At 39.6% G+C, this 1,006,800-nt stretch overlaps 3 protein-coding genes, 2 long non-coding RNA genes and 1 other non-coding gene across 29 annotated transcripts; 2 read left to right on the top strand and 4 right to left on the bottom strand.

Moving 5' to 3' along the window:
* Positions 1-47,580: 47,580 nt before the first annotated feature.
* Positions 47,581-60,300, bottom strand: CCNL1 (cyclin L1). 2 transcript variants are annotated; one of them, XM_047875133.1, is made up of 11 exons: positions 59,858-60,295; positions 59,485-59,559; positions 58,935-59,044; positions 53,207-53,327; positions 52,056-52,120; positions 50,214-50,313; positions 50,005-50,109; positions 49,772-49,913; positions 49,425-49,536; positions 49,210-49,308; positions 47,581-48,494 (listed from the first exon to the last, which is right to left on the bottom strand). In XM_047875133.1, the coding sequence occupies exons 1-11, from the start codon at positions 60,158-60,160 to the stop codon at positions 48,146-48,148; spliced, it is 1,581 nt and encodes a 526-aa protein (XP_047731089.1). In that variant the 5' UTR covers positions 60,161-60,295; the 3' UTR covers positions 47,581-48,145. The 2 variants fall into 2 exon arrangements, 1 of the variants encoding a protein (XP_047731089.1); XR_007155624.1 differs by lacking the exons at positions 47,581-48,494; positions 49,210-49,308; positions 49,425-49,536; positions 49,772-49,913 and having other exon boundaries at positions 50,061-50,109; positions 50,214-51,816; positions 59,858-60,300.
* Positions 60,301-71,324: 11,024 nt separating this feature from the next.
* Positions 71,325-141,062, top strand: LOC125175510 (uncharacterized). Of its 6 annotated transcripts, XR_007155844.1 has the most exons (9): positions 71,325-71,675; positions 77,737-77,769; positions 81,768-81,834; positions 85,061-85,267; positions 109,015-109,075; positions 114,624-114,726; positions 126,944-127,250; positions 135,253-135,310; positions 137,810-139,154. It is a non-coding gene; the product is annotated as an uncharacterized LOC125175510 (long non-coding RNA). The 6 variants fall into 6 exon arrangements; XR_007155847.1 differs by lacking the exons at positions 135,253-135,310; positions 137,810-139,154 and adding an exon at positions 139,170-141,062 and having other exon boundaries at positions 71,326-71,675; positions 114,627-114,726; XR_007155843.1 differs by lacking the exons at positions 135,253-135,310; positions 137,810-139,154 and adding an exon at positions 139,170-141,062 and having other exon boundaries at positions 71,327-71,675.
* Positions 111,579-132,611, bottom strand: LOC125175511 (uncharacterized). The gene is made up of 5 exons (XR_007155849.1): positions 132,405-132,611; positions 129,262-129,453; positions 128,655-128,759; positions 127,793-127,886; positions 111,579-111,691 (listed from the first exon to the last, which is right to left on the bottom strand). It is a non-coding gene; the product is annotated as an uncharacterized LOC125175511 (long non-coding RNA).
* Positions 141,063-205,259: 64,197 nt separating the features above from the next.
* On the bottom strand, positions 205,260-965,178 carry VEPH1 (ventricular zone expressed PH domain containing 1). Of its 18 annotated transcripts, XR_007155827.1 has the most exons (22): positions 965,145-965,178; positions 940,831-941,132; positions 850,945-851,044; positions 677,224-677,285; positions 600,191-600,285; positions 598,907-599,082; positions 588,907-589,079; positions 579,205-579,405; positions 466,132-466,428; positions 444,804-445,019; positions 434,921-435,095; positions 411,377-411,543; positions 397,730-397,939; positions 363,630-363,850; positions 340,056-340,265; positions 338,848-339,245; positions 279,050-279,189; positions 274,397-274,531; positions 244,770-244,887; positions 221,525-221,661; positions 218,740-219,116; positions 205,260-205,270 (listed from the first exon to the last, which is right to left on the bottom strand). XR_007155827.1 is itself a non-coding variant. In XM_047876091.1 (21 exons), the coding sequence occupies exons 9-21, from the start codon at positions 466,267-466,269 to the stop codon at positions 211,437-211,439; spliced, it is 2,394 nt and encodes a 797-aa protein (XP_047732047.1). In that variant the 5' UTR covers positions 466,270-466,428; positions 579,205-579,405; positions 588,907-589,079; positions 598,907-599,082; positions 600,191-600,285; positions 677,224-677,285; positions 850,945-851,044; positions 940,831-941,132; positions 965,145-965,178; the 3' UTR covers positions 211,105-211,436. The 18 variants fall into 18 exon arrangements, 17 of the variants coding, with proteins under 17 accessions (XP_047732047.1, XP_047732037.1, XP_047732033.1 ...); XM_047876091.1 differs by lacking the exons at positions 205,260-205,270; positions 218,740-219,116 and adding an exon at positions 211,105-211,565; XM_047876081.1 differs by lacking the exons at positions 205,260-205,270; positions 218,740-219,116; positions 677,224-677,285 and adding exons at positions 215,528-217,068; positions 616,856-616,972.
* Positions 419,148-425,172, top strand: PTX3 (pentraxin 3). Its single transcript, XM_047876096.1, has 3 exons — positions 419,148-419,277; positions 419,731-420,132; positions 424,092-425,172. Exons 1-3 carry the CDS (start codon positions 419,148-419,150, stop codon positions 424,703-424,705), a joined length of 1,146 nt encoding a protein of 381 aa, XP_047732052.1. The 3' UTR covers positions 424,706-425,172.
* Positions 718,863-718,968, bottom strand: LOC125175814 (U6 spliceosomal RNA). Its single transcript, XR_007155989.1, has one exon. It is a non-coding gene; the product is annotated as a U6 spliceosomal RNA (small nuclear RNA).
* Positions 965,179-1,006,800: the final 41,622 nt, after the last annotated feature.

Here is a 1,006,800-nt window from a genome sequence, read left to right on the forward strand (position 1 = left end):
CAGATGGTGGTAAGACACTAACGTGGATTATTAGTCTCATCATGGCTTCATTTGCCCCACATGAGGTGAGAGAATCTTGGTTGAAAATAAGGATGTTCAAGCATGAGAAGTACACGGCAAGTACACAGTAAATGTCAGATTCCCCTCAGAAACCACCTAAGGAACCCGATGGGCCCCCTGGAGGACTGTTCGGGACATGCCCTGGTCTGTCTGGGGATTGAAACAGCATTCCCGTGGCAAAGATTTTTAATCAAAAAGGAAACTAGCACATATCTTTGAGCACTTGCAATGTGCCAGTGAGGTATATGTGCTAAGAGGGGTTTGAATTATCTTTGTCTCAGCACTTGACAGTTTACAAAATACCCTGATAATGCATTTTATTCACATTAGTCTTCACAACGACCTAACAATGTAGGATCCCCATCTACAGATTTGAAGATGGAGTTCCGGAGAAGTTAAGTAATTTAACCACTAAGGGGTGCAACTGGGCTCTCTTTGGTGGGACGCTGAGCCCAAACAAATGAAAGAATGAGGCAAAAACTCAGCAAATACTGAAACCTGAAGTTCTGACCGAAAGAGCTAGAGAGAAAGACAGGTCTTAATGGCTGGACCTCCAGAAGGTGTCAGCTGGGACTGGAGCCGGATCTCACCGGAGGGTGGCTGGAGGGGGACAGGATGTAGACGAGGAGGCACCACACACGTGGGGGAGGGCATGCTCCCCCTCCTGCCCCTGGAGCCGTCCCGGCTTGTCACATTTCAGAGAATTTTTATGGCCTTTCAAAAGGAAATTGCTACTCTCATTTCCCCCCGAAGTAACAACGAGGCTTTGCTCTTACTGTGGTGTCTGGACCATCCAGATCACTTCTCGTGACTTCAGCGACTGCCTGTCTCAGGGTCTGTATCCCCATCATTTCTAATTCTTCTTGGAGAAGTATTTATGACGTTCTAAAAGTATGCAAAGCCACACACTGAAATGTGCCACTATTAGAACATTAGTTAACCAGAAATTATGCTCATTTCAAATTGCAGACGAGGGGCGCCTGGGTGGCGCAGTCGGTTAAGCGTCTGACTTCAGCCAGGTCACGATCTCGCGGTCCGTGAGTTCGAGCCCCGCGTCAGGCTCTGGGCTGATGGCTCAGAGCCTGGAGCCTGTTTCGGATTCTGTGTCTCTCTCTCTCTCTGCCCCTCCCCCGTTCATGCTCTGTCTCTGTCCCAAAAATAAATAAACGTTGAAAAAAAATTTAAAAAAAAATTGCAGACGAAAACGGAGGATACAGGAAAAGGAATGAGCATTTATGGGCCAGACTGTGCTGGTACCTTTCACATTCATGATCCCTTTTACTATTCATTACAGTGTAATGTGGAAGATGATATCAATTCCACTTTGGCAGTTGAAGAAATGGAAGTTCAGAGAGATAAAGTAACGTGGCCGAAGTCATACAGCTACTAAGGGGCAAACCTAGGATTTGAATCCAGGTCTGACTTCAGAAGACTCTGGTTTCCAATATAGCATAATTTATCACTTGTGAAATTCAGGTGGCACTGAGAGTGACCGTACAATTTTTTATCCTATTTTTCTTTTACTAATTCAAGTTTACAAGCCATGTCATTTCCAGATTACCAGCTTCAGAAAGTTCTTAAGTCATTGAAGTCCCCAGGATTCAAAGACAGTGCCTATCAAAAATGGGGCCCACCTTGCATTGGGTAGAGGAGGAGGAGGAGATTGGCAGGTGATCCTGCCTCATTTCCTCAAACTCTGTTTAATACAAACGCCAAAGTTTGACATTTCTGACCGCTTTACTTTCTTTGGCAACTTCAACTCTGACGAGAGAGTAAGAAATATGTCTCCCCTTGACAGGAACAAGGTGTGCAGTGAAGGACCTCAGGTGCTGTGCTGCATTTTGACAGTTCCTTAGAAGAAAGCACTCCTGCCTGTTCTATTCAATCTCAGTCCAGGTGAGTCACCACATTTTCAGTCAGGCAAGTATTTTAAGGAACGAGAAGTCTAAGCTGGAAGCAGAGAAAGGCGAGGGATGAATTATCACCAGTAGCTTTGATGATGATGTGTTGTCATGGTGCCACGAGACTCATTTCCAGTTAGGGTCCCAGTCACCGCTGCTTTGCTGGAATTTTTGACACGGGAGACTGGTGGCCACCCCAATACAGGCGTGAGACACGGGCAGGTGCACATGTATTTACCCAGAGCAGACCCCCACTCTAGAGGGCTCGCGTTGGTTATTTGGGGCATGTTTAAAAGGATGTGCTCACATGGATGGATCATCTTGTGGGGAGCCAGTATGACCACTTACCCCGCTCCTGTGACATTGCCCGAAGTTTTGGGGCAGAATCAGGGACTTCCTGACCCACCTCAGCATCTGCTCTCTGGTTTTCAGTATTTGAGTCTGCACGATGCCACCACTCGGAGTCTCCTGTGCTGGCACCTACATTGCAAAGCTCTGTGGTATCTATACTGAAGTGGACCAGGAGGCTACCTATGAGCAGAAATGTAAGTTCTGTCGTAGCCCTCTTGGATGAACCATCAGGATGCACTGTGTTCCTCACTCAGACTTCCCACTGGGTTGCTTCCCTGTCTCCTGCTCCTCTTTCTTCTGCCCTGACCTGGGGGACTCCAGGAGGGTGGGGTGGGGATGCGAGTAACCTTGTTATCTAGCTTTTCCTGAATCCCCTTAAACTTTCACATGAATGTGAAAAACAAGCAAGTTCATGGGGCGCCTGGGTGGCTCAGTCGGTTGAGTGTATGGCTCCTGATTTCGGCTCAGGCATGATCCCAGGCTCTTGAGATTGAGCCCCGCGTCGGCTCTGTGCTGAGTGTGGAGCCTGCTTGGGATTCTCTCTCTTTCTCTCTCTCTCTCTCTCTCTCTCTCTGTCCCTCCTCCATGTTCTCTTTTTCAAAATAAATAAATAAACATTAAAAACAAACAACAACAACAAAAAGAAACAAGCAAGCTCCATACCTGGGCCCTGCAGCCCCCTCCCCCAGATTCTGAGTCAGGGGCCTGAGGTAGACTTATTTTTATTAAGGGCCCAAGTGATTCAATTGCAGGTGATCCTGGGCCACACTGAAAAACACTGGGGCAGGAATAAGCCAGCAAGTGTATGAGATACATCTGGTGTGAATGGTAATTCATCTAGTTTCTTAAAATAGTATTATGGGCTAAATTGTGACCCCCACCCCCGAATTTATACATTGAAGTCCTCACCCCCAATACCTCAGAATGTGACCACATTTGGAGATAGGGCCTTTAAGGAGGCATTTAAATGAAAATAAGGTCATTGGGGTGGACCCGGATCCAATATGACTGGTGACCTTATAGGGAGATAAGATTAGGACACGCACACCAAGGAAAGAGAATGTGAAGACACAGTACGTAGACAGCCATCTGCAAACCAAGGAGAGGAGACCTCAGGATTTAGGAATTTAAGAAAGATAATACAGTGCACGTGTTATGGCTGCATAACATCCTGTAGCATCTACAACAGTATCCTGCAATCAAACGTGCTAATGTGTCTGTAGTGAGATGTATATGTTGCATAAATAAAGCCTATAAGTAGCCATGTATCATCTTAAGACAGATTTTTGTGCCAGATGAATTTGTTTCAGGTCAAGTTTTGCTGCCAAATGAGTTATAAATAAAATCTTTGGTATTCAGAGCTTTTAGGGCTTGCTTTGAAATGGTGGACCTTTAGTATCCCTGCCTTACAGATGAAGAAACTGAGACACAAGGAGATAAAACACCTTATCCACTTTTATTAACCCATGGGAGGTGGGACTAGGCTACCGACCCAGGCAGCCTGGCTTCAGAGTCCGCGCCCTTCATGTCCATCTGGCTGCACCCTTCGGTACCACCTGCCTGCCAGCATTGGACCTGCCACAGAATTTCACACCAAGCTGGCGGCCTTGCTGTGAGGACCAGAGAGTGCAGGTAGAGTTCTGTGATGGGTTGAATTGTCTTTCTCCCCCCAAATTCATATGTTGAAGTCCTAACCCTAGTACCTCAGAATTTAACCTTATATGGAGACAGGGTCTTTGCAGATATAATTAGTTGAATTACAATGAGGCTATTAAGATGGGCCCTAATTCAATATGGCTGGTGTCCTTTTTTAAAAAAGAAATTTGGGGGCACCTGGGTGGCTCAGTCCATTGAGCATCTGACTCTTGATTTTGGCTCGGGTTGTGATCCCAGGGCCATGAGATTGAGCCCCGCGTCTAGGCTCTGCACTGAGCATGGAGCCTGCTTGGGATTCTCCTCTCTCTCTCTCTCTCTCTCTCTCTCTCTCTCTCTCCTTCTGCCCCTCTCCCCAGCTCATGTGCTCTCTCTCTTTCTCTGAAAAAAAAAAATTAAAAAAAGAATTTGGACACAGAGACAGAGGTGCACTCTGGCAGAATGCCATGTAAATATGAGCGCAGAGATGAGGGTGATCTTTCCACAGGCCAAGGAATGCCCAAGATTTCCAGCAACACGCCAGAGGCGAGGAGCGTGGAACAGTCACGCTGAGCCTTTGGAAGGAAGCTACCCTGGCGATACCTTGATTTTAAACTTGTAGCCTCCAGAATGTGAGACAGGTTTCTGTTCGAGCCCCCCAGTTTGTAGTACTTTGTTACAGCTGCCTTAGCAAACTAACATAATTTCTTCATGCAGGTCCCAGAGTTCAAGTGGGAGACTAATAAATGGTAGCTAACCAACTTTCTACCTTTGTCATGGAGGCTGCAGAAAATAAAGAAAGTGCATTAGATGATTTCTAAGGCCACTTACAAGTTGCAGGTCTAATTTTCTTTCTTTCTTTCTTTCATATTTATTTTTATGTTGGGGAGGGGCAGAGAGAGAGGGAGACACAGAATCCAAAGCAGGCTTCAGCCTCTGAGCACAGAGCCTGATGCAGAGCTTGAACTCACGAACCATGAGATCATGACCTGAGCCAAAGTCAGACGCTTAACCAACTGAGCCACCCAGGCGCCTCTAATTTCCTGTTTCTAACAGGAGGATAGCCCAGCTCCACTTGTCACTTGCACCAATCAATCATCTGGCTCTTACAGCATTTCTTTGCTGGTTAAAAGATGGGCTAATGTAAAGGGGGTCTTAAAAAGCAAAACAAAACAAAGCAAAGGATGTTTTTTCCTCTGATGTGGGTTATGTGCATGTACATTAAAATTGAAACCGTGTGGGCCTTCATTTCCCTTCTGACGTTCCCGCTTCTATCATGAACTCAGTCAGACGTGGGTTTTTCTGAATCCCTTTCACTTGTGTCTTCAGAACTGCCAAGTCTAACCCACAATATGTGTCTGGGTACAAATTCTGCAGAGGAAAGCAGAAATCTAAGAGGTTGTTTTCTGTAAGTTAAGAGTGTATTGCTGGAGCCCTGTGTTGGCCTAGAGATTTGGGTTCTTCATGTAAAAATTTGTCCCCTCATCACCATTTTACTAAGCAGATAAAAACCACCCTAAGAAAGTCTAAAAGGCTGAAGAATGCTTTTTCTGTTCATAGAACAAGGTAGGGTGGGCCCAGTGTAGAGAAGGCAGTGAAAATGCTAAAATGTGTTCCTCAGGCTTTAGGGATAGGATCCCCCATTGTAGAGCTGGTTTGGATCTCTAGGCCTCTGCCTTTAAGATTCTACATGTCAGGAGGTGCCTGGGTGGTTCAGTCGGCTAAGCATCTGACTTCAGCACAGATCGTGCTCTCATGGTTCGTGAGTTCGAGCCCCATGTTGGGCTCTATGCTGACAGCTCAGAGCCTGAAGCCTGCTTCAAATTCTGTGTGTGTGTGTGTGTGTGTGTGTGTGTTTCTCTCTCTGCCCCTCCCCTGCTCTCTCTCTGTCTCTGTCTCTCTCTCAAGAATAAATAAACATAAAAAAAAAAAAGATTCTATATGTTGGGGCACCTGGGTAGCTCAGTAGGTTGAGCATCCGACTCTTGATTTCATCTCAGGTCATGATCCCAGGGTTATGGGATCAAGCCCTGCAGCAGGCTCTATGCTGAGCATAGAGCCTGCCTTGAGATTCTCTTTCTCTCCCTCGGCCCCTCCCCTGCTTGTGCAGGTACTCACTTTCTCTCTTTCTAAAAAAAAAAAAAAAAAAAATTCTACATGTCAATTTCAGAAAAAATTATTTGCTGTAGGCAGAGTGTGGCCCCCAACACCCGACATCTATTTGCAGCTGTTCTTCTCTGACTCCCTGTCAGCCCTCAGCCTGTGTCCAGCAGGCCGCTTCCAACGGCCTTCCTCACCAAGCCAAGGGCCCTCTCTCTTCCCCCTGAAGCCCCTGCCTGTTCCAGGGCTGGAGTGGTGTTGGCATTTGCGTAAGGTTTTTCATCTTCGCCCCTTGTTCCTGGTTATCCTTCCACCAATTTTAAGAGAAGTATGTCTTTTCCTAGCGCGGGTGCAGCCCCGGTGGAATTCTGTTGGGAGGCAAAAATGGTTGCAGGGTGGGCGGTGTCACTTTGGGGATTTCATGGTTGGTGATTCTATCCAATGTCATTATGAGAAATTTAATTAAACCAGAGTAAATGCCTAATAGATGGAGCTGCCCAAGAGTAGAGACCACACCTTATTCATTTTTGAATCTTCAGTGCCTTGCTCAGCGCTTGGCACATAGTAGGTGCTCAATCAATTATTTGTTGGAGGCACCTGGGTGGTTCAGTTGGTTAAGCGCCTGAGTTCAGCTCAGGTCATGATCTCGCGGTCTGGGAGTTCGAGCCCCTCATGGGGCCCTGTGCTGACAGCTCAGAGCCTGGAGCCTGCTTCAGATCCTGTGTCTCCCTCTCTCTCTGCCCCTTCCCTGCTCACTCTCTCTCCCTCTCTATCAAAAATAAATAAATAATCATTTTCTGGGGCGCCTGGGTGGCGCAGTCGGTTAGGCGTCCGACTTCAGCCAGGTCACGATCTCGCGGTCCGTGAGTTCGAGCCCCGCGTCGGGCTCTGGGCTGATGGCTCAGAGCCTGGAGCCTGTTTCCGATTCTGTGTCTCCCTCTCTCTCTGCCCCTCCCCCGTTCATGCTCTGTCTCTCTCTGTCCCAAAAATAAATAAACGTTGAAAAAAAAAATTAAAAAAAAAAAATTATTTGTTGGAGGCACCTGGGTGGTTCAGTTGGTTAAGCGCCTGAGTTCAGCTCAGGTCATGATCTCGCGGTCTGGGAGTTCGAGCCCCGCATGGGGCCCTGTGCTGACAGCTCAGAGCCTGGAGCCTGCTTCAGATCCTGTGTCTCCCTCTCTCTCTGCCCCTTCCCTGCTCACTCTCTCTCCCTCTCTATCAAAAATAAATAAATAATCATTTTTAAAAAGTATTTGTTGAATGAATATTTTCTTTCTTTATGAGAAAGGTGTCTGACACGTATTAAGTCCAAGGATCACGACCACAAACAAGGTTGGAGAATGTTTCTGCTTCATCATAGCTCTCATGGGTCCTGTCCAACAAAAGAGTGCTGAGGCCAAGAGCCAGAGATAGAGGTCCAGGTCTGGCCCTGCCATTGTCCAAGAGACCCTAGGATCTTCAGCCTCCCTGTGCCTCAGTATCCTCCACTGAAACACAGAGGTGGTAACATCTGCTCTGCCTACCTCACTGGATCCTTAGGAGAACATGGCAAGAGAACGGATATGAAACTTCTCTGAAAATTCCGAAGACCACGCCAAGGATGTTATTTTTATTATCGTTTCTATTATTAAGGTATTTGCAGAGTTGCGCTGCTCATAATTGCTTTCGATTTCTTCAATTTCCTTTCTACATGCTCATGCTCAAGAATCAAAGTCGGGATTACCTCCCACCCCAGATAAAGAAATATCCATCTTGGTAGTCCAGGTGCTGCCAAGGGCCAGCCTCCTCGGAGCTCAATCGTCTCATTGGTCAGCAAACGTTTCTGCATCACAGGTGGCGAGTGACAAATTAAGTCACAGAAGACTAGCTGACATATAGTTGCCCCCTGATGCAATTCCTGTGCCTGAAGCCACCGGAAACAGAAATAGTAGGGCCTTCTCCCTGGAGGACTATGCTCCCTGACATTATCCCTAACCCATCCAGGGAGCCCTTGTTCCCATTCCGTCTAGAATACACCAGTGGGGAGGCTACTGGTGGGAAGCAGGCAGCCAGTGGCGCCGAGCCCAGGCAGAAGCCCTAGCCTCTGGACTTGCAGGCCAGTGCTTCCTCCATTCACTCTGTCTCTCGATGAATGGAGGTCCTGGTAGGTGGTGCTGTTCCTCCTCTTGTTTCCTGTTGCTAAGGTAACTGGGTGAATATAAAACGGAGACAGCCCACGTGGTCTTGCTGCCTCTACCTACCTTGCTATCTCAGCCAGAGAGCCACGGTCAGGCTGGTCGATTTGGGCCGAGTGTGTGTTTTAGGGGCAGGAACCCCCTGAGGAGAAACACCTGAACTGTGTGGCAGTGACTATTCTCCGGACATTCTTCGTAGGCAGACGAGGTGTTGAAGCCAGGGAGTGGCAGGGGATAGAGAGTGAGGAATTGAAATGACTGGAGTGTGCCGGTTGTCAGATGTGACAAGGTTGAACTCATCTGAGGCCAGGCTTCTAGCTGCCTGTCCTTCATTACTGAAGGAGAGAGGGGACGGCCACTAACCCTCACCTCTGAAATTTGTACCTCTAACTTTCCCGCTTTCTCCCAAGAGGGGTCCTTCCAAGCTTTCAGACAAAGGTCTTTCTTAAGGAGCAACATGGTAAAGTTGATAAGGGCAAGGCCATCTGAGAACCAGGCAGCTCTCAGCACTGGGCCACAGAACTGGGAGTCACACGAGAGGAGGTGCAAAGCAGATCATCCAACGGACGTCCCTCCAACTTTAAGGCTCAACTCAATGATGACCTTCTCCAAAAGTCTCTTCAAATCCACCTGGATGGGTAATAACACTGTCCTTCTCTCTATTCTCCTGGCATTTCCATCTGCACCTCCCTGTGCACTTAGCACCTGTTTACCATGTACTCACCCTTTGAATGACTTTTATTGTACACATAGCAATATATGTTTATTGAAGGAAAAATCAGAAATGCAGATACCCACAATGAAGAAATTAAAACCACTCTTAAATCTGCCACCTGGAGTTAATCACTGCCGATGTTTGGGGTGGTAGCACTAGTCAAGCTCATGGCTGGTTTTCTGCCTGTGTTCAGCTATTCAAGGGCCAAGTCCACACCTCACGCCTTTTCTGTGTACCCCCATAGCCCCCATAGTGCTTCCCATTGGACAGTGGGTGAATAAACAAATAGATGAGTGGACAGAAAAGAAGGGAGAAAAGGTTCTCCTACTCAAAAGTTGCCCCATCAAAGGAACCAAAAAGGGAAGAGAAGGCCACATGCAGCCCACCTCCCTTCCCCTCCCCTCAGGTCCCATCAGAGCAGAATCAATGCCAGGAGATGAGCGGTGCACAGAGAATGGGCTGGACCTGAACAATGATCATTACTGGAAAGATAGAGATCCCTGCCGTGTGACTTCGAATTGTCGGCCATGGCTTAAGGGGAAAGAGGATTCATGGAAATAGCCAAGTCAAGGTCACCACATGTGTGCAGTATTATAGGCTCAGCAAGCAATCTGGCAAATTCAAAGCCTCTTGCAAATGACTTCCAAGAAATCTGCTTTTAGCAGTGTCATTGACATGGGAGTACATCCCCATGACTTGCCCCTCACTGGGTTGAAGATTATCATTGATTTATCTGGAGCAGAAACAGCAGGATTCCACATCACCTCTTGGAAGGCAGCCGGGGCAAGAGCAGGGAATTAACAAATCTTTATTATTAATTCCAATACCACAACACCCCATGGGTCCTGCAGCAAATCACAGGCTCTCTTAACAAGAGTTCCTCTGTGTTTAAGTGGAGCTGGTTTTTTTTTTTTTTAATGGGACATATCCTCATTCTTAACTATAAAGACAACCTCAAAATATTCATGAATCACGCACAAGTCCAGAACATGCCAGGTGCTGCAGGAGATGCAAAATAAGTAGAAAATCCCTATATTTCATTCATTCAAACATCAAACATTTATTGAGACCCTTTTATGTGCCAAACACTGTGCAAGACACTGGATTTTATAGCACATTACAGTTATTATCCCGTTTTAAAAGTGAAGAGATGAGCCTCAGGGAGGTTATACAACTTACCCAAATTGCCCACAGCCACACAGTCTGGAAGGGATTTGGGTCTAGGATAAAGGGAAAGAATCTGATGCTTTATTATTTTTATTATCAGTTAAGTGCCATTTATGTAGCCTTAGAAATGTTAAGCCAACATTTGTGTGAGCTTCCCTTTCACTAACCCAGGACCAGCCGTAGTTGACGTGAGGGGAATAGGAAAGAGGGTTGGGCTCATTCATGCCCCCTACGAGTCAGCCTCTGGGGGAGGCTGATATGTGCAAAACCAAATGCCAACCGTTCCTTGCTCTGTATTTGCTCTCGGTAGTCTGTCGGTGCCTGCCCTCCGCACGGTGCCCAGAGACGGTCCTGGTGCAGGGGTGATCACAAGCCCACAACCAACATGAGCAGGAGGAGAGGAAGTTTTGGTCCCCAGCAGTGTTTTGCTTCTGACCTCACTGCTTTTTTCCTCAACCCGAAAGCAACATTTGGGTGCTGAGGGAAAGGAGGCTGAACTCGGAGTTTCAGACCCAAGGGTTCAAACCCCAGCCCAACCTGTTGCAAGTTGTGTGAGCTTAGGCAAGCCTCACGGAGGCTTCATCTTCTCCCCACCAAGCGGAGGCAGTACCTACCCTGCAGAGAAGTTCAACTAGGTAACACAAGTACAGTGTTGCTCAATCAGTAGTAATCATTTACTATTGTCCAAACTAAATTCCACCCAAAAAGCAGAGTCGTGATTTTTTTTTTAAACCATGAACTAACAAGTATTTATTAAAGATCTATTTTAAGCAGGAAGATTTAGAGAAACCCTGCCCACCCTCTTCAGGAGTGAGGGACCTAGGCAGGGAGTAAATAAAACCCATAGTAGGGCGCCTGGATGGCTCAGTCGATTAAGTGTCCACTCTTGATTTCGGCTCAGGTCACGATCTCACACATCATGATATCGATCCTCACGTTGGGCTCTGCACAGAGCATAGAGTCTGTTTGGGATTTTCTCTATCCCTTTCTGTCTCTGCCCACCGCCCCTGCCCCCTACTCACGCTCTCTCTCTCTCTCTCTCTCTCACTCTCTAAAAAATAAACTTTAAAAAAATACAATAAAACCATGGCAATGAGCAACTTCCAATGACTCAAGCATCCAAGATACTGGAGGTGAGACACAATTCTCCAGCTTTGGAGATATTCTGCAGTTTTGGAGATAAAGGCTGTGAGTGTGGGCAGATGAAGGCCGCTAGGAGACCCCCCAGCTGAGACCCCCTAAGGCTATATCACAGGTCCTTTTTCGTAGGCTTTGGTTCCACCCCTGTTCCTTTCTCCCCCTGCCCTAGAGTTTGCTGTTTTGTTCATGCAGGTATTTTCCTTCCTGAGGCCACCAAGGATTTGGAGCATCCACAGGTTATCTGTCCCAGTTCCCGGCTGGCTCCTCACCAGGCTCTGACCTCACCTCGGCGTCAGTCTTATCAGGTGTGGACAGAACTGTCTCCCCGCTCCGGGAGTTCTGAGCCCTGGATCCCCTCCACACCCAGGCAGAGGAGGGCCGGGCACCTTGGAGACTGAACACTGCTGTCACCTGCCAAATCCGGAGCAGCCACAGAGGTCTGCAAACGCAGCCACGAGGCGCAGAAGCAGGAAGGAAAGGGAAGGTTTACCAAGTATTGACAAGGAACAGAGCAGATGCTGAGTTCTGCCAAACAGGAGAGAAGGGAAGAGAGTGACAGTAAAAGCCAGCCCCCCCCCCCCCACTCAGTCCTCATGGGGATCCCGGCAAAGGGCAGCAAGGTCACAGTGGGGCTCCAGTCTCCTCCAGAATGTGCTTCCTCCCAGGGAGCAGGGAGATCCAGCCCAGCCCCGTCTTCTGAGAAGCCGGCCTTGGGATGAGTGAAAGGAAAGGGAGGAAGATGGCTGGGCACCAGGGAGTGGGCGTGTGCCCTTGGCTCCTGAGCCGCCAGGCACAGTACCAGCGGTTGGTGCCAACTCTTATTCCACAGTCACCAAGGACACTTCCTGGTGACCGCAACTCTGGTTTGTTTAGCTTCATGAGGTTGAGTGCTCCTTGGCGTTAATGGCCTGGGGGTGAAGTGGGGAACGGGATATTTCATTGGAATTCGTTACACACAGGCTCCTTTGTCCTGCTGCTCCAGACGCTTGTTTGTTTGCACCGAGACTCTTGCCTTTGTTGGACTGGTTAGTGTCTGTCAGTAAATGATAACTTATCTGAACTGTCCACAGAATCGTAGTTGTGCATAGTTCTCAGCAGCTCCACGCATCAGCGTTTTCACATTCTAGGGCCTGGAATGGAGCGGGGGGGGGGGGGGGGAGGCGGTCAGAGCACCCCCAGTCCTCGCCTGGTCCCATCCTGGGGTGGGAGAGGTCCGGGTGAGCAGGAACTGGCCGCGTTGCCCTTGTCAGCAAGAGGAACAAGTAGGGACACTGGGAATCTGCAGCTGGACAACTGTGCCCGAGAGAAGAGGGGAGGCCCGAGGAACAGAAAGGAAGTCCTTCCCACAGGTTATACTCCAAGAGCAGGCCCGTCGCAATTACACCCTGCAAGCCGCAGCCAGGAGGTCCTCCTGTAGAAATGCTCACAGGCGTGCTGATGATGGACTGCAAGGTTGTTCGTTGCGAGCGTTGCTGGAAACGGCCGAAGTCTGGAAACAATCTAAACGCTATCAATAAAGGCCTAATTAAATAATTTATGGTCTGTGCATCCCATGGCACACTCTGAAGAAAGGTTCTCGTACACTGGTAGGGAACGATCTCCCGAATACCTTGTTATGTCAAACAGCTACAACTAGGTTAGGAACCGCGTGTTATCATTTGTTTAAAAAGGGACAAGAGGGGAAGGGAGGAGAATATATATTTCCACAGAGACTGTCTTTGGAAAGATTCACAAGCTGGTGATATTGTATTCCCCTGGGCAGGAGCACACTGGGTGGGTGTGGGGAGCTGGGAAGGTATCAGTTGACCTGTGCTGTATACTGACCCAGCCCAAACTTAGTAGCTTAGAACAACCATTTTATTCCAGGTCGCATTCCTGTGGTTTGGTAGTGGCTGGGGAGGCTTCACATGGCAATGCCTGAACCCCCAGAAGAAAGAGAGCAACCCATTGCAAACACTTTCCAGCCTTTACTTGCGTGATGTTTGCTGAAGTCCCTTTGGCCAAAGCACCTCACACAACCAAGCCCAAATTCAAGGGGGAGAAACAAACTCCATGTCTTCAAGTACAATGGACATCAGTTTTAATCTACCACATGGTGGAACAGAGGTGAGGAGGGAGGGAGGGACGTTTCTCTTTTAACCCTTTATACTTTTGGAATTTGAGTCGTGTCAATATTACCTCTTCAAAAAGAAATAAAATTTTATTGATTTATGTGGCTTTTATGAGAGACAGAGAGAACGTGTGTGCACAAGCAGGGGAGAGGGGCAGAGGGAGAGGCAACAGACAGACAGACAGACAGAGAGGGAGAATCTTAAGCAGGCTCCATGCTCAGCACAGAGCCCGACATGGGGCTCGATCCCAGAACCCTGGGATCATGACCTGAGCCGAAATCGAGAGTCAGACACTCTCAACCAACTGAGCCACCCAGGTTCCCCAAGAAATATGATGATTTTGAAAATTAAAATAGATTCCCTGAATTTAACTTTGGAATAATCCAGTTGCTGGAGGAAACACGGAGAGGGACATGTGAGGTGGAGATATAGGTGAAACAAGATGGCTGGGTCATGAATGTGGGAGACTCACAATACTACCGTATGAATGTTAAAATTGCCTACAACAGTTCATGATCTCACAGCTTGTGGGTTCGAGCCCCGCGTCGGGCTCTGTGCTGACAGCACGGAGCCTGGAGCCTGCTTTAGATTCTGTGTCTCCCTCTCTCTCTCTGCCCCTGCCCCGCTCTCTGTCTGCCTCTCTCTCAAAAATAAATTAACGTTAAAAAATTTTTAAAGGATTTCTTACAACAGAAATTTGGAAAAGCAAAAACGACTAACCAGAAGCTCTACCTCGTTGAGGGTCACTGACGTGGCAGGTGCATTGCCCGCATCATCCCCTTTTGCTTTCCCAGCCACCCTGGAGGTGGGCACGGTTGGGCCCTGGAAGTAGCCTTCTTGAGGTTGCTGATACCAGAGGGTCAGCTGCAGAGTGGGGCCGCAGGCAGCTCCGAGCAGGGATGCTGGACCTGGAGGAATGGCCGGAGAGCCGGAAAGAAAGGACACCTAAGGAGCTGCCTCCACAGCGTGGGTGCGACTAGCTGGCGAAAAACCCAAGGACGGTGTGGTATTGGTGGTGACAGGGGAGGGTGCAAAACACTTGACGGTTTCAAACACACACACACAGAGATTGTGAGGGTGGGGAATAAGAAGGGAGCCTTTCCAAAGATTCCAGACAAAAGTTCTAGCGCTTATGGGCACGTCTGAAGGAAAAGAACTCAGTGAGAGAGAGTTTCTCGCCTCTTCTTTATTACTCGAGATGGCCACATATGTACCCAGGCCTTGTGCCAGGGTGCACCTCGAGCCACCCACCTGGCCTGTGCCTGGCTCTGAGGGGGTTCCCATCTCAGAGTAGCTCTGAGAGTGCTAAGCACTCTGGGTGAGCCCTTCTGTGGGCAAACAGGGAAAATCCTTCATCATCTCTACCCTGTCATTTGGGGTCCCTAGCTAACCCTGAGAACTTTCTCCTCTGTTCCGAGTGTCTACTGAGAGCTTCGCCAGAGGCTGTGTTCCCTGAGGCCTTGCTCACTCCCTTCATACACATGCCTGGGAATGCATATGCGTGCATGTATGGACATTCATGTAGCCGCTACAAGACAAGGAACTGAGAGAAGTGACCGTAGCACTTTCTAGGCATCCAACTTTGTCCCCTGCTCCCACTCCAGGCCAAGTTAGGTGACCCTCCCTCTCATCATGCCCTCTGCCTATTTTATTGCTGAATTTCCATACTGTTTCAAATTGTTCAGGGGTGCCTGGGTGGCTTAGTTGGTTAAGTGTCCGACTTCAGCTCAGGTCATGATCTCACAGATTGTGAGTTCGAGCCCCACGTCGGGCTCTGTGCTAACAGCTCACAGCCTGGAGCCTGCTTTGGACTCTGTGTCTCCCTCTCTCTCTCTCTGCTCTTCCCCCACTCATTCTCTATCTCTCTCTCCTTCAAAATTAAATAAACATTAAAAAACTTAAAAAAAATAAAATACGATTGTTCAGCACTGGTTAAAGACTAGTGTCACATTTTTAGGAGTGGTAGTAGTATTGTGGTTATGTTTTGTTTTATCTTTTTTCTTTAGTAAGTTTTTTTTTATGTTTATTTATTTCTGAGACAGAGAGAGACAGAGCATGAGCAGGGGAGGGGCAGAGAGAGAGGGAGACACAGAATCTGAAGCAGGCTCCAGGCTCCGAGCTGTCAGCCCAGAGCGCGACACGGGGCTTGAACTCACAAACTGTGAGATCGTGACCTGGCTGAAGTCGGACGCTTAACCGACTGTGCTACCCAGGCGCCCCACAATTGATGAATTTTTAAAAAGGGGAGACATCTATCTGTATTTCCAGCCTGCAGATCAAGAAACAGACCACTGTAAGCATTCTGGTATGTTCCTTAGAAAAAAAAAAAAAACAAACAAAAACCACACGTTGTTTTTCGTAATATCTTCTTAAACACGTACAGATGAATGATAGGCTGTGTTGGATTTGCTTCAACATAATCTGGAGTTAAGAGAAGCTAGCGATTAAACAAGGTTGGTCACAAATTCATAATTACTGAAGCTGAGTAATAATTACATAAGGGTTCTTTGTATTCTCTCTCTCTTCATATTTAAAATTTCATGATAAAGATTTTAAAACAATCAATCAGGTGTCCTGGCTTCACCTCAACCTGGTGCCTCTGAGACATGCGGTAAAAGCCGAGCGACGCGGTGAAAGCTGTCGCTTTGGTATGTGACTTGGTAATTAAGAATCGGAGAGTCTACTGGACTAAATGTATAAATAACTGACTTTTCAAAAATGAGTTTTCACGTGCTATCTTCTCTGTGTAAGGGAAAGCTCCCTGTAGGCACTGGGTTTTATTCCTATCTGTATCCTGGCCCCTCAGCACAGTCACACGGTAGCTGCTCAGAAGTGTTTGTTGAGGGGATGAATGCTCGAATGCTGAATCCTGTCCTACGCAAGACCTAATATGGCACCAAGATGGCACAGGTGCCCCAACTTGAATCGAAACTGATAATACCAAGTTCTTTTCTCTTTTGTAGTGGCTTCCAAACAATAAATTGCTCAAATCCCAAAATATCCTAATTGAGAGGGACTCAGAGGTCATTTTGAACACAATTCTTGTGCTATAGATGAGAACACTGAGCTCCTGAGAAGTGACTTTATTGAGGTCACAGAGCTGGCAGCGGACAGAGCCTGAGCTCAGGCTCCTGGAACCCAATCTGGCCCCTTTTCGTTACAGCATCTAGGTTTATAGCTGGGAATTCGACACATATGGGCAATCCTATCTTCTCAGGTAGAGACAGTGGACTTCAAAGAAGTGAATAGAATTTTCCCATGGTCTCGGGTCATTTCGACTCCATAGCTGTCTCGAGAACAGTGTTTTCCACACTGGGTTATGTCCCTTACTTCAAGAACCTTAAAATTCAAAGACATTAATTTTCAAAAACAACCAGAGGGGTGATTATTCTCGTTAGAAAAGGCTTTGGTGCGTATGTTTTTTAAAGTGAACTCTCTCAAGTGTCTTTGAAATATGAGTCAGGTTTTAACAATTCCATCTGCATCCAGCTTGTTAGGAACAAAGTGACAGAATAAAATCAGCACAGTTCAAGCCATGGCCCCACAGTCCCCATCATGTCAAGTGTCACAAGGGCGCTTTCAGCATTCCCAAGCCAAAAAATAAACAAATCAATCAAAGATAACACACCGAGAGTAGAAATAAACGCAAAAAAGAAAAAGAAAGTCGAACATTTTGTAAAATTACATCCTTTTAAAAACATGTTGATTTTTTTTTAAGTTTTTAAATTAAAATGTTAGCATAACTGTACCTTAGAGTTTACTTTTGTTGGCACTCAAATCAATATAACTCTAATGGTCTTTTGTGTCGGTCCTGTTCTGGGCTTTTCCATGCAAAGTATTTTTGCAGCTTTGTCCGGTGCTTCTTTCAAGAACCTTGTGACACTTCCAACCCCCTGCCTAACAGGGGTGACCGGATTTCTTTGCTGTTAAGAGGATTACTGAGACGTTCTCTTTTATATATAACCCAGAAGACTCCGTGAATAACAGGAAAGAGCAAACAAGAGATGTCAAGGGGAGAGGTTACGAGCAAGGGCTGCAGTTCAGGGAAACTCTTTAAGCAAGGAGAGGTCAAAGAATGTTCCTAAGGGACGATGATAAGCTGGGGCTCAGGAAGCAGCGTGCTGGGCGCCATTTTCATAGGCAAGCAGTGGAGTTAGCTTACATCCATCCATCAAGGGTTAAGCTTTAATCCCAAGAACTTCGGGTGAGTCAGGGCCAGAGCACTGCGAAGAAAGGAGACACCTTATCTCTAATCAGCCCTGCCTCAAAATAGCTCTCTCTTCCCTCAGGCAGAGACTCGTCATCCTTTCCCTGCACAGCACAGCACAGCAGCATGGAGGTGCCTGAGTCCCACTTAGTCAGAAAGTCAATGAATATGCTTTATTCATCTCTTGCACAGTTAGATCTCTCTAAGCAATGCATAATTTAGCATATGCAAGATGGCTTGCATAGAATCAGGATGTTCCAGTCAAAAAGAAACTCACAATTTACTTAGATCCGCCTGTCATTTTATGGATGGATAAACTGAGACCCAGGGAGATGAAATGATTTGTGGAAGAACACACAGGCAGTCCATGGCTGTGCTGAGGGCTGAAACTCTGGCTGGAGCAGGCAGACATTCTGCCTCTCTTGGCAATGCTGCTGTTCTCATCTGAAAAATGAATGAAACACTCATGCCCCTGGTCAGTTTTCCTTCCGTTGTTAAGGAAATCATTTCCAATGCTCCAAGAGTTTGCGAATCAACACTTTCACAGGCAGCTCTTGTTAAACCCTTTCATTGTGAGTCTCTCAAACTTCCTCTTCTATCTTCATAATCCAGACAGCTTTACTTTTGAGGTTTAATACATGGGCTGCCGCTGCCGCTGCCGTTGTTGTTTTTTTTCCCAGCTGCTGGAAGAAAATGTTACAAATGGGTAATTGAAGGACTCAGAAAGTAGCTTAGAATGGGGTCAGACAAAAATGCCCACCAGTCTCATCAGCTGCTCACCCATGCCGAGGGTTGTGACTCACACAGAGGACTTGCCCTCCCAGTGGCCATCTGTGCATCTGTGCGATGGCAAGCTCAAACATTCCTGCTGCCACACTTCCTACACCACTATTTGCAGACTGAGTCTCCTTTGTGCATCCTTTACACAGTATGGGCTCTGTCGAGAGCTGTATGAGGCACACAAGGTCTAAACAAGGGTGGGGACAACCCTGGGGCTTGCAAAGTCTGCAGAAAACCAGGCAAAGTAAGGGAGGTGAAGAACATAGACAAAAGGCTGGAATGTGTCATTAGGAAAAGGCCCGGTTCCATCAACTTAAAACAGTTTTGTTTCAGGTTATTATTCAGTGCAAGAAGACACTGAAGAGAAAGAGCTAAGAGGCAGAAATTGAATTTCAACTCCCTTTCATTTCTCCGTGATTGTCATCTCTTAAATGTTCCCATTTATTTCTCGCATGAGTCTCTTGTGCTGGACTTATCACAGCTCTCAAGTAGGAATTGGTCCTTAGCTGTTCATCGTCTGTGGGGTTTTTCTCTTCTAGTTAGACTCCAAGCTATTCTCCATAAGGCCAACAGCTTTGTGATTCCCATAGGTCTCCCGCCATAGAGTAGGGCACCCAGCATGTGCTTAATAAATATTTAATAAGCATGTCCTACTGGGTCAGCATCACAGTCTCACTTTGTGCTAAAGCCAGATCATGCCATGATGGCCCTCATTTTATTCATGAGAAGGCAAAAGAGACAAAGAAAAATGATCATCTAAGGTTTACACACAGTGAATGACAGAACTGGACCTCAATCCTAGGTCTTTTGAGACTAAATTCAGCCTTATCTGGCTATCTGTGATAGAAAATATAGAAAATATTATGCTAAAGACCTTCAGGCTAAAGTCAGTGAAAGGCGAAGTAGTACGAGTTCATTGCTTGAGGGGTCTTACACTTTTCATGTCAATTTTTTTAGGAGGGCATTTTAATTGATATATACTTAGCTTAAAACATGAGTTACATAAACATCCTCATACATTTATGTAATGATAAAACTATGATTTCTTTTCTAGCAGCTCAGTCATAATCAATTGTTTGATCAGAATAAAAATAGATTCCTTTTTTGCTGAACAACTAAAAGTAAAATGTAAATTAATGCCTGGTGAATGAGATCTCTCTCTCTATGAGGTAAGATCTTGTTCTGACTAATATTGGCTCAACATGGAGTTTGAAAGTCTCAGAAACATGCATCTTGATGCTCAAAGATTATGCTACCAGAGGAACATCATTCAAGCATTCATTAAGTGCCTACTGGGTGCATAGCATGGTTCTAACTGGCCTTCTAATTTTGCCATTAGCTAGTTATAGGATCTCAGGTACATATGAAAGGACTCAACATTTTTTGAATGTCACTCATGTGTCAGGAACCTTGAAATACATATTACATATGTTATTTCATGTAGTCCTCGTGCACTCTTATGATTTACAAATGGGGACTCTGAGGAGGAGAGAAATCATGGATCTTCAAAATCACACAGCTAGTAAATGGCAAAACTGGGATTTGACCCAGATGCTAGTGACTCTAAAGGCCATTCCTTTCCTGTTCTACCCGAGCTGTTCAATCCTAGGTCATATTAATATTACCTAAGGAGTTTTTATATAATACGAATGCCCACTTCAGACAATGACATCAGAATATCTGGGGGTGGTACTTGGAGTTTTAAAAGCCTCCTTAGGGGCGCCTGGGTGGCGCAGTCGGTTAAGCGTCCGACTTCAGCCAGGTCACGATCTCGCGGTCCGTGAGTTCGAGCCCCGCGTCGGGCTCTGGGCTGATGGCTCAGAGCCTGGAGCCTGCTTCCGATTCTGTGTCTTCCTCTCTCCCTGCCCCTCCCCCGTTCATGCTCTGTCCCAAAAACAAATAAACGTTGAAAAAAAAATTAAAAATAAAATAAAATAAAATAAAAGCCTCCTTAGATGATTATAATATGAAACCAGGGTTAAGAATTACTGTGCCAGGTGTTCCGTGCTTCAGTTTCTTCAACTGTAAAATGAGGAGTTTAGACAGACATCTCTAAGATCCTTTCTACTTCTGTAGCCACCAGAACTGGGATGACAATGATATGGGGATAGTTGCCACTTGAGAAGCCCCAATTTGTACTTGGAGTAAGCAGTTATCACCCATACTAGATAGTCTCCTGACTCTCTAGTTAAGTGTAGGCTCTGACTGAAGCTGGCTGAACATCCACAGATAAGACTTTCTAAAGCATACAATTATTTCATATATTTATGAACAAGGCCCTAAAGCTCAAGAAACATTCCCCGTGCCATCCTTCTCTCTCTCTGTCTTCTTTTCAAGTATCAATCATAGTTATTTGGTGAAATTCCTGTTGCTCAAAGCTGCTGTAGTGCTACCACTAAATATCACATCAAAAAGTCTTTTGAAAATATTCATAGCCTTAAACCCAAAATTCCTCTTATAGAAATCGACACTAAGGAGGTAAACAGAAAGCAGAAAAACCTTTATGAAGAAGCTGTTCAGGACACCTGGCTGGCTTAGTTGGTTACGCCTCTGACTCTTGACTCCTGCTCAGGTCATGATCGCATGGTTAGTGGGCTCCAGCCCAGAGTCGAACTCTGAGCTGAGGGCATGGAGCCTGCTTGGGATTCTCTCTTTCCCTCTCTCTCTCTGCCCCTTCCCCATTCGTGTGTGTGTGTGTGTGTGTGTGTGCACGCGCTCTCTCAAAAATAAATAAACATTTTTAAAAAATGAAAGATGTTCATTGCAGTATTGTTTATTACAGTGGAAAACTGGAAACCACTACCTAACAATAGGGAAATGATTTAGTAAAATATGATATAGCCTACTAAGGGAAGAAATGGCCATTACAAATAATATTTACATATAGACTTTTAAGTGATGTGGGAAAATATTAACGCTTATGTTATAATGCTGAATGAAAGATATAGGGTTTAAATTACATAAAGTTAATCTATTAGTAAAATTGCATAAAGTTAATGTCAAGTATGCAGTTACTTTTGTACATTGAAAAAAGACGAAAAATACTATACAATGCAAAGGTTAAAATATCTGAAACTGTTTTCACCATTAACCCAATTCTAAATGTTTGATGAATGGAACAGTGGTTCTGCGGTAGGCCCTGTCCAGAAAAACTTTAAATCTGGCCCTCGGCCTCCCAGACTGTGTAGAGCAAGGACTTATAAACAGCCGAGCAGGAACATGAAACCACAGGTCAAGTGATTCCTTTAGGCGTGGGAAGCAAAGGTACATTTATAGAGTCAGTATAAGGAAAAAGAAACTATGAACACCAAAAGGCCAAAATCAACTCTCCTTTAATCTAGAAAACCATCAAGATGGAAATGCGATTCACGAGAGAGTTAAGTCAGTGAGGGAGTGGCCAACGTGGCCATTTTCGAAGTATTTTCGGACTCCCTGTTTCGCAGGCCCCGAGCACGTGCTCAAGGTGAGCACACGCATCACGCGCAGGCGGGGAACGAGCCTGAGACGGGCGGTGTGCCCTGCGTAGTGTCATGGCGGCGGCAGTGCGGCCCCGGAGCCTGTCTGCCTCTTGCTGCTGCGGAGCCAGGGCCATCGCAGGAGAGCGGGAGGCCCACGGCCATCGCTCAGAACGAGGCCGTCCAGCGTCGGCTGGCTGCCTGCGGTTCGGGGTCACCAGACTGCCAAGGTAGGGACCCTCGGCGCTTCCAGGAACGGAGACCCAAAACCGAGCTGGGGCGGAGGGCGGGGCTCGGCAGCTTCAGCCCGCAGCCTTGTGCTGCCCTCTCTTCGTCCCGGAAGCCACAGGTCGGCGCAAAGCACAGGGCATCACAGGGGTCTGGGTCCTCCCCCAGAGCCGAGGACACCCGGGCCACGTGGTTCGCCATGGCGGCCTTCCGCGTTCCGCCCGCGGCAGGACGAGCTTTCCCGTCCCTGAAAGGTGCAGGCGGTGTAGCTGAGGCTGGTGGGCCCGTGTGTCTGTGCTCCTGTGCCTCGATGTTTGGTTTGTCCTGTCTTATAAAACTGAACCTTCTGTTTTCGCAAACAGCGGGTGTTTGCTCAGCAACCCGAGCAACATCTGAGGATTGCAGGTGGCGGGCTCCAGGTTTGTGGTCGGTGCGGTGTGGAAGGCCTCACATTCCAGAGGAGAGGTGGCCCCGGAGGCACCAGGGGATGCCGGCCACTTGGGCTGAACCTCAGGGCCCTGTCCTCAACTCTGAGGGTTCCTTAAGCTTCCTTAGGCTAAATTTTATAATGAAGGGTGTCCTAGGCCACAATTCACTGACTAGTAAATTTTGACCATCCTAAAGCCCTCTTTACCCTTAAAAAGCTAATGTTTTTATAGATAATGATAATAAATTTAAGAAGATTGGTAAATCTGTTGTTTTTAAATTTGTGTCATCCTGATTCTTTTAAGTCCAGAACAGGTCCCCTTTTTGCTATTAAGAATTGAAAGCAAGCCATTTCAGCTTTTCTTTGAAATACAACTTAGTCCATAACTGAGGTTTTGTTTTTCTAGATTTGAAAATCTATTTGGAATTTGCACAAATGCCTTTCCCCTCAACACCTTTTGTCCAAAGAGAAGCACAAAATTGTACTACTTCTCTTTGCTTCCACAGACCTCATTTCACATTATCTTACATACACACCAAATTGTTCACTGTTAGACATGCTCTTATTAAGGAGCTACTCAGCCGTGCTCTCAAATGATGTTTATCTTTGCATTTAAAAGGGGGTTGGATGTTACCAAAATAATCAGCAATTGTAATATGTGAGGTACTTTGCAATTCTCTAAACTTTCCCTCCTCTAGACTCACACTGTTCTCTTCCTGGATTAGATTCCTCTGGTACCCAGAGATGCTTTCTCAGACAATTTAACATTGTGTCCCTAAACTTTTATCCAGTGTCGTTTTAAGAAATGATCAGGTGAAGCACAACTTTAAAATCTCTGTAAAATTGCCATAGACGTTCATTATGTTGCCTAATGTAAGAAACCCTTGCCAATAATTTTCACTTGGACTTTAGTACTGGGATAAAGTTTTGCTAAGCTTTCTTTTATGAATTAATGAAAGCCACGAATGCACTGTACAGTACTTTTTGCTTTCACTACCAGGAGTCTCAGAACTTCATTTTCTCTTCTCAGAAGTCAGAGGATATAAAAATTATTGTACATTGCCTCAGAATGTTCTTTCGATCTGCCTTAAGCAGCATATGCAGTCATTTTTAGTTTTGGCATCTGTTTGGGTGACACTCACTTGCAAAGCTCCCAAAGGCCCACCCAGAATTGTGTACAGTCCCAGCGAGCTAGGCTCTGTCCCTTCCCTCCCCTTGAGAAAGCTTATCTAGTTGAATGTATTACTGCTTAGTGAGTCACAAGCTTCAATACTTTTTTTATTAGTAACAACTGACTGGAAGCACACCTTGCAGCTGTGGGTGCCCCACCCAGCACCCCGACCCTTGGTGCAATGCAGCTGCTCTGGGATATGCTGGGACGCCACAGCTCATAAATCATTACTTATTTCCCCTCAAGTAGTAGCACAGATTTCCTCAATTTCCAGTGTCATGAGTGTGCAACTCATTGTTCGGCAAAGCCTAACATCTGTGCTTCCTTCCATACAGCAGGAAAACTTCTCATTCCCCCCCCCGCCCCATATTTATTTGTTTAGTCAATTGTGAGGAAAGTCGTACTTGTAAAGTCACTCAAGGAACAATTGGGAAAAACTCTTTTGGGTTCTTAGGACCCTTAGAGGAAAGGCTGATGGAGAATGGTAAGGGAAGAACATTTCTTCAACCTCAGCTAAGTGCCAGGCACTGTATGGAGTACTTGGCAAAAATTTTTTAGGCTTCCCAGCAGGCCTGCGAAGTAGGCACATTTATACTGACTTTCTAGATAGATGAGAAACAGGCTCAGAGGGGCTAAAGGACTTGCTCAAGTTATATCACTGTTAAGTGGTGAATCCTAACTAGTGTTCTAACCCAATTTGAAAAATTATGGGACATGATCATTCCATTTTCACTATAAATATTGCTCACAGAGGGCAAAGCTTTTAATACCCTCCCATGGACTGAGCACACAGGACTCTGTAGTGCAGGCCTCATGCAGAGACTCTGAGACCATGATACCTGGGTTCAAACCCCAGCCCTGTCACTAGGTGCATGACCTCAGACAAATCACTTAACCTCACCAAGTGCCTGTTTCACACATCTATAAAATGGGGATAGTTGTTGTAAGGAGTAAATTAGTTAATCTTGGCACATTGTCCGCATACAATAAGTGATAACAGCCATTCCTGTTTTATTTTATTGCAGGATGGGAAATGCTGCTTTCTTGCCTAAATGATGGTGTTTTTATGTCAGCCTTTCATGTAGAAATCACTCTCTTAGAATGGTAGTTCTGATAGTAGGTCATCTTTGGAAACACTCAGGGAGTTTTAAAAAATATTGGTGCCTGTGTCCCACCCCTAGAGATTCTCACTCACTGGGTCTGGGGAGTAGCCTAGGTGTGGGGGCGAAGGAAGTTCTTAGTGGTTCTTAAAGTGTAGTGCCTGGACCCACAACTCAGTATAACCTCAGAGCTTGGTTGTTAGAAACACAAATTCCCGGGCCTTACCCTGGAACTACAGGATCAGATACCTGGGGTGTAGAGCTCAGCAAAACAAGGCCTCTGGGTGATTTGATATCCATGAAGGTCTTAGCACCATTACTCTAAGGAAAGACAGTGCTCATGAGAGAGGCTCTCATCTTAAATACAGACCCCAAGACTGAAGCTGACCTAGAGGGCTTATCCACTTGTTGACACTGAGCAGTGAGCCACTAGTATACTTGTCTTCTCAGAGCCATAATATGCTGTGACTCTACTGGCTCATCCTCTCCCAACCCCAAGGAAAACCAGGTCTTCATCACAAGTCTTTTTATTAAACGTTGAAGGACATCAAGCTAAAATAGCCCAATCTGTATATTTCATGGTATAGATCCTGAAATCATGCACCAAAGATATCGAATTCCTCTGAATCCTGTATTAACCAGAGTCCATTGGCTACCAACCTACCTTCATCTCAGAGTAGCCCTGCCACAGGTCCATAGGCAGTAAAGCTCCCTCTCCTCTTCTGGGCACAAGATGGACATAGCTGTCCTTTGCCTTGGTAACTCTTCTTTCTCTCTGTGTCTGGCATCCTGCCCCCTTTCCCGTGATTGTGGCAGTCTTTACCTTGTATCAGTATATGCCAGGAGATTTTAGTTGGATCTTGCAGGCCATATAGCCTCTTGTCCCTTCTAATGACTCTGCATAACTCTGCTCTGACCCTGTTGTGACACTCTGACACTCTTCAGAGGTATGGATATCTACTTCCCACTTTTTCCATATGGAGCAACTCCCCAGAGCGCTCAAATTCTCCTTCACCTGTGTCTTGTTCCTACTCCTTTAGCCATCATTAGTCTCTTCTGAAACTAAGAAACATTTGTGTTAAGGATTTCCCTTCATTGCTTTTCCAGATTCTGTGTAACTGATCAGAAGATGTTTCTCCAGTGTCATACAGTTTATCTTGCATCATCTGATTAAAGAGAAGTACCATTGTAGCATCTAGTGAAACAAATGCCATCTGTGTGGTTTGGTGTTGTAACTTATCACAGGAATAACATTCATGTTTTCCTCATGCCTTCAAGTAGCCACTCACTGGGAAGCTTACAGCAAAACTTTATAACTTTTAACAGATGATTTATTTCTAAGATAACTTTACTCTTTAAGCAAGTGAACAAACATCAGAATCATTGAAGCAAGGGCAAAAGAACAGCAGCAGTGAGTGACACAGGGAAGAAAGCAGAAGGAGAAGGTGTGAGTGAGTTAGGGAGGAAGAGGGAGGAGGAAGGGGATTGATGGACCCAGGGGGTTTTGAAATCTAGGTTGAAGAGAAGCTACTGCAGGTAGGTATTAAACTCAACCTTGGCAATCAAGGTAAAAAGAGAAGCAAGACAAATTCCATTGCTCTGCAGCAGGATGTTAGGGAGGCTATTTTGTTACTACAGAATTTCAGCTCATCCCTCAAAGCTAAAAACAATAGGTATTAGGTGGCCATATTCCATGGAGGGGAGCTAAACCCTCCACACAGAATTTGCTAAGCAGTCACCCCTGAAGCCCAGCCCAATGACTCGGAGCCTATCACTTATACAGAGGTGTGGAGAAGGGAGGAGAAAGTTGATGAGGACGAGAGCGGTGGGACTTCTTTGAGGAGAGTTGTCAGTAAACTACCACAAGCCACCACAAGCCAAGTGCAGGGCGGGGCTTTGAGAGAACCGCTTGGGGAAGGTAAGGTGTCTCCCAGGAGGAAAACTGACATCATGCCTCCTGGCTGATCAAAGCAGAGTGGTGGAAACTGCCTAGCCCCACACTGTCACAGTGAGACAGAATGTGGGGAGAGGCTTCTTAGGAGGACTTGACTTGGGTCGTCGGGAGTTGAGGGAAATAGACTGGAGCCTGACTGTAATGATGTCTGTAACGTAATCTGAAATGCTTCAGCACAAACAGGGTGATACTGTGTGTGTTTGTTAAGCTGTAGCCTTACCCATACTCCAGAGGCAGCTACCACAGGACATATAGTTATCTTTATCTTTGAGCAGTGCCAGGGACTTTGCTAATTAGCATAATGAATGCTTAAAATGGATTTTATTTTGTGAAATAAATGGGAATAGCCTGTGCTCTTAAAGGCATTAGAGGCTTGATCTCTAATGGTCCTGCAGCTAGCAGTTGGTGTGAAGAAATCTAGTTGTCTGATGCTAACCCTGTAGTTTATTTGAATTTTGCCTCTACAGTATCATGATGTTTCCCTTAAATGTCTTTTGTGCAAAGACAAAAAGCTTTCATGATAACCTAATAATAACATTGTGAAGGAATAACTAATCCTCCCCTACCTCTACCTATTGATGGCTACTCTTCCTCCAAGTAGTCCAGTGGTCCTGCCTGGCCAAATTGGCCTAGGACAGTTCATAACACTGCACCTTACCTGGAAAAATCGAAAAGTGAGGCTCTGGCTGGAGCTGCCTGAGACAGGAAGAGTGGAAAGGAAGGGCTGAGTGAGGGTGGTGTGCATGCCCAGTGCTAGGCAAAGCAAAGAGGTGCATTCGCTTGGGTACAGTGGAGACTGGAAGGTGTCACCGAGGAAGAGACCCCACCCCAGAAGATAGAGTGAGGTTCTCCTAGCAGAGCTGGGTTCTTTCTGGGGTGTGCTGTCGGTAGGGACTGAGGGAAGAGCTGTTGGGAGGCAGCCAGTGGTTGGGAAGTTTCACCAGGGTGCTGTGTGGTTGGACATGTCCAGAATGCTCCCTGAGGAACATCTGCCACACTCTGAGCCAAGAGAGCCTGCTGCCCCTTGTCTTCCCACCCGGAAGGGGCTGGAGCCAGCAATGTGAGTAGCAGAGGAGTGGAAGGACCCAGTGGGAAATTAGTCAGGCAGCTAAGCATCTTTCTCCCCAGCACACCCTCTGCACTTCTGCAGGCTTCAGAGTCTTTTTCAGGCCCCATCTAGGGTGGGAAGAAGCTTTATATGAGGTGAGAGATTAAAGCTCTGATGTGAGACTCATACCTAAAAATGAGATGCTTATTAACACCTGAAAGTGATCATAAAAGCTTAAGGATATGCCCAGCATTTCACCCAGGAAAATGGAAGAATAATTCCACAGAAGGGCTTAAAAGGGTGGTGACAAGAGAAATACTAACTTATTTTTTATGTCCAACTGAGTCTGACTTGATCAAGTATCTACAACTTTTATTATTGAAACAAAGGGACATGGTATTTTTACTACAGTTTTCCAAATTACTTATTTTTATATCTCACTGAGTAGAAATTGAGGGGTGGCAAAGTAGTTTCCAAGCCTATTCTTTGAAGCCACAGACTGGATAGCAGTGGGATGGAGAGGCAGGGAGACATGTATTAGTTACTTATTGCTGAGGCAACAAATCACCATCAACTTAGTGGCTTAAAATGAAACAGATTTCACAAATGGATTTCGCTGAACTAAAGTCAAGGTGGAGGCAGGGCTGTGTTCCTTCTGGAAGCTCTGGGGAGGAATCTGTTCTCTTACTTTTCCAGCTTCTAGAGACTGCCTACACTCTTTCCCCATCTCTTTAAAGTCAGCAGTAGAGGGAATTCTAATCTCTGACTCTGCCTCTCCTGCCTCCCTCTTTTACTTATAGGGACCCTTGTGACAACATTGGACTGACCTAGATAATCCAGAATAATCTTTTTACATCAACATCCTCAATCACATGTGCAAAGTCCTCTTTACTATGTAAGGACATATTTACAGGTTCTAGGAATTAGTGGGTGGACATCTTGGTTGGGGGGGAGCATTATTCTACCTGCCACAAGAGAGGCCCAAGTATATCTCTGAGAGCCCTGTCACCCTTACCTCCTTAACTACCAGTTGGCTTAAAGGTGAACTCAAGGAAAAGGCCCTAAGTAATCTTGGGGAATGCACATAATCTAGGGGGAAAAAAAGGCACATAATCTATTCGTATCTCAGTTTCTTCATCTGTGAAATTATAGAATTAGGTATTCTCCTACATTGTCTTCCAAAGTTTTTCTCTTTGGTAAAATAAGTATTTGAGGAAAACTAGCTGCTTAAACTCAAGAAATCAAACTGATGTTGTTCTAGTGCAGACTGCCAGCCTCCAGCTCTGCCCTAGGCCGAGGAGGCTCTGACAGCCTGCACTTCGGGAGCCTCAGAGGATGCCACAGGTGGGAGGTTCTGGCCGACCAGCCTCTCCAAGCAAGAGCGTTTCATTGTCCTACCCCTTTCTGCTGAGTCACCATTGAAGGCCTTGAGCAATGGTGCCAGTCGCAGACACGGCTGCTGACTCAGAGCTGCTGGAGTGGTCCAGGGAAGCTCCAGGGGCATGAGTCACAGGCCTCTTGTGCTTGCTCCTCTAAAGTCAGCACACACACTCCTTCCTATCTCCTTGGAGCCTCAGGCTTTTAGAGCAGTAGGCCTCAGAACACTGGAGATGGAAACACCTTGTCACAGTTGTCTTTCCCACCAACCTTTCCTTGCCATGTGATCTTGAGCTGGTTTGTGTGTTTTGTTTTTCCAACTACTCTGATAAATTGCAGTGTTTTTGTGGCCTACATCCCTCTTGAGTCTGGCCATAAAATTAAGGTTCATTGTGCATCCTTAGCCCCATGAGTTTCAGAGAAACATCCAGCTCCCCAGGACTCCTCTAGGCCACATTTACTTTCCACTTTCAAGATAGTGTCATCTACCAGCAAGAGCCCTGGGCCATAAATCAGGAAACTGGGGCTGCTTCTTCCTGTTTTCTGAGCAGCTATGGGGCATTCAGCAAGTCACATCATCCTTTTGGGCTACATTAGGGTTTGACTCTTTCCTCCTAAGTCCCTTCCTGTGCCAATGTGAGGGGATCAGAGTAGATCATCCTAAAAGTCCTTTTCAGTTCTGTAAGTCAATCTTACTCTATCACAGAATTCCTGAATATAGTGAGTCTGGCTCAGCCTGCCCTAAGAGGCAAGCTTTCTTTGGATTAGTCTTTTCCTGTGGCTCCCAACTGCCATGTTTGCTCTCTTCCAGGCAGATACTGAATGCACAGCCTCATGAATGTCCACGCATTGTTCTGAGGGCTCCTGTCCTTTCTTGAGCTGGTTTCTCAGTCCCTCTCCTCCCAACCTAGGCTAGACTGTCACCTTTACCCACCAATCCCCTGGGAAGTCGGGGGTTGGACTGTGGAAACCCAGAAACTGAACTGTGACTCTTCATACATGTGACAGGCCTGTCATTCCTCCTTTAGTTGGGCCTAACCAGACCAGTACTAGAGTTATTCGGTGTGAGTAGGGAGAGATTCCTGCCTATTTGGTGACCCTGAGGATGGATGCTGCTCAGTGAGTGGATGTCACCTGTCCTTGGAGAATCTGGAGTACCCAGGGTCCCCACCTACGTATTGCACATCTCCAGGGCCTTCCATGTCCCCTTGCCTCAGGCCTGGCTAACACTTTGCGAAGGACTACTTGCTCCCAGAACCTTCTGGGCTCCTTTGAACCACAAAGGTGCTCTCGAAGTCAACAAACCACCCTAGGGGTTGCCTTTTCACATCCATTTCAATTGGGTTCTTGTGTTTCCCCTAAAAAAGTGAACAGTCCTTTTCTGCTCATCCAGCAAGGAAATCTGCCTTTTATTTATCACATGGGTTTAGGCATGGCCCTCACCTCTAAAGGAGGAAACTGAACACAAATTATCTGTGTTGTTAACTAGCTTCCCCTTCAGTCCAGAACCCCAGCACAGAGTTGGCATCTATGAGCGCAGCTCTCTTCCTCCTGGGTGTGTGCTTAGCTGTGGAGGAGAGAGAAAGGCCTATTGTTCCAGCCTTGCCACGCACTCCACCAGGCAACAAGCTGGGTGTTCCCCCGGGGAGGTAGAAAACCCGCTTCCAAGATCCCATGTCTCCTGCCTCTGCTCTGTTTGCTTTTGTTTCTGGTCTTTCCTTCTTTGCTGTGTGCCCTTGCCAGGCACCCTGCGCCCATGTAGTGCTTATTTCTTCCTCTAGCCTTTGCACAGTGAATGCCTTTTGTGTGCTTCTGGTGTTGCTTGTCCTCCAGGGAGCAGAGTGAATGTCTCTCCCACCTACCAGGCTCGCTCCTGGCTGGTCGGTGGTTGGACAAGGGGAGTGAACAAAGGCATGCTTGGCCCCAAGGGAGGTTGGGGGTAGGGCCTGGGTCTGGAATGTTGTGTCCTCTCTGCTTCTATTCAGAAGGAGGACTGCTTTTCCCCGTGAGTTTTATGGGGGAGGAGTCAGGCGGAGGGGAGGCTGGTGGTGCTTGGCAGGGCTGAGCCACCAAAATTAAGTGTAGTTTGGCTGCGCCGTCCTTCCCTTGTCTGCTCAGCATCCAGCCCGGCAGAGACTCTGAGAGAGAAGTATGGCAGGAGGAGCCAGGAAATTCTGATTGGGCCTGCCTCTGCCACCGTGTGACCCTGCATGACACTGGGCCTCCCAGGGTGAGCCTCACTTCCCTGCCCCAAGTGGGGCACTAACACCCACCCCACCCGCCTGCTTCCTGGGACTGATGTGAGGAGCAAACACAACACTCTCTGAGGAAACGCTGTGGGAAGCAAAAGCCCTTTGTGAGTCAGCGGTGGGAGTTGTCGCCCTGTCTTTCTCCACTATTTACTGGGGCCACCCCTCCACCCGCGTTCCCGTAATCATCTAGTGAGCTCATGCTTCCCCCTAGTGGCCAAAGTGCTCATCATTCATTTCTTTTAAATTAAATTTCTATTAAAATCATAAGAAAAAGTAATTATGAATATGCAGTAATGAACCCAGCCTGGATTATATCCGTTTTTATATAAATTCAGACATAAAATACAATGTTAAATACCATTTTAATGGAGGAAGTGACCCACGAAGAAAACAGCGCATAGTGGAGCCCTAGGCCCCAGGAGGGAGGCATGTTTGAGCTCCCTGTTCCTCATCTTGCTACCCAGCCGCTGGCTGCTCCTCTGAGCCTGCAGAGAGGCCTGCCTGGGGCCTGATGGTGGCCTTTCCCCAAAAGGGGCCATATTTTCCCCAGGATGCTGGCGATTGGATGGAGGAACAGGTGAGAAACCAAAGCACTTGGCTACTCTTCTTCAGCCTTTTAAACCTTTTAAATCCCCAAAGATTACAAAATGCCCTGACAACTAGCTGTCTTTCTCATTGTGGACAGTGGAACAGCACTAGTTGGCTTAGAGAGAAATTCTGCATAATAACAATAACAAGTGACCAATGACTGCTGTGTTCCCTCTTTAAGAGAAGCCTCCCCACACATTTCTCACAGATTGCTCACCACAGCCCTGAAGTCCCAACTGCTTTTATTTTCAGGTGAGGAATTTGAGGTCTAAGGGTCACAGGCAGGTCAGAGGGGAACAACAGCTTGAACCCAGGTATTCTGGCTTCAAACCCCTCACCTTCTCACTACATTGAGTGCTTGGAATTGAATTCCCCCAGCCTTGCAGAATGAGAACTGTTTGCATGGTGGGGAGGAACACACTGAAAAAAAAAAAAAAAAAATTAACAAGCCTTTTCCCTCCATACTGGTGGCTGAAATAATCTGATCAGTAGTCATCCTCCAGTCATGATGAATAGTAGACTGAAAACTCGTGCCCTTTGACCTAGTTAAGCACTTTCCTTTTCCTTTCTCATCTGACAAATTTCTTCACAGCATTCAACATTCCAGATATCCCTTTACTTCCCTTACAGGCCTCTGAGGAACTTCCTTTTAGACTCAGCTTTTTGGCATTGGGACCAGGATGAGAGGTTGCTGGGCTTCTGGAAATTTCACTCTGTGTCCCCCTCCAACTCCATGCCCTTTCTCTCTTCCTCCTCCTCCTGAGCGGGAAGGATGGGAAGCCTCTAGGGACTCACTGCAGACCTGAGAAGAATTTTGTCACCTGGTGCCAAATACCATCCTGCTTTGAGGAGGCCAGTGAGCACACACCAAATAGCTTGGAGGGTCTGACAGTGGAGGGGCAGGTGGACAGCTTGTTACAGAGGCATGGGGGACCCAGGAAGGCAGTTGACAGCCCATCACAGGCACTGCTGGTTCCTGAGAAGGGCCTTATCTCTTCTGTGCCCGCCCCTGGCAGTTTTGCATATATCACTACAGTTAACCTTAGGAAAATCCTGTGAGGTAGGGAGCATTTTCCCTGTTTTATATATTAGTAAATCCCGGTTTTAGAGAGGTTCAGAGAAATTTGGCCAAGACCACAAAGCTAATTAGGAGAGCATCAATTCAGGGCATGATAGAAGCTCCAGAAAATGCTGCACCCTTGAGACTATAGTTTGCCTGAACCAAGATATCTCTGGATACTTTTCTGCTTTTGGGCTGAAGGGAGTCCCTTGTAGATGTTAGGTGAGTGCATGTGATTTTCCCATTGATTGGATTTATAAATTGAGTGATCAGATAACTTAGTTATCCATACATGGGCCTGCACCCAGCATTGGCCTTTGTTCCAGTTTCCTGTTCCCTTCCTCCCCTGCACACAGAGGCCACGCCATGACTCTGTCAATCCCTGTGGCCTCATTTGTCTGTCTGCCACAGATGTCTGGGCAGCTGTGGGGTAACTGACCAAGATAAGAATGGAGAGAACATGGGCTTTGGAGCAGGTGGGGTTGGGTTTAAATTGAAAACCTGCCATATTTTCAGGAAAAACTACCCAGATTCTAGGATGGGAATGGGGATGGGGAGTTTTAGAATCATGTGGTCTCAGCCTGCTTCTGAGCAGAAAAGGGACAGGTGCCAGGGTCAGCCCTCTTCAGAAAAGTCAGGACCTTCCTGCCCAGAGATGGAGGACAGGACCACTGCTGGTCACTGGTAACTCTTATGGGGCACAATTTCAGGAGCCCCAGATAAAACTCAGGTGGCTCCTGTTCTCCAATTTCTCTCCTATACTCACTTTTAAGGCTCTGGCCATTGGCCAAATGTAACCATCCCTGGAAGGGGAACGGCACTTTACAATGCTAAAGAAAATGTGATGTGATGAGGGGAGAGCATTTGTATGGAGCCCACCAGAAGCCAGGCTTCACAAGTGATTGTGTGGCTTCTGTTTTCTTATCTTTAACATATAGTAGCTAATAATATATAATGATGACTAACACTTCTGTAGGACTGCTCTTAGCACTTTTCACATAAGTTAACCCATTAATGCTCACAGTAGCCTGATTCTTATTTTCCTTGTGAGGTGGGCAGGTAGGTCAAATCATCTGCCCAAGGTCACATACAGAGTGCATAGCAAACCTGGACTTTTGAACTCAGGCAGTCAGGCAGCAATGCCCCTACTCTTGGTTCTTATGGTAGTAATGAGGCCTTCCTCTAAGGTATGAGGGCAAGATTAAGAGAGATCATGCATCTAAAGCTTCTGGCACAAAGCAAGGATTCAGTTAATGCTCTTTTACTTCCCTGGTATTTTAGATTTGAGAGGAGAGAGCCACAGCCTACCTCTCAGCAGAGGTCTGTCTTGCACATATAATATGCTCAGGCAGTATCTGTGGGGCAGATGGAAGGGCAGATTTTGTTCAAGCATGGGGCCAGGACCCATGGGCAGAAAAAGCTGCTGGAAGGGCAGATTTTGATAAGGTCAGAGGTGGTGGCTGGGGTGGGGGTGGGGGTGCACTAGAAATAGAGGCCCATATGCAAGGCCAAGGTCAGGGGGCTAAAGCTGTGGCAAGTGAAGTGGTTTTCCTGGGGCTTCCCTGCCTGCTCGGGCATCACTATGCTGACTGGGGGGTTGATTCCCTGATGTGGGCTTCAGCTGCCACCTACCCCTTATATCATGGTGCTAGCCTCAGAGCTCACCTCAAGGCCTGGGAACCCCTGGGAACACTGCTAAACCTGTCAGGGCTGTCTTCACTTAGGTGTGTGTGTGAGTGAAACTAAACCCAACACAGAGGACTAGGGGAGACACAGGGGAGGGGGAGGAGGCGCTCCTAGCACCACCCCTCTGTTGCTAAGAAAAATTTGAGGCTACTCATGAAGGGGGAGGTACAGAATGGTGGTGGGGGATGGGACGCTAGTGTGAGGAAATAGAGCTGTTCTGTTCCAGGCCTAAGATAGCCCAAGCCCACACCCAAGCAGTGGCTGTGCCACCCCTGCTCTGGCCTGAGTTAACCACTGACAAATTGAGAGTTTCTTAGAACCCAGAAAGAGGTCTCTGTAGGGACAGACAGGGCCCAGCTGATGGAAGGTCTCCAAGACATCCTGGTACAGTTCAGCCAGACCCCAGCTTCACCAACATAGGCTGTCTGGGCAGTGGTTACTGAGGTGCATTCATTTCTGTTTATCAAGATTGCACTGGCCAAGGCCAGGTGTACCCGGGCCAAAACAAGCAGACCTTGACCGGGCAACATACCAATGCATTGGTGTTTCACCATGTTCTCTCTGAATGTCCCTCAGCTCAGTTGATACATCATGATCGAGATGGTTCAGGATGACTAAAATGAACTGCCACTCCCTGCACCAGCTTTACCTATTTCTGTTCGTAGGCATAGCCTGCACATCCAATGCAAAGAAAAATGAGGTCTTTTTTTCCCTACAAAGTGGAGACACTAAACCTCAATTGCTTGGATGTTTTGGGAGTGGTTATTTCAAAACCCTACCCACTGCCTCAGTTTGCCAGTCACAACCCCAGACACCAGAAGAGATTAATCCACTGTTCTTGTTCTGTTTTGTTCCACGTGACCAGCTGAACTGGGCTTTTCTTGTTCAAGATTTGCAAAGGAGAGTCAAGATCCGGCTTCAATCACTGGCATTTCAGAAGGGTTCTTGAAATAACAGGATGGTTTCTTTGCAGTGTGAACATTTTCATCATCAGTGAATATTTATCAAGTGCCCACATTGAGGTTGCTTGCCAGTTCTGAACCCAGATAAGAGGGAAGGTTCTTTGTTTCTGTTGCAGAGAAGGGCTTAGTCAGTAAACTGCATTTTTTTCAACTTCTGAAGGCCTTCCTTTTCCAGAAAAAAAAAAAAAAAGTCATTTTGCTTTTGCAAATGAAAGAGTAGAGCTTTTGCTAATGCATAGTATTTTCTTCAGTTATCATTTGTTTTCCTGACAGTGTTTGTTTTCTGCAACCCTCAAATTACCTGATTTCTTTGCATTAAAAATATTTAGTCAAACGTTTGATTTCATGACTGCAGCAGCTTGCACATTCAACAGATAGTTTCATTTTTTTCCAACCATTCTCTCCCTTTTCATCCACTCCACCCAAGAACAAATCATTCAAATACTGCATGGTTGGGATGAGTCCTGGGGAAGGAGTCCATCACTGACTAGGTCCTCTAGCACTCGTGGTCTTGCGCTGACCCCTTGTGGGGAGAGCATGGACTGTCTCCTGTGCTCACCATCTCAGGGGCTGCTGGCTGGTCTTAAGGACAGAACAGCTAGTGAGGTCCCGAATGGCACCAAGGTCCTTGGGCACTAATTGCCATGGTATGTACTCTCCACGGTGAAAAGGGCTCTGGCCTGTGGGCTTGGCTTTGCCTTTTGTTGGAGACACAGTGAACCAGATTGCCTCAACAGAGAAAGTCGTTCTCTGGGAATTGGATGCCTGGAAAGGTGCATGAACTGTTTTTGGCTTTAGCAGAAACTTTTAGCCAGAGCAAGAGTTTCTTTGGCCAGGTTTTAATCACCTCACTTTCTCAGAGCCTTGTCCATTGCCTGATGCTTGGTAAAATCTCCATAAATACTTGTGAAGTAACTTCAGTTAGTCTCTGTCATCAGCAGTCATTTACTGAGCACTTAGTGTTTTGGGTCCTTGGTTAAGACTAGGGATATGAAAAGGTATAAAGGACAGCCCCAGACTTGACTGAAGTCTAGTGGAGAATTAGGCCAGACACAAGAGATGACACTTGCCAGCAAGAGTGATGTGTTTTCATTGCTCAAGGGATAACACAGGCAGTTAGAGGCACTGGTGTTTGAGAAAAAGGACAGAACCACCGAGGACACATCAGGGTCAGCTATTCTGATTGGTGGGAATTGGGCTGTACCTTTAAGGAAGTGGTAATAATAAAATCTACCAAGTACTTCCTACCCTCTGCCAATATCCTTTACATTCATCACTAATTCTCTCAACATTTGTGCCAGGAGAGTACTCACAGATGAGGAAACTCAGGCTCACGGAGTTAAGCAGTTCTGCCAAAGGCGACACAGCACTGAGCAGGGGCACAGGGTTTCTAGTGCAGGTCAGTCTAACACTAGAACCCCTGCCCTCTTTCACCACCCCCTGCCAAGGAAAGAAGGTCTGAAACCTTATCAGGTACCTTGAGGGATTAATTTGAAGCAGCTTCCAAAGCAAGCTGCTACTTTTCTAGGAAGCAAGGGCCAAGCAGGGAAAAGCTAGTGACCTCAGATTGTCTGATCACCTGAACAGGGTGTTGGTGGAGCTGCTGGGTTACTGGGGTTGATCCCAGGACCTGGCCAGCCTGTAACCACGGAGGTCAAACTGGGCTCAGATATGTCTCCACTGGACTAATTCCCAGTGGCACACAGCTGATAAGCATCCACTGCTAACCTCCAAAAGACCTCTGATCATTTTAAATCTCATCATGTGGATGTTTTATAAAGAAGCCAGTGATTCCAGGTTTGGAAAGATATAGAAAGATCTAATTAAAATGGGACTCCAATAAAACCATGCAGGTTGATACACAGTATAGTGGTGAAGTATATGGACTCTGGAACAAACTATTTGGGTTAGAATTCTGGTTCAACCACTTACTAGCTGTGTGAAGTCACCTCTTCATGGGTTCCCCCCAACACACACTGTATGGTTTTTGAAAGATAGGAAGTGAGTTAATATTTGTGAAAGAGATAGTCATCTGGAACATAGTGCTTATATGACTAGATGTCACTGTCGTTATTTTTCTTCCAGCAGAACTTAGCAAAGGCGTGTGTACCCTTTGAGTTGTTATCACAGATTCAAGTCTGGATTAAGGACTTAAATGAGGCTTAAGTGGACATGTCTAATGACACTAGTGTTCTTTTAGAAACAGACAAATCCTTATTGTGTTCAGAGCAAGACTTGCTGGTCAGCTGATAAGAGATTTAGAGAGATCTTCTATCACATCTAGCCGAAAGTGACCTCTAATGGGCAGCAGTACTTATTACTAACTCGTGCTGCAAACTGAAAGGCTCTTTTAAGGAAAGAACAGATTGTTGGAGAATGGGAACTGATCATGGTTGGGGAAGATTGTCCTGAACCACAAGGAAACTGCATCCGTGAGAAGCCCTATACATTGGCAGTGTGGTTACCTTGACATTTATTTATTTTTTTAATGTTTGTTTTTGAGAGAGACAGCATGAGCGGGGGAGGGGCAGAAAGAGAAGGAGACGTAGAATCCAAAGCAGCTTCCAGGCTCTGAGCTGTCAGCACAGAGCTTGCTGTGGGGCTTGAAATTCAAGCCCTCACGAACCGCCAGATCATGACCTGAGCTGAAGTTGGATGCTTAATCAACTGTGTCACCCAGGCGCCCCTAGTTACCTTGACGTTTATTATTTTTAAAATATTTTTCTTAATGTTTATTTTAGAGAGAGTACAAGCAGGGGAGGGCAGAGATAGGGAGAGACACAGAATCTGAAGCAGGCTCCAGGCTCTGAGCTGTCAGCACAGAGCCCAAAGGAGAGCTCAAACCCACCAACCGTGAGATCATGACCTGAGCTGAAATTGGTCACTCAACTGACTGAGCCACCTGACCCCGTCCTTGTTACCTTGACCTTTAAAAGTCACTCTATCCCTTCTAAAGCCAGTGCTGATGAAAAAGCCCAAGGACGTCTCATTATACACTCCTAGAAAATGTATAAATGGTGTGAATCTTTTGGAAAGTCACACCTGTGAAGAAAAGTCTTAAAAATATTAATCTCAGGGTGCTGGGGTGGACAGTCAGTTGAGTGTCCGACTTTGGCTAAAGTGAGGATCTCACAGTTCGTTGAGTTCAAGCCCCGCATTGGGCTCCTTGCTGTCAGCTCAGAGCCTGGAGCCTGCTTCGGATTCTGTTTCCCTCTATCTCTGCCCCTCACCTGCTTGTGTGCACATGCGCACGTGCTCTCTGCCTCTCTCTATCTCAAAAATAACTAACCATTTAAAAAAATATTTATCTCAAAGGACACGGGAGCTATCTTAAAGCATTTCTCGTTGGCCATATCTGGGATAACTATAACAAATTAGTGATAGTAATGGATTATAACCCACAAAATGAGTCCATACTGATATACATAAACAAAGGATAAATGAAGAAGGGAAAGCTCTTCCTTACAGTGGGATTCCAACTAATAAATGGAAGAAGGAATGCTGGAATTAGGAAATCATTTTCAGTAATTATTTTCAGGCTAAAAGCAATGCGTACTAAAATTAGTAGGCAGAATTTTGATGAAAAACAGTATGTGATCTTGAAGCATTTCCCACATTAGATACTTATTTTTTTTAATGTTTTTTATTTATTTCTGAGAGAGACACAGGAATGGCTTGTGAGTGGGGGAAGCTCAGAGAGGGAGACACAGAATCCGAGGAAGGCTCCGGGCTCTGAGCTGTCAGCACAGAGCCCAATGCAGGGCTCGAACCCACAAACTATGAGATTATGGCCTGAGCCAAAGCCAGACATTCAACCCACTGAGCCACCCAAGCTGTCCCCACATAAGATATTCATTACAAAGGGGAAACTAGTCTGAGAACACTGGCAGACACCGCCTTAACCAGTAATCAAAAGTAATTCCGTTAGTGATGGAACCAGTCAACATGTGCCTCCTAATCTGATGCACTGAGAAAGACACAACTCACTTCTATCATATTCCTACCCAAAGCACAAAACCTGAGTCTAGTCATGAGGAAACATGGGACGAACCTCAGTTAAGGGACATTTGCAAAACCACTGGTTTACACTGGGAGGAAGGAGGAAAATAACCCCCTAGTGATGGATTAGAATTGGAGGTTTCATGTGAAACCTCCATGTAGAAGCAGTAACACCGCGATAGCAACATGCATACCTTATGCCAGAACTTGGTCCCTTACTAACGGGAACCTGTACTTCTTACAGGAATGGCTTGTTCCAGGGTTGAAGCAGAGAAAGTACAAGGTGAGCCTGGATTATCTTGTTTTAAAAGAAAATAACATATAATGTCCAAAACTAATGAGGACGTTATTGAAAGGTCAAGGGAGCTAGCTTACAGGAGTTTCCACTGGCCTAATTTGGGGTAATATCAGCATCACAATGAATAATGAGAGGAATAATGAGAAGAATGCCAACCAATAAATGCTTAAACAGGCTAGAAATAGAAGAATCACATTTTCCAACTACTAGTAACAAAATGAAACAAAACAAAACTTGATTTAGGCAAGACCATTAATGGATGCTAAAGCCATTGGTAAAAACTGTCAAGGAACAGGAAATTCAGTCTTCATGTATAACCCCATAGAGTACAGATTGAAAGTACCTTCCCAGTGACGGAATCTGGTGAACACCACCTTAGTCACATGATCAAAGTTACTATCAATGATAATAGGATAAATTGACATGCGTCTGCTTGGTGTTACACTGAGAACATAATATTATCTTTGTAGTGTGCCTACCAAAAATGTTTAACATGGATCTGACCACAGGGACTTTTCTAGATTAATGAAGCCTAAGAGATATTAAACTAAATACTATATATAATCTTTGGATCCTGCATCAACCAACCAATACCCAGTTATACACATTTTTAAAACAATCTGGAAAATTCTAACATAAACTGTGTATTACATAACTATATCGGTGCTAAATTTCCTGAGTGTGATGACAGTTAAATTGTGGCAATGTGGGCAAATGTCCTTGATCATTTGTGCTATATGCTAAAATGTTTAAAGGTGAAGTGACTTAAATGGTTCAGAAAACAAAAATATGTGTGTATATATATATACACATACATATATGCCTAGAGAGATGACACAAGTGTAGCAAAATACAACTATTAGTGAGTCTCAGGTAACGAATAGAAAGGTACTGGCTGTACTGCTCATAATTGTTCTTAGAGGCTTGAAATTTATCAAACTATAATGGAAAAAGTAAAACAAATCTCCCCCAAACAAAAAAATGTCACAGTCATGAAAGACTGAGAAACTATTTCAGATGAAATGAAACTAAAGGGAATGTGTGATTCTAGATTAGATCCTGGACCAGAAAAGGCCATTAGTAGGAAAATTGGCAATATTTGAATAGGTCAGTATAGTTTTTGTAATTTCCTAACTTTGATAATTATACTACAGATATGTAAGATAAATGTCCCGATTTTTAGGGGGTATGCATTGAAATACAGGTAAACGGACATCATCACTGCAGCTTACTCTCAAACATATCAGAAAATCCAGGACATACACACGTAGAGGCAGAGAGAGCGATAAAGCAAGGGAGGTAAAATGTTAACATTTGGGGAATCTGGGTGAGGGATATACAGGAATTCTTCTGAAATTATTTCACAATGAAAGTTAAAAAAATGTTCACTTCAGGGGCGCCTGAGTGGCTCAGTTGGTTGAGCGTCCAACTTTTGATTTCAGTTCAGGTCGTGATTTCATGGTTCATGAGATCGAGCCCCAAGTCAGGCTCTGTGCTAATAGCATGGAGCCTGCTTGGGATTCTCTCTCTGCCCGTCCCCTGCTTGTGTGTTCTCTCTCTCTCTCTCTCTCTCTCTCAAATAAATAAAAAAATATTCACTTCAGTGTCTTTCAACTTGTTTTTCTTATGTCATTGTAGTGGGTTTAAGAGTCCTCCCCACCCTCCCTCAAATTCATGTCCATCTAGAACCTTACAGTGTGACTTTATTTGTAAATAGTGTCTTTGCAGATGTAATTAGTTTAGATGCGGTCACACCTAAATCCAGTGACTGGTGTCTTTATAAGGCGGACATACACAGAGAGAAAAAGTCCACATGAAGATGGAGGCAGAGAATGCAGTGACACAGCTACAAGCCAACGAATGCCACGAATGGCTGGGAGCCACAAGAAGCTAGGGAGAATCCAAGGATTCTACCCTAGAACCTTCAAAGGGAGCACAGCCCTGCCAACACCTTGATATCTAGCCTTCAGAATTGTGAGAATAAATTTAAGTCAGCAAGTATGTGGTAATATTGGTTATAGCGATCCTAGGAAATTAATAGTCACCTGCTTAACACAGTGGCTCTCTGGTGGCATCCACAAGCCTTTGATGATACTGATATAATGAGAGTAGCATCTGTTGAACATTCACTACAAGCCTCCTGTGCTAAATGCATTTTATACACACACACACACACACACACACTATTTATTTTAATCCTCATAACATCTGAATACAGCAGACTCAATAACTAACTCTTCAAATGGGAAATGGAAGTTTGGAGATGTTGAGTAGTGTGTGCAAAATTAGATAGATAAAAAGTGGAGGAGCTGAACACTGACCCCCAGCAGTGTGACTCCATAAGTATGCTGCTCCCCGTGCCAGCTTCTCTGGCCGGAGCAGCAGGCCTGGTGTCCCCCCAGCACACGCTCCAGCGAACACCTCGCACACTGCCTCCATGTTACATTGCCTTTCTGTCTTGGCCCTTCAGGCCCTTCCTGTTCTAGGCCAGCGCACGTTCCCTATTCTCGATGAAAACTTTCCAAGGCCCTCTGGGCCACAGTGGTCCCTTTTCCTTTTTTAAACTCAGCACTTACTGTACTGCAGGCTTGGCCCTAAACTGTACTGGAGATTACTTTGGATGTGATTTGGCTTTTAAAAACATTGCCTCCCAACTGGAAAGCCAGCACCCTGCAAGCAGCTATTCTGTGAAGATATTGGCCACATATGTAGCCATCAAGACTTTCTCTACCTTTATTTCTCTAAGTAGAAACCTATCATGGTAGCCCCTCATCAGGTTAAATGTAATTACAGCAGACACTTAACATTTGCAATTTCACTATTTTCAAGTAAAAGTTCATTTGCTGACTCTTAACTTCCCTCATGTGTAAAATATAGTCTTCTAGGACTAACCAGTTTCAACGTGACATCATTGTACATTGTTACTCAATGTTGCAGTAATAGTTAAATTAATAAAACTTGGTTTGAAAAGGGCCAAGAAAATAATACATTTTGAGCAGAAAATTAGTTTTGTAATTTAGGGTGGAATATTTAACCTCATGGTGGCTTAGACTTATGCTGTACCTCATACTCTGTATGAAGATCTGATGTGTTATATACTCTGTATAAAAACAGGAAGAGTCCATGTGTGAATTTTTTCACAAGTGCTTCAGCTATGCAAAAGCTCCTCAAATGAGGAATTCCAGTTTGGAAAGGTTAACCATGGTTATCAGTGGTTGACCAGTAAAGAGATGCCGGGCATGGTAAATAATCTGATTTTCAATTGACATAGTATCCTATACATACTATGCCACATTCACAGATGTGGGATTTATATAGGTCTTGGATTATTCTCTGAGATGTCAGGGGTCTACTGCAAAGACCAGGCAGGTATATCAGGGAGCAAAAAGAGCAGGATTCAAGAAAAATACCATGGTCAGCACACTGATAAATGCAAAACAAGACCTGCCTTCATTGTTGTGAATAGGGAATGGAAGGAACTGGAATGCACTAGAATGTGCACACCCCAACCAGAGGGCTACTTGGTGCCAGTCAGTTGCTGCCAGGGATTGTAGATCTCATGTGTTTTAACTTTTTTAAAAGAAGCTGGAAGTTTAGGATTTTATGTGAATATTTCCAATAAAAACTGTACCAGTTAGTTCATTTAAAACTAACATTGCACAAACCAGATACATGTGCAAGCTAGGATTTGGCCATGACCTACCAGTTTGCTACCCCAGGCCATTGTTTACAGGTCTCTGTCCCCTTTCAACTGTGAGCTCCAGGAACCTAGAACCTTGTGAAGAGAATATATACATTCACAGAGGGGCAACTGGATAAAGAACACGTGCTCATGCTTGAAAGATGAAAGCTTAAAATGTCAGAGAATTAGCATCAATTGAAATTCATTCATTTCTCAGTATTTGTTATATGCCCTATTATGGGTCAGGCACTGTTGTAGGATTAGGTGAGGAATATACAATAATGAATAAACCACACTCTTCTGCTTTCTTGAAGCTTATATTCTTATGAGTAAAAGTGATAAAATCAGGTAATTTCAGATAGTGGTTATTATGAAAAAAATTAGTGCTAAGGAATAGAACATGATGAATAGAACATGTCCAGGGAGCTTATTTTAGGGTGTGAATGCACCCCCTGTGGAGAGAATGGCACCTGAATGATGAAGCCTATCAAATAAGATTTGGGAGAGCCTCCGAAGCAAGAAGGACGGCAAGGGCAAAAGACCCAGGAATAGATGTGTGCGCATTTGAGGAAGAGAAAGGTTGGTTGAGGGAAGAGGCTGGCAAGGACTGGATTACATACAGCCAGAGTCAGGGGTTTGTATTTTATTCAGAGTGAAATGTGAAACCATTGGAAGCTTTATGTATTAGAAGAACATGTGATTAACGTTTTAAATAGATCATTAGCTACTGTTTGAGAGATTGTAGCAAAGGCATACATAGAAACACTACAACCACATGTGGTTGAGGTGATGGCTGATGTAGGGGAAAGGAATTGGATGACATATAAAAGCAGACAGGATAGCAATTTGCTCTCTTCCTGAACTTGGGTTAGAATTAAACTAAGCAGAGGCAGCAAAACCAGAGAACACTTGGAATCAAAGGGCCCAGTGTTTTCATGAAAATCTTGTTCAGAATCAGATCTCATTTCGTGAAGTATTCTGAAACAGCTGTATTTTGAACGGTGTTCATAGGAAATGTAGAATTCAAACTCTTCTAAATAGTTGGATGCTAATACTAATTTTGAATTGCAGAGCTAAAAATAGAACTCGCTTAACACACGTTAACAAAATGCTGTGAGGTAAGGGCAAGGGCCAAATAACTTGCCAAATCCCCTTGGTAGAGGAATATCTTGAATTCAGACATGACCTACAAGTCCATGTTTCTTTCATTCGAGAAACGGGACAAATGGCTACAAAGTCAGCCACACACAGCTACTCTAGGGAACATGAGGGGATCAGGGCCCATACAATGAATACTGCTCCCCTTCCAGTTTTCCCCGTGGGGGAAGGGAGTTTTCCTTATCAAACCCCATGAACACTCTCTAAACTAGGCTCCCAGTATGCCTGTGATTTTAACATGAATCTTGGAAAACTCTGGTCTTTAAGAAAAAAGAACTTCACAGTTATCTGTTACAGCCCATGTTAAGAAATGGCTCTTAGTACCATGAATATTATTATGAAATTATCTTGTTTTTGGAAACTTTCATGAGTTACCTTTAAGTTTTTAAATATGGCTTTGAATGCAGGTTATGGGCATTAATAATGCTGTTAATAACTGATGGTAACACTGACAATATTTAAAGCTATAAAGCAAAGTTAGAACCGCAGTTAAAAGGTAATCTTTTTGATGATCACTATTTCAAAATGGAAAGGTGATGAAGAATTTCACTGGTCTTCCTTTAGGGTTAAGATACAGTCATAAAGGACAAACATTAACATTCCATAACATGAAAGTACTTGTATTAAGAATCAGGATCATTAGGAAAAAGTTAACAACTTGTCTGCATTAAGACTTAGGGCTGTAGTGGGAAAAACAAGATAATGAGAGAACGTATACACAGGAAATACAAAAAGCTGTCAAAGGTACAAGCACTAATGGATTAAGAATTGGCAACTGAAAGAAATACCTAGTGGATGAGGCAGCAGTCTAGTAACGGTTTAGAATAGCACATAATCTGGGTCCCCAGACTTCCAAATTTCACACTATGTAAAAAAAAAAAAAAAAAAAAAAAGGTTATCAAATCTGAATCTGGCCAAGTCTTGAGATCTACAAGGTTTACAATACAGGAGACAGAAAAATACATCCAGTGATCTCAGAGGGTTACAATGAGCAAACCCAGAATATGACCCAATTTTTTTAAATTGTAAGGGGAAAAGGATGGGAGTCTGTGATTAAAACATAAAATAGATGAACCTTGCATGAATATCCCAGTTATAAAAACAAATCCTTAGAGATAGTAAGGAAAATCTGGATACTGACTGGGTAAACAAGGCATTGTTAATTTTTTAAGTATAAAAAAAGTATTTTGGTGATGTTCAAGTCCTTACCTTTTTTAGTCTGAAATGGTTGAGGATGAAATCAGTTGTCTGGTATTTTCTTACAAATAATAAGGGTGGGAAATAGAATGGTAAATTGGTAGGTATGAACAAGATAGGCTGGCCATGAATTGATCATTATTTCTGGAGCTGAGAGGTATTTTACTACATCTATTTGAATTTTCCCTTAATAAAAGTTCAAAAATTGGTACATTAAAAAAAAATTTTTAAGTTCAGGCACAGCAGCATAAAGTGGTCAACTTCTTGACAAAAACCCAGAAAACGGACTTAGTAGTAGCCCAAAGCAAAGCAAAAATTAGGATGCATGGAAACAGACACCCTCACAAAGCCACCTCTAACATACAGCTCTCAGCCCACATGCAGGTGTTCTCTGCATCTTCCATCTTCACAAACCTCACCCGTGGTGGTCTTTCCAAACAAGGGTAAGGTAGGTAAAAATTTAAAAACTTGTAAAAATTCAAGATTAATTTTTTAAACAGGGCCTTTACGGACTTTTGTCTCTGCCTTTCTTCAGTGCATGTCTTGTAAAGAAAATAAATGGGTTTCCTGTTTGGATGTAGTTTTAGGCTTCTAAGTTATTTAGCTCAGTAGTATGTATTACAAAATCAAATACAGAAAGAACGCTCATTAGTTCTTACAAATATATCTGATTTAAGTAGCACACCCAACATTTTAAAATCCAAATGAGTCTTCTCTTTTGCAGTGTAGTTGCCTTGTTTGGCTTTCTACTTTTTTCAGCCCTATTGGTCACCAGTGGTGAATGTTTGTCTTTGGAATCATCTTGAGAAGCTTTTTTTTTTAAAACATCCTTAGTGGCAGTAAATCTTCATATCTTCGTGGGTATAATTGATTTTTTGAAACAAAAAAATTATTTAGAGCCAGGTCTAGTGGCCACGTAATCAAGTGTTAAAAAAATTAATGGAAAACTTAACATAACTATAAAATAATGAAATCGTATATGGCCTTCTAAAATTTCTAAATTCACTTCCAAATTATTGGTAAAATAACTGTCAATATGCATATTAAAAATGTAGTCATTTGGATATAGGACTTCTGACTTTTTCAACAAAACTTGATTTACTTTATGGTCAGATTTTACTTTTTTCAGCTAGCCAAGTCTGGGGGGCCTCATTTTATTATTCAGTCCTCCTAGCCTAGATAAAATCTTCACTGTCTAAATTAAAGAAAACCTTTAATGTTTAACAGTTGGGTCTGATATACCATTATGTTAAAAGTTTTGACTTTGTTCTAGAGGACAGCTCACTTAAATGGTACCAGAAGCTTAAAGCAAATTTTAAGTACTATATATGTGCAAATAGGTTTCAACTTGAAGACTGGTTTAATGCTACAATATAACATTTAATATTACATTGTTGCACAACTCCCATTGGTTTTTTTCCAAATATAAAGGCAAAGACTTTTAGAATAGCTCTCAATGCAGGTAAGAACTGCATTTAAGAATCTTGAACTATATATATAGCTGATGGAGAAAAGGTTTTGTCAGAAAATCAGTACAGGCACTTTACTATTAAAATTTTTCTCTGTTTAATAATTTATTTAAATAAGATATTTGAAGCAGTTTAGAAAAACAAGATTTGTATTTTATTTCCTTGTAAAAATCTTTACACATGCAGACAAACCAGTGTTAAGAAAGTATTCACCATCATTTAAACAAATAACCACTTAAATAGAACAGTGTCTGCAATTTTTATCTGTATAAAAATAAGATACATTTTTACAGAACTCACCTCCAGTTCTTATAGCAATAAACAATACACAACTATAAGTACAATTGAACCTGACCATGGTTTTCAATTAGATACTGCTAGGGCATTTTAATGTGCAAAAAAAACAAAACAAAACAAAACAAAAACAAAACAAAAACCCTAAAAACAACCAAAAAAACCCCCCAAACAAAAAAGAAACCCACAAAAACTTAAAAACAAAAAAAAACAAAAACCCCCAAAACAAAAAAAAAACATAGTTTCTTTCCAAAAGAAAATGTCCTCAGTGTTTCTAGAGGCCTAGAGGGCTTTAAGAAATCAAATCCTAATCAATTTCCTTTTAATGTTTTGATTATGAGTCCATACATCACACTGTAGATAGGCAAAACCAGGAACTGATGCAGGCTCAAAGGAAGAAAGTCAGCGCCTGTGCCTGCCATGTCCCGAGCGACTGCCACCATGGTGCTTGCCTTTATGGGACCTCTCAAAGGAGCGAGATCTTTCACGCCTGTCCCTATGATGTCCCCTTTCATGCCTGTGTTTTTTGGCAGCATCTGAGTGATCCCGAGACTTGCTCTGAGATCGAGAACGAGATTTTTTCCTTTTATGACCATGTCTATTTGAACTTTTTAAATCCTCTCTTGTATGCTTGGCCTTAAGGTGAGGAGAACCATGATTATGATGTCGTCTTGGACTTTCACTGTGGCTGCGGGACCTGCTTCTTGATCTTGAGCTGTATGTTCCAGATCGGCTCCGCCTATTATTATAACTTAGACAATAAAAATTTGAGGTTTAGATTCAGTTTCTGCTGGGAACAGATTATTTTGGTGGTGCTTTTAACAGGTTCAAAAAACAATATTGACCTGTAGCAGTACAGGCCGGACAGAAAACTTTCACTAAATTTACCCACCTCTCACCAGCTCCCACTAGCCTGTATTACACAAATCTTAAATGTACCACATGTCTACATTTCAAAGAGAAAATTAGTAATTTTTACAAAGTGTCCTAGATAGCTATGCTTTTTATTGAGTATCTCACACATGTTCAAAAGAGCCACTGAACAGACACAAGCAGCTAGCATTTTAATTACAAAGCCAGGGAAGATTCTTTGGCTCTGGTCAATTTGATTACTGGTTAATTAACAATTAATAAAATATTATTCTCGAATTAAACTTAAACAAAAAGACTGTTTTCACATTATAGACAGGATATTATAGCCTTCCATAGCACTTTGTGGCCAGCCCCTACACTTCTTCAAAAAATGGGCAAAACCAGAACAGAATGTTCTTAAGTTACACTACCACAAAACGAAAAAGCCACATATAGGCAGGGCAAATTTCCAAACTCACTTCTCATAATTTAGCTCATGTTAAAAAGACTAAATCTAGCCTAACTGTGAAAACATCCAACTATGTTCAATTTTCTTAAAACTCAGGAACGTTACTCCAAATAAGACTGCCTTCTCTATGAGAATATTTACTTACTGTCTTCTTGGAGTATGTGATCTAGAACGTGATCGTGTTCTTGACCTTGATCGACTTGCACTCCTGCTGTTTCTACTTCTCTTGCTGTCTTTTCTTACACTTAAACAAAACAAAAAAAACCCCACACCATTATTTCAGATACATGTTCAGTGTGTTAGAAATTAAACACATAAAAGAGTCCTTAGACTAGTTTTCTAACTCAAATATACTCTCACCCATTATAAGGGCTTTTGGAAGCCTGTTGTCTGTCCTCAGGTTCTTTCTTGACTGTCTTCACATTAACAGAGATTGGGGACTTCTCTTCAGCTTTCACTTCTCTTGGTGATGCTTAAAAACAACACAAAGACATGTTATCTATTGGATTTAATAGAGGGCCAAAAAGTTGTTTCTAAGTGAAACTCAAGAGCACCATGCTTTCAAGTATTTGTCTATCATAAGAGAAAACGGTAACAGCTTCTTGCTTGCTAACATCATTGTTTCTATGCCACTGTTATATGCTAAAGCTTTCTAATAACTGCACATCTTCAGTGCCCAAATCATTTCAATTCTGAATATATCTTACATGGTTTAGAGGCTGGGGAAAATCCACCAAGGGTTGAAAGGGCTGGAGTTCCATCGGGATTTAATCCCTTTGCTTTTAATTTGGCTTCTTGTAAGGCTACTTTTCTTTTCTCTACTTCTTTTTCCAACAATTCATAGTTTGGCTGGTGGAAGAAAATGAAGTTAGTAGTTCTCCCTTATACTAGTTTAGACTCTTAACACTTAAAAAGTATTAACACAAACATAAACAGCTACCTTTTTTCTGGTATAAAGCCTAAGCGTTTCTATGCAAATTTCCTGGATTTCCTCTTCTGTAGTACCAAAAAGAAGAAACCAATGGGGACGAGTTGGTAATGGAATCTAAACCATAAAAACAGAATGGTTTAGGACAAATTTCAGGTTTTATTAGAACTGCTAACTCTTGTGATGTATCCTGTAGCAGACTACAGGCTATATATACCTACCTGAAGAGCTCTAGCTGCAAGGTAGATGCAAGCACATGCTATAGTCTCTGGTTGGAACCGAACAAATACATTGGTTCGAAGACTGTCATTCATATAATTCCTGAAAAATATTTCAACCATAAGCTTTGTACATAAACAAACCAGTCCTTCCGAGGCTTACATAAAATTGGAGACTCAATCTACTTTATTCTTTTTTCTTCTCTTACTTATATTCATATCCTCATATTCTAGCATACAACAACTCTTAACTCAAAAATCAGTAAGAGATAAGAATTTAACACTGGAACCATTCTTCAGCTTTCCTAGATGTGACTAAAGTCCTTTAAAATAATTCCATATCATCCCAAATAGTACTTCTGTAGTTTTTATTTCTATGAAAAGCAATGCTTTGAAAGTCAATTTTCACATATCTAATTTCAGAAATGATAAACCACTCCAACAGTACTTCAAGCCATTAATTATTGACCATCTCTCCTTTATCCACAATGAAAAGCAGTGTCAACCAAGTTCTTTCAAAAACTCAAAATACTGTAACAGGGGTAAAAAGGCATTTTCAGTAAGCACTCACCAAATTGTATTAAGAAAACTAAGCTACTTCAGAAAATCTAGGTAGGGAAGTGAAGAGCAGTAAATATACAGAATAGCCTTGTTTACATACCTTTTTTGTGACTAAGTACAAACAAAAGCAATAAACTACTTCAGTTAATAAAGTGCTGGACTTTTTTATTAGTGAACCCTCCCCACAATATCCCTAAAGTATTAAAGAAATTTCACAAATTGTTTAAAAGGTTAAACTATTTTAAAAGGTTAGACTATTTCTTAAAAATCCTTATCCATGAAAACTGCTTAAATGTTCTATAGAGCATATTAAAAATGTCATGCATTTTATAAAAGCAATTAGACTTATCTAATATTACTGATATTTACTGAGTCCTAAAGAAGCATGGCAGTCATTAAGTCCAGAACATGAAAATTACTTAAGTCCTGCACATCATCAACAGTCTTGAGAAAGTAGTTGTAGCTGGACCAAATTCCTTGTTTCACCTTAAAATAAACTAGCCCTCCAAGTCAAACATCTTCATGTCAAAAGTCCAAGTTCTACAGTACTTATGGCAATATTAACATCTCTTTTAAAAATTTAATTCTTTTAGTATTGCCTCAACAGTCCAGCAACTATAATTCATCCAGAATGGGAATGGTGCCCATTTTAAGCTGCAAGTTGTACTTTCCCCTTCGGTAGACACCATGCTATACATACTAAAAATAGAAATCTAAGTCAAACTCCTAACAAAAAAAAATCATTTAATTCATAATGGCTGGACAACAAATCTATCAAAAATGAACTATTCATTTTGATAGTTACAGGTATACATTATATACACAGGCATGTTGAATAGTTACTTCTAGAAGCAAATATACAAATCCTTTTGACACCCCGACAGAACTAGAAGATGCTGCCAGATGGATATGGACCACTTCAGTGAATCTCGGATGAGAGCTTGCACTGGATTGGCTGGAGAGCAGGGCAGCCAATCAGGCCATCCTGAGGTCATGGGCTGAAGTGCAGAGGGCAGAGTTCTATGACTTACCATCATGGACTACCCTTTAATTAAAGAGTAGAAAAAAGAACAAAGTTAAATTGAGTTCTCCATTGAAAGCAATTAGTCAAGCCAAGAAAACAGGAAGCAGAAATAAGCATTATTTACCTTTTGGTTAAAAAACAAAAAAAACAAAAAGCACCAAAACAAACTCCTCTCATTATTTTGGAAAGGGAAAATGAAACTTACTTTATTTCTGCTTCTGTTTTCCTGGCTAGGAAAGAAATGTAAAAAAGCAACTTACCAGGCAGTTTGAACCAGGGTTTGATTACGTTCACATTCTAAGACTTGTAAATACATAACAATGATCTGAAGGACAAGGGAAAAAAACTCAATTTAGCAAATCAGTGGTTCTTTCAGAATACAGAGTTCAATGAATATAAGTAATTGAAATGTTAGGTGCAAGTTTTATCTCTTCTACAACTGCATAGATAATACAGACCAACCTATAACACATAGGCAGTCGGTGTGGGTTATTTATGCCACTAGATTCCATAAAAATTAGAAGTATGATCCAAAATTGCACAGGAAAAATGAGCGAAATCAATTAAAAAAAAATACCTAATTTCTCCATGAACACTTTACTATGTGACAGGCACTGTGGTATGAGGTTATTTCACTTAATTTCCCAGGGTACAATTCTACATGTCCAAAAATCCTACAGACTGTATGTTTTTAATGCTACACAATGCATATGATATTATGTAACACAGTGGATATTACAATTAAGTAATCAAACAGTATTTCTACAGTGAAGCTTATTACACTAAAGTGTGATAAATAAAAACTACATTATCAACAGTTTCACTACAGTTCAGGTCAAATCTTCCTGGACCTTTATCATCAATCATTCTAATTTTACAATCTTGAAGATGTAGCATCCGAGGAACAGGGATATTTGCCAAAGTCCAAGAGCTAATGGCAAAGACAAACTTCTCTCACAGATAGTCCTATCCCCAGAGCACCCATATGGTAACCAATGGGCTATTATGATGATCATATGTAAGCTCAGAGATACTGGAGAAATAAATATTCAGACAGCGAGCAGCCACTATGCTTTGAACATTTTACTGTGTGACAGCATTCCAGGTACTTTTGCACATGTATATTATTTCCTCTTTGGAATAAGGTTATTTCACAATCTGTTTTCTGGCTAGGGAAACTGGGTTAACCACAGAGGCAAAAACAACTTATCTATGCCCACACGATGAAGGGTGGAGATCTGAACCCAAGTCTTTTTGACTCCTACTTTCTGATAAATTTCAATAACCTGAAGGATGCTTTTTAAAAACCAAGGTTAACTCTCAAAAATAACCATAATATAAATTCATGTAAGATGCAGTTTTAGAAAGACCCTAATACTTACGAATGTAATCTCTGCACTCTACAACTCACCTTATGGGGATGCTTGACATGAACACAAAATCCCAACTCCTTTAGCACCCTTCTCTCTGCCTTGATAACTTGATTTTTGGTGTTAATGTAGTTCTGATCAAGGATCAGGGGGCTTGGAGTCCTATAGTTTGTAAGAAATAAAATCAAAACTGTTTTGCACATCCAAAAAATTGTATTTGTGGCATCTCCATTTTCCCTTCCAACCAACTATTGGCAACAGAAACCAGCTTTTTAAACTCCTGCAAACAAGTTAAAGCATTAATCTTGTGCTGTCCAAGTTATGCTAATTAAACATACACTTTCTAAACTAGGTTTCTATAGGAACTAACTCAACCCTGTAGTGAAAAATTCATTCTAATACTTACATGTATCCTTTGTTGTTTTTTTCATGATTATCTTTTAGGTGTATATGTATACATAGAGTTAAATGGTTGATTTATCATCACAAACCTCATTAGTCTCCACAGATTTTTTCCAGTGACAAAACTAATGTGTTATTGAAAATATTTACTATAAAGACTTCATAAGATTATAATGATTTAATTCATTTTCTAAACTATCAACTCTTGACTAATTTATGGCCAAAGTATAAAGCGGGGAAAAAAATGGTAGGTAGCTAATTCAGATTCCCCTAAATGGACAATTTGCCTAAACAAATTTATTCTAAGAATCCGTCTCTGTTAAAGAAAATCTGAAAACTAAAATTTCAGCTCAATTACATAAATAAAAGATTCAAAACTAGAAGCGATCAATAAAAAACAGGCTTAAATTTGGTCTGAGTTGTAGTTACCAGGCAATACTCTTTAGAATGCAATTTAAAAGAGAAGGGAAGACCATGATGAGGGAATCAGAACACTCAAGGTCTCTGTGCCAGAGTAAATTTTGATAGCTTCAAAGGTTATAATGCAGAAAGCTATGTATCAGTGGTTCAATGCTTAGGAAATAGCATTTTCAATTAAAAGACTATCTGATTTAAGTCTTAAATTCGAAACTGGTTTCTTACGGAGAACTTGTGGACTTTCATTTCCCATTGTCCTTCGTTTTGACGTTTTTAGAGCCAATAAGAAATACATTTTCATTAAGACGTGATTATATGGTGTATATATAGGGAGAGAACATTTAAAAATGTTTCCCCATACTGAATTCATTTCAGCCAAAAGATTCAAAGTTTTTGCTCTGGCAGAACACATCTGGTTTTAAAAAAAGGTCATTCTGAATATTACCACTCACAACTCATTTTATCATGTACGCCAAATCCAGAAATATGTAAGATTGTATTTTAAATACATCCACTTGAATATTAGAAAACAATCTGAAATGAGCTACACTGACTACCCTGCAGTGACATATTATCTAAACATCTTTTCATTTTCCTTCCTTCGTCCCATCTAAAATTACAGCAACAAGATTGCTTATTAGACTATTTCAAATTATTTGATAGTGTATGATTTTTATCAAAATACACTAAACAAAAAAGTTGGCAAATCTGACAAGATGGAAACTAGCTTACTTAAATTAACAATGCTGAAAATGGCCTTCACTCCGTTCGATTCCTATTATAGCTATGAGAAGTGTGAGGAATGAGGCCACCAACTGGACAGGGGACAGCCTTCTAATATAAAAATACAACAATGAATCTACTTTATCAGGACAATAGGCTACAAGTTAAACACTCTTTGGGGAAAAAATTAACTTCAGAGCAATCAAAGTACACATGAAAATATAACCCCAAAATCTTAAGGTTTGTAATTTTTCAGGTTTTATCATTATTACAAGAAGTTTGGAAAAAAGTCAACTCCACACCTCCAACTCTCATAACCAGTTATCTGATGGCTCTCCTTCAACAGGTATCAGGACGTAGAATATCCCCAGTTTTATAGTGGCCTGCCACTAACTCTTTACTCCCTGCAATTCAGACTGTAAACTGCACCATTAAAATCCTAAAAATAAATTTATGAAAGTAGTTTTGTCTCATTTCCCCCTATTTTATGTTGATCAAACTAATCTATACCTCTTACTAAGCTTGCTTTAACAGCTGCCTTCAAATTGTGTTATAACTCACTTTTCCTGCAATTAACCAACTACACACTTGTCTCAATAATGGCTGTTATCTGATCCCCAAATCAGGCTTATTCATTAATTGAATTAAATGAATTAATGCATTAAATGAATTGTTACTTTCCATCTATTCTGCCACAATCTTTACTTTCCTTTTTATGTATGTCAAAGTCCCAACACCAAAACCAATTAAGGAAACCAAACCCATTATTTAGTGTAATTCAACTATATACTCAAATTCTTGCTTAGGCCTTCTACTAGTGGTTTTGGAAGGTAACTTTGTAGATATATAATCTGACACTTTCATTTTGTTAAAAACTGGTTTTAAATCAAGAAAGGCTCAATGAGCATGTAATTTACAACTACCGTAAAAGGATTATTTTGTATCAGAATTTGTATCAGAAATAGAAAAATGTTTCCATAAGTCAGCAATAAGAAAAGATTAAAGGAAACTGTCTAAGCAGGTGGTTTCCTTACTTACAGTAACAATTTATCAATTAGTACTGTCTATGGCAGCAAGCACATAAAGTTGAATTGAAGCTTGCTAGAATTTCTTCATCTTCAATTAAGTAAACTTTCCTTTCCAGTAAGTTTCAGGAGGTGACATTCTAAATCTCTTAAAAAAAAAAATTACCTATTCAGAGAAAAAATAATTTTCATCATCAACAAACTAAACTCTACCTCCCCTGCTTTTTTATCAGAGTTTTAAAATTAAATTTACATGAAAAGAACAATTTTTAAATTTTAGTCTTAATAGGAAATCTTGGGCTTTGGTCACTGGAAGTTTATTTCGTCTCTTAGAATAACAATTTTTCCTTTAGCATGATTTAGTTGAAATACGACTTAACAAAAAAAAAAGAAAAAAATTCAAACAGGATATCCAAACATGGTTAGTCTCACTTGTGTGGTACAAGAACCTAGAAAATTTGGACTTAGTTCTTCGAGAGACTACACTAAAATGAGATTTAGTTTATGAGGAGCCAGATTGTTGTTCAATATACAGAAAGTTGTAACGCCTACTCCAAGGGAATATTCCTCCTCTAGCAGTGTTTAAGCCAACTGAAGGCCACTACCTTTACAACCACCGAAATAAACTGAGGGAGATTGGACTAAATGACAAGACCACTTAAGACTTCCAGTTCTTGTCTATGATCTATATACCTGCTGAAAATACCACACCATATTCACCAATGAATGGTTGCATCAGTCTGAATATTTGTCTTTAGGCAAGCATTCAGGTATACATGTGTGCTCCTTAAAATTACAGAAAATGCTTAATTGTCTGGAAATATGCTGCATCTCAAAAACAAATTAAAATCGGAAACTAATGAAACGAAAAAGCAATTTTCTCTTTCAATTCAGCCATTTATTCTGACCTTAGAAGGCAATTATGAAACTACATAAAAATTGAAGGGGGGAGGGAGAAATAATCCAGGACAGGGCTTGGGCATTGATACTTTCTAAAAGCTCCTCTGGTGATTCTAATGTGTAACCAGGACTGAAAAACAATGACCTAAAGGCTACAAAAATGATGTGTCCTCTGTCATTACCAAGATCAGACTACAACTTAAAGCTATGCATAAACCAGATTAAAACAGCATCATTAAACTGATATACTATTTATCTAACTAAAATGGAATACCAACAATAGTTTCTAATGGCACTACTCTAGATAAAAACACACCAAGCTATAGTTTCTAATAACTTGGACAGCAAAGACAAAAGCTTATAACAAGAAACAGGAGTTTTTCTAAATGGTTCACCAGTGGCCAACCTGTTAGTCCCCGATTCCAGTGACCTATTCTCAGAGCACTGGCTTCTCCTTGGGGATTTTCGATACTTCACTCACTGTTGCCATGACGACAGCTTCATCTCTATGTACCACTCCACATCACCCAGGCTTTGGTAAATGTAGCTGGTCGCTGTATAGTCGGTTGCAAGGGAAAAAAGAGTTGAAGTTAATAACATATACAAGTTACGTGTCTGAGTAAACTTGTAATATGCATAGAAACACTTTTACATCCTGCTTTAAAAAAAAGGCTTCCATGCAATTAACAACTCCTTTTAAATTTCATGCTATAATCAGACTTGTAAGACTGAGACAAAGTCAATTTCTCTGTAATAATGACCAAAAACACACCATTACATCAGGCGCAACAGTCAAGTGAGATGTTTTAAATTCCAAAGTTTGTATAGTTAAGACGACCTACTCTGACCTCAAGGAAGAATACTCTAAGTCTCATAGAAAAAGTTCAAAATAGATAATCATTGTTAAGTTACAATACAACAGTTGGCTCAATGGTTCAAAGAATACAGACCGAAAACTCCTTTAGGCAAACACTGAATCCTCGGATTAAAAGCCTTTTAATTACTGTCAATTTGTTTTAAACACCCTGAAGAATCCACTGAATATCTAAAAACAAATTTTAGCTCAGACCACACTAAATACCAATTTGAAATCTTCCCAATTTCCAGGGATTCCTCACCAAGAAGCTAAAGGATAGTTTAAAATAAAATATTAGTCTGTCCCTGGACGTGGTTAGGGTAAATGAGAAAAGATGGAGGAAAAAAGAACGTAAGAAAACTGAAAAAATGCTGTGGAAACTATCTGGGTAGCAATGGCTCAGACTTTCTAACTAAAGGTTACTTTACTATGTCTCTGCATAGTTCCATTACTGACAACTTATAGATTCAGCCAATAAAGCCCACACATGTAGGATACTAATTTGGCACTGACACCCAACCCCAACAACTTAAAATCCTTTTAAAACTAACTTCCTTTCAAACTCAGTACAAGTTTATCTAACATCACCACAATTTCTTAAGAAGTGAACACAGAACTAATCTATGCCAAGTGTATCCTTCTGCAGGATGTACTAGAAGTCACCTCTAGATGCAGGAAGCCTGCAACTAAAACTTTTTGCACTGCCTCTCATGAACCCATAGGTCCACACAAAGTGTTGTCACGTAGCCACAAAATCTCCAAGACACTATTTGGTTTCTATTTTCTTCTTACAAGATCAAATAAAAACGGTCCTTATCTAAATGTAACCCAATAGTTATTTCTCTACCCCACTCACTGATACTGTATCTGACCAAAACAAAATACCTGTGTAATCCCTTTGACTTCAAACTTCAACCTTTATCCTGCAGTCCTTTCAGATCCGGTATTATGCGATATATCGTAGTTCAATGTTGAGAAGTATTCTAACAAAAGCCAACCTCAATTGATAAAGAATTAACTGGGACTTCGCGTAGAAAAACATGATCTACACAAAACTTTGCCACAATATTAACTTGAACTGCAGTGTTTAACACTTCCAACCTTCAGTCTTCCAAGAGGGGAGGGAGGAAAATAACTTACAGAATACACTCACACTTGAGCCAAACGTATTCCCTTTCTTGTTTAATCTTAAACCACAGGACTGGCTTCACAGCACTGTTAGGATTGTCCATAAATGCAACTGCCTCTACAAACTTTAGATAGCTGGTTAATTGTGTTTTTTTTTTTTAAATTGAGTATTAGTTAGCTCCTATGTGAATTTTAACACCTAAATTAAAGCCGGTTTTCCTTTGCATCAGTTTTGAGAAGAAAGAATGTTTTGAGTTGATGATTGGTGCACAATGCAGTAGCAGCAAGAAACACTGTGTTCAATAATGCCAATCTTACCTTTTTCCTCTTAACTGGCGTAGGTGGTGAAATACATTAATCACATCTCTTATTCTTCTAGGTGCTTCTTCAATTTTTGATGCAAGATTAATACAAGCCATGGCAACAATCTGAAAGAACCCATAATCCAATAAAAAAATTGTTAGACTACAACACTATCAAATAGGAAAGCCTCTTTCAAAGTCTAAACAACTTATTCTGATGGGAGAATTTCAGGACACAACTGGGACTTTTGGTGAAATAGAGTACGACACACATTTCTACTCCCCATAGGCATACCAGATACGCTGCTACTATGCTTTTTTTTAATGCTGAACTAATCTTAATTGAATTTGATTGAAAATTGTGATTTTTGATGACAGCACATGGGCTCAAGAGAAGCTTTATAGTTTTAAAACACATTCCAAAAGTCTACTTCTCGTGGGTGAGAACTAGGTACAAAGGCCTAAACTAACCACTCCCTTTTTAGAAAAGCTGGGTGGAGACACTACCCCCTCCTCCTCGTTTCCGGATGAAGAAATCCCTTTTCACCCGCCCCCGCAGCGCTTACCTCGAAACTGTGTTTGACGAAAGACTTGGAGTAGAAAAAACGATGAAACAACACCTGCCCCGTTGCCATCGCCACCTGCAGACAAGAGAGAAGAACGGAAGCGCAGGGGTCAGGCGGGCCCGCACCAGGCGCCGCCGCCATTTTGTGCCGCCGCTCTCTCCCCCTCCCCCTCCCGCCGCGAACTGTTCGCTGCCGGGTCCTCCTTTCGCCTCGGCGCCCTCCCACCCTCGACACGCCCGGGATCCGGCTGGGACCTGTGGCTGGAGAGCCCGAGGAGGCATCCCCCACCTGCCGAGACACACTGGTACCGGGATGCAGCGGAAGGGACAGCGGGGAGAAGCGCGCTGGGCCGGCCCGGGGCCGAAGCACTGACCTGCGGCAACCGGAGGAGAATGCCGGCGGCTTGGATGAGCTCGCAGCCCAGGATGCGCAAGTCGGTCTCGCTGGGCAGGTCGAGCCCGTCCTGCATAGACGGGGTAGGGGAGAGCCGCTCCTCCGGAATCAGCGAGTGGTCGATGGTGAGCGAAACTTCCGAGTACAGGCGGTCGCCGATCAGGATCCCTCCCGTCGTAGTCGTCGTCGTGGTCGTCGTCCCGGAGCTAGAGCCGCCCGCACTCGGGGCGGCCGACGAGGCGGCGGCGGCAGCGGTCGCGGTCGGGTGAGGCCCGGACGCCATAGTCTCAGCGAGCTGCACGCACGCCCAACGCAGCCGGAACCCGGAGCGAGACTAACCAGCGTCCTCGGCGCGACGGATATTCCCGTGACCGCCTGATTCTGGGCCGCTTCACGCAGCGTGCGCTTCCGCCCTGACGTCACCACGCCCGGCTGGTGCGCGCCAACTAGTCCCTTCAGGCCTCGCCTAGGCCTGCGCCGCCCGCGAGCAGAGGACGGAGTGAGAAGTGCCGCCTTTGTCACCTGATGACCTCTCTCCTGGGGCCACGGAGTGGTCCAGGAGGTCGTCTGTTTAGCTAAAAACAGGTCTCAGTCTCCGCGTTTTTAATATTATTAGCCACGAGAATAATAAGGGAGCTTTAGCCCCAAATTGGAGTTGGTAGAATTTTGCTATAATCTCTGCGCGATTTCGGTAATTTGTCAAGGACCTGCGTCTCTCTGCTTCTGTCTCGCCCTCCTAACTTTTAGCATTTGCGCGGCGCAGAGTCAGCGTGTACAAGAGGAGTTTAGGGCCGACCTTTGCCCTCATTGGCGGGTAGGAGCGGTTACTGTGATGTGGTGTGCAGACTAATTTGTGATTTAAAGTGATCCGCGAGGAATGTGGAGAGGACTGCCGTACAGTATTTTTAGAAAACATTAATGTGAACTACATTGGTTCCCCGAAAAAGCTCTACGATGAGCATGTAATTCCCCCTGGTATTCAAGTAAGACTAAGGCTTCGTAACGACAAGGAGAGCGGCTGCTTTCGCCTGTTAGCTTCTGAAACTCTGGCCTGAGCCAGTGACAGGGCCCCCGTAATCTGGAAAATCCCTAGTTTCCAAAAATAGGGCGAGAACTTTACAGAGATAATTTGATTATGTCCAGGGGTCAATGTATCCATGTTGGTTACTACAGTTAGGCAGAATGGAAGAAATAAATCTCATTTGTGTTTCTTTCTTCTGGGATTTTAGCTAGCGATTCCTGAAATTTCCTCATGTTTGAAGTAAAAACAGTGATACTGATAGGAACAGGTAGAGTCTGGAGTTGGGAGTAAATGAGTAGACCTTGGTTTATTCCAACTATCTTTTTATCCCACACTTGAACCTCTGATACGTTAGGCTAGAGATGAGAAATCCCATTATCTTTCTATTCATAGCTTGGGTCTGTTAAATTGTGAAAAGTGCATTGAAACTTGGATCTTTAGAACAAAGGAAGTTTGAATACATTTCAGTATTTGTCAGTGATGTCATTAAAGCAAAACATTCAGAAACCTCATCTTTAAAAAAGCATTACATCAATTTTATTTGGTAAATCCTTATATGAATAGTTCTGAACCCTGGCTGTGAATTAGAATCTTCTGAGTTTTGAAAACATATTGATGCTTGAGCCTTACCTTCAGCCTTGCCAACCTTATAGAGGTTGATGTAATTAATTTAGGGTGGGCTCAGCCAGTGTGTGGATTTTGCCTATCCTCCAATGTTCAGCCAGGGCTAAGAAATACTACTCCAATGGAGTGTATGTAATTCAGGTTCTGGCTAAAGCACTTAAACTCTCTGATTTTAACTTTTTTTTTTTTTTTTTTTTTTTTTAGTGTTTATTTATTTTTGAGAGAGAGATAGCTGGAGAGGAGCAGATAAAAAGGGGACAATCCAGAGTGGGTTCCATGTTGACAGCAGCAAGCCTGATATGGGGCTTGAACTCACGAATCATGTGACTTGAGCCAAAGTCAGAAGCTTAACTGAAGAGCCACCCAGGCACCCCTCCTTGACCTTTCTGACTAGTCTGCTTCCAGGGAAACTTCCCTAGCCAATATTCAGAAGTCATTTAAAAATAATATTAATAAACTTTGAAATCTTTAAAAACTATTTAATGGTACACTATTTTTCTGGTTCTGATAACCTACTATGGTTATGTAAGATAGTGTTTTGGAAGTTTGGATCAATGATACATGGAACTCTGCTATTTTTGCAACTTTTTGTGAGTTTTCAATTATTTCAAACTAAAAAAAAAGGCTAATTGGTAACATGATTCATTGAAACATAAAGTTTCAGTGAAATCACCACCTGTATATATAATGACCTGAGAGTAATATAATTTATTTTTAAGATATTTCTTAATGGAAATTTATTCCTCTTTAGAGGGTCTTCCACCATACCTCTTCAATATGCTGCCAATAAACTGACTTGTTGATGTCTTGATATATTTTATAATATGTTTTTACTCTCTAGATCCATGATTTTTAAAAACTTACAAGCGTAGGAGGGAGTTATGGGAGGAGATGGGGTTCCTTTTCTATTCCTGATATCTTATCCCAGTAGACCTCTCTGCTCCCCACCTCCTTCCTGTGTCTGACATTCATTTCCAGAAGAGCAGAAACACCCAGATCATTCCACACTTGGGCCTATTTCCCACTTCCTCGGACTGTACCCCCAAATTATGTCCAATAGAGAGGAGTATTTTCACTGTTCATCCCTTTAGCATCAAAAAAGGTGGTAGAGGAGGTGGGCCAACATTTTATTTGCTTAGCATTAATTCATCAAACTGATGTTATTTTTAATTTTAACTTTTTTTTAAATCCATGACTAATCCATAGGATGGAAAGCAATAGGTCTAGTGGTTCTGCTCCACAAGGTTGTCTAAGGATAGGGATTAAAAAAAATTATGATTATCCTTTTCAGGGTCAAATTCTAGATAAATCATAGTTTAGAAAATTGTTATTTCTAAATTATTTTGAAGAAAGTTTGTTTTTCCATATACCTACTTCCAAAACATAAACATTAAAATGTAGAAAGACTAAGACCTATTCAGAGTTATAAAGGTTCTAGACCTGGGACTAGTAAAGCATATGTTTTAATTGTATGAAAGCATTAGTAGAAGTGCATTGAGGCAAGTGAGAGAGTTCCATTAGGAAGGTACATGATTGAGTTTTTTGTCACGCAAAAGAAAAATGGAATGGTGTATCTGTAATTTTGTATATTCTTTCAACAAACAGAGGTCCTGCTAGTAGACCTGGAGTTCACCATGTGTAAAAGAAAATCCATGATAAAGTTGCAGTTTTTATTGTTTTAAGCCTTGCAGCCTTCGTATGATGGCTCAAGAGACCAGTGGAATTATGAGTGGCCTTCCTATAACTATTGAAGAATCATATTCTTGATGCTTTGATCAGTTCTCATTCCATTAAACACTGTAGCCTTTCTGGGGAACATGTTTTTCATATTATTTAACAGGTTCTTTAATCCTAAAATCATAATTGATAAAATTTATTAATTTCTTCAGCAATCAGTTATTCACCAGTAGACCACCAGAGTTTAATAACACTGTAATTTGGGCTAAGGGCAAATGAAGTGTAAGTCCCCATCAGAAGAAGCTACACTCTTAATAAAGGGAATGATACACACAAAGCTAAATGTTAAGGTGACCAGTAAGTGCAAGAGCAGGCAGAGAAAGGATAAGTCATTATGGTAAATGTGACCAGGAGAAGTTATAACCTTAAGAAGTTCCTAAGCAAGTTTCTGTTTATAGCAGAGATCATAGAATATTTGATTTTACACATGAACTATTCATGTGGCTTCATGACTTTTTAGTCTTGTGGTTATGTGACAATACATTCTGATCTGGTTGCTCTCATCATTAGTTCTGAAATTGATTTATATGTAATTAAGGCTTAGGCATATACTGCTTGGTAAATCTCATAACAGCACTGGGCATTCTGCTGCTAGCTCTGCTGAGAACTACTTCTGAGATTTTAAGCAACCAGTTTACTCAAGAGGGACTCCAGCTGGAGCCCTTGCAGGTCTAAACTTCGGTGATTCTGGTCATCCAAACATCTTGAACCTCAGACTCCTCTTTGGCTCTTATTTCTTCTTTATTTTAGTCACCTAGTCCTGTTGTTACTTCTTTCAAGGAAGGAAATTGTTCTTGAATCTTCCTGTTCTGTCTATCCTATCATATCTACTGGTATCTCATGCATGGACCATTATAGTAGCTGTCTAAATGTTCTTCTTCATTCTCACCCATTCCTCATTCAACTGGGGAAATCTCTAATCTTTGAAATATCAGTTTCCTCACCTCACTTCCTCAAATAAAAACTTTGGAAATAAAAGATAGAGATCAAACACCTTTTGGAAGTTGAAGCTTTGTACAGTATAAACTTGCTTTGTCAATGATTCCTTATCAAATTACCAGCTTGCCTAATTCCCTTCCTTTCTCAAGCTCACAACATTCTAACTCTTCCTCTGTGTTAATCAAATCTTTCCAATTTTTTTGAGATCTAGATGAATTTCTACCTCTTGCCAGAAGCCTTCCCCACCTGTTCTAGCTTTCATTACCTTTTCCCTTTGTTTAGGTTCCCTCCTGGCATTTATGACCTTCACTATATGTTTTGACACTTGATTTTATACTGTTATGCATTGTTACTTGGTCACCTCATGAGTGTGTGTCTTGACTTTAAAAATAGGACCATATTTGCATTTATTTTGCATTGTGCACAGAACTTGGCAGACACTGTGCCTATGGTAGATACTTAATCAGAACTTGTGGAACTGAATTGACATTTGTTTCCTCGTGCTTGGCCTAGGAAGCCTGGTTTTGCCTTTTCCTTTCCGTCCAAACAGCCAGTTCCATCCTCAGGTATCTGTCCTACCACTGTAGCCATCTCCCTAATGGAGAACTACTGTACTCCCAAATAGAGGTCCCCATTTGCCCTGTTCGCTTTGCAGCACTCAGCCGTGTTTCCACTTCTGCTCTATTCTGTGTCCTTCTTATAGTGGGCTGCTTAAGTAGCCCACAAGTTCTGTTCTATATAGGCATGAGCTACAGAACAGAATGCCTGTTGGCATTGTTATAACCAGAGTTGTGGTGCGAGGATGGGAGCTCACAGAAGGTAATACAGTGGAGTAGTTTGGTGTTTGATGTAGACAGAGGCTCAGTTTTTGGAGGTATGTCCAGAAATTGGTCATGTGTGACCAAGAGTTAAGGACAGTGCCAGTTAGATAAACTGAACTGTAGAGCCAACAAAACCATAGGTTTGCTTTTGGAGCTAGACTAATGTTAATAGTCCGATGTCTTTTTCACACAAGGAAACTAAGGTCCAAGGAGGAGGCTGCAAATGTAGCTACTCATTAGTATTTGCTAATTGCAAATAATTCAGTGCAGCCTATCCTTGGATGGATTCATTCTTTATGGTATTTAATGTCAGAAATTGGCCAGCTAGTGTTGGTTTCAGTTACCTATTCAAGAGTAATAAGAGCTTGTTCGTATGACCTCCAGACAGACTACATCAAGGAAGTATGACTCTGCCAACACCTGGAATTTGGCCCAGGGAAGCTAATTTAGGACTTCTGACCTACAGAACTGTAAGATAAAAATTTTTGTTGCTTTAAGCCCTAGGTTTGTTGTAATTCTTCATAGCAGTTTTAGAAAACCAGCGTACTAAGAGTAGCTATTTGCTGATATTTAAGAAATGTTTCTCAAACCTTAAGATGCTCCACCTGGGTGGAGCCTACAATCCCCAATTCTAAAAATGACTCCTGAGTGATGCTGAAACTGCTAGTCCAAGGGCTATACTGAGCAGCAAGGCTTTGAGGCACATTAGATGATTTTGTCTTTTATTACTTCCAGTATGAGGAAGTAGACCCAGTGGTTAAGAGTACCGGAGGCTCTGGAGTTAACATACTGGGGGAAAAATTCTGTCACTTAATAGTTACGCAACTTTTGGCAAACTACTTAATTTGCTTAAATTATTTAGGCAATTATTTAAGTTCAGTTTTCTCACCAATAAAACGATACTAATAACACCTACCCCAGATTACTGTTTGTTAGGTGAAAGGGTTATACATGAGTTCATTTCCCAGTCCTTGGAAATGCAAATTATTTACCTGATGTTGGCCAAAGGGTAATGCCTATAATCCTGGTCCCAGGGACTTCTGGGTTGCCAGGTGTGAACATTTTGTATTCATTCATTCATTCATTCATTCATTCATTTTTCACTTTTATTTTTTTATTTTTTTATTTTTTTCAACGTTTTTTATTTATTTTTGGGACAGAGAGAGACAGAGCATGAACAGGGGAGGGGCAGAGAGAGAGGGAGACGCAGAATCAGAAACAGGCTCCAGGCTCCGAGCCATCAGCCCAGAGCCTGACGCAGGGCTCGAACTCCTGGACCTCGAGATCGTGACCTGGCTGAAGTCGGATGCTTAACCGACTGTGCCACCCTGGCGCCCCTATTTTTCACTTTTAAACTCTTATTTGTTGACAACTAAGTACTAGGCTTTATTCTAGGCATTGGCGATATGGTGATAAATAAGACAGATTCTGCCTTCAAGGAGTTTGTAGATGATACACAGATATACAAGTGTGATAATTTTGGCTAATTCTTTTTTTTTTAATAAAATGATCTTTGAGATATATTATTAAGTGAATATTATTGAAAAGTGAACATGTATATGGCACAATATGTGTAGTGTGATCCTTTTTATATGAAGTTAACTATACATATATATGATAAATTACTAGTGAAATGAAATTTTAAGATGTTGAAAATGCAAATCTGAATAGTTTGTTATTAGATTTAATAGATGTAAAGTTACTTTGTCAAATTTCCATAACAATTTCTAGACACTGAATTTCTAGATTTATCTCATTGATTACTCATAATAAACAGTTCAGAGTTTGGTGTCAGCCCATGGGCCATTCTTTGAGTGATATTATTGTTTTCATTTTTTAAAATACTATAACATTTCTTGTATAGTTGCAATTGTTTTGAAAAAAAATCCTAATTTGGTCTGATAACAGACACAGTAGAGAAGCGGTTCTGAGGATGGGGTAATTTTATGGACAAGCAAACAAAGAAGGTGGCAAAAAGGAGGTGATATGTGATCTGGATTTTAAAGGCTACATGGGCATTCGTCAGAAGGATAAGTGTGGAAGAGTATTTCATTTTCTTTAATTTTTTTTAATGTTTATTCTTTTTTTTTTTTTTCCCAACGTTTATTTATTTTGGGGACAGAGAGAGAGACACAGCATGAATGGGGGAGGGGCAGAGAGAGAGGGAGACACAGAATCGGAAACAGGCTCCAGGCTCCGAGCCATCAGCCCAGAGCCTGACGCGGGGCTCGAACCCACAGACCGCAAGATCGTGACCTGGCTGAAGTCGGACGCTTAACCGACTGCGCCACCCAGGCGCCCCTAATGTTTATTCTTGAGAGAGATAGAGCACAAGCAGGGGAGGGGCAGAAAGAGAGGGAGACACAGAATCTGAAGCAGGCTCCAGGCTCTGAGCTGTCAGCACAGAGCCTGACGCAGGGCTCAAACTCACTAACTGCAAGATCATGACCTGAGCCAAAGTTGAATGCTTAACCACCCAGGCACCCTGGAAGAGTATTTTAAACAGAGGGAAAATGGGAGCCATGGCAGGGAGGTGTGAAATTGCTCGTTGTGTTGAGAAAGATAGTGGACATCTGTTGTTTTAGCCTGCTCAGCATCTAGTCTCCCTTCTTCCATTTCCCTTAGGGACCCACAACTTCTCCATTCTCAGCGTAGGTGGTTTGGGTAGGGCTGACCTCTTCCCTAGCTCACAAATCAATCAGCATTTCTCACCCCACTCCCCTTCCAGTGATTGGTTCAGGACATCAATTATGTCAAGAACTTTTGCTGTAACCCTGGCCAGTGGAGGGGAAAGAAGTGCTTGTTCCTTCTGGGGCTGTTGAGAAGGGAGATGTAAGCCCAGACTGACAGAGTACCCGTTTAACACTGGACAAATGAACCAGTTTGAGAATGGAGACTGCAGAGAAAAAGAGCAGAGACCAGAGATAGAAACTCAATCCAAAGACTTTATGCCCTCACATGTAGCCATACCCTATCTTCTACCCCTGAGATTTTCAGTTACATGAACAAATAACTTCTTTTTTATTCATTTAATCTTAACTGAAAGACCTACACAAGGAATATTTTGATGTGCTAGAATATTGTGTGTGTGTGTGTGTGTGTGTGTGTGTGTGTGTGTATACACTAGGGACTAAGAGGCTGCAAGGGTGGGCAGGGGCTAGAAGAGTTTAGGAACAGGCCCTCATTTACGGAGACTCCCAGGAGCTCTGGAGGGTCTAAAGCAATGTTAAAAAGGAGTCACTAGTGCTAAGCCTACATCACCAAACCAAAGCAAAACTAACATCTAACTTCACTGCAGTTTCAGTCTCCTCCAGGAATGTAATCTTAACTCATTGATCTGGAATTTCTTGGTTGGCAGTAGTGAGGTAATTTAGCTAATAGGCCCTCTTTTATCTCCCAAAGGAAGGTGACCTTGACTGAAATAATCCTTTCTTTTTTTTTTTTTTCTTCATTTGTGACTTCCTTATCCCATCCCTTCTCTGCCTTTAAAACCTTTCCTTTTCTGTAGCTCTTTGGAGTTCCTTTCTATTTGCTAGATGGAATACTGCCCAATTTATACATCATTCAATAAAGCCATTTAGATCTTTAAAACACAGTTGAATTTTTTTTACTCTGTTGAATTTTTATTTAACAGCGGTGATTACCTCAAGAAAATGAAGAGCTATAACTCAGAAACTAATATTTTTTTTTAATTTTTTTTCAACGTTTATTTATTTTTGGGACAGAGAGAGACAGAGTATGAACGGGGGAGGGGCAGAGAGAGAGGGAGACACAGAATCGGAAACAGGCTCCAGGCTCTGAGCCATCAGCCCAGAGCCCGACTCGGGGCTCGAACTCACGGACCGCGAGATCGTGACCTGGCTGAAGTTGGACGCTCAACCGACTGCGCCACCCAGGCGCCCCCTCAGAAACTAATATTAAGAACATTTACTTCCTCAGGTTTTTCTAGCAGTTTCATTTTTATTCTCTTTCTTTCCCTCTGGTTGGGGCTAGGCAATTAAACATAGAAAGGACCTAGCAAGTCCCTGAAAATGACATTTTAAAGTGTTTTCCTATGAAGAAGTGAGAGTTGTTAGTTTATTTTGAACAATGAAGTAGCAGACTCCATTTACTTGTGTTTTCTAATAAGCAGTCAGTATAAGCAGACTTTCACTGTAGAAACTTTTAGGAATATTAAGAATCTTCTTTTCTGAAGCACCCTACTCACTGAATTCATTTTCTCAGCAGGAACAAGAAGTAACACTTCAGCCATTTTGGACATTATAACAAAAATAAATGAGCTTCACATCAACTTCCCTACATATATTTGTCCTGTCTCTTTAGTCTATAACAATTCCCTAGGCTTTTTTTCTTTTATATTTTTCATGATTCCAAGTTAGTGGTTTTACAGCATGTCCCTTAATTTGGATGTCTGATTGTGATTAGATTGTGATTAGATTCAGGGTGAACATCTTCCCACAAACACTCCATAGATGATGTTGTATCTCCAAGTTTAAGAGCAAGGGTCTTATGATGTCCAGTTATTGTCCAATTTTTACTTAATTTTGATGGTTTAGTTAAGGTGGCGTCCACCAGATTTATCCATTATACCTTTACACCTTTTAATAACCTGTGGGATGATTCTTTGGCAATAAATAACACTCTCAATATCTTTTGTACATTGTTTCAAAGAAGAAAAATGGCCCAGTTGAAACCTTACAGAGTTGGAAAGGATTATTTCAACAAATTTCTAGTTACTACCCACTAAACTATGTCATCCTAGGTGCTACGACCACACAGTAGTGAGACTGACCAGAGTAAAACAAAGAGCAAAATACCACAGGAGAATTTGGGAGAATGACAGAGACCACATTAAAAGTGAGGAAGAGGAAGTTCAGAGATAGGCAATGACTTGACCGAGATTTTACTATCAAATGTCAGAATTGAGATTAGAACTTTGGTTTTTCTGATATCCAATCCAGCGTTCTTTTCGTGACAGCATAAGAAGATTGTATTGTAAAGCTGGTTTTCCAGGACAGGTGTAACATTTGTTCTTACAGTGAAAACAGTTCATGACACCTTACTATGTAACTAAAAGAACAAGCTTTCTCCAGGCCCACCACAATGTGTTTTAGAGAAAATGTTATTTAGATTGATTTAAATTATGTACATTGTGACATTTAACTCCATTGGACACCTAGTCTAGTTTTAGCTCCGAGAAATGCTTCCTCATACCGACAGTGACAAACACACTTGCAGATCTGATGTTGCTCATCTGCCACACCTTAAATCTACTACGGAACAAGATTTTTCTATTCACAAGTCAGGAAACAATTCAAAGGTATTTAAATCCTACATCCTGAGAGCGCTTACAGTTGACACATAATTGCTTTATGAGTGTTTGCATACATCTCACTGGAATCTCAAAAACGACCCACTTACTCCTTAAGGTGGGAAGTGCGGATCGGTACATATAGTCTGGATTGCTAAATGCTTTGCCTTTACATTTAAGAATCTCTAGTGTATACTTTTCAGAATAGAAACATAAGAGAAATAGTCTTATACATACATTCGTTCAAGTATGTATTATACATTCGTGCAGGACTATCGGCTTCAAATTTAAAAGCTGGTTCTGGAGATGAACTGTTTTAGGCATTGGTTTGGTGAGTCATGAGATTCTTTTGGGCTCAGTTTTGGATCTATAGACCCTGAAGGCCACAATATCATTTGACCTTTGTTCGTGCTTCTCAATACCGAACCTTGTAACATTCTGCGTGCTTTGGGATAAATGAATTTAATTAAACAGTTAAATATTACATTTACAATTTTTTACATATGACTCTGGAGAGAACTCCCTCCGCCAACTGCTAAAGAGCCCGCCTTCCCGATTCTGGAGGACAGGCAGGTTTCCCAAAGGGCTCTACCGTGGGGGTTAGTGACTGAAGTGGGCTGGTCAATCGGAAAGTCCTTTTCCCCTTGCTACGAGCTCGAGCTCGGAGAAAGCTCAGCATCCACAGGGCGTCAGACAAACAACCCACCACCCCAGGCTCTCAGGCCCCGCTGAGCCTCACGGTCCGTCCAGGGACAATCGCGCCCAGCTCTGCCGCTGAACCCATGCAAGGCCTGGCTGGGCTGACGTAGGCTCCAGGCGAGAAATTATTTCACAACTGTCAAGAGGAAAGCGCGCGCCCACTCCGTCATTTCTAGGAAGGCCGGGGCCTGCCAGGCTGCGGGGGCGGACGGGAAGGACCGCACACTCCCCAAAACAACTGCAAGCCCAGGGACTACCCGCGCACGCGCAACGGTCTCTTGTGCCTGAGGTGGAGCGGCTCCCTCCGCCAGCTGCCGGATCTAACTTGTGGGCCTTCTCGGCGCGCCGACTTCCGCGCCTGAGCGGCCGTGACGTAGCCGGTCTCCTCCTCTCGTCCTCCCGCGGCGCTGGTCTCTTGTGACGTCAGCAGCAGAATCCTCTCAGTCGAAATAGTGCTAAGTGAGGGGCGGGCCGGATGGGCTGGTTGCCTGCTCCTCCCCCAACCTGAACTTGTTTTGTAAAGGAAACCTCTTGTAATTTCCTAAGACTTTAGATTAAGTCTTTAAACTGTTCCCGTTTCCTAATAAGGGAGAAAACGGCCCTCACCCTAGTTCCAGCTCCTTCCAAGCTGAGAGTTCTGTTAGAAGTAAGCTGCAAAATGTGTTGTTATTTGGATTTATTTGGAGGCTTTTTGCTTGTTGTTTTTGTGTGTTCTCTTGGTGTGTAAATTGACAGAAAGTGACATCCATAAAATCGTAACTTTGTATATTGGAAGCTGGGATAAGCAGTACCTAGTCTGGGTTAATGAAATTAATGTAATTTTAATTTAGTTTAAATTTAGTTTCCATTTGAATTATCCAGGAGTGTCATCAAGAAAGCGTGGGTATAAAAAACGGTTAAAGAGCTTCCAGGAGTATTTAATCGTTTTGTAATCTGTTTAAAGCCAAAATGAAAATCAGGGTGTAATACAAGTAAAAAGAATTTAAACTTGTAAGGGGTGAAGGTTTTGTTTAGGGATAGTGAAATAGACACAGAGATTTGTGTGACTTGCTCAATAGGGATGGAATTCAGGACACTGCTTTCACAACACCAATACTCTTCCCAGTTTGACTAAAGCTGCCTTTAGAACCCGCTGCTGGACCTGGGCATCTATTGCCACTTTTCTTGGCTTCCTCCCTCACTGGTCTTTTCCCCTTTTCCATGATTCTGGTTCTTGCCCTCTCCTCCCTTTTGCTTTCTCAGTTTAACTTACTCTGTTTTCTTGATAGTTGAATCAGCCTTTCCTTTCCTTTGAATACCTCTTTTTAAAAAATACCTGTAAAAGTGGGGGCACCTGGGTGGCTCGGTTGGTTGAGCCCTCCCTCCGACTTTGGCTCAGGCCATGATCTCCCAGTTAGTGAGTTTGAGCCCACCTGGCCTCTGTGCTGACAGCTCAGAGCCTGCTTTGGATTCTGTGTCTCGCTCTCTCTCTGCCACTCCTCTGCTTGCACTGTCTCTCTTTCAAAAAAATTTTTAAATACCTGTAAAAGGAAGTAGAAGGATTTTTAAAGTTTATTTTTTTGTGTTAAGGGAGGTTTTGGGGGGTGCAGGTAAGTTTGTATATGGATAGATATAAAACTTCCTCTGGTAAAAGCTGCCTCATAGCTTTTTTTTCATTCATAGCAATACAGTGAAAGTAGGAGTGTGTGTGTGTGTGTGTGTGTGTGTGTGTGTGTGTGTGTGCATATGTGCGTGCAGTGAAGAAAAGAGAAAGAGAGGAGAGAGGGGAGGGAGTGCTGTGGTGCACTGTTTGGAATCAGAAACCGGAGAAAAAAATATATGAACAGAGGGTGCTCTACTCAATTCAAAATGACACAACTGTAGGTTCTATGAAAGAAATACATCGTTTCCAATCAATCCCTGCAAGTGCTTCAGTAATGCATTTCCTTAGATGATTTGTGTCTTTCACAGAATAAACCTGTAGCTTTAGCAGCGTTAGCTGCCCCAGAAAAAGTAATCCTAGGAGTTCTGTTGATCTATTTCATAAATAATGAAATAATATATCAGTGTTTCCAGACTACATGGCCACCCTATAGGCTTCTCAGTATGGTGGCACCTGTTTCCAGTTCTGCCAGTGGATGTTGTTATCCTTCTTCTACACGTGGGGAACCTAAAGCACAGAGTCCCTTGCCTACCTTACAGACCTACAATGAGAACTGCTGTTTTTTTTTTCCATTTTCTAGTTTCTGGGTGAACATATCTAGTAATAATATCTAACTTTGAACGAATAATAGAATTCACTAAGATACACCAACTGAGTGAAGTATGTTGTCTTATTATCAATTTATTTCTTTGGTGTTTGTCTTACTCTGCTTGGTCAACAGTAACTTGCAGAAGTTGATTGGAAACATTTTGTATATTGATTTGAGGGTAGTCCTGAAGTTTGATTTATGTGTTATTTCCCTATATTGAAAGAAAATACACTGTTCTGTATTCCATAATTTAAAAATAATTGGAGAGGCACCTGGGCGGCTCAGTCGGTTAAACATCTGACTCTTGATTTTGGCTTAGATTGTTGAGTTCGAGCCCTGAGTCAGGCTCCACATGGAGCCTGCTTGGGATTCTTTCCCCCTCTCTCTGCCCCTCCCCTGCTTGCAAGCTCTCTCTCAAAATGAATAAGTAATCTTAAAAAAAATTGGAAACTCGAGTGCATTAACCTAAGTGAAACAGACAAGTACTATTCCATATTCACCAGGATGTACATTACATCCCAGAACTTATTCCTCTTATAATTGGAAGTTTGTATCCGCTGACCAGTTGTCTCCCCATTCCCTGCCTCCTTCCACCAGCCTTTGGTAAACACTACTGTTTCTCTGAGTTTGGCTTTTTAGATCCCACATATAAGTGAGATCATACACTGGCTTATTTTGCTTAGCATAATGCCCTCAAAGTTCATCCAAGTTGTCTCAAATGGCAGAATTTCCTTTTTCCTCATGACTGAATAGTATTACCTTATATGTATACACCATATTTTTGTTATATACATCCATTGATGGATGCCTACATGGTTTCCATATCTTGGCTATTGCAAGTAACACTGCAGTAAACATGGGATTGCAGATATCTCTATGAAATCCTGATTTTAATTCCTTTGGATTCAGAAGTGAGATTGCTGGATCATTTCGTAGTACTGTTTTTAATTTTTTGAGGAACTTCTCTATACTATTTTTCATAGTGGCTGTACCAATTTATATTCCTACCAACAATGCACAAGGATTCCTTTTCCTCCACAACTTCACCAACACTTGTCTCTCGTCTTTTTGATAATAGCCATTCCAACATGTATGAGGTGATATCTCATGGTTTTGATTTGTATTTCCCTGATGATTAGTGATGGGAGCACCTTTTCATATGCTAGTTGCCCATTTGTATGTCATCTTTGGAAGACTATTCAATTTCTCTGCCTATTTTTTTTTAATTTTTTTTTTTTAATGTTTATTTATTTTTGAGACACAGAGACAGAGCATGAACGGGGGAGGGGCAGAGAGAGAGGGAGACACAGAATCGGAAGCAAGCTCCAGGCTCTGAACCATCAGCCCAGAGCCCGACGCGGGGCTCAAACTCACGGACTGCAAGATCGTGACCTGAGCTGAAGTCAGACGCTTAACCGACTGAGCCACCCAGGCGCCCCTCTGCCTATTTTTTAATCAGGTTTTTGTTTTGTTGTTTTATGCTATTGAGTTGAATTCTTTATATATTTTGAAAATTATCCCCTTATTAGATATATAATTTGCAAATATTTTCTCCCATTGTGTAGGTTGCCTTTTAATTTTGTTAGTAGTTTCTTTTGCTGTGTGGTTTTTTAGTTTGATGTCCCGTTTATTGATTTTTGCTTTTTAAAAAAATTTTTTTTAACGTTTATTTATTATTGAGAGACAGACACAGAGCGTGAGCAGGGGAGGGGTAGAGACAGGGGGAGACACAGAATCTGAAGTAGGCTCCAGGCTCCGAGCTGTCAGCGCAGAGCCCGATGCGGGGCTCGAACTCACAAAGTATGAGATCATGACCTGAGCCAAAGTCGGACGCTTAACGGACTGAGCCACCCAGGTGCTCCTATTGATTTTTGCTTTTGGTGCTTGTGCTTTTGGTGTCATATCCAGAAAATTGCTGCAAGACCAATGTCAAGGAGTTTTTTGCTGTTCCCTTTATGGTTACAGGTCTTATGTTTAAGTCTTTAATCCATTTGAGTTCATTTTTATGAGTAGTGTAAGATAAGGGTCCAATTTCATTTTTCTGCATGCAGTTATCTAGTTTTCCCAGTAACAGAGCAGGTATTAAATGTTCTCAACATAATGACAACAAAAACAAAGTGGTAATTATGTGAGGGGAGGGATGTGTTGACTACCTTTGTTGTGGTCAATGTTTCATAATGTATGTGTTTATCAAATCATCACATTGTGTGCCTTAAACTTACATAATATTATATGTCAGTTATATCTCAGTAAAACTGGGGTGAAAAAATAAAGAGAATTAAAAAAAATTGTTGATTTCAATGAAGAATGAAAACAGAAAAAATATGATCTGTGATATTTAATCCAAACATTTATATTAGGATAAATTATTCCCATAATGTCTGTGTAATGTTATATGTGTATCCTGAAGTTTGCAATTCACAGAAGCACTGTTATTTTATGTTATTCTCCCCCCCAAAAAAAATTCTACCTTCGAGAGTAGTGATTTTTATCTTTTATATATTTTTATATCTTTTATATCTTACATTTATCATAAAATTAGAAACCTGGATCCCAGGATGGTAGAAACACAAAACTTATTCCAAAAAACTTTTTATATATTTATAGGACTTTATTATTATCCTTACTATATACACTATTTTAAAGACAAAATATAAAGCAGGAGCATTGTTGGGGTTTTTTTGTGGCTTCGTGGCTTTTTGTTTTGGGGTTTTGTGGGTTTAAAATACAAATAAAAATAATGTCTGTATTAGTGTTTAAAATGTCAGCAATAGTGTTGACATTTTTACTGCTAGAACTATAAAATATAGACATGAATTAATATAATCACCTGAGAAGTTAGGCTAATCAATTCTTTTATTGGAAAACTTGAGGATGTCTTTTACTAACGTCATTCATGAGATACAATTTGAAATGGGGGCTCAAAGAGCAAGGTTTAGGGGCACCTGGGTGGCTCAGTCATTTAAGCATCCAACTCGATCTTGGCTCAGGTCATGATCTCAGAGTTGTGACATCGAGCCCCACAGTGGGTGCTGTCCTCCTGGAACTGGTTGGGGTTCTCTCTCTCTCCCTCTCATTCTGCCCCTCCTCCATGTGCACATGCCCTCTCTCCCCCTCTTTCTCAAAATAAATAAATAAACTTTAGGAAAAAAAGAGCAAGGTTTACTGACTTTATTCTTCTATCTTAGAACTAATATAGAGGCTCATACAACTAACAAGTAGTTTGAACAGAAAGCATGAACTAAAGGGACTAGGCTTTACATGTTCTGAATCTCTCAAGTGGGACAACATGTATGTACAAAAATTTCTTTAGATTATTTGGAAAAACTTTATTCCAAAGTATTGTGAACTTCCATTCTGCAGATGATTGGAATATATTTGGATAATGAATCTGTCCATTCATACCCATATGTCTTTGACCCTCATATTCCATTGCAGTTACTTTTTCTGCATAACAAGCTGACCTAAATTTGGCATCTTAGAAACAACCATTTTATTATGTTCATAGATTTTGTGGCTCAGAAATTCCATCCAAGCACAGCATGGTTGATTCTTCTCTGAGGAGTCCCTTGGGCTGGTCTGGCTCAAAGACTAGGAGCAACTACTCTTGGCTACTTTGTGTGGGTTGGCTTCCTTACAGCTAGTGTCATCTGGGTAATTAGACTTTATGTGGCAGTTCAGGGCTCCAGCCTCAAGTGTTCTAGTGCATAAGGCCAGTGCTGCATTGCCTTTTATGACTCAGCCTCACTATTGTGTCTGCTGTAAACTATTGGTCGAAGGAGTCATAAGTCTACCCAAATTCAGAAAGTGCGTGTGCTCGTTTTGTGTGATTCATCTTATCGTGCCTCACAGATATTGGGTTGTTTTTTTTGTTTTGTTTTGTTTTTTTTACAAATTGAAGTTTTGTGGCAACCCTGCCTTGAACAAGTCTATCAGTGCCATTTTTTCCGACAACAGTCGCTTATTTCATGTCTCTGTGTCACGTTTTGGCAATTCAGTATTTCCAACTTTTTCCTTATTTGTCATGGTGATCTGAGATCAGCAATTAGTAATTGCTGAAAGCTCAGGTGATGGTAAGCATTTTTTAGCAATAAAATATTTTTTAAGTTTTTATTTATTTTGAGAGAGAGAGAGAGAGCAGGGGAGGGGCAGAGAGAGAGAGAGAGAGAGAGAGAGAGAGAGAGAGAGAGAGAGACTCCCAAGATGGCCCGGTGCTGTCAGTGCAGAACCTGATGCGGGGCTGGAACTCACGAACTGTGAGATCATGACCTGAGCTGAAATCAAGAGTTGGAAACTTAACCAATTGAGCCCCTAGCAATAAAGTACTGTGTTTTTTAATTAAGGTATGTACATTATTTTTTTAAGAGATAATGTTATTACACACTTAAGGGACTATAGTGTAAACATAATTTACATGCACTGAGAAACCAAAAAATTCATTTGACTCACTTTGTTGCAATATTTGCTTTATTACAGTGGTCTGCAAACAAAACCCACAATATCTCTGAGGTAAGTCTATATGTGCATTTTTGTAGGTTAGCACTTGGAATTAAGCAGATGCCTTGTACCCCCAAAAGTCTGCTCCTGTGACCCGGCCTCTCCAGAGACATGCCCTGTTTCTGGTCCCTAGCTACCCTAACCTGCGCTGCCCACAAATGTGCAGACTGCACTCTCTCAGCTGGCCTTCGGTTGTTAGCATCCTCCAGGCCTATTGGGCTCAGGCTGGTCTCCGAAACCTGCATAGCCTCCAGGATGGAAAGTGCCCACTCCTCAAAAATCTTTCTGAGGTAGTAGCTTTAAACCAATGACGAACAGTCTGCATTCGGATTGACTGCCTGATGTGGTCCTGGTCTTAGTCAGCCATCAACGCTCCCAGGTGTCTATTCTTGGACGGTACCCAACAGTTCTGGCTGTTCCTTGCTGGCAGGTTCGTGCACTTTCCTCCACCTCTGCCTTCAGGAGAAATATGCACATTTGTGTAAAATAAGGCTTGGAATTAGACAGATGCCAGGTACTAGAAAAAGACTGCTTCTGTGATCTGGCCTCACCCTGTTCCAGGTTCCTGGCCACCCTGACTTGTGTGACATGCACATGGGCAGTGCGTCCCCTGTCAACCATCCTTGGGTAGCCAGAACCCTCTAGGCCTGTGGAGCTACGGCCTACACTTAACCAACTGCACATCTTCGGGAATGGAGGGAGAGCTTCCCCTGAAAACCATTCTGAGACAACCACTGAAATGGGTGACTGGGGACCCCATGTGGACCTACTGTCTGCTGGAGTCCCGGGCTTCGGGCGGCAATCAAGGCTTCCAGGTGTCTCTTCTTGGAGACCACACATTCCATCCCTGGCAAGACAACCCAGATTACTCAGGCTCTGCCATCAGTGGGAATAGGCACATTTGTGTAGATTATGGCTCGGATTAGGTAGATGCTTTATAACCCCCCAGGGCCTACTCCAGTGACCTGGCCTCTCCAGCTGCCTTGCCCTGTTTAGGTCCTTGGCCACCCTGACCCATGCCACCTGTGCATGCTTGCTTTGTTTGCATGCACTTTTTTGCACTCTTGGGCAGACTCGGCACTGAAGCCCGTGGAACTCTGGCCAGGCCCCAACCACCTGCATAGCCTCTGGTGTAGTGGGAGCCCACCTCCTGAAAATCACTCTGAGATGGCAACTGGAAATGGCTAACAGCGTTTCTATGGATTTGCTTCCTTACTCGAGGCTTCAATGGAGACTAGTGCTTCCAGGTGTTTCCTAATGGAGGATACCCTGCCCTGCCTGCCTGGCTCCTTCCTGGCAAGGAAGTTGAAAAACTTCCAGCTCTGCCTTGGAGGGGGAGAATTGTGTACAATGGTAGGTAGGCCTTGCAATTAGGCTAAAGTTTTTTCTACCCCCAAAGAACCTGTGGGGGTTCTCCTCTCAGTTCTCAGTTCTCCTGTGTGAGAACCTCTCCCAACCCTTACCCTTTTCCAGGACCCTGGCCACAGGCACATGTGAGTGTGGCACATACACAGCACACACACTGACAGCTGCCCTTGGGCAGAAAGGCCCTCCAGGCCTTCGGAGCTTGGGCCCATCCCTTACCACCTGCATTGCAAAAAGTGGAGGAAGCCCACCCTTCACCCCCCAAAATCACTCTAAGGTGTTAGCTGAAATGGGAGACTGCCAGTCTCCTTGTGGACTGCTTGCCAGATGTGGTCCTGGGCTTGTGTTGTAGTCGGGCTCCCAGGTGTCTCTCTTTGGAGGATACGTTGGTGAGCCAAACCAATGTAGACCTTGCAAAGCAGTCCAGATTCACTCAGCTCTGCCTTCAGGTGAATATGTGCATTTGTGTACCAGAAGGCTTGGGATTAGGCAGATCAGTTACCTCCAATACTCCCTTCCCCTGCCTGGGCCTCACCTGACATTGACCTGTTCCTGGCTACTCTGATCCATGAAGATATCCTTCAATAAGAGGCACTTAGGGTTCTTGATTGCTGCAGAAGCCTCCAACCTCATCATGCAGCCAGGCCATGTGGGCTGACTGTAGCCAGTTTAAAGCTGCTTCCTCAGAAAGATTTTTGGTGGTGAGCTACATCCACCCAAAATGCTATGTAGGTGATTGGGGACTTGGCGTGAAATCCTAGGCCTGATGGGCACTGGCTGCCTGGGCAGGCTGACAGGTGCGTACTGCACATGCATGGGCTATGCAGGTAGCCAGGGACAGGTGTATGCGGAAGCCAGATAACAGGTGCAGGCTATAGGGGCTATAACATATCTCCCTAATTCCAGGCTCTAACATAGACAAATCTGCCTGTTCAACTGGGGGTAGAACTGGAGGAATCTAGATGACCTTACCAGGGTGGGGACGCACGGGATGGTCAGGTACACCCAAATGTGTACTGACAGTCCTCAATGTAAAATGGAGCCTCAGAAATACTTTCAGCTGGTGGGCTCCCTACACCCTGAGACCACTCAGGTGGTTGATGTCCTACCAGAGCTCCATGGACCTGGAGTGCCCCTGCAAATGCTAACAGTGTGCAGACGGCACATTCATCGTCCGTGCAGGTCAGGGTGGCCAGGTCAATATCCTGAAGCGCCTGTTCACAGGGAGAAGCATTGGGGGTTCCTGACATCTGCCTAATTCAAAGCATTCACTTACACAAATGCTCATATTCCACCTGAGGGCAGAGCTGGAGGAATTTGGACAGACCTGCCAAAGTGGGTCAGCCCAGGATAGTTAGGGTACTCTCTAAGAAGAAACACCTGGGAGCCTTGGATCCCTGAATCCAGGTAACACCTGGAAAAGCCTAGGATTACATCGGGCAATCCATTCCAAATGGGGACTATCTGTTGCCAATTAAATCTGCAGCCTCAGAAGATTTATAAGGAGTGTGCACTCTCCACATTTGAGCTTGTGAAGGTTTTGGAGAAAGGCCTAAGCCCAACAGACCTAGGGGGCCTGGGCACCCAAAGGCCAGCTGACAAAGTACAGACTGCATGTTTATACGTAGCACAGGGCAAGGGAGACAGGGACATAAAACATGACAGCTGTAGGGAGAGGCTGGGTCCCAGGAGCAGGTTACTGGGGGTACTTGCTTCTAATTCCAAGTGCTAATTTTCACAAATGTTCATATTTCCCCTGAAGGCAGAGCTGGAGGAATCTGGACTGCTTTGCTAGGGTGAGTCCACACAAGATGGTTGGGTATACCCCGAGAAGAGATATCTGGGAGACTTGCTTGATGGGGAACCCCAGGACCCCACCAGGCAGCCAGTCCACATGGAGACCGATTGTCACCAGTTTAAATCTACTGCCTCAGAAAGATTTTTCTAGTGTGGGCTCCCTCCACCCCAAGGAAATGCAGGTGGTTGGGGGTCCTCCTGGAGCACCAGGGGCCTGGAGTGCCCCCTTCAGCCAAGGGCCAGCTGAGGAGGTACAGATTGTACATATGTGGGCTGTGCAGGTCCAAGTAGCCAGGGGCTTGTAATAGGGCAACTGTAAGGAGAAGCTGGGTAACAGGAGCAGGCTAGTTGGGGTACCTGGAATCTGCTTAATTCCAAGTCTTACTTTAAAGAAATGAGCATATTCCCCCTAAAGGCAGAGCGGGAGGAAAGTGGGCTGCCTTGCTAGAATGGGGCCAGGATGACTGACCAGGATCTCCTCTAATAAGAGGTACCTGAAAGCCTTGATTGCTGGAGCAGCCAGGGGCCCCATCTGACGCTGGTACTGACTGTTTAAAGCCAGTTTAAAGCTGTCACCTCAGAATTTCAGGGGCGGGATTCCTCTGCCCAGGAGGCTATGCGGGTGGTTGGGACCAACCAACTCCACTGGCCTGGAGGGCACCAGCTGCCCTTGGTGGGCTGATGAGGTGCCTACTCTGCATGTGCAAGCTTTGCAGGTCAGAGACCAGCGATAGGGCAAGTGTCTGGAGAGGCTCGGTCATAAGATCAAGCTGTTGGGGGTACGGGGATCAGCTTAATAATTCCAAATCCTAACCTATTCAAACATGCATACATATTTCCACCCAAAGGTACAGCTGGAGGAGTCTGGACTGAATTGCCAAGATGGGGCCTGTTGTGCTGCTGTGGTATCCTCTGGTAAGACATATCTGTAAGCCTTGATTCCTGGTAAACCTAAGACCCCATTGAGCAGCCCGTCCAAAAGGGTTCTGACTGTTGACAGTTTAATTTTTTTTTAATGTTTATTTTTTTTTCTGAAAGAGAGAGACAGAGTGTGTACGGAGGAGGGGCAGAGAGAGGGAGAGACAGAATCTGAAGCAGGCTCCAGGCTCAGAGCTGTCAGCACGGAGCCCGACGCAGGGCTCAAACCCACGAACCGTGAGATTGTGACCTCAGCCAAAGCTGGATGCTTAACTGACTGAGCCACCCTGGAGCCCTATGACAGTTTAAAGCTGCCATTGCACAAAGATTTCTGGGAGGTTGGCTCCCTCCACTCTGAAGACTATACTGGTTTGGGAGACTAACCCAAGCTCTGCCAGCCTGGAGGACCCTGACTGGCCTCAGCAGGTTGACAGGGTGTGTTACTACACATGTGCAAGCAGCACAGATTTGGGAAGCCAGGGACCTGGAACAGGGCAAGTTTCTGGAGAGACACAGGATCTGTCTGTTGGGGTTTCAAGGCATCTACCTCATTGTAAGTTTAGCTTACACAAATGTGCATATTCTCCCTTAGGGCAGAGCTAGAGGAATCTGGACTGCCTTGCCAGGGTGGGCCTGCACAGGATGGTCTGGGTACCCTCCAGTAAGAGACACCCAGGAGTCTTAATTGATGGAGAAGCCTGGGACACCATCAGTCAGCCATCCAAGTGGGTATTGACAGTCCCCAGTTTAAAAAGAAGCCTCAAAAATACTGGTTTGTGGGCTTTCTACACCCAAAGGCCATTCATTCTGGGGGTTGGGGTCCTGCTGAGCTGCATGGCCTGGAGTGCCCCTTATAGCCCAATGCATCCTTCTAGGGTGTGATCTGAGCATGCACAACCTCAGCAGGTCAGGGTTGCTAAGGTCCTGGAACAGGCCGGTTTGCAGGAGGGGGATATTGGCAGTACCTGGAATCTGCCTAATTCCAAGCCTTCACCTATACAAAGGTGCATATTCCCCCCAAAGACAGAACTGGAAGAATCTGTGCTGCCTTACCAGGGCTGCATAGAGAAGAATGGTCAAGGTACCCTTTAATAACAGACACCTGGGAACTTTAAAGGGCTGGAGAAGCCAGGGACCAATCAGGTATTCAGTCCGATGGTGCTGTCGCCAGATTAAAGCTGCAGCCTCAGAAAGACATAAGGAATGGGCACTCTCCACCCTGGAGGCTAGGCAGGTTTTGAAGGACAGCCTGAATCCAACAGGCTTAGGGGGCTTCGGTAGGCAAAGGCCATCTGACAGAGCGTACACTGTGCGTGCATGGGTGGCACAGGTTGGGGGAGCCAGGGACCTGAACCAGGGCAGCTGCAGGAAGTGGCTGGGTCCCAGGAGCAGGCTCCTTGCATCTAATTCCAAGTGCTGATTTTCACAAATGTGCATATTCCCCCTGAAGGCAGGGCTGGAGGAACCTGGACTACCTGACCAGGGTGAGTCCACACAGGGTGGTTGGGGTATACTCCAAGAAGAGAGATACTTGGGAGCCCTCATTGCTGGGGAGCTCCAGGACCCCATCAGGCAGCCAGTCCACATGGCAACTGACTGTCACCGGTTTAAATCTGCCTCAAAGGTTTTCCTGATGTGGACTCCCTCCACCATGAGGCCAGGCAGGTAGCTGTGGTGTTTCCAGAGCTTCAGGCACCTGGACTGCAGCTCTGTCGCCTATGGCCAGCTGGACGAAAGTGGATGGCCTTGTCAACGTGGGGCTGGGCCCACAGGCCAGGGTCTCCCCAGTATGAGACACCTGGAAGACTTGTAAACTCAGGACCCCATCAAGCAGCCAGTCCAAATGGGGACTGTCACCAGTTAAAAGCTACCATCTCAGAATTTGGGGAGGTGGACACCCTCTGCGCTGATGGCGATACAAGTGGTTCGGACCCACCCTAGTTCTGCTGGCCTGGAAGGCCATGGCTGCCCTTGTCAAGTTGATGGGGTGTGTGTTACACATTCTCAAGCTGCTCAGGTCAGGGTAGGCAGGAACCTAGAAGAGGGTGAGTATCTGGAGAGGTTGGACCATGGGAGTACATGCTGAATGTGCAAGGAATCTGCCTAATTCCAAGCACTAATCTACACAAATGCACATATTCCCCTTGGGGGCAGAGCTGGGGGGATCTGGTCTGCCTGCCAGGGCAGGTGAGGCAGGATGGTCTAGGAACCCTCCCCTAAGAGACTTCACGACCTCACAGTTTGTGGGTTCCAGCCCTACATCAGGCACTGCACTGACAGTGTGGAAGCCTTCTTGGGATTCTCTTTCCCTCTCTCCCTGCTTCGTCTCCCACTCACACTTTTTCTCTCTCTCTCAAAAATAAATAAACTAAAAAAAAAAGAAAAAATATATCTAGGAGCCTTGATTGCTAGAGAAGCCAAGAAAGCATCAGACAGCCAGTCCAAATGGGGACTGACTACTGCCAGTTTAAATCTGTGGCCTTGGAAAATTTTTCTCAGTATGGGCTCCCCCCACCCTGAGGCTTTTCAGTTGATTGGATTCACCCAGAGCTCCAGGGGCCTGGATGGCCACCCGCAGCCCAAGGCCAGCTAACAAGGTGTGAACTGGGTATGGGTGGGACAAGCAGGTCAGGGTAGCCAGGGACCTGGAATGGGCAAGTGTTGGGAGAGGCCAGGTCACAAGTGTGGGCCATTGTAAGTCCAAGGCATCTGTTTAATCCAAGCCCTAACCTATAAAATGTACATGTGGGGGCAAATGGCAGAATGCCCCCAAAATGTGCCACTTCAGCATATTATTTTGGATTAAAGTCACTTAGGAAACAGCCAGTACAAGAATAACACTCCCAACAGCTTTGTCTCTAGAAAGCAGGAAATAAATCTCCCATGTGAAAAGTACCCTCCCTGTACCAGGATGTAAAGATAAATTTTAATCACCAGATAAGGAATTCACAGATATGAAGGCTGTGTAAACATCTTGTTACTTTTACTAATTTACTACCCTAGCTCAAATTCTGTTAGAATTTCTTTAAAACTGAAGCTTGTGAACCTAAGTTTTCTTTGTCTCATCAGTTTCTCACAGATTTATTGATTCTTTGATTATAAAGCATGAAAATGCCCGCTTTGGTTAGTTCATCGAGTCTCAAATTTAATATCAGCCCTCCTTGTGCATATAATTAAACTATTTTTCTCCTGTTAATCTGTCTCTTGTCAATTTAATTCTTAGATCACCTAGAAGAACCTTGAAGGTAGAGAATCATTCTTCCTCCTCAACAGTTGGCATAGCCAGCAGGATAAACTTTAGCTGGCTGGACACTGCTGCGGCTGAGAGATTATGGGACATCTGACAAAAGCTGGCACGAGGGAAGAATCCCCATCACCACATCAGCCAACTGGATCTCTGCCTGCCAGGTCTCGTGCAAGTGAGAGTGATGTGAGTCCTTTTTCTCTCTCTTCCTAAATCTAAGTTATCAGGAGAAAATATTTGTGGAACTAGTGCCTTGGCTCTAATGGCTCTGGTGCATTTGGTAGAGTTCTCTTGGCTTGGCACATCGATTTCCACCCAGAGATGACCACAGCTTTTCTTTATCATTGTATTTTGTGTCATTTGTCATCAAAATGAATTACCATAGGAGAGCACACAGACATAGTCCCGGTCAGCCTGTTGTTCGAGGTGGCCTCACAGACTGGTGAGGTCACAGTTACCATCACATCTGTATCTGTTTAGACGAACTTTGCTGCGGGTCGTCTATGTAAAAGCCGGATGAGGTTTTTCCTTTTGTCTTGTTTTATGTCCTCAGAGCTTGGCTTAAGTAATTAAACTTAAGATAAAAATTATTGTCCATATCCAATGTAAATTCCCCTTCTTGAAATCCAGCCCCATCTGCCTGTTTTAACTTCCTTTTTCCCCACAAGATTTACAAGATTTGTGACCAGTGAGAATATTCTCTCTGGTCTCCACCATCCACAAGATGGAATTACCAGAGGGTACTGTGGTGGCCTGTCAAGTAGAATGTGGTTCTTTTTTTTTTGTTTTTTTTCAACGTTTTTTTGTTTTTTTGTTGTTTTTTTTTTTTTTTTTTTTGGGACAGAGAGAGACAGAGCATGAACGGGGGAGGGGCAGAGAGAGAGGGAGACACAGAATCGGAAACAGGCTCCAGGCTCCGAGTCATCAGCCCAGAGCCTGATGCGGGGCTCGAACTCACGGACCGCAAGATCGTGACCTGGCTGAAGTCGGACGCTTAACCGACTGTGCCACCCAGGCGCCCCTAGAATGTGGTTCTGAGACACACAGTTACAAGCAGTACTCTCATTGTCTGGCCTTGCCAGCAATCGGGAGTTCTATGTTATAAGAGGTCCCAGCCCATAAGGGACCCTTGTCTTCGTAACCGCCATTAGTGCTAGAAAAGTCTCATTACAGTAGTGCCTGCCCCATGTCACAGATTAGTGGGTCTGTGACTAGAGATGTCTCACATTTTTTTTGCAGGAGACTGGACATGCTGTTTTCTCTACATCATGTTTACTTCCTGTGCAGTGAAGGCCTGTGCTGTCTTAGACTATTTTGGGAGTAAAATTTTGGACCATGGGGGAGGCATCATCTATGCTCTCACCAAGGATGCTTCTTGTGTCTATGGTTTAAGCCTGGAAAGTTGCCTGTATGTCTTCCCATAAAAGTGCTTATTGGATTGAGTCACTATTGAGATTAGTAAGATCCTACTCATCATTGCCAGATGATGGATCCTTTACACTGGCTATATTTGCAAGAAAAAAATTACTTTATAGAAAGTTCTCTATTGACTTACTAGTATAATAGCTAGCTAGCTTTTGGGACTCTGTTGAGAAGATGAAAAAACAAAAATTACACTGAAAACAAAAATTAATATTCACATCCAGTGTAAATTCCCCTTCTCAAAATCGGGCCCCATTCACCTATTTTAATTTCCCTTTCCAAAAAATCTGTATAGAGACCACTCTGACCTGATCTCTAAGTTCAAAGTATGTAGGTTATTCAGGTAAATGCTAAAAGGCAAGAAATTAAATTAAGAAAAGCTGAAGACTGGCAATAAGGCTGGCTTTGCTCCTACTTTCAAGGGCTCTGTAAAATTTTTTTTTCTTATGTAGAGTAACATGTAAGTGAAATCACATGGTATTAATATTCCACTGTCAGACTTACTTCACTTAGCAGAATAGCCTGTTGACAATCAATCTCAATCTCTTTCATGGCAGAGTAATATTCTTTTGTGTATATAAATATATATATTATATATATATATATATATACACACATGTATACACATATGTTTCTTTGTAAATATATATGCATATTTACACACACACACACACACACACACACACACACACACCAATCTCTCTATCTATTCCTCTATTGATGGACCCTTAAATACTTCCATGTCTTGGATATTGCAAAAGAATATAAAGTGGCAATAAACTTAGGAGTACATGTATCTTCTTGAAGTAGTGTTTTCCATTCCTATGACTAAATACTCAGGAGTGGAATCACTGGATCCTTCTTTACTTTGTGCAGTCAACATAGTGTTTTTCATAGCAGTTGCACCAATTTACTTACCTACCAGGAGATAACAAGGGTTCCCTTTGGTGGATATCATTGGTGGATCAAATCCAGTGTGCTTGGTGTGAGGTAGTACCTCATGGGGTTTCCTTGTGGGTCTTCTTAATGATATCTGATGTCGAGCATCTCTTCCTAGGTCGGTTGGCTAGCCAAATCTCTTCTTTGAGGAAAAAATACTATATCCAGTTATTCACAAAAGTATGTGGAGGTGTGTGTGTGTGTGTGTGTGTGTGTGTGTGTGTGTGTGTGTGGTTTACAAGTATGTGGTTATTTCAGATATTAACCCGCTATGGTATATATCAGTTACAAACCACTTGGGCCATTCAGCAGGGTGCCTTTCATTTCACTGATGTTTTCCTTTGCTGGGCAAAAGCTTTTCATGCCAGTGTGCTCTCCATAGTTTATGTTTGCTTTGGGTTCTCTTGCCTGGTGAGACCTATTTAGAAAACTATTGCTTCAGCCAATATACAAGAGATTACTATCTATGGCTCTTTGAGTGAGTTTGATGGTTTCACGGGTCACCTTTGGGTTTCTCTTCCACTTTGGGTTTGTTCTTGCACATGGTATAACTGTCCTTATTTTGCACACAGGTATCCAGTTGCCCCAGCACTACATATTGAACATGTGGTCTTTTCCCCCTTGTCTATTTTTGCCAATTTTTTCCTAGACTAATGGACCATATAATGGTGGGTTTATTTCTGGGCTCTTTACGTGGTTCCACGTATCCGTGTGTCCTCTCATTTGTGCCAGAACCATACTCTTTTGGTTACGTACAGCTTTTTAGCATATCATGAAATCAGGGACTGTGAGAACTTCCGTTCTGTTCTTCCTCCTCAACATTACTTTGGGCTCTTTGGGGTCTTTGGTGATTTCATGCTCATTTTAGGATTATTTATTCTAGTTCTATGGAAAACACAGTTGTCCTTTTGATAGGGATCACATTCAATCTGTCAATTGTTTTGGGTAGGGTGGAAATTTTGACACAATTGATTTTTCTACACTGTGGGTATCCTGTCTCTATACACTGATTCGTGCTATCTTTAATTTGTTTCATCTGTGTTTTATGATTTTCAAAGTCGAGGTCTTTCACTTTCTTGGTTATGTTTCTGCCCTTTTTGGTGGTTTTTCTTTTTCTTTTTGGTTCTAATGTAAATGGATTGTTTCCTTTCTTTTTCCTACCTCCTTATTCTTCTGTGGAAATGCAATGAATTTGTGTATATTAATTTTTACTGAATTCATGTATCTGTTTAAAGAGTTCTTTGGTGAAATCTTCAGATTTTCTATATATGATATCACATCTTTTTAATGTGACTCTTACTTTTCACTTTCACTTTCTATGTCTTTTCTTTTTCTTGTCTTATTGCCATTGCCAGAACTTCCAGACATTTGTTAAGAAAATATTGAGGAGTATGAACATCTTTGTCTATTTCTGATTATTTCAGTTCTTTTCTATTGAGAGCAATATCACATGTGGTTTTGTCATGTTTTCTTCAGTGTGGTGAGGTATGTTTTACTCCCAAACTTTGTTTAGAGTTTTTATCATAAACAAATGTTAAATTTTATTAAACATTTTTTTTGCACTGATTATAGTGATCCTGTGCATTTTATCCTTCCCCTTTTATGTTTTGTATCACATTGAATGATTTGCAATATTGTACTCTCTTTGCATCTCTTTAATAAATCCCCCTTGTTCTTTTTTTCCCCTAATTTTTTTAATGTTTCTTTATTTTTGAGAGAGAGAGAGAGAGAGAGAGAGAGCGAGCGAGCAGGGGAGGGGCAGAGAGAGGGAGACGTAGAATCCAAACAAGCTCCAGGCTCTGAGCTGTGAGCACAGAGCCAAACCCAGGGCTCGAACCCAGGAACCATGAGATCAAGACCTAAGCCAAAGTCAGATGCTTAACCAACTGAGGGACCCAGGTGCCCCCGCCCACTTCTTCTTTTTAATGGTTCCTTTAATGTATGTTGAGTTTGTTTTGGTGAGGCTTTTTCCATCTATGTTCACCTGAGATATTGGTCTCAAGTTTTCTATTTCTGTACTACAGAAATTTCAGTAACTTTGTGGGGGTTTTTGTCTTTGTAGACAAGATTTTGGTCTAATTTTGATCAAAGTGATATTCATCTCTAGAGTGAATTTGGAAGTTGTCCTTTGGTTTCTATGTTATGTATTGATTTAAAAGTTATTAATCTTGAGGCATGGTTCAGTCAGTTGACTTCGGCTCAGGTCATGATCTCATGGTTCATGAGTTCAAGCCCCGTGTCAGGCTCTATGCTGACCACTTGGAGCCTAGAGCCTGCTTTGGATTCTGTGTCTCTCTCTCTTTCTGCCCCACCACCCCCCACACTCTCTCTCCCTCTCTATCTCTCAAAAATAATAAAAACAAAAAAATATAAAAATAAAAATAAAATTTAGGTATTAATCTTTTTTAATTTAATGGTTATTTTATTAACCTTTGGTTAATCTTAATGTTAAATTAGCATCACGTAAACAACATAGTGATGTGATAGCTCTTGACATTTTACAATGCTCACAAGTGCATCTTTAATCTGTCCTCATAGAATACTATTTCAATGCTAGTGACTATATGACCTATGCTACACTTTAGTTTTCATGACTTCTTATATCATAATGGAAGTTTTTACCTCACATTTTTTTCACCTATTGTTCCCTTCTCACTCTCCTCATCTCAGTCCACCACCAGTTTGTTCTTTGTGTTTATGGATTTCCTTCTGTTTGTTTGCTTGTCTATTTGTTGTGATTTGGAGATTCCACGTATAAGAAAAATCACATGGTATTCATCTTTGATTTATTTAACTTAGCATAATACCCTGTAGTTCTATCCATGTTGTCACAAATGGGACATTTTCACTCTTTTATGGCTGAGTTACATTTCTGTGTGTGTGTGTGTGTGTGTGTGTGTGTGTGTGTATCACATGTGAGATACACACACACACACACACACACACACAAACACCTTCCTTATTCAATCATTTATGGATGGACACTTACGTAGCTTCCATATGTTGGCTATTGTAAACAATGCGGCAATAAACACAGACCTGTTTATTGAATCTTTTTGAATGTGTGTTTTCGTTTTCTTTGTGTAAATACCTAGTAGTGGAGTTACTAAATCACATACTTCTGTATTTGTTTTGGGGAACCACAATACATTTTCCACAGTGTTTCATAATTTATATTCCTATTAAATATGCACAGTGCTTCCTTTTTCTCCACATCCTGGCCAGCACTTACTTTTTTAATTCTAGCTAATGTGACTGGTGTGTGATTATACCTGATTTTTTGTTTCATTTTGCATTCCCTTGATGATTAATGATGTTGAGCATCTTTGCATGCTGCTGGTGGCCAGTTGGATGAGTTCTTTGGAAAAATGCCTATTCTAGTCTTCCATTTTTTAATTGCAGCGTTTTTTGTGTGGAGTTGAATAATTTCTTTTTAATCATGCTTTTATTTTTTTAATTTTTAAAAAATTTGTTTAATTTACATCCAAGTTAGCATATGGTGCAACAATGATTTCAGGATTGCAATGATTCCTTAATGCCCCTTACCCATTTAGATCATCTCCCCTCCCACAACCCCTCCAGCATCCCTCTGTTTGTTCTCCATATTTGAGTCTTTTATGTTTTGTCCCCCTCCCTGTTTTTATATTATTTTTGCTTCCCTTCCCAAAATGTTCATCATTTTGTATCTTAAATTCCTCATATGAATGAATTCATATGATATTTGTCTTTCTCTGACTAATTTCACTTAGCATTAATATCCTCCAGTTCCATCTATGTAGTTGTAAATGGCAAGATTTCATTCTTTTTGATTGCGGAGTAATACTCCATTTTGTGTGTGTGTGTGTGTGTGTGTGTGTGTGTGTGTGTGTGTGTGTACCACATCTTCTTTATCCATCCAGAGTAGGATAATTTCTTTACAGATTTTGAATATTAAGCTTCTCTGATACATCATTTACTAACAGTTTTGACTTTTAGTATGTTGTCTTTTGTATTGTTGATGGTTTCATTTGCTGTATAAAAGTTTTTTTTTTTTTTAAGCATACTCTCAATAGGTTTTTTTCTTTTGTTTCTTCTGCTTGAAGAGACCTATCTAGAAAAATGTTGCTAAGGCCAATGTCCATGGGACTACTATGTTTTCTTTTAGGTTTTTTTTTTTTAATGTTTGTTTATTGTTGAGAGAGAGAGTGTGAGCAGTGGAGGGACAGAGAGAGAGGAGTGACAGAATCCAAAGCAGGCTCCAGGCCCCAAGCTGTCTGCACAGAACCTGACGTGAGGCTCAAACCATGAGATAATGACCTGAGCTGAAGTTGGATACTTAACTGACTGAGCCATCCAGGTGCCCCTCTTTTAGGAGTTTAGTGACTTCGGGTCTCATATTTAGGTTTTTAATCCATTTTTGCCTATTTTTGTTCATGATACAAACAATGGTTCCATTTAATTCTTGTGCATATAGCTGTCTTGTCTTCCTTGCCCCATTTATTGAAGAGCCTGTCTTTTTCCCATTGTCTATGTATGCCTCCTTTGCTGTAGACTGATCATATAGTCAGGGGTTTATTTCTGTGCTTCCTATTCTGTTCCATTGTTCTATATGTCTGTTTTTATTCCTGTACCATATTCTTTTGATGGCTATATATTTGTCATACATTTTGAAATCAGTGATTGTGTTACCTCCAGCTTTTTCTTAAGATTGCTTTGGCTCTCCAGAGTGTTTTGCAATTTCTATACACATTTGTAAATTATTTATTCCAGTTCTTTGAAAAGTACTATTGCAATTTTGATAGGGATTGCATTAAATATGTAGTTGCTTTTTGTAGTGTGGAATTTTAAAATTATTAGTACTTCTCCACCATTAGCATGTTCTATCTCTCCATTAGTTATGCTTTTTTGAATTTCTTTCATCAGTGTTTTATAGTTTTCAGGGTAGAAACGTTTGTGATTAAGTTCATTTCAAGGTATTTTTGTCTTTTTTGGTGCTGTTGTAATTTTTATGTGTGTGCAATTTCTGTTTCTTCTACTTTGTTCTTAGTATATTTTGAAACAACCAATTTAGGTTTATTAATTTTGTACCCTGCAACTTTACTTACACATTTGTTCATTCTAATAGTTTTTTGTGGACTCTTTAGTGTTGTGTATTTATCTATTTTATATAATATATAATATATACATATTATAGTGTCTCCTGAAAATACGACAGCTTTACTTCTTTCTTATAAGCCTGGATGTCTTTTATTTATTATATGATTGCTATGGCTAAGAGTTCCAGTACTCTACTGAATTAAAGTGGTGAGTGTGGACATATTTGTTTCTGATTATAGAGAAAAAACTTTCAACTTCTCTTCATTTAGTATTATGGTAGTTGTGTGTCTTTCCTATTTTACTTTTATTATGTTGAATTATGTTTCTCTATACCTACTTTTTGGAGAATTTTTATCTTGAACAAATGTTGAATTTTGTCAAATATTTTGTACATCTTGGAGACACTCATATGGTTTTTATCCTTTTGTTGATATGTTGTATCAGATTGGTTGATTTGGACTATTGAATCTTCTTTGGTTCTTGGTAATATATACCCTTGATCATGGTGAATCATTTCTTTAATGTGATTTTCATTTCGGTTTGGTAAGAATATTTGGCAATATATTTGTATCTGTGGACATTAGAAGTATTGGCCTGAAGTTTTCTTTTTCTACAGTGTGTTTGTCTTATTTAGGTATCAGGGCAATTCTCACCTTGTAGAATGAATTTGAAACTTTGCTTCCTCTTCTGTTTTTTTGAATAGTTTAAGTATGTATTAACTCTTCTTTAGATGTTGGGAAAATTTACCTGTGAAGCTATCTTTCCTGAACTTAAGTTCCTGAGAGTTGTTTTTGTTTTTGTTTTTGTTTTTCTACTGATTCTATTTCCTTTCTTATAATTTGTTACATTTTCTATTTCTTCCTAATTTGATTTTGGAAGATTGTGTGTTTCTATTTATTTCTTCCACATTGTCCATTTTGTTGGGATTTAATTTTTCATATTCTGTTATAATCCTTTTTGTCTCTGTGTTATCTGATGTTATTTCTCTTTCTCTTTTTTCTTTATTCTTGTTAAAGATTTATCAATTTTTTTTCAGTCAGCTCTCCTTTTTATTAAACTTTTGTTTCTTTTTAGTATCTTGTTTGTTTCTGCTCTAATCTTTATTATTTTTCCACTGACTTTGGGATTTTTTATTCTTCTTTTTCTGATTCCTTTAGGTGTATGGGTTAATTGTTTAAGACTTTTTTTGTTTCTTGAGGTAAGCTTGTATTGCTATTAACTTTCCTCTTAGACCTGATTTTGCTGTGTTGAAAATGTTTGTATCATTTTGTTTCTGTTTTCATTAGTTTCCATGTATTTTTTAAATTTCTTGATTTCTACATTGACCCCTCCTTTTCTTAATATCCTGTTGTTTAACCTACATGTGTTTTTTATGCAGTTGTTTCTTTGTAATTGATTTCTAGTCATACTGTTGTGATCAGAAAAGATGCTTGATAGGATTTCAGTCTTCTTAAATTTTTTTGAGGTTTGTTTTGTGGCCTGATATGGCATATATCCTGGAGAATGTACTATGTGCCCTTGAAAAAATGTGTAATCTGTTGTTTTGGGATGGAATGTTCTGAAGACATCTGTTAAGTCTTTCTGATCTAATGTGTTTTTCTTGATTTTCTGTTGCATTTTATGTCTGATCTATCCATTGTCGTACATCGAATATTAAAGTCCTCTATTGTTATATTACTATTTTTCCCTTCATGTCTCTTAATATTTAAGTATTTGGGTGCTTCTATATTGGGTACATATATATTTACAATATTTATGTTCCCATGTTTTATTGATCATTTTATCATTATGTAATGAATGCCCTTCCTTGTCTTTAGTTATAGCCTTTGTCTTAATGTATATTTTGTCCACTAAAGTATTGGTACCCTAGGTTTTTTTTTCTTCTATTTGCATGAAATATTATTTTCCATGCCTTCACTTTCAGACTATCTGTTTTTAGGTCTGAAGGGAGTCCCTTGTAGACAGCATAGAGATGGGTTTTGGTTTTTTTTCCATTCAGTTACCATATTTCTTTTGATTGGAACATTTTGTCCATTTACTTTTTTTTTAATGTTTATTTATTTGTGAGAGAGAACGTGCACGTGTGCAAGAAAGAGCATGAGCGGGAGAGGGGCAGAGAGAGAGAAAGAATCCTAAACAGGCTCCAGGCTCCAAGCCGTCAGCACAGAGCCCAATGTGGGGCTCAAACTCACAAACTGAGAGATCATGACCTCAGACGAAGTCGGATACTAAACCGACTGAGCCTCCTAGGTGCCCCTCCATTTACTTTTAATGTAATTATTGATATGTATGTATTTCCATTTTGATCATTGTTTTCTGAAATGTTTTTATAGTTCTTTTCTGTTCCTTCTTGGTTTTTTTTTTTTCTCTTCTTTAATTTACATCCAAATTAGTTAGCATATAGTGCAACAATGATTTCAGGAGTAGATTCCTTATAACATTTAGCCCATCCCCCCCCAACCCTTCCAGTAACCCTCTGTCCTCCATATTTAAGAATCTCTTATGTTTTGTCCCCCTCTCTGTTTTTATATTATTTTTGCTTCTCTTCCCTTATGTTCATCTGTTCTGTGTCTTAAAGTCCTTGTATGAGTGAAGTCATATGATATTTGTCTTTCTCTGACTAATTTTTCTTAGCATAATACCCTCTAGTTCCATCCACATAGTTGCAAATGGCAAGATTTCATTCTTTTTGATTGCCAAGTAATACTCCATTGTATATATACCACATCTTCTTTATCAATTCATCCATTGATGGACATTTGGGCTCTTTCCATACTTTGGCTATTGTTGATAACACTACTATAAACATTGGGGTGCATGTGTCCCTTCGAAACAGCATACCTGTATCCCTAGGATAAATACCTAGTAGTGCAATTGCTGGGTCATAGGGTAGTTCTATGTTTAGTTTTTTGAGGAACTTCCATACTGTTTTCTTGAGTAGCTGCCCAGTGTGCATTCCCACTAGCAATGCAAAAGAGATCCTCTTTCTCTGCATCCTCACCAACATCTGATGTTGCCTGAGTTGTTAACGTTAGCCATTCTGACAGGTGTGAGGTGATATCTCATTGTGGTTTTGACTTGTACTTCCCTGATGATGAGTGATGTTGAGCATCTTTTTGTGTGTTGGTTGGCCATCTGGATGTCTTCTTTGGAGAAGTGTCTATTCATGTCTTTTGCCCATGATTACTTCTTCACTGGATTATTTGTTTTTTGGGTGTTGAGTTTGAGAAGTTCTTTGTAGATTTTGGACACTAACCCTTTATCTGATAATGCTGTTTGCAAATATCTTCTCCCATTCCGTCGGTTGCCTTTTAGTTTTGCTAATTGTTTCCTTCACTGTGCAGAAGATTTTTTATTCTGATGAGGTCCCAATAGTTCATTTTTGCTTTTGTTTCCCTTGCCTCTGGAGATGTGTTGAGTAAGAAGCTGCTGTGGCCAAGGTCAAAGAGGTTTTTTCCTGCTTTCTCCTCAAGGATTTTGATGGCTTCCTGTCTTACATTGAGGTCTTTCATCCATTTTGAGTTTATTTTTGTGTGTGGTGTAAGAAAGCGGTCCAGGTTCATTTTTCTGCATGTCGCGGTCCAATTTTCCCAGCACCACTTGCTAAAAAGACTGTCTTTATTCCATTGGATATTGTTTCCTGCTTTGTCAAAGATTAGTTGGCCACACATTTGTGGGTCCGTTTATGAGTTCTCTATTCTGTTCCATTGATCTGAGTGTCTGTTTTTGTGCCAACTGTTCATTCTTTTCTGGTTGCGTGTGTGTGTGTGTGTGGGGGGGGGGGTTATGCTTTAGTGTTAACTTTGATTCCTTTCCTTTTATTTTTTTGTGTATCATAGGCTTTGATTTGTGGTTACCATGGGTTTGTATATAATACTGCATGTATACAGTAGTCTATATTAAGTTGATGTTGCTTAAGTTCAAACATGAACTAAAAGCACTACATTTTTACTACCGCCTCAACATTTCATACAAATAAGGTCATACTTTACATCCTTGCATTTTGTGTATCCCATGTTTAATTTCAGTACATATAATTTATTTTACTACTTTTGTATTTTAATCTCCATTTTGGCATTATAAGTTATTAATCTACCACCTTTACTATATGTTTGTTTTCACCAGTGAATTTTTTTCCTTTCATAATTCTCATTCTTCTAGTTATAGCATTTTCTTTCCACTTAAAGAATTCCCTTTAACATTTCTTGTAAGGCTGATTTAGTGGTGATGAACTCCTTTAACTTTTGTTTGTATGAGAAATGCCTTATCTCTCCTTCAATTCTGAATGATAACATTGCTGGATAGAGTATTCTTGGTTGTAAGTCTTTTTTTTTTTTCTTTCAGCACTTTCTGTCCTACGAATTTTCTGCTGAAAAATAGCTTGATGGGGTTTCACCTATATGTTACTGTTAGTTTTTCTCTTGCTGCTTTTAAGATTCCCTATCATTAATCTTTGCCATTTTATTTGTCTTGCTGCAGACCTCCTTGGGTTTATCTTGTTTGGGGATCTCTCTGCTTCATGGATCTGGATGTCTGTTTCCTTCCCCAGATTAGGAAAATTTTCAGTTATTATTTCTTCAAATAAGTTTTGTGCCCACTTTTCTTTTTCTGGGATCCCTATAATATGAGTATTATGCTTGATGATGTCACAGAGGTCCTTCAATCTAGTTTCATTTATTATAATTTTTATTGTTCAGCTTGATTGTTTCCATTACCTGGTCTTCCAGATTAATGATCCATTCTTCATATTTTTTAGACTTCTTTTTTTATTTTTCAAATATAATTTATTGTCAAATTGCCTTACATAATACCCAGTGCTCATCCCAATAAGCGCCCCGCCTCAATGCCAATCACCCATTTTCCCCTCTCCCATGCCCCATCCACCCTCAGTTTGTTCTCTATATTAAGAGTCTCTTGTGGTTTGCCTCTCTCACTCTCTGTTTGTAACTAGTTTTTCCTCTTCTCTTCCCCCATGGACTTCTGTTAAGTTTCTCAATATCCACACGAGTGAAAACATATGATAATTGTTCTTCTCTGAATGATTTATTTCACTCAGCATAATACCTTCCAGTTCCATCCACATTGCTGCAAATGGCATGATTTCATTCTTTCTCATTGTCAAGTAGTATTCCATTGTGTATATAAACCACATCTTCTTTATCCGTTATTCAGTTGATGGACATTTAGGCTCTTTCCATAATTTGGCTATTGTTGAAAGCACTGCTATAAACTTTGGGGTACATATGCCCCTACGCATCAGCACTCCTGTATCCCTTGAGTAAATTCCTAGCAGTGCTATTGCTGGATCACAGGGTAGTTCTCTTTTTAATTTTTTGAGGAACCTCCACATTGTTTTCCAGAGTGGCTGTGCCAGTTTGCATTCCTACCAGCAGTGTAAAAGGGTTCCCATTTCTCCACATCCTAGCCAGCATCTATAGTTTCCTGAGTTGTTAATGTTAGCCACTCTGACCAGTGTGAGGTGATATCTCAGTGTGGCTTTGATTTGTACTTCCCTGATAATGAGTGATGTTGAGCATCTTTTCATGCCCATCTTTCCAAGGGCTATCTGGATGTCTTCTTTGGAAACGTGTCTATTCATGTCTTCTGCCCATTACTTCACCAGATAATTTGTTTTTTGGGTGTGGAGTTTGGTGAGTTCTTTATAGATTTTGGATACTAGCCCTTTGCAATGCAGAAACTTTTTTATCTTGATGAGGTCCCAATAGTTCATTTTTTCTTTTAATTCCCTTGCCTTTGGAGATGTGTCTAAGCAAGAAATTGCTGCAACTGAGGTCAAAGAGGTTGTTGTCTGCTTTTTTCTCTAGAGTTTTGATGGTTTCCTGTCTCACATTTAGGTCTTTAATCCATTTTGAGTTTATTTTTGTGTATGATGTAAGAAAGTGGTCCAGGTTCAATCTTCTACATGTCGCTGTCCAGTTTTCCCAGCACCATTTGCTGAAGAGACTGACTTTATTCCATTGGCTATTCTTTCCTGCTTTGTCAAAGATTAGTTGGCCATACATTCGTGGGTCAATTCTGTGTTCTCTATTTCTATTCCATTGGTCTATGTGTCTGTTTTGTGCCATACTGTCTTGATGATTACAGGTTTGTAGTAGAGACTAAAGTCTGGTATTGTAATGCCTCCCACTTTGGTTTTCTTCTTCAATATTGCTTTGGCTATTCAGGGTCTTTTGTGGTTCCATACAAATTTTATGATTGTTTGTTCTAGCTTTAAGAAGAATGCTGGTGCAATTTTGATTGAAATTGCTTTGAATGTGTAGATTGCTTTGGGTAGTATTGACATTTCAATAATAGTTATTCTTCCAATCCATGAGCATGGAATGTCTTTCCATTTCTTTGTGTCTTCTTCAGTTTCCTTCATAAGCTTTCTATAGTTTTCAGCATACAGATCTTTTACATCTTTGGTTAGATTTATTCCTAGGTATTTTATGGTTCTTGGTGCAATTATAAGTGGGATACGTTTATTTCTCTTTCTGTTGCTTCATTATTGGTGTCTAGAAATGCAACTGACTTCTGTATATTGATTTTATACTCTGAGACTTTGCTGAATTCATGTATCAGTTCTAGCAGTCTTTTGGTATAGTCTTTCAGATTTTACATGTAGAGCATCCTATTGTCTGTAAAAAGTAAAAGTTTGACTTCTTTTTTTACCAATTTTGATGCCTTTTATTTCATTTTGTTGTCTGATTGCTGATGCTAGGACTTCTAACACTATGTTAAACAACAGCGGTGAGAGTGGACATCCCTGTCGTGTTCCTGATCTCAGGGGGAAAGCTCTCAGTATTTCCCCATTAAGGATGATATTAGCTGTGGGCTTTTCACATATGGCTTTTATAATATTTAAGTATGTTCCTTCTATCCTTTCTTAAGGGTTTTTATTAAGAAAGGATGTTGCATTTTGCCAAATGCTTTTTCTGCATCGATTGACAGGATCATGTTGTTCTGATCCTTTCTTTTATTAATGTGATGTATCACATTGATTTGCAAATATTTAACCAGCCCTGCAGCCCAGGAATGAATCCCACTTGGTCATGTGAATAATTCTTTTTATATACTGTTGAATTCAATTTGCTTGTATATTGTTGAGAATTTTTGCATCCATGTTCATCAGGGATATTGGCCTGTAGTTCTCCTTATTTGTGAGGTCTCTGTCTGGTTTGGGAATCAAGGTAATGCTGCCTTCATAGAATAAGCCCAGAAGTTTTCCTTCCATTTCTATATTTTTGGAACAGCTTGAGAAGGATAAGTATTAACTCTGTTTTAAATGTCTGGTAAAATTCCTCAGGAAGTCATCTGGTCCAGGACTCTTACTTGTTGGGAGATTTTTGGTAACTGATTCAATGTCTTCACTAGTTATGGGTCTATTCAAATTTTCTATTTCTTCCTGTTTGAGTTTTGGTGGTGTGTGGGTGTTTAGGAATTTGTCCATTTCTTCCAGGTTGTCCAGTTTGTTGGCATATAATTTTTCATAGTAATCTGATAATTTCTTGTATTTCTGAGGGATTGGTTGTCTTTTGAGAAGTCTGGCTAGAAGTTTATCAATTTTGTTTATTTTAAGAGGAAAAAACTCTTAGTTTCATTGATCTGGGTTTTTTTTATGCTATATTGTTTGTTTATACTCTGATCTTTATTATTTCTCTTCTTCTGCTGGGTTCGGGGTGTCTTTGCTGTTCTGCTTCTAGTTCCTTTAGGTGTAGTGTTAGATTTTGAATTTGGGATTTTTTTTCTTGTTTCTTGAGACAGGCCTGGATTGCAATGTATTTTTCTCTTAGGACTGCCTTTGCTGCATCCTAAAGGGTTTGGATTGTTGTGTTTTCATTTTCATTTTTTTTCCATTTATCTTTAAATTTCTTCTTTAATTGCCTGGTTGACCCATTCGTTCTTTAGTAGGATGGTCTTTAACCTCCATGCATTTGGAGATTTTCCAAACTTTTTCTTGTGGTTATTTCAAGTTTCATAGCATTGTGATCTGAAAGTGTGCATAGTATGATCTCAATTCTTTTATATTGATTGAGGGCTGTTTTGTTACCCAGTATGTGATGTATCTTGGAGAATGTTACATGTGCACTTGAGAAGAATGTATATTCTGCTGCTTTAGGATGAAAAGTTCTAAATGTATCTGTCAAGTCCACCTGGCCCAGGGTATCACTCAGGACCATTGTTTCTTTATTGGTTTTCTAGATGATCTAGATTGGTCTAGATGATCTGTCCATTGCTATAAGTGAAGTATTAAAGTCACCTGCAATTACCACATTCTTACCAATAAGATTGCTTATGTTTGTGATTGTTTTATATATTTGGGTGCTTCCGAATTTGGTGCATAGACGTTTATAATTGTTAGCTCTTCTTGATGGATAGATTCCGTAATTATGATATAATGCCCTTCTTCATCTCTTATTACAGCCTTTAGTTTAAAATCTAGTTTGTCTGATATAAGTATGGCTACTCCAGCTTTCTTTTGAGTTCCAGTAGCATAATAGATGGTTCTCCGTCCCCTTACTTTCAATCTGAAGGTGTCCTCAGGTCTAAAATGGGTAGATAGCAAATAGATGAGTCTTGTTTTGTTTTTTAATCCATTCTGATACCCTATGTCTTTGACTGGAACATTTAGTCCATTTATATTCAGTATTATTATTGAAAGATATGGGTTTAGAGTCATTGTGTTATGTGTAGGTTTCATGCTTGTAGTGATGTCTCTGGTACTTTGTGGTCCTTGCAACATTTCACTCACAGAGTCCCCCTTAGGATCTCTTGTAGGGCTGGTTTAGTGGTGATGAATTCCTTCAGTTTTTGTTCGGGAAAACCTTTCTCTCTCCTATTCTGAATGACAGGCTTGCTGGATAAAGGATTCTTGGCTGCATATTTTTCCTGTTCATCACATTGAAAATTTCCTGCCACTCCTTTCTGGCCTGCCAAGTTTCAGTAGATAGGTCTGCTACTACCCTTATGTGCCTACCTTTGTAGGTTAAGGCCTGTTCATCCCTAGCTGCATTCAGAATACTCTCTTGCCAATTTCACTATGATATGTAGTGCAGAAGATTGATTCAAGTTATGTTTGAAGAGAGTTCTCTGTGCCTCCTGGATTTCAATGTCTGTTTCCTTCCCCAGACTGGGAAAGTTCAAGTACATTTGTTCAAGTATCATTTGTTTACATACACCTTCAGCCCCTTTCTCTCTCTTCTTCTGGAACTCCTATGATACAGATATTGTTCCATTTCATTCACTTAGTTCTCTAATTCTCCCCTCATGATCCAGAATTTTTTTCTCTTTTTCTCAACTTCATCTTTTTCTATAATTTTATCTTCTATTTCACCTATTGTCCCTACTGCCTCTTCAATCCTCGCTGTGACCACTTGGTTTATTTTACACCTCATTTACAGCATTTTAAAATTCATCGTTAATATTTTGTAGTTCCTTTATCTTTGCAGCAATAGATTCTCTGCTGTCTTCTATGCTTTTTTTTTTCAAGCCCAGCAATTAATCTTATGACTATTATTCTAAATTCCTGTTAAGTTATATTTTTTATATCTGTTTTGAGCAATTCTTTAGCTGTAATTTTTTCCTGGAATCTTTTTTGAGGAGAATTCTTCCTTTTCATCATCTTGGCTAGTTTTCTGTCCCTTATACGTTTTAAAAGCTTGTTATGTGCCCTGCACCTGCAAGCACTACTATATTAAAGAGGGATCATACACTGTCCAGGGCCTGGCCCTTCAGGAGGTATTTTTTGGAGAGTGTTACTTGCTCTCTGTTGTTGTGACTTTGGTTACTTTATCTCCCCACTCATAGTGATGTTTTGGACCCTCCACCAGATGTGCTTTGATTTGTTCACTGAAGTAGCCCTGGAAAGGAAAACAAAAAAAACAAACAGAAAACGAACGCACAAACACACACACACACACACACACACACACACACACACACACACCAGAAACACCAGCCACAAGTAAACAACAGGATGGAGGCAGTGCTGGTGGAAGAGGCCTTATCCTATACAAAGAGAGAAATGACAGGAGCGGGGAAAAAGAAAAAATAAAAATTGACCAGAGAAACCATATGGCTTAATCCAGAGAGAGAGAAAGGAAAATAAAGAAGGAGTTGTAGAACATGTATCAAGAGGATGGATTAAATATGTATGCTTAAGCAAACCAACAACCAGAGTAACCAGACTAGAGGAAAGAGACGAGAGGAGAAAAGGAAGGAAGAACACGTCTATATAATAAGAACTGTCCAAGAACTAAACCAGGCAATGCAGGAGTGCAGGTCTGGAAGAGGGGCCATCTGGTTCCTCAGGGTCAATCCTGCTCCAGTAGATAGGAAGTTACCAGGTGCGGAGGAGTGTGGTTTGATGTAGGTGGATCCTGCCTCTACTGTGGGCCCCGCTGTCTCATCCCTGAGGGTCCCTCCTTGGTGGTGGTGGGGAGAAAAATGGCGACAACCCAGTGTCTCCTCCACAGACCAGGTGTACCAAACCACTCTATTTGAGCCGTCCTCACTGTGCTGAGGGCACAAATGAGGTGGTTGTCTTGCTAAAACTCCTATGCCCTAGTGCTTGGCTGGGATTCAAACTCTTGCTCCATGGGCCCCCAGTACTGGGGAAGCACCAGTCTGTGTTGCTAGATATGTGGTCTCTGGCTGGCGGATGCAGGCAGGCTTTGTCCTTTGAACGGTTGTACCTTCTTCCCACAGCACTCCAGGGAGGGGATTGCTTTCTCCTACTGCAGACTGCACCCCTGACCTAGCTGCTGAGCCCAGGGCTGGTCCCCCTCCTCCCCAGGTGCCTGATGCTGGCAGGAGAAAGTCAGGAGAAAGTCTCTCAGTTAGAGGCTGGATCTTTCTCTGTCCCTGTCCGAGGTTTTTCTCTCGTCCAAATACAGTCCTATGCTTCCCCAGCCTCTCTTTCTCTTCCCTTTGTCTCTCCGCAGAAGGGGATCCCTCCCCTCTGTTTGTTTTCTCTCTCCCAGTTTGCAATCATGCACCTATGGCCTGTCAGAATGTCCTGGTGGGTCCCTGGAAGCAACTCTTTGCCTCCTGGACTCTTGGGGTTCAAAGTCCTTTGGTTTCAACACTGCTTTGTTTGAGAGGATGCAACCTTGGATCCCCCTACTTCTCCACAATGTTGGCCCTTCTTCCTCTTCTGAGTCTCCTAATTTGTGGTAGATTCCCTCTAGTTAAATTTTATTTCATTTATTCTTGAGCTCTAAATGATCCTTTTTAAAATATTTTTTATCTCTTAGTTGAAGTTCTCAGAGTTCATCCACTCTTTTCTCAAGTCCAGTATCTTTATGACCATGACTCTGATCTCTTTATCAGACATATTACTTATCTCCATTTCATTTCAATCTTTTTCTGTGATTTCTTATTCATTCATTTGGAAAATAACCTGTTCTCTAATTTTTTTCTAACTCTGTTTCTATGTATTAGGTAGATTAGGTACATCTCTTGGTCTTAGAGTGACCTTGTGTAGAACTCTTGTGGTGCCCAGTAGTGCAATCCCCCTTGGTCATAAGAATCAGGCATCCTAGGAGTATCTCCTGTGTGAATGGCATGCATCATCTTGTTATGGCTGTGTTGTGTGATTCCTGTGGGTCTGCTAGTGGATGGGGTTGGTCTTCAGGCCAGATGGTTGCAATGACCAAAATCACATGCTGGGAGCACAATAGGCAGGGTTTGTTCCCTGTGCTGATAAGAAGCCTGACTGAATCCACTGCAGGATCTGTCTGGTGGCCCTGGCACTCAGCCTAGCTGTCTGTAATTAGCCTCTACAATAGCTACAGGTGTACTAATGGGCAGGGTTTCATCCCTTCACAGCCAACAAAGAGGCCCAGCTGTTGGAACTAAAGTATGCTAGTTTCTGCCTCAGGGAAGAAATTACTTTAGACTGGCACTGGTCCCAGCCATATATACCTTCCAAGTGTGGCTTGGCAGGAGCTGCTTTGGAGGGATGCCTGCCAAAGTGAGGGGCTTGGGTAGAGTTGGTCTATAGGAGAATGCTGGGGTGAGATACAGGGTGCTATCAAGGTAGATGCAGAGTGTTGGAACTGGTTATTTACATTAGAAACTACAGCCTTGCTCAGATGAAACACTCTTGGATACTCCCCACAAACAGTATTTAGTCTAAATTTCCCCTTGCCATGGTACTTCTTCATATGTTTTTTATGGATAAGCTCCCAGCAGGGACCCTCAGAAGTTGTGCTAATTCTTGTGGGTAAAAACAGATGAGATGAATACATCCTGATAGGGCTTACTTTATTGTGATATCAAGACAACGTCTAAAAACAACTTTGTCTTTCTCATATACTAGTGCTTTTGAAACCAATACACAACACTCCATCCTAGTGTCATTCAGATCCTTGGGAATTCATGTGGAGATTGAAGGGCAAGTTTCAACTGCTTCAACAGCTTCTCTAACCATTTGGTTTCTCCATTGACTAAAGTTTTCTGAGTAGATGGTGCTGACAGTGAAGGGAGAAGTGGAGAGGTTGAGCTTGGTGATGCCTGTAATGCAGTTAAGTCATCAGTTGCTATAAGGTGACCAAAATGGCAATCCATGGAGGAAGAAGAGGATGTCACAGACTCAAATTAAATTTGGAGCAGAAGGTAGTCCATTTTGGAACACTGGCACAACTGATTTTACAGAGGAATATCTGTAGCTTTACTGAGTATGCTTTCCAAAGTAAGCAATAGAAGAGTATGGCCAATAAGCAGCATGCTGCACTGACCTACTTAATAATAGAGTTGAAGATGCAAAGCAGAGTCATGCCTGCAAAATACAGTATCCCATAAATTTGTAATTCTTTCTTGTTCTTGCCACTCAAGGGAAACAATAGTTGTTATGACAATTATTGACATTGTCCCAAGTATTATCATCCTACATTATACTAGCTAATATTAGGCATTCAGTGTTGATAAAAGATGTTCTATATGCTTGAAATTTTTACAGATGCATCATATTATGGTCTTTAATTTGTTGTAACATACCTTTTCCTTTGGTCACCAAGTAGGGTTTTATTATGGCAGGTGCTATGATTTTCCCCATATTCTTATGTTTTTTAGTTAATACTTTTCCTATTTTAGATTCTGGGGTGGTATTAATGCTAATTCCTAACTCTGTAGCTGCCTGCAATACCAATAGGAGTTTTTTCATCCTTTCTATATCTATGGTGTAGCAAATGCCACCTTCCAGATCATTTTAGTCCAAGATTTCATATCTAGATTGTTAGTAAGCAACCTAAGCTTTTGCTTAAGCCATGATACCTTTCAATTGATCCAGAGACAGTTGGGTTGTAGAGTAAGAGGAAGCTCCATATTATGCCTTGTTCCTTAGCCCATTCTAGATTAGCTTTTATGTGAAGTAGGTGCCCTGATCTGATTTTATGATGGTTGAACTACCAGAGCAGGGAATCCAGATTTCTAAGGCTCAGATGGTGGATTTTTTTATTATTTCTTCCACAAGGATAGAGTAATTGATGTGTATAAAATTGTTGATACACATAATTTATTCTCTGATACAGGCTAGCATTCCATGTAATCACTTTGTATAATTTGGAAGGGTTTGTTGTCTTTGAATGTATCTGGATGATTCATTAATGAAGAATCAATGAATGAATCCTCTAAGCTTCAAAATCGTGGCAATTACATCCCTTAATTTTAAATTAAAGGTATTTGTGGATATATACATGTTTCTTTTCTCCAACAATGTTCTAGTGCCATGTTTGCCAGTATGACCTGTTTGGTGATGTGCCCATACAATGATCCTATCCATTGGCATATGTGTGTGTCCACATTTTATGTTCCATTGTCCTTATTTATGTATGATTGTTTTGAATTGATTTCATCCTTATCCATGAATCATTGTTTTTTTTCATAAATTTAGAATTTCATAAATTCTACTTGGTTATTAAGTTTGGTAACTTCATAGTTGTACTTCTGATGTGCAGAGATGTATGTAACCAATATGGAGATGTCATCCAGTGCTATTTTCTGCCATATGTCGTCATTACCCCATATGCTCTTACATCGTATTTCCCAGGTCCTGCCATGACCTGACCAGAGAGCTAGCTATTCATTTACCTACCATCCTTGTATCCAAAAATTACATACCTCATTGTGACTTTCCTTAACAGACTGTTCAATTGTCAATTTTATAGCTATTAGTTTAGCCATAAATTGATGTTGTGCTGATTCTCGTTGCCTGATTCTATACTGGTTTGTCCATTATTAGTCATTCCTCTACAGATTGCCAGGATATTCTGTATTATGGTAAGAAAGCTGATCCATCTAAAATCACGCACTGTTGGGACACTTGGCTGGCTCAGTTGGTTGAGTGTCCAACTCTTGATTTTCAGCTAAGGCCATGATCCCAGGGCCGTGGGATTGAGTTCTGCATTGGACTCCATGTGGAGCATGGAGCCTGCTTGAGATTCTCTGTCTCTCCTTCTTCTTCCCCTCTCCTCCACTCATGCACATTCATATTCCACCTCCCTCTCTCTCTCTCTACACACACACACACACACACACACACACACACACACACAAATTTACATATGTATATAAATTTACTATATATATATGCATATATATATACATATACACATATATAAAGTAAATAAAATAAAACCATGCACCATTGACTGCTGTGGTCCCTATTACCTAACCACTTGAGCTTACTCCTCAAAATCCAGCAAGTCCACTATTGGCATTGCTGAGATTTTTTTTTAGTTAATGCAGGTCAACTTTTAATCTGTGGCCCCACTCAGATATGTATCATTGTTATTTTATAGCTTTATAGTCAAGAGTACTTCCCATCTCTTTGTAGAGGTCTGCTTTATCTACTACAGAAGGGTTTTTTGGAGTTTAAGTGTAATTGGCTTATTTTCTTAGTGTGTATTTTCTAGGGCCTTGTGGAATGTTTAGGTGAGCCTTTCAATTGGTTGGTGTATGTTCTCAGACAATGGGAACTCCTTAGTGTAAAGCCCAGTTGGGTAAAACTTGGAGTTCTGTGGTGTTTCGGTCCACAGTGATGCTGCTGCAAACTCTCCTGAGTACAGGCACTCTAATTTGTATTTAAAGTCCTCATTAGATGATGCCAATGTGTTAAACATTCTGACAGCATTTTTCAAATAAAGGCTGTCTTGAGTCTCTAGCCATCTAAAGTCTCTACTCATCCTATTTCATGAATGTGTTTTAATATTATCACCAGAAGTGGTATGTGCTATACCAAATATCCAAACAGTCCTATCAGTTTCTGAGCTTCTTCTTTTGTGGTAGGAGTCAATACACAATTGATATTGTTTATGACTGGGTGTGGGTTTTTTAATGCCTCCAGAGGACTAAATTTTGCCTAGCACTTTTACTGTAGTGTGTGGACCTCACTTGGGTCAATTTTCCATTTTCTGAGTGTAAGTAATTAATTCTATTTTGACCCTAATGTGTTTTTCCTAGTTACCGCCATAAATAAGGATGTCATCAATATATAGGAAATACTGGGTTTTTGTGTGTGTTTTCATCAAAGGCCTGGATGTCTTGTGTTGGAACGTTATAGGCTATTACTGGACTGCTAAGGTATCCTTGTGGTAGCCTAGCAAACTGATACCGCCTGCCTTGCCACATAAATGCAACCATGGATTGGCTCTCCTCCTCAATTACAATAGCAAAGAACATGTCACATAAGGTCTGGATGTCACGGTGATATTGGTGACAAATCACCATGTCATAAAGTCTAGATCCAGTGATGATACTGGTTATGATAGTGCCTATATCCCAGAGTGCTGCCTCAGTTTGGGGAGACTGAATTGTAAAACGGTTTCTTAGTTCTGAGGGTAGCCAGTTGAGAAGATGTCTAGATCCCAATTTCAAAGCATCTTAGATGGAGTGAAGGCAGCAAGTCACAATCAAATGATCTTTCTGGTTTGCAGGTTAAATGTCTGTGGTGATCTTTGGCCACACAACAACCAGTAAAAGATTATCTATACATATGCTGTTCTGGTGGTTTCTCTGGTCCCATCCAAGTCATTAATATTCACTTTCAGTGTTTCAAAAGAATGGGAGATAATCAGAAATGTTACTTTGGAAAGATGTAACCAGATTTGAGATACTAAAATTAAGGATCTAGTCTAGTTTACAGGTGGAACAAAGTCAATTAATAGAACTAGAATCTAATATCTAAAAGTTCATAGTTTCAGTCAAAACAATTTTTCTCTCTACAATTACCCCCATTTCTATCAATTATAACCATTAAGACTAATTTGTTTGCAAATAAGGCTAGTTTCAATGAACTTAGCTTGATTATATATAAGTGACGTGAGAGTCATGATTGATCATATAGGATCTTTTACATCTGCTTTGGTGGAACTTTTCATAAAACATCTCAGGTTTAATTTTTAACAGCGTCTTGAGGCTAAGAAATAAAGCAAAATACTTGCCATCATGCTTTGCCTGCAATACCTATGGATTTAGGTTACTTCCTTTTTTAACAGGGTCCCCAAAATATCCTGAGGTTCCTGCACCTGCCTGGAAGTGGCCCTCTTTACTTACCTGGTAAGAATGCTGAAAACCTGTAAGCAAGTATCACACTATTTCCAAGGTACTTTATTGGCTCCATAAAGTCAGTATTAGTTGCTTAAAGCTGTCTAGTTATATCTGAGCCTATCTCTCTTAAATATGACATTCCAGTCAAAACCTTAGTAATAAAACCAGTGTTCCCAACTGTCCTGTTATAAGGAAGACAGATTCTTATGGCAATATATTTATATATGTTCAATAAGTATACAAGAATACTCACTGAGAGTTTCCAAATTCTGGGGTGATCAGGCAGGCAGAGCTTACAAAGGTATAAATTGCCAAATTGCTGAGGAAAGGTTTTCCTATATCTGGGGAAAAAAGATGAAAAAACGAGTATTTTGGGGCATCTGAGTGGCTCCGTCAGTTAAGGGTCCATCTCTTTGTTTCGGCTCAGGTCATGATCTCAAAGTTTATGAGTTCAAGCCTCACATCAGGCCTGCACTGACAGTGGGGAATCTGCTTGGGATTCTCTCTTTCCTCTTTCTCTGTTCCTACCCCACTTGCATTCTCTCTCAAACTTACATTTTTTTTTTACAAAGCAGTATTTCAAAAAATAAAAATCCTAAAAATTTTCAGTTTATTCACTCCCATTCGTAATTAATTTCTCTTTTTGTTTTGAGAGAGAGAGGGAGAGAATCTCAAGCAGGCTCTGCACTGACAGATGCAGGGCTCCATAAGATCATGACCTGAGCTGAAACCAAGAGTCAGTGCTTAACCAACTGAAGCACCCAGGCACCCCTATAATTAATTTCCCTTCATCTTGACCTTCTGTTACTTTTGTGAAGCCATCAGTTTCTCCAATAGAGCTGTGTAAATTCTTACTCAGTTCAACGGTATGATCTTAAGTTATAAGAGACCGATATTCTAGGTATTTATCAGTCTTTTTCCTGAATCTCCTTGAAGATGAAGCACTTTTGCAAAAGCATCAAAGTAAAACAATAACTGCAAATGACTTAAAAATGGTAATGGTTAATGATTTGATTAGAATTCATTACAATGCAGGGGCACTGGGTGGCTCAGTGGGTCAGGCATCCGACTCTTGATTTCAGCTCAGGTCATGATTTCACGGTTTGTGACTTTGAGCCCTCATTTGAGCTCTGCACTGACAGTGCAGAATCCCTGCTTGGGATTCTCTGTCTCTCCCTTTCTCTCTGCCCCTCTGCTCTCTCTCAAAAACAATTAAAAAACATCGTTACAATGCAATTGACAAGGAGATTTAATCATCATGGAGATTTAATCATCACAGAAATAACCAATACTTCAAGATAACTAGAATTATAAGTGATAACATAATCAATTTCTAGGAGTCTCACACAATTTCTAGAACACTTAATTATATTTATGGAAATATAATCTAAGAAGGTTTAGCATCACTTACTTGACAATGATTCCCATGCAATTTAACATACCAAATAAACATAATTAACATCTCTTTATTTATTCTCAAGTTAGCTAACATAGAGTGTAGTCTTGGCTTCAGGAGTAGAATCCAGTGATCTGTTACATATAACACACAGAGCTCATCCCAAGTGCCCTCCTTAATGCCCATCACCCAACCCCTATCAACTGTCTGTTCTCTGTATTTAAAAGTCTCTTATGGTTTGCCTCTCTGTTTTTATTTTTCCTACCCTTCCCCTATGATCATTTAAGTTTCTCCAATTCCACATATGAGTGACATCATAAGATATCTTTCTCTGAATTATTCTGCTTAGAATAATACCCTCCAGTTTCATCCATGTTGTAAATGTCAAGATTTCATTCTTTTTGATGGCTGAGTAGTAGTCCATTGCAATACAATTCCATTGTGTATAAACACACACCTCTTTAACCCATTTATCAGTTGATGGACATTTGGGCTCTTTCCAGAATTTGGCTATTGTTGATAGCACTGCTATCAACATTAGGGGGCATGTGCCCCTTCGGGTCAGCACTCCTGTATTCTCTGGATAAATTCCTAATGATGCAATTGTTGGATGGTAGGGTATTTGTAATTTTAATTTTTTGAGGAACCTCCACACTGTTTACCAGAGTGGCTGCACCAGTTTGCAGGCCACCAAAAGTGCAAGAGGGCTCCCCTTTTTCCACATCCTTGCCAACATCTGTTGTTTCCTGAGTTGTTAATCTTAGGTATTCTGACCAGTATGAGGTGGTATCTCAGTGTGGTTTTTATTTGTATTTCTCTGATGATGAGCATTGTTGAGTATCTTTCCATGTGTCTTGGAAAAGTGTCCATTCATGTCTTCTGCCTTTTTCTTCACTGGATTGTTTGTTTTTTGGATGCTGAGTTTGGTAAGTTTTTTATAGATTTTGGATACTAACCCTTTATCCAATATGTCATTTGCAAATATCTTCTCCCATTCCACTGGTTGCCTTTCAGTTTTGTTTCTTTTGCTGTGTAGAAGCTTTTTATCTTGATGACGTCTCAATAGTTTATTTTTGCTTTTATTTCCCTTGCCTTCAGAGACATGTCAAGTAAGAAGTTGCTGCAGCCAAGGTCAAAGAGGTTGCTGCCTTTAACATCTCTCTTTTATGAGAAGAACAAACCCTTGAAATCTTCCAAAGATCCTCTGGGAAGTTTCAAACTCAAGAAGACTTCATTTTAGAATTTGGGAGTTTTGTCAAAAAATAAAAAATAAAAAAAGTTCAGACTTTTCATTAAACAGAGTAACATGTCATACAATAATTATCCATTTTATCTAAAGTGGCAGTTAAAGACTTCATAGGCAAATAAACACTCTTTTTTCCAAGTAATCAAAGACTTGATGAAGACAAAACATGGAACCTTTATTTTTCTAGGTACATTGCATTAAAAGTAAAAAAATTGTTTACAATTAAAAGGACATTTTCTTAGATTACTGTTATGATTTTAACAGACAAAAAACAAATTTTAATTTGTACCAGCTTTTTATATTAAAACTCATTTTTCAAATAAATCATTTTAATCTTAGCCAGAATGATCATACATTAAAATCATTTTAAAGATTCCTTGTTCACAATCTTTTAAGACTTTTTAAAGAGGAAAAAATCTGAATGTGAAAAAAAACATTAGTCTCACTTGAGGACAAAAATTTTTGATAAAGAAGCTATAAGAAATGGAGGAGAAAAACACATGTTCTAATTTTCTTGCATATGGAGATGTTTCCCTATTATTTTTAGTAGCTCTAATCACATATTAGAAGCTTTAACCCTTAGGCATCCAAATCAGCCAGGAGGAGGTCAAATTTTCACTCGATACTCTATACGGAAAACCCAAAAGATTCCACAAAAAAACTGCTAGAACTGGTCCATGAATTCAGCAAAGTGGCAGGATATAAAATCAATGCACAGAAATCAGTTGCATTCCTACACACCAAAAATTAAGCAACAGAAAGAGAAATCAAGGAATCGATCCCATTTACAACTGCACCAAAAACCATAAAATACCTAGGAATAAATCTAACCAGAGGTGAAAAACCTATACACTGAAAACTATAGAAAGCTTATGAAAGAAATCGAAGGAGACACAAAAAAAAATGGGAAAAGATTCCATGCTCCTGGATAGGAAGAATATTGTTAAAATGTCAACACTACCCAAAGCAATCTATACATTCAATGCAATCCCTGTCAAAGTAACACCAGCATTCTTCACAGAACTACAGAAAACAATCCTAAAGTTTGTACAGAACCAGAAAAGACCTGGAATAGTGAAAGCAATCTTGAAAAAGAAGACCAAAGCAGGAGGCATCACAATCCCAGACTTCAAGCTATACTACAAAGCTGTAATCATCAAGACAGTATGGTACTGGCACAAAAACAGACACTCAGATCAATGGAACAGAATAGAGAACCCAGAAATGGACCCACAAACGTATGGGCAACTAATCTTTGACAAAGCAGGAAACAATATCCAATGGAATAAAGTCTCTTCAGCAAGTGGTGCTGGGAAAACTGGACAGTGACATGCAGAAGAATGAACCTGGACCACTTTCTTACACCATACACAAAAATAAACTCAAAATGGATGAAAGACCTCAATGTAAGACAGGAAGCCATCAAAATCCTTGAGGAGAAAGCAGGAAAAAACCTCTTTGACCTTGGCCACAGCAACTTCTTACTCAACATGTCTCCAGAGGCAAGGGAAACAAAAGCAAAAATGAACTATTGGGACCTCATCAAAATAAAAAGCTTCTGCACAGCAAAGGAAACAATCAGAAAAACTAAAAGGCAACTGACAGAATGAGAGAAGATATTTGCAAATGACATATCAGATAAATAGTATCCAAAATCTACAAAGAACTTCTCAAACTCAACACCCAAAAAACAAATAATCCAGTGAAGAAATGGGCAAAAGACATGAATAGACACTTCTCCAAAGAAGACATCCAGATGGCCAACCAACACATGAAAAGATGCTCAACATCACTTATCATCAGGGAAATACAAATCAAAACCACCATGAGATACCACCTCACACCTGTCAGAATGGCTAACGTTAACAACATCAGATGTTGGTGAGGATGCAGAGAAATAGGATCTGTCTTGCACTGGTGGTAAGAATGCAAACTGGGCAGCTACTCTGGAAAATAGTATGGAGGTTCCTCAAAAAATTAAACACATAACTACCCTACGACCCAGCAATTACACTACTAGGTATTTACCCAAGGGATACAGGTATGCTGTTTTAAAGGGACACATGCACCACTGTTTACAGCAGCACTATCAACAATAGTCAAAGTATGGAAAGAGCCCAAAGGTCCATCAATGGATGAATGGATAAAGAAGACACACACACACACACACACACACACACACACACAATAGAGTATTACTCGGCAATCAAAAAGAATGAAATCTTGCCATTTGCAACTATGTGGATGGAACTAGAGGGTATTATGCTAAGTGAAATTAGAAACAAATATCATAGGACTTCACTCATATGAGAACTTTAAGATACAAAACAGATGAACGTAAGGGAAACAAAAATAATATAAAAACAAGGAGGGGGACAAAACATAAGACTCTTAAATATGGAGAACAAACAGAGGGTTGCTGGAGAGGTTGAGGGGCACTAAAGAATCTATTCCTGAAATCATTGTTGCACTCTACTAACTCTATGCTAACTTGGATGTGAATTAAAAAAAATAAAAATTAAAAAAAAGTCTTTTACCCTTAGAAACTTTATAGTGAAAAATACTAAGCAATTATGAATTATTACATTTACTTAATTTGCCAATCTAAAAATGCACTATGAAGGTATTTATAAATTTATTGAAATATGTGCTTATTCATAACAATCTTTCAAAAAGCACAAAACACTGTTTACTAAGAGACTCAAGTTTTAGTTCCTCTGTGATAGGAAAGCCAAAAGAATAAACCTATAGTCATTAATTAATGTTTTATTCTTTACTTATTGGGAAATAAGTTAAATTCAATGATATCTACATTAACTCATTTAGCAAAACTTAAAGGTTTCAGGGTACCAAAAGACTTGGAGAAACTATTTTAAATAGTTGATCTATAAACTTTTATGTTTTCTTTTTTTAAGTAGGCTTCACATCCAGTGCGGAGCAGAGCACAGGGTATTAACTCACAACCCTGACATCAAGACCTGAGCGGAGATCAAGAGGCAGATGCTTAACTGATTATAGGTAAAGGGTGCCTGAGTGGCTCAAACCTTTTTTCTTCAACTTACTTGCTCTTTTTTTTTTTAAGTTTATTTTTGAGAGACAGCACATACAAGTGGGGGAGGGGCAGAGAGAGGGGAACAGAGGATCCTAAGTGGGCTCTGTACTGACAGCAGCAGGCCCTATGTGGGGCTCAAACCATGAGATCATGACCTGAGCTAAAGTTGCATGCTCAACTGACTGACCCACCAAAGTGCCCACAATTTACTTAACTCTTAACAATTATATTTAGATTACTCATAAAAACTTCATGAGATATCAAACTCAGCTACTCTCCTTGTTGAAAATTCTGTAACCTAATCAGACTACCAGGGAAGATGTCAGAATAGGAGGATCCTAGGCTTACTTTGTTCCATAGATACACTGTCTTATGAATCTCCCCCTCCAACCAGCCACACTGGGCAGGAGTTCCTCCAAAATGGCTCCAAGTCTCTTCCCATAAGCAGACAAGTACAAACCTTGTTTATGTTATGCATCCCACCCTTGTGTTCTCCTGCAGACTATCCCATCCAACCCACCCCACTTGGCAGGAGTCCATCCAAAATGGCACCACAAGCATGGCATTCTGTAAGCAGCACTGACAGTGGCCAGCACCACTCAAAGTGACTCCTGCCCTGGGGAAGGTGGAAAATAATCACACACACTAGTTTGCAGGCCAACCAGTGGGCTTGGGGCAGACAGCTGGTCTGACTGTAGGTCCCACCCACCAACAAAAGCCTTTCAGGAGACAATGCTGGGAGTGTACCCTGTAGTTCAGTGCAACCACAATTCTGGAAAATGAGCTGAGGGCATGCATCTTGACTGACCCAACTCAAGCCCATTGTGGCTCTCAGACTGGGCCCTTAAACAGCACAGGTACCAAACCCTACCCCTAACAGGCGAAGAGTCATTGCAGACAACTAGACTAAAGTCAAACACACCTCAACCACAACAGTAGGATGCACACAAAACACATAGCAGAAAACCCAAAGTGCCAGCTTCTGCTGCATAGACCTCACATTGCAGGGCACTGTAGGGTCTCTTGTTCATAAGCCCACCAATTTCAAAAGCAGAAGACCTAGCTGACTTTCCTAACACAGACACAGAAAGTTAGACAAAATGAGAGGAATAGGTCTCAAATGAAAGAACAGGACAAATACACAGCAAGAGAGCTAAACAAAATGGAAATAAGCAGTACGCCAGATACAGAACTCTAAGTAATGGTCATAAAGGTACTCACTGGGCTTGAGAAATGAGTGGAGGATCTCAGCAAGTTCCTCAACAAAGAGAAAATATTAAGAAGAATCAACCAGAGATGAACTCAATAACTGAAAAATACACTACATGGAATAAAGGACTAGAGGAAGTAGAAGAATGGATGAGTGACCTGGAGAACAGAGTAATGGAAAGCAACCAAATGGAACAGAAGAAAAAAAGAATATTAGAAAATGAGAATAGGTTAAGGGAGCACAGTGACCCCACCAAGTATAATAACATTCATATTATAGGGATCCCAGAAGAAGAGAGAAAAAAGGGGGCAGAAAATTTAATAAATAATAGCTGAAAACTTCCCTAATCTGCAGAAGGAAACAGAAATCCAGATCCAAGAGGCACAGAGAGCCCCAACAAAATCAACCTAAGGTGCTCCACACCAAGACACAGAATAGTTAAAATGACATTTTAAAAAAAGTGATGAATTTTAAAAATAGCCAGAGAAAACAGTTACATACAAGGGGAATCCCATATAATGCTATCAGCTGAGTTTGGGCACAATATATTCAAAGTGCTAAAAGGAGAAAAATCTGCAGCCAATAATACTCTCTATCCAGCAAGGCTATCATTCAGAATAGAAGGAGAGAGAAGTAGTTTTCCAGACAAAAATAGTTAAAGACATTCATGACCACTAATCCATTTCCTACAAGAAATGTTAAAGGGTTTCTCTGAGTGGGAAGGAAAGCCCATAAGCAGGAGTAATAAAAGTAGGAAAGGGAACACTTTCATAGGTACATATAAACATTATAAAAACAGTATATTAATCCCTTATAAAACCAGTGTGGAGGTTAAAGCACAATAGCAGGAATATTAGGCCACAAATTTAAAAATATTAAAATCAATATATCTATGAAAATTGGTTAAGGTATTCACAAAATAAAGACGTAAAGTATAACACCATATACCTAAAATGTGGGGTGGGGGAAATAAAATATTAGTGCTTTTAGAACGGGTTCAAGCTTTACCAACAATCAACTTAATATAGACTGCCATATGCATAGGATATTATATATAAACCTAATGGTAACCACAAATCAAACCACAAACCTAATGGTAACCTGACATAAATATGCAAAAAAACCCAAAAAGGAATCCAAGCATATCACTAAAGAAAGCCATCAAACCACAAGAGAGTAAGAAAGGAACAAAGAACTACAAAAGTGACCATAAAGCAAGTAATAAAATGGCAATAAATACATACTTACCAGTAATTACTTTGAATGTAAATGGACTGAACTACCTAATCAAAAGAATAGGGTGCCTAACTGGATAAAATTGTAAAACCCATCAATATCCTGCCTACAAGAGACCTAAAGACACATGCAGATTTAGAGGGAAGAGATGGAAAAACATTTATCATGCAAATGGAAGTGAAAAGAAAGCTGGTAACAATATATTGGACAAAACAGACTTTAAAACAGACTGTAACAAGAGATAAAGATGGACACTATATAATCATAAAGGGAACAATTTAACAATAAGGTATAATAATTGTAAACATTTATGCACCCAACATGAAAGAACCCAAATAACATAAATAAGTTAATAAACATAATAGAAGAAATCAACAATACTAGTGAACTGAAATTTTAACATCCCACTTACATGAATAGATCACCTAGAAAGAAAAATCAACAAGGAAACAGTGGCTTTGAATGACAAACTGGACCAGATGGATTTAATAGATATATTCAGACACAGCAAAGATACACATGCTTTTCAAGTACACATGGAACATTCTCCAGAATAGATCACATTAGGCCACAAATTCAAAAAGACTGAAATCATAACATGCATCTTTTCGGACTACAACACTATGAAACCAGAAATCAACCACAAGAAAAAAATCTGGAACATAAATACATGGAGATTAAATAACATTCTATCAAACAACAAATGGGTCAAAGAAGAAATCAAAGAAATTTAATAATACATACATACAAACGATCAGGAAAATACAATGGCCCCAAATCTTTGGGATGTAGCAAAAGCTATCCTAGGAGAGAAATTTATAGCAATATAGGCCTACATCAGGAAACAAGAAAAATCTCAAACAACCTAACTTTATACCTAAAGAAGCTAGAAAAAGAGGAGCAGAGCCCCAAACTAGCAGAAGGAAGGAAATACTAAATATTAGAGCAGAAATAAATGAAATAGAGATTTAAAAAATCAGAACAGATTAATGAAAACAAAACCTACTTCTTTGAAAAGATCAATAAAATTGATAAACCTTTAGCTAGACCCATAAAAAAAAAGAGAGGACTCAAAATCAGAAATGAAAGAGGAAGGGCTCCTGTGCGGCTCAGTCAGTTAAGCATCCGACTTCGGCTCAGGTCATGATCTCAAGGTTCGTGGGTTCCAGCCCCACGTTGGGCTCTGTGCTGACAGTTCAGAGCCTGGAGCCTGCTTCAGATTCTATGTCTCCCTCTCTCTCTGTCCATCCTCCACTCATGCTCTGCCTCTCTCTCTCAAAAATAAATAAACATTAAAAAAAATTTTTTTAATACAAGGATAAAGAGAAAATTCTGAAAGCAGCTAAGGATAAACATGGTCTAACATATAAAGGGAGACCAATAAGACTAGTGACGGATCTATCTACTGAAACTTGGCAGGCCAGAAAGGAATGGCAGGAAATCTTCAATGTGATGAACAGAAAAAATATGCAGCTGAGAATCCTTTATCCAGCAAGTCTGTCATTTAGAATAGAAGGAGAGATAAAGATCTTCCCAAACAAACAAAAACTGAAGGAATTCATAACCACTAAACCAGCCCTACAAGAGATCCTAAGGGGGATCCTGTGAGACAAAGTACCAGAGACATCACTAAGAGCATGAAACCTACAGACATCACAATGACTCTAAACCCGTATCTTTCTATAACACTGAATGTAAATGGACTAAATGCTCCAACCAAAAGACATGGGGTATCACAATGGATAAAAAAACAAGACCCATCTATTTGCTGTCTACAAGAGACTCATTTTAGACCTGAGGACACCTTCAGATTGAAAGTGAGGGGATGGAGAACTATCTATCATGCTACTGGAAGTCAAAAGAAAGCTGGACTAGCCATACTTATATCAGACAAACTAGACCTTAAAGGCTGTAACAAGAGATGAAGAAGGGCATTATATAATAATTACAGGGTCTATCCATCAGGAAGAGCTAACAATTATAAATGTCTATGCGCCAAATATGGGAGCCCCCAAATATATAAAACAATCACAAACATAAGCAGCCTTATTGATAAGAATGTGGTAATTGCAGGGGACTTTAATACTCCACTTACAACAATGGATAGGTGATCTAGACACAGGATCAATAAAGAAACAAGGGCCCTGAATGATACATTGGATCAGATGGACTTGACAGATATATTTAGAACTCTGCATCCCAAAGCAATAGACTATACTTTCTTCTCGAGTGCACATGGAACCTTCTCCAAGATAGATCACATACTGGGTCACAAAACAGCCCTTCATAAGTATACAAGAATCGAGATCATACCATGTATACTTTCAGACCACAATGCTATGAAGCTTGAAATCAACCACAGGAAAAAGTCTGGAAAACCTCCAAAAGCATGGAGGTTAAAGAACACCCAACTAAAGAATGAATAGGTCAACCAGGCAATTAGAGAAGAAATTTAAAAATATATGGAAACAAATGAAAATGAAAATACAACAACCCAAATGCTTTGGGATGCAGCAAAGGCAGTCCTGAGAGGAAAATACATTGCAATCCAGGCCTATCTCAAGAAACAAGAAAAATCCCAAATACAAAATCTAACAGCACACCTAAAGGAAATAGAAGAACAGCAAAGACACCCAGAACCCAGCAGAAGAAGGGAAGTAATAAAGATCAGAGCAGAAATAAACAATATAGAATCTAAAAACACTGTAGAGCAGATCAATGAAACCAAGAGTTGGTTTTTTGAAAAAAATAAACAAAATTGATAAACCTCTAGCCAGGCTTCTCAAAAAGAAAAGGGAGATGACCCAAATATATAAAATCATGAATGAAAATGGAACTATTACAACCAATCCCTCAGAAATACAAGCAATTATCAGGGAATACTATGAAAAATTATATGCCAACAAACCGGATAACCTGGAAGAAATGGACAAATTCCTAAACACCCACACGCTTCCAAAACTCAAACAGGAAGAAATTGAAAGCTTGAACAGACACATAACCTGCGAAGAAATTGAATCAGTTATCAAAAATCTCCCAACAAGAGTCCAGGACCAGATGGCTTCCCTGGGGAATTCTACCAGACATTTAAAGCAGAGATAATACCTATCCTTCTCAAGCTAGTCCAAGAAATAGAAAGGGAAGGAAAACGTCCAGACTCATTCTATGAAGCCAGCATTACTTTGATTCCTAAACCAGACAGAGACCCAGTAAAAAAAGAGAGAACTACAGGCCAATATCCCTGATGAATATGGATGCAAAAATTCTCAATAAGATACTAGCAAATCGAATTCAACAGCATATAAAAAGAATTATTCACCATGATCAAGTGGGATTCATTCCTGGGATGCAGGGCTGGTTCAATATTAGCAAATCAATCAATGTGATATATCACATTAATAAAAGAAAAGATAAGAACCATATGATCCTGTCAATCGATGCAGAAAAAGCATTTGACAAAATTCAGCATGCTTTCTTAATAAAAACCCTCAAGAAAGTCGGGATAGAAGGAACATACTTACAGATCATAAAAGCCATATATGAAAAGCCCACAGCTAATATCATCCTCAATGGGGAAAAACTGAGAGCTTTCTCCATGAGATCAGGAACACGACAGGGATGTCCACTCTCACTGCTGTTGTTTAACATAGTGTTGGAAGTTCTAGCATCAGCAATCAGACAACAAAAGGAAATCAAAGGCATCAAAATTGGCAAAGATGAAGTCAAGCTTTCACTTTTTGCAGATGACATGATATTATACATGGAAAATCCGAGAGACTCCACCAAAAGTCTGCTAGAACTGATATATGAATTCAGCAAAGTTGCAGGATACAAAATCAATGTACAGAAATCAGTTGCATTCTTATACACTAACAATGAAGCAACAGAAAGACAAAGAAACTGATCCCATTCACAATTGCACCAAGAAGCATAAAATACCTAGGAATAAATCTAACCAAAGATGTAAAAGATCTATATGCTGAAAACTATAGAAAGCTTATGAAGGAAATTGAAGAAGATATAAAGAAATGAAAAACATTCCGTGCTCATGGATTGGAAGAATAAATATTGTTAAAATGTCAATACTACCCAAAGCTATCTACACATTCAATGCAATCCCAATCAAAATTGCACCAGCATTCTTCTCGAAGCTAGAACAAGCAATCCTAAAATTTGTATGGAACCACAAAAGGCCCCAAATAGCCAAAGTAATTTTGAAGAAGAAGACCAAAGCAGGAGGCATCACAATCCCAGACTTTAGCCTCTACTACAAAGCTGTAATCATCAAGACAGCATGGTATTGGCACAAAAACAGACACATAGACCAATGGAATAGAATAGAAACCCCAACACTAGACCCACAGATATATGGCCAACTAATCTTTGACAAAGCAGGAAAGAGTATCCAATGGAAAAAAAGACAGTCTCTTTAGCAAATGATGCTGGGAGAACTGGACAACAACAAGCAGAAGAATGAAACTAGACCACTTTCTTACACCATACACAAAAATAAACTCAAAATAGATAAAGGACTTGAATGTGAGACAGGAAACCATCAAAACCCTAGAGGAGAAAGCAGGAAAAAACCTCTCTGACCTCAGCCACAGCAATTTCTTACTTGACACATCTCCAAAGGCAAGGGAATTAAAAGCAAAAATGAACTATTGGGACCTCATGAAGATAAAAAAAAAAAAACAAAAAAAAAAAAAACAACTTCTGCACAGCAAAGGAAACAATCAACAAAACTAAAAGGCAACCAACGGAATGGGAAAAGATATTTGCAAATGACATATCGGACAAAGGGCTAGTGTCTAAAATCTATAAAGAGCTCACCAAACTCCACACCCAAAAAACAAATAATCCAGTGAAGAAATGGGCAGAAAACATGAATAGACACTTCTCTAAAGAAGACATCCAGATGCCCAACAGGCACATGAAAAGATGCTCAATGTCGCTCCTCATCAGGGAAATACAAATCAAAACCACACTCAGATATCACCTCACACCAGTTAGAGTGGCCAAAATGAACAAATCAGGAGACTATAGATGCTGGAGAGGATGTGGAGAAACAGGAACCCTCTTGCACTGTTGGTGGGAATGCAGACTGGTGCAGCCACTCTGGAAAACAGGGTGGAGGTTCCTCAAAAAATTAAAAATAGATCTACCCTGTGACCCAGCAATAGCACTGCTAGGAATTTACCCAAGGAATACAGGAGTGCTGATGCATAGGGGCACTTGTACCCCAATGTTTATAGCAGCACTTTCAACAATAGCCAAATTATGGAAAGAGCCTAAATGTCATATCCATCAACTGATGAATGGATAAAGAAATTGTGATTTATATACACAATGGAATACTAGGTGGCAATGAGAAAGAATGAAATATGGCCTTTTGTAGCAACGTGGATAGAACTGGAGAGTGTTATGCTAAGTGAAATAAGTCATACAGAGAAAGACATACCATATGCTTTCACTCTTATGTGGATCCTGAGAAACTTAACAGAAGTCCATGGGGGAGGGGAAGAAACAAAAAAAGAGGTTAGAGAGGGAGACAGCCAGAGCATAAGAGATTCTTAAAATTGAGAACAAACTGAGGGTTAATGAAGGGTGGGAGGGAGGGGAGGGTGGGTGATAGATATTGAGGAGGCCACCTTTTGGGATAAGCACTGGGTGTTGTATAGAAACCAATTTGACAATAAATTTCATATTTTAAAAAAATTTTTTTAAAGAAATGAAAGAGGAAAAATAACAATGCCACAGAAATACAAAGGATTATAAGAGAATGTTAAGGAAAATGATATGCTAACAATTTGGACATCCTAGAAGAAATGAATTCCTAGAAGCATATACTCTCCCTAAACTGAATCAGGAATAAATAGAACATATGAATACACTGATTACTAGCAATGAAATTGGAATCAGTAATTCAAAAACACCCAATAAACAAAAATCCAGGATAAGATGGCTTCACAGGTGGATTCTACCAAACATTTAAAGAAGAATTAATACCTATTCTTCTCAAACTCTTCCAAAAACAGAAAAGGAAGGGAAAGTTTCCAAATTCATTCTGAGGCCAGTATTACCCTGATATCAAAACCCGATAAAGATACTACAAAAAGCAAAAAAGCAAAAACAAAAGCCTACAGGCTAATATCTCTGATGAACATATATGGGAAATCCTCAACAAAATAGTAGCAAAAAAAAAAAATCCAACAATATATTTAAAAAATCATTCATCATGATCAAATGGAATTTATTCCCGGAATGCAAGGCAGTTCAATATTTGCAAATCAATGTGATATATGACATTAACAAGAGGAAGGATAAAAACCATATGATCATTTCAATAGATGCAGAAAAAGCATTTGACAAAGTACAATATTCATTCATGATAAAAAAAAAACTTTCAACAAAGTAGGTTTAGAGTGAACATACTTCAAAATAATAAAGGCTATATATTAAAAACCCACAGTGAGCATCATATGCAATGGTGAAACACTGAGAACTTTCCTCTAAGATAGGACCAAGACAAGGATGTCCACGGTCATCAATTTCATTCAACGTAGTCCTACAAGTCCTAGTCATACTAATCAGACAGGAAAAAGGAATAAGAAGCATTCAAATCAGGAAGGGAGAAGTAAAACTTTCACTATTTGCAGTGATTCTATATAGTATCATATGATACTATATATAGACATGATACTATATATAAAAACCCTGAAGACTCCACCAAAAATTTACTAGAACTGATACATTCATTAAGGTTGCAGGATACAAATATATAATGTATTTATATACTAATAATTAAGCAACAGAAATTAAGAAAGCAATCCCATTTACAATTGCACCAAAAATAATAAAATACCTAGGAATAAACATAACAAAGAAGTGAAGGGCCTGTAATCTGAAAACTATAAAATGCTGATGAAAGACACTGAAGACAACACAAACAAGTAGAAAGATATTCCATGCTTATGGAATGGAATATTAAAATGTCCATACTACCCAAAGTGATCTAGATTTAATTAATAGATTTAATGTAATCTATATCAAAATACCAACAGCATTTTTTTACAGAACTATAACAATCCTATTATTTTTATAGAACCACAATAGACCCCCAAACAGCAAAAGCAATTTTGAAAAAAGAAAAACAAAACTGGGGCTAGTACAGTTCCAGATTTCAAGTTATACTACAAAGCTATAGTAATCAAAACAGGATGTAAGTGGCACAAAAACAGACAAAGAGATTAAAACAAGAGAACAAAAAAACCTAGAAATAAGCCCCCACTTATATGGTCAATTAATCTTTTATAAAATAGCTGAAAATATGCAATGGGAAAAGCCTCTTCAACAAATGGAGCTGGGAAAACTGGGTGGCTACATGCAAAAAAATGAAACTGGACCACTTTCTAACACCATACACAAAAATAAACTCAAAATGGATTAAGGACCTACATGTGGCACCTGAAACCACAAAAATCCTAGAAAAGAGCACAGGTAATAATTCTTTTTGACATTGGCCATAGCAACATCTTTCTAGATATGTCTCCTGAGGCAAGGAAATCAAAAGCAAATATAAGCTATTGGGACAATATCAAAATAAAAAGTTTCTGTACAGCAAAAGAAATAATCAACAAAACTAAAAGACTGCCTACTGAATGGAAGAAGATATTTGTAAATGACATCTAGTAAAGGGTTAGTATCCAAAATATATAAAGAACTTGTACAACTCAACATCCAGAAAACAATCCAATTAAAAATGGGTGGAAGACAGGGCACCTGGGTGACTCAGTTGGTTGAGAGTCTAACTTTGGCTCAGATCATGATCTCATGGTGTGTTGGAGCCCCGTATGAGCCTGCTTCAGATTCTGTGTGTCTCTCTCTCTACCCCTCCCCCACTTGCATGCTCTCGTTCTCTCTTTTTCTCAAAAATAAACATGCATTACCAAATTTTTTAAATAAAAATAAATGGGCAGAAGACATGGACAGATATTTCTCCAAAGAAGAAATACCGATAGCCAAACACACGAAAAGATACTCAACATCATTCATCCATCGGGGAAATGGATCAAAACTACAATGAGATATCACTTCAAACCTGTCAGAATGTATAAAATCAAAAACAAAAGAAATAGGTAAGTGTTAGAGAGAATGCAAAGAAATAGAAACCCTTGTGCACTGTTGGTAGGAATGCAAACTGTTGCAGCCACTGTGGAAGACAGTACGGACATTCCTCAAAAAGTTAAAAATGGAACTACCATATGATCCAGTAATCCCACTACTGAGTATGTACCCCTCAAATACAAAAACACTAATTCAAAGAGATACATGCACCCCTTTGTTTATTGCAGCATCATTTACAATAGCTAAATTATGGAAGCAGCCCAAGTGCCCATCGAAAGATGAATTGATAAAGAATGGAATTATTATATTATTTCAATCATAAAAAATGAAATCTTGCCATTTGTAACAACATGGATGGATCTAGAGAGTATAATGCTAAGTGAAGTAAGTCAGAGATAGACAAGTAACATATGATTTCACTCATGTATGGAATTTAAGAAATGAACAAAGAAGAAAACAGACAAACCAAAAAACAGACTCTTAACTATAGAGAACTGATGATTACCAGAGGGGAGGTGGGGAGGGGGGATGGGTGAAATAAGTGAAGGGGTTTAAGAGTACAGTTATCACGATGAGCACTGAGTAATGTATAGAATTGTTGAATCACTTTATTGTACACCTGAAACTAATCTAACACTGTATGTTAACTTTACTGGAATTAAAATTTTTTAAACTTAATTTTAAAAAATCCACCAAAAGAGCTTTAAAAATCTGAATCATTTCTGATTGTATCCCAAACATCATAAAATCAGATTAGGGCACACATTTCACAGGAAAGCTAATATAAGAATGGGCTGGGAAATACAGCATATTGTGGAATTTCTAGATACTATACAACCCAACTGCTTCTGGATCAGTTGAGAAGTATGGCTTATTCAAGCAAAAGCTTAGGTTGCTTAGTAACAATCTAGGTATGAAAGTCTGGACTAAGATGATCTGGGAGGCAGCAAGATGTCTAAACCATAGATATAGAATGGTAGAAAAAACTTCTATTGAAGTAATATGGCAGACATCCACAGAGATAGGAATTAGCACTAACAACACTCCAGAATCAAAACTAATCTGATTTAAAAACAATCATTAGAGTACTGCAGAAATTATAGCACCTGCCATTAAAAAAAACAATCTGGTTGACCAAAGAAGAAAGAATACTACATCAAACTAAGGAAAATATCAAAAATCGTCTATAAAAATTTCAGGTATGAAGAACACCATGTTTTACTGTATCAACACTAGATGTTTAATACTTAGCCTAGTATGATGCAGGATGATTATGCTTGGGGTGGTATTCGCAATAATTATGGCCCAATATTGGCCATAAACTATAGATCTCCTTGAGTGGCAAGAACAACAGCTGCCAAGATTTACAAATTTATAGGACACTATGTTAATTTTGTAGGCATGAATCTGCTATGCATTATTAAACCCCTAAGTATTACTATGGGGGTCAATGCAGTATGCTACCTTACTGCTCACTATTGGATACCATACTCATTGCAGCTTTGGATACTTCCATGACCTATTCAGCAATGGTGGTTATACAAAATAGATTGCCACATTCTGCTGCAGATACAACTCCAGGGTCTGTGACATCTTTTTCTCCTCCACAGATTACTACCCCTATCACCTTATTGCAACTGAGGACTCAACAACATGACCAGCATCACCAAATCCAACCTTGCCACCCCTCCCCTTTACTATAAGATCTATCTATTCACTGTGAAACCTTCAATCAATGGGGAAACCAAATACCTAGGGAAGCTGATAAAGTGGAAACTTCTACTTCAATCTCCATGAGAATCATTATGGATCCTGAACAACACGCCCTATTAGAAACTGACTTGAAGGAGAAAGATTGGCCTGAACCACTAACTGTCTCTTGGTATTATAAGCTAGCGTATATACCAAGACAACCAGGTACTGATTTCTGTAATTTTTATCTTACAAAATTGAATGTAGCACTGGACACATGCCAGAGATTCTGAAAATAACATCAATTTAATTCCTGACTTATTTTGTGTAGTAGCACTTTATCTTACAAGAGCAACTGCTAAATATTCAGAATGGGCAATTATATTTGTAAATATAAATTAGCCAAAAAATTGAACTTTACTATACTCTCAATTTATTAGAAAATTAAGAATACATTCATGCACACTATGTCCAGACTTCATAAGAACAAAGACACCTAGTAAGGTCTACAAAGGACACATAGGAAACTTGGTACATATCATTATCCATGGTGGTATACATCTGGCTTCTGTCTCACCACAAATTTTTATTCTAAGAATATGGGAACTTATATTAAGAAAGCCTCTCATGGTCATAGTAGAAGCCACAATAGTAGCCTATACTTTGTAACTTAGTATACAGAACTTTTAACCAAAATATAGATTCCCAAATCGGGCTCAGTTTTATCTACCACTGAAATAGCCAAGTTGGTCCCCATGTGTACTTACTGTTTGCTGGGGTCCCAGGCATCTCTTAGTGAAGTTCCTTAGCAAGCCACCCAATTTAGCCCTCGTAAGGTAGTCCATATTCCTCCAGCGCTGACTTCAGGGGAAGTACGCACATGTGTACAGATTAAGATTTGGAATTAGGCAGAAGCCAGTTACCTCCACTAGCCCCCTCCTGTGCCCAGCCTTGCCCGACAGTACCATTCCAGGGCCCTGGTTACCCTGAACTGTACCTCCCAAGCATGCACAGTCTGCACCTTATCAGCCAGTCTTGGGCGGCTGGGGCACTCCAGGCCTGTTGAACTCCTGCCACACCAAAACCCTGTGAATGGCCGCAGGATAGAGACATCCTCCCTCCAAAAATATTTCTGAGGCAGCAGTAATCCCCCCTTTGGACTGGATGCCTGATGAGGTCCAGAACATGTTGAACAATCAAGGCTCCCAAATGTCTGTTACTGAAGGATACCCCTAGCTAGTCCTCCCAGCTCTGCCCTAGCAATATGGTCCAGATTCCTCCAATTTTACATTCAGGAGGAATATGTGCATTTATGTATGTTAAGGTTTGGAATTAGGCAGATTCCTTGTGTCCCCAGTAGCCCTCTCCCATCACCAGCTGCTCCTAACACTTGACCTGTTCCAGGTCCCTACTTAGCCTGACCCAGTCTGTCAGCCTCATGTAGGCAGGGCACTCCAGGGGTGTGGAGCTGGGGCCATCTGCAACCACTTGCCTAGATGTCAGGCTTGAAGCGTCTTCAAATACAGCAAGGGAAGGTAATGGAAGTCTGAGAGATTTTCCTAGTGTGTAGTTTGAATGTCTCTCCTGAGTTTTTTGAATGGCCCAGAGAGCATCAGGCATGAAAATTACCTTTATGTTATCTATTGTGCTGATTTTCCTGAAGTTTATATCAAGTCATTCATATTTAGTTTGCAGGGCTTCAGGGAGAGAAGTCTGTTTTAATTCTCAATGATTCTAAATCAAAAGGATGGGAGAAAATCAGAAACATTGTTTGGAGAGTTGTAGCCAGTCACAAGACATCAGAATTCAGAATCGAGTCTGGTTTACAGGTAGAACACAAAACCTCAAAGATAGTCAACAGAACTGGAATCTAATATCCACAAAAGTATTACTGAAACAATTTTTCTCTCTGAGGTCACCCTCATTTTCAAAGTTAGCCAAATTAAGACTAACTTGTCTATAAAATAAGTTTGCTTTTATTAAAATTGGCCTTCTTTACATAAGGACAGCAAGTATAGTAATTGATTGTGGTCTTTTAAATCTGCTTTGCTGGAACTTTTCATAAGGAATCTTCAGACTGAAATTTTAATAGACTCTCGAGGCTAAGAAGTCTAGCCAAACACTTATCAAACTTTGCCTATAATACCTATGAATTTGTGTTACTTCCTTTATTCTTGATGTCCCCAAAATGTCCTGAGGTTCTTGTACCTACAATGAAGTGATCTTCCTTACTTACCTTGTAAGGCTGCCGGTTACTCTGTAAGCAAGGTGTCAGGCTGATATTTGCAATGGGCTTTATTAGCTCCATTAAGTCAACTTCAGTTCCTTAAAGCTATCTGGTCATATCTGAGTCTATGCATGTTTCCCTCAAATATGACATCCCCGTCAAAGCCTTGATGATATTATAGCTCATGTTTCCAATTGTGTCCTGTTACAAGGAGAACAGATTCTTATTGAATTCATGCAAATAAATATATTGCCATGAAAATATAAAGTAACAGAGAGTTTCCACATTCTGGGTGGTGGGGAGGGGGGGGAGATCAGGTAAGGAGAAGATAAAGGTTTACAAATCTGTTTACAAATGTGTAATTTATTGCTGTAAACCCATTAGCTTAAGGGAAAAAAGTTTTCTTAAATCTGGAAATAAAACATTCTTAAAAATCAGCAATGTTTTGGGCCACTGGAGTGGCTCAGTCGGTTAAGCATCCAACTCTTGATTTTGGCTCAGGTCATGATCCCAAAGTCATGGGATAGACCTATCAGTTGGGCTCCACAGTGGGCATGGAGTTACTTAAGATTCTCTCTCCCTCTCCCTCTCTCCCGCTCGTGTACGTGCACTCTCACTCTCTCTCTCTCTCTCTCTCTCTCTCAAAAAAAAATCAACAATATTTCTAACCAAAAGTCATAAAAATTATATTACTCCTCTTCATCAGTTTATTCACTCATGTAGAATTATTCTTGTTTTGTTTGAATCCAGTTTTTCCATTAACTCTGGATTTTTTACCTAAAGATCTTAAAGTTCTCAGAAACCTGTATCCTAGAGTGTTTTTCATGAGTTTCCTTGAAGATGAAGCATTTCTGTAGCAACACTTGTGAAAGCATTGAATAAAAGTAAAGCTGTTTATAAATGATAAAAGATTTAAAAATGACAGTGGTTAAAAATATGATTAGAATTCACGATGCAGTTGAGATGGAAATTTGGTTACTTCTGTGACACACAATTCAAGATAATAAGTAGAATTACAAGCGATAGTCTTTTAACACATTAGAGATTTGCAAGACAAAGGCAGGTTTTTTTTAATTTCCACAAAGTACTAGGGTGTCAAGGGACTGACCTGCCTTTTAAAATGGAACTTGCTTCCTATATCAGGGAGATTTATAACTAAAATGGGAGTCAAAATACTTATGCCTTTGAAAAGTCTGTACAAAGCATTTTTTACAAAAACCTCTTTCTGAGGTATACAATTTAACCTTGGCCTCTATTAGGCCAAATGTCTCCTAGGAGACATTTTGGTCATCCGTTTGTGTGAGGGGTGGGGGTGTTGTGGATGACCACTAATCTTCCTAATTCCTCTCTAAATTTGGTAGGAACTTCTGAAAGTGGAAGTAAAAGGGCTATGCTGCTGTCCAGCGGGCATAAATTTTATCGCGTGTATGGTGAAGGTGGGAGTGTCTAGGATACATCTATAAAGGATATTGCATAGAAATGCCTGAAGCTGGCAGAGTCCAATTATGGAGCCCTGAAAAGCAGGAGCAAAGCAGGCCTTACTGTCAGTCTGTTAAGTTTAATAATAAACTGTTAAGTTTATTTCCTGGCTTTTGGCATTTACATGATTAACCTGTATATATTGAACCTAGAAATTAGGCTGGAGTGCTCTGTGTAAATCTTGTGGGGAAAAAGGAAGTTAAAACAGGCAGATGGGGCTGGATTTCAAGAAGGGGAATTTACATTGGATATGGACAATAATTTTTATCTTAAGTTTAATTACTGTTCTTTCATCTTGTCAAAGGAGCTTCAAAGGGTAGCCATCATCCTAATAAGAAAATTGAAAACTCGGGGCGCCTGGGTGGCGCAGTCAGTTAAGCGTCCGACTTCAGCCAGGTCACCATCTCGCGGTCCGGGAGTTCGGGCCCCGTGTCAGGCTCTGGGCTGATGGCTGGGAGCCTGTTTCTGATTCTGTGTCTCCCTCTCTCTCTGCCCCTCCCCCGTTCATGCTCTGTCTCTCTCTGTCCCAAAAATAAATAAACGTTGAAAAAAAAAAAATTAAAAAAAAAAAAAAGATAATTGAAAACTCTCTGTAAATAATATTTTTCTTTCAAATATAGCCAATTGAAAGGATCCATCGTCTGGCAATGATGAGTAGGATCTTACTAATCTCAACCATGACTCAAACGATTAAGGCTTTTTATGGGAAAACCTAAAGGCAATTCTTCAGGCTTAGACCAGAACCCAAGAGGCATCCTGGGTGAGGGCATAGATGATACATCCCCCATGGTCCAAAAGTTTACTCCCAAAATAGACTAAGACAGCACAGGCCTTCATTGCACAGGCAGTTAGGATGGTGTAAAGAAAATAATACCTTTGGTCTCCCACAAAAATGTGAGACATCTCTAGTCACAGACCCACTAATCTGTGACATGGGGCAGGCACTACTGTAATGAGACTTTTCTAGCACTAATGGCAGTTACGAAGACAAGGGTCCCTTATGGGCTGGGACCTCTTATAACATAGAACTCCCGATTGCTGGCAAGGCCAGACAATGAGAGTACTGCTTGTAACTGTGTGTCTCAGAACCACATTCTACTTGACAGGCCACCACAGTACCCTCTGGTAATTCCATCTTGTGGATGGTGGAGACCAGAGAGAATATTCTCACTGGTCACAAATCTTGTAAATCTTGTGGGGAAAAAGGAAGTTAAAACAGGCAGATGGGGCTGGATTTCAAGAAGGGGAATTTACATTGGATATGGACAATAATTTTTATCTTAAGTTTAATTACTTAAGCCAAGCTCTGAGGACATAAAACAAGACAAAAGGAAAAACCTCATCCGGCTTTTACATAGACGACCCGCAGCAAAGTTCGTCTAAACAGATACAGATGTGATGGTAACTGTGACCTCACCAGTCTGTGAGGCCACCTCGAACAACAGGCTGACCGGGACTATGTCTGTGTGCTCTCCTATGGTAATTCATTTTGATGACAAATGACACAAAATACAATGATAAAGAAAAGCTGTGGTCATCTCTGGGTGGAAATCGATGTGCCAAGCCAAGAGAACTCTACCAAATGCACCAGAGCCATTAGAGCCAAGGCACTAGTTCCACAAATATTTTCTCCTGCTAACTTAGATTTAGGAAGAGAGAGAAAAAGGACTCACATCACTCTCACTTGCACGAGACCTGGCAGGCAGAGATCCATTTGGCTGATGTGGTGATGGGGATTCTTCCCTCGTGCCAGCTTTTGTCAGATGTCCCATAATCTCTCAGCCGCAGCAGTGTCCAGCCAGCTAAAGTTTATCCTGCTGGCTATGCCAACTGTTGAGGAGGAAGAATGATTCTCTACCTTCAAGGTTCTTCTAGGTGATCTAAGAATTAAATTGACAAGAGACAGATTAACAGGAGGAAACAGATTAACAGAGGCCCAATATTAAAATTGAGATGAAATAACCAAGGCAGGCAGCTTCTATGCTTTAAAATTTTTTTTAACATTTATTTTTCAGAGAGACAGAACATGAGTGGGGAAGGGGAAGAGAGGGAGAGTCACACACGGAATCCAAAGCAGGCCCAGTCTCTGAGCTGTTAGCACAGAGTCCAACGCAGGGCATGCTTAGCTGACTGAGCCACCCAGGTGCCCCTATGCTTATTTTAGACCTAGAAAGGATACATCTGTGAGGAACTGACAGTACAAAGAAGTTATGTTTGCAAGCTTTAATTAGTAAGGAATTCGAAACAGAATTTGGCCTGGGATAGTGAAATTAGTAAAAGTGACAAGGTTTATTTATGTAGCCGCCTTAGATTTGAATTCCAGATCTCTGGTGATTTTGAGGTCTTTTTACCACCTGGTTAAGGGGAGGTAAATTTTGCATGGGAGATTTATTTTTTGTTTTGTGGAGATAAAGAGAGTCAGGGTGTTATCCTTGCACTGACTGTTTGAGAAGAAACTTTAATTCAAAATAATCAATATGTAGGCCGTCTGGGTGACTCAGTCGGTTAAGCATCTGACTTTGGCTCAGGTCACAATCTCGCGGTTTGTGAGTTCAAGCTCCGCATCGGGCTCTGTGCTGACAGCTCAGAGCCTGGAGCCTACTTCAGATTCTGTGTCTCCCTCTCTCTCTGCCCCTCCCCTGCCCTCACTCTATCTCTATCAAAAATAAACATTAAAAATTAAAAAAATAATCAATATGCTGAAGTGGCACATTTTGGGGTAGACTGCCTTGGACTGCACATGCCCACTTGTGTAGGTTAGGTCTTAGATTTAGGCAGGTGCCTTGGAGCTCCAAGAGCCCACACCCATGGCTCAGCCTCTCCCAATGCTTTCCCTGTTCCAAGTTCGTGGCTACCCTGACTTGCATGTTCTGCACATGCTCAGTATGTGTCCTATCAGCTGGTCTTGGAAGCCAGTACCCTGCAGTCCTGTGCAACTTGGCCCAGTCACCAACCTTTTATAGTCTCCTGGGTGGGGGGGTGGGGAATCCCAAAATACTTCTGCATCAGCTGCTTTGAACAGGATAGTCCACATTTGGACAGGCTGCCTGATGGGGTACTGAGTTTTTCCAGCAGTCTTCCAAAGGTCTCTTACTGGAAGACTATAGGCCAGTCTGCCTGGCCACAGCCTGGCATGGCCATCTAGAGTCCTTCAGCTTTGCCTTCAGGGAGAATGTGTTCATTTCTGTAGGTTACTGCTTGGGATTAGGCAGATGGAAGATACCCCCAATATCCCTCTCCTGTGACATGGCCTCACCCAACCCTGCCCTTTCTAGGTCCTTGACTACTCTGACCTGTGGACCTGTACATGTGCAGTCTGTACTTTGTCAGCCAGCCCTTGGCTGTTTGGGACCCAAGCCATTTTCAACTACCTTTCTATCAGGGCAGAAGGAGCCCACCCCCAAAAATCTGAGATAGCAGCTTTAAACTGGTGACAATCTGTTCCTGTTTAGACTGGCTGCCTAATGGGGTCCTCGGCTTACCAGTAATCAAGTCTCCCAAATGTCTCTCATTGGAACATACCCTAGTCAATTGGCAAGTAAGTGCAGATTCCTCCAGCTTTGCTTTAAAAGAAAGAAGTGTGTCTATGGAGGTTAGGGCTTGAAATTAGGCAGAATCCACACGCTCCCAACATTATGCTCTTGATACCAGTGATCTCCTGACACTTGCTAAGGTCCAGATTCCCAGTGACCCTGGACTGTGCTGTCAAAGCACCTGGAGTCGGAAGCCCTTCAGCCAGCCTCAAGAAGTCAGGGCTCACCAGGCTAGTGTAGCTGGAATTTGACCCCAAATACCCACAAAAGTTTAATATAGAAGGTACCACCCCCAAGCATCACCCTGGGGGCAATAGCTACAAACTGGAGACTGTCCATTTCCATTTGGACTTGCTGCCTATAGGATTCCAGAGCTTTCCCAGAAAACAGGGCTCCCAGGAGTGTCTTATTTTAGAGGATACCTTGGGCAGCCCTTCCTGCCCTGGCTTGCCAAGCCTGTCCAATAACCCTGAGCTCTGCGTTCAGAGGGGTTATTGCCCATTGGGTCGGTTAGGGCTTATGGGGACTCATAAACCTTTTCCCTGTAAAAATGAGTAAAGGAAACCTCATTTATAATGGAGTCAAGAAGCCCTGAAAGAGGGAGCTCTCATGCACATACCACTCCTGCAGCCTGCTTAACCAGTGGGAAGAAAGGAGACTTATCTTGTATCTTGACACGGTAAGACACCTTCACAGCAATTTTATCTCTTGCTTTTAAGAAAAAGAAGGAAGAGCTGGTTCAGCCCCAGCAACAAGAACTATTGCTTGCAGCCAATGAGAAATTGTCACTTCAAGCTCTTATTATTCAATGAGCTTTTGTTCCAAACAACCCTCCCCAATTTTCTTCTAAAGCTTAGTAAAAACTGACCTTCCTTTGGTCTCTTCACACTCACCATTGGTTTGCCATAGTTTGCTTGTCCCAAATTGCAATTCCTCTGCTATTCCTGAATCAACTCATTTTGCTAATAAAATAACTGGTTGTTTTAAGGTGGACATTTAATGCTGTCAGACAAGCAGATCCAGAGAAGACCCCCAACAACTCTGAGGTTGGTGAACAAACAGGTGCAAATACCCACAAAGTCAACTGAACTCATTGCTTTCTTGCTGACCCTGGAGTTCTGAGGTTGAGTCTCTTTTAGACTTGGAGCTCTGCTCTTTTTTCATTTTGACTTCTCTAGCTTTATTTGAAATCTGTTTTTGTTTTTATGAAGGCATCACCCTTCCCGGTGCAGGCTTTTTTGTTTCTCTTTTTTGAAGCTTCCCGGTCAGTCACTCATTGTATCCAAAAGGGAGGAAAACACATGATTCACAATGTCTTAGAACAGTTGTTTAAAAATAAGACCTCTCATACTTAAGATTCCTTTATGAATCCAAAGGCAAATTAGGCTCCACCTAGTTATTGAACCAGCAGCTAGTGCCTTTCTTGAAAAAAAATGTGTCAACTTTTGAAGAATTTGGAATTATAATGGCCACTCTGGTAAAGCTTTTAGATAAATCCTCCTTAAGGAGCCCCCTTAATGAGGATTACAAACCTCAGAGAGACAATGCAATGCGTTCTTTGATTGATATGCACAATCTTCTAAAGACAAGGACTTTAAAAACAGTTCTGAAAGGATCCATACTGTATACAAATAAATAAAAACTCTAATAAAAGTCCTTAGCAATCTGAACAGGAAACTCTAACTTAGTCCACCTGCACAATTTGGATCCCCTTTAGTTGAACCCTTGAATAATGCAGGGATTAGGGACATCATCCCCCTTACAATATATACTTGTGTATATACGTTGTATGCAAGTATAACATTTGACTCCCCCCCGCAACTTAACTAATAGCCTACTGTTGACATAAGCAGTCAACACATATTTTGTATGTTATATATATTATATATTGTATTCTTACAAAAAATAAGCCAGAGAAAAGAAAATATCATTACATAAATGGCAAGGAAGAGAAAATACGTATGTAGTACAATATTGTACTTACTGGAAAAAAAAATCCACATGTAAGGGAATCGGCACAATTCCAGCCCACATTGTTCAAGGGTCAATTTTATTCTCTCTTGAGTTTTGTACCTGAGACGGGACTACATTTTCTAAACAAAAGCTAATACAATACATCTGAATCTATATGTTATGTATGTCTAGGTTATAGGTTACAGATACATGATGTTTTTCTGGTATTACCAAAATTAATCAAAGAGCTCCATTTAATTGAATATTAAGCATTTATATAAATCAAATATACTTTCAGAAATGTATAAACAAACTTAAATGTTTTTCAAGTTCATAGGATCTGAGATAATCACTAATTGGTAGTTTAAGATCATTGGTTAATTTTTAAAAAGGTAGACCTTCAGAGTTCTCAGCATTGAATATAATGCAGATCAACAACTTTTTCTGAGTTTACTAATCAGAGAGCTCAGACTATCTTTGTATTACAAAATTTGTTAACTTGTTTTTCAAACTATAGTCACAGACCATTGATGAATTATGATGAACATTTATGTAAATAGAAAATCTATGTACTAGGTCTGCAAAGGTAAATGGAGATCTTCGATTTTATCTATAATTGATAAGTGGATTCACTATAGATTATCTGTATATAAAGAAGAGTAATTTCATAAAATGCAAGAGAGTAATGCATGGCATATACTGGGAAATAGGAAATCCATGTTACTTTATTAAACTTATTTCAGTTTATTAAACTTATATGGGTGTGCATGTATGTATGTACTGGGCCATAAAACATACTCTTTCTTACTGCAGAGTGATCCAACCTGTTTGAAACCACTGCTCTTCTAGCATAGTAAGTTGTGCCACAAAATCTGTGGCCAACTGAAAAGGCCAGTATAAGAACCACTTTTTCTGTTTTGAACACACACAGGAATAACTCCTCAAGACCAAGCGATAATCACTGTTTGATAGGATCATACTTCATGACCTTTTCAGATTTGCAGCCAGGCAGTGGTATATTTAAAAGAACTTCCCCTGTTTCTTATAACTACTTGCAAAGCTGTTAATTCTGGTGGGGTTTTCCAGGTATCTATGACTCTGCTATCAGTTTAGAAGTTATTTTTCAAATCTTTTTTTCTGCCTAGAGTGACATTTTTCATTAATAATGAGATACTGTTGCCCCTGCCTGTTCTATCATCCTCAGTCTGATAAAGAGGTCAGGATGAGCCTGAAGGCAGGAATATGGTTTAACTACATTATATAGGAGTTTATATTCATTAAATGTAATGCATAAGAATTGCATTATGTTGTAAGAATAACTCTGGAATTATTTTATAACAACTGCCTAACATCATCTTTTTAAATAAGCTTTGTAAGTTTTTAAAACTGAGAAAATACTTAAACTAATGAAGATGAAATGGTCAGCAAAAGTTCTCCCCACCCATCCACAAAGCTACTGGAAATAAGAATGAAAGAAAAGGACTATATGAAAAATACATAAAGAAAATTGAATGTGATATATATATATATATATATATATATATATATATATATATTTTTTTTTTTTTTTTTTTTTTTTTTTTTTTTTGCAGGAGAGAAGGGAGATAAGGAAAGGTGTGAAGAACATGGTTGGTTGGTTTGGTAAAGGAAAAAAAAATTGTCCTCAAGTAAAATCGTTTATCCAGAATAAGTAAAAGACAAGCAAAACCTAAACAGATATAGACAATTGTTGAAGGTTTATGGAAAATAATTTTTGAAAAAGAAATTTTATATATGGTCAAGTTGGCTAAAATTAAGGGTCGGCTAACCCTTAATACAATATTAATGCACTTTTGTTAAACTTAACTGCCTCTTCTGTGTTAAAAGGGCAAAGTTTTCTTGGACTATTGGTCTGTTTTTGAAAAGATATTGTGAAAGGTTTTCTTTACCTTTTAAAGTAGCCTACTAGGAAAGCAAGTTTTTGTTTGTTTTGTTTGTATCAAAATAATTTCCTTGTACTTCATGTTATCTTTATGATCAAGTAAACTGAGTCTTCTGCATATTAGAGAGCTAAGTTTTGCTTACAACCATGTATTTGCCTTTGACATCTTTTACTGTCACTTGCCCAAGTAGACAATTAACTATTGTTTTATAATGATCTGTGGTCCTATTTGGTCAAGTGTCTGAATTTGATTTTTTTTTCTTTTTACAAACTTCCCCAAATAAAATTCTGAACATAGTTGTTTTGACCTAAAAGTAAACTTGGTAACTTCTGGAGAGTCCCTGGAGTTTTCAAAAAATGTGTTCCCTTTCCTTATAAAAAGGGAGAGGTTTCACTGATGAGGATTAGTTGATATGTTAAATTACATGGGAAGTATTGGCAAATGAGAATATTATGCTTTATGTTATATTTGTATAGGTATACATAAGTGTTCTACAAATTACAAAAAAAACCCCTAAAATTGATATGTCCTGGTATAATGTTATCAGTCATAATTCTAATTATTATCCTGAAATGTTGTAGGTCACAGAAATAACCAAATTTCCTTGTCAAATACAGCACAATGAACTCTCATCAGCTCTCTAACAAGTGCTATTTTTAAGTCTTGTCATTTAGGCCCAGTGTTTCATCTTCAAAGACATTCACAAGAAAGCTTTTGACAAGTACTCTAGGACATGGATTTTGATAAATTTAAGATCATAAAACTGTACAGAAGAATTTCTAAAATTTTTAATAGAAAACTTGTGGCTTTAATGTTTTGTTTTCTAGACTTAAAACCCCCATTTTTCTCCTATCCTTGAAGCTATGCATATAGCAATTTATTAATATAGATCTTTCCACAAAATGTTGAAGCATGGATCTTTTTCTCCCTTCTGGATCCCTCCAGAATTCTGAAAATTATCAAGTATTTTTACTTTTCATGACAATGTACATATTTGCTTAAGCTCAATAAGAATTCATTCTCCTTGCAGCCAAAACTCTCAATGCACCAAGCCCCTGCTTCTTTGACCCACAGCTGATAAAGAGAGATACACTCCTGTACTGTAAAGGCCTAATTGCTTCTATTAAAATATCCATGCTTGTGGTAGAGCATTCTTTACAGAGTGCTCCCAGGAAATGAAGACCTTAAACATCACCTCTTGCAACCTGGGAACTTCATCTGTTGGAAAAGACACCTCTAGAAAGACTCTCTTCCACTCCTTTGGAAAGACCCCATCAGGTACTGTTAACCAACACTTGTGCAACCAAACACCAAGGAATAGATACTTGGCTTCATGTGTTACATCTAAAGAAAGCACCAATCCATTCTGGACCTGCACACCAACTGGTGACTAAAAGTCAAGATTTCCAGGAATTGAAGCAAGTGACACCTGAAGGAGACAGATTTCCTAGAATAAGATGATCAGACCTTTATACCCTTTTCCCACTGCTCCTTCTTACTTTTTTCTCCTCTTTCTCTTGGGGAGGCAATGCTCTTATTCACATTCCGTAGTCTATTGCAAAAGGGGTAAACCTCTCTGACTGTTGGATCTCTCACCAAGAAACTCCAGTGTTTACAATGTGAGAGACCACTTGGTCTTACTTGTAACTAATTTCTCTTTAGTCTCAAATACTACTGCTGATTTTACCTACAAGCCTAGGGGTGTTACTCATGTGGGTAGGTTAAGACCAGGTGTTTCTATTTCTTGTTTCAACCACTACTGAACTAAACATTTCCACAAAAGTCAGTCATACAACCCTTGCTCCTCTATTTTTCCTTATCTAAATATGATCTGTTCCCCCACCTCCTAAGAAAATACAATGGAGCTTATACCTTTCTGTGAGGCTTTCAGAAAAGGGATGAAGGGATAAGTTCTTACAGAATGTCATCCCAACATTGACCCATGGCTTGGAAAGGTCAGAAAATTTCAGCTAATAAATCTATGAATAACCAGACCTTAGCAGGCATCCTCTGTGCTCCACTTGGGTTTTTTGTTTGTTTGCAGTGGATACCATTTCCCAGGCGCATATGAGTGTTTACATGTTTAGATACCTGGTGAATCAGAGGTCAATGTGTATCAGGGCATTTAACTGCCCCTGTTAACAGCCATAGCAAATCAATATCCTCTCACTGGTCCATCCCACTGAGCCTGTCTCTCTGCCATAAACAGAATCTTCCAGGAGGCACACATGATTCTCGGTTTGGGGACCCTTTCTCCCACCAATGGATTAGAGTAAATGCCAATGGATGCATGATTAGAAATCTCTTCCACAAGCAAAGTGGTAACAGCCCAACAAGGATCACTTGACTCACTGGTTAAAGTAATTTTGTATAATTGCATAGCCCTTGATTATTACTTACTCACCAAGGTGTTGCACAATAGTGAATACCTGTTGCACCTGGATGAATTCCCCTGGGAAGTAAAACCCAGGTGCATAAAATTAGAGAATGAATACATTGGCTACAATCAATTCCACCTAATGATCCATGTCCTTTACTTAGCTGATCACCTCTTTGGTTTGGGCTCTTAATTTTATATTATACCAACTAGAGTCATTTTACTGCTTTTAGTCTTATTTTGTATAATCAGTTTTAACTTTGTACCTATTGCCTGTCAGATCTCTGCATAACTGATGCACCAGGTAGGGTGATGCTGGTTCAGTGCTTTGAGAGGACCTCCAGTGCTTACAGCCTTGAGAAGAAACAGACTTTAGGTGGAAGATACCTAAAAGTTGTCCCTCCTACCCTTCCTTATTAATCAAATGTGGCCTTGATAGTTTCTAATCAGTGCACCTTCCCTCCATGAGAAGACATACCAACCAGGGAAGGTTGTTCCTGGCACCAAGGGACAAAATGCTAAATGCAGGGGCGCCTGGGTGGCACAGTCGGTTAAGCGTCCGACTTCAGCCAGGTCATGATCTCACGGTCCGTGAGTTCGAGCCCCGCGTCAGGCTCTGGGCTGATGGCTCAGAGCCTGGAGCCTGTTTCCGATTCTGTGTCTTCCTCTCTCTCTGCCCCTCGCCCGTTCATGCTCTGTCTCTCTCTGTCCCAAAAATAAATAAACGTTGAAAAAAAAATTTTTTAAAAATGCTAAATGCAGAAAACCTGACTCTTGTTCAGCAGTGCTTTCAAGAAAATATCTGAATCAAACCACAATGAGGTACCACCTTACACCTGTTAGAATGGCTAACATTAACAACTGAGGCAACAACAGATGTTGGCGAGGATGCGGAGAAAGAGGAATTCTTTTGCATTGCTGGTGGGAATGCAAGCTGGTGCAGCCACTCTGGAAAACAGTATGGAGGTTCCACAAAAAAGTGAAAATCCAACTACCCTATGACCCAGCAATTGCACTACTAGGTATTTATCCTAGGGATACAGGTGTGCTGTTTTGAAGGGACACGTGCACCCCAATGTTTATAGCAGTGTTATCAACAATAGCCAAAGTATGGAAAGAGCCCAAAGGTCCATCGATGGATGAATGGATAAAGAAGATGAAGTATTACTTGGCAATCAAAAAGAATGAAATCTTGCCATTTGCAACTATGTGGATGGAACTAGAGGGTATTATGCTAAGCAAAATTAGAGAAAGACAATCATCATATGACTTCACTCATATGAGGACGTCAAGATACAGAACAGATGAACATAAGGGAAGCAAAAATATAAAAACAGGGAGGGGGACAAAACATAAGAGACTCTTAAATATGGAGAACAAACTGAGGGGTTCTGAAGGGGCTGGGGGGAGGGAGGATGGGCTAAATGGGTAAGGAGCATTAAGGAATCTACTCCTGAAACCATTGTTGCACTATATGCTAATTTGGGTGTAAATTTAAAAAAAATAAAAAAATAAAAGAGGAAATCAGAACGTAAAAGAAACCGTATTTAAAATGCAGTCAAGGACTTTGGATTAAGAAGATGGCGGCGTAGGAAGACGCTGGGCTCACCTCGTGTCCTACTGATCACTTAGATTCCACCTACACCTGCCTAAATAACCCAGACAACCACCAGAGGATTAGCAGAACGGAGTCGCCGGATCCAAGTGCAGACGAGAGGCCCACGGAAGAGGGCAGGAAGGGCAGTGAGGCGGTGCGCGCTCCACAGACAGGCGGGAGGGAGCCGGGGCGGAGGGGCAGCCTGCCGGCCAAGCAGAGCCCCCGAGTCTGGCTGGCAAAAGCGGAGGGGCTGGACGGACTGTGTTCCGACAGCAAGCGCGACTTAGCGTCTGGGAGGTCATAAGTTAACAGCTCTGCTCGGAAAGCGGGAAGGCTGGAAGACAAAGGGAGGGAGAGTTGCTGATCCCCCGGACGACAGAGCTCAGTTTGGTGGGGAACAAAGGCGCTCGCCAGCGCCATCTCCCTCACCCATCCCCCAGCCAAAATCCCAAAGGGCACCAGTTCCTGCCAGGGAACTTGCTTGCTCTGCGCAAACACCCAACGCTGTGCTTCTGCGGAGCCAAACCTCCGGCAGTGTATCTGACTCCCTCCCGCTGCCACAGGGCCCCTCCTGAAGTGGATCACCTAAGGAGAAGCGAGCTAAGCCTGCCCCTCCTGCCCCCTTGCACCTTGCCTACCCACCCCAGCTAATACGCCAGATCCCCAGCACCACAAGCCTGGCAGTGTGCAAGTTGCCCAGACGGGCCACACCACCCCACAGTGAATCCCGCTCCTAGGAGAAGGGAAGAGAAGGCACACACCAGTCGGACTGTGGCCCCAGCGGTGGGCAGGGGGCAGACATCAGGTCTGACTGCAGCCCCGCCCACCAACTCCAGTTATACACCACAGCACAGGGGAAGTGCCCTGCAGGCCCTCACCATGCCAGGGACTATCCAAAATGACCAAACGGAAGAATTCCCCTCAGAAGAATCTCCAGGAAATAACAACAGCTAATGAACTGATCAAAAAGGATTTAAATAATATAACAGAAAGTGAATTTAGAATAATAGTCATAAAATTAATCGCTGGGCTTGAAAACAGTATACAGGACAGCAGAGAATCTCTTGCTACAGAGATCAAGGAACTAAGGAACAGTCAGGAGGAGCTGAAAAACGCTCTAAACGAAATGCAAAACAAAATGGAAACGACAGCAGCTCGGATTGAAGAGGCAGAGGAGAGAATAGGTGAACTAGAAGATAAAATTATGGAAAAAGAGGAAGCTGAGAAAAAGAGAGATAAAAAAATCCAGGAGTATGAGGGGAAAATTAGAGAACTAAGTGATACACTGAAAAGAAATAATATACGCATAATTGGTATCCCAGAGGAGGAAGAGAGAGGGAAAGGTGCTGAAGGGGTACTTGAAGAAATAATACCTGAGAACTTCCCTGAACTGGGGAAGGAAAAAGGCATTGAAATCCAAGAGGCACAGAGAACTCCCTTCAGACGTAACTTGAATCGATCTTCTGCACGACATAGCATAGTGAAACTGGCAAAATACAAGGATAAAGAGAAAATTCTGAAAGCAGCAAGGGATAAACGTGCCCTCACATATAAAGGGTGACCTATAAGACTCGTGACTGATCTCTCTTTTGAAACTTGGCAGGCCAGAAAGGATTGGCACGATATCTTCAGTGTGCTAAACAGAAAAAATATGCAGCCAAGAATCCTTTATCCAGCAAGTCTATCATTTAGAATAGAAGGAGAGATAAAGGTCTTCCCAAACAAACAAAAACTGAAGGAATTTGTCACCACTAAACCAGCCCTACAAGAGATCCTAAGGGGGACCCTGTGAGACAAAGTCCCAGAGACATCACTACAAGCATAAAACGTACAGACATCACAATGACTCTAAACCCGTATCTTTCTATAATAACACTGAATGTAAATGGATTAAATGCGCCAACCAAAAGACATAGGGTATCAGAATGGATAAAAAAACAAGACCCATCGATTTGCTGTCTACAAGAGACTCATTTTAGACCTGAGGACACCTTTAGATTGAGAGTGAGGGGATGGAGAACTATTTATCATGCTACTGGAAGCCAAAAGAAAGCTGGACTAGCCATACTTATATCAGACAAACTAGACTTTAAATTAAAGGCTGTAACAAGAGATGAAGAAGGGCATTATATAATAATTACAGGGTCTATACATCAGGAAGAGGTAACAATTATAAATGTCTGTGCGCCAAATACCAGAGCCCCCAAATATATAAAACAATTACTCATAAACATAAGCAACCTTATTGATAAGAATGTGGTAATTGCAGGGGACTTTAACACTCCACTTACAGAAATGGATAGATCATCTAGACACACGGTCAATAAATAAACAAGGGCCCTGAATGATACATTGGATCAGATGGACTTGACAGATATATTTAGAACTCTGCATCCCAAAGCAACAGAATATACTTTCTTCTTGAGTGCACATGGAACATTCTCCAACATAGATCATATACTGAGTCACAAAACAGCCCTTCCTAAGTTTACAAGAATTGAAATTATACCATGCATACTTTCAGACCACAATGCTATGAAGCTTGAAATCAACCACAGGAAAAAGTCTGGAAAACCTCCAAAAGCATGGAGGTTAAAGAACACCCTACTAACGAAGGAGTGGGTCAACCAGGCAATTAGAGAAGAAATTTAAAAATATATGGAAACAAACAAAAATGAAAATACAACAATCCAAACGCTTTGGGACGCAGCAAAGGCAGTCCTGAGAGGAAAATACATTGCAATCCAGGCCTATCTCAAGAAACATGAAAAATCCCAAATACAAAATCTAACAGCACACCTAAAGGAACTAGAAGCAGAACAGCAAAGGCAGCCTAAACCCAGCAGAAGAAGAGACATAATAAAGATCAGAGCAGAAATAAACAATATAGAATCTAAAAAAATGGTAGAGCAGATCAACAAAACCAAGAGTTGGTTTTTTGAAAAAATAAACAAAATTGACAAACCTCTAGCCAGGCTTCTCAAAAAGAAAAGGGAGATGACCCAAATGGATAAAATCATGAATGAAAATGGAATGATTACAACCAATCCCTCAGAGATACAAACAATTATCAGGGAATACTATGAAAACTTATATGCCAACAAATTGGACAACCTGGAAGAAATGGACAAATTCCTGAACACCCACACTCTTCCAAAACTCAATCAGGAGGAAATAGAAAGCTTGAACAGACCCATAACCAGCAAAGAAATTGAATCGGTTATCAAAAATCTCCCAACAAATAAGAGTCCAGGACCAGATGGCTTCCCAGGGGAGTTCTACCAGACGTTTAAAGCAGAGATAATACCTATCCTTCTCAAGCTAGTCCAAGAAATAGAAAGGGAAGGAAAACTGCCAGACTCATTTTATGAAGCCAGTATTACTTTGATTCCTAAACCAGACAGAGACCCAGTCAAAAAAGAGAACTACAGGCCAATATCCCTGATGAATATGGATGCAAAAATTCTCAATAAGATACTAGCAAATCGAATTCAACAGCATATAAAAAGAATTATTCACCATGATCAAGTGGGATTCATTCCTGGGATGCAGGGCTGGCTCAACATTTGCAAATCAATCAACGTGATACATCACATTAATAAAAAAAAAGAGAAGAACCATATGATCCTGTCAATCGATGCAGAAAAGGCCTTTGACAAAATCCAGCACCCTTTCTTAATAAAAACCCTTGAGAAAGTCGGGATAGAAGGAACATACTTACAGATCATAAAAGCCATATATGAAAAGCCCACAGCTAACATCATCCTCAATGGGGAAAAACAGAGCTTTTTCCCTGAGATCAGGAACACGACAGGGATGCCCACTCTCACCGCTGTTGTTTAACATAGTGTTGGAAGTTCTAGCATCAGCAATAAGACAACAAAAGGAAATCAAAGGCATCAAAATTGGCAAAGATGAAGTCAAGCTTTCTCTTTTTGCAGATGACATGATATTATACATGGAAAATCCGATAGACTCCACCAAAAGTCTGCTAGAACTGATACATGAATTCAGCGAAGTCGCAGGATACAAAATCAATGTACAGAAATCAGTTGCATTCTTATACACTAACAATGAAGCAACAGAAAGACAAATAAAGAAACTGATCCCATTCACAATTGCACCAAGAAGCATAAAATACCTAGGAATGAATCTAACCAAAGATGTAAAAGATCTGTATGCTGAAAACTATAGAAAGCTTATGAAGGTAATTGAAGAAGATATAAAGAAATGGAAAGACATTCCCTGCTCATGGATTGGAAGAATAAATATTGTCAAAATGTCAATACTACCCAAAGCTATCTACACATTCAATGCAATCCCAATCAAAATTGCACCAGCATTCTTCTCAAAACTAGAACAAGCAATCCTAAAATTCATATGGAACCACAGAATATCCCGAATAGCCAAAGTAATTTTGAAGAAGAAGACCAAAGCAGGAGACATCACAATCCCAGACGTTAGCCTCTACTACAAAGCTGTAATCATCAAGACAGCATGGTATTGGCACAAAAACAGACACATAGACCAATGGAATAGAATAGAAACCCCAGAACTAGACCCACAAACGTATGGCCAACTCATCTTTGACAAAGCAGGAAAGAACATCCAATGGAAAAAAGACAGTCTCTTTAACAAATGGTGCTGGGAGAACTGGACAGCAACATGCAGAAGGTTGAAACTAGACCACTTTCTCACACCATTCACAAAAATAAACTCAAAATGGATAAAGGACCTGAATGTGAGACAGGAAACCATCAAAACCCTAGAGGAGAAAGCAGGAAAAGACCTCTCTGACCTCAGCCATAGCAATCTCTTACTCAACACATCCCCAAAGGCAAGGGAATTAAAAGCAAAAATGAACTACTGGGACCTTATGAAGATAAAAAGCTTCTGCACAGCAAAGGAAACAACCAACAAAACTAAAAGACAACCAACGGAATGGGAAAAGATATTTGCAAATGACATATTTGACAAAGGGCTAGTATCCAATATCTGTAAAGAGCTCACCAAACTCCACACCTGAAAAACAAATAACCCAGTGAAGAAATGGGCAGAAAACATGAATAGACACTTCTCTAAAGAAGACATCCAGATGGCCAACAGGCACATGAAAAGATGTTCAACGTCACTCCTTATCAGGGAAATACAAATCAAAACCACACTCAGATATCACCTCACACCAGTCAGAGTGGCCAAAATGAACAAATCAGGAGACTATAGATGCTGGAGAGGATGTGGAGAAATGGGAACCCTCTTGCACACTTGGTGGGAATGCAAATTGGTGCAGCCACTCTGGAAAGCAGTGTGGAGGTTCCTCAGAAAATTAAAAATAGACCTACCCTATGACCCAGCAATAGAACTGCTAGGAATTTACCCAAGGGATACAGGAATACTGATGCATAGGGGCACTTGTACCCCAATGTTTATAGCAGCACTCTCAACAATAGCCAAATTATGGAAAGAGCCTAAATGTCCATCAACTGATGAATGGATAAAGAAATTGTGGTTTATATACACAATGGAATACTACGTGGCAATGAGAAAGAATGAAATATGGCCTTTTGTAGCAATGTGGATGGAACTGGAGAGTGTGATGCTAAGTGAAATAAGCCATACAGAGAAAGACAGATACCATCTGTTTTCACTCTTATGTGGATCCTGAGAAACTTAACAGAAACCCATGGGGGAGGGGAAGGAAAAAAAAAAAAGAGGTTGGAGTGGGAGAGAGCCAAAGCATAAGAGACTGTTAAAAACTGAGAACAAACTGAGGGTTGATGGGGGGTGGGAGGGAGGAGAGGGTGGGTGATGGGTATTGAGGAGGGCACCTTTTGGGATGAACACTGGGTGTTGTATGGAAACCAATTTGACAATAAATTTCATATATTGAAAAAAAATAAAATAAAAATAAAATGCAGTCAGGAAGAGCGCCTGGGTGGCTCAGTCGGTTAAGCGTCCTACTTCAGCTCAGGTCATGATCTCACAGTCCGTGAGTTCGAACTCCAAGTCGGTCTCTGGGCTGATGGCTCAGAGCCTGGAGCCTGCTTCCGATTCTGTGTCTCCCTCTCTCTCTGCCCCTCCCCCGTTCATACTCTGTCTCTCTCTGTCTCAAAAATAAAGGTTAAAAAAAAAATTTTTTTTTTAAATAAAATGTAGTCAGGAAGCCCTGAGGGGGGAGCTCACACACATATGCCACTCCTTGCAGCCTACATCACCAACAGAAGGAAGATATTCTTGACAAGAGAGGACACTTTTCACAGGGGAATTTTATCTCCTGCTTTATGAAGAAACTCTCTCCCTGCCCCAGCACAACACACTACCCACAGCTTACAGCCAAGGAGAAACCATCACAACCCCAAACTTCTGTTCTTCTCCAGTGAACTTCTGTTCAGAACAACCCTCCCCATTTCCTCCTAAAACCTCCCATCAGCTGGCCTTTCCTTTTTGTCTTTAGTCTTGCCTGTGGTTTGTCACAGTTTACTTGTCCTGAATTGTAATTCTCTGCCATTTCCAAATAAACTGATTTTTCTAGTAAAATAACTGGCTATTTTAAAGTTTGACATCCCCAAGAGCCACTCCTCTGACCTAACCTGTAAAGACCAGTGCCCTTTTAAAGGTCCCTGGCTGCCCCAAACTGTGTTGACCACACATGAACAGTTTCCACCCCTTCGGTGGGCTTGAGGCAGCTGGGGCCCAGCTCCCAGTATCTGCCTAGACTCCAGAGTGGAGGTATCCCACCTGTGAGAGTCACCTTGAAGCAGAAGCTGCAAATTGGCTGCCATCAGTCCAGGTTTGGTGTTGCTGCCTGAAAGGGTCCAGGCTTCAGCAACCCCGTCTCCCAGATGTCTCTTGGATGACAGATACCTGCCTATCCATGCCCTGGCAAGGAAGTACCCTCCATTATCTTCCAGCTCTGTCTTCCTGGAAAATATGCACATTTGTGTCCCCAAGATCCTATTTCCATGACACAGCCTTTCCCTGTACTTGCTCTGTGTCAGGCCTCTAGCTTCCCTGACCTATGCAGTTCGTGCCTGTGCAGTATACACCATGTCAGCAACCTTGGGCAGCTGGGTCCCTCCAGGGCTGTGGAGAATGGACTACTTCCTAACCACCTGAGAGCTTCCTAGATAGGGGTGGAAACCCCCCTCTCAAAGTCTTTCTGAGTGGCGGCTTTGAAACGATGATATTCTGCACTTAGACTGGCTGCCGGATGGAGTCCTGGACTTCTCCAGCAGTCAAGGTTCCCAGGTATTTCTTATCAAAGGATACCTCGGCCAGCCTACCAGCCCCATCCTGGAAAGGAAGTCCCGATTGTCTACTTTTGCCTTCAGAAGGAATATGCAAATTTATGTAGATTGGGGCTTAGAATTAGGCAGATGCTACAGACCCCCAAGAGTCTGCTCCTCTGACTGTTATCTAGTTCCACGTTTCTGGCAACCCTGAAGTGCACTGTTGGGGTGTGAACAGCTCCCACCTTCAGCTGGCCTGAGGCAGCTGGGGTATCCTTGGGACCTGACCCCCAATGCCTGCATAAGTTTAGTGTGGAGGGACTCAAGCTCAGATATCACCCTGAGGCGGCAGCAGCTGCAAAGTGGCCACTATCAACCTCCATTTGGACTTGCTGAGTGGGTCTGGGACTTCTTCAGCCACCAGGGCTCCCTGGAATCTATTATTTAATAGCCTGGCCAGCTCTCCTGGCCCTGTCCTGCAAAGGCAGTTTCACAACCTAGAGCTCTGCACTCAGCAGGACTATTGTCCTTTGGGTAGGTTAAGGCTTTCCAGTATGTACACATCTTGTCCTCAAGAGCCGCTATTCTGACCCAGCCTATTGGGACCAGTGCTCTATTCCAGGTGTGTGGCTAGCCCGAAGTGTGCTACACACTCATGCACAGTCCATCCCCTTCATCCGGTGTGAGGCGGCCGGGGCCATCCACAGAGGGTGGAGTGGGACCAGGCATGGTACCTACATAGGCTACAGTGTGGCAAGGGGCTCACTCCTGAAAATCACCCTGAGGTGGCGGTTACAAATGAATAACATGTAGTCCCCATGGAGACAGGTGTCCAATGGAGTCCTGGGCATCTCCAGGAACCAAGACTCCCCGACGTCTTCTAATGGAGGATACCCTGTCCTGCCGATGGAGCCCCTTCCTCGTAATGCAGTTGAAAAACCTCCAGCTCCGTCTTTGGGAAATTATTGCATAATGGGTTGATGGGCCTTGCAATTAGGCTAATGCCTTGCACCACAAAGAACCCACTCCTGTGACCTGGCATGGTTCGCCAGTGCCCTGTTCCAGGTCCCCGGGCATGCTGGCCTGCACTTCTCAGCAGGCCTCTGGCTGGGAAGCCCCTCAGGCTTGTAGAGCTTAGGCCTGTCCCCAGGCACTGCAGAGCCTGCCAGGTAGAGCGAGCCTACCTACCGAAAACCTTGTGAGGTGGCAGCATTAAACCAGAGACTGTCAGTCCCCATATTGTCTGGATGCCCAATGGCCATCCAGGCTCCCGGTGTCTCGTATTTGAGGCTACTCTGGTCAGCCCACCAGGCCCCACCCTGGCAAGGCAGTTGACTTTCCTCCAGCTCTGCTTTCATGGGGAATAAGTGCATTAGTGGAAGTTAATCTTGGAAAAGGCAGATGCTAGTTACCCAAAATAGCATGCTCCTGTGACCCAGCCTTGCCCCATAGTGCCCTGTTCCAGATCTTTGCTACCCTGACCCAAGCAGCTTGCACGTAACTGTAGATAACCCATCACCTACCCTTGGGCAGCTGGGGCCTTCTAGGTCTATGGAGCTAGGGCCTATCCCGACCACCTTCATTGCCTCAAGTGTAGAAAAGCCCACCCTAGAAAACCGCTCTGTGGCAGTGAATGAAATGGGCAACAGTTTGTCCCCACGCATGCTTACGTTTGCTACAGTTCCAGGCTTCTTCAACAAGCCGAGCTCCTAGGTATCTGTTACTGAAGGACACCTCCGCTAGCTCTCCTTGTCCAGCCCGGCGCAGGGCAGCTGAGATTCTTCGACCTCTGTTTTCAGGGGGCATTTGTGTAGGTTAGGCTTATAATCAGGCAAACGTTGGGTACTTCCAATAACCCCGTTCTCTGACTCAGTCTCTCCTGACATTGCCATATTCCAGGTCACCCTGACCTTCGTGGCTCATGCATGTGCAGTTTCCCTCTGTCACCTTGCTTCCAGCTGCCGGGGTCACTCCAGATCCGTGGAGCTCTGGCCAGACTCCAACTGCTCGCCTGACTGGCCTCAGGGTGGAAAGAGCACTTTCCCTAAGGCTTTCTGAGGTAGCAGCTTTAAACTGGCCAATTCCCATTTACAGTTTGCCTGATGGCTTCCAGGTTTCAGCAATCAAAGCTCCCAGGTGTCTCTTATTGGAGGGTGGCCCAGCAACCCACCCAGCCCTGCCTTGTCAAGTCAGTCCAGATTCCTGCAGCTCTGCCAGCAGGTGGGGGGAATATGTGCATTTGTATAGGTTAAGGCTTGTAATTAGGCAGATGTATGCAAAGTGCTTCCAATAGCCTGCTCTTCTGATCTAACCTCTCCCGACACTCGCCCTGGTCCAGGTCCCTGGCTTCCATGGCCTGCGTGTCTTGTGCATGCACAGTAAGCACCCTGTTAGCCATCCTTGGGCAGCCAGGGCTCTCCAGGTCTGTGGAGCTAGTCTATCCCCAACCCCCCTCACAGCCTTAAAGGTGAAGGAAACCCACCTGCAGAAAATCACTTGGAAGTGGCCACTGGAATGGATGACAGTCAGTTCCCATGAGGACTGGCTGCCTGATGGGGTCCTGGGCTCTGCTGCAATCAAGGCTCCTACGTGTCTCCAGGGGGAGGATGCCTCACCCTGGAAAGGCAGTGCACTTTCTTCCTACTCTGCCTTACAAATACATGCATTTGTAGGGGCACCTAGTTGGCTCATTGAAAGAGCCTGCAACACTTGATCTCTGGCTCATGAGTTCAAGCCCCACATTGGGTGTATAAATTAATCTAAAATAAACAAACTTCAAATATGTGCATTTGTGTAGGTTAAGACTTGAAATGAGGTAGATGAAATGGCGTTATTTATGCTAAGGAGTTTTAAAATGGAGTTGGGAAGCCATTAAGGAGATGAGCCTTATGTAAGTCCTTACTGGTGAGACCATGAACTTTTGAACTGGGATAAAGTGAAAATATTCCAAGGACTCAGCGTGAACACTTGCACCTTACGGTAAGAGACTTTGCTTAGTGATAACCTTAGCAACCTATTGTATTCACTCAAGATACCAGTCATTGGATTCAGGGCCCCCCTAATCCAATAAAATTAATTTTATCTGCAAAGGTCCTATTTTCAAATAAGGTCATAGTCTGAGGCTCTGGGTAGACATGAATTTGGGAAAGACGCTATTCAACACTATAGACAGGATCAGCATTACTGATTTTTCCTTTCACCTCAGGATCCAATAAGGCTCAGCATGGTATCCCCTGTTTTAGTAACAAGTATGGCCACTGCTGGGTGAACTGCTATCACATCAGCCCTGGGGCCCCAAACTGAGAAGGCTGTTCCATGCATTATTCTTCCTGAGGAGTTTCACCCACTCACCTGCTTCAGCTTCCACATGCCTATACGATGACTCCAAAATCTCTCTCTCCAGCCTCACTACTCTCCTGAGTTCTAGACTTCTTTTTCCAATGTCTTCAGGCTATTCCAACCGGTTAGCCTGAAGGCATCTCAAATTTGACTTGTGTCTTACTGGAGCTTTTATGTCTGTCCTTTTCCTGATTTTTTTTTTAATTTTTAAATTTTGTTTTAGAGAGAGAGAGAGACAGTGTGTGAGCAGAGGATATGGGCAGAGGGAGAGAGAATTTCAAGCAGTTTCCACGCTTAGCATGGAGCTGGACACAGGGCTTGATCCCATGACCCTGAGATCATGACCTGAGCCAAAATGAAGAGTTGGACGCTCAACTAGCTGAGCCACCCAGGCACCCCCTTCTGTCTCCTTCATTGGCATGATCAACTTCCCCACTCAAAAAAAAAAAAAAAAAAAAAACAACCTCTCACACCATTGAGAGTAACTTTCAACTCTGGTCTTTCCCTCCCCTAATATCTCCTCTGGTTCCATCTCAGAGATGATTCTGGATCACCATCCTCTGCTGTAATTCACAGGTCTTTATCAGCAGGTATCAGCCTGGATATGGAGATGCTCCTATAGAGTATTGTGCAGAACATAATCTGCTTGGAAAATGAGAAGAGTTGTTTTGGCTTTGTTATAGGTTTAGATATTAAGCACATTCTGGCTCAGAAAGTACAATGAATCCTAGATAATTTTGTAGTTGTCTACAGGTGGAACAGATGTCTTTTCTCCTCCTGGTTACTTCCAGACCGCTTCCTCCACCCCATCTACTCCCCTACTGAGTTCCTAGTCTTACTTTACTCCTCAATGATGCAGTCATTTATGGAGCCCTGGGTCTTTCCCCTTCATTTTTTGAAGACTTTTATCTCCAGGCTCACTGCTGCTCTCAGAAGCAACTCCTGATTTTGAATATCCAAGCAGATGATCTTCCAATAGCCAGGCCTAATGATTCTTTGACTTCTCCTCCAATCATGTCTCTCCCCTCAGCAGTTGCTCAACTCCCATGGACCTAACATTGGTTGTTACAGCACATCCCAGCCATCCCTCAGTCTCGCCCCACCTCCACTCATCTTCACAGCCAGTTCCCAGCTGTTCTTCTCTGTGTCACATTCTATTCTCACTCTTCTCTCTGCCTGGCTTCACTTCCATGATTAGTCATTATAATCACTGCCTTGTGTAACTCTCTGCTCCCAACCTGAGCCACTGAGCATAACACAGCTGCAGAAACACACAACGGCACCAGTCTGGCTTCTTCTAAATGCATGATGCCAGCCCCAAGAGAACCCTTGATTCTGTTGAGCAACCACACGTTTTTCTGGCATGTTCATCCCCCCTCCTAGGTAACCTTCTAGATAATCTTTGTATTCTCCTAGATAACTAGTTTTTACACCCTCCCTTTTTCCTTCTAATCTCCAGTACCCCTCCCATTCTTACTCTTTTCCATTTTCTTAAGAAAACAGAAGCAATCAGGGTGCATGGGTGGTTCAGTCGGTTAAGCATCCGACTTCAGCTCAGGTCACGACCTCACAGTTCCTGGGTTCAGGCCCCGCATCGGGATCTGTGCTGACAACTCAGGGCCTGGAATCTGCTTCGGATTCTGTCTCTCTCTCTCTCTCTCTCTCTCTGCCCCTCCCCTGCTTGTACTAGGTCTCTCTCTCTCAAAAATAAATGAATGTTAAAAAAAATTAAAAAAAAAAAAAGAAAAAGGAAACAGAAGCAATCTGAATAGAACAAACACCACAGCTCTCACCACCACAGCCACTGACCATCTGCATCTGAATCCACACTCTGCCTCCCCTTCTGTTTCTGTGGGCAAACTGTCCGTGCTCCTAGCTGAGGACAGGGTTTTGCTCGTGTCCAAGATCAATAATTATCAATCACTTAATACAATATCAACCTATGTGTTATTTTTCATCAATACACAATCTGTGCTTTGTCTAATCGAAAAAGAAACAAACCTATCTTTTGATTTCACATCTCCTCCAGCTACTGCTCCATTTTTTCTGCTGTCCTTCATAGTAAATACCTCAATATCCCTTCAATTCCTCTTTTTCCATTCTTTCATGGACGCAACTCAATCCTGGTTGGGTACCCCGTACCATACACCAAACCTGTTCTTGTCAAGGTCATAACCTTCACACACTGGTTAATTCTCACACCTCACCTTTCTTAACCTATCAGCGGCTGTGACACAGTGGTTCCTAACTGGTTTCCCTGCTTGTGCCCATGCCCCCCTGTAGTCTATTCTCAACACAGAAGCCACAGTGATCCTTTTAACACCTAAATCATCTTATTTCATTCCTCTACACAATAAATTCAGGATAAAATCCAGAATCCATACCCTATCCAAAAAGCCTCCCTGGATTGACCTCTTTAGAACTCTGGAAACTTCTACTGCTCTCTCCTTGGCCACTCCCCACCAGCCACTATGGCTTTCCAGTTGTTCCTTCAACAGACCTGTGTGTGCTTCTCCTTAGAACATTTTTGCAGGGATTTTGCTATGCCTGGAGGGTTCCCGTTCCCCACCATTATTATCTGTTCCTTCCTTTCCTCCCTCCTATTATCTGTTCCTTCCTTTCCTCCCTCCTATCTACCTGTAGAATGTCATGCCTCAAAGGTAGGAAGGCTGGTCTCTCTTTTTTTTTTCTTTAATGTTTACTTATTTTTGAGAGAGAGAGAGAGAGCAAGCAGGAGAGGGGCAGAGAGAGAGAGAGAGGGAGACACAGAATCGGAAGCAGTCTCCAGGCTCCGAGCTGTCAGCACAGAGCCCAATGCGGGGCTTGAACTCACAAACTGTGAGATCATGACCTGAGCCAAAATCTGATGCTTAACCGACTGAGCCACCCAGGTGCCCCTTTACAGGGTTTTTTTTTTAATTGGTCTATGTCTCTTATGTTGGAGGCTTTCCTAAAATGTCTGGTGATCCTTGGCTGTCTATCTGTATCTAAGAGTCAAGATAGAAAAAATGGATTTTGGTGGGAAGGGGGAAGCCTGATGAGTGGTGAGCTGCACTGGAGGATTAACAGGCCAGGAGTGAGCCAATTTCTAGAAGGCTTACCCCACAGGACTCATCATCCTCCAGCTTTGGAGGGAGCAAATCAGCCTGGTCTGAGAGCCACCTGGAAAATGAGTGGGCAAAGGGTCTGAGAGGTCTTGCAGACTAGTATGTCTATTTCTTTATTCTACTTTTCAGTTCACCCCTCGCCCCTGCCTTTCCAGGCCAGGGCAGGAAGGCACGTTCAATTTCTGAGCCCCAAGGGTTCTAGGGTAGAATAGGTTTATTCCTCACTGGCCCCCTTCTGTTGGTGCTTGGGTTTCAGCTTTTTCCTGGGCTAGTCACATTAAGCCATTGGGTGGCCAGCTTCCTAAAATTATGACTTGGTCTGTTGTTCTTATCTGTCCTAATCTTTATGTCCTTATGGGTTTATAATCTTTCATTTTTTGTCTTTTGAAGTGGGGTAGGTTGGGAGACAGTAAAGATAAAGAGCATGTGTTCAATTCTCCATCTCTTTAGGTAAATTAATAATTTGTTATCAAACGTTTTAGAGAATCACTGCACAGTTTTCCCTTAGAAGAGGACTTCTTCAAACACATATATAATTGAATATGCTGTACTTGATTTCATTACTGGAGTTAATGTTCCACCACTTAAAGGAACTCAGTATGTATTAGGGCCATCTAGTGGACAACTTGAATTAGCACCATAGGCTTGAAATCTGACAGGGTGCTTCCTCCTGAAACCTAGGAGAAGAGCTAGAAAATACCATTTACTACCTCCTTGGTGTGTCTATGCAAAACATCCCCAAACAGAAGTATCTCCTCTATTGTATGGAGAGAACATGGACACATTCATTATGTAGTTTATTTTAGTACCTTTTTTATTTCATCTTCACGGTTATCCTAAAGCCTTGCTGTTGCAATTTAAAATATTTCTCTACTAATACTTGTGGGAGATGAAAAAATAACTGACCTGTCCTCCTTTCTTTAAACAGACTTTTTATTCAGTGATGATTAGATTCTATTTCTTTCTCCTCGGGGGTATTTCACTAGCCCATGGCTGGCCCTTCCTAGGACTTAATTGAAAAAGAAATGGCAAATATGATTCGGCTGCTAGACCTGGTAAAACAGTAGAGCCAGGCTCGGAGGTTACCTGTGCCCGGCTGAGACAAGCTGCCAGTAAATTATGCTGCTCTGTGGTTATTAAGACTTCACGTTACACAGGTGAATTGAAAAGACATAAGTTATCCAGTCTCTCAATCTTCCCCTCTGTAATTTACTTAAAAAAAAAAACAAAACTGATCTGAGGAGGATTTCAGGTGGAAATTTAAAATTACTTCTCTTTTCATAACTCCAGAAGGATTTTATGTCTGTATCTGCAGAACCTAATGTAGATATTCCTAAACCTCAACTCCTGAGAGTTTCCACGGTGTCAAAATATATGAATCGCCAGTGCTTGAGCCAAGTGCAAACCAATTAAGGTTTTAAATAGATCAAGTGTGAGCTGAAACGGGTTGCATAATTTAAATGCCATCTAGTGGCCAAGTGTCATTTTTAGTCCTCGATCAAAACCGTTTTGGTGCCTTCTAATATTTTTCTTAGGGTGATTTACTAAATAGTTTTGAATCAGAGGTATTATAGCTGCTTCTGCTCTTGGATCAAACGGAATTGGCATATTTCCACACCACAAAAAAGGTTTACCAGCCTTAAGCAGATCAAGTCCTAACTCTTACACCCGCTGCATCTGTCTGTATGGCTGCAAAACAGAGTTGTGGCTTGGTTTGGTTACTTTGTCATTAAATAGCACCTGTAGCTATAACTTATTACTTTGTAATTGAAAAATAAAAACAACTACATACGTAATGTCAGGCAACGACTATAAGAACAGAATTTTATTATTATTTTTTTTTTTAATTTTTTTTTCTACGTTTTATTTATTTTTGGGACAGAGAGAGACAGAGCATGAACGGGGGAGGGGCAGAGAGAGAGGGAGACACAGAATCGCAAACAGGCTCCAGGCTCTGAGCCATCAGCCAGAGCCTGACGCGGGGCTCGAACTCACGGACCGCGAGATCATGACCTGGCTGAAGTCGGACGCTTAACCGACTGCGCCACCCAGGCGCCCCAAGAACAGAATTTTAAATACTGATGGCCAGAGAATTTAAAGGATCAACTTTCAGTCTCCGGAAGTTGAAGAGCTATGAGAGAGACATCATTTATCGATAAAGGCATGCTACGAACAAGCCAATCGGTGTGATAGGAACAGTGGTGGTAGTAGCAGCAGCTAACATATTGAATGCTCACCTACAAGACACTGTTCTGAGGGTTCCGCTTGTAGCACTTACTTGATCTTCACAACAACCTAATGAAGTAGATACTATTTTCACATGCATTTTACAGACAAAATTGAGGCACAGAGTGGTTAAATTGCATACCCACTCGTGAGAAGCTGACTACGAATCAGAATATTTTTTTTTAACATTTATTTTTGAGAGAGAGAGAGACAGAGCATGAACGGGGGAGGGGCAGAGAGAGAGAGGGAGACACAGAAACTGAAACAGGCTCCAGGCTCTGAGCGGTCAGGCACAGAGCCCGACGGGGGGGCGCTTGAACTCACGGACTGCGAGATCGTGACCTGAGCCGAAGTCGGACGCTTAACCGACCGAGCCACCCAGGCGCCCCCAAAACAGTACTTACTAAAATCCAACCCAACTAAGAGACCAAAGGACACTCTAAATATTCTGATTTGGGGGCGCCTGGGTGGCTCGGTCGGTTAAGCGTCCGACTTCGGCTCAGGTCACCATCTCGCTGTCCCTGAGTTCGGCCCCGCGTGGGACTCTGGGCTGATGGCTCAGAGCCTGGAGCCTGCTTCCGATTCTGTGTCTCCCTCTCTCTCTGCCCCTCCCCCGTTCATGCTCTGTCTTTGTGTCAAAAATAAATAAACGTTAAAAAATAAAAAAAAAAAGTGCTGTTTTGGTTGAAGTTTCTTTGGAGAATCATGAAAGTCCCTTTAATGGAACCAGAGCACAGTTGGCCCTTGATCATCTTGGGGTAGGTTTCCAGGTAAAGTTGCCCGAAAGAGGAGGCTGAGCTCTGAGCCCCTCACCATGTCATCTTTGGATAGACCCACCCACTCTTTTGGCTATGTGGGAATTAACTGCCTCTGCAGAAAGGAGACTAGAAGTCACTTTCGTATAAGTGCGGTCTGGGGTTGGCACTTGTGTCTCCAGCTCTGTACTTCAGATGGCAGAGTGTTGATTTATCTGAGTGTAACCCAACTAGCTGTGCTTATGCAATAAATAGGATATCATTAAGTATTTTCTTCCTGTTGGTCACAACTCAGTTCCATTCTTTCACTTCAGGCATGTGAGCATTTGAAGCCTTAAAGGTAATAAATGAGTTTAATACCTCACAGAGTGCTTTGTTGATTTCAGTGAGCCTCACAAAGTGTTTTTGAGGTTGAAAACAATGGGTTGATTATCCTCAGTGCACAGATAAGGAAACTAGGACTCAGATTAAGTGGCAAAATTCACATGACTAGTGACCACAGAATTAAGACTAAAGCACTTAGGCACTTTATTGCACTCATTCACATTTACGTACATGTGCCTGCACGCACACGCGCACACACACACACACACACACACACTTTTCCAAGTATGCAGTATGAATATGTGTGCATGCACGAATGACCATGCCAACTGAAAGTTAAGTAAGGTAGCCTAAGGTAAAAGTGAACTTTCATCTATTTTGTACTTTTTCAGTTACTGTTCCAAGATCTTTAAAAGAAAGTCAGATAATCAAATCAGCCAAATAGGAAAGTGGTTTAGGTATTTTATAGCCTCAAAGGCAGAATCTAGGTAATCTTTCAAGGTCTACTCAAGTCCTCTAATTTTATTTTGTAATTTAAAAAAGTAGCATTTTAATTCTTTAAAGGAATTTTTGTTCATAAAATGGCATACCTCTGTAGCAGTTTGACAAGCTTATCATGCTTATTACAATTTATCCAGAAGGAGGCAGCATTTTACTATTAAATTGATGCTTCTGCAAAGATTCTAACAAGTATTATATGTATTTTCTTTCCTTTAAAAATGTAGGCTACCTAATCACACACATTCAAAAAGCTTTCAGGGCAGAGAGTCATCGATATCACTGGAGTCTGCATACTGAAATAGTTGTAAAATCCAAATCCTGCTCAGATCAAGTGTGTCTAAAATTACAAATAGCATAGATGGTGGCCAAATTGATTGGCAGGAACTGTTTTTGCAGTAAAGACACTGATCAAAACAGGGTTGAAGAGAAGATGGGAGTAGCAGAAGTGGGAAATGAATGATTCAATTATTGCTGACTTGTAGGAAATAAGTATTTGGTCAACAGGAGATCAACTTTAGAGGAAAAAAAACCCTTTAATTCACTCAGAAATAAGGATAATGCAATAGTTTTAATCATATGCCTAATTGGCATGAATGTAACTTGCTCTTCTTTCCCTGTTTTCAGAGAATCACAGGAGCTTTAGAAGTGACCTTGAAATTTCATGTGACATATTTCAGTGATTGCAGATCAGAACCCATTTCATGCATCTAGGGAAGCGAGTCTATCTACTTCGAAAGAATTAGGAAGAAAGGGATTCCAACATAATAGGGGGAGTTCAGTTATAAGAATGATGGGATGCTAGGGGGACTTTTCTGTTGCCCTGTGTTTGGCAGAAGGGCCCAGAGCTAAAAGCAGTATTTGGGGCCCGACGCTTTCTCCTGACAAATTTTCCTAAGAGGCTAAAGAACTGGGCATCAGTCCCCACCTACATCCCCTGGCTCTTCATACCCACTTACTGGTCTGTAAGAGAGGCTGGGGAACTTGTGGGATGGGCAATTCCTCCCTTTCCTATTGACAAAGGACTTCTGACTTGCATTGCCGAGTCAAGAAACAGGGCTCAAGACAACGGCTTTTAGGGACTGCTTCTGGTGACTTCAGATTAGGCAGCAGACTTGCTGGGCTACCCATTCCTACCAGAGCAGAAAAGACGGAAGCTGGGGAGGGCTGGCTGGCAAAGTAGAAGAGGTAACAGTGGAACAGTCAGCTTGCCCACCCACTAGGTGACGTGGCCAGGGTGTGAGAAATTCCTTAGGACAAGAGGATGTACGGAAGGCAGCTATTCTACAGTCACCTTACTGTACAATTCCCTCTCCTACCTTCCCCCCACAGGACTGTGCACCATGACTTGGGGTATATTACAGGGATAGTTGAGGGGGTGGGTAGAAGAGGTCCGGTTAGAGTTGAATCTTTCATATGGGATACTGTGGTGTGGGAAGACCTCCACGACCAAGTTTCACATGTGCTCCCCAAGCGACAGACTTCAGATACTGGCAAGCACACTCGGACTCACTGGAGAAGCAGAGCTGCCAATGGAGAGAGGGTTACGGCTACCCCTCCCCTTCTTGCTGATTCCCCTGCTGACAGGAGCCAGGCCTGGGAGAGGGAAGAAGGGGTGTTTCAGAGCCAGGACTCTTTCCAACCCCATCTCACTTCAAACAGGCAAGGTCCCAACTCATACCTTCTCTGGAATGGTGGGATACGGAGGAGATGGATTTTACATAGAGCTTGAAATTGAAGTTTTAGATGCTCTTTTTTAAGAACCGGAAGTTAATAGAAACTGATTCAATCTGCCCAGGTTGCAGTGGAGTGAGAGGAAAAGAAAATGGGAAGGTGAGGGCAGGGAGGATTCTGATCACCAATTCCAATGTGTGGGTTTTTTCTCACACTACCAGGCGATGCTCTGGACCAGCTGAGGGTCCTACGATTCAACTCAATTCTAACACTATCTACCTGTAGATAACATCAGATTCCACAAGCTCAGTCCTACAAGACTGCCCCCACTTCAGATGCTAATCACAAGTCCAGATTGTTCTCTGTGCTTCTGACCAACTGGCTATAAATCAGAGGTTTTCATGACCCCTCCTTGGGTTCAATTAATGTGCAAGAGCAAATCACAGAACTCAGGAAACCTGTTTGCTCAGTCGACTATTGGTCTATTACAAAGGATATTAAAGGATATGAATTAACCTCTAGATAAAGAGACATATAGGATGATGTCCCAGACAGAGGAACTTGTGTCCCATGGACTTCGGAGTCCAACACAATGGCACATGGAAACATTCTGGTTCACCAATCTGGAAGCTCTCCGGACCCAGTCCTTTTGAGGTTTTATGGAGGCTTCTTTACATAGGTAGGCTGTGATCAAATCATTGCCATTGATTGATTAAATCATTGACCACTGGATGATAGATTCAACCTCCTGTCCCTCTCTGCTCTCCAGAAGTTGGGTTGGGGGGGGGGGGGCTGCTAAAAGTTCCAACACTCTAATCATGTGGTTGGTTCTCTTGGCACCTAGCCCAGTCTAGAAATGCTTTCCAAAAGTCACTATTAACATAACAAAAACCACCTTTATGGCTCCCATCAATTAGGAAATTCCAAGGGTTTTAGGAACTCTATGCCAGACATTAGAGGAGACCAAATAAATATTTCTTATTATAAATCACAATATCACATCAGGGATTAGGAAAAAGATTATTTCATATTTATGCCCCATCGAGTAGAGATAAACTGACCTCATAAGTGTGTTATTAATGGGAACGTTATTTAAAAACTGCTATAATTTTAAATTTCCACCCTTCACCATTAGAGCTTATTTCCCAGGGAAGGAAAGGAGAGTATCAAAGAAGTTCTGAAGGAGATTGTGAGAGTGCCTCCCACCCAATGGGGAGAGAAATTAGATAATACTTGTACTTTCTTGGAAGCTGTGTGTGGGTGGGAGAAGGGTGGCAGGAAAGACAGACAGATCTACCCAAGACAAAGAGAGAAAGGAGAGCACAGGAGGAGGAAGGGATATAAGTGGTCAGATAAGTGGACTCTGATTCCTCATCATACCTTCGTGGCCAAAGGAGAGAAGGCGTTAAAAATAACCCTACCTTTTTTATTGGGGGAGAGGGTAATTCCCAGAGCAAATTGTTTTGTTTCTAGTTTCCCTAGATACAGACTGGGAACATTTCAAGCCTTCTAAAAGAATCATAATATCCAATATGGAACCATCCAGGCAGTAAAGGAGAAATGGCTGAAGACAGACTAAGCATGGGGAGGGTGAAATATCGAATCCCTATAATCTTCTGGTTTGTGTCTGATGTGGAAAGATCCAAAAGTTCCTACATGCCTTGATGCAGCAATTGAAACCAGAGTCCTGAACTTACTACAGGCCTGTACAATTTTCTATAAAAAACAAAAAAAACAACCCAGTTAAAAAATGGGCAGAGGATCTGAATAGACATTTTTCCAAAGAAGACACAGAAGGACAAGAGGTACATGAAAAGATGCTTGACCTCACTAATCACCCAGGAAATGGAAATCAAAACCACAATGAAATATTACCTTACACCTGTCAGAATGGCTATTATCAAAAAGGCAAGAAGTAACTAGTGTTGGTGAAGATGTAGAGAAGAGGGATCCCTCCTACACTGTTAGTGGGAATGTCAGTTGGTGCAGCCACTATGGAAAACAGTATGGAGTCCCCCCTCCCAACCCTCCCCCCACCCCAAATTAATAATAGAACTACCATATGAGACAGTAATTCCACTTCTGGGGCTTTATTCAAAGAAAACGAAAACACCAACTGTTACAGATACATGCACTCTGATGTTCATTGCAGCATTATTTACAATAGCCAAGACATGGAAGTGACCTCAGTGTCCACAGACAAATGGATAAAGAAGATGTGATATATATAATGGGATATGATTCAGCCTTAAAAAAAGAATGAAATCTTACCATTTGTGACAACATGAATGGACTCAAAGGATATTAAACTAACTGAAATAAGTCAAAGACTAATACCATGTGATTTCACACATATATGGAATCTATAAAACAAAAATAAATGAACAGACAAAACAGAACAGAAATAGATCTACAGATTCCGGAAATCAACTGTTGGTTACCTGAGGGAGGAGGGATTGGAGGGGCAGACAAAATAGGTGAAGGGGATTAAGAGGCACAAACTTCCAGTTATAAAATAAATAATTCATGAGAATATGAAGGACTGCACAGGGAATACTATCAATAATATTGCAATAATTTTATATGGCAAGAGATGATAACTAGACTTATCATGGGGATCATTTAGTAATTGAATTGAATCACTATGGTATACACCTGAAACTAGTAGGATATTGTATGTCAATTATGCTTTAATTAAAAAACAAAAACTGGAAAACAAAAATCCACAGGCTTGCTAGGGCTGTGGTAAAAATAAGTGGGGTGGGGGGGCCAGTGTAGGCTCTCTTAGGCACTGCTGGAAGATGAGGTGGAGACAGACTCAAGAGGATTTTACAGGGCCAGTATAAGGTAGAGCCCGTTAACAGAAGAAAAGATCTCTGAGACTCCAGCTTTGCCAAAAGAACTGATCATGAACGTCACCAGCAGGGTATGACCAGGTGGGTGCGGGGACATCTCTGAGGCAGTCAGCTCTGGGCTCAACTTTCCCTTTCCCCTGCCCCCCGGAGGTATGTAATCTCTGCCCTACATTCAAGTCCCCATCTTGGGAGGGAAGTGGGAGGAACAAGAGAAGAGAGACAAATCTTAGAGGGAGTTTGAACCTCAAATTGGCTGCATATTTATCTGGAAGGGACTGTTTAAAGCCAAGTAGCTGATTGATTCTTAACTGGCAAGTTTGTACCTCCCCTTATCCCACTGTATCCTACAACCTCAAGAAGTGGGAATGCAATGTATTAGTCGGGTCAGGCCTCCATAACAAAATGCCATAGGCTAGGGGGTTTAAGCAACAGGAATCTATTTTCTCACAATTCTAGAGACTGGAAGTCCAAGATCAAGGTATCAGCAGGTTTGGTTCCTGGTGGGAACCCTCCTCCTGGTTTCAGACTGCCTCCTTTTTACTAGTCCTCATGTAACACACACACACAGAGCTCTGGTGTCTCTTCCTCTTTTTATAAGGACACTAAGCCCATCCTGGGGGCTCCACCCTCATGACCTCATCTAAACCCAGTCACCTCTCAAAGGTCTCACCTCCAACTAACCATCATACCGAGTATCAGGACTACAATATGAGTTTTGGTGGGGACACACAAGTCCAAAGCTGGGGGCTTATGAGCAAGTTTATATCATTCATAGAAAAGTACAATGCTATAATTTTTTGATGGTCATAAGTTACAGTGTGTTATTAAGAAACAACTCCTACTACAAGTATTTCCAGTTCCCCACTTCTTTAGCCCTGGGAACAATGTGTGTGTGGATAGAGAAAGAAACTGACAGGATGGAGGGAAGAGGGAAGGAGGAAGTGAAAAAGATACTATGAGGGAAAAAGAGAGAAAGACAGAGATGAAGAGGGAGAGAGAGAGTGACCTGGGGTGACTCCAGGTAGAAAGAGTGGGAAGGAGGGAGGCAAGAGGGACTCAGAGCCACTGGAACAGTGCAGTTTGTCAGAAGGGCTGGAAACTGGGGGGAGATTGGAATTAAGAGAGGATTCTCGGGTAGTTTTCTTTGGTGAAGTCTGATATGACACCTCCCGATCTCCCTGTTACCTTTTACAAGAAACACATTCCTGTTGTACCTTTACAGTTGCTTTCCTGTGTTCATTCTGATTCCTTTGAGCATTGGGACCCGGGGGCCTTCAGGTCATACACTTTTGACACAGTGTTGGCCCAGGCTAGTTTAACAGGCTCCCATTATGAGTCTCTCTTGTATCTCATCCCTTATGTTGGCATTTATGACATCCCTTTCCTGTTCTGTCCCATTGGGGAGCAGTCTGTCCTGACGTGCTTACAGCCATTGTAAACTGAAGTCTAGTAGAAAATCAGTCTCCAGGTTTCTCTTGCTGTAATAACACCAGGGTCTGTCTTTGTTTCTCCCAGGTTGCTGTAGACTTTCCTTTTGAGTCTTTAAATCATCTTTAGTCTACATTGGATTTGCCTTGTACCTCTTCAGCTAATTAGCCTGGAGTAGGATTAGCAAACACCACAAACAGTGCTTGGATCATTTATTTCTGAGTCATGCTCTCTCTCTTACAATGACTTTCCATTTATTTTTTCAGACAATTTGTTTAGTTAAGTAAAAGGTCAAATTTTAGTTGTAATGTTCCCAGTGATTTCAAACTATCTGCCGGGTAGTTCGGACTCCTTCAGACTTAGATCTCACTGCCTTTTGTGACCACATTGCCTAGAGGACATGGGTGTTATATGCTTTTTTTTCTGATAGTCTATTTTCAGTGTAAAACTCTTAGTGAATATTTAGAAGTTTGGCTTATTACAAAGTTTAGAGTGTGTGTTTACTTAAAACAAGAGAACTTTAAATCTATCATAAATGTCTATTTTGGTTGATTACTTGCCCAATGAGGCATAATATACAAAAATGCTGAACATTCCATTCAACCATGTGGGACAAACTGGGAATTCTGAAGGATTAAATATCACCATAAGAAAATGGGAAAATTCCATACAGTTAGAAGGAGATGGGAAGAAGGAAATGGTAAATTTGTAGCATCCTGGGGAAAAAAATTAAAGATAATTCTTTTTTTCTGTGTAGAAAAGTAGGAGAAAGAGTTCTAAAATTTACAAAATATATTCCCTTTATGTCTCATGGTAGCTTTTGTGTCCATTTTAAGTCTTGAAGATAGTGTTTGCAAAAGCTGATTGGATTAGCTATCCTGAGGGCATCTTTCACAGTGAAAGGCTATCTAGAGATAATCCCCATGATGTCCAAGAATATTATCATATACTTCAATACTCATGATCCCAGGCACAAAGTAATAGGAGTAGTTTAAAAGGCTTTCCAGAGGCTATGTCAAAATATTTTGGACAAGGTCAAAGATATTTTGAAATATCAACTACACTATTTTATTTTGACTAAAAGTAAAACCATGCTTAAGAGTGTTATAGGTGCAAAGCAAAGTGAAAATTTGAGCTGATTATCTAGTAATTCAACTATAAACGTCTGATATATTCATTTAGAGGCAAAAGCGAGTTGGAATTTAATCCTTGATTGAATTGACTTTAACTATGGAATTCACTAATCATAGTACAGTCCCTGGTGAGTGAGAACCAGAGATCTGCATTGTAAAAGAAAATAAAAAGAAGAGGGCACAGAGGGAAGACTGGGCAAATTTAGTTTCCAATCTGCTGTAAAATTAACAGAGAGTAAAATTAACATGTGCCCAGATTACACGCATCTAGCAATATACATTTGCCAACACCCAACCCTACAAATTCATTAAATCACATGAACGATAAATTACATCTTGAAAAGTATGACACAGTTCACCTACCCCGAGTCCTCCTGTCTCTTCTGACCAGAGATGACATCACATTTGAAGTGTAATCAACAAGATTGGTCAGCACTGAGGGGAGATATGTCAGACAGTTCTGGACCTGAGTTCAGGGGAGAGCAATCTTGTAAACACAGAAGAAAGGAGTTTCAAATGGTGCACCCATTTTGGGGACCCTGACCTTGCAATAAATCTTATCATAGCATTTATCACTATAATATTTTACATTCACGTAACAATTTTGGTCTAAGTATCTCAGAGATTTTTCAAGAAATAGCATTGCTGTTATAGTGCAGTTTTTAGATAAGTGGAAGTAGTGAATTTCAGGTATTAAAGTAACTTTTAATAGCATTTTAGTGCTAAATGAGGCTAGTGGTTGGTAAGAAATATAAAAATCAAGGAGCAGTGTATGTAAATATAAAGAGAGTAGCCAAAAAAAAAAAAAATCTGGAAATGTGACTCCAACAAGTCTTTACCTTATTTCATTTTTTGCCTCTTTTTTTCCTTCCTACCAGCTCAAAATTCTTGTATTGCTTTCAACCTGTTCCTAAGAATGTTATAGAATAAAACTTGTAAATTTCATCCGGTAGATTACCTCTTTCAGAGGTATTTTTAAGCCTTCCCTTTCTTTGTGAAAGATAAGCTCTATCTTTAGTAAAAGGAATTTCAAAATCAAAGAGGGTAAAGAACTTTTTTTTTAGACATAGAGAGTCCTTTCTAGTAGTTCTAGTTGCTTCATCTGCAAGTATTGATGGTTTTTGTAAAATTATCTTTACATAAGTCAGGTACAAAAAAACCAAAGAGTTTCAGTTGATCAAGTGAAAATTTATTAATGAACTTTGAGATGGTCAGCTACTAAAAGAATTTTTGTCTGGGGGCACCTGGGTAGCTAATCAGTTAAGCATGCAACTTTGGCTCAGGTCATGACCTCAAAGTTTAGGAGTTTGAGCCCCATATTGGGTGCTATGCTGTCAGCACAGAGCCCACTTCGGATCCTCTGAACCTCTGTCTCTCTCTCTCTCAAAATAAATAAATAAACTTAAAAAAAAAGGGTATTTTTGTCTTGTTCTATGACATAAGCCAAGAAGTCTTCACTGGTGTGTTTTGGCACAATATCGCATAGCATATGTTACTGAGTTAGTAACACCGTTCCTCCTCATTACCTCCACCTCAAAAATATTGGGAAAGACTTTATTTGGAGAGAGACTTTTAATTTAAGAAAGAAGTGGCAAATTTGGAAAATAGAATATGCTAGATGTCCAGACTATTTAAGAGCCTTGTTTTAAAAGAATGAATGGCTCCACTATATTTACGAAACATCACCCATATTCTCTTTGGTAAAATTAAAAAGGAAATACTTGGTTGAAGACAATAGCAAAATTTGTGTTTTCATAATCACATATCTTGAAATCAAAACAAAAATTCATCAAGTTTGTTCCAAGGGTTGTTCAGTTTCCATATGATTTATTCTTGTTAACAAGGGCAAATATATTGAATTAAAGTTTTGCATCAAACCTCTGTCCTATAGGATTTAAAACAAACCAGTCTGGATGACACATGGGTGTGAGGCAGAAAGTCACTAATGAAACTAAGGCAGGGTTCCAAGTGTATCAGATGTCCATGTTCGTGTATGTTATATATTAAAAAATGGCTTTGTGACTTCATAAGTCTAAGACCTTGACTTAGATTCAAGATTTTGATATTTTAATTACCATCTAGACCCTTTCTTCATCATTCTTTGACTATTCCAAAGCCTCTACTCCACTTCTGCCAGCTCTTGGTATGCTCATACCCTGGGCCTTGTCATCACCTGGAAATACTTCACCCCCCATTTTTTTTCCCCTTTGGCTATACAACCTTTTCTCCTTCAACCTTCCTCATTTCTTAATCCCTCTGAAACAGTTCTTCTTTCCATTCCACCCCCGGCACTTCTCCACGTAGCCAATGGCAAGTCTGTTACAGCCTCTTCTCTCTCTGCTCACTTGGGGTCTGGAATCTTGTCTGGGCCAGACTTGGTCCTTGAGAATGTGTATTTCGAAAAATGAACACTCTTGATCTAATTGTGATGTCCTTCCCCGTAACACCTCCCTCTTCATCTGGTCTGTTGGCCCACCATTTCATTTGCTTCCAGCTTCATGTTTGGGAAAGAAAGAGCATGGGGAGGGTACCTCATATGTTTAACCATCTCTGCTCAGAAATGATCCACAAAAATTGCTCACAATCTACTTTCTAGCAGAGCTTCAAGGGAGGCAGGAAAACATAGAGGTACACAGAGATATTGATGAGCATTAGCAGTTCCTTCAGTATCTTATAAGATTGCTTTAAGAATTAAATATAATAAAATTTGTAAAGCTTGGTAGTTTTCTCAGTAATTATTTTGTATTCCAATTTGATTAAAGTTGTTTTTCTCATGGTAAGCTGATGAATTAGCATTCCACTTTACATTTATATATTTCTGTGACTTTGCTTAATGTCAGTCAAAGTCAGAGAGGTCACCTCATACTCAGAGTATTAATAACACCATATTTCTGGGTCTGTACAAAGACCATCTAGAAAACCACCTTAGAAACACCACCTTGTGGAGTCCTATCTTAGGGGCAGTCTGCTCTGAAGTGAAATTGCTCCGTCACAATTGGTACCTTAGATTGCACCAAGTTCGAGAATGGGTTTTTTCTTTCTAGTCTTAGCCGGGCTTTCAATATGAAGAGCCAGGGGCCAGAGCATCTATCAATATCGATTTTCAGGATATCATTAGTTATCACTAGCAGGCTCCTTTGTCCTTCCCCACGGCAGTTCCTGAGCTTTTTGTAGGATGCCTGCTGTGGCATTGGCCTGGAGGTCCTGCATTCATTCCATAACCACAAATACTCCAACTGGCTTTCTACTACTGACTCCGAATGTGTCACCCTTTCTCATAATTCCATACTGTTAGATCTCATCTTTCTGCCACTTGCTTCTCAGATTAGGGCCTGTCTACCCCCAGAAGATGCATGGCACCTCTGCCTCAACATCAGTCTTACTCACTAGTAAGAAATAAAAGCTATTATTTCTAGTTTGGAACAAACATGAATGTGTTAGGGAATAGGATGTAAAATCCTCTTAAATTTTAGGCCTATAACCATAAGAAAATTTCTTCTGTAAACTGGGTAGAACTCTTGCTCCATTTCTAGTTTGGTTTCCTTTGCTGTTTCAAATACACTGGAGGAAGATTTAAGAAGCACCACTTGTGGGGCACCTGGGTGGCTCTTTTGGTTAAGTGTCCAACTTCGGCTCAGGTCATGACCTTGCAGTTTGTGAGTTGGAGCTCTGGGTCGGGCTCTGTGCTGACAGTTCAGAGCCTGGAGCCTGCTTTGGATTCTGTGTCTCCCTCTCTCTCTGCTCCTCCCTCCCTCACACTCTCTCTCTCTCTCTCAAAAATAAACATAAAAAAAAAAAAAGAAACACCACTTGTCTCGAACATCTGGTTCACTTGGACCTGTTCTGAGTCTGACATAGACCCTGCTCCAGCCTCATATCTTCAGAAGCCATTCCTGATGCCCTCTTCCTGAAGAAGATACCTCTTTTTCATTCTTAGAGCCATGCATGGTTCTCTTATGCACCTTGTCTAAATTTCATTACTTAAATATTTAACAAACATATATAGCATGTTACTATATATATAGCAGATATATATACATATATATATATATAGCAGTTACTAAGGGCAAGGCATTTTTCTGAGTGATGAACATATTAAAATTTTTATTTTAATTTCAGTGTAGTTAACACAGTGTTTTATTAGTTTCAGGTGTACAATGTAGTGATTCAACAATTCCATATATTACTCAGTGCTCATCAAGATCAGTGTACTCTGAATCCACTTCACCTATTTCACCCGTATACCCACCACCTTGCCTCTGATAACCATCTGTTTGTCCTCTATAGTTAAGAGTCTGTTGTTTGGTTTGTGTCTCTCCCGCCCACCTTTGTTTTGTTTCTTAAATTCCCCATGAGTGAAATTATATGGTATTTCTCTTTCTCTGATTTATTGCACGTAGCATTATTCTCTCTAGATCCATCCATGTTGTTGAAAATGGCAAGATCTCATTCTTTTTAATGACTGAATATTCCAATATACATCTATATGTCATATAGTGATTTACATATATATATATATATATATAATACATACATATACCACTTCTTATTCATCTATTGATTGGTACTTGGGCTGCTTCCATAATTTGGTTATTATAATTTAATTTTTTTAATGTTTTATTTATTACTGAGAGACAGAGAGCATGAGCAGGAGAAGGGCAGAGAGAGAGGGAGACACAGAATCTGAAGCAAGCTCCAGGCTCCGAGCTGTCAGCACAGAGCCTGACGCGGGGCTCAAACTCACGAACTGTGAGATCATGACCTGAGCCGAAGTCGGACGCCCAACTGAGCCACTCAGATGCCTCCATAATTTGGTTATTATGAATGATGATGCAATAAACATAGAGGTACATATATCCCTTAGCATTAGGATTTTCCTATTCTTTGAGTAAAATACCTGGTAGTGAGATCACTGGATCATATGGTAGTTTGATATTTAACTTTTGGAATAATCTCCAAACTGTTTTCCACAGTGGGTACATCAGTTTGCATTCCCACCAGCAGTGCACAAGGATTCCTTCTACTCCTCATCTTCAGCAACACTTGTTTCTTGTTTTCGATTTTAGCAATTCTTACAGCTGTGAAGTATCGCATTGTGGTTTTGATTTATATTTTCCTGATGATGAGTGATGTTGAGCATCTTTTCCTATGACATGTTCATCTGTATGTCTTCTCTGAAGAAATGTCCATGTCTTCTGCCCATTTTAAAATTGGATTATTTGTTTTTGGGTGTTGAATTGTAGAAGTTCTTTATATATTTTGGATGCTAACTCTTTATTCGATGTCATTTGCAAATATCTTTTCCCATTCAGTAAATTGTCTTTTAGTTCTGCTGATTGTGGTGATGAACATATTTTAACTCTCACAATCACCATAGGAGGGAACTATTGATTTATTTCGGTGTGTGTATGTGTGTGTGTGTGTGTGTGTGTGTGTGTATTTAGCTGAATGTTCATACACATGTGTGTGTGTATAAAACACGAGGCACAGAAGTTAAGTAACTTTTCAAAGTCACACAGTCAATATAAGTCAGATATGAGTTAGAATTTGAAGTTGGATACCTGACTTCACAACTGGTTCCACTAAGCACAGAATGAAATGGGTTTAGATTTCCTCCAGCAATTGGAGGCCAGAGGCTATGTAAATAAAGAAGGTGATAGAGTGATTAGATGCAGCATCACCTGACCTAGCACACGCCTGTGTACCTCCATCCGCACTGTGGGTTAGCTAACATTTGCGGCATCTTAGTCATCCTGTTTGTTGCCTCTTTTATTAATTATTGGTTAACTTGTCCTTTTTCTCTCAACTATGAGGGCCTTGAGGATTGACTTTTACTTAGACCTAGAAAGACCCAAGGCACACAGTGCAGCAAATGTTAGCTAACCTGCAGAGCGGGTGGAGGTACATAGGCCATTCGCTAGGTCAGGTGATGCTGCATCTAATCACTCTATCACCTTCTTTATTTACATAGCCTCTGGCCTCCAATTGCTAGAGGAAATCTAAACCCATTTCATTCTGTGCTTAGTGGAACAAGTTGTGAAATTTTTATGTAAAATATCTTTAGACATTTTCCTGGAATATTTTAACATTTTCTTCGAATGTCTGAGTGGGAATTCTAGGATTCCAATTTCACTCTGCACCCTGTTTTTATGATTCTAGGAAATGCAATTTAGTTGTGCCTTTTCAAGGTTTGTGGAAGTTTGGGTACTGTCTTATTAAGGTCTGAGGTTTCAGTTTGAACTACCTAGAGCTCTGATGTTAGGGGCAGACTCCACCAACAAACGCAACAAAACAAAACAAAACAAAAAACAGCTTTCAAGGCTTTGGAAATAGAAGCAAATGCTACACTACCTGCAATATCAGCAGTTTCTCTTGGAATCTTTCCTAAACCACATCTCAAGAAGGTGGTTTAACATCACAATTTTATATTCCCTTTGAGCTACAGCATTTCGAATACATATTCAAGTGAAGACTGCTTAGAAATAAATCTGAGTGTTAGCTCCATGTAGAAGTAATCATCAGAGCTTAAAAAATCAAAACCATATTTTTCTTAGAAAACGTTTTCTTCATGAACATCAAGCTGGGGATCTTCCTTATTTCGTATATAATCAAATAAAGGGCTTCACGCTATAGCAAGTTTTGACTGTCTTGTGGTCCTCCTTTCCCCTGGTTGGTCCTGCCCTATTAACATATTGCGAGCGCGCCTGTGTGTGTGTGTGTGTGTGTGTGTGTGCGCGCGCGTGCACACACACGCTTGTTGTTCGCTTTTGTTTGGAATAGTTCAAGAAAATTCTGTCTCTATGTGGTCAGACCCCATGTCAACACTTACTGACTCACTAATACAGTAAACATGCTTTGTAATTTTACCATTACCTAACTTGCATCTGATTTTCTTTTTCAAAAACTAGCAATAGCTACACATCTTTCTATGATTAGACAGAATTATATCAAAATTACACTCTCTCCCTGTTTCCCTCCTACTCTTGCCCCCACTCTTTCCCTACCTCCAACTTTGGAAACAAACCATCCATGTTTTTACATTCAGAGAGTACCTTCAGGGAGGAAATACTTCTACTTCCTCGTGAGGGCAATCTAGCAAATTCTGCTAACACATTAAGAGGTGTGAATCAGTACGGCAGGGCCAAAGGGATCATATGGTTGAATTTAGATCCTGAAGCAGTTAGTCTGGATATAAATGACTTTGCTACTTATTGTTTATGACATATTAAGGGCTATGGGCTGCAAAGAGGATAAAAAACAAGAATTTAGGGTAGTATGTTTGACTTACTTGACCATTTTCTACGTAGGTAGACATGGTGTGAAAAACATAACTGATGCAGCCAAAGATCGATGCTTCACTTATTCACAATTAAAATATTAGAATTAGAATGTGTACATTTATGTATTTATGCCCTTTCTTACACTAGAAAGGATTTAAGATTATTTCCCAAAATATACACAATGCAAAGAGATTAAAAAAAAAAAAAAGCAAATGATGAGGGTGCCAAGCCCCAGATGAGGCGTAGGAAAGCTGCAGATGAAGTGGAAGTGGTCCGTACCTGCAACAGGTGCTGTAATGATGGCTCTCTTTGCTCGTGTTGGGCTACAAAGTCTGCTCTGAACTTCTTAATGGAAGACAGAGACGTAGGTCCCAATGGAGACAGAGACATAGGTCCCAAACGGACTAAGGAGAAGAACCATTCCTAACTCTAAGAACAGTGAGGAATTTCTCATAAAGGGGCTGTCGTAAAATACTAACAAAGTCCTCTGCAACATCCCCCGAGGCAGCACAGTGATGAATTTCAGGTGGCTGTTCCACAACATGTGTGCCCTGAGGCCGGCTGATTCTCCTCCAGAAGGAATGGTTTTCCATTTGCAGAGATGCTTATGGTTTACCATGCCTTGGGAGTCTTGAGGGAGGGAGGATGGCAACATGCTGTTTTTCTAGATTAAAATAGGCAACACTACTCTGCCAGTTGATGTATATAGCCAATGCATGATCAGAAGAATTGCATATGTATTTTTAATCCCAGAAAGAAATACAACTTCTCTTAATTGTACCGAGTAGTTATTATTTTTGCTTACTTTCACTTGATATGGTTTATTTGAAAAGTTCTCTTATACCATCTAGTATGTGTATAAAGGAGAGAGGGCAGAGGTTAGAGGTTTTTTAAAAAAAATGCTTATGTATTTCCTGTGTTTGCTTTAGACTCTTAAAACATTTATGAAACTGATCTATAGTCAGTACAGAAGATTTAGACAGTACAGAAACGGCCTCAAATCTCATCACCTTGCAATAACTTTGAAATGCATATGTATATAGCATATATCTTAATTTATATAGTGTATGCATTGGCTTAGTTTCTTAATTTTATAGGGGTCACCAAACTGCAGCCATAGAAACTAGCACCACAGTTTCTCTACTTATGATTAAGTAAAACTATTAATTTTCTCTGAAATTAATTTACTTTGGATATACAGACAGAACTATCCTAAGATACTACGGAATGGAAAGAAAAACACAAAAACAAAGCTTTATGCAGAAGGCCGGAGATTTGACATTCACACTAGCACTTCTCCCTCTCCTGTTTAAAAAAATTAAGTCCTTTTAGGTCTCAGTTTCCACAAAGTAAAAATGGTACCAAAGTGATGGTGCTTCAGAAAGAGGGATGCATGGTACAAATGCAAATGTTACTGTCCTGGTCAACGAACACGGTGGCCTGAAAGTTGGATGAGAGCCCAATGACCAGGGTCTTGACCATGTGCTCTTGACCCTTTAATACTGAGAGAAAATAAGAGGAAAAGAGGAGAAATTAGAAGGAACACTCCAAATTGGCAACCAGATCTAGACATTATGAAGTCGGATGGCACTCCTCCAAGCAAGTCTTTTCTATCCTTATGAGCATGGCCCTCCTCTTCCCTCCTCTCCAACTCCACTTTTCCCCCTTTTTCTTTCTTTCCTCTTCCTCATCTCCCTCTTCTCCCTCCTCCTCCTCTTCTTCCTCCCTCTGCTCCTTCTCCCTTACCTTTACATGCCCTGCATTCTAGCCATGTTAAAATGGCGGGGGTGGGGAATGGTAGGACATGACCCTTAGGGTGGAGTTTGAGTTTTGAATCCCAGTAAAAAAACTTATATAAAATCTATGACAATCTTGGCTTTAATCAGGGCCACAGCTTAAAAAAAAAAAAAAAAAAAGAAAGAAAGAAACGATGGTTCTTTCTCCTGGACATGTATATATGAGATTTATGGGTGGGTGGGTGATCTATAATCTCATGTCACCACTGAGGGTGGGGGTGATCATCTTGGCCACCTCCATGATTTCTCTTCAACTATCTCTCCATTCCCAGGCCATGGCTGCTAAACATCACAGCCTTCGAAAGTTGTCTGAATTTTACAAGGAGTGGACTTTTTCTTTCATGAACCTACTGCTTTTATATATATATATATATATATATACACATATATACACACACATATATATACACACACATATATATACACACACATATATATACACACACATATATATAGCCTTCCTGAGCGCATGGAAGTAAATGGACTATCAAACATACATATAAACTAAGTCTAATTACATCAGCGTAAACACAATCTTCAAATATGTATTTCTGATACATCATTTTTGTGCTGAAATTTTTATCTTGCTTTCCTCCTATAATAGAACACTCTGTGACCTGGGTTAAGTCCAACGAACATCCAGATAAGGTGGAAATCTACAGTTTTTGGCATGTCCACTCTTTCCTATCTTCGTCTCAATGGTATTACTTTTATGAAACCTGTATTTTTCACTAATATCAACCATTCCATTTTCTCATTTTCCACTCCTTTTTATAAAATACAGATATAATAAAATGGATATGGGCTGATATAATAAATGGCAGATATAATAAATGGATATGGGTGGCTATTATTGAATTTAATTCTATTTGGGGTATGAGATCTGTTTTGAGGCAATAGGAGAAAAGTGAGAAGTAGTTCTCAAAACCTTGCCTTTTAATGTGTTTTTCCTGAAGCATCATTAAAGTTGACAGGAAAAAGTAACAACAGTTGCAAACCTAAATAAGGTGGTCTGTCGAGATCTCTTCCTTCTCTCAGTCCAGGCGGCGCTAATGAGTGCCTGCGATGTTCCAGGCACCTTGGGGGTGATGCTGATAGAGATGCAGCCTTTACCATTGAGAAGTTCCAGGTGCGTTGTCCATAATACTGATAGTACAAAAGTAAAAAGTAGGAACAGTCCAAATGGAAGGACATTTATCTTTAAATTAAATCTTTTACAAATATGATCTTTTATTTAAAAATTTGGAACGGTAAAAAAAAAGAATTGGAATGGTAAGTAATAAACTTTCAGAAAGTTGCAGGCACAGGACAGAAAACTCTTTGCTTTCGTGAATAATTTGAGAGGAAGTGGCTGAACTGGTGTTTCATCATCCCTCAATGCTTTCGTGTACAGTTCCCTACAAGAACATCATCCTACAGAACCACAAAATAACCCTCAAAAATCAGCAAACTAATGCTGAGGTATCACTAACTTCTATTCCTCAGGCCTCATGTAAGTTTTACTAAGTATCCTAGTTATGTACTTTAGAGCAAAAGGATCTGGTTCAGAATCCCATGTTCTAATCACTTGTCCGTTAGTCTCTTGTCAGTCTTGATGAAGTCCTCAGTCTTTCTTTGCCTTTTACAACCTTGGCACTTTTAAGGATCACAGGCTAATTATTTAGTAAATAATGTCCCTTTATTTCGTCTGACGTTTCTTCATGATGACACTCAGGTTATGCACCATTCGTAGGAATATCACAGTGTTCTCTTTGCATTCTATCAGGTGATGTACAATTTAGATTTGTTCCATTACTAATGAATTTCACTTTGATCACCTGATTATGGTGGCATCTGTCAGACTCTTAAACTGAAAGTCTCTTAACTCCCTTTGGCACGCTGAAACTATGTTTCTCATCAAACTTTCAATTCACTCATTATTTAAATCTGTTTGGATTCATGGTTTCCTATTTTATTCAGTAGGTTATGACTATTATTAATTTTTATTTTGGTGCTCAAATTATCCCTGATTTGGGCAGTGACAGCTCATTCAAGCTGGCTTCTGTAGCCTTTTGTCATTCCCCCTTCATTCTTTGAGCATGTCTGTCTTCTCATATAATAAGATGTTATAAGCTCATCACATATTCTCCCTGCTCCAGCTCTAGAATCATCCATATCCCCAAGAAATCTGGGTTTCTGTTAGAGGAGAATCGTATTTATAAGCCAGGGTCTGGTTGCTGTATATGTTCATTGCTAGTAGAATTTGGCTATTTCCCAGGCCCCCTCAGTAGATAGGACTATGTGTGTGTGTGTGTGTATAAATTTGAGCACATATATGATAACCATATGTATTTTTTAGCATATGTTGGGGTGCCTGGATGGCTCAGTCAGTTAAGTGACTCTTCATTTCAGCTCAGGTCAGCATCTCACAGTTCCTGAGATCGAGCCCTGCATTGGGTTCTGCCCTGACAGCACAGAGCTTGCTTGGGATTCTCTCCCTCTCTCTCTACCCCTCCTGCACTCATGCTTGGTCACTCTTTCTCTCTCAAAAAATCAATGAACAAATTTAAAAAAATATTTCTTAAAAGATTGTGTTTAAGTTGGTCTAATTAGACTTAGGATATATGTTTGATAAAGTATATACATAAAGCATATGTTTCTTACATAAAGACACGCTTGCATTCGTAAGCTTTTCTACATCTCTATACTCACGTATGTTGAAAGTCATGAGTTCACACTGATACCCTTCAATTCCAATCCAACACCACGGGCTTCATTCTAGTTTTCTCCCTTCTCTGACAATGAATAATCTGAGTCTTTATATTCTTAATTTATTTACTTATTCCATCAGTCTTCTCATTTGTTACCTATCTCTGCTGCCTTACTCTTGCTCACATGAGCACTCATCTCCCTCTGGGCTGGGCTGTCCCCATCTCATGGATACCTATTTACCCTGCTTGGGCTTCGGCACTCTGTGTGGGCAGCCTTCGCTCCTGAATGCCTTCCTCACCCTGCTCGTTCTCTGACAGCCTACACCAGGCTGTCCCTTTTCTGTGGGCACCCTCCTTACCTAGCTCCGACTCTGACTCTGACACCCACATGGGGCAGCCATCCTGGGTGGTCAATCCCTTGTTTGACTTGAGTTTAGCACCTTGCTCCAGGGCATTGTGACTCTCCCAGTTGGGGCAGATGACTAATTTATTCTGCCCCCCTTCAGGACTGAGTTGTCATGCAAGGGAAGGAGAGGGGAAGGAAGAAAACGAAGAGTAAAGTCTATTTTATACTCTAAAATTTGAAGGAAATAAAACACTATATATTTGTTTTCCATGCCAACAAGAAGTGAGGTTTTCTCTACGTCTTCTAAAAGATGAAAATGTTTTAAGTTTTACTTTTTTTTTTTTTTCCTGGAGACTCATGTAAAGCTGGATAATTAGACTCAGGTTCCTTATTTATATTCTTACTTGGAGCCAGAAGGGAAGGGTCTTTCAGTATACAATCTTTCCTTTTTTAATATGCCCAGAAGGACTGGAAAATATTGGGAATTAACAATTATTGGTGAAGAGACTAGATTGTAAAGTTATTATAGTTTGAAATAAGGGTCAACATTGCTCCCTTTAATTCCTTCTGCAGTTTGCCCCAAAGGCATTTATCCTGGTCTCTATCCATTGAAATGTGTTGTAAACCCTATTGATTTAATCCAGATGAAGTCCAGCAGTTATTTCTGACTCCATTTTGCCATTCTGCTGAGGTCATTACTACCAAGTGATCAGGGATTGAGTCTGAAAAAATGCATTCAGTAATTGTTAATTGAATAACCACGGAGTTAAAATTGTCCTAGGATATTATAATGGATATTAATTGAGTATGATATAAATATCTACCTTCAAGAAATTATGTCTGGGGGAGATAATAGAGGAGGAACAATCCTTTCCATGTAAGTAAAAAGACGCTTAATAAGTGCTCATTAAATAAAATGTTTCTCTACTATTGGGAGCTGGGATGCCTTAGGGGAACTAAATAACAATTTTATTGATGCCAATTCTTAATATGGCAAACATCTCAATTTAATTTTTTAAAAGTTGGAAAATCCAATGCCTTGTCTGAGAATTTTAATTTCCAGCTAATAAACTGGATTTTAAAAATGTATCTGTATACCCAGTTGTCTATTTTCATAGGTAAAAAGTAGTAACAAGGTCAGGTTAAATTAAATACCCCCAAGTCAAAAGGCTTAAAAATGTCCATAACTCATCACTTTTTTTCTTTTAAAACTCAAGAAGCCAAGCAATTTCTTAAATAACAACAGAACAGCAAATACAGGCTTTTAAGTCTCTGACTTCACCTTGCATTGTTTTGGGGTTCTGGGTGGGGATTCTAACTAACCATGACATGGAAGAATTGCAGGGCCTTAATGCGTGACAGGATGCTGGAATTGTTGTCTTAAATTCACAGACCAAAAAGAAATGAGATATTTTGCACTTGGTAGTGCAATAAGAGGTTTGAAATCACAGGTAAGTACTTCTGCAGAATACATAGCATCCAGGAAGCTGAGATTTCTCACAGTAAAGGAAAAATGACCAAAATGCCAACAATATGTTCAGTAATTCATCATCAAAATACATTTCACTTTTCTTTACATGGATGTGTGTTTTTGAAAATATTAAACAGAGTCGGAATACAGTTTCAAAGATCCAATAATCTGTGAAGAGCTTCAAGTAACAGAATCAAAAGAAACAAACTGAAGGAAACTATTAACAAGGATAAAGAGATCACTGTCTCTGGAAATAGTCAAGAAAAAAGATTAGTACCCACTGAACGAAACCCCCATTTGAGTCCTGGGAAGATAGAAAAGCAATAAAGTGATGTAGGTTAGGAAGTGTTCTTTAAGAGACAAGAACACCACTTTGGCTTGCAGACCTCAAAGAAAACATGTTTTCTGTCTTCCTTTTTCATTTCTCTTTATTTAAATCTTTAAGAACCTGGTGACAGAGCTGTATCTGACAATGGCTTAGTGGACTTAGGGAACCACTGCCTCATGCTCACTATTGTAAATCAGTCATTTGCAATATTCCTTGTAAATCTCTGTTCCCCACCCATCCCCTGCCCTCCTGGACGATGTCCAGACAGACCCCATTCGGAAACTATATCGGAATTTAAAAATGCTTGCCTGAAGAAACGAAGTGATTTTAAATTTATAGAGCTTAAGGATTTTAAATGGGGAACTTTTCCAAGCACAAAACCTGATCAGGAAGGAAGAAAGAGTTGCCTTTGTGAGGGCCAGCTTGTGTTCAATTCATAAGTATAGAACCACTGGGGCCTGTTTGACAACAATTCAGTGTCAGTTTAGGAGACTGAGAAAGAGATGAATGGGTGTTCAGACCAGTGACCAATCATTCTGAACACAGAACTTCTGAGAATTTCTGAGGTTTCGGGTAGACTGTATCATGCATAGTATCAAATTCTTGTACATGTAAAACCCCACTCATGTATCTATGAAGTCTATGTTTCCCAATGACCAGAAGTCTTCCTATAATAATCAGGATTATTGTTTTCAGTTCTTCACTTGCTCCTATAATAAGATGATAGATCCATGTTATCTGCCATTGAAATTTGAAGTGCTTCCCACAGATTCTACCTTCACACCCTATTGATGTTGGACTTGGCCATGTGACTTCCTTTGGCCAACAGAATATGGGAGGAGGGGATGCTGTGCCCGGTCAGAGCGAAGGGGTAGTACATGCTTCTGGACCCACCTCTTGTATTCTTTCATTGCCATGAGAAAAGCATGCTGTATGTAGTGGCAGCCACTTTAGGCTGAGAAAGGAGACCTGAGGAATCCACCTGAATCAACTGAAAGACCCCATTTCAATCTGGCCCATCCTGAGCTCCGCTACCTTAAAGGAATATATAAAGGCTTGATGGTAAGCCACCGACTAATGAATTATTTGACCAGCTTGTTTTCAAGATTTACTTCTTAGAGTACACTTATCTTTATGAGCACTGAATAATATATGGAATTGTAGAGTCACTGTATTGTACACCTGAAACAACTAGAACACTGTTAACTACACTGGAATTAGAATTTTAAAATTAAAAAAAAATTAGAAATCTACAAACTTTATTTTGTAGTATAAATCTTAAAAATGACATTATAATGGCATAATCAACTTACATATTTCTTAAGCTTATTTATTTTTAGAGAGAGAGAGATAGAGAGAGAGAGAGGAGGAGCAGCAAAGAGAGAAAAGCCCAAGCAGGCTCTGTGTCATCAGCACAGAGCCCTATATGGGTCTTGAACTCACGAACTGTGGGAACATGACCCCAGCTGAAATCAAGAATCAGAGGCTTAACTGACTGGGCCACCAGGTGCCCCGACCTTACATATTTCTAATGTTCTTTCAAGATAAATTGTCTCAAAGCCTTCAAATATAAAAATATAATTGAATCCTAGATCAGTTATGCCTAATACATTATGCTTAATATTGCTTAAACATTTCAGCTCCCTTTCTTATTATGATGCCTAAATAAACCATAACTGGACTCTCAGAGTCAAAGCTTGAAATCATTTTACCCACAAAAAGTAGACTATCATGCGGCCATTATAAAGGGAAACTCAAAACTCCAGGGCCACCCATTTCTTGCCCTTTACACACCTGCACCTGAGCAGCTCAGTGTGAGAGAGGGAATGGATGGAGAGAGCACACTCTGCTGGCTGGCCTCACTTAAGATTTACTGTTCCCAGAGTCGGACAGTCATAGCACACTTTTATGGTAAGTTATCTTTTCTTCTCTCCAGGAAGGACCATTTCACATGTTCTCCTCTCCTCTCAGACCTCCAGCACCTTCTCCCTAGCCTCACTCTCAGCTGATGATGTTGCTTCTTAGTTTACTGAATAGAGGCAGTCAGGAGAGATCCAACTTATCTTCCCACCTCCAACTCAACTTACCTCTACATCTATATCATCTTCCCTGTTGTCATGGCATTCCAGCAGTCTCTGTGCTTGTGTGGGACAACTTTCCACTATGTGCCAAGTCACTGTCCTGCTTCCTTGACAACTTTGCCTCTGCAATCATGCCCTCTCCTCTCTGCACTCAGTTTTCACCCCCTCAAGAGATCACTCCCATCAGCGTAAGATGACTCTCATGTTGGAAAACTTCTCTAGCTAAGTTCTCCTCCATTATAACTCTTCATTGCAAAAGTTCTTTAAAATAGTTGCCTGTAGTTGCTGTCTTCACTTTCTCACCTCCCATTCTCCCTAAAACTCACTCCAATCTGGCTTTCATCCTCACTGCTTCTGTGAAAATCTTGTCATCAGGGTCACTGGACCTCATCGGAACACTCATTCCCTGATGACTACTCCTTTCTCCTTGAAATTACTCTCTTCACTGGGTCTCCAGTTCATTATTCTCTCCCAACTTCTTCCCACATTATTGGACCCTTCCCTACCTCTGCTGGTTCCATCTGATCTCCTGGACCTCTGAGTGTTGGACGACCCCAGGGACAGCATCCTTGATTCTTTTTGCTTATTTGGCATACCCTTTCTAGACAATCTTAACCAGCCCCATGGTCATCTGTTTTCAGATTAATCCCAAATTATTTTCTAAGCTCCAAACTCATACACCTATCTGCCTACTAGCCATAGACATCTCAAATCAGACGTGTCTGAACCTGATCTTTTAACTTCCATAAACTGCTTCTTCCCTAACCCTCCTCATCTCAATAGTAGTACCTCTATTCAATCAGTAGCTTGGGCCAAAAACCTTACTGTCACATCTGGTATTTTGCTTTCCTTCATTCCCCAACACCTATTGGCTCTACCTTCAAATTATCTGAAATCTAATTACTTCTCTGCATCTCCCATACATCTGGGTTCCTTCTGGGTTTGTTAATGGGTGGCCCCAGCAGGATGGCAGTAAGTGGGAAGAGAGGCCAGGGTATTTCTTTGCTACTCCCTTACTTGCTTCAGGCCTGTTTCTCTAGGAATAGCTGCATCCTGACAACTCCAGAGGCCCTTCCTCCATGCCCCACTTGCACTGGGCTCTCCTGTGACCCTTTCTTCCTTTCCTTGTCCCTTAAGTCCTTGGGATAGTAGTATCATCTTTTCTCTTTTGCCCTATACTTCTCTTCATGCCTCTGTACCCAGCTCCTTCATCAAAGTATCTTCATTTGAGTCATCTGAAGGTGAGGTTCTTTTCCTTCTGATCGCTACACTACCCATCTCTAAAATACCATTCCTCTCTACTTTTTATCCCTTTAACTATTTTTTTACAATACATACTATTGACTGAAATTATTATTATTATTATTATTATTTTGCTTTTTATTTTCTGCCCCCTCCACCAAAACCTACACTTTCTGAAGGCTTTTCTTTTTACTTTCACTTTTGTATCCCTATTCCCTAGAAGAAAGCCTGGTAGAAACATGTTTCTAAGGAAGATGTTCTTGACATATTTAAAAAAATTTTTTTTTAACATTTATTTATTTTTGAGAGAGAGAGACCATCTGGGGAGGGGCAGAAAGTGGGAGAGACACAGAATTCAAAGCAGGCTCCATCCAGGCTCTGAGCTTTCAGCACAGAGCCTGATGTGGGACTCGAACTCAGTGAACCTCGAGATCATGACCTGAGCCAAAGTTGGCTGTTTAACTAACTAAGCCACCCAGGCGCCCCTGACATATATATATATTTTTTAATGTAAGTTGAATGAGTCTATTTTGGTACGGTTCTTTTTTTTTTTTAATGTACCTATTCAAATATAATAATTTCGTAGTAAAAAAAAAAAAAGGTCTGGGGGCACCTAGGTGGCTCAGTCAGTTGAGCGTCAAGCTTCAGCTCAGGTCATGATCTCGTGGTCCATGAGTTTGAGCCCCACATTGGGCTTACTGCTGTCAGCGCAGAGCTCGTTTTGGATCCTCTCTCTCTCTCTCTTTCTCTCTCTCTCTGCCGTTTCCCTGCTCACACTCTTGCTCTCAAAAATGAATAAAACATTAAATTTTTTTTTAAAAAAGAAAGATCTGGAAGCATATACACCAGAATATTAATAGGGGTTACATCCTGGGGAATGGATGGTGGGATTTGGTTTTCTGCTTTGTATCTATTTGTGTAGGTTGAATCTGTAGAAGAAGCAAGCAGGACAACTGGAGCCCTACATGGTATTTTTGGGCAAATCAGGAAAAGTTATCTGCATACCATAAGGTAAACACAGCCCCACTGGCACCAGGAGAGTGGATTTTACCCCTCACTTGTCACCATTTTGAAAACACAACTGTACAACTTGACTTGTTGGCTTGGAGAATAAATTTTTTTAGGAACAGAAAAATGTTGATTTATATACACTTTACCCTCAATTTCTTTTCTAGCCCATCTTTTACATTAAGACAAATTTTTTGGACATTATAGAACTAAAGTGAAATGTATCAATAGCCCCTTATTACCTTTTTATGACAAAACAGAAGAAAGCATACTCATGGGCAAGAGCTCAAATAAACAACAAAAAGGTTGTAAAACTAAGCAGGAAAGTAAATGTTAACATCTGAACATAAAAGGCTATTACAATAATTTAACAAAAAATCACAAGTTGATAATAAAGTGCTATAGAAACTTAGAATTTATAAACTAAAATCTGGAAATTCTGACTCTTCAGAAATTCTACAGATAGATTTTGAGTGGTGAGCAGCAGAGAGGGTACCGGGTGTCCCCTATGGGTCAGGTTAATGTTGGTAGCAGATTTAATTTGAAACTATACTTCAAATATTTGACAGATCTCATTGAATTTTGATAATTTGACTCCTGATTATACAGCCAATTAAATATTTTGGAAAAGTGAGTTCATAGGAACTCAAATGCAGGAGCATCCAATTAGATCCAATTGCTTTTCACCCCTGGTGAGCTGAATCAGGCTCCACTGAATCTAATATAGTCACATAGCACAGGGAAATAAGATTTTGGCATTTCCATTTGGTGCAGCTTGGTCAATCCCAGAGGCAGCCCCTCGAGGTCAGATTTGAGGTACATGGATGGTGCCTCATTGATGGTGTGGGGAAAGTGTTCCTTGTTACCTGGACTACATCTGTCCTGACAACTGCAGATGACCAGAGAGCTGGAGAGCTTGGGCTGATACTGGATAGTCAAGCCTGCCAGGGGGACTGGAGAAAGTCTCCAACAAGACCACAGAATTTGTGGTCCATAAGATCAGCTGTGGATGGTGTCATGGGAACAGTAGGGATGGCCTATTCACTTGAGTTGGCTCCAACCTGCCCTGCCTCCAGGTCCTGAAATTTTTTTTTTACTCTCTCATATTTCCTCCATCTTATACACACCTTTCTCAAAGAGACCCACAGTGGTTAGACGAGATAAATATTTGGGGCACCTGGGTGGCTCAGTAGGTTGAGCATCTGACCTTGGCTCAGGTCATGATCTCATGGGTCATGAGTTCGAGCCCCACATCAGGCTCTGTGTTGACAGCTCAGAGCCTGGAGTCTGCTTCACATTCTGTGTCCCTCTCTTTCTCTCTGATCCTCCATTGCTCATGCTCTCTCTCTCTCTCTCTCTCTCTCAAGAATAAAACATTAAAAAATTTTTTTAAAAAAAGAAAAGAAAATAAAGAGATAAATATTTGCCTAAAACATATGCAGAAGCACCCATTTGGGCCTTAGGCTGAATGGGCGAAAACTGTTCCACTGATCAGAGTGGCTGATGATCCTCCTTCAGATTTTCAATGATAACAGCAAACATTTTCTGCATGGCCATTGATGGGAGTAAATGCCAGAAATGTGGGTTCAGGGTCACAGAGAAAAAGGGGACCAGGTGGGAAGGAAAAGGTAGGACTGTAGAGAAGATCCATGGGAGAGTAGAGCAACAGGGCAGGGAGAAATCCCTGGTCAGAGGGGAAAAAGGCGAGGAAGAGAATGGGGAAGGAAGAAGTGAAAAAGATGGGGTCAAGTTCAGCAAGGGGAAGGAGGTGTGGGATGCAACGGCTCTAGCTGTTGTTTTTGACTTTTCTGGGTCAATCCTGATCATTTCCAGCCAGTATTTATCTCCGTTCACTAGCAACAATTTCTTTTCACTCTAACCCAATTTACTTCTTTTTTTTTTTTTTTAATTTTTTTTTTCAACGTTTTTATTTCTTTTTGGGACAGAGAGAGACAGAGCATGAACGGGGGAGGGGCAGAGAGAGAGGGAGACACAGAATCGGAAACAGGCTCCAGGCTCCGAGCCATCAGCCCAGAGCCCGACGCGGGGCTCGAACTCACGGACCGTGAGATCGTGACCTGGCTGAAGTCGGACGCTTAACCGACTGCGCCACCCAGGCGCCCCACTCTAACCCAATTTAAATTATGGGTTCTTTGAGAGCAAGGAACATTTAAAATAAGAAAAGGTCACTTAGATACATTTTGCACCTGTGGCTCTCAAAGTGCAGTCCCTAGGCTAACAGCATCAACCTTTCCTGGAAACCAGCTAGAAATCCAAGTTTTCAGTCCCAGCTCAGACCTACTGAATCAGAGACTCTGGGGATGGGGCCTAGTGATCTCTGCTTTGACAAACTGATTCAGACATATGCTAAAGTTTGAGAACAGCTATATTAAACTCTGATTCATTGACTGTCTCACTGTGCTCATTCCTAATACATCAGTCCTCTGGCTCTCCATCACTTCCTGGACAAATGAGATGGTCTCTCTTCTCCATTTCCTTGACATTAGGCATATGATTTGCTTTCATAAAATGTAAATAGAGATTCTGTGTGTTCCTTCCAGGTTTAAGTATTTAAGAGCCAGCATATGATTTTCCACGCGGTCTTTTCTGGCCATGGTGATTGTGGAAGGATATTTTAATATGGACATCCATTTGACTATATGCAGGATTTCTAGAACGTCATATGAAAGGCAGCTTCACTGAAGGTCACCTGCCCCAGGTGAGTGATAAACATACTGTGTGTAAAGCCACTGAGATTTGGGGATTATTTGTTAACACAGCATAAATTGGCCTATCCTGATCACTATGCTTACTCATTATAAATATTATATAATTACAGTGCTTGTATAGTTTCAGGCACTTAGACAATAGGTACTAGTTAAATGAATGAATGGAGAGTGAATTTGACATTCAATCAACAAATGCCTATAATTGTAGGAAGACATCAGTTACATTAGCTCAGTTCAGCCAACATTTATTGACTGGGCCTGTGATTTACATGGGGGATAGCAAAGGTGGATCACCCATCACTGCTAACTTGGAGGATTTCAGTTGGAAGGCAAACTTGGAAAGGCTGATTATTGTTGGGTGTGGAGGACCAAAGAATTTTATTTCATCTTGTAGACATTGGTAGGGGGAAGAGTGTTGGTAGATTTTGAGGAGGGGAGGATTATTATTAAAGTGTCATTTTAGGAAAATTAATCTATTGATGGTAGAGGAAGACCAGTTGCGAGGCTGTTTCATTAATCGAGGGATGAGAAGATTAGGGTTTGGCCTAGGCTGAAATGCTGAGAATTGGAAAAAGGCATAGCAAGAAATAAGAGAGATTAGAAAATAAAAACAGGCTATTTTGTATGCCAAGGGCAGGAAGGTGTGGAAGAGGAATGATTTAAAAAGGACTCTGAGGTCCCACGTCTGTGATGCCACTGGTAGAGGTTAGAGGAAGTAGAAGAGAAGATCCTTTTGTTGTGGGTTGAGGTTGAAGGGTGATAGCTCATTCATGGAGGAATGTCCGTAAGGGCAGTCTGTGAAGTAGGATTGGATGGAGCTTGGCAGAGAAGTCACTTTGAACTAGAAGGTTCTAGTGTAGTGCTCATAATGACTAGATGGGGCATCTAAAGGAGAACTTGCAGACAGAGGGTGGCACAAAGCTTTGGGAGAAATCCACATTTAGAAACAGGGGAATGAAGAGGAGTCAGCAAGGAGACGAGGGAGTAATCAGAAAGATGGGATTAGTAGAGGTAATTTTTATTGAGCATTTAATATGTACTGAGAACTTTACGTGTATTTTCTTATTTAATCCTCACAGCCTCACCTAGGAGGAAGAGTTATTGGACTTTACAGATGAGCAAACAGAGGCTGAGAGAAATGCAAGAATTTCCCCCAAAGGGAAAAGAGCCACAAAAAGCTACAAAATGGTGATGTCAGATCTCCCTGACAACAAAATCATGTTCTTCACCATTGTGAAGACTCAGATGATCTAAGTTTTACACCAATAGATGCAGGGTAGCTTGTTATTGAGGAAGGGCTGGCCAGATGCTAAAGAGTTCAAGAGGAATGATGTTCGAGAAAAGTCCACTGATTTGATGAACAGATTTCTGAGCAGAATGGTGGACAGGAGCTTTGCAGCAGGAGGTAAAGGACTGAGTGGGTGGCACTGATAGGACAGTAACTTGTGGGACAACCAATCATGAAATGTTTGGTGAAAGGAACAAGAGAAAGGAGTAGATCCCACAGGGATCACAGGGCTATGTTAACAGGTATATTTATTTCCAGGACAGAGAGACCACTTACAGACAAAATTAAAGGATCCTCTAGAGCCAGGGGATGAAAAGGCCACAAGGAAGGCACCAATCGAGTTGGTAATTTTTGGAGGAGGATGGAGAGCCTGGATCTAAAGTCTAGGAGCTGAAGGCCCAACTCTAAACAGGAGAAGGACCACTGCTTACTTCCAGACCACAGAGAAAGATTAGCTGAATTTAGGTACCCTTCAGTTTATTTGAATTTACTGAAGTTTCCTTTATTACATCGATACCAAATAAAGCCCATTTCTAAGTTAGATTAACTCAAATTTTCTAGTTGTCCACATATCTGACAGTTTGTGAGAAGGTGAGGATTGTTCCTTACACTTATAAATAAAATTGGATTTCTAAAACAAAATTAGTATAAGTTTTCCAAGTTATGCTCCTGAGTCCTTAGTACTTTATTTTAGGAAACAACTATTCTTTACCTGCTGAGCCTGGTTTCACTCCCAGTGCCTGGTTTGCATTCTGACTTCAAAAAATGCCATTTAATAAAGTACTCTTATTTTGGATACATCACATGCAGCTGTTTTTAAAAACATTCTTTATTAAAAACATCTTTGCATCTTAAGTTTGTTTTGGCAGCTTTATGTCATAATATACAGATTTGAGTTATTTTTGTAATAATTCATTGGTTTCTTATATAAGTTGCAAGACATGTCTAGGAGTCTGTCATAGCCATCTAAATCAATTTTTTTTTCCAAGCAAATAATCAGAAGGGCTTTAGGATTAATTACACACTTAAATATCTAGTAACTCCCCAAAAAGTCAGCGAAGTGAAATGTCTAGAAATCGTCCCCTAGGTGTTCTAACAAAAGCCAGCCTTGAGGAATGTCCTTGGCTTTGTCAGGATTTAAGGAGCATAAAGATTGCTGAGAAATTCTTACGAAATTTAAGAAAGAACAGGAACATTATGCTATAAAATGTAGGAAAGGAACTCAATATTCTTGTCAGAAGCAAGTTTTCTCATATGGAAAAAGAAATGTAATTTCATTTGCATGACTTTCTGTGGACTCTGGTGTATTTTTGCTGCTTTTGTTTATTTATTTGCTTGGAAGGTTTTGGCTGGTAGGGGCCTTGGACTAAGGCCTGAAGAACTGGGAGCTCCATTGCCCTGGACTTGCCAAAGGGTATAAGGAAATTGCATCTTTTTATATTTGTGTTTCCTGGGACAAAGGGGATTATAGCACTTATTTCTTAGAACCTGTTTGAAAGTTTTTATATAAAAAGCTGAACGATACAGTAGTCCCCCTTATGTGCAGGGGAAACATTCCAAAACCCCCAGTGGATGCCTGAACTTTATGTATACTATGTTTTTTCGTATGCACAAACACCTATGATAGATTTATAAACTAGGCACAGTAAGAGATTAACAACAATAGCTAGTAATAAAATAGAACAATTAAGGGGCGTTTGGGTGGCTCAGTAGGTTGAGTGTCTGACTTCAGCTCAGGTCATGATCTCGCATTTCACGGGTTTGAGCCCCAGGTCGGGCTCTGTGCCAACAACTCATAGAGTGGAGCCTGCTTTGGATTCTGTGTTTTCCTCTCTTTCTGCCCCTCCCCTGCTCACGCTCTGTCTGTCTGTCTCTCTCTCTCTCTCAAAAATAAACATTTAGGGGTGCCTGGGTGGCGCAGTCGGTTAAGCGTCCGACTTCAGCCAGGTCACGATCTCGCGGTCCGTGAGTTCGAGCCCCGCGTCAGGCTCTGGGCTGATGGCTCGGAGCCTGGAGTCTGTTTCCGATTCTGTGTCTCCCTCTCTCTCTGCCCCTCCCCCGTTCATGCTCTGTCTCTCTCTCTGTCCCAAAAATAAATAAACGTTGAAAAAAAAAAATTAAAAAAAAAATAAACATTTAAAAAATAGAACAATTATGACAACGTACTATAATAAAAGTTAAGTGAATGTGGTCTTTCTCTCTCAAAATATCTTACTGTTCTGTACTCACCTCTCTTCTTGTGATGCTGTGAGATAACAAAATGCCTCTGTGATATGAAATGAGATGAATGACGTAGGCAGCGTGCTGTAGCATTGGAGGACACGTCAGAAGAAAGGTTATCTGCTTCCAGAGCTCAGAAAGTGAAACCGTGGGTTAGCAAGGACTGCCAGTGCTTTAAACTTTAGAGAGCAGCTGGAGAGCATCAGAGTGGGGCTGGGGGCAGCTTGCCCAGCTGGACTTCTTTGGGGCTCTGTAGGGCTCGCCCCGCTGTTTGTCATTACTGGCTGGCTCCACCTGTGGCTCCCAGAGCACTATTTCTCTATGGGCCCTGACCTTTCCTCCTCTAATCTCTTTGCTGACACCCCATCCTTGACCTAGCCCTAAAATGCAGGTATTTTCCAAAGTTCTACTTCCACTCTCTTCTCTTCTTGGCATTACCCATGGAGCAGTCTTTTTCACTTGGAAGGTTCCAATCATATTTTCCAAATATCAATCAGACATCTGTTCCTGGACGCTAGATACCTCAAACTCAACACCTCCAAAATTTAGCATGTCTTTCAGCCCTCAACAAAATGCTTTCCTTCCCAGACTCCTTATGTTCGTTAACAGCATCAACTTTTCCTTATCTGTAAAGTTAGAAATGTTTTCACCTCCTTTGCACCTTTTCGCCTCCAATCAACAACGAGCTTTTGCAAATGCCATCTCAAATGACTTCGTCTCCACTTCCCACATCTGATAAGTAGCCATCTTATGTCTCTACCATCTCTAAATTGTCTCCAACCCTCTCAACCTTTTCCATTCTACCTCCTACTGACCTTGTTCTGACCTCATTACCCATCGCATCAACCAGCTAATTAGCCTCCTTGCCTTCTTTCCTCTTCATTCCACCCTGTATTTGGCTGCCAGAGTTGTTTTGCAAAAAAAAACGCAAATGTAATAATAATGATCATTTGTTGATAAAGAGATGGCTCCTGCAGTATAGTCTGACCATAGGCTTACTCTTTAACTACACTCCTCCTGTCCCCAAAAAGAATTCAGATGTGATGTATTTTGTTCTTCAAGCGTATCATACACTCCCACAGCCCCACGTTGGTTTCTCCTCCTTTAATGACCTTCCTACCTTTTCTACTTGTTCAAATTACACCAATACCTCAAACTCCAGCTTCATTAGAGACATGATACAGGATGTATAGAATATAGTAGGACTCTAACATTTTTAGGGCTGAATTAAGTGAAAAAGAAAGTACAAACCCTCATGGCACAGACAGAAGATGGGGGATCACTTAGCTGAGAAATTGAACTGAATTTAACTTCCACGTGAGTCAGGTTTACTGTCCATGACCCTCCTCCTTCCCCCAGGCTCCTGCAATGTTGTGCCCTGCCTTGAGCAGTCCCTTCCCTAGATCCCTACTTAAAGAGAATTTCCTTTAAAAAAACAAAAGAAAACAAAACTAAAAGCAATACTGCAATGAACCTATTTCATGAACTTTTTCAGGTGTATTTGTAGTAAGTTCCTAGCACTGAAGGAACTTACTTCATAATTTGTCAACTTATGACAAATTATGGCAACTATTCTCATACCAAAGGTGTATGAAGATGTCTGGTTTCCATGGCCCTAGCAAAGGTATTATCAAGCTTAGATTTTTGCCAATTTCATAGATTTAAAAAATGTTATTTTGGTTCACTAGAATTAAGGATTTTTCTGTGTGTCTTTCAGAAGGAAATATCAATGGCCCGGGGGCAAGACTATGATAATTTTGCATATACACACAAAAAAGGAAGGAGGTATTCCTGAAAGACTGCTGTTGTACTGTTTGGGAGCATTAAAACAGAAGAGCATTGCATTGGTTTCTTCTAATAACTGTGAAATTCATAGGAAGTGGATTATTTTAAAATGTGAATTTACTTATAATATGCTTTTAGAAAATGTAACTCAACCCCATTCTGTCAAAAAATGTGGGAAATTATCTTTAATTCAAAGATTTGTAAATATTTACTGTTTTTTACATCCATTTGTGCTTGTAAACTTGCTTAGCTACAGTGTTACTGTTATGTGGGGCACCTGGGTGGCTCAGTCAGCTAAGCATCTAACTTCTGAATTTGGCTCAGGCCATGATTTCATGGTTTGTGAGTTTGAGCCCTGCATCAGGCTTTACACTGACAGTGTGGAGCCTGCTTGGGAGTCTCTCCCCGCAAACCCCCTACCTCAGAATAAACAAATAAAACTTAAAAAACATATTAAAGTGTTACTGTTATGAAAATTAGTAATAAAATCCCTTGATTTTTCCATTTCCTCTTAAGTGTTGTTATGTACAAATGGAATACTCATTTGAGCCTACAAGTAATGAAATGATCACTGTTGCAAAAAATGTTATTTTGTCTTACATTTCCTTAATTATTAATGAGGTTGAACATCTTTTCATATATGCATTAGCTATTTGTATCTCTTTTTCTGCCTTCCTTGTTCATGTCTTTTGTTTAATGTTCTCTGGGGTTGGTCATCTTTTTCTTAACTGATTATATCTGTTCCTTATAAATTAAGAAAATTAGCCCTACAATATGGGTTATAGATTATACTCCAAATTTACCAATTTCCTTTCAGTTATTGCTCATTATTTTTTATTGTACAGAAATAAAAAATGTTGTAGTCAAATGTATCAATCTTCTTTATACTTCTAAGTTTTGTGTCATTCTTAGAAAAGTCTTCCCCATTCTACTATTAGAAATAAATAGGGGCGCCTGGGTGGCGCAGTCGGTTAAGCGTCCGACTTCAGCCAGGTCACGATCTCGCGGTCCGTGAGTTCGAGCCCCGCGTCAGGCTCTGGGCTGATGGCTCAGAGCCTGGAACCTGTTTGCGATTCTGTGTCTCCCTCTCTCTCTGCCCCTCCCCCGTTCATGCTCTGTCTCTCTCTGTCCCAAAAATAAATAAACGTTGAAAAAAAAATTAAAAAAAAAAGAAATATACCCCATTTTCTTCAAGTGTTATAGTTTCTTTTGCAGAGTTTAAATCTTTGATCTTTATGAAATTTATTTTGATCTAAAGAGCAAGATGGAGATTTTCCTTAATTATTTTCCAAATGGTTCCTAGTTATACCAATTCTGTTAGTTGAATAATCTTTTCCTCACTGGCCTGAAGTGGAGCTTTTACATTAAATTCTGGTGTATGGTTAGGTGTATTTCCGAACTCTATACAGTTTAATTAGAGACAATGTTTGGTTTCCTAAACACCAGTTTGGGAGGTCTGGCATTAGATCAGTGTTACTCTGGATCCAGATCTTTCAATAGGTGTAAATACCACAGTCAAAAAACTCAGGTGTGCAAAGATGTACCTTTATTTCTCTACAATATTTCTCTACAACTGAATCTTAGTTTAGTCCTTGAGCTCGCCTGTCCACTCCATAGGGAGAACACTGGATTCAGTCAATTCAAGGTATCTCTGTCTCCCATAGGTGATCTAAGCTCTGGGAGTCAGGATGACAACAGTTTCTCTTTCATCCTGGCTTTGTTGAAGGGAGTGAATCTATTTGATAGCCATCTTCTACTTTGCCCATCTTCTGCTGGTATCTGCAAGCTATAACTCAATCTGCCTGGTCCTTATCATTGTGCACTGGCAGCTGTTTATGACCCCATCAATGGGTCTTCATTGGCTCTGTGTCTCAGGACTACTCCCCGAAAAGGGAGGCAGAAGTTTCTTGTTCTCTCAGGTTCTCCTAAAAATCCATCTGGGATTTCTCTTAGAGGCCCTGGCTCCAGCTCCATGGATTGGAACCTGGGATGTGCAGGATATGGAGGCCCCTTTCTCAGTAATTCATATCAATTACTCACTCTCTTGCTCTCTTTTCCCAAGTATCTACTTTCCTCCAACCTGTGAGATTTTCCACTGGTCTTTGGAGGGTGGGGGCAGTGGCTGCCGTGGGAAGAGGAAGGTGGCTTATTCATCACCCTGCAATCTCTCCAACTCCATTGTTTATAGAACAAACTTTGACTATAGCGTAAACTTTTTGTTCAGACCATTAGATCCTGATATTCAAAGCCAAGCTTTTGGAACCGAAACAATCTTTTGTCACTGAAAAGCCTAATTCATACAATTAAAAATATTTTGGATTTTAATAAGATCATTTCCATTATGAATTTTAAGAGCCTATTTTGGAACTCTTGGACAAGAATTTGATCCTTTGTTCTTGCTGAATCATAAAGAATAATGGGCATGAAGAAACCCTGGGAAAGGATGCTTGGGAGGAGCCATTGTTAGTATCCCAGAAAGTTACCTGCAACATGGAATCCTTGATCCAGCATCTAGACTGCTGTCTCCACCCTCATGATCACACTCCACTGGTTAAGGGATCTATTTCAATTGACTCCTTTCTGCTCCTCTCAGTTACTTTTCTCTGCTCTTGCTTAGTCCTTACAGTTTTCCGAACTGGGATTCTGCCTGGCTTCCCTCACCACCAATCCTCCCAAGGAGCAGAGTCTCAGAATCTATTCTCTTTGGCTGGGCCATCATTTTGATGGGCAGAGGTAGATCACCAAGAACAAAGCATCATAATGTTTCCCCGTCGAATCCAGAGTAGCTTAAAGTCCTTATGGACTATTGCTTTGACGTATTCTGTAGTCAGTGACTCTCTTTATGACATTACTTTCTTTCCTCCCATTTCATCACCTACTCCTGAATATTTTTCAGGTCTGACTCTGCGTATTTAATCCTCATAGGGATCTTCCTTCATACCAGTAAGTAGCCACTGTCACAGGTTTTTGGGGATTTTGTTTTTTGCCATGAATGGCTTGCTCTTATTCTCTAAAACTGTGTAAATGGGACTTTTAAAAACCATTCTTCTCTGACCACTTGTTTATGCTTGTCCTCTTGTTTGACATTTCGTAAAAGGCCTTTAACACAGAACTTTTGATTTTGAAATAACAATTAGGGAAGAAAACACTTCATGTGAGGGCTGGAGATTATAGGGAAATGGCCCAGTCTTTTTCCCCAGACCAATGTACATTGCTAAATGATCAAGTTCAACAGGGCACATTTTCTCCAAACTAACAATATTCTCTTTCCCAAATCCTGTCTCATGAGATCTACTAGAAAAATTCTGTCTTTTTTGGTGAGTCTAGGTTTTAAACATTTTTTTCCTTTTTCTTTTCAGCTCAGGTACTTCCTTGACTCAAAACAAAACAACATGGAGTGGAATCTTTACATTGAAAGAACATGGAACTTGCTTGAGACCTGGGATCACTTCAAATGGCTCCCTATTTTTCTGTTCCCAATTAAACTTCCCAGAATGTTCCCACAGGATGCTCTCCACATTCATCAACTTTTTCAGTAATCCAGGAGCCCTTAGAGCCTGATAAAGTAAAGGGATTAGGCAGGAGCTTCTCAGATATGAGGAAGATATATGTCTCTTTGTTATCTGGATAGTGTCCCTTTCCTAATCCCAAAGCAGTTGATTTCTGACTTGGAGAAAGAATTGTGGTCATTACTCATTGATGACTTTGGTGGGAGAAAACAACAGCTTTGTAGACTCCTGGTTCTGTCATCATAACAGACTATGTACCTTGAAAAACCTCTAAATACAAAACACCTAGAAATGATGGATCAGATGTAACAGAGAGCTTTTAAAGTTTCAAGCTCCCAAGAAAAAGGAGAAACTTCCAGACACTTAAAAAAAAAGTGGTGAGGTGCTAATTTTAGCCCCAACCTTGCTTTGGGGACATTTGGTAATCTTGGTAATCAAGAGGTTTGGATTTCTGACACATGAGGACAAAAGGCAAGGCCTTGAGCCATGGTGGGAAGGTAGAATTGAGGCTCTGCATAAGTGCTAGACCCCCAAAGGCCTATACCACCAGAAAAAAAGATGTCCAGGCAAAATGAAATAAGAAAAATTATCTGCTTTATCTGGGCTCTGGGTAGAAAAAAAGAATTCAAATGTGCATAGACATGGTTTTGAGGTTTGAATTTATACACCCTGAGTGGTCAGAAACCCTGAGTTAAGATATTAACTTGAAGAGGTTCTTAGCATCTCTGCCAATTGGTAGAATTTGAAAGTGAAAAAAAATCCCTTGTGGCAGCCATACATGCTCACCAAGGGCCCCCTGTCCTGCTCTCCCTCAAGACTCTGCTATAAGGTTATTCTAGTCACCTCTCACCCTGAGGCAGCCCCATGAAGGCTGAAACGTGGTGATCCCATGTTGTGGATAGAGAGGAAGGGGAGGAGTGCAAGACTCTGCTATAAGGTTATTCTAGTCACCTCTCACCCTGAGGCAGCCCCATGAAGGCTGAAACGTGGTGATCCCATGTTGTGGATAGAGAGGAAGGGGAGGAGTGCACATGGGCTTCTCATCCCAAGCTCAAGTATAGAAGCACCTTTACCCTCAAAAAGGGCCAGATCCCAGGCTTCCCTTTTCTCAACAAAGAAATCTTTCAGGTCCCCAGGGAATCCAGGTTAGATCAGAGTCCCAGTGCTCAGAGTGGTAGCCAGTCACTATGCTGGGCACCAGCATTGTCAAAGTAATGGTTTGGTCTTTCCACTGTTCCCCTCTCCCTGCCTACCAGGGACAAGGCTTCCAGGATGGAGGGACCTTTAGGAACTCCTGCCTGTTGCTCAGATTGAGTCCTTCCTGTGGCAGGCTCCAAGTTTCACTCTTCATCTCCAGTTCCAGGATGGGGTGGAAGACAGTTAATTAAAAAAAAAAAAATATATATATATATATATATATATATGTCTCTCTCTCTATATATACACACATATATATGTGTGTGTGTGTGTGTGTGTGTGTATACATATACACACACACCTATATATATAATCAAGATAACAGCATGAATCTCACAGATAAACTTTACAACATGGATTTACAAACCACAAGGAAATAACTTACTAAGACTAAGAGTTAATAGAAACAAAAAAACAATGTGATTAGAGGCCCTAAAAAATCAGAAAGTGAAAATAATGAGTATAAGATATTTTATTTTAAATAATTAAAGCAGCAAAATATGGAGTAAACAACAAGAGAAAGGAAGAAGATACTATTTAAAAATACCTAGAAGACTCAAAAAAGAAATGAAAGAGAAATCCTGGAAATGAAAATATAATTATTGAAATGAAAGCTTGGTATGTGTGATAAGCAACAGGGTAGACACAGTTGGAGAAAGAATGAGTGAACCAGGAGATATCCAAATAACTTATGTATAATATAGTACAATGATATGGGGGAAAAAAGAAAAGAAAAATTAAAACATAAGGAACATAACATTTGTAGGTCAAACATACGTTTAGAAGGTATTCTGTTCCATTCCTAGGTGTTTTACCCAAAAGGCATAAAAACACGTTACCAAAAAAAAAAAAATGTGTACAAGAATGTTCATGGCAATTTTACTTACAATAGCCCAGGTACAGCTCAAATGCATATCTGCTGGATAACGGATAGACAAATTTTGGTATATTGATATAATAGAATTGTATTCATCAATAACAAGCAATGGACTACTGACACATATAACCACATGGATGAATCTCAAAAAAGTGTTGACAGAAAGAAACCAGGCACAAAGGACCACATGCTATATGATCCTATTTGTTTGAAGTTATAGAAAACACTAATCTAATCCAAGGTGTTTCCTCTGTAGAGAAGCATGAGGAAATTTCTGGAATGAGAGTGATATTCTATATATTGTATTGGGTGTTGATAACATGGGCTTATACACTTGTCAAAGCTCATGAACTCAACATTTACAATATGTACATTTTATTGCATGTAATTTATATCTCAATAAAAAATTACAAATTTAAAGGTGAAAAAAGGAGAGAAACCAGGTAGGATACATGTCTGGAAAATGTGAATGTTTTTCAAAAATTAATGTGAAAAGACAACTTAATAGAAGAAGGTGCAAAAAAATATATAGAAAGGATTTTCAAACAAGAGAAGATATGTAGAGACAATACACAGAAAATGTATAATCTCACCAATAGTAGGAGAAATACAAGTTAAAACAACACTTTGACACCTATTAGATTTAAAAAGATTTAAGCCTTGAAACAGTTCCAAATGCTGGTAACTATGTAAACAATGGGCAAGTAAGAATTTAGATACAATTAAAAAAATTTTTTTTATGTTTATGTATTTCTGAGACAGAGAGAGACAGAGCATTAGTGGGGGAGGGGCAGAGTGAGAGGGAGACACAGAATCAGAAGCAGGTTCCAGGCTCTGAGCTGTCAGCACAGAGCTGGATGCGGGGCTCGAACTCACAAACCATGAAATCATGATCTGAGCTGAAGTCGGTCGCTCAACTGACTGAGCCACCCAGGCACCCCTAGATGCAATTTTTTTGAAGACAATTAGGAAATACTTAACAAAGATAAATTACAACCCAGAAATTCAATTCTTGGCTGTACCCTACATTATCAGTTCTTAAACATTCTGGTCCCAGGACACTTTATACCTTTAAAAATTATTTCTTTCATTGTTTTGTAATTGGTTATTATTTTTTTAAATTTAAATCCAAGTTAGTTAACATATAGTGTAATAATGGCTTCAGGAGTAGAATTTAGTGCTTCATCACTTACATGTAATACCCAGTGCTCATCCCAACAAGTGCCCTCCTTAATGTACATCACCCATTTAGTCCATCGCCTCACCCCTCCAGCAACCCTCAGTTTGTTCTCTGTACTTAAGAGTCTCTTATGATTTGCCTCCTTCTGTTTTTATCTTATTTTTTCTTTCCTTCCCCTATGTTCATCTGTTTTGTTTCTTAAATTCCACGTATGAGTGAAATGATACGATATTTATCTTTCTCTGACTCTTATTTCGCTTAGCCTGATACATTCCAGTTCCATTCACATTGTTGCAAATGGCAAGATTTCATTCTTTTTGATGGCCGAGTAATATTCCATTGTGTGTGTGTGTGTGTGTGTGTGTGTGTGTGTGTGTGTATACATATATGTGTATACATCTTCTTTATCCATTCATCAGTTGATGGACATTGGGGCTCTTTCCATAATTTGGTTATTGTTGATAGTGCTGCTATAAACACTGGGGTGCACGTGCTCCTTAGAATCAGTATTTTTGTATCCTTTGGATAAATACCTAGTTGTGCAATTGCTGGGTCATAGGGTAGTTCTATTTTTAATGTTTTGAGGAAACTCCACACTATTTTCCAGAGTGGCTTTCCTAGTTTGCATTCCCACCAGCAGTGCAAAAGTGTTCCCCTTTCTTTGCAACCTCACCAATATCTGTTGTTTCCTGAGTTGTCAATTTTAGCCATTCTGACAGGTGTGAGGTGGTATCTCATTGTGGTTTTGATTTGTATTTCCCTGATGATGAGTGATATTGAGCATCTTTTCATGTGTCTGCTATAAACTTTTAAAAATTATTGAGGATACCAAAGAGCTTTTGTTTATGTGAGTTCTATCTATTGATATTTACTATATTGGAAAATAAATTTGAGAAATTAAAACTTTTTTTATTCATTTATTTATTTTTTTTTTTAATTTTTTTTTTTATTTAAAATTTTTTTTTTTCAGCGTTTATTTATTTTTGGGACAGAGAGAGACAGAGCATGAATGGGGGAGGGGCAGAGAGAGAGGGAGACACAGAATCAGAAACAGGCTCCAGGCTCCGAGCCATCAGCCCAGAGCCTGACACGGGGCTCGAACTCACGGACCGTGAGATCGTGACCTGGCTGAAGTCGGACGCTTAACCGACTGCGCCACCCAGGCGCCCCTCATTCATTTAAAAAGCAACATAAGCCTATTGCATGTTAACACAAATAACATACTCTTATAAAATAATTATATTTGGGGCGCCTGGGTGGCTCAGTCGGTTAAGCGGCCGACTTCGGCTCAGGTCACGATCTCGCACTCTGTGAGTTCGAGCCCCGCGTCGGGCTCTGTGCTGACAGCTCGGAGCCTGGAGCCTGTTTCAGATTCTGTGTCTCCCTCTCTCTCTGACCCTTCCCTGTTCATGCTCTGTCTCCCCCTGTCTCAAAAAAAAAAAGTTAAAAAAAATAATTATATTTTCCCAAACAAAACCTTTAGTGAGAAAATTGGCATTATTTTATATTTCTGCAAATACCTTTATGGCTAGCTTAACAGAAGACAGCTAGAGTGTATTTCTGCATTCAGTCTTTTGTGGTGTATTGCTTTGATTGAAGTATGTGAAGAAAATAGACTCACACAGATATGGAATCAAAGAAGCGAGGAGTATTTCAATAGTCTTTTCTATCTTTCTTTGATACTATACCTAAAACTCAACAAATAGTAGCTTCTTAAAGGTTCCTTGAAAACTGGAATTTAAAAATCATGTCAATGAACTTTTCATACTCTGTTGAATTAAAATATATGATCTATCTTTCACTTTGAATGGATTTTTTTTTTTTTTACTCATACATCATTTTGCAACATTTGGCAGTGGAAACTGAGACAAAATATTTTACTGAATTACACAGATTTTCTAAATGTTGATATATTTAATTACATTATACAATATCAGAAAATCACCATGCATCTCATCAGAGAAATTCTGAAGTACTGGGAAGCCCTCAAACTCACATTTGGATTCATGTTTTCAAAAACTCTAATTTTTGCTTGAAAGCTCATGTCATTATTTTTTTTGAGAAAATATCTGCCAAATACCAGAGACTGAAATAATCATGGTTTGTCTGCCAGGCATTCTTTCAAAATAAAGATGATGTTCCATGAAAAAAAGTGGGAGTTCATCTTGTAACTCAAACAATTGCATGATATCTCTTGAGACACTGTTGTCCTCTGGAATACAACAGGAGTGATTTGTGCTTACTCCCCACTTTGACATACAGAATATTCAATAGATGAGTATGCAAGAGTTGAGTTTTAATGAAATTACTATTGTTAAGTGATTTATTAAAATCCCCAGCATGCAGTGGGCAAGAATACAATGACTACTGGTACAGCTTGGTGACATTGTCTTGATTTGTAGCGGCTTTGCCAACCATAGCTTTTATATCATCGGTGCAAATGTCCACACGATGAAAACGGTACATGTGTCTTTGTATTATTAGGAAAATGACTAACCTCATGGATTGCCTGAAGGGGTTTGGGCCCACCAGGGGTCTGTGGATCACGGTTTGACAGTCACTGGCCAAAGAAATATTTGACTTTACACACAAAGAACCAATATTTTCATATATTTTTTTGTTATTGCAAAGACCAGAGACAACCACCACCCAGAAAAATGAATAGAGAAGTGGAATGGTATGACAGGGAATCATCTACAGCACTGAAAATCAACTAGAAATAAGTCAAGATAGATAAGTCTCACAAACATGAAACTTAAAAATAGAGCAAGATTCATGAAATATGAAACTCTTTATGTAAAGTCTAACTATGTATAAAACAATGCTATGTATTTTTTAGAAATGTTCTATATATAATATATATAAATATATGTAACAAATATATTTATATATATAAACATATATATGTTTATATATGTATAAAACAAATGTTATATGTATATATAACATATATATTATATATGTGTGTGTGTATATATATATATATATATATAAAACATAATATAGTAAACTTGTATAGAAATGCATTGGAAGGGCGCCTGGATGGCTCAGTCAGTTAAGCATCTGACTTCGGCTCAGGTCATGATCTCACAATTTGTGAGTTCGAGCCCTGCATCCGTCTCTGTGCCAACGGCTCAGAGCTTGGAGCCTGTTTCAGATTCTGTGTCTCCCTCTTGCTCTCTGTCCCTCTCCCCCCTCATGCTCTGTCTCTATCTCTTTTTTTTTTTTAATTTTTTTTTAACATTTATTTATTTTTGAGACAGAGAGAGACAGAGCATGAACAGGGGAGGGTCAGAGAGAGGGAGACACAGAATCTGAAACAGGCTCCAGGCTCTGAGCTGTCAGCACAGAGCCCGACGCGGGGCTCGAACTCACAGCCCTCACGGACCTCGAGATCATGACCTGAGCTGAAGTCGGCCGCTTAACCGACTGAGCCACCCAGGCGCCCCTGTCTCTCTCTTTTAAAAATAATAAAATAAACATTAAAAAAAAAAAAAAAAGAAATGCATTGGAATGATCATTACCAAATTCAAGACAGTCATTACCTGTAAGGTAGGGTAGGAACTGCATTTCGGGAGGAATCTCAGAGGGCTTCCAATGAATGCATTTTCAATGCTTGTTTTCCTGAAGCTGAGTGGTGGGTATGAAGAGTTTATTGTATTATTTTTATAGCTCTTTTTATGAAGAATTTCATAATACATAGTAGCCTATCTACAATCATATTCTTTTTTCTATATTTTAGTTAATATATACAGTGCAATATTGGTTTCAGAAGTAGAATTCAGGGATTCATCACTTACATATAACACCCAGTGCTCATCACAAGTGCCCTTCTTAATACCCATCATAACCATTATGTTCTTTCAAATACTTGCTGTGGTGTTAAGCAGTCTTATAGGTGAGCTACTATCGAAACTTTAACAAGCAGATACGATATCAGGGATAAACTTCACAGTAACGGTGTAATTCTCTGTAATGACACCCTCCCCACAAAATATTCCGGTTTGCTTGTTGTCCTGAGAGATAATGACTAGCCAAACTCATTATTTAGATAGTTTAAGATTACCCTCAAGGCATCCATTCTCGTCCACAGAAAGCATCTCTTAACCTCTGCTTTTGGTTACAGGTATAAGCCTAATGTGTCTGCACTCACTGTGTTCTAGAACATCAATTTAGCCTCTTGATGTTTGCAGCATTCTCCGCAGGTGAGCTCTGTGTACATCTGCTATTTGAATTCCATCATCAGGGGGCCCCCTTGGCCTCTTGAACTTTGTTCTGTTATCATCAGAGAAACTTCAGCGCCTCTGAACTTTGACCCACCAATGCCCCTCCCCCCCACAGCCTGTCTTTTCTGGCGGTTTGAAACAAACGGCTGAGCTTAGTTAGTGGTGGCAGAGAACAAAACAAACAAAATTTTCATAGCGACTTTTTCATTTTGGGGGACAACGTCACGTTTTTCTCAGGGGCTGCTTTTTAAAACAACAAAGACAAACCTTTGCAGCTCTTTGCTTATTTGAAGCAGATATCCTTAATATGGAAATACTGTATAAGTAAATAATAGAGAATCCTCACTCCACTTGGATGGGCCTTGTAGAAGTTTGCTTGGAAGTTGTACAGTCTGTCTGTTCCTCTTTTCTAAAATGTATTCCTGCCTTAATTATGGCTTACAGATGCTGTGCGTCTGAGTTACACAGTTTTGAGCCTACACCCAAATTATTTTTATTTGTTCCATATACTAGTGCTGTGTTATTCATTTTCACTGCAGAATGTTATTTTTTTAAATTGCAACAATCAATTAGCTGATATGCTTTAAAGAAAAATGCCTTGTTATCCATTTTATCTCCTGTAGACCATTTTGCCCTTCCAGTCACCCAGACCCCCTCATTCACACTAGACAGGAGGCATCCGTTGCCTCAAAAAAGGGAAGTTGGAAAGAAGTTAGAGAGAAGTAACAGTGAACTGTTAGCTTTTGAATTTCAGAATAGATTTCTGAGACTCACAGCTGAGATAATACTTTGAGAAAATAGGATTTTGTCTCAGAAGGCAATATTTTGAGGTTAAAAACATTCATGAACCTGAAAGACCAGAATATGAACCTTGTGGCATAAATAATACATGAGGGAATACTGTAGAGAATGGGGACTAGGAAAAACCTGAATAAACGGAGAATCCTTTGAGTTGACAAAATTTCCCCTGAATGGACTAAGATTACATTTTTGCCACCAGGTGAAATGGGATCCAGGGCTCAATTCACAAATTAAGCTCAAATGCAAAGCAGCAAAGAGAGTTATGTTATTTACATGTTTAAATTCATAAGTTGGTGTTTGTATCCTACACATCCTAAGCATGCTATTGTCCTTATCAGGGAGATGTTGAGGCCACTGTTGATATATTACAGTGTTCGCTTTGTGAGGCCCATTGGGAAAAAATTCTTGGGTATAAGTATTGGGAATATTTTCTTCCTCTGGGCAACTGGTTTATATTTAGTCTGGGAAACTGTGACTTAGGAATCTGACTGAATGTCTCTCTTAATTTTGTCTGCATGGAAGCACAGAGTCAGATCTGAACCTTACCTACATTTTGCTAGTGAGTAGGACCTCATGGCTTAGATTTCATCTATTTCCCTCATCCTGGTGACTCTTCTTCCTGTCTTGTATTCCTTTTGCCCTATGCTTTACTTACTTTCATTCTGGTTGGACTTTCTGGGAAGCAGACTCCAGACAGAATTTAAGGTGCAGAATGTTTATTAAGGAGTACCCTTGCAATCAACACCTAGGAAAGGAAGAAGTCCAGCTTTGATGCAGTCCCAAAGATAGCTTCAGCTGACCTCAAAGGGAGCTCTGGAGCTAGAATGACCCCTCAAGTTTGTCCTAAGTTGGGCATGAATGGCCAGGTCTTTATATTTCTCCAATAACCATTTGTTAGATGTCAGATGCTCCAGGAAGAGTTGTGACATTGGCCATGCTAAGGCAATCCTTGAAGGAAATGACAGCTTAAGGGTGTTTACCAAAAGCACTCCTTGCAGCTGGAACAACAAATTCTTCATTGGTGGGGGGCTTGGTGATACATCAGTGCTATAGACTGAATGTTTGTGTCTCTCCAAATTCACATGCTGAAACCTAGTCTCCAATGTGATGGTATGTGGAGGTGAGGCCTTTGGGAAGTGATTAGGTAATGAGGGCAGAGCCTTCACGAATTGGATTAGTATCTTTACAAAAGAGACCCCAGAGACCTCCTTCATCCCGTGTATCATGTAAGGACACAGCAAGAAGACAGCCATCTATGAAACAGGCAGCAGGCTCTCACCAGACACTGAATTTGCTGGCACCTTAATTTTGGATTTCCCAGCCTCCAGAACTATGAGAAATAAATTTCTGTTCTTTGTAAGCCCCCCATTCTGGAGTAATTTGTTATAGTAATTTGTTAAAGTACATATTTTAAGAGAACAATAAGTAATTTTTGGAACAAGGGCACAGATAAAATAAATAGCTAAAAATAAGTGACCGTTGTTCTCTTCCTGGCCCATTTATGTTGTCTCTTAACTTTGATCCTAATCTTTGCGTATGCTATTCCCTAGACTAGAATGCCCTTTCCCTTTGAGAAAGTATGAAAGTGTGAAAGAAGAAAAGTGGATTCCTTCTTCAAGGCCCAGAATAGTATCACCTCTTCAGTGGAGGGTTTGCTGACTGCCTGCAGGCAGGGTCATCCGCTTCCTGCTCTGTCTCTGCCATGCCCCCCACATCGTAATGTTGTGATGCATTCTCTACTGACAGGGCTTCCCCTCAAATCTGATCCCTTTGGGTGTTCTCCTTATCACAAACAGTACTGCCACCCACCCACTGGTGCCAGAATCCTGAGGGGGAGTTCCTAAACCTCACCATGTCCTACAGTGTTTTTTCTAAATTATCTCCTTGGCCCTCCATTTCTCTCCATTTCTGGTGCCACTCTCTTCTTTCAAACTCTCATTATATCTCTTGCCTGTACTATCTGAATAGCCTCCTATCTTTTTCTCAGATTCTACTCTTGCTTTCCCAACACTCCATTCTCGACACAGCAGCTAGAGTGCTCTTATAAAAATGAAATAGATAAAGAGGATTAAGAGGTATTAACTCCCAGTTATAAAATAAACAACTCACAGAGATGAAAATTACAGCATAGGGAATACAGTCAATAATATGGCAATAACATTGTATGGCAACAGACGGTATGACTACACTTACTGTGGTAAACACGGGGTAATGGAAAGATCTGTTGAAATCACTAAGTTGTAAACCCAAAACTAATATAACATTGCACGTCAATTTTACTCCAACAACAACAATAACAAAAACAACGACGACAGTGACGACAGCAAATGCTGATCTAGTTGTGGAACACTGTTTTAAGCCTGTCAGTAGCTCTCGCTCTGGGCTCGTGTGACTTGCCCACCTCCTCAGCCTCACACCCTCATCAGTTTTCCTTTCCCCACTGCTGCTTTCTGGCCACATTTTGGCCTGTTTTGATTCTTCTAATGGGCTGTGCACCTTTTCTCTCCAGGACCTTCTCTCACTGTGTGCTTTTTTTGTCTGCTTTTCCTCCATCTCTCCCACAGATTAGGAAGTCTTATTCATCTTTCAGTCCTCAGGTCAGCCATCCTTAACTTCCTGACTAGGTCAGATGTCACATTTCACAATCTCTCTCCGTTGAGCTTCTTTGTAGTACTGGTCACATGGCAATTTCATAGTTAATTAAGAAAACACTTTAACATGTTTTTCTCCTGCTAGAATATAAATTCCACAAAGGTTGGGACATTTCTTTTTAAGTTTATTGGGGTGCCTGGGTGGCCCAGTTGGTTATGCGTCTGACTTAGGCTCAGGTCATGATCTCGTGGTTCAGGAGTTTGAGCTCTGCGTCGGGCTCTGTGCTGACAGCTTGGAGCCTGGAGCCTGCTTCGGATTCTGTGTCTCTCTCCCCTGCTTGTGCTATCTCTCTCTCAAAAATAAACATTAACAAAAATAAAGTTTATTTATTTTTGAGACAGAGAGCATGAACACATGTGCATGTGCACGACCGGGGGGAGGGTCAGAGAGAGAGAGGGAGAGAGAATCCCAAGCAGGCTCCACACTGGCAGCACAGAGCCAGATGTGGGGTTCAATCTCATGAACTGTGAGATCATGACCTGAGCACAAATCAAGAGTTGGATGCTTTACCAGTCGACTGAGCCATCCAGGACCCCCAAAGTTTGGGGCATTTTGATCACCTCAGCACTCCTAATCCCTAGCCCAGGGCCCACACATAGGAGGTGTTTTATGTTTTGATTTCCTTACTGGGTAAATATATATTTATTTACTGAGTTTCTTAAAGGTGTGGACAATGTATTAGTCCTCTTTGAGCCCCCATGCCCTACCATAGTATCTGGCATATGTTGGATGCTCTAAGTATTTGCTAAATGAATGCCCAAATCTAACTATTTGAAGGGTTGTCTGGGGGAAGAGGGAATAGACATTTCATGTGGCTGCTGGGGAAAGAACCAGGATTTAAGGTTAAAAATTAGGGAGAGGCAGAATTTTCAAAAATTAATACAAATGATGAGTAACCTAAAAGGGATCACATCCAAACACTTCTATGGAATGTTTTTGGGTTCCAGGATTATGGGTAATTTTTATTATATTTTAGTAGTTTTGTGTTTTCTAAATATTTCTACAACAGTCCGTTATTTTCATATACAATAAATAAATAAATCCAACAATTAAATCAGAAAAAAAGTTATTTAAAAAAGATATGGACAGGTAACAAGGTAATGGGCTCTCTGTCCCTAGAAGTGTTTGAGCAGCTGGAAATAAATGATACCTGCCAATGATGACAAGGAAGGGACTTTTCCATTGGGAAGGGAGTGGATGGAGTCCACATGCTCTGAGATTCTTCCGACTCCAATAGCCCTTCATACTGTTAACTGAATGATAAATGCTGAGTACCCTTTCTCGGAAGAACTTGGTCTAGAGTGCTTGGCTGCCTGACATGCTTCCAGTGGCTTACTTACACCGGAACCTTACCGTGACAGGATTAGCTGCAGTTGAATCTGATTTGTGTTCAACTGAGATTGATATGCAGCAGGATTTAGTGATGCCAAGAGCATGAATATGTTTGTGTGGGATAGCATTAGATATCTGTCTGAATTGTTTGAGTGAGTCCTGATTAAAATGTTCTCAAATCAGCACTTAAATCACACATACCCTAAGTATTATATTTAATGGTTAATTTTTTTAAAAAAATAGACATTTCCAAACTGTGGTTTTGGTTAAATTAAAAAGATGAGATCCATTCTGATTTTTGTGTTTACGGGCTAGTTTGGCAAACAGGACCGTTGTTTTTCTCTTTTAAGAGACAGGGCATTTAGACCATTTCCTCCATATTACAATAGTTTAGAATTAAGAGGGAACAGAATACTCCCAGAGGAAATCTGGTGTGTAGAAGTGAATCTCTGTGCAGAAAACAGTGAAACACACGTAATATTCTTCTGATTACATGAAATCCCAGCCTAGATAGACAAACACAGAGAGAGAAACCTAAGATAATGAAGTAATAAGATTGACTTCTACAATGCCTAGTGAAAACCATTGTTTTGTTGTCATTAAGCCCATATAAAAGAATATGTGTTTGTTTTTGTGTATAAGTGTGTTGTACCTTGGGCATTACTGATGTGAGTGGACTGGTAGTCAAAAAATAAAATAAGGCAAAAAAAGAATTCAAAAGGGAAAAATTAGAATTCACTCTTCCTGCCCCCCACCCATAGTTTCCAGTGGAGTACTGTTATTCCAATGAACAAATGAGTCTATCACTTGTTTGAGTACTTTATATCTTTACATTATTGGACTTCTTTTAACTCTTCTCAGTTCTCAGTACCAAAGTGAATCTTAATCATTTCATTGATTGCAAGACAGAGGAAATGCATTTTCTTTCTATTGGATTCAAAATTTAAAAAGGTTTGCCCATAAAGGCATAAGGAACTGTGTAAACACAATGTGTCTGATTATATTCTTACAGAAAAATGCATAATAAGGTTTCAGAATTTCCAGCTCCCCCTCCCCATACCATCAGAAAGTTTTTCTTTGAAGTAGACAAGTTCAATATGTACTGGGTTGGGGGTATAGAATGAGAAGAATGTCAATATGGAACGTGCCCTGCAAGGCTGGGGTCTCATGGCAGGACCAGGCTCTGTAAGGCCTTTGGGGGAGCTGGTTGCCTGTTTTGCCAAGTCCACAGCTAGAGGGCCTTACATGATCTGGTATATAGGACATTGACCAGAGCTCTCCTCACCTGGGCAAGTGCCTAAGAAAAGCCGGTCCTGGGAATTAGTGTCTTCCTTTAAAGGTCCTAAAGCCCTCATCAGTTCCACCTGCTCTGCCTTGTGCCTCCCTCTGCTCTTCTCTAGTTCCCCAGCTTACAACTTCATCAGATGCTTTTCCTCCCTCCTTTTGTCTCTGGTATCATTGACCTTGAGGGCCTCTTCTGGAAATGCTCCTCCTCTTGGTCTGGAATTCCTCCTTACACACCATCCTAATTTCACCTCCATGCTCTCCAATCTGTGACAGTGAATAAAAGAAATATCAGTGCCCCATACCCTCACTCCTGCCACCTTGGCCCATTCCCTATTAGCTTTCCTGCCATAAGAAGAACATGGATAAAGGAGAACACAGGAGGGTAGGCACCAGGAACATGGCTTGTGTAACCATCTTTATTTCCATCAAAAGTGATAGTGTGATGGTTAACTTTATGTGTCGACCTGACTGGCCTAAGGGATGCCCAGAGAGCTGGAAAAACATTATTTCTGGGTGTGTCTCTGAGGGTATTTCTGGAAGAGATTAGCATTTGATTCAATAGACTGGGTAAAGAGATCCAGCCTCACCTGATTTGGGTGGGCATCACTGGGGGCCTGAATGGAACAAGATGGCAAAGGAAGGGAGGATTCTTTCTCTCTTCTTGAGCTGGGATGTATATCTTCCTCTGCTCTTGGACATTATAACTCCTGGTTCTTGGGCCTCCAGACTCCAGGACCAAAACCAGTAGCTCCCTGGTTCCCAGGACTTTGGACTTGGACAGAATGACACCACTGTCTTTCCTGGGTCTCCAGCTTGCAGATGGCAGATTGTGGACTTCTTGCCCTCTGTAACCATGTGAGGCAATTCCCATAATAAATCCCCTCTTATAGATCATTCTCTATATATCCTATTTGTTCTATTTTCTCTGGAGAGCTCCAGTAATACAGAAGGTAAATATTCACAGAAATGGCTGATCTCATACCTTTGAGAATGGATGTATTGGGCAAATTATAACCATTTTTAAATACAAAAATTACCTTTGTAATATGCTTTACTGTTCACAAAAAAACTTTTATATACAGTTTTGATAACTGTGAAACAAATGCATGTAGAACTCTTAAATTAATACTTTTGCTTATTTATTTACATTTTTTTCTCCCATATTTTAAGTTCTGAAATTGGGATGTGCCTGATAATCAGTGTGTTTTGCAGTTGTAATCCACCAGGAATGACTACGACTGGGTGTCACTCAAACTTGGTCCCAGTTCTCTGTGTTCTTACTTCAATTGAGTTATGTGCATGGTCGACACTACACATGTTAATTGCTGTTTAGCATGTCTTGAAAATAACAAGATCATTTGATTTTGAGACAAAAAGTTATCATGTACATAGAGAGGCAAAGAAATAGAAGGGTGGGATGAAATATGGCATCAGGGAACCGAAGAGCCATCGCTGGAGAAATGACTACAGGTCCACAAGTCTTGCAAAGCAGCCACTAAATGTTTTATCCAATAAAGGAAGAGATCAACATGTAGATGAGGCTGGGTTTCATTTTGTTGCTGAAATAGATACAAAAGGATTACCTGTCACACATCACTCGAGGTACCTAAAGTCAGAAGAAACTGCTAAATCTCTCAGAATAGATAAAAGACATTTGGAAGTAACACAGCACTGATTATATTGTTATTAAGACATAGCATCATAATTTCATTTGTAGGATTTTTTTCCTCCCTTAGTGGTGTGTAAAAAATGGAGTGCCATCCAGTACCCATGGTTTTCTGCTGGATGCTTATTACTTGACATTTAAGCTTCATAGCAGTTCTGTTCCATAGACATTATGGTTCCCAACCAAGAGATGAGAGATGAGTAATTTGCTCAGGCTGGTAATTTAGTTTTGGTAGAGCTAGGACTTGAATCCTCATGTGTCTGTGCTCACAGCCTGTGCCACCTTCTCTAGACTTCACTGCCTTTGTAGAAATCTCCCTGATTTTCCAACCCCTCTGTCCTTCAGAAGCACCTTTGGGGAAGAGTTGCTCCAGTAGGCCTATAAACTGGAGCTATTCTGGAACAAGATGACGTTTTGAGTTTTTCATCTCAAAACTTAGATTTTGGGGACTAGAAATCCTGGCTAGAGCATTTATGGTATTCACTTCTCTGCAATGCACCATGAATTCCACCTATATATTCCCTTACCTCATCTTGCAACTGTTTCCTAAAAGTAATTAAAACAAAATTTTTTTTAATGTTTATTTATTTTGAGACAGAGAGAGACAGAGCATGAATGGGGGAGGGTCAGAGAGAGAGGGAGACACAGAATCTGAAGCAGGCCCCAGGCTCTGAGCTGTCAGCACAGAACTGGACGCAGGGCTCTAACTCACAGACCGTGAGATCATGACCTGAGCCGAAGTCAGAAGCTTAACTGACTGAGCCACACAGGCACCCCCCTAAAAGTAATTTTTAAATGTAAATTTACTTTTAAATTGAAAGATAAATTTCCCAAGGGTAATTTTTCTTTTTTTTTTTTTTAATTTTTTTTAATGTTTTTATTTATTTTTGAGACAGGGAGAGACAGAGCATGAACAGGGGAGGGTCAGAGAGAGGGAGACACAGAATCTGAAACAGGCTCCAGGCTCTGAGCTGTCAGCACAGAGCCCGACGCGGGGCTCGAACTCACGCACTGCAAGATCGTGACCTGAGCCGAAGTCGGCCGCTTAACCGACTGAGTCACCCAGGCGCCCCCCAAGGGTAATTTTTCAACCCAGTAATCTTTTATTTATGCCTGAGAATAAAGTTACAATAATAGGCCCAAAAGTGCCTACAGAAAGTAGGTGAATTGGAGATCATAAATGTCTCTCAACCTCACCAACAAAGGATCTTCCAGAAAAGTCATGTTAGCAAAATATGGAACATTTATTTTCGCCAAACTCCAGGTTCTCAAGAAATAACCAGATGAGAGTCTCACACATAAACGTTTGTTTCCACAGCTATCTGAGAGGGAAAAAGAATCGAAATAGAATGAAAATGAAAACCACTTGAATTTCTAACCCTGATTATAATTGTATTCATCCCAACATTTTTAAAGGTTTAAATATGTTTAGAAGAGTGGTTTCTTCTTAGCTCAGGATCAGGAGCTATAGCCCTCTTGGGAAAGGGCACTCTGTGGTGAGCTAGCTGGCAATGGCAGTGGAAGTGCCAGAAATATCAGTGGGAAGCTGATGATTCTGAAATTGCAGTGTGATTCTAAACCTGGGAGAATTTGTTTGCATTTGGAATTACTACAGCACCATGGAATGAAACCAGAAAGATCATTATTCATACTTCATACATTTATTTCTCTTTAGATTTGATCCAAAGGCTCTGAGAATTGTATTCTAAACTAGAGGCATCCAGTTAATGAAATCACAAGGACTGTAATAAGTAACAAAAATAATTCATTTCTCTCAACTTGAGCTGGTGGGTCCATTCTCTTCTTTCTTAGGATAAGCATTCAGTGAAAACAGAATCAGTATATAAACAGGTTGAGTTTTACCGTAATCTCTCTGCTACAAAAGGTTTGAACACATTGTTGGCCTTTAAATTAATAACTAATGTGGTGTCACTTAATATTCCATTTGTCTGTTACCAGCTTTTTTCTAATTAATTAAACAGCTTGGTTACTCAACTGACTCTTAAGAATGGCTGGTAGATTTCAACATAATATTTAGAGACTCATTTACAACTGTATGTCTGCTCACCTTTTCCTGCCTGACTTCATAGGAGATGTCTCCCTAGTCTAAGATCAATCATGTATCTATACTCTAAATATATACATTAAAATTAAATTTACCATTTGCCTCACCTCTTAAACTGTTGCTTCTGAATTTTCTATCTCAGTAAATGCTACCACCATGCATCAAGTTTCTCAAGAAAGCACCTAGGGGTCATGAGAGACTCCTTCCCATTCCTATACCCCGGCTCCATCCAGACCACCAGTATCCAATCCATTTTACTAATTCACTATTTTTCTTCCATTTCCATTCCCCTCTGTCTCCTCTGCCACTACACCTCACCACTTCTAAGAATGTCCCAAATGATTTCCCTGCTACAACTTTTTATATCTCTACAATCCATTCTGTAATACCACTATCAAAATTATTTCTCTAAATGCAAATCTTAAAACCTTTTTAAGAAAGGTTCAAGATCCTTAGTATGGAACCAAGCTCTTTATGCTGTGGCCTTATAGGTCTCTCCAGCATCATTATGTACCATTCCTCAACAGCACAACAGCAACCCCCTTGCCCCCCACCCATGTTCCCATCCTAATAAGGACTTGTGGTTTTGCAAATGGACCATGTTTCCTTTCCCTCCTGTGCTTTTGCAGTGTGGTTCCCTCTACTGACCATTGTTTCCTTGTCCGCCCACGACACTCTTAGCTCTTTAGGACAAGTTCATTCTCTAACAGCTCTGGGAAACAGTGAGAGAGCCCATGCTTTGGCTTTGAGTACAGAGTCAATTACAGTCAATTACAGTGTTTCCTTCTCCTGTATTTCCACAGGACCCTGTGCAAACTTCCATCAAGGCACTTGAGCATTTCAATTTTTGTTCTATGTGATTATCTCTTCTACTACGCTATAAAATCCTTGAGGGGAAGAGCTGGGTCTTTTATTTTTCTATCTCCAGGCCAAGCATGGTACCTGTTGCTTGCTAACTGTTCCATAAATTGCTATGGCATGAATTTTAATCCTTTTCCCACCACTTCTGGAAACTTTGCTCAAGCAGAGTTGTTTTTCTTCTTTCTTTTTGCATGTTAACAACCATGCCCTCCCCCAAGTCTAATTCATCTTTAGAACAAACAAAACACTTTCTGTATCTTAGCCCCAATTTGTTGAAAATAGAGTCCAATTATTGCTTTAAACTCCTAATCTCCTTTTGATTCTTTAACCCACTGAAATTTGAGTTTTATGTCATTACTCCAATGGCATTGTTCCTACCAATAATGCCAATTGCTTCCTAATTGTAAAGCTCATTCTTTATCTTAAGTGATTACTCTTCAGGATTTTACATTGTTAACCTTTCCCATTTCCTGAAAGCCTTATTTATTTGGCATTTGTGATGTTGTTTCCCCTGGTCTGTAACATCTCTGAACACTAACCAGCCAATCCAGTGTTCCTTTGTTTAAAAGTTAGGTATCCCAAAGAAGCCCTTATTAGTTCTTTTGTCTTATTCTTCCTGAGTAATTTCAGCAAATTCCACATCTTTGGTGACCATATATATATATCCCATGAGGCAAAATCTTGACCCCCAGAACTGTTTTCAATTTGTAATAACTTCTGTGACTCCCAATACCTTCAAACTTTACATGTTAAAATTCAACTGTTTCCTTTTTCAAACTTGGCCTCTTATGTATTTCCTGTCCTCATGAGTTATCAGTAGAGTCAAGGTAGAATTAAGGGAATTGACTACTTACATTTTTTCTAGGTTTCTGTAGTCCTCTTATATGCATTCCAAGTTAGCTTTTGTATTAATTATCTATAGTTATGGAACAAATTTCCACACACTTGGTCACTTAAAACAGCATATATTTATTATCTCAAAGTTCTCCTGGGTCATATGTCCAAGCATGGCTTACCCAGGTCCTCTGCTCAGGGTTTTGCAAAGCTGCAGTCAAGGTGTTGGCTGGGGCTGGGATCTTCTTCCAAGCTCATTGGTTGTTGGCAAAATCCATTCCCTTAAAGTTGTAGAATTCATTGCAGTTGGCTTATTCAAAGCCAGTGGAAGAGAGAGTCTCTGACTTGTTCACTCTTTTTTAAAGGGTTCATGTGATTAGATCATGCACGCTTTTGTGCATATCCTTTTGACTGACTCAAAGTCAGTTGATTAAGAAACTTCTTCACCTTTGCCACGTAATGTACCATAGTCATGGGAGAGACTATCCTATTCTTTTTGCCATCTTCTATTAGTTACAAGCAAGTTATAAGTCAAGGGGAAGGGTCAGGGTATAGACCATTGGGAATCATCCTATAATTCTGCCCACCACAGCTTAATTTTTTTTTTAATATGAGTGATGGAAAAACCATAAAATGTAATTTGGAGATATTAAACGACTGAATATAAGGAAGAAAAGTATAGAACTGTAACATCTCAAAACTTGATGGAAATGGCACATACTTTGAAGATGGTGAAAATGGTTTTCTGTGCTTGTTGTAGCTTACACTTACTGCCTTGGGCAATAGATATATCTAAGTACCTAAACTTTAGATCATGTTATGTGAACCTAAACAGAATAATCAGATAAGTTGTTCGGAAAGACAGACATTTAATTACATAACTGTCTTCACTTGAGAACAATTTTACCATGTGTTAGCCTCATTTGCATTAGGAAAGAATAAACATAATTGTATGTCTATATTAAGTTATATGTTTGATTTTTCCTCATAGGGCTTTACTTTTCTTCTAATACTTTGACAGACTATAGTTTTCATCAGAGGTGCTTAATCTTTCCTTGGGATAAGTATTTCAGGTACCTTGTGAAGTTGTATTCTTACAACTTACAATGGCATATCTACAGGGGTTCCTAGATCCCTGACTCTCCCCTTTCTTCCCTGTATCATCTGTAGCTCCTTTTCCTGAATGCATCATACAGATGTTCTGGAGTTAATGCAGGTGCCATTAGAATACGAAATGTATAAAAATCCTGCCACTTTTGGGTTCTGCTTCTTAGGGAAAACTGTTCCATTCAGTAAAAACACAATGTGACTTGGGTAATTTATCTCTTTTTTCTTGACATTGGCAGTGATAATGCAATGCCCATTGTATACAATCAGTGTGAGGTCGGCTTGCAAATCCCTACAGATATGTGGTTACTTCTCTACTTTCCCTTTCTTTTGCTTGGGCAACAGCCACATTGATGCACTGGAGCCACTCTTCTGCATTCTTCTCATCCTTGGCCTTGAAAACATAGGTTTTATTGTCTGTGAAGATTTCAAAAGCCCGAGGGAGGGAGCGGTCCCTGCGTTTCCTGGCCACAACTTTCACACTCTGTACTTTGCTGAGTTCTATTGGGGAGTCATCAGGATCATCTTTCTGAAATGCATATGGGAAGGAAAGAACATGAGCTGGTTCCCACAGTATGAAAAGATCTTTGGCAACTGGAGAATTTTCCAAGAGGATTAGAAGCCTTTCACTGCATATAGTTGTTATATGCTTTGTTACTTTGAATGCTAAGGCCTCACAGAGTCATTAGACCAATGGAAGGAGTGAGCAATTGACCCTGTGTTACAGTATATTAAGTTGGGACAAGATGGCCAATTTGTAAGAAATTATTATACAGTGAGTTTTGGGAAATGTTTAATTCATATTTCTTAGATTTTATGTCATTTTTATTGATACCAACACTGTATCAATAGGGCAAAATGCAACAGTACAATAGAGTACTATTAAGTCAGCATTTGTGATACTTGGGGAAGCATGAAATTGAATTTTCCTGCGTGTTATCTCTGAGAAAGCGGTATTAATTGAAGAAACAGAGTTCTAATGTTTATGTAGATCAAACTGTTTTTGAAACACACTGGAGCTCTGGAAGCATGATTTGTCTATGAACATTAAACTGAAAGAATACTTAATGATTGACATTTTTCTTGAATCAAAGCAGGGGCTTAAAGATCACTGCAACACGAGGGTCATCACAACAGGCTAGTATGAATGGTTTCAAGAGATCAAATACTTCTTTACAGCAATTTCTTCAACATCCCTGAACGCATCTGTCTCCTAGAGCATGCGTCTCTTCTTGAGGATCTTGCCAATTCTCCTTTGCCACCTCCCCTAGGCAGTCACCCTTTTTTCATTCTTCAATGGAAAGGCACCCTTCTCACTCATCCCAAACTTACCATGGTGTATTGTCCAACTTGGAAAATCTCAGAAGAATCAAACAAATCAGAAAAGCAACTCAAAATATTGATCTCAGGGAAGTGTCCTTCAACCAAAGCAACATAATCACTCTCCAGCTAGTTCATTAAGAGATGCATTTCCAATAGCATTTCACTCTTTAATGTTTAGTAACTATTTATTGCATTTTGTATTACACTTTTGACTTTGCATAAGTGATATAATTTAACAAATATTTTAAAAATCTTAGCATTGAGAGACTGGTAGTAATAAAAAATTAAAATAATTAAATTTCAATTATACGTGTAGTTTTATTGTAGTGAAAAATGATTGGGTGATCAGGATAAATGCTGTGGGAGTAGAAAAATATTATTTCAAAGAAAAACGATGTCATGTAACCATTTTGATTAAAGATGAACTAATTCATGTATTTTTTTAATGGACGGTGTTAGGTATCAAACTGCTATGGTATCTTAGCCTAGTGGTCATATTGAAAGGAGAGGTGTGATCTTTTTATCTTAAAATGATAATGTTTAGGGGCGCCTGGGTGGCTCAGTCGGTTAAGTGTCCAACTCGTGACGGCTCAGGTCATGATCTCATGGTTCATGAATTCAAGACCTGGATCAGGCTCTGCACTGTCAGTGGGATTCTCTCTCTCTCCCTCTCTCTCTGTCCCTCCCCCACTCTCGCTCTCTGTCTCAAAATAAGTAAATAAGCCTAAAAAAGAAAATGATAATATTTATAATTCAACAGAAATTACAGTTTGTGTGACTTTTTAAACTTATGATTGACTAAAAAAAATGCTACAAGGTATTACACAGATTTTTCAAAATTCTTTTAGGGAATAGACAGAATAAAGTTTGAAGATACGTGTATTACATAATACTTTGTTAGTTTACTTTGGTTTCTCGTAAATATCTGACAGCAATAAGATTATATTTCTTTGAATTAGTCTGTAGTATAGAAATTGATACATGGAGGAATTGATCAAGAGGACAAAAAGTTACCACAGTTCTCTAAAGAGGGACAGCGAAAATTACCCAAGAGAAATGGGCGGGAAGTCAAAGGGCACCTTGCCTGGCTGGTTGGTAGAGATCAAGACCTTAAGAATGCAAAAGTAAAAAAATAACACCATAGTCTTTCGATTCTTATTAAAAATGCACATTTTTCTTATTTACAAGAAAGGTCCTTTTTGATGGGGCAGAAGCTTCGTCTGGACTGGTGACCACTGCTAGGTTCCAGTGTCCCTGGGGATGAGAGGGAAGTTGCTGTGGTCTTTAGAGTACATTATATCACTTCCCAATATTTGAGCCACACGTTCTGTCAGATTTCTAAAATGTCAAGCCATTATTTCCCTCTAAAGATGTCAAACAAGTTAGCCAATTATAAGATAGTTTATTCGCTAAGCTTTATTAAAAAGCTCTGAATCAAGAACTATAAAGGTGGTTATTTGAGTTCAGGAAAGACGTTCTTATGCACTAACTCTGCTCCGTCTCAAGGGATCTAAGAAATCACTGCATCTTAACTTCTAATTCCGATTACTTTAATAAAAACAGGAAATTCAGATGGTCATTTTAAACACTTTCAAGTACTTCAATATGGAGCAGTGCTAACAAAAAATTTCTTTAAACCGCCAATAAATAACTGTCTAAGTTGAGCACACCATTTACTTCCCTTTCAAAAAGATCTTCAGCCACAGAAAGGTCCATCTGTACATTTTGCAATACACACAGATGAAGAAAGCAGCACGAGCTTAGCGTAGGTATCACCAATTTTTTTTTCATTCAGAAAGTTAACTTCAAGTTTTATTGATTAAAAAAGCATTTGATCAAAATTTGTTGTAATTCAGATATACCATACTATATAGCTATTGAGTAAAAAGTTCAAATAAATTTTATAATGAGCATTCTAAAGACACAGTGCCTATGTTCTCATTGACTCATAATTTTAAATAATTTAAAATCTTTCATTAATTAATTCAGAAACAGTTTGGTTTGCCACTGGCTCTGTATTTTAAGTGTTCATGGGAAGCAGGACGGTGCATTCATTTAACAACGTGCTTTGATGTCACACGGCCTGTGTCTGACTCCAGTTTTATCCCTTTCTGCCTTACTGGCTCTATCCTTGGTCAAGCCAGTCAGAGTCTCTGTCTCTCTGTCTCTTTCTATCTCTGTCTCTCTCACAAGGGGAAGGGAGTGAGGCAGGGTCTGATGTTACACGATGTTAAGGAACCATATGGTAGAACAAGTTTGAGATGCACTAAACAAAATTAAGTGGGCCCTTTCCTGCAAGACTTGTCAGAGCCTTTTAGCTCCTTCGTATTTCCCAGATGTCTTTGACCAGGACCAAAGACAACTCCTGGTAATAATTGACAGATCCTGGGTCCCAAAGGCCATGAGTGGAGCACAATGGGTACAGAGGTGTGAGCAGGGTGTTGTATGTGTGTTCTCTGGGCATCTTTGCACAGAAGTGGATGGCCATGTGGGCATATGAACATGTTCTCTCCATAACTCTGATTCTGGGGCTCAAATAATACCTGTAAAAGTGGGACTGGACAAGAAGCCAAAGGCCAGCGTCTTGCCCTTCCTGGCTTGCCTGGTAGCTAGATAAGACTGAAAGTGCCTCCACTGCCTGCTCAAGTCAGATTCCACAAGGCTATCTTGGCATTGAAATTAACCTGGTGCCTGCCCCTCCCAGGAAAGACACAGGCAAGTAAGGGTTCTCAGTTGTGGAAGCCGCTGGGATGGCCCAGACCAAAGGAACATTCTTCCACCCTCCGGCAGGGAGGGAAGGAGGGAGGACAAAGCACCCCAGATGCAGCATCCATAACATGGCAGTAACAATAGTGCTGCCTTCAAAGGACCGTTCTGAGGATTCTTGAAGGCAATCCAGCATGGCATGTGATAAGCTATTATAACTATATTCAAAATATCCAAGAAGTACTTTCTTTCTTCCTGATCCTGAATGAGTAGAATTTAACGATAAATAAAACTGATTTGAAAAGAAGGGGATAACTTTGCATTGTCTATTGGAATAGAATGCTACTTCAGAAGTTTCCCACTAGAAATTCAGAATACAGATATTTACTGAGCCTCCTAGTTTCAGATTGAAAGTTATATTACATGAATATTTATTAATTCTTTTAGAATCATATTCTATTCATTAACTGAATACTAAATACCTAAAATATGAACTTAGCTGACTACAAAAAGGACTTAAATAACTCAGCCTTTGTTTCTTTCTCCCAGCCTACTGTCCCCCTTCCTTGGGTCCTTGCCTCCAAATATAACCTTTAGTATAAATGAAATCAAGGTCCATATCATAAGACATTAATTTATGTAGCTGATCTATGAGGAAACAAAAGGCACACTGTTCAAGTCAAGCTCGCTGTGTAGTTCTTCCGCAGTTCATCTTTCTAAAACTTAAGTCAACAAAAAAGATCTACCATAATAAATTGAAGAGAGACAGTGAACCAACTAATGTAGGGCTGAACAGAATAGACAGTCCAAGGGGCATATGCAGTAAAATGATGCTGTAAAATTATAAATGGAAAAGGAAAAATTATTGGTGTTTTAACTCAAGACAAAATGCCTAGCTGCTCGGTGGAGAACAGGACCTTAAAAATGCAAGTGGAAAAGACAAGAGGGTAACTTACAGACTTTCCTTTTTGAAACAGAAGTTGATTTCCGGCCAGCGTAAAATAACGAGTTTTCCACCTTTTGATGAACTTCCATCTGACTTGCTTCTCTTTAAGTTTTCCTTCTATGAGAGGCTGGCCATCTTGGTTTACAACTGTTGAAGGTAAGAAAATGATCAAGCCTTTTATTTTCCATTATTTATTTGGCAAGTGATCAAAAGTCAGAATTGTACAATGAACCTGAACCCAGTAAGCATATTTGGAGAGTGTGCTAATAAATTATGAATTTGGTTAACCTTTCCCCCTTTGTCCCTAAAGGAATGCACAATTTAGATATGATAATGAGAAAGTGTTGAAAGACCTCACTGAGATTTTCAAAAGGAATATAGTTCACTAAAAGAGCATCTGGTTAGCAGTGGTTAGGGGGGATCCAGATATCCAGACATCCAGCCCGCTGTGCTTAACTCTTTTGTTTCATGATATTCTGTTCACATGAACTGCTTAGAAATGCAACTTTATAAACCAAGTATATTTAGTTATTTAACAGCAAAAGTCAAAGCAGTGCCCTCAAAGATGTTAGGTGAAGACATAACATTGCAAAGGCAAGCCCAACTCTTTTGAACATGGTATTTCCACTCTCTGGCACACACACACTCCCTTTTCCACTCTGCATGTACCAATTGAACAACTAATTATTTCACGTATCAGCTCAAATGTCACTTCTTTTGGGAGACCTTCCCCAAACTTAGACCAGAGTGCATTCATCTACCATATGTTCTGTAGCATCTGGCATGTTTCTTTCACATCAAGCATTACTGGTAGATAGTTATGGTGTTTATCTGATTCATGTCTGTCTTTCCCATTAAACTGAAAGCTCTGTGAGGGTAAGATCTTTGCTTTGTTCACTCATGTATCACCAGGCATCTAATACAGTGCCTGGCAGATATAGGGAATTTACTAATATTTGTTGAATGGAAAGGTTTATTTTATAGTGAAGTAGAATGCATATGATTGCACATCATCATAGAGTTAGATTTGTTACAATATCAGAAGTTATAATGTTCAACTAAAGAATTCCATTTCTTTTGCCAACTACATAAGATTCACTCTCCAAATTTATACGAAAGCATCTGATTTCTGGGGACTATGACAATACTTACTTATATATATATTATGTTCAATTTTCATAGCACTTTGAAAGTAATGAAATGTGTTCCTTCATTTGGAAATTTAGACAGTGCCTGTTTGACCATGCGAATAAAACCTAGCCTTCCTATCCTACCATTTCTGTTTTCTAGTAAAAGTCAAGTAACTACCTTAGATAAGGAGGATTTGTCCACCTTGACAGCATTTTCAGGATAAGAATGATGAAATATATGAAATACATAGTTTCCATAAACAAAATTCTACTAAGGCTAGTTTGGCCATGTTTCCTTCCTGTCTGATGACTCTTCACTTGGATGTTCCATTGTCAACCCCAAATTAAAAACTGAAAACGTTATCAAATATATTGTTAGATAGTAACAGGGCTATGATGAAAATGAAGCAGGATTGGTGCACATGCACATATGTTGTTAAGAAAGAGCTTGGACATTCAAAGGGACCTTTATTCTGAGACGTCAGTGTTGAGAAGTGTCTCCCATCTCTAGAGCAACTTCATGGTGGCTCGTAATGTGCACAGCAGAGCATAGGGAAAGCAGGAACTCAAGCAGTATTGACAATAGATACAAGAAAATGATATCAGTGTTCTGTTTTGCTTTGCTAGAGATCATTTGATTTAGAGTATTCTTTTTTTTATTTTTTTTATTTAAAAAAAATTTTTTTTTCAACGTTTATTTATTTTTGGGACAGAGAGAGACAGAGCATGAACGGGGGAGGGGCAGAGAGAGAGGGAGACACAGAATCGGAAACAGGCTCCAGGCTCTGAGCCGTCAGCCCAGAGCCTGACGCGGGGCTCGAACTCCCGGACTCGAACTCCCGGACCGCGAGATCGTGACCTGGCTGAAGTCGGACGCTTAACCGACTGCGCCACCCAGGCGCCCCGATTTAGAGTATTCTTAAAGACAATAATGCTCTTTGCATATTTAAATTCTCCATAAACAGTGTTTGCTTCCTTTGTGCAACCTCCACACTCTGCAGTTACTGCAGATGCTCTGTCTTCACTGTTCTGTATGTCCTAGAGAGTCAGAAGAGCCTCCCAGTGTGGGCCTGGACCAAAGATTCAGTGTTTACTCACAGCGTGCTGCTGAGTCATGAAGGGGGCAGCAGCCTGTCTGACAGAAGGAACGGAAGGTCCAAGGGGAGATCCAAGAAGAAGAAAACAAACTCTAACAAACAATGAAAAACCCAGGCCAGAATTTACATTAAAATCTTTCCTAAACTAAAACATCCATTTCCTATGCTTTCACAGTAGAGAAAAATTGCTAACCTAATTATAATGTTCAAGGATTTTTGCATAAGAATTCAGAAGAGTTAGATTGGAGTCCTTTCAAATGCAGTTTTCTGATCAGCTCGATCCCACCTACTTTAAAAAAATGTTGAGATCACAATTCAAAATTAAGAAACTTATGTGAGGACATGAGGTAAGTAGCACTACTTTCTCCTCCATCTCCCGCTTTTATTGAAGACTTTACCTCATAGTTTGTAATCACATTTCTTTCTTACTATGGTTTTAATGGCAAGATGACTTAATGTAACGCCTTCATAAGAGTACATTTTTCTAGTCTCCGTCTTCCATGTTTACTCAAAGAAGCATTTGAAATCATCATGATATCTGACCTGATTTGAAATCATGGTTGATTTAGGTAATATTCAAGCACATGAATCCTTCTGGATCTGACCTAGGGGATTAACTTCAAGTACTTCTCTTCAAGGCAGATCCAAATGTTGCACTTGAAGAGTATGTGACAAAAGTTTGCAAGAAGCACTTGGCAAACAGCTGAAGGAATTGTTTGAGACATGGAGTGGGTAGCATATCATACCCACAGACCTACATAATGACCATATGACAATAACGATCATGAAAGACTCAAGACAAAATGAAAGGCTTACTTGGGCACAAAAGGATAGAGGACTATCAAGAAGTGCTACTAAGCAGAGACTTTTCATTGTAGCCCAGCCAAAACTACCTCAGGGAAAAAGTCCATGGAAAGGGTTGTAGGAAGGAAATGTTAGCAGAACTTTAAACAAGTTTCATGTTAGGGCCCAAATTTATGCATCAAAGTCAGCTTCAGATAATTTCATAAAATCCAGGCTATTTGTAGCTGTAGGATTAAGTTAATAATAGTTTCAAAAGGAAAAAAAAAAAAAAAAGAAAAGACTTAAAATTTTTTGCAGCTACTATCCCACATCTTAATTTTTGTTTTTGCAAGTATGTCTGGCATATGCACCAGAGGTCGTGTGTCATTTTACTAGGTCTATTGCCCATATCATGTCCTTGTAAGCAATAATTCTCATGATAACACTGTCTCTTCGTGATCAAATCAGGGAATGAACTCTTTCAAAGGGTGTTTATATTCGATTTGAAAAATAACATGTGGAATATGACTATGAGAGAACAATCATGTATTCGAAACTCTCTTGTTTGCATGGAACACACACAGGATCATCTTCTTTCTTGCCAATTAATGCATTATTTCATTTAAAGCACCACAATGTGGCTAAGACATTATCTACCAACCTGGATTTTTTCTTTTTTTAAAAATTTTTTTTAACGTTTATTTATTATTGAGAGACAGAGAGACACACAGAATGAGCAAGGGAGGGGTAGAGAGAGGGGGAGACAGAATCTGAAGTAGGTTCCAGCCTCTGAGCTGTCAGCACAGAGCCCGACGCGGGGCGCAAACTCCCAAACTGTGAGATCATGAACCGAGCCAAAGTCAGTCGCCTAACAAACTGAGCCACCCAGGCACCCCGGATTTGTTCTTTTTTTTAAATGTCAGTGGCTGAATAGCTATGGAATATTAAACTGATTTCTCTTGTGCAACTGGAACCCAAACTGTTATTGTGTTTATCAACTTAAAAGTCTTTCTGAGGGTCAATATAAATGTTTATACATTAACTGTATTTCTTTTGTGCACCAAGAGTTGAAGATATTTATGTTGATAAAAAATGAATTTTGAAGATGCTAATCTTACTCAGCATGAAGTGGATGATTAAGAGTGAAGTAATGCCAGACAGATACCTTAAAGCTGAGAAGCCCTACAGCAGAAAGAGTAATGCAATAAAGAATACCTCTCTGTTTATCTATCAGCTATCCAGCCATCGCATACATACTTTTGTTCACAGATAAGTTGTAAAGTACTGTGTTTGGATCTGATGGAGTTACAAAGCTCAGCTCAGAGAGAGCTTGAATTTATCATCTTGTAGGTGGAGGTAAAGCATTTTACAAATTATACAGTGCCACTGGAGAGGTAAAAATCAAGCACTACAATACTCAAAGTCAGGAAATTCTACTTGTGGCTGGGAGGAGGTGACCAGGCAGCTGGGTCTTGGCTACGGAAAGGAGAGAGGGTATTCTAGGAAGAGGGCAGAAAAGGACTGAGGTACAAGAAGGGTGTGTAAGGGAAAGCACATGAAAAGAAAAGAACCTAAAAATCTGGAAAGATCCATGAACACACGAGCAAATTCATAAAACTGTTGCTTTGGAAGAAAGCCATATGTGGAAGGCTGAGGGTGTGAAGGCAATTCAAGATTTTCTAGGTGTAAGATCCAGGAAAGAGATTGGGTATCAAACTGTCATGGTGAGGTCATATTGGACTTTAATTGAAGGTCCTTTTGAATATTTGTTAGAAAGGACTTTGCTTTTCTTAAGAACTAAGCAGGGGCCTAGAGTCCGTGTGGGTCCAGCCAGCATAGGCATGAGGCCTCCTGGGCCCCAGATGGGATCAGTTATATGTCAAGAAGAGTCTCAGCAGGAAATAGAGGACACCTCAAGCTGGGTAATTGAAGGACTTAATAAAGGGGCTATTTACACAGATGTGGGCAAGGTGCAGGAAAAGCACCATAATACTCTGGGGCCAGGAACCATGGGGAGGCATAACACCCTCTGCATGAAGAGGAAAGGGGAGAGAATAGTTAGGACTTGGAGGGAAACTTATATGGAGAACACTGTTTGTCATGAGCTGTGGCCTTGAGCACAGGACGGTCAGCCTGCAGCAACCAAGCAGAGGGGAATGTGGGAACAAATAACCCTACCTCACTCTGCTTCCTCCCTGTGATCATCTGCCTTTGTCCCTAGTGGTCAAGTGTAACTGAAAGTCGGAGGTTGTGGAGACTGGAACACACTGGAGGGGTACCTCCTAACTGGGGCAGAAGAAGCAGGAAAGCTTCGTCTGGAATAAATGTGTCTGAGCTGAATTCTGAAGAATAAATAACAATAAGGAAGGTAAAGGAAGAAAAGATATCCTGAAAAAAACAAAAAGCCAAAACTATATGCAAAAGGGCAAGGCTTAGATAGGAGTCATGCAATGCATACTAGCAACTAATTCATCCTATGTGATGGAAGCCTGGTGGGACTTTGAGGGCAGGAGATGAGGTGTGAGAGTCAGGGAAAGATTAAGCCTAAAGATCTTTGGACATTGTGCAAAATGGAATCTGATGCTTTGTGATAGAACATAATGAAAAATAATAATTTCTGTAGTCATACAATCCCTTTTATCTCAAGTGCACTAGAGGTCAGTGTTTCAAGGTCTCCATCTTGTTTTAAGGTTTGTTGCAATTCTGAATATGTCGTTAGCCATTTATAATTTATTTAAACATAGCGTGTTGAATGTCATGTTTACTCACCACTATAATAGATCATACAGAGCTATACCAAAAAGTTTCTCTGATATAGGCCTATAGTTTATGGGGTAAGGACAGTGATTTTGGAGCCAGACCTCAGCCGAAGTTCAGAATCTGCTACTTAACAACTGACTGGTCTTGTGCAAGCTAAATCACTGAACTTCAGCTTCATCCTCTAGAGTTGTAATGCTTAGCCACAGGGCCACCACAAATGGCTGTGCAGGTTGTTCACTGCACAAGAGCACTCAGCCAAGGTGGTGAGGAGGGTCTGAAATTCAGCTTGTATTTTGCTGTTCACCATCCATTCCCAAGTGGATTTCATGCATCATAAATAAAGGGACACAAAAGTATCTTTAAGGCTAACCTTAACCAAATGTCTGGTACATGGTAAGGGATAAATAAATAGTAGCTACTATCATCATGATCACGATATCATCATCAATATAAAATGATCATCACCATCCTTTTATTGTGATGATGAACAGATGTTTTTTTTATAAATACCATATCCTAATGGTTCCAGGATAAAATCTGCCTCCCTCCCTCAAATCAAGAATGAAGTAAAATCCACATGAAGGCACTAGGAATAACAAGAGAATTCAGAGTGAGACAGGGAACACTTTTAAGGTTCAAGGACTTTAGGCTTTGAACTTAAGATGTGACAGGCAATTCAAAGAGTCCCAAAAGGGAGGTAAACTCTTCTGTTTTTGTATAACTGGTTCATTTATTCACCAAGACTGCCATTTTGAAGCCAATCCAGTAGGGATTGGGCTGCATTGGGAGTGTTTTCTACATCATCTGTGGTTGCTCCCTTTTCTTCCAGACTTCCTGCTTGTTCTTAGGACAGTAGTTGGTAACCCCCATATAACTACTATTCACATTGCAAAATGACTGCCATTCAGACTCAGAAATCCATTATACTGTATGCTTTTTGGCTTATGTAACTTTTGCTTGAAAACATTGGATGTGCAGGAATAACCCATAACTGAGATTGCCATGAATTTAATTTGTGATATTTGAATTCTTAATCATTCTTTCCTAATTGTAAAATACCTTTAAAAGAAGGCATCTTCTGGAAGAAAAAAATATATACATCTCAAATACTTAGCTTTTAAATAAGAACTAAGAAAAAGTATCTTTTTAAAAACTCGCCCTTGAAATTACTGCTTCTGGGAATTACAACTCCTACACAGTCTGTGGGGTATTTCTTTGTATGCACGGAGAGTCTCAGATTTACTTGAATTCCCTTCCGTGGTTTTACTGATTTGTGTGTGTGTGTGTGTGTGTGTGTGTGTGTGTGTGTATGTGTGTGTGTCAGTTCTAATAAAGCCAACTCTAATTATAGAGGAAATGCTTAAAGAGGGGTAGAAGCACTAAAACGAGGAGGGCATAGGAGCCACATTTAGTAAACTGAGCATCTGTGGTTTTTGAAATCACTAAGTATTGTAACAAATGGTATGTTTCTAGTGAATATCCTGCCAGTGTTTTAGAGTGCCATATTTACTTATCAGTAGTGAATGAATGAGGAGGCATAATCCAGCATAGATTTTGAAACATCCTACAAGATGCTATGAAGTCCAGAATAGGACAAAAAAACTCAATTTGACAGCAGCTCTTTGATAACATTTTCACATGTAACTGAATGGCTTCCTTCCTTAATAGTTTTTTTTTTTTTTTTTAAGCCACCAAGTACCGTCACAGACTTATTATCCATTTGGCTTTCTTTTTTTTTTTTTAATTTTTTTTAATGTTTATTATTTATTTTTGAGACAGAGAGAGACAGAGCATGAACGGGGGAGGGTCAGAGAGAGAGGGAGACACAGAATCCAAAGCAGGCTCCAGGCTCTGAGCTGTCAGCACAGAGCCCAACGCGGGGCTCAAACTCACAGACCGCGAGATCATGACCTGAGCCGAAGTCGGACGCTTAACCAACTGAGCCACCCAGGCGCCCCCCAAAAAGAAGTTTTACAATGTTGGCATTGGAAGCTTTGTCTATAACATGTATACCATCATGCTCATGCTCATGACCAGACATATAACACACACACAACACATCACTTTCTGTTAATTAGAAAGATTGCCCATATTGCTTTCGAAAAGACCTTATTTAAGAAGATACTGTTTATTCAATGAAAACATCTAATACGAAAATTACACTGGAAATGTTATCATATGAATACCTTTGTCTCTGAAAATGAATCACTGTGAATTCATTAATTTGTTTTCTGTCACCATTTGCCTGAGAAAAATTTTACCAAACATTTTCTGAGAAGATACAAACTTTGGATGTTCACTTATTTGGTAAATATTTATTGAGCATTGTGTGCTAGGGACTGAAATGGATGGGTACTATGCACTACCATTGCATGTGAGGCTATGAGAGGCATGTTATAGAGTTTGGTCTTTAAGCTAAGAGCTGTGGGCTGTTGTAAGGTTTCATGCAGTGGGGGAGGCACTGTCAGATTTGTGTTTTGAAGAGGTCATTCTGGCTGCAGTGTGGGAGGCTGATTGGCAGGGTCCAGAGTAGCTTAGTTAGGAGGCTATTTCCATTATTTTAAGTAAGAGGTTATGGCATCTTACTCTATGTGATGGAGAGAGGTAGACAGAGTTGAGAGCCATTGAGAAGGTCAAATCCATGATGCTGGGTGAGGGACTGGGTGGAGGTAGAAGAGGGCAGTGGGTCTCTGACGGGTGTCGCAGAATGACTGATGTTGTGTTTACTCATATAGAAAATGCCAAAAGAAAACCTAGACTTTTTTCAGGGGCAAGGGAGGGATAATCATGAGTTTAATTATTTTTCTTTTTCTTTTTTTTAAATATGAAATTTATTGTCAAATTGGTTTCCATACAACACCCAGTGCTCATCCCAACAGGTGCCCTCCTCAATACCCATCACCCACCCTCTCCTCTCTCCCATCCCCCATCCACCCTCAGTTTGTTCTCAGTTTTTAAGAGTCTGTTATGTTTTGGCTCCCTCCCTCTCTAACCTTTTTTTTTTTCCCTTCCCCTCCCCCATGGTCGTCAGTTAAGTTTCTCAGAAAAACAAATAATCCAGTGAAGAAATGGGCAGAAAACATGAATAGACACTTCTCATGAATTTAATTCCAATGAAATGAGCCTGAGGTGCCTTTGAAGCAGCCAAGTAGGCGGTGGGAAATGTAAATCCAGAGTTGGGAGGAGAGGCCTGCACTGCAGATACTCCTTTGGGAGTTGTCTCATAGAAGTGGCTGCTGAAGCTGCAGGCCCTGTGAAGACTGGCTGGGGAGAGAGTGTACAGCAAGGAGGAGAGGGCTCTCAGCAGTGAATAGCTGGATGGAGGAAGGTGGGCCCAGAAAGGTCTCTAGCAGTCATTACTAGGCCCATTGGTCTCTAGCAGTCATTACTAGGCAAGTCTGGGAAGGGGTACCTGGAGAGTAGGAGGGAGACCAGAGTGCTGCATCACACGGTTACAGGGAGAAGATGTTGGAAGAAGGAGCAACTGGTCAGCAGAATTGAGTGCTGCGAGAAGGCAATAAGGCAAGGACAGTGGCATACACAGTGTACGAGAGACTTGCCTAACTCCCATGTCCACAGAGACAATGGGTTTAGAAGCCAGAGTAGAGTCAAGTCAGATGGAGAAGGATGCAAAGAGAGGCAGAATGAACATTGACACCTCCCTTTGTTTAAAGAGGAGGAGAGGCAAACCATAAGAGACTCTTAAATACAGAGAACAAAGGGAGTTTGATAGAGGGGAGGTAGATGGGGGGGGGATGGACTAAATGGGTGATGGGCATCAAGGAGGGAACTTGTTGAGACAAGAACTGGGTGCTATATGTAAGTGATGAAATCACTAGTTTCTACTCCTGAAACCAAGACTACACTGTATTGCTTAATTAATAATTAATTTGAATCTAAATTATAAATAAATAGCCCCAAAAATGAAGTATTGTCTGTAAATTTCCTAAGATGGAGCTGGTTCGTAATAATATTCAATAAATGGTGGCTGCTATTCTTATATTTTTTAAAAAATTTTTTTCAATGTTTATTTTTATTTATTTATTTATTTTAATGTTTATTTATTCTGAGACTGAAAGGGCGGACCTACGCCGGCCGACTCCATCCTGTTCTGTGTCCTCCACCTTGACCATGTCTCCTTCCCTTGAGTAACCTCCCACTCACCCGTCCAAACTTCCCAATCAAAACATGCCCGGCGACCTGTGTAACAGGACTCCGACCCTTCCCAGCCAATCGGCTGAGGCCACAGCCATTACCTCACCAACTGCCCCTAGACCCCAATAAAACCTTTGTGCTTTTGGAACTCGCTCTCTCTCCCTGGTATCTCACCACTGCGTCGGTGCAGGTAGGGGATTGAGCTCGAGCTAGCTCGAATAAAGGCTCTTTGCTTTTGCATCAGACTCGGCTCCCTGGTGGTCTTTGGGGATCACAAATTCTGGGCATAACATTTGGGGGCTTGGCCAGGGATCCCCAAGATCCCCGAGGGACCCCCGACCCGGAGAGCCTCACTGGCCACGGTTAGTGTCTGTTTGTTCTGTCTTTTCTGTGTGAGCTCATTTCTGGAATTCTGGTAGTGCCCGACGCGGTCTAAGTGGACGCACTGGAGGACACAGGCTGGGAGTTTCGGAAGATGTTCCGATCCTCCCTTTTGGAGGGATGTGGAATCCCCTCATCAGTTCTGGAGGGACGTGGAATCCCCTCAAAGGTCTAAGCTAGCTTTCAGTTTTGCTTCCGTGGAGTTGGAAGACTTTCTAGGGGCCCTCTGTTTGACTGTTTTTGTGTTTCTCTGTTTTGTTCTGTGGACTTACTGGACGGACGTTATGGGACAGACTCAGACTACTCCTCTAAGTATTATGATTGATCATTTTAAGGATGTGAGGGGAAGAGCTAACAACCTCAGTGTGGAAGTCTGAAAAGGCCGGTGGCAGGTTTTTTGTTCTAGCAAGTGGCCAACTTTCAATGTCGGATGGCCACCAGAGGGGACCTTCGACCTCCCTACCATCCACTGAGTCAGGAGTATCATCTCTCAGCCTAAGACGGGCCATCTTGATCAGCTCCCTTACATTATCACTTGGCAGGACCTTGTAGAAGACCCACCCTCTTGGCTTAAGCCCTTCCTAGCCCCACTCCCTCTGGAGCCAAAACCCATTCTTGCTTTGCAGGGGACAAAGAAGAAGGAAAACAAGAAAAGTCTTACCCAGCCTTCAACACCCCTCTACCCTGTCCTACAGGGGGGGACTGAAGAAGAATTAATTTTTCCTCCCCCGTATAACCCCTCTAGGATGCTGGAAGAACACCATCCTCCCCCTCCCGGGGAGGCAGACGCTGTTCCGAGAGCGGGAGGCGGAAACGCTCCAGGGGGAAGCCCGCCCTTTATCAGACAAAGGACTTGGAGGGAGCAATCCGCCTCTGCCGCCGCCTCTGCTGCCGACTCCACTATTCTGCCCCTGAGAGCCACCAGACCCCCAGACGCGGAGGGGAATCAGCCCCATCACTATTGGCCTTTCGCCACTAGTGACCTCTACAATTGGAAAGCTCAGAATCCTAAGTTTTCCGAGAAACCGGCAGGGCTTATTGATTTATTAGACTCTGTTCTTTTTACCCATCAGCCCACGTGGGATGATTGCCAGCAGCTTTTGCATGTCCTGTTCACGACTGAAGAAAGAGAAAGAATCCTCAATGGGGCCCGAAAACTAGTTCCGGGCACAGACGGGAATCCCACCACCAACCAGACTCACATAGATGCCTCCTTCCCCTTAACTTGGCCCCAGTGGGATTTCAACATGGCAGAAGGTAAGGAGAGGCTCCAGGTCTACTGCCAGACTCTAATGGTGGGGGGGGGGGGGTCTCCGAATGGCTGCTAGAAAGCCAACCAATTTGGCCAAGGTAGGAAATGTACAACAGGGAAAAGATGAATGTCCGGCTGCCTTTTTAGAATGGATCATGGAGGCATTCCGTACCTATACCCCCATGGATCCAGAGGCTCTGGAAAGCAAGGCAGCTGTTATCATGGCCTTTGTAAACCAATCGGCCATAGACATTAGGAGAAGATTACAGAAAATAGATAGACTAGGAGAAAAAAGTCTGCAGGACTTACTGGTGGTAGCCAAAAAGGTATATAATAACTGGGAGCCTCCTGAGGACAAGCAGGCTCCCGCCATGGCGGCTGCCAGCAGTAAGCAGACTCGAGACCTGGCCAGAATACTACTAGCTACCACTGCTGACTTCCCCGAGGGACAAGACCGCCGTCTCCGGCAGCTGGCAGACGACGCAAGAAAAGGTAAAGGAACCACCAAGTGGGGGGGAAGCAGAGGCTGCAGAAAGATCAGTGCGCATACTGCAAGGAGATAGGGCATTGGGCCCGAGATTGTCCGAAAAGGGCTGGCGGGAAGGGAAGCAAGACTGATCGAGTAAAAGTCCTAGAGCTAGATGAACTAAGCGATTAGGGGAGTCGGGGTTCGGACCCTCTCCCCGAACCCAGGGTAACTCTTAAAGTGGAGGGGACCCCTGTTGACTTCCTTGTCGACACCGGAGCACAACATTCGGTCCTCCGCACCCCACAAGGAAAACTAGCCAGCAAGAAGTCCTGGGTACAAGGGACGACTGGTATGAGCCAGTATTCATGGACTACCCAAAGAACAGTAGATTTGGGGATGGGCCAGGTATCCCACTCCTTTATGGTAATACCAGAATGCCCCTACCCGCTGTTAGGACGGGACTTACTGACCAAGATTGGGGCTCAGATAACTTTCAGACAAGGGGGGCCTCAGGTCACCGATGGCAAGGGCCACCCCATCCAGGTCCTGACCATGAAACTGGAGGATGAATACCGCCTCCACCAGGAGGTGCTCCCGAGAGAGGATAATATAGACAGATGGCTACAAGAATTCCCCTTGGTTTGGGCAGAGACGACGGGGGGGGGGGGGGGGGGGGGCGGGGGGGGTTGGTGGGTAGGACTAGCCACTTACAGGACTCCGGTCCTGGTAGAGCTCAAGCCAGGAGAGAGTCCGGTAAGGATCAAACAATACCCCATGTCTCAGGAGGCCGGGAAGGGGATCCAGCCACACATCCGGAGATTACGATGACTAGGGGTACTAGTTCCTTGCCAGTCTCCCTGGAACACCCCCCCTACTGCCGGTCAAAAAACCTCACACAAATGACTACCGACCCGTACAAGACCTCCGAGAGGTAAATAAGAGGGTCATGGACATACATCCAACTGTTCCCAACCCATATACTCTCTTGAGCTCCTTGGCGCCCTCCAGGGTCTGGTATACTGTACTAGATTTAAAGGACGCCTTCTTCAGTCTGCCGCTGGCACCCCAGAGCCAACCCTTGTTCGCCTTCGAGTGGCATGATCCGGAGGAGGGCTACAGTGGGCAACTCACCTGGACACGGCTGCCTCAGGGATTCAAAAATTTGCCCACCATCTTCGACGAGGCACTACACGAGGACCTGGGTGAGTACAGAAGGGAGTACCCTGGCCTCACCGTCCTACAGTACGTAGATGACATCCTGATTGCTGCCGACACGGCCAAAGACTGTGAGCGAGGGACCCAGGACCTGCTGGCTACCCTGGGGGCCTTAGGGTACCGGGCATCTGCAAAGAAGGCTCAGATATGCAGGGAGAGGGTAAGTTACCTGGGATATATACTGGAGGGCAGACAGCGGTGGTTATCAGATGCCAGAAAAGAAACAGTCCTAAAGATCCCTACTCCCACCTCCCGAAGTAAGGGAATTCCTAGGATCAGCCGGCTACTGCCGCCTCTGGGTTCCAGGTTTTGCTGAGATCGCCAGGCCCCTATATGAAGCTACCAAAGAGGGGAAAACATTTAAATGGGCTGAAAAAGAGGAAACTTCCTTTAATCAGTTAAAAAAGGCCCTCCTAAGTGCCCCAGCCCTGGGCCTACCAGACATTACGAAGCCCTTCCACCTCTTTGTAGACGAACATAAGGGAATAGCAAAAGGGGTTCTAACTCAAGCCTTAGGCCCTTGGAACTGCCCGGTGGCTTACCTGTCCAAGAAACTAGACCCAGTGGCTGCCGGCTGGCCGCCATGCCTAAGAATTATTGCGGCGACAGCACTCCTAGTCAAGGACGCAGACAAACTGACCCTAGGACAGGAGATCTGGATCACGACCCCACACACTATTGAAGGGATCCTGAAACAGCCTCCTGATAGATGGATGAGCAACACATGTATGACTCATTACCAGAGCCTCCTACTCAACCCTCCACGTGTGCGGTTCCACCCCAGTGCAGCCCTCAATCCTGCAACCCTGCTGCCCGACCCTGACCTAGGTGCTCCACTACATGACCGTGTGGGAATCTTGGAACAAGTACATAGATTCCGGACGGACCTGACCGACCGGCCCCTCCCCGATGCCGAGGCTACTTGGTTCACTGATGGCAGCAGCTTTGTGCGAGACGGACACAGGTATGTGGGTGCAGCAGTGGTCACCAAAACGGACACCGTATGGGCGGAGGCTCTACTCTCTGGAACGTCAGCCCAGCGAGCGGAGCTCATAGCCCTCACCAAGGCACTGACGCTGGGAGCTGGAAAATGGCTTAACATCTACACAGACAGCCATTATGCGTTTGCCACAGCTCATATTCATGGGGCAATTTATCAGGAGAGGGGGTTACTGACGGCAGAAGGACAGACTATAAAAAATAAGCAGGAGATACTTAACCTGCTAACAGCCTTATGGCTTCCTGCCAAGGTAGCCATTATCCACTACCAAGGGCACCAAAAAGCTGATAACCCAGTAGCTAGAGGTAATCAGAAGGCTGAGCAGGCAGCCAAGGCAGTAGCCCTTACTTCAGTCCCCACCATGACCATACAACTACCAGACCCAGGAGACCCAGTTTTACCAGACTAGCCCAAATACTCCCAGGGGAGTTACAGCGGATCAAGAAACTCCCCATGGCCCAGGAGATAAAGGGATGGTGGTATACACCTAACAAGGAGCTCGTGCTGCCAGACCGGCTCGGAGTCTCAATATTAGAGCACATGCATCGGTCTACTCACATGGGGGCCCGAAAATTAAAAGACTTAATCCGACATGCCGGAATCAAGATTCACCAACAGGACACCAAAATAGAGCAAGTTGTATCTGCCTGCAAGACCTGCCAACTCACCAACGCGAGAGCCACCTCAAATGAAAAAAACGAACCAGGCTCAGAGGCACCAGACCGGGAGCCCAATGGGAAGTCGACTTCACTGAAATCAAACCAGGAAAGTATGGTTATAAATATCTTTTAGTATTTACAGACACCTTCTCTGGCTGGGTGGAGACATACCCAACCAAGCATGAAATGGCTCAGACGGTGGCTAAGAAGCTACTAGAAGACATCTTACCCAGGTATGGTTTTCCTGCCATGGTAGGATCAGACAATGGACCAGCTTTTATCTCACAGGTAACAGGCAGTAGCCAAGGCGGTGGGGGCAAACTGGAAATTACATTGTGCTTATAGGCCCCAGAGCTCAGGACAGGTAGAAAGAATGAATAGAACCCTAAAAGAGACCCTTACCAAATTAACCATGGAGACTGGCGGGGACTGGGTGACTCTCCTACCGTATGCTCTTTACCGGGTTAGGAACACTCCTTACACCTTGGGTTTTACTCCCTATGAGATCATGTTTGGCAGGCCACCCCCTATTATTCCCAACCTTTGAGCTGAACTTCTTGCTGAGTTTAAAGATCAAGAACTTTTTCTTTCCTTGAGAGGGCTCCAGAGGGCGCATGAGGACATTTGGCCGCGCCTCCGTGCCATCTACGAGGCTGGCCCGACTCTGACACCTCATCAGTACAGGCCGGGAGACTGGGTCTACGTCAAGAGGTACCACCGAGAGACCCTCGAGCCGTGCTGGAAGGTACCCTACATCGTGGTGCTGACAACCCCCACCACTCTCAAAGTAGACGGCATCGCGACCGGGGTCCATCACACCCACGTTTGGCCAGCGGACCCCTCCTTGATCCGGAAGGACTTCGTCACGAGATGGGCCGTCAATTGGGACCAACACAACCCGCTCAAGCTCAAGCTACAGCGCATTTGGCCCACCTAATATTGGTAACTCTGTTAACTCTGCTTGTCATTGCTCATGCTGCCAGGAGTCCCCATGCCCCCCAAAACATCACCTGGAAGATCATAGACACCAGCTCAGGGACAATACTTAATCAGACCTCCCAGAGCCACCCCAGGGACACTTGGTTCCCAGAACTTTGTGTAAACCTCCAAACTCTCTTCCCCTTGTCACCATAAATGCAGCCGGTCCCATGATTGGGTCTGTAAGCTACACGACAAGGGGGGAATGAAAGGGCGGACCTACCCCGGCTGACTCCATCTTGTTCTGTGTCCTCCACCTTGACCACGCCTCCTCCCCTTGAGTAACCTCCCACTCACCCGTCCAAACTTCCCAATCAAAACATGCCCGGCGACCTGCGTAACAGGACTCCGACCCTTCCCCAGCCAATCGGCTGAGGCCACAGCCATTACCTCACCAACTGCCCCTAGACCCCAATAAAACCTTTGTGCTTTTGGAACTCGCTTTCTCTCCCCGGTATCTCACCGCTGCGTTGGTGAAGGTAGGGGATTGAGCTCGAGCTAGCTCGAATAAAGGCTCTTTGCTTTTGCATCAGACTCGGCTCCCTGGTGGTCTTTGGGGATCACGAATTCTGGGCATAACAAGACAAAGACAGAGCACGAGTGGAGGAGGGGCAGAGAGAGAGGGAGACACAGAATCAGAAGACTGAGCTGTCAGCACAGAGCCCGATGCGGGGCTTGAACTCACAAACCCTGAGATCATGACCTGAGCTGAAGTCGGCCGCTCAACCGACTGAGCCACCCAGGTGCCCCATGCTATTCTTATTATTACTAAAAACAAATAGAGGATGAGAGGTAGAGCAGTAGGTGGAGGAAAAGGAAAGGATAAGCCACTTGAGTGTGTTTAAAAGCCAATGGGAGGAATCAATTGGGAGGAAGAAACTGAATAGGGAAGAGGGTAATCTATAGGAGAAGGTGGGAAGGATGAGATCCCACCTATGCAAAATATTACCATCCTCTTGAGATATTGGATGACTTTATTCTCTGTGGCTGCTAAAGGCACCTATATGTCATTTACATAGATGAGTTTGTGGCTGAAAAACACATTTCTTTCCTTTCCTAATGTTAGTTATATAGGTGAGCAAAACGTTAGGGTTACTCTGCAAGGTGATGGCCACAGCTCTCCTGAAATATTTTAAGCGCTTTATTTTAGAACTACATAAAAGTTCTTTAAATCAATGTTATCTTAAGGTGGTGTAGTGATAAGAGACTGGTTTACTCATTTTAGTCTGCCTTTTGAAACCATGCTTCTGCTCCACAGACTGGCTTGACTCAGCTTATTCTCCAAGTGAAAAGGACACATTCCCATGTGTGATGATTTGTTTGTGGAGAACCATGGGCTGACTAATGTTTGGCTACAAGTATAAGGCCATCAGACACTTTTACCCTATGTCAGGATAAGATTGTTAACCCAATATGATAAGGCAGAAGGATCAGGAAAGGGATGGGAGATAAAGAATAGAAATTAGCTCCTGAAGGGTGCTAGGTTACTGAGCTTAGTTTATTTCCCATCGAGGCTGACATGTTCTTAGTGCATTTACTATGGACTCTGTGTATATGTGTGTATTGAAACCCTTAGTAAAATATTGAAATTGGGTATCCATAGGATGTTAAAATCCTGTGCACAGCAACATTTCCTTCTTATAAAGATTTATTTTGCAAAAGTTGCTACTTTAAGGTTTCAGTTCAGTGTCTATTTAATTTTAAGAAGGTATTGGATTTTTTTTTAAATTTTTTTTTTCAATGTTTATTTATTTTTGGGACAGAGAGAGACAGAGCATGAACAGGGGAGGGGCAGAGAGAGAGGGAGACACAGAATCGGAAACAGGCTCCAGGCTCTGAGCCATCAGCCCAGAGCCCGACGCGGGGCTCGAACTCACGGACTGCGAGATCGTGACCTGGCTGAAGTTGGACGCTTAACCGACTGCGCCACCCAGGCGCCCCAGGAAGGTATTGGATTTTAAAGTTGCATTTCAAAACGAATCTTCCATACTCACCCTATCATTTACATAATCCACGAATTACTTGGTATCCATACATCAAATACTTGTTGAACACTACTATGTACTGGGTACTGAGTACTGTGTAGGGCATACAAAGATGAATAACCCATACTTCCTCTTCTCCTGTTCACTGTCCAGTCAGGGAATATTAGTAGCAACATGCTGTGTGTGCTGAAGTGTGGGAGAATAGAAACAACAGAGGAGAGGAATTTATTATCTGGGGGTAGTGGTGTTTCCATGTATGCATGTGTGTGTGTGTGTGTGTGTGTATGTGTGTGTGTGTGTGAGAGAGAGAGAGAGAGAGTGAGAGAGCAAGTGAGCTGTGAGTGTGTGGGAAGGTTTAAAAGAGAGAGGCATGCCCATGTCAGAAAGGCATAGAACAGGAAAATGCGAAGAGAGGGAAAAGAAAAAAGATTTCAGGATAATAATTAATCTGAGTCACTATGTATGTATTTATTTTGTCATTAAGTAATTGAAAATATCTTCGAACAACAAGCTGGCATTCAATTTTATGCAGTGAATGCATATTCAGTAGTCTCTAACAGTAGGTAAATGTGAAAATGTGAGGTTATCCTACATAAGCACTGTCCTACTTTTGGGACTCTACCCATGTGTAGGACATAAGACAATATTCTAACATACATAGTAGGAGGGAAGGCATCACAGGGCAAACCTAGCCACTACATAAATCCAAAATGGAGTTTTCTTTTTTGTTACCTTCAAATTACTGTGAAAGTTGATAATGACATTCAATGTTTCCATACTAATGGACTCACAGAGGTATTTGTGGCCCATAGATTGGGTCCTCAGGGGCCATTAAGCTCATTTTCACATTGGTATTTGGAGTGGAAAGTTATCTAGCCCACACTGAAGGTGTCCGGCAAAGGAGAGACACAATGGCTATTACCAGTTTGCGGCGTGTGAAGAAAATCTCCTGGGAGAGCTCTTTCTTTTCTTCATATCATTTTGCAACCATCTCCATTTGCCCGTATAATGGAGCCTGCTTCTATAGCACAAATATTTGAAATCACGTTCTAAAGAGGAATCGTGATAGAAGGGTGAAAAAAAATGCTTTCATTTTCTTTTATAACCTAAGGAGACCTCTTACAGACGATCACATTCAACATCTAAATATCTAGTGACTAAGAGAGTAATCACACTGGGGAGTGCTCAGATTTATAGAGGAGGACATGAATGCCAAAACCGAGATGTCTCTAAGTTATTTTTTCTAGGGTGTAAGAACATAGGCATCCCACGTGTCTTGAGAAATAAGAGTGAAAGTCACGACCTAGTCCTTCCTCCTCCTTTTAACAAATGTGACTAAAGCCAGATGTGTTCCAGGATGATGCTGACTAACTGTTACTGCTAACATGCACTAGCAGTTCCAAGACATGAGGGCAACTGATAAAGGGGATTTGCTTGGTTTTCCAGAAGTAAGTTCTGTTCTGTTCTATCCACTTGCTCAATCTCTATTCTCTCATTCATGTGGAGTAATAGGATTGGCAATAAACACCACCAGGCAAATCTCAGAGGACTCTTGAGTTATTACAGTGATTTTCTAATCGTCTACTCTGTACTTTTATAAAGTGATTATCAGAAACTGAGTCAGCAATTGGAAGGATTGGAAATAGCTTCTACGTACCTATTTCCTGCACGTGATGATTTCCCACACATTATCATAACAAAGCCCCTGTTCTTCTTTAAGTAGAATAAGTCATCAGAGAGGTAGATATTATAACACTGTAGAATTTCCAGTACTTGGAATGGGAATATACTTGGAATATAATTGGAATTTCCAATACTCAATGTCCTCAATTTGGATTTGCCTAAGAGGTTGAAATCTCAGGTTCAGGAATTAGGCTGCACTGAATCTTGGTTCTACCACTTGGTGGCTATGTGACCTTGGGAAAATTACTTGACCTCTTTGTGTTTCAGCCTCCTCATCTGTAAAATGGAGTCGATAATAATAAGAAAAATACTCAGCTCATTGTTGGTATGATAAATGACAGCAATTATAATAATTTCATTTTTAGACTTCAGACTGCTGTAGCATTCAGTTTTTCCTAAGTTTATCTGCATCTAATGGATTCAAAGTATATTTTACTGACTATCAGATATTAAATGCCTGTGAATGTCTGTATGTTGCTAGGAGTGCTGGTGGGTGATAAGACTTTAATCTGAAAAAGGGAATGTACTTAGGTGACCATGTAAGCCAGATGATTTGCTGTCAATTTCTGAATGGGTCCCCTAGTTTGGTCTACACACTGTTAAGGAGGATTTATATTGTAGGATGTCTTTCCTGCTGTCTAATTGAAATTTTATAAATGCCTCATGTTTTATTTCTCATTTATGGAGATGCTAAACAGCACTTTTTGTTTTATATTGGAACAATGAATACTTGACAGCAATTATTTTACCATTTGTCAGTACTTAAAAAATAATACAGTTTTTTAAAAAATTTCTTTTGTCTTAGGCTCCCCTATCCTACTTCTTTAAACCCATCCTCTCGGAGGTTGAACCCCGTGAGGGGAATCTGGACTCTGAGGGCACTGATTAAATCCAGAGCAGTAACAAGACTCAGGTACAGTCTGTCAGGGGCTAAGCTGGGGGCTATTTGTTTTTTATATATTGACTTATCTCAGGGAGGAAAGAAGCCCCATCTTCCTTTACCAGATTTACAACGCACTGGGTATGGTATAGCGATGTATTTGATTTGATTAATACATAATCACAATCTTGAAACATCTTACTTTAATATTTGAGGCATATTTGATTTTGTCACTTCCAAATATTATTCATTCATTCACTCACTCAGCAAGTATTCATTCCCTGCTATAAACATACAAGGAAGTATGCTAGACTTTTCCATATATGCCTTCTGGCCCTAACTGGATTATGAACCCCTTCAGTGCAGAGATATTGCACCTTACTCATATTTTATCCCAAGCCTTGGCCTGCAGAAGACATTCAACCAATACAACAAACATACATTACGTAAATGAAAAGTAGGATTCGGGTACTACGTTTGCTGTGCATAACCAAATAATAAAATATTTATTCCTATGTCTCGATCATCTTTAAAATTTAAGAACATGAATGTAAATATTGTCTCCATGAATAATATATGTCGGCAGCATTATGTTAGACCTTTCATTTCTATGAAATGTATAATCTAGATGCTTATATAAAAATAAGATGAGATCAACAACCTACATACATTTTTCAGGGAATCAAGAGTTTTTGGTGAAAATAATAGTTGAACATAGGATTTCTCTCAGACTCACATCCCCTTTCATGTAGCAAAAGGAAATGAACAAAGAAAGCTAAGCACACTGAAGTTTTTAGGGCCAAGCATTTTGATTCAATATGTTCTGCTATAAAATATTTGGCCTTGTTTGAATTTTTATTGCTATATGTTCTCAGTCTATATTTAACTGTGAGAAACACAAGTAAGAAAGAGTAAATGTGCAAACTGTTCTTTTCACGTGTATGGCAGAGAATTTGAGAAAACATATATTAAAGGAACACTTTGTGTTTTTAACTTTCAGCCCCTCTTCTGAGGCCTCCGTTGGCCAGATATGATTAAATGCTTATTGAGCTAAGGACTCAGCTTACTTGGAATGAGAATTCTTAAGGGTCTCTCAGAGCCATCTAAGATAAGCACCCTACTTCGCCATGCTCTCAGATAAAGTTTCTTTTACGCTGTTTTCCATAGGTGGAATAAGGTCTAATGAGAAAGTTTTATAACGGAGACATTCAATTCCCCAATTCCTTATTTGCTCAAATTAACTTTTTAAAAATTGGGGTGTTCACTCTGGCATCAGCTCAGCGCAGACTCTGTAATCAGCCAACAATGTGCGCCTCACAAAGCCTGCCATCCTGCACTGCCAGCCTCTTCCATCCACAACTTTTCCGTGGGCGAATACAATTTAGCTGGTGCCTCTCCATGAGCCCCTCACAGCTGCATCTGGCCAAATAAACAGGCTTTCTTCCATTCAGTCTTAACTTCTTGGCAGTTAGCAAGAAAACAGACTTGCCACAATGGGTAATCTTTAAGATGCTCAACATCCTAAAACGAAAGGAACGGGTACAGGTGGTGTAATCTGTGGCTCTCTAGAGAGTGGCTCATCTACAAAGTGGCTTTGGGCTCAGCAGTGTTTTATCGTTGTTCTCTTGGTTGAAACTGCAGTTCTCCAGCACTGTCAGTGGTGAGAACTCTTTGTCCACAGAAGGCAAATGAGTGATGAAATACTCCATTTGCAAGGACAGTATAATTTGTGAAAACAGACTTATTATCAACCTAACTCCACTGGTCAGATTGGAGCAAGTGTAACCAGGAAGGCAGAACGACGGAGTGGTTAAGAGCATTGGCCCTGCAGTCAGACTGAGTTCAAAACCTGCTGCTATTAATTTATTACCTGTCTGACCTCAGTTAATCAAATTGCTCTGTACCTCAGTTTCCCCATAAGTAAAATGGAGATAATATCAGTACCAACCTGATAAGATCATTGTAAATGTTAATGAGCTATAGCTGACATGTTTAGCACAGGGCTTGGCTTATATTCACTAATTGTTATTTTTAGGCAAAGTCAGTAGACCAAATTCTTTGGGCAGCAGACAGGGAAGGAAAGGGTGAATAACAGCTAGGAAGGCATTCCTCAATTAATTCCTCACTCTTGAAGTGTTTCACAGCAGAATCACAAGCAAAAGTGTAAGGGGTAGGGCGCCTGAGGGGCTCAATCAGTTAAGGGTACGACTTTGGCTCAGGTCATGATCTCAGGGTGTGTGGGTTCAAGCCCCACATCGGGCTCTGTGCTGACAGCTCAGAGTCTGGATCCTGCTTCAGATTCTGTGTCTCCTTCTCTCTGCCCCTCCCCCACTCATGCTCTGTCTCTTTCTCTCTTGAAAATAAATAAACATTAAAAAAATGTTTTTTGAAAGTGTAAGGGGTGACCACGAGATGACAAGGTTGTGCATGCATTCACTCCTTTAGCAGCATCTCCTTTCTTTGAGGTTTTTGACAGAACACCTCTTTTTCTCTAACCCTCAGGGTCATCTGGACTGAAATGAATGCTTTCAGGACAAAATAGCCAGTACTACTTTCTTGATGACTACACATAAGGTGTTGTTTCTCTTGCTCGTTTCTGGTTTATGTTTCTCTCCCTTTCAACATCTTCCCTTTCTCTCACTCCCACTTTGGGGAAATATGTCTCTCAGCATGAGGCAGAGGCCACCAGGCATACCTCTGTGCATTATTACAACTTAGGACGTTCATGCAAGAAGAAGGCCAGTTAGAATGGCAGGGCTCATAGGTCCCTGTAAACCCCAGGGGCACAAGTGATTCTGAGCAGCAAGAGGAAGGGAGGGGTCTCTCACCGGTCGCTTTCTCGGGGTTGTTGCACATGAAGCATTGCCATGCTCCTGCTGCTTCGCTGAAGCCAAATACATCAAAGAATCTCACTTCTTCCAGATGGAGCTGTACCTGGTCCAGATCCTGTTCCAGGAACACAAAGCACAAAGCACATAAGCTGATCTGCCTGCTACGTAGCATTCGGAGACTGGAAAAAAAGGGATATGGGAGCAGGATGGCCAGTACTCAGACTCAGTGCTAAGGACAAGGAGGGAGCATTGAGAAAACCTCTCTGAGCCCATCTTGCAAAAGAGCAACTATCTCAAACCCTTCCAAGGGACTTCTCTTAAGTGCAGAGGACAGTGATCTTGGGCCCCAGAGCTAGGCCCCAGGGCTCGGGGGTGGGGCCTGAAGCGGTCCAACATTTTCTTACATCTAATGGCAACTCCAGAATTTCTAAAAAGAAGGGGTACGCAAGGGACAGCGTGGTTGATAGGAAAGTTGTAGGGGAGTTTGTCTGTTATTTACACTTTGCACAAAATTGAGGATCCATTATCCATATCAAAACATTATTTTTGTTAGGTTGGCTTCGTAGGTGGCTGGTGGGAACTATGGGAGAGAGCTTAATCCCTCAGCCCTTTGCTCCGGCACCGTTTCAGTTTTACATTTTATCTTAACGGTATATGCAAATCCTGAATTATATTCCATGGTGCAGCTGTATTGGTTTTAATAGAAAAATAATGTCTTAAATTACTTATCAGTAAATTAATTAATGTTCCCCCTCCCAATAGCTGAGTTGAATGGACACACCAAGAAGACTGGCGCTGTTTTATGTGCCCTGTGGCATCGTGCCAACGTGTTCCTGTTTAAGAGGCAGAGGAGAAAGGTTCTATTACACTGTAAATGGATGAAATACTATTAGCCTAACCAAATTAAATAGCTCTACTGTCCTCCTGAGGCTTTCCTATTATGTAAATGCCTTGTGTCCTCTGCTACAGGGTGGTCAGAACTGCGCTCTTAAAAGCTTGCTTTCCTCAGACGGATTTAATGTCTTTGCTAGCCTTCCACGTGCCTATCTGACTTATGTGTTTGTCCTCTGCAGACTTGTGATTTTATTCCCCTTCCTCTGGTCCACACATTCTTATCTTCTACCCATAGTAACAGCTCTTAGTAAGCCCAAGAGCCAAAGGATGGAGGCACTGTTTGTGCTGCTTACGATGGCTCAAAAATAAAGAATGGGCAAGTGGCTCCTCAGTTTCTGCCCCAAAGCTCCTGTTTCCCAGGCCTATGTTTCTTAACAGAGGTGAGAAATATGCCAAACCCTAAGAACCCTGCGAGAATAAAGATCTACTTTGTTCACAGTTGTATCCCCAGAATCTAGTCCAACATCAGGAATGGATTAACATTGGTTTGCAAGCCCAGTGCAAAGTTTTCCAATGAACCATATGAAAGTATTATGAACATTTAAAGGGAATTCTTTTAAGAGAACATTTACACTCACTGGAACATAAACACAATGAAGGCAGGGATTTTCTCTGTTATATTGGCTGCTATGATCTCAGCGCTAAAAATGCCTACCCCATAAGCAAGCATGAAATAAATATTTGTGGAATTATGAAAGGCATAAACTGGGACTAGAAAGAAATACTTTTCAGCATTTTTTATTAAGACTATTATAGCTTGTGTTCTGGCATTGGACATCTTGGAGCCTCAACATGCTGAATATAGTATTTTGAGTTGCTAACGTTTAATACCATTTTTTTTAAAGCATGTTCCCAAGATAAAGACTGAAGAAGCACCTGGGAGTTTTGCAGGTTTCAAAGGATGAAATCTATATTTAAATTTATGGGGGAAAAGCAGATGTTCATAAATCTCAGTTTCAGAACTCTGAAGTCTCTGAAGTCTATTGGCCATTGGCATGCAGATCACTTCTCTATTTCACACACAACCAAGGATCAATTTTTCATTCACCACAAACACTGCTAACAAACAAAGTACTTAAAATAATACTTAAGGGTTCCTTTATTTTTCCTGTTCTGAGACCAGAAATGTCCCAGTTTGTTGCCTACAATCCACATTTGTCTTGGCAATAAGTTACTTAAAAAGTTTAGGACAGATGGCAAGCTACATCCCAGCGTTCAAGTTCTGAAGTCAAAAGCAGGCTAATTCTTTAGAGGATTTAGGTGTTATGCAAAGGGAACTGACTGAAGAAGATAGAGGGTAATTCTCTGAACTGTTGAAATCAGCAATAACAGCCAACCTTGAAGAGAGACAGATGCAACACATGTAGCTCCAAATATTGTTGGAAAATCAAAGCAAAATAAATCACAAAACAAGCAACCACAAACCATCAACTAGCGATACCTACATTTTTGGAATTTTGGTTTTTTGACTGTGCTTGAGGTCATTATTTCTCTCTCCTACTTATCTTCTTTACCCTCCTGGGTCTTATAATTTCTGAGGCCTTGCCCGAGAATTACTATATGGCTTTTTTTTTTAATACCAAGAGAATTAAAATTGACTTATTTAGAGAATTTTAAGCTTATTTTAAAACAACTAGACCCCAGAAGAATAATAAAAATCATTCATATCTAAGTATAGGTCCTCCCTGAAGTACTTTAGTTCAATGGCATTGTGGTAGACAGACCCTAGGGTGACCCGCCCCCCACCATAATTCCCATCTTCTGGTGCTCATTCCTTCATGTAAACCCTTCTCAGGTGTGGGAGAGACCTGTGACTTGCTTCTGAGAAAATGACAAAGATGATAAGATATCAATCCCATGATTATGTTATTATGTACACAAACACATACATACCACATACACACTACACACACACACACACACACACACACACACACCTATCTTGATAGCATATGCATAAGGGAGACTCTCCTGTTGGCCTGAAGAAGCAAGCTGCCATGCTATGAAGTGCCTATGGACAGAGCCACAAGGCAGGTAACTGTGGGTGGCCTCTTGGACCTCAAGGCAGCCTTCAGCCAATAGCCAGTAAGAGTTCCAGGTCTTTAGTCCTACAATCCCAAATAATGATATCTGCCAACAGTCTAACCACGTTTGGAAGCAGACCCTTCCCAGTCAAACCTCTAAATGAGATCATAGCCCAGCCAATATCTTGACTGCAGCCTTGTGAGACCCTGAGCAGAAGACCCAGCTAAGTCACAAGCAGACTCCTGACCCAAGGAAACTGTGGGATAACAAATATATGTTTTTTTAAGTTTCTAGGTTTGGGTAATTTGTTATGTAGCACAAAGACTCAATACCGACATTGTGCCATGAAGAAGGGAAGGTGACAGACACCCTGTTGGCCAATTCTCAATTAAAATGATGATTTTACTTAGAGAGGTCACATGCTTCTGAGAACGCTCCAATTCAGGTCTCAATAAAACCAGAAGAATATAAAGAAAAAGATACATAATCATAGTAAGAATACAGTAAGAAAGGTTTTCTTGATAAATACTATCGAATTCAAAAGGGATAGAGGCCCCTGGGGGAAAAATGATGTTTTTAAATAGCCGATTAAATGAACGTTTCTTTATTTTTTTAAAAAATCATTAACAGGAGTAGGAATTTGGAGAACTATATAAAAAGTCTCTTGCAAAGCCTCTTAGGGGAAAAATAGCCAAATAGCCTGGAAAGATGAGAGGATATTTACAACGTTATGTTGATGATAACGACAGCATGAGTCAATGCTATGGATTCTGTAAAAGTGCAAAGTGGCCTCTGGGTCTTATACAGTGGTCGATGTAGTGTGAAAGGGTATGGGGAAACAATTTTCCAGAAATCAGTGAAAGCATACATCTGGAAGAACTTTGGGTTCTGGTACATTTAAATTCTGTTTAAAGCTATTTTTTGCACAGATACAAAACATAGGATTGCCTCATGTGTTCTGTGTGCCTATGGTTAATGGGATCAACTCTAGGCACATACTTCAAGTATGCTTTAAGATATGTAAACAAGAGTTTTTTTCCTTTTTTAACGATCTCCAATATTTTCACAAAATAGGAGGGCTTTATGTCTTTACAGCTATTTCTAGTGTACGAATTCTAACTATATGGAGTCCAGGGTGTGCAAAACTTTATTGAGGGAAAAAAATTAATGAGTCATCCTTATATCCCTTATCTTTATGTTATTCATATTGTCCCACATTGTGCAAGCATACATAGCGTCTTGTAAGAAACATACTGTGCACTGAATGAATAAACTAGCAAAAGAAACTCTAAAGAATATTTATGCTATAATTTAATTTTTAAATCAACTTCTGAAAAATATTACTATTCAATTTATAGCAATTAGTATTTATAGCACCTGGTGTCAGGAACCAAGGATAAATAGATGAAGGAGACATTGTCCTATATTCCAAGGATGTGATACAATAATGCATTGGGTGCATAGTATTCCTCACAGAGGAAAACTGAAATACATCTTTATTTGTGATTGTTATGATTTTATCTTCTTCTGGTGTGACTCTTTCAGCTCTCAACTGGATTAAAGCCCCCTTGGCAAGGAGACTAATTTCTTTCTTTTCTTTTTTTCTTTTATTGTTGAGAAAGAGAGAGAGTGAGCGGGGGAGGGCCAGAGAGAGAGGTAACACAGAATCCGAAGCAGGCTCCAGGCTCTGAGCTGTCAGCATAGAGCCCGATGCGGGGCTCAAACCCACAAACTGTGAGATCATGACCTGAGCCAAAGTCGGACGCTTAACCGACTCAGCCACCCAGGCACCCCAAGAAGATTAATTTCCATATTATTTTACAGCTTCTGAAAATACTGAATATATCACTTTGCTCATAATAGATGTTCAATGAATCTTTGTAAATGTTTACTAATTGAGACACACAGATTTTATCTCCCATTTATATCAACAGTAGCATTTAGGTTTTAAACTTTCATGTCTATTCAATTATGCCCACTCAGCCCTTTCAGTTATATTTTTTAAAAAATATACCTGCATCTCTATGTGTGTTACAGGAATTCATTTTATTTAATTTTATAAAACAAGTTTTTAGAATAAAATGTTAGTAATTGAAGAATATTTGTCTAAATCCATCAATATAGCATGTTGACTGTCGTTCTTAGTTTTTCCAAATCACTGGTTCTTAGGAGGTGTCGGTATCTGGAATCCCAGGGAAACTTGTTACAAACATCAAACACAGGTTCCATTCCTAGAAACCTAATGTGACTAGCCTGTGTTTGTGCCTGGGAATCTGCATTTCTAAACAAGCCCCTAGGTTATTCTGATGTGCAATGACTGGTGATTAACCCTACATCCTTGGGAACAGATGAGGATGACTGATTTGCTTCCATTAATCGGTATTTGAGGAATTTTTCAATCCTCTTGTGCATATGTTTATACTTTTCCACAGTAGTTTGGCTTCAAATGACAACATATACAATCTGGTTGCAAGAGCAAAAATTCCATTCTTGAAGATCAGAGACATTATTATTCCAAATTGTACAACTTGGAAAGAAGAGAAGAGGCGTGAAAATTGAAGCTTTTTAGGCTTATCTGAAAGTTGGCAGAAGGCTGGGATGTGTGAGGAAGGAGTGGGCAACAGGTGGGAGACAGGCTCTGAGCAGAGGCAGCAAGGGTGCTGAGCCAGAACCACTCATAACATAATTCTGTATTCAATGTAGATGTCACACATGCACTCTGTTCCATTGTCTCTCCTTTCTCTATCCCAGACTAATAAGGGAACTCTAGGTACATATGAGTATATAAGGTTAATGTGGCCAGCTCCTTACTATTACTATAGATCACAGAATAGACTTGACTTTTTCCCTATCCTTTGAGTACCAGTGTGTTGGGACACTGCTTGTTGGCAAGTTGTGGCAATTCCAACCATGGGTCTGGCTCCAAGTGGCTGGAAGAAAGCATGTTTGATTCACTTCTGAGAGAAGTTTTGAAGAACTCTTTCATGTAAGAACCAACAAATATGATAGATTATTTGATTTGACTCAAAAAGTAAAGTTTTCACATTTGCCTAGGGATCATGAGAAAATAATGTGAATATAAAATGTTGGCAGTAAACATTATAAGAGTTTAAATAAAGCAGTTTATGCAAAAGCTAATGCAAGCATATGGATTGAGTGGAAGCTAAAGGTGGAAAATTGGGTGAAGCTTCATAAATGTTTGATAAACCCACAATTACTTTCTTTATGAACCTAATTTCTTTTAAAATTTAGTCCATTAAAGGCAGCAAAGTATTTTTTAATCAGAGTGGAAGCCAGGGCAAAAGATTACCAGTGTTCAAAATATCAAGAAAATTTGACATTTTTACAGTGGTGATAGCAGTAAAATGTAATCATTGGAACCATTGGCATGACAGCCAGCATCAGTGGTTGCCACCTGCATTTAATAACTGTATATTGAGCATCTAGCACTGCTGTGTCCAGTAGTCCCCCCTTATCTGTGGTTTCACTCTCCAAAGTTTCAGTTACCCACTGTCAACCCCAGCCTGGAAGCAGATAATCCTTCTTCTGATGTATCATCAGTAGGTCAGTTGTAGCCTAAAGCTACTACGTCATACTCCCTGCATCATTCACCACAGTTCATCTCCTCACTAGGCACTTTATCATCTCCTGTCACTACAAGAAGAATAGTGAGTACAGTATAATAAGATATTCTGAGAGACTACACTCACATAAGTTTTATTGTAGTATATTGCTATATTATTCTATTTCATTATTATTTGTTGTTGATCTCTTACTGTGCCTAATTTATATATTTTTTTGTCATTTGTATTGTTTATTTTTTTTAAATATATGAAATTTATTGTCAAATTGGTTTCCATACAACACCCAGTGCTCATCCCAAAAGATGCCCTCTTCAATACCCACCACCCACCCTCTCCTCCCTCCCACCCCCCATCAGCTCTCAGTTTGTTCTCATTTTTTAAGAGTCCCTTATGCTTTGGCTCTCTCCCACTCTAACCTCTCTTTTTTTTTTCCTTCCCTTCCCCCATGGGTTCCTGTTAAGTTTCTCAGGATCCACATAAGAGTGAAAACATATGGTATCTGTCTTTCTCTGTATGGCTTATTTCACTTAGCATCACACTCTCCAGTTCTGTACATGTTGCTATAAAGGGCCATATTTCATTCTTTCTCATTGCCACATAGTACTCCATTGTGTATATAAACCACAATTTCTTTATCCATTCATCAGTTGATGGACATTTAGGTTCTTTCCATAATTTGGCTATTGTTGAGAGTGCTGCTATAAACATTGGTGTACAAGTGCCCCTATGCATCAGTACTCCTGTATCCCTTGGGTAAATTCCTAGCAGTGCTACTGCTGGGTCATAGGGTAGGTCTATTTTTAATTTTTTGAGGAACCTCCACACTGTTTTCCAGAGTGGCTGCACCAGTTCGCATTCCCACCAACAGTGCAAGAGGGTTCCCGTTTCTCCACATCCTCGCCAGCATCTATAGTCTCCTGATTTGTTCATTTTGGCCACTCTGACTGGCGTGAGGTGATATCTGAGTGTGGTTTTGATTTGTATCTCCCTGATGAGGAGCAACGTTGAGCATCTTTTCATGTGCCTGTTGGCCATCTGGATGTCTTCTTTAGAGAAGTGTCTATTCATGTTTCCTGCCCATTTCTTCACTGGATTATTTGTTTTACAGGTGTCCTAATTTATAAATTAACCTTTATCATAGGTATGTATGTAGAGGAAAAAGCATAGTATATATTTGGCTCAGTACTATCCATGGTTTCAGGGATCCACTGGGGGTCTTGGAATGTATCTCCAAGAATACAGCAGGGGGATTACTGTACTACCACGTGGTACTAGACCACAGAGGGTGCTGATATGGAATGAGCTCAGTGAAGGGGCTTTCTTTTTCTCCTCTGGAAGTCAGTTAGCAACATAACCATACTCTGCAGCCATGCAGGTTATTTTCTCTTATTTCCCCCTCATTATCCCTGATACCATTCTCATTCCCAGATGCTCCACATCACCTTTACATAAGTGATTTTGGGTTTGATATATTTCTTCAAACATGTCTGGGTTCTTGAAAAATATGCTTACTGTGTTTTTCATTTTCATAAATGTTATGCCATGGACCACATTCTATTACTTGCTTGTTACTCTCAAGAGTACATGGCATTGTGTGTGTACTTAGTTTGTTGCCACTGCCATAGAATGATGTGGTGCACATCTGCCACTGTCTCATTTTAATGTAACCATTCCGCTAGTGATAGGCGCCAACTGTGCCCCATGTTTACACTTACATGAACCATGCAACAATGAATATCCTCATACACATCCCCTTGTGGACGTAAGTATTTTTCTGGATAATCATGCAGAAGTGGAATTGTTGGGGTGACTGGGTGGCTCAGTGGGTTAAGCATCTCAATTCGGCTCAAGTCATGATCTCATGGTCCGTGAGTTTGAGCCCCATGTCAGGCTCTGTGCTGACAGCTCAGAGCCTGGAGCTTGCTTCGGATTCTGTCTCTCTCTCTCTCTCTCTCTCTCTCTCTCTCTCTTTTTGCCCCTCCCCTACTCATGCTCTGTCTCTCTCTCTCTGTCAAAAATAAACATTAAAAAAATTTAAAAAAAGAAGTGGAATTATTAGATCACAGGGTATGTTTAAGAATGTACAGAAAATATGTTGGGTTGTTTGTTGTTTTTTTTTTTTATGTTTCTGCATAGTTCGGGCTTTCTGAGCAAATTTTACTAAAACTTGGGACTCGGGCTAAAAGAACAAGCTTGAGAAGTAATTTATGACTTATTAGAAAGTGAGAGACCATTTAGAGAGATTTATCTTCCCAGAAGTATGTGTTTACATCTCAAGGTGGGGATGAGACCCAGGATTTAGAGACATGTCTAAGCTGTCAAGCTGGAGACACTGGTCTTATCCTCGCCCTGGAGAGATTTATTTATATTCCAAAAGGTAGAAAAACCCAGAATCTTTCCCAAGGAGCAAAAATTTTTCCCTCCTTCTTTCAGATGAGTGGGGGTGCTGGCCACCCCCACCCCACCATATAAATATCCAGATTCATATTCTCAGTATTTCTTTTCCTATGGTATGGACCTTGTATGTGTAGGATGACACCAGGTTCTCATTGTGTTGCCCAGGATTAATAATGGAAGCAAAGGGGAGTCAGTGAGGTTATTAGCTGTAAATAATCTGCTCCGCTCCAGAAATCTTGTCTGCATGAGGCATTAAAAATTGAACATCATGCATATCCTTAACTTCACTAAGTTCTGTTAAATTGCTTGTCAGAATGATCCAATTTACATTCCCACCAGCACAATATGAAGAATTCCTTTTCTGCACCACAATGGAAGGCTTTTCTAGGCTCTGAAGTTTCTGGAAGGATTACTATCTAACAGTCTTTTCTTATATCTGAAATAGGCCATACTTTTGGTGGCCACAGTCATATTGGTCTGCTTGCATCAGAGGCTGCCAGTAGTCTCCAATGACTCCTTAAACCATTGCTTCTTAACCAGAGGAAAAATCAACCACATTTCTGTGGCAAATATTGTATTTTTTTTCCATCTTTATTGCCTTTTGCTAACATAAGAAGTATCCCAAGATCTGGGAATCAGACCACCCATTTTAGGTACAATTATTTTAATACACAAGTACATACCAACATTTGGCCAGAGTCCAGTTTTACTTAAGAACTATCATTTTGTTGATGTGTTTACTACTTGGAGCAGTTACAATGGGGAAAAAACGGACTCTGCTATGGATCTATGGAGAAGGCATTGCTTCCCATGATGTGAGAATTTCAAATGTCTCCACTTAGTCATTCAACGGGTAGAGCACAGCACTCAGCACTGATGAAGTAATAAGAGAACAAGGCAGATGTGATGTTGCACTACCCCCTCAGAGAGAAATGGATAAAGTAAACTCTGGTCTATTTACACAATGGAAAACTTTATAGATACTAAAATGAATGAGCTAGCTTCACATGTGTGAACAGACAGATATATTTTTAAAACATAATGTTAAGCACAGAAAGGATATGCAAAAGATATGTGCACTATAACACATATGTAAAATTTTAAAACAACAGTACAAAAATATCTGTGGAAATAGAAATAATACACACCAACCTCAAGAGAATATTTGCAATTCCTTTCTTCTGGCAAAGGGGAATATTTGAAGTAAATATGGAAGAAATGTAAACATCTCTTCTATCTTGTGATGGGAATGGGTATCATCTTTCTGCACTTTACTGAATTTATGAGCTGTTTCATAATAAAATAGAAAATAAAAGTGAGGCAGAGAACACAGTTCAATGAAGCAGAGACTGGCCAGGTTTAGGATCTGTCAGGAAGAAAGGTGCAGAACCTGGTGGGGGGCTTCCTTGGTATCCCTCAAATCTCTTGTAGGGAAGTCCCTTATTTTGCCTGTATGAGGCTGGTCTTGGTGGGGAAGATCAGTAAAGGACCATCTCTTTCTCTTGACTTTTGCATCTAAGTCTATGTGCATTTCTTCTTGTTGGGGGACTCCGCACTAAAGCTTCCTGTAATCTAGTTCTTCAAACTCAGGGACAAAGAGATGAACACAAAATGCTAAGTGTTTCGTTTCAAAGCATTGATGTTATGTTATTTTGTTTTAGAAAAGAAAATAAAGCAAACCTAAAGCTTTAGGTTTGCACCTAAAGCGTGCAAACACCAGCGTCTGTCATAGGGAAGTGTTATGGAATGGATTCAATGACACATGATACATAGAAATAAGGGATTTTTTTTTTTTTCTGCAGAGTGGTATGGCATAAAGAATGTAGATTTTGGAGACAGAAGATCTGACTTTGAGCCCTGCCACTGCCATTCACTAGCAGTTCTTGGGAAATAACTTAATTTCCTGGTGCTTTCAATGCAATTCTCATTCTGTAAAATGACTGGGATCCCTAAGCTGTCTCTTTCAGAGAGTTGTTGCCACAAATAAATTCATGGATAATTGCATCACTTTGTAAACTGTAGAGAAATAATACAAAGTAGTGATAATGACCATGAGTTGAACAAAACAAGATAAGGAGCTCTTTTTTATGCATATAAAATAGAGGGTGTTTTTTTTTTTTTAATCTCTTAGCTAGATAAATATGTAAATCTTTCTGAAATGAGTGGCTTGTTTAAGAAACACTGATGTTAGGCGCCTGAGAAACATATTTTGTTTTCTAAAAGCAAGTAACACACTTATCTGTCTTTGTTAGTTTGTTGTCAAACCGAGGAATATTGGATGTAATGAGATGCAAACATAGAAGGATGTAATGCAACACGAACATTTGAAAGGGGAGTAATGACATGTGCATGTTTGATGGGGCCATAATGAGATGTACAAATAGAAATGCACATAGAAATGTGCATGGGCAAAAGTAATGAGATGCATAAATGGATGGGTGTAATGATGAAGGCATTTGGGGGGGATGTAATGTGATTTATAAATGGAAGCATTAAATGGGAAGGGTGGAAAGGGCAGGTCATGATAAGAAGCAGAGAGAAAGAATGCAGTGCTATGCATGAATGGAGGAGCTAATAATATGTGCATGATGAGGATGTAACAAGATAAAAATGGGATGGCATAATGAGGTTCACAGATGGAGGGATGTAATGAGCTGTGCAGAAAGGAAGGAATCATGACAAGCATAAAAGGAAGGATTTAATGCCGTGAATAAAGAAATGGGCATAGGAAGATGTGGGGACTGAAAGGAAAGGCAAAAAAAAAAAAAAAAAGGAAGGGGACACTAGTGAGGGAATGGGAAATAACAAAGTGGGCAAATGGAACACTAATGAGATGCTGAAATTAAAGGGTGCAACGAGGTGTACCCATTTGGGGAATCATTAGACACATATATAGGTTTATAATGAGGTACCTGGGCCCTGATCAGACACAGACTACAACGTTCAGTTCTTACAAAGTCAGAGCAGGGCCATAAAGATATCTAAGTTGTTACAAATCCAAAAAAGAGAAAACTAAACAGGTGACTTAACCACAGCCTCAAAGGTTATAAAGCAATGATTTTATAGATGCTGTTTATGGGGCACTCACTGTGCCAGGTGCTCTGCCGGGTGTTTAACTAGATGCATCATCTCATAATGCCTTCCTAGCAACACTATCGGGCAGATGAATTTGTTCCTAGTTTATAGATGAAGAAGTTAAGCTTCGATGAGGTTAACCAACTTGCCCAGTGCATGTCGGTGGGAGAGATGTGACTCAAGCCGAGTCAACTGGATTCCAGTTGCCTTTGCCTCTCTTCCAGTATTTCCATAAGAATAGTTGGTGGGACCTTCTACCTCAGAATCACCTGGATCATGTGTGTCAGAAATGCAGAGTCCCAGGCCCACCCCCCAAATTACCACTTGCAAGATCCACAGAGGTCCCAGGAACTTGCATTTAAACAAGGTCTCCAGGGACTCGTGCATGGACTAAGGTCTAAGAACTACTCAGCAGCACTGGAGTGGGGGTGGTGTTCTAATGTTTCCCATCAGCTCTGGGAAAAGACCATGAAGAAAGGGGCTTACACTGAGCATGAGCAATTTGTCATGGCTACAAGGGGGACTGTGTAGAAGGAATTGCCAGACCCTGGAATGAGGCATCAAATGATTCTATTGACTGTATTTAGCACAGAACTTTTTAAAAAAGGCTCCTATCTCTAGGAATGGCCTTCAGTAATAACCCCAAATTGTAGTGAAGATAGTATAACAATGTAACAATATATTGAAAATAATTAGACTTTAGGAAATATTTGTATACTGAATTAAAAAAAAATAAAGGTTACTTCGTAATCCCTAAAGGAGAGAGGGTAATGTGGTAATGTCTCCCTAGAACCAAGAGTTTGCTAATCTACACGCAATGTACAGAATCTTTTAAAAAAAGGCAAACAGTGCCACTGACTGTTCTCTTTCTTGATATGTCAATTACTGAGATACTTAAATTGCTGAGTTTTTACATTAAAAAAAACAGGATTTTATATTTTGAAATGAGTGTTAAATTTGAATGACTACTCATATTTTAGTGACACAGCCTCTGCTCAAAACATTTTTAGAAGTCTCTTCCAAAACTATTTTGTAGGGTATATTCATGAGCCATGTACAAAAGTTTCATTACTTTAGTGAAACCCAGCTTTTGCTAAACAATAACTATTATTCAGTATGAACAGTCTCTTTTTATAATAGACCTGGGCCTACATAAATTTTTGGCTATTGTGAAAATAGATCTGTCTCAAAGGATGAAACCTTTGTTATTCATTTTGTTTAAGGGGTCTTGCAGAGGAAGTACAATAAAATGATACTAGTTACCATGTACTGAGCTCTTACTGTGTGCTAGTCACTGTTCGAAGAATTTTACATGTATTATGTCTTCTTTTTTTTATAAATTAAAAAAATTTTTCAGTGTTTATTTTTGAGAGAGAGAGAGAGAAAGAGAGAGAGAGAGAGAGAGAGAGAAACAAGGTATGATCAGGGGAGGGGCAGAGAAAGAGGGAGACACAGAATCTGGAGTGGGCTTCAGGCTCTGAGCTGTCAGCACAGAGCCTGACACGGGGCTTGCACTCATGAACCACAAGATCATGACCTGAGCCAAAGCTGGATGCTTAACGAACTGAGCCACCCAGTTGCTCTACATGTATTATGTCTTCTAAATCTTATAACATCCTTATGAAGTGGGTATTAGTGTCTTGTTAAGGAAGATGAAGCACAGAGGACTTAAATCAAAGAACCAGTAAGCGCTGGAGACAGGATTCAAACCCAGATCCTGAGCTCCTAACTACCATGCTTCCTCTTTGCTTGAAATAAAGTGCTGTTTATTCCAATAGTTTAGTGGCCAGGATTTGTAGGCACTCACACAATATCCATGATAGCATCAAGGGAAAAAGTAAAATATTTTACTCATGCACTGATCGTTTAAGAAAAGAACCCAAACGACTATTTGGATTGAAATAGACTTTTCGGAGGAGTGACATACCTCTGTTCCCCCAGGAATAGAGTTATTTTGTTAACTATTCTCTAAAGTGTGTGTGTTTTTTTAATTTCCTTGACTGATGCAGAACATCTGGCTGACTGTGAAGGAATGTTCACTACAGTAGTAAAATTGATAAGCTTCATTATAGGACAGTCTGGCTTGTGAAAAATGAAGGAAATACAATACATGTGATAAACCAGGTTTTAAACTATACTGAGAAAATATTTATCCTGCCAATTTTAATTTCTTTAAAAAAGCTTATGTAAAACATGAGCATAATATGTGTGGGTGGTGGTTAGGGAGATAGTAATAGTGTGTATTAATTAGCCAAGTGTAAGGGTAACAATTTTCTAATTTTTAAATAGTTAATGGTCACTTAGGTTCAATGTATTTATAAAGTCATGTGCAATCACTTAATATGAATTGCGTGTATAGAACTGTTTAAATGAGGGTCCTATAGATTGTTATAATGTATAGCTCTTAAGGGGAAGAAAATATGAACGAAGGTAGAGACAGCATTTAGGGAGGTAAAGTTTAGAATCTGGCTAGACTTCCAAACTCTGTAGTCCTAAGACATCAATAAAAGGCATGCTTATAAAAGTCTCCAGAGGATGTGCTGTTCTCAAGGACTCTCTTCACCTTGGAGCCTGTCTTCTTATGTTAATCACGTTAATCCCTGATGAACTGTTATGTGGCTATGGCGGAGGGTTGCAAGTCTACTGATAGTGCAGAAACTATGATAAAAGTTCATCTTGGGGTTAAGCTAATACTCTCGCAGAGCCACCTAGCATTGCAAGTCTCACACACGCAGTAGGGTGCACAGCTACGGTCACACTGGCCTCATCTCGCCTGGTGGCCATTGTCTGTCTGCTTTTCCCTTGGCCAGTAATGCTATGGATGAGCTTGCCCTCTTGTTTCCAAGGGGAGTAGTAGAGCACAGGTTGGGGCTGAGAGGAGAAGCAGAGATTCTTGTGAAGAGAAGCTCAACAGAAATCCATCCTTTTCCTCATTCAGAAAATAACTTTTAGGGGGTGACTGGGTGGTTGAGTCAGTTAAGCATCTGACTTTGGCTCAAGCCTCATGGTTCATGAGTTCGGGCCCCACATTGGTCTCTCTGCTGTCAGCATGGAGTCCACTTCGGATCCTCTGTCCCCCTCTCTCTCTGTCCCTCTCATACTTGTGCTGTCTTATCTCTCTCAAAATAAAGAAATAAACTTAAAAAAAAAAGAAAATAACTTTTTCTTCCCCTTGGCTCTAAAGACCATCTTTTTGTTGCTCAAACTGGGTTTCCTACTTTTTTTTTTTTGGTCTTTTAAACCTTTTCTTTTGGTCAGCATCACGGCCCTCTATCTTCTTAAAGATCTCCCCTACCTTGAAATCTTTCACCATTTAATTACCACTCAACCAAAAGACAGAAGTTCAAGGTTGGATGAACTCTGTTTTAGCACCTAAATAGCTGATCACTACTGGAGAAAATCATATTTCCTTTTTTTACTTTAAATTAAAACACTTTTTTTAATGTTTATTTTTGAGAGAGAGAGAGAGAGATAGCATGGGTGGGAGAGCGGCAGAGGGAGAGGGAGACACAGAATCCAAAGCAGGCTCCAGGCTCTGAACTATCAGCACAGAGTCTGACGTGGGGCTCAAACTCACGAAACGTGAGATCATGACCCGAGCTGAAGTTGGACGCTTAACCGACTGAGCCACCCAGGCGCCCCTCCATTTTTACTTTAAATCCATTGCTGCAGATCCCAAATGGATGTTTCTCATGGTCTGACAGTCCTGCTATAGTTCCCTAGTAACTTCGTGGTTCTTTTGTCTGAGAATTTCATTTTAGACTTTATTTCCTCAAACTTCCTATATTCCATCCTCCCTCCCCCATCAACACTTTCAGCTGATGGCCTTACCCCTTATGTCACTGAAAAAGATGAAAAGTCATGAAACAGAACTCATTCATGTTTCTCCCATCAAATCTGTGTCTGTGTGCAATCGCTTTCTTTCATCTGTTCATCACCCTCACCCTCTCTGTTGTATCATCCCAACATTTGCAAACATGTGCTGGAGAATTCCATTCCAAGCCATCTCCATATTTCCTTCATTTGTGAACCCACTCAACTCCAGCCTCTAAAACATTTCTCTACAGATGCTGTCTCCTTCCTCATTCTTCCTTCTTCATTTCTTCACCAACTCCATTTTGAACCTTGCCTTTAAAACTCCATTAAAACTGCCTTTTCCAAGTTGCCCAATTGGATAGGCACTTTTTTGTACTTTGCTGCCTTGACCTGGCTGCCAAATCCCATTCACTTTCTTTCTCTCTCTTTCTTGGATTCTCTTGAGACATGTGACCTCTAAACTTTCTGAGTTTCTTTTGTCTTTGGACTGCTCTCTGGATTCAATCCTTCATTGGGTCCTTTGGCTGTCTAGACTGCCTTGTCAGATTGCCTTAATCTTCCTGTGGTGTTCACCACCTCTGTGCCAACAATTCCCTCATCTGTGCCCTAAACCACAGATTTTCCTACTAGACAATTACACTGGGACATCTCACAGACATTTTAAATTTAAGATATTCTAAAGTCTCCCTCACCCTTACACTCACCCATTAGCTTGCTATGTCCTTTTTACCTCCAAAATTTATACTGAATGTGTCATTCATTTCTATCCCTGCCAGGACCATCCCAGCTCAACCTACTCTCTTTTCTCATCTGGGTGGGCAATAGTCTTCATGATCTCCCTGATTCCACTTTTGCCCCTTTCTCATCTAGCCTTCACATGGCAGACAGGTTGATCATTTGAAATCAGGCTGGGTAATAATGTCTGCTGCTCAAAACTCTTCAGTGACTTCCCATAGATTGCAATAAAATCTAAGCTCCTTGCCATGGCTTACGAGGCAGAGGTAAATTACCCCAGACCATGTTGTTTGGTCTCTCTGCGCCTCTCCTGCTCTTGCTTTCTCTGTCTCTCAAAAGTAAATAAACATAAAAAAAATTTTTTTTTAAAGCCTAGACTCTATTTTTTAAAGTTTATTTATTTATTTTGAGAGAGAATGTGAGCATGAGCAGGGGAGGGCAGAGAGAGAATGGGAGAGAGCGGATCCCAAGCGGGCTCCATGCTGTCAGTATGGAGCCCAATGCGTGGCTGAAACTCATGAACCATGAGATCATGACCTGAGCCAAAATTAGGAGTCAGACGCTTAACCAACTGAGCCACCCAGATGCCCCAGCCCAGACTCTATTTTAATGTCCACCATTCTCCCAACCAGTTCTGTGTTTGGGCCAGGGGTGTCCCAGACATTTGCATCTGTGTCTACATTCCACCCTCAATCTGCCCTCTCAACCCCCTTGCCTTCATATTCCTATTATGATTTATATTCTCATGGAGTTTACCTCTTAATCACTAGATTTTATTCATACATTGTTTTTTTATTTTCATTTCTTTTTCTTTTTAATCTTCTCTCTTTACCTTGCCTTTGCTTCCTAGATAGTGCCAATCATATTTTCCTGGTTCTCAGCTTACAGCCTAGAAGTCCTCACCCCAATCTAGACTTTTCAAATCACAAACCCAATTCCCATTTACCCCATCCTCATTAGCTTGCCCTGAAAGGGAGGGCTCAACATAACTAATCTCTCTCAAACACCATGATACACCCTGGTCTCCCTCGAGGCTGACCTACAACACTTGTCACTTACATCACACATGTAGACTTAAATTTCCCTTAAGAATGTGAATAGTTACAGCCTATATACAATAAACGCACTCCTTATTTATGTACTTATTTCCTCGAGCACTGTATTAATACTGCAACTCAACACATTAACTCTAAGTCTTGGGGAGCATCAGAATGTCTCCTTTTGTTATACCCAGAATTGGTGCTTCAGTTTTATTTATGCTTTGACACTACAGTCAATTACCCTGGGACCTGTCAAGTATGTTTGTAGCAATGTGGACTGAAAACAAATCTCCAAATGTTAGCCAGATGGGGCATATTTTATTTCAGCAGTAAATTTAATTTTTTTTTTTTTTTTTTGTTTCCATAATGGGCAGTTTTGAGACCTCATTTCTGTGGCATATGGAATTTTTCCATGCTTTGGGAACTGGAACATGTGTGTCAATAAAGGAAACTTCTCTCTCAAATTCCAATCTTTTAGCAATCCCCAATCAATTTTGTCAACCGTCTGGGTCTCTGATAATCAGAGCGCCGCTCCCTCTGAAGGGCTGGGCCGCACATGCACTAGCATGAAATTGTTAATGGTATCTCCAGTTGCTCCCAGAGGCCATCTTCCTCATTTCTAAAGTAGACTAATGGATTTTCTGCCCTCTTTCTAAAATCTTTATTTTATAATGAAAATTGAGGAGCTTAACATGGATTTTTCTTTAAATATACTGTTCATTTACATTTACTTACAGAAAGCAATGTAACTAAAAGTAATACTTCTGCAATAATTTTTTTCTTTGGCTATAAAAGAAACACAAACTTCTAACAGAAAATTTCAAATATGCTAGTCCCATCAACCAGAGTTAACCATGGCTAACATTTTAGTATATTTCCTTTTCATTGTTTTAATGGGCAATCCTCCAAATAATCCTTTTTATATAAATAATTTTTTATCTTGCAATGTGGCATTTGACATAGCATTGTTTCATGTCATTAAACATTTCTCATAAATATGATTTTTCCTGTTTTCTTAATATTCTTCCATATGGAGGCATATATGTGTATGTCTTAAGACATTTATGCTATTTATAAATAATTCCACAATATTTATTTGATGTGCATATTTTAGGTTTTGTACAAATTTCAGATTATTTCTTTAGAATAGATTCCTAGAAATGGAGTCACTGTGTTAAGGGATATGAATATTTTTAAGACTCTTGACCTGTATTGCTAAACTGTTTTTTAGAAGTGTTGAAATAATTTACACTTGAACTAAAAATGTGTGAGAGTGTCCAAACTCTCTTGCTGTAGCTAGAACTGATTATTATCCTTCTAAAAATGGATTAAAAGGGGTAATGTGAATGTTATTTTAATTTCAATTTTCGTATCTTTGACTATTGATGAAGAAGAATACTTTTTTTGAACTGAGTCTCCTTTGAGTTGTTTGCTCAGTGCCTTTGGCCCATTGATTATTGACTTGCATGAACTTATGGTATCTTCAGGATATTAAACTTTGTCTTTCATGATTATTACACATATTTTCATTTTAAGTTATTGTGCATGATAGGTTTTTTTTAAAAGCTTTATATTTTTATGTAGTCAAATCTATCAACACTCTATTCTTAGACTTTACTTATAGGTTAATTAATTTTTTTAAAAAGACAGGAAAGCAAATACAAAGGATAATGTAACAAATACTCATGTACTTGCCATATTAATAAATACTGATATTTTGCTTGATTTTTTAAAAAAACAAAATTACAGATGAAACTGAGATTTCCTTAATTCCCTTTCTAGTAACATTTCCCTCTCTCTTTTATCCACCTCCTACTGTCAGGAATTTTGGTGTGATTCCAAATATGGTATTATATTTTTACCCCAGGTATATATACCAATAAGCATTCATAATACTGCTTAGAGTGTTATAAAAATTTATGTGAGCTATCATACTATTTATCATACGTTTGCAACTTGCTTATTAAAACTTAATATCCTTTGAGCACCAGGGTGGCTCAGTTGGTTGAGTGATCGACTACGGCTCAGGTCATGATCTCATGGTTTGTGAGTTGGAGACCAGCATTGGGCTCTGCGCTGACAGTGCAAACCCTGCTTTGGATCTTCTGTCTTCCTCTCACTCTGTCCCTCCCCTGTTCGTGCTTTTTCTCTCAAAAATAAATAAATATTAAAAATAAATAAATAAGATAAAACTTAATATCCTGTTTTCAAAATTTATCCCATGTTATTACATATCGGTCTAATTAATTCACTTTCATTGCCTGTATAGCATGATTATATCACAACATTTTCTTCATTTATATACTGATGAACATTTGCATTGCTCCTGATGTTTTGGTGCAAATAATGTTCAGTTGACATCTGTACATGTCTCCTGGTGTTTCACCTACAAATGGAATTGAAAGATAATAGGGTAGAGGAGTTTATTGCCAGATTGTTCATTTTAAACGGTTATAAAGAAAAATTTCTTTTTTTTCTTTTATTTTTATGAAATTTATTGACAAATCGGTTTCCATACAACACCCAGTGCTCATCCCAAAAGGTGCCCTCCTCAATACCCATCACCCACCCTCTCCTCCCTCCCACCCCCCATCAACCCTCAGTTTGTTCTCAGTTTTTAACAGTCTCTTATGCTTTGGCTCTCTCCCATTCTAACCTCTTTTTTTTTTTTTCCTTCCCCTCCCCCATGGGTTCCTGTTAAGTTTCTCAGGATCCACATAAGAGTGAAACCATATGGTATCTGTCTTTCTCTGTATGGCTTATTTCACTTAGCATCACACTCTCCAGTTCCATCCACGTTGCTACAAAAGGCCGTATTTCATTTTTTCTCATTGCCACGTAATATTCCATTGTGTATATAAACCACAATTTCTTTATCCATTCATCAGTTGATGGACATTTAGCACTCTCAACAATAGCCAAATTATGGAAAGAAAAATTTCTTAAACTTGGACTAGGATAGAACATTTTTGTATGTTTTAATACAAAACTTCTTTGTGGTAAAAAAAAATAAGCATTTCTTTTTTTTTTAATTTTATTTTTTATTTTTTTAAATTTACATCCAAATTAGTATATAGTACAACAATAATTTCAGGACTACATTCCTTGTGCCCCTTACCCATTTAGCCCATCCCCCCTCCCACAACCCCTCCAGTAACCCTCAGTTTGTTCTCCATATTTATGAGTCTCTTCTGTTTTGTCCCTCTCCCTGTTTTTATATTATTTTTGTTTCCCTTCCCTTATGTTCATCTGTTTTGTCTCTTAAAGTCCTCGTATGAGTGAAGTCATACGATTTTTGTCCTTCTCTGACCGACTAATTTCACTTAGCATAATACCCTCCAGTTCCATCCATGTAGTTGCAAATGGCAAGATTTCATTCTTTTCGCTTGCTAAGTAATACTCTGTTGTATATATATACCACATCTTCTTTATCCATTCATCTATCGATGGACATTTGGGCTCTTTCCATACTTTGGCTATTGTGGATAGTGCTGCTATAAACATGGGGGTGCATGTATCCCTTCGAAACGGCACACCTGTATCCCTTGGATAAAATGCCCAGTAGTGCAATTGCTGGGTCATATGATAGTTCTATTTTTAGTTTTTTGAGGAATCTCCATACTGTTTTCCAGAGTGGCTACACCAGCTTGATTCCCACCAACAATGCAAAAGAGATCCTCTTTCTCCGTATCTTCGCCAACATCTGTTGTTGTCTGAATTGTTAATGTTAGCCACTCTGACAGGTGTGAGGTGGTATCTCATTGTGGTTTTGACTTGTATTTCTCTGATGATGAGTGATGAGCATTTTCTCATGTGTTGGTTGGCCAGCTGGATGTCTTCTTTGGAGAAATGTTTATTCATGTCTTTTGCCCATTTCTTCACTGGATTATTTGTTTTTTGGTGTGGAGTTTGATAAGTTCTTTACAGATTTTGGATACTAACCCTTTATCTGATATGTCATTTTCAAATATCTTCTCCCATTCTGTCAGTTGCCTTTTAGTTTTGTTGATTGCTTCCTTCACTGTGCAGAAGCTTTTTATTTTGATGAGGTCCCAGTAGTTCATTTTTGCTTTTGTTTCCTTGCCTCCGGAGATGTGTTAAGTAAGAAGTTGCTTCGGGCAAGATCAAAGAGGTTTTTGCCTGCTTTCTCCTCGAGGATTTTGATGGTTTCCTGTCTTACATTAGGTCTTTCATCCATTTATTTTTGTGTCTGGTGTAAGAAAGTGGTCCAGGTTCATTATTCTGCATGTCTCTGTCCAGTTTTCCCAGCACCACTTGCTGAAGAGACTGTCTTTATTCCATTGGATACTCTTTCCTGCTTTGTCAAAGATTAGTTGGCCATACGTTTGTGGGTCCATTTCTGGCTTCTCTATTCTGTTCCATTGATCTGAGTGTCTGTTCTTGTGCCAGTCCCATACTGTCTTGTTGATTACAGCTTTGTAGTATAGCTTGAAGTCTGTGATTATGATGCCTCCTGCTTTGGTTTTCTTTTTCAAGATTGCTTTGGCTATTTGGGTTTTTTTCTGATTCCATAAAAATTTTAGGATTATTTGTTCTAGCTCTGTGAAGAATGCTGGTGTTATTTTGATAGGGATTGCATTGAATATGTAGATTGTCTTGGGTAGTATTGACATTTTAACAATATTTGTTCTTCCAATCCATGAGCATGGAATATATTTCCATTTTTTTGTGTCTTCTTTCAATTTTACAAGCTTTCTATAGTTTTCAGTTTATAGATTTTTCACCTCTTTGGTTAGATTTATTCCTAGGTATTTTATGTTTTCTGGTGAAAAATAAGCATTTCTGATAAAATGCTCAAACATTTTTCTGTTAAGCTTTGAGTAGTATTAAGATTCTGTTTTTTTTTAACGTTTATTTATTTATTTTAAGAGAGAAAAAGTGCAAGTGGGCAGGGGCAGAGAGAGACAGAATCCCAAGCAGGCTCTGTACCACCAGTGCAGAGGCCCAATGTGGGCCTCAGACTCATGAACTATGAGATCATGACCTGAGATGAAGTCAGACACTTAACCAACAGAGACACCCAGGTGCCCCACAGTGGTATTACGATTCTGAAAAGCTAATTACTCACCCTCCTTGACTGTCACTAATGGTCATTTATGAATATAATTAATGATTATATATTTCTTAAGTACTTTTTTATTTTTTAAGTAGATTAATCTGTTATACTTTTATCTACAGTGTATGTACATTCTTGTTTTTTCCACATCTTTGCCAAGATTTGTATTGCTACAATTTTTCATTCTTGTTAGTCTGCTCTTTGTAAAATGGCATATCATTTTAAAATATTTAAATCAATATTTTCAATGATTTTTAGTGAGACTAAACATTTTTTCTTATGTTTATTGGCCATTTGAGTTTCCTGTTCAGTGAATTTTCTGTTCACATTCTTTGCCCAGTTTTGTCTTGAATTATTTGTCTCTTCCTTGTTGATGTAGCAGATTTTTGTGTTAGTGACACATATTTCAAACACTTCTCATACCTTGTGCTTGCCTTTTTTATTATAGTGTCTTTTGTAATACACATATTTAAACATTTATGTAGTCAACTATTTATTTATTTTTCATGATTTCTGCTCACTTACATCTTAAGACATTCTTTCTTATCCCGAGGTCATAAAGACAACTTTTGATATTTTCTTCTAATTATAAGGTTTCATTGATAGCATGTAGGCTTTGAATCAACCTGGAGTTATCTATATAGTGTCTTTGTTATTCTTGAGAGAAAGAGAGAGAGAAATGTTGGCCAGAGAATATTAGCTAACCTGTATTGAGAAACCACAACAGTGACCACTGTTCTGAGAACTCTCTATGTATTAATTTATTCAATCCTCAAACAGCTCTATGAGGTAGAAGCAAATATTATTGCCATGGTACAGATAAAGAAACTGGATCTCAGAGCCAAAGTCTTCAGAACTGGCAAGTGACAGAGGCAGATTTAAAGACAGGAAGTCTGACTTCAGAGCCACGTTTACCTACTTTGCTAGGTGTATGAGTCAAGATAGGTGGGTTATGCTGCAGTAATACCAAAACCTTAGTTTTTAACAGAACAAAAGATTGTCTCTTCCTCGTGCGAAGTGTAGTGGGTCTGGATGGCTCTCCAGAGAGCCGTCTTCCTTGGAGGTGGCTCAGAATTCTGTGCCCATCTGCTGGCAACTTAATATCAACCTCTGCTTCTACAATCACCATGGTAAGTGAAAAGAGGGAACACAGAGACTCATGTAGTTGTTTTTAAAAGCTTCTGTAGGGAGTGACCCATATCCCTTCTCACATTTCATTGGCTAAAGCAAGTCACATGGCCAAGCCTTAGTTCAAGAGGCAGGGAAGTGTAATCTTCTTATGTGCCCAGAGTAGAGAAGAATCAGATACATCGGTGACAGCTATGGTGTCACCATGGCATGTGCTCATGTTTTAGCTCTGCCATTGACTAGCTGTGTGACTTTCAACAGGTTCCTTTGCTTCTAATTTTAATATTTGGAAGACGGCAGCACTCACTTATTTATTCAGTTGGTACCCATTATTTGTTGAGACCCCAGTGTATGCCAGCTACTATGTGACCCTGCAAATGCAATAGTAAATGGGGTACAACTCCTGCCCTCAAACAGTTTGCAATTTAATCGTTATCTAACTGTTGATCTTCAGTTCTAAAATGTCAAGACTCAATTAAAAAGCAACCACAATAACAAAACCTCCAGAGCATTACATTCTAGAGACTCAGGCATTTTCCTAAGAGTTTCTTCCTTTTTGGGGGACGTGAATCCACCTGACAGCAGCGTTAACTCATTTACAGCAACAGATGCACATGCACATAACTTTCAAATTGCTAGTGCATGTACATACTGGCACACGTGGGGAAAATAAAGCAGACTTTGGATTATTCTCCCAGCTATTTTGAATTTAGTGAGCAGAACACTTCATAAAAAAACAGAAGAAAATCAATTCGATTGAGAAATACCTATGCAGATAACTTCGCTACATAATATACATTCTAGATATCAAAGTGGTTTTTATTACTTATGAATAAAGAAAATTACAAAACTAAAGATTTCAAAACCTTTTTGATTTGCAGCTAATTTTTCCCTAGAGGAATATTTATTGGTATAAAATGTAAGAAGTATGAAGAAGTATATTTGTGAATATGCACAAAACTGGTTTGCCAATTTAAAAAAAAATCTCTTAGGACTTGAAGCAGACTGCCAAGTTTTAATTTACTAGTTGCCTGTAGTGAAAACACAGTTTTCATGAAAAATTTATAAGAATTTGAGCCATTGTCTTTAATCATGAGGCAACAGTTTAAGATTTGAATGAAATACACACAAAAATTCCATTCTACTTTGCATTGATGCAATTATGGCATTTCCTTTATTTTTAAAACTGCAAGTCTAATTCTTAAACCAAAGCCAAAAAAGTGATGCAATAGTTGGATACATCTTCAGTGTCTTACAGACCATTGTAAATAAATTTCTGATTAATCACATTCATTTGTCATCCTTTTTTAAAAAAATTTTTTTTTCAACGTTTTTATTTATTTTTGGGACAGAGAGAGACAGAGCATGAACGGGGGAGGGGCAGAGAGAGAGGGAAACACAGAATCGGAAACAGGCCCCAGGCTCTGAGCCATTAGCCCAGAGCCCGACGCGGGGCTCGAACTCACGGGCCGCGAGATCGTGACCTGGCTGAAGTCGGACGCTTAACCGACTGCGCCACCCAGGCGCCCCTGTCATCCTTCTTATAATCCTTCAGCACTTAAGAGATATTGACTTAGTTTCACAATATAACAGTTTTTGATTAACTTGCTACTTGTTCATACTTTGAATTTATTTAACATTGCTATGCTTGTTCCTCACCTAATAGTAAAACAAGGACAGAGACCATGATTGTATCCTCTCAGAACCTCTGGTTTGCCCAGTAAGCCTCCAGTACTTGTTCTGGGCTTTCTTAAAGGCAAAATAAGAGTAATAGAATCTTTGAGTATGGGAAGAGCTTAGATAAGCTGGTTATATTTATGAAGGAGAGATCAATAACCATTCTCTATTTTCATTATATATATTCTCCCTGAGTGATCCAGTCTACTGCCATGACCTCAAGGGCTACCTTATGATTTCTAAATCCATGCCTCTCTTAATGGCCTTCTTCCAGAGGCCCACACAGGCATTTCAGACACCACCACCACCTGGTTATATATACAGATAACTCAGACTCAAAACATGAATAACAATGCTTTATCTTCTTCCTCCACCTCCGTTTCCCTTGTGGTCTCTTTTTTCAGAATGGTGCGATCATCCATTCAGCCATACGAAGCACCTGGAGTCATCCTTAGTTCTTCCATTTTCCTTATTAAGAACCAAGTCCTGTTGGTTCTACTTCTTTAATAGCTCTTGAATCCATCCTCTCCCTATAACTTCCAATTTTATTTTTGACCTTCATGTCCTACCTAATTCTAGTAATAGCTTCCTAAGTGGTCTTCCTATTTCCAGCCAGGTTTCTTCAGATTGTTTTCTCCATACCCAGGCCTGTGAGTTTTCTCATCCAAATCTGATCACATCAGTATATGTACAATTCCTGTTTCACTCTATCTGGCGAATGGCTATAGTTCCACATTCTGGGCTTTTCCCACTATGGGTGTCTGCCCAGGAGGTCTCAGTCAGTTGTGTCCTGAGATTGTTGCCCCTGTTTCCACACTCCTAAAATGTGTCTCAAGTCATACTTGCTTGTCTCAATAGAGCTCTTTCTCACCCTGACCATGCTCTCTCTCTTCTGTTCACCTTATTTCCATTTCCTTGCTTTGTGGCAATTGCAGAGGACAAGGGGAAGAGAAGTATGGAGGGAAGAAATAAAAAGCACTAAAGAACTGGAGCCCAGTTTCCTGATGCTCTTTTCCTTTTAATCCTAGAGTCCATGGTCTTCTTTTGTAAAATGTTTTCTATTCCATACCACTCTGCAGTTTTTGTGTGCCTCTGAGTGGAATGTGTTATGTCAGTCTGTGAGCCTCAAACAACACTATTGAGGATATGGCAAAGCTATTCCATAGTATTGCTGCCTTGGCATCCATTTTCTTTGGCCAAGTGGGCTGTAGGGGCCTTAAACTGACACTAATCCCCTCATGCATAATCATGCCCTAGAAAACAGCCTGCAGAGTCACAAACAAATACATACCCCTGATATGATGCCTCCAGTGGCTCTCATGATCAACAGTTTCCCCTGGTTCCTAGGGCCTTCTCCTGATATGCCTGCTAGATAGACTCTGGTGAGGCTTACAGAAACCTGCTTTTTGTTGAATTGACCAATCTGGCCTTATCCTGGGAACCCGAAAGCTCTCTATCTGTAGCTGCTATAAAGGCATGTGTCCCAGGTCCTGCCTCTTTCTCTGCTTGCACCTTGTCTTGACCTCCCCATGTAGCCCCTCAAGGTGTGCCATGTACTTCCCTCAGAACCTGTGAGTAATCAATTTCTCTATTTCAATTTCTCCTGTGGTCTGTTTTTGAACTGAGATTCACCATCTGGCACTTTGTGCTACATTTAACAAATGGTAATTTAACAGTCATAACAGGCAATGACCCTGTCTACCAATATCACTTTGTCCTTTCAAAGATTACCACATGAAAAATCATTAATTAATAATTGTTTTTTGATAATGATGAAAGAAGTTAAAGGAAGGAAGAAAAGAATGAAAATTTAGAAAAAGGCAAACTGTTTCAAGATAATCTTGAATGTTGGCTTAAAATAATATGTTCTAGGGGTGCTTGGTGGCTCAGTCAGTTAAGCGTCTGACTTTGGCTCAGGTAACAATCTCACAGCTCATGAGTTTGAACCCCATGTCAGGCTCTGTGCTGACAGCTCAGAGCCTGGAGCCTGCTTCAGATTCTGTGTCTCCCTCTCTTTCTCTGCCCCTCCCCCACTTGTGCTCTCTCAGTCTCTCTCAAAAATAAATAAACATTAAAAAAATAAAATAATACATCTATTACAATTGCACCAGAAACCATAAGATACCTAGGAATAAACCTAACCAAAGAGATAAAAATTCTGTATGCTGAAAACTATAGAAATTGAAGAATACACAAAGAAAAGGAAAAACATTCCATGCCTATACTACCCAAAGCAATATATACATTCAATGCAATCCCTATCAAAATAACATTAGCATTCTTCACAGAGCTAGAACAAGTAATTCTAAAATTTGTATGGAACCATGAAAGACACCAAATAGCCACAGTAATATTGAAAAAGAAAGCCAAAGCTGGAAGAATCACAGTTTCAGACTTCAAGCTGTAATACAAAGCTGTAAACATCAAGACAGTATGTTACTGGCACAAAAATAGACACATAGATCAATGAAACAGAATAGAGAACCCAGAAATGGACCCACAAATGAATGGCCAACTAGTCTTCAACAAAACAGGAACAATTATCCAATGAGAAAAAGACAGACTCTCCAGCAAATGGTGCTGGGAAAACTGGACAACAACATGCAGAAAAATGAAACTGGACCACTTTCTTACACCATACACAAAAATTAATTCAAAATGGATGGATGAAAGACCTAAATGTGATACAGGAAACAATCAAAATCCTAGAGGGGAAAAGACGGAGCAACCTCTTTGACCTCAGCCACAGCAACTTCTCACTGGACATGTCTCCAGAGGCAAGAAAAATAAAAGCAAAAATGAACTATTGGGACTTCATCAAGATAAAAACCTTCTTATAGCAAAGGAAACAGTCAACTAAACTAAAAGGCAAACGATGAAATGGGAGAAGATATTTGCAAATGACATATAGGATAAAGGGTTAGTATCAAATGGGGCTCCTGTGTGGCTCAATTGGTTAAGCGTCTTACTTCTGCTCAGGTTATGATCTTACGGTTTCTGAGTTTAAGTCCCATGTTGAGCTCTGTGCTGACAGTTCAGAGCCTGGAGCCTGCTTTGGATTCTCTGTCTCTCTGCCCTTCCCCTGCTCACACTCTGTCTCTCAAAAATAAATAAACATTAATTTTTTTTAAAAAAAGTTAGTATCCAAAATCTATTAGAACTTATCAAACTCAACACCCAAAAAATAATCCAGTGAAGAAATGGGCCGAAGACATAAATAGACACTTTCCAGAGAAGACATCCAGATGGCTAACAGACACATGAAAGGAGGCTCAATATCATTTATCATCAGGGAACTACACATCAAAACCACAATGAAATATCATCTCACACCTGTCAGAATGTCTAAAATTAACAATTCAGGAAACAATAGATGTTGGTGAAAATGCAGAGAAAGGGGTACCGTTTTTTGCACTGTTGGTGGGAATGTAAATGGGTGCAGCCACTCTGGAATACAGTATGGAGATTCCTCAAAAAAATTAAAAATAGAACTACCCCATGACCCAGCAATTGCACTGCTAGGTATTTATCCAAAGAATACAAAAACGCTGATTTGAAAAGGCACATGCACCCCAATGTTTATAGCAGCACTATCAACAACAGCCAAAGTATGAAAAGAGTTCAAATGTCCATTGACTAACAAATGGATAAAGAAGATGTGAGATATATATATATATATATATATATATATATATATATATATATACACACACAATGGAATATATATCTTTTGGCAATCAAAAAGAATAAAATCTTTCCATTTGCAACAAGGTGTATTATGCTAAGTGAAATAAGTCAGAGAAACACAAATATCATATGATTTCACTCATATATGGAATTTAAGAAGCAAAACAGATGAACATAGGGGAAGGGAAGGAAAAATGAGATGAAAACAGAGAGGGAGGCAAACCATAAGAGACTTAAATACAGAGGACAAACAGGATTTCTGGAGGGGAGGTGGTTGGGGGAAGAACTAAATGGGTGATGGGCATTACGGAGGGCACTTGTTGGGATGAGCACTGGGTGTTATATGTAAGTGATGAATCACTGGGTTCTACTCCTAAAACCAATACTACACTATATGTTAGCTAATGTGAATTTAAATAAATAAAATTTGTTTATTAAAAATTTTTTAAAAAATAATGAAATAACATGTCCAAGGGAAGAAACATTTACCTTCTGCTGTGGAAATGTGGACTCCATCATGGCTGTTTCAAAGCTGTGAGCACCATCTGCCTGGGTCTTCTCCCACAGATCTCTGAGGAATTGTACAGAATGACTCTGTATAGACAGTGGCTCAGGAAACAGGCTCTGAAAGGCATTAATGAGAAAACCATAACATTATCTCTTACCTGAACAATAAAGTTTGATTGATGACAAGGTACCATTTGGGCTTGGTTTGAACTTCAGCATGGTTTAAATTTAAATAAAACAACAAAGAAATCTATCTCGAAGATCAAACACATGACGCATTTTGGGCTTTTCATTTTTTAATAGAAGATTAAAATTATTGAATAGGACTCCAAGGCAGTTGATACTGATCTCTAAATTTGTCCAACCTTTGTAACATAGTGTTACCTTGATCATTTACCAAACATGGTACTTAATTGGAAAATGGTTAATATAAATATTCATATTTGTTTGTGCAAAGATCTGATAATTATGACATAAAATTAAAACTAAAGTCCAAATATCAAATCAGTTTATACAGGGTAGATCATGAAGGCTAGAAGTAAAATGACTAAAAGTTCATTATGCAACAGCTCAAACATGAACAGTATGAGTGGGTGGTGGGGGAAACAAAAACATTTTTTTGGGTGTTTTTTTGGGTGTTTAGGGGTGACTATTCCTAGATCTAATAGTCTAAGTTCTGAAAAACAAGATTATTTATGTAGAGAAAATCACCTTTCTCAACACCCAAAAAACAAATAATCTGGTGAGGAAATGGGCAAAAGACATGAATAGACACTTCTCCAAAGAAGACATCCAGATGGCCAACCAACACATGAAAAAATGCTCAACATCACTCATCATCAGGGAAATACAAATCAAAACCACAATGAGATACCACCTTACACCTATCAGAATGGCTAACATTAACAACGCAGGCAACAACAGATGTTGGCGAGGATGCAGAGAAAGAGGATCTCTTTTGCACTGCTGGTGGTAATTCAAACTGGTACAGCCACTCTGGAAAACAGTATGGAGGTTCCTCAAAAAATTAAAAATAGAACTACCATATGACCCAGCAATTGCATTACTAGGTATTTATCCAAGGGATACAGGTATGCTGTTTTGAAGGGGCACATGCACACCCCATGTTTATAGCAGCACTATCAGCAATAGCCAAAGTATGGAAAGAGCCCAAATGTCCATTGATGGATGAATGGATAAAGAAGATGTGGTATACACACACACACACACACACACACACACACACACACACACACACACGAGTATTACCTGGCAGGCAAAAACAATAAAATCTTGCCATTTGCAACTACGTGGATGGAACTAGAGGGTATTATGTTAAGTGAAATTAGTCAGTCAGAGAAAGACAAACACATATAACCTCACTCATATGAGGACTTTAATACACAGAACAGATGAACACAAGAAGGGAAGCAAAAATAATATAAAAACAGGGAGGGGGACAAAACATAAGAAACACTTAAATATGGAGAACAAATAGAGGGTTACTGGAGGGGTTGTGGGAGGGGGGATGGGCTAAATGGGTAAAGGGCACTAAGGAATCTAGTCCTGAAATCATTGTTGTACTATATGCTAAGTAACTTGGATATAAATTTTTAAAAAATCACATTCACCTATATTTCATTTAAGTCAATGAAAACAAAGTTTTAAAGGAAGATTTAAGTTGTTTATATATTTACTGATCAATCGTGTTTAATAGTCATTTAAACATTGTGTTGTGCTATCTATAAAGTGAGAAGTATTTTAATTTTTTTTTTTTTCAACGTTTATTTATTTATTTTTGGGACAGAGAGAGACAGAGCATGAATGGGGGAGGGGCAGAGAGAGAGGGAGACACAGAATCGGAAACAGGCTCCAGGCTCTGAGCCATCAGCCCAGAGCCTGACGCGGGGTTCGAACTCACGGACCCTGAGATCGTGACCTGGCTGAAGTCGGACGCTTAACCGACTGCGCCACCCAGGCGCCCCAAGTGAGAAGTATTTTAATTCAAAGGAACAATTTTATAAAAACATAGAACATAATAAAGGGCATAAAATATTATTTATATACTTATAATACCATGTGTATTATCCTTTATATGTGAGGTCTGGTAAAATAATGGAAATGGTTTATAAAATTTTATTTTCTGTGTCAGTGATTGCCCAAGAATTAGCTTATGGGGATTTAGGTGGTCTGTGTGTACAAAGTTTCAATTTACTAAATGAAAACCAATAAGTTTTTTCCCAGAAAAATTTAATTATTATCATCACCAAGATAAGCTGTTTTTTATACTGAGTGAAGAAAGGTGGAGGATCTCATACCCCAAATAAGTAGCTTACAGATTAAAAAGGTCTAAGAGCCCATAACAGATTAATTATAAAACCCATAATGTGGACACATCTGGGAGTTTCTTAATTATTATCAGAAACTTACGCAGCATATGATTTTTCACTTGAAGAAAAATAGGACCTGATTTAACGAATCACCATTCCAAAGAGGATCATTGAGATCGGAATCTGTGAAGTTGAGAATTCCATGAATGTGTTAAATTGACAGAGAAAAGAAAGAGTCTGACCCAGCATATAAGGCTAGTACTGGGTTTGTAATGATCAAGTCAAAGATTTGATTATTGTTTAATCACAAGTCAGGATTCACCCAGACTACCCAATAACAAGCATGTGGAAAAAGAAAGGAAACATAGTAAAATTAACAAAGAAGAAAAGCAGCATAAACTATAGATACTTTTGCGTGATTTTGCTTAAAGAGAAACATAAGAATCAGACTAAATCAATAAAACAAGACTGAAGGGGCAAAAATAAAATCAAGTTTTTGGTTTATTTTCTGAAAACTGACAACTAAGAAGAACAAAGCCAACAATGAAACCAAATACAAAATCACTGATGAAAACTATTTGAAAAATATAAGTAGAAGAATAATAAGGTCAGTTCAAGAAAAGGAAAAAAAATGCTGCTTTTTATATTCACATAAATTTGGTTCACATCAAACTGTGAGTTGTTCTCTATGAGATATTATTGTTTTTTTTTTAAGTCTTCATATAGGAAAAGATGGTATTCCTAAGGCATGTCTAAGTTGTCTCTTAATTACTATAGTTCCATTTTATGATTACGATCTATTCAGCATTAAAATTCATTTTTCTTAGTAAGCTTTCATTTTATTTATAAAGAAATGTAATTATCTGGTTGGTGACTTTGATAGGTGCTCTTATAGAATATTTTATTTTATTTTATTTTATTTATCTTTTTAATATGAAATTTATTGTCAAATTGGTTTCCATACAACACCCAGTGCTCATCCCAACAGGTGCCCTCCTCAATGCCCATCACCCACTTTCCCCTCCCTCCCACCCCCATCAACCCTCAGTTTATTCTCAGTTTTTAAGAGTCTCTTACGGTTTGGCTCCTTCCCTCCCTAACTTTTTCTTTTCCTTCCCCTCCCCCATGGTCTTCTGTTAAGTTTCTCAGGATCCACATAAGAGTGAAAACATATGGTATCTGTCTTTCTCTGTATGACTTATTTCACTAAGCATAACACTCTCCAGTTCCAGCCACGTTGCTACAAAAGGCCATATTTCATTCTTTCTCATTGCCAAGTAGTATTCCATTGTGTATATAACCACAATTTCTTTATTATTTTATTTTTTTAAATTTATTTGAGAGAGAGAGAGTGCAGGGGAGGGGCAGAGAGAGAAAGGGAGAGAGAAAATCCCAAGTGGGTTCCATGCTCAGTGCAGAGCCTGATGCGGGGCTCAAACTCATGAACTTTGAGATCACGACTTGAGCCAAAATCAAGAGTTGGATGCTTAACCGATTGAACCACCCAGGCATGCCTTGCCTAATTTTTACCTATTTTTTAACATTCATGTTCTGTTTCACCCCTTCCTGCTCCTGTCTGCGACTCCACATTTCATTTTTTAACACACGTGCTACTAGGAAAAGACCACAGAGACCACTGAGTCAGGTGTCAGGTGTTCTGAGTTCTGCCTTTAATTTTCTTATCTGTAAAAATGATGTCTGATATTCCTTCTATTATTTACATTTTATAATCTATATTTAAATTTTATGTGAAAGTTTAATATATTCAAGATAAGTATTTCCAAATATTCAAGAATCTCTTTTGATGCTAAAATGTTTGCATTAAGTTGTTCATTAAGTTGAAATTTCCTCTTTATGTAATTTTACCTATATACATAACATCTATGGGGAAAGGTGGCATTCCCGTATCTTAATAATGTCAAAAAGGATATGTTGACACTAAAATTAATTGGAGATTGGAAGGCTGTGGAGAAATAAAGACAAACTCTACATAAAGAAAGCTATTCCTCCAAATAAGCTGTTTTTGTTATTGTGTAACAGAAGTATTTTCTCTTTTCTTCTTCCTTTTTAAACTAAGAATATTCATGATATTAATAGGTTTGGCCTCCTTGATGCTAATCCAAGGTCTTTTATAAAGAAACTATCCTAAAATATAGAAAACCCATGTTAAAAATTACTAATGAAATGTGTATGTGTTGCTATTATTTACATCGAACTCTAGTCAAAGAAAAATTCAGTAAAAATGATTATAAACTCATACCCCACCAACTCACTATGGAGCCATGACAAGCATGGATATACATACCTGCTGAAAGAGGAACATGATCTGGATCCATGGCTGAGGCTCTTGGCTGATGAGAATAAAACTGGATTTACTGTAGAGGCAGTAATGACCCTTCAGGGAGCAGGTAAAGAACAACTTTGCTACACAACTTCTAACAGAATCTAGAAACAAATGTACATAGCATTAAACATGGATTCCTTCCAGAGTCACACTTTATACTTCAACATACAAACACCTTTAAAAATACATTCTTCAGTTTTCAGTCTTTGAACCAATAACTCCAAACAACTGTGTATTTGGGTGTGGATCCATTTCATGGAATGTAGATTTAACTAAAAGATGCTTTCAACAAGGTATATTCTTTCTATCCATCCTTCCCTTGTTTCAACTAATAATGCATGAGGAATCTCTAAGCAACTCACCTGGAAGAAAGAAAACCTCGTGCCAATAATAAGGGAGATACAGTGTTGTTTCCATCTGAATGGGCACTTTGAAATGATAATGTGGGAAGGATAAGAAAATGCATGGAGGAAACCCAGGCATTTCTGGGCAGTGGATAGTATGACATGAACCAGTGACACTGTTCTCGTAGTTGTGCAGGGGCCACAAAGACAGCCCCCAGAATAACTCAGCTGGAGGTGTGGCTTCCTGTGAGCTGGCCTGGTCTGGTTAGAAAAGCTTATTTCATATTGAAGAGGTTCAGCAGGGAAACTTACTGAGATCATCTTTTATGGATAAGAAAGCGGGGGGGAGGATGGTGGTGGTGCCATGGAGCAGAGGTGGCAAGAAGCCATTTAATTTTTACACCCTACAAGATGGGTGTTACTATTTTTATTTTAAAAATGAGGAAATTTAGTGCATTGGCATGTCAGCTTAGTGAACGACTGTGAATGACTTGTTTACCACTATGATGTTGGCTTATGGCATGCAATAGATGCTTGATAGGGCATCTAGAAAGATGAATGATGCTCAGGGATCCAGAAAAACTCCTCAAGTCTACCCAATCTGGGGCAGAGCCAGGATTTGAACTCAGCTGAGCTGATGCCATGTTAGGATACTTTAGGCTCTTCTATACTGGGAATTTTTAAATCTATCATTTGATAATGCATAGGGTATTTATTCTTTCAGAGTTAAGCTGATATTTTAAATGAAATATTTTGAAAATCATTGGATTTTAGTATGTACTACTTTAAAAATGGAAATATGGGTTATAATTTATTAAAAGTTGATGGCGACCCTAATAACATGACAGTCAGTCCTCACCTAAGACAGTACCCTGGGGTTCCCTAGAAAATTGGGGAGGCTTATCTGTGCACCATAAGGGCTCAGTTGTGAAGGAATAACAGGTTTTTCAGAAAGAGTTTGGAAGAATTAAAGATGAACAGCCAATGACACATTAGAAGAGAAGGCATTAGAAATAAAACAGAGCCACAGGTCAATTTAGAAATATATACAGAGATCTTAATAGTTAACAACTTTCTGTGATTCTAAGACATTGGTATGGAAGAGGATGCTTTTGTGAGGTTAATTGCTTTAGGGAATTTTAAAAAATTGGGTTCAGTATCCAATAACCTTGTATAAAATCAGAAAGCATTTCTGCATTCTGTGGATGAATGGATCATGAGATGTAAAGAGTGACTGAAGGTTCAGTGGAAAAGACCAGGAGGCCCTGCATTGAGAAAGAAAGTCCTCAGAGTATAGAATTAAGCACAATATTGGCCTAACTTTGCCCTACCAGAAATTATTTGAAAATGGTAACTAAAAATATTTTAGTACAGATGTTCTGAAAAATTTAGTTTAATAAATACTAAAGAAGCAGGAAGCCAAGTATTCTATAAGAGTATACACACAAAAATGGTATTTGAAATAAATCTAGCTCTGATGTACATGCTGAGACAGCAATACGTTTTGCTTTGACAGAAGGTTTCAAAAGAGAACAAGTTCTTTTCTAAGAACTTATGCAGTAGCTTGACAGTCACAAGTTGGGCCTCAGGCCTCTGCCAAGAAAAAAAGGTTTTGTCTTTTCCTTCCCTTAGATTCTCACTGCTAATTCATGTTTTCTTTTGCAGAGGAACATTGATTAGATTTATTTTACTCACCCTGGGTCTACCAGCTTTCTATACACAAACCACAGGGGTCTCAGATCACAAAAATGGGCAAAGCAGAAGAGAGGGGTTTGTATCTTAGAAGCAGATATGCTGGTTATAAAAATAAACCAGTTCTGTGATATCTTCTGTTAATTCTTTCCATAACCTGATCTGTGGCAACACTTTTTTCCTCATTTTTTTCAGAGTTTCCTAACTTGGAAAATTTCTCCACAACACTGACATTTAGTTGTTGATTTTTTGCTGCAATTTTCTCCCTTATGTTCACTCTGTGGTATTGAATGGTAGGCATGCAGTGAATGATTGCTGGATGAATAATGAATGTCAGGCACTATGTGGAGAGCAAGAAGGACCAGGATATTGACCCTGCTCTTAAGAAGCTTACAGCCAAATGGGAGAAACATCTATAAGTAAAACATAAATTGTTGTAAGTCCATGGGATAATGGAGGAACACACAATTCTGATTGCTCAGAGAAATGAGCAGCTGTTTTCATTGGGGAATAAGAGGAATCTTCATGGAAGAGGAAATATTTGGGGTCACTTTGAAAGATAACCAATATTTTGAACTTAGAAAAAGTTGGGAGGAGACCAGCATTTTAAATGAAGGGAACATCCAGGGAAAAAATCACATAAGGCATGAAGTTTTAGGTAATTCCAAGTAGTGAGATAGTGTATCTGGGTCATTATGATAATTTTTCTTCTACATTTGATGTCAAAAGGGTTATTTATTTTTATAGAGTAAATGTTGAAGGCCATGCTTTGCTTAATATAGAATGCTTTGCATATTCCACCAAATCTGATTATTTCTTTCTTTTTGTAGATAACAGCTTATCTTTGTAAAAAATAAAGGATTTGCTGTGGTCTTTATAAATACTAAAGTTAACATGAACATCAATAATTGTATAATACAACGTATTATAAGCTGAAATGTTCAAAATATACATCACACACATGGAGAGATTTAAAGCTATGATACAAAATACAAGAGCATGTTTCAGTTCAAGATGGCAACATAAGAAAAAACTCTGAACTCACTTTCACCCTGGAACCCACCACATTACACCTATTAATAGAACAATTCTTTGTGAAGAACTGAGGGCCGACTGAACAGCTACTGAGCAACCAAAATAGAAAGAATGGCAAGAAAACAGCAAGAGAGATGGAGACATCCCATGGTTTAAAAGATATACAGCCACACCTCCAGTCAGCCAACAAAAGTCACTAAGTACACACAGTCTGCCTAAGGAACACCATACACAAGATCACTTCTTCAACTTTAGAAGTAGTCATTTCATCTTATCCACAGAGACAAACAGAGAAAAGCAAGAAAACTGGGGAGACAGAGGAATATGCTCCAAAGAAAGAACAAGAAAAAAAAAACTCAGAAAAAGAACTAAATGAAATAGAGATAAGCAATATGCCTGATAAAGAATTTAAAGTAATGATCACAAAGATACTCACTGGACTAGATAAAAGAATGGAAGAATCCAGAGACCTTCATTAAAGACAGAAAATATTAAAAAGAACCAATAAGAATTGAAGAATACAATAACTGAAACAAAAAACATACTAGAGGGAATCAACAATAGACAAGAAAATGCAGAAGACTATCATTGATCTGGAAGACAGGGTAATAGAAAGCACACAAGCTGAATAGCAGAAAGAGAAAAGGATTTTTTAAAATGAGGATAATTAAGGGATCTCTCGGACAACATCAAGCCAAAAAACATTCACATTGTAGAAAAAAAAAAAGAAAGAGGTGTAGAAACTTATGTCAAGAAATAATAACTGAAAACTTCCCTAACCTAAGAAGAGAAATAGATATTGAAGTCCAGGAAACAGAGATTCCAAACAAGATGAACCCAAATAAGTCTACACCATAGCACATAATAATTAAAATGTCAAAGATTAAAGATAAACAGAGAATCATAAAAGCAGTCAGAGAGAAACAAAAAGTCACTTACAAGGGAAAAGCTTTAAGACTATAAACTAATTTTTAGCAGAAACTTTGCAAGCCAGAAGGAAGTGGCATGATATGTTCAAAGTGCTGAAAAGAAAAAACCTACAACCAGAAATACTCTAACTGGTAAGGTTATCATTCAGATTTGAAGTTGAGGTAAAGAGTTTCCCAGACAAACAAAAGATAAAGGAACTTATCACCATGAAACCAGCCTTATAAGAAATGTTAAAGGGATTTCTTTAAGTGGAAAAGAAATGGCCATAATTAGGCATAAGAAAAATATGAATAAAAAGATGTAAAATATGACTATATATATATGTATACATACATATATATAGTGGAGAAGTGGAAAAGTATGAATAAAAAGATGTAAAATATGACTATATATACATATGTATGTATGTATACATACATATGTATATATAGTGGAGAAGAGAATAAAAAGGGAAAGAAAAGGAGAAAGAGAAAAAGAGAAAGAAAATCTTTAACACTCCCCTTATATCAATGGATAGATAATCCAGACAGAAAATCCATAAGGAAACATTTTTTTTAAAATGTTTATTTATTTTTGAGAGAGCGAGTGAGCAAGGGAGGGGCAGAGAGTGAGGGAGACAGGGGATCCTCTGTGGGCTCTGCACTAATAGCAGAGAGCCTGACGTGGGGCTCAAACTCATGAACCATGAGTTCATGACTTGAGACGAAGTCAGACGCTCAACCAACTGACCCACCTAGGTGCCCCAGGAAATAATGTCTTTGAATGGCACATTGGACCAGATGGGCATAACAGATATATACAGAACATCCCATCCAAAAACAACAGAATACACTTTTCAAGTGCACACGGACATTCTCCAGAACAGATCACATATTAGGCCATAAAACAAGACTCAATAAATCAAAGAGGATTGAAATCATACTGTGCATCTTTCCCAATCACAATGGTATGAAACTAGAAATACATCACAGGAACAAAACTGGAAAAAACACAAAGACATGGAGACTAAACAACATGATAGTAAACCAATGGGTCAATGAAACAATCAAGGAAGAAAAAAAAATAAATGGAGACAAATGAAAACACAAAGTTTCAAAATCTCAGAGACACAGTAAAAGCAGTCCTAAGAGAAAAGTATATAGCAATTCAGACCTACCTCAAGAAATAAGAAAAAAACCTCAATAAACAATCTAACCTTATGCCTAAGGGAACTAGAAAAAGAACAATGTGCAAGGTGAGTAGAAAAAAGGAAATAATAAATATCAGAGTGGACATGAATGATGTAGAGAGTTAAAAAAAAGAGTATGAAAAAATTAATGAAACCAAGAGCTGGTTATTTGAAAATATAAACCAAACTGACAAACCGTTAAGTAGACTTACCAAGAACAATGGATAAAGGACCCAAATAAATAAAATCAGAAATGAAAGAGGAGAAGTAACAACTGAGACCACAGAAATACAAAGGATTTCAAGAAAATATTATGAAAAATTGTATGCCAACAAACTGGACAACCTAGAAGTAGATACATTTCTAGAAACATAGAATCTTCCAAAACTGAAGCAGGAAGAAACAGAAAATATCACAGACTGATTATAAGTAATTAAATTGAACTGGTAATAAAGAAAACTACCAACAAATAAAATTCCAGGACTATATGGATTCACAGCTGAATGCTACTGGACATCTAAACAAGAGTTAATAGTTATTCTTCTCAAATTATTCCAAAAAATACAAGAGGAAAGAAAGCTTCCAAATACATTCTGTGAGTCTAGCATTAATTACCCTGATATCAAAACAAAGATACCACCAAAAAAGAAAACTTCAGGCCAATACCCCTGATGAACATAAATTCAAAAATCTTCTACAAAATATTAGCAAATCATATATAACAATACATTAAAAAGACTGTTCACCACAATCAGGTGGGACTTATTCCTGGGATGCAAGATGGTTCAATAGTCACAAATCAATCAATGTCATACACATCAACAAAACAAAGGATAAAAATCATTTGATCATTTCAATAGATGCTGAAAAAGCATTTCACAACATTGAACATCCATTCATGATAAAAACTCAAAAAAAAAAGGGGTTAGAGGAAACATACCTCAACATAATAAAGGCATGTATGGTAAACCCCAGCTAACATAATCCTCAGTGGTAAACAGCTGAGGTTTTTTTTTTTCGGGTCAGGAATAAGAAAAGGGTGTTCATTCTTACTACTTTTCTTCAACATATTACTAGAAGTCCTAGCCATAGTAATCAGACAAGAAAAAGAAATAAGAGGCATCCATATTGGTAAAGAAGAAGTAAAACTTTCACTATTTGCAGATGACATGATACTACAGATAGAAAATCCTAAAGATTCCACCAAAAACTATTAGAAATAGTACATAAATTCAGTGAAGTGGCACGATACAAAATTAATACACAGAAATTGGTAGTGTTCTATACACTAACAATGAAGTCACAGAAAGAGAAATTTAAAAAGCAACACCATTTACAATTGTACCAAAAGAATAAATACCTAGGGGTATTCTTTCTGATGAAAGAAACTGAAGATGACACAAACATATGGAAAGATATTACATGCTCATGGATTGGAAGAATTAGTATTGTCAAGGTGTCCATATTACCTAAGCATCTACAGATTCAGTGTAACCCTTATCAAAATACCAATAGCATTTTTCACAAAACTAGAACAAATAATACTCAGATTTGTATGGGGCCACAGAAGACCCTGAATAGTCAAAGCAATCCTGAGAAAGAACAAAGCTAGAGGTATCATAATTCCAGATTTCAAGATACACTGTAAGTATGTAGTAATCAAAACAGTATGGTACTGGCACAAATAATAGACACATAGATCAATAGAACAGAATAGAGAACCTAGAACTAAATTCACATTTATATGGACAATTAATCTATGACAAAGCAGAAAAGAATATCCAATTGGAAAAAAAGATAATCTCTTCAACAATTAGTGTTGGGGAAACTGGTCAGCTACATGCAAAAGAAACTTGACCACTTTCTTACACCATACACAAAAATAAATCAAAATGGATTAAAGACTTAAATGTGAGACCTGAAACCATAAAAATCTTAGAAGATGTATGCAAAAATCCTCAACAATGTACTAACCAACCAGATCCAACACTACATTAAAAGAATTATTCACCACAACCAAGTGAGATTTATACCTGGGATGCAGGGCTGGTTGAATTTCTGCAAAACAATCAATGTGATGCATCACATCAATAAAAAAAGGAAAAGAACCACATGATCCTCTTAATAGAAGCAGAGAAAGTATTTGACAAAATCAGCATTCTTTCTTGATAAAACCCCTCAAGAAAGTAGGGATAGAAGGATCATATGTCAAGATCATAAAAGTCATATATGAAAGACCCACAGCTAGTATCATCCTCAATGGGGAAAAACGAGTTTTCCCCTAAGGTCAGGAACAAGACAGGGATGTCCACCCTCACCACTGTTAATCAACATAGTATTTGAAGTCCTAGCCTTAGCAATCAGACAACACAAAGGAATAAAAGGCATCCAAATCGACCAGGAGGAAGTCAAACTTCCACTCTTCACAGACGACTTGATACTCTATATGGAAAACCCAAAGATTCCACAAAACCACTGCTATAACTGATCCATGAATTCAGCAAAATTGTAAGATATAAAATCAATACACAGAAATCAGCTGCATTTCTAGACACCAATAATGAAGTAACAGAAAGAGAAATCAAGGAATTGATCCCATTTACAATTGCACCAAAAACATAAAATACCTAGGAATAAACCTAACCAAAGAGGTGAAAAATATATACACTGAAAACTATAGAAAGCTTCTGAAAGGAATTGAAAAAGACACACACACAAAGGAAAAATATTCCATGCTCCTGGATTGGAAGAACAAATATTTAAAATATCAGTACTACCCAAAGCAATCTACATATCCAATGCAATCTCTATCAAAATAACACCAGCATTCTTCACAGAGCTATAACAAATAATCCTAAAGTTTGTATGGAACCAGAAGAGACCCCATAGAGCCAAAGCAATCCTGAAAAAGAAAGCCAAAGCTGGAGGCATCACAATCCCTCAAGATGTGTTACAAAGCTGTAATCATCAAGACAGTATGGCACTGGCACAAAAACAGACACTCAGATCAATGGAACAGAATAGAGAACCCAGAAATGAACCGACAGATATATGGCCAACTAATCCTTGACAAAGCAGGAAAGAATATCCAATGGAATAAAGAGTGTCTCTTCAGCAAATGGCACTGGGAAAACTGGGCAGCAACATGCAGAAGAATGAACCTGGACCACTTTCTTACACCATACACAAAAATAAACTCAAAATGGATGAAAGGCCTAAATGTAAGACAGGAAGCCATCAAAATCCTAGAGAACAAAGCAGACAAAAACATCTTTGACCTTGGCTGCAGCTTCTTAGTCAACAAGTCTCTGGAGGCAAGGGAAACAAAAGCAAAAATGAACTATTGGGACCTCATCAAGATAAAAAGCTTCTGCATGGTGAAGAAACATTCAGCAAAACTGATTGGCAACCAACGGAATGGGAGAAGATATTTGCAAATGATATATCAGACAAAGGGTTAGAATCCAAAATCTATAAAGAACTCACCAAATTCCACACCCAAAAAACAAATAATCCAGTGAAGAAATGGGCAAAAGACATGAATAGACACTTCTCCAAAGAAGATATTCAGATGGCCAAATGACACATGAAAAAATGCTCAATATCACTCATCATCAGGGAAATACAAACTAAAACCACAATGAGATACCACCTTACTCCAGTCAGAATGGCTAAAATTAACAACTCAGGTAATGACAGATGTTAGCGAGGATACGGAGAAAGAGGATCTCTTGTGCACTGCTTGTGGGAACGCAAACTGGTGCAGCCACTCGGGAAAACAGTATGGAGGTTCCTCAATATGGACCCAGCAATTGCACTACTAGGTATTTATCCAAGGAAACACAGGTGTGTTGTTTAGAAGGGACACATGCACCCCAATGTTTATAGAAGCACTATTGACAACAGCCAAAGTATGGAAAAAGCCCAAATGTCCCATGACAGATGAATGGATAAAGAAGATGTGGTATGTATATACAAGGGAGTATTATTCGGAATCCAAAAGAATGAAATCTTGCCCTAATTACGTGGATGGAACTAGAGTGTATAATGCTAAGTGAAATTAGTGAATCAGAGAAAGACAAATATCATATGACTTCACTCATAAATGGAATTTAAGATACAAAACAGATGTACATAAGGGAAGGGAAGCAAAAATAATATAAAAACAAGGAAGAGACAAAACATAAAAGACTTAAATATGGAGAACAAACTGAGGGTTGCTGGAGGGGTTGTGGGTGGAGGGGATGGGCTAAATGGGTAAGAGGCATTAAGGAAGACACTAGTTGGCATCAGCACTGTTGTTATGCATAGGGAATCACTGGAATACACTCCTGAAATCATTATTGCACTATATGTTAACTAACTTGGATGTAAATTTAAAAATAAATAAATCAATAAAATTTAAAAAAAAAATAGAAGAGAACACAGGCAGTAATTTCTCTGACATTGGCCATAGCAACATTTTTCTAGATATATCTCCTAAGGCAAGGGAAACAAAAGCAAAAATAAATTATTGGGAGCATATCAAAATAAAAAGAAAACTTTTGCACAGCAAAACCATCAACAAAAAGATAACCTACTGAATGGGAGAAGATATTTGCAAATGATATATTCAATAAGCTGTTAATATCCAAAATATATAAAGAATTTGTACAACTCAACACTAAAAAAAAAAATCTGATTTTAAAATGAGCAGAGAACTTGAATAGACATTTTCCCAAAGAAGATATACAAACAGCTAGCAGACACGTGAGCAGAAGTTCAACATCACTAATCATCAGGGAAATTCAAACCACAACCACAATAAGATATCACCTTACACCAGTTAAAATGGCTAAAATCAAAATTATAAGAAATAACAAGTGTTGGCAAGGATGTGGAGGGAAAAAAAAACCCCTTGTGTGTGTTGGTAGAAATGAAAACCCCTATGTTTACTGCAGCATTATTTACAGTAGCCAAGACATGGAAGCAACCTGTGTCGATCAACAGACAAATGGATACGGAAAATGTGGTATGTATACACAATGGAATATTACACAGCCATAAGAAAAGATGAGATCTTGCCATTTGAGACAACATGGATAGGCCTAGAGAGTATTATCCTAAGTGAAATAAGCCACACTGAGAAAGACAAATAAGGTATGATTCCACTCATAAATGGAATCTAAAAAAAAAAAAAAGAATAAATCAACAAAAAGCAGAATCAGAACTACAAATACAGAGAACAAACTGATGGTTGCCAGACAAGAGGGGTGTGGGGGCTTGGGCAAAATAGGTGAGGGGGGGGGGAGGGAGATATAGGCCTACAGTTATGGAATGAGGAAAGTCACAGGAATACAATGTAGAGAAGATGGAATACAGCCAATGATACTGTAATAGCGATGTCATGGGGCAAATGGTAGCTAAATTTGTCGTGAACATAGTGTAATGTATAAACTTGTCAGATCACTAAGTTATACACCTGAAATGAATGTAACATTGTGTGTTGGCTATATTATGAGACTGAACTCAGAACCCGTGTCAGCTATATTAAAAACAACAATGAAAACAACAACAACAACAAAACATTCGGTCTTTTTTTCAAAGTCTTTAGGAATCATTTGGAATTTTCTTTTTATCTCTTTTCTCCCTCAGTTCATACACCTTTATTCCTGCACTGCATTGTGCCATATTAACATTTTGTTAGCATTTTCAAACAAACTCTTATTTTAGAAAACTTTTAGATTTACAGAAAATTTATGAATAACTAATCGTTCCCATAAACTAAGCAACCAGTTTCTCTATTATTAACATCTTAAGTTAATATGGTATATTTATTACAAGTAATGAACTAATATGGATACACTGTTACAAACTTAAGTCGATAGTTTATTCAGAGTTCCTTTGTTTATACTTAGTGTCTTCTTTCTGTTCCAGGATCCCACCCATTCAAGATACTACGTGACATTTATTCATTGTGTATCTCTAGGCTCCTCTTGGCTGTGGCAATTTCTCAGACTTTCCTTGTTTTTGATGACATTCACAGTTTTGAGAGTACTTTTGTTATATATTTTGTGGGATGTCCCTCAGATTGAGTTTGTCTGTTTCTCTCTCACAATTAGACTGAGATTTTGAGTTTTGGAGAGGAAGACCACAGAGGTAAAGTGTTATTTTCATCATATCATGTCAAGAGTACATTTGCTGATCATGACATAACTATTGATGTTGACCTTGATCACCTGGCTGAGGTAGTGTTTACCAGGTTTGTCTACTATAAATGTACTCCTTTCCCCCCACTTTGCACACTATACTCTTTGAAAGGAAGTCATTATGTGTAGCTCACATTTAAGGTGTGGGAAGTCTGCTCCACCTCTTTGTGGTCAGAATAGCTACATAAATTATGTAGGATTCTGTACATATTTGTCTCTTCCTCCTGCAGTTATTTAATTCAAACGATTTAGTCAATTATTCTATCAGTATGTACTTGTGGATATTTATTTTATAATTCAGGACTATTTTATTTATTTTATTGCTCTAATTGTTTCAGCTTTGGCCATTAGGAGCTCTTTCGTTGGCTTCTATGTTCATTTGAAGTGCTCCCACCATTGTGTGTGTGGTTTTGTTTTGTTTTGTCTTTGAGCACTTCCTTACTTTATAGCACTAAATAAAAGATACTCCAGGCTCATCATGATTGTTTCCTGCCCTGTTATAGAATCAGCTGTTTCTCCAAGGATTTCGGGTTCCTTTTATTGGAAAATGGTGTTAGAAACTAAGATCTGGGTACTAGGTATGTTTGTTGCTACTGGAGTGCCATTGCTCCTTGGCCCTCTCAGCTGATAAAACAAGGAAATTATGTGTGTATAGTAACCCAGGTATGTATACATGTCTCTACATGAACCTGGCTCTTGCTCTGTTAGTATCATCTGTCTGCTATAGAAGGTAGAGTTCTCTCCCTCTCCTTTTCTTTCCCTTCCTTCCCTGCCACCTTCTTTCTTAAAAATCTTTGTATATTTAACATCTACTATAGTGCCTGGCATAGAGAGGCTCACTTCAAAACATCATAATGATATTTTATTACACTCTTTCTAGTTTCTTCTGGAACAATAAAGATAAAACCAGTAAAACAACCCCATGAACATGAGAAATCATAATAACAATAATACAATATTAATTTTCATGTTGAAATTTTATCTCACTTTAAATGCTTCACAATGTCATATCTAACATAAGAGATACAACTATTTGTCAATGTGAACATTCTTCCTCAGTTTAGCTACTTGTAGTTTAGCTGTATCCCAGATGCCAATAATCTTATGTTAGGATCTTAGTAAATAAATACTTCTTTATTTGTTTCATGGTTGTAAAATGCTAAAAAATAATCTAAAAAGCATACATTTTTGGAAATGAACTTTTAGAAAACATAAAACTAGAAATGGTTCTGCAGCATCTGGGTGGCTCAGTTGGTTAAGTGTTCAACTCTTGATTTTGGCTCAGGTCATGATCTCATAATTGTGGGATGGAGCCCCATATTAGGGTCTGGACTGAGTGCAGAGCCTGCTTGGGATTTTCTGTCTTCCTCTCTCTCTGCCCTTCCCTCTCACACATGTGTGCACCCTCCCTTTCTAAAAGAAAGAAAGAAAGAAAAAAAGAAATGGTCCTAAATGGCATCCTAAAATTTCAGAAAGGAGTTATAATTTTAGAATAATATTTTAAGTCTAGTGGAAATTCTGAATCAAGCAAAACCAAAATAAAAAATAAAAATTAGACTTTAATTCATATGTGAATGTATGTGATGTACTTGAAATATTAGAGCAAGTCAATATGTAGAATAACTAATATTAGCATTTACTCTTGTACCAATTTCTGTTCAATGTTTTATATAATTCAATCAATTATTCAATCCTCATACTTATCTATTATTATCTCTTTTCACTTAAAAGATTAAAGGCTCAGAGAGTTAAGTGACTTAAGTAAGACGTGGAACTACAATTTGGATCCAAGTTTATTAAAATGCTAAACCCATGTTTTGTTCACAAAGCAATACTACCTCTTTCTTTTTTTTTTTTATTTTTATAAACTTTTTTTTTTTCAACGTTTATTTATTTTTGGGACAGAGAGAGACAGAGCATGAACGGGGGAGGGGCAGAGAGAGAGGGAGACACAGAATGGGAAACAGGCTCCAGGCTCCGAGCCATCAGCCCAGAGCCTGACGCGGGGCTCGAACTCACGGACCGCGAGATCGTGACCTGGCTGAAGTCGGACGCCCAACCGACTGCGCCACCCAGGCGCCCCAATACTACCTCTTTCAAAGTCACATTGTCTAATAGACTTGAATCTGCCTCCCAGCTGAGTTATCTTCTGCAGGGACAGAATCGACAATCCAAAATAATTTGCCAATATCTTTAACGACACCACATAAGTTGTCCAGCTTTAGAAATATAAACTGAGGCATTAATTTCTATGCAATTACTATAGAGTCAACATACTTTTCCTTCTTTCTATCTTTCTTTCTTTCTTTCTTTCTTTCTTTCTTTCTTTCTTTCCTTCTTTCGAGAGTGTGTGCACACACATGCGCTCATGTGAGAGGGGGAGGGGCAACGAGACAGGGAGAGGAAGAGACAGAGAGACAGAGAGACAGAGAGAGAGAGAGAATCTTAAGCAGATTCTATGCCCAGGACAGAACCTGACGTGGGCTTAATTTTACAACTGTGAGGTCATGACCTGAGCTAAAATCAAGAGTCGGACACTTAAGTGACTGAGCCACCCAGGTACCCCCAACATAATTTTCTAACTTGGGGGTAGGACAAATCTTCATAAATCTACAGAGATGTGGAAAATCTGTAAAGAGAAGCTCTTTATAGGCCTGTGTAAAATGGGAATAATTGGTCTCTTTTATCCTTATATGTGCTCAGAAATAGGAGAGAGTTACAAACCCTGAAAGAATAATCAAAATGAATTTGCTTAGAGTTCCTTAGAGGTGGAGAAAGCTGTAGAATCAGGTGAAGGAGGACTGTGGTGGTAACTTTAATGTCCCATGATGCTCTGAGAGCAGCTGACAAGTGTGACTCTTTTTCTAAATATCTATACTGGATCTGAGAAACACATCATTCTTCTTGGGAGACTAGACACTTGTAACTCATCACCCAGGGTGGTTCTTATATATAATCTATGGCATTATATGCTTTTTATTTAGAGATAAATACCTTTTAAGAATAAATATAGAATATAGCATTGACTTTTTTTAATGTAGCTAGCAGAAATATCAAAGAGTTGGCTTTAGTTTTTGGAAAAAAAGAATGTTAACTCTTGTTTTGTATTCTTTACGAAACTTATACTTTGAAAGTTCTCTTCCAGCTAAATAAGGATCAGATAAATGTTATCTGGCTTGTTTCCCAGGTTTTTTAGCTGAGCCATTTGTCTCCATAGCCAAACTGTATTTCTAGAATGATTTGTAAAAACTCAAACACAGGAAGGTATTTGCTGAAATTGCTAGACTGAAAGTATTCACACTTTGAACATAACATAAACACACAACAAATTCAGAGAAGGCGTTTTGAGAGACTTAGCGTCAAGAAAGCTAATTTTCATTGACTTCTTACTTTGTACTTAGGTGTAAGTGTAACAAACAAATCAAACTTTTATGAAGTAGGTCTTGTTATCCCCATTTTATAGAGAAGGAAATTTCAAGATCAAACTTCCAGGAAGCAACTGAGTGAGCATTTGAACCCAGGTTCTAAAGCCCGTCTCTTTCCAGTGTATTACTGAATAGCTCAGATAAAATAGTGGTAATACAAGTACCTAAAAAAGGAAGTATTGTTCAATGGAAATATCATTGGCCCAGAAGTCAGACAACCAGGGTCTTAGTGAGTAGCCTCCTATTATCTTTCCTGTCTGTCCTTGGGCTTCTTATCTATAAAATGGGGCCAGTCAAAAGCTGATCCAGAAGGTACTTTTTAAATCTTAAAATTTTATCCGCTTATTATCTTTCTCTCTCCTAGATTGTAAGCTCCATGGAGGTAAGGATTTTTTTTTATTGTGGGAAAATATATACAATATGAAACGGACCATTTTAACCATTCTTAGGTAAAAAGTTCAATGGCAGTAAGTATATTCATATCATTGTACAATCATCACCATTATCCATCTCCAGAACTTTTTCCCCTTCTCCTATTAAAACTCTGTACCTATTAAATTATAACTCCCATTTCCCTCTCCCCACTCAGCCCCTGGCAACCACCATTCTACTTTATGTCCTTATGGATTTGACCACTCTAGGTATTTCGTGTAAGCGGAATCATACAACATTTATCCTTTTGTGCCTGGCTTATTTCATTTAGCATAACATCTTCAAGGTTCATTTATGTTGTAGGATATATCAGAATTTCATTCCTCTTCAAGGCTGAATAATTTTCATTAAATGTATCTACCACATTTTACTTACCCATTCATCCATTGATGAACAATTGGATTATTTCCACTTTTTGGCTATTGTGAATTGTGTTGCTATGAACATGGGTGTGTAAATATCTCTTTTAGATCCTGATTTAAATTCTTTTACATACATACCCAAAAGTGGGATCGTCAGATTACATGGCAATTCTATGTTCAATTTTGGGGGAACTTTCATACCGGAATGTACTTTTTAGCTCTGAGATTCTATAATTCAGTGAGGGGCTAAGAAGCCCATGAAGAAATGTACCTCTGATGACTTCCCAAATTAGGGTTGGATGTTTGCCCAGGGCTACCACAACTTGCTTTCAGTACTCAATACAGGACAGATGGCAACAGGGTCTGTGAGAGTAGATTTCCTCTTCCTACTTGATACTAGACAGACAAGAACCACTGAGGCCATTTCTTACATCTCGCATGTAATTCTTCTTTGATGTATTTCAGAGACATGAAATTCAAAATACTAAATCAGAATTTCTAACTAATATTGTCATTTCACTGTATAAATATCCTAAATTAAACAGAAAAAAAGTAGGAGGAAATGAAACTGGTAATTTATCTGATGGGAGCTTTTCCAAATCATGTAAAATAAAGCATGTTTTTAAAGTCAACCATAAATTACAATGTTGGAGAAAAAATGTAGAACATGCTTTATTACTTTAAAATACTTTTGCTTTTGCCTAAAAAAAAATGGAAGAAGGCATGACAAGCCAGTGTGCACCACTTATTAAACTTTAATTCCAAATGATTTGCGAATATATATTTTTATCTTAGACGAAAAGTGTACTCTCTGTCATTCCCAAATTAAAATTTAGATGCTTTGAAAATAATAACCATTATTTTATAACTTTGATGTAGGAAATAGAGGAAAGACATTGCAAGATAAAAAAAATAGATTCTCAAAGCAAAGATGAATTTTTGAAATGACTGTTTGAAATGATATCAAATAATTCTTTAAGAGTAGACATTGTTTTAATTATTATGGTATTTACAGGGCTAGGTTCTGCAATCAGTGATTTCTTGAACTGATATGTGCTTAAGGAAATTTCTCATTTCACCGAATTTCTCATTTGATGAAGAATGTAGAGCAGGAAACTGACGGGAAAGGAGACTTTGCCTCGTTTTCATGAAGTTCGACTTACATCAGTGTTGGTTGGGAAATACATTGTCTATTCTCAGCAGCTGACTGGCTACTGGCCATATCACATGCACATGTGTGCAACATCCCCCCAGAGCCAAAGTACAAGGCTCATTTTCCTACTCATGGCAAAAATTCCAGCTATCTGCCAAACAAGCATGACAGATGCTTTTGTTTGGAATTATCCAAAAAATGAAATAAAGTTATTTTGCAAGTGATTGCTTTAATAATATCAATAAAATTCAGAGAAGCAAAGGGAAATTTGGTAATTGCATATTAAGAAATGTACAAACCATTGGTGTACAAAATCAGTACAAGACCCTGATGGAGTCAAAATTATATATATATATATATATATATACATATATATATATATATACACACACACACACACACACACACACACATATATATATACACACACACATATATATACACACACAGACATATATATAATTTTAATTTTTTTAACATTTATTCATTTTTTGAGAGACAGAGTGTGAGTGGGGGAGGGGCAGAGAGAGAGAGGGAGACACAGAATGGGAAGCAGGCTCCAGGCTCTGAGCTGTCAGCACAGAGCCCGATGTGGGGCTCGAACTCACAGACCGTGCGATGATGACCTGAGTCAAAGTCAGACGCTTAACCGACTGAGCCACCCAGGCACCCCAAATCAAAATTATATATTAGTATATGAACATATATATTCATATAAATGCATGGGAGAAAGGTCTGTAAAGCTATAGATCAATCATTGACAGTGATTTTTCTGGGTTGAAAAGTGGGATTGGGTGTGGGAGCATATACTTTTTATTCCATATAAATGGAATTTATATTATTGTAATTGTCTCCTTGTGGGTTTATATTCATGTGTACCTACATAATTTAAAAAGAAAAAACTCATATAAAATGAAAAAGTTGATATTGATTAAAGCAGGAAATTTAAATAAGATCTCACTAAAATTACCATGCAATGGAGCTAATATTTATAGTTTTAAAAACATTTTTCTCTTTTGCCTTCTTTTTTTTTTAATTTTTTTTCAACGTTTATTTATTTTTGGGACAGAGAGAGACAGAGCATGAACGGGGGAGGGGCAGAGAGAGAGGGAGACACAGAATCGGAAACAGGCTCCAGGCTCTGAGCCATTAGCCCAGAGCCTGACGCGGGGCTCGAACCCACGGACCGCGAGATCGTGACCTGGCTGAAGTCGGACGCTTAACCGACTGCGCCACCCAGGCGCCCCTCTTTTGCCTTCTTGAGTTCACAACTTTTGCCCTAATCCTTGTGAGCCTCCACCTACCTGTCAGTCAAATGGGCATGGGAGTGGTGGGAGTAGACATCCGATAATTATACGAGTACAGAGAGAATGACCAAGATGAAATAGAATTCAGTTGCCAAATTTGGATTATATGGTATGATGACTAGCCTTGCTAGCAAAGCTTCTGTCTTGGTAAAGGATATTCTAATTTATTTGTTTCTCTTTAGTCTATCAACTCCTGTACTTGGAGGACTTGTATAGATTGGTGGTATGGAGCAAATGGCAGCTAAGTCAGTTTTGTGGTTGAGTTGTTATGGGAGAACATAACATAGAAGAAGTAAAAGAGAAAGCTTTTCAGTTGTGGTAGAATAGATTGGGGAGAGAAGGAGAGAGACAAGTGTGAAGCCATCAGACATGAGTCCTGACTTCCCAATCTTTGGACTTCAGTCTGGGGAAGAGGGAGTATATTAGATAAGTTACGGTAATACTGGGGGCAATGATGATCCTTACAAAGAATGAGATCCATTCCCAGGTGGCACTCAGCACCAATACAGAGCAGTCAACTAAGTTACAAGCACAGCTCCATGAACTAAGCAGAGAGAGTCTGAGGTTCAGCTCTCATGGACCACCCTTGTCTCTTTTATGAGGTAGATGGAGGAGGAAGGAGCTGCAACTGTGGCTAGACAGCTTTTCAGAGAAATCACCACAGTGTGCGTGTGTGAGGGTGGGGGTGTGGTGTGGAAAACTCTGCATGATGGGCTACAGGGATAACTGTCCAAGGCAGACCTTGGAGGGCACCACAGCATCAGTGGGTACTGAGGTGGGGTCAGAATGGTCAGATAGAGCTATTGGCCTGTCCTTATGTACATTTCCTGTATGATATTACACCACTCTAAACTTAAGTTGGGATACGGTGATCGGGCAAGCAACAGACACTATCCTTTAGGCAAGAAGACACTCTTTCCTCACCCTCCGCTCCCAGGCACAGTGCTTTCCCTCCACCATACAAAAAGAGCACCTCCAGAAGCCACCTTTGGGAGATAAGCATGGGAGGGGGTAAAATAAAAGAACATTTTGAAGCAAATAAGAAATCGTTCCCTAACTGTACTATTCAAATGATCCCATGGGATTAAATGTAAACAAGACTCAGTTTATTTTCCACCTCATCAGCCAGTGGTTAGTTATTCCTTATGAGTTCTGGACAAAATGATAGTATATGTTCTCTACAAGTATGAGTTGTACTGTGAAATTTTGTAATATTACAATAAATGAAAAATAATGATAGAGAATAAAACTACACTGAATAAGAACACTGGGTGGAGAGAGGAATCTTGTCCTAAAAGAAAGTCAGGAAGTCTTACTAAGAGTCATGCAGCAAAAGATAGAGGATGGGGAGTCGGCTTAAGGAAGGAAACTGGACACTTGGCACATGAGGTTGAAATGTAATCATACAGTGGCTTGTAGTGTCTCTTGGTGAATACACACCTGCAAATTTCTTATGTGAAAACTTTTCAGAAATTATTTCAGCTTTCTACTTCATGTCACTATTAAAGAACAGAATTAGACCTGCCCATTAACTTTTAGGTGATGGAGAATCTTGGATGCTCTCTCTTATAACCAATCCTTCTGTCCTGACACAGGAAGGAAAAGCTCTTTCCTCAGAAGCCATTCTGAGACCAATTGCTCTGACCTCTCATCCAAAGTCCAGTACCTCTCCAAGGTGGTGGTTAAGAACACAGATTCTGAGTCAAGACTTTCATACTTAATAGCTTTATGTCCTCGGGAAAGTTACATAACCTCTCTGTGACTTAAATGGGAACAAGAACACCTATTTCTTTTTCTTTTTTTAATTTTTATTTATTTTTCAGAGAGAGAGAGAGAGAGAGAGAGAACAAGTGGGGGAGGAGCAGACAGAGAGGGAGACACAGAATCTGAAGCAAACTTCAGGTTCTGACCTGTCAGCACAGAACCCAATGCGGGGCTCGAACCCACGAACTGCGAGATCATGAATTGAGCTGAAGTCCAATGCTTAACTGACTGAGCCACCTAGACGCCCCAGGACACTTATTGCTAAGGACTCTTTAGGGTGAACAACCATTCTGGTTTGCCTGGGACTGAGATCGCTGCTGGGATTTGAGACTTTCCACGCTAAAACTGGGAAAGTCCTGGAAAAACCAAGAGGCATTGGTCACCCTGGTTAATACAAGTATAAAATGAGTTAAGTCATATGAAGTTCTCTGACAGAAGTGTACTTGGCACAGAGCAAGTGCTTAGTAATGTTTGTTACCATTATCATGATCACTATTACAACTACTACTATTGAATATAAAGAAAGAAAGGATTCCTCAGCCAGGTGGAGTATTTAAACATTGCCATAATGCTATTTGGATTAAAGAGGTTGCATAACGACCCTTGGAATCTCTAAGTCGCTTAGTGTACTGAAAATTTTGCCTAATTGTTTATTTAAAAAGAACTTAATACGGAGCTAATACTGAAGTGCAGTTTGAAATAAAACTCTATATAACTGAAATAAATTTCTCTGGAGACATGACAGAAGAAGATCCAGAAAGAAAGAAGATCTAGCAACAGTGCTTGAAGTCATCCACTTGGTCTCTCCAAAGTCCTCCAAAGTGCTAGTACTCCAGGCAGGAACAAGTGAAGCTTTTGATGCTAATGCTATTTTGAGGCTCAGAAGCACATAAATGGGGCAAGAATGCCACCAGGAAGCTCTGAGAAAAGGTTTGATGTTTGCTGTGTTCAAAGCATCGTAAGTGACAGGAAGACTTTCTTGCAGCAGAAGAAGGAAAAAATAGCTCACATTATTTGTTTGGTTTTTATATGTTGGGCACTGTTCTAAGAGCTTTATGTGTGCATTGCCACTTAACGATCACAACAATCCTGTGGTATGGATACTTCCAGTTTAGAGAAGGAGCTGAAACTCAACGATAGTAAGTAATTTTCTATGCTTGGGTTAAACAGCAATTAGTAACACTTGAAGTCCAAGAGGGATTTCATTCATACCCAGGCATTTTAATTATGTAAATCCTCTTATAAATTGTGTATCACTCTCATTTATGCTGTATTTAGAGATTTATTGATAGTTTATTTTTGGTTTTGATTGCAGTTTTGATCTTTATCATACAATTGGATGAGTTATGTGGTACATTCGCATTCATGCTCAAACCTCTTTTGAGGGATGCACATGTGATTGACCTATGAAATCCCTGCTCAAGATATTACTGTTTCCCAACAGGAAACATCTGAACTGGAAGCATAGCAATCAAGGAAATAAGTCAAGGAGATAAACTGCCTCTGTCAAGTTAGCTTTGGAAAGTAGAAAGTCTACAGTAGAAGCAAAAGTCATAATCATAAAATTATTTTTCTATAAATCAGTGTTACATATGACAGAAGTCAACATATCTTTGAAAGCCTTAGTTTCCTGCATTGTTTCTTTCCAGTTATATTTTAAGTGCAATTCTTTTCTTCTTAGGTAACCTAAAATCCATGGATGATGACCTTAATCATCATACTTAACATTAATGAGAGTCATCATTATTAACATTTTAATTCTGGTTAATTATTTCTATCTTAATTTTCTTATGGCTGCTTATACAGCTTCCAGAAACTCAAACTTCTAACTGTAAATTTGGACCAGCTGGTTATATATTTTGTTCCATACAGGAAGACAGAAAGATCTATTGACAAACTAAAGTGAGAGGGAATAGAGTTGAGTCATCCCTGCCTCAATTGGCTAGCTCTCAATGGTTAATGGGGTAGCATAAACTTTGAGGTGAAAAGACAATCAACATGCATTCAACAGAGACTGCAGGAGTGGCCTATTGCCCTCAGAAACTCTGGCATCTCAAATATTTGCCTTGTGTGGGAAACATGATAAAGTCCCAGAACTGTAGCTTCTCTCTTATAAGACAGAATTGCAATGGAACAAGCTCAGAAAACTATTCTTTTCTTTAAAATCTTGAGATTGAAACACACTTGAAAGCATAGCAAAGCTCACAATTTAATTTCTCCTGCATATTTAGATCTTATATAATGGCTTAATTTTGAAATTAAATGTTTCTACTTTGGCAAGACCTCTATAGTCAATTTTTCTGCTTCACTGAGAGCCCTATGTTGTGAAGGGGAATCTGAGAATCAGAAAGTCAAGATGGGAGGTATCTGAAAAATGGTTGAGATATTTAAAACCTATATATAGTATGATATCGTCTTGCTCAAATGAAATCTTAGCAAAGAACCATTGGGTTGGTGCCCTCAGGAGAAGACTTTCCACATTCACGAATTGCACAACCTGAGCAACCACATAGTATCTGCTATTGTTCCGTATGAGAGACTCTTTAAGGAAACATTTCATCATTGTTGAGTCCTGGGCTGGTCTCCTGGATTGAGAGAAGCAGGAGCAAAAGAGCAGGTAGGATAAATGACAAAGTGTTTTTCTTAAAATTTGGGTGGCAAAAAGGCAAGAAACAGCTAATGTGCTGTTTCCAATTGCACTTATGAGGAGCCTGGAATGGCTACAGTGCTTCAGGTACAAATATCACAGAACTTGCCCTTGCCTATGCCAGCCCTGGCCACCCATCAAAAGCAATAATCTTTGATGGTAGGCTTTTCCTGAGCCACTTCCAGAACCAAGGGAGGCAGACATCGTGGTTAACCAGGAGCTCTGTCACCACTAATGCTACTGGGTTGGAAAGAGACTAGGTTGGGATGAACAAAAATGGAGAAACATGAACAGTAAAGCCATGGGTCTTCACTTTCTTCCGAGTGTTGGAACCCATCCCATCTCCTCAATGAAATGGGAGCTGGCTTTGAATCTTGCCTAGCTGCTGCTAGTGCCCTCCCATCTGGAGATAGGCCCTGTTTGTGGATCTACCCTGTCCATTGAATGGATGATCCTGGAAACATGCCCTTGGCATTCATTTGCTGCCGAGAACTACATCTATCCAAGAGTTCTGGTTGCCCTGCACACTTCATCCTTTTAGATATGACTTTAGGCCTTATTTGCAGGGCTACTGTTCATAGCCACACAGGCTTTGTCTACTGCATGAGTCCAGGGATGTCATTCTCATAGGCCACAGTGCAAATGGTTCCTTTCTGAAGTTGGCCAATGCACAGGAACTTTTGGAGTGAGTCACACTCCTTGGACAATGTGATTTGGGGTTGGATGGAGATCACTGGTGTAGGCTGACATTCTATTTTAGGTTTTTTTCTCACTCATGATTTCTAACCCCTATTCTTTGTGCTTATGATATTCTTTACTTCTCTTAGCCTCCCGCATGTTTTATGGCCGTAACATTTTTTTTTTTAATTTAAATTCTTATTAGTTAACATACCGTGCAATATTGGTTTCAGGAGTAGAATTCAGTAATTCATCAATTATGCACAACACCCAGTGGTCATCATAAGTGCCTTCATTAATAGCCATTGCCCATCTAGGGGTGCCTGGGTGGCTCAATCAGTTAAGCATCCAACTCTTGATTTTGGCTCAGGTCTGGATCACAGGATCCATGAGTTTGAGCCCCATGTCGGGCTCTGTGCTGACAGCATGGAGCCTGCTTGGGGTTCTTTTTCTCCCTCTCTCTCTACCCCTCCCCTGCTTGTGCACTCTGCCTCTCTCTATCAAAATAAATAAATAAACTTAAAAAAATTACTCATCACCCATCTAGCCTACCCCCACCCACTTCTCTTGATCAACCTTCAGTTTGTTCTCTATCTTTAAGAGTCTCTCATGGTTTGTTTCCCTCTGTCTTCCTCTCCCTCCATATGTTCATCTGTTTTGTTTCTTAAATTCCACATGAGTGAAATCATGTGGTACTTGTCTTTCTCTGACTTATTTTGCTTAGCATAATACACTCTAGCTCCATCCACGTCATTGCAAATGACAAGATTTCATTCTTTTTGATGGCTGAGTAATATTCCATTGTATATAAATATGGCATATCTTCTTTATCCATTCTTTAGTTGATGGACATTTGCCACGTCCTTTCTTTAGGACTCAAGCAAACCTAATTTAGCTTACTAAGGAATGAAGACAAGGGAGGATAAATATATTTGAGAAATTGTATACATCTCTTGTTCCAACAGAAGATTACAGAAGGCCACAGGATACCTCTGACCATGGCAAATAGCCTTATAGAGCATAATGACTTTGCCATGTAAAGGAACTGTAGTTCTTGTAGTTATTTCATGGCATTTGGTGTGTATGTTCAATGGTAGTTAGGCACATAAATAATAAAGCCAATAGAAATATCTTTGTACTTTGCAGATTTGAATAAAAATAGAGTATTCTCTAAGAACTAAAACTATATGAGCGTTGTTCTGAGAACCTGAGAACATGCTGCCATAAGCACAATTAGCTTTATTATCACAGGACAAGATCAGCTCAACCTAACAGCACAGTAGCTAACAGTGCAGATTCTGCAGTTACACAACCTGGAATCAACCTCAGGCCTACCACCCACCTGCCAGTTATGTGTGATCTGGGCAATTTTTTTTTCTCTTACATATTTCAGTTTCTGAATTTGTAATTAAGGAATGACAATACTTCACTCAGGAATGAAACCATCGAGGTTGCGGCAAGATGGCGGCTTAGGAGGACGCTGGGCTCACCGCACGTCCTGCTGATCACTTAGATTCCATCTACACCTGCCTAAATAACCCAGAAAACCGCCAGAGGATTAGCAGAACAGAGTCGCCGGAGCCAAACGCAGACGAGAGGCCCACGGAAGAGGGTAGGAAGGGCGGCGAGGCGGTGCGCGCTCCACGGACTGGCGGGAGGGAGCCGGGGCGGAGGGGCGGCTCGCCGGCCAAGCAGAGCCCCCGAGTCTGGCTGGCAAAAGCGGAGGGGCCTGACGGACTGTGTTTCGACAGCAAGCGCGACTTAGCGTCTGGGAGGTCATAAGTTAACAGCTCTGCTCGGAAAGTGGGAAGGCTGGAGGACAAAGGGAGGGAGAGCTGCTGAGCCCCCTGATGACAGAGCTCAGTTTGGTGGGGAACAAAGGCGCTCGCCAGCGCCATCTCCCCCGCCCATCCCCCAGCCGAAATCCCAAAGGGAACCGGTTCCTGCCAGGGAACTTGCTCGCTCCGCACAAACACCCAACTCTGTGCTTCTGCGGAGCCAAACCTCCGGCAGCGGATCTGACTCCCTCCCGCTGCCACAGGGCCCCTCCTGAAGTGGATCACCTAAGGAGAAGCGATCTAAGCCTGCCCCTCCTGCCCCCGAGCACCTTGCCTACCCACCCCAGCTAATACGCCAGATCCCCAGCATCACAAGCCTGGCAGGGTGCAAGTAGCCCAGACGAGCCACACCACTCCACAGTGAATCCCACCCCTAGGAGAGGGGAAGAGAAGGCACACACCAGTCTGACTGTGGCCCCAGCGGTGGGCTGGAGGCAGACATCAGGTCTGACTGCGGCCCCGCCCACCAACTCCAGTCATACACCACAGCACAGGGGAAGTGCCCTGCAGGTCCTCACCACGCCAGGGACTATCCAAAATGACCAAGTGGAAGAACTCCCCTCAGAAGAATCTCCAGGAAATAACAACAGCTAATGAACTGATCAAAAAGGATTTAAATAATATAACAGAAAGTGAATTTAGAATAATAGTCATAAAATTAATCGCTGTGCTTGAAAACAGTATACAGGACAGCAGAGAATCTCTTGCTACAGAGATCAAGGGACTAAGGAACAGTCACGAGGAGCTGAAAAACGCTTTAAACGAAATGCATAACAAAATGGAAACCACCACAGCTCGGCTTGAAGAGGCAGAGGAGAGAATAGGTGAACTAGAAGATAAAGTTATGGAAAAAGAGGAAGCTGAGAAAAAGAGAGATAAAAAAATCCAGGAGTATGAGGGGAAAATTAGAGAATTAAGTGATACACTAAAAAGAAATAATATACGCATAATTGGTATCCAAGAGGAGGAAGAGAGAGGGAAAGGTGCTGAAGGGGTACTTGAAGAAATAATAGCTGAGAACTTCCCTGAACTGGGGAAGGAAAAAGGCTTTGAAATCCAAGAGGCACAGAGAACTCCCTTCAGACGTAACTTGAATCGACCTTCTGCACGACATATCATAGTGAAACTGGCAAAATACAAGGATAAAGAGAAAATTCTGAAAGCAGCAAGGGGTAAACGTGCCCTCACATATAAAGGGAGACCTATAAGACTCGTGACTGATCTCTCTTTTGAAACTTGGCAGGCCAGAAAGAATTGGCACGAGATTTTCAGGGTGCTAGACAGAAAAAATATGCAGCGGAGAATCCTTTATCCAGCAAGTCTGTCATTTAGAATAGAAGGAGAGATAAAGGTCTTCCCAAACAAACAAAAACTGAAGGAATTTGTCACCACTAAACCAGCCCTACAAGAGATCCTAAGGGGGACCCTGTGAGACAAAGTCCCAGAGACATCACTATAAGCATAAAACATACAGACATCACAATGACTCTAAACCCGTATCTTTCTATAATAACCCTGAATGTAAATGGATTAAATGCGCCAACCAAAAGACATAGGGTATCAGAATGGATAAAAAAACAAGACCCATCTATTTGCTGTCTACAAGAGACTCATTTTAGACCTGAGGACACCTTTAGATTGAGAGTGAGGGGATGGAGAACTATTTATCATGCGACTGGAAGCCAAAAGAAAGCTGGAGTAGCCATACTTATATCAGACAAACTAGACTTTAAATTAAAGGCTGTAACAAGAGATGAAGAAGGACATTATATAATAGTTACAGGGTCTATCCATCAGGAAGAGCTAACAATTATAAATGTCTATGCACCGAATACCAGAGCCCCCAAATATATAAAACAATTACTCATAAACATAAGCAACCTTATTGATAAGAATGTGGTCATTGCAGGGGACTTTAATACACCACTTACAGAAATGGATAGATCATCTAGACACACGGTCAATAAAGAAACAAGGGCCCTGAATGAGACATTGGATCAGATGGACTTGACAGATATATTTAGAACTCTGCATCCCAAAGCAACAGAATATACTTTCTTCTCGAGTGCACATGGAACATTCTCCAAGATAGATCATATACTGGGTCACAAAACAGCCCTTCATAAGTTTACAAGAATTGAAATTATACCATGCTTACTTTCAGACCACAATGCTATGAAGCTTGAAATCAACCACAGAAAAAAGTCTGGAAAACCTCCAAAAGCATGGAGGTTAAAGAACACCCTACTAACGAATGAGTGGGTCAACCAGGCAATTAGAGAAGAAATTAAAAAATATATGGAAACAAACGAAAATGAAAATACAACAATCCAAACGCTTTGGGACGCAGCAAAGGCAGTCCTGAGAGGAAAATACATTGCAATCCAGGCCTATCTCAAGAAACAAGAAAAATCCCAAATACAAAATCTAACAGCACACCTAAAGGAACTAGAAGCAGAACAGCAAAGGCAGCCTAAGCCCAGCAGAAGAAGAGACATAATAAAGATCAGAGCAGAAATAAACAATATAGAAACTAAAAAAACTGTAGAGCAGATCAACGAAACCAAGAGTTGGTTTTTTGAAAAAATAAACAAAATTGACAAACCTCTAGCCAGGCTTCTCAAAAAGAAAAGGGAGATGACCCAAATAGATAAAATCATGAATGAAAATGGAATTATTACAACCAATCCCTCAGAGATACAAACAATTATCAGGGAATACTATGAAAACTTATATGCCAACAAATTGGACAACCTGGAAGAAATGGACAAATTCCTGAACACCCACACTCTTCCAAAACTCAATCAGGAGGAAATAGAAAGCTTGAACAGACCCATAACCAGCGAAGAAATTGAATCGGTTATCAAAAATCTCCCAACAAATAAGAGTCCAGGACCAGATGGCTTCCCAGGGGAGTTCTACCAGACGTTTAAAGCAGAGATAATACCTATCCTTCTCAAGCTATTCCAAGAAATAGAAAGGGAAGGAAAACTTCCAGACTCATTCTATGAAGCCAGTATTACTTTGATTCCTAAACCAGACAGAGACCCAGTAAAAAAAGAGAACTACAGGCCAATATCCCTGATGAATATGGATGCAAAAATTCTCAATAAGATACTAGCAAATCGAATTCAACGGCATATAAAAAGAATTATTCACCATGATCAAGTGGGATTCATTCCTGGGATGCAGGGCTGTTTCAACATTCGCAAATCAATCAACGTGATACATCACATTAACAAAAAAAGAGAGAAGAACCATATGATCCTGTCAATCGATGCAGAAAAGGCCTTCGACAAAATCCAGCACCCTTTCTTAATAAAAACCCTTGAGAAAGTCGGGATAGAAGGAACATACTTAAAGATCATAAAAGCCATTTATGAAAAGCTCACAGCTAACATCATCCTCAACGGGGAAAAACTGAAAGCTTTTTCCCTGAGATCAGGAACACGACAAGGATGCCCACTCTCACCGCTGCTGTTTAACATAGTGCTGGAAGTTCTAGCATCAGCAATCAGACAACAAAAGGAAATCAAAGGCATCAAAATTGGCAAAGATGAAGTCAAGGTTTCGCTTTTTGCAGATGACATGATATTATACATGGAAAATCCAATAGACTCCACCAAAAGTCTGCTAGAACTGATACAGGAATTCAGCAAAGTTGCAGGATACAAAATCAATGTACAGAAATCAGTTGCATTCTTATACACTAACAATGAAGCAACAGAAAGACAAATAAAGAAACTGATCCCATTCACAATTGCACCAAGAAGCATAAAATACCTAGGAATAAATCTAACCAAAGATGTAAAGGATCTGTATGCTGAAAAGTATAGAAAGCTTATGAAGGAAATTGAAGAAGATTTAAAGAAATGGAAAGACATTCCCTGCTCATGGATTGGAAAAATAAATATTGTCAAAATGTCAATACTACCCAAGGCTATCTACACATTCAATGCAATCCCAATCAAAATTGCACCAGCATTCTTCTCGAAACTAGAACAAGCAATCCTCAAATTCATATGGAACCACAAAAGGCCCCGAATAGCCAAAGGAATTTTGAAGAAGAAGACCAAAGCAGGAGGCATCACAATCCCAGACTTTAGCCTCTACTACAAAGCTGTCATCATCAAGACAGCATGGTATTGGCACCAAAACAGACACATAGACCAATGGAATAGAATAGAAACCCCAGAACTAGACCCACAAATGTATGGCCAACTCATCTTTGACAAAGCAGGAAAGAACATCCAATGGAAAAAAGACAGTCTCTTTAACAAATGGTGCTGGGAGAACTGGACAGCAACATGCAGAAGGTTGAAACTAGACCACTTTCTCACACCATTCACAAAAATAAACTCAAAATGGATAAAGGACCTAAATGTGAGACAGGAAACCATCAAAACCTTAGAGGAGAAAGCAGGAAAAGACCTCTCTGACCTCAGCCGTAGCAATCTCTTACTCGACACATCCCCAAAGGCAAGGGAATTAAAAGCAAAAGTGAATTACTGGGACTTTATGAAGATAAAAAGCTTCTGCACAGCAAAGGAAACAACCAACAAAACTAAAAGGCAACCAACGGAATGGGAAAAGATATTCGCAAATGACATATCGGACAAAGGGCTAGTATCCAAAATCTATAAAGAGCTCACCAAACTCCACACCCGAAAAACAAATAACCCAGTGAAGAAATGGGCAGAAAACATGAATAGACACTTCTCTAAAGAAGACATCCGGATGGCCAACAGGCACATGAAAAGATGTTCAGCGTCGCTCCTTATCAGGGAAATACAAATCCAAACCACACTCAGGTATCACCTCACGCCAGTCAGAGTGGCCAAAATGAACAAATCAGGAGACTATAGATGCTGGAGAGGATGTGGAGAAACGGGAACCCTCTTGCACTGTTGGTGGGAATGCAAATTGGTGCAGCCGCTCTGGAAAGCAGTGTGGAGGTTCCTCAGATAATTAAAAATAGACCTACCCTATGACCCAGCAATAGCACTGCTAGGAATTTATCCAAGGGATACAGGAGCACTGATGCATAGGGCCACTTGTACCCCAATGTTCATAGCAGCACTCTCAACAATAGCCAAATTATGGAAAGAGCCTAAATGTCCATCAACTGATGAATGGATAAAGAAATTGTGGTTTATATACACAATGGAATATTACGTGGCAATGAGAAAAAATGAAATATGGCCTTTTGTAGCAACGTGGATGGAACTGGAGAGTGTGATGCTAAGTGAAATAAGCCATACAGAGAAAGACAGATACCATATGGTTTCACTCTTATGTGGATCCTGACAAACTTAACAGGAACCCATGGGGGAGGGGAAGGAAAAAAAAAAAAAAAGAGGTTAGAATGGGAGAGAGCCAAAGCATAAGAGACTGTTAAAAACTGAGAACAAACTGAGGGTTGATGGGGGGTGGGAGGGAGGAGAGGGTGGGTGATGGGTATTGAGGAGGGCACCTTTTGGGATGAGCACTGGGTGTTGTACGGAAACCAATTTGTCAATAAATTTCAGAAAAAAAATAAAAAAAAAAAAATAAAAAGCAAAAAGCTTTCTCAAAAAAAAAAAAAGGAATGAAACCATCATATTAATTATAGAGGAGATGTAACTGGATAGTGGCATCTGCCATCACTTTCTTGTCCTGATTGCACAGACCGATGAGCAGCAACTCTTACAAATAGTCCTCAAATTGAGCTGCTCAGGTGACTGGTCGCTTATCATTATAGAAACAGTTACTGTAGTAACATGACTCATATTTTTGTTTTAATTTCAATGTTGTTTCTAATATTTTCAGGAATTTAGTCAATACTTCTCCCAAAACAGGAATAATGAAAATGTAAATTATGTAGCTAATTTATAATTGAGCATATCTTTAAATGATTATATCGATAGTTTTATTACTCCTCCAATGAAATTTTGGTTACTTCTAGAAAGAATGCACCCTCCAACAATAATGATGACTTTGACTTGGCTCTGGGAGGAGGAACTGGAGCACTTATACATCACAAACCCTCAAGGGAAAATTCATTTGGAAGAGCTCAACTGTTTCCTACCATGCACTCTTGACAGTCGCCAAATACAATTTAGATGTCCCAACAGTAAGAATACAAAGTAGTCAACATCAATACGATCAGAAAGAAATCTGGGATATTTTCATAGGAGCTAGCACAATTTGCAGACATGAAAGTAATTTTGGAATTTATATGAATTTTAAATCAAATACATACATACATCTCTCTATATATATATTTATTTTTTTATGATGCTAATGTAGTTGATTTCTGGCAATGATACAGAGTCACTTTGTGGTCACACTGAGTCAGTGGAAGCCCATGTGTTATAAATAAACATTTGGCTCCACCAAGGAGAGATTTATCAAAAGTCGTGCAAAGGCAAACAAGGCAGGCAAGACTTGATCCCCTGCAGGTACCAGTCCATGTGTGACCAATTACTTTACAATTCTGCAAAATATATAACAGCAACCAGATTTAGGGTACAGAAAATTTTAGGATATTTTATTATTCAACTCCACTAAAATGAGTCTGTTTACCTGTTTTCTCCCCAAGGAAAAAAGGACAAGCCCAAGGTTGTCTATGTGTGAGTCATTTGTCTCACTGCTCTCCATCTGACAGTTCTGAACTAAGACCTTCTGGCCTAGACACCACCCAACAGCCTCAAGAGAGCATTCTTGAAAGAGGGATATGTATTTTCTAAGAAGTTTGATGATGTCAGATAGGTTGGTGCAAGATGCATGGTACCTCCATAGAGTATATATCAACCGTTGCAAGCTCTTTGAAGCTCTTGCAGGAAGTGGCCTTTAGCAACGCCTAGCCAAGCCTGGCTTTCCTAGGATGTCCACTGGGGATCTACTCTAAGTTGATTTCATAATCATATGTCTGACATGGGAAAATTAGGGAGAATTTTGTTTCATTAACTGCTGCTAAATGAGGTCTCACTAAAGAGAAAGCAGCTAATTTTGGGCAACTGGTCCTGGGGATATGCCATAAATTTGTAAGCTATTTTTAGAACATAATTCTAGTCTTAAGGGAAACTCAATACTGCAGTCTACAAATATGACTGAAAGTGTCTGAGGAAGGCATTTTCATATGAACTATACTCTTAGAGCATAAGTTCTGAAACATGTTACAGATTACTTTTTATTGATGTAGTTGCTGTAACAACATAGACAGCTATTAAGCTTGAAGAAGGTTGATTTCATTTGTTATCCCATACAAGGGAAACATCTAACATCATCATCATTATTAACAAATATTTTGGCAATTTACCAAGTATGCAGCATTGATCTAGGTACTAAAACCATAAAAAGACTCATTGAGAGTCTTTTCATTTAAAAAGAGATATTAAGAATATTTTAAAAAATAGCAATCCAAGGTAAAATGTAAAATGGGTAGTACCTGGAATCACTGAGGACGGAGGAAGTAAGATTTGATCTAGACTTGATGAATGATGAGCCTAGATAAATGGAGCAGAGGGCACCTAATGGAGCAGTAGCATGGACAAAGGCATGGAGGTGTCGATAAAAATGGCACATCCAAAAAGGCAGTGTGGGATAGCCTGGCAGTGGCATGGCCATGAATCCAGGGTTGAGTCCTGACTCTGCCTCCTATTGGCTATAGTACCTTGGACAGCCTATTTGACTTTGAGTCTATTTTCTCATCTGTTAAATGAGGACAATCATAACTCGGCTGCAGGCTTTTCATCACGGTTAAATAAATAAATTTATTCAGTTATTTTTATTCAATAAATATTCATTATGCACCGTAAAAATATTTATTGAATAAAGTTAGCTATTTTTACAAATAATAAGTTATTCATCTGGAAAGAGCAAGTCCATGTGGGAAATTACTGAAGCCTAAAACTAGAGGCATAAGCTGCATCTAAATACAAATGACAGTAACTAGTAACACTGATACAAAGAAAAACTGATAGCAAAAACCAAGTCCTGGTCTATTTCTATTATTTATAACATGTATATTCCTTCATTCAATAATTTACAGGTAATTCCCTATTTCTTGTCTGTTTTTACAAAGGTAGGGGTTATCTGGGAAGAAGATAGTCAAAGCTGTAAAAATAAAATCAAAAGTATCCAGATATACAAAGGTTACACTAGATGAATAGAGCTCCTTATAAAAATTTCATTTTTCTAAGCAGTAAAAAAAAAGTATTAAAGAGGGTTGGGGTTTAATATAGTATAGACATTGACTTATAGGAATTTTAAAAAGATAATTTATTCAACATGCATTTACTGACTTTCTACAGTATAGACACTGGATATGCTATAGTAAATAAAATAAGTGCTATTTATTTTGTTTAGTGGAGGAGACAAGAATAATACGCATAAAAGAGCAAATGTGATAAATGCTCTGAAGGAAAATAAAATAGGAAAATTTCCCCAAAGAACAATATTGGAATAACTCATTTAGACTGGGATGGGGGCTAGAGAGGGCTGTTCCGAGGAAGCAGTGTTTGTGCTGAGGCCTCAAGTACAGGCAGCAGTGAACAAAGCGTAGGGAGAGGACAAAGTGGTCCAGTGGCCCTTGGTGGGAAAGAACCTGGGCAATGGGGCTGGTGTACACAGTTCTCAAAGACCATGCCAGACCTGGTAGCCTATATGTATACATATTTTTAATTTTCATAAACCTTGACCACAACAGATGACTTCAAAGTCAACTCAGCCTGATGGTGATTGAAATCCATTGGCCATTCTTGTAATAGAACTTCAAATATTAATTCTGGCAACAGAGGTACTCTAATCCCCAAGCATACATAGAAGGATGACTTTAAAAAGGCCCTGTGGCTTCAAGAGATCGCATTCACAAAAAGCAATTCAAATCAGACTCAGTGAATTTAGAGGGAATGCTGTAACTATATTGTGCTCTGATAATAGAATGGTAATAAAGAGTGTAACAACAGGTGATAGGATTAATTTTATTGCCTCTTACCAATTACATATTGCCTCCTCCTGGCTTGAACCACTACGTACCCCGTACAGAGTGAAATGGCCAAAGCTCTTCCTGCAGATCCAACATGGCAAATGCCTGCTATTTACCTCCCTCTAAATGTGCTGATTTGACCTTCCCCCAAATACAATTACCACTTAACATAAACCCAATGGTCAACAACTACAGGTTGTCTGCAGATGTCCTTACATAGGGTCCTGGCTAGAATGTAAAATTCAGTTGTCTGGAGAACCAGATACCACGTTGAGCACACAGAATCTGGCAGGAAGTGATGACAGACATACTGCTCCACCACCACGAAAGATACATGATTCCTTGTATTTCATGCCTTTCTTAATCTACATGGGGATGTGGTGCTGCTGAATTTTATTAGATTTTAATTTTGCTTTCTGTCAAAACTGAAAATCACTAACCAGCCCACCCCCTAATCACCTTCATCAATATTATGATGCTCTATGATCAGGGCAATGCTCTCTGAAAAGCTATCATTGGAAAGGCCAGAAGTTTGTGTGTGTGCGGGTATTGAGGGATGTTTTTTTCTTTGACATTCTCAAAGAGAGTAGACCAACCCAAAGAATGAAAGGAATGGGCATGGAATAAGGAAATACAAATACAATGAAATGAGATGGAGATGAGAACATCAAAGAGAGGGAGAAGACAGGAAGATTTATTATGAGGAAAGGAATACAAATTAAAGGAAAGACAATAATGTGATGGTGGTAGTAATAACCCAAGAAGTCCAATATTTTTTTCCCCTCTGAATAGGGAAAACAGGACCTAAATATAACTAGTGTCTGCTTTGGGACAAAAGGGAGAACAGAATACAAAAAGTGTCTGTCTCATAAAATAAAATAATAAAATAAAATAAAATAAAATAAAATAAAATAAAATAAAATAAAAAGTAAGAACAAATAAAATCCACCTCAGTTAACTTTGCATGGTTTTTTTTTTCTCATCAATTCTCTAAATACTCTGCTGGGAAAAGAGGATGAGAATTACTGGCTCAGAGTTAATGAATCCTGTTATATTTGACCCCAGTCACCCTTGAAGTTTGCATCTGTCACAACACAGCACACAGCTTCCTCATGCACTGCCTTTGTCTGCTGGATTCATGCAGGGCCATCTAGTGAGACACCCAAATAGCCCACCAGCACCATAGCTATCAGCCTGCTTCTCTCTGTGCTTCCTTCTGCAGACAGAGAACCAGACATGCAAATCAGCATCCCAAATAAGAAGCCTTCTTTCTGCACTAGTTACCTTCCAATTTTCTTTCCTACACTTCCTCACATGATGGAATCTTGTCAATACTAGAAGTGACTTTGCAAATATGAGCAAATAGTTCCCTTGGGCCGTACAAAGAAGGCTGGAGAGAAAGGGTTTCAAAATAGCCTAAGAGCAGTAAAAGCACTAGTAGTCAAACTGCTAGTTCTTGTTGGCACTATTCATTCCAAAAGCCCACTGAATAACAAAACGTTCACAGTTGGAGTCAAGACCTCCACTCCCCTCACCCCCCATCAATTACTTTGAGTTTTACAAGCATACTAAGTATGGCAGCTCCGACAAGGACTGCATCAGGTTAGAAACAACTGTCCTGAAAAACAGTTTGCTGGACCTCCAACAGTAGGTCACTGGGAGATATCAGCAGAACAGTACAAAAATCCCTCCTGTGTGGCAACTCTCTTGGATCACAACCCAGCCCCTGTTTAGTGCCAACTTTGCATCTCCTTTTCTCTGTCAGACATTTTGTTGACATCCTTTGTCTGCTGTTTTAGTCTCCATTTACCTAAGCTTATAGTTTTTAATCCTTTTATTATTATTTAAGTGGAATTTTAGTGATAGGGAAGATGAACATGTGTTCAATCAGCTATGTTTACTGGAAGGTTTGTGTGTGTGTGTGTGTGTGTGTGTGTGTGTGTGTGTGTGTGTGTGTGTGTAGGGGGTAGGAGTGGGGGGTGGGTCAGAAACCCTTAAACATCATCTAACATAAAACTCCAGGTGAATGCAGCAGCTAGTAAAAATGACTGCCTAGAACTAGACTTGATAAACTATGGCTGTGGGCCATATACTGCTTGGTAGTATAAATAAAGTTTTATTGGAACACAGTCACGCCTATCCATTTATGTATTACCTATGGATGCTTTTACACTACAATGGCAGAGTTGAATAGTTGTAGTTGAGATAGAATGGTTTGTCTCTGACCAAAAAAAAAAAATTTAGTAATTGGCCTTTTACAGAAAAGGTTTGCCAAACTCTGGTCTATAATGCAGGCTGGTAACAATGCTTAATATTGCAAGATGAAGTAAACATTTTTCTATATTTCAAATTTGTTTGAAGAGTGTTACAATTTTTGGAATTATTACATTTAGTTTTACGGTTAAAGTGAATGCCATGGGCAGGAAGAAAATATTTTTTTATTAAGGTATAGTAAGAGTATCTTTTTAAAGAAAAGTACGGATCTAGGTTCAATATCTTGTATCTGATATAGATGTAAGATGATGTTACTTATAGAGGGAAACCTGGCAACTCTTTATATATTAAATTAAAGAAATGTTAGTTGACTAGCAGGCCTATTATTTCCAGTGCTTCAACAAAAATATTCCATTTAGAAGCTCATTCTGCTAAAATTTTGTGGCAGACTGTAGCTATTATTGCACATTGCTGGCCTAGATCTTTGAGTTGTACTTATAAACCAGTCCAGGTTTTTCAAATCCAAAATTTCACCATTTTAATTAAAAAGTGAAGCATCTTCACTTTTAAAAAGTGATACCACTTCCTTGAAAGATCAAAGTACTTGGAAGGAAATACATAAAATTTCTAACAGTAGTAAAATGGTAAAATTAAGGGTAATTTTCTTTATCTCTTTCTCTATTTTTAAAATTTTTATAGGGGACATTACACTTTTATTTTTATTTAAAAAATTAACTTCACAAGGAGTTTTTTTTCTACCAGGAAATGGGTTAGAATTGTGTTGTGCTATTAGTTGATAAATTCAATTTATCTATCAGCTGTCACAAAGTTAGTATCACAGGGGGCTAGCCCTCTGAGAGACAAATGATAAGCTAAGTTTGTTTTGTAGATGAAACAATTTCAGGCAAGACAAGTCTCAGTGGTGCAAAATACTCAGAGACTAAGAATTGTGTCTGAAAACCATTGTTATAAATAATTGGCAGCCAGTTTAGTTCAGTTTTGTTTTCTCCAGCTCACATGTCCCAGTTGTAGTTTGGAGAATAAGACCACCTTCCCCACAGGTGACACAGCCTGTGGAACTGTTCTGGAGAATAAAAGTCTTGGCCTCATTTCCTTCTTAGCCTATGCCTTTCCCGGATATGGGAAGTGGGGATTTCAGAGAGTTACACCATGCACTTGTTCCCCATCTCACATTTTTCTACAGTAAAAAATCTGTATGTAATTAATATCCATGATAGCTGGAGACTGCAATGTGAAAACTGACTGAATTTCAGGTAAAAGTGTTAAAAGCTTTATGAATAATAATTTTTGGATACTCATCTCACTTAATTCTCAGATATGCAATATATTGGCCATTATTGTAGAAGAGAGACTTCTGGTTTCTACTCTAGCTGCCAAAGCCCATGCTCCCAGCCATCCCATCCAATTGCCTTACTTTTGAATGTCTCCTCTGATTTTTATTTTATTTTATTTTATTTTATTTTATTTTATTTTATTTTATTTTATTTTATTTTATTTTTGGAGGGAGGGGAGAGAGAGAGCCCATGTAAACAAGTGAGGGAGGTGCAGAGGGAGAGGGAGAGAGAGAATCTCAAGCAGGTGCCACACCCAGCATAGAGCCCAACATGGGGCTGCATCTCACAATTGTGAGATCATGACCTGAACTGAAATCAAGAGTTGGACACTTCCTGACTGAGCCATACAGATGCTCCACTCCTCTGAGTTTATAAATGACTATAAGGAAGCTCATTTATTAAAAGAACAATGGTCATCACTTTCCACTAATTCAGTATTTTTGTCAGTATGTCAAGTGTTTTAAAAAATACCACACACATATTCCCAGCAAATGACTAACCATTTTGCCTCTTTTTAAATGCTGAGTTTGAGATATAATTTCTTTATTTGTAAAAGTCTGTGTGCTTTCAACCTTTTGTGTTGCACAAGACAGTTTTTCTTTTCCTAATTAAATAAAGGGTATCAACCTAACCATAAATGAAAAGTTGCATGCAATGTTAAAGTCCACTTGACAAAGAGACTGGGATTCAGTTGCACATAAATGATATACACACTGTCTCCTAGGTCAGGCCTGCATCTTGCTCTCCATTTGTTGGTTCATTTGTTCATTCCTTCATTCAGATGTGTGTGTTGAACACTTGTTCTGCACTATGCTGGACACTGGGGATAGAGAAAGTCCAGAGTCTGCAAGGATGTCAAAGGGATATAGATTCAGATTCATGCTGCTGACTGCTTCTCATTTAAAAAAAAATTTAATGTTTATTTATTTTTGAGACAGAGAGACAGAGCATGAGCAGGGGAGGGACAGAGAAACAGGTAACATAGAACCTGAAGCAGGGTCCAGGCTCTGAGCTGTCAGCACAGAGCCAGATGCGGGGCTTGAACTCATGAACCGTGAGATTATGACCTGAGCTGAAGTTGAACGCTTAACCGACTGAGCCACCCAGGCGCCTCCGACCACTTCTCATTTTAGTTTCTGTGGTTAGAGTGTCCCACTCTCTCTCTCTCTGTCTGAGAGGTCAAACCCTGCTTGACACCCTCAGCAGGTATCTCACAAGGTATGTAAGTGTACAGGGCATTAGATAACTGGGTAATCTAAAAGCCAGAGCCCTAAAAACCAAGTTATTGGAAATCTTAAAACAAGGAACCCTGAGTCCTACTCTAGGGCCCAGGGAATCTCTTTGGGTTCCAAGTGCTACTCCTGTCTCACGTTGGGCCTGGCTGAGGCCCCCAGGGGCTGAGAAGACTATGTCTGGTGCCCTGGGCTTCTGCTTGCTTAGTTGGGAACTTCATGCAGGGGTAGTGAAAGACTCCAGGACACAAACAAGTATTTTGGGAAGCTCATTTGTCTGATAAAGGCAGTGATTTGTGACATGAGAAGGCCTACAATGGCTGCAAAGGCTGCCTGTGGTGGGACTCATTGCTGCATGGATTTCTCTGTTCTGGTCAGCTGCCCACTGAAGATGTCACCCTGCTTTTCCTCCAGAGCTGCTATTGTCAAGCACTGGGCCCTGCACTGAGTGACAGATGCAAAGGTAGCTAAGGGCTCCAACTGGTCTCATGATACTGGCCCATTCACTCAGGACACCTCACCCCCACACTCTCCCTTTTAAGTCTTTGTGTCTCCAAACCCTCATCTGTCTGGAGAATGTGAGCCAATTCTGTTTAGAGGAAAGGGACAAATGGTGAGAATGCAAAGAAATGCATTGCTAATAGCAATTATTTGAGTCTCCTATCCAAGAAGGTTGTAATTTAGACTTCGGATTGAAAAAGAGAAGGGGAATTCTTCTCAGATCTTTTAATTGATTTAACTCCCATCATTGCTTTATTACAGGCGTAGTTCCAAGACCAACCCTGCCTAGCATGAATGAACAAAGTAGCCTACCCACATTCTCCCTGTACAGACTCTGCCCACAACTAGTTGATTCCATGATTCCATGTTAAGATATGTGGATTTGTTTGTTTCTTTAACAGTAAGGAGTGTGACCAAAACCAGAAAAAAATTTTTTTTTTCCCCAAAAGTCACTGGGGTCATCATTACAGCAATTTGGGTACAGTTTCTTCTTAATACCAGCAAAGATCCTTTCTTGATGATATTTTTATCAGTAAAACACCTCATAAGGATCAAAAGAGTCTACTAAACCATATCTTGATGGATAAAGTGAAAATAAATTTGAAACACATGGCTTACATTTCCCTAAAATGTGCATGAGTTCAAAAGTTAACAATAATAGTGCTTGACTAAAAGCATTTGGAAATTTCTTAAGCTTTAAGGGTTTGAAAACCCAGTTTCTAAGGTGAACTTAGATGGGTTCTCTTACACATTAGGGCACTATAATTTGTATTAAAGGTATTCACAGATAACACTTCAACAAACCAAGGGCAATATGCTATTGTTTTAACTTTTGCTTTGGAAATTTCTTTGTATTCTAGTGCTTTAAATATTCAAATAAACCCTTTAAATGATAAGTTATTGAATTGCTTTATGAAGACAGAATAACTCTTCTTGCTTTGTACATAAATTGAAAACACACAATAGTTCAGGAAATGCAAAGTTAAACATGATCAAATTTATGAAAACATTAACAAACATCTTAAGTGTTCAATGCACATTTGATATTGGAATTATGGAGAAATTGTACAATTTCAGTGTTTTAAGAATATAAAGATTTGCCCTGATTTTTTTTTTTTTACTGTAGATTCAATTGTTTCTAAGAGTTCAAAGGATTTGTTAAAAAAAAATCAAATAAACAAAACAAAAAACATCCGTGTGTAACTGGTGTGACTGAAAAATAAAAATTCAGTAGAAAGACATGCTAGGGGTATAGGAATGTCCTATCTACATTTACTGGAAAAGATAGATTTTATTTCAATATTTTTATGGTTCTTTTTAAAAGAAGTTATAAAAAAATCAGGTTAGATTCAGCAGAGAGGAGATGGTCCAATGTATAATTACATACTTAAAAAGAATGAAGGCCAGCCGGATTAATCTGTAAATATCAATGATAGGTGAGTGCACATACACTCTCTCAATCCACTTTTCAATGTTTTGGGTTTAAGAAAGCATACATTGCCTCTAGCACACTTTTGCTTAATTTTAATTCTCTGCATATTTTAAGGGGAACATAATCCATATGTTTCTAATTCATTTATACAACTTGACTAATCATCATTGAAGGCATATTTGATACCCAAGATATTTTGAAGCTATTAAAACTACCTCCATCAGGAACTAAATTCCACATTCATAAGGAGTCAGAGCCAAACACACTACAAATTCAAACATGTACCATGGAGTAGAGTTTCCTGGCTTGCAACCCTATTCATTCTTTCTTAACCCTATAACCCGTGAGAAGAATCAAAGGATGACTGGAACCACAAATTTAATGAATAGTCCAGATGACAAAGCTTTGTAACCTTGAGTGTCCTTGAGAAGAATAGTCATCTCCTCAATTAAGAGGTGATTATTAAATGAAGAGTCAGTTAACTAAATCACAAATTCACTGTGAGGAAGAAAATCACTTTCTCTACTACTGGGATTCACTGGAATTTCTCATTCCTATAGTAGCAGTGCTTCTTAAACTTTAATGTGCATATGAATAACTTGAGGGATCTTATTAATACTGATATTACTGATTAATACTGATATTAATACTTATTAATACTGATATTAATTACTGATATTGATCCCTCAATAACTTGAGGGATCTTATAAATGCTGACTCAGTAGGTCTAGGATGGGCCTGAGAATCCGAATTTCTAGAAAGTACCTAGGTAATGTCAATGTTGCTGGTCCATGGATCACACTTTGAGAAGCAAGGTCTGTTGCAGGGTGTCTTAACCACCACTGATATTTTGGCAGGATAATTCTTTGTTTTGGCAGGGGGCTGTCTTGTCCATTTTCGAATGTTTAGCAGCATCCTTGGTCCCTACCCACCTGCTAGATGACAGTAGCACCTGCCTCCACTTCCCCAGTCATGACAACCAAAAATGTCTCTAGACATTACCAAAAGTCCCAAAGCTGGGGATAAAATTGCCTGTAGTTGAGAATCAGTGCTCTATTTTCATGTTTAGTGGTTAAATGTTTATTGCATAATATAAACACCTTTTTGGATGAACTAGCTTCAGTGAATGCTGAATCATTAACTAACTAAATAAATACCTTTCTTTCTTTTTTTTTCCTCTGAGAAATTATAATACTTTATTTATGGGCACTCTAGATTTTTCACTTATTTTATTTCCTTTCTTACTATGGTCACCAGCATGCTCAGAAGTAAATTTGCAAACCACATTTAGGAATTGTGAAAATTTACAGGGATACATTTTTAAGAAATAACTACTAGATTTATTTTATTTCTTTTTCCTCCAACATTAAATGAATCACCTCCTCTAATTTATATTTTCATAGGTTCCTTCATATACGATTTGAAATAAGATTGGTTTCCTTTAAATAAGGTAAACCAAAGAATTTCAATAAAAATAGGGATCTTTTTTTCATAGGTTTATATTTTCATAGGTTCCTTCATATATGATTTGAAATAATATTGGTTTCCTTTAAATAAGGTAAACCAAAGAATTTCAATAAAAATAGACAACCCAGAGGATTTCTGGGGAAAGATGGCAGAGTAGAAGGACCCTAAACTCACTCATCCCACAGATTCAACTAGATAAAACTTGAACCAGAGCAAACAACCCAGAAAAGGACCCAAACAAACTCCACAACTAAATGCAGAGAAGAGGCCACATCAAAGAGGGTAGGAAGGGCCAGGACTTGAGGACTTGTCCAACTAAAAGACATAGGGTGACAGAGTGGATAAAAAAGCAAGACCTATCTATCTGCTGCCTACAAGAGACTAATTTCAAACCGAAAGATACTTGCAGATTGAAAGTGAGGGGATAAAGAAATATACATCATGCAAATGGAAGTGAAAACAAAGCTGGAGTAGCAATGTTTATATCAGACAAAACTAGACTTTAAAACAAAGGCTGTAACAAGAGATAAAGAAGCACACTATATAATCATAGGGAATAATCCAACAAGAAGATATAACAATTGTAAATATTTATGTCCCCAACATTAAACACCCAAATACATAGAGCAGCTAATAACAAACATAAAGGAAATCACCAATTCTAATACAATAATAGTAGGTGACTTTAACACCCCACTTACTTTGATGGACAGATCAAACTAACAGGAAACCAACAAGGAAACAGTGGCTTTGAATGACACATTGGACCAGATGGATCTAACTGATATATTCAGAATATTCCATCCTAAAGTAGCAGAACACACATTCTTTTCAAGTGCACAGGGGACATTCTCCAGAATATCACATATTAGGCCACAAAAGAAGCCTCAACAAATTCAAATAGATTGCAATCATACATACCTCTTTTCTGAAAATAACAGTATGAAACTAGAAATCAACAAGAAAAAAATCTGGAAATAATACAAATACATGGAGGTTAAATAACATGCTCCTAAACAATGAATGAATCAACCAAGAATTCAACAAGAAAATTTTAAAAATATGGAGACAAATGAAAATAAAAACACAATGGTCTAAAATCTTTGCAAAAGCAAAAGCTGTTCTAAGAGGGAAGTTTGTGGCAATACAGGCCTACCTCAAGAAGCAAGAAAAACTCAAATGAACAAGCTACTCAACCCCTAAAGGAGCTAGATAAAGAAGAACAAACAAACCCCCAAACCAGTATAAGGAAGGAAATAATAAAGATTAGAGTAGAAATAAATGCTATAAAAACTAAAAAAAAAAAAAAAATAATAGATCAATGAAACCAGGAGCTGGTTCTTTGAAAAGATCAACTGAATTCATAAACTTAGCTAGACTTATCAAAAAGAGAGGGAGAGAAAGGACTCAAATAAAAATCACAAATGAAGGAGAAATAACAACCAACACCTCAGAAATACAAATTGAAGAGAATATCATGAAAAACTATATGCCTACAAAATTAGACAACCTAGAAGAAATGGATAAATTCTTAGAAACATACAACCTACCAAAATTAAAGCAGGAAGAAATAGAAAATTTTAACAGACTGATTACCAGCAAGGAGACTGTATCAGTAATCAGCAAACTCCTAACAAACAAAAGTCCAGAACCAAATGACATCACAGGTGAATTCTACCAAACATTTAAAGATGAGTTCATACCTATTCTTTTCAAACTATTCCAAAAATAGAAGAAGGAAATTTTCCAAATTCATTCCAGGAGGTCATTATTACCCTGATTCCAAAACCAGATAAGGACACAACAACAAAAAAGAGAACTTCAGGCAAATATCTCTCATGAACAGAGATGCAAAAATTCTCAGCAAAATACTAGCAAACCAAATCCAACATTACATTAAAAAACATCATTCACCAGGGGCACCTGGGTAGCTTAGTCAGTTAAGTGCCGGACTTCAGCTCAGGTTATGATCTCACGGCTCATGGGTTTAAGACCTGTGTTGGGCTCTGTGCTGACAGCTCAGAGCCTGGACCTGCTTTGGATTCTGTGTCTCCCATTATCTCTGCCCCTCCCCTGTTTGCACACTTTCTCAAAAATATATAAACATTAAAGTAAATTAAAAAAAAATCACTCACCATGATCATGTGGGATTTATTCCTGGTATGCAAGGGTGGCTCAATATTTGCAAATCAGTCAACACGATATGTCACATCAGTAAGAGAATGAATAAAAACCATATGATCATTTCAATAGATGCAGAAAAAAAAAGCATTTGACTAAGTACAACATCCATTCATGGTAAAATTCCTCCACACAGTAGGTTTAGAGGGAACATACCTCAACATAATAAAGACCACATGTGAAAAACCCACAGCAAACATCATACTCAATGGGGGGAAACTGAGAGCTTTTCTCCCAAGACCAGGAATAAGATAAGGATGTCCTCTCTCACCATTTTTATTCAACATAGTACTAGAAGTCCTAGACAATCAGACAACAAAAAGAAATAAAAGTCATCCACATTGGTAAGAAAGAAGTAAAACATTCACTATTTGCAGATGACATGATACTATATATAGAAAACACAAAATAGGGCAGAGAATAACTGCAGGGTGCCTGTCTCATCAGACTGCCTGAATTCCTGGTAGAACGGAGTCGCCGGAGCCAAACGCAGACGAGAGGCCCGCGGAAAAGGGTAGGAAGGGCGGTGAGGCGGTGCGCGCTCCACGGACTGGCGGGAGGGAGCCGGGGCGGAGGGGCGGCTCGCCGGCCAAGCAGAGCCCCCGAGTCTGGCTGGCAAAAGCGGAGGGGCCGGGCGGACTGTGTTCCGACAGCAAGCAAGACTTAGCGTCTGGGAGGTCATAAGTTAACAGCTCTGCTCGGAAAGCGGGAAGGCTGGAGGACAAAGGGAGGGAGAGCTGCTGAGCCCCCTGACAACAGAGCTCAGTTTGGTGGGGAACAAAGGCGCTCGCCAGCGCCATCTCCCCCGCCCATCCCCCAGCCGAAATCCCAAAGAGAACCGGTTCCTGCCAGGGAACTTGCTCGCTCCGCGCAAACACCCAACTCTGCGCTTCTGCGGAGCCAAACCTCCCGCAGCGGATCTGACTCCCTCCCGCTGCCACAGGGCCCCTCCTGAAGTGGATCACCTAAGGAGAAGCGATCTAAGCCTGCCCCTCCTGCCCCCGTGCACCTTGCCTACCCACCCCAGCTAATACGCCAGATCCCCAGCATCACAAGCCTGGCAGGGTGCAAGTAGCCCAGACGAGCCACACCACCCCACAGTGAATCCCGCCCCTAGGAGAGGGGAAGAGAAGGCACACACCAGCCTGACTGTGACCCCAGCGGTGGGCTGGGGGCAGACATCAGGTCTGACTGCGGCCCTGCCCACCAACTCCAGGTATACACCACAGCACAGGGGAAGTGCCCTGCAGGTCCTCACCACGCCAGGGACTATCCAAAATGACCAAGCGGAAGAATTCCCCTCAGAAGAATCTCCAGGAAATAACAACAGCTAATGAGCTGATCAAAAAGGATTTAAATAATATAACAGAAAGTGAATTTAGAATAATAGTCATAAAATTAATCGCTGGGCTTGAAAACAGTATACAGGACAGCAGAGAATCTCTTGCTACAGAGATCAAGGGACTAAGGAACAGTCACGAGGAGCTGAAAAATGCTTTAAACGAAATGCATAACAAAATGGAAACCACCACAGCTCGGCTTGAAGAGGCAGAGGAGAGAATAGGTGAACTAGAAGATAAAGTTATGGAAAAAGAGGAAGCTGAGAAAAAGAGAGATAAAAAAATCCAGGAGTATGAGGGGAAAATTAGAGAACTAAGTGATGCACTAAAGAGAAATAATATACGCATAATTGGTATCCCAGAGGAGGAAGAGAGAGGGAAAGGTGCTGAAGGGGTACTTGAAGAAATAATAGCTGAGAACTTCCCTGAACTGGGGAAGGAAAAAGGCATTGAAATCCAAGAGGCACAGAGAACTCCCTTCAGACGTAACTTGAATCGATCTTCTGCACCACATATCATAGTGAAACTGGCAAAATACAAGGATAAAGAGAAAATTCTGAAAGCAGCAAGGGGTAAACGTGCCCTCACATATAAAGGGAGACCTATAAGACTCGTGACTGATCTCTCTTTTGAAACTTGGCAGGCCAGAAAGAATTGGCAAGAGATTTTCAGGGTGCTAGACAGAAAAAATATGCAGCCAAGAATCCTTTATCCAGCAAGTCTGTCATTTAGAATAGAAGGAGAGATAAAGGTCTTCCCGAACAAACAAAAACTGAAGGAATTTGTCACCACTAAACCAGCCCTACAAGAGATCCTAAGGGGGACCCTGTGAGACAAAGTCCCAGAGACATCACTACAAGCATAAAACATACAGACATCACAATGACTCTAAACCCGTATTTTTCTATAATAACACTGAATGTAAATGGATTAAATGCGCCAACCAAAAGACATAGGGTATCAGAATGGATAAAAAAACAAGACCCATCTATTTGCTGTCTACAAGAGACTCATTTTAGACCTGAGGACACCTTTAGATTGAGAGTGAGGGGATGGAGAACTATTTATCATGCTACTGGAAGCCAAAAAAAAGCTGGAGTAGCCATACTTATATCAGACAAACTAGACTTTAAATTAAAGGCTGTAACAAGAGATGAAGAAGGACATTATATAATAGTTACAGGGTCTATCCATCAGGAAGAGCTAACAATTATAAATGTCTATGCGCCGAACACCAGAGCCCCCAAATATATAAAACAATTACTCACAAACCTAAGCAACCTTATTGATAAGAATGTGGTAATTGCAGGGGACTTTAACACCCCACTTACAGAAATGGATAGATCATCTAGACACACGGTCAATAAAGAAACAAGGGCCCTGAATGAGACATTGGATCAGATGGACTTGACAGATATATTTAGAACTCTGCATCCCAAAGCAACAGAATATACTTTCTTCTCGAGTGCACATGGAACATTCTCCAAGATAGATCATATACTGGGTCACAAAACAGCCCTTCATAAGTTTACAAGAATTGAAATTATACCATGCTTACTTTCAGACCACAATGCTATGAAGCTTGAAATCAACCACAGAAAAAAGTCTGGAAAACCTCCAAAAGCATGGAGGTTAAAGAACACCCTACTAACGAATGAGTGGGTCAACCAGGCAATTAGAGAAGAAATTAAAAAATATATGGAAACAAACGAAAATGAAAATACAACAATCCAAACGCTTTGGGACGCAGCGAAGGCAGTCCTGAGAGGAAAATACATTGCCATCCAGTCCTATCTCAAGAAACAAGAAAAATCCCAAATACAAACTCTAACAGCACACCTAAAGGAACTAGAGGCAGAACAGCAAAGGCAGCCTAAACCTAGCAGAAGAAGAGAAATAATAAAGGTCAGAGCAGAAATAAACAATATAGAAACTAAAAAAACTGTAGAGCAGATCAACGAAACCAAGAGTTGGTTTTTTGAAAAAATAAACAAAATTGACAAACCTCTAGCCAGGCTTCTCAAAAAGAAAAGGGAGATGACCCAAATAGATAAAATCATGAATGAAAATGGAATTATTACAACCAATCCCTCAGAGATACAAGCAATTATCAGGGAATACTATGAAAAATTATATGCCAACAAACTGGACAACCTGGAAGAAATGGACAAATTCCTGAACACCCACACGCTTCCAAAACTCAATCAGGAGGAAATAGAAAGCTTGAACAGACCCATAACCAGCGAAGAAATTGAATCGGTTATCAAAAATCTCCCAACAAATAAGAGTCCAGGACCAGATGGCTTCCCAGGGGAGTTCTACCAGACGTTTAAAGCAGAGATAATACCTATCTTTCTCAAGCTATTCCAAGAAATAGAAAGGGAAGGAAAACTTCCAGACTCATTCTATGAAGCCAGTATTACTTTGATTCCTAAACCAGACAGAGACCCAGTAAAAAAAGAGAACTACAGGCCAATATCCCTGATGAATATGGATGCAAAAATTCTCAATAAGATACTAGCAAATCGAATTCAACGGCATATAAAAAGAATTATTCACCATGATCAAGTGGGATTTATTCCTGGGATGCAGGGCTGGTTCAACATTCGCAAATCAATCAACATGATACATCACATTAACAAAAAAAAAGAGAAGAACCATATGATCCTGTCAATCGATGCAGAAAAGGCCTTCGACAAAATCCAGCACCCTTTCTTAATAAAAACCCTTGAGAAAGTCGGGATAGAAGGAACATACTTAAAGATCATAAAAGCCATTTATGAAAAGCCCACAGCTAACATCATCCTCAACGGGGAAAAACTGAGAGCTTTTTCCCTGAGATCAGGAACACGACAAGGATGCCCACTCTCACCGCTGCTGTTTAACATAGTGCTGGAAGTTCTAGCATCAGCAATCAGACAACAAAAGGAAATCAAAGGCATCAAAATTGGCAAAGACGAAGTCAAGCTTTCGCTTTTTGCAGATGACATGATATTATACATGGAAAATCCAATAGACTCCACCAAAAGTCTGCTAGAACTGATACAGGAATTCAGCAAAGTTGCAGGATACAAAATCAATGTACAGAAATCAGTTGCATTCTTATACACTAACAATGAAGCAACAGAAAGACAAATAAAGAAACTGATCCCATTCACAATTGCACCAAGAAGCATAAAATACCTAGGAATAAATCTAACCAAAGATGTAAAGGATCTGTATGCTGAAAAGTATAGAAAGCTTATGAAGGAAATTGAAGAAGATTTAAAGAAATGGAAAGACATTCCCTGCTCATGGATTGGAAAAATAAATATTGTCAAAATGTCAATACTACCCAAAGCTATCTACACATTCAATGCAATCCCAATCAAAATTGCACCAGCATTCTTCTCGAAACTAGAACAAGCAATCCTAAAATTCATATGGAACCACAAAAGGCCCCGAATAGCCAAAGGAATTTTGAAGAAGAAGACCAAAGCAGGAGGCATCACAATCCCAGACTTTAGCCTCTACTACAAAGCTGTCATCATCAAGACAGCATGGTATTGGCACCAGAACAGACACATAGACCAATGGAATAGAATAGAAACCCCAGAACTAGACCCACAAACGTATGGCCAACTCATCTTTGACAAAGCAGGAAAGAACATCCAATGGAAAAAAGACAGCCTCTTTAACAAATGGTGCTGGGAGAATTGGACAGCAACATGCAGAAGGTTGAAACTAGACCACTTTCTCACACCATTCACAAAAATAAACTCAAAATGGATAAAGGACCTAAATGTGAGACAAGAAACCATCAAAACCTTAGAGGAGAAAGCAGGAAAAGACCTCTCTGACCTCAGCCGTAGCAATCTCTTACTCGACACATCCCCAAAGGCAAGGGAATTAAAAGCAAAAGTGAATTACTGGGACCTTATGAAGATAAAAAGCTTCTGCACAGCAAAGGAAACAACCAACAAAACTAAAAGGCAACCAACGGAATGGGAAAAGATATTCGCAAATGACATATCGGACAAAGGGCTAGTATCCAAAATCTATAAAGAGCTCACCAAACTCCACACCCGAAAAACAAATAACCCAGTGAAGAAATGGGCAGAAAACATGAATAGACACTTCTCTAAAGAAGACATCCGGATGGCCAACAGGCACATGAAAAGATGTTCAGCGTCGCTCCTTATCAGGGAAATACAAATCAAAACCACACTCAGATATCACCTCACGCCAGTCAGAGTGGCCAAAATGAACAAATCAGGAGACTATAGATGCTGGAGAGGATGTGGAGAAACGGGAACCCTCTTGCACTGTTGGTGGGAATGCAAATTGGTGCAGCCACTCTGGAAAGCAGTGTGGAGGTTCCTCAGAAAATTAAAAATAGACCTACCCTATGACCCAGCAATAGCACTGCTAGGAATTTATCCAAGGGATACAGGAGTACTGATGCATAGGGCCACTTGTACCCCAATGTTCATAGCAGCACTCTCAACAATAGCCAAATTATGGAAAGAGCCTAAATGTCCATCAACTGATGAATGGATAAAGAAATTGTGGTTTATATACACAATGGAATATTACGTGGCAATGAGAAAAAATGAAATATGGCCTTTTGTAGCAACGTGGATGGAACTGGAGAGTGTGATGCTAAGTGAAATAAGCCATACAGAGAAACACAGATACCATATGGTTTCACTCTTATGTGGATCCTGAGAAACTTACCAGGAACCCATGGGGGAGGGGAAGGAAAAAAAAAAAAAAAAGAGGTTAGAGTGGGAGACAGCCAAAGCATAAGAGACTGTTAAAAACCGAGAACTGAGGGTTGATGGAGGGTGGGAGGGAGGGGAGGGTGGGTGATGGGTATTGAGGAGGGCACCTTTTGGGATGAGCACTGGGTGTTGTATGGAAACCAATTTGTCAATAAATTTCATAAAAAATAAATAAATAAATAAATAAATAAATAAATAAATAAATAAAAAAAAAAAAAAAAAAAAAAGAAAACACAAAATATTCCACCAAAAACTGCTAGAACTGATAAATGAATTCAGTGCAGTTGTAGGATACAAAATCAATGTGCAGAAATCTGTTGCATTTCTATACACTAATAATGCAGCAACAGAAAGAAATTAAGAAAACAATTCCATTTACAGTTGCACCAAAACCAGTAAGATACCTAGGAATAAATCTAACCAAAGAGGTGAAAGACCTGTATTCTGAAATTACTTGATGAAAGTAATTGAAGATGACACAAATGGAAAGACATTCCATACTCATGAATTAGAAGAACAAATATTATTAGAATGTCTATACTATCCCAAACAATCTACACATTTAACGCAATTCCTTTCAAAATACCAACAGCATGTTTCACAGAACCAGAACAAACAATCCTGAAATTGGCATGGAACCACAAAAGACCATGAATAACCAAAGCAATTTTGAGAAAGAAAAGCAAAACTCGAAGCCTCACATTTCCAGATTTCAAGTTATATTACAAAGCTGTAGCAATCAAAACAGTATGGTACTGGCACAAAAATAGATACATAAATCAATAGGACAAAATAAAAGCTCAGAAATAACCCTACAATTATATGATCAATTAATCTTTCACTAAGTAGAAAAGAATATCCAATGAGAAAAAGACAGTCTCTTCAACAAATGGTGTTGGGAAAACTGGTCAGCTACCTACAAAAGAATGAAACTGAACCGCTTTCTTACACCATACACAAAAATAAATTCAAAATGTATTAAAGACCTAAATGTGAGATCTGAAGCCATAAAGATCCTAGAAGAGAACACAGGCAATAATGTCTCTGACATTGGCTGTAGCAACATTTTTCTAGATATGTCTCCTAAGGCAAGGGAAACAAAAGCAAAAATAAACTTTTGGGACTATATCAAAATAAAAAGCCTCTGCACAGCCAAGGAAACAATCAACAAAACTAAAAGGCAACTACTGAATAAAAGAAGATATTTGCAAATGACTTATCTTATAAAGGCTCCATATTGAACGTATATATAAAGAACTTACACGTCAACACCCCAAAAACAAATAATCCAATTGAAAAATGGACAGAAGACATGAATAGACATTTATCCAAAAAAGACATCCAGATGTCACACAGACACATGAAAAGATGCTCAACATCACTTATCACCAGGGAAATGCAAATCAAAACTATAAGGAGATATCACCTCACACTGTCAGAATGGCTAAAATCAAAAACACGGGAAACAAGTGTTGGCAAGGATGTGGAGAAAAAGGAACACTCGTGCACTGTTGGTGGGAATGCAAAGTGGTGCAACCACTCTGGAAAACAGATGGAGTTTCCTCAAAGTGTTAAAAACAGAACTACCCTATGATTCAGCAATGACCCTACTGTGTATTTACACCCACAATACGAAAGCCCTGATTCAAAGGGATAAATGCATCCCTATGACTATAGCAGCATTATTTACAATAGCTAAATTATGGAAGCAGCCCAAGTGTCCATCAATTGATGAATGGATCAAGTTGTATATATACATACATACATATATACACATATGTGTATATTGCTAAGCAAATTAAGTCAGTCAGAGAAAGACAAATACCATATTATTTCACTCATATGTGGAATTTAAAAACAAAGCAAATGAGAAAAAAATAGAGACAAACTAAGAAACAGATTCTTTAACTTTAGAGAACAAACTGATGGTTACATGAAGGGAGGGGGTGGGGAGATGGGTGAAATAGGTGATGGGGATTAAGGAGTGCATTTGTGATGAGCACTGGATGATGTATGGAACTGCTGAATCAGCATATTGTACATCTGAAATGAATATAACACTGTATGTTAAGTATATTGGAATTAAAATAGAAAAAAGTAAAAAAAAAAAAAAATAGACCAGTCAATACAGGCACAATGCATTGATTTGCTTATCATGGCTGGTCATTTGCTGTTTGATAGATATCAATAAATCCAGGTAGACAGTGTGACAAGCTTCAAAAGTATTGAACAATCTGGTCTATTTTCTCCCAATAAACTATTGTAAGTTGATGGATACAGATGTCTGGAAAAAAAGGACAGGAAATTAACATGAAAGAGAAGTTTTTGTTTTTTGTTTTTTGTTTTTTTTTAGGTTTACACTGGAGATATAAAATTAGCAATAAACTTGAGGCCGATGAAAAACTTGGCCAAATAACAAACATTTACATTTTTCTAGATCTGACATAAGACACTTAGAATTAATCAATTTAGAGCACACAAGATTCTTTTAAAGGACCTTAAAAATGATCCAGCTGAGTGCTTTTCAAGTTTCCTTAAGCTGTGGAATTCTTGGTTTAAATATCAATCAGGAAGGTCCCTGTATAACGTCAGCTATATCACAGTTGCTCTGTTTGCAGGGCAAAGAAAGAAGGAAAAAGGGGGGTTGGGACCCTTTCGAGGGGCCCCTGACAGTTTTAACCAGTACAGGTTAAAAATCCATGACCCTGTAATATACAGGGTTTTTGGAATTACAAAATTCCAAACCTTGCAGAAATGTGTACTTTAAAAATGTGCAAGTTTTGCCTTTACCCTCCACTTCTTCTCTACCTCTATCCCCAATTTGATTCTTCAGAAAGAAGTAGTGGTGATAGTTTTATGTGTGTCTTTCTAGAAGTGCCTCCCTCTCCAAATACATATATGTAAATCCTTTTCTGTCCTTGTTCTCCTTAGCCAGCTCTATATTTTCTTTGACTGTAGCACTTAACACTTTCCAACACCCTACTTTATTTATTTATCACTTTGAAGCCAAGGATATTTGCCTGTTTTTGTTCACTGACATTTCTAAAGTTCCTAGAAGGATGCTGGTGTGAGTAGGCACTCAGAAATATTTGTAGAATTAATGAAAAATGAAGAATCAGGATGAATAGACAGAGCAGAGAGGATTTTTAGAGCAGTGAAGCTATTCTCTATGATTCTACAATGGTAAATACAACCAAACGTTGGAATACTACTTATGCAAAAAAATGAGCTACCAAACCACAAAAAAGATATAAAGGAAGCATAAATGCATATTACTAAATGACAGAAGCTGATATGAAAAGGCTATTAGAAATGAGGATGTTTGGTATGAGAAACAGAATCATACTCTGAGTTTCTGAAATGGTATGCTTCCCACATTTGTGGCTTATTTTAATGGTGGCATAATATTTTAATGGCTATTGGGTAATTGATGTGAATATTTCACATGAAAAATGATGTTCCCATAAAGCAATTTATTTTTAAAAGTCCATTGAACCTTTTTTTTTAAAAAGAAAAAAATTCATTTTATTATTTCTTACTGATCTCTAATATGGACAGGGCAAAAATGTGAGCAGAGGAAACATAGGAATTTGGTGTCATTTACATAGTTCTTTTTCTCTTACTCCAAATGGATCTGCCAACAGATGACATGAGATTCTGTCTGCTTTAGAGACTTATCTGCTGTTTGTAAACACACAACTCTATGAATATAGACTGTGACACAAATAAATACCTTCCAAATTATCAATACCTGGACTCCTGATTGCCAATTATGTAATTGCCTGCGTTTTTGGAAAAACATTTTAAAATCCTCCATCATCTGAAGTTTGATGGTTGTTGTGGATAAAACAAGAGGAAATTAATTTTTTTTTTGCCTTTTCCTATATTATATCAAAACTCTTTTCAGTTTCCTTGGCTGTCAGCTCTTCATCATCAACAGAGCTCAGAAATATGGATTTGCTCAGTTTTTAAGTGAGATTTGATGATATCCAGGGACCATTGTGTTTCCCCACAGGGCATATACTGCCAGTTTCATAATGGAAGCAAACGGAAAGATAACATTCACTTCCTGAAATTTGGTTTGTGGCACGCTGGATTGGAATGTACTCCTGTGCTGTTGACAGTCAGTGGCTCAGGACCTTTTTGTACAGCACTGTATGCTTTGGAGTAAAGACAACCACCCAGACAACAAGGGATTACTACTAATAATCTCCGAGTACGAGTTTCCCTAAAAAAAGATTAAGAAATACTAACTACAGATATAAGAGTATAATGCCGTATCTTTCTATCTTAAAAATAATACATTTAGAAGAATATAGCTGAGAATATTATATCTCTCACAACAACTACTTCTGTACCTAAGACACCTCCTCTTTCACTTTCTTCCCTTCCTCCTTTTAATGTGGCTGCCTTTGGGTGAGATATATCAAAATGCACTCCTGTGCATTTTTGCTCTATTACGTATTTACTTTTACTTCTGTTTATTTATTAGCAAGGTCTTTTGAAACCTATTAGAGACATATCCAAGGTGGGCACTATATTAGGGGAACTGACCAATTCAAGGGTTTGGACGAGTCATTTGATATACAGGCAGATAATCACTCCTGGATTTCCATACAAAATGGCCTGAGTGTACATATACTTACCAATTTTCCTTTGTACTGTTTCCTAGTTGGATGAAGATACTTCTCATTCATAGATAAATATCAGGTAAACCAACATGCACATAAGCAGCACACCCTTTTGTTCAAAAGCATGTTTAAGGCATTTTTCTTTCTTTTTTCTAATGTTTATTTTTTTTTGAGAGAGAGAGAGAGAGAGAGAGAGCGAGCGTGAGGGGGGAAGTGCAGAGAGAGAGACGGAGACACAGAATCTGAAGCAGGCTCCAGAGCTCGAGGCGGGGCTTGAACTCACCAACTGTGATATGATGACCTGAGCTGAAGTCTGGAAGCTTAAGCCACTGAGCCACCCAGGTGCCCCAGGGCATTTTTCCTTATCTATTTGAATGTTCAAAGAAAATAAAACTTGTCCTTCTCCTCCTCCTTCTTTTTAGAAGTAGCTTTTGAAAATATAACTAACGAGAAATAAAGTTATGTGATGTTCTCTAGTGGAAATTTGCAAACAAGTAAGTTGTATATTTAAGTGCATAACATCTTTACCAGTGATGTGGTTGCCTGCCAGGGTGTTGCAGCTACTCTACTGGGGATGAACAAGGACAGTAATCTGATGTTAACTCAAAAGAAGAGTTTGGAGGGGATCTTTTCAAAAGGATTTGTAAGGTCTTCCTCTAGCCATATTATTTAAATGTTTCTCATGGGACATTGAGGATGACTGGAACCAGGATAGGAGTGACAGGAGAATGTTAAGAGGAGAATCTGGCCACCATTATATCCATCTTCTTTTGACTAAAGTTCACTCTGGAAAAATGGGAATTGGCAGAGAGGTAATCTAAGATAAATCCCAAAGCACCAAGAAAAATTCTCTAGAAAAGTTTTCCCTACCAAGGAAAACTATTAGGGAAAACTGTCCTTCAAACAGGGGCCAAGTGGACCATATCAATGAATAAGACACCAAGGAATTTGCAATATTTTCTTATTTGCTGTTTCTCCCTCTGAAATTGTGTGGAAAAGTTTTAGGATTTTCCTCTGTCTCCAAATCTTACACCTCTCCTCAGGGATAAATGATCCTAATCCCACAATTACCAATGTATTTTAAAAAAGAAGGAAACCTCCTCCAGAACCACTAAATGAATGGGTTTTATCATCGTCCCTCAGGTTAGACCAACCGAGGACAAAGAGGTAAGGGCTGGGTTGGCTTTGCCTCCTTGGTCATGCCAACATGAGGTTGGAGTTGACTATATGCAAACTTTCAATAAGAAATCTTTATTTGTAATTAATTATGAAATAACAGCTGCTTCTTGATTTTATAATAAACTTTTATTTTTTTGTATTCTTATATCTGTTCAAGTTGAAAAATCAACTCATGTCGGTCTATTAGAGAAAGGAAGACATTACTAGCTTTAAAATTAGCTTTCTGCAAGTCAGGCTTGCTGATATGCTTTACAGATGGGATGTATTTTCACCCCATCAGGAAATACTTCAAAGCAAACCAAAGCAGCGTTGATGGGTTCTTGTAAGCTTTTATATCATCCTTTATAGAACACCAGTGATGGGCCAGATTTTCAAGGATTTATTTCAATATCATGCATTTCTGGATTCTTTTAACCTCTAATTATTTTTGTTCACATAAAGGAATTCCAGTGATTCAGATATTTAAAATACCCTTTGGCTAATGAACTAAATTCCTTCAGTCTTGTATATAAATACAATCAGTCAGTGATGTCAGACCATCACTCTGGATATGAATATATAACTTTCCATGGTTGGCTAACCTGCACCCACACTAGAGGCCTATAAGACCAAGGAGAGAATTACTGACTAGGGAATAACAGGCTCTTTCATATCCAAAATGACACTGCTGACCCAACCTCAATAAGACCTGGGGTTTGACAATTTTTCCAGACATGATGATAGATTTGTGCTGCTCTATTTATACTTCATTGCCTGTCCCCACTGTGATTAATATCATGCAATAATAAGATGGTGGGCTATGGATAAGAATGGTATCTCTGACCTTGACTCACCTAATACTGGATTCTGTTGTGCTGTGACTAGTGAGGTTCCTGTTCTTTCAACACAGTTTATTATTGAAGTATTAGATTGAACCACATGAAAGTGATGTTTTTGCAGGTCAGAGTAAGGAAATCAGATATCAGTTGTTTTTTTTTTCATATGATACAAAACAATACCAAAAGAACTTCTTTAAAGTTTGTTTTATAATTTTCTTATACTATAGACATTATGACATCTGTCTAAAATTATTCTTAACACTTTGTTGTTGTTGTTCTTGTTTCCTGCTGGTTATTTATCTTTTTAACTCTCCCTGTTGTAGAAGTGTTTTTTATGCTTCTTCCCTTTGCTTCTTGATTGCCTTGCATTATTCAGCAAGAAAGACCAAATATGCCTCTTTTACACCCACAACACATTAAACATAACACAGTTTCTAACCCTAAATCTTTCTTTAATAAATTTCTAAGAAAAGAAATGTGATATTGCTGAGCTGAGTGATCTCATGACAGCAAGCAAAACTGTGTCAGCCAGATGACTGCTGGCTTTCTTCTGAATGGTTTACACAATCCCTGGAATAGTAACAACATGTCCCCTGCAGTCAGTACGAGTCCTTTCTCAGTGGATGTATTTACAGTGAGTCATATAAATCTTCAATCCCTCACACATATCTCTGTGCAAGGAATTTTCCAGGAACTTCCAGGAAGTTACAAAAATGTGAACAAATTCCAAAATGTCAACTTAAAAAAAAATAGACATACTCAGTTCTAGGTCATTCCTGGCAGGAAATATCAAAAGAAAATACTTTTTGATTCTTGTTTGTTTTTAGTAAAGATGATAGATTCCTTCAATATTTTGGAAAAAAAACCCCAAGCCACTTAGATAACTCTCAAAGTCCTCAAATAATTCAAGGCAATAAGAAATAACATGTGTTTTTGACAACTGGATGCTTGAAGTAACTGCGAGACTGCCTTACATTTTCACAAGATTAAAACTCACTATATAGCACAGCTTCAATGCTTTAACCTAAACTTGAAAAACAAAACTATTCTGGCAGGTGGAAATGTGTCTAACTTTATATTTGCTACAGGTTTCCTTTTTTTAAGCTGGGAAATTCATGTAACCTCATTTCTATTAAGTTCTCCAACCTGTGCATTAAATACATAGAATAATAGTGAAATAGGAAATCATAAAAAGTTTGTGTTAATTGAGTTTTATTGACTTTATCTATTCTCAAGTCCTGCTATACTTAATTATCCAAAACTTATATTGAATATGAGCAATACCACTTTTATTGTCACTCTTTAAAAAAGTTTTAAGACTCCTAATCAATAAATTATTGTAAACACTTCTGAAAATGTCAGATTCTACAGACACACAGACAATATTTGTCATTACCAAGTCCTTGTGAGCATTGGAATACATTCCTTTCCCTTTGTTAGCATGAGAATACATTCTTTCCTCTGATTTGGAGTGGGAGAAGGGATAGAAAGTAGAATATGGAAAATGGGACCTTCCTAGTATCATCCCCTGAGGGGGAGGACAGTGGGTGGGTGAATATGAATTGGATTCATTATTCTTCAGCTGTGTTTCTTTCTGAAAGATGTGCTGCCTAGCTTTTTCTACGTGGGCATCGCCTGTGAAAAGCTGTCATGCCCAACAAGTAGTCCAGGACCTTCATCTTAATCTGAAAGGAATAGCATGGCTGTTAAGTGAGAAGAACCACAGGAAAAATCTAATTAGCCTGATAGTGCCTTCAAAATATCCAAACCTGTTCAACCCACTGCCAGAAGGATGAGCTTGCCCTGGGCGCTCTTCCATTTTAGCACTTGTGCCTCAAACCTATCATCTTTTTCGGTACCAGGGCACAAAATTTAAGAAGCACCAGAAAATTTAGTAGTCAAAATAAGTAATATTTTAAGAAATCAAAATTAACACAAAAAGTTCATAATGAACAAAATATCAAAATTGTAAGTGGAAACATGATCAATATTACTTCATATTCCTTTTGCCTCTGCTCCAATATGACTTAGGAAGACATACTAATCCTTTCTTTACTTAAAATTTTGCTGAGCTTTTTTGGAGTTCCTGACATCTTTTGCTTTGTTCTCTGTTTTCTGACTAGCTCACACTCTTACTGGTTCCTGACATACATCATCTCCTGACTATGATCTCACTTTTTCCTTTCTATAATTTCCAAGAAGCCAGGGACTGTGTCTGTTTGGGTCATAGCTGAATCTCACACAAAGCTGAATTTTTAGTACAGTGCCTGGCACATGGTAATTGCTTCATAAGTGCTATTGAATGAATGGGAGAAAAATGTCCTGGGGCTCAATGCTGTACATGGCTTCCTTGCATTATTATGTGGATGAAAAAAATGTCTCTGGCTGCACCTCTACCCGAGAGCCTGCTTTGGGCAGACCCCTTCCAGAATTTTCCTAAACACTAGGGACAGGGAATCAGGAACAATGTATTTCAGGTTTGAAAAAGTCAGAGTCGGTGAGCTTAAGTGTACCTAAGTAGATTCAAATAGGAATCAAAAAGATGATTGACCTTATTGGGGGGGGGGGGAAGCAATTAAAATAACCTAAGGGTGTTTTCAAACGATCTATTTTACAAAAAATCCAGGGTATGGCAATTTTTATGATTTGAGCCTTTTTGTTTCTTCCCCAGTGATATTTGAAATTTCTCAAGTTTAGGGTGTTCAAAGAACTTACCTTCAATGGTACACTGATCAGGGATTGGAATCTTCTTTCCGATTTCCACAGCGTATGCCTTTACTTTACTGAAATTTTCCTTTAAGTGCAAGTAGAGCTTATCTTGGTATTCTACAGGACTTGCAGTTGTTTCTGGAGTTTCCTCCTGGCAGTTTTCTTTAACTGTTTCTGGCAAATTCTCTGATTCTGTATGTATAATACTTGGGTGTGAAACTGAAGAATTTCTCGGCTGTGATCTGTCAGAGTTTGCCTTAAAGGGCAACTTGTCGTTTCCTTGGCTAAGTGGATCTGTTTCTGAAAGAATGATCCTAGCTGGCATATCTCCACTCTCTACAATTTCCCCATCCTCTGAACTCATGCTCTTTGTTAGCACAGTGTGCAAAGCCAAACTCTTTGACCTGCAATATAAACAAAAAGCGAAGACAGGCAAAGAAGTTGAGCTAGCATCCACTGAGAAGCAAAAGAAAGGATAATAACAGTGGGGAAGAGTTACTTCCTCTAGAATGGGAGACCATAAATTGGTGCTACAAACAGATTTGATAAAACACATAGACCAGCAACAAGTTATGTAATAAGCCAAATCTTTGAAGATCTAGGCCACCTCCAAAAACAAAGATTAAAAAATCAATTTCATGGCAAAACTAACTGGAAAATGGTGGACTTATACACTTGTATTCTTTTTTTCTACTTCGGAGTCTGCTTTTTCATCAGAAAACAAGAGAAGCTTCTGATAGTCATTCTCAATATAACATATTTATGTTTAAAAAGTATTTTTAAAAAATAAGCCACAGGTTTGTTTTCCATTTGTTTTCTCCTTTTTTTTTTTTTTTTTTGAGAGAGCACATGAGTGGGGTAGAGGGGCAGAGAGAGAGAGAGAGAGAGAGAGAGAGAATCCCAAGCCCACTCCACACTCAGCATGGAGCCTGATGCCTGATGCTGGATCAAGCCCAGGACCCTGGGATCATGACCTGAGCTGAAATTGGGTTGGTTGCTCAACTGACTGAGCCACCCAGGAGACCCTGTATTTATAGCAAGCTCCTTTGGATAACAGAAGCACTGTGAATGCCATTTCATTCATGAAAAGATAGGACTTTGGGTGCTATAGGTAAAAGATATTTAAAAAAACACCCCATGATAATGCGGTAACAAAACTAACAGCAAACACAAAGTGCATACTTTAAAAAAAAACAGCCAAGCAAAATTTATACCTGTTAAATCTAATGTCTTTTCTTTCTTCCTTAGAAAATTGGCCCAAACTATATCTTCTTATAGAGCTAGGAGTATTGCTCTCAGCATTTATTTTGTCTTCAAAAGCCTGTATTTTAACTTGGAGCTTTTCATGGTCTTCATCTTCAGCTACAGTGAACTTGATTTCTTCCAGCTTCTCAGGGAATTCAATTTCATTGCTGGGTTTTCTCCTAAAAAACCAAAAATCATTGCATTAGATGTGGTCACATATACCCTCAGAACAGTGTTACTCTCTATTTAACTGATTCTTGTTCAAAATAGAAAAAATTATTTAATACATCTTTTAAGTTTATTTGAGAGAGAGAGAGAGAGAGAGAGAGAGAGCAGGGGAGGGGCAGAGAGAGAGAGAGAGAGAGGGGATCCCAAGCAGACTCTGCACTGAGCCTGATGCAGGGCTTGAACTCACAAACCATGAGATTATGGCCTGACCTGAAACCAAGAGTGGGATGCTTAACTGCCCAAAGCAACCAGGTGTCCCTGATACATTTTTCATTAGTCATTTAACAAATATTTATTGAGTAACTACAATGGATATAGGGTTTGTTTTTAAGATTTTATTTTTAAGTAAATTCTATACCCAATGTGGGGCTTGAACTTACAACCCCAAGATCAAGAGTTGCATGCTCCACTGACTGAACCAGCCAGGTGCCCCCCACCTTTTTTTTCTTAAAGAAAATTATATTTGTTCTAGTTACTGTCACCTACATCATTTCTGTGGTAGGAAATATGCTCATTATGGTCACCATCACTGCCAGCCCATCAGTGGGGTCTCCCATGTACCTTTTCCTGGCCTATTGATGCTGGCTATTCCTCTATAAACACCCCTAAACTGATTGTAGATTCACTCTATGAAAAGACCATCCTATTCAAGGGGTACATGACCTAAGTCTTTGGAGAACATGTCTTTGGAGCTGCTGAGGTCATCCTACTCAGTATGATGGCCTATGGCTGTTATGTGGCCATCTGCAAGCCCTTGAACTATACAACCATCATGTCCTGGCAAGTACGTGTCCTGCTGGTGGGAGTGGTGTGAGTAGGAGGCTTTCTTCAGGCAACCATACAGATCTTCTTCAGCTTCCAATTATCCTTCTGTAGCCCTAACACCACAGATCACTCTATGTGTCATCTGAACCCTTTGCTCAATTTTGCCTGCACTGATATTTACACTCTAGGGCTCTTTGTTGTTGCCAACAGTGGAGTGATCTGTGTGTTAAACTTCCTTCTCTTGGGGCACCTGAGTGGCTCAGTCAGTTAAGCGTCCAACTTCGGCTCAGGTCATGATCTCACAGTTCATGAGTTGAGCCCTGCACTGGCTCTGTGCTGACAGCTCAGAGCCTAGAGCCTGCTTCAGATTCTGTGTCTCCCTCTCTCTCTGCCCCTCCCATGCTCACACATTGTCTCTCTCTCCCTCTGTCTCTCAAAATTAAAATAAGAACATTAAAATTAAAAAAAATAAACTTCCTTCTCTTTGTTTAAATTTTTGTTTTTTATTTGAGTATAGTTGACACACAATGTTACATTACTTTCAGGTGAACAATGAACACGGATCTTTGAAATTGCTTCTATAACTTCTTCTGCCAGAAGTTTATAAATATTGGTATTTATATCAATTTTACATTAGAAGGAGAGTTTTGGAAGAAATCAGAGAATAAAAAGCAGTTTTTATGGTTATCTACCATATTCTTATCCAGCTCTACAAAAGTATGGCTTTCATATGAAATTCCTGCCAGACATTTTTTAGAAAACTCTTATGCATTTATTTGTTTGCAATGAAATTGACAGAATAAGAACATTTCAATGGACTGTGTAAAGTCATGGTTTTGTTAATTTTATGGCTATCACTGTGACTCTTTTATGTTATGAAATAAGAAAATTCTTTCTGAATTTTAATATGTTGGAGGAAAGACATTTTCCATGAATGATATTAATAGTTCCAATTAATCTTTTTTTAAGGTTTATTTATTTTTAAGAGAGAGAGCGAGAGTGTGCACAGGCAGAGGAAGGGAAAAGAGAGAGGGGGAGACACAGAATCTGAAGCAGGTTCCAGGCTCTAAGCTGTCAGCACAGAGCCCAACGCGGGGCTAGAACTCATGTACTGGGAGATCATGACCTGAGCCTAAGTTGGATGCCCATCCAACTGAGCCACCCAGGCCCCCCCCAACTATCTTTTTTATAGCAGCATTTGTGAAAATACTCTGTGACTCATTAAAATTACCTCCTTTAACGCAGGGGTTATTTGTGGAATAACTTTGGAACCCTTCTAAGGACTAATATGTGCCTTAAACAGAGTGGAAGCCTACTGATAAGCTGCAGAAATAGCTCACTGATGCTCACCAAGGTGCTGAATGATTACAGAAAAGTAGTGTGTGTTTATTTTCCTTGATCTGCCTTAGACATCCTAAAGCTACTTTACTTTCTATTTAACAATCACTATCAATCCTATCATGTGAGGTTATTAATAAACATAAAGGTTAATAATCTCTAGAAATCCATTCATCAAGATGGCTTAATGATTCTGTTGGTTTGTCTATGTATATTTACCTGGCCCTCTTTACCATTTTTCCTGGAGGTTAATGAAAAGGGCCTCAAGCATACAAAACAATCATAGCTTTTTCAAACATATGGCTATTTCCCCCTAAAAGCCAAAGTAAATCTGGCATAGTATGTAGGTGAGGGTGAGAAAATACAATTTGTTTTTTTTGTTTTTGTTTTTGTTTTGTTGTTTTGTTTGTTTTTTAACGGCACTGCTTTTTAGGGAAAACCAACATGATAGGGATGGTGACAGATTTTTTTTTTCAATTACATTCCACCCATTCTGGGGTCATATGTGTGGTGGGTACTGAGGAAGATTATTTGGAAGCTTTTCTGGCTGGCCCATAGAGGAGTACTGGCTTTGAGGGAGGGTTCATGGTTTTGGGCCCACAGTTTTTATAATTACCCTTTAATCCAGCTCAGGGACAAATTTAAATGGTGCCACTGGGAAAGCAAGTAGATTATCCCTTAAGTAACCAAGATATTGTTTATTGTCTAATAAGCTATTGCTGAGAAAACTTAAATACATATTTGTGTAGTTTTTATAGGCTTCCTTGGTTTTGCATACAGAATGCAAAATTTATTATCCACATCATGCTTCACTGAAATATACATGAGTAGATTTGAAGAATCAGTACATGGGAATAAAGGGAATAATCATGAACATGTTTCCCTTTATGATACATATGATACTGGCTACCCATAACAGATGGGAGGTTTTGACATGTTCCAGCCAGATGATTCTAAAAGATGGACTTTATACTCCTATTACAAATGAAACAAAGATGGTACTATCACTGGATGGTAACTTACAAACCATGATAATTACCAAGGCTAATTTTCAAAGATCCAATGGGACTTCTGGGGAAGATGGCGGGGTAGGATGATCCTAAGCTCACCTCATCACAAGGATACAACTAAATAACACCCACATCCGTGGAAACAACTCAGAAAATGACCTGAAGACTGGCAGAACAGACTCTCCACAGCTAAATGAAGAGAAGAGGCCACATTGAAGAGGGTAGAAAGGGTAGAGACATAGTGGAAGATAATGGACCCACAGGACTGTCCACAGAGGAAGAGACACCACAGGTATGAAGAGAGGAGAGAAACAAACCCTCACACCAGCACCTCAGGCATGGGGAACCCACACAGGTAAGATGAATTCCTATAACATGTTGTTTTGGAAACCACAGGGGACAAATTTTGTGAGCTCTTACAATAGGAGATTAACATCTGGAACTTTAAAATTCAGTAGGCTCCACTCTGGGAGAGCCAGAGGGCAAGAAGAAACTGAATTACTGTCCTTAAAGAGATAGGACAACAAACAGCTCTGCAGAGATACAGCATAGAAATAGCATGGTTGGGATATATAGGAAGGTTTATTTCCTAATCTCAGCATTTGCTGGAGGGTCAGATGTCTTTAGGAGACTTTTCCAGGAAAAGAGGAGATGGCAAGCAACATCCCCCACCTCCCCCGACCCCCAGTCTACACACATGGACATCTGGGGGAACAGCACATCATGGAACACTTTCCACCTAACATGTTAACACCATGCCCCACCCCTGCCTTCTCTTGAAGACATGCCTCCTCTGGCTCTGCTCCAGTTTCCTAAAGCAGATCAAGGTCTCCTCCCATGACAAACCTGCACAAACCATGCTAAGACCATAAGCTCTGTCCACACATTCTCCTGTAGACATGCCCCCAGTGGGCTAGGGGCAGCCATCAGGTCTGAATACAGGCCCCAGCCACAAACTAAACCTTCTCAGGGGACAACACAGGGAAAGCATGTTACCGATCAATGCTACTGCATCTCTGGCAAATTCCTGGTCTGACTCAACTCAAGATCAAGGCAGACCCAAACTGACCAAGCAACAACACAGGGACCAAACCCTGCCCACAACAGGCAAAGAAAGCCACTGCAAACGACAGAGCTGAAGGCAAAAGGGGCTCAGCAAAAACAGGAGGGTGCATGCAATACACATAGGAGACACCCCTGAAACAACAGGTTCTGGTGAACAGGGGACATTGTACTGCAGGGTACTACAGGACTTCTTCTTCTTCAAGTCAAGTGGACTTGAAAGGCTACTACTTTCAAGATCAGGAAATGAAGCTAACTTTCCTAACACATAGAGAGAGACACGGAGTTAGACAAAATGAGAAGACAAGGCAATATGTCTTTAATGAAAAAACAGACAAAGTCACAGCCAGAGAGCTAAATGAAAGAGAGATAAGTAATATGCCACACAGAGAATGTGAAGTAATGGTCATAAAGATATTCATTGGACTTGAAAAAGAGTGGAGGACCCTTTAACAAAGACATAGAAAACATAAGAAAGAACCAATAGGATGAAGAACTCAATAATTGAAAATAAAAATACACTAGATAGAATAAATAGTAATCAGAAGAACAGATCAGCAAGTAGGAGGACAGAGTAATAGAAAGTAGTCAAGCTGAGAAGAGAGAGAAAAAAATAAAAAATAAAAAAAAAGACTTAGAGAACTCCACAACACAATCAAATGTGGTAACATTTGCATTATAGGGATTCCAGAAGAAGAAGAGATTAAAAAGGGGGCAGAAAATTTATTTGAAGAAATAATAGCTGAAAATTTCCCAAATCTGTGGGAAAAACCCAGAAATCCAGAGCCAGGAGGCACAGAGAACTCCCAACAAAACCAACCCAAGGAGATCCAACCAAAGACTTATAGTAAATAAAATAGCAGAGTTGTGATAAAGTGAGAATTTTAAAAGCAGCAAGAAGAAAGAAAAGTTACAAGGGAAACTCTATAAGGCTGTCAGTTAATTTTTCAGCAGAAACTTTGAGGGCTGGAAGGAAATGACATGATACATTCAAAGTGCTGAAAGGAAAAAAAAAATCTGCAATTGAGAATACTCTATCCAGCAAAGATATCATTCAAAATAGAAAGAGAAATTAAGAGTTTCCCAGACACGGGTGCCTGGGTGGCTCAGTCGGTTAAGCATCTAGCTCTTGACTTTGGCTCAGGTCATGATCTCATGGTTTGTGAGTTCAAGCCCCACATCAGGATCCATGCTGACAGTGCAGAGTCTGCTTGGGATTCTCTCTCCCCCTCTCTCTTCCCTTCCCCACTTGTGCTCTCCTTCTCTCTCAAAATAAAGAAGTAAACCTAAATAAATGTTTCCCAGACAAACAAAAGTTAAAGGAATTCATGACCACTAAACCAGCCTGACAAGAAATGTTAAAGCAGACCCTTTGAGTGGAAAGGAAAGACATAAGTAGGAGTAAGAAGAGTAGGAAGGACAAAACCAGTAAAATTAATTATATCTATAAAAATCAGTGAAGCAACTCACAAAATAAAAGGTCATAAAGTTTGATATCATATACCTAAAACATGGGGATAGAGGAGTACAAATGGTTTCAAACTTACATGACCATCAATTTAATATAGACTGCTATGAGTATAAGATGTTATAGGCAAACTTATTAGTATCCACAAATCAAAAGCCAGTGATAAATATACAAAAAAAGGACCAAGGAATCAAAGTGTATCACTAAAGAAAGTCAGCAAACCATAAGAGAGGAGAGGAAGAGTAGAAAGGACAGAGAAAAACTACAAAAACAACCAAAACACGAGTAACAAAATGGCAATAAGTACATTCATATCAATAATTACTTTGAATATAAATGGACTAAATGCCCCAACCAAAAGACATAGAGTGACAGATTGGATAAATAAACAAGACTCGTCTATATGCTGCCTACAGGAAACTTACTTAAGACCTAAAGACATATGCAGATTGAACATGAAGGGACTGAATAGCATTTATCATGCAAATTGAAGTTGAAAGAAAGCCAGAGTAGCAATACTTATATCATACAAAGTAGACTTTAAAACAAAGACTGTAATAAGAGACAAAGAAGGACACTATATAATAATAAAGGAACAATCCAACAAGAAGATATAACAATTGTAAATATCTATGTACCCAATATGGAGGAATCTGAATACATAAAGCAGCTAATAGCAAACATAAAGAAAGTCATTGATAGTAATGCAATAATCGTAGGGGACTTTAACATCCCACTTACACCGATGGACAGATCATGCAAACAGAAAACCAACAAGAACACAGTGGCTTTGAATGACACATTGGACCGGATGGATCTAACTGATATATTCCGAATATTCCATCCTAAAACAGCAGAACACACATTCTTTTCAAGTGCACGGGGAACATTCTCCAGAAGATCATATATTAGGCCACAAAAGAAGCCTCAACAAATTCAAATAGATTGAAATCATGCATACCTTTTTTTTTTAAACAACAGTATGAAACTAGAAATCAACAAGAAAAAAAAAATCTGGAAATAATACAAATACATGGAGGTTAAATAACGTGCTCCTAAACAATGAATGAATCAACCAAGAAGTTGGTTATAATTTATAACCAACAAGAAAAATTTAAAACTATGGAGGCAAATGAAAATAAAAACACAATGGTCTAAAATCTTTGCAAAAGCAAAAGCTGTTCTAAGAGGGAAGTTTGTGGCAATACAGGCCTACCTCAAGAAGCAAGAAAAACTCAAATGAACAACCTACTCATACCACTAAAGGAGCTAGATAAAGATTAACAAACAAAACCCAAAACCAGTAGAAGGAAGGAAATAATAAAGATTAGAAGAGAAACAAATGAAATAGAAACTAAAACAAAGCAAAACAAAAAGTAGTAGAACAGGTTCTTTGAAAAGAGCAACAAAATTGATAAACTTTTAGCCAGACTCATAAAGAGAGAAAGGGAGAAAGACAGAGAGTGAGGTGACTCAAACAATGAGAAATGAAAGAGGAAAAATAATGAGTGACACCACAGAAATAAAAAGGATTGTAAGAGAATATTATGAAAAATTTAGGTCAACAAATTGGACAATATAGAAGAAATGGATAAATTCCCAAAAACATATAATCTTCAAAACTGAACAGGAAAAAATAGAAAATGTAAACAGACCCATTTTTAATAATGAGATGGAATCAGTAATCAATAAACTCCCAACAAACAAAAGTCCAGGACCAGATGGCTTCACAGGTGAATTGTACCAAATATTTAAAGATGAGTTAATACCTATTCTTCTCAAACTATTCCAAAAAAATAGAAGAAGGAAAATTTCCAAATTCATTCCAGGAGACCATTATCACCCTGATTCCAAAGCCAGATAAGGATATCACACAAAAAAAGAGAACTTCAGGCAAATATCTCTCATGAACATAGATGCAAAAATCCTCAAAAAAATACTAGCAAACTGAATCCAACAATACATTAAAAAAACCATGCACTACCTTCAAGTGGATTTATTCCTGAGACACAAAGGTGGTTCAGTATTCATAAATCAGTCAAAGGGATACATCACATCATCAGGAGAAAGAATAAAAACTATATGATCATTTCAATAGATACAAAAAAAAAACATTTGACAACCTACAACATTTATTCATGATAAAAACCTTCCACAAAATAGGTTTAGAGGGAATATACCTCAACATATTAAAGACCATGTATGAAAACCCCACAGCAAACATCATACCCAACGGTGAAACACTGAGAGCTCCTCCCCTAAGATCAGGAATAACACAAGGATAGTCCACTCTCCTTACTTCTATACTGGAAATTTTAGCCACAGCAATTAGACAAGATAAAGAAATAAAAGGCACACAAATTGGTAAGGAAGAAGTAAGACATTCACTATTTACAAATGACATGATACTATATATAAAAAATTCAAACAACACCACCAAAAAAAAAAGTCTACTAGAACTGATAAATGACTTTGATAAAGTCACAGGATACAAAATCAATATACAGAAATAAGTTGCATTTCTATACAGCAATAATGAAGTAGAAGAAAGAGAAATTAAAAAAATAATCCTAATATAATTGTGCCAAAAACAATGAAATATGTGGGAATAAACCCAACCAAGGAGGTGAAAGACCTATACTCTGAAAAAAATGAAATACAGATGAAAGAAATTAAAGATGACACAAATGGATAGACATTCTATACTCATGGATTGAAAGAACAAATATTGTTGAAATGTCCATACTACCCAAAGCAATTTACAGATTTAATGCCATCCTTATCAAAATACAATAGTATTTTTCACAGAACTAGAACAAATAATCCTAAAATTGGTATGGAACCACAAAAACCCTGAATAATCAAATCAATCTTGAAAAAGAACAAAACTGGAGGTATCACAATCCCAGGTTTCAAGATATACTACAAAGCTGTAGCAATCAGAACAGTATGGTGTTGGCCCCAAAACAGACACATAGATCAGTGGAACAGAGGAAGGATTTCACAGAATGAAACTCATGATTATATGGTCAATTAATATTTGACAAAGTAGGAAAGAATATCCAATGGGAAAAATGACAGTCTCTTCAACAAACTGGACAGCCACATGCAAAAAAATGAAAGTGGACCATTTTCTCACATCATACAAAAAAATAAACTCAAAATGGATTAAAGATTTAAATGTGAGACCTGAAAGCCATAACAATCCTAGAAGAAAACACAGGCAATAATGTCTCTGACATTAGCTATAGCAACATTTTTCTAAATATGTCTCCTAAGGCAAGAGGATCAAAAGAAAATTAACTATTAGAACTACATCAAAATAAAAAGCATCTGCATAGCCAAAGAAATAATCAACAAAACTAAAAGGCAAGCTACCAAATGAGAGAGAAGATATTCGCAAATGACATATCTGATAAATATATAAAGGACTTATAGAACTCAACACCAAATAATCCAATTAAAAATGGGCAGAACATGAATAGACATTTCTCCAAAGAAGACAGCCAGATGGTCAACAGACATATGAAGATACTCAACATCATTCATTATTAGGGAAATACAAATCAAAACCACAATGAGATATCATCTCACACCTGTCAGAATGGCTAAAATCAATAAGATAAGAAACAAGTGTTGGTGAAGATATGGTGGAAAAGGAACCCTCTTGCACTGTTGGTGGGAATGCAGCCACTGTGGAAAACAATTTGGAAGTTCCTTAAATAATTAAAAATAGAACTACCTTATGATTTAGTAATTCCACTATTGTATATTTACCCAAAGAATACAAAAACATGAACTCAAAAAGATATATGCACCCCTATGTTTATTGCAGCATTATTTATAATAGCCAAAATATGGAAGCAGCCCAAGTGTCCATTGATAGATGAGTAGATAAAAAGGTGGTACACACACACACACACACACACGGGAATATTATTCAGCCATATAAAAGAATGAAGTCTTGCCATTTTTAGCAACATGGATTGATTAGAGAGTATAATGCAAAGTGAAATATAACAGTCAGAGTAAGACAAATACCATATGATTTCACTCATATGTGGAATGTAAGAAACAAATAAACAAAAAAAAGCAAAGGGGAAAAAATGAGAGAGGGAGAGAGAAACCAATCATATATAGAGAATCAATTAATTACAGAGAACAAACTGAAGGTTAACAGAGGGGAGGTGGGTAGGGTATGGGTGAAATAGGTGATGGGGATTAAGGAGTGTACTTGTCATGATGAGAATGGGGTCATGTATAGAATTGTTGAATCAATATATTGTATATCTGAAACTAACATAACACTGTATGTTAACTAGAATAGAATTAAACATTTAAATAAATAAATAAAATAATCAATGACCGTCTCAAAATGAGAAATTTGAGGAGCAAGTATTTATTTTCTATCCATGATAGTCCATGTATAGCACCAAACTAAAGTATTTCTCTGATTCCTTGGATTCTAATCACATTTCATAAGTGAAAGATACCTTTATATTTGTACTTTATTTCAGAAATTTCTATAGCTTGGCTTATTAAAACTTACAAAACTTTAAGGCATGAAGTATACCCAATATGCACACATCAGATATTGAACATTATGCAAATTTTTAAATCTTAAAACATATGACTTGTTAAAGGGAGTTTCCCACAAATTCACTAGGGTTTTTGTTTTCTTTCTACATAAAGCTCTGGGTTATAATAAGAGTTAAGCAATAGCATTTTCTTCCAAAAAAACTTCAAACTTCATATGATTATAGTAAATCTCCCTAGATAATTTTACTAGATCAGTTTCTGACTTTTTAAAATAATACTTGCAGAGATCTTTATTTTATTTTTTGTACTCTTTATATCAATTTCCCTATACAATAGGAAAAACAACTGTACTTTACTCAAGTGTTGTTGCAAAGATGAAACAACAGAATCAGTGTGAAGCACTGCTCCTGACAGAGAATACACTGCTCAATAGATGTTAGATTTTATTATTAGCATTACTGTCATTATTAGTTTATTATTATTATTAATAACAATAATTATTATTACTATTCCTTTAGAAACTTCATCTGCCCTGTCTTTCTTGTGTTAATATATAGAGAAAGTATCAGTGGTCTAGACACAGGCAGACCAATATTCCATATTCTGTAGGGAACTACTGTTCAGACTTTAGGAGAAGACACTCAGCTCCCTTTCCCTGCCCCTGTCTCTAGTTACCAAGTGTTGGCTATGAAGCCATGGCCTGAGTGAGTCAGACCTCTAATAGCTGGGAGCATGCCTTCTTTCATTTTCAGATTGCCTTGTCACATCCCTCAGAGGGGACTTTGGGCATGAGAGAAGTTATGGGTTATCCCTAGACATCCACTGGCCCTAAGAGGGGCAAGTCCAGTGCCTCTAGGGTAGGGTTGCCCAATGAAATACAGGATACCCAGCCAAATTTGAATTCCAGATCAGCAACAAATATTTTTTTAAGTATAGGTATACCTCTAGTGGGGAATACTAAAAGTGTATTCTACTATACTAAAATGATTATACTTATACTAAAAAATTATTTGTTCTTTATCTGAAATTCAACTGGGTGTCCTATTTGTTCAATCTGGCAACCGCATCCTGGGGTAAATCCCTACTGCTTGGTGGGCAGGGACCTGTACTGTTCATCTTTGTTCTCTTGTATCTGAAATAGTACTTGACACACACACACACAGGTACCTGAAATGTTTGTGGAATAAATGAACTAAGACCACCTTGGTTTCTAAAGCCAGCCTACTCTCTGCACCTCAAAAACTTCCTGAATTCCACCAGATGTCCATGAGGCACTGGCCACTTCCCCTGGCCTATAGGGGGCTGGAGGTGGGGCAATGTCATTTGCTAAATATCAAATGTAGAGAAGCAGGGAGCAAGAGTAGGAGTAAAATGAGGGATTTGCAAAAGGCCAGATAAGAAGAGTGAAGAAATAATAAAATGTCTGGGTCAGAGAAGTGATATCTTCATTTGAAGCTGGTGAGCATTTCTGATAAGTGGAGTTCTCACCACAAAGAGTTTCTCTTATACACAATCTTCCTTGTTTTTATGATTTGGAGATTTGCATAACACAGGAGTTAGGGGACAGGGATGGTAACGAAGAGTCACCAAAGCAGCCGAAGCCACAAGATGGACCAAAGAGAACTTTTTGTCACTGGCCATCGATCCACCTGGGTTTTGTCATAGGATTTTGCTGTCAGGGAGTTAGGATCAGTGTTCGTTCCGATAGGTTAGAAGGTCAGGAAATGGTAGGTAGAAGTTAGAATTTATAATAAACATTCACTGCTCCTTCACTTCTTCTAGTTTTTAATTTGCTATAAAAAGACAGGAGAGAATTTGTTCAAAACCAAAACGCCTTTCTGGAGATAAACTCTGCTTTCCTCGAAGAGCAAGGAAATACATCACAAATACAAACAACACTGGTGGAGCCATTTGTCCTGTGTGTGTTTACTTGCTGGGGGCCAGTGGGTTGGGCTCATGTAGGGGGTTGTTATTTCTCTTCCATTTGTCACTTTTAACTCCAGAGGTAACTTTACAGAAATCTTTGTCAGAGTTCTATAATCCGCTAGATATTAACTTGGCTTTAACTCAACATGCCATATTACAAGAGGCTCAGATGATTTCCAGTCTGAACAGTTTCTGGTCTTGTTGCCAAAGTAAAGTTTTTAAAAGTACCTCTAGGGATGCTCAGGGGGAGGCCTAATTACCCCCCTCTTGTGTGAGCTGGACTTCCCTTGGAAACAAATTAGCCCTTGGGCAGCTAGCTCACTGCTCTCACTGTATGGGACTCACAAAATGGGACTATGAAGCTGGCAGAGGTGGAGAGACTGGCAGCTGCACTTCCTGGATCCTTAAGTCAAAGGAAAATAGTATTAATTAATGTTTGACAATCTTGGCTTGTGATCCCATGTCCAGATTATGTACTCCTGCAAAGTTAATTCTGTTAGAGGAGAAGTAGAAGAACATAATGGATCAAATCCACATTGGAGTCCTAAATTCTTAGGATGTTATGTTCTTTACTCTTTAGCAATTTCTTGGCTCATCGGTCATCATAAGAATGACAGAGGATCCCCCAGCACCACAGTGCTGTCATCTGTTTTGGGACTATAATAGGTAACAGTTCTGGAACAGTCACACTCAAATACTAAGGGAAAGGACGGTGATAAGTCTAGGTCTTGGTACTCAATTTGGCCTCTGACTGAATGGGCAAGAGCAGAGTCCATTAGGTGCCTGGTTATATGGGAGCCAGTCGTGCCACTGATACAACTTTGCCTAAAATGAAATGATTCCATGGTTTATTTCATTCACACAAGACTTTTTAAAGGGTTCTCAAAAGGAGATGGTTGTGGGGAAATGAACTGAACATAGCCTTACAGGGAAGGTTCACGACTCCAATCTCCTGTTTATTAGTGGTGTGGCAAATCTTTTTAGAAGTCTAAGTCTCATTCTTGTCATATAAAGATGGAATTAGTGACAGAGCATCATCAGATTGCTGAAAGCATTATACATTGGATTTGACAGTGTTGCCCATACAGAATGGGCATGAAAAAATCAAATGGTAAAACCCTGGGTGGCTGCTGCCCAGTGTGGACATGTAACACCAGAGGAAGGCAGCTTGTGTAGGTGATGCCAAACTTGGAAGATGAGTGTCTCCTGCTCAGAGCCAGGGGGACTATACAATGCTTTTACTTCTGTAGTATCCTAAAGGATAGTTGCCCTTGCTACTGAGATGCAGAAGTAGTTTAAAAACAAAAAACAAAACAAAACAAAACAAAACAACAACAACAAAAAAACCCTCTGTGCTGTAAGTATAAATTCTGAGCATTTGTAGACAGAAAGTTCCCAATAGTTAGAATAAAAGTTAAAAGCCCTCATATGAGGAAGTGGCTTCTCTAATGCAGATGTTCAGGCATTTATTTGCTCACTTTTCTTTCAGCCAGGATGAGAGAGAATGGGATATGGAAAGAGCATGAGCAAAAAATGCAAAGCCCCTGTGATTCCGAGGTAAAGGTACCTTGTCAGTTTTGCCACTGACTGGTGGTTCAGATGTGCCTTAACTCTTTAGTCAGGAGTCCTGAGACTAGAATGGGCAGGTCAGATGAATAGCAGCCTTAACAGAAGACGGCTGGATCTTAACGAATTGGCATCTGAATGTGGCCCAAGTCACAAAAGCACTCTGTTAAGTATAAAGGAATATAAAAATGTAGAGTAGTAATGTCATTAGAATGCTTTGAATCAAGGGTAAGAACTGTAAAAACAACATGCTCCTTTTTTTCTGGGCTAACATTACTGTCTAGGGATGAGAGCAGGTAAAAGGATTAAAGAGAGGTTATCTACCATGAAAATGAAATCACAGGAGAAGAAAAAAGTTGATACATTGTCACTTGCCAGCTTTTGACACTGGAAGAACAAAATAATGGTTGTTTTCCTTCTTGATACATCCTATCATAGTTTCCACCCCAAATATGATATCTTACCCCATTTTTAATAGGTAGAAATGTATAGCTACCTAGAAATGGGAGAGGGGGGTAAAGTCAGTCAAAACACACCAATGACTGAGTTGGGGACAGAACACTACACAAAACAAAATCCTGTGATTCAATTCCTGCCAACCTATATCAAAGTCTAGCCAACAGCCTTCAACCTAATAAAAAGTCCACCTTTTGCCTGATGGTAAAGCTGAACATCATTAAGAATTATTTTTCTTAGGCTGAGCTATCCCACAATCGTCGATCTCAATCATCGCTGAAGTGTTGTGTTCATTCTCTCTCATTTATTAAATGTCTTTCTTTAAGTCCCAAAGGAAAGTTTGGAGAGCAAAATATTAGTCACTGAAGAGAGTTCTAAGCTCTGCCTGGGTTTAGCTACATCGAGGATCTAATGCAATGCTTTTCAAATGACCTGTGGAACAGAACCAGCTTTTTGCTTTTTTAATTTTCATATGTCACAGAGCAATATTTTTGTGAAATATGATAAAAATAAATGACCAGAGAAATAAAGCGAATAAGACAAAGAACTGAGTATAAGCCCACTGATCATCCGTTTGGATATTGCAGCAATGTCAAATTGCTAAACTCTTATTTTCAGTTTCTGCAAATAACCTCATCACAGGCTAGTAAAAATGTTTGCAGACTGGTGTTGGTTCATGAGCTACACTTTTAGTAGCTCTGGTATAAGGGACATGTTAAGCGAAAGCACCTACTATAGTGCCCACCTGGAAGAGAGTACTGATGCCAATAGTTAATATTTACTGAGAGCTTTCTATGCATAAGCCACTCACTGTTCAGGTCTGCTACATGTATTACTTCTTACATAATCCAGTGGGTCAAATCCTGCTACTTCCTCCATTTACAGATGGAGAAGCTTAGGCACAGAGAAGTTCAGTAACTTACTGAAGGTCAACTAGTAAACCCAGCACAAAGTATCTGCTTCCAGACTGCACCCACTTCACATAGCTTTCCCACCTGCCTCTCTGTAGGTGTTTGGTTCAGGCTACATCTGAATCTACCCCAGGGATAAGTAATACATATAATGGCATTGGTGATAATGCAGTAACTAGCAAGAATCATTTTACCTTCATATCTTTGAGTAACATTCTGTGGGAAACAAGACACCAGAAAAGAGTTGACATACAATCACTGAGCAACCCTTCATAGTGATCTGAAAAATGACTTTTGGCATCCCCTTTAACCAAAACTGAAAAGGTGTTCAAAACTCAGGACATGTCACGCAAATAGCAACCTCAGAGTTCAATTATGATTAATATCAAAAAAGAACCAGGGAGGGTTACCCCTCCTGCAAGAGGCTATAGAGGGTCAAGTCCCTCTCACCTTCTCTTCCACAAGCGCATTTTTTCCTTTTCTCCATGCTAAAGCTTTGGTGTTTCCTGTCTTTTTTGAAAGAGGAAGCCAAGCCATGGGAGCTTGATGAAAACGTCTCTTCCTTTTTGGTGTGTCTTGTGTTTTTAAACACTTCTGTGTTATGGGCAAAAAGCCTGGATCCCCTCGCAAAGCGGCAATTGCGTTGCTCATGCTCCTTGGCAGGGCCTCGCCCCGCCTCCCTTCTCCACCCCTCTTTGTCCACACTCACGGAGCCAGCCCCTCTGGGGCCTCAAGCTCCCTGGGCTTGCTTCATTGTCTCCAAAGCTGATAATGATGTCTCCCACCTACATCTCTTGCTGATAAACGAATTCCTGAAATACCTTTACAGACCTTCACATCACCATAAATGCTGCTTTAAGGAAGGACAAATGGCGGAGTAAATGAACAACACATGGAACATAAATGGTACCACATGTCAGGCTTAATCTCCTCGGTAAGAAGAGGGGCAAAAAACTGAAGCCCTTCCTTCCCTGCACATGGAGGAGTAACAACAGCCACAGCTACTGCCACAAACAGCTGTTACAATTCACTTTTCATATGAGAGACCAGCATAGAACTCTCTAGATTGAAAAGATATATACTTGTTTTTTTCTTAAAACTCTGGTTACCTTGGTGGGGCGAAATTACATTCAGCTTTTCCTAAGCAGGGGGCAATGTTGACCAGAACATCACATGTTTTTAATTATGGTCCTGAACCTCCTCATGTATATTCCCTGAGCCAAGAGTTGCTCTCAAAGAATCAATTTCTCTTTGTATAAACATGTCTTGCCTAAAAAAGTGGGAACTCTTATAAGCATTTTTAAGACTCTATTTTCCTTCCATAGAGCAATAGGCTCTGAAAAGTAGCTCTCTCAAGTTTGGGGAAAACTAGAGAGGCACACAGAAAGCTACCTAACACTTCAGGGCAGGACTGTGGGTGCAGAAGAATGGAAAGGCAGGATGAACTGTAGCAGTTCAGAGAAGGTTACAGTGGGCAGAGGTGGGTGAGAAACATCTCATGGGGAAGTGATACTGAATTAGAGTCTTAGAGAAGGCAAGCCTTCAAAGGGAAAAGAGGGATGGAGGGTGTTCTAGAAGATAATGATAAAAGGGGGGGGGGGTGTATCACTTTGGGGAGGAGTAAGCAAAAGTCACCTTTGACATTCCTTTAAAATTCTTTCGAATTATCTCTGAAGCACTGTGAGCACTGTAAATCTCATCCACACTAACATTTGAGATCTACTGGACTAGACCAAAGGAAGAAATGAAAGGAAATTCTATGAGCCAACATCTGGGCATTTGCACTATTGCACTCCAAGAACTGCCATGGACCTAGAGGGGAGTAAGTATTGGGTAGAGAATTTTCCTTTATTCTCGCCTGCCCACAAGGTTTACTCCATTATATTTTAAGATGAAGCGTCTGTCGTTCTAATACATACTGGAAGACTTTGTTGTGAGGATTAAACAATAAAACATAGTTAAAAATCCTTAGCACAAAATCTATCATGTGGTGGGAGCTAGTTAAAGGTATGACCAGACCTACAGATAACTGCTTTGCGGAGTTGTAAAGAACTTGGACCACTGCTTTCTGCAATTTCTGCTGTGGACCCAGTAAAAAGCCGTATTCTCACTTTCTTGGGCAATGCCTTCAGGGACTGTGTATTACATCAGGGGTAGGTTCTGATGTGACATCCAGGATATCAAGATGGGAACTCTGCAACCTTGCTTATACAAGGTCTCACAGTTTGGAAACAGTCTTTGCAGGCCATGTTGCTTGGCTATACATTAGGGCCACAGCCTGACTCAAATCCCTGGTTCTCGCCTGTAATCCATTTCTTTGATGTTTATTGCATGAAATTTAGGATAAACCAAAACTCTGGGGCAACTCCAAGGAGGACAGATTTCCTGGAGTCATTCTCTTATAAACATAATCTGTTTTCCCTTCATTCTCCCCAACATACTGTTGTGTTATTACCTTCCCTCCATTGTGCCATCTCTTTCCATTTATCCCAAATCAGATTTACACCCACCTATTTAGTTTTGACTATAATTTACCTTTTATTCTCCTTTCCCCCACCTCACCAAGCTTGATTCTTAAAAACAAAGAATAAACACAAAATTTTACCACAACTACCACCATTATCACCAAAACAACAAAAGAACTTACCACCCACTTAAGCAAGCCAGAGGTGTTTGGGAAAGCTTTAACCACATGCTTTGTGTTAAAACTTTTCTTATAAGCAACTTTTTCTCCCCATGACTTGATGGCTTTGGCTAGGGTTTGAAAGCTGGATCTGAGGGAATTGGAAACCCCCTGACACACATGCACCCCACCTAACCCTGGGACTTGGGCTGTGTTCAGATGCCCTCCCTCCTTGTCCTCTGCTTTTCCCTGGGCCTTTTCTCGTTGCTACCCTTTCTCCCTGTCTTTTCTCATTTCTCCCTGTCTTTTCTCATTTCTCCCTGTCTTTTCTCATTTCTCCTACTTGACCCCCTATCCCTGATTTCTTTTCACAATTTCCACCCCTCAAAGTTTCTATCACCAACTGGGGCCTGAGCCTAAATATCTACTAAGACCACCTGGGACAAACTGTCCCCAAATCTGATGGTGCCTGATTAGAGCAGCCTCCCTGGAATCACATGCACGGGGCAAAGATGTCTTCTAGTCAAAGGACCACTTGAATGCTCAGCCAGCACACAGTTGCCAGAAGCTCACCCTCTCCTTCCCTAGATTCCCCTGGTCCTGGATGGCATATGGTTCAATGGTTAGTGGCTTCCCAGAAGGCGATTTAGGGCTCCCACAATTTCGAAAGGTATAGAGCTTTTCCCTTATCTTGACATCTTCCTTTTTAATCCACAATTGCTCTTACCTCTTTCTGCTCCTCCAGAATTAGATTCAAATTCTAAATGTTTTGCTTGGCTGTCCTGTTATTTAGCTCCTATTGGTTTATTGTTTAGATATAGACATTCTTTTTATTTTATTTTATTTTATTTTTAATTTTTTTTTCAACGTTTATTTATTTTTGGGACAGAGAGAGACAGAGCATGAACGGGGGAGGGGCACAGAGAGAGGGAGACACAGAATCGGAAACAGGCTCCAGGCTCTGAGCCATCAGCCCAGAGCCCGACGCGGGGCTCGAACTCACGGACTGCGAGATCGTGACCTGGCTGAAGTCGGACGCTTAACCGACTGCGCCACCCAGGCGCCCCTAGACATTCTTTTTAAAACATAGGAACAAAAAAAGTGCAAGTATGTTACCTGGTGCATCTAATAAAACTCGCCCAATTAATTCAGAATGATTTGGCACAAAGAAGGTGCCTGTCTACTTCAGGTTTTTATTCTCTCTAGGATGCTAATTGTTTTTCTTTTGATAATCTTGTATTTTTGGCCTGAAGTCTAAAATCTGGCCTGCTGGGCGATGTGTCAGATTTGTGAATTAGATGACATCTGTTTTGAATTTTATCATCTTTAATTTTCTTTCAAACTCTCTTCACTTATTCATTTCCCCTTTAATTGTAAAGATCAGACTTTGTTGGGTACTTTAGACAAAAGTATAGACCTTTCTTCTGTGGGGGACACAGATTAAAATTACTGAAGCTAAGTGGTCACAATGAAGGCTATTCAGGGAAAAGATGTTCAGAGAGAAGCCTTAGCAACCATCCCAGAGAGGATGAGCAGCTGACACAGAAGGCTGGCTGTCCACACCAGTGTTTTGAGGTTCCCACTGAATAATTACAGTCGAGTGGAAGACTGACAGTGAGTGTTGAACATGGGCAGAGTGAATATTTTGAATTGGGAAAGGCTGAAGTACTGAGGATGGAGGTGAGTGGTGATGTTTTGATCTCGTCACATTTAATTTTTCTCTTTGTGTTTTTTTCTCCAGAAAAATAACAAAAGGAGGAGAAATAGAAATGCATTCTCATACATACAGATTCATATTTTAATAGTAAAACCTTATAATTTTCCTCCTCTGTACATATCTCCTAAATTCTTCTTTTCATGGGGAATGTGTTTATCGCTAATTGGATTGGGCCTATTTATTTATTTTAAGTTTTATTTATTTTTGAGAGAGAGAGAGAAAGAGAGAACGAACAAGTGGGGTAGGGGCAGAGAGAGAGGGAGAGAGAATTCCAAGCAGCTTCCACACTGACACAGAGCAGAGCCTGACATGGGGCTTGAACTCATGAACTGTGAGATCATGACCTGAGCCTAAATCAAAAGTTGGATGCTTAACTCACTGAGCCACCTAGGCATCCGAGATTGGGCCTATTTATTAAGGGTCAATTTTCTTGTTAGAGTGCCCAATGTAACACTATTGTGTAACGTGTTTTTCCTTTATGTAAATATTTTTCAATATATACTCTTACGGATGCCAACTGGCCTCGTGCAGTTTTGCATTTGTAGAAGCAATAGAGAACACATAGAACACTGGCCAGAATGTGTGCCTAAGCTTTCACATCTGATACACATGTCACTCATCACTGGAAGAAGAAATAAGCAGACTGACTGTGCACAGAATACAAAATGGCTCCTCCAAACACCTGCTGTAGAGGCTCTCAACCAAATTTCTAAAACCACATCATGAAAATTGGCCAACAGTGACTTTGTGCTTGCATACAAATGACAAATCACCCCTTTGTGATGCAGGCCTTGGATTTCTTGGATACCGCTGTGTTTAGGCTGTTGCTAGGCAGGTCGTTAGTCTGTTAAAATGCTATTGTTTTGAATGGAATATGTATATAGTGGTAGTTCTCAACTGGAAGCGATTTTTGCCTCTCAGGGGACATTTAGCAATGTCTGGATACATTTTTGGTGCCACAACTTAGGGAGAGGACTGCTACCAACATCTAGTGGACAGAGTCCAGGGGTGCTGACAACTATCCTATAATGCACAGGACAGCCCCATAACCAAGGATTAATTAGCTCAAATTTCAATAGTACCCAAATTAGAAACCCTGGTTTACAAGCATTTATATATTGAGCCAGGCAACAACAGATCAAAACTATGGTGTTGAGAGAAAAGGGCACTTGCAATTAGTCTTCTTTGGATGAATAGCTATTGTTGACTTTGATGGCCCTATTGGCCACATAATATCTCCGTGGGCTCTAGGGGGCTAAAAGAGCCTGCCATTTGGGCTCCCCTCCTGCTCCTCTTTTCATGGTTATTAACATCATCTTCCATATGTATGCAGTCACTCAAACTATGTATCTCTGGGTTTTATCTACTCTCCCCCTCTTCTCCTCATCCTACCTTCCTACTGGTAATCGATTCCTCATAATTCTGTGCTCTCCTCACTATAATGATTTGCCCTGACTTCGTAGGTCCTCCATTAATGATTTAGTCCAGGCTCTTTAGTTGAAAGAGCCTGTTGTTCGGGCTCCAACAATAGCATCCTGGTCACTCTCCTGCTGCTCCAGCCAAACCCATTCAGTGCTCCACATCTTGAGCCACTTCCTCATTTACCAAGTCCTTCAGTGAAGAAACATTTAAAAGGGCCTACCATCTGCTAATTACTCTGTTAGGAGCTGTGATCACTCCCTGGATAAAAATCATTCCAAGCCTCCATACTGCTTAAGGGATGAGCGCCTCACTTCCCGACACAGTGTGTAAAGCCTCTGATAATCTGCCTCTGACCTAACATTTCAGCTTACTCTCCCACCCTACCCTGATGTACTTGCTTCAACCACAATGAACCAATTACTTTTCCTTACTTTGGGTCACACACTCTTAAGCCCGTGTATCTTTGCACATGCTCTTTTCTGTATTTGGAGTAACCTTTCTACCCTTGTCTGAGAAACTCTCATTCATCCTGTGCGACTTAATCTAGTATCTAGAGAAATGCCTGGCCCATGAAGCTACTCAATAAATATGGCATGAACTTAAATTTGACCTTCTCTGTAAAACATTCTGTAATTTCCTGGCTGTTAGACAATATATCTCTCATGCTCCACAGTCTGTTGTATGCACTTCTACCAGAACCTCTTTGCATACCTGTCTACAGACCTCCTGAGGGCAGGGATGGTGTCTTATATCTCTTGGAACCTCCGGACTTTATGCCAGGCTGGACATAAAGTGGACCCTCATGATTAAATGCTCACTATTTTGTCAAGATGCCTTCTTTTGTTTTGGGAATCCTTATTTCATACTAGAAATGGTATGCATTATTTGATACCCCCAAAAAGTCACAAAAGTTGACACTAGTCTCACATTAGCTCTGTCCCTTCTCTAGAACTGAATACCTTCCAGTGTATAGGATCTGAAGTGTGAAGCTAAGGTTTGAGTCCATCCTCTATCACCTACTCACTGTGTAACCTTGGGAAGACATTTAACTCACCTGTAACCCTCTGTTTCTTCTTCTGTAAAATAGGAATAATATCTGCCTTGTGGGGGTGGTCATGAGTATCAAATGAGAGTACATATTTGAAAATTTTTTTAACTTCTATCTAAGACATCTGTGTTCAAAGTATAGCAAGATAATAAAATAAAACCTCTTCCTCAGTCTCGCATGATCTTTATTTTTTTCCCCACAAACCTCTTGAAAGGGCCAGTTTGATGCATTGTATTCACTCTCTCCTTTCAACCCCAGCCATACCACTGGCAGCTCACTCTTCAGAATCTTCAATAATTTCCTTATGGCCAATACCCAGAGACACTCTTCTGTCCTTCCCTCACTGGACTTGACTTCAGTCTGCCTCTTCTGAGACATTCTCTTCACTGGAATCAGAGTAAGCTTCCTCAAACATGGATTTTGATAATATCCTGCCATGTACAAACCTCCACAATGATTCTTCATTAGCCTACTGAGTAATATTCAAACTCCTTAGGAAGGGGTCAGACCCAACATCATCTGGTCCCTGCTTACCACTTCACTCACATTACCTTCTAACACATACCCGAGCAATACAAAATGGCTTATGTTTCTAGAAAGTGTGTGCTCTTTCACATGCTGCCCAGAAGATTGCCTGGTGCAATCTGGTCATCTTTTAGGGCTTGGCTCAAAATATCATCTCTTCTGGGAAGCCTTCCCTGATCTCAGTTTCCTATTCCTCTTCATTCCATACAGAAGTAGATATCCCTATCTCTATGGTCCCCAGACTCCTTGGCTGCATCTTGATTAAGCATAACCTTCCCACTATTCTCTTAGCCACTTAAATATTTATCTCCCCTATTAGAAAGTGAGGTTTTTAGGGGTGCCTCAGTGGCTCAGTTGGTTAAGCGTCCGACTTCGGCTCAGGTCATGATCTCATGGCTCATGAGTTCAAACACCTCATTGGGCTCTGTGCTGACAGCTCAGAGCCTGGAGCCTGCTTTGGATTCTGTGTCTCCCTCTCTCTCTGCCCCTCCTCTGCCCTCTCTCTCTCAAAAATAAATAAACATTAAAAAGCTTTTTTAAAAAAAGAAAGTGAGCTTTCTCTGGGTACAAGGAATATATTTTATCTCTCTATATATGTCTAGCTTCTAACAGAGATCCTGGTACAGAGTAAGCAATTGCTAAACACTTGTTGACTACATAAGTGAGTGTTATAAATATCATTATTTGTACTACATTCTTATTCCTTTGTCATATTTTGTTCAATTTCTAGAAAATCCTTTGTTACATTCTGGTTTTCACAAATTAAAAAAAATTCTGGCAAGTGCCATAATTTATTCAGAAGTTACTCTGCATTGAGATCGTTAGTGGGTTTGGTTTTCTTTGGGAAGTTGAATGCCTATAAAAGAAACTGTTACTGCCTGTGCTATGCTTCCATGGGTTTATGACATATCCCTCAGGTACAAAGGACCTCCTGCTCACCTGCTGCTTCTGGCCTTGGTAGTTTCCAGTTGTTGGGTAAGAAGCTTGGCAATGGCAGTGAAGCTGTTGCTCATGCGGAAGATATCTCTGCTCTGAGGGCCCAGGATGGAGGAGAAAGCATCAGTGATGCTCTTAATCTCCAGCAGGAGAATATGATGAAACGAATGTTCCATGTTGGCCAGCTGACTCACCAGGAATGGCAGGCAGCTCCTGGCTCTCTCCTGCCAAGAACAATGAAGACCAGTGTATGCTGTTGGGAATGCAAACTGGTGTAGCCACAATGGAAAACAGTATGGAGGTTCCTCAAGAAATGAAAAATATAACTATCATATGGCCAGCAATCCCACTTCTGGGTATTTATCCAAAGGAAACAAAATCATTATCCCAAAGAGATTTCTGTACTCCCATGTTTAGAGTAGCATTGTTCATAATCAAGACATGGAAACCACCTATGTGTCCATAAAAGGATGAATGGATAAAGAAAATGCAGTATACATACACAATGGAATACTATTCATCCATAATCATGTCATAAAAAAGAAGGAAGTTCTGCCATTTGCAACAACATGGATGAACATGAAGGGCATAATGCTGAGTGAAATAAGCCAGACAGAGAAAGACAAATCCCATGTGGTATCACCTATATGTGGGAACTAAAAAAAAAAAAAAAAAAAAAAAAAAAAAAGAAAAAAGTTGAACTCATAGAAACAGGGACTGGAGTGGGTGGGAGAAATAGTGAGAGGTTGTTCAAAGGGTACAGACTTACTTTCAGCTATAAGTTGAATAAGGTCCGAGGATCTAACATATAACATGGTGACTGTAATTGATAATACTATATTGTATAATTGAAATTTGCCGAAAATAGAACTTAAATGTTCTCACCCCTTTCTCCAAAAAAGGTAAATATGTGTGGTGATGGATGCGTCAGTTAACTCAATGTGGGGGAAACATCTTCATGATGAATATGTATATCAAATAATCACATTGTACCATTTAAATATCTTACAATTGTACTAGTCAAGTATACATCAAGTGAAGCTAAAGGGGAACAGAAGAACAGTGAAAAACAAAAACCTATATTTTAAAGGAAAATTATAGTCCCATGACCAGCAGATGACAATTCTATGGGGAGTTGAGAGAGCTAGCTAGAGCTAAATAATGTCTCATTCACAATGCCTCTGAACTGGCTTGAGATTTTAATTTTTTCCTTATTTTCAGGACAAACTTTTTTAAAATAAAACTTTTTCCCCCATTATTCTTTTCTTAAAAATACATGAATAATCGCATTTGCCTATCTCATCAGGTCAAAACCTCTCAACTACCAATAAAAATCTAGCCCTATCCATCTACTCTTCCCAACTTTGTGTCCTCCAGTCTCCATGTCTGTGACTCAGTAACTGCCTGCAAGGAAGAGGCTGGTCAATGGCACCCCTGATCCTTCCTTCTATCAGACAATGCCAGGTATCACACCGGTGTGTAAGGTTTCCATCCTCTCCACAGGTTAGTCTCACTCATTTGTTCATTTTAAGCATCTTTCAACATGTTATGGATTCTAGGTTACTGGTCTAGTGAGCAGATTATATTATCTACGTTTAATCAAGTTAATGCTCTCAAGTAACTGAACTAGGTTCCTTCAGGGAAATGGAAGATGAAGGATCATATGAATTCAGGCATGGGTGAGTAACAAGTAAATATCTTCGCTGATAGGTCTCCTATATCTTCACATGAGCCATGAGACACCATGATTTAATCCAACATAGCTGGAAGTTAGCCAAAAAAATTCAAAATTATCAAGGGAGTTGTTTGAACTGTACATTTATACCCAATATAAATAATGATACACAATAAATAAAGATAATTTAAAACATGATTTATTTCATCTTTAATTCCTCTTTAAAAGTCCAGTTTTAAAATGTATTTAAAAACTATTCATTATGTTAATGTAGCAGAATATACATGTAATTATAAATAAATATATGCTGGAAGTTGATGTTCAATATCCTTTAGACTGATAGGTGTACAGGTCTAAAATACTTTTCTAGCTAGGCATTCCCTTTTACCCTTTGTTCTTGCACTTGAAACCTTAATTTCTTTCCAGATGTAACTTCTGTCCTATCTCCTCCATGCAGCCATTCCTAGTGACCTCTTCTGTCTGAATTTTCACTGCATTATAGACTTTTTAAAAATCTTGTTAGTACCTGATTACATTTGATCAATTGTGTATTCATGCTTTTATTCAATCACCAGATAGGTATTGCATGCCTAAAATATGCTTGTGCTAGATTCTAGATGACAAAGGTGAATAAGAGGTAGACTCTGCCTTTGAGAGACTTGCAATCCCTCCTTCCAATTATAATTCACTAATGGTTACATACCCGAGTCAGGTCTCCTAAAGGGGCTATTTCTCAACATCAATCATCAGCCTGGCCCAGAACTGAGCCTATAGAGTCTACACCCAGAGTATAAGTCTTGATTCACTAATTTAAGCAAACCTTGTATGCCAAAATATGACTTTACAAATAAAATATGTAGTTGCAAAGGAATTTTGTGCTTTACAAGAAATATTTATTATAGAACAGATTTAAGTAGTGAAGTTCCCTAGTCCTTACTACTTAACTTGATTTTCAAAGACTGCATGTACAACTGCAGTGGAACACATCTCTTGGGGATGTGGAGTACATCTGCCAATCAATCCCTTAATAATCATTTGTTAACAACCACTAAATCATAGTACTCTGTCTGGGTGTGGGGGTAGAAGCTCATATTTCATGACCTGGACAGCTAACTGAAGAGACATTTATTCATTAAAGGATAAGAATATTAGATGACTAAAAAATAGAGACCATTGGAACAAGTTCCTAACAGCCTATTTTATACTTTGGCTCATACAATTGCCAGGTTGCAGAATGACACTTAAGTGCTCTTGAGTCAAATAGGTTTTTTGCAAAACATAGATGCTGTCATTCATGCAAGATCTCCATATGTGAATTCACAGTATGCAATACATCACAGGGACATTTTCCATTTCCTGTTTAGAGGCAAAAGCTGAGGGGTGCCTGGGTAGCTCAGTTGGTTAAACATCTGACTTTTGATTTCAGCTAAGGTCATGATTTCATGGTTCATGGGATCAAGCCCTGTGTTGGGCTCCACACTGAGAGCACAGAGCCTGCTTCAGATTCTCTCTCTGCCTCGTCTCTCTAACCCCACACGCTCACATGGGGGCGTGCGTGCACTCTCTTTCTCTCAAAATCAGAATGAATGAATGAATGAATAAATAAATAAATAAAGGCAAAAGTTTAATGTGGGGGTACTTACCACGTGCCAGGCTCTCTTTCAGAAGCTAGGAACACATTATTCAAGGAAAAGGATAAAAACCTCTGCCATCAATGAGTCAAGCAGACAATAAAAAAATACGTGTGTAAAATATGTAATGTATTGGATGAAGAAATATGCCTTACAGAAAAATGAAGCAAGACGGGGAGGTGCAGGGAGGGAAGTCAATGTTAAATAGTGTAGGGTCATCAGATCTCACAGAAAAGGTGACATTTGGATTCAACTAGGTTTTAGAATCTAACCCAACATTCTCAATAGCCATAGTAAACAATGACAATAAAACTTGTCCTGCATGAAACAGGAAGGTAGGAAGATAGGAGAACACAGGAGATGGGTCACTTTACTACCGAGAACATAATTTCACATTTCAGGTAGCTTCCTCATTTTCAGAATCAGATTCTTCTTCAGCATTTTTTTTAAATCATGCTGCAAATTTCATTTGCTTATCCAAGTGTCCCTATAGTTTTATTAAGGATTTTTCTCACTATGAAAATTAGCAAGCACTTGCTTTAAAGCATGTGTCTTCCCAAAGGTGAAAGTGACTATGTGGGTATTTGCTGAAATCAACACAATTCTGGATGATCTTCTGGCAGCCAAATTGAGCTGAAGGGAAAATTAATCACAATGCAGGAACAAGAAAAATTATAACTGCTCTGGAATTAACATATGAAACCAAGCCAACCTCACATCGTTTGTTTTGAAACCTTGGAGGATGTTCATGTACCTTACAGGGGTAACAGATGTGATTTTGGACTAGAAAGTGTGGTGTTAGGGTAAGAAGGGGGTGAGGAGATTCTGATTTCTTTCTGGGCTCCATGACATCTTGTCTCTAGGGAGCCAGTGACTTCATTTTTTCTGCTTTGTCTTTCTGCTGGCGGTAAGGTCAGCAGCACCTGTATGCCTTAACTGAAGGCCTGACCTCGTCCTTTCTGACAAATTATTTATTATAATAATACTAACAGCTGACCCACAAAGTATACTTCATCTAAGTGCAAAGCCTATTCTACACACTTTTTATGTGTTTATTCATGTAATCCTCCCATTAATATTCTGAAGTCAGTACTGTGATTATTGCCATTTTATAAGGAGGAAACTGAAGCACAAATACAAGACTAACTTGCTCAAGGTCACATATGCTTTCTCTGTCTCTAAAGCTGTGTCCTCACTGGCAATACCCTCTACCCCTCCCATCAAAAAACTCAAACCCACCCACACACATATTTTTCCAATTTTTGTTTCTGTATCTTGTTCATCATCAGTTGCATGGTCCTTTTCACTTCATTATTTTTTTTTATTTTCTTTAAAATTTTTTTTAAACATTTATTCATTTTTGAGAAACAGAGAGAGACAGAGCCTGAGCAGGGGAGGCACAGAGAGAGGAAGACGAAGCAGTCTCCAGGCTCCGAGCTGTCAGCACCGAGCCTGATGTGGGGCTTGAACTGTGAGATACGACCTGAGCAGCTCAACCGAATGAGCCATCAAGGTGCCCCTCATTTCATTATTTTTGACTTAGCAACATAAACATTATAAGTACTCTGTGAATACAAAATAGAGCAGCAGGTCTCAAACTTTGTGGTCTTGGAACTTCTTTACTCTCAAAAATCATAGAAGACCCTAAAGACTTTTTGTTTATCTGAGTTATGTCTATTCATATTTGTCATTTATTGCCATATATATTGAGTTAAAACTGAGGAATTAAAAAAAATGTCTGGTGACACTTTTGGTTGTCACAGCCAGGAAATGAGAAGAAAGGCTGGTAGAATGTCGTGGGTGGAGGCCAGAGATGCTGCCAAACATCCTGCAATGCACGGGACAGCCCCCTACAACCAAGAATCATCTGGCTCAGCATGTCAATAGTGCCAAACCTAAGAAACCCAGAGTTAAGTGAAACCGGCTTTTTGTTTGTTCTGTTTCCCTGCAAGTGTATGGTGGTGAGGAACATAAAGTGCACTGTCTCAATTGGTGCTAAAGCATTAGCAGTTTACCCACCATTGCTTTTGTCCTTTCAGCACAAATGTCCACACAGTGAGAAACGTCAGTGATGTATATGAGTGTTACTGTGAAAATAACTTTGACCTCACAGATCTCCGGAAAGGGGGTTTCGGGGACCCATGAACCCACTGAGAATTGATGTACTAGAATCAAAGATCAGCAAACTTTTTCTGTAAAGTATCTGATAGTAAATATTTTTGGATTTAGGGGTCATGCGATCTCTGTCATGGGAAAACAGCTACAGACAAGAAGTGAATGAATGGGGTATGGTTGGATTTGGCCCACAGGCAGTAATTTCTTGACCCCTGAACTAGATCATGTGCTGACAACATTGCCTTGGCCATACCATTCATTTGTATCAGTGTTATTCATTTTGTTTTTAAAGTTGCTACTACTCCTACCTCATAAAGCCCCTCTGCTATTGTTCTTTGTCAGGATAACAGAATGCAACTCAGAAAGTGGCCAAAAATGAAAGTGTGTGTGCCTGTAATGATGATGATATTTTCCCTATATTAATAAGCATGTGCCTGCCAGGTATTCGGCATATGCTTCCTCACTTAATCCTCACAACAAATCTTGCAAAATGGGTATCAGGATAAGGATACTGATGATAAGAGGGCTAATCACTTGACCCAGCTTACACAGGTAGGAGAGTCATAATGGCAGAGCCAAGAGAGAATCAAGATCTGCCTGATTCCAGAGTTAGAACCTTTCTGCTTTGCCTGGACTAGAAAAGATGGTTTAGTACAGCCCTGCATGCTGTAACCTTTCCTCTCTTCCACCCACTACGGGCATTACCAATTGATTATAGTGTTTTCTTTGCTGAACCTGGAAGCTTCCTGAGACCTATTCTCAACACTGTCTTCCTTCACAGTGCTTCTCAGAGAAGCCCAGGTTGCACGTTAGAATCATCCTTTTAAAACAATTCTAATGCACATTCTTCTTTAATTTCATTGTAATGGGGGGAGTCCAGGCACAGGACTTTTTTAAACCTCCCAAATAATTCTAAAGTGCAGCCAGGGTTGAGATTCACTAGTCTGTATAGAGTCACAAATTTCTGGAAAGTTGAGCATTTGCTGGTTTAGGAAATATGTATTAAATCCTAAAATCCACACTTTCTCTCCTTTATCCTTTATCAATGTACAAAAGACTAATGGAAAAGAATATATTCAGCTGCCTGAATGAAAATATTTTATTTCTTGGGCATCTACTTTTTTATTGGGTCAAATCATTCTACTTCTTCACATCTCAACTCTGAAGTCTCCACACACCCAAAGGGATACAAGGGCCATAGAAATGTAAATCAGATGAACTTATTGTTAATGCTTTCTCAATGAAGCTTTGCCAGGGAGGCCTCAGGTTTTTCTCAGGAACCCTCAGAAGCATGAGTGGGGCCAGTGGTGCTTAATAGCTTGGCGTATATTTATTTTAGGAGTCTCTTTCCTAATGATGGTGGGGTTTCTAGCTGCAGAGCAAGAGTTGAAGGGTTTGTATGGACCTTACCCCCACCCCAATTCTTTGGCTTCAAGAAATTCTAGAGTAGGAGGCTAATTCTTTCCAGTTGGTCCTGGAATTTTCCCAGTTGTAGCACTTGAAAGTCCCTCATCTGGGGAAACCCCTCAATCAAGGGTAAATGGGCGAATTGAGACAGTTGGTCACCTTATTCTGCAGCCTGTGAGAAGGTGGGAAATTATTTCATCTCAGAGGATTCTACTCTTATTCACATTGTTGGTGATATAATGATATATCATTGTACATACCTGTGTGTGTGTGTGTATGTGTGTGTACACACAGTCAATTATCATTATTCATGGTAGTTATGTTCTATAAAGTCACTGGGAACACTGAATTAGCAAACACAGAAGCACTGTCTCTAGGGAAAATATAGGGTTAGCCTCTTGCAAGCTCTGGTCGTACATCTTCAACAACTGATGAGGACATAGCCTTGTTTTATGCATCTTAAAGACATCTTAATATATATTGTTAATTCATTTAAATTGAACTCACAGCCAACAGCACTGTAACTCATGCCTGGACAAAGCTTACTGTAACACATACATTTTCTCCATAAACCACATCGAAGCTATCTTGTACATAGGAACACCAGACAGCACTTTAGCACTATACTTGTGAGACACTTTAAACAGCAAATTGCCAACAAAAAAAAACACACAAAAATGAGTAAAATGTAGCACTAAATAGATTATGAAAAGAAAAGGCACCTGTTTATAGTATGAGAGCTGAAACAAGAAAACAAAACAGTACCTTGTTCAACCTCAACTGGGAACCTGTGAGTCAAGTGACTCAAATTTTTTGCTGCTCTGTGCATGTCTGTGAATGATCTCAGTAGCATCTAAAGTATTGATCTGGGGTTACAAACACATGTTATTGGTGGGTGAATTCACACATACAAAATCAATGAAGTTTATGGAAGAAAGGAATTAAGGAAGGGAGGGAGGGAGGGAGGAAGGAAGGAAGAAAGGAAGGAAGGAAAGAAGGAAGAAGGAAAGAAGACAGGAAGCAAGGAAGGATGGAATATGAGTTGGTAGGTCAGTAGAAGGATCTATTGATCTATTTCAAATCTTTCTGGATCTCCTACAAAAGGAAATATCTGCTTTTACCTTGATTGGTCAGAGTTGAAAGACACTCTAAATTGTTAAGACATGACTTTTCATAAGCCATTGACATCATGTCCAGAGAAATGCAAGTTCACCTCTACTGAGGTCAGATGGAGTTTGGTCTCAAGCACATCTACCAGTTTGTCTTTCCTTCTATGTTCCATCATGGGACTTTAAAGTAATTGAAATTTTCTCTCAGTAACAAGTTACTACACATTCAAATCCATTTGAACTCTTGTTTTTCATCAAATATTAATTCTCCCCATTACAGATTATTTTGTATATGTGACCCAGCTTGGGTGTGCAGACTGAAGACTTGGGACAGCCATTTGCTTTTTTCTTACAACTCAGTTATGTATAGAAGAAGATGAAAATATGGGTAACATTGACATATTCTGAAATCCTTTTTTTCTTTCTTTCTTGGTTCTCCACATAAAAGGAAAAAAACATGTTAGAAAATGCCATTTAAAAAGGGGGATGCCTTTGGTCTGGGATACTGCATTATGGAGCCCTCTCTGCATGAGAATTGTAACTCATATTTGAGGAAAATTTTTAATCAATGGGAATCACTTTGGAGCAGGTAAAGTTCCACTTACTGATGGTATATGATTCTTTGTCCTATTATGCCAGAAGATTTTTGATATCTTCTATTCTGTTTTCTGTTCAGAATTTGAAGTAGTAACCCTTAAAATAAAATTCCAAATATTCTAGGGGCACCTGGATGGCTCAGTCAGTTAAGCCTCCAACTTCGGCTCAGGTCATGATCTCACAGTTTATGAGTTCAACCCCCACGTTGGGCTATGTGCTGACAGCTCAGAGCCTGGAGCCTGCTTAGGATTCTGTGTCTCCCTCTCTCTCTACCCCTCCCTTGCTCATGCTCTCTCTCTCTCTCTCTCTCTTTCTCTCAAAAATAAATAAACATTAAACATTTTTTTAATTCCAAATATTCTATTGACTGATGAGTTTGTAATCACCCTTTTTAGAAAATCCAAAATGACTGAGTCCAAGTCATAAGAGACTTGTTAGCACTGCTTTTCTGTTAGATTCAGCTGGTCTGAGCAATGTATTAAGTTTCTTCACTCCAGCTGCTGCTCAGACCCATCCTGGAGAATAGTTCCCTCTGAGATATCTACTAGCAACAACCTAAATTGTTCCACTGCCTAAAATCTCCTCTTGAAAAAAGGACTGGTTAAGTATTTGGCTTTCCAGAAGCTTTATTTCCTTCATGTAAAATAGAAATGACAATAAGAGACTAGCAAGGCAAATAAGAAGATTATTGGCTGTTCAAATTGTCAATAAATATGAAAGATTTCCTTTGGATAAATATTCACAGAGAAAATCTCACCCTCAGAGAACAGAAAGGTGACAGTACCATGTAAAGCCCTCACAGCTATTCCTCATTTGTCCAAGCAGGAGTGGATGGTACTGTGGTGGTCACAAAAGGGGGCTCAGAAGCTCCTTCCTGAGTCATGGCACTGTGATGGCCAGTCATGGAGCTTGGGCAGGTTACTTAACTCTCCATGGCTTAGTTTATAAAACAGGTTAATAAGAGCACCTGCCCCATCGAATGGCTGTGAAGATTCAGTTAAAAACAAAGCATTCAGAATAATGTCTGGCACATGGAATACTAAATTAATGTTAGCTATTATTACTTGAGTGTCAACAATTATAAATGCAGGGGTACCTGGGTGGCTCAGTTGGTTAAATATCCAACTTTTCATTTTCGCTCAGGTCACGATCTCACAGTTCCTGGGATAGAGCCTCACATCAGGCTCTGCACTGACAGCGTGGAGCCTGCTTGTGATTCTCTCTCTCCCACCCTCTACCCCTCCCCACCTCAAAATAAATAAATAAACTTAAAAATTTATAAATGCAAATGCAGGCATATTTGAATTATCACAAAAACAAAAACAAGCTGTCTCAGGAGCTATATACCCTTAATTTTCCCCAGTTAACTTATTTTGTGAATCAAGAAGGTTTGGAAGTTCTAGAAAGGTCCAAAACCCCAATATCAGCTCAGTATATGGGCCAGTGTATTAGTAACATACCAAAAAAGTTTACCTAGAAGTGAAATATGTTCTACATTTTACTGAGAAAGTCTGTTTCCTTATTTATTTATTTATTTATTTATTTATTTATTTATTTACTTACTTATTTATTTAAAGAGAGAGCGAGTGAGTAGGGGAGAGGGGCAGAGGAAGAAAGAGCAAATCTTAAGCAGGCTCCACGCTCTGTGGGGAGCCCAATGTGGGGCTCAATCCCATGCCCTGGAATCATGACCTGAGCTGAAATCAAGAGTCAGCCACTCAACTGACTGAGCCACCCAGGTACCCATTTCCCTTTTGAAAAATGTTACATGATTAAGTAAAACTACTACACAACTTAAGATTTTCTTAGTGACTTGAGCCAAGTTTTAGCTCATTATCTATAGTTATATAGATCTTTTTCTCTTTGCAATTATTCCCCAGTCTTTTTCAATACTTTCCTGTGTCTGAAGTAAAAATATTTTACTATTTTAACATTTCCAAATCCACAAAATATTACTGCTCTTGAAGTAGCCAAGGCAGTGATGGTCAAGCTATCCAGTAATCTATAAATGCCAACCAAAATAACTGTACAACTAATACATTTTATTCTTTAAAAGTTATATTACCCAGACAAAGATATGCTCTTCTAGCCTTAAAAATTAGCATAAAAATATAAGCAAAATGCTTTCAGAGTAAGTAGGCATCAAGTGTTGTTAGTTTATAAGGATCAAAAGCTAAGATTCAATAAATTTTTTAACAGAACATTGAGAGGGCAAGCTGCTTGAAATCTTCTTTTGTAGAATCAAGTAGAGAACAAATAAACTAAAACATTGTTAATGACTCTGTTAAGCAGATAATCCTCCAATTTTGAGCTGATTTTTAATTTTTTTAATTTAATTTTTATTTTTTTTAACATTTATTTATTTTTGAGACAGAGAGAGACAGAGCATGAATGGGGGAGGGTCAGAGAGAGAGGGGGAGACACAGAATCTGAAACAGGCTCCAAACTCTGAGCTGTCAGCACAGAGGCTGACGCAGGGCTCGAACTCACGGACCGCGAAATCATGACCTGAGCCAAAGTCGGCCGCTTAACCGACTGAGCCACCCAGGCGCCCCTGAGCTGATTTTTTAAATAGCATTCCAAAACTCACATTCCTCAATTCTTCCCTTTGTCCTCTGAACATGCCTCAATTTTTCTGTATATCAGCTTGGAGAAATTGAACATATTTTTGTTCCCATTAATAAATAAAAACTTTATTGCAATGTAAATGTATTCACATATTCTAAATGATTATTTAATCCAATGTAAATGAAATAGTTCCCATCTTTCCCCTCTTATTTTGGTTCAGTTTGCGTTATTTCTGAACATACAGTTTCTGTGGGCACATGGGAGAGCAATAAATCATGCCTAGTAAAACAATACCATGTAGGCAAAACAATTTTAAAAAATAAGTCCCAGTAATAAAAGTCAAGAAACAGCTGATGAAAACAGATGTATCCTTTGTTTTGAATGAACCTCAAATTCTGTAACATGGCAAAAATTAAGGACCATTGGACTCAGTTCAACTGCATGCATTTGGCACAGAGTGCTAAAGTAAACCCCACCCTTGTTAAACAAAAAAAAAAGGTATAATTTTTGTATTTATAAACCAATTATAGCTTTTATTTAAACATGGGACTTAGTATGTCTTCCTCAAAAAGACATTTAAAATAGAAATCAGAGAATGTGAAAGACAGCTTACCTTTATGTCTTGCTTTTGAGATAATAATGCAGCCAAATAAATTAATGGTTTTAGTATGATTGATTTTTTTAAAGGGCAGAAAACTGGACATGATCTGCTATCAAATAAATTTTTCCAATTTGCAGTTATTTTTCTTAAAACAGAATTCAGTGTGCCCACGTTTATATTTGAAAACTCAAATCGCTCTACATTTGTCCTGAGGGTTTATTTCTCAGCATCTTTTCTTTGCACTGACCCCCAAATACAGATGTTAAAGCTTGCAGAAGTCCTTCTAATTTGAGCTTCTAACGTAGTATTATTTTGAGGGTTGATAAAAGATTTAGAGGGTCTATAGTTTGGATTTGCTTTCTAAAAACATGGGGGCTTGGGAACTTAGCCTCTTAAAGGTAAATCTTTTGTGTGGGCTCAAGGGACCCAGAATGAATTATACTAAGCCAGGATTTCTTCTTCCACCACACCATGGTCCCCTCATGCAAATGGCCTTTCATTGATTAGCCTGAACAATGGTTCCACTATTTCTTTCGCTTCAATTAAGCAAACATTTTTGAAAGACCACTGGGGCCTTTTGCATTGAAACATTTCTAGAGACCTCAAGAAGTGGCCCATCTTTAATTACACAATATCTGTTTAGCAAATGGAGGGTAATCACAAAATGATAGAAAAAGTAACCACAGACCTTCTGGCCCAATCATGGAAACATTTTGAAGAAAGATGCTTATTATGGGCCCAGAAAGAAAAAAGAAAAGGCAAGGCAAGGCAAGGCAAGGCAAGGAAAAGAGAAATAGTGGTTGAGCACTTTGCCAGGAAAAAAAAATGCTTTTTGCTCATTAGAAAAGGAAAAGTATGGTAAGATTTAACTCAGTTGAACTACATATCAGCTACAATTGAACTTTCTGTAATTTACTCATTACATTACATAATTTACTCATTATATAATTACATACAAGATGCCTATCTTTCTTTGCACCTACTTATTTTCATAAAAAATAGCCAGGAAGTTTTATTCATAGTAGCTGAGATTTAACTCCTGAGATACAGGTTAGACAGAAAATATCTGGGTAGTATTTCATTACTTAGAGCAGAGAATAAAATGGAAAAATTCATTTTGCCACAGGGGAAACTTTGCCTGAGATTAGCTAGGAGAGTTTGAGGTAGTTTTTCTGGTACCCTGCTCCCCATTCTCGCAATGCTTCCCTTTTCAGTTATTGGATTTTGCCTTGGGTTAATGATGTTTGGTCTCATAGCAACTACATTTCCATTGTGAACTGCCTTAACTGCTTGCTGAGATAAACATATTTAACTTAATTTATTGAAACTTAACTGGCATAAACAAGCAAGTAAATAAAAATATGCAAACACATTGCAACGAATGGGATGGGGTTTTGAAGTTATATCTGACCATGGTGTGCTCAAAAATTTGAAACACACTAGCCTGAAGACAACTATTAACTCTCAAATTGTTTTCCACTTATTTGTGAGTTGACTTTTAGTAACAGTGACAAAAGAGTAAAACAGCCTTTTAGGGTTTTTAGATGGGGTTGTGTTGAGATCCTGAATGGGCTCATAGTTTGTCTTGACCCATTCGGGCGGCTATAACAAAACACTACATACTGGGTGGCTTATAAACCACAAACATTTATTTCTCACAGTTCTGTAGGCTAGGAGATCCAAGATCATAGTGCTGGTAGAGGTGGTGTTTGGTTCCATGGAGGAAGGGGACAAGGGAGCTCTCTTGGGCCTCTTTTGTAGGGGAACTAATTCCATTCATGAGGTCTGAATCCTCATGGCCTAATCACCTCCCAAAGGCTCCACTTCCTAATACCATCACCTTGGGGATTAGGTTTCCACATATGACTTGGTGAGGGGTGAGGTGGGCACATTCATAGCATAGCATGGGTTAATTTTGCCATTTCTTAACAGAAGAACAGAAGAGTCACCTAACTATGTCTGCTGTGTCTATTTTATCTACTGTACGAGATACTAAAATCCATGCATCTTGCCTTCAAGGTCATTCTCACTTTCTAAAGTGAAGGAAGCTAGAATATTTCCTTTGGAAAATCTTTGTAACTTGTACTATTTCCTTTCATCACCCTCTTTTCCTGCTAGTTGAATCTGTACCTACCAGGCAGAAAGGAGAGAGCAAATTTGTAACCAAACAGTGCTTCAGGAATGTGGAGCTGTCATAGAGAAGGTGGGCTCTGGGAAGTGTTTTGAAAGAAGAAGGGGGCTTTTGAATGAGCTAAAATCATGACATCATCACGAAGAATGCCATCTGCCTCTGAAGGAAGTTTGCCCTCCAAAGCAGATGTCAATATAAGAAATAGCAGGAGAAAATGGAGAAACCAGTATCAGCTTAGCATAATTCTGGCCTTTCTAAAATCAACCATACTTAGTAAATAAAGATTTCAATGACATGAGATAGTTAGGAAAGTTTGTCTTTCACTTTTCTGAGTAAACTTCCAGATATTTGAAACTCTATGGGACCTACACAGCATTGAAGGTTGATCATTTCCGTTCACTTGTATTCTGGGAGAGTTTATTTTCCAGTCATTTCAAGTTTATAAGTCTTAAGTAGCAACAACTATGTCTTTATCTACTTTAGATTTATTTATTACTTACCAAGAAATAAACTGATGTCAAGACACCCTTTTCAGTGTAATTTCTCATGTGTTATCTTCACATATTCATGTAGATAAGAAGGATCATTCTGGTTAACGCTAAGAACTATAACATGAACATTTCAGTGTGACAGTCTACTGCTGATCAGTCAGCTGTCAGATGTAATTTTCTTAGAGGCTTTAACTCAGATGATATGAACCAGTACCAAGTTCTTAACCGCTAGTTACTACAAAATAAATTAGGCTTAAATTTTTTTTTGATAAGTAAATCTCTAGGGGATTCTATGGGAGATAAATCCTGCAGGGCCTGGGTCCTTGAGACCAGTGCCTCTTACATTTCAGGTACATGCAGAATACCTGGGGATCTTGTTAAGCTGTAGATTCTGATTCCCAGGTGATACTCAATGCTCCTAGTCTGGTGACCACACTTTGGCCACCACACAGGAAGCAGACTGACAGGTTCTGAAAAACAGTAGCCACCAGCCATGCCTGGAACCTAATGTCTATATATTTCCTGGCCCTCCTTAAACACAACGTGCCATGTCATCAGCTGCCATTCACTAGTACAAGACACTGATGCTTCCTCAAGTTCCAGTTTAAATGAATGAAAAGCAAATGCAACCAGAAGAAAATCAGATGTTAAGCTCGACATCACAGATATATACTCTCAAGTGTTCAGAGCAGAGGAGAGCACAATGGCCTGGGGAGGTATGTAAAGGCCTTCTCCTTGGCTTGGGATCCCTGAGATGACTGAAGGGCCAATCAACTACTTGGAAACTGCGGGAGACCAGCAGGGGAGTAGAAGAGAAGTAGTTCAGAAAGGGTACCTAGGAATTCTGGGGAAGGCAGATCTCATTTGAGGCACATACCTCAACCCCTACCATTGGTTGAGGGCTGTTGATTCCTCACACATCTATCCTGTCAGACATATTATCACAGTGGCTTGTGAAGGTGAGGAAAGCCATAGGCAAAGAAATGCAGATGCTGGTAGTTAAAGTAGCCAGTTTAAACTGAAGTGATTCAATCTGTGGGGGATACAGGAGGGGTGAGGACTACTGGCCGCCTTCTTAAAAGAGCAGCAGGAGCACTGGGTGTTGTATGGAAACCAATTTGACAATAAATTTCATTAAAAAAAAAGGGCAGCAGGATTTGAGCTAGAATTAGCCACTGCTTCATCCTCTCAATCTCCCCGCTGCCAAGGCTCAGTTGTCCTGGTGAATCTAGGATTCAATCACTTCTTAAGTTCAGGAACTAAAGAGGCGGTCATGGAGTGGGTGCTTTCCACTTCCCTGGGGCAAATATGCTCACCAACTTCCTCACAGATATCGTTGTAAAAAAGTCAAAAGGTCCCTCTCGGAAGAAAGGAGATCAGATCTGTGGGGACCAGGGTGATCATTCTTGGGGTTCAGTCCTAAGGGGAGACTGGTCAGGCAGAGGTACCTTCTAGGTGCCGCTACCGCATCATAAGGTTTGTCAAGCTGCCTGGCTCACAGAGGAACTGAGGGATCTTTGTGGATTTGGTCAGTTGGCCTAAATTACAGTTGATAATTACAAGACATTGTTGAAAATTGTTGCAACATGTAACTTTTGTAACCATTATTTACTACTCTATGTTTGCAACTATTTGTGGGGACTGTTTGTCCTTTTACCAGGCTCTTTAGTTTCTTGGGAACTCTGAGGTACACGGTATTCATTTACTAGTCCACAATAGGAAGGGAAACAAAATACTGTTCCAAGGTCATCTGGGCACCAGTGATGAATAACTTTTTATTTATTTATTTATTTATTTATTTATTTTTTAAATTTTTTTTCAACGTTTATTTATTTTTGGGACAGAGAGAGACAGAGCATGAACGGGGGAGGGGCAGAGAGAGAGGGAGACACAGAATCGGAAACTGGCTCCAGGCTCTGAGCCATCAACCCAGAGCCTGACGAGGGGCTCGAACTCCCGGACCGCGAGATCGTGACCTGGCTGAAGTCGGACGCTTAACCGACTGCACCACCCAGGCGCCCCGAGTGATGAATAACTTTGGAGAGAGAAGGTAGAAGACAGGAACTATCTGCTAATCAATGAGGAGTTTTCATAATCTAACCCCAGTCTACGGACCAGTCTCATCTTTCCCCCTCTCTTCGACTATTCATTCAATGCTCCAGGCACTTGAAGTTCTCCAAGGTTTCCAAAAGACTCCTGGTCTTTTCCCAGCTGCTTGCTATTACACATGTCATGTCCTCCCATAGACAGCTACCTCTTCCTCCCATGATATGACCCTACCATTCGACAAACCAAGCTTCGATAATAACACTCTCCCAAACTCGCTCGTGCAGGGAGGGTTAGTAGTAGTAACACACACCAAGTTAAATTCAAATAATCTGTACATCTCCCTTGGCCCACGTTCGCTGAGAGCTCCTGTAGGGCAGGGACCACATTTTTCTTTTCTCTGTGTCACCATCATCAGCACTGGGGCTTGCACCCAGAAAGAATCAGCAGCTCAACCCAAATCATGAAGGGAGGGAGGGTGTAGAATATCAGCACCATTATTTGAAAGCTTATTTTATATATACTCAAAGGTTTTTTGTTTGTTTGTTTTCCTTACACTCTGGTAGAGGTTTATGATTGATATTATTTACAATTAGCATGTAACCTTTTCACAATATAAAAAACAATAAAGCTATTTGCATTTTAACGGATTGGGGGGGGGGCTTCCCCAGTTGATGACAATTCTGTGGGATTAAGCAGCAGCTGGCTGGCACCAACCAAGGCTTAAGAAAATGAGTCCCCGAAGTCGCTGAGCCTACCAAATTTTTAACTAAATTCTCTGTCTTTGGGGAAAGTGTAGTTTTAAGTCGAAGTTTCCTCCTCTCACAGAATGGCCCCAGATCCTTCAGTCTTGATTTGCAAGTTAAAGGAGCAAATCATCCATCCAGCTCCTTTTTCCCAGGATGTTTTTCCACAGTCAGGATGAGGACAGTAATGTGGCTGTCAGTTGCCTTTGTCATTCTTTTCCTTTTCCTCCTGAAAGTGTTTTTGTAGAAGGCCGGCCGGATGTCACAGAAATGCGACCTGGGCAAGATGTGTGTCGCTTCTTTACTTGAAAAGTATCCGTGACTCTGAGCCCAGAGAGGATGTAATAAACACACCCAGGTGCTTGGCCAGCGGATTCCAGCCAGTTAGAAAAACAAGGCAGAAGACACAGGATTTAACACCCACCATGGCAGCGGCTGGACTGGGAGGGCATGCCATTTGATTCTTCACAGGTGCAGAGTGTTGGTCTCTAGCTAAGGAAAACAACCGGGCATAGCATCCTTCCGTGTGCCAAATCACTTATAAAGAGCATTTTAGAGCATGCTGTCTCTGTTTCCACTACACAGGTCTGCTGCCTCATGGGTCTGGCATTGGGAATAAAACATAGCTATGGAGCGTGTGCTTCTCCGTACTAGTGTGTGCCTTCAAATGAGACTGGGTCCCAATGAGGATTCAACTATTCAACTAAATTTGTTTCAGTTTGTTTACTTGAGCCTTAAGTAAATAGAACACATGAATCCGATTTTGCTTCTCAAAAAAAAAAAAAAAATCTAAGCCATTCCTAATGGAGTCTCTTTTCCATGTTGAACCATGTTAGGAAAGAGCTATAATAACTGCAGTACCCAACCCAGTGGGCCGAGGCCACCGGCATGGCTGACAGTCTAATGAGTCAAGAAAATGATGGAAAAAATAAAATATTTTAGCACTGAACTTCTATTTCAGTTCTCCACAGACAAAAAAGTCAGTCTGGCCTGGGTTTAATTTAAACCACTTCATATTTAGTTAATAAGAGCTTTTTTAAAAAAAATGCTGCAAAATTATTTTAGCTGTTTTTATAGGTGAGGAGCTGAGGACAACCCACCCTTTATGGGAAGCCATGCACTTCCAGTGCCCCCAAGAATACAAGGAAGGCCTATTTTAAGTTATAAAGTTTTTTTTACAAAATGTGGTTTTATTATTGTTTTTGTTACTCTTATTCCCCTCAGGAATAATTGTCTGCAAAATAAATATAAAGCAGATATGCATTCCACTCAAAAAAAAATCAACATGTACCAGTTATTCTCTAAAAAAGAAGAAAAGCTATAGTCAATTCTGCTTTGCATGCCCTTATCTATGGTAGCTCATTCCATTCTGACCTGTCCTTGTTTTGACTTGTCCCATGCATACCCATCCAGTCAGCCCCTTTCTTTGGAGAAGCAGGGAAGAGGCAAGCCACTTCCCTGGTGGCTGTCTTCCCCAATTTCAGTCTGTTAGGCTTAAGCTTCAGTCTATATCCAAATAAGTGCAACGAGAAAGGTTTGGGCAACACCGAGGAAGTAATAAATTAATTAAATTGCTCGTACTTATTTACTGTTTACCATTAGCCAGACACTGTTCCACATGTTATAATTCATCAAATCCTCATGACAAGCCAATGTGGTGAATAATATTGCTATTTCCATTTTACACATGAGGAAACTGAGTCCAGAGAGGTGATACAACTTTCTGCTAGTTGAAACATATCAAGCACTTACTCTACTCCAGACTCTGTGCTAAAGGCTTTATACGAATGATCTGGGTGTATGTTTGTGGATGGTCTCTTTTTAATTTTGTTTTAATTTCAGTGTAATTAACAGAGAGTATTAGATTAGTTTCAGGTGTGCAATATAGTGATTCAACAATTCTATATATTACTCAGTGCTCATCATGATGAGTGTCCTTTTAATCCCCAATGTGGTTATGTGTTAGCAGCAATGCTTCACACTGATTCTGTCATTTCATCTTTACAATAACGCTGTGAGTTAAGTACAGTTATTTCCCCCATTTTATAGATAGGGAGATGGATATGAAGAGTACAAAAAAATAAAATAAAGATCTCTGGAAGTAAAAAAATTTATACATTAAAAAAGTTCAGAAACAGATCCAATAAAACTATCTAGGGAGATATAGTATAGTCACATGAAATTCAAAGTTTTTAGAAGAAAACGCTATTGCTTTAAATATGGATATAACCTAAAGCTTTATGTAGAAAGGAAAAAAAAACTAGTGAAATTGTGAGAAATTATTCCTCTAACAGTTACATGTTTTGAGATTTGTAATGCTCAATATCTAATAAGTGCATGTTGGGGTATATGTTGTGCTTTACATATTTTTAAGATTCAATGATCCCAGCTATAGAAATTTCTGAAATAAATTGCAAAAGTAAAGGTCTCTTTAATTTTTGAAATGTGATTAGGTTACAGGGAATCAAGAAATACTTTAGTTTAGTGAGTATACATGAACTAACATGGAGAGAAAATAAACACTCTCGCCCCAAATTTCTCATCTTAAGAGGGTTCATTGGATTGTTTATTTATTTTTAGACAGAAAAGTTTTTATATTTTTAATTTTATTTTTAAATCTTAATTCCAGTAATGTGCAGTGTTATATTAGTTTCAGGTGTACAATATAGTGATTCAACAATTCCATATATTAGTGCTCATCAAGATAGCTTCACTTCACTTATTTCACCCATCCCCCACCTGCCTCCCCTCTGGTAACCATCAGTTTGCTCTCTCTAGTTAAGAGTCTCTTTCTTGGTTTGTCTCCTTTTTCCTTTGTTCATTGGTTTGTTTCTTAAATCTGCCATATAAGTGAAATCATATGGTATTTTTTTTTCTCTAATTTCACTTAGTATGACACTCTCTAGATAGCAAGATTTCCTTTGTTTTTATGGCTGAGTAATAGTCACAGCAATATATATATATATATATATATATATATATATATATATATATATCACTTCTTCTCTATCCACTCATCTAGGAATGGACACTTCCATAATTTGGCTATTGTAAATAGCGCTGCAATAAACACAGGGCTGCACATATCTTTTTGAATCTATGTTTTCATATTCTTTGGGTAAATACCAAGTAGTAGAATTACTGGATCATATGGTAGGTCTATTTTTAATTTTTTCAGGAACCTCCAAACTGTTTTCCACAGTGGCAGCACCAGTTTGCATTTCCACCCATAGTACTTAAGGATTTTTTTCCTCCGTATCGTTGCCAACACTTGTTGTTTCTTTGGTTATTGATTTTAGTCATTCTGACATGTGTGAGGTAATATCTCACTGTGGTTTTGATTTGCATTTCCCTGATAATGAGTTCATGTGTCTGTTGGTCATCAGGCTGTTTTCTTTGGAGAAATGTCTGTCCATGTTTTCTGGAATTTTAAAATTGGGTTGTTTATGTTTTTGGTGTTGACTTGTATAAGTTGTTTACATATTTTGTATAATAGCCTTTTATCAAATACGTCATTTGCAAATATCTTCTCCCATTTCATAGGTTGCCTTTTAGTTTTCTTTTAATGTTTGTTTGTTTGTTTATTTATTTTTGAGAGACAGACAGACAGACAGACAGAGAGTGTATGTGCACCTGAGTAGGGGAGGAGCAGAGAGAGAATTTCAGTCTCCACACTGCCAGTGCAGAGCCCAATGCAGGGCTTGATTCCACAAACTGTTGAGATCGTGACCTGAGCCAAAATCAAGAGTCAGACACCTAACTGAGCTACCCAGGTGCCCCACCTTTTAGTTTTGGTCATGTTTTCCTTTGCTGAAAAGAAGCTTTTTATTTTGATGTTGTCCCAATAGTTTATGTTTGCTTTTGTTTCCCTTGCCTCAGGAGACATCTGTGGAAAAATATTGCTACTGCCAATGTCAAAGAAATTACTGCCTGTGATCTCTTCTAGGTTTTTATGATTTCAGTTCTCACATTTAGGTCCTTAATACATTTTAAATTTATTTTTCTGTATTATGTGAGAAAGTGGTCCAGCTACATTCTTTTGCATGTAGCTGTCCAGTTTTCCCAACACCATTTGTTGAAGGGACCGTCTCTTTCTCATCGACTGTTCTTGCCTCCTTTGCCAAAGATTAACTGACCATATAAATGTAGGTTTCTATCTGGGTTCTGTATTCTGTTCTATTGGCTTTTGTATCCATTTTTGTGCCAGTACCATACTGTTTTGATTACAGCATCTTTGTACTATATCTTGAAATTTGGGATTGTGATACCTCCAGTTTTGTTCTTCTTTTTCAAGATTGCTTTGGTTATTCGGGGTCTCCTGTGGTTCCATACCAATTTTAGGATTATTTGTTCTAGTTCTGTGGAAAATGCTATTGGTATTTTCATAGGGATGGCATTAAATCTGTAGATTGCTTTGGGTAGCATGGTCTTTTTAACAATATTTGCTCTTCCAATCCATTAGTATGGAACATCTTTCCATTTGTTTGTCTTGTCTTCATTTTCTTTAATCAGTGTTTCATATTTTTCAGAGAACACGTCTTTCACCCCCTTGGTTAAGTTTATTCCTAGGTATTTTATTATTTTTCATGCAACTGTAAATGGGATTGTTTTCATAGTTTCTCTTTCTACTGCTTCATTATTAATATATAGAAATGCACCAGATTTATGCACATTGATTTTATATCCTATGACTTTATTGAATTCACTTATCAATTTCTAGTAGTTTTTTTGCTGGAGTCATTATAGTTTCTTTGTGCATAGTATCATGTAATGTGCAAAAGAAAAAGGTTTACTTCTTTTTTTAGCAAAGTGGATGTCTTTGATTTCTTTTTCTTGTCGATTGCTGTGGTTAGGACTTCCAGTACTTTGTTGAATAAAGATGGTGACAGTGGACCATCCCTGTCTTGTTCCTTATCTTAGGGGAAAAGCTCTCAGTGTTTTACCATTGAGTATGACATTTGCTATGGGTTTTTCATATATGGTCTTTATTATAGTGAGGTATGCTCCCTCTAAACCTATTTCGTTGAGGGGCACCTGGGTGGTTCAGTCGGTTAAGCTTCCCACTTTGGCTCAGGTCATGATCTTGCAGTTCATGAGTTTCAGACCCACGTCAGGCTCTATGCTGACAGCTCAGAGCCTGGAGCCTGCTTCAGATTCTGTGTCTCCCTCTCTCTCTCTACCCCTCCCCCTCTCATGCTCTGTCTCTCTCTCTCTTCCTCTCTCAAAAATAAACATAAAAAATTAAAATATTAAACCTACTTTGTTGAGAGTTTTTATCATAAATGGTTGTTGTCCTTTGTCAAATGTTTTTTCTACATCCATTGAAATGGTCATATAGTTTTTATTCTTTCTCTTGATGATGTATCACTTTAACTGAGTTGTGTACATTGAACTGCCATTGCATCCCAGAAATAAATCCCACTTGATGTTGGTACATAATTTTTTAAATGTATCTTTGGATTTAGGAATTTTGCATCTTTATTCATCAGAGATATTGGCCTATTTTTTCTTTTTTTGAGTGTCTTTATCTGGTTTTGGCATCAGGGTAATGCTGGCCTCATAGAATGAATTTGGAAGCTTTTGTTACTCTTCTATTGTTTTTGTTTGTTTTTGTTTTTTTTGTTTTTGTTTTTGTTTTGCAATAGTTTGGAATAGAAGAATACGTATCAACTCTTCTTTAAATGTTTGCTGGCATTCATCTTTGGAGTCATCTGATCATGGACTTTTGTTTTTTGGGACTGTTTTGCTTACTGATTCAATTTCATTGCTGATAATCAGTTCACATTTTCTAATTCTTCCAATTCAGTGTTGGGAGGCTATATGCTTCTAGGAATTTATCCATTTCTTCTAGGATGCCCATTTTTTGGCATATAATTTTTCATAACATTCTCTTACAATCCTCTTTATTTCTTTGGTGTCAGTTATTTCTCCTCTTTCACTTCTGATTTTATTTATTTGAGACTTCTCTTTTCTGTTTTGATGAATCTAGCTAAAAGTTTATCAATTTTTTTATTTAAAAAATTTTTTTAATGTTTATTTATTATTGAGAGACAGAGAGACATAGAGCATGAGCAGAGGAGGGGTAGAGAGAGGGGGAGACATAGAATCTGAAGTAGGCTCCAGGCTCTGAGCTGTCAGCACAGAGCCTGACGCGGGGCTCAAACTCACAAACTGTGAGATCTGACCTGAGCTGAAGTCAGTCGCTTAACCAACTGAGCCACCCAGGTGCCCCAATTTTTTTATCTTTAAAAAAAACCAGCTCCTGGTTTCATTGATCTGTTCTATTGGTTTTTTTTTTTTTTTTTAGTTTCTGTTTCATTTACTTCTGTTCTAATCTTTATTATTTCCTTCCTTCTAACGGCTTTGGGTTTTGTTTGTTGTTCTTTTGTTTGTTGTCCTTAGGTGTAAGCTTAGGTTATTCATTTGAGATCTTTTTTTCTTGCTTCTTCAAGTAGCCTTGTATTGCTATAAACTTCCCTCCTAGAACGGCTTCTGCTATATCCCAAAGATCTTGGACTGTTATATTTTCATTTTTTTATTTGTTTCCATGTATTTAGTTGGTTTGTTTGTCTTTGTTTGTTTTTTGCCTCCATGTTTTTTTTTTTTTTAATTTCCTCTTTGATTTCTTGGTTGACCAACTCATTGTTTAGGAGCATGTTATTTAACCTCCACATGTTTGTATCCTTTATTGATTTTTTTCTTGTGTTTTATAATGTTGTGGTCAGAAAAGATGGATGGTATGACTTCAATCTTTGTGAATTTGTTGAGACTTGTTTTGTGGCCTAATATATGGTCTATTCTGTAGAATGTTCCCTGTGCACTTGAAAAGAATGTGTACTCTGTTTTAAGATGGAATGTTCTGAATATATCTGTTATATCCATCTGGTCCAATGTGTCCTTCAAAACCACTGTTTTGGTTTTTTTTGTTGTTGTTGATTTGCTGTTTGGATGTTCTGTCCATTGATGTTTGGGGGGCTAAAGTCCCCTATTGTTATTGTATTACTATTAATGACATCTTTAACCTTTGTTATTAACACTTTGTGTATTTGAATGCTTCCATATTGAGTGCATAAATTTTAACAGTTGTTATATCTTCTTGTTGGATTGTTCCCTTTATTTTTGATTTTATTTTTTTATTTGAGAGAGAGAGAGAGAGAGAGAGAGAGCGAGCGCGCGCCCACAGGGGAGATGGGCAGAGGAAGAGGCAGAGAAACTTAAGCAGGCTCCACACTCAGTGCAGAGCCTGACATGGGGCTTGATCCCATGATCTTGAGATCATGACCTGAGCTGAAATCAAGAGTTGGATACTCAACCAACTGAGTCACCCAGGCACCCAGATTGTTCCCTATATGATTATGTGGTGGCCTTCTTTGTCTCTTGTTACAGTGTTTGTTTTAAAGTCTACTTTGTATGATAATATGTATTGCTACTCTGGGTTTCTTTTCACTTCCATTTGCATGATTAATAGTTCTTTTTTCTCCTCACTTTCAATCTGCAAGTGTCTTTAGGTCTGAACTTAGTATCTTGTAGGCAGCATATGGATAGGTCTTGCTTTTTGTATCCATTCTGTCACCCTATGTCTTTTTATTGGGGCAGTTAGTCAATTTACATTCAAAGTCATTATTGATAGGTATGTGCCTATTGCCATGTTAGTGGTTTTACAGTTGTTTTTGTAGTTCTCTGTTCCTTTCTTCTGTTGTTCTCTTCTTTCATGGTTTGCCGGCCTTTAGTCATATGGTTGGATTTCTTTTTCTTTATTATTTGCATATCTATTACTGGTATTTGATTTGTGGATATCATTAGGTTTGTATATAATATTTTATGTAGATAACAGTCTATATAAAGTTGATGGTCACATAAGTTTGAACTCATCTTTACTCCTCTTCCCCTACATTTTAGATATATGGTATCATAATTTACATCCTTTTATTTTGTGAGTCACTTGACTAATTTCTATAGATATAATTAATTTTACTGATTTTATCTTTCCTAATTTTCTTCCTCCTACTTATTTCTTTCCTTTCTACTCAAAGAGTCCCCTTTCACATTTCTTGTTAGGCTGGTTTAGTGGTCTTGAATACCTTTAGCTTTTTTCTTTTCTTACTGTTTTTCTTTCTTTTTTTTTCTTTTTTTTTGTTCTTTCTTTTTTTTTTCCCTTGGTCTATAAAACTGTTTATCTCTTCTTCTATTTTGAATGATAGACTTGCTAGATAGAGTATTATTGTTGCAGATTTTTTTTCCTTTCAGCACTTTGAATATATTATGCCACTCCCTTCTAGCCTTCAAAATTTCTGCTGAAAAATCAGCTGATAGCCTTATATGGTTTCCCTTGATTGTAACTGTTTTCTTTTGCTACTTTACAAATTCTTTCTTTATCACTACTTTTTTTGCCATTTTAATTACTATGTGTCTTTGTGTGGACCTTTCTGGGTTGACTTTGTTGGGGCATTCTTTGCATCCTAGATCTGGATTTCTTTTTTTTTTTTTTATTTTATTTTCTTAGATTTACATCCAAATTAGTTAGCATATACTGCAACAGTGATTTCAGGAGTAGATTTCTTAATGCCCCTTACCCATATAGCCCATCCCCCCTCCCACAACACCTTCAGTAACCCTCGGTTTGTTCTCCATATTTAAGAGTCTCTTATGTTTTGTCCCCCTCCCTGTTTTTATATTATTTTTGTTTCCCTTCCCTTATGTTCATCTGTTTTGTCTCTTAAAGTCCTCATATGAGTGAAGTCATATGATTTTTGTCTTTCTCTGACTAATTTCACTTAACATCATACCTTCCAGTTCCATCCATGTAGTTGCAAATGGCAAGATTTCATTCTTTCTGATTGCTGAGTAATACTCCTCTCTCTCTCTCTATATATATATATGTGTGTGTGTGTGTGTGTATATATATATATATATGTGTGTATATATATATATATACATATATACATATATATATATATATATATATATATATGTATATATATATACACACACCACCATCTTCTTTATCCATTCATCCATTGATGGACATTTGGGCTCTTTCCATACTTTGGCTATTGTTGATAGTGTTGCTATAAACATGGGGGTGCATATGTCCCTTTGAAACAGCATACCTGTATCCCTTGGATAAATGCCTAGTAGCGCAATTGCTGGGTTGTAGGGTATTTCTATTTTTAGTTTTTTGAGGAACCTCCATACTATTTTCCAGAGTGGCTGCACCAGCTTGATTCCCACCAACAATGCAAAAGAGATCCTCTTTCTCTGCATACTCACCAACATCTGTTGTTGCCTGAATTGTTAATGTTAGTTGTTCTGACAGGTGTAAGGTGGTATCTCATGGTGGTTTTGATTTGTATTTCCCTGATGATGAGTGATGTGGAGCATTTTTTCATGTGTCAGTTGGCCATCGGGATGTCTTCTTTGGAGAAGTGTCTATTCATGTTTTTTGCTCATTTCTTCACTGGATTATTTGTTTCTTGGGTGTTGAGTTTGAGAAGTTCTTTATAGATTTTGGATACCAACCCTTTATCTGGTATGTCATTTGCAAATATCTTCTCCCATTCTGTCAGTTGCCTTTTAGTTTTGCTGATTGTTTCCTTCACTGTGCAGAAGCTTTTTATTTTGATGAGGTCCCAATAGTTCATTTTTGCTTTTGTTTCCCTTGCCTCCGGAGATATGTTGAGTAAGAAGTTGCTTCGGGCAAGATCAAAGAGGTTTTTGCCTACTTTCTCCTCGAGGATTTTGATGGCTTCCTATCTTACATTGAGGCCTTTCATCCATTTTGAGTTTATTTTTGTGTATGGTGTAAGAAAGTGGTCCAGGTTCATTCTTCTGCATGTTGCTGTCCAGTTTTCCCAACTTGCTGAAGAGACTGTCTTTATTCCATTGAATATTCTTTCCTGCTTTGTCAAAGATTAGTTGGCCATACGTTTATGGGTCCATTTCTGGGTTCTCTATTCTGTTCCATTGATCTGAGTGTTCTTGTGTAGAAAAAAAAAGGAAATCATTTGAAAATTTAAAAAACTAACACACTGAAGTAGACTAAAATGAAATGATGGAAGTAAAATTGAATTTGAAAACATTTACACAAAAGTAAAAAAATATAGAAAAAAATTAAAGAAAAATATTTTTAATAAAAATTGAAAATAAAAATGAACTTTTCCTCTTTCTTTATATAAGAAAAGAAATGAAATGAAAAAGAGAGAGGAAGAAAGAAAGAAAGAAAGAAAGAAAGAAAGAAAGAAAAAATTGAATAGTTGGACTGGCTAACAGATTGAAATATGACTGGAATTACTTCCTTTTCCTCTAGGAGTCAAACTATGAAGTGCTTTATAACTCATCAACTAATCAGGCAGTGAGACTTGTGTTCTTGAAGAGTGAGGTTGGCCTCACTTGAAGAGTTCTTGTGTTCTTGAAGAGTTGGGCGGGGCTTAGTGAAACAGCTCTGTTCTCCACTAGATGGCGCTGGTAGCCTACTGGGGTGGATTGTTGTGGCGCTTGTAGGTGCGTATGCACATACCTTGGAGTGGAGAAAATTGCCCCACCCAGCTACCAAGTCTCTAGTATCGGAACTCTGTTCTTCCCGATTAGCAATCATGCATCTGTCCTTCGTCTTTGGCTTCTGTCCACTCCCTGCTTCCATACTGTCCATGACCAAGGCCCAGGCAGCACCTCCCTCCCGAGTTTTGTCTCAGATGCAGCTGCCTTCCCTGGCCCCCCACTTGTGAGGGACTGTGTCTTTGACCCAATCCACCCCTCTGTGGAGGGTCTCACTGAGCAATGGCCAAATGCTGGCCACACCCAGGAAAGTTCATGTTACTGTGTTGTTGATGCCCAGAGACTGTGTCCAGGTGCCAGCCTGCCCCAGGAAAACTTTGAGAGATAGTGTAGCAGCAGCATTTCAGGGATTATGGAAAATCACAACACACATCTGGCACCAGGCTTCACCCCCAATGACCTTGTTCCAGCACCAGTGAATGTGGCCATTTTCTGGGGTCTCCTGGGCCCAGGTGGCCTCACAGCCTCTACCAAATGTCCTTCCAGCAGTGGAACCACTTCTCTCCGTGTGGCCTGAGAACCTCCCAGACCCTGCTCTGCTCCTGGGGATTCGCCCTTCCCACCAGAGCACTACCAGGTATGGAGCTGCGGAGTTTCAGACTGCGCTCCTCATGTTTACGGTCTTAATGGAATTAAGTCCTCTCCTTTCTCCTTTCTCCCTTTTTAGTTAAGGTTGAGGCTGTTTCCAATTTTCCACTTCCTAGCTTCTTTGGGGGAGGGGTGCTTTCCCATATTCTCCACCCCCTCCCCTGTCTCCATCCTCTCTCTGCATGCAAAAGTGGCTCCCTGCCCTTCATGGCTTCTCTCTCCCCCAGTTTACCTCTCTGTGCGGTGTACCTGCTGAGTTCTGTGGTTCAGGTTGTGCAGATTGTTGTGTTAGTCCTCAAATCAGTTTTCTAGGTGTGCAGGATGGTTTAGTGTTGGTCTGGCTGCATTTCATGGACGCCAGACATACAAAAAACTTCCATGCTTTTCAGCCATCTTGGCTCCCCCCCACCTCTCAGATCTGGATTTCTATTTCCTTGCCCAGAACAGGATTTTTTCAGCTATATTTCTTCAAATAGAATTTCTGCCCCCTTTTCTTTCTCTTCTCCTTCTGGGATTCCTATAATACAAATGTTATTGCACTTCATTGTTTTGCTGAGGTCCTAAGTCTTCTTTTCATTTTTTTTTTTTTTTTACTATTTTTTTTCTTTCCTGTTCAGACTGATTGCTTTCCATCATTCTGTCCTCCAGGTCACTGACCCATTCTTCTGCTTCTTCCAATCTCCTATTTATTCCATCTAATTTATTTTTAATTTCAGCTACTGAGTTCTTCATTTCTGATTGGTTCTTTTTTTTTTTTAATTTTTTTTTCAACGTTTATTTATTTTTGGGACAGAGAGAGACAGAGCATGAACGGGGGAGGGGCAGAGAGAGAGGGAGACACAGAATCGGAAACAGGCTCCAGGCTCTGAGCCATCAGCCCAGAGCCTGACACGGGGCTCGAACTCACGGACCGCGAGATCGTGACCTGGCTGAAGTCGGACGCTTAACCGACTGCGCCACCCAGGCGCCCCTGATTGGTTCTTTTTTATGTGTTTTCTCTCTTTGTTGAGGGTCTGAGATCCTCTACTCTCTTCTCAAGTTCAGTGAGTATCACAGCCAGTGAGTATCTTTAAATTCTCTATCAAATCCTCCACTTTGTTTAGTCTATTGCTGTGCTTTTTTTTTTTCCTGTTCTTTCATTTGGTACATATTTTTCTATCTTTTCATTTGTCTAACTCTCTGTGTCTGTGTCTGTCTTCACGTTAGGAAAGTCAGCTATATCTCCTGTTCTTGAAAGTAGTGGCTGCATGAAAAAGTGGTCCTCTAGCTTCCTGCAGCACACTGTCCCCTGTTCATCAGAACCTATTGCTTCAGGAGTGTTTCCTATGTATGTGTGCCCTTCTGCTGTGTCTGTGCCACTTTTGCCTTTAGCCCAGTGATCTGCAATGACTCTCTTTGCCTATCATGGGCGGGGTTTGGTTCCTGTATTGTTAGTGAACAAGGCTGAGGCTGCCTTGGGCTTGACTTAAGTCAGACTAGGAGTTTGCCAGAGATGTGGTAGCACCAAACTGTTGGGTGCTTTGGGGATGGATTCTTGAGAACTGCTTTGTCTCCTAATGTCTCCACTGCAGACTTCTCACTGAAGAAAGACAAAAGGATCTGTGCATTTTTGCCAATGTGAGGACATGTCTAATATAGTGATATTTCTTATTTGTGCATCTGCTTCAACTGAGCATCCCACACAGGTGGATTAAATCCTGGCATGATGGAAACCATCTGTGTCCTTTTCTTGACAGTGACAAGGAAGAGGCAACTCAGGGGCAACAATGCATCAGTTGCCCCAGAAGCAGGTTTCTCTGGCCTGTGTTTCTTCCATTTTATTCTCTGTTCAGTAGATGTGCTTTGTACGTCAGCACAAACCTGAAAATGGCTCAGGAGACACTGTATTGCCTCACATATTGACAAAAGCACTATCAAGCTATTAAACATGGTTTCACTTAAATTTGGGTGGAAAAAAAAATTCCTGAGGTAATTTGGGAGATAGTGAGTATAAGGATCTATCGGGCTTTAGTTTTGGGTTTATATATACAACTTTCCTCTGTGAGGTGCAATGCAGATGAAAAAACCGTGATGTTGCTATCAAGCTGCTGAAAACAGTGTGCCCACCCAGATGGGCCCTGATTTGAAAGACAGGGCACATCCCGCTTGGATCCCCTGTAGCCAGGCCTGGCAGTTCTCACACGTGGCTTCATTCAAATACAGAAGGTGAAGCATAAGTTGATTAATAACTCATGTGACTAATTCCAGGCTAGCTCTACTCCAAGGTTATGCCTCACCTGATGATTGCATACCCTCAGGAGACTCCCCTTTTCTTCTTAAGGATCTAACAATGCAGTTTTCTGGAGGCCAGGTAACAAAGCAGGATGAAACAGTAGGCTCCAGTCAGTCACAGATTGTGCATTCCAAAAGTTGGAGCAAGATTCTCAAAGTTGGATTGGCTCTTCTGCATTTCCAAAATCTTTTAAATCCTATCAGTGTAATCACCTGATGCTGAAACCCCTGAATACATCCGGAAATTCTACTTTTGTGCAAAGAGAAAAATTTTTAAATGGAGTCAATTTTTAGACAAAACCAGGACAGGATGAGAGAGAGGATCCTAGGGCCTGAGGTCAATAGGGTACTGTGGCTGTCTTATCATTAACACCCTAAACATTTCTATATCTTATATATTCTCATGAATCTTTATCTAACCAGAGACCAAGTTCTCCACACAGAAAATGATGTTTTTTTTTCCAGGGCAAAGTTCCTGCTACTTCCTCTTTATTGCAATTCCCTCCTCCATAGGTGTCCAGGACCCTAACTTCTGCCCTCAGGCCCACCTGGCAATGTCCTTCAGTAACTTCATGTTTCTTTTTAGAAGGAGGCTGGACAGAAATACATATATATCTTCCCTGCTAGTTTTGGTATTTGGGAATATGGCTCTATGAGAGTTTTAGAAAGTTGAACAGATTCACTCAAATTAATCAGTTAATAGCTGCTTAGACTACTACACTTATTCTTGGGACATCTGAGCTTTAGTATTCTTTAAAACTAAAAGAAAGACTTTCTAATGGTGATATTTTCAGTGTTAGAAACAAATAAGAAGGGTATTATATCTCAGTAAAGGAGCCTGACTGACATTTATATAGGTAATTTGGTCAGGCTGATCTTAAAGGAAATGGAATAATGAAATCAAGAATATCAGAGCAGAAAGGAGGTATGCCTGTGCAAGGATGCTATTTTTGAGGAGAGAAAACAGACCCAGAGAAACAAAATGACTTGCCAAACTGCACCAGAGACATTCCGTGACCTCCATCATTATTTCTGCCCTTGATTCTCTCTTGATATGTAACTACTTGAATCCAGACTACATGTTCTAGCCTCCCTTGCAGCTAGGTATGGTCATATGTAGTTTTGTTCTATGGTAGCAATGGGATATGAATAGGAGGTTGTGTTTGACTATGTGGAAGAGTCCTTCTTTTTTTTCACCTTCCTGCTGACTGAAATACTGACTTGATGGGTGGAGACGAGTAGCCACCTTGGACCATGACATGGAAGTCATGTGTTTTCTATTGTGTTCAAGGAAGGCAATGCAATAAAGTAGAAGGAACCTGGGTCTCTGAAACCTGTATTTCTAGGCTGACTGCTTTCTAGACTTCTTTATGTATAAGAGAAATAGATAACTGTATTTGTTTAAGTCACTATTATTTTGAACTTTGGTGTTACTCTCAACCATACCTAATCTAAACTGTATCAGTATCAGCTGTATCAGTAGTCTGGAAAAGTCTTAATTGATTCACATGGCTTGATGGAGAAAGGCATAAAGAGTGATGGACAAGACCTGATTTTAAGTCTAAGATAGAATATGCTTTAAATACTTGACATCATGAAATCTCAAATACTGATCCACTAACAGCTGCATAAGAATTACCTGTCAGAGGATCCCACAAATCCAGATTCCTAGGTTCCTTTCCTAGAGATTCTGATTTAGTAGATTTTCTATGAGACCCAAGAACTTATATTATTAAAAAAAACTCCCCATGTAATCCTGATATCCAGGTACATTTGGAAAGTATTTGATCTAGAATTTTATTTGTTGAGAAGGTGAGTCAGAACCACGAGAAAAAAAATTTTCTCCCCCAAACATAGATGTCTTCATGGACATATGAGAATGAGAGATGGGGGAGGGGCAAATATTTTGATGCTCTGAATTGTGAAATAAGTGATTCCACTGGCCATTTGGATCCCATCTTCTCACTGCACCCACCTAGGGTCATGCAAAAGTCACACTAACAGGCTACTCTCTGTCAGGTTAGCCTTAGTTCAGGTAAACCTACAGTGACATAATTGTATGTGGTTTGTGTTTTTTTGTTATTGTTTTAACAGGTAACATTTTCTGTGGGAAGTTTAATCACTTCTAATGTGCATTACTACATATTAATGAATCATAAATGTATTTGTGATGAAAATAAATACCATTAAGGTGCAGGAAGAGTTAACTTTTTTAAGATTCCAGGGTCTCACACATCACAGGTTGAAGTTTTTGGTGCATATAAAAATTTGCAAGGTCAGCAGATTCCATCAAACAGCTGTCAGCTGAAGTTGTCCTAAAAGCACTTGGGCACTCTAGTGGGTTTTCCTGGCAGCCAAGGTGACAGGCACGGGAAAGTGTTACCAGAAGGCAGATGGTGGCAGGCGTGAGACATTCCCAGCAGCAGTGGATAGAGAGGGATTATACTAAGCAGCATGTCCACACCAAAGTAATCCTTTTACAAGATCCCCCCATCATGTTGATGGTTACAGGCTGCTTGGCAGCTCAGCTCTCCCACCTTTGTCTGGGAAGCTAGAGGACAAAGGCCCTCCACCAGAAGGAAGCCTCTCCTTCACTAGGCCCTCTGCAAATCTCAGCAGAAATAAAATAAAATAAAACAGAACCACAGATCCATTCTAAGACAAACTTTGAAAAGAGTGCAAAGGATAGCAAAGATCTAATTCCAGCGGGGTCACCAACTAACCCAGTCTCGGTCTGGGTAAGTCATTCAACTTTTCTTGCCTTTAATTTTCTCTTGTGTAGAATCAAGAGGTTGGACTTGATGGACTATGGATTCCCTTTTAAGAGTTGTACGGTTTTTATAACTGTATTATATGTAAGTGGGTGAAAATAAAAGCTTCCCTCTATCAATTATATATTTACTTTTATTTTAAAAAGATAATAGTCCTAAAGCCCAATATAAAATCATCAGACAGACATGCATGCGTGCACACCCTTCAGAACCTGAATTTCTGGAAATCGTTTCTCGGTCGCCTAATCCCCACAAACTGATGGCATCCTGTTGTTCCTGCCAAAAGATCCTACTATGCAAATATTTAGGCTAGGCCTTTTAAACAACCATGAACATTTATTTCACTCTTCCAAGTAACATCATCTGGAGGGCTCAAAATACACCAACGAATGCAGGCACTTATTGACAGTATGGCTATGGGATCTTTTAATCAGTAGTGTTTGAGGCCTAACCCTATGCTTACTGATGGTTTCCTCAGTTAAGCAGAACTACAACCAGAAATGAGTTGAAATTCTTTTACTGGTTATTGTTATTACAAAGTGGTCTTAATCTGTCATAGTGCTTCCTCCATTTTAATCCTTTCCCTTCCTCAGGTGACACTCCAGCAATGAGATCCTTACTTCCTGAACCTTCCACCTAGCTCTGCTATAATGTGTCCTTGATCCAAAGGCCACTGTCCATGCAAAAGTTTTGAAAGAAAAATGGGAGCTCTCAGAAGTTCCAGGACCCATTTGCAGCTCACAGAGGCCCCAGTGGATTAAGTGCCAATGGAATTTAGAGAAAAAAAAAAAGTCAAACTTACTTCATCCACATGCCCCACAGCTCCATAGATTCTGGCCATTTGTCCGATGAGGTAGGGGAATCTCTCACCAATCTCTTTCAGCATTGGAAGAAAACTGTTCAAAGCCACAGGTTCATAGCCTGCTATCTCTATGAGGATGTTTAGGATGACATCATTATGGGTTGAGTCTTTCAAATGTCTGATTAGGAAAGGAATACACTTCTGAACCACCTATGAAAAGAAAAGAGAGAGGAAGAGAAGAGAAACAAAAATTAATTAAATCAGGACTAATTTAATATTTTTTGATTTTATGAAATCTGAAGTCAACACATTCTGGGATTATTGCCCTCACTGGAACTCAAGCAAATACAAGTCTGAAATTTAGAATTTACAATAAAATTTCAGAGGCTTCAGTTTGTTTCCCTTTTTCATTTCATCTGTGCTCTGCTATTGAAGAGTAACAACATTACATTATAAAATGTTTAGAAGCTGCTATTCATAAGTCAAGTTTTGATATGTTATATCCTCACCAGAATATTAAATTTCCTCCAATCCACCATAAAAGTGCGACTTAAAGGGCAATATGCAAAAGATACTTGATGACTTCAATGAAAGCCTTCAAATTGGAGAAGTATGGTTTGGAAATATTTAATAATAAAAATAAGAAAGCAGGAAACAGCCTTTAAATTTGCTTCAATATTCCATTTTGATCACAAAAAAGTACTAAGAAAGAATATTACTAAAGTAAAATAATTTCTACCATATTCCTGACACCCTATATGGCTTTCTTGATTTTGAATGCTTGTATTAATATAAAGATGCAATAATTCATATTGAAGAAAATGTGACTTTTTGTGGACTAAAGTCACTATGTTAATACACAGACACATTGCACACTGACAACTTAATGAATTGTTTTGTCTGCTAAAATAAAACAATTAGAAAGGACAACCCGTGGAAACTGAACAGTAAAAATAAAAACAATTTGCCCATCTATACTTCTATGCTGATTTTTTAGTTTGTTGTTGGTTTGCTTTTTTGGTTGGTTACTTTTTTGGTAAGGTGGACTTGAAATGTAGCTTCCAGTATTAAAACAGAATCTGATACTCAGCTCAACCTGCTAAATTTATAATCCACCCTTTGCCAAAACCCTGCTTCTCTCACTTCCCTCTCTAGCTTCAAGTGTCTCTTTTCCCCATGAATGGCACCATTATCTACCTGGCTACTCAAGTCAGAAGTCTGGGAATCATTCTTGACTGTTCTTTTTCCCTTATCATTAGCCTCCTCCAAACAACCACCAAGTCCTACTGATTCCACCTCCCAAGTATGCCACAGATCTGTCCACTTCCATTAATTTCCATTCATTTCTCCATTCACTTATTTACAAATATTTATTGAGTCCTTCCTATTTGCAAGGTAGTATTCTAGGTGCTAAAGCTGCTAATAAGTCTAGCAGATTCCTGCCATAGTGGAATAATTCACTGCCTAGTAAATGAGACATTTCATGAAATGAGTAATTTTAATAGAAATGCATAATTATAAATTTTAATAAATGCCATATAGCAAAATACAAGGTGCTGTGACAGACTATCCTGGGGCCCTAGGTTAAGCTGGCATCAGGGAAGTACTCTCCCAGCAGGCACATCTAAGCTGAGACCACTGATCCAATTATCCTGAACTTGGGTTATTCCAACAGCTTTCTAACTCTTCTCTCTGCCATCAGTCTTGTCCATCCAATTCCTTCTCTACCTTGTGGCCTCAATAGCAACCCTTCCTCTGCTTAAAATAGTTCACTGATTTGCCATCGATCTCAAGATAGAGGCTTAACACACCTTTTCCAAACTGATGCCTATCCGTTTTTCTAGATGTATCCCCCCATCCAGATCCCATCAGATATCATAGCTCAACCATGTTGATTTTTCCAAAATGTTTTCTTGACCTGCTAAGATTTCTCTTGCATCTAGGGTTGTACTCACGTGATTCACTCTGCCTGTAATTCTTATTGCCCCTTTTTTTCTGGATACTCCTTCTCATTCGTAAGGCTTTGGATTAGCTGTTGTTGCCTTTAAAAGCCTTCCTCCACTCCCTTCTCTTTCCTCCTCAATCCAGTGCCCTGGCTGAAGCCCCTATCACACCCTACATGGCTCCCAGCAAACCCTTCTCATGCCTTCTTCATATTGCTAGTCTAGATGTTTGTTTTGCAGGCTGGATTAAAAACTCTATAAGAGTTTGTACCCCATTGTATAGCCAAAGCCTAGAACAGAGCCTGGCCAGAAACTGAGTCAATAAATATTTGAGGAACAAACCAAACGAAGAAAAATCTAAATGGTTTTACAGGCTAGCATTTGAATAACCTCCACACCCCACCCCATAGTGTTGAATAGTTGTACATAATGTTTTAATGGATATATTGTCACATGTCATATACAACATAACTAACAGGGACATGAAAGCAGACATTTTGAGAGGACTAAAATTATCCTACATATAAATTTAAACTGGATATTCATATCCAGTACTTATGGAGGAAGGGCCAGGGCTAGTTTCTGATATACAGCATACATGACTGAACAGGTCTACAAATGTTGCCTATGCATTTGGGAATGGTTGTATGTCCTTCCGGAGAAACCAAGAGAGATCCCTGGCACATAAGGTAGAAGTGTCAGCCAGCTGCTCTAGGTCAGGGCAGCATATTTAACCTGAGTCTTTTAGTAATGGAAAATGCTTACACATTTCCTGCCCCATTCTATAAAATTCTATTTCCTAGTCCTTACCCTTCATGTCCTATTTCTGGAACACGAAGGTCTCTGTGACATGTGCTTCCAGTCATGCCAATTTTATTTAAACTCCAGCCATACATCCCAAGCCATACAAGAGTATACTATATGTACTGTACCATAAAGAAAAAGAAAAAGAAAAAGGAAAAGAAAAAGAAAGAAAGAAGAAAAGGAAAAGGAAAAGAAAGGAAAAGAAAAGAAAGGAAAAGAAAAGAAAAGAAAAGAAAAGAAAAGAAAAGAAAAAGAAAGAAAAAAGAAAGCTGGCTCGAGACAAATATATATGCTTAGGCACAGTTGAATCCATTGAAGCAAAGAGTAGAGAAGACTTGAATAGTGTAAATAAAGTAATTTTACTGATTAAACAAAAATTTATTATTTTGTGGTTTCCTGATAACCCAAAAGCTTGTCATGATGGTGACAGAAAAGACAGATATTTCTTGAAGTTTATCACACACATGAAAGGAAAGCGGCGCTTTGGGCTTTAGACAGATTATTCTTAGATAAGAAGGAATTTTATTTTCTAAATACAGGCATTTCCTCAGGCTGGTCTCTTTCGTGCTGCCTCACTAGGGAGCTGCTTCATATCTCAGAGAGGGCCTTTCATCACTGAGAGCAGAGCAGCCACTAAGACAGCATAGATGTCTAGCAGAGGGCAAGCTGACACGGCCTTTGTTGAGACCATAACCTCATGGCATGGACCGCCGAAAGAGCTTCCAAGCTGTCCTATCTAATCATGTCAAGACTTCAAAGGTTTGTCATGGCCTACGGCTGGGATCCCAATGCCATGGCATTCCAGGGTCTTCACTGACTGGCATATCTACTGCCTCTTCCACCATGAACTCTGACCCAGCGACATGCCACCAATCACCCACAGTGGCTTAAACATGGAGAGGATGCTCATGCTTTCAAAGCCCATCTCAAAGAGCTCTACTTCTGGGAAGCCTTCCCCATAGCCCACCCTAACACATGCAGGACCTAGGGCTAGAGTGCAAATAAAGGGCCTTACACCACACACTCAAATACTCAGGTGCTACCCTCTACCTGACACATGTGCCTTTATAACAATCTTGGAGGCCTGATTTGAATTTGGAATTTTTGGCCTGTATAGAGGGAACAGAAAGAAATGACCTCTAGGCCCCATTCCTTGCCCCTCTCTTCTCTTTCTATTCCTGGCTTTGTCCTGCAAGGAGTCTTGTATGCATGTATATGAATACCCCAGCCCACAAATGCAAGTTCATCTAAAACACCCCTCAGGCCTGTGGGGTCATGCTGTTGGCACGGCCTGTCCTTGGGAGAACAGATCCAGGGGCCAGGCCTGTTGAAGCCTTAGAAGGAGGACAGAGATGTACAGGAAAAGAATTCCAAGGTCCCAGTGACCTGGACTACGTTTATTAGGTGACAGAATGTGTGGAAACTGGGGGAACATGTAGATGAGGGCCAGACCAGGACCCTCTAAAGTAAATAGCCCAGGCAAGGCACCTTCCCTGGCTCTCCATTCCTTCCTGAGTGGAATTAACCGCTGCCTTTTTTTGTGCTCTCAGAGCAGTCTGCTGACAGTTTTAGCACCTTGCCACTGAACTGAAGTTTTGTGGACATATCTCATCGGCCCAGGCCATGGGGCCATGAGGGTAGGGCCATCTGAAAACATAGCACCACAATACATAGCAACTTAATTAGCAGCAAATGACATTAAAATTTTTATGTATATAATAAAAGGTAGAGCTACTGTGTGTGTGCACATATGTGTACATGTGTGTGCATGTACTCCCTCTTAAATTTTCCTTGGGCTCAATTTTCTCTTCTAATTGATTTGGCCAGCATTAACAATTTCTATTACTCTTCGAAACCCTATAAAATAACTGCCACTCTTTTCATTTACTAATTACTCCCACCATAGTGACAAAATATATATACTGAAAATTATGGTTCTGCTCCAAAGACTGTTGTAGAACAGTCTATATATTCCATCACTCCATCTTCTTAATGTTCTGCAAATGGCTTATTTTAAATAAATACCAAAAGTGACCTCTGAGTATTGTCAGCATGATGATGCTGTGTTAGGTGCCTCAGGATTAGGTATGTGAAGAGGAATGCTGTAAGCTTGAAAATCCAAGAAAATGACTCTCTGCTCTAGGGACCAGACCACAAAAGCAGTTCCTCTGGGTTTGGACATTAATCAACGGAGGGCTGAAGTTGCTATTTTCTGCCACTCATCTCTGTACGGTTGGGGCTAGAAGCCCAAGTCCTGGGGATAATAACAGATGGGCTCTTATGTGTTACTAAATGCTGTTCCTTTTGTTGGCTAGGTTACAGCATGGTTTATAGCAGCCAAGAATACAGACTTAGCCCCAAAAGGCCACTTGGAAAATTGACCACCCAGCCTTTTCCTATAAATGAACCCTGAGGATTCTCTGGAGGTTCCAGCCATGAATCACTAGCCAGGAACTGCCCCCCTTTAACTGAGAAGGATGGTTTTCTGAAAGAGGGATACCCAGAGGGCAGTGATGGAGGAAGGGGACCGACCTGCCTGGCCAGCCACACGTAAAGCTCACAGATATATGGATGTTGAAGCTCTGCCACCTTTGCAATCTCAACCTTGTCTTCACTGGAGAACCTGCTCAGTTTACCTCCTATTTACAGAGCATTGGCATAGCTTTTATGCAGAAAGGAAAAATTCACTTTAATCCCAGTTCCACAGGGTCAAAACCCGTCTCATTTAGCTTCTTGCTTCATCTGCAATGAAGTTATAATAACTAGACTTAAATTGGAAGTCTCAGCCTGCATTTCTGATTGTTGCCATTGTTTTCAATTTCCTCTCTCCCTTTCTCCATATATGTCTCCCTTCCTTTTTGCGCACTAATTAAGGAACATGAGAGAGAGGAGGTGAATCCAGCATGTCTCTGGCTCACTGTCTGCACACCTCAGTAACCAAGTGTTAGCCATGAAGAGCCCCATGACGAGCCGCAGGAGGCAGGTGGAAGCCCACTTTAACACGAAGGGCAGTGCTGGTGGGAAACAGAGGTTGGGTCCTTCCCCTGCTACAACTTCTCACCCATTAGGGCCCTGGCACAGGTGAGGTCCATTCACATCACTGTGCCTGTTTCCTAAACCCTTGCGGCTTCATCCTGGGATCCACACTTAGCATGCACAACACCTACAGGACTCTGCTTTCACTCTCTCCTCATTCAGTTCAGGTCTCCTACTTCTGCCACAGAGCTCACCTTTCTGACCGCCTTTGTCTACTGAGCCCTCTCAACCCCCCATCTGCTTCACAAGCCATGCCTTATAGCCTCAAGTTTTCAGGGTGTTGAGGTCAAAAGATCTCAATGGCTGGAATTAGATTGGGTTTATGATGTACCTCAGGCTTATCTCTATGGCTTTAGAAAAGTTACCTAACCAGTGACAGCCCCAGATTTTCTGTAAATGGCTGTCATATGGGAGGCATTGTGACCGTAATGGCCAGTGGAAGACATGGACATTGCCTATTTTAAAATTGGAGGGGCTGTTACAGATGAGCAGGGTGTGAAAAGCCACCTCACTATCACTCCTTTGTACCACCACAGTTCTTAACCTTTCCAGACTTTGACTTTTCTGTTTACCAAAGGAAAGGTTGTTATGGGGAATAAGTGAGATAACGTTGTAAAACACCTACACAGTGTCTGGTACTTGGCATTAGTTCAACCACTATTAGTGTCCTTGTTTACTCTCCTCTGCCTCCTGTAACCAGCTGAGAACACTACAGTAATACTTTGGAGATATTCCAGACCACCACAATAAAGCGAATGTCACAATAAAGAGACTCAAATGATTTTTTTAGTTCCCCAATGCATATAAAAGTTATGTTTATGCTCTAGTCTATTAAGTGGGCAATAGTATTATGTCTAAAAATATATACGCTTTAATTAAAAATACATTATTGTTAAAATCATGAGCTTTTAATGAGTTGTAAGCTTTTTGCTGGTAGAGGGTCTTGTCTTTATATTGATGGCTACTGACTGATCAGGGTGGTGGTTGCTGAAGGTTGGGGTGTCTGTTGCAATTTCTTAAGACAGCAGTGAAGTTTGCCACATCAGTTGACTCTTCCTTTCACAAATCATTTCCCTGTACCATGTGATACTGTTTGGTAGCATTTTACCCAGGGTGGAACTGTTTTCAAAATTGGAATAAGTCCTCTCAAACCCTGATGCTGCTTTATCATAAGTTTATGTAACATTCTAAATCTTTTGTTGCCGTTTCAACAATCTTCACAGCATCTTCACCAGGAGTAGATCCCAGCTCAAAAAAACCACTTTCTTTGCTCATCCAAAAGAAGCAAAACTTCATCTCTTAAAGTTTTATCATGAAATTGTAGCGATTCAGTCCCATCTTCAGGCTCCACTTTTAATTCTAGTTCTTATGCTATTTCTACCATATCTGCAATTACTTCCTCCACTGAAGTCTAGAACCCCTCAAAGTCATCTATGAAGGTTGAAATCAACTTCTTCCAAACTACTGTTCATGTTGATATTTTTACCTCTTCCCATGAACCATGCATATTCTTACTAACATCTAGAATGGTAACTTCTTTCCAGGGGGGGTTCAGTTTACTTTGCCTAGATACATCAGAGGAATCACTATCTATGTGAGTTAGAGCCTTATGGAATATATTTCTTAAATAATACTTGAGAGTTCAAATCACTCCATAGGCTGATCCATAGGCTGCAGAATGGTTGTTGTGTTAGTTAGCAGGCATGAAAACTTTAATTTCATTGTATATCTCCATCAGAGCTCTTGGGTGATAGAGTGCATTGTCAATGAGCAGTCATTTTGAAGAGAATCTCTCTCTCTCTCTCTCTCTCTCTCTCTCTGAGCTCTAAGTCTCAACAGTGGGCTTTAAATATTTAGTTAACTATGTTGTAAACAGATGTGCTGTCAACCAGGACTTGTTGTTCCAAATCTGGGAGTAGATTTAGCTTAATTCTTAAGAGCCTAGGATTTTCAAAATGGTCAGTAAGCACTGGTTTCAACTGAAAGTCATCAGCTGCACTAGCCTCTAACAAAAGAGAAGTCTGGGGGCACCTGAGTGGCTCAGTTGGTTGAGTGACCGACTTCGGCTCAACTCATGATCTCGTGGTTTGTGAGTTTGAGCCTCGCGTCGGGCTCTGTGCTGACAGCTCAGAGCCTGGAGCCTGCTTCGGATTCTGTGTCTTCCCTCTCTGCTCCTCCCCTGCTCATGCTCTGTCTCTCTCTGTCTCTCAATAACAAATAAACATTTAAAAAAAAATTAAAAAAAAAAAAGAGAAGTCTGTTCTTTGAAGCTTTGAAACCAGGCATTGATATCTCCTCTCTAGCAGTGAAAGTCCTAGATAGCATCTTCTAATAGAAAGCTGTTTTATCAACACTGAAAATCTGCTGTTTAGTGTTGCCACCTTCATTACTTATCTTAGCTAGATCTTCTGCATAACTTTCTACACTTCTACATCAGCGCTTGCTGCTTCATTTTGCACTTTTATGTTATGGAGACGGTTTCTTTCCTTAAATCTCACAAACTGGCCTCTGCAACCTTTAAGCTTTTCTTCTGCAGCTTCCTCACCTGCATTGAAGAGAGTTAGGGCCTTGTTCTGGATTAGGCTTTGGCTTAAGGAAATGATGCGGCGCAGTTGATCTTCTATCCAGACCAGCCAAACTATCTCCACATCAATAATAAGTCTGTTTTGCTTCCTTATCACTCATGTATTCAGTGGAGTAGCACTTTTAGTTTTCTTCAAGAACTCTTCCTTTGCATTTGCACTTAGCTAAGAGAATGGTATTTGGTGCAAGAGGCCTCGCTTTTGACCTGTCTCGGTTTTTGATGTGCTTTCCTCACTAAGCTTACTCACGTCTAGTTTTTTATTGGAAGTGAGAGAGCTGCTACTCCTCCGTTCACCTGAACACTTAGAGGTTTTGTAGGGTTCTTAACTGGCCTAATTTCAATAGTGTTGTGTCTCAGGGAATAGGGGGGCCCTAGGAGAGGGAGACAGATGGGGGATGGACAGTTGGTGGGGTAGTCAAAACACACACATTTATCCATTAAGCTCACCATCTCATACAGGTGTGGTTTGGGGCACCCCAAGACAATTACAATAATATCACCAAAGATCACTGATCACAGATCACCATCACAAATATAACAATAATGAAAATGTTCAAATTATTGCAAGAATTATGAAAATGTGACGCAGAGACACAAAGTAAACAAATGCTGTTGGAAAAGAATGGTGCCAATAGACTTGCTTGACACAGGGTTGCCACAAACCTTCAATTTGTAAAAAATATAGTATCTGCAAAGTGCAACAATATGATGAAGCACAATAAAATGAGGTATGCCTGTACTCCTCTCAAGAGGAGGCTACTTGGTTTTTTTCCCCAAGCTGAGGAGAGAGAAGGGGGTTAGGGGGTAAGAGTCCTGGACTGGACCAGTCACTTAACCTCTTACTACCTGTGTGATGGGGGCAAATTAGCCTCCCAGAACAACCATTTTGACTGGTGTAAAACAGAGGGGAAAATAACACACATTAGAGTTGTTGGTAGGAGTAAATTGATAGAATTAGATCCTAAAAAAAGAAGCCCTTGGGGTGCCTGGGTAGCTCAGTCAGTTACGTGTCCACATCATGATCTCGCGGTTCATGAGTTCGAGCCCTGCATCGCGCTCTGTGCTGACAGCTCAGAGCCTGGAACCTACTTTGAATTCTGTGTCTCCCTCTCCTTCTGCCCCTCCCCCCACTCGTGTTCTGTCTCTCTCCCTCTTTCAAAAATAAATAAGCATTACAAAAATTTTAAAAAAGATTTAAGAAGAAAAAGCCCTTTGTGAATGATAAAGTCCTCTGTAAATTTAGGCACTAATATTAACTCATCTGTGTTAAGAAATATTCATGGAATGAATTCTGTATGCCAGGGACTATGCAGGGCATCAGGGACACAGTAGTGAACAAGGTGGTCTTCATGTCTCCAGCATTTGCCTCAGAACCAAGTTGGTCCAAAGAGAGAGAGAGAGAGACCACTAGAGGCAGAGTCATTACAATGTGAAATTTGCTAGGCAGAGATGGGGGTGAAGGAAGGAGTCAGATAAGATTATTGGTAAGAAACTGACGTCTAAGTATCTGTCTAAAGTCCAGGAATAGTCATCCCAGAAAGAGTGGTAGTGGTGAGGGAAGGACATTCCAGGTGAAGAACATTTGTAAAACCTCAGTGCTTTGAGAGTACCCATCTGTAGGTGCTTAGGACTGTATAATTGCTCAAAGTGTTGGGAGTTAAAGAGACCCTATGAGAACGGGCAGATGTCAGGGGCCTTATAAATGGCCTCCTAAGTCCTTTCCTGAGTCTTCAGGCCATCAGAGGCCACCAGATGTCTGACGGGACCTCTTTGAATGTCACATTTGGGGCCATCCTCACTCTTCGACCCCACCTTTTTAGGTAGGGAGATCCCAAGACTTTTCCCTCCCCCTTCTTGTAAGTGAGCCTTCCCCTGGTTTAATTTACTTTCATGTCCAGCCTTTAGCCCATGGGAAATAAATTGAACTAAGTTATTCTCCCCAGATCCCCCTTGAATTTTTATTGAACCTTCTTTTCCAAAAACTGTGTTTTGCTCTTGCTTGCAGGCTGCAGATAAAATGGTATGCCAGCTGCCTCTTTTATGAAACCAAGTTTGGCCTTTTAATCACACTCCCTGCCCCCCCCCCCGCCCCCAATTTCCCTATCATCTGGTCTCCAGGCTCTATCTGTGGTAGGCAAAATAATGACTCCACAAAGATGTGCACACCCTAATCCCCAGAACCTGTGATGATGTAGCCTTATGTGGCAAAGAAGACTCTGTAGGTATAGTTAAGTTAAAGGTCTTGAGATGAAGAGATAATCCTGGATCTTCTGGGTGGCACCAATGTAATTACAAGGACCCTTAGAAGATGGAGGCTAGGAGACTCAGAGTTGGAGGAGGTGTGATGAGAAAATAAGAGGGGAGAGGGATGTAGGCCATGAGCTGAGGAATGCAAGCAGCCCCCAGAAGCTGAAAAGGCAAGGAAACATTATCCTCTAGAGTCTCAAGAAGGAATACAGCCCTGCTGAACCATTTTGGACTTCTGATATCAAGAGCAGTAAGATAATAAATTTGTGCTGTTTTAAACCACTGCATTTGTGGTAATGGGAAACAAATACCTCAGCCCTTCTCTGTCCCTCACTCCAAGCCTCCGTTTAGGTGATCCAGTGATGTTTCAACTCTATTCCTTGCCCAAACTCAACTACAGTTTTGCTCAAACTTTCTGTCCTTAATCCTTTCCCAAACTGATTCCTCCACTTGTGCTCTGGAATTCATTCCCTAACTTCCTCAAGCATCTGATTCTAGCTAGTGTTTTGTTCCACATCTTCAATCTCTTCGTTGTTATTGGATTGTTCTTTAGTTCTCCTTATTTTCTTTAAACTTGTACACTCATGCAGTCAGTTCCTAACCTTCTCTCCACACACAGTCCATGACGATGACTGCCACTTCTCACCCCACCCACAAAGACAGTGTCCTGGGGAGTCCCGGTTGCCAAATCTAAGGACATTTCCAATCTCCAAACTCATTTACTTCTCTGGATCTTGATCCTGTTGAGTCACTTTACACCCTTTGGAGACCACAACACAACTTCTCCCTGATTCTTCATGTTCTCCAATCTCTTTGGTCTCTTTTGGTCATTTATTCATTTCTGAATTCAACATTTTATTGAAATCCTACTATGCCTCCGGCACTATGCTAGAGAGTATATATAAATATGCAGACACAGGCCCCTCAAGGAGTTTAGAGTGCACTGGGAAAGACAGACATGCAAAAATAATGATATATATTGTTCTGAGGGCAAAAGCAAAAATGTACACCAGGTGACATGGATGCTCCCAGTCTTCTGCCCAACCTCTAGTCTAGCTACTCAAAGTGTGGTCCTTGGAGCAGCAGGAGAAGCATCACCTGGGAACTTGTAAAAGGCAGGATCTGGGTACCCAGACCTACTGAATCAAAATTTCCATGAGTAGGGTTCAAGTCTGCTCTCCAGTGTCCAAGACTCCCAGCCCCATCTCTACTTCCTCAAGATCCTTTGCCCCTCTGCTCCACTTGAAACAAAACCTCCCATTCTCCAAGGTCTGGCCTTGATGCCACTCCAGTTATGAATCTTCATGTCACCTATTTCTTCTACCTAAGGCAGAATTCATTGCCACCCCTTCTGTTTATACCATTTGCAGAACACTTACCACTCTGTTTTATTCTGTTTGGTTTTATGAATGTTTATTGAGTGCTATCAGACACTATGCCAAGGTCTGGGATACAGAAGAAAAGAAGAAAGAGTTCCTTACCACAAGGCATTTGCAGACTATTATAGTTAATAACGCATATGACCATTTTGCCTGTCTTTCCTTGAATAATTTGAATGTTGACTTCAAATGTTCCAGTATTCACCTAACGTTCACTGATTTTTCAAGTGGCAGGTATTGACATTATCAAGAAACGAAGCAGGATACAGCCATAAGTGATATGACCTGGAGTTGACCTTTAATCTTACTCGTACACATGTTTTGGTACCCTCCGTAATCCATTTCTACTTTCCTCTTCCTGGCAGCCTCTAGTCTCTGAGTATCCTTGAGGGGTAGCAGAAGCGTCAGGGGTAGAGTGTGTGTCCTAAACAGAGACTATCAGGACTTTTGTTTGGATGTTGTTGTTGGTGGTGGAGGGGGTAGAAGAAGCCAGTGCCTAGAGAGCCCCTGGTACCTGTCTGAAGCCCACAGGTCAAAGCCTGCAGAAAATAGAAGCCAAAACCAGAAATCAAATCTGAGAAATAGAGGATAGGAAAATTGTTGTCTTCATATCATTTGAGCTGCTGGATCAAATCTCATCTTAAGGGTTTTTTTTCCCCCATCACATTAGCTAATAAATTCCTTTCATTATTTAAGCCAGCATGGATTGGGTGTTCTGTTACTGATAATCACAATTATCCTAATTATTTTAATATTTTATTTGATTCCAAAAAAACAACTAACTTGCTGTCTAGAAAATGAGACTTTGCTCTCACTGTAGACTGATTTCCCCATGTACAGGTCATTCCTTTGGCCCTATCTGAGAAAGTATAGATTCCTGGGACTGCATGGCCACACCAAACTTCAATTAAGGTTGTTCTGCAATGGCTGTAGATTTGTTTGTTCTTTCTTCTGTTTTTAGTACTATACCGGTTAAAGTTAATTTTATGTATCAATTTCACTGGGTCATCCAGTGCCCACATATTTGCCTGAACACTATTCTAGGTATGTTTGCGAGAGTATTTCCCGATCAGTCTGGCATTTAAATTGGTAGAATGAGTAAAGCAGATTGCCCTTCCCAATGTGGGTGGGCCTCATCTAAACTGCTGAGGGCCTGAATGCGACTGGTTGAACAGTGACATTGGTCCTCTCCTGCTCTTGAACTGTGACTTACACCATCAGCCATCGGGTTCTAAAGTTTTCAGATTTGGACCAAAACTTAAGCCGTTGGTTCTCCTGGTTCTCAGGCTTTTGGACTCAGGCTGGAACTACACCACTTGTTTTCCTGGGTCCTCAACTTACAAATGGCACTTTGTAAGGGGCATTTGTGGGACTTGTGGACTTCTCAGCCTCATAATCGCATAAGCCAATTCCAATTGTTCATGATATATGTATCCTAACGGTTCTGTTTCTCTGGGGACCCATAACAGTACTCAACCTCTGCCATCACCTACCTCCTCACTTTCCCAGTTATAGAAAAAGTGAATGAGTGCTTTCATGGAAGGATAGGTGTGTTTAGACACATGAGGGAGGAAGCCTGAAGCACACATCCTGCTCACAAACCCAGAAACATGCATGGTTATGTGGACCATCATGTATATGGTGTACTTTTTACCTCTGGTTGCTTTCTCTTTGCAGCTACATGTAAAAGCCGTAGAAGATGGTACTGTTCTGGTTGTTCCAGCTGAGACATCAAGGCCAGGAGTTCTGTCAGGTGTCTGTTAATTGGCTGAGGCTGCTTTTCATACACAGCAGGTAACACCCTCAACAACATGGCATTACCTGTTGAAAGAACAATACCAAGAATGATGACTATTAGCTCCCAATCAGTAGAAGCACCATTAGTGTCAATTCAGTAAACTTTGCACTTATTCATTAAATGGCCAAGTCTTCTGCTAAAAATAACACAGTATCTTATCCTGGAAAATCACTAGAGCATGGCTTAAACTGATTCCATAAAAGGGAATATTTTATTTATTTATTATCTAATGAAAAATTTTCCTGAGTAATGCACCACGGGGAAAGAGGAAAATTTGACAGTAACCGGACCACACCCTTAAGAAGGAAACAGTTCTGATAAAGAATTCCTGATGAGACACAACATTTGGATGCTGTTTAAATGAAAACTAAGCAGTGCCGTAAGCATGAGACTAAATGAAACTGAACCAAAAAAAGAGCACAGAGGAATGTATTCACCTTCCTGAGAGATACGGAGGCATCTTCTTCCTGACATATGGAAACGATGCTCTATTTTTATGAATAGTTAGAAAAGTAGCAATGCAAATTTAAATCCCCAATTTCTGCACTATTTCAAGGGAAGTTTAGATTCAGCTTTGTTTGTCACACATGATTTACCTCAAAGACATGTAGGGACAACTGGATTTAAAACGGCAAAATCTCAAGAAAAGATACTGCATAAGCTACAGAGACTTATCTGCAAACAACATATGGGAAACATCTGCTTATCACTTTATGGTATGGATTTTTTTCCCCCTCAGAATCCTCTTAAGTACTTACATGTCTCAGGAGAATTGGTTTCTAGGGATTTCTTGAACAAAAATTTTCTTGTGTCTATTTACTTTAAATTTGGCTTTGTATACAGAAGAAATACACGGAAGGAATCAAATAAACAGAAGTGATTACACATATGTAGACCTTTCTTAAATGGTAGGACCTGTCTATATGTAAAGGACATTTAGATGTGAGAATTAAGGAAAGAAAGTCATCATTTTCAGAATATCAGTGACTAAATTTAATAGAAGGGTGATTCTGGATCAAACTGAATGATTATGGGAGATGATAAATAATGAGAATTGTTTTTCTCACATGCGGTTCATAGAATTGGTCTCCAGCAGATTTTGGACAGTACAAGAGTTCACAGAGTACAAGGTATTGGAAATATACTCAGAGTTTTCTTTTAAAAAAATGTTGTGTCCGTCCCAAAACATTGCTTTATTTTGTTTGTTTTCTATTTTAACCAAGAGTTTTCTTTAAAGGATCAGGAATTTTAAATGTAATGTACAGGGTACATTTGATCATAGAACTTAGTTGTGGAGACGTCCTGATCAATCTCTAAAAAAGTTTGTGATAAATAGGACTGTCGTTGGAATTGAAGAGAGGAAACTGGTGTAAGGCTTTTTGGTACAATACTCACTCACTAAACGTCCTGAGAGCCCTGAAGGGGAAAACTCCAGATTAGTCATTGTCAGCTGACTTGAATTTCTATCAAATGATGCAAAAAAATAAATGCATAAAAACTTTTTTGAGGGGCACCTGGGTGGATCAGTCGGTTGAGCATCCAACTTCAACTCATGATCTCCGTTTATGAGTTCGAGCCCCACATAGGGCTCACTGTTGTCAGGCTGCCAGGGAAGAGCCCACTTTGGATCCTCTGTCCCTCTCTCTCTGCCCCTCCCCCACTTGCACGCTCCCCCAAACAAATACATATTAATAAATTTTTTTAAAACCTTTTTTTTTGAGTTAGAAACTGATATAGGTATAGAAATCCTATCTATCCCATTTATAAACTAATGTATTTTTAAATCATGGAATGTTTGAAGCCATTAGATAAATGTAGGCAATAATATAAAGAACAAGGGTGTGCACACCAACCATCTTTTCAAAACAACCTCGTGCCAGAATTGCTTCCTGTCACACTCCTATCTTTTTCTCTCCAGAGGCAACCACCATCCTAAAGTTGGTATTTATCATCTTCAGGAATGTTTCTACACTTTCGTTGTATGCGTATATGCACCAACGAGAATTTTACAGTGTTGTTTTTCATGCTTTAAAACTTTATATCAGTAAAATTCACACTGTATAAATCTCTTTGTAATAGCTAACTTTTTGTACATTCAACATTGTGTTGAAGTTTTGCTCCAAGGAGCTCTCCCACAGCTGTATGGTATTCTATTGTATATTCAATTTATTCATACACTCAATGGTTGAGAGACATTACTATGATTATTTTGAATATGATGATTATTATAATTAGCTTTTACCAACAACGTGGCAGTTTTTATACCTATTTCTTTGTGTATAAATGGGAGATCTTCGCTAGGGTACTGCTTCTGAGCTTAATGTGCTTAGAAATCACCCGAGTATCTTGTTAAACCATAGGTACTGATTCCGCAGGTTAAGGGTTTGGGCTTGAGAATCTGAATTTCTAACGAGCTCTCAGGTGATGCTGATGTCCCCTATACCCCATAATTAAGTGGCAAAGCAGTGGTTTTGTCCCTGGGAGTTAAGCTTCTAGATGTTTCAAAATTTCTTTGCAATGTGGTTGTATTAGTTTTCTATTGCTGTCATGAGAAATTGCCAGAAGCTTAGTGGGCCAAAACAACACAAATTTATTATATATTTCTATAGTTCAAAAGTCTGACATGAGTCTCACTGGGCTAAAATCCAGGCATTGGAAGGGTCAGGTTCCTTCTTGGAGGTGGTAGAAGAGAATTTATTTCCTCGGCTTCTTTAGTTTCTGGAAACCGTCAGCATTCCTTAGAGTTCCCTTCCTCCATCTTCAAAGTCAGCAACAGAGCAAGTCCTCTGACTCTGCTGCTATCATCATCAATCTCTTTCTCTGATTCTCCCTTCTGCCTCTCTCTTCCACTTTTAAGAATGCTTATGATTACGCTGGCCCATGTGTATAATCTAGGATTATCTCCCTATCTTATGTAGCAACCTTAGTTCCATTTTCAATGCAGTGAAACATAACCTGTCCACAGGCTGTGGGGATTAAGACATGAACACTTGGGGGGCACTATCCTGCCTACCATCATGACTATAACAATTCACACACCCACCAGCGGCATGAGTGTTTCTGTTGCTCCATATCTTTGCCAACATTTGGTCTTGACAGACATCGGTTTTTGCCAGTCTGATGGAGTGTGAGATGGTACCTCATTTTTTTGTGTGTGCTTGTTTTCATTTTCATTTCCTTAATTGCTTGTGTGACTAAGTACCCTTTTAATAGGCTCACAGGTCATTTCCCCTCTTGTGATTTGACCATTCATATCCTTTGCCTATTTTCACTTGCGATGTTTATATTTTCCTCTTGATTTGTAGAAGGCATTTATTTATTCTGTATACTAGTTTTTTGTTGATTGCTTTTAAAGTTGCAATGTTAATGTAGTTGATTTTTAACATTTCTTCATAGTTTGTATTTTTTTTTTGTTGTTATTGAGATATCTTTCTCTACCCTAGGTTCATAAAAATTTTCTCCTAAAAGCATTATGATTTTGTTTCTCATATTTGTCTTTAATCCAGCTGGGACTTACTTTTGTACATGAGGGAGAGATTTTTGTGTGTATATAAACAATTGCCCTAGCTCCATTTATCAAGTTGTCAGTTGTTTCCCTTCTGATCTTTAATACCTTTTTCATGCAGAAAGTTTCTCATATATCTGGGTCTGTGTCTGGATATTTATCATAGTGTCACCAATTATACTTTTTCTTAATTACAAAATGTTTATAATAAATCATTATATCTCATAGGACAAATTTCTTCATCTTCTACTTCAAATTCCTCTTGGCTCCTTTATATAAATTTTACCATTAGTTTGTCAACTTCCTCAAAAAACTAGATTGGCATTTTTTTCCCCCACACTGAATGTACGGACTAATTTGAGATAATTGACATCTTTGTGAAAGCAAGTCTTCCCATTCAAGAACATGGCCTTCCATCCACGTAGGGTTTTAAAAAATGTCTTCAATGAAGTTTTGTGATATTAGTTGTGTTGTATGGATCTTTTATTAAATTGGTTCCCAGGTATCTCATTTTTGTTGTTGCTATTGTAAATAAATGGAAGCTTTAAAAAATGTTCTATCAATTGTCTGCTGGTATTAAGAAAACACTGATTTTTGTGTGTTCTTTCAGCCAGCAAAGCTTGCTCACTTCTCTTAATAATCTGTCTTCAGAGTCTCTTAGATTTGCTGTTTATAGGTAATCAACTCATAATAATTGATGATGCCTTTGTCTCTTTTCTCTGTTTTTATATCTTATGTTTCTTTTTTTTGTCCTACTTTTACTGGCTGAGACCTCTAATGGTCTATGAGTAGAACCAGTGTCTACGGATATCCTTTTGTTATTCCTGTTTTTAAAAATTATGTTTCTAAGGATTCATTATTATGTATGTATATGTTTCTATCGATTTTGGCATTTCTGTTTTATCAGTTTAAGTTTCTGTTTTCTAGTTTGTATATAAATTACTGTTGAATTTTATTAAATGTTTTTCTGCATCTGGTGACATGATTACATGATTTCTTGTTTAAATTATTAATGTAATAAATTAATAGATAATTCTAATATTTACATGAGTCTTGCAGTCTTGGAATAAACTCAACTTGGTTATAATGTATTTTTATGCTTATATTGTTGAGTATGTTTGGCTAATATTTTATTTAGAGCTTTTGCATTTATGTTCTTGAATAAGACTGGCCTTCCTTTCTTGTACTGTCCTTGTCTCTTTTTAGTATCCTAGTTACTAAAGTTATAAAAAGTTATAGAAAGAATGTAGCGCATTCCCGCATACTCTATTCTCAGAAGCAGTTTGTGTAAGATGAGGATTATATGTTCCTTGAATGTTTGGTAGAACTTGCTTAGCAAACTTTCTGAGCAATGTTCTATATATTTCATTTTATATAGAACTTTATATAGTTTAGGTTTTTTTATCCTTTAGCAGCGTTTTTGTAATTTGATCAGTTATCACAGAAGTGGACATAGTTATGAAAGACTTCTATTAAAATCTCTATAATTATAGATTTTTCAGTTTCTCATTATTTTGTCAGTCTTCAGCATATATTTTTTGAAACTATGTTACTAAATAATTCTGAGATATCTTCCTGGTAAAGTGTTTATCATACTTTATTCTCTTTCCCTTAAAGTCTATTTTTGATTGATATTAATATAACTATTCTAGCTTTTTTGAAATGTACCTGTTTCATACATTCTCCCCTTGGCCTTGTAAAATTTTTACTTTGAACATTTCTAGGTTCTTATGTTTTATGTGTGGTTCTTGTAGATGACACATAGCTGAGGATTTTAAAAATATTCTTACTTGACAACTTATGTCTCTTAATTGGAAGGTTTGTTTTATTAATATTTATGATGATTATTGGTACACTTGGATTTATTTTTACAACACTGTGTTGTGTTTGTTATTCATCTTGCTTTGTCTATGCCTTTTTCCATTCTTTACTGCTTTCTATTGAACAAGTTTTGTTCAATTCTTTCTATTCCTTCTATTTGAACATTCTATTTCCTTTTGGTTCTCATGGCTGTCTTTAAAAGATACATTCTGGAACTAACAAAACAAAATTAATTTCTCTATCATCTTCCTGAACAATGAAATGACTTTAGAATACTTTATTGAACTTAAAGAGTATATTTTGGATGATTTTCTTAGATTTTTCTTCCAATTCTTTAATATTCTCTTCAGCTTTGCCTATTAGTCATTTAACCCATTCCTTGAGGTTTTTAAATTTTCAATTAATTTTTTTTTTATTTCTAGAAATTACATATGGTCCTTAAAAAAAATCTGCCTAGTCTTTTTCTTTTGACAATGTCTTTTCTTTATTCATGTTTCCAACTCCTTGTGGATCTAAAATAATTTCAATTTTTTTTTTTAACATTTACTTATTGTTGAGAGACAGAGAGAGACAGAGCATGAGCAGGGGAGGGGCAGAGAGAGAGAGAGAAACAGAATCTGAAGCATGCTCCAGGCTTTGAGCTGTCAGCAAGAGTCCAATGCAGGGCTCAAACCCATGAACCGCATGATCATGACCTGAGTCAAAGGCAGAAGCTTACCCGACTGAGCCACCCAGGTGCCCCAAGGATCTAAAATAACTTTAAACACACCTATTTTCTAGTTCCTAGGTGATATTTTAAATCAATGAAGTTTTTGGGAGAGGGGTGTTTAATCCTTTTTTTTTTGTTTCTGCTGATTCTGATTTGTTGCGGATTGTTTCCTCATATGTTTAAATATTTTTATTGTGAACTTGTTTTTTGCTGTGGCAGATAGTACACACTGAATCTTGCACATGTGTGAGGGCAGACCCACAGTCACAAACTTTTAGGGACTCTGCAAAGTTCAGTTAAAGAGAGACATGCTTACTTCTCACTTATTTAGTGTAGGACAGAGAATGGGGCTATATCCACTGAAATCCAATATACAACTCTCTGAGGGTCTGGCTTTAGGTGAGGGTCTCACTCCTAACTCCCCAGTCTGGCCTAAGCTTTGCTCCCACATGGTCATTAATTAATACTTGGTTGCTGCAGAACTGATAACCCTTCCCTCCCTTTACCTCCCTCCAGGGGGGGCCTTAGCATCAGCTCTTGGGCTTACGCATTTGGTTGTGGTTCCCCCTTTACCTTTGGCCCCTGGATATTTCCCTAACTTTATTGGTAGTCCATTTGTACATTTAATGTTATTATAATGTAAATGCATTTCTAGGCGTTTCGTACAGTAGTTTTCAGCTTATATAGACCTTCATTATTTCCACAGAAGCAGGAATCCCTAAATTTACTTTAAAAACATGAACTTTGACTCTACACCTAGTGAAATCATATCATTTCCGCATAATATTGGTTTATGAAAAGAAACATTCCTAAAATCATCTAATTCCTCTCCCCCCAGCTCCTTCTTAATTCAGATTTATCGCTTTTGCTTTGTTGTTTGTCATTTTAAAAGTATGTTTATAAAAGCATAGTTGCAACTCCAGAAGGCTTAAAGATGGAATAACTCAGAATGGACTTGGCTTCTAGGGCCATGAAAACCCTTACCAAGTTGGTTTATCTCAGAATCACAGAGTAATTTTCACAACTCAGACCTATAAAACTGTGTACAAAGGATAAGTGGGACAGTTTTCTATACATAAAGGGCTGTGAAACTGTAAAAGCGCCACACGAAATGCTGGAATGATGATCTTGCTTTCATGCCTCTATGCCTGCTGACTTACTTCCCCCCCTACCTCCCCTCCCCTCCCCTGCCTTTCATCCCTCAGTGTTACCAATTCAAGTTACAACAGCTAATCCTCACGGGGACAGTCTTAGCCCAGTTTCCCCACCTCTTTCCCCTCTGACCCTCCTCCAATTAATCTGACTGCAGTGTAAACCTTTGCGGTCTATTATTGTGCAACGTCCACATTTCCCTCGCCCTCCCACCCAGCCCCCTCCCCTCCAAATTCTGGGGAACTCCCGTTACCGCGGTGCCACCGGCATTACTCATTCATCTCCATTCAGGCTTTCCCCAGCATTTATTAAGGGCTCTCTGCTCCTGCCTCTCACTCTCCCTCTCCGCTGCTCAAACACTGCTCACTCGAGAGCCCGCCTCGTCCCCTCAGGCCAGCTGTGGGAAGCGGCAAAAGAAAGAACTTTGTCTCTCTCCAGCAATGCATCTCCCTGCGATTCTGTTTTGTGCTCTCTGGTGTGCGGTGTCTGCCGAGACCTCGGATGATTATGAGCTCATGTATGTGAATTTGGACAACGAAATAGACAATGGACTCCATCCCACTGAGGACCGTAAGTTCATCTTAACTGTTTCTCTGCTAACCCTAACTACATATCCATCCCTGTGGGTCTAAATATTATACATATACTTCGTAGCCAACGAAATGAGCTTTAAAAAAACTATAGTTTGTTTTGCCAAAGAAAAGAAGCACTTTAGGAAAGGGGGAGGTTTCAAAAAGTTCTGTCACAGACACATAATGGCTTGGACCGCATGAAATCGCCGATATTTGCCCGTTTTGAGCCTCATGAACGGCAATTTCACAGCGTTCCACTTAATATGTACCTCCGTGAATGGTTTCCGTCATTGTCGAGAGAGTCACGCGCTGTTTTCCGGAGGTGTCCTTAAAGGGGAGGGGGTGCTGGGGACGGGCAGTAACTTGGGACCACCGAGGGAGGTCGGCTTTCTACAAAGCACGCCCTGGGAAGGCCTGGGCGGGCCGGTAACGCGTGTGTCCTGCGCTCTAGCCACGCCGTGTGACTGCCGTCGGGAGCACACCGAGTGGGACAAGCTCTTCATCATGCTGGAGGACTCGCAGATGAGGGAGGGCATGCTGCTGCAGGCCACCGACGACGTCCTCCGGGGCGAGCTGCAGAGGCTGCGGGCGGAGCTGGGCCGCCTGGCGGGCAGCCTGGCGAGGCCGTGCGCGCCGCCGGCCCCCGCGGAGGCCCGGCTGGCCCGGGCGCTGGACGAGCTGCTGCAGGCGAGTCGCGACGCGGGCCGCAGGCTGGCGCGCCTGGAGAGCGCGGAGACGCCGCGCCCGGAGGAGGCGGGGCGCGCCCTGGGCGCGGTGCTCGAGGAGCTGCGGCGGACGCGAGCCGACCTCCGCGCGGTGCAGGGCTGGGCGGCCGGGCGCTGGCTGCCGGCAGGTAAGGACGCGGAGCGGAGCGGCCCCCTCCCCTCCCCCGCCGCTTTGTCCTCGGAACGCGCGTGGCGGGAAGCCCAGTGGCAGCCCCCTAGGGCCAGCTTCAGTGGGGACACACGCAGCTCTAGTTCTCTATGCACGCTCACACGGATCACATACGCCATACAAGGCGCGAAAACTGACTTTGAAAAGTATTCTCCGGCCGCGGGGAGCCCAGAAGAGACCTGTGCACGTAACCATCACAGTCTTGAAATAGACGTCAAGGGCCCCTGACACCCGATCCGACCAGGAGGTGCAGGAGCTCTATTGGCCGGTTATAACCGTGACCTCTCTAGCTGTCCGGCTTCCCTCCGTTAGGGATTTCCACTTCTTCTAATTTTAGCCTGTCTCTCTTTAGGGGGGAAAGGGCTCCGGTTCCCCCGCGCTATTTCAGGGCCCAGCCTAATTTTTAGGGACACGTTCCAATCCCTGGGCCGGCCCCTCCTCCCCGCTGGTTCTGAGCAAGAGACTTGAGACTGAACCTGATCTCCTGAAAGATTAGTGGAATTCCTGAGGGGTCCCCCAGCCCCCGGGGCCTGGGGAATTAGCCTGTGAGAGAGGAGGCTTGGGATAAACTTGCGGGGGCGGGATCCAAGGTAGAATGGTCTGAGGTAGGAGCCAATTGGTAACCCTCCTCCCCAGTGATTTAAGGGGTGAGAGCCAAAGGAGAGAGAGGGAGAGAGAGAGAGAGAGAGAAAGACAGGCGGTTCGAACCAGATGCAACTTGTTGGAAGTCCCATGTGATACTACATGAATCTCCAAACACATGTGGGTCTGAAAAATACATTGGGAAGATGGCTAAAAGAAATGAGATTTATTTGGAGCCAAGTAACACTCCCTTACAAGTCAAACTTTTTTGGAGATAGTAGGGCAAAAATCATTTGTGGGTTATATTAGAAAATCAGCGACTTGGGTAAGAAAATGTAATTTACGCTGTTCCTGAGAATCTCATGAAGGGAAAACAATCACAAACAATGCCATTCCTCTTTACAGTTACAATAAAGCAACTCATCTGTTGAAGTAGGAGGAAGAATCATAAGCATGTGTGAGAGCATGTTTCATTTAAAATTACAGAAACCATACCAGAGTATCAGTCGTTACTAAATAGCTGAGGACTGTTTGGCAGTACTGAGCATATTTTCTTGAATGTATTACGTGTGGTTTCAGAGACTGAAAAAGCATAAAATGAAATATACAATAGATCCTCAATGTAAGTGGCAAATAATCTGGTGCCTGTCTTAATGGATGAAATCTCTTGTCTTTGGCAAACCATATAAAATCATTGTGCATTTAATGTACCTGATTAAGGCGAATTTTCACTCTCACCTCTGTATGCTAGTTAGAGCAGAGAGGAATGTATTTCTGAATTCTAAAATAGTTAATTTCTTATATCCAATAGTACTTTTTCCACATGGTTTGGTTTCTCTTCCCTTGGTTTCTTGCCAGCTTGGTTCCTAAGGGATTCCTAATTATTCTGTTGTCGGCCTCCTAAGAACCTGGTTTTAATTTTGTTCGGTCTTTGATAATATAATCAGAAAAACCTATTAGTTAAAAGCCATTTCATGAGAGTCTCTGACATTTTGAAGAGATAGCAAGAGCCTCAGTGACTGGTCCCCACCAAAAAATCCACAAAAATCCTGTGAACAACAAGTTACACTCCATGAATTCCTATGGCCAGTGCACCCTGCAGGGGAAGCTGGGTCTCAGAGAGGCAATCAAGGAATGCTTTGGAATGCAATCATGACTGCCTGGGTTTATTTAAACAGGAAATCAGTTAATTAGACTGCAATAGGCCCCTTCTTGAACACTACTTTACTGGGACATTACAGAGAAGATCTCAAATGGTTATGCATCTTTTATTCCATTATCTTTGTTTGATTTAATTAACACAACTAGAAAAAAATGCATCTACCGATTTCATTTGAAAAAAGAATGCCTCATTAAGAATTTCAAAAATCTTCAAAAATTCAAATTACTCACTGAAAAAGTTAATAGCAAAATGTAACAGGGCCAACTTGTGCTTTAGTGTTGTTGTTACTTTCATACAATTTTCTGAATCTCAGTATTTCTTTGATTATTTCTAGGTCCACATCTGTCTAATTTTTTAGGACAGAGCCTAGCCCTCAATCACTTGCAGTCATTGAACTTAGTTCAGCACACTTTTCATGGGCGTTTGGTGCCTGCAAGTTCTACACATTCACCAGTTAGTCTCTAAATGCTCTGGAAGTTTGTTTATCAAAGCTATTTTGTGGTAAATCTTCAGTTTGTCATAAAGTGAATACTTCGGCTCATTTACATTAAAAAAAATTCTTTTTTCTGGTCTCTCATACACCTATGAAGTTATCACAAAGTAGAGTTCACCCGTGAAAGGCTTTAGCATGTTTCCCAGAGACACCTAGAAGATCTTCACTTCAGCATCTCTAGCTTCCTGACCAGACATGTGACCTGGAGATGAACTGAGGTGGGAGTTTACTGAGCTCCCAACTCCCATGTCACAAAGTCTCCTTCCAAGTGCTCTTGAGCAGAAATATGTCCTCCAGTAGGACCGTTGAAAGAGTTCACTCTTCCTTAAAGGCTTTCTATTGTTGCTTAAACAGTATGTATAAGCCTGTGGACAAAATAAGAGTTTCTAAGCATATCCTTGGGCTACACAGTTCTTCCCGAATACTATATATTTGTTGTTTACAGACTTGCAGAATATTAGGAAGAGACTGGAAGAGGCTTTTAACCTATAAAAGCCTAGAGAGATATGGGGCTCATCAAAAACTGCATGCTTGCTAATAGTAAAACAAACTGAGTTCCAGCCCCCCTTGTCAAATCTAGGGGTTCTTCTACCATTAAGAAGCAATGCAGTGTGCTAGTTAGGGCATGGCCTCTGATGACCAGGTTACTTAGTGCTCTATGCCTTACTTTTCTCCTTTGTAGAATGGGAATATGAAGACTATCCCTTAATATGGGAATATTAAGATTAAAATGATATACAGGGATTAGAACAGTATTTGGTACACAGAGATTACCCAATTAGAGTTAGTCATCATTATCATCTATTGCTGACTTTCAAAGGTAGCTTTCTGCAAACTTTGCAAAGTTTACAACTCTCTGGAACATGAGGTATATGAAATGTATTCAGCAACAATATGACTGTCCTAGATTTTCACTTAAAAATGCATGTTGACTTGGGGCATCTGGGTGACTCAGCTGACTGAGCACCAACTCTTGGTTTCTGCTCGGGTCACAATCTCACAGTTCATTAGATCGAGCCCTGAGTCAGGCTCTTCACTGACAGCACTGAGCCTGCTTGGGATTCTTTCCCTCTTCCTCTGCTCCTCTTTTGTGCTGGTGCTCACTTGCTGGCTGTCTCTCTCTCAAAATAAATAAATAAAACATTAACACATAAAATAAAAATACATGTTGACCATGGGTAAATAGGGTGAGCCAGGTCCATTGAATTTCATAGGTTTTTTGTTTTTATTCTAAAAGCTTGGTGAAGTCAAGAAGAGGGAAACAAGTTTGGCTCTAGGTTTTTTGAAAATACAGTGTCATTGTTTGAAGTTAAAGCATAGTGACTCAACATTTTTATTTTAAAAAAAGCAGTAAAAGGAAATAAGCTAATTGTGAGGGGAACTAGTTATTAAAATATGGTTTCCATTATTTTCTGAGTTGGGACAATTTGGCTCCCCTGCATGTCATCTTGTCCACTTAGATGCCTCACTGAGCAAGCCTCACAATTGACTTTCCTTATTCCTGTTTTCTTTGCTCTACCAAGAAATCACTCTTGAAGCTCCTCAAGTCATGGTGTAATACTGCATATAATTTTCAGTGGTAGTCATTAAAATGCCTATGCTAAAAGACCCAAATGCTGGAATCGTTTCTGAGTGAATTTATATTTTGTTTCCTATCCTTCTTACTTTCTTGCCATTCTAGGTTGTGAAACAGCACTTTTATTCCCAATGCGTTCCAAGAAGATTTTTGGAAGCGTGCATCCAGTGACACCAATGAAGCTTGAGTCTTTTAGTGCCTGCATTTGGGTCAAAGCCACAGATGTATTAAACAAAACCATCCTGTTTTCGTATGGCACAAAGAGAAATCCATATGAGATCCAGCTGTACCTTGGCTATCAGTCCATAGTGTTTGTGGTGGGTGGAGAGGAGAACAGACTGATTGCTAATACTGTGATTTCCCTGGGAAAGTGGACCCATCTGTGCAGCACCTGGAATTCAGAGAAGGGGCGCATGTCCTTGTGGGTAAACAGTGAACTGGTGGCTACCACTGTCGAGATGGCCATAGGTCATATTGTTCCTGAGGGAGGGATCCTGCAGATTGGCCAAGAAAAGAACGGCTGCTGTGTAGGTGGTGGCTTTGATGAAACACTAGCCTTTTCTGGAAGACTCACAGGCTTTAATATCTGGGATCGCGTTCTCAGCAATGAAGAGATAAGAGAGACCGCAGGAGCTGATTCTTGTCACATCCGGGGAAATGTTGTTGGGTGGGGAGTCACAGAAATTCAGCCACATGGAGGAGCTCAGTATGTTTCATAAGTGTTGTGAAACTCTACTTGAAGCCAAAGAAAGAAACTCACGTTTTCAACATATGCCAGTTGGGAAGGTCTAAAAACCTCAGTGCAAATTAAGCACACTTGAGATTAATGAAGGGGAGAGTTGAGATCAATTTTTATTCATCTTGGCAAAATACTGAATAAACAGTTGAAGACAAGACATTGGAGAATGCTTTTGGGGATATTGTTACTAGACTTTATGCCAGGTGCTTTCAGATTAATGCCATGTCTTTGTCAGATAAACTCTCAAATAATTAAAACGGACTGTATTGTTGAACAGAAGGACAATTGTTTTACTTTCCTTTGGTTAATTTTGTTTTGGCCAGAGAGGACTTTTACATTGGAAGAAAAATAAAATAACATATTGCTGTCCATTGTTCATTGTTATTGGTATGTACCTTATTAAAAAATGATGATAAAACATATTTATACTACAATGTGACTTAACAAATGCAAATGTAGTTTATGTGTTATAACCGAATGTCACTTTTTTGAGAAGATAGTTATATAAGTTATATTGTAAAATGGTTTTGTATTAATTTTATTAAGACTATTTTTGTAAAGCTGTACTGTAAATAAAATATTTTATAAAACTATCCCGTATCATCTAACTATAAATTTAAAAGATGTTTTGGAGCAAATGCAAACTTGAAGTAGGAAACAGTTTTCAGATACTAATCTATTGTATGAATGGTAATAGCTAATATTGTTAGAAATAACCTATAGAGTTGCTTTAAGCTTTGGCTTCCTATAAATCATAAGCAAAACATCTGATCTTGGCTAAGTCAATTCATCTCTCTGAGTTTTAGTTTTCTCCACTGAGAAATCAAGGAATTGAGGAAAAATGATCTCTAAGTCCCTTCCAATTTGGCAAATCTATGACCATATACAACTTTCTGTCCTGTGTAACACAGCAACAAACATAAGTTAGCATAGTTCCCCAAATGTATGTGATGAGGACTGTTACTGGGGAGATCTAAAAATCTGGAAAGGAAACGATGACTCCTACCCTGAAAGCGTACCCCATTCTCATACTCATGCATGAAGGAGAGGACAATCAAACCTCTTCACCCTGCAGAAGGTGAGGTAACTCTCTCCCACACTGATGTTCTCCTCCTGTCGAGGTTATGCAGGGCTAATAGAAGACTATGGCAAAGCTGTTTCTGAATGTCAGTAGCAAATGTGGTAGGGCCACAGTGATGATATGTCCACCTAAAGACAGGGCCTGAGCAACCACAGGTCTTCACGGTTTGGGAGGTTTGGAGAATAGGGCCAGGAGTAGTTATCAAACCACATTTTATAACCAACTAGTTGAGTGTCCCTAGACAAGTCACTTAACTCTTCTGGGTTTTCTCAGTAAAAGAAGGGAATTGGTCTCTCATTGCCTTTATCAATAAAATGCCATGAATCTAGGTATGCTTGAGGATGTTTGTGGTATCGATATAGTTTCATTCCACTTGTGAGACCCACAAAATCAGGCTGATGGATCTCCAAAAAGGGTGTTCACAGTTGAGGTCAAAGGCCAGTCTCAGAACCTTGGAGGTTACATGATTCAAGGTTGTAGGCACACTGGCCATACGTTAAGTCCTTGTTTAGCCATTATCTATATGACTTGAGAACTTAACTGGAAGAAAAAAAAAACACTAGATCCAACCACAAGCAGAGAATTAAGCATGCCTTCAATTTCCACATCCCAGATGCAAGAATTAGATCTGCCCAAAATACATGCAAACTCGTATTCTGACAGAGTTAAGCATAAGGGCATTTTTAATTTTTTTATGGGGATCACACATTGAGGGTAAAGAAGAAGCAAACAGAAGAAAAATAAGGAATTCTTGGGTTACAAAAGTAGAAATCACATCTGCTACGGCAGTAAATCCAGATAAGTGGTTCAAGGGATTTCTGATTGTTTCCTAATACTTATTTTTTCCCTCTGTTCTAAAGTAACAACATTCTGGTTTAAATAGTGAGTATGCCCACTCATAGTAAGACTGTATTTTCCAGCATCAATTGCAGCTAGGTGTGGCCAGGTGACTAAGTTCTGGCTGATGTTGAAATATTGAATGTGAATCTCTTTCCCTTCCTCTTCCTCCCAATTGGAATATGGGAATGATGGCAGGAGTTTCAGCAACCATCTTAGACTGTGAAATTCGGAGCAATTTGGGTCTCACATATTGTGAAGCTGCCTTGCCAGTCCTGGGCTGCCTATCCCTGCAATTCTTCTATAGGAGAGAAAACTACACTTCTGGCATTTTAAATCCACTATTGTTTGACCAACCTAATCTGATCCAGTAGAACAATTTTTGTTTTAATTGAAAAGACCACACACACTTTATTCCCTCAAAACACTCATAGACTATACTTAGAAAATACATTTTATAAATTCTCAGGAAGTTGGCTATTTGACTGTTTTTTTTTTCTAATAGTATTTAATGAGTTTCAGAATACATAGTGTCATTAAAAGGAAGAAGTAAGAAATGTGTAAAACTGACATAAAATTTCTGAAAAGAAATATCAGTATGCTGGTGTAGTTTGGCACATTGGCAAAGAGTTTCATTCGCCAGAATGGTTATTAAGGGCATCGCTGTATCATTGTGTTGTAAAATGTGCAAGATGACTCAAGTTTTTAGGAGGAAAAAATATAATACGTTATATATATAAAATATCAAATATCGTGTGTACGTGTACTAGAGTGACCAATCACCCTGGTTTGCCTAGAATTGTCCCCCCTTTAGCACTGAGAGTCAGCCCTGTGTCTCAGAAAACCCTTCAGTTCTAGACAAATTGTGACAGTTTGTCACTTTGTCACTCTAGTACATATGTATGTATGTCACTAGAGCAATATTTTTGCATATGAATATGTGAACAAAACAGAGTTGATATATTTTCCTTGTCTATTACAATATAAATTGGCTTTTTTTGAAATGTTAATTCCTTTAAAATGTATTCAGAACATTTTACTACTAAGTATACATTTTAGAGTTTGGTACTTGCCATTAGTTAATTAACTTCACTTTAACAATTACATTTGCAAACAAAGAAGAAATTTTAACTGATGTTTAGTTTTTTTAATTAAATGTTATGTGAGAAAGCTTTTCGTTGAGAAGCTTACTGAGGTCAAATGTTTCCAGAACTGTCTTTTAGCCCCTTAATAAATAGCACTCATAAAGTTAAAAATCTTGGTCAAAGTAATGATATACGTTTACATCTATATTCATGGATTTCAGTGAACTAGAAAATAGATTACTGACACTTGCATTCAGTTTCATAAATTTGGACTGTGAAAGAAAGCATGCTGGTCTTGGGCTCAGAAATCTAGCATTCTAATCTTAGAACACCATCACCTACCAACTAGAAGAAGTCAGACCTGCCAAGTAATCTTGATGAGTTTCACAGTAGCCAAGACATTAGAGATAAAGGACTTGCCTACCTTGCTGCAGGGTTATTATGAAAATAAGAGAAAAACTGATAATGTATCTAAAAGTACTTCCTAAACTAATATTTGAAATAAAAGTTGTCTTTAAGTTTTTCCATGTTGTTACCAGTGGATTAAATCAAAAAGAAGCAAACACGTGAAAATACATATGAATAAGCTAACATAAAGATTCCCTTATATTGCGGAGAAGTCATTCTCAGAGGCCAGCCCAGGGATGTTCCTCTCTGTGCAGGCCTTATTTGACTTCACAGCAACATCTGCTGGTGGAGTCAAGCAGGTGCAAACTCTGGAGTGCAACTGATCCCAGACTTAGTTAACAATTCAGAAGAGGGCCTTTTCTGTTTCAAGAGGTGTCTCTATTTCTTGATCCACATTTGGGTTGGCTTTTTTGAACATCATTTTTAATATTTCCCTATGCGTATTCATATTCGGTTGGAATATTCTTAATAAGATTGCTTCATAGCCTGTTTCCTAGAAATTGGATTAATAAATTCTCAACAACCTGTAATATGGTGAACTTAAAACTTTGTTCTTTAAGAATAATTGTATCATGAATTTTTAATGGCTAAGTATCTCCCCAGGGATTATAAAACTCCACAAATGAATCTGGTTCTGCCTTTAATATTTTAATATGGGCCTGGTACATGGCAGATGCTCAATTAGGGATGACAATGACAGTGATGTTGATTATGATAATGACGATGAGAAGAATCACTATAACCATTGATGAACTACGTGCCCAGCATTGTGCAAAGTATAGCTGCTTTATCTATTTAAGCCTCACCTCACCCTATGTGATACATATTATTACTGCCATAATAAATGAAAGGTGAATTTTCTATCTCTATTTTCTGAGACAGCTCACCAATCAGTGGTTTGAATTTTGTCTCACATAGAGAAAGAAATGAGGTGAATTTATCATAATTAACTAGACAGTCTTTTCTAGACTATTGCCAGTAAGTCAGAAAGGAATTTGGACTCTTGCTGAGACAATATAACATTTTCTTTCCAAAGACTTTCTACTTAAGTTTCAAATCATTTGAGGTCATCTTGTGATTTGTGCCAGAGGGCCATGTAAAAGGCGTAGTAATGGAGAGGCATATTTCCTTATTATAACCATTGATTCAGAAATGCAGAGGAAGAGACATCACTACTTTTAGTTTTGGTAGTAGTGATGTGCATTGCATCACAGCGTTCCAAAATTTGGAAAGGATTTCTCTACAAGTCCTTAAATAATCCCTTACAGTTGGAGATACTCTTCCACAATATTGTCAGCTTCCCGGGTAAAAGATGTGCTAAATTATGCTGTACTAAGCATTGGTTGTGCTTTTATATGCCAGTACTTGACAGGTTTTACAAAGCATCTAAATGGCAAAGAACAAGTTTGGAGAACTATTCAAGAGTCATTGAAAAATGACTCTCCCACTCTGAAAAAGCTATGATGTCACAAAATATTAAATTACTTCTGATATTATTTTTTAAATATTTATTTATTTTGAGAGAGAGAGTGCCAGCAGAAGAGAGGGGCAGAGAGAGAGAGAGGGAGAGAGAACCACAAGCAGGCTCCTTGCTCAGCACGGAGCCCAATGTGGGGTTGGAGCCCAGTGTGGAGCTCGATCCCATGACTGAGATCATGACTTAAGCTGAAATCAAGAGTTGGATGCCTAACTGACTGAGCCACCCAGGATCCCCACTTCTGATATTATTTAAGCAGAAAACAAACTTATTACCTAAATGATATCCTTGTCTTATTTTTTAAGTCAAGGGAAGTATTTAATATTTTCCCATTAAGTATGATTTTAGTTGTTGTAGATATTCTTTGTTAGACAAAGCGTGTTCCTTTCTATTGCTAGAGGTTTTTTTGTTTTTTTTGTCATGAACAGACTTTGCATTTTACAAAAGAAGAGGATATACATATGTATATATAATATTCTCTTGTATACATATACAATATCCCCTTAATCAATTGAAGAAAGGTCTCCAAAATTCCTACTTCGCAAAAAAATTTTTTTTCATGCATGGGTACTGAACTTTATGAGATAGTCTTACTGATCACATGACTTTTTGACTCTTTAGTCTTTAACTGTGGAGAATTACATTTTGAATATCAAGACATTCTTGCATTCCTAGGATAAACTCAACTGAATCATTATGAGTTTTAGAATAACAATAGTTATTCCCTCACAAGATATTGGGACAATTACATGAGTTAAGAGACCAGAAAATGGTACACATTAAGCACTCAGCAAATGTTAATGTTATTTTCCATAAGCATTGCTCTAGTCATTTTTATTTGTGATTCGTGATTTGTGCATCTATGTTCATAATTAAGATGGGTGTGTATTTTCCTTTCTTGTGTTTTCCTTTCTGGTTTTTATATCACATATATACCAGCTCACAGAATTAGTTGGAGAATGTTTTTTAATTATCTGAAAAAGCTTAGTTAAGACTGTAATTATTACTTGCATATTTTTTCTAATTGTACAACTGTAAAACTAAATGGAACAGGGTTTTTAAATTTATTTTTATTTTGTTGGGGGGTTGATTTAAAAATACTGATTTGTCTTATTTTTTATAGAGATATTCAGGTTTTCTAGCACCTTACCTCTCAAGTATGAACCAAGGCAATACTGTTCATACTTTTTCTTTTTTAAGTTTATTTATTTATTTTGAGAGAACTAGAGAGAATGCCCATGGGGGGGGGGGAAGGGGGGAGAAAGAGGCGGGGGGGGGGAGAGAGAGAGAGAGAGAGAGAGAGAGAGAGAGAGAGAGAGAATCCCAAGTAGGCTCTGCACTGTCAGCACAGAGACTGACATGGGGCTTGAACTCACAAACTGTGAGATCATGACCTGAGCTGAAATCTAGAGTCCAATGCTTAACTGACTGGTCCACTCAGACACCCTGATACTGCTCATGCCTTTATTTTTTTTCTCCAAATGGAAGAATTTTTCACAATTTCCTTCTCATTGGAAGAATTCAGAGAATATAAAACAGACAAATGGAGTCTAAGCAATTTAAATAAAATGAATTTATATTTACATTGAATGTAAAAGTCAACGTTACTTATATATAATTATTAATAATGAAAAGTAGTAAAAAATTGGCTTGGAAATATTGAAATATTGGCCTTCAGGGATAAATACACAAGCTCTTTGACAATACACAAGCTCTCATGATTGACTTGTAATTATAAAGGAGGCGTTTGGTTTGGAATTAAGGACAAACATGTATAAAACAATTGAAAAATGTTATCAGTGGAGTAATATCAACTAAGTATAAGAAGTAGTCACCACTGGTATACCACCAGTCTTGCCTGGCCCTATCTGGTCTACTTTTTCCTTACTATTTTAAAATGAAGGTAGAATGGTTCCGTTCATAAAATTTACACATGCCAAGAACCCGAGAAGAACTACAGATACACTGAGATGAAAGTATCATTATCCAATAAGGTCTTGTTATGCCAAAGCAATGGGGTAATTCTCTAAAAAAGGAAGTATAAGAGGATAAAACTAAGTATATAAGGCTGTTTGTTGGTACCCAGTATTCATTTTAACCATTGCTGGCAATAACCCTGGATTTGGGGAGCAGTGATCTGCATCCCATCCATGTAGTTCTGCTGTAGTTGACCCCCTTTCCTGCCTTGAGGGGGTTCATTACCCAAGCCCGGCCAACTGAAAGACTGTGCTCCCAGGAACAAGCATGGATTGGTTCAGAAATAGGCATATGGCCCATGTTAGGTCAAGCAGAGACAATGAGACTGGGTATGGAGATTTTTTGCTTAATTGGTATTCTTGATGATGTAAACTGGAAGCTGCAGAACCCATAACATGGATCATGAAAATGAAACCAATCCAGGGGCACCTGGTTGGCTCAGTCAGTTAAGTATCTGACTCTTGATTTCCAGCTTAGGTCATGATCTTACTGTCACGAGACTGAACCCAGCACGGGGTGTTGAGTCTGCTTAAGATTATCTTTCTCCCTCCACCCTTCCCCCAAATCTCTCTCTGTCTCAAACAAAACAAAACAAAACAAAACAAAAACAAAAAACAAGTAGAAGAAAGAAAGTGAACCTAATCCAAAGGAAGCAGAGTTGAGTAATGACTTTTGGTACCACCACTGAGCCCTGAATCAAGTCATATGGGAAGTCTGATGTATTTATGTACTTTTCAGTCATGTGTTCTGATAAGTTCTTCCTCCTTCTCCTCCCCTCCTTTGCCTTTTCTTCCTCTTCTTCATTATCACTATCCTCCTCCTCATCACCAAGCTATTCATACCTGGTGTTTCTATCACTTAAAATACTACTAATTGGTAAAATGGGAGAGTAATAGGATTTTTGTTATGGAATTCTTGTGAGGATTAAACGATATAATCCATATAAAGTGCTTAATACATTATTTGGCATAAAGAGAGCATGAAATAAATTTTAGCCATTGTAGTTATAATTGTCATAATCATTATTGTTATTACTGAGTAGATAACAACATCTGTAGACATTGAAAAGTGGGAGAGTGCAGATTAGGATAATATAAATCAAGGAAGAAGATCTAAAGGGAAGAAAACTATAGGTAAGGAAAACAGAAATCCCAATGATGTCTCCTAGGGCTGATTGTAGGGTATATATGACAAAGATATGCAGAACAGAAACTTACTCAGAGACAGCAAGATCCTCTCTACCCTGCAGCTTTAAGTTTGATGGGCTCATGTGAATGGCTGTGGAGTTATACAGACACATTAGTCTTAAAAATCTAAACCCTGAAATATGTAGCCCCAACTTCTTATAGGTCAAATTATCATGTCTTTTATGGTAATTTTTATAGTGTCACATCGAATAAACCAAATCGTTTGTTTATTTCAAATGCTTGCAATGAATTCAAAAAGTGTATTTGTGTTTCAAAAGAGTTCTTTGTTATTAAAAGTGCAATTCAAAAAAAGAAAAAAAAACAAAAAAAGAAACAAAACATGAGCTAAGCTCTTTGCAGCTGCAAAGAAACAATTCTTTTTTTTTTTTCAATAAATCTGTTACTTGCAAGTCAACTACCATGGTTTTAAAATGTGTGGTGTGTAGAAGCGCTTTTTAATATCATATAAAATCTCTTTCAAATATGTAGTCAAGGTGGTGAAAAAGGCATAACTGCTTTTCTGGACTTTTAGAAACTTTAGCATCATGATTAAAAGTTAAATTAGCAATTCAATCCTGTAGCCAAAGAAAATGAGAAATTAATGATACTGCCTAGTAACATCCATGACAAATCTTTAGAGGGAAACACAGGTAAAGTTAAAGTGATGAATCTCCACTGTCAAGGCTGGGCTTCAGACATATCTGGGCATCTGTCAGACCACTGAGGTGGCTGGTCAGATGTCGAGGGTTGGTGCTATGAACTCTTCTTAGGAATGTCTGGTACAATGAAATAAGCCTTTGTCCTTGGTGGGCCATAGTCATTTTGAAAACTTTTTGATTAATTTCTTGCTAGCTTGATTCTTGGCTGGATAGTTGAGCCCAGGCATGAGAGAGAAAGTTTTTAGACAGAACAGAAGGATACATTTTACTGCAAACTTGGGAACAGTTTGGTACTGGGAGCTAAGCAACCCCGCTTTGGGGCCTCTTTATCAAAGTGTAACACCAAGGAGAGAGACAGGTGTTCTTCCCCATCCTGCCATAGGCTGCCACATGAAATTAGTGAAGTGGGGGTTGGCTCCTGAAGCTTCAGGGGGAACGGCACAAAGGAACAGAGGCTGCCATCCTTGACAAGGCACTACGCAGTGAAATCAGTTCCTGGAACCTCCATGGTAGCAGCCACAGAGTTTGCTGGGCTCGGGGTAGTAGAAGTGGACACACCATAGCATGCTGGGCCAGGAAGCATAGGGAAAGTAACAACGTGGGCTTATGAATTGGTCTGGATACCTCAGAAAGGGAGCATTTGTGGAGCATGGAGACTCTAAGAAACACTTGGTCTGAGTGGACTTTACAGAGGGTTGATGCTCAACCTGAGCACTTGGGGTATGTGGCAGTAGAATGTGGGCCAAGATACGCATAGACCTTTGATTATTATTAATGAGAATTGGGGGGAATTGGGTGCATATCATATAATACCATAAATTGTCTCTGATCCCAAATCAAAGATACCAAAAAACCATGGTTTCTGACAGATCTGAAACCAAAGGAAAAAACTTAAGAAAAGAGAATAATTTGACTGGACTAACTTGATCTCTTTCATTCAAATATGAAACAATTAACAGAGATGTCCTGATTTGATTTCTTTATGGTAGTATTTAACACAATTACACATCAGTCCCAAGTCATGTTCACAATTGAAGAAGTCTTCACATGTTCTCTGGTATATTTTACCTAGCATCCCTTGCTTTTGGAAACCAAAGGCAGGAGAGGTTGTCCGTCTGTCACTGAGAACAGTGGGACATGTTCCACTCAGTGCAGACAAGTAGGTTCTCCACAACTGGTAGCTGGACAAGGTGACCAGAAGCATGGAAAACACCATTCCCCAAACTGAGAAATGTAGAGTTAGAAGAGAGAGAGCTTACAACTCCTCTATGAGTCAAAATAATTCATCTGCCCAGTGAAGAGACACAGACTCAACCAGCTCAAGAAATCTCACCCCCGTTCACCAACCAGCTAGTGGCAAAGCAGAGAATCTAACGTACCTCTCAATACTCTAGGTCTCCCTTCCACAATCCATTACTGCTTCATGAAAATATTTTCAAATCACTCCTAGAAAAACATCCCCACACTCAGCCTTTGCGCCATACCTTGGAGTATGCTCTTTACTATAACGTCTGTGTGATCAGCCAGAAGATCTGCCTTGGTGATTGCAGCCAGGGACAGGTAGTTGGACATATTCCTGCACAGTTCCTTGTTGCCTCTGTGGAGGAATTTCACTGCTATGGGGATGGCTAACGCCATCACAGGGGGCCGGTTGTAATTCTGAGGAAACATAAGAAAGTAACAAATAATAAGTGGCTCATTATTCATTCATTTATTCATTCATCCAAAAAAATATTTATTGAGCTAATCTCCAGAGTGCAGCTGTGAAAACACAGACCCCACCCTGTTTTCATTGTATTTGGGCCTCTGGGAATTCTTGTCCTTATTAGGGAGACTTGGAGGCAAACGGGCAGCTAACACCGTACGCTGATGGGGGCACTGACAGGCAAAGTTCAGAATAATGAGGGAACAAAGGAGGAACACCTAACCCAGTCTTGGACGGTGCCAAGAAAGACTTTCTGGAGGGAGTGGTGTCATAGCTGGACCTGGTGGATGAACAGCAGATGGCTGGGTGATGGCAAGGAAAGGAATGAACAGAGGAAAAGCACCTGTGGAGGCACAGAGGTGAGGGAGAATATGTACCTTTGGAAATTGTGAATAGCTCACTGCGGTGGGAGTGTGGGCCATGTGGGAAGGTTGGGGTAGGGAGGTGAGCACAGGAACTGGAAGAGTAAAAGGGAAATGATTAGGAAAGGTCTGGCATTCCATGCCAAGGAGTTTGAAATTGATCAAGAGTCACTGATGACAAAAATAACTCATCAGATTTATACTTGAGAAAACAACCCAAGGAATGTTGAACGAGTCACTTTTTTGACTTTATCTTAAAAACTAAAGTTTCAGCCAGTGAGATTCAGAAGAAAAAAAGTGAACGAACATGAGACTAAAAATGAAAGAAATTCTGGGTCCTAAAACAATTCTCTTTTTCATATACTTCGTGATTGACCATCAATGTCCTTATACATCAAATAGTGCTATCTGCATTTAATTGCCTATGAGGGAATAATAGTTAAAACATACAAAGCATTTTCTTAAAAGTGGATGGTTTGTATTCATTACCATTAGCTATTCTGATCATCAACCCCATCCTTTAGCCTAATTATAAGGCAAATGTTGCACACTGCACACACTACATTTGACTTCATATTATTATATTAGAAATAAAAGGTGTTCTTTTTTAAGTCTATTCATGTGAAAAGTGCTTATATCTTGCCACTTGTGGATTACTCCCTCTAATATGTCCCACAATTCTGGGTTTATGGTAGGTGTTCAACAAACATCTGAGAAATTGAATAACTAACGAAGAATATATAAACCTATTGTGATAGTTGTCATCAGAAACATAATATGACAGGAAGGAAGGCATGGAGGTAGGGGGCCCTTTTGCTCCCATCTGTCTTGCTCATGTTGCTGTTAGCAATGGCTGAGTATAGGCTCAAACCTCCAATGCCATCCATTTTTAGGACTAGTTGATTGGGCAGCTGAGTTGTTACACACTCCTTAACAGATTCCTATTTCCATGGCCAAGGCCACATGCTACTTCTTTCTAATGAGGGCATTTGCCCTCTTGGCTTCAAAGGTTGTCAAATGACTCAGACATTGACCAATCAGAGAATCACATCTCCTTAGTCCAAATACTAGGTTCAATAATGGGCAAATTACCCAATTACAATTAAGGAGTCATTAAAAGGGCTCTGTGCAAGAGATTCTCTCTTCTACTGAATCAAAAGTGCCGAGAATGGAAGACCAAGAGTAGCTGCTGCCAGCTTTGACCTCAGTAGGAGAGAATCTGTCTGCGATTCAAGGCAGCATGGATCTGAGAGACAAACTGAGGGAAAAAAATGTCCTGGTGACATCTTTTGGGCCCCATGCATTAGGCTGTGCCTGAGGCCAATACTAGCCCCAAATATTTCTGAGACAATTATCTCTTTAGTACTTAAGCTTTTTTCCCTCCCAGTCCCTAGAAACAAGAAATAGACTTATAAATCCTTAATTCATTCCTGTAGTTGCACCCATTTTCCAGATTGAAGAGTCAATCTGACTACTGAGCAGATAAGGTAAGTATTCAAAACCCTAACCTGATAACCCCACAGTTAAGTCAGCCATGTTGAAAGCTCTGACCTTATCCCTTTGTGACAAATCATGTGCTTCTATAGCAGTTCCACTCACTAGATTTCTGTCCTATCCTTCTTAGAGTTCCTAACACGTCTATTAGTACCATGGCTTGCAGCCAGACTTCTCTGATAGCAGGCTTTAACTTTATCTAGAGTATTTCCTCTCCTGGTGAATTTAATTGGGCCTGATTGGACTGGGCCATTACTGATGTGATGAGCTGTGAGGTCTCCCTGGGAGGCTGGCTGCAACCTGCCTTTCAGCTTTAGAAGTCTGGATGTGTGTTTAGTCAGGCCAGACAGAATTGTTTGGATCCACTGATGCTAACTCACACCAAAGGATTTCTAAAAGCCCAGTGCATAATCCAGCATGCCAGTTTACTCATCTACAGTGAGGGTCTTTCCTGGGTCAGACTCTTTCACATTATCAGGATATCAGGAACCAGATTACTAACCAGAATGTTCACAGATAGGCACAAAATCAGATAAAAGCAAAGAGAGATCCTGAGGGTTATGTCATCCAGGCCATGATGAAACCTGACTAAAATAACAGTCCTTCTCTATAACCAAATCCCCATCTCTGGTGACTAACTGGAACTTTCCTGTCCATCAGAGTCAGTCTCCACCCCTCCCCCCAACACACACACACACACACACACACACACACACACACACACACAGTGCTGAGTAATTGTACCATAATAATGACCCCCCCACTGAATATCCTCTTTGTGTTGACGTACTCTTCAGAGTATGTAATTTAGGAAGTGGTTGTGTTAGGGAGGCTGACTGATTTGTCCATCTTCTCCATTATAATCTTATTCTATCACTGTTTCCTTGAGGTTACATTCAAGTTACCTCAATCACAGTATTTGGTATTTTCCAAAACATTGTCTCACCTGTACAATGTTTGGGGTTGCCCCTACAGACAGCCAGTCTTTCCATTATGTGTAGATTTTTGCTAGTTTAGCTTTTAGATGACAAATCTTTGTCCCTGTCATGGTTGATCAAACCCCCAGTTTTGAGAGTGGAATGCAATCACACAGTTGTTCTCAGAGCTTTCCAACAAAAAACTTCATGTCCAGGTTTACTTTACCTACTCTGAATCTTCAGCCAAGAACAACTTGCAGCTAGAAAAGTACACGTCTTCCATTAGAGGAATATGTCTTCAAGCACATTTACCTGTAACTTACTTAGAAAGCACAGATGGTCGCATTTGGAAGTACAACTTGTGTTCCCCACTAATCATGAACACAGATGGTACAAGATCAATGAAAATCAGTATTCGCAGCAACTGAGGTTTTTAAACCCTGGGGTGAGCCAATATTTGCCAGCAACCATGAAAGAACAGGCTGTCTTAACCAATTCGATCAAATTCTTCTTAAAACAATTCTAAATGTTCTAGAGAAAAGTAGTAGGCAGCTATTAAAGTCCTTGAAGTGTGGTTATAGGTGAAATGTATAAATGTTTTTACAGGTAAATAATGTCATTATTAAAAGAAAACAAAACTTTGGGGTGCTTGGGTGGCTCAGTCAGTTAAGTGTCCGACTTCAGCTCAGGTCATGATCTCACGGTTCATGAGTTTGAGCCCTGCATTGGGCTCTGAGCTGACAGCGAATATCCTGGAGGCTGCTTCGGATTATGTGTCTCCCTCTCGCTCTGCCCCTCCCCTGCTCATGCTTGCTCGCTCGCTCTCTCTCTCTCTCTCTCTCTCTCTCTCAAAAATAAATAAACATTTAAAAAATTTAAAAAAAACTTTAACATACTCAACTTTTTTGTTTTCCTCCCACATATGTCATCCAGAAATTTTTCAAATGACAGGAGAAGTAAAACATTAAGCAAAGAGCAAATTATTTGTAGGAACAAGGAATTCCTACCAAAGGCTCTCAATCTCTAAATAGTGTCTAGACCATTGCTAGTGTGTCCAGAAGCCATGGACACTGCTGACAGAAACAGGATGTCAGGAGACCTCCCAGGAGAGCCTGGGAGGTCAAGATGAGGCTAGAAAGACACCAGGTCCCATGGGCCCTAACAGGTACCATACAACCTCCTTCTAATGGCTGGGCTTCACTTACAAGTGAAGCAAAACGAGTTGCTAATGCAGTAGATCTCAGGCACATGAATTTATTTTATCTTTGGTAGTATTTAGATCACATAAATGCCAATGGTACACACACAGAGAAAGCCCTATGGTCACTGTACAAATAAACCACTTTAACAGCAGCTGTTAATGCTGGGGCTTATGATGGACCTTGCCCTTCAGTGTAGACGTGAGATGTTGGTATGCATATCATCTTACACACAATTCAGTGCTCAGTACTCAGAGAACAAATTCAGTGAAGTACAGGGTAGATATAAAGACTTGCTCAGGGGGACAGTTATTTTTAGCTGTAGAAGCAAAACAAAAGGTCTTTGTTCTATGGATGCCAAGAATTGTATTTCTTAACTAGATTAGCACCAATTTGAGCTATTGGCGGAGGTTTTCCTTTTGAAAACATGCACTTTGGGAACATGTCCCAGAGTTTTAAAATTGAAAAGAATAAAGCTAAGTAAAAGAGATATCTATCTGAGATGATAGCAACTAAAAAGCTCTTTGGCTCTTGGGCTTTGAATTCAACCGAAAGCCATAAAAGAGTAATCTCAAGAAATATTAAGTGTCATTTATTAAAATCACTGTTTCATGGTTTTTCATCCTGCATCATTGATCAGAAAATCAAGCGAATTTTGGATTTATATCTAAAATGCTTGGTTCTTAGCAGCATGGCTATATATAAAATCTATATGGAACATACACCTATATTTTCCCAGTGTATTTTCAGACGGGTAATAAAGGATTGGGTCTCAGTAACCTGGGAGATTATATCCCAGTCTCCTCCCCCCCCCCCCTTTTTTTTTGTCACTGTCTTGTGTGGCATTAACTGATGAATAAGTACTGAGACCCATTCTGGAGAAAAGCATAGAGCAGTCACATCTCCTGATCTATTCAGTTCTTCATTCATTCATTCATTCATTCACTCATTCAATAAATACTATTTTGAGCACTTACTATATGCTTACCATTCACAATTCTAGGTGCTGGGACTACATCAATAAAACAGAGCTTCTATTTTGGGGAGGGGGAGACAAGCAATGAACAATGACTAAAATAAATAATTAAATGAATAGCTTGTTCGAAAGTGTTGAGTGTTATTTTACAGTTTTCTACAGATAATGCTAATGCCAATCAGAATTAATACTCATGTAGCATTTCCTGTGTTCCAAATATTTTATGTCTATTGTTTAACGACTATCTAATTCTTACAACAAATTCATAAGGCAGCTACAGCATTTTACAGATGAGGAAATTAAGGCACAGAAAGATAAAATTGCCCAAATCACACTGCAAGTAAATGGTAGAGCTGGGGTTGCCTACTAAATAAACTTCTAGATCAAGACAACCAATTCTGCCTCTAAGAGTTGCATGGAATTGCTCTCAAAAATGTCTAAGTCACTTTGCTGGCAATGCCAGCCAGGGAGAGGCTTTGAATCATCATATAGCATTAACTCAAGAGGAAATAAGAATACTGAAGTGTAGAATCAAGGTGAATGGAGAGTTGGTTCATCTTAAAAAAAAAAAAGAAAGGAAGGAAAGAAAAAAAAGACCTTCTGATTTCGAACAGTGAATGTCAGGATTTTTTCTATTCCTCCCTCCTGCCCCCCAGACAACCCCCTGCAGCTACCTCCTTCTTTATACAGTCATCAATAGTGTGAGCATACATGGAGGAAGAGATAAAATGCTGAGCTTACTTGGCAACAGCCCCATAAGCAGTTTGGTTGGGGAAGATACTGCTGTAACTGGTAAAACCAGGTATTGGCTCTCAACCTCATAACGGTTGGCCTGTCAATTCAAGCTAGAACGTCATTCTAGCACATCAGCTATGTCAATAATTACAGCCTTCTTGAGCTACATTTTCATTTTCTTCATCAGTCTCCAGGATCGAATTTATCCTAGAAAGCATCGTGCCTTATAGGGGGTACCCTCCCTTTCGGTATTTTTCTAGAGGCAAAGAAATAGGCATTGGCCAGCTCCACATAGCATCCTAGTCAGAGGAAGCTGTGGTTTGACATAGGTTCTTCTGGACAGTGGCTGGACAACAAATAGAGATTGCTTTTATAATAAAAGATGGTTCTCATGAGCAGCACATATTGTCATGTCCATTTTACAGATAGCAGAACAGAGGCTTAGAGAGAGAAAATAACTTTCCAAACTCTCATTTATATAAGACCAAGAGTATTTGACTCTAAGGCCCTCAAGGTCCAAAGCTCTTTCCTATTTTACCTCTCAGCATCTTCTACAGGAGTCAGAATTTCAGACCAGGAGGTGAGCTGAGAAATCAGTTGGTTCATCCTTTGTTTTATAAATGACAGGTTATAAGACTTGTTTAAAGACATGGGGTAGGTTGGCAAAAGCATTTCACCAAAGGCAAATGCAGTCACACACATGGACTGATTTTGTATTGAGGAATGTACAGAAGATGAATAATGGAATTAAAAAAAATGTTTTAAGGTAAATGTATCAAGTTCATAAATTTAGGGGCCAAAAAGAGAAAGAATTAAATATATAATTACTAATTAAAAGTGGAATAGGAATGAGTCACCTGAAGTAGGTTTGGAGTATAGGTTAAAAAAGGGATTTGGGGGAAAAAATGACAGAAGGTTTCTGTGTATGTGAACATATTTAGCTTGAAATTACAGTGAAATGGCCAGAAAAAAATTGAGTAAAATGGCCAAGGATGTGGGAAGAACTGGTAGGTCTTGCCTGATAGTGTGATTCTGGGATTGCTTATCTGGGGAGGTGGATGGGTGGAGAAGGGCTCACTCTTGGTTGTTTTGTTGGTTTTTTGGGGGGGTTTTGTGCAAGCTCAGAATGCTAAGTGGTTGGCTTTAAAGTTGATCTACTGTTTTATTTTACTGAAAAAACAGAACAGAATATGAGTCATCTGGATTTCTCCATGGTTCCCACAAGAACCTAAATTACGTGTAGTACAAAGTCGTATTTTCAATATTTACCACAGGCCAAAAATGTCCCCTTGAAATTTGATCAAAGCAAAATGGCAAAGCTGCAACCACAGCCTTGCCTTTGGTTCCTGGGGTTGGCTTTCTGGAACCACATCCACTGAAATCACTGAACTTTGCCAAAAAGCAAGTTGGTCTTCAGGGCTCCCTGCCTTCCATTTTAATCCCTTCTGCCTCCTCTGAGGGCACACAGTGAACAGCCTGTGCGCACACTCACCCTGCAGGCTGGAGTTGCCCATCTCTGTGACCCTTGTCCCTCTCGACCAAGAGGCTGATCCCTTAGCTCTGTTCTCTGTCCCTTTCCATAATAGTGCTTGTGCTCAGGGCCCTGCTCTCAACAGTCTTACGGAGTCATCTCCTTGGAGTCACTGATCAGCATTAAGTTGAACATTCTTATTTGCTCCACACCTCCAACCCCTTTTTAAATAGGGGACATAATGCCTTTCCCAGGATGAAACATTCCTTTATGTTTAAATTTGGGGCATTTTAGGGGAGCCTGGGTGGTGCAGTCGGTTAAGTGTCCGACTTCAGCCAGGTCATGATCTCGCGGTCCGTGAGTTCGAGCCCCGCGTCAGGCTCTAGGCTGATGGCTCAGAGCCTGGAGCCTGTTTCCGATTCTGTGTCTCCCTCTCTCTGTGCCCCTCCCCTGTTCATGCTCTGTCTCTCTCTGTCCCAAAAATAAATAAACGTTGAAAAAAAAATTAAAAAAAAATTGGGGGCATTTTGGAGGGCAGCCTGCTTATAAATCTTCGACCTTGATCTCACTTCACAAACCTGGACTTTTGCACAAGCTTGGAATGTTCTGTCTGCTTGAGACATGCTCTTGCACTGCCTTTCTTACCTGGTGAAAATTCTGGTACGTACTCACAACCCTTTCCAAATGTGGTCTCCATCCAGAAAGGCTTCCTGACTCTGGAACTATGCTAACACAGGAGCCACGGCCCCCGTGAGGCTACTGAGCACCTGAAATGTGACTGCCCCAAAGTAATATGTGCTAAAGCACACACCAGATTTGTAAGACCTGGTATACAAATAAGTAAAATATATCATTGATTTTTATATTGATGATGTGCTGAAATAATATTTGGATATATTGGGTTAAGGAAAAATATTATCAAATAAATTTCATCGGTTTCTTTTCTTTTTCATGCGGCTACTAGAAAGTTTGAAATTATATATACGGCCTATGTTTGTAGCTTACATTCCATTTCTATTGGATAGTGCCACTCTAGAATCCAGACCAATGGTTTTGAAATGACAGTGGGAGCTGGAGAGTATGGATGATTTCTGAATTTCTGTCTGAATGTCTGTGGAATGGCACTTTGGACTAAAATAAACCGTTTCTGATGAATGTCGATAACGTATTTAAGATAATCAGTGAAGAACAGTCTTAGTTGTTATATCCAAGCAGTATTCATCTTTCATTAATTTTGCTGAAATCCCCATTCCCTCCCCTCCCATCCCTAGCCCTGGGGATAAAGGAAAAACAGGGTGATACTGTGTGTAGTCTTTTGTTCAGTTGAACAGTGTCTGGACTAGACAGACAAAATGGAATATGTTCCAGTTAAGTACAGACAACTGTGAAGAGGAGGAGGGAGGGAAGAGGGAGGAGTAGGAGAAGGAGGGGGGGGGGATGAGAAGAAGAAAGGAAGCTAATATTACCTGCTACACACAGTGCTAAACACTTCCACATAACCAGAATTTCCTGAACTATGCTCAGAAACCATAGTTCTGAGAGATATTCATAGATGTCGTATTAAGGGTAGGGAGGGGAAAAGAAGTTCCATAAGCAATTCAGATTGAAGAACACTGTACTGAACAAAATTAACCAGCTTTCTTAATTGCGGGACTTTTCAGAGCCTTTAATATGCTATGAAACATTATGACAGCCCACAAGGGAAAAATTGAATTCAGTGTTTCCAAACTTATTTGGCCACAGAATTCTCTTTCAAGAAATACCTATCAACATCACCAACATTTACTGATTGGTAAAATTTGTCATAGACAATGTCAATTTCATCTGCATTTTATAGGTAGGAAACTGTGGCTTAGGAAGTTAAATGACTCCCCTACTATTTCAATCTTACATAATTGTTCTGTGCTTAAGCCAAAATTACAAATTCGTATTTTCACCAGAGGAAGGAATGTTTTTTAAGTAGGCTCCATAGCCAACATGGGCCTTGAACTCATGGCCCTGAGATCAAGAATCACATGCTCTACCTACTGAGCCAGCCAGGCGCAGTTAGAATAGGCAAACATTATTATCGTGGAAAATTCACAACACATGTAGAAGCACACTTAAAAATGGTTTAGTCAGTTCTCTCCACATATTCCAAGCTCATTGCCCCAAGTTCAGACTCCACCCCCTCTCTGTTCTTAGATGAAAGAGGTCTTTTTTTTTCTCAATTTTCCAGAACTGGTTATTTAAATCTTGGCATATACTAACGTTAGGTTTTTATAGGCACACGTCTTATCTATCTAAATAGATTGGAGCTTGCTGTGGTATTACTTTGAATTCCCCACAGTGTGTCTTGAGACGGTAGAAGCTGTCTAGAACCTTGTTGGGCTCAGCAATAATGGCTTGTGGTATCTTTTTACGGTATCTAAAGGCTAGGGAAACATTAGCTCTTGGTTCAGAGACACCACGTGTTCACCTCCGTTGCAAAGCCAGTATCAAATAGCGTGATGTTTAGCACTGACGTACCTGTAAAATGCAACTCATGATATCAGAAGCAATTTTTGCATGCGGAGTGTCTTCGTCTTTCCCAGAGGGTCTCAGGTTGTGTTCCAAGCAGGAGTCCCAGAGCCCCACAAGGGCCTTGGCATGCTTTTCAATGGACTCTGTCTCTCTGATGGCTGTTGTGATTCGCGTGATACAGATTTCAACCACTGCCTGGTCATTGTTATTGGTTTGGTAATCCTAGTTGAAAGAAAACCTTCATATTAAATAACGCTCTGGGAAGTTATCTTTCAAAGGACCGATACAATGCCAACTTATTCATTTAGCAAGTGGGTGTGCCATACTGTGTGCTAAGGGGTGAGGTTGTAAAGCTCCAATACAAGGAGGGCCTTCTTCCTTGGGGATGAGAATCTTGTAGAGTTGGTGATAGGCAAATGAGCTAAAATGGAGCAGGTTCCTGCTCTCACAGATACATAGCCAGGGAGCAGGGAGAGTTCAAAGCAGCTTGATTATTCACTTGCCAAGCGGGTTTAATCTTCAGGCTGTCTCAGTTTCTTTCTTTTCTTTCCTTTTTTTTTTTTTAATGTTTATTTTTGAGAGAAACAGAGACAGTGTGAGTGGGGGAGGGGCAGAGGGAGGCAGAGAGAATCCCAAGCAGGCTTCACGGCTCAGCACAGAGCCCAACGTGGGGGTCAAACTCACAAAATGGTGAGATCATGACCTGAGACAAAACCAAGAGTCTGTCGCTTCACCAACTGAGCCACCCAGGCACCCCAGGCTGTTTCAGTTCCTAGGCCCATTACAGGTCAGGGTTGACATTTTTACTCTGACATTTCAGTAATTTTTGTGAAAGGTTTCAAATCACCCTCAAATTTCCCCACATAAACTTTCTTTCTCTTTCTCTACACAGCAGAACACATCAATTCAGCTCTCCATCTTTGGTTCAAATAACTACCAAATCCATGTTAGCTTTCCCCGAAAAAATTTCCCTTCATTCAACTATTTAATTCTCCCTCAAATATCTAATCATCTTTATTGAGAGGTAATATGACCCTCCAAAACATCTAAATGTGAAAAATAGGCCCATCACTTTAATTTGGAAAATTGTCCTGCCACTGGCTGGTGGACTGACAAAAATGAAAACATAATCGAGCAGTGAAGCAATTTGATCCTTACACCCTCGTGAGCTGTTAGAGATGGGAAGTGATGGGGCTTTTCTGTCCACTGCAAGCTGCAGCTGAAACAATCTGGTTTTGCTATTGTATCTAAAGCCGCAGCAAACATCTTATGCATGAAGCCCTCTCCATACTTAGATTATTTATGGCCTAGATTCTCCAGAAGTGGAATTTCTGACACAAAGCACAGGAGAATGTCTAGGGCTCATGATACATACTGCCAAACTATTTTCCGAGAAGGTCTTATAGTGTATATTCCCATCAGCTAGGTGAAAGCATGCTTTCTCCATCACGCCTTTGCCAGAACAGGGTATTTTTAATCTTTGCTAATTTGATCAGTGGAAAACAGTTATCTCACTGCTGTTTACTTGGAATTTCCTTGATCAGAGGTGAGGTTGAGTATTTTCACATGTTTATTGGTCATTTGTATATATTCCTTTGGGAATTGCCCATTGTATCCTATGTCAATTTTTCCTTAGATGACTTCAATTTGGTGATCCTCCTTTGAGATCTTTTTCTACCAAGGATATTAAGTCAACATTTGACATATAGGTTGTGAATACGTCTCCGTTTTTCATTATTTTTAATTTCTTTGCTCCTATCTATTGACATGGTAAGTTTTTTAAGTGGACAAAACTATCAAACTTTTGGGATTTCATTGTTTTTCCTTTTCTAAATTGGAAATTTGAGGGGTTTTTTTTTCCTTTTCTTTTCTAAAAGTAATACATGGGCCTAGTTCAAAAAAACAAAAGGTATAAAGGAAGGTTTACAGTGAAAAGTTAATCTCCCTCTCACCCTGGTTTCCTGCCCTGGGGAAAACAATGCTCACAGGGTCTCCTGTGTTTGCCAAAGGCACTCCAAGCACATGAAAATATCCACCTACACTTACTCCTTTCTTACTTGTTATTCCTTTAATGGCTCTGTTTTTTAACTTCAAACTTTCCTTACTCAAAGGTTTAATAAAAATTCTCCTGAATTTTTTCTAGATTAAAAAACAAAAACTTGGGGTGCCTTGGTGGCTCAGTCAATTAAGCGTCCAACTTTGGCTCAGGTCACCATCTCAATGTTCGTGAGTTCAAGCCCTGCATCAGGTTCTGCATGGTGGTGTGGAGCCTGCTTGGGATTCTCTCTCTCTGCCCCTTCCCCACTTGTTCTCTCTCTCTGTTTCTCTGTCTCTCTCTCTCTCCCCCATAATAAATACACTTAAAAAAATAAAAATAAAATAAAACTTAAACCATTTAACATTTGGGGTTTTAGAAATTAATTTGCTAACCAATCAGTTAGCTCTTAAATCTATTTATAGAAGATGTACATTTTACAATAAATAGCTAATTTAATGTTCCCATCACCATGTATTGAATAATTCTATTCCTAGTAATTGTTTTATATACATCAGTTTCTATTTCAGAGTTGTCTTTTCTGTTTGTACGATTTTTTAATTCTTTTACAATATTAATTTTGCCATTTCCTCCATACAAACTCCACAAAATTTTAAAGATATGTCCTAGTGTATTTTATGTCTCTGTTGTGGCTGTTAACAAAATCTATATTATTTCATCCTCAGAACTTTTAATTAGTTATTGCTGAATAAGTCAGCCTACACTTTTTTTTTTGTATTTATTTTGTACGTAGCTGTTTAGCTCAATTCATCTTAATTATGATACTTTTTTTCAGATCATTCTCTTGGGTTTTCCAGAAACATCTCTGTATTGGATCTATACCTTTTGTATATTCCATAGCTTATTGTGTTGACTAGTAGTTCCTAAGCTATTTCACACAAAAGTAATAAAAGCAAGAATGCATGTTTAGTTTGTGGTTTTAGTTCCTGATTTTTGATTTAAAATGTTATGGTCAAAAGCAAGAAAATACTGTAAATATTTTAAAAGCATATAGGATGTATCACTTTCTTCCTATTTTCAAAGTTTATGCATTTGTTTTAATTTTTTAACTGTCTTATAAGCATCTGTGGAGATAAATAAGCACTTTTTCTTAGTCAACTTATGTATGTGTTATGTTAACATATAGTATGAAACGTCCATATATTAATCCATCCCCACATTCCTAGAATGAACACCACTTGGTTGGTGGACTGTTTTAGTATATTTTCTACATTCCTCCTTTGTTGGTGACTGTATTCTTTATTTTAATGCAACAGAATAATTACTTATGCCAGAACAGAATGCTGCTATGCAGTAAACACGTTCTTATGAAGCCAAGTCACAGAGAAAACACAGGATGTGAATGAGCAAAAAATGATTCTAGCTTTTCCAAAAATCTCTGTGGCAGCATGGAAAGCCAAAATCATTCTCAGGGTGAAAAATAACAGAGAATACTCTTGGGCTAAAATCACTATTTTTGGTCACAATTGCCCTTGTAAGTAGCAGTTACTTTTAAGGGCATTATCTTCAAATATCAAGCAGCATCATAGGTAATAAAGAGTATTTTATGTAATAAAGAGAATATATACATAAGGGTAGAAAGAACAGGGAACCAATGGCATAGATAGAAGGAAGTCTATATTCCAAATGATATCAGCCAAGCCTTTGTCATGGCCACCCCAGTGTGATCCAATAGGTGAACAAATGGAATAATCTTGGTGCCAAGAATAAAAGCTATGCATCACCCAACAGCATCAACTCCCATTCACCAACGTGCTCTTGTTATTGCCATTACCTAAATATGGAATTTGTTAGCAACGGAGATTAATGCTGAGCCCCAGAATGGCACCATCCCTCAAGGACACCAATCAATCATTTGGTGCAAGTTATTTACATAAGTCATTTTCCACCTCGGAAAGAACATCAGTTATATTGAGTGGAATTTACACATAATCCAGGTTTGAGTTTGACTTTCCTGCCCATAGGGCCTAAGCCTGAACCTCTATTTGAAGGATCACAGAGTATTTGGTGTGTTGAAACAAGATCCTACTTAACTTTGCATCAGGCTAGAGAATCACTTTATAGCAAAGTAGATAGAACAATGGGCACCTGATCATGGATTCATTAGTCCTGTCACATATGATAACCTTTCTTTCCCCTGCCCTGAAGCTCCTGGACTAACAGATCAATGGAACAGGTCTTCAAAGGAGCAACTGAGCCTAATATCTTATGAGGTTGAGGAATTATCTTCTAAGAGGCAACATACATACTAAAACAGTGACTATTACATGGTGTTGAATTCCCTATGGGTAGAATACATGAGCCTGAGAACTCAGTCACTTCAAGCTCTTGGGTCAAGAGATCAGCAAAAGAAGAAAAGAGTGACCACCCTGATAAGGGTAATTGACCATATCATTAGGAGGAGGTGGGGCTGCTGTTGTGTAATGGGGGCATCTCGAGGTACTCCCCTGCCTAATTTTGGTGGTAAATGGACATGGGGGTCATCACACTTTGAGACAGGGATGGAGATCAGGGACGCAGATCCCTCAGGAAAAAGCATAGGAGTCACCCAACTAGAAAGCAACTTAAATCAGCAGAGGTGCTAGCTGAAGGCATAGGGAATAGAATAGGTGGTAGAGGAGGGAAACTGTATTAGCTTTCTTGTTGCTTCTATAACTTATCATCACACACCTAGTGGCTCAAGAATTTGTGTTGATAGCTGTATTTGCCTACAGTTCCAGAGGTCAAAAGCTGAAAATTAGTCTCACTGGGCAAAAGTCAATGTGTCAACAAAGCTGGTTTCTCTGCAGGCTGTGAGAAGAGAATCCATTTCTGCATCATTTCTGCATAGATTCTAGAGGTTCTCTGTATTCCTTGACTCATGTCCTCCATGAGGACCCTCCATCATTCCATGACCCTCCATCTTCAAAGTGTATCACTCCAACCTCTGCTTCCATCAGGCCACCTCCTTCCTCAAAGAAGGGCTTTGACCTTCTCACTCCCTTGTAATTACATTGGGCCCACCCAGATAATACCGCATAATCTCCCCATCTCAAGATCTTTAACTATATTATATCTGAAAACTCCCTTTTTCTATGTAAGATAAAATTCACAGGTGGACATCTTTTGGGGGCCATTATTCAGCCTACCACAGAGATGATCAGTACCAATTGCAGCCTTGAAAGCAACTGGGGTGGTAGACAGATCCTCTCACTAACCTTCTCGTAAATTTTTTCAGGAAAAGTATCTCAGAGAAGCTGTTTCCATATGGAATGAAATTATTATACAAAGCAAATGGATCTGAATGGTGAGAAGGGTAGACTGGGTTGATACTATAGCACACTGCCCATATACCTATTTGGGACAAAGGCACTCATGTTCTCAGCTTCCAGTTCAGAGCAAAACCTGCCTGCATAAACTTCTTTGTCAAAGGGAATGGCCTCACCCAGGAGTTTGTTCCTCCCTTGGAACAGCCATTTTGGAACCTGTTTTTCTGGGAACCCAATTACAACAGGGTGTTTATAGATGGCACTGGGAAACATAGCAAACCATGGGTAAACAATAGTTTAACAATAAATAGAAGAGAGATTTCCATTTGGATGAAATAAGCCAATAAAAGCAGAAGTTGCAACTCAATAAAAGTACATGAGAAACATGTGTGCCCTGGTTCATGAACACCAAGATTCCATTTTCCTGCTTTAAAGAGTACTGAGTTGTTGCGGAATTCTGAAAGGAGTGCTTTGGAAGGAAGCTGGAGTATACAGGAGAGACTACTGTGTCAGCAAGATTGTTTAACAAAAGGCATATATTCTGATTCTAAGATTTCTAACTAGAAAAGTTAAGCAGATGGCCATAAGGATAAATCACTGCCCACGGGTCATAATTTCATTGAATATATTAATATATTAGGCATAGGTGCATCAGTTATGAACTTTGATATTACTGTGAATCTCCTGTACCTAAGAATTTCCTATAACACTTTATGAAAAAGAAAAGATTTTTCAACTTGAATTTTTTTTTACACATTCCTACATATGACATGAAGCAAAACATTCTCCAAAAAGGAGAGTTCCTCCAAAAAAAGGTGAAAATCTGGAAAGCTGTTAACTGCTCCATTCAACAAATATTCAAAAAGACAAAAGAAATTTAAACAAATTCTTTTAATGATATCATTGAATAGTTTAAAGATTCTTGGCATGACATCAGCTTTGCAATTAGGGTTTTCCTGACTCACATTCCAGGAAACACCCTGTTCTTATGAAATGTATGTGTGTACGTACATATGTGTTTATGTTTGAGCTCAACATTGGGTCAGTACCTGTGTACATTAAAATGAGTAACTTCTAAGAACCAGATCTATTCATATCAAACCCATCAAACTGGGTTTAGAGGTTCAGTCTCACAGTAACCTGGTCATTGTTAATTTTAAAGTAATTTACCCTAAAGTGGTGGGGAGGTCCAAGTACAAGGGTAGGACAATGAAAAATCCACACATTGTGCTGTTTCAAGCCTAGTTTCCAGGATGGGTCATTCTCACTCAGCCACAGACACCACAACTCCATGTCAACACTCCTAAACCATTTGGTCACACTTCTTGATGCTATAAACAGTCTTCAGGGAATGGCGCAGTGGCAAAAGGGAATGAAATAAAGTACTCAACGGTGGGAATAGCATAGGAGTAGAAGTTGAAAGAGAAGAAGGAAGACATCTTGAGGATCATTTCTCCTTCCCTTCCTTCAGAAACAGCATAGCAAAGCAGTTAAAAGCATGGATTCTAGAGTCCAACTGCCTGTGCTCAAAGCTATCTTCTGTTCTGATCAGCTGCAATCTTGGGCAATCACTTATCTCTCTGTCCCTCAGTTGTCTAATCCTTAAAACTGGGATATTATTAGTATCTATCCCTAGTAGTAGTGTGCAGTTTAAATTAGTTAATGTAGGGAAAGGATTTACAACAGTGTCTGGCATGTAATAAGTACAGAGAGATGTTATAACACACGGTGAGTTACAAATATTTCCTTGTGTGTTATAATTTTTTTATATTCATTTCACAACTATTAAACAATGTACAGCACAAAAAGACCACATACTTACCCTTCTCTTATTGTTACATTCTACATGGCATCCATACTAATAATCATTCTTTCTAGTTTTAAGAGCACACATATATACACACCTCATTTATTCTATCATTCTGAGAACCTCCAAGGTGAAGACAATAACAACACCAACAGCACCAGCAATGATCCCAGAGCTCATAACCTCACTGTGGTTCCCAGCAGAAGCAAACATAAAACTACTTTGAGGGGGAAAACACTCCACAAAGCCATCCAGTATTCATACAAGTAAAATTCTACTTAAACTGAATTTAAAAATCCAAACTCATAAAACATTCAAGGAACTAAGCCAATAGGAGCACATATTCACATACAAAACTTGGGGCATAATGGATAGCCAAAAATCAGATAATGGAATTATTGATCTCAAATTATGCAATTAGACGTGCAAAAGGACTCACTGTATCAAGGAAAACTCTTGGTATGAACAAAGATGACATCTCTTCAAAAAGGAACAGAAAGATGTTAAAAAGAAACAAATGAGACTTCTAGAAATGAAAAACTCAACAAATGAATGAAATGGTGGATAAGATACAGCTGGAAAAAAGACTCAATGGATGGGAATATAGAGTTGAGGAAAGGAAAACATGACGGATCATACAGAGATGGAAACTACAAAAGATCAGAAGGTATGGAGAATGAAACAAGAGAATATGAAGGATGTGAGGGCAGTTATTTTTGTCTGCTTTATTTATTATATCCCCAATGCCTAGCAGATAGTAGGTACTCAAAAAATACTTGCGGAATGCATAAATGAATGAATAAATAGCATTTCCAGAAGGAAAAGTTAATTGGAAAAGAAAATATTTGATATAATATTTTTAAAATTTCCAAAAGTGACAAAAAGCATAAACTTCAAACTCACAAAACACAATGAGGATTAAGTAGGGATATACAAGTAAAATCACATCCGGACACATAATAGTGTGAAACCATAGAACACCAAAGACACGGAGAAAATATTACAGCATGGAAAAAGTAGAGTAGGTATAAAGAATGACAAACCAACAGCAATAGTAGGAGTTACCGAGAAATAAAAAGACTGCCCAGCTAGAAATCCACACCCAGGTAATCACCATTCAAAGTGAAGGGCAAAACAAGCACTTTTTCGGAAAAGACAAACATTTAGGCAGTTTATCACTTATAGATCCTGGCTGAAGGGACTCTTATTATGATACTTTCGAAAGTGGAAACTTGGATTTGGAGGAAAAAAAGGGAGGAAGACAATGGGGAATAAAAGGGATGATAAGAAAAACTGGGGAAATAGGTTCTTGAACCAAACATTGGCTGATTTCTTTTTTAATCAGTAATTTTAGAGAATAAGTTTCAAGGGTATTAAACAAGGTAACATAAAAAATACTGCTTAACGCTGTTATATAAGAGGGGCATGAAAGTATTTCAAGGTCCTTACGGTAATAGGAAAAGAGAGCTATTGAATAACTTTAGATATCATTGTAATCCATCAAATGTAAGGTGGTATCAGTGATAAGATCTTCCATTATGAAGGAAGAGAAAAGACTAACAATTAAATTGTGAGTTATATCATGTCTTAAGGAGAATTCTAGGCAAGACATAAATTGATGGTACTAACCTCTTATTTCTTTGAAGTTTCTTCCATCTCTTCCAGGAGAATTGCCTGTTTCCTGCTTTTAGCTGCATTACTTGTTGTAGTTTAATAGACAATATTTTACCAATATCTCAGTAACAAAAGAGTATAATATTTTTTAGGTTCCATAAAGCTCTCAGTTATTATTTTGTAAGAAAATGTGGAATTCCTATCATTCCTGCACGAATATTTTGATGAATATTTTGTTCACTAATATAAAATGCATACCCTAGTGCTCTCTTCTATGCCTTCCCAAATACCCAGTAAGTGTTTGTTACCACATTATAATCTAGAAAGTTTGGAAACATTTTAAGCAGACATTTAACCCAACATTGATTGCTAGTAACAATAATGCACCTAATTCAGTTGGAATGTTAACAGTATGAAAGCTACGAAAAATTTATGAACAAGTAGGCCATGGCAACTTTATTATGCCTAATACCTGGCCAACGGTGATTGTAAGATTGTAATCAATTATAAAATATATTCTTGTTTCAGAGTTATAAGTGTGTGAAAAATGTCTTAGAATTGATAAAACATGGCAAATATGTTTGCTAAAATTTTAAAGGTAACTACTAAAAGAATTGACATAGAATATGTAACTTTCAAACCAACGGAGTCAATAGAGGTGGAAAATGAAAGGTTAAAAATGCCTTCAATTAAAAAAAACTGTGGGGTGCCTGGGTAGCTCAGTCAGTTAAGTGCCCGACTCAGTTTCAGCTCAGGTCATGGTCTTGCGTTTCGTGAGTAGAGTCCTGCATGGGGCTCTGTGCTGATAGTGCAGAGCCTGCTTGGGATTCTTTCTCTCTCCCTCTCTCTCTGCCCCTCCCCCACTTGCTCTCTCTGTCTCTCTTGAAATGAATAAACTTAAAATTTTTTTTTGAAAAGTGCAGAAAAGAAGATAAAAATTTAGAAAATCAGGAAATATAACTCAAAATAAAAATGGAGAAATATAGCCAAATATGTAATTTATCATGATAAATACAAATTGATTAAATTTATCAATAAAAGACAGATTTTCCATTTTTTTTTAATTTTTTTTCAACGTTTATTTATTTTTGGGACAGAGAGAGACAGAGCATGAACGGGCGAGGGGCAGAGAGAGAGGGAGACACAGAATCGGAAACAGGCTCCAGGCTCTGAGCCATCAGCCCAGAGCCCGTCGCGGGGCTCAAACCCACGGACCGTGAGATCGTGACCTGGCTGAAGTCGGATGCTTAACCGACTGTGCCACCCAGGTGCCCCAGATTTTCAATTTTTAATATTTAACACATCTATAGGATGTTTACAAATTATATTTAAGTCATAAGGACATGGGAAGATAAAAGGTAAAAAGACAGGAAAAGGGAAAATAGGCAACTAGTCCAAAGAAAATAGGCAAAACTTATCAGAATAAAGTTGTACAATATATAATAGTAAGAGGAAAAGTTCTCCAAGAGTAAATAATGATTCTAAACTTGTACATAATAATAAAAAAGAAGATGTGGTATGTATATACAATAGAGTATTATTCAGCCATAAAAAAAATGATATCTTGCCATTTGCAACAACATGGATGGACCTAGAGACTATAATCCTAAATGAAATAATCCGGACAAAGACGAGTAACATATGATTTCACTTACATGTAGAATCTAAAAAAACTAAACAAATAACAAACAAAGAGACTCTTAAATACTGAGAACTAAATGGTGGTTGCCAGAGAGGAGCTGGATGGGAGGATGGGTAAAATAAAGGGAATTAAGAGGTACAAACTTCCAGCTATAAAATTAATGTCATGGAGATTAAAAGTGAAACATAGGGGACACAGTTAATAATATTGTAATAACTACATGTGTGGTATCAGAGGGCGACTCCACTTATTGTGGGGAGAACTGAGTAGTGTATAGAATTGTTGAATCTATATGTTGTACACTGAACCTAATAGAACATTGTATGTTAATTATACTTCAAATTTAGAAAATCTCCCACATTTATAAAGCAATCTTGACAAAATTACAAGGAGAAATTGGCAAATCCAAAATTATAGTGGGAAATTTTAAAACACCTCTCTTAGTAATTGACTGTCCAAGCAGACACAAATTTATTGAGGATATAGAAAACTTGAATGATATAATCAAAAGGAGTTCTTTAACCAACTTACTTAATATCTCATACTAATTCAAGAATACACATTCCTCTGGGGCACAAATGAAACATCTAAAGAGGCAGCATAGTGTGGTAGTTAAGAGTAGTCTCTGAATCCAAACTCTCCAAACTTGATTTTTGTCTCTATTATTCACTAGCTATATAACCTTGAACAAGTTCAATTATTAACCTCTCTGTGCTCCAGTCTCCTTATCTATAAAATGGAGATAATATTAGTATACTTATCTCAAAAGTTTACTGAAAGAACTAAATATATTAACATGTGATAAGCTCTTAGAACAATCCCTAGAATATAGTTAAGTGCTACATAAGTATTAGCTGTTATTCGTTACACAGGTTAGCCATAAACTGTGCTACAAAGCAAATCTCAACCACTCCTAAGCAATTTGTATCATGCCATTCATGTTCTCCAACTACAATGCAGCTAGATTTTAACTTAATAACAAAAAGTTTCCAAAAATTCTTTGGGAAATTAAAGCACAAACTTGTAAATCACTTATGAGTCAAAGAGGAAATCACAATAAAAATAAGAGAGTATTTAAGAATTCATAATGAAAATACTGTATCTCAAAAACTTATGGGATGACACTAAGTGGTACTTAGCAAGAAATTTAGGGTCTTAAATGCTTATATTAGAAAGTAAAAAAAAAAAAAAAAAAGCTAATTGTACAACTGAGGGGATTAGAAAAAGCATAGTAGAATACAACCAAATAAAGAACAAAGAGGAAAACAGCAAAGATTTAAAAAGGAATTAATGAGATAGAATAAAAACACCCTATACAGATGATTCATAAACCAAAAACTTTAAAAAGACAAAGCTCTGAAAATACTGATGAAAGAATCAGTGAAAAAGAGCACTTAAATACAGATACAGCAGAACATAAAAGTACGAATTAAAAAGTTTTATACCAATAAATTTGAAAACTCAGATAAAATGTACAATTTCCTAGAAAATATATTTTATCAAAAGTGACTGAAGGAAAACTCCCTGATTTTCTTCAAAGAAAATGAAATCAGTAATTTAAAAATCTACCAACACCCCCACTCCCACCACACACATACACACACACACACACACACACACACACACACACACACACACACACAAACCCTCATGGTGCCCAGAGGGTTTTATAGCTTTCTATGAAAGTCTTATAGATAACAAAAACATGGAAACTTTTCCCTGCTTATTTTATGACCCCAGTACATATAACTTGCTACTAAAGCCAGGTAAAAACAGTGGAAGATAGGACAATTATAGACCAATCTCATGGTTCCAAAGCTCCTTTAAAAATATTAACCAAATCAGGAAATGTATTAAAATTAATGTCAAATTTCACTTTATCCCAGAATGTTATGATGGTTTTATATTTTAAAAATCTATTATTATGATTCACCACATTAACAGGGAAAATAGGGAAAAAGGAAAAATATGACTATCTCAAAAAAGCAGAAAAAGAAGTAGATAAAATTTAACAATTTTTAGAAAAAACAAGAACAGGGGTTTCTGGGTGGCTCGGTCAGTTAAGCATCTGACTTTGGTTCAGGTCATGATCTTGCAGTTCCTGAGTTTGAGCTTCGCGTCATGCTCTGTGCTGACAGCTCAGAGCCTGGAGCCGGCTTTGGATTCTGTGTCTCCCTCTCTCTGCCCCTCCCCTGCTCAAGCTCGCTCTCTCTCTCTCTCTCTCTCTCTCTCTCTCTCAAAACTAAATAAACATTAAAAAAAAAACAAGAATAAAAGGGAACCTCCTTAATCTGATCAAGGGTACTAATCAAAAGCCTGGAACAAACATTATAATTATGTTGTTAAGTCAGAAAACTACCTTTAAAGAATGGAAAAAGGGTATCTGCTAACTCCATTCTATTCAACATTGCTCTTGAGAACTAGACAGGACAAGGAGACAGAGAAATCAAATAGAAAGGATATGGATTGAAAAAAGAAGAAACAAAACTATTAAGATATTGACTGTATGCATAAACAAATTCTAAAGAATGTGCTTCTCTCATCTTATAAAAATTCTTTCTTGATTCCCTAATTCTTTCTAATTACCACCTCATTTCTCTACTCTTCTTCAAAGGAAAATGCCCAGAGATGTCACTGCTTTTCTTCAAATCTCTTCCCATTCTGTCTTAAACTAACTTTGGCTCAGCTCTCACCCCTACTTATCCAATGATGCTGCTTTTGTCATTGTGATCTTCATGGACCTGAATAACAGTCATTCTCAGTCCTCATCTCACCTGACCTACTGGCAGCGTTGACCTCGCTCTGTCCTTGATCATTTCTCCACTTGGCTTTCAGGACATCATGCTCTTTCTTCCTCCTTCAGTGGCCCTTTCTCACAGTCGGCTTCACTGGTCCTCCATCATCTCCTCGAGGCTGGGCTCAGTCTTTGGGCTTATTTTCTGTGAACACTCACTCTCTCAATGATTTCATTCAGTCCCAAAGCTAATGAGTTCCAAAATTATCCTGTCCAGCCCAGACTTGTCTCAACTCCAGACTCACATATGCAACTATCTCCGTGACATCTCCATTGAGACAGCTAACAGCTCAGCCCCCATGCTTATAGCAGAACTCCTGATTCCTTCCTACCTCTCAACTTCATCATTGTAGCTTTTCAGGCCAAAAATTTTTAGTCCCGTTCTCTCTCTCCCTCCACGCCACCCTATATCAACAAATCCTATTGGTTCTACCCTTAAAATATACCCAGAGACTGAATAGCTCTCACCATTCCATTACACCCTCATGGCCAAAGTCTCTGCTTATTTTTTAATTAAAAAAATTTTTTTTAATGTTTATTTTTGAGAGAGAGTGCAAGCAGGAGAGGGTCAGAGAAAGACACACAGAATTCAAAGCAGGGTCCAGGCTCTGGGTTGTCAGCACAGAGCCTGACACGGGGCTCGAACTTACAAAATTGTGAGATTATGACCTGAGCCGAAGTTGGACGCTTAACTGGTTGAACCACCCAGGCGCCCTAACTACTGAACTTCTTATCTGGATTTTTGCAATAGTCTTTTAAATGGCCTTCCTGATTCCACCTTTGCTTTTCCACAGACTCTTCTCAAAGCAGGAAAAGGAAAATAAGATCATGTTACTTCTCTGGTCAGAACTCTCCAATAGCTGCCCAAGGCCCTGCATGATCTGGCCTCCACTTCCCTTCTGACCTGATGTTCTATGACCTTCCTGCCTTGCTTTCTCTGCTACAACCACACTGGCTTCCTTAATATTCCTCAGGAACTTCAGGCTGCCCTCAACCTCAAGAACTTTGTATCTGATGCTTCTTCTGCTTGAAGTGAGTTCTTCCAGATTTCTACAAGTATTGCTTCTTCATCTCCTTCAAGTTTTGCTTCACACCAGCTTCTCAATATGGCCACTTTGTCTTCCTGTTTAAAATTCCATACCTTTAATCCCCTGTCCTCAACCTCTGCTCTGTTTTTTTTTTTTTTTTTTTTACATAGCACTTACGGATCCTCTTTTAATGCAATGCATACTTTCCTTATTTATTTTGTGTATTTTTCTGTCTCCCCCAATTAAAATGGATGCTGGCAGAGATTTCTTTTTCTATTTTGCCTACTCTTGTATCCCCAGCATCTGGTACTGTGTCTGGCATATAGTAAGTGCTTAAGAAGTATTTGTTGAATAAATGGAAAAAATTATAGACAAGATATTAAGATTAATAAAGAGAGTTGAGTCTGATATATGATCAAAAATAAGTGTCATTTGTTTTATAATCACCTGAAAGAAAATAGTTGGAAAATATTTTTTAAAGGATGTAATTTTTAGGGGCGCCTGGGTGGCTCAGTCAGTTAGGCATCCGACTTTGGCTCAGGTCATGATCTCACAGTTCATGGGTTCGAGCCCCGCATCAGGCTCTGTCTGTGCTGACAGCTCAGAGCCTGGAGCCTGGTTCAGATTCTGTGTTTCCGTCTCTCTCTACCCCTCCCCCACTCACACTCTGTCTCCCTCTGTCTCAAAAATAAAAATAAAACATTAAGAAAAAAACTTTAAAAAAAATAAAGGATGTAATTTTTATAATCTCAGCAAAAAACCTAAAATACTTATAAATTTTTTTTTAATTTTTTTTTCAACGTTTATTTATTTTTGGGACAGAGAGAGACAGAGCATGAACGGGGGAGGGGCAGAGAGAGAGGGAGACACAGAATCGGAAGCAGGCTCCAGGCTCTGAGCCATCAGCCCAGAGCCTGACGCGGGGCTCGAACTCCCGGACCGCGAGATCGTGACCTGGCTGAAGTCGGACGCTTAACCGACTGCGCCACCCAGGCGCCCCAAATACTTATAAATTTTTAAAAAGACTTACAAAACTCTTTAGATCTTTAAGAAAAAAATCATAAAACTTTACGGCAAGATACTTAAGAAGATCTAAGAATATGGATAAATAATACCTACAGATAAGAAGACAGTAACATAAAGATGTTAATTTTCTTCAAATAAACCTATAGTCATAATAAAATGCCTATCAAGATAGTGACAGAATCATTCTTTAAAGTTATTAAAGAACAAAAACAAACAAAGCAATTTTAAAGAAGTCTGGGGATATTTGTCCTACCAGCTGTCAGGACTATTACAGTAAAAGGTATAAGGCAAGCTACATTAGAAATAAATGCGCAACATGCTTAAGCGACAGGGTTTGTACAAGAATATACAAAAAGTCCTTAAGATTAATAAGAAAAGACTTCTTTAAAACCTCAATAGAAAAATGGAAAGAAACAACAACAACAAAAAAACCCCTAAATCCTAAATACTTTACTGAAACCCAAATGACATATAGCGAATAAACACCAAAAAATGATCTGTTGACCTTCCCAATAATTAGGGGAGTACAAATGTAAATAACAGTCAAATATGGTTCATTTAAATTGACAAAAACTATTAACAATCTGATAAATGCAAGCTGTGGTGAGAATATAAAGCCACTGGGAATCTCAAGCATGGCTGATGGGAGTGCAGGTTGGCACAACCATGGTGGAAAGCAATTTGGTGGTATATCAGAAAACTGAAAGTCTATAAAACCCCCAAACCAACTGTTTCATTCCTAGTTGTCTTCACTAGAGATACTAGCACATTTGGCAAAAACACTGATTACAAGAATGTTTACTATAACTCTGTTTAAATAGTAAATGTCCATCAAAAGAAGAATGGATAACCAAATTGTGGTATAATCATGTAGTGGAATACTCTATCACTCCAAAACCAAATGAACTGGGACTACCTGTACCAACATAGATAAACCTCAGAAACATTATATTGAGCCTTATGATACTATTTATATAAAGTTTAGAAACGTAGAGTATCATGCTATAAATAATTTTTGAGTTATGCGTGTATAGCAAAGACATAAAAACATTCATGGATAAATACCATAATTAGGATATTGGTTACTTTGGGAGAAAAGGAAGGTTTGAAATAGAAACATGCAGATGATTTCAATTTTATCTAGTTCTTAAAATTGGGCAATTCGTGCATGCCTAACATTTTTTATTGGTGTAAAAAAAAAAAGTTAAAGAGAGATAGAAGGTGGGTTGGTGGATTAGGCAGAAGGAACGTGGTGAATGAGGGTGGTGGGAGTGGGAAAAGATGAGTGGATGGCAATGAGTAGTCTGGGAGGAGAGCCAAGGTAGTAGAAGAAATGATTATTAGGTGAAAGCAGTCCAGAAAGGACTCAAAATGAAAAGACGAAACTTAAAGATACATTTGGGGACTCGGAGAGAATTTTGAGAAGATGCGCTTTCAAAGCAAAGCATAAGGACAAAATATTGCCCAGCAGTGTTTTGGACTAGCCAGTGGAAAAGAGAGCATGGACTGGAGAATGGAATCTAGTAAGGTTCAATTATTTTGTGAGCGATGTTAGGAAAAGGATTGAGGACTTGCTTGCCAAAAATTTTCAGATTCCAAAAAGATAGGAATAACTAATATATTGGACAGAATCATAATTTTTTGAAGGTATGAATATCCTGGAATGAGGGCCTAAAGACAACAATATTGTTGCAATGGTTTAAAAATGTGACACAATACACCTACAATGTTTTTCAAGTTACCTAATTATAAGCCTTGATTAAGCCTCAGGGTTTTGGTATATCATAACATTAATGTGGCCAACTGTGAGATGCTACTGTAGAAAAGAAATTTTAGACACAGAGTATCTGACTAGTATCAGCAATTGTTCTAAGCAGTTGGTTTAAGTGCAGGGCAATGATAAATTACAAAAGTAAATTAGGAAGGTGCCAAGGGAAAGAAGCCAGAATGTTGAGAATATAGGCAGTACCTGGGAGCTACAATGAGACACCTCAAGAATTTGGAAACAAGATTGCCCTTTGAGAATTAAGTGGGGGGAAAAATCCACTTATATGAATGGGATTGACCAGCTACTGGACTAACCATCATACTATCTGTACATGAGTGACTACAGGTGAGTTAAATATAGGGCAGTAGGGCTGGAATGTGATTCTAATAGAGGAGGAAGAAATCTAATCAATAGTGATATTCATTGTCTAGGGAAAGACTGGGTAAATGCACTTGGTAAGGACAGCATAGAGCACACAATAATTCCGACTAACATGGGTTATAATTTGCATTGTAAATCAATAAGTCAACACTCTAATTTATACCTCTGAGTCTTGCATTTGGATAGTATTTATCATGTACTGACAAATTTGAGTTTCCAGACCTAAACCTGGAAATGTGAGGTTGTATGACCTTTCTCTGCCATAGGCTCCTTCTTTGTCATGGAAATACCTAAGGACACTAGGACATTAAGGATGTTTAGCTGAGAAAAGAGAAGCTACAGGTGAGCCCTGATACCTACACCTATCTTTCTATATTTAAGGTTCTCACAGGAACAGAGTTACACTCTTTTGATTGTTGAGGCAATGAACAGACCAAATAACAATGTATAGAAAATACAAAGGGCTGCTGTAAACATTAGGGTGCATGTTCCCCCTTTGAATCAGCATTTTTGTATCCTTTGGATAAATACCTAGTAGTGTAATTTCTGGGTTGTAGGGTAGTTCTCTTTTTAATTTTCTGAGGAACCTCCATACTGTTCTCCAGAGTGGCTGCACCAGTTTGCATTCCCACCAACGGTGCAGAAGTGTTCCCCTTTCTCCGCATCCTCACCAATATCTGTTGTTTCCTGACTTGTCAAGATTTCATCTAGCCAAAAGGAGGAACACACTAAAAATTTTAAATTCTGACAGTGGAATAGTTATCTCTTTGTAGGTTTTGTGGTTATGACCATAAGCAATGGATAAAGTGCGGAAAACTACAGCAAAGGACTATCTCTTTGGAGCACCATTGTCATGACAAATCACCCTCTGCTGACTTCTTTCCTAGAACTATGGAGAAAGCTCGAGTCAGTGTCTCCACTCCTTTCCTCTCTGCTCTCCTGGCAAGGGCAAGGTAGAAAACTTTGACTAAAGGCTCCATCAAGGCTTCATGCAATGGAAAAGGGAAATTTGTCAAAGGGAAATATCAGAAACTTACTATGTTCTCATCATTGCAAATGTAGAAGGAGAAGTCACCTATTTGTCAGGTATCGTAGAGAAGGGATTTCTATGCTAGAAGGAAGTTGGCAAAGATGATTTAAAAGGAAGTTCTTTGTTTTTAAAAAGGAGTTGATATATTATTTTTGCTCTCTTTCCCTTATGTTCATCTGTTTTGTCTCTTAAAGTCCCCATATGAGTGAAACAGAAGAGACTCATAAATATGGAGAACAAACTTAGGGTTGCTGGAGCGGTTGTGGGAGGGGGGATGGGCTAAATGGGTAAGAGGCATTAAGGAATCTACTCCTGAAATCATTGCTTCACTATATGCTAACTAATTTGGATGTAAATTTAAAAAAATAAAAAATAAAATTAAAAAAATTAGGGACACAACAAACAAACAAACAAATAAAGGAGTTGAGAAGTAGAATTGATTACTGAGATTCAGGGTCATTAGGAAAGTCATAACAAGGGAAAGATGGGATGCAGCTAACAGGGAAGTGAGCCACTGAGTAGACATAGTGGTTCAGTGGACTAATCACTGGCAATGGCCATTGAATGTCATGGGCATTGGTGCATCATGGGAAGGTTTCAAACAATGGGAGACATGCAATAAAATCTTCTTTAGGAAGTTTAATTAGGTAACTTCTAGTACATTGAACCAGAGAACAGTAAGACCAAAGGCAAGAAGATCAATTGTTTTGAAGTCCTGAGCCAGAGTGATAGCAAAAGGAGAAGGAGAAGGTAATTCAGGAAAAGGAGAAGAAGGAGAAAGGGAAGAGATGTTTCTCAAGGAGTGTCCACAGAACTAATAGGGAAAGGAGAGAGTGAGAGTAAAAGGTCAAGAGTGACTCCAGGTTGCAAACCTGGAGATCTAAGAAAGTGATAGTACAGCTGGAAGAAAGATGATAACTTCTAATTTAGATAGATTGAATTTGAGATAATGGATATCAACTAGTTCGGGCTTGAGGCTTAGGGGGAGATGCCAAGGCTGGAAACATAGATCTTGGATGTAGAAGTTTCACTACAGGAGGTTATATGAATAGATGATTTTCTATAAGAACAGAGTATATTAATTATATACTCTGCAAAAGGGCAACTATGTATTTTTAGAGAGAAGTAATCACTACGAACTAGAACCATAGAAGTCATTTCAGGAATAATAAACCTTGAACTGGCTTTTAAAAGAATGGAAAGGGAGAAGGAATTCCACACTGAGACTTGCTTATAACTAGGACTGAATAGCAGACATAAAAATGGATCGATCTGCACAATCCTTCTAAAAACTAATTCTTTTTATTCTGCCATCCATCTGCTCATGCCACAGTTACAGATAGAGCAGTGGAAGAAGTGAGATGTGACACCAGTTAGTAGGTGAAGAACACAGGAGAATGACTGGCCCTCCAGATCTGCCTGGTAGGACGCTGATCTGAGGGGACAAATGACACCCTGATGACAGGGGACCTGCCTGCCTTAATGGGTAAAGGTGGCGACACATAACAGAACTCACCGGTTCTAAAATTCTGAATTTGACATCTGTTAAAAATAAGCAACTGATGAAGGAAACAAAAGAAATCACTGACACTAGTGACCTCTAGTGGAAACAGGCTTCAGGGGAATATGTATATATATATTTGTATTAGATTAGATGAAAATCAGTGGCATATTCAGCCAATTCATTTCTGCAGGAGTGTGAAGGAAGGGACTGTTAGAAATAGCACACAAATATGGCACAGAAAGTGGAAATGTACCAGGAATACTTGTGTTTTGAGTCAGACTAAGTTGATTAATGTTCTGAAAAAAAATGTGGACACATAATTGCTGTCAAAGACATTAGCTGAGAAAAGAGTGTGTGGGCAATGACTTCATTGGCCACCGGGGGGATTTAGTATGTTCCTGGTGGCCAATAAGTGAGCACGCTGACAGTCTTGAGGAGGAAGCCGCACTGGTTGCTGGTACACCTTTTAAACATTAAAATGTGGAAGGAAGCTGTGATCTCTGAAATGTGTACACATTTGGTAATTCAGTATTTTATGGCTCAAGTCCTGTCTCTTTCCTGTCTGCCTGGGGGCTGTCTGCACCAAGTATTAGCAAATGCTGTTGACACAAGAGATGCTTGGTAGACTTGGTCTTTGAAATGGGACTGATCTCATGGAGGGCCCCTGCACAACCAAGAAGGGCAACATCAAACCACACTGGGCACTCCACATCTACCCTCTTAGGGAAGCACTTTCAGAATATATAATCTTGACATTGAAGAGTAGCAAAGGAACGGGAGACTTGAGGGAGATTATAAATTTGTCTGATCACACTGGGGGCTAATGATGACTGAGTTGAATTAAATGGGGGTGGGGGTTAGGAAAAGGAGTAAAAAAGTAAGATTTTTTTTTTTAATGGAGATTCTATAGAAATACACAGAATCGGTGTTATCAAGCCCCGGGCAACTGTCACTTCTGGCAACAGAGTGATCCTTGTCCTTGTCTTATGTTACCTATGCGGCAGGAGGCGTCATCCTGCCTTCTTTCATTATTCAGCCTCCTCCACACACCCTGCTTTGTTTACTGATGCTGTTGGCAGCTTGGCAGATCTGCTTTTCCCAGGATTTGCTCCCTCTCTTCTGCATGTCATTTCAAGGATAGAGAAACAGCCCTTAGATAAGCTTTTGTGATAATTCCACTCTGGTCTGCAATTTCCAGAGTTCTGATCTCCATGAATGGGCAAAAGGCAGCCTAGCCTCCCGCTAGGTCAAGACTGCTCTGGTGTTATTTCTTAGACGCCAAATTAAACCACAGAGCAGAACCAGTATTAAGGGAACCAGTATTAAGTGGTCTTTCCTCTTTCCCCTGCAAAGTTCCTTTCCCACAGGATACGTACAATCCTTTGGCCCTAGAATAAGTCATTTTGGGAGTCTAGTTTAAAAACTAGTTTACTTACGGAAGATGAGCTAATTATTTTAATTTGTTCCAGAGCTTCTGTCAGGCTGTCTTCAATCTCAGAGTCATCTAAAGAGAAGAGGTCCCCGGCTCGGGAAAGATCTTTTTGTCCTAAAACCAGTCTGAACAGCTGATGCATGATGGGAAATTTGATAAGCAATTGACCTTCGGCAGCCCCAGGACCACGTGTTTCAGTTATCACAGGTTAGTAAGGCAGAAACATGCAGCAGGAAGTATATACTTTGTAGTCCTTGAAAGGTCATTTTTCTCCAGAATTTGAGGTCTTCTTTGACACTCTCTGGAAAAGAAACAAATGAAACAATGTTGCTGTTAGTAGAATGGCATGGGCTCAAAATGTAACCTCTCCACTGAGCAGAGACCGGGAAGACAGTTTGGAAATGTGCAGAGTCACAGATCCTGGCTTGGTGATCTTCAAATGAGCTCTTCCCTTATTTATTTTCTTTTCCCCCAAAGGATCCTGTCAAAAATGTGTAGGTTTCTCTAGAATTTAACAGGAATGTTAAAAAGCTGCTTAAACCTCACACTTATTTTTCTCCTTTCTGTATCCTTCTTCGTCATTCTATGCCACAAGGAAACAAGTGGACACCCAACCCTTGCCATATTTCCCCCAGATTCCCATGGAAAGCAAACAGAAAAGGGCAATGAAAGGAAAGAGGGAACACAGAAAACACCCACTGCCTGGTTTTCTCTTTTTTCCTGGACATGGAAACCAGTGCTTGCCTTCTTGGCCAGGTTTCTTTCCTACACTGACAAGGGAAACTCCCCCCAGCATTGCGAGGCAGGGTAAAGAGGAAGGGCTTTGGGATCAGGCAATCTTCCCTCTCCTCCCACAGTTGAAATAATAAAGTCCCACTATACTTCTTACTCAATTAACAGTCCACAGAGAGAAGCGCAATGGCACAAATTAAATATCTGATTTTTCTCATCAGCTCCCTTCTGGGCCTAATAAAATCACGGACCATTTGCAATGGTAGAGACCTTAGCAATCATTTATTTAATGACTTCCCAAAGGCTCCATAGTAACTGCAGGAGCGCTGTTCCCCGGACTTCAGGCCAGCGGGCTTCCCCTATGGTTTACAATGAAGTGGAATCATCTCGTGTAACTTAAAAATGAAGACCCACGTGCAAAGAGTAACAGCTGAGGGTGACTTATTTCATATAAGAATATAAGCAATAGGCAAGTCTGCCCAACATTTCATTCTGAATGTGTTCCTCAGAACGATTTTGAAAGGGACAGGGGAGTCTGCTGCTTCCTCGGGTGATCTTAAACCTCCCCTCTGAGCTCCCACTGTGTGGGCACCTCTGTGTGCTGAATGCAATTTTATTTTTTAATTTTTTATTTAAAAAAAATTTTTTTTAACGTTTTTATTTATTTTTGAGACAGAGAGAGACAGAGCATGAACAGGGGAGGTCAGCAAGAGGAGACACAGAATCAAACAGGCTCCAGGCTCTGAGCTGTCAGCACAGAGCCTGACGCGGGGCTTGAACTCACAGACCGCGAGATCATGACCTGAGCCGAAGTTGGCCGCTTAACCGACTGAGCCACCCAGGCGCCCCTGAATGCAATTTTAAAGTCTAAAGATACACACTCTCCATGCAATATGGTCTCTAAATGCAAGCCAAATCCTTCATCAGGCACTCAGTGCAGTTTGTAGGCCATTGAAGGGAAGTGGAGGGTAGTATTGCCTACGTGCGACTTTTGTATTGCTCACCAGCTTCAGAAAAATCATACCCGATACTTATACATGCTTGTCTGTATGCCATGTGCTGTTCTAGATGCTTTGTAAACATTAACTCATTTAACCTTCATAATAACTATATGAGGATATTTCATTCCCATTTTAATGGTGAGGAACCAAGGCATTAGATAACTTGCCCAAGCCACACAGCCAATAAACTGTACAGCTAGGATTTGGATCCAGAGATTCCAGTGCGACCCTCAAGTTCATAACCACTATCGTATGCTGGTTCCACGTAAGGCTCCATGTGAGGCTACTGTTATAAGTAAAGACCCTCAGAGCATTATTAACATTTGAGGACGAAGATATCGGTAGAGTCATAAAGCACGAAAATGAATTTCTCTTTCCTCCTACACTGACCCTGCATCCTTGCCCTTCTATGCCCTGGGCTTTAGGCCTACCAGACAGCAGGCGAGTCACAAGGAACAGAAGCTTAGAGGAAGAGAAAAGCAGGAGAGTTGGGGATGAGGGGGAGAATTCCATGGGGTGGAGAGACAGCAGAGAGCCCTACAAGGTAGTATGCGCCCTGGCAAATGTGGAAGGGCGAGTTACAATATCTACAGGGAAAATTAGGACGGCATGTTCCCCTTAGGACAGAATTTTCCCCTTAAGGCATTCTCCCCGTAGCCTCAGACATTTACAGTGACAGGGTCTCAGTGAAATAATATTCAGAAATATAAGATATTAGACGGGCACGGGATATGATTTCCCCTTGACCAGTCAGCTTCTTGGTCAATATCTGGCTGTTCCTGAAGCACATTCAGCTGTCCCAAATGTATCACAGCTGGAGTTCTGAGGAGGACAGAAATACATGCTGGTGGAGGGGGGCACCCCCGGTTTTTCCTGGGCTCCTTTTTCCTTTATTTATTTTGAGAGAGAGAGAGAGCAAGTTGGGGGGGGGGCAGAGAGAGAAGGAGATAAAGAGAATCCCAAGCAGGCTCTGCACTGACAGTGCAGAGCCTGACACAGGGCTCAAATCCACAAACCGTGAGACTGTGACCTGAGCCGAAAATAAGAGTCCTGTTGAACTCAACCAGATGAGCCACCCAGGCATCCCTGGGCTCGTTCGTTACTCTCCACACTTACAATGACACCTGGTATGAAGTCCTACATTCATGCTATCACTACTGAGTGTCCATCATGTGCAAAACATTATTGTTCAAAACACTGCCATCCGTGAGAAATTTTGCACATTAAAAAGTGGGGTAGGGAGAGGTGAAACTTACACCAAACATTTTACAATACAAGGATGACCCAGAGTAAAGTCTCTTGTATACTATAAAGGAAGTTTGGGGAAGTACAAGGGAGAGAGAGATCTCTCCTAGGGAAAGATGATGAGGAATGACTTTGTGAAGGAAATGGTGTTTGGGCTAGACATTTTTAGGATAGATTTCATTCAATGTACATGTGCCGTGTACATACTAAGTCAGATGCTTGTCTGCAGACTGAGATTCAAGTCCTAGCCTGGTCACTCTGGTTGTTGGACCTTTGGTTCATGCTTTTCCCTTCTCTGAGCCTCAATTTCTTCATCTGCACAATGGGGCTAATACATGCCTAGTCTATCTCACCAGGTTGTTTTGAAGATCAAAGCTAAAACACATGAAAGAGCCCCTTGTCAAATAATGACACCAACAGCTAATGTTTAGCAGGTGTTTACCATGTGGCAGGCACTACTATGAGTGTTTCGTAAGGATTGAGTCACTTAATTCTCACGACGATTCCATGTGATGAGAAACTGATGTTCAGAGAGGAAAGCAACCAGCCCAGGAACACCCAGGGAGTAATAAGTTGCAGAGTCAGAACCGAAGGCAGTTGATCTCCCAGAACAAAGCCCTGTCAGTTGCATACATGACCATGTGTGATAACTATTAAACTGCCTCCCTTCCATCAGTCTTCATTTAAAGAGCACCCCACATGGTATACTATACTGCCCCCTTCCTGCCTAAGGATCAGCAAGGCATGTCATTTATTTTTCAGCAGCTCTGGTCAATGTTTTGCTCAGGTGTCTGGCTTCTTTCTCCTGTTGATCTCTCTGCTACGGCAGAGAAGGTCAGCGACAGATCAAATTCAACCTCATCCTCTGAGAAATTCCCTGCCCTCATGAACGCCACATTCCTGTGACCTGTATGCCTGTATACACATGTGTTCACCAAACACACACAAGCACACACATATGTACACAAATGCACATATGTGTGCAGCTCAGATGCTTTCCATGCACCAAGCTCTTTGCCAGATACTTTCTTCTCAGTTCTCCCATCAACCCTGCAGGTAGATATTATTACCAAAGAGGAAACAGGACTGGTGAGATACCGTGCCAAAGGTTACACACAGAGCCAAGATTCACACCAAGTAGGTCAGCCTCCAAATCTCGTACTTTTTGAATTACAAAAACGGACTTATAAAATTCCTTCTTACTCCCCGCTTTTGCTCTCCTAATTTCTGTCCTTAATCTTTAAGGGACCCTAAATTGGAGCCCACTTTCTCATTATTTGTAATGTATATTTTTAAGCAGATATTGGTTGGCAAGTCAAGTTTCTGTAAGGAGAAGCAGACACCACACAAAAAAATGATTATGCACCAAGGGTGACACATTTCAGGGAGTCCCAGCTGTCCCCACAAAACTGGCTTTACCTGCGTGCTACTCCTCAAAGGCAGGCAGCTTGCTGTTACTCAGCTATAGGTTTTGAGCCTGGGCGCAAGACTCGGGCAGCGGACTCCGAGGGCACAGCAGATGGAATCCCCTCAGCTCAGTGAACCTGAAGTTGTTCAGTGCGGTGGCGGTAGTGCTGGGTGAAGAATTCAAGGAATGCAGCCTGATGCCACTGGCAGCTCCAGAGCTGGTCAGGTGACAGGCTGCACCTCACCCAGTGCAGAGTCGCCTCTGAGTGAAATGCTCTGTTTCCTGGGGTGAAACAGAAAGCCTGCTCCAGTAAAGTAGAGTTGTTTTTAACAGAGAAAACAAAACTCCCTGTGTTCGTGAAAATCTATACTTTCCCTGGGAAGAATGGGGAGGGGTGGGAGGTGTTGGGGAGAGAAAGCCACGCAGGAAACAGTTTCAGCAGAAACTCAAACAGGTGAATGGAATGACTATTGGGAGCCATTTCACAAAGCCTGGGGAAGAGAGGACTGCGGCTTAATGAACACCTCCCTCCCTCTCAAGATTTCACACCCAGAATTTGAAACACAGAGCATTTGTCCACTAAGAGTCCCAGCTCCTAAAGCACTGATCCTCTTGTTCTGCCTCTAGATTAATATTGTTGAAAACTTAAGGATGGAGAAAGTTGCTGCTAAAAGGAACAAACTACTAAACAAAAATGCATACCTTCTTTTCCACTCTATTTGCTGGGAGGTTCATAAAAATCCACTTGGATTTGCCCTTTAAGTCAGATTTGTACTTTAAATATTGCAGCAACACTCAGAGAATATGTTATCTTGCTGACACTCCAGAGGAGGAAAAGGTACTGAAACTCTCAACACTTAATGGTTTCAATGCTTAATGGTGCATTAAAAAACATGTTTTTAAATTGTATTATTCTCTACTCCCAACTCATCTGTCCTTATGGAGAGTCTTCTGCCCATCAAATCACCTCTTTGCTGGCAAAACGTACAGGAAGCTGTGCGGCAGACAAATTCATCCGTGTGGTCACAAAGATGTGACTCCCGCGAGCGCTACCCCACAAAGGCATGTGGTCAGAGGGGTCACATACTACCATTGAACCAGGTCATATGCCCCAGGGGAATGACCTTGTAAATCATTCTAGACATTTGGTGGTCAATCACACTTTTATGCCATCCACATATGGAGAATTCTCTTTAAGAGTTTTCTTTATAAAAATGGAGAAGCCAGGCACCCATGAGCAGGTGTAGCCTTTCACTGGTAATTTTCTGGCTTACAGATAGTGATGCAGTCTTCTCTTTTAAAGGAACAGACTGTATCTCTTTAGGCTTCCCTCTTCTTCATTCTCCATTCCTTATTAATGGCTCTTATCGCTAGGTTTTATCCAATTTTCTTCCATTTTTAAAGGAATGTAGTGTCCAGATTTGGACATTTTATAGAAACCCAGTAAGAAAAGCAGAGTGGTTAAGAGTGTGGGAACGCAAACACAACTGGATTCAGCTGTATCATTACTGGGGTCGATCAATTAATTCCTAGAGCCTCAGGTTCCTTATTTGCACCTGAGGATTGTGATATGGGTTGTTGGGAGGTTTTATGAGATTATGTAAAGCATTCACCACAGAACCTAGCATATAGCAACCACACAAGAAGTAACAGCAATCATATCCCTAATAATGTCATTATACTTATAGGTCATTTTCCTGTACTATGTCCCTATGCCATCCCTTCTAAGAGCTAATATACTGCTGTACTGCTATCCAACACTGAGTTCACATGTTAAAGATTTTTTATAAAGTCCTTTTTCCATTTGGGTCATATTTATAGCCTAATTGTACTCTCCCCCCAACCTAAATCTGGGTAGTTTATACACTATCTTGAATGTGTCCATATTAGTTTTTTGGCAAATTTGTTCCCTGGAGAGACAGCCTTACCCCCTCAACCATGGCTAAACAGTAACTGAATTTTTTACAGAGTGGAAATGGACTAAAATACAATGTATCTCAGACTTTTTGTGGCTGGGTAATCCAAATACCTGAGTTTCCTACGTAAGTGTAGTGCTCACTCCCACATTTATTGGCAAGGATGGAGTGTATAATTCCCTCTAGGGCACCAGGGGGAAAAGTTCTTTAGGACTCTTCAAGGTGACCTGCACTCAATGGGCACTAATAAAACATTGCTGGTTTATTCTACTATGCACCGGTAGATCTATTAAATAAAAATACATATGAACCAGTGGACTTAATTGAACCACTATTGGGATACCACCTGTGGAAAAAATTGAAGCTCTTTGGGAGGTTTCAATAAACATAATTAACTCAGGAAGCCAATTTATTCTGTGAAAATTAGCCTCTAGCTTCCAACTTCGGGTTAGAGTATTCCCTGGTTTCTTCACATTAGAAAATTCTAGAATAACAACATTTATTTACGTTACGCTTTGGATAACACTACTGCTCATCAAAATTTTCTCATTTTATTCACCTGTATTATAAATACCCACTGACGAGGTTAGACCCATTTGGGTTCTAGAAAATTTAAATAAAGTTCTCGGATAGATTTTCCTTTGAAAGAAAGGATTAAAGATTCTTTTCAAGGAGCATCTTTTTCACACAGTGTGAAAGAACTACAGGCGTTCCCATGGGAATTGGCCGCATACATTTCAGCCCTTCCCACAAGATGTCTATTGTTCCCTGTGCGTCTCTCGGTTTCCTCTGCCATGACATCTTGCTACATTCACTTCTACTGAAAGCCTCTGAGGCTGGGTTGTTCCAAACGATGCTAAAGGACTCAGTCCTTGGTCTTTTTCTAGAATTCATACTAAGTTTGTAGCGGGCTAATTATCATAAGCACATACAAAAATAGGCTTGGTGACTTACTGAGGCAACAGTTCAAAAAACATATTTTATTTTGAGTACATATCGCAACTTATTGAAGCACAAATAGGAAATACTTTCTTTCATTGGAAATGAGGGAAACATCTTCAAGTCTAACAAACTTTCTAAACCAAGAATTTGCGATCTATAATAATGACTTCATAGTGTATCCATTTTTGTAAATTTTGACTTTGCAGGTCATACTTTCCTAATTGATATAAATCTTTGTATAAACTGAATAAATATTATATAAATATAAATATGAGTAGTTAATATAAATCTTGCTAAAATTTTTTAATTCCAATTTTGTAGGGTATTTCCCCCAGAAAACATACCCAAGCTCTCAAATTACAAAGAAAATTCACTGTTAAATGTGTCTTTATTTACATTTAAATTCCATATACTAAACACCTGCATTGACCAATTCAAATAATGTCTTAAGTATTTTTTTCTATTCCTTAAATTGAAAACATACATGCTTCAATTTAAAATGTCATGGAATCCAATGATTGGTTACTATAGCAATTTAAATATGTATTTAGAAGAACAAAAAAGTAGTTAGATTCAATTATGATTTGTAAGATAACTAAAATAAATATCAAAGGAAAAAATGACAGCAACAATAAACAGTAATGGTGACTGCTCAACCCACTGACTGGAAAGATGCGTGAATTTTCTTTGAAAACCATAGGCAGGGCCAGCTTCTTTGCTGGTTGTAAGATGTTTCTTGAGGTAAACAAAAGTGTGAAATAGAAATGAGCCCAGACAGTTAAGGAATAAAACAAAAATGCACATACTATGAATCTAGAAGCACAAATTTCTGCTCCTGAGGCCTAGAGACATGTTTTAATAACCCACAGAGAGGTGGCTTTTTTACCCTAATAACCGAAAAGCATGCATACAGGGCTAGACACACAACTCCCAAATGTGCTTTATCTGCATAATCAGCCAGCCCCTGGAAGTTTCTCTGCCCCACTCCCGCAGCCCACTCCTTCATCACTGCAGCTGCTGACATTTACTTTAATTAGCTTTTGTTTTTGCTGAACAAAAGGACAGGGGAAAAGATAGCCATACCTCTTAGCACAGGAAACTCTGGCCATCATAGGAAATAGAAGGCAGAATGCTTGATCTTTAGAGTAATTCGGCTGGAACCCATGACCATGCTCAGAGGCAGCCCGGTAGCCCCTGCCCCTTCCTGTCCTGTCCTGTCCTGCTGGCAGGCGCCGTGCTTCCCTGCACTGCTTGTCAGGCTGGCTGTACACTTGATTCCCTCCCCTGGACTCACCATGTGGAATCGGGCAAATGAGTAACTTCTCTCTCTCTCTCAGCCTTCTGCTTAAAGCTAACAATTGGCACAAAGCTTCACCTCTTTCTACAGTAGGTTTATAGGAGCTTCTCTGAGCAGATTGGTAGTTTGAGAGAGAGTATTAGAAGATTTGCCTAACAACCAGTAACTTAGCTTCCATTAATGAATAACTCACTTTAAGGAATCAAGGAAGTTTTAGGTTAATATCAGATGTAGAGCCTTTTATCAGGCAGGCATCAGTGAAAGGCTTGGTGTGGAATGGAAAGAGGGAAGTAGTGGAATGAGATAGCATTTAAACCAAAGAAAATACCACAAGAGAAACAAAATGGCATGTCTAAAGGAACAAAGTCTAACTCTGCTATTGGTATTGCTAGTGAAACACTGAACAACTGAACAAAGCATCCCAAGTACCACTGGGGATTTCTCCAGGCCAGCACTGCTCTTTCTTGCACCAATCCAAGATGCTAATTCACTTCCTTTTGCCATCCAAATATAGAACTCCTCTTCTCAGGCCTAATACACTGGGGATCCCTTATGAGCCGTCTTACATCTCTCTCTCTTTTAAGGAGAATGCTCTCCAAACCTCTAATGCATAAATTAATTGGTGGTACCCAGTGGATTGTTATATCTGGAGGCTATCCTCTCCCCTTTTATGTATATGACATGGGCTTTCTCCCCTTATTGATCTGAGGTTTTGCCTACACATAAAGCAACAGAATATTTCGGAACCTCTTCTAACTAGCTTTCAGTCAAACTAAGTGTACGAATGTGTGGGAAGAATAAGGTGTAAGGTACATATCTGGAAATATTGATATTTCTATGTCATTGGCAATTGTGCTGCCATGTACACAAATTTCTGGCTCAATTAATAGGCACACTTCTGGGGCGAAGAGGACTTTGTCCTGTGTTTACCACCCAACACCCACTTATCTGGTAAAAACTGTACCCAAATTTCCCTTGGGAAGCAACATTCTTTGGGCAGAGCTCACTCAGATAAAACATGTTGGTCTTAGCCAATCAGAGAGATGACATTCTCCTGATCATAGTGATTGACTCAGAGAATGAGGTGTGACCCCTTCCAGGCCAGCGAGAGTCATGAGAAAGATGAATGTTTGGCATTGAGGGGACAGAGTCTTTCCTGCTAGATTTGATGACAAGAAGATAGAAGGTCTGGTTACCCTTGCCACATGGCCACCAAGAAACCAAATCCTAGTGACTTTGTTTAGGCCACTTAAACCAGCTGCCCTTGAAGTTGACAAGATCCACCCTTCACTGTGGACCAAGTGCTTAATAGCTTAAGTGATTTTACATTGGGTTTTCTGCCATTTGCCATTGAAAAAGTTCTGCTTGGCTAAATTAGCCAAACCCCGGGTTGTGAGAAGGTTCTTCTGGGTCCTCACAGTGCAGTTCCTTGCAAAGGAAGATGCACTAGGAGATGTATTAGGAACCAACTATGACAAATGAGCCCCTTCAATAACAATCACAGGCTTTCATGGACAGCCAGTGAGGCAGGAAAGACCTAGAAACGAATGTAGTCATTCCGTATACCTAAAGTGTGACTTCCTAAATTGATTCTTTTAACCAACAACATGTTCACTTCCCCCAAATACTTCCACTTTAACCACCTAGACTTGTCTGGTAGTTTCTAGCTACATACTGTTTGAACTCAATAAACCTGATCACGGAATCCATCCATCCATGTGGAATTTTATTAATTCCTCTGAGTAATCAGTTGCACAGAACATGGCTTTATCTTTATTTTTCCCCCCTTCTGTTTCTGCACATTCCCTAAACCCTTTGGTAAGCTTGAAATAAAGAACATTCTCTCTAACCACAAAGTTGTATTAAGATGCTTCCTTTACAAGAAATACATACATTTTAAAGCAGATTTAAGTGGGCAAATTACATATAAACACAGAATTTTTAGATGATTTCATTTTCTAAAAATAGATTTTCTACCTGAAATCAGTGACACTCCTTCAGATACACCATTTCTGTGTTCAGCCTCCCAGCTTTGCAAGAGTTCATTATAGGCACAGAAAAACCCAGATATATTCAGAAACTCCCTATTGGTTCAGTAACATAGCATGTGGCTTGGACTGTGAGAATCAAGGGGGTTTTTGTTTTGTTTTGTTTTGTTTTGTTTTGTTTTGAACAGGGAAATCAAGACCTGTGGCTAAGGTTTATTGAGTTTGATTCATTTTAATAGAGAATAATTTGATTAAAAAATGGTAGTAAAATTAATGTCTTTGCCCTCATATTTGAGATAATTCATCATTCTCCTAAACTAACTCCTCCTTCTGTTTCTTATCTTGGTGAAGGGCCCTCACAATCCACCAAGCACACAAACTAGAAGGCTGTGCATTATCCTTTATTTCTCTTTTCTTTTCCCGCTCACAGCCAATGATCTTAGATTCTGTCCATTCCATGTCCTCAGCATTCTGCATGCTCTATAGTGGATACATCCTAAGATTACCCTCAATGATCCATTTTCTAGTCTTTAGAACTTGGAGTTTTCTACTCTTCAGTATGGGTGGGACTTGTGACTTGCTTTTAACAAATAGCATATGACACAGATGATGGACTGTCACTCCTGCGATTACCATATGTTATATGATTCCATCTTGCTGACAGACTCATTCTAAAGATTCTCCTTGCTGGTTTGATGAAAAAATAGGTCATGTTGAGAAAGCCCACATGACAAGGAACTATGGGTGGCCTCTAGGAGCTTAAGGTGGCCTCCAGCCAATAACCAGCATGAAGCAGGGCCCTCAGTCCTACAAACACAAGGAAATGAATTCTTCAAACAACCGGAGTGAAGTTAGAAGAGGACTCTTTCCCCAGTTAAGCCTTCAGATGGGAACACAGCCCAACTAATACCTTGATTAAGTGTATTGGGACACCCTGAGCAGAGGACCCACCTAAGCCTACCTGGACTCCAAACCCATAGAAAATGTGGACTAATAAATATGTATCATTTTGAGCCACTTAGTTCATGGTAGTTTGTCACATAGCAATAGAAAACTAACACATAACTACTCCCTCTCTCCACTGTGATAGCTAGATAGCTATTGTTTCTGTTAAATTCTTCATTCTCTCCTGTCTGGATATTGACAGGAGTCTCGTAGCAGGTCTCACTACCTCCACAACAGCCCTTTCAACTCTGCCATCAAATCAGCTTTCTAGAATAAAGTACGATATGTAACTCTTTTGCTTAAAATTAATAAGTGGCATCCCATTGCCTGAGGATGACATATAAACCTCATGCTTGGCACACAAAGGAGTTTGTAATGTGGCCCCCACCCCCCTCCAGCTTTGCTTCCACCACTCATGTACACACAACCCTGTGCAGTGGGGTCAGTACCTTCAGAATGTATCTAGGAACCCATCACCTTTCACAATCTTTGCTACCACTACTACAGTGATCAAAACATTATCATCTCATGTCTTGCTTAGATTATTGCAATAGCTTCCTGGATTTTGCCCTTGTCTTGTTACAATATGGTCTTAGCAGAATATCCAGATAATCCTATGAAGAGACAAGACAGAACTGACTCCCTTCTGCCCAATTCTCTGCAATGGAATGACTCTCCATCTCACCCTGAGTCAGAGCCAAAGTCCTTTTAAGATCAGCAAAGCCCTGTACAACAAAGCTTCCCCCTTCTCCCTCCATGCCTTCAAATTCATCTCATACCACTCTTGCTTTTGGTTGCCCTGCTCCAGCCACACTGGAACTATACAGGGACTAGGTTTTAATTCATCTGAGGACTCCAGCACTAAGCTACTAGGCTACTATCTGGCACAAAGGAGGGATTCAATAAAAATTTCATGATTGAAGACTTCCTTTATAAAAGCACCAATAAAATAATAATTATATAATTGAAAAGAATTATGATGCAGAAATAAAGAGATGGATAGCAAAGAAATACACTTGGTGAGATATAATTATTTTCTTGGTATGTTGGTAACATTTTCTTTTTAATTTCCCCATACTGCTAAAGAAGAAGGGGGCATATCCTTTTGCTGAAAAACTCTAACATGACTGATTGGAAAAACAGAGAGAAGACACAAATTACCAATATCACAAATAAGAAAGTTGACATTACTACAGATTCTACAGCTATATTAAAAGAAGAATAAGGAAATATTGTGGAAATTTTATATCAATAAATCTGATGACTTAGATGAAATTAATAAATTCCTTGAAGGACAAAAGCTGTCAACACTCATCCAAGAAAAAATAGATAACCAGAACAGCCTTATATTTATTTACTTAAAAATTGGAATTACAGAATGAAACTGGACTTTCTTATACCATAAACAAAAATAAACTCAAAATGGATTAAAGATCTAAATATGAGACCTGATGGGTAATCTGGAAGAAATGGACAAATTCCTAGAAACATATACACTACCGAAAGTGAAACAGGAAGAAATAGAAAATTTGAACAGACTCATAACCAGTAAGGAAATTGAATTAGTAATCAAAAATCTGCCAAAAAACAAGAGTCCAGGGCCAGATGGGTTTCCAGGAGAATTCTACCAAACATTTAAGGAAGAGTTAACACCTATTCTCTTGAAGCTGTTCCAAAAAATAGAAATGGAAGGAAAACTTACAAACTCTGTCTATGAAGCCAGCATTACCTTGATTCCAAAACCAGACAGAGACCACACTAAAAGGAGAACTATAGACCAGTTTCCCTGATGAACACGGATGTAAAAATCCTCAACAAGATATTAGCCAACTGGATCCAACAATACATTAAAAAAATTATTCACCACGACCAAGTAAGATTTATACCTGGGATGCAGGGCTAGTTCATATCTGCAAAACAATTAACGTGATTCATCACATCAATAAAAGAAAGGACAAGAACCATATGATCCTCTCAATAGATCCAGAGAAAGCATTTGACAAAATACACCATCCTTTCTTGATGAAAACCGTCAATAAAGTAGGGATAGAAGGAGCATACCTCAAGATCATAAAAGCCGTACATGAATGACCCAATGCTAATATCATCCTCAGTGGGGAAAAACTGACAGCTTTCCCCCTAAGGTCAGGAACAAGACATGGATGTCCACTCTCACCACTGTTATTCAACATAGTATTGGAAGTCTTAGCCTCTGCAATCAGACAACACAAAGAAATAAAAGGCATCCAAATTGGCCAGGAGGAGGTCAAACTTTCACTCATTGCACATGAAATGATACTCTATATGGAAAACCCAAAAGATGCCACCAAAAAACTGCTAGAACTGATTCATGAGTTCATCAAAGTTGCAGGATATAAAATCAATGCACAGAAATCGGTTGCATTCCTATACACCAGCAATGAAGTGACAGAAAGAGAAATCAAGGACTCGATCCCATTTACAATTGCACCAAAAACCATAAAATACCTAGGAATAAATCTAACCAAAGAGGTGAAAAATCTATACACTGAAAACTATAGAAAGCTTATGAAAGAAATTGAAGAAGACACAAAAAAAAATGGAAAAAGATTCCATGCTCCTGGATAGGAAGAACAAATATTGTTAAAATGTCGATACCACCCAAAGCAGTCTACATATTCAATGCAATCCCTATCAAAATAACATGAGCATTCTTCACAGAGCTAGAACAAATAATCCCAAAATTTGTATGGAACCAGAAAAGACCCCGAATAGCCAAAGCAATCTTGAAAAACAAAACCAAAGCAGGAGGCATCACAATCCCAGACTTCAAGCTCTATTAAAAAACTACAATCATCAAGACAGCATGGTACTTGCACAAAAACAGACACTCAGATCAGAATAGAATCAGAATCAGAACAGAATAGAGAACCCAGAATTAGACCCAGAAACGTGTGGCCAACTAATCTTTGACAAAGCAGGAAACAATATCCTATGGAATAAAGACAGTCTTTTCAGCAAGTGGTGCTGGGAAAACTGGACAGCAACATGCAGAAGAATGAACCTGAACCACTTTCTTACACCATACACAAAAATAAACTCAAAATGGATGAAAGACCTAAATGTAAGACAGGAAGCCGTCAAAATCCTTGAGGAGAAAGCAGGAAAAAAACCTGTTTGATCTTGCCCACAGCAACTTCTTACTCAGCATGTCTCTGGAGGCAAGTGAAACAAAAGCAAAAATGAACTACTGGGACCTCATCAAAATAAAAAGCTTCTGCACAGCAAAGGAACAATCAGCAAAACTAAAAGACAACTGACAGAATGGGAGGAGATAGTTGCAAATGACACATCAGATAAAGGGTTGGTATCCAAAGATAAAGAACTTCTCAAACTCAACAGCCAAAAAACAAATAATCCAGTGAAGAAATGGGCAAAAGACATGAATAGACACTTCTCCAAGGAAGACATCCGGATGGCCAACTGACACATGAAAAAATGCTCCACATCACTCATCATCAGGGAAATACAAATCAAAACCAAGATGAGATATCACCTTACACCTGTCAGAATGGCTAACATTAATAACTGAGGCAACAACAGATGTTGGCAAGGATGTAGAGAAAGTGGCTCTCTTTTGCACTGTTGGTGGCAATGCAAACTGGTGCAGCCACTCTGGAAAACAGTATGGAGGTTCCTCAAAAAACTAAAAATAGAAATGCCCTACAACCCAGCAGTTGCACTACTAGGCATTTATCCAAGGGATACAGGTGTGCTGTTTTGAAGGGACACATGCACCCCCATGTTTATAGCAGCACTATCAACAATAGCCAAGCATGGAAAGAGCCCAAATGTCCCTCAATGGATGAATGGATAAAGAAGATGTGGTATATATATACAATGGAGTATTACTTGGCAATCAGAAAGAATGAAATCTTGCCATTTGCAACTATGTGAATGGAACTGGAGGGTATTATGCTAAGTGAAATTAGTCAGAGAAAGACAAAAATCATATGACTTCACTCATATGAGGACTTTAAGAGACAAAACAGATGAACAAAAGGGAAGGAAAACAAAAATAATATAAAAACAGAGAGGGAGACAAAATAGAAGAGACTCATAAAAATGGAGAACAAACTGAGGGTTGCCACAGGGGTTGTGGTGGGGGGATGGGCTAAATGGGTAAGGGGCATTAAGGAATGTACTCCTGAAATCATTGTTTCACTATATGCTAATTTGGATGTAAATTTTAAAATAAATAAATAAATAAATAAATAAATAAGAGGCCTAAAACCATAAAATTCTTAGAAGAAAAAAAATGCAGTAATTTCTTTGACATCAGCCATAGAAACACTTTTCTAGATTATCTTTCCTCTGGCAAGGGAAACAAAAACAAAATTAAACTATTGGGACTACACAAAACAAAAAGCTTCTGCACAGTAAAGGAAACCATAAACAAAATAAGGCAACGTACCGAATGGGAAAAGGTATTTGCAAATGATATATCCAACAAAGAGTTAGTATCTAAAATTTATAAAGAGCTTATACAACTCAAGACCAAAATAAAACAAATCATCCTATTAAAAAATGGGCAAACCTGAATAGACGTGTCTTCGACATACGGACAGACCACAGATGGCCAAGAAGCATGTGAAAAAATTGTCAACATCATTAATCATCAGGAAGATGCAAATTAAACCATAGTGATACCTGTCAGACAGCCTAAAATCAAAAACACAAGAAATAACAAGTGTTAGTAAGGATATGGAGAAAGAGGAATCCTACTGTTGGTGGGAATACAAATTGTTGCAGCCACTATGGAAAATAGTGCTGAGATTCCTCAAAAAATTGAAAATAGAATTACCATATGATCCAGTAATTTCTCTGCTGGATATTTACCCAAAGAATACAAAAACATTAATTCGAAAAGATATGTGCATCCCTATGTTTATTTCAGTGTTATTTACAACAGCCAAGATATGAAAGCACCTCAAGTGTCTATTTACAGATGAATGGAAAAAAGAAGATATGATATACAATATGTAGATATATAAATAATATATATAACATATATGCTATGGAATATTACTCAGACATAAAAGAGAATAAAATATTGCCATTTATAACAACATAGGTTCACCAGAGAGTATAATGCTAAGTGAAATAAGTCAGGGAAAGACAAATACCATATAATTTTACTCATATGTGGAATTTAAGAAACAAAACAAAGAAAAAAAAGAAAAAAGAGACAAGCAGAAAAACAGACTCTGAAATACAGAGAAGAAACATGGTTGTCCGAGGGGAGGGGAGCAAGAAGACTATAAAATAAAGGAAATTAAGAATTTATCTCAGGGTGCCTGGGTGGCTCAGTCAGTTGAGCGATTGACTTTGGCTCAGGTCATAATCTCATGGTCCTGAGCTCAAGCCCCGCATTGGGCTCTGTGGTGACAGCTCAGAGGCTGGAGCCTTTTTTGAGTTCTGTGTCTCTCTCTCTGCTCCTCTCCTGCTTGCACTCTCTCTCTCTCTCTAAAAATAAATAAACATTTAAAAAAAATTTTTAAAAAGAACATGCTTATCTCAATGAACACTGAGTAAGGTATAGAATTGTTGAATCATTTTATTGTACACCTGAAACTAATATAAGACTGTATGTTAACTATACTTGAGGGGCTCCTGGGTGGCTCAGTCAGTTAAGTGTCTGACTTCAGCTCAGGTCATGATCTCACAGTTCGTGAGTTCAAGCCCCGTGTTGGGCTCTGTGCTGACAGTTCAGATTCTGTGTCTCCCCTTTTCTCTGTCCCTCCCCCGTTCACTCTCTGTCTCTCTCTCTCTCAAAAATAAAAAAAAAAACTTAAAAAAATTTTAATTGTACTTGAATAAAAATAAATAAATTTTTAAAATCGAAATTGGAATCATACCTAAAAACATTCATCTGAAGAAAATTCAAGGTCCAGATGGTTTCATTGGTATGTTCTACAAAACACTTAAGAAATAAATAATACTAATCATATACAAATTCTTTCAGAAATTTTATTTCACAATAAGGTGCTTTGAGAGCTACTTATATATACATTATCCACAGGTATATAAATATATACTCATATATCTTTTTGTGGCTGCTAGCATTTTATCCTGTGAATACAGCATTTTCTGTGAATCCGTTCTTTTGTTTGGTGAAGTTGTAGGTGCTGAGAAGGATTTTACTGAGAGACATGGTGGGGTTGAGGTTGAAAGAATACACTCAGGCTGGGCTGCCTGGGTTCATATCCAGTCCTACCACTTACTAGCCACGTGACTTCGGGCAACAATTTTAACCTTTTTATATACAGGCTTTTGTTGTTGTTGTTGTTTTGTTTTGTTTTTTTAATCTACAAGGCAGGGGTATTAACTGTACCTACTTCCTAGAGTTGTTATGAGGATTACCTGAGGTAATATTTATGAAGTGCTTAGAAGCATGACTGGAATGTAGTTAAGCGCTACATGAGTGTTTGTTAAATACACACAAAAGGAACATCCTTGTAGGAGTTTCCTGGTGCACAGTTGCCTAGGATGTACACCAGAAGTGAAATTGCTGGGTCATAAGATAGGCTTTCTCTCTTTTAATTTCAACCTCTCCTTATCCGTATGTTTTGGATATGTCTTTTTACATCATATGGCTCTTTCCCTCCTCAATCTGATCATTTTGTCTTTTTGATGAGAATATTTACATCATGTTCATTTCATCTAATTATATATTTGGGTTTATTTTTTTTAAATTTTTTTTTTAACGTTTATTTACTTTTGAGACAGAGAGAGACAGAGCATGAACGGGGGAGGGCCAGAGAGAGAGAGGGAGACACAGAATCTGAAACAGGCTCCAGGCTCTGAGCTGTCAGCACAGAGCCCGACGCGGGGCTCAAACTCACGGACCGTGAGATCATGACTTCAGCCGAAGTCGGACGCTTAACCGACTGAGCCACCCAGGCGCCCTTTATATTTGGGTTTAAATGTATCATCTTAGTATTTGTTTTCTATTTGTTCTATTTGTTTTATGATTCTTTTTCTCTCTTTTCTTGCTCTTAGTTTGATAGAGCATATTTTATTCCTCTTTTCTCCTCAGTAAGCTTGGAAATTATATGCTCATATACTATTCTTTAGTTCTTCCTTGGAAAGTGTAATTTGTATAGATGTGTACTATGTTGTATGTATATATATAATGTGTGTGTATGCATGTATGTACCTCCACATCTTGGCTCACACCTGGATACTTTATTAACTTTCTGTCTTTTCAATGCCTCTATACACAGTTTTTCTCCAAATACCTAAATTTACATATTTTATCCAGAATTTATTGTCCTCTGTAGACGGACTGATCAGATTTACCTAGATTAAGAGGGTGGAAGTCTAACACAGTTAAGTTTTAATCTCTAAAATGCATTGTTGTTTCATAAGATAAATTGTCTACACATGCACTGAGATTGTACTAAAATGGCATTTACAGATATTTTTGTATCATTTCTACAAACTGAGCTTTTAAAGTTTCAGGAGTTTATATTGTGAAGACACTAAAAAAAATCAATAGCTTGCCTTGAAAAATTTCTGAATTCCATTTATGATTTACCAGCATACATAACTTGGTTCTTTATAAACTATAGTACTGCACTTGCCAGGGACACATCTTACCTACCTCCTTTGTCCTTGAGCCATAATAGACTTCCACCCACATTTTCAAGGACAAAACAATGGCTAGCTTTCTTAACTAAAGGGGATTTCAGAAAACAACTAATAAGGCTGATATGAAACATATGCTATAAAGGTAAGACCGTGAAATTAAACATTGTTTTATGTCGGTACTATTGTCCATTTCTTTACTACCCCATAAAGAATGGTTTGTAGGTTGGATATGACCCCCATCCCTAATGTGCTTCATTATTAAAACAACACTTAATTAAATGGTGGACAAAGCCAGAAACATGCCATGGTTTAGGGAAATCTCTTAGGTTATTTTCAGATGTTTCTAGTTTGGCAAAAGCCAAAGCATATTTTGTTGAGCACATTTTATTCCTATGTGTATTATAAGGGAAATATAACCCATGTGTTTTATTTCATTAATATTTTGCCAAGTTAAATGGTTCTTTTGCAAGACATATTTAATGTTAAGTTATTTTTATGAGGCTTTTTCCCTTGGATTATGAATTCATATGTCACCTAAAGTAAGTATACTTTGATCCAAATATCTTGTAGTTATGAAGTCAGAAACCCACAAAACCTGGGTGATTTCCCAACAGTGCCAAATATAATATTTCATTTCTACCACTAACATCATGATTTTTTCCTCATATTTGTCAATCAGCACTTTATTGAGAAAACAACAGAGTTGTTCTCCTTTTTAAGCCCTGATTTTGACAAATGTCCAAATGAGGCCAGGGCTCCATTCGACATGGGCCACTAACTCCAAATCATGGGCATACATCTAAGCGTATGGTTTGTATACTGACTAAATGACATCTGCAGTTACTTAAAGGTATGATATAAGTTGGCACATCAGAGAACTTGATGAATACTAATCTGTAAGAGTGGCAAAAATGACAGGGGAAGATAAGGGGCAATGGGAATTTTCAATCAGTGCTGGTGGGGTGCAAATTAGCCAACCGCTGAGGAAAACAATGATTATCTAGCAAAGTTGCAGATGTGCATGCCCTCTCACCCAGTATTCCAGTCCCAGATATAGTCCCAAAGAAATTTGCACATGTGAACCAGGAGACATACGCAAGAAAGTTCGTAATGTCATAATAAGAAACTGGAAACAATGTAAGTATTAATCAATAGGAAAAATGAATATGCATGTTGTGATATCCATACAATATGATTGTAAAAAAACAATGGAAATGAATAAGATATAGACACGTTACACTATCAATGTGGACAAGTCTCAGAAACAGAGTGTTGAATGATAAAGACCAAAGTCATAGTAGAAAAAAATGCAGCATTATTGCCTTTATATGAAGTTTAAAAATCTGTAAAAACAAAGAAGTTAGTGGTTAAGAATATATAAACAAAAGTCATGGAATAATATAAATACAATTGAGGACAGTCATTATTTCGCGTGGGTGATGAAAATCAGAAGGGATAAGGGGAGCCTGGGTGGCTCAGTCGGTTGAGTGTCCGACTTCAGCTCAGGTTAAGATCTCTCGGTTCGTGGGTTCGAGCCCCACATCAGGCTCTGTGCTGAATGCTTGCTCAGAGCCTGGAGCCTGCTTCAGGTTCTGTGTCTCCTCTCTCTGCCCCTCTTCCTCTCATGCTGTCTCATTCTGTCTCTCAAAAATAAATAAATGTAAATTAAAAAAAATTTTTTTAAAGCAGAAGGGATTAAGAACCTCTAAGATTGCATCAGTGTTCAATTTTTTAAAAACTGTGTGGCATGTACACAAATTATTGTTTTTAACATTATTGTTATAGTTTAAAATGTGCTATGAATATTATGTTATATTGATTCAACCTTTAAAAACTAATATTTAAAACGCAGATTTAAGCATGCAGTCAACATACTGAATTATTTACCTGCTGCCCCAATTCTTATGAAACCAAAGCAAAAGGTACAGTCTGTCAGAGTTTAGTTATGTGTTTAATGCTTCCCTTCCTGTCCTGAGTTTCAGAAAAAAAAAAATTCCCTTTGCGTTCTTTCTACGTCTTACAGAGCTGGGCTATTTCTTATATTTTTGGATTAGATTAAATACTATCAGGCAACTTCTGTCATTCTGCATAAGTAGTAGTGATTACTCTATCCGAAAAAAAAGTCTATAATAACATGGCATAGTAGTTAATGTTTGACAAGCAAGTCTCAGTGGTGTACTATAACTGTCAGTGCAGCCATTAGGAACATGAAGACACAACGGGCTGAATTCTGCAAGAGAATACAGTTCTCTCTCAGTCAAAACAAGGCTAAACTCTTTCCAAACAATGGGGAATCTCCTTATTGCATAGAATCAATTATTCATAAACCCAGGGTGGCCAGCCTTCTTCCCTCCCCACCCCCTTCCCTTTCCTTTCTCCTTCTCTCTCTTGACCCTCTTCTCTCTCTCCCTTCTCTTCTTTCCTTCCTTTCTTTCACCAACTGTATTAAATATCTGTTATGTGCCAGTTGCTGAATATTCACATAGGCACTAGTGTCCTGAAAGAATTAGCAGGATGTTTGGCATTTTATATACTGCAGTCACACTTCCTTTTTTTTCTCGGGCACAGAACAACCCTAATGTGAACGATCAAATGTATCTTCACAACTTTTGCCGTATTTGTTAGGTGTAGAATTTCTTTTGTCTTTTTTAAACTGTGGGTTTTACAATATATACAGAAGAGTATATATAATGTATATTTTAAGAAATACAATTTAAGGGATGATAACAAAATCAACACTCATGTACTCACCATCCAGCTCAAGAAATAAACATTAACTGTAGTCAAAACGTGTGCCCCTCCCCAATTTTCCCTCCTTGTCTCCATCCAGAAATAATGCACAGTTTGAAATGTGTATCATTCTTTCTTTATAGTTTTATAACCTATGTGTTTATCTAAATATTTCACATTTTAAAATTATTAATTGGGAATATATATTCTTCTGTGATTCAGTGTTTTTCACTCAACATTCTATTTTTGTGATTCATCCAAGGTGTTGTGGTTGATTAAATTTTTACAGCTGTATAGTATTCCATTGTGTACCTTTGTCTCACTTGATTTATCCTTTCTTTAGTGATGGGTGCCTAACTTGTTCGGTTTTGGCTGTGACAGAGAGTCTGCTCTGGGCATCCTTATGCATGTCTCCTGATGCAAGTGTGCAAGTGTTTCTCTTGCATATATATTCAGTAGTAGAACCGTTACATCATAGGATATGCAAACCTCCCACTGCACTGGAAAATGTCTTGATTTACATTTGCATTCACAACGGGTGAGAGTTCTTAGCTCCACATCATTACCAACAGATAACACTGCTTGACTTTTTAATTTTTGCCATCTGATGAGTATGAAGTTGTATCTCTCACCCTGGTTTTACATTTCAATTATTTGATTACTAATGAATTTGAACATCTTTTAATATTTATTGGGCATTTATATTTTTCTTTTGTGAACTTCCTATTCATGTTTTCTTTTTTTGCTGATTTTTCTACTTGGCTATTTGTCTTTTTTTTTTTAATTATTCAGAAGTGTTCTTTATATGTATTTTTAATATGAGTTCTTTTCTAGATATGTGTATCACAAATATGTCCTCTTGGTTTGTGGTTTGAATTTCACCCTCTTTATGATATTTTAAAATGTCTTTTGAGATCTTGATTTTAATGTGGTCAAAATTATAAATCTGTTTGTATATGCTTTGTGCTTTTTGTTTCTTTTTAAAGAAATTCTTCCCTACACAGAGACCATAAATATATTCTACTTTACTGTCTCTTAAAAGTTTTAAAACTTTTGCATTTCTCATTTAAGTCCTTAATGCACAAGGAATTGATTGTTCTGTATATATGAGGATCTGTTTTATCTTTCCCCATATTGTCAACCAATAGCCAGAGAACCATTCATAGGATTCATCCCTTCTCTAGTAATCCACACTGCCATATCAATCTATGCCATTTCCTTCTGGGGAATGCTTTGTTTCTGGGTTCTGTGTTTTGTTCTTTTAGATACAGTCTATCTTTATACCAATGGCACATTGTCTTAATTACTATATCTGGTAGAGCAACTTGCTTCATCATTTTCTCTTTCAAAACTATATTGGCTATTCTTGGCCCTTTGAATTTCCACATAAGTTTGAAAATAAGATTGTGACTTCCATGTAAAACTCTATAGATTTTGATTGGAAGAGCATGAAATTTACAGTTAATTTGAGAATTAATACTTATACAGTATTGAATTTCCCTATCCATAGTATATGATAACACCTAAATTATTTTGATCTTCTTTAATGTTTTTCAATACGTTAGTTTTTCATGTACAAATTATACGTTTTTTAAATGTCAAACACTTTTAAAACATCATTATTAATGTATAATTGGTACACAAAAAGCTGCACCTATTTAATGTATACGACTTGATGAGTTTGGACATACACATACACTCTTTCATGAAACTATCATCACAGGCAAGGTTATAGATGTATCTATCACCTCTAAAAGTTTTCTTGTGCTCCATTGTCTTTGGTTTTGCTTTTGTGGTAAGAATACTTAACATGAGATCTTCCCTCTGAACAATTTTTTAAGTGCACAATACAATATTGCTAATTATAGGAACTATGTTGCACAGCATATATCTAGAACTTAATCATCTTGCATTATTGAAACTTTACACCCATTGGACAATAACTCCCCATACACTCCTGCCCCCAGTCCCTGGCAACCACCATTCTATGCTGTGCTTCTGTGAGTTTGACTATTTTAGATACCTTATATAAATGGAATCATGAACTATTGGTCTTTCCGCAACTGGCTTATTTCATCTAGTATAGTGTCCTTCAGGTTTATTCAAGTTGTCACATATGGCAACATTGTTGTCTTTTTTAGGGCTGAGTAATATTCCATTGTATGCATATACATGTTCTTTATCCGTTAATTCATCAATGGCATTTTGATTGCTTCCATATTTTAGTCTTTGTAAATGATGCTACAGTGAACATGGAAATGCAGATATCTCTTTGCAATCCTGATTTCAATTCTTTTGGATATATACCCAGAAGTGAGATTGTTGAATGAAATGGTTTTACTATTTTTAACATAAACCATACTGTTTCCACAGTAGCTTCACCATTCTACATTCACACCAATGGTATACAAGAGTTTCAGTTTCTTACATGCTTGTCAACATTTGTCATGTTTTCTTGATAATAGCAATCCTAACAGGTGGAGGTAGTATCTCATTGTGGTTTTTTTTGTGTGTTTCCATGATTATTAGTGATGTTAAACACCTTTTCATATACCTGGTGGCCATTTGTATGTCTTCTTGGAAGAAATGTCTATTCAAGTCCTTTGCCCATTTTTTAACTGGGTTATTTGTTTTGTTGTTGTTATCATCTTGCTATTGAGTTGTTGAAGTTTCTTATATACGTTGGATATCAACTCCTTGTCAGATACATGGTTTGAAAATATTTTTTTCAATTCCTTACGTTGCCTTTTTCATTCTGTTGTTTGTTTCCTTTGCTGTTCAGAAGCTTGTTAGTTCCTTATTATTTTTGCTTTTGTTGCCTAAGTTTTTGGTGCCATTTTCAAGAAATTATTGCCAAGACCAATGTCAGGAAGATTTTTCCCCATGTTTTCTTCTAAGAATTTTGCAGTTTCAGATATTATATTTAAGTTTTAATCAATTTGAGTTTATTTTTGTGTATTTTACAAGGTAAAGGTCCAGTCACTTTATTTTTATTGCTCTTATAAATAATGGACGTATAAACTGATAAACTGCTTTGGAAAACCATGTGACACTACTGAGAGCCTAGCAATTCCAGCCCTAAGTACATACCTAAGGGAAGCTCTTGGACATGGACACCAGGAGACCTGTAACAGCAGCATTACTCATGATATTAAAAAATGAAAACAGTTTAAATGTCCGTGAAAAGTAAGGTGAATAAACTATCGTGGGATATCCACTGGAACAGTACATAGGAGTGAAAATATAAAAACTAAATCTATGCCTATTGATATGGGTCAATACTAAAATCATAATATTGAGTGGAAAAGGCGAGTTACAGAGAATCCATGTGGTGTGATTCCCTTAATATAAAATTGACGTTCAGGACATTTAGATAATATATTATGTAGAGTACATGCATGCATAGTAAGATTATAAAGAGAGGCAAAGGAATGATCACCATGAAGCTCAGTAAAATAGGTACCTGGGAAGGGGTGGGTTGAACAGGGTTGTGTTGAGGGGGCACACTGGCAGCTTCAAAATACTAGTCATTTTTTTTAAAGTGTATTTATTTTGAGAGAGGGAGAGGGAGGGGAAGAAAGGAGGGAGAAAGAGAGAATCTTAAGCAGGCTCCATGCCCAACAAGGAGTCCAACACAGGGCTCTATCCCACAAACTGTGAGATCATGACCTAAGTTGAAATCAAGAGTCGGCTGCTTAACTGACTGAGCCACCCAGGTGCCCCATCTTCTATTTCTTAAGCTGGCTGGAGGGTACACACGTACATTTATACATTTTTTAAAATACACATAAATCTGTCTGTGTGTGTAACTATGCATGCCATACATAGAGGGTATGCATACCTTTGATGCATGTTATAATTTGTTTAAAAGTCTTCATAAAAATTTAATTAAAACTTTCAACAGTTGTTGGGGCGCCTGGGTGGTTCGGTCGGTTGAGTGTCCGACTTTGGCTCAGGTCATGATCTCACGGTCCGTGAGTTCGAGCCCTGCATCCGGCTCTGTGCTGACAGCTCGGAGCCTGGAGCCTGTTTCGGGTTCTGTGTCTCCCTCTCTCTCTGCCCCTCCCCCATTCATGCTCTGTCTCTCTCTGTCTCAAAAATAAACAAACATTTAAAAAAAACCTTTCAACAGTTGCAAATTAATTTTTGGTAATCCAAAGAGCATTTTCGTGGTATTATGACAACTTATTAATGTGCTAGCACCTCAAGAGTATGTTCTCGGTCTGAGCTTCTTTGTATCTCTGTATACAGCAAGACACTAATGAATGCCAGTGATGTGCTTTTAGATCCTTTCGCCTGTATACTCCAAAATTTTGAAATTAACATTTTCTGATTGCTCTAAGAAAGAGATTCACAGATGCTTGCAAGGTCCTTATGCAGACCTGGGTCTGGCCCCCATGCAAGCATTAAGCAGTGCACAATATGTGTCGTTGAAACACAGCATGGAAAAAAAATCTGTTAGATCTTAACTTTTTTCTCCTCTCAGGCTTATGGCTGAAGAACTTCCCTTAGCCCATCTGACAAATGTAAATGGGATAAGTGACAAATTTAAAAATCTTTCTTTTGTTTTCATGATTTATTCCTATCCTTGTTCTTCCTTTTTTGTTTAAAATCATTTTAAACAGAAACTTACATCTTTTCAACACAGACACCAAACTGATAGGCTGAACCGCATGAAAATTTTTTTACCCAAGGAACATATTCTAGCCCAAATTTTTCTAAACTTCAGCCATTTGAAAATCCCTTTATGATTATTGACATCACCATTTATCACATGGCCTATGACATAAGTAGTACTTTTCTTTCAACTTAATTTGACTCACTTTTGCTATCTTTACCTCACTCTAAAAAAGAATATTAGTCAAATCAGGAAGTTGATGTGCTATTTCCGTTTTATCTGGTATTTATGAAAAAGAATCATAACTGTTACTAATTTTAAAAGTTTGTCCATATAACACATTTGACCAAAAGTCATTCTAGGTATATCCATGTGCTACACTTTGGGAAAATCTAATAAAAAATTAGAAAGACCAAAAAAAAAAAAGTCTATGTCTCTCCCACCTCCTCTGCCCCAACAGTACATGCTCAACACAAGGGTAACTGGCCGCCAGCTCCAGCCTCAGCATTTGCCAGAGTGCCAATCTTCTCCTTTGTCTGCACAATGTTTCCCATTTGGGTTTGCTTTCTGCCTTTTATTCAGGATGGCCATTTTTCTGTTGCCCAGCTCATTAGAGAAGGGGGTAAATTTATGCCCTGGGAAACCGACACTCCTGCAGCTGCAATGCCAGCCGGTCGGCCAAGATAAAGTAGCAAAGCAGGATTAACAGACTGGTGCTCAAGTTCCCGTTTATACATGGGCCAAGTCACTGGGGGCATGTGTGGCTGCTTTAAAAGTGGGTTGTCAGCCTCCCCATCAGCATCCTGCCAATAGCAGGGTGACAGAAGTCCCCATAGTCTTCTGTGACAATCCAATTCACATGTTTCCTCAGTGATCATCAACCACTTGGGCTTAATTTGCTCACATTCTCCACCAACTTTCCAGCCGGGGCATGCCTGGCTTATTAAGCTCTGTTTCTTTCTTCATGGCATGCCGCATCTCTGATATAGTTTGATTAAAGAGCTTTTTTTTTTTTCTCTTCCTTTTAGCTGTTCTTCAAGGTCAGATGGTTTAGATATTTCCAGAAGGCTGCCACTGCCTCTTAGTCCCACACATGTGTATGTGATGCCATTGGCAGGGGCTTCTAGGCGCATGGCTGGGCCCATTAAGGTTTAGTGAAGCCTGAAAAGGAGAAATCAATGTTTCATTTACATCAGAAGGCTCTACATCTCATCACATCCTGGTGGACACAGACAGTACAACATCTTAATACTAATCAGCTCTCTCTGACATTGAATTCTAAGGATCGGTATTTTGAAAACCAACAGTATTAGCTCTGGCCCTCCCCTCTCCTCTCAGACAATCATCTGCCCCTTGCTGGGCTGTACAATTTGACACTCTTGTTCAGCGACTTCTCACTCATTAAACTGATCAAGATACAAAACTTGTTAGTTAATTTTTCATGCACTTGGGGGATCTGGTTGCATATTTTAATGATCTGCTCTCAGAATGTGCTGATCAAACCGCATATTTTGTTGATTTGCTGTGACATATCCTTAACCACAGTGTTGCTCACACAGGGTCTTCGGTGATGTGAGCTGCATCCGAGAAGCGAGGAGTGGATGCCGTGTGTGCTAATTGAGCCATGCAGCTCCGCCGAGGCGTTAATGTGCTCTTTACTGATTGATCTGAATAATAACCATTTGGAATTTTCAAACTCTGTACCCCAGGGCTCAGATGGTATCAAAACCAATATTTACTAACGTTGCAGTTGTCCTAGTTAGACCTTAAGGCACTTTTCTCATACACTTAAGGTTTGGTCATGAAAACTGGAGACTCCACACCACCACCTCCAACACCCACTCACGCTCACCCACACCCTCCCCCATATACTCTGTGCATAAACGAGATAAACAAAAAAATCAGGGAATAATTCAGAATAATAACAGAATATAGAGTAAAGCAGAGAGATAACAATCTTTAGCTAGACTTTCTGGATCCTGTTGATGTTGAGGGCTTAGAATTGGCTCTATACATTTGGAAAATAAATAGTCCAACCTCCTGCTTCTGTCCCCAAATCACTGACTCCAAAATGAGTCCCTCAGATAAAGTGGGTGCTGTGGGAGCCCTGCCAATGAGCAGGAAGAGCTGGGCTGCCAGGGCCTCTGTCAGTAAGCCAGGGGACCTCTTGTCCAGACCCTCCACTGGGCTGTTCACATCACTATTAGGAAATAAATCAGGATCTCCAGACCTCATTTTCCATTTTTTTTTAAACATATGGGACAGGCCATGGGCATCTTTAATTTCTAAATTCTATGAGGTAGTAGGAGCCAGGTCATGGATTTTTAAAATATCTCCACCAAGGGAAAGATTTTATATTATAGACTGATAGATTTTGCTTTAATATGCTACCAAAACATCAAAAATTAAAATGGGGTTTGAGAACGTGAGGTTGTCTTCTCAGGATATCAACAATAAGATAGCATAAGTAAACATGATATTCAGCATGCCCCAAATGCCCAATAAAGGGCCAAAAAGCAAATAGTTCGAGCATTCTGGGTCACGCAGTCTGTCACAACTACCCAAATCTTCCACTGTGGTGGGAAAGCATCCTTAGAAGATATATAAACAAATGGGCATGGCTGAATAACCAACAAAACTTTATGTACAAAATCAGTCAGCTGGCCAGATTTGGCCCAAGGGCAGTACTTTGTTAACCATTGGTCTAGAAAATTGTCCTATCATCCTTCAGTTTACTCCTCTGTAAAATGAAAACATGAAAACATGTACCTGCCTTGTGAGGGTGTTAGGAGAATTATATGAGTTAAATAGTACTTGAGTACTTAGAAGTATGACTCACACATAGTAAGCTCTCTGAAAATATTAGCTAATTTTGCTACTACTAGTTATTACTTTTGTTACTAGTAGTTATAATATGATTATATAATTCATTTAATTCATTGTCTTGATCATTCAACTAATACTTATTAAGCCTCTACTCTTTGTTATTTCCTACGCTGGTCTGAGACTTCAGGGGTGACCCAATCAGACAGAGCCTTCTTGTCATGGAATTCAAAATATGGTGGGCATCAGAGATGAGAAACGGGATCATTATAGGTCATGACAACTTCTTTAGACAGGCAGAATCAGGAGCACAGATAGAGACGTCTGATCAAAACATGGGACACCAGATGAGGCTTCCAGGAGGAAGTGGTGGCTGGACTGAAATATGAAAAGCCAGTAGGACTTTGTGAGTCCAGGGGATCATGAGAGGTGAAGGCCATACTGGAAAATGTAGGGGAGAGTGTTTAATTAGAGGAAACAGGCTGAGAAGAGTTAAATATAACTGGATTATGGAGTGGATGAAAGTAATGAGGAGAGAGACTAAAGAGTGGCAGACCTTCGTGAACCATCTTGAAGATTTGAGGTTGATTCTAAAATGAAGCTTAGATGGTTTAAGTGGAGGAATGACATGGTCAGCTTTGTGCTCTAGATAGAATACCCAGCAGCACATGGAGAATGGATTGGCATGTAAAACTGATGCTAGGAAAAGCAGGAAGAAAACACTAAGAGAGGGCAGAAGTACGTGACCAGGGAGGAGAGAGTATTAAGACAGAGGATGGTCAGTTGTTCGGAGCTTTCTAGAGAGGTTTAAGAAAGATAAGGTCTGTAATAGACACATGAAAAGATGCTCAGCGTCACTCATCATTAGGGAAATACAAAACGAAACCACAATGTGATACTACCTCACATCTGTCAGAATGGCTAAATTTAACAATACAGGAAACAGATGTTGGGGAGGATGTGGAGAGAGGGGAACCCTCTTCCACTGCTGGTGGAAATGCAAACTGGTGTGGCCAGTGGTCTAGAGTGTGGCCACTCTAGAAAACAGTGTGGAAGGTTCCTCAAAAAGTTAAAAGTAGAATTACCCTACAATCGAGCGATTGTACTCTAGGTATTTACCCAAAGGACACAAAAAATGCTGATTTGAAGGGGCACATGCACAGTGACATTTATAGTAGCACTATCAACAATAGCCAAATTATGGAAAGAGCCCAAATGTCCACCAACTGATGAATGGATGAAGAAGGCGTGGTGTATATGCATATGTATAAGTGTGTGTATATGTACATATATACATATGTATATGTGTGTGTGGACATGCATGTGTGCATGTTTGTGCATGTAAAATGGAATATTACTCAGCCACCAAAAAATGAAATCTTGCCATTTGCAACAACATACATGGAGCTAGAGTGTATTATGCCAAGTGAAATAAGTCAGCCAGAGAAAGACAAATACCAAATGATTTCACTCATATGTGGAATTTAAGAAACAAAACAGATGAACATAGGAGAAAGGGAAAAAAAGAGAAGAAGGCAATCTATAAAACAGATTCTTAATAATAGAGAACAAACTGAGGGTTGCTGCAGGGGAGGTGGGTGAAGGATTGGCTAAAGGGGTGATGGGTATTAAGGAAGGCACTTGTGGTAAGTACTGGGTGTTATATGTAAGTGTTAAATTACTATATTGTACACCTGAAACTAATATTACACTACATGCTAACCAGCTGGAATTGAAATAAAAACCTGAAGAATAAACAATAATAACAAACAAAAAAAGAAAGATAAGGTCTGAAGACAGATCATCAATGGCCCTAAAGAAAGCATCATAATAGAGTGATAAGGGCCAGACTAGACAGTAAGGACCATCGTCACTGGCAATAGGCACAGAGATCTATTTCAAGAAATTTGAAAGAGAAGTAGAAATTGAAAGGTAGGTAAGTATAGTTGGAACCAGTTAGAGGAGAAGAAAGTATATTGGAAGCTAGTGATGAAGGGGCAGAAAGGGAATAATTGATGGAGTAGGGCACTGAAGAAATCTCCGAAGAATGAGATCCACAGCAGAATGTAAGATCAGCCTTGGCAGAAAGGAAGGGCCACATCCCCCTGAGACACAGAAGAGAACATCTACAATGACAACAAAAATTAGTTCACTGTGGATAAGGAAGGGCCAAGAAAAATTACCCTAGAACTCCTTCTAAAGTAAAGGACAGAATATGATTCACTGAAAGTGAGAAGTGGCACCTTTGGGGCTGGGAACCTGAGGGCAGAGGAATAAGTCTGACTCAGACACTATGGGGACTGTGAGGGAACAATAAGAAATGAATAAAAAATTTGAAACAGGCTCAAGGTCCCAGATCCGATTTTGAGAACACAAAAACATGATGGAATCTAATAGCACTATTTAGGGATGTGTTTCCCCCAAGTAACACTTGTCAGCCCAGATGAAGAAAAGACAAAAAAGAAAGCGCGAGTCACTCAGAGGTGTGAACTGGCAGGTGGGAACCGCAGAAAGCCAATGAGGAGAAGGATTGTGGGTGCTAGAGAGAGTGCTGTGGGGCCAGAAAAAGTATGATTCTGGCCGAGGAGGCAGCCACGTGAAGCCAGAAGGATGGCATGGAGGCTGGGAAGGTCATGGAGGTCCAACATCAATATTAGAATCGTTAAGCTCATTTTGTTTCATTTCATAACATTTACTAGAATTAATTTCCAAAGCTCACTGAACTATAATTCCACGATATGAAAGAACAGGAGACATGAGGGAAGAGTCTTCCAAAGGTTGGCTAGTTGAAATGGAACTCCCCATCTGAGACCTGTTTCACAGAACTTGGATTTCAGATCCAGGCTGTGGACTTCTTCACTGAATGAGAGAGATGTGCAGAGCCATCCATCAGCATAACTCCCGAGGTCCCTCCCTGGAAAGGAGAGCCTTCAGCCCAGTGCATGGCCCTCGGACCCAACACACACCACCCCGCCTCTCTTCCCTGCTTGAGATTCTTAGTTTCACCACTGCTTCTTGACATTTTCAAATACTTGAATTTTTGGCGGCGCATCTGAGGGAATTAAAAGACAAATACTTTTTTGTTTGTTTAAATCAAGTTTCAGAAACCTTCCTATAATGATTCTGCTATTCATTTGTTTGCCCGTTGGCACCATATTGCCACATGAATGGAAATAGTTACTGCCCTGAGAGTATTCTTTTGTGTCCTCCTGGAGTACGACTTTTCTGGGTTCCAGTGAATCTGTGCCCTTCCCGTGGCCCTGGCTTAACTTCCCATGTATGCCTTAACCTGTCATTCACAGCAAGGTGACCCCTGCCCCAGCCACCCACCCAGCCAGCTCTGACGGACCTGTAGTAAAAACGGATTGGTCACACTGATCCAAATGTGTCTGGACACCTTTGGTGACACACACACAGCAGATGAGCAGGGTGGAACCCGGCAGACCACAGCTGGGGTACCTCACAGAAGGGTTCAAGCATCGCCAGTCTTGCAACTTGCACAGAGCCACAGAGCTTCCCTCTGTAGTTGACAAATGTCTATATCGGGAAGCCATTTTTTTAAAACAAGAAATGCGAATGTCTTTCTCCGATTTGAAATGCACATACTGGCAGGTAGCAGTGAGAGCTATTTTCGTATAGCAGTCACTGTACTCAAAACACTTTTTATACCTTATTTCATTGCCTCTTCACAACAACCCTGATTTATAGCAACAACCAACAACCAAGGTGCTGTTGTTAATTCTGCTTTACAGGCAGGGTGACAGAAGCTTAGAGAGCAGCAAAATGACTCCCCCAAATCACACAGCTACTTCGGGAGCCAAGATCTGAACCCACGCAGGCGTTGCCCAGAGACAACACCCTCCTCCACCACTTTACAATTCATTCCGTGGCTTTTCTATTTATTATTCATCATAAATGATTCAAGTTTTCTAGAACCTAAGGCTGCAAGCTTAATTGCCCCAGGCTCTCCTTTCCATCCGGCTACACTCCTTTTATTTGTTGAAGTGCCTTCTTCCTTACACAGCTCTTTACAAAATGTGGTCCACAGCCTTTTATTCATTGCCTCCTCAGGTCTCTCCCCACCTCAGTTCTCACAAGATCTTGAAGGCGATGCTGTTTCCTCTCCACCGTCCTTATTCACATCTTCCACAAGGGGGCGCATTCTGACCACAAAGCTTTGGATGTGCCTGCCGGTCAGCTAAAATACAACCAGTGTCACCCTAATGCCTTCATTCTGCTGCAAGAAATGGCTTTATTCAAGCTACACTCCTCATTGTTATTTCATGGAGGGGGGAACAACAGTAAAAAAGGAAGCCATATAATTTTTGTGGACTGTTTCTCCATAATTCATTCACTGGGTTTCTATGTTAAGTTGTATGGAATCCATTAAGCAGGATATTGAAGCTTATGAATGGAGACCTAGTAATTCTTCTTTAATAAACATGAGTTACTTGTATTTCTTAAACTTTATTAGGCACTTACTCAAAACATTACTCAAAACTGCTTGTTAATAATATGAATGATGATTTTGATTCCGTTTGCATTATTAGTATTTCTAAAGGCCTAAAATACAAAGTCTGGACTATTCATTAAGACTGAGAAAATGGCTGGCATTTGAATGTAAATCTTTGTGCCTGAGTTTAATTCCATCTTGACACTTCTCACCAAACCGTGTAAGGAAGGTAGGTGTGCTACCACAGGGACCTTTTTGTATAGCTGAGGAAACTAATGCCTGAGGGGACTTACTCAGAGCCTGAGGAGGGGGTCCTATCTGAGGAACAGGGATCCTTTGATTGGTTCCCTGTCTACTGACCTGAGCCATCACAAAGAGTAAAAAAAAATGTAAACACACGTCTCACTTTGAGGTAAAGCTGACTGTGCCCTCTTTACCTGCCTGACCTCTAACTGGGCATCCAGCTTAGTTCCAGACCCTCTCTTCTTTTCCCTCACATTCTTTCCCTAATGGACCTTGTCCATTTTTGTAACATTGAAGACCATTTGTAGAGTAATGAATCTCAAACTTCTATCTCCCCAGAGCTCCCCTCTGAACCCAATTCATGTCTAAATACCTTCCTGACAACTCCATGCAGACAGCTTCTTGCCATGTCAAACTGAACAGGTCTTAATGAAGCAATTGATTTCCCACCACAACCCCAAAAAGGCATCACCTTTTCCCCAAGTTCAAGAAATGGCCTAGCATCATAAAACCAGACCCTGGGGGGGAGTCATCCTGACATCTACCTTTGCCTCACATGCATCAGCCATTCCTCTTGACTCTATATTGAAAAGGTATATCTTATATTTTTTTCTGTTTTCTTTCCATTTCACGTTCCACTTCAGTTCAAGATTCTGTCATCTCTGGCCTGGACCACTGTAGGAGCTGCTCACTGGACCCCCACTCCTAGTCTTGTCTCTATCTCTGACAATCCAGCCCCCACCATTAGTCTTCTTAAAATGTAGATTTGACTCTGATTTCTCCTAATTAAAACGCTTCGATGGCTTCTCATTGCACATAGAATAAAATTCCAACTCCCTATGAGGGTCTTAAAGGGCCTATAACCTTGCCAACTTTATTACAATAGTAATTCCAGGCAGCTGGCCTTCTATGGCATCTGGAACAAGCGATGCTTTTCCACACTTTGGGACCTGTGGGCTGGCTGTTCCTTCAGGCCTCTCCTGGCCATCCTATGTAGGTAGGTCCCCCTGGTTGCTCACAAGCATCGTATTTATTTCCTTTTTAGTGCTTCTTGCAGCCTATAATTATTTTATTAATTTCTTTGCTTGCTTCTTTATTATCTCTCTCCCCAACCATGTAATCCCTAACCCTGGCTCAGTCAGTAAAAATCACCGTCCACAACATAGGTGTCCAAAAATATGACTATTTACGTATTTCATTTTTGATTACACATTCCCATTATACCAAGATAGACAATTTAATCTAAGTCAAGGTGGACCCCCATCCACTTCACTGGGGTTGTACCCAAGTTGTGGAGGAATTACATAGGCGTCCCCTCAAGATCTTCCTATTCTGTGTCCATACTAGCACCTGGTTGGATACCTGTTCCTTCCAAGCCTCGGGCAGTATCTCACAAAGGCTATCAGAGAGACCTCCTCTTCCTAAACACAAGGCCCTTCCAACCAGTTGTTCTCACTACTATTTTCTTTTTTTTTTTTTAATTTTTTTTTTCAACGTTTATTTATTTTTGGGACAGAGAGAGACAGAGCATGAACGAGGGAGGGGCAGAGAGAGAGGGAGACACAGAATCGGAAACAGGCTCCAGGCTCTGAGCCATCAGCCCAGAGCCTGACGCGGGGCTCGAACTCACAGACCGCGAGATCATGACCTGGCTGAAGTCGGACGCTTAACTGACTGTGCCACCCAGGCGCCCCTCTCACTAGTATTTTCATTAGGTGCAAACAAATTATTCTACAGTTCTGACACTATGCTGGGCTCCGGGAAGTCTGTACTACGGGCTGGAGCTTGGTCTGTCTCAGTCTGACTCTTAGTCTTTCCTACTTGGGGATGGGCACAGGGACCCCTTTCTAGGACCCACTGACATCTGCACTCTTACTGCCTTCCTCTAAGTCCTCTATTGTCTTAGCTCAGAGAAACTTTTCTTAGAAGGAACAGGAGACAGATAGATAGAAGGCTAGCTCTTATTTTTGAGGTCCCTCTCTCAAACATCTTTTCTATATAGTGCCCTACGTGTTCCTTTAAGGGCCTAATCTTTTGAAACTCGGAAGCAAAGGGAAACTTTATTCTCTGCTTCCTTTTTTTTTTTAAGTTTATTTATTTATTCTGAGAGAGAGAGTACATGAGCGGTCGAGGGGCAGAGAGAGAACCCAAGCAGGCTCCGTGCCATCAGCACAGAGCCCAACATGGGGCTTGAGCCCATGAACCATGAGATCATGACCTGAGCAAAATCAAGAGTTGGATGCTTAACTAACTGAGCCACGCAGGCACCCTTACTCTTTCTGTTTTCATATCACTTTCCTAAACCTATGAATCCAGAAAACCCTAACTGGCCAAATTGGGGGAAAGAGCTGAACAAGGAGGGGGGAAAAACTTTTTTTTAATAAAGTAATGGTTCAAAAATATTTCTCTATCAAACTATTATTGTGCCTGGTACATTGTTGGGATAGAACAGGTATTTATAACTTTAAAAGTTAATAAGTAAATGACTGAATAAATATATGCTCAATGTCAGAAAACTTCAGTTGGGTAAACAAAGAGGCCAGAATACAAATTAGGGGTCCAAGTCTTATACTTCACCCTCCTGATGAGCATTATTTGATCCCCTATAGCTCACTTAATTATACTATTCCAAGCCTTCAAAATAGAGACAGAATTATGGTTGATGTGGCTAAGAAATAACGATAACCACTTTGCAGTCTTTTGAGCTCCTTATAATAAAATATAAGAATGTAATGCTTTATATTCTTTACAGAAATTAGTTTATTATAACATCTCCTCTATGAGCAAAGTATTTGCCAGGATTCTTCCATTAAATTGTTTTATAACCTCTTTTACAAGACAATGCAAACTATGTGTTTGCATTCATAAGTTTACTTCAAGGTTTACTCAGAATTTAGATTTTTCTAAAAGTAGTTCAGATTGAAAAAAAAAAAGAAATATTCCACATTAAATGATCCTTTGTCACTGGCACATATAAAAAAGCCAAAATACTGGAAAAAAGTAATATGGCAGTAATTACGAGGATATAAAACATACTTGTCTCCATGAGGTTACATCTATGCCTTTTTGCACCAGTTTGCTCATCTATAAAATGGGATTAATAATAAGTAATACCTACTACAAGGACTCATTTTGGGGATTCAATGAGAAAGTACTATAAAATACTTACCTATTGCAAGGCCCAATAAGCGTTAGCTTTTATTACTATTTTATAATAATACAATAAGCTTCTTTGTCACTTAACTACTGCTGCATAACAAATCATCTAAAATTAGTGGCTTAAAACAACAAATGGTTTCAGAGATATGCTCAGAGATTATGTGGGCCAGGAACAAAATAGGGCACAGTGGGGACAGCTTGTTTCTGCCTCGTAATGTCCCAAACTTCAGCTGGGAAGACTTGAACATCTGCAGTGACTTAGCATCTAGGGGCTAGAGTCACCTGAAGGCTCATTCACTCAGATGTTGGACAATCAGTGCTGGTAGTTTTCTAGGATCTCATCTAAGCTGTGGGCAAGATCACCCACAGGTGGTCTACCTCCTCGTGGCATGGTGGCTGGACTCCAAGAGCAAGCATCCCATGAGAGAACAGTGGAAGTTGTATCATCTTTTGAGACTTAGCCTTAGAAGTCACATGGCATCACTTCTGCCACAGTGCTAGGCTTACCGAGATTCAAAGGGTAGTAATATAGACACGCCCTCTTAATTGGAAGAGTGTCAACATCACATCGTAGGAAAAGCATGTAAAGAGGGGGATCTTGTGTGGCCATGTTGAAAAATACAATCGTGGGGCGCCTGGGTGGCGCAGTCGGTTAAGCGTCCGACTTCAGCCAGGTCACGATCTCGCGGTCCGGGAGTTCGAGCCCCGCGTCAGGCTCTGGGCTGATGGCTCAGAGCCTGGAGCCTGTTTCCGATTCTGTGTCTCCCTCTCTCTCTGCCCCTCCCCCGTTCGTGCTCTGTCTCTCTCTGTCCCAAAAATAAATAAACGTTGAAAAAAAAATTAAAAAAAAATAAATTTAAAAAAAAAAAGAAAAATACAATCGTCAGAGCTTCTAAATTGAGAAATGTTGTGACGTATGCACATTATTCTTGCTATTTGTCATTCTTGAACAAAATTGTGTTTCGTAAATGAGGAGTAATTTAATAGGCATGATTTATAACATTAAAGGGCTTTCTGTCTCTGGAACGCCAATCATCATCATCATCATCATCATCTAGTAAAAGAGGACTAAAAGAATGTGTAGAGTCTATCAAACTGTTCATACTGTGAACTTGACAAGAATTCACCACCCATGGCATATGACTAAAAATACTACCACACTTGGCATAGCTGCCATAAACAGATGCCCTGATCAAGACCGTGTAGTGTTCTGAGTAGCCCATAGCTGGTAGTTAGCAATCTTGTGACTACAGAAGTGAAGTTGCACTCTCTTCTATGTGGTTGATCCATGCAGTTGGTCTGAGAAGAAAGGTAAGTGGCCCTCCATGTGGTACGCTGTGTGCTCCCTAAGTCAGGGTAGCTGAGGAAGCAAATTTGGGGGAAAGTAGACAAGCATCTGAGTGGAAGCCTGGGTAGTATCCCGGGTGGGTTGTGTGGTAATGGTCTATCCAGTTTCTCTTTCAGGTAAAAAAAAATCTGATTCCAAGACTTTTGAAATCCTAGAAAGCAAAAACAAAACAAAACAAAACAAAACAAAATCAAAACAAAAATGAAGGAAAACGAATATACAACTACCAACTTTTAAATATTTACTAAGTTAGAACATTTTTACCAAAACAAAAAAGCCACAACTAAAAATTTTCTTTCTTCTTTCCCCATCATTTCATAGGAGAAAGGGTGTTTCACACTCTTTCCCCACCTCCACTCCCACCCCATCTCCAATAAGGAATGAGGGATTCATGGGGGGTGAGAGGGAGGGGAAAGTGGGTGACGGGCATTGAGGAGGGCACCTGTTGGGATGAGCACTGGGTGTTGTATGGAAACCAATTTGACAATAAATTTCGTATTAAAAAAAAAGGAATGAGGGATTCTTCAGTAGATCATTATCTCAGAGTATGAGCCAGTTTTTGAAATGGAATAAACGTAGTTTTATGAACAACTTCCTACATGGTCCATAGCTTTCTCATTTTGATTTGGACTAGTGAAAATTCTATCATGCTCCTTTATGGGAACAACGATTGGTATTTGGGAGCCATTGGTTTCAGGACTCCAACTCCCCGGAGGGAATTTGAAATATAGCAGCAGACTCACCACTGGAAAGAGTTGTCTATAATCACTGTCTCCTGTCCTTCACCTTACCTTCCTCTTTCATGATTAGGGGCTTCCCTCCCTTGTCACTTCACTGAAAATGGTCTGGATGAGGTCACCATTAACTTCCTTGTGGTCCAATCAAAGGGACACTTCTCAGACATCTTTCTTCATCTCACTGGCATAGGAAACTGTTGATCATCCTCAGTATTCTTACCTGTTTCTCTCTAGTATTATTATTAGACTTTACACCAGAGAATTAGGGATTGCTTTTTCTGACTTCTCACACACAACTGAGCCAGACAAGAGTTTAGCTAGAAAATATTAACAATAATAAGATAGATATATGTTTTGTACAAGAAAATGTTGCAAGAAGTCTTTTTTTTTTCCTATGTGGTAATATACATGTAACATTGCCAAGTACAAATGATTTAGGAAAGTGAATATTTACTTCTTCGTATGATAGTCAGAAGAGGGTACAATCATGTTTTATCTCTACTTACAATGAGAAAAACATACTGAAAAATAGCTTTATACAAGCCCTAGAAGGTTATCTTTTCTTGTAACTTACTGAATTGAATTTGACTCCAAAATTACACACACACAAAATCAAGTTCTAAAGGCTCTAAAAGCAATTACTTATGGACAGTATTTTTTGGCCTCTATTTCTTTAAAGATAGTACTGCAACTTTTGCATCTCTACTCTCTTTTTTTCTAAATGTTTATTCAGTTATTTATTTGGAGAGACATACACACACACACACACACACACACACACACACACGCCACACACACATGAGAAGGGGAAGGGCAGAGAGAATGGGAGAGAGACAATCCCAAGCAAGGATTCTCTGCCCCAACTTGGGGCTCAGTCTCACGAACCATGAGATCATGATCTGAGCCAAAATAGTCAGATGCTTAACCCACTAGCCACCCAGGTGCCCCAGTCCATATTATTTCCTAAATTTATGTCTAAAATGTATCTCTTCATCCTAATACAATATTTCCCATAATACTGACATATAAGATGTCTTTTTTCTTTTTGCAGTGTACATTTTAGAGTTTAGCACTATTGTGGGGATACAATTGGTCTTTTTCTCTCTTTTAAAACTTGGGACATTAAGAGCTAAATCATTAAATAAAATACTGAACACAAATTTATCCTTTTACTAACCTAAGAGTTTATTCACTCCATTTTTAGAAACATTTCTAAGATTTAAATAACCTCTGTATAGAGACGTCCCTAAATCTTGCACAGAGTAGGTACTTAATTTATGGAGTTTAATCCTTCAAGATGATACATTATCTAAACTAGTGATTTGTATCTTTCAACTGTTCCCATTCAACCTGTTCTGTATTAAAGTTATTTGAATGTATGTACTATCATGAATGGTCTGGTCAATTTCCTGAAGTGGGAATCATGTCCTGCATCTTTGTTCTCTTCATAGCACCTAGCACAAGGGCTTTCATGTTGCAAAAGTTTGGTAGATACTTAAGCTGAGAGGGCAAAAAAAACAAAAACAAAAACAATACAGAACTTCATGAAAACCTATAGCAAACATCACACTGGTGAAATATTAAAAATAATTCTTTTTGAAATAGGGAATAAACCAAGAAGATCTTCTACTGCAACGTGTATTCAGTATTGATCACTGAAATGGACATTCAAGTCAGTCCAATGTGATTGGGGGTGGGGGGAGAAGAGGAGAAATCACAAAAAAGGAAGGAAGGAAGGAAGGGTAAGGATGAAGGGAGAAGGAAGGAAAGGAAAGGTAGAGAAAAAAAGAAAAAGTATGATATGATATTAGAAAGAAGGAAAAAACTAATTTTACACAGATGATATAATTATCTACATAAAAAATCTAAAAGACTCTCTAGATATAATTCATAAGAGAGTTTAGCAAGGTTGCTAGATTTTAAGATCAACATATATAAGCCCAACTGCATTCCAAAACACTAACTACAAAAAATATAGAAACACATTTTTAAAGGTTAATTAAAATAGCTCTTATAATAGTAGAGATAGATAGGGACGCCTGGGTGGCTCAGGTGATTTTGGCTCAGGTCTTGAGCTCATTCATGGTTGATGAATTCAAGTCCCACATCAGGCTCTGTGCTGACAGCGGGAAGCCTGGAGCCTGCTTTGGATTCTGTGTCTCCCTTTCTCTCTGCTCCTCCCCTGCTCATGCTCTGTCTCTCTCCCTCTCAAAAATAAATAAAAAACATTAAAATTAAAAAATTAAAAAATAGTAGAGATAGAAAAAGTATTAAGAATAAATGTAACAAAAATGTGCAAGACTTTAATGGATAAAATTATAAAAAATTGTTTTTAAATCTTTAAAAGTTGAGAGATGTACCATGTTTGTATCAAAGTTACTTGTATGTATTTCATATCACTAATAGGAAGACTCAATATCACAATGGTGTCATTTGCATGAATTCAGTATCATTCCAATCAAAATCTTAACTAATGTGTTCATGGATGTTGACAAAATGGAAATTGACCAGGTTGTTATTTCCAGTCAGGCTGGTATAACAAGACCAGATTTAACCAACACCTAAAAAACCAAAAAATGGACAAGATATATGAAAAAATGCTTGTCATGATTTTGAACATCAGTCTTTGAAGGACAGTAATTCCTGAAATATGGAAAACAAATGAGATGAGCCCTTTGCTTGCCACAGATGATTGCCTTGAGAGAGTTTCCACACCTGGTTGCAGAGGTGAAAACCCAAGGGGAGTCAGGTGGACTCTTTGAGTTCAGGAGACGGAGCTGATAGTCCAGAGAGGTCAAGATGGCTAGAATATGCCAAGCGAGTACTGAGAGGAGAGAGCTGTGATGATCCCCTTTCTAGGACCTGTGAGTATAATAAACTCTGTTTTTCTAAGTCTCTCCTAGGGCTCCTCTTATGGCTGCCCTGACTGACTTGAAAGAACACAGAAGACAGAAGAACATGGGTTCTTTCATTTTGTGTCTTTGCTTCACTTGTCTAACACCATTAACACCATGCTAACTTTGTGACTAAAGCCGTGCTAATTAAGACAGTGTCTTCTTGACAGTGATAAACAAGTAAACTAGTGAAAAAGAATGAAAGAGTCAAGGGAAGTCCTATCGATATTTGGAAACAATATAATTCATACCTGGCATTGCACGCCAAGGAAGGAAATAAGAACTATTTAATAAGTAGTGTTGGGGCTAATGATTAGTCAAATAATAAAAGCAAAATTGGAACTTTAGCTTACATCATAAACAAAATTTATGTGTAAGTAAATTAAAGACTGAATTGTGAAAAATATTTTTTTAAGTTTTAGAAGAGAGGGGCACCTGGGTGGCTCAGTCGGTTAAACATCTAGCTTTGGCTCAGGTCATGATCTCAGGGTTCATGGGTTTGAGCCCTGCATTGGTCTCTGTGCTGACAGCTCGGAGCCTGGAACCTGCTTCAGATTCTGTGTCTCTTCTCTCTCTCCCTCTCCTCCACTTGAGTTCTCTCTCTCTCTCTTTCAAAGCTAAATAAACATTAAAAAAATTGTTTTGAAGTTTTATAAGAGAATATAGAAATATTTTGAATTGGGGCAGAAAATATTTCTTAAAATAAAAAACATAAACTATACATAAGTTTGATAATTTCAACTATATTATAATTTAAAACTTCTGTTAATCAGAGCGTGGAAGTTTTTTGTGTGTCTCGAATCCGTGAAATACAGCCAGACCAACACTAAACCATCCTGCACACCTAGAAAACTGACTGGAGGATTAACACAACAATCTGCACAACCTGAACCACAGAATTCAGCGGGTATGTGGCACGGAGAGGTGAACTTGGGGAGCAAGAAGTCCCGGGAAGAGAGGTGCTTTTGTGGGCAGAGAGAGGATGGAGACAGGGGGAGAAAACGGGAAAAGCACCCCTCCCCAAAAGCAGCTGGAGAGAAAATGGAAAATTGGAAACAGCCACAGGGACTAAACTAAAAAGGGAGAAAGGAGAAAGGAGAGGGTTTAAATTCCATTAAGACTGTAAACAAGGGGGGCACAAAGGCAGCAACACCACAGATCCATACCTGGCGGTGCTCTGGTGGGAAGGGTGAATCCCCAGGAAAAGAGTAGGGTCCGGGAGGTTCTCAAGCCACACGGGGAAAAGTGGTTCCACTGCTGGAAGGACATTTGGTAGAGACTGTTGAAGCCACCTGGTCCCAGCAGACCCCAGAGAACGGTCACATTCGCTGGTGCTGGAACAAGGTCGTTAAGGGTGAAGCTTGTGCCAGATGTGTGTTGTGATTTTCCGCAATCCCTGAAAAGCTGCTGCTACACTATGTCCCGAATTTTTCCTGGGGTGGGCTGGCACCTGGCTGCAGTCTTCGGCCACCGACAGCAGCAGGGTCCAGCAAGCGTTCCTGGGTGCAGCCAACACTCGGCCATTGCTCATTCGGCCACTGCTTGGTGAGACCCTCCCGCAGAGGGGTGGAAGGGGTCAAAGCCGCAGTCCTTCAGAAGTAAGGGGCCGGGGAAGGCAGCCGCATCTGAGACAAACTCGGGAGAGAGGTACTGCCTGGGGCCTGGTCACAACAGTGAAAAAGCGGGGAGTGGACGAAAGCTGAAGACAGTATGGGTGCTTGATTGCTGATCGGAAAAAACGGAATTCCGATACTAGAGACTGGGTAGAGGGGTGACGCCCTTTCCACCGCTCCCAGGCATGCGCATACGCACCTATGAGCGGAGCAACAATCCACCCCAGTAGGCTAGCAGTGCCATCTAGTGGAGAACGTAGCCGTTACACTGAGCCCCGCCCAACTGGGCCAACCTCACTCTTCAGGAACACAAGTCTCACCACTTACTTAGTTTATGGACTAGAAAGCACTTCATAGTCTGACTTCTAGGGGAAAATGAAGTAATTTCAGTCTTATTTCAATCTATTAGCAGGCCCATCTATTCAATTTTCTTTCTTTTTTTTCTCTTTTTCACTTCTTTTTCTTGAATACAGAAAAAGAAAAAAATTCATTTTTATTTTCAATTTTTATTAAAAATATGTTCCTTTAATTTTTTTACTCTATTTTTACTTTTGTGTAAATTTTTTCAAATTCTATTTTACTTACATCATTTTATTTTAGTCTACTTCAGTGTATTCATTTTTTCAAATTTTCAAACGATTTCCTTTTTTTCTTTTTTTTCTCTTTTTCATTTCTTTTTCTTGAATACAGAAAAAATTCATTTTTAATTTTAATTTTTATTAAAAATATATTTTTTAATTTTTCTACTATATTCTTTACTTTGTGTAAATGTTTTCAAATTCTATTTTACTCCCATTATCTCATTTTAGTCTACTTCAGTGTATTCATTTTTTTCAAATTCTCAAACAATTTCCATCCCCCCCCTTTTTTCCCTAATCTGTCAAACCACTTTCAACACCCAGACCAAAACACACCTAGGATCTAGCATCATTTATTCGATTTGTGTGTGTGTGTGTGTGTGTGTGTGTGTGTGTATTTTTAATTTTAATATTTTTTTAATTTTAATTTTTCTACCTCATTAATTTCTTTTCTCCCTTCAAAATGACAAAACAAAGCAATTCACACCAAAAGAAAGAGCACGAAGAAACAACACCCAGGGATTCAATCAACACAGATACAAGCAAGGTGTCTGAACTGGAATTTAAAATCATGATAATAAGAATACCAGCTGGAGTCCTAAATAGATTAGAATCCCTTTCTGCAGAGATAAAAGAAGTAAAAAGTAGAATGAAATTTAAAAGGCTATAACTGATCTGCAATCACAGATGGATGCCTCGGTGGCAAGGACGGATGAGACAGAACAGAGAATCAGTGATATAGAGGACAAACTTAAGGAGAAAAATGAAGAAGAAAAAAATAGGGAGATTAAGGCAAAAGAGCACAATTTAAGAATTAGAGAAATCAGTGACTCATTAAAAAGGAGCAACATCAGAATCATAGGGGTCCCAGAAGAGGAAGAGAGAGAAATAGGGGTAGAAGGGTTATGTGAGCAAATCATAGCAGAAAACTTCCTAACCTGGGGAAAGACACAGACATCAAAATCCAGGAAGCACAGAGGACCCCCAATAGATTCAACAAAAACTGACCATCAACAAGGCATATCATAGTCAAATTCACAAAATACTCAGGCAAAGAGAAAAATCATTAAAGCAACAAGGGAAAAAAAGTCCCTAACCTACAAGGGAAGACAGATCAGGTTTAGAGCAGACCTATCCACAGAAACTTGGCAGGCCAGAAAGGAGTGGCACGCTATATTCAATGTGTTGAATCGGAAAAATATGCAGCCAAGAATTCTTTCTCCAGGAAGGCTGTCATTCGAAATAGAAGGAAAGATAAAAAAGTTTCCCAGAAAAACAAAAATTAAAGGAGTTTGTGACCACTAAACCAGGCCTACAAGAAATTTTAAGGGGTACTCTCTGAGGGGAGAAAATATATATATATATATATATATATATATATATATATATATAAAATACCAAAAGCAACAAAGATTAGAAAGGACCAGAAAACACACCAGACACTCCAACTCTACAAGCATCATAATGGCAAATAAGTTTCACTACTTAACTCTAAATGTCAGTGGACTCAATGTTCCAATCAAAAGACATAGGGTAACAGAATGGATAAGAAAACAAGATCCATCTATATGCTGTTTACAAGGGACCCACTTTAGACCTAACGACACCTTCAGATTGAAAATAAGGGAATGGAGAACTATCTATTATGCTAATGGTCAACAAAAGAAAGCCAGAGTAGCCATACTTATATCAGACAATCTAGATTTTAAAATAAAGACTGTATCAAGAGATGTACAAGGGCATTATATCATAATCAAGGGGTCTATCCACCAAGGAGACCTAACAGTTGTAAACATTTATGTGCCAAATGTGAAAGCACCCAAATATATAAATCAATTAATCACAAGCATAAACTCATCAATAGTAATACCATGATAGTAGGAGACTTCCAAATCCCACTCACAGCAATGGACAGATCATCTAATCAAAAAATCAACTAGGAAACAATGACTTTGAATGACACACTGGACCAGATGGATTTAACAGATATATTCAGAACTTTTCGTCCTATAGCAGCAGAATATACATTCATCTCCAGTGCACAGAATAGGTCACATACTGGGACACAAATCAGCCCTAAAGAAGTACAAAAAATTGAGATCATACCATGCATATTTTCAGACCACAATGCTGTGAAACTCGAAATCAACCACAAGAAAAAATTTGGAAAGGTAACAAATACTTGGAGACTGAAGAATGAATGGGCTAACGAAGCAGTTAAAGACGAAATTAAAAAGTATATGGAAGTCAATGAAAATGATACCACCACAATCCAAAACCTCTGGGACGCAGCAAAGGCGGTCATAAGAGGAAAGTATAGCAATCCAGGCCTTCCTAAAGAAGGAAGAAAGATCTCAGATACACAACCTAACCTAACGCCTTAAGCAGCTGGAAAAAGAACAGCAAATGAAACCCCAAACCAGCAGAAGACAGGAAATAATAAAGATTAGAACAGAAATTAATGCTATTGAAACCAAAAGAACAGAACAGATCAATGAAACCAGAAGCTCGTTCTTTGAAAGAATTAACAAAAATGATAAACCACTAGCCAGTGTGATCAAAAAGAAAAAGGAAAGGACCCAAATAAATAAAATCAAGAATGAAAGAGGAGAGATCACAACCAACACAGCAGAAATACAAACAATAATAAGAGAATATTATGAGCAATTATATGCCAATAAAATGGGTAAGCTGGAAGAAATGGACAAATTCCTAGAAACATATACACTACCAAAAGTGAAATGGGAAGAAATAGAAAATTTGAACAGACCCATAACCAGTAAAGAAATCAAATTAGTAATAAAAAATCTGCCAAAAAACAAGAGTCCAGGGTCAGATGGATTTCCAGGGGAATTCTACCAACCATTTAAGGAAGAGTTAACACCTATTCTCTTGAAGCTGTTCCAAAAAGTAGAAATGGAAGGAAAACTTCCAAACCCTTTCTATGAAGCCAGCATTACCTGATTCCAAAACCAGAAAGAGACCCCACTAAAAAGAAGAACTACAGACCAATTTCCCTGATGAAAATGGATGCAAAAATCCTCAACAAGATATTAACCAACCAGATTCAACAATATATTAAAAAAATTATTCACCACGACCAAGTGGGATTTATACCTGGGATGCAGGGTTGGTTCAATATCTGCAAAACAATTAACGTGATTCATCACATCAATAAAAGAAAGGACAAGAACTATATGATCCTCTTCATAGATGCAGAGAAAGCACTTGACAAAATACAACATCCTTTCTTGATAAAAACCCTCAAGAAAGTAGGGATAGAAGGATCTTACCTCGAGATCATAAAAGCCATACATGAATGACCCAACGCTAATATCATCCTCAATGGGGAAAAACTGACAGGTTTCCCCCTAAGGTCAGGAACAAGACAGGGATGTCCACTCTCACACTGTTATTCAACATAGTATTGGAAGTCTTAGCCTCTGCAATCAGACAACACAAAGAAATAAAAGGAATACAAATCAGCCAGGAGGAGGTCAAACTTTCACCCCTCACAGATGACGTGATGCTCTATATGGAAAACCCAAACGATGCCACCAAAAAACTTCTAGAACTGATTCATGAGTTCATCAAAGTTGCAGGATATAAAATCAATGCACAGAAATCAGTTGCATTCTATACACCAGCAATGAAGTGACAGAAAGAGAAATCAAGGAATCCATCCCATTTACACTTGCCCCCAAAACCATAAATACCTAGGAATAAATCTAACCAAAGAGGTGAAAAATCTATACACTGAAAACTATAGAAAGCTTATGAAAGAAATTGAAGAAGACACAAAAAAATGGAAAAAGATTCCATGCTCCTGGATAGGAAGAACAAATATTGTTAAAATGTCGATACCACCCAAAGCAATCTACATATTCAACGCAATCCCTATCAAAATAACACTAGCATACTTCACAGAGCTAGAACAAATAATCCTAAAATTTGTATGGAACCAGAAAATAGACAAAGCAATCTTGAAAATGAAAACCAAAGCAGGAGGTATCACAATCCCAGACTTCAAGCTATACTACAAAGCTGTAATCATTAAGACAGTATGTTACTGGCACAAAAACAGACACTCAGATCAATGGAACAGAATAGAGAACCCAGAAATGGACCCACAAATGTATGGCCAACTAATTTTTGACAAAGCAGGAAACAATATCCAATGGAATAAAGACTGTCTCTTCAGCAAGTGGTGCTGGGAAAACTGGACAGCTACATGCAGAAAAATGAACCTGAACCACTTTCTTACACCATACACAAAAACAAACTCAAAATGGATGAAAGACCTAAATGTAAGACAGGAAGCCATCAAAATCTCGAGAAGAAATCAGGCAAAAACCTCTTTGATCTTGCCCGAAGCAACTTCTTACTCAACACATCTGCGGAGGCAAGGGAAACAAAAGCAAAAATGAACTATTGGGACCTCATCAAAATAAAAAGCTTCTGCACAGCAAAGGAAACAATCAGCAAAACTAAAAGTTAACTGACAGAATGGGAGAAGATAGTTGCAAATGACGTATCAGATAAAGGGTTGGTATCCAAAATCTTTAAAGAACTTCTCAAACTCAACAGCCAAAAAACAAATAATCCAGTGAAGAAATGGGCAAAAGACATGAATAGACACTTCTCCAAAGAAGACATCCAGGTGGCCAACTGACACATGAAAAAATGCTCCACATCACTCATCATCAGGGAAATACAAATCAAAGCCACAATGAGATACCACCTTACACCTGTCAGAACGACTAACATTAACAACTCAGGCAACAATAGATGTTGGCGAGGATGAGGAGAAAGAGGATCTCTTTTGCATTGTTGGTGGGAATCAAGCTGGTGCAGCCACTCTGGAAAACGGTATGGAGGTTCCTCAAAAACTAAAAATAGAAATACCCTACGACCCAGCAATTGCGCTACTAGGTATTTATCCAAGGGATACAGGTGTGTTGTTTTGAAGGGACACATGCACTCCCATGTTTATAGCAACACCATCAACAATAGCCAAAGTATGGAAAGAGCCCAAATGTCCCTCAATGGATGAGTGGATAAAGAAGATGTGGTATATACATATACAATGGAGTATTACTCGACAATCAAAAAGAATGAAATCTTGCCATTCACAACTACATAGATGGAACTGGAGGGTATTATGCTAAGGGAAATTAGTCAGTCAGAAAAAGACAAAAATCATATGACTTCACTCATATGAGGACTTTAAGAGACAAAACAGATGAACATAAGAGAAGGGAAACAAAAATAATATAAAAACAGGGAGGGGGACAAAACAGAATAGACTCATAAATATGGAGAATAACTGAGGGTTACTGGAGGGGTTGTGGGAGGGGGGATGGGCTAAATGGGTAAGGGGCATTTAGGAATCTACTCCTGAAATCATTGTTGCACCATGTGCTAACTAATTTGGATGTAAAATTTAAAAATAAAATAAAATAAAATAAAATAAAATTAAATTAAATTAAATTAAATTCTCATCAGGAAAACGAAAAAAAACCTTATGTTAATCCAAAGATACCATGGAGTAAGTGAAAGGGCAAATCCCAACTGGGAAAAAAATATTTTCTACACTTATAACTAGCAAAATATTAATAGCCAGGATATACAAATAATCAAAAAGAACAAAGCAAACAACTTTATTTTTGAAAATGGACGAAAAGATGGACAGTTTACAGAAGACAAAACATAGATGGCTAATAAACACAATAAGATGCTCACCTACATTAATAACCAAGAAAATGGAGAAGAAAGCCACAAAGCTATTTTATACTCATCAAAGGCAAAAAAAGTCTCAAACCACCAAAAGTTGCTGAGGAAATGGAATGTAAGGGACCCCATTGACTGCTAGTGGAGCATAAATAATACCATCACTTTGGAGAAAAATTCAGTAATATCTTATAAAGTTGAACAAGTAAATACCCCTGATCCAGCAATTGCACTCCCCTTTAGGAACCATAGAGAAACTCCTATGTGTGAACCAGGAGACACACAAGAGCATTCATATTATTTCCATAAACCCTTCTTTTCACCACCCCAAAAAGAGAAAAAAAAAGCATAAACAGAACACTGGATAAATAAGTTGTAGGATATTCGCAAAATGAAATAATATACGGCAGTGAAAATGAATGAGCCAGAGCATAACATTCAATGTGGATGAATCTCACAAATGTAATGAAGCAAAAACAAGCATATATAGACCTTTGCAGAAACTACAATTTCTCAAGCCGTTCTCTACTGTCTTCCATGTAATAGAATGCCAGTATTACTTGGCAAATTGCTTCTCAGAATAAAGGGGACCCTGTAGTTTTGTGTGGTCGTGTGATTTTGTTCAGGCCAGTGGGTTGTAATCGGAAGGGATAACTATGACTTCCAGGAACTTAAAGGGGCCTTGCTCAGCTGTTAATGACCCTTTCTTGCCTTTCTGCCTTTTCCCTTTCTTCTAGCCAGCAATGTGAACATAGTGGCCAAAACTCCAGCAGCTAACTTCATTTGTTTTTTTAATGTTTATTTATTTTTGAGAGAGAGAGGGCACACATGCAAGGGAGGGGCAGAGAGAGAGGGAGACAGAGGATCTGAAGTGGGCTCCATGCTTACAAGAGAGAGCCCAATGCAGGCTCGAACTCACGAACCGTGAGATAGTGACCGCAACTGAACTTGGAAACTTAACAGGTTGAGCCACCCAGGCGCCCCTACAGCAGCTAACTTTAGACTAGAGGTGGTATTGAGAATAGAAGCCATGAGCTAGGATGAAACAGATTCCTAGGTACCACTGTATTAGCCCTGGATAGCCTACCTTCAGATTGCTTTTATGCAATAGAGGAATAAACTTGTATTTGGTTTAAGCTGCTTGCCTGCCTTCCTTCCTTCCTCCCTCCCTCCCTTCCTTCCTTCCTTCCTTCCTTCCTTTTTCTGTGTTACATCCACTTGTTTCCATTACACTTGATACAGATGTAAGTAAGATTTAAAATCACGCAAATCAATTAGCGTGTAGCAAAGGTAGGGCAAAGCATGCAGTGGTAAACAACAAATTCAGGATTGTGATTACTTTTGGGGTGGGGTGCAGGGGGAAGAGTTGGGAGATGTCTATACAACACGTATCGACTCAGTTTTGCTGTATTCTTTATACTTTTCTGTGTGTCTTAAATTCTGGCATCACACTATTTAAGACTTTGGAGGCTTTGGAGCATAAGGCATATGGAATTATTCATTATGGACCCTGGTTTTGATCTGCCCCCCTCAATTCTCCTTTCCCTTTGCTAACCTGAGTCGGACAAACAGAAAGAAACCTGCAGGTTCTTTTGACTCTCTTCCTTGAAGAACAAAGCAGCCACCCTGTCTGCTTCCCCTCCTCTCCTCTGTTCTTGTTCTTCACAGATACTCAGAGAAGCCTTCCTTCAGCCCTACATCTTTCCGATCTTAGACCATTTTCATACTTCCTTTCCAAGTGTCACCTCAGCCCATGTTCCTAGAAAAGGAGAAGTGGGAGTAGAGGACAGATGGCCTCCATCATCCCTGCATCTCGGGGTGGTTTGGTTCTACTTCACATTAAGCTTTCCTTTTCTCAGATGGCAATCATTCCAAAGAGCTGAAGAAGAGGAGGCTTTGCTGCAGGGCCAGCTGTTGCTTAATGCTTGGCACACGAGCCTGCTGTCTCCCTACCATGCTAAGAGGATGTCAGATCTGTTGGGCATTTAGGAGCATGCCAAGAACAGAACAGCTTCTACAATGACAGTGTAACAATTTCCCTCTGGAACATTTCACAAATGGGTTGATGGGATTAGACAGCATGCCTTTCTTAGAAGACTTTATAGACACGACCATTTATACAAAGATGAAAGTGGTGTTTTGGGGAAAACGCCAAGTTGCAAATCTGAGGTGGAGAAGATATTCCATTAACCTTGTATCTACTAGGCTGTCTATTAATTTCAAATGATAAAGGGATGTCAGATAAAGCCAATTAGCATAAAACACTCTTAGTCAGCTTTGCGAACCTTCAACAAATAGAAACAAGAATGAAGGACATTTGGGGATGGAGTTTTTCCAAGGGGCTATTAAAAGTGATTGTGTCTTCACTTTCTTTCATCTTGTATATTCTATGTGCAAGTCCTAAGGCAACTACTAAGTGATTTCCTAAATCCATTCTTCCTGTCTTTTCTCTTCTTTGTGATTTAATGCCCTAGATCACTTTGCAGAGAAGAGACAAATGGTGACACATTTTTTCTTGAGAAGGAAATACACGATTACACCTGATATCCAGAATGACTGGGAGTCTTTTGACCTGCTGGGAACATGCCACTTTTACATTCTTGGTGCAACTTTAGTGATGAAGTTTCCCCTTGGGGTTATTTCAGTGCTTGAGAGTGAGGACTGTGGTACACTAACGGATGAACACGGTACAAATCGAGTTTGTGTGGTAGTGATTCTTTGTTTTCCAGATGGGTACGCTATTTCAGATAAATTTTTTAGAAGCAATTTATTATTCCCATTTTTTCATAAGACAACCAAGGTTCACAGTGATTAAATTACTTGCTCCATATCTACCAAGTGTGTGAGCCAGATAAGAAATTTTTTCATGGATGAGAAGATTTAATCCTCCTTTTCCCCCAGCTTTATCGAGGTATAATTGACATACATCACTGTGTAATTTTAAGGTGTACAAAATATTGTGAAATGATTACCACAATAAGTTTAGTTTGCTGCCATTAGCTCATGCTGATACAATAAAAAGAGGAAGGAAAAATATATTGTTTTCCTTGTGATGAGAACTCTTAGGATTTACTCTTAACCACATTTCTACATGTCATAGAGCAGTGTTAACTATAGTCCCCATACTGCACATTACATCCCTAGTATTTATTTTTCATATAACTGGAAGTTTGTACCCTGTGACCACTTTCCTCTAATTCCTGTTCCCCCCATCCCAGTGGACATGATGAGCAAAGGCACAGAGGTAAATGTGAAAAAGGCTGCTTACAAGATGAGTAAAATAGGCTTGTGTTGGAAGTATAAAGCACTCCTTTGGGGAAACAATCGTGCTAATAACAACTAACACTTTACTAAGCCCTTTGCCTGTATTATATCATTTAATCCTCGCAATAATCTTATGAGGCCTTTTTTTGTTTTTTCATTTTTATTTTTTTGTTAAAGTTTATTCATTTATTTTGAGAGAGAGAGAGAGAGAGAAAGAATCCCAAGTAGGCTCCCAGTGTGGAGCTCAACACGGGACTCAATCCCATGAACCCCAAGACCATGACCTGAGCTGAAATCAAGAGTCGGATGCTTAACCTACTGAGCCACACAGGCACCCTGAGGCCTTTTTTTAATCCCCTTTTTGTAGATGAGGAAACTGAGATAGAGAGAAGTAACTTATCCAAGGTCACTTAGCTTATAAGTGGCAGAAGCAGAACTGAATTCGTTATGGACTGAATGCTTGTGTCCATCCCCCAACCCCAACTCCACAATGCATATGTTGAAGCCCTACCCCCAATGTGATGGTATTTGGAGAGGAAGTCTTTGGGAGATTATTAGGTTTAGATGAGGTCAGGAGGGTGGGGCTTTCATGATGGAATTAATGCCCTTATAAGAAGAGACACAAGAGAGCCTTCTCTCTTTCTCTTTCTCTCTCTCTCTCTCTCTCTCTCTCTCTCTCTCTCTCTCTCCTCTCTCTCTGCTTGCATCACAGAAGAAAGGCTTTGTGAAGGCATGGCAAGAAGGTAACTATCTGCAAGCAAGAAAGTGAGTTCTCACCAGAAGTTGAATGCTGCTGGGATCTTGATCTTGGACTTCCTAGACTCTAGAACCAGGAGAAATAAATTTCTGTTGTTTAAGCCACCCAGTCTGTGGTATATTATGAACTAAGAATTCATGCAATCTGGCTACCCAGTCCATGCTATTAAGCGGAAGGGGGTAAGAGATTGTTACCCTTATTAAAACAAAACGCATGTCCCATCAAGTTTCAGCCCTGGAAAATGGGAGGAGGTGGTCAGTGAAACAGTCTGACCTTTACCATGGTGTTTCCCTTCCCCTTGGAGATCCCTTATGTAGATTACCATTGTCTTCCAGCCAGAAAATTCTCCATTAATTAAAAATGCTAGCCCAAGGATAGACCAACCTCCTTTTCTGTTTTAGTACAGCAAGATCAGCTGAAATTCACAGAAGGAATTGGCAAAGTATGAAATGAAAACAAAACTAATAGGAAATGCAATCAGAGAGGTAAATAAAATTGGGCCTTTAAAGTATGGCTTTCTGATCCTATTCTATTAAATGTGCTGTCAGGATTTATGCCCATTTGAGATTACCCCTGCTACAGACCCAGAGGGCAGGGAGATGTAACCTCCTGAGCCCCCAGCCAGAGCCCCAGGCTTGTGTCTCATCCCAGCCTTCACATCTCAGCTGGCTACTTAGAAATATCCATGTGCCCTGGTCCTGGCCAAGCAGGTGGCTCTATCTATTCTCTACCCAGGACAATGCCACAGGTGGCAGAATGGCTATAATGACAGAAAAATAAATGTTAATATTCAGATGAAATCAGCTACCTTTATTAAACCACTATACCAACCTTACAGTCTCAACAGAAAATATATAGTTCCTATCCATAAACTCATGAGGGGAAGATAGGGTGGAAACTGATTACAGAGGCCCGAGATGGGGTGGCCAATTCATCCTCAGTTTTCAGTTGAAAGTGTCTCAGGAAACCCCTCAGTCCCAGATAAACCAGAGCAGTTGGTCACCCTGAGCCTAGTAAACCACTTTAGTTCCATAAATGACATTTTTGAGCACTTACTGTGTATCAGGCACTGTTCTGGGTACTGATGGTACCAGGACAATTAGCAACTCCTTGACCTTGAAAAGTTTTCCATTCAACAAAAAGAGTCAATGGGATTTTTGTCAGTAGAGAAGAGACATTAAGAAAGTGTTTTTTGAAGAAGTTAACTGGTAAACGTAGTTGGTTGTCATTTCCCCTAGTTATTCTTTCAAGCTATCCTAGTTTTGTTCCCCTGGAAGTAAATCCTGTGACAAGAACTTTAGTAGAACTTTGGTATAAGTATCATTTGGAAAGCTTTTCCAGGAAATATTGACAGGGAGTTGAGGCAGACAAGGAAAAGAAAATGGCTAATAAAGACTCTGTTATTTAGCAAGATTACTCCCATGGGTGACTACAGTTTAATTCCACAGGAACAGGGATAGGCATGTATCTTGGAGTTATCTCATCAAAGATGAGGGAGAGTTGGGTATTTATGCACCAACTGCCATTAGTCATTGATTGAGGGCTGCTCCTGGAGTGCTAATCCCCTAGCACTTCTTCCTGTTGCAGGTTTGGGCAAAGCGGGCTCTGGAGGCCAGAGAAAGGCCCCAGCCAGCAAAATGTAGGCATTGGCAGTTACAAGTCAGGCTAGCATGCTGTAAAGTGGTAAGGGTAAGTGGTAAGAGGGGAGCACCCACAGCATCCATTGAGTCCCAATTTATCTTGGCTTCCTACTCTCCCATCTGCTCAGGGAAGGTGACCAGTGATGATGGTTTCATTAATGACTAGTTTTGTCATGGGCCTGTAAGCCAATCCTGGAGAAGGAGTTTGGGGTCTTCCGGGAAAAAGTTTTCTTCACTAATTACGAGGAAGTCCCTTTTTCTTCACTGGGCATTGCCCTGCCTGCATGTAATCCCTAAAACTATGGCAGCCACCTAGTGCCCATGAGGATAGACATCATCACACACCAAGATGATAGGGAGAAAGACAGACAGCAGGGTCTGTGACAATACAGTCCTGTCGATCCTGAAACCTGGTCTGTGACAATACAGTCCGGTCAATCCTGAAACCCTGACCCTGAACTTACAAAATGGGATTATACTCTATGATCATTTAAGCCATTTTCAGATTGAGTTTTTTGTTGTATCTAAAAGCATCTACGAGGGGCGCCTGGGTGGCGCAGTCGGTTAAGCGTCCGACTTCAGCCAGGTCACGATCTCGCGGTCCGTGAGTTCGAGCCCCGCGTCAGGCTCTGGGCTGATGGCTCGGAGCCTGGAGCCTGTTTCCGATTCTGTGTCTCCCTCTCTCTCTGCCCCTCCCCCGTTCATGCTCTATCTGTCCCAAAAATAAATAAACATTGAAAAATAAAAAATAAAAAAAAATAAAAGCATCTACGCAACTTAATTTCCCTCAAACAATGGAGGAGAGTTCAGTACATTCTGCTCCACTAGGAGACAATAACAATAATTATAATAAACATAGCTAGCATTTATTATTTTCTATGTACCAGGGGCTTTCCTTAGTGCTTTACATTATTTAATCTACAACAGGAGGTAAATATTTGCATTAGTTAAGGCAATGCTACCTGCTCTAACAAATTCCAAAATGTACTGTGGTCAAACACAATAGAAGCTTCTTTGTCCATCCAGGTCTGGTATGAGTATTCCTGGTCGGCAGGCAGTTCTCCTCCAAATGAAGATCGCAGGCTCTTTCCACATTGCTGTTTCTTCATTTTCAAGGTGTGGCTTCCTAGGGTGTTCTGGACACTGACATCTAGCTGGCAAATGAGGAAACAGGTGCAGAAGGTGCACCTATTTCCGAACCACACTGACAGAAAACAACACACATCACTTTACGTTTTATTGAATAACCACATCACTTCTCACATTTAGTGAATAACCACATAGTTCCACCAAGATACAGTGGGGGCCAGGAAATGGCCAGGAAGTCACTTCTGGCCGGGAAGTCACTTCACAGAACAATTATATACTATGGAAAGGGAACTAGAATTGTGTGTCCACGAGGGCCCTTATCATCTCCATTTTCAGTCGAGGAAATTAATGCACAGGGAAGTTAAGCAACTTGCCTGAGATCACAGTGGTGGAGCCATTGTACTCCATGGAAACATTCTCTATTTTAAAGATTACTACACTTTCTGGGGTATTTGCTTTGTTTATAATTATGCGTATCTATTGTTAAATAAGGCATTATTAAATGTGACAGCAGGAAAATGTGAAGGCCAAATTCAATTGAAAAACTTAATGAGGACTGTCCCACCCATGTGGCCTCACCTCCCCATTTCTTTTTGGAAACGTGTGGTCAGTTTTGATGGTCACAAACACTGGGACACCACACAAATTAAATGATTAAGGCCAGGGCTGCTAGATGTTCTACAATGCCCAAGATAGCTTGACCCCATGAAGAACTGTCCGAATCAGAAAGCCAGTGGTGCCTCTGTGTGGCAGTAGACACAGTAGGCTGTCCATTCTGTGAGGGGCTCACATGTCACTATGAAGAAAAGACGTGTGTGTGTTCAGAATGAGCTATTAGAGTGGTTTTGATGGAGCATAGATTCTGGGCTTGGCTTTCTGCCTGAGTACTGTTCTGCAACTTACGAGCCAGGTTAGGGCAAGTTCAGTTATGAAAACAGCTCAAGTAAGAGATGGAATGACCATTTGAAGTGGGATAGAGAGCAGAGAGAAGAGGAAGTCCCCTCAGGAGAGATTCAGCTCTGTATGGATACAGGCTGGGCTTATGGTAAGGGATGAACATGAACCTCATTCAGCAGAGAGAGCCACAGATAGTCAATCACAGACCCTGCTCGCTGGATGTTTCAGTCTTGAACGGAAGCATGTGTAGCATTGCTGGAGGGAAAGGTGAAAAGTGACTGGAGCTTAGGGAGAGTGGAAAGGACAGTTATTGTGTTCTGAGGGTAAGAAGTCTCTTTCAGCTTTTTTTATTCCTGTTTCTTTAGATTCCCTCCCCATAAGGTGCTGGTGTGAACTCCCATTAAAGTGGGGCTGGGTGTTTGAACTCCCATGATGATGGCTGTAACATCGGTATGCTAGACAGTCACGAATCCCAGAGGTTTTTTTCCCTTTATTTTATTTTTTTAAGTTTATTTATTTATTCTGAGCCAGAAAGAGTAGGGGAGGGGCAGAGAGAGTGGGGAAGAGAGAGAGAATCTCAAGCAGGCTGTGCAAAGCCCCACGAAGGGCTCGATCTCATGAACTGTGAGACCATGACCTGCGCCAAAACCAAAAGTCAGACGCTTAACCCACTGAGCCACCTAGGTGATCCATTTTTTTTCCTTTAACTTTTAGCTAATATCCAGTGCAATACTGGTTTCAGAAGTAGAATTCAGTGCTGCTCTGTACCTACATTCAGGAGTCTCACTTAACCCAGCCCCCAGAACAGTGCCTAGCACAAGGCAGGAGGTGGCTTATCAATTGGGACTGATAAGTCCTCACCATAACCTGCCTCATCCAGTAGGCACTATTGTCTAGGTTTTCAGGATGACGACACTGAGACTGCCAGAGTTCAGTAACTTGGCTACAGTGAAATAACTATTATAAATGACATGATCCTAATTTTGACTCCAAAGACTCCAGCATGCTGAATTGTGGGTGAGAAGTGTGAAGAAGAAAGTACTAATTTCCAATGATTTCTGTAATGCATAACTCCTTGGTGGCTTAAAACAACAGACACGTATTCTTTCACAGTCCTGTAGACTAGAAGTCAGAAATCAGTTTCACTGAGCTGAACTCTAGATGTTGGCATGGGAGCACTCCCACCCCAGGCTCTGTTGCTCCCTTGCCTCTTCAGCTTCTGGTGGCTGCTAGCACTCCTTGAATCTGACCTCATCACTCCAATTTTGCCTCCTGCTCACATTGCCTTCTCTTCTAAATTCAATCTCCCTCTGCTTCCCTCCTCTAAGAATACAGGTGATTACATTTAGGACTCACTTGATAACCCAGGATAATCTCCCCATCTCAAAAGCATTAATTTAATGACACCTGCAAAATCTTTTTTTTTTTTTGCCATAAAAGCTAACATTCAAGGGGCACCTGGGTGGCTCAGTTGATTAAGCATCAGACTTGATCTAGGCGGCTCAAGTAATGATGTCACAGTCTGTGGGATCCAGCTGTGAATCCGGCTTGTGCTGTCAGCATGGAGCCTGCTTGGGATTCTCTCTCCTTCTCTCTCTCCGCCCCCTGCCTCTCAAAATAAGTAAACAAACATTTGTTTTAAAGGTAGTATTCACAGGTTCCAGGAACCTGGATGCCTTGGGGGGGAGGGAGAGGCATTATTCAGCCTACCCCGCAGAAAGCCTAGCTTTTTAATGTATGTAGTAAAAGCATGTTGGTGTGCACGTATGTGTTAAGCACGAGCATATGTGTGTGTTTGCCATGTATATGTGTGTGGATGGGGTGTGTGTATAAGAGAGTGCCTGTGTGTGCTAACATGTGCATGAAAGAATGTGTAAGTGCACAGCTGTATATGTATATCCGGCTTGTGCTGTCTGAGTGACTGAGTTTGTATGTTTGAGTGTCCTTACTGTGCATAAGTTCAGTGGACATGCGACTATGCACGTGTGCACCCCTGTGGAAGTGCATGTGCCTGTACTTGGTGTGAGCATGGAGCGCACCCCAACATACAGCTCCTTAAACACTAGCAATGGCAAGGAGTTTGGTTATCCACCAGGGTTGTTGTCTGGCCACCTGCAGGGGTCGCTGTTCAGGCCAGGCATCACACCAGCCTGTACTCCCCCTAACCCTCTTCGGGGCCACTTGATCAGTGGGCACAGGGGCATCTTCCCCCAGCACCAGTGGGTGTGAGGGAGCCAGCGGCCGTAATGTCCAGCTGTGGAGCAGCAGACCAGGATCTTGGGCTGGGATCACAGATACAACCGGGATCACAGTGGGGCTGCGAAGGCTTACTGGGTTTTCTGGGTGGGTTCCAGGAGCTAGCACGGGAGGAAAAAACAAACAAACAAAAGGCTGGACAAGACCCCTTAAATCCTCTCTGCACAGAGGCAGCCATTGCTCAGATTCCACTCACTTAAAATGGGCTTGGAAGAAAAATGGGGCACACACCAGAGGTCTGGAGGGGGCACCTGGATGTCCCAGGCCTAAAAAAATCTAAACTTGGCCTGCAAGGAGGGAAGTGTTCAGGGTGGCAGGACCTTATGGAAATGGAGCCAGCAGACCTGCACCTTACTGAACCAGTGTGCACCTTCCTGGGCACCCAGAGGACAGGGCGTGTGGCCACCTGCCCCTCGGACCAAGGCAGAACAGCTTTTCCTCCCAGCTCCTGGGGGACTTCCTCTGGGGCCACGTGGTGCAGCCACCTGTGTGCATGCTGTGCCCCTTTGTCTGAGATTTGGCCCCAAACACCGTACATTTCTGTGAGATTGGTAAACTGGCCCCAGGCCACTCTGGATTTTGCCTGGGTAATTTGGTTATTTGGATGGGAAACCCAAGACCAGCTTTGTGTAGAATAAGCCCCAGTCCATTCAGTCTCATGAGCATCTGAGAACACCTGAGTGGGGGGGTTGTGGAAAATTCAGATTCCTGGGCCCCACATGCAGGTCCACAGGGAATAAACTATGAGAACTGTGCTGTAGAAACCCGAAAAAACCCTGAGCTCAGTAGGACTCCAGGAGCCCTATCATCTTTGGGGATAGATCACTTGGTGAAGTGGGAAGAAAGGCTGTTTGCCAGAGAAGCCTACATCCTGTTTTCTGACCTCAAGGAGGTAGTGTGGCCTAGCAGGGCTGGCAAGAATCGAAGTTTGAGGGGCGCCTGGGTGGCTCATTGCCTTAAGCATCCGACTTTGGCTCGGGTCATGATCTCACGGTTTGTGAGTTCGAGCCCTGTGTCAGGCTCTGTGCTGACAGCTGGGAGCCTGGAGCCTGCTTTGGATTCTGTGTCTCCCTCTCACACTGCCCCTCCCCTGCTCATGCTCTGCCTTTCTCTGTCTATCTCTCAAAAATAAATAAACACTAAAAAATTTTTTTCTTTCAAAAAGAATTGAAGTTTGAGCTCACCCCCACCCCCATCCTTTAGTAGCTCTATGACCAAGGGCAAGTCGCTAACCTCTGCAAGCCTGAGTTTTCCATTTTTGTGAGAACTGAAGAAGATGGCTTCTGAAGGTATCCTACAGTGTCTGGCACTTTGCAGGTGCCCAATAAATGGTAATATTGTATTATCAACTTGCATCGTTGTCTTATTCAATAAGCCCTCGTTGAATGCATGGAAATATGGGGAAAGATCGAAGATGGAGAAGGAGCAGGGGATGTCATAGTTTAGATCTCACTCCTGGCCTTAAAATCTGTAGGTGTTGAGAGGGGTGCTGTCTCACCTGGCCGCCATTAATGGTCTATGGATGGCTGTGGGGACTTTCAGGGGATGGGGTGTACAGAGAATCCGTGATTTCCCACGGGCCTATTTGGGAGCAAGACTTTCCAGTACCAAAGAGGCTGCGTGGCTGGTTTTCTGCATCATAAACTGCCTAAGTAGTTTCTCAGCCAATGCTTCTCAAACTTCTCCCCCCTCAAAACACGAGGAGCTACACCCAGCAATACCTGACTGCCCCAATGGGCCGGGCATGGATTTCAACCAAATCACAGGGGTGCGGGGGGAGGGGAAATTAGAAAAATTGTCTTATCTTTAAGTATTTCCTCATATGTATTTTCTAAAGCTTTGGTGCCTGTTACAGCTTGTTGGCTCGTGAGTGTGAGCAGAAGGCAAAGTGAGTGATCTGGGAGCAGATGAATATTAATGGCAAAATTCAGAAGCAGCTAACTGCAAAGTGTGACAGTTTGCTTTTCCCCCCATGCTCTGGCTTGTGAGTTTTATATTGCAAACACATAATTTAGACCTATATCCTGCCAGTAAAGGTACTTCTCATTCATATGATAAAATTATACGTCTTATATTTCAAGGCGTTCTTCAGAGAGATTACCATAGCTTTCAGGCCCTGCCTCTTAAACCCATTTGAGAGCCTCAGCTCTAGAATTGAGGGGTAAAGTCCTCCTAGAGAGACACCATGATCCTTTCTTGACTTGTCTTTCTTAGGAAAAGCACTCAAACTCTCTGAGCTTCAGTTTGAGCAGAGATAATTAATAATAATAATTCTTACTTTTGTGAAGGTTAAAGAATATCAAAAGCTCTAACAGTACCTGGCACATAAAAAGTGCTCAGCTAACACCCTGCACAGAGAAAATCAAGTGCCTGATTGACAAGTATGTGAGCTATGGCAGTGCCTCTCACACTTTAATGCGCATAGAAATCATCCGGAAATTTTGTTAAGATACCGTTTCTGACAGTTTCTGATTCTGTAGGTCTGGGCTGGAGCCTGAGATTCTGCATATCTAACAAGCTCTCAAGTGATGCTAATTGTTGCTCATTCAACCAAGCATGATTGTCTCACAGGTAATAGTATTAAGGCATCTAGGGACATGAGAGAAGTTAGAGCAGGAAAGGTATCTGCAGCCGTTTAACAAATGGCTTTAATGAAGTGAGGAGCAAAAATTTCACAAATGCTACTCAAGAAAGTAACAGAGAGGTTTTTTTTTAAAGTTTTTTATTTACTTTGAGAGATAGAGAATCCCAGAGAGGCTCTGCAATGTCAGCACAGAGTCCGATGCAGAATGCAGGGCTCAAACTCACAAACCATGAGATCATGACTGAGCTGAAACCAAGAGATGGACACCTAACCCACTAAGCCACCCAGGCACCCTCAGAGAGATTTTTTTAAGTGAGTAAACAAGATGAACAAGAGACCAGAGAGTCATATTGGGCCAGTTTTACTAAGACACACACAAAACCATGCCTCCCATTCCGAAAGTAATACCTTCCTTACAGATCCCTCAGCATTCGCGCTGTCGAATCTGTGAGCGTGTTTTAAAAGTTTCTGGGAAGTAGAGAGTCAGAGTTGCGAACTCAAATGTCAGCAGGTGCATAGGGTGCTTGTCCTGTCTTAGAAGGTGAAGGTGTTCCTCAACTCAGTCCACTGTCATGGAGAAAGCTCATTTCCAAAAGAAGCCCAAATTCTCTATTGTTATTTGAAATCTCTTTAGATTTTTTTGTTGTTCTTTTAAAAAAAATTGTAACGTTTATTTATTTTTGAGAGAGAGAGACAGAGTGCAAGTGGGGGAGGGACATAGTGAGAGGGAGACAGAGAATCCAAAGCAGGCTCCAGGCTCTGAGCTGTGAGCACAGATCCAACGCGGGGCTTGAACTCACAAACCACGAGATCATGACCTGAGCCAAAGTCAGATGCTTAACCAACTGAGTCACTCAGACGTCCCTAAATCTCTTTGGTTTTAAATGTTGGCAACAACTTTAAAACATTTTTACAACTAAAGCCCCTGAAATTATCCTACTACAGGCTGCATTTGACCACAGCTCTCTGGTATTTTGCCCTCAAAATAGAGCTTAGGAGATGGATAAGAAATGGAAGGGGATAGAAGAGGTTCAGGAAGGATGAGGGTGAGAGCTGGCCCCTATACCTCGGTGATATGGCCTGGGATTTCTGGTGCTACTAGCTCCTGTTTCTAGGTTGTCGGTGGCGGGCGGGGAGGGACATATTTTGCTCCAGATCCTGATCCTCTAGCACTTCTTCTACCTACCCAAGGTGGGCTCCAGGGCAGCCATCCCACTTGTCTGACTTTTTTTTTATGTTTATTTATTTTTTGAGAGAGAGAGAGAGAGCGAGAGCACACACGAGTGGGGGAGGGGCAGAGAGAGGGAACCCCAGAATCTGAAGCAGGCTACAGGCTCCCAGCTGTCAGCACAGAGCCCAACGAGGGGCTCGGACCCACCAACCGTGAGATCATGACTTGAGCCAAAGTTGGGTACTCAACCAACTGAGCCACCCAGGCGCCCCCCCACTTGTCTGACTTCGGATAAGGCCCTGTAGCAACAAGCCAGCTGATGGCCCTCTCAGGCACATGTTGTGTCTTTATATCCCTTTCAAGAACCAAAATCACTAGCCCAGAACATCGAATGGTGGTTGTGAGGCACGTACCAAGCCCCCTAGGCACAAGAAAAGAATGGAATCTGTCTGGATGAGTTCTTCATGCTAGTCTGTGGCCCTAGATGCTGCATCTCTAACTGCTGGAAGAGAAATGTTACGATGCCTATCCCGCATTGTCTGGCGGTGACAACTGTTTGCTTGGCAGTTTGTAACTGGGGATCAGACACCACCAATTCTCAAGCCTGTACCCTAGAATTAATTTCAGACACTGTGAGAGAAAAGGGGGCACAGTGGTCTATAAAGTATTTGATTAGCATGGATGACACGTGGATGAAGAACAGAGTGTGAAATATTTGCTTTGGAGACTCTTTACCTGAAACTTCTGATTGTGTCTTTCATTCAACAGACTAGTTCACTGTTCTTATGTGGTCTGAGGAAAATGTGAAAGTGTGTTCTTCAAGCAGGCAAAGGATCAGTACAGAACGTCCAGTGTATAATATTTAATTTTTAGATGTCTGAATAGCTTTGATCATGCGTATAATGATTTCAATCTGCCAAGATTGGGTTTTATTTAGAATCTCTGGGAAAAGACTGATGTCACAGCTCCACACCCTGTGGAGGGAGAGGATCTTTACAGAAATCTGTTCACCCTTGAACTGCCAGCAGTTTTTTATTATAAATTGCATAAAGTATCAATAACAACAACAAAATCTATTGGGTCATTCTACCTGACAACAGCTTAGTTTATAGCTGAGTGTTGGTCAATAGAACACTAGACTGACCTAAATACAGGTATATTCTTTGATGTATAATTTCCATCTTGGATTTATTTCTGAGCACAAGAGAATGATGTTAGAGCCACACATTTGAAATATTAGTAAGAGCCAACTAATGGCACATTGGATGGTATTTGCCACATTGGACTAACACTTACTGACTGTGATAAACCGATAGTGATGTGTGGTTATGTGAGGCATGTGAGCTTTCTCCTTTTATACCTTTTAAATCTATCAGAATAGTTTGCAAAAGATTAAACCAAAGACTCTCATTTTCTAATAGTTTTGTTTTTACGATAGAAGATGAGTGAGACGCAGTAAATGGAAAGTGGGGTGTGTGTGTATCTCAAAGCTAAATGTGATCTCAAAAGAAAACATAGCTGTTGATGATTAGCCTCAAATGAAATCCTAAGGGATTTTATAGATGGTATCTGAGTTTTTATACTAATAAAGTTGGTATCTCTAAGGTGATTAGTGGCTTATTGTTGTATTTTGTATGTGGGAGAGTAAATTTAATGAGAAATACAATGACGAAACAGGGTATAAACCTTTTCTAAAAATTTTTTTTTTCTACTGGCTCTACATTCTTCTTTGCTTTAACGTGTATGTTAAAAGAAGCAGCATTTCTTAGGGAATGACCCTAAGAAAAGGTTTTAATCTCCAAATTCCAAGAGAAGTTTCCAACATACTTATGCATGAATTATTTTTCCCACCCTCATTTCATTGTAGAAACATGGGTATTCTTTACCTTTAAGCTCTCTCCCTCTCTCTCTCTCTCTCTTTTTTTTTTTTGAATGGCACTTCTTTTGATCATACTCATTTCCAAAATACATCCTTCAGGATCTAAGTAAGCATGTAGCACTTTGATGAACAAGATAGACCTCTGTATCATTTCAGATTTCAAAATAACAATCATGATCCACGTTGTTGAGGATCAGGAAGTTGAAAGAAGTAGTAAACCGTAAGATAAACTGCTTGTATGATTTTTTTTTAGTATTAGCATTTTAAAAGCTAACCACTACCCAAAAAGCCACTAAATAAGATGTCAAATAAACACATAAGGTTTGCCAAATGCATCACCTTCCCTAAACCAGCATTTCTTCAAAAGGGGAAAATTGTTTCCAGGTCTTTTTCTCAGTTTGAGAGAGAGCTGTGAAATAAGTTTGCTTTTTAGGAATTTAATGCCAAATTCTATTCTAACCCTTCAAAGAAAGCCTCCCAAGAGTCCTTAATTAAAATTGATTTATGTGTCATCGATACCCTTTATACCATTAAAAAATATATGTATTGTATTAGAGAAGAAAATCAACAGAGGGAAGCAGCGAACCCAAAGTTGGTTCTTTGGAAAGATCAACAAAATTGACAAAACTTTAGTTAGATTTACTGAGGGAAAAAAAAGGTGCAAATAACTAAAATCAGAAATGAAGGGAGGAGGGGCGCCTGGGTGGCGCAGTCGGTTAAACGTCCGACTTCACCCAGGTCACGATCTCACGGTCCGTGAGTTCGAGCCCCGCGTTGGACTCTGGGCTGATGGCTCAGAGCCTAGAGCCTGTTTCCGATTCTGTGTCTCCCTCTCTCTCTCTGCCCCTCCCCCGTTCATGCTCTGTCTCTCTCCGTCCCAAAAATAAATAAAAACGTTGAAAAAAAAATTATAAAAAAAAAAAAAAAAGAAATGAAGGGAGGTTGTTATCAATAGCTTTACAGAAAATAAAATGGATTAAAAGAAAATACCATGAACAATTGTAGGCCAACAAATTAGATAGCCTAGATGAGATGAACGAATTCCTAGAAACACATAAATACCCAAAACTGACTCAGAAAAAAATAAAATCTGAACAGATCTATAACAAGAGATTGGCTCAATAATCAAACCTCCCAACAAAGAAAAGTCTAGGGCCATATGGCTTCGCTGATAAATTCTACCAAACATTTAAAAAAGAATTAACAGGGGCGCCTGGGTGGCTCAGTTGGTTAAGCGTCCGACTTCAGCTCAGGTCACGATCTCACGGTCTGTGGGTTTGAGCCCCGCGTCTGGCTCTGGGCTGATGGCTCAGAGCCTGGAGCCTGCTTCCGATTCTGTGTCTCCCTGTCTCTCCGCCCCTCCCCCATTCATGCTCTGTCTCTCTCTGTCTCAAAAATAAACATTAAAAAATTTAAAAAAAAAATAAAAAAATAAAAAAATTAAAAATAAAAAAGAATTAACATTGGGGTGCCTGGGTGGCTTAGTTGGTTAAGTGTCCTACTCTTGATTTTGGCTCAGGTCATGATCTCATGGCCATGAGATTGAGCCCTGCATCAGTCTCTGTGCTGAGTGTGGAGCCTATTTAAGATTCTCTCTGTCTGTTCCTCTGCCCCTCTCCCCCACGTGCATGTGTGTGTGCTCTCTCTCTGTCCCCAAAAATAAATAAAAATTTAAAAAAGAAGAATTAACACCAATCTTACTCAAACATTTCTAAAAAAATTGAAGAGAGAACACTTCCAAATTCATTCCATGAGGCCAATACACCTTACTCTGAAACCAAGATCAGATAAAGTCTCCACAAGAAAACTATAGGTAATAACTTTTATGAATAAAGGTGTAAGAATCACCAATACAACTCTAGTTAACTGAATCCAATAGTACATTAAAAGGATTATACACCATGACCAAGTGGGAGTTATGTCACGAATGCAAGAGTGGGTCAACATAAGAAAATCAATGTAACACATCACATTAATGGAATGAAAGAAAAAGCACATCATCTTAATTGACACAGAAAACATGTTTGACAAAATCCAACACCCTTTCATGATAAAAAATACTCAGAAAACTAGAAATTGAAGGAACCTCCTCAACATGATAAAGGGCACTTATGGAAAACCCACAGCTAACATCAATTCACAGCTAATATTTCACTCAGTGGTGAAAGACTATAAGCTTTCTCCCTAAAATAAGGAACAACACAATGGTGCCTGCTTTTGCCACTAGTATTTGTTACTGTACTGGAAGTTCTAGCCAGTGCAACTAGATGAAACAAATGAATAAAAGAAAGCCACATTGGAAAAGAAGAAGTAAAACTATCTCTATTCACAGATGACATAGTACTAAATATAGATAATCTCAAAGGGCTGCAAAACAAAACAAAATATAACAACAACAACAACAAAAAAAAAACCCCAGTAGAGCTAATAAATGAATTCAGCAAAGTTGCAGGGGACGGGTTTAATACACAAAAATCAGTTGTGTTTCTTAGACACCAGCAATGTACTATCCAAAACGGAAACTAAGAAAACAATTGCATTTACAAAACATCTAGAGAATAAAACCCCTAGGAATAAATTTAACCAAGGATGTGAAAGGCTTGTACACGGAACACCATGAAACACTGTTAGATATATTTAAAGAATACCTAAATAAATGGAAAAACATCTACTTTCACAGATTGGAGGATCTAATATTGTTCAGATGGCATACTACCCCCCCCCAAAGAAATCTACACAGTCAATGAAATCCCTATTGAAATTCCAACAGCCTTTTGTGCAAAAATGGAAAAGATGATACTCAAATTCATATGGACTTGCAAGGGACCTTGAATAGCCAAAACAATATTGAAAAAGGAGGATAAAGTTAGAGTACTCACACTTCCTAATTTCAAAATTTACAACAAAGACACAGTAATCAAAACAGTGTGGTACTGGCATAAGGATAGACATATAGAATAATGGAATAGAATTGAGAAGCCATAAGTAAACCCATACATTTATGGGCAATTGATTTTTGACAAGGGTGCCAAGGTCATTTAATGGGGAAAGCATGTTTGCAACCAATGGTTCTGGGACAACTGGATATCTACAAGCAAAAGGTGAAGTTGGACCCTTACCTCACCCATATATGAAAATTAACTCAAAATGGATCAATAACCTATGTATAAGAGCAAAAACTGTAAAACTCTTGTAAGAAAGTGTAAAGTTAAATCTTTATGACCTTTGATTTGGCAATGGATTTGTAAATATGACACCAAAAGCATGAGCAACGAAATGAAAAATAGATAAATTGGATTTCATCAAAATTAAAAACCTTGTGCATCAAGGGACACTGTAAAAAAGTAAAAAGATAACTCATAGAATGGGAGAAATTATTTTCAAAGCATATACTACCTGGTAAGTGTCTAGTATCCAGAAGATATTAGAATGCTTCCAACTCAAAGGGAGCCTAGGTGGCTCAGTCAGTTAAGCATCTGACTTCGGCTCAGGTCATGATCTCACAGTTTGTGAGTTCAAGCCCCACGTGGGGCTCTGTGCTGATAGCTCAGAGCCTGGAGACTGCTTCAGATGCTGTGTCTCTCTCTCTCTCTGCCCCTCCCCCACTCACTCACACTCTGTCTCTCTCTAAAATAAACCAAAAAAAAAAAAAAAAAAAAAGAATCCTTCCAACTCAATAGCAAAAAGACCAATAATCCAATTAAAAAATGGCAAGTGATTTGAATAGACATTTCTCCAAAGCAGATATGGATATGAAAACAAGCATATTGAAAGACACTTGACATAATTCGTCGTTAAAGAACTATGGTTAAAAACCGTAATGAGAGGGGCGCCTGGGTGGCGCAGTCGGCTAAGTGTCCGACTTCAGCCAGGTCACGATCTCGCGGTCAGTGGGTTCGAGCCCCGCGTCAGGCTCTGGGCTGATGGCTCAGAGCCTGGAGCCTGTTTCCGATTCTGTGTCTCCCTCTCTCTCTGACCCTCCCCCGTTCATGCTCTGTCTCTCTCTGTCCCAAAAATAAATAAAAACGTTGAAAAAAAAAACCATAATGAGATACCATTCCACACCTACTAGGATGGTTATAAGGAAAATAAGTATTAGAGAGGATACAGAAAAATTGGAACCCTCACACATTGCGGGTAGCAATGTAAAATGGTCCAACCTGCTTTGGAAAACAGCTTGTTGTTTCCTCAGAAAGTTAAACATGGAATTACCACATAACCCAGAAATCCCACTTCTTTATAAACCTCAAATAATTGAAACCCCATATGTTCAAACACGTGCATGTTCATAGTAGCACTATTTACAATAACCCAAAGGTGGAAACAACCAAAATATCCATCAACAGATGAATGGATAAACCAGGTGTGGTATATGCCTACAATGGAATATTAACCAGCTGTAAAAAGGACTGAAGTACTGATACATGCTACAGTATAGATGAACCTTGAGAACATATGCTAAGTGAAAGAAGCCAAACACAAAAGGTCACATATTGTATGATTTCATTGCTTTGAAATATCCATAATAGGTAAATCCACAGAGACAGAAAGCAGATTGGTGGTTGCCAGGGGCCATGATGAGGGAGCAATGTGGAGTAACTATTTAATGGGCATGAAGATTTCTTCTGGGGTGATGAAAATGTTTTGGAACTAGATGGAGGTGGTGGTTGTCTAACACTGAATGTGCTGGAAGCCACTGGGTTTTACACATTAAAATAGTTAATACATAGATAGTTAATACATAAAATAAAGCATAACAGATGGGAGGTGGGGAGATGGGGGGATGGAGAAATAGGTGTGGGGGGTTAATATTACATTTATGATGAGCACTGAGTAATGATGTATAGAATTGCTGTATCACCATATTGTACACCTGAAACTAATATAACACTGTTAACTATACTGGAATTAAAATTAAAAAAATTAATAAAAAATAAAGTATTTTAAAGGGCAAAAAATAAGGTAGTTAATATAAAATTAATAATGTGAATTTCACCTCAATTAAAAAATCTTTTATTGAGGCATAATATCCATGCAATAAAATGCACTCAATTTAAGTGGATGTATCCATGAGTGTTTACATAACACAGCCATATAATTACCACCTCAATCAAGATATGTAACATTTCCATCACCAAAAAGTTTCCCTTGTGCCCCTTTCCAGTCACATCACCACTTGGCATGCCCAACCAGTGACTTCTAGTCTGTTTTCTCACACCATAGATTAGTACCCCTATTTTAGAACCTCTTGCAAATACTGTGTGTCTTTACTTTTTTGGGGCCAGCTTTTTTTGCTCAGTATATTTTTGAGATTTGCCTATTTTGTTAGTGTATCAGTAACTCATTCTTTTTTTAGTCCTGAGTAGATTTCATTGTACAACTAAGCCACAAATTTTTATCCAGTCGTCCGTTGATAGACATTTGGGTTGTTTCCAAATTTTGGAAATTATGAATAAAAGCTCCTATAAATATTTTTTACAGCTCTTTGTGTGGGCATGTTTTCATTACTCTTGGGAAAATACCTGCCAGTGGAATTGCTGGATCATGAGGTAAATGTGTTTTAATTTTATTTAAAAAAAAAAAAAAGCCAAAGAACAACCGAACCTCTTCCTGAGTGCTTGAAATATCTCCTACTCCCATCAGCTATGCATGAGAATCAGTTATTCCATATCCTCACCAAAACTTTGTATCATCATTCTTTTAAATTTGAGACCTCCTCTAAGGCAAGTTACCCCTACTTACAAGGTGTGGCCTTCTGGGATCTCTACTGAATGTTCCTCGTATTCAACAAAGTCTCTGCCTTGCCTAGGCAGAACCCAAATGTCTTCTAGTCCTGTGTGAGCTCCAATAGTTTTGCTTCCCCAGTAGTTATTCTCTGCCTGGCTTCATAGAGCCTTGTCCTACTTTGGATTAATGATAAACCAAAGACTCAAGGTGACCCATATGCAGATTTATGGAGCCCTTTCTCTACACTGCTCCCTCATGTCTGGAACTCTGAACTATGATCACTGTTCCTCACTCCCATATTATTTTACTTGTGTCTCTTTAACAGGCTTAACCATTGTCTATTCTTCATTAAATTTAATTTATAATTCAACTTATGTATATAAGTTAAGTCACTAGGCTAAGCCGAGTTTTGCAAATAGCAGAAGCTTAGAGAATATTTCTGCAGTTACACTCAACTTGTTAAAGTTGTGTGGTTTGGAGGCAGAATGTACAGAGCCTTTTCTAAGCACCATATAACCCTGGCTACACATCTCTCTCTCCCTATCTCACTCCCTGGGCCCAGAGCAGGTAAAGTACTCACACTGAGTGCTCCCATAGCATTCTGTCATAGCTCTTGTCTATCTTCCCAACTAGGCTGCAAGACTTCATTCTGAAATTAAAATTGTACTTTCTCAGAAGATAGCACCATCAATTACCCATGCTTTAATGGTGCAATTTCAAGTGAACTTGCTTGCTGCCAACATCTCTTCAGCAGAGAACAGGAAAAGTTGTATGAATGAGATGTCATTGATTTGACATCTCCTATAGGACTGTGTGTCCAGTTCCTGGGAATACTGGAGCACCTTTATAGGATTGGTTTCCATTGTCTGTTTTCCATTTGCTACTCTACCATGAGTTAAGAATCTTGGATTTCAAGTTTCTAAGTGAATACTCTTGCCCATAATATGCTTACATATTTTTAAAAATTTAAATACTGTATTCTTATTCAAACTATTTATCTTGGGTCTGATACTGAACAAATGTTCTATTTGAGTTATATATTTTGAAGGTTCTAGAGAAACATCATTCTAAAACATCTTGAAATATGACAGCAAGGTTGTTGATATATTGCCCTGACTGCTTTTTTCTTGATTAAGATGTACCAACCTTTTTATTTAGTAAAATAAAAATGACAATAAAGCATACGTACTTTATCTCTTTGCTATTCTATGTTGAACTCCTTTTGAATATGTTCTTTGATGAGGGCAAAATTTAAATCACCTTTGGTCAGATAGTGAATTATGCTATCCTCTCTAGTGGACAAGGGAGTGCTTCTCAGAAGAGTCTAAGAAGTATAGTTATGCAAATTGTCCATCTTATTTATAATTAGAAGTCAGGCACCAACCATATCTACTGTACGAATAATCTCTATAAGTGAGAGCTGCTTCTAGGGAAGCTGTAAAATATTACACATGTCTAGATAAGTCATCTGTTTAGAAAATATTATAGAAAAGTACAGAATACAGTCAGTCATCAGATACATTGGAAATCTGAAACATAAGGAAGTGCATTTTGAAAATGCATTGGTATCCCATGCACCAGCACTCACTGGGAGAATGACTCAGAATTGATGTTCATGGTCTCAGATCTGTGTCCTGGGAATGTAAACTCTTAGATAGGTAGTTTCTGTCCTACTGGAAGATTTGCCAGAAGCCAGGACACTGAGGGTGATGCCCAGTTCTGCTGGCTTGTGACTGTCATCATTTAATCTTACTTTATAGACACAGAAATTGAGGTTCTGAGAGGTTAAGAAATTGTCTGGTTTCCCCCAGGGGACAAGTCACGGCTTAAGGTCTTTTGGATCTCAGAGTCCAAGCTTTTTTTTTTTTTTTAAGCATTCCACATAAGAGTCAAATAGATCTTTACACTCATTTCCCTATCTACACTAGTGAACATGGGCATTTGTTTAAAAGTGATTTTATTTTGTAAGAAAGGTGCTGGTTTAAAGTCTAACCACTGATAGAAATTTTGAAACTGTGGTCTTATTTATGTTTTAGTGACATGTATAGTGTCTCTAATTACCTAACTTAATAAATTCCCTCATTTTGAGGCCAAGAAAGGACAGCATGTACCTAAGATGTGTATATGACTTTCCCTACAAATGGTCAAAGAAAAGGCAGAGAGAGGAGGCAGATTAATTTTTTAGCATTGCCCCTGGGTTTCCTTTAGATCTTAAATGTATTTGCTGCTTGCCATAAAAAGCGAAGTTGGAGAACAGTCGTAGAGCCTTGACCAGAAGTGAATGACATGTGTCATTGCTGTCTACTATCAGTTTTGTGTGTAACTGGTACCAACTTGGCTCATTAAGTTTTGTCCTCTGAGTGTTTATTTGTCAACTGTCACTTTGCAGCCACCTTGGCATGGCCTACAGAAATGGAAAAGTGGGTGAAACACTTTCTCCGGGCTTTCAGAGGTGCTGGATAGGTGGGGACCTGGCAAAATTCATGGGCTGCTACCTGACTAACCAACTGCCTATTGAGATAGACCTTTCTCAGGATTTATCTTCAAAAGAGTGAAGGTTCTGTGTTGTACATGGAGGACTTCATGTGCAGGGTTGACAGATACAGCAAATAAAAATTCAGGATACCCAGTTAAATGTGATTTTCAAATAAACAATGATTAAATTTTTAGTATGAACATGCCTTAAATATTGCATGAATAGCCTGTATTTTATCCAGCAACTGCCTTAATATTGCAACTTGTGTACAGTGAAAAAGAGGCCAGTCTGTTTTCAGATATTCTTTCTTTTTTTAAATCTACATCCTGTTTTAATTTCTTGTCTTCATCCGGCTTTAATATTTTCTTGCCTCAAGGTAGCTGAACATGATATGTTGCCGTTAGGGGATATCTTATTCTTTTCTATACGAAGGCCGAAGAATGATCCACAGATGCTGACAGATACTCCACAATGAGAGTAATCATTACAAATATAGTCAGTGGCCAAAGGCAAATGTCTCTGCCACAGCATTCAAATGGAAAAAAAAAAATTAAAGTGGAAGATTTGTAAGCTTTAAAATTTCGTGTTAATGTATTTAAACATGTAAATGACTGTCATCTTCCTATACCACATTATAATGTTGGATAATGGTGGCCCTGGATTTTATATTCATGGGTGCCCCATCCTTATTTACCGCCCCAGATTTTTACATGAATATGGATATAAGCGTGTTCCCACAATTCATGTACTACAAGTTAAAGAATCAGAAGAAAAATGTAAGGTTGGTAATCCTTCTATTTGTAATTGACATTTTCTCATTTAAAAACCAATAGAACATCTTAGAGTTATTTTCAATGGGAGAAGGCATACTTTGATAAGACATAACATTTCTCTTACTCATCGCAATGAGTCCTTGGAGAATTTTTGGATGTGGCACATTTAGATTCCATCTTATTACTTTTTATTTCAATTGGTCTGGGTGAAAAGTGAACAGAAATGACAAATCAGAAAATTTTGGTTCCTCTAGATGAGGGAGAGATTGGCAAGACAAGTCAAATACTCTTAGAGATCTCAGTTGGTGATCAACGGTACAGCTTTTTCTCTCCTGGATACTCTAAAAACACCTCCTCCCCAAAATAAGAACTGCAAATGGTTCCAATGTGTACTGATTTGTCAGTGCTGTTTCAGCTCATTTAATCCTGACACCACTCCATAGGGGAGGTACTGTTTTTATCTTCGAAGCCCTCAACATATATTTATTGAATAACCAACTGACTATAATTATTTTTAAATTTACTCTGATTACCATTTATTTAAAAACTGTTTAATCTGTGTGCCTCTCCATTTGTTTACTAGGAACCAGCACAAAAGCAAAATTTGGTTTTAGCTCTGTATCAGTGAAAGTGGCCCCATTTCTCTCCTTGGCACTGATAGGACATATTTCCTACTGCCCCCTGGTGTCTATAATTGTTACAAAGGTGAGGACAGCTGCACAAATCTACACAATCAGCTCCAATCTCACTGGGTACTGTTGTGAGGAAGGCATGGGGACACCTCCCAGTGGTGTCCTTTTTATATGTGCTCTTTGCTGTCACTTATTCCTCATAGTGACCTCAACTTTACAGATGAGAAAACTGAGGTGTTCATGAACTGGACCAAGGCCATTAGATTTCTGAATCAATATTAGCAATTCACAGTTTAAATGTTATCATGTGAGTAATAACCTTCATGAGAAGAGGGTCTCTACTCAGTTTTGAGCCCCAAGCACCTAGCATGTAGCAGGCATTTCAATGAATAGCAGTGGAATAGAATTCATTATAAAATATGTGGACGTCCCCAAGAGGGGTCAAGATGGCGGAACAGCATTGAAGTTGTTTTGCATCTTGCATCCATGAAATACAGCCAGATCAATGCTAAACCATCCTGCACACCTAGAAAACTGATCTGAGGATTAACACAACAATCTGCACAACCTGAACCACAGAACTCAACAGGTACGAGGCGCAGAGAGGTGAACTGTGGGAGAAAGAAGCCGCAGAAGGCAGGGAGCTGTCTTTGCTTGTGGAGAAAGGATAGAGAGCAGGGTGGGTGGGTGGAGGGAGTAGTACGGGAAAAGCAGCCCCCCCCCCCCACAAAAGCAGTGGAGAGAAAGTGGAAAAGTGAAAATAGCCACAGGGACTGAATTATAAAGGGAGAAAGGAGAAAGGAGAGGGTTTAAAATCCATTAAGACTCTATAAACAGGGGGAGTACAGAGTCTGAAACTCAGCAGCTTGATACCTGGTGGTGCTCTGGTGAGAAGGACGAATCCTTAGGAGCAGAGTGAAGTCCAGAGGTCTTCGGGCCAGATGGGGAGAGGCAGTTCCCCTGCTGGGAGGACATCTGGTAGAGGCTATGTGGCCACCGGGTTCCAGCAGACCCTGGAGAACAACCACATTCACTGGTGCTGGAACAAGGTCATTAAGGGGAAAGCCTGGTGCTAGACTTGTATTGTGATTTTCCATAATCCCTGAAATGCTACTGCTACACGATCGCGTGAACTTTTTCTTGTGGGCTGGCACCCAGCCGCGATCTCTGGGCATTGGCAGCAGCGTGGTCCCACCAACATTCCTGGGTACAGCCAGAACCTGGCCATTGCTCGGTGAGACCCTCCCTCAGAGGGGCACAACAGGTCAAAGCCACAGTCCCTCAGAAGCAAGGCATCAGGAAACACAGCAGCATCTGAGGTAAAACTCAGGAGGGAGGTGCTGCCTGGGGCTTGGTCACGGAGAGTGTAAACCCAGGGAATTGACAGAAGCCAGAGACAAAGTACTGGTGCATGATTGCTGATCCAGAACAGAGTTCTGATACTAGATACTACGTAGCTGAGAGATGCCATTTTTACCACTCCCAGGCATGCGCATGCGCACCTACAAGCACCAAAACAATCCACCCAAGTAAGCTAAGCAGCGCCATCTAGTGGAGAATGGAGCCATTACACCAAGCCCCGCCCAACTGGTCCAACTTCGCTCTTCAGGAACACCACAAATCTCTCTGCCTGCCTAGTTTAGGGACTCTAAAGCGCTTCATAGTCTGACTTCTAGGAGAAAACAAAGTTATTCCAATTGTATTTCAGTCTGTTTGCTGGTTCATCTGTTCAATTTTCTTTTTTTTCCCCTATTTATTTCATTTATTTTTCTTGAATACAGAAAGAGAAAAAATTTATTTTTATTTTCAATTTTTATTAAAAATATCTTTCTTTAATTTTTTCTACTTTATCTACTTCCTTATAAAATTTTCAAATTCTATTTTACTCCCATAATTTCATTTTATTCCACTTCATTGTATTAATTTTTTCAATTTTCAAAAAATTTCCTTTTTTTTTCTTTTTTCCCCTCTCTTTTTCTCTAATCTATCAAGCCTCTTTCAACACCCAGACCAAAACACACCTAGGATCTAGCATCATTTATTTGATTTCTGTGTGTGTGTTGTTTTTAATTTTTTAGTTTTAATTCTTTTTAATTTTAATTTCTTTTTACCTCACTAATTCCTTTTCTTCCTTAAAAATGATGAAATGAAGGAATTCACCACAAAAGAAAGAGCAGGAAGAAACGACAGCCAGAGACTTAATCAACACAGATACAAGCAAGATGACTGAACCAAAATTTAGAATCATGATAATAAGAACACTAGCTGGGGTTGAAAGTAGATTAGAATCCCTCTTTGCAGAGATAAAAGATGTAAAACTAGTCAGGATGAAACAAAAATGCTATAACTGAGCTGCAATCTCAAATGGATGCTACGGCAGAGCAGTGAATTAGCAATATAGAGGACAAACTTATGGAGAATAATGAAGCAGAAAAAAGAGGGAGACTAAGGCAAAAGAGCCTGATTTAAGAATTAGAGAAATCAGTGACTCATTAAAAAGGAACAACATCAGAATCATAGGAGTCCCAGAAGATGAAGAGAGAGAAGAAGGGGTAGAAGGGTTATGTGAACAAATCATAGTGGAAAACTTTCCTAACCTAGGCAAAGACAAAGACATCAAAATCCAGGAAGCACAGAGGACTCCTATTGGATCAACAAAAACCGACCATCAACAAGGCATATCATAGTCAAATTAACAAAATACTCAGGCAAGTAAAGAATTATGAAAGCAGCAAGGGAAAAAAGTCCTTAACCTACAAAGGGAGACAGATAAGGTTTGCAGCAGACCTATCCATGGAAACTTGGCAGGCCAGAAAGGAGTGGCAGGATATATTCAATGTGCTGAATTGGAAAAATATGCAGCCAAGAATTCTTTATCCAGAAATCCTGTCATTCAAAATAGGAGAGATCAAAGGTTTCCCAGACAAATAAAAATTAAAGGAGTTCGTGACAACTAAACCAGCCCGGCAAGAAATTTTAAAGGGGACTCTCTGAGGGGAGAAAAGATGGGGGGAAAAAAGACCAAAGCAACAAAGACTAGAAAGGACCAGAGAACACCACCAGCAACTCCAAGACTACAGGCAACATAATGGCAATAAATTCATCTCTTTCACTACTCACTCTAAAAGTCAACAGACTAAATGTTCTAATCAAAAAACAAAGGGTAATAGAATGGATAAGAAAACAAGATACATCTATATTCTGTTTACAAGAGACCCACTTTAGACCTAAAGACACCTTCAGATGAAAGAAAGGAGATGGAGAACCACCTATCGTGTTAATGGCCAACAAAAGAAAGCCAGAGTAGCCATACTTATATCAGACAATCTAGACTTTAAAATAAAGAGGGAACAGGAGATGAAGAAGGGCATTATATCATAATTAAGGGATCTATCCACCAAGAAGACCTAACAATTGTAAACATTTATGGTCCAAATATGAAAGCACCCAAATATATAAATCAATTAATCACAAACATAAAGAAACTCATTGATAATAATACCATAATAGTACGGGTCTCCAACACCCCACTTACAATAACGGACAAATCATCTAAACAGAAAATCAACAAGGAAACAATGGTTTTGAATGACACACTGGATCAGATGGACTTAACAGGTATATTCAGAACATTCTTCCTAAACCAGATGAATACACATTTTTCTCCAGTGCACATGGGACATTCGCCAGAATAGGTCACATACTGGGACACAAATCAGCCCTCAACAAGTACCAAAAGATCGAGATCATACCATGCATATTTTCAGACCACAACACTATAAAAGTTAAAATCAACCACAAGAAAAAATGTGGAAAGATAAATACTTGGAGACTAAAGACCATCCTACTAAAGAATGAATGGGCTAACCAAGAAATTAAAGAGGAAATGAAAAAAGTACATGGAAGCCAATGAAAATGATAACACCACAACCCAAAACCTCTGGGACACAACAAAGGTGGTCGTAAGAGGGAAGTATATAGCAATCCAGGCTTTCCTACCAAAGGAAGGAAGATCTCAGATACACAACCTAACCTTACACCTTAAGGAGCTGGAAAAAGAACAGCAAATAAAACCCAAAACCAGCAGAAGACAGGAAATAATAAAGATTAGAGCAGAAATCAATGCTATTAAAACCAAAAAGCAGTAGAACAGATCAATAAAACCAGAAGCTGGTTCCTGGAAAGAATCAACAAAATTAATAAACCCCTAGCCAGATTGATCAAAAAGAAAAAGGAAAGGACCCAAATAAATAAAATCAAGAATGAAAGAGGAGAGATCACAACCAACACAGCAGAAATACAAACAATAATGAGAATATTATGAACAATTATACACCAATAATATGGGTAATCTGGAAGAAATGGACAAATTCCTAGAAACATATACACTACCAAAAGTGAAACAGGAAGAAATAGAAAATTTGAACAGACCCATAATCAGTAAGGAAATTGAATTAATCATCAAAAATCTCCCAAAAAACAAGAGTCCAGGGCCAGATGGGTTTCCAGGGGAATTCTACCAAACATTTAAGGAAGAGTTAACACCTATTCTCTTGAAGCTGTTCCAAAAAGTAGAAATGGAAGGAAAACTTCCAAACTCTTTCTATGAAGCCAGCATTACGTGATTTCAAAACCAGACAGAGACCCCACTAAAAAGGAGAACTATAGACCAATTTCCCTGATGAACATGGATGCAAAAATCCTCATAAAGATATTAGCCAACCAGATCCAACAATACATTAAAAAAATTATTCACCACGACCAAGTGGGATTTATACCTGGGATGCAGGGTTGGTTCAATATCTGCAAAGCAATCAATGTAATACATCACATCAATAAAAGAAAGGACATGAACCATATGAGCCTCTCAATAGATGCAGAGAAAACATTTGACAAAATAAAGCATCCTTTCTTGATAAAAACCTTCAAGAAAGTAGGGATAGAAGGATCTTACCTCTAGATCATAAAAGCCATATATGAAAGACCCAACGCTAATATCATCCCCCTAAGGTCAGAAACAAGACATGGATGTCCACTCTCACCACTGTTATTCAACATAGTATTAGAAGTCTTAGCCTCAGCAATCAGAGAACACAAAGAAATAAAAGGCATCCAAATCAGCCAGGAGGAGGTCAAACTTTCACTCGTTGCACATGAAATGATACTCTATATGGAAAATTCAAAAGATTCCACCAAAAAGCCGGTAGAACTGATCCATGAATTCACCAATGTTGCAGGATATAAAGTCAATGCACAGAAATCGATTGCATTTCTATACACTAAGAATGAATCAACAGAAAGAGAAATCAAGGAATCGATCCCATTTACAATTGCACCAAAACCCATAAAATACCTAGGGATAAATCTAACCAAAGACATTAAAAAAATCTATACAATGAAAACTATAAAAGGCTTATGAAAGAAATTGAAGAAGACACAAAAAGATGGAAAAAGGTTCCATGCTCCCGGATAGGAAGAACAAATATTGTTAAAATGTCAATACTACCCAAAGCAGTCTACATATTCAATGCAATCCCTATCAAACTAACACCAGCTTTCTTCACAGAGCTAGAACAAACAATCCTAAAATTTGTATGGAACCGAAAAGACCCTGAATAGCAAACTTGAAAAAGAAAACCAAAGCAGGAGGCATCACAATCCCAGACTTCAAGCTCTATTACAAAACTGTAATCATCAAGACAGTATGGTACTGGCACAAAAACAGACACTCAGATCAATGGAACAGAATAGAGAACCCAGAATTGGACCCGGAAACGTGTGGCCAACTAATCTTTGACAAAGCAGGAAAGAATATCTAATGGAATAAAGACAAGTCTCTTCAGCAAGTGGTGCTGGGAAAACTGAACAGTGACATGAAGAAAAATGAACCTGGACCACTTTCTTTTTTTATATATATTTTTTAACGTTTATTTATTTTTGAGACAGAGAGAGACAGAGCATGAACAGGGGAGGGTCAGAGAGAGGGAGACACAGAATCTGAAACAGGCTCCAGGCTCTGAGTTGTCAACACAGAGCCTGACGCGGGGCTCCAACTCATGGGCTGCGAAATCATGATCCGAGCCGAAGTCGGCCGCTTAACCGACTGAGCCACCCAGGTGGCCAAACCTGGACCACTTTCTTACACCATACACAAAAATAAACTCAAAACTGATAAAAGACCTAAATGTAAGACAGGAAACCATCAAAATCCTTGAGGAGAAAGCAGGCAAAAACCTCTTTGATCTTGCCTGCAGCAACTTCTTACTCAACACATCTCCAGAGGCAAGGGAAACAAAAGCAAAAATGAACTACTGGGACCTCATCAAAATAAAAAGCTTCTGCACAGTAAAGGAAACAATCAGCAAACTAAAAGGCAACCAACAAAATTGCAGAAGGTACTTGCAAACGACATATCAGATAACAGGTTAGTATCCAAAATCTATAAAGAACTTCTCAAACTCAACAGCCAAAAAACAAATAACCCAGTGAAGAAATGGGCAAAAGACATGAATAGACACTTCTCCAAAGAAAATATCCAGATGGCCAGCCGACACATGAAAAAATGCTCCACATCACTCATCATCAGGGAAATACAAATCAAAACCACAATGAGATACCACCTCATACCTGTCAGAATGGCTAACGTTAACAACTCAGGCAACATCAGATGTTGGTTAGGATGCAGAGAAAGAGGATCTCTTGTGCACTGCTGGTGGGAATGCAAACTGGTGCAGCTACTCTGGAAAAATAGTATTGAGGTTCCTCAAAAAATTAAAAATAGAACTACCCTACGACCCAGCAATTGCACTACTAGGCATTTATCCAAGGGATACAGGTATGCTGTTTCGAAGGGGCACATGTACCTCAAGGTTTATAGCAGCATTATCAACGATAGCCAAAGAATGGAAAGAGCCCAAAGGTCCATCGATGAATGTTTAAAGAAGATGTTGTATATATATATATATATATATATATATATATATATATATATATACACACACACAACATACAGTGGAGTATTACTCAGCAATCAAAAAGAATGAAATCTTTCCATTTACAACTACATGGATGGAACTAGAGGGTACTATGCTAAAGCGAAATTAGTCAGAGAAAGACAAATATCATATGACTTCACTCATATGAGGACTTTAAGAGACAAAACAGATGAACATTAGGGAAGGGAAGCAAAAATAATATAAAAACAGGGAGGCAGATAGAACATAAGAGACTCTTAAATATAGAGAACAAACTGAGGATTACTAAAGGGGTTGTGGGAGTAGGGATGGGCTAAATGGGTAAGGGGCATTTAGGAATCTACTCCTGAAATCACAGTTGCACTATATGCTAACTAACTTGGATGTAAATTTTAAAAATAAATTAAAAAAGTAAAAAATAAAGTGTTACATCTTTAGTTCTAAAATGGTGAATAAAAACATGAGACTGAAAAACAAATATGTGGATGTCCCTAGTGAAACATTTGGTACTTAGTGAGTCCCTAATCGGTTTTCTCCCCTATACCTCCAACAACACCAAACCCACCTTAAGTGTATTAAATAAACACGGCATCAGGAACTAAAATAAAGGGACAACTTGGTAAAGATCACTACAGTAATGGAGTATGAATTATATGTATATATTTTATAATAAACACACATGCAGTCACCACCATAACTAGTTCAATCAATCTAGAACAAATCCTGAATTTCTGTGGCAAACAGCCTAAAACAATATGACAGACTAGCTCTCTTCAGTTTATTCCCTCAGGCCTAAAATGAGCCGCTCATACAATTTATGAGGCTTCCGGAACAGTTTTGCTTAGCTGCAATATCTTGTGTGGGCAAAGTAGACTGGATTTGGAATGATGTTAAACTTAAGGTCAATGCAGGGTTCAAAAGAAAATTAAGTTTTGCAAAGGAACGTGTGCTCGATGGTCTCTCTAACCTGGAGCATTAGGGGATAAAGCAAATCCCCCAAATACAAAATGTGTTTGAAGGTAATTTTTTATTGAAGTCTATTGTCTTAACATGTGGTTGTAATATGTAAGAAACTGTGCGTTCTACCTCTGCAGTTATAACTTCACAAATGTTTTTTTTTAAAAAAGCTTTATCAGTTTGATGTTAAACAAGTGGGAATGATTTACCCAGAATCTTGAAGTCAGATGTCTGTGTGCCTGGTGTCTCCTGATGCTAACCCTAATACTGATGCAACGTAACTAAAAAATTAGAAATAGAATACAGAGGTAAAACTGCATGGGCTTCTTCTGCACCTAGCAAACTGTGGTGGGCGATGATCTTACACGGGACCCAGTTTTCTACTTTGCATAATTGGTTTCGATTTCTAGCTCTGCCTTTCACATTTGCTAAGGTTCTACATCCCAGTATTTCCTAGCTCCCTAAACAAGGGTATTTAATCTGATCATCACTCCTGGAAGTTCTTTTGCTTTTATTACTACCTGCTGGAGTTAGAATACAGCCAGCTAGTGCTCGTGGAGAAGGAGCCATTCTGTTCTGCAATAGTTAATGGTTTATGGGCCAGGGGCTTTCAGTTTTTGCCTCGGAGAGTTTCTCAAAATGTACCTCCACTGGCACTGCCGACTTAACCTCGAGTGCTACAAGTAGACAATGAGATGTGAGTGTTTATTCAGAATGTGTTGGCTAAATGACTCCTCTTTCCCCCAGCACAGGACCCTTGCTTGACACATTCCACTGGTGCCTGGGTTTCCCTTGGTCGCTTTGCTATCTACCTATCTCTAGTGCAGGGAGTTTTGCTGCCTCTCTCCTCTCCGAGGCCTGGATGCCCTCTCTGTTACTGCTCTTAATTCTGCTGACAACGCTGTCACTAACACTGCTTTTAATCTCCTCTATCCTGTTCTGCACTCTCTTCCTACGTCATCTCTGTAGTGTTCTCTCTCTCGCCTGCAGTCCCTTCCCAAAGTCTGTCAATGCTAGTATGGAGGCATTGAGCTTATAAATGTGTAGATGGGCAATTAGAACAATACGTTGCTTTCCTATAATTGATTCAGCCAATCACCACAGTCCATCAGACACCACCTGTGGCTGTCCTCCCAGATGCACTTATGGATGCTGAGTTCTAAGGGCATAAAAATGTGAGGGTATATATTTTTTACCCTGATACCTTTTGTTGTGGAACCATTCCAGAAACGCAAGTATTAGGGAGATTAAATACCAGATAAGTGCTATTCAGCGGCAATAATTTCTTTCCGTGTGCCAGTTTGTGTCGGTTCAGTAGTTTGTGGCATTTGTTCTCCCTTGCCGTGTTTGTTTATTGCTAAGCACTGGGGAGTAGAAGCTTGAAAATTTGTTTTCTCAGGGGTGCTGGTGTTCATTGTGCCCTCAGTGGCAATACAAAGTCTATGATGAAGAATCAACAAAGCAACATGGGACTTGAATAGCAACAAACTCTTTTAGATCCATTTTTGGGAGTCACTTAAGAAATACTTTTGCTGAGGCGCTCCTGGGTGGCTCAGTCAGTTACGTGTCTGACTTCAGCTCAGGTCATGATCTCACGGTTCGTGTGTCCAAGCCCCACATGGGGCTTGCTGCTGTCAGACTGTCAGTGCAGAGCCCGCTTTGGATCCTCTGTTCCCCTCTTTCTGCCCCTTCCCCACTTGTGCTCTCCCCAAAATAAATACATTTTAAAAAAGAAATACTTTTGCCTAGTCTTTCATTGTTGTTAATTTTATAACTTCACAAGGATATTGTACGTGTGCTAATGTGAGTCTAGGAAATAATTATCTCAAAAAGAAATGAGAGTGTGCTGGGAAGCAATCCCCACCCCCTCTGTGATCTTCCAGTAAAAAAGCTGAAGAAAGAGTTCTTATTCACTTTTTAAAATATATCTAAGAAACTTCAATCCTTTGGGATTTCGTAGGTGGTGAACTTTAGTATAGCATAACTGATCAGGGCTTGGTAAGATCCATATACATGACAATCCAGAAAGCACCCTCTGTACTCATGGGACAGAAACTGATGGGCAGGAAGGCCTGACCCACAGTGAGGAGACCCATCCTGCAGGTGAACTTGTCCGCTTGGCCCTCCTACAGGCAGATGATTTCCTATTGGTCAGAGAAGGGGTCCCGTGGGGACTGAAGCAGAAATTCAGACAGAAACCAGATAAATATATCTCTACTGAAGTTATTTGGGAAACATTTTTATATTGCTATTATTCAAAACCACTTAGCATATTTGAATACATAGATAAATGATCTTGCTATATGATTAGGGATACTACCCATCCTAGAAAGAGATGTTTAACATTCATTGGTCTCTAAAATAACGAGGATGCAGAAAAAAATGACCTCCATCCCACTTTTCTCTAATGATTCCCAGTTTCCCTTAAAATATTCATATCCTAAGGTATATTTAGATTGTCCCTAAATGTTATCATTTCTTTCTGTGTTACTACTTTTAGGATATCCCAGGTATATTGGAATGTCAGGCTTTATTTCTGGCTATGTTTATTGTATGTTCTAAGTAGGATCTCAATTCTCCCAGTTAAGTACATTATTTGATCTGTATGCTCCAATAAATCAAAAGTGCTTATTTCTTTTTGTCTACTTTTGGAAGATGCCTTAGAATTCTAACAAGTACTTTTGGAACCAGCAACACGGAAGGCTGAAACGATTCTTGTTCAGATTTGTTTGTTTGTTAAACTCCTTTCAGCTTAGGCAGTAGAATTAGATCAGCCAGAACTTTACTGCATTTTACTTTTTAATTTATTTGTTTATTTTTGAAAGAGACAGTGACAGCTCAAGTGAGGGAGGGGCAGAGAGAGGGAGAGTGAGAATCCCAAGCAGGCTCCGCACTACCAGCACAGAGCCCGACGTGGGGCTCGAACCCACTAAATCGTGAGATCGTGATGTGAGCCGAAACCAAGAGTCAGATGCTTAACTGACTGAGCCACCCAGGCGCCCCTAGATCAGCCAGAATTTTAGCTACATCCGTTTTTGCTGGGTTCGCATATTAACATCAACATAACAAAGTCACGGTAAATTATACGAAGCATTTGCCATGGATATTATGGTTGTTTCAGCTTGTGAAAAAGTCACTCTTTCCTTGTACTTTGCAGCCAGTTCACTACCTTATGGCCAGGCAGGTATGACCCAACTGGGATACGTGTACTTTATCTTCATGATTTATGTGGGCGTCCAGATATTGCATTTTCTCATTCTGTCAGGTCCTAGAAATTAAAACCTCCAACTAAATTTCTAAATGTTTAATGAAAGTAAAATAATATTTTTCTCTAATTAATGCCTTTGAATTTGCACAGAGTACAAATGTTCTTACGTATTTGTCAATATTTTGAAATGAAGTATTACAAAAGGTAAAAAATTTAAGAACAATATATACATTTATATAACTCTAAATATATACCAAGAAGAATAAATAAACCAATAATCAGCCACAAAAAAATCACATTGCAGGCTCTGAATGAGAATAAAAAAGCTTCATGGAAACAGTGCTTTCTTCAGGGAAAATTGTTGTGGTTCCTCCCTCAGAATTAGAACACTGGGACAATTAACAAATGATTGCTGGTGCTGTGCCATTCATCAATAAAAGTGAATCTTACGCATTAATAGTTTATGGTATGTAAAACATTTGGAACAATTGGCTAATTAATTTAATGAAAACTAACAGTAGTGTTGAGCCTATCTACGTCCTGCGAATGCAGGGAACAAATATGAGTGCACTCTGCGTTCTCAGTATCTTAGCTTATTAAAATTTATGATAGCTTTATAGTCAAATTGAAATATATTTTTACGTACTTTTACTCATTGGTACTTTGAGTTTTAAAAATCGTAGCGGTGCTTATCGTGGATCGGCTAAATAAAACTGGTACTAGTTTTCATTTGGAATTGCAAAGTGAGGGACCCAAGCCTCATGTTCTGGATTGTCATGCAGAATATCAAATAATCACTTAAGAATTCTTGGCCTGAGTTTTACTTTTATTTCTTGGACCCAGCCATTAAAGAAAATCAAAATAGCCTCTTGCACTTTAGCAGATCTTTATGATTTTTAGTGCTTTATGACAGATCAGTAATGAGTACACCCAAAATGTTTTTGTGAAGCAGGAAAGTAAGGTCCTCATTTAAAACTGCAAACTTTGAGGCAGAGAGCTTAGGAATACACTGTGAGTGAGGGGCAAGGTCCCCAGAACCTGCAGCAAGTTCCGGAGTGGGCAAGGCAGACCGAGAACCTGTAAAAGATGAAATCTTGAGTCATACTTCTCTCCACCATTCGAGGACGATGGCAGGCAGAGGAGCTCCATGCCATCGCAGACTGACAGGGAAATTGTGGTGCAGCAGCATGTTTCTTTCAATTTCTTTCATATTGGGTGAGTGGGGTGGATTTATGGTCTCTTCAATGAACAACCCAAAATACTATTTTTATTTTGGTCTGATCATATGAATGCTTAATCTCCTGCTCTATGTATTGGAATGCCTGGGAGGGTATTGTCCTCCAAATGACCTTTCCCAAAATCAAATCCTGAATCTGAAAGCTGTAACCTAAAACCCCCAATCATGGCCTTAAAAAAGTTTCCCAGAGAGAATTAGGCCATTCCTTTTTCATTTCTAAACATATGGGCCTCATGCCTGCATTCAGAAAGTATGGTATCCTTGGCCTCAAGCCTCCCTGAATGTTGGGATGCGTGGATAAGCAATAATCTCTCAGTTCCAACTTGATTGGAGCCTGAACTCAATCTCACCTGAAATTAGTTTTCAAATCCAAATACAATTAAAAACAGATGTTTCCAAATAGACTGAAAAAGGTTGTGGAAAAAAAAATCAGGTTCACTGCCTTTAGGATTGGTTGAATTTTTCAGGTATTTATAATCAACAGGAAGGGAGGAGAAATAAGGAGTTGTTCTCAGGGAGCTTGCCCTGCCTTCCTTCCCTCCCTTTCACTTTCCTCCCTCCCTCCCTCCCTTCCTTCCTTCTTTCCTTCCTTCCATCCTTCTACTGAACCCTCCGAGTGCTCAGAACCAGTGCCTTTTGAGAAAATGTATTATGATTTGTCAGTCCGGACTTTTCTGTCCAATCCACATCCTAATCTATTCCAGGTCAAAACAAATTTGCATCTTATGTTAGGCACTTAATAATTCTTATTACTGAGAATTAATGTCTACATATAGAGGAAGGGGCACATAAAAAATAAATTGTTACCCCAAAGTACTAGAATATTAAAGATTATTGTCCAGAAAGTTTCATTTCACGCATGCTATAAAACTCCTTCTAAAGCTAGCCTAATGGCAATTCAGGAAACATTAGTGAGTTTTGGAAGGTTTTCTCCCCCCCATTGAATCAGAACCCCATTAAAGTACGCATGGTGGGGAAAGGGAGGAGAGAGCTCACTTGTGGACAAATAGTCCCCATGAACTTTAATGCGTTAAAATGGACTCATAAGTTCTCCTCAGATGAAAAACATGTGTCCAATTATTGTGAGATTCACCACTCCCTACAAGTTCAGAACAGACCATCCTCATGTCCTGCTTCTAAAATGAGTACGTCTATTTTCAGAATAATTTTCAGCATTAAGTCTGGTCCACCATTTGATTTTTAATCTCCTCTTTTATCCCTAGAATCTCGCATTCCTGGTGCACTTCATCCCTTTTGTGTGGAATAATATCCTTCAGAAATCTTTGATGCATTGGTGAATTAAAAGAAAAAAATGAAATGTAAGTGCTTGCTCTATTTGTCATTTTTAATACGTTTTGAGCCACTTGATTTATGATTAAGCATTTCTTGGGAGAGGAGAATGTTTAAGGTGGTATTTTGAGCTCCATTTAAGGCAATTTAGTTGTCATCAGGCCTCCTCACCCCATAACCTTCGAAAGACCTTGCTTCATAAATTGGGCCCAAACAATTGGCTTGTGTTTCGAGTAGACAAAGCCTTATGGAAATGATACTTGCTAAGTGTTTTTATTGGACATCTGGGTAAGAGTTAGCCTTTGTCAGACCAGTCACAGACCACAGCTAGCCTGACTCCTATAGCCTTGGTGGCGGTTTCTGCCCTCAGAAAACTCTTTTAAAATTATTTTACATTGAGAGGGAATGAGATTTGGATTCATTTCCCCCCTGCTTTCTGCTTTGATTCTGGATCCAGTGGCTGACATTAAGGGTGTCCATTCCACTCCTCCCTCATCTTTAGGTCAGCTGTCCGTGTTTAGTGCCCTGTGTGCCCTCTGTTCTATGTCAGCATACCGTGGCACCGGGTGGAATCTCTGTCGCCCACGTGATGTTATACCAAGGTTTTGCGGCCCTGCTAAGGAAGGGTAGGACAATTTTAGGCCCTAAGGGTGCTAAGTTGAGTTCAGCCAGCTTGAAGGAATGACTCTTTCTGTACGCTTCCTCTCCATGAGTCATGTCGATCCAAACTAACGTTGGATGCCAGAGCATAGAACCTCCCCATGGTCTAAGTGAATCTAGATGAGAGAGGAAAAGTGAGTACAATGGCACTCCGTTTCTTAACAGCAAAATGTATCCTTTATTTAAAAGGAATAAGAACAATGGATAGAGTATCCCTCAGGGGTGATTACCAGATGAGAGACTGAGAAGTGCTCTTGTATTTTTCATTACTTGTGCCATAATACAGAATCTTATACTTGTAAAACAATCTGGCCATGAACTTAATTCTAGAAATTCCTGAGCCAAAGGCTGAATATCTCCTGGAGGAGAACGTCAGTGACAAAGGCAGGAAGTGACGATGCCAAATATGAAGTAAATAAGTCAGTCAGTCAGTCAGTAAGTAAGTGAGTAAGTAAATAAATAAGAAATGTTCAGATTATTCAAAAGATGAATTTTATTCTTGTTTAAACTGAGGAAAATGTCAATTCCCCATAAGAGAATGGATTTGCACGTGATTCCAGGTGCTGACAAGAATAACACACAGCCCTAGCATGTGGTACTCTCTTTCTTTGTATTATTGCTTTCCTGAGAGTTCTGGGCTATGTTAATTTTAATTTTTTAACGTTTATCTATTTTTGAAAGAGAGAGAGACAGAGAGAGAGCGAGCATGATCGGGGGAGGGCCAGGGAGAGGGATACACAGAATCCAAATCTGTGCTCTCAGCACAGAGCCTAACACAGGGTTCAACCCACCAACCATGAGATCATGACCTGAGCCAAAGTCGGACGCTTAACCAACTGAGCCAACCAGGCTGGGCTATTTCAAACGAGAGAATTTAAGTGTGTATCCTATGGAGGTGTTCATTTAACTCCTTCCACTGAGGATGCGTGCCAGAGACCTAATTAAACGAGGTTTTCACACAAGACCTCATCGTGCCTGGATGTGACTTCGGAATCAAGGAGATATGTCACTACGGTATACTGGTGATACTCAGAGTTTTAAAAATATTTAAACATTTACAATGTTTTCCAGCTGACAGAGCAGTTTCACACATGGCATCTCAAGACTCGTTGCTCTTTGGTGGGAAGGCCCTCGACAAGTTCAAAGAGCAGGACGTAATCTTTGCATTAGCAAATCCCTGCACTAATACAACCCAAAAGCTACCAGCAAGAACCGCTGGAGTCACAGATTCTGCCGTAACCAGCTTTCGAGTCTTTGCACCTCACTGTGCTTGTCAATAATGGAAGGAATTCAATTACATCCTTAATAGCCTTTCCAGCTTTAGGATTCTTTGTCTATTCTCTATGTTCAACTCAAGAGCTTTCTGGGTTTGTTTGTTTAATTCCTTTGGGTGTAGGATGTAAAGGAAAGCAAGCAAGTCAGGAAGGAGGCAAGGAAGGCAAAAATCAGGAAGGGGAAACAAGAGTGAGAAAGAACTTGGAGAAGAATGAAAGGAAATAAGCTTACAGATAAGTAATGGGGTGACAGGACTGTGGGAGGCGGGTTAATTTCCCATATCTCAGATTTACTATGAGGGGGAAATAGCTGATGATTTGCAGTGTAATTCTGTAAGTAGTGTCAGAATTAATAATCCTTTTAACTTCTTCCGTAAGAAAAGCATTCCAGGTGACTGTACAGTTGATTCTCTACTGCAGGCAGAGACCACGGCAGCCCAGTTTGGTGGTGCTGGAAGGAGACCCATTGCTAGTTTATATGAAGAGGCATCCTAGAGTACGACCTGCAGCCTCGCCCACAGCCTCTGACGGCGGGGTGATTAGGAACGTCCTCTAGCTGACACTGTTTGGGTGCAGGAACCAGTTGCTGCCTTTTCCTGTCTATAGCATGTTCATTGTACAACATTCTGCCCCAACCAGGTCCGTTGGTTGCAAAATAAAGAATGTGTTTCCCATCAAGGTTTTCTGCAACTGGCTACATTTCAGTTGATTGCAACATCTGTAGGAATTACTATCTCTATTCCTAACTTTATCCAGTAATCCACAATGGTTCTTATTTCTTTAATGTATAGAATAACAACAACAACAACAACAACAACAACAAACAACAAACAAACAACAAAAAGCCACTCAGATGTGTTCTGTGTGACACTGTGGTCTCTTAAAGCAGACAGGGGTTGCGTGGGGATTAGACATCCCTTCTGTTGTGGGTAATTATACAATGTTTCATTTCCTAGCAGGCTTTGAGGAATGTATTGATTATCTGTGGAGTGAACTGGTTCTGGAAAAGGTTGCAAAGCGTTTTCAAAGCAGAATTGCCTAATATGAGGAGGCGTTCCATAAACATTGGATAAAACACTGCGGAGAGTACTGACCTGTGCACAGGTGGGTGGGGATGGCTAGGAGGACCGAACAGTGCAGGCCTTCCTCCCTGGGCAGGAGGGGGCTGGGCTGTGATGATCCCTGCAGCCACTGAGACAGCCACTCCAGACGATGTCTCTGTTCAGGACTTGCCTCTGAGGCTGTTGCACTGAGCCCTTTGTTTGGAAAGAAACATCATTCCTCAAGCCTGAGGTCTGTCAGCTGCTGCCTGGAGCTTAGCAAATGTACAGGCAGCTCTAGTGCCTTCTTTGTTTATGAAAACCACACCTCAGTGCAATCCTTCATTGACTTGGCAACTTATTCAGGAGAGAGGGGGAGCCGGATCCTTGATCGGAAAAGTTACATAAAATGAAGAGTCATCTTAAAAAGCTAATACATACATACCATAAACATTTTCTTTTAACTTAAAATATAAAACAGTGTATTCATTCAGGAATCACTTCACGTAGGAAGGGGAAAGTCTTTTCTTTGAATCTGGGTCTGATACTGGAGCTGTCTTTCACAAACCCCATTTATAATGCACCATCTACAGTTTCCAGTTTTTGGCTTCTTTAAAGTTATGTCTTCATTATGAGAACTTAAAAACACTCAGACTGTCATCTAAGAACAGAGGCCTCCAGATTGTAATTATTTTTTCCCCGACTTCTACAGTTGCCTCACTCGTGCTTAATTTCACACTACTTTTAGGAGCTCCCTTTTGGCAAGCCTTTCCAAAGCAGCCTGCCTCATTTTCACATAAACACCCCCTTCCCTTTACACTCATATTTCATTGCTTCACATAATATACTTAAATTGTGTACATATATGAAGCCCAACAGGGCACACGCAGTTTGGGGATCAAAAACAACGGATTCTTGGTGAACTTACAACTCAAAGTAGAAGTGAATGGTTCTAGAGAGAGGTCTGATCTCTGCTGGTTCTCAGAGTTGGGGCAAAGAAGGAGGAGGCTTACCGAGGGTGTAAGGGACCAGTCATCTGCAGAATTTATATGCAGGGGTCTGTGAAGCCATTTCTACTAGAGTGGAATTCAATGCTTACCATGTAGACCACTATGTGACAGTCCCCAGTTGGGGAACAAAGACAGAAGTCCAGTTGCTGCTAAGTGTTATGTGCTGTAGAGACAATCAGCACAAGGGAGGAGAGATCACTTCTGGCTGAAATAAGTGACTGGATTACAGCTGTTATGGGTTTAATTGTGTTGCCTCAAAAGCTCATATGTTGAAATCCTAACCTCTAGTACCTAGGAATGTAATCGTGTTTGGAGATAGTGTCTATAAAGAAGTAGTTATGTCAACATGAGGTCATTAAGGTGGAGCCCTAATCCAGTATGACTGGTCTCCTTATAAGAAGAGGAAATTTGAATACAAACATGGACAGAGGGAAGACAATGTGTAGAAACAGAGTGAAGGGGCATCTATAAGGTAAGGAGAGAAGCCTAGCACAGAGCCTGTCCTCATGGCTCTTAGAAGGAATCAACTCTCCTGACACCTTAACCTCAAACTTCCAGCCTCCAGAACTATACAAAAATAAGCATCATTGGTTAAGCCACCCTGTGCTACTTTATTACAGCAGCCCAAGCAAGCTAATACAGAAGTCTTCATGGAGGAGGAAGCATTTGATGTGGGCTTGAAAGAATGGGTACCTTAGTAGCTCAAGATAAGAAGAAAGAAATTCCAGGCAGACAGAAGAGAAAGTGCAAAGCTTAGAGGTGGGCAGGTCCTTGAGATAATAAGACTGTTTGGCTAGGGGAGAATTACTGCAGGGCCAGAGTAGAACAGGCTAGAAGAGGTAGGTCAGATCCTTAGGGCCTTGAGGGCCATCGGCAGGCAGTGGCTTCATTGGAAGACTCTGGAACAATGATATGATAAAAGCAGCATTTTGGATACATTGCTTTATATGGAGTTGTCAGAGAAGGCCTGACACCTGCCGAATCTTTGTGGCCGTCAGCAGCAGGAGTATGATGGGATCCCAGACATGGCTGACAGCACTGCTCAGGGTGAGTGGAATTGGTGGGAGAGAGTCAGGACTCACCACTGCATATGAGTGAAAAAGCATCTTTACTGCCTTATTAAAGTTCTAACTCTTACCACCTCACCCCTGATAATCCCCTGCCAATAAAAGAGAGATGCCAGGCTTCTTGACTTTATTTGCGTTTTAGTTGAGCAGGGAACGGACCCATGAGTGGAAGAATTCAGGAGGCATGTTTGGCTCTAGGCTTCTGAAGAAAGTCCCAGCTCAACTCTCGCAGGGAGACTAAACTTTAGTTCATCTTTTGGTTTATATGACACTGTTTCCATTAGGTGTTGAAGCTGAAACAGCATTTTATCTTGCATGAAAACCTTAAAAGCCTATTTATCTGTGTGTAATAACTCCTAGAGAACCTATAAAATTATTGGTGCTTACTATTTTTTTTAAATAAATGCAGTAACGTCCTTTTGCATGGTTTTTGATAATACTTGTATTCTGTTGCATCAGAAGAGGCTTCTCACACCTCCATTGACACTAGCTGTTCTAGAGCCTTGTGACATTTTTAAAAATGACTGCCCAGAAAAGGCTTAATTAAGAACAAGTCCCCACCCAGGGAGATTCTGATTTGGTAGGTTCTGGGTATATATACATACAGAAAGTCTTGTGGATGATTTTGACATATAGGTAACCACTGATTACATTCAGCTTTTCAAACTCTTATTACAATTTTGAGGACAAGGTTAAATTTGATACCAAAGAATTTTAATCCCTATGATTCCAATTTTATCAAACTTTATTAGTTTTTCTAGTAAAAGCTTTGCAGTCCAGGATTCAAACTGGTAAATTCAGCCACTTCTACGTTCTGCTCTAATTTAAAGAGATCCCCTTCGCTTCCTCTTGATTCCTTCAAACCAACCTACCAAAACAAAACCATGTGAATAAAAGATAGAAAATCTTTTTAAGTAAATATTGTTTTAGTAAAAAATTGTTTCACTAAAACAATTCCCTGCCCAGAATTACCACCAACTAATCCTAATTCAGTTGAAATACCAATCTCTTTATAAGAAACATACCAGGTGAGAATATTGTCCATAAATTTAGATGTGCAAGAAAGGGAACTTTATTTTTCTATAACTCAACTCTATTTTTATTTCATGCTCCATTCCATTAGCTGAGGAAAATCTTAGTTTTAGTCAATAAAGAGTATTTGCTACCTCTTTCCCAGGGGTTGCACTAAGTTATTGGGAATATAAGTGAGTCCAAGGCACAGGGATGGAGGGGTGGCATGGAGGTTATCCATGAGCTTGGAGTCCTCAACTGTTCCTGCCCGCATCCTTGAAATGACCTCTTTCCTGACTGGTCCTTGCTGCTATGTCATCCCTCACACCCCACTGCAAAGCTTTGGGTCTCCACTAATTCATGCATCTCCTGGACATAAGAAGATGAGTCTGTTTCTTCCACACTGCCCTGGGGAGGGGTACACCATGTGGTTGCCTCTGGCAATTTATGACCATACAAAGGGTGACCATTTTTGCTTTGGGATACTGCTGCTCCCCATGCTGTGCCCAGGAAAGAGGGGTACGTTTCTTCCATTCCACTTTGTTTGTGATTGCAGCCCCCTCCCCCTCCTTCAAGGCCCCAGCATCTCCTCCCTGCTGCTTCTCCCTCTGCTCCAGGAAATCTTTTCCAGCCTCTGGGGCAGCAAGCCTTGCGCTTACATAATCAAGCATTCTTATAAATCTGTTACATTGTTTCTGTACAAGCACCCTTTTGGTTTTCCTTTGAGGGTTGGACGTTTGAACAAATCAGAGATAATGCCTTAGGGCAACTGAATGGCTCAGTCTGTTGGGCATCCAACTCTTGGTTTTGACTTGGGTCATGCATGATCTCACGGTTCGTGAGTTCAAGTCCCACATCCAGCTCTGCGCTGACAGTATGGAGCCTGCTTGGGATTTTCTCTTCCCCTCTCTCGCTGCCCCTCCCCCCCCTCAAAAAATAAATAAACTCTAAATTAAAAGAAATTTTTTAAAGTAAAATGGCTTGTTCCTCTCTTCAGGCACCACCACTTGTTCCCCAAGGCAATAAGCACCCAGCTAAAAACATCAGGTGACACTAAGGAGTGATGGAGATAGAAAATTAGAGCTCTGAAACATATTTCATTAGGCCTTGGCTGAACCTGTGATGAAAACCAGAGGATCACAGCTTTAGGGATCAGCTTAATGAAGAACTTTAAAGAATGTCGACATGGGGCTTGGTGAACACAAAGCACTGAGTTAGCCAGAACATCTAAATCTATAGTGGTTAGAAAATGTAAGATGTTTACTTTAAACACACTAAGAATATAAACAGCAAGGTTGGAGTGAAGGTCTTTTTCTCCCCATGTTTATATTTATTCCGTTTCTTGTTGTCATTAAATCATTCTCTGACTAGTTTGCAAGAATTTCCTTGGAGAAATACTGACTCTAAACTTTATTGTTATCTTCTCTGGACTATATCCTTAATCTCAGAGACACACTTGCTTGGAGTGGGAAATTGCATTTACTCACTATAAGTTTGTGAAAGGAAATTGAATTTGATAGAATGTTTATTGCTAGAAATCAAGTTCACTCACCTAAAGTTGTAGCATACACACAAGCTCTGTGGCCTCTCTAACTTCATTCTGTTACTTTACTCTGATATAAGGGCCTTGACTTCATTTAGTTAAAAAAACATCAAGCCCTTTACTTAGCTTTCTCCCTATAAGCCTGTTTGAAAAAACTCCAAGACTCTAATGAAAGTCATTTTAAAGAGCAACGTGAATTTAAGTTTTTCCCTATTACTGAAAAAAGGAAACACCAAGATAAAAAAAAAAAACATTGATTAATACTTGGCACTGTTATTCTACAGAAAATTTTAAACGTCTTTCTAACATGTCTTAGTGGCAAATACACAATTCTAGAGTGGTACCACTGAAGGGGATACAGACCAGAGAAAAGTTATGGAAGGAGGACACAGTTGTATTTCATTTCCGTAGTCAAGTGTCCAGTTCTTTGTACCCAAGGTGTTAATACCACAGAATAAAGTAACTTGATAAAATTCATTCACACGAATGCATTGGTTATGTTCTATGCTACCTTAGTCTCCCCTATTTTATACGATTTCGCAAGAGCAAAGACTATCTATTTGCTGTCTATTTGTTGTATCCCCAGGACTTCCTACTAGGAGAATGGTAGGCAGTCAATAAACATTTGTTGAAAAAAAAATGAATGAATGAATGGATTCTCCCAGACTTTCACCCTATATCTTTGAAAGTACTGTTAGAAAAATGTCAAGTTTTCGTACAAAGGTGTGAGAATAGTTGGCATCAGCAATAGCTGTGGCTATCCTTAGACCAAGAGGCCATCCCTATATCCTTCAAATGACACACCTTACTGGTCTGATACAAGAATTCTGTGCAAAGCTTGCCTGTATCTGCCCATTTTTGAGTAGGTGGGCTCAATCCTTCTGTTCGTTAGGACACAATGGATATTTTCCTATGAGTAGTTGATACAGTTTTGGTATGTAGTCGATGAATTATGTAGGTAGGGCCTGGAGGAAAGGAGCAAGAAAATACTCTATTAATTTTCATACCTTTTGTAGTATATTTCTGCAAGGTCACATGTCTACTAGAGACTGAAGAAGGTGGGAGACACAGTTACATGGAGTCATTACAAAAGGACCCAATTCTACCTATAATATCTTTCCTTTCATTACTCCATCATCGTCCCTGAGATGTTCAGGCCTAAACTTTAATCTAAATATTTTGAAATGTTTATAAGTTTTGGAAAGTATAACAATAACTCTAATCTTTTTCCTTTTCGTTTTACTACAGCTTTGCAAGTAGGTAGTTAAGTGTAATATTTGACAGGGGTTAGGAGCACATTCATACTCCTGTATGTGTACATTGCTTTTTGCTTAATAAGCAAACTTAATAAGTTTGAAATTAAATTAACACTGATGATGTTAAATGCCTCCTGTAAGTATAGAATTTCATTTTCTTTCAGGATGAAGTTCAGCTTCACAATATTTAGTTTTTGCTTTGTTTTGTTGTTGTTGTTGTTGTTGGTGGTGGTGGTGGTGGTGGTGTGTGTGTGTAAATTAAAATTTGGGGCAGAACTTGTAAAATTTTGAACATTCTATATATACAACACATTTTCTATAATTCGTGATGAAAGAATTTTGGTTGAATATTATCACCATATACATATATGTTATAACTTGTTATTCAATTTGCTTTTCAAAGATCAAAAAGTTTCATTAGCAACATGTTGGCTACCATAAATACCATAAATATTCCAAGTTAGCTGGTCTCATCCTGCTCTGTGCCAGTTACCTCAAGTATACGTTTTCAAGTGGGTAGAGGTGCAGATGCCAAAAAGGTCATTAAAAGGGTGAGATGTTTTGGGCGTTAGTTTATATAATAGTTCATCAAATTTTCATTGAAATATTGGCAACTTTGCAAGTTGGTATTCTGTTTTGAGATGGAAACCAGCATTCACTGAAATTGAAATGTAAACGTTGGGTGATATTTTATTATCAGTGTTCCCATTCTCAGGATGTTCGAACCTCAATCCATCACCAGGAAGAAGTTTGGACTGTCACATCAGGGGGCCCTGCGCCCTTTGTATGTTTCATATCCTTCAGATAAATGTAATAGGCATATCTGAATATGAAATGTATTTATATCATGTTGCAATGAATATTTCTAAAAGGAGATATTCTTTACAAGTCACTTCAAAAATTTACTTTGATCCTTGACACTTTCAATCTTGTTAAGCTGATACATAAAAGTTATATGACCATAATATAACAATGATTTTTATATTGGCCAAATCAAGCAGTGTATATAAAAGCAATTCTATCTTCTGGGTCATTCAACACTGAAATGTGTAGAATTAAAAAAAAAACCTTACTATTTTCCAATAGTGTGGTGAGTGCACAGTACTTAGCATTTTGCTTGGCACATTGTAGGGCCTCAGCGAATGTTAGCTGTTATCTTTACGATTCATAGAGTTTCCTGTTATTTGGAAGTTTGTATCTTTCTTTTGAGTAGTGAAGGTACTCCTAGAAAGCTAGAGCTTTATAGATATTTCATCTATAAATCTCCCATTTTACAGATACAGATATTGAGGCCTCAGGAAGTTAAACGACTTAGACAAAGTCATACAGCTAAAGTGGAAGGCCTGAGATAAATCCCCTGACCCCCAACCTGATATGATTTCCACCAGCCCTGGTCTGGAACTTTTCAGACAGGTAGAGCTTGCAAGTGTGTTTGAGCAAAACCTCTGGTACTGCTCTTATATCTACAGATACCATGGAAGAATAAGAGTGGGTTAAATAGCTTTAAAAAAAGCCGGGGGGGGGCACATCTGCAGTGCCTGGGTGGCTTACTCAGTTAAGTGTCCGACTACTGCTCAGGTCATGATCTTGTAGTTGGTGGGTTCGAGCCCTGCATTGGGCTCTGCGCTGACAGTTCTGAGACTGGAACCTGCTTTGTATTCTGTGTCTCCCTCTCTCTCTCTTCCCCTCCCCTGCTTGTGCTCATTCTCTCTCTCTCTCTCTCTCTCTCTCTCTCTCTCTCTCAAAACCAAATAAACATTTTTTAAAAAGGGACACATCCCATAAGGCTCCACATCTATTTGGGGGGCTCACTTTAAGATCCTGAATAATAATATGGTCTTTTTGAATCACTTAGTTTTTGGTTATCAAGTGTAGGAACATTCATTGCTTTAGATGAATGAATTGCCAAAGGGCTGTTTTGTCTTTAAATTCAAGTAAATTGTAAAACAAGTGATCATGAAATGTAAACACAAGATAATGTTCCTGTGTCCCATTTCCTGTTTTCCTGAAAGTGTAGGTGACAGAGACCTTCACATCCAGCATTACTTCTGGAAAAAAATGAAGTTAGCCAGCATTTCTTATGAAGAAAGCTATTTCCCCCACTCTATAGGAGATCCGATCTAGAGAAGTTGAGGGCTGAGGATATTGTGTCCTGAAGCTGATTTTTCTTCTACTTTTGTTCCCACTGTGGTTCATTCTGAAAAAATGTAAATCTGTGTAAGTTTTAGTTGCTCTATTTTTAAACCGATGTCTCCAGAATATTCTTTAATGTCAAGGGAAATTAAAATGTTATATTGTCTTTGCTCTTTTAACTTGGGATTTAGAGATGTTCTTTTCAAGATATGTGATTGGTCCTAATCTGACTCCTCACTTGGGCAAAATAAATTGAGACAGACCCTAACAGATGAACAGCAAACATTTCTCTGCTACTTCAAGAGACAGAGGTACCTCTAAGTAACGCAGATGCAAAGTTCAGAGAGCTTTAGACAGGGCATGATTGGGAGAGCATGATAAAAAAGGCTCTTGAGAGTTTTGAATTTTGAATTATTCTTAATTTGAAATTAGAACCACACAGATGGTTGGTTTAGAATAGATTGCCTTAGCTTTTTGGTGAAATTCTTATAAAACAGGAAGTAGGTTTACTTTTGCTTACCAAACTTCTAAGTGGCTCAGTTTTGGCCTCTACCATAATTTGATCATGAAGTCACATATGACAAATGGATTTCCAACCTGAATTTCTTGGGAAATAATGGTAAAATCCTCCAGCAGTTCACTAATGCCAGGAGGTGTATAATAATTGGTAAATACCTCTGATGCCCGGTAATATCTTGTAGAGCAAATCATCAAGTCCTCTGTTAATTTTTTTTTTTTTTGGTCTTACAAACTGTTGACAGATGTTACAGAAACATATGCTTCCCATTGTTTTACTCATCTTTTAAAACTTTGGTGTAAGTGTAAAATAATGACTGTCACAAAAACTGGCAGAAGAACCCTAGGATTTTACTTTTTTTATTTTGAGAGACTATCCTAGATTTCCTAGACTCTATTAGATTCCAATTTCTGCCACTACATTATGCTTGGGAGGTCTCATTATTGCAAAAATGACTGTTGGGTTTCCTTTGAATTTGGGTTCTCTGAATCTTTCTAATCAATTCTTTTTTTGACATTACAAATATTAAAAGGACTCTATATTATCAGGAAAGGGAAATCCATTGTTTTTTTTTCCCCAAGCTGCATTTTTTGTTGTTAGAAGTACCTACAAATGGATTTTAATTTCTTATTCTATCTTTCAATGTATTTCCTAACAGTTAATGTGAAATGCTTATGAAATAAATGTTGCCAAATGCTTTTCTAGCCAGATTGCTGATTAAGCAACTTCTTCTTTAGCACATAACTTTTGGATCCTTTAATTAATTAATTAATTTTTTGAGAGAGAGAGAGAGAGAGAGTGTGTGTGTGTGTGTGTGTGTATACACACACACACACACACACACACACACACACACACACACGAGTGGGGGAGGGGCCGAGGGAGAGAGAGAAAGAATTCCAAACAGACTCCACACTCAGCAGGGAGCCCAATGCTGGGCTCTGTCCCACAACCCTGGGATCATGACCTGAGCTGAAATTAAGAGTCTGATGCTCAACTAACTGAGCCACCCAGGTGCCCCTGGGTCCTTAAAAAACAAACAAACACACAAACAAAAAACCAGAAATAATGTCTGAGAGAAATGGCCTTAAGAATCAATATCAGTGTTATTTAAAATAAGCCTAGCCTGAGACAGTCATAAACTTTTCCAAACAGCGTATGTGCAGCAGAAGGATAAAAGTGGCCTTAATTTGCAGGCAGCAGACACTGAGGGCCTGTCATTCATAAAGAGTTGGGAAGGGTGGAAGAACAATGTCACTGTTTGCGAGCATCTCAAAGTGGAGTCTATACAACACCTGCAACAAACCTTCACGGAAATTGCAGATTCCAAGGCCCGCCTCAGACCTAGTGAATCAGGACATCTGGGGTGAAGCCTGGGAACGTGCATTTTGCAACAGTCATATGCATTCAAATTTTAGAATCATTAAGCTAGGGGCTCATATCTTCTAGAGGCAGAAGCAGTCTTGCCAGAAAATAATACCAATTCTCCAAAGCCAGGCAGACAAACTGGGCTGCAACAAAGTTGTAGAAAATTTTAGGACAAAACAACTCAATAAAAGAAGAAAAAGCACAGTTCTACATAAACCCCTCCATGCTTCTATATTGAAAGGAAAGGTAAGGCTTTTTCCAGGCTATCACTCACCATCAATATTAAGCAGTGTTTGGGAAGCTGAATAATACAGCCCAAGGAGAATAGAGGATATCCAGAATCATTGCAGCCACGGTCCCTGCACTAACTCTGGTCCACACACTTCTCCTTTCTGTCAGTGACATTGTCATCCTGCTCTCTCAAGGCTAAAGCATCATGCAACCAGAATCTTCCCTTTTTAAGCCAAAGCCCGTGGAAATAAGAGAGGGAAAGACATGGAAAGGGAAAACAGAGCTTATTGTGTATAATTTAAGCCAGAGTTAGCATGGTGTAGGTGGACAGAAACCTGCTTTTTTGACCCCAGAGTAGTTGTGTCATTGTTAGTGCAAGAATTTCTCAGGGCCTCAGCTTCATTCCCTGTGAATGAAGAAGTTCTCCATAATTCCTGTGTGCTGCATTTCAGCTCTGAGACTGATTTGATTTACGAGCATCAGTGTCTTGTCTAATTGCTTGGTTGTTTAGACAAGCAGAATCTAACATCTCACTGGCCTAAAGCCTCTCCTGCCATCTAGTCAGGAACTGAAATGTCAGCATCAGTGTCCCTTCTTTAATGGCATGGTGGTTAAGAGAACATGCTTCAGAAACAGGTAATCCATGTTATGACTCCAGCTCTGTCACTCCTAACCTCCATTTCTTCATTGTTTAAATCGGCATACTAATATCCATCTCAGTGTACCATTGAAAAGCCTAAATAATGTTTGTAAAATGCCAGCTCCACGCTTGATATAAACAAAAGGCCACAGAGTCGGGTCTTCAGAAAGACCACAGACACCTTAACTCTTCCGTAATGAACGTCCATCTTCAAGTAAGGTCATGTTAGAAGAGGAAGGACCACCATTTATGTCAACTGCAGTTTTTAAAAAATGAACTGTGTAATCCATTGCAGTGATATACCTTGCATAATTGATATCTAGAGTGAATGACTGCTTAACATTCCCTTCTTTATCTGATAAAATTATTTCCAGTAATTATCACAATAATCATCAATAATCATTATTTTCTTGATTTGTTCTTTAGGGTTTTTTTTAAATATCTTTTATGTTTATTTATGTTTGAGACAGAGAAACAGAGCATGAGTGGGGCAGGAGCAGAGAGAGAGAGAAAGAGAGGGAGACACAGAATCCGAAGCAGGCTCCAGGCTCTGAGCTGTCAGCACAGAGCCCTACGCGGGGCACCAACCTACAAACCGTGAGATCACGACCTGAGCTGAAATTGGATGCTTAGTCAACTGAGCCACCCAGGTGCCCCAGATTTGTTCTTTAGTTTTAAAGTAATAATTAACAATTTAAAAAGAAAAGCAAATTGCATATTTAAAGATCATTCGAATCCAATACATTTCAGGTATAAACTAAAATGTGCACTTGCTGAAGAAAAATATTATACCTCACAGTTCCGTCTACTTATTTTCAATTTAAAACAGAGTCTCCAAGAGGTTACACATAAATGACAGAACTGATATTCTTCAAGATATTTGTATGTGTGGTTTTACAATCACCAAGCAGCTATTATTTGTTTAAAATTTTTTTAAGTGTATTTATTTATTTTGAGAGAGAGAGAGAGAGCACCAGTGGAGAGGGGCAGCGAGAGAGAGAAGGAGAAAGAGACAGAATCTCAAGCAGGCTCCACACTATCAGTGCAGAGCCCACAGCGGGGCTCGAATTCACTAACTGAAAGACTATGACCTGAGCCAAAATCAAGAGTGGGATGCTTAACCAACCGAGCCACAGGGCATCCCTCCATTCTTTGTTTTAAATTTATTGTCTAAATGCAGGCAAAGGCGCTACCACCAGGGCTAAGGCAAAACCTGCTGTAGACAGTGGTTCCAACAATCTCCAATGGTTACAAACTTGCTCTAGAATAAACTCCTGCGGCCAATTGCATGAACGTTGGGGGAGCCGGCTGGAGGAGGCCCACTGTGTAACTGGCAGCTCTTTCCACTTAATTTCCACGTGGAATACAATATTTATTAGAGGATAATTTTAAGAATGACATTTACTCTGAAGCTTTCATCTATAGTATTAAAACCCAATAATAGCCACAATAGTTCTGTAGAACTTAGACCAACTAGTGATTTTGGGGGGGGGGGGGGAAAGAGTCTCATCACTGATACTGTTTAGAATTGTTGGCTAACATGTTGATGCTAAAAAGCAGATGAACTTGTTATTGTTTTTAAACTCTCTAAGACAACACACACCCTATTGCCTGAGCCTAGGCGACTCTCTGTCCTGCCCTTGGCATACCATTGATCTACTTGTTTTCTTCATCGATGAGTTTCCAGAATTTTCTGACTCCCCAGCACCCAGTATACCCCTTTCCACATAGTAGGACATAATAATTATTTGTTGAATTATGAATGCCACTCATGCTCATTATTTTTAAAATCCCTAAGAGCAAATATTACTATCTGCATTTTGCAATTAAGCTTTGAGAAATTACATAACCTGTTCAAATTCACACAGCTCGTTAGCGGCAGAGTTGGGATTTGAACCCAGGGCTCTCTGGTTCCTGTGCATTCAGCACATGGCCATGTACACAGCTTCTCATCTGTGACATAATTTGCTGACACCTGTCTACTCAGTCTAAAATTTATAATGCATAATTAAAGAAGTAACCTTTGTAGGCACTATTCAGGCTTGTTTTCATCCTAAATGCAAGTTGGAAAAATATTTGGCACTGGTGACTGTCACATTCATTAGGAGCCTTAAACCCATCTGCAGCTCTATTGATATTCATCAGCCCTGCTAAATCATTTACACCGTCAGGAAATTAGTCTAGAATGGCACTCCTTTTCAGAGAAAGGAACAAGGAAAATCCAGAGAGGCAAGAAACTGAGCCCTGATGGGAGGCAAATAATAGCAGGTAAATGCTCCAGGCCGCACCGCCAGGGGGACCAGGGAGAGGCTGTCATCCATAGGTTGGAGAAATAAAAACCCAGCCGCGGTGGGATTTTCATTCATATGGCAACACAATCCAGGGCCTGGCAAGTCACTGAGCCTGCACAGCCAACCATCTGTTTCAAAGCCTCCTGCATTTTCCCATTCATGTAGCCATTTAATCTGCCCTTGGCAGGGCTGAAAATAAAATTCAGGAGCCTCAGAAGTGCTTGGTTTAGAGAAGCCTCACTGAGATAAACCCAAGCCTAGTAGGCCGGGACCACAGGAGGGGGCAGCCCCACAGCCCTCCTGGCACACTAATCAGAAATCATCCCACATGTTGTCAGCAGGGGGAGCCCCCCCAGGAAACAGAGGGCCTGTAACCGTTAACGCACCCAGGAGGTGATTCCGGGGACCTCATGGATCCTCTGATTGGGTAATTTTGTTTTCCTGTTATAGTGATTGGGAGGGGAAGGGAAATTTTAACCTCTTTTTCTTGCTTTGGTTAGAAGTGGCACCAAGAAGGGGAAATCAACTTGAACGGTGGAGTTACCTCACCACAGCTTCTATCTGAGGAGTTAATTAAGGAAACACCAAATTAGAAATTTAGAACATGACATCTATTTTAGAATTTCCACTTGTCAACCAAGCATCTTTTTTTTAACAAAAATTTAAAAAATAAAAATATGTCTAGAAATGCTTAGTCACCATTAAATTTCCTTGTGGCTCAAACCCTTATGCCTCCTACATAATTATAAATCAAAAGATTCAACCTTTTATAAATTCTCTGAAGTCACTGGTTCCAAGAACCTGGGGAGCATCCAAATGACCTATGGGAGCTTTAAAAAATATAGAGCTATGGTTCATTGAATTTGAGTTGAGATCTGGGAAACTGCATTAGAAAAATGTATAAACTTGGTGATGCTAATGATCAGCCAGGTTTCAGGACAACTGCTTGGAATCGGCACCCACAACACATTTTTATCTGCCTACGCCATCAGGGGCTTTGAATTGCAGTTTGCTGATGACAAATAAATAAGTCTCTCCTAGTTAGGCCTTTGTCCCTCAACTTGTATTTCCCAAACGTGTCCGATTTACAAATTATCCGGGAATTGAGTCTCAAACTTGATCACACACTTGGGCATTACCTGGAGCTCTTTAAAGAGCCCCTTCCTTGGGTCCCACACCCAGTGACTCTGATGTTGTTGGTCTGGGATGAAACCTGGGCATCAGGATAGTTGAAAGTTCCCCAGTGACTCTAATGCACAGCCACAGTTTGAGAACCTCTAACTGAGGGAGCCTGTTCAACACAGATGCCCGGACGCCAAGCTAGATCCATTGAATCAGTACTTTTAGGGCAGGATCCAGGGCACCTGAACTATTAATGTGCATGGCCAGGGGCCATATGGTCTGGCAAGTTTATGAATGAAAGAACTTTAAATTTCTTCTCCCCAGTAGACTGTGGCCCTTCCCTGTCCCTGCAGTGGAGGGACAGCCACCATTTTTGCTAGAGCTATGGCTGAGACTACCAGTGACTGGTCTGAGCAGAAATGTGCAGAGTGGCAGTGAGGTCTGGGGCCAACCCCGAGGCTCCCTCCCTCCCTCTGCCACCCATCCACACACATGTGGATGTTTCCATAAATCACTTCTGATATGTGGTTCGTATTCAGGAAGTGCTCTGACTGCTTACCCATGTAATGATGGAGTAGAGGAAAGGTCTAATTTTGGAATGACTGTGGCTTAGGCAGCGCCGTGTTCCTTGCAAGTCTGAATTTCCTAAACACAGTGGCTCCACTGCTCTGCCTGCTCACCACAATTACACAGGCTGTTTGAGGCACGCTATCCATCACAGCAAATTACTGGTGTGATCCACTCTAGAATAAGGCTGGACGGCCTTGCTGATGGCAATCTTTGCAGAACCTTCCTGATAACCAAGAGAAAGGCAAGGTGGGAGGAAGAGCTTAGCAGATCAAGGCTGCTGAATCAATTAACAAGGTCTCTGCCTGACTTCCAGTCTGAGTGAGAGACAGGGGTGTGGGAGCTGCTAGTACGCAGACAGCATTATACCAGGGTACATGTTCTTGTCAGCTTGGTTTACTGGTACATTACAATCGGGAAAGAGAATAGCGTTCGTGGAGTGCTTTACTGACTGCCACCCAGTGTTCAGCCCTTACAAACATGATTTCATGTAATTCACCCAAGAAAATCATGATCACTCTCATTTTATAGGTGAAGAAACAGAGGCCATTTATCCAGGATCACGGGTCGGTAGAAGCAGACCAAGATTTAAGCCCAGATTGCTCTGGTTTCAAAGCCTTTGCCCTTCCCAGTATCTTAGGCCAACTAAGACCCCACAGACTCTGGAATCTACTCACAGGACAGGTTCTGGAGACATATCGATATGTGAATGGACTACAGGGTTAACTTCCTGGAAGGATGGGATAGGACGTGGGATACCATCCTTCGTCCCTGAACACAGAACATGGCTCTTCCACTCCAGGGCTCCTGGCTTGGTAGGCTGGTAACAGGACAATAAGGCTGAGCCCTCCTCCCACGAGTGTCTCCTTTGGTTGCTAGGGTGTCCACAAATCTCAGCAACCAGTGTGTTAGGACTCCTGACATCATCCTTGGGTTCCTGGCTCTGTATTTTCTAGACATACCCTTTGAATTTAACCTTTGGTGATTTCTGAGGGCTGAGGTGGCTGGAGAGTCTGGAGTTAGAGAAAGAACATTCAGCTTCGTCCTAGGCGGAGGCCTTCAAAAGCCAACCTAGAACTACGGATCTAAGTGCAGGGGGGTTATCTGGGAGGTGGCCAAGGTAGCGCTATTAGAAGAGTCGGAAAGTGAGACAGAGAAGGGAAGAGAAGCCTATAAGGGGTGCACTGTTAGTGGTTACCCCGTGGGCATTTGGAGTAACACTGCAGAACTTGGGGACAGTTGTAGAAGAGAACACACGCCTCTGATTTATTGCCACCACCCAGAGACGAAAGGGCTGAGATATTGATCCTCCAACCTCCACCCAACACTGGCTGAGGGCTGTTCCTGGAGGAAGGGGAACTAATTTCCTGCTTGACAGGGGGCCTTGGGCTGAAAGGAAGCCTTCAGCTGCTAGCATGTCCTGACCAGGGAATGAAAAATAGAGGAGATACAAGGGTGGGCCTCCCAGATATCCTGAAACTACTCAGGACTGAAGAGAGTTCTATCATCCAGTGGCTCCAATGGCACTGTCCCTAGGACATCTGACCCATCACCTACATGATATGAATACACTATATGCCTAGGGCTGACATAAAATACCTGGTACCCAGTTTAAATCTGACCTTCAGATATATAATGAGTCATTTCCTAATTATAAGGATGTCCTGTGCAAATAGTCGTTGTTCAACTGGAAGTCAGATTTAACTGCATGTCCTATATTTGTATTTGCTAAATCTGGCAATGTTTCTCATGCCTCCTTACCAAGTCAAGGGTGTGTGTGTGGGGGGGTGGCTATTCTGAGGGTCTCTGACACAAAGCAAAAGGTATAAGACTTAAGGCACCAGAAACATTCCCCGATCATGTGAGGAGGAGCTGGCAACATTTAAAGGTAAGAGAGTGAGATTTTGAAGTGGCGGCAGGGTGGGGGGTGGGGGGGGGTGGGGGATGGATATTGGTCTTTGGAAACAGAAAGAGTGATTCTAGAGTTGCACAACCTATTAATAACCTTGGCAGTTCATGGTATCACTCATTATTCTGTTTGGGATTTATATTCAACTAACAGTTCTTGAACAATTGTCTCCGAGCTTCTTCCCAGTGATTACACTCCACCTTCACAACCATTGTCATTATACCCTTGAGGAAAGACAGAGTCTCCCAGAGGACACTCCCAGAGCAGTGTCCAAGGTGGACCAATTAGCAGTTGAACCCATATCTCTGGCACCAGGTTCCAGGATCCCCTCTGCTGCAGGGAGGGGTCCCAGGGGCGTGTCTGACCCCACATCCTGGTACTGCCATTGCTTATGTCAAGTAGAAGGCAGAAGTTTGGCTCAGTCAGTAGGAATGTTGGGCTCATGTGCAAAACTGGACTATAGATAGCTTTCAGCTCACTAATGGCTTACTGTCTAGACCATTTCACAGATACCATAATATAGCTGAACATAATCCTCATATTAATAAACAACACCCATTCCTTCAAAAACATTGCCTCTGTAAGAGAACACACCCTGAATTTGAACTGAGAGGGAAAGGCCAACTCCCAAGTAGCTCCTTTCATGGCCCCTGTAAAAATAAGACTTTCTCAGCCCCCAAGGCTGACTCATCCATGGATTCTTGCAGGGAAGGTCTGGAGGCATGTGGGATAGAGACCTCAGTGTGTGAAGGGTTGGGAGGTGGTGGCCTAGGCAGGGAGGCTGGAGACTCTGGTCTCACCACACCTATGGGATGAGAGGCTCTGGGGAAAGCACAACCCGGATGTGTAGGCTCTGTCTATGACAAGGAGGAAGCCATCCCTGTGGGCCTTGGGGTTCTCATCTCTAGTCTTCAGAATTCTGTGGCTGTCCAAGGGAAGAGGAGAGGAAAGAAGGTTGAGATAGACCCCATTAGGAGTGGTTTATTCCAGGTAAGAGTAGAGAGACAGACATTTCCAGAAGGAGGGGGTGTGCAGTGGCCTCATGGCAGCCCCCTGAACATGCAGCAGCCTGACTGTGTGAAGACACAGTGGGGAATGTCGGTTAGGAGGAGCAGTGGCCATTTTTATGGCTCATTCCCAGACAAGTGCTATTCACCTAGGAATTGGCAAGAACTAACAGTACTTAACGTTAGAGGTTATTCCTGGATCCTGTATAAACTGATGGGCTGCAAGAGCCTGATGTCACAAAAATTTTGCAGCCATTCCTATGACCCTAAACCAAATCCTGAAACCAACCAGTCAATGATGCGGTGCCTAATGGGGACAGGGGCAGCCCCGTGTCAGGTACTGATGAATTCAGAGAGTCACTTTATATCAGAGAAAGATGAGTCATGAGCTCAGCCTTCCAAGAAGGTTTGTGAAGGGGGAGCCGAGGAGGCAAAATGTAATTATCTAATGCAACGGCAGCCTCAATTAAGGATGACAAGGGGACGAGCAATAAAAGAAAGATACTGGAGCATCTGATTAAGGCCCCAAATGTAAAAACAATAGTGATCATTCTCTAGAGAGTAGTGACAAAGCTTCCTTCTAGGGGATTTGAAGGGAACAGCCCCTATGCCCCTCTCTCTCACTCCATGCCCTCAGCACAAAAGAAGCAGTGCTGACCTTTAAACCCAGAATCAGGTTTGCACAAAGGACAGACACTGGCTCAAAGTCTTGGGATTAGGGGCCAAAGATTTTGGCTTTGATGAGTCAGGTACAATATTTATCCTGAAGGAGGAAAGGGCACCACATATCATTCTTCTTGAAGGTAATCCAGGTAAGCCTGGTGACAGCTTCTTGTTCCATAAGGAGGCCTTGAGGGTGAAAGAAAAGTGAAAGGAAGTTCCCCTAATCTTCCTGGCACCCTCTCAGATCCGATACTCAGAAAACAGGCTTATTTGCAGAAAGAGATCAGCACTCCTGGAGGAATGTGAGTAACAGGAGCCTACAGCCCTGTCCAGGCACAGGCTGCTCATGGACAGACAGATGTGGCTTCCCTTCTGCCTCTTATAGCCCAGGGTCTCAAGCTGCTTCCACTCTGGTGCTATAAGGAGCAGCGTGCACCTAAGGAGTCTGTTCCCCCATCTGTCACTTCAATGAGGGCTCAGACTGTGGACCATGTTTCCTGTACAGCATGGACCAGGAAGCCACGGGGCTGCTGCAAAGGTAGGGGGAAGGACTTCAGGGCATCCCCCCCTGCCAGCTCTCCCTTAGAATAAGGCAGGGCAGTGGGTCCTCGGTATGCACAGTATGCGCTGTGGAAGGACCGTGGCTATTTTGATGAGGGGTGGATTTGAATCCCCCTCATTGAAAGGCAGGAATAAGTTCCTTTGCTAGTCAGTAGGCCTTGCTGGCTGGCCAAGATCATGCCTCGATGGTCTGTTTATCTACTTAGGTGGAGGGCAGGCAATGTGTAAATGCACTCCCAGGAATGCCATGTTCTGAGAAGGTGTCCCTCAGGCCACGTGTCCACAGCAACATTCCCTATAGATGCTAAGCCTGAATACTGTTGCCCCCATTCTGGAGAGGAGCAGATAAGGGGTGCGGCTGCAGTTACCTCTGTGCTCAGCCCCTATAAAAAGCTCCTGGTGCCACCCTCCACATATTCATAGAAGCCTAATGAGACAGAGGTTTTTTAAAATGTTTTTAAACATGTTGTTGATGATGATAATTGGCTCAGGAAACAATTTTCCAGAGTCACAGGGTTTGTTTTTTCTGCGGTTTGTGGATCAAACAGAGAAGAAAGACATCTGACCAATAGCTGTCCCCTCAGGGAGCTGCCTCTCCCTCTTGGTCTGCGAGAAGCCTGCACGTGTCTGCCCCAGACGCCCAGGGGCAGCTCCTGGCTCCCAGCTAGCGCCTTCTCTTGACTCATGTTTTCCTTTCCCACAGTCCTGAATCTGTTGTCCCGAGTTATCAGTGAGGGAAAAGGATCGGGGATAAGACTAATATTGACCATATGACTATGTCTGGCACTTGTTTTTTGTAAGACTGGAATTGAATCTGAGACTGTAAGGACCCCCAGCCCCCAGCTCCATGCAGAAAAAGAAATGAAACTACTGAGGCAAAATGGCCTGATGAGGGGCCCCCAGCTCTGTGTGTGAGGGGCCTCTCCATGGCTACACCTCGTGGTGGCACAGTTCGCCGTATTTGATTCTATCGGACAGAAACAGTGGGGAGGAGTGATTTAAAGTAATCAATGACTGTCATTTTTTTAGACCTCAAATTCCACCATTCTACACTCAAGGGGGGAACTGACACTCTTTTCCAAGTGAAATTTAACCAAAGAATAGATGTGAATATGGATTTTGGCTTTAGGTGTTTCCTACTCCACTCTGTTCATGAGCCAAATTAGAAGCATTGAACACTGATTGACCCAAATGTTGCAAACATTGCAATGGATCCTGTCAAAAGACTCATCCCCCTATCTTAATAGCCAGGCTGGGCCAGAGGGAGACCAACAGACTTTCCAGAAGAGAGGATGTCTAGGCAACAAGGAGGGGAGATGGCTCTGGGACCCGCCTCTCTAAAAGCCCTTCTCCAGCTCTCCATCCCCTCCTGAGGTGATTTGTCCAATCAGCTAGGTCTGGGGCTGTCCCCACTCATCATAAACCTGGTGAAAGGAGGAAAGGGGGTCTACTGAGACAGGCTGTCCTCAGACCAGGAGCTGATTTTATACTGAGATCCTCATTGCATTTGGAAAGGCCAACAGTGCTTACAAACCTTCATCCAAACTTTGCCTATAGGAAGGACTAGGAGCCACAGTCTCAGAGGGAATGGACTTGGATTTTCTTCAAATTTCTCCTATGTGGAGCATTGGGCAATGGGAATGTGAGTTCAGCTTCTGGTGGTGGGGACTCCCATTGCTCCGCTTGAGTAGAAGCCAGACTTCAGAGGAGAAAGGCCAGGGAGTAATGGGATGTACATTCCCAAATCACCTTGGTCAGGACACATGAGATTAATGTGTTTACCTGTCATTTGGATGCTACAACTGCCAGTTGACTGGTCTCCTTTCCCCTGATTGTCCTTGCTCTCTCCTTTTGTATACAAGGCCAACTTTATCTTACTCCCATTGAAAGTTTTTAGTGGTAGGTCTTCGCTGCTTACCAATTCAAGCAAACTCTCGTCCCAGAGCGCCACCTCCCCATCCCGCTGGCTGACCTGTCTTTCACAGACCTGCCCTCCTGCCAAGTCATATTTCTTAGAGTTCTTTATACTTATTCTTTGAGCTTTTTCACCTCCTTGCCTTTTTTTCCAGATTAGCAACCTCATGTTGATGCCACCCTGCTCTCCCCACAATCTGCCAAAATCCAGCCATCAAAGTTCACCCCAAATGTCATCCAAAGTCTGACACTTTCCTTTTCCAAATGATGGTGATGACGAAGATGTTGGTCCATAACATTGATTATTACACATCAGGTAGTGCATTAAACATATGGGTTTTTCTGTTTAACCTTCAAACCCACCCTCCAAGGCAGATGGTGTTACTATCCCCATTTTACAGAGAAAGAAAAACAGTGAGAGCAAATAAGTAACATGTCATTTTACTGTACCTTCTCATGTAGTATGTCAATCAATTTTGCATCTTCCCTAATAGATCTTGAGAGCAGGAGGAGGGTCCCATTCATCTTCTCTTGCCCCACCCTGCCTAGTGCAGTGCCTGATGCATGGTATCCACTCAGTATGTTGGGTGATGTTTCAGAGTGACACAATTCAGCTCGTTGTGTTTTCTTGCAATTGGGTATTGTTCTCACCTGGAAGAACATAGTTATGTTTTTTTATGTTCCATAGATTAGGTCTGAAGTGACCCAAGGAGGCCCTTCTGCCCTTGCAAAAAGAAGCATCATGTACACTCCTGAGAGAGGGAAGAAAAGGGAGGAACTCTCTTCTCCTCATGGGATGGGGAGTGGCTCAGTTCTCCAAACCTAGGCAGGGATTGGCTCCTCATAGGAGTGAATGGCTGGAGGAGGGTTCGGAGGAAGAAAATGAAAGGCTGGAGTTCATAATTCCAGGCACCACAGCATGAATACTGGAGACTTGGGCTGATAAAAAAGATCATAAGGCAGAATCAGGACTGATTAACATAGTAACAGAGGTGGAAGGCCAGTCTCTCTGCATGCCCACTGCCTCTGTCCCTCATAGAGAAGATGGGGAGCCATGGCTTCCCAATGTGGAGTCCAGGCATCCTGTTCCACCTGGTGTTGGAATCAGCATTCCTAGGATCACAGAAACCTAGACCCAAACTTGGTGTTGCCACTTCCATAAGCCAGGTGGCTTCTGGCAAGATGCTTACTGGTTCTGGGCCCTAGTTTCCAAACCTGTTAACATGGAGTGACATACCTGCACTGCAGGGCCCGTGTCAGGACTAGACGTAGGCAGACCATGAGCACAGGGCCCAGCCTCCAGTGCTCAGTTACTCTCAGCTGGCAGCTCAGTGAAGGGAGAAGATGAAGCCACATCTCAGGTCCCAGGAGGCCTTGTCAACCCTCACTGGACACTTCCCTACTCATACTTGGTGCTTCACTGTTATTAAAACCTTAGGTCACATGAACCCAGACCTAGACGCCCCCTTAGCCCCAGCAGTCCCTAGCAAGCTGTCCCTCTGCACCAGGAAAAGCCTGTCTGAAGGTAGGTTGAAAGGTGCATGCATTATATTCCCACTGGACAGTCCTTTGCATGGCTTTAAGGGGCAAAATACTGCTTTTTTTCCTGATACCCTATAATAAGAAATGGTATATTTTGATAGCCCTTTGATTTCATGGGTCCTTAGTACGTATGAGCTAGAATTTTAAAGAACATGACTATAATTTGGGGCTTGTGGTTAAGCACAACTCAGACACCAGACATAATTCACCACCACTCTGTACTCTTGGATTTTCCACGTGTCCCCCTTCATTCTTTCATGAAGTTTTATTAGGATGTTCTATTTCCTTCCCTATCTCCCCCCCCATCTGATGAATTCAGGTAAAAAATAATTCCACTTTAAAAGTTGCCTAAAGAAGCTCTAATTTGATTGGTGTCTTTGGGTTCACCTAAAACCAAAGCCTCACTCAACAAATGAGGAAAATGGAGGTCGAAAGAGATTAAGTAGCATGTCCAAGTAATCACAGAGGGAAGATGGCAGATCCAGGTGAGAGTACAGGCCCAGGTGTTCCCAGAGCACAGTCTATCCTCACACTATGTTTCCAATCGTCCTGCATCCATGTCCAGCTTCATGAACTCTGCTATATCCCTATACCTTCTGTATTATCATTTACCCAATACTTTGTCTTCAGATTCTGTCACATTTTCATTTAGATAAATTTATTTCAAAGGGAGATTTTATATAATTACCTATTGAAAAAGGCGTATCACTTGCCATTGATAGAAAGTTATAAAGACGATGTGAAATGTAATTGTATGGAATTCTAACTAGGTATTGTTACCTGGGAAAAGAAAAGAAGCTGGAAACCTGTTCTGATTATAAAGGATGAATGGCAAGTCTCAGAGGTGCTAAAGATTTAGTAGGACACATGAAAGTGGTTCTGGATCTGATTTTAATGCTACTTAATGCCATTTTTATAGCAAGGAGAAGAACCTTTGCCAATACAATCAGTGGGATATGCTCCCACTTTGAGACCGTTGCGGTCCATGATGCTGCCACACCAGGTCTCTGTGAGTCCTTAGATGTCAGCAGACTCCTCCCTTCCCTGGCGCAGCAAGGCCTTTCAAGGGTATGGACACTCACTCGAGGAGCTTCATGCATCTTGTTTGGTAACTCAATGCCAAATGAATGCCCTACATTCCTTCATTATTATAGTAGAATAAATGTTGAATTTAAGCATAAATTTTGGTAAATTTTCCAAGGGACTATCTTGTTCACCCCAGAAACAATGTCAAGATAATTAAATTTTAGATAATAATGAATCAGGGAAGTTGATCTCAGCAGTGGAAAAATGCTGTGATTTAAATTGCCAATATACAGATACTTTTAGTTCTTAGAAGCTACTGCCAACTGTGCCTGCCGGAAGTTAAATTCTCAATAGCTTGCTATGATTGATGCAGGCATTAGTCATTTAAAAAAAAAAATATCTTGAACTAAGTAATTTGCATCCAAAGGATGACATCAGTTAACACCATGGGCTTGTTGTTTTAGAAACTGACCACTAGATGGAGCACTTGCAATTCAAAAATAAAAAAATCTCAGCCCCGGAGGTACAAGCATTTTACCAAAGGATCTATTGTACTTACAAACCAGCGTGTACACAAATGAGAAGGCACTGCTTGCCCTGAAGATGGTATTCTTTTCTTTCTTCCTAGACTTTGATATGCCTCTCCCTCCTTCCTCAGGACAGGTCACTTCTCCCCACAGGCAGTGTCTCTGTAGGAGTTCACCTTTTTAAACTTTTGGTGTGTGTCATCCTTCTATTCCTAGCCCTGTGACTGGGCAGAAAAATGTATTCCTTAAGATGTGGTTTCTTTCTTCCCCCTACCTCAACACTACTCGCTCCTGAGCACTAAGGCACCACTTCTTCGGGTCCCGTGACTGGATGCTAATCTGATACATCCCGCAAGAGCACCTTGATTTGTAGGACACCCATTCTTCTCTACGAATTACACACTACCTTTCCTCTCCCTCATGATGATAGCAATAAATTTTCTTTAAACTTTTTTTTTTAAAGAAAGTCCACATCAATGGACTAGTTGTTCTTGTACCAGCTCTTTAATATGGCCATAATGAGGTATATGAGCCCAGCTCTCAGAGTGAGGACAGGAAGTAGGAGTGACACCTCCAAGCAATAGGACCTAAAACAATAGACTACATTGAGCCCATTGCAGCAAATCAGTGAATTTATTTGCACGTTCTAATCCAGAGGGAAACTTCCCCCCCCCCCCCCACAGCCAATGAATAGGGAGGAGGGGTGTGTGTTGGTGGTGTGGCATAAAAGGGGGAAGACAGGTAGAAGAACTGAAACATTTACTTCGTCTCTATACAAATAGGGATGTCAACAAAATCAAGCACAAAAGAGCCTCTTTGTGGCTGGTGTTTCCTGGCCACAGCCCCAGAACCTATGAACCCAGAGCTCTGTTCCCAGGTGGCCTCTCCTAATTTGCTAAATAACCTTGGGCAAGTCACTTAACCTTCCCAAACCTCAGCTTCTCCAGCTATAAAAGGGGGGTGCCGAGAGCTGTCTCTTCTCTGCTTCTCTGGGAAGTTGTGAGGATTAATGATGAGAGAAAGGCAGTCAAGGGCCTGGAGTTTCTTTGAGAAAGGTGCTGCTTATCCTTGGATTGGAGTAATAAAAGTAAATAGAATAAATACACTTCAGCCAAAGTCGCAAGGGCTCTGTGCCCTGTGGGTTTCCACATTTCCCATTCCTCAAAGAGGGTTGGCAGGGACAAAACAAAACAAAAATACCTAATAAAGCCTTTGTTTGGCAAAATTCTCACCGGATTTTCACCTGATGAATCTGTGCCTATAGATGAAATGCTTTTAAACATCCTGAAAGAACCGAAAGGAGAAAACGGTTCTGCCCAAAGACGGCTGGTCCACCCACCTCGCCCTTCGTCAGAGTGAAACACATGTCCCCACATAGAGAGAACTCCTCTGACAATTAGCCTTCTAGTTTGGTGACAGTAATTATCACCAGTAACAGCTTTTCTTTCCCTCTTATAATGAAATATATATTCATGCTGCAGACGCTCCGATCTGAGGACTGTTTGGGTAGAACCCAAAATGCAAGAAAGAATCGACTTTAACCTATTTTAAAACATTTGATCTAATTTGATATTTCTAGTTTTCAACAGCTTACAGCAAATAGATGAAAATAAATGCCTTGTCACATGTTGTGCTGCGGACTATGCCTTTTGGTTTTCAAAGACTCCTGAAAACAGGAGTTGAATCCTCTATTAGCTACATCTGATGCCTCAGGATTTTCCAGCTGTCATTGTTCAAAGGTCTATTTTTTGGAGCCTTGAGGAATGACCAAGTGGATTATTTGCTCTAAAACGCTGTAAGTGATCTGTTTCTCACAGTCGTTCAGCTACAATAATGGAAAAAGATGGTACAGGTGGGAGTATATGCATTTCTCTGAATATTTTCGCAGCTAGAGATCTAATTCTGATATTTGAGGAGGAGGCAGAATAATAAATAATCATGGATTGTGCTGCTGTTTGCTTCCTTTTCTGAAGTCTAATTATTGTAGCGGCCCACTGCCTTGATTAAGCCTTTCCTCCCTAAATAATTAATTTGCCTTTATGCAAGTGTATTTGCCTCTTACAAATCTTAACACATAGCACTGAGGACCCAGGCTCAGCAAACCCACTTTCAAGCACATAAATAATTGCCTTGGAATAATGAACAATTAACCTTGGTAAAGGAGGGCTAAACATTAGTATACTATATTAATTCAAGATATTAGCTGTTTAGTATTTAAAAACATTATAAACACATATATATCTGTACAACTACATGGTCAATAAGTTTGCTTAGTTGGAATATGATAATTAGTTCAAAGGAAGAGTTTCAATGTAAATATTTAAACAATTTGTTTTGGTCTATTTCGCAAGCATTATACCAACCAGACATTTTTTTTAATGAAGGCCCCAAATCAAGAACTCGGATTGAGAGTCTACATGGGTAATCAGGGTCCCTTGCCCCATCTGTAGCAAAAACTCAACACACATGATCTACCAATGGTGGGTGAGTGACATCTTCATTTGTCAAGCATTTGGGTGTGAAATATGCATGAGCACAGTCCTATCCACTGAGCTGGTAGGCAGGGCTCTTGGAAAGGAATGAACTAAGGGAAATCTTTGGTTTCCTAATGCTTGCTTTTCTCTGCCTCCATTCCCATTGGGAAACAGAATCTTTTGGGAATGCAAACTGGTGCAGCCGCTCTGGAAAACAGTGTGGAGCTTCCTCAAAAAATTAAAAATAGATCTATCCTGTGACCCAGCAATAGCACTGCTAGGAATTTGCCCAAGGGATACAGGCGTGCTGATGCATAGGGGCACTTGTACCCCAATGTTTGTAGCAGCACTTTCAACAATAGCCAAATGATGGAAAAAGCCTAAATTTCCATCAGCTGACAGATGGATAAAGAAATTGTGGTTTCTATGCACAATGGAATACTATGTGGCAATGAGAAAGAATGAAATATGGCCTTTTGTAGCAACGTGGATGGAACTGGAGAGTGTTATGCTAACTGAAATAAGTCACAGAGAAAGACAGATAACCATATGTTTTCACTCTTATGTGGATCCTGAGAAACTTAACAGAATACCATGGGGGAGGGGAGGAAAAAAAAAGTTAGAGAGGGAGGGAGCCAAACCATAAGAGACTCTTAAAAACTGAGAACAGTATGAGGGTTGATGGGGGGTGGGAGGGAGGGAGGGTGGGTGATGGGCATTGAGGAGGGCACCTGTTGGGAGAAGCACTGGGTGTTGTATGGAAACCAATTTGACAATAAATTTCATATTTAAAAAAAGCAGATTTTTTTTTAATTTTGAGAGAGAGAGAGAGAGAGAGAGAGAGAGCCTGCAAGTGAGTGACCACATGGTGGAGGGCACAGAGAGAGAGAGGGAGAGAGAGAAACCTAAGCAGGCTCTGCACTGTCAGCACAGAGCCTGATTCAGGGCTCCATCCCAGGAACCATAAGATTATGACCTGAGCTGAAATCAAGAGTTGGTCGCTTAATAGACTGAACCACCCAGGCACCCATAGAACAGAATCTTACATGCTAAGCATGCCTTCCTTACCATACAGGTGAGCAGATGGAGGCCTAGACACCCCTGTCACAGCATTCTTCTCATACCCCGGTCTATTCCACATTTGGATACTTCCTCATTCCGTTTCAACCCTATCGAGGGGGCTTGGGATGGCCTGCGACATTCCACCAGGGGGGTGATGAAGTGCTCCTCCATCCACACTGGCCCCAAGCCCTCTACCAGGGCAAACTCCCGGGCCGCCATGTTGTCTTTAAACTGACTCCACCCTAACTCTCTCTGGCCGGGAGTTTGACTTCACCATCATCTGAAACTGTTCTTAATCCTCACTCATTTTCCTGCATCTTGAGGCTGAGTTTTGTCATGACCTCATTCCCAGCTCAGGTTTGAGGTTACAGTGCCTGAAAGGCTGTATCTACTTGAAGTATTCCAAGGCCGCACATTCGAGGAACACCAGTCTCCAACCACAGCTGGGGCAGCTGATCAGACCCAGCCCTCTTCAACCAGTTACAAACACCTGGTGCTAGATGAGGCTGCACTGGTGGTTGGGATTTCTACTCATGTCTGGGAGACACTCTCTCCCACACACACAAGGTCAGGTGATGCCTCTGTGAGCCTGGTTTCTTTGTGGTGGTGGGTTTGGTCAGTTTATTCCATTCTCCTTTTGTTCTGTTGTTGTTGATGTTGTCCTTATGAACTGAAATCTCGGAAAAAAATGTGTACCAGAAAGAATCACCAGACTTGTGCTTTGAAAAGGCCCACATGGGCTTTTTTTTTTTCTCACAAAACTTTCTTGTCGCCATTGGATTCATCCTTAAAGACAGGGATGGGAGCATGGGGATAAACAGTGACATGACAAGACTTGCATTGGCTGTATTTCACGATCAAAGATTTTTCAACAGGTCGGCTTTCAGGGTGCTGCTGTCTTGGGATTCTTGGCAAACTCACCATCATCTTAAATTGATTTTAGCTGGCCTAAATAAGAATAGGGCAAGGTGAGAGGCTGAATACATTTCCCCTGGATGAGCTGTATCCCGAAGTGGTATTCCCAGCAAGAGAAAGGGACAAACTGAGAGAGCCAGGAATCATCAGGATTGATAAGCAGTATCGATTGTGTGTCCACCTGGTGCTGGACAGCTGAGGAACAGGGGTGAAGATCAGAATGCAAAGAGATGGGGTAGTTTGGAAACTTTATAAGTGGTTGTGCTAAGGGGAGGGAGCTCATGAGCCTGGAAATAAAGTATCAAAAGAAGAAAGGGACAGGTGAGCTCTCCCAGGCCCATAATTTCAAGATATCCCTTGGATAACTGGACTAATGAAAGAAGGAGTGGGTGGAGGATGTGGAACAGAATATATTAGCTGGGGGGTTGCCTACTGGAAGATAGAGAGCTTGTTTTGCTGTTTACTTGCTTACTTTTTTTTTTTTTCAGCAGATTGCACATTTGAAATTTCCTTTTTGATCTTTAAATAGTCCTGAGGGAAATACTTATAAGGCAGACAAGATGTTTGCAAACTTTCGTATATTTCATTAAAAATAAATATTACAGAGGAGGTTGTAGACCAGATCACTTGTTGTAGTGTAATTAGCTAAGCAAATCCACCCTTCCCTCTGCTGTGATTATAGTGAGGTCATTCACCTCAGTTTTTCTACCAGCAAATTGTGGACACTATGTTTTACCAACTGGAATTTTAAGCATTTCTAGAACTCTATGTTATATTATAATAAGATTTATAGCTCTGCACATTTTGTGCAGTGATAGAAAGTTGCTGCTCTACATCATCATTATTCTGAAATCTTGAGGTCTTTGCAATAATTCAAGACTTTGACAATGAAGGATTTAGCCAAAGAATCTGGCATATTGCTCTGTTCTTATTCCGGCTAAGGTTTTGAATTAATCCAATTGAAATTTTAAGAAAAGGTGCTTATATCAAGTGTGATTATTCAATTTTTATATCTCTGCTATGTTTCTTAACCCTTTATGGTCATGTAAAAATGTGCTTTTTCTATGGCTTCTCTTCGGTAGGTTCTTGTGACTATTATGAAAGCACCACTGGTGTCATTGACTAACTGTCATTCAATATTTACCAATAAGTAGACAGACACGAAAGGCCACATTTGTTCCTGTGACAGAGATGGTTGCAGTGATAAACATTTGTAGCACATTGTTTTTTCAAGTTGAGGGCAATTTCACTTCCACTACCAGGAATAGCTGAGTCTCAGAAAAAAATACTTTGGAAATTCACAGATTTCCAGTCAAATCATAGTTTTATGCCTGTGATTTGGAAACACAATCTAATAGTTTTGCTGATTACTGAACAGGTAAAAGGAGACTTTTTTTTAAAATGCCATATCGTCGGGGGAAGGGAAGTAGCATTTATTCACTATGTACTATGAGCCAGGCACTGTATAGAATGCTTCCCTGAATTGTCAAATGAAATACTAAGTAGAAGTCCATGGCATGGTGTAGTGAGTTGAACTGTGTCCTCCAAAAAGGTATGTTGAAGTCCTAACCCCACAGTATCTGTGAATACGACCCTATGTGGAAATAGGATCTTTGCAGATGTGGTTGAGATGAATGAAGGCTTACTCAGGAACCAACCTGCTGATACCTTTAATTTGGACTTCTGGTGTCTTGAGCGGTGAGAGAATACGTTTCTGCTGTTTTAAGTCACCCAGTTTGTAGTATTTTGTTACAGAAACCCTAGGAAATGATACGATATTAATTCTATTTCATACAAGAAACTTACCTACAGTCATCTAGTTAATAACCAATGGGTGCAGCATTCAGACCCAGGCCCAACGCCAGTATGCTTTACCTAACACTTGCCAGATCATTGTACACATGACTTTGTGAACTTGAGTTCTCTCCCTTTAATCTACACTCTGTGGGAATAAATGTTACAACCTCACGTCCACAGGTGGTGGGGGGTGGGGTGGGGAGAGAGAGAGGACATCCCATAGCTCACAGAGCAGCTCTCAGTACTTAAAATAACAAAGACCTATAAACCGCAGGCAATTCCTGGCATATCATTGAGTGTCCCTGATGTCAGCAAAGTGATGTGAAATTATGCATGAATCAGTTAAATATTTGAAATATGCTGGCTAGACTAATTGAATTCTCTCTCTCTGATTAGGCCTATAAAGATGTTTGTTACTGTCACTAAGCCCTATACCCATTGAGTACCTGGGACAATGAGCAGATCCAGGGAAAATTAGTCTTACTTTCAGATGTCAGGTATTTTGTTTTCAGTGTATACTGCCTTTCGTAAAAGATTTAACTCTTGTTTCCTAAGACATATCTAAAAATTTAATATTCAGTTAAGGCTTTTGTAACTTATCCATGATGTTAATTTCCTTGGAAGCAGCTACACATAAAATAATAAACTTCATGCAGGCCTCTGGAGCTATCATTAACTTTTCTAAATTTGAAGAAATTTAGAAGAGTTCATCTTGACAAATAAGGACTGACTTTCTAGTTCCAGGAGTTGCTGCTATAGGCAGCTGTTTTTCTTCTAAATGAGTGGGCCATAGTAAAAGGAATACTGACCCGTGGGACACGAGGGAACACCAGCCAGTTTCAGTGTCAGTGGAGACAGCAGATGAGTAGCCACCACAGAAGGACTCCTGCAAGTCTGATTTCTCTTCACTCCAGCAGCAGACAAGGTCTGTTGATGGTGGCAGAGGGTGGGTGGGGTGAAGCCCATCTGGTAGGTTCACAACCTTCAAGAAAACCAGGTTCTTCCTTGACAATCAGTGAGGCTCAGGGGGAGCCAGAATTCTTATGCCAAAATAAATCCCAATCCTTTAAAAGTATATAGCAAGCACCAATCAAACTAACTTTTCAAACACAGCATTGGCAACTAGCTTCAAACTGGTGTATTACAATCAGGTGGTATCAATGAGCTATATATTTCAGGTCCAGAAGCTTCCATCACTTTAGGAGACAGGCAAGTGAGGAAGAAGGAGAAGAAGGAGAAAGGGAAGAGGAAGGAGAAGAAGGAGGCAGGAGGGGTGAGGAGAAGGAGAAGAAGGGGAAGAAGAAGAGGAAGGAGGAGGAGGAGGAGGAGGAGAAGGAGAAGGAAAATGGGAAGAGGAAGGAGAAAAAGTAGGAGGAGGAAGGAGAGGAGAAGGAGAAGGAGAAGGAGAAGAGGAAGAGGAAGGAGGGGGAAAAGGAGGGGAAGAGGAAGAAAGAGGAGGAGGAGGAGGGGGGAAAGGAGAAGAAATCGTCCTGTCGTCATTGTTGTCATCATCTTGGAACCGAGAGGCACTTGCTCAGAGGATCTCGGGTTCCACAAAAGGAGTTTCTTGAAGATCCTACAAGAACCCTGAATGTAGAGGATTTTTTTTAATCTTTTATTCCCCAAACCCAAACCTCACTCATTCTTGTGTGTTCCATGAACTTTCTACTGGACAGTATCTCTTTTCAGATAGCTTCTCCTGTAGCACTATTTTCTGCCTACTGACCCCACCTATCCAAGCAGGAGGATAGGCAGATTTCTCCTTTTTTCCAGTAGCCTGTGCACTAGCATTTGACATTCTAAGCTGTATCTCAGCGAAGCGTTGCTCTAGATAAGGGATACTTAGTGGAGCAGAGGTGGGAATGGTGATGTCAGAGTTCCCAGGAAGACCATTCACAGAGTACCTCGGAATCCTGAGGTGAGGTAAGAGAACATGCCTTCGCATCTAACACCCTCTAGTGCTTCTGATCTGCTTTCCCTTTGCCCACCAGAGAATGATCCTCATTCCCTTCATAGTAAACCCGGTCAGATAAGGAGCTCCAGAAAAACAAACCCTAACCTAATTAGTACCTTTATAGTTCAAGGGAAAAATAGAAGAAAAAATAAATCCTTTCCTGGCGTATATTTTCTTCTTTCACCATTATGAGATAAACATCGGGCAAACAGATGGTTTGCCTAATGATGCATGTGTGCGTTTCCAAGTGCAATGAGAAAGAAAATCTGCCTGTTTTATTTCCCTTTTCTTAAATGTTTATCCACATTCTCTTTCAGATATCATTCTTCACTCACTTGCTTTTTGTCTTCTGTTTTTTAATTCAGAAAAACGTTTTCAAATATTTGGACAAGTGCAGACAACACTAAAAAGCTTCTTTTACTAATTTCCAAGGACTAATAAAATTTTGCCGTATTTACTTCAGATCTTTTTTAAAAAGTTTTATTGTTATAATTCACATATCATATAATTCACCCATTCAAAGTATACAATTCATGAATATTATGTTATTCATTTTTTTAAATCATGGTAAAATTTATAACAAAACTGGCATTTTAACCACTTTTAAGCCTACAGTTCAATGGCATTCATTACAGTCATGATGTTTTCTAACCATCACCACTCTATGTCCAAAGCCTTTTCATCACCCCAAATAAAAACTCAGGAACCATGAACAATCAATCCCGCTCTTCCACACCTCAGTTCCTGGTAAACTCTAATCAATTTTCTGTCTCTATGAATTTGCCTATTCTGGATAGTTCATATATGTGGAATAATATCCTATCTATTCTTTTGTGTCTGGCTTATTTCATAGCAAAATGTTTTCAAGTTTCGCCCATGTTGTAGCATCTATCAGAATTTCATTCCTTTTTATGGCTAGATAAGATCCCCATCATATATATATATATATATATATATATATTATCCATTTTATCCATTCATCTGTTGATGGACACTTGGGGTGTTTCCATCTCTTGCTATTGTGAATGACACTGCAACAGACATTGGCATACAAGTATGTGTTCAAGTCCCTGTTTTCAATTCCTTTGGGTACATAACTAAGAGTGGAATTGCTGGATTGTATGGCAATTTCATATTTAGCTTTTTAGGGAACTGCCAAACTGTTCTCCACAGTGGATGCACCATTTTACATTCCCAACAACAATGTAGGAGAGTCCCAGTTTCTTCACATTTCCACCAACACTTGTTATTTCCCTCTTTCCCTCTTTTGTTGGTCACTAGCCGTTCTAGTAGGTACAAAATGAAGTATCTCATTGTGGTCTTAATTTGCATTTCCCTATGGACTAATGATGTTGAGCACCTTTTCATGTGCTTATTGGACATTTGAATATCTTCATATATATATATACACATATATACATGTATATATGCATGTATATATGTATCTTCATATATATATGAAGAATGAAATGTGGATAGCAAATGGAACTACAATATATATTAGTGTATTAGTATATATTAGTATATATAGTATCATTGTTCTTTCTGCACTTCTTCCTATGAGCTCACGTTTGAGATCCATCCATGCTGATTGGCATTTGCATAGTTCATTCATTTTCATTATTATAATTGTAGTCAGATGATCAGAGAGTGATAGTCAAAATATTTAACAACAGGCATGGTTCCACCCTCAACCAACACATACAGGTATTCATCATAAACAAAGCAGCTCTGGGTACCTGTGCATACCGGCGCACCCCTGGCTGAGTATCAAGCCAGCTTCCACGCTATTTCCTGTTCATTATTATGACATTTAAGTTGGTTCTAATATTGCACTATTACAAACAATACTGCTAGAAATATTCTTGTAGCCATCTCTTCATGCACGTCTGTGAGAATTTCTCTAGTATATACACTTAGGAGTAGAATTGATGGGTGGTCTGCTACACATATGTTCTATTTTATTTTTATATTTTATCAGAATTGTAGCAAAGGCCTAAAGCTGAGGACAAAAGATGTTAAGTACCCCACATTCCACATAACCAACATAATGTCATAGCAGTTGTGACCAGCTACCTCCCAGGAAGGCATATTGGGAGACCTATGCTGAGAATAGGTCTTTTCTCTAACCACCCGCACAAGGGTCAACCTAAGGGGACAACCAGCAGAGAGGAGGGGGGGTCTTCTGGAGAATACCAAGTTCACACAGAAAGGCTATTCTCTCTTCACACTTTCACAAAATCTACTATGCAAGCCAAGGAAGGAAGACCAAAGATAATCAATGATAAAGGTTTTCTGGACATCGATCATAACCATCCCCCTTCTGTTCCATACATAAACTAAGTCAGATTTTGGTGGTCCTGTCATGCAGAAATTGGGTGAGGACCTGGACTTGGATGGGGCCCAATGTTTCCAGGGTATAGAAAGAGATGCAGAAGAGGGAAGGCAGGACTGAGAAAGAGGCAGTGGGCATTCCCATCATTTGGCATGACAAATATACCACTGTTGGTCTATGTGAATTGAGGGGACACTACCGAAGGTGGCTGTGCTTGAACCATCTTGGTGGTACTCCCACAACGGTGCCATTCTCTGGGGGAAGGTCATGCTGTACGGAGACACTGAGGCAGGGTAGAAGTTCAGACACATAAATCCCATGTCAGGCAACTACTCAAGGGACAGCTCTTCATGGAGCCCTTCAAAGAATTCACATACGTGTCCTATGACAACCCAGCATTTGGACCCTGCGATGTGGAGGGGAGATCAACCCCTTGCTGTGGGCCAGAGAGAAGTTGACAGAGTGAAAACTGCTCCCTCATTCAATCATTCGAGAAGGAGCTCTGCCATTTTCTTTTTCTTCTTCCCTACCCAAATCAAGAGGGGGAAGAGAGAGGGGAAGATGGCACTTGAGTGTTGCTGTGATACCTGCCTCCCTCACAACAGCTTCTGCTTGAGAGAGAGAAAGAAAAGTGCTTTGCATCAGCTTAAGAGATTGAAGCTTTAAACAAGCAGGACCGTTTTAAGCACATTAATGAGACTATTTTTTTAAATGTTTATTTAGTTTTGAGAGAGAGAGAGAGAGAGAGAGGATCTGAAGCAGGCTCTGCACTGTTAACGCAGAACCTGATGCAGGGCTCCAACTCACAAACTGTGAGTCATGGCCTGAACCTTAGTGGGATGCTCAACTGACTGAGCCACCTAGGTGCCCCTACCAATGAGACTATTCTAATAAGTAAAAGTGGCTAAAGCTGGAGAAGCTGGCCAAGGATATTAAGGGAGCCTGTTCCTCAGCTGGCAAGGAGGCTCAACCTGGTACAGTGGGGCATTTATCAGAGAGAATAAAATCTTGCCATGTTTATCACCCCATGGGACTAGACTTCTCAGTGAATGAGTGAAAGTTGATCCACTATTGGTAACAGGAACTGCTGAGTTGCTGTCCGACTGGGGAACTAATTTCTCTCCCCCCGGCATGGAGTGAGAGTTCCATCGCCAACCTGATGGGTGAGCAGTGATATCTGTGTTGTTTCTACTTGCTTATGTCTCCTTTTCATTCATAAAAGTCATCAATTTTGAGCAAAAACAAAAAAAGAAAGAAAACAACCAATTTTAACCAAGACCCAAGAAAATTCCCACAAGAGTCAATACTATTTGTAAGTGTGTCCATTTTCATTTTCACAAAGAGAAATTAGCCAACCTCACAAATATTATCATTGAAGGAGCCAAAAAAACTTAGTTGAGTGTTTTCCCTTCATCAGAATCCTGGCTGCCCCGGGCCCTTACAATCTCTCCCTCCCTCCTTCTCTGCCTTCCTCCTCTCCTTGGTAGTCAGAAGCATCTGTGAAATGAGCCTGTGCCACCGGGAGGCCCAGAGGCTCGGGAAATCAGACCAGGTTCTACCTCTGGCCTTTTGTTCAGAACCCTCTTGCTCTCGATTTTCCATCCATTTGCCTCACCCCGGGCCCACATCTCAGCCAGTGCTCAGCTTCTTCAGATGGACAGCTGGTTGGACTATCAGCCTCGTTTTCAACTGCAGATTTGCCTCCATAGGGCTGGCTCACGGCTGCTGCCCAGGGGGCTGGGTCTGCATCTCTGCATCGTGCCTCTTCTCTTCCATCACCAGACCCCATAGTCCAGCCTCCTGAGACCCTGTGTCTGGGAATGAGGCCCTGGTTGGGTTGGGAGGTAGTGGAGAGAGAGGAATGGATGGACACAGCTTGAATCCATGAGAGGGGAGTTTGAACACACCCCGCATGCACTCCTCCTGCATTTTATTATTAGTTTAAATGGATAGACTTGCAGGCTAATTGTTATCCTGCCACCCTCAGCTGACAGAATGTATAAAATGAATGGTCCTTGAAGGTAAAAGAGCATTACAGCTGGATTTAAGTAATAATGCATCTCTCACAAACCTGCACAACTTGCAGTTTGATGAAAATTACAGTCAAACCGTGTGTTGTAAACTGCTGTTTACTGGAGAAAAGAAAAAGAACCCTGTAAGATATAGAAATAGAATTTGAGACAACCTGGCAGGGTGCTTGGAATCGTTATGATGTGTAAAGAATTCCTTGACAATGACGGATAACCTCGGGAACATCTGAGCGGGGCCTTTTGTTTATCTTCACTTGCCTTTGCATTTATGTCATGTCTTTCACTTGGGGGTGAGATTTCGCCTTTGAAAGTTGAAACGATTTTTAACTCAGGAAAGAGGTTTACTGGGTTTTTCATGAACTCGTCTGTCTCATTCTGCCCCCTACCACACACACACACACACACACACACACACACTTGTCCTTCCCTCCATCCCTGTGGGTCTCCCTTCCTTCCAGCTGGGGTGTGTCAGTCCTGGGTGCCAGATGCAAAATGATTAAGCCAGTGCAGTTCCCAAAGTTGAACTTGCTATTGATTAGCACTTCCTAAATCAAACTGAATTGCTGATCACTATTGCCGGGCAGCCGCCACTTGCTTGGGATCCAAGTGCTGCTAGAGTGTTTGAGCCTGAGCAGGCAGAGGGGGATTTTTGAGGCAAACCTCCCCCCACCCTCCAGACTTAATCACTGCTGTGGCCTGCAAGGAAGAAGAATAGCAACTTTCATTGCCAATTCGAGTTTCTTAAGCCCCGACTGGGTGTGCGGCAGCGTGCAGTCACAGAGGGGATTTTGACAATTAGCAGGAGCTGCTGTCTTTGCTCTCCTTAGCTGTGATAATTAATGCCTTAGGACATTTTTATGAGTTGGTATGTGCCTGGCACATGACACACAGTACTGAGAGTGTCAATTACATATGACCCTTTTGAAAGGATGGGGAATTCAACAAAGAGGCCATTTTGTCCATTTGGTCTATAGATACGCCAGCAGGTAATTTGAAATATTAGTGAAATAAAATTAGAGGAGAGGGTCTGTTTGCAAATCAGCCACTACCCAGTCATTTGTCCAAAAGCATGAGGAACAACCTCACTCTTGGATCACCTCCACCCCCTCCCCCCAATTCCTGCTTTTGCTGATGTATCACGACACAAGTTGGTGATCTCCACATGTACGTATGTGTGTCTTTTCATCTCCTGACCCAACCCACCCTAGAAAGATACTAGAAGGTTTAAGTTAAATTTTCTTTTAATAGACTTTATTTTTTAGGGAAGTTTTAGGTTCACAGCAAAACTGAGCAGAAGGTACACAGATTTCCTATATGAACCTGCCCCCAGGTATGCACAGTCTCCCGGACTATTGACATCCTGCACCAGAGCGGTACATGTGTTATAAAGGATGAACCTTCACTGACACATCATAATCACCCAAGGTCCATAGTTTCTATTAGATTTCACTCTTGGTGTTGTACATTTTATGGGCTTGGACAAATGTATAATCATACGTATCCATCATTATAGTATCATACAGAGTATTTTCACTGCCCTAAAAATCCTCTGTGCTCCATCTATTCATCTCTCCCCCTACCCAACCACCAAACCCTGGTAACCACAGGTCTTTTTTCTGTCTCCACAGTTTTGCCTTTTCTAGAATGTCATATAGTTGAATAATTCGGTATGTAGCCTTTTCAGAGTGGCTTCTTTCATTTAGTAATATGCATTTAAGTTTCCTCCATGTCTTTTTATGTCTTGATAGCTCATGTCTTTTTGGTGTTGAATAATGTCCCATTGTCTGGATTTACCACAGTTTATTTATCCATTCACTTACTGAGAGATACCTTTATTGCTTTCAAATTTGGGCCATTTTGAATAAAACTGCTATAAACATCTACATACAGGTTTTTGTGTGCACATAATTTTTCAGCTCCTTTGGGAAAATGCCAAGAAGCACAATAGCTGAATCATATTGTAAGAGTATGTTTAGTTTTACAAGAAACTTCCAGACTGTAATCCAAAGTAGATGTACTATTTTGCATTCCCACCAGAAATTAGTAAGAGTTCTTGTTGCTCTACATCTCTACCAGCATTTGGTGTTTTAAGGGTTTTGGATTTTGGCCATTCTAATTGATGTGTAGTGGTATCTCATTGTTGTCTTGATAAACAATTTCTTTATGACACATGATGTTGTTCATCTTTTCATATGCTTATTTGTAATCTTTTTATCTTCTTTGGCAAGGTGTCTATTAAGGTCTTTTGTCCACTTATCAATGGGATGGTTAGGTTTTTTTGTTTTGTTTTGTTTTGTTTTTTACTGTTAAAGTTTAAGAGTTCTTTGTGTATTTTAGATAACAGTCTTTTCTCAGATATATCTTTTGCAAACATTTTCTCTCATTCTGTGGTTTGTCTTTTCATTCTCTTGACAGTGTCTCTTACAGAAGAAAAGTTTTTAATTTTAATAAAGTCCAGATTTTCAATTCTGTCTTTCAAGGACCTTGCCTTAATATTGTATCTAAAAAGTAATGTACACACCCAAGGTCATCTAGATTTTGTCCTATGTTGATTTCTAGGAACCTTATAGTTTTATAATTTACGTTTGGGTCTATGAACCATTTTGAGTTAGTATTTATGAAGGGGTATAAAATCTACGTTGAGATTCTTTCTTTTCCATGTAGATGTTCAGTTGTTCTGCACTAGTTGTTGAAAAGATTATCTCTGCTCCAATATATTGCCTTTGCTTTTCTGTCAAAGATCAGTTGACCATATTAATAGAGGTCTGTTTCTGGGCTCTTTGTTGTGTTCCACTGATTTATTTGCCTACTCTTTCACCAGTACCACACTGGATTACTATAGCTTTATAGTGGGTCTTGAAGTCAAGTAGCATCAGTCTTCCGCATTTGTTCTTCTCCTTCAATATTGTGTTGGCTATTCTGGGTCTTTTGCCTCTCCATATAAATTTTAGAATCGGTTTGTCGATATCCGTAAAATAACTTTCTCAGATTTTGATTGGGATTGCATTGAATCTGTAGATTGAGTTAGGAGGAACTGACATCTTGACAGTAGTGAATGTTTCTATCTGTGAACATGCAATATTTCCCCTTTTATTTAGTTATTTGTTTTCTTTCATAACAGTTTTGTAATTTCCCCACATAAATCTTGTATTTTTAAAGATTTATATCTAAGTATTTTATATTTTTGGGGTGCAAATCTAAATTATAATGTGTTTTAAATTTCAAATTCCACTTGTTTATTGCTAGTATATAGGAAACTTTTTGTTTTAATTTTAAATTTAAAGAAATGGTACAAGACTAATATAAAGAACTCTTGTATGCCCTTTGTGTATCTTAACCCATTATTAGCATTTTGCCCTATTTTATTATTCTCCCTCCCTCTCTCTCTATATATACATGTATGCACACATACACACACACACACACACACACTCAAACACATATGCACACATAAGATTGTTTTTTTTTAACCATTTGAGAGAAAGTTGTCCCTAAATTACAGACAGTGACTTGTCCCTAAATATTTCAGTATATATTACCTGAAAAGAAGAATAATCTTTTAGATAATTATAGTATGATGATTAAATTCAATATATTTAACATTGATACAATACTATTATATAAATGTAGCCCATATTCAAATTTTATTAATTATCCCAATAATGTTCTTTTTAGCATTTTTTCCAGCTTAAGATCTAACCATAAATCATGTGGTACATTTAGTTTTCATGTCTCTTTAGTCTCCTTTAATTTGAAACATTTCCTCAGCCTTTTAATACTTTGTTTTTTTGACATTGGCATTTTTGAAGACTATAGGTCAGTTGTTTTGTATATTGTGCTTTGATTTGGGTTTGTCTTATGTGTCTTCATGATTAGATTCAGGTTATGCATTTTGGGCAGGAATTCTCCATAAATAGAGTTATGTCCAAGTGAGTGCATCATATCAGGGGACATAGGATGTTGGTTTGACTTGTTTTTACAAAGTTATCTAGGGCAAGTTTTTAAAGAGGTTTGTAAACTCACCTTTTAAAAAGCTGTCAGTATAGCTGGCTAGCAGGCAATGTTAAAGACCTTGAGTCCCTCTAAGGATTAAAGAGCAATTAGCAATATGTGATGTTGGTCTGACACTGGAGATTGACCCAAATGCTACAAAGTGATCTCCTTTGCTCCTAACAACTGCACAAATCTAATAGCTCACAAATAGGACTAAGGTTTCCTAAACATGGTTAGATCCTAAGTGGAGAAGAACAATCATTTTCATTTCTTTCCTCCTCTTCTCCAGCCACATTCACTAAGTATTATTATTATTATTATTATTATTAATTTACTATTAAACCTGGACATCAGCTTTCTTATCTTTAAAGTAAAGGGGAAGGACCTGGGGATTCATAAAGTTCTTCTAGAGTCTATATGCTCCATAATACAGGCAAAGCACCTGGAATTTTTAAAACATAAAGTATGAGATTTAGGAAACATAAAAATGTGCTTACAAGAAAGAAATAATGGAGAATTTCACCCCAATGTTCAGCAGCCAGGAAGCAAGTTCTCCATGCCAAAGGTTGTTCTGACGTAAGTTGGAACTGTTCTTATTGGTCTCTCTGCTTTCTTGGCTGACAGAAATTCTCACAGGGGATGATCCTTATATTTAGTAGGGTATGGAAGTTCTCTTTTTATGAAATTAAAAAAAAATATTTATTTATTTTGAGAGAGAGCAAGAGCATGCATGCATGCACTCACAAGCAATGGGGGAGGGCAGAGAGAGAGGAGAGAGAGAATCCCAAGGAGGCCCCACACTATCACTATAGACCCCAAGGGGGGGACTCCACCTCATGAAAGTGTGAGATCATGACCTGAGATGAAATCAAGAGTCAGACACTGAACTGAGTGAGCCACCCAGGCTCCTCATGATTTTATGAAATGTTAAAAGAGTTATTTCTAGAATTCAGAAAATTTTTAAAAATCTAAGATATTTTTTATTGTTATAGGAGAGGACTCTTTCTTCTATTCACAGAAATGTTTTATGTCTGAAGTTTTTATTTATCTGATGTGTTAACTTTTAGCTCTCCCTGGCTGGTGCCAAGGTTTCTAGGCAGCTGTTGAGGGACAGCTGGCCATTGGGTAGTTTCCAGATGAATTCCAGGTTTCCAGATAAGGAAGAACCCCACTATATTTCAGAGCAGCCTAAGTGCAAGACCAGATCAGGGATAAGGAAGGATAACTAGGCTCAAAAGAGGTTCTAAAATATCTTCTCAGTGTGTCACTGAGACCAACAGTAGGCATTTGTACAAAATCATTGCCCTTGCAGAACTTTAGAAAAGCGTCATACAAAAACTCATATTATAGGTAAATAAACTGAAGTCCAGAGGGGTTGTTTTTCCTAGAATCAAACAGCTGGTAATAATATTACGTATTTGTCTAAGTACCTACTATGTGCTTGCACTTAAATACATTATCTGTAATTCTCACAGTACCCATATAATGCATTATGACTCTTATTTAGAGGTAAGTCACACCAAGAAGAGTTAACTTGCCCATGCTTCCAGAGCTAGTAGGTAGCAGATCCTGCTCTTTAAGCCTGGCCTGTCAGGTATCAAACTGCCTGCGTGTTTCTGTACCACATCATGTACAAAGAGCCTGGCCAGAGTGCCTCTTCCTTCCTCCTGTCTCTTACTTCTTTGTAAGAGATGTGTAAAATTTATATGGGCCAATGTTATCTGAGTTCTTCAAATATACTTCCACTGTCAAAATACTTATTATACGTTGTTAGAACTTACCCATTTTCTTTCTGTTCCTTGCCTGATCACAACTTCCTCTGAGGCAAAAATTCTGTCTTTTGTTCACAATTATACCATATGCACCAGCACAGGGCCTGGAACATAGAAGGTATTCAATAAATGATTATTGGGAAGAAGGAAACAAGGGAAGGAGGGAGAGAAAGGAGAATCAAAAGCAGAGAGAGAATGGACGGAGGAAATAAAGGAAGAAAATTATAGAGCAAACAAGTGGAGCTCTGACTTTATAACATTATTAAGGCTTTCTTCCTTGTTGCAAATGGCAAAGGAACCTAACGTGGTGATTTCTTCACACACACACACACACACACACACACACAGTGTGTGTTATAGTTTGGTTTTATTTCAGCAGAGAAAATTACAAAAAGCCTAATTACTCAAAAATTAGTGCACAAGTAAATAATTTAGGCACACCCCCTTCAATAAAAGCATATGCAAATATTAAAAACAATTGTTGCAAAGAGTAGGCAGAAACACAGGAAAATATATTGGATAAAATTACTGGTTTAAAAAGAAAGCAGAAAATAAAAATGTAGAGATGTACAGAGGATAAGGACAAAGAGTACATACACAGATAAGAAAGTACCCAGTTTCGCTGTGTACTTTTTAAAATCCATAGGACCTAATATAGTGTTGGGTAGATGGAAAAGTAAAAAATAAGAATAACATGAGTTGGTACAGTCATTATGGAAAACACTACAGAGATTTCTCAAGAATTTAAAACCTTATCCAAGTTTTAATCCATATGATCTGACAATCTTTGTAAATATATCCAAAGGAAATAAAATCAGTATCTTGAAGAGATAGCTGCACTCCCATGTTCACTGAAACGTTATTCACAGTAGCCAAGATGAAGAGACAACCTAAGTGTCCACCAACAGATTAATGAACAAAGAAATGTGTCCATACACATATGCACAATGGAATATTATTCAACCTAAGAAAGGAAAGAAATCCTGTGCTTGCAATGACAGGGATGAACCTGGAGGACATTATGTTAAGTGAAATAAGTCACATACAAAAGGTAAATACTGCACTATCTCACTTATATGTGGAATCCACACATAGGTGAACACATGGAAACAGAGAATAGAGTGGTAGTTACCAGGGGTAAAGAATGGGGGTGGAGTGGGAGAAATGACAGATGTTGCTCAAAGGGTACAAACTTTAAGTCATACAATGAATAAATCCTGCAGAACTAATGTACAGTATGGTGACTATAGTTAATAAGATATTATACACTTGAAATTTGCTGAAAGAGTAGATCTCAAGTGTTCTCACCACACACAAAATGATAACCGTATGAGGTGGTAGATATGTTAATTAGCTTGATTATGGTAATCATTTCACAATGTATACATATATTTAAACATCACATTGTATACCTTAAATATATACAAGTTTTGTTTGTCAATCTTACTTCAGTAAAGCTGGGGAAAAATTACACACACACACACACACACACACAACAAAACAAAAATGAATAACCATGATTAAGAATTGATTTCCAAGATGAAATAACAGGGACTGAATTTACTCTCTATCATAAACAATTAAAGAAAACAAAATATATGACACAAAGATTTGCAGAGATTGGGCAACAGGCTGCACAGCCCTTAAGAGAAGGGACACAAACCAGATGAACCCTCTGACTGTCCCAGCTTACTGCCTGGAGGGTTCCCATTCCACAGTGTAGGGAGAGAGAACCCAAACAGAACCCAGAGGTGTCTCTGAGTTGAGGAGACAAGGGTGAGAATTAAGGAAGGCCAAAGCAACTATACTTCTCAGGGTAGAGTCACCGAGAGGGAGAGCTGCACAAAAAGGGAGTTCTCTGGAGCTCTGCAGATGTTTCCCAATAGTCTTTAGCTGAGTACTGATCAGTGTGCACAGGTGAGGAGACCACCCAAGGCAGGGGAAATAACTACTGGAAAAGAACAAACCAGGACTAACTTAATTTTATTACTGGCAGGAGAAGGAAGACCTTGCAATTCACGGAGCATTGGAGTGAATACTCAGAAAGGTATTACCTCAGCAGTGGAGAAAATTGCCTCTAGACTGAAGTCTGTTCTGGCCTGCCTAATATATCTTAAAAGAAAGTCTTGGAAGCATCAAACTGCTTCCAAAGTAACTTCATTGCATCTCAGAAAAAGAAAGCTCCAGAGTGTTTAGGGGAATATAAAATATTTAGCAACATGCAAGGCAAAATTCACAATGTCTGATATCCAACCAAAAATTACCAAGCATACACAGAAGAAAATAGGCCTCATGATAAGGATTTAAAAAAATCAACAGAAAAGATTCAGAAATTACACTGATGATAGAATTGGCAGATTGGGGCACCTGGGTGGCGCAGTCGGTTAGGCGTCCGACTTCAGCCAGGTCACGATCTCGTGGTCCGTGAGTTCGAGCCCCGCGTCAGGCTCTGGGCTGATGGCTCGGAGCCTGGAGCCTGTTTCCGATTCTGTGTCTCCCTCTCTCTCTGCCCCTCCCCCGTTCATGCTCTGTCTCTCTCTGTCCCAAAAATAAATAAACGTTGAAAAAAAAATTTTTTAAAAAAAAGAATTGGCAGAAAAAGGGAGCACCTGGGGCTCAGTCAGTAGGGCATGTTATTCTTGATCTCAGGGTCATGAGTTCAAGCCCCATGTTGAGCATAGAGACTACTTAAAAAAATGTTTAAAAGAATTAGCAGACAAGGATTTTAAAACAATGGTCATAACGAGAGTCCATATATTAAAAAAGATAAAGGAGGGGCGCCTGGGTGGCTCAGTCGGTTAAGCGGCCGACTTCGGCTCAGGTCATGATCTCATGGTCCGTGAGTTCGAGCCCCGCGTCGGGCTCTGTGCTGACAGCTCGGAGCCTGGAGCCTGTTTCGGATTCTGTGTCTCCCTCTCTCTGACCCTCCTCCGTTCATGCTCTGTCTCTCTCTGTCTCAAAAATAAATAAATGTTAAAATAAATAAATAAATAAATAAATAAATAAATAAAAGATAAAGGAAATCATAATCATGTTAAGTGCAGGAAGATATAAAAATGATGCAAATCAGGAGTGCCTGGGTGGCTCAGTCAGTTAAGCGTCTGACTCAGTCAGTTGAGCGTCACCATCTCATGGTTCATGGGTTTGAGCCCCACATTGGGCTCTGTGCTGAGAGTTCAGAGACTGAAACCTGTTTGAGTTCTGTGTCTTCCCCACTTGCACTCTGTCTCTCTCTCTCTCAAAAACAATAAATAAACATTAAAAAAACTTTTTTAAATGATGCTAATCAAATTGAACTTCTAGACATGTAAACTGTAATGTCTAGTAGGTCAAGTCCACTGGATGGAATTAACAGCAGACTAGACTTTGCTAAAGCAAGGATTAGTGAACTTGAGGATATGGCAATAGGAACTACCCAAAATGAAAAACAGAAAGACAAGAGACCAAAATGAAATTAAGAGAGTCTCATCAGCAGTGGAACACTTTCAAGGAGCCTGTTATCCATGTAATTGGAATTCCTGAAGGAGAGGTGGAGATAAAAAAAAATATTTGATGAAATAATGGCTGAAAATTTTCCAAATTTTAAACTCTAAACCTGCAGACCCAAATCGCTCAATTTACCTTCAAACCCAAGAAACTTGAATAAAGATACTCCAAGGCATATAATAATAAAATTGCCTTAAAATAGTAAGAAGAAAGAATCTTAAAAACACCTAGAGGAAAACAGATTTATTATGTACAAAGGAACAAAGATAAGAATGATAACAACTTTGATTTAGAAAGAATGCAAATCAGAAGACAGTAGATTTACATTTATTAGTATTAAAAAATTATAATTCTAGAATCCTATACCCAGAAATATCTTTCACAAATAAAGGTGAAATAAAGACCTTTTTAGACATGCAAAAGATGAGAGAATTCATTAAAAGCAAACTTGCTCCATTAGAATTGTTAAAAGAAAATCCTGGGACACCTGGCTGGCTCAGTTGAGCATGTGACTCTTGATCTCAGGGTTGTAAGTTCAAGCTCCACATTGGGGGTAGAGATTACTTAAAAATAAAATCTTTAAAAAGAAAACAAAAGAAACTCCTTCAAGCAGAAGAAAAATCATACCAGATGGAAATCTAGGTTCACAAAAAGGAATGAAGAACAATGGAACTAGTAAATATATGGGCAAAAATATAAAGTCCTTTTTTCCTTTTCTTTTGAACATTTACTGTGTGACAGACTCTGCTAGTTGTTTTATGTGTATCGCACATATCCTTACATTAACCTACAAGGTGGAAATTACTCTCCTAATTTCACTGAGGAAGAAACAGACTTACTGAGCTCAAGGCCACACATCCTAGTTAGAGTGGGGAAATCACCCATGATTCCAAAACATATACCAGGTCTTTGATAAGTAGACATTCCTTAAAAATGTGAATGCATGGGGCAACCTGGGTGGCTCAATTGGTTAAGCATCCAACTTTGGCTCAGGTCATGATCTCACGGTTCATGGGTTCAAATCCCATGTCAGGCTCTATGTTGACAGCTCAGAGCCTGGAGCCTGCTTTGGATTCTGTGTCTCTCTCTCTCTCTGCTCCTCCTGCTCATGTTCTCTCTCTCTCTCTCTCTCTCTCTCTCTCTCTCTCTCTCCCTCCCTCAAAAATAAATAAACATTTCAAACAATGTGAATGCATGCCATAGCAAAAATCAAACCTGAAAAATCACAGAATTTCAGAGTAGGGGAAACCTTAAATAAATTTAAAACAAAACAAAAACCCTGCTTTTCTAAAGTTTATTATATAAGATTTCCAAGGGAAGTAAGCATATGAAAATAACTAAAGGTCTTAGGACAAGGGGGTAGACTGAGCACACACTGCAATATATGCCTTCAGACATTCAAACACAATGGAGGACTCTCAGTGGACCAGACTAAGACGATATCTAAGAAAAGCATATGAAGTTTAGGTAATCACAATATGAAGCTTCCATTCTGGTGGTTAGTGGAGAAATCTATTGCAAAAAAAAATGGATACACAATAAAAAATCATCATAATTTGAGGAAAGTCATTGTCTTAAAAAAAATAGATAGACAAAAGAAAGGAAAGAATCTACCTACATGTAAAGAAACAGAGTTAATAAAACAGAACAAGAATTTAAAATAATTAGGTTTAGTATCCTCATGAAATAAAGGGAAGAATTGCATCTGTGAAAAAAAGGAGGTTCTAAAATAAGAATAGAATATTATAATAATAAATTAGTGATGTTGGAAATAAAAGTTAACTCCTAATTTATAGGAAGGAAAAACTCTTTGGATGTCAAGGTGTAGTGTTTTTCAATTTTTCAATGGGAAAGAAACACCTGTTTTTGGTAGCTGTAGCTAATCTGCTGAAAATCTGAAAAGTATAAAGTAAGAAGCATAAAACTATTAAGTTTCACTGGAACCAAATAGCTAACAAGTTTCCTACAGAAGCTGCCTTGTCAACCTTCTTTTCTATGTGCAAAAAAAACACAAAAACCAAAACAAACAAACAAAAAGCACAGTGATTTTTTTCCTAAGTGTGTCGTGTTCTTTTTAATAACTGACACAAATATGGCAAGAGAAACAAAAAGCCAGATAGCCAATGGTAGCATGAACCCACATAGCTGACTTGACCTGTTTAGTAACAATGGATGGGAGTGAAGTGTTATGCCAAGTAGTTCCATGTTCTCCTTAACCCTCTTATTATGATGGGCCAAGCAAATTAATAACTGTAAAGGAGCAAGAAAATAAAAGACTTCCTAGAATTTTAATGAACCTCAACTGAAGGCTATGGAGGAGGTCATTTCATAGCTCAAAATTAGCAAGAAGGAAAACAAGACAGTGAAAAAAAAACAACTAAAGATTTGGATTAAGTAGCCAGGTTTAAACATGCTGAGACACAAGACTGTCAGGATTTTGAATTTCTATTGACTCTGAGGTAACAACTTTCTCTTGTCTGAGCTGAACAAACATCACCCAGGATGCACCCTGGAGCCAGTTGTATGATCACAGGAATAATCCTGGAATGCTAATGGCAACCTGATCGCACAGGTAAGCAAGGAGGTGTGTGCAATCCAGCCGCAATTCTCCTGCACACTGACATGACCCAGAGCCTCTAAGGTGTAAGGGACCTCACTTCCCACTGCTGTCCTTGAAATGTGATTTTGATAGTTTCAAGCAACTTGCTGAAAGAAGATGATCTAAAGGAGAAAACATCTTATTCTGGTCAAATTGGCTCAATTTCTTTTTTCTCCCTTTTTCAAGTTTTTATTTAAATTCAAGTTAGTTAACATACAATGTAATATTAGTTTCAGGTGTAAAATATAGTGATTCAACACTTCCATATATCACCTAGTGCTCATCATAAGTGCCCTCCTTAATACCTATCACCTATTTAACCCCTGCCCCTGCCCACCTTCCCTCCAGCAACCCTCAGTGTGTTCTCTACAATTAGGAGTCTGCTTTATGGTTTGTCTCTCTTTTTTCCCCCTATGTTCATCTGTTTTGTGTCTTAAGTTCCACATGAGTGAAATCATATGGTATTTGTCTTTCTCTGACTGACTTATTTTGCTTAGCATAATACATTCTAGTTCCATACACACTGTTGCAAATGGCAAGATTTCAAATTAATATTCCATTATATATAATATAAATATATATAATATAAATGTGTGTGTATATATATACATATATATATACACACATATATATACACACACACACACACATATATATATGTATATGTATATATATACACACACACACATACACATACCACATCTTTTTTATCCATTCATCAGATGTTGGGCATTTGGGCTCTGTCTATAGTTTGGCTATTGTTGATAGTGCTGCTATAAACATTGTGGTATACGTGCCCCTTTGAATCAGTATTTTTGTATCATTTTATTTATTTATTTTCAGAGAGAGAGAGAGAGAGAGAGTGTGTGTGTGTGTGTGTGTGTGTGTGTGTGAATGGAGGAGGGACAGAGAGAGAGACACAGAAACTGAATACTGAGCTGTCAGCACAGAGACTGATGTGGGGCTAGAACCCACGAACCGCAAGATCATGACCTGAACCAAAGTGGGATGCTCACCTGATGTGCCCCTGAGCCACCCAGGCACCACTAGTATTTTTGTATCCTTTGGATAAATACCTAGTAGTGCAATTTCTGGGTCACAGGGGGGTCTATTTTTAACTTTTTGATCAACATCCGTACTGTTTTCCAGAGTGGCTGCACCAGTTTGCATTCCCACTAACAGTGTAAGAAGGCTCCCTTTTCTACACATCCTCGCCAACACACCTATTTCCTGAGTTGTTCATTTTAGCCATTCTGGCTGATATGAGGTGATACCTCATTGTAGTTTTGATTTGTATTTCCCTGATGATGAGTGATGTTGAGGATCTTTTCATGTGTCTATTAGCCATCTGTATCTTCTTTGGAAAAATGTCTATTCATGTCTTCTGCCCATTTTTTATGGATTTTTTTTTGGTTGTTCAGTTTTATTAAGTTCTTTGTATATTTTGGATAGTCACCTTTTATCAGATAGGTCAATTTCTTAACAAAATAAAACAAATATTTTGAACTGTTGGTAGATCTTTTTAGGACTCTGTAAGCAAGCCCTCCCTGTGTAGTCTTGACATTAAAATGTTGTCATGACTGCATAATGGTGGTCATATTCTACTCATTCTGAATAATAAAAGTAGGAAATAACCAGAAATGGGCAAAATCCATTTTCCCCCTATACCTGCAAAACACTGGTCCCTATAAAATGCTCAAAGGAAAAAAGAGTTTTGTAACCCAATAATTTGGGACAGTGCAATATAATATAAGTTTCTCCTGAAGAGTCAGAATTTACATTTGAATATTAAAGGCCCTGAGATGGCCTACAGTAAGGAACAGTAAGTAAATATTTATAGTAAATATTTATAAATAAATAGTGAACTCTGTTAAACCCAGATTTTTTTTTTAGTTTGTTTCAAGTTTTTAAATTCTAGTTAATTAACAAAGAGTGTAATATTAGTTTCTGGAGTAGAATTTAGTGATTCATCACTTACACATAACACCCAGCATTTCTCAAACTTATTTGTTCATAGATCTATTTGTCCATCCATCCATCTATCCATCCATACATCCATCCATCCAGTCACACTAACAATGATTCATCTCATGGAACTAGTGTTCCATGGAGCACACTTTGGAAAATATGGTATACTAGGCACACTTTCAACTGCTTATTTTCACCTCTGTGAGGCTTTCCTCAATGTGCCAGCCAGAATTACCACAGTCCTCTGTGTTCCCATAGAACTTTCACAAACTATTTAGAGGATGCATAATGAGATTAACAAGAGTTTGAGGAATAAATCTGATGAATGTAGTAGCTAATAGTGTATGTGTGTCTCCTTAGACTATACACTCCTTCAAGCATGAGGTATATTCTTACTCATTTTAATATTCTTAGCACATAGTGGATTGTTAAATATTTATTCACTCTTGTGGCTCCATGTCTCTCATCTTTGCTTTTCTCTGTGTTTCTGCTCCATTCTCTTGACCACTGCTTTCCTCCTCAGGGCTTATAGTTTCTGTTTCCTTGGGACTTCATCTCACACCTTGACTGGCTTAGAGTCAACTTTAGCCCTGACTCTATATGACTTTTGAGATCTAGAGAACACTATTCTTCAGTTACTGTGTCACTTGGTTCAAATCTTAAGAAAAATCTGATTTAACTCAACGAATATTTTGTTCTCCTTTATTTTTTTTAAGTTTATTTGTTTATTTTGAGAGAGACAGAGACAGTGTGAGTAGGGGAGGAGCAGAGACAGAGGGAGAGAGAGAGAATCCCAGGCAGGCTCCGTACTGTCAGGGTAGAGCCTGATACGGGGCTCAATCCCATGAAACCACAAGATCATGACCTGAGCCGAAAGGAAGAGATGGCTACTTGACCGACAAAGCCACTCAGGCACCCCTTTTTGTTCCCCTTTAATCAGCTGGTCCCCTTTAGTCAGTTGGTCCAATCAACAGTGGTCTGTCTGGTCATGCATAAGGAAAGATGGATGCCCTGTATGTGTGCACAGGGCAGTTTGGAGGAGAAGTCAAGCATGACTGGAAAATTGACAAGTCTACCCATTCCACCACCACCTTCATGCCAGGCATACTTGCTGTGGAGATGCCCTCAAGTATCAACATGGATCCATTTAGTCTCTTTTCAGATTTATACTTCGACTCATCAGAAAGAAGTAAAATAGTGAAGCATCATAGTACTTAAAGGAGGCCAGTACTTAAACAGCCAGGTAAGGTTTGAGGGAAGCACGAGTCTCTGGCATTCGTCTAATGAAATAATTAGCCATTGAATAATCAAAGTTAACACAGCACCAAAGAATACTATGTAATGCATATGTTTGGTTTCTTCAACACCTACTTCAGTGGCTTAAGGTCAGTAGACAAAGAGTTTCAGCTAAAAACACAATGATTTTTCCACATACATGAGATTTTCCAAGTGGTCTATCTAAAACAACACACATCTAGTTCCAAAAAAGTTCCCTCTTATAATCATAGGTGGTTTTGAGCACTTTCAAAGCACTTTCAAAGGTGGTTAAAACAATGCCTATAATTTTTCTTTAATATTGATCCCTCTTTACCACCTACAAGAATTAAAAAAAAACCTTCTATTTATATTGTTAAATGATATAATTGTTTGGTTTTTAGTGTTAGAAGAAGTTTTTAGTGTTGAATTCAGCAGCACCAGCCATCCCCTCATTCCAAAGCTAGTCATGGGGATCTATAAGCTATTTTTATTGTTTAAAAAACCCTAACAAAAATCAACATTTATCCCTATTAAAACTCAGGAGCAGGCTAACTCACTAGTTTTATTTGCTTTAGGCTTGAACATTATTTGCTCAATGATAATGCTGACAATTTTACCTTAATCAGAGGATCGGGTGGGGCAGTTATAACCATAGAAGTCCAATTTTTCTTTCCTTCTTGCCTCAGTCCCCATAGAAAAAACCTTCTGCTACCAGAAGCTCTCCTGCAGAACTATAGAAGCACCTCCCACCCCTCCTTCCATCCTCTTATTCCTCTCCACAGAAAGCAGAAGAGTCTGTTTGATAACATTGGAAGGAGCTTAGCATTCTCCAGGGCCTCTTCTCTCTGTTGAGCAGGGTTAGTGCATTAAATATCCCATTGGAAGCAGGATCTCATGTGTGTTTCCTCCTGGAGCTGCCTGTGTTACCCCAAGAACTAAGAGGAGAGATCCCACTGTTCTTAGGCTTCCATGATGGTCACTGGCAGAGGCTGGGGTAGGTGGTGGGGATGATAAGTGAGGATGGCCCAGCCATGCCCAGCTCCCAGATTGGGAGTCATTTCTAAGACGTTTTCTAAGACGAGAAAAGGGGTAACATTTGATGCCCTCTCAACTCAGTATTTTGCATTTATCCAGAGTAAGCCAAAATGTGGAGAAGAAAAATGGTATGTAGTAGAATTTAGGCACTAGACCCCTTCTTTACACTTCTGACAATATCTTCAATTTATTTAATTGGAGGAGGGAGAATTAACATTTAATAAGTGAAATATGATAGATGGAGTTTTTGAAAGCATCATATCCACTTGGAAAGAGGAGGCTTAAAAGGTGGTCATTGATGATAACATTTGGAAAACACTGATCTAATTCTTTCATTTCTCAGACCAGAAAGCTGAGATCCAGAGCACTTAAGTCAAGATTAGTCACATTTTTAGTGAGCAGCAGAGCCAGATCTGGAGCTCAGATCTCCTGACCACTGTCTCTGTGGGGTCTCTTTCCACCCCATCCTGTCTCAAATCCAGCTGGTGAATTGGGTCAGGAAGATCTTCAGAACATAACATTGTTTGAGCTAATGATTCTGATCACTGGTCTACAAGAAGCAATTTGGGGATGGGACTCCTGAACACAGTGGTTTCTAACCTTGCCTATACATATGATCCGTTTGGGGAACTTCTAAAAATCCCAATGTCCAGGTGACATCCCAGAGCAATTAAATGAGAACACAGGAGGTGGGACTTAGGCACCACTATTTTTAAAAGCTCCCCAGGTGATTCCGATGTGCGGCCAATTAGAGAAACACTGCCCTTACATTTTCCTCAGTAAAGACAGATGCAAAGGTTTTGATTAAGAATTACTTTAACCTCAAGCAGCCAGAGGGCAATTAGGAAGCACTTAAAATTAACTCAACTCTCACTAGCACAATGCCTTGTGCCTAGAGATAATCAATAAATATTTGTTGCTGTAGGAAGATGTGCCACTTAAACATCAGCTTTGACTTAAATCAACCACCAAAAATAAGAGTTACTCTTTACTGAAATATTAAGAGAATGTGGATTGGTGAGGCAGACTGGAGCCTGTTCTCTTGAACACAACCTTTGTGGAGAACAAAAAAACCTCATTCACTCTGTGGGAGCTCAGAATTTGTTCCTGAAATCTACAAAGACCAGACAGGAACTAAATTTGGGTGATTCTCTCTTCCTTTCTATTCTTCAAATGGTCTCTTTTTTAAAACAGAGAAGACATTTTAGTTAACTGCCCCCCTCCACTTAATCCCAAAGAAAGGATGATGGATTCAGTGTATCTCCCCATAAGACTGGTCATGATGAACAGATGAAAGCCAACACTAAGAAGGCTTTGGGTGAAGAGGAACAGTTATTTCCTGTCTTCTCTGGGATTGGGTCAAGGATAGTATGGAAAAGAACCCTAAAATTGACACCCCAAAATCAAAGCATTCATTCTTCCTTTGCTGCTAAGTAGCTATGTGATTTTAGGGGCAAAAATCTCCTTGGGATCAGTGTTCTCATTTACAAACTGGTGACACCTCTTTCTTTTACAGAATTGAATGTGAAATTGAATGAAGCAGTAAATGGGAATGTTGTGCAAGAGACATAATGTTTTCTAAAGATGTAACCAATCTGGACCTTGGAAAAGTTAATATTCAATTTAGTATTCCAGAAAGCCAAAGATACACATTCATACATTTATTAAACAAAATCTAATGAGAAATGATCGGTGCTGGGTGTTGCTCTAGGAAATGGTGATACAAGAATGAATTAGATAGACAAGCTTCCTGACCTTAGGTTGTTTACTACCTAAGAAATGAAGGAGATTGCACAAAGCAGTGAGCCTTCACTGTGTTATCCTGCAGTAACAACCCCCAAATTTCATGTGGCTTACAATCACTACTTTATTTTTTTCCATTCATGTTATATGATGTTGGTTGTGACTTTGCCCACCTGTCTTTTCGTTCTGAGATCCAGCCTGAAGGAGAACTTTTTACATAAGATATGCTGACCCCATGGCCAAGGAAAAGCATTTGGGCTGGTGCAGACACACCATGGCTTGAAACCTCCCATCAGACCCACTGTATGTTGTATTCCCTTGCATTGGCTCCAGCAGGTCACATGGCCAAGCTGGCCATCAATGAGATAGGCAGGGTTACTCATCCAACAAGCTCTGCCAAGTTACATGGCAATAGGCAGGGATATATAACCCTTCTCCAGAGGCAAGTAAATAACTGAGAGGGATGATAGAATCTGTCCCACAGTGGGCAATCTCAAGATGATGTGATAAGCTGAAGTAAGGAAAGTGTAGGGCATGATGGGAAGCCAAAGGAAGGCCATTCAACTCCATTAGAAGTATGGATTTGGGGAAGGTATCCCAGAATGAGTAGTAATTAGTCAAGTGAATGGGATTGAAGGAGGGGGTAATGTTTTAGGCAAGGGAACAAATGCATATAGAAGGGTCCGAGGCAAGAAGAAATGTGACATATTTGTATTTTAAACTTGGAATGGAAGGGAGTAGGGATAACTAAAGCTGAATGGTTTGGGGCCTTATAAATAGATTGCCCACATACTTTTTCTTCCACCATATCTTCCCAGTCTACTTTTGAGAGTGAAAGGAGACATTGTTAATAACTATACAGTTAATATTTATTGCTAATAAGTATAAGGCATGAATCAGGACTATCCCAGGGAGACCAGGGAGGTTATCTGACTAACAAGCCATGATATGGCTTGGACTTTATCCTGTGTACAAGTATTGGGAGGGTCCTAAGCAGGGAAGAGGCAGGTTTACATTTTAGGAAGCTCATTCTGACTATAATGTGGAGGATGGATTGGCAAAGTAAAGTAGACCATAATTCCTAGTAATAATCCAGGTGAGAGAAGACAGAAGGCTAGACACACACACACACACACACACACACACACACACACACACATACACACACACAAGTGTTACCTGTCATATACAAAAGATGGGCTCATTTCTGAGGTGCTTGGGTGGCTCAGTCAGTTAAGCATCCGACTTCGACTCAGGTCATGATATCGTGGTTCCTGGGTTTGAGCCCCACATCAGGCTCTGTACTGACAGCTCAGTACAGTACAGTGGAGCCTGCTTCACATTCTGTGCCTCCCTCTCTTCCTCTGCCCCTCCCCCACTTGTGCTTGCTCTCTCTCCCTCTCTCTCTCTCTCTCTCTCTCAAAAATAAATATACATTAAAAAATATTTTTTAAAAAGGATGGGCTAATTTCTGCCAAATTAAATATTTCTGACCTATAAAATTCCCATAAAGTCATGTGTTCATTCCCAGAGTCATCAGGAACAAAAGAAGAGTCTCACATCTTCAGACCATAATAATAGAAGGAATACTTTAGTGATTATAGGAGTCCTTTCTGTCACTAAACATTCAAGGAAGACTCCACCTAAACACACATGATTCTTGGTTCCAAGAGACTGGCTTTCCCTGAGGATTTCTATGCGAAAACGTGGTTGCTACGCACATCCAGCAGAAATGCTTTGTGTCCAAGACAGGTCAGAATTGGGGTGTGTTCCAACTACCTGGGATTGGTAGCACTATTGATTCATGTCTGAGATCTGCCAGGTATTTATGCTGAAAGCCCTAAAGTGAAAGAGGTCAGCATTACTGTCTGGGCACTTTCAGCTGGGGCATCTTTAAGCTGAACACACTTGCTTCTCTGTGGTTCAAGCTAACCAGCTAAAACTGGGGAAGATCAGTTAGCAAGGTTGCTTTGCCTTCTGTGTAAGAATCCCGGGGGTGAGTAGAATTTCTAACTGAGTAATTCTGATCAGGGAGGATTAACCCTAACCGCTGGCAGAACAAAACACCAACATGGAATGAAAGAAAGGCTCCAGGAGGCCTTTCCACCACCTAGATGATGCCATTCTTCCCACATTAGGCTTGGCTTCCTTTCTCTGTCTCTGTTTTGTGTTTTTGTTTGGTTTTGCATGTTTGGTTTTTGCACATATTCCCTTCTACCAGACATACACAAAGCACTTGGAAATGAAAGTATAGCAAAAAAAGTATATTCTTTTTTTTTTTCAACGTTTATTTATTTTTGGGACAGAGAGAGACAGAGCATGAACGGGGGAGGGGCAGAGAGAGAGGGAGACACAGAATCGGAAACAGGCTCCAGGCTCTGAGCCATCAGCCCAGAGCCCGATGCGGGGCTCGAACTCACGGACCGCGAGATCGTGACCTGGCTGAAGTCGGACGCTTAACCAACTGCACCACCCAGGCGCCCCAAAAGTATATTCTTTTATCCCAAGTTCTGACTACAGAAAGCACACTGTCCCATGATCTCATTTCCATCATCCATATACTATGTCCTCTTGCTTATTTTGCAGTTTTGTAGATCTGTCTGACATGTTCACAGTGCTATACTACATGACTCTTTCCCTCACCTCTGCCATTCTGCTCCCTCTTTTCCTCCCCAGACTCTTCCAGTCAGGCTTCATAGCTGTTAACAATCTCATGGAGTTTCCTACTCCGTGTTTTCATCCCCATCTTGCCCCCATCAGCTCCACTGATAACCCTCTCATTAGTTTTCCTTTTCTACCAGCCTGCCTTATCCAGCTTCCAAAATATTTTAAAAGGAAATGCCCTTGAATAATAATGATGGCTACCACTTTTTGACAGCTTACAATGTGACAGGATGAGTATGAACTGCTCATTTCATCCTCACTATACTCAATGGTACAGGTGCTGTTATTAGTCTTATTTTACAGAACTGGAAACTGAAGTCAAGTCCATAGCCAGAACTGGGAGATAAAGTGCTATTTCCGTGCCTGACATAGAGTATGTGTATGAGTTAAAATTGTGTATGACTGCAAGTAATAGGAAGAAAAAAAAACTTCAATGTTTGGGGTGCCTGGGTAGCTCAGTCAGTTAAGCATCTGACTTCAGCTCAGGTCATCTCACGGTTCCTGAGCTCGAGCACCGCGTCAGGTGAACTCAGGCTCTGAGTTGACAGTGTGAAGCCTGCATGGGATTTTCTCTCTCTCTCTCTCTCTGTCTCTGTCTCTCTCTCTCTCTCCCCCTCCTGAGAGTCTCTCTCCCTCTCTCTGCCCCTCATTCACTCACACCCTCTCTCTCTCTCTCTCAAAAATAAAAAATAAAGACTTTAAAAGTCAATGTTTTAAACAGTGATGTTCTTTTTTCAAATTGCAAGCAATACAGAGGAAATATTTGTTCAGATTTGTTCAGCAATAAAACAATGCCAGGATTGATGTCTCCCAAGATGGTGTCACAGTTCCAGTGACAGACCTACCTTCAGAGCTGGAAGAGAAAGTACTTTCTCCTTAAGAGTCTTTGTCTTTGGGGGAAGGAAACTATCCTACCCCACTCCTAGTCCCCACTCTCCATAGGAACTACCACCACTAGCAAATTTTCCTTACTTCTCATTGACCAGAACTGGGTGCATTCCTCCCTCTCACTGTCATAGATCATTTACTGTCCAGGGATAAGGAGTTGGCCATGACTAATTTAGATTAATCATAATTTGTTCCTTGGAGCTAGGGTGGAAAGTATCTCTACTCAGTAACTGAATAAACTGGGATTATGTTACAGGGAAGAAGGGATAGAGATGGCTATTAGGGAGGCAATTTACAGTACCTGCCAACATTCAACAGATGTTAGCTCCCATCTCCACCCACTGTAGAGAGGGATCATGGTTCAAGTGCTGGGTCTGCCACTTATGTGCTTTGTAATCTCAAGCAAGATACTTAGCCTCCCTAGACCTCAGTTTTCCCCATTTGTAAAATGGGAATAATATAATGAAGCTGTTATGAGGCTTAAGTAAAAAAAAAAAACAATGCAAATAAATACTAGGATGACTATTTACCAAGTGCTATGCCTACCAAGTTCTCTCATCATTCACTTTCAGCTCTGATGTCACCTCCACCACCCCAGCCCACCCCAGGCCTTCTTTGACTAGGACTAAACTGTGCATGGGGCACTCTCCACCTTGGGTTTTCACTATGGTAGCCAGGTTCAGGTGGATGGCCCTTGTAGATGCCACAAGGTAAGGGTAGGGTCAGTCAAATGTTTGGAAGACAGCTAACAACTTGCCTCCCTTCCTCCAAATATCTGAGAGTGTCTGGTTCAAAGGGCATGCGTCAACATATTTTTAAAGCTCTAAATATTTGTGGGAGTCAATGCAAATTGATTCTCTGGTAATTTGAAACACCAAGAGCTAACTATATTCCCTTAACTCATTTTGATCTCTGATTATCTGATATATTTATTAAAGAGCAATTGGTCATCTTGTCAGCTGAACTACTCATCATTTTTTGTAGTTTCTTACTGAATAGCTACTTTCTTCTTCCTTGAAAGCTAAAATACCCACCAAAATAACTCAGTATTCCAGCCTCTGTTCAAGGCTACCAGAATGTGGATGTGAATCCTGGAGATGCAGCAGCCATCTTGCAACCATGAGGCAGCAGGTATGAAGAAGAAGCCAATGCTGAGAGGGACAGAACAAAAAATCAAAAGGGCACTGAGACATTGGTGGACAACACATAGCTGCTAAACAGGTCTGTACTATCTACCCCCCAGACTTCCTAATAGCTGAAAAAGGAAAATATACTAAAGCCCTATAGGTGGGTTTCTGTTACCAATGGCCTGATACAATTGCAACTGATGTCCATTCCAATTGTGTTGCAGTTAAAGTAATGCCATGTGGGTGGGAGTGGGATTTCATAACATTATGAGGTGAAAGAAAACTTGGACTTCATCCTATGAAGTGAATTTCATTTAAAATTAGTACTGAGCCCAGGGTAGAAGTGGTCAGCCCTAAATGTCCTTTTGGGCCCTTCCCTCCTTTATTTGCCTCTCTTCCTTAATGAAGAGATAATCACCGAATATCTCTGAGCTTGGTGTCTGACCTGTAGTGAGCATTCAGAAAATAGTATTGATTACCTTATTTAGGTTATGTCAGTTTTGTTTTTACTATCTTTAAACTGATGGCAATAATATTGTGCTGAATTGTCATGATTAACTGAAGTGACATGTGGGAAGCAGCTGGAACATTCAGTCATTTGTCCAACAAGCATTAGTTGAGCATTCACTATGATCGAGGCACTGTTCTTGGCACTGACGATACGGCAGCAAGCAAGAAAGACAGGGACCCTGTTCTATCCTGGTGGGGGCAGACAGACCATAAACTAGAAACACGTGAGCCACCCAGATCATGTCTGCTGGGGATTACTGCCAGCAAGAAACCAAAACAGGGGCTGTATGTTTATTATAGTCAGGGTCAGGGGGGCCTCGGGAGAGAGGTTTCATCACAGCTGAAACTGAGTGATGAGAGGACGTAAAGGGAAGGTATAGCACCTGGCAAATAGTCATCCTAGTATTTATTTATGGCATTTTCTCACTTAAGCCTCGTAACAACTTTATTATATCATTCCCATTTTACAATTGGGGAAAATTGAGGTCTAGTGAGGTTATATATCTTGCTTGAGATTACAAAGCACATAAGTGGCACAGCCAGCATTTGAACCACAATTTAGCCCCAAATGCGACCTGGACACCAATACTCCTGAAGGGAGAGCCACTCAGCCAAGACATTTTTGTGTTGCAGCAAGTGCAAGCCTAAGAGATGGAGCCTCTCGGGCTGGTGGCCTCAGAGAGGGCGAAGATTAAGACTTAGGAAAGACTGAGCCAGAGCAGCAAGAGCCCAGAGGCCTTGCCTGGCCATTTGGGTGCCTCTAGTCCCTGACTGCCTGATGCACTGCTTGATGAGATTCCAAAATATCACTGAGATGGCCTGCGTCTCCAGAGGCTCTGGAAAAATAAGTTTTATCCCAATTGTCAATATCATGCTAGAATCACTTTTGCCACATCAACCGATACAGCAAGTCTCACTCTTGTGACTTACAGCTCAGTCCTGCCTGATAAGTTAAGGAGGAAGAAGAAATCTTGACAAGGAAACCCTGGTATTGCTGCACCCCTACTCCAATATTCCTTTCTTTATTCAAAAGTCTTTACTGAGAACCGTCTGTGTGCCAAACACAGTGATAAAAAAGACAGTAGAACTCTCTCTTTTCACCAAGATTTCCTCTAGAATAGGGGAGAGAGACAAGAAAGAAGAGACAAACAAGCAAGAGAAGCTCGGTAATAAAGTGTTGGGAGGAAAATAAAATCAGGAAATGAGAGGGATGGGGTGGGAAGGACACATCAGAGAGGGTGGCCAGAGAGGACATGTGAACTGAAGTCCAGGGACGGGGATGACAAGGAGCAACCGGCCCTGGAAACTTTCAGACAGAGTGTCCTGTGGTCCCACCCAATCTCAGCAGCGCAGCCTGCACAAGGAGCGACCTGTCACGTTTGAGTAACAGGAACAGCAGGCAGTGGACCTGGACAGTGTGAGCGAGGCTCGGGGGCACAGAATGAAGTTGAAGAAAGAGACTGGGGCCAGGTTGTGTGGTGCCTCATTGGCCACAGTGAAAAAGTAGAACTGACTCTTGATCCAGTGAAAAGCCTGGAGGCACCACTGTGGGGAACACATACGTGTATTCCTTTGTGCTTGGAGAGTTTGGGTGCCCCACCCCCACCCCCACTCTCCCACTGAGGGCTCTGTCCGGAAGCCTTGGTGTCCATTTGTGTTGCCGTCTATTCTTGATCTCTGCTAAGATAACTGGAATATGAATGAAGCTCTCTGGATGGCACAGAGCTCTATCTTCCCACCCCGTGTGGCCATCTGTCACTGGGAGGTGACAGAGACTCCCGGAGGCTTGAAGCCAAGTGAAAAATCTTCTTGTATTCTTTCTGTGCTTCAGCATATATATTTCAGGAAAAGAGCCTTTTCCTCACCAGCCTGTCCCACAGCCATCCTAAGCTTTTCTGGGGTGTAAGGGCGTGGTTTTTTCATGCTAAGCTGATAGAATTCACTGAATACTGATGAAGCAAATCCTTGGTCCAGCCCAGTGGAGTCATTTGTCGAGAGTATCTTTGGGTAAAAAATGCCCTTCACAGGCTCTTTATCTCTTATCTGAGGTTATCCCAGTGTTACTCTCAAGAACCCAGAAAGGTCAGCTATTTTAGTTCAAGCCCGTCTCTAATTAATCGTAGTATTTATGTTTAAATAGATCAATAGCCAAGTTTGACCTCAACGTACAACATGAGCTATTACGATATCATTGCAATATGAACAGAGCTGCAATATGTGGGCCAGGCAAACCACTTATATTGAACCCAGCAACGCAGACCAGAAGCTTTTGTTCTAATGAATATCGTATTGCTATGTTAAAAATGGGAAGGCCACCCTCAGGCTCCACCCCCAGCTAAGCTCTGAGCCAAAAGGGAGCAGGAGGAGCCTGGCAAAACCTCGGGTTCCTTGAAGCCACAAGATGAACTTCCAGATGGAACCATAGCCATGATTTGGAGGCCATTTGTCTTCCTGAAGAGGAAAAAAGTAGGGAAAAATGAAGAACTACATGCACATAACCTACACACATTATTCTTTTGCATCTCACAATTATTTTCAAAATGCTCTCATTTCAACCCAGAGTCAGCCTTTCTTGGCATGTGTAGCAAACTTTATGGTCTGATTAGAAACTAGATCGTTACTTCCATCTCTCATCTCACCAATAATATGCACAGATCATCCAATAATTGTGGAAGAAAAATCCATGGAGATGCTGACTTCTTTAAAGACAGATAGCAAATGAGCGACATACTGCTATCATTTTTAATTTCTCGTCTGTACTTTCTGGAAGAACTGATGCATGCTTTTCTGAGACTGGACGCTAAACTCTTCCTCCCTATTCTGTGGCATCCTTTCAGGAAATAAATGATGTGTCAGGGCTCCAAATGGACCTCTGTAGGCAAAGGCTGCTGAACAAACACAGAGCCCAGCTTATGCAAGGTGAGCCCTTCTCTGAGGCAAAGAGAAGGAGGAGTGAGGGGAAACTGTAACAGCCCCTTCCCTGCAATTTACGAAGAACAGAATATTAGCAAATTGCACTTACCCAAGACTGGTCTGTTTCCATTTTATTTATCATACCACCTATATGATTCCCAGGGCTGCTATTTATGATGTTGGGCAAGTTTCTTAGCTTTTCTGTACCTAAGTTTCTTTATACATGAAATGGGGATAATAATTGTACCCATTTTATAGGGTCAGTGTATGGTTTAGATGAATTATTTTACATAAAGCCCTTAGATTAGTGCCTGCTACCTACTAAACATTACATACGTATTAATTACAGTGTCTCATTTTGACATTCAAAATAGAACTATTTTCACACTGGTGAAAATGCACCATTGAAAAGGGTAAAGCTTGGGACCAAGAGCCAGAGAATTCCAGGGATTCCTTTTCTCTGCTTTTATATCAATAAATTGTAATACTATATTTGCATTTCTACATACTTAACACCACTGGGGGCCAAGTTCCAGCAAATCTGGCATCTGTATGGTGTTTCCTGGGGTGTTTACAATAAATTTCCATGGCCACAAGGCCCACCCATCCCACGGAAGCTTAGAGTAACCTATGAGCCATATTGCCTGCCCAACTCCACAGATATGATATAATTCAGAAATGACACTTCCCTGCAGCTTTTGAGCAAACAATGCACTTAATTTTGCTAGTGTAGAAATGCAAGTCTCTTTTTACTGCCACATCTTGATTTTTGTTAGCCAGTGAAAGAAAGCATTTTTGTATTGGATGAATCTGTTCTATGTTGATCCAGGTTGCCCTGAATGCATGGCATCCCTCCCACACTCACTGGCTATACCTACAATCCACTGGCTGCTCCACCAACCAACACTCTTTGCTCTTCAACCAACACAACTTTTTCAGTAATAGGATGAAAACACACAGCCATAACATAGGCGTGCCTAAACAGAACAATCTTCGTTTCTCTACGAATTAACTCAGTGTATCTCTTGAAGCCATATTTCCCTGTGCAGCTAAAAACTTAATCATCAAGCAACTCAGTTACTTCTGATTGTGTCAATGGACTAGATAACAGATTTAACTCAAAATTCTCCCCTCTTTCCTGAGGGAAAAGGGGGTGAGTGTTTGACTATGGATTGCTGCCTTGACTTTGGAGTGAGGCTTCTTATCCTTAACCATCCTCGGTCACCTCCGCCCTGCACTGTGGTGTGGATTATCTCTCCTGATCCACCCCCATTCCAGTGTCAGTCTTTACTTCTGGTCCGGACATTCCCAACTGGTGCAGCTTGTGGCCTTCCGGCCCTTGGTGTCTCAGCTGTGACAGTGTGCTGTAACTGAACTGTCAACACAGAAGACTTCTAATTCCTATCACAGGCAGAGAGGGGGGCCCATGTGCATATCCGTTCCATGGCATTGCTTCACTCTGACTTGGCCGTTGGGAGCTGCTGGTCTTCTGAGGCTCAGCCAAGTCAGCATCAGGTTTGCAGCTTGGGGTAACCACCCTACAGCCTAGGACACAGGAATCCTCACCATCATCAAGACTAAGCTCACAACCATCAAGACTGAGAGTGTCTCTCCCAAACTTCAACTATCTTTCAAGCCCATGCCCAGTGGTCCTGGGAAACTTCCTGTGCATACTCCAGGGCCAGAATTGAGAGAGCCTTGTGGGAGATAGGAGGGTGTAAGTGTACCTCTATCTCAGGACATAACACATCCTCTTTGCCTATAGACACCAGGCACATTCATTTCCATTGTAAGGCTTGTGTAGAATGAGTTGGGCTCCGTAGGGTGTGACTGAAAGCATCTTCGTTCTTTCCTCATGACTGCCCCACCCACCCCTGTAGGGCAACTCTTCCTGCCACCTCCTCAGGATAAGAAACAGACAGGCCACTGGTCACCCTTGGCTAATAAATTCCCTCGCCACTTTAGCCCTGAAAAAGTCTCAGACCAATAATCAATGTGTTTCACCCTAGCTGATAATAAAAACTCTGAACTTCATTTCGGGTAATGTCTTCTCTCCTCAAGCAGGTAGATCTTGCTGCGAGTAGAATCCTGTGGTAAGAGAGGGGACAGTGGTCTTCCTCTCTATTTCCCCACCGTATCCAGTCTGGTGGTCTCCGTTTCTGACTCCTTATAGGAGAGGTGTTGCTTGACTGGCTTAAATATGGTGTTGGTTTATCCTGCTAGTACAGATAGTTAAAGCTAACTCTTTCTCTCGGGTGACCCACATCCCCATCTTCCATTTCCCTGCGTCATCTATGGCAGGTCACTTACAAGGCCTCCTGCAGCCCCCACACACTGGTGGTACACCTCCAGGCTTGTTGGCCTGAGGTCTCTGCACTATGTGGGGTCTTCTGGATGGTATCATGGGTTTCATTATGTCCCGTTCCTTCCTGCCCCCACCCCCAAAAAGATATGTTGAAGTCCTAACCTCCAGTATCTCAGAATGTGCCTTTATTTGGAAAAAGGGTCTTTTGCAGATATGATGAGGTTAAGATGAGATCATATGGGGCCAGGGTGGGCCCTAAACCCAATGACCAGTGCCTTTCTTTATAAGCAAAAGGAAATCTGGACACTGACACACACATGGAGAACTGCATGTGACGACAGAGGCAGAGATTGGAATTTGCTGCCACAAGCCAAGGAACACCAAGGACTATGGGCAGTCACTGGAACGTGTATTCCCTCTGGGTCCCCAAAGGAAACCAGCCCTGCTGACACTGTGATCTTGGGCTTCAAGACTCCAGAACTGTAAGAGAGTAAATGTTTGTTGTTTTAAGCACCCAGTTTGCAGTGTTTTGTTAGGGCAGCCCTAGGAAAGGAATACATTCAAATTCTCTTTTGACTGAGCTCCTATGTGCAGGGATTATACTTTCCTCATTTTGCACCCCACACCCCCATCCAACATGATGTCTGGAACACAGATGTCATTTCACTGAATGTTGAATGAATGGATGAATTCTGCATGACTGGAGAAAACACTGATATTGGTGATGATTGGATGGCTAATTAAACAGTTTGCTTTTTATCTTGCCAATTAGGTCTTGTACCAAAAAAAAAAAAAGCCATTTTTACTTAAAAACTTTTTTAAGTAAAAAAAAAGATTCATTATTTAAATAATTAGAATAAATCCTTAGTAACTAAGCTTTACAGTAGTTAAATTATTTAATAATCTAATTATCTTTGAGTTCCTTATATGTCATCCCTATTTAAAAGAAATATCTTCCTTTAAAAGAAGTGATACATAAAATTGCCCTTTACTGAATTTTGAATGCCTTTTTAGAAAAAGAAACATCATGAGTGACACTAGTAGAGAGTAAAGTAATGCTAACACACAGAACTGCTACTTTCTTGTTTGCCTTCCTATGCTGTCTTTTGTTTTTTTAATTGTTTTTAAATTAAAGCAACCTTGCAAATACCTAGCAGTCTGAAAGGTTGGCCTGGCTGGCTGTGCCAGGAAATCCACACATCTGTGCAAAATGATCATTACTCCTGCAAAGATGGGTCCAGCAGGGTTTCTTCTCCCTTTCTTGTGCCTATGACCTGTTTCCTTGCTTCTCTCCCCTGTAAAAATTTTTATGTTATCCTATGAAAGAATGTGGAAATTGTGGGAGCCCATATACCAACACAGCATCATAAAAGGAAGGGAAATTTAAATCTGCCCCCGTTTTTCAAATTATAGTCTCCACCCAGCGTGGTAAGCTGAAAAGAACAGGACAGACAAATCAGGCAAGACCTATCTTCAGCCCTTTCCTCCCCCAAACTCCTCGGATAATGTGATTATAAATTAATAACCCCAATGGCAAAAGGTTCAACTGCCCAGAGACCTTCAAGACCCTGGGCATTCTGTTCTTCAGTCAGTCAACATGCAGTGCAGACAGCACAAGCAATCACCCTCGTGATAGCACAGACCTAGTTGGAAAGGAGAGGCAAACAAACCGAGGGAGTGATCTAACGGGGGGGGGGGGGGGGGGGGGGCTTGGTGGATTTCAGTTTCTCCACCAGGAAGGTGGGTCATCGATGTAACATACTTTTAATTAAGGAAGTTTGAGAAGCTTCTTTATCACATGGGTAAACAATTTCTTAGAGTAATATAGAGGTTGTCAATGATTCTTTCATGTTCAAAAAACCCTATATTGTGCTGTAGGTCAATGAGAAGCTGTGGAAGGTGAGATCTGTTCAATACTCATGGCCTAAGGTCTGCAGAAATTTCCATAATATAAGGAAGGATCCTACAGGGACAAGAATGCTAAACTGCAGAGTTTTTTTTCTCCTGGCTATCTCTGCTCCTTTGCCTCATCTTCCATAAGCATCCCTAACAACACAGATGGCTAAATCGCTTTCTTTTAAATAAACCCAGGGATTAAAATTAAAACTTTGGTCAATCAATCTATCTTAATAAAAAAAATTGTATCAACCCAAGCATGCATCAGACAGTAGGGGGAAAATTGTGTGGATAGAATGAGATTTTAAAATGCAATTACAGAAAAGGCAGCTGTTCATTTGATTATCCCCTATCTTGGAATCTTGAACTTGTACTGTATAAATACCTGGTAGGCTATTGGGTCCTTTTACCCACTGCCAGGATTTCTCTTTGACCTACATTTATTTTTTATTTCCACCGGTGTTCCAAACCAATTGTTGTTAGAGCTCTAATGGTCAAATAAATATTCTTTTAAAAAAATCACATTTTTCGTTTTCTTTCAAACCACAACTGCACATCCAAGTCTTTAGTCTCCTGGGCCCATCAAAGAACATGCTGTTCTTAGTAAATAAAAACAAGGCATAAAATAGGAAATTCCACCCAATTTAAAATCTGATCAAGATGAGCTCAAAATGAAGGATACTAACACAAGGGCATCAGACTTCATTCAGCTAAGTTTGATCAAGTATTTGGTGAAAAAAAAAATTTCTTCCTGCATCTTTCCCTACCAGTGATTCATGCCTTTTTCTCCAAGGAGGGCCAGACTGCTGGGTTATTTGTGTAGTTCAAGGGGAAGGCCTGACACATTTCTGTAGCTTTGATTGAGGGCATCAGAGGTCTTATTCCTGGCAATGGCAATTTGGGGTGATCATTTGTCTCATTTTTTTGTCCCGCCAAGTACTTCATACACTTGGAGACTTCTTACCTTTCGAGATTCAGAGACAGGTAGGGTCCACCCCAGCTCTAAAAATGAAAACCTTCACATCCTTGCTTTCCTGGCCTCCCTTGCAAGACAGGACATTTGCTGGTGAACTGGCCTCTGAGAGTCAACTCAACCATACCAGACAGAATGAGAAGCCAAAGATAGAAGTGGGCACTGCACGGATCCTTTCTCTGTTGGCAGTGGTGCTAGGTGGTTGCAAGGCCACCACGTTTTAGGTGCTGAAATGACTGTGCCTTAATTAGCATCATCAAGTGCTTGGTGGGAGCAGTGTGATTTCTCTCCTCAGGCCTGCTCTCCGGCATATTGTGGCTGTCGTCTCCGGATGCGTAGCTTTAAGTGTGTCCCTCTAGCCCTCAGGGTGATCTGAAAAGTATTCAGTATTCTTTTCTTACATGTATCACTGCTGAAACCAGCCAGAATTCTGTTGCTTGCAACTATGAACACTGATGTTCATAAATAAATATCAGCACTTCCTTTGCTCTAACTACTGTGTAGGGTATGGGAAATTTTTCATTTATATCCCCGAAGGGAATGTTGTTACTGAATGTTGATTGTTCTTCTTTAGTCTAAATTAATTAAATGACACAATATCTATTGTAGAAAACAAACGAAGATCATTTTACACAGTATATTGCAAATAGCGATTATAATGTGTGCTCTTTCCAGAGAAATAGTAAGAGACAATGTGTTCATTCAGACAGCTCCTGTTGGAAATTGCAAGGCTGTCCTCTACATTGTAATCCATTTCCTCCTTAGCTGTAATGCAGGGAACTCCACAGTGATTTAACAACAAAGTGACAGCAGTAAAATCCAATGTGGGGATGAGAGTTGGAAACACAGTGAGTGTGTGAATCCTGCTATATGGAAAACGCCTGGGAGGGCACAAGCTATGAAAACGAGGAACAAATCTATTGTCTCTGATTTGTGGACCACAAAAGGCTGTTCTCCCTGCTTGGTCCCATCTCCTTGGGTCCACCCAAAACCTAGAGACTTGGGGTGCAGGGTGAGCTTGTTTTTAAAGCAATCCCATGCACCGAGATTTTGCTTTCTTTCCAAACTGGTCCCAAGGGAGAGGCTGTCCATAAGGCAGATCAGTGGAAGCCCCCTGACCACTCTGCCACACAGAGAGCTCCCTCCTCCCATCTGGAATCACCTGTACTGCTTTCTTAGCACTTAATTCACTTTGTAGATTTGATTAAATGCCACTCGGCATCCATAGGCTCGCTGACTGTGGCCCTGTGTCTTCTACCTCTTGGTCTTCATCTAGAGGAGAATTGAACTTCAATATGCATTTATTGATTGATAAGTCAGAAGAGCTCAAGAATACATATTCCGACTGAAGCTGAACTTCAGGGGAAGAACATAGTGAAAGAAGCATCCCAGCCACACGGAAGAGATTCAGATGTAGAACCATGTTAAGAGAGGAGCCACTGGCGGTGGGGCGGGGAGCGCATATATGTGGGCTCTGGAAGAAGACGGGAAGAGCAGGGACTTTTTCCTTTCTTCTTAAGCGAAAGTCAGGTTTTAAGCAATGAGTTAGCTTGTTGGTTGGTTGGTTGGTTGGTTGGTTAGTTAGTTAGTCTGGTTTACTCTCCTACACAAAGCACCAGAGCTAATAGAGACAGTTCAGTACAGGATATCACTGCTGCTGCTAGTACTTTCTATCTGCTGGCATCAGTGAGCAGGACATGGAAAGTGGCTTATCAATGCTATTCTACGTTTACTTAACATCTACAAATCTCTAAAAACTATGGAATATGTTAATTTAGTTAGTCCTCACAACTCATGCTGTAGGCTTTCTTTTTACCCCACTTTACAAGGTAAGAAAACTGAGGGTCAGCTATGTCAAGCTCTGCGTGAAAGCCCATGAGTCATAATATTGTCAATAGAACACAGGTCCTAGGCCTTAACTCATTTCTGCAGCTTTGTTCGTTATCTCACCAAATTCCTTTTAAGTACAAAAATGACTTCTTGTGAAAGAAGGATGAGGGCTTTTATTCACCGTCTTTGTAATACCCCTTTTGCCCCATAACATGCAGTGTGAATGACTGGGAAATGCACGACGTGCTAGACAACCCACAATAGATGACAATGAATTGAGTGGCTTAGGTGTGTAAGTTCCAGGGGTGGTTCCATCCTCTGAGAAGGTAGTGCCCATCTCATAGCTTCATCTCAATCCAGTGACTCCTGAAGGTCTGTCTCTAGCCTTTCCTGTCCCTTTTCCTTATGTTAAGTCCTCTGGCTGCCACTTATACATTCATGTGAACCCTTTCCAGCTAGTGCCTTGGACATGGCTTCCTTGCAGAAAAAGCATTAGATGGCTTCCTTTTAGAACTGGACCTTACTCAGGACCACCATTACCTCCACCCCAGTATTTTGGGAGCTGGCAATATCTTTTGTTTGAAATCATTCTGAGAAATGATTCAGTTCCCCTGTATCCAGCTTGACCTTGAAATACAGGCAACTGCAGAGTGGGTTCTGAACAGGTGTAGCAGAGAAAAAAATACAGTGATTATCTAGGTAGTCTCTAGGAAACCCAGCTGGAAAACTATTTGGGATGACTTTTTGCATGTGGAATAACCTAGTTAATCCTAAAATCTGAGAAAACAGAAATACTGTTTATTATTTATTTTAAAAATGATTATTGGAACCTACATATACCAGGACATTTACACAAGCTACCTTCTTTGAGCCTTACAACAACTCTCAGAAGTGTTATTATTATTATTATTGTTATTTCCATATTTATGGATGAAGACAATCAGGCTCAGAGGGATTTTGTGCTCATGTGTACCTGGTTAGTGAGCAGCGGTGTCAGGATTCGACCCTGATGTGACTCCAGTCCCCCACTCCAGCCATGTAGACCCCTCCCCTCATCACTGCAACTGCCACGATCCACTTCATCTATTCAACCAGAGAAGAGCATTTACATTTGTATTTCAAAAAAGTCAATGTCAATATCTGCCAAGGATTCATCACCTAAAAATTAATTATTAAACACATTCATCTCTTCCTACTCGACCTCATGTAGGCATGAGCTACACTTCACTTTATTATAAGCAAACCTCCTCCCACCACTTATCTGTCACAGAGTTCAAACTCTAGCAGGTCCATAGGAGTGGGGAGAATTGAAGGAGTGATACGGGACAGGTCACTGGTTTTCTTGGCAAAGGGTCACATTGAATTACTGGCTTTACCCAACACTTGTAAATTTACATTGTAAATAGGGAATTGATTTGCCTAAACTGAGCCCATTTGGGAAAATGGGATGGCTCAATTATGTAGACAGTCCAGATCCTTGAATTAGGAGGTCAGACTACATATGTTTTTAAAAGGAACAATGAGATTTTTTAAAAACAGCAACATCTGCTCACAGAAGGAAATAAAACAAATAAATAAAACCTTCTGAACCTTTTTTTTTTGGCTTTATAAATGGCAAAACAATAAAACCAATATCCATGCCTCTGAGTTATGTGTTGGAGGGATTGCTACAATTCTAAGCAATTTAATGAAGTGTAAAACTTGCTGAGGACAGGTGATAAAATTGCAGCATGGACCTCTCACCTTTTCCTCCTCAAACAGATAGATGTGGTCACATTTAAGAAATCAAAGAGCATGTTCTAAGTAACATTTAAATCTTTTTCTCTCCTTTTTGTGTGTCCCCTACACCCTTTCACCAATTTTCTAAAATTCTGAAGTTTTAGGCATATGGCGGTAGTAGTTATTCTAGAATGCAGATAATCCTGATGTTGACGAAGTCAACATGTAATAGTAATTAAAACATACTAGCTCATAAATGCTATCAAATTTACTGGACTTCTAGGAACTGTGATTTCATAATGAGTTCTGTGCCCAAATTTAATTAGTCAACGCCCATTCCAACTGTTCTATTTATTCCCTCTTCCAAATCATTCTTTCCATAATCTCTTTGCTGTATGCAAGGACCCCTCCCAAAGATTGTCAAGCATCTTTTCTTCCATTGTGTCATAAGGTCTGTATGGGAAAAGTATTAAGAGCAAATGTATGCAATATTTCTTTGACATCAATAAGAATAAGAATGTATCTGTATTTGAGCAAAGTACAAGCATTGTGTGTGCAGCATACACACTTATGCTCTATGTCTGTGTGGTCTCTTTCCTTTCTGTATTTCATCTCCTTTCATAGCATTTATGAAGTGTCTCCATAAGACCACGTTGTTTTTTTATTTTATGGTCTTATACTTGTAAATACTGCACAAGCAATATTGTAACAATAGCAGACATTTCCCAAAGAGAAGGAAAGTCATTCATAATTCCACTTCTCAATAAACCATGCTTTCATTTTTCCTTTTCTATCCCATCTCTGTCCATGTTCATATGTAATATTCATGGACAGGTAATATGTAATTCTTCTCTAAGACAAATTTTGCCAGTTTGTGTATTAGTACTTAGCATTGTTATAATTTTTACATATAGAGTTATCTATAATCAAATTAATTTTATTTAATAAGAAATTTAATTAATTAATTAATTAATTAATTATTTCCAAAAGGCTGTCCAACAACTTTTGAGCTTCCACTGTGCAAACTATTTTTCAGTGTCCTGTTAGGCTTTGATCTAGCTCAAGTGTGATAAATCTTTTAATTCTGAGGGTGGTTTTGATTTTTGGAATTGATCACATTTTGTCAAGTCAAGTTTGATAAATAATATTGAAGTTGGTTAGAAAAACAGGCAGAAGTAAGCATGCAGCTGGTGAGTAGCATCATAAGACACTGAGTTGCTTAGGTGACACATAGATTGGCTCCAAAGATCATTTCCAGAGACAGGTTCAAAGGCTACTTGAGAAATAGCAGAATCGGTATAACAATGTTGGTCTCTCATAGAGCATCGCAGAAGGGTGCAATGCTCATTTGGAAATCCTGATCCTTGTATGTGATTTATAAGAGCAGTCTCATTAAATCATAACTTGACTCCAGCCCAAGTTGCCTCTAATAGCTGCCTCATGCTTGGCTCAGCAGGGACCCCAACCCTCGAGGCTCTGGTGTCCCAGGAGCACACAGCCCTCACACCTCTCAGGCCTAAGGTTCAAACATCTGCTGTTAGACAAGCCAGCCTCTTCCCAGATTGGCTACATTCAGGAAGAGCATCCAAAGGACAGTCTCTCATATTCTTTGCAACTCATTTTATTTTGGAGGGCCTGGTCATCTATAGCTAAAAGTATGGTGGTTCATGCCAAGAACCTCAGTGTGTGAGGATCAAAAGACTAGATTTTAGTCTTACCCTTATACCAACTCGCCTTCGAGGAGGCATTTCTCCTCTCTGGCTGCTGAGCTGGTGATTCTCCCTTGATCTCCCCCTAGCTTTGTTCTCTGTCCTACTCTGCCCTGCTCTGGGCCCTGGGAGCTAACCCCTGTGGTGCCTTTCTTACCCTGTGGCTTCTTGTTTGGTTTGGCAAAAGGGAGTCACCTGCAGGAAATCAGAGGGTGCAAGGAGGTGGGTTTCATTATTACCCCTATTCTGTTTGTCTCTCTCCTTTTATCTCTGTCTCTATTTCTGTCTCTGTCTGTCTCTCTCTCTCCTCCTGGTAAGACAGTGGTTTGCCAATGTTCATCTATGGCCTCTGCTCCCATTAGGTCACCCCTGTCTGCAGCTTCAGCTCTTGCCAGCTTCTAGAACAGTCCCCCATTTTGCTCCTTCACTTGAAGGATGGTTAAAGCTTCCCACTGTTGCTAGTCTCAGAGTGCTTCAACAACTCTAATTCTGCTGAGACCTCTGGACTAGTCCCTTCAAAAAGCTCCCTTAAATTAAGCCTTTGTAGTGTGCTAAGTCCCGGGGTGGGGGTGGGGCTGTCTGGTGGGATTGTCTAATATGTACAATAAAGGGTTCAGACAAGTTGAACCTTAAGGTCCCTTTAAGCCCTACTGTTTTCTGACTATGTTTGCTGATGGGAGCAGTGTAATTTTACAACCACAGACTCGTTCAAAGAATAGTAGCCTGCTTTTCTAAGGAGGCTTTGAGTTTCAATTTTATATTTTTAAAGTCAACGTAAGATGACTTTAATAGTCAGTAGTCATCATCCATTATAAGAAACTGCTTATTCAAAATATTTGGCTTACAGTTAGCAAATAGACCCAAAAGCTACTTCTTTTTATCCAGGTCTTATTTAAGAAACTCAGGATTAAAAAGACTATAATTAATTAGAGCACCTTTTCTTTTGTCTGATTCATGAAGTCCACCTTGCCCGAGTCATGTCCCTGCTGACCTGTCTGCAAGTTTGTCAGTCTGTCTCGCTGGACCCCATCCATCTGGCCTATCTAATTGTAACCGCTGGGATGTAACTGGACACCAATGGCATTCTTCTTTTTGAGTAATTGCATCAATGAGTTATATTAGCTGTCATATTAAAGTAGCTCTCTGCTAACCTCTGGTAATATGAGAACATAGCCACCATTAGCTTTCTTTCAGTTAGGTAACACCATCTCCCTGATGTTTTTGCCTCCTTAATCCAAACAGATAAAATGTAAGGAAAGGAACAGAAAAGTGAGGGAGTTTGGGAGTGGTTCAATATTTCATTTGTCTGGGTATTTTTTTCTCAAAAAGCAAGAATAAACACATTGGGCAGATACTCCTGGAGCTTCAGAATGGTGACTTCCTGGGAAAGTGATCACACCTTCTCTTAGGAAGTAGGAAAGGGTGATGGGGGCTCTGGGGCCATTAAACTTAATTTGGAAACAGCTTGGGGTGGCAGGGAGGAATAGGTACAGTCACTGTCAATGTTACCATCTTGTTCCTTTCCCAACAATATTAGACTAGAATTAAAATAAATTTCAACACCTCACTTAAATGCCAATTTTACTACTCATCCAAAATGAAAAAGTAAGTGGTTTCCAGTTTTTCATTCCTTGAAACATGGGTTCAAAGTCATTTTCTCGGATTTTGAAAGAGTGTTTACAAAAAAGCCTAGGATTGCATTTTTTTTCCTATTTAAAAGGGATCAGCTATGCTTTGTTTTCCATGTCTTGTGACTCTAATACATTTCTCGATGAGCGTCATTTGAAAATAACAAACACCAATTTCATAAGCTGATGTCACCTGTCATAAATTCAAATTTTCAAACCTCATTAAACTCAGGCTCTTCCTACTTGGCATTGTCATGGCCCCGACCATCTCTTGGCACTTGCCCTGAAGGCAGGAAGATGAGAAACAGGAAAATCAAACTGAGAACATAGATGGGAAGTGAGAAGAACTTGAGAGGACTACTTTTGTGTACAAAATTCAAAGTAGCAGCCCTCTATTTACATGCACACTCGCTTCTCCTCCCTGTGTGGCTCCAGCTACAGAGGAAGGCTGTTTGTTGGGTTAACAACAGTTTTAAGGAAGAGACACAACAGTAATTAGTCAGTTCTGTAAAAATGCATCTAAGCAAAAGTTACACAGTTTAGAGGTTCTGTCTTGTCTTTGTCTTTTTTTCTTTCTCTTTGTCTTTTCCTTTCCTTTCCTTTCTCCCTGCCTTCCTCCTTCCCTCCCTCCCTTCCTCCCTTCTTTCCCTCGATTTTTATTCAGTAAAGTGGCCAATGCAAGAACAATTAAAACAACAGAATTATGCAAATAGGAACAATGAGATAGAATTGGACTTCTCAAAAATATATTAGACACGAATCATGGCATCATGTGTAGTATGCCGTCTTTCCAACATTGAGAAAAGGGTGATTCTGTGTTTGGCGTGACCTGCTTATGTCTCATTAGTATAAATACACAGATTGAATTTCCCCTCTTTTGGCAGGACACGTCTGCTGCTTTTAGCCACAGCTGCTGTTCCTACCTCTGCTACAATTTGCTACCACCACCCCTACTCTGCCTTTCCTGGTGGAAAGTCGTTTTGGTAAATTGCCAACTCCAGAGATGATTTCTATAGTAATAGGATACCCAGGGCCACAGAGTTACACACAGGAACGTCAACTTCTGTCTAAATTGGACAACCATGATAACTACAGTAAAATAAAGCCTATAATTAAATGCTTAAAAACAGAGCCAAGCAAAGAAAGAGAGGAGTCAGGAAATGTCCCTAAAGAATGAAATTTGAAACATAGAACATAGCTTTCTCACTTCCAGCAATGTATTTGTTGTAAACAAGACAAGGAAGTAATTCCTACTTTGGTCTTTTTCTGTTTGAAAATATTTTCCTTGCCATATTCTTGAATACACGGAAGCCTGGTTCAAATTCTTAGTTTAAACTCAGGTGGGGTTTAGACCCGTCACAGATGCCTCACTCATGGCATCATAGAATTGCAAGTGGTCTGAAGTAGTCATTTGGTCCAAGTAAACAGGAACCTTCTAGAAGAGAAAGCTTTCCAGTCTTTCCTTGATCTCTAGGATTTGACATCCCATAACCTCCCTCAGTGATGTACTCCAGTGTCACATGATCCTGGGACACACTTAATCTGTTCTAGCTTAAAGAGGGATCCATTTCCTGTCCTTGTCCTCTGAGAATTAGAAGGACAATGACTTCATCATGCCAGACCTCATCTCCTTTTCTATAAAATGAGGAAGACTGACAAGATTATTTATAAAGCCCTCTACTTTAAAAATTCTGATTCCCTTCAATGACGATTTTTGGCTTCTCTTAAAAAACAAAAACTCTCTATTTGAAGACAGAAGTTTTGACATGTAGGAGTAATGTGAATGTTTGTTGAATGAATGAATGAATGAATGAATGAATGAACAAATGTATTCACACCCCTTCAAAACCCTATTTTCTTGACCAAGCAATTAAATTTCCCTCAATTTTTTTCACTATTTTTCAGGGTTTTTTTTTTAACTGATTTTTCATTGTAAAAACTAGGGAGAAAAGGACATACTAGGGAAACAAAACGGCTTTTGCACCACATCTATTAATTATACAAACTGGAACAAGTTGCTTAACCTCTCTGTGGCTTAGTTTTTTCTTTATTACATGGATTAATGAAGCTGACCTCAGGGTTGTTGTGTAACATAGATAAAAAGCCTGCCATAAGTTGAAAAACACAGTAAAATTTTATCTCCATCCTCTAAAACTTCCAAGTTACTCAATTCTTTTTAAAATACAGCATGGCAGAGGTGCCTGTGTGGCTCTAAGTGTCCAACTTCGGTTCAGTTCATGATCTCACAGTTTATGAGTTTGAACCCCACAGCAGGCTCCATGCTGATGGTGCAGAGCCTGCATGGGATTCTCTCTCTCCCCATCTCTTTCTGCCCCCCCCCCCATTTGCATGCGCTCTTTTTCTCTCTCTCTTTCTCTCTCCAAAATAAATAAACTTTGCCGAAGTCGGACGCCCAACCGACTGAGCAACCCAGGCACCCCAAAATAAAATAAATAAAATAAAATAAAATAAAATAAAATAAAATAAAATAAAATAAAATAAAATAAAATAGACTGCTATTTGCCCATCCCAATCTGAAACCCCCCACCCTTCTAATAACAAGGCCCTAATTTTGAGCTGACCTAGCTAAAGACTACATTTGTTAACTTCTCTTGCAGCTATATATAGCCATGTGAAAAAATTCTGCCAATCAATATAAGCCAAAGGGTCATGTATCTTCCTCTAGAAGGTCTCCTCAAAAGGAGCATCCTGCTTTGTTTTTCCCTTCTTCCTGTTGCCTAGAACATAAATGTTACAGCTGGAGCTTCTGCTTCCATCCTGAACTCCAGGGATAAAAGTCACACAGTAGAGATGACAGAATAGACAGCTGGAGGGGGTTTGGGTGATTCATTGAGGTTTTATGCAGGTTTCATCTGCCTACGTCCAGACTTCCTTTGTTAGAGAAATAAACATGTGTCTTGTTTAAGACATTGTTACTTAGGTGCTTTCTATTATATGTAGCCAAGCCTGGAAGACAATCTCAAGTGGACAAAATATATATTAACCTTTAATTCTCACTAGTAAATAAATAGGGTATATTCCTTAATCACTTATATATTATGCTTCCTTTTATATCTGTTGTCATGTTGACCTACGCTACAGTAAAACTGCAACGATGGCTTACACTTAACCTGTCATATTTATATTTTTCGTTTAATATTTGTAAATAGCCTGTGTTAAGTTCCATGCTCATTTTGGCCTCTTCTCCTATAGACCAAGGTCATTTCCATTTGAATTAATTTTTCAGGGTTATTAAAAACATTATTAATTCCTAATGACTTAGAAAACAATGTGGTAGAGTTGTATGACCTACAACCTATAGTCTGAAGGCCTAGACCAATCCTGGGTCTAGGACTCATCAGTTGTGTGATCTAGAGCAAGTCATTTATCCTCTGCGAGACTCTGTTTTACCCACAACCAAAAGAGGTAATAGTAATCCTGCCTCACAGACTAATCAGCATGTGGTAAGATTCAGGTAAGAGAATGAATTTGAAAGTACTTTGTAAGAGATAAAGCACCACACAAGTGTTGGTTTGTTTAGGGGTACTGTTAGAATCTTCACATGTAGGAGTCACATTCTAAGTTTCTTTATACAAACAGATATTGGATAGAATTATCAAAGAAGATATTTTAAAGATTCAAACATATGGTAGTTTCTAATATTTTCTATTATAGTTTTTGAGGATAGAATAAATATTCGACTAGAGACCTTACTGTAAAATATAAATGAATCAGTATAATCATCCTAGACTATAATCTTTTTATTTGCTTTAGAATTGTTTAGGTGTAGAAGGAATAAATATTTAAGATCTTGAATTCTAAACAATGAAGCTGAGGATCTTTGTATTTTAGGTTCTCTCTCTCTCCTTTCTTCCCATACCATGCTGGTATGGATCAGTGGAATCTGAGTACATTGCCCTTGAAGAGAATGACAGAAAGGTCAAAGTCATTCCTTTGTAGGTTGCCAATCATGCAGGACACAACTGAAAGTGTCAGTAAAAATCGAGATAACTTATATCTGTTACTTCCTCATTGTCCAGGTGAGCAATCATAGCAAGAATTATTCAAGCTCAATTTTCTCTTCAAATGTTGTATTGATTACTGCATAATGTTTTCTGATGGTCCAATGATCTTACGTTAACTCCCCAAATGAACTGGGAACACCCATTTGATTCCTACCAGTTAGGTAAAAATTCCAGTTACAAAGAAGGCTTTGATGATTCATATGCTTTGGTGGAAGAAATGAACTTAAAATCATATGTATTTATCTTACATATTATGATTTTACTGAATCTGGTGCACTTTTTGGGTGACCACACATCTTGGTTTGCCTGGGACAGTCCTAGTTTTCGTCTGCTGTCTCAGTATAATTGTTAATAGAGTCCTTTTTACTTTCTAGAGCACTTTAGTTTGGATGATAAATTATATGCTTACCGTATCTTAGAGGCATTTTATTGTACTGGTTGAATAATATGGGATGTCTTTATAAATTTCAGGCAGAAACCATTTTTTTTTTTTTTTGTGAACAGTCTGCCCTGTTATAGAGCTTTTAAAACAACATCTTTTATAGCCTGTTTTCTTGAGACTCATGAACAAAACCGACTGGCCCTCTTCTGAGGAAAGAAAGGTTTTAAAATATCACCACCTCTGAACATCTATATTAGGAGTTGACAAACTTTTTCTAAAGGACCAGAGAGTAAATATTTCAGTCTTTGGGAGCCATACAGTCTCCTTTTCAACCACTCAACTCTGCCGCTCTAGCAAAATCATCCAGACAATATGTAAATTGTGGGCGTGGCTGTGCTCCAACGAAACTGTGTTTATAAAAGTAGGAGGGCAGGATTTGGTCTGTAGACTGCAGCATGTTGACCAGATCTAGCGTTTTAATATTTTCTCTTGATAACTGACTAAATGGAATCCATATTTTCCAGATTTCTTTACAAGTGTTAAAAGAAGCAAAAGACAAACAGTTGGTCCTAATTATATGGTAACTAATATCAAAGAAATACACTCCCATTTCTTACAAACAAAGCTCCTAATCTTTCTGTCATCAACAGATCTTGTTCAATCCAATGAATCACATCCACATCCAATCTAAAGAAGTACAATGAAGATACTCATCAAATAAGTCAACACAAATGTGTGTCCTTCGGGTGCTATGGAACTGACTGGCAGCTACATTTTGTTTAGACGTTTTGTTACAGACATATATTACAAAGAAGTTTCAGAAAAGTTTATTTTATTCTGTACCTCCTTGTGTTTTCCTATCATGGGATCAAGGGCACAAATCTAACCTACATTTAAAATGCACAGATAGGGGCGCCTGGGTGGCTCAGTCGGTTGAGCAGCCGACTTCGGCTCAGGTCACGATCTCACGGTTCGTGAGTTCGAGCCCCGCGTCGGGCTCTGGGCTGAGCGGGCTCTGGGCTGATGGCTCAGAGCCTGGAGCCTGCTTCCGATTCTGTGTCTCCCTCTCTCTCTGCCCCTCCCCCATTCATGCTCTGTCTCTCTCTGTCTCAAAAATAAATAAACATTAAAAAAAATAAAATAAAATGCACAGATAAACAAGCTTGCATCTGTAAAAGAGGACTTAGAGAGGGGGAGCATTGAAAATATGCAGTAGAGCACATGAGGAGAGTCCATTGCCCTTTAAATTCAATAGAAGGAAAGATAGGAAGAAAAACCTTGAATAGAATTAAGTAAGTGCAGAAACGATACTCAGAAACACATCAAAGCACTGTGTTTTTCTTACTATGTTGAAAATTGTGATAATATGGCATGATGCACCGTGGGTGTGAGTGTGTGAGCACGTGTGTGTGTGTGTGTGTGTGTGTGTGAACAGGTATTAAAATTAGACAGAAACAAAATGTTAAGACCAAGATATTGGACACATTAAGCAAAAAAATGTATTCAGTCAATATAAATAGAAAAGTGTGACATGCTCTAAATGATGATGAGTTGATGAATTCTTTGCTGTCTGACCCAGAATATCAAACCCCAATCAGAAATGAGTGGACCGTCTCTCCTGGAGAGGTAGACACTAGTTGCAGCCTGGGGAAAGAGGAAACATAAAAGCAGATCTAGATTTGCCTTGCAATGACAGCTGCATATTAATCTAAAGAATTTCTAAAAAATCAAAAAGACATTTTTCAGCAAAATACACCCCTAGAGCCTCAGCCATAAAGCAGGGGAATAAACTTAAAACAGGATTGATTTCATCTTAAAGGGAATATTTCTTTGAAATGCTACCAACTGTAGTTGTCTTATTTGGTTTTCAATCCTATAACAAAATTGTGCCATATTGTGTCAAATAAGAAGATAATATAACGGCTTTAAACAAATTTTGTAATTATGGGCTCAATCAAAAGTGCATTAAATTTGTGTGTATTGGGGAAGTTATGTCACAGAATACTAAGTAGTTCTAGATATCCACCTTCATTTTTCACTTTAGTTTCAAGAACTTGACTCTTAAAGGGTTAGATTTCCCTACTAGAAGAAGTTACAGACTAGAAGAGACCCTGTGAATTTCAGTTGTTTGGGATTCTCTTCAGAAAATGCCAGGCACTGACCTGGTGGAGACTGGAGATATTGAGGCATGAATGAGAAGTCTGTGGTCTAACTCCTCTTCCATCAGACCTTGTAGACAGTTCTAACCTTTGGGCATATTTAGGTTTCACTGGGACATAGTTTCCAGACTCATGAAAACCTGAGATGCTTGTGCCAAGGGAAGAGTTGACAAGTGGATCCAATTTGTCTCCATTTTATAAAACTATCTTTTGGGCATTTGGTGTCCTTTGATGGGAGGACTTTAGAAAGGCCTTGTAGATGTTCAAAGGGTCAGACAGGCCTGAGTTTCAAGCCCTCCAATTCTTACAAACTTGGACAAAGCATCTCTTTCCCGAGGCTTCTGTCTCCTCATCTATAAATTGGGGAAGATTTTAGTACCCTCTCTGCTAGGTTGTTGTAGGAATTATCTAATAATGTATGCTAAGTACATGGCCCCAAGTCTGGCACATAATAATGGCTCAATAAAATATAGCTGCTGATAAAGACTTAAAAGTCAAATATTAATAACTGACCTGGTTTCTCAGTAAGCTCGGTAAGAATTAGGTATGAGCGATGTTCTCTTTAAGGTAATTTTATTTTACCAGCACTAAAAGCAGGATTAATAATCTTGATTGGATTTTACAAGGTTGAGAGAATTAGATGACTCCATACCTTTTCACAATCTTCTTTCCAGAACATTCCTTTGTTACTGACCTGTTGCATTCAAAATATTTTTACTGTAGTCTTTTGGCTTAAATTGACTGTGTGTTTAAGCTTTTCGATGTACAAGTTTAGAAGGTAGTACTACATCAACATATTTTTTCTACCCATGTTTCCATGGAATAAAGTAAATTTTGGAGCTTCCTATTTTCTTTTTCTATTTATTAAAAAAGCTCTCTGCATGAAAAATCTCTGGTGAAGGGAGTTTATCCTTTATCTCTTAAGACTTGATTCACCTTCAACAAATATTTTAACTAATGCACTGCAGCATAAAGTAAACTGTGCCTGACATTTATCACATGAACATTACATGAACCTTGAGGAATAAGTAAGTCACTTCAAGCCCCCTAGGGAAATGCAGGGAGTGGTGAGAGGAAGAAACTAACTTGGGCCTTCATTTCACTAGGCACAAAGGGCATGTCACAACCTACACTGGCGACTTCATGCAGCCTCACAGCAATCTTATGAAGTGCATGCCCCCATTTTATGGACAAGGACACTGAGAATCACAGCATTGAGCAATCAGTGCACATTCACATAACTTCCAAGGGGCAGACCTGGGACTTGAACCCAGAGTTTACATTCCTTCCACCTGAAGTAAGTGTCCATTAACATCTATTCCATCTTGCAAAGTAATGGTGTCTAAAGCTGATTCTCTCTCATGAGCTCTGCTGGATGAGCAGTGCTCCTGTTGCCTTGAGGAATGGTAGAAACCAGAGAAGAAAAGCTCTTCTCTGTAGCAGGGCTCTCAAAGTATGGTTTCCGCACTAGCAGCATCCACATCACCTAGGAACTTAGAAGTACAAGTTTTTGGGCCCCATCCCAGACCTACTGAATCAGAAACTCTGGGGCAGGGCCAGCAGGCTGTGTTTTAATAGGCCTTCTAGGGAATTCTGAAGAGTGCTGAAGTTTGAGAACTGCTCCTCTACAGCTTAAGACCACCTGTCTTCAAAATAACAGGTGCAACTCACATACCTACTGTTTGCCCTGTCTTTTCAATCTATGGCCAACAATTGAGCCTTCCCTAGAAGGACAGAGATGAGAAGGATCCTATGAGTAATGTTGAAAATGTTTCCACATAAAACCTAATGTTAGCTTTCTGCTTCTCCAAAAAGTAATACAAAACACTCTCTGTCCATTCCTGACAACAGCATGGAAGCCTTTTAATTAGTCCACCCTGGAGGAAATAGAGATGTGCTCGTTAAGTAATTGCTCTGATTACTAGTGGGCAGGGGTGTGCATTGTTTTCTGATGCATTTGTTAGTAGTGAGCAGTACTACCAAACTGAAGGCTTCTTATGGAGGGTGTTAACATAAAAGGACTCCAACAAGCCATGTGAGGGAGAGAGAGGAGGCACTGATGGCAAAAACAGTCATAGAGCCAAATGCACAAAGACACACACACACACACACATGCACGCACGCACACATCAGTTCACACTGTGCAGACTGATAAATGGCCTATATACCAGGAAAGTCAGCATTAATATTTCTGTTACTCCCTGAAAGTTCAAAAAAAAATCAAAAGCCTGGTAATTTCCTCCAAGTTCCCATTGCATGGGTTAAATGTCTATGTTTTACTGAAGGTGACTCTGTCCAGTGACAAGACACAGGGACCCACGTCATAGGAATATAAGAAATTGCGGTGAATACCACTTGTAGTAATGTTCCATCTTACAACTGTGGGCATCTAATCCTAGCACACATTCAACTCTGTTAATGAGTCTGAGTAATAGTATCCATACTCTCAGAGTGCCTCCTCCAACTGCCTCCCAAACTAAAGAACCCTTTCTATAATAGCTCTGTCCCAGCATAATTCAGCGGCAATTTTTCTGAATCCACACAAATCATATCAGGCCCCTGCTGGCTGGGCCCAGGATGTTGGAGCCACACAAAAAAAGGAGTTCTGGATCCAAGCCACAGAGGTCAGCTCTAGGAATTGTGGTCCCCAAAAGCACCCTTATCAGGAAAGAGGAAACAGGCCCCAACTAAGTAGCTAGACTTTCTGCCCGTTAGTTCAAATTTCCAAGAATAAATATTTTATTGGCTAAGTCCAGTCAAGTCACCCTGGATGAGGTGCCTCCTCCTAGCCCAATCAGTGGTGGTCAATTGCAATTTCTTCAGGGACCTAGGAATAAAGAGATTCTCTAGGTAACACATGGGGCTGACAGTGAAACACCAGGTACCACATCGACAAAATTAGTGGTAGACGTGTTTGTCTCCTCTACTAGATCATAAGCATCATCACATCTTAGCTATCTTAATAAAACCACTTTCTAGAGGAATTCATAAAAAAACATGAATTAATTTAATAAAAAAATACAGCTATAGACTTTAGGGCTAAAAACAAACATTTCAAATATCCTCCTTCTAGGCACATGGTAGGATTTTATTTACCCACCCTGATGAAAGTTAAGTGTGGCCTTGGACTTTCGTTGGCCAATAAAAATGTGGGCAGACTGAAGGTCACATCTGGGCAGAGCCTTTAGGAGCCAGTGTGTGTTTCAGCACAGTGCTGCCCCCTGATGCGAGGACTGTGGAAGCATATCTCAGGATGGTGCGTCAGCCTGGGTCCTTCAGTGACTGCAGTGAGTCCACAGCTGGTCCACAGAGCATGAGTAGCATGAAAGTGTACTGAACTTATGTTCTTAAGACACTGAGATTTTGAGGTTCTTTGTGTTAAAGAGAGATTTTTCCCAGAACACTTGTTAAAAATGGCCAGACAGATTCTATCTGAGCTACTGCAATAGGGGAAAAAGACCAGAACAGAACTGAACTTAAGTGCCAATACAGAAAAGACAACCAAGGATGTACAGCCAATGGGCGCAGTCAGAGGGTCAGTGGATTGAAAATTACTAAAAGGAACTTCATTATATATCAAGGATAAAGGAACTCCTTTTTCAAATTTTTATTTAAATACTACACATATAGTGTAGTATTGGTTTCAAGAGTAGAATTTAGTGATTTATCATTTGCATACAAGACACAATGCTCATCACAAGTGCCCTTCTTAATGCCCATCACCCATTTAGCCCACTCCCCACCCACCTCCCTCCAGCAACCCTCAGTTTGTTCTCTATGGTTAAGAGTCTGTTTTATGGTTTGCCTCTCTCTCTTTTTTTCCCTTTCCCCTATGTTCATCCGTTTTATTTCTTAAATTTCACATGAGTGAAATCATATGGTATTTATCTTTCTCTGACTGTCTTTTGCTTAGCATAATACACTCTAGCTCCATCTACATCATTGCAAATGGCAAGATTTCATTCTTTTTGATCACCAAGTAATATTTCATTATGTATGTATACCACTTCTTTATCCATTTATCAATCAATGGACACATGGGCTCTATCCATAATTTGGCTCTTGTTAATAATGCTGCTATAAACATTGGGGGGCATATGCCCCTTAAAAATCATCATTTTTTTATCCTTTGGGTATATTCCTAGTAGTAAAATTGCTGGGTTGTAGGGTAGTTCTATTTTTAACTCTGTTTTCCAGAGTGGTTGCACCAGTTTGCATTCTCACTAACAGTGTAAGAGGGTTCCCCTTTCCCCACAAGATGAAGGAATTCCTGATAAACCGATTTAGTAGGATTCTTTGCTAAAATGAGGCTCAACAGGCCAAAGTGGAGGTCTAACTGAGAAGAAGACTCAGGAGCCTGACTAAAGTTCACTCAAGAAAAGATTCCATGTCATCTGTGACCACAGCCTACATTATCTCTGCCACTTTGTTAGAAAATATTTCTTTCTTTTGAACCCTGGGTGGCCTGAAGAGCAGAAATTTATTTTCTGACAGTCCTGGAAGCTAAAAGTCCAAGATCAAGGTATAGGCAGGTCTAGTTTCTTCTGAGGGTTCTCTCCTTGGCTTGCAGATTATCACCTTCTTGCTGTGTCCTCACATGCCTTTCCTCTGTGTGTGTGAACCCATGGTGCCTCTCGGTGTGTCCTAATTTCCTCTTCTTATTAGGACACCAGTCAGACTGGATTAGAATCTCCACTAATGGCCTGTTTAAATTTAAACACCTCTTTATAGGCCCTATCTCCAAATACAGCCACATTCTAGATACTGGGGGTTACAGCTTCAACATATGAATTTGGAGGAGACAGAAATCAGCCTGGAACAAGCCCTGATTTTTCTTTCTTCATTTTTCCTATACTGGACCTAGTTCTGCTCTCTCTGGTCCCCAGAATATGTTGCATGCTTTCTTGCTCATGCTAGTCATCCAGAGGTAGGTTTTCTTCTAATATAGTTTGAGCAGTGCTGAGGAGCATATAACTCTTACTTCCCTTGTTCCAAACTCTATTCTGCCACTGGCATTAGCTTTACACCTGTCACTGAGCTGGCTCTTCATGACCCTAGAACTTCTTTGGGGTGATTCTGCTGTTAAGCTAAATCATACTCTATCTTCATTCAATTGAATTTCTGAACCCAAATGCAATAGTTTATACTTAACATTTGTTTTTGCTGATGATTGTATAAGATACGTGTTTATTATCATTCTCATTATAGTTCCTCTTGCTATTTTTTACTTCTTGTTTGTTGCTTTAAAGAGCCTCTGAATCTTAAAGCTGTCATTCTGTATCCTTGCTGTGACTATCAGCTGTATGTCCAATGCACAACTAAGTTTTCTCTGCCTTAAATAAGTTGTTAGAAGACATCTTTAAGAGGAAAGGTCCAACAGAGCTCTAGGTCACTCTGGGACAGCCCCCTGTAGGTTGACATTGGTCCATGAATTTAGGTATGGAATAGAACACTGGTGAACTCACCACACTACCTTTCATTCAGCTGACATTTGTCATCAGGGGTTTCTTTATCCCCCGGGTCAAAGAAACTGACAGCCTCCATCCTCTCCATCGTTTTCTTGGTTATTATGCAGATGATTGGCCCACTAGGACTCAAACCGTGCATTTTAGGCCACTAGAGATTTTATTTCTCTGTTGGCTCTGACTTAAGGACCCCGCATGTTCTGGATCCTGGAGACTCAGCAATCAGTCAGCTGGATCTACTCACCAGAGCATCCCCAAGGGGACACACTCCTGGGTAATCCTGAAGTCCTAAACCTCAGCTTTGTCAGTAGGCTGAGAATTCTGAAGGGATTTCCCTTCACTAGGGATCCTTGGCACTGTATTGCGGCCATTCTCAAATCCACACAAATAGAATAAAAAACAGTCCCAATTTAATCTGCTGCTCCAGCCCCTGTGAGGACACAGCTGGTGAGGGTGTGCTGTTTCTATTCACATGCCAGTCCCTTCTCTCCAGCTTTGCAATAATTTTGTTGTCTTTGTTATTCTATATCCTGCGGTGGCTTCCCTGAGTGCAGTGAGTGATTAATTTAGCTGGTGTCACAGGCTACAACATGTTGATATAAAGGGAAAAAGAAAGAGAAAAAGGGAAGTGTAGAAGGGGTGAAAGGCTGCTTCGGCAAACACGCACAGGACCCGAGCGCCAGCCCTCGTACAAAACACTCCATTGGCCAAAGTGACCCTGTGACATTGTTTTTGTGAACATGAGTATGAACTTCTGAATGGTTGAGTTCCGAAATTCAAAGACTGAAACTCTCCCAGGGCTTTCTCACTTCCCCCACTGCCTCTGAAACATCAATAGCTTCAGGAAATAATGAAAAACAAATCAGAAATAAAATCAGAACGTGAAAACCCATAGTTCTCTGTGAAAAAGGACTTCTACTGCTCAAATGCCAGTTTACAACAGAGTGAGATTAAGGATCTTGTGTGAAAACAAACTCCAGGTCTTTTTGTAGTTCTGATGATCAATTTAACCCTTTATTCTTCTTGGCTCATGACATTGAGGAGGGCTCATGTGGCCATGGCTTTAAGAGACATCTGATTACTCACCAATCCCAGATGGAAGTCTGTCTGCACACATGGTTGTCCGTACTGGGAGGGAGTTCATCCAAATGATAGTTGTATCTCTACCCTACCTAAGGTAGTTTTAAAAAATATCATGGAAAAGGCTTAATTTCATAATGGCAAAGTCTCTAATAGAGACTCTGAATCACAGAAAACTCTTAAGTCATACAGTTTTCACCATCACTCAATGCCTCCTTCCCCATTTTGTAACTTGGTTTTTAAATATTGGGTTAAGAAGGGGTGCCTGGATGGCTCAATCAGTTAAGTGTCCAACTTCAGCTTGGGTCATGATCTCATGGTTCATGGGTTCAAGCCCTGCATCAGACTCTGTGCTGACCCCTCAGAGCCTGGAGCCTGCTTCAGATTCTGTGTCTCCCTCTCTCTCTGCCCCTCCCTTGTTCCTGCTCTCTCAAAAATTAAAAAAAAAAACATTAAAAAATTTTTTAAATATTGGGTTAAGAACTAAAGAGAGAATAATTCTCTGTTTTCATTAAGACAAGATTTTGATATTTTTATCCTTAAAATAATTTTTAAAGAGGTAACTCTAATAATTCCCATTAAAAAGTGATATTTCATTGAAAAAAAATACAGAAAATATATTCTAAAAACTCAGTCAAAGTCCCACCACACAGAGAGGACCACTGCTAACACAACTGAGCTCATTTTTTCCAGTCACAAATGTATGTAATGGGGATATACATTTGTATACTTTATTCCAAAATGGAACAGTGCTGTACATATTGGTTTGTAAGCTATATTTCTCTACTTAATAAATTATAAGCATCTTTTCATTCCATTTCATTTTTTCTCCATTATTTTTAATGTCTGCACAGGAATAACTTAATTAGAGAGTGAAGTAAAATGGTACATGCTCAGATTTAATTTAAAGAGTCTAAGGGAAAAATGCTTGGGTGTCTCAGTGGATTAAGCAAACGACTTCGGCTCAGGTCATGATCTCACTGTTCATGAGTTCGAGCCCACATCAGGCTCTGTGCTGTCAGCTCAGAGCCTGGTGCCTGCTTCAGATTCTGTGTCTCCCTCTCTCTGTGCCCCTCCCTCCCCCCGCCAAAAATAAATAAACATTAAAAAAATAATAGTCTAAGAGAGAAAGCAAAAATGACCTAAATTCCTCCCACTTAATAAAAACCACTATATTTGTATAAGCAACCTTCCTGAGAGCTCTTTCTGTACAGCATTTTGTGATCTACATGATGTTTTGTAATCTGCTTTTAAGCACTTGGCAGCAGGTCAAGGAGAAATTTGCATGTCCATACATATAGATCCATTTCATTTTAAAGGGCTACATTATATTCCATTGTAAGAGTTGCCAATCTTTATATAACAAATACCCCATTGATGAACATATCAATTGGGGTGTGTGTGTGTGTGTGTGTGTGTGTGTGTGTGTGCATGTGATCCTAAACAACATTTTAATGACCATCACAGAGATTTTTCTCAGTTTGAACTTGGATGATTATTTCTTCAGAGTGCATTCCTACATGAGGAATTGCTGGAACAAATACTACATACACATTGTGCATTTGGGCTATTAAGGAGATGTTCAGAAGGTACCAATTTTTATCTCTACCAAAAAGTATGTGAAAGAACTCTTGCTCAACAACTTTTATTAAGTTAAATTTTTTATTTTTGTCCATTTTCTGGGTGAAAACAAAATTTATTATTTTTATTTACATTTCACAGATTACTAGCATGGTTGGAAACTTTTCATGTGTAAATTTTCCTTCTGTGAATTTTCCACATCCTATCCTCTTTTTTTTTTTAGGCTTTTTCTTATTGATTTGTAAGAATATTTAGTCAATAATATTGACTTGTGATATATCATTTGTCTTGCAAATATTTTTTCCATTTTGCTTATCTTTCAACTTTGTTTATATTTTTAACTGAGCCAAAGTTTACTTTTTGTAGTCAAATTGCTCAATTTCATAAGTTTTCATGACATGCTTAGAAAGTTCTTTCCTGGTTCTAGTTCAATATGGCAATGTAGGAAGACTGAATTCATCTCCTCCATGGAACACACCAAATCACAGCTATTAATAGAACAATTCCTCCTGATGAACTGAGGGCTGACTGAACAACTATTCAACAACCAAAGACAGAGAACAGTAAGAGAGACAGAGACATGATAACAAAGGGAACTCCCAGCCCCCCTGCTGCCAACAATACTGGGGAGGGGATAGCACTGAGGAATCGGGAACAGATTCCTCTATGCTTGGGCACAGGAAAAAGAACTATGATTTAAAATAACAACTAGCATATAAAAGACACAACACTAGAACTCTGCCAGGCAGTGAAGGAGCTGTAGGAAAGCTCTCCAGGTCAGGGGGACTGGAGACTGACATGGTTTACATTCCCTCCCCACCTTAAAAGCCTAGACTAGAGCAGGATCTGGACACTATAATGGGCACATTGTCATAGGGAGCTTATGACCTCAGCAGGCCCAGGATTCTGAAGTCCACATCAGCCAGGTTACACTAGAGCATAGGAAAAAAGTCACAGTTTAAAGGGCCAAGGAACCGTGGGAATGTTCTCTCCCACATCTGTGGAAGAGGGGCACAGAAAAGAAGCCACAGTTTTGTGTGTGTGGGAGGGGGGGAGGTTGTTTTAAATTTTTAATGTTTTATTTTATTTTTTAAAATTTGTCTTATCTTCTTTTTCATTTTTTCTTTTTTGTTTTGTTCTTTTCTTTCTTGTTCTCCTTTTCTGTTCATTTCTTCTTTTTTCCTTTCCTTTTCTTTTTGATTTTATTGTTATTATTCTTTATATTCTATATTTTTTTCCTTATTTGCTGTAAAAAGCCATGGTTTAAAATAGTGACAAGTATATACCACCATAGCTTCAGCCGGCCAGCAAAGGTCACCAAGTACACACAGTCTGCTTAGGGGTCACCATATATAAGATTACTCCTTCAAATTTAGGAGAAATAGACATTTTACCAAATCCATAGAAACAAACATAGAAAGTCAAGAAAAATGGAGAGAGAAAGGAATATGCTCCCAAAGAAAGAATAACAACAAAAACAACAAGAAACCCTTAGTAAAAGAATTAAAGGAAACAGAAATAAGCAATATGCCTGATAAATTATTTTTAAAATCTTTTTGGTGTTTATTTATTTTTGATGGAGAGATAGAGTGCAAATGGGGAGGGGCAGAGAGAGAGGGAGACACAGAATCTGAAGCAGGCTCCAGGCTCTGAACTTTCAGCCCAGACCCTGATGCTTGAATCCTTGAACCACAAGATCATGACCTGAGCCAAAGTCAGATGTTTAACCAATTGAGCCACCCAGGTACCCCTATTTAAAGTAATGATCATAAAGATATTCACTGAAATATGGGCTGAAAAAAAGAATTGAAGAACTCAGTGATATCTTCAATAGAGAGATAAAAAATATTTAAAAGAACCAATCAGAGCTGAAAAATACAATAACTGAAGTAAAAAACACACTGGAGGGAATCAACAGTAAATTAGAGGATGAAGAAGAGTGTATCAGTGATCTGGAGACAGGATAACAGAAAGCACACAAGCTGAGTGGCAAAAAAGAAAAGAATTTTTAAAAATGAGTATAGATTGGGGTGCCTGAATAACACAGTCAGTTCAGCATCTGATTCTTGATCTCAACTCAGGTCATGATCTCACAGTTCATGAGTTCAAGCCCTGCATAAGGCTATGAGCTGATGGTGTGGATGCTGCTTGGAAATTTGTCTATCCTTCTCTCTGTCCCTCCCCTGCTGTTTCTGTTTCTCTCTCTCTCTCTCTCTCTCTCTCTCTCTCTCTCAAAATAAAGAAACTTAAAAAAATAAATAAAAATGAGTATAGATTAAGAGCTCTCTTGGACAACATCAGTGAACAAACATTCACATTCTAGGGGTCCAAGAAGAAGAAAACAGAAAGGTATAGAAAACTTATTTGAAGAAATATAACTGAAAGCTTTTCTAACTTAAGGAGAAAATAGACATCCAAGTACAAGAAGCATAGAGAGTTCCAAACAAGATGAACCACAGCATATAATAATTAAAATGTCAAAGTTTAAAGATAAGGAGAGAATCCTGAGAGCAGTAAGAGAGAAACAAAAAACTACCTATAAGGGAAACCTATAAGACTATCAGCTGATTTTCAGCAGAAACTTTGTAAGCCAGAGAGAGTAGAACAGCTCAAAAGAAAAAACCTGAAACCAAAAAACCTGCAACCTGGGAAGGTTAACATTCAGAAAATTAAAAAAAAAATACATGGAGACAAATTAAAATGAAAAAAATAACAGTTTAAAATCTCTGGGACACAGTGAAAGCAAAAAAGTCAAATTAACAACCTAACCTTATACCTAAAGGGACTAGAAAAAGAACAAAGCTGAAGGTGAGTAGAAGAAAGTAAATAATAAAGATCAGAGCAGAAATAAATGATGTAGAGACTAAAAAAAAAAAAAGGAAAAAAAAACAATGAAACCAACAGCCATTCTTTGAAAAGATAAACAAAACTGAAAAATTCTTAGCCAGAATCATCAAGAAAAAAAGAGAAAAACTCAAATAAAATCAGATATGAGAAAGTAGAAATAACAACTGATACCACAAAAATACAAAAGATGATAAGGGAATACTATGAAAAAGTATATGCCAACAAACTGGACAACCTAGAAAAAATGGAAAATTCCTAGAAACATACAATCTTCCAAAGCTGAACCAGAAGAAACAGAAAATCTGAATAGACTGATTGTAAGTAATAAAAGTGAACTGGTAATTAAAAAACTACCAAAAAATAAAAGTCCAAGACCAGATGGATTCACAAGTAAATTCTACCAGACACATAAAGAAGAGTTAATACCTATTCTTCTCAAACTATTACAAAAAAATAGAAGAGGAAGGAAAGCTTCCAAATACATTCTATGAAGCCAGCAATACCCTAATCCAAAATCAGATAAAGATACCACAAAAAAGAAAACTATATGCCAATGTCCCTGATGAGCATAGACGCAAAAATCCTCAACAAAATATTAGCAAACCACATACAACAATACATTAAAAATATCATTCACCATGATAAGGTAGGATTTATTCCTAGGATACACAGATAGCGCAATATTCACAAATCAATCAACATCATAAAATACATCAACAAAACCAAGGATAAAATAATATAATCATCCCAGTAGATGCAGAAAAAACATTTGACAAGATTCAACATCCATTCATGATAATAATAATAATAATGATAATAATAATAATAAACTCTCAACAAAATGGGGCTAGAGAGAGCATACTTCAACATAATAAAGGCCATATATGAAAAACCCACAGCTAACATCATACCCATTGGTGAAAAACTAAGAGCATTCCCTCTAATGTCAGAACAAGACAAGGATGTCCACTCTTGCCACTTTTATTCAACATAGTACTAGAAGCCCTAGCCAAAGGAATTAAACAAGAAAAAGAAATGAGGCATCTATATTGGTAAAAAAAAAAAAAAAAAGTTAAACTGTCACTAATTGCAGATGACATGACACTATACACAGAAAATCCTAAAGATTCTACCAAAACAGTACTATAAGTAATAAACAAATTCAGTAAAGGTGGGATACAAAATTAATACACAGAAATTGGTAACAGTTCTATACAAATATCAAATTCACAGAAAGAGAAAATTAAAAAACATGGGGTGCTTGGGTGGCTTAGTGGGTTGAGTGTCCGCCTTTGGCTCAGGTCGTGATCTTGCAGTCAGTGAGTTCAAGCCCCACATCAGGCTCACAGCCTGGAGCCTGCTTCGGATACTGTCTCCCTCTCTCTCTGTCCCTCCCAGCTCACACTCTATTCTGTCTCTCAAAATGAATAAACGTTAAAAAATTTTTTTAAATAAATAAAAAATAAAAAATAACACCATTTACACTTGCACAAAAAGAATAAAATACCTAGGAGTAAACTTAACCAAAGAGGTGAAAGACTTGCACTCTGAAAAGTATAAAACACTGATACAATAAATTGAAGATGACACCAACAAGTAGAATATTTATGCTCGTGGATTGGAAGAATTAATATTGTCATGATGTCCATTTATCCAAAACAATCTACCCATTCAGTGCAATTTCTATCAAAATACCAATAGAATTCTTAACAGAACTAGAACAAATGAAACTGAAATTTGTATGGAACCATAGAAGACTCTGAATAGCCAAAGTAATCCTGATAAAGAAGAACAAATCTGGACGTATCACAATTCCATTTTTCAAGATATACTACAAAGCTGTAGTAATCAAAGTATGGTACTAGTTCAAAAACAGACACATAGATCAATAGAACAGAATAGATACCCCAGAAATAAACCCACATTTATATGGTCAATTAATCTATGAGAAAGGAGGCAAGAATATATGATGAGAAAAAGATAATCTTTTCAATAAATGGTGCTGGGAAAACTGGACAGTTGCATGTAAAAGAAGAAATTGGACTACTTTTTGACACTATATACAAAAATAAACTCAAAGTACATTAAAGACCTAAAGATGAGACCTGAAACCATAAAAATCTTAGAAGAGAACACAGGCTGATTTCTCTGACATCAGCCATAGCAACATTTTTCTAGACATGTTTCCTAAGGCAAAGGAAACAAAAGCAAAAATAAACTATTGGGACTACATCAAAATAAAAAGCTTTTACACAGCAAAGAAAATCGTCAAAAACTAAAAGACAACCTAGTGAATGGGAGAAGAGTTTGCAAATAATATATCTGATAAGGGGTTAATGTCCAAAATATATAAAGTACTCATACAACTCAAAACCAAAGAAACAAATAATCCAATTAAGAAATGGGCAAAGGTGGGGCGCCTGGGTGGCGCAGTCGGTTAAGCGTCCGACTTCAGCCAGGTCACGATCTCGCGGTCCGGGAGTTCGAGCCCCGCGTCGGGCTCTGGGCTGACGGCTCAGAGCCTGGAGCCTGTTTCCGATTCTGTGTCTCCCTCTCTCTCTCTGCCCCTCCCCTGTTCATGCTCTGTCTCTCTCTGTCCCAAAAATAAATAAACGTTGAAAAAAAAATTAAAAAAAAAAAAAAGAAATGGGCAAAGGACCTGAATAGACATTTTTCCAAAGAAGACATACAGATGGCCAAGAAATACAGTAAAACCTTGGATTGCAAGTCACTTGTCCTGCGAGTGTTCCACAAGATAATCAAACATTTCTTATAAATTTTAACCTAATAAACGAGCAGTATCTTGCAATATGTCTTGCCGAATGTCACATGATCACAACTGAGCCAACAGTTCTTAAAATTCGCTTTGACATACAAGTGCTTTGGATTACAAGCATATTTCTGGAATGAATTATGCTCACAAACCAAGGTTTTACTGTACATAAACAGATGTTCAATATCCATACCCATCAAGGAAATGAAACTTAAAGCCATAATGAGATATCACCCCACACCTGTCAGAATGGTTATAATAAGACAAGAAACAAGTGTTGGCGAGGATATAGAGAAAAAGGAATCCTCATGCTCTGTTGGAAATGTAAACTGGTGCAGCCACTGTGGAAAACAGTATGGAGGTTCCTCAAAAATTCAAAATAGAAATACCATATGATCCAATATTCCACTATTGGGTATTTACTCAGGGAAAATGAAAACACTCCATTAAAAAGATACATGCAACCCTATGTTTACTGCAGCATTACTTACAATAGCCAAAACATGGAAACAACCTAAGTATCAATCAATACATGAATGGATAAGGAAAATGTGGTATTTATACACAATAGAATATAACACAACCATAAAAAAATGCTGAGATCATGTCATTTGAGACAACATGGATGAACCTAGAGGGTATGATGCTAAGTGAAATAAGTCAGACTGAGAAAGACAAATGCTGTATGAGTCCACTCATAAATGGAATCTAAAAAAATGAATAAACAAACAAAAAGCAGAAGCAAAAGTATAAATACAAAGGACAAACTGATGGGTGCTAGAAGGGAGGAAGATAGGAGTTTGGGCAAAATGGGTCGGGGTAGAGGGAGATACAAGCCTCTAGTCAAGGAATGAGTAAGTCACAGGAATAAAAAGTAAAGCATAAGGAATACAGTCAATGATATTGTAATAGCGATACTGTAATGGAACAGATGGTAGCAATACTTGTGGTGAACATAGTATAATGTATAAATTTGTCAAATCACTAAGTTGTGCACATGAAACTAATGTAACATTGCATGTCAACTATACTGAAATAAAAAAATAAAGTTCTTTCCCAATCAAACATTATAACATATTATCACCATCATCTACAACAACCTTAATGGTTTTATTTTTTATTACATTTAAAACTTTGATCCCTCTAGAATTTATTTTGTTATCCAAATTCATTTTATTTATTTTTTTTTTTTTCAACGTTTATTTATTTTTGGGACAGAGAGAGACAGAGCATGAACGGGGGAGGGGCAGAGAGAGAGGAAGACACAGAATCGGAAACAGGCTCCAGGCTCTGAGCCATCAGCCCAGAGCCCGACGCGGGGCTCGAACTCACGGACCGCGAGATCGTGACCTGGCTGAAGTCGGACGCTTAACCGACTGCGCCACCCAGGCGCCCCTCCAAATTCATTTTAAATGGCCACCCAGTTGTGCCATTGCTACCTATTGGATAATTCATCTTGTCCTATTGGTTTGAAATGTTAAATTTATATATTATAAAATTCCATGTTTAGAATTTATCTACAAAAAACTTGTTTTATTGCAAAAATAATATATGTACAGGATAAAAAAGGACATAAGTATAAAAATATACAATAATTAATCTCCCTCTTATACCAACCTCTTCTAGTTCCTCAGTACCCCTCCCCAGAGGGAACCATTTTTCAGGAATGTTCTAGGCATATACAAGCATGAAAAGTATGTGTGTGATGCAAAAATAATACATACAAATATACATATATGTGTATCCTCTTCTATGCTTACATAAATTAGAGCATAGTACATATACTGCTTGGCATTTAAGAGCCTCATGCTCTACCAACTGAATTAGCTGGGTGCCTACTTCTTGGCATTTAAAATAAAAAATATAGGGGCTCCTGGGTGGCTCAGTCAGTTAAGCATCTGACTTCAGCTCAGGTCATGGTCTCACAGTCCGTGAGTTCTAGCTCCGCGTCGAGCTCTGTACTGACAGCTCAGAGCCTGGAGCCTGCTTCAGATTCTGCGTCTCCCTCTTTCTCTGCCCCTCCCCTGCTCATGCTCTGTCTCAAAAATAAATAAAAACTGGGGCGCCTGAGTGGCACAGTCAGTTAAGCGTCTGACTTCAGCCAGGTCACGATCTCGCGGTCCAGGAGTTCGAGCCCCACCTCGGGCTCTGGGCTGATGATGGCTCAGAGCCTGGAGCCTGTTTCCGATTCTGTGTCTCCCTCTCTCTCTGCCCCTCCCCCGTTCATGCTCTGTCTCTCTCTGTCCCAAAAATAAATAAACGTTGAAAAAAAAAATTTTTTTTAAATAAATAAAAACATTTGAAATTTTTTTTAAATAAAAAATATAGGGGTGCCTGGGTGGCTCAGTCAATTAAGCATCAACTTCAGCTCAGGTCATGATCTCACATTCCCTGAGTTTGAGTCCCTCACTGGGCTTTGTGCTGACAACGCAGAGCCTGGAACCTGCTTTGGATTCTGTGTTTCTTTCATTCTCTGCCTCTCTCTCTCTCTCTCTCTCTCTCTCTCTCTCTCAAAAATAAATAAACATTCAAAAAAATTTTAACTAAAAAATATATCTTGTAACTCTATACGACCAATAGAATGGCTTCATTCTTTTTTTAATAACTGCACAGTGTTCCATCATATGTATACGCTAAATTTTTTTAAACAAATAGCCTACTTGTTGACAATTTTTCAAACTTTTTCTATGACCATTAATACTATAATAAACATATCCCTCATACTTCTTGCACATGTGTGAATACAGCATGGGGCAAATTCCCCAAAGTGTGAGCTGCTGGACTAAAAGGGCATGTGCACCTTATATTTGGTAGACAGTACCAGATTGTCCTCTGAAGGAAGACTGTCTTAGTTCAGGCTGCTACAACAAAATACCTTAGATTGGGTAGCTTATAAACAACAGAAATGTATTGCTTACAATTCTGGAGGCTGGGGAGTCCAAGATCAATGTTACTACTTTGGTCAGGTGAGAATCCTCTTTGCAGATTGCAGACTTCTCATATCTTCACATGGTAGAGGCAGGCAAGCAATCTCTCTGGCATTTGCTTTGTAAGGGTATTAATGTTACTTACTTATGAGGGCTCTGTCCTCATGACATAATCCCCTCCCAAAAGGCCCCACCTCCTAATACCATCACATTGAACATTAGGATTTCAACATATGAATTTGGGCAGCAGCAGTGGGTAGTAAGGGGGTATGCAAACATTCAGACCATAGCTCAGGCAAACTAATTTATACTCCTATCAGTGAATGAGCATGCTTAGATCTTTGCCTCATGTATTTTTTTTTTATCTTTCTCAATCTGAAAATTGCAAAATGGTATCTGTTAAAATGAATGTCTTTTATTATTAGTGAGATTGGGAATCTTTTCATGTACTTATAACCTTTTTTTAAATGTGGATTTGTGTTCTTGTTCCTTATCAACTTGAGAAAACTCTTTATATATTGAAAAAATTAATCATTTGTCAGTAATATACATTCTAAAGTTTCTTTGGTTGGCCATTTGTCTTTTGAGTGTATTTGTGATGATATTTTTGCTGTGCATAACATTTAATTTTTAGGTTATGAAACTTATTAACTTTATGGTTTCTGGGTTTGTTTTCTTGCTTAGAAAGGCTTTTGCCATTTCAAAATTATATACAAGCTTCACATTTGCTTCTAGTATTCCCATGGTTTCATTTTTTCATGTTTAAATCTTAATTCATCTTTTTGTTAGGAGGAAGATGAAATAATTTCTGTTTTATTCTTTTCCCAGAAGTCTAGATAGTTTTCATAAAACTATGTATTGAAAAATACACTTTTCCTACTGATTTTAAATCATGGGTTTATCATATATGAAATTTCCATATAAAATTAGCTCTATTTCTCAATTTTGTTCCACTAGTCTAATCTTTCTAGTCTGTGCTGACACCACACAGTTTTAATTCTTATAGTTTTATAATACATTTTAATATATGGTAAGCTTGGTATCCTTCAATAGTATTTTCCTACTTTTTTCTCACTATCCTTAAGCTCCAAAATAAACAAACAATGCACAAAGAAAAGAAAAGAAAAGAAAAGAAAAGAAAAGAAAAGAAAAGAAACTCTAATGGGATTTTTATTGAGACTGTATCAGGTTTATAGCTTAATTTAGGAATTACTTGCACCTTTACATGATTGAGTCTTTCTGCCTACTTACTAAGTCTCCTTTCATGTCCGTACTAATTTTATAATTTTCTTTATATATTTCCTGCACACTTACCATGTTTAATTTAAGATGCATAATGGTTTTTGCTGCTGTTGTGAATGGGATAATTTCTTCCACTAAAATTTCTTTCAGATATTGTCTATTTAAAGCAAACTTAAATAAGACTTTTCCTTTGTCTCACTTCAATACTGATATTCTTACTTTTATAGAGAATTCAGATATGTTACCACCACATTATCAAATAGAGTCATGCATAAGACCCACTCCAAACCCCAACCGGGTCTGAAGTGATGAAGAAATTATAGGAAACACTTACCAAGTAGATTGTTAAAATACAATAATGGACAATCAATTTAATCTTCAGACAATTGTACAGTTTTAGAGGGTTTTATAATTTAACATAAAAGCAAAGGACAGTGTCATTCTTAGCAGAGGACAATAACTTAATATGAATCAATGCTGGTGACCAACTCTCTATGAACATTTTGTCACCGATTCCTGCCCCCTCTTTCCTTTCTTCCTGTCTGTGTCAGAGATGCTTTCTCTTAATGCATTCAAAGGGGCTATTTTGGGACTTGAGTCACCTTTTTCTCCTTGTGTCTCTGCAACAGACACAATCCATCAGCCTCCTATCATACACAAAAGAAAAAAATCCACTCTCCAAGATAGTGAGGCTCACTTGTGCTGTGTGTTATCATCAGAGCTGAGCCCAGGTTCTCTGATGTTTCTGAGTGTGCATTCTCAGCCACCTCAGATGCCCACATTTGGTGCCCTGACTGGCTCAGTTTAGAATAAAACACTTTTCTTGACAAGTTGTGGGGTGCTAACTATATTTCAATTAGCAGTTGGCCACAACCCTGCAGAAATCCAAAGAATAGCCCTTTGCAGGTTCTGATAAGTCATGACCCAATGCATAATTATCACATCATGAACAAAGAGGTTATGCCCTGTGCTTAATGTATGTTACATATCTTTATATCAATAACTGAAGTAGTAATTGCTAATTTGGGTGTGGTCAGAAGCAAACCCCACAAATCATGAGAAAGACTACAGAAAGAGAAAACCGTCATTATGCAACTGGGGTTGGGTTGCTGTGAAGATGAATCCTAAGAAATGTACCATAGGTAATAATTATTCTTTATAAAAGGGAAACCTGACCTTTAACCAAGGGTCAGATCCTTTTTCTTTGAAAACATAGCTTCTCCACTCCTACTTTATGACTGCTCTTCTGTGCAATACCCTAATGCCCCCTGAATGGCAGACTCGTATGGCCAACCACCTATTTGGCATCTCCAGTCAATTTTAACAGGACCAGAACTGAGCTTTTCTCTTGCCCTAAACCTGCTCCTATCCATAGTCTCCACCCCCTCCTCCCATCCCCAGACAACCCCCTTCATGCTTGATACCTGTTGTTCCCTAACAGGCCATATCTTATTCATCAGCAAATCTAAGTGGCTCTACCTTCCAACCTTCTTCAAAATCCAATTACTTCTCCCATCCACACTGCCCAGGTCCAAGCCATCATCATCCCTCCTAGACTGCTGCACTGATCTCCTAACTGGTCTATTCTCAACAAGTGGCTGGAGTGACCCTTAAAAACTAAATATGTCTGTTATTTCTCTACTTAAAACCCTCCAATGGCTCCCTGACACACTCAGAGTAAAAGCCAAGGCACTTACCCCCTCCAGCAGAGCCCCACACGGTCTGGCCCCAGACAGCTCTATTACCGCACTCACCTCACTCTACCTACCTAGCCACCTTCTCACTGATGTTCCTCCACACAACAGGCATGCTCCCATCTTGGTCTTTGCAACCTCTGTTCCCTGTGTTTAGAACATCCCCCCCCCCCCCAAGATATCATATGGCTGGCGCTCTCACCTCCTTTACCTAAGTGTCATTTTATTAGTGAACCCTTCTCTGGATGTTCTATCCAAAATTGCAACCTGACCCCGCCACTTCTTCTCCCTCTTCCCTTCTCTATTAGTCTCCTCAGATTTCAGCACTAACATATTTTGCATTTTATTTGCTCATTTATTTCCTGCTGCAGTATAAGATCCTGTAGGGCAAGGGTTTTGTCTGATATGTTCACTGACTATCCCTTAAACTCAGAATAGAGCTTAGCACTTTGTAGGCTTTATAAGTATCAAATAAGCAAATAAATGAATAAATAGGTAGTTGAGAGCAAGGGGATAATAAAATATTAACACTGAACTTTAACAATATTTGTACATTTGCCACTTCTTAAATTAGATTCTTGAAGGGCTCATTGATAAAGCATATGTTAATGTATTTTTACCACTTGAAAAAAAATACCATTCATTTATCAAAGCTTTAAAGTTTTAGCTGTCAACTGCTACTCCTTCAGGTTGTTTTATTTTTCCTTGAAGACTCTGAAAGGCAAGGGAATGTAGGTCTACATGGTTTCCACTTAAACTGAAGACTCCACAGTTCTCATTACACATATGTTGTCATTGATAAAAACAACAGTGTCCAGTGGTTGTTTCTTTTTTCCTCAGTGGGGCAAGGGACTGGTGAAGGCTTTCATTGGGCCAATTTAGCCTTGAATATAATACTGTTAATCATAAAAGCAAAGTTCCAGGCATTGCATATTAACCTGGTCCAACTAAAGTCAGCCTAAAGAAAGACAAAGTTTACCAAGGCCAAAAATATTTAGTACCAATTTGCAATGACATTAAATCTAACATAAAAATGAAATCAGAATGATCTAACTTAAGTGTTTTCCTGGTGATACATTTTAGGGACCCAGACCCTATAATGATGTGTCACAATACTCTCAAGGGACTCTGCTCATCAGATTGTAGGATGTTATTGTCTTGGTTGCTCAAAATTTTACCTCCTACACTTTCTATTGACATAAGGCATCATTAAATACATACCTGGAAGTGAACTTATGTTAAATGAAAGCTAATTTATTCTCATTATACACCTGGTGTCATTAATATATAGCCAGTTTTATGTTGCCCCTAACCTATTAGTTCATTTTGTATTAGGCTTCTAAAGATTAGAAACCAGCAGCCCATATATAAAGCCAGGTTACTTTAATAATCAAGACAATAAGCTATGACCACACTATGAAAAACAAAAAAGAGCTTTGTTCTATGATTAATTGATGGAACTGGGAAAGCAAGAAGGGTTTGGAAAGGGTATTCCTAGATGAAATGCTACACACAACTCACTTTACATGCAGTATATGATTTGGAGATGTGTGTGGGACTTGGTACCTCCTAGAATTTCTCTGCATGCAGAAAAAAATGTATATAGGAAATCTTTCAGTGCACCTGATTTGGTGTTCCCTTTTCAATAAAGCCCTCCCTCTCAGTTCCCATGTGGAAATTCAGTACTGCTGTAATACAAAGCCAATCCCATGCAATGAGCTATGGAGGAGTCCATATTTGTACAGCAATCCAAATGTCCAAGTACAAATAATATATATCCATGATTCACCCTACAGGAGCAATTTTCCAGTTTCACTTTCTTAAGATAGTGGTATGTAAAGTATGAGATACCAATTCTCTGCTTTCATGGGGGCGGGGTGGGAAGATATGGGGTATGAAGCACAGCTAATGAGAAGGGCATTCTGTTTCACAACTTGTAAATGTTGGAGGAGATGAGGAGAAACATTCACCAAGCATAATGGCTCTACGTTTAGTTTTGTCTCGCCTTTTTTTTTAAACTATATTTCAAAGCTGTTGTATTGAAAGGGAAATGTTTGAATGCTGTGTCTCATCCCAGGCTGTACCCTATACTACACAGGCGGTGTCTCAGGGTTCTGCAGTTTTTGGACACATGGACCAAATTTTTTTCACAGGTCCCCTCAGAAAGTGCTCTCAGGAACCCTAGATCCTGATCATGGTAGGCAGTGCCTCATTCTCTATCTCTAGTTATAACTAGTGGAATATTATATTCATGCTTACAATCCAGATTAGTATTTTTCACTCTGTCAGATCATGGAATTAATTTAATGTGGCACAATCAGCATTTTTAAGCATAATGCAATAGAAAACATCAAAAAGTATCATATGTAATAGGATCAAGTACTGTCTGACAAATGGGGTGTGTGTGTGTGTGTGTGTGTATTTGGTATTGATATGCTTTCTGTCGACAGTAATCCAAAATTTTTCAAATCCAGTTATGGCAAAATACAAGTATTCACCAGTATTAGTATTTTCTCCTTTTCCTGCAAATGCTGTTAGATAATTTAAGCCTTTTCTATAGTTAAGTGTACTCATATGACTGAATTTCGGCTAAGAAGTGTGAATAGAAGTGACATGCATTCCTTTCAAATTTTGCCCATAAAAACTTTGCAAACATAATTCTTGCTTTTTCCCTACATGTAACTGAATAGAGAGGAACCCAGAGGAAGGTGGAGCCATAGGATGGGAGGAGTCTGAGCCCTTGAATGTGTATGTGGAAAGCTGCTTCCTCATCACCTGACACTGAACTGTGACAGGGTAAAATACAAACCATTTGCCTTAAGCTGCTGAGATTAGGAGTTTGTTATATCACCTAGTTTTAACTATTCTAACTATAGGGCTGATATAAGAGGGAACACCAACGTATGTTTATCCATTCTCTTGCTGCTAGCCTTACACCAGCTCCTTTAAAACACAGCACTCCGGGGAGGAGCCAAGATGGCAGAATGTATGGAAGATTTTTTTTGCATCTCGCATCCATGAAATACAGGCAGATCAACACTAAACCATCCTGCACACCTAGAAAACTGATTTGAGGATTAACACAACAATCTGCACAACCTGAACCACAGAACTCAGCAGGTACATGGCACAGAGAGGTGAACTGGGGGAGAGAGAAGCCACAGAGGGTGGGGAGCTGAAGGCGGGGAGCTGTTTTTGCTTGCAGAGAGTGGCCAGAGATGGGGGTGGAGGGTGTACGGGAAAAGCACCGCCCCCAAAAGCAGCTGGAGAGAAAGTGGAAAAGTGGGAACAGCCACAGGACTGAAACAAAAAGGAAGAAAGGAGAGGGTTTAAATTCCGTTAAGACTCTATAAACAGGGGGAGTGCAGAGCCTGAAACTCCGCAGCTCAATACCTGGTGGTGCTCTGGTGAGAAGGGCAAATCCCCAGGAGCAGAGTGAAGTCCAGGAATCTTTGGACCATGTGGAAAGAGGCGGTTCCTCTGCTGGGAAGACATCTGGTAGAGGCTGTGTGCCCCCTCCACAGGCAAAGGCCCCAGTGGACCCGGGAAAACAACCACATTCGCTGGTGCTGGAACAAGGTCGTTAAAGGGGAACCCTGGTACCAGACTTGTGATGTTCCATAATCCCTGAAACGCTGCTGCCAAATGATCACGTGAACTTTTTCTGGGGTGGGCTGGCACCCAGCCACAGTCTCTGGGCATCGGCAACAGCACAGTCCCACCAATGTTCCTGGGTGTGGCCAGCACCCAGCCTTTTCTTGGTGAGACCCTCCCTCAGACAGGCAGAACAGGTCAAAGCCATAGTCCCTCAGAAGTAAGGCGTCAGGAAACACAGCCACATCTGAGATAAAACTCTGGAGGGAGGTGCTGCCTGAGGCTTGGTCACTAACAGTGTAAAAGCAGGGAGTGGACAGAAGCCAGAGACAAAGAATGGCCCACGATTGTTGATCGGGGAGAACAGAGTTCCAATACTACAGCTGAGTGACGCCATTTTCACTCCTCCCGCGCATGCGCTTACACACCTACAAACGCCAAAACAATCCGCCCAAGTGAGCTAAGCAGCGCCATCTAGTGGAGAACGGAGCCAGTACACTAAGCCTCGGGGAACTGGGCCTAACTCACTCTTCAGAAACACCACAAATCTCTCTGCCTGCTTAGTGTACAGACTATAAAGCGCTTCATAGTTTGATTTCTACGGGAAAATGAAGTAATTTCAACAGTATTTTAGTCTGTTTGCTGGTCCATCTATTCAATTTTCTTTTTTGTTTTCTCTTTTTCATTTCTTTTCTTTTTCTTGAATACAGAAGGAAAAACTTTTATTTTCGATTTTTATTAAAAATATGTTTCTTTAATTTTTTTCTACTATGTATTCTACTTTTTTGTAAATTTTTCAAATTCTATTTTACTTCTATCATTTCATTTTATTCTATTTCATTGTATTCATTTTTTCAAATTTTCAAACGATTTTCTTTGTTTTTTCTCTTTTTCCCCCTTTTTTCTCTAATCTATCAAGCCCCTTACAACATCCATACCAAAACACACCTAGGATCTAGCATCATTTATTTGATTTGTGTGTGTGCGTACATGTGTGCATGTGTGTGTGTGTGTTGTTTTTAATTATTTAGTTTTAATTTTTTTATTTTAATTTTTTTAATTTTATTTTTTTATATCATTAATTCCTTTTATTCCCTCAAAATGACGAAACGAAGGAATTCACCACAAAAGAAAGAGCAGGAAGAAACGACAGCCAAGGACTTAATCAACACAGATACAAGGAAGATGACTGAACCAGAATTAAGAATCACGATAATAAGAATATTAGCTGGGGTTGAAAATAAATTAGAATCCTTTTGTGTGGAGATAAAAGAAGTAAAAGCTAGTCAGGATGAAATAAAAAAAAAATGCTATAACTGAGCTGCAATCTCGAATGGAGGCCTTGGAGGCAAGGATGGATGAGCCAGAGCAGTGAATCAGTGATATAGAGGACAAACTTATGGAGAATAATGAAGCAGAAAAAAAACAAGGAGACTAAGGCAAAAGAGCATGATTTAAGAATTAGAGAAATCAGTGACTCATTAAAAAGGAACAACATCAGAATCATAGGGGTCCCAGAAGAGGAAGAGAAAGAAAAACGGGTAGAAGGGTTATGTGAGCAAATCATAGTGGAAAACTTTCCTAATCTAGGCAAAGACAGGAAAACTGTCTAATCTAGGCAAAAACCCAGGAAGCACAGAGGACTCCCATTAGATTCAACAAAAAACAACCATCAACAAGGCATATCATAGTCAAATTCATAATATACTCAGGCAATGAAAGAATCATGAAAGCAGCAAGGGGAAAAAAAGCCCTTAACCTACAAGGGAAGACAGATCAGGTTTGCAGCTGACCTATCCACAGAAACTTGGCAGGCCAGAAAGCAGTGGCAGGATATATTCAATGTGCTGAATCAGAAAAATATGCAGCCAAGAATTCTTTATCCAGCAAGGCTATCATTCAAAATAGGAGAGATTAAAGGTTTCCCAAACAGAAATTAAAGGAGTTCATGACCACTAAACCAGCCCTGCAAGAAATTTTAAGGAGTACTCTCTGAGGGGAGAAAAGATGGGGGGAATAAAAGACCAAAAGCAACAAAGACTAGAAAGGACCAGGGACCACCACCAGAAACCCCAAGTCTATAGGCAAAATAATGGCAATAAGCTCATTTCTTTCAGTACTCACTCTAAATATCAAAGACTAAATGCTCCAGTCAAAAGACATTGGGTAACAGAATGGATAAAAAAACAAGATCCATCTATATGCTGTTTACAAGAGACCCACTTTAGACCTAAAGACACCTTCAGATTGAAAGGAAGGGGATGGAGAACCATCTATCATGCTAATGGTCACCAAAAGAAGGCCAGAGTAGCCATACTTATATCAGACAATCTAGACTTTAAAATAAAGACTGTATCAAGAGATGAAAAGGGCATTATATCATAATCAAGGGGTCTATCCACAAAGAAGAACTAACAGTTGTAAACATTTATGCGCCAAATGTGATAGCACCCAAATATATAAATCAATTAATCACAAACATAAAGAAACTTATTGATAGTAATATCATAATAGTAGGAGACTTCAACACCCCATGCACAACAACGGACAGATCATCTAATTAAAAAAATCCACAAGGAAAACAATGGCTTTGAATGACACACTGGACCAGATGGACTTAACAGATATATTCAGAACATTTCATCCTAAAGCAGCAGAATATACATTCTTCTCCAGTACACATGGAACATTCTCCAGAATAGACCACATACTGGGACACAAAGCAGCCCTCAGCAAGTACAAAAAGATCAAGATCATACCATGCATATTTTCAGACCACAACATTATGAAACTTGAAATCAACCACAAGAAAAAATGTGGAAAGATAACAAATACTTGGAGACTAGAGACCATCCTACTAAAGAATGAATGGGCTAACCAAGGAGTTGAAGAGGAAATTAAAAGTACATGGCAGCCAATGAAAATGATAACACCACAGCCCAAAACCTCTGGGATGCAGCAAAGGCCATCATAAGAGGGAAGTATATAGCAATCCAGGCCTTGCTAAAGAAGGAAGTTCTCAGATACACAGCCTAACCTTACTCCTTAAAGAGCTGGCAAAAGAACAGCAAATAAAACCCCAAACCAGAAGAAGACAGGAAATAATAAAGATTAGAACAGACCCATAACCAGTAAAGAAATCAAATTCATAGTCAAAAATCTCCCAAAACATAAGAGTCCAGGGTCAGATGGCTTTCCAGACGCATTCTCCCAAAAATTTAAGGAAGTGTTAATACCTATTCTCTTGAAGTCGTTCCAAAAAATAGAAATGGAGGGAAAACTTCCAAAGGCTTTGTATGAAACCAGCATTACCTTGATTCCAAAATGAGACAAACACCCCACTAAAAAGGAGAACTACAGACCAATTTCCTGATGAACATGGATGCAAAAATCCTCAACAAGATATTACCCAACCATATCCAACAATACATCAAAAAAATTATTCACCACAAACAAGTGGGACTTATACCTGGGATACAGGACTGGTTCAATATTTGCAAAACAGTCAGTGTGATACATCACATCAATAAAAGAAAGTACAAGAACTACATCATCCTCTCAATAGATGCAGAGAAAGCATTTGACAAAACACAGCATCCTTTCTTGATAAAAACCCTGAAGAAAGTAAGGATAGAAGGATTGTACCTCGAGATCATAAAAGCCATATATGAAAGACCCAATGCTAATATCATCCTCAATGGGGAAAAGCTCCCATTTTTCCCTAAGGTCAGGAAGACAGGGATATCCACTCTCACTACTGTTATTCAACACAGTTTTGGAAGTCTTAACCTCAGCAATCAGACAACACAAAGAGATAAAAGGCATCCAAATCAGCCAGGAGGAAGTCAAACTTTTACTCTTTGCAGATGACATGATACTCCATATGAAAAACCCAAAATATTCCACCAAAAAACTGCTAGAACTGTCCCATGAATTCAACAAAGTCACAGGATATAAAATCAATGCACAGAAATTGGTTGCATTCCTATACACCAATAATCAAGCAACAGAAAGAGAAATCAAGGACCCATTTACAGTTGCACCAAAAACCATAAAATACCTAGGAATAAATCTAAGCAAAGATGTAAAAAGCCTATACAATGAAAACTATAGAAGGCTTATGAAAGAAATTGAAGAATACACAAAAAAAATGGAAAAAAATATTCCATGATCCTGAATAAGAAGAACAAATATTGTTAAAATGTCAATACTATCCAAAGCAATCTACACATTCAGTGCAATCCCTATCAAAATAACACCAGCATTTTTCACAGAGCTAGAAGAATCCTAAAATTTGTATGGAACCAGAAAATACCCCAAATAGCCAAAGCAATCTTGAAAAAGAAAACCAAAGCAGGAGGCATCACAATCCCAGACTTCAAGCTCTATTACAAAGCTGTAATCATCAAGATAGTTTGGTACTGGCACAAAACAGACACTCAGATCAATGGAACAGAATAGAGAACCCAGAAATGGACCCAGAAATCTGTGGCCAACTAATCTTTGACAAAGCAGGAAAGAACATCCAATGGAATAAAGACAGTCTCTTCAGCAAGTGGTGCTGGGAAAACTGGACAGCAACAACGAGAAAAATGAACCTGGACCACTTTCTTATACCATACACAAAAATAAACTCAAAATGGATGAAAGACCTAAATGTACAGACAGGAAGCTATCAAAATCCTCGAGGAGAAAGCAGGCAAAAACCTCTTTGACCTTGGCCGCAGCAACTTCTTACTCAATACATCTCCAGAGTCAAGGGAAACCAAAGCAAAAATGAACTATTGGGACCTTATCAAAATAAAAAGCCTCTGCACAGCAAAGAAAACAATCAGCAAAACTAAAAGGCAACTGACAGAATGGGAGAAGATATTTGCAAATGACATATCAGGTAAAGGGTTGGTATCCAAAATCTATAAAGAACTTCTCAAACTCAACACCCCAAAAAACAAATAATCCAGTGAAGAAATGGGCAAAAGACATGAATAGACACTTCTCCAAAGAAGACACCCAGATGGCCAACCGACACGTGAAAAAACACTCGACATCACTCATCATCAAGGAAATACAAATCAAAACCACAATGAGATACCACCTCACACCTGTCAGAATGGCTAACGTTAACAACTCAGGCAACAACAGATGTTGGCAAGGATGCAGAGAAAGAGGATCTCTTTTGCACTCCTGTTGGGACTGTAAACTAGTGCAGCCAGTGTGGAAAACTGTATGGAGATTCCTCAAAAAATTAAAAATAGAACTACCATATTACCCAGCAATTGCACTACTAGGTATTTATCCAAGGGATACAGGTATGTTGTTTTGAAGGGGCACATGCACCCCAACGTTTATATCGGAACTATCAACAAAAGCCAAAGTATGGAGAGACCCCAAATGTCCATTGACGTATGAACGTATAAAGAAGATGTGGTATAGGGCAAGATGGCGGCTTAGGAGGACGCTGGGCTCACCGCACGTCCTGCTGATCACTTAGATTCCATCTACACCTGCCTAATAACCCAGAAAACCGCCAGAGGATTAGCAGAACAGAGTCGCCGGAGCCAAACGCAGACGAGAGGCCCACGGAAGAGGGTAGGAAGGGCGGCAAGGCGGTGCGCGCTCCACGGACTGGCGGGAGGGAGCCGGGGCGGAGGGGCGGCTCGCCGGCCAAGCAGAGCCCCCGAGTCGGGCTTGCAAAAGCGGAGGGGCCGGGCGGACTGTGTTCCGACAGCAAGCGCGACTTAGCATCTGGGAGGTCAGAAATTAACAGCTCTGCTCGGAAAGCGGGAAGGCTGGAGGACAAAGGGAGGGAGAGCTGCTGAGCCCCCTGACAACAGAGCTCAGTTTGGTGGGGAACAAAGGCGCTCGCCAGCGCCATCTCCCCCGCCCATCCCCCAGCCGAAATCCCAAAGGGAACTGGTTCCTGCCAGGGAACTTGCTCGCTCCGCGCAAACACCCAACTCTGCGCTTCTGCGGAGCCAAACCTCCGGCAGCGGATCTGACTCCCTCCCGCTGCCACAGGGCCCCTCCTGAAGTGGATCACCTAAGGAGAAGCGATCTAAGCCTGCCCCTCCTGCCCCCGAGCACCTTGCCTACCCACCCCAGCTAATACGCCAGATCCCCAGCATCACAAGCCTGGCAGGGTGCAAGTAGCCCAGACGAGCCACACCACCCCACAGTGAATCCCGCCCCTAGGAGAGGGGAAGAGAAGGCACACACCAGTCTGACCGTGGCCCCAGCGGTGGGCTGGGGGCAGACATCAGGTCTGACTGCGGCCCCGCCCACCAACTCCAGGTATACACCACAGCACAGGGGAAGTGCCCTGCAGGTCCTCACCACGCCAGGGACTATCCAAAATGACCAAGCGGAAGAACTCCCCTCAGAAGAATCTCCAGGAAATAACAACAGCTAATGAGCTGATCAAAAAGGATTTAAATAATATAACAGAAAGTGAATTTAGAATAATAGTCATAAAATTAATCGCTGGGCTTGAAAACAGTATACAGGACAGCAGAGAATCTCTTGCTACAGAGATCAAGGGACTAAGGAACAGTCACGAGGAGCTGAAAAACGCTTTAAACGAAATGCATAACAAAATGGAAACCACCACAGCTCGGCTTGAAGAGGCAGAGGAGAGAATAGGTGAACTAGAAGATAAAGTTATGGAAAAAGAGGAAGCTGAGAAAAAGAGAGATAAAAAAATCCAGGAGTATGAGGGGAAAATTAGAGAATTAAGTGATACACTAAAAAGAAATAATATACGCATAATTGGTATCCCAGAGGAGGAAGAGAGAGGGAAAGGTGCTGAAGGGGTACTTGAAGAAATCATAGCTGAGAACTTCCCTGAACTGGGGAAGGAAAAAGGCATTGAAATCCAAGAGGCACAGAGAACTCCCTTCAGACGTAACTTGAATCGATCTTCTGCACGACATATCATAGTGAAACTGGCAAAATACAAGGATAAAGAGAAAATTCTGAAAGCAGCAAGGGGTAAACGTGCCCTCACATATAAAGGGAGACCTATAAGACTCGTGACTGATCTCTCTTTTGAAACTTGGCAGGCCAGAAAGAATTGGCAAGAGATTTTCAGGGTGCTAGACAGAAAAAATATGCAGCCAAGAATCCTTTATCCAGCAAGTCTGTCATTTAGAATAGAAGGAGAGATAAAGGTCTTCCCAAACAAACAAAAACTGAAGGAATTTGTCACCACTAAACCAGCCCTACAAGAGATCCTAAGGGGGACCCTGTGAGACAAAGTCCCAGAGACATCACTACAAGCATAAAACATACAGACATCACAATGACTCTAAACCCGTATCTTTCTATAATAACACTGAATGTAAATGGATTAAATGCGCCAACCAAAAGACATAGGGTATCAGAATGGATAAAAAAACAAGACCCATCTATTTGCTGTCTACAAGAGACTCATTTTAGACCTGAGGACACCTTTAGATTGAGAGTGAGGGGATGGAGAACTATTTATCATGCGACTGGAAGCCAAAAGAAAGCTGGAGTAGCCATACTTATATCAGACAAACTAGACTTTAAATTAAAGGCTGTAACAAGAGATGAAGAAGGACATTATATAATAGTTACAGGGTCTATCCATCAGGAAGAGCTAACAATTATCAATGTCTATGCACCGAATACCGGAGCCCCCAAATATATAAAACAATTACTCATAAACATAAGCAACCTTATTGATAAGAATGTGGTAATTGCAGGGGACTTTAATACACCACTTACAGAAATGGATAGATCAACTAGACACACGGTCAATAAAGAAACAAGGGCCCTGAATGAGACATTGGATGAGATGGACTTGACAGATATATTTAGAACTCTGCATCCCAAAGCAACAGAATATACTTTCTTCTCGAGTGCACATGGAACATTCTCCAAGATAGATCATATACTGGGTCACAAAACAGCCCTTCATAAGTTTACAAGAATTGAAATTATACCATGCTTACTTTCAGACCACAATGCCATGAAGCTTGAAATCAACCACAGGAAAAAGTCTGGAAAACCTCCAAAAGCATGGAGGTTAAAGAACACCCTACTAACGAATGAGTGGGTCAACCAGGCAATTAGAGAAGAAATTAAAAAATATATGGAAACAAACGAAAATGAAAATACAACAATCCAAACGCTTTGGGACGCAGCAAAGGCAGTCCTGAGAGGAAAATACATTGCAATCCAGGCCTATCTCAAGAAACAAGAAAAATCCCAAATACAAAATCTAACAGCACACCTAAAGGAACTAGAAGCAGAACAGCAAAGGCAGCCTAAGCCCAGCAGAAGAAGAGAAATAATAAAGATCAGAGCAGAAATAAACAATATAGAAACTAAAAAAACTGTAGAGCAGATCAACGAAACCAAGAGTTGGTTTTTTGAAAAAATAAACAAAATTGACAAACCTCTAGCCAGGCTTCTCAAAAAGAAAAGGGAGATGACCCAAATAGATAAAATCATGAATGAAAATGGAACTATTACAACCAATCCCTCAGAGATACAAACAATTATCAGGGAATACTATGAAAACTTATATGCCAACAAATTGGACAACCTGGAAGAAATGGACGAATTCCTGAACACCCACACGCTTCCAAAACTCAATCAGGAGGAAATAGAAAGCTTGAACAGACCCATAACCAGCGAAGAAATTGAATCGGTTATCAAAAATCTCCCAACAAATAAGAGTCCAGGACCAGATGGCTTCCCAGGGGAGTTCTACCAGACGTTTAAAGCAGAGATAATACCTATCCTTCTCAAGCTATTCCAAGAAATAGAAAGGGAAGGAAAACTTCCAGACTCATTCTATGAAGCCAGTATTACTTTGATTCCTAAACCAGACAGAGACCCAGTAAAAAAAGAGAACTACAGGCCAATATCCCTGATGAATATGGATGCAAAAATTCTCAATAAGATACTAGCAAATCGAATTCAACGGCATATAAAAAGAATTATTCACCATGATCAAGTGGGATTCATTCCTGGGATGCAGGGCTGGTTCAACATTCGCAAATCAATCAACGTGATACATCACATTAACAAAAAAAGAGAGAAGAACCATATGATCCTGTCAATCGATGCAGAAAAGGCCTTCGACAAAATCCAGCACCCTTTCTTGATAAAAACCCTTGAGAAAGTCGGGATAGAAGGAACATACTTAAAGATCATAAAAGCCATTTATGAAAAGCCCACAGCTAACATCATCCTCAACGGGGAAAAACTGAAAGCTTTTTCCCTGAGATCAGGAACACGACAAGGATGCCCACTCTCACCGCTGCTGTTTAACATAGTGCTGGAAGTTCTAGCATCAGCAATCAGACAACAAAAGGAAATCAAAGGCATCAAAATTGGCAAAGATGAAGTCAAGCTTTCGCTTTTTGCAGATGACATGATATTATACATGGAAAATCCGATAGACTCCACCAAAAGTCTGCTAGAACTGATACAGGAATTCAGCAAAGTTGCAGGCTACAAAATCAATGTACAGAAATCAGTTGCATTCTTATACACTAACAATGAAGCAACAGAAAGACAAATAAAGAAACTGATCCCATTCACAATTGCACCAAGAAGCATAAAATACCTAGGAATAAATCTAACCAAAGATGTAAAGGATCTGTATGCTGAAAACTATAGAAAGCTTCTGAAGGAAATTGAAGAAGATTTAAAGAAATGGAAAGACATTCCCTGCTCATGGATTGGAAAAATAAATATTGTCAAAATGTCAATACTACCCAAAGCTATCTACACATTCAATGCAATCCCAATCAAAATTGCACCAGCATTCTTCTCGAAACTAGAACAAGCAATCCTAAAATTCATATGGAACCACAAAAGGCCCCGAATAGCCAAAGGAATTTTGAAGAAGAAGACCAAAGCAGGAGGCATCACAATCCCAGACTTTAGCCTCTACTACAAAGCTGTCATCATCAAGACAGCATGGTATTGGCACCAAAACAGACACATAGACCAATGGAATAGAATAGAAACCCCAGAACTAGACCCACAAACGTATGGCCAACTCATCTTTGACAAAGCAGGAAAGAACATCCAATGGAAAAAAGACAGCCTCTTTAACAAATGGTGCTGGGAGAACTGGACAGCAACATGCAGAAGGTTGAAACTAGACCACTTTCTCACACCATTCACAAAAATAAACTCAAAATGGATAAAGGACCTAAATGTGAGACAGGAAACCATCAAAACCTTAGAGGAGAAAGCAGGAAAAGACCTCTCTGACCTCAGCCGTAGCAATCTCTTACTCGACACATCCCCAAAGGCAAGGGAATTAAAAGCAAAAGTGAATTACTGGGACCTTATGAAGATAAAAAGCTTCTGCACAGCAAAGGAAACAACCAACAAAACTAAAAGGCAACCAACGGAATGGGAAAAGATATTTGCAAATGACATATCGGACAAAGGGCTAGTATCCAAAATCTATAAAGAGCTCACCAAACTCCACACCCGAAAAACAAATAACCCAGTGAAGAAATGGACAGAAAACATGAATAGACACTTCTCTAAAGAAGACATCCGGATGGCCAACAGACACATGAAAAGATGTTCAGCGTCGCTCCTTATCAGGGAAATACAAATCAAAACCACACTCAGGTATCACCTCACGCCAGTCAGAGTGGCCAAAATGAACAAATCAGGAGACTATAGATGCTGGAGAGGATGTGGAGAAACGGGAACCCTCTTGCACTGTTGGTGGGAATGCAAATTGGTGCAGCCGCTCTGGAAAGCAGTGTGGAGGTTCCTCAGAAAATTAAAAATAGACCTACCCTATGACCCAGCAATAGCACTGCTAGGAATTTATCCAAGGGATACAGGAGCACTGATGCATAGGGCCACTTGTACCCCAATGTTCATAGCAGCACTCTCAACAATAGCCAAATTATGGAAAGAGCCTAAATGTCCATCAACTGATGAATGGATAAAGAAATTGTGGTTTATATACACAATGGAATATTACGTGGCAATGAGAAAAAATGAAATATGGCCTTTCGTAGCAACGTGGATGGAACTGGAGAGTGTGATGCTAAGTGAAATAAGCCATACAGAGAAAGACAGATACCATATGGTCTCACTCTTATGTGGATCCTGAGAAACTTAACAGGAACCCATGGGGGAGGGGAAGGAAAAAAAAAAAAAAGAGGTTAGAAAGGGAGAGAGCCAAAGCATAAGAGACTGTTAAAAACTGAGAACAAACTGAGGGTTGATGGGGGGTGGGAGGGAGGAGAGGGTGGGTGATGGGTATTGAGGAGGGCACCTTTTGGGATGAGCACTGGGTGTTGTATGGAAACCAATTTGTCAATAAATTTCAGAAAAAAAAAAAAAAAAAAAAAAAAAAAAAAAAAAAAAGAAGATGTGGTATATATATACAATGGAGTATTACTCGGCAATCAAAAAGAATGAAATCTTGCCATTTGCAACTATATGGATGGAACTAGAGGGTATTATGCTAAACGAAATTAGAGAAAGACAAGTATCATATGACTTCACTCATATGAGGACTTTAAGATACAAAACAGATGAACATAAGGGAAGGGAAACAAAAATAATATAAAAACAGGGAGGGGGATAAGAGACTCTTAAATATGGAGAACAAATAGAGGGTTACTGGAGGGATTGTGGGAGGGGGGATGGGCTAAATGGGTAAAGGGCATTTAGGAATCTACTCCTGAAATCATTGTTGCACTATATGCTAACTAACTTGGATGTAAATTAAAAAAATAAATTAAAAAAAAAAACACAACACGCCAAAAACACAAAGTTCCACATCCACAGAGCATTTATGAGTCTTAGTTATCTTCACAGCTTTGCTGCACTTCTGTGCTTTGGTGACTTTCTGCTTGATTATCTTTAGACACTTGGATCAATGCCTTTTAGTAACTGAGTCCCGCCAAGCCCCTGGGGCCTACACCACAGCCAGTCCTTCCCCAGCAATCTCCTATAGATCCCTCTACATGATCTGTGACCTATTTCAGCCTTAGGATGTAAGTAGTAGCTAACACATAAAATTTATCTGGCAAGCATTTTAATGTATGAAAAAACATTCTCTCCAAGAAAAAAAAATTAAATAATTGCAAAAATGAGAACAATAGTTAGAAAATACTAAGTGCCTACCATCAAACATATATTATGCCTAATTCTCACAAAAGTCCAGGAAAGAATATATCATTATACTCATTAAAAGATAAAAAGACTGAAGCTCAGAGAGTTAGGGATTCGCCCTAGGTCACACAGCTAGAATGTGCCAAAACCAAGACTTGAACTCACATTTTTCTAACGACCATATCCATACTTTTTCTGCAACATCATGCTCCTTCCCAATGACAACAAAGGCCAGATTTCCAACTGCAATAAGTTCAGATATGCTAAAGAGACTTGTTAGGAGCTCTCAGATCACCTTATGTAAGAGGATACCTATTCATGGAGGTCCCTCTATACACTGAACCAGGCTGAACCTTTAGTTCATTTGTGGTTTGTGGGAAACAAGGTATATCAGAACTAAAATGAACATCTCGATGGAGGCTACAACCACCATTTGCTATGCATGTGGTGCATAAGTAGACTTTCAACTAAGTAGAATGCCCAACACAGCTCTATGAAATTTGGTCAAGGAGCTGGGAACTGACAGAAATAAATGAGACTATTAGAGACTTATTCCAGTATAAACAGAACTGGCCAGATGAATGTCTTCAGACATAAATCTACACCGATGGTCTTTGATGGAGATGCTCATAACAATCCACTGGGAAATGAGAAGAAATTATAAGAACTTCTCTTAACATAGTAATTCTATTTTTAAACATGAAATTAAGCTTTTCTAACACCTAATAAATAGGCTCATACCAGTGCTCTCATCCCTTCCTATGTCACACAGGACAAAAAGCACATCTGACATGTCTGGAGAGAAAATGGTAGTTACATGGCACAGCAGCCTAAGAGCAGAGCCCTTGTTCTTTCACTTGGCTGTTCTGCAACACACTGCAATTCACATGCCCTGTTTAAGTGGATTTATATGTTATGTTATCTTATCTGGTTGCATTAGTCATTGTTTTCCAGAGAAATAGAACCAATAGAACATAGAGAGATACATATAAGAGAAGATTTACCATAGGAATTGGCCAATGGGGTTATGCAGGCTGAGAAGTCCCACAATACGCTGTCTGCAAGCTCAAGAGCAAGGAAAGCTTGTGGTGTAATTCAGTGTGGGTCTGAACACACAAGAACCAGGGGAGCCAATGAGTTTAACTCCCAGTCTGAGGTCACAGGCTTGGAAACCAGGGGCTCCTGGTATAAGTCCCAAAGTCTGAAAGCCTGAGAACCAGGAACTCTAGTGTCCAAGGGCAAGATAAGATGGATGTCCAAGTTCAAGAAGAAAGAGAGAGAGAGAGAGAGAGAGAGAGAGAGAGAGAGAGAATTCACTCTTCTTCCACCTATTCTGGCCCTCAATAGATCAGGTCATGCCCACCCAAACTGGTGAGAGTGAATCTCTTTACTCAGTTTATTAAATAAAATGCTAATCTTTTCCAGAAACACTACCACAGACACTCACAAGTAATATTTTACCAGCTCTGTGTGCACTCCTTAGCCCAGTCAAATTGACACATAAAATTAACTATCACACTGATTTTAATAAAACGAATTGTTACCTAGCTTTAATAGAATGAATCTTCAAAAAAAGTAAAGTTAGTCGTATGACTTAAAATATTCCAGCCAAAGTATGTGGATGCTGAAGATAATACTAATGAGGCAAATACAGGTAAACCACAAGAAAATGATAGAGCTGACCCATGTCCTACTTATGATACTCTTTATATTTGGTTTGATCCCAGCCACATCATGAGAAACCATGAGTATTTATTTAAATAGAACAGAGGGACACCTGGGTGCCTCAGTCAGTTTAGCGTCCAACTCAATTTCAGCTCAGGTCATGATCTCAGTGTATGAGAGTCAGCCTCTGAGCCTCGCATAGTACTCTGTGCTATCAGTGAAGAGCCTACTTGGGATTCTCTCCCTCCCTCTCTCTCTGTCTCTCCCTCGCCTCTCTTCTCACTCTCTCTCTCTCAAAATAAGTAAATAAACATTAAAAAATTAAATGTAACATAAATCATCAAAATTCTTTAAAATGTGGATTTACCCACTGTCATCAGCAATGCATCTCAATCCAAGTATATAGTGTTCTCTGAGATATTAACTAATTACTGAACTACATATAAATGCTTTATAAATACATTGGAAGTGCTGCTCAACAACCTTTTACTGATAATAACACCTGAACAACAACAAAAAAAATGGAGACTGCTGATACGGGAGACCTTAATCTGGTCCATCCCAGGGAACTTCCCATAATTCAGAAGCCACTGGTAGATACTGAATGACTAGACCCAGATATTCCATGGCAAATACTTGAGCCTCTGAAGTTACACCTCCCCACCCCTCCCTTTGGGCCTCCAGAGCACACGAGTACAACCCTAATTGCCTTTGTAAACACAGGCAAAATCATTTTCAGCTGCCTGGGACTCTGCTGGGCAGATTTTGCTTTTCATCAAACTCTTGCTGTTCTCCATCAACCATGGTTGGAATGATTTGGTCTTGATTTGGATTCAGAAGCTTCAGTCACTGCTCTAAGCAAAATTCAATCAAAATATTTACCTCAATAATTTGGCCCAAAACTTTCCTCAAATTAACGAAGGAAAACTGTTCAGCCAGGTTACTGCAGAAAGCCCTTGAGCGTGGCAGAGCTGTGAAAAAGAAGGGTGCAGTTGGGAAGAGGAAGCCATATGCTGCCTAGATGTAGTCAAAAGTATATACAACATTTATTAGCTAAAGTACCACGAAAAGCATTCTAATCAGTTGGTTTCCTCTCATTAAATGTTAATTAGTTCATATGAGCTTCCTGCATAGGAAAGTATCAGGTACTTAGCAAAGCATTAGGAAAGAGGCAGGTCACACAGGGAGTCTGGGACACAACAGACACCGAGCAAGGACATTGTTACCTCACTGGGTGACATTTTTGTTTGAAGGCATATGTGAGCTTCTTGAGGAGGATCCAGAAGGTCTGCCAGAAACAAACAGACTAAAATTTTTATTCTGGTAATGAGTGTCTGAAATAACATTTGTTGAATTTTAAAAACACACTTAATGGGATTAGCTCTTGAACCAAATAGCATGATTATATTTAGATACACTTGCTCACACTGTTCAAGCCCACAGAACAGGATAATCGTATCACATTAAATGGCCTTTTATTTAGATTGTTTTGGTATCCTGGCTTATAAGCCACTTTGGCAAAAAGTTATAAAAGTAAGGGAAACAAAACTAACGGGCTGTGTAGACCACAAGATCATTAAGTCATTTGGAAATAGGTCATGGGATCACAGATGTCTGGAGCAAGAAGGGACTGCAAAGGTAGCTTCTTGAGGCTGTCATACAATGAGTCCGCATGAGCAAAACCATACCATACTCATAGCCTGTTCTGATTGGCCAGTGCCTGACCCCAAGCAGTTGCTAAATATCATGAATATCACTCCTGATAGGGTCTGAAGCACTCAATTCACAGATAAAGACACAGTGACCTAGAAAGATATAGTGAGCTGCCCACCCTACACATCTTGTTAAGAGAAAACCAGAACTTGAACTGGATCCTCATTCTCCAGTGCTCCTTTGGTGCTCTCACACTTCGCCATGAACTTTGTTGTCATTTCCCTGTATTAACTGGCGATGCTACAACCACCCTTTGACACAGAGTGACAAGGGCTATAAAGCAGGTTGAGCCAGTGCTTTGTTAACAAGCAGAAAAGCTATAAACCAATATTTTAGAAAAATAATGTCAAACATTCATTAATCACTTACTATGTGACCGGCACAGGTACTTTACAAATATTAACGTGTTTACTCTTTACAACAGTCCAATTAAGTACTTATGATTATTACTCCCATTTAACAGATGGAAAAACTAAGGTACAGAGAGGGTAAATAACTTGCTATTGAGGAAGACTTATAAGATGGTCCCCAAGTGGTATACACACTGTTAATTCCCTCCCTTTGGTTGTGGGCTGAACCTAATAAGTCACTTCAAATGAATAGAATACAGAAAAAAAAAGTGATGGGATGTCACGGCTAGATGATATGGCTAGATTACAAAAGCCTGTGATATCTGTCTTCCTAGCAGGCTCTTTTCCTGCTGGATTTGACGTCTGATATGTTGGAAATGCCCATGGGGCAAGGAACTGAGGGCAGCCTCCAGCCAAGAGCCAGCAAGGAATTTAAGCTCTCAGTCCAACGGTCCTCAAAGAATGGAATCTTGCCGACAACCACATGACTGAGCTTGGAAGTACATCCTTCTCCAATCAAGCTTCAGATGAGATCACAGACGTTGGGCCAAGGCCTTGATTGTAATCTTTTGAGAGACCAAAAAGCAGAGAACACCAATAGATCATTCTTTGATTCCTAATTTTCTACAACCTTAAGATAATATATTTGTTTTAAGTGCTCTGCTTTAGGGGAATTTGTTATGAAGCAAAAGATAACTAACACATTTACCCAACATTATATAACTATTAAGTGGCAGAGCCAAAAGTTGAACCTAAAGAGTCTGGCTCCTGAGCCTGTGCTCTTAAATAATGATACCACTCTACCTCTCAGAAGATATACCATATTCCTCACTAACATCATCATCACCATCATCATCATCATCATCACTACTATATATGCCAAACATTGTGCTAAGTGCTTTATGTAAATAAATTTATATAATCCTTAAAATGACCCTGTGATCCCAACTTGACAGTTAAAACAAATGAGTCTCAGAAAACATAAGTAACTCACCTAAGATCAAATAGAAAATTCAGGGGCGCCTGGGTGGCTCAGTCAGTTGAGCGTCCAACTTCAGCTCAGGTCATGATCTCATGGTTCGTGAGTTTGAGCCCCGCGTCGGGCTCTGTGCTGACAGCTCAGAGCCTGGAGCCTGCTTCCAATTCTGTGTCTCCCTCTCTCTCTGTCCCTCTCCCCCTCACGCTCTGTCTCTTACTCTCAAAAATAAATAAACGTTAAAAAATTAAAAAAAAAAACAAATAGAAAATTCAGAACTTGGCCCAGCTGAGTGCAAAGCCCATGCCCTTCCCACTAAACTTTGCTGCTTCTCTGTAACCAGAGAGCTCTATCTAACCAGTTAACGATGTCCTGAGAAATAATTATTTTCAACATTGGAAAGTCTGTATAACAATTTTTTTAGTAAATCATTGGTAACAAAATCCAATTGCTGCAGATTTTTCTGTTTTTTAATTTTTTAAAAAAAATCTTTATTTATTTTTGAGAGAGAGAGACAGAGTGTGAGCAGGGGAGGAACAGAGAGAGAAGGAGACACAGAATCCAAAGCAGGCTCCAGGCTCTGAGCCATCAGCACAGAACCCGACGCGGGGCTTGAACCCACAAACTGCGAGAACTGAAGGTGGACGCTCAACCGACTGAGCCACACAGGCTCCCCCAGATTTTTCTAACTTTACCATAGGTAAAAATTCCATGGAGCATTCCAATATGTGGAATGTGGGAATGCCATGGAAAACTTGTAGCAAAAAGAATGCTTTATTACTTTGTATATAGTACTTCTTGTTAGCAAATATAGCAAAGCATGAATTGAACATCAATTATAGGACACAACGTTTTCTCCAAGAGTGAAAGTCATAAAGTCTAAGTCTAGCATAATAACTTGCATTGCATATCAAATCTTGAATGACTCCCTTATTGGGCATTAGATGAGAGAGCTCTTACTCCTTGGCATAGCATCAAAGTCTGACGGTTCGCCCAATTTAGCTTCCAGCTTAACCCCCTATACTGCCACCACCCACGAAACTCAAATCTGATCATGCATATCAGGGCCTTGAATCAGATACCTACATTTTTGCTTCTAGGTAGAACGCATTGTTTACCAAAAGTGGGGGAAAAAATTTTGAGGGAGAAAAGTGAGAAGGGAAGAAGGAAAGGAAGGATCAAAAGAAGAAAGAGAGGGAGGAAAGGAGGGAAAGAAGGAAAGAAGGAGGGAGGAGAGGAAAAGAGAATGAGAGAGAGGATTTCACTCTAGTAATGAATCCCCAAATTCACTCAAATATTCTAATTGTAGCATAACTAATCACATTCCTAATCACATTCTTTAGAATATTTGCATATTGGGTTAGCTAGGAAGACAGGATATGCACAAAACCAACCAATAATGAAGAAACCAGTAAGCATTATTTTAAATGGTCCTTGAGTTCATGTTGAGATGGGACTATTGCCATGGTCCCATTCACTGTCACTTCCTTAACTGTCAGTTCTGGGATTGCTTCTATTTCTGTCTTAACTCTCTGACCTGCTTTTTTGGTAGACCAGAATCACTGCTGTTGTCTTGACAGAGTCCTTCAGACTTCAGCCGTCGGCCTTCCTCTTCCAAGCTCACACCCTCTTGTCCCTAACTGCATTAGAGTGAAGGAAAAAGAAAATACCTCAGTGGTATTTATTTGGCCCAGCAGAATGAAGGCGTACTGCAAGAGGAAATGATGGGAGTCACTGACCATAATTCCAAGGGGACGGCTTGGGAAAGCCGGTGTGAAACCTGCCACTGTCTCATTTCTTAGGTTCCAGTTAGGCATAAAGTTTAACTGAAGCTTTGCCACTTTTCAGTGTGTGATTGTACTTTTTAAAATACTCTTTATAGGGGCACCTGGGTGACTCAGTCGGTTGAGCGTCCGACTTCGGCTCAGGTCACGATCTCACAGTTCATGGCTTCGAGCCCCGTGTCGGACTCTGTGCTGACCGCTCAGGGCCTGCAGCCTGCTTCGGATTCGGTGTCTCCCTCTCTCTCTGCCCCTCCTCCACTCATGCTCTGTCTCTCTCTGTCAAAAATAAATAAACATTACATTTTTTTTTTTAATTTTTTTTTTCAACGTTTATTTATTTTTGGGACAGAGAGAGACAGAGCATGAACAGGGGAGGGGCAGAGAGAGAGGGAGACACAGAATCGGAAACAGGCTCCAGGCTCTGAGCCATCAGCCCAGAGCCCGACGCGGGGCTCGAACTCACGGACCGCGAGATCGTGACCTGGCTGAAGTCGGACGCTTAACCGACTGCGCCACCCAGGCGCCCCAAACATTACATTTTTTTAAATAAAAAATATTCTTTAAAATTTTCCCAAACTATTGGGTTTTTTTTTAATGTTTATTTATTTTTGAGAGCGAGACAGAGCGAGAGCAGGGGAGGGGCAGAGAGAGAGGGAGACAAAGAATCTGAAACAGGCTCCAGGCTCTGAGCTGTCAGCACAGAGCCCAATGTGAGATCATGACGTGAGCCAAAATCCGATGCTCAACCGACTGAGCTACCCAGGCACCACCCTGCAAAACTGATGGTTTAAAACAGTGTGCCTAGAGCTGTGTGGCTTTGGAAAATGCAAATACTATCATGGATCATTTCTTGTTTCCATCTCCCTCTCAAAATCTCCAGGTTTTTTAATCCCTAAACATCTCTCTCCTCCCAAGCACCCCTTGTTTGCTCCCTACAAGGCACCTTTTATGCCTTTTAGGCACAAACACTATTTAGTGTCATCTTTTAAAACTTATTTGGATGGAAAGCTTTGTAAAATAGATTATGCCCTTTGACCCAGGGGTGCCCCAGGGACTGTTGAGGTGTGTAGAACTGTCTGCCCCTTCACTAAATGGTCCCAGACGGCCATACTTTTCCAGTTCTTATGTCTGTTTTCTATTATTTTCTGCCTCCTCTCTGCCACCAATTTATTGTGCCTACTTCATTTCCCACAAATTCAGACCCACAAAATGAGTCTCCTAAAAATCAATTTTTGTTTTTGGAAATCAGAAATGGCTAGGATCTTAGCTATCACGATTCACTTTCTGACCCAAGAGTGTAAAGTTCACACACAATGAGATTCTTTAACAAGTATTCCCAGGGAATGAAGAAACACGGTTGTAGAAGATATGAAAGATAGTCACAATAGGACAAAAAGCAAAAACTAATATTTATAATGATGGTCGCCATCTGTATTTGCATTTATTTCAAAAATTGATTTCTTTTTTATTCAAAGTTCTGGAAACAGACAGATTCATTGGGGGTAGTTTTTCCTGCAGTCACATCTGCCCAACTGTATTGAATTTCCTTTTCTTAATGTATCATGAGGGTTGAGTTAAATGTTAAATATCAGTGTTTATAAAAGGAACATGCATGTTTGCTTTTCGTCAATTAAGGAAAAGCTAGTGACCTTTGTGCCACTAAGTTTTGTGCTTGTTAATAGCATGGCTTTCCCATTTAACAAGCCCTTCTGGTAAGACCTGTAACATCATCTCGTAAGCATAGGGAAAGCATGGGACATTAGGTGGCTCTGAAAAGAAAACCATGACCCAAAAGTGGTAGCTGCAGAACTAGGAAATGTCTCGTCATGACACTGGGGGTGGGGTGAGGGGGTTGACTCTTCACAAATGTACACATTAGGATCCTGAGGATGATTTGTTAAAAAGGTTACTTCAAAAATTCAGAGTTGGGGGCAACATAGTCCAAGTTTAAGAACCCAGATGCACTTAGAATCATCTAGAGAGATTTTTTAAAATACTTTTGGGCTCCCTTCACCCATTTTTCCCACCCTCCATCCCCTCCCTCTGGCAACCACTACTCTATTCTCTGTACCTATGGGCTTGGTTTGTTTTTGTTTTCATCTTTTTAGATTCTGCTGTAAGAGAGATCATACAGATTTGTCTTGCTCTAACACTCCACTTAGCATAATGCCCTCAAGGTACATCTATGTTGTCACAAATGACAAGATTTCATTCTTTTATGGCTGAATAATATTCCTAAGTGTATATCTCACAGTCTCTTTATTCAGTCATCCGTCAATGGACACTTAGGTTGTTTCCATATCTTGCTTATTGTAAATAGTACGTCAATGAACATAAAGGTGCATATATCATTTCAAGTTAGCGTTTTTGTTTTCTTTGGATAAATACCCAGAAGTGGCATTGCTGGATCATATAGTTCTATTTTAAATTTTATATAAAACCTCATCACTATTTTTCATAGTGGCTGCACCGATTTACATTCCCACCAATAAGGCACAAGCATTCCTTTTTCACCAACAATTGTCATTTCTTGTACTTTTGATAATAGCTATTGTAACAGGTACGAGGTGGTTTCAATGTTCATTTCCCTGATTATTAGTGATGTTGAGCATCTTTTCATGTACCTGTTGGCCTCCATATGTCTTCTTTGGGAAAATGTCTATTCACATCTTCTGCCCTTTTCTTAATAGGATCTCTTTTTTGTTTGTTTGTTAATGAGTTGTAAGAGTTCTTTATGTATTTTGTACATTAATCCCTTATCAGGTATGTGATTTGCAAATATTTTCTCCCGTTCAGTAGGCTGCCTTTTTATTTTGTTGATGGTTTCCTTTGCTGCACCTTTGATGCAGAAGCTTTTTAGTTTTATGTAGTCCTATTTGTTTATTTTTGGTTTTGTTGCTTTTACTTTTAGTGTCAAATTAAACAACAACAACATTGTCAAGACCTCTGTCAAGGAGCTTACTGCCTATGTTTTCTTTTAGAAATTTTATGGTTTCGGGTCTTATATTAAGTCTTTAATCCCTTTTGAATTCATTTTTGTGTATGTATACGGTGTAACACAGTGGTCCAGTTTCTTTCTTTTTTTACATGTAGTCGTCCAGTTTTCCCAACACCATTTTATAAAAAGAGGTCTTTTCCCCATTGTATATTCTTGCCTCCTTTGTCATAGATTAATTGACCATATATACGTGTGTTTTTTTCTGGCCTTTCTATTCTGTTCCATTGATCTGTCCATTTTCATGCCTATACAATCCTGTTTTAACCTTAGAATCTGTATTTTTAAAATCTCTTCCCAGACCCCTCCCCTCCACCTTCCACTCTAGTAATGCAACTTGGGAATCACTGCTTCAGAGACCGTTTGTCCAACCTGTTTGCAGACACATGGATGTTCTTTCCAACACTCTGGAGAAATGGACTTTGATCCTCTCTATTTGAATGCTTCCATAAATAAGGAACTCTCTACCCTATATGATAACTCGGGCCTTAAAGGGTCAGCTAATTCCATGAGAAATCCCTTCCCCTATAAAGAATCAAAGTCTACCTCCATGTAATATCCTCTTATCTGGAAACACACAAAATAACTCTTGAACCCATGACAGCACTTTAAGCATAGTAGGACAGCCTCTAAATCCTTTCTTCCATTGGGGAATCTCATCTACTCTCAAGTCTTTCATTACTCATTTCATACTAATGACTACTAAATTGCTATCTTTAACTCATAATCTCTTCTGAGTACCAGGTCTGCATATTCATCTGCCTACTGGACATCTCCATGTAGTTGTTCTGTTTCACGTCCATTCCAGTATGTCTACAAGTGTACTATCCTAAACCCCTTCAACCCTTCTCCTTCTCCTGTTTTCCCCATTAAGTGAATTTACCTCCCTCCCATTGTCCCAGGTGAGCCCTCTGGGTGTCAGGATCTCATTCCTGACCCATTTCAGCTGCCATGCCAAGTTCATCATCAAGTCCAATCAATCTCGTTTCCCAAATTCCCCCCTTGAATCTATCATCCTTTTTCATCTCCTAAATACCACCATCGTCTCTTCAGGAATTCACACAAGATCTCAACAGAACGCTTCCAGATTTGCTTATTTCAGCTCCTCACTATTGCCAGAGTGATCCTTCAAATACACAAAGCTAATCACATCTTGTCTCTGCTGAATGCCCTTGAAATATTAGTTCACAGCCCTCAACATGACCTACCATGTCCTTCATGGTCCCACCCATCCCCACCTCTTTAGTACTCTCTCTTACCTGTCTCTTTGTGCACTCTCCACTGGTGCTACTCAAAGTGAGGTCCCCAGGCTGGCAGCATTGGCAGTACCTTAAAGCTTGTTGGAAATTCAGACTCTCAGATCCCACCCCTGACTTTCAGAGTAAGAGTCTGCATTTTAACAAGTTTTTTCAGTTGATTCCTGTGTACCTTAATCCTTGAGAAGCACTGCTCTTCTACACATTAGCTCTGTTCTAACTTTTGAGCTTTAAGACGTACTGTTTCTTCTTCCTGACATAGTCTTCTTGATCTCACACCCCAAAGTTTTTTCTGACTAACACCTTCAGGTATCCATATAGATGCCATTTCCTAGAGAAACCCTCCTATAAATTCTTGTGACTGAATTAAATGACCCCTCAAATCTATTTCCCCTGCATCTTCCACATTGTTCCATGATCAAGTTTGTGTAATTAGTTACTTAAGAAAAATATTATCTACTGCTGTAGCCTTTGTGTCTAAAACACAGTATATGTTCAGGGGTGCCTGGGTGGCTCACTCAGTTAAGCGTCCGACTTCAGTTCAGGTCAGATCTCACAGTTCATGAGTTCGAGCCCTGCACCGGGCTATGTGCTGACAGCTCAGAGCCTGGAGCCTGCTTCAGACTCTGTGTCTCCCTCTCTCTCTGCCTCTCCCCTGCTCCCACTGTGTCTATCTCTCTCAAAAATAAACATTAAGCAATAATAAATAAACCACATATATGCTCAATAAGTATTTGTTGAATTAATGTTAAATGAATAGTCTGTGCTCATTAAATATAGGTTCCAAACCTCTTCCTGAAACCCAGATGTGCTATGACCCTAGATTTTCCCTAACAATGTAAGACTAGAGGTCCTTTTACAAAGAGGAAATGAGGTTAGGCTCATGTTACTTGTTTTTCATGAACTATTGCTTTATAGTTTATAAACTTGTTCAATGCTCAAAAGCCAACTCTGGATAATCTTACAGATTCATAGGCTGTTAGAACACAAGGCATCATGGAATTCCTGTGATTCAACCTCTGAGTCTATAGATGAGAAACCTAGGATCCAGAGGTTGGCTTTCATAAAAGGGTGTATCAGGTTTGCACAGGAGCCCACGGGTCCTCCTCCTTTTGAGGCATTACTTGCTTAATTGTTTTAATAGTTCTCTCTTTTTTTTTAAGTTTTGTTTATTTATTTTGAGAGAGAGTGTGTGTGCATGCACGAGTGGTGGAGGTGCAGACAGAGCAGGAGAGAGATAAGACCAAGCAGGCTCTGCACTGTCACCACAAAGCCCAAAGTGGGGCTCAATCTCATGAACTGAGACATCATGACTTGAGCCAAAATCAAGAGTCAGGCACTTAATCGACCGAGCCACCCAGACTCCCTTAATTGCGTATTTTTAACATTATGTCTCCACACCTCTATTGCCACTCACAATTCCTCCAACCTATTCAAGAATCTTTCAGTTTCCTAAAACATATTTAGTCTAGCAAAAGGTATTTTAACTTATTATTATCACTCAAAACAATCTCTTCACATTTTATCACATACTTTGGCCTTTAAGCATCATATACTACAGTGAGATCTAACTGTACCTGCTGAGGAATATGTTTCATGAAGGAGAGAATGGAAGTTAAAAGTAGTTGAGGAATGCTAACATTAAATTATCTTCATATATCACCAGGTTTATATTTTCTTTCCCACCCTCCTTACTCTGGATATAGTTTTAAAGAGTGGTTTTTGTCATTCCTAACATTTTGACAACCATCTTCTATACATTTGCTGTGCAATATGGTAGCCACTAGTCACATGTGACTATTAAGCACTTGAAATGTGACCTGTCCAAATTGAGTTGTGCTCTAAGTCTAAAACATACACTTGATTTGGGGGACTTCATGATAAAAATGATGCAAACTCTGGTTAACAATTTCTCATGTTGATTTCATGTTGAAATGATAATATTTTTTATATGTTGGGTAAAATAAAATATGCCATCAAATTTAATTTTCCTATTTCTTTTTACATTTTTAATGTGGTTAAGTACAAAATTTAAAATTGGAGGTGGGTGTCCCATTACATTTCTATTGGACAGTGTTACTCTAGGCTCTAGTCATTAAGATTGCTCTCTCAGTTTTATATTCCTTTAAAAATAACTTCTTTGTAATGTGTTCTTTTATGCTTTGTATGCATTCTGGTAAATAGAACTCAGTCAGGAGCTTCCATTGCTGCAACATTGAGCTCTGCACACACACAACCCCACCTAGTTTTCCAGTAGCACCCTTTGTTTGGGATTTGTCAAAAATCTCTTCTTAAATGTCTCACAAAATTCTCAAGTCATTTTCCTTTGGTCTGATAATGAAAGTCCATTCCTAAAAATAATACAAAAATGCTAATAATAATAGTGATGATTTGTTGGGCCATGACTGTCAGGCAATGTGATAAGTACTTTACATACATTATCTCATTTAATATATAGTAACTATGATACTATCCATCACACAGATGAGAACAATTGATGTTCAGTGAGGTTGTGGCAAAGACTCGCTAGCTCTTCCCCAGCCCCTTTCTCTTTCCTTCTCTGGTCATAACAAGGCTCTTCTTCCCAGTTGTGACAAACAGAAGCGTCTTGAGATATTGCTAAATGTCTCCTGGAAGACAAAATAGCCCCCTTTCCCCCTGTTGAGAACCACTGGTATAGAGTAGAAACTGCTTTTGTTATTTCCTCTAACTTTGGGGGATAAAATTTTTGGCAACCTGTGTCAAGGATTTATCAGCCACACTCTTCAGGCAAATGGAACTTCCAGCATATCCTCCCCCCACCAACAGTCACAGTCTGCCCTCTTTGTCCCTGTGCCAGCTTCAGGCTCTACCTAGTGTCTGCTTAATTTTTCTGGCTGGCAAGTCCATACAAATAATCCCTCATCACTCTCACGTACTGTTGTTCCTCTTTTTCCAAACACTCTCCAGGGTAACACTGCTAATCCAAAAGTCATAATTGTGAATGGTTTTTCTGCCACATATGTGGGCACCTCCACCCCAGGGGCAAGAACCAGCCCAGAGATTTCTGGGTTGACAAAAGTGCTGGATTTCGGATGAGTACAAAGAAGAAAAAGAAGGTCGAGAGACACCTTTATCAAAAAATTCTCAACAGGCATAGATGGAAATTTGTTCATTGTATCTAGTTCAAGATTTTATCAGCCAGGCCTTTTATTTACCCACTTCCTCTAAAGCTAGGTGGTTACAAAAGAAATATAATTCCAGTGCTCATTCAAATGACTTGGAAATCAGCTAGAATCTATTTCTTAGTCTTTTACATAATAATTACTGTTTTGAAATGCATGGTGTGTGTAACTGTTTCCCATCATGCATTACTTTTTCCTTCTCTCCAGCTGTGCCCTGAAGCCCAGTCACATGACCTATGACCAGATTGCTTCTTCAAGCCCCTTCCCTGAGAATCACATCAACCCAAATATTCATCTGGCAAGTTCAGCACTCTTCACGGACAAGACAATATCATGATCAGGTTAACATTAAGTTATAAGCTTCACAAAGCAAGGATCATTGTGTGTATGTGAGAATGTTTGTGTGTGAGTGCATGTGTGTATGTGTGCTAAAATGACCCTGACTTTCTTTACAACAAACTTGGAGTTTTGTCTCCTTTGCTATTTTTGATTTCTAGGCTACTTGGTGTAGACAAAGAAGGATCGTTTTCTTTCCCTTACTTCCCTTTCAAATCATGTGCAGTTTGGAAGGAAAGTAATGATTTTTTTTAGTCTATTTCCTTTCCAATAATAAGGACAAATATAGAAAGGTGTCCTGCTGCTTCATGTAGAATTATTTTAAGGTTGTTAAGTTGGCCTATCTAACTTTAATCAGGTGCAGACGAGAGCTTGCTGATCTATGCATTCTGAAATTTAACTGCTCCTACACAAACTCACTGCCTGGAAACAAGGAAGCCTGACACTTGGAGGGCCGTGCTGTCTGACAAACCAGATTAATAATGAATGAACCCATCTTGTATAATCAGGAAGGGGAGAAATGCTACAAATTAGAGATAAGCATGTTCTTCATTACAGGTGGCAGCAGGATGCTGCTTAGGGTATCACTGATGCTCAAATTAGCTGCGGGGCGCAGGGACCACTTGCTGCCTCTTGCTGTTTCTTACTTTCCTCTTGAGAGTCTCCTTCTCAAGGGATTTGCAAAACGAGAAATTCTGAAAATTCAAACTTGGGAGATGCATTTGCACCACATGAGAATGACAACTTATTATTCATCAAGGGTGTACAGATATTGTAAATGGGTTACATTTCCATCTTAAGTTAAAGTTCTCATATTTTCCAAATAAATTAGATCAAAATTATGCCAAGATAGGAATTTCTGCAAGATTTCTGGTATTCTCAAGAGATGCTTACTCTGAATATTGTGTGCTTTCAGAGAAAATGAGCTGCCCATCTCAAAATCAGGGAAACTTGCTGGTATTTTGTTTGGTTGGAGCTTGTTTTAACATATGCTACCAAGGACTAGCCCTGCTATTAGTATTGTGTGCGTGTGCACATACCAAAACCTGAACAGGTTCAGAAATGAAACAAAATGAAAGCTCTCAGGGAAGGTGCAAGGGAAAACAAGTTAGCATCCCTCATCAACCAAACGTGAAAATGTACTTCTGTAGGGCAAAGGGTGGAGAGCCTGTATGTGTAAGCACCATAAATATCTCAGAAAATATCACTGACTCAAGAATGTTCCTTGGGGCTGAGGTAAACTGACAATAAACCCACAGATCTCTAGTGGGGGGTGGGTGTGGAGGAAGAATTCCACTGACTTGTAACTCTGACCCCACCTCCCTGTCACAGTTTCCTTAAGCATCATCTTTGTTCTCCTCTGTCATGAAGGTCTCTTGTGTTGAGGTGAGAGTAGATTGAGGTCAATGTAAGTGGCCTGGAGGTCTGTCGGTCTTTAAATCAATGGAGAGAAAGCATGGAAGTCCCAGTTGTGCCGTGCCTACTTTCTGAGAAAGGTCTGTGCAGAGTCAAGGTAAGGACCAACTGAAGTAACTAATGCGATAGTTCCAGGTCACAATAATTGTTCCTAAAACATACTGACCAGCAGGGGATATATTAAGACATAAACAAAGTAACCCTCTATTTGCCTACCTGTTGGCTTCTAATATGTGGATGAGAGTATCAGTTTGGGTCTGGAGACCTTGACAAAGGTCCGCCAAAATTAAGACAGCATCTACAGTAGCCAGTTAGATTTATGGCATCAGAGAGTTTGGGGGATAGATGATCCCAAGAAAGGATGGTTTGTGTGTGACAGCAGAGAGCCTTTGCAAGAACAAGAAGTGGCCACCTTAGTGTAACCAAACTGTGGTTGATATATGCTCCAGGGATAAGGGCATATCTGTGAAGAAATTCCAAGGCACACTGACTCATGTTCACTCAGCCAACGCAGACTGCCCATTGCAAATGCACAGCCTTCATGAGTAGCTATGTCCATCTACCTGTGGTTAGGTATGATGCCCATGCATGATGCCCATGTCCAGAATTCCTGGAACCTGCGAATAAGTTACATTATATGGTAAGGAGGGATTAAAGTTGAAGACGGAATTAAGGATTCAGCTGACCTTGACATGGAAAGGTTATCTTGGATTTTCCAGGCGGGTCCAATGTAATCACATGAGTCCTTACAAGTAGTAAAGGGAGGCGGAAGAGAAAGAACCAAAGAGATAGTTTCATGAGAGATTGACAATCCATTGCTGGCTTTGAAGATGGAAGAGGACCATGATTCAAGGAATGAAGGTAACCTTTAGAAGCAGAAGAAAAGAAAACCCCCTAAAGTCCCCAGAACAGTACAGCCTGCCAACACCTTGATTTTGACCCAGCAGGACCCATTTCAGACTTCTGACCTCAGGAACTACAAGTCAATAAATTTGTGTTGTGTTAAGCCACTAAGCTTATAGCAATTTGTTACAAGGGCAATAGGAAACAAATAAATTACCCAAAGAAAATGATCCTTAACATATCCCTAAATCTGTTTGGCTTGTGTTAGAGGGGATGAGGTGGGCAAGACAGGCCTCATGACAAAACCTCAGAGGGTCTGGGGGTAGGAGGAGGAGAGGAAGAGTGTACGTGGCATCCGTCACTGGCTTTTGTTCCCAGTCTAGTCGCCTGGGGAGGAACTCTTAGGTGTTACAAAGCAATCATTGAAATAACTGTTTTCAATAAAACCACCATAAAGCAGCAAGTGCAAAGAAGCATTGTATCGGAGCTCTGCTAGCAGGGTGTAACACAGGAGGGAACAGAGACCTGTCCACTGTGTGCTCTTGCCATGGAGTGGCTACAAAGGGCTATTGAACCTCAGAAAGGCTGCAGAGATGCCTGGCAGTGACTTGGACCATGGTGTCCAGGGTTTGTGGTGGCATAAATGGCAAAGCCCAGAAGATATGGTCATTTGCATAGTAGGTACATCGGGAGACCTAACAAGGGACAGCAATATACAGTGAAATGAAGTCTTGAAGAGGCAGCAATGCCCAGCATTTGCACTGTGATATTGGTCTTAATTATCCATGATCAGAGCTGAGCCCTCCTGGAAATCATTGAACAGAACTTTGTGGACGACTGATGGGCCTTCATGAATAGGTGAGAGGCAAGGCTGTCATTCTTCCTATGACCCTCTTTTAACCTAGTCTGAGTGGCCTGGGGTCTCAAGGTTTTTATTATAGTACCAAAGACTGTATAAATTTATAGGCACAAAAGAAAACAGAGAATTAAGTGATGACATTCAGACAAGGTAAAACTTTCCTGGGAACTTTGTATCTGGTACTACTAAAATTTTTATATATGGTATCTAAACCAGATTTAAGCCTAAGGTAAAAGAGCTGTGAGGCAAATATTCTAAATTGCTTTGTTACCAATTGTTAGCAGAAAAATTTTCATAGACTGTGCCTTCACTGATGTGGTATCAGCCCAACAGAAACTCATATTGGCAAATGAAAGGCATAACATTCTAACTTAGAACCTACGTCCTGGAGAAGTCAGATGTTTAACATCAAGAGAGGATGTGTTCTTATTTTTGTATGAGAGCAGTTTCCAATAAAAGGGGATTAAGACATGTTCCTAAGAAGGGTGTCCTCTAGCGCCCTCTAGCTTTAGTAACTTCATACAAAAGAGCACACAGAGGGAAGGGGGTCTTGCCGCATCCGGGGAAGAGCATTGTGTATACCTCTTCCTGAGCTCTGTGTCCACATCATTCTGCTACAAGGCACCAAGAGGCCACAGCTTATCTCCTTCAAAGTGTTTTCTCAGTTGATACCGCCAGTATTGCTGATGATTTTTCCCCCTAGTCCTACATGCACAAATTGTCCTTTTTGTTAGAAGCTTCTCTGGATTCACTCCTGGAGATCTCCTGCCCTCTCTGTTTGCTTTGCCATGTGTGTTAAGTAAAACCCCTGCCATTTACTTTGATGAGATTCAAGTGTTCCTCTCAGGGAGAAAAGGAAAGCCTGTGATTTGACAAGATGAATAGAAAAAAGCAGAGATTGGTTGTGTTTAATCAGAGATCACACAAACCCCAAGCAAAATGAAGCTGAAAATACCCCTTTTCACTGATTCAAAGTCAAGTTCAGTTATAGGTTTGGGGCAGCTACAAATCCCAACCCATGAAGCAAGGTCTTTCTCCATGAGCTCATTCACCAGCTTAAACATACATATAAGTAGTTATTTGGAGCTTATTTTCTTCTTGTTAGGATTAAGCCAGTGGTGATTTTTCCTCAGTTTCACAGTCATTTATTGAAGTAGAAGAGAACAAGGAAAAATGAGAATGCAGTCAAAAGACTTGAGCTCGAGTCTAGAAACTTCTAGTTCCTGGCTGCATGACTGAAGAGAAATCGCTTAATCTTTTGAACCTCAAATTTCTGCTTCTGCAAACTACAGAAATCATTGCCTGTCTTACTGCCCTCACAAGACTGTTGTAAGGTACAAATGAAGAAAAGGCATGTGACTGGTGTGTCTTACACAATGCTATATAAATGTTGTTGTTAGCTAGATGCTATGAGTGAATCGAATACGTATAACTCGTGGTCAAGATGCTCAAGGAACCTACCATCTGAGAGGGGAGAACTGTGTAAAACTAACTTTGAATACAGCCAGATGTGATCACTGACACGGGGGCCCAAAGGACTCAGAGACATGGGGAACTGGCAGGTCATGAAACACAGGGCAGTGAGGTCCATACTGAACAATGGGCAGCTTTCCAGAGGGGCGGGGAGAAAGCATCTTGGTGAAGGAGCAGCATGACTAGAGGTGCCCAGACTCTGCTTCCTGGTTCTCAGGGAGACGCTTGCAGCAGGAGCAAAGGTGCTTCGCGTGGAGGGGCAAGGCCATCAGGAGGTGGTCTAGAACCCTAGAACTGGAGAAGCCAGAAAATATTAGCTATATTGACAGGAGTGTGAGTTGAGCTCCAGGTCCTGATGTCCCAGAACAAAGCTTAGTTTGAACTGCGAGGAAAGTTAATAAGGGCACCGAATTTTATCCCAGCGAAGTATCTTGTCCCTACTTTAAAACTTTTCCACATACCTGTTCTCTCCCAGAAACTGATCCTGAGTTGTGAGGGTTTTTTTTTTCCCTCCAGTAATTAGAGAGAATGAGTCTTCTCAGCTAATATCCCACTGGAATTTTGTGCTTTCTTTATATCCCTCACCAGGTTCAAGCAGAGGAAAGTTTATACTTTAAGGAAAGCCCAAGATGAACTGCAAATATTCCAGAAGTCACAGTCTATTATCTTCTCTGCTGCTTCTAAACAATGCATGCCAGTTAATTTCCCTGGCCTACACATGCTCTTTGGTACTGAGTATCCCTGTGGCCAAATGAGGCTTTGCTGCTGTCTCGCAGCTGAGGAGTGAACTGCTCTGTGCTCCGTGTACATTGTATTCTTCTTGCCCTCTGATCTCATTATCTGATACATCTGCACGCAGAACTGCACCCCCTCACACACATACACACGCTCTCACTCTGGGCCCGTCTCCCCTACTATAATAACTGGGTCCCATTCCTTGCCCCTCTTTGTAGTGTCATCATGGGGAAATGTTCTGTCAAAATGTGAACTTTCCCTGGGTGATAGGTATAAAGTCAGAATAAAGGTGTTATTTGTATGCGTTTTAGAGACATCTTACTCCTTCCAGAATTGCTCCCTTTGTGTAACACCCATTATTTTCTGCTCCTCAAATATTTTGATCTACTTGTTTATTTCTCCCCAGACAGATTTTTAATGTTTTAATATAAATAAACATGTTACAAAGTCGAGGGTCAACTGTCTTCTCAACCTGTTAAAAGATGCTCTTTTGTGTTCTTCTAGTAATTGTGTGCTGACTCACACTAAACACCTCTTTTAAAGTTCTCGGTATTTTTTACAGGGTTTAAAATCCTAAGCATAACTTTTATTAAATAGTGAGAATTTTAGCTTAGACAATGTAGAGTTCATATAACCAAAATATATATTTCTCAGGATTTATTTGCTTCATGTGTTACAAATGTGTAGATGTAAATCTAAAAAAAAAATTGTGGGTCAATTTAAACAAAACAGTATAAGAATTATTAAGCGTGAGAATTTTACATCACAATTTAAATTTTAGGACTTTTAAATTCTTTTTAGAAGAAATTCTTTTATAGCCTATAATCCTTACTTCCATGGACTATTTCATTTCCAGAGATATGGGAAATGTAGTAAATATAACAAAGAAAATTACAATATCACCATTAGAAAACCATCATGTGTTTGAAATAATATGTTCAAGATATTATTCCAGCTGATACTTGTCATGAAATTACTACAAAATTCAGATATCCAACACCCTCCATGTCTTCACCCCACAAAATGAATCAATTCGATGAAAAAAAAAAGTTCGACATCAAAATAGCCTTATTTGGCATCAAATGAAAGATTTTTAACAACCTTTCAATTGGAAATATCATTAACATCAAAGATTTGACGTTCTTGTCACTTAAAATGAAGATAAAATAATTATATTGTTTAATGAAACACTCTCTGTAACTTGACTGACAGGATCTACCTAAAATATTTTAATTGCTCTTTGAGATGGGAAGTCTCAGCATGTGAGCCCTTCTGTTTTCCATGGCACACAGGGTGCAATAATAGATAAGAGAGTGAAATACTGCAAATAATGACATTTAGCTTAGCAGATCTAGGACAAAGAGTAAAGAAAGAAAGCCAAGAAGGAAATCTTCTGGCTGCAACTACTTCCTGCCAAACAATGTAAGAAGCATGTTTTCAGAAGAAATGCTTAACTTCTCTAGATTAGAAGCTCCCTGTGGGCAATAACTGACTCTATCTTGTTCATTATTGTGTTTCCTGAGTTTCCTGGAAAAGTGCCTGACACATGAGTAGTAACTGGTAAATGTTTGTTGAGTGAGTAAAATGAAAAAATTTAAATGAATGAATGAACTTTATTGCTGCAACGTGTTTGGAGAAAAATGTAAGTGAGAAACAATAGTGAGATAAACCAGAAGATTTAATGGTTTGAATACTTATTCATTCAACAGTTAATTATTGAACAGATGAACAGATAAAGAAGGTATATACACACACACACACACAATGGAATATTGCTTAGCCACAAAATAGAATGAAATCCTGCCATTTGCAACAACAAAACAAATAAAGGAAAAATGAGACAAACAAAAACAGCAAACCCTTAACTACAGAGAACATACTAATAGTTACCAGAGGACAGCTGTGGAGGGATGGGCGGAATACATGAAGGGGATTAAAAGTACACTCACCATGATTAGCACTGAGTAATATACAGAATTGCTGAGTCCCTATATTGTACACCTGAAACTAATATAACACGGCACATTGACTAGACTGGAATTAAAATAAAATTAAAATTAAAGATTAAAATTTTTTAAACAGGCAGAGGAACTAAATATATATTTTCCAAAGAAGGCATACAAATGGCCAATAGGTACATGAAAAGTTGCTCAACATCACCAATTATCAGGGAAATGAAAATCAAACCACAAGGAGGTATCACCTCACAGCTGATAGAATGGCTATTAACATCAAAAAGACAAGAAACAACAAGTGTTAGTGAGGTAGGCAGTTTTGGTGGGAATGTAAATTGGTGAAATCACCATGGAAAACAGTATGGAGGTTCCTCAAAAAATTAAAAATAGTAATATCATATTATCCAACGATTCTGCTACTAGATATTTACCCAAAGAAAATGAAAATACTCATTTAAAAAGATATATGCACCATATTCACTGCAGCATTATTTACAATAGCCAAGATATGGAAGCAACCCAAGTGTTTATCCATAGATGAATGGATAAAAATGTGGTATATATTAGAAGCAATGAAATATTACTCTGCCATAAAAAATAATGAAATCTTGCCATTTGTGACAATATGAATGGACCTAGAGGGTATTATGCTAAGTGAAATAACTCAGACAGAGAAAGACAAATGCTATATTATTTTGCTTATATGTGGAATCTAATAAACAAATGAACAAACAAAAAACAAAACCAGACTCATAAATACAAAGAACAAACTGGTGTTTGCCAGAGAGAAGGAGGTTGGGGAATGTGAAAAGTAGGTAAAGAAGATTAAGTACAAACTTTTGGTTATAAAATAAATAGTCACAGGGATGAAAAATACAGCATAGGGAATATGGTCAATAATATTGTAATAAGGTTGCACACTGATAGATGATGACTAGATTTATTATGATGATCAGTTCACAATGTGTACAAATATAGAATTACTGTGTTGTACACATGAAACAAATATAATATTGTATGTCAGTTATACTTCAATAAATACCAATAAAAATAAAAACAAATATTGAGATCATTTATCTCCACCTAGTCCTAGATTAAAAGAAATATATAAAGGAAGCTCTTTAGACAAAAGAGAGTTCTTCAGGAAAAGAAAATAATATGAAACTACATTGAAGATGGCACAGGTTGATGGAATTTACATGTTCTAAAATGCTTTCATTTTTCAGGAAATGTAAAAATACTAATTCGTATTGAAACTTATAAATTGAGGACACAAGTTGTAATTTTTTTAAGTGTTTTTTTTTTTTGGAGAGAAAGAGAGTGTGAGCAGGGGAGGGACAGAGAGAGAGAGAAGAGAGAGAGAGAGAGAGAGAGAGAGAATCCCAAGCAGGATCCTCGCTGTCAGTGCAGAGCCCCACATGGGGCTTGATCTTACGAACTGTGAAATCATGACCTTAGCCAAGATCGAAAGTGGACTGCTTAACCAACTGAGTCACTCAGGTGCCCCTACATGTTGTAATTTTAAGATAACCATTCAAAGATAGTAAACAAATGTAAAAACAAATAACTAATCAGTGAGGAAGAAACAGAATAACAAAAATATAATATTAATAAAAAGAAGACCAATAAAAGAGAAAAAGGAACAGAAACAGATGGCAAATAGATAAAAGAGGGGTGGTAGATTTAAACACAGCTGTATCAGTAGTTACATCAGATGTAAATGTACTAAATATTCCAATTAAAAGACAAATTTTTCAGACTGGATAAAAATGCAACTATATGTGAATTACAAATCAAAGATGTGAAACAGAAGAATAAAGAATGATAGAAAAATCAAAGGAGGAAAAACTCTATACTAGGTATGATTACTTAATTTTATGTATCAGCTTGACTGGACCACAGGCTGTCAGATTAAACATTATTTCTGGTTATATTTGTGAGTTTTGTCCATAGCAGTTTTGTTACCATTAGAAAAGTTAATTTTACATTTTATTTGACAATGCAAAGAGCAAAGAATAGTCAAAATAACCTTGAAAAAGAAGAAAAATGTTAGAAGGTTAGAATCTGTACATTACTAACTATCACGACATTACAAAGCGACAATAATTAAGAGTATGTGAAATTGACCAGACATGAGAAGGCAAGATAAACAGACCCATGGAACAGAACATAGTATCCAGAAACTAATCATACATTTATCGTTATTTGACTTACAATAAAGGTAACAAGGGTAACAACAAGTGTAACAGGGAAAGGATGATCTTTTCAAAAACAGTACTGGGTCAATTGATACACATGTGGGAAAAAAGTGAACAGAGTTCTGCATCATATCATACTCAAAAATAAATTCCAGATGAATTGTAGATCTAAAGGTGAAATATAAAACAATAACACTCTCAGAGATGAGAACACAATTACTTTATGATCTAGGGTAGATAAGACTTCTTAAATGGGACACTAAAAGCACTTTCAAATGATTAGTAAGTTGGGTAACATTAAAATTAAGAACTTTTATTCAACAAATGACATCACTAAAAGTGTGAAAAGGCACCTACAGCGTGAGAGAAGACATTAATTTGTATATTTGCATACATATACCTGATAAAGAACTGATATCTAGAATATATAATACATTCCTACAAACCATTAAGCAAAAGACAATACAGAAAAATGGGCAAAACATTTGAAATAAGCACTTAAGAAAAAGTTATCCAAATGGCCAACAAACACATGAAAAAGTGCTCAGCCTTGTGAGTCATCAGAGAAATACATATTAAAACCACAATAAAAATAACTACATACCCAACCAAATCACTAAAATGTAAAAGACTGACAAACTCAAGAGTTGGTAATGCTGTGGAGTAAATGAAACTTTACTACTCTGTTGGCAGGAGTATAAATTAGGACAATCGCTTTGGGAAAATGGTTGGCAGCAGGTACTGAAGCTGAACACATGCATATCCAATGAATCAACAAGTCCATTTGAAGTATATATTCTATAGAAATGTGAACATAAAAGTCATGTACAAGAATATTATAGAGTTTTATTCATAAGTAAGAAAACCCAGAACGAATTATTAAGAGAAGAATACCTATTAAGAGAAGAAAGAATAAATGCATTGTGGCATGTCCACAAAATGGAATACTATACAGCAATGGAAATGAATGAGCTACTACTAGGGCCGTCAATATGACTCTCACAAAAATAACATTGAGTGAAAAACACCAGACATAAAGGAGTACATATTGTATAATTCCACCTGTAAAAGTTCAACAGCAGGCATCAACCCACGGTGTTGGAAGTCAGGATAGTGGTTATATTTGAGGAGGAGTGGGTAGATAACCAGGAAGAGACACAAAAGGAGGCTCCAGAGGGCTGGTAAGGTTCCATTTATTATCTCGGATCATAATTCATGAGTACATTTGTTTTGTTTTGTTTTGTTTAATTTTGTTTAAATGTTTATTTACTTTTGAGAGAGAGAGAGTGCATAAACAAGAGAGGAACAAAGAGAAAGGGACAGAAGATCCAAAGCAGGCTATGCACCGACAGCAGCAAGCCTGATGTGGAGCTTGAACTCATGAACCAAGATATCGTAACCTGAGCTGAAGCTGGATGCTCACTCAACTGAGCCACCCAGGTACCCTAAGTATATATGTTTTGTGATAATTAATCAATATAGTAGACAGTATTGATGTCTCACCCAGATCCCCTTTACTGAATCTATCCTTTCCTCAGCTGATGTAAGTGGTGGCTACTAGTGGTTCACAAGCTACATGCTTGTTCTGAGAATTAACCTTGGCCAAAGGAGGTGGCTCCCCTTGGAAATACTCTCTAGGTCATGCCTTACTCTACAGGTGATCCACGGCCAATGGTGAATGATATGGGAGTGCAAAAGTTCAGCCCCCTTTCCTGAGGAGCCATTAATACTCCAGAGCTCCCCCTGGGATCATAATAAGGCTAGACTATAAATGAACCTGTATTCTTCCATTGGGAGACAGTTCCCTATGGGCCTTTCACATGTCTGCACATCTTATAAAATAGAGGCTGAATGCCTTTGTTCTGCATCATCCTTACAAGGATGTCTATATACTAAATAGCCTTGGAAGGTAAAAATAGCGTCTCTCTGGAGCAGAAGGTAGGTTTGTTTACTGTCCAGTATAATAAAGGTAATATCTCCTTCAAGGACAAAGTTCAGACAGGTTACTGCCCATTATAAAAACTTCGGAGGTCAGAGTCCTCTTGTGTAACATAATCCACTACTTGTGCAGCACAACCTGGCCCTCTTGTATCTCTTTGTGGAAATTATGGCTCAGGAAACCAGTACAAATGCTAATATTCTTGTTGGTACTATTGCTGTCAGGAATAAAGCCCTTTATCTCTGACCTCGCATCTATGAAGCTATGGCCAGCTAATTTGTTAGCTTGCAAGTCGAGTCTAATTTCAGATCCTTCACACTTCTTTACATCTCCCACCTTTCCTGCTTCATTTGCTCTCTTTCAGGTCTTAGTTGAGAGTGTTCCCTCAATAAATCACATGCATAAAAATCCCCATCTCAGGTTCTGCTTCTAGGAACCCCATTCTAAAACAAGATAGCTGTAGACTTATAATCTGGGCACTTTAGTATATGTACTCCCTACTTCTATTTTAAAAAACAGTTCATATAAATATAAAAAGTAACTGTGGCTACAGTGTGGAACATGGATTACAGTAGGGGGAGATTGGAGTAAAAAGGACCTATTGAAAGGCTATTACTAGAGAAAAAAATTACTAGCTGATAATCATCCTAAAAAAATAAAGTCTGTTACTGGAGCCAAGTTAGGGAAAACTAACATCTGACCTAGGGCAGCAGCAGAGAAAATGGGGCAGATTTGAAATATATTTAAACGGTGGGATACAGGGATGATATACAAAACATTTAACAACTAGTGTGCACAGATGTTAACTCATCAGAATGGATACCAACCATAAACCACTGCTATGGCAGAACTGGTGCCTACAGGCAGAATATCATCAGGCATGGGCAGATGGATAGAACTGGATATCCAGCCCGAACTCAACTGGTGAGAAATTAATTGAGATGCCTCCCTCTAAAGTTTTCAAGCTTAGTGACATGCAGAATAATGTGCCTTGAATTGATATGGGTAACATCACTTCTACTTACATGATTGATTATTTGATTTGATTTTGGCATGAATGATTCCCAAATCTCTCCAGCTCTTCTGAAGATCAGAATTATCTCAGTATCTGATTCTGCACACACAATTTAGAATGAGAGGTGTTTTCCATTTTTAAAATATTTTTAAAATCACACCAATTAGAAGCCATAAAGAAAGGAATGTAGACCAATAAAGTAAGCCAGTTTGACAGATGATGTATCACTTTTAATCACACAGCACATGCGGCTGCCAATTGCTATTTTTTTCTGCTAAAGCGCACTTTACAAATCATTTGACTTTTTCACAGATCTTCCTAAGGTAGCATAAAAGCAGCTGGATTTTATGAAGTGAGACTCTGAATGGCTAATTCAGTCTTTTACCATATATCCCCTTTAATGCAAACAGCTCAGAATTAACTTTCCTTAAATGATTAAGAACTATGGCTTTCCATCTTCCCTTCCCCATAATTACCAGTATCTTTTAAGGAGGAAAGTGTGTTTTCTGTTCATTAATGGTAATACTACCTAGGCAGACCAATCAGTAAGTCCATGATCCGGCAGTCACTGTGGAAGCCAAATTACCCTCTACCAGGACAAAATCAATTAACACCACTAGGGATGTCATTATTGTCACATTATGTCACCCGATAGTCTCCAGGGCCTATAAGTGATTTAAATTTGTTCTTACTGCTATGATTCGTGTGTGTGTGTGTGTGTGTGTGTGTGTGTGTGTGTATGCGCGTGTTGGACAGGGGAGGGATAAGCTTCACACTGACAAAGGAGATTTCCATTAGAGGGAAATTAATTTCACAACAGAAAACTGCAAGCCACAGTTTCAGGTCTTTGGGAGAAAATTATACACTTGCCTAACTCTGAGGCCTAAATGATTTCTTGTACTGAAGTGTGTTTTAAAGATCTGCTTAAACAAAAGCCATGTTGGCCAGAGTCATGAGGCACTTGCCTCAATGCAGAGTAAGCCAGGGGCTGGAAATCTATCAAAGCGTAATGCTACATACACAGCACTCAGAAATCCAAGAGTCCAAAGTTGCTGTCTTCTCATAAAATCAACTGGCTTCCCATCAAGAAAGATAGAAAAAGTCCAGTTTTGCAAAGTTAGACACTTGACGTGTCAGAAAAGAGGGTGAAATGCCCTAAGTGTGTCTGGCAGAACTGGATGCCGTTTGCGAAGGCCAGAATTCGCGCTTTGAATTCCGCCAACGCATCACGGGCAGAGAGGTGGATAGTTTGCACCTTCAAGAACTGTTCCAATTGCTTAGCCTGAGGTTTGGTCGGCTCAGCAGCCAGACACTCGGAAGAAAAACTGCATTTGACATCATTCTTTTCTGACAGTTGTCTTTTTCTTCACCATCTCCTTAACTTCTCATCCCTGGCGGTGAATATTAAATGGGATCTGAGTTGTTTGTTTTTATTACTGTCGTTGCTATTAGAACAGAATACAAAATTCCCCAGTAAATTAAGCAGAATGTTTTGAAATGGCTGGCTTCCTTTTTTTAAAAGTAGACCCAACTTCTGTATTTTGGCCTCCATCAGGGGGTATTTAATTAAGTCTATTCTGTCTAACATGATCTGATGTCATTGTACAAGGATATGTTCTTTGTTAGCAGCACTCTTAGTTTCAGACTCCTCTGTGTATTTGAAACCATGGTAACAGAGCAGTAAGCTAAAGCCAATGAGATAATGAGATATTCTCATTGTAATTGTGTTTCATGAGGGCACAAGATCCCACGGGTGGTATCTGACTGTCTTACAACTGCTAACAGAATTTAAGAAGCAGACATATATTAGCATGGTACCGTTTTCCATAACAGCCATGTAAACATTTGTGACATGGCATTTTTAGCTGTTTCCAGCACATGAAAGTATGTAATGTGCATTTATGTCACAAAAAGCCACACAATTAATGAATATCAATATTTAAAAATCCTTAGAACTTCAAGGAACTTCAGATTTGAAATGCACCAAGCAGGCTGTGGGGATGCTGTTTTGCATTATAATTATGAGCTGGGCTATGGTTTATGAGGGGAGGAATCCATCAAAGCAAAGAAAAAGAGAGCAGCTAGCCCTCCTTCACCTCCCAAGCAACCCTCATGCACCTCCTGAAGGAGGAGACAAAACCGATGCCAAGCAGGGTTCCCTGTGTTTTTCTGAGGAAGAGCCAAGTTGGGAGTTTCTAAAAGCATTTTACCTTGAAAAGGCGGGGGGGGGGGAAACATTTGGAGAATAAAACCAGGATGTTTACAAGCCATCTCCTTTGCTGACCTGAAATCAGAAAGGAAAACACCTCACTTGTGAGTCGCTTCTCTTCTGTCACTGTTTGAAGTTTCCCCACAGTTTTCATTCAAGCTGCAGATTTTATGTACAAGTCGCTGAATCCATGTTCTCCATCCTGATGAGGTTGCCCTAACAGGCATGGTGTCTTTTAATAAATAATTTAAGACCAAAAAGAGAAAGCACAACATAGAATGATCGGTTGATTTAAGCAGGGCGAAGACTTCCTCTTCATGTCACCAGGCCTCCCGCCAGGAGCCCCGCTCTAGAAAAGAGCTGACCTGAGAATGTACGTTTTGTCAGCTTTGTGACGCCGATGACTCGTGGGACAGGGATGATCCAATACAGCAGAACTTTAGAGACAAGGAGCCCCCTTGCTTTCCACCGCACGGACAAGCGGTGTCACTTTTTGGCTTTTCATATGTGCCGCTGCCATTTCTAAAATGTTTTGGCATAGGGAGCTAAACTGGTGTGAAAACCGTGTTGACAGAGAAAGGGGAGTTGGTTTTTTTGAAAGTCATTCAAGTGCCTACAGCATTGGGGCAGGGGGAGTTCTCTCTCAAAACGTCAGCAGTGCCACATTCATCTTTGAACGTCACTTGAAGACAGGCAGTTGTTTCTTCTGCTGTGTGTGTGTGTCAGAGAGAGACACAGAGACAGAGAGACAAACAGAGAGACCTGCACATGTGTAGTTGGGAAACGAAATCCGTGCCATAAGTGGTCACACAGAAAGAACACGTCACAGTGGTGGAGAATATGGTCTTTGTCTCTGTGAGATACGAGTGGCCTCATCACTCATGGCTGCTGCAACAAAACTAAACCAGAAGTGGGTAATGAGGCCACCCCTACTGCGGGTAGATAACTTCTATATCTGAGCTGTCACGACCCATTAGGTCCTCACACTGCCTCTTCTTGTATGTGTCTCCCAGCCAGCTCTTTGGACCATAGAGTCTTTTTTATTATCGTTCTACAACTGAAAGGGGGAGATCTTGGTTTCTTTAAAACCTTTCTTTCTTGTTCTTGACAAATAGGAAATGGTTGTCAGGTTTGAAAGCTCCCTCTGGGCGCCATGTTGAAAGGTTCAGTGAAAACTAGAGTTGACAACATTCGCAAGAGTTTGTTTTAAAGTAGCCAAAATTATGGCAAAATGGCTCTACTTGTGTGGACTTTGAAATGGGTTACCGCATTTTAATCCAGGTAAGTTTTTTTGAGTTTTTTAGTGGGCCTAGCCTATTCCTAGGTTTATAGGATGGGACAAGAAATAAGGGATCGAATGTATTTTTAAAATATTGGAATCACATAGGTATCACTTATAAAACAGATTTTGTAATTTACATTCTTCAATTTCAAGTCTTTTAACACCATAATTTAGCATGAGAATAGCAGATGTCCACAGAAGTTGATTCTATTTTGTCTAAATGATAGCCAGAGGCTGGAATTGATTTTTTTCCCCCTTTACATCTCCTGCCTTCTATCCTGACTGGAGCCAACACTTCTGGGTTTTAAAAAAGGGTTGAGGCTAAGGAGATGCATGTGTGTTGTGGGGGGCGGGGGGGGGGCGCACAAAATCTGCATGTTACTAAGTGGAAGGAAGCAGGCAGAATGACGTGAAGGGGTAACTCAGAAATCCACAGCTTCCAGGCCTGTGGCCCCAGGTGCTGGGCAGAGAGTGAAGTGACTTCAGAGAAATATGATTGAGGCGATGGGTGGGCAATAAGCAATAATTGATTGCACGTGGGTAAAAGCTGCAACGTCTGCCTTTGGTAAGTGAGGCACAAAACAACACCTTTCCATGTCCCCACCACAGAATTTCAGAGGCTGGGGGCGCTGTAGGAGAAGCATCCACCCAGTTCCTTATTAAGTGAGAGAACCTGCCATATTGGCCCACGGTACCTCCCAAGCAGGCTGAGGCCTCTAACATGACTGGGAACAAAGCCAGCTGTTTCTGCAGACAGGGGTTAGTGGTGCTTGGAGAGGAAATAGCCATCGGGGCCAGAATAAACCATGCTAGCCCTGGGAAGGTGGGGGAGGTGGGGGAGGAAGAGCACAGGGCTTTGAGGCCCAACAAACCTCCTTCAGGTCCTGGTTTCTCTGTTTAAAAGGGGGGTGAATGTCACTTGCAAAGACATAAACATAAACAGTATCTACTTCACAGTAAGACCTGTATGAATATACATATGAATAGGGTATTTATAAAAGTGACTAGTGCAGTCCAGGAAGTTTCTTCCTTCCTCCTGGGGGGTGGGGGGGGGGTGGGGAAAAGGCAGTAACAGGCTCCATGGAGCTGCCATGAGGATCAAATGAGAAAATGTATATGAAGGACCTTGGCAATGCTAAAATACCCCATAAACGGTAGTTAAAAGAATCTTTAAATGTATTAAATGTAACTTAGGCATGTAGATAAATATATTTATAAACATAACTGCCACATAGTCTTTCAAACTTCTATTTCCTATCTTTCACTTGAAAAAAAAAAGACTAGAAAATCCACAATAAATAAGCAAAACTTTATTTCTTAAACAATGAGTGATTAGAAGAATAAACTTGAGATGCTTTCAGCCCCCCTCCTTTGAGTCCATCACTGGGGAGCCCAGGGACAGGGCTGCAGATGTTTTGCCCCTTTTGGTAGCTCTAGCAGAGGCTAAGGGCAAAATGGTGAAAGGGGTGGGGGATGGGTCTCAAACTCAAAGCACTTTTCATCCAGGGATTGGCCTAAAAAGCCACACTTTTTGATGCGGGAGGATCTGACAAAAACGATTACATATGAGGTGTACTTACGCAGTCTTGAAATGAAAGACACGTTTTAATTCAAGTCAGAATTTGGTTCTAAGTTGTTAGAATTTCTACTGGAAAGATCTGAGTAGTGATTTTTCATGTGCGAAGAATGAGAAGCTTTGCCAGAACTGCCCCCAGATGCTTCCACCTTCTTCCCCATCGGTCACAGAGCATCAGAACCTTCCCCCAACAGATTTAAGCATTTTCAGAATAAGCAAACAATTGAGTAGAGTCCAAAGGCCCTGCCCGTACCCTTGCCCTGGCTGACTGTCTGAAATCCTCTGTCACTAACTCATTTGAGCCACATGGGCATTAACGGTTGGCTGGTAGAGGGAGAACTTACTCCTGGCCTCATCAGTATCTGCAGGGCAAATAGACATACAGGACATACAGGACAAATACAGGACATACAGGACAAATAGAGCCGGACTTGGGGAAAGGATTTCTGATCTGGGAGGGCAGGGCCATTCTCCAGCATTCAGTAGGGTAAGAACCAGAGAGAGGCAAAAAGAAAGTCACCAATTTGTGTCCCAGTTTTGTCCTCCTTTGTTCTCACCCGTTCTTACCTCAGGGGCTGAATACTTTGATTATGCTACAGAAGTATTCCAACTCCATTTAAGGACAATGCATATGTCACTCTATAACTGTTCTTCCCCCAACACAAACAAATCTGTCTAGTAGAAAACTCTAAACTGTGACTGCCAACCAGTCTTCCAAACTGAAAATTGGAAAGTGCTTCCTCAAACACATAGCTTCAGCAGTTGAGGAGCTGAGTGAGGCGGGCCTAACAGGAGCACATTATGCTTGAGTAGGAGAACTCAGAGCTGGCCGGAGTACCTTCTCAGGGTGGTAGGGAGGCTCTAGCTCATCGGTTGAGTTCCTCTCTTTCTGAGCAAAGCTAGACATGTAAGTAGTTCTTGAAGGCACTTTTAAGACTGGCCTTTCCAGCAGACCATCAGCTCCTCAAGGGCAGGGACAGAATCTGTTTTGTTCACTGTTGGATCTCCAACAACTAGCACAAATACTGAGCACAAAGCAGGAGCTCAATTTGTTGAATGAATAATAAACGAATCAACAAATATCTGACCCTAGGCATCTCTTTTTTTCTCTTCTTTTCTTGCAACTCCAAGAGCAAGTTCAAAGTCTGCTATTATTTTGCTACTTTTCCATCCTTCTTTCTCTCTTTTTTATGGACCCAGTTTCTCTCTTCTTTTTTTACTCTCTGCTGTTCCTTTTTTTTTTTAATGTTTATTTATTTTTGAGAGAGAGAGAGACAGAGCATGAGCAGAGAGAGAAGGAGTCAGAATCCAAAGCAGGCTCCAGGCTCTGAGCTGTTGGCACAGAACCCCACGCGGGGCTCGAACCCACAGACCGAGAGATTATGACCTGAGCCAAAGTCAGACACCTAACCGATGGAGCCACCCAGGCGTCGCATTCTCTCTGCTGTTTCTAACCCCCCGGGGTGAAAACTGCCAGCTTCTCGCTGAGCAGCTACAAGTGGAGTGTGTGAACCCACCCATGTTCCTATGTTGCTCAGAGCGTCAGTCGGCCCGACGTTTCCACTCAAACCCTCTGCAAAGCCATAGGGCTGAAGCCATCACACACGTGCAACTGATTAGAGCTACACACACTGCACACCACATTCATCTTGTGAAACTTCAGCTCCAGCCAGCTACAACAACCTAGGAGATTACCATGGCAAAGAAAATTATTTTCTTTAAGTGAAGGCTGGTTGACCACCACAGTGTGGTCAAAATAACTCATTTTTTTCCCCTTAAGAAGCACTAACTCAAATGTGACAAGGACGTGTGCTCACATTCGGCCGACCCTGTCATTTTCCTGCTTCCAGCCTGGCCCCTGCAGGGAGCCGGGCTCTCCAGGTGCCTATCAAAAGAAAAGGGGCTTGAAAATTCACAGCCTCATTCTCCTAAAAATCCTGCACCAACTCCCTGATAGAAATGAAAACCCACCAAAAGGGAGTTTGAGGAAAATGCTTCCTTTTTAAAGTTCAAAACTAAAATTCATAAAAAATAGTCTTTATTCCAGACCCGGGATGTAGAATAGACTAGAGCTCAGCAAACTGAATGCATTCATTAGTGATTCTCAAGACCATAACTGAAGACACACAGCTTAATCTTCATGTTTGTTTGAAATAAAAACAGAAATCTTATGGAGAAAAAAAGCAAGTTTTACAATTTAAGTTCTGACTTAATGTACAAATTTTGAAAAATTAGAGAAATCCAGAGTTTCACAAATGTTAAATTACAGTATATGTTAATGCTTGATTTTTCCTTTAGAAACAAAATTCAACTTTTTATTACAGTATTATATTTAGTATTTTTCTGAAACATAATAGCATGTAGTCAATAAAATAATATGAATTTCTGAACTGAAACTGTTCATTAGCTGAATATTTTGGAATTGGGTGCTGAAGAAGTGCTTGATTATAATGATAAAGGACTGCAAACCTGTAGGGATTTACAGACATATTTCAGGTTATCCTAGAAGAGATTTCTAGTCCCAGTGTTATGAGCTTGTCTCAGACATTTTACAGTCATCTTGTGAAGAGCTCACTATAAATAGATTGCTTCTTGCAACTCCGATTCTTAGTGCATCTTGAAGAAAGAGCATAAAATAGAAGCATAGAATCTCGGAGCTGAATGGGAGATTCTCTTGTTAAACACATTAATTTCACAGATGAGGGGAAAAAAACCTAGAGAAATGAAATGACATGACCAAGGTCACCCAGCTAATGAGTGGACTCTAGCACGTTTTCTGACGTCAGTTTCAATTAGGTTTACCAATCATCATATTAAAACATATAAATGCTAGTTTAGAATTAACACTCAGCTATTGTTCTTTTGTTTCTTCTAAAAATCTCTCTTTTGTTGCTTTTAAAAACTTTCCACTCTTATTTTTTTTTTTAAAGTTTATTTATTTTGAGAGAGAGAGAGAGAGGGAGAGAGAGCATGCAGACATGAGTGGGGAAGGAGCAGAGAGAAAGGGAAACAATTCTAAGCAAGCTCACAGAGCCAGAGGTGGGCTCGAAACCACAAACTGTGAGATCACAACCTGAGCTGAAATGAGTCAGTCGCTTAACTGACTGAGCTACCCACGCGCCACTCCACTCTGTTTTTTAATATATTATTTTTAGAATATGTCTTTAGAACATTAATACAATAAACATTTGCATTTCATTTTACAGTTTTGAAACTTATTTGCTTAATAAATTTTTCTTTAATACTTGGGACAATGCCGTAGTATAGGAAATCTCTATAATCTTTGAGGAAAGTGAGGCTCAGAGAGGTTTAGGGACTTGCCCAGTGATACAGAGCACAGACAGTGCTAGAAAATGGCTGCTCTTTGAACAGAAGGATTTTAGTGAGTATAATTTGATGCCTGGGCATTTGGGGCAAATGTGAAAATTAAGCCAGAACTGAGGGTGTGAGAGGAGCTGAGAGTTGTTTCCATTCCTTGGTTATTCAACCGAACCACTCATGTAGGCCATGGCTGTGAAAGGACTTTGCAATGGAATTAAGGTTACTAATCAGCTGAACTCAATATAGGGCAAGTATCCCCAGGCCTCCGGGAGGGAGGGACAACCTAATCACCCCTAAGAGAAGAGGAAGGCAGACAGATGCCGCAGAGGAAATGTGAGGCTGAGGGAGGTTAGAGAGGTTCAGAATCTGAGAAGGATTCTACCTGCTGCTGTTGGCTTCGAAAATGGAGGCAAGGGACCAAGAGGCAAGAATAAGGGCAGGTTACAGAAGCTGCGGACGACTACCAGATGGCAACCAGCAAGGGAAAAGGGATCTCAGTCCTACAACCTTGTGGAACTGAATCCTGCCAGCAACGTGAATGAATGGGGAATCAGATTCATCTCCAGAGCCTCCACAAAGGAAAGCAAGTCTGCTGACACCCTGGCTTCAGCCTTGTGAGATGTTAAGCAGAGAAGCAGCTGAACCATGCTGTGCCCAGACTTCCAACCTACAGAACCGGGAAACAATAAAGTGGGTATTGTTTGAACCTGCTAAATGTGTGGTAATTTGGTGTAACATTAATAGAAAACTGACACAATGGAAATTCTGCTTTAATTTCTAAATTGTTTCAATCATTATGTTAGGAGCTTAGGGCCCTTCAGTTCTTTTCCTCCCAGGGGTTGTTACTGGCAGAGGATCTGCCCAAGGGTTGATAGCCACATGAAACAGGAAGCACTGTTTTATTAATCTGAGCAAGTGTTGTTAACTCTCTAGAAGCAGGGGTTTCCCAGGAGGCTCATATCCAGGAATATAGCTTAGGCTTGAGGTCAATTTGGAGCATCCCATGTCTTCTTTCCCTGAATTGAAAATAGGCTTACTGCTCTTCAGAAACTGGGGACAAAGGACTGAAAATATGACCACGGACCTGCCAAGCTCCTACTGCCAAGGGCAGGAGGGACATGTAGCCATTGAGAGCATAACGATACCACCTACTGGTGGTGGCCCAGTAAATGTTAGGCTCTTACCAGTCAGATTAGGCATTGCTGTTCCACTGGGGGAGACTGAGTTATGAATGGTTGGGATAGGAGAAGCACGTATTTCTTCTGTGAACAAGACTGAAATACGAGGAGAGGTAGAAAGGACTCTCCATACCATTTTACAGACTGAATGTTCTTTTTGGGTGGTCATGAGATGGAACAGAGAATGTAAAACTGTGAATAAGTACCATTTGGAATACTATGTCTGAAGCTGGCAGAGAGAGTTCCTTTAAAGCACTAAATCCCAGATGCTTTTAAAATAATTGTGATGACAGAAACAATCACTGGATATAAGAAAAGGAATAAAGAATTAGATCTTTCTCTATAAGTTTAGCATTTGATTCTCACATGTGTTTAAAATTCCTGACTGGTATAAAAATGGATCATTTGAGAGGAGTCCTTTAGGACGATATCAATATTCACTATTTTTGTCTCATGAATAAGAGTGAGGAGAAATTATGTTGAGTGGTGTAAAGCTGCGACCATTGGCAGAGTGGGGTTAGTGGTTGCTACAGGCACACTGAGAGAATTTGAAGAGCTGAACCATCAAATGAAGTCTGAAAAGTACGTGAAGGTTCAGCAGTGAGGGTGGAGGTGAGAGGGAGGTGGGACTGGGGAAGACTGAGTCCAGGAGTAAGTCGTCAGTTTTACAGCAAGGTGTTCAGAGGTGTCCCAGGCATGTGAGATTATCTAGGTAGTTGAATGGTGTTCCAGTATAAGTATATACAGCTGACCCTTGAACGACACAGGTTTCAACTACACAGGTCCACTTATACACAGATTTTTTTCCATAGATACAGTAGTACAATAAATGTATTTTCTCTTCCTTAGGATTTTCTTAATAGCATTTTCTTTTCTCTAGCTTACTTTATTATAAAAATACGGAATATAATGCATACAACATACAAAATATGTGTTAATAGACTATTCACGTTGTCAGTAAGGCTTCCAGTCAACAGTAGGCTACTGGTAGTTAAAACTTGGGGGACTCAAAAGTGGATTTTTTACTACACAGGGAGTCAACACTCCCAACCCCCACTTTGTTCTGGGGTCAACTATATTTGCAACTATAAATTGTTCTTGGTCCTTATAGTTGTCCAAATTTGAGAATATAGTACAATTGACCACATCTCAAGAATTCACTTGAGTTCACTCTCCTCTTGGTTTCAAGAAATAAGTTAACGAACCTCTCTCTTATCTTTACAGAGGGGACTGCAACTTGGTCCTTATCTCCCCTTCCTCTTATACTCCTTAGACATCCAGATGAAGATACTTAGTAGGCAGGTGGATAAACAGTCTAGAGTTGGACTGGAGATACACATGTGAAATGTGTCCATGTTTGGCAGTATTAATGTCATGGAGACGGAGAAAGTGAAGCTAGAGGAACTTGCTTGCTGTCAGTGGGGCTCTGGGCCCTCCTACATGTCTAGCAGAAAAGGAGAAACCAGGATTAGAAATGAGATAGGGCTTCCCTGAAGTAGGAAACACCAGGAGAATGATGTCACAGAAGACAGAGAAGAGTGGTTCAAGAAGGGTGTGCTTCAAAAGAAGAGTGTTCAGCAACATCAACTACTACTGACAGAGTAAGATGAGAATGGGAAATTGGCCAATAGCTTCGGCCAGATACAGGTGATTGGTGACATTGATAAGGGCCAATTTAATGAATTGATAGGGATGAAAGCTAGGATGTTGTGGGTTGGGTAGGGAAAGAGTGATGAGAAAGTGGAGTCACAAAGTATAGACCATTCTTTCCATGAGTTTCCATTCTTTCCATGAGTGTCATTGGGATGAGAAGAGAAATGGAGAATATCTGATGACTGTCATGTTTTTTGTTTTTTTTGTTTTATTGTTATATGGGTATACCAACAGACAATTGTGTGTGTGTGTGTGTGTGTGTGTGTGTGTGTGTGTGTGTGACAGAGAGACAGACAGAACAAAAGACGGAGATGGAGAGAGAGGGAGGGAGAAGGAGAGAAGTTGATTATACAAGAGAGATGTGCAAGCATAAACTTACCTAATATTCAAGTGTTTCAGAAACACATTAATATATAATCCTTAAGGGCAATATTTGCTCGGCATTACTTTAAATAGAATTAAAATACAAGTTCAATCAAGGAGGTCTCTTCCTAATCTAAAAAATTCAATTATTTCACTGTCACTCTCACCCTTAAGTTCATAGTCCTTTTCATAGGGTGTGGGTGGCAGCAAATATGGTAATAATAAAGGCAGCTGTGGGTCTCACTACCCTCAACCATCCCTGAAGACAGCCTTCTTATTTGATGTTCCAGAGACATAAAGGAAGAGCATGGTGAGGTGGTTTCTCCAACATACCTCCGAAGCTGTGAGCTAGAATTCTCCTCTTAAACACACACCCTGTCAACCCCTTAAAAAGAAAGAGATGACAAACACAAGAGATTAGTGGCTTACTAAAGTCTTTATCCTGTCAAAAAATGCAAGGGCACAAGTAAAATGGAGAAGAACTATTCTACAATATACCACCCACATCTACTGTAATGTCTGAAATGTGAGATTTTTTTTTTCTGAATAGTATTTTTTTTTGGTCCAAACTGAAGACTGATGAGAAGATTGTAGGCTGACTGTTGTAGAATAAGAGCCTCCACTGATCCCCACATGCACACACAGGGATTAGGCAGAGTATGCATTTTCTTGCATTTGATAAAAAAATACTTTTCCAGCTTCTGCAGCCTTTGTGATACAGAAGAACTCTGATATAATTTAATGGGAAATTGTAACAGAACTATTAAGATAAGTAAGAAATTTCAAAAATCCATTGCCTTTGTTCCCTTGAAATGAGTGACTCTGGTTAGCAAGATTATTCAATTTGAAATAATTAGGTTTCTGGTTCCTGTAATTTAGGCCTTACCTGTCACTGCAAATTATCTAAATTGTTATATATACATACATATATATAAAAACTTGTGTCATGTCATTAAGACTAAATATTTTTAAACATTTATATTCAGAGACTCTATTTATTTTCTAATCAGGAAAAACTCTAATACATTTGTAGAACTTTGACAAAAGATTTTTAAAAGGATATTCACGTAATTATGTTTACCACAGGATATTGCTTATATCGCACTTTGGTGAGGTTATGGATATAGATTTCTTTTAAACTCTTACATGGTTGAATTTTCTTTCCGTCAAAGAAATTTTAAAAGACCATGCTATTAAATAGCTATAATGTTTGGGTGCAGAGGTGTTTTAATTTGCAGTGACTGTGTGCTTTGTGCCATAACCTTCCAGATCTTACTAAATCTAGCCTTGGCTGTAGGGAATTCATCTGATTCCATTATTTAGCTAAGTAGAATTTTATAGCCATTAAAAGCAAAGCAATAATTCCTTTCACTGAAGTTGAGCCTAAGACACTGTTTAATACATTTAATTACAACAAAATTGAGTCCTGGGACACTGCTAGCCCACTGATGGACTTCAAATGTTATTATTAATTTAATAATAACTTTTATTGAGTACATATTCCTTATTCTGTACCAGGCACTAAACTACATACTTCATATACACTATCTTGTTTAATCTTCTAAATAACCACAGGAAGGCAGTACTATTTGTGTTCCACATTTACATATTAAGAGGTTGTGTAATTTGCCCAAGATCACACAGTTTGTTATTAGAGACAGAATTGCATCTAACACCTATCTAAAGCCATATTATAATACATGGAAATAGACAAGTTGTCTAACCCAAACCAGATAACCCTGGAGCTAACCTGACCATATGATAAAATTTACCTCTTTTAGCCACTCAATCTCTAACAATTTGCTAAATCGTGCTTATAGCCTTTCTCTGTGGTATTCTTAATTGTTCTTTATTACTCAAGGGTAATAGAGGGCCACATATGACTGTCACTGCAGATGTGCATGTGGGTATATAACATTCACTCATACATCCAATCATCTACTATTTATTAAGCACCACACTGCGTCAGGCACTGTGAACAAAACAGCCCGGGCCTTATCCTCATTGAGCTTCCTGTCAAATGGATGAGATATACATAAAATAAATAAAAGTACTTTAGAGGGTGATGGGAAATCTGGTTTCTATGAAAGAGATGATCAATATTTGGTTATTCTGAATTAGGAAGTCAGGCCTCAATAAAGAAGGGGCATTTGAACTAAAACCCTTACAGGCATACCCTAAAAGAGAGGCAGATGAAGAGACTATGTACATTCGTACATTCAACAAACATCTGCTGAGGACTTGCTATGTGCAAATCACTGTGCACAGTGTAAGGACTACATCAGTGAACAAGGTAGAAATCTGGTCCTATCTGTGTAGTTTCTGGTCTCATCAAAACACCAAATCTAATGTCTCACTAAAACTGTAGGAAATAACTCTAGAAAAAAATTTTTAATTTAAAAAGAGGGAGAGAAGCCAGTTAATGTAAATATCTGTGTTAGTAACATGGATTCTTTTTTTTTTTTTTTTTTTTTTTTGGTTAGTCAATTAAGAATACTTAAGACATATGCGGTCTCAAAACTATGAGTCACAGTGTTATGCCTAGAAAGCATTCTTATCATTAAGTTATCAAAAAAATAAAAACAAGTTTTGAACATGTTATACTCATTCAATTCAGAAATTAAAGAAAATAAACGAACAGGACGCCAAGAGTGAAATCTACCGTATGTTGCTAAATCATGCAACACCCACACATAATTTTCCTACAGGTGGCGCTGTGCAGCTGGATTACTGTAGGTTGACTTAAGTGGTGGATTCAGCTCAAACCACAGACATAGAGGCATGTAAGGGAATCATTTTGGTCAACCTAAACATAAACCATCGTGGATAACTTTCCACATACTGCTGGGTTGGACAGGAGTGGTCTTATGATTGATGTCTTATTTATAGATGCTGAGAAAAAGCTCAGTTATCTATTCTTTTGACCTACAACTTCATCATTTCAGATGGCATTTGACAGATATCTATGAACTGCCTTGTCTCCAAACAACAGAATATCTGTTTTCTTAATTTTGTCTTTGAGGGAAAAAGTCCCTGTTTATGATGATCATATAGAGCCAAAGGTTCACTTTCTCTCTAGAGATTAAGACTATTGTCTTCAAATAGGGTGCCTCTGGCCTTTTTGTTAGTTGAGGCAGCAATTGCTGCTCAACTCTCTTTAGGTATTACTGAAACATCCAGACAATCAACAACCATAAAACAAAAACATATTCTAGAAACAAACTACCAAAGAGCTGTCAGGAAGCCACGTCCTTCCTTAAGAAAACACGAGATCCTCTAAAGCAGGGCCTGAAGAGAGAATCCCCTCCAGCAGTGGGGCAGTGTCGAGGCGTTGACATGGGCTCTTAGATTCACTGCCACCCCTGTTTTCCTTTTTCGATATTTCTTCCCAATTCCTGCTGCCATCACAGTCCCAATCCAAAGGACACTGCCCCTTTTAATATCCCAGACCAGATATAGCCCAAATCTTCCCCTTCAAGTTCAGCTGAGACCAGGCCATGGCATTTAAGAAAATACTAAGAACTTTAAACAATTAAGGGAAAGAGGTTGAGACAGAAACATGTAACCAGACCCCCTGAGTTCAAGACATACCCCCACCCCAGCCCTGGGTCTGGCTCCTCATGTTGGATAACATCTTTGTACCCACCATCCCAGAGTACATACATTCCAACATATCTCAGCCCCTAAGAGAGAAAACCCAAGATAACAAACGAATTGAGAGTATTGTCCAGTGCTGTGGTGTCCAGTCTCATGTTAGGTCTCTTCCCTGGGACTAAAACCTGAGCTAACCACCTCTGTCAGAGAACATGTTATTGCCTACTCAGAGGATGAGGCCTTACCCTCAGGCCAAATAGGACAACCGCGTATGATTACACTCCAATGGTGTTCATACAAGTGGCACTAGTAAAGAACGATAGATTATTTCATCCCCAAAAGGCCCACGAGATGAAGGAAGAGGCAGACTGTTGGGCACTGCCCGTTTTCTGAGTGTGTACAAAGAGGCAAGGTAGCTTTAAGGGAATGGCTGGACATCATGGACAATTCTTTGATGATGGTTCTCTTTAGGTGGGATGAGGTGGGGATAAAGGAGCCATCTGAGGGCCCCACTCATACACAGTTTGGGTAAGTAAGCTGTGAAGTTCAAGTCAAAGTAGAAAATCTGAAGCAGGTCTCTTTGTGGCTCTGCAAGTCAGTGATGTTGGCTGATACAGGCACATTCTACCCTACACACCACCTCCCCAGCTGTCGTCACTCAATATGAAAAATTTAAGTAATATTGACTTTCAAATATGTCTCTGGACACAGCTAAAATTAGCCCCAGAGGAAAAACTCTGGAAAAACTAGAGGTAAGTGAGTCCCTGAATGCACCTAGGATGCAACCCAATGTTGGATTCCTCAAGATTAAGACTTCTGTGCAGTTAAGAGATGAGGGAAATCAGTGAGAAGCAAAAGTCATCCTTTATCCCACCCTATATCCTCTTGCCACAATCAGCCAGGTGCTCTGTCCACAGTATTTCAGTAACGAGAATGGACAATTGCTCAACTTCTCGGGTTTTCAGAGGTTATGGCATTACTCACCAAAAAGATGTGTTGGTGCCATGGCAATCCCACAGGGCAAGCTTCCTAAGACAATTCTGATACTCTCCACAGAAAGTGAGGATGGGCTCGCAAGAAACAAATTCAAAACTCTTTGTATGTGGTTATGTACATGTATTTCTATGTAGAATGTTTACATGAAACAATTCCCATTTTAAAAAAAGATCATTCTTACCAACTTTTTCTCCCTACTTTATAAAAGTTCTTTTTTTTTTTTCAACGTTTATTTATTTTGGGGACAGAGAGAGACAGAGCATGAACGGGGGAGGGGCAGAGAGAGAGGGAGACACAGAATCGGAAACAGGCTCCAGGCTCTAAGCCGTCAGCCCAGAGCCTACGTGGGGCTCGAACTCCCGGACCGCGAGATCGTGACCTGGCTGAAGTCGGATGCTTAACCGACTGTGCCACCCAGGCGCCCCTCTCCCTACTTTAGATAGGAGATACTAATAGGAGGATCCTGCTGGGTCCTCTGAAATATAAAACAGATCAACTGAACATTAACAAGATCTTAAGAGAAATAATAAAGCCAAACCACACTGGATAAGGACCATAGCCTGATGTTCCAATAGATAACTAACAATAACAGAGCCCAGTGGATTCTGGAAGGCAACATGACTTGTACTGTTTCCATTCTGTTCTACAGCTATCCACTCAAAACATCTGAAGTCATTCTTCAAATTTAACATAGAAAAGGCCTCTTTTCTCCTTGATGTGGGTCTGTGAAAAATTCATGATCTAAATACCAGAGAGAATAACTATATTAACAACTCAGTTTCTAAGAGACAAGAAATGAAGACGTTCTCTGATCTTGACCGATTCCACAAGTGGAACGTGTATCATCCAACTAAACTCTGATACCCGAATGGCTTTGCCCATTCTCTTTTTAAACACAGTGGGAAATGTCAGAAAGATAAACTTCATAGAAATAGAAACTTCTTTTGTGGTTCTTCACTTAACTCAAATGAGCTCAGTATTGTTGGTATTATAAGTAATTGGTACTTAATAAGTACTTCTGAATATGAATGTTTTTATCATCATCTGAATATTAGGAAAACGGTGAACTTCCATGTTGTCATCAAAAAACCAATTAATGAAGTATTCTGGAAAGTATATAAGATAATATATAAGCCAATATATGCAAGCACTTTTTGCAATAAGTATTATACATATTAAAGTATTGTTTTATTATCATTATTATGTATTGGTACGATTTAAGAACAAAACTGATTTCCCTGGGTATTAAGTCAAATTTAAGTGGACACTAATTAATGAAATACATTTTAACAGTGTCTCCAAGGGAAACTCACATAATATTTTTTTCCCAGGCCTAGGTCCAAAAGTAGTTGGGAACATCTTGGAAGGGGATATGGCCTACTCATTACTCATGCTACTTACTCCCCCCAGATCTGTTTTCCAACTACCAACTAGCTAAATTTCTTCTTGGCTTATGAAAACTGAGGAGTTCACAGCCTCAGGAAATACAATTGGAAGCTGCGGGTGTATGTTGGGGTCAGAGGTGTTTGAAGCGAGATGCCTATTTTCCTCAAACTGTTAAAAAACAGTTTTTAAAAAAACAAAGCAAAAAAAACCTTGGCTGCAACTGGGTAACTCCTGAGTATTTCACCATCACCACTCAGATGACACTGCCCCACTCTTCCCTGCTCAGGTTCCTCCTCACTTGGTACCTTTTAGTGCTTCGCGAATTTGCGTGTCATCCTTGCACAGGGGCCGCGCTAATCTACTCTGTATCCTTCCAATTTTAGTATATGTGCTGCCGAGCGAGCACTTGGTACCTTTTACATTCTCATTTATATCCATACTCATCCCTGTCTGAGCACAGTTGTCATATAAGGGGGTTGGGAGGGGCATAGGTCACAGGAACCTATAGCTGTACCTTCCTATATTAAATATATATATATATGAAAAAGAAAGAAGTGTCATTCTGTGTTAAAGGCATGGAGGGTCCTTCTTTGCATTTGCATAACTTTGATATTCAAAGAAAGCTGATGACTAACACCCCACCCCATCACAGAGGCTTGGGGCAGTCCCTTTGCACTCTTTCCCTGTTTTCCATTCTTATGATTTAGTGTAATCTAGCTCCTTGCTGTCAGGAGCATGCAATGAAATCAGAAACTAAAGGGTCCTGAGTGCATACACCCTTCTAACAAAAGGAGTTCACAAAGATGTTTCACTCAATTGGCCACCTCTGCGTTTAGGCTGCGGACTGCTTCCCACTAGGCAATGAGGAAAATGTGGGCTTCAAAACTCAACAATGAATAGAGCTGGCATTGTAGTGTGAAGGAACGGCAGAGTAAGGGAAGGGATTCCCAAGCACAATTTTCTTCATGCCACACATTGATTCTGTCCCATTCCAGCTCCCTAAATCTTTACATTCAATTTCTAACGAGTATCTTCAGTGCCCATTACCTCTGAACAGCCACCGTTCAGAGGAAAAAGCAAGACTGTGATCATAAGATTAACCCATAAGTTACCTGACGATCAAAATCTCATACTTTTAGCACACCAAAATTCCAGGGACTTTATTTACACAGCCTCATAAATAGGAGAGTGAGGCTGGACCTGTCCAATATGGGCATTTCCATAAGATGAAAGGAACTTGGGCTCCAGCTCTGTCACAGGCTCGTGCATACCCTTGAGCAAGTCCATCCACCTCCCCGAGTTTGTCTTCACCTCCATAGAAATGCATAGACTAGACTAAATTGTCTCCAGGGTTCCTTCCAGCTCTGAAATCCTATGACCTGTAATTATTATATGGGTGGTATATTTCAATACTTAGCAGAAATTAGAAATGTCAAGAAAAAAACCTCTTCTTTAAACATTTCTAAAACTTAGAACTCTGATTTCATAATAATAATAATATTAAAGGCTTAGAAACCTGCCCACACTCCCAAGTTTATGCCTTTGTCAACCAAGGGTGGAAGAACTGGAAGAAGTTTGGTTTGAGTAAATCTCAGTTTACAATTTTCTTTCTTTTGCCCAGGAGGGTTTTATTTTGCTTAATCTTTTTTTTTTTTTTACTGATGTTAATTTTGAGGAAAATATGGTCCAATTGTTCCTGAGCTATTTTGAAATTCAGCAAAATACAATTTAGTTCCAGTTATTTTCCATCTAATCCCAAACTCTATAAACTCATTTATCTTTCAACCAGACATTGCTTTTGCAGTGACTAGATACCAATATTGAAAAGGCTCAAATGTGGTTTTAGATATGCAGCCCAATGAGTTTGAAAAAAAAAAAAGATGAAAAAGAAAAGATGAAAAAGAAAGAAGTGTCACTCTGTATCTAAATTTGCCCCAAATCTCTCTCTTTTAGCTCAGACTATTTGGCAGGCTTTTATTGGGAGCATGACAGTTGTCATGGCCTAACTATGAAGTTCATTTTAAGAACATTTGACCTAGTCTGTCTTTCTCTTTCACAGATACTCTCCTACTGGGTTTTCATAAGAACATGGACTTTTCTTGGAACCTCCAGACCAACCTACTATCACTGTGTGTCTTCTTTAAAACGCCATGGAAATGACAGCACACGGCAGATGTGTTCATCCTAAATTCCTACAGAAGAGAAATCTTTAGCCAACCTTTACCAGAGCAGCGATATTATGTGTCTGGTCCCAAATGGGCTCTCCAGTGCTAAGCTGAGGGCCTGGTACACAGGAAGCTTACAACAATTATTCGTAAAGTGAACACATTCTATCATGAGGTGACACACACAAGAATAAATGAATATGACATATGAAAAGAAGAAAATCATCATCTCAAACCTTTCAGATCGGGCACTAGGAAATTTTCCCAGAAGAATTATTTTCTGGGAAAATAGATGATCTCTCTTCTATAGTTTTTCATTTATAAAATTTGAATGAGAAGCATCCCAAGCATGATATGTATAATAAGCAGTTCTGGCTAATTTAACCAAAAGAATTAGATAGCTATAGAATTCTATAACACCTGCTGCAATTTTATCAACAATGGGTTCTATAACTGAATTAACCAATAATTAGTGAAAGTCCCTTCGACAGTTTTCTCCATTGAATTGAATTTTACTAGTTGTTTTAGCATACTGTCAACATAAACCAAATCGCCTTATTGGAACATTCTTTTTTTCCCCCTCACTCAATAGTTCCTGTAGTTAGCACTCATTTGTGCAACAAATAAATGAGAGTCTCTTCTGTTCCAGGCCCTATTCTAGGCTCTGGAGAAGTAGCAGGGAACAATATAGAGATAGCCCCTGCTCTTGTGAAACATATATTTGACCAGAAAGAGATGAATAATAAATAAACAATTACATAAATAAGATAATGTTCGAAAGTTAGGGGTGCAAGAATCAGGTAAGAGAGGCTAGTGGCAGGGGCAGGCACCATAGGTTAGGTGGTCAGGGAGGTCTCCCTGAGGCAGGAACTGCGGAGCTCAGAACTGACAGGTGAGCAGTCAGTCCACACGAAGATCTGGGAGAATGGCATTCCAGGCAGAAGGAACAGCAGAGGCCAAGCTCAAGGCAGAAAGAGGGGTTGAAAAGGAAGACCAGTGGGTAATATGGAAGGGATATAAAAAGCAGAGAGCAAACAGGCTGAACCTCGTAGGGAATGCATTGCAGAGTTTGAGAAGCTAGAAGGTGACCAACATGATTTGTTTCTAAAAGGTCCCTCTGACTCCAGGGATCGTGGACTGTGGGAGGGTGTAGGAGTTGCTGCTGCCCAGGTGTGGCATTAGAAGTCACAAACTCAAGTGGTAGCAGTGGGAACAAAGCAAATAAGTAAGAGATAGATCTCAGCAAAAGCAGTAAGACTTTCTGGCTGATTGACTGTAGGGAGTGAGAGAAAATGCTGGGTGATGCCTTATTGAAATTAATGAGATCTACTAATTAGGATAGCATTTTACCATAAACAAATTATTAAGCACTTTTCCTGCCATTATCACTGTCCTGCCTTTAGGAATAAGGCTTAAAGATCATTAAAAAGGCATCTGACAGGAGTCAGGGGACCTCTAATACTTTCTAACCATGGGGAAGGAAACTGCAGAAGTCGAGCTATAAAATATGTCACATTTATAAAGCACGTTGCTGTTTACAAAGTGCTTTCATATCCATGGTCTCCCTCACACTCTTTATTTTTCTTCAATTTATATGACATTTCCATTGAATGGGGTGGATTAGTAAGCTGGTGCATTCACGTAACAAAAACCGGATTCTGATGAAGAGTTTGTTGACATCCCACTGCTTATTATGAGTTTTTTTTAATCTTGCCTAATGACAAGAACTCCTCTTCTAACAGAAATAGTTTTCAGAAATTTAGAAGAAACATTTTTCCATTATCTTTTTGTTTCAGTGCTATCCACAGATCACGCTTAGACCAGATTTACGAAAAGTAGGATTCAATCAGAGTTTTAAGAATTCCAGCATTATGAAAGTTTTGAAATGATTACGCTTTTCACCGAATGAAAAGGAAATTCAGATTGTTATGCATGAATTAATTAGGGCCATAACCTCCCAGGCCTGCACACGGATCAAAGCAGGCTTCTGCCCCAAAGCAGGCTGAGAGGGGGAGCTGTATGCAAACAAGGGCTGTGATCTTTCCAAGTGCATGGTCATGCCATTGTCTCAACCAGAGAAAACACTAGACACCCAGCCCCAGAGCCTTGTACAAAGGGACTGGTGGCTTCTGCTCCCCCAGAAAAGAAACCAAGAAAGGTGGCCCAACTCATCTATGATGTTCCGCTAAGGGGAAGGCAGCATGGCTGAGAAGCACAGAGAGCACAGGGCTACAGGAAAGTGGAGACCATCAGAATATCCCTCCTGGGCTTTCCCTTCCCATGAGAAACCTCAGAATAAAGTGGAAAGGGCAGGGACTTTGGAGATCAGTGACAAGGATAAGAGTGCTGACTTATGATGAGAATCCAGCCTCCCCTGTGCAGGGGAGACAATCCACTCTCTCACAGGGTTAATGGGAGGATTAAAACCCATCACATAAAACAGATATACTAATGATTGTTGTGAACATCATTAAACTTATCAAATAAAATCTTTATTAGACATGCATGAAAATAAGCAGAGGATTATTGATAAATGTCCTCATTGATCACTCTGCAAGTAAGTTTAATGATCATTTACTAAAGTATAGTCCTAGGCACAGTGAAGATAAAAAAGATGTTGTCCTCCCCTCACACTTTTCTGTCTCCTGAGGTACATACCTGGTTATAATTCAAGAAACTGTGATAAATACTTAACAGAAACACAGATAAGGGTCTGTGAGAGCACAGAGCCTGTGGGAGACATTCATCCTGGCTAAGGACTTAAGAAAGCCTCATGGAGCAGGTGGCAGTGAAAAGTGAGAAAGGTTTCAATACAGTGGGATGGAAGAGAAGGCCAGCAGCAAAGACACAGAAAATGAAATTGTGAGACCCCTTTGAGGAACAAAGTCAAAGATAAAGGGAGTTAGATGGGGGAAATGGGCTTGAATGTAGCTAGAAATCTAACTAGGGACAAGACTGAGCCAGAGAGCTAGAAGTCCCCACCAATCTCTCTCCAAGATACAACTTAGTTTTCAGTAGGCATGCAGGTGGGAGTTTAGGCCCACAAAGAATGTTGCTCTTTGGCTTGTATAAAGGAAGCCAAGCAATAAAGTCTACCACTGGGTTCCCAGTGATATTTCCAGGGAATCCATATGCCACCCCGAATCACCCTCAGCCAGAGCTGTAGCTAGAGCTGAGGGTTGTTGGACTCTGTTTCAAAAGGTTGGCTGTCTGCTCTATCCCAGGTGGGATTTCCATAGACCAAAAAGCCATTCTCTTCTCATCACCCATGGGATACTTCATGCTCAAAATTCTCAGATCATTTTAGAAGAGCAAGGATCCCCAAGGTCATCTGTTCCACCTGCTCCCTCTCATGAAAAACGCAAAAAGAGAAAAGAAGGGAGGGAGAGAAGAAGGGAGAGAGAGAGAAGGAGAGAGAGAGAGAGAGAGAGAGAGAGAGAGAGAGAGAGAATGCACCAGAAACAAACAAACTGCATTTAATGACAAAAAGATAAGGAGAACCAAAAGGTAAGGAAAGGCCAAGCTCCAGATATTAATAAGACAAAAATAAGAAAGGAGGGGAAAGGAGAGAAAGAGGAGAGGGAACAGGTATCAAAAGAAACAGGAAAAGAAGAGCAGAAGAGGGGGAGCAGGGAATGAACAGATATGGAGGAGCATTTGCACTGAGCTCTGGACTCTGCACAGGAAGCAGCAAAGGGAAAGGAGAAGAGATATGAAAAGAAAGGAATGTGGATTCTAGGATACTCAAGAGATTTGTTGTCTGCACTCAATCCTCTGCAGGTTGCCTGGCCTTTGACACCATCCCTGGTCAGCCAGGCAGAAGCCTCATTCCTGGACCCTAAACTTTCTCCACAGTCCCAAGCCCCAGTCTCTATCCACCTGAGCCCCAGAAATGGCCCAGTATCGTTGGTTACACAATCTCCATTGGACTGGAAAAAGGTTTCCCACAGAGTCGGGAAAGTGCTGGTCTCCCAGGTTATGACACTGGACCAGCAGGAGAGAGCCCCTACTGCTGTAGGAGCTGCTGCCCATATTGTCATGGCCGCCTCTACCTGCTTGGGTCCCAGGACTGCACTCGAGAAAAGGAAAATAGGACCCAGTCCAACACTCTCAGGAGGACCCCAGCAGTTAGGTTTTTCTCAGACTTTCTAAAAATTAGCTGCAGTTACTCAGAGAGTCCTGCTCAACTGTCACAAGCCCCTTTGTCTTAGCATCCTCAAGACTGCAAATGCCAGGTGGTCTCTCAAGAACCATTTCTTCATTATTTCATGTGGTCTAAGCAAGCTGTAAAAATCAGTGATACTTAATATTCCTTCTCAGACTCTGAAGAAAGCTCTGCAAAATCTTCCCCCTGGGGGGGGGGGTTAGGTGGGGGGAATCAAATTCCTATAAAATTTTGCATGTATTTTGGGGGGTTATGCTTTCCTCTAGCCCCTTACCCCATCCATGGACCCTAGAGAGTCCTTTGACTCCAGATTAAGATTCCCTGGCCTGTAACTACTTTCAAAAAACCTCTGATTTCTTATTTCAGACATGGAGGATAGCTGTGGAAAATGTTTAGGACTGTAACCCAAATAAGAAGCATTGTTAAGCTAGGAGGAACCAAAGTTTATCAGCCTCCTTTATGTTTTAACCAATGTGTAACTCTGCTTCAACCAAAAATCACAAACAGAAAACAACACATCATGGAGACTCAGAAAGATAGCAACTTTCCTTTCCTCAATGCTCAGAAGTTTTTTTTTAAAAAAATGTATCTATTGTTTTAAGAATGATACAATTTGGGTTGTTTACTGGACTGGATAAATCTTTAAAGAAAAAATGTGTATGGATGTAAACATAGTATATAAACCAGATGCAGCCTTTTCCATAATTATAGTTGCTTCTGACTAATCGTATTCACTTTCTACTGAAAAATACTTAATAGTTCATAACACTTCAGAACAAGAATTTGCTTTCAACATGAAGGTATTGCTGTCACTGCCTATTTTCTCCTTGCTTTGTGATTACAAGTGCTGATCACAGCTCAGATAGTTGTAAAATATAAACCTGCTATCATAGCTTGCATGTAATTAGTTCTAAATGTGTGGCCTATTTACAATAGCAAGCTGTACATTAGGTACCACAAACACTTAAAATGTCAGATACTGCCACACTTTTATGACAGCCATTAACTGAGTCACAGCAGCAAATATTTAATGTGACAGTTACATTAACATACAGTTCTGCTGATAAAGAAGCATGTCTTGCAATTTGCATCGCGAGATGCAACACTGACTGTATACTTTGACAATGACGGTCTTCTACTTGGTCCAGAAAGTCTTGAGGAAACAGTCTCTGAATCCTCTCCCCACTGGCAAATGAAGGAGAAACATTTTCATTCCGATGATTGAGCACCAGGTAATTCTGAAAAGTACATCTCTTTCCTAGCACACTTGACACATACCTGTGGGTTTCTTATTAATCTAAATTATAGAACATTTCTTTCAGTACAACTGTAATTTGACGATACACTTTTAGTCAATGACTTGTTTCAGAAGGAGGTGCTGGGACCAGAGTGATGTTTGGGTGGGACTAAAAACAACTACACAGAAGATTTAAAACACATTCCACCTTCTCCTGGATATACCAAAGATCAGCCACACGCTTCTTTAGCCTTCCTGCTTCTAATTCCAGAAATGGGAATATGGTACCCAAGTTCTCAAATGTCCAATTACGAGAGATGTCCCAACAGTTGGATTCCACATGTCTTTGTTTTATTTTCTGGTATTTAAGAAAACTATGGTTTCCAGAAGAATTATGTAACAAAACCATAATTCCCAAGAATATTTGTGTTCAAGCATATTTTGTGTAACCGTGGAAATACCAAGCTAACCGCGGCTACTCCCTTTTGATACCATTTCTTGATTTTTTCATCTATGTGAACATTTTCTGGTAGTAGCTGCCACGGATGGACATCAGTAAGCATACTTAGCACACCTGAGGTACAGGAATTGACACTGCTCAGAAGCACTGATAATAGTTCATACAAAGTGGCCCATTTATGGGCTGAGAGAATAGGTCATAAATCAAGACTGGATGAACAGTATAGTAATCTTTCCACATTGTGGTAGAAATGTACCACCTGCCCCACATCTCAGCAACACTTCTCTCCTATCAGTTTACAGTAGGAGTGCAAATTTAGAGGCCTACTGAGATTACTCAATAATATTGATGAGTGAAGTGGGTCAGATATAATGCAATATGGAATAGTGGGGTTTGTGGAAAAATGAAAAGTGAATGAATAATCTAAAATGGGCAGTTCTACAGGCATGAGGCAGATGGTGCCATTTAGGAGGGTGAGACCTGAGTTGTAGGCCCGCTAACTGTTTGAAGGGTAGGAAGCCCAGAGTTTTGTGTGAAATCGCCCAAATTTTAAATATTGGCAACCAATTTATTTTGGTTTGGGTCTGTGGGCACAGTTGTGGCCACTGATGATCAGTTTGCAATGATTGTACTTAAGAAACAGATAATACTCGGGGCGCCTGGGTGGCGCAGTCGGTTAAGCGTCTGACTTCAGCCAGGTCACGATCTCGCGGTTGGTGAGTTCCAGCCCCGCGTCAGGCTCTGGGCTGATGGCTCAGAGCCTGGAGACTGTTTCCGATTCTGTGTCTCCCTCTCTCTCTGCCCCTCCCCCGTTCATGCTCTGTCTCTCTCTGTCCCAAAAATAAATAAATGTTGAAAAAAAAAATTAAAAAAAAAAAAAAAAAGAAACAGATAATACTCTGCCCTTTACAGAAGCCCTGGGTAAGGCCTTAAAGTCCCAGCCAGCCAGGCCACCCCTTCTGCAGACTGAATTCTGTTGCCACCTTAACTACTAGTAAAAATTTTCAGTTCTGGTCCTAGGAATCATTCTTAGTCTCCAATTATTTTCAAGAAGCTGGAACTTAGTTTCATGGATTAGAAATCCTTTTTATTTATTTATTTAAAAAACATTTTTTTTAAATGTTTATTTTATTTTTGAGACAGAGAGACAGAGTGAGCAGGAGAAGAGCAGATGGAATCCAAAGCAGGCTCCAGCCTCTGAGCTGTCAGCACAGAGCCCGACACAGGGCTTGAACCCATGAACCATGAGATCATGACCCAAGCCAAAGTCGGACGCTCAACTGACTGAGCCACTCAGACACCCCTCAAGGATCAGAGGTTTTGACAATGTTTTATAGATCATATAATAATAAAAATAATAGCTAACATGTATTGAACCCTATCATAATGTCTTATATGTAGTCACCAAAACCCAGTAACACAAATCAAAATTTACAGGACTTACTTAATGCCAGGCTCTGATCTACGCTCTTTACATACATTAACTCATTTAATCCTCTGAACGACCCTATGAGGCAGATACTGTTTTCATTTCCTCCTACACTGTAATAAGGAAACTGAGGCACAAAGAAGTTAAGACACTTTCCTGGGATGGTGCAGTTAAAAGGTTGGAGCTTGGATTCAAATCCAGTTGATGAGACATGTTCTCATCATTATGCCATCCTGCCACTTATCAATAAGGACTCAATGACCATAAGTAAGCAATGACCACAGCTGAGATCCATGGGCCTCCACTGCAGTTCCAAATTTTCTAATATGTACGTAAATGCATGGAAACATTAGTAAGCGTTAGGAAAAGTAGGAAATAATTCATTATCAACTGATGATATGATGGGGAAGAGAACTGACATTTCTTGACGGCTCTCCATATGCAAGTGATTCACCTACATTAATATCTCATTTAATCTTCACCAAAGCATCATGCAGTATATCCTCATCCCATTCTGCACCTGGGGAAACAGAAGATGTGCAGTGGAGGTATGTCTGGAAAATAGAGTCCATTAAGGAAAACCGCAGAGAAGACTCCAGAGATTGTTCCAACTGGAAACACATCACTCTACTTGGAATGAGCAATCTTTTCTGACCATGTCAGTACCTGGCTTTGAAACTGTTAATTCCCATTGGGAAGGACTGGGGTGGAAGCAAAGAAGAGCAGATCAGAATCACCAGGGGAGCATTTCCTAGACACACTTGACCCCACTTCCACTGGAAGGTAGGCCAGTACAGAAGGAAGGGCAATGCAATCCCTCTCTCCCCGGACAGAAGATAAAATCCAAAGACAAAATACCTCCGATAAGAAAGATGTTGCATGCCTTTGTCTAGGTGACTGGCCTAAAAGTTCAAATGCAAGAATGTTTCCAGTTTGCTTGCCCTAAGAGTGTGCTCCAGCCCAGCAATTTAGACTGCTGGGACATCTCATCTCCTGCTTCCCTCTTCCATAATGACATCCTACTTCTCCTAATCCAGCCACATCCCCACGCACTTAAAATACTCATCCTCCCATGGTGTATTTACACATTTCAAATATTTGTAGCCCATTAAAAAGATATTGAGCACATGGAGAAATAGAGGTCCACATTTGGAAAACATAAATCTGAGGCCCTAGGGATTACAGGCTCTCTTTTTAAAATTTTTTTCAAAGATGAGAAAGGTTTCCTTTGATAATAAACAGAACCCTAAACCTAGCAAGCTGCGCATTCCTTGTAGGATATTCCTCTCAAAGAGGTTTACCAGCCCTCAAGGAACCTCTCGGATTGAATGCTATATCTTCTCATCTCCCTGACTTTGCCTTACATAAGATGGTAATAGTTCTGCTCATCCCTTCTCTCCATTGCCAAAAATGTGAGGGACATCTTCTTCTACATGCAGAGGAAGTGTGTATGCCTTCCCTCTAACTCTCCTGTGGTTTCTCACCTTTGACTCCCAAAGGATCGCATGCACACACACTTCAAAGTGTGAGCAAACCTTGACAGAGCAGACAATATCCAGTTACCCTATGGGGAAAAAAGGTTTTGCCATTCCTGTATACCTGCCCAGTCCCAGGCACTCCCTTTGGGAACCTGGAAGGTGGGCATAAGTGACTGAGAGAGCACTTACCTTCAGAGCTCCAACAATTCACTCTTCTACCCCCCTAGATGGAGCCACTCCTCCCACCCAGCTCACTGTTCTCCTCCCCCTCATTCTTACTCCAGTTGCATTTTTCCCAGCAAAGGAGCTGGCTCATTAAACAAAGGCTGGTATGACTTACTGTGCCATGCTTCTTGAGACATCTGCCTTAACAGGAGACAATGACCCCGATTTGAAGGAAAGATCTAGTTGCGATACTGAGAGGAGGTATTCTTGAACTGAATAAGGGAGGTTTTGTAGAGAATGGTAGGATGGATGTGCTTGTCAGGAATTCATGAAACCAGTCTCAAACAAAATGAGATGGGTTTTCCTTCTGCCCCATGTAAAAATCATTCTCCCACTAAAACGGGGAGTAAAAATTCTCATTCCTTTCTCTCTTCCAAATCCCCACTCTTTAACATGTCCATCTCTGTTCCAACTCTTAGGCTGCTGAGCCTATGGTGAGGGAAAAAAAATATAGCACAACCTTAAAAGGTGGTACCATAAAAGATTAAAGTTTAATCCCACCTGGACTGCCCCTCCCTCCATTCTGAAGAGGGGCTAGTTTGAAACTTACCTCACTCACTTTCCATTGATGAACTCTCCTCCTTCTCTACAAGGAAAATAGAAACTGTCAAGGCAGGATGCCTGCATTTCCTCTACCTGTGCCCAAAACTGCCATCTCTACCACTGTTGCCCTCTCCACCATCACACCACAACCAGTTTTTTACCCAGATACCACCAGAAACAGGGTGACACAGCTCTCCCATCCCACTTCCTACTTCCTCTGACACCTAGTTCCAACAAGTATCTGCTCTTTACCTTAAATTTTAAAATGTGTTCATCTCTGACTCCTCTTCAACTTTACAACATTTATTCCACAAACACTTTGAAAAACAAGTGAACAGAACCACATCCACTGCCTTCAGGTGGCCTTGGACCCTCTGTTGCTTTGGGATTTGCAATACCTCCTAATTCAGCTCTCTGCCTTTAGCCTTAACCACCAATAATCCAGACTCTACATAGTCAACATAGGGATCTCACAAAGACAGCAAATCCAATTGTGCCTAGATGCTGAGGAAAATCCTTCAGTGCTGCCTGTATGACTACAAATTACCAAAAATTTAATGGCATAAAACAATACAAACTTATTATCTTACTTTTTGTAGGTTAGAATCTGACACAGGTCTCACTGGGCTAAAATCAAGAAATTGGCAAAGTTTATATTTGCAAATGACATATCAGAGAGAGTTAATATCCAAAATGTATAAAGAGCTTATCAAACTCAACACCTAAAAAACAAATAATACAGTGAAGAAATGGGCAAAAGACATGAATAGACACTTCTCCAAAGAAGACATCCAGATGGCTAACAGACACATGAAAAAATGTTCCACATCACTCATCATCAGGGAAATAAAAATCAAAACCACATTGAGATACCGCCTCACACCTGTCAGAATGGCTAACATTAACAACTCAGGCAACAATAGATGTTGGTGAGGATGTGGAGAAGAGGAACCCTTTTGCACTGCTGGTGGAAATGCAAACTGGTGCAACCACTCTGGAAAATAGTGTGGAGGTCCCTCAAAAAATTAAAAATAGAACTACCCTATGACCCAGCAATTGCACTACTAGATATTTATCCAAAGGATACAGGAGTGCTGTTTTGAAGGGGCACATGCATCCCAATTTTTATAGCAGCACTATCGACAATAGCCAAAATATGGAAAGAGCCCAAATGTCCATAGACAGATGAATGGATAAAGAAGATGCAATTTATATATTCAATAGAGTATTACACGGTAATCAAAAAGAATGAAATCTTGCCATCTGCAACAATGTGGATGGAACTAGATGGTATTATGTTAAGCAAAATTAGTCAGAGAAAGACAAAAATCATATGACTTCACTCGTATGTGGAATTTAAGATACAAAACAGATGAACATAAGAGAAGGGGAGCAAAAATAATATAAAAACAGGGAGGGGAACAAACCATAAGAGACTCTTAAATGCAGAGAACAAACTGAGGGCTTCTGGAAGGGTTTGAGGGGGGGGGTTGGGCTAATCTCCAGGGGGCATTAAAGAGGACACTTGTTGGGATGAGCACTGGGTATGATATGTAGGTGTTGAACCACTGGATTCTACTTCTGAAACCATTATTACACTATATGTTAACTAACTTGGATGTAAATTAAAAAAATAAGTTAAAAATAAAATAAAGTATATAATAGCTAAAAAATTAACAAGTAAAAGCAAAAAAAGAAGAGGAAATTGGCAAACTTTTATTCCTTTATGGAGGCTCCAAGGAAGAATTCATTTCCCTGCATTTTCCACCTTCTAGAAGCCACCTACATTCCTTGGCTTGTAGCCCTCTTCCTTCATCTTCAGCTACATGGAATGAGTTCTCTGACTCACTCTAACCTCTTCTAATGCTTCCTTCTTTCCCTTTTAAGAACCCTTATGAATACATTAGGCTCACCTAGATGACCCAGGAAAATCTCCTTATGTTAAAGGCAGCTAATTAACAACCTTAACTCCATCTGAAGTATTAAATCCCCATGCCATACATGGCACAGATTCTGAGAATTAGGACGTGGACATTTGGGGGAAGTTACTATTTTGCCTACCAGACCACCTCACCAGTCTCAGAATAGAGTTCAAGCTCTTGGACCTGGTTTCATGTACCATGGCCAAGGGCACAAATGCTAAGGTGGGATGTCCTGGGTTCAAATTTTGGCTCTGACTTTTGTTGGCTATGTGAACTTTGGATGAGTGAATGTGTCTATTTCTTATCTGTAAATGGAGATGATAATAATAATAGCACCTTCCATGTAGAGTTGTTATGAGGATTAGTTGAGATAAGCATGGGGAAAATGTTTGAAACTATGACATACTTAGTAAACATTCAAAAAATATAGCTACAACTCTCATTTTATAGTATTACTATTAGGAATGCATTTGGCTGTAAGTAGCAGACAACTGAAGCAGAGGATTATTTTTTTCACATAAAGAGAAGTCCACAAGTAGGTGGTTTTCTGGCACTGGCTCAGCAGCTCAGTGATATCAAGGCCAACATCTTTGTGATTCTCTTGGCCTTTCCTCCATAATTACAAAGTAGCTGCTACATCTACTGCAGCCCTCACCCAAATGGTGGAGGACTATGATGAATATAATACTCTTTTTTATCAGGAAGGCAAACACTTTCCGAGAGCCCTTCCAGCAGGTCTCTGCTTGGAACTTATTAAACAGAACTGTGGCATATACCTACCCTTTCCTGGAAGGGATACAGGAAAAGTGAATATTTCACTTTTTCAGCCTTGGAGTAGAGGTGAAAAAAGAGAAAGGTTTGGGAATATCTGTTGGTTAGCCATGGGTACACACAGAAAGAGCATCTATTTGCCATACTCCGTCGTTCATGATCTGTTCCCGTTTATCCCTTACCTGTATCTCCCTCCCATTCCCATTCATTCAACTAATATTTATTTAGTACATTCTATGTGCTAGTTTTTAAGACATAGTACCAGGGTCCAAAAGACCTATAGTCTGAAGCAGCAGACAGCTAGGTAAAGAAGCAATTAAAATATAATGTCAACCATGTTAGGATAATGAGAAGCACTGATTGCTATGGGCGAACATCTGGCTAGTACTGGGAGATGTAGGGAAGTTTTCTCAGATGAAATAACATCTAAACCAAGACATGAAGGTTATGGGAGGATCTACCAGGTAAGTGGGCAGTGGGGGCAAGGTGTGTGTGTCATGGGAGGATGATACAGGAAAATTGGGACACAAGTAGGTGGTTTCTGGAAGCCCTCACACTTCATCCTTACCCAACCCCTTACAGTTTCCAAATGAGTCTTCTCTTGTGTAAAATGTTCTCTCCCACCCTGAAAACGTGGCAGATTCCTAAACTTCCTGAAAGGCCCTACTCTGACTCCCCCGGCCAGATTAGAGACACCACCCTCAGTTCTCCTCTCTGGCAGCATAGATGGCCCTTGTCTCCCGCTGGCCTGTGAATTCCCAAAAAGAGGCACTAGACTTGTTTTATTCACAGCTATATCCCCAGCCCCTCATGGAATGTTGACACAGAGAAGGTTTTTAATAAATACTTGGTGGATAAATGAAACACCAAAAACTTAAGTGATAATGTACTAAATAAATATACATAATGAATATACAGGTGCTTAGCAGCCCTGTGGTATGAAAGCAAAATTAGTATGTCCCTCTGCTGGTTCACACATTTTTCATGCCTTGGTAAATGAATGAATAAGAACATAGATTCTGTGGTCAGATGGTCAGGATTCAAATTGGTCATTTACTCCTTATCAGCACGACTTCTGGCTTTACCCCACCAGCTTTAGTTTCACCCTGAGAGCAATAATATTAATATCAATCTTATAAGGTTGATTGAAGATATAAGTGCAATGGTCCAGGGGAATGATCTAGCAATGAATAGATGTTAGCCATTATTATTGAGAAGAAAAATGGGAGGAGCAACACTCTTAAAAGATACAAAGGAAGTAAGTTCTCAGTCCCCATGTAAGAATGACATATACCTGAAAACAAAGATCAGTGTTTTCCTGCCTCCACCTCCTAGGACCCAGAGAAGAGAGGTAGGTTAATAGCAAACTTGGTCCTCCTCGCCTTACCGAAATGAGGTCTGCTAATGAGAAGACATTAAATTCATATTTTTAGAAGTCAGGTTTCCTCTCCAAAATTATGTCTAGCTGTAATCATTAAGAACTTAGGATACAGAACAAGTTCTATCAAAGACTCTGGATTTCATTGTAAAGCACTCGAGGAAACGAGGTTATAAAAGTTATGTGGCTGCATTTTTATGCTACTATTACTCTCTGGAATTAGTTTCCTACCATGCAGAAAAATGGGAGTGTGAACATGAATGAATTCATCCCTTCCTGTTTATTGCTTCAGCTGAACCCAGAGCTGGGCAGCCTGCTCTGACGGCTCCATAAGTCGCATTTTGTGGTTTCAGCCTGTCAGGGAGGTCACTCACTGATGACTCAGATATGCTGGCCTGAAGGTATTTATGTGATCTCCCGAGTCGGCAGAAAGCCTGCCCTCAGAACAAGGCAAATACATCCCTGCTCTTGATGGCTTCAAGCTCTGCAATGGGGGGCTGACCTGACAGCTGCTTGTCCTGAGGGAGAAATAAAGGAAACTGGTGAAACACATGCTATTTCCATGAATTCCCACTCATCTGCTGTTAGAAAATTCAGTTGAGACCCTGACAATAAAGGTTAGACTTGTAGTGTCACAATAGAAAGGAAAAGAACTTTAACTTGCCTTCAGCATACCAAACAGGCTGCACTTCACGAGATCTGTAACTCGCTGAGCCATCTAAGACGCACCACGGAAAAACTATCAATGGGCATTTGTCTGAATTCATATTTATGACATCTGTTTGACATGCGGTTTTCATTTAGATGGCAATCCAGATACCGCTTTGCATAAAGTTCTGGCTTTTTGAGCTGTCCAGATCAATTGTCTTTTACCAAATATCTAATTTTCAGATGTTTACAGATGCACCAGAAGAATATTTTCAAATCATTCAAAAGAATGGCATCCAAGAAAAAATGTGAACCAAATGCTAATGAAAATTCTTGTGTTTCATGCAGAAAAATACTCTAAAAATGGAAAAAAATCATTCTTCCCAAATTTACTGCAAAAAGCATAATTTGTCTGTCTTTGAGAAATGACTTATACCATTGCCCTTCTCTCCCCATTCCTAATTTAGGCAAAAGGCCCATATCAAATGCATTAAATCAGAGTTTAATCATTTTTATAACTAGATGTAGTGAGGAAAAAAAGCCATAAAAAATTCCCAATGCAATGACACAAGCATCTCTGTGAGTCAACTGTTATTTCAGGGATTTATGATAATTCCTCATCTCAAGGAAAAATGAAGCTAATTGAAACAAACTCTGTACGTTATATTAATGCCATTTGAATACACTGCCAGTTGCAAAGTGACGTGGAAAATGAGGCCGTCCTCAACAACACCACAGTTTCTCAGTTTTATGTATTTTTTAATTTCCTCTATGGAAAATCTGTTCTTCATAAAATAACTGCGAGAGAAAAATGTGGAAAAAGTTGATTCATTCCATATTTACATTCTTTCTGGTACCTGGAAATGAACCAATTGCAAAAGTATGCCAAAAAAGAAGTTAGTTAAGTCATTTAGAAAACTCATCTTCCCCGGGGCAAAGGACAAACTTCGCAGGGAAAGTCTTGCTCTGATAATATAAAACACCTTCCAGCCTGATGAGATCTGTCTTCCTAACTTTTACCCAGGTTTCAGCAAGGCCAACCTTAAGAAATGGCTGATTTTCTTTAATATATAACGTATCCTGCAAACTGCCCACCAACCCGGGAAAGTCAGTACTATCTGAATCCAAAATTCTTCCTCTGATATTTGAACAGATCGAGGCACTTAACACAAATGCGTCCAACAGCAGAGAAACACCGAGTTTCACTACAAAGCCGACTTAAGTCCTCCCGACCTGATCTGCTAATGCTATTGACCATTTCCCTTTGAAGAGCTGGGCAAAATGAAAGCAAGGTGTCGCTCTCACGGAGTAGAGGGCAGCCCGATGTGTATCACACAGAGCTTCCAGATGCATTTCCCATTTGGCTTGTCATTAACAGCTTCATTTCATTTCATCTACGATAAAAACAATTCAGAAGCATGGAAATGACATTACAGTGAGGTTGCCCTGAAACATCACAGCAGTGAAAGAGCTAGTACACAACTGCATCTTTCTTTTTGAAAATCTGAAGCTTTTCCTGGGTCACAGAGCAATGAAAGTCATGGCTTTTGACTTGCTCAGGTGACAAAATTTCTCCCAGAACAAAGCAAACTTTTATAGCTTTCATGCAGAGGCAAAAGGACCCCTAACCTAAGGAAAGGGGGAGAAATCTGGGCTCCAAGATGGTGGCCAGGCCATGAAAATTTGAATGACTGCCTTTTAGGACGGGACTGGGGTGTGAGGGTCAGGGATGGTGACCTCATTTGCCATTGCTTGATGTCAAACTCCTGCTTCTTGCTCTAGCTAAGCCAGTTTCCTCTTTCATGTTTTTTCTCATTCAGTTCTTCTTTCTGTCCACACCCCATAGCAATATAGGTACAAAGAGAATTGGACAGACATTCATAAAGCCTAGGTTTCTGAATTCAACTTGTAAACCTCTTTCTGTAACTTTGGTATCCTCATCTACTCATCGGTAATCTTATAGACTATGTGGTCCCTGAAGTTCTCGCCAATTCCCAAGAATTCATGACTCCTTTCTTAATTTAGTCACTGACACATCTAAATTTATATCTGCATCTTATTGTGCTAGTCACAGAGCAGCACTGAATTGTCCTTCAACTTCCAATTCCAATTTTATCACCCCCCCCACCACCCCTCATCTGAGAAATCTTAGCCCATATCTCTCACCCAAGTTCAGACTGGTATATATCACCACCCATGAGGCATTTCCGTCACATGGCCATCCCACAGACTCCTTCAACTCAAATTACCAAAACTGAATTTACCATCTTCTCACTCATGTCTGCTTCTCCACCTATTTTTCTTATCTCAGGAGACGGGGAGACCCCCCCCTTCCCAAACCAGAAACCCAGAGATCATCCTTGACTCTTCTCTTTCTCTCACCTTCTACATTCAGTCACCAAGTATTGCTGATTCTTCTGAGCTATTCTTCATGAACATCTCTCACCCATACCCCCTTGTCTCCAGTACTGCATACTGAATATAGGCTCTAATTTCTCTTTCTGTGTCATAGCAACAGCTTCAGGTCTCATGGTCCCCATGCTAGTCCCTCCCAATCATTCACCACATTGCATCCAGAATCATGTTCTAACCATGTTACCCCCTTTTCTAAAGTCTTCCAGTGATTCTCTACTTCTTACAGGACAAAGTCCAAAATTCTGAGCATAACAAGTAAGACCATCCAGGATCTTCCCTCTGCCTTTAGTCTCATTTCCCCTCTCCATCAGAATGAGCTTCTACAGATTCCCCTAACTTTTCATGCTTTCTTGTGTTTGCACATCATGTTCTCCCCTTTTTGGAAGAACTTCCCCCTGCCCCTTTACTCAAGTTCTCTATTTTCTCAAGACCCACTGAAGACACCATCTCTCCAGGGAAAGCCCCAAGTGTCCCTATGATGTGTTCCCTTAAAATTATGGGTAGGTAAACCCTTATGATCTCATTAACTATAGAAAAATTGCTATTTATTCTTCTCTGTACTCAACTCTAAGATGCCTGAAGATAGGGAGTATGTTTTATTCTTTTTATTTATCATCAACATACTGTCTGGCATATAGAGATTGTTCAATAAATAGATCTTATCATCCAAATAAATTTCATCCAGCAGTTTCTTTAACTTGTGCTTTATTCATATTGTGGGTTTTCAGGAAATTCCCTGACTTGTGATCTTCAAATTGTTATAGAGAAACCATATACTAACACAGATATTTAGAAGAAAATACTAGAAGCTAACTAGGAAAATATCAAAATTTAAGCAAAAATAAATGGTGTTCACATTACGATAATTATTCACATGGAAGTTTGCAAAGTTCTTTCTATATGATATCTCATCTTAAGTTTTTTTAACTTTTTTAACGTTTATCTTTGACAGAGAGGGAGAGATGAGCAAGAGATGGAGGTGGGGGGGCAGAGAGGGAGACACAGAATCCAAAGCAGACTCTAGGCTCTGAGTTGTCAGCACAGAGCCCGATACAGGGCTCAAACCCACGAACTATGACATCATGCCCTGAGCCAAAGTCAGATGCTTAACTGACTGAGCCACCCAGGCGCCCCTCTCATCTTAATTTTTAAGGTATCATACAAACAATATTATAACAACAGAGGTAATTTTTTCATAAAATTGATAAATTTTCATGACATTACAAATTCTTTTTGGAAAGAGGCCGGATATGAATAATTAAATTTTAAAAGGACCTACCATCTTAACAAATCTGCTATGTTTAATTTTTCCATTTCCCCTTCTCACTTTTATCCATTTAAAAATGTAATTTTGCATAGTTGAAATCACAAAATAGAAACAATTTTATATCCTACTCTTTTCATGTTCCCATGTTGCTACTTAGTCTTTATAATTTAAGGACTGAATAACATTCAGTTGTCATGACAACTCATAGACCTGTATCTTTAGCCTTCTCTCCTCATACATGCAGCTGCTTCCTGGGCTGTTATACCTGGATTCTTCTTAGGAGTTTTCAACTCAAGATGTCTATGACTAAGTCCATTATTGCCCCATTAGCTCCTCTTAAACTTGATCATCCTTCTAGGTTCCCAGCTATAGTGGTGCCATTACCCTCCAAGTTCCCTTAACCTCACTCTTTCCCACTTCCTCTCTTTTAACAACCAAATCAACAATTTTCATTAATGTTTTAAGATCTCTGTAATCTCTCTCTCTCTCTCTCTCTCTCTCTCTCTCTCTCTCTCTCTCTTTTTTCATTCTCTCTGTCATTACCTTTGCTTCTCAATTCTCACTTGAACATTGACACACAATCGAATGCTGACACAGCTTCCTAACAGTTCTCCCCACCTTGTCCACTATTTACCAAGCCACCAAGGTCATCTTTCTGAAATGGATATTGAGCTTCTCACTAATATTGCTTAGATTCACCCAGTTGCTCACCATCACTATGGACAGACTCCAAATACCCTAACCTAGCAAGAAAGAATCTTAGTAATCTGCCCTTTCCTATGAGTTTTACTTCCTGGATAGTGGATCCTCATCCCAGTCATACAAGGGATGAAATCCAGGCCAGAGCTGACAAGGTAGATGTCACTGGCCTGCGGACTGCCCCCAACAGGAACTCAATAAAACCAGACAGTCTTTGAAGGAAACTAGATCACAATCCTGGCAGACCTCCATGCTAGCTGTTGTCCCTAAGCCTGGCCAGGAGGAATGAGTTTGTTGGAAGAAAAAGGAATAAAATTCAGGGAAGCCATGTAGAAGTGAAGTCAGGTTTAGCACATAAAATGAGCAATAGAGACCAAAGCGATTCTCTGAACTGGAAAGTAAGTGAATGTAACACTTATTTAAGGAGCTAAAGGGGCGCCTGGGTGGCTCAGTTGGTTAAGTGCCAGACTCTTGCCTTCGGCTCAGGTCATGATCTCATGGTTGGTGGTCAGGTAGAGCCCCATGCCCAGCTCTGTGCTGGGTGTGGAGCCTGCTTGAGATTCTCTCTCTCCTTCTCCCCTTATCCCTCCCCCGCTTGCACACATGCACGCTCTCGCTTTCTCTCTCTAAAAACAAAAGTAAATAAATAAAAATTTTAAAAATAAAGAGATAAAGCTGTGGACTAGGATCTTCCAAGGTTGAGCTTGGGACTATAGTTCAGGACTACTATGGGCTCTAGCTATAAGGCTAAAAGTGCCCCAAGGTGCCAGGCTCTCTCCATACTATATTTAAATATGCTGTTTCTTCTACCAGAGTTCTCTCTGACCCTTCATCTGCCTGGCAAAACCACTTTTCAAGTATCACCTCCTCTATGAAGTCATCCCTGAATCCTAAGGCAATGTTAAGTCTAAGTGACATTCTGGAATCAGTGCAACGTAAAGTATATATTGCATTTGGTAGTGGCCATCAAATTCATCTTAGAACCACAGAAAATCATTAGAAATGATTATAAACAGAGGAGCCCTTTCCTGTGCTGCTTAAGAATGGTATTTGTTTTGCCCACTGTGATTTTTGATGTGGTGTGTTAGCAAATGCTATAAAGGAACTTTAAAAGGCTAGATTAAGGTCGGGTGGCATGCCTAAGTGACAGTTCCCATATATGAATCAAAGGCCATTGATAAGCCAATAAATGCTACAAAATGTCTCCAATTATTCTTAAAGTTTTTCAGTTGAGTTATACTGAATATGGTCCTTATTAGTGGTAAAAATTACTACCCCTATAGCCTATCTCTTCCTCTTACAGAACAACAGATTAAGAGACTTAGACCTAGAGTTTATTGGGAAGAAAATTAATTTAGAGCTTTAAGTAAATACTCAGAAGCCAGTTGAATGACTTTGGTCACCACAAATTATTGCTTTTTGTAAATTAGGTTGACTCTTCCTTGTGTCCATTTTACCACAATAAGTAGGTCTACCTAGTTCTAAATTTGTAAATTTGTGGTATCAGTAAATTAGGAAATACTATCTCATTATCAAGGGGATTTTGTTTACATGATTCCTCTCATGAAAGCCCTGCTAGGAATATCTCAGAACCCACACACGGGCTTACCAAGAGGACCCACTTGAGACAGCATAAATAGCAGAGTAAGGGAATGTCATTGTCTTCTACAGTATCGAAATTGTCCTTCTCCTACAAACAGATGGGGAGTCACTAGTTTTTTAAGTACTAGTAGTCTCCCGATTAGAAACACTAAAGCTCCCTGTAGACTAACCCTGTGGGTTAGTATTTAACATCTTATATTACAGTTGCAGATTAATTTGATCAGATGTTTTCATCTCTGTCTCAAGACAGAGGTTGTGGTGAACCAACCTATCTAGTTTAGATCTCCTGTAGATAAATCTTTAGGTGAACTTTCTCTCTGCAGTTCAGATTCCTAAATATTGATGCACCTCAGAGAAGTTTCTAAAGTTCTAAATGATAGAACCAGCCTGTACTTTCTACCATTAGAGTTACATTTGTGACAAAATAAAAGTTACAGTGAGTGGCCAAATAAAAATGGGGCCCAAAACCTTGAACCTGAAGGAATTAATTCTTGACAATTCAGCTTTCTTAGAAGTGAATCATCTTAAAAGTCTTTCAGAAAACTATCAGTGTAGGGTGTTGAGCTTTATTCTCCATCCATCCATATTCCATGAAAGAATATTGAGTCACTGTGAGCACTGCTCCAGAGATTCCTGGACAGCAGAAAAAATGCAAGCATTCCCTCATAAGGTGTGGCATTGCGTGATGCCTATACCTGCTAATTTCGCTAACCCTATTTGAGTTGCATATGCCCAGCATTCTAAGCCGAGATACAACACTGCCAACCTCATAAGCCTCTTGGTCCCTCTCCTCTGAGAACAGGATGAATCTGAAGAGAAGCAAGCCATAATTATGACATTCTGCAACAGATGAGAATGGACTGCAGATGGGTCAGCAACCCTGGAACCAGAAAGTCACCTTAGAGAGGACTTACAGATGAGGAGGAGATTGAACTAGAAAGAAAAGGCATATCAAAGACCTGTATTTATTACACTCTTGCAACGGCCAGCTTAAGAGAAAACATTGTATTAGATCCACAGTCTCATTATGGAGATGAACTATATACCTGAAGCAAGAACACCAATCACCAACAGATGACTGAGATACAACCAGCATTTTGTTTCTCTCAGTATATTACAAATAACCAATAAATTATTCCAAAAAAATTCAGTGACATTCTATGACCAAATCTGTGCCAGTTCCCTCTGAAATTCTATCAGGAATTTATAATCTATTTGGGAAGACAGCAGCCACATTGGAAGCATTAGGGTACCATTTGGCACTTACCTCTACCAGAGTAAATGCACGGTACTTTCTAAAGAACATGTATTAGTTTCCTGAGGTTACTATGACAAATTACCACAAAGTTGATGGCTTAAAACAATGGAAATTTATTTCCTCACTATTCTTGAGGCCAGTAGTCCAAAGTCAAGGTGTCAGCAGGTGACACTGCCTATGGAGGATCTAGGGAGAATTTGTTTTTTGCCTCTTACAGCTTCTGGTGGTCTGCATTACTCCACTTGTGGCTACATCAGTCCAATCTCTGTTTCCATTATCCCACTGCCCACTCTGTGTGTCTCAAATCTCCCTCTCTCTTTCTCTTGTAACAACATTGGCAATGGCCTTGTCCCACTCAGATGATCCCAGATAATCTCTGCATCTCAAAATCCTTCATTTAATAGCATTGCCAAAGACCTTTCCAAATAAGATTACATTCACAGGTTCTGCAGATTAGAACATAGACATATCTTTGAAAGGCCATTTTTCAGCCTACCCACAGAGACAAAAGTCTCTGGGAAGTCATGGGAAGAATAGTTAGCATTTGTCTCTTATTGCTGAGATGATGGGTCTTGAGAAGGTCCTGTAAAGATGGCTAAGATTTAAACTGGCAAGCACAAGAAGTTGGGCATTCAATGTGGAGGGACCAGCAGGTGCAAAGGCCATCGTGTGTTTTCAGCAAATGAGGCATGAGGCCATATGTGGGGCCCATGGGGAGTGATTATCACTGCTCATCAATCCCTGATGGAGGGCATGTAGTAATGAGCAAGGTCAATCAGCCTGGGCAGTTAGGATGGAGCCAGATTATGCAAGCTCTTGAAACACAAGAAGCCCAAACTTGATCTAACAGGCAACAGGGAATCGCTGTGCATTTTTAAATGGGAAAATACCATGATGGCTAATTTTCTAGATTCTTAAATAAATTGCCACATCTTCCCAGCCTGTGCTCTTTTATTTATCCTATCTCATTAGCAAAATCTAAGCCACAATACTTATTATTTTCATAAGTTATCTTTTTTTGGAAACGGTAACAAGAATTCAGTATAATTCCCATAATGAAAAGTTGTGCTTCTAGACGTAGCCATTTCTGTTAGGCGAAAAATAAATAAATAAATAAATATCCATTACTTGCTTGAAGGAAAGGCTCTCTTCATGAGCAATTATTTATACATCTGGCTTATAATAAAATCATATCATGCAAATGAACTGGATTGAGTCAAAGATGAAGTTCTGATTATAACAATATGGGGCTTTGCAATATTCCATTAGGGAGAAGGGAAATGCTAGTCAGCAACCCAACCAGGAAAAACTATTTTGGTCCATAAATTATGCAGCTTTGTGTTTATTCAATTAGGTTAATCCTAAATGAATCCTTCTGTGAAAACTCTATGTAAACACTGCAACATACAACAGGAAAGCAATGCTGAAGGGATGCCTGCGAGGAGGGCTGCCGATTGGATCTGCCCCATTGTGGAATGACTCCACTTGCTCATTCACTTGACTCCACAAGCATCTCCAACAGTGTGAGATCAGGTTTAATAAAAACCCCGTCTGGCTCTGGGGCTGTGCAAACCCAGGTGAGGCCTCACAAGTCCTTAAAAGTTGATTGTTTGGGGCTGCCGCAACACCAAAATTTGATGGAGGTTTTATTAAACCTGCAAGAACCTTAAGAAGACATATTTTAAAAGCCAATATGGAGTATTGGGAGGATGCCCTTGTGGGTGCATATAAAAACTCCCTTGCAGTATGGGGATCTGATGGGCATTTGTCCCTTTTCCTGGCTGTACATTGAGTAAAACAGGCCAATACTGGAATCTATGCACCCATCTGCATTTGCTATAATTCCATTTCTACATCAATAATAAATAATTAATTAGCCATCTTAAAACTAATATATGAGAGCTTTTACATTTCAGGAAAGAACTTTCACCTCTCTGCAGCTGGCTTAGTGGCTGTTCTCTTCCTCTAGGCCTTGATGACAGTCATCTTGAAGCTCAGAGTTGATTTCTAATTGATAGAGATGCTACACACTATAAGCTCTCACTCCATTCTTTCTTGTCTAGTGATATAGTCAACACAGATTTAACTGTTTAGTTACACTGAAAGCAAGCAGTGTGCCAAATAAGAGAAACAAGGAAGAAGTGGTAAACGGAACAGCTGGGAAACGTTATCTTCCCCCAAGACAACAACGCTGGTGGTCAGTTACCATTGCTGAGTTTAGAGATAAGAGTAAGTGAAAACCCTCTGTGATGGGCACCACCCACCACCACCAAAATGTGGGTTATGTTAAAATTCCACAAAATGAAGATTTTAATTTGATGCCTTTGGATACCAAAAGAAACATTTTCAAAATGGTATTTATTGTAGTAATTTAATTCCTCTAAACCATCTGAAAGACACAACAATTTGGACACACCAGTGGTAAACACGGTACCTTGTTTTTCCTTCTGCCACTACCACTTAAGCTAGGAAGACTCTCACAGCCTTTTGGAGGTGGTATATATCTATCGAGACTTTTTTTTAAGGAAACAATAAAATGCATAGAGGTCTCACAGGGAGATAGACTCAGTATTTTTGGATGACTCATCAAAGCTCTGACTTCTGCCAAACTTTGGAAATGTATATGGTCAATCTGAAGGTGCTGGAGGGTCATTAAATTACCAAACTAAGACTGTTTACAGGTTACTTTGAATAAAATGTTGTGCAGGTGTGAACCTGTAACCAAAGTTTGTGGGCATCGTAAAATAACCAGAGTGCCAGAAATTCCATATCTCAGGCCTTCTGTCAGCATAATATTTTGCTACCACTAGGTTTGTCCAGTTTCTTATAGCACAGAAAAGTTAACAATAATAGAACTAAATCCCAAAGTTTTTCAAAATAAGGTATTTGTAGGTGTATAAGCAGTCACATTTTTAACGAGCAATTCCAACTACAGCTTAAACTAAAATCGTGTTGTTCTCTTGCACGGTAACATAAAAGAAAATGTCCCATAGCAATTCACACTAATGTTCCTGAGGCTCAAGTTGCTCGCTATGGTTCTAAAAGTTTGAAACTATTTCAGAATGGCTTATCCAGTTGGCCAATTCCTGAGTATTTCAGAAGTCCATTCAAAAATAAAATGACTAGGGTACCATTATGGCCTTGGTCAAATCTGGACATTGCAATTTTTCAGACACAAGAAGATTGCCAAAACACTTTAACAGCTTTCTACCACCACTGCCACCCATCACTTGGTCTGTCTCTTCTATGTGTATTGGTGTGACTGTGTGTGTGTGCATGTTTTCATTTATACATGTGTGTGGATATGGTGAGTGAGCAGAATGTCTCTCTCTGATTTAAATTTAGCCAATCAGGGATGTGAAAAAAAAGGCAAAAATGAAGAACCCCAATAGATCAGTTTTTTTTTTAAAGTGAATGGATACTGACTCTATGGCTTAACCAAGAGGTCATAAGCTCCTCATTCAAATCCTGCATTTTATTCAAAATTCAGAAGGGCAGAGCCATTTCACCTTGAAGCAAAGGGACACTGTGCCCCAGGACAGCCTGTGATCTGGGAAATGTGAACATTGATGAGGACCATTCAGAAGTGGCTCAGTGTTGCCCCTGTGTCTTCTGTGGCATTTTTAGGACATGGACAGGGACCCCTCACAAAAACTTTCTTGCTCTTGCTAATGTTCTTGTTACAAATTTATAAATGCAGAAATAAAGTTGTCCACAGCCTTTCATGTATTTATTCAACATATATTAATTTCCCATAACTCTGTGATTTAAATAAGATGGAAACAAACACATATAAAACATAGTACCAGTCCACAAGGCAAACATCAATAAACAACAAACAAGTCTAGTGAATTGCCTCTTCCACTTTGTTAGTAATGCTATCATTTATTCCTACTAAACTTTTGGCAGACAACTTGATGCTGTTTGACCCATGAAAACAAGCCTTCTAAGACCTACATGGTTATGACCTCAGTTCCAGAGACAAATCTCCTTAGACAACAACCAGAAGGACAGTGATGAACTCAAGCATCATTGACCATTATTTTGATCAAGACTATTGATTCGTTTGACCTGATTAAAGCTGGTACAATGTCTATTTCTTTCAACATACTCACCCACAGCCTTATGTTTTATCATTTTCTATGATTCAAATTAAAAATTGGAATACAAATATTACTAGTGTATTTTTAAGGGCACAGAACAAGTTTTATTTTCTCTATATCCTCCCATGCCGAAATGAGGTGCCTTCCCCAGAGTAGTCATTTAACAAGCAGTTAAATGGATCTATTCAGAGTTTTCTGAAATACCTAAACAATGACTAAAATTAAATTGTAAATTTTAGGATGAAAGCTCATTTCTAGATTAAGACCAAAAAAAACCCTGTAGGTAAAAAAATTAACACAATAACTTCTCAAAATCAACCCATTTAGAAATAATGCTAATTTTTGTCTGACAAAATTATCTATAAACTTACTTATTCATTCACTGAGTCGACACATTCTTATTGAACACCTACTATGTGTTGATCTTTTGTTGAGATGTCAAGTTTTCAAATGGTCATACAGGGATGGATAGGTTGTCTGACCTAAAACCCATCTCTGAGGGATCTTTGTGCTCTCTGCACTAGAGTGAAACCTTACAGAAGGTCAAAATGTCAGGTACAATACAGGGTTGTATATTTAATTACTCTACAATTCCTTTCTTTTTCCTCAGTGGTTTCATTCCCTTAACTCACACTCAGTTCCTTTTTCTCTAGCTCTATGTATATGCCCAGAGGTTATTCACATTTCATGTTAGAAATACTATATCTGTAAAGAAAGCTAAAGAATTGGTTTATGAAATGTTCACTTTGTTTCAATAAAACTGCTAGCCAACATGTTTGGCATATAAGCTCTGATTTCTCTCATCTCTCAGTCCTAAGCCACTATAACATGGGAGACTTTCAGAAAAGATTACCAGTGACAAGATAGTTGCCCCAAATTCTGGTCACCTTTGGATTCCTCAAAAGAGACAAGGCATTCCATTTATTTTGCCCTCTCTTGTGTGCCTTCCATCCTACCTTCTTGCTCTAAAATATCACAATAAAACCTCTCTCCTTTTCTCCTCCATGGGCCTGGGCTCCTGGGCTTCTCCTGCTTCTTCCCTCGCCTCTAACTCCAGCATCGATCACTGTTGATACAGGTTGAGGCCTGAATGCACACCACACTGAAACTATTAATCTCCAAGATGACTCCTCCTCTGATTCCTACTGGCTATTGCAAACCTCCTATTCTCTTCTCAGCAGCTTCTAAAACAGGTTTGATAAACTCATCATTTAGGCAACCTTCATGACCACAGCCAGATCTTCCCTGGGCTAATAATTGTCTCCCATAGGTAATTTTTTTAGGCTACTGATCATTTGTCTTACTAATCTCTCTATTTGTTCCTGCAGCTAATAGCAGATCCCCAAATACCCTCTGTAATTTTCTAACAAGCAGAATTTCAATTCCCCATAAAGAAATCCCACTTTAAAGTGTAATTAAAGATCATCTAAGAAAAACAGAGCCAATTTTGAACAACCCACGAGCAATTTTTTTCCTCTGCCAGGAGGAAGGGTGTTTAGGGAGAATCGAAAAATCATTTTGCAAAATTATAAACAGGTTTAATGCAACCATTTTGATCAGCAGTCTTGTTATCAAGTAATAATATCTTAAATTAAGGTAATGGATTTTAAAAGGAATAGATTGAATAAAAATCATCTGCTATTCAACAGGCATATCAACCAAGCAATTACTAATTCTGTTTATAACTACAGCCCTTTACTCTTTTTAAAAGGGCAATGAAAGCAAAACTTGGTTTGTGAGCTCCTATTAAATTAGCATTGATTTTGTTTTACTGCCAAGCTAAAGAAATATCAACATTAAGGAGTTCTTTAACCCTATTTAAAGTATGCACACTTGCATAGAATTTAGTGCACAGGTTGTTTATCTTGTTATTTACAATGAAGTAAAAAAAATCAATCCCAGCATAGAAGTTGTACGCATGGCTACAGAAGAAAATATGACCATTTGAGAAATTATTAGAAAGCGGCAATACACTATTAGGTAGGACACAAAATGGTTTGTGCTGTTCAGATGTAAATTCACTGAAGTGCAATCCAATGTTAAATGTTAACAATTGGTTGCATTTGATCCATTACAGAAAGGAAGGGCTCACTTAAGGCAAACCGTGACATTTCCTCAATAGTTCTTACATTTGTAAATATATAAGGTGTTCAGAGGCAAAATATTTTGGGTTGTTTGGAGACAAATATAAAAGGCAGGGAATAATTCACGTATGAGATTAAACAGCAAATAAAGTACAGCTTTCCTAGTTAAAAAGAAAAATGTTCAAATGAGAAAAAAAGCAATCAAGCTTTGAAACATAAAAATTGCAAAAGCTATGATAAAATATGGCACAACATTGACAGAAGTATCAAAACCACTCGAGGAAGTCAGCACTTGGTGCAGCAACTATGGAAGCAGTATGGAGGTTCCTCAAAAATTTTTAAATAGAACAACCATATGATTCAGCAATCCTAACTTCAGGTCTATATGCAAAGGAAATAATATCAGTATCTTAGGGTAGCCTGGGTGGCTCAGTTGGTTGAGCGACTCACCCTTGGTTTTGGCTCAGGCCATGATCTCATAGCTCGCGGTTCGAGCCCCATGACAGGCTCTGCACTAACAGTGCCAAGCCTGCTTAGGAGTCTCTGTCTGTCCCTCCCCCACTTTCTCTCTCTCCCAAAATAAATAAATAAACTTAAAAAAAAGAAAAGAATACGTTGGTTACCGGGGTGCCTGGGTGGCTCAGTCAGGTAAGCGTCCAGCTCTCAATTTCAGCTCAGGTCATGACCTCACAGTTCATGAGATCGAGCCCCACATCTGGCTCTTTGCTGACAGTGCAGAGCCTGCTTGGGAGTCTCTCTCTCCCTTGCTCTCTGCCCCTCCTCCACTCACGCATATGCTCTTTCTCATTCTGTGTCTTAAAATAAACATTTTTTAATTTTCATTTTTTAATGTTTATTCCATTATTATCTTGAGAGAGAGAGAGAGAGCAAGCAGGGGAGGGGCAGAGAGAGAGAGGAAGACAGAAACCCAAGCAGGCTCTGTTCTGTCAGCGCAGAGCCCAATGCAGAGCTCAAATCCACAAACCATGAGATCATGACCTGAGCCAAAACCAAGAGCTGGACACTCAATGACTGAGTCACCCAGGTGCCCCAACTTTTTTTTAAAACCACTATCTTAAAGAGATGTCTACACTCCCATGATCTTTGCAACATTATTCACAATAGCCAAAAACATGGAAACAACTTAAGTATCAATTGACAGATTAATGGATTAATAAAATGGGATACACACACACACACACACACACACACACACACACACACACAAAGTGAAATATTATTGAGCCATAAAAAAGAAAATCTTCTCATTTGTGAGAACACAGATGGAGCTTGAGGTCATTAAACTGTATGAAGTATGTCAGGCAGAGAAACACAAATACTGTATGATCTCACTTATATATGGAATTTATAAATGTCAAAGTCATAGAAACAGAGTGTGGATTAATGGTTACCAGGCATGGGGGAAATGGAAAGATGTTCGTCAGAAGGCACAAACTTTCAAATATAAGATGAGTAAGTTCCAAGTACAGTATGGTGATCACTGTATCCTATATACTGTATACTTGAAAGCTGCTTTGAAAGTAGATCATAACAACAATAATGAAAAAAGGTAATAATGTGAGATGAAGGATGTTTTAACTAACCTTATTGTGTTAAACATTTCACAATATATGCGTGCATCAAGCCATTACATTGTACACCTTTAATTTACACAATGTTATATGTCAACTATATTTCAATAAAGCTGGAGAGGAAAAAAGGGAAAAAAGGAAGTCGGTGGAGCTAAGTCTAGCTAATATCTGCAAAGATGTCTTGCATATTTGCACCAGGTTTGTTGCAAATATGATAGCAATAGGTTGAAGTCTTCTACTTTGCAAGAACCTGATCTTTTTCAGATTATGCGAATCTAAAATTGATTGAAAGAAGGACAGCTATTAGACCTGTGTCAAAAGGCCTTTCCATAATAGAAATGTACTAGGCATTTTGAAATTTAATCATAACCCTTCAGATCTTTCTAAGCCCCTAGAAACAATTTCTTTTAAAGTGTAGTATAACTTTAAATGAGTTCTCCATATTCTATTTTTCTCTTACATACCACTGTGTTAGGATATGTTGAGTATCTCAGGAGTTTCTTTTATAAGTAAAAACAGAGAATTAGGGAGTGCAAACAAATTCTATGATCAAGATAATTCAGGGCACTCTCAGTCATTGAAGGGCTTGTGCCCAGAGCCTGTCTGGGTATCCTAGAAATACTGAAGCATGGAAACCACTTACCTGTCTACCAAATTCCTACTCAAATAACACAACGTGTTCTTCTTCTAGTTACATAACAGAGGAGATAGGGGAACTAAAATTTATTGCACATTTACCATGTGGCTAGCATTGTGCTAAGCATGTTCCCATGCATTAATGTATTCAATCTTCGCAACAGCCATATGCAGATCCCCATTTTACAGAGGCTACTTACACATAAAGAACCAATGTTAGGGTAACTACAGCCGTGCCAAAAAATTGTTTACTTGGTATCAGAGAGCAAAACCAATAGAGATCATTTGAAAATTTTTGCTCACCACCTGCAAAAATTCATTATGGTAATAAATGGTCCCCAAACTCTTTTAGTCATCTACTGCTCTCGAAAAAAAAAGAAAAACTTTTGTGCACACACAATACCTGCATATTTATTTATTATAAATTATATAACATATAGCATATATTGCTGTCAATATCTAATATCTCAAGACATAATATCAGCCTAGGGCAAAGTTCATGGTTTTAAAATACTAGATATAAATCCAAATGACAAATAGCATTCCTGATAGTTTTGAATATTTTTGGCTAAACTTCTTGTCAGAGTACGATTAGCTCAACATCAATTTTACCATGTGAAGTGGCTGAGGAAGAGTCCATCTTGCAGGAAGAAAAGGATCTACTCCGCAGCTTTCTTGTGAGTTACTTGCTATGCATTTTTAGTACTAGATTAAAACTAATTCTTTTCCAGAAATCTTGTTAAACTACCTATTAAATGAGAGTTTGAACAAACAAAAAACAAAAACAAAACAAGATAGCATTCAAAAATACGCTTGCCCACATAAAGAGCAGTGCATCTAACGACCAAGATGGGAGTCAAGAGTCCCCCACATGCCCCTCCATCCACTCCCTGCACGTTGAAACGCCCTCTTCTCGTCCATCCCCTGGGAGTCGAGTGATCGCTAGCTATGGGGTGGGGGAGTCCAGCGAAAGCAACAGCACCCGTCCATATCTCAAATAATTAGTGGTTTGATTTCATTTCTTTATATAAATTAATATAAATGTTAATATAGCCTTTCTACATTCCAATGCCTCAAGTGAGTCACCCAGTGCTGGCCCCTAATTTGAATACTACTGCTCTAATAAAGAGAGTTAGAAGTCAGCATAGACGCATACATACTCCCTTAATACAAGGTCTTCTTGATTGATTTTAACTACTTCCCAAGACACATCTGCCTAATTTCTCAAGATAGAATAAGGAATGGAGACAATATTAGAAAATGGTTAGAAGCCCCAGCCCTGCCATTTACTAACAAGTTACTTCCACCCCTATGAGGTGCAATACTTCTTTTATCTACAATTGTGAGGATTTGCTGAGAAACATTTAGAAAATACTTAAAAGGCATAGTGTGAGCACAATAAATATCAACTGAATTATTACAAAATATTTCATGCTAAAAATATTTTAATGGGCAGTCTCCCATAGGAAATTATCTTCCCAGGAATTAGGAAAGCTACATACAATTACCATATAGTTATTCATATTCTGTGGAGCCCTTTCCACAGGCAAAGCCTGATTACATCAATATATCATTATGCCAGTTGAAGTCCTAAATCGAGTCCCAACCCTTGACCTGAGTTCATAAGAGACAGATTCAAACAGTAATCATTTGACTTTAAAAAATAAATAAATAACAACCAAAAAATAAAGCTCTTTTGGGGGAGGCAGGGTGAGAGAATTAAAATAAATCAGTGGTCCCCAGACCAGCAGAATCAGCAGCACAAGGGAGCTTATTAAAAATGCAAATTCTGAATCAGAAACTCCAAATATGGGTCTTGTATGTAAACAAGGCCTCCCAGTGATTCTGATCCATGCTTAAGTTTGAGAACTGTGAGTATACATTGTACCTGTCTTCTAAAACAAACAGACTGTAAGATTTACAGTCTCAACTAACAGGTGCATTCATTTCCTCTCTATAATTTCCCTGTAATGAAGTAAATTCTCCTCCCTTGTGGACATTATAATGTTAGAACAATGACAGGGATAATCATACTCGTTAAATTTGGTTTGGTTTAGAAAAACCGCTTAAAGTTAAACACAAACATTTGGCCATAATTCAGGACTCAATTTGTTTCATTATAAATTCAAGATTGTTACTGTTCATGAGACATTTTTAAACACAGTTATATTCATGGGTTATAATTTCCAATACAACTCGGTACAATAAGTAAAATTTAATAACTGTTCACTGTCCCATTTTCTTAGTAATACATGTATGCTTCATAGATTTTTTTTTAAATAAGGAAACAAAAAACTCCTCTACTTAATTTTCTCAATATTGCATTTGATACTATTAGCTTAAAAAAAAAACAACAGGTTGCCCTTATTATCTTTTTACCTTTTTCAGTCATCTTAACTCACCGCATGTCACTGTTCATTTGTCTTTTTTTTTTCCATGCTGTTCAATTTGTAAGTATATCTGCAGCCCCACAGACAAATTTTGGAAAGGAAGTACTGTGCATTTTTCAATATAAAATTACTTTTGAATAATAAAAATAGACTTCTAGATAAATAATTCTAGATATTTTATTTACTGTTTAAACTCAAGTGTGTACATTTAAAAGTACCACCAAAATCCATAGACCTGGATCTCCTCTATGAATCACTTCCCTTAATACACATTACCCTCCCTTTGAATGAAGCACTCTTTATTAGTGAGCTGCTCTCTCATTTACACATGGTTTGGGGCCTGCTGGCAGAGACTTTTGCCCACTCACGTGATATTATTTGTAAGACAGAATGTGGGTGACTTCAAGGCTTAGATGACCTTTCAGTATTAGGACTGACAAATGAAATGTTGTAATACATTTGCAAAATTTGGTGAAAGAAGAAGAGAACATTCTCAGATAATAAAGTATGGCCCAAGTCCAGACAGCCAGCTGTGAACTTGATTCTTTAAAAATGATTTACATGGTCCCATTGCACTGTCTCTACAATTTTGTTTTTACACATCAGTCTGGATCTAGATTATATATGTAAGATTTATTTGGTGTTTTTTGTTCATTTTGATTTATTATTGCACTATTTGGACTCAACTTTCTCTGAAATGTCTTCTATGAAAAATGATGTAACATTTATTGCATTTATTATACTTAACGATAAACCTTTCAGTAAATTCACCAATGTAAAAAATGGCCAAAATAACATACATTTAATTTAATGCAACACATGATTTTACTTTAAGAGATTTTACATGCACAAAAATCCCCTAGATTTTGGCCTTTATCTAGGGCAACTTGCTTTCAGCAGGAGACTAGTTTGAATCAATTTTTTTCCATTTTAGATTATATAAGGGTCAAAATTCTTCTGTGAACCGCATAGTTATATGTGAGACATGACAAAGAAAGGCAAAATCTAACCATTGTTTCTAGCCAAAAGGTTTAAATACTACTTCTTTGATTCTCCCTCTTTCGTGTAAGTTTTAAGTGTTTTATTTCTCCTACCAAAAAAAAAAGTTGATAAAATCTAATTCTAAATCAACTTTTTGTGGTTAGATAAATACTCCTAAATGGAATGGAATGTGTTCATCAATTTAAAATGCTTTTCAAAACACCAGTCATGCTGTAAATCATGCAATCTTTAGTTGGGCATGGATTAAAAGGGTTAACATATCTTTTCAGGTTAATTAAGACTCGATTTGAACTAACTCAATTCTTTCCCCCCAATTTAATGCTTCCATTTTCTACCAGTGACCTGAAAACATTTGATTTCATAGATGCCAATGTAGACAAAAAGCTCAAAACACCAAAGAATTGGTTTTCATTGCAATGGCAACTTGTTCATTTTGTATAAGCTGGTTGGTAAAGTTCACATTTCCACATTTCCACACTCCAAATTTCATACTTAAGCAATTTAGACATCTTATTAATATTGTCATGGAATGCTTAAGTTTATTTTCTTGACCTCTGATTAAATTTAAAATTTTGATTATTTCTCCTATAATTTATTGTGAAACCAAAAGGACTCACATTTCATAAATCTTTTAAATATGCTACCATGAAATTACCTAATTATACATTTTACAGTCTAACCCATAAGTGAAAACAATCCATAGCATTAAAAACAAATGAACCTCAAGATGCTTAATTCATTCGAGGAGATGTCCTCATTTAAGGGGTTTTTTTTTAGCCCTTAACAAATAAACAATGTTTTTCATATTTGATTGAAAATGCAATTGTTATGCAGAAATATACAAATTGTGTTTTAAAAGAAAATGAAGCGTCCTTTATTTTTGTAACAGAGAATATCATTCAAATTCAACCTGTCACCAGCATTATCACCTTCACTTTGACCATACCAGGGAAAGTTAGACCAAGTGAGGTGTGGGGTGGGGGGGGGGGAGTGGAGATGGGGGACAGGGTATGGAAAGCTAAGGAACATTAACTGGATAAAACACTAAGTTCACACAAATGAACCACTGATCCAAAACATTTGAGCTCAGAATGGAGGCCATTTCACATAGAATCATCACATCTCAGCACTGAATTGTGGTTCAGGCTCTTTTTTTTTTCTTTTCCCCTTTGAAAGCTGAAACTAGTCAGCTTTGTAACTTTTACAATGAGAAGTCAGGGTACTATTAAATCATCAATTTATTTTAGCTTGGAAAATAGCAATGATTTATAATTTGTTAACCACCCTATTGGCTTTGTTTTTTTCTAATACAGGGCACTTTCCTTTCCATGTATCATACTCATTAGAAAAAAAAAGTTCATTAATCACGATTCCAATATTATTGTTTTATGTAATAAAAGGTCACTAAGCAATTACAGAGTTTCAGATCCCACACATTGTGCTGGCAGCTGGCCCACTCTAATCGCGAACCGTTAAACCTGCATTTGGTCACCAATACACTAAAACATTGCAAATGACATGGAGGTAAGACAAGATAAGCCCACCCTCATAATGAATGACTCCACAAAAGTCAAGTGGCAAAAGTAATTATAGAATCACATGGACCACTGGCCTTGAATTGTCATGGACATCCCATTTCATGTTCAGTTAAAACAACTCAGAGATAACCTTATGTTCAGCAGAAGCAGAGGCTGTATCACAGATGTACTTCAACTGACACATGCTTCTGTTACGAGAACCAATTGTCCTATAGGAAAACAGCTTCAATTTCTTTATTATCAAGACGAATGAAACAGTTGTCCACAGTCAGATTGTATCCTAACTACACAAAAAGTCTTGTGTAAAGAGAAGTAAATGTTTTTAAATGTTGCAATAATCTTGTGTTGAGTTTTAGCAAATACCATTCAGCATCAGCAACTTCGCATGCATTCCCGTAAAACTTCACAAGCTTTAAAGTACATAACTAGCATAATATGACTAGTATAATTACCCAAAAAAAAAGTGAGTACATTTAGATATGTCAACCGTTTAATCCGATGTAATTATCATAAAGAAAAATGTAATCAAATTTCTAAATAAAGGTGCTGACAAAAGCTGTATATAAATATTTAAAATTACTTAATGTGGTTTTTAAAATATTTCAGTGCAAATAAAAATCCCCTGAGCAAAATATTAAGATTAGTCATTAATTCCATTACATGTAACACGGAAAACTGAAAATGTCTTTTTTAACTAAGCAAGTAAAGGATTGCTTCACTGAGGCACCACGACAACAATCCAGCTACTCCATCATAAAACTGAGCCATAGGATGGAGCCCGTGACACTGTCACTTTTATCCAGATGGATATTTTTCTCCACAGCCTGTTAATGGACATTGTCAAGGTGATGATAAACACTAGCTTCTAGGCGCATATGTCAATATAGTCTATGATGGGAGGGAAAAAAATAAATAACCACAAATTCTAAGTACACTTACTGCTGTGATAGTCTCTACAACAAATGTGACACGTCAAGGTATTTCTAAACATTAACCATTTGTTCGAGTTCTAGGTCTAAAATAGCATCATCCTAATCTTATCAATTTGAAGTTGAGCAAAAGACCATAAAGTCAGGGGTGTCTTTGGTCTTGTAGCACATGCAATTCCAATTACTGCTCTGTTACTGCAAAACACTAAATGTTGGGTTTTTGATAAGCTGAAATGAATAGGAAGTGACAAACGAGACATAGTGTAGTCAGGATAAGAAATGTATAAAGGAAAGAAAAATGTTACCAGGGCATGGGAAAAGGGAAGGAATGTTTCTGAGACCCTAAAAACTTTTGATATGGGAAATTGGATGGTGTAGAGTGTATTTATTACATTTTAAAGAATATTATACAGACCACTACTTTAAACTTGTGCTAGGAAGATAGTGTCATTCTTATTTTTCATGTTGCTTTGGATAACAAGAAAAATAGAACCAAATTTGGGGCCCGTAGCTGAAAATTACAAGACTTTGTAGGTGTTTTTTGTTTGTTTTATTTTTTAATTTACCTTACCTCAGCTTTTTAAATGTTTTCATATTGCATCTATTCATTTTAGCTTATTTCATGTATTTTGAAAAACTGCCTCAAATTCTTTTTGGACAGAAGTGGGAATAACTGACATATTTCATTCAGTCTAAGTCCCCTTTTATTGTAAGATGCATCATTAGTGTCTATGCCATTAACAGGGGGCAATAAACCAGTAAGGAACCCACTGCCAATTGAACTTTGACACATCATCGATTATAAATACATCCTGATTTCAGAGATGACAGACGTGAAACAAAAATTAGTGAAATGCAGTAACATCATTCTCATTGCTATGTTTTAAAGTATTTTTTGACAGTTCAGTATGGTGCTAGGTTTTGGAGGACAATGTCAAGAACTGGGATTGTGAAGATGGGCAAGACATTAGCCATTATCTTGACCTACCCTCTTGTTTTACAGATGAAAAGGTGCAGAAGAGAAGACATAGTCTGAATCCTCAAGAAGCTTATCATCTCATTGGAACTTTAATGATTATATGCAACCTCAATGATCAATGTGAATTGGCTATCCATCAATTACTCAAAGAACAGGATATATTTATCACTAATATGTATATTAAGCCTAAAACTAAACCTGAACTGAAAAAGCTTTCCTTTTTCTATGAAAAAAGACACACCACAATACCAACTGAGCATTTAGAAGTATCCAATGTTGGAGACAGATTTTTGACTCCTTGGGTTTTAGACATCTAGAACGAGATAAAGTTTACATAGGTTTTGTGAAACTCTAATACAAATGAAGAATAAAATTTCTCTTGCACTTATAGTGTTGTATATGGATATAGAGATAATTAGTCATTTGCGCCAAAATTTCTGATTTTGTTAAATAGTAACTGTGAACAGATTTTTATTTTGCTCACTTAAAGATTATCTTTATCCCTTTAAAATTTCTCATTGAATGATAAGCCTGATAAATATATATTCAACATTAAGTTACACTCCATTTACAGTAGAGACAATCCAGTATCCATTATATATATATATATTATATATATGTATAATTGATATATATTATATATATATAATTAGAAAGAACACCATAGTGAAATAAAACCTGATTGTAGGATAATTGGCAATATGAATAGTTGGAAGTTAATAGTGACTTTGCTAAACACAAAACATTTAAACATTAATGATGGTAGAAAGCTAATTAGTAAAATTTAATTGGATGTATGCAAAGGGTATAATGAGAAGAGTTAAAGCATATTTAATTTTTAATCCAAACACAAACTCTGAAGTGGAAAACCAACTAAAGCCAATCATTGTAAAAGATAGATTGACACATTTTAAAGACTACCCTATTAGCACATAGAATGAATGGATGTCTAAAATTAAACACAGTAAAATATTCTCTTGTGCCTTAAAAAAAAACACATATAGTATGCAATTATCTAAACTGCTTAAAGAGGAAAATTCAAAATATTAAGGCAGGCAAATGTAGATGGAAAATGACCCCACGGAATATAGTTTTAAAAAGGAATTAAATTTTATTATATGCAGATAAGCATCCATAGCAAGCCATTCAGGAGACTTAGAAACCTAGAAAGCAGCCAAGGTAAAAGGAGACATGTCAGGGATAGTGCCCAATTTCACTGAATCTGATATCAGGGCAATATGATATGGAAGTCAAAAGGGTCGGTGCTTTTTCAGGGAATATATGTTACAGAGAAGTTGATAGTCCCTCCCTGTATACACATGATACTGACACCACACCCAGAGCTTAGGGTGAGGGAAAAGGTTTTGTTTAGAGTGAATTGCAGTCCTAGCAGCACATTATGATCATGTGGAAAACTTTAAAATACTGATGCCTAGCCCCCACACCAGGAATTCCAATTTAACTGATCTGGGCTGAGGCCCGGGCATGAGGAGTTTTAAAAGCTGTCCTAGGGGATATTGGCCCTCCAGTGTTGAGGACCTTGGTGTGGAAAGACCTTGGAGTTTGTTTGTTTGTTTGTTGTTTTTTGGGGTTTTTTTTGCCATGAATTGGTTCTGGCTTTTGCTTATTGGTTGGTGTATATCTTTTTCTTGGAATTGAGTGTAATTTTTTGTTCTTGCCTAATATTCTTCAAAATAGAAATATGATGTTGGCATACAACAGGAGATAATGTCAAAACTGTAAGTCAGAGATATGTTATCTTAAGCACTACAATCAAGTTTGCAATGTTTTCGTATGTCTTCTCTGTGTGATGGACAATTATGCTAAGTATTGAGCATTGAAAAAGCCTGGCTTATGGCTTCTTGGCAGGGAACTTAAATACGACATAATCAAATATGAGTTGTTTTTGCCAGAGTCCTTAGTAACAACAGAAACAACTCTGACTAATTTAGGTAGAAAAGGCATTCTCAAAAGGCTACTGTATAGAAAATCAAAAACCAGGGGCGCCTGGGGGGCTCAGTCACTTGAGCATCTGACTTCAGCTCAGGTCATGATCTCATGATTCATGGGTTCGAGCCCCATATCAGGCTCTGTGCTGACAGCTCAGAGCCCAGAGCCTGCTTCAGATTCTGTGTCTTCCTCTCTCTGCCTCTCCCCCATTTGTGCCCTGTCTCTGTCTCTCTTGCTCTCTCAGAAATAAATATTTTAAAAAATTTAAAATAAAAACAGATTTGAGGCTACAACCTAGGAACAGTGACCCAAGCCAGACCTCATCACTGTCTTGTGAGGCCCCGCTATTTTGGGGCACAGACTGGCCATGTATCAGCCACTTACACTGCTCGCATCCCCCAATGCCAGGCGATATATACCTAGACCCCCTACTCAGGCCAGAATGGAGTCCTAGTTCCATTGAATGGAGTCCTACTGAATGGAGCCTGTCCACCACCCATACCAGAATGGAGTCCTAGCTAAATCAGCAAAGAACAGTCACATGCCCATCCCTGGCTCTCAGGGAAGCTTGCAGAGCCCTCATCTCGCATTTTCTACTCCCTTAGTGGAACATGTTCTCCGTTTCCCACTAAGACTCATAAGGTGGGGAATTCTTCAAACAGATAGGGAGTTTGCTCACTGAGAAACCTCTATATTTCACTTTTCCTGAAATTAAGCAAAGCTATAGGAAATGGCTTGCTCTGCATTTTACTTCGGTGCCTGTATTTTCCTGTATCTGAAACTGAATTTCAAGATCCCAAGTTCATTTTCATGTGTCTTGGGCTCTTCAGCCTCTCCAACACACAAATCTTTTATTAAGTACTAATGTAATGTTGCTCAGTCCACACCTAGCATACTGAGTTTTTATGCTGGTTTCCCACATTGTGCTATGGTATGCTCCTATACCTAAAATTCACTAAGTTTGGGCAGGTATTAACATATTGTAAAATATTGATGCTTCCTTAGTTACATATGGCATCTGAAACAACCATCCCCATTACCATACAGTGGACATTTATTCAATGAAATTTTCCACTTTCCATCACAAGTAGGTCTCATTTTTAGAATGCACATATACCAAGTGTATGCCAGGAACTATGAGGTTTAACATGCTCCTGTGGCCCTGAGATCCTAACTTGCTAAGGAAAAGAAGTTTATGCTGGCTCAAAGACATCTCTAAAATTTCTTCTCCTTGCCTGTGAGGCTTTGGTTATTTCTAAAACATTTTCTGGTCCTGTAAATTATAGCTCCTCCTGCCATTTGTTGGCAGACTCTTCGAAAGCCGTAGTTAATATATACCTCTTCAGAAACAACTGAATGGTATGATTTCAAACCTACATAGTCACTATTTAGCATTTCAGCCTTGTTCTGACAGGTGAATCCAAATCTTCTCTTTTGGAATATATTAGGCTATTACTGCAAATACAAAATCAAATGAATACTCAACCAAAGTTTTCTCAGAGTTATTTCTTCCAGTGGGAAACTTTCTTTTCTCATGAAAAAGAAAGAAATTACTTTTACCCAAGAACAAGCATCCAGTCCAAACCAGAAAATATATGAAGAAGTTAATCCCAATATCCAGTTTAACAGAAATAACTTTGGAAGGACCCTAGTATTCCCACAACACATTTTTCTTAATGTCAAACTCTGAAGTTCTCTTTGGAAAAATAAAACTCAAGTCAGGTAAGTTTTGAAACACAAAGAACATTCCTGAATGCAAAGGATTCCAGCTTTAAGCAAAGAGTAATCATAGAGTTTTAATGACTTACTAGATTCTACTAATGCTATGCATTTTCCCCCAAGATTTTACTTAAGTTCAAGTTAGTTAACATACAGTGTAGTATTGGTTTCAGGAGTAGAATTTAGTGATTCATCACTTACATATAACACCCAATGCTCTTCATAACAAGTGCCCTCCTTAATGTCCATCACCAATTTAGTCCATCTCCCCATCCACCTTCCCTCTAGGAACCCTCAGTTTGTTATCTGTATTTAAGAGTCTCTTATGGTTTGCCTCCCTCTCTGTTTTTATCTTATTTTACTTTTCCTTCCCTTCCCCTATGTTCATCTGTTTTGTTTCTCAAATTCCACATATGAGTGAAATCATATGATATTTGTCTTTCTATGACTGACTTATTTCACTTAGCACAATACACTCTAGTTCCACCCACGTTTATGCAAATGGCAAGATTTCATTCTTTTTGATAGTTGAGTAACATTATATATATATATATATATATATATATATATATATATATATATAGACACACACAGAGAGAGAGAGAGAGAGAGAGAGAGAGAGAAAGCACTTCTTCCTTATCCATTCATCAGTTGACAGACTTTGGGCTCTTTCCAATAATTTGGCTATTGCTGATAGAGCTGCTAAAAATATTGAGGTGCATATGCCTCTTTGAATCAGTATTTTTGTAACCTTTGGATAAATACCTAGTAGTGAAATTGCTGGGTCATAGGGTAGTTCTATTTTTAACTTTTTGAGGAAACTCCATACTATTTTCCAGAGTGGCTGCACCAGTTTGCATTCCCACCAACAGTGTAAGAGGGTTCCCCTTTCTCCACATCCTCCCCAACATCTGTTGTTTGTTCCGTTCTCAATTTTAGCCATTCTGACAGGTGTAAGGTGGTATTTCATTGTGGTTTTGATTTGTTTCCCTGATGATGAGTGATGTTGAGCATTTTTTAATGTCTGTTAGCCATTTGTATGTCTTCTTTGCAGAAATGTCTGTTCATGTCTTCTGCCCATTTCTTCCCTGGATTATTTATTTTTGGGGTGTTGAGTTTGATAAGTTCTTTATAGATTTTGGCTACTAGCCCTTTATCTGATATGTTGTTTGCAAATACCTTCTCCCATTCTGTCAGTTGCCTTTTAGTTTTGTTGATTGTTCCCTTTGCTGTGCAGAAGCTTTTTATCTTGATGAAGTCCCAATAGTTCATGTTTGCTTTTGTTTCCCTTGCCTCTGGAGACATGTCTAGTAAGAAGTTGCTACAGCCAAAGTCAAAGTGGTTGCTGTCTGTGTTCTCTAGGTTTTTGATGGCTTCCTGTCTCACATTTAGGTCTTTCATCCATTTTGAATTTATTTTCATGTATGGTGTAAGAAAGTGGTCCAGTTTCATTCTCCTGTGTGTTGCTGTCCAATTTTCCAAGGATCATTTGTTGAAGAGACTGTTTTCCATTGGATATTATTTCCTGCTTTGTTGGAGATTAGTTGACCATATGGTTGTGGATCCGTTTCTGGGTTCTCTATTCTCTTCCATTGATCTGTATGTCTATTTTTGTGCCAGACCATACTGTCTTGATGACCACAGCTTTGTAATACAGCTTAAAGTCTGGAATTGTGATGTCTTCTGCTTTGCTTATCTTTTGCAACATTACTTTAGCTATTTAGGGACTTGTCCCATACAAATTTTAGAATTGTCTTTTCTAGCTCTGTGAAGAATGGTGGTATAATTTTGATAGGGATTATATTGAATGTGTAGATTGCTTTGAGTAGTATTGACATTTTAACAATATTTGTTCTTCCAATCCATGAGCATGAAGTGTTTTCCCATTTCTTCGTGTCTTCCTCAATTTTTTCAAAAGTGTTCTATAGTTTTCAGAGTACAGATCTTTTACATCTTTGGTTAGGTTTACTTCTAGGTATCTTATTGTTTTTGGTGCAGTTGTAAATGGGATAAGCTCCTTGATTGCTTTTTCTGCTGCTTCATTATTGATGTATAGAAATGAAACAGATTTCTGTACATTAATTTTATATCCTGCAACTTTGCTGAATTCATGTATTAGTTCTAGCAAATTTTTGGTGAAGTCTTTTGGGTTTTCTACATAGAATATCATGTCATCTGCGCAGAGTGAAATTTGACTTCTTCCTTAGTGATTTGGACGCCTTTTATTTCTTTTTGTTGTCTGATTGCCGAGGCTAGGACTTCCAGTACTATGTTGAATAGCAGTGGTGGGAGTGGACATCCCTTTTGTGTTCCTGACCTTAAGGGAAAAGCTCTCAGTTTTTCCCCATTGAGGATGATATTAGCTGTGGGTCTTTTGTATATGGCCTTTATGATGTTGAGGTATTCTATGCATTTTTCTATGGAGAAGGTGTGTGGCTTTCAAGAGAATCAAAAAGGGATGCATTTCTAAAAATAAAAGTTAAGAAACAGTAAGAATAAAGTTAAGAATAAAATAAAGAGTCCCTTCCCTGTTGCAAAGGTGGATTCTTTAACCACTACCACCCAACCTTCTAATTGAAACAATGAAAAGTAAAGTCAATTTTTCAAATTCAACATTTCCCTAGAGTCCTAGTTTCCAAATTTTTTATCTATAAAGACACAAACACCCAACAACCTTATCTTCTGGATTTCTTACAGGAGGCTGAATTATTCTTCCATACTTTTGGGAGCAGTGAGTGTTGAGTGGGGATTACATCTAGTGTTTAGAGACATGGTCACCACCATTCACAAGCTTAGCCACCATATGGTGGCAGGTAAAAGAATAATTCAAGGAGCAGAGCTGTCCGTCTGCAGTAGGAGACATCATCAAATAAAAAGAAAGAAAGAATAGCCATGAGTATAGCATTCAAGCCATTAAAATGACATGTTTTTAACATTAAAATTCTACTCAGCAGTTTAAAAGTCTAAATGGCACAGTAGCTCTTCTGATACTTTCCATTGTGTTCCCACAAAATTCAAAGGAGATACTTGTCATCAGATATGGGTAAATGCTTCTTTTTAAAATACTAAAAATGGGGTGCCTGACAGCTCAGTCAGTTCAGCGTCCGACTTCGGCTCAGGTCATGATCTCGTGGTCCATGAGTTCGAGCCCCATGTCAGGCTCTGTGCTGACAGCTCAGAGCCTGGAGTCTGCTTCAGATTCCGTGTCTCCCTCTCTCTCTGCCCCTCCCCTGCTCATGCTCTGTCTGTCTCTCTCTCTCAAAAATAAAGATTAAAAAAATTTTGTAAATAAATAAATAAAATACTAAAAACATTCTTATTTTATAATCCAGGTAACCCAGTCCTCACCTCACCCATTTGTGATTATGAAATAAGTCATGACTGAATTAATCACCAGCCTATTTTTCAGAAATTATTTTCTCTCAAAGTGTCCCTCATTATTTTTAGGAGCCTCCTTAAATTTCCCAAAGTGTATTCTCTGAAACAGTAGACCCAGAAAATACTCTATGAAGAAAGAGACTCAAAGTCTGGAAAATACTGCACCTAGATCCCTCCTTGGCAAGGAGCCATGTACATTTGACCAATATGAGTGCTAAGAAGTCCCATTTTGTTTTCTTTAGTCCAAAGTCACTTAACTCCTGACCCAGAAAGTGAAGAGTTTGTTTTTGAAGGATATGTTTACTTTCACTTGTAACATTTTGTAACATTCATGACTTCATACTTGTGGAGTGGGTAGGGCAAGTAATAGCTGCTCAATGTTGGAGATGAGAAAATTGAGGCATGAAAAGGTTAAATCATTTATTCATTGTCATCCCGTTTCTAGGTGGTATAGCTTGGACTCAAGTCCAATGCTTTTTCAATTATCCACTGCTATGGGGCCTCTGATTAGCCACAAGAAGCTGAGATCGCCACTTACTATATGTCATCTTAACACAGAAATACACATAGGTCTTCAGAGAAACCATTGTAGGAAAGATTTCCTAGGTCACAGGATTTTGCCCAAAGTTCTTATCGTATTGTTCTACCTGAATACATTAGCAAGACCAGGAAATTCTTACTGATTTCTTTCACACACAAATTATGTGTCAGCCTTTCTCAATTCATACCCATTATGATGACAAATCTGAAAATTTCAAGAAATGGTGAAATTTAGTTAATTGGGCAGATAAAATAGATGTAAACCTTATATTTAAGGTTTAAAAGACTTTTTAAACCTTTAGGGATGTAAAATCACTCATTAGTTTATGAAATATGAAATATATCAATTATAATTTGATTTGCTCACAAAATCATTAGGTTTCATTGTAGTTCAAATAAACCATTCAATGAATAAATTGAATTTACATTTAGGTGTATTATATTTTCATATAAAGGGAACATTATGTTGTCAAACTTTAAACAACTTAGCTGGTTTTAATATTTTTGAATTTTTGAGAAGCAGTCAAACTCTTAAAATAAATGAAATATTATATTTCAGTAACACAGAGCGTTATTATATTTTCTGGGCAGAGTCTTCCAGTATAGGACAGAAGAGAGATCATAGTTTTAACCAAAGAGCTAAAAAGAAGAAGAAGAAGAAGAAGAAGAAGAAGAAGAAGAAGAAGAAGAGGAGGAGGAGGAGGAAGGGGAAGGGGAAGGGGAAGGGATAGGGGAAGGGGAAGGAGGAGAAGGAGGAGGAACCCCACATTTTGAATGACGAAGTTGTTGCCACATCCAAGTATGTCTGATTAGCCTCTGTTGTCCAGAAACCTCTACAAGCAATTTCTGCCTTTCAGAAGGGTCTTTTGCATCTTTTTGTGGGCTGCCAAAAACTAGAGTTTTGTTCTGAATGAAACAAGTTTTTTCTTGTCTATTTTCCAACACAGCTCACTTTCTTCCATCAGAGGTAGTGTTCTGTGGATGTGCCTGACTCAGCTTGGGGAAAGAGCCTTCCCCAACTCAGTTCCATACAAAATTCCTCCTTGGCACACCATTTAGGAATCCAAAAACCACTGGTTGGGCCCCTCTGCCTCCCTCACTCCAGCCTCCCTGGTCGCTCTTTCTCCTAAAACTCCCCAGCAGCACCATTGCCTGGGCTCTTTATCTCCTCTCATCTAATCCTCACTCCACAATTGCCTCTTGTTTTTCAACACCAGTGGTCTTAAAATAAAATTGATCAACCAACAGTGTGCTTAATAATTTAAATTTAGGGTGCCTGGGTGGCTCAGTCAGTTGAGTGTCTGACTTTGGCTCAGGTCATGATATGGTTCGTGGATTCAAGCACTGGGTGGGGCTCTGTGCTGACAGTTCAGAGCCTGGAGCCTGCTTCAGATTCTGTCTCCCCCCTCTCTCTGCCCCTCCCCGCTAGCACTGTGTCTCTTTCTCAAAAATAAATAAACATTTTAAATTTTTTTTTAAAATAAGAAGAAGAATTTAAGTTTGTATCAGGCTAGGTCCCTGCCATTTCATTCATTCATTCAACAGACTTTGTAGTAAAAGCCTGCTCTGGCTGGATTGTGCTGGATGCCAAGGATAAAACATGACCCCTGACCTAGAAGAGCTCAATCCAGCAGGAAAGACATTGTGTCCAAAATAAATTATAATACCGCAGAGTACTCACAACACAAGTACCAAGGAAATACAGAGAAGGAAGTAACTCACTCTCCTGGGAGCATTAGGGAAAGGACATGGCCCCACAACTAAGTCCTGAAGGTGGATAAGAGTTTATCAGTCTGAAAATCTGAGCACAGGTATACCTAAGGCAATGGCAGATTTTAATTGGAAGAAATGGAAAGCTATTTTAACATGCATGCCAATAAAGTTTTGGAGGGGAAAATGCTGTCAACTTCAAAATCTCTGTGAGAGAAATTTACACTTTCTGACCCCAAGGAGGGACATCAATCAACTTTTGGCATTCCCTCCACCTTACCTCACTGTCCTGTCAGGAACCTCTCCACACCTTCCCCACCAATGATTTAAATGGCTATCCCTTCTCCCAAGTTTTCAGGACTACCTGTTAACATCCCCTCCTTCACACCTGATAAATGAACTAGCAATTCATTCTCGTGGAAATACAGCTGTAAAGGTTCATAAATAATAAATTAAAACTTGCAGTTGCCATCTAGGTTAAAATAATCCTTAGACTGACTATTGGCAGAGCATTTAGTCACAGCTCATGAGGGAATATGGTTCTACCACATTCAGTTCTAATTTGTGCCTGAGGGGAATTTTCCAGGTAAAGGTAGATAGCACAATATCAAAAATGTCTGAATGTCTGGTATTATGTAGGCATAATTGTTAATTATATTTTGAGGGCATTTATCCATGACTCCTCGTTTTCCTCATCTCAAAAACAAGAATTTAAAAATGGACAAAACCTCTGCTTCTCCTCTCCTCCGTATCTCCTTTATTTCCCCCACCAAACTTTGGGTGCAAATGACCCCCTCCACCTCCATTTGATTATTACCATTCCCGTCTCCAACTGCCTCCCCGTACACAATGAGATTTCTGTCAGGCTGCTCCAATCCTGTTCCACTGATTCTGCCCTGAAGTTCTCCAATGACTCCCAATCCTGAATCAAATGTTCCCATCAATGCTTAATATTTTATACTACACTATGTATTATTTCTGTCCACCATCCTTTCTTCTCAAAGCCACCTTCTCTCTCAGTTCCAGATGCTATCATTTGTCAAACACCTATTGATGAACCCAAGTCTGTGCCAGGCCCTGGGGTTAGCATCATCACTGTCTTCAAGAAATGTATATTCCAATAAGGAAGGCACAAAAGAATCCAGTAGTTACAAACAGTCATGGCATGTTACTGGGAAATGCACTGGGTGTCAGAGGCACACGGCTAGGATCTTCACACTAACAAACCAAGCCAGAGAAATTGTCCTGGAGAATGTGAGCTGGGTCCAGAGGTCAAGGTTGAGTTCACAAGGAAGGAAAAGCAGCAGGGAATTCCCGTGGAAAACAAACAAACAAGCATCTGTGCTTTTCTAGTCCTGCTTCCCTGCCCATCATTCTGCTTACTTCTTCTGTTTTGATTCTGGATACAGACTGAGGCTCATTCCTCATTCTCAGTTCTTTCTCTACCCACTTCTGCTCATTAACAGGGCTTAAGTCATGGTTTAACTCCCTGCAGTATGAAATGATGGTCAAATATGATCCTCCTGCCTGGGGTCCCTAAGTTCCCACATCCCAGCCCCACAGGAAGGGCATGCCATCTCCTGGTTATCAGTGTTTTCAGACCTTGGTTCATTAACTAGCCATGAACAGTGACCCCTTCACAACCACAGGATTTCAAGCAATAGCACCATCCTTATCCCAGGAATTAAAATTAAAAACCTTGAGAATAATCTTTTCCTTTTTTCTTTCCTCTTTACTCAGTTTCCCAAGCATTCATGAATGAATGAACAAAACTACTATTCGTCATAGTTTTCCCTTCTAAAACCTCTAATGACCTTTCTTCTGCCTTTAAAATAAAGTAATTTTTTTAAGTTTATCTATTTATTTTGAGAAAGAGGGCTGACAGTGCAGAGCCTGACCTGGGGCTCAAACCCATGAACCATGAGATTATGATCCGAACCAAAACCAAGAGTTGGATGCTTAACTAACTGAGCCACCCAGGCTCCCTCCAAATACAGCAAATTCTTAATCCAGATTTAAGACTCTCCATAATCTGATCCCTTATTTCAACCCCAGCTACCTAGGCTACCTATACTGTGCCACATTGCCACATTTATATAACAGTTGATGGTTTTGAAAGTGTCTTCCCAAAGCATTTTTATAAACATTATCTCTATTGGTCTACCACAATACCCCTATAAGATTGGGAGGACAGGCATTATTATTCCACTTTTACTGGAAGACAAAACCAAGACTCTGAGAAGCACATTAAGTCAAATCTGCTAATTCTTAACCCAATACTCCCGCCCACTGGGTCATATCAGGTCTCATGTTTTCATTTGTTACATAAGTGCAACATCAATTGTTTCACCTGTGAGTTTTATATTCTTGCCAAATTGTGAGCTTTTAAAAGGCGGGAAGAGTATTCAAGACTTTTTTCTATAACTTCTTAGCGCATAGCACGCAGAACTGCATCGCACATAGAAAAAAACAGTCAATAAATACTTCTTGAATAAATGTTCTAAACCATGTGATTCTGCTTAGGGAAGCCACAGTGCTACTCCCTTGCTTAAAACTCATCACACTCAGTTCTGTTGATTATATTCCCTTAATCTAAACTCACAACCACAGCCAACAAGGCTTTTACGATCTTGCCCTGGCCAACTTCTCTGACTGCACCGTCTCCCTCACCTTGTTGTCCACGAAGCTCCAACCCCAGGCCTTTTTTCTGTTACTCAAGTTGGCTAAGCTCATTCTGGCCTTAGAACTTTGTGTTTGCTGCTTCCTCTGGCTGGAATGTTCTGTGGCTGGATTCCTCTCCTCATTCAGGTCCCAGCACAAACACCACCACCTCAGGAAAGTCTCTCCTGGTCACCCAACCTAGAGTTAACCCTTAGTCATTCTCATCCTGAAATATTTTCTTCCCAGCACACGCCACAAACTAAACTCAGTGGTCAGTTATTTATGGGTTGTATTGCCTGTCACTCAACTAAACTATGGGACCAGTAGGTCAGAGGCATTGTCTCTCTGGTTCCCCAGTGCCTAGATTAGGGCAACATTTATTTTTCAAATGCATGAATAGACGAACAGATGAATGGATGAGTGAATGAATGAATGAATGAGCCTAGTTTCCTCACCTATAAAATCAAAGAGTTGGCATAGATAACCTCTCAGGTCTCTCTCAACCTAGTGTTGGTTTTTTTTTCCTTTTTAAAAATATTTTTTAATGTTTATTTTTGAGAGACAGAGAGAGAGAGACAGAAAGCAAGCAGGGGAGGGGCAGAGAGAGAGGAAATCACAGAATCCAAAGCAGGCTCCAGGCTCTGAGCTGTCAGCACAGAGCCGGATGCAGGGCTCAAACTCAGGAGCTGCAAGATCATGACCTGAGCCAAAGTCAGATGCTTAACCAACTGAGCCACCCAGGCGCACCTCAACCTAGTGTTCTTTAATGAATCAAAGCTCTTGTCTTTTGATGGAATCAGGCAAGTTTCCTTAATTGGTTATCATTAGATCATAGTTTCTTTTTCTCATGGCTTTAGTTCCCTCATTGCAGAGATTCCCATAACTAGAGAAACAATATTGACAAGAGGAGAGAGCAAGGTCAAACAATATAGTTCAGGCAAAGAACACCTTGCTTCACATTGTGATTTGGCTGCTTCTCCTGTCAGATTGTTACAGGCTGAAGTTTCCACAATCACATTGGTGATCTACTTTTTGTTGTTTTCAAATGTGGTTTGGGGCACCTGGGTGGGTCAGTTTGTTAAGCATCCCACTTCGGCTCAGGTCATGATGGTTTGTGGGTTTGAACCCCAAGTCGGGCTCTGTGCAGCTCAGAGCCTAGAGCCTGCTTTGGATTATGTGTCTCCGTCTCTCTCTGCCCCTCCCCTGCTCACAGTCTGTCTGTCTCTCTCTCTCCAAAATAAATAATAAAAACATTTTAAAAAACTAAAAAATAAGATAAAATATGGTGTGCATTATTGTCCCAATATGCCTCTTTGTTTTCTTTAGCCTTGATAAAGATATTCTTAAAATGGTTATCATTTCTGAGTTTTCCTCAAGGTACAAAACATGTAGACTGAGACATTGGTTCTTTCCAAACGGGCAGTGTTGGCACATGGATGCTAGCATAAGTCAGAGTGTGCCTTCGACTGCTATTAACAATAACAGTGGGTGCTCCATGTGTTTGTGTTTCATTCCCTTCATATGTTGGGTCTCTAATTACTGATGAATTATAATTATTCATATTATTATCTTTCTGAAGACAGTAGACACATAAGACACCGTAATAAAGACTGAAACTAGTCATTTTAAGTGTTCTCCAACCATCATGAAGAATAGCCAACTGCCAACAGTGGCTCCAACTCACTAATAATTGCTGACCTTTAGCTGTGCTTGTCTCGGAAAAACAAAACCTAGCACTGGATACTTCCTTTGTCAAGAATCTCCAGAAAATGAATTTTTCAATTGGTTCAAAGGGTACTGAATGTTTTACCCATCATCTTAGCAACTTCAGACTTGCAATGTTTTCTGACCTCAACTGCAACTTACTTACATGGAGGTAAATTTAACAGCCTTCCTTAAAACCTGGCAAGGTTAGACGTCCTTATCGTTCACAGTAGGAAAAGGTCAGGAAATAGAAGAGAGCCTCCCTAGAGGTCTCTTCTTCAATTCAAATCATGTTCTCAGGAGACTATGACGTTGCACTCTTTACTCTTATTTAGTTACATCATCAACTTCTGGTTTGTGTTTTGGCACGAAGATGCCAACTGAATCAGAATATAAATCATTTTCTGCTTTTGCCCATACATAGCTACCACTGACATCTTAGATTGTTTCAGTTAATTAGCACTTCAAAGAACACAGGGAGAAAAAAAAAAACATAGAAACCTAGCTTGGATCAAAATTTAGGAGTTTATGGTGGTCACTTCTAGCACAGGGTGCCGGCATGCCTTGCCCCAGAGGAGCTAGTGGGGAAAGGCAGGCACGGGAGTACAGTCACCAAGGACAAAGGGTTCTCCTCCTGAGCTAGACCCCCTCTCTTGGATTTCTGCTTAACATCTGCTTAAATCCCAGTTATTTGATTACAAAGATAAGATAAATGGATCCCCAAGGACTACATCAATTAAATTAATAACCTAGAATTTCAAGGACAAAAATTCCCAAGGCAAAAGTTTCAGAATAGTGGAATATTTACAGAAAAACTCTGAAAACCTGTCTTCCAACAATGAACTTTGTAAAATGAAGCCACCTCAAATGTGCCAGATTTAATTAATGATCATAAATAATGCTACAAAGTATATTATTATTAAATCTCTTCTCCTTTTAAAGGGGCTGGACAAAAACAATAAAATAATAACTATCAAGTCAATTTCAAAGCTGAGATATAAGTATCATAATTAATTTTGCTCCAGGCCTTTTTATTTTTCATGAAAGCTTCTCTACTGATAGAGAAATAATTTATGAAAACAGAAGGAATATTTATTGCAACCTGCCTCATGGTCATTATTGATCATTTAATTTATAGCCTGAATAGTTTATTTCCACCTTTAAGGACATTTTAAGATCTGTCTTTAAATCTCATTACTGCATCTTATTTTATATTATCTAAATATATAATCCAAAAGAAAAGGCTTAAATTATCCTCATCACTTTAGGGAAAAAAAAGGAATCTTGTTTCCGGATCACATCTCTATCCTAGAGATTAACATATTTTTTTCCTCCCATCGTTATTTCACTCATTTAAAAATAGATGTGTGTTTCCAAGTACAGCAAAAAAGACTAAGGTGCATGTCTCCTACTTCCCTACAACAGCTAACTCGGGTTAAGAAAAACTCCTTACATAGTGGAGGAAATAATTTCATAGTCAATTATATTTATATTAATAAATAAAAATTCTTTTAATAATATAGTTAAACAAAATAAATATTCATTTAAAATAATTATTTAAAAAATAAAATAAAATAATTATTTAACAAAATATTAAAATTTAAAATCAGATACAACTAAGCATAAGAAAAATCATGTTCAGTGATTATAGGTAGATAATGCTTAAAAAGATGTAATAGGACATAAAAGATAATTTTACATTTATAAAGGAAAAATCCAGAGAATGATTCAAAAGCAATATCTAGTCAATTTATTATGCTATAAACTCACAAAGACAATACCTTAACCATGTTTTCTTCCCATTTTCTCTCAAAAAACTCTTATCTAGTACAAGTTCAAAAACAGAATTTTAAAAGCCAACATTCACAATTATTTTACAACGGAAACATCAAAACTGGGAGGGAAATGAGTTGCTCAGCTCAATTCTGCTATAGTAGCCAAGCCTCAACTAGAGGTCAGGACTCTGCCACAACCACTTCACATGTCCGCACAGGTTGGGGACTGCTCAACTCCAGAGTGTAGCATTTGTGTAGAGTGCAGCATTCAATGCAGCCCTCACTCAGCATTAGGCAGTGCACCACCAACCCAACTGTGTCTGACAGACCTGTTTCAGTGCTGCATTTCTTCCACTGGATTACAATGATGCCACGTTAGTCTGCTTCTCTGGCAAACGTTTTCCAACTGTCTTTAATCCACATCCACAGTTCTCTCTGGCATTTAACTTTTTTACTTCACTTGTTATGAGAAGGAAATTCTGCATGTTTTTTATTGACCTAAAACTATCGATTTTTCACCCAATTTTTTTTAAAAAATCTATTTTTAAGTCTTCCAATTAAATTTCACAAATAAATTTCAGAGAAGATGTTATTTTTCCTCTTAGACTAAGTGATATGGAAAAAAAACATGACATTTAATGTCAAGCAGATCTTCCTAGATGTGTGACCTTGGGCAATTTTCATAACTTCTCAGAACCCCAGTTTCTTCCTCTGTAATTTGGAAGACATAAAATTGCCCTCACATCTTCTTGTAAGTAAGGATCACAATGATATATATGAAAGAGCTTAGCAGGGTACTTGACCCAATCTGTGCTTGGTATGTATTAGTTTTACTATTTGTCATCATAATTTTGTGTGCAAATGTCAACACACCATGGTGATATTGTGTTTTCACATGATTTCCTCGGTTTTTAGATTCATGACACATTAGTGCCTATCATGACAGGACATAATGAGCCAGGCCAGGACTTATGCCTCGCCTCATCTCCCCACAATACTATTAGGAAGCCACTGTCTCTATGGCATATGTTATGGACTGAACGTTTGGGTCCTCCCAAAATTCACATGTCAAAGGTCTATCCCTCAATATAATGGAATTTGAGATTTAGAAGACGATTAGGTTAGATTAGGTCAGGAGTGTCAGGCCCCATGATGGGGGCAGTGGCCTTATAAAACTAGGAAGAGACCTTTCTCTCCCCACACACACACACGCACAGAGGAAAGGCTACATGAGGATGCAGCAAGAAGTCTGCTGAGTACAAGCCAGGAAGAAAAAATCCTCACAAGGAACTGAATTGGCTGGCATGTTGATCTTGGATGTACCAGCACCCAAAACTGTGAGAAGTAAACCGCTGTTATATAAGCCATCCAGTCTATGGTATTTTGTTAAGGCAGCCCAAGCTGACTAATACAACATGATAACCATTTGATGACACCCCAAACTCTGCTTGGGAGCACTGGGTAGGTCTCCGGCATTTTGATGCAAAACATTCAAGAAAACTATGTGCCTGAAATCAGAGATCAGTGCAGAAGTTGATCTTGCAAGCTTAAAACTTGACAAGGCAGTCCACACAGAATTTTAAATCTTCAAGTTCATTCTGCCCAAGGGGTTCACAGTTAGCAAATAAATGGCCTCAGTGTTTGCTTTTCCCCTGTTCAGTATAAATAGGCCCTTTTTCTGGATGAGCAGTAATTTCCCTGGGTAGAATAACATATTCAACCTGCTTCTGAGGCATGCAAAATCTCTGCCTCACCTACAGGAAGAGAGCTGCGGATGATGAAGAAGGTGAGGGATCAGGCAGTTTCATACACATGTGTTTTTCCTATAAAGCAGCATATGGTTTTCAGGTTGATGTTGGCCAGATTAAATTGATCAGGTCTTTGCTTACTGAAAGTAAAAGAAATTTCTGGGCTATCTCAAGTGAAGTGGCAATCAGACAGGTGATAGCCCTGTACTGAAAGAATACTAAGCACATGGATATTTCTAGATGGATGATGGGGTGTGGGTGTATTTTTTTTCTGCTAGGATGGGAATATGGCAAAGAAGACTGTTGGATATGCATGATCATTTTCTATCCAGAAATGAGATACTAGTGCTATTCAAATAGGGATGGAAAATCTATCACTTCTGAGACAGCTCCCTGAATGATTGCAGCCCTTTATTCTGAAATGAAGTGTCAGGGACAAGCATCCAGGCCTCCTTTCTCTCACTCCTGATGGTCGGAAAGAAAGTGTAACTCTGGAGCTAAAGGCCATGCAGGTGAGGTCAATCGTAGTATGTCAAGCAGTTCCCCCAATTCAATATTGTGCACTTATCTGATAGGAAACCTCCCTTCAAACAACTTAAGTCACTCGCCCCAATACTCTGCATTTCCCCACCTGCTCACCAAGCCTTCACTCCTGCCCTTCCCCCAACTCCCCTCACTACCTGGTGAAACCCTACCCACCTCTCAAGGCTCAACACAAATGCCACCTTCTCCATGAAATCTCCATGCCTCCATTTCCAAAAACAATACCGTCTTACTCTTAGCTCCCAGAACACTTCATTTGTTCCTCTATGCAACACTAGGCATATGCTTCCATATACTCTGTAGCATATTTCATCCCTTTCTTAGCCTGAAATGTCCTAGAGTCAGGAATTACCTTACTCATTGCTTGTAGCATCTCATAGTAGGAACTCTATATTTATTGAGTAAATGGCATGTTTTGTCTTAATTGTCTCTCTCAGATGATCAAAACTACAGCAACTCAAACTATACAGAATTAAGGGCCAGCTGCACTACACTGCTCCAGGGGGGCCCCATTTTCATTGCCCACAATGTAAGTGGTGCCTGAAGTCATGCCATTCAGCTACCCCTCAGAGCATTCCATATGCACACTGACTTCAAAAATTTATTATTCAGAATAAATTCTGCTGCTAGATGGGTATCTCAGTTCTTCCTGACCATTCACTTGCAGGTATGAACATTGATATTGCTTCATACTTTTTCATGTTGCTTTTAAATGTAGGTGTTAAGGATTGGATAGGGGGTGAGGATGGGCTTTCAGAACTAACAGAATGGGAGAAAAGGTAAAGCAAGAACCAAACAAAAAGGAGCACGATTTTGGAAGGCCCACCAGAGAGATATGCCAGAATGTGTCAGCCCCTGTCTGTCTTGCCCAGGCCTTTGAGCCACACCAAGGGGACCTGTTTTCACTCTGAAAGAAGGATCTTTATTGGTCACAGCTGTACCTCATCCATAATAGATGAGCCTAAAGAGGAGGCAGGAGCCTAAACCCAGAAGCTGCTCCAAGAAATGATGAAAAACCATATGAAATAGCATATTGTTGTGATATGATCTCTCCGTTCAAATTTAATCAAGTTTATCCTAGGAGGACACCCCCTAAATTATAGCTGCTTCCCAACCGTGAGCCCTCACCATTGTTCCCAGTGTCATATGATCACCTTGTAGGGTTTCCTATGCCTCAACACACTGCACTTTCTAGAGGCAAAACCAACACAACAGCTGTGGCTTCTGCCTTGTGAGCTCTGATCTAAAATAAAGAAGTAATTGTATTTATGCCCATTACAGATATACTTTTGGTGCTATTATTACTAATCCTTGTTTCAGATAACAACCATTAAACTCAGGAGGTTGACAGCAGGGGTTGGTCAGCTTTTTCTGTACAGGTCCAGATAGTAAATATTTTAAGGTTTGTGGGCCAAACAGCAAAATTAAGGATAGTATGTAGGCAACTTATCTAACAATTCTAAGTGTAACCATTTTTAAAAGTAAAAACAAACAAACAAACAAAAACAAAAACAAAAAAAAAACATTCTAAGGTTGAGTGCAGTGCAAAAACAGGTGCTGACCAGATTTGGTTCACAGCCCTAATTTGCTAACCCCTGGTTTAGAGGATTGATTCCCAAGTAATATGTATTTTTCCATGGAAACACAAGTTGTACTAGAAACATCATTATTTCTGAAAGAAATAAAATACCGAAAGAAACCATTGCGATGTGTATGCTTTGAGATCTTTCCAGCAACACAATCTGCATTATGGAGCAGATAATTCCCTCAAAGCATAACATAGTGGATGAGATAGCCCACCCATGCCTATAGATGAGTCACAGAATCAAGGTATTCTGGGCCAAGACCACAGGAGCTATTCGGGGCCACTAAACATTTTTTATCCTAGCATTGCTCTAGCTCTTCATTCATATCAATAAAAGCACCATTAAATTACTTTTTCCTCTTAAAAGTATATAGTTTATACAATTTTCAGGCAGGGAAAATGTTCTCTATTCTACTGTATAGATAGAATATGAGGTATTCCTAAGGTTACCAAGGGTCTAAGATTTCTCTTATAAATTTCAAGGGAGACAAACACACACAAACACATCTACTATTTAACCCATTAAAAAAAAAGGTGTGTTATCATTGGCATATCAGGACTCTGATATTTCTGAAGTGCTTTTCTCTCCAGTGATCAAATTCTACCTCTCTATGTTCATAATGCAAAGTTGCATCCTTGGTGGAGGGGAACCTTCTGAAGCTAGGATCTATTTACATTCCCTTCATTTATTTATTTAAGAGTTAAACACCAGAAAGTTTATCACATATTTCCTCACCCAAATGAAGTGTGGATCAGACTTTCCACAGCACTGGGGCCCCCTCTGTAGCCTTCAACCACTGACCCATCCTTCAAACAGCACCTTGAAAACATTTGCTGATTAGAATATCCATTAAGACTGGTCCTGGTTTCTCTATTAGAAACAATAGCAAATTATTAACCAATATCTCACAAAAAGACATTACTAGAGAATAGATCACTAACCTTCCCTCGTTAGAGAAGTTGAATGATTCTCAAATCTGAGAGGCGCACAAGCACCTTCAGGTGGAAAATGACCCTTGGCATCTATGCCAAAACAGAAACCCAGCCCTCTCCTCTTTGCTTGCTTTTCGAGAATTCTATAGCTTCATTTATTTACAAAATCCCTCTTAATTTGTGTGTTAAGATTGCTGTTCTGGTAAGATTTATTCTTTGGGGCTTATGTTTAGCTTCAACTGGATTTCAAGACCTAAGTCTGACCTACGTATTACCCTTATATCCAAGAGGGTTGAAGATTGGTTCTTGGGGCACACAGGCTTAAGAGTTGTGAGGCAGAGCTTTTACCTGTCCCTAAAAGAACAGAAGTTTTTCTTATTCCTGCCTGGACTAAATTAGGAACAACTGGAATGACTTCATCAATATGAATGAAAAGGCTGTCTCTCACGGATGGGGTGTCCAACTCCTTTGTTAAATGATAGGAAGGGCCCCAGGAATAAGATGAAATTTCCATCATCTTCTCTGCAAAGCTTCAAAAGGGCTAGCTTCCCTGGAACCCAGGATACAAGCTGAGTGTCAAAGGGGATCCAGGCACATCAACATTATAAGTGATTCTTAGAGAGACTGTGGTTTCTTACTTGCATGTTGAAGTACCTTGATCCTTCAGACATCCATCCACCCACCTAACCATCACCCACTGTCCACCCCTGGATAAAGACACTTTCCTTATAGACTTCTCAGAGCATACAGCACTATGCTTTGCTGGCACTATCTACTCAGGACTCTCCAGTGCTATAGCAGGCCACATGGGCACCTGTAGGTCCATCCAGGGCACCCACAGCATTTGAGACATCCCTAACTTGTATATGGTAAGTCTCATAGTTCCCTTCCTGATCTAGCCAATGATTACCATTCTTATAATAGCACCTGCTATTGGACTTCCTGGTGGCCTATCAGGTGGACTAAAAACTCCTTTAGGGCATCCAGTGATTATCAAGGGTGCTGCTAAATCTCAGCTGATGGGATGAAGTTATGAGGACACAAAAGGTGCTCCAAAGCATGAAAACTGTTCAGAAGTTACTTTCCAACCTAATGGAATATAGTAAAAATAAATGAGATTGCCATTTAATACATGTGCAGCTGCTACCACTGTGACCTATCTGGTGTCAAGATATGACAGCAGTACTTAGATCCTGCTACATTTCCCCAGTTCCTGCTAACCCAGCTGAGCCACGGTGTCCAGTACCAGATAGTGAATTAGACTTTGGGGGCACAGAAGAAGTTAAGCCATAGGTCTCACTACGAAGGAGCCAACAGACTAGGAATGAAACCAGGGATGGCAAAGAGATCACTACAATACAACATGACATTGGAATGTCTGGATCCTAGCAAGCAATCAGCAGTTTGTTGTGATACTGCTTTGCATGGTGCATGCCAGCAAACTCTTACTTGGCTAAGGCCTCCTGAGCCTTCAGCCGTCATCTTGATAGTAATTTCTGCCAGGACTCCTTCCCTGATTGGCAAGATACCTAATAGGACTGATGCTCCCAAGGGACAAGGACTCGACCATCTTGTTTTTCACTGCCCCCCACCCCGGAGCCCAGCATAGGGCCTGACACTGCCAAGCCACTATCTGTTGAATGAATGAATGAGTGAATGAGAGAAAAAACTCCACAGAGGAGGTAACATTTGAACGAAGGCCTTGAAGGATGGAGGAGGAACCTGCCAGGAGGAGAACATGGGAGTAAGAAACAGGATACATGTCCAAGGCCTGCAAAGGTCTGGCGACTACCACTGTGGTAGGTTCATGGGCAAAGGCACCCTGACAAACTGGGAGTGGGGATAGATCAGGCAGAGATTTAGGTTGGAATTAGCATATAAAGAGCCTTGTATGCCAGGACTTTATCCTGGAGGCTATAGGGAATTTGCTGATTTCTGTAAATAAGACATAACAAAGTTAGCCTGTTTTATTTTTTTCCGAGTGATAGCCAACAGCAGTGTGGGAAGTGAACTGAAGGCTGCCTGGGTCTGGGCCAAAGACTCCCAACGCCTTGCTCCCCCCAGCCCCCAGCCCTCCCCCCCCCCCCCCCCCCCCGCCTGCTTTAAACCCAACCCCTGCTCTCTCTTTAATACCCCCCAGTGAATATTTTACATTTTCTGGTGAACTTGCTATTATTTTGGTTGCAGCATAATGAGTTTTCATGTCATGGCCTCCCTCTGAGGTCCTGGAAGGGATTGCTCAGCCTCCTATATTCTTTCCATCTTCTATAATGAAGATTCTAACCGAGGAATGTGACCGGGACGCAGCCTCTCTGCTGGCAGGGGTTTTCTCATCCTTCATAGGACGAAACCTTGTGAAGACTCCATCATATCAATCAGCACAGTGGAATGGAAGCAGGCACATTTCCACTGGCTCGATTACAACTACCTGGCCCAACACCGACACCCATGCGCGCTGTGTCGCTAGGCCTGCGCATTTCCCACAGAACTGAAGACAGCTCTGCCACAGAAGTTGTTCCAGCTCTAACAGCAGCTCCGTGGGTGAGCTGGTCTCCTGCCATCCTTCGGGGCTCCTCAGTGTTTGGGAGGTCGTTGTTATTGGGGCCCCTGCTCCAGCGTATTTGATAGAAGCAGCCAATCCGCTTACATCAACACCTTCCCCTATTCCTTCCTGCAAGGAGTCTGCAACCCCTGCCTGCTGTTCTGTCTGAGCGCGTGCTTTGGAAAAAAAACAGTGACAACATCCCCTTGAAAGGGAAACCAGAAAGAAAGAGTCCAGAACAGCAAGAAAAAAGAGAAAGGTGAGCTGGCCAAGATTTTAAAAGAGCCACAGCTCTGGAAGTCATCCTATAGGCTTCGAGATAAAAACCATTTTTGTCTAATAAAAGGATTATTATGTAGTATTTATGCGTGGATTTATGGTTAAAAGACAGCAAACCTCCTTCTACTCAGTAGGAACCAAACACACAGTTTCTCTTTGCAAACAAACAGAAAGGAGCATGACTGATTTTAAAGAAGCACAGTGGGTTTCAGTGCTAGCATCCCAGCCCTCAGCCCCACTGCCTACCTGTGCAACTAAGTGCGGGGACCCCCAGCACCAGCCGCCCGCCTGCATCCTGCTGCCCTGATCAGCCCACCCCTCCTTCAGTCCTGCAATTCCACCCTTAACACGCTGGAGCTTTTACCTGCTTTGGCGGTCTTGCAAAATGCCCCTGATACCCCGAGGCACCCCACCTGTCCTCTCATTTAAAAAAGAAAAAAAATCATGGCGCTTCTTTGTTTTGTTGGGAAAACTCCTTGGCCTTAGTACATTAAAAATAAGAGAATGGGAGTCCAGGACTAACACACAGGTCACTGAAACTAAAAGGATTTTATGGCATCCTTAATCTAAATCAAATTGGGGCAGGCAACATAAACATTTTTTCAGCCCCTTACAAATAAAAAAATTCAACAACTTTTCCAATGCTTAGAGGGTATATAGCATAGGCAATTCTTTTTTTATTTTTTTTTTCCTTTGGCTTAATTTGGTCTTTTTTGTACTAATGAAAATTAGGCATTGAAAGTAATGCTGCTTTGTGTTTATAATAAAACCTCATTAATTCAGATGCAACTAATTTATAATTTGTGATAATTTTACCACAACAGAGCTGAATTTGCCAATGTGCAATATATGATTTTACTAAGCAAATTAATAGTTTAAATCAAATTTTAGAAAGAGTATTTAACTTCCCCAAACAAATTATCCCTCAGGACATTATTAGTAGGTATTTGCATGCAGAAAAAGGAAAATAAAGACTCATTTGTGGTTACAGCTCCACTGTTTCTTTCCTTATCTAAAACCCTTGGATACAGATGGGTTTCAGAACTCAGAATTTTTCACATTTTAGAAAGTTAATAAAATGTGCATATCATATATTGTATTACACCCTGAGCAGAGTCTGAGGCAGTACCCAATTACCAAACTGCATGAATATTTACACTAAATAAGGTAAAGGATATACATAGTCTTAAATAACTTCAGGTCAGCTGGTTCTATCAAATATGGGGCCAGGTTTTGCCAACAAATCATTTAAGGAAATGACTTCCACTTTCCAGAGTTCTGAGCTGTGCAAACTGTGAATGTGGGCCCAACCTGTGCTGAATTATCCCTTCACGAAAGAAACAGCACTCTGGTTTATGACTATGAGATCATTGCTCAAAGGATGAGTTTGAGACTAACATTGTGATGATTCCAATAGCTGAAGTTTTCCTTCTCTCAATCAGCATTCCCATCAGATGGACCATCTCACAGGTCGCTGAACCTGCATATAACAACTGAGATCTAAAGAAATCTTTGTGAATCTTCATAGTAGATCGGGACTTAACACTCTGCATTCAGAAACCCGACTGTGTCCTGAGATAACCACAACTATGCTGAAAAAGCCAGGTCCCAGTGCCCTAAATAGGCCTCACATTCCACAAACATTTGTCACAAGGGGATAACCCCAAAGTATGTCTATTCTTCCAACCTTGGGCTGTATTCTCCTGAAGAACTACTATACATCTCCGTCTACAGACATGCCTGACCTAATCTTTATAAATTGCAATGACTAATCAGATGAAAGTCAAACTCAACCATCCAACGTCCCCTGAAAAGATTTTTTTTTTTTAAGAGGTAGATTAAATAGTCATTAGAACAAAGCTTCAGGATAGAATTCCCTCTCGGCCCAACGAGGAAAGGTTGATAGGAATTCACACAACACTCCATTAGTTATGAACCGAGGGCCTCCTGAAGTCCTGTCTTTTTATTTACACTGCTTTTCCTGTTGGTTTACTTAGCCAACAAACTTCCCAGCGCCGAAAAGAATTGAGCTAAATATAAACTTATGACAAAGAGCTAGTGTTTCTTTCTCTTGAACAGGTTCCTACTGATTATCTGGAAGAGAGGCTTGTAGAAATTATTTGGTGTATGTTACTTATTTGTTTATCCATTCCCTTTGGGTTTCCAATTTTATATTCTGGACATGCCAGTAAGGCATCATTTCATGTGAATTTTTAATCTGTTTTTTTTTTTAAATTGTGCAAGATTTTTCAATAACCTGTTCTTGGTAAGTGAGTTTTCCCCTTTCAGGTATGTCCCTGTCAAATACCATTCTTTTAGAAACCTTAGGAAAATATTTACTTTATTACTTTTTTCTTCACTGGCAATACAGTTGTAACTTTAAAATAATTTGTTTAATGTCAGTTTTTAAAGGATCAGAGATTACACTAGAAATTTTCATAAGGCTGAGAATTCAGAGACTATTTTTCCCTTATTGTCCATGTGTATATATCAGCCCTAATTCACCACTGGAACTGGAGGTCATTATTTCTGAATTTGCACATTAAAAATAACATCTACCCATAAGGGAATATCTTTAAACCACAAATGCCAGAAATAACAATTGTATTAAACTGCATTTCATGAATACATAATAAAGTTCAATTTACCACTATTTATCATGTTACTTAAATTAAATCTATAATGGAAAAGAGATTTAATTCTGTTTTGAAAATAACAAATTCCTTTATGCCAATTGCACAGGATTTATATTAGCTCCAATACATCCATGTCAATTTTTTTTATTTTTGCTTAATTACTATTGCTTTCTATTGTTGGGATCCTAGGGGACAATTCACATCCTTTCATGTATTTTTTAAAGCTTAAAGAGACACATACACATATAATACATTAAAAATGACTGTAATTCAGTTTTATTTATTTATAAAATCTGAGACTTGAAAAAAATGGCATTGTGACTCACCCAAACATTCTCACTCCCTCATAAATCCTCCAACTTATATTTGTATACTTCACTGGAGCTTTGAAAGTTGCCTGAAGTTGCTAGAAAAAGCCACGGTGAATGCAGACAGCAGTATTTTCAGAGTACTGGTATTTGTGCTGTACCACATACATTCATACGTGGAGAACACAAGAAATACACCAAAAAATTCACCCATTTTCAACTACCTGCATATCTTGGCAGAGGAAAATGCTGAGAGGACTTGAATTATCAAGTTGTTAGATATTCTTGGGGAGAACAGAATGTACTGTTAATCCTATATTGAATTCATTAATATCCTTAATATGAGTTTATCCAATAGTTTCAACAGGACCAAGCCTACCCCACTGTGTCTCTGTATTGGGAAATGGCCCCATTATCTACCCAACCACCTAGACCAGAAATCTGGGAATTGGAATCCCTCTCTTTCCTCAGTCAGTCACCAAGACAAGACCTACCCATTCTATTCCATGACACCTGTCCAACCTACCTCATCTCCTTCTTTTCGCACTCTGTATCTGCCTAATTGTCAACTCTCATGGCCTCCCTCCTGGGCTGGTGCATTGGTCTCCTAACTGATTTTCTAAGTGTCAAGCTTGGATCCTTTCTAATGGTCCTTCATGTTGCTGTCAGAGTTCTTACTCTTAAAGAAAAAATGCAAATATGACAGTAAGTCTCCCTTGCATAAATACCATGACCAGCTAGACAAAGTACAAATTTTTACATGGCTTCTCATGTCCTCTATAATCTTGCTCCTGCCTTTGTCTCCGCTTTATCTCCCACAAAATTCTCCTCAAAACGACTCCAGGCCTCACCAGCCTATAAGCCACTGGCCCAGGTTCAGCCCTTTTTGGACGTTCTCCCTCTGTGTGCCCACACTATGCATTTGTCACGGATCAGCTCAAATCTGACACCTCCCAAAATCTTTCCTGGTTCCCTTCTTCCTCCAAATAAGTAGACTGAGTCTTCTTCATTATGCTGTCACTTCCCATGCATACTTCTAATCCAATATCTGGTCATTTTTATCATACTTATTTGCTTACACATCTTTCCCTTCTTGTGTGGAAATCTTTGTGAACAGAGGCTGTGACTGATTTACCATTATATCCCTTGTACCAAGCATAGTTCGTGGCATGTAGTAAATGCTTAATCCACAGTTATTTAACAAATCCAGGAGAATCTGCCATATGTGTCTATTATTGACTCCAAGTACCTTTTATGCTAAGACAGGAAGCTTTTCTGGTAGGAACAGGCTTACTGTGGAATACCCTCTAACACCCCTAAAGTATGAACATCATATCTAAAACCCGAAGTCAAATGCATTTCCTTCGGTGGCACACACTGACCGCTTTTTTGTTGTGGCATTATCTTGAAAATGTACAGTTACTACTTAGTACTTATCAGGTGGCAGGTTTATCACCAGAGCAAGCTCAAAAAATTCTTCAAGAAACAGCTTCCCAGCAGCTAACTTCTCTAAAGTCTCCTTTAAATACCAGATGACGCTGGCTGACTCAGCACTTCCAGTAACACCGTTCTTCAAATGAACGGCTACAGCAGACAGTCATTGCCAATGACAGCAGTCTGGAACTCACGTCTGTCCTGCCCAGAGAGGACGTCAATGGTTTACATAAGGGCAAGGGAAGCTTCCCATCTGAGCATAGGCATATGACACACGAGGAACCCCTGAACAGGTTAGGAAGTGAGGTTCAAAGCACTGAGAATACTGCTTAGGCTCTGCCACGATCACATTGAGATGGTGAAAGCAAGCTTAGAAGACAGTGGCCATATTTTCCAAATCCAAACTCAAAATACCTATTATGTAAATAGAAATGTACATTGGGAGATAATCAAACCAAATATGTTAATCAGGAAATATGGGCAACATGATACAGAGAGCTTAGAAATAAATAAAACTAAAATTGTCCTTGGAAAGATGATTCTCTTCACCGTACACTCTCAAGAAAAAGGAAAATGAGAAAAGATCATAGCAGAGAAACCATATTCAAATTAGACTGTACTCTGAACCAGACAGGGAAGCAAAATCCTAAACCAAGTATTTTCCATCTCAGAGCCCACATTTTAACAAAATTTTAAGAAATCACTGCATATTATGTTTGGTCCAACCAGTTTTTGATTTGTTTTTGTTGTTGTTGTTGTTTTTTATTTTTGAGAGAGAGAGAGAGGGCATGAGCCGGGGGGAGTGAGAGAGAATCCCAAGGAGGCTCCACACTGTCAGTGTAAAGCCCCATGTGGGGCTCAAACCCACGAACTGTGAGATCATGACCTGAGCCGAAATCAAGAGTAGGACACTTAACTGACTGAGCCACCCAGGGGCTCCTGGTCCAATCAATTTTAAGATCACTGTAACTAAATTAGACTTTTTTCCAAAAGGAAACAAGAAGAAAGCCAGCCTTAATAACCAAAACTTTCTTGATCACAGCAAAACCTACTCAAATCTGCAAAACAGAATATAAGAGACAAAGATTGATATAAATTCTCTTCTTATAGTCTACCATTCACATAATTTGGGCATAAAGAAAGTTGGACACATTAGCTGTAAATGCTACCCAATGTATATTAGGCAAATGTATCTTCTTCCTAGAAATAAATATTCACTCTGCAGGCTGCTTTCTCACCTCAAGGGTGAAACTCAATGGCAGGGTTCAAGATAGCTATGACACAAACTTGTGCATCAGAAAAGTAGAGAAATACCACTATAATCATGTTTAATCTTTTAAAGCTGTGATTGAGAAGTGGCATTTGGACAGGATTTAAACTTGGCTTTGGTCATGAAAAAAATGAAACCAACTCCAGTTCTCTCCTAGCCTTTTTTTTTTCTCATTAGTTAGATGTCATATAGGAAATGAAATTATTATAAACATATTTAACTTCTTTAAGGAACTTTAAAGACATAACTTACAATCAGTGAGTTTCAAAATTCAATAAATCCTCTCACTTATTAGTTACAGAATATAGTTGCATTTAACCTAATAAACTTAAAAACATGGCTTTAAGGAATATTCTTTCTTGGCAAGAATTAAATTGGCTTGGCTAATTTACATTGTTTTAAATTTAGAGAGAACTGTGTATTGACTCATGATTACAATACATAAACCGTTCCCATGAAATGGTCTGAATTAACCTCCATGCTATTTATATAAACAGCATATATCATTGCGTGCATTGCAGTCTAGTAGATGGGATTTTTTTAATCGGTAAATTAAGCTTGTAATTTAATCCTTAGCTAAATAAGAAAAGTTTAGTATTTCATTGTGTTCTAAATGATAGGAGCTCATTGCTTCTATATGTTTTAATACACCAGAAGTAGTTGTTAGTGTCTAAAGTTAATGCAAAATAATACAGTTTTTGAGAGTATAATTATAAAACACGTAATGAAACCAAAGGCAGCTGAACTAACTACAGATGAAGTGATGACTTCCCAGTTAGTTCATAGGTGTATGTTAACTTATGAGTTGGGCTCCAAATCTTCCTGAGCTTACTGCTTATAGAGGTATCCAATGATAACTCTCACCCTGAAGACTAATGACAACAGAACTATTATACAATTCTCACGTGTCAGTTAGGAACTACACATCCTCACACTGCCAGTGGCCATTTGTTATCTAATCATGAGGAATCTACACCAACTTTAAAGTAAGATAAAAACATTCAGGATTAAATTTGGTAATAAAATCTGACAACAACAAAGTCTCAAAGAACAATAGGATATAAAAGGATAATGGCCACTGAAAGGATAATGGCCACACTTCTTAAAGAAGACATACTTTCTTTAAACAAACTAGTGGTAGTAACATGCCAGTTTGACTCAGCCTTTAAGATCTCTTTATATCCACAGAAAAATCAGAGAGATTTTTAACTGCATGTTTTATTTGGCAAGTCTATATTACCTCTTAAAATGGACTTTTTTTATATGTAAGTTATTTGGTTATTCATGTACTCTGCCACCTATATCTCACCTTCTACTGCAGATAGGTTTGGCAGAAGTATTGTTTTTAGTCACTGGCATGGTTGACCATTTCAAAAATAACTAGATCAAAATAAGCATTTTATTTTACTCCTAAACTTGTTCCTCCTTAGTCTTCTCCCATCAATGGAAATGGTACCATCATCCACCCAGCTGATCAAGCCAAATATTTAAGAATTATTTCTGGGTCCTTTTTCCTCATTTCCCAAATTCCAGTCCATTGCCAAGTACTATCTCCAAAATGTATTCTGAACTTCTGCTTCTCATGTCTCCCCTGTACCAGCTCTAGTCCCAGTCCCCAGAGCTTCTGCCTAGACCATTGCCATGGAGTCCTGTCTTTAGTCATCTTGGTTACACACTTGCCCCACTTCCATCCATTCTTCTCACAGCTAAGTGAACTTGGTAAAAAGTAAACATTGGATATGACTCTATTGCTTAAAATCCTCCAGTGACCTCCTATTTTATTAAAAATCTAAACCTTGGCCCACTTCTCACATCCCTCCAGACACACTGGCATCTTTTGTGTCCTCCACTAGACCATGCTCATTCTCACTTCAGGGCACTATCTTGAATGTGATGTGCTCTCTGCTAGAACCCCTTAGCTCTCAAGTCTTTACATGGCTGGCTTCACTTTGTCATCTCCTCATTGGCCCTATCTAAACAAATGCCCAACCACCCTACCGCATCACTGGCCATCACACCACCATCTTTTATATACTTCATTGAACCATTTTCCCTCTTTAGAATGTAAACAACAGGAGACTGACCTTGCCTGTCTTGTTTATGGTTGAACTTTCAGAGCTGGACAGTGCCTAGGATAGAGTAGGTGTTCCATAAACACTAGACAAATTAATCATTTGTATAGATTTTATAACTCACCAATTTAGGTGATATTTAGTCAAGATCAAATTGTGGTACTTTAGAAGTAGAAATGGTAGAACAGAAGCAAGATACTTGACAACATTGAACAGGATCTTGCATCTGGCCTAATTATATCTATCCAGAGGATTGAATATGCTGTAGGTTTAGGTAATATGTGAGCTTTTTCAGGTTTGCTTCTATTTTCAGATTTTTTTTTCTCAGTAGAACAAAAATTGTTTTTGTTTCGTCAAAGAAGTTCTTAAGAAATAGAAAATCCAGGGGCACTTGGGTGGCTCAGTCAATTAAGTGTCCAATTTCGGCTCAGGTCATGATCTCACTTGCGAGTTCGAGCCCCATCAGGCTATGTATGACAGCTCAGAGCCTGGAGCCTAGTTCAGATTCTGTATCTTCCTCTCTCTCTCTCTACCCCTCCTCCACTTGTGCTCTGTCTGTCTCTCTCTCAAAAATAAATAAACATGAAAAAAAAATGTTTAAAAAGTAACAGGGGGCGCCTGGGTGGCTCAGTCGGTTAAGCGTCCAACTTCCGCTCGGATCATGATCTCACAGTTTGTGAGTTCGAGACCCGCTTCCGACTCTGTGCTGACAGCTCAGAGCCTGGAGCCTGCTTCGGACTCTGTGTCTCCTTCTATCTCTACCCCTCCCCCACTTGTGCTCTGTCTGTCTCTGTCTCTCAAAAATAAATAAACGTAAAAAAATTTTTTTTCATTTTTTTAAAGTAATAGAAAGTCCATGTAAAACAGCAGTATCATCCCAATATCTCCATTGCTTCACTTTTCATTGCAAACAAAAAAAATTTTACAGTTATTCCCAAGAAAATGTAATCTACAATTTCTTTAATTAAATAAGTAATTGAAAACAAATCTAGGCAAAGTAACTTTAACAAAGAATATGCTAATGTACTTATACTTCCAACCACACTGACCTGAAATAGTAATAATATAACATTTATTACATTTTTCTCTGTTCCAGGAACTATCATAGGTACATCCCTTGTTTTAAATCTTATAATCATCACAAAAACTCTATATAATGGGTACTATTATTATCCTCATTTTATAGATTAAGAAAATAAAAACCTGAAGCACAGAGAGTTTATGTAACTTGCCCAATGTCACACAGTTAATAAATGTGACAAGAATTCAAATCCAAGAATCTAAACTCCACAGTTAACACTCTTGCTCTTGCATTATATTGCCTCACATGAGAGTAGAAATAACATATATAAAATTCCTATCATAAAGCTTAGAACATTAGAGTTACTTGATAGTGTCCTTAGCAACATCTTATTCCTACATTATCTGAGACAAGGAGATTCAGAGGACTCCAGCTTCTACTAAGCACAAGCCTCAGCTCCCTGATCCTGAGCTTGTTCGGAAAATTTTCCAGATGTCAAGTCAGGCTATCAGCTTGGAGTCAAGAACTCAGAGGTCAAGATTTAGAGAGCAATTGAAGCAGCAAAACAGGAAGTCAAGTAAGGACTCTAAGAGATGACAATCACTTTGTCAAATCAACATCAGGCATATTATAAGCCTTATAGGTAAAGTCAAGGTCAGGAATAACAGAAATCAGGATGTGGATGATAAAGGAAGCTGCTGAAACCAATGGAATCAAAGAGGCAGAATAAGACCAGAGAAATCAGAGGAGCTGTGGACTTTTATACCCACGATTGGTTCACACACTAACCCCGTGTTCTCAGAACACTCTGAATCTCCACAGATCCTAACAACTCCATTTTGTAGTGGAAAAACTGATATGTATGTGGATAATGCCAGTAATTTTCCAGAGACTCTACTTATAATCAGTGATGGAAATGGAATTTATACTTAGGTGTCTTTCCAAGAAAAATCGAATATAACTGAAAAACTATCCCAACACTAAAAGAAATAATATCTTATATGGTTTTGCTTTATATTTTCCTTTCTTATTGCAGGGTAAGCCTGAGAGAGGGAGAGAGGGAGAAAGAGAGAGACAGAGAAAGAGAGAGAGAAGAAGAAGAACAAGAACAAGAAGAACAACAAGAACAAGAAGAACAAGAACAGGAACAAGAAAGAAAGGAAAAGAAAAGAAAAGAAAAGAAAAAGAAGAAAGGAAAAGCCAAGAATAAGATGAATAGTATCAGTCTCATCCTGATCCTAATGACCAATGGCTGAATGTGACTTTTTCCCCTCATCAGCAATGTCTCAGCTATATCTGGCTGGTCCAAGGGGAGAAAACAACTTTCATCAAAGCTTTGGGACAGCCAGGAACATACCATAAGCTTCCAGGTACATTTTTAGTAAAGAGTTGGAATTAGGATCCAGAAAATATCTTTATTAAATACAATCTGAAATAATGTCAGAGGCATAAACAGATATGATTTTAATATGAAAAATGAAAAATAGTTTTCACCTGAAGGTCATTATTTTGAATATCATCAGAAGGCATTTCATGGGTGAATAATTATAAGAGGATCCCTTGGAAGCAACAACTCTCTTGATTCACTTCTTGGTGAGTGAACAACAATGGTGTCCCATTGTTTGCAATGTCTGTAAAACTGAGAAAGAACATGGAATCATTTCCAAGTTAGACTTGATGAGAAAGAAGGCATGGGAAGTGAAAAGTTCTTCTTTTTAAACTGGAGGGTTCTCAGAAATAACCAAGAGGAGAATCAGAAATGTCACTGAAGTAATACATGAGACTTCTGAGCAACAGGAATTTTCTGAATTGTGTATCTAATTGTATATTTTCCCTTAACTTCTTCTGGAATAAGCTTCCAATTTTGAGTTCCATCTGTAAAGTAATAGAAATTATCTACTTATAGGAACCAAGAGAAGGGAATTTCCTGGTACGGCAATCTGGTACCTCATTATCTGGTGAAAAATGTCTATATTTTCAGGATTATGAATGTCACTAATACATCTAAAATCAGCACGTGTCAGTCATCAATATTCATATTGCTCAAACAAAACAGCACATACTGTAGCTGCTCATAAATCTGGCAGAAATGGTCGGGGTGGGGGGGAAGAAAAGGGAGAAGTGGAGAGATAAAGAAAGAAAGAGCTCAGGGATATATTGAACACAAGAGGGGTCTCCATTCATTCAGTCTAACATCTGCTCAGCCTGAAGTGGAACCACCTGTTATTTTATTAAATTGTAGAATTAATTTATGTGGAAATAAGAGAGGAGGGAGAAAGGAGGCTTTAATTCATACCGAAAGAATATATACATATATACATATACAAACATATATATACCCTCTACTTATTCTAACCACCTGAAAAAAAAAAGCCTTTAATGGGCCTAATCAGTGCCATGAACAACTAGTGTCATTAGGTAATTAATTGAAGAAATGAAATGTTTCCCTTGACTGTTATGTAGGCATTTTGCCTGTGATGTATTCATCAGCTATTTCTTTGGTCCTCCATGAAGAAAAGACCAGTGGTACCTCCCTCAGCAATTCCACAGCAGCAGCTGCAGGAAAATGAGCAAAGAGATTCCATGAGGATTTTAGCAATACCAAGGAAGGTCTTACCTTCTTAACACCCTTCCATTTACCCAAGTTTGTGAGGGATATTTTCATCTCTCCCCAGCAGAGCAGATGAGAATAATACAGCTTCAGCTGAGGGATCATAAGAGATCTGGCTCTGAGTAACGCAGAAGTCTCCATTAACCTCTCTGCCTCCCTTAATGAAAGACATACTGCTTTGCTTCCTCCAATAGTCTCAGATCTCAGGATCTCAAATTTGCTGAATTAAAGTGATGGATATTACATCTACAGTTGATTTCCTCCTATGTTTGCCAAGAATGTCAGACGGTCATCGAGAAGCATAAATATGAAAAGAGATTAGAAAGACTATAGAAGCTTCTCTATGAATGTAGACAGATATTTCCTAGTATCTCGCACATGCCAACATGTCATTTTTTGTCTTTTTATAGCCTGTGGACTGGTTATCCAAGTTGATCAAGATTACTTGGGGCAGTGTATATGACAGCCTCTCCCAAGGTTTGTTTACCAACTATGATCATTGAGGATGTTAGGGGAGGGGATGGGGTGGGACTTCTCTCTCTGAGTTGCATTTTATTGTTTATTCAAACAATTAATGATGTCCTTTTCTAAAGAAAATGCTTTTCATGTAGCCCAAACCTTAGGAGGCAACTTCCTTAAGCAGTGCTTTTTGTATGATTAAGGTTCATAAACTTCCTTGGTAAAAATGAGAAGAGATTATTTCAACTTGCATCTTTTTTGTCTCTTGAAAAAGTTACCCCAAAAATCGAGGCCAACTTTCCATAAACCTTTTTATAAAATGCCACATAGAGAAGCCAGTTTTCCCTGGAGACTTATCCAATTACATGGACAGCGTGGTCTTCCCCTAAGAGAAAGGAGCACTCAAAATTGTGTTTTTCTGATCATGGCAGTGAGTGTAAAGAGTGAAATCTAAGAAATTCAATTATCTCCCTAGGTGTCACTCAGCTTTGGGATTAATATAATTGGTTATAAATAATACGAGTATCTCTCAGGCAGAAGCTCTACGGGTTTCATTACAACCCCCTTGCCACTGAGTTGCTAACAATTGGGCTTGCCATGTGGGTGAGTTGGGGTTGCAATTGCAAAGAGATCACTTTGCCAACCCACTGGTTTTCCTCATTTTCATGGTCTTCTTTACATATTTTAATTAACGTCCCCAATGTAACATTTTAAACGTGTATTGCCTTTTCAACACACACCAAAATGACCTTTTAAAGTAATGGTTTAAAAATCCAAAGCAGTGCCTGATTACCAACTCAGTACCATATAACATAACTTTTCTTTTTCATGCTCCTGAAATTAATGGAATTCTACAATAGCAGAGGGTATGAATAGGAATGGCTGATGAAATCAAATTCAAATTCCCAAAGGACCCTGCTAGCAGCCCACTCTGACTTTGTCTGTGTGGGGATTTCCCTTGACTGCTCTCCAGCTAAGACTTCCTAGTTGTGAAATGGCAAAAACCATGGCTCTCTGCTTTATTGATTGCACATAGTAGGCAATGAAATGTGTTGACTTTATCCTAAGTAAACCTTTTGAAAGCTGAAGCACGTTGATAGAACATTTGAATAGTGCCACGAAGGATGAGGGTTTTGTAACCATGCCCACATGGATGGGCAAACCCAGATGTATTTCGTAGTCATCCAGTGTTCCAACGTTTTTCAAATGTTTTCAGTTTAACCAAATCCTAAACACATTGTGCCAAGTACTATTTTCCTTTAAGTCTCAAACCCATGTGAATTTTAAGGGAAATTAAATCCACATGTTTCTGATTCATTTTTACTTAAATCATTAAAATGCTGTTTTGGATGAGCCATTTAACTTCCAAAAAGCTTTTCTTCACAAACTCCTTTACGCCTTTCTGGTGTGGGGTCAAAAGCAGGAAGTCATACTTTGACAATGATAAATTAATTGTGACATCAAACACTGCAAATCCAAGCCCTAGCATTCTAACAATACTTCAACAATTGACAAGTTCATTTTCCTAATTTTCTATCAGGAAATGCTTGTATTTTTCTTCACTTTGCCAGCATAACCTAAGAAGCAAACATCTCACCTATAAGCACAATACCACATAGAATTCAAATTTTGAGTTTTATAGTTTTTGCAAAAAGAACAGCACCATTTTGCAGCTCTGTTAGATTTGGATCATCTTACCCAAGGAAAAGTTAGAAAATATACACAAGATTCTTCTTTCTTCATCTAAACTTAGTTATCCTGAGAAAAGGGTCTTGTAACTGTCATGCAAAGCCTGATGGTAAGTACCTAGGACATTGCAGTAAAAAGTCTTCACATCATGGGTTTCATTTCATCTTTCTCTTGATTCCCTAGTTCACATGAAGGCTCTCTTTATACAGCTCCCATTCCTCCATCATCTCTAACTTCAAATTTCCACAAGCTTCCCCATCTTTTGGAAAAAGAAATAAGAAAGAAACACTTGGCCCAGTTGCCTCCTCCCTCTGGCTATCTTCCTGTATCATTCCTTCTTTCTACTTCTGCATTTCTAAAGCTTCATCTCACTGACCACTCACTCCCTACCACCAACTGTCTCCTTAACTTCTTGGTGGGAATGATCAAATCTACATTTTTAGTCTTGATCTTGAATAGCTCTTAGACAATCCCATTTGGATATCTCTTTGCCATTTCATACTCAATTTGATGAAAATTTAACCAGAATTCACTTCCTGCTGCTGACTTCTCCATTTCTGTAATTGGTCCTGAACTTGAAACTAATTTTGCCACAATTCCAGTCAGTAATCAGTTATGTGGCAATTCAGCATGATAATGCACCTTGCATTCTCTCCATCTTTTCTTTTCATTTCCACCACTCAGCCCTTCACCACCTCATAATTGTGCCCACTAAATGATTTGTTTCTCTCTAGATTTTCCCCTGATTCCAGGCTATCTTTGGCCAACAGACAAATATTTTTGAAATACTATCTTGCTGATTTTACTCCCCATTTGAAAACTTCACTGGCTTCTCACTTTCAAGAGAACAAAGTCTAAGCTCCTTAATATTGTATACATAAAGTAGTTAAAAACTCTTTATAATCTGGTTTTAACCTAAATTTTCATGAATTCTGTCTTCTAGGACAACTGATCAACTCATGTCCCTGAAACATAATTTGCACCTCCCACCTCTGTCTTCTCTTCATTCTATCCCCCGATCTTCCCTATACAATGAGATACAGCTCTCATCTGTCTTCATCCAAGAGCCTTTCCTTTATACTCATAGCCTTTATTTTTTCAACTATAATAATGTACTTTGCCATACTTTCATAGAGTTCCAAATGTGTTGCCCTTTTACATCATTCTAACTTTTATCTTAACGACCCTTTAAACTTCTTAAAGGCAGGGACCATCCATTGTTCACATGTTTCAATTGCTATTTTATTGAGTAGTTAGATGATTGATAGCAAAGAAACAATGTTAGGAATCAGCTTTAAAATGGAAAAGCTACAACTTTCATGTCTTTTAAATATGCATAGATGCTTTCGTGATTGCCTTATATATACCTCAGCACTTTAAACTTTTAGCATCATATTTCAATACCAAGAGATAAGGAACAGATGAAAAGGAAAACTACATCAGTCACATCATAATACGATATGCTGATACTAACAGGTGACTTCACTACATTTGAGAAGTGCAGATGCACAAAAACATCTAAAGATGTAGGCAATTATATGATAAAATGGGACTAATGCAAGTCAATGACAATGGTCTGTATCTAGTAATTTAATAGCCATCAATTACAGGGAATTTACTGTATTTCAGGCTCTGTGCTAATCTCTTTACACATATTATCTCATTTAATCTTCACAACAATCCTGTAATATGGGTATTATCCACTTTACACATGAAGAAAGACCAAGGCGTAGAGAGGAAAAATGACTTGCCCAAAGTCACAGAATCTGTAAATGGAATAGGTGGGTTGAAAACACAGCACTAGTGGAATCCAAAGCCAAAGATTTTAACCCTTACATGATCCATGTCACCCAACTACAACTATTTGGAGTATAACTCAGTTTGTATTCATCAAAGATTAACATTTCACTTTTAGTCTTATTTCATAACAGCTACCTTGCCTCGAAGAGAGATAATAGATAGATAGACAGATAGATAGATAGATTCCTGAAAACCTACCATTAACATTTTTATGATGTCTTAAAACTGAGGCCAAAATAAAAATCACTAGTTTGAAAAAGCATATCACTGGTTTGAACATGATTTGAGAAAGAGTAAATTATATGTATATAATGAAAGATGTTCTAGGTGAAGAATCTGGAGAGATGTAATTTCACATTGCAGCATGTATACAGATTACTGACTTGGCAAGAGCGCATGGCCTCTCTGAGCCTCTCTTTCTTCATCTGCAGAATGAACTAGATGACCTCTAAGAACCCCTTTCAAATTTAAAATTCTCTGATCCAACCAGTATTCACAAGTCTGAAGCAATGAGGGTATCAAACATTTTCGGGATATATTTCAAACTCAATAGCATCATATTTAAAATTTAAGCCCTGATCTGAATTTCCCATCACTGGTATCATCATGCTCTTTAATCATGGTTCACATTCAGGAACTCTGAGTTACAACCATTCATTACTTGTGGGACTTCCTAACTAGATGATAAACTCTTAGAAGAAAGGGACAAAGTGTTAATTTAATTCTATATCCTCAGTGCCTGATACACAATACAAGCTTCATACATACTGGCCAAATGAATAAGTGGGAGTTTAGGGATCTATAGAAAATACAGGTAACCACAGCAACATGTACTAATTCAGGAAAGGAAGAGCAGCAATAAATAATGCAAAAAAAAAAAAAATTCCAGAACAAAGAATTATTGCAATATAGACACAAATTGTGCCTCTCCCAGTATCCCTTCTTATGTGGTAGTCCTCACATATGGGCTGTAGGCAATTGGTGGTGTGTGAAGGTGCACCACATCCAGTCAAGAATTCAGGAAGTTTGGGGGCGCCTGGGTGGCTCTGTCGGTTAAGTGTCCGACTTCGGCTCAGGTCATGATCTCACGGTCCATGAGTTCAAGCCCTGTCAGGCTCTGTGCTGACAGCACAGAGCCTGGAGCCTGCTTCAGATTCTGTGTCTCCCTCTCTTTCTGCACCTCCCCCACTCTCACTTTGTCTCTCTCTCTCAAAAATAAACATTAAAAAAAAAAGAATTCAAGAAATTTGTATTCAGCATCTAACTACAAATGTAGTGCTGCTGTTTGGCAAATCAACAGCTGAGATAGCAATAGTTGTTTTTTGTTTTCTCTTGTTTTGTTTTGTTTTGCTTTGAGAGAGAGAAAGAAAACGTGAGCAGGGGAGTGGGGCAGAGGGAAAGAAGGAGGAAGAGAGAGAGAGAGAGAGAGAGAGAGAGAGAGAGAGAGAATCTTAAGCAGGCTCCACAATGCAGGGCTTGACCCTACTACCCTGGGATCATGACCTGAGCAGAAATCAAGAGTTGGAGGCTTAGCCAACTGAGCCACCAAGATGCCCCACAGTAGTTGTTCTTAATTCAAATCTATTTTTTTCCAAATATTTTAAGTCAAATATTCACATTTCACACATTATTTAAAATATGAAAATTGGTTGATGCTAAAACAAATTCAAACAATATACAATAAATCAAAGAAAATCAACTGTAAGAGAAATAATTAAGGTGGCCAGATACAAGATTAACATATAGAAATAATTCCTACACAATGACTAAATATACTTTCAAAAATACAATGGAAGATAAGATACCATTAATAGCAACTAGTTATATGCCATAAAGTACCTATCTTGGCATAAAATGTCCAAAAACTAAGCACTATATGGAGACAATTTATAAACTTTATTAAAGGACATAAAAGAATATTTTATTAATTGGAGAAGCATCCTACTTCTTAAATAGAATGACCAAATATTTTAAAACTATAATTCTTTCCTCAAATTAATCTATACATTTAATGCAATCCCAATCAAAATCCCAGTAATAATATTTTATGGAACTTGACAACCTGAGTCTAAATTGTCACCTATGTTTGGAAAAAACAATGTGGTGGCACTTGCCTACCAAATATCAAAATACATTGGGGCCTATATATTTGTTAAGAATATGACAAATTCTTATGTATCTATAGGTATGTTTTAAGACTCTAGTCTAATAGTTCAGTGGGATAGACTAGAGTCTTAAGACAGACCTATGGATACATAAGAATTTGTTTGACTACATACAAACCATTAGAAGTGCAAAAGGGAGTACATGGGCAAAGGTACTACTTACTAATTAAAAGTATGAAAGAAAACCTTTTAAATCTTGAGGCAGTAAAGGCCTTCACTCACAAGAAACATAATTTACAAATTAAAATATTAGTTTTGACTATCCAAAAGTTTTAAGTATTTATATAAAGAAAGATGTCATAAACAGAGTTAAAAGATAAGCAACATTGGTCAAAAGACAGTATCAAGTAAAGAGGCAAGCTACAAAGTAGAAGAAGATACTTGCAACACAAGTATGTAACAAAGAACTCATATCCAGATTATGTAAGTAATTCTTACAGATCAATATTTTAAAAGCAGATAAGCCAATTGAAAAAAAAGATCAAGAAATTTAGGCCATGTACCTCACATGAGCTATTTTATAAGAGAAAATATCTAAATGGTATGTATATATATATATATATATATATATATATATATATATATATGAGAGACTGTTCAATCTCAGCAGTCATCAGAGAAATGCAAACTAAAACCACCTTGAGATCACTACATAGCCACTGAAATGGCTGAAATGAAAAACACTGCCAATACTAAGTGTTGGTAAGGATGTGAAACAGGTGAAGCTATCATACACTCCTGATGTGAATATAAGATTGGTACATTTCTTTAGCAAACTGTTATCTACTAAAATCAAATATATACTCACTCTATAAACACATATACCTTCCCTGGTATATATTCAACAAAAATGCAATTCACCATAAACTATACAGCAGTGAGATTGTGTGTGTGTGTGTGTGTGTGTGTGTGTGTGTGTGTGCGCGCGCGCGCATGTGCGCGTATGGGTCTAAGTTCCTTTACTCCTATGTTTGATTTTGTGATTGGCCCCAAGCCACATGCCAGCATGTAACCTAATCATGTGTATACAGACAATGGATGGAAAAGGGTATGATGAATATTGGCATCCTTTTACAGATTGCCTTCTTCAGGTGAACTCTTGTAATAACATCATCTGACCATGATGGAGGGGCTATTTAATCTGGAGAGCTAGGGAGCTCTAGTGGGAGTTGGGGGCTCAGTATAGCCCAAGTCTTATAAAAAAAAAACCTACTGTATATCCCTATTCCAGTTCTCTTCTACTTTTTCTTCATCAATTACTTAATTTTTAAGTAAAAGACCCAAGAAAGCTATAAATTCAACTAACAGTGCAATTTTGGAAGCTCATAGGATGAAATTTTTATTTGATATTGAGCTATATCGGTCCTGGCATTCTAGGAGATAAAAGAGTCTTTTAGCCTAATTCTAGTAAGTCCTCTGGTTTCAATCCAATCTTTTTGTCAAATATTTAGTCATCCCTTCACTTTCCTATACTATACACAAAAATAAACTCAAAATGGATTAAAGATCTAAATGTGAGACCTGAAACCATAAAAATTCTAAACAGAGCACAGGTAGTAATTTTTCTGACATCAGCTGTAGCAACATTTTTCTAGATATAGGCAAGGTAAGTTAAAACAAAAACAAACGGTTGGGACTACATCAAAACAAAAAGTTTCTGCACAACAAAGAAAACAACAAAACTAAAGGCAACCTACTGAATGGGAGAAGATATTTGCAAATGCCTTATCCAATAAAAGCTTAGTATACAAAATATATAAAGAACTTATACAACACAACACCTCAAAAAACCAAATAATCCAATTAAAAATGGGCAGAAGACATGAACGGACATTTCTCCAAAGAAGACATACAGATGGCAACAGACACATGAAAAGATGCTCAACATCACTCATCATTAGAAAAATGCAAATCAAACCCTCAATGAAATACTACCTCACACCTGTCAGAATGGCTAAAATCAAAAACACAAGAAAAAAGTGTTGATGAGGACATGGGGGAAAAGGAACCCTCTTGCACTCAGTGGTAATGCAAACTGGTGCAGCCACTGTGGAAAACAGTATGGAGGTTCCTCAAAAATTAAAAACACAACTACCTTATGATCCAGTAATCACAGTACTGGGTATTTACTCAAAAAACCCAAAAACACTGATTCAAAGGGATACATGCACCTCTATGTTTATTTACAATAGTCAAATTATGGAAGCAGCCCAAGGGTGTCACTGATGCAAGGTTGAAGAAGTGGTACATACAATGGAATATTATTCGGCCATAAAAAAAGAATAAAGTCTTGCCATTTGCAACAACATGCTTAGGACTACAGAGTATAATGCTAAGCAAAAGAAGTCAATCAAAGAAAGACAGATGCCATGTAATCTCACTCATATGTGGAATTTAAGAAACAAAACAAGCAAAGGGAAAAAAAAGAGAGACACACACAAACCAAGAAACAGACTCTTAACTCTAGAGAACAAACTGATGGTTATAAAGAGGAGGTGTGTAGGGGGATGGGTGAAATAGGTGATGGGGATTAAGGAACACACTTGTGTTGAGCACTGGGTGATGTATGGAATTGTTGAATCACTATATTGTATACCTGAAACTAGTATAACGCTGCATGCTAACTATACTGGAATAAAAATTTAAAGAAATGCCCTAAAAAATTTTAGACACTCCTATTTTGTACAAGATGTACAAATTTGAGACAAGACAACAACAACAACAAAAAAAAAACAATTGTCACAATGCTATCCTATCTATATGGTGGTGATTATATTGTCTAGTCAGCTGTCCATTATATACAACTGGACTTTAATAGTGATATTTAGAGAGAGGCTAAAAGCCCTTCAATAAGCACCAACTAGTCTCAATAGACATTTGATTCCAGGTCGCCACAAGCAATAATTTAAATAACTTTACAGAATAATAATTGTTTCACCATCTCTTGCCAGGCACTGCCAAATTCAAATCTTTGAATACCAACAGGATTTTCATGTTCCTCTGTGCCATTTATGCTACATAAACCAATTTCAGATCTTCCTCATCTCCTTGAAGGTCTTTTGAGTGTGAGCGACTCTCTGGTTGACTATTATAACTTTCAGAGTCTTTTGTTGCCATCAATAAAAGTTATCTCTGGCTAATTCAAGCAGAAAGAATTTCTGGGAATTCTTTGCCAGGGAGTGCAAGGAGTGCATCATATCTTTGGAAAGTTTGGGATTGAGCAGGAATAAAGGGAGGTTAGAGAGCAGGAGACAGGCCAAGGTGCCACCACAAAAATAGTCTGGTGAGGATAAGACCACTGGTACCCACAGAGTTGCCACGGATAACTCATCAACTGACCCTGTGCTTTTGCCTTATTTCAAGGCTCAGGTACCTTAGACAAGAGCAACCAATTGGCCAGGCCAGGGTGCTTGGATGTTTCAATGACAAAAAAAGGTAACTGTCTTTTAAATAACCCAATACAGGGGGTGCCTGGGTGGCTCAGTCGGTTAAGCGTCCGACTTCAACTCAGGTCACAATCTCGCGGTCTGTGAGTTCAAGCCCCACGTCGGGCTCTGGGCTGATGGCTCAGAGCCTGGAGCCTGCTTCCAATTCTGTGTCTCCCTCTCTCTCTGCCCCTCCCCCGTTCATGCTCTGTCTCTCTCTGTTTCAAAAATAAATAAACGTTAAAAAAATAAATAAATAAATAACCCAATAGAAAAGTGATCAAAGTATGTAAATATTCAATTTACAAAAACATAAACAAGTGGCCAATTAGCATATGAAATCTAGTTTACCTCACTATGAAAATGCAAATTATAAGCATAATAAGAGATAATTTCTCATCCAAAAACTGATGGAAAAATTAAAAGACTAATAACATCCTGTGTTTGTGACTACAGAGGAAAACAGGCACATTCTATACTAGTGTAGATTGGTAGTCTTTTTGATGGGGAATCTTTCATTATCTACCAAAATTTACAATGTGCATATCCTCTGCCCCAGAAATTTGACTTCTAGAAATATAACCTAGAGAAATGTTCAGATATGTCCACAAAGATAGATGTACACAGATGTTCACTGCAGCATTGACTGTAATAGTATAATTGAAAACAACTTAAGTGTCCAAAGAGACGGGTTAAATAAATTATGATATATTCCTATACTGGAAGTCTACAAAGTCATACAAAGTCATTATAAAGAAATAAATGGATTTATATATGCTGCTTGAAATCTCTCTTACATATACTCTTAAGGAAAAGAGATAAATTGCACAATAAAATTTATAATCCCATTATATGTAAAATAAAAAATAATGTGTATGCATCTATGTATGCAAAAAGGATGTAACACACACACACACTCACACACACACACACACACACACACACCAGACTTAACGGTTGCTACATATAGGTATCAAAGAGTTGGGGGCTTCCAAGATAGGGGGCTTCCACATTTTGTTCTATGGACTTATGTATTATATGAACTTTTACAACAAGAATATATACATATTTCACTTCTACGTTAAGAAATGTAGGGTGCATAAAGCTGGTAGATGAAACTAAAAAAGGGAGACCAGGTTCACATAGTAGAGGTACAAACCCAGAATAGAGTCTTTTCCTGGAACTCTATGGATCAAAAATGAGCACAGACTTAGTAGTCAGGATCTGAGTTCAAATCTTTACTCCATCACTTCCCAGTTGTGTGTTAGTGGGAAAATGATTTACCCTACCTGAGCTTGAATTTCCCTATCTGTTTATAAAATGAGAATAATAGTATCTTTCACAGAGTGGTTGTGAGGATTAAAATAATAATTAAAATGCTCCGCACTGTACCCAACCCATTGTATGAGGGTAATGAATGGTGACTCTCTCTCCCAATAAAATTAGGGAAATATAAAGCATCACCCTCTATTGTGACAATATCTTCTATTTAAGAATCCAACTCTATAAAAAGTTGGAGGTGGAGGAACTAAGTCCCTAAAAGACCTAATGCCTGGTGTAGGTCATAAGCCCCACCACTGAAGAGTGGACACCCAATTCCCACACCACAGAGAGAGAGAGGAAGAGAGAGAATCCCCCAATAGGGCTCAAACTCAAGAACAGTGAGATCATGATTTCAGCCAAAATCAAGATTCTGATGCTTAACCAACTGAGCCACCCAGGTTCCCCAAGCCTGCCCCTTTTCTAATCAGACCTTAATAAGTTTAGCATCAGAACATGTAGCAGAAGACCTTTAGCAAAAGAAAAAGCTAAACGTTTGTTTGAAATATTTTCACACAGAAAATCACATCTAGCTTTGTGTTTTACACTTAAAAGCCTCTTTTTTTTTTAGGAGCCTAAAATCTGATCAATAGCAGGGAAACTGTAATACCAAACATTTTCACCAGAGAAATTTACAACCCAATAGGGCCTTAGAGCCAAGATTTTCACAGCAATGAAAATGATGTGGCCAGAGAAGGGAGGTAAAGAAAGACTTCAGTGATAACATCCTTGGGATATCTCTAAGCTCCATTACACTATCCAGAAGAAATACAATAGGATTTGAGGCCCAATTATTACTTCCTCCATCTAACCCCCTTCATTTAACATATCATTAGTATTTTTAGACAAGTCTCTCGGGGCTCTCACACTTTGTAGGTGAGTCAGACAGCAAGAGCCGTGGCAGCTATCCAAGGAAACTGATCCCCCTTTTAATGCTCCTTTCTGGTTACCTGCTATAATGCAATTATCATGTACTGAAGCAATTTTCGGGAAAATGACTTGACAAGAAGAACTCTGTCATTTTGTAAACAAGAACAAACGTTGTAATTGGATCTTAATTACACAATGCTCTGAGAGGTTATTTTTATTTCTTTGTTTGTTAATGCAATTATTTAGCTTCCCTATTTTAGCCTTGACCTTGCAGGAAGAGGGTATTTTCCAGTCAGCATAATGCTTTATCTTTGAAAGCTACAATCAATAAGGATAATTAATGATGCCGGCTGCAATGATAGCCTCAGCAATCATTATCCCACATTAATCCCTGCAGTCAGACTGGGGTCAAGGCCATCTAAATCATTCACCTAGGGGTGGAGAAATTCAAATCATTTACCAATTTAAATCCTTGCAAACAAATCCCACTTTATTTTCAAAGCAGTTTGAATGCGGACTGGGTTTGTTTTTGTATTTTCACTTGGCACTTTTTTTTCTACTGACAGAATATATACTTTAGATTAGCATTGCAGTTTTAATGTTTGTGTTTTGATAAATTAATGTAAAACCAGGCAGCCCCCGAAATGCCTGCTGTGCCTGGAGGTACGTGGCACATTTAGCATTTACACTTTGTCCTGGGTTTTAAAAGAGGAAGTAGGGAGGAAGGGGAGGAGGAATGGGGGGAGGGGGAAGGAAGCAAAGAGGGTCTGGGGTTGAGAGCCCGCCTTGGGCCGGCAGAAACCTGGGGAAGAAGGTTGAAAACTATCAGCTGGAAGATCTTTGAGATGGAACTGCAGTCTTACTCAGCACTATGAAACTTCATGCTGGATCTTGCAAAACAGCCTCCACTGAGGTCTATTTCTCTCTCATTTTGGCCTTTTTTTCCTGTCTTTCCCTAACATGCAAGTTGGCTGACTTGATGTATGCTTCTAATTGTCTGCTATAGATCACACTCTGTTATAAAGAATTCCACTGGGCTCCCAAATATTTTTCAATGATTTCATTTTAATTAGTGTTTTGCTATAAATCATATTCTTAGTCTGTATATGCTGGAGATGATATCAAATTGACGTCTGGTCTCTCCCTACCCCCTCCACCCTCCTCTCCTCTCTCTTTCCAGAACTGTATTAGCAAATGAGGAGAAGTCCGCAGTGCATCGGATCTCAAAAAATATTTGTTGATATTATATAGCCAAGTTTACTTCAATCCTCTTTCTTTTTCAAGACAAGTAACATATGGGAAGGAATTGCAGCAGCTAAAGTGAACTTTCCCGGCATGGTAATTAGGGATCGGGATGTTTATGGGTGTTTGGGGAAGGTGGAGGACAAGTGAGAGATAGCTGCTGGAAGCAAGGTAAAAAGTCTGTAAAACACAGCCAGAGTACTTCTCTCCTCTCACTGCGAGGAGATCTCTGCAAAGACTGTGTTGAAAGCTGCCGAGGATTTATCACCCGTTGTTTTTTCATTATGAACAGTGACTGCTAAAGAGAAAGCCCTTTCCATGTCTGAGTATAGTTATTATATTCACGATAAGGAACTCCTTCTAATGAGATTGTATCACTACTCCTCCATCTCCCAAATGTAGATCCTTAGTTTCATCCTGGCAAAAGAAAAACAAGATGTTTTTGGCGTCTTGGAATAGATCTGAGTGGAGGGAAAAAGTGAGTAAAACTGAATTAAGAAGGAGAAAGGGAACTATGTATTTGAACATGGAAAAGCACATGTCATTCTATGAAATGGCATGCCCCCTTCCAGCTCCCAGCTGTCTGACAGCTTGCCCTCTGTCTTTCCAGGCTTGTGATTTTGGGCAAAGAGTCTGGTCTTTGTAGACACTATTTTCTTCCATCTTCACTGTACTCTACCTGGTCTTTTCACCTTGCAGTCCTTCAGTAAGTATTTTTTCAGTTAAGTATCTACATGCAGGGCTGGTTACAAAATTTGAAGGCCCAGTGCAAATGAAAATGTGGGGCCTTGCCCAGGACTATGAAGTCGATCTCCCTTTCCCATAGGCCAGCCACCGCAATCCACAGCAGACTGGCACCACCCTCAGAGGATTGCAACCTTTGCTCTAGATGATGCACTAGTAAATGGACTAGCAGTAAGATCTAGAGAGGCCACTACTGAGACGCCAGCCCACTGAATCATGGAGCTGCCAGCCTGGGGTAAGGATGGCTGCTACCCTTCCCCACTGAGATTCTATGGGGTACACACCCAACTAGAACCCACCACACACACACACCCAGGTCCCTGCTGGCAACTCACAGTGACAATACAATGTGAGCATCCTCCCATCTGGACATCAACCCACAGTGAAGGGCAGCAGCAGGCTTGGGGCAGGCAGGGAAGGGGAGGCCAGGTGAGGCAAGGTCAAACTAATCCCAAAGAGGGGGGGAGGTGATGTGAGCCCAGGCTCCAAGAACTCCATTGTCCCATCATACTTTCACTTATACAAACTTAAGCACAAATTCAAAGATGAAATTATTAAGAATTTCAGGACAGTGGTTGTAGAGCATTAAACCCCAAGCGAAAGACCTTTCTGAGCAAGGGGTCCTTTTCAGTTGCACTGGTCACTTGCCCATGTAACCAGCCTTCTTATAATGTATCAGGGGAAGACCCAAAGAACAAGACTCAACTCCCTGGTCTCTGAGAACCCATTATCTAGCAGAGGACACAAGCAGGTTTGAAAAAAAAAAAAGCTACATCACAATATGAGTGTGGTTCATTGAGCACCTATTGCATATGCTGAGCATTCTGCTGAACATCTTAGTATATCGTCAATGGAATTCTCCCAATGACCCCATAAGGCAATACTATTATTACCCCTGATTTTTAAATAACGAAGTTGAGGCTTAAGAAGTTAAGTAACTTGTCAAGCTTGTAGAGCTTTAAAAAGGCAAAGCCAGGATTTGAATGCCAAATGGGTGCTCCTAAGGCTGCTACCTCCTGCTTCCCTTGTCAGAGAGATTTGTGCAAAGTACTCTATAAAGAGTCGAGAGGTCACAAGTGCTATCCTACAGGAGTTGAGAAAGGCACTACAAAATTATGAATTTGAGCTAGGTTTAAAAAAGAATAGACTGGAAATTGCCCATCAAAGAAGGGGTAATGCTGTATATATAGCCATGGAAGGGCATGGAAATTGGGGAAATTCTTATGGACAAAGCAAGGCATAAATGGCAGAAAGCAGAGAGGAATAAAGGCAGGGAAGCAGAGTAGGACCTGTGCAAGCGGTGTGTCCTGTTAAGGCTTTGGGCTTTATTCTGTATGCAATGGAGACCCAACAGTGACCACTAAGCTGAATGGTAACATGATCAAATTGCTAACCTCTCAAGAAGCCAGGCCAGATTTATATGGAATACATACAAAAAACAACACCAAGATAACTATCATCTTTTGGAAACCATTCTAAATTATGTCAAGGATTTTGCAAAGGCTTTTCAACGGCAAAGTTATTCTTCCAGAATGGTTGCCAACTCAACAGAAGAGGCCAGAGAATGAGTAAAGATGTACTAGTCAATAGGAAAGAAATAGAAGAAAACCTCAGGTGATCAGAAATGTGGGCCCATTCTCATGGCAGTAGAAGAGAGGGGTTGTGGAATAGGCTTCCTTTTGTAACTGTTGTACTGATGCACTGTTACTGTTTGGACCAGTGTTTGAAATGGACTAGTACAATGGAGGCAAGTATGGAATCCTAAAGCCTTATTTTGCTTACAACTAATCAGTGTCCCCAAACTGGAATGGAGTCAGGAGATGTCAGGCTTAATGCTGGTGCTGGTTTTTCTTCCAAAGAGTTCTGTAATCTTGGGCCTGAACAGTCACTTACCCCAAGCATTTTCCCAAGAGAAAGTTGGGTGAGACCAGGTGAGCATTTGCTTTAGAATTAGAGAGGTCTGGGTTCAAATCCCAGCTTGTGACCTTGGGTTAGTTATCCTCCATGAGGCTTGGTCTCCTGAGCCTTGGTCACCTTGGTACTGAGGATAAAAATTTTAACCATAAAAGCATATTATGAGTATGAAATGACATAAGAACAATGTGACCAGCATAGTGCACATGGTGGGTGGCAAGAAATGTCCTCCCCTTCTAGTCTTCAGTCTTCTCACCTATAATATGAATGAGTCTTAGATGAGCTCCAAATCACCACCTAACTCCAACTTTTCTTTGATTGTGGGACCTTCTTCAATTTCCCTCTTTGAGCACATCTTATGTGCCATGCATTGTGCTATGGCTTGGGGATATAATGGGGAGCACTGTCCTTGCCCTCAAGAAGTTTATTATTCTAGCAAGGAAGCACTTTGATAGCAATAATGCATGAGCAATAGCAGGGAGAGTGAGGTGCCCAACAGTATACTTTATGTGAGGAATAAAATAGCTGGTCAAGGTTCCCTGTCTCCAAATGTCTCCCCCTAACACCTAAAAATTCTGTACTTGAAAATCAGTATTTTTAAAGTTTGAATTATTGAATAGGAGAGAAAATATATCAAGCTATGTTTGGCTAATGCTTTGGAGCGATTAGTTAGCCAGGAGGTAAGAGCTGGAAGGAAATGAGGGATAGAGGAATAGATACATAGAATAGTGGCAGAAATGGGAAGGAAGGGGTGAAGTACACCAAACATCAGATTCCATATCTGTAATATTTGTGCTAGGAAGACTCCCCTATCCCCAATACTCACTTAATGACCAACCTACATGGACCAAGTTCTAGAAATACAACTTTGGATTCTAGAAGTTTCTTTAAGAGAGAAGTGTTGACTATATGGCACATTACAGTATCCTAGATTGTCCATGATTCCTGTTTTTAAACACTGTCCATCGTCTAAGAAATTTTAGCTTCTAATTTTATTTGGGCTTACATGAACTCCAGTAAATCCCAAATAAAACTGAGAGTCTGAGCACATACTTAATTTTCTTCACTCTTTTATTAAAAAGAAACACTTTAGCTAGAGGCTTTTAATTTTTTTTCTTCACAATTATACCCTCTTCTCTTTGTTCTACAAACTAACTTAAATTCATTGGTTTGAAATATGAGAATGATTGTGGTGATGCTGGAAATTATTGGGATTCTCTTGTCTATGAAGTTCAGAGGAGATGCTCAGGAATGAGTCTCCTGTATCAAAAAGTAAACAGTGATAACAAAATGAAATTAGTCCAGGAGTTACATCCAAATCCACATGCCTATTCCTTTTCAATGATTGCTGTTTGAGGGATACAATATCTTGACATCTCTCTGTGAGAAATAAAGAGACCTCCCTCACACTATTCTGCCCTAAATATGAGATCTGGGATTTTGCCAGCCTCTCAATCACTTCCTCATGACTTTCAATGCTGAATTGGCATTTCTTTGGCCTTGAGAAGGGATCAGAGAGAGGATTGGCTGCTTTCCAAAACAGACCTAGGAGCAGGAGAATGGGGAGGGGTGGATGCCCCCTTTAGCAAGGAATTTTTAAGACAGTGAATCTTTTCTCCACAGCATTTTAGGCTCCTCCTTTCATTCTTTCAGAAGCATGGTCTGGTCTGTAAGTGGTAGCTCCGCCCCTGATTTTACACACACAGTCACTTAATTTGAGCAAATTCAGGCACACACCAGAGACAGACAGAGAGAACATTCAATAGTGAAGGCCATTCCAACTGTCATTTCATTCAATGCACATGGACCCATGGAAAGATAGATGGGGAAATTGGATGTGCTATTCCCTCAGCTGTTCTCAGGTCTTCTGAGTTTCTCATTGTGTGAGCATCTCCTCATGCCAAATAGATGTCTAGTGTTTAAAGTTATTTTTTATGCCTCCTAAATATGAGCCAGTTGCAGTTCTTCACCTAATGTATAAGCAAAGGAAAATCCTACCTAAGATAATTTTGAGGAGCAATTTTGAACACATGCAATCCTTGCCTTATCTATTGCCTAAATCTTCCACAAGTGGTGTATCCATTATTCTCTATCCAAACTCAAGTTGTGATTGACCACAGTGAGCATGTAGCAGAAAGTGGCATCACCCCTTAACAATACTTTTCTAGTTGGAAAAATATTTAGAGACCATGTGGTCTTGTCTTAACCTCTGACTTAAAAGAGGAAGACACCAAAGTCATGGAAGTGTCTTGCCCAAGGTCCTTCTTGCAGAATCAAGATGGAATTTTAGCCTCTAGCACTATTGCTGTATTTGGGAGAAGGAAGCACTATGTGTTTCATTTATATGAGACCGTTCTTCAACTCTGCTCTGTTGTGTCCATAGTAGATTACAAACAATTATCAAATTTGGAATGATCACCATCAACTGAGAACAACAAAAAAGAAAATCAAGCTATTATTGGAGTGTCATGTGATATTTTCTTACATATTAGTCTAAAATATGCTTCCCATGCTAAGGATGAGTCTCTGAAGACACAGTGCTATACTCTAGAGAATAAATTCAAAATCAATCAACCAATATGTATTGATCATCTATTTTATCATCTACTATATACAAAATATGATGCAGGCTGATGTGATGGAAATAGAGCAACATAAAACAAGATTTCTGCTCTTTGAGGGCAGAAATTTGGTAAAATACATATATATGTGTATATATTCATATATATGAAATGACAATGAACAATAAGAACTATGATGAGTGCTATAGGAGATCAAAAGACAAAGATGTTATTGTGGATTGTAAGGGGATTTCTGAAAGAAGGAAAACTTGAGATCTGTTAGCATGGAATAGTACAGAAGAGAGCAAGAAGGGAAGAGAGAATGGTATGTGCAGAGGTGAAAAGATGGCAATGTATGTAGCAGATTTAAGAATAGTGTACAATGTGACTAGAGTGGAGGATCTTGTAAGTGATCATGAAATATGAGAATTTGAAATGCCTGGTAAATTTTAAATGCCCTATAAATAATGGAGATTTATTTAGGGTTTATCTACAACTGTGCTTTGAGAAGATACATATGACTTCAGAATATGGAGTAGGTCAAAAGCACAAGAAAAAAGAAGAGAAGGAACTAATTAGGAAGTTATTTCAAAAGTATAGCTTGAAAGGACAGAGAACTGAAGGAAGGTGGTGAACATGTGAACAAAAAGAATGTGATGGGGGTGAAAAATGTACAGATTTAGCTTTTGTTGGTATATGAGTGACAAGAGAAACCCAAAAAAATAACCATCCTGATAGCAGGAATGGAACCATCCAGGGAGAGGGGCTGGGTTGGGAGACAGAGAGAAAAGTCTGTATTAAGCATACTAAGGTTTAGGCAATTGTAGCACATGCTAATGGAAATAGCCTACAGCCAGTGAGATGTCTGAGACTGGAGTTTAGAAGCTGAGTCAGAACTAGGAGATGTTGATGTTGGGAGTTATCTACAGAGAGATGAGGACTGAAGTGAAATGGTTTGTTAAGGAAGAGAAGGGTCAGAAAAACAGTAGACATGACTTCACCCTAACAGAGGCATCTTTTGCACCTGTTCCCTATTTATGACCATTCTCTGTAAGAGTCTTAGCCCTGAATATTCAATTTCTGCCTCCAAGCCATGTATAGCAACATGAAATCACCTGGGAGCTCCGTGAAACTACCAATGCCTGGGTCCCACCCCCAAATATTCTGATTTAATTGGTCTGGGGTCCAGGCATTTGGAATTCTCCCAAAGCTCCCTGTGTGGTTGACAGTATTGTCGTTTAGTTTAAGAAGTGGAGCCTTCATCTTTTAGAGATACAAAATGAAATATTTATAGGTGAAATGCTAATGTGTCTGGGATTTACTTCAAAATAATGAGGCAGGGGCAGGGAGTGGGTAAGGTATAGAAGAAACAAGATTGGCCATGAGTTGATAACAGTGAAGACAAGTGATGGGTACACAGGGGTTCATTGTGTTTTTCTTTCTACTTACATAATATGTTTGAAAACCTACATAATAAAAAGTTAAAAAATAAATCAATATAAAATCTTTGTAGGCAATTACACAGTGTACTGTATTGAGGACCCCTGAGACACAAAGTTCTTTGTAAGTAGGCTCTTCTGGGTCCTCAACTCCATCAGCTCTTGCTGTCAGATTGCCATGATGATCCTCTCCCAGGCTGAGAGCAAAGCAGTGGGGAGAGAAGACAAGTAGCAAAGCTGGATCCAGCAAGCAACCTGGCCCCAACGATGCCAGGCAAGTCCAGTTGCAGGATTAGTCCATGGTTCTGGAATCCTTACATCATGGGGAGCTCAGGAATGGCAATCTCAATGGAAGGGCCATTAGGGGCTTAAAACTGTATTCACATGGTAAACTTTGATTGCATCCTTTGGGGGTGGGTCCTTTGGGTTCTGAGGGAAATTATGGGGAAACTAAAGCTTCCTCAACCCATACCACAAAGCCACCTTCTTGGTACAACCAATTGGACTAAGGAAGAAGAAGCCAGTCAAAGTCAAAGTGGATTCTGAGACCCAGGCCCCAGATGGGATTACTCTAGCCCCGTTGCTTCTCCAGCTGCCTGTTGGGTGCAGCCCCTGCCCACCCCAGCTGCAGGAGGCCTTACAGCTTCTGAGGATGCCCGCTGCCAACACCCACAAGAGGTCTCCCTAAGAACCACCTGGAATAGACCGATGACAAAGGAGAGAAGGGGTAGAAATGGATTCAACAGGTATTACAAAGGTGGAATTGACAGATCTTTTGAACTTACTGGACATTGGGAGGTGGTTAGAGAGTGGCACACTGAACGATGGCTCAGCAATCTGGAGTCTCAGTTTCTGGGTGGTCTTCCCTGTGGGCCAACTGTGCTTTAAGGTCACAGGGCTATACTGGGTTCCTCACCCAGGGAAAGCCTGAGTCTATTAGAAACAACTCAGGAAGACATAATGGGATTGGAGGTCTCCACTGTGAGAGTAAGAGAACTAGAGCAGGGAATTTGCTTCACAATAATCAAGACTTTTAGGACCGTCACTGCATAATAATAATTATATCCAAACCCTGCACTTGACCACATGAGATAAGGTCTGTAAATACACCAATAGACATTCTGTCAATGTTAGTTCCATTTACACTGCATAAAGTGTTTCCCCAAACATAGACATTGTTCCATTAAAGTCACAACAACCATGTAAGGGAGATTAAAGGATGGTGTTAATTCCATTTTAGAGAATATGAAACTGAAGTCTTCATCCAATTAAGTGATTGTCACAAACCCACTAAAGAAGGTTTTGGCTTATAATTTAAGTCTCTACTGCTTCACCTTTTAGAAAACCAGCAAAGGGAGTTTTCTCCAGCATTCAGGACCAAAGCACCAGGGACCAGTTCCTGAGAAATAAGAATCAGAGCAGAGGAATTCAAGTAAGGAGGTCCATGTGAGTAAGTAATAGTGGATTATTTAAATACCGGGACATTGCTTGTCAGCTGACAACAAACTAGAGCGTAAGAAGCCCTGAAAGGGGAAAATCTAAGGGGGAAACAATCTGGTAAGTATAACTAAATTTGTTAAAAAGACCATATTTTTGAACTCAGATAATTTATATTTATATAACATTTTATTTAAATATATTTGGTATTGCATTATTCCTGTTCTTTATTTGAATTGAATTGTTTATAATTGAAATGAAATTAAATAATTTCTATGACATTATTACAAATATAGAAGCCCCTCCTTCTCTGAGGTTAATTGGTACCTGAAAAGGTTTTAAGTCCCTTTAATTTAGTGGGGGGGGGGGGGACAGAAGATTCTATTTGGACTTTAACCTGATAAAAAAAATGAAACTAAAATTATGAAAATAAGTTTTATCCTACATTTTAAAAAGTGTAAATCATCATTGCAACTAGTCACTAATTCTTAGAAGGAACAAAGAATGAATCCAATCTTTATTGGTTTGTTAGGACTTCATGTAAATTTTTAAATCAAACTAACAGCAAAATAATAGCTGTATTCACTTTTTATATGCCCAGATGATCCTAGGAAAGGTCATTTTCACAAATAGATCCAAGATCTTCAGAAACGTTTTCAAGGACAAAATTGATATTTCAGTGATTCTCTTTTGAATGTACACAGTGAAGTCATCCCTCTCCACTTTTTAATTGTTAACCCTGACAAACGAAACAAACAAAACAAACAAAACAAACAAAAAAATCCATCAATGATTTTACGTGTGATTGAAATAGTTCTCCAACATCACTTTTATCGACCTCATGAAATCTTGCACCTTTTGCATAATTTCCCATTTCCCTCCTACAATCAATTTCCCTTATGTTTTCATTTTATTGTCAGATGTTCACCACCTCAGAAACCTAGCAGGAGCCAGCAGACAAGGATGCTGATGCCATGAGTAGAGATAGACACAAATATTGAGTGGAGGCTAATTTTATAGGAGGTCACTCTATTAATGTTTTATGATATAATAACTTCCACTCAAAACTGAAGAAACTTAGATATTGAAAACTCAGATGATGAAAGTTTCCTGTAATGACTTTTTCTTGCATCCACATAGTAAATATGGAATGATGTAGCCCACATCTGGAGAATCTAAGTTATCTCTGCCCAAAAGCTCTTTCTCAACACCTTCCACCCTCTCCATGGGAAATCCTAACTCTCATTACCTGGGGCAGCATCACAGGTAAAGTCATTACAGGGATGCTCAATAACCTCAGTAAGAAAATCCCTAACACACCAAATCATGTGAGAAACATCACAGTCACAGTCTCTACCTGAACTCTTAACACCAGTCTCCACCTCAGGACATCAGCATTGTTCCTCTGGCCTGCTCTGGCTGCCACTCCTCCTAAACACAGAACCTGGCAACATAACACCTGGCTTCTCTTAGCAGCTGGGCAAAGAGTGAAGATGGTAGCTCATAGGAATTAGCAGATCGGAGGAAGAAAAAGCACCAGACCCATCTGCTATGATCCATAAATAGAAACAGTTTTACATGTGTGTCTATGGAAGGCATTTTAGAGGAAAGGAATGTATATCCTAAGATAAGGCCAATCGCATTAGCAATGCCACTGGTATTCATGACAACCAGAGATGTCAATAGAATTAGAGCTGCAGGCTTTGAGGTCAGGAAGCAATTACTTGGATAAGGGTCTTCCTTTTGGCCACCACGTCAGCAATAGTCTCTCCTGTGACTTTTTTACTCATGAAAAGATTCTGGTTGAATGAGTCATCTTCTTTCTAGGCCAAGAAATAAAATTTCTGAAATCCTTAGGGTAACACTTTGGAGAAGTGGTTCAAAACTGAAAACTTGTGATTCTAGCCAATCACATTCTCTGCAAGTCTCACTGAGACCAAGTTTTCCACTTGATAAATATGGTGAGGGCTTAAAATAGACAGTGCTCTGGAGGTAATGAAATCTCTCACATTCATATGTAGCAATTCTAGTTGACTCCAAAAATGGCAAGGATGCAAAAACAAGAGTCTGTTCCCAAGACACATAGATTTGGGGAGAAGCCTGCCCAATGTTGGATATATATGTAGATTAAGTTTGGGTCTCTAAATGCTGGGCAACATTATCATGAGGAAAACAAAGTAGTATCTACTGACAAGTGAAGTTATAATATGAGTTCCAAGCAGGATAGGCACTGGAATGTAGATACAAGTTAGGAAATATTGTCTGAAAGAATAGTAAATATATGAGAATCTGTGTGAAAAGAGAAATGGCTACCCGCGGGAATAGGCATTTCCACGAAGCCAAAGTCCACTAATCACATGCCCGCTCTACCTGGACAGACCCTGGGAAATATAAGTGAGCACATGGAATATTTGACCATCATTTATTGAATCTGCCACAATCCACTCCTCTCCTCACCAAATACTTCTTTGTTCTCTTCCTCCCACACAGAATACGCTTAACCCTCCACAAAGGAGACAAGCCAATGTTGAATCCAGCCACTGCATCCAATTCAAAGTTCATCTTTCTGGGTCATGTCCAGTTGTCTCTCCATCAGATTCAGTTAGGTGTGACTTTTTAGACCCTAAAGGCCTGATCTAAAAAGAGACATAATCTACTCCCACTCCACATACAGGCACATGCATACACCCACCTACTAAGATGTGTGTAAATACTTTTACTTGGAAGAAGAATGGGGGAAACACAGCAGCCACTGAGCTGTAGCAATTCTGGAATTTGTCCAGGTGCACTGGAAGATCTCCCCACCCTGGAGACAGGAGTCTCCTGCATTAGGATTATGTAAGTTTGCTCTCCCAGAAAAATTGCTTTTTTGTTGCTCTCCATAACTCTGAAATTCATCCTCCAGAAGGTTCTTCCTTTCCCTTATTCTTGGGCCACATCTGAAGTGAGTTTTGAGAAGTTGGACCTCTGGGTGACTTCTTGGCTTTCTCATCTTGCTTCCTGCTCAATGACTCTTAGGGGCTCTGGGGTCGCTTTTAAGTTCTGAATATTCAAATACTTTTTCCTGGTTGCTTGAGTTATGTAGTTCTCTAAAAACTCTCTTTGCCTCTCACTTCATACAACACTAGGCACACTCAAGGGACTTTTCAGCATGTGGTTCTCAGATCTGTTTTGTTTTATTTTATTTTATTTTATTTTATTTTATTTTATTTTTTTCTCCCTCAACTCCATGCCTCCCTCTCTCAACTTCATGGTGGCTACTGAAAATAATCTATTAGATGTGAATGGGAAGGTTACATAGTGATCAGTGATTGCCTTGAAGCATATTAATCCACAGAGAGATGGAGAGGCATTTTTCCCTCAAAGTCTTTTTTTTTTTTTTTTTCTAAGTAGGCTTCACACGCGGCACAGAGCCCACCATGGAGCTTGAACTCATGGGATCAAGGAATGAGCTGAGATCACTGAGCCACCCAGGCGACCCTTCTCAAAGTCTTTTTAAAATACCACCTCTTGAGGCGCCTGGGTGGTTCAGTCGGTTGAGCGTCCGACTTCGGCTTGGGTCATGATCTCGCACTCTGTGAGTTCGAGCCCCACATCAGGCTCTGTGCTGACAGCTCAGAGCCTGGAGCCTGCTTCGGATTCTGTGTCTCTCTCTCTCTCTGGCCCTCCCCCCATTCATGCTCTCTCTCTGTCTCAAAAATAAATAAATGTTTAAAAAAATTTTTTAAATAAAATAAAATACCACCTCTTATTGTTTGGGTTCTAGAAACAATGAACTCTCCAAATTTCTAGGCCATGAGTTTTGAATTCTCTCTTTACCTTTTTTCTGGCTTATAAATTACTTCTATCCTTAGTTCATCTCTTCCTTGTAATATCTTGCCAAACATAGCCAATAATATCTCACAGTACTCAAGTCCTGATTCCTTACTCTCTTCTCATAGCACTACAAGTTCATTAGGGAAGTGCTCTGCCCACCTAGCTATTAGAAGCAATAGTTTACCTAAATATTGAGCCACAATATAAGGGATCAACATCTTTCGGTTTCCATTATCAGTTTCCTCACAACCCACCCTCGATGACTAAAGCAATGTTATGTCCTTTAGGTTTTTCTATTGGCAGCACCCCACTTCAAGACAGTAGTTTCTATATTGGCACAAGTTGCCACAACGGACCAATCCCCAAATCCCAGTGACTTAGTTCAATGAAAATTCATACTTGCTTCTATAAAGTCTTATGCAAAACAGCCAGAAGCTCCCTTCCATCTTGCACTAGAGCCTGATCAACCACGGGCCAGACTACAAAATCTAAGTACTGAACTTGTAAAGGCGTGGGCCAGCTCCCTGGCACATGGTGACAGTCAAGGGGCAGAAGCCCAGCCTCAATGAACACAGGCACCTTCTGTCTCCTCATGCCACCTTTGTGGAGGCGGCATAGGCTTTTGTACCTAAGGCTTTTTAAAGTATTGGTTTGTAAGCTTTTGTGGGTCATAGATAGAGTGACCAACTATCTCAGTTTACACAGGACTTGGAGGGTTCCCAGGACATGAAACTTTCTGTGCTAAAACTAGGAGAGTCCCGGGCAAACTGGGACGAGTTGGTCACCCTAGTCATTGTTCTCTTTAAAAAGCAGATAAAAACAAAAAGGTGCCCATGTCTGAAGAATCTGCCTTGGAAGTCATATAAGGCATCGTCTTCATCTTCCTTCCACTGTGAACTGACATGGCCTACTTTCCAAAAGAAGACACAAGCTCCTGGACAAACAGCCTGGCCCACATTTTTGTGTGACTCTGATTAGAAAGCTTTGTTGTGCTTTTAAAATTTTAAATGTGTGCAGACCCCTCCCCCAAAGCAAAGCTTATAGGTAAAGTCATAACAGGATTCAAAGAAGGAAATATTTAACAGGACATCCATAGGCAGAACTTCTCTCCCCTAAAAGAGAGCAGGGTCATGATCACTGCAGTTAGCAAGAGTTCATTGTGAGCCTGAAGAAAGACCCACTTGGGGCCCTGGAGTTATGATGGAGGAGGTCGATTTTCAAAATAAACGTTCATTATATTTTACCCTTTGAAGAAAAATGCTGCTTGGCCTTAAACAAATTAAGAGTGCTCAGGCTTTTTATTTGGGGCATTTTTTTAGTTGAATATTATTAAAAATAATTACAGGCTGTGGATTTAATCTAAAACACAATCAGCACCCCCAAAGTCCCCTACAGTGAGTTAAAGCATCCTCCTTCTCAAAATTCAAAATTAAGTGGAAATTCAGATTAGTTTTGATTTATAACCACATTATGAACTATTTAATATTTTCAAGAAGTCATTCCCTGTGCCCATATTAAATTAATTTACAACAGAATATTATATAATTTATATATGCATACATATAATAAATTACAGCCTGACTATATAATTCTACATGTATAATTACATTAACCATCTACATTTTAAGCCTACAATTAGATAACCCTAAAAGACAACCCCGTTAGCATTTTTTAATAAATACTTGTGTTTGGAGCTGTTTAACAGAGCACCTGATAGCTGATAGAGCAGTGTTAACATCTGTTCCATTATTTCCAGAAGACGTTGGTTGAACGCAATACTATTCACATAAAATATGCATTTGTTCTTGACTGTCAAGTACCTCTATTATTTTATTAAAAAGTCAAAAAAGAATATAATCAGACTTCATAATTTATGTGTGACATTTTCATTACAGAAAACTTTATGCAAAATTGAATTCTAAAATTTAATTTCCTGTGATGTTTAAATTACTTACTATCTGGCTCCTCTCCAAACATCGTGATCATTGAAGGCCCCATATGAATTCTATTAAGGATACATTTTGCTGCTGCCAGAATATACAGGGTATTTTTCTAAGTAACTCTAAGAATATGCTTCTTAAATATATTTTGTGCCAGTTTAAATAGTTTTTCTCACACAGGAAAGAAAGGCAGGAACTTTTCTTTCTTTTTTTTAAAAAACCACAGACAGATTTTCTCTGCTTCTCTCCTTCCCACCTCGCCTGTGACCTCTTATTCCTGATACTTTAACCCAAAAGAAGCCAGGCTGGTCCAATCTTGACAGTTAGGGCTTACTATATCACGGGACAATAACCAGGTACCCTCTGGCTTTCTTTTTCTTTCGGGCAGTGCCAAAAAACAGGCTTTATCCAGTGTAGAGCCCACAGTGGGGAATTCTGACCTTCTGTCTTTTCATCCACTTAATGTGATGGTGGGCAACTCCTTCCATCATTCCCTGTTGCTGCAACATCAACGGAAGCAACCTGACTTGGCATGATCATTCCCAAGGTGCTTGAGAAACCTGAAAATGTCATCGCACCTCACAGCTGCCAGGGGAAATAGGACTGCTAACAATGAGCAATAATTTAAATAATGAGTCTTTGAGGGAAGGAGGTTACCATAAGCAAAGTTACCTTAATGTATTCTCTGGGAGAGAACAGATTTCCAAAATGGCGTTTTAAACGAGGAAAACATGGAACTGTCAACCGTGAGGGGGAACAGAAAATGTGTACAGTTGTCAATCAGCCAAGGTGCAGTAGGATTCTCTGCTCAAGGCTGCCCCACACAACCAGCCAGCAATCCTTGGATTCATGCAGCCATCCATTCTACCAAAGGGAGCCTTCACGGTCAGGCACCATATAGTGGGCTTGGAATACAACAAGAAACAGGACAGGATTCCTGCCTTAAAGAGTTCATAGCTCAATAGAAGGGTAACTTCTTACGTTTATGCACAAGTCTACATTTTACAAAGTGATTTAACATGTTGTTTCATTTGATGGCCACTTCCCTATGAGGCAGGGGCCAGGCTTAACTCCATCTAATGAATGAGGGAACTAAGCCCCACTTGAGTGAATTTCCAGAGGTTGCACCACAAGTCAGTGTCTAGGTCTCCTACAGCCCAGGGGATCTGCTTTACTCAAATTTAAGGTAGGGCTTCAATGGAGGAAGCCAGGAAGCTATCATATGTGTGCATCCTGAAACTGGACATGGAGGACAACCAGCTCATGCTCTCACTCTGGCATCTCTCCATGGCCTTCTGCAATGTCAGAGCAGTAAACTCAACTGCGATACTCACCCTTACAGCTCTCCCTATTTGTCTGCTATTGCAAATGTCTATCTGGTCTGATTTGGGAGGTCTTGAGGAGGTCACCCCACCACTCTCATTCCCCCAGACTATTACCCCCTGCCTGAAACTCCACCACTGTGCATCCTTCTTCCCTCTTTAAACACTTTCCTTGAAAAGATTATTCCAGGAGAGCTAATAGAGTTAAGCTGTAATGAGCTAGTGAGACTCCACTAGGGAAGAAGTCAGCAGATGCCTTTTTCTCAACCACCCAACACCCCTTCAGAACCATTAATGAGGCACTGCAAACACCCCATCAGGTTTTGGGAAAGTGTCTCCAGGGTAGTTGCTGCATTCCTACCTGTTCCCTTCCCACTGACAGTCCTTCCCCTTTAGATTTAGCTTTCCCATCCGGTCTCTCCCAAACATTGCTTTCAGCTTCCCAGTATGAGCTCTGCTCAGGGCTGCATTTGCTGCAACCAGTCTGCCTAGTTGCAAATACATCAGGTAGACCATGGGCTCTTTAGGCCCCAATCTACCACCCAGTACCCTGAGACGCCAAGGGGAGAGAGACTTGATGTAAGGTTGGTGAGAGAAAGACTGGGTAAGTGGTATGATGCGTAGGGAAGCCTGGACTCATGGACCCTGGGCAAATGACCCATGGTCTGAGTAAGGGAAGGGTGAAAGAAGGGGAGGAAAGAGAGAAAAGAGATGGTTCCAGATTTGGCCTCCCTACAAAGTCAGTTCCCCCACTCCTCTGCCTTAGCAACACAGGAATTTGGAGGAAGACTCATACAAAAGGTAATATAGGGGAATATGTTTGGCAGAATAACTGATGCTTATGGGTGCTCAATGAATAGAATGCATCAATAATAGTGTGTAAATATCTTCAGGTCAGTTGCTCATAAGTTGGATAAGAGTTTCCAGTGGTGTTCACCAGGTGGATGTAAGAGGATAAGATGAGGAGAGTCAAAAGTCAAAAGGGATAGCCTCACTGTGTAAAGATGTGGAGGCCTCACATGAATAGTGATGGCATATAGGGGAATTCCAAGTAGCTCAGGTTTGCTGTATCAGAAAGTCTCAGGTGTAAAAGTGTAAAGTGGAAGTGACAAAGGGAGAGGCTAGGAAGTCCTGCAGAGGCCACTTTTATGGTAAGGTGGGAAACTGTATTCTTTAGCAGCATAGAGCAAAAGGAAGGTAACACTGTCCAATAAACAAAAATTACTACCTAGTCGTAGCCAAAGCCCCAGAAGGCTAAATTAAGTGGATATGGTCAGTCAGCAGGTCTTATACCCTTCTTGAAGACCAGTCATCCACCCTGGCTTGGCTCACACAAGGAAAACCCTCCGTGGCCTGTATGGATGGACCCTTTTTGCAGTTCTGGACACTCTGAATCTTCCTGGCTGATGAACTGGCTTGGCCACCCGACCACTGCAGGCACCATGAGGGTAGAATTGGTGACTGGCCTGCAGGAGGTACTCAACATTTGTTGAAGAAACTTTCCCTGCACCTCACAGCTCTCATCTACTACCTGGTGTGCCTTTGCTTTATAGCACAACTTCTTCTCACTGACTCTACTTCTCATTCCACTTTGCTCTCATGCTCACTTGAAACCACTTCGCCAAGGCTCTCTCCTCTCCTCTATAATGAAACTGCTTTTGTCAAGAGCCCTCCACATTGACTTCCATACTGCCAAGTTTGGTGGGGCTTTATCAGTATTTCTCTTACTCCTAGCAACACACTGGGCCACCTCCTCCCTGTTGAACATTTTCTCTTGGCTTCTGCAACACCGTTCTGGTTCTCCTACCACACTCAGCAGCTCTTCTGAGGCCCCTGCCTCCTCCTCATCTCTTTAGCCTGTAAGTGTCAGTCTTCCGCAGCAAAAGCCCTGGACTTCTCTATACTTACTCACTTCCCAGGTGACCTTTTCTGGTCGCATGACTTGAGATATCCCTTTTTATGATGGCAGCACCCAAATCTGTACTTCTAGACTCAAACTCTCCCTTGAATTCCAGACTCCTTTTTCCAACTTCCTATGCAACATCTTTACCTGGAAGTCTATTGAGCATCTCAAACTTAACATGTCTAAAACCAGTCAACGTGCACATGTGCATGCACACACACACACACACACACACACACACACACACACACGTTACTCTTCATCTTCCCCATCTCAATAAAAGGCAGGGTTATATTTGGTTTGTATTTGGTCAGATGCCTATGCTAAACACCTAGCAACATCCTTGGCTCCTTTCTTTCTCATGCACCCACATCTAATTCACCAGCAAACCGTGACCACTCTACCTTTAAAATCTATCCAGAATCCAAACACTCTTTACCATCTCCACCAAATCACAGAATCCAAGCCACCATCATCTCTCACCTATGTTATTGCAACAGCCTCCTATCAGCTCCATCCTTAACCTTTCATTTCTAATCCCACACACACCCAGAAGGAACATTTTAAAACATCACAAAGATCGTGTCACTCGTCTGTTCAAAGCCTCCCAGAGGTGCAATCTCCTCCTCTATAACCACACCTTTGACCACTCTTCCTCCTCTGCCTGCTCCAGGCCCACTACTTTGGCCCCCTTGCTATTCCTCAATGTGCCGAGGATTCTCTCCTCTTAACGCCTCTTACTTCACCACTTCCTCTGCCTGGGAAGCTCTTCCCCCAGACATCCACAGGATGCATTTCCTTACTTCCTTAAAGCCTCTGCTTAAATGTCACCTCTTCAGACAGACCTTCCCTGACCTTCGTCAGATAGCTTCCTCCATCACTTTCTATTTCCCTTACTTTTGTCTTTTTTTCTGTGTGCTTATCACAACCTGACATACTCATTTATTTTTTTACAAATTGTTCATCTCTCTCCATGAAAGCAAGGATTTTGCTGTTTTGTTCACTCCTGAATCTCCAGCACCTAAAATTTAATAAATACATGGATGAAAGAATAAGTGAGAGGGTAACGTTGGTGTCTTTTAAACAAGGTAAGAAGATACTAACACAAGATTAAGGCTACATTTCAGAAATGTGAAAGACAGCTTCCTTAATGAACCTGAGTGAGTTTTTGTTGTGGTGGTCGTAGCGGTTTCTTTTATTTTAAGGCTTTGTATTAAACTCAGAACCACTCACTCTTTAACCCTGCCAGCAAATACAAGTTTCCCCTACTGGTGCTATGATCACTGTGGTAGCTTCAACCAGGAAATGAAATCTTAATCATAGCATCTGCCATGCACCCTTCCCTTACAAGCCCACAAATGAAACTCCAGCTACACAATCTCATTTCACTAAAGCATAGTTGGACCCGATAACTGGAGCCTGGTGCTCACAGCACACTGTTCTACCCAATGCCACTTAATCTTGACAAGCTTCAAGGTTTATAGCACTCTAACCTTTAACTTAAACAAAAAAGCATGTGCCAGCCTACTTACTTAGCAACCCACAAGCATTTGTGTTATAGAAGTCTACCTGGGGGGCTTTTCAGTGTTGCTACCTCAGTTCCTTGCCAGCCTAAAGAACAAAAGGTTTTTAAAATCTTTTGGGACCAGTGGTTACCACTGTCATTACTGGTTTACAACCTAACAGCACTTAGTGTTGATAGAGAGAAAAAAGGGGACAAGTCATGTCAGATCCAGCTTGGCCTACCCCTGAATACAGGAACAGGAAGATAAGAGGGGGATGGGCAGTTTTCTTCATTTCCCAGAGAACTGGGAAGGAGGAAGCTCAGAACCTTGGGGACTTGGAGGAACGGCACTCAATCAGATGACCACGTGTCAACAACAGCCCAAGAGCATCTCAGAGCTCCTGACCTGCTTCCTGTTCCAACCTGAGGGTGGCTGCAGTGTGATTCCAGGTACCTGACTGGGCCAGGAGATCCAAATGTTGAGCCCTGTGAAAAGCGATTAACATTCCAGAGCAAATGTGTTACCCGCAAGAAAGGCCACTTCCAGGAGCACCTGGCCACTGAGCCAGGTGCAGGTTGGTCCCCATGACCTCAGGGAGTCACTTACAGATCGGATATCAACAGGTGTAAGCAGCAGTCACCGGAGCAGGCAATTTTATTGATGGAATTGGGTTTACAAATTACCTTCAAAACATACTAAAGTTAAATATTAAATTCCCCATTCCCTAGCAGACTCCTTCTGGATTTGAAAAGAAGGAAAGTCCAAACACTACTTTTCCTAATAGCCATACCTCCACTACAGCAATACCTATTCAGAAGTAGGCTGAGGGTTCTCAGGCTCAACTATGGTGAAGATTGGTTAGACAGATGCAATCTAAATGATTAAATAGCTTGATCAAATAAAATCAAGAAGTGATTACTAAAGGCTGATTACCAAAAAAGCATATATAGGCTGGTTCCTAGTGTGCTAGAAACTTACATTAATGAATTAAAGAATAAGAATTGGTTTACTTTAGAAGCTGCAGCACTACCAACATCTTCCAACATCCACATTCTGGTGGTAATTTGTGGTTAAGGGCGCTCCCCTTGATTTCAGAGGGAGCAACTCCCCCCAAATGGGCTTGAGACCTTGCATGGTGGACTATAAACAGTGGCCTTCAACTCTGGATGCACATTAGAATGACCAATTGCACACATCCCAGTCTCTACAGATGGGGTCCAGGCAATGGTATTTGTAAAGATCCCCTAGATGATTCAGCAAAGCCAGGGATCAGAAACATTGCACTAAAAGAAGAGAATTTGGAGCTCATTTAGTCCAGGGCTTCTCAAGCTTTGTTCAAAAGAATCACTGGGTGAATAAAGCAATGTTAAAAACGTAAGACAAACAAAAAAGATTTATGGAGATTTCCATAGCATAATTGTTTAAATAGATCAATTGGGGAATCAGCAAAGACACTAAGGGAAAGATCATAAAATGAAGAGTGGAATGGAGTGAGTACAGACAAATATGTGCCCAAGGACCTGCACAATTGCTAGAAGTGAATCAGAAATTTGGTCGTGGGCTTCCTAGTGGCCAAAGCAAGACTATATCCATCACCTATAGTATCTAAAACACCTAGCTGCTTGAGAAGTATACTAAGTTTTTCTTGACTGAAGTAACATCACCTCTGAAGCTATAATAAAGTCAATTTTTGGTGTGACCAGATTTGGAGTATTTTTCGAAAAAAAAAAAAAAAAGGATCACTGGGTGACTCATGTTACATACACAGACTATAAGACACCTTGCCCTGGTCAGTCTGACTCTGTAGGACTGGAGCAGGACCCTGGAATCTGTATGTGTTTACAAACACCACACGGGATTTTTTTGAGCAAGCAAATTTGTAAAGCCCTGATTTAATGCACCTCCTGATTTCATAAGGCAGTCTGGTGTGATTCTTAATTGTAAGCTCCTCATGAGAGGAACTATTCCTGATGCACCATGGTATTGTCCTCAGACCCTCATATACACAGTAGGTGCTCAATAAATAATTTTTGAATGAATGAGTGAATGGAATAATGGAAAAAGCAGGCAATCTGATTTCAAATTTTTAAGGGTTATTTACTTATTTTGAAAGAGAGAAAGAGTGTGTGAGTATGAGCAGGGGAGGGGCAGAGAGAGGGGGAGAGAGAGAATCCCAATAAAGCTCCATACTGTCAGCACAGGGCCCTACGCTCAAGCCCATGAACTGTGAGATGGTGACCTGAACCGAAACCAAGAGTCAGATGCTTAACCAACTGAGCCACCCAGGTACCAGATGATTTCTTTTTTTTTTTTTTTTTTTTGGCCTCTTAATGATCACATAAACTTGGAGAAGACTCAAGACTTTGTTTCTTCGTCTATTAAATGAAGATAATAAGACTGATACCACCTACCTCCATAGGGATTAGATAAGATACAGTAGTCCCCCATAATCCACTGGGGATAAGTTCCAAGTCCTCAGTGAATGCCTGAACCACAAATTAGTACTGAGCCCTATATATATATTTTCTCCTATACATACATAAAGTTTAATTTATAAATTAGACACAGTAAGAGATGAACAACAAAAAATAATAATAAAAGAGAACAATTATAACAATATATTGTAATAAAAAGTATGTGAATGTGGTCTCTCACTCCCTATCCCTCTCTCTCTCTCTCTCTCTCTTCCTCCCTCCCTCCAATATCTTATTGTACTGGGATGCCTGGGTGGCTCAGTAATTGAGCGTCTGGCTCTTGGTTTCAGCTTAGGTCATGATCTCACAGTTCATGGGTTTGAGCCCTGTGTCATGCTCCATGTTGACAGAGTAGAGCCTGCTTCGAATTCTCTCTCTCCTTCTCTGTGTGTGTGTGTGTGTGTGTGTGTGTGTGTGTGTGTGTATAGTATAAATATATACCTCTCCTCTCTCTCTCTCTCTCTCTCTCTCTCTCTCTATATATATATATATATATATATATATATATGTTTATTTATTCATCCTCCTTCTTCTTGAGATGATGTGAGATGCTAAAATGCCTACATGATGAATTAATGCGAGGTAAGTGACATAGACAATGTGATCTACCTCACATTGCAATGTTAGGCTACTATGGATCTTCTGATGTTATGTCAGAAAAAGGATCATATGCTTCTGGAATGTGGTTGACCATGGGTAACTGAAACCATGGATAGCAAAACCATGCATAAGTTGGGGTTAGTGGGGGAGGGAGGGGACTACTGTAGCATTTTCAAATAATTTTCACATAAACATTCATATGGTCAATATAAAGAAAGAAATTAAGAGCCAGAAGTGAGAATAACCCACTTCACAGAGCTAATGAATGGCAAAGTTCCTAGACCAAAGTTCCCTAATTCCCAACTAAGGCTATTCACCACTCTGCCACTGGGCATGGAATTTTCTGGCAAGTGGTCCAGCTGAAATACTTTACCCAAACTAGTATGGTACTATCTCTTCAGAAAGACTCTTTTATTCAAGTCTTTCCAGAAGCCTGTAGTTCTCAGAATTATAAGATGAGAAACCAAGAGTCACCCCAATAAAATTTGAAGGCTCCTGAATTTTTCTACTACAGCAAGACCCAGGAAGGAAAAATGTGGCCACACACCAATTGCTGCCTGCATGCAAAGGGACCCAGCCAGGAGAGATGGGAGGGTGATCTGTCAGTTGAGGACTTGGTCATTGTGCTTTCTCAGAGGTGATGCCCACAAAAACTACATGAAAGAAATGTACTATAGCAGAATAAGAATGGCCAAGACAATTTCAAGTATTCTGATTAGTCTTTTTATTTTTAGAAGAACTTTTCAATACATGCATGCTAAGTGTACAGATACTGCAAACAGAGTCATGGGAAAATTGTTGCATCAATGACTTTGTTCTCAGGGGAAGAATGTGAGACCAAGCGTCTGTCTGGAAGATCCACTATTGCAGCCTTACTATTTTCTAAGACAGCTGGAAAAAATGGTTTGGGTTTTGTCAGATCCATCTCTTCTACTTTTTAAAGGGAGAAAAAAAAGCTACAAGCCACAGAGGAAGAACCAAGGTATTATAAGTCTACGGATTGCCCATGAAGCTTGCAATATTGTCACAAAGTCCCTGAGAAGTCAGGGAAAAGCTGACGCCTTTAAAAGGTAAGCCCACATTCTTCTAACCCAGAACATGAGGCGGACATGGATGCTGACCTAGCTCCTAAGAGTGATGAGAAGAGCATAATGTCAGTGCAGGGCAGATTTTGAACTGAGAATCCAGACAGTACAAGCCATTCTACCTGCGTTTCACAGGACTGCTGTACTGGCTAAGAGCTGGTATCAGTCTAAGTTCATTTTTTCCCTTTTAATGATTCCATGTTATTTTTAAGGATGTTAATATGTCAAACTCGGGGAAAATGTAGTACCTGGAAATTTTTTTTTAATTAAGCCCAGGTTCGCAAAATGGATTAACTAATAATTATTACTTCACTGTTCCGCCTAGTTCTGTTCTATTCCTTGGCTTCCATCTTGCACACAGGTAGGGTGTTGAAAAGCAATGGAGGGAAGCTGAGGAATGGAAGCAGAACAATGTGGTCTTTCCCCCACTGGCAAAGGGAGCAGTGCTCAGTTTAGCCAATGGCATGTCAGGCTATAGTTTTTGTATCAAAATTTGAATTTCTAATTCATGATCCAAATAGGAGTCTTTTGGGGCACCTGGGTGACTCAGTCAGTTAAGCATCTGACTTTTTATTTCAGCTCAGGTCATGATCTCATGGTTTGTGCGATGGAACTCCAAGTCAGGCATGTGCTGACCGTGCAGAGCCTGCTTGGGATTCTCTCTCTCTCTCTCTCTCTCTCTCTCTCTCTCTCTCTCTCTCTTCTCTGCCCCTCCTCCCTGCTCATGCTTGCTCTCTCTCTCTCTCTCTCTCTCTCTCTCTCTCTCTCTCTCTCTCTCATCTCTATATCTCAAAATAAATAAACTTAAAAAAATTCAAGTTGGATTATTTTTATTTCATTTGGCTACTAGGTAAAATATCAATGTAAAATATGTGATCATATCCTTTGCCAGCTTACTAAATCTCATTTCCTGGGGCAGAGCTTTTAGCTCTTTAGCCTAAGATATAAGGCCCTGGCTTCATGTCTCATGTTCTCTGTGCTTCAAATAGAGCACCTCCTACTCTTCCTTCAAGATCCAGATTAAATGCCGTTTTCAATGTGGCCCCTTCTCCTGGTTGCCATTTAACAAGCTTCTTTCTCTGGGACTCATGAAGAGACAGTATGACATGGGGCAGGGAGATCACTTTTAGAAACACAATGACAGCTCTGCAATTTAACTTGGGCAAATCATTAACCTTTCTGAGAATCCATTTGCTATAATCTAGTGATCTATAAAAAAAAGTATACTGTGACTTATGAAAGGTGTAATGATTTTTACCTGGGAAGATTGTGATGGTCAAATGGGAACATGGTATAAAGAACCTACCATAGTTTCTAGTAGATAGTAAGGTACAATAAAGGTTTGGTTTCTTATGCCTGGCATAAAATAAATATACAATGATTATAGAATGAAGAAATTCCCATCTATACATAGCTGTAACGTTTTTAATACTCACATTCCAAATTGATACAAGAGCTCTGGAGAGTCTACTCTTTTCTCTCTTCCTTTACATTCCCTTCTCTCTATCCTTATTCACTCTCAAGCTTAAGTCATCATGGGAACTGAAGTAGAATACAAATAACACATGTACCTCATATCTCACCTAGACATTAAGGCTGTCCCCAGTAAGTCTAAACACACAAAGTTCCCCCTTCGCAAATTCATGTAGGTCCTAGCAATCAGTGCCTTTTCTCTAAGGGCTAGTAAACTGTGCATTTAGTAACCTACCTTGGCTCAACATTAGATTTGATGGCCCAGTGTTTATTGGCTCCTCCCTTTCTTCTTAACTTCTAGAAAATGCAGGGCACCTTAGAACAAGCCATCTGTGCAGGTAAATCCTACCTTTGACCCACACAAATCAAAATATTGGGCTATATGAAAGCTGTAATATAGAAAGGCTTGTATAAAAGCCCAGGCATATTTCATATGCAACACTGATCATTTATCTAAATATATTTGCATTTTAATATCCCCCCAAAAAACACATACTATTTGAGGAGATTAATATACAACCTGAGATTCCACAGATATTCAATGATGCCCAGAGAAGAGGCCTGGAGAGCCCTGACACATTTAATATTTTTCCTGAAATGTGAATGTCATATTTGAAACCAGAGTTGGCCCTATATTGATGAAGAACAATTTCAGAATAGTAAAAGAAGCACCATATGGCCACCTGGCCCCAGTTCTGGATCTTCTAATGTGATAAACATTTGATGTGCATTTGAGCTGCCCAGCATGGTTTCCACTTGGGGGATTTCCCACCCTAGGAGGCCTACCTTGCCAAGGTAGAAGGCAGAAACTGATTTTCCTTGCTTCCCATGGCCTAGGCTTGGGACTATTACATACTCTTGATCAAATGATGTATATTTCAAGTGAGAAGAGAGAGATAAGAAAAAAGACATCTCCATGTGGAACTCATACTGACAGGGGATGGAGCCTGGTAGGAAGTCATCCAGTTTCCAGTCATGGCAATAAGAACAGGCCACTGCTAGGTTCCTGTACGGTCAGCTATAATGCCTGTGCCCTGAGGTAGTAACAGCTGGGTCTCCAGTGGAGCCCTCCACCAGGGCAATTTGGGAATTGCTCCTGGTCATACAGCCCCCAAGTCTGTCTCTGGCCCTTTTGGAGGACCTATATACTACCTATTGTTATTTTTAAAATTCTTTTCTATGTAAAGTACCTAATGCTGATATAGCCAACCTTAGGCAATTCATTCACTTCTATGGCCCTGAATTTTCTCAGCTAAAAATGAGGGCTTCTGTCTAAACCACCTCTAAACTGCTTTCCAGTCCTAAAACTCTGCATTTATTTGACACTACAAGCTGATTTTTCAGGGTGACATTTCAGGTCAATTCACAGTCCAGCCTTCTGAGGTCTTGCAATTTGGAGAGGAAAACCAATGCACACAATGTTTCAAAAGGTGGTTTTTTACCTCCTAGAAATGATCCTATTTCTGTGGCAGCATGCCTCTCTCACTCAGCAGGCATTGTAAACAATGATTAGGCCAACATTGTTTCCATGGAGGTGAAGCTCAGTATCAGTAAGGGACACTGAGGAGATAAGAGGGAATTAATATTTTTGAGTGTCCATGAAATTAGCACTGGGTTAGGAACTGTCATATATATGAATTGCCTCAGCTTCATTTTAATCTTCAGGATAAACCAGAGCTAAGAATTAGGATTTTCATTTCCCAGATGAGAAAACTGAGGTTCAAACCATTCGGATGTTGGTCCGAGTTCACGTCGCAAGTGAGTAGAAGAACAAAGATTCAATGTAGGTCTTCTCTGTGCAGCTAATGGCTGTAACATCCAGTTTAAAATTTGTCATAAGAGAAGCCCATCTCCACACTCATTGCAAAGTCTACCCAGTCAAAATAAACTTGAAGGTTCAAACTCTCTGTTTTAAAATCAGGCACAAGTTGGAGTTGCCTCAACCTAGGAAATTCCTAATAAGGCTCATGATGAGCTTCCCAAGAGAATGGAATCTTAAAGTGAATTTCAAAGATGGGAAAAAAGTCAGATGCATACCAAGAATGGAAAGACTCAATAAAGAAAATATACATTCTTGTTTCCCCACGCCCTCCTCCCCTGCTCTTTTTTTTTTAAACAATCTCTGCTATTAACCCAATTCGTTTACTAAAAACAGAAAACAAAATGAAAACCCTGCATCCTAATGTATCTGATGCTCTTGCAGGAAACTACTAAATGTTTATTAAGGCCATACCATACATGAAAGCACGAAGCCTGTTTCACATATTGTTACAAATCTGTAATGTTAGAATAAAAGGGAAAACTGATTCCTACCAATTATGAAAATGTACAGGATTAAATCAATAGCTCTGCCAGATCTGACCAGCATCTGGTCTGCAGCAGGGGCCAAATAGATCTCATTTGGGATATTTATGAAAAGTAAATTCTAAAACATAAATCAGGACTATAAAATCATCATCTGATTACCAAAAAATTTTAAAAGCAGAGAAGAAAGTGTATTCAAGTGTGAAATATGGTTTTGGGGAAGGGAGGAGGCAGGCAGCTCTCGCACAGAACAAGAAGCAAAAGTCAAAGAGCAAGAAGAGGGAGGGATGAATGTCTAATGCAAAAAACTTTAAGCTGAACCTTTCTGGACACAGAGCTTGGTGAGGAGTCAAAGCAATTAGCCGGTTCATTCCAGCCCATCTAACACAACCCAACACTTTCATTTCAACTGAGGACAAGAGGCTTGGAGACTTACTTACCCAAATAAACATTTTAATTTGATTTCTTCTATCTAGATGTGCCCTTAAACCCAGGAAACCAAAAGGAGAACTTATGAACCCAAGCATAAGAGGAAGAAATGTTGGTATACTCATAGGTAAATAGGATAGATATATAGGCAAAGGGGTTTGGCTTAGACACAGTTGTAATGTATGACACAAAGACAGACTAAAAGCTCTAGGCTGTTGAAATGGCCCTGGAGATCTGTATGAGGAAGACTATGTGAGTTCTTTGAGTATTCATGTTTCTCATCCTCTGTCCCATAATAGACAAATTCAAGTCATAACCAGCCCCATTTTCTCAGTTTCAAGGAATGCCTAATTTTAGACTACACCTAGATAGATTTCTATGCTTGTGTGGTTTTTTAGTTAGATAATTTCAAAAATCTTGTTCTTTCATCTCTTCCCAATCAGAAAGGGGTTTACAACAATCCTTTCTTTAGCAGGTGATGGGGGGGGGGGCAGGTGGCACAGTCTGAAGAGGAAAGAAATCACTGAAAATAACTGTCTTCACATAAATCTTTTCACCAGCTGGACATAGGGTCACCCAAAACCTTTGTTCAAAAAAAGATTTTTCTAATTTCAATATATCAGATTAAATAAAGGAATTCATGCAACAAACATTTTTAGCACTTATTATACATCATGTACTGCTGTAGAAGTGAATGACATAAGATAAGAAAGATGTTGTCCTCTTTGAAGGAACATACAGTTTAGTCAGGAAGACAGAGAATTTAAAGAGATTATTTCAATGTACTGTGGAGATAGATATAGGCACTTATGTTCAGAGAGCCATGGCAGGGCACAGAGAAAGTGGGGGATTAAGAACATCTTCTTGAGATGGGGCACCTGGGTGGTTTAGTCATTTAAGCATTCGACTCTTGATCTCTGCTCAGGTCATGATCTCACGGTTTGTGGGTTTGAGTCCCACATTGGACTCTGCATTGACAGCACAGAGCCTGCTTCAGAGTCTCTGTCTCCCGCTCTCTCCCCCTCTCCCACTCATAGTCTCTGTCTCTCTCTGTCTCTCTCAAAATAAATAAATAAACTCAAAACAATAAAAAAGAACACCTTCTTGAGAGAAGTGATACTGAAACTAAATCCAGAAGAGTAACCAGGAGTAAGCCAGGAGATGAAAAGGGCTGTTCCAAAAAAGGGAGCCTCCAGGCAAGGGAAGCAGCAAATGCATAGAGGTTACAGGTAGCATAGAAAGAATAAAAGGTGGCCCAGTGTTTCTGGAGCAGAAAGTAAGAAGTGGGAAATGGCAGAAGATGAATCCAAGAGAAACAGAGAGAAACTGATATGCCATGTTAAGGAAGAGATATCCTCTCCAAGAGATGTTCATTCACCACACAAAAGGCTAAACGTCACTGTTATCTGGAAAGTCTGGAAGTCTGGAAATTCCATTTCCTACCAGCAAGAATAGTAGGGACAATGCTGATCATATTTACCCACTTTGATGTAGCTACAGCCCAAAGTGTATATGAGATACCCAGAGTCCAAAAGAGCCTGAGAGATCAGATGATGCCCAAAGGGAAGACAGAAACTGGAAGGCGAAGTTTGGGAAATTATAATTGGTATGGACAGTGGAAAATGGTAATATAGACTGAGCCAGAATCATTAGGCAGCCACTCAAGATCATCTTCCTTCTACTGTAAGGATTTGCTGTTGTCTGTTGGTTTGTTGTGTTGGCTTTGAATTAACTTAAGATAGAGGATCATTCTGAAATTTCTGGTTAGACACTGCTTCCGTACCTCAACAAACAAATATTTGTAAATGTAATGCCTCAGTTATATAGCAATTTGTTCTTCTCAAACATTTTCATGAACTTTCCCTCATTTGCACTTGTCAGGGAGACAGACGAGAATCATGAGTGCCATGTTTCAGGTGAAAACACTGAAGGTCCCCTCTGGGAAAGGTGACTTGGTTAGGCAATCCAGTGAATCAGTGTGAGGTCGGGCAAGTGTTAGAATCCTGCCTTCTGACCCAGAGCCAGACACTCTCCAGTGATGGTATCTGAAGGTCTGAAATAATATGTGACTTATAAACGGAAGGACTAAACAGTGTTGGTTTAATTATTCCATCCGGTTTCAGGGACCTAGAGGCCACACACAAAACTGTGTGTTGGAGATTCCAGAGCAATACAAGAGAAACACAGGAAAGAAAGCAGCTTTAGACTTATAAAGGACAGAACTCAAAAATCAGTTATTCACTAGCGGCATAACTTCAGGCAATTTACCTGATGCCCTTAGATTTCAGTTTTCTCATCTGTAAATTGGGAATAATAAAATATTCCTCACAAAATAAAGGTAACAGAGGAGCAGCATTTTAGCAGAGTATCTGATATTGAGTAAGTATTAAATCATTGGTCACTACCATGAATATGACCATCATTCTGCACCAATTTGCACCCTTTGCTCTGAAGGCTAAGACTGAAACATTTTCAACAAATCTACTGAAATTTTTTCCCTACATACACTAGAAATGGTTTCAAAATACCAAAAGCTCACTTTTTCCTGCGCTGTGATGCATCTACACTATCCCAGCACCCAGTAACCTGTTAGAATAATGTCCTAATGCCTCTGTGAACTAGTTTATTATGAATTTCCCTCTGCTGATCAAGACAGAGAGGATACAAATCATTGATCACCAGCAATTGTTTTTCCATGCTTGGAATATGATTAAATGGTCTGCAATGTTGAAAAAAGAGATGATTAAGGGGAGAAAAGTGATAAAACAGATGTTGAATAAAAAAATACAATTTCCCATTGAATAAAGTAGTAGTTGTGCCCATGAGAATTAGCTACACAATACATTCTTCCCTCAAGGGCTTGAGAGGCATTTTGTTCCTGTTCACTTGCCCCCTGGAAAAAAAGCCCAACCCCCTCAGGGAGTCATGAATTATTCTGTTTATTACCCTAGTCTGTAATGTACTCTATATCTTTTCTTAAGTGTACAGACTTTAAGGTTAAAATCCAGTATATTTCTTAATGCTTACTTCAGTCTAGGCATCTAATACGCAGCAACACGCCTTTCATGAACTTTAACGACAACTCCAGCAAGCTGGTTTGCCGTGGCACTCAAAGAAGTAAGACTGAAATGTAATATCACCATGCAAATCTTTCTGCTGCTGTGGTTTTAAGGAGAGGTACCAAGAGCTCTTTTCAAGTAGCTTTTTGCTGGAGACCATCTACAGCCTAGTAACCAGAAGAGTGCCTCGGGGTTTGTCAACATTTTCCTTCCTGGGAGTAAAAAATAAATAAAATTAAAGGGGAATGGATGAATGAGTGGGTAAAAATACAACGAGACTCCTGAAATAGCACTGTTATGCAAATGATGTCAAGCACTCTACATTGCAAAAAAAAAAAAACAAAACTGTAAATATCACCCATGTGACCAGAAACCTAAAGAAGACACAGAACAAAATATTTGCTAATGGATTTCTGTTTAATATTCATAAGAAGATTTTAAGCAGTTCCCTCACTCAATACCCTCATTCCCCAAAATATAAAAGTGCTGAATGCTACCACCTAAGGTTATTGGACTGCATTTTTAAGATTCTGTGTGGAAAGGCGTTAAGATATTTTTGGTAGAAAAAGATGAGGCCTGAATGATGATTAGGACATAGAAAGGAAAAAATTGTAAGACCCTTCTCATGTTTTATCTGCTGAGTACAAATTTTAAGTTACACTCCTTGTTGCCAGGAGTTAACATGCTGAAGCATTTAAATGCCAACCAGAAATTTTTCAAGTCATTTCAGATTAAGCGACCTGCCACTTTCTTTCATATTAAACCACAGGTGTTAATCTATTCATCAAATATTTTGACCTAACTTCTTTCTGAGTACATGGTAAGATTGTACTTCCCAGCCCCTTGTGTTGGGTGGAGCCAATGAGTAGTTCTGACCAATAAGCTGGGAGCAGAAATGACAGGCCATGTCTGAATTGTGCTTTTCATTCCTAAAATCATTCCCCAGAGATTTCATTTTTCCTCTCTGCTATGATAACTGGCAATACTCCAGATGATGGATGTCCACCAGGACAAGAAGCATCCTGCTAACTGGCACTGGACATATGACATATGAAAGAAGTAAACTTGCATTGTTTTAGGTCACTGAAACTTTGGGGTTTTGTTATAGCAGCATAACTTAACCCATGCTGATTGATACGCTTTACTTTTCATAACTACACAAGCTCTAACTCACTGAGGTGATTTTCCTCATGCAGAAGCACTGGTCCCTCTCACACTCTCTCTCTTCCCTCCTATTAATTCAGCCACAGCACTAATTCAATCTAAAAATCCTCTCTGCTCTACGGTGGTTAACAAATTTGATGTTGACAGAACACAATAATTTATGGCCAGCATCTTAATTTATTTATTGAGCACTTTATTAACCCATACTCTTTGCAGCCATTTTTAATGGCTTTATAGTGGGATTATTCATTTATTCCTGTGTGTGAAATGGGTCCTTCATAATTCACCTGTGGCATTAGTAGACATTAATTATCAGGTTCAGGGTCTCACTAATACTGAGACCACTAATTGTGAAGATAAAATATTCTCTTGTGTTTTGCAAAATCCCTTGCCATTTCTAATAGCAGTGATGGCACATTTTATTAAATTTAGATTACTGGGTTTAAATCTAATTTAGATAACTAACTTCGTTAACATTTTACCAATATTATAAACATGAGATAGGAAGGAAGAATATGACTATGAATAAATATGTTATTCCTCTCATTGAGAAAATAATCTAAAGATGTATTTTTCTAGAATGTTCAACGTTCAAGAAATGAAATTTAAATGCCTATTTATGCCATTCCCAGGTTATAAATATATCAAGTTTCTATGATTGCAAGCAACAGAGTTTATCTTTGGATAACAAACAAAAATAGATGTGATTGTGATGATATGGGAAAGCTCACAGGATCTAAAAGAAGGCTGAACAACATAGCTAAAAATGTATAGGAATCAGTAGTTCTAAAGGAGTGTGGCAAAAAGAATGGCTAGGCAGCCTTACAGGAACACTTCTGCTGAAAGAAATGCATTCCAGCAATGTATTGGGCCTTCAGTTATTCTCTACAAGGTTTAAAGTCCAAAGAATAAATCTCATTGCTGATTGCTAAGCTTAGGTCACGTGGCCAAACTAGGTACACAGAATCTGAGAGAAAGAAACTCCTGAGTTTTCTTCAGCCTACCAAGTACAACAGGACTCCTAATTTACCATCCTAGTAAAACTACACACAGCATAAGAATGTTTATCCTCAAAAAGAAAATCAAAATGTTGTTAATAGGGGAAATGATAGCTGGGCAGCTAAAAAAAAGAAATCAAACATTCACTATAATGTACATAAAAACTGAAGGTTTCCATAAATTAACATGTATCAAAACATGTAATCTATTTAATTCTGTAGTAGGTCAGTTAGAATTCAGTAGGTGAAAGGAAGTCACTCTGGGTGTTTCAAGCTGGAAGGCATCTAATTCACGGACTTAGAGGCTTATTAAAAATCCTTGACATACAGAAATCAGGAAAGTGTAGGATGTAGGAAACAGCCACCAAAAACACCAGCAGCCTACAACACCAAAGTGGGTGATTTACAAGAGTTATCTGTATGCCAATGGTAAAACCTCATGGTTATCATCCACCAAAAGCTACTACTTCTGCCACAGGAGCAATAGTAGCTTCTGCCTATCTTCTGCCTTCCAAATCTCATACTCCTCTTTGGTGAACTCTAACCTGGAACCTGCTACAATAATTCTGGAAAAAGAAGTTTCCAGGTTTCCAGCACCTACAATTCAAAAAAGAACACAGAAGAGGGAAATTGGTGCTGCTTCCAACAAACAATCCAGCAAACTTAATAAGTAACTCATTATTTTTTTCTCTCAGGAAACCTCACATAGTTGCAAAATTCATGTAAAATTGTGGCTTTCAAGTTAATGATCCCATTCATGGGGCACCTGGGTGGCTCAGTTGGTTAAGCATTGACTCTTGATTTTGGCTCAGGTCATGATCACCTGGCTTGTGAGATTGAGCCTCACACCAGGCTCTGTGCAGACAGTGCACAACTTGCTTGGGATATTCTCACTCTCTCTCTCTCTCTCTCTCTCTCTCTCTCTCTCTCTCTCTCCCACCTCCTCTGCTCATGCTCTCTCTCTCTAAATAAATAAATAAACATTTTTTTAAAGACTAAAAAAAAGTTAATGATCTCACTCTTAATCTTCTAAGTAGGTCTATATAATTCAAGGTGACTTTCTTCTACTTCTGTCATTACTACTAACTTTCTTCTACTTTCTTACTACTTCTTTCATTCATTCAATAAATGTTGGGTATTAGTTCAATGTGCTAGGCATTGAACTAATACAGTTGATCCTTGAACAATGAGGGGGGTTAGGGGTACTGACTCCCATGCAGTCAAAACTTCATGTATAATTTTGCCTCAAAACTTAAACTATTAATAGCCTGCTGTTGACCAGGAGCCTTACTGGTAACATAAACAATCAACATATATTTTGTATGTTACATGTATTGTATACTGTACTCTTACAATAAAGTAAGCTAGAGAAAAGAAAGTGTCATTAAGAAAATCATTAGGAGGGGTGACTGGCTGGCACCCCAAAGTGTCCAACTTTGACTCAGGTCTGATCTCGTTTGTGAGTCCGAGCCCCACGTCAGGCTCTGTGTTGACAGCTCAGAGCCTGGAGCCTGCTTCAGATTCTGTGTCTCCCTCTCTCTCTGACCCTCCCCCACTCACACTCTGTGTCTCCCTCTCTCAAAAATAAATAAATAAAAATTAAAAAAGAAAATAAAAGAAAAGAAAATCATTAGGAAGATAAAATATATTTATAGTACATTACTATATGTGTTGAAAATTTTGCATAAAAGTAGACCCATGCAGTTCAAACCCGGATTGTTGAGGTATCAACTGTACATGCACTGGTGATACAAGTTAAAAAGCACGGTTTCTTCCTTCAGGAACTTTACAATCTAGACAGATGACTAAAGCAAATAAGAATGTGTATAAAAGGTGCAATGAAAATATAGGGAAAAAAAGAATACTTTCCAGAAGTGATGATCTCTGATTCAAAACTTGAAGGATGCCTAGGTTATCTTCAAGCAGTTAAGAGTAGGGATGGAATTTCAGGTATTTCTCTTCTATACAGGAGTTCTTCTGTTTACCTCTCCTGGCACCAGGATCTCACTATTTTTAGTATTCTAATTTTATATTTTAATATCTGGTAGGGTAAGTTTTCCTTCACATACTTCTCTTTCAAATGTTTCCGATTTTTCCACACTTATTACAAATGAACACAAAATCATTTTTATAGCTTCCAAGGGGATTTTTATTAAGATTGGCTTATATTTTATTAGATGGCAATTTAAACTCCAAAGCTCAAAATTGAAGCCACGGATTTAGCAAAACTATTAGACATCCTCTAGTCAGCCCTTATGTAATGCCTTTTATATATTTCTCTTTTTTTTTTTAAGCTTCATTCTCCATGTGGCTATTTATCCCTGAATTGTGGTAAATTCACTGTAATTTTTTGGTATGAATGTTCTGAATTGATTTTTCCTGGGATATGCTGTGTTCTGATTTATTGATTTATGTCTGCCTTGAGTTAGGAAGAGTTTTCTTCTATAATATCTTCAAATATCTTTTCTATCATTTTTAGGAATACCAATTATGTACATGTTTAATTTCCTTTGTTCCTTTGTTGAATTTCCATTTATCCTTTTCTTAGTAATCAATTTTATACTTACTTCCTTTGTACTTCATCTTCTCAAGTCTATATATAATGTTGCCCTGCTCTTTGGTCAATTCATTCTAGTTCATGTGGCATATAATGAGATTTTCATCTCATAATTTTTTCTATTTTTCTTTATTTTCTTTTTTTATCTCTTTCCATTGATAGGATCCATGATCTCTTCTTTCAGTCCTGTATCACTTTTCACACTACTTTATAAAAGATCATGTTATATATAAGTTCTTTTTTTAAAACTTTATTTATTTTGAGAGAAAGAGAGGGGGTGCACAGGAGGGGCAGAGAGGGGAGAGAGAGAGAATCCCAAGCAGTCTCTACACTGTCAGTGCATGGACCCCGATGTGGGGCTCAAACTCAAGAACCAGAGAGATCATGACCTGAGCCAAAATCAAAAGTCGATTGCTTAACCAACTGAGCACCCAGGCACCTCTGTAATTTCTTTAAAATATGGAGAGCTATTTAAAATCTTCCTTTATATTTTGTGAATAATTCCTCATATGGATGTATACTCTTTATGTTCCTTTTGTTTATGTTCCTTTCCTCATTTTCTTTTTTAAATGTTTATTTTTGAGACAGAGAGAAAGACAGAGGGAGAGAGAGGGGGAGGAATGGGGGGGGGAGGAACAGAGAGAGAGGGGGAGGAACAGAGAGAGAGGGAGACACAGAATCCAAAGCAGTCTCCAGGCTCTGAGCTGTCAGCACAGAGTCCAATGTGGGGCTCAAACCCACAAATGCAAGATCATGAGCTGAGCCGAAGTGGGACGCTTAACCGACTAAGCCACCCAGGTGTTCCCCCTCATTTTCTTTTACAGATTTTCATACAGAGTTCCCATCATTCTGCTTATTTCCTAAAAGAGTCACTACCTGCTTGAGAACATCATAGAATTGGTGAAGTAGAAGACAGATGGAGAAACTAGAGTGTTCAGAGTCCTCGCCGATTATTATGGTTGTATTTACTCATCTATCACAGCATTAAAGAGATTTAACACCCCCCCCCAAATTCACCATTTTACAAAATACTTGTTCATTAGTTTATGAGTTGACTGGGAAAGCTCTGCTTCAGCTGGGCTTGCCTTCATGTTTCCTGTAAGGTTAATGTCTTTTCCATCTCACTTTAGGGTCAGGTGAAGAGGAAGTAGCTCCCGGGGGCCTGCTTTTCTCATGGCAATCACAGGAGCACAACAGGGCCAGCCAGACTATAGAAGCACATTTCGACACTCTGTTTGTGTCATGTTTGCTAATATCTCATTGGCCCAAGTAAGTCACAGGCCCAAGCTCAGAGTCAAAGAACGAGAACTACACTGTCACCATGATCCGTGAAAGAGCATGGAAATATAATTCCATTAAAGGAAGAAGTAAATAACACTACAGTTACCTGCAACAAACTGATTATAAACTTTATCTTTGACAAAGTTTACCAAATCTATTATTTTTCTGTCCTGGGGTCATTCCGCCTCACTGTTTTGGACTTCAAGTGGTTAGTGAGGTTCACAGTAAAACAGGTGAGAGGCTCTCTGGGTTCTGATCTGGCAATTACCAGTTTCCTCTCTTACCTTCTCCTTTCACCCTTCCCCCTTCCCCTCCAGCATTCTTTCTCACAGCAAACTGCATTGCGATAGACATTAGAAATAGCATGTTCACAAAGTTTCTCCTTCAAATCTACTTTCCCCTTCTTTCAATGGGTGGAATGAAGTCTTTCCAGAAGTCTTTTTAACCTCTCCGTTGGCCAATCTTTATTCCCAAAAGCATTGTTATCCACATCTGTCAGACTTATGGCACATTAATCCTAGATCTTAATCCAAAAACAATCCAGGGGGAAAAAAAAATCCAAGGATCCATATTTCTATGTTCAGCAAGCTCTCACATCTCAGCCTGGAAGCCACAGCATTCACCATGTGTGCTTCCTGCTTTGTGGCTTGGGTTGTGCCATTTTTCTTTGGTTTCATTGAATAAAAATATTTTTTTTCTCTTTGTCTCTTTTTTCTTTTTCTTTTAATTTTTAGGTGGGTTTTGACTTAAAATGTTTGACTTTGTCATTTTTAAATGGAAGCCACAAGATTATATATTGAATGTACAACCAAATTAGAAACCCTAGGACTTTTTTATATTTGGCTATACTCAGTCATGTCATCTGATACTACAGTTATACAGTCAAGTTTCTAGATTTAAGAGCATAACTCTAAATTTATCCCTGTTAAATGATGTCTTGTTAAATTCAGTCTTGTCTGAGATTTTAAAGGATCCTGATCCTGGCATGCAGTATATTTATCCAGACCTCCCATCTCCACATCATTCATAAATCCAATCAACTTACTGTTAACGTGCTCATCCGATCACTGCTAAAATTGCTGGGTCAGGTGGGGCCAAAGGTCATCATACCTACCTTTCTATGGTCTATCAGTTACCATGATCCATTTAACCTACATTTATCCATTTTGTGTCCAGGATAATGTGACACATTTTGTCAAATGGTTGCTGAAAGTCAGATGGTTTTTGTCCACAGCATTCTCCAGTCAACTACAGTAGAGAGCTGCTATGCTCTGAATGTGCCCACCTCCTTCCCCCTGCCACTCTGCCCCAATTCATAGGTTGAAATCCAGAGCCCTCCTGAATGGGATTAGTGCCCTCATAAATGAGGCCTGAGGGGCTCCCTAGCCACTTCCACCTTGTGAGGATGCAACAGAAGTCAGAGACCTGGATGAAGGCCTTCACTCAATCATGCCAGCACCCTGATCTCAGATTCCAGCTCCCAGAACGTTGAGAAATAAATTTCCGTGGTTTGTAAATCACCAGGTCTGTGATTTCTTATTATAGCCACCTGAACACATTATGACAGGAGCCCATTTTAGAAAATGAAGACAACAATGACAGATCAGAAGAAGCAGAAGAAGAAAGAGGAATGGGAAATGGGAAGAGAATAAAAGGGGAGGAGAAAGGGAGAAAAAAGAAAAGGAGAAAGAGAAAGAGAAAGAACATAGGAATTTGGTTAAAAATAGTTTGGTTAGAGGGGTGCCTGAATGACTCAGTCCTCTGAACATCTGACTTGATTTCAACTCAGGTCATGATCTCAGGGTTGTGGGATTGAGCCCCACATAGGCTCTGCACTGAGCATGGAGATTGCTTGGGATTCTCTCTCTCCCTATGCCCTTTCCCCCCACACCACACCACTCTCTATCTCTTTCTTTCAAAAAAAAATTAGTTTGGTTAGAGAATAATTAAGAGAAACAATGAGAATGGAAAGAGAAAAAAGAGAAACATAATATACTGCAGTCGTGGAACAAAGAGAACTACAAAATGTTTTTTAATCCCATTTCTTATATTCAGGGAATTAAATATCTAAACCAGAGTTACCAAAACTAACTTCTGCCGAATAATATTTAGAAGCATCATACTACAGAATAGATGCTTTAACTGTAGGACTTCTCAGAACCTTTACATCCTAGTACTATTTGTCTCCAAAATGGATATAGTATCCAGAACTGAACTGAAGTGTTTGATCAGAAGTTGTTTTTACACTAGCCATCTCTCAGCATTAGGGTTACCAGACCACATTTTGGGAAATGCTGGCATAAACAATCCATTTTATTCATTGCTTGAGTTACTTGGAGGAGCACATGGAAATGATTGCCAAATTTACTTTGACTTTACAAAGAGGAATTGCTTTAGTTTGACTTCCTTCATGGGAAAGGAGGAAGGTGAAGCAGTGCTCTGTGATGTTTAGCTCTAGAGACTAGAGTCAAAATGAAATTCACATAGGAAACCAGACCTGAGTTAGAGAAAGGCAATAGGGCAATACAAAAACAGCATTAAACTTGAAGGCAAGTCCATGTCCTGCCATTTACTGACAAGACAACATTGAGCAAGGAATCTACCTCTCTGTGTTTCAGTTTTCTCCTCTGTAAAATGGGTACAATATTCATCCTTCCTAGATCACAGAGCCGTTGTGGGTGTCAAGTGAGATGATGTCTATGAAAACGCATAAAGCACTTTACAATTGTAAATATGTATTACTAGGAGAATAACAAGAAATTCTCAGTGGCTTAACATAACAAAGAGCTATTTCACACTCAAGTCACTGTCCACTGTAGGTTATTGAGATGGGTGGCTGTGTTGGCATGCTCTACCTGGTCATTCAGAGGCCCTCTTCCCTCTGATGGTGCTACCATATTCATCACATGACTTCCAAGAAACTGGGAAAGAGAAGGAGGATGGGAGCAAGTCTCAATGGGCCTGCCATTAGCCAGAACCTGACATATGGGCCCAACATACCTGCCAGTGGCTGCAAAACCATTTTAGGCATGTTCCACAAAGAGAGGAGAAGCCTATGTATTGGCATTCGCTGACATAGATATTTGTAGTAAATGACTAAAAGTAGAAAGAAGATAATACACTGTGCCTTGCATCCTGCCGGCCCATGAGCTGTTCTCTCTGAACCCATCTAAATCTATGATCTAACTAAAGCTGACTCAAAAGGAGGATTTCACATTTCAGGCTGACAAAATGTAATTTAAGTCTATTCGCTCTGAGTAAAAAGAATTTTTGAGTATCGAAAGCTAGGCAAATGAGATCCTCATTAGAACCTTCTAATAATTAAATAAAAGCTAATGCTGTCAGAGAAGAAACTTCCCCTGCCTTCTTCACAGTATGAGGTGCAGCATGCCTTAAGGTATGATTCCATTACAGAAAAGCTAAATAAGAAGCCCATTAACTGTTTTTAATAATACTTTATCTCGTTACAGAGATAATAAATGTTCATTGCAGAAATGTTTAATATAGGTAAGCATCCATTGCTCAGAAATGACCACTATTAACATTTTCCTTTAGCTATTTTGTATCATAGGAGAGTTTGAGTTGAAGACTGCTTTCCCATCAAGAAAAACATGAATGAAATGTGCCTTCTCCAATCATTTGCCTTCTGCATAACTTAATTCTTGCTCACTCTCTGATAACTGTGGAGAAAGCCTGTTTTCTACCCAGCTCAATCTACGACAGCAACTCACCTAATAAACTTACTATCTGTTGCTGCCTAACAAACCACCTCAAAAATCAGTGTCTTCTCGGGGCATCTGGGTGGCTCAGTCAGTTAAGCATCTGACTTCAGCTCAGGTTATGATCTCACGGTTTGTGAGTTTGAGCCCCGCATTGGGCTCTGTGCTGACAGCTCAGAGCCTGGAGCTTGCTTCGGATTCTGTGTCTCCCTCTCTCTCTGCCCCTCCCCGGCTCTCGCTCTCTCTCTCTCTCTCTCTCTCTCTCTCTCTCTCTCTTTCTCTCTCTCTCTCTCTCTCTCAAAAATAAATAAACATTAAAAAAATTAGTGTCTTCAAGGAACAACGACCATTTAGTATTGCTCATAATTTTGTGGATTGACTGGGCTCAGCTGGGCTATTCTTCTGTTCCAGATAGTACTGGTTGTGGCCACAGTCTTGCAGAGAGTCAGCTGGGCTGGAGCATGAAAATGGCTGACCCAGGTGGCAGGTGGGTGGTGCTGGATGTCATCTGGAAGCCAGTGTGACCTGTTGATGGGGCGCCTCAGTTCTCCACACTGGCCTCTCCACATGACTTGGGCTTCTCACAGCATAGAGTCTGGGCTCCAAGAGGTGAAGATGTAAATGGCAGATTTCTTAAGGCCTTGCCTCAAAAGTTACATGGTGTCACTTTTGTCACATTACTTTGGTCAAAATAGATCACAGCTCAGCCCAGATTCAAAGGGAGGATAAATAAACAAATGACAAGGTCATATTGCAAAAAAAAAAAAAAAACATAGGAGGGAAGATATTGCTGTGGAATATTGTTTGGAAACACACCCTCCCACCTGTTTAGCAAGTGTATCTTGCTCTGGTCAGTGCCTGTCTTTAAGGACCCCCTCCCCCCACACACACACACACTCAGACCTATGGCTACAAGACATTTATAAAAATTTCAGCTACCGTCTCTTGCACCCAGAGACTTTCCCCGAGCCCTACAGCCTACCTACTATTTTAAGCTAGATACTTCCTTTCTTCCTGGTTCCTGTCGTTAATAACTCATTTCAAGACCAGAGGCATTGCTCTAGCACATGTCTACAAGAGGAGCTTGGAGACGGCAAAACATGGTTAGAAGTGGAAGTCAAAAGCATGTGGTTTGTTCCTGGGTGTAGATGTATCTGGATGACCCGGTGGGGTGTGATAGGGATCACGAGGGCGTTAGTCATGCGGTGTTGCTGCCGTAGAATGTTGTGGAAGGAAAACAGTTGGAGGTGGAGGGAGAGGGTTTCTTCTCAAGACACTGTTATCTCCAAACACACAGGCAGACAGACACTCATAAACACACATGTAGCCACACACTCACACATAAGTAAGCTTGAACACATGTATTTCCAAACATTCACAAACTCACACTTGCAAACCCATGCATACTTTCATATAAACACACATACACAGACCCACACATTCACACACACTCACACGAACCCACACCCAAAGCCTAATCTCCCAGCCCCTTAGCAAATCTAGAAGGAAGCAAGGGGGTCAGTGGTTTTCCCTTGAGCTTATTCTCCAAAAGTAGTACATTTTCAACAATTTTTAGGTAATAGGTGGCCATGGTGCTTATTGACTGTGATCCTGAGATAAAACAGTGTGAAAGAAATACAGTGAAGAGAATATAGTCAAAGAGGGGTGCTTTCTCTGTGCTTCCTTCCACACCACCAAATGCCCCCCCCCAACACACATCCCCCAGGGCCACTTTCCTGGGGTTAGAACCTGGAGGTGCCTTTGCTCAAAGCCCCTCTTGTCTGGTCTGGCAGGGAGGCAAACCAGGGTTCCTGCAGACCATTTCTGTGACGGCTCTCCCCTAGAGACCTTGATCGATGATGAGATCAAGCCCACACAAGCCCCGGGGGACTGGATTCCAAGAAAAGATCATGTAGCAGAGGGCTTTCCATTGTGTGGATGTCGACTGTGGGCTTCAGAAAGCACAAGGAAGCCAATTCTGGGAAGTGTTTGCAGAGGGGAAAGGAAGAGGGGCTCAAGGTTACAGGAGGGCAACCGGGTGCAAAGTGAGTGGGAACTGATGGCTTTTCTAAAATTCGCCAGCCCCAACCATTTTTAATATTTCTTTAGTATTGTGAAAATAAAAGGGTCAAAGGGAGATAAAGGTGAGCTTTTATTCAATTGAGGATACATACTGTTTTTGTGCCTTTGCACATTCATTTCATTTTAGTGTCAAAGAAAAACCAGCACATCGAAATCCCATGAACACAGTTCATTTGTTTTATTGGGAAGGTTGAAGCAAAATCATTTGAAAAGACCACTACTTTATATCACGATGCATACGTCAACCTTTCAACTTCAAACGTAGCCTCCAAAAACATCAAAGTTGATTTTTTTTTCTTTTTTGGTTAAGTGTACAATGACAAATGTACCAATTTTAGGCTCCAAAAGAAAACCTCCACCTCAGTCTGACTTGTCATTGAAGGCTGGTAAATCAGAGTTAGGAAAGACAAGGGAAACTGCACAGTCAGATCTGGTCAGCCCAACAAATATTTACTGAGCATCTTCTATGCAGCAGGTGCTATGCTGGGTGCCAGAGATAATAAGATGAATACAAAAGATCCCTGTCCTTGAATGGTTTATAGCCTGGTGAGGCTGGTGGAAGGGTAAAGAGATTTATTTAAATATCACTGAGGAATATGCACAGCTGCAGTGGGGCCTCAGAGGAGGAATGCTCAGCCCCACTCAGAAGAGATGGCGCTACAGCTGAGAGCCACAGAGTAAGTAGAAGATGCCCAGGCCAAAAAAGCAGCTGACGAGAGGGCAGTCTGGCTTAAAAAGAGGCCAAGAGACTTAAAACAACAAAGTGTGTGCAGAGAACAAACCCAAGACCATTCAATACCTCCAGGGCGTTAAGTATCAGTCAAGGAACGGCAGGAGCGGAGCCGAGAAGGTAGGCAGGCAGGAAAGACCTCATGTGCTTGTAAGGAGCTTATACTTACCCTGGAGGAGACAGGAGCAGGGGGACTCAGGAGCTGGATTTGCATTTTAAATAGGGTCCCTCTGGCAGCAGCAAAGACGATAGACAGGAAGAGGCTAAGACCTGAGGCAGGGGACCAGGTGGTAGGCTAGTGGGACAGTACCAGCAAGAGGCAACAAGGGCCAGAGCCAGGGCAGTGTATGCAGGCCTGCTGAGCAGGAAATGGATTCAGGAAATATTTAGGGCAAAAAATTGACAGGATGCTGTTAATTAGACATGAGATGAGGAAAGAGAGAAGGTATCTCAGGGGATCAGAGCAATTAATTAAGAGGGGCTCTAGGAGGAGGAGGGCTTGGGAGAATTTGAGGAGGTCAGTTTGGGAAATCTTGATAAGAAGGAGTCTGGGAGTTACCAAGTGGAGAAGCCCAAAGTTCAAAGCTGCAGGGAGAGATGAGGAGGTAAAGAGTCTCAGCAATTAGAATGCAGGATGGACAGAGATCTCCCAGAGTATAAGGGTGAGAAAGGCAGTGGTTGAGGCAGAAAACAGTGGTTATACCAGGGGCCTTGTTCAAGTAACACGGGTTACAGTGTGTAGATGTTATAAAATGTGTATGTTTAAAAGCTTGGTACCAAACAGTCTGTGCGACTCGTTGGGTGAAAGCCAGGAAATTACATTCTAACCAGAGAAATCTTGGTGCCTGAGGTCAGGTAGCCAATCCAATCTTATAGCTCCTTTTTCTCCCAGCAGTCCTTCACCCATTCCCTGATCACCCTACAGACGGTGCCACACAGCAGTTGGATGTTGTCATTCTTTACAGAGCACCTACCACGTGGCAGGCTGTGGGTTGGTGTCTAAAGTTCCTAGATTGAACAAGTATGGCCCTGCCCTGGAGAAGTCTACGGTGTGGTCGAGGTTCCTCTTCTGGCTGTCTGCTATTTTACCCCCTTGCTTGCTTATTCACTGCAGCCAGGCTAGACCTAAGTCTTTTATTTTCCTAACCTCTACAAACAAGTTATAATTTCTGCTTAGCCTGCTAGAATTGAGATGCCCCCTCTTTTGGCTTCTTCACTCAAAGACACTTTGTGCTTTATTTTTGTGGCCTGGCAGTTTCCACAGGCCTTACAGAAGGGTCAGTTGAGAAGTCTGTGGTGAGGGGACAGTGAGCTACAAGACACCTGCTACTTAATGGCAGAACAATGAGCAGATGTTCTTAGCCCTCTCTTTAGCCTCCCTGTACTCTTGCCTCCAAGCCAAGTTTCCATGGTCCCTTCCTCTTCACTCCCCTACCCTGCAAATTCACCCCTCCAACCCCTTAAATGGAAAGAAGCTATAAGCTTACTATTTACAGCCTAAGCTTGGACATCATTACAGGTCACGGTTATCTCAAAAGAGAACTCTCTGCTTTCACTTTTATTCATTCATTCATTCATTCACTCATTCATTCATTCATTCAGTGAATATATACTGAGAGCCCACTATGCACCAAGCATCTGGTTATAGTGCGGGGATTATGGCAACAGACACAGCTGAACAAAAATTTCTGCCTTTGTGGAGTTTATATTCAGGTAAACTTTAGCTAAGAACATAGTAGAGTAGCATTAATATATACTCCTACCCTGGGACCGGGGCAGGCTAAGAGCTCACCATCCACATTCAACCACCATCCCTTCTCAGTGTGGTGGCCCTCACTGTCCTTTCTGCCTTACTTCAGATGGGCTGCAGCTATACCTTCATTACTTTTGGTTTGTCAGCCTTTGCTAATGGGAGGCAAATATGAGGGAGCAGAGAGGGACTAAGTGGAGTAACTTACGCCATAAGAATTGGCGGTAGTACAAAGTTTTCACTATAAAAACTGGGTTTAACTTACAAACCATGTTGGTATATGTGCTGCATATACACTGGCTCTTGAGGAGGAGCAAGATAAAAGGTTAAACTCTGTAGGGGCCCCTGGATGGCTCAGTCAGTTGAGCGTCCAACTTCGGCTCAGGTTATGATCTTGCGGTCCGTGAGTTCGAGCCCCACGTCGGGCTCTGTGCTGACAGTTCAGAGCCTGGAACCTGCTTCAGATTCTGTGTCTCCCTCTCTCTCTGCCCTCCCTCCCTCTGTCTCTCTCTCACAAAAATAAACATTAAAACATTTTTAAAAAAAAGAATAAACTCTGCCTCTCAAGACAAACAGACTGGCAGTGGCACTGCCCGTGATAGATGAAGGAGAAGGGTCAGCCTCAACCACCCAGTGCCAAGTAACAAAGACAGTATATCAGGGATTAGATTGTTGATCCCACTTCTTTCCTCTTCCATAACAAAATCATAAATTCCCAGCTTGCCATGAGCTCAGTATACTTCCCTGTCCCTGGACTTTGGCTTGACTTCCTTTGGTGTGACCTCCTCTGACCAATGGGATGTCAGCGGATATGACTCTAGCAGAGATTGAAATGTGCTTGCAGAGTTTGACTTGGAATTGTGTGCTTCTGCCAAAGCCATGAGGACATGCTCAGACTCAATGCTGCCTTGTCACCCTGGGCATTGGCATGAGACATGCGGGATAGAGCCAAATGTCCCTTGCAGCTTGAGCCAAGATCAACCAATGGCCACAGACCCATAATAAATATGTGTTGTTTAAGCCACTAAGATGTTGAGGTTGCTTTTAAAGCAGCACTGTTATGGCATTAGCTCAGTGATCCAAACTGCGAAGATGCTTTCACACCAAAGGGTTCCTGTGAATATCCCGTGAAGATCAGTTTGCTGCATATATTAATGGCAGAAGGATCCATATTCCTGTTGGCTCTGCCATCTCTCAGAGGCATGGGACATGCCAGAGCAGAGGGTCCTCCAGCTCTCTCGCCCCATCGCAGCCTTCATTCAGGTTTAATGAACTGCTCTTCTATTTGTCTAATGTCACTATTTTCCCCAACTCGGCTATACAGTACCTGGACTGTCTAGGAAACCCATTACCTCTATTAGTCTGCCAATAGCAAATCAGTAGAATTGCTTGTTCCTTAATTGATAGAATACACTCCCCTCCTCCTGATAGATTACCCTGGGCTAACAGCTCCAAGACCCATTCCCCAGTGTCCGACTACCATCCAATCCAGAGCAATTGGTTTATACTTTCAGTAATAAATCCTAACCTATCAATATATAATAGCTCTTCATAATCAACATCCATAGATTCTGTCTGGGTTCAGAAGCAACCACCAGCCATTTTTTACATGCCTATAATTAGCAGTGGCCAGATGATGTTTGTGCATCTTAGCACAATGCTCCTTCCTCGTCCAATAACGATAACACATTTTACATAAATTCAAACTGATTTAATTCCCTTGTCGGAGTATAGAGATATAAATACATTTATGCATGTGTAATGTTCTGTAAATTAAAATAGTTCAGCTGACCTGAGTGCTGCGGCGAGAGAATCTGGTTCTCCTTCTCCAAGAGACTGACTGTGGGCCGGGGTAGGGGAACTGTCCCACACGGATCAGCAAGGCCGGCCAGCTGGAAGAGGTAATGCGCATCATTTATTAAATGTCTGTTGATCTAAGTGCATTTTGCAAGCTTCTGAAGATCTCATCTGCATCTAAGAGCAACCAGTCTTAGACCAATATGCACAATCCACTGACATTTAACAGTGAAAGGGTACTGATATAGGAGATAAACTCTGAGGTGGGAAAACCAACTTTGGTGAAGGGGGAGATGTGGGGGGTTGGGGGTGGGATGGGCACAGCAGAGCTAAATACACATCCCTCAAATGCCCCTTGTAAGCAAGTTCACCAGCCAGGAGGACAAGAGCGTCCCCTTGCTTCTTATGAATTAAATGTCCTGAAAGAAAGCTGGTGAGAAGAAGGGAAGAAAAAGTGCCCTAAACAAGGTAATAAAACTATAAACTTAATGAGGGCCAGTTTACCACTTTGCAGTCTCTCTCCTTTATAACATGTCCTTACTAGCCAGCCTGTCAGGATAATGTAATTGAGAACTTGCTATAAAACATATGTTTAATGGAGCCAGGGGCCAAGAAAAACACTGTGTAATTGTAATAAGCAGCCTAGTAAGTAAAATGATATCTTTTAAAGGTTAAAATAGAGTTGCTTTCAGAACTGGGCCAGTCTGCTTCTTCAAATATTGCTTCGCTAATGATTTCTTCACTTCACTTACAAAATGCATCTCTGAGGAGATTTGTTACAAATGTGATCCCTGCCTGGGAAGTAAACTGCTCACCATACAGAAGGCTTGGGCATTTATTCTCTAGTTTTATATAACTTAGAGAATGATGTTAAAATTGGCAAATACATCTGAGGCACACCAGGCCACAGGATTTTTTTTTAATCCACTCATTGTCCAATGCAGTTCAACTTGAAAGAGATACAACAGAGAAAAGATTGATCCTTTGTGGCCTATTCTCTTTCCAGAAGGTAAAAGCAATTCCCATCAACAGAGCCCAGTGCTCTGTGGGGTCATCTCCATTCTGCTCTGGGGAATTCGTTGCTCATCAGGGCATGAATATGTTTAAAAATAAGAAAGAAAAGGGGAAAAACGAAAACTGATTCTGGGAGCTGGAAGACCCCACCTGTTAAAAGCCCATCCCTGGTCTACACCTAGTACTTGCTAATCATGACCTTGAAGATCCTCCTTTGGGGAACTAATAGATAAGCTTCCTCAATAGTAACCTTTTAGATCCGTGTTTCTTTGGCTTTCGAAGTTGGCATTTTTAAAAAGCACACAAATCCACCCATTCCACCTAATTCTACTGGCCGTTGTTTGTTATGTGGGAGAGAAGGGCCGGGAGGGGACTGCACCACTGGTTAAGAGGAACAGCTTGGATCCTGCTAAGAAAACTCCAAGAGGCAGCACTCTCCCCTAACAGAATCAGTGACTCTGTGTGACTCTGGATGCTTCACTTCTTGTCTCTGGAGCTCAGTTAAAGCACCTGTTAGAAACAGGACTTATGTAAATGGTATCACAGGGGATGGGAGTTTGACCTAGCAAATTTTGATCTCACTTCCAGTTTTAATGAACTGTGATTGAGTTTAATATCAAGATTATATATACCAGAGAGATTGCTAAATGGGCCCTCAATATCTGCTCTCCCTTTTCTACAATAGTAACACTCCTGAGTTTTAACTCATATAGCTGTCCAAAATAAAGATTACATTTTTCAGTCTTCCTTGTAGTTACGTGTGGTCAAGACTCAGTTCTGGAAATGAGATGTAAGCAGAGGTGTCATATGTCAGCTTCCAAGAACTTTCCCTAAAGGACAATTCACATATGTTTTTTCCCACTTCATCTATTATGATGCCTGAAAGATTGATGCAATGGCTGGAGCTCTTTCTGCTACTTTAGACCAAAGGATGAAGACTAACCTAGGGATACTGGACTGGAAATCTAAAAGGGGACTGCGCTTTAAGTTTTTTATCTAGCCATATCCCCATATCAGCCTTAGATTGCCTACTGCCACACTCTTATGCAGAAGAGAAATACACTATCTCCTTTAAGTCACTGTTATTTGGGGCTTTATCACTTGCAGGTGACCTATGCATTGTATGCAGCATGTAATTACATAACTGAATTGTTCATTCCACAAATACTAACAATACATACGTATAGTAACCATTCAACAGCATGATCTTTTGAAAACAAAAAAACTGTTATGTCACTCCCTTCCTTAACAGCCTCCAACAGTTCCCATTACATATAGAATAAAATCCAAATTCTTTCTGTGCCCCACAAGGCTTATGAAACCATGTTTGACCACATCTTGCACCTTTCTCCAACGCAGCTAAGTGTTCCCCCAACCACTCATGTCTTCTTTCCACTTCTGGAATCTGTCAAGCTCATTTTGGCCTTGGGGATTTTGCAGTTACTATTTGCTCTTCCTGAAACACTCTTGCCCAGTTCATTGCATGGCTGACTTGCTCTAATGTTCAAGTTTTTGTCCAAATGTGACCCCCTCCCAGAAAGGTCTTCCTGAACCAGTCAAACACACACACACACACACACACACACACACACACACACACACACCCTACACAGAGTAACTGCCCACCCTGTGATTATATTTTATCTTCTTCAAAACAGTGAGATGCTCTTATTCCTTTAATTGAGCATCTTCTCCAAGTAGAGTATAAAAGCCATGAAAACAAGGCCCACATTGTTCTTCATTGCATCTGAGAGCCTAGAATGGTGTCTGTCACTTAGTAGTCATTTGATAAATATTGATTAAATGAACAGGTGATCCAGGACACTGTACTTGGGTTGGGGGAGAAATGGATGGTCAAAAGGATGTAAAAGATAGTGTCACTGTGCTCCAAACAAGAGTGCAGAGGTGGTCATGTAGGCCCACAAACACTTGGACACACGTTGCTTTGAAATTCAAAAGTTTTCGGGGCGCCTGGGTGGCTCAGTCGTTTGAGTGGCCGACTTCGGCTCAGGTCATGATCTCACAGTCCGTGGGTTCGAGCCCCGCGTCGGGCTCTGTGCTGACAGCTCAGAGCCTGGAGCCTGTTTCGGATTCTGTGTCTCCCTCTCTCTGACCCTCCCCCGTTCATGCTCTGTCTCTCTCTGTCTCAAAAATAAATAAACGTTAAAAAAAAAAAAATTTAAAAAAAAAAAAAAAAAAAAAAGAAATTCAAAAGTTTTCAAATTTTAGAAATGCAATGTAGTGCATGTAAATCATGTTTCATATATCATGAAACATCCAGGGGAGAGTTTGAGACAGTACCTCATAATCAAATATGTTAATATTTTTGCAAAAAGTATAGAATATTCACCCTAAGTGGGACACAGACTGAAAACAGCCTTTTGCTAGCTCAGGGCAGGTTTGACCATCAAATACAGGTCAAACCTTGCTGCCAGAGATTATGGAGAAAAATATTTTAATTTAGGGGGCCTTTTTGGACTTCAGGATTGCAGATAAAGGACTCTGCATCTGTACTTAAAATATCATCAGAGAGACTTCTAAAAGACCCTTATACATCACCACTAATACCTGGACATAAATATTATAGATGCATAGTTATCTTTCATTTTTCTTATTCAACCCAGCCTAAAAACTTCTCTTCGAAGAATATGTTTTATTATGCCTAAAGATTATAAAAATATTTAGGAGAGTTTGTGTAGCCAGTGATTTGGTTGTCATGGAACCACCCAAAAGGGTTGGGAATAAACAAGTGGCTAAGATAGCAACAGCTGACATTTGTTGAGCATGTACTACATTCCAGCACTGTTTTAAGCACTGCACATATATTTATTCATTCAATCTTCACAATAACACTATTAGTAAGCACTATTATTTTCTTCATTTTACAAATGAAGACACTGAAGCCAGAGAGCTTAAATAGCATATCCAAGGTCAAAGAGCTAATAAGAGGCAAGGTCAGAACACAAACCCCAGAAATCTGGTGCCTGAGCTTGGGCTCCTGATTACCTGCCCAAACAGTTTTACTGCTGAGTGGTCTCGTTCAGAAGTTATGAATAGAACACTGAAGGTGAATGTACAAGTCCAGTTACTACCCCTTTTTCCACTTTGAATCCTAGCCAAACACATAGAAAAGCACAACATTGGGCATCATCAAATTGAAAATGGCCACATAAGAAAATGAAGGGATGAGTAATCAGACTCAGGGAAGGGGCAAAGAAAGGGTAAAAAGTTATCTTAATCTAAAGGGAAAGCAGAAGGGGTCCACAGACAGGTGAAATATGCCCAAGAGAGATGACAGCAAATGTAGGAAGGACCTCCATATAAGGAGGGAAAAGTGTAAGTCTTCCAGAAGGCTGTCTCCCGCAGCCTCAAAGCTGAAGACCAAAAGAGAGAGAGCAGCATATTCTGAGTAATGTGCTCCACACTGGGAAGTGGGCAGTCCCTTTGGCATTCTGACCTGGGCTCTGTGATCTCTTGCTGTCTTATCATGGCCACCAGCTTAGCAGACCTACTGTCTTCCATATTGTAACTGTATTATTCTTTCCTATATAAGGAGAACAATTGCTCACCCTCACAATATGTGTGCAACATTGAACCAATGTTTATTAATTATTTACTGTGCTGTGTTGGCACTGAAGATACAACAATGAATAAGACAGTCCTCACCCTACAAGATCTCACAATCTCCCATGGAGGACAGGCCTATATGTACATAATACAACAAGGTGTTATCTTCCATTCATTCAACAAATACAGGTGTGCATCATTTCACTGCACTTCACTTTATTGCACTTCACAGATGTGTCAAGCAAGTCTATCAGCTTCATTTTTCCAACAGCAATGCTCACTTTGTGTCCCTGTGTCACATTTTGATAATTCTCACAATATTTCAAACTTTTTCATTATTATTATACTTGAATTGCTGCAATCTCCTAATGAAATTTTAAGAGATGAGCAGTTGCTTTTTATAGATGAGCAAAGAAAGTGGTTTCTTGATATGGACTCTACTCCTGATGAAGATACTGTTGAAGATTGTTGAAATGACAACAAAGGGTTTAGAATATTCCATAAGCTTAACAGTGGCAGGGATTGAGAAAATTGACTCTGATTTTGAAAGTTCTAGTAGGGATAAAATGCTATCAAACAGCATCACATGCTACAGACAAATTGCTTGTGAAAGGAAGAGTCCATCAATGTGGCAAACTTCATTGTCTTATTTTAAGAGACAATTGCCATCGTCACCCCAGCCGCCAGCAACCAGCACCCTGATTGGTCAGCAACCATCAAACGTCCAGGCAAGACCCTTCGCCAGCAAAAAGATTGGACTACAATACACTGGAAGCTCAGATGATAGCATTTTTTAGAAATAAAGTATTTTTTAACTAAGACATGCACGTTGTTTTTTTTTAGACACACTGAATAGACTATGGTATAGTGTAAATATAAATTTTATATGCACCGGGATGCCAAAAAATTCATTTGACTAGCTTTATTGAGCTATTCACTTTGTTGTGGTGGTCTGGAACGAACCTGCAGGATCTCCAAAGCATGCCTGTATTTATTGATCATCTACTATCTGTCAGATGTTTAGGTCTAAAGCAGAACAAAGAGACACCAAGTCACAGGACTTCCAGAGCCAAGCAGAAGTATGCTCACCTGCCCAAAGGAACTAGGTATATGAATATAAGGAGTTGGGTTTGAGGAGGGGGAATCTGTGGCAACCTGGAAAGACAGTCTTGTTAAGGGGTCAGATGCTTACTCAGCTCCATCTAATTGTTCTGTATGACAACGCAGATGCAGTGTGGCGTGGCCAGGTCTTCTGATTTTGCAGAAGAACCCAAAACTCAAAACCCTACTGTGAAATCTTCCAATCTAAATGTTACAGGTAATTCGAAACACTTTCAACATTTTCAGCAGCCTAATACAGCAGGTCTGCAGGCCACCATGTCGCAATCTTCCGAAAACCATTGTAACACAGAACCTCCTTAGGTGGGCTGACACTGCCACCCACTGCAAGCTCCCCTCACCCACTGGGAAGTGTACCTCTCAGCCACTCTCCACCCTCCTGCCCCCGCTCCCCACCCTTCTGGTCCCACTTCCCTTCCCCGCACCTTGCTGCACCCTCTTTCTCTCCTGAGCCTCTACTGCCAGCCAGCCTGTTTCCTTCCAAAGAACACGGTCCAAAGGCCCCTATAAATCCTTCCTGCATTTCATCATGCCAGCATTTTCCGTTACTGTTTTCCCACTCAGATGAGGGAGGTAAAGAGCTAATTTTTCAGAACACAACCCAGCTGGTTAGGGAGAAACGAAACCACAGATTAGTCCTTCATAAGATGGGCTCATGGTTTTTTTACATGCGTTCATCTCTCCCCACCAACAACTTTATTGCCCCACGGAGCCAGGTCTATTCTTCTCACAAAAATTTATGGATACTTTGAGCTTTTAACTGTTTTCTTCCATAGGTCTGATCTCCTACTCCTTTGAAGTTTGGAGACCCTAAACCAGACTTCTTCCTAGGACTGGAATACATTACAAGCTACAAGGTCAGTGATCATTGTAAGCAGTAACAAAATATATATTACAAATTATATATATGCTTGTGTGTGCATTTGTGTATGCACATGTATGTACGTGCATACATAGAGAATCTACTAAGTGTTACTTCTAAAAAGATACGTTGGAAAAAATAACTTCCATAGGTTTGTTATCAAAATCTCAAAAGATGTTTCCATTTTTTAGAAAACCTGAAGCCTTTGTTGCAAAGATATAAAACACCATAAAAATGATTGCAGGTGACTAGCCAGTCTTTTGTTATATCTCTAAACATAAGACAAACAATAATGTGGGGTTTTTTTTTTAAGAAAAAAAGAACTCAATATTAGTCACAGTAAGCCTCAACATATGGGAATAGGTGCAGGGCGGGGAAGGGGGAAGGGAAGCCCACACTTCATAGTTTTTCGAACCTTTAAAACTGAAAAAATATGTATCCCTGCTTTCTGTATATGCACATAATGTAAAATTTCATCAACCACAATATTTTAAAAGACAGAAATCATGAGATATATCACATCTAAATGGAAATATCATCTAAGGAAGGCACCATTTATCAACATCACTTTGAAATGCAGTGGAGGATGTGATGGCATTATGTAGATCTCAAATATCTATGGGTGAATGAAATTGGGTAACCTTAGCAACCCCAGGTACATCCATGCAGCTATAAATCAAATGTCAGCACTCTGAGCTATGCACAAAATAAAGAAATAATTCTTTGAAATATTCATAACGCTATGCAGTGTATTATTTTGTAAGTCTGTCCCCATTATGCATTTTTGAATCTAACTAAAAAAAAAAATAGACATTACATTTGCATAATGCACCACCCCACCCACCCTCCCACTCACCTACCAACTGACATCCACAGGAGCTTCTAGAAACAGGCAGACCTGTACTATATACTAATGGCCAAAGCAGAACTCTGGTTCTTGTGTGTGAGAAGGAAAGGGAATTTTATACACCGGCAGCTAGTCTGACAGCAGCCCAAATGGTTTCATATTGATTATTCCATTAAAAAAATAACAACTAAATAAGATATGAGAATTTTGGTAAAAGTGTCATGATACAGGTACGTTTTTGTATGTGTGAAAGTAATATATTCAATATTTCACCCTCTGAAACGGGAAGAGATTTGCTTTAAAATAAACAGATTCTTGCTGGCAAGAAAATGTACTAGTCGTCTAATCGGGAGTACCTTGTCAATATGGAATTGTAACAGGCAGCCCCAAATAAAGCCTTTTATTTCATTTACGCACTTAAGATTTTTCTTTGATAATTTAGTTTGTTTGGAGGGGTATGTTTTTTACATAAATATGTTTGTTGGCACCTCATTTTAAAAATTCTGCCTCTGCCTGTTCCTGGAACTGACACTGCAGTGCCTGAATATCGTAATACCTGTGATGGATTCCAAGGGCCATCAAAACGATAATAGCTGTGACATAGGGCTCCGTACGATTCTAAATCACACACATGTAAATATGCTGATACTACATAAAGACTGAAATACACAGGTTGACTAATTGTTTGGCTGTAAAATTTTTATAAGCACGTTCAGTTTAAAAATATCCAACACAGCAAACCGATTGAGTCATCTTGATACATTTAAGTGGCGGCTATAGGAAATAACAGGCTTTTCATATACAATTAGATATGTGTCATTTTACAAATGAGTTCTCTTCACTTTAAATACGTGGAAAGTGGCACCAAATGGACAAGGGGCTTCAACCAAGAATTAAACAAGCCATGCGAAGGGAAATCATGTCGTTTATCCTCAATCTATTTGTTTTTCCAAGTTACTACCCTCTTCAAGCTGTATTAATTGTTCTGGACCTATGGCACATGCTTCAATGAAAATAAATTACTTTATTTCTATTACACCACTAATGGCTGTGTGACTTAATTTCATTAGCTCGAACCTGTTGAGAGTATTCAGATTTCCATAGCAGGACGCACTTAAAAATGAAAAGATTCTTTCGATTCTCAATTAACGGAATCGTTCTCTTTCAACTGAAATGAATGTTATTGAAACCAATTAGCATAGACTGGAAAATCTCTCGCTAATGAGGGGAGTGTGGGTGAGTAAACAGCAATGAAAAGATGAAATTAGAGGAGAGCCTCTTCTCGTTGGCCTGAATAATTACATGCTTAGTTGCCTAATTGTCTGGTGAAAAGCGCCGTGGTGATAGTAACAGATTGCCATGTTCATTAGGCGGCAAAAGGCCACCTGCTGCTAAGCTTCATTTTCCTGCAGTCGATATACACGTGTTTATCCCTGGGGATTGATATTTGGACACAACACTAGCTGGGAAAAGCAAATGAGCTTGCCAATATGCTGCAATATTGTGTCCTTTATGCCAAGATACAGAAGCTTAATATGTCAAATAGAATGAATAAAACCAACAGTGATAACGAAGTTTATAAGGAAACTGACCTCAGAGCAGGCCCAGTGTCGGACTCTAAAACTGTGTCAAGTTCAACCTTTCAATACAGATGTTCCTTTCTGGCCTGAACAGCTCCAAATTATATAGTACAAAAGATAAATTACAACGGTTAGGGCCTCGGCAATATTTTAGACAATGGTGTAATGAAAGCATGCGATGTAACTGTTAAAATTGAAAACAAATGTACAGTCCTAAAGGCGAAAGCAGTGTGCGAGAGAAACAGTGTTGTTCCTATCGCCTCTCTGTAGGCAGGAGATCAAAGAGAGGCCCCTTTGTTCCCCATCTACCCTTCCTTTAAGTCCCCTTCACTTCTTCAGATTGTCCGCTTACAGTTGTTTTCATGCGTCCTCCAGCCAGCCAGTATTTTATATTGCACACCATCCGCTTTCCCTCTATCGTCATACCAGCTCTGATTGTCCACAATTCTAAGAATCAAGGAAAGCATGGGCTCTTCTTTTACTGTCAAAATTCTTTGGTAGGCATTATCATTTTCACCCACGGTAATGTTGGAAGCAGTTTCAATATCCTAAATAATGCACCTGATAAAATGGGCATTTTTTAAAAAATGAGTTCAGGGAAATTGGAAAGGAACCTCTCCATGCTCACGTAACAGCACTCTCTGTCAGATGGAGTAGAATAATTGAGTAATAAGGCACCTAGATGGCCTGGAGTCCAGAAATACAAATTTTCAGCCCTCAGACTGGATGGGGCCTACAGACATGTTTACCTTCCACTGTTTTTAAAATCTGTTTGCATTACTTGCCAACATTCAAAAAGTAGGAGATTCAACATAAACAGCTATGTATATGGTTTCTCTTAAAAACTCAAGGACCTGGAAAGCCTGGTCTCCATTCCAGTGTGGCAACAATCAGTCAGACGATACTGGTCATGAGATTTCAGTTTGCCACAATCCCCACTCCTCCTTACACATCCCCGATAATGAGGCGGACCACCAGTTGCTGTCTATTATTGTTCTTACAGTATTGTTTCTTTTACAAAAATGCAGTAGTTCCCAGTACCAATACCTTTCTCAGATGTGGGAAAAACAGGTCAAGCATTCACCTTCTGAGAAGTATTCTTCTTATAGATGGGCTTCTTCACTCATTGCTGTTACCCACTTTGTTTCAGTGGGGCTTTAGAATTCAGTTTGTGATCCTCACAAACTAAAAAAAGAAACTGAGGCTCTGAAAGAGAAGGCGAGTTCTCCAGTTTCACTCAACAGAGCTGGGATGAAAATCCTGGGCCTCCGGCAAGCATCTGCTCCCTATACAGGGCTATCCCTGTTGTACAAGATACAGTGCCCACTGGTGTCTGTTGGCTCACTTGGTATAGTGTTCTACTCTTGATCTCCAGGTTTTAAGTTCGAATCCCACACTGGGTGAAGACGTTACTTAAAACAAGATGCGCACGTTGAAAAATAACAACAAACACAAGATACACTGTAAGTGGATAGATTGCTGTAATAGCATGCACACTATAGCTACCATGAGCTGTGTGAAAGCTGGCAAGGGGAGAGGAGGGAGGTGGGGAGCTCAGTGTGAGATGGAGGGTCTCCCCCCTTCTGATTTGAAAGTGGAAAGAAAATTGAAAATTTCACATGGATTGATTTGTCAGTCATCTCAACGGAAGCAACAGCCTCTCAGTGGCCACTTGCAGGGACCAACCGCACCATCCACCTCAAGAAAAGATGGCACCTGGGAGCCAGGACTAAGAAAACATTCTTGGGGTAAAACCACGGCTGCCCGGGTCCTACATGAAGCCCAGCTCCTGCACGAAGGATGCAGAAACCAGAGCAGAGACAAAAGCCCATGCTCCAAAGTCCCTAGGATCCCAAATTTAAAAATCCCTTTGGACCCTTCAATCAAAACTTGCTTTGCAATTCCAAATGTTGATGCATGTGAGCCTGCGTTGGTCAAAGCAAACCGAGGTCATGGCCTAGAGACAAAAGCAGCATTTGGGTCCACAACAGGGATGCCCAGCCATGGCATTGTGTCACTCCACGTTGCCCCAATTATGTCAAGGGGTACTGAAAATCTTAGCAATAACTTTTCCCTCCAAAAACTATCTAAATAGACATTATTTTGCTTTTTGGTCCCAGATTTCTTATTTACACTTACGATTTGGGGGAGTTTTTTAAACAAAGGTGAATCGTGCTGTATAAAATTTTAAAGGAGCTTTATCCCATAATTTTATTATTTATTCCACAAGTAATACATGCATATTTTTGAAAATTAATGAATGAAGATTAACAAAAGAAAACTATTTTAAATCACCTATCATTACCACCCACAAATAAATACTATTAAGGTTTTGATATACAATGTTCCAGACTTTTCATGTGTGTGCATGTGTGTTTTTTCACATGTAAATTTTATTTGCTTCCTTTCCAAATTCTTTCCTTTCTGAATGTAAGGCTAATACAACTATATTTGAGTATAGAAATTTCGGAAAATAGAGGAAAAAATTTAAATCACCTAAGTATTTTGGAGGACTGCTTCTAGCTTACTAAGTCTTACAATTATATATTTTTTATTTTAAAATCAGAAAACACAAAAATGTAAAAATTTATCCCTATATAATCCCACTCTCATCAGTAGCATCTATCAAAATTTAGATAATTACCCTTCCCAACTTCTTCCCCAGTTTATAAGAATTTTTTACAAAAAACAAATAGGATCATGCTTTATATACTGTATTGTCATTTGCTTTGGTAGTTGGGGTGGGGGGGACAGGGAGCTCAATAATAGTGACTCTCTAGGGGCACTTGGGTGTCTTAGTCATTTAAGCATCCAACTCTTGATTTGGACTCAGGTCATGATCTCATGGTTCGTGAGTTCAATCCCTACATTGGGCTCCATGCTGACAGTGAAGAGCCTGCTTGGGATTCTCTCTCTCTCTCTCTCTCTCTCTCTCTCTCTGCCCCTCTCCATTCACACTCTCTTTCTCAAAATAAATAAATAAACTTCAAAAAAATAGTGACTCTCTATTTAATAAATATAAAGCATTCTTCAATGTCCACAGAGTATTCCATTGTAGAACTGTACAAATCCCCAATTGCTGAGCGTGTAAACTGCTTCAAATTTTTCACCATTATTTTAAAAACAGAATATAGACATCTTTGTACATATATTGCACACACACGTATATTACACAGCATTATAACTCTGATAACACATATTGTACATATATCCAATCATTTTCTTTAGGATATGCACTTCTAAAATTAGATTTGCCAACTCAAAAGATGTGTCCTCCAATAATCTGGGTCTGACAATGCCTGTTTCCTCAGACCCTGGCTGCAGTTGGTAGTGTCCATCCTGTAGGTGAACATGGTTGGTTTTGCTTTCAGTTTGTATTTCTGTGGCTATAAGTAACACTGAACAGTTTTAATTTGCTTATAGGCCATTCATATTGCTTTGCTGAATTGCCTGCTTAAGTCCCAAACATATTGCCTATGAGAGATAATCATTTTGCTATTTACTTGAAAGAGTTCCTTATGTTTACCTTTTATCATAGACAGCTGTTGCTTTTTCCAGTTTATCATTGGTGTTTTACCTTGGTTCATACTCTATTTTGCCATTCTGCAGTTTTAAATGTATAGATATCCACATTTCTTTCTTTCATGGTTTCTACCTGCAGTCATGCCTTGAAAGCCTTTCTCTACCCTGAGATTTCATTGTTTTCATCCACAGTTTCTTATAAGTGTCTTTATCATTTTACCTTTTATTGTTAAATCTTTAATCCACATGGAATTTATCTTTATTTAAAATACAACTTCGGCACTTGGGTGGCTCAGCCTGATTTCGGCTTAGGTCATGATCTCACAGTTCGTGCGACGGAGCCCTGAGTCAGTCTCTGAGCTGACAGCACAGAACCTGTTTGGGATTCTCTGTCTCTCTCTTCCTCCCCTGTTCTCTCTCTCTCTCTCTCTCTCTCTCTCTCTCTCTCTCTCTCTCTCAAAATAAATAAATAAATAAACTTAAAAAAACAACTTTATTGTTTATATTAAGGCATATAGCTTTATTTTTCCTAAATAGTAACTCAGTTTTCCCAACACCATTTATTTAGTAATATATCCTTCTTCCACTGACTTCAGATTAACGTCAACATTGTATTATTACATATACCTAATCCCGTTGTCTGTTTACTATTGTGCCAATGCCATTCAGTTTTAATTTACTAAGCCATTATAATTCATAATGATTCCTGATTAGTCACTCTGTTCCCAATCATAGTGATTCTCTTCTACAACTTTTCCTAGCTATTTTTGGATGTTCGTTCTGGGTGAACTTTAGAACAATTTTTCAGTATCTGCCCAAAAGGCAGGGGGCATTAGGTCTTGACATAAACCACATTAAGTGTATGGATTAATTTGGGAATATAAATTCATTTTTGAAATAAAAGTACATCACAACAATTTCAAAACTAACTTTTTTTTAAGATGTCTTCTTTACCTCTGCTGGTTTAAAATTATGGAAACAGAATTTATGTGCTCAGTGACCCCACTTCATTGATTTGAAAGTGCTAATTCTTATGTAAGCACGAGCTATTTCTCTAATGTATTGAGTATATGCTTCTACAACAGCATATTTTCTCCATTCCTTTAATTAAATGGACAATGAATTGAAATGTGACTTTCTCAGCAATAGAAGATTCATCCTCAAGCCTTTATGTGTCTTTTATTTAAAAAATATTAGCAACAGCAACGAGCAAGCTAATAGTATCCATCCTAAAACTCCGCTGATAATACGCCTGGGTGAGATTGGAGGACGGAGAGGTGACCTGTCAGAGGAGACCCAGCCAGCCCATCCCCACAGCATTCAGTCGACCCTTTGGGAGGCACTTTGGGGCCACAGAAAGCACCCCATATTGAGGCCTCACTGAGCAGTGCTTGCACCACTTGGGCCTACTGATATCGAATGCTTTATCAGGGAAAGTCATTCCAGTTGTCTGAGCTGGCAACTTACAGCCTGACGCGCACAGAGGTGAGGGAGAAAGAAGACACGGGGCTACCACATCAGTCTAATGGTCACTGGCAATCAATGGTGTGGCAGGGTCACAGCCAGGTCACCCTTACATTTGATTCCCTGGGCAAGTCCCTCCTTGACTCAGAGGTTAGCCCCGTGCTTATTTAATTGATGGGAGGTCATAGAGGGCAGAGGGGATACAAGGGGGCGTGGGAGTCACCAGGCCAGTTGGAGTCCTGACTGCTCTGCCTTAACTTCTCCAAGCTTCCATTCACTCACCAGTGCAATGAAGATAATAACCCTACCTCATAGGACTACTGTAAGATTTCAGTGAAAAACAACATGTATGCAAAGTGTGCCTGGCACATAATAAATACAATAAATGGGAGCTATCATTACAGCTGTAGGAAGTAAAGGTTGTTTTTAATTATTGTCATGTAAAAAGTAAATCCCTATTGCTATTAAGTTTATTTCCTAAGGAGAACCCTCACTTTGTGTTGTGCAAAAATCAATCCCAGCCACTATACAAAAACCCTATATCCAAACTTCTCATGCTCAATGCTAGTTAGCTTTTTGTGAATTTGTCTTCATATTACTGCCTTCAGTATATAAACCCTGACACATATAATACTGTATAGAGGGAAGCCTGCTTTCAGAAGACTCATTTGCATGTGCCAAAGTGGCTTCAGAAAAAGAACGAGAGAGGAAAACTCCCATCCTGCCCATAGAGTAGTTTAACCAGTTATGTAAATGTACATGAGTCATAGCACCCAGGTCAAGCTATAGGCTGTATGATTTGCGGGGCACAGCACAAAATGAAAATGGGGGACCCTTGTTCAAAAACTATTAAGAATTTTAAGACAACAGCAGATAATCGCACCAAGAGCAGGGCCCCTGAATGGACCCCACCTGGATGCACCCCACCTGTCTTCACAGACACCTGGGAGCCAGAGTGAGCCTGCTGTGTCAAAGGTCTCTACAGGCCCTTAGGAAGATGATTGCAACTAGAACACGTCTTCCTATTTGTCAACTGCTAAAGCACTGATAATAAACTAGAAACAGTGGCTGTGGCCAAATTGAAACTGGCTTTAGTTCAGAATTGAATCAAGCTAAGATTAACTCTAATTGATTAAGTCTCATCCTAATTTCTACCTAGAAGCTAACTCTGATGTCTCCAGCATCAGAATAAAGTGCTATACAGGTAAAGCAAATGCCATTTTACCTATTTGGGGCAAAACCATAATAATGACACACAACAAAATGTCACTAACCTCTGAAGGAATTTTATGGCTTTAGTCAAACTGAATATCCAGTCTGAATATAAGTCTTAAACCAAGGCCCAAGTGGCTTAAGGCCCAATTAGTAAATTGACTACATTAATTACCAAGTTCAGTTTTATTACGATTGGTGAGTAGGTGATTAGGTAGTTTACTGCTTTCCTAATAGTCTAATCTGATTTATGGGCGATGTGACTATTAATGTTTGCTTTGGGGAGACATGTGCTAAATACAGTTCAATGAAATTACCTGGCCCACATTCAGGAAGACGTTGAAAAATTCAATGCAAGTGAGCCGAATTTAAAGCTTAATGAAAGTTATTCTGAGAAATAAACCAACTGATATGTACAAATGAGAAAGATATGCATTACATGAGATCTAAACTTATTCAAGGGTGGCCATTTTGACTTGATTTTGTTAGGAGAACTTCCATTTGAGATATGACTATTCTGAAAGCAGAGAAATTCTAACTTAAGATCAAGGTGAAGAAAAGAGAGACTGGGATTTGTTGACCACTCCCTTCTACATGGGAGTTGTCTGTCAAATGACCAACGGTAATTATAATAAAGCAGACAGAATAAAGCTCCTCCTAACAACAACAAAACATTAAGTACTTCGAATTCAAAAGTCCAGTTTTATCATTCAGCGACTATCTGAAGCACACAGGTATATAATACCTGTCAAAAGGCCAAGTGTTTAAGACCAGTATGTGAAAAGACATTACATTCTGATTGTCCAGAAAAGGAAAAATGGCTGTCCCTTTAAATAGATATCCAATCACTTAGACAAAAGATCATCCCCAAAGCAATGTCAAGGCAACAGCCTACCTATGCCTACATTCTCACACAAGTCCACTCAGCCAATGAGAGTGGGAGAGAAAATAATTGCTATAACTAATTACCATCTGTCCTCACATTCTTCATGTAGCTTGAATATTTTCCTTTAAGGATGCTACCTCTGACTAGAAGGCTGTTTATTTGAGCAGCCTCCATGTCATTCTCCCTGACCCATTGGCACATGTGTGTGTGTGTGTATGTGTGTGTGTGTGTGTGTGTGTGTACACATATACATGTGTGATATATACCTATGTGACATACACACACATATTGTTTTTTCTGAACTATTTCAGAATAAGTTGTATACATAATTCCCTTTTATTTGTTAAAACTTCACTGTGTATTTCCCACAAATAAGAATATTATTATACATAAACCACAGTATAGTTATAAAAATCAGGACAGTGAACATTAATACAATACTATTAAATTCATATCATATTCCAGATTCACCATTTGTTCCAATAATGTCTTTTATAGCAATTTTCCCTTTGGTTCAGGATCCAATCCAGGATCACACTTTGCATTTAGTTCCCACGTCTCTTTAATCTCATTTAATCTAAATCAGTTTTCTCTTTCTTTGTCTTTCCTGGTCTTGACAGTTTTTTAAAAGACAGGCCAGTTGTTCATAGCATGGCCTGACCTTGGATGTTATTTGTTTCCTCATGATTAGATTAAATTCAGATTATGCATTTTTTGGCAAGAATACCACAAAAGTGATACTGTGTCCTTCTCGTGGGATCAGACCAGGAGGCTCATAATGTTGGTTTGTCCCATCAGTGGTGATGCTCACTTTGATCACTTGGTACAGGTGGCACCTGCCAGTTTCTTCGCTATAATGTCATCATTTTCTTTATATAATTAATGAATAATTTAGGAAGAATATTTGAAACCATCCTTTGAAACTTAGAAACCTGTTTCTCATCAAATTTTTAGCCACTAGTTTTAGCATCTATTAATGATTCTTTCCTGATGATTACAAATTGGTGATTTTTGTTAACTTCATCATCCTCATTCTGTCTACATTTATTAGTTTGATTTCTACCATAAGGAAGAGATTTCTTTTCTTTGTTGTTAGTATGGACTGAAAAATTCTTATTTTATTCATGTGTTGTAATCCATTAATATCTTTGCTACTTTGATGCTGAAATCCACAAATACTTTAAATATGGTGGTTATAGCAGGACCATTTCTCAAATATCGAGAAATGAAGATAATTTCAGTCTAAAATGAACTACCAAGAAAGCAAAAATATTTGTTTTTTATTTCTTGCCTTCCAAAAGGAACCAGATGTCCATAGAGAAAACTTAGTAGAAATGTTAAGAATAAGAAAATCAAAAGTCATTGTACAATTGAATTTTCCTGAGAAAGGGGTAAGCCTTGAAATCATATCCAAGGGCCCATTATTTCTTGCGCCTCCCTAAAAACTTTCACTGCTTTTGCATTTCATGTTTCTGTACTCCGTTTCAAGGAGGCATAAGGTGCACCCACCCTTTAATAGACCAGTCGCTCTCCCACAGACCGGGTACCATGTGTATTTACTGAATGGCTGCTGGAGATCACACACTTACAATCACTGTTGTTTTCTCTCATTTCATTTAGAAAGACATTTTGCTCAAGGTCATCAGTCAGAAAAAACATTTAAGACACTGTCATTGTGCAACTTCCCTCTAATATGACTAAGCCCCGCTTATAAGAGAGGGCGTCTCATTTGGACCAGTGCTTCAGGCCTGTCTAAAGACATACCACATTCACAGAGGTTGTTGGGTATCTGCTCAGAATTCTAGAAATATCTAGTTGGCACATAAATATAATGTGCTTGAATTAATCCCTTAATCCTGAAGAATATGAATATCACAGAGTAAATAATATGCATTAAATACAATGTCTGCTAAGTCTCCAGTGTGTTATGTTAAAGTTTGAAGTAAGTAGATGGGGATGGGATGGAACAAGGCAAAATTTATTTTCAAGTTATTTTTCTTTTTTATGAACACAGGATAGCTTAGGCTTCTATTCCTTATTTCTAAGTCAGATTTCATTTTATGAACTTGCAGTCCTTCCAAGTTATTGTATATTCACTCCTTGAATTTAACATGGGGTATCGCTATTCTTACTTTGCCAAAGTAGCACCAAAAAGTTCACCACCAGCAATTAAATAGCTAACATTTATTGAGCACTTATATTTACCAGGTACTCTGCAAAGCATCTGCATTCATTATTTCACTTAATTCCTAAAAACACACAAGGAAGTGAATTCAGATGAGGACATTAAGGCTGCAAGAGATTGACGAAACCGTCCATTGTCCCACAGCTCAATGTATGTCTTGGGCAAATAGCTGTGATTGAAGCTCCAGCCAGTCTGTTTCCAGCATCCTGACCAATGTGCTGTATGATCCTGTGAGGAGTGTAGAGAGGGTCTTCCTTTGTTGTAGAAACCAGAATCCTTTGATTTCAGCCTACTGTGTGATTTCGTAACTCAGGTTACCTGAGCCATACTAAAGAAAACACACTCCTGGGGAAGGGAATGCAAGCAAGACAACTTGAATTGCTCAGGCTCCAAACTTCAGGTGTACCTGGGATTCATCTTTCTCCTTCTTCTTCCCTTCCTCCTCACCATATCCAGTTAGTCACCAAATCTGATCAATTATGCCTCCAAATTGTCCCCTAATTACTTTCTCTCCTTTCTACTCACTCTTTTCTAGTAATGTCACTCACTACTCTCAACTCCCATGTGGGCTCCCCACCCCCCCACACCTCCTAACGTTCAGTCTCTACCGGCAACCAGGAGATTGTCTCAAACAACTTGGATTATGGCACTTAACTGCTCAGAAACGCTCAAAGGCATTGCTTACAACATAAGCAGCTTGACACTCAGAGATGCCTACCATTTGGTCCTCACCTGCCTCTCCAGTTGACTAAGCCCCACCCCAGGCTCTCTGACCTCACTCCATGTGTACTGATATAATTGCAGTTCCCTGAGCTGTCCGTTTACATGCTAGCCTTCTGCTTTCATTCAAGCTGTCCCTCTGCCTGGACCTATCCTACTCCCTTCACTCCTCCCTCTTTCCCACTCCACAACCCTCACCACTGTTTCTGGGCCCAGCTTCTCCTTGTCAAAGACCTACCTGTTTAGAGAGGCTTAAGCCAGCCTTAACAGGGTCAACCCATGGGTGCCTAGGTGGCTCAGTCAGTTAAGCATCTGACTTCAGCTCAGGTCGTAATCTCACAGCTTGTGAGTTTGAGCCCCACATCGGGCTGCTCACTGACAGTGTGGAAACTGCTTGGTATTCTCTATCTCTCCCTCCTTTCTGCCACTCCCACACTTATGTGTTCTCTGACAGCACAGAGCCTGCTTGGGATTCTCTCTCTCCCTCTCTCTCTCTGCGTCTCCCCACTTGGATGCTTGCTCTCCCTCTCTCAAAGCAAATAAACTTAAAAAAAAAAAAAGAGGGTGTCAACCCAGGCTAAAATTATCTGTTGTGTAAGAGGTACTTCAAAACACACCATCCGCAAAGAGACTACCTCAGTCACATTTAATATTTCCTTACATAAGCCTGTTTCATTCTGTTTATGATTCTGCTACTGCACTTATCAAATCCTTCCTTGCATTAAATTTAATTGTGTACATCTCCACCTCTCCCACAAGACTGTAAATGTCAGAGAAGTGAGAGCCATCTTAACCATGTGTGTTTCCTCAAAGGCATATGTTGCACTTATCTCCAGTTATTGGTTGGAAATTTTGTGGTAATAAGAAGATGATTTTTATTTCCAAAAACTATGATCTATAGATAGATATCTTAAACACATGGATTAGTTTTATATACATAAATATAAGTATTTTATATAAATCTGTATTTTTTTTATGTGCATACACAAATATATAATGTCTACTGACTCCATGAATTAAAGATGTTGACTATAAACATGTTAATTAAAAAATTTTACAAACCACACTTTCATCACTTGAGATGTGGCACTAACCTATCTGTAACTAATGAAATACTAATTAAATACAGAACCTTCATGGTTTTTTTAACTTATCAGCTTGGCAAAATTTGTCTAAGGTACTACCCATTCGCACTGTTAATAGGCTTGAAAATTATTATGAACTTCCTGGAAAGTATCTTGGTGAAACATATCAAGAGGTTTAAAAAGTTCTCACTCTTTGACCCAGTAACCCCACTTCTGGGAATCTATCACAAGAAAACAATAAGAAATATGAATAAAGATCTATGCTCAAGAATTCTCATCAAAGAGCTATTCATAACAATAAAAAATTGGAAAAATCAAAATTATTAAATGATAGGGAAATAAATTATGTAATATCCATACAGTAGAATAGTTTTAATCATTAAAGATAACATTTTCAAAAGTTATTTTTAAATGTCGGAAATGATCAAAGGTAACAGGATAAAAAAAGTACTCATTATGATCCTCTTTCTGTGAAAATTATTTGGTAGGATTACAGGTGATATTTTTTCATTATACACATCTATGTTTTTCCAAGTTTTCACATTGACAAAATAGTTTTTATTCTTTAAAACTCAAAATGAGAATTTAAAAAAATGATATTAATTGTCCTATTCCCAGTAGGAACTGAGAATCAAAGACCAAACAAGTCCGTTTTTTATTTCCTCAGAGAGTGAAAACGATGGACTTCAAGAAACTGCCAGAATGCTGCTGTAAGCTCCCATTTCAAAGAAGTGGTGTGGTGTTTGTAATGGATAAATTTGAAGAGACAGCCAGTATTATTCTCATCTGTGATATATCATTTCTGCCTCTGATATGATCTTTAAAAAAAAAAAAAAGATCCACTTTCACTTTTCTTTATTTTAACTCCTTACAACTGTATGGACACCACTTGGTAATAAAAACAGCCCTAAAACCATGTATCTCATTATTTCACAGCTACTAACCATAAATAATAGTCTCATACTTTTGAGATTATAAATTATTCATATGAAAGTAATGCCAAATTATTAAGAGCCATTGGGTGAATCTGTGCCCTTATTTGACAGCCACTGGTTTGAGTGACAGCCTGAGAGACAGCGTAGTTGAAGTCTGTATGGACTAGTCCAAGACAAATGCTGTCCTCCTACCCACCAAGTTGCTTTAACTTGAAACCAGATGAACCTCATCTCTGAGGAGAAAAAAGTATTTTCCATTCTGGAGCTCTGTGTGGAGGGACATGTGTACCTTGAAAAATACTCTTTATTCTTAATAGTTAACTAATCACTTTGACATTTATTAACCCTAAACACTTGCTATTTTTCTAGAACATTCAAGGTACCTAGATTTTCTCTGCAACATAAACAACTTCTGGTCTAATTACAAGAATGAAAAACATTTATTTACAATGTAGACCATATTCATTTTGTCCTACTTTTTCCAGTAAATAACATTTTATTAAATAGTACAAATATCAGAGCAAAAATAAAAAACAATTAGAAGTGACTGTCATTAGGGGCGCCTGGGTGGCGTAGTCGGTTGGGCGTCCGACTTCAGCCAGGTCACGATCTCGCGGTCCGGGAGTTCGAGCCCCGCATCGGGCTCTGGGCTGATGGCTCAGATCCTGGAGCCTGCTTCCGATTCTGTGTCTCCCTCTCTCTCTGCCCCTCCCCCATTCATGATCTGTCTCTCTCTGTCCCAAAAATAAATAAACGTTGAAAAAAAAAATTTTTAAAAAAGAAGTGACTGTCATTAGATTATTTTCATTTAGCAACAGTTGACCTAGCTCTGAATTCTGCAGGCACATCCTCTTTCAGCCGTTGTTTTCCTTTAGAAAACTACAGTTATGCTCAGCTTGTAGCAAAAGATGCTAATTTGATCACACTGATTCCTTTTAATGCAAAGAGTGAATTGTTTTTAGACCACTGGTGATTAATGTGGGTATTGATTAGCTGATCAATAAGGCCACAGTGTCTAATTATTGATAATCCCTCTCCAAATGAAAGATCGAGTATAAGGAGTCCTAGTTACAGAGTTCAAAATATAAAGTGATTCAATGTGATGCCTGGTAATTGAAAGTCAAACTAATCCCATAAATTAAATCACAACAATCCATAACATTTACCTGATAAATCCTTTGGAAGCTGTATTTAACTTTCACTATTCTTGACTTTTCCCCCTTACAAAGCCCTCTGAAAAGTGCACAATTTGTTGAGAGAGATAAAAATCATTCCAAAGTGATTTATCTTTATGAAGTAAGGGATCCAATGGCACCAACACTGATGGTTACACATTCAAAATGATGGCTTCATCCCTGCGTCACATCATAGACTGAAGAATAAAGAAAACTGAAGGTGAATGCTCAAGAGAATGAAGGCTGTCCCTGTTACTTAGGCTCACAGACCTGAAAGGAACGTCAGCGATGCCATAATCACCTTTTCACTCTTCTACAGGCAGTTTAAGGGATCTGAGCTTGTCACAGAGCCAGCCAGAGGTCAGGGCAGGATTGAGAAACAAGGTCTGTTACAAATTCTACTCTTTTCTAGTGTGTCCAGGATATGTAGGCATTAAGTTTATACCATGGTCAAATTTTACTCATAATGTCAGTTACTATGACATGCAATAATAATAAACCTTTTTTTATTCTCTGAGACAGATATTAGCTTGTTCCAGAGGCCTTACATTTCCACTCTTGATGAAGAGGCAAGGTGGGGAGATCTTGCTGATGGAAGACAACTAAATCTCTACCCATTTTGGGATTACCTCAGTCTCCCTGGGTAAATGCTCAGCTTGGAAAATTTCCTCCTCTTGCTTCTCCTCGAGATGGCATCTGAGTCTATGAGGGGCTTATGTTCAGTGGGAGAGGGGAGAAGCAGATCTTTGTGGGTTTTTGGCAGTCCTCTGGAATTTACTAAAATTGGCTGTGAGGCGACTGATCTGACCCCCAGGAGTCCTGCACAGACCACTACTGATGCACAGCTGCTCCTGCCTAGTGTTCTTTATCTCCTTCGCTTTTATTCCTTTTCTGCTTTTTATTTTGACACAGTTAATCCATGCAAAATTATCTCTGTAATAGTAAGTAAGTAACTTAACAAGTAAGTTAGAGACCTTGATAATGAAAACGCATGAATCCACCATTCTACTTAAGAAATGGAATATAATCAGTACAGTTGACATCCCTTAACAGACCCTTCCCAAACTCCTTCACCTGTTTTCTTTGGTTTTCTGTTTGTCATTCCTTTGTTTATCTATATGAATTTAGGATATAGGTAAATGTGTCTAATATAGACAGTTTTTTATTTTGTTTGTCTTTGAATATCATGATGGTTCATAGCTCATGTATGCATTGTGGCTTACTTTTTTTTTTCAATCAACATTCTAAGATTCATCTATTCTTATCTCCATGAATTCTTGAGCGAAAGCCAAAGTTGGTGAGAAGAGAGTCCCTGAAGAATACAAACTGTATTTCATCTTGCCTTTGCTCCTCTGAAGAAAATCTCCCTTGATGGAAAGCTTTCTACATCCTCCTGCTATCTGGTGAGGACATCTCTGTTCTATACCCGCTGCACCATCATTTATAGTAAAACTTATTACTATAAACTCTCTTTCAGTAAAAGTATGTAGATTGATCACACCTGGATGTTGATATATAAAAAGGAACTTTATTAAATTTAGAAGGTCTTTCTTTTTTGGAAGAAAACCTAGCTTTTTGGACTTCTGTTTCCAGCTAAGACAGTAGTTTGCATCAATTTAACATAAAAAAATTATAAAAACTGTGTGAAGTTCTTGTTTGTTCATTTGTTTGTTTGTTTAAAGCATCTTTTTGAAGCTATCAAAGAGCAATCAAGGCATCCTGGACCTGAGGAGACCAGATCTCAAAGAAAAGACAAAAATATTGGGGTGAGTAACATTTACAATTGCACCAAAAACCATAAAACACCTAGGAATAAACCTAACCAAAGAGGTGAAAAATCTATACACTGAAAACTATAGAAAGCTTTTGAAAGAAATTGAAGAAGACACACACACAAAAACGGAAAAAGATCCCATGCTCCTGGATAGGAAGAACAAACATTATTAAAATGTCAAAGCAATCTACATATTCAATGCAATCCTTACAAAAATAACATCAGCATTCTTCAAAGAGCTGAAACAAACAATCCTAAAATTTTGTATGTAACCAGAAAAGACCTTGAATAGCCAAAGCAATTCTGAAAAAGAAAACCAAAGCTGGAGGCATCACAATTCCAGACTTCAAGGTGTATTACAAAACTGCAATCATCAAGACAGTATGGTACTGGCACAAAAATAGACGCTCAGATCAGTGGAACAGAATAGAGAACCCAGAAATGGACCCACAAATGTATGTCCAACTAATCTTTGACAATACAGGAAAGACTATCCAATGGAATAAAGACAGTCTCTTCAGAAAGTGGTGCTGGGAAAACTGGACAGCAACATGCAGAAAAATGAACCTGGACCACTTTCTTACACCGTACACAAAAATAAACTCAAAATGGATGAAAGACCTAAATGTAAGACAGGAAGCCATCAAAATCCTTGAGGCAAAAGCAGGCAAAAACCTCTTTGACCTCGGTCACAGCAACTTCTTATTCAACACATGTCCGGAGGCAAGAGAAACAATAGCAAAAATGAACTATTGGGACCTCATCAAAATAAAAAGCTTCTGCACAGCAAAGGAAACATCAGCAAAACTGAAAGTCAACTGACAGAATGGGAGAAGATATTTGTAAGTGACATGTCAGATAAAAGGTTGGTACCCAAAATCTATAAAAAACTTATCAAACTCAACACCTAAAAAACAAATAATCCAGTGAACAAATGGACAAAAGACATGAATAAACACTTTTTCAAAGAAGACATCCAGATGGCTAACAGACACATGAAAAAATGCTCCACATCACTCATCATCAGGGAAATACAAATCAAAACCACCATGAGATACCACCTCACACTGGTCAGAATGGTTAAAATTAATAACTCAGGCAACAACAGATGTTGGCAAGGATGCAGAGAAAGAGGATCTCTTTTGCACTGCTGGTGGGAATGCAAACTGGTGCAGCCACCCTGGAAAACAGTATGGAGATTCCTCAAAAAATTAAAAATACAACTACCCTATGACCCAGCTATTGCAGTATTAGGTATTTATCCAAAGGATACAAATGTGCTGTTTTGAATGGGGCCCATGCACCCCAATATTTGTAGCAACACTATTGACAATAGCCAAAGTATGGAAAGAGCCCAAATGTCCATCGATGGATGCATGGATAAAGAAGATGTGGTATACATATACAATGGAGTGTTACTCAGCAATCAAAAAGAATGAAATCTTTCCATTTGCAGCTACGTGGATGGAACTAGAGGGTATTATGCTAAGAGAAAAACAAATATCATATGACTTCACTCCCATGTGGTTCCCATGAACTTTTCCTGAGGCAGGCTGGCACCCAGCCGCAGTCTCTGGGCATCAACAGCAGCACGGTCCCACAAATGTTCCTGGGTATGGCCGGCACCTGGCCATTGCTCAGTGAGACCCTCCCCCAGAAGATCTGAGCAGGTCAAAGCCACAGTCCCTCAGAAGTGAGGGGTTGGGAAACAGCTGCATCTGAGATAAGACTCAGGAGGGAAGTGCCGTCTGGCAGCCTGATGGCTTGGTCACAAATAGTGTAAAAGCAGGGAGTGGATGGAAGCTGGAGACAAAGGATGGTAAGCAATTGCCCATCAGGGAGAACGGAGTTCCAGTACTAGAGACTGGGTAGCTGGGTGATGCCATTTTCACCCCTCCCACACATGCACATACACACCTACAAGCACCACAAAAATCCACCCCAGTAAGCTAAGCAGCGCCATCTAGCGGACAGTGGACCCAATACACTAAGCCCCGCCCAAGTGGGCCAACCTCGCTCTTCAGGAATACCACAAATCTCTCCGCCAGCTCAGTTTATGGACTATAAAGTGCTTCATAGTTTGAATTCTAGGGAAACTGATAACATTTCAATCATATTTCAGTCTGTGCACTGGTCCATCTATTCAATTTTTTTCTTTTACTTTTGTTTCTTTTTCTTGAATACAGAAAGAGAAAAAAAATTTTTATTTTCAACTTCTTAAAATATTTTTCCTTTAATTTTTTTCTACTATATTTTTTACTTTTTTGTATATTTTTCAATTTTATTTTACTTCCACTATTTCATTGTATTCATTTTTTCAAATTTTTGAATGATTTCCTTTTTTGTTTTCTTTTTTCCCCCTTTTTCCTCTAATCTATCAAGCTCCTTTCAACAACCAGACCAAAACAAACCTAGAATCTAGCATCGTTTATTTCATTGTTTTGATCTAGAATCTAGCATTGTTTATTTGATTTGTGTGTGTGTGTGTGTGTGGTTTTTAATATTTAATTTTTAATTTTTTTTACCTTATTAACTCCTTTTTTTTCCTTCAAAATGATGAAATGAAGAAAATCAGCCCAAAAGAAACAGCAGGAAGAAACAACAGCCAGGGACGTAATCAACACAGATATAAGCAAGATGTCTGAACCAGAATTTAGAAACATGATAATAAGAATACTAGCTGGGGCTGAAAATAGATTAGAATCCCTTTCTGTGGAGATAAAAGAAGTGAAAGCTAGTCAGGATGAAATACAAAATGCTATAATTGAGCTGCAACCTCGAATGGATGCCACAGCAGAGCAGCGAATCAGAGATATACAGGACAAACTTATGGAGACTAATGAAGCAGAGAAAAAGAGGGAGACTAAGGCAAAAGAGCATGAGTTAAGAATTATAGAAATCAGTGACTCATTAAAAAAGAACAACATCAGAATCATAGGGGTCCCAGAAGAGGAAGAGAGAGAAAAAGGGGTAGAAGGGTTATCTGAGCAAATCATAGCAGAAAACTTTCTTAACATGGGGAAAGACACACACATCAAAATCCAGGAAGCACAGAGGACTCCCATTAGATTTAACAAAACCGACCAAAAATAAGGTATATCATAGTCAAATTCACAAAATACTCAGGAAAGGAAAGAATCATGGAAGCAGCAAGGGAAAAAAGCCCCTAACCTACAAGGGAAGACAGATCAGGTTTGCAGGTAACCTATCCACAGAAATTTGGCAGGCCAGAAAGGGGTGGCAAGATATATTCAATGTCAATGAATCTGAAAAATATGCAGCCAAGAATTCTTTATCCAACAAGGCTGTCATTCAAAATGAAGGAGAGATTAAAAGTTTCCTGGACAAACAAAAATTAAAGGAGTTCATGACCATTAAACCAGCCCTGCAAGAAATTTTAAGGGGTACTCTCTGAGGGAAGAAAAGATGAAAAAAAAAAAAAAAGACCAAAAGCAACAAAGACTAGAAAGGACCAGAGACCACCACCAGAAACTGCAACTCTACCAGAAACATAATGGCAATAAATTCATATCTTTCAGTACTCACTCTAAACATCAATGGACTAAATGCTCCAATCAAAAGACATAGGGTAACAAAATGGATAGGAAAACAAGATCCATCTATATGCTGTTTACAAGAAGCCCACTTTAGACCTAAAGACACCTTCAGATTGAAAGGAAGGGGATGGAGAACCATCTATCATGCTAATGGTCAACAAAAGAAAGCCAGAGTAGCCATACTTATGTCATACAATCTAGACTTTAACATAAGGACTGTAACAAGAGACAAAGAAGGGCATTATATCATAATTAAGGGGCTATCCACAAAGACCTAACAATCATAAACATTTATGCTCTGAATGTGATAGCACCCAAATATTTAAAATAATAAATCACAAACATAAAGAAACTCATTGATTATAATACCATAATATTAGGGGATTTCAACCCTCCACTTACAGCAATGTACAGATCATCTAAAAAGAAAATCAACAAGGAAACAATGGCTTTGAATGAGTCACTGGACCAGATGGACTTAACAGAAGTATTTGTAACATTTCATCCTAAAGCTGCAGAATATGCATTCTTCTCCAGTGCACATGGAACGTTCTCCAGCATAGATCACATACTGGGACACAAATCAGCCCTCAACAAGTACAAAAAGATTGAGATCATACCATGCATATTTTCAGACCACAATGCTATGACACACGAAATCAACCACAAGAAAAAATTTAGAAAGATAACAAATACGTGGAGACTAAAGACCATCCTACTAAAGAATGAATGGGCTAACCAAGAAATTAAAGAGGTAATTAAAAAGTACATTGAAGGCAATGGAAATGTTAATACCACAGCACAAAACCTCTGGGACGCAGCAAAGGGGGTAATAGGAGGGAAGTATACAGCAATCCAGGCCTTCCTAAAGAAGAAAGGTCTCAGATACACAACTTAACCTTACTCCTTAAAGAGCTGGAAAAAGAACAGCAAATAAACCCAAAACCAGCAGAACACAGGAAATAATAAAGATTAGAGCAGAATTCAATCCTATCGAAACCAAAAACCAAAAACAAAACAAAACAAACAAAAACAGTAGAACAGATCAATGAAACCAGAAGCTGGTTCTTTGAAAGAATTAACAAAATTGATAAACCACTAGCCAGTTTGATCAAAAAGAAATAGGAAAGCACCCAAATAAACAAAATCAAGAATGAAAGAGATCACAACCAACACAGCAGAAATACAAACAATAAAAGACAATATTATGAGCAATTATACACCAATAAAACGGGCAATCTGGAAGAAATTGACAAATTCCTAGAAACATATAAACTACCAAAGCTGAAACAGGAAGAAATAGAAAATTTGAACAGACCCATAATCAGTAAAGAAATTGAATTAGTAATCAAAAATCTCCCAAAAAACAAGTGTCCAGGGTTGGATGGCTTTCCAGGGGAATTCTACCAAACATTTAAGGAAGAGTTAACACCTATTCTCTTGAAGCTGTTCCAAAAGATAGAAATGGAAGGAAAACTTCCAAACTCTTTCTATGAAGACAGCATTACCTTGATTCCAAAACCAGACAGAGACCCCACTAAAAAGGAAAACTATAGACCAATTTCCCTGATTAACATGGATGCAAAAGTCCTCAACAAGATATTAGCCAACTGGCTCCAAAAATACATTAAAAAAATTATTCACTACGACCCTGTGGGACTTATACCTAGGATGCAAGGCTGGTTCAATATCTACAAAACAATCAATGTGATACATCACATCACTAAAAGAAAGGACAAGAACCATATGATCCTCTCAATAGATGCAGAGAAGGCAGTTGACAAAATACACCATCCTTTCTTGATAAAAACTGTCAATAAAGTAGGGATAGAAGGATCATACCCCAAGATCATAAAAGCCATATATGAAAGACCCAACACTAATATCATCCTCAATGGGGAAAAACTGAGAGCTTTCCCCCTAAGGTCAGGAACAAGACGGGGATGTCCACTCTCGCCACTGTTATTCAACATAATATTGGAAGTCTTAGCTTCAGCAATCAGACAACACAAAGAAATAAAAGGCATCAAAATCAGCCAAGAGGATGTCAAACTTTCACACTTCACAGATGACATGATACTCTTTATGGCAAACCAAAAGATTCCACCAAAAAACTTCCAGAACTTATCCATGAATTTGGCAAAGTTGCAGGATATAAAATCAATGCCAATGGACAGAAATCGTTTGCATTGCTATGCACCAATAATGAAGCAACAGAAAGAGAAATCAAGAAATTGATCCCATTTACAATTGCACCAAAAACCATAAAACACCTAGGAATAAACCTAACCAAAGAGGTGAAAAATCTATACACTGAAAACTATAGAAAGCTTTTGAAAGAAATTGAAGAAGACACACACACAAAAATGGAAAAAGATCCCATGCTCCCGGATAGGAAGAACAAACATTATTAAAATGTCAAAGCAATCTACATATTCAATGCAATCCTTACAAAAATAACATCAGCATTCTTCAAAGAGCTGAAACAAACAATCCTAAAATTTTGTATGTAACCAGAAAAGACCTTGAATAGCCAAAGCAATTCTGAAAAAGAAAACCAAAGCTGGAGGCATCACAATTCCAGACTTCAAGGTGTATTACAAAACTGCAATCATCAAGACAGTATGGTACTGGCACAAAAATAGATGCTCAGATCAGTGGAACAGAATAGAGAACCCAGAAATGGACCCACAAATGTATGTCCAACTAATCTTTGACAATACAGGAAAGACTATCCAATGGAATAAAGACAGTCTCTTCAGAAAGTGGTGCTGGGAAAACTGGACAGCAACATGCAGAAAAATGAACCTGGACCACTTTCTTACACCGTACACAAAAATAAACTCAAAATGGATGAAAGACCTAAATGTAAGACAGGAAGCCATCAAAATCCTTGAGGCAAAAGCAGGCAAAAACCTCTTTGACCTCGGTCACAGCAACTTCTTATTCAACACATGTCCGGAGGCAAGAGAAACAAAAGCAAAAATGAACTATTGGGACCTCATCAAAATAAAAAGCTTCTGCACGGCAAAGGAAACATCAGCAAAACTGAAAGTCAACTGACAGAATGGGAGAAGATATTTGTAAGTGACATGTCAGATAAAAGGTTGGTATCCAAAATCTATAAAAAAAACTTATCAAACTCAACACCTAAAAAACAAATAATCCAGTGAACAAATGGACAAAAGACATGAATAAACACTTCTCCAAAGAAGACATCCAGATGGCCAACTGACACATGAAAAAATGCTCCACATCACTCATCATCAGGGAAATACAAATCAAAACCACCATGAGATACTACCTCACACTGGTCAGAATGGCTAACATTAGCAACTCAAGCAATGATAGAGGTTGGTGAGGATGCAGAGAAAGGATCTCTTTTGCACTGCTGGTGGGAATGCAAACTGGTGCAGCCACCCTGGAAAACAGTATGGAAGTTCCTCAAAAAATTAAAAATAGAACTACCATATTACCCAGCAATTGCACCACTAGGTATTTATCCAAGGGATACAGGTATGCTGTTTTGAAGGGGCACATGCACCCCAATGTTTATAGCAGCACTATCAACAATCCCAAAGTATGGAAAGAGCCCAAATGTCCATCGATGGATGCATGGATAAAGAAGATGTGGTATATATATACAATGGAGTATTACTCGGCAAGCAAAAAAGTGAAAACTTTCCATTTGCAGCTACGTGGATGGAACTAGAGGGTATTATGCTAAGCAAAATTAGTCAATCAGAGAAAGAGAAATATCATACGACTTCACTCATGTGTGGAATTTAAGATACAAAACAGATGAACATAAGGGAAGGGTAGCAAAAGTAATATAAAAACAGGGAGGGAACAAAATGTAAGAGACTCTTAAATATGGAGGGGCACCTGGGTGGCTCAGTTGGTTAAGCATCCCACCTTGCTCAGGCCATGATCTCACATTTCGTGGGTTCGAGCCCCATATCAGGCCCTGTGGTGACAGTAAAGAGCCTGGAGCCTGCTTCAGATTCTGTGTTTCCCTCTCTATCTGCCTCTCCCTGCTGTCTCTCTCTCTCTCTCTCTCTCTCTCTCTCTCTCTCTCTCTCTCTCTCTCAAAAATAAACATTAAAAAAATTAAAAAGAAAAAAGAGAGACTCTTAAATATGGAGAACAAACAGAGGGTTGCTGGAGGGGTTGTGGGAGGAGGGATGGGCTAAATGGGTAAAGGGCAATAAAGAATCTACTCCCGAAATCATTGTTGCACTACATACTAACTAACTTGGATGTAAATTTAAAGTAAATAAATAAATAATAAAAGTGTGGGAAAAAAGAAAAAAGAAAGTGGCAGGTCAGAACTTTTAGTAGGCTCATGGGACTGGGATATGGACAGTTGGAGTTCAGGCTTGCCAAAGCCACCAGGATTGGAAGGATTGGTTCCCAGGAGAGAAGGGGATTTCAGGGATGTGAGCCTGATGGTCTGAGCTGCTTTTTTTTCTCTCAGAGTATTTGCCTATTTGCAAAATGTGCAGGCAGAGAGGTGGGAAATCCAAGCAGAAAGAGCTACTAAGAGACTGAGAAGCTAAATAAAATTATTCACTGCCTTTAATGTGAGGGAGACAGAGGCTGAAATTAAGGCCCAGGGAAGTTGAGGGCTTTGGTAAAGACATGAGTCCAGTTTAGAGCCCTGAAGGAGTAACTGTAGGAGTACAAATACATTGGAAAAAAACAAGGCCTTCCTAAGCATGAAGTCCAGCCTTGAGACATCCCAATCTGAGACTTTAAGTCAATATGATTTGACCCTATTATAACAGCAAGAAAGCAACAAAAAAAGACTTTCAGCATTTTCATGAGGCCAGAAAGACAAAAGCTGAAGGTCAGTGTTACTAAGGCAATCAGGACTTGAGGGGATGGGAGTAAAGTGACCCTTAGATAAGTGACCCCAACATTCTGACCCATTCTTCTTGAAGCATTTTCCAGTGTCTAAGCTACAGAAGGCAAGAGGCTGAGACACCATACAGAAAGCAGCAGCTAAGATACTAAAAAGCTAAGTCACACTTGACAAGGATGAGAAGCCTTAGAAAATATGCCAGGATTTCCACTGAGACCCCTGAAGACCAAGCCCTAGGAAGGAAGGAAACTGGAAATCATAGTATCCTTACAAACACTAAACCCACCTTCAAATCATCTTGATCCCTGACTCAATCAAAGCAAAATACACTCAAGAAGAAAATTACATTTTCCTTAGAAAATACTGTCACCCAAAGCCCCTACAATTTTTCATTTGTAATATCTGATGCACAATCAAAACCTACCATGTATGCCATGATACAAGAAAATGCCCAAAGTCCAAGATTTTTTTAAAAAAGATAATATAAACAGACCCACAAGTGATTCAGATATTAGGGTTATTATAAATTTTGAATGTCTATACATTAATATATTCAAGAAAATAGATGACAAAATAAATAGTCTCACCAGAGAGTTAGAATCTTTGAAAGAGAATTAAATGCAAATTCTAAAATTGATATATACACTGATATTATAAATAAAAGTCAAATTATGGAGGGGCGCCTGTGTGGCTCAATCGGCTGAGTGTCCAACTTTGGCTCAGGTCATGATCTCGCAGTCTGTGAGTTCGAGCCCCGCATCGGGCTCTGGGCTGACAGCTCAAACCCTGGAGCCTGCTTCAGATTCTGGGCTCCCTCTCTCTCTGCCCCTCCCCCCACTCATGCTCTGTCTCTCTCTCTCTCTGTCAAAAATAAATAAACACTAACAAAAATTTTTTTAAAAGTCAAATTATGGAAACAGCCCAAATTTATGATAAATGGATAAATATATATATAATGGAATAAATTGTAATGCAATAAATAAATGGAATGGAATAAAGAAGTGGTATGCACACACACACACACACACACACACACACACACACATACACACACACACACACACACACAATGGAATATTACTCAACCATCAAAGACAATGAAATCTTGCCATTTGCAATGATGGTAATGGAGCTATAGAGTATTATGCTAAGCAAAATAAGTCAGTCAAAAAAAGACAAATACCATCTGATTTCACTTATATGTGGGATTTAAGAAACAAAACAGATGAACATACAGGAAAAAAAAAAGAAAGAAAGAAAGGCAAATCAGGAAACAGACTCTCAACTACAGAGAACAACCTGAGGGTTGCTGGAGGGCAGGTAGGCAGAGGGGTGTGTTACACAGGTGATGGGGATTGATGAGGGCACTTGTTGGGATCATCATTAGGAGTTGTATGTAAGTGATGAATCACTAAATTCTACACCTGAAATTAACATATCACTGTATGTTAACTAACTAGAATTTTAAAACTTTAAAGAAAAAAAAAAGAAAAGAAAAATAACTGGCATTAAGAATGCAGTAGATGTGCTTGATGGATAAGACAAAGATTAAACATGGATTAAATGTAGCAGAAGATGTGAACAGGAAAATAGGTCAGTAGAAAATGTCCAGCCTAAAGCATGGTGAGAAAAACAGAAGGAAAATAGAGAAAAGACCAAACTATGCAAAACATGTATAGTTGGGAGAGAACACAATAAAAGCAATATGTGAAAAGATTATAGTTGAGAATTTCCCAAAACTAAAGAAACTCATGAATGGTTTATATAATGAAGTAGGTAGAAATACAGAGTGCAAGAAGAAATGAATAGAACCAGAAAGAAGCACATTTGTGGGAAAAAATAAGAATAAATACAACAATATAATGCCTGAAAAGCTTAAAACATGTGTACAATTAAAATACATCAGAAAAAAACAGTAACACAGAAAAGTAGAGATGAATATATGAAGTGAAAGTTTCCTAAGGTTCAGGAAATATTAAAAGTACTAATTTACACAAAACACTAATGAGTCAAGGATGTGCACTGTGACCTCAAGGGTAAGTACTAATGGACTAAGAAAAGAATAAAAGGGGAAAATTGAAGAAAATAATTAATACAAAAGAAAATGAGAGGGCAAAAAAGAAAAAAAACAAACAAAGAAGAGACAAACAGAAAACAAATAGAAACACAACAGATTCAAACCCAAATACAGAAGTAATTATACAAATCATAAATAGATTAAGAAATCCATTAAAAACTAAATATATGCTGTCTAGTGGGGCACCTGTGTGGCTCAGTCAGTTAAGAGTCCAACTCTTGGTTTTAGCTCAGGTCATGATCTCGAGGCTCACGGGTTCATTGTGGAGCCCACTTGGGATTCTCTCCCTCTTCCTCTCTGCCCCTCCCTGACTCACATTCTCTGTCTCTCAAAATAAATAAATAATAATAAAAAACTTACAAAAAAAAGAAAAAGTGACATTTAAGGCAGAAAGCAAAAGAATAAAAAACACATACCCTGCAAACATTAATGAAAAGTTTTACTGATAACAAACAAATTAGACTTCAGGGCAAGCAGTCTAATTTGACTAATCAAATAAAAAGGGAATATGTATATATTGGCATTTCTAGTGGTAAAGAGGAGCATTTCCTAACAATAAAGCATCAATTCACTAGGAAAATATAACATTTCTAAATTTGTATGCCCCTAAAAACATAGCCTCAAACCATATAAAGCAAAACCTGACAGAACTAAAGGATAAATGGACAAATCCACAAACATGGTAGGAGATTTTTAACACACTTGTGTTGATAACTGACATCACATTGATAGAACAAATAGACCAAGAATCAGGAGAGATATAGAAACTTTGAATGATATAATTAATCAGTTTGATCTAATTGTATGTATGCATACATATGTGCATGTATCACTGCATCCAATACACATTCTTTTCAAGTGTATATACTACATTTACCAAAGTCAACTAATCACTGAGGTAAATAAAGTTTCAACAAATGACACACTATGGAAATCCTTCAAAGTAATTTCTTTGATTGGTGAAATTAAGACAAAAATCAATAACAAAATGATAACTAGAAAATCTAAACTGTCTGGAAATTAAACAATATACTCTTCATCCAGTTATTTAAGAAATAACTAAATTAATAACTGAATAGATTCGGTTAAAGAAGAAATCACAATGGAAATGAAAAACTATTTTGAACTGAATTATGATTAAAAATTATAAAAAAAATATAATATCCTAACTTGCATAATATAGCTAAAAGAAAAAAAAACTTGATTGTTTTTAATGCATATCTTAGAAAACAGGAAAGGGTGAGGGTAAATGATTTTAGGATTTTAGGATTTTAGGATTTTACTTTTTAAGTAAGGAAACAAAACACAAAGAAAGTAAAAGGAAAGAAAGAAATATAAAAGCAGAAATTAATGAAAGAAAAAATAGAGAAAATCAACTACGACAAAACAGACTTCTTTGAAAAGATTAACAAATTTGATAAAATACTAAAGACTGATCTCTAAAGAGAAAATGCATAAATTAGCAATATTAGGAATTTAAAAAAAGACATCACTACAAATCTTATAGGCCTTAAAAAGGTAGTAATAAGATTACGAACAAACTTATGCAACCACTTTTTAAACTTTAGATCAAATAGATAATTTTCTTGAAAGCACGACTAACTAAATTTACACAATAAGGGCGCCTGGGTGGCTCAGTCAGTTAAGCATCCAACTGTTGATTCTGGCTCAGGTCATGATCTCACAGCCATGAGATCAAGCCCCAAGTCGGGCTCCAAGCTGGGTGTGCAACCTGCTTAAGATTCTCTCTCCCTGTCTCTCTCTCTCAAAAGTAAATAAACATTTAAAAATAAATAAATTTGCATAAGAAGAAAAGTCTGTTAGGACTAATGTATTAAAATTACATACATTTTATGTGTAATTAAAATGTTCCCAAAAATAGAACACCAGGCACAAATGGCTCTATTAGTGGATTATTTGGAGGATTTAAGAAAGAAGTAACATAACCTTATACAAATTTACCCACAAAGCAGAAAAGAGGAATATTCCCCATTGCATTTTATAAGGCTCACATAACTTCATGAAGGACATTATAAGAAAGATAATGGACCTGTATATCTCATGAACATAGATGCAAAAAATCTAAACATAATTTAGCAAATCAAATCCAGAAATAACAAAAACTAATGCACTAGAACCAAGTTCAGTTTGAATGCAATATTAATTCAATACCCAGAAATCATTCCATTCATATCACCTATTTATACAATATAATTCACTACAGTAACAAAAAAGACGGCATGATCATCTTAGTAGATACAGGAAAGCTATTTGATGAAAATCAACACTCTGCTAATTAAAAAATCAAAACTCTAAGCAAACTAGGAATAAGAGACTTTCTTTAATCTGGTAAAGAATACCTTTAAGGGTGCCTACATGGCTCAGTTGGTTAAGCATCCAACTCTTGATTTTGACTTAGGTTGTGATCTCCTGGTTTATGAGTTTGAGCCCCATGTGGGGCTTGTGTTGACAGTGCAGATGCTGCTTGGGATTCTCTCTCTCCCTCTCTCTCTGCCCCTCCCCCACTTGTGCTCTCTCTCTCTCTCTCTCTCTCTCTCTCTCTCTCTCTTTCTCAAAATAAATAAATAAAAACTTAAAAAAAAAAAAGAATACCTTTAAACGGTGAAGTATTGGAAACTTTCCCCAAAGGTCGAGAATGAAAAAGAATCTCACTATTATCACTTGTATTTAACATTTTATTGGAGATCCTATTCAATGTAATTATAAAAGAAAAATTAAAATGCATATAAATCAGAAAGGAAAAAAATAAAACTATTCTAGTTTGCAGATGATTATGAAAGTATATAATCCAAAAGAATCTACAAATAAACCACTAGAATTAATATATGAACTTAGAAAAGTGTCTGGATACAGGGTCATGATGGAAACCTCAATTTCATTTCTATATGGTAGCAATACACATTTGAAGATGAAACTTGAAAAATTACATCATTTAAAGTAGCAACTAAGGGGAACCTGGGTGGCTCAGTCAGTTGAGTGTCTGACTCTTGCTTTGGGCTCAGGTCATGATCTTCTGTTTCAGGACAGAGAGCCCCGCATCCGGCTCGGCTTGGGATTCTCTCTCTCTCCCTCTCTTCCTGCTTCTTCCCCATTCATGCTCCCTCTCTCAAAATAAATAAACTTTAAAAAATAAAATAAAATAGCAACACAAAAATTTTAAACATCAAATATCTAGAAATTAACCTAATTAAAGATATGAGACACTTCTCCAGAGAAAACTAAAATATTTCTGAGACAAATTCTCCTTATACAAGGTTTATTCATAAACCTAAATAAATGGAAAGATAACTACATTTATGCCTTGAGATCATCAGTAATTTAAAGATGTCAATTCTCCTCCAAACTAATTTGTAGGTACAATGTAATCATCATCAAATTCCCAATAGATTTTTTTCTGTAAAAATTAACAAGCTGGTTCTAAAATTCATATAGAACTGCAAAAAGCCGAGAAAAGCCAAAATCATCTGCAAGAAGAATACCAAAGCTGGAAAACTCCCTACCACATATCAGGACTCCTTACGATGCTGCATTAATGAAGAAGACAGTGTGGCATTGGTAGAGTATGGATGAATAGACAAATCAGAACAGAAAGTCCAGAAACAGACCTCACATATGTAGTCATTTAATTTATAACAAAGATGGCACCACAATGCAGTGGGGGAAAGAATGATCATTTCAATAAATAGCAATGGGTCAATTAAGTATCCATTTGGGGGAAAGTTCATCTTGACCCTCTACTTTGCACCATAAACAGAAATAAACTCCAGCTGGATTTTAGACATAAATGGGAAAAATATAACAAAAAAAGCTTCCGGGAAATGACAAGGGAATGTCTTCATGAACTTTAGGGGAGGCGAGGATTTCTTAGACAAAATACAAAAGCATAAATCATAAAGAAAAAGATTGATAAGTAGGATCACTTTAAAAAATAAGAATTTTTTTCAAAAAAACATACTATTAAGAAAGTAAAAAGGCAAGCCAATAGTGGAAGATGATTATAAGATACATATCTGACAGAGGATTTACATCTAAAATATAAAAAGAACTATAAAATCAACAAGAAAAAATTGTCAGAACAATTTTAATGGTCAAAACAAACCAAAAAATGGATTGAATAAGACTTTCACAAAGGAGGGTGTGTAAATGGCTAATAAATACATGAAAAGGTGGTCAGCAATATTAGTCACTAGGGAAATACAAATGAAAACCACAGTGAGATAACACTATGCATGCAATAAAAAGGCTAAAATGAAAACAAAAAAGTCACAATAGAAAGTATTGATGTCTGGAATTTTTATTTACTGTGTTGAAAAATAAATTGTGGTATATTTGTGAAGTTAAATACTATACATCAATGAAATTGAACAAACTAATACTCTACACAATAACATGGATAAATCTCACAAACCTAATTTTAAGAGAAAGAAGCCAGACATAAATCATCACAAAATAGATGAATCATTTTACATAAAGTTCAAATATAGGCAAAACAAATCTATGGTGATAAAAGTTAGACTAGAAGCTACCTCTCATGGGAAGTAATTAAGTGTAAGGGGCAGGGAAATTCTGGGGTGCTGGCAGTGTTCTTTATCCTGATCTGTACAGTAGTTGCTTACACAAATGCATTCTCTTTGTAAAAATTCACCAAGCAGAACACTTAGGATTTATGTTTTTTTTTTTTTTTTGGTCAATATGTGATATTCAATTCAAAAGTTTACTTAAAAAAAAAAAAAGCCTCTCTTTTGTTTGAGACAATTGACTTAATGCAGATCAGAAGTCCTATTTTGGAATTCAAAAGCCAAACATTGGATCTTTCTTTCTCTTTTCATTCTGTTATAACAGTCCAAAGCTTCCCCCAAGCACTGGATGCCTCTGGCTGGATAGCAGAAGAATCATGTAAAAGGAAGTACAAAAAGGAAACGAACATTAATATATTTCAAAAATATTATCCCTGTTACACTTTTCATAAAGCCCAGAATCAAACGAACAGAAACAGTTGTAAATTAAAACTGTGATATAATTTTTCAAGATAATGGCAAAAAAATATCTTTGAGAGGATAGCCTTCATGATAGAAAGAATGCTTAGAAATAGACATTCCATATGGTATTTGTACATGTATTCTGGAGAAAACTTGGGAAAAATCTGTAAAAAGTGCATACTTATTTGACTTAGCAATGCCCCTCCCAGAAACATGACTTAAATAAAAAAGAATCTGTGGAGGTACCTATCTACAAGTCTTTTCTTTGTAATTTTGTTTATAATGTAAGGAAATGTGGGAAAAAATCTAGCTACCCAATGACAGAGAAATACTATACATTAGTATGTAAAATTGTAGAAATAAGCGTATTGAAAATGTATGAATAATCATACTTTATTATAGGTGGAAGAAAACAACATACTAAACATAAGTAGACACCATAGAATTCCAATTTGTTAATACGCTTTGAAGAAAATCCAATGGGCCAGGAGGAATTGCCTCTGGATGATGGAGTCATTCATTCATTGATTAGTTAAATGCTAATATGCCAGGGCCAATGTTAGGGAACAGGTGTACAAAGACAGATACGTTCTGTGTTGTTATAGAGATTAAAGCCTGAAAGAAGCCACAAACCCTCACCCATCTAACCCTGCTGGAGGCCTCCTGAGCAAAGGCCCCTAAACCATGACAGAAATGAGAGCTGCTGGAAATATTCATAAGTAAGAAATTAAAGCTTCATAACCTGAAGTTTCCCAGCTACAATTTACATTTCCTAGGGCTGTTTGCTCAGGCAAGGTGAGAAAGAGCTGGTTACCTCCCGTCTCCAATGGATCCACACTACATAAGAAATTGTTAAGTAGTGCCTAAGAGCCAAGAGCACTGTGATGTTGTTTTTGTTTCAGTTTGAATTTGTTTTATATGCCAAAGCAAGCCTCAAAATACAAAAAGAGAAGGCAGAGACATAATTAAAATAAGAATTTCACAATGAAACTCATGCTTGCTCATCATATTTATTCTTGATCTAAACACCATGGGATAATATTTTATACCTTTAGACATACCAGAATCATAACCCAGTGATTGAAAGCAGAGACATTGGAATCAGGCTTCCTGGATTCACATCCTAGCTCTATCATTTTTCAGCTTTGTGACTTAGGGCAAGTAACTTCATGTTCTTTGAACCTCCATTTCCTCATCCATAAAATGGAGGCAATGATAGTAAATATGCTGTTGTGAGGATTAAATGTGTTGAAGTATAGTTCTTACGACAGAACCAAATAAAAAGTAAACCCTCAAAAATGCTCTTTATTGCATTCTAAATATACAATGACTCCCTTCTTTAACAGAAACCTAGTGGATTTCTGCAAATACTTTAATCCCAACAGACCCAAATTAAAGATTCACATGGAAGAAAAGGGGTCACCTTGCAGTACAATCTGCCTAATTACATCTGAAACTTGAAAACTGAACAATTAATTATTTGGTTAACCTGTTCAACTTAGATAGCCAATATGGATGATAAAAGTATTTTTCCTCATAAAATATGTTTGTTTTTCTCTACAAATGTGTCCTCTGTTCTCCAGTTTATAATTAACACTGGATTAGTAATTTCCTGTATCCCACGCTGCTCCCCAACCACCTAAGCCCATACTTTCCTGGAAACTCCCATCCGATTGTGGCTTCAGAGGAGCAGAATGGTACAAAGACTGCTTGGAAGTGATGTACATCGAAGAGGTCATGTTTGACAATTATTTTTGCCCTGCCAGTCTCTGAGCTCATGGATTATTTACATAGTGCTTTATAATTGCTAGATCCGATCATATAATTCTCTCTCCACGTTTCATGGTGGGTTAGATAAGTCTGTTATAGCTTCTTTTATTTAAGTCACAATGATTCTATATGCACAATTTACATGGGAGAGAGCAATCGCTAAATCTCCCCAGGGCCACTCTGCCCCACGTAAGTTCTTATACCATCAGATTTATTCCTTTTTTCTGGGTCATACCCACTGGCACACAACCATGGTGTAGTCTTCCATCTTGGAAAGAAGAAAGGAAGGGAGAGAGAGGAAGAGGGATGGAAGCAAGAAGGTAAGGAGGGAGGGAGAGAGGAAAGATTCTATGATCCCATGTCCCACCCCTAGCTGCCCTCCATTTCTGTTTTCCTTTACAATAAAACTCCTCCATATAGGCTACTCAGGGACTTTCTTCCCATTCCCTCCCAACTGTCTCTAGTCAGGGCTTAATTCCTACTATACTACAAGAAATGCTCCCTCCATATTGTTAAAAGGAGTGGTCAGTTCTCATCTAATCTAACCTGTCCCGGCCACACTTGATAGAGATGATCACTTCCTTCTTCTTGGAATGCTTTCTTTTACAAGCACATTCTCCTGGTTTTCCTCCAACCTCGCTGCCCACTCTTTCTCTGCCTCTTTTTTTTTTTTTGTCTCCTTCTTCTCTCCCCAGCATGTGATTATCAGAATGTTCCAAGGCTCCCGCCTAAGTGACCTCCTCTGATACCAGGGCCCTAAGCCCCATCTGTACACTGATGCCTCCCAAATGTATATCTCCAGCCCTGACCACTCTCCTGAGTTCGAACTGCCTACTCAGGATCTCCACTTGATTTCCACTGTCACTCACACTGGTTCTTCTGCCATGCTGCCTTGCTTCAATATCGTACATACCATTTCACACACCAGGTACTCTGGCTTAAAACCTTGATGTCATCTTGACATTTCCCTTTCTATCAAACCTCACATCTAATTTATCATCAAATTCTCTTCATTCTTCTTGCAAAATATATCCCATATCCAATCACTTCTCAACCTCCTCTGTCACCACCTTAGCCCAAGCCACCATCATTTTTCCCAGGGATTACTCAATAGCCCATCCAGTATCCTTGCCTCCATTCTTATCCCCCTACAATCTATTCTTCACCCTGTGTGATCAATTTAAAAGGTCAATTGGATTTTGCCACTCCTCTACTTAGAATATTCCCAAAGCTTCCAATTACACTTAAGATAAAATAGGAAATTCTCACCATGGTCTATAAAAGTCCCACAATATATGGTCCCTAATTCTTGTCTTAAAGATATCATCTCCTCACTCTAATTCACATGGACCGTCTTTCATTTCCTCCAACATGCCAAACCCATTTTTGCCTCAGGGTCTTTGCACTTGCTGTTCCCTCTTCCTTGGATGCTCTTTTCTGATACCCACATGGCTAATTTCTCCTTGACATTTAGGCCTAAAGTCAAATGTCATCTCTCTCCAGCCCCCAGAGAGGCCTTCCTAATCATCCCTTACTTCCCACAACTATCCCCATCACTTCCTGTCATTTCACCCTGTTTTATTATCTTTTTCTCACCACTATCTAGTGCATATATTTGTTTACTTATTGCTTGCCGATTCCCCATTACAACATCAAATTCCTTGTGAGTAGGAACTTTACTTGTTTTGTTTGCTGCACTATCCTCAATAACTGCCATAGCAATATATTTAGTGGATGAATGATAAATATTTAGCTTGCATCATGGAATGTCCAGGAGGATGTGTAGCCAGAAATTCATTCAAGAGGTGTTTCTTTGCCCTGTGGGAAAGGTGATCAGAGATGGAAAGATGTGACTAAATTGTGGAGTATGTGTTCACTTCCTACTTCCTCAAGCTTTGACTTTGCCAAAAAAGGAGAACATCTCCTTAAGGGCCCTATTAGGAAGTGTGATCACTCGTTGGGATGCCTGGGTGGCTCAGTCAGTTAAGCATCTGACTTTAGCTCAGTTCATGATCTAACAGTTTGTGAGTTCGAGCCCCACATTGGACTCTGTGCTGACAGCTCAGAGCCTGGAGCCTGCTTCGGATTCTGTGTCTTCCTCTCTCTGCACTTCCCCTGCTCACGCTCTGTCTCTGTCTCTCAAAAAGTAAATAAACATTAAAAAAAAATTTTTTTTTAAAAAAAGGAAGTGTGATCACTCACCTGAGGACTTGGCCCATGGCCTGTAGACCTGGGCTGGCTTCAGAGGTTACACAGTCAGGCCAGACCAGTATGCAAGTTGCTCTTACACAGGCTCCTGTCCCCAGAACAACTCTGGGAACCTTTGAATATGCCACCATCTTTTCTTCTCCTCCTTCCTCACAATGTCCGTCCCCTCCCTCCTATTCCCCAGCATTAGTGGTTCAATATTGGTAGGCTTTTCATTCATCTGGAACAGTGAGTCTGAGGCTATTTGCCACTGACTGGGTCTTCTGCTCCTGAACCACGGAAAACCATGTGAGTCTGGGAAAAAAAGAATCATCCTATATGCATAAAACTATCTTCTAGACAATGGCAAATCACCACCCTCTTGGTCTTTTCTCTCCCACAAACATTAAGAAGACTGGTTTGAAAGCCATTAAGCAATAAGAAATTCCCAAGAAATCAGTGCTAGAAGATTCCACCTTCTACTGGTTCAGTCACTAGTTATGGGTAACTCTAGGTGATTTCTAGTAAATAACAGTAAGAATTTGAATGATTAGTATTCATTGAGGGTGAGGAGAAACAGAAGTCAGTTGCTCACATAGTTCTTCTGCTCTTTCCTCTTTCTTCCATCCATGATGATAGAATAAATGTATCAGGAAGGAAAGCTAGGTTGAAAAAAGGAGGGAAATTATTTATTGCAATTCCTTTGAATATGTTGTATTTTCTCATTCTTTCTCATCCCAACATGCTGAAGTAAAATTGCTTAATTTCCAGATGGAAAGAAGCATATAACATCTGATAAAAAAAATTTTCACAACAAACTCCTCCATTTGTGGTCATGTACATTAATGATTTCATGTAAATTTGTGTTGCACTCAGTGGATATTTATTAATGGATGTACAAATGGACAGATGAAAAATATGGATAAAAAGGATAAACAAAAAATAAACCATTGATGAAACTTAAGAGAAACTCTTTGTCAAAGAGGATTGAAAAATCAAATCTTAGAGAATTATATTGGTTATAAACTCACTGAACCAATTAAAAGTCAGCACTGATTGATTGATGCCTTGTTTAGATAGTTAATTCATTCCAACAACATGTTATTGTTTTCTAATGTTCAATAACTCACATTTTAAGCACTTAGAATCAGATGCTTTCAAGGAGAGAAAATGAAAGGCAAGAAGATGCAGCTCACACTAAGGCTTAACAGTTGAGGAAGCCCAGGGCCACGTCCAAGATAGCCAAGGTCAATCTTGGTCCTTATATGTGAGTTTAAACCCAAAACTCAAAATGTTATTACCATATTTCAACTCATCCTACTATGGCACAGCAATAGCTACTCAAATTCTTTTTCTGGCGGTTACTCATTCATAAATTCTTATAGATAACTGAAGTCAGAAGTTTCAGGGCAAGTAAAAGACCTGCTTTATACCACTGTATAAAAACCCATAGATCTGGTCGTATCTGCAGAAAGTACAATGTAAAATATTATTTGATTGAATAGGAATTTTCATTTCATCATAGATTGGGAGTGAACCACTAAACTTCTGAAACTCAAGTCATGGAGGGCATTTGGGTTCCTACTAAACAACTCTTGGTGTCAAATTTTTTTAAACTAAGTTTAGATACAGGAAAATAATTTTCGTGAACTACATTTTATGAAAAATTGCTTCATCTTTAATCAAGATTCAAAATCACTTCCTGAAATGGGCCTGAGCAGATTTGAAGTTGCTAAATAGCATTTTCTTCATTCTACAAGCATTTATTAAATTCCTCTTCTGTGTCAGGCAATGTGCTCAGCTTTGCATGATGGTTCATAGTGAATCCATATGCACCATCTTCCTTGATCCTCCTAACAGCCCTTTGGGGATACTGTTATTATTGTTTCTGCTTTATAGTCAAATAAACAGAAGCTTAGTGAATTTAAGTGTTCCAAATCAGTAAATAAGAAACGGAGCTCATTCTTAACCCACAGTTTTCCCATGGAATTGGATATCTTGCTTAAAGCTGTGTAAGTACTAAATCCTAAAATAAAATCTTCACCAGATTTTAAGTCTGGTGAATAATATAGATTTTCCAAGTTATTTTCAACCAATCAAAGCCTGAGAGATTCCATAACAAAACCACAACCCTTCACAGCATGGTTTTTTGAGTTGTCCCTCTCTAAGTGAGACATGTTATTTTGGGCAGTCTCATGTGATGAAAGAGATAATGGGCTCTTTGGGCGGTAATAAAAACAAAGTCACTATTTTGACAGTAAGTAAAATAGAAATTGAAACTTTAAAAAAATAAGATTTTCTGATTTCACAAATGAGCCATCAAGAAACTGGGCTTAACTTCTCAGTGTAATTTTCTCTGTCACTTAAAATAATAACATGCCAATTTACGAAGTCCTTTGGGCTTATTTTAACATGTAAATGAACAACTCAAATTCGATTTGAAAATTTAGGTTTTTTGTATACAGCATCAAAAATAGAGAAATATGGGAGGGGACGTTTTGGTCTGGGTATGTCCTCTAGCCCAAGGCACAGGTGAGGATGGACTGAAGGAAGACCCAGCCAGCAGGGGCTTCAGGAGCTCAAAGGGGAACTAGGGCTTCAAGGTCACAGTCAATTAGGAAAACCTGAGTGTTTGAGGCAGAGCATCCCTGGGAAAGTGCTTTTTGGGTGTGTAGGTTTTTGCTTTTTTGTTGTTGTTGAGAGTGAAGATCAAGGTGGCATGTAACCAATCAGCAGATACTAAGAGTGGAGATCTGAGGGAGAAGGGGCCACATCCAGTGGGTCTGTCAGAAAAGCCTCTTCTGGCAGATTTGGCAAATGCATGAGGAGTAGAATGAGATAGCCAGAAGATGGAAAGAAACATTGGCAATTGCTGAGCAGAAGAGTGTCAAGACCAGTGAAAAGTCTGATATCTTATTCTATTTTCAAGCTAAGAAGTTAGCTTGCCACAGTTTCATGGATGCTAACAGAGGGCACAAGACTCTTGGGTCAAATACAAAGGACTGTATGCTCAGAGCACTGCCAAACAGTATGAGCGTCAGTATATTCTAATCAATTCCCCTTGCTCCCAAGTTCCCCGGGGCAATGTGTATGGACCTCCATAGATGCTTGCACAGGCAGTGGGTTACCCTATGAGAAACAAACACTGACCTGAGGAGACAAGAATCTTCTATAAGGAGCAGTAAGCATGCTGGCCCTTTGCTCTGGAGAAAGACACTATCTCTATCTTCCAAAGTTGTTCACTATACAAATATCTTGAAAAAAAAAAAAAGCCTGGAACTGACAGCAATCAGTGCCTTTCTTGCAAGATACGTAGAAATTCAAGAGACTCGGGGAAAATTGTCTCTCAACAAAGAGTTGCCTCCTAGGTGGTTCTACCTCCAGTTCCTCAGTTGTGATCACCTAAAAGAGCTGGGACCCAATCAGAACATATTTTCTGAAAACCTGGACAAAGAAGAATCTGTCTTATGTTGGGCTCTCCAAAAGCAGACTTTGAGATGAAGATCCATATGCAAGTGATTCATTAAAGAAATTATCCCAGAACAATCCAGTAAAAGAATGGGGAAACCAACACTGAAGGAGGGATTTTAAGTAAATTCTCTTATCCTGAAGTAAAACTCTGGTGTGTAGATTATGCCTCAGAGTTGTCTTGATCTGAGGGAAGAGATCTAGGCTTAAAACTCCTATCCCTTTCAGTCACTGGCCAAGTCATGACAGTGGGACACTAACTCTCAGGCATTTATAGCTCTCTGTGCTTACAGGAAAAGACACTCCAGTACCCTGCAGACAGGTTCCTGAAGAAGAGGCAGAGATGAGGGACACAGGAGGCAAAATATACTGAAGCCAGGGTAGAAGCACACAGAGGTAGAAAAGGGATCTAACATGATCTGATTGCTTAGATCCACTTCCATCTCAGATTATGTTCACTTCACACTAGCATAGTTTCTTCAGAGGGATAGGTGGTCAAAATTTCTAGGGGAAAACTTATAAGAGGAGGGTTAGTAGGATGAGTAAAAGCCCACTGCTGCAATTGATCTCAAGTTCATAACTGATATGCATGATCTCATTCCTCTATCACCCACTCTACATTTCTCTTATCATTAGCTAACCCTGATGCTGGTCTAAGCAGCTTGACTGGTGGAATTAACCAGAGATTCATCCCTGAGATATCTGAGCCCAGATACAACTCTCATATTAGATCATGGCTGCTACAGTTGCCTATTCACAGTTAAAAATAACCATGGGAGCACCAAGACAAAGCCCAGAGGATCCCTAGATCTTTCCCCAATTATGTAGTAAGAACCCTACATCTTCATGATACTCAGGGTCAGTTAATCCTGCCAGTATGGTAGCTCCTTTCTTTTCTACTCTCACAAGGAGCCCTAATGACTGGGTGGAAGCCATAGCTTTATTGTAAATGGAATTATTACTGTGTCTCTTGGAGGAAGCATCCTTCCTCTGGGAACCGGGACCTCTAACCCCACAAAACCAAAGTTGTGTGGCCACACAAACATGGACCCACTTGCTTTCCTATAAGTGAGTCCCTGATGCTGGGCTGTAAACTCACAGACACTTTCAGCTTTCTGACTACAGTAGCCCAAGGGCATACTTTCACAGAAGAGTTATAGATTCCAGTCAGTGGATGAAGTTAAGAGAGAGGTACAGTGAAATAATAAAAGAGATCTAAGGGGATATCAGTAGGAGACCAACAGTGTTTGCTACAAAATCAAGCAAGCGTCAGGCAAGTTATTGCTTCCAGAAGCTAGTAATTTTTCTCTTGTTTTTAATTTACTTTTGAGAGAGAAAGAAAGCACACATGTGCACATGAGCTGGGAAGGGGCAGAAAAAGAGGGAGAGAGAGAGTCCCAAGCAGGCTCTGCACTGTGAGCACAGAGCACAACCCAGGGCTTGATCCCACGACCCTGGGATCATAACCTGAACTTAAGTCAAAAGTCAGCCGCCTAACCAAATGAGCCACCCAGGCGCCCCAAGAAGCTAGTAATTTTCTATCCTTTGTTCTATTCAACAACTAATACCTATTGTGTGCCCTGCACAGTGCTCCATGTTAATGGCACAGAAATAACAGAAATAAATTTTTATTCTTATTCTCATTCTTTTTATTTTTAGAGAGAATGCAAGTGGGGTAGAGGGGAAGAGGGAGAGAGAGAGAATCTTAAGCAGGCTTCATGCTCATTATGGAGCCCAACACAGGGATTGATCCCACAACCCTGGGATCATGACCTGAGCAGAAATCAAGAGTCAGGCACTCAACTGACTGAACCACCCAGGCACCCCTCCTCTTCCTCTTCCTCCTCCTCCTCCTCCCCCTTTCTCCTCCTCCTCCTCTTCCTCTTCTTCTTCTTCTTCTTCTTCTTCTTCTTCTTCTTCTTCTTCTTCAAAAAGGAATCAAATAAATATCAGGTAGTAGGGAAGTTAGCCTGGGAGAAAAGGTGGCCTAAAAAAGGTGTGTTATCAATTAGATTACCACTGTAGGTAGGTAGCACTTAATTCTGCTGAGAACTCAGGGATCTAGGGTCAAACATGTACCTCAATGTTATCCCACTAAAGGGTGAGGGAGCTGGGGTATTTGCACACCACATCCTATCGAGCATTATTTGAGAACTGCTCCAAAGGGGCATTAATTCCCCAGCACTTCTGACCTGTCTTGCCTGTGAATAGAGTAGGATCTGGTCCCAGAAAAAAAGCCCTCAGGAAAAATGTCACAGTGCTGGCAGGGGCAGTTGGAAGGTATATGTGAGAACACCGAAACTTTAAAGGCTAAAGGGATAATGAGTGGGGCACTCTTTTGAGTATTTGCATTAAAAGTCTTGAGATGGCTTTTTAACTAAATTTGAAAGATGAGTGAGAGTTCACCAGCCAGAATATTAGCCCCAGGAGTTAGTAAGAGAAGAACAGAAATAATATCTTAGTTCTAGCTGATATAATAAAATACAATAGACTGGGTGGCTCATAAAAAACAGAAAGTTATTTCTCAGTTTTGGAGGCTGAAAGTCTAAGATCAGGGTGCCAGCATGGATGGATTCTGCTGAGGCCCTTCTTCCTTTTGCAGACTGCTGCCTTCCTGTTGTATCCTCACATGTTAGAAAGAAAGAGAGAGAGCTTGCCCCTCATAAGGGCACGAATCTCTTTCAGGAAGGCTCCACCCCTGTAGACTCATCCAAACCTAGTTACATCCCATCACATTGAGAGTCAGGGCTTTAACCTGTGAATTGTGGGAGAGGTCACAAATATTCATTCCATAACAGATGAGGAATGTTCATCCAAATCTAAAGTACACACATATGCCCATTTTGGAAATATGACCAGACAAGTAAGCAATGCCACAGTTAATGCTGTAGTATACTCTCAAGTTCTAATGGGGGCTCAGGTCTTCCTGTGCTCATCCCCTATTTTGCCATGCAGAACAGAACAGCCTGAGTTTAAAAGAATACCCAATGGAAAAAAGACAGTCTCTTCAGCAAATGGTTCTGGGAAAACTGGACAGCGACATACAGAAGACTGAAACTGCACCACTTTCTTACATCATACACAAAAATAAATTCAAAACAGATGAAAGACCTAAATGTGAGACAAAATCCTACAGGAGAAAACAGGCAGCAACTTCTTACTTGACATGTCTCCAGAGGCAAGGGAAATAAAAGCAAAATGAACTGTTGGGACCTCATCGAGATAAAAAGCTTCTGCACACTGAAGAAAACAATTAACAAAACTAAAAGGCAGCCGACAGAATGGGAGAAGATATTTGCTAATGACATGTCAGATAAAGGGTTGGTATCCAAAATCTATAAAGAACTTCTCAAACTCAACACCCAAAAAAACAAGTAATCCAGTGAAGAAACAGGCAGAAGACATGAATAGAAACTTTTCCAAAGACATCCAAATGGCTAACAGACACATGAAAAGAATATCACTCATCATCAGGAAAATACAAATCAAAACCACCATGAGATACCACCTTACACCTGTCAGGATGGCTAAAATTAACAACTCAGGAAACAACAGATGTTGGTGAGGATGTGAACAAAGAGGAACCCTTTAACACTGTTGGTGGGACTGGCAAAATGGTGCAGCCACTCTGGAAAACAGTATGGAGGTTCCTCAAAAAATTAAAAAGAGAACTACCCTATGCTCCAGCAATTGCACTACCAAGTATCCAAAGCATACAAAAATGCTGATTCAAGAAGCACATGCACCCCAATATTTATAGCAGCGCTATCAACAATAGCCAAAGTATGGAAAGAACCCAAATGTCCATTGACTGACGAATGGATAAAGAAGATGTGGTATATATACATACAATGGAGTATTAATCGGCAATCAAAAAGAACGAAATCTTGCCATTTGCAATTATGTGGATGGAACTGGAGGGTACTATGCTAAGTGAAATTAGTCAGTCAGAGAAAGACAAAAATCATATTATTTCACTCATATGTGAAATTTAAGAAACACAACAGATGAACACCAGGGAAGGGAAAGGAAAATAAGATAAAAACAGAGGGAGGCAAACCATATGAGACTCCTAAACACAGAGAACAAACTGAGGGTTGTTGGAGGGGAGGTGGGTGGAAAGATGGGTTAAATGGGTGATAGGCATTTATAGGGCACTTTTAGGGATGAGCACTGGATGTCATATGTTAGAGATGAATCACTGGGTTCTACTCCTGAAACCAAGACTACACTAAATTGAATTTAAATTTAAAAAAAAAGGTAACAGCATGAGTTAAACTCAAGGGTAACTTGGGGTCCTGGTACTAGCAGATAAAGAATTCAGTGGAGTTTATAAAGAGGTTACAGGTTACAAGCTGTTACTGTATTTAATTACCTTAAAAATGGTAATAACAGTACCATTTATAGAAATCTGAGAACCCACTCTTAGGATTCTCTCTCTCTATTCTATGGTTTTTCTCCTTTTTCTGCCTTGAGCCCAAACCTTAAGGCCAAATAGGAATCAAGGGAACCACAACAAAAGGAACCCCAAACTTCCCTGGAGACACTCAAATAAAGGAGCTAGGCTAAAGCAATTGCAAAGACTCTTTCTCCACCCTGGCCCAAGGTTTAAATTAAAATCAGTTTACTTTGAGCTCTTTATTAAAATTTATTAAACTCACAATAATCTTGCCTCACATGTTCACATCCAGTATCTGCCAGGGTTCCAGCTGAAAACAGATGGTTCAGAGAGACAGTACATATTCAAGGACTTGAGAGCAAACAAGGCCACTGTATCTCTACCATAGGACATATTAATTCCAAGCAATTCAGACTGTCCTCAATAATGATAAAAGTAACAAAGAAAAACATCTGAGCCAAAGACTACGCACTACTTATACTATATTGCTTTCACCACATAACACAGTTTCAGGGGTGCAGACAAAATACCTTCTCTAAGCACAAACTATACCCCGAGCTTTCACAATCCCTTTGTCCACAGAAGCACAGCTGTGTAATTACGTCTTACCTAAAGTTTGCACCTCAACAAAAATAGGCTTGTTGAATTTGAATGAACAGAGGTTTATAGTCAACATTTTCAACAAATAATTATTGATTATCTCCTATGTGCCAAATATTCACTCTGTGCTAATTATTCATTGGTCAACAAAAGAGGTTTTTTGCTTGTCCTCATGAACTTTAGACTGGAGATAAATAATAAACAAAAATATAAATGAAGACATCATAGCAAATTATGGTAAGTGTATGAAGAAAAGTATCAGGTGCTATGAGTGATATTAGCAGTGGGTAAAAGGAAGTAGTCTACTTTATATTGGGTGATCAGGGAAGGCTTCCCTAGGCAAGACCCGAAGGGTCAGTAGGAGCCCATCAGACCTCAAGCTGGAAAAAAAGCTTATGTGAAACATACAAGAGAGTTTAGGGACTATGAGGAACAGAATACAGACTGATGTGGCTGGGGTACAATGATAAAAAGGAGACAGGCCAGGTAGGATCAGCTGTAGTAGAGTCAGCATTTCTTCTGAATGCACCATAATGTTTCCATAGAATGGTGACATGACTCTATTTAGGTGGGTTGTTTTCTTCTTAATACCTTTCTGGTTGCTAGGTAGAGAATAGATTTGGAAGATGGGATGAACCAGCAGACCTATGAAAAGATGTTCAATATCATAATCATCGGGGAAACGCAAACCAAAATCGCAGTGAGACATCACCTCACACCTGTCAGAGTGGCTAAAATCAAGAAGACAAGAAACAACAAGTGCTGGCAAGAATGTGGAGAAAAAGGAACCACCATGCACTGCTAGTGCTAATGTAAATTGGTACAGCCACTGTGGAAACAATATGGAAGTTCCCCAAAAAATTAAAAATAGAAATATCATATGATACATTAATTCCACTATTGGGTATTTATCTAGGGAAAAGGAAAACACTAACTCAAAAAGATAATGCATCTCTATGTTTATTGCAGTATTATTTATAGTAGCCAAGACATGGAAGCAAACTAAGTGCCCATCAGTAGACAAATGAATAAGGAAAATATATATAATACACATTATATATATTTATAACATTATATAAAATATTATAAATATATACAAAGGAATATTACACACCCATAAAAAAGATGAGATGATACCATGTCAGACAACATGGATGGACCTAGAGGGTATTATAGTAAGTAAAATAAGTCAGACTGAGAAAGAAAATACCATATGGCTCCACTCATAAATGGAATCTAAAAAAAAAATGAATAAACAAACAAAAAGCAAAATCAGAACTATAAATACAGAGAATAAACTGATGGTTCCCAGAAGGGAGAGTTGGACAAAATGGATAAAGGGGACAGGGAGATACAAGCCTCCAGTTATGGAATGAGAAAGTCATGGGAATAAAAAGGAAAACATAAGGAATACAGTCAATGATGTTATAATAGTGATTTAATGGGACAGATGGTATCCATACTTGTGAACACAGCATAATGTATAAACTTGTCAAATCACTAAGTTGTACACCTGAAACTAATGTAACATTGCGTGATCAACGATAATAAAATTTAAAAAAAAAATTTTTAAGGTGGGATGGGATGAATTGGTATGAAAGAAGTGGGCTTGAGGTGAAGGAAACTCCTCCTTGTGACCTAGTCTAGGCCCATCAGAGAAAGTTATCCTGACTTCAACCATTTGCCTGGGTTGGCCACACACACAGAGTGTGAGTACAACCAGAGGCAGCCCCTTTGCTTCTTGCCATTTCCAAAAGTAGACTTGGAATCAAACTGGGAGTCAAACACTTGAATGCAATGCCAAAGCCACCCATTTAGAAATGAATGAATTGGAGTTGACCGAACAGATACTATTTTATTATTCACAGATTAATCTCTAAATATATTTGGGTTGGCTATGGGGGGGAGGGTGCTGTTAATGCAAACAGAATTAGGAAACAGTTTTGACTTTAGCAATTGCCCCACACTTGGTACAACATAAATTATCGATAAAGTGTTTTTCCTCAGGGAGATTGTGTTTTACATATACAAAACTCATAATTTGTGTTTATTGAAAAGATTTAGACACTGGGATGTTATTTATGTTTTTAATTTGTCTGCACCAGTAAATAACATCCCACTTAGCTAGCAGTTCCTAGGCAGAGCATTTGCTTCTGAAATACAATGTCCACACCCTATTCTGGCCACCTCCATGCTTGGTACTGCTGATCCATAAAACCATTATCAATGTACTCAATAAATATTTATAGACTAGATGGATGAATGAGTGAATCCTTTATCTTTCCTATTTACCAGAAGAATCAACCCAATGTAGAATTTGCTTCACAGTCTGTTATGCCATTTAATTAACAACACCAGCACCCCTTTGTATTTCATGACTGTAACTAAATGCCAATTTCTCATCTTTAGTATCATTATACATTCAATATGCATTTTTTATATTGTAGCTTTTTAAATTTATAAAGCATATTGTTCTTATACGTAAGCATTCACTGATGATGAGGAGGCCCCTTCAAAAACTGGTTTGCACTCTTTTCCTTTCAAACCCTTTATTTGTGAAAAGACCAAACGTGTGCAAAATGCACTTACAGGCCCTGAGGGCGGCTATAAGAATAAACAATGTCAAGCCCCATTTTCAAAGGCCTTTAAACCAGGACACAACCTGGTTGGCGACTAAAGCCTATTGATTCTGCCCATTAATATTTCTACAAACCATTCCCACAACCACAGCTCAGTGAAGGCCTTCACCACCGCTTACCTGGACTATTACAATGGTCTCCTGTCACTTTAAAAAGAAAGCTGTCTTTTCCTTCCACTTCCCTTCACTTAAGACTAAAATATATTTTGAGAAAAGACAATATCATCAATCCAGAGCATAGAGATTTTAATAAATGGGCTTTTGACATGTTACATCATAAATGAACCTTCCAAGTTTATAAGTGGTCCTTTGACAGGATGCATCATGTCAATCTATAACTCAGAACTTTTACTGATTTAATCCATAATTCATATAGTAATGGAGCCTGGAAATTCCATTTCTTCCTTTCTTCTAGCAAAGGCAACTCTGCTAGCACAATTTGAGACTCATCACTTGGTGCTATGTGGCTAAAACTGTGCAGTGTCCTTGGAATGAATCAATCAGTGGGTCCTCACCCATTCTTTCTAAAACTTGGATCATTATTGGGCCACCTTACTACTTTAGCCATACTCATTTACCTTTTGTACTATTAGCTTCCTGATTTTTAAAAAGAAAACCATTTTTAACTTACTTATAGAGGCAAAATGTTATACTAACGCAAAAACAGAAAACCAGTATCATCTGTCATTAAAAGAATCTTCCACAATTCTATAAAGGGCACAGCTCATTGACAAAGCAACAGAGGAAAGAATCACTGTTTGAGAAAGACTCAACTAGCCAACTCTGTCACCTCCACTGATCAGGAAGAGAGCTGGGGAATAATAATAGAACGTTGTAGTCAATTCAAGACTGCCTTGACTTAGCATAAATAATCTAAAATTAAATTGGGCGTGTGACCCGTATATCACGAGGGTGTCCTGTGAGTCCCATGGTATCTGTGTTGGCCAGACCTCCCAGGCTAGTCTGGGCTTGGAAGCATTTGTTTCATTGTCTGCTTTTTAATAGAATCAGATGGCTTTCTTGAAAAATTGAAATCCTGGGAGGATCAGGAGAAGAATAAGGAAAGAAAAAAATGATTTGGGATGAATAATATTAAAGATATGGAAAAAGTAAAACAACACAAAGATACGGGAAGACATCATAAAAGTGGAACATGTGCAACCAGAAAATAGCTTGGTAGCAATTACACTCTGCTCTCCTAGAATGATTTTGATTTTGATTTATTGGACAGGCACAGACCCGGAAATATTACAGAATAAAGAATATAAAAATCTTCTGAAATGTTAACTGTTCCTAACTATGTAAACTAAATCAAAATATCAACACGCTTTCGAAGAGATAGGTATTCTTTTGTTTGGAAGTTCTGGGTAGAGTCAGATGAAATTTCAGATCCTATGAAGTTTTTTAATTTTGATGCTTCAGGATAATGTTATTGGAATTATACTGATAATGACAAAGACAATAACAACAATTTCTGGCATTAAATAATCTTATATAACTCTAGTTCCTTTTATTGATATATAATACACCATTCAACAGAATCTTCAATTTAACTCATATCTCCTGAGCTAGTCAAATTTAATTCTTCTTTCCTTGGTCTCTCATTCTTCCACCCAGCATATGTTTACTCCTTCAGCTACATTTACCTTTGGGAGTATAGCAGAAAAATGCATTCACGCACTTCATTTACCACTTCTCCTGCCAAAAGACCTGCAGTATCCCAAGCCTGAAGCCAGGGTCTTCCTCCAGACATTCATGATTCCTCCAGACAAATCCACCTACAAAAGAGAAGGACCTAGAGAATGTAGCACTCAGCAGCCAAGGCACCAAATGGGTACCGAGAATGGCTGGACCCTACCAAACTTAGGACTGGGAACCCAGCTATTGCCTTCTCATCATTTCTGCCATTTCTGGGCAATGTGGCTCACAAAACTATCCCTAGACCATTTGTTTTTTTGTTTGGGATTCTGACAGAACTGAATGAAAAGAAACCCAGTCCCCATAAAACCACTGACAGTTCCTTGGCCATTGACCATCATGGAATCCTGTGTAGAGGACATTTTTCAACATGTCTCAGAATAATGTTTTAGAACAGAGTGTCTTATGAGTAATATCAAACTTTAAAATGACGGTGACGTATGGAGCTCGTTTAGGGATTAGCAGCTAAAATGTCTCATAATACAATTAGTTCTTTGAATTATAGGCTTTGTTTTAACTAAAGAAATGGCAAGTTTTTCCTGGAAGTAACTCCAATAACCACATCTAGACAAAAAGACCCAATGAAAAGGTATTTTTCACTCTTATTTTTTCCTGAGGAAACTTACTACCCTGGGATTTCACTTATGAAATCTATTAGTTGAGAGGTTCAGTCCTCAGTTATATCAAAATGGGATGCATTTAAGTCAAATAACATCAGCACGTGTTTGAGTGCCTACTTTTGGAAGGCACTAACTGAGGCAGTAGAAAGAACAGAAGGTTGTATATATATGTGTGTACCCTCAGGCAATTGATAAATTAAGTTTGTCAAATAAAATACAGAATGCCCAGATAAATGTGAATTTCACATAAGCAATGAATCATTTTTTTGGCATACATATTTAATATAAGTATGCCCCGTGTAATATTTGGGACATGTTTATATTTTTTAAATTGTTCACTGTCTATCTGAAATTCAAATTGAACTGAGTGCTTTGTATTTTCATTTGCTAAATCTGAAAACCCTATCTGTAAATGAAAAATCATTTAACAAATAGTTACTGAGTGCCAAGTGTTTGGTGATGACTGGTCTTGATGCTGAATTGTAAGAAGTCAGACAAAAGTCCCTGTTCTTCTGGATTTAAAAGTCTAATAGTAAACAAGAAAACAAAGAAATAACTACAAAGACATGCTATGAAGGGAGTCAGAAGAGCTGTGCAGTGAATATCGGAGGGGTGAGCATCCACAATGGATGAACCTGTCACCTGCAGGATGAAGAGTCACTAGCCACAGGAAGATTGGGGGAACTTCATGTGTGAAGGCTCTGGGGTAGGATCAAGTTTGCTGTATCAAAATTCAGTGCAGCACAATCCTCACTTCACTGAGAGACTGTTCTGCCCATTACCGAACAGTAGTTTCTGTGGCACCTCCCAGTCATCCAAGAATTGAGACAATAAAGACTTCTCCCACATATTTCCAACCCTCCCTTCGCCAACATTAAAAATCACTGAGTAAGAGGAACCAGTCACACCAAGCAGTGTGGGCCATGCTATGGGGTCAACCTTTAAATAAGTGATTAAACAATAATCCTCTCAGTAATTAAGAGACAAGAATCAAATGAGGAAAAAAAAAAGCCACCTCAGCACTGCTTATTGGCCACGTTCATGTTCTAGGCAGCAAGTGCTCTGAGGCCAGAAGCAGAAGAGCTCACAGTTGGCCTCATGGCTTGGAAGGTCATTCCAGGGAATGAGAACTCAAGACTTGAAGGCAGAAAAGCAGAGAAAACAGGCCAGTGCCAGTCATAGGAATATGGTGTAAGCCCAGGCTTAAAGGCATAAAAGAACATTTATGCAGGGCTTCTGGGTGGCTCAGTTGGTTAAGTGTCTGACTTCGGCTCAGGTCAATAATCTTGAGGTTCATGAGTTTGAGCCCCACATCAGGCTCTGTGTGACAGCTCAGAGCCTAGAGCCTGCTTTAGATTCTGTGTCTCCCTCTCTCTCTGCCCCTCCCCTGTTCATTCGTTCATTCTCTTTCTCTCTCTCTCTCTCTCTCTCTCTCTCTCTCTCTCTCTCTCAAAAATAAACATTTTTTCAAAAAAGAATGTATATCCACTTTGGGGGCTAAGACACAGCCATAAAGCCCTTTGCTCAACACATGAACATGGCTTGGTGTCCTGGTTGGCACAAGGCTGATCCTCTGAGTCCCCAGAGTGAAGATAGAGAAGCAGGGCCATGTATCCTCCTCTCCACCAACCTGCTGTCTCCCCATGTGAAAGCTGGGAAGTAGACTTTTGCACTTCACTATGGGATGCAAAATAACAGGCATTTCAAGTCTATTTTGGCAAATCCAACATTAAAAACCCAGATATCTTGAAAAGATCAGTGGGAAAGAGTGATAGGATTTGGTTTAGATAATGAGTTTTGCTTTATGACAAGATTTTTCAAGAGGTTTACTGACACTAGAGCATGGGGGTACTCAAGGCCCCAGATGACCTCTCCCTTTGTCTCCTGCTGCTCTCCATGTATCCTGACCAGCTCACATCACTGGCTATTATCACAAACACATCTTACATTTGCTTGTGTGTTCTCTAAGTCTAGCCTTTCTCCACTTGTCTACTTAGAAAACTCCTATTTATGCTTCCAACCTCAACTCAGATATTCCCTTCTCTGTGAAGTGTTCCTTGCTGCTTGGGCCCCCCTTCCTAACACACCATCTCCATGCCCTGACATGCACACTGACACAGGCATGAATCCACACCCTCTTTCTTAGGACCTAGCATACTATTTTACATATTCCTCTATTGCAACACTTACCATACTATATTACCCTGTTAGCTGGTTTCATCCTTCCTTCACTTAACTGTGAGTTTCTTACAGATTAAGATAATCCATTCTGATCCTGCATTAATACAAACAAGACGCATAGTATGTGCTCAATAAATACAGAAAGAAAGGAAGACACAGAGAGAAGGAAAAAAGAAGGGAAAGAAAATGAAAATGAAGAAAAAATAACCTTCCTATTGAATTTAATATATTTTTAAAAATCACAAAAGTCTTAATGAAACTTAACATTTAAAGAACATATCTGTCATTTAGAGCAGGGTATAGTTGTATAGACATTCTTTTTGTAATGTGTAAGAGATGAGTTCCTGATGATTATTCACAGGTCAGGGCTCCTCCAGCTAAAAATGAGTCTAAATCAGGGACTCTGCTCTAATGAGAATATGGAAGGAAAGAGGAAAGTTTCTCTCCCATGTGAATTTGGGGAATATGTGCATATCTCAACGCACACAAAAAAATTGGCTCGTCTCTGGAGCCAAATTTATATTTGTTTGTTCTGCAAATGAACTATAACAAAAATGTAATATCTACATACTTTATATTTATTTTAAATCACAAGACACTTCCTTTCATGAGCAACACTATTTTAACCTATTTCTGATTTTTATTCCCTGACTAGCTCTACTATTATCAAGACAAAAGCATAAAAGAAAACTAAGGAAAAATGGAATGCAAAAAAAAGTCAAAAAGATTTTTAATTCTTTCTACCAATTAAATGTTGGGTTATGTTATAAAAGATCACGTAGGGCACACTTCATGAAAATAGCTTAAAAAAATAATATTTTATTTTTCACGCCGAACGATCAGAAGATGTTAATGATGAGGTAAAAAAACGAAGTTACCTAGTGAGGGTGGAGTTCAGGAGGTCTTATTAGTAGCTCTGTATTACAATCTAGAAACGTCTTTATGTAGACTAATCATATTGCAAGTCCAGAGGAGATTTACAATCTGATTTGCCACAGAGAACTCCATGTAATCTTCGTTGAGGAGTGACACCATTTTATCTTTGCACGATTCCCTGTTTCTCACACAAGTAATTCTGTCCTTTCTACATTGTCAGCTCTGACAGGCTGATTTAATCTGCAGGATTCTGAATGCCTCTGACCACTGCAGCGAGTCATTAACCTTGACTCGCATAATTGAATTCAAGGTTGATTGCCTGTGACCCTCTGCGCTGAGGTCTTCTAAATGTACATATTCATTACGGGCGGCCTTGCTAAACGGATTGCACAGGGAAAGCTGTAGCAGTCTGCCTGTTTGGTATGCAGGGGGCGAAGAGGGCACTAATTGCATGTTAGAGCTGAGGATTAGATTATGAAACGAGTGAGAAAATGAAGATAGATCCTCTGACACTGTCAGATTAGGGGCAGCAACGTGCGGGAATATGACATTGAAATTTACAGTGACATTAACAGAAAGAAAATTAGAAACAAATAGACATTGGACATTTTTTTTTTGAAAACCTTCATATTTTCTACCATCACCTAATAAACAGGATATGGGAGCCAAAGCCTGTTTCTTTTCTCATTTGCATAATCGCAGCAGAACAATAGAATTTTTAGGAAGCTTTTTTGAAAACTCGGAAATCACATCATGGTCACTTTCACATTGCATGTTATGCAATATCTAGGCCATGTTTAAATAATTGGCTTTACACACCAAATGCCAAGAAAAGACATTCACACAACTTCAGTAAACCCAGAGAATATACAAATGTTTAAATTCAAAATTATTGGAAATAATTCTATCAACCAATACTATACGGTTCAATTTTAGTGAAAGCCAGCTTATGAAGTTATCGCTATTTCTATTCTTCCATTGATTTTGTGCCGCTTCATAGTTAAAATAAGTGCCTGCTTATTCAAATCAAACAAGTCTTCCAGCCCACAAGCAGATGCTTAAGATAATAGCAAATAGTTGGACAAGTCACTTCCATCTACACTGTTACAAACACATCAACAAAAAAATTTGGTCAGAGGCGAAGCTGTGTATACATTTCAGGGACCTTGTTCTTTTCCATTTAGGTGTGGGATGCTACTTAAGCAACCTTTCCTCACACTTTTGCCAGTTGTTTCATGATTTATTTTAAAGGAAAACAACAGCCTTTCTAGAAAACAAAAACATATAAAACTTAATGGCATAGGACTTTTAAAAGCAAAAAAAAAAAAAAAAAACGCTCTTGGTGTTTAATCACAGCTAGAAATGAGTGTTAAGTTGGATAAAAGTTAAAGATTTTATCTCTGGAGTTCAGTTTTGTTTTGTTTTGCTCTTGCTTTGTTTTTGAAACAAGCCCGCAGAGTGGTCCCTGTGGTGCTGTAAGATAATACTCAGGAAATGTTCTACAGCATTTTTAAATGATTAACTTAGTTTGCATTGATCTTTTAAAATGAAATTTATTTTTGCTACTTCAATAAACTCTAAATGGAAAGAGAAGTAACTTCCTAATAATTATGCCTTATTGGGAAGTCCCTCCCAATATAAGCAATGAACTCATGAACCAAGCCTTGCGATAAAAAGAAAGAGCTATGGATAACTTCAATGCCTGAGAACACTCATGCTTTTCAGAGGATGCATAGATGGTCTCCAGTGCACCTGAGTGCATTGAATGATTACCTACTAATAGTTGTATTTAATACCTGTCATCCAAATTTATTAAGTACATAATTAAGACACCTTTCAAGTGTGGTCACTGAACCACAGGGCTTGATCCTAATGCTGGTTCTGACAGGTATGTATGGAAGCCAATCCAGATTTCCCCTCCACCAGCTTTGCAATCAGCATTTGTGCACATATGGCACAATGGTTAAACATATTGAGCTTTATTAAAGCCAAGAAGCATAGATTTAAATCCCAATCCCATTAATTACTACCTAGGTAGCCTTGGGTAAATTACTTCATCTCTCTAACCCTCAGTGTCACCATCTGTAAAAGGGGACCAAAGATAGTAACTAGCTCATAGCTGACACACACAGTACGTACTTAACATGATAGAGATAGAACTGACGTATAACAATGTGTAAGGTGAACATAAAAGGTGATATATGCATTTGTTGTGAAATGATTACCACAATAAAATTAGCTAACTCCGGGATAGAAGGAACATACTTAAAGATCATAAAAGCCATTTATGAAAAGCCCACAGCTAACATCATCCTCAACGGGGAAAAACTGAAAGCTTTTTCCCTGAGATCAGGAACACGACAAGGATGCCCACTCTCACCGCTGCTGTTTAACATAGTGCTGGAAGTTCTAGCATCAGCAATCAGACAACAAAAGGAAATCAAAGGCATCAAAATTGGCAAAGATGAAGTCAAGCTTTCGCTTTTTGCAGATGACATGATATTATACATGGAAAATCCGATAGACTCCACCAAAAGTCTGCTAGAACTGATACAGGACTTCAGCAAAGTTGCAGGATACAAAATCAATGTACAGAAATCAGTTGCATTCTTATACACTAACAATGAAGCAACAGAAAGACAAATAAAGAAACTGATCCCATTCACAATTGCACCAAGAAGCATAAAATACCTAGGAATAAATCTAACCAAAGATGTAAAGGATCTGTATGCTGAAAACTATAGAAAGCTTATGAAGGAAATTGAAGAAGATTTAAAGAAATGGAAAGACATTCCCTGCTCATGGATTGGAAAAATAAATATTGTCAAAATGTCAATACTACCCAAAGCTATCTACACATTCAATGCAATCCCAATCAAAATTGCACCAGCATTCTTCTCGAAACTAGAACAAGCAATCCTAAAATTCATATGGAACCACAAAAGGCCCCGAATAGCCAAAGGAATTTTGAAGAAGAAGACCAAAGCAGGAGGCATCACAATCCCAGACTTTAGCCTCTACTACAAAGCTGTCATCATCAAGACAGCATGGTATTGGCACCAAAACAGACACATAGACCAATGGAATAGAATAGAAACCCCAGAACTAGACCCACAAACGTATGGCCAACTCATCTTTGACAAAGCAGGAAAGAACATCCAATGGAAAAAAGACAGCCTCTTTAACAAATGGTGCTGGGAGAACTGGACAGCAACATGCAGAAGGTTGAAACTAGACCACTTTCTCACACCATTCACAAAAATAAACTCAAAATGGATAAAGGACCTAAATGTGAGACAGGAAACCATCAAAACCTTAGAGGAGAAAGCAGGAAAAGACCTCTCTGACCTCAGCCGTAGCAATCTCTTACTCGACACATCCCCAAAGGCAAGGGAATTAAAAGCAAAAGTGAATTACTGGGACCTTATGAAGATAAAAAGCTTCTGCACAGCCAAGGAAACAACCAACAAAACTAAAAGGCAACCAACGGAATGGGAAAAGATATTCGCAAATGACATATCGGACAAAGGGCTAGTATCCAAAATCTATAAAGAGCTCACCAAACTCCACACCCGAAAAACAAATAACCCAGTGAAGAAATGGGCAGAAAACATGAATAGACACTTCTCTAAAGAAGACATCCGGATGGCCAACAGGCACATGAAAAGATGTTCAGCGTCGCTCCTTATCAGGGAAATACAAATCAAAACCACACTCAGGTATCACCTCACGCCAGTCAGAGTGGCCAAAATGAACAAATCAGGAGACTATAGATGCTGGAGAGGATGTGGAGAAACGGGAACCCTCTTGCACTGTTGGTGGGAATGCAAATTGGTGCAGCCGCTCTGGAAAGCAGTGTGGAGGTTCCTCAGAAAATTAAAAATAGACCTACCCTATGACCCAGCAATAGCACTGCTAGGAATTTATCCAAGGGATACAGGAGCACTGATGCATAGGGCCACTTGTACCCCAATGTTCATAGCAGCACTCTCAACAATAGCCAAATTATGGAAAGAGCCTAAATGTCCATCAACTGATGAATGGATAAAGAAATTGTGGTTTATATACACAATGGAATATTACGTGGCAATGAGAAAAAATGAAATATGGCCTTTTGTAGCAACGTGGATGGAACTGGAGAGTGTGATGCTAAGTGAAATAAGCCATACAGAGAAAGACAGATACCATATGGTTTCACTCTTATGTGGATCCTGAGAATCTTAACAGGAACCCATGGGGGAGGGGAAGGAAGAAAAAAAAAAGAGGTTAGAATGGGAGAGAGCCAAAGCATAAGAGACTGTTAAAAACTGAGAACAAACTGAGGGTTGATGGGGGGTGGGAGGGAGGAGAGGGTGGGTGATGGGTATTGAGGAGGGCACCTTTTGGGATGAGCACTGGGTGTTGTATGGAAACCAATTTGTCAATAAATTTCAGAAAAAAATAAATAAATAAGTAAATAAATAAAATTAGCTAACTCATCCATCATCTCACATGTTATCTTTGTGTATATGTGTGTGGTGAGAACTTTTAAGATCTACTCACTTTTTAACATTCAAGCATACAATACAGTATTATTAGCTATAGTCACCAAACTGTACAGCAGATCCCTAGAACTTATTCATCTTACAACTGGAAGTTGTACCCTTTGACCACATTCCCCCATTTCCCTCAGCCACAGAGCCCCTGGTAACCACCAATCTCCTCTCTGTTTCTGTGAGTTCCATTTTTTTAGAGTCTACATATAAGTGAGATCATACAGTATTTATCTTTCTCTGACTTATTTCACTTAGCCTAATGCCCCCAAGATTCAACCATGATGTTGCAAATGATAGGATTTCCTTCTTTTTCGTGGCTGAATAATATTCTATTGTGTACATATATCACACTTTCTTTATTTGAAAGTGGTTATGTCCACTCACACTCCAAAGAATTCCTCTCTTTTCTTCCCACAGGATACCTGCCTCTTCCTTAAGACCGTCTGCAACAATCCTTGATACCTGGAGGAAAGTCAGCTCCAACAGGTTTCTCTGTACCCACTCACAAGCATCCTGCTCGTCATCATGAATCACTAGCTGCTTCTAGTTTGTGTGGGTTTTTTTTCCTGGTGGTTATTACTGTTTGCTTTTTGTTTATTTGTATTATTTGGAGGATGAAGAAGGGGGAATGGATGCCAGCATTTAAATTGGTAAGAGCCAAGTATACAGGTAGCTAAATTCAACAAAAATGAAAAACAACTAGTTTTGATGCCTTTGACCAAAAATGACTTTTCCTTTCCACATCTCTTCCAAGCAAGTGTGCAGTTGCGTAAATTAAGGCAAAAAAAAAAAAAAGGATTATCTCAAAGTCACTGTGTTAGTTATCATGGTCCCGGGTGAGTGATAAGTTATGAGCTAGAGTACAGCGCCCCTGTCCTTTAGTAATTTACATTCTTGTGGGAAAACAGGACCTCAAGGATTCAATAGAACAGGGTTGGCATGTGAGGAGAGCCAATGTGTGGGACAGACAGTAAAAGGCACAGGTAATCCGTGGAAGGATAGCAACATTAGCTAGCAGGTGCTAGGAGAACTAAGAGGAAGGGTGTGTCTTCAACCAGACTTTGCAACAAGGACAGGATGTAGGCAAGAAGAGAGGAGAAACGAGGGCTTCTCACAGAAGAAGTAGAATTACATGTGTTTATATTTGCGTAACTGTGAGGTTATTTGCCCTAGCAAAGAGAATTTTCAGAGGCAAGTAATAGGATATGAGATGCAATTTTTTAAGTTTATTTATTTATCTTGAGAGAGACAGAGAGAGCACAAGCTGGAGAGACAGAAAGAGAGAGGGAGAAAGAAAGAATCCCAAGCAGGCTCTGCACTGTCAGCTCAGAGCCTGATGCAGGGCTCAATCTCATGAACTGTGAGATTGTGACCTGAGTTGAAATCAAGAGTTGGACCCTCAACTGACTGAGCCATCCAGGTGCCTCTGAGATGTAATTTTTTAAAAGCAACACCCTAAGGTGTTTGGATCATATTATCCCATTCAATACTCACAACCCTGCGAGGCAGACAAGTGACACAGGGATTAGTTGCCGTGTGTGAGTTCACCAGCTGGTAAAAGGCAGAGGCAAGAGAAGAATCCAGATTTTTTGGCTCCCTTTGTCAAAAGGTTTTGTGAGGCTTCAATGAGGTAAACTGTGTAAAATGTTAAGAACAGTGCCTGGCACATAGTAAGCCCTCAAGGAAAGTTAGCTATTATTACTATTTTTATCATTTTTGTTATTACAGATCTGATTGCAAGGGAAGGAGTCTGAACTTTGTCCTCTAAACCTGTGTTTCCTAAACTTCACACACTTGTGTCATTCCTCACATTGCCAAATCTGGCCTACTAGGATGCTTTCAGCTGCAAGTAGCAGAAAACAAGACAATAAAGAGTATATTGGCTCAAGTATCTGAAAATTCCAAAATGGAAGTTTGAGCAGGGCTCTGACTCCCTTTCTCTGCAGTTCTCCAAATTCTGCCCTCCTTGATTTATCGATTTTATCTTCTGACGGCTTTCCTGTGTAGGGGGAAAGAAATGAATGCCTGCCTCCTTCCCAAGGCCTCTCATCCACACAAGACTATCCAGAAGGAATGAGGTTGTTTCCTTCAACCATTGAGGGAAAATCCTGAATTTCACTCTAATTGGATCATCTTAGGTCATGCGCCTATACCTGAACCAATCACTGTGGTAAGAGTTTGAGACTCCACTAATGAGCTTAGTCCATTCAGAGTCTTTTCCTAGTCCACCCATTCAGCCTGGCTATCTAGGATGGGAGAGGAAGAAGAGTACTGGGGATGCATCACAAAGTCCTCTACAGTTGGACACCACTTCTAATATCACTGAATGAATGTTTTTCTTTAAAAGAACCCCTTTGGGGCACATGCACCCCAATGTTTATAGCAGCACTATCAACAATAGCCAAGGTATGGAAAGAGCCTGAATGTCCATTGACAGAGAATGGATAAAGAAGATATGGTAAATATACATATATATATATATACACACACACATATACTTAAGATACAAAACAGATGAACATAAGGGAAGGGAAGCAAAAATAATATAAAAACAGGGAGGGGGACAAAACATGAGAGACTCTTAAATATGGAGAACAGAGGGTTGCTGGAGGGGGTGTGGGTGAGGGGGATGGGATAAATGGGCAAGGGGCATTAAGGAGGACACTTGTTGGGATGAGCACTGGGTGTTATACATAGGGGATGAACCACTGGAATCTACTCCTGAAATCATTATTGCACTATATGCTAACTAACTTGGATGTAAATTAAAAAATAAATAAGTTTTTAAAAATATAAATAAATAATAAATAAAATAATAAAATAAAGTAAAATAGAATAAAATAAAATAATCCCTCTTTGGGGTACCTGAGTGGCTTAGCCAGTTAAGCATCTGACTCTTAATTTCAGTTGAGATCATGATCCCAGGGTTGTGGGATCGAGCCCTGCATCGGGCTCTGTGCTGAGTGTGGAGCCTGCTTAAGATTCTCTCTCTCTCTCTCTCTCTCTCTCTCTCTCTCTAAAAAAAAATAATAATAAATAATAAATAAATAAAATAACCTCTCTTTAAAACAATCATTATTCCATTCTAAGCCTTAATATCTGTAAAATCACAGGTGTAACAGCTGTTTCTTATTTAAAATAAATACATAACTTATTAAAAAAATTTTCAAACTGTTTCCCCAACTACAAATATCATCCCACTTATATCACTGCTGAAGGCTTATATTCTGAGTTCAGTCTTCACATTTCCATTCCAGAACTCTCTAATCTCAAGACCATATTTATAACCACAGTCAGTTTTTTCCTTTCTTTTCAAGTAACATTTTCTAGGCTCTGCCTGGCTGAGATGGAAAAAACACAATACCCAACACACTGCAAAACCAGCCTAACTGTTGCCTGGTTGACTTCGCATGCAGAGAGCGCCATGGCTTAAAGGGCTGGAGTCAGTGGCAGAACCTCACACAGCAGCCTGCAGACACCCTGGCCTGTGAAAAGACAGGTTTGGCCAACCTTGACGTTATGGTTCCAGTCTTCTAATAAAAACATTCCATAGGAAATAGCTGCTGGTGAAGATGACGGCAGGAAAGACAGTGAGAGAAATTGGGACAACAGGGCCTGGAGGAAATTCTGAAACCATTACATCCAAGTCATAAACTCTCCTAGCAATAAGGCATAACTTTATAAGCAGGCAGGAGCCCAGGGTATGGATAAGGACCCCAGGAATTAAATTTACACCATCCGTCTGAGTCATAGAACTTACTGGCAAACCCCTCCTTTCTCTTAGTAGCTGTGGGTCAGGCTCAGCAAGAGTTTCCCAGGCCAAAGCAAGCAGCCGCAGCCCCAACCAGAGAGTAATTTCTTTGGACCACTAAGGAATTCTTTCTCTCTAAGAATACAGGCTGTAAAATCTACATCAAAGGGATAAGATAGCCAAACCCAGCCCTCACATCCCAGGAAAGGGCCGACATGCCATCCTTCCCCTAGAGAAAGCATACTTGGTAAACCACACTCTAGGCTCAGAATCAAGAAATGATATCCTGGCTCTCCCACTTATGATTGGTATATCACTGCCTGTCAGCTGCTCACAGGTTCTGTCTGTAAAGCAGGATTTGGCCTCCTCTGAGTGAATTGAGGTATCCATGAGGAACCTTAAATATGCAATGAGACAGGTTAATTTTATTATTGAAGACTACAACCAAAAGTAGATTTTGAAGAAACATGTGTAAAGGTACTTCTTGTAAGAAAAAATTTCAGAATCTGGCGATGTATTAAACCAAATCGACATCTCCCCTGTCGTGGGAGCACACACACACATACCTGTCACCAAGTCATCTCTCATAACCATTTCACATGTCCTGCCTCAGGACTGGACCCCACCACTGTCTCCGCAGGATGGCTGTACAAGCATATTCCCCATCTCTCTACCTCTGGTTCCACTCCATGAGAAGCCAGCCTCCCTACTGCTTCCACTGGAATCTTAATCAAATGTAAATATGATCCTGTCCTTCCTCTCCTTCAAACCCTAAGTGGGTCTAAAGCTTTCAGAGAAAGTTAAAATTCTTCACCCTAACACCAAAGCCCTGTGTGACACCACCTGCTGTTCATCACTCATCTCCCTCCACCCACCCCCACCCTGTGCTCTCTTCCCTTTTGTCACATGAACTGCAGAAAGCAGCACTGTGTTCTTAAGCCTCCATCCCCCACACATGCTGCCCTCTACAAAGAATATTAATTCCTGCTTGTTTTTGAAACTCAATTCCTTGGGACGCCTGGGTGGCTCAGTCGGTTACACATCTGACTCTTGATTTCTACTCAGGTCCTGATCTCATGATCGTGGGATTGAGCCCTGTGGCAGGCTCTGTGCTGGGCATGAGGCCTGCTTAAGAGTCTTTCTCTCCCTCTGCCCATGCCCTGGTCATGCTTGTATGTTCTATCTCTCCCCCAAAAAATAAATAAATAAATAATTAAAAAAATAAAACCTTGAAACTCAGTTCCAAGAAACTGTCACACGCACATACACATACACACAGACACACACACATCTGGTTTGGGTCCCTCTTCTTAGTGAGTTCCCACAATACTTCCTTGTATGCTTGTTCAGTGTACCTACCACAGTGTCCCACAGTGTTGACCTATTCTTCTTCTCTTTCATTTAATTATAAGCTCTTTGAAGGCAGGAATTATTTCACTTGACTTGGAAATATAGTATCTGGTCTAGCCCAGTATCTGACATATATTTAATAGATGTGGTTCTCTGTTTTAACCAGTATTCTAGAAAGTGCTAGAGTACGGAACTTGATATCCAATTTTAAGTATATGTTTGGTATAAGTTTGCCACCACCTCCTCCATATGAGGTGCTATTTCTCAGTCATTCTTCATTAAACAGGTGAGAAGCATTTATTCCATGTTGAAAAGTAAAAATCTGGTTCTAACATTCATCTATATCTTACTCTAAATTGACACAGATAAACAAAGCCTAGGAAATAGGGTACACATTTTTTTCTAAATGTGAAGACTTATAAAGTGACAGTTAATGTCACATGAGTTTATAAAAGACATTTTAGGGGCGCCTGGATGGCTCAGTCAGTTAAGCATCGGACTTTGGATCAGGTCATGATCTCATGGTCTGTGAGTTCGAGTCCCACATCAGGCTCTGTGCTGACAGCTCAGAGCCTGGAGCCTGGATTGGATTCTGTGTCTCCCTCTCTCCCTGCCCCTCCCCCACTCATGCTCTATCTCTCAAAAATACATAAACATTAAAAAAAATTTTAAGACATTTTAGTGATTTCTTGGGACTCACAATCAGGAGAAGTGCCAGATCATAAAACGTTACTCATAACTTTTGAAACTTTCTGCTTACAGATTAGTCTCCTTGCCTTAGACCCAAGGTTTCTTGCTCACAGAAAGCTAGAGCAAAGTGCTTTGAGCTCTTAGGATGAAAAGAACTTTACAACTCCAAAGTATTGTTTGGATTCTCCTGCAGACATGTTATGCCTTTGCTGCCATATGATTCCACTTTGGACTGGTATCTGTCCCATCTTTCCCAGACCCAGCATTGCTCCATTTCTAGCCTCCAGTCCTCTCCAGATTCTGGGGTCTCCCGGGTGGGCCTCCTTCTGAAGTCACCTGATGTGCCAATCCAAGATGGTTCCAGTATCAGCCTTGACATGCAGCCCTAAATCTTTTAGACATCTGTAAACAGCATGCTGAGTTTTTCCATCATCATTTTATTTTGTCTACAGGAAAGGGTAAGCACAGTGAATGTTGTTGGTGTTTTTGATTTGAAGGCTTTTCTATGGTAGCAAATAGCATTCATGGTTTTATCCCTTCATGATTCTCCAAAATCTAAGCCAGTAAACCTCCTTTGGAAAACAACTGATCTTAATATCTGCTGGATTTTCTTTAGTGAGAGCTAAGGTCAAAACCTGAATTCTAAATACAGAAAATCACCAGGTCGGTGCATTCTCAATGATATGTGGCATTTTAGTCTCTCTATTGCACCTGGTTTCATTCATGCAACTTATTCACACATTCATCCATTCAACAAAGATTTATTGAGCAACAATATTCAGGAATTATTGTGCTATGCATTGTAGATACTCAAGGGAATGACACCCTCCCTGACCTTAATCAGCTTATACTTATAGTAGAAATAGATAAGCAAACAATTATAACATAACATCCTGCATGACTGCAGAGGGGGAACCAGGTACCATGGGAGCAGAAACAAAGGCCTGAGTATGCTCTATTAGGGGAGGCAATAGTGGAGTGACGAAAGGGGTCAATTCAGCATTTCAAGTGAAAGAATGATGCTTGGAGGACCAACAGATGCTGGGCATGAGAAGGGTAGGAAGAGAAGAAGAGAAGAGAAGAGAAGAGAAGAGAAGAGAAGAGAAGAGAAGAGAAGAGAGAACAGGCACAAAGATTCAACGGCAGGGGCTCTATGTAGGTCTGCCTTGCTTGAACATAATGGTAATGATGCTGCTGGGCATGTGGGCATGGGTCTGGTCAGAAAGTGTTTGATAGGCCATGTAGGAAGTTTCCATTTTCTCAGGCAGGAGATAGGAACCACTGTAGAATGTTGAGCTTGAAAATGATCCAAGGAGATCTTTGTGATGGAACTATCATTCTGAGAGCTGAATGGAGGGTGAATTGCAAGTAGGTGAGATTAAAGACACAAAGTCAAGGGAGTGGTGGTGATAATCTGCAAAAGAGAAGACAAAGGCCAGAACCAAGACAGAACCAATTGCAGAGGGAAGAGAGCAAGAATGGTAAAAGACTTGGCATGTAAAAGGGCAGCATCTGGTTGGTGATGGAGTAAATGTGGGGATTCCAAAGAGGACCCATAATAAGATTACAAAGTGGAGCCACCATGTCAGAGTGTTGGTTAAGATCACCTGGACCCGGCAACCTTTTGGAGAAGAAATTCAGGAGGGGGAAGTGAGTCTCAGACTTTCTCTACTTCACAAGAGATAATTTCTTAAATTCTTTCCTGGTTTCATGCTGTCAGGATTCAGTACCTATACTTACCAAAACCCAGATGGACATACTTACCTATTCATTTATTATCTGTGCTAACAAGGAACACAGGATTTTTGTTGTTGTTGTCAGTATTTCCACATTCTACAAATCAACTGGTTGGATTGGAATTCTTTTACCTGCAGTTGTCCTCCAATTACAGGAGACTGCTAAGAGGTTGGTCCCCACTGAAATGTTTCTGTTGTCTAAAGATGGCCATCTTGTCATGGCTTTGAAAAATACACATTATTCTTTGTCCTCATCCATCAGCATGATTGAGCTTCTGTTTACACCAACCCACATGAACAGATTGGCAAATCTTACAAATTTATAAAGCTCTTATAACGTATTGTCTTAAATCCGTGAAATACTTGAGAAAATTTGCTTTACTCCAGTGCAATGACTTTAAAATTTTAATAACACAGTTAGGAGGTAGCTACTTGCCATTTGTACCCTTTCGTAACACTCTTTTGTGTAAAGAAATCAAAACTATTGAATCCCAGAATTTCTTTTTCTTTGATTTCCCTAAAAGGGAGAACTTTTTTTAGTATAATTTAAATATTTTTATTCAGAAGTGATGGTAAACCACAGGCACCAAGTAAATCAAGTGGCACATTAAGTCTAAACCCCAGAGAGTAGAAACAAGGTACAAATCTTGGGGCTAAAGTGTTCATGAAGAAGCCTAGAATCATGGCAGAGTATGAGTTAGATTTAAAAACCCAAGCCCAAAGCGTTGTACCAATTCAACTAGCACCCATCAAATTTTTTTCTAATTCCCTGGAAAAGTGCTGATTGCAAGGAAGATACATAGATTTAGAGAGAGAGATGTCTAATTGTAATCCAGATCAGAGATTATTCTATTGAAATAGGGCCTAAAAGAAAAATTTAAAGCTTGCCTTTGCTTTAAGCCAACTAAAACACATGCTAGCTTTAATTTGCATTTTTATACAAATAGTATTGGGTACAGAAACAGCATAATTTTGCATCGGCAAATTTTCTCTGTATTCTTCTTTGATAAATTATTCTCTTGAAGGTATTTTTCAACTCTTACAATTTAAAACTTTTTTAGATGAGTAATTCTCCCTTCCATACAAAAGACAGGCTTTCCATTTATAAGCCTGTTACCTAGAGGCACAATTAAAATGGAAACATTAAATAGAAATAAAACATAATTCTCTGGCTCTTTTCATCCACCAGCTGGCTCATTTCATAGACTCCCTCTTCAGTGAGTTCCAAATACATTAGTAGTTAGTCCATTACCTATGTGCACATCCTACATATTATAAAATTTAATTGTCCAAGTTTCAATTCAGGTAATCCTAAATGTTTTCATTTTATAAATAAAGCTTTGTGTGCATGTGTGCGTGTGTGTGTGTGTGTGTGTGTGTGTGTGTATGTGACTGTGAGCTGGAGCTTTGGATCAAATTCTTAATCAGAGTTTTCTCCAGATAGATATTCACATTCCCCAACCCGTAAGAATTCCTTCATGGAACCCTCCTGTTCTCTCTCTGGCAGTGAGCCCATCTCAAAAATTCACCAATAACTGGAAATCTCTCTATACCATCTCAGAAAAGCTTTTGAATTGTTAGGAATAAACTTAAAATTAAAATACCCCCTTTTTTTTCTAGTGTAAGGAAGAGTAACACTGATTGCTTTTATTTATTTTTATTATTAGGCACCTTGAGGTGCCTCTGATGAGGCTGCATTGCGTTGATTTAAATATGTGGTGTTGTGATAGCTGGTTATGATTTTCTGATGTTTTTCTGCAACTCTAACCATATGTAATTTTGAATTAAATGAAAGTTAAGTACTAAAACATTTTGCCCAAAGGGAATTCAGATTCCCAATGTGCTTTTAATAACTGTTTGTGAAACATTTAGGAAAATCTATGGCAACACATTTAGGAAAAAAATCAAATTACTGTTGCCTTAAGATGTTATTCTAGTGTCTAAACTTTATGAAACATCCTGTGTGGCCCAATTGTTGAACTAATCTAGTCAGTAATATTTTAGAACATACTGTATATATATAGGACTAAATTTAATTTGTAGAATATTTTTTAATAATACTTCTTTAGGATACTTTAAAACTCACTAAAAATGTGGATGGTGCAAAAGATGTTTCATCATATATTTCTGGAAAATTGCAAACGGAGTCTAATAGAAAGCATTAAAATTAATTAGTGGAATCAGATTAAGAACCATGAAATAACCACTTCTTTAAAAAAAAAAAAGTATGAGAGGTCTCAAGACTTCTGCAAAATCTAAAATAAAATGAAATGGTATACCCAGGACTAAGGTAAACAAATGTGATCTTCACTGGAAAGTGAGACAACAGGAAAGGGCTTTCTGGAAGGCTAACTCTGCAGTTGGTTGTGTAGACACTGCTTCTGAAGGTGCAATTTAAAAACTGAACTCACGTTGAAATGTGACCTGAATTTCCATTTTCTCTCACAGACAGAAATGGCTATATAACTAATTTGGGAAAAATTCAAACTATAACCTTCAATGCACAGCTCAGAATCTGCACTAAATGTGAATACCAGAATCACCTTTCATCCAGAAAGATGGTGTCCTTGAACCTAACCAGGAGATAATGAGCTTTCTTTTCCTCACATTTGTAATCCCTCACCCAAAGCTTCATTAGAATACAACCATCCCATAATACAGTTGTAGTCATTTATTTTGCTATTTATGCATGTTTTCATTTCCCTCTGTGGCCGTGAAAACAATTACAGAAACTTGTAAATTTTGTAATCCATATCTATGAAGAAACAAGTAAATTATGATGATCTAAAACAGAGTGGCAGCCAAAGGGCTTTAGTCTGAAAAGATCAGATTTTCTAAGTAACTGATATGTCAGAACCATCCCCAGTGAGGATATGACCAGAATTTTTATCCATCACTCATTAAATTATGACACTGTGTGACTTTATAAGCCCTGACTGATACAGCATCCTGATTAAAGGGTTTATTAACAAATGATTGGAAATATAGGTATTCTGTTTGTACTTCACACACTTTTGTATTATTCAGATGTTTTTTGGCAATAAAAATGTATCAACTCGTTTTGATTGGAATTCCTTTACCTCTCTGTTATGTGACACTTTCAAGTGTTGGTCATACCTAAGCATTGTTAATTGTTGAAGGTGTGTGATGGGTACATGGGATTCGTTTAACTGTTCTGACTTTATGGGTTGTGGATTATTTGGCAATATCCATGACAAAAAGGTTTTTTTTTTTTTTTAATTTTTTTTTTCAACGTTTATTTATTTTTGGGACAGAGAGAGACAGAGCATGAACAGGGGAGGGGCAGAGAGAGACGGAGACACAGAATCGGAAACAGGCTCCAGGCTCTGAGCCATCAGCCCAGAGCCTGACGCGGGGCTCGAACTCACGGACTGTGAGATCGTGACCTGGCTGAAGTCAGACGCTTAACCGACTGCGCCACCCAGGCGCCCCCAAAAATGTTTTTTAAACTGTATCATTTGGGTAATTTCAAATATGTAGTTCTAGGGAAACAGGTTTTCTGCAATCTGTAGTTTACAGATTGGAATCTGAAGAGGAGATTTTCTCCAAGAGGAGAAAGCTGAAGTTTACAGAAGGAATCACAATTTCTTACACTTTATTTTAGAAAATGAAACTTGCGGGGCACCTGGGTGGCTCAGTTGGTTGAGCATCTAACTTCAGCTCAGGTCATGATCAAACAGTTCATGGGTTCAAGCCCAACATCGGGCTCTGTGCTGATGGCTCGGAGCCTAGAGCCTGCTTTAGATTCTGTGTTTCCCTCCCCACCTTTCCCCCTCCCCCATTCCCTCTCTGTCTCTCTCTCTTTCAAACATAAATAAATGTTTTAAAAAATGTAAAGAAAATGAAACTTGCATGAAATGCTTCCTTTCACATGTTCTGAATGGAAGGAAAAAATCAATCGTGCAATAATGACAAAGAAATTCCAAATAAAGATTTTTTACAAACCTTGACATTAATTTGAAAAATTAGTCTGAAAAAAATACCCTCAGACTGATTGCATTACCACTCAAGACATGAAAATCTCTTAAAATAGGCCACTTAGGGTACACCTGGGTGACTCAGTCAGTTGAGCATCTGACTCTTGATTTTGGCTTGGGTCATGATCTTGTGATTCACGAGATCAAGCCCTGCCCTGGGGTCTGCACTGACAGTGGGGAGCCTGCTTGGGATTCTCCCTCTGCCTCTGTCTCTCTCCATCTCTTTCAAAATAAGTAAGTAAACTTGAAAAGAAATGGGCCACTTAGGGGGCATCTGGGTGTCTCAGTTGGTCGAGAATCCAACTTTTGATCTCAGCTCGGGTCTTGCTCTCAGGGTCATGAGATTGAGCCCCACACTGGGCTTTACACTGGGCATGAAGCCTACTTTAAAAAAGTGGGGACCCACTTGGGGTGAAATCGTCCTTCCAGCCATTACCACAAAATGTCTAATATCACAGGATTTTTTTTAAGAACTCACTCTATTAATAATGATAAGGTAAACTAATATTTCCTTTGTCCCCAGAAAGGGATGTGCTAAATGCTTTGCAATCATTGTCTCTTTTGATTCTCATGAAACCATGGGGTAGGTACTTTTATGTTCATTTTACAGAGGAGAAAGCTGAGGTTGAAGGAGGTTAACAATGGAAGGTCCCACATCAAATCAGTGACTGGGTTGGGATTTGGCCCTGGGCGGTCTGGTTCTAGAACCCATGCTCTTGGCCCAATCAAAAGAGGAAAGCAACAAAAAAACAAACTCAAATAATGTGTGGTAAAGTGAGACCAGACAAATTTAATAAAATATTGTTGAAATAATTAGCAGATGTGGAGTGCTCTAAAAATATATCATTTTAAAGCACTTAGAGGTAGATCATCCCTTTGTTTCTAACACAACTACAAGACAAATGTGAGTCCCATGTTACAGCCAGGAAGGGCCCAACTAAGAGCAGACTAACCTATGAATATTCATCATGGTCAGGGCCTGAATTATCACCTTGCTCTTCTGAGTCCAAATCCACATCCAATTCCACAACTGTCCAGCTACCTTTAAAACATAGCTTTCAGGGGATGCTTTTTTTTACTCCTTATTACGATTATTTCGCCTGTTTCTTCACATGTCTTTAAAATTTTGAAATACCTATTTTGGGGGACAGGAAGGAAGGGCCTCGGCCATTTTGTATTTCCAAAATCATTTGAGGTTCTGGTTTAAATGGTCTAGGGCAAGACTGGGACAAGGGTAGTGTTTGAAGCTCAGTAAGCAATTCTAATGAGCATCCAGGGTGAAGCCTGGCTCCTAGTGGCTTGCTGATATATAAACTGCCAAGCTAAATCAACTTAGGCTCAGTCACTACACAGAACATAGAGAAACTCAGCTTCACAGGCTTGCCCCTCAGGCAAAGAGGGCAAAATACTCAGGGTAGAAAAACAAAAGAACAGAACACTAGCATAAATCTGCCCTCTCAACTGAGGGAATAACAGAAATCTTCCAATTCCGCCATATACAGAGGATGTGTGCGAGATGCAGCATTCCTATGTGCTAGGGGGGAAATGCTTACAGGTGTGACCATAATGTCATTGAACCCTCATTGTTAAATTAATTCCAAACAGATATACTTCATGGCCCTCAAAGCTGCTTGTTCTACTCTCCTACATGTGAAACTAGAGCATTTGGGAAAAAACATGAACATCTATAAAAAGAACAGAATGGATTGCCAAAGGGAATTAGTCTTTGAATCCACACCAGCATCATTTCCTGACTATTTGTCTACTAAGAATTGGTCAGCGATGAGATTTGATATAAATGGATACACATGGTCCCAACTTATGATGGTTCAACTTAAGATTTTTCAACTTTACAAAGGTGCAAAAGTCATAAACAGTCAGTAGAAACTGTACTTGGAATACTGAATTTTGATCTTTTTTCCATGCTAGCGATATGCAGTAAATTCGCGGCATGATACTACTCTCCTGATGAGGGATGATGAGGGAAACTCACAGCTCCTACTCCACCATGTGATCAGGGGGTCAAACAACTGATACCCTGACAACCATTCTGTGCCCCTATGGTCATTCTTTATTTCATTGTCAGTACAGTATTCAATACATTAGATATTCAACACTTTATTATAAAATGGGCTCTGTGTTAGACGATTTTGTCCAACTATAGGCTAATGACAATGTTCTGAGCATGTTTAAGGTAGGCCAGGCTAAGCTAAGCTGTTTGGTAGGCTAGACATATTTAATGCAGTTTTGAGTTATGATATTTTCCTAATATTATAATATTATTGGGATGGAACCCCATAGTCAGTCATGAAAGATCTGTATATCTGCATTACTAACTCAAGCAACTAGAGGCACAAGTTGGGAAGAAAAGAATGAGAGAGTAAAAGGAAGTGGGCATTGAAAATGGAGGAAGAGTACTTTACACTCATTAGTATGGCTATAACCAAACAGGTGGACTTACCAAATGGTGAGGATGCAGGGAAATTGAAACCCTCATAAATTGCTTGTGGGAATGTAAAATGGTACACAGCCACTTTAAAAAACAGTTTGACAGTTTCTTAACAAGTTAAACATGCACTTACAGTATGACCCTGTAATTCCTAGGTATATATACAAAAGAAATGAAAACATATCAGCAAAAAGCCTTAAAAGCAAATATTCATAGCAGAACTATTCATAAGAGCCAAAAAATGGAAGCAATTCAAATGCCTAGCACATGGTAAATGCTAAACAAAATGTATACTACAGACTTAATGTTTGCAGTCCCCCAAATTCCTGTGTTGAAACCTAGTCCCCAGTGTGATGGTGTTTGGAGGTGGGACCTTTGGGAGGTGATCAGGTCATGAGGGTGGAGCCCTGATGAATAGTATTAGTGCCTTTATAAAAGAGACCCCACAGAGATCCCTCACCCCCTCCGACATGTTAAGACACACCAAAACAAAACAAAACAAAACAAAACAAAAAACAAAAACAAAAAAACCAGCCATCTAAGAACCAGGAAGCAGGCTCTCACCAGACGCTGAATCTGTCAACATCTTGACCTTAGACTTCCCAGCCTCCAGAACTCTGAGAAATAAATTTCTGTTTATAATCCACGTCATCTGTGGTATTTTGGTACAGCAACCCTGACAGACTATGACAATGTGCTACATCCATATAATGGAATACTACTAAGCAATATAAAGGAATGGACAATTGAAACACATGCATAAATGAATCTCAGAAGCATTATGTCAAGTGAAAAAGGCCATGCACAGAAGACTACATATTGTTTCATTCCATTCACATGAAATTTCTAGAAAAGGCAAAACTATAGAGACCAAAAGCAGATCAGTAGTTGCTCAAGGCTAGGAGTACGAGCAGAAATTGACTACAAATGAACACAAAGGTACTTTTTGAATGATAGAAGTATTTTAAACTTGAGTGTTGATGATGGTCACACAATTACATAAACTTACTAAAAGTCACTGAATTATACATTTACAATAGGTGAATTATATAGTATCAAATTATACCTCAATAAAGCTATTGAAAGATTATACATATATGTGTATATATATATATATACATATATAAATATATATGTATATGGGAGAGAGCGAGAGAGAGAAAGGTAGGAGAAGTGAAGAATAAGAAGTATGGAGGGGGTAGGAACATTTATGGAATAGAAGAAAAGAAAGACATACACAAATATAGGAAGCCATACCACCATGGACTGTGAAACCAGACACAGTGCTTCCTTGCTTTCTGTGTTTTATTCTTTGTGCTTATATTTTTGACTCAAATTGTACACCCAAGACGTTACAGAATTTTAGAAATATTTGGTATAAACAACAAAATTTCAAATTCTCTAACAGTGAAGGAAAATAAGTGAAGTAGAACATCACATATATACGTGTCGCTGATTCTTTGTATGTTGCATTTTCCCAAGCATTTGGTTTCCAGGTTTAAGTCATACTTATGATATTGCCTTTGCACCAAGTGAATTATACCAAAGTTTGACACCATTTTCTGTAGCTTGCAGTACCTGTGAAGTCAAGTTGCTGTTTCTTGACATTGCTGAGTACCATTTCTCATGACATGAAAATATCTCCCTTTCTTGCCACTTTGCATGTCAATTTCTCCTGATGCCCATATCTCCTCTCCTTTCTGCTGTCAGTGGGAAATTTTTTAGAAAGCAGAGAAGAGAATGTAAATAGTAAAGAATGATACTGTATGTTAACACACAAAACTTTTCCTCCTTGACTTCATGAAAATAAGGACAATAGCAACCCCATCAAAACAAGGTGGGGAAAGAGGGAGACCCAACTCTTTCTCCCCATTGCTTTACTCTTCCTGTGCTTTGGTCTCCACTGTAACTCACCTGCCATGTCCCTGCCTGGCAAGCCAGCCTATGTCCTATGCTTTACATTTCTTGTAATACACATTCACTCTTATTATCAAGGGATGCACAGCAAAGGAAATATGATGTTTTAAATTTCTCACTCAAGACCTCATATGATTCTTTCCACTTAAAAAATATATATCTAAGCTCAATTGAAGAATATTTTGGCAACTGTTATTTGGGACCAGTCATATTGGAAAATTTATTTGTCAGTTGCTGACAGAGTAACACTATGCTCTATGTGCCTCTAACCTAAGGACTTCCACAGAGAAATAAATTGGAAATGCAAATTTTTTAAAGGATAATAGAGGAATAAACAGTTATCTCAAAAGTCTTTTCAACGACAAAGCTAAGAGGTCTTTGGAATGTTTGGCTATATTCCAATGCACACCCCATCTTGCATTCTGCAGGAATTCAGGCAGCTGAAAAGTGTACCATCCATTACATGTGTGTCTGCTCACTCAGCAAGTGCTCTATGACAAAGGCCAGGGTTTCTCAACCTCAGCACTGACATTTTGGGTCAGATTTTTTTTAAGCTTTTATTTTTAAGTAATCTCCACACCCAACCTGGGGCTGGAACTCACAACCCTGAGATCAAGAGTCACATGCTCTACCAACTTAGCCAGCCAGGGCACCTGGGTCAGATTATTCTTTGTCGTGTCTGATGTTTAGCAGCATCCCTGCTCACTACCCAGTAGATATCAGAAGTCACTCCCCCTCCCCACGTCCCCATCTGTGAATTTGGCAACTGAAATTGTCTCCACATATTGCCAACTATTCTCTGTTGGACAAAGTCACCTCCAGTTGAAAAATTACTAGAGGCTATACCCAGTCTGAACCTACAGACCCCAAAACACTGGAATCATGGCTAACCTGTGGGCATTGGAGGATCCAGTCAGTGCATTCCAGGCTCTCTAAAGAAAGGTATGAACCCAGAGCTAAACTTCTAATATAATCTACAAATATTTAAACACCTTGGGAAGGACAGGGCAACATGCCCTGCAGCAGTTAGCTGGTTATCATACTTACTCATGAACACTTGTAAAATACTGGAATTTAGGCTCTTGGGTCACCAAATTACCCATGAACTCTCAAACAGCAAAAATGTAAACATCCCTGGTAGTGACATAAAAAGGGAAACAAGTGTCACATTGTAGTAATTAACAAATTTTCCAATCTGCTCTAAATATCTGATACTAGAAATGTATTGTTCAATCTAGCTGAGATTGTTTTTTTTAGAGAAACCCAATCAAGACATACAAATGGGCAAAACGAACAAACAAACGAACGGACTAAAAGATTTGACAAAAGAAACACGTGAAACTGAGCAGCTTACCAGACAAATGAAAAGCTTCCCCCTCGCCAGAGAAAATGGCTTTTGCTTCACTCACCCACGTTTAACATACAGACATTTAAGGAAATCTGTCCCCAAATGGCCATTTCTTTCCTCATGACAAAAGATCCTAAATATTTTTTGTTTGCAGGATAAAAAAAAAAAATACTCTCCTAACAAAAAACAGTTGTAGACGTTTTGTAATTCTTTTTAGAAAAAATAACCTAAGACACATAGTCTAATTCATTTCAGCTGAAATTTCATTTACTAACTAACCACACTAATGAGCTGCTGCCCAGGGACTTCTAATTAGATTCGCTGTATTTCTGTCACTGACATTAATTTCTTTACTTCAACTTCTAGAAAAAGTTTGATGTTTTCCGGATTTTTTAAGCAGGAAAAATTTAAGGATTTCAACAGTTTTAACTAATCCTAATTTTGTTTTAACTGCTGCAGTTGTATGGCATAACATATTTCTGAATTGAAAAACACAACGCTGACATTCCTATACATGCCAATACTCATTTTATCAAGATGGCTGGTAAGCTCGTGCTTGAAACTGTTGTTCATTATACTGTTTTTGTTCTTTATATATATTCTGGGGTTGGGTCAGAAGATTAAGTCCATATAGCCATCAAGCCATGTTCTCCAAATCAAAATTACATTCAAAGGACTTTCAGAAGGCTAGCTTCCAACTAGCTTTCTACTTGCTAATTCCGCAATTTAAAACAAAATATTGTTCTGCTACTATTTTACTATAATTGCATTACACTGAACTTCCTGCATTATTCTCAGCATGAAACTGAAAAGCATACTTCTCAAATAAATCTTATGTGCATCTTCTATTACATCACTGAATAAATAAAAACAATGCAAGCATCATCCAGTTTATAAACACCAGATTGCAAAAAATCCACAGATCTAAATGGCCACAGCTGCCCTACCCCACCCCCAGGCCATGTGCTGTCCTGATATGGAAGCCATTATGAAAAAGCTCAGAACTTTTAGAAAGAATGTGGAATGCTATACAACAGGCATACAGAGATGACCCCCATACATGCCAGAAGTTTTCTCTATATCCTTATTACAGTGTCTAATATTCTTCAAATTACAAATCTCTTTGAATTAACAAGCTTCTTTAAAATGCAAATGACTCCCAGAGAGGTAATTATATTCTTTAATTAATTAGGGCAGATTGCATTGCTCCTGATACCTAACTAACATTATCCGGGATGAAGGATTACCAGGCAGTAATAGCAGCTGACCAGTAGCCACAGTACAGGGAACAGCTGTCGTGATGGCTGTATTGCAGCAGTAGCAAGCGTTAACTCTGTGCCAGACCCTGTGCCAACACCCCTGTGTGGATTGCCTCATTTAACACTCTCAGAAATCCTGGGAAAGCATTTCAGAGAGGCAAAGCAGTGGTTGTCAAAATATGATCCCTGGACCAGCAGCATCAGCATTCCCTGGGAATTTGTGACAAATTCAAGTTCTCAGCCTCCGCCACAGACCTACTGAAACAGAAACTTTGGGGACGAACCAGCAGTCTGTGTGGTAACAGAACCTCCAGGAGATTCTGACACTTGCTAAAGTTTGAAAAACACTGGGCTGTATAGATTTGTAGAGAAAAGTCACATGTAAGTACACATACGCAGGCTCACGCACTCATACATACAAATGAAGACGCATGCACATGTACTAAATTAGAGTTTCCAACCTGTTTATGAAAGAATACTGAGTTTAAGCAGAAATGATTGGTCCCAAAGAGCAGAGGCAGATTGCACATCCCAGAGTTGCTGCACAAGGCCCCAGCAAGGATCCCCAACAGTGATTGATGATGTCCTTGCAAGTCAGATCCAAGGAGTTAACTTTGAGCCACACCATAGTCCACTCTTTCAAAGGAACTCGGGAAATCTCCCTACTAATAAGAGAATTGGTGGCCACTCACCGGCCTTTCCTAATCCTTGGAATAAACCTAAAGACCACATTCTCTCTGTAAGAGAGTTAAGTTCTAAAAATTGCTGGGAAGCAGAGCCTGGATGGCTCAGTCTGTTAAGCTTCCAACTCTTGATTTTGGCTCAGGTCATGATCCCAGGGTTGTGGGATCGAGCCGCGCATGGGGCTCTATCTCAGGCTCTGCATTGTGCTCCATGCTGAATGTGGAGCCTGTTTAGGATTCTCTCTCTCTCTCTCTCCCTCTGCCCCTCTCCCTTCTCATGCCTCTCTGTCTAAAATTAAAAAAAAGAAAAAATTAATTAAAATTGCAAGGAAAACATTTTCTACTCCCTATTTTTCAAAATAAAAATCAGCCATTGCACATTCCACAGTTTTCCCTTGTTCCTGGGTTTTAAATGCTAATATCTTGGTATCACAACATTTACAATGCATTATTAAAATCGGGAGTATACTATTGAAATATCATCCAATCCTGCCTGCTGAAATAATGAGAAGTTCATTAATACTCATTAAACTAGCTCGATAACAATTAAAGAACTGTTACAAATTTTAAAAAAAGAAGTCTCAAACCCAGGAAGAAAAGCTAAGTCAGCCCCCACTGGTTTGCTCATCTGATTTCTCTGCCCCCAGCTAGGAGGAATCCCCACAAGCTCATTTCCCCCACAGGAATACAAGTAGTGTCCCTATTTCACAGTGCATAGACTTAGAGAGGTTAACTAATCACATATAGGAATATGCAAAGTCTAGCCTAGAGAAACTGAAGGTCAACTCCAAAATCCAAGCTGTAAACCACTTTTGAATAAGGAGAAAGGATGAGTGGGTAATTTGGGAGCATGAAGTATTTCATAGGGGAGAACAATTGCCACAGCAACTATTTAGGGCAGAATGAGAGGGGTACCCAGCAAAAGTAGGAGTAGGACCAAAACAAACTATCCAGTTCAAAGTTCACTATGGCCAGTCCCATGCCCTGAAAAGGGAGAGGAGATGTTCTCTTTCACCATATGACTTTTTGCTCCTAATACCTAGAATTCATCCTTGTCCGACTGCTACAAGATTTCAAGTTAAGGTGAATCACAGAGCTTTGGAGGAGTGGATAGAGACCAGAATCAGCATCTAACGTAAATCTAAGAAAACTACATTCTGAGTTACCACCAAACAACTGAAAAACAAAGCTTTGGAAATAGCTTATTCTTTTTTTAAAAAATTTTATACTTATTTATTTTTGAGACAGAGAGAGAGAGAGAGAGAGAGAACATGTGGGGGAGGGGCAGAGAGAGGGAGACAGAAGATCCAAGGTGGGCTCTGAGCTGCCAGCGCAGAGCCTGACACAGGGCTTGAACTCACAAACTATGAGATCATGACCTTAGCCAAAGTCAGATGCTTAACCAACTGAACCACCCAGGCACCCCAGAAATAGCCCATTCTTAAAGCAAAGTATGCATAACTAATCGTTCATTATAATCATTCATTATACTTTTTCTTCTACACTTATGTATCATTTATGCTGGCATTTCTTATGATCCTGCACTGGTTGTTCCCAGGCTGACATATCAGATAGACTTTCCACACTGCTCTGTGTTCCAGGTAACTGCCCCCTGTGCTTTATATGGACTTCCTGCCCCTCTGGTTTCTGACTGAATTTCAGCAAATGGGAGGTGATGGCAGGAGATCCAAAATGTGAGGAGTCTGAGTACTTACTCCCTCCATCCCTCCCTGCTGTGTCAGCTTGACAGTAGCTGTGTTCCTTTACTTTTAGCCACAGTTCCTGGGAGGCAACCTCTCCCTGACAACTACAGCTCCCATGGAGGTCTGATAGCAGCTCCCTCCTTTTATTCCTTCTGGCCTAAAGATACTAACAGCTCTTCCTGTTCTGTCCCTGGGTACCTCACCATCTCTTGGCAATTCCCCATGTCTTGCCCACACCTTTGTTAAGTAGTCCCAATCATTAAACTGTCCCCAGAGTGGGACAAATCCTGCTGAGATCTTGAGTAATGCAACCACAACCATGGATTTATAAGTATGATGCTTTCTACCAGATCCTTATTACTTTTTTTTAATGTTTGTTTATTTTGAGAGAGAGAGCGTGCAAGCAGGGAAGGGGTAGAGAGAGAGGGAGAGAGAGAATCCCAAGCAGGCTCTGCACTGTCAGCACAGAGCCTGATGTGGGGCTTGATCTCACAAACCATGAGATCATGACCTGAGCCAAAATCAAGAGTCAGACGCTTAGGATCTCTTTTGCACTGCTGATGGAAATGCAAACTGGTGCAGCCACTCTGGAAAACAGTGTGGAGGTTCTTCAAAAAGTTAAAAAAAAAAACCTACTGTACAACCCAGCAATTGCACTACTAGGTATTTATCCAAGAGATACAGGTGTGCTCTTTCAAAGGGGCACATGCACCCCAATGTTTATAGCAGCACTATCAACAATAACCAAAGTATAGAAAGAACCCAAATGTCCATTGACAGTGGATAAAGAAGATGTGGTAAATATATATACATATAATGGAATATATACACACACACACACACACACACACACACACACGCACAATCACACACACACACATACATACACACACACAATGGAGTATCACTCAGCAATCAAAAAGAATGAAATCTTGCCATTTGCAACTACATGGATGGAACTAGAAGGTATTATGCTAAGTGAAATTAGTCAGTCAGGGAAAGACAAATATCATATGACTTCACTCATATGAGGACTTTAAGAGAAAAAACAGATGAACATAAAGGAAAGGAAGCAAAAATAATATAAAAACAGGGAAGGGGACAAACCATAAGAGACTCTTAAATATAGAGAACAAACAGAGCGTTGCTGGAGGGGTTGTGTGAGTGGGGATGGGCTAAATGGGCAAGGGGCACTAAAGAATCTACTCCTGAAATCATTGTTGCACTATATGCTAACTTGGATGTAAATATAAAAATAAATAAATAGATAGATAGATAGATAGATAGAATTTTAAAAAGACGCTTAACTAACTGAGCCACCCAGGTGCCCCCCACTAGCATTTTTTTTTTTACTGAATCTTCTTTCAATGCACCAGTTTGCATCACACTGCCAGTTTCAAAATCACTCTATGAAAACTATGTAATTTACGTAAAACATTTTATAGTAAGAGCTCAATAAATGCCAAATGGCATTAGTATCATCATAATTGTTATTGGTAAATTAATGTTTATTATTAGAATGAAAGGCAATTGCCATAATTTATTTATTTATTTGAGAGAGAGAGAGATAAGCAGGACTCACCCAAAGCAGGGCTCATGCTCACCTGAATTGGGGCTCGAGTTCACCTGAAGTGGGGCTCATGCTCACCCCAAGCAGGGCACAAACTCACCTGATGTGGGACTCAAACTCACAAACCGTGAGATCATGACCTGAGCCGAAGTCAGAAGCTTAACAACCAAGCTACCCAGGCCCCTGGCAATGGACATAATTTAGAGGAAGGCAGATTTTGAATTAATGATGAGCTCTTTAATAATTACAGGACCAGTAATGAAATGACCAGCCTTATAAACAGAATTTATAAAGTACTTTCACATCTGTGGTATCATATCATTTTCACAACCCTGTGAGGTAGATATATCATCAGCCTCTTGCTCAGATGTGGAAACTAAGACTTAGAGGACAACTTGCCCAATAGCAGAGCTACTGAATATTGGAGCCAGCATTGAAATCTTGCTGTAGGGCCAGGTTCTACCCATCGTACCCATCTGGAAGTCACAAGGGGCAGCTGATGGAGCAGTGTGGGGAAAGAAACAGGTTTTCCACTCCACTATACTTGGATGGCACCCCCATCCCCCCTGCTCTAATTCGCCCACCTGAGTCATAGTTAGATGTGTTCTAGTTTGCCATATTGTAAATTCTTGCTCTGCAAAAAAAGGGAAAATAAAATGGAGGCAGGTTAACGCTTTAATAGATTATCAAGTGTGATGACTCAGACTAGGAGGGAGGGAAGGCACTGAAGGGGAAGTGTGTGATAGAGTCCTGATGAAATATATACTTCTTAAATATTTGACCACTGCTGAGAGCCACCTGGGAGAGAATGAGTAATCCATGGCAAACAACCCAGCGGAGTGCAGAGTGGGGGAGTACATAAAACAGCAGTAAGCCATGGCCTTGTTTCATCTTAAATCTTTCTAAACAACAGTGGACAAGAGCTTCATGGCTAATGATACAAAATTGATTGAGTGGGTTGTCCTTCAAATTAGCTGGTCCTCTGTATCTGCATTTCCAATTGTTGTCGAGGGTGTCAGAAATTACGGTGCATCTCATGAAATTTATGTTTGACAAATAATTATTAAGAAGGAAAATAGCCTTGGTAAACACCTAGTATTGGGAGGGGGGGGACCTTGGTGCTCAGCATAACATTTGATTTTGTTAATATAAATAATATATTAACAAGTGAATAACTTGGATTCGATCCAAACCACTCTACTGTAAGTGCTTTGCTAAAACTTACCAATGGTATTTACTTCTATAAATAACAGCCATAATTGGAATAGTTTTCTAGATACATCAGTTTATATCTTATGACAAAGACCCTTTTAAAGATCTTTATCACTGCAAACATTTTAGAGAAACCTTTGAATTAGATGGTTGAGGAGTGGTGTTGGACCACCCCTAGTGTGGGGCAGAAGAGGAAGTTCAGGGTACACCCTGAGCAGGGTCTTGAAGGTTTGTAGGACTGAAGCAGGAAGAATGGAGAAGGATAGGGTCTTCCAGATAAGATGTGGTGAAATGCTGGTGATGAAGTCTGAGGTAGTCTGGATTCTGGGAGAGGCTATAGGACGTTAGTCCACCTCAAACTGTCATACACCCATCCAAGCATGAAAGAGTTGGATAGAGACTTTAATGGGGGAAATGTAAGCTAATAGAAAGAGCAATGTCCAGGGGCGCCTGGGTGGCGCAGTCGGTTAAGCGTCCAACTTCAGCCAGGTCACGATCTCGCAGTCCGTGAGTTCGAGCCCCGCGTCAGGCTCTGGGCTGATGGCTCAGAGCCTGGAGCCTGTTTCTGATTCTGTGTCTCCCTCTCTCTCTGCCCCTCCCCCGTTCATGCTCTGTCTCTCTCTGTCCCAAAAATAAATAAACGTTAAAAAAAAAAAAAAAGAAAGAGCAATGTCCAGAGTAAGATACAACTGGCTTCAATTTCTGACACCACCTCACCTAGCAGTTAAATGGCCTTGAGCAAGTTTCCTAACCTTTGTGGGTCTGTTTCCTTACCTGCAAAGTGGCAGTAATAATATCTTCTTCATGAAGCTCTTGAGGACAAAATAAGGGAATGTATGTGATAAGCCCAACATAATGCTGGGCAAAAATTATTTCCTCAATATATTGTGAGCATAGTTATTATTATTTTCTAAATGTCTTGAGGGCAACTAATTGAAAAAATACAGGATTCTTGGTAGATTTATTTCTCATGTGAATTGCCCAGTTGATGTTTACTACAAAACTGAACTTTATATTAAATTAAAAGAATGTGGTCCATTTAAGTCAGGTATACCGGGATTCAAATCTTAGCTCACTACTTTCTATTTGTGCCCTTGGAAAAGTCAGATGACCTCTCTTAGTTTGTTTCCTCTTCTGTAAAATGGAAATAAGTACATTGCAGGACTCGGGTGATATTGGGGGAGAATGTATATAAAGTGAATAATAGATGCTTAATAAGTAAGTCACTGTTACTATCATACTCTATGCAGAGCTTCTGGCTATGTTAATCATTCTGTTCTGTTCACCTCAAGTTTAAGATACTCCTTGAGTCATTTTCTCAGCACTAAAAGAAACTCTCCTGAGAAATACAATGCCCCTTTCCACCCACTTGGAACAAATACGAACATTCACATGGTGTTTTAACCTTCACAAAACATCCTCAGAGATGTTATTATATTTAATCCTTACAACAACCTTGTGAGGCAGAATTAGCCCCATTTTACAGACATGGATGTCCATTTGGAACAAGACTAATTGGATTGCCTGTAGTCACTCAACCAAGAAGGGGCAGGGAGCTGGCACTCACACCAGTTCTTTCAACAAAGCTCACATCCTTTCAGCTCTCTAGGGCATCTCTCCTCTGTATCTTGCTGCCTCTACCAATCAGAAGAAAATGTTTTTTGGCATGTGAGTGATCATTAAAGATGAGCTCACCATAGAAAGAAGGAAAGGCCAGAGTTTCTCACAGTATGAGTCAATTAATCAATGAGAACTCTAGCTTTCCATCACAGTTTCTACATCAAATAAGAATACTCACATTCAGACATGAGTTTCTCAAAATGTAGACTTCTGTGGGCTTGTTAGCATCTACTCTTCAATGACCCATCTTACGGGAAGTGTTAGTTGTGTGTGCAAGCATCTATCAGCAAAAGCGTGTGCTTGCTGTCATTTCAACTGGAAGCTCTTCAAAGGCAAAGACCACCTCCATCTGATGTTCTGCATACATATAATGTTCAATGGTGCCCCAAACTGCAGTACATCAAACAGCAATTCAGAAGAAACAAATCTCCCAGGAAACTTGCATTTTGTCACTGGCCAAATTTCGGGGGTGATCTGCACCTAGAACATAACAACAACAGTAATCATACCTACAGTATATTGAGGACATACCTCATGCCCAGCATGGTACTAGGCTCTTCACACATATTCCCTCATTTAATCCTCAAGAGCCTCATGAAGCAGATACTATTACTTCCACTTTGCAGTCAGACCTACAGAGGTTAAGAAACTAGCTCAAGGGCACCTGGGTGGCTCAATCCTTTAAGTGTCCAACTCTTGATTTTTGCTCATGTCATGATCTCTCCAGTTCACAGGTTCAAGTGCAGAGCCTGCTTGGGATTCTCTCTCTTCCTCTCTGGCTGCCCTCCCCCACTCATATTCTCTCTCTCTCTCTCTCTCTCTCTCTCTCTCTCTCTCTCTCAATAAACAAACAAACAAACTTAAAGAAACTATAAGACACCCAGCAGCCTCTTCTGGAATCCAGACTGTTCCAAGTCTCCATCAACAGCATTTCTCCTGCAATCAATCAGCATTCCTAATCTGGAAGGTCTTCTCTCTCTCCACTCCACCTACCCAAATCCTATATACCCTCAAGCTCAGGTCTCACTTCCCTGGGAGCCTTCTTCTCCACTCCCAGCCAAAGCAATGTCTTTTAGCCTTTACCTACTAAATCATTCTTAGCTGGACCCATTTACATTAGCACTTGGTTGTATACCATCACATAGTCTTTTTAACCTATTACATGAAGAAGCAGCATGATATAGTGGAGTTCTAGCACAGATTGACCACAGCCTGGCACTGTGACCTTCAGTAAGTCACTTAATCTCTAAGCCTCAGTTTTTTTATCTTCAAGTATGTATTCTCCAAAGTTCTCCCTAGTTTTAAAAATACTGTTTCCATGGCCATAAGTCCTCACTCCTTAAGAAAAATTCAAGTTTCTCAAGGGCTTATATTTTTGTTCTTCCCTATAACATCAGACACAGAGAAAGCATTGAGTGAATACTTGTCAGCAGTTCGATGGACTAAAATGTAGATTTCAAGTGATAAAAAAATAAGATAAATAATAACATCTAATAGCATGAAGAAAGGGATGTGTAGAGATCTAATATTATCATTGTAGGTCTAGATGGGCAGTCAGCAAAATAAGGATAAAATTATTTTATCTCCAATAAAAAATAAACTGAAGATGATTCATTCATTATTTTCAAAAAAAGCCTCCCAAATCAACTATTTTCAAAGAATAAAGCAAAAATGAGCCATTGACATAGACTTCATAGCAAAAAGATAAATATGTATTTGGCTCATACAGATGAGAACCAATCTTTGTTATTTGTAGAGCAAGAAAATCAAATTGTTCAAAAAAAATACCAGAGATCTGTCACTTTTTAACATTCAACCAAAACTGAAGCAATACTTTAACATATAAGATTTTCTTCTCTATCTGGCCTCAATGTCAATGTCTTCACAGTAAAAAGTGATGGAAATTGTGTAGAAAAAAAAGAATGAAAGTTGTCACTTTAAACTTACTTAATGTTATTTGTCACATATCTCAATAAAAAAAAATTTTTTAAGAATGAAAGAACATACAGGTAATCAGTATCCAAGTCTTGTTTTGAATGAAGCCCCAATTTCTGGTGCTGGTTCTCAAAAAGGAAGCTAAAACTTGATTCACCTACTCTAGGCTACTTCTGAAACTATTCATGAGTACTGACATTCCATTTTGTTCTTTCAGGTCAGTAATTACTTTCATCTTAAATCTCACATGATAACTGCCATCAAACAGTAAGTGATGCTGGATATATGTATATTAATAAAGAAGTTTGTGAGAATTTAGGTGAATACTGGTACATCATAACTATCTGAAGATTATCTTTTCTTTGTTTATATCCATTATATAGTACGTGTGCAAAAAAAAGGAAAAGGAAAAATTTTAAAAAAGCAGTAAAACTTAGAAATCATCTACCTTCAGTAATAGCCATCAAAAAATTTTTCCAAACTAAATGTGGTAAAATATGGCATTGACATGAAGGAAATATTATTTGAAGGACTCTTTTCAGGGATGCCATAGTTCAAGCCCCGTGTTGGGCTCTGTGCTAACAGCTCAGATCCCGGAGCCTGCTTCAGACTCTGTGTCTCCGTCTCTCAGCCCCTCCCCCTCTCACGCTCTGTCTCTCTCTCTCAAAAATAAATAAACATTAAAAAAAATTTTTAAGTAACCTTTATAGAGATTACCATCCTAACTTATTACATTAGTATATTAAAGATTAATATCAATAATACTTAAATTTTAAAAAATTCTCTAAAAAACTTATACAAGTCAACACCAAAAAGACAATCTGATTAAAAACTGACCAGAGGTTCTAAATAGACATTTTTCCAAATAAGACATACACATGGCCAACAGACACATGAAAAGGTGCTCAACATCACTCATCATCAGGGAAATACAAATCAAAACCATACTGAGATATCACTTCACACTTGCCAGAATAGCTAAAATCAAGAAGACAAGAAACAACAAATGTTGGTGAGGATGTAAAGAAAAAGAACCCTCATGAACAGCTGGTGGGAATGCATACTGGTGCAGCCACTGTGGAAACCAGTATGGGAAATACCATTTGTATATAATAATAGAAAAATTATACTAAAATACTGTTTCTATAAAAATACCATGTGATTCAAGAATTCCACCATTAGGTATTTACCCAAGCAAAATGAAAACACTAACTTGAAAAAATATATGTACCCCTATGTTTACTGCAGCATTACTTACAATAGCCAAGACATGGAAGCAACCTAAGTGTCCATCAGTAGATGAATGGATAAGGAAAATGTGGCACACACACACACACACACACACACACACACAAAGAGGAATATTGCACAGTCATAAAAGGATAAGATCATGCCATTTAAGACAACATAAATACATCTAGAGGGTATTATGCTAAGTGAAATAAGTCAGAATGAGAAAAACAAATACCTTATGACTCCATTCATAAACGGAATCTAAAAAAATGAATAAACAAAAAGCAGAATCAGAAGTATAAATACTGAGAACAAACTGATGGTTGCCAGTGGAGGGGGGGGGTGGGGATGGCCTGGCAAAATGGGTGAGGGGGAGAGGGAGAGACAGGCCTCCAGTTATGGAATGGGTAAGTCACAAGAATAAAAAGCAGTGCATAAGGAATATAGTCAATGATATCATAATAGTGATGTAATGGTAGCTATACTTGTGGTGAACACAGAATAATATATAACTTGTCAAATCACTAAGTTGTACACTGGAAACTAAGGTAACATTGTGTGTTGGCTATGCTCAAAACAAACTATAAAAAAAGAAAAAATTTTTAAATCTATCTAAATAGATCTTTAACCACTGCCCTTTATAAGAAATATTCTTATAAAGACATTAGAAAGCATTTTACGTGTTATCTCTCTTTTATTGAAAACTAATTCACATACCATAAAATTCATTGTTATAAATTATACAATTCAATGGTTTTAGTATATTTACAAAGTTGCACAATTCTGTGGTGGGTTGAATGGTGACCCTTCAAAATGTAAGTCCACTTGGAGCCTGTGAATGTAACCTTAAGATTATAGTTAAGTTCATTGCATATATAGTTAAGGGTCTCGAGATGAAATCATTTTAGCTTGTCTGGATGGGCCCAAATCCAATGACAATGTTTTTTTTTTTTTAATTTTTTTTAACATTTATTTATTTTTGAGAGAGAGAGAGAGAGAGAGAGAGAGAGAGAGAGAGAGAGAGAACATGAACAAGGGAAGGTCAGAGAAAGAGGGAGACACAGAATCTGAAACAGGCTCCAGGCTCTGAGCTGTCAGCACAGAGCCTGACGCGGGGCTCAAACCCACAGACTGCGAGATCATGACCTGAGCCCAAGTCAGACGCTTAACCAAGTGAGCCACCCAGGCGCCCCGACAAGTGTTTTTTAAGAAGACATAAAGGAAGAGAAACGCAGAGAAGGTGATGTGAGGATGGAGGCAGAGATTGGAGTGATGTATCCACAAACCAAAGGAATATCGACACTTGCCAGCAGTCAGAAAAAGGTAGGAGAGAGGCTCTCCCTCAGAGCCTCCATCGAATGAGCTAACACTGCTGACATCTTGATTTTAGATTTCTGGCCTCCAGACTGTGAGAGAATAAGTTTCTGTTGTTTCAAAACACCAAAGTTGTGGTAATCTGCTATATAGCCCTAGAAACCTAATACAAATGCTCACCACTAATTCCATAATATTTTTATCACCCCCCAAAAAACCCATTAACAGTCCTCCCCATCCCCCATCCCCAGCAACCACTAATCTATTTCTGCTCTCTATGGATCAGTCTATTCTGAATATTTAACATAAATGGAATCATACAATATATGGTCTTTTGTGTTTGGCTTCTTTCACTTAACATAATGTTTTCAAAGTTCATCCATGTTGTAGCAATTATCATTACAATCATTCTTCTTTTGGCTGAATAATATTCTTCTGTAGATATACCGTATTTTGTTTATTCATCACTTGATGGACATTTATGTTGTTTCCACTTTTGGGCTACTATGAATAATGCTGCAATGATCATTCTTGTACAAGTTTTTGAATGGACATGTTTTCAATTCTTTGTGGCATGTACATAGACCCAATTCTCTTGGATATATACATATCCATTTCATCTTGGTTATTTTAATGTTGCCATATAATTATTCACAGTATTCCCTTATAACCCTTTTATTCTTGTAAATGTTGGTAATGATGTCCTCTCTTTCTTGATTTTAGTCATTTGAAACTTTTTTCTTGATCAATCTAGCTTAATATTTGTCAATTTTGTTGATCTTTATCCAACTCTAGGTTTTGTTGATTTTTCTCTATTTTCTATCCTTTATCTCATTATTTCCACTCTAATCTTTATTATTTCCTTTCCTATTCTATGCTGGTTTGGGCTTTAGTTTGCTCTTATTTACCTAGTTGCTTAAGGTAAAAATTGCACTATTGATTTAATATTGATTTGAGTTAAATGCCTTTGTTAATATAGGCATTTACAGCTACAAATTTCTTTTTAAGCACTGCTTTAGCTATACTCCAGGCATTGTTATGTTGTATTTTTGGTTTTGTTCAGAGAAAAATAGTTTCTTTTTTTTTTTTTATTTTTTTTATGTTTATTTATTTTTGAAGGAGATGCAGGGCATGAGTGGGGGAAGTGCAGAGAGAGAGGGAGACACAGAACCCGAAGCAGGTCTCAGGCCCTGAGCTGTCATTACAGAGCCTGATATGGGGCTCGAGCCCACAAACTGTGAGATCATGACCCGAGCAGAAGTCAGATGCCTAACCGACTGAGCCACCCAGGCGTCCCAATATTTTCCTTTTTTTTAAGTTTATTTCTTTATATCAAGAGAGGAAGTGTATGTGTGTGAGAGCGAGGGAGAGGGAGAGACAGAATCCTAAGCAGGCTCAGAGCTGACAGTGCAGAGCCTGACACGGGGCTCAATTCCAAGAACCACAAGATCATAACCTGAGCCAAGATCAAGAGTTGGATGCTTAACCAACTGAGCCACCCAGGCACCCAATAGCAAAATATTTTCTAATTTTCCTTATGATTTCTCCTTTTACTCATTAATTATTTAGAAGTGTGTTGCTTGCCAAATATTTGTGAATTTCCCAAAGTTCCTTCTGTTAATTAATCTTAATTTCATTCCATGGTAATCAGAGAAGGACTATAATTTTAGTCCTTTTAAATTTATTGATGTTTCTGGGGCGCCTGGGTGGCTTGGTCGGTTAAGCATCCGACTTTGCCTCAGGTCATGATCTCACGGTCCGTGAGTTCGAGCCCCGCGTCAGGCTCTGGGCTGACTGCTCAGAGCCTGGAGCCTGTTTCAGATTCTGGGTCTCCCTCTCTCTCTGCCCCTCCCCTGCTCATGCTCTGTCTCTCTCTGTCTCAAAAATAAATAATCGTTAAAAATTTTTTTTTAATTTATTGATGTTTCTTTTATGACCCAATATATGATCTATCCTAAAGAATATTCCATATGCACTTAAGAAGAATGTGCATTCTAGTGTTTGACTAGAGTGCTCTATAGTGTTAGGTCTACATGATTTATACTCATGTTCACGTCTCGCATTTCCTTGTTTATCTTCTATTTTACTACACATGAGTATTGTTGAATTGTCTATTTCTTCCTTCAATTCTAACACCTTTTCTTTTCTTGGGGACTCTGTTGTTAAGTGCATATATGTCTATAATTGTCATTTGTTTTTTTTGAAAGAGTGACTGTTTTATCATTAAAAAGTGTTTTTCTTTGTATCTGTAACAATTTTTGTCTTAAAGTCTATTTTGTCTGCTGTTAGTATAGCTACTCCAGCTCTCTTTGGGCTACTGTTGGCATATATGTCTTTTTCTATCTTTTTATTTTTAATTTAATTGTGTCCTTGAATCAAGAGTGTCTCTTGCAGACAACATATAGTTGATCATGTCTTTTATCCATTTTTCCAACCTCTGCCTTTTAATCCATTACATTTAAAGTAATTACCAGATGAGCACTGGGTGTTGTATGGAAACCAATTTGACAATAAATTATCAATAAATAAATAAATAAATAACCAATAAGGGTGGGTTTATGTCTGCCATTTTGCTTTGTTTTCTATATGTTTTCTGTCTTTTTTGCTCTCCTACGCATCCATTTCTTCCTTCTTTTGTGTTAAATATTTTGTTTGATTTTCAAAGCTACTGCAGAGCTGGGGAGAGGGAAATGAAAGTAAGGCAAGTTAAAATACAAAGAAACTCAATGTTCTTATCAAGATTCAGCTATTTTTCTTTTCTTTTTTTTTTCAGCTATTTTTCTTGAATACTCTTTGAATTGTTGCAAGCCTTCGGTTAATTCCAAGAGTTTTGAAAAAAATTGATTTTGATAGTTTTTTCCAGTGTTCTCACTGCTTTTTGGAGGAGTAGATTTTTAAATGTCTTTATCTGCCATTCTTGCTGATGTCACTTGTATCTTTTACAATTAACCTCATATAGAGACAAATAGGCTATAATTACTATTATTATTAGTCCCACTCATTTACAGATGAAGAAAGTAGGTGTATACATTTTCTATTGCTGCCATAACAAATTACTAGAAATTTGGCAGCTTAAAACAACACAAGTTTATTACCTTAGAGTTCTGTAGGTCAGAAGTCTGACATGACTCTCACCAGGCTAATATCAAGGCCTTTCTTTCCAGAGTCTCTAAGAAAGAATTCATTTCCTTGCTCATTCAAGTTGTTGGCAGAATCCAATTCTTGAAGTTATATTTCCTTGCTGGCTGTCAGCTGAAGGCTGTTCCCAGCTTCTATAGGCCACCACCTCTTTTTAGTTTGTGGCCAGCTTCCTTCACCTTTAAAGTCAGCAATGGTGGGTCAAGTCCCTCTCATACTTCAAATCTCTCCTGCTTGCCTCTTCCATAGTCAGATGTCACTAACCTACCATCTGCCCTCCTCTTCCACTTTAATAACCCTATAATCCAGAGGATAATCTCCCTGCTTTAAGGTTGGTAACCTTAATTCCATACGCAAATTTTCTTTTCTATGTAATTTAACATATCACCTGTTCTAGGGATTAAGACCTGGACATCTGGGTGGGAGCAAGGGGAGGAACATTATCCCGCCTACCAATAGAGCTCACAGAAACTTCTGTCACAAAGCTAGCAAATAGCAGAACTGGAACTAAAATATAGTGCTTCTCGGGGCACGCAGGTGGCTCAGTCGGTTAAGCATCTGACTTCGGCTCAGGTCATGATCTCCCAGTTCGTGGGTTTGAGCCCTACATCAGGCTCTGTGCTGACAGCTCAGAGCCTGGAGCCTGCTTCCGATTCTGTCTCCCTCTCTGCCCCTCCCCCGCTCACTCTCTGTGTCTCTATCTCTCTCATAAATAAATACATTTAAAAAAATTTTTTTTTAATATATAGTCCTTCTGACTCCTTGTTCTGTGCTCTTTTTAACCACATCTCTGATGCACAGTGATGTAACAGTCTAACTAGACAAGCTGCCTGTATGATCCCCTCAGGAACATCATGACCAACCTGATAATTCTAATCCTGAAATCATAGAATGTTATAGCTTGAAGGCACCTCTGAGTCCAGCCCCATCATTTTACAGGTGAGGAAAATAAGGCCTGGGGAAATTAAGTTTCCATCCTTCATTTCTAGAAAACCCAGAATCACAATTCAGTCTCTCCTGACTTTCAGCTCACGTGATTTTGTCATTACAAAATTCTTTCAGTTAAACATATATCCCCACAAGATACCTCATCTACTCAAATTAGCCTTGTAAGACTCAACTATTAACAGCCATGCAAAACTTGACCCATAAAACTTACATTATCCCTATACTGTATAGGGTATATACTGTATATCCCTATACCTAGCCATCCATGTCTTTGTAACTTCTTCCCATTTAAATTTTATGACTTAAACTTTTTCTTACAACTGCTCTAAGCCTCCATATAAACACAGATTTTTACATAGATTCTACCCCACAAAAGGATTAAAGAGGAAAGACTATATATTTCATTTCTTTTCTGTGTGCTTATTGATTTCTGTAAAATCCTACACAGAGCAAGTTTTTCCCTTTATGATTCCTCCCATTGACATCTCAAGTTACTTAAAACAAGCCCGAGAGAGGCTGCCCACACCACTATTCCATACTCTACTCTGAGCCAATCCTATAGATCCTATAAGCTCTGAGATGGAGAGTCATGGGAGGGCTGCTTAACTGAGGCTACTGCATTTAGACCTGTCCTAGCTAGATCATGTCAGACCAATAGTGCAGTCCATCCTCAGTCACCCGCACTCACAGAACAGAGGCACACAGAACCTAAATACCATTTCATGTGGACTTCAAACTTACATGATTTTTCACATCATATTAACCTTAGTGCACTTTTCTCCATGCTAATAAGAAAATCAACATTTACAGAGCAGATGGCCCTGGTGGCAGCCTAGTCTCCCGTCCCTAACCTGCTCAGCCCTAGCCCTGCCCTTGACATCACAGTCTGTCCCTCTAACATCAGCTAGGACTCATTTATGATTAGTTATCTTCCTCATCACCATGGATTCCTAGCCTCTACCCCACAAAAATTGGTCAGACCTCTTACATCATCCTCACCTCCCAATAGATTTTTATACAATCAGGATCAACAAATTTGAGACCCAATGCCTTACCCACAGGCCACTTCAAAATCTCTCTTACGTTTGCTTAGTCTTGGCTTTTTCTTCTTTTTTCTCTCAAAAGAATAGACATCTCTCTTCCTGTTCAGAGCTAACCCTTCCACTTGTAAATTCACTTTATTCTCTTCCATTTCCTCTTTCTGTGAATTGTGCTCATTCTTTTAATCTCCACCTTGCCTCTGGCCCCTTCTCTTTTGCCTTCAAACCTGCTCAATTCTCAGTCAGTCAGTCCCTCTCCTCTCTCCCTTCTTGCACTAACAAATTTCTTAAGGAATAGACTGAATTCACTTTCTTGTCCTTTCACGTACCCCCAACTCCCCATAATGTGCCTTCTATCTTCAGCTATTTTATTGACATGGCACATTTAGGCATCAAAAATGACTTCCTAATCACCAAATTCAGTGTGCTTTATCCATTTTTTCTCCTCCTTTGCCCCACCTCCGCGTCTGAGCTGTTGCCAACTTTCATGCATTCTCTCTCCTCAAAGTCTCTAATGCTTAGTTCCTCCTTCCTGCTCCTACCACACCCATCCTGCAACCAATCAAATATACACCATCCTCTCCAACCTGGAGTTTACTTTCCTCATTCTAATTATTAAAATACTATCCATGATTTAAAACCTTTCACGAATGCCCACAAACTGAAGGTCAGAGCTGTTTTCCTCATCCTTGAATTCTCAGTATAAACCTATTACTACTGACATAAGTGCCTCATACATGAGACATTTACTCAAGGTCAGTAGACTGATGATTAGTGTGTTGACTAGTATAAGAGGAGGTCCCCTCAGAAATACTATTTTAGCAAGGAATAGCATCCTAGGATGAGAAATCTGCTGTAGGTCAGCCACACAGTGGATAACTCACCTGTAGATTGTTAAGAATCATGTGGATTCCAGCATCTGCCTAGTTTATTGCCCTCATGCCCAAAACATCCTTGCATCCTAATATATAGCTGAGCTTGAAGAATAGATATGAGCTTCAAACACTCCACAAGATTTCCAAATAATACAGAAGTGAAGTTTTTTGCTAAATTACATCTTAAACGTTGAAGACAGGGGCACCTGGCTGGCTCAGTCAGTAGAGCATGCGACTCTTGATCCCAGAGTCATGAGTTCAAGCCCCACATTGGCTGTAGAGCCTACTTAAAAAAAGTTATTTAAAAGTTGGGGACAAATCCTAAGTGCCTAGCACAGTGCCTTAGACAGCTGGAATAAATATAATTAGGCATTGATTACAACATGCAAAAAGACTCCTTAAGAGTCAGATTATTTCTGTACACTATTTCTGTTTTGGACACCGATTTGCCTCATAACTATTCTGTTAAGAAAGTGGAATCCAAGTGGCAAAAACATTGGAATTGGCACTGTGGCAATTCTTCTGTAAAAACTTGTTTATACAATCTAGCTTTGCAAGCCTGCAGATAGTCTGATAAAAAAAAAAATGAGGTGGTCCTTAACTAAAAACATGTTTTTGTTATTGAGAATTTTTTTATGTTTTGGCAATGAATTATTCAATACACAAAATAGCATAATGAAAAAAAGGTGAATATTTTTTGAAGACACCTACATTCAGCATATCCCATAACCATGATTCTTTAGCTATCATGTAACTCTGTAAAGCAAAAAGTTATTAGAAGACATCATTATAATATTTACCTTAAAATCATTATATCTATTCTGAAAATTATTAAAAACCTGTTTAATAATAACCTGTAGTCATTTAAACAAATAAAAATTATTCCCCAAAAGCCACAATTAACACTACTAATTTTGTAACACTAAAACTCTTAGGCTTAAGAAAAAAATCAGGATTACTGAGGATACTTGGAGAAACTTAGATTTTAGCTAAAAGGAATATATGCTGCTCCTCCCCATTGGATCATATTTGGCAATCAGCCTATGAAATTAACTATATCTTAGTTCTGAGTTTCTATAGAACAAAATATAGGAAGGAAAGCTTTTTCTGGACAGGGAAAGAAGATTTTTAAATGGCATTGGTATTGGTAAATTCTGAAAATGGAGTCGATAGAGAGAAATGTAGGTATTTCAAGTTAGCTAAAATGTGTGTGTCAAGGGTTAGTGTCAGGTCTTGAGTCATTAATGTCACCCACTGTGAAGATCATTCATGAAGCACAATACTCTGGCACCTCCTCAGCCACATACACACAGCATTTTAGAGTCAGTTCGTATATGAAAGGAACACAGGCTTTAGACTCAGATGATCTGGGTTAAAATCTTGGCTCCATAACTTACTAGCTATGTGACCTTAAGTGGAGTTCAGGCTTTTCACTTGCAAAGAGGAGTTAGTATCAATTTCAGAAGTTGATTGTTAGAATTAAATGAGATAATGTATGAGGCACCTGACACAATTTCCTGTCCTTTTTGGAAAAGTGATCGTACTGCAGCCTGACAAATGACAGCTCCCAGCATTTGAGGGTTAATAAGAAGTTATTCTAAGCTGCTGGTTCAGGGATAGGCATCCTGTCCCAGACAGCCCATCAGCCCCACTAATGGGATTTAAAACAGTTGCTGCTTCTTCCTCAGTCATGTAATGATTTCTGGACAGCCAGAGAGGCCCATTATCTGCAGTCCTTACTTCTGCTCTGTCTGGCGATAATGACTTCTTAGCACAACAGCAGGGCCGCGGTCTTCCACTTCCTGCTGCACCACTGTGCAAAGGACCCTCGATGAAGTCAAAGACAAATTGTCATCCCACCACAGAAGCCGGTAGTCTGTGAAATGCTGCCCGCCAAATGCCGCAAGAGCTCCTGGAGAGCTGTCCTCTAAGGCCAGGGTACCCTCTCAGGGGTTTCCTGGGACACTATGAATATGATAGATGATAGTGTTCCGGTGAGAAAGTGAGACCCCAGCATCCCCAGAGGACCTCTGAGGTTAATGCCGAGGTACCAGCAACCTCCCCAGCCTCTGGCTTGCTCTCTCATCCCAGTCAGTTCTTACAAGATGCCTGCAGAGCTCAAGGGCAAGATAATAATGATAATAATAATAACAATAATGTGCAAAAAAAAATGCCACAAAGCGCTGATTTGAAAACCAATATCCAGATGCAAAAATTAACTTAGTTTCCCATTAACATTTTTTCTCTATTCTTGGTATTCTTTATCTTACTCTTCTTGTTATGTAGAAGTCACCTCAAATCCAGCTTAGTAGGAGGCAAGATATAAATCCTGAATAAATAAAACAAATAGCATAGTGAATTAAGGGCTTCTACCAGGCTTGAGCAGATCCCTCCAAAATTCTTTACATTAGTCATGAAAGGAAACTCTCACCCAAATTAAGGAATAACACGTTCATTCTATGGTTGATTCGTCAAATTCATGCAAATGTAGGACTCCAAATGAAAGGAAAAGGATGCACACGACTTGGTTTGGGTTATAAAGTGGATGCAAGTGAATTTTTTTTTAATTTTTTTTTCAACGTTTATTTATTTTTTTTGGGGGGGGGGGACAGAGAGAGACAGAGCATGAACGGGGGAGGGTCAGAGAGAGAGGGAGACACAGAAACATGCTCATCGGGAGAGGGAGACATCGGAAACATGCTCCAGGCTCTGAGCCATCAGCCCAGAGCCTGACGCGGGGCTCGAACTCACGGACCGCGAGATCGTGACCTGGCTGAAGTCGGACGCCCAACCGACTGCGCCACCCAGGTGCCCCACAAGTGAATTTTTAAAAACTGATCTGAAAGTAGAACAAACGCTTTCTCCTATTTTTTTAGCTACCCAAGAAAAATCTCAACTGACCATTTAATTCAAGGTAAATACCAAATTTATTAAATATTATCTCACTTTAATAAACAAACTTATAAAGTTTAAAAACAGTTATTGGGTAAAAATGAAAGCTGTGCCAAATGCTGATTGAGTTTAAGTGTACATTGTTACAACCACTTTGAAAAGCAATCTGGCATTATGTTTTAAGTGCCTGAAAATGTTCGTCCCTGTTATTACATTTCTGGGAATCTATCCTAAAGAAATAATCCCAAATTCAGGAAGAAATTCTGTAGAAAGACATAATAAAAAAAATGGAAGCAAACTAAAAATGTCTTATTATAGGGAAATAGTTACATAAATGATGGCATGCTTCTATGGTAAAATAGCATTAATCATTAAAATATTTTTAGTGATATCGGGAAAGATAACTGAAAAGAAACAGGATTTAAAGTGTGCATACAGTATAAGATTCCACTATGTAAAACAGACAGAAGTATACAAAATGTTACTACTGGTTGATTTTAACTTTGTGATACACATTTTTCCAAAATTTCTAAGCTGTCCACATGAGTATGTATTATATTTATAAGCTTGAAAAATAATATATCTTATCTGTGAAAACTAAATAAATGGGGTTAACTTGCAAAAGAAAAAAAGTACTTTTCACTGACTGACATAACCCGTGCAGCCTTGGTCACCAGGCATCCTACATCTAGAAGAGGAGTGGCCGAGCAGAGGAGAGGGAAGTAAGCCAGGAGCGTATGGGGTCTGGTTGGGAAGACCACCCAGCTGGAGGACTGGCCTCCAAGTGGATGATCAGTTCCAAATCGCTGAGTCCCACAGGCAAGGGTAAAGTGAAGTGCACACCAGAGTTGTCCAATTTTGTCAGTAGAGCTGCAGTACTGCTCAGAGCCCAGCTATGATCAGAAAACAAATCAAGTAATTTAAACTGACAAGAAAGGACACAAATGATAGGATTAGTAGACAAAAACATTAAAAGTTATTATAACTATGTTCTGTGTGTTCCAGGATCTAGAAGAAAGATTAAGCATGTTAAACAGAAATGTGGAGGATATAAAAAGGCTCAAGTCAAACTTCTAGATATCAAAACTATAATGTCTAGAAAGAATAATAGTAGGACAGGATTAAGAGTACATTAGACATGGGGGGGGGTGGGTTTAGTGAGCTTGAAGACATAGCAATAGAAACTATCCAACATGAAACTCAGAAAAAAAAATAGACTGCCACAAAAAAAAAAAAAAAATGAACACAGACTTAGTAGGCTGTGGAACAATTTTAAGTGACCTAATATACATGTAATTGAAATCCCCAAAAACAAGAAAAGAGAATGGGAGACCGAAAAGGTATCTGAAGGGGTGCCTGGGTGGCTCAGTCAGTTAAGACTCCGACTTCAGCTCAGGTCATGATCTTGCGGTTTGTGGGTTTGAGCCCTTCATCAGGCTCTGTGCTGATAGCTCAGAGTCTGGAGCTTGCTTTGGATGCTGTGTCTCCCTCTCTCTCTGCCTCTCCCCAGTCGTGTGCGCTCTCTCTCTCTCTCTCTCTCTCTCTCAAAAATAAACATTAAAAAAAAATTTTTAAAGAAAAAGTATCTGAAGAAATAATGACCAAATTCTTTCAAATTTGATAAAATGTATAAACCTTCAGATCCAAGTAGTTCAAAAGCAGCTCAACAAACCCTAGCACTAGAAAATTGAAGAAAACTATACCAAGGCATATCATATTTAAATTGCTTAAAATCACTAAAAAAGAAAAAAAATAAGAATTCACACACACACAAAAGAAGATACGTACATGGGAAATAAAGATAAGGGAGGTAGCAGATTTCTTGTCGGAAGTAATGCAAACCAAAATACAATGGTGCACTATCTTCTTTGTATTTTTAAGTAAACCTAGAATTCTATGCACAGCAAACATCTTTTTTTTTTAATGTCTTATTTATTTTTTGAGAGAGAGAGCAAGCTGGGGACAGGCAGAGAGAGAGAGAGACACAGAATCTGAAGCAGGCTTCAGGCTTCGAGCTGTCAGCACAGAGCCAGATGCAGGGTTTGAACCCACAAACCACGAGATCATGGCCTAAGCTGAAGTCGGACACTTAACTGACTGAGCCACCCAGCACCCCCACAGCAACATATCTTTAAAAATAGAGAGCAGGGCGGGGCGCCTGGGTGGCGCAGTCGGTTGAGCGTCCGACTTCAGCCAGGTCACGATTTTGCGGTCCGTGAGTTCGAGCCCCGCATCAGGCTCTGGGCTGATGGCTCGGAGCCTGGAGCCTGTTTCCGATTCTGTGTCTCCCTCTCTCTCTGCCCCTCCCCCGCTCATGCTCTGTCTCTCTCTGTCCCAAAAATAAAAAAAAATAAAAAAATAAAAAAAAACGTTGAAAAAAAAAAAATAGAGAGCAGGGGTGCCTGGGTGGCTCAGTTGTTTAAATGTCTGACTCCTGATCTCAGCTTAGGTCTTGATCTGAGAGTTGTGAGTTCTGGGCATGGAACCTACTTAAAAAATAGGCGCCTGGGTGGCGCAGTCGGTTAAGCGTCCGACTTCAGCCAGGTCACGATCTCGCGGTCCGTGAGTTCGAGCCCCGCGTAGGGCTCTGGGCTGATGGCTCAGAGCCTAGAGCCTGTTTCTGATTCTGTGTCTCCCTCTCTCTCTACCCCTCCCCCGTTCATGCTCTGTCTCTCTCTGTCCCAAAAATAAATAAACGTTGAGAAAAAAAAAAATTTAAAAAATAAATACATAAAATAAAATAGAAAACTTTTTCAGACATACAAAAGCTGACATGTTTAATCACCAGTAGTCCTTCAGGCAGAAGGATAATGATAACAGATGGAAGTATGGATCTGCACAAAGAAAAGAAGAGCACCAGTTTTACAAGAGTTAATATAAAAGATCTTTTTTCTCATTTTTAAACCTATTTAAGATATTTAAGATAATTGACTATTGAAAGCAAAAATGGTAGCAATGTACTGTCAGGTTATTACATATGTAGAAATAAAATGTAAGATATAAACAGCACAAAGTTCAGGATGGAAGAAATGTAACTATGCTGTTGTGAGGCTCTTATGCTTTAAATAAAATCTGGCATCCAATATGGGAAGTGTGGTGTCTCTAGCTTATCACTATAAACCCTAAAGCAATCACCAAAATAATTCAGAGTTACTAAGTTAATAAGCCCACAAGAAAGTTAAAAGAGATTCATTAAAAATATTCAACGAAATGGAGGCAAATAAAGACAATAAAGGAAAATAAAGAACAGATGAAAAAATAGAAAACAAAAACAAGGTGGTAAATTTAAACCTAATTGTAGTAATAATCACATTAAACATAAATGGCCTAAATATCCCCATTAAAAAGCAGCAACTGTTAGACTGGATAAAAAAAAGTGCAAGTGTTAAATATAAAGGCACAATTAGGTTAAAAGTTAAAGGATGAGGGAAAATATGCTATGCTAATTTTGGATTTTAAAAAGTTGGAGTGGCTATATTAATAACAGACATAGTGGAGTGTCTGGGTGGTTCAGTTGGTTAAGTGTCCAACTTTGGCTCAGGTCATGATCTCACGGTTTGTGGGTCAGAGCCCCACACTGGGCTCTGTGCTGACAGCTCAGAGCCTTGAGCCTGCTTTGGATTCTGTGTGTCTCTCTCTCTGCCCTTCCCCCTCTCACATTCTGTCTCTATCTCTCTGTCTCTCTCAAAATTAAAAAAAAAAACAGACATAGTAAATATTCTTTCTGTTTAGAGTAAAGAATATTACCAATTGTAAAAAGGGTTATTTCCCCAAATTTGTCTCAGATGGCTCCAGCAACTTCTTCTTGGTCTGGTTTGAACACCTTGGGCAGGTAGAGCAGGACACCTTCTACAAAGCTAGTGCTGTTCTGCATGCCAGTAAGCTCATGTACTTTGGGCAGGAAGACATGACAAAATACAGTGTGGAAAGGTGACCTTCCAGTTCCAGTGCTCCTCAGACAGCACCAATGGGACCTAGGTCCAGGATGGGCAGATGCCCAAGCTCATCTTCTACACCTGAGGTGCTGTGGGGTGGCATGGACATACTATGGTGGGCATCGGGAAGAGACCTTTCTCTGCAGCTGGTCATCCCAGGAAGGGAAGTGCAGGAGACAGCTATCCCTTTATCCCAACCCAACTGCCTTTCTAACATCATTAAAGGCTTCACTTACTTTGAAAAATAAAGGGTCATTTCATACTGATAAAAGTATCAATTCAAAAACAGGATATAACAAGCCTAAATGCTTTTGTACCTAATGACAAGCTTCAAAATGTATGAAGCAAAACTGATAAAACTGAAAGAACTAAACAAATCAACAATTGTAGGCAGAAATCTCAACATTCTCTGTCAATAACTGATAGAAGTAGAAAATCAGTATGGATATAGAAGACTTGAAACAGTCTATCAACCAATTTGACATAATTGAAAATTACAGACCACTGCATCCAATACCAACAGGATTATCTTCAAGTGCAACAAAATATTTACCAAGACAGACTACAATCTGGGCGATAAATCAAGTCTGGAAAGGGTTGCCTGGGTGGCTCAGTCAGTTAAGCATCTGACTTTGGCTCAGGTCATGATCTTGCAGTTTGTGAGTTTGAGCCCCGCCTCAGGCTCTGTGCTGACAGCTCAGAGCCTGGAGCCTGCTTCAGATTCTGTGTCTCCCTCTCTCTCTGTTGCTCCCCCACTGGTGCATTCTCTCTCTCTCTCTCTCTCTCTCTCTCTCTCTCTCTCTCTCTCAAAAATAAATATTAAAAAAAATTTTTTAGGGGCGCCTGGGTGGCACAGTCGGTTAAGCGTCCGACTTCAGCCAGGTCACGATCTCGCGGTCCATGAGTTCGAGCCCTGCGTCAGGCTCTGGGCTGATGGCTCAGAGCCTGGAGCCTGTTTCCGATTCTGTGTCTCCCTCTCTCTCTGCCCCTCCCCCGTTCATGCTCTGTCTCTCTCTGTCACAAAAAAATAAACGTTGGAAAAAAAATTTTTTTTAATTTTTTTTTAATCTGTTATATTTCTATTACAACAAGCAATTGGAAAGTAAAATTTTTTAAGACAGCATCATGTACAATAGCACAAAACTATGAAATGCTTGAGAATAAATCTGAAAAAAGATGTTTGAGACGTATACACTGAAAATCACAAAACACTGGCTAGAGAAATTAAAGAAGGCTTAAATATATGGACAGATATTCCATGTTTATGTATTAGCAGACTCAATATCCTTAAGCTGTCATTTTTACGTCAAATTGATCTATAGATTCAATGTAATCCCACTCAAAATCGTGACAGGCTTTTGTGTAGAAATTGCCAAGCTTATTCTAAAATTTATATAAAAGTGGAAAGAGCCTAGAATAAGCAAAAAAAAAAACAACTGTGAAAAGGAAGCACAAAGTTGAAGAATTTACACAACCTGACTTCCAGAGTCCAGAATTAGAGCTACATATATAACCAATTAATTTTGTTAATTTTGTTATTTGAGTATGGTTAACACACAATATTACATTAGTTTCAGCATCTCTGATGCTGAATTACATAATTACATAATGCTATGCTCATCATAAGTGCCACTACCATTTGTCACCATACAATGCTATTACAATATCACTGGCTATATTCCCTGTACTGTGCCTTTTATTCCCATGACTTCATTCTGTAATTGAAACTCTGTATCTCCCATACCCCTTCACCTATTTTCGCCATCTCCCCACTTCTTGCAACCATCAGTTTGTTTTCTGTATTTATAGGTCTGATTCTGTTTTTTGTATAACCAATTACTTTTTGACAAAGATATAAAAGAAATGCAGTAGAGGATAGATATTCTTTTCAACAAAGGGTAATAAACAATTGGATTCTCATATGCAAAAAAAGATACTTGGATTCATACCTCACACCATATACAAAAACTAACTCAAAGTGGCTTATAAACCTAAATGTAAAATCTGAAACTATAAAAGTTCTAGAAAAATCTATAGGAGAGAATCTTTGTGACCTTGGATTATACAGATTTCTTAGGTACGATAGTAAAAAAAATTTTTTTAACGTTTATTTATTTTTTGAGACAGAGAGAGACAGAGCATGAACAGGGGAGGGGCAGAGAGAGAGGGAGACGCAGAATCTGAAACAGGCTCCAGGTTCTGAGCCGTCAGCACAGAGCCCGACGCGGGGCTTGAACTCACGGACCGTGAGATCGTGACCTGGGCTGAAGTCGGACGCATAACCAACCAAGCCACCCAGGCGCCCCAAGTACAATAGTAAATATGTGATCCACAAAAGGATAAATTAGCAAGTTAAACTTTATTAAAATTAAGAATTTTTGCTCTGAGAAAGACACTGAGAATGAAAAGACAAGCCAGAAGCCAGAAGAAAGCATTTGCAAGTCATAAATCTGACAAAGAATTTACATCAGGAAAATATAAAGAATTCTCAAATTTCAATAATAAGAAAGCAACTCATTTTTTTTTAATTTTGTGTATGTTTATTTATTTTTGAGAGAGAGACAGAGACAGAGGACAAGCGGGATAGGGTCAGACAGAAAGACACACACACAAATCTGAAGCAGGCTCCCAGCTCTGAGCTGTCAGCACAGAGCCCAACGTGGTGCTGGAACTCACAAACCATGAGATCATGACCTGAGCTGAAATCAGACACTTAACTGACTGAGCCACTCAGGCGTCCGAAAACAACTCAATTTTTTAATAGGAAAAAGATTTGAATAGGCACTTCAACAAAGATTCATAAATGGCAAGTAGCACATTAAAGACCGTTAACATTGTTAGAGAAATAAGCATTAAAACCACAAATAGATAGCACTAAATGTCTATTAGAATATATAAAATTAAAACTGACAATACCAAGAGTTGACAAAGATTTGGAGCAACTGGAATGTAAAGTGGTACAATTACTTTGGAAAAGAGTTTGGCAGTTTCTTAAAAAGTTAAACATATATCTAGCATGTGCCCCAGCTATTTGTACATACTAGGTAAATGCTCAAGAAATATGAAAACATGTCCAAACAAACCCTCGTGCGTAATGTTCATAGCAGCTTCATTTGTATTAACCAATAATTGGAAACAACCCAAATACTCATTAGCAGGTAAATAAATAAATTGTGGTATGTCTGTCCAGAGGAATACTACCAGCAATAAAAAGAATGAACTACTAATATGCAAAGCAACATGGATGAATCTGAAAATAATAATGCTGAGTGAAAAAAGCCAAACTAAACCATGCACCAAAAAGGACACACACTTTATGATTCAATTTATATAAAATATTAGAAAATAAAAATAAATCTATGTTGTCTAGGGATGAAGTGGGGCTCAAGGATAGGTGGGAAGAGGGCTCATAAAGAAGCTTGAGGAAACGTTGGTTGGTGGTAGATACGTTCATTGTCTTGATTGTAGTGACCACCGAGGTACACATATGTCAAAGATTATCAAATCATACTCTATAAATAAGAGGAGTTTGTTGTATATCAATGATACTTTAACTAAGGTTCTTATTTAAAGCCAAAACATGGATTATAGCCAAAAAAGACAAATCAGGTGAGGTGCCATAGGTGTGATGAAGGGAGTTTTGAAGAAACCCAAAAATGTCATAAAGGGAATGAGGACATCAGAGAAAATGCCTAGGATGCAGGATCTCTACACAGACTTTACCTACTTAACAATTTTGCCTGAGCACCAGAGTATACCATCAATGGATAAATCCAACGTCAAGTTCAATTAAATGTTGTACTTGGCAACAATGATATTTTTTTAGGCCTGGTTGAATTATTTCAGCTTTTAAAGCCATGGTCATTTGCATGATTGTTAAATCACATAGAAAATTTAGAAAGAGGACACTAACCAAAAGGAAAGAGTTGCAACTACACCCAGATGAAAACGTGATTACATGTTTGCCTGCTTCAGTTCAAAAAAAAGCAAGTGGTGACTGGCTTTCCCACGGGCTTTTCAAAAGTATAAAATTGTTGACACTCATATAACTATGGAAGAAAGAAAGGAAGAGACAAGAGCACACAATGAAAATGATTAGAAAGTTGACTTTATTTTATAACAGGAGGACTAGAAATCACATGCCGTCTAAAAGATAACCACAAGAACATAACGTAAAATTTAAACTTTCAACTATGTCTGAAATCTATAAAGTTGCAATCAGATCTACTATTGGCAAGCCACAAGTACTTTGTGTGACACAGGGACAGAGGCAAAACAATCTTTCAAAATTGGAGTACTAGGCCTGGCTGCTGATGTAATAGTGAACAATGATTAAACTATCAATCAAACAGATTTTTTAAATATGTTGCGTGTCACAGCTAGAGATTTCAAATCCAGGACAAAATCTGGTGTTAGTTACAACAGAGATGAATTGGGTGGTCTTTTCAGTACACAGATGATCACAAAATCAGCATAATGTGGAAATCAATTCAAGGACTCTCTTCTTCATCTCAGCTCATGAAGATTCCAAATTAATAAAAGCAATGTTATAGATTTATGAGCCATGGCCCAGCAAAGTGTTTTATGCTATTTTCCAAGTTATTTACCAAGTTTCAAAGCAAAATCATTTAATATGAACTCCATTCTCTAACTATACCTAAATATCTTTACTTTCTAAACAATTGAATTTGTGGTTATTTTTTCCAGATGGACAGCACTTCCAAAAACAAAAAAAAAGAAAAACAAAAAAAAAAAAAACAACAACCAAAAAACACTGGGTAAATTTCATCCCTGAACCATCTGGAGAGCCGGAAGAAATGGGGTTGGTCTCAGTGCCAATTCTCTCTAGAGTCTATTTTATGCTCACTCATATCCAATTGAATATCCCTCCCTATATGGGAACATTTAATTGAAATATTACAAGCTCCCATGTGATCACTTCCTCAAGTTTGTTTCCAGGGAAAACTCTTTCTCTGCAGTTGAATGTCGTGGGCTGCTTATCAGAAAATGAAAGCACAGTGTGATTCTCTTTATGTTACAACTGCCAGAAACCAAATCCAAATTTCTTGCCTAACATCATAATCTGCTTGGCCTTGGTGCCTAAAACAAAGGGAACATTCTCCTTCTGAAATATGATCTCTGTTTTTTAGCAGGTATTCTGTCTCAACGTGCAAGCCATACTGTAAGACATATTAGATGTAGACAAAATGTGTAACTAAAGTAATTATGAGCAAATATTAAATATCATTTTATGTTTATAACCTACAGCAGCTTTCATTCATCTCACAAGTATTTTGCATTCATGATTATGTGCCAGGCGCTGTGTCAAGTGGTCACATATGGAAATGAACAGAATTTGGTTCCCACCTTAAGGGACTCCTAGCCTACTTGTGGCAACAGACAAGAAAAGTGAAATTTCTGAGGACAGTTGTAGAGTTTCACAAGAAGGAAAGAGTTTTAGGGATTCAAATGTCTCATTTTGGGGCACGTGGGCGGCTCAGTCAGTTAAGCATCCAACTTCAGCTAAGGTCATGATCTCCCAGTTCATGGGTTTAAGCCCCGCCTCCAGCTCTGTGCAGACAGCTCAGAGCCTGGAGCCTGCTTTAGATTCTTTGTCTCCCTCTCTCTCTGCCCCTCCCTTGCTCATGCTCTGTCTCTCTCTCTCTCTCTCTCTCAAAACTAAGTAAACATTAAAAAGTGTTTTTAAAAATATATCATTTCATCTATAGCCATACCCCACTTAGGAAGACAGGTATTACAAATGACAGCATCCTTGTGGTCTGTTCTCCAATTATTTCTCCAACCTTAATATTCCTTTTCAGTCAACATCTACTCACCTCTCCTCACCTGAACAGAATGTCCTCTAATTTCAAATCTTCTGGCAGAATTCTCAGATCTCATACACAATCATATGCCCTGTTTCAGAAATGCAATTCCCAGATGCATTCAGTCCTACCTTCATACCCTGCCTCAGGCTGTACCATCTAACCCGAAAAGCATCCCAGCCTCTCCACCACCTCCGTGTCCATCCAATTCCTAAGTAACCTTAAAGGCCCAAAATATCATTTTTTCTCCTTCTCGCTACAATAGCCTATCCCCTCTGTTCTCTGAAATGCTGATGCACTTATGAGCATTTAGCCCTGCTTTTACCTCCAACTGTTTCCTGTATATTGGTTTTAACCACTCTTTCAGAAACCATGTGCTCTAATAATGCTTAGAACATGGTAAATGCTCAAAAAAAAAACAGGTTAATCCTAATTTATGTGGAAATTGAGGTCAACTGAGACTATAATTTTCCAAGGTAACAGGCTAAACAATAAATGCACATTAATAGCTACCATTTATCAAGTACCAACATGCCAAATCCTATGTTACTCAAGATTAAAGTAGATTCTGGGTTCTCTCACTTTCAAGCAAGCATTTGCATCATATGTTTTACTCAAATCTACTATATTATTATGATAATGCATTTTATTTGTTGAGCACATATTTTGTGCCAAGAGTTGTATATCAGCTATTTCATTTTATCTTCATAAAACAATATGTAGTAAATATGATTACCATTCCTTGAAAAGCTTAAAGAACTTGTTCATATGCTCATTGCATGAAATTGAGGCAGGATTCTAAGCTAGGTCGTCTGGCTTCAAATCTTTTGTTCTTCACCACTCCTCACCACCTCTAAATTACCAAAAAAAAAATCCAAAAAAAAGTACAATCTTACATTGATTCATTAATTAATAAAAAATGTATGAGATTTGGGAGGAGGACCAAAGATAGCAGAACAACGTGGAAGATGTTGTGTCTCACGTCCATGAAATACAGCCAGATCAACACAAAACCATCCTGCACACCTAGAAAACTGATTTGAGGATTAACACAACAATCTGCACAACCTGAACCACAGAACTCAGCAGGTACATGGCGTGAAGAGGTGAACTGGGGGAGAGAGAAGCGCAGAGGGCAAGGAGCTGTTTTTGCTTGTGGAGAGAGGACAGAAACAGGGGGAGGGGGAGAGTTTGGGAAAGCACACCCCCCCAAAAGCAGCTGGAGAGAAAGTGGAAAAGTGGAAACAGCCACAGGGTCTGAACTAAAAAGGGAGAAAGGAAAAAGGAGAGGATTTAAATTCCATTAAGACTCTATAAACAGGGGGAGCACAGAGTCTGAAACTCCTCAGCTCAATACCTGGCAGTGCTCTGGTAAGAAGGGCAAATCCCCAGGAGCAGAGTGAGGTTCAGGGGTCTTTGGGCCACACGGGAAGAGGCAGTTCCCCTGCTAGTAGAGGCTGTGTGGCTACCCGGTCCCAGCAGACCCCAGAGAACAACCACATCCACTGGTGCTGGAAGAAGGTCATTAAGGGTGAAGCCTGGTGCCAGACTTGTGTTGTGATTTTCCATAATCCCTGAAACAGTGCTGTAAACAATCCTGTGAACTTTTTCTGGGGTGGACTGGCGCCCAGCTATAGTGTCTGGACATCGGCAACAGCACGAATACCCACGACTCTTCCTGGGTATGGTCAGCACCTGGCCATTGCTCAGTGAAACCCTCCCCAAGAAGGTCTGAGCGGGTCAAAGTCACAGTACCTCAGAAGTAAGGAATAGGGAAACACAGCCGCATCTGAGTTAAACTCACGCGGGAGGTGCCACCTGGCAACCTAACAGCTGGGTCACAGACAGTATAAAAGAGGGGAGTGTTCAGAAGCTGGAGACAAAGGATAGGTGTGCAATTGCTGGTGGGGGAGAGCACACAGTTCCGATACTAAAGAGGTAGCTGGGTAACACCATTTTCACCCCTCCCATACATACGTATACACACCTACAAGTGCCACAACAATCCACCCCAGCAAGCTAAGCAGTGCCATCTAGTGGAAAACGGAGCCATTACACTAAGCCCCACCCAATTGAGCCAACCTCGCTCAGGAACACCACAAATCTCTCTGCCTGCTTAGTTTACGCACTATAAAACGCTTCATAGTTACACTTCTAGGGGAAACCGATGTAATTTCAATCATATTTCAGTCTGTTCACTGGTCCATCTATTCAATTTTCTTTTTTTTTTTCATTTCACTTCTTTTTCTTGAATACAGAAAGAGAAAAAATTTATTTTTATTTACAATTTTATTAAAAATATTTTTCTTTTGGGGCGCCTGGGTGGCGCAGTCGGTTAAGCGTCCGACTTCAGCCAGGTCACGATCTCGCGGTCCGTGAGTTCGAGCCCCGCGTCGGGCTCTGGGCTGATGGCTCAGAGCCTGGAGCCTGGTTCGGGTTCTGTGTCTCCCTCTCTCTCTGCCCCTCCCCCGTTCATGCTCTGCCTCTCTCTGTCCCAAAAATAAATAAACGTTGAAAAAAAGATTTTAAAAAAAAAAAAAATATTTTTCTTTTTTTAGACGAATTTTTTACTGTTTTGTATATTCTTCAAATTCTATTTTACTTCAATCATTCCATTTTATTCTATTTCATTGTATTCATTTTCTCAAATTTCCAAATGTTTTCCTTTTTCTTTTTTTCCCTTTTTTTCTCTAATCTATCAAGCTCCTTTCAATAACCAATAACCAGACCAAAACACACCTAGAATCTAGCATCATTTATTTGATTTTGTGTGTGTATGTGTGTTGTTTTTAATATTTTAATTTAATTATTTTTTTACCTACTCAATTCCTTTTCTTCCTTTCAAATGATGAAAGGAAGGAATTCACCCCAAAAGAAAGAGCAGGAAGAAACAACAGCCAGGGACTTAATCTACACAGATACAAGCAAGATGTCTGAACCAGAATTTAGAATCATGATAATAAGAATACTAGCTGGGGATGAAAATAGATTAGAATCCCTCCCTGCAGAGATAAAAGAAGTAAAGACTAGTCAGGATGGAATAAAAAATGCTTTAACTGAGCTGCAATCTTAAATGGAGGCCTCGGTGGCAAGGATGGATGAGGCAGAACAAAGAATCAGCGATACTGAGGACAAACTTATGGAGAATAATGAAGCAGAGAAAATCAGGGAGACTAAGGCAAAAGAGTACGATTTGAGAATTAGAGAAATCAGTGACTCATTAAAAAGAAACAACATTCGGGGCGCCTGGGTGGCGCAGTCGGTTAAGCGTCCGACTTCAGCCAGGTCATGATCTCGCGGTCCGTGAGTTCGAGCGCTTCGTCAGGCTCTGGGCTGATGGCTCAGAGACTGGAGCCTGTTTCCCATTCTGTGTCTCCCTCTCTCTCTGCCCCTCCCCCGTTCATGCTCTGTCTCTCTCTGTCCCAAAAATTAAAAAATAAACGTTGAAAAAAAAAATTAAAAAAAAAAAAAGAAACAACATTAGAATCACAGGGATCCCAGAAGATGAAGAGAGAAAAGGGGGTAGAAGGGTTCTGTGAACAAATCGTAGTGGAAAACTTTCCTAACCTAGGAAAAGACACAGACATCACAATTCAGGAAGCACAGAGCATTCCCATTAGATTCAAGAAAAACCAACCATCAACAAGGCATATCATACTCAAATTCACAAAATACTCAGACAAGGAGAGAATCATGAAAACAATAAGGGAAAAAAAAGTCCTTAACTTACAAGGGAAGACAGATCAGGTTTGCAGGTGACCTATCCACAGAAACTTGGCAGGCCAGAAAGAAGTGGCAAGATACCTTCAATGTGCTAAATCTGAAAAATATGCAGCAAAGATTTCTTTATCCAGCAACGCTGTCATTCAAAATAGAAGGAGAGATTAAAAGTTTCCCAGACAAAAAAAATTAAAAGAGTTCGTGAACACTAAACCAGCCCTGAAAGACATTTTAAGGGGGGGACTCTCTGAGGGAAGAAAAGATGGAGAAAAAAAAAAAAAAAGACCAAAATCAAAGACTGGAAAGGACCAGAGAACACCACTAGAAACTCCAACTCTACCAGAAACATAATGGCAGTAAATTCATATCTTTTAGTACTCATTCTAATATGCCAATGGACTAAATGCTCCAATCAAAAGACATAGGGTAACAGAATGGATAAGAAAACAAGATCCATCTATATGCTGTTTACATGAGATCTACTTTAGACCTAAAGACACCTTCAGATTGAAAATAAGGGGATGGAGAACCATCTATCATGCTAATGGTCGACAAAACAAAGCCAGAGTACCCATACTTATATCAGACAAACTAGACTTTAAAATAAAGACTGTATCAAGATGCAGAAGGGCATTATATCATAATCAAAGGGTTTATCCACCAAGAAGACCTAACAATTGTAAACATTTATGCACCAAATGTAGCAGCACCCAAATATATTAATCAATTAATCACAAACATAAACTCATCGAAGTAATATCATAATAGTAGGAGACTTCAACACCCCCCTCACAGCAATGGACAGATCATCTAATCAAAAAATCAACAAGGAAACAATGGCTTTGAATGACTCACTGGACCAGATGGACTTAACATATATTCAGAATATTCACCCTAAAGCAGCAGAATATACACTCTTCTCCAGTGCACATGGAACGTCCTCCAGCATAGATCACATACTGGGACACAAATCAGCCCTCAACAAGTACAAAAAGATCGAGATCATACCATGCATATTTTGAGATCACAACACTATGAAACTCAAAATCAACCACAAGAAAAAATTTGGAAAGATAACAAATACTTGGAGACTAAAGACCATCCTAGTAAAGAATGAATGGGCTAACCAAGAAGTAAAAGAAGAAATTAAAAAGTACATGGAAGCCAATTAAAATGATAATACCACATCCCAAAACCTCTGGGACACAGTAAAGGTGGTCATAAGAGGAAAGTATATAGCAATCCAGGCCTTCCTAAAGAAGAAAGAAAGATCTCAGATATACAACCTAACCTTACACTTTAAGGAGCTGGAGAAAGAACAGCAAATAAAACCCAAAACGAGCAGAAGACGGGAAATAATAAAGATTAGAGCAGAAACCATTGCTATTGAAACCAAAAACAGTAGAACAGATCAATGAAAGTAGAAGCTGGTTCTTTGAAAGAACTAACAAAATTGATAAACCCCTAGCCAGTTTGATCAAAAAGAAAAATTAAAGGACCCAAATAAATAAAATCAAGAATGAAAGAGGAGAGATCACAACCAACACAGCAAAAATACAAACAATAAAAGAGAATGGCGTGAGCAATTATACGCCAATAAAATGGGCAATCTGGAAGAAATGGACAAATTCCTAGAAACATATAAACTACCAAAGCTGAAACAGGAAGAAGTAAAAAATTTGAACAGACCCATAACCAGTAAAGAAATCAAATTATTAATCAAAAATCTCCCAAAAAACAAGAGTCCAGGGCCAGATGGCTTTCCAGGGGAATTCTACCAAACATTTAAGGAAGAGTTAACACCTATTCTCTTGAAGGTGTTCCAAAAAATTGAAATGGAAGGAAAATTTCCAAACTCTGTCGATGAAGCCAACATTACCTTGATTTCAAAACCAGAGACCCCACGAAAAAGGAGAACTATAGATTCATGATGAACATGAATGCAAAAATCCTCAAGATACTAACCAACCAGATCGAACAATATATTAAAAAAGTATTCACCACGACCAAGTGGGATTTATACCTGGGATGAAGAGCTGGTTCAATATCTGCAAAACAATCAATGTTTTGCATAAACACATCAATAAAACAAAGGGCAAGAACCACATGATCCTCTCAATAGATGAAGAGAAAGCATTTGACAAAATACAACATCCTTTCTTGATGAAAACCCTCAGGAAAGTAGGTATAGAAGGATCATACCTCGAGATTATAAAAGCCACATATGAAAGACCCAACGCTAATATCACCCTCAATGGGGAAAAACTGACAGCTTTCCCCCTAAGGTCAGGAACAAGACAGGGGTGTCCATTCTTGCCAGTTATTCAATATAGTATTAGAAGTCTTAGCCTCAGCAATCAGACAACACAAAGAAATAAAAGGCATTCAAATTGGCCAAGAAGAGGTCATACTGTCACTCTTCACAGATGGCATGATACTCTATGTGGAAAACCCAAAAGATTCCACAAAAAAACTGCTAGAACTGATCCATGAATTCTACAAAGTGACAGGACATAAAATCAATGCACAGAAATCGTTTGCATCCCTATACACCAACAATGAAGCAACAGAAAGAGAAATCAAGGAATTGATCCCATTTACAATTGCACCAAAACCCATAAAATACCCAGGAATACACATAACCAAAGAGGTGAAAAATCTATATACTGAAAACTATAGAAACTTTATGAAAGAAATTGAAGAAAACACAAAAAATGGAAAAATATTCCATGTTCCTGTATAGGAAGAACAAATATTGTTAAAATGTCAATACTACCCAAAGCAATCTACATATTCAATGCAAACCCTATCAAAATAACACCAGCATTCTTCACAAAGTTAGAACAAACAATCCTAAAATTTGTATGGATCCAGAAAAGATCCCAAATAGCCAAAGAAATCTTGAGGAAGAAAACTAAAACAGGAAGCATCACAATCCTGGACTTAAGCTGTATTACAAAGCATAATCATCAAGACAGTATGGTACTAGCACCAAGAACAGACACTCAGACCAATGGAACAAAATGGAAAACCCAGAAATAGACCCAGAAACATGTGGCCAACAAATCTTTTACAAAGCAGGAAAGAATATCCAATGGAATAAAGACAGTCTCTTCAGCAAGTGGTGCTGGGAAAACTGGACAGCAACATGCAGAAAAATGGACCTGGACCACTTTCTTACACCATACACAAAAATAAACTCAAAATAGATGAAAGACTTAAATGTAAGACAGGAAGCCATCAAAATCCTCAAGGAGAAAGCAGACAAAACCTCTGCTGACCTTGGTTGCAGCAACTTCTTACTCAACACATCTCTGGAGGCAAGGGAAACAAAAGCAAAAATGAACTACTGGGACTTCATCAAAATAAAAACCTTCTGCACAGCAAAGGAAACAATCAGCAAAACTAAAAACCAACTGACAGAAGGGGAGAAGATATTTGCAAACAACATATCAGATAAAGGGTTAGTATCCAAAATCTATAAAGAACATATCAAACTCAACACTCAAAAAACAAAGAATCCAGTGAAGAAATGGGCAAAAGACATGGATAGACACTTCTCCAAAGAAGACATCCAGATGGCCAACCGACACATGAAAAAATGCTCCACATCACTTATCATCAGGGAAATACAAATCAAAACCACCATGAGATACCACCTCACACCTGTCAGAATGGCTAAAATTAACTCAGGCAACGACAGATGTTGGCAAGGATCCAGAGAAAGAGGATCTCTTGCGCACTGCTGGTGGGACTACAAACTGGTGCAGCCACTCTGGAAAACGGTATGGAGATTCCTCAAAAAAGTAAAAATAGGACTACCCTACGATCCAGCAATGGCACTACTAGGTATTTATCCAAGGGATACTGGTATGCTGTTTTGAAGGGACACATGCACCCCAATGTTTATAGCAGCACTATCAACAATAGCCAAAGTATGGAAAAAGCCCAACTGTCCATCGATGGGTGAATGGATAAAGAAGATGTGGTATATATATACAATGGAGTATTACTCAGCAGTCAAAAAGAATGAAATCTTGCCATTTGCAACTACGTGGATGGAACTAGAGGGTATTATGCTAAGCGAAATTAGTCAGAGAAGGCAAATATCATATGACTTCACTCATATGAGGACTTTAAGAAACAAAAAAGATGAACATAAGGGAATGGAAGCAAGAATAATATAAAACCAGGGAGGGGGACAAAACATGAGAGACTCTTAATTATGGAGAACAAACAGAGGGTTACTGAAGAGTTTGTAGGAGGGGGGATGGGCTAAACAGTAAGGGGCATTAAGGAATCTACTCCTGAAATCATTATTGCACTATATGCTAACTAACTTGGATATAAATTTTAAAAAAAATTTAATTAAATAAAAAAAATGTTTTAAGTGTTTGAGATTTGTTCATACAATCCATATTCTACTGAGCTCATACCTAGGTCCACATTATGTAGCACAAACCAGAGAGTTTGGAATTTTTTATAACATTACAGTTCTGGAGATTATTAAACCTATAATTATCTAGCATTTGTAAAAATTATGTAATCAGTCACCTGAGGGGTCCCAATTATCTAGGCAATGAGCAACTAAGAACTGTACTTTGTACAGTTCCTAGTCCCACACCTGGTGCTCCAGGCTTTAAATTGTTTTACTACAGTGTTATGTGTGTGTTGGGTAGTGTTCTTTTAAATAAACTGATATCATATCCTCTAGATTTCAGCTTGAAGAGTTCATCTCTTTGTCTTTCTACTCTGGTCAAATCATTGCATCTAATTAATTTTGTGTGTTTGGAGGTAGGTCCCCCCTACTCCCCAAGTCTATTGCTAGTTTCACAAGCGGTGTAATAATTACCATTGGATCAGGTAAATTTATTATAAAATGCATTTCTTCTATACAGGCACACATTTATCAATGCAATTGGTAATTATTTACTTATTTACTATCAATAGTGCCTCACAGTCAGCGGGGCCTTAATTACTTCCTAATTATCCAGTCTTCTATTTCTTTATAAATATGGACTTGAAAACAGCAGTTCAATAGCTCAGACATTTTACAACTAACATTGATTTCTTTTCCCTCCTCATTTATTGATGGGTCATTGTCTCTCTCCTGTATTTCTTCTTCCCTGATAAAGTTGTAAATGACTCTGCTTATTATTCTTTTTAACTCCTTTAGTTAGCATTAGCTCACTTGGCCTCTTTATTTTCCATGCCTTCTTTGGCTGTACTAATTCTACTGAGATTCTCTTTTTTGAATCCCTCCCTGTGATCCATTTCCAGTAAATGTTCCTTTTTTCCTTTAAACTTTACTGTTTCATGTCCCATAAATTGTATGCCCCCTTCCACAAAATTATACTACAAAATAATCACCCTCACCTCATGCCAGCCTACACACTATTGCTTTTAAAGTCCTTTTTTTCATTTTTGTAGCTTTAATACACCTAAAAGTTGCAGATACTCTATCACTTACATATCCCCAGAAGAAAAAAAAAAAAAACCGATTCATCAATGAATAGCACATGTATTTACCTCTAGTAGCCTGGGGAAAACAAAAACAATCAGAATAATTCTATAAATAGGAGCCTCATCAGTTTAATCTTTTCAAAATTTCCACAAACACAGCCATTCTGCCCAAGGTAAGATTCTCTTCAGTGATTTGCTCTGTCCATAGCACAAGATCCTTATTTATCTCCGTTCTCATTCCAAGCTCCAACATGTGCTTCAAACTGTGAGTAATCTCTGCGAGTGAAACAGAATGGGAGATAACATTTCCTCTTAAATAGCAGTGAACACTTCTTTACTACCATCTATACCTTTGGTGGTAATTTTTTGGTGTACTGCTTTCCTTTCTGAAAGTGATCTTTATCCTGCCTCTACGTATCCTAAAATATTAAACACATAAACCAAAACTAAAATTTTAACCTTAACCCATGGCATAAAACATGACAAAGTACAGTACTGTATTAGTTTCCTATGGCTGCCATAACAAATTACCAGAAGCATGGCGTTTAAAGCAACACAAGCTTATTATCATAGTGTTCTGGAGGTCAGAAGTCTGATATGGGTCTCACTGGGCTAAAATCAAGGTGGTGGTAGGGCAACATTCCTTCTGGAGGCTCTAGATAGAGGGGAATCTGTTTCCTTACATTTTCTAGGTTCTAAATGTTTCCTTACATTTTCTAGGTTCTGCAGTTTTGACTTCTGGCCCCCTTCCATCTTCAGGGCAAGTGGTGGATGGATGAGTCTTTCTCACATTGAATCACTCTAATACTGATTCCTGTTCCTGTCTTTCACCTATAAGAACCCTTGGGCAACCTAGAAAACCCAGAATAATCTCCTCATCCCAAATCTGCAGATTAGCAACCTTAATTCTTCCTTGCAATGTAACATTACATATTCTGGGGTTCTGGGGATTAAAATGTGGATGGGGTGCCTGGGCAGCTCAGTCGGTTAAGCGTCAGACTCTTGATTTATTTAGGCTCATGGTCATGATCTCACGGTTTGTGGGTTCAAGCCCCACATCGGGCTCCCTGCTGTCAGCACAGACCCCACTTCAGATCCTCTATCTCCCTTTCTCTCTGTCCCTCCCCAGCCATTGTTTGGAATAAAAAACTGGTGAAAGCAATAAAATGGTAAGATTGATTTTTCCAGTAGACTCATTTTTCTTATAAATAATAATAATGTTATAATAATAATAATAATAACTAATTGAGCACTCGCTAGATGCTAAATAATGTTCTGGGGCCTCACACAAATTATCTTAACGGGCCTTTGAGGTAGGTATTATTATTAACCCCATTTTACAGGTGATTTTCACATCTTCAATGTTACTGGGCTGGGAATTAGAAGAGCTAGGATTCAAGCTCAAGAAATCTGCCCTTAACCTTCTCACCAGCCACATACCCACATAATTCTATTTTCTTTACAATTAACTCCCCACCCACATCACCCTTTTATTTAAGGAGCAAAACAGCCTACTAAAAGGCAGGAACATTATTTAAATACAATACTAAGAAGAATTAAAAGCTAAAAGTCAGATGACATATTTATTTGGTTTGTGCTTTGTGACATTTAATTTAAAATAGCATCATAACCACAAAATTAGACAGAAATGAGACAACGACCAAGAGGTGACTCCAAACAGATTCCTAAAAGCATTCATCTAAAAAAATCTAGTGCCTCAGATTCTCTTCCCAGCATTTCTGGGAGTATACATTAAGCACTTAAAAATTTAAAATGTTACTCTGCCTTAGAAAGATCATCTCTAGCTGTCATTTTTATTGACAAGTAGGGGGAGGGGGGTTTTCAGTCCTGGAGGTAAGTCAGAAAGACACAGGCACCCACAATATGACATCTCAGTATCTGTGAAAAGGCTGAGAGAAGCCAAACCAGCCTGGCAGGCAAATTAACTCCTCTGAGACTCCTACCGAGGCAGCGGCATCAAGGAGCCATCAAGGCAGCTTAGGCATAGAGGGTAGGGGCTTTCAGGGCACATAACTAAAAGAAACAGACACAGTCACCTCTTATCCCTGCTAACGTAAGTATGTAAAGTCAACTTTATCCCCATAAAAATTCAGCCAGTCACCCAATCCCTTAAGGTCACAATAAGGAAAACCCAAACCCATTTCCAGTGACTTGTGGGAAGTATATGTCTTCCCTGGGATTCCGCAAATTCTCAGAATTCTATTGTCATGAACACCTCTGGCACTCAGCTCCCACCTCTACTCAGCTAGTTCAGTTAAGGATCGTTTTGCCTTCCCTGGCCGAATTCTTTTTCATACTACATCAACCTAGGCATAGATCTCGGTCCCTTTCCATCATTTGCACACACACATACACACACAAACACACACAACAAAACACTCATGGCAGCATTGCACCTGTGCCTGAATGTCTGCGAATACTGAAAAAGAATACATCACACAAAAATTCATATTTGATAATAGAAATCACAGTCATAACAGTTTTTAGCTATTCTTTATGTCTTCTCTACCCTTCTCACATCTTCCCTCCTACACCAGCCCAATCAAGAGCCCAATCAAGTGCACATACACACATTCCCCCTACTTTCCTGTGCAGAATAATTTACCTTCCTCCATTCCTCAATACCTAGATTCCCTTGGCGTAAGTCCAAAATTCTGATATTACTATTGTAGAAGCCCTGGTTAAGTTCTTAGTCAAAGATCAACTCATCCTCCCTTTCCAATATGGATGTTATGGGGTGGGATGGGAGGTTCTTTTCACACGATAGGGAAGCAGATAAAATAATAAACTAAGATGTTATCAGCTACACTATTTTAGTTCCTGCCCTGAGTGTGTTACCAACCTGTGCCATATCCAAACTGCCTCTTGGAATTGCTCTCTTGCTTTCCAATTCCATAGTACTTTCCAGAACCAACTGTGCAGTAACTGGACTATCAACACTCTCCACAGACTCCATTGTCTCCCCATCCAACCCAGAAATTACTGCTGGAATCACCTTCACAAATATATGTGTTATAATCTTCATTGTTTAGTTTAAGAACACAAAAGTTCCCTATTTCCAAATATATTTTATTCATCTGACCATTTATCAGATCAACCCCATCCTTTTTCACTTCTGTATACAAATCCACATGTGGCCAAGCAAATTATTTTCAAATTCCAGGCAGGAAGATTTACTTAGCCTCAAGAGCATGCTTCCTTTTATTTGCATGTCAGTTTAAGTTCTAAAACAGTCCTTCTCCTTCCTCATCCACACATATTCACTGGCACTTCAGAATGAGGTCAAATGAGGGACACCTGGGTGGCACAGTTGGTTAAGCGTCCGACTTCAGCTCAGGTCATGATCTCACAGCTCAGGAGTTCAAGCCCCGCGTCAGGCTCTGTGCTGACAGCTCAGAGCCTGGAGCCTGCTTTGGATTCTGTGTCTCCCTCTCTCTCTGCCCCCGCCTTGCTCATGCTCTGTCTCTCTCTCCCTCAAGAATAAATAAACATTAGGGGCGCCTGGGTGGCACAGTCGGTTAAGCGTCCGACTTCAGCCAGGTCACTATCTCGCGGTCTGTGAGTTCGAGCCCCGCGTCGGGCTCTGGGCTGATGGCTCAGAGCCTGGAGCCTGTTTCCGATTCTGTGTCTGCCTCTCTCTCTGCCCCTCCCCCGTTCATGCTCTGTCTCTCTCTGTCCCAAAAATAAATAAACGTTGAAAAAAAAAATTAAAAAAAAAAAAAGAATAAATAAACATTAAAAATTTTTAAAGAAAAAAATGAGGCCAAATGAGGCCAAATTTCCTATGCCATAGCATGTCCCTGTTTGATGCCACCCAACTGGGACCACTGCTCAGCCATCAGTCCCTTTATCAGTGAAGGACTCGGTCATCCCTGAATATTTGTTTAAACAAAATAGTTATTTTTAGTTGAGCACTGACTGTGTGCTCCAAACTTTGCATGAGGATTAGCTCATTTAATCCTCACTAAAAAAATGTTAAACATATGTATTATTATCCCACTTAACAGATCAGAAAACTAATGCTGGTGTTAAGTATTTGTCCAAATCCACATAGCTAGAACATGGTGGAACAAGGTTTTGAACCTAAGTTCAAAACCATCACCTGTACCTTAAGCACAATACTATAAAATTCCAGGACAAGTATGTTATTCAATAACATAGAGTCATTTATGTTTGTCTAATCTGTTAATTCATCTATGCCATGAACTACTGAAGGTAATTGGGTGATTCCTTCTACCCTATTTATTTCTATTCCTTGTCTCTCTCTGTCTCTCTGTCAGTCTCTGTCATTCTCTCTCTTGTGGATATTTGACTTAAAAATAGGGCCACAGAAGGCAATCAAAGTGGAATGATGTAATGATATTTATTATTCTCATAGATATAATATGGTGACTGCTGTGGCCACTCTGTCAGTACCAGCTATCCTCTAGTTCAACTTATTTAAGAATTATCAGTTATCACTTAAGAGTAATAGACTTATACCTAAAATTGCTATGAGTTGTACTCCAGAAGCCCTTATCAGGCAGAAATGTTAGCAAGTATGTAAAATCAAATTCTTTGCAGATAGCATAGAAATATCATTTGCTCTTTTCCCTTATTCTCAAGGAATAAAAAATAAGAAAAGTAGCACTTCTATAGGGTAAAATGTCTTCAGGGAAAAAAAAGGAGAAAAATAAATACTTCTAAACCAAAATATGTAAAAATCAGTATTTGCTTGCAAAAGTCCTAGGAGGAACTCTCTTTCCTCCCCAGACCAAAATAAGAGTAAATAACCTTCTTGATGATATACCTGAGTAAATATTGCCAGAATTTATTATATAAATAGTCAAATACTCCATTTCTTGCAACCTTTGGTGTTAGTAAGCCTTTACACGTTGAGTACCCTTAAGGAATAAAACTAATCAAAGAAAACAAAATCATATTTCTTCCTCAAAATTGTAATAGGAGAAAATTTGTAAAAGGGATGAAATAATCAAGAATTTATTTTATAATCACTCCTCAAAAAGCCTACTCCCACTACGGTAAATCTTAAAACGCTTTGTAAAAAATGGATATTTGATAGATGTGAACTTTCATTCTACCCATTCTTACTGGTTACATAATGATACCTACATTCAATTTTCAACTGCCAACTAGTAGAGCTAGGTTGGGGTATTTAAATTGGTTAATTTGTAATCCCCTCACCTTGCAAGCAACTAGTCCACTCAAAAATAAAAATAAAAATAAAAATTTTACGTTGTTTTTTGTTAAAGGATATAAAGAAATAAGTCTGGCACAAAAACAGACACTCAGATCAACGGAACAGAATAGAGAACCAAGAAATGGATCCACAAACATATGGCCAACTAATCTTTTACAAAGCAGGAAAGAATATCCAATGGAATAAAGACAGTCTCTTCAGCAAGTGGTGCTGGGAAAACTGGACAGCAACATGCAGAAAAATGGACCTGGACCACTTTCTTACACCATACACAAAAATAAACTCAAAATGGATGAAAGACCTAAATGTAAGACAGGAAGCCATCAAAATCTTTGAGGAGAAAGCAAGCAGCTTCTTACTCAACAAGTCTCTGGAGGCAAGGGAAACAAAACCAAAAATGAACTAGTGGGACCTCATCAAAATAAAAACCTTCTGCACAGCAAAGGAAACAATCAGCAAAACTAAAAACCAACTGACAGAAGGGGAGAAGATATTTGCAAACGACATATCAGATAAAGGGTTAGTATCCAAAATCTATAAAGAACTTATCAAACTCAACACTCAAAAAACAAAGAATCCAGTGAAGAAATGGGCAAAAGACATGGATAGACACTTCTCCAAAGAAGACATCCAGATGGCCAACCGACACATGAAAAAATGCTCCACATCACTTATCATCAGGGAAATACAAATCAAAACCACCATGAGATACCACCTCACACCTGTCAGAATGGCTAAAATTAACAACTCAGGCAACGACAGATGTTGGCAAGGATCCAGAGAAAGAGGATCTCTTGCGCACTGCTGGTGGGACTACAAACTGGTGCAGCCACTCTGGAAAACGGTATGGAGTTTCCTCAAAAAAGTAAAAATAGGACTACCCTACGATCCAGCAATGGCACTACTAGGTATTTATCCAAGGGATACAGGTATGCTGTTTCAAAGGGACACATGCATCCCAATGTCTATAGCAGCACTATTAACAATACCCAAAGTATGGAAAGAGCCCAACTGTCCATCGATAGGTGAATGGATAAAGAAGATGTGGTGTATATATATATATATATATATATATATATATATACAATGGAATATTACTCAGCAGTCAAAAAGAATGAAATCTTGCCATTTGCAACTACATGGATGGAACTGGAGGGTATTATGCTAAGCGAAATTAGTCAGAGAAGGCAAATATCATATGACTTCACTCATATGAGGACTTTAAGAGACAAAACAGATGAACATAAGGGAATGGAAGCAAAAATAATATAAAAACAGGGAAGGGACAAAACATGAGAGACTCTTAAACATGGAGAACAAACAGAGGGTTACTGGAGAGTTTGTGGGAGAGGAGATGGGCTAAACAGTAAGGGGCATTAAGAAATCTACTCCTGAAATCATTGTTGCACTATATGTTAACTAACTTGGATGTAAATTTAAAAAATAAATTTTAAAAAAGGAAAGAAAGAAAGAAGTCACTGACAGGACAAACAAGTATGTAATACATTCTTTTTTTAACGCATTTTATTTATTTTTTTAAGTAGGCTCCATGCCGAACATGAGGCTTCAGCTCATGACCCTGAGATCAAGAATCATATGCTCTACTGACTGAGCCAGCCAGGCACCCCAGTTATGTACCTTCTGGGGCATCCTGCAAAAATTTTACAAAATACACATTACTTTGACTTATTTAATTTTCAGCTCTCCTCCCTAAGTAGAAAATTGGGAATTGGTATTCGGAGATGTGTTTCTTTTTTTCAAAATTGGGTATAATAAAATGGATTGCAATACCTTCAAAGGAATTATGTTTATCTCAGATTTAATTTGTAGAATCTGACTTACTCACTTAAAATTGTAAAAAAAAAAAAAAAATTTTACTATCAGACCCTCTTAATAGTCATTTAATGAGTAAAGTTAAAGACTCCATGCCAGTTTCATGTGCCTAGAGGTTTTTGCATACTTCATTATGAAAAGAGAACTTAAGGATAAAGACCAACCTTCAATAATGTTGAAGGATAGAATAATCAATGGGACTTTGTGATTGCATTAAACCCACATCAGAAAAGAGAATGGTATTAATTCTCAAAATACTCATACCTTAAAAGATGTTTATTACCATGTAAATGTAATAAATACTATCCAACTCATTTCATAGTGATTGTAGCAGGGGACAATCAACAGGCAAGACGGGATGAGAGCATTGGATCCAAACAGGCGTTTGGTCATTTAGAGGAGGAGGAGGAGGAGGAGGAGGAGGAGGAGGAGGAGGAGGAGGAAGAGAAGGAGGCAGTTAATGCTTTTAGAGCATGTCCAATTTGCCAGTTATCATTCCAAGTATCTTGATATGAATTACTGCGTCTAAACCTCATGAGCCCCATGAAGTAAGTACTAGCCTTATCCTTATCCCCATTACACAGATGAGGAAATGAAATAGTAGCCAGACCATGCTTGCATTTTCTATTTTTTTATTCTTTTCAGCAAATAGTTTGATAGGAAGGGGAAGGAAGAAAAGGGACAGCCAAGTGGGTAAAGTGGCAAATACTTCCTTTCTAGAGGAAAAAGAAAATGTGTTCACCGTACATGTTATCTACTTGGGTTCAATCCTTATTTTCTATCCAAGGACTCAAACTGAGATCAGTGGGAACATCTTCCCTTTCCAAGAGAACAGGAATTTCTAAACAATACCAGGCAGAGCAGAAATATGTCAAACTGAGACTCTGTGAAAAGTAGGAAAAAGTGTCCCCTGCTGGGGAATAAATCACAAAAAGAGAACTTTTCTTAAAAAACAAATTAGAAGGGCACCTGGGTAGCTCAGTCGGTTAAGTGTCCGACTTTGGTTCAAGTCATGATCTTATGGTTAGTGGGTTCAAGCCCCGTGTCGTGTTCTGTGCTGACAGCTCAGAGCCTTTGGATTCTATGTCTCCCTCTCTCTCTGCCCCTACCCTGCTTGTGCTCTCTCTCTCTCTCTCTGTGTCTCCAAAATCAATAAACATTTTTTAAAAAGACAAATTAGAAAAATTCCCCACTCCAGGTAGATCAGGTAGAGAATTCTATATTCCTCTGGGCTAAAGTCACCCTGGGCTCAGACCCTCAGCTGGCCAGTACAAATTTAGCCTCCACTGGCCAAGTGCTCTCGTGCAGTGCACAACCTGCATGATCACATGCTAAGTCCTGGGGACCAGGCGAGTAGGTAGGTTTTGTTAAAAGGCTTCATGCTCTAACAACCTTGCAAACCTCATTTACTATCTTCCCATTACAACCTTGAACCCAAGATCCAGCCACACCATTCAGGTCTTGGCACATCCTGTTCCTTTACCTGGAACTCCTTCTAGGCCCTTGTCTACCTGAATGACCTCTAATCAACCTAGTTCAAATGTCACTTCTTCTGGGAAGCTTTCTCCAACGACGAAGTTAAGAAAGAGAACACAGATCAGGCAGGAGACTGATGTTGCCTGAAGGAAATATTCAGTAACCGAGAATAGCCAAATCTTAGTCTGAGAGTCAGACTGAAAAGAAACGTCTCTAGTTTAATCCCTATTCTTTTCTCAATGTACTACACTGTACACAGTGAGTAAAACAGTGCTTATGCGCTTCCAATATTTACTCATTTTACATATGTTTCTGGAATCCCTGTTTCCAAATGTGAAAGGTTGGGCTTTAGAGTCAGACAGACCTAAGTGTTGGTTTTTGATAAGTTTCCTGAAGCCTCAGTTTCCCCAGCTACAAAATGGGCATAATACTATGTACCCTAGCAAAGTATCTACTAACTGAGTAGATGCTCTCTGTTAGTCCCTCCCACTCCCTTAGATAGTACGAAAAATATGCTTACTTTCCCCCAATCCTGCTAACCTGTAAACTGGAGCCAAAACCATATCTTGTTTACATAGATTCCCTTTGTATGTTCTCAGCACCCCCCACACACACCATCACAATACCTTACACATAAATATTTGTTCAATTCATATTTGATAAATGCATACAAAGATGAAAACAGTCCCTGCCCTGATAACTTTAACAAATTATAGAAGAGATACCAAAATTTTCTGTAATAACTACAGTATATAACAAAGCCAACACAAAGATATTAAGTACAATGGAAGTTGTTCCTTTCCTCATTGGTGATATTCATTTATTCATAACAGATATTTAAAGAGTATATGCCTTTAAGAAAAGAGTATGTGTTAAGTGAAAGTCACTGTACATGTTGGAGCTACTGAGGCAGGAGGGAAAAACTGAAGGGCAGCCTCTGCCTTAAAGTCTAAATGAGGACAAGAGACACATGCCCAAGACACATTACCAAAGCGAAATTCCACAGAAATTTTGTAGAGAGGAGAGCAGTGTAAGATGGCAAGCCTATGATTTCCCTTTGGCTCACAGATAACCTTATGGCAAGGTGAGAAAAACACTAAATACAAGGGCAAGCATAAAACTAATGAAGGAGGGGCCGAGAGAGGGACTTTATTATTTTGATGGTCAGCACATATTGCATTGCAGAACAAAAAGGACTGGAAGCTAAACACCAAAATGCTAATAGGTATGAATTCATTGTGATTAGATTATAATTTTTTTCAAGACATATGTATCTTTTTTCTTCTCTTCTACATTTATTTATTCACCATAAATTAGTTGTTGGGTCTATAATTAGAAGGTAAAACCATTGCCTTTGCCTTGACATGCTACCAAATAATCATATAAGTGAATAAGGCACCTTTATTAAGCACTCTGTGCTTTTAAACATAAGAATTTCTGGGGCGCCTGGGTGACTCAGTTATCAGATGTCCAACTCTTGATTTTGGCTCAGGTCATGATCATGAGACCAAGCCCCACATTGGGCTCCACACTGATGGCTCAGGGGCCTGCTTAGGATTCTCTCTCTCTCTTTCTCTCTCTCTCTGCCCCTCCCCCACTGGCACTCTTTCTCTCTCAAAATAAATAAATAAACTTAAAAAAAAAACATAAGAATTTCTGTGATTAGTTGTCATCCATCTCCATGTTTCTCTTGGAATCATTTAAATAGCATATTTTTCAGGGCGTCTGGGTGGCCCCATCAGTTAAGCGTCCGACTTCGGCTCAGGTCATAGTCCCGTGGCTCATGAGTTAGAGCCTTGCGTCAGGCTCTGTGCTAACAGCTCAGAACCTGGAGCCTGTTTCAGATTCTGTGTCCCCCTCTCTCTCTACCCCTCCCCTACTTGCACTCCACAATGTCTCTCTCTCTCAAAAATAAATAAACATTTATTTTTATTATTAAAATATATAATTATAAATATTAATTAAAATTAAATGCTATTAAATATTAATAAAAATATTTTTATTAAAATTTTTAATAGCATATTTTTCTAATTTGATTGATACATTCATATATTTTCAAATTTGGTTGAGTTTTTTTACCAAAATTATTGAGACCTGTTGTCTTTCTGAGCTAGTTTATTAAACTAACCAGCCACAAAGATTAAAACTAAGACAGTCATCTCAGTTGCTTTTAATGGTGACAATATATGTTTCCTAAGAATGTGAAGGAATTGGAATTCCCATACTAGCATAAAACGGATGGTAAAATTGAAAATTCATATAGTTCATGGCCCAGGAATCCAATGTATTACAGTCAAGAAGATGTGTACAAGAAGTTTATTGCAGCATTATTTATAATAGCAAAAACTATAGCCAATCCATAAAATGGGATTGGATAAATAAAATATAGTATTTGAGGATCATATAGTATAGTAAAATGTAGTATTTGATTAAGTCAATCTATGATAGAATACTATACAACTGTTTAGAAGAATGGATGAGTTCTACATAATATCTACATGAATACAACTCAAAACATAATGTTAAATGCAAAAAGCAAATTGCAGAAAGGTAAATATTATATTCCATTCATGTAAATTTATAAGGTGTACAAAACAATACCTATAGAGCTGTTGTGCTGCCCAATATGGACATGTAGCTCCTGAGCATTTGAAATGTGGCCAGCATGACTAAGAAACTAAATTGTTTTATTTTATTTACTTTTAGTTAATTTAAATTTTAAAACCAAAACGATGCAAAATGTCTTCTCCATTAAACACAACCTTTACATTTGATGGTATTACGTATCACTCTATCTCTTGCCATGTAACATACTTCATTGGAGTGCGTGTATACATTTTGCTTGTTATATGTGACTATTAGAAAATTTTAAGTTATATGTGCAGAATGCATCTATTTCTAGTAAACAGTATTGCCAGAGTGTATTTAAAAAAGTGTAAGTGTATTTAAAGCTATTTTGAAATAGATGGAAAGGATCCATACTAAACAGGGAATGAGGAATTGGGATAGGTATGGGAATTAGAATCAAAAGAAATGCTACTTTCTGTGGTATTGTCTCCTTTATTCAAAACCAATGAAGTAAAGGGAGTAGATGAAGCAAATATGGCAAAATCTAAGGAATGAGTATAAAGGGGTTCATCTACCTTTGTGCATGTTTGATATTTTTTATAATAAAACAATTTTAATGATGAAGCAAATATGCTACAATTACCAATTTTAAGTCATGGGTCTGAGCATATTTATCATATTATTCTTGGTACTTTGAGAGTTTTATTGGTTTGGTTATCTTTTTTAGTTTTTAGGGATTTTTTTCTCAAGATTTTTCAAAATTAAAACAGGGGGTGTATAATAATTCTTTCTTAAGATACTCTTTCCTTTTGTCTTAGCCTGACTCCCTCCCACTTATCCTTCAAGATTCTGTTCAGGGCCCACCTTGTAGAAGAAGCATTTCCGGTATAAATGAGGCATCTCTCAGCAAGGCTTTCCTAATATCCAGGGTACTTGCACATTATATTGAACGTATTTGTTTATTTTTTCTCCAATAGCTGATAATGTCTGATTCACTTTTGTGTCCACAGAGCCTTCCTCACTATCAGGTACATAACAATGCTTATCCACTTGATTGAGTTAATCCAATGCTTCAGTTTAGTGCACACCGTATCAAGGTGCATGAAACATCCCAGCTTGTTTAATTTTTCCCTTTAAGCCCCATATCCTACTCCCATTCCCCCCCTTCATAAGCAAACACTTTAATGCAACTGAAGTGTATCTTCTTCTCTGTATGCTCTTGTAAAATAGATTCATATTCTGTGTGCGGAATGTTTAATGCCTATAACTGATATTGTTACCAATATTGTTTTCTTTCATTCTGAACCTAACTTTTATTACTAACCACTGTCTTTTTGAGCTGTATCCACTTTTCTGTGTGCACATTTAAACTGTTGTTTTTAAATGATGTATAACACTTTATGGTGTGCATTCAACCCCATTTAGCTTCTCTACTTTGCAGAACACCAGGCTACTTCCAACTCCCTGCCACACACACACAAAAAAAAATTATGCAGTATTCCCTTACTATTTATTCTGTGAGAAATTCTTTGTACCTGATATGCAGAACCAAATTACTGGACCACGGGCTATGCATATACTTAAACTGACTAAATGCTATCAGCACTCTCACTGTTTCTTTCTTTTCATTTCCCTGATCTCCAATGAATTTGAGTAGCAGCTATAATGCTTGTAAGCCTTTTGGGTTTCCTTTTCTATAAAACTTTGACTCATATCTTTTGCCTATTTTTCTATTGGACTTGGTGTTTGAGCTGTCTCTTCTGTTCCATTAGTTTATATGCCTATTCTCATACCAATACCTTGCTTTATGTATTATTATGACTTTGTAGTATGTTTTAACATCTGGCTGGAAAAATCTCCTCCATATTTTTTTAAGGTTAGTGGACATAGACATTTATGCTTCCATATACATTTCTCTTCTTTATTTAATAAAATGTTATCGTAAATAGGGATTCGATTTTATCAAAACCTTTTTCTACTTAAAGAAAATCATGAGGGGCACCTGGCTGGTCTGGTAAGAAGAGCATTTGACTCTTGATCTCAGGGTTATGAGATCGAGCACCACACTGGGTGCAGAGATTACTAAAAAACAATATAAATAAACTAAAGAAAAAAAAGAAAATCGTGAGATGTCAATTCTCATTAAATTGTTATATAGATGTAATGCAATCTCAATCAAGATACCAGGAAGGCTTTTTTTAAGAAATTGACAAGCTGCCTCTAAATGTTATATGAAAATACAAAGGACCTAAAATAACCAAGCAATCTTTAAGAAGCTAGAGGGCTTGGGGCGCCTGGGTGGCGCAGTCGGTTAAGCCTCCGACTTCAGCCAGGTCACGATCTCGCGGTCCGTGAGTTCGAGCCCCGCGTCAGGCTCTGGGCTGATGGCTCAGAGCCTGGAGCCTGTTTCCGATTCTGTGTCTCCCTCTCTCTCTGCCCCTCCCCCGTTCATGCTCTGTCTCTCTCTGTCCCAAAAAATAAATAAACGTTGAAAAAAAAAAAATTTAAAAAAAAAAAGAAGCTAGAGGGCTTATACTATTGTGTATCATGACTTATGTAAAGCTACAAAAATTAAGAAAGTGAAAAACTGGTGCAAGGACGAACATATTGGCCAAAACAGAACAGGATCCAGAAGAAACCTACACATATACAATTACTTCTTACAAAAAGAAGCAAGGCACCTGGGTGGCTCAGTCATTAAGCCTCTAACTTCAGCTCAAGTCATGATCTCACGGTTGTGAGTTTGAGTCCCACATCCGGGGAGCTCAAGCCCCTCATTGGGTGAACATGAGTTAGTTCCACTTTGCATAAAAATATGAGCCCACTTTGGGTGAGCCCTGCTTCTCTCTCTCTTCCACCCTCCACCATGGGATTCTCTCTCTCACTCTGCCCCTCGCTCACTTGTGCCATCTCTCTCTCAAAAAAAAAAAAAAAAACACCATTGAATTTCAGTGGGAAAAGAACAGTCCTTTCAGTAAATGGTGCTGGGACTATTGGATATCCAGTTGGGAAAAGTAAACGCTAACTTCTACCTCACACATGCAAAAAAAATTAAGATGGATCACAGAGCCTCAATGTGAGAGATAAAATAATAAAACTTCTAAAAGATAACATAAGAGGATATCTTCATTACTTTTGAGTAGGAAAAGATTTCTTCAGCAATACCCACAAGCACTAATCAGAAAAGAAAAAACTGTTAAATTGGACTTCATTATAATTAAGAACTTCTGTTCATCAAAAGACACCATTAAGAGAGTAAAAGAGCAAATCATAGACTGGGAAAATATATTCCCAATCTACATATCTGACAAAGGATAAGTACCCACAATATGTTTTTTAAAAATACTCCTACAAATCAATAAGAAAAAGACAACTCAATTTTTTAAATGTGCAAAGATTTGAACAAGCACCTCATAAAAGAGAATATCCAAACAGCTAATGAGCATATTAGAGAAGTTCAACTTTATTAACTATCATTAATCATTAGGGAAATGCAGATTAAAGTTGCAAAGAGACACCATTACTCCACCATAATTACAAAAACTAAAAGGACTGAAACTTCCAGGATATTGTGAGGGGAGGATGCAGAGCAACTATATACACTCTCATGCAATAGTGGGAGCGTAAATTGGTTGAACTACTTTAGGAAATTGTACACACTATGACTCAGCAGTTCCATTTCTGGGTTCACACCCCAAAGAAATGAGTACTTATAAAACATATTTACAAGAATGTTCATAGACACTTTGTACATAAGAGCCCAAAACTTAAAATAACCCAAATATGCATCAAAGTAGAATGAAAAGTGATATCACTATACAATGGGATAATACACAGCAATGAAGAAAAACTACTGCATGTATAGCAACATAAATGAATCTCATAGACAATGTTAAGCAAAAGAAACCAGAAACACACAAAAAAATCAAGCGGTTCCATTTAACTTTTTTATAATGTTTATTTATTTTTGAGAGAGAGGGACAGAATGCGAGTGGGGGAAGGGGAGAGAGAGAGGGAGACACAGAATCTAAAGTAACCTCCAGGCTTTAAACTGTCAGCACAGAGCCCAGTGTGGGGCTTGAAACCATGGACCCTCGAGATCATGACCTGAGCCGAAATCAGACTCTTAACCAACTGAGCCACCCAGGTGCCCCTGGTTCCATTTATACTAACTGGGAGATGTTACAAGGGAACCTACTGGGTTCTAAAACTGTTTCGTATCCTGATCTGGGGCTACATTGGTGTACATGTCTATAAAAATTCATCGAGCTGTGCACCTAAGATTATGTGCTTCCTTGTAAGTTATGCTTCAATAAGAAAGTAATAAATAAGATAAAGTCATTATTTAGGATCTTTGCATCTGTGTTCATAGGTAAAAGGGGCTATGATTTTCTTGTGTTATCTTGCTTCGTTTTGGCATCACAATTATACAAGCCTCAGAAAACAAGCTTGGTGGCTTTCACCCTTTAAATGCTTTTTATACTGTGGAAGAACTTCACAGAGTCATTGTAAGGAGCAATTAAATAATATATGAGTACATCTTGAGTAACACAAAGTTCTGAAACATATAAGGATTCATTCTCTCATCATTACCATTGCATTTCAGTTCTTCTCTTACATATGTCAGTAAGCCATCTGAACTATTCACTTCACATTGAAAATAATTTCTATGCAGTTTCAACAAGGACAACCTTTAAGACTCTAAATTAGTTTCACTTGGAAAAAGAGCAAGAGAAAGGTTTATGGATGTGAATATCAAGTACAGATAATAGAAGTCAACAGAGATATGAATCAAGTTCTGTATGTGGTTTGGATAAAAATACATGAGAACTCACTTGTACTTGACTCTTAGCCTAAAAAGAAATACTAAATAAGTTATGATCCATTTCAATTTTCTTTAATTGTAGCACATTTGCTGCTCTCCAAATTGCCTTTCATTCGAAAAATGAAATCATGTCAAAACACTGAAAAGATTATATAGATGGCTTGCTTTAATAATTCTTGTGTACTTTTCTAGGTCCTAAAAAAATAAAATATCATGTTTAAATATAATTATAATGAGTGAACAAATCACCACATTTTTATAAATTTTAGCTACTCTCAGGCTTGAGACTTGAGTGGCAAACTTCCAGGGAAAGTGTTAGAAGAATTGGCAAGGAGAGCTACGGTAGTGTCAGGGGCTTTTGCATTACATTTAATCCACAAGAAAACCCCAGGGAGGAAAATATTAACCCCATTTAACTTATAAAGAAACTGAGATCAGAGGTTAAGTGACATGTGAACAATCCTATGACCAGGAGACTCTCACACCAGGACTTGAATCCGGGTCTGTCCTTCGCCAAGGCCCACTCTCTTTCCATTTATATCAACCTGGGTGGGCAGAGGTTCCCACCCCATCTGAAAATGAATGGGTGAAAACTGGAAAGTGACTCAGAGTAACCACTGACGTACATTAGCTGCAACAGGCTCATTTGAATGACATCTGAACATCTTGTGGTTTTGAAAAATTATCCCTTTTCCCAGGACGAACAAAGTCCAAGCCCATTACATGTCATACATCTTCCAGAAGACATAAACATTTTCCCGCTTCTTTATTTCTCTGACTTGTCAGACATAATGAAAGCAGAACAGCTTACCAGTAAGCATTGGTTTCTCTTTTTTCAATAGACTCTATTAAAGCTTAATTAAGTGACAATCATAAGACAATTAAAAATTAAAGAATGATAAAAGTTAAATGTTTTCCATACATTCAGAGAAACCACAGGTAAATGTAAATCAGAGAGATAGGCAAGGAAAGGGACAGTTGTTTAATGGAAACTTCCATCCAACAATAAATCACCAAGGACACCATTTTCAGGGACTCCCCAATGAGGTAGTTCCATCAGGTCACTTCCGGTTTGTTCACACCGCCATCAACATCGCAACATCGGGACATCGTGACATCGTGTAGGGCTGGTTGGCCCAGGGCAGTCAGAGCTCCTGGCTGGAGAGCTACAGAAGTGCAGTTACGGTCTGGCCCTGGGCAAATCACAGAGGGGGAGCTGAGGAGGGTAACCTGGGAACCCAGCCCTGGGAACTCTTAACCTGATCAGCACACAAATCATTTAGCGATAATTATCATAATTATTGCTAAATTATTGTTGTGCTGAGGGACAGGGAGAAGGCCTATTTTTGCACTCTGATTTCACTGAAGCCTCTAAGATGACTATTTAAGTTTCCAGAAGAAATAAGTTCCTTTCCCACGATTGTGTCAGAGAAGCCAAGCCTTCCCTTGTGACTTTTAATTCTAGTTTCTCTAATCTTAATTTTTCAGTGGCCTTGGGCAAGGCGTTGGCTGTTCAATGCCTTAATTCCTCTAGTCACTAGATAGTGATAATGATACCTGCTCTCCTTGGGCTGTGAGACTGATTGCTCAAAGATTGCTAAGCACTTTGAAAAGGAAATAGCTGTGGGAAAAAAATTTTCATCTTTAGGGGAAGGTGCAATGTAAACAGCATCTTCAAGTCTTTTAACTGCCTCTTTCAATTTATTCTGAACTTCTCTCAGCTCTTCAAAGTTATTCAACTTCTTCCCACCTCAGCGCCTGCCCACGCTTAGATCCTTATGCATGAAAAATGATTCCCTCAGCTTGTCCCTGACCCACAACTCCTGATTAACTCCTACTTATCCTGATCTCTCAGCCTAAGGGCCCCTTCCTCAAAAAAGCTTTGTAAAGACAGGACAATGTCTTTCTTGGTCACCACTGTAATGCCAGTGCCTAGCACAGCACCTGACGTATAGAAAATAATCAATATTTCTTTTCTTTATTTAAATTAATGAATGGATGTGGGATCTTGGGTAATTCATCTAATCATTTTCTCATTTGCCTTGGTTTTCTCATTTGCAAAATAAACAGCTAAAATAAATCATCTCCAATGTCCCCTCAGTACTAACATTCTGGAATTATGATTTGGGGATCAACATCTTCTCACTGATTTTAAAGCTTTTTTCATTTTATTCTGCCTGATGGAATGCACTTAACTACCAAGATCACTGTGATGGTTAATTTTTTTTTATGTTTATTTCTTTATTTTGTGAGAGAGCCTGAGTGGGGGAGAGGCAGAGAGATAAAGAGGGAGAGAGAGAATCTCAAACAGGCTCCACATTCAGTACGGAGCCTGACACAGGACTGGATCTCACCACCAAGAGATCACAACCTAAGTTGATATCAGAATTGGACACTTAACTGACTGAGACACCCAGGTGCCCCTGTGTTGGTTAATTTTGTGTGTCAACCGGGCTAGACCACAGGTGCCCAGATATCTGGTCAAACACTATTCTGGGTGTTTCTGTTGATCATGTTTTGGATGAAATTAACATTTAAGTCGCTGGACTTTGAGTAAAGGAAACTATCCCTCCATAATGTTGGTGGGCCACATTCAGCCCAAGGCTGAAGAAAACAAAAAGACCAGCCAACCCCAACGAGAAAGAATTCTCCAGCAGACTGCCTTTGGACTTCATCTGCAAAATCAGCTCTTCCTGGTTCTACAGTAGACTGCCTTCAGATTCAAACTGAAACATCAGATCTCCCATGTCTCCAGCCTGCCAGCACATCCTGCAAATTCTGGACTTAACAGCCTCCATAATTGTGTGAGCCAACTCCTTATAATAAATATCTATCTATCTACCTATCTATCTACCTACCTACCTATCCATCCACACATTCTATTAGTTCTGTTTTTCTGAAGAACCCTAGTATAATCACAGTAGCCCTTTGTACCCCAAGAGAAAAATATAGTTATACTTTAAACCCAGGAGAGTAGATTCAGTAGATTTGAAGACCTGGAGAAAACTGGTGCTGGGTACCTGTCAGAGTCAGCAGGAACTTTACTAAGGGCGGGGGGCGGGGGGTGCCAGGTATCAGCCTATCCATTTCTCCTCTGTCCACCAGTCTTCGCGACTGGCACTGACCCAACATAGAAGTTATCCGAGCAGCTCCAATCCAGTCCGGTGGGTAGGATTCAGCTTTCTGCCTTCATGGCTCACTACATTGTGAGATGATCTTGGTTCTAACAAAAGTACGCAGACTGAGCCTCAGTCTGGGTCCTCTAGTTCTTACCAGTCTCCTTCCCAGCACCATAAACAATGCCACAAGTCTAACCACAGAACAATAGTCCCTGCTGTCTGTCGACAAACTTCTCTGTTGACAAAACCCTCCAAGATCCTGGAGTGTAGCTTCCTATTGCTGTGATTTCCTGGTTGCTGTATTCTTTCCCTGTGCAGGTCTCCATGGATGCCAACTGAGTTGTTGGACTTCAACTTGCTTCCATTCTAATCATGGATTTGCCTAGCTCTAGTTGTAGAGAGGGTAGAGCATAGATTATGGAGTTAATTCAGACCCAAGTCCCCACTCCATTTTCTTACTATGGGAACTTCAGCAAGTTTCCTAATCTCTCCAAGCTTATTTCCTCATCTATGAAATAGGAATCATACTACATCAAAGGGATATTATAAGGATTACAGAAAATGAACATACAGAACAACAGCTTACTTATAGTTAGCACTCAATACATAGCTTCCCTTCCTTTCCCCTAGTTTTCTGTCTGCATACAATGGGATACTATGAAACAACAAAAAAAAAGACTGATTAAGATCTATATAAATTGCCATGGATAGGATCTCAAACATACATGGTTAAGTGAAAAACACAAAGCACAGAGCAGTGTTTGCAGAGTATTGCTATTTTTATAATAAAAAAAGTTGTAAATGTCTATATAGATAGCCATTTCTATATATTTTCAGAAAGAAACAATAGTAGAATAAATCACAAAACTAGTACAATTAATATAATGGTTATTTCTATAGGAACCAAGGGAACAGGGTGGAGATAGGCATGAAAGTAAAAAGTGTGTCTATGAAAGAAACTTGCTTGATAACTTTCATTTTGGAATATTAAATTGTTTTACAATAAAAAAATCAAAAAGGTGAAAACAAAATCTCTAAAGCTGGAAACAAACTGAAAAATAAGCTAATTTTTTATTGCGGTAAATATATGACAGAGGAGCCAAGATGGCAGAACAGCATGGAAGTTTTTTGTGTGTCTCTCATTCATGAAATACAGCCAGACCAACACTAAACCATCCTGCACACCTAGAAAACTGATTTGAGGATTAACAAAACAATATGCACAACCTGAACCACAGAATTCAGCAGGTACGCAGCGCGGAGAGGTGAACTTGGGGAGCAAGAAGCCGCAGTGGGCACAGAGCCACTTTTTCAGACAGAGAGAGGATGGAGACTGGGGGGAGAATACGGGAAAAGCACCCCCCCCCCAAAAGCAGCTGGAGAGAAAGTGGAAAATTGGAAACAGCCGCAGGGACTAAACTAAAAAGGGAGAAAGGAGAAAGGAGAGGGTTTAAATTCCAGTAAGACTATAAATGAGGGGAGTGCAGAGTCTGCAACTCCACAGCTCCATACCTGGCGGTGCTCTGGTGGGAAGGGCGAATCCCCAGGAACAGAGTGGGGTCCAGGAGGTTCTTAGGCCACATGGGGAAAAGCGGTTCCACTTCCGGAAGGACATTTGGTAGAGACTGTTGAAGCCACCTGGTCCCCGCAGACCCTAGAAACTGGCCACATTTGCTGGTGCTGGAACAAGGTTAAGGGTGAAGACTGGTGCCAGGTGTGTTGTGATTTTCCATAATCCCTGAAACGCTGCTGCTACACTGTCTCGCGAACTTTTTCTGGGACGGGCTGGCACCTGGCCACAGTCTTGGAGCACTGGCAGCAGCAGGGTCCAGCAAGCGTTCCTGGGTGTGGCCAACATTCGGCCATTGCTCAGTGAGACTCTCCCGCAGAGGGGCGGAAGGGGTCAAATCCGCAGTCCTTCAGAAGTAAGGGGCCGGGGAAAACAGCCGCATCAGAGACAAAACTCGGGAGAGAGGTACTACCTGAGGCTTGGTTACGGACAGTGAAAAAGGAGGCAGTGGACGAAACCTGACGACAGAGGATGGGTGCATGATTGCTGATCAGAGAGTACAGAGTTCCAATAGCAGACACAGAGTACCTGGGTGACACCATTTCACTGCTCCCACGCATGCGCACACGCACCTACGAGCGCCACAAAACTCCACCCCAGTAGGCTAGCAGCACCATCTAGTGGAGAACAGAGCCTTTAAACTAAGCCCCGCCCAACTGGGCCAACCTCGCTCTTCAAGAACACAAGTCTCACCGCCTGCTTAGTTTATGGACTATAAAGCGCTCCATAGTCTGGCTTCTAGGGGAAAACAAAGTAATTTCAGTCACGTTTCAATCTGTTAGTAGGTCCGTCTATTCAATTTTCTTTTTTTTTCCCTTTTTCACTTCTTTTTCTTGAATACATAAAAAGAAAAAATTCATTTTTATTTTCAATTTTTATTAAAAATATTTTCTTTGATTTTTTTACTATATTTTTCACTTTTATGTAAATTTTTTCAAATTCTATTTTACTTCCATCATTTTGTTTTAGTCTACTACAGTGTATTCACTTTTTCAAATTTTCAAATGATTTCCTTTTGTTCTTTTTTCTCTTTTTCATTTCTTTTCTTTTTCTTGAATACAGAAAGAGAAAAAATTCATTTTTATTTTTACTTTTTATTAAAAATATTTTTCTTTAATTTTTTTCTACTATATTCTTTCTTTACTTTTGTGTAAATTTTTTCAAATTCTATTTTACTCCCATCATTTCATTTTAGTCTACTTCAGTGTATTCATTTTTTCAAATTCTCAAATAATTTCCTTTTTGTGCCCCATTTTTTTCTCTAATCTATCAAACCACTTTCAACACCCAGACCAAAGTACACCTAGGATCTAATATCATTTATTTGATTTTGTGTGTGTGTGTGTTTAATATTTTAATTTTAATATTAGTTACTTTTAATTTTTTTATTTTAATTTTTCTACCTCATTAATTCCTTTTCTTCCTTCAAAATGACGAAACGAAGGAATTCACCCCCAAAAGAAAGAGCACGAAGAAACGACAGCCAAGGATTTAACCAACACAGATACAAGCAAGATGTCTGAACCAGAATTTAGAATCACGATGATAATAATACTAGCTGGAGTCAAAAATAGATTAGAATCCCTTTCTGTGGAGATAAAGGAAGTAAAAACTAGTCAGGATGAAAGAAAAAAATGCTATAACTGATGCTGCAGCGGCAAGGATGGATGAGGCAAAACAGAAACTCAGTGATATAGAAGACAAACTTATGGAGAATAATGAAGCAGAAAAAAAGAGGGAGATTAAGGCAAAAAAGCACGATTTAAGAATTAGAGAAATCAGTGACTCATTAAAAAGGAACATCAGGGGCACCTGGGTGGCTCAGTCGGTTAAGTGTTCGACTTCGGCTCAGGTCACAATCTCGCGGTCCGCGAGTTCAAGCCCCGCGTCGTGCTCTGGGCTGATGGCTCAGAGCCTGGAGCCTGCTTCCGATTCTGTGTTTCCCTCTCTCTCTGCCCCTCCTCCGTTCATGCTGTGTCTCTCTCTGTCTCAAAAATAAATAAACGTTAAAAAAAAAATTAAAAAAAAAAAAAAAAGGAACATCAGAATCATAGGGGTCCCAGAAGAGGAAGAGAGAGAAAAAGGGGTAGAAGGGTTATGTGAGCAAATCATAGCAGAAAACTTTCCTGACCTGGGAAAAGACACAGACATCAAAATCCAGGAAGCACAGAGGACTCCCATTAGATTCAACAAAAAACAACCATCAACAAGGCATATCATACTCAAATGCACAAAATACTCAGGCAAGGAGAGAATCATTAAAGCAGCAAGGGAAAAAAAGTCCCAACCTACAAGGGAAGACAGATCAGGTTTCCAGCAGACCTATCCACAGAAACTTGGCAGGCCAGAAAGGACTGGCAGGATATATTCAATGTGCTGAATCAGAAACATATGCAGCCAAGATTTCTTTATCCAGCAAGGCTGTCATTCAAAATAGAAGGAGAGGTTAAAAGTTTCCCAGACAAACAAAAATTAAAGGAGTTTGTGATCACCAAACCAGCCCTGCAAGAAATTTTAAGGGGGACTCTCTGAGGGGAAAAAAGATAAATATATATATGTATATATATACATATATATGTATATATATGCCAGAAGCAACAAAGATTAGAAAGGACCAGAGAACACCACCAGAAACTCCAACTCTACAAGCATCATAATGGCAATAAATTCATGTCTTTCCCTACTCACTCTAAACGTCAATGGACTAAATGCTCCAATCAAAAGACATAGGGTAACAGAATGGATAAGACAACAAGATCCATCTATATGCTGTTTACAAGAGACCCACTTTAGACCTAAAGACACCTTCAGATTGAAAATAAGGGGATGGAGAACCATCTATCATGCTAATGGTGAACAAAAGAAAGCCAGATTACTCATTATATCAGATAATCTAGACTTTAAAATAAAGACTGTATCAAGAGATGCAGAAGGGCATTACATCATAATCAAGGGGTCTATCCACCAAGAAGACCTAACAATTGTAAACATTTATGCACCAAATGTAGCAGCACCCAAATATATAAATCAATTAATCACAAACATTAAGAAACTCATCGATAGTAATAATAGTAGGAGACTTCAACACCCCACTCACAGCAATGGACAGATCATCTAATCAAAAAAGCAACAAAGAAACAATGGCTTTGAATGACACACTGGACCAGATGGACTTAACAGATATATTCAGAACATTTCATCCTAAAGCAGCAGAATATACATTCTTCTCCAGTGTACACGGAACATTCTCCAGCATAGACCATATACTGAGACACAAATCAGCCCTCAGCAAGTACAAAAAGATCGAGATCATATCATGCATATTTTCAGACTACAATGCTATGAAACTTGAAATCAACCACAAGAAAAAATTTGGAAAGGTAACAAATACTTGAAGACTGAAGAACATCCTACTAAAGAATGAATGTGCTAACCAAGCAGTTAAAGAAGAAATTAAAAAGTATATGGAAGTCAATGAAAATGATAGCACCACAACCCAAAACCTCTGGGATGTAGCAAAGGCTTCCTAGAGAAGGAGGAAAGATCTCAAATACACAACCTAACCTGACGCCTTAAGGAGCTGGAAAAAGAACAGCAAATAAAACCCAAAACAAGCAGAAGACAGGAAATAATAAAGATTAGAGCAGAAACCATTGCTATTGAAACCAAAAAACAGTAGAACAGATCAATGAAAGTAGAAGCTGGTTCTTTGAAAGAATTAACAAAATTGATAAACCCCTAGCCAGTTTGATCAAACAAAAAACGAAGGGACCGAAACAAATAAAATCAAGAATGAAAGAAGAGAGATCACAACCAACACTGCAGAAATACAAACAATAATAAGAGAATATTGTGAGCAATTATACACCAATAAAATGGGTGTAACCAGTAAAGAAATCAAATTAGTAATCAAAAATCTCCCAAAAAACAAGAGGCCAGGGCTGGATGGCTTTCCAGGGGAATTCTACCAAACATTTAAGGAAGAGTTAACACCTATTCTCTTGAAGCTGTTCCAAAAAATAGAAATGGAAGGAAAACTTACAAACTCTGTCTATGAAGCCAGCATTACCTTGATTCCAAAACCAGACAGAGACCACACTAAAAGGAGAACTATAGACCAGTTTCCCTGATGAACACGGATGTAAAAATCCTCAACAAGATATTAGCCAACTGGATCCAACAATACATTAAAAAAATTATTCACCACGACCAAGTAAGATTTATACCTGGGATGCAGGGCTAGTTCATATCTGCAAAACAATTAACGTGATTCATCACATCAATAAAAGAAAGGACAAGAACCATATGATCCTCTCAATAGATCCAGAGAAAGCATTTGACAAAATACACCATCCTTTCTTGATGAAAACCGTCAATAAAGTAGGGATAGAAGGAGCATACCTCGAGATCATAAAAGCCATACATGAATGACCCAATGCTAATATCATCCTCAGTGGGGAAAAACTGAGAGCTTTCCCCCTAAGGTCAGGAACAAGAAAGGGATGTCCACTCTCACCATTGTTATTCAACATAGTATTGGAAGTCTTAGCCTCAGCAATCAGACAACACAAAGGAATAAAAGGCATCAAAAGTGGCCAGAAGGAGGTCAAACTTTCATTCTTCGCAGATGACATGATACTCTATATGGAAAACCCAAAAGATTCCACCAAAAAACTGCTAGAATTGATTCCTGAATTCACAAAGTTGCAGGATATAAAATCAATGCACAGATCAGTTGCATTCCTATACACCAATAACTAAGTGACAGAAAGAGAAATCAAGGAATCGTTCCCACTTAAATCGTTGCACCAAAAACCATAAAATACCTAGGAATAAATCTAACCAAAGAGGTGAAAAATCTATCCACTGAAAACTATAGAAAGCTTATGAAAGAAATTGAAGAAGACACAGAAAAATGGAAAAATATTCCATGCTCCTGGATAGGAAGAACAAATATTGTTAAAATGTCGATACTACCCAAAGCAATCTACAATGCAATCCCTATCAAAATAATACCATCATTCTTCATAGAGCTAGAACAAATAATCCTAAAATTTGTATGGAACCAGAAAAATAGTCCAAATAGCCAAAGCAATCTTGAAAAAGAAAACCAAAGCAGGAGGCATCACAATCGCAGACTTCAAGCTATACTACAAAACTGTAATCATCAAGATAATATGGTACTGGCACAAGAACAGACACTCAGATCAATGGAACAGAATAGAGAACCCAGAAATGGACCCACAAACGTATGGCCAACAAAGAATATCGAATGGAATAAAGACAGTCTCTTCAGCAAGTGGTGCTGGGAAAACTGGACAGCAACATGCAGAAAAATGGACCTGGACCACTTTCTTACACCATACACAAAAATAAACTCAAAATGGATGAAAGACCTGAATGTAAGTCAGGAAGCCGTCAAAATCCTCAAGGAAAAAGCAGGCAAAAACCTCTTTCATCTTGGCCACAGCAACTTCTTACTCAACACGTCCCTGGACGCAAGGGAAACAAAAGCAAAAATGAACTAGTGGGACCTCATCAAAATAAAAAGCTTCTGCACAGCAAAGGAAACAATCAGCAAAACTAAAAACCAACTGACAGAATGGGAGAAGATATTTGCAAACGACATATCAGATAAAGAGTTAGTATGCAAAATCTATAAAGAACTTATCAAACTCAACACCCAAAAAACAAACAATCCAGTGAAGAAATGGGCAAAAGACATGGATAGACCCTTCTCCAAAGAAGACATCCAGATGGCCAACCGACACATGAAAAAATGCTCCACATCACTCATCATCAGGGAAATACAAATCAAAACCACCATGAGATACCACCTCACACCTGTCAGAAGGGCTAAAATTAACAACTCAGGCAACGACAGATGTTGGCAAAGAAGCGGAGAAAGAGGAACTCTTTTGCACTGCTAGTGGGGATGCAAACTGGTGCAGCCACTCTGGAAAATGGTATGGATGTTCCTCAAAACAATAAAAATAGAACTACCCTACGACCCAGCAATTGCACTACTAGGTATTTATCCAAGGGATACAGGTATGCTGTTTTGAAGGGACACATGCACCCCAATGTTTATAGAAGCTCTATCAACAACAGCCAAAGTATGGAAAGAGCCCACATGTCCATCGATAGATGAATGGATAAAGAAGATGTGGTGTATATATACAATGGAGTATTACTCAGCCATCAAAAAGGTTGAAATTTTGCCATTTGCAACTATGTGGATGGAACTGGAGGGTATTATGCTAAGTGAAATTAGTCAGTCAGAGAAAGACAAAAATCATATGACTTCACTCATATGAGGATTGTAAGAGACAAAACAGGTGAACATAAGGGAATGGAAGCAACAATAATATAAAACCAAGGAGGGGGACAAAACATGGGAGACTCATAAATATGGAGAACAAACTGAGGGTTACTGGAGAGGTTGTGGGAGGGAAGATGGGCTAAATGGGTAAGGGTCACAAAGGAATCTACTCCTGAAATCATTATTGCACTATATGCTAACTAATTTGGAGATAAATTTAATAAAAAATTAAATTAAAAAAAAATATATATGACATAAAAAATCATTTTTATAATTTTTAAGTATACAGTTCAGTGGCATTAATACATCCCACATTGTTTTGCAACTATCACCATTATCTATCTCTAGAACTTTTTTTCCTCATCCAAAGTGAAACTCCTATTCATTCAACAATAACTCCCCATTCCACCTCCCCCTAGCCACTGGTAACCATTATTCTGTCTCTGTGAATTTGACTATTCAAGGTACCTCACAAAAGTGGAATCATATACTATTTTCCATTTGTAGCTAATTTATTTCACTTAGCATAATGTCCTCAAGGTTCATCCATGTTGTGGCCTATGTCAGAATTCCCTTCCTTTCAAGATTAAATAATATTCCAGTATATGTGTATGCCACATTTTGTTTTTCTCTATTCATCCATCAATGGACTCTTGGTTTGTTTCCCCCTTTAGGTTGTTAGGAATAATACTCTATGAATATGAGTATACAAATATCTATTTAAGTCTCTGTTTTCAATTTTTTTAGGTATATATCCAGAAGTGGAATTGCTGGAATTAAAGCTAACTTTTAATCAAGCTGGTATCAAAAGCTCACAGAGAATAATTACTTCAAGTAATTTGAAAACAAAAATCACTGTTTTTACTGTATCTCCCTAGAGGGAAATATCCTAAGAATAAAAGAAGAGCAAAAAAAAAAAAGTTTTAAAATAAGAAAGCAGATTAAATAGAAGTCAAATAAAGGAATAAAAACTAAAATAATAACAACATAAAATTAAAATAAATCAGCAGAAATACAGTCATCTTCAAATTTTTCTCATTCTAAAAAGAATACATATACTTGTGTACTGAGAGGGTCCGGAAGCAATGACAACCTAGAAGTGATAAGCATCCCTAGTCTCCAGCTTGTGGACTCTAAATACCATTTTCATCTAAAAGGAACATAGGCTCCTTGGAAAGATGGCTGATTCCAGGTCTGGGAGAGAAAATATGCAAATGATCCTGGAACATTTGACCCAGGAAGCAAGGAAGTTATCACAGAATCTTGGAATCATATCAAAAGGACACAGGAATCAATTTGAAGGGAATAACATTGGCCAAGGATGGGAAAATTCGAGAACCTAAAAGAACAAGAACTACAGTAGATTAGAACACATCAATGTATAAAATCCATGATTTCATAATTATACCTAATAAAGAAAGAGACCTCACTGATCCCTTTTGGAAAATGCATAGGCACCAACTTATTATTCTGAAAGCTGGTAAAGGGAAATAATTAGACATATAGTCCATCTTTCCTCAACATGCTCTGTTTAGGGTAACCAAACAGCTAATAAGGATATATTATTTATGCCCTTTATTATAAAAGAATTCTAAATAGTAAAAACAAAAGAAATAATAGAATTTTTAAATGAAATATTTTACAATTCATGATGAAATGGTGGAACGAAGCAGTGTTCATCACTCATTATTTGGTGTATAGTTGATGAGAAATTTTACAATGGGTACATTAGGCTGAAAATACCTGAATCCACTAATCAATCTTATTATCTAAAGTGGGGCCTCCTGATATGATGCAAAAGAAAACACACAGCATCACCTATGAAGTATTTTTTCAAAACAACTGAAAAATCCAGTTACTTCAGCCAATAAATCACATTTAAGGTGGGGCATCTAGAGTATAGAACAGAGACTTAAAAGACCTATCAACCAAATGCAATGTGTGAGCAGTTCTTTGGATCTCGATTCAAACAAAGCAACAATAACAGGAACTATTTGAGACAACTGGTAAAATTTAAATATGGATTTGGTGTTAGATGATGGCTATTTTGTTAGATTTAGCAATGTACTGTTGTTAAGTTTATGGAGGGATTCTTACCTATTAGTGACACTGAAGTATTTACACATTATATGATACAATATCTGGAATTTGTTTTAAAATATCACAGCCAAACATAAAGGTGTGGGGCACGGGTATGGGGAAATAGGTGAAAAAAGATTGGCAAAATATTGGATAATTATTGAAACTGAATAATGAATGAGCCATTCAGATTCATTTCTTCATACAATCTTCTCTACTTTTATATGTGGTTGAAACTTTTTATAATAAAAATTAAAAATAATAAAAATAAACGAAAAGCACCTTGTTTGGTGAGACCAAAAACAGTGAAGTTTTAAGAAAATAAGTTAGTGACTTAAACTCACTGGAGGGCTTCAAATTCTAACTTCAATGTATTATGTATTGGTAACAAAAATATGCATACTAGCTTGGCTTTTGGGCGGGGAAGAAGGTAGCTATAATTATGGTATCATCAGGAACTGGCCCTCAGTTTCCAACTTCAAGAACTCTGCTTCATCAGCTTACCAAAAAAATAGCAATGTTTATACCTTTCCAGGGACTAGATACTCAAAAATGCAACCAAGGACCCCCTTTTCACTGGATTTCAGGATTCATGGAAGCTAACTGGTAAAAGCAGAATGCATATTACAGCAAAACTTTTCATAGTAGGTCATAGGTACTGTAATCCTCATGAATTGTTTCTTCTCCCTGGAGAGTGTTCATCTGTAGAAAACAGACCTTCACGGCCCACATATAGTCAGTCTTCTAGGTCAACACTGAAGACTTGCATTTTCTATACTTCATAAGGACTTTTTCTCTGCCATTTGTATTCACCTTGACAGCACTCTTCTTGTTGAACATACTTTCTAATGCATTACAGTCCTCAAATTTACAATTTCTTTTTCATTGCCTATATTGTATATTGGTTTCCCTCTGTGGCATGACTTAATCATATTCAAATATTAATGCATATTTTTCTATTTTAGATATCTTCATGAAAATTTTAATTAATATAGCACCACCATTTTGTCTGAAGAGCCGATTAATGAGTAGGGCCATATCAGTTTCTGCTACTTAGTAGATTTGCAATTGGAATGTGCACTTAACGATGGCCCTGCTAGTAAGTTAACTATTTCATAAAGTGAGTTACAGTGAAATTTCCACTCCATTCTGGCTCATCCCTAAAGGTTCTCAAATAATATGCTTGAAATAGTCCCATAAGAAAGCCTAACATTTTTTCAGACTAAAGGAAATTTACATTTCCCATATGTGAAAAATACCTTAAATGAAAACATTCCACTCAAATTCCAGGTAACCAATTAGGTGTTGTTTTATAAACATAGTATCGAATAAATTTAGGCTGTATAGATTCTCATGACAATCAGTAAGACCTCCTTCTCCTTCTTCTCCTCCTTCTCCTTCTCTGTCTCCTTCTTCTTCAGTCTGCAGATAGTAGCAAATTAACAGCCAGATATCAACAGAGAAGTCATAGAAGCTCATTTAAAAAAAAAAAACAAGATAAATATAACAATTCCTCTATGATGGAACTTTTAGCAAAGTAAGACTAGAACAAAAATGAAATTGCTTGTGACATTTGTTTGAAGGGCAGGACCTATTTTTCTATTATATTTAAATCGACTGCAAAATTCAAAATCCAAAGGTAAAACTAAATAACTGATCAAAAGCAACCTAACCATTCACACATAGGAGCATAATGGAATAAACCACAATACATCCACACACTGGAATACTGAGAAGAAGGAGGAAAATCTCTATAAACTGATGTGGTGGAATTCCTAGGACATACTGTTAAAGAGTACATATAATATGATACCATTTTATAAAAATTAAGAGGAGATAAGAAAACATACAGGTGTCTCCTCTTTAGTTCAAAAGAAACACAGGGAGGATAAGCCAAAGACTGTGCAATTGGTTAAGCACAAGGGAGAGGAGAGAATGGGGAAAACAAATGGAAGAAATAGGTGGGGTGAAAGTGTTACTACTCTGAGAATACCTTTTTGTACAGTTCCTTCTTTTGGAACCACATTAATGTTTCATATGCTCCAAAAAAAAAAGAAAAGAATGAATGAATGAAGGAAAGAGAGAAAATGAAGAACCCTAACAAATATGGGAAAGGGAAGCTTAAAGTTTTTATCTTTTTTTTTTTTTTTTTTTTTTTTTTTTTTTTTGGCCAAGAACAATATTCAGTGCATGCAATCAGGGTACAGCTTGCTTGGTGTTTTAGGCTTTGTAGTCTATTTCTTTATCTCTACTACCATGAAAACATAGACTAGTAACAATTTGACTTCCAAAATCTTGTTAGAATAAAAAATTTTTAAAGCTTTCCTTTTGTTATAATAGTCAGGGAAGTAATACTTCTATAAAAACCAGAATCTAATTTTTTTAATGTGCACATAATTGTGTACTTCCATAAGTGACGTTTGAAATCATCCTTAGGTGGAAAGTAAATCCCATGTTTTTGCCCCTTAATACAGACATTGCACTCCTTTTGTCCTGCTTTATTTAGTGTGGCATCCTTCATGACAACCCTCACAATGGTCCCTCAGCTTACCCAAAAGAAATGAGAAGTTGTCAGAAGGTACCTCTGACATCACAGTTAACATTTATGATTAACTCTTTAAATAAGGTGGCATTAGTCTCTTTCCTAATAGGTCATTATTCTTTCTTTCTCTTGTCATTCTCTTTCCTGTCTATAAAACAATAACCTTTTCTTCAATTTCACATTTTACAAGAGGCTTCATTTAGCTTACATTTGAACGACTCAACTTTTAGTTCCAGAATTTATATGATAAATCATATTTTCTCCATAAATAGATAAATTAATATGCATGAACTACAAAACTATACACATACAAGCTAGAATTGAACCCTAACATTAAGGATCACTTTGAGACAATTTGATCCTTAGTAGACGATTCCCTTTTCCTAGCCAAATTTTATCACTGACACTGCTATTGCTATAGCAAAACAAAACCACGTCATCCATAAATTCAACTATCTGTGGTAAAATAAGAAGATAAGCATCTTTTATGGGATTAAAAATGGCTTTCCACATCTGATAAAGGGTTTGGACAAAATAATCCTCTAAAATCCATCTCAACTCTGAAATGTACAGTTTATGAACTATATCATAAATCAGGAACAAAAACAACTTATTGAATCCTCTTTAAAATCGTGAACTAAGGTAAGAATTTACACAAACCTGCAAGCATTTTTTGTAGCATGTGAGCCCTCTATATATACAGTCGGTCGTGTCTAATTCAAAGGATAAAGTAATAATCATCACTCATCGGAGAGCAAGGTAGTCAACTGGGCATGGGAGCCTGACCTGAGAGAGAACCATTGACACATTACAGAGCTCAGGGCCTTCCCTCTGAGACCATGTCTTTCTCAATGTCGCTTCCATTAGAAGAAGGGAAATGCCCAACACTGCTTCAAAAAAAAGAGCATAGATTTTTCTGCTGCCCTTACAGCAACGGGTAACACAGCCTCGGCTCCTCTCGCTGGAATTTTGGCCTCGTACTGGACATATTTTTCATGCATTCCTTGCTCACGTGTCTGTGCTTGGACATTGTTATATACACACATCTTCACTGCTACAAATGGGTAGTCTTTTCTTCTCTTTCTGCCTTTAATGATCTTCAAGTTGTTTGTTAATGTGGATAAGAGCATGCTAAGCAAGAGTACAGGTTTGAAATATAAACCAAGAAACCAAAGCTACTAGCTTGAAAACTAAATACATCTGAAATGTATTAATCTTATCAACAAGGTATAATAACTATCTAGTAATATACAAACATAAGCACACAGAGCTCGCATTTAATGCACAACATGCAGCTTAGCATTTTTAAATTTACTACAAAACTAACTTCATTAAATGAATCACATTTCCTTATTGATTTACTAGAAGATTAAAACTAGTCAGTGATTGTCATGAAGTCACAACTGGAGATTAGTAAATCTTTTTTATCATACTTATTAATGGAAAATAATGCTTTAGGAAAATGTTAAAAGTAAAATATTCTAATAGTATAAACAAAAGTAATGTGCTCTGTTAAAGTGATTCCCTTAATAACCACTGAAAGTGAGATAATTGTATGACAGCTTAAGTAGCATGATTGTCTTTTATATCCGTTTGCTTTTATTATATAGTTGTTGAAATTTCTAAACTTTTTAGTACTTTAGGGAAAACTTCCACTAACTTGAACTTTATATTCCACACACACAAAAAAAGTCACCACTTTTAAACTTTTTACCTGTTCCAATCAATGGATTTCCAAAGGCAATAATACGATATTGTCATCACCAGTAGAGGCTGTTAACACATCAACATGGTAAGGGTTTTCTTATGTCTGACAAAGTGACAGTTGTTGAACCTTAGAATAAACAGGAACTCCAGCAACAGCAGACAACACACTATGTGGGATGTGGGATGTGGGATAGGAAGCTATCATTTCACAGAACTCAGTTAACAGAATTCCACAATTTAGGAAACTGGGCTTTTTCATGGATTTCCTACTGGAAACAGAACCCTAGATTTAGACACTCGCAGGCTAAAGAGAGAGTTACTGAAGTCTTGCTAAACTAAGAATGGATTGAGAGCTCTTTTTCACTAGGCACTAACTTCTCTTTTTCTGCATTAACTAATTAGATGCTATTACTCCTTTATATAGCCTTCTCCATATTTAAGGAAAAAGGTAAGAAAGACTGATGGACAATTGGGAAAATAAAAGTGAGAAGACAAAATAAGGGGGGAAAAAAGAACTATAAACACATTGATCTCACTGAAAGTTAAATTTACTTCTTCATTCATTCAA

This window comes from Prionailurus viverrinus, chromosome C2 (genome assembly GCF_022837055.1).
Source record: "Prionailurus viverrinus isolate Anna chromosome C2, UM_Priviv_1.0, whole genome shotgun sequence".
In the NCBI taxonomy this organism is placed as follows: Eukaryota; Metazoa; Chordata; class Mammalia; order Carnivora; family Felidae; genus Prionailurus; species Prionailurus viverrinus.

Bases quoted from the DNA above. Each gene is read 5' to 3' on its own strand.
- CCNL1 (XM_047875133.1), bottom strand. From the start codon at position 60,160: ATGGCGTCCGGGCCTCACCCGACCGCGACCGCTGCCGCCGCCGCCTCG. The intron at 59,045-59,484 runs GTAAGCGCTGCG...GGGTTCTTTCAG, and splicing joins TCGTCAAACACAGTTTCGAG to ATTGTTGCCATGGCTTGTAT. The intron at 49,537-49,771 runs GTAAGATATATT...GTTGTTTTTAAG, and splicing joins TTCCCCAGCCTCTAAACCAT to CATCACCAAGAGAAGTGAAA.
- PTX3 (XM_047876096.1), top strand. From the start codon at position 419,148: ATGCATCTCCCTGCGATTCTGTTTTGTGCTCTCTGGTGTGCGGTGTCT. The intron at 419,278-419,730 runs GTAAGTTCATCT...CCTGCGCTCTAG, and splicing joins ACTCCATCCCACTGAGGACC to CCACGCCGTGTGACTGCCGT. The intron at 420,133-424,091 runs GTAAGGACGCGG...TTGCCATTCTAG, and splicing joins CGGGCGCTGGCTGCCGGCAG to GTTGTGAAACAGCACTTTTA.
- VEPH1 (XM_047876078.1), bottom strand. From the start codon at position 466,269: ATGCATCAGCTGTTCAGACTGGTTTTAGGACAAAAAGATCTTTCCCGA. The intron at 340,266-363,629 runs GTGAGCAGGAGG...TTGGTTTTTTAG, and splicing joins ACCAAGGCCAGAAGCAGCAG to GAGAAAACCCAGCAATGAAA. The intron at 279,190-338,847 runs GTAAGTTCTTTG...ATTTGTTTCTAG, and splicing joins TGATCAGTGTACCATTGAAG to ATTCTGTTAGAAGTTGTGTA.